The sequence below is a fragment of the Eutrigla gurnardus genome, assembly GCF_963514095.1.
Source record: "Eutrigla gurnardus genome assembly, chromosome: 5".
In the NCBI taxonomy this organism is placed as follows: Eukaryota; Metazoa; Chordata; class Actinopteri; order Perciformes; family Triglidae; genus Eutrigla; species Eutrigla gurnardus.
This window is the reverse complement of record NC_139919.1, coordinates 19,131,476-20,272,312: the sequence shown is the minus strand read 5'-3', so window position 1 is coordinate 20,272,312 and position 1,140,837 is coordinate 19,131,476. Positions and strand designations below refer to the sequence as shown.

Below are 1,140,837 nucleotides of genomic sequence, written 5' to 3'. Positions count from 1 at the left end.
ATATGATGTGTACAAACTGCAGTCTTACGTAATATGGCGCTTGGACTCTGACTGTCCTTGGAGGCGTTGTTTTAGCTCACGTCAGCCGTGTCGCCAGCTTCCAGCTCCCCTACTGCCTGACCTTCTGTCCTTCTTATGGTCAACATGGCAGTATCAATCCAGAAAGTAGCACCATGAATCAGATAAAAATCCCTCTGTCACAATTGCCTCCGAGGGCAGCGACCTGACTGGCATCAACCGGGACAGTTTGCCTGTGCTGGCGAGGCTGCATTCTGAGAATTGTTTAAGAGAAATTGCGTCATATATTGAATTTGGATGAAGAGTTTTGAGTCCGTCCAATTAATTGTGCTATCTTTTTTTTTTTTTTTTTTGTCTGTCTGGATGTCTTTTCTGTCTGAGTGTCATTGTAAGTCACGTAGTTCTTTTTCTGTAGCAGCATAGATGTGGAATTAAAAGCAGCATTAATATGATGCATAGTCATGTTTTATTTTAATTTCACAGTCGTTTTAATGGGGTGTATTACAATAGACATAAGCTATTTGATATTAAACACGAAAACTGAAATCATTTGTTCAAAGGCACTGATGTAATGCTTTACATGTTTTATATTTCAAATCATCTTTTTTTTGGCCATTCAAATTACAAATGTGGCACGTAGCCAGACGTAAAGAAAGATGTTAAATAAGAGGTCTGATTATTGACTATGAAAAAAAGGGGTGGGAAAAGAAAACGCTGCTGCCTCACACAACGAGGCATCTATGCCAGTGGGTTCAGTATGTACAGTACAGCGGGTCCTAGAACACTCAGTCAGGAAGTATCATACATCATATTCTCACATTCGCCTGTCACTTGTATGCCCCCGGCTATAATGGTCCAATTCATTAGTCGAGGCCCAAAGTTATCTCTGTGGATTTATTTACAAGGGCGACAAGAATAATTCATAATACTTCACACCGTGTCATTAAACACAGTATAAGACACACAATGAGCTATTACTGACCCGGGACGAGAGAAAGCAGGCCGATAGAAGGGTCAGGTGTGTGTGTGTGTGTGTGTGTGTGTGTGTGTGTGTGTGTGTGTGTTGGTCTCTGTGTGTGTGTGTGTGTGTGTGTGTGTGTGTGTGTGTGTGTGTGTGTGTGTGTGTGTGTGTGTGTGTGTGTGTGTGTCTGGTTGTGTGGTTCTTGTGTGGGCATGACTGTGGGGCCGTTTCTCCCCAGTCGGGAACATGCAACCTAAACATGGAGGGGCAGGCCTGACCCGCCAATGTCCTCCACATTAACAGGCAAGAATCAAGGTCATCCATGAGTCAAATGCTGATTGGTCACAACTGCAGCTGCTGCATGTGCAGGGAATCGTGATGAATCACTGTTAAATGGTTTGAATAAGAAAAGGCATTATGGGTGTTCATATTTTTGATTCTTTCTTCATTTTTTAAAATTACGAGACACAATCAGCTTCGATTCACCTTTAAAAATCTTAATTATTGTTCGATTTGGAATGAATGCATGATTATTATTGTCATCAATAATGAGGCCTTCTTAAATAATAATTCCAGTGTGATTTGATTGTGAATATTCAAACATGTTATGCTCATTTTATGAATCTAGGGTCCAAAGTTAGGGTGTTGTGTTGTTTACACATTGTAAAATGGGTGAATTAAACTTGAATGTGAAGTCAGTTCCCGTCCCAAATGTATAATGTAATCATAAACCTAAAAAGATATTCATTAGATTTCAAAATTAAAATAGTTCATTGAGAGAAAGAAAAACACAACATCTCACTGAAACCACGCGTTGATGCAGTGGCTGCAAAACAAGGATGACTAGACACGGGAAACCTCGTAACCACCACTTGAAAGCACAAAGGCAGCAGGTTATCGTTTTGAAATGCCTGCAGGGACAGAAAGATTTACCATTAGTCCTTTTTCACTGTGTGTAACTGTTACTTTGGACGCCATCCAACTGTAGGTGCTAAAAACCATGTCACCCTGAGGAACATCTTCCTTAGATGTCAACGTGAGGAATGTGCCGCGGGGATTATGCTTATACATTTATGTAACCATGTGTGTGTGTGTGTGTGTGAGTGTGAGTGTGAGTGTGTGTGTGTGTGTGTGTGTGTCATGTGTTTTTGAAACAGTTTTTGCAGTTGAAGTTTTCTTCAACAGGTCTATCCAGCTCATCCCTCACAACCGCACCTTCTGATGTGTTCGGTGGTTGCATGAGTTGCTTTCTCACAATTAAAACCAATGGTCGGAGCCGAGGGTCAACTTTCTATACTGTGTGCGTTGCGTGTTGTATAAATAAGCGTTGCATAAGCCTCAGCGTGAGCGCACAAGGGAATGTGCACCAGCAGAGAAGTGTTTGCTCGTGTGTTTAGCCGTGTTTGCTCCGTTGCTTGTGCATATGATTGGTTTGCATGAGAGTGGATGTAAAAAAAAAAGTGCTTGTAAGTCATTTTTACGGTGTGCATGTGTGTGTGAGCATATCCTCTTCCATACCACGGTCACCATAGCGCCTCCGACACAGCGGGACGGCAGTCAGGCCGAGTTATCTTTATACTTTAACCTTATGGTCTGCAGCCGGAGTCTCCACGAGAATGAGATCACAATGTTCAGCACCTCTTCCAATGCAGTTTGGGAGGCTAAGGGATAAACAGCAGCGCCAAAATAGAAAGCGATACTCATCGAGACCAAGTGGAAGATGTCAACTGACGGAAATAGAAATATTGTTGCCGATTCTGTAAGTTCCCTCCGACAAAACACCAGGTATTAGTTCTGCGAGGAACATGTTGTCCTACAAATGACAGGATTTTACCCAGACAGGTTTCATTTTGCAATGCAGGATAGTATATTTTAATATTCAGGGGGGGGGGGTATGTACAGTATGAGCTCCTTTGCGTGAGGATGAATGTTGACTCCCTAGAAACCTGTCAAACCCATCATAGTGGTGCAGTGAGGGCCTCCCACTTCTCAAGTAACGGTTTATCCGTCTGGCTGTCAGTCACCTGAACCCCGAGCAGCTGTGTGCCGACTCCCCTCCCCGAATCAACACCTCGTAGCCTCAAAGCTCGGCGACACCACTCGATGACAAATGATTTACAGATATAACAGGCTGTGGACATGTACTTGCGTATGCGTGATAAATTACACCGGTTTTATTAGTGTTATAGTTTCTATCAAAGCATATACATGGTATGATAGCCAAACCGGTGTATCTTTGATATTGTTCTCTGACCTCCGATGCGAACAATGTAATTCTCGAGTTTCCTGTAAGCACTCAGGAGGTGTTGTGTCAGGCAGTAGAAGACAACAACACAGAGGCAAAGCGTCGACTGTGTGTCTGCGTGCTCTTTTACACTCGGGGCTGATTACAGAATGTGTGTTTATGTGTGTGGCCGGCAATAAAAATGCGTTATGTAATGAACGGCTCTGCTGAAACATATCGTAAAAACTTCCAGTTAGCTCATAATTGTGTGGTCATAGTTTATTTCAAAATGTGCATCAAGTACTGTACATTATTAGAAATAGAGCAAAAAAGGACCGTAGGAAATGTGTGCTAGCGCCCCGATACTGAATTACATTCATAAATCATAAGGTTAAGTAATCCAGGAGGGCTGACACATTTTCTCCAATGCACTTAATCTATACAGAGTTCTATGCAGACACAGTTACTAGTGCGTACACACAGCCTCTATTCATTCATCTCATATTATATGAGTGACTGATGTTCAGTGTGTCTCCCGTCTGTAGGAAGGAACTGCTCATGGGACTGAATGCTGATAGATGCCTTAAGCAGTGAAAGTACATGTCCCTTTCAGGGGGACACACGTTGCTCAAAGGCTCAATGACAACGGGGAGACACTTCCATGATTGATTATCAGCAATAATGTCAGTGTTTAAAATGAGACTGAACAGCCAGACGACAATAGACAATAGAAAACACTCTTAAGTAAGACGTTATGCAAGTGCAATATTTTGTATTCTGCAGTTGCAATTGCTTGTTATAAAAATAATACTAATTTTAGATTCCCTGTGCATTTATATATAAATAAGATGAATCCATCTAAGTGCAAAGTGCAAAACGAAGAGATCACAACGAAACCTGGTCCTGGAAATCAAGACCTTTTAATTTGGGATTGTTAAATAAAAAGCATCTGCAGCGAATAACCGCTGGAATGCAGCGGCGGTAGAAAACAAACCAGCGGTGCTCTGACTTGTAATTTATAAAAACATAATCACGTATAGCTGCCAATAAGGGAACGTAAAGATTTGGCGCACCAGCAAACAACAATAGCTCCACGCAGCTGGGGACGGGTTGAACTGCTGTAAAGTCAGCCCTCGTAAAGTTCACAACCCTGGAAGACGGCGGGAAGGCAATAAAGAGAATCAGACAACACACTGTTGTGCCATCTATCCCCCCCCCCCCCCCCCCCCCCCCCAGAGCAGGACAGGACAGGTGTGAACTTACAGGATGCTTCAGACTTGTCAGTTACCTGGTGTGCAATTACACAATTTCATTTTATGTGTTCAATTATGGGTTATGTGGGATATGTTTTATGAGTCATACCTGTGCAGCAGGGTGTAAACAAGTATCAATCTTCCTCTGCAATATGATCAATATTACAGATAAGAGATGACTTTGTGTGTACAAATTCAATTAAATGTGTGTTATGTTGTTTTAATAGTAGTGACAACAGGAATAATGAAGGTAAAGATCATCCTCATTATCATTCTAATTATACATCGTGACAACAGATGTGTGTGCTGGGCCTGTTGTCTTGTTCACACCTGAGCCGACACCAGTTTCATCATTATGTAACTCTTCTTTGCAGTGTTGTTTGTGAAAAGGTGTCTCAATGTTTTTCTATTTTTATTAATGATGTGATGGAATACAGGAAAGGCAAGACACAACAAGACCAACAGACATTGAAAATACACAAGTGAGACAGCACAACAATGTAGGACAAATACGTGTGTGTGTGTGTGTGTGTGTGTGTGTGTGTGTGTGTGTGTGTGTGTGTGTGTGTGTGTGTGTGTGTGTGGACATCGGAAATGTATATCAAGAATAATAGGGGGTAATATGAAAAACAAAGCAACAAATAAATAAATAAATACATAAATAAACAGAACAAATAAATTAATAATTAAAATAATTAATAAATAGAACCCTCACCACCTGCAATTGAATAATTTATATATAGCTTGAAATTGGGATGTAAATCTATAATGTGAGCATTGGCTGGAAAGTGGAAAGGGAATTTATTTCCTTTTATTGTAACACACCCTCTCAGCCCGTTAAGCTCATATAACAAATGACGGCTCACACATTTTCATTATGTAGCTTTGGAGATTTATTTGCACGGGACGAGTTGAGAAATTGAAAATCTCTGGGAAAAAGAGGGGACGTCTGCTGAGTCAGCGTGCTCTTCTTCCCACAATGTCCCTTGTGAATTTCCAAGAAATCAATGTGGAAACTGTAAGTGCTCATAAGACCATCTGCCATCTGAGAGGACACTATAAAGTTCACTTAAGCCGCGAGAACGAATGCATCTATGTAGGCATGAAGCACTTTTCTTATCCGACAAAAGAAACAAGTGTTTTTTCCTCACACCATCATTAACTCGGTTCCACGGATGCTTCAACCAACAGGGACAATGTGTGATGACAATAATAACCGACCTGTCTCACACTGCACAGTGGTGTAGAGTGACATTGTATTCATACCGTCACATCACACGAAAGTGACCTCAGCCACACATGAAGTAAACATTCACAACTGGATAATTGTGAATACCTTCGTTGCCGTGGCAGACATGCCCTGACAGGCGAGGCGCAGGTTTAATTAATGATGTTTCGAACAACTTAATTACATTTTGGCGAGCCAGTTCCACGGCTCTGGTGTTGCGCATGGCTCGCTGACACTTAATGGCCCGCAGCCATCATCGGTTGTGCTTTTCCTGCTATGACAAGTCAAAAGGCCAGTGTTTTGACTGCTGTTATTTTTGCTATTTCGTTATTTTTTGTGGGGAAATAACAGGTGCAAATATTAAAATCTATGAATTCCATTCCAGGATTTAGGGTACCTTACACTTGAATAGAGTGCTGCAGGGGAGAAACCTTGAAATTAGGTATTTTGCATTCCGGTCTCAAAGTGGAGTTGAGACCATTTGAAAGAAGGTCGGCGGTTAACACGAGCCCAAGGAGGTTTCAACATTCTGTTCTACGATATAAAATACATCAGGAGAGAACTTTCGTGCTTTTTGATGCTTTTCACGTCTTTAAAAAGGTGGTTGTAATAAAGTAAATGAGACTAACTTATGGTGATGACGTGAAGTCATGTGACCGTGGTGTAGTTTGTTCATTTTTTACTCCCGACGAGTGCATTTACAAAAATCATAAAAGTGGTGTTCCTTTGTGAAGACTATCTTGCAGAACAGTTTGTTTGCCTCCTTTTTAATGCAATAATCCCAAATGTCATTGGCTTTTCTGGGAACTAATACAATGCTAACTTCCTGATGGGCCGACGAAAACACATCATCCCGGCAGCTCTCTATAAAACAGCCCTTGTTAATGTTATTAGTAAGCTTTTCCTACTATTGCAGTTCAAAGTGTCTTCCGTGAAAATGGCCTGTTCCACTTTAAAACACTGGACAAAAAGTATTGTGTAAGACTGTTGTTCATGTTTTTACCCTTTTTTTTAATCTGCTTCATGCAAACTCAACTGACAAAAATCTGAGGAGCGTGTCACTTTGAACACACATGATTACATTTATACAAGTGATAAGTGGCAAAAGTAGGTCAAAAGGAGCAACAACTGCATGAAGTTGTCTGCATGTGTCTCTTGTCCCTGCCACAACAGCAACAACAGAAGGTGTTTCCCCTCTTCTAAATAAAACTAGGGCAGTCACAGTGTGATGTTATTATCATCGCCTGTTGTCCTGGTTGGATATGCGTGCCTTGTCCTGCCATGACTTGCGTCTGTGGCCACCCAGCCGGCTCCGCCCGTCGGCACATAATGAAAAGAGACTGAAGGTGGATTTGGGAACATTGTGTTGATGTCGAGATGAAGGCATAATGGCTCACGCTCTACACGAGGGAGGCGATCCCTCTTAAGCCTGCACATTAAAACGTATTAAATGTCTCACTTGATGCTGTCATATTGTATCATCTCAGACTCACGATCAATGATCTTTCACTTGTTATTGATGCATTGGACAGCTTTTCCTTATTGTCTGTGTGTATGAATGGCCCATAGGGAACCCCGCCAGCAGCTCTGTAGAACACAGATCTAATCCCGAGGTTGTCTAGAGTTCATACTGCCCTGTTTACATGTTAAACTTCCTGCAGAACCTCTGACAGCTCTCTTCACATGGACTAAAGCTAGTGCAGAGGATGGAGGATGTTTACCGCATACAGTCACACAAATAGACCACAATGGAGGAGGGAGAGTTGCATATTCCCTCCAAAAAAAAAAATACTATGCTCAACTTATTGCTTGTGAAAGATGTTGAATGTGGCTCTGGAGATGGCCTCTCCAGAATTACAGCTGCACTGCATTGTGGTGTGCGACACAACGATGTGTGTTTAACTAGATTTCCAACTATTCCAAGTCCAAGCTATTCAAAGAACTCTGTGTGCACATCCAGTACACAATATTGCATTAAATTCTATTGGTCATCAAGCATTTTCATTTCCCCTTGAAAACCAAACAGCCCTGGTTTTGGTTGAAGAAGTGGAAAATCCTGGTCTGTTGTATAATTTAGTGACTTTGCAGAAATTCTCTTCTCAGCAATCATGGGGACGATCTTGTGATTGGTGGCTGCTGTTATGTAGGCTTGGGAAATGTACAATCAGAATTGCGCAGGTTATGCAACGGTCTCCCCTTCGACCTGTGTCACATGGTGGCGCAGAGGTCAGCGGGGGGGCTGTAAATAGTGTGCAGGCTCTCGCTGTGCAGCGGTGCCATGAACGGGGCTATCGCCGTAAATCCCGAACCAGTGGCTCCTGACCTTTTCCTCTTCATGAATAAGATGTTTCTGAGCTGCCGCATTCCTGAAAGCGGCTTTGATGGGACGGGATACGAACACAGGCGGCAGAGTCCAGGGGAAAAACAAAAACATTCTCAGAAGGATCGCTCCCTCGGTAGGAACAAGGAAGTGCAATTCTAACCGCATTTTTCATTTTTGCTGTCTTGAACGTGCAGTTTTACTGAAGAACAACCTAATCAGATGACTGAAAATGACACCACATAATGCATTTAGAGTTGAAGTGGCTCACTCCAAGTTTCTAGAAATATATTTGGACATGTTTTATAATCCCAGATTCAAAATAAATGCATTCTTTTAGGAATGGCTTGTTTCCGTGTATCACTAGAGGGACAGAGACTAACTAGTCAGTATAATAAATCAAACAGATTGGATTAAGGTCAGGCTCTTGAATCTTTAGCGGTAATCAATCTTTTCATTTAACTTCTAGAAGCATGACTTCAGGTGCTAGATCCACAGCCTCCCTTGTGTTACAGTGGGTCATACGGGTTCATCGGTCCGTCCTCCGGATACCATTGTAAATGCTCCCCATTTAACATCCAGGCGGGATGCCTCAGTCCCACCTTCAAGTTCAAGTGTCGTCGATAAACAAACAACAGACCACAAAAATGAGCTTTGCAGAGATTCATACTGTTTTTTCTACCAGAGAGAAACATGACTTTTGGTTATAATAGGAAGCACAAATTTTCTTTTCCCTTTCCTGCAGCCAGAACCCCCCCCCCTTTTAATTGTAATGATGACAACTTTAAGGATTACTGTTTGGCCCATCATGTCATATCTGTGCACATAAATAGACCAACACACAGCTGCATCTGATATACAAAGACTGAGCCATTCGCTTATGCGTGATTCAAGGCGAGCTGGCTCAGACAGGTATCAGGCATCGCCTTTTGATCTTTGACCGCCTCGCCTCCATTGGTCGAAGCCGACGCCCAGTTTAAGGAGGCGCCATGTCAGCGGGTGTAATAAGTAGTGTGAAGGTAGATTAGTTTATGTTGCATAACATGTTGTGCGGCTTGTAATCGGTTTTCTTATGCGAGAGAGCAATAAGGGCCCATTTTCCATATTACATAAACGCCCGTCATCAAACGACTTGAAAGCTGGACGGGTCCCGGCAGGAAATGTGCGGCGCACGGCACGCCATTACAGTGCCACACTGTACAGTGCCACGGCTGGAAATCTGACATTTCTCTCATCCGGGCCCCGACTTTAATGTCGGGGCATGATGAATGTGCTGACATTCAGAGGACACACAAGTTGTGTGTGTGTCTCCGTGAAAAGCAGTCAGACCAAATTATTCCCCTGCATGCGATCCCGACCACATCGATGCAGAGCTCGCTTTATCCCAGCACAACCCCTGAATTTCCATCCGAAACAGATGTTCTTTTTTTTTTTCTTCTTCTTCTTTTTTTCATTGCAAAACACCAGTGATCCAACACAAACTCCTCTCCCAGGCCGCCTGGTTTCAAGCGAGCTCTAATGTAAAGTTTAACTCCCCACCTAAGGCTCTTCCCACACTTTTAATGATTAAAGGAAGCGATGTGGAATCATTGATGCTACCACTCAGATCTTCTGTGGGCGATGGATGCAAGTCGTTAAGGATTGAATGAATGTGAACCCGTCCCACACGTCACCTGGTGAGCTTTTAACGGGGATGAGATCAATGTTTGATTATTCTTGAATGCGCTCTTCCTAAATCCCTCCCCAAAATAGAAAGTGTTAAAGCAAAAACAATTGTCTTGCCCGCGGCACGCTAGCTGTGCAGCCCGATTGATTTTTCCACTGTGTTTGAGGCTGCGCTAGCCATTAGCACAAGTATGACTTAAGCTCAATACCACTTCCTGCTGTAGCCGACCCTGCAGCCTCCTTTTCATCGACACGCTCGAGATGTTCGGGGATCTTGTCCCTCTTCAACCAAATGTCTACTAATTCAGTGTAGAAAGTATTTCGTACATTATTGATGACACAGAATCCGAATTGTTTTGACACAAAACACCAGCGGCGGCCGGGGTCCCACAGGGAAAAGACGCTGTGTTTTCTCTGGTGCTGTTTGATGTGTGGTGGTGTTTCTGGGCCCGAGCTGAGGCCCTCCGTTCGAGATGGATGCGAGCCCGGCGTACACACCAGGGAAGCCGCAACATATCTAGTTACACACAGGCTGAACTGACTGGCTGCCAATCTGTCTGAGGGGAAACGCTACTAGGACATACTAGGGTTTTTTTCACTCTGGCAGATTCCAATCCTCTGGCAACCAGCTATTATTGCTTCAATGTCATTAGTGGTCACACTGTTTGACTTTGGGGAAAAAAGTTGTGTGCGTTTTTCTTCAAAGTCCCAACGGGTAAAAACAACAGGATGAGTCTTTTCTTCGGTCTGAGGAGCTAACAAATGAAAAGTACCTTTGTCTGAAGTAAGCACCTCGTGGCCTCGCTGCAACATTGTGTTGAATTTTACAAATCACCTGCTGCTCATCAGACTGACCTTGTAAACAAGGCTCACAAGTCATGTAGGGAATGTTGTGATGGAGGGACTCCCCAACTACCAAAAGGTTAGTTTTGCAAAAAGACGTGTTGTTTACTCTGGAACACTAGCTCGGTTATTCTAGGAAGCAGGAAATAAAATCATCCTGGTGTTGTTGTCACTGTATGGAATATGTAACCTCCAAAACACTATCATAAGGGTGAAAAACAAACAAACCTGCCGTGACTGCTCCTGCAAAACAAAGAGTTATCTAGCTGGCTGTATAGGTTCGAGATTTGAAACAGATACTATACTTTGATAATACTGTCAAATCAAAATGTTGGATGATCTCACACACAGATAATGAACAAAAGAGTATTGTGTAAACATAAGGTTTATTGCAAATGTGCAGTTGTATCCGGACACCATAGTGAACAACGAGGATACTTTACAGCAACAATACCGTTATCTTTACAAACAAACGTATAGAAACTTTAGCACTAGCTACAAACGAGACTTCTCCCTGTGAAGTTTTACACATGGTCCTGGTTTGTTCGGCTTCTGTTGTGAGAAAAAAAAAAAAAAAACGAAAAGAAAAGAAAAAGCAAAAAACGTCTTTGGTAGCTAGAAAACAACAACAGAGCTCGTTGTGGAAATGTGTTCCTCTCTTACTAAAAAGGACAGGCACTGTTGTCATGCCATCGTTTTCCAGTTGGCATCTGAGCAGAAAACAGACCAGATACTGGACGAAGCTGCTTAAATCAGGAGTGCATCTGCAGCCACAAATGCTGGCTTATGCTTGCTCACCGCCTCCGCGAGGTTTACCCCGGGACGCCTCCACTTTATGTACATTGTAGTTATCCTTTACTGTGTTAGGAGCTAGGCAGACATGGTGGGCAGATATGCCTGCACCCCCAAGATTACAAACACAAACAAACAATCTTGTTAAGACTGTAAAACGCTCCTATTTTTACAAACCGATTTTTGTGCAGAATCACAACCAAAAACCGAAGATATAGCAGGATTAATTCCCCCATAAGCAGCAAGCCCCAACTGCAGGCAAACCAAGATTACATTTTAGGAATCCTTAAACAGTATACCGATCGGTCTACTGCAGCAGTCCACCCGCTCTAGTAGGCTACAACCTCCACCTGTTGCCTTTTAGCTTATCCTGTTGATTATTCTTGTTATGCTTGAATGTACATGTGAGCAATACATTGTAGTTACAGGAAAAGTTCTCATTGTGTGGCTGAAATGTGTGGCCGGGAGTCCTTGAAACTTGGATTTTTGTGTAGATCGGACAAATCCACGTGATGGGGCTTCTTCTCGTTGAGACGTGGAGGACCACCTCCGATGGGTCTCCTCTGGGTGACCAGGGAGCGACCTCCCCCGACACGTTCCGAGTTAGCACCTGCAGGGCCAGCCCGATCAATACCTCCTCACCCCCCCTCTCTCCCGAGACAGAGAGAGAAAAGGGTGTTTGTCAGAAGGGTTCGGCTAGGCAGGGAAAGCCCCCTGCCTGCAGTCTGAAAGCAAGCGCTCGTTGGTGCCTAGTCAGCCCTCTCTCTATTCTCAGCGCTTTTGTCTACACAGAGACTATGACAAAGAGTGGGACAGTATCAGAGGACGGGCCTGACACCGCACCGGTCAGAGCGTCTTAAGTTGGGATTTGTGCTGATCAGCGTCAACAGTTCGTTTGTGTCCCGTCGATCATTTACAGCCCCGATGCTTCGCCTTCATGGCTACGAAGGGGTTCTCATCGGCGATTTTGTAACGCTTACATTCAAATGGAGGTCCATTACTGTAAAGAGACAGTGGCTCTGCCCGCCCCAAGGCAGAGCCACTTATACAGCAGAGCCAGTGCTGATGCTGCAGGGCTGCTGCTGCTGCTGGTGCTGGTCTGGGATCACCTGGATGCTCAGGTTGTCGAGGGGCAGCAGGGCGTCTGCCGGGATGCGAGACTGGAACTTCTCCATCTGCTCCGGGCTGGCCAGGTTCTTCAGCAGGTGGTTCTCCCTCTCGAGCTGGTTGTTCTTCTCCGCCAGCTCTTTGATCTGCTCTTTGAGGATCTCCACCTCCTCGCGCACGGCGTACATCAGGTGGTTCTTGACAAGATCCTGTCACAATAAATAGAAGAGACGGGTCAGTTTAGATACAGAAAGCAGAGGCCTGTGCTTAAAAAATATACTGTTTACATCTTCTACCCCATTTTGTCTATTCTGACGTGGATTGCTTGTAAGATGCAGTGTGCACGTGACAACTTTGACTCAAGAGTGTTTTCAATAATGCTGTGCTGCAAAAAAAGTTGTCAAGCTCCATTTTTTCACTTCCTGCCTTTGTTTACTACTTTGTCACATGAATAAAGAATATAGTAGTCCTACTTCCTTGAGTGTTTAAGGAGAGCCGGTCTTGTGCAGAATGCATCAGGGAGGTTATAACTGCTCTATACTGATCCCTCCACTGTGATTTCAACAACAAATGCATGCATAGCGCCACCTATTCTCACGTCTTTGCCTGGTGTTTGTGTTTTGTGAGTTTTCTTGGCTTACCATCGCCTGCTCGATCTTGTTGTCGATGGCCACAACGCTAGCACCAGAGGCACTGCAGGGGGAGAAGACAAAGAGGGCATAAATCCACCGTTCAGAGACACATCTTCACTCTAATCCCAAGCCCCTACGAAAACAACACGTCGCTGCTTCCTGCATTCGTTGCTTGTTTATAACGCCGTTGTGTAGTTTATGGTTGTTGGTTAATGGGTGTGAGAGGGAGTCGGAGGTTCTTTTTTTTTTTATTTAGGTGATGGTGTAACGGCTATTACGAGGAAATGGCCAAGTGAGGCAGTAAATAGCTCGACGCGGTGTCCGTTCAAAGTCCAGATAAACAGCAGCAGAGAGACCGGGCAGGCAGCCGTTATGGAGGCATTATGATTTTGTTTTTAAATGACGAATCATATCAAGACATTGCACAGCTACGCCTTCGTTTCCAATCGCTCTATGAAAATACGTTAAAGTCAGCTTTGAGGAGCCTTGCAGCGGAATGAAAATACGCTCGCGACTGACTTTCAAAGACGTGGCAACCGTGTCGGGATAGTTACCTGTTGTCAAGTTTGACGGAGACGACGTCTCCCCCGAGGAACGAGGAGAAGAACGAGATGGAGAAGTTGTGCAACTGGTAGACGGCCACCTCCATGGGTGTCTTACTGAACATCTCCGTGCTCATGTTGAGTACCAGACTCGTTTGGATCACGCTTCTCGCCACGTTTGCGACTGGTTGTTCCGCTAACTGTATATCCGGAGGGGTTTCGTTTCTGTCGTAGCGAAGCACTAACTCGCCTGTTTGCTGAGCGTAGCGCTGTGTCGGTGTGGCAGCTTCGCCGGTTTAAACAAGCGACTGTCTGATGCTATTTCTGCCACCGGCTGCTATTTGAGTGACTTGCCTCCTGACGTCATATGACGCGCGCATACATTAGTCAAATGAGCCGGCGGGTCGGATTCTGTGGTGCCTTCCCGTGCGACAGGGAAAAAAACTCTTCGGAGTTTGGACTCGCAAAATACACCTCACCTCAACTTTTTAATACAATAAACCTCGAGCGGGAGATAACAATAGGTCATGAATAAGTATGAGTACAAGTATATTGTTGTTTTGTGAGACTTTGACTTTGACTCTACTAGTGAAGGGGATATGTTTTTCTCCTCTGTGTTGATGCTGTTGTGCAGAATAAAAATAGGCCAACCATAAAGCCAATGTAATTGGAGGTAAACACACACAGACACGCACACAAAAAGTATAAAAAAAACAAGCCCGCTATATGTAAACAAGGCGACAGTGGAACGATGTGAATTTGAATGCAGCATTACACATGTCTTGTTGCTGAACTTCTCCCCCTCACACCGCTTCTGCAGTTAACCCACAGACCGAGATCCGTGCACAGCGCCGCAAACTGCGTCAAAACAACCACCTGAGCTCATTTAACAAGGTACTATTATGTATGAGTGTGTTTTCTTTAGCTGTGTATATTTAAAGCATCCATTTATCGGTTCTTGTTTTACAACTGTCCTCGATTACTACACCGTAATGACAACAATAACATTCTGTTCCCGCCACTTTATTGTTGTTGCACTAGGCGATGGTATAACGGGATGACCTGCACATAGGTCCACTGCATAAGTACTTTTCCACCCTCTCCCCCAGTAAATTTCCCCTCAGTCTACATGTGAACTCTATCGACCTCTAGTGGTGAACATGTATACTGCACCGGCTCCCACCAGGGGCAATAATAATAACAAAGGCTGTCTCTGGACAGTGTTTACCATGGAATTTTCCATACAGCTTTTCCTGCCTCTATAAATCATCAGTTCCAGGTTGTTTCCTGCTTAGAGGACACATGGAAAACTCACGAAGGACAATATACATAAACTCATTCATTCACCCATTTACATATATAATGTTCATAGCCTAATTTATTTATTTATATACTGTGTTTAGATGTAATCTAATGTGCGGACTAAACAACAAAGCAGTCAAGTATATTTAAGGCTAAAACAGATTGTAATATTACGTGTGTTATGTGTACTTCAATTTAGTGTATATGCGTGTGTGTGTGTGTGTGTGTGTGTAATATTAGTTTAATATCTCTCATGACATCTCATATGACCTCTTGCACTATAAAGTCTTTTGACACACCTTGACCCACCAGCCTGCAAAGTGCCATAAACATTTTTGTGGTTAACTAAAGAGACAAACGTACCTGTTATTTGTTATCTTATTTTTTCACCGCATTTCTCTGGCAGGTGTATCGGGGCCAAGGCGTCCACGCAGGTTTTAATAGCTTTAATCTAATTGCTCATCGTCTCTCAGCTGTCACATTACGTTCTCTCTTGCTGTTACAATTATCTGAGCTAAAACTGATAATAAGCCAATTAACTTTCTATTAGAGCGCCTCTGTTGCATAATAACTTTTCTTCCGAAGCAGCAGCAACATGTAGAACATTACCGGCGAATTAAAATAATATTCATGGAAGTACTCTGCTGTGTCGTTCTAATATCCAACACTAGGAGCCATTCAATTTAGTTCATGCATATCACATGCCATTAAATATCGTATGCACCGAAAAACATCCATTTAAAAATGATAATAAATGACACAGGGCCCTCGATTTTCTGATCTCTGCATAGCAAACTAAGGTCTGTCACATTTTTTTTTTAGAGAAAAGGGAGTTCTGTTATGTAACCAAATAATTATAGTGGAAAGGCTGAGTTTTGTTAGGGCCTAACAAGGCTGAGCAGAAAGCACCTTGACTGGGTATTAGGGCCCATAGTGCCTGTCGTCTCAGATTCTGTGCTGTGACAGTACAGCTGCCAGGTTTAATATCAGACCCTGTTCGGGCATAGGATGGGGGGCAGTCACATTGATTTGCCTGTGGCTCTGCTGAGATGCACAGATAGAAACTGCAGACAGTGGGGAGCCTTCCTGCAGGGTTCAAGTAGAATATACCTAATGAGCCACATGCAGGAGGATGATGACAGTGTAAACTAGGAACACTCACGACCTTACTGCTTTGCCCGCTCGGTTACCAGTGAACAACATAAGCGGTCCCAGGTTAAATTACATGTGTGTTTCATGCCATTAAATTACCTTTTCAAGGACTAAAGCCTTTCATATTTCTGTGAAACTCCGACTGCCTGACCATGTTTGGCACCAAATCCAGTGAGTCACCCTACAGCTACGGGCCACGGTTTCCATCAGATGTCCTCAGTGCGAGAGCTGTTATATAATGCTATGATTCATCTGCACCAACGGCTGAAGACGAACGAGGCTGAGACATGCCGCCAACGTCCCAGCTCAAGTTGTGAGAAGCAATTTTTTGGGTTTGTGTCGCACCAAATTCGACATGAACACAACACGACCCAATGACGAACTCAAGGAGGAAAGCAAATCTATCGGTTTGAGATCACGTATTGGTCAAAAGGATGTCTTTCCCTTCTTTATCCTGTGTGTGTCCCTTCTCTCATAATTAGGAATGCATGGCGTGTGTGAGAGTGTGGCCTGAGAACACAGAGTCCTGCCATAGGCTGCAGCCAGAGGCTGTCTCCGAGGAAGCTGTCATTGTGGGCAACAAGGGCGGTTACGACCAATGAATACTGAACACTCTACAAACACCAGGCCACCCAGAGGCACTCATTATTATCACATCACCTATAAGTCTCCTGAGCCATGAATAGAAATGAGGAACATGGCCTCGATTCTTGCTCCAGAGGTTTGTGCCGGAAATGTAACAGGCTGTCAATTTCTGCCCTTGGATTCCATGTAATATAACAGTATGCGATGGCTTGCATCAAACACGCAGTGCAGGAGATGACGACAGGGCCGACATTGTTATCCGAGGGTTACCGGAGGAATCGCTTTCTTCCCGCTTCCAGTGCTGCAGCCAGCAATTAGCGGAAACACAACAGATGACTTTTCACGTTACATTTTTTTTTTCTCCGAAAAATGCAGATGTGTTATAGCGGCGTAAAAACATGTTAAACACAGCTGATACAGAAAAGATGGATGAGTTCTGTTTTGTTCGCCATGTGGCAAGATACATGATGAAAAACCGTTTCATGTGAATCGCAACCCGCAACCATTTCCTGACAAACAGTGCATCCACAGCTCTACATCATTTAGACACTGACGTGCGCCCGTCGTCATCCGTCTTCCCTAGAACTGTCTTTAACGTGCACATCAGTCACTGACACATGTCGCCATCGTTCCAGAAAATCGCCCTCACAAGTAAGACAAACCCTCCGACTGGCCTCCACCGCCCTCCACTTACCGCCGATCTGGCCTCTTGAACAGACTCGGTGAGTAAGGGGGCGCGTAGCTCACGGCTCTCTCGGGGTTGCTGAAGTACTGGTGGTGGCAGCAGGATCTGGGTGTCGGTTGGGCCAGGCGGAGGGCGCACACCGTCCTGGGAGAGGGTGGCGTAGCCCCGACGGGCACCACTTCAGCGGGACGCGTCTGAGAGTGTCCCATCCTGCCTTCCAAGATGCGAGAGCCCTTTGACTGCTTGCTAACTGTTCTGCCGTTGTTTCAGTCTGGACAACTGTGTCCTTGGAGCACAAAGAGACAATTGAGAGCCAGCGATACCTCTGGATATACATGCCACGCTCTGACTGGCACTCGCGTGACGCGCCCCCCATTCGGTGGAACCCGACGCCCCAAAGGCACAATGAAAAGGCAGCAATTGTTTTCATCTCTACACTGCTGGAGTGTTTTGGGCCGACAAAGCAGAATACCTTCCTCCAAGTGGACCTGGAAGGAGCGATCATACTGCATATCTCCATACCATTCAATCAGTGGTAGTGTGGGTAATCAAACATAGTTAAGCTGTTCCATCATGTGAAGCAAACTAGTCCTCCATATAACAGCCTCATCACAGCGGCACCAGAGTTTCCAGGACATTGAAGGAAGATATGTGAGCAACTTGTTACACCGCTGCATAGAAGTAAAAATCAACTCAGAATCATCACGAGGCAGACGAATTCGTTCAGCTGTATCTTGTTGTAACATTTCCGATTGTGTGTGTGGCGTTCCCCCAAGCCCCTGAGGACTTTTACACTGTGATGTAGTGCGTTTGCCAGTTTTAGTAAGCCTCCTTTGTCAAAGAAGGGTGTAATTAGGCGTCAGGAGAGCTATCGCTGCTCGTGAAGCTGCAACAGCAAAAGCGAGCCGCTCTTGACATGATTAATTGCGAACTGGCGTCAAGTTTGACAGAAGCGTTAGCGTCTCATACCTCCATCTGCATTTTATCCATCTTTTTGTTGACGTTGCATACGTATTCTTCTGCATAGACGAGTGGGTGTTACTGTACACGACAATTCCAAACCAGTTTCTGTATGTTGTCTTTTCAACTAAGTGTCCTCCGCATTGTAGCATTTGCATATTTTGTATTTATTATGAGGATTTAATTGAATCTTTCATGTCGAAATTCAGAAGACAAAAGTAGAATGAACTAATATATGTCAAACAATAATAGCTTTAGAGCTGTGAGTCTAAAGTATGTCTTTACATAGAATAACTATATCAATGAAAGAAAATGTAATTCATAGCTATGGAATTTGTCTGGGTGAATATAACCACGCTGTGTCAGTCAAGAAAATGAATTTCAGAATAATTCAGTTCTGTTTCAGTGCTCAGAGTTATTATTCAGGGTTATTTGCCAGGCACAACAGTTCAGCCTCCTCTGACTTGCACACCATCAGCAGAGAGAATGGCCGGCTTACACCCATCATGCCGGGAGTACGTCATTTCAAATCAAGAACATTTCAACCCTTTGTATTCTGGTCAGTCTTTCAACTTCACAAAGATGTTTTTTCTCATCTCCGATTTTTCAATTTCACGCAGCATTAAAAAATAAATGAAAAGACATCTATTCGTCTTAATACAGTACTTGTCTTTGCATGTCCAAATGTATTACTTTTTTTCTTTGCCTCCAGCAAGGGACGCAATGGCAGTGAGGTTAAATTTTTCCCTCCAATGAAACCAACAGGCAACCTCATAGATACTGTATGTTTCTTTAAGGCATATTACAAACCACAGGGAGCATCTTGTTTTTCTTTTTCTCCAGATCACTTTTAGAAACTCCCTTCTCTCACATATGACCAATGCTGTCTGTACAAGCATGAGAACAACACACACATCCAGTAGAACAGCACCAGTGACTGACACGGCCGTTTAGTCATCGCAAATAATTTCATTGAATCTTCAAAACAAAGGGAGCGCACAAAAGAAATGTGACTTTTGCTGTCATATCATTAAATGATGGGTGGTGATGTCATACGTCCTATAAAACCAAGTCTCAAGCCTGATTATGTAGGCTTTAGTCCGTAGCTACAGAGAGGTGTTAATTATGATTTGCATGGTAGAAAACAGAAGTTTTGCTGAAGCAAAAGCTGTTAGAAAATCAGAGGTGTGTCTGTTCGCGTGTGCCTTTCAGCATCTGTGAGGAACTGTAAGTCATTAGTCCTTTGAGAGAACATCTCCTTTATTATTATTATTATTATTATTATTATTATTATTATTATTATCCGTAGTGTCTGCCTGGGTGACGGAAGACAGGACCTGCTCCTCTGCCACGCTGCAGCTTCTCCTGACAACACAAAGGGCCACTTTAATGCTTAATTTCTACTTAATTTCAGTTCATACAAAGAGGTAACAAGTCCAGTTACAGTAGCCTTAACTGAAACTAATTTAAAGTTTAAAACAAGCAGTACAGCAGCTAATGGTGCCGTGTGCAGAGTGTTGCGGCTAACAAGCTCGGGGACTCGGCAGCATCTGACACCAGGCAGTGATTCAGCCCAAGTCGAGACAGCTTCAGGCCATAATGTAAAGATTTACCTCGAGCTATAACAGGGAGAATGTCCCCGGCTAAATTTACTGTGAAAACACTGACGTCGAGCCAAGACTCAGGAGTGTGTTAGGGGGAATATGGCAGCACGGTGAACCCCCGTCAAGCCACTATCCACCCCCACATCCCTGCAAAAAAGAAATAACAGTTTGATCTAGCCCATAGGATTACCATCTGTCTCAGTGCAAACATGTGCACACAAGATTGTCTCCTATGAAAGATAAGACACTCGGGATGCACTTAAGTGATCTCGCTAATGGCTCAGTGGATACTCTGCAAAAGGTCAAAGGTTGAAGACGCAATTGACCATATAGTGCTAAATAGCAGCGGACTGTCTTTATAGCTACTTCAAAGACTTTTTTTCTGACAAATATAGTCAGATACATACTGCTTTAACCTATTTGAGTTTCTAATCTAGAATATTTTGCGTGTTTATTTCTAGAACTATAAAACAGATTATAGCTTTTGCTGTGTTTACTTACATACAACGCATTGAAAAGTGACACCCAACAGACTTGATCTAAAATACTTGGCACCTTTTGATAAATACACTTTTGCCTGGATCATGTCCCAGAACAAAAGGTTACAGAGTTCAGTGCCATCTGTCTATATTCATCCGCCTATGTTACTTTACTGTATACCTCAGCTGTCGTAGATGGGGAGGTCGTGTGCATCTATTTTTAAGTGGCTTTCAAACTGTCATGGCGCTGAGAAACGCAAAGCTACTGTACGTGCTATGAAGCCCACATAGAATGGGCAATACCTGCACTCTCAGCTTTGAGTTGGCAGATTTTCTTTCCGATTTTTACATCAATAATGTTCTGCTTTAGAGGGAGTCGTTTATATGACAGATGTGCTAAATGATGGCTGAGCAACTTTGTAGACCGACCACTTGATTGACTTGAGCGCAAAACAGTGAACAGTCTGATGTATCAAAAACTGACTTTGAGAATATATTTTTAAGGGTAGGGTTGTCAAAAAAATCGATATAATCGATAAATAATCAATACAAAAAATGATTATCGGATTCAATACTAACTTCAATACTTTTGCCGTCAACAGTCCCGTCTCCGCCAGTTGACGAATAACTTCCCAGACAGCTACAGCTCCGTCCCTCGCTAGCAGCTGAACACATGATCGCTAGTTCACGGTAACGACACTGAGCTGATCGAACACAGCTAGCGCTGCTGCTGGAGGGCCTTCAACACCAGTAGAAAATTAACAAAGCAAAAGTGCCGTTTGGAAGTATTTGGCATAGCCTACGAGGCTAACAACTGGGGAAAGGCTAGGCATGTAAACAAGCCGATATGCTAGCAATGCTAAAGTCGTGGCGAGTAGTCACAACGAACATCTGAAAAGTCAACCAACTACTAGACAGAAACTCTACCAACTCTACTTGACCAGCAATGCCAAGACACCAGAAACACAGGAAATAAACAGGGCTGTAGCTGAATATATTTAATATAAATTATAAACGTCCTACAGTTATGTTACTGCGCTTTCTTTTTTTTTTTTTGCACTACTCAGACAACTTTTAAAAAAGTGTCATTGTTTTTGTATTCTAATCTTTATTTTAAAAAATCCGGCCACTTAATTTTTATTTATTTTCTCCCTGTGGTATTGGAAAATGGTATTGAATATTGAGTATTTTCCTGGGTATCAGTTGGTAATCGACTTTCAAATTCTATTATCATGACAACCCTATTTAAGGGTAAACAACAGAGTTGGGGATGACTAAGTAATGTTGCTGTTTAACTCAAAGTGGACACAGTGCAGCCAGATGAAAGAAACAGGAAGAAAGTCTCTTTTTGCTGACATATAACATCCTTATTTCTTTCCTTACGTCTTTTCTTCTCTACAGTGTGCCTCGCTATATAATGCTACCACCTTCTTCTTTCAATTCATCCCTCCCTCTCAATCTCTCCCTCTTTTCCCTCATCTTTTCGCAGCCTTAGCTCGCAGCTGTGTGACCCGAGTCACCGGCAACTGGGACGACACTGGAGGGATCCGGGCCCTCGATGGGTCGTCCCCCGATGTGTGTTTGTGTGCTAGCCCGTGTTTTTTGTTTGCCCGTGTGTACGTTGATGCGTGAGGTTTAGCCACACGCTCGCATTACGTGCACACTCTCGCACGGCCGGCCGGCCCCGTCAGCGGCGGTCCGGATTCAACTGGATGATTTAGCGCCTCCCGCTAGCTATCGCCGTCAGTGTCATCCAAACAGCGAGTCGTTCCCACAGACTCCAGCCGGCTCCTCCGCGGCGCATTAAAGGCGATCCTTTGTCACCTGCCAGATGACGATGGAGCAACGGCTAATTTCCCACGGATCATTTGAGACGAGTCATTGGCGGTCATTGCTGAAGGGAAGTGCATAAACCTCTTCAACGGCTACATGAATCAACATTAAATATTCTTTTATGCGACAAAAACAGATATTTTAACAGTAGAAATACAAGTCATGCATGTAAGGAAGAATTGACTTGTGTATATACTGTATATATATATATATATATATATCATATGTGTGTGTGTGTGTGTGTGTGTGTGTGTGTCTGCATATTTTGAAGTAGGTCTAAAAGGAAACAAATATGTCACTTGCTTCCTTATTTCCTTGTTAAGTCACTTGCAGAATCCCTGTAAAGCTTTGTATATCTGAGGCCTCCAGGTCAAAGATAGCCGCAGTCATATAAACACAAGGAAGTCTGCCGTCCACTGATCTGTACGAGCCGAGCAAACGGTATTATTCTCCTTCAACAAGACCACAGGAATGACTCGGATCATAATTCAATCAGCCTTCCTATTTCAACGCAGCACACTCTGACTCGGGCAGGAAAATCAAAACGGCGACGATAGAATAACAATTGATACATTATGCCAACTCTCATTTTGGAAAACCACGCTGAGGTATACAGATAGGAGAGAGACAATGTAATGCCCTCAAATGAAATGGTCGTTTTAAAGGGTTTCTTTAGATGTGTCTTGATTGAATTGTAGACTGTGAATAGTAAAATGCATAGAACACTTTTTCTAGGCAGTGAATGTATTCTCCAGGTCTTTAACGTTCACTCCAGGGATCTTCCCCCTCCCTTTGTCTTTGAACTTGGGGCGGCACCATTGAATACTTGGATTGATTGCTACACACATAGCATCGGTGCAGTCGGACATCAAGCTACGCCGCGTTCATATGTAAATATGCACATAAATTAAGTCGAGCCATACTGTTGTATCAAAACCGTTCACAGGCCACTTTTCACTTCCTCTCAAAAGGGGGGAACCTGATTTAACTCAACGAGCAGCTGTGGAGGGGTGCGACAGGGAATCTCATGTATATTCAGCCCGTCGTATCGTTCCTCCAAATAGCGCCACAAAATGAAACTCCGTCTGCTCTGGACTCTGGAAAAACCACAAGGGTCAATAGGTCTGTGCCATCCCACACGGGGTGCAGTGTGGATCCCATGCAAACAGAGGGGAGGGCTGAGAGAACACAGTGTACTGTACGCAGTGTTTCCTCAGCCTGTCAGCGTGGCGAGGATCCCCTACCGCCAGACTGGCTGAGATGGACGAGGACGGGGTCAGATGTCCACGCTCCATTCAGTCTTTAATGGAAATATGTAAGCATTTTAAAGGAAGAGACCTTTAAAACGCTCATGAGAAACTGCAATTAACTCCTGCAGTAGAACAACTGAAATGTATATATCCAGATGTTGGCCACCCGTGTGAAGACTGTAAAACAAATATGTTCGGGGCTATAAACGCACGCATTACATCACATTGTGGAAAGTTAATGAGGATTTATTATTAGCATTGTGTTAATTGCAATGCATTTTAAAAGAAAAACAGAATTGCAGCCTTTGGGATCTGTTTTGGCCCAAATAGTCTAATTATTTCAAGTAGTAAATGGTTCACATTACATTATATATATCACCAGCTGTATATATTACCCAACGTGACTATATTTAACAATATAATGAGATTATTTCTACTCAAAAGCATTGTGACATGTTTATTATGATTAATATAATACTTTTGCATTCGCATGTACTGTATGTATGTAATTTATTATAAGTGATAAAAATCAATCTTTATCTTTTTTTCAGCACAGCTGCCAGGATGAACATTTTTATTTTATGATATTCAGTGAAATAATTCAATCGTGTCATTTTTGACTATGGACATCAGTCTACCTTTATCTATTTATTTAGTTTACCTTTATCTCTCATTCGTCTCCAGCAAGTGTTTCACTGCATGGCTGCCCATTCCTCATTTACTGCTCTTTTTATGGTGTTACTCCCACATCTGCCCTACATCTACAGTATGTACCCTCGCCTGGGAGAAACATCTGTAATGAATGATGCACGGTTACACAACGCCCTGCGAGTGGTATGCTGCGACTGTATATCTGTCACTACGTGAACACTTTCTGTAAGTGGGATTCAGCTGTGGAGATGCACGGCTGCTGATTAACTAGGAATCATTCACATGTCTCCTCTGCGTGAGCCGTGTAGAATGCATCATCAATGGCACTTGTGTCCTTGTTATATTTATCCTTTGACTGACAGTTTCATCGCATGTAAGTCACGCGGCATCCCATAGATGTGTATATTTATTTTGATGTATTTGGTGAATGTGGCAGCAGCGTACATATCTATGACTAACTTAAGCAAACGTGGGCTAACAGTTGCAGTTATGTCCCGGCCCGAACGTGATTCAACTTCTCCTTACGTGTCGAAGGGAATTAAAACTCTCCACACCTCACAACTCTTATTGTTTGCGTGTGATCATGGATTTCTAGTGCAAAACAAGAGCACTATTTCAGGATGTGACTAAGGCATCAAAAGCTGCTGCGTGATCCAAATAAACGGGAGGGGAACATGGTGATATGGAGCTCTGTGCAGTTGTTTGGGAGTTTACAGGAACCCCAACCTATCCTGCCTTCAAAAAGCCAAAAGGCCCGCCCCTCGCACAAAGACGCAAGTCCTATAAACACCAGTGATTGGTCATTTGAGTTTGTTTCTTTTATAAAACAAACGGGTACAATATCAGAATACTTTGGATTCAGTTTGAAGATGACAAAACAAACGAGCAGAGCTTTGTTTTTCAAGGATTCTCCTTGAAAAACACTTCTCAGCAACAGCTCATTGAGCACGCCGCTTTGTAATGAATGCAAATGTTTGAACTAAGCAAGCTCTTTACGCCATAGCTGCTGAATAATCGCGCTAATGATGTCGGCGTGATCCAATCTGTGAAAACAAAGTGCTTTTTGAATAATTGCAAAATTGTTGCGAGGCTGTGACAAGTCTCGCAGGGAACGCTGGCTGCTTTGAAAGTACAAACTCGTGGAACTGCGGAGGGATTGCCGTTGAGAATACGCTGAAATCCAGCATTAATTTCAGTTTGATTGCCGCAAATAAAACGTTTACATCTGGGGATTTTGTGGGAGACGTTAAAATCCGAGCTCTGCTTCGAGAAACAAACAGGAAACACTCCTACTTGAAGTGACTCTTGAGCTCGGGGGTCGGTCGAATACAGCAGACAAATTGACTTTTCTTTTTCTTTTTTTTTTGACGTGTCATTCCCCTGGTTTCGAAGCTGCACAGAAGAGTTGGCAAACACAGTCTGCCATCCCAGTCATTGTTTAAAGGCTCCAGTAAACAACGTTGACGTGCAGACGAGAGGTCTAAAGTTCACTTATGAAACAGGAGAGCGCTCTCGTATCTGCTTGGCACGCACACACGCCACGCAGGTACACGGTCATTCCCATGGAAGCCAAGGTGTGCGTTCAAGCGTGGACGCTAACAACCCTGAGCCATTCACATCCACGTATGCGTGAGCCGAAATCGTAGACATAAGGAAGGAGACATGCATTTGATATGTCGACAACATTTGGGTCACTGACATATGAGGACAAAGCACAGAGAGCGTGCACAAGCAACACACACCCACACACACACACACAGCGTTTTGGCATACTTAACAATGAAACAGAGAGATCCTGTACCAGCTTGACACCTTTTTAACGCTGGATTAAATGCACTTGACGAAGAAATGTTCAGGGAGATTTAAGGATTAATGCTGCAAGCAGGTCATATTGATGGAAAATGTCAAACGCAATTCTGAAAATGTCATCCGCTGGCATCAATCAAAAAAGCCCTTTCCAGAGAGCACCATAAAAGAACAAGGAGGAGATGATGCTTGAGATATTTTGGAATGAAATCCGACTGCTGACGTAGACTCTCTAATCAGATCTGGCTCGTTGGCAGGGAGGAGTGCACTAGATCTCTTTATTGTTTTGGAGATGGACGGATTTGCCCCCACGTAAGCACAGTCTGGGAGCCGGGAAGATGTCACCTTATCTGTGAGGTTCCCACCGACCTCGGCGGTGGCTCTGCTCTGTGACGTGACGTGAGAGAGACGACTACAAAGCGTTCGGCGTTCCCCAGAAAGCAATTAAAACTATCCGGAGATGATATTTAAAAGAGGAAGAGAATGCGAGAGGTGACGGAGGGTCAAGCACTCATTGCACCCAAGAGCAGCATACCGGTTCAAGTTGTCTTTGGCTTCCAGCCTGCAACAACACACCGAGCACGCTGCAGCGCATCCTGACACGAGAGAAAATATGCCTGCTCGGCTTGTTCTTGCAAAAACGCTCGCTGACAAGAGCAGGTGTGTTTGTGTGACAGCTAGAACTAGATTGTAATTTATATCCTGCCTGCAATCAAACATCCATCATTTCTATTTGTGATCAAGTATGTTGTACCAATATATTAAAACTATGTGGCCAATTCAAATCAAATTGCCGCATTTCTGTGGATCCACATCATATCAGAACCTTTCAGTGGTTAATTGTAAGATTTATCGATTTATGCATCTCGATAGATTCTCATAAATGGGTTGTTTTTTCTTCAAATATCTCAAGCATCCGGCCTCTTTCCTTATTAAAGTAAATCCACTTGCGAACCGTAAATGAAACCAACGTCAGTTGAGCTATTGAAGTCCTTTTGAGGAAGCATTTTTAGGAATTTGCAGAACTGAAACAAAATCGGGTATTTCACAGGTTCCCACACCCACTGGATAACTCCTCACCCACACACACACACACACACACCGAGTACATGCACACAGTCAGAAGTCATTATCTTTGTTTTCCAGCCTGTGTGACTGATAGGCTTCTTCACACCAGTTTAATGACTGGTGTGCTTTCTTGGTGAGACTGTAATTAGAGCCCCACCACAGAGGAAGTATCACGGCGTGGCGCCTGTGAGGTAGCTGGCTGCCTTTACTACAAAGACACCTTCAACAAATCATACGATTACTAGTGACAGCACGTGTCCCTTGATTTTTTTTTTATTTGTTTAAATATTGCAGCAGCAAATACCCGAATGCATCCTGCTAATGATTTGGCCGTCCAACTTCTGGGTCTTGCCTGCCACCTTGTGCACAGTCCTTTGTCCTGCCGTCTGTGTCATCGGCCTTGTTTGTTTGGGTTCTCCCTCTGCCTCTCTCTTCTTCTCTCCCTGTCCGTGCTGCACGCCTCCTCCTCCTTATTGTTATTCCTGTCCGTTCACACATCCTCTGAGCAGTAAATCTTATCTGACTGGCACGCTTCAGGTCAGCCTAACCCCGCTCGATGTAATTAGCCTGTCTCAGACCTGTCTCGTCGTGGTTGTTGTCTGTTACCTATTTTTGGCGCCGACGTCGGGGGGGGGGGGGCCGTGTATGTTCATCTGACTGACGGGAGCGAGTGAGTGCGAGACGGCGCTGCTTATGGATGCGAGGTCAGAGGGGGTCACGGCGAAACGCCACCGGCGTTGGGCATAATTAATTTCGATCCTCGTGTTTACTCTGCAGGTGTCGGAGCTGAACTCCCGTAGAAAGGGTGAGAAGCGGCGACGCTGCCCGATCATGCCCTCCCATCCTGTTATTAAAAAAACAGATATTGAGGAAAATAACTTTTCGCTTCGGTGCTGAAAGCAAAGTACAAAATAAACAATCGCACGCACCATGCAGCAACTTGTTTTCTTATTTAGTCTGCAAGCAGAAACTAGAAAAGATGCCATTTATTTTGCGACCTAGCATGCATGACAGTGTTTTACATAAACACACATATATATGTGAGAATGAGATAATGCACATCTCATACATTATGTGTTTTCTGGTAGATTAACAACATAAAGGCAGAGCGAACAGCGTTTTGAAGCAATATTTGCTCCATTTGACAAAAAGCTGTCTAATTGTGTGACTACAGAATGACCAATGTGTTGTTATTTTGGTGTCTGTTGCCTCTCAGCTCTTCTATCGAAACCATCTGCATGAAAAAAACAAAAATAACCGTCAGACTGTAAGACTTGTGCAATAGCAAGAATCCACTGTATCACCTTCCTTCAGTTCACCAGATACTGTGTGTCTGCGCTCCGTAGCCCGAGGACAGCCCCTCGCTTTGTATCAAAGGCTGCCAAACACCAAAACAGGAAAATGCAAAAATGAGGAAGAGAAATGGAGAGGAGGAGAACGAGGGAGGGAGGGGAGGAGAGGGCTTTCACAGCTGTTGTTAGGCAGTGTTTCCTCTGATAGGAGGCTTTGGCTGTACTCCCAGTTCTTTAGGTAAACTGTCAAAAAAACACGGTTACCTTGAGATATTGTGGTGGGGATTTGCAGGGGGGGGGGGGGGGGGGCATGTTTGCAAAAGGGGGATAGAGTCTCAGCAAATACATCGCCATCAGCTTTGGGTTTACTCAATCAGCAAAGCATTTTATCCAACACAGCGTTGGCTGATTCCTCCAGTGGGTTCGGGGAAATGCTGACGCACCAACTTTCAAGATACATTTGAATTGTAAAAACACACAGGATGCCACGCATTGTATTCTAACTCTGGAAGTGAGGAGTCATAGTTATTAATGTCTGCACAGATTCTAAAGCCCCCTGAGCCAAAATGTGTGATTTGTGTGATGATTTGGGGCTATAACAATACAAAGGTAATTGAATCAAACCTCCCACCTGTGTTTCTACAGCGTGTTCAGTAGGATGTTGTGCAGGAGCAACAGTGCAGACATCTGCAAAAGTTATTAGCCTCTTATCGTGGGGGTTGAGATGATAAGCTGAATCTAAATCCTTAATCTGTCCCACTGCACGTCTCTTTGTGTCGGTGACAGCAGGCCTCATCGGCTGTTAAGAAACCTGTTTCTAACAAAGGAGATTTACCGCGTGGACATGCGATTTAACCACAATGCTCGTGTCTGGGCTGAAATACTGAGTTTCGCTTTGGTCGAGATATTATTGCACTCCCGGGGACAAGTGCAGCCTTGTCTGAATCTGATATCTCCTCCTCAAACGAGGAGGAAGTGTACTGCTTGTCTTTCCGTTTTCATTTTTTTCACATCCGCCCCTTCTGGCTGTCACGGAATAACAATACGGGAGTTGTTTTTCATCAGGGTGTTTCTCTGAATTTCCCACTGATATGAGCTACAATAGCATCCTTTCCCTTCAAGAGGTCTAGGAAGTGGGCTCGCGAACAAATACAGCACTAAAAATACACAGAAATAATTGAAGCCACTAAATGGATCTGATTACACATTTATTCCGATCCAAAGTGATGCCGGTGAAATCATGGAAACAGCAGAAATCCTTGCCAATGTTTTGCCAACATTTCCACACCGTGTGTCTGTTTGTTATATAACCTGTGGAAAGAACAGGACTACAGATTATTCGTGAGTTTCACCCTCAGGCATGGACACGGGCATATTATTGTCTGCAGTTGCTTGTTTGTTTTATATATGTAGGAATGTGCTTTTAAATTGAATAGCAAGCCCTAAGTTTGCTGTGAATTGACTTGTGTGTGCCTTTCTAGACTTTCTTGCTGGCAGCTTACATCAGATGTGTACAGCTAACCTCAAATGTGCTCAGTCTTAACTTTACATTCTGGCCCAACAATCCTTACAACAACAGTCAGAGAAAGAGGCAGAGTTGCGTAACGGCGTGATTCTGTTTCCCTCCCACGCACCGTGACCCGGCACATCAGAGGAGCCTAAAGCGACGAAGGCATTTCAATTATGCTCAACAAGCCCGTGGATGCTGCGTCGGTTAAAACGCCGGGGTCGGGCAGAGCAAAGTGTGTGGAGCCGTCTGATGGGAATGTGTAGGAGAACCTCACAGATGACTGTGATTTCCTGTCAAAAATCCTGCAGATGTGAGCAGCATGGAAAAGGATTAATATGTGTACTGCTCCTTAAATAGCACTCCAAATTGAAATAATGTGTTTTTTGGTTGTTGTTTTTTTACCCTAATATGATCCATTTCTTGCTTATTTTCTCCTTTGGAATCCATAGAATCTAGGACCTGAACCCCAAGTTGTTGTTTTGTTAAATAAAGAAGGAAGCTCAAGCCCATCGACAGCAAAAGAAGCCCACACTGACGCAAGAAAAGCCTCCTGACCTCGTCTAACTTCCACACCGGCAGCTCACTGGTACCAAAAGGTTGTGACCGCGAGCGTTACGTAAACTCCCCTTTTCTCTCCCTGCCGGAGCAGCGAGGGCTCCACTTCCCTTTATATGACACCTTGCATGCAGGCTAGTAATAAATAGGCCTTTGTGTGCATTGCTGGCCCCTGAAAGACAAGTGTCAGGGACGTGGACGGCGGCCTGGATGGGGTCCGTGCATGTGTGTGTGTGTAGCGTGCACGAGTGTATGAAGAAAAGGAGGGGGAAGAGAGCTTCAGCATTTGTCAACATTCCTCCCAGACGTTCTTGGCATCGGCCTCGCTGGCTCCCTCGGCCCAGCGTCCATTACTTTACTGCAGAAACATCTCCGTGCTTTCAGAGGGTCGTTGTTTAGCCCGAGCCCAGGCTGTGTAAACACCACAGCATGCGAACATAATGGCGATCTGTGAATCATTGCTCTCTGTGACACCACGCTGGAAGGAATGCAGAGAAAGAAGGTCATTTAATGTCACCGGTGCTAATTGCTCGTCGCGATGGCACGGTAAAACGGCCGGGGATCAGATACGAGCGGCGCGGGGCCCGCTCCACGGTTACGGCTGCCTCGTTTTGAAAAGACAGAAGTAAGCTCTTGGACAGGATGCATCTTGTTATTTTGGCTTGTTTGAGTGTGCTAGTCCCTCTCTCTTTCTCTCTGCTCGGGCCAGAAAAGAAAAAGGAAAAAAAAAAAAAACTGAAACTTGGCACATGCGTTTATTTTTCTCCTTTCTGTCTCGCGGGCTCTTGTCTGGCAGAAAGGCATCCGCAGCGAGAAAAAGAGCCCCGACAGAACAGCTCCATCGTTTCAGCCGGCCGCTGGGACCAAACCGGTCCTTAGCCTGGCAAAGCCTCTCCCGTTTTTTTCCTGTTGAAGTTATAGGGAGGAGAACCGACTTGATTTTAAGAGCCACAGTTGTACGCCATAAACTGCTGATTTAAACAGCTTTATTTATTTTTGTCTGGTCTGTGACTCACCGTGATACGTGCCTTGCCATCCCAGATAAAATAGGTACATTTGCACGTTTACATTTCTTTGTTTTCCTCTTTTTCTTTGTTGGTTTGTTTGGATACTTTTTTGTTCTTTTTCTAGTTGCTTTCTTCTTCTTTTTTTGGTCTTTCTTCCTCTTTTTCCCTCTCTGATCATGTTGGAACACTCAAAGCCAGTGAGAGTTTGGAAATTTGGACACAACAAACCATATCCATTACACGAAAGTCAGAGTTTGATTATGGTTCAGTCATCTGGCCTTTTTTAGATCATGTGGACGGTTCGCTGTAATTCACGCAGCAGTTTTATTACATTCAATTTCTGCCAAGCTCTGCCGTTCGAGGGAATAAAAAGTTTCTTGATTTAGCAAGGACATTTATTACATACCAAGATCATCTGATGAAAGAAACCCATTGCACCAAGGCGTGAGCAGGTTGCCGTCTCCACTGAGTTTCTAAGCTAGACAGCCTTAACCTCTCCGTGTTGCACAATGGCCCGAATCAAATGATGCAATTACGACAGAACAGGAGTGTCCAGACATGAAATGAGAGGTTGCCGGGTTGAGGTGACACATTTCCAGAATGAGGTAAACACACTTCAGAAAAAGTTTAATTTAACTACATGTTAAAACTGGAGATGAAATTAGCAATATGCTTGTGTGTTGGGAAGCAGATGCCAGAGACTCCATTATAGATCCAATTACATATTTATTTTTAAGCACCCGCGTTGCATAATTGTTTAACAGGCCAAAACAGCATAATGTTAACTGAGTTTGACATTCGCTCCCTGTGTTTTCATGCTCCTTAATAGCAACTGCATTTGCCATTTTTTGCCGATTGCATGACAGGAGAGTCATGTTTGGGGAAACTTAAATTACTCTTAATCTCTGTTAAATTACACATCCACCCCGAAAACTCCAAACTGTTTACTGAACCCAGAGAGGAAAACACAGCGTGTTGCCAAACAGCATGTTGCAGATGCTCAGTAACTTTGAAAAAAGTAGGACATGCGATTGGTCCTGGTGCTGAGACCTTTCCTGTTCTGGGAAGCACGTCTTTGTGACCTGCGGAGGCTCTGAGAACTAATTGTTTTCCTTCCCAGAGACTATGAGACATTTCTCAGTAATGGGCTGTGGCAATGCCGTTGCTAAAGTATGTCTAATACTAGCACCGTGCCCTGCAGGGGAAAGACATTGTAAGTGTGTGTGTGTGTGTGTGTGCTCATGGTTATTTGATAAGGCTGGCATGCATTTGTGTCTGCTCTGAGCTGAGAAAGGATGAGTTTTGAAGTGCATTTCAATTTTCCTGCATTTAAGTATTTTCCTCTTCTCCGTGTGTGTGTGTGTGTGTGTGTGTGTGTGTGTGTGTGTGTGTGTGTGTGTGTGTGTGTGTGTGTGTGTGCCTAGTGTACACCATGTACCCACCCTGCGTGTGAATTGTGCTCAGGGAGAATAAGATAGGCTGATGATAGGCTTGGCTCCGGCCCGCTCCACAAAGGCACTGTCTGGCCTCATTGTGTGGCAGACTATTGTGGTAAGAAGGGAGGGAAAATGACTCCGTGTGGGACAACAGCCTTTGGGATTATGAAACAAGTGTCCGGAGAGAAACAGGTGCAATAAGCATTATGATATATATGAAAAGAAGTCTAGTCCTTCTAAGGAATGCTGCTGCTGCTGAAAAAAAGAAGTAAACATGTAAACTATTTCACTTTGGATGTTTAAAAGTCAAGCTGTTCCATATTCAGGCAGCTGAATGTCTCTGGACAGAGGAACGCTCCTGGAAACCGTTTATGTTGACTCTAGATCTACAGCACTGTCTCAGCCAAACTTTAACTTGGCCCCGAGTAGCAGGGCGGGTCACCACATTCACACTTCGGTTGCCGAGTTAGAAAAAGTCTGAGTGGGAATCCCAAACCTTCCCCATGAAAATAGCACGGGATGAAACTTTTACTGTTCTCCAACCAGCAGCTTAGGCTGCTCAGCGTGGGTGGCGTGAAGCGTGCGAGTCTAATAACTCAATAATTTCAGCTTCCCTGCATCCATGAACTGTACTGGAGACGATACACGTGATGTCCATTGCCTGACTAAAAGCAGTCTGATGAAGAGAGCAAACCACAGTGCACTAACCCCCTAAAATCAAGTGTTCTGAGAGCCGTACTTCTGTCTAATGCCTGGCGTAATTGTAACATATTGACTGTTTGACGCTATTACTCACGCTCAAGTTAAGGGCTGTGTTTGTGGGGGAGTGTGTATGATGCAAGTGTTGACAGGGCCGCCTTATTATCTAAATAGGCGCCATAGCCGTGGTCCAAACAGATAAGGGCGCTAGAACAAGCCGTGGTCACTCCAACCCCTCCCCGTCCCTCCTCTCAGACTTATATAAGTCCAACGGCTGCCAACTAGAACGGCCGAGATGGAGACAGAAAGAAGAAGAAAGAGAAGGAAGGAGGAAAAAACAAGGATCAGGAGAGAGAGAGGGGAGAGACGGGCCAAATAAAAGAGGGAAGGACAAAGAGAGTTGCACGAGCATGAAGCATGAAAGAAGAAAGGGTAATGGATGGGTGGTACTGTTTCCCTCTTTTGAAGTATTTGTGGAATCTTTTTTTTTTTATGTTTTAATAATGCTTCCTTCTTCTCATTGTTCTGAAATATCGCCCAATTTGCTCGTTCCAGAAGGCGTCCGCACTCAGCTGTGCTGTTATTTGGTCATCGTGCTCGGTTTTTCGTGGACTTCCATCAGGAATTTGTCAACACCACGAAAGTCATGTTTACGTGGCAAAAGCTGAGCCTCATGAGCTTCGGTACAAAAAGGTTTTCAACCGAAACCACATTATTCGGGGAGAAAGTTTGCTTCGTGAACACAACACACTGAACCAAGTATCGCCTTGAAAGTTGGTCGTTGGGTATTTAGGATGTGGAACCACAACTTGACACCAATAATAAAAGAAATCCAATTATTTTTTACTTGCTTTCAATTTAAAAAAAAAAGGAGTTGAAGTTTTCAAAAAGTGTTTATTCAGTAAAACAAGTCGCCGTTCAAAGCACCTTTAGGAAACGTGTCAGGACTCTTTTTCACGTGTTTAATAACGTGTGTCTTACTTTTTGAACTTCAGTAGATGAATGTGATGATAAATCCCTTCTTAAATAGTTCTCCAGCACATGTTTGATGGATTGGAAACTTGATGTGTTACTTATGGATTTGTAATCCTGGTCGGGTACATACTGTATCTCCACTCCGTCCCTCAGGACAAAAGAGCTTAGCTGGATTCTGCTGTGGTGACGTGTCGACAACCTTATGCCGAGGGTCACCTTTGCGTACACTATACGTGTGAGTGTGTGTGTGTCTTATGTCTTCCAGACAGACAGATGTACTCCTGACATTTGCAGCGTGATTAAAAAATGATATGGATTATTGTTATTATCACAAGGTCATCATATTAAGTGTCATTTAAATGCAGAGAAACGTCCATGTCTAATGTACACACAATACACAGCACGGAAAGAGATATCCTTTCTGTTAGCATGTTGTGTTTGTCCTGTTGCCAGGGGCAACTGAACTTGGAACCACGGCGGTGTTGGTAAAGAACGAGGCTGTACACAGGAGGTTGCATCAACTTATGGTACAGGGTGTGTCATTAGATTTTCCAGTTGACACACACACACACACACACACACACACACAATGATCTTCCTGCTGTTCAACTCGGTGGCCACTTTACTGACAGAAGGCCAGTGTCTAGTCCAGTAGTGGCGTACTGAAGAGTAGTCACAAACCCTCGCACACTAAAGCGCTCAACAGTGGTTCCAGGCATCTGCTGGCACGACACCAAGGGCAGCCTGTTCACACAGTCTCCACACAACAAGGCAGTAACTCTAGAGGTCCATTAAAAAGCCATTATTGCACATCCCTCCCTCAGTGATAAAATCAAGTCGTGTTGCACATACCTCCAAATCTAGAAGTGGCTAAGATCGTGAATCAATCTCCCCCCCCCCCCTGAATGTCTCTTTTCAACACGGAAGTGGTCGAAGGCCGTGTTGCTGAGGAAACCCATAAAAACATCGGTGAAACAAGCACCCGTTATGACTTTTTACTTCCTGCTGTCGCTACAGAACGACTTCCCACAGCTATAGAACGAAGGTCGTGACTTTTAGCCCACATGTCTACCTTTATATTAGAGTTTCATCTAACGTCAACAGCATCCTATTTTTAGCAAGGCCTGTCTATGTTTTGTCTTGGCACCACCCGGTCCTGTCTGGATGTTTGTCTACCTTTGACTCTCTCTCTCTCTCTCTCTCTCTCTCTCTCTCTCTCTCTCTCTCTCTCTCTCTCTCTCTCTCTAGCTATCTCTCTCTGTAGCTCTCCCCCTCTCTCTCTCCAACCTCGCCTTTGTGCTGTTTGTTATGGGCTGGTTCCTAAGACCATGAGTCTGTTCTTCCGCCCCGACATCCTTCCCTTCGCCTTCTCGCCACTAATCCCCGCTTTTTTGTTTACATCCGTGTCCCATGCTACCTGTATCCCATGAAGTTATGTAACTCTTGGCAGACTTATTCTGGAATAAAAGGAAATCAAAAACAATTGAAGTGAATAAAGGTTGTGGAAGCGGTGTGAGATTTTACTTTTGACACTGGTGCAGCTCCACTGTGTTCTCTATGTCTCTAAGGCCCTGATGCCATAACTGTGTATGTTTGTAATGAGTGTTTCGTTTCATAGCGTTTGTCTGCCAGCAGGTTTTTGTTTACCTTTATCTTTACATCTTCCCATCCCTGACTGAGTTGTGTGTTTTCTGAATACACATGATTTACACCCACTTTGACTTTTAGTAAAGGAGAATGTCAGCAAAGCATTTAAACGCAACCAAAAACATCCAGAGGCGGAGATGAAACCGTCGACGCCTGCGACTTCTCCTTCAAAAGTCTGTATCTCCGTTCTAATGAGTCTTCTATGTAAAAGATTCAGTATTCAGCTCTACCTCGACTGATAGGAGATCATTTTGCAGGTTACTCCACATTCATATCCAAGATAAAGAAGTGTTACCTTATTACCATATTGTATTATAGATAATTGCATTATAACCGATCCACTGTCATGTGCTGAAACTGAAAATATGGAAACCGACTTCTCATGCAACAATGCAGACTCTCTGGTTTTACAGACGTGATTTTGTTAAATATGTATTTGTATGCATTCCTGGACGGCTTACACACGGCAAATACACTTTCCATTCCCTCCACGGTGGATCACTTAAATGCAGGTCTTGGACTCGGCAAAGCTTTTGATCACAGAGTGCAGCTCTAAAGCACAGTGGGGGTCTCTGACACAGCTGGATCCCGTCTCCTCTCCATTGTGGGATGGCTCGGTCATGTTCAGTAGTCAACTGGACCCAAGCCAAAGGCCAGCGATCATCTCGGACCAAAGTGAAGTACTTTTACTATTTTTTACGAGGCTTAGGTTGGTCGACTGTTGTGACTATGTCAGAATGTGAGAATCTGTGTCCGTGACATGAACTCACCTCCAATCCTGAGGATCATTTAATCTGTGCACGTAGTGCAACTTCTTGCCTGTACTAGTCGTTATCTCCTCCAGGAGATTCTGTGTTCATGATTAACTGTATGCTGAAGCACCTTTCATTGTGTTGACTGTTTTATATAGTGGTGATTGATCCAAAATAAGGGGCCTGATTCGACGGCAGACCTCAATTAAGCTCTTCTTATGGTTGTATTTTTTGTTTACTACGGTGAATAGGTATAAAAGTGCATTCAGTGTGTATTAGAGTATCTGTTGTTTAATAGGTGTTTGTGAGTGAAACATGTGTCGGAGACATTTAAAGTCGATAAGTGTGGTTTGTATTGATTCAGTCAAACATCTCACCAGTCAGCGATCCTGTCATGTCGTCACACTGATGGTTGAAAAAACCTCATCCGTGAGCTCCCTGTGACATTTGTAGTGCTGCTGGTCAGAGACCTGAAGTCCTGTATCATTATCGCAGGCTCTTCACCGCTCTTCACCCTCGCATGTGACGGTGTTTAGTGGCTGCTAAGTACCGACTGACTGCCCGGGGCTTGGAGGTGTGCAAGAGTGCCTCCCTCATTCTGAGTGTAGCTCTCTAAGCCACGCGGCCGATCAATACGTTTCCTCTGCTTTTATCCGTTGGAGATCACAGCTCCTATCTCCCCGCAAGGCTCCCTGGCTGCGCCTCAAACGCCAAGCGAGACTTCAAATTCTCCTCTCAGCACATTTCCGTGACCCACCAATCGTTATTACTGATATTCAACAAGTCCAAAAGACGTCAACTTTGCCGAGCCTTCTGTTCGGTTCACAAGAGGGATAAGAGAACGATGGGCGCTCTGTAGGTTGACCACCCACGGTGATGTCACAGTTTAAAAGTCAGCCAGGCTTTCATCGGAGGTCGGGCCCTCACTCGAAAAATGCTTGAAATTTTGCAAACCTCAGCTTAGTGAGGCAGCTTTTCTTGCTTCAACGGGGATTAGAGCGTGAGCACATGTGCGAATGAATGAGTGCGTTTGTGTTGGGAAAAAACGTAAACCGTAAAGTGGTACACATTTGAAATCAATGTTTTAATCCTATGGCAAAATCCCATATGGGAAAAGCCACATGATCCGTGTGTACGATTCCTTCTTTAAGAAGGGCAGGTTCAGGAACAAAGTGTTCTGGCTCGAGACTGTTTGTCAGGCAAACAGTTGAACTGGCACAGACAGATGGTGTGAGTGAACACATTGCCTCTGGGCCATAAATGTGAAAAATATTGGCACTTACAACCTGATTTTTTTCCCTCCACCGAGGAGATGTCAGTTCTGTAGTCTGTCGTAGAAAATGTCATATTCTAATTGCACAATTGATGCATATTTGCATAATTGTACAATCGTGGAAGTGTAACTCTTTGTCTAAGTGAAGCTGCGATATTATTGCTGTGTCATTATGACGAAGTCTGAATAGGAGCGTGGAAAAAAAGTTTTGTGTAACAAAGCCCTTCAAGCAGGTATTATTCTGGGTATGATACCGTCAACACTGAATAAAAACTCACATGAACAGATCCATAACTTCAAGTCTACGCACAGCTTTTGTTCCGAAATAAATAAATAAAACGCTATTTTGTTCACTCGTTGCAAAAAAATTGCAATTGTTCATCACCCTCAATATCATAAGGACACACCCTCGATCTCTATCATAAATAAATCACCAACGGGCTGCTGCTTGGATGAAGAACGCAGCTCCACACCGAGAGTACATAGCTGAGAAATATGTCACTTAATTGAGAATTTAAACAGCTGTGTGGGTGAGATGTGATGTCTTATTCAGACAGTTAACTCCTGCTGTATACTGTACAGTGTAGCCATGTCAGTGTGTTTTTGCAACTTCCTGATGTCACTCATCAAAACCAGGTTAAACCTAGTTAAGGGCTAATCATCGCTGCCATTATCAGCCCCAGCAGAAGTGTGCACTGTAAATGGTTTTAGCTTCCATTGTGCTGTCTATACTCATGCAGTATCATTCATCGCCACCGAAGATAAGAACACTCTGTCCCGTACAGCAAAGTTAAGCCAGGTTAAAGTTTAACTTGGATACTCGGTGGCAGCCCTCCTGGAGACATTTGATAAAGTACCGATAGCACTTCTCGCCCACAGAACATTGCTGACACGATAACATCTGCAAAGAACTGAATCAGTGATAACAAATACCATTACCAGGTACATTCCAGGCAGGCCTTATCAGGGTAAACATCATCACAGATATCGGACTAAATAAGGAACTTTACCTGCTAGGATTATTTTTAGAAGGATTCACACGCCATGGGTGCAACACTGCTGAATCGATGTATTTCATAATTGGGGTTTGAGGATAAAGCTTTCAAGAAAGGAAAGTAAGCCTTCAGACAGACATAGTGACTGTGGAGGCAAAGGTCAGTTCTGATAACAAGATCCTTTCCATACACACAAAGGAAAAAGAAAACCCCTCTTTGACGGCCAGATTATCAGAGTAATGTTATCCTACAAGATATGTCTAGTCTGACATAGATGTCCTTTAACACACGTCTTACTGACACAAATGACGACAACGACGAGTACACGGCAACAGCTCGTGGTGTTGTGCTATTTCCCCACAGCTAAGCAGACAGAACATACTTCATTACAACTTCCCAGAGTCAAATCTGTACGGTGACTTCTGGCTCGGGCTCATGAGGTTCGGACTACACCCGACTGGATGCTAACAGTTCATTTGAGGTTCGTCCTCGTCTCCAAAAACAGTCCAAGCGAAGCTGCAAAACACTGTTTGCAACCGAGAAGGTGTCAAACCAGTTTTAATTGACCTCTGGCAATAAAAGATCATTTTAATGGAATCACCATGACAATAAACTGTTGCTGTAGAAATAAATAGTTATTTTTGGATTGGATTTTGTTTACTCAGTTGGCTGGATTTGGGGAGTTCTGTTTGTTTCGGAGGAAAGCCCTCGAAGAACAACGTGTCCTTCTCACAGTTCAAATATGTCTTGCAATGTGTGTTTGAAATGAATAACTAAGGGAAAACACGGTGCGTTAATACTGTACAGCTCATGCCCATATCATTGTCACGGCAACGTGTTCTGCAACATATCAAATATTCTGCACAAAAGACGGGGATTTTGTTGACGTAAATAGACACAGAGAGCTGCATGGAAAATATTTGGACATCATGTTCCATTTGTTTTAGATGTAAAGTGAGAAAAAAAAGTAAGAACAACACAACGTGCGTTTTCTACAACCAAATTCCACCTGAACATTTACATTTTAATCTCAATATATTGCTCTTGGAACACAATCAGGATGAACTCCCTCGTCTCATCCTATACTTAATCCATGACTATAGATGCTTATGTCAGCCTTTTTGAGAATAAGTTCTGATCCAACAAACCTGATTAGTCACCTGGTTCATTTAAGCAAAACATTGTGACAACTTCTATTGTGATTTGATACCTACAGATCCTGGAGGTGAACTTTGAAGTGAACGCCCCCGACGGAGGTGAAGAATAACTTTCTGTTCAAGTTTCACGTCCCAATGACATAAGCCATAATTCAGCCATAACCCTTATCAGATAAGCGCGTACCTGTCGGATAACATGACAGACATACCTGTGAAAGAAGAGCAGTATGGACAGCATGGTCTGGTCAATGTTGCTGTTGCAAATCCCCTCGTTCAACAGGAAGCAGGGGTCCCTCACCACCGACTCCAGGGAGTCCTGCCTCATGATGTTGTTCAGCTTGTCCGTGTTCAGGTTCTCGTACATCAGCTGGCTGCGGAGCTGTCGGAAGTGACTGACACTCGGGCTGGTGGGGCTCCCCGGCAGGAGGCCTTGGGCCGGACTGCCGGACATGGAGTAGTCGCAGCCGTTGGCCAGGTCCAGGCAGCAACTGCAGCAGTCCAGGCCGATGGGCGAGCGGCAGTCATCGTCCGACATCTCTTAGGACGGATGGAAAGGAAAGATGCCCAGGTGATGAAGAGGCAGGTGCAGAAGTGGCAGCGAAGGATGACGGGAGACTGAGGTGTATGAATAAAAGACAAGAGTCAAAGACAGAACGATGACAGGGTGTTTTCCTCAGCTCATAGAGACAAACAAGCAGTCCTGTGCCGGTCTAGAGTAGCCTACCGTCCTGTCTCCACCCCGGGACCAGGAGGGCTTAAATGGCAGGTCGAGTTCCTCCCTGAGAAGTGCAGTCACGCTGGGCTACGCTGCCTGCTCCTATCCCTGAGTTTCTCCTCCTGTGGCATCCGCTGCGTTCAGCCTTTTGTTCGGGGGCCAACGCCGCTGCAATGTGTTGCTACTGTGGCAGGAGAAAAGAGCGATCGGCCCACACACACACACACACTCACACACATACACACTCACTCACGCCGATTCAGCAGGAGTGAGCTTGAAAGCAAAACCCAGAAGCTGCTTGCTACTTATCACTTTTTTTTTTCTCCCCTGCACTTTTTTTTTTTCTCTCTCTCTCTCTCTTGTTGTGTGCTGAGAGACAGAGGGAGGGAGCAAAAAGGGAGGGAGACAGAGGAGGGTGGGGAAACCCCTTTGATTGGTATAAAGCATCGCTGGCCCTCCTCTTTTCGTTCTCAGGGTAGCCGTGCGAGCAATAAGAGGAAGGGAAATAGACAGAGAGGGAGTGAAGCTTCGCAGCATGCCTGAAACATGTGCAGCTCCACCAGCTCCACCCTGCCATGCTGACAGCACAAGGAGTGGCTGAGTGAGGGAGGCTGCAGGAACACACACAAAGACACAAATACACAGGCTGCCCTGCTAATTTGTGAAAATTTGCCTGCAGGAGGTGCCATCATGGCGATGCACATGCTTTTGATATAAATCGAAATGCTTTGTTTGTCTGCTTCGGTGCTTTTATCCATGCCTAGATTCTGCTTTTGAATCATTTTTAAACAAGTATAGTTTAATGATGCAGTAGAGTAATATTCCTTTCTCGGGGATGAGCTGTGAATTGGTCTGAAGAGCCACAGATATTCATAAAAAAAAAGATTTTCCCTTCACTAACTTTGTGGTGGTGCATTGGTCGGCACGGCAACCTTGCAGCTAGAAGGTGGAGGGGTGTTGCACCTTGCATGTGCTCTGGTTGGTTAAATTGGAGCTCTGTAGGATGGTAGTTGTAGTTGATGCGGTCTTAGGCCTGTGATGAACTGGTGACTTGTCCTCGGTGGACGTTGCTCTCTCCCAATAAGAGCTTCATGGATGCAATCAATATAGACTGTGCGTGTGATGGGGAGAGAGACTCGCATAGTAAACATAAACACTATCTTATCAGGCCCGCCTTGTGTTTGGTTATGTCTTTGTCAATTTTTCCATATCTGTGTGTTTTGGGTTGGCTAAGAGCGTGCCGTGTTCTCATCATCCAGACGAGTGTTTCACAAGCCCTGGAAAACATCGGGACCATGTCATCGCAGCCCTACAGAGGAGGAATGCACTGCTGAGCCCCTGACCTCGGCCACTGACCAACAAGTGCGCCGCATGCTGCCCACAGATGGTCCGGTCACGCAGGAACAAAACAACAAGGCCATTACAAATAGCACGTCGTTCTCCGAGGCGTGCCGCTGTAAAAGAAGAAACAAAATGTCACACCACGCATTGTTGGGTAGCAGTGGGATCAATTAAGCAGAGAAAATGACTGACTATTGCTTTATTGAGTGTGTAATGATGTCCTCGGGCAGCGGGACTGCTGCAGTTGGAAGGATGAGACCGAGGGCTGATATGGGGAGAGGCTGCCCTCTAGTGGACGTCTTTCAGAACAGTCACCGGCTTGGTTTGGCACCTTAGTAGAGGAACAACAATTGAGTTAGGGAATTACTGCATTAAAACAATGCTCTACATCATTACCAATTGTAATTACAAATTGTATTCATTTGTGTTTTTACTGAGAATTCAAATTATTTTCATAATTTTGGATTAAGAAGTAAAACACAGAGTAAAAAACATAGCAGTTGTTCAGCTTCAGACAGTTAACAGCAAACTTGGCTGGCAGAAAATTCAATTCTACAAAATATCACCTTAACAGTCACAAAAAATAATATTTTTTAAAGTGCCTATGATCCAATTGTGGATGAATAAATGAAATATTTTTTGACAACACACCTTGCCAGTCGAACTGCGACTGCTGGAACCGTGCCACTGATGGTTGCTACTTAACAGGACATCTGAGACACGTCAACAGCAGGACGGAGTCCAGAGGAGTCACAAGTGAATCAGCTTATCACACAGGCTGTAAATAAATCCCAGATATAAACACATTCTCTCCACCATTTATTTGAAAACCAAAGGTCGGGGCTCCTGCAAGAAAAAACTCCAAATTGAATTTCTTCTTCCAAATACGTAGGTGACACTTAGATTGTCAGGAATCCAACCACCTTCTGGCTGCTGGGTTGCTTAGTAGCAGCGCTGCTGTTTTCTATTTTCATTGCAATTAAGTCTGTGAGTAGAGTTTTAGTAATACACATAGGAATGGTGGCCAGAGCTAACCTTGATTGTGAAAACATGGGCTGAAATCTGTAACCTGCTCTGCCCTCTAACAGCTGCAACGTTTGGCTGGACTCAACCGGTGACATCAGGTGTTTTAAATAACAGGACCTGAGGTGTATAACCCCTGGATGTAGCAGCATCGTTTCCACCCTGTATGATTCTGTGGTTTTCATTAGTTTTAAAATGCACAAGAATGCGTGTGAGCAGATTCAAACTGGCAGCTGTAAATAAATGAGTGCAGCAGGTATTGATCTTCGCTTCTCCGGTTGCTTGTTTGGACTCTCGTCGCCAGAAATACTGGCCGCGCTGAGCAAAATGATGTGGACTTGTCGATATAAATTATTAATTTGAGGAGGATTTCCATGAACAGACAGACTCCCCCAGCTGTCTAAACTAGGTCAGTGAAACTAGGGTGGAAGCTCGTTGCTATCAGCAGAACATTCCTTAAATATGTCCAAATAACGCTGATAATGTTGGTCAGACAACCACACACATCAGCAACATCAGCAACACGAGAGCACATTTTGCCCTCGTGTTGCTGATGTTGCAGAAAATACTTGTCTACACAAAAATATAATAATAATAATCATCATAATAATAATAATCAGCACACTACGGTAGTGGCATATACATATTTTTCAATAACATGAGCACTTAAATGTGCAGTGTCTTTACCCATCTTTGCAAAACATAGCTCTATATATTTATACTTGGGTTCATGGGATGATATGATGATATGATGATATGGTTTATGAAACACTGTCATCATTTGGGAGTTCACTGAAAATGACCTATTTGGTTATTTACTGTAAGTCTAAGTATGAGTTGCGTTGAAGTCCTTCCACACAGCCATGCCAAACGTCAGGATGTTGTTTCCTCTGCTGAAGGTGGTTCCAGGACCCTCATTAAGTTCTGCCAGAGTGCTTATTTTGAACAACTTGAGCATTTATGGGCTGGCACTGAAGTCGCACAGGTGAACTCGGTCCTTTGGTTCATTTCCCAGTGAGCAGGAACTTATGAGACGTGGACTTATTAATGTGTTGATATTGTTATTGATGTTTTTATACGTTTTCATCGGCTGCAGGTTATAAAGTCTGGCATCGGGGTGAGTCGAAGCAAATCTAATGTCCATCCCCGTAAGCTGAATGTGATGGATGTCTCTCGGTTCTTTGCTTTATTAATTCATGTCTTTTTTTGCTTGTGTTTCCCGGCTTTAGAACGGCTGTCTTTCAGAGATGACGAAGCCAAGAATACATTCTCATGTCTAATCAGTCTGGAAGGAAAGGGCAGACGGGGCAAGGCTCCTCCTATACTTGATAGAAATGTAATCCCGGGGACACCGTGAAGGCCGCTCTCATTATACTGAGATCTGCAAAGAAAGCTTCGGGCAAAAAAAAGAGACACGCTCCAGACTCTTTCTGTAATACGACAGGCCAGCGGTGGCGTCAGCAGTCGGTTATCACGTCCAGCGGCCGATGTGTGCCGCAGTACAGGACCTGTGGTTCTCACACAGTTCTACCTTTAACACGGCCGCGTGAACCAATCGCATTTATCTGGAAGAGAGGTCAATGAAGCTGATGAACAGGAATGTCTCGATGCCGCTGCTAACTGGGTCATTTGCCCTGAAATGCTCCCACAGAGTTGATCTTACAAACTCCCAATGATATCCTGGACCCGGGTCATTAGCTTCCCGCAGCCAAACAGAAATAAAAGATGTGTTTTCTCCTGCAAACATGATACATTATTAGGTCGGATTTAAGAGAGTTTAATTATCTGTGCACAATACTTCTCTATACATATTCGCTTACAAAACACCTTTCCCCAACTGCAAACTATGTGTTTGCTCTGCTGGAAAGGTGTCCCAGTCATCAGGTGAGGACAAAGTCCACAGTGTTCAGGTGTACAGAACAGAGTATCCTCAAACTATGTATAAGGTGAACTTTGATTTGTTTGCATTGCTGTTATCTTATCACAGGCGTTACAGATAAACCGATGTGATCTCCACTATCACAGCGGTTATGATTGGTTCACTTACATCTCTCTTGTACTGCCCCTCTTCCACAAACCGTTGAATAACATGAATGATCTCGGTTCTGTGTTATTTAGGTCAGACTGTCAGACTGGGAATGCAGTCTAGATGTGCAGGTCGGTGGACCCGCCTATGTAAACACAAGCACACGTGGGTCCGTCTCAGGAATATAGGGCAGGTCAATGCAACTCAACTCTGTTTATACAGCACAACACAGGTGATCCAGTCAAATACATAATGATAATACAAATCGGCATGTGGTCATGAGTCCATAGTGAGAACACGGAGCAGAAATGCCTGAGCTGGTTAAGTTAGAGTAGAAGTGTGTTTAAGGTGACTTATCTCAATAGTGGGGGAGAATCAGGTGGTGGGTGGAGGCATTAGAGAAGACCCTGACCCCGCAGCACCTAGTCTCTTGGGACAAACAGAGATGTCGGTGATCTGACGCTGGGGACGGGAGTTGTGTCATGTAAGAGGGGTGAGAAACCAACAAATACAATTCAATAGAGGTGTAACGATTCATTCGATTAATCGATGAATCGATAGTCAGTCCTATAGATTCTACTAAATCGATCTGCTAAAATAAATAAATAGAATGAATCGTTTTGACTTCACCAATAATCGATATAAATGCATTTAATCGTACGTAATGTACTTATTGTAAGTCGCTTTGGACAAAAGCGTCTGCTAAATGACCTAAATGTAATGTAAATGTAATCGGATGAATCGTGATTCTTGATTAATGTTTTAATACGTTTAAGACACTCTCTCCCCTGCCAGCATGTAGTCTACTGAAAATGTTAAAAAATAACCGAGCATATTTTAATTACATTTTTGTATTCAGCATAAAATATTATGCAGGTTTACTTTTTTTATAGAATAAATATGTTATTTTTTCACCTTTCAGAAGAATACAAATAGTCTCACTCGCATTACTGCATGTTTATTTAATGAATTTTGGTTACAAGTTACTGAATCGAATCGAATCGAATCGTTACGAAAAAATAAAATCGTCTTTGAATCGAATCGCCAACTACTGTATCGTTAATCTAATCGAATCGCTGTGAAGCCAAAGATTCACACCCCTACAATTCAATCCTGAATGGAACAACAGGCCCACTGTTTAGTACAAATGGAGAAACATACAGCAGACGGAAGATTATGCAATATCTGACTCAGTACCTATCAGCACATAGACATTACAAGCTGTAAGGAAATATACCTTTAAATACGCGGTGTAAATATAAACCTTCTGTTGCTGGGTCAGTATATGCTGGGCATTCAGGAGGGTTAATAACGTCACCGTGAGCCATGTTCAGTGGACTTGTTTGGGTAACACCAATGTACTGCCACTAGAGGGCAATGCAGGCAAACAAAAGATATTTACACTTCAATATCACATACACACACACACACACAGATACAGTTTCATGAAAGTCTGCCTACTAATTAGTATCCTAGTGCCTGAGCACCAGGTTATGCTGGTGTGTCGGCGTGGAGGCTGTTCATGGTGTTGTGGCATGATTACAGCTAATAGGTAATTAAGTTTGAAAGTGTCTTGTTTTTTCTACTACACATTGTCATGGCACCAAACAATTTGTGGTTGTCATCATTCTCACCCAACCTTAGTGCTTTTACTTCTGGGTTTTTTTAGTGCGCTGCAATGCAAATAAGAGCAATGTAGGTACAGGGATTGTAGATAATGACAAAACACTGCAAAATGAGACAGTGTGTGTGTTTTTCATAGCACTTTATTTAATTCATCAACAGTTTCACGTGTTGGAACAAGCGTAGCAGATGAAATGCATTATGCATTCATCCCCAGTGCTGATTTGACAGACGCTGTCAGGCTGTGGAAGTAAATCAAGTACAAATGTTTTCAGTATCTGAGTTAAATTCATATTAACAGCTTTGAAACATTAAACGCTCTGTGGAACAAAGATATAAATAAAAAAAAATAAAAAAGTGCACCTGTTATTTTACAACGAGACGGTCAAGTTAACAGCAATACTAAATGAACATTATGTTAATTTCAGGTACTTCTAAGTGTTCTTCCCATCAGTGTCGAGCCACTCTATCTATCACTAGCTATCACAGTGCATCATTTCCTCCCTGCTGCTTTCACACATGTGAAGTTGATCCTCTGCCTCGGGCTGTGATTGGCCAAGGCATCGAGGCCAAACAAGGCTCAAATCCTCCAATTGGCTGGTGAGATATGGCACATAATCCTAATCTTCACTCGCCCCTTCTGAGGATTAAATGTGCTGTCCAGTCATCTTTAAGAAGTGTGCCCCACTGGTTAGGCTCGGATTGTGGAAAAGTAAAGCAAAAACTCTTTTAACAGGCAATCTCCCTTCAGAGGAACATACAGCGGCGAGCATTAGATGGCTGCGGAGGAGATTCGGGCCATGAGTTAAACCAGGGGGAAGTAATTATCATCAGGACACCGAGGTCAGGGCTCTCTTCCCTCCGCCTGCCGAGGCTCGGTCTCACGCTCTCTGCTGCTCCCCCATACCATATCTGCTCAACTTCAATGCCATGCGTTCAATCTTTCAATATGTCTTCCTGGCTGAGGAGAAGCTGCACCGACTCATTGGCAGCGCCACCGCTGTTTTGTTGCTTTCTCAGGGGCGAGAGTGGACCGTCCACTATTTGGCAGTCGGCGTGTGGAAGTGGCCTCGGATGCCCCAGAGGGTCCCTGAAGGCCTGGCCCTCAGTGTGTGTGGAAGAGTTTACATCCTGATGTTTGTCAACGGGGTCAATGTTGGCCTGGAGTGTAAAGTTAATGTGCAATGTATTGTATATTCAGACCAAGGATTACTATACTATATATTTACTATAGTATAGTAAAATATGCTATTTGAGAGGCCAAAAGAATAAATATATTTATGTTGTGTGTGTTTCCATTTTTGAATCCCTTGTCCTCCAGTGTTTGATCGTCCTTTGATTCCTGCTTTCTTCTGCGTTTGTCTCCAGCTTTATTTGAAGTTCAGATTTGTGCTGATGTATATTCAACAGCAGCATTTCGATATTGCTTCTGACAAATCGTTGAGTACGGCCTCGCTGTCTTCTGGGAAACTTTACAACTCATGTGGAGTTCGGGTTGCAGCCTACATAATGTTAATTGGTGACACGCTTGACAAAAAAGCAGCAAATCGGGAACCGATATTTTAGTCTGGAAACTATAAAAGTATTCTAAACATATGTGGGATAGAAGGAGATTAACTTAAGCTAATCGTGAATTTATAATTTGGTGATCAGAGCTCCTTAAAGTCACACACACGCACACACACACACACACACGCACACTCCTCTCACCTTGTACCTATAAATAACATCCCTCCAAACTGCCTTTAATCCCAGTTATGAAAGTTGTATTAATATGCATATTCGTAGGCGTTTTCTGAAAATAAAATCTGTGGCTTTGATTTACAAATGCATTCAAAATCGACACGTGCACATAAGCGCCCCAGCTGTGCCTCGGCTCCCAGTATCATCGTGTGCAGGAACATGGCATGGAAATGGAGCAAAATGGTATTAGCGATCAATAGAGTATGGATTATCTTTAATGGAGGCGACATAAATTGAGTTAAAAGCGTGCTGCATACGATGTGCCACATTAAAAATCGGTCTCCGCTCACAGTTAGAGTTAGAGTTCGGTTCTGAACCAGTGGGTTTTATAATGAAATTAATAAACGGAATAGCATAAATTAGATGTGCTGTTTCGATCCGTTACTTACAGAAGAGTAATGATCGGTCATGGGTTTAAAACTGGGTTCCTAGAATGACAGAGGAATCCACTTCCTCATGTTTATGTATGACAGCATGTAAACTGGGAATGTCGGCAGCACTCTCCCTGATGGTCCAGCATTAGTGGCCTGTGTTGAAGAGGAGGCGCCTGCTGCTCGCTCCCATGTGGATCAGCATTGATTGGCGTTGTGGCTCCACCTCCTCTCGGCTGATTACAGCCTTCCCCTCGCTGAAAGGGTTAGAACAATGTTTCCGACGTGAGCGAGGAGATGTGGGTTAAAAATGGTTCTTAAAAACAATCTGGATGTGGTGGAAACGGCCCCTGAGAGCCGCCCTGCTGTGACCGTCCAGTGACTGATTGACGCTGCTGATGAATGCCCTCTGCTCGCTCCCGAGGCCAGATGTAGCACTCAGCATTCGTTTGGCCACTTGTGAGAGGATGCGTGTCCTCGGCCGGGTTCGAGGGCAAACACGTGTCCGCAGCAACTTTGCTCTTACTTTTTTTTATGTGGGTCGTCAAGACGATGACGCATCCGGACGCAAGTAATTAAGTCGTGAAGTATGCGGTGCCACTGACTAAGCCCCCTCCTCGGTGGAAGCACTAATCCAAGGGGTTAGCAGCCATGTCTACTTGGCTACATCCTCTGACATAATGATACTTGAGCAATTAAGATGAGGCTGTTTCCTTTCCTACTAAAACATAAAAAATACATTTGCCTCGAGAGTAAATCCCACAAGCTGAGCGTCTAAATATGAAATGTTGAATCTTGTGACAGGAGAAAAAAAAAGAAAAACAAAGAACACAGCGCTGCAGCTACCGGGCCCTGCCACTCACTCCTAATTAAATCCCATCAGCGGCTCCGTGGAGAGGTCGTTATCTTCTCTGGACAAACACCATTAGATCAAGCACACAAGCAACAGACGGGGCCCGGGGTCCATCTATATGCACCGTCACGCTGCATTCTTTCAAAAGGCTTCTTCACAGTGAAATTATGTTTTTATATATATTTCAAACTTTTTTCAAAGCTTTGTTGTCTCCAGTGAATTATCAGGTCATCGCTACAGAAGCAGCCCGCCTGCGGCTGTTTTGACGCTCTGTATAACTTTCCCTGCATTTTAAATTGCCATTGGGAGAACGTACTAACTACTTTTAATTTGTGTGTGTGTGTGTGTGTGTGTATGTGTGTGTGTGTGTGTGTGTGTGTGTGTGTGTGTGTGTGTGTGTGTGTGTGTGTGTGTGTGAGTGAGGCCGATCTCATCAGGCAGTTCATCTGGAGGTATGGTGGAGGTCAAAATGAGTGGCTCCTTTAATCAAATCCTGCCCACTTCAATTTGTAATCCAGTAAGTGAATTTGAAAGAGAAACATTGTGATAGGGACGACATGCTCGCTGGGTTAGCCTGTTTGTATGGCGGCTGTTGGCTTTGGTGAACTTAAGTGTGACAAACACACTCATGTGTTTGTTTGTTTTTCGTGCGTCAATACTTCAAAATGTAAAAAGTGTCAGATTGCTTAAAGAGTCGAGGCCGGCGTTTTCATTCAAGCATCCCATCAGAGCACCGTGTGCTTTAGCCCTCGATTAGTATACATTATTTATATGGATGTTAAAATGTCACAGGAACCCGAGACCCTTTGAAAAGATGGAGTGCAAAATGCCAAGACTCTGAAAGTGTGACCTCTCACCTCTCTCCCTGTGTGGCTCAGCTCCTCACGCGCTATCTTTAGTAACAAAGCATGGGTGTGCATTTCCTCAATGCCACGTTCGGAGGGTCTGACGGGTCTCTGGGATTGGGTGTCTTAGAGATTAAGAGTCAAGACAACTGTGACAGATTCCCGTCTTGTGTCTAGGTGCCGGGTTCGTTTCAATCAAGTGAAGCGCCACTTCTTAGAAAGCAGGAGAATATTAGCCAGTGGAGGTGCTGAGTGATGAGTGTGTGGTGTGTTTATGTGGTGTGTGAGCATGCATGTATGGGTTTTATGGATACGGGCTTGTTTGTGTGCATACGGAGGAAGCAAAGTGCTGCTGGGTCACCCAGTGTGACAGAGAAACTATTTGAGGCCACTGGCTTTGATGTCCGTCCAACAGCACAGCAGGATCTTCTTCTGAGCGCTGCCGGCTCGCCGTGGTGTGGTGGCAGACAACTCGTGTGCAGTCCTCTCATTTCACATCCCATTCAAACCAGAGCTCACTGGGAGTTTCTGCACTTTGTTTCACTGAAAAGCCAAACATCTTTCTATAAATGTAAAAATGCTGCAGAGGAATGTCATAACAACATTTAATTGTATTCTGTTTGCATGACTGGGTTTGAGCCATGTCTTCACGTCATGTCCCCCAGGCCAGGTGATTGTGTGGCCAGCTGAATGCAGGCTGACACTCCTGGACGACTGACAGTTCGGGAGATTGTTTGGGAACCATGATGACGAGAGGTCGTGACCCTAGGCTGTGGGAATGGTGTGGAGCAGAGGAGGCAAGATGTGAGGGTGTTCAAGTTCCTGTCACGTCGAGCCTGTTTTCATTTAAACACCTGAAACGCCTCTTCTTTACACAAGTCCTGCATCGCCAGCAGCACTACGGTGTATCGGCGTTCTGTAAGCTCTGTGCTTCACTAGACATAAGTGTGCTGCAATTGAGTACATTCCCCATATCCTGTCCCCTCACTCTATCAGCTAGATGCACATTGCCACTGTTTTCTCTCCACTGATGGCCACTAATGCACCATGCCCTGCAGAGCTGCACACTCACACTCGCACTCAATCAAAAGCATGCAGCTGGATTGTATTTCTTTTTGTAAGAGAAATATGGTTTTGTTTTTTTATGAAGAGGAGATAACAGCAGAAGTCATGTATCAAGAAACACAAATACAAGCTGCACATGCTTTTCTTTTCAGATTAATGGCCATCTAAAAGCAATTTGAAGTCAATACGATTGAGTCACATGAACTGTTCTTTGCTTTCTGCTGCTCACTTTTCCATCAGAACAGATGCAGGATTGCCTTTCCCCTTAATACTTTCCCCTTAAAGTAACTCTTTTCCCTATAGGGCACATTTTTTTCACATTGGTTAACTATTGATTTTCTCTGAGTGTAGCAAAAAAGCTGTTTTTATTTCACAATCAAATATGTTTATAGAGGTAGCCTTGTCAGTAATAATAGAAACAGCCTCATCCATCCAGTATAACACATGCCCTATCAACGGTTGTTTTACTATCCGTTTATATGGTACATGAAATACAGAACTGAATCCACAGAGAGGCTCATCTGATTTGGCCTTTACTAAATATCACCTTCTTCCCATCAGTTGGTCTTGTTCAGTTCTTTTCTCCCTCTATCTCTCCGTCTCACTTTGAGATCCGAGCCGTCTGCCTGTCACAACTTCCTGGCGTTTTCGCCCCTATCTGATTCTATCAGAATGAGAGCCAAAGCCTTTAAACCCATTAAATCCTTCCCAATTCAATTTCAGGACAGTGGCGCTGCCGCCAAACCAGGACTCTTGTCGTAGACGGGGCCCCGAGATAACCACAGGCCCCTCGAGGTTTCCTGATCTGGCGATGCTTCCTGGGCAGGCGGGAGCAGATGCTTGGGTCTTCTGTTGGACGGTGCTGTGACATGAGACCACCCCTCAGGCCCCTCCAGCCGGGAGAGGTTTATCCCGCCTGTACGAGGCTGCTGTCAGACACCGGTGGGCATTTAATTAGCCTATACCTACCGCTACACCCAGCTGTCTTTTATTCACCAGATGTAGACTGCTTACTTGTTGGAGCTTGGTTCAGCGAGATCCTCTCTCTCCTTCCCTGAAATAAAACATTACCTACACGAGGATGGAATCCAGAGCTGTTAGTGCCAAAAAGGATAAATCCAAGAATAAACAATCCTAATTAAATACTTACATCTCCACAAAAATGTCACAAACCTGTCATTTACCTACATGTTTGAACTGTGATATGAAGAAAATAAAATATTAAGGGTACACCTCCATTAATTTAAATACTCCTATCATCATCACAGGGTTAAATTATTCCTAAAATGTTTTTTTCTTCTTAAAGCTCTCTAAGGAAAGCTTTCATGCCCCTTTTTCCATTCCGAATGAACAAAACAAAATTAAATTAAGTTCATTATTACAGTTTTCTGTTTGCTTCCACACATGCACCCTGTCGCTTGTTCTTTTTCCCGTTTCTTTTTCTTTTTTTCCCTTTTTTTAGAGATGTTTTACCTTCCGGGCTACTGTAACTATGCCAAGGTGTTCACACTGTTCAAGCTCATGCCAGCTGCCCAGCACAACCTTTATCTACCTCACTTTGTATCTCTCTAAATGGTCAGACACAGCCAAACTCCTGTCTGTTCTTATCGGCTCTGTATCAGTATGCAGTGAATAAATGTGGACAGAATGCAAGATAACCTTCTCCCAGTTGGAGGAACCCCAGGCTAATCCGATTGCAATCTGTTACCAGACAATCCACTTTGCTAACTTTGCCGTTCTTCCGATTTTGTGATTGAGAATCCCCCTCCGGTAATGTGAGCGATGAGGCAGTAACACCAAACCTGCAAGGATTATGAAAATCATTTTGAATGCAACTTCGGTACCTTGCTGTCACGGGGAGACGGTTTCAGGTAAGGGGCTCACTAAAATAAAAATAACTAAAAAAACCTTTCTGATAAACATCAGAGTCCAAATCATTTAATTTTGAAGGTTAAAGTTCAGACTAACATGCGTACGTTAACATACATAGCAAAACATATGATACAGTACAGATGCCAATATAGACAGGAAGTGCAGCTCGATGGCTCGGTGGAGAAAAGTGGTCAGTATGTACAATTGTATTTATCTGTAATTCTATAACCTTTGAAAAGTGTAGTGAAGATAACACCAGGTCGTGGTGTTAACAGTGTTTTTAATGGACTTTACACAGAAGTCCTGAAGAGTTGATCATCTCTTCCTGCTGCTAGCTGACCTGCAGCTTCTCGGATGCGACAGTCCCTGCAGTGCAGTAGACGTAGACATCCTCCTGATCAGGCATTTATTTGCTGCTGTGATTGCAGGATTTTATTTGTGGCTGGCTCAGAGAGGGAACCGTCTGGAGGGTGAGCTGCAAGACAGCAACCCAGCAGCTGCTCACAACAATCGGATCCCCAGAATCCGCAGGCAGGCAGACACAGCAAACTCCTCAGAGGTGCTTAACAAAAGGAATGGTTTCCAAACTTCAAATCCCAAAACACATCCACAGTTGGAAACATGTAACATCATGGAACACTTATTTTGGGTTTATTTTGAATTTTAAGTAAGTTTGTTTCCTTTGAATCGCCTTTTATTTTTATTTTTTTTAATGTACCCATACTCCAAACGACTTAAAAATGGGTCATTCTCTGGGCCAAAATTTAATTAAGTATCCCATAATGTCCCATCCGCACCCAGCCTCATCAATTATTACTTCTCCCCAGCCTCAGTTGTCCCCTTCCAATTAACTATTCATAAGCCCTGTAATGATTAACAATATGTTTTGGGCTTATCTTTATGTAGATTAAGGGAGCTTTGTAAGAGATAAGACAGTTTGCAACTCATCTGCACAAGTTACAAAATACTCTTTATTCACCACCAAAGGATCTGAGTTGGTGACAAGAATTTGTAATATTTTTCATGTCACTCAGCACAAAAACATTCTAATGAGTCAATGTGGATCCTCTTCCGTGATGGTTTTCGTAAACCTCCTTGTCTGACTTGGGGCCAATAAGGTCACGTTCAATAAATCAAAAAGCACTGAATGCATTTCCTCCCTAATAAAAAATATATAGAATAAATATAATATAGCAAAGCTGATTCTTTGAATATATTAAATGCAGCATCATTCATTTACTTGCTCTACTACTAGCAGCTTTACAGCCTCTTCGGTGTGTAACTATTTGGGGAGCCAAAGGGCGTTCATTATAATAGCACGGCATCAAATGTTTTCCCATTCTGCATTCACACCAGCACGCTAAAGAAGGACAAGGTCATCACATTTTGAGCTTTTTGAAAGGATGAATTCGCTGCTCTGACAGCATTCCACTGTAGAAAAATGTGTTATTGAAAGATGGTGGGTTCCTTTATTTTTTTTCAAAGAGTAGGGTGATATTGTGAGTCATGGTGACTTTGGACATTTTAAATATGTATTTACTTGAGAGCACACTTCTACAGTTTCTTGCTTTGTATGCATACATGCATGGATTGCTTGGAAATGGAAAAGAGTGAGAAAAGGCCGTCATCAGGTCAGTGGCAGATTCTGCATGCTTCTTTTTTTAAAGGCAAAGCGCCATCAAAACTAAACTAAACTCACTGGCCACACACCCGCCCCCAGCAAGGTGGAAGCCAATGATGTGGCAGAAATTGTCATTGCGTAGTCCTGACACGACCTTGACAGAGATGAAACCTGCCAAGCTGGGGGATGACATGTCCTTGAGGGAGCGACGATTTACAGTCTTCTCACGCCGGCATAAAGATTCACCTGCCACCTTTGATATTCAGTCGGCACGTCGAACCAGTTCATCAGCTTAAAGTATAAACAGGAATGCGAGTTTGGAACACGATCATATGCAAATATAGATGTATACTCTCACACATGCTGGGCGAGTTGCTTCCTTTAGCAAAGCTGCGTCCCTCCGCTGTCGATTCTCCTTTCTATACCATCTTTTTCTATAGGTTGTGCTTTATACAGGCCACATGGAGATTGATCCCCTTGAATAGGCCAAATTGAAAAGGCATGTCGGGAAACAATGTGTGGGCGCTGAACATGGCACACTCTCTGTAAAACAATCAATAAGGAGCCGTGTTACGGAAATGGGAACTGTGTGTGGGAGAGAGGGAGACAGACGGGGAGACAAAGACCACCTGTCACGTCCCCCTCCAGCATTAAGTTGTCCATCTTGTCAGGACTGAATGAGCACCTTGTCAAAGAGGAGCTAATTAAGATGCCAACGCGTGCGACCGCACAGCTCTGCTACTGTTTGACATCTGTCCCATTTGCACGTGAGCGCGCTTTGAAGGCGGTAATTCAGCGGATGGATTGTGGTTCCTCAGCAGCACACCCACGTCAGCTTACCTAGACAGCTCCTCTTCTTCTGCAAGACCATAACCTCCTTTTCCAAAGTGCTTCCGCAGGAACTGTGACAGGAAAAACACTTAAAAATGCACGCAGCTCTAACTTGGAGCCGGAGCGGTGAACTGCCTGATCAGTGCTGTAATCACTTTAGAACAGCGTGTTGTTAGGGAAGGAACTGCTACATACATGTCTGGACTCCAGCATCTATTCCAGGCCTGTCACCTTCAACACTCCATGGACCGGACGACCGTCATCCTGTTAGACCACAGGCCCGAGGTTTCAGATGCAAGTTGTTTCCATTTGGACTGACAGCAGGGACGACGTGACATTCCGCCTCCCGTCTGCATTTGTGCAGCAGACTCTCCAGTGCACAAGCAATGTTGTTTCCATCCGCCCACCTTCAAACGTAGCAGGTCTCTGGTTGTTCCTCTACCTCATTTGCATGAACATGCATCTGCCATTACAGACAAAATAGAAAATGTATCAAAATAAGAGCTGAAACATTATCACAGCAAAGTTTTGTGTTTAGACTTCTTTGCTAATCAGTGGGATGCCAAATACACCTCGCCGCAAACGCTGGGCAGAGATAGCTTTTCAAACATGTATACACTTTGCTAATATCAAGATCATGCATGCATGACATTACTGTTGCATGCACTTCCTTTTGAATATGTCATATCAGAATGTCCTCCAGTTAAAAATGAGTCAAAGCTAACGCCTGGAACACCTTCCCCTCCTATAAACTGGCACAGAGGCAAACTACTGGTATCCCTCTAAATGTGCATTTGTTTGATGAAAGCGAATCACAGTCTTCTCTGAAAACACCATATTTACTGAGAAACCTCAACTCTGCATCCCTTCTCAAAGGTGTTTACCACATATATTACTTTCAACGTGTCATGCGTCAAGATTCTGCACTTTTGCATGAAAGAAATTGCCACACCCTTTAGCGTCCCCTGCTTTCTCATTCCCTCTAAATGAGACCATCATTTACTAAATGACCATCCTGCTGTACTGGAAGAGACTTGAAACGAGCGATTGAGACAATAAACTCATGTTCCCGATGTTTACTGAGGTAGTAAATCAAATGAGAAGTAGCATCGTTTCCTTCTAGATTTCTATCCAATCAGGCTTCTTTTTGCAACCAACAGAGATGCCACCTGCTTGTCGTTTTGTTAAAATAAAGAGCTTCCTTGTTTGAAATATATTTTTATAATATTTGTCTCAGATGTTAGGCCCAATCTAGTTTAATCACACCTGGATTCTTAGATGATGAGACAGGTGCATTTCCACATGGAGAGCGCGCCTTAAGGTAAACAGGACAGCGACACCGTGAGGCCACACGGGGCGATGGGCGGAGTGTGGGTGCGCACAGCTCGGGCTTGTTGGAGGGGCGCTGGAGCAGCGGTGTAACCGATCCCAGCTGCTGCCGTGGGGGGAAATCGAGCTGCCCCCCCTGCTTGGTCACGTGTCCGTAGGGAGCGTTTAGTTTGGGGACCACGTCGGGTGAGAGAGAGAGAGAGAGAGAGAGAGAGAGAGAGAGAGGAAGCGCGCCGTTGCGCACAGCCGAGTTGGACAGCGACGTCCTTAACGAGCGTTAATGATCCGGAATCAAGCAGATGAGTTTTGTTTCGGGGCGTTGCCACAACAACCCACGGTAGTGTGCGTGCGAGTGTGCGTGTGCGCGTGCGTGTGAGTGTGTGACACACAGATCCGTCAGGAGCGCGTGCGAACCTCCAGTCACTCCACTCGTCAAAAAACTTCCCAACTGTGATCGGAAACCGTGAGCGTCACATTGTTGCCAAGCCGCCGCTGCAAGTCGACGCGCGGGAGCTGTCACGGTGAACCGAGGTAGGCTGTGCTTCTTTCCTCGGGTTGTGTGCTTTTTTTATTTTTTTTATTGTTGTTGTCGAGGAAACAGACGGAGAGAAACGGCCACGCTGGCTTAATAACAAGCCAAACGTTCGTCTGTGCGCGCCGTTGCGATATGCTAATGAGTCAGCTGTTCGCCGAGCGCGTGAAAAGAAGCCGCGCAAGATGGGAGGAAGGAGCGCGTGTGACTGATCAAGTGATCCTGTGGCAAAGGTGCCCTCTTAAATGTCGTATGTGGTGCGTCAGCGTCGCATCACGGACTTCGTGTTTGTGGCTGTGAATTGGAAAAGGGGCCTCACATGCTGGGAAGAAAGTCCACTTAGTGTGGCGGACAGTCTCCCTCCCTCATTACCTGCATGATGTCGCTTTGCTGAGTGAGTTTTTATTCTGCTGAATGTATTTTCTCCCAACCATCAGTCCTTGCAGTACTAAAGCATGATGGAGACCTGAGATGACCGCCAACCCCTAATGCTGCCCACAGCAGCAGTCACATATACTGTACATTAAATACGATAGAATGGATATTATTGAGGCATCAGGGGTGAAGCACGTCACCAGGAACTCACCGCCGAGTCCAACGGGATCCCACACAGCCCCCACAGGGTACGCTGGCTCATTTTGTGTCTCTGACAGCACGTCACAGGGGTTATTGTGGAGACAGTGCTGCAGGTGACAGCGGAGGCAGCGTGGCTGTAGGGAAGCACGGTGGAAAATGTCAGCTCCACATCAATAATGCACGCCACCAAAACAATGGGGAGCGAGAAGGAAGGGTCCAGTGTTGGTCCCTTTCAATACATATGCAGTTTGATGCTATTTCCTTTGTTTAAGTCAAATAATGCAGCAGTATTCCTTAAAAATCCTAATTTGTCCCCAATGAAACGCATATATGTTGTGCTGAAAAGTGTCATATTTTATGAGAGCTGTGTTGACCTGCAGCGAGGCCTTGTTTAATGCTTTGAGACGACTATTATATTTTTAAAAACGGGTGGTTAAAATCTTCTAGAAGACGATAAATCCCCCCCCCCCCCCCCCCCCCTGTCTCTGTCTGTCTCGTTAATGCTTGATCACTGTGGCTAATGAGACAGCTCTCAGTGCACAGGGCCAAACCCTCTCTGAGACGCCGCTGCTAGTTGGATGAATACAGTTGACACCCTCATTCATCATGCATCTACAGGGTGCTGCCTGGCTCCTCTCGCAGTCTATCCACGCCTGCCCCTCTCTCTCTCTCTCTCTCTCTCTCGCTCCCTCACTGGATGATAATTATTAAGACATTATGATGACGAGCAGGGAAAGATGGCGTCCACTAGGCGCCGGGATGAATATAGCTGTGACAGAGGGTTGCCATTCTGCGCTGATGCTGCAGCTGCAGCTGCAATGATATCCAAGAATAGATGCACCTACTTCACAGTGATGTTACCAGATGGACTCTGCATTTATCTGCCTGCTGGCAGATTTTTTTTTTTTTTTTTGGAATTCCTGCCTCTGCAAACTAAAAAAAGGAATGACTGTGAGACGGATGAATGCATTTCTATTTTGTTCCTTTTTCACCTATTTGTGACCTGCTGCCACCACAGCATGAGAACATTCAAATGTTAGAGATGAAACTGACCTTAGCGTGCTCATAAAATGACAGAATCCCAGCCGTCCTTTCAGATTTACTCTTTTAAACACTGATGAGCAAGAGAGTTTGGAACGTTGGATCATGTACTCTCCAATGAAACCTGGAAGCGTCCCAGCTGTATTGTGACGGCCTGTCACAACAGGTAATCTTTAAAAAGACGTTGGTCACGGTCTTTGTTTGCTGAGGGATGTTCCCTGCTCATTTTTAAATCGCTTCATCCTCACGGAGCGGTTAGCCAGAAAGGACACCCGTCACAGCCATGTTTTTTAAATCGGGCCTGTCTGTCAACAGCTGATGACAGTTTGAGTCTGAATGAGGCGTTTCTCAAAGAGTCAGCCTCTTGGCCGTGGTTTCAGGGGGGGTTATTGGAGGGATAAAGCTCCAGATTCCTCTGAAATGTGGATGTTGTGAACCGTTTGTGTACATATTTCATACATACATACATATTTCATATTTACGGAGGTGCAACGATAGTGTCTGCACATTGCAAAGCTGTTAATAGCAACTCTGAAAAGTTAACGTTTCAATTGTGTCCTTGCCCAGAATCACTGTTGATCCTGTTGCCCAAAATGTGCAAATTTGTAACAGCACGCAAAGCATCCTTTTGATCTCTTCAAGAGAACCTCCCCGCATCATGTTCCGTCTCAATTTCACACATCAGATTATGTCTGCATAACGTGTCCTCTCACCGTTTTAGCTTTCAGGCCCATGAGAGATACAGCTTCATTTGTTTGCAGAGATTCGCTTCTCAATCAATCGGATCAGATGAGTCCCCGTCTACGAACTCCCCTCTCCTCGGTGTTATTCAGCGAGCAGCACTGAACTGGGATCAAAGCAAACAGCCAAATTAATTTCTCGACTCAACAAAAGGCAATGTTCTCAGCCTCCCTGCGATGCCACCTTTTATTGAAAGCCGGCAGTGTTTACGCCAGCGCGGGCCAAGTCCACTCATGTCGGCATGTGGGCACCGGTGGGAGTCTGTATGGGTTTCTTACCTCGCAAGATTTAAATAATGACAGTGTGACAGAATTACCTCGAGGTAGGCATCGCATGTATATCTGTTAGAAACACACATGGCAGCCTCCAGTCGGCATCACAGTGGTCTGCCTTGCCACTCATCGGGGGTGTAAGATTCAATTATGGGGGTCACATAGTTCATCTGGAGTTGGACGGCTTGTGGAAGAGTTGATTGAGCGAGTGGGATTCTTGAGTCAACAGGCTCACAGTCGGCCCCTGAGGGAGGTAGAAAGCAGGCAGATGGCTTGTGGGGGTGTTTGCACTGACGTGGCAAGAGTTCCTTGTAGTTTTGCCTTATTAGTGGTATAAACAATGAGAGGAGTGAATCAGTGTTTAGTCAGATCAAGCTGTAATGTGGCGATCCTTCAGAGAACAGTCCTGGTTTACTGCTGGTACCAGTATGAATGTGGTTTTATACTGTAGGATACGGAGGGCAGCAAGACAAACTATTGTTTCATAAAGAAGTTGGATATTGGAGCCTCTGTCCCACCACTATATTTCAAACATTGCTTCATATTTCTAACATTGCTTTATGACTGCAATAGTAGGAAACCTTCCGTTTGCATTCGCAGTAACTTGTAATGTTATTTTCCTGGGAATGTTGCCAACAGACACCTGGTTTTATAAGACTGCAGATGTATTCATATCGTAATCTTTTCACCAGCGGGCCACGTGCTCAATCACCATCATATCATCTCAATCAGCCCATTTCAGTACAATTAAATAACATTTATTTGAAGTGAATCTCCAATATTGACTTATTTATAAGAGCAAATTACTTTTGCTGAAATCATGGACCTTTTCCCTCCCGTGTTGTTCCCAAAATACGGCACGCATTCAAAAATGAAGCGTGGTGGGCGAATGTTTGGAGGCGTTGAAAATGCCTGCAGAAGGCCTCCATGACGGCGTCGTCCCACTGCCTCAGTGTGTCGCCGTGACAGTCTGTCAACGTGTCCCGTGCAGCTGAGTCCAGAGAAGTGGCTCACAGTGTTGTGCTGACAAATATCGAGCACGCAGATATGAGAGGCGAGACGGGCGGTTCAGCATTTGCTGGGGAGCGGTGTGAGGCAAGCGGCTTCTCCTGTGTCACCCGGCGGCGGATAAGACTCCTCGGCAGGCAGGTGTTTGGACCCGGCTGGCGGGCCGCTTCCTGGCGGAGAGCCGGACCAAGCTGTCAGTCAGATTAGCGCTGGGAGCCATCGGTGGGAGTGCAGGTCCGACCCTCGGGGGGGACAGCCGTTAGACAGATCTGCAAATCCCCAACACTGAACACACACACACACACACACACACACACACACACACAACCCCCACCGAAGAATGAAGGGGCGAGATCAAGTCAGGTCACGGGAGGCTCTTTTCAAGAGACGGCTGCCTCCTCGGTGCCCTTCATGCACATGTGCAGCAAAAGCACAAACAGTTGGCGATCCGATGTTTTATGGGTCACTAATCCTAACTGCAGATACTGTAGGCTGTGTGTTACCGCCTCTATAGAAAGATACGTTTAACTGAAACGTGAGCAGTTAAAGATTTAACTGTATTTCATCTCAGAAGTGTTACCAAAACACCAAAGTAAAGAAAACATTATATTAATTAAAGCTTTTTTTGTGTTCTCTTACTCCTTTGCCAAAGTAATATCTTTCTAAATTTTAACTCAATGACTTGAACTGACCCTGCATCTTTTCTATACTATGGACCATTCCTGTATTAGTATTGATGATGATGGTGATGGTGATGTTGATGATGATATACAGTGAAAAATACCACTTTGTACCATATAATTGCTATTTATATAAAAGCAAAAATCTTACCACACATATATTTTTAGCATGCCATATCCTGTGTGGCTGTATGTGTCACTTCATAATAGTCTCGGTTGCTATTGTCTCCTGCATTCGAGCCAGGCCTGATGATGTTATCGGGCATCTCCCCGGGGTCATTTTATCCGAGGCAGATTGCATGACCAACGCGACACGTCCTGCATTTAGAGCAGAGATCCAACACAAGGGAGGGGGGGGGGCAGAGAGGCTGACTGCTTGAAATAATCCTTTACCATCTCAATTGTGTTTACGAGAGGAAGACAGCTACCAGAAATACCCCGTGGCCTCCAGCTGTATATTAAGAAATAAAAAAAAAAGGTTTAATTCCCGACTGCTTCTGTACCTGATGATTGCTTTCTTAATTCTACTAATCGTGCGGCTCTTCTCTCCTGTGAAACGGCAGGGTTTATTTGTAGGTAAATGCTCTGTCACAGCTTTCGATTTAAACGTTCCATAGTGAGTTTAAGCAGCGCCCAGTGGGAACTTAAACCTGCCATCTCCTCGAGTTTGTGAGATCATCACCTATGTATGGCTGCATGGATTTAAAGGTATGGAAGGTATGTGAAAGATTTGGACTGTGGATGATAAATGTATTTAAAGCTATTTATTTCAAATGCCTGGTCATCCCCTCTTCTCTTGCCATCTCAGCACCACATGATCACAATCTGCATGAGTGGCTTTTTTTTTTTCCTTCGGTTTGATTGGGAGCTAAATGGGAGATGACGGCGCCCTCTGCTTGTCCTTTGTCACCACTTGTTCTACTTCTAATCACAGCAGGGGGGGAGAAGACAGTGCAACGGTATTTGCTTAATCCACTGTGATAACCTCTCAGCGTCTTCCTGACCTCTGCTGCCGAACTGCAACGTAAGGACTTCCACGTACGTAGCGTGAGCGCACTCCATTCCCCTTCCTGCTCGTCTCGTTCTCTCTCCTCCCCAACGCCTATTTCTTATTCAGATGAATTCAACACACACACACACACACAGCCTACAAACACGATCCAAATCTTCCCTTTGTAGTTTCTAATCATCTCCCCAGCAGGCCCCCATTACTTCTCCGAGCACCACTGCCAGTTTGCAGCCAGATAATCTGTCACGTGTCCTCTGCCGTGTTGATAGGAATGTTAATTATTGGGTTTGTGGAGAGAAGAAACAATTTGTCACAAGTGCACGGTGCTAAATGAGAAGGTCGCGTCCGTTTTTCCTCGGCGACCCGCGCTAATTGCTTAACCTCAGTGAATTCAGCTGCCGGAACAGCTGACTGACCGATCGTCCATGTCTAAGTGACACTCGTAAATGTGCATTAATGAATAATGGACCATGCGCCACGGTTTGACAGAATATAAAGCTGTAAGTGAGGGGATAAACCGGACCATATGTGATCTGCTGAGTCCTCTGCATAGTCTGCATTCCATGTAATCAGATGATTACACTCGCATGATTATAGTTATAGATTATAGCTGGATGATTATACTTCCCTTCTCATTTTGAGACGTGAGGCTGCTCATCAACATCATACACTGTTGCTCCAAAGTTCTTTCATGTTGGGAGTACACTGTGTAGGCACACATTGATTTGCAGGACTTAATGATTGGTTTTCAGTGGAATATTACCCCACATAGATTCTGCATGGGTAGCGATTTTGGCATAGCGTGACCTGCTGACAGAAATAGAACTTTTTTGCTTTTAAATACAGAGGGCAAAGAGTCTCCGTGGCTAAACCCGATGTGACATCTTTTCACATTGATTGCCAGGCTGAACCGGAGACTGCTGACGGCTCTAATGTTGAGCCGCGGGATCATGTGATCAAGTCGGATACAGTAACTCCATAAAACTCAATAGGACTGATGAGATTATCACTCTTATTTTAAGAATCCCCATGACCCTGGAATTAAAGATCAAAAGTAAAAGACAGTACTGTAGAGGGAACGTTTATTGGATACAAAACGTTGATCCATGTTTAAAAACTGATTGAATGTTATAAATCAAAGATGACAGTCATTCATAAAGAGCGGTTCTGAAGGATCTACTGAACTCCCTGAGACCGGTCATGTCTGCTGTCATCATACTGTAGAAGCAAGCTTTGACAATGATGTTGAATCAGCCTTCCTGCTCTCAGAGGCTGCCCCTCCTCTTCCTCCTCGTCCTCCTCCTCCTCCACCACTACTACTGTTTTTATTTTCCCACACACTATTTAGACTCATGTTGCATCATTTTTAGATCACATGGTTAAATTCCTCGAGCAATGACAGAAGAAAGCCATCCTCAGCAAACCCTAACAAAAACAATCCCTGCACCCTAAGCATCCTGGGAAAATGCATGCGGCCCACTCCACCTCATCACTACCATAACACTTCCCTTCCTCCCGGCATTCTGTGGGGAGGGTGTGATCTAAGATAAGAAAGTGTTTTTGTGCGTTTGGTTATCAGAATGACTCTGAATGCGGCGATGTGTTTGTCTTTCATATGATGCTGAAACACAGAACTGTGGCGATGATGATGATTGTGTTTGAATGGCTGCAGATAGTGAAGCCTTTATGTACGTATGGATTTAATCGCGGCACCACGGACTGTGTGACTACATAATCTCACCCTTTACACATCTGAGTGGAGAGACCCAAGTGGAATGGTTAAAGGCTGTTTTCCTTGTGATATCGTTTGATGTCCATATTGATTTAACGCATCCCCCATTCATCTCCTCTCCTGCCGGCAATGAGATAAAAGAAAAGCTCCCTTTTTTTATTTTTTTATTTCTTTTGCTCAAAGAAGTTTGATCTCAATTTTTTCTGACTGGATCCAAAACCTTTGTGCTCATCCGACTGCTGCATTATTCTGTTACATGATGCTAACTTTGCTTTCTCCCTCCATTCCAGATCAGATCATTTAAAACGCCAATGAAAGTAAACCCAGTAGCCTAATGGATCACTTCCAGTCACTTCCTCCTCATAGTGATTTTACACTCCTGCTCTTACAAGCCAATATTCACACCCTGCATATGTCTGGAGCAGTTCTTTGTAATTTGCACTTATGTTTGAGGACAACAGCTGGAACAAGTTGTTATTTCATTGTCAATTAATTGCAGTTTTTAAAGTAATTGAATTCTTGAGTCTTCAAACTCCATTAATTGTTTAGTCAATAAAATGCCCCATCTGAATTTCTAATTAAAATGTCTGTTCTTTTATCACTGTATCTAGCCACCACTTACGCATTTGAAAGAGAAGCAGCATATCGAGCGTCTCTTGTCTTTTCCCAAGGCATCTTGTCTCTTCCCTTCCAATGGGGGCGGGTACAGTGTCTGGTCCCCGCTCAGCCTTGTCATTAGATCTCACTGCTTTGCATTAAACTGCAGCCCGGAGGCAGCGTGCTCTCTTTCGCCTCCCAGAGTTCTGGTGCTGCTTCAGCCTTTTGTCTTCAAATACATCGTCTCTTTCCTTCCTCAATCTTCTTATCCATCGCTCGGCACCAAAGTGAATAGGTGTATGCCAATGAGTCAAATTATTCTATTAAGAGGATTGGCCGTCTACAGAACCACATGTTCTCTGAGCGGAGGAGACATGTTGGCCCTGAAATTTACTAAATGAATGAATGAAAAATGACTAATTAAAAGTGCTCACATGGAAGAGAATGGGAGCTCAAAGGGAGCAGAGAGTGTTGGTTCTCTATAGGGAACTATCCAACAGCCTCAGCTGGCTAATCTGAGGTAACAATGGAGATGCTGGAGAAAAATAGCTTGAGAGAATTAGAGGCGGTTCCAGTCCTGAGGTAGAGGAAGGGAAGCCACTCTCGAAGTCACATATTACAGTAATTACTGTAATATCTAGTTTAAGTAATTACATATTACTCAAACTAGAATGGCTCAGTCTTCTCCATTCTGTGTGTCTGTGTGTGACCTTGTAGGAGTGTGTGATTGCTATTTCAAGAGCCGATGAGGTGCTCAAGTAATAAAAGGCAGAATATGAAAAAAAAACTCTGCAAAACTGTTAATCAGGAAGAGTCCACCCAAATCTCCAATGTGGAGGGCTTTCATCAGGGTCATTTACACAATGTGTAAAAAAAACAGACAAAAATGTAGTCAAAGTATAAAGTATAAAGTAAAACATATGAAGGACATTTCTGGCTGATCAGTTTTTGCAAATTTGAATCCTGCGTCATATTAATAACAAAATAACCAGTTAATGCCTTACAACTTAAGTCACAAGGCTGTTTGGAAAATGTAAAGAGTAGAAAGTATATTTATTTTAAAATGTAGGGAGTAAAAGTCAAATAAATACTCAAGTAAAGTACAGTTACCTGGAAATTCTACTTAAGTACAGCACAAAGTATTCCTACTTCATTACTTCCCTCCTCTGAAAGAAACTCTCCAAGAAAGCCTGCAGTTTATCTGAGTTTTGAGGAAATTACAGCGTGTCTTCCAACCACTCAAAGTGCTTTATACTACATGCCATCAAAATAGGAACCAAATGGTGAAATTACAAAAAAGAGACCTAACAGAGTTTGAGTACTTAACAAGATGAATCAACCCTGAATGCATCAAAACAGATTTCCTTGCCAGTATTTGCTTCTCCTGTAGTAGCTGGCAGTTGTTCGAAGCCTCCCTTGCATATGAAACGTCGATGTAATATTCATATAATGTTTTTTCACACATTTCCTCAAAAGCCTCCATTTGAAGTATGTTTTTGTCTCGGTTACTTGGGGTGACGGTTTGAAATCCCCCCCCCCCGGTGTGACGACTGCCTTCTACTCTTGAATGAGTGTTTTTGTGTTTGCCAATCACCGCCAACCCACAAGAGATGTAGAGAGCCTCATTACAGGAAGTCTGATCAGGATGTTTGGTACTCTGGGAAATGTCTTCTAACTATATTTAAGGGGGGAAAACTGTATTATCTTAGCAATAAAATTAAATTAAAGTTAGGACATCCTGAAATAGCAGCTAACTATGGCAATAAAGATGGAGAACAACATGAACACTGAAATATAATCATTGAAAGGCTTCTCAAACCGTATGATGATGCTTTATACTTCCCGGATCACGTATAACTAAATGAATTTTGAATTTGATCGTGATTCGTCTGGCTCTGGAGAGGCTACAAGACAACTGAAGAATCAAATTGGCGCTTACAGTTAGGATCTCTTAAGGCAAGACAGGAGGTCTGAGCTCAGATGGGACACAGCATGAGAGATAATCTAAGATAGAATAGGACAAGGATTTATTTTTTTCTGTAATGAGGCTTCTATATTTCTCTCTCACACAACTCTCCTGACAAGGGAGATGCTAATAATTAATGACATTTTTTGAAATCTCTTTCAAGATGTTCTAGGAAATTGGGCAAGGGAGGAAAAGGAAGGACATGAAGTGGCTCACGGCATGAGACAAAAACCCAGCTCCAGAATCAAGTTGGAGTGTTTGTTTTAAAGATCCACCGAAAGCATCTCTGTGATTCTGTGAAGCCGATCGACGAGACGCCAAGGGCTAAGTACCTAAAAATAAAATCTATGGAAGATGTTATTAGCAGAAAAGGTAGTGACAAACAAATCGAATCATGCTGCTACGGCTTAAAGCTGATATCAGTAATGTCTATACAGACACATTAATAGACACCTGTAAGTTACTTTTCTTATCTTTAAGTACATTCAAGACCAACTTCTGGAATTGGCAACAAGTCTAATACATTTTCTGTGCCAGAAAAGATCAGAGATAACTGTAATCTCATGCAGGCGAACGGGCAAGAAGCGTTTAATTTAGCTGAAAACAGTCCATCCATTCAAGTCATTTAAATCCTGGAGGGACTGATGAAGTAGAGTGGAGTCGACGCTGGAGAGCGAGACGGCCCGGAGGACGGCGGAGAGATGAAACAGATGGAGTCTGATGGGAAGGCAGAGGGGGAGTAAGGGGACAGTTTGGTACACAGTGGGTCCCCCCCCCCCCCCTTAAAGCTCTATATCCTCAGCAGCAATTACACTGTATGTCAGAGGCATGCAAAGCTGTAACCTTAGCACTGCTGAGCAGGGGCCTGCTTCGTAATGGGTTTCGCAGGACGCGGCTCTTGTCAGCCGAAGCATATTGAATTTCAGTAGCGACGGCGACATAGAGGTGCAATAGAGCAGAACGCCGCCCCTGTTATCGGCTTCCCTGCCCTATCTGGACTCCACATGTTCCTTCTGCTGCTCCAGGTGACATGTTTGTATTACTCTTGCTGTCAAATGAGCGGCGTACGTGCACACGCTCATGTGTGATGGCGTCGGAGGAGGAAGGGTGCTATTTTGATGCTCTGAAATGTGGGTTGGCGGGGATGTTGGAATGATTAGGGGCCTCTGACAGTGCCGTGTCCGGGTGTAATTGGATTCTTTCATTTCTCTGGTGGGGCAAGGAGTCTTTCCCGTCTCATGATGTTTTATTTTTTACCTTTCTGTTCCTGTTAAGGTGCTTTTAACAGTCAGTTTGTTCTCGTTAGGGTTTTTTATACCTGACACATGTCACAAGTGAATACATGTCGCTGCTCTCTGTTGCCAGTTTATGAACGTGTGCTACTCTGAACACCTGGCATCTTTATTTTTATAGATGAAGTACAAATGCATCTCATGTGTGATGTCATTCCCCATTTCTCTATGACAGCTCTAAAATATTTAAACACCCATAACTCATTAAGAGTGAATCATTAGTTTAATTATCGTTTACAGCACACACATCAAATCATAAGGCTGAACAAGCACGTTGATATGGTGGAAGTTATCATTTTACTATGTTGTAATTATTTTTGGTTAATCTCTTGTGAGATGATGACCGCTCTTCGAAGCCTGCTCGCCATATCTAATGGTGCTCGTTTGATTTTGTAACACATTCCTTTTTGTTTATTCTGTGAATACATATTTAAGTGGGATTTTAGCGTACTTGTCTATAATTGGTCTATAATTAATAAGTGTCAGCTCCAATAAAGCCTTCTTGAGGAAATATATGAAGACTTTTAAATGGAGGGGCTACTATTTAAGCGGCTTCATTCCCTATCAGCATCTGTGATGTCTGAAAACAGTCGACTGTCTTCCACGGCTACAATCTCATGTGTCTGTGTGTGTGTTGTTTTTTCAGGGGACACTAGATGGCACTATAGATATATAATCCCTGGGAAATCTTGGTTCCTCTCTCTCTGCTCCGGCTCTCTCGTATACACACAATGACGAACATTATTTTGTTGTGTCATGTAATATTTGATGTTTTCTGAAAGGAAATGAGAGCCTGCATCAGTAACTGTGTGTGAGGTGAATTTATCTGATTTCTGTATTTGATTTGCTCTCTGATGCATTGACCAACATCACAGTGTAAAAAGTCTTACTGATACTACTTTAATTTGTAGAATGAAACAGCTTTGTTTCATGTTTGACTTCAGCGAGAGGATTGATTCCTGCAGAGAATGCTTGTACGTGGATGTGACTTTACCCAGAGAGAGGTTGCTTGCTGGTGTTCATATCATCATATCTGCAAGTATTTGTCCCTTCCCTGTCCCTCAGCTCTCATGCAAACGCATTGTATGTCATGCACTTCATTTTGCTGTCGTGTTTGGGGATTAGCCTTCCGATCCACACAGAGATGATGCTCTCTCTCCTCTCCTCACCTCGTCTTATTAACTCTCCATCTACCTCCTCCTGTATTCTTCTCTTCTTTTTTACATAAATCTCACGTTCATCCCCAGTGCTATCCTCACCCTTTGTCACCACCTTGACTATTTTCTCTTTTTTTCTCCCCTCCTCCCCTTTTTCTCACATGGTTTCACCCAGTAATTATCAATGTAATCTAGCAGGTCCTGTTGTGATGCAGCTGGAAGCATTCTGAGCTCCAGTGTGTCCAAAAAAAACCTGGCTAACATTTTGGCAAGGCACTTTTACATTTTTTTTTTTGTGTGCAAAATGCACTGAAACTATCTATCAGATGAACAATTGTGATGTAATATGATTTTTAAAAAGTGCATCTTTGGTGGACAAATCGAATGTTTTTGAGTTACTACTGGCTCCAAAAGCAAAAACTGAAGTCCATAAACAGAAACATTGATCTAGGCCATGACCGAGGGGGAAAGCATGGTTTCATTTTGCCAATCCGCCAAAAGCTGTTGACTGCATCCACATATAGGAACACGTTCGGCTGAGTGGAGTCGAGGTCGTATGGCTAGAGTAGGAGTGTGCGACGACCCCATTCATTTTATTTCGGCATGATCTTTTTTTGTTTCCAAGCTCCCGAGAGATCATTTAGTTACTGAAAATTCGGAATGTGCCGGTCTGATATTCAATTCAAATGTTTTATTTCAAACATGTGAAAGAAATAACAACATAAATAAAATAATGTAAAGAAAAGGAAAAAAACAAACAACCAAGAATAATAACAGAATCAGAATAACATTTATTCTTTTTTTCCTCTTTTTTCTTGTTGTTTTGTTCTGTTTGCCAGTAATAAAACACAAAATAACCAACAAACTATTTAAACATTTTAACATGTCCGAAAAGGAGTAGTAAGAAGAATAACTTCTAATAACTCTGCATCGGTATCAGGAAAAACACGAACCATTGACAAATAACCATTGAAATGTGATGTCAACGTAGCATGTGGCTTACTATTAAGAGAGGTGGCAACAAGTGATAACAACAGTAACCACAACAGCTGCCAGCCGACATCATCCTTTAAATAAGTAATGAAGCAGAATGGCTTTTTGGGAGTGTTAGAAGCCTCAACGCTACAAACTTGATAAAACACCTGCTTGAATATCGTGTTGAGCAATATGATAAACAAGCAACAAGAGGGATGTTTGCAGAAGCAACATTGTTGGAACTATGGAGACATTTCCTTCGGGCGGCGAAAAACAAAAGATAAGAGAGAAAATTGCGAAATATATTATGAATGACAAACTCTTTTTGTGGTTGAAAATGTTGTGTTTGAACTCGTAATTGAACATCTCGCTACATGTTTCCAAACCAACAGGAAACGGCTGGGCCACATCTGTTCACTTGTCAGTGGATCCTTTTTCAAACACTTTGAAAATGTGGCTGAATTAAACAGCTGGCGAAGGAGGAGGCAGACTAGTATTATACACTCTTTTTTTATTTTAACCTTTGCAGTTTGTTGTGTACAGTACTATAGTCTGGTCATTCATCCTGCTTGTGCAGCAACAGTGCGCTTTGTGAACCTATGACCTTTTCACCCACAGAGCTAACAGATCAATCGCTGAGGGCGCTCCATTGGCTTTAAACAAGCTTACTGTTATCAACTCCAATGTTTGTCCAAACTAATTAGACCACTTCATAGTCGAGAGAGTTGTCTGGCTGTGTGTGTGTGTGTGTGTTAACTGATGATGCTCACAACAAGGCCTCTAGAACTGACAACAGAAAGAAGAAGATTCAGTGATGGCGTTTCTTCCAGTCGATGATGATCACAATGAGGAACTTTATACTCCGATTAGTGATTCCTAAGTTTCATACAGATGGCTGTTAGCAGTGTGCTGGAGGCAGCAGCACTCTTCTAGGTGTCTTGGAGTGAAGTTGCCAGCCCAGCGATATTTTAGTATCGGGGGGAATGCAACAACCTGCCTCCTTCTAATGGAAAGAGCAACAAACGTAAGGATCTGTGAGGCTTGATTGTTTTGAATCCAAAAACAGAATTCAAAATCCATATTTTCGATTATTGGAAAATGTAACGGCAACAGCAGCATCAACTAAACCCTTTCATCATACCCTTTCCCAGAGAGTAAGGTGAAGAGATGGTACAAAGTCCTTCAAAACTTTCAAATTCCATAGATTTCAAATGTTTGCTGCAAAAAAGGGCTGTTTTTACCTGACTCAGCTTTTTGGTATTCACATTGTGCCTCTGACGGTCTAGGACAGTCCAATCGATAATTGTGATCAAGAACAAATCTCTCCCAAATCCAGACACTAGAGAACCGAGATTAGACCCTGTGATCCAATCATTCTGCCTTTGAGAGAGAGCCGTGGACACAAATAGTAATTGGATCGCTCTAGAGGACCGGCATTTGATTGAAACTCCCATCAGGTGACCCAAGCTAGAACGTGTCTATATCCATAGTCATGAGGAGCTATGAAGCTTGTGTTGACAAATAGTTTTAATCAAAGGGGATTATTTAGTTGATGTCTGCAAAGCATATTGTTATTTTGTTATTGCACTGCTTCTTATGTAAGCTTTAAACTTGAACTAAAACGCCATGTTAAAGTGAAGCCCAGTTGAAGTCTGTGGGACTCGATGCACCCTTGATTACAGCTGGAGGTGTTTCACCGAAAAATGGATGTAACCTGAAGCAAGCCAAAACCATTGAACCTGCAGAGGAGCTCGACTGTCCCATTGCGTGATGCGGATGCCCGGTCAGACTCTGGTCAGTGGAGACACAATGGGGAGTCTCCAACATGCCGGTCATCCACATTGGCATGTTCAGTTTAACTCTGAGCCACTAAAGAGGCCGTCTGGGGGAAATGAATGAGAACATGTTCTCCTATTCCTACACGCTTTGTGTAGCCTATACACAATTCAGTTTTCACGTTTTCATTCAAAAGTGGGCAGACGGTTCTCATGATTTCCAGCTGTACAAGACAGCACTTTCGGAAAAAGCGGCAGCGTTTGAATCAAATATTAATTTTCCCATTCTTTTCCACATCTCCCCGTCGCCGAGGTCTTTGGTTCTGCCCATTTAGTTTGCTGCTGATGGACAGAAGAGACTTTCTTGCTTGTATCGGATACATGGAGGAATGTGTCCGTCTGCCTGTGTGGGTCTAGTACCAGACGTTTCCCGTGAATGCATTCCAATGTGGAGCATGCGTGTGAGTAACCATCGCTTTCAAACGTGCTGAAGCCATTTTCTAAAAGGCTCTTTGATAATGGATGTAAGATCTCCATGCTCGGGGTGTTTGGCTGCTCTCCTCATGCCGCAATGAAGGACAGTCCATTTATTCATGTCCGTTCCCAGAGCCCCCGACAGCCCCAGAGCCCCCCGAACGCTCACTCAAAGAACACGAACAAAGGGCATATTCTGTCACAAGAGTGTGCAGGGGAGGGGGGAAGTGTGTGTGGGAGAGTATGTTAAACTTGAAGTGTAGAGAAACTCATTTATGCATCTCAGTTGAATGGACCGTGTGTGTCAGCGTCTCTTTCGTCCATCTCTGTCTGTGTGTGTGTGTGTGTCAGTCTGTCCTTTGCATGTGGCATCTCCCGACCCGAGGGGAATACCCGGCAGATATTACGCCACTGTTCTCTGTAAAACTTTTTTCTGCTCAAAGAGCCCGTTTCATGCTCGCCTTCTTCAGAAGTTTATACATCAAAAAATGTGACCGAGTGGGTAAGGGCTTGCATTGTAACAGATTCGCTCGGGGCCTTTGTGTCCTTGGTTTGACTCATGGGAACCGGGTCCTGTTGCGACTTGTGGGTCTCGTGTTTCGGGTGTCGGTCATATCGTAGCGTTGAATCCCGCTTTATGAACGGACGGCATACGTGTGAAGTCATCGCAAATGATTTCAGCAACAATCGCTGGATGCTGCAGCTGAAACTGTAGCCAGCCTCGGTATTCACTCCCAGAATTCTCAGGCCACTTTGATGCCTTCTTCTTCTTCTTTTAATTTCCAGAAGACTCCCGCGGGTTAAACAAGATGCATTTGGCCCTTCTAAAAGGAAACTACACACATGCTTATTTGCATGTAGAGCAGTGGTGGTCACTGAAGAAGATGTCTAACATGTCTGAACATGTCTATGCCAGATGTGAACAGGTCTCATGTCTACTTTGGTTTCTGATTATTGGAACAAGATGAATTAAGATTCCAGCCTTGACTGATTTTTGACTGCCAGACTGAAATTTGTGGTATTGGGCTATATAAATAAAATGGACTGGACTTGTAGCTACGCTGTAATGCACAGTAGATTATTAATTTGCATTTTTTTCTCAATGTCCAATTAAATGATAGCATTTTGTGTTTGCTCAAATTCATCTATTCAGTTTACTAAGACGAAGGAGAAAAATATTCCCATTTGAAACCAATGATGTTCGTCATTTTTCTATGAAATGACAATGAAATGCTCATTAATTATCAGGCCTGGTAAGCATTACACCATGTAATACTATGACAATCAGTGGGTGAAATCCTACACTGATTTAAATTAACTCAGGAAGCATCTTTGGTCGGACCTTTAAACACGATGTGGGAGAATAAATCCATCGTATATCCCGATCAGTTTTGGCTCTAGCATATTAACCTTAAAAAGAATCTGTCTCCATCTAGTGTTAATAGTAGAACTCTGGACTTTACTTTAGTAAAAGAACATATAATTCTACTACTGTGTCCTCTTGAGAGACACGTTCATGTTCTGAAATCTAGACCGAAACTGGAATTGCAGTGAAATCTGAAAAAAACTTTTGATCCAACTTACAACTACCCTGCTGGGATCCCCAGCAGAGAGTCTACTGGGCAAGCCGAACTTCTGTTAACGCATTTAAATAAATGGGACTCTAGTTAAAAATAGCTTGTCCCCGCAATTTATGCCCATCTTGAAGGCAGCGTTACACTCCCGCTTCCCTATTTCTTGCTCCATTTACTGAATATGCCTCTTTTTTTTCCCTTTAAAATGTTTGATTTTATTTTGATACGCTCTTCCGTATTTGGCACTCTTTATCAGTGCCATGGCAGAATTGATGTAATACATCCTAAAACCATGACTAATTACAACTGATTTAGAATAACAATACTTTTCAATCTTGTGCAGAAGTTTAGGTTCACGATTTAGATCAAATTATCCAAATGCTGGCTGCATGATGTGGTCTCTCCCTCTTTCCCTCTGTGTGGGATTAAAAGTAGCCTTTCCAAACCTCATCATTTCCTCCTGCCTACATGTCGGCGCTGCTTGGCCTTCCTCTTTCTCGCCACCACAAGGCTCCATGCCTCATTGTGTCCCTTCACAGGCTGCGTGCCCATGGATAAAGGGAGAAAATTACACTGATATGAGCCTGAAAACAAGCTCATGCGCCCCCTCACACAAAGCCAGCTATCTGTAATCATCTACTTGGCATTGTTTGGCACCGAAGCACCCTTCCTTTTTCATCTCTCTTTTTGTTTTTTGTCTCCCTTGTGCTGTTTTTTGCGACACCACACGGAGTACATTTAAATCTGTGCCACTCGTGTTTCACGCGAGTCGTTCTGCTGGAGGTTGGAGTCGTTTGAATAGCTGTCACGTTCCAGAAGGAGTGCAGAAACTGTTCACAGCCGGTCCCCCTACCCGAGCTAGTGATGGTAAATTGGGGAGGGGGGGGGGGGATTTTTTTCAAGGACACGCAGAACAGCATTCATATTCATGCATGGTGATCACATGTAAACGATTATCCATAGGATTATAGCAGCAGCACTATTTCCTCTCACTCCCAGATTTTAGGCCCCGTTTTTAATACACTTTTTTTTTCCCCTGGCTGTGCAGGACCATAGTGTGAACATCAAAGCCAGAGCGACAGTGGCTTTTGGATCTGTAATGCAATACGAGCTGATAGGATTTTGTAGTATACAGCTCATCTTCCCCCGACTCAGAAAACTGTCCTTCTGTAATTACTGCTGCATGTTCATTTTTTAGCATTTCCACGGAAGACGTTTTTGAGATGCACACTATCGGATGGGTGTTGGACTTTACTGCAAAAGCAACGCATTCTAACACCATTGTGTGATACTGTAATACTGCAGCCTGGCCAGCGGCTCTAAGCTTCAAACCCCAATAGTGTCAGTGAGGACTTGTCAACATAGTTACATTCATACATTTCTGTCTTTACAGGAAGTTCGGTTCAGGCAACCAAACCACTTAAAAAAGTTTAGCTTAAGAGTGTTGACTTAACTGACTAACGACTGTTATTTTTTATTTTGCATGGGACTTAAACAGCGGCCTCCTGGATCAAAGTCCTGTGTTTGTCGCCCTGCGTGTGCACTTCATAACGCATCAGTTGCTCCGCCCCCTAATGTTGCAGGTGTGATGTAGCTTGATGACCAAGCTACATCATTTGACGCCTTGGGAGTGAGAAAGTTTATGTTGCTTTGCAGTAAATATACAATACACATTTTACAAGAAACACCCAAGAAGCTCTTTACAGAAACATAACGTTCAAGTTGAGATCGGACCACCAATAACACTAGCAGGTACAGGAACAGTATGCGACGGTGGGTGCCGCACTGTATCAGGCCTTTAATGATTGATAAAACAGCTGAAGACAAGCTGATGATGCATTATTTATTGATTTGCCTCAGAACAGTGAGCCTGTCTCCATTTAGATGTGACGAAACAGTCGATGCCTTATTCTGCTTCAGCAACAAATCAATGACAGTCTGCCAGATCAAAGGGTGGGACACATCCCTAACACAACATCAGGCTACATATGAAATATTTAGATGGCGCAGAGGAAGACATGTAGAGCGAGAACAGAGGCGAACAGGAGCAGGAAGCGGTGCAGAAGGAACGAGATGACTCCCACTCAGCAACCTTCTCCTCCTGGTGGTGTGTTTGATGTTGGCTTGGTATATGCCGTTTGAATACATCTCCTTTATTGTCTGCTAAGTTCCACTTTTTCCTCTCCTGTTCCATCCTCTTGTACTTACTCTTCATCCCTCTCACTAATATTAGACATCTGTCCGTCCCAGAAGTCATCTTGGCCCAAATATGACTCAGTGATGATGGATCATTAATCCCTGTGTCCATGCGTTCTCTCTCTCTCTCCCTTATTTCTTCTTTGCTAGTTCGGAGTTTTCCAGAAGATGAGAAACGGGTGACTTATTTTGCTGCACATAGTCTGGTTTGCACATCAAAAAAAGGGAAGGAAGGCTATTAGTCTTAGATGTTCTTTACAAATAAGAAGCTCATTAATAATGTAATAGGACGGAGACAGTGTTAACATGTTGTATTCAGGCTATGCTTTCATCTGCAGTTCACCAGAACTGTTTGCTCCCGTCCAGAGGATACAAACAATACATCGTTTCACGCTACATTTACCCGCCTTCACATTGCAGGGTAGAATAAAAGTGTTGATTCTGGAAGTTTTTGTTTTGGTCGCTACGGTGACGTGGGAACTTGAGGTCTGCGAACCCTGATCGTGCAGTGAAGAAACATTGTGCATCTTGTCAATTTGCAATACACAAGGAACTTGTTTAGCTGCAATAAATTGCAGTGTGAAACATAATCCGGTCGTTGGAGGGGAGACACCTTCGGCCTTTTTTCAGACAAAGATCCTATTTGAAAGATACTAACAAGGCTGAGTGGTGCCCGACGAGACTTAATGATTACCCGACGAGGCGGTGGAGGAAGAACAGCCAGTGGGCCAAAGATGCCGATCCAGCTGGTTACCTGCTAAATAAAACATCGGCTGATCCGGCCAGATTATCTGCTTAACACTTGTTGCTCTGCCAGTTTTATCATGCTGTTCGGTGCCTCTGGAGTTCCACAATGACACTGACCCAATTACTGAAGTTTCATTTGGCGAGAGAAGATTCGGTTTTCGGAGGTTTTGTTTTTCCAACACGCTACGCAATTGGAAGGTTGTGTTCTTTTCACAACCTCTTCCGAAGCTTTGGACACAGAATGACACACTGGGCTCGGAGTCATGAGTTTGGTGAAAAACATAGTGGTAACTAATCGAATCAATGAAAGAATGGTCCTGAAACGGACATACTGATTTAAAGGGACAGTTCCTCCCAAAAGCAAAAAAAAAAGTTTTTTTCATGTAGTTAGATGTGGGAACTTCTAATGCGTTTTAAAATGACATTTTACAAGCTTGAAAGATCAATCCACAGAGATAAGATGGTGAAATATTTTCACCAAATCAAGAGTCAGTGTAGCATCCATGGCTAACTGTTAGCAGCTAGTGTGCCAGCTTGTGTTACGATGTCAGCAGCATTGACACAACATGAATATGTTGGCATTGCTACAACAAGACATTTATATAAGATATTCCACAAGAATATGTATTAATAACTGTTTATGCAAGTATTTATTTTTTTGTGACTGTCGAAAATAGACTGATTGGGAGAAGCACCGATGCTTAATTCAAAAGCTGATGGCAGAAAATGTGCTCTACAGTAATGATGCCCCTGTGAGTTTCAGCGGGGGGAGAGGAACAGCTGCTCGGTAGACAGACATTGTTGCTGTGTGTTTGGTTGAACCACGGAAATAGGCAGAATGTGCACATTATGTGGTGGGTTGCAAACAACACCATTTGTGCAGCCTGATTAGGCTTCTGTTTGTTCCGAGGGAGAACTTTGCACATGACTGACGCATGTATTAGTATCTCATTGTTGGCGGAGGAAAAAAAAAAGCATGTGGAGCAACAGAATCCCTGCGTATGTGCGCCGTGTTCGAGAGGCCGATGCTTCAATGATTTATGATTTTTAGAGCCAATTTCGCATTAAAGCGGCTCACTCAACCGACTCCTCAAGGTCATACTGCTCTAAGACAGAATAACAAATACGGCAGGAGGATTTTTCTCATCAGTATTAAAAATGTACCAGAGCCTAAAATCGGGGAATAATTCTCCACAAATTTAGATCAAGCCTGTCCTCGCTTGTCATGTGTCACAGTTGGCTTTTGTCAGGGGGGCTGCTCATGAAACACAGAGCGGCTCTGCGCCGGGCAGGTTATTAGTGTAGCAGCCAGGCTAAAGAGGACACCACCATGAAAGGGTTACTGAAGCTCTGCTGCTGTGTGGCTGAATTCAGCAATGCTGACAGATTTTTTTGGAGGCTGACTTTGAGCCAACTGCAACGGTTCTTAGTTAAAAGGCAAGCCCTGTCCTCTGAGTACAGATGCCACGGAGAGCCTTGGAGCCGATAATTAAAAGTGCATCCGACTGGGGGGGGGGGGGTCCACAGTCTAAGGTTGAGAGGTTCGGCCTTATAGAACAGTCTTCACAGGGACTGAGAGCCGGGCTGTAGCTGGCACTCCATTACATAGACCCTTAGTTGTGAGCCACAAGTGCTGCACAGTCCAAGTTCATTAATTCACCAAGTCACTCTCATTAATTTCACAATGCTGGACTCAAAATGTAAATTTTGTGCCGTGTGACTGCAGCTCATTTTCAGCAACGCACAGGAGGAGATGCTGACCGTCAGCAACAGGTGTTACTGCAGCTCTGAAGGTATTTTCAAGTAAACACGATAGGAACTTTGGCAGAAATCTCTCATATATGCTTCCTCAGACGATGAGGCTCCGGAGGGTTGCGCGAACGACCCAACAATTTGATTTCGCGAGATTGCATCACGCTAATATAGGCCCATAACTGCAGTCGCCATTGCTCATGTTAATGTGTGTGAGAGCATTGTTAGTGTCAAGGCAAGACAGGAGGGGGGGAAGGCATTTAGGCATAATCTCTCTCAAATAAACATTAAGTTCTATTATTAAAGTGGGACCCATTTACTCATGCCTGCAGACAAATTAAAGGACAATTTCAGCTACTTTTTTGGCGATAACACAAATGGTCTGATCTAGTCTGTGATTCCAGAATGTGTAATAAAACAATAAGTGCATTAAATGAGCAGAACTCATACTCGTATAGCGTTTTGTCTTTTGTAAACAATGCACACTTGATTAAACACGAGAGAGTTTAGTGGGTGTGTGTGTGTGTGGTGGTGGTGGGGGGGGGTGGCGCTGCTTTTCTCACGCTGGGAAAAAATGCTGCCGGTTGACGTACAATGTTTGTATTCTGCTGTGAGTGAGGTCATGGCAGGAAACGCGTCGAGGATGTGTGAGTTTCCCTGGCGTACAAAGTGGCTCCTGTGTTTTGTGGTGCAGCTGATAATGAAAATAAACTTGTGAGTGCTGAGCTAATTCTGGAAGAGGCAACCAACGCCCTTTCTCAGAAAACGCTGGTCCCAAGACGACTGCCAAGGCTGTTTCTAGCTTTTTGACATTGTGTCATCCAAAAAAAAAAAAGATCTGGCATATTGATTTCTTGTGATTTTGGTATCTCATCTGATATCAACTACGTATTAAGCGCTTACCTTAAATAATGTTGATCCTGTTCCTAGCTTTTGGTCTGTTCTGCCTTGACAGTTCATTTACCTTCTGAAAAATTAGCAAGATGAATGAATTGACTGAGTGCAGCGACAGCCTCTGTTCAGGCCGGATAGTTGAATATAGTCAACCAGTCATCACTCTTGTCCTTTTGCATTTTAATTTGAGCCAAACTGTGTCAGCAGTGTCAGGAACTCACTAGCCTGTGTACATTGCACTGCTAACATTTATCCGTGCGTGAATACTTGTGATTGATTTGTGACGGCCCCGAAAAAGGAATCCTTAGTTTGATCAAAACAGAACGATGCAACGTGTAACGATAGAGTATTAAGTGGGCTTGTGACCAGAAAGTGGTCGGCCCCTACAGCAGCTAGAAGAATGTGGTTTGGAAAAGTCGAGGGCAGCTAATGTCAAGGTGCATTTTGTTGCAGTTTGTGCTGCTGCCAACAGTAGGGAGCTGTGGTTGTACTGGGCGGATCCCAGTGGCCACCAGCAGGAAGCTGTGGTTGTGAGGACTGGAGAAGCTCAGCTGACTTTTCTTGACTTAAGAGAGACCTCATTCATAAAACACACTCTTCATATTGTGCAGCAAGGTCGTATCTGTTTGCCTGTTTGATCAGAAAGGTTATTTTATCCACATCAAAAGCTTCGCGCTGCTCAGCACATGTTGCTCACACAAGGTTAGCGTTATTTTCTCACAAAAATCACTGGCTAAAGTGGAAAAACATCAATTTTCTCACACCAATTTAGAGCTCCTTTTGAAGCAGTGCTTCTTCCAGACCGTGAGTGAGGTTGGAGACTTTCAAGTATAACCTTTTGAAACACCAAACAACATGAAGAAAAGACATTATTTTTATGGGCTCGATTATTTCATCCTCCCTTTTTACTTTATACTTTTTCTGCAATATATTGCGATTGAAAAATTTTACTTTTAATCTTAAATTGTGTAAATCTTTCATCAATTCGATGCACTTTGAGAGCTAAATTAAAAGTAAACAAGTTTGTGCTCCAGGGGCTGCACGGTTGTGTAGTGGTGGTTCGATTCCCGGGTCGGGTTTGGGTTCCTTCTGTGTGGAGTTTGCATGTTCTCCCCGTGTAAGCGTGGGTTCTCTCCGGGTTCTCCGTAGGTGTGAATGTGAGTGTGAATGGTTGTCTGTCTCTACATGTCGGCCCTGTGATAGACTGGCGGCCTGTCCAGGGTGTACCCTGCCTTCGCCCAATGACAGCTGGGATCGGCTCCAGCCCCCCCGTGACCCTGAATACAGGATAAGCTGTAGACGATGGATGGATGGATGGAAGTTTGTGCTCCAGTAAAACTTTTATTCTTAACTGGTTGTATAGACATGAGAGCGGAGAAGTCACACCCACATAGCACGGTTAATGAGATGGGCTCCGTGTTTCAGGCAGGGTCGGGTGGATTGCCAACATCGCCGGAGGCCCCGCAGCATTCTGAGCCCTCGTTCCTCCCAGCAGGGAGAGAGAGGGCGAAGCTGCTGAGTTCACAGCCCGAGGAAAGCACAATGTCAAGGCGAGGGATGCTATAAAGCTCATGGTGGGATCTGGGAGCCACCTTCAACCCAGGCTTTTATAAGCCACCCTAATATAGCCGGTGGAGGCGCTACGCAGGAAATGCACCTGCTCAGGATGGATCCTCCCACACAGAGGTGGTGTCAAAAGTGTAAAAATATATACAGTTCATCGTGAAACTGTGAGTTGGGTCGTCACGGAAAATGAGAATCACACACATTTTCCTTCTGTAGCTTCTTTTGCCAACATTGCAACGTTGTGCACATCAAAATGTCGATGCTGAAACGAAAATGTCGTGCTGCCCCACATTCATCCACTTTTTTGTCCGTTTTCGGTTTTTTTTTTTTCCAACAGGGAAAGTGACAGACGCAAATACATCAACAAGATAAACGGCTATGTCTGGATCCTCACGGGGTTCTCTCCTGAAAGTGAAAACACCGTCTGTCTCTGACAAGAGCATATTTAGGACCTGCGAGGGAGGGACAGAGTATCTGACTTATATATATTCACAGGTTGGGTATTTTTCTCCGGGTGTCGTCCTGATTATCTTCCATTTCTGACTCCCACACGGAAATTGTGGGCGGGAAACATCTTTTTTTTTGGGCTTAAAACTAAAGTGAAAGCGGTGGGAGAAAAGCACTAGTGAAAAAGCCTTGATGTTATGCTGTTTACAGGTTTGATGACTAACCTTTTTTCCATATTATGTGCAGTATTTTCTTTGCCGTTACCAGTCCTGTTAATGTCTGAATGTGCTAACCCCTTGTTTTCACGGCCACACCTGTTTCTATTCAGACATGTTCCACTCAGAGTTAAAAGTTTCCTCTTAAAACGACATTGACTAAAGGAAACATCCACTTGTTACATTATTAGTTCGATGCCCCCGGGGTATTGCTTACATGCTTACAAATGTTTTAGTTTCATAGTTTCTACTCATCTTCCTGCTCTCGGAGAACGACTGTGCGCTTGTTATTTAATTTAAAAAAAGTCTAAATAAAGCTCCTTAGCCAAATTTAGCAGTGAAGCATTCTGTGTTATTAGTTATCACAGCTGTCCCCCATGGAAAGATATGTTTTGTGATTGGTCTCTTAGAGGTAATGATGGGGTTTCCTCCACATCAGAGTAGGTGCAAATTGGCTGCTCTTCAAAGGCCTGGGAACTTTAGTTTTACTGTTGAGTTTTGTTGAAAAGTATTTCAAAGTCTGATACAGCAAAACATCCCATTTTCTTTGATCGTCTGGGGAACATGAAAAATACATCAGTAAGCAAAAGGATGTGCCTGGAAATTCAAGGTTGCGCTTCCAGAATATGTTGATCAGAGTGTCAAGTGTTTGGATCTGTGCTTGAAACATGAACTCACAGTGTTACTCCACTTTGGGGCTTTCTTTTCACTTTAAACCCTTTTGAGTGAGATTTGTAATTTAATCGTTAAAATTACAGCAGTCATAATGCTCAAAGACAAAGAAAGTACTTTATATTAAAACTGTTTGTGTCTTAGAAAAACATTTCATAGCCGATTCTTCCAATCCTAGTACATTATCTGTTTATAACTGCTAATTCATATAATCATTCAAATGAACCATTCTCAGGGGTCATTATGGAGCAGTAGCAGATCGTTTATGTGCTGGTAGAGACACTAATCTCACATTTACATTAGAGAAATTAGACATTAAATGACATCCAGAGTGAAAATGAGTGCGGCGTCAACAATAACTAACATAATGATGTTTGTGTGAAGGGAAGAACCATGAATGCAACATCTAAAAAACGTTATGAAGAAAATGTCATTAAATGTGTTGAATATTTTCACAATAAATATAGCATATAATAATATAGACTCCCGTTAACTAAACAAATGTTTGTATTGAATGGTCTTTCTATACATACTATTGGCATTCAGACATAAGAAACCTTCCATTAACATTAACTGTTCTCCTCGTATCGTCTTTTAAGTGATCATTAATAAAATGCACATCAGTGATTAAGAAACAGCGATGGAGGACGACAGGAGGAGAGATTGGCAGCATGCAGCCACTTCGTTCAATTACCCGTAGCTTTGTGAGCACACCTCTTAATTAGTTAATATGCTAAATAATGAGCTGTGTGGAAAATGATGAAAGTGATTTATATGCTATCTTAATTATTCAGGGCACGGCAAATCAACCCAATGGACCAAATGTGATTTAAGTGATCACACAAATGTTTCCTTTTGTGAGTTTAACTGTATTCACGTCATAACATTCCACACCATCAAAGTGACGTCCAAAGCATCCAACCATTCAATATGCAGGAGGATCAAAAAGATGGAGCATTTTCCTGATGTTTGCTGAATTCTACAACATATCCCGAGTGATGAAGCTTTAGAATGTGGAGGTGTTTTCCACCCAGCTGCTCGGCGCTGTCGCCCTCGGCAAACCTTCCTCTCCGTTGGTCATGGATGACTCATTGGAATTGCTTGAGGGACTTAAATTATGGGCTATATGTCCTGTATTCTCCAATTATTAAATCCTGACAAAAAAAAGAAAAGAGAAACGCACCTGGATGCACCAGTTTAGTTTCACTTTTGTACCGTTGAGTGAACATTGCACTGAACATTGTTTGACTTCCTCCTGCCAATATAGAAAGAAGAAAACTGCTTCATTTGTAAGTGTAGTTCTTAGTCGACAACATGAGCTGGAAGGATTGTTCTCGCACCTGCAATATAACACCCAATGTGTTTATGTGTGTATTGGGGATACATTTATAAGTTCAGCATGTGGACTGCTGCTCGTCATTGCTGACATCCACAGCAGACTGTGAAGTAATTGTCAGTTTCCGACTCAAAATTGGGGTTTTATGTTAATCTGACTTGTTTTCTCATGAATCTCCTCCCAACCCTTCGCCTCGTCTCCCTTTCTGCTCATTATCTGTCGTCTGGTTTTCACCTCACTTTGTCCTCATGCCTTTCCTCTCGATTGTCTCCATCCCTCCCTCTCTCTGTGTCTCTCTCTTTCTCACCATCCCTCCCTCTCTCTGTGTCTCCCTCTCCAGCCCAGCCTCATCCACAGTGGTGCTGCTCCTTGCTAACTAGGCTGCCTCCAAGCCCACAGGTACGTCGTCCCCCTCCCCCCTCCTCTTCCGCCACTTCCTCCACTCTATTTTTAACTCCACTCTGCGGGATCCTTCCCCATGATTCTCCCTCTCCAACCCCAACTTGCCTCTCTGTCAGCACCTCTCTACCATTGCAACCCAGGCGTAGCAGCCTGTGGACTAATACCTATTTATTCATTTATGGCTTGCTCTTCTATTTTTTTTTTTTTTTTTTTTTTCGATTGAAGAAGCGCTGCCTCAACTTAATTTTGCGCATCCACGGTATGATGGGTATGATGATAAGATTAAATTAAGTGTGTCAGATAGAAAGCAGGTGGAAAATGATGGAAATAGGTGAGTTGAGATGTAAGGGATGAATGAGGACCATGATTAGGAATCAAACCCTCACATTAAGAGTACCTGCTGAGAGCCATGCTGACTGAAATGACTGGATCGGCAGCGGACGCATTCACGTCTAAAACGGTTCGCTTTGTTAAGCTGCCACCTTGCCTCGCGAGGAGCCGTGCAGCCGACTCGGCCCCCCCGCTGAGTGGAAACATAATGCCCTTGTTGTGTTGCATAGCTGGGGTCCGGGGCCTCGTCAGCACTCCCTCCTCATCCTCTTGTCTTTTAAGACCACTCCACTGGCTTTTCCCCGGGTGCGTATCCTCCCCCTGACAAGAGCTTACAGCACGTAGCCTCTTCCGGCGGATGAGCTCCGCACTCGCAAAGCTATCTGTGTTTGTGTGGAAGAAGCGGAGGAGCCTTTTGACTTTATTATACACAGGTTGAGTGGGTGCACAGCTCTGTCACGGAAACCATTGTTGAAGAAAAGAATAGCTTGAAATGCATTGAACCATCAACATAGCCCTGGAGTTTGTTATGGCAGAGATGTTTGTATATCATTTTTTAGGGTGCATGAATACACTGTTTGTCTTTGCAGCATTTACATTGAATATGAACTTGATCAGGGTTGCGTTTGATACAAAAGGGAGCAGGGATGGAGAAAGAAATCCAGTATAAAAATCCTGGCTTTGTTTGATTTTAATGATGGCAGATTACACTTTAAATACCTGCTGCCTTAAAAGATGAATTCCCATTTCGCTGCGGTGTGATACAGACAATTGAGATGGCTCGCCATGTCTGAGGTAAACGGCATTTTTCTCAGCCTAAACAACGCGGTCTGACTCGGTAATGATCCTCGCCTGTGTTCCCAGGTGTGGCATTTAGGGCTAAGGACAGAGCCGCCTTGCATCGTCCCTCCTGATTTTCTCATGCAGAACCCACAAAGGTAAACTGCTATGAGAGAATCCATTCGTCAAACTCACAGTCCTTCACGGTTATAGACGGCCGCTGTCAATGTCGTGGCTTTTGAGTTATTATGTGCCTCGCCAAAAGAAGCATGAAGCCCGTTTTACTCACACAGGCACTGGAGCACGCTGTCTGCCTTTCTCGCTGTGCAACATCACACATTCTCCAAGTGCTCAGTCTCTGCCTATTGAGGAGTCACACTCTGCAGCAGATGCAATAGGCCAAGCAGTGGCATGTGGAGATAATGCACACAGCATCGCTGTCAAAGTTGTGATGCTGCAGCAATCGTTTCCCTCCCCTGCTTTGGCAAAGTGTTTACAGCTCTTTGAACATTTGCAAAAAAATGCCCGGTCTGTGTTGCTCCTCTACGCTTTCTGGTCAATACAGCAGGACTGCCACTTATAAGCAGACTTTAGCAGTTTCAATGGCTTTTGTTTTTGACATGTTTTATCTGGAAGCAGGAGGGGAGGCCCAAGTAGCTGCATTGTAAATTGGCTCTCCTCTATGAGCCACAAGGGTGTCTCCATCTCTCATCTTCCCTCTCCTCCTCTACTTGCCCTCTCTCTGTTCTCCATCTTCTTTTCCTCTGATGTCTGTTTCTCACTCATCTACATTTACTCCCTCTTTTTTTGAAAGCCAGGCAAAAGCATAAATAGATTATTAATACCAGAGGCAATTTTTTTGTTTTTTTTTGCCCTTCCTCTCTGCCCCGTCTCATCCCTTATCTTCGGGTGAGTGCCTTCTGACAGCCGAGGCACCCTGCAGCCTGCCTTGGCCAGGTACAGCACGAGATGAAAGGTTTGCAGCCAGAGCCCCTCTTTCAAAGATGCCTTCTGCTGCATCCCTGATCTCCATGAGCACTCAGTTGCCCCTGCCAGGCAGACGGAGAGAAAGAGGGCAAGGAGAAGGAGGACGATAGAAGAGGGGGGCAAAAGAGTAAGATTATGGGAGACAAAAAAAAACGACAGAATGTAGAGAAAGAGAGATCTTGAAAGTTTGCCGTACTCCGGATCTGGAAGTTGCACCTGGCATCTGTAGATGATCAAAGATCTTGTTTCCATCCCATCTCAGTCTGGAGATCGCCACGGGACACGGAGGAGTTCATGAAAGTGTTCCTGACATGTTTTCATCACCTGGTGTCTCACTGAGGTCTGGGTTTAGTTGAGTAACATCTTGTGCCTTCGACAAAATCCATTGAACTTCATCCATCAAGGTGAAATTTAAATGGCTTGTTCGGCGTCAGGATTGGTCTCCTCATTCAGTATGTCTAGATTTGTTTGATCAGTTTGCTACAACGTAAGTGAGCTGCTATCTGTCCCATTAAAGCAAATGGATCAAAGAGCTGAACAAGTAAGATTTTTGTCTCTGCGGAAGAGAAGTTTGATCTTGAGGAAAAACAATACAAGAGAAAAAACATGTGGATCTGACATTAACTTGTTATAGCATATTTCTTTGTGGATAAATAAAAAAATCTTTCCATTCAAACTATTCAAGAGGATGTGCTGAGTCCCCACTTGAAATGATATTGGCTCGCCGCGCGGGAAATGTGCCTCGCCTGTGCTCCGATATGTGGCCGTCCTCCAGTTTCTATTTGACTATTCTAGTCAAAATCGTCTGCCGCCTCAGTTTTACAAGCCGTTACCAGACCAAATCAAAACACAGCGTCGTGAGAGCAAACCCAAACAGACATTTATTAGCTCCTGCCAGAGAAGTCATTGCCTGGGAATAATTGAAAACTTAAAGCGTAAAAAGAGATATTGTGTTTGCAGTCAGAATGCAATCGATTTTTTTGTTTCTTTAAATTGGACGGAGGACAGACGGGTTCTATGGTTTACCTACATAAATCTTATCTGATGACAAGCTAGATAATGCACTCGAGGCCTGGGCGGAGAGATTTAGCCTCTGGATGCTGCGGTGACAGGTGATGCTGAGGGGGAGGCCGCGCTGGGCAGTAAAACAACTGACAGTTGGTCATTACGAGAGACGCAGGTGGGCCGAAAATCAATCATGCCCGAGACCGGGCCTGGACTCTGACAGATGCCTGACGTCGGCTTGATGAAGATCTCTGCTGTTCCTTTTTGAGTGATGAGGAAGGAGAGGGGGAAAGAGGGGCGAGGGATGAGTCGGAGGATAAGAAAGGAGGCGTGAAGACGATAATGAACCACTGAATCAGGGGATCACTAGGAAAGTAGCAGAAGGGTTGAGGTACTGTGTATGTAAATGAGTAGATATGGGGAAGATGGCGAGGAAACAGGAGGAGGTCAGCGTTTCAAAGAGTGGAGGGGGGAAAAGGAGATGAAGACAAAGAGGGGATGAAAAGCTGAGTGAGGGCAGGCCAGGAGAACATGACTCGAGACACCTCAGGCTACCTTAACGGCACTTTAACAGCACGACGTGCAGATGTGAGAGTGGAGCGTGTTTTGACTCTACCTTTTAAAGGCTATTTCATGGTGTCTGCTCTGACTGTATGAGGAAATACCTCAAGTGTGAAATGCCACTGCATTAGTGGCCCGCAGTCAATAACTGGGAGCACTATATTTAATTTTTCTACTTTATTCTTCTTTTTTTTTTAAAGCTTATATGAAGGGGAATTCTCTACTCCGGGATAATGTCTGGGTTGTAAATGCATTTGTAAAGGTCGGCCAAAGTCCAATGGGAATTTCAGACCATTTCTATTGAATTTACTATAGTAATAACTTGAATCAAAAGACAATAATGTCGTCATGCTAAGTCAGCACAACATGGCCTCTTACTGGTGTGAAATGAGGGGTCCACACGAGTCTAGGTAGCACAATACAAAACAGGTCCTTGCTGATGCTAATATCCTCCCTTATAATGTGTCTTGGTGGCGCTGTCCCAAAAAAACACCCTTAACCTGCCTCTTCTTTCCTTTCAAGAAGGATTCGATCAGTCTTTGTTAACACACCGAACTATCATCCAAGGAGCCTTCAGTCACTTCAGCACGCTTTTCTGTCAAAGCGCCTTACTTTTCAACCCGGACGCTATTTTCACATATGTTTTCTCCGACTGACTAACAGGCACAACCGTTTGTGAAATTGTTCCAGTATTGAGCGCGAGCACTGCAGACGCCAGCTGCTTACTGGCTGCAATGTAATCCTTTGAGGCAAGCTGGCATCGTCAGTTTACATTCACGATGAAAAGGCTTGTTTTGTGCCACTGACAGGTTCTGATCATTATTATAAGTGTCTGGCTAAATTATAGAAAGAGCCTCAAGGAGAAGAGTTGTTGTGAAATCTTGCGAGGTGACGTGATGGAAACAGGAGTGGATGGAAACGTCTTGTTGTGGTGGAGGTAATGTTATTAGCTGAAGTGATATCTAACTGGCATCAGAACACACAGCAGTGGTACAGTAGGTGTATAATATATGGTGCATAATATATCCTGAATCATTACTGATTAGGAAATATCTTTGAGGATTCATCTCCCCTTTTCAGGAGTTTAAGTAAAAATAGAATAAGTAGTGTGTGTGTGTGTGTGTGTGTGTGTGTGTGTGTGTGTGTGTGTGTCTGTGTGTGTGTGTGTGTGTGTGTGTGTGTGTGTGTGTGTGTGTATTGTGCTTGGCATGCAACCTATGAGACCATTTCTATGCCTACATTTGCATATCATATAGATACAACTATATGGATACAGATGCTTTCTGGCATTGAATGATGACGGTCGTGATTCAGTGAGACATACATGGTCTTTTAGAATAATATCTGCGTTGAAAGACATAAATCCTAATAATACATAATTATTCTCTTCACCATCGCCTTGCTATAGCTCGGCTGTAATGTTTACACCACACACGTGTTTGAAATTGAAATGTATTGTTTAGAGGATAACCCCTTGAGATGCATCACCTCGTTTTCAAGGGACTAACACAATACAACACAATTCAACACATGCAAATGTGCTAAAGCTCTCCCTCCACCCCATAGCACCCGCCCCACCATCTCCCTATTGAAGACAACCTGCATATATAATACATTAATGGACAATTATGAAGAGGCAAAATATATAAGTAAAAGAAAGAGGTAACAAAATGTAGACCAAATATTTGGGTATATAAAACAAACAAAAAGAGTCATACACGACAAAAACATATACAGCAACTATTTGCTTGCAGGTAAATAAAAAGAGATGTTTTGAATGAGTCCAAAGAAACAATAGATCTTAAACACCCAGGTAGGCTGGTCCAGTCTGAAGGGACTTCAAATGTAAAGGTACGTCGACCACTTTCTTTGGAGAAGAAACAGTGAAGAAGGGATACTCAGTGTGTCTCAATCTATAACTTGGTCTGTATGGAATTAGATATTCCTTCAGATAAGGAGGATCATTTGAAAAGACACACTTAAAGATGACCTGGAACCAGTGAAACTGTCTTCTAGCTTTGGATAATAAGTGAACTGAGTGGCTCGTCTGACTTTGAAGACAGGGAAATTGTTTCATACATACAAATATGAATGTTGACTACAAAAAAACCCGACTTTTTCTTTACTTGTTAGGATGATGGTGATGCTTCTGCAAAAAAAAACATATTTCCTCACAATCCACTACCAAGGCTCAACACAGGTCAGACCTACAACCATCTGGAGGCTAGTCTATTGAAGGAACCCTTCGCCTCCTGCGTTACTTACTCAGTGTAGACACGTTGTGTACAAGGACCAGACGGCAACAGCATCGACTGCATCCTCGACTCTCAGTACAGCCGGTGAAGACGTATTATGTCAGTGGCCCCGAGCAGATTTACCTGCTTTTCAGTCTCTCAAAGCAGTTCTGATAGACAAGACTCTGCTTGGAGAAAAAGCAGATGGCAGGTTTCAAGCACGCTGGGTCTGGTGTAGTTTACTGAAGCATCCTCCTCACACACATTTTCAAATACAGTTCATGCAGTGAAAAGGTTTACCTGTCCATCTGCTGCTGTCTGTCCGTCTCTCTCCTCTATCTCCAAGGCCTTAGTGCAGGGGGTTTTCACCTGTACTATAATAAGTTGTGAAGTTTGTACAGTAAAACGGAGGAGAGGAGATGTCACATTACTTATGTAAACTTCTAACCCGTTCTTCTCTTTTAGAAAACAGATAGATTGATTGTTTCTTTCTCCTCTCTTCCCACAGTGAGTCACACACACAGACATTGTTAGACCGGGTAGTAATGTTTGTACTCCACTGTCAAAAAGAATGTTAAGTAAATATGTACGTTCTTGGCAGTTTATGGTGCTCATCACAAGGCAGTGTGGGGTTTACAACAATGACGAAATGTGTCAGTTCTCATGACAACGTGGAATAATCGCTGTTGACACCTGTAACAACCCCGTTCGCCTAAAAATATCAATTCACACTCATATCGATTTTCTTTTTCTTTCTTCCTTTCATTCTTTTGCCCTGCAGTAAAAACTCAAAGAGAGAAGACAATTTCCTGTTCCAAAGTGATTTACTAGCTGGACATCCTTCAGCTGCAGAGAATAATGAGGCTGAACTAACTCATTAACAGCTTGATTTTCCTCTGAAAACATTTCTTATTCTCTTCTCTGCACAGTTTTGAAAAGACATTGATCGCATATAGTTTGTTTTCATGAACGCGATTGTATTTATTGATTTGAAATAGTGACAGAAACACAGTTTTGCTTTATCATTCTTATTGTTTATTATGTGATGAGACGTTTAGCATCAATATCTAAAAATGTACAGTTATAAACAAGAATTCTGAGGGGGATGTTATTTCCTTTAGATGCCCCGCTGTTTTAAAGAATATAACTCAAGGAAATAAAGGCAGCTGTTGAACACAAAGACCTCATCCACATTGTTAAAGTCTAAATATTCAGCGATGAAATTGACAATCTTTTCGATAACACTAAACTACGCTTTCTGTAACGTTGCACCAACACACAACTCTCAGGCACTCAGGTTTCCACCACGGATGTAGCGTATTCCACTATTCCTCCGTTGTCCTCGGTAGATTTCACAATGATACTTTTCCTTGAGCCACCCTCATTCCATAATTATATTTATTATAATAACAATCAGATGTAAATTGACAAGCCTGCCCCATAGGAATGCACTGCATCCCGTGAGCAGCTGGAATGTGTATACATGCAGGATAATGTGCATGATGTGCACGTCAAAGGAAAATGCTTTGGGCCGAGAGTTGCCTTTTAAAAAAATCATGAGGTCATTTGCTGCTGCACCGAGAATTAAGCAATTTAAAGAAAGTGAGTAGGACATGCAATTGATGCTGAATATTAATAATAAATTAAGGAAAAGATTGTGGGGGGTTTGGATTGCTCATCCCTTAGGTCTGAATTATACATAAATCATCCCTTTGCTGCCACAACTACTACTACTACTACTACTACTGTATTTTACAGTTTATACTTTCTTATTGACCGTTCTCTTCTTGCAGAAATACATATGTTGATCGGCCTCATTTTAATCTTAAAATGTGTGATATTGATCATCATTTACTGGACAGTCCCTATAGTTGAAAGGAGAGGAGAGGTGGCGATCTCCATATCCAAATGAGATCAGATGTTTTCATTAAAATATATATATATATTTCTAGCAGTTGTCCCTATCAGTCACACTGTCGATTTACAGAAATCCCCTTGAAAGAATGAAGAGGAACCACAACACATTTACTGTCCATTTGTAAAAGACGACTCCTACATTCTCACACGTCATTGCACAAATATCACTCGCGTTCATATCGTCCACCTGTGCTTGGAATGGTGCACAACTCTTTGCACACGTCCCTGTATAGATCCTTTACCACACATAATGCCTGCTCCACACTATCCCTTAATCTCCATTTGGTTCTTCTCTATAAGATACTCAATCACCTTCTTCCCTCCTACCTCCGTCTACGTCCTCTCCCTCTTTCATCTCCCGCTTTAATCAAGCCCCAGACCCAGGAGGATGAGGCGTAATGAGATTAGGCCTGTACATGTTTACACATTCTCATGTACATTGAGCTTTCCAGTGTCTTTCTCTGTCTGACCCATATTTCCTCTGCCTCCTCTGTGTTTTTGTTTTTTTTATGTCTCCAGTCTCCATAACAGGCTTTTTATCTTTCCCACTTCTGTTGCTTGCCTTTTGGTGCAGTAGCACACACACACACACACACACACACACACACACACACACACACACAGGTTTTAATCCAACACTGCGGTGTGTGATTATTTCAATTCAGTTGACTGTCATATACATAATCTGTCATTCTCGGTGTAGTTGTGTTGTGAGGTTATGTAATAAAAATTCACTGAGGGACTTTTTTATGGTGGAGCCAGTGTTATTTGAAGTGTGTGTGTGTGTGTGTGTGTGTGTGTGTGTGTGTGTGTGTGTGTGTGTGTGTGTGTGTGTGTGTGTGTGTGTGTGTGTGCATATTGCATATGCGTCATATATAGAGTGACTGATCATGTTGAGCGTTTCTCATCTGTCATCTGTCACAGAAACTGTCCTCAGTGCAGCCTCCCTTCATGCCACCTGATAGTCTGAGAACCGCTCACTTCTTGCACAGTAGACCTGTGCAGAGAAAAAGTTATGGAGGCTACGACTAATGCAACGTGCAGAGTTCTCAGGTTTTAGCAGCCGGACCTTGAGAGGAAGCATGAGGTCTTTGCAATCAGAGAAATGAAATCATAAGTGCTTAGCAGGAGGGCTATTGATCGACTGTGACGGAGATGAGGTGAGGGAGCCAGATCCGAATGTCTGTACAACCTAAACGACTCACATGTTACCCAGGGGACGTGAGGTACTCATTTTACATAATTGACCTTATCTACATACAGTAATTGACCTTATCTACATAATTGACCTTATCTACATAATTGACCAATACTGAGCCGTGCTCTAATTTGGAGTGTCTTTGTAAGGCCTGACCCGTGATCCAAATGAAATCAAAAGTGTAGGACCAGTTCCACACATCACTGACACCTGATATCACTCTCATATAGGCTAGACTTTTATATTATTTTCATGCAAGATTTTCACATTTATAAGTAAGCTTAAAGGATGATAAGTTGAACAGAAAAATATGACTTTTCATTTCAGTAGAAAGTAAGGGTAAATATATCTGCAATTTAAATAATAAAGGGTGCCCTATGAAGAATGTCTAAAGAGAGACAAGTAGTGAATGAAAAGTGCAAAATACAAGATTGGGAACATATGGCCCTCAATATGGTAACGGCTGAGCTGGTGGCTTGCAGCTAACAGTGCTAACAGTTCAAACAACGGCACCAGAGCCGCTAACAGTGCTAACCTGAGGGCGAACAGGAGGGTGGATGTTACATTTCTGCAACCACGCCATTGTTCGGGACGGATTTGTTGGGGGAATGTAGGTGAAAGAATTTAAATTTGCTTGTGAACTCCCACATCCTGCCCTCGTGTGTGAAGTCTGTTTCAGACACGCACAGGTTGTTTTCCTACAATCGCTTCTCACTTCTGTTTCGGTGAGCCATTTCAAATCCACCCCTGCAATTCATCAGGTCATTATGACATAAATGATATATTATTAATGGTTTGTGACAGACACCAGTGATAGTGTGGGGACGTTAACGCTTATGTTTCCCAGTTGGGCTGTTTTTAAAAACGAACTGCAACACACACAAGCAAGTCCTCCCCTGGCCTCCGGAAACAAACCAGTCTGCTAACTGTGATCCAGTTCCGTGCTACAATGTCACCAGTGCCATAGTAGACCAAAACAATCATTAGAGGGGGAAGAAAAGCAGCTCCCCTGATCCTAAAGAGTCTGACAGCTGACAACAAGCTGCACGTTCCCAAGCCGAGCAGCTACTCGAGCAGAAAACACCAACATGACGTTATGGAAACAAGTTTATATAGCTCTGTTTGACTTAAAGGTTCAGACAGCCATGCTAAGATTTATCAGATGGAGTTACATGAATATTACAGTGTTGTCATGAAACATTGGTTTGGAAGCCGGATCCGGGTCTGTCCATGGTGGGCTGGTTGCTAAGGGAGTTTCTGGTCAGATTTTTCATGGAATTCTTCCCAATAACTACATAGAAATAGCTATACAGGTCATCTGTATTAAATAGAGTCAGTTAAAGGTTCCTCACAGTAACTTTAAGTATATCTCCTGAAAGACATGATAGTAGCAATGACTTAAAGTGATGGTTCGGAGTGAAATGCACCCTAGGTAATTTCCACCATGACATCCAGCCAAATACCCCCTCGGAAGCATTTTTAGCGATGGTCAACATTGGTCAAGATAGCCGCTATCAGCCGAATGGCTTAGTACTAGCGCCATGGTACAGGGGGTATATCTCGTAAATTACCCCACTAATAATGCATGGAATGTTATCAAACTTCTGCAGTAGTACACATAGGGTCTGTACTCACAAAACGAGGCATTTGAAAGTTTGTAAGTACACCAGGAGTTTATTTCAAAGAACACTTGCCCGATAGCTTCTATCCTCGGCTGCTATGCTACCGCAGCGTAGACGCTACTTCCGTGTTTACCAAGCCGATGCCGTGACGCGAGTTTCACGCGAGAGTATGAAAAAGTTTCGCTAAATGTTTATAAATGCTTGTATTATCAGGTCAACACTTGTCAACACTTGTTGACCTGATAATACAAGCATTTATAAAAATGTGTTGTTGTGTGCTATCAGGCAAGTGTTCTTTTAAATAAACTCCTGGTGTACTTACAAACTTTCAAATGCCTTGTTTTGTGAGTACAGACCCTATGTGTACTACTGCAGAAGTTTGGTAACATTCCATGCATTATTAGTGGGGTAATTTACGTTATATACCCCCTGTACCATGGCGCTAGTACTAAGCCATTCGGCTGATAGCGGCTATCTTGACCAATGCTGACCATCGCTAAAAATGCTTCTGAGGGGGTATTTGGCTGGATGTCATGGTGGAAATTACCTAGGGTGCATTTCACTCCGAACCATCACTTTAAGTTCCTACGTTATACACTGATGGACACATAAACCATAAAATACACGTTCTGTGTGGTGAATTCCTCCTAACATGACTGTTTCAAGCTTCAGTCTCCATCAGACCTCAGATGCATTTACAGCCCAAAGCCCATAAATGCATCTGTTCTTTAATATTTAAATCACGGTAGAAACATTAGGAGCTTGATAAACACTGTAATTATGACAAACAGTGTTAAGGGGCTCTTAAAATCACTGTTTATACTTGTCAACGTGTACCGGATGTGTGGAATGAGTCCACATTCGCATTTCAGCAGCAAAGGTCAAATAGTGAGTAGGATCATTTTGTCAGAATATATATTTAGCCCTTTTAATTTAAATATTTGAATTGCTTGTGTTGCATATTGGTGTCTCGTGTGTCTCATTTCACAAATGGGGTTAATGGTGTTGATGACAAACATGCACGAACCATCTACTATTTACCTATGCTAGACTTATTATTGACCTTATAAGGAATCTTTTTTTGTGTTCACTACAAACAAAAAGTGTTGCAGTGGCTCCTTAGAGTCGGCTCCGTGTCTTGTGTTTGGCTCCAGCCTGTCTTTGTTGAGGAGACAGAGGGTGAAAAAGGCAATGGGACTGATAAGAAAGTCTGGGCACTCCCTCCAGAGCTGACACTTTGAGAATGTGTAGTAGATAGTTTACATCCGCCTGCTCAGTTAGAATTGTGTTGATCTGTATTTTAAAGGACTCCAGATGGCAAAGCTCTCAATTCTATAAAACCCACATGGCGTTCAGTTCTCCACTTTTTTTTAAATTTATGTTTATAATACAAAAATATGAACTGTGCTTTATGTCTATATAAGTGGATGTGAAAACAGAACGTCTGCAGCCTGACTCTGTGGGGGAAAATATCAGATTCAAGGTGGCGACACTAATGGAAAGCCGACGGAGCGATGCCACACCCAGCACCGCCTTCGGAGTATTATTGATCTGTTTATGAGGGCGCCGAGGCCTCGAGGATGCCACCTTTAACCACACTTAAGCTGTGGCATTTTATCACAATAAAACAATAGGGAAATAAATCTAAGTTGTCTGGAGTGCTTTGTGAAGCGCTGTCACATTACTAAAAAATGAAATGAAGTGAGACAATATAATGAAAAGTGATTGTCATCAGCCACAGCTACTGAGCAGCGTATGCATTAGCACACCACAATAGTTAGAAACGCAACCAAGGCACAGAACACCAGATCACCCTCTTGAGGTTTCTGCACCCGGCCAAAAACACTTCCTACTTTCCAAAGGGAACAAAGGTTTTTTTTTTTCTGTCGCTGCTGTGAGTGTTTTCCCCGATCACTTCATGTTGCTGCAGTAGAGAGACAGCCAGCTTCTGTACAATAAATCCCTGATGATCTGTAGGCTGGGAGAGGAAAGAGGAAGAGAGATGTATTTCCTCTGGACACACACTGCGGTGGTGTCGGTGATTTGTCATGCACTTCTGAGTGCATACACACACACACTAACATTGTTAAAGCACTGGCGCTGATGGTAATATGATATGTTATATGTCCCAGGCCTGGGCCACAGAACCACAATAGTGGGGCCAAGTCTCCAGTGGCCAGTGTGTCTACTGCCGACAGCAAACCTCAGTCCCCCAGCCTGTCCTCATTCTGTCCTTCAGTCTGTCTTTAATATGTACTCACCACACTTTTTAGCGTGTCTTTTATTTTCTAAGCAACCTTTTTATTAAAATAAATGCTGCTTCAATACAATGTTACCGTACAGTAATTCAGCAATATCAGTGTCCCAGCATCATGAGTCAAAATTAATTGTTTCCCAAGTAACTTTCTATTTAAGATATGGTGTAATACCAAGTCAGTTGAACTTTAAGGTTATCAATCTGTCCATTTAGGAAGTGATTGTGAATCAATTTCACTGATTCTCATGTCCTTGTCAGAACTTGTAACATGAGGCGGTACCTGCAGCCCAATCAGGTTACACAGGTAGTACTGCTTCTCCAGGACGGTACATCAGTACGTGTGGCCGTGAGAAGGTTTGCTAAATCTCCCCGCACAGTCTCGAGATGTTACAAAAGGAGAGCTGGACTGTTGAAGGGCATCAAGCCATGCAGCAGGACCAGTATCTGGGTTCCTCCTGGTGCAGTTTTACTTTAAATATGGTGGTGATTTTGAATTCAGCCCTCAATGGGTTGGTAGGTTTGGTTTGACCTTTGCTATGTAATTTTGTTCTCAAGCTTATACAATGTACATCAGTAAAGATTTTCAACTTGAATAATCTGATGTCAATCATGAAGATCTGATGTGTGATTTCAGTGTTCCTCACTTTTCTGAGCAGTGTATATATATATATATATATATATATATTAAACAACCTACAAGGCATAGCATAGCTGTTTGGTGTGTAAGCTCTGACCTCGTCACCACCCCCAAAGAAGCAGCAAACTTAGCACAGCAGGGAATAGGGAGGAAAGATAATTACTTCCTTTTCTTACATTCTCTCCTCACGTCTGAGTCTCTCCACCTGAGACGTGAGCGGCGGAGGCAAGGAAGAGATGTGAGGAGAGACGAAATGTAACAAAATTAGACATTTCTGCCATGGGGCTTTTTTCTGAAAAAATGACGTCAATTAAATATGACATGTGGCACAGCTGCATCATCTGTCAATGTATTTATTATGGCCTACCGCTGTATTTAGTCAGATGAGCATAACGGTCTCCATGACAACTTTCAAATTTTAGTTTTCAACTCACGACGTGACATTATGCGTCAGGCCTCTTGCTGAAAAGTCGTTACTCCTCCTGCGAGCCTGTGTTTTTGGAATTGAGACATGCATCAAGATGGCACTATGAGATCGGGTTCCTCCGGAGGAGAGAAGGGGCAAAGACTCGAGAAATTAGAAGAGCGGATGGACTTGACAGGTCTCTCGGATGGATGAGGGCCTTTTCTTTAAAAAGTGCTTTATGACCAGGAGCAGCAGAGGCAGTGGAATTAGAGCAAGTGACAGCTTTCATGTGAGCGGTGTGCCATCAGGCCTGGCGGAAAAAAAGAGCATTTTTAAATGAAATTGCTACAACTGTAATCAGTTTTTATCAGTTGTGTAAAAAGTCGTGTCATCACATGGGAGTATGGTGTAATAGCTAGCTGGTATTGTAGTAGCAAGTGAGTCTCAGAGGCTATGATAGATTGACAGATTGAAGAAAATGAAACCTATCAAGATGATCCGGAACAATCCTCTGACCACCCACAGCACAGCAGCAAGTGGTTGCTCTGAACTACAAGTAAACGTCTGTCCAGCACCACATTGCTGAGTTCATTCAGACTGCTGGATGATGAAAGCTGTCTATGCAAAGTTAAATGTCCAGTGAAGAGAGCACTGGTGGATGCCCGGGGCTGGATCCAGGCTAAATCTGCAAAGTCAGGCAACCATTCTGTCAGGTTTAAAATATTAAAGACCTATTAAAATCCTAAATACTCCCGGTGGGAATTCAAGTTGCGGCTTGTTCAATACGTGCACTTAAGAAAAAGTGTTCTTATCATTTGGGAACACCATCTTGGCTCCGCAGTGACGAGTTTTTCCAGTATCTCGTGGGAAAACAAGCACAGCAGACAGAGCGACTCTACCATGTACAGCGCAGAACGTTTTGCATACTGGGAGGGCCGACTTTGCTGCAGACGGGAAGATGGGTTTGGCAAAGAGAGGGTCCACAAACAGTTATCAAGACAAGGAAAGGGCACGGCATCTGTATTTGTAGATAGTAGTGAATACAGACAGGTAAATATAGTAAACAGAAGGCTCAAAGAAACAGACAGGCCTTCAGACAGTTTGTGGTGGCTGTTGTTGATAGTGGTAGAGCACGCCTGTTGTTGGACCACACCTTGTCTGGCACTGTTCTACTGTGTTGCACCTTCATGCCACTGATTTTTTTTTAAATGATTCCAAACTAAAGAGTGTGCGGTAGACATTTGGGATCTCCAACAAGTGCATTCTCCTACAAAATGCTCAGCAGTGCTGAGTCAGCACAGCCAGAAATCTTTCAAATCACAGACTATAAGGTCTACATAAAAAAAAAAGAACACCTGGAACCTGATTCAAGCCTGAGTGGCTTCAGTTAAGGTTTGTTTATTGACTCAATGTATAAAGGCTGCCTTTGATAACACATGCTGTTAATGCAGTTTGTAATGTAATGGAGTCTGATGGAGCCTAAAGTAGCAGAGATCTGCAACAGCACGCTAGATTCTGCTGGAAATCTCTGCAAAACATCTTAACCTATGCACTGTTTCCAGACACACACACACACACACACACACACACACACACACACACACACACACACACACAGAATAATATAATTAATCCAGGAAATTAAAGTGTGATATTGCCATTATTATAAACCACTTTTGCCCAAGTAGAAATCTATGAATATTATAATTGCTGCCTTTGGGCCTTTTTTTTTTTTTTTACACAATAGAACATGGTATTACCTCCCTGTTTGACTCATTGCTACTAATCAACAAACGCAGGACTTTTAATATCTCAGGCCTGCTTTATTACTCGAGGTTACATCATGTTTCCAGGATGAAGGAAATGCAGATGATTGTGCGCATGAATCCATCCGTCATGCGGGCTGGGACCTGCTGCTGTCATCTCCTCTATCTACAGGTGAGGTCAGGTGACCCCGTTGTGCGACCGTCGTCGCTGGTTGTTACCAGGCAACTTATTTTCATGAAGTGGATAGTAGTTTTCATGAAGTCGACAGCTGTCGTCGCCCAATAGACGGTGTGACGAGTGTGACGTGCGGAGTTATCGGCGGCGCGTTGGGGAGTGAAGCGTCCCGCTCCGCGCCGAAGCTTCATCCTTTGCGTTTCGTATTGTGCGGGTAGGAGGAGCCGCTTTCCTGTGATTGTCTGGCTGCTCTCCCTCCCTCCCTCCCTCTCTCCCTCGCTGTGTGCGCGTCTCTTTCCCTCTCTCATTTCCCCAAACTTGCTTGCCTGGGCGCTGCTGTCGCCAGCGGAGCGCTGCAGCCCCACTAACTGAACGCACCGGGCTGCTGTTTTAGCGCCGCGCCGTGTGGACCAGACTTGGAGGGGGGGTGAAGGAGTCCTCTTCAGGGTTCGGTTCGACGTCCCCGTCCCCGTCCCGTCCGTCCGCCGCCACTTTTGGTGTTTCTTCTAACTTCATTTCGGGCTACTTTTCAAGATGACAGAAGAAAAGAGAGTTCCGCATGTAAAGCTGGTAGGTGACCGTAACCCCCATTCCCGCCGCGCCGCGCAGAGACGTCTGCTTCTGGGTCTGTGTGGGCTTCGGGGTCGTGGCAGCGCTCGAACACGCCGGGCTGTGAGAGAGGGAGCCGCCTGGGAATAGAGACGGGAACCGGTGGTTATTTTCCCCTCACCACCACCCACTGGGATTGTCTGGCTTTGTCTTGAATGGACCCACGTCTATTAATTAGTCTGCTGATGATGCTCCACTTTAAAACACCTGGTGCTTTATGGACTCGCGGTCTGGCTTTTGATGTTTTGCCTTTTATGGACAGATCTGTGTTGTTTGTTTAGTCAGCTTCCAAACTGGACCTGCATTCTGTGTGTGTGCTGAGAGTGACACCAGAGATGAACGTGTTTTCATCCTTTTGGTGAAATTAAATATTTTTTTATATTTTGCTTCAAAGTCTCCCGTGGCTGTAAGACCATAAGGGGACCTGGACCCAGCTGCACCGAGGATTGCAGACTCTTGTTATTAGAATGATTCAGCAGTGAAATTCATGTGTTGCTGTCATGCATGTGAAACAGTTCTGTCCCTCTGCTTATGTTTTTAGGGGGGTTAGACTCAGAGAAACAGACACTTTTGGTTATTTACATTTAATCAGTTTTGTTAGGAATTATATAGGGCATAATCCTCATTCTTCCAACAGAAGAGCAGTAACCTGAACTGTTCCTGTCACATTTATGTAGAATTTGATGCATGTCATTGATCCTCTATAGTGAACTTGTACCTTTTATTTGCTTGGAAGGTATCACAGCAATATGTCAGGATTCCTGAAGCGATGCCCGCTGATAATCCAAAACGCAGTAAGCCGGTGCCCCAGCATTAATGCCCTGTCAAATTGTGACAAAAAATGTACACAGAGTTGTCAGGAGAGTGTTGAAATGTCGCTGCACATAAATCAGCTCGTTGTTGGACCACGTTCTGACGAAGCCTGCTGAGCTCAACTGACTGTACGAGGGACCGTGCCTGATGTTCGGTTGCTTTGAATGCCTCTGCGTGCCGAAGTGTTCAAGCGCTCTTGTTACGAGGTGAATGGATTACATCGTGCTTTTTTTTTTTAAATTTGGCTCTAAGTGAATCTTAAGATTCCAGATTGATACTCTCTCTGTGTGCCATCTGTTTGAGCAAAGCAAACTCATGACTAAGACATAAGAGCACAAACCCAATCAGCCCTTTACATGTCCTGTAAGTGCACCGTCGTAGTAGTTTTACCCCGTTGTCTTTGCCCCGTCTCGTACCATTACACAACATGGCTCATCAGGCCGATTACACATCGGCACACTCATGTAGCCTTCCATCTCAATACAAACAAGTCAATGCTCTAGGCTGCCACTTATACCTTCAGATGTCATACAGTATGTTCCCTTTTCCTGACTGTCTATCTTTAGGGTTGTTTTCCTGTGGTCTCTCTTTCTCTCATCCTCCCTCCTTCGCTCTCGTTTTTTTTCTCTCTCTCTCTCAGTTTATCCATGCATCATTCGTCTGTCTCTCTTTCGTCCCTTCTTCCATCCAACTCCCCGCGTCCCCCTCTCTCTCTTCTGTCGCTCTGAGAAATGGTGGTTGCTGTTCCCTGTCAGCACTCTAAGGGACAGATCTCCCCGTTTCGTGTCCCCGTTACCTGCTATTAACCCTTTTGGTTTGGTTCTTTGGTGCGTGAAGTTCCATCTGTTCACCAAAGACAGTGAGGAGATGAAGGGAAAGTGGGAGCTGTAAAGGAACGTTGTTGTCCCATTGGATATATCGGACTGAATTCAATGGATCAAGGGAGATGCAATTAACCTTACATGAAGGTTGAATGCTGGATGTCTTGTAGCAGGCATGGTTTGGTTTGGACACAAAAGGCAGTTGATGGGGGGGGGGGGGGGGGGGGGTCTCTTTCAGGCAGAATTGTAAAAAAAGGAACTGGAGAGTAAAACTGTGAGTTTTTGTGCAGTGAGTGCAACAATATGACCATAAGAGGATGTTAATTACACAGCAGAGCAGTTCATTAAACAGAAGGAGGGAGAAAAGCAGCAGACATGTAATTGGTCTTATTTTGTCCTTACTTCCCGCAGTGCCAATTAAAATACCTAAAAATATATCTCTTATTCCACTTTGAGCATTTCGTATATTAAATGACGTGTGACAGCTGATTTACGAAGGTGTTTACCGGTATTTATTAGATCATACATTATGTTGTGTACCTCGCCTTTTACTCAAGGTCTTCCGAAGTCCTTGAAGACGTGTCTGCTGTTCCGCAGCTTAACAATAAGCCAAATTAGGCAGAATCTTTTTTCATCTTCATTTCAGAGATAATATAAGTCGTATATCTAATTCCAAGTGGCATTAAAATGTCTTATAAATCTTCCATTTGCCTTGATGAAAAACTTTGAAACTGACTTATTACTGCTACCAGTAATATGCATTTTTATTTTTATTTGTCTGTTTTGTAATAGCAGCAATAATCACAAGGAAATGTCTTTATGCTGGATAAAAGCATTGAAGTATGCATAATTACAGTATTGAAATGCTTTTCACACTGTTGAGTTGTATAAAGCAGCTGCTAATGCAGGTCTACTGGCAGAAAGCTCCTTTTAAAACATATAGCTTCATATTAACTACAAAAATTGGTGCAGCAACAATGCATGGTTCTTTTAAATAGGAAGTGTGAAAACAGGTGGGACGGCACTTTTGAACCATAACCAGCCGCTGTTTTAGAAGACACTGACTCATCATCCCTTCTGCAACTTACTTCCTGCCGTACACTGAGCTGCGTCACAAATAATTAGCAGGAACTGGCAACCCAAGACAATGCATATTTTGTTTTCAGCGACGGAAAAGACTCTCTTGTATTCCCACATTCATGATTAGCGTGATGGAGGTGACATTATGCCTGAAATGTATGTGTGAAAGCCGTAGTAATGAGTTATGGACTGCACAAGAACGGAATGCAACTCGCAGATTGCCAAGTCTTTGCTGGGGAGCATTCATTAGCAGTGGAAATGGTTTCTATGCGATATTGAATGGAGTTGGGGAGAGAATGTGGGAGTCGAGGCAGACGCAGCGTAGATGGAGGTATGGCGTGACAGATTCCCTCCTGTTTTTGTTTCCACACTCCTTTGATCTCTTCATTGCACCGAGTAGAGTTTCACATTGCATGTGGATCAGTTGCTTAAATGTCTCCTTCTGGCCAAAATCAACCATGATGTGATTTTTTTTGGTTATGCTGGTTGGGCTTTTAACATCTAACGTGCTGCATTTTGAACTGAAAAGTTAAGACTGGGATTGATGAGAAATGAAATTTCTGGGGATTTCTCAAACTTTTAATGTATTGGCTTTAATGCTCAACTATTAGCGTCTTAAAGCTAGCCTTTAAGGGTAATTTGCTTACTGAGGTCTGGCAAAGATGAACAGATATTTGCTTTGGCTGGAGGCGCCATAGATCTAAATAACATTTATACGGTCAGTATCATATCCACATCCCATCATTTTCTGATTAGTTCGGCCTCCAGCTCTCAAACGATCGTTAGTGGATGATTTCCAGTCTAATATATCAGAATGAAAACTGAGCTTGCAAAATTGGTTTGAAGTACAGCTAAACTATGTCATGACCAAATATGGATTGTAAGCGTATCTAAGCTGTACATTTTGGAGTGCCACTGACCTCTTGCAGGATATAGACCTCAGGTTGCTTAGTAATGCAAGACATGCTTTAGGCCGAATTCGGTGCGACGTCGTCTATAACCTGGAGTGCCAGGAATGCATTACATGATACAAACCGTTGTTTATTAGGTTACCACTTTACATGTGTGGGTAGCTCCGATGACAAACTGGCAGTGGCAGGGAACATGTCATGGTCCAGCCTCTGAAGTTAAACCGGTGAAAGCCAATAAGCTGCAGGCAGAGGCCCAGGCTTTAGCTGGGGGCTCCGTGCTGCGCTGATTTCAGATTCAGCAACCCACTGACCTAGGAAAGGGAAGTTTGGAAAACCGATAATCTGAAACACATGAAAACCAAAATACACTAAACGACTCGAGGGGGACAGATATCGCTCCAACTTATTTCACTCCTTCTCTTTCTGCTGCTACTGTCTTTGTCATACCCCGTTCCAGTTCCATCTGTCGACTGTAACAGGTGAAATGTATTCTCATTTTTACTTCGACTTCTATTAGCTGTGTTTTCGAGAAAGTTTGGACAACGACATCGGCACAGACACAGATAACCCTAACCCTAACTAATCTATATGACTCAAAGTATGAGTTTGCAGTCAGTTAGCAGGAAGGATGTGCAGCTGCTTAGTTGAATAAAGAGAGAGCAACCTGAAATCAATATTGACATTTTCAGTGAATGAGAATCTATTAAGACATAATGGCCCGCTTCAAATGTTTGTTTAGTGTTGTGATGTCGGAAATGTGTGAATGAGATGGACTCTGAGAGCAATTATAGTTTAACAGAGGGGGAATTTAATTTTCCTGTAGAATAATACAAATTGTGACCATGAAGAAATAATCCGTCCTTGTTGAGCTGTAGTAAAACATCATTTAATGCAGTGATTTATTATGACTTCCTGACTAGCCTTGCAAAACTGTGTCTCGCAATCAAGCAACTGAGTCTTTTTTTTTTTTTCAGAAACATCACTAGTAGTCTGACAACCAAATATGAACATGAAGTCAATGTGTTATTTGGGTTGTGGTTTGAACTGCAAACCCACATCTGTCCTCAGCGTGTCCTACAGCTTCTCTGTGTTCTAAACACAAACACATCTCACACTGGGGGCTAAAACCTTAGACTCCACTCAACCAGCAGCAGCTGAGCTGGAGGGCCATCCAACCTCCCACCATGAGTTCACAGTCAGCAGCATGTGTCTACTCCTACAGCGACACACATGTTTGCCATGATCTCACCTGCTGGCACCGGGAGCTTGGGATCAGGCCCAGTTCAGCTGGCCTGCTGCCCACCCCCAGAAGTCTCTCTGTAGGGTAGAGTGCACCACACCTCCCCTCTCTGGGATGCAGGGACCATGGAGCTGGTGCAGGGTGGAGGGGGGGGGCTCTGCCCAGGGAATGGTGATGTGACCAACTGCTAAATACTTTGAGGTGTGTGTGTTTTCTGCTACAACATAAAAAAGTATCCAAAATGACTTTTCCGACTTGCTTCACACGTCACTGCATTCGAAGATAGTTTTCATTAAGATTTGTTACTATAGTTCCGAAACCAAACTCTCACCGTCTTTATTTCTGGGCCATTTAACAAAGCTGTAATGAACAACGCTATTCTAAGGCCGGCACAGGATGCAGTTTTGATTAAAAAAATGTATATTTATAGTGGGACTGGCCATGGAAAGCAGTTGCAGAGAGAGATAAATAACTAGGAAGAGCAGGTAGGTGCAAACAGGAGGAGGCGTGCAAAAATATTTTTGAGCTTCATGGATTTTTGGAGGATTCTGGGGGAGCGTTAATATCCATGCAGAGCAGAGAGCACAGACAAAGAGGCATGGGGGTAGATGAGGGAGAATTCACAGGCTCTTTCCTCGACTTACTTGCCCTCGCACTTGTACACTTTCATCATGCACACTCATCCACCCAGCAGGCATTTTTAATGAACACCTTTTAAAAGCAGCCCTTTTTTCCCCCTCTCTTGCTGGTTGATTACGTATAGAGGGATGTCGAGGAATCTCTGATATCCTCCTCAGACTCTGCTAAACATAGATCATCTGTCAGTGCCTGCAGGAGGCTTTGTTGTAACACCATTAGTTCCTCAAAATATCAAATTGCTCTGCTGAAGATGACTATTTCATCCAGACCCCGTCATTACTATGTGTAGCGGTTCCCGTGAACCCGCCTCCGGCAAAGAAACCTTGGCCCGAGCTCTTTTATTAAGTCTCTAGGCCATCGGTTCGGTTCAGTATTGATATAGCAGTGGGCATTGTTAACCTTCACAATTATTCTCTTTGGTTTTGCTGTGCTCTGGGGGATTGCTATTTTTAAAATGCCGGCAATGTTGGGCAGCTATTGTTTAACAACCTATTGATCTGTGTCAGCCTCAGTTTCAGTGCTTTGAGAGGAGGGTGGGGGTGGGGGGGATGTTTATGTTTTCACAAACACATTATTGAATATCTTTTAGAGAGTATGTGAGGGCTAACTCCATCTTAGCCCAAGTAACTGTAGCCCCTCTTCAGAAAGGCTTTCACATTCCATTTTTGGCTGCATATATTTCCATATTTATGTGATGTTGTATAGCCTGCCTCCTTTGTCGGGGAACTTGTCTGCTCCTGAAGTTGCTCGCCACAGGAAATGTCTGTGTTTCTAGCGATTATGTGTTATGTATCGCTGCAGCTGGAAGCTGGGATCTGCCTGTGGACGGCGTGTGTTTCGATGCGCTCGCCCCTGCCAGAATGTACGCGCTGGCAACCTACAATGTCTCATATCAATATTTCACAAAAGGTAGAGGAGGGGGGGAAAAGCAATCAATCAAAAAGGCTGTCGGAGCTCAGGTCAACAAGGTTTCAAATCTTGGGGAGGAACAAATGTTTATCAGTAAAACAACAACAAAAAAAGAGCTACAAGACTCTGACGTTTGGACGCATGGAGCTTGCTGAGCCAAAGGAATAGCAGCCAAGGAAAACAATGGCTCATACCCCCCCTGGAAGGAAATGCCAAACATTACAGCGCTGTATAAATAGAAAGCTTTGACTTTGTAGAGTGAGAGTACGAGATAGAGGACAGGAACCCCCACCCTGGGGTCACACCGATGGCAAGGTCTCCCACCTCTCCACTCCCTTTTTACTTTACTGCTCCTTTTGTTTTCCCCCGTCTGGGTGTGCGATCTATTTTTAATAGGAATACTCTTGGCCTCCCTTGGTTTTTTTCCATCTCCTTTTGTTTAGTTCTGTATAAATGTATTTTATTTCTCTCTTTCCCTGACACCCGGTCATAATGAATAACTTAGATGCCTATAACACATGACGGACACCTCCTGTTTTATTAACGGCACCATCTACAGTCGAAGTGGTGGATCGGCCTCCTGGATGTGCATGGACTTTAATCCAAGGTGATCGCTGTCCTCAGAGCAGGAAAGCTGATCCGCGCAGTTCAGCTAAATCTATGGGAAATGTGCCTTTGCAGCTGGATAAATGCAGCCGGTGTGCATTCAGGGGTCACATGGTCCTCCAACGTGCAGCATGAGGCGAGGATGGAAGGCCTCGTGTGCTGAGGCCATCGGAGCTGCAATAGAAAATCCATCTAGGGATAAAAATATCGAACGTCAATTTCATTTTTGTCATTTCACACTGTTCCCTCCACGCACCTCTATGGAGGGAGGGAGGGAAAGAGACAGAGTCTTCCCCAAAATGAGGTTAGCTCCCACTGTGTGTAATGAGGTTACAGACGATTCATCCGAGACAACTCCAACAGGCCTTTCATCTGTACCATCTTTTATATCAGGCGTAAAAATGTATTTTCCCTCTGCTGGCAAACCTGCGCAGACAGTTTGGAAAATTGAGCGCCAGCTGCTGGTGCAGATTTAGGGAAAGTGCATGCACATGAAGTCATTGGCACACGTACGAGCAAGGAAAAACACATTCGCCGCCACGGCATTCTGACTCTTTGTTTTTCTTTATCTCGGTGTTATCACCACAAACACTATCCGAATCTGTAGCTGCCAGAGTGTAGGTTTTTCTCCCCCTGAAACATTTTGGTTTTTAATCTAACATGGTGAGGAGGGAAAATGTCCAAACTCTCATTTTCAAGTAGACAAATCTGTTGTAGTAGCAGGCTGTTCTTGTTCAGAGATGTTTCTTAATAAGTAGTCATCCCAGCAGTCAGGATTGTTAATACTTTAGAGACCTAATACAGTTTGGAAAGCTACTAATAAAGTGGCTGCAGCCTCAGGGGTCAGTTGGCTCCTTTTTTAGAGCGTTTAAAGACATCAGCCGTTTTTCACAATGGGCAAACTTTTCAGGAATAATATATGGTTAACCTCTTAATGCAGAGGGCTATTGTTTCCTTGACAGGCTTCCAGTCTAATATAGGTTTACAGGATGCAGTTTCCCACTAAAAAGAGCCCTTTTGCGGAAGCTGAATGTACCGTTTATGTGGTGCGTAGATTGCTTTTTCACACGACGCAGAGCAAATTTGCATATATATAGAAAATACCAGTAAAAGATAAGTCATTAACTCGGTGACATCTTTTACACATATATGCACACACACACGCACACAAATATATAAAATGTAACTTTATCATTAAGTAAACCGTAAACACAAGCAAGTTTGTTTTCTGCAAGGCAAGGCAATAGATTTCCCACGTTCTGCACGGTGAGCTCTTTTCACTCTTTCATCCCATTTGATGTCATTTTAGTTTCATTAGTACATGAAGGGGAATCGTTTTGCTTTTTCCAGAATGGTTCGTTATTGCAGTGTCAGGAAACAGAATCAATGCTGTAGCTCTTGGACGATATTCAAGGTGAACTGGCTTTGAAAATGTCGGTCAATATTCTTTGTTTGTAGAGGAAACTTTGTAGTTTTAATAGAGCTCGGCAGCCAGATTTTAGATTGAGTTTTAGATTGCAGGTCACAAAGCAGGCGAACGAGAGGGACAGAACAAGATGTGGAGATTGAAGGGAGAAAAACAATTTGTTGTAAGATTCTAGATCCATTTCTACTTGCCCTGCTCAGTGTTAAAATAAACCACAGTCTACCTACAAGGCTACCAATCCTGAGTCAACAGTTCACAACCCTAACACTAGCCGTTGTGCTTTAAGCCTGCTTTCCCATTAATTTTTTTGCCTTTTGTTGATCGTTAGCAGTAACTCCAAGTCCGTTGTCTTCACCCCGTCCTCCCTCCAGCACGCTCAGCCACGTCTAAATATCTAATAAGCTGTTCTGCCAACGTCTGATCCCGGGTTTGTTCTCACCTGGGCAAATGCACATGAATAATGGAAGCAGCGTGAAGGGAGACAGGGGCCACGGTTACTACTCAGTGTTGTGTGGAGGCCTGATAAGGCTCCCCGCCGCAGCGAAAGAGTTTCAGAGAGCCGATGAGACGCTCGTCTGACAGTATTAGCTTTATTACCCACAGGCTGCCAAGCTGTAACAAGCAGATGCATTAAGTGGGAGAGAGAGAGAGAGGAGGTGGGTTCTACCGGCGCAACCCTGTGAAAATCTCATTTCATTCCGCTTTCATGTAGCCTATAAATGTATTAAGCCAATTAGCAGGTCTGGCTTCGGCCTTGCGCTTGACAAGAATTGATTGTTTATTTCATTTTTTCGGCGTCTTGCATCAGCATAAAGCGAAACCCTCATCAGCACTGCTGACAAGAACAGGAAATAGGGCGTGGGCATACGCAACGCCACAGCCAGCTGCACCTACATCGAGGCCAGGGAGTCATGTTTGTGATCATAGCCTCCAACACAGTATTCCTAAAGCACAGCTTCATACAGAAAAGCGAGGTGCATACGGCCACAATTCTCTCTGTTGCATAGAAATGATTCCAATTGGTATGTAATGACCCAAATATCATCGCTATATGATTATTTACTTACGATAAATCCGTTAATTGACGAATCTTCCTTTGGATGACGACCAATATGCCACTAGCTGCTCCAACACATCAGTCCCCTACTGTGCCACTATCATTTGTGCAAGACTTTCTCACACTGTTGTGTTACATAATAACGGGAGTTTCCATGAGGCTGGTGCAGAGAACTGAGATAACCTGTCCCCAAAGTCCCAGCCCATGTTTTCCCCATCCAGAGCTAACATTGGTAACCAGGAAATGGGAAAGCGGGTCCAGTGAGTCAGAGCTCTGCCGGCTGCCGTTTTAATACTGGGCTGATGTGGTGGAAGAAAGCAGGCTGACCTTGAAGACTGTCAGATGCCCGCTAGCCTATTGAAGTGGCTTTTTTAAAATATTTATTTTATATTAAAATCTCTTTCTTTCGGAAAGTATATAAAAGAAAAACATTTTTTAATCAATTTGCAATGCAGCGTTTTCATCCTAAATGAATGAAACATTTCATCAGATGGAAGCAGCATCGTACCTAGAGATGTTTTAAAAATGCAACCTAGAGGTCGAGAATGATTGTGAAATTGGTTTTGTAATGGGAGCCACCTCTGGTGTCGCCGTGAAAGGGTTAAGCCAAAGCGAGCCCGCTCAACTGCACTGAATGTGAAATGGAAACACCGGCTTGGCTGCATTACTGTTTACATTCTATGAATAGGAATCACATGTTTGATGAAACCAGCCGGCTCTGAGGGCTGCTGCAGAGAGAGAGAGAGTGAGCGGCGGCAGGAAGAAGAGAGCCGGATTCCTTTTTATCCCACGACGCGGCTGCTTTCAGACACATGGCTTCTGTCAAAGATTGTGCGGAAATGTGGCAAGTTTAATGTGCCACTTGATCCCACTTATATAATCACATGTACACTTTGGTGGGTTCTGATCAACTGGAGCTTCTCTCATTTTCGGGGATTGCCCCATTTCCTTTTTCCAAAACCGTAGCCGTGAATTAACTGTCTCGGCGTCTGGCAAATCTCAGCAGTTCTGCTCCTGACGTGTGTCTAATGCTTATGGGTTGTTGGCTTTTTTTTTTTTTAACCCCGGTTGCTGAAAATGAATTGCCCTCCTCAAAATGCCAGCATTTCAGTCCACTAATGTGACTAAATTCCACCGAAAACACTCACACAATGTCCCGTTTCTTTCTGGTTTAAATGCTCAGCGGAGGCGATTAGGGGTAAATGCCATGTTTAGGGCCAGAGCTTCACAGTCGTGTTTGCTAACACGGCCGCTAATGAAAGCGCTCATACAGCAGTGCTGTTACGGTGTTTGTATAAGTAATGTTAATGTGTGATTAGTACCCTGCGCCACACCAATATGTGTGAGGGTCTGGGATTTACCGACGTCATGCCGACAGGCCGGCCATTCTCTGTAGAGACGTGTGCCGGCTCCAGGTATGCTGCTCTGTTTCCTCATAAAGTAATGAATGAAAGCTGCTTGTTTTTGAAAGAGAGCGAGACATTGACATCTTGTCGGGCCATGTTTATAAACATTTTTCCTGCTCCGTAAAAATGTCATGCGTAATTTGTGGGGTTTTTTTTGTTAAGTAACATGCAGGCACAGGGAGCAAAGGATTACATGGGTAACTGTATTCTGTTACAGCTACAGGAAAAACAAAAGATGTAACCGGAATACCCATACATTTTTTTTACATTTCGTAAAAATGCGGATTAGCAGGATTACAGTTTAAAAATGAAGAGATGACACACAGAGACGGCTGCTGCTGCTGCTCCAAGTTAAAACCAGGCAACTAATGTGCCATATGATTAAAGTCCTGAGATAATGACATTTTCACAACTAGAAGCCGCATCTACCACTGTGCAGTGACGTTCTTCTCTCTTTCTTCTTTTCCAAAATGTGAGTTTCATTTGCATTCGTCTGGCATTTAAACTGGCAACCTCCCCTAATAATTGGTGACTGGCTTCACGTGAGCAAGGTGACAGATTGAATTCATTAGCATCTTTAACCTTTTGCCCGTTTGGAGATATTCGTGGAATGCTCACTGCATAACAACAGCTCCACAGCAGACTGAGGTCACAGACTACAGGCCGAGCTTGTAGAATAGCATCTGTCTTTGTTCAGCATCCAACCACTGTGGAGAATCACCCCGATGGCTACGACATTTAGCAAACAACTATCGTACTAGTGCACGCCATGGTTCAACATTTAACACAAAGGTTGTATGAACTAAAGGTAGCCCTGCTCGTTTCAACTTTCTCTGGACTATTTGTTAGAAGGAATAGTTTTGGGAAATGTCCCTTTTCTAGACATAAAGACTGGGAACCGGGGGAAACAACTAGCCTGGGTTTGTCAGAAAATAACATCACATTAATTAGCATGCTGCATCTCTTTTGTTTAATCCCTGAGGGGAAAAAACGGTTGTGTAAAGATGACACTAAGCGCCCAATATCTAACTTGTAACTGTCACTTTTTGGGGAAGGTTCTGAATAATTAGAATTTTTCCATCACCTGCAGTATATTGGAAGACAATGACAAATACTTCAACGTAACTCTATAAACTGCTTGTTAAAACTATTTGTTTCCCAAGTAATGTTGAATATTTTTCACCCACAACCAAAATCACTTTGCTACAACAACAAAAAACACACATTTCAGTCAGGAAGAGTGATTGAGTTTTCCCATAATGAGAAATGTTTTTTCTCCAGCTTTAACGTCCCACAGGTATAAACATGACAATGTCTTAGAAGGTTTGTTTTCCAAATCCCTTGCAAAAGGAAAAACCACCGACCTCCCGCTGCTGTTGTTTACTGGCGTCTTGCTCTTTGGAGCCTTTAAAAACCTCAACTATGTGATTTGCTGCTCCTCTTCCTTTACCGTGATAAGCCATGATTGACAGCCTCCGGTGCGATGGATAGATTCCAGGTACACTTTGCAGCGAGAGAGCAGTGGCGGAGCAGATATAGGGATTGGGATGGGGGTATGGGGGGGCACTGTCAATGTGACAATGAAAACTGGTGATTCACTGTAGAGTCTTACAGTGTTGAGATTGAGTCAGTTACCACCACCGATGAAGGCTACTGATGTGTGTGTGTGTGTGTGTGTGTGTGTGTGTGTGTGTGTGTGTGTGTGTGTGTGTGTGTGTGTGTGTGTGTGTGTGTGTGTGTGTGTGTGTGTGTGTGTGTGTGTGTGTGTGTGTGTGTGTGTGTGTGTGTGTGTGTGTGTGTGTGTGTGTGTGTGTGTGTGTGTGTGTGTTGAGGTGCATGAACGTGCCCTCTTACTCCCCGTATAATCCACCTTGCACTGAAGCATAGCCCTTCCTGGAAGTGATCTTGTATTCTGCTTTCCACCCAGGGGACAAGCCCCTTCGATAGATGTCTAACATCTGGCTCTGGTTGGACTTCGGCAGGTCCTTCATATCTTTGAAGTGAGATGTTTTTCTGTAAACACTGGCCAGCTTGGGCCCTTGTGTATAGACTGGGTTATGTTCAGGTTGTCTGGCTTCCTCCCACAGTTCAAAGACATGCAGGTTAAGTTAGTTGTTGGCTGTAAACGGCCCCGTTGTTGTGAATATGAGCATGGATGTCTCTATGTCCGTCTGTCCAGGGTGTCCCCACCATAACCCAATGACAGCTGGGTTCAGCTATGGACCCCTGGGACCCTGAATATGGAACGCGGTTATCGGAACCTCATCAGGTTTGAAAGGAAAAACATTTTTTTTTATGATCCCAGTTGAGGGAAAACTGAAAAATATGTAAACCACATGTATAGAAAATGGGACATTCAATCAATGTAAACAAGATTTTTTTTATTTTGACACATGAAAATGGACATAAAATAAGGAATTTCAGATGAAAGTCGTCAACATTACAATCCAAGAAGCATGGATTGGGGGTTTTGTGCTCTTTTCAAAGCTCCTTTAAGAAATTTAATACAACTGCTGCAGTGGGAGTGCTCTTGTGTGATTGGTTCAGAGGTCTCGGTGTGGTGATCTGTTTCGACTCCCCTTCCTTTCATCCCGACATCCTCAAGTGTCCATTTAGCTCCTGTTTCAGGCTCTGCAGCTGTGCGACTGCAATTCAGGGGGGAGCAATTTGGGTTTTTTTTTACAAGTGGATTGTTTGTACAAGCATAATCATCTTTGTGCCACAAACGTCTCTTCTCGAGGCCGATGCATGCGTCAACAAAGCGGATTCATACACATGCGAGGATGCTCCCAGGGGACTGTGGGGCTTTGCTTTTAAATGAGCAACCTCTTTCATTGTTTCACTGTTTTGCAAGATTATTAAATGATAGAAACTGTGACATCAGTGTTTTCTATTTTGGGGCATCCCCCCCAAGGTCATGTCGCATAAACCAGTAGAGGAATTCATCACTGCTGCCGCACTTATTGGATCTAATTGGAGCATGGAAACAAACATACACGAGATAAAAATGCAGTCGCTACACACACAGTCACACACTGGGATCTGTGTCAGCATCCTTCATGGCCTTTAAACTGTTGACCTCCACATTGGCATAGTAGCTGCTTGATTGTGTTTAAAGACCTGGCAAGGCATCAGGTGCAGGATTGATGCTATAAATATTTTGACTATGCACATAAAGGAGACTAAACTTGTCAGTGAGTCGAACCATGAGATCAGTGTTCCACTTTTGGGGCTTTCGATTTGAATGTGTTACTGTCATCAAAGCCTGTTGGCTGAAATGGTTTTCTGTGTACGGATGTGGAATCGTACCTAGCAGGATGTCAGAAGCAAACGTGTAAAGCATTAAGCAGATCAGAATTCATGCTGTACGGAAATTATTCATCAAGCCCTGCCTCTTCAGACAGATTAATGTTGAGTTGTTGTTTTTATTTCATCTGTTTTGCAAAAAAAAAAAAGCGGAGAATGAGACCTAAAAATCGACATTAATCAGCACAACAATAGATCAGAGTGAGTGCCTCAAAGCTTTATGTGTGTGTGTGTGTGTGTGTGTGTGTGTGTGTGTGTGTGTGTGTGTGTGTGTGTGTGTGTGTGTGTGTGTGTGTGTGTGTGTGTGTGCTTGTGCGTGTGTGTGTGTGCGTTTCCTTAAGCACCAGCTCAAGCTGTTCTCATTCCAGATGGGACACTTCACCTTAACAAGAATGGCACATGAAGAGAGATGACAAGACAGAGTGTGTGTGTGTGTGTAGGAGCAGCGGCGGCGTCACAACGTAGCCAGCGCTTCAGTCCCAAGTGGCTCAGCCGGCATTGTCTCCCCAGAGTGACGCAGCTAAAGCTTAATGGGCCTGGTGATGGTGTGTTAAAGCTTGATGTTAATTATAACACCAGGCTCCGTTAACCACTGTCACATCTGCGCTGTCCTCGGGAATAAAGTGAGACTGATTCAGTGTACAAATCTAGGACGAGGGCCGCGCACTCATCTCCACTGATGAGACAGGCTTAATAATGGAGGGTTTTGATTCCGCTCCCGTCTCTGTTATATGATTGCTTTCTTGTTATGATGCTGCCGTCTGGTCCCACAGCATATTTGCTGCCGATGAAGTACGGCGTACAACAGGGAGTAAAGGTACGTGTCCACAGGGAGCGTTATTTCCATGCTTCCCATTCATTGTCTATGTAAGCAGCCATGCGATGCATTCTGGTAGCGTTGCAGCGAATTCTGAGAGACGGGGCACGAGTTGCCCGCTCCTCATTTGCATAAAGTTGAGGTCCAGTCTACTTTATGCAAATGAGAGGCATACAGCTAGACTTGCCAAGGTCTCAAAAGCTCTCGAAAATCTTTTAAACTGATCTAAAATAAAGACAGATTCAGCAACTGCATCCCTTATTTCTCGCATAAAATGTTTTCAGAAACAATTTTTTTTTACATTTTTATTAAATAAGAGAAAGTTTCCAAACGAGCCGCCACCTTGGTCCGTTTTGAAATCAGGGAGCAGACAGCCCACCAGTCAAAGCATTGTCCAATTAGGTGCAGTCATGAAGTGTGCGCATGGTTGTAGGAAGGAGAGCGCCTGTCTGGGAAGCGGCGCGACAACTAGCGTTTAAAAACGCCCCTGTGGACACGAACCATGACACAGGAACTGAAGGATCGGGGCGACTTCCAATCGTTTCCTTTGTCAAATACTGACGGACAGAGAGGCGGGAGAATCATCTAAGCGCGTAACAGAAGTATTGATCTACTTGTCTACCCCGATTGCTGACTTTGTGTGTCAGTGTGTATGCTGAGAGGCTTAATGAATGCAGGCTTTGTTTGCTGCTTTCGTCATATTTACAGGCTCCCCTCGGAGACAGAGATCTCAACATATTGATCTCATTGACTGAATGTTTTGCATCATCTACTTGTTTAACTTTAGTACTAAATGTGCATATCTTAAAGGAGGAGTCTGTCTTGCTGTAAGAATTGAAATGTTTTTAGTCAGATAAGAAGGGAAATATCCACTGAAAGCTGCAGATTAAGTAAAATGAAAAGGACAGCCTAATGGCTAAAAGTGATGGTTAAAGTGTAAAGACGAGAGGTTTGTGTCATTTCTTGTACCTACAGTTGACGGACTGAGGGGCCAGTGGCCTTGCTTGTCATTAAAAGGTCTTGAAGGTTGTTTCCCCCCACACACGTCCTGTTACTCTGGTTATTTCCGTCCGTCTGCCGCTGGTTATCAGCTATCTGATACAGTGGAGATAATTTACACCTATTGTTGGCATGATGAGGCAGAACCTCATGCTTGTGGTTGCTCAGCCTCTCTCTCTCTTATCTCTCCCTTATTTCACGCCAGGCTGTGCAATAACAACCACATAAAGCTGATAAATAGCAGCCAAGGTGAATATTGTAAGAGAACATTATGTGCACGCTCCCTCCCAGCTCCAAAGACAAATACCTTAATGTATACATACACACACACATGGAGAGCACAATGCCTTTCTGTCAGCGTAACATCCGTGTGATTGGCCATGAAAAGTTATTTGTTTGTTTTTTTCCAGATAATGAACTTTGTAAAGAAGCGCCTCCTTAAACTACTTTCTTCAGTTGCGTGCCGTTCCAAGCACTTAACTGCTTCTCATATCATGTTTGCTTTGAACACAGCTCAGTGTCGAAGCTCCTGCTGCAGTGAGAGGGAGGAGACTTTTTGTTCCTGCAAAATGAGTTTCAGCCTCCGCTTCTGTCCTTGTGCAGTCCCGTCTCTCTCTCCGGCATGTACTTTGCTGGTCCCAGAGATAACGGCAAGTCGTGTCGTTCCCAATTCTGCTGCCTTCACACCGCCAAATTACGATAGTGTCACAGCAAAAAATGTAGTTGTTAGAAATGGGCTGTGGAAGGCAGAGCTAACTCAATACATCCTAATAGGAGCAATTACACAGATTCAATAGGAGCACAATGCCACACTTCAGCGCGATATTTTGACAACAACTTGTGAATTTTATTATCCATGCAGAGTCAGACTTAACCGATCGAGGTCATCGCTCTGACACATTTTATCTGCAAAATAAACAGTGTAGTCTGTAGAGCTGCAACGAATGGATAATTCATTGTTTAATTGAAATGTGATGATTTGCTGATTCTCTTCGTCGAATGAGGTAATGCAAATCTTAATTCGAGTACATTGACAACGTTTGAGAACTTTTATTGCATTTTATTGAGAAACTATTCTACAGACCAGAATACACTGAACACGATGTTTCATAACATATTTTCCTTGTCTTGAACAAGAGCCAGCCAAGCCTAAACACCGGAGCGTTGAAGAAAGAGAAATGCCAGACTGTGACTGTGTGAAACGAGTAATAGGTGTTGGAACCACACAAGGCTGCTCGGTCACTGGATAAACCTTCTGATAAGCACCTATTGTAGACTCAAGCTCACTCACTCCACTCAGCACTTACTCACTTTAAATTGGAATTTTAAATCTTAGAAAAAGTGTCTTTAGACTATCTCACTAACTAACTGTGAGTTCAAACTTTCTTTGTCCTTCAGAGGTCACTCCCAGGACGTCAAACGCTGTCCTGAAGATGAAAAGATTTTTTACATTTTTTTTTTATTAGTCATAACCAGTAAAACCCAGTCATCAGTGAATCGTGCATGACTGATGCAGAGGGAGACGAGACGAGGTCAGTCTTTCAGGAACAAACCTCCACTAATGAAATCGTCACTGTCAGCTTTCCGGGGTCGTCCAGTTTAATAATGTAGTTTCACGCTGTCTGCTTTGTTTCTTCTAAAAGGATAGAGGGCCACTGCAAGCTGTGCTGCCATGCCACTGGATCAGCGAGTGTGGGGGTGGGGAGGGGGGGTTATTGGTGATGTCTCATGTCAGTGGTTTTAAGGCCACCCAGGGGAGACAGCTTAATATGCAGGCTACGAGGTGCTGAGATTTGGAGGGCTTGGAGAATGATGCGAAGGACCTGAAATCAATCTTCCCGTTTAGCTCGGGCCCTGTTTTCCCTGCCCCGAGATTGTTGTTTGGATCCAACTTTAAAAGTTAAAATGCCCTTGGAGTTAAGTGTTTGTTGCTCGATAAGTCAAGCTGATCTCACCAAAGAATCCATAAAAATAGGCGACGTCAGTGGTGAGCTGGAAAACGACGTCTGAGAATAAAATGGATGAGGGAAAAATGAAGAGTTAAAAAGATGCAGAGGGTCCTCTGTTTTACAAGTCTCTCCCATTTTACTTCTCCCCTACTATTTTAGTTAACCGTGTGGTGAAGGCTGCAACGTGGAAGCCCGGTCCACGGTGGTGCAAGCTGAGCGTCTGATCTGTAGCCTAATAATACAAGGAAACATGATGTTTTTGCCGACTCTGCAGAAGCCAGTCGGTCTCACCTGAAGCCAGTATCTCACGACTGAAAATCAGAAATGGTTGAATGGGCAAATTGATGAATTTTGTACACTCACACCTGTTTCTTCTTCACGCAGGTGATTGGCCAGCTTCCGTGGGTTTTGATGTCCCCTCTAGATTGGTTCAACTGAAGATGGAAACACTGGAGTCTGAGCTGACCTGCCCAATCTGCCTGGAGTTGTTTGAAGACCCTCTGCTCTTGCCCTGCGCCCACAGCCTGTGCTTCAACTGTGCCCACCGCATCCTGGTGTCTCACTGCTCCACCAGCAAGCCCCTCGAGTCCATATCGGCCTTTCAGTGCCCCACCTGTCGTTACGTCATCACGCTGAATCACCGCGGCCTGGAGGGCCTTAAGCGCAATGTGACGCTGCAGAACATCATTGACCGCTTTCAAAAGGCCTCCCTTAGCGGCCCCAATTCCCCAACTGAGAGCCGGCGCCTGCAGCCGCAGCGGCCCTACACCGCCACCATTAGCGGAACAATAGCTGGGACAATTGGCGGCGGCGGCGGTGGTGGTGGCGGCGGCACGAGCGGGAGCAGCGCCCGCGGAAGCCCGGCCGCTTCCAGCCACTCCCACCCGCACGCCAACCACACCAACCACGCCAACCACACCAACGCCAACCACAGCCCGGCCGTCGTCACCAAAATGGATCCGCGCATCAGCTGCCAGTTCTGCGAGCAGGATCCGCCGCGCGAGGCCGTCAAGACGTGCGTGACGTGCGAGGTGTCGTACTGCGACCGCTGCCTCCGCGCCACGCACCCCAACAAGAAGCCGTTCACCAGCCACCGCCTGGTGGAGCCGGTGCCGGACACGCACATCCGCGGCCTGACCTGCCTGGAGCACGAGAACGAGAAGGTCAACATGTACTGCCTGGTGGACGACCAGCTCATCTGTGCCCTCTGCAAGCTGGTGGGGCGCCACCGGGAGCACCAGGTGTCCTCGCTCACCGAGCGCTTTGATAAGCTCAAGGTTAGTCTTCCGCGGCCTTAACTAACAAAGCGTGTGATAATGTCGTATCAGCAGCGATTTCTGTGTCGTGCTGCCGGTTTGTGTTTGATTTCTGTGTTACTGAAGGTAAGTCACCATCTGGAACCAGCTTTGATTGAAAACGATGATTTACTCTTGAGCTTCTGTGCTTATTTGCCATTCTCACAAAGAGGTTCTCATTTACAGCCCGCAACAATCATTATGATATTTCTTTTTTTTCTTTCGCTGTTTGCCAAACAACAAAATCTTTAATCCATTCATTCCTACCTTTGGGACATTCATGTTGTGCATTTCTGTCGACTGTGAACTTTCCGCGCTGCCACAATCGTATCACACACAATCGCGCCAGCCTTTTGTTCGGCAAGAAGGACAGAAAGACAGATGGCAAACAGAAAGAGTGAGTGAGACAATTGGGATGGCGTGCTGGCGAGAAGGGCAGAGAGAGAGAGAGCCGGAGAGCAATAGGGAGGCCGTCATTATAATAGTCGATGAGCTGGCATTCCCCGTGGCCACTGAGCTTTCAGAGGCTCTGCGTAAAGTCCAGGACTGCTGAATCAGGGTGAAAAACAACAGAGAGAGGCACTAGCTGGAGCTAATTCCACCACTAAAGTCCTAAAGCGGCCCGCCGCCTCGGCTGGCCTAACAACATTTTACCACAAGGATGTCTCTCTTTAGTGTATTTACATACCTATTTATACCGCCCCAAATTAAACATCACAGAAGCTTGCAGTGTAACGGATTTTACACTAGCATAAGGAAAATTAACTGAATAGTTAAGTCCCTGTCCACTGCATTGGCGCTGCATTGGCATTTTCAGGGCCTTCTCTGTTACAGAGGTTAATGTTCTGCTTCACAAAGAAAGTACATTTTATTGGTCTCATTTGGGCCTTTTTCTGTCATTCTGCATTTGTTCCGAGAGTGTGAGAATATGTTAACATTGTTAACGTTCCAGGTACAACGAAAATCCATCTCATTGTGTGATCCGGAGAGAATGCAATCCCTCATTTTGTATTATTGATGATTTCCGCTCCCCAAACTTTGGCTCTGACTCTCAGTTATGCACCGACGTGTCAGCAAAATTCCACCTGCTCAGCACGTCACATCGACTTAATCCACCAGTGCGTGGAATTTATTTTCACTAGCATTTACGCCTTTTTTACACCTCCCTCTTTTTCCTTCCCCACTACTGCGTTCTCCACACACTGTGAGAGAGTTTACTGTAAGTGGCTCGCGAGTTCTCCCCCTCCTTTCCTCTCCACTTCATGGCTGGCTGTGGTTCTTTTGAACATTCCCCAGCCAAGGCTTTGAACTTGCTTGACTTTGAAATCCCTAATCTACTCCAAATCTGGGAGGAGACTAGCCCCGGTCCGAGCTCCGGCTCAGCACACCAGTGGCAATGGCAGCTAACTTATAATCTTCTTCTCACTCATGGCAAGGCGGAGAGGGAGAGGGAATCCTACTTGTGCATAACTAATCATGGAAGATGTAGGTCACTGCATTCTCCGTTTCCCTCTGTGTCATTTAGGCCTGGCATTCAATTGATTACACTCTCGGTTGCGTTTTCCCTCATGTAACTATAGACTATGTACATTGTGTTCTGCAACGCCCCAGTCTGCTGTTACGATTGGTCACATGCTAGATAATTGCACTCCGTTTGACCCCCGCCTCACTCCATTTGTTCTTTGACCTCTGGATTCCCCTTCACATTATTCCCTCTGCCTGCTCTGTGTGCTGGGAGCCCCTCTGTCACTAAATGATTTCTCACACATTAAGGGAAAGGTAAGCCTCCCTTGGGCGAGGCGGGTGGATATTTCAGGAGAGAAAATGCCAACAAGTGCCAGCGCCGTAAAAAGACAGAACGCGCCACCGCTGAAACTGCAATTCCCCAGGCAGCTGCTAAACTGAGCTCTTTTCTCGGAAGCAAGCACACTTTGTGTCTTATAATTGGCAGACCTTGGTAAAAGTGCACTTTGATATTCTTAAAAGACTGCACCTTTTACAGTATTAAAGCATTCCGCTTTAGATTCTGTATTTGTTTTCACACAATCGGATTTACCGAAATCACTTTCAGCCAAGATACATTCTGTCATAGCAGCGAGTGTCTGGTCACCTGCTGCTTTGGAGCTGTCTGCGGCTCATTAGTGTAATTCTGTGGCAGCCTAACATCCCCGATCAGAGGCCGGGTGGCAAAATTAAGAAGCTGAAGTGGATGTTGTGTGATCTCAGAATTTAAGTCTTTAAGTGTGATGTAATAGAAGGTGATCAGTGTAACGCCAAAGGTGAAATTGGCCCATTGTAAGTCCACCACACGGTTCATAACTACTAATAGATTCTGTTGCTTTGCATTTATTAATGTAAAGATGCAAAGCAGAGGTGTTGCAGTAGTGCTGAACATTGATAAATATTATTATATATGAGAGAAGTGAAGATGCTCCTTTATACAATGAAGAGTGTTGCATGGAGACGACGTTCATATTCCAGTTCTTGAATATTGGAACTGAGATTATCGTTTATTTTTCCCTTTCAGAAGAGCCTCCTTTTTTGTTTCCATGTATGTTGGCATGTATTTGTTAAAGGGCTTTTGGTAAATACGCCTAAAATCCCTCTCACATCTGTATGGAATATGTAGCATCCAGTAGCCGGTTAGCCTAGCTTAGCATTTAGGCTTATTTTTGTCTGGAAGCAGTTGCCAGGCAACCAGCATTGACACCAGAAAGTTGCAGCCAAGAAATAGTCCCGCACATAACTCATCAAAAGGCAGGAAAGAGTTGGTTTTACACTCAGGTTTTATACAGATTAAAGACATTACTATTTATTCGAGGTTGGTAGTCACTTTATGTTAGCTTTGGATAGAGCCAGGCTAGCTGTCCCCCCCTGTTTCCAGTCTTTATGCTAAGCTATGTTAACAGGCTGCTGGCTCTGGCTTTAGGCCTATATTTATCATAAGACATGAGTGTGGTATCGATCTTCCCATCCATCTCTAGGCAAGAAAGCGAGCAAAAATCTAAAATACTTCTTTCAATACTGAACTGCTGGAGAGTGCAGAAGCATTTGAAGAGAATGTTCTTTCAGGCTTTTCAGGCTTTCACTGATTTAGGGCTTGTGGGAGTGTGAAATGTCTGATTCAGTCACCGCTCCTAACTTCAGATAACCATGTAAATTACCAGCGTGATCATGATGAATGCCACCTGTGTGGAAACGAGCATACGTTCATGAGCATTGAAATCTGCATGATTAACGCCCCAATAATACGACATGCGTCCTGCCTCATATGTCCCACATTAAAATCCTGCTTTTGGAGAATCCATAAAGGAAAGTCTATAATATTTAACAGCATCATCTGTAGAATTAATGGGAACTGCTAAATCCAAGGAATGGGGGAAAATAACAAGAGCGGCTAATGCCGTGTCACCTGAGGGTCGTACTGCCTCTGATATAAAGAAGAAATGGCTGCATATGAATAATATCTCGCACAGCGAGCTGATCAAAGTATTGCAGTTTGATATGTCCATATTAATATTTTATTGTATACAATAGCCGCATTTGCAAATTCAAATTAATGGCATCGTTAGGCTACGTGAATACATTTGGAATTATATCAGCCTATCATTTGAATTGCAGAGTCAAGCAGGATGATGTCAGTATTGTGAAGTGTTATTTATTTTTTAAATTCCAAATTGCTTCAAAGTAATAATCCAATCTGTTCATGAAAATCTTAGGCTTGGATAACAGCAGCCTAATTACTTGATTCCACTCGTAAAACTATGTTTGGACCAAAGAGAACCATTAAAATGGGAGAACATTTGTGAATGTTCTCCTAAATCACCGGCACTCACCACTTTAGAACGAGTAGTTTACGTGTGTGTGGTCACCTTGCAGCCCTCGTTCTCTCCCCCTTCTGTATGTCGCAGACAAGGGAGGGCACACATTTGTCATTGTTTGATCAAAGAAAGACATCTGGGTGAAATTAAGTGGTGAGGGAGAAGCCAGAAGACAAAAGGAGGGGGACAGCGAGATGAGGAGGAAAGACCGGAGACGTGAGGTAACGGAGAAACGATGATAAATGGATCACATCGCAAGTCTTTCTCCATTACCGGCGGTTAATTTACTGACTCGCGGGCTCTCGAGGGTTTCAAGTGTGTGTGCTTTAGCATCAAGGGCTGAGCTGACATGGCGGCAAAGCCTTTAGCAGGGCTGCTGACATTTGTGAGCAACACTTGAAAGAAGCGGCGGATAAACTTAAAGACTTTGGATCTTGAACTCTCGGTGGCGTCATGTGTGCACTCACCCTACAGCAGTGGGATTTGTCCCTGCATGTGTGTGTGTGTGTTGGTCTCTGTGTGTGTGTGTGTGTGTGTGTGTGTTTTTTGACAGGTCTCGTGCATACTCGTACCAGATGATAGAGTGTAACGCACACATGCGAAGAATGAAGAAATATGCAAAACATTTCCGAGCGATTATTGGATTAATTCCTGCTTTGAAAAGAGGCGAGCCATGGCATACTGACGCCACCCCCCCCCCCCCCCCCACTCCCCTCTCCCCTCCGTCCTTCTGCTCTCTAACCCTCCCCTACTCCTCATTTCCCTCGCTCCCTCGAGCCCTGCTTCTTTCCCTTTATCCTCACCGTTTTCTTCCTACAGCCCTCTCGCCACTCATCTTCTACATTTCTTCCCATCTGAGCTCTCTACGGCACTGTCTAACTCCTTCTGTGTGCGACGTGTGCATCACGCCTGCTCCTGCTGCTGACTCCACTCCTCCTGTATTTACATTTGCTCGGGTTAAATCCAGAGGCACAAACACAGACACGCACACTAATTCATCTGCAATTAATCACCTCCGCACCCACAAACTTACTTGTGCTTTCTCGCTGTTCATACACGCCGATCCAGGCAAATATGCAAAACAGAGTCCGGCACACCTCTTCTGAGTGCACACTAAACACTGACAGTAATAAAGGGGAAATTAAAAGGCTGCAATGTCAAGTACCCGGCCAAGCTGAACTCTCTCTTTCTCACACACTCCCATCCACTTTAGCATCCCTTTTCCTCAAGACCCTCTCAACACTCTCCCTGTGGTCCTCGCCACTTTTTTCTCACTTCCTGTGTTTTGTATGCAGCCATCAAGGATCAACATCATCCATCCCACCTGCTTTTTGTCACTCTGTCTCTCTCTTTCCTCCCTCCCTCTCTAATTCGGCCCCTGGCCAATCCGCCTTGTTTTAGGTAACACCACTCCTCCCCGCCCTCGGTCGCTCCACAGTTCACCTACGCTGTTGCGGCGGCGCGTTGCCGGCGAGAGGAAGACTCACAGCCCTCCAGTGTGTTTGTGTGTAGGAGGGTATATGATTGCCTTCAAATATGTGCACCTGTGTGCCGTATCTACAGGTGTGTGGGTGTGTGTGTGTGTCCAAGCAGACGCTATTACCTCTGACATATGTGGAGTGATTGGAGGGTGAGTGTGAGATGCCAGGGGAAATCGTGGCTCTATCAGGAGAACAGTGTGAGATGGAGCACACTTACTCATGCTGACGGAACTACAGAGGTTGTAATAGAAAGCTTTTAGTGTCTGTGCACGCCGCTGCTGTGCCTGCGTGCATTAACGTGCCCGTCGAGTAGTGTGTCTGTGCACGAGCGAGCGCCTGTACCCCACTACACTGTCGATGCATCATGCATGTGTTGTGAAAATATGTCACGCCAGCCCATCATAAAATTTAGTGGGTCATGAAGGAAGAAAGAAAACCGCTTATCAAATCACTCCCAGGCACTGCATCATGCATATGCACAATTTATGCAGAAAGAAAGTGGGAAGCTTTTAAGAGCTTTGGGTGTCAGCAGTGATACAATGCATTGCAGGAAGAGGCACAGAACCGACATTACTCATCGGAGTCTTGTGTGTACGTTTGGAAGTGATGTACAAATTTATCCAACCCTATTTTTTCCATTATCTATTGATGCCTCCCCTCACTTCCCTCCCATAAAGTCAGAGCAGGGTTCACTTGTGTAGCTTGTTATTCTCAGGCAGCTATAGTGTCGTACTGATTCACTGCTGCAGGATGGTGCATGTGAGCTACTGGAATAGATAGCTTAGGGCATCAGTGTTGTTTATCATCTTTAAACCGCAAATAAATAGTTTGTTCAGATTGAGTGGAGTATCGTCTGCTAGCTTATGTTTTAACTGAATGTGAGCGTGACCCACTGGCCAGCTAACGCCGCCGCTCTGCACTCATACAGCGGTTACGGCTGATAATGCCGAGTCCACCGGTTCCCCCCTCAGGTAGACACTGTTAGCTCTGTCAGCACTTTTGTTGTTTGCACTGTTAGCTCTGTTAGCAGCGTTAGCTGCTAGCCTCCGGCTCAGGCATCACCATATTGTGAGCCGTTGAGAGGCAATTGAAATGCTCCCAATTTTACATATCGCACGTTTAATAATTTACCCACTCAAATAGCTATAATTTAAATAACTTATTTAAAAGTCTATGCAGGAGTGTAAAATATGTGTGCTTGGTCTGCGAGCCTAAAAGTTGTTCCTCATCGTTTTTGTGTCCCATAGACTAAATCTTTTTTCAGGTTTTTTATGCTCCTGAGGATAAAATTACTGGGTAAACTCTGCTTGGATTTTCTTTTTTAGCAGGACAATAGTCAACTTTAAAAACACTGCATATCAGCAGTAGCTATTTAGGACCATCTGCCTCAGTTTCCTAACAGTTGCCCTCTAAATCCATGCTCGTTGATCCTTGCTAGATTTCCTTCCTGGCTTTCTTGTTCCTCTGCCTTTTTTCCACCCTTTTGTTTTTGCCTTTTAACAAAACTTAAAGCTGGAATTCTATATTCACATGTATGCTGTATTCAAGCGTGCCAGAAGGAGTTCATGTGTATTTTTGAGTCTGTGTGATATAGCCTGTTTTTATTACTGTAGCTATATTCTTGTATTTTCTGTACAAAATGATCTCAGTCATAATGCATGGCAGATCCCAAACTCATCACTATTTATGCATTTTAATCAGATGGCTGGCAGCTACACGCCACAATGTAAGAGGATTTGCACATTAATCAACAGTGGAAACTCATCCTGCGATGCTATTTTTCCACTGGATTTTTGATTCCAACCTTTCGTATAGTGCCATATTATTTGGCTGTAAGCACTCCCTATTAATGATGAGTAAGCACTCCCTATTAATCTGCAACCATCCCTGGCACAGATCACATTCATACCAGGGGAAAGGAGAGGCTCTGTTTCAGGAAACTGATGACACGTGCAGTCTATGAACATTACTTGATTTAGAAATTACATTTCGGTGTCTCTGCGGGAGAAAAAACAAATGTGAAGGCTTCATAAAATCTACAAATTTGAATCATGCCAGAGATTTTTCAGTGGATAAAGCACAGATGCCTGCGTCTCCCTGGAGCTGTTTTGGTTTGTGGCTCAGGGACAGTGGACAAGACAATGAAGCATAACAGGAATATTTATTCAAAGTCTGGAACGTCAGTCGGCATCCAACTTTTGTATTTCTTCACACACACACACAAACGCAAGTATGTACGTGTGGATGTGCACATACACAGAAAAAACCTGAAGGCACATTGAGTGTCTGTTTTCTCTTCTGAGGCACGTTTTCCCGTTTTGTGTGCCAGTGTGTGCGTGATGACTCCTGCATCCTGTTGTGTGGCTGCCAGGCAGGAACAGCGTGTCGCCACTGGGAAGACACTAGGTTTGAACTAACGCCCACCAGTGGGAGATGAACCGCACGTAGTCGCTGGCCCAAGGACGACGGGAACCTCGGCTTCATCCCCAAACTTGAAATAGGCCGGTGGTTGGTCGTCTCTGAGCTGCTCCCAGGGGAACAGCAATCATAGGTTCATAATAGTTTTCAGTATTGAATCATCTACATTATTGAAATGTTGAAGAGTGAAATTACAAGCAATTTTCCTGGATATTCAGCTGATAACCACTGGAGTCAATATAATAAAAGAATAATTGATTCTTATCGTGTCATTTAGTGCTTTTACTTCTACTTGACTTTTTAAGTGTGCCTTGGAAGCTGCTTTGTACATCTTTTTATATTAACAATGGATGAAATGACTATGTTTAATGTGAAAAGTGGCACTCATCATGGCAAATCCACAGATAATTATCACCTGACTCTGGAGTTCCCCTCAGACTCATTATTTAGATTTTACCGCCCCCCAACTTGTTTTGGTTCCCTCTTACTGTTGTCATCAATGTCGTTACCGTACGCGTCTTAATAACCAGCATCAAACAACCAGCTGGTTAACATAGTAGAGCATTCAGCAGATAAAGAGCCCGATATTTACCTGGATGGAGACCAAAACGGAGCTAAAAGCATTTGAAATTGGTTAAGTTGCTCTGTGTTTCTTGGATGCATAAACTCTATAGGGTGGTAATATATCAGCGTTGTGTTTTCAGCATTAATTAATGTGGTTTAAAAGCCTCGGTCACACAAGGTCAAGATAACACTAGAAGCTGGCCGAGTCGAAATTGCGAGCTAAACCTGCTTCGTCAATGTAGGTACAGCCATGTAGGCCGTGGCTAATAACTGGTAGCAAGACGAGCCTCGTTTGTGTCGGCCCCTCTGATCTCGGAAGGTTTTTTGACGACTTATTGATATTCGCTCTCAATAGTCATTTTCATTATGGAGGTGCTTTTCATATTTGGAAGGCAGTGGCTCCGTCCACTTAATTTTGGCTCCAACACAGCTTATTTCTTTTCAGCGGTCTCACTGTTGCAGCTGCTTGAAATGTAAATCGCATCATTTCCCTTCCAGTGGAGAGCTGAGGAACTCAATGACACTGGCCGTTAAGAGCAGCCAAATGACCAAAACCTGGATGGAGGCCAGAATACGCCACTTCTAATGGAGAACCAGCCTTGCCTATCTGCTTACAGTCACACTTAGGTCCACATCATCCCATGTAAATCGGGTTATGTTTTTGCTATCGCGTCATTGAAGCAGCAAAAAGACAGTTTGAGCCAATCCCATTACAGTAACAGCAAAGCATTACCTCTTTGAAGGCCAGTTGTCCAGGAGTCACTTCGCTCAATATCACAAGAGTCAAGAGAGAGAGATTTAAAATATGGGAGAAGAGTCAGAAAGACATTTTTAGCAGGTAAACCGACAAATTCCTTTGAAAAAGGACAAACTATTCCACATATGTGTCTCTCTCTCGTGGGGAGTCATTATTTTGTCATTTGATTCACTTCCAGTTTACAGCAGCAAAATTCCTCTGCAGTTTAAAAAATGTAGCATTGAGTATTCGGATTTGATGAGAATGCGTATTGTTTTGTAGACGCACAGGACTGTAAAATGGAACGACACATGGCCAAACCCAAGAGATTTAGTTTGAACAACATGCAAGAATAGCTTAGATGTTAAGAAAACGTTGAATTCATTGAAATGTTGAGTAAACACAGCTTTAAGTTGCCTTTTCTCCCATCTAATTATTGTAATGTATCTCTCTTACATAAAGTTATTCCCATCCTCACTTTTTCTTTACAAAGTCCTACCGATTTGGAAACACGTGTGTGTTGTTTTGGCTGGCTGAGGAGAATCTCATTCTCCCACCATGTTCTCACTGCGTCTCAGACACAGCTGCCTTGGAAACAAATGTTCTTCATTCCATTCCCATGAATCTCTTCCTGAAACATTCTCTGTCGAAGAGACGCACATGTGATCGCTGTTATCCCACACGGTGCATGTATAGTCCGACATTTACAAGTAGGAAGTACTGCATATAAGACAGATCTAAAAGAAGTCACTGCCTGTAAACATATTTTTTTGGTCATGCTGATGTATGTAGCAGTGTGAGTACATTTTATGTAATATATTCTGAATTGATATGTATGTATTTTAGTTGGATGTGCATTGCTTGTATCATTAGGTATTCATTCAAGAAAGAGGAGAGGTTCCTATTCCAAGTTTCCAGTCCTAATTACTCATCTACCATGATTATTAACTTTCCAAAAAAACATCCACATCAGAGCTGAACCAGAAAATAAAAGTCTAATTACAACCACTGGCTATATGTTTAGAATTTTTAGTTTCAGCAGTTCAGGCCTGTGTTTATCCTCCACAGCATGAACTCTTGACCACGAGTGAACCTGCGCCTCCTGTGAGAACTACCAGATGTACAAGTCATCTGTTGACAAGGCAGGGTTCTGCCCCAGTAGCCGCAGAGCAGCAGGAACAATGTGACCGTGAACTGACTTTGGGAAACTCAAGTTACTCCAGAGCGTCTTCATAATGACAGATAGAGAGAGATATAGAACACATAACGGCACTGTGCTCTGCATGCAGGGCTTCTTATATGGGACGCATCACCTCTGCTCTCCGGTGACAGCAGGAGCCGGCTGTCCACTAGAGATCCACTAGAGATCCACTGAGAGACGCACGGCCACGGTTACCTGTGAGGTCATGCCTGCAGCACACACATGGAAACACCATCCATATATCCATATAGCATCTATGGCACAACGATGACTTGAAGCATGCATGAAATAGTCTCACAGACATGAGACGCTTGCAGCCCATTCCTCGAAAATGGTATTTTCCTGTTTTTCCTTAAGTGTGCAAGAACATGCACATAAAGTATATGCATCATACACAACCCTTCTCTTTATTTAATAGCACGGGTTGTTTTCCCAATGGCAGTGCTCAGAGAACCCATCAAGCTAAGTTATTTAGTTATTTGCAGTTATGTTGTTATTTGATTTGAAATTACTTCGTTGTCCTGAAACCTGGCTTCTGTGATATCAGGAAACGTTCTGATTGCATTGCATTTCAGTTTATTTATTAAGCCAAGCCTCCAGAGATTATATGAATGTAATCCAGAATGACAGGTATAGATGTGATATTAGTTTTTAATGTAACCCCCCCCCCCCCCCCCCCCCCCACCCCCCACACGCACCCACACACACACACACACACACACACACACACAGTTCTGATGTCACTGATCTGCAACAACATCCCTGGAAGTTTCTGTTTGGCTTGTGCGGCCCACAAAGTTCAGCTCCCCGGGGAGTCGCACCAAGAGGAATGTCTGTTCCGGATATCGACGCCAGAGAGCCAACGAAGCAGCATCGCAGGAACGCAGGGAATGTGTCTTTCCCTCTTTGTGAGTAGCCCCGTTTCCACGGCGGACCCTGCCCCGACTGGTTCCCTGTGCTGCAACTCTAGTGCCTTGCCCAAATTCATAGCGGTGAAGCTGAGCCACAGCTAGGCTTGCGTTGTGTGGGCTGTCATCCCCTAAGATTCTTAATTTCCTTAAGTAAGCTGGCTCCATGGTGTTGTTACCTGTCAGAGTCAAAGCTGAGGGTGTCATATTAATGTGTGCAATAATACTCCGATTATTTTCTCCCTGTTATCGTTGTCCGATCACATACATCGCTCCCTTCTTCCTCTGCTCATACGCCATCTCCTCCGCAGTGTCCATCACATTTTTGTAGGCATCTTGCCAGCAGCTGGCATGGTAACAGCTGTCATATATAGCTGTTATGTAGCTGCCATCAGCACTAGAGTTACATGACCTCATCTATAAATACATGATAGTGACATGATTTACTGGCCTGCTTCCGGCACACGGTCGGTCCAATTAGATAAGGCAAAGTGTAGTAGGGATGGAGTAAATCACTTCGCCCACCTCGCTGGACGCATCCGCTCTGATGCTAATAGAGTCACTCTGTCTTGTCAATGACCACTGCCACATGTGAAAGGACAGAAAGGAGCATGTGTGGGCTCTGAAATCGTGTTATCGTACATTTTGTGTATAAATGTGTCCCATTAGGTGTGTGCTTGTTGCCCGCTGCATCCTGGGAAGATGAGAGTCGGGGTCTTTTTTTTGTTCTCGGCTGAATGCCTGAAGGGCTCAGTGGGGATCCACATTGTGGCGGGGACGATAAAACACTTCAGGGTTGAAATCTCACCATTTCATCTCAAACACGTCTTTCTGGTTGGCATCGTCTACGATCACATTCAATACGGAGCAAAATAAGCAGCAGGCGAAAACGCTGCAGTTTCTCTTTATAACTCCAATTGTGCTGTTTTTTTTCCTCCCCCCCGCCACTTGCCCTTTATGTACTGCAAACATTTATTCCCCAAAGTGCCGAGCTCAGGGAACCCATTCAATAAGTCACACGGCACTGCCGGGAAGACAAAAAAATCAGGTTTGTGCAAAAAAGAGTTTTAATCTGAGAGGAAGGGAAGTGTATTTCCGGCAGATTGAGTTAAAACTGTGCAGAGATCTGTTGAGATAAGCAAAAGTCTTTTTTTTTTTTTTTTTTTGGAAGCTAAATTTGAGACTGCGATAAAAGTAGCTTGGAATCACAGTCACTTTGCGTCAGAGCCTTCTGTGCCAGCCCCCCAGAAATCGTGCGTCAGTAATGACACATCATTTTGTATTAAGAAGCCCAGCAGCACCTCAGGTGAAATTTCAGCACACATCAGGACATGCGCTCCTGTGTGTGTGTGTGTGTGTGTGTGTGTGTGTGTGTGTGTGTGTGTGTGTGTGTGTGTGTGTGTGTGTGTGTGTGTGTGTGTGAGTACACGTGCGTACATGAGTGTGTAGTTTACCCTCCTGCTGGTTTCATTCGTCTCATATGCTTTCAGAAACGAGGCGTTCGCTGCCTCTGAACCCTGTCACCTCAATAGGAATCCACTGAGTGCGTTGCTCACAACCTTATCACGCTCTCGCAGAAGCGACCCCCTTTTCTGTAGTCCACGATCTCGTCTGGAGGTTTTACCGGAGCTGACAAATGTTTAGCCCGGATAGTGTCACTCACACCAGATTACTGCTCCTGTTATTTAGCTGAACGTTTAAAGAGGTGACAGTGCGAGTCCAGAGAGAGAGATTCATTTGCAGAACTTCAATTATTAAATATCAGCCCAAAATGCGCCACAGTCAGGCAGCTATTTGCAAAGTTGGTCGGTTATGTCGACCGAAAAATACAATATGTTCATTTTAAACCGAAGAAATAAAGATAGCACTAAGTCTTGGAGACAGGCGCCACAGTAATTAAGTGTTTACAGTTAATTTAAAGGCAGAATGAAGAAGTGGAGGATGAGATGATGAAGGTCAGGGTTGACATAGAAGAAGAGCGAGGTTGAGAGATCAGTAGCAGCAGGGAAGCAAGAGCAAATAGTGGAGGCGAGAGAGAGAGAGAAGCTGTGGGGATCAATGATGTTCAACTCTGAAGGTTTATGATAAAATGACACTTCACTACACTTAATGTACCAATAAACACATGTAAATGGCTAATTAATGAGTGTAAAATATGCTGTTTGGCAATCCGTGTTACTTTTGGACTGAGCTAGCTGCTTCCTGCTGTCCTTCATGTTGAGCTAAGCTAACCGGCTCCTGGCACCAGTTTGTGTTAGAATGCTATTGATCTTCTCATTTCCCTTAAATGTCAAACTGTTGCTTTAAACAGCAAATTAGTCTGTATGAATTGAATTGGCTGCACTAATTGACGTGTTTTTAATGCTCGATATCTAGCCTAATGTTCACTCTTTTGTGTCTGAGCTCATGCAGATTTGACATTATGTGACTTCAGACAGGCTTAGTTCATCATCGCCATCAAATATCTTGGAGGATTATAGGATACAGCCAATGAATATGAGTCTCAAAGGAGCAATACGTAAAGTTCAGTCTAATTAAGTTGAAATATAGAGGAGGAGAATGGGGAACAAGTGCATGTTTATGCATGCATCCAGGTGCAGGTGATGATGATGATACCGATGCTGTTTTAAAAAAAAATATCCCTTCATCTGCCTGAATCTGTTGCCTTTTCCAGACAGCCTTGTCTCAGAAATGGAAATGGGCTCAACCGGAGAGCCGTGCACAGCCGGTGTTTGTGAAGTGCACATAAATTTTCCACAAGCACAAATGTGGTGAGGCCCCCGGGTCTTAAGAGGGATTATCTGGTGTGTCACTTTGCCACCAGTAATAGAGTAAAACACCGCCAAGGCCTCTCCAAGCTGTGAGGGTCGTGATGTAAAATGTAACATATGTCACCTCAGTTACTCAGTGCAATTTCACAGGCAAAGCTGTGAATCTCTGTATATTAAGGGAATACAGCACCAACCGTTATCTATCAGTCTATCCCAATGGCTTTCAGTAATGTTTTCTTTAGCATTAAATCTAATGAGACGGCAAGCGAGGTGCGAAAACCAGAGAGGGCCATAGGCGTTAGCCCAAGGTGACTGCAACGTTGTACCAGCTGTGGTATATACTCAAATATTGCTTATGGCATGATTTCAACATCTGTCTGATGTCAAATCATCAACTAGGAGAGGGTGATAGTGAACTTACTGTCAATAGTGAAACCCATTAGAATTCATTTTGAGTCTAAAAACCAAAGCAGGTCACAGTTTTCTGATTTTCCACAGATTCGTATCAGCTTTGTCACCAGACAAACATCCGCTCCTCCATATTAAACTGCTTAAAGGCTTAAAGGGAGGTTTATTGAGAGCAACACCTTAGTTTCAGCAAAACATTCTTTATGGATCAGCTAACCAGGCACGGTGTTATCTCACTTGTGGTAACACTGTGGCACAACGCTGGGTGTGGTTGAGTTCAGGTGGGATTATAGTACTTAATCAGAAGCATATCCTGATGTGGTTATTAAAGTCAAATTCGTGATTCATGCAGCCGGCACAGAGGCGCAAAGCTGATGTGAAATTGCCTCTGAAATCTCCGGCTCCAGCGAGCGGCGACCGACATGAGGTAGTTTTATGCTTGTGCACGCATCCGTGTTATTTACTAATACAAGACATACAAAGCCTCCCCACCTCATCTTGGGATTTTCTGCACCCTCGGCATCCGGCGAACCAATCGGGTTGCCTGTTTGTCTCTCGGCAAACATCTTGTGCAGCATGCCGCTCGCTTCTGTGTGTCTCATTACGCTGTTGTATTTGTGAGGGTGTGCGCGGCGCATGGCCGTGACCTCCTGTGGGCGCCGGCTGTGCTGCTCTGCCACAATATAATCCTTTTTTTATATATATATATATATATATATATATTGTAACTAATCATCGCAGTGAATCTCGATTAATTTCACACAAGTTAAATAGTCTTTTCTTCTCCACTTCCACACAATAATTCGCTGGTTGGTAATTACCAGCGCTGCATGTGCATAGTTCAGCATGGGGCTGAGAAACACTCAATAGAAATGTTCTACAAGCACCTTGGACTGAACAGAATGGAAGAATAAAATCATTCTTTTTATGTCCACTCTACTGGGAACCAAATTGATAGAAATTCACAGCAGTTCTTTGCTAAAAAAAAAAAAAGATGTTGGTATTTTGTCGATCTTTTTTCATTGTAGTGGTGAGTCAGAGGGCTTTAGAGACACGGAGCGAAGCAGGGTCCTCTGGGTTCCCATCAGTCAGAATGACTCAGACCGAAAACACGCTGCTCTCGCCATTATTGTATCTTATAAAATAAAGCAAAATGAATAACCGTGTCTTATGAATATACCAACGAGTCGGCAGCTAGATAATGGTATTACAGCCAATAAAATGTGGCTTCACCTTGAAGCTGCCTGCGTGTGTCTCTCTCTCTATCTCGCTGTTGCTTTCTGCACCTTGTACGTAATTTTTTTCCTAAGCTAAGCGGGCATTTTGGCTTAATTAATTTGAGAATATAAAATCCATTTGCAATGGCAACCAATCAGGAGGAGAAGAGGACAGTGAAGCCCATCAAGCTGCAGGCTGCCACTTGCAGGTGCTGTGGGAGGTGAACGTGGAGGACAAGCAGTTAGTAACAAGCCGTCGGAATCCTACCTGACGAGCCGCGCCACGTCCTTACTGTCACATAATAAATCCTTACCCACACATCTACAGTTTATATACTGGTTTATTTGTTCTGTAGTGACTCTGCAAATCAATGTTATTTACTGTAGAACCAGTTTGCCCGACACTGCAAAAGAAACAAGCCAGCTTTTTGCAGATAATGTTGGGGGGGAATCTCCTTTGGACATGCTCTTCCTGTTTCACAGAGAGGTCAGAGTTTAAGGTCAGGACCGTGTTTTCAGAGGCAGGAATGCACTAGTTTGCTGAAGGACACTTGAGAGGAGATGCTTATTGACTCGAGAGATTTAACCTGGATTATCTGATTGGAGGGCAGCCTCCCTGCTGATTAGGCCACTCACAGCCTACATGTCAGAACGTTTCACCCTATGGAGATAAAATAGCAGATCAGTTTCTTCTTGTTGTTGTGTTTTGTTCTCATCTGTCTCAGTCTAGATATTATCAGGAGGACCGAGGTGTGGCCTTTCAGTGTGCATACAAATACGATCTACTACTCTCAGGTCTGCTGAATTTCACCTCGACTGCAAATATCTTAATGTGATTCAATGCCGTTTGGATAGTTGGCAACATTTCAGACCTGGAGGTGCAGAGCGGTTGTTTGTGACCATGTTTATTTTCTGTGTATCTTGTAATCCAGGTCCCTGGATTCAGGGCCACAGGTCGCTCACATCAGCTGTCAGTCACAGACGAGCCTGCCGTCTCTGGTTTAGGTTAGCTTCCAAGCTGTGCTCTGGACTTCACAGTCAATATCGCACATAACCTTCTATAGACTGTAAATTCCTCAGAGTAATTAGTTTTATTCAAAAGTGCTACATTCTCCTGCTATCTCCACAAATAAGCCAAACCGAGGCCACCATGATGAGAATGTATTCATTGTGGTTGGTTATATCTCCGATCCAGCCCACGGCTAGGAGCGCAGCCCTGATCCTTCATCTGCCATGGATAAGGCTGGACATGGATGACAAGGATTTGTTGTGAGCTGCACAGCACACTGTACGACAGGATGATGAATCTATTTCAAAGACCCACTCAGGCCCTGTTGTAATATACTGTGAGTCTGATGCCTGTGGGGTGGATGTACTTCACAAATCAATGAAACAGATGAGGATCGCATGCAGATGCGGAGGTCAAATACGAGTGGCAGCAGCTTCAGGCAGATAAGAGACTGTTTCTACTACATGAGTGAGATTTCCATTAAGACTTTGACTTCTTATATTAAAAGTAAAGTCTGTTAGTCTTCACATTCCATTTCCAATCGGGATTCCAGAATACACATTATGTAAAATACAACACCACGTTTTTCGGGATGAACACGGGTTCTGGCTGAGTTGCTGGATTTTAGCCGGTCGTTGCATTGCAGCAACGGACAAAGCAACCGTTGTCATCAGATGACTGACGGCTAATTATGAGGTTTCACAGCGGCAGCAAAATACCAATCCAGCATGAATGCCGCGTGTTCCTCTTGATTAAGTACCAAACGAATGCTATCAGTGATTTGAATGTTAACAGAGGTGACATTTGCAGCACTGATGTTTCTTAGAGAACAACTAATTATTTCATTTGCTTTTAAGTAACTTAATTTCTCACCTCAAATTGAGTTTATTGCTCTGCTGTTACTTCTAATCGAGTGTCATACAGACGGAGCAAGAACTGTTGCCTCAAATAAAGGTGAAAAAAAAGTATTGAGCAGAGATATTAATTGTATTGAAATGTATCCTTGATCCTTTAATGCCATTCAGCCATATCACTGTTTTCTACTAGCCCCGCTTCATCTCGGTCCAGACCCTTCTAATCAGCAGCATTAAGTTCCCATCCCTTTACATTCAAATATCACAGTATCCTCAGCCTGTGATATGATAGGACATTGACTAATAAAGGCCATTGGAACATGGTCAGGGGTATGGCTTTGCCTCAGCATCTGTTTCTGTGTTCTCCTTTTCTTTTCTCATCCTCTTTTGTACTCTCTCCGTGTTTTCTGTAGTCCTGGGTCAGACTGTCCCTGACCCAAACAAATAATTAGGAAGCCAGAAGGGCTCAGGCCCATAGGATATCGAAGAGCCTTATAAACAAAATCAAATGCCAGCTCGTGTCTGGCCATCTCTCTGCTGTTCATGAATTATTCCCTTTCAAACCTACGGAGAGGTTTCTTGCTTCTAATCCGAGCATGTGGCTAAAAAGTTGAATGACTATGGGATTTGTATCCATTTAAGTTGGCTTTTTCTGATAATAAGCCTGCAGGGGGGGGGGGGAGCAATTGAGATCCGTCAAAGCTGAGAGAAGTTGAGTATGGCGGCTTGGACGCGTCCTTCTGTAACCTTCCCTGCTTCCTTCTCCTGGTTTCTCGGAGCAACTTTAAAGAAGTTCGAAATGAAAGTAAGCGCCTTCTAACTGTCTGCACCCCGACTGTTTCAAAATCTCTTTCCCACAGTTGCTTGTAGTTTGAAGGTCGCAGGAGTTCATTCGGAGTTCAAACGTGTGTAACGCTATGATGGTGAATAACTCGCAGGCGCCGTTAAACGTGACTTTTTTGTTGAATCGGCAGGAGGGCAAACAGACGAAGGCAAAATGCACCAACGGGCTGCTTTTGGTAGCGACGTGCAAAAAGAGAATGTGAACATCTTAGCTATTTTTAAGTATCCCTACTGGTCTCATTAATTGGGCTCCAGCCAGCGGGTTATGAGACAAGCATGACTCCCGTTTGTTATCCCCCCGCCACAATTGGTCGGTCTCAAGAGCTCTGCCCTATGGAATATTATCCTCAGACAAAAAGCCTGTTTCCCAGAAGGCTTGTGTTACTGACACATCCAGACTCTGAAAAGTCTCTTGTTAACAACAGCTGTAAAGCGAGCTTGTTCTATTCTATTGCTCTTTCTCCCGTTTAATCTCGCCCTCTTTTTCTCTCCCTGTTCTGTTTCTCTCTCTGTCGCCTCGTGCGTCGGGGAAAGATCCCGCATTAATTAAAAGAAAAGGGTCTTTGAAGTTGGATACTTTCCCCTCACGGCATTCTGCTCCAGTTGTTGTCGTGGCGGCGGTCTCATGTTTGTTGTCATAACGACCTGGAGATCCCGCCACTGGACGATGTCATCTTATTAGTAGGAATGCACTTCTATCTTCATACACTGGGTACATTATGTACTGCAATTTTAATGCCTGTTTTTAGTTTTGATCATTGTGGGGTACAAGTACAAGTTGTTCATCCATCCATCCATCGTCTACCGCTTATCCTGTATTCAGGGTCGCAGGGGGGCTGGAGCCGTGGACCTGACCACCCTGGAGAGACAGACAGGTAACCAGTCTATCACAGGGCTGACATGTAGAGACAGACAGGTAACCAGTCTATCACAGGGCTGACATGTAGAGACAGACAGGTAACCAGTCTATCACAGGGCTGACGTGTAGAGACAGACAGATAACCAGTCTATCACAGGGCTGACGTGTAGAGACAGACAGGTAACCAGTCTATCACAGGGCTGACGTGTAGAGACAGACAGGTAACCAGTCTATCACAGGGCTGACGTGTAGAGACAGACAGGTAACCAGTCTATCACAGGGCTGACGTGTAGAGACAGACAGGTAACCAGTCTATCACAGGGCTGACATCTAGAGACAGACGGGTAACCAGTCTATCACAGGGCTGACATGTAGAGACAGACAGGTAACCAGTCTATCACAGGGAAACATGTAGAGACAGACAGGTAACCAGTCTATCACAGGGCTGACATGTAGAGACAGACAGGTAACCAGTCTATCACAGGGAAACATGTAGAGACAGACAGGTAACCAGTCTATCACAGGGCTGACATGTAGAGACAGACAGGTAACCAGTCTATCACAGGGCTGACATGTAGAGACAGACAGGTAACCAGTCCATCACAGGGCTGACATGTAGAGACAGACAGGCAACCAGTCTATCACAGGGCCGACATGTAGAGACAGACAGGTAATCAGTCTATCACAGGGCCAACATGTAGAGACAGACAGGTAACCAGTCTATCACAGGGCCGACATGTAGAGACAGACAGGCAACCAGTCTATCACAGGGCCGACATGTAGAGACAGACAGGTAACCAGTCACAGGGCCGACATGTAGAGACAGACAGGTAACCAGTCTATCACAGGGCCGACATGTAGAGACAGACAGGTAACCAGTCTATCACAGGGCCGACATGTAGAGACAGACAGGTAACCAGTCTATCACAGGGCTGACGTGTAGAGACAGACAGGTAACCAGTCTATCACAGGGCCGACATGTAGAGACAGACAGGCAACCAGTCTATCACAGGGAGACATGTAGAGACAGACAGGTAACCAGTCTATCATAGGGAGACATGTAGAGACAGACAGGTAACCAGTCTATCACAGGGCTGACATGTAAAGACAGACAGGTAACCAGTCTATCACAGGGCCGACATGTAGAGACAGACAGGTAACCAGTCTATCACAGGGAGACATGTAGAGACAGACAGGTAACCAGTCTATCACAGGGCCGACATGTAGAGACAGACAGGTAACCAGTCTATCACAGGGCTGACGTGTAGAGACAGACAGGTAACCAGTCTATCACAGGGCTGACGTGTAGAGACAGACAGGTAACCAGTCTATCACAGGGCCGACATGTAGAGTCATGTATGTCTTTGGACTGTGGGAGGAAGCCAGAGAACCCGGAGAGAACCCGGAGAGAACCCACGCTTACACGGGGAGAACATGCAAACTCCACACTGAAGGAACCCAGACCTGGGGATTATTATTTTGATAATAAATAATTCAGTACATTTATAGCCAGTATATAGCAATGTTTAAATTAAGCTTGTTGTTGCCGTACACATAAAAGAATGACCCCGGTCATTTCCACACAGTGAGGCATACAGCTCATTAATTAAACAAAGGATCCGAAGTAAAATCTCTACTAGTGGCTGACAGATATGGGGTTTTCAATGGCGGATGCCGATATTTAGAGAGCAGGGGGACCGAGAGCCACTAATCTCTACTTATTAGGTATGCGCCCCCCTATAACCAAGCACTATTTCATATTTAGGAGACTCCTGTCAATATGTGCAACACATTTACTGCCTTTTTTCTTTTTATATTAGATTCTTGAACTTGGATTTGACCTCCAATAACAGTCCTTTAATGTTCTTGTGGCAGAGCAACAATGAGCTCAGCCCATGCCTCAGGTTGTGGAGTAACACATTGCACTGTAATTGGATTACCGTAATATGCTTTCACAAATTGCCAACTGCTAATTTGTCACAGTTACTACCGAAACACAACTCAGACGCTTGCAGGAATCAGTCACTGGCTTGTTGGATGTCTCAGGAACACGAGTAGTCTGCTTGTCACCTTATCGACATAAATAATTGTGATGTAATTCTGTGTAATTTCATGGTTTAGCAGTAATGTGAATTTATCTACAGACTCTGTGAACAGTGATGACTGGAGATTAAACTGTGACAGCTCCTGTAAGAAAGAGGTGTATTATTTCCCCCACAGTCCCTCCCTCCAGTCTCCGTAGCTCCTGTAATATCAATAGGAATCTGTCCTTTTTTGATATACAAAGAGAAGTGGGATCATCTGTACCGCGATGAGACCCAGGAGCCCCTCAACACAATGAAGTCATATGAGGGGGTGGCGATCTAACCCGAGATGATGGGCTGTCAGCAGCTGTGGTTGTGAGTGCGCCAAGATGGACAGAATACCGACTGAAGTAGCGGGATGCAGAACGAGAGGAGGAGACGGAAAGCCAAGTTAGAGGGAGAGGAGACGTGCCGTAGAAAGGAGAGGAAGGTAGAGAGTGACAGAAAGACAGATAACGAGGGTGAAGGGAGCCGCGGAAGAAAGGGAAAACCGAATTAGAGAGCGGGCCAGACTGGAGCGACTCTGCCAAACTGCCCCTCTCAGCACAGGCCTATTTCCATCCCGTCAATCCCCTCCGTCTCTGTTCACTCTCATGACATGCCACAATCCAGTCGGATCAGTCCATGAACGTTATTACCTTATGCTAAGAGCCCTGCCGGAACAGTTGATGGATGATGAAAATATCGCACTAACATGAAGGATGAACGATGAAGGATGGTTGGAAGTTTAAACTTAGCTCGGCTGTAACATTAGTGTTTAATAAGTGGACATACAGTAAATCCTCTAATATAGGCCCGGGCCTTTATTTACTCAAGCGCATCGCGGCCTAGGCCTTTATTGGAAGGAGGCCAGAATTAGAGACAGGCCCTTATTTCTATTTGAGCAAAACGGACTACCAGTAGAATGAATAAAAACAAGATTTTGTGTCTATTTGAACCTATAAAATACAACATTTACCGCTTGCCAGTATTGGCACGCTTGGTGGGCTGCCACTAGGATGATGATTGACAGGCGCTCTCCTTCACACAATCACGTGCACACTTCATGGCTGCACCTGATTGGACGATCGCTTTCACAGCTGTCCTGTCTGCTCCCGGATTTCAAACCGACCAACATGACGGCTCGTTTGGAAACTTTCTCTCATTTTACGACAATAGTTCACCGAAATGTGTTTCTGAAAACATTTTATGTGAGAAATAAGCTATGCAGTTGCTGAATCTGTCTTTATTTTAGATTGACAACGGTCAGTTTAAAAGTTTTTTGAGAGCTTGCGGGAGGCGGCGGCACACCGTCTCTCGACACTCGCCGTGAGCCGAATGCATTGCAGGACTTCTTACATACCGTAAATCCTCTAATACAGCTTCAGGCTAAATCTCTGTGACGCGAAGGCATTGCACGGCTGACAATGAATGGGTTGTCATTAGAGACCAGCCGTTATTTACCTCCGCCGACAGCGAGACCGGCCAATGTTAGAGACCGGCCGGTAATAGAATACAGGCCAGTATAAGAGGATTTACGGTACTAGATATCGCTCCAATGATCTTTTTGTCAGAATATGTTTAAAAAAAGCGGCACCATTTTAAACATATTGTGGAAGGATGGGGAAGTGGCCTTCTTGGCTCCTTCTCCCACCCTTCCTTCCCTGTTTGCCTCCGCTCCCTCTCTCTGTGAGAGTGGTTCTAGTCGTCTTTGATGTCTGTTGTGTGTTTTAATGAGTTTGTTGTTGACAGTTGCTCTGCCTCCCCCCCCCCCCCCTCTCTCTCTCTCTGCTGGGCTGAAGCTACAGGAGGGCCAACACATGTCAGGCAGATATCTATGTACACACAGACACACATGCCAAACGGACGTCTTGTGGTCACCTGTAGAGCGGACACACCAAACATAAGTAGTGCCCATTTTTGGCATCCACACGAGTACAAGCAGATGTCATCTGCATACACAGAGACATACACTGGTCGTGTGTCAGTGTACGAGTCGCACACATGAAGACAGAGCAGAGGCACACGTGCACACGCGTGTGGAGGACAGCGGAGTTTGTTTCTCTGCAGTCTCGTGGGAGGCAGCTGTGTTCTGATGTATTAATCATCATCGTCTCCTGCTTCCTAATTAATGACCCATCTGCCCCCCCTCCTCACTGATGTCCCATTTCAAAGCCCTTCATGCACAAACACACACTCACAAAGGGCTGCGGCGCGACCGACATGTGACTTCCAGTGATGTCACACCGTGAGCCACATTCTGGTCTCTCCACCCATGTGACCACAATACGAGTGTGGCTGCTTTATCAGGGAGGGGTTCTCCTCTTCAGTTGTGTTCAGGTGGCAGACTTTGTGCGCTCAGGCTTGTGTGTGTGTGTGTGTGTGCGTGCGTGCGTGTGTGTGTGTGTGTTCATATGTGCACTTATGCGGGTGTATGTGTGTGTTTGTAGGCTTATCAGGTGAGCCCGGGCAGAGTGTCAGATGCGGTAATGGAGGCTTCAAAGACAAGTGCTGCGGTGAGTTCCCTGGCTGCCTTTTTCCAACATCCCCTCCCCCCTCCTCCCCCTTCCTCCCCCTTCCTCCCCTGTCCCCGCATAGAGGCAGACAGACACACAGACAGACACCTGGATGGATACAGAAGGGATGCAGGAAGGGAGATAAGCTGGCTGATTAATAATTAAATGGGTGCGAAATCAAACAGACAACAAGCAGACAGAGTCAATGAGGCTGAGCGACAGGCAGGGCCGATATTGGGAAGCAGGGCGGGCGACAGACAGACGTACAGTCAGACAGTCAGCAGACGTGGCCAGGTGCTTGCCCAGCCCACCTCCCTTTCACTTGCATGGGTAGAGCCACTTCAAACACCCGCCGCTTGCCTTGCCGCTTTTGTTCTACTGTTCTCGTCGCAGCTGTGGTTGTTGTCGTTGTTTTGATGCCCATCGTCGCCGCCGCCATCGTTGATTTGCTTCCTTTTGAACGGCAGTTCTATTTCTGGTTCGCTGTTTGCTTGTTTCCATTTTCCATTCCGTATATGTGTTCGAGTGTGTATTTGTGTGCGTGTTTGTGTTTCGGCCCCAGTTAAGGGATGGTAGTCGAGTGTTTGATCATTAAAATGGGAGTTTGACTGGTTTAAATTTTTCAGGAATCATATTTGTTTGTTTTTGTGGCTTTAGTTGAGGATGATAAGGTTGTTAAATCATCATATTACAGACAAAATATTAGCTTGTAAAACAAAACGCAAAAAGCAATATTGCTATTGACTGTGTAAGCTTGATATTTACTCAGCTATAGAAATCATTTGAATATCTGTTGCAGCTGACCCAAAAAGATGCATGTCAATTGATAATCTGTAATAATAAACTTGTTTCTGTCATTTGGTTTCCAATGCAGTAGTAAGACTTACCCATCCTGCTTTTCTGTAAAAATGTAGCAATATGAAAATATGAAATGGTACTTATGAGGTCAATATGACAGACTTCACTGAAAGCATCACATACTACGGCATGCTGTCGCCAGATCTGTGTAATAGAGAACGATTGTTGTCTCATTTTTTTGTTTCATGAAAAACGCTTTTGCATGGTAAGAAATGATAATAAAGAATCCATCAGGTCTCTGCCAGTATGAAACTGAAGTACACAATATTATAGCCTGACTTTTCCTGTGAATGCACATTCTGCACACATGTATGTGTACTGCATGTATATATATGTATGTATGTATGTGTCCTAATGCTCATCCTTGTCTCCCTGTAACAGCAAACCCTGGAGAACAACCTGACCAACTTGGTGAAGAGGAACAGCGAGCTGGAGAACCAAATGGCAAAGCTCATCCAGATCTGTCAACAGGTCGAGGTATTGAACGCTGTCTTTGTGCTTCTGCATTTAGCAAGAGACGTTCAAGTACTCAATGTTACAGTCCGTAAGGATTCTCAGTAGATCTTTATACTTTTAGGGTAGTTGGAGGTCAGGAATATCAGCTGGATGGATATTTGACTCGAACCCCTTGATCAAATTAAAGACACTCGCTTGAAATCCCGACTACCTGACGTCTGTGCTGTCAGATTTACCGTCCGTAAAGCCGGCGTAGTCCCTCACCAGCACTATCAATGTGTCACGCTTCAAAAACAATCACAAAAGTAAGCCGGGGTTTCAAGTTTATGGTTTGCTGACGAATGCGAGATAGAAGAGCGAAAGGCGGAGGATGGAGGCCTTAAACTGCACGAATGGAACAGAGAGCCTATAAAACGCTCAGAGACACCGTTATGGATTGTATACAGTTTGCTGCCTTTGCTATTGCTGACCGCTCTGATGTCACGCAACTTTCACTTGTGTCTGACTCTGGAACATTTTGGATAGAAGGCACACAGTGGTAGAAATTGAACTTTAATATCTTTCTTTCTTGCTTTCTGTTTTTGTCTCTCTCTCTCCTTATGGATCGTGGCTGTGGTTTGTGCCAGCAACAAAATGAGAGCTCCGTTGTTTTTCATTTTCCTTCACTAGCTGCTGATCAAATATTGATTAGTCTCAAGCCTGAAAGTGAATTTCGGTTCCCTATCGTGGGTTCATTAAAGGTCAGCTTCGCAGCACTGTTTTCAGACAATTAGTATTGAAGAATTCTTATTTGGCAGCCGAAGACGGGAGGAAACTTTACCAAGGAGACGGAGCAGATGCATTAATAATGTATCTTTAAAGTCTTTAGCTCCACAATTGCTGCGATTGCATTTGTGCAGAACGAGCTTGTTGTTTGTCGTTTTGTCCCGTGACTGAAGCAAAGCCCTGCCCTGGAAACGGAAACATCAGATATCAGTGACCTCTCATACTCCGCTCTCCAGATAATCTGACTCAAACAATGACTGGAGAACAAAGGATGGAGTAGCTCTCACCGTCCACCCTCAAGCCGTTTAAAGGGCTTATGTAGTTCAGACAATTTCAAACATTGGAATGACCACTTCACATGTGGGCTACATCCCATACATAGAATAAGGTGCCTTACTGTGTTGAATCCGATTGTGAGGATGAATTACCGCTACAACGCTCAAGTTCAAGTCCCACGGGAGCCACTCATACAGGGAATGTATGCCGTCACTTCAGAGCAGATAAGATTAGTACGTTTCACAGCTCAGCCGCTTTGATTTAGTGACACTGAGTGTTTGCACTCTGGTGTCCTTGAATGAACCCGTACTTGCAGAAAAACGATACCTGTGCCGGTGTGTGTCACCGCCGACCTCTTCCATTTGTGCTCTGATTTAATTGAGGGCCGTGAGAATCCAGCCAGAGAGCACTAACGCTAATCTACAGATTGTTGTCCACGCCTTCCGTCGTAACGCACTCGCTCCGAATGAACTCCATCCTTTCTGCGCGGAGGGCTGACGTTAATGTCCACAGAGGACAAATGCACTCGGGTGGCGCCGGCGCCCTGCGTGCCATTCATTTCTTATTAGCGGGCCGTGACTCCATTTTTTCTCGGGAGTCACTCCGCAGCTCGCTCACCCAATCAGAATGAAATGATCGCCCGCGTGATTCATTAAGTACAGACAAACTGTTCTCCAACAGCGCGTGGAGAGTGGAGGTGGGGGGGGGGGGGAGTCTGTCTTCACATCGTCTCTGCATACCAATGTTGTGCCGCCGCCGACAACAACAGCAGAATCTCATCCCTTATTCATCAAAACGAAATGAGGAGCGATAGCGTGGAGGGGGAACATGCACCATTGACTCTTAAGCAAATTATGAAAAGAAACTATATGTTTTTCCTGCCTTGTTTGTTCCCGTTCAAAGCCGTTCACCTGTGCGATGTCAATGTCGGGAGGCCAGTTTAATTATCGATGCGAGGAATGAGGGGACGTAATGTTTTTCAAGTGAATTCACATTAATGTGGCTTTTTAGAGGAGACGAGGAAACGGAGATTGAGAAGGATGGAAGCGGTAGGAAAGAATAGGAAGAAGGAAACAAAAATAAGGAAGAGGAAGTGCAGGATTGAGGAAGAGAGGACAGGAGCGTTAGCGTGACAGCCGATGATCCCTTCGACCGAAGCAGACACAGCCACAGAAGAAAAACGCTCAGCAATAATGCAATACAGCACAGACGGGATTTTTTTTTCTTATATATTTTTTTTTTTAAAGAGAGGTTTTTGGTAGAGTGTGGGAAGTGTGTGCACAAAGTGAGAAATCTCGGAGGGGCTTTGAGCATGACCTGGTTTCCTCTGCCTCTTGTTTGCATCATATTGTATCGGTGCCGAAGATGTGATCAAACGCCGCGTGAGTCAGTTTGCGCTGTGTGTCGGCGCACACTGCGGCGCTGCAGCCCCGTTCTCCCGGGGTCTTCTGGGAGAAAGCTTCTCTCCAGTCTGAGGGAAAGATGACTCGGTGATGTGTAGGATTCTTTCTTGAGAGGCCTCTCGCATTATTTGCTGTAAGATTGTTAAATCTGTTGCAGCGCTTAATGAAATTCAGAATAACGTGTCGCGCTTGGGCACGATCCTTTGCTGTGGAGTTGTTATCCGTTCAGTGTCAGAAAGCTGGCTGGGTTTTAATGAGACGCTCAGTGGGGCGGGTGGTCAAAAGCATTTCCTCCCCAAAAACACTTGAATAGATAAATAAACGTAGAGCCAATGTAAAAGCTGAGATGATGCTCACAGTCATGCAAAAGTTGTTTATCTCAATTGCAAAGTATGTTTCGAGCTTTTTTAATAGGCAACGCTCTGCTAAAATCCTTTGTTCTGGTGTAATATTTGTTTGCAAACTCTCATTTTCTTTCTGTCCTCTGTCACAACATTCAACTACACTGCAGAAACACACGTACTCTTATCGAGTATTATTTTATTAGTCAAAATATCTCATTACACATCCTATAAAACACAATCACCAAACAAGTAACCTTTAAGTGAGATATACTTATTTGTATAAAATACATCTAAAAACAGTTCTATTATGACAGGCAGCACTTCCTAATGAGAGAAATATCTTGAAAAGGCCTAAATAATGAATCTTTTGTGTTTTTTCATGTGCATGTGTGTCATGTTCATTGCTTCATTGCTTACCTTTTCAAGTATGAGTTACCACCTTTTTAATCAAAACTCTATGTTTTGTATGATGCCTCAATTTCATGCCAGCTACCATTTTATAGCAGATTTTTGTTTTCCATTGTATAAGTGTTGAACAGCTTTTCCTTTAATTCCCAGGGAGCCTCCTCTTTCATACACCAGACTTGGAACCTCCTCAGTGTTGTGAAGTTCTTGCTGTGTTCCCTCTCCTCTGAATTAGTCTTGCAGGCTGACAGCTGATCAGATTTTCTGTCTTTTCATGTTTCCCCGCCTGCTCTGTATGTTTATGGGTCCGTTGACCCTCCTGAAACTCAGATTGTGTTGTGACGAGGTGAGGTTTTTCAATGGGGGCTCTCCCTAAAAGGCGGGTGTTGCCTCGCGCATGTATCTCACAGTAGGAAACTCCTCATCCAGACACAGCTAATGTTGAGTAAGCAGTATTTGAGGAAGCAGCCATTTTTTTCCAACCCCTGGAACTGTGCTGCAGCCTCCGAGGAAATAAATCAGCTCACTGATATGGTTGTAAGTGTGTGTGCATTAGGACTGATGGAGAAAAAGGAAAGAATCACATTAAACAGTAGCCCAGTGGATTTAATACTCAGACATGTGTGTCTTATGATTAAACATTGAGCTGTGAGTCATTAGCCAGATCTGTCTCGGTTTGTGTACACTGGATCAGATCTCACTGTGTACCGAATAGGAAATGAGTTGTCTGGAGACGGCTGTAATGCTCCCTAATCCTTCATATCGGGTCTCGTCTCGCCTCCCTTTACCTTTCTACCGGAGGGAGCGTCGGTGGGAGCGGAGAGTCCGCCGGCGTTGTTTGTCTTCGCTATGTTTCCAAAGCCACTTGCGGTCCCACTTTCAGCCAAAGATGAGGACATCATCGTCTGCAACATAATCCTTTCACTCCTTCGCTGAGGTTTATACACCTTTATTATATATTATCAGCAACTCATGCTGTGTAAGTAAATGTGGTCGGTATATAAAAGTTTACATGAACACTTTGTGGGCTCCAGTGAAGTATTTCCAATTATTACCCCTGTCCGACATCCATGATATACGTCTCGCAGTCTCTTTCGCTCTTGTCTATAAAGCCACTCTCTCCTCGTTTTCAAGCCAGGTGCCACACGGGTGACATAAATCTCTGGGAGCTACCCCCGAATCTGTGGACAGCATCAGAGATAAAGCTGTCAGACTGAATCCTTGCATCTTTTTGAGAAGCTCATGTCTGAGAGACATGAGGCGAGATGGGGGTTTGACAGGGAGGAGAGAGGGTTCTCCGTGAGGAGCAGACAGATTGGGGAACAGAAGTTTAACAGAAAGAAGTGGAGAGAAGAAAGGAAAGTGGCTTAGTAGGCAGGAGAGGCTGATTGGAATGCAATGAGCACGGAACTGATCCAAAATGTGAAGGTTTTGGTGTCAGTGGGAGGTTAACAGCTGCTCCGACCTGAACGGGACCTCACTAAGTTTGAATGGGAGCCAGTTTGGCTGCAGCGGGTCGTTTTGGGAGCCATGTGTTGCTCAACTGTGCTCGTTGTCCGCGGTGGCGAAGCCCAGATGTCCAGATGCTGAAGTCGGAGGGTTTGTTTGTTCCACCACATATATCACAATATGGCAAATGTATGTAAAAATCTGTCCAAATGTAATAATGCTAAGTGCAGTCAGATGTGGTTTGACCCGTTTTCACCGTAGTTTTAAATTAAAGCTTGTTTAGAATAATACATTTATAGTATTTACATTATTTATGCCTCACATAACTTCAAGGACCTATCATTTCATTGTCCACAATGTAAAAGAGACAGTGACACATACTGTATATATTCTTTATCCACGTCCTTGGACCTGCATAATGCATACATTGAATGGAATATTCCCATGTGAGGCTTTTTCTTGGGTTACCAGTATATCAAATGTAATTTATGTTGTGGAAACATCTTGTGAATCATTTCACACACCTGCCGTAATCGGTGTGGATTAAAACTTTGTCTCCACAAAATAAGTGCGTTTTTGAAGATTCACAATTAGAGAAAATGAATTGGGATTTGTTTTGTCAGGGTGGACGGGCAATTTAGCAACGTTCGCCAGAGTTTGTGTAGTTATTGTTGTGTTGCAGCTCTTGGGACGAATACACGGAACTTTATTCAAAACTGAGTGAGAATTTGCAACATCATTAAAACTCATCTGTCTCGAGTCCACAGATCTCACGATCATTAAAAAATAGTGAGAGATGACACATCTGTATGACTCTGCTTGGCACATCATCGTCATGTCATTATTTGCTGAGACAGCACAGAGCGGGTGTAGAAAGGTGACTGTCAGTCAAACCAGAAAAAAGAAAACACATAGCTGCACAGCTGATTTTATTTCATTTTGGCCTACAGTGATTATATCCTGGTATAAAAATCCGGGTGATGAATGTAATGTTGACATAATGCGGGGCTGAACTCCACCTAACGATGTGTGGGAGCACATGTGCCCGATATATAACCGACCTGTACGTAGGTGGAGGATGTGGTGAAGGTTTGTAATGGATTGATTTAATGATCCTGCGGTCAGATGGCACTCTGTGGGCTACACCGTGTCATAATGGTCTACATGGGTTTATTTAATGCTATTCTGTCTGCATCTCCTCGCCTAATAGAGTATAATTATGGCTGCGGATGCTCAGACGTTTGTATTTTATCGTATTTTTGGGGGGCCCCGTGCGATCATAAGTGGGTGGCACTGGGGTGCACTCAAATGTCAGCTGCATTACCGTGAAGGTGAAAGTGCAGCCCAGCGAGAATAGATGTGCATTAATGGGATGAATAAATATACGATGGATAAACCTGGTACGAAATGGTTAATCCCAATTAGTTTGTGAGAATATCATAATTCTATCAACCAATAAGACCTTACTTTGTGACATTATAAAGGAGCACACTGTTGATTACAACCACCTTTCTGACGGGAGCAGCTGGATCGGGAAGTGTTTTCAGTCTGTGGTTGTTCTCCACATATTCCAATAATAGACCTACAGTATCCTGTGATTTCAGGGCACCTGCAGAGGAGCCTGGTGAAGATGTGCAGTTTGTGACAGCGTCTGTGTCGCAGAGAGTGCATAACAAATACCGAGAGCTGGCAGAGGAAGAGGAGGAAAGACGGAGAGGAAGATTGTTTCTGTAACTCCGAGCTGCCGAGTAGCTCGGCTTGTAACTCACAGGCTGCATTTATCCCGCTTAAGGACTAACCTGCAGTCATATGATTGCTCTTTGCGAGAATTAATTGTGTGTTGGTGTGTGTACGAGTGTGCACGTGTGAATAATGAGGCTTAGGTGGATCGGTGCGTTGTAATGAGCTTTGTGGAGTGATGAAGGGAACTCGCTTGTTGGTAAGTAGTTTGATGTATTGCGGCATGACAGGAAGTCACTAACCTGTCAAATTTAGGGACGAGGAAGATGAGTGTTCTTAGTTTCATACTGTACTCGTAAAGTAAATTACAATTACATACAAGACGAAATCCACAGGTGGTGACTATTTATAATAATACACATTGGAGACGATCAATGAGAAACTATAACAGAAGAGTTTTCAATAAAACTTTTATCAACTATTTTATTCTTTATGGTAGCTGTACATTTATGATCTTTTATTCCCATTCTGTAAGTATACAGAAAACATTTTTAGTATCTGTCCAGTCTCTATTTATTCACACAAGTGACTCCAAATCCAAAATATGTGCATTTCTTATTATCTTCAGCCTTGATTTGATGTTCCCAACATACAGGTCTTTATATGCTGGTGTGATCTTTGATTTGAATGTATTTGAATGTAAGAATTCAGAGCACTGAAACGATCCGACCTCACATTGTAGTATCTGGTGTTTTACTTTCTAAGGTTTGCCAACTCAGCAGTACTCTTGCTCCAGTCAGTGCACTGAAGAAAACACTTACAAGTGCTTTTTTCGTGACAACAAACACTGACTTCCCGTCTGGTGAAGCGGTTGAAGCAGCGGGCGTTGTTTGTGAGAGTGTGTGGCCTTGAAGGCCGTCCTCGGTGGTGAGGCTCCATCTGATGTGTTCGTGGGATTCCTCCTCTCCAGTGGGGCTTTCCTGGATACTTCTGAAGCTGCCAGTTTGAGTGAAAGCTCCTCACAGTCGTCTCGCCGGGTGGTAGAGCATATTCCTGAGAAAAATCTGCGATTTCTCTGATGTTCAGAATTGGCTCCCGCATACAGAATAATGGTAACTCTTGTCACAACTGTGGCAGAGTTGCACTCACAGTGTGTGAGTACGACTTTGTGCCAACTTTATCTTAGATACATGTGAACTTTTTCTTTCTTTCTTTTTTTCTTTCACATCTTTATAGTTTATCAGTTTACAATAACACAGTACAGTTGTGTGGAAATCATGATAAAGCTCTTGGAGCAAACAAAGCAGTGATAAGGTGTGTGTGTGTGTGTGTGTGTGTGTGTGTGTGTGTGTGTGTGTGTGTGTGTGTGTGTGTGTGTGTGTGTGTGTGTGTGTGTGTGTGTGTGTGTGTGTGTGTGTGTGTGTGTGTGTGTGTGTGTGCTGCGTGGCAACCAATCACAAGATGCTGTGTTGTTTTTATCTCATTCAGAGGAGCATTGTGACTGACTCACAAGTTCCAGCTTGCAGATCTTGAGATTAAATCTGCTGGCGAAACAGCAGCCGAGTCGGTTGTGAACCACCGGCCCCTGAATTGTGTTTGATCAAATGTCCCAAAGCAGGAGACGTAGACGCAAACTCATCTCACATCATCGACATAGATAGAATTGTATTTTACAATCTGGCTAAAGTGTTTGTAGAACTTCAGGGTTTCCTTAGTGAGTAACACCCCACACACACAAGAGTGTGAAGTCGCTGGCTGTTCATTTAGTGTTAGCCTGAGATGGTGGACTTGATGGTTCGTTGCCGTGGCAACTTTGGTCCTAAAATAATCATAGAATGTATTAAATCGGTCTGGAGTAAGCAAAAATCTGCCAGTGAATTAATGAGTGTCTTCGTGTGAGCTTTCTTAATGAAGAGTTGAATATTCCAACAATCCCCATATTTCTTGTTCCTAATGAGTGAAATAAACGTGTTTGACAAAATAAAGGTGCAGCTGGATGAATATCTTGCAGAATTGGGTGGTTAGTACCATTGACTGTACCAGTGTGTCTAGTGTCAGCCTTCCAAGGACCCTGGGTCAGTGTATGCTGTGTAATGAATGAATGATTTCTTGTCAGTTAAAGAGTTTGAAATCACTTACCTCAGGTGATACCAAGTTAAATTCCAATGCCTCTGCCTCTGCCTCCAGGTGAACACGGCCATGCACGAAGCCAAGCTGGTGGAGGAGTGTGACGAGCTGGTGGAGATCATCCGCCAGAGAAAACAGGTCATCGCCGTGAAGATCAAAGAATCCAAGGTGAGACAAGATATCATACATCATTTCATCCATAGTGTGTGTCGATTCATACGGTTACATCTCACCGCCCTATGAAGAAGCTCAGCTCTCGGTCACAGTCCACCGCTGGAGAAACGGTGGTTTTGTAACTTTATTCAGGAGAATAAATGTGAGAGGAGCAGCACCGTGGACGGAATATATATTGGACTGGATCTCTCTGCGTCGGCTGCCTTGTGTAGTTGCCCGCTTGTTGGCCCGAAACGCACATCACATGGATGCTTCAGGAGGAATGGAAAAGATAAGTAAGGAAAAAGAGCAGTGGCCTCTTCCACATGCAGGAAGCCTGAATGTGTGTGGAAAGAAGCTGAGATGGCAGCAAAGGCTTTAGTGAACTTGCTGCAGGGCTTACTGTACGGACATCTGTGTGTGTGTGTGTGTGTGTGTGTGTGCGGCCATTTGTATATGGGTGATTTGTTGCCCTATGAGCGCAGAGGGTTTCAACCCTAAATCTCACCCTCCCAGAGGTGAGGTTTTAAGTGCTTGTGGAAGATCCTCTGAGGCAGCAAAAGAGCTTTGTCGGGGGCTGAAAGATTTCTGAACACAAGGACCGAAGTGTGTGTGTGTGTGTGTGTGTGTGTGTGTGTGACTGTGACTGTGTGTGTGTGTGTGTGTGTGACTGTGCGAGGGAGCATGTGTGTGTCAGAGTGTGTCCGCAGTGATTGCAGACAAAGAGCAAGGCTTTTTTTTTCCCCTCCTGAGAGTCTGGGCCTGTAAAAGGCTGTCTAGTAGAGGGCAGAGGAGTGAAACACAGGAGACGGAGGAGAGAGAAGTACTCATAAAAGGCACCGGACGAGCGCTTGATTGATGTCGGCAGGTGATGTGTTAGTGTTTGAGGCCGTTTCAGGGTCAAGAAAGATGATGAAATGCACCTTGAGTAATTGGGATAATCACGGGTGTGTTCAAACGGATCACGGGTGTGTTTTGCTCGGGTCGAGTAAACGTAGGTTGTTTGAGGCATTGTGATGTTTTTCTGTTCAGAACGGTGTTGGGAAGGGAATTGTTCAGAGGTGACTCTGCAATAGGATAACAGGATTACGCAGGCGTGATGGCGGTGAGCAGAGCTGGGCAAGGTGCTCCCATTGTCGCCTCGAAGGAGACTCGGCAGTCGTGCTTAATCTGTCGCTGCCCAAACAAAAACACTCTATTCCCATGTTGTGGTGTGTGTGAGAGCGTCTTTATCATGTGTCTCCGCTCTGCCCTCCACCCTTCTCTGCTGCTCATTCTGAAAACTACCTTAACTCCTTTAGAGCCTCGAGGCTTGACCACTCTCCAACTTCTAATAAGAGATGTTATTAACGTTAAAAATGATCAACATTTGAATCAGAATCTGTACTGAACATAATTTAATAGTTTGACACTTTTGGAAATACATCTATATTTACTTTCTTGCTGAGAGTTCAATGAGAAGATTAATACTCTGTTATGTTTATACATTAAATATCGAGCTGGAGCCAGAAGCTGATTTTTGTTTGCTCAAATTAACCTTTTTTCCTTTTTCTGTGCTCAAAATGTCCCGACATTTGAGTCCTGATTAGACTATTTCAGCTTGTGATGGTGAGCCACTCAAACACACACACACACATACACCGTGCCATATTATTCTCCGAGACAGGGAGTAATAATCTCTAAAATTGTTTGTGGCACGTGTTACCAAATAATAGCCCCTCTATTAAACCGGTCCCGCCTTTCCTCTTTGTGCGGTCAACAAACCTGCACAAATGTCAAACAGATTATTGTGGACTTGGTCGAAGACCAGCAAAGACATCAATTGAAAAATCCATTAAGTCGCCAGCTTAGAGAGGCTTCGGAGCAGCATTAGCTTCCCCAGCAGTAGAAAGCGAAGGCACATTAGAAACTGTTTTGATTCTTTGAGAGCTTGTCATGACAAGCTCTTCACTGATTGCCACCCAGTGTGTTTTTTTTTTTTACTGAATTTGCATAATTGAAACCCTGCAAGCAAAAAACTAAAATGCTTTGCTGAACAGATAAATGACTGGTCCTGAAAGGGCACTCATGATTTGATATGTTCTGCTCTTTTTTATTTTATTTTACTGTTTAGAGATTCAAGTTGTCTGCTTTCTCAGACGATAAAGAGACTTTACGTTTACCATTTAAACATTCAAAGACATTTCACTCAAGCGTTTTCATTCAAGCCGACATTTCGTTTACGCTCCCCATATTAAAGCTGGAATTGAATTCTAGAGCTCACCTTTTCCCTTGACAGCCTTGCGACTGATGAGCCTTGTTGTTTCCTCTCCTGGGATTCTAAGTTCAACTGAGGAATCATGACATGAGCCCTAATGAAGATAAATTGATTACTTTAATTCAAAAGACCGTACAATGGCTTCCTTGTGCTCAGTTAGAAATTATGTGTATGACAGCCATCAGTCACATCAGTTTTTATTTTAAGTATGGTTTAGTTTTTCTGCTAGTCTGAGTGTAGAATTTACTAATCCGTATTAGGGCCACTGTAAAAAAAGAAAGGAAAAAAAATACGGAGCCGAGAGAGGTGGGCAATATTCAGAGAAAAAAAATGCAAGTTTGCGAATTTATAAAGTCGCAGATTTGCTACTTTGTTACAATGCTAACAACCGGCATGTATGCTAGCTAACTTCCCATGAATGTACGCATTTCTTTTTCTAATTAATACATCACAACGTGTGACAGCGCCTTGCTAAGGTCCTTACGGTGATAGCTGTTGATGGTTAATGTTCTTAGCCCATTCATGGGAAGTTAGCTAGCATACATGCTGGTTGTTAGCATTGTAACAAAGTAGCAAATCTGCGACTTTATAAACTAACTTTATAACTACAAGTTCATGTGCTTGTTCAAGCATTGTAATAAAGCTTCAGCTAAATCTAACGCCTGCAGTGTGGCAACTTCACCTGGCTGGCGTCATTTCGGGGTGATGCTACCAATACAGAATTTCTATCCGTATTTTAGAGCAATTTGGCTGCAAAGTGTAATTATACTTCCTGGACGTACAAGAGCATATGTGTTGATGTGGCTGTCACAATGATGAATGCCTCATATCGACAGACCGAAAGAAAAGCTGCACAGCCCCGTCACCAAGTAACGGCGTTTCCCTTCGATGCTCAGATTGAGCGAATGAATATAAATGGGTGCGCTGCAGCATAGCAACGCGGTCTGTATTTGTGTTTGTTCCAGGTGATGAAGCTGCGTAAGTTGGCTCAGCAGATTGCAAACTGTCGCCAGTGTCTGGAGCGCTCCAGTGCCCTCATCACACAAGCCGAGCAGAGCCTGAAGGAGAACGACCACGCCCGCTTCCTCCAGACCGCCCGCAATGTAGCAGAAAGGTTGGTGACGTAGTGCACACACACACACACAGGAAGGGAGGGAGAAAAAAGGGACACGGTGGCTGGTAATGTTGTTTACACTATACTTTACACCAGTACATATGCACATCAACAGGCTACAAAACACAACACATGAGACTAGCAGGAATAAATCCAGTGGTAAAAATCTAAAACATCCCTGCCCTACATCGAGTTTGACTTTTTCCATCTCTGAAATCCAATCTTGAAAAAGTAATGCTGCTGGTGCAATCAGCATTATATCAGATCTCTTTGGCTCCTGGCATCAATGACAGGCCTCATCTATCGTTTTAAGTGGCCAGCTCTGTGGTTTCTCTTTCGACCTGCATACTTTTGTAATACCTTCATCACTTCCACCCTTTCTCACTCTTTCTCTCACACATACGGAAGGTCTGTGCGAAAGTCTGGTTTGGCCGGGCCTCTGCTATTTTCCAGCGCCTGGCCAGGCGCTTTATTGACCGGCTGGTTTCTCTTCACTGAGGAACACAAGTCTCAAAGAGCAGCACCGGTCTGCGCTCTGCTCTGTGTCCCTGCCAGCGCTGTGGTTCAGGCTGGCCTCTGCCACAGACAGCTCACTGATGCTCTAAGCAGAAGTAGGCACAAGTTTCCACAGAGCTGCACAGACTATGGAGACAGTGTGTCAACGTGTGTCTATTCCTATATTGTTTTTATTTTATATTCTATTCCTCTTTATTTTCTTTCCTTCCCCCCGGTGCCCCTCATCTTTTTCTCACCACTACCGTCTGCCACCTCTTCCCTCTTGTTACCTCCCTTCCTTCACCCATCGCCTCACATCTGTCCACCTCCTCATCACCTTTCCCCTTTCTCGTCCTCCCCCCCCTGTTCCTCTCACCGCCTCATTTGACGTCTCTTCGACCCTCCTCTGCTCCCTCACCTCTCTGCCGCTCCCCTGACATTTTCCTCTCCTCACTCCTCATGTCCTGACCGCTCTAAAGGGTTGCCATGGCGACAGCCTCCTCCCAGGTACTCATCCCCGATGTGAACCTGAACGAGGCGTTCGACAACTTTGCCCTGGACTTTTCTCGAGAGAAGAAGATTTTGGAAGGACTCGATTATCTAACGGGTATGAGTCTGGTCTACACCTAAAGCATTTCGCCAAAACATAACTTTAATATTATTTTTCTATACATAATTATTGTACACAATGTTGTTTCCTCAACGTGTAGCTCCCAACCCACCATCCATAAGAGACGAGCTGTGCACCGCCTCCCACGATACCATCACCGTTCACTGGACGTCGGAGGACGAGTTCAGTGTCACCTCCTATGAGCTGCAGTACACCATCTACACCGGCCAGACCAACTTCATCAGTGAGTCTTATGCACACACACACACAAGAAAGGTATTAAGGGGATCTTTATAGGATGTTCTTCATCAAGGGTCGGCCAAGAGAGATCCACTACGTTGTTGAAAGGAAGTGGATATCAAACAGACAATTTTATTTCAAAGATTCCCATCCAGTAGCCTCTTGAAGGCTGCTAGCATGAAGGCTTCTGTTATATCATTAGAGCAGAATACCTGCATGATAACTTCAAAGATTAGATCACTCCGGCATCAAGAGTGCTTTTCATCAAACGCTGTCAAATTTAAAGAGCTTTCAAAGTGAGACTGTGTCACTTCTACAGAGGAAAAGAGGAATTCATGAGCAATAAAAAACAATGAGGGGTTTTGCTGTTACAGCTTCACTTGGTCTGGTGTGACCAATACCTTACGGTGACTAATATTTTCTATAGTATAATTGATAATACTGAATGAGTTTTCTGACTCCTGTATTTGCTTATTATGCTACATTTGGCTTTTTAACAGGATCCTGTAATTGTGGCCGCTGCCAAAGCTACACGCTCTCACTTTAAGCCATTTGAAAACGGATTCTTACGTCTCACAAATGCAATGTGAAAGAAACACACTCATTCACGTTGACCCTCTCTGCCATTACAAGGGGAAATCAACTGGAGCACAGCATTACTTTGAGCATTGCTCAGTCTTATTTTCATATGTTCAATATTTGATGAACACTGTGTTGCATAACCTAGATTTTCTATCCAACTTTAGTCTTTGCCGTCGTCCACGCTTGTATTTATAGAGCGATGGAGCTGAGTTATCAAGACTTCTTGTAATATAAATAGGACATACAGTACATATCGCGAGGGGAGGCCTCAAACGGATTCACTATTTAGTATCCGCTTCTTCTTCTTCAAGCTGTGTGAAAAGTCGAAGAGATGAGGATGTAAAAATCCCTGCTGCCCACTTTTGACCTCATTCATTTCTCCCAAAGCTCGTCTTTGTTTCAGCGTTGTAAGGATATCAGGGTCTGTTCTCTGGATATGTTTGGAAGCATTTTGGATCTGCTAGCAGAATTGTTTCCCCGCATTGTCTCATTTGCCTCATTAATCCAGCCGCCATGGTAAATGACTTTCATTGCTTGTCTTGTTACACGGGGAAGCTGCACTGTATAGAGCTGCACGCATTGTGACTTCTAGGAGCAATTTTACGAGTTTTTGGTGCTGATATGGGATCCAATATCACCACTATGTGGCTGTCAGCCCTTAATGTTTTGGATCATAACTCTTTGGTTTAATTTGACGTTTCATCGTTGTAATAGGTCTACTGCTTTACATCACAGTTCCATGTATATTACATAAGACATCTTCACAAAATCCAAATCCGTGTAATATGACATTAATACTTAATATTATATAATATGATATGTTGGAAGTCAGTTTACTTAGAATAAGAATTTTAAGATGTTACAGTCTAACGCCCCACCTTTGTCACATATAGTTGCCTCTTTTTCCTTCATTCCTACAAAGCGTTATCCAATCTTCCTCATATTTTGGATATTTTACCAGATATATATTATTCGTGGACAGGATCTATGTATTTGGCCCCCATAACAAGCATCCCAGCTGATTGTCTATCATTACATAAATGAAGGGAAAGAAAGATGACTGTGAAGGAGGAGAGGAATGGGAGAGCAGGTGAGGACCAGAGTGGATAATGGTTACTTAGGGAAGATGACAATTACCACTTACTGATATGAGGAGGATATGGTTGATGTACATCAGCATCCATGTGCACACACACACACACACACCTGTGCCTCCTTTCATCATCTCCTTTCCTCTCCTCCTCCCTGCGCAGCCTGACATTTCCCCATCTAACCGTGCATCTCAAGTGCCCCAGTCATTCGTACATCAGGATACATTTCAGCTGTGATAGACTGAGTGACTCAGATATTCAGCAGTCTGCTGCCACAGAGTCCTCAGAGATTCACAGGAGCAACTGAGAAAGAGAGAAACACATTTAGCCCGCCACACCAGTTTGTAGTTTGTACCATAGCTTTTTTTTTTTTTTTTAAAGGTTGTGTGGCTAAATGCTCCCACTTGAGGGCCGTCCTTTTTTTCCTCCTGGCTTCCCGCAAGGAAGGGGTTTCTTCAGATCATCCGAGCACGGCAGCAGAAAATAGAACCAGCAAGTGAAACCGAGTACCACGGAGAATAGTGAGCAATGTCAAAGAGCCAAATATGACAGCCAGTAAAGATGTCTGCACTGTAATAGTGGAGCTGCTACCTGTGGCCCTTTGCAAGCTGCAGTCGTGTTGATGACCCACTTTCATTTTATAATGTTGATCCCTGCGATGAGGAGCCGGAAAGATTTTAGGTATCGAGAGAATGAGGAAGACATAAGAGTAGAAAAGTCAAGCGTATTTGCTGAATAACTGGAGTGAGTGCAGGGTTTCCTTTGGAGGGTTCAGTGTTGATTCTCACTTTCTTAATGTTGTTCTTTTATGAACCTGATCTCAACACTGAAATATAATAATGGCTCTAAATAATATGTCACTTTTTTGCTAATAGATTTAGATTTAAGTGTTTAGTGAAATAGTCTAGGGGTTCATTTTCAGCATACACTTTTCCACTTTAATGGCCCTAATGTATATACACTCAAATTAAAGTAAATTAAAAGGAATAGTTGGCACGGAAGCAGTATCTTTTGTCTGGAAACAAACAAGATAAACTGTGTTCATTAGTGAGCTTTGGAGCTGCTGGTTGGAGGGATTTGTTACCTTTGGACGGAGTCAAGATGAGTGTATCCCCCTGCTTCCGCTCTTTATAATAATAATAATGGATTTAATTGCACTTTGAAATACAAATGAAATCTCAAGGTGCTTGCTAAGCTAAGCTAAAACAACCATCTCTTTTTTGTGATCTAATTGTTGGTGCTTTAAGAAAGCAAATAAGTGTATTTCCCCAAATGTTATTGATTAAAATAACTAAAAACGTTAAATCGAGGCAAATCATCATCATGGGAGGAGTCGCTCCCACTGAGATGGTTCAAATCTCTGCATTTGGAGAGGACATCGTTCAGAGTGTCAGCTGGATCGATCCTCGTAGCAGAGTTTGATGAAATGTTGATGAGGGTTCAGTGTTTGTGGGAAACAGTGAGACAACAGTAAAGTTATGTGAAGGCTCTGAGAGATAGATGCTGGTGATGAATAATATTCCTGTTATTGATGCACAGCTGCTCACACACACACACACACACACACACACACACACAGAGAGTTACCATTATCTCTATGTTACATCATCAAAGACAACCTCCTCCAGTCCCAGGATACTTTGGGTTTCTGTTCCCTTCTCATCTGTCCACAGACACAAACAGACACACACACAAGTACACACACACACACACAGACACACACACACACAGTACTGTACACACTCTGATGTCTGGATGCAAGACAAAAGCCGATCAATTTCCCCCCATTCCCCTTATCTTTCTCTTTTTTCTCGAATGACACATTCGGTTATTGCTCCGCCAATCTTTGAAGTCACAAAGCAGCAGCACTCAGTTAGTGTCGGAAAGCTCCTTTTCAGTGGTAGAAGTAGCACTAGCGGTATTGCTGTGCGCTGACCTAATTTGATTTTGCAAAAAAAAGGGAGAGGTGCTATGGAGATCAAACGCTTTAAAAATGGAAAGCAGCGTGAAGTCCCTCTCCCTCGTCTTTTTTTCCCCCTCACTTTTTTTGAAAAGCCCACGTAACATCGCAGCATCCCTAATTTCGACATGAATCCGCCGAGATGACAGGTGGGAGGCACGATTTCCACAACAAGGGACAGCTGTCCCACTAAAAAAACGACACGCTCGCTTTTTGTCCCGTTGTTTTCATTTCATTGTCGACGGCTGGATGCGTATTTGTAAGAGCCAGCCGACATGAAATGCAGATGAATCTGCTCGGCCGTCTCTGGATGCAAAGTGGATTGTGTAAATTCAAGGTGTAGAGGAGCTCCTCTTCAACACGCTTTCTTCTCCTCCGTCGTGTGGAAGGGAGATGAAAGCCCTCCGCTGTGTTTCTCTTTTGTCTGAGAGAAAGCTCGTGGAAGTCAGCAGATACGCGAAGACGCAGCCTTCCCTCTAACTTTCCCCTCCCTTCATTCATTCTTAACGCCGCCTCACTTTTAAAGGCCTTATTTGCGTCCTGTGAAGTATTTATATTTACAAGCAGACTCCAGGCTATGACTTATGCATGCTGTTACCATCTTGTTCAATAATTCACAAGGCATCTTCAACAGAAGGGACAAGGCAGGCGTGGCCCTGAGAGCTCTCTCCCTCTCAGGGTTTGTGTTTCCTCGCAAATCTGGGATGGCGGGAGGACGGGGGGGAGGAGGGGGGAGACAATGACAGGGATTGTTATTCTACCTCCAACTCAACAAACATTAACTTCAGCTGCACTGCTAAAAACAAGATGCTCCGTTTGTTCTGGCAAGGGTCTGTTTGAATTTTTTAAGGTGGCTGAATGTGTGTTCATAAATCATCACATCCTGTCAGTGATTCTCCTACAGTTAGTGAATCTCCAGGTTTAACTAGCAGTGCAATGAATAACGTGGTGAGAGATGCCCTGTCCTCCTCCTCTTTCACAGCCGGGGACACCGACAGACGCTAATTTCGCACCGCGTTTTGTTTTCCTCACACGGCGACTGTCACATGTCCTGCAGTTTTCGCGACGGCTAATTGGAATAAACAACCGCCTCCCACAACATCCCTGCCCTATCGAATGTGCACCTCTCAGCTTGTGTGGAAAGTTGTGCTTTAAAAAAATTCAAAAAATGCCGCTTCATAGAATCAGATGTTGGGGAATATCGGCGAGTAATTACAAACGAGGCTGGAGGGCCAAAAAGCAGCCCATTATAGACGAGCCTGTCAGGAAGCCCTGAGCTGAGATTTCATTTTCAGCCTTCACAGTTGGCTGCAGCCGAGACACTGGAAAGTGTACTGGAGCCGGTGACTGCAGAGCTAACCTCAGCCATTACTAACCCTCCTACTGCCAGCCGCTCTCTATCGCAGCACTGGGGTCATGTTGCTATCGCTCACGTTTGCATGCATTTCAACATTAAAGGCACTCATTCACCCCCAGGCGCTCACTATAGACATGCTGTCATGTTGTGGAAATACCTTGTTCTTAATGGATTATAGATCAAGTTTAGTGAACGCACAATATCGCCTCAGGCAAAGAGGTAATCGGGTGGATCCGTACGTACACACAAATGTAGTACAACACACGGCGATGAGCCAGTGAGACGACCCGCTTGATGTTTGGAGGGGAAAATACTGCAGGTTTTTTGGGGGGAGGATTGTATTTTTGTGCTCTTTTGAACATCACAGAAAAAAAATCTCAGCAGGAGTCCAATGTGATTAGCCTGAAAACATCAGCAGACCTTGACATCTCATGCCATGTGTGTGCATTTTTGTTGATCCGCCAGGTTTGTACAACTCGGCAGACAGCTGGATGATCGTACCCAACATCAAGCAGAACCACTACACGGTGCACGGCCTGCAGAGTGGCACCCGTTACATCTTCTTTGTCAAGGCTATCAACCAGGCAGGAAGCCGCAACAGCGAGCCGGCCCGCCTCAAAACCAACAGTAAGTGACGCCACGAGTGACGCGCTTTTCTATGAATATTTACAAGCCTTGTTATTTTGATAATACAAAGTCTGTGTCATTTGTTCAACATGGTTCACAGGTTGTCACTTATCAAAGCTTCCCCTAGGGGGCCTTATCGTTCATTTATAAATGAGAGAAGCACAAGGAGAATTAGAACTAATTTAGATTACATTTTGATTTGTAGAAATTTGTATGCATCGCTTTCAGTTTCCATCCAAAGAGTTAATTCTTCCTGCCGGAAGGCGATGAAAGGAGGAAACTGATTTCTGTCATTTGACTGCATGTTGCATGAGCACTTCTCCCAAAGGTTTTAGTCCATAAGTGAATAAGTGTTTAGTGTATCATGTGCAGACACTTCTTTATATTCATGAAAGGGGGGTGTCACTGACAGCTGTGTTGAATCAGAAAGCTGCCCGTGTGACAGTTGCATCATCCTCAATGAGAACAGAGAAGCTGGATATAAACACACATTCTGTGACTTTGCTTTTTGCATCTTTCTTAATACATGTTTGTTTTGTTTTTTAGTAGCATCAGATTAATCTGTGAGAGCGTGTACTAAACAATTTCTCCCTTTAAACTTTCCAGAATATTTCTATTATGAATTTGGAGGAATTAGATCTGTCCTTGTAAATAGAATAATTTGATTTTTAACCATAAATATCATATTCAAACTTTTTAACCACTTCTTTAGCAATGTTGACATTAACCCAAGCATCAGCACATGCATATGTGGATTTAATTACTCTTAATAGAGAATCGTGGTTTTTGCATTTGCTCCATATACGAATAAGGTAAGTTTTATTGTTAACTGAGGTTTCTGGGGGGTTTTTTTTTTTTTTTGTAAAATCATATTGCAATGTGAGGAAAAAGTGCCAAGATTTCAGCAGAGCCGATTTCAGTAAATAGTGCATATAAGAGCACCTTCTTTCTTTCTGTTCCTCTCCCACATATCTGTAAACTTGTACTGAGATGTGCTTCTCTTTCACACTCCCACTTTTTGTGCTACATTGGATGAGGAAAAAGTGGAGAATGTTGATAGGTAGCATTATGTATTCCCCTTTAATCGCTTCTTTTTTCCTTTTCTGTTTGGTTATATTCTCTCACTCTCTCTCTGCCTCAGCTAAGTTACTCAGTTTCATGTTTAGCAGCAAGTTTCTAAACACCGAGGAACGTTGTCACATCTCCTCTCCGCCGAACGTTGCACTCCCCTCGTTCCTGGCACATTCACAGTCGTCGTTTTTCTGGCTGAATGCAGAATTTTTCACTTTGAAAAGATTTATGTTTAATTGACACCTTTTCTACATGGTACATTTCTGTGTTTCTCTGCTGCAGAATCTTATCCTGGACATGAATTCTGTTTGTTTCTTTATATACTTCTCATTCCTGTAAAAGTACACCGTGAATAAATATAGAGAAGGAACTAGATGGAGAAAAAGTGAACAAATGAGTAAATAAACTCAGAAAAAGAGGACGTAGATGAAAGACGTACATGACTACTAAAAAATGCTTTGTGTAGCATAACCGACACATCCTTCTTGTATTTTTAATGTGCATTTAAAACAGTGAAGGGGAACAGTATGGATGTGTATAAAGCCAGATCACGAGTGAAATAATCTCCGGCTTTACTGCAGCATGTAAACGGTTAAAACCTCAGTGGTAAAGCTAATTTAGGATTTGCCTCAAGGGTGCTCAATAAAATTTTAAAACCAGTCTTAAATTACAGCAGAAGTGCAGCGAAACTAAAATGGAGCTGATGTGTCAACTTCTCTTAGCTGCTGTCAGGAGTCTGGCTGTGGCATTTGGGATTAATTGTAATCTGGATACACTGCTGGTGAAGTAGGTGTGAGGGGAAACTGCAGTCGTCAGGATGATCTCTCTCTTTCCGTCACTGACACAAACACACACCCTCTCGCTCTGCTTTCCTGAGAGCAGGGGTAGATCGGGCTGACACGCAATCTAAACCTGTCGGCTCCGGCTTCAAGACAAATGGATAAAAAGAAATACAGCTGTAAACAATAAGAGTTTCTCTGCTGGACATGGGTATTAAAAATAGTATTTCTTTTACCCGGGGCTCCTTCAGTGTCAGAGATGAGAGAGAAAAGACTGGTGACATCTAAACTATTTACCCTCGTGGAGGATTTAGCAGCTAAAGAGCCAGATCATTCTTTCAGTGGTTGGTAGAGACCAAAAACAGAGCTAAAAGATGTGATATTGATATGAAATTGATATTGGCATGGTCATATTCAAATGGAACTGGTCATTAAAATGGTGCAATTTCATTTGACATTTTGTTATTCATGTGAATTATTTAGATATAAAAATAACTGGCTGTAAATGATGAAAAAATGTAATTTAACGTAACCATTTGGTAGTACCACGCAGCCCACTAGATGGCGCTCTGAAGCCCACCAGTGAGCCCCATTGGTTGGGAGTGGCTGACTTGTAAATAAATGAGTGGTAAGAAAGTTCTGTCTTCAAACAACTTAAACCAGAATATTGGCTCTAAGCTAATAGGACACATGGGCATACGGTACATTTTGTCCCCTTTTATGTTCATATTAGCAATGAAATATATTTTATAGTTAGGAGTGATACGGAGCCTCTTAGGGGAGCTCTACCCCGTCTCCACCACTTAACCTGTGCTGCCCCTGTATTCAGTAATGCCATCTGGCACTTTCAAGTGAACCCTTTATCCTTAAGTATCAGCAGCAGGCCCTCTATCTGACTTTCTGCCCCCCCAAGTCAGAATCTTCCATACAGACCCCCGCCCGCGGGACACGGAGCGTGTCGGTGCTTGAGTTCTTTTCTTACGGCATTAGAGTGGATTAGTGCCTCCGTGTGATGTGGGCACGCCGTGTAGCCGGGGAGCGTTTTGAGGTGAAGTGCAGGGTATCTGGAGCTGGCAGTCAGCTCGCTGTCACTGATGCTCTCTACAGGGAACAAGAGAAATAACACTAAGCAGCAGTTTGATTTGTAATAGGCTGCTTTGACACAGATGAATGGGATGAGGTGTATAGGTGTTATTGTATCTCAGTACAGTAAAGCTCTATTGCCTTTTATTGATATTTACACAAACCTTTTTTCGGTTTGGTTGTTTTGGCACTGAAAGCACTCTGGTTGTGTCTTTGTTCTCAGGATGTGAACCAAACGAACCCTGCCTGTTAACATAAACTAGACGTCAACGTATGTGATTCCAGAAAAAATAATTAGCATCCACATTATAGAATATCCAGTGTTAGCGTAGCACAAAGCTGAATGTAAATCCCCCCCGGCCTCCTCGTCCACTCCCACTGTCTGTCACCTTGTTGTCTGGCAGCCGATGCCATCACAAAAGCTGGGAGAGCTTGTCCACCCACAGCCAAGTTGGGTTGAGGTTTTCAGCCTGTGATTGGCAGCAGGCATTTCTCTCTGCTGTAATGGTTTAGACAAGCCATCAAAATAACAAAAACATTCAATATTTGTATCCAAGATTGTGGTTTTCATCATGTCACCTGCATGTCTTCGCTCCCCCCCTTTCTGTTATCTCCCACTTCCCTCTTCTTCTCGGAGGAATCGCTATTCATTATTACATGCTTCACTCTTCTGTGCCGGTGAAGCCTGAGCTGTGTTTTTTTTTTAAATGGGTCACAACAAAAAGTGATCACAAATATCTCACTTTGACAGGCTTATTTATTTCCTCTCCGGACTCCGCTGATGTACGAGCTCTAGTAGCGAGCTTTTGAGCCGAGAACCACGACTTCTTTTTCCTGGTGAAGCATCTCTTACGTCTGTGGCTCGATTGGAGGGTTTAGCTGTCACATTTTTCAAAAAACGAGAGGCTCTGGAGGCTTTTAGCCTAAGCTCATCATATATTTCAGGCAGAGGCTCGCAAAGCTAAGAAGGCAGTGACAAGTCGCACAGATACTGGGAAGTCGTGCATCACAGCCGCGTCTGTTCGCAAGAGTAACTCCTAAGCACACCCATAAGTGCTGCATTGCACATACAGTATGTAAAACAAATGTGAGCAGCAAACTAACTTAACTGCTTACTCATCACAGATGCTGCAAAGAATACATTCTAGTTCTATTCAGAGGACAATCACAGCTTATTATGCTGAAGACGACACACGTGTCCTCATCTCCCTCGACAAGAACCGATTGTTAACAACGGAAAATAACGTTTGTGGGAATCGCTCATGTTGGAAAGAAACAAAGTAATTTGACGCACGCTTGTTTTTTCCCCTCCTAGAAGTCAAGAAGCATACAAGGTCCTGAAAAACCTGGAAAAAGAGTTTACATTTTCCAGTTATGGAAAACACATGTAAAATGAGAGGAAAAAGACAAATGTCTGGGAAAATCTTAAGTTGTCCTGGAAAGGGGTTTCATCATTCTCTCATTTTCCAATGAAAGATTCCTCTAAAAGGGCTAAGTTAGGTTCAAGATCATATTAGTAATTATTCAAATGGTAGTTCATAGACAAGAGTATTTAAAAAAGACCAACTTGTCATCATTTCTAAGCATGTTGAGATGATTTTATAGATGAGTTATAGCCACAGAGCTGCGCTCCCTGTCTGACACACCAGCGAGATCATCACTGAGAATGTCCTGGAAAAGACCTGGAACATGATCTCTAGCAAAGAGTGGGAACCCGGTTAAAGTCTGTTCTCTTATGCAACGGCTTGGCCTCAAACTCTCCGTGTTTACGTCCCTCTCTAACCCCTCTCTTGGCATGCTGTCCTCCGTTACCCCCGGCTGTGGCACACGATCTCTTCTTCTGGTGCCCTTTCTTCGGTCTTTATGCCATCTGTCCGTTCATCCCAGAGGTAAATCAGTTGGTCTCATAGCGAGGGCAGGCCAGAAATGCTCGCTGTAAATCCACACAGATATAAACACAAAACCGGAGGTTTATAAACACATTTGTGGCCGTGTGTGTGTGTGTGTGTGTGTGTGTGTGTGTGTGTGTGTGTGTGTGTGTGTGTGTGTGTGTGTGTGTGTGTGTGTGTGTGTGTGTGTGTGTGTGTGTGTGTGTGTGTGTGTGTGTGTTTGTCTGGTAGAGAGGCACAGAGGGAGGAAAAGGAGAAACAAGACAATGTTTTGCTGCTACAGCATCTGTCTGCCTTCAAGGATCCTACTCAGCATCACTATGAAGACACCTGGAATAACTTTAGCTTGTAGCTATTTGTGAAATTGTATAAAAGAAAACAAAACCTGCCAAAAACATCAACTTACCGGTATGTGCAGTTGATTAAACCTCACAGCAGCACAGACGGCAAAATAAAGACCTTAAATGGTGATTTTTTAAATGTTCGGCTTGTCAAATGGTGTCTAAGAAACATGCGGTCTACTTAAGAAATCATTAAAAGTATACTCTGAATGTATCATACATCATCACATACTGTATCATGATACCCAGGAACATTAAAGGGGACTGCATATGTGCAAAACACATATGGTGTGGCTTCAGAGGGCCTCTCTGGTTCTGCTGCATCGATGTCGACCCCTTTGTTGTGTTTTTTTGTCAGCGTTGTAGGAGTCCAGTGCTCTTTTCATGGCTTCGCACCTCGGCCGCGGCCCTGTCTCATGCGGTTCAGTCGGCTTGGTGGAGACAATGTTTAAATATGTGTTGTGAAGCTTTTTAGGTCACTCCATTGTCACTCCAGTGAACCCCCCGAGTGGCTCCCAGTAGTGATGCTGTAGTGTGTAGGAGTATCACAGCTAACATGTGAAGTAGCCCACAGCTTCTTGAAACACGTATGAATTAAGTATGATGAAGAAGCAGGCAGTAAGGGAGAGTGTGTGTGTGTGTGTGTGTGTGTGTGTGTGTGTGTGTGTGTGTGTGTGTGTGTGTGTGTGTGTGTGTGTGTGTGTGTGTGTGTGTGTGTGTGTGTGTGTGTGTGTGTGTGTGTGTGTGTGTGTGTGTGTGTGTGTGTGTGTGTGTGTGTGAGAGACCTTTTATTGCCATGTCCATTTTACCTCGAAGTGAACTGTGACCAGGGTCCTATGCGGCTGTCCAAAGTGAAGAGCCGGAGTATGAAAGTGGATGAAACGTGACGGATTGAGAGTGAGAGAAGAAGAGTGTCCGACGCGTAGAAGACACCAAATAGCTCTTTGCAAGGATGAGTGTCTGCAGACAGGAGTGCCCTCCATCCACTGCTTTTTTACCCATTCATACAGTCGGAGCGATGCACACTGCAAGATCCCTCTGCTGGTCCAGGTTCAGTTTCTACATCTTAATTCAACATTATTATTATACAGAATAAAGTCATTGTTTACTGTTCATAAGGATCTGGTTTTGCACATTTGTTTCCTGCTCACCTACTTTTACATTTACCATTTTTCAATATTTACCACAGATGATTTATGTTTTTGTTTTTGTATGAAAAACAAAAATAATGAGGACTATCTAATTAATTCAAATCCAAGCGCATCTAGTTGTTTTAACATTAAAAAGTCAAAGCCGCCTCTTGTGGTTGACAACATAATAATCATTATATTTGTGTTGAAAGCACCGTGTTTTTGTAGCTATTCATAAGCATGAAATTGAATTAAGGTTTGCGTCTGAGTTTGGCCACAACTTATTAGAGTGGCGAACAGAGAACCCACGTTAATCAAGCCGCTTTTATCCGACTGCGTCTCTGCTTTTTAATTGTGTGTGGCGGTAATGGATTCGTACCAACAAAGTTGCGGAGAGGAAAGCAGTTCCGCCGGTCTCACGGCATCATTATAATGCAGGGTGGGTCTGCATCTGTGTTGTCTCTGCTCCGAGCTTAGTATTCCACTCTGCAGGCCAGTGATTACCAGGTCCAGTCAGAGAGAGCAGTCTGTTCAAAGTGTCTGGGTTGATTGCGTGCTCAGGTGGAAGTCAACTACAAGATGTGATTTCATCAGCTATGAATTCCAGGCAGAGGGGAGAAAAAAATGATTTCAGATGTTCTGAAGTTTCTGTGAAGGCTTGATTTGGATTCTTTCTTTTTTACTTGCTGATATTTGCCTTCCTCTGGAGGCTTTAAATGCTATCTTATAGGAAGATAACCCCACGATTAATGTAGCTAACTTTGTGAATGTGCATTTGAAAAAGGGGCCAACTGGTGAAATCCTGCTCTGCTGAGAACGACCAGCTGCCTCCTGGTAGCACCCGTCCCACGGTGCAAAACCACCGTACGGCAACGTCCGAGAGTTTGTCATTGTGTTGTGCAAAGCTGAAGGATGGTGTGAAAGTAGGAGCGCCACCGACATTAACAGCAGCTTAAATATGTCTGCGTTCAGCAGCTCTATTGTTTACACGTGGCGATTAGGCTCTATTTCCAGTGAGCATATTGTTTGTGTCCAAACAAAAGCTCATCTACATGAATCACAGCGCTGACAGTCAAACACTGGACTGTTGACTTTATAATGTTCGTCATCCTGTTGGTAAACTATTCTGGGCGTCCATATTGTGTCTACGAAGCAGGAAGTCGGCAAACACCCCAGAGTGTCTCTATATATATGTCTGTGTGTGTGTGTGTGTGTGTGTGTGTGTGTGTGTGTGTGTGTGTGTGTGTGTGTGTGTGTGTGTGTGTGTGTGTGTGTGTGTGTGTGTGTGTACATTGTGTGTATTTCTCAGATCCCAGTCCCTGTGTTGAGTTTAAATCCAGGCTAAAAATATCACTTATCCAGGTGCCCAAGGGGTACACACATGCCTCTTTACTTATTGTTAAAGGACCTACAATAATATTTACCCAGCATGCATCTCTGATGACAGGCCTCAAGCTACCATACAGCCCCTAAAGTAAACAGTTGGAGGTGAGAGCGATGAGAGGAGAGGAAAAAGGCGAAGGGGAGGATACAAGGGGAGAGAGTGGTGGTGCATACTGAGAGATGACAGTGTCACTGGTTTGATTCCGGCATGTTTCTGTCAATCTGCACTGTGAGCTGTCAAAAGAAGGAAAAAAATACAAATCGTGCCAACATCAAAAAAAGAACAGGAGAGGGGAATCAAAGACAAACTGGTTCTGAAGGACTTCCTTGTTGAGGAAGGTCCCACTTTAAGGTGGATTAATACAAATTAGGTAGAGCGGCGCCTTTTTCTTCAACTCTACCAGCGAGAAGTAGATAGCAGTATAATCAGGCATCTGCTTGAAAGATTAGGTTGGTGCTGTTGTGTTTTTCTTTTTTGTCCCATGAAAAGAAAAAAAACAACCAACGGCTTTATTTACGTTACTTCTTACTGCATCACGGACCTCCATCGTTGTCCACGGCTGAAAATAGTCTCCCACATTAGTTATTCACACCTGATTGAGTAACATTGCAAAAACACAACCGTGCCCGCTGTTGTAAGAAAATAAAATGTATAGCTTTACTTCTCCAGGAACCAATGGGCTTGGGGCTGCTGGACTGCAGCCGACAGGAAAGGGTAGTAGAAAAGTATTAAAAGACTAAATCATAAAGCGTTTCCACATGTTGTTGCCCTCCTATATTCATTCCAGCTTCTAGGCGGGCTGTCACTGATGCACAAATAAAGTCACCTTTTCACTGTGGACAGCAGAGAACAAACGTGCTAATTAAAGCTTGGATTTAACATTAGATATAGCACTTTGTCATTTCATACTGCTTCTGGGGCTTGAGCAGGTGAGAATGTGGAGGAGGATGCTTTTTATTTCTCTTGTTTGAAGAAGCTCTGAGAACAGCACCTCACTAAGCAACCCTGGAAATCCATTAATGCTTTCAAGCCTTTTTTTATGCAATACAGTAAATGTACGTGCATTGAAACATAATAAAAAATTGTATCATTAAGACAGGAGCTGACTTTTAATAAATTATGACTTTTCACATATATAACCGACAAGGGGGGGAATTATTTCACATGCTTTTACAAACCATCACAGAAACTTCCCTTTCAAAAAAAAAACCTCTCCTTAATCACAGTGAAATTCTAAGCAGACCCAGAAGCCTGAAAATGATGTTTCTAGCACTGGTCTCCGGAGACTCTGCTGGGTTCATTAAAGGGGGAAGTTGGAGGAGATCAGCCGCTGCTGTTTGTCTTGGCTCTTCGCTTCACAGACAGTTTTCTTTTTTTGTGGAGTCAGAGGTGCAGAAGCAAAGATGCTCTCCACGTTGCCAGCAATCCCCGCTGCTGTGTACCTGGTACGTCTGCCGTGCGTCGGCTGTTACATGAGCGATGCATTTTTTATCTCGCCAGTGTAAAACCCGTGTTTTAATAGTCAGCACTGTTGGATCACATACCACATTACATATGGATCAGTCAATTAGCAGCCCAGTGGCACGCAGCCATGCATTTTAATGACGTGGGAACATGTGAGTAGATGTATGTACGGTTGTGTTGGAGCTGAGCTCTCTATCTGCCCGACGCCGCTGCTTCTACCGCACTAATTGTGTAGTTATGCAGTAATATTTATCTTTTTTTCCCCATTTCCCTCTTTAAAGAGGCAGCTCAATCTATCCCTCAGTAAAAATGTGAGCCGGGGAGGGGAAAAAAAGAAATAGTGAGTGATATTGCCTGAATTGAAATAAAGTCCATTAGCCAGATGCTATCCCACTGCAAGTATTCCAACAAGGACCCAGCCAAATGAAGTTGGAATGAAAAAGCTTTTTATAAATGCTCCCCCAACCCAAGCCCTTTTTATTTCTCTTTTTCCTTTTCTTTTTTTTTCTTTTGGTGTTTTACAAGTTTCCATTTATTACTTCCCAGTTCGTAACAATGCACAGCTTCAAGGCAGTCACACAGAGAGCACTTATCACCTCTGCAGACAGTCGGAAACATCTCTAATTGCAACTGTGCTACAGAGTGGGAGCTGGCTAATCACAGTTGAACAAATCCGGTCCGCGGAGTATACTGTGCCATTATCTTGTCCTGTCTTTATTTTTCTGTAATATACAATGTGACAGCACTGGGAGTGCGTGCGTTAGGGCATATATGGCGAGTTGATACTCTTTAGAAAACTGATTTAATGTGTCTGCAGGCAGATGATGTAAATTGATTCTGAACTTTCTTAGAAATATAGGCTGCATACACTTCTCTCATTTTGACACGGTCTTCTTGCGGACATATTGCACCACACACTGGTTCTCCAGCCTTAAGGCGGCCAGTGTAGCACTCCAGAAGAAATCAAATTTGGCACGTTCTCTGAGAGCTGCTAGCAAATACCACAAATGCTCACTGTGACTTCAGGTCTATTTATTTCATGGAAACTCTGCAACACCGATGTGTGCTGGGAGAAGTGCTCGATGTGTGGAGTACACTTAAGTCCTGCATTCAGAGCAAAGCACAGAAATGTAATGCAGAATTACTTTTTTGTATTATTATTATTATGGAGTGGATTTAAAAGTACAATATTTCTAGATAAAGATAGTAGATAGTTTGTTTTAATTCCTCAAACAGGAAGTAAAAATTATACCGAATGCAAATAAAAGTTTCATGACATCGGCACATGACAGTGTGGTTAATGACGCATTAAAGGTTGTGTGAAAATTGGGGAAAAGTTCACTTTTTGCCTGCCAACACTGTGGCAATTAAAACCAAACCCAAGAGTTTGTTTCATGGTGTATCTGCCATTTAGCCTGTATAAATTACACATTTCCTCCCACATGCAATCTCCATTTAAGCCCGAGCTTATCATACATTTCTGCTCGGCCGCTCTCTTTACTGTTTGTCTTTACTGTTTGGCTGGAGGTTGACGCTCTGCGTGTGCATGCTTGTCCTCTGCCGTCACGTGTGTCACCCCCTTCCCCGACCTCGGGGCCCGGCCTGGCTCTCAGGAGTCATCCCCTGGAAAGGCATGACAGAGCCCCAGTGTTTGGAAATGGCTGCGCTGGCAGCGATAAGCAGTTCAAAGAAGAGAGCGCATTAATGTAATTGGCTGCCAGCAGCGCATTGGCCTCGTCGTCTCATATCCACATGCGGTAACACACACTCACCACGCGGATTATTGGAAGGGAGAGAGGATGAGAATGAGAGGATGGGTGGGGGTGGGGATGAAGGGAAGGGCAGATAGAGGGAGGGGAGGAGGAGTCGGGGTCCTCATTGTGTCGCTCATTAAGCTGTGGGAGGCTCAGGGAGGCTGAGAGATGAGATGAGAGGTGTCAGAGTTAAATGTCAGGTCTGGAAGGGACGTGGCTAACCTCCATGAAGCCTTCACACACACACACACACACACACACACACACACACACTACATAGAGAGGTAGAGAGGAGTTCTGCTGAATCTTCAGCCTTATATTATCCCCTCAACTTCTCTCCCTCCCTCTCTCTCTCTCTGCCACTCACCTACTTTTACCCTCTCAATTTTCCATCCATTACACCCAAATTACTGGTGTCATTGCAAATTGAATTGTTGCAACCAGATAGCAGCGGTTTCCAGTGAATAGCCTCGACCGCTACCTGCTGCAGTGGAAGCCAAGGCTATTTCCTTCAGCTAATTTCCCAGTCTGTGTGATGGTAGGCACGGAGGAGAAACGCCGGGTGGCTTCCTCCACTGTTATGAAATGTTTTCACCAAAGGCAGCGAGAAGGCTTTGAAGTTTTCCAACGCCCGCCTTTGTATTTCAAACATTCTCCTCTTCTGTCTCGCTCTGTGAGTCCTCGGCGAGCGCTCCTCACCCCACTTTCTGTTTATTTTCGTCTTTTGCTGCCGCTCTGAATTAAAATCTTGCTTTAATTTTTATTCTTACTTTAGCATTCTGGTCCTGTGGTCGCTTCTGCCACATTCCGATGAATATATTATTAAGTTATTTAGAATATTCCTTTGTCTCCATGTATGTTGCTTCATGTTACAATCTTCAAGCTTTTTGCGAAGACACTTTGTGAGTCCCATTAGCTGCCAATTACAGACCCTTAAATGCACGAAATCTCTCCGCAGGTCAACCCTTCAAGTTAGACCCGAAGACGGCCCACAAGAAGCTGCGTCTGTCCAACGACTGCCTGACCATGGAGAAGGACGAGAGCTCGCTGAAGAAGAGCCACACCCCGGAGCGCTTCAGCGGCACCGGCTCCTACGGCGCGGCCGGCAACGTCTTCATTGACAGCGGGTGTCACTACTGGGAGGTGTTGCTGGGAGCGTCCACATGGTAAGAAACGGGCGCGTTATATAAGCCTGCGAGGAGGCTCCGTGAACCGAAATCTTTCCGTAGGGAGTTAAAAAAATCCAGGCTGTGTGCAAACTCACACGCAACAGACACACATGCTGCACACAGCGTCTGCTCTTACTCTATTTTTATTCCTTTCGCTAATTGGCTCCGAAGTAGACCTCTTCGTGCAGGAGAGCCCCAAAGGGCCCGCGCCTATCTGGTGTGTCCTCAGCATGAGGTAGCCTGACTGTGCAAGTGAAGTCATTAAGGAGGACACTAGTTTTAGATCACTAATGCATTCCCAAAATGTTCCACCCCCTGCAGGTATGCCATCGGCGTGGCTTACAAATCAGCCCCCAAAAACGAATGGAGCGGCAAGAACTCGTCCTCCTGGGTGTTCTCGCGCTGCAACAACAACTTCATGGTGCGCCACGACGGCAAGGAGATGCTGGTGGAGGCGAGCCTGCAGCTGAGGCGGCTGGGGGTCCTGCTGGACTACGACAACAATTCCCTGTCCTTCCACGACGCGATGAACTCCCAGCACATTCACACCTTTGAGGTCTCCTTCCTCCTGCCCGTCGTACCCACTTTCATGATCTGGAACAAGTCGGTCATGATCCTCTCTGGGCTACCCGTCCCTGACTTTGTCGATGGCGTGGCCTCGGATCTTCAAGAGCAGCAGCAGCAGCAGCAGATGGGCCTTTGTCGTCAAGAGTCACCGTACTTGACCGGGCTGAAGAGCTGCCACTGAGAAAGGCCCACCAGTAGTCTAGCAGAGTCCGCCCAGACCTGGTGACTGAAAGGTTGATTTGGATCTGGAAGACATAGCCAGTGTGACTGAGTTCTGGTCCGTCCTCTGCCTTAAGAGAGGACCAGTTACTTTCTTATGAATTAAGAAAGGGTTGGAGATAAACACACCAGTCTGGTGAAATGTCAGTTCGTTTGTTGCCATCCAATGCTTTGCAAATCCATCAGTGAATGGGAACGAGGTCTCTCGACTCCAAACGTCCGTAGACCGAAAATTCATCGGATGTCCTGGAGTCACTGAGGGGCGGGGCTGGACATCTGGTTTCATGACCATATAAGGTCTTCCTTTATGATTTATCTTCCTCCTGCTCCGACTCGAGGCTGAAGACCAAGGAGGGAACTCGTTAGCCATCGAAGTTACAACATGTGAACAGTGAGATTAGACCTCGCCTACTGAGATATAAAAAAACACACAAAACGTCATTTTAACTTTATTTAAAACGTCCATATTTCTGCATCGATTGAATTGAATTTGACAAAAGCTGAATTCAATTTTAAAAGAATAAGTGGCAACAAAAGAATTGTTTGAATTTATGGAAAAAATACGATTACGTTACCTGCGTTCTTGGCCAGAGTAAGATGAGATGGTTACAACTTTCATGCTCATACACTGAATATGAAGCGAGAGCCAGCAATCAGGTAGGCTAGCATAAAGCCTGGTCTCCAGTCAACTATATCCAGCAATTAACTTCATGTCGATTTTGCATTCGTCATTAACAAATGTGATACAACCTGTGCATTTGTGAGGTTTGCATGAAGGTAACCATAGTTACCAGGCTGGCTGTGTCGCTGTGTTTCCCGCCTACGCTAAGCTAACCGCTGGTTCTATAGCTTCGCCTTTAACTTAACATGAGAGTGTGATTCTTCTAATCTTAACGCTCGACAAGAAAGCATACAAGCGTATGTCCTAAAACATTTATTCCTTTAAATATTGATGTGCCTTCTTTAAGTCCACTTTATTGTGTGAACTGGATGCTACATGCAAGCTGTGGAGCGAGCTTTCTCTGTTGCATCACATTGCTTTTCACGTGTTGTAGCCTCAGTAGCCTTTTCCTTGATCTTCCTCCTCGATTTGACGCAGCAGTCCTGTTTGTGTTGGCGGGTTGTAGCTTCCACGTTTCAGGAAGTGTTAACTCCCAGATATTAAATATGATGGCAGGGAGCGGATTTGCATCATGTGACTACTCAACTTGTATGATAAGAGGTTTATTGAATAGTAGAGGAAACAATTGTTATTTATGACAAAAAAAGATGGTTTACTTTTATTATTACCCCAACATATTCATGATGCACTTTTTAATTAACACGATTTCCCCTCTATGAGTATTAAAGTAGATGGAGCTGAGTGGCAGGTATATAATGGGAAGGGAAAGTGACAAATAGCACTACTGCTGGTTGTGTTCACGATCTACACCGCTTTTTCATACTCATATTTTTTTTAATGAATCATGGTGAATAATTAATTAATGAGGGTTACTGGATATCAACCACAAAGCATTGCAATTTGTTTTGTTAACACTTAATCAGGTGTAAGATTAATCTGCGTATCATCCATTAATTTTATATTCAATAGGGAATCCAAAATTGGAAAATTAAAGAACAATTCATTATTTCCATTTCTTTTATGAATCCAACACACACACAAACCCAGCTTATTTTTCAAACTTTAATTCTTCTAAGTGGGGAAAAAAATAATATTCCGATTTTGGATTCCCAACTGGAATATGAAAAGGAAATGATACACCGTTCAGAAGCCCCCTTCTGTAACGTGAAAAAAGGTTTTGAACACAACCAGTGACTTTCCCTACCTATGGCCCTTTTGGATAGCATATAGTTACTTTATCTTGTTTAGAAAAGGGATATGATTATGATGTTTATGTGATTTTTATCATGATGAAACGATGATAAGCAAATAGTTGTTGTTTTTTAAAGAAAAAAACATCACTCTTGTTTTCGACTTTTCAGGGAAGGAGGGGGTTAACACTTTAACTTGCTGTCTGTCGCAATGTCATGGCATGATTGTGTTTTCCTCTGTGATTTGTTAACACACACACATGCACATATACACACACACACACCAACACATGTCATGTTTCATTTAGGTTGGCCTTGTCGTGATAAATGCATGAAACATTGTAGGATCCCACCCTGGCTCACTGGGTAATTTTAATTAGCTCGTTCAACTTCACCAAACCTTTCATCGGCTGCTGACTCACCTGCATACTCGCTTACTGACGTGATCTCTGTTCTTCTCGTCACTATTCAGATAGAAGCTTTTTTTTTGCTTTTTATTTGGATTCGAAGGCCGAGTGCCGAGTTGACACTTTCCCACGGGTTCGGTATTGAGGTAGCGGCTCTGATTCAGACAATCAAACATGTAACATAGTCAATGCAGGTTTAAGAGAATGTGCAGCAGGAAACGGTGAAGAGGGATTTTAACAGTGACACTCTAGGTTGTGTCAAAAAAAAAAATATAGCGGATGTTTTACACGGCATATTTCTTTTAGATTGGACACTTCATGGTCATTTTCACAAATTTTACACACCGCCAGGTATATACTTAATGTTGAATGTCACGTAACATTTGTATCGACGTGTTATGATTTGCTCAACCATGGAAACACACACACGGATTTCAATCCTTTGCTAGTAACCATGGTTACGTATGGATGGAGTTCAGGCAAAGACCCGGTGATGTAAAACTCTCAGCGATGGAAAGATAGTGAAAATGTCACGGCCTCCCGATGCATCTTTCAACCTGCAGTGTTCATTCGGGGCAGCCGTGTAATGATGCGTAAAGTCGCGGCTGTTTGATGGAGGTATTGATTGCATTAGTGCTACAGGCCACAGAGATGATCCAGCGTTCAGGGGGACCGCCACCATGAAGACAGGGTCCTCTTATCTTTCTGTCAGGGAGGCTCGTGAATGCTACCTGACTTTCCAGACATCCACCCATCTTGTTGAATAATGTCGGTCACAGGCTCGTAACGGCCATGTGTTGATTTGTGATCCAGACTGACAAGCTCAATTCATCTGTGCAAGCGTGCTTCGCTGGGTCACTGCATGATTATGTGACCTTGCTGCAGGTTCATAACTCTTTCCTTGATGGGGTTTCTTATCTTGAGTCAAGCATATTCTCTTTTTTTGCCAAAAAAAAGGAAAAAAGAAACCATGACAAGAACACTTAGAAATGAAATATCCATGACCATGCATATCATATCATGCATATCAGAGTTTGCAGTGCTTTTTCTTTCTTTGTGTCACAAGTCAATACAGTAAAATATATACGGTGAATGATTTTCAATAGCTACCCACTCCTTGTAGTGCAGTGTAATACCCTAGAGAAAATGCAATAGATTATCCTTTTTCTTTTTTTTTTTGGCTTTTCTGTTTGTGTAAGTTGGGAAATTTATTTTTTACAACTCATGAGAAACGCGCTCCTCTCCGTTTGGCATTTGGACCTTGATATAAACAGCACAAAAAAGAATGGCGTTGCATTCATGCGAGGCTTTCTGTTTCCGTAGAGATGAGAAATAATTTTCGCCAGAGAGGAATGTAAATCATAGGGGGAAAATATATATTATATAAAGTTGTATAATATACAAAATATATATGAACCAATGTTATTTATGTGAATTTAAGTCCATTAAAAGTCTGATCCCAAAATGTATCGGAGTCACGATTCTTTATCTCAGCTGTGTTGCCTTGCTGCTCGGATGTATTTGTTGTATTTTCTGTTTGTTAGCGCGCACGCACACACACACACATACACACACACACACACACATACAGTATATGTATATAGAGATGTATATTTAATTAAATCACTTCAATATGTACAATGTTAAGTGAATGCACCACCATTCAAAGGCACTTGCTCCACTGCTAAAAGCTCTTCCTTTAAGATATTGATGTTTTAATGCTGAGAAACAAGCAGCACAGCTCATGAAAATATAAACATCCGTAGTAAATCTCCTTTTGAGAGGCATGTCATACATGAGCTGTGCTTCTGGTCTCTGGTGTGCAGTTTGGACACCAATTTAAAATGCAGCCCGAAGCTTCGAGAAAGGGCTGCACTGTGGAACGGTTAAAGACATAGAAAGGCTGCCAGGCTGGCAGGTCATCCAGAACTCAGGATGGGGTTATTATAGGATCATGCCCTCTTAGCCCTCATCTGTCATCACTGCCACGAGTGCTTCATTACTACAAAATAGTACTGCCGTGCATGGCTCCAAACACTGCCTGCAAACATGGCACACACACACACACACACTGACCCAAAACAATGAACAATATGCTCACTTAATTGTGGCTTGTTTTCCTGCGAGGCTGGACTGTTTTCAGAATGTAAACCAGAGGAATCTCACTTGCTACAACAATTAAAAGAATATACCAATCACCATGTGAAATGATAACGTGGTGTGAATATAAAGTAGAAACGTACAAATACTATGATATCATGCATGTTATATGGCCATGTGACCCGGGGTCTGCCCTGCGATATCCTAGAGAGCTGAAACCGTATCGGATCCAAGGTTACTGTTGTACACCTGACCCAACGCTGCTCCTCCCTGCTGAAAAGATGAATTATCTCCCTCGGGGATCAATATGGCATCACACACATACATCATGCCCATGACCTTGGATAGTTCTGTGCAAAAAAGTCTGACCTAAAGGTAGCAATAAAACAAACGATCCAGGACCTGGGAATAGTGTATTCCAAAGAGCTTTGAGGTGGGTGTCGTCAAAATAGGTAAATATCAAAACAGATGACACATAACAGCATGTAAAGAATGTATAAAGGTTATAAAGGCACGAACAAAAATAACTGTTGGACCATGTACTACATTTATATTTACATTTAGGTCATTTAGCAGACGCTTTTGTCCAAAGCGACTTACAATAAGTACATTTGTCAAAAGAAGGAAACAAAGAAACCACAACGTATCATTGCCGATAAAGTAAGAGCTAAAAATAGAACAAGTGTTAGGTCCTCATCTGAGTAAAGTACTTGTTGGTGGAACTAAGTCATTTCATCTAAATATGGGTTAACAAGAAACAGTTCAGTATACACTTCCAAATCATTAATTCCAGTAAATGAAAAAGGTTAGAGTCACCGTGAGTCTTTTACACAGGAGGTCAGCTGATCATGGGAGTTCAACATAATTAAAGAAAAATGATTATATTGGAGGAAATTCTTCTGCTTTTAAATGCAACACAAGTTTCCGTTGACTTTGCTCTGTCAAACATCCAACACTTTCAGGAGAGTTTTAACAGTCTTTGTGCAAATCGAGCCAAAAGCATTTAGCTCGTATTGAATGAATAGATTATTGCTGCAGGACACAATAACACCACCAGACTCTGACCTCAGTTCTCACACTGGATTTATGTTGGTGTGAGTTGTAATAACAGTGTGTGGTGTTCTCTCTCTTTCTGCCGACCACAAGTCTACACACGATTTAGCAGACGTTAATCACTTAATGTCGTTTGTACATTTTATTTTGCCATTAACTGCAAGGCTGAGGGAAATCCAATCACAATCCATTACCTAGCTGCCTCTATATCAACACTTCACAAGTTGTAGGTTAGAAGAACAGCAGCAGGTTGTTGCTTGTTTTAGGTACATTTGAAGCAATATTTCTTTCCCGGTGTGGCTTCACAGTGATGGATTACAAACCTCTGTGCCTTAACTCAGTCCAGGAGGCATGTGCACCTTGAAAGATTAGCTGGCATTTAAATGTGATGCTCGCTCTGTCTCCGCTCCCTCTCACTGCCAGCCAGCTAGCAAGCAAGCCGTCGGAGAGACCCATAATTACATTTCTAATTGTAGAATAATTAGGACTCCCCGTGTAGCTCGTTAAGTCATTTGTCACCGAAGACTCTACTGTGGCGTACAACAACTCTCTAATTACGCCGAATGAAAAGTCTACGTGGTGGGTAGCATTTCATCACTACCTGTGGTTTTGAGTTTTGCTCTAAAAAGCATATTTCATCCATTCACATCTTGAATTTGTGTCATTGTTGCCATGATTATTATTAGTATTATTATTATTGTCTCACATTCGAAATACAGCAAAGTCAGAGAACAGTCAAAGACTGGTGTTCACCTTCATCACCAGCAGGCTGTAGATGTAATGTAATGAGTGTAATATAATAAGTGTAATATACTCTCCTCTGGTCTCCCAAAAAAGTACACCGGCTAAAGTCTGCAACTCAGAATGCTGTTTTAGCAGAACTTTTAGTTTAATCTCCTTACTACTGTGTGCTGAAGTCCTCTGATGACACAATTTGTCCAGTGTGGCTCATGAAAGCCTCCCCTCATAATACAAAGTATTTGCCCATCTTTGCTGTCATGTTTTCTCTTTTATTTTTTTTTATTTTTTTTAATAAATGTTTTTATAGAAACAATACAGCTCAAAATCAGGTGCTTACAAGTGTGCAAAAATATAACAAAATAAGAAAGAGAAAGCAATAATAATACAAAAACAATAATTAAATGAAAAATAAAGCTGTTTTTGTAAATCATATTCTTCAATAATGTTAAACAGTTTCATTCAATTACTTTTTTTAATGTAAGGGCTTTGACGTACAAAATAAATTCATAGTGTAATCATTTTAAATAAGGTTTTACTTTTTTCTCTTTTAGTATTTGTCTCTTTAATTCCTGTTCCGATTTGAGCCAATCAGAGGCAGAGTAGGGCTGCCATTGGATTCAGATCACCTCCCAAAAACACAGTGACGTAACCGCCGACAGGTGCGCTCTGCGTCTGGTTTAACGCAGGTGAGCGCGTGAGGCCTCCTCCTGTTTGTGAGCGCAGAGCTGCGGCTCGACATGTTGGAAAGCTTTGAGGACGTGCAAGGAGGACACGAGGTCCACACGATGTCTTCCGGTCAGGTGAGTGTATGAAAACGTTGATTGGTCGCTGATACGTGTTTGTGTTGCTCCATATGTCCGTGTTCGGCGAGCTTTGGTTTTGCATAAGAAGCGTTTATAGGGTGCATATTCAAAGTCCATGGTTTTGCCATCCAGGCTCAGTGATGTGATGGTCTTGCATTAATGCAAGTTTTTATAAAGATGTTTATTTAATTTGTCTCGTATATCATCGTCACATATTGTTGTTGCTTCAGATTCTCAGGCATAGTTAGATATGAGTTAGTATGAGATTGATGGTTTCATTCCAAGTTTGACAGCTCTATGGATGCATACTGACATCCTCCCAAACTGAGTCTCTTGTGTCTACAGTACTCAATTTTTAAGCATGTCCTCTATACGCATCAATAACCTAGTAAATTATGCAAGTAATTATTGGCAGGGCGACGCAAAGCTACCGTGTCATTAGAGTATTTTATTAATTCCTCTTGTGCACACAACCATAGCAACTTCATATGCAAGAAAGAAGCTTGACTAAATGCAAGTCTGGGCTCAATCAGTGTTGCATTGGTTCTCTCGACATTACAATGTGTCATTACTTCTCCCATCATAGTTATAATGGCCCATTCACAAAACCCAGACAGATTTGTCATCAGCTGTGGACGGCTGTCAGCAAGGTGTCGTTGCAGTAAAGGTCTGTCAGAGCTACAACTGTCCAGCTGGGCATCGTGATGTGTGAGTCTGTGTTTGAGCGACACGCACCTGCTCCAGCTGCTACTTCCTGCCCAGAGTGCAGTGATATCCAAGGGAAGCCTCATTTTTATTACCATCTGCTTTGAAGGAAAGTATCAATCGGACTAAATGAGAGGCTGATCTGCGTTCAAAGTGGAGTTTGACATCATGTGTAGGAGTGGGCCGTGCACACAACGCTGCATGTGGCCGGGTGCATTCTTCCCTCTGCTACACTTTGACCTATTTAACCTTTGCTTCAGGATTTTTTCAGGCTTCCTTTTTTTTTTTTGCATAGTACATGCACGATTAACAACAAACAAAAAAAAGAGCAGCGGAGCACCATCTGCACAATAAATCAAAGATAAGAAATACAGATCCTGCAGATCAAAGAGAAGTGATAAAAATGAGTTGCCTTTGGACCTGTTGAAGCAGACACAGGCAGCCTTTACCTTTCCTAAGTGAGGATGAATTAGACCACCGTGGAGGGGAGCGCAGAGGCTTGGCTCCTTGCCTGCAGGTTGATGGAAGAGAGCTATGAACTCTGGGAAATGAGGATCTAAACAGGCTGTAGATCACTGGGCCCACTGGCTCTGTCTCTATCAGACACTGACTCTCTCTCTCTCTCTCTCTCTCTCTCTCTCTCTCTCTCTCTCTCTCTCTCTCTCAAACATCCAGACACTCACACAGTCGATATCTAGATGAATCTCTGAGGGTGGAATCATTCAACCGGCCCTGTCGCGTCTCCGAGAGCCCCGGAGGCTTGATGGTGCTGCTGAACGAGGGCGACATGTCTAGGTGCTTTAGAGAGATCTCATTGGAAAATCTCTACCTTCCTGACAGGGTGTTAGTTTGGGTGAAATACCCTAAGAATGAACGGTCAGGATGGGTGTTAGCGGAGCCGTTCTGTATCCTGGCGATCACCTGAACCTGGTCGTCCATTCAAAGCTCCACACAGTTCAAAGGGTGGTCTTTTTTGTTTTGTTTTGTCTTTCCAAAACCAAACCTGCCACTGTTGTAAACTACATTAATGTGTGCGAATGACATTAAACTAGAGATGTTGCACACCTAATTAATAGTTTTATGGGCTCTGTTGGTTTATGCGAGACGTCCGTAGAAGATAAAGTGATTCGGGGATCGGTTACACATCATTTTGACAACCCTTGTTCTGTAAATCTGTATCTAAAGCACTTATACTCGAGGTGACCTGCCCTTACAGTCGCTGTGCTGCATCATTTCTGACCAAGCACGTCCGTTAAGATTGAGTGCTTCTATTTGGATGAACCCGCCCCGAAGAGTTCTGGCGTAGCCGGAGGGGGGGAGCGGGTCTCCGAGGAGCTCTTCATCATCCCTTACAGCCACTTTCACAGGTTAATGCGTTCAGGGAAATACTTTCTCAGCTGTGAGTCGGAGGTTGTGGTTTAAAGTGCACAAACATCGGAGGGACTCATGCATCTTGTTCCTGCATATCATTGCAGATTGGGCAATGATGGACACGAGTGTTGCATTTTGAACTGTTCTTGCTCTTTTGCAGGTCCAACAAGCTCATAAACACAGCGTACATGACTCAAGTATGATTGATTATGTAAACTGTCGACGTAATTCATTCTCCGAGGAGAGATCGTAATCTAAAGTAAACACTGCTTGCTAATTTTGTCAAGTGAACCGCGTTGACACTTTGATCCCACGCGTATCTGATGCGGCACCAAAACCACAAACTCCCATCTAGATGCTCTCTGCATTAACATGAATATCGAGCCGTCTCCTTCTCCCCCCTCCGTCCTCGCTTTTAGATATTTATCAAGTCATCTCCATGCTGATGGAAGCCCATTAGCCACAGACAGTTTTCAGGTTGACATGTTGATTTAATTGGATGCAGTGCGTGATTATAAATAGGCTAACTGACCTTGACCCACATGTGAGCCTCGTCTTGGTGAGAGATGTTCACTAATGGGGTGTGCTGTGAGGGCGGAGGAGTGATGATGAAGCACTACATGCATGTCTCCAGAATGAAATATGTCTAACAACAGATCCATGTTCATATATGCTCTTATAACACATATTGAGTTATTATTTGTATGCTGCTCCCAGAAGTATCAACCAACTTGTTTTTACAGTTGTACTGTTGTGGGCCGCTCTCACTGCTCTCATCAGCATTGTTTCCAGATGCAGGCAGCTGTTTTCAGGGAAACGCTCTGATAACCCCGGTGTTTCCTGTCCAGCACCAAAGTGCAGACGGAAAGTAAGCAACCAGCTACTGAATGGCAGATATTTCCCCCCAGGAGTTATTGCTGACCTGTGTGCGACTGTGGAAGTTGTTGTTCTGATGTGTTTAGAGATGATGGAGTTTGTGTGCTGGTAGTTTGTGAACCTAGAACTTGATCAGAGAGAAGAGAGGGCATTCCTCCAGCTCTGACTGCGTGGTTTGGGCTGTTTCTCTGGACCTTGAAGGTTTCTTTGCCCAGGTGATTTTTTTAATAGTTTGCCATAGGTGTTTTATTACTTCCCTTCAATACATAAGGATGGGCTGAAAACTGTTACTGAAAGATTTGAGCCAAATTTTAATTCGGGAATTTAGCTTATTTTTCGTTTTCCATATGCTATCATAGGGGAATTTATTGCTTTGCTGAAATTCTCTTCTTTTTAGTTGACAGCCTCTTTAGTTTGTGGTTTTGTTAAATCGTCTTATTTAAGATTGATTTGTTCCGAGATAATCTGCTGCTTGTCTCTTTTCAGGGATTGCTAATGGAGGCGTTTGTGTTGCATTTTTAATTTCTCCCTTGTTCTGTATATTCAGTCACATGTATATTTTGTTATTGTTTTTTCCGATTGAGGATTGTGTCTGTGTCTGCTAATCAGGCTCGGAGGCAAAATGAGCGCGGTGCTTAGCTCGGTGTCTCTCGGAGCCAGCTGGTCCTGGGTATGGACAGTCGGAGATCGCTGATTGCTCAGGAAAGCTTTGTATGCAAGAGAATTTTAATCAGCCTGATTTTAGATGTTGCCAAAATGTATTTTTTGGGGGGGATTTTAATTATCAGAAGGACTATACAGAGTTCTGCTCCTTTTCTCCCTCTTCCAAGACATAAACAACAGAATCCCTCGGAGAGGAGATGATGATGTTTTCCTCAGCCCCCTCCCCCACCCCACCCATCAACCTTTGATGTCCTATAAATTGCGAAGCCTCTCATTTTGGTCATAATGAACCTGGACTTGAAGATTTCCTCCTGTCTACTGCATTTCTGACTCTGTGGACTGAGTTAAATATGGCTGAATAGAGATTTCTCACAGCAGCGAACAGCTTGAGGACAGTTCCTGTCACCTCTCAGCCCCACACAAAGTCCCCCACGATGAAATGACATCACAGTGGTAACAGACACCGGGTGTGGGGAAAAGGCCAGCGGGTCACATGTAGTTCAGTCGGCTGTGTGAACCGGTTCTAAATCTGCTTCCTGCTCCACTCGCTGGAGAACTGGTCTCTTACATTACTAAGCTGACATTTCACCACAGCCAACATTAAAATGTCACATTTCTAGTATCTGTGTATAACTGTGTAGAAGATCAGATCAAATATTAAATGGACAAAAAAGGAGACTGTGGGATGATTCAATGAGGGCTTTGATCAAAACCACTGTGTTGTGTGACTGATATTCTCAGGGACTAATGTTACAAGAGTGACTGAATGATTCAACATTAGAGTGTGACTCAGTGAGTACTGTAGTTTGTCTGTCTGTAGTCGTCAAGCGGCCCGAAAGCTTAGCGGTTTGTTTTACCAAATCTGGGCCTCTCCCTCCAGCCGCCTCCCATCGGGTCGACTCGCTGTGTCAGACCTTCTCCATCCTTTGCTCAGCACTCTGGAGCTCTAACATCCTCCTTTGTTCCAACCAATCTGCAGCTGGTTGATTGAAAATGCTGTAACCGCTTTGGTCTGATTGTCCACGGCAGCTGACAGAGGAGGTGCAGCACAAAGTACATCTCTGCAGAAAACAACATGGGAGAACACAGCATGCAGCCAAACAAAGACCTGCTAACTTTTTAAACTGGAGTCATGGACACGCACTGTGGGGAGGGACATGGGGCCTAATGGGATCTAACCCCAACTGCATTTTTTACATATAAATTAAAACGATCACTTTTATGTTCATCTATTTTTCTTTTCTTTTTTATTGAGATAAGGTTTATTATTAACCATGGTTTGATTGACAAGTAGACTAATAAGTTGTAGCAAGAGCAGCACAAGGAAATATCAATCAAAAAAAATACGTAAACTGCATACAGAATTGGGATGAGACATTTTCATCCTAACATAATTATATTTTCTGTCAAACTGACCAACTAGGTGAAGAACCATGGCTGTCATTTGAATTGAGTAAGAATTGAGCAATTCTGCAAGATCTGTACATTTCAGCGTATACATTTCAGTCCCTCTTTACGTTGGTGGGTTGGACATATTGGCTGTCAGCGAGTGAGCCAGAGATTGATGAGTGATGAAGCTTCAGTTCACGTTCTGTAATGCGATCATGTGAGCACGAATCTGACTTTCTCCGCCACTTTCACTTATGTACTCCTTAAGGAAAAGTGACAGTTATACAGTACATTGCCATGCCAATGCAGCCTTCAGTATCCCAATTTTATATGACGCATAATGCAGACTGTATGTTTTTTCCATACAGCTTCCACACAGCTGAGCGGGAAAAAAACACTGTTTTCCATGCAGCTCGCTGGATGAGTTGTGCGTCAATTAATTCCCACAGGATGCAGAGACTATTCTGAGAAAGTGGTCAGGGTGAAGGCGAGTCCCCAAGGACACAGATTTCAAGGGAAGGGAAGATCGTGCATACATGAAGAGTGGGCGAAATTTCTACTGTTGCATGAGAAAATGAAGCTTCCCGTTAGAGCCAATATTAGGCATTCTCCAAACTATCAGTATCGGCATTTATAATGGCCGATTAAATGAATATTTTAAAAATAAAATAAAAAACGGACGAAACACCCTTTACCATGTTATGAGTGTTGGCGTTGTATAGTTTGTCCACCAGAGGGCACTCTACACTGTCCCTGTTGGCAACCCTTGTGTATAAAGCCACAAATCCTACAACCAGCTGATCCAGCCAGAGTCAGGCAGAGAGAACGAGTTACCGTAAATCCTCTAATACTGGCCTGTATTCTCTTACCGGTCGGTCTCGCTGTCGGCGGAGGTAAATATCTCTTCTTTCATTCCTCTCTAAAACCTTGGAACGTGCCGCCTACAACCAACTGTCATCCTATCTCTCGCTGAACAACCTCCTAGACCCTAATCAATCAGGATTCAGGACTGCTCACTCCACTGAGACGACCCTTCTCACAGTGACCGAGTCCCTGCGAGACGCCAGAGCCTCATCCCACTCCTCCGTTCTCCTTCTCCTCGACCTATCTGCTGCGTTCGACACAGTCAATCACCAAATCCTCCTCTCCACTCTGGCTGAACTTGGCATAACTGACTCTGCTCTCGCCTGGTTTACATCATACCTGACAAATCGCACCTTTCAGGTCACATGGAATGGCTCTATGTCCAAACCCTGTTCTCTGGACACGGGTGTCCCTCAAGGCTCAGTATTAGGACCGCTTCTGTTCTCACTATACACCAGATCACTAGGTTCTGTTATCACATCGCATGGATTCTCCTACCATTGCTACGCAGATGACACCCAGCTGTTCCTCTCTTTTCCCCTGTCCTCTGACACCCACATTGCAACTCGCATCTCGGACTGTCTGGCTGACATCTCTGTCTGGACAACTGCACATCACCTCAAGCTTAACCTGAATAAAACCGAACTCCTCTTCATCCCAGGGAAAGACTGCCCTCGCATGGACCTGTTGGTCACTGTCGAGGGCATCACAGTATTGCCGTCGTCAACTGCGAGGAACCTGGGTGTAATCCTCGATGACCAACTATCCTGCACCCCCAACATCACTGCTGTGGCCCGATCCTGCAGATTTGCCCTCTACAACATCCACAGGATTCGGACCCTCCTCACAAAGGATGCAACGCAACTCTTTGTCCAAGCACTGGTCATCTCCCGCCTTGACTACTGCAACTCCCTCCTGGCCGGACTCCCGGCCTCTGCGATTAAACCATTGCAGCGTATCCAGAACGCTGCAGCACGTCTTATCTTCAATCTACCCAAATTCTCCCATGTGACCCCCCTCCTCCGTGACCTTCACTGGCTCCCTGTTGCAGCACGCATCCAATTCAAGACGATGACACTGGCCTTCAGGGCCATCAATGGAACGACACCCATCTACCTTCAAACACTGGTCAAACCTCATGCCCCGAAGCGAGCACTTCGCTCCTCTACTTCAGCTGGCCGGCTGGTACCACCATCGCTGAAATCAAACAAATGTCGCTCAGCAAAGTCCAGACTCTTCTCTGTTCTGGCGCCTCAGTAGTGGAACGAACTCCCGACTAATGTCAGGACAGCAGAGTCATTTGCCATTTTCCGAAAAAGGCTCAAGACTCACCTGTTCAGACTTCACCTCGACTAGCATGACCCTGCCCCCCCCCCCCCCCCCCTATCTATTTTTAGCTCTTACTTTATCGGCAATGATTCGTTGTGGTTTCCTTGTTTCCTTCTTTTGACAAATGTACTTATTGTAAGTCGCTTTGGACAAAAGCGTCTGCTAAATGACCTAAATGTAAATGTAAATAACGGCCGGTCTCTAATGGAGGCCGGGGCAAGTGTCCATAGGCAGCGTTATTTCCACGCTTCCCATTGTCTATATTAGAGGATTTACGGTATGTAAGAAGCCATGCAATGCCTGTCGAGAGACCGGGCGCCGCCACCTCCCGCAAGCTCTCGAAAATCTTTTAAACTGACCGTTGTCGATCTAAAATAAAGACAGATTCAGCAACTGCATAGCTTATTTCTCACATAAAATGTTTTCAGAAATACATTTCGGTGAACTATTGTTGTAAAAGAGAAAGTTTCCAAACGAGCCGCCATGTTGGTCGGTTTGAAATCCGGGAGCAGACAGGACAGCTGTGAAAGCGATTGTCCAATCAGGTGCAGCCATGAAGTGTGGGCGTGATTGTATGAAGGAGAGCGCCTGTCAATCATCCTCCTAGTGGCAGCCCACCAAGCGTGCCAATACTGGCAAGCGGTAAACGTTGTTTACCGTAATATGGCAGCTGCGGAGCACCTAGTATTTTATAGGTTAAAATAGACACAGAATCTCGTTTTTATTCATTCTACTGGTAGTCCGTTTTGTCTCCAGTCTTGTTCGAAGTTATATTAATGATGTCTTTTATTACTGGTAACTTTGTGTTTGGTTGTTGTTATTATTGTGTTTTTGTTCAAAGGACTTTAAGTTTTATATCTTAAGTTTGTATTTCTATATTTTATTTATCAGAACTTTAATATATTTTAATATATTTCTTCCTCTGTTCCGTTGTGACAATAATTATTTTTAAACTGCATTGTCATATTATTTTAGTGAAGTAACTACAAATAACTAATGTTAGGGAAATCTGTTAAAGTTTTGTTACGTGTTTCTGAAATAAAAAGATATATATATATATATATCGACCGATATTTCGGAATATCGGATTTTAAAATCAACAAACATTTGCATCGGTATCGGCCTTCAAAATCCTTTATCGGTCGGGCTCTACTTCCCGTACAGATGTGGTGGAGTAAATACCGGCATTAGATTATTATTCATCCCCCGTTTCAGTCACTTTAGAAGCGGACATGACAGGCCAACTAACCTTGAAAACATCCGATTTTATAAAGAATAGAGAGAAGTGACGCTAACTACAGCTTGTAACACATTCAGAAAACTAAATGAAAACGTTGAATAAATTTGCTTTGCAGAGTGAAATTCAAGTGGATGTAATGCAATTTCTGAGCAGTTGAGGAACATCAACTCTGTTATTGCATTCATGTGCCACCCCCCCCCCGGCTCTGCTGAATAGGTCGGGTTAGTGCTGTTATTACTCATGTGTGCATGTTACAATCCAATAATCTAATAAGATGTTAGCCGATGTATGTATGTATGTGTGTGTGTGTATGTATGTATGTATGTATGCGTTTGTGTGTGTATGTATGTATGTATGTATGTATGCGTTTGTGTGTGTATGTATGTATGTATGTATGTATGCGTTTGTGTGTGTATGTATGTATGTGATTGTGTATGTATGTATGTATGCGTTTGTGTGTGTATGTAAGTATGTGATTGTGTATGTATGTTTGTATTAAAGATGCTGTAGGTGAGATACAGTAAAGCACATCTTTCTCCCTCTTCCTGCGTGCGTCATTTTAACAATGAAACTGCAGGAAGATTTGCAACCTGATGCCTCGAGGTCACGGTCCAGTCTTGCAGGTCTAGTTGGTTCCCTGCACTCAGCTGCTGCTCTGCCTTACCGAGTTCATCTCCTCCTGCTTGCTTTCCTCATTCTTAAACATTTTCTTACGTCGCAGAAGGCTGTGTCTTCTACCACACACTTTATTTGAAGGCTAAAGATCTGAAATGACAATGATTTTGTGTATTTTTAATTCCAAAGACATTTTTCCCTTTGTTAGGGATTCTTCGTCTTGCCTTTTTCATGCTTCTTAATACGCTATGTCACAATCTTCTGAGCCTTTACCGATGTTATTTGGATAATTTATGAGACCATTTCTAGAGATTTCCCTCCACAAAGCCTGTAATAGCGTGTGAGTGTGTGTGTGGTATGTTGTGTGTACTTGCCTTTAGGGCTAGTTGCTTCTGACCAGCTTATGTCAGCCGGAAAGAGGCTGTTTCTAACCACTGCTGGACTGTGTAGTTTCCCTCAGGCCAGGCGATGCAGTCAGCATGGCCAATGAGCCCACCCTGATGATAAATGCAGTTCAGGACATATTAAGGCACAATATAGAGTGTGTCAAGAAGAAGGTAACACATGTGAGCGGCAGTCTGAAATGTGGAAGTGAAGAGCGACGCAACACCAAGAGAGGGACGCAAAAATGTGTCCGGGGCTCGAAGCCAGGAAGGGGCAGAGAAATGAGGAAACTGTGAGACATGAAATCCTTCAAACTCAGACTGCCACGGCAATATTTGGATAGGATGTCGATGTGAGTCCGTGTTGACATCTCTACTGTGTGAGCTGTTTTGTTTTGTTTTGTCGTTGCAGCAGCCAACGATGTGACTACATTGTGTCTTTAAACTGACATGCACGCCACAGCTGTCCTACTTTTTCTCCAACTGAAATGCATAATTTATTCTACATTTAGTTTGCACAACGTGTGCTCATCGTCATCCGCGGCCGCCTCGATCCACGTCTCCACATTACGCTAATTGAGTTTACTCTGTGTCGCGGATCGGGAAAAAAAAACTGCTCAAACGACTGCTTTAAAGGTTGCGTTGTTTGCTTCACTTGTCTTTCACATAATATAGATTCCAGCTCCAATCTGCCTTGAAACCCTCCACATACACACATGTTTTATTGTAAGGATATTGACATGGCACCCTCAGAGGTGAACACCGTTATTCAGTATTTATTAAGTTGAATTTACAGATGTTTCCCCCATATAAACACATTTTTTCCTATTAAAATGATTATACAGATGAGTGTGTGTTTATTGAATGAGACTCATTAGATGGCATCCATATGATGTTGACTACCACTGGACTGAACATAATGCTCATGTTTGTAGTGTCCATTTTCAAACTCAATAAACTGAGACTAGGGGTGGGCAATATCTCAGATATATTTGATTTGTCGTTGTTTTTAAGCCGGTGGTATAAGACTTGCTTTAGCATTTCTCTTCTCTCGCGTTTGGCTGAAACACACTTACATAAATCATGGTTTACAAACTGTAAAAGCGTTGACTCTTATTTGTTTTAATCAATAATCAACTGTCTCTCAAATCACCAAAAAAACGTCTGTGCCACTGAAACATTTTTGAATCACTCTTGAGATGCCGGGAAGGAGTGGGAAGAGATGAATGTCATAATGCTGGCCTCATTCTGCTGCTGCAGACCCACAGGAACAGGGTTGAGGCAGTTAAGATGTTGGTTTTATTGAATGTGTTTCTTGTTGCAAAGAAAATGACTTCATCATTGAGGACTTGCAATGAAGTCTTGTGTGCTGCTGTCCACTGTAAGGCTTCTATCCATCCTGTTTGCTGGAATAGTGTGTCGCCTCTTGTTTGCCGATGGGAACTCAGTCGAAACAGAATTAATATTGCTTTACTTTTTTCTCATTTCTTTGGGTTTGGTAAAAGAAAAGGAAAGTCTTTGTAGGGACTCTACTCACAAGGGCACCCCGACGTACTGTTTACACACAAGAATACTGTGCAGCTGCTCTGCCATCACCCAGCTCTCCGGCTCAAATCCCACTTAAGTCGAATTATTGACCTCAGTGCTGACAGGAGTTTTATCCTCGTGGAGGCTTTTGCTCCTGGTTTGACACAATTTCATTACCCTTCTTTTCTCTCCCTCATTTACCATCTTCTCTCTCTGTCCGTCTCTCTCTCTCCTGCTCTCATTCATCCTTTTTCTGATTTACCGAAAAATGGCCTCCGATGGGATTAGATGCTTGAACTGTCAGGGTTAGAGGGATGCTTGATATTAGGGATGTTGCGGTTGGAGGGGCGGGTGGCGGGGAAACCACCTCAAGGGTACTGAGCCCTGAGTCTGCAGGTGTCGGTTTAAGAACGAGGGGGAAAGCTTTGCCTCGTGCTGTTTCTGAGAGAAGCGGGCGAAGGCGGCCGCCCTCCAGGCCCGGGGAAATCGGCAACAGCTTTTAAATGTCAGACCTCCGTGCCCGAGCTTCACGTTTTAATCCAAAATGAATCATAAAAAGGTTATGTAGAAATACCACGGAGTTCAGAACTGCTGTACCATCATAAGATTACTTTTGCTTTAGCAGCATAACTGCAAAGCCGCCTTCATTTTAGCAGTAAGACGCATGGAAATTCAGTTTGACCCCAAACTGCCTGTTAAGTCCAGGCTTAATGAGGCGTCGCAGTCCAGCGGCTCACTCATGAAACGCTCTTTGGTTTGTGGTATCGAGTTGTTTGTGGGTTTTGTTTCAGTCGTGAATTGAATTGTGGTCCAATGATCCCTTTATCCAGAGTTACAACACAAGTACTAACCACCCTGCGGTCTATCATTTAAATGGCAGCAGCTTTTAAATGGTTTAAGAGTGTGTTTCTCTGTTTTGTCATGATTGTGGATCAATGAGAAGTCGACACCATAGACTGAACCCGCTACTGTCCGTTGGGACAAATGTTTCTCAGCAGCTATATGTTTTAAAACTCAGCAATGCATCAGCCTGATGGGAGGAAATGTGATTAAGAAATAAATCACACAAGATTTCATACACTTGCTGGAAAAATTGATTTTCACATAAAAGAAGAAATTGCTCGCGGTCCACGGCTGGTTCAAAGGTGGGAAATCAATCAAATCCTTCACCGATACGTTTTTCAGCACTGCAACTTTTTTTTTTGTACTTGTACTTGATAAAACTGATGTAGTGCTGTTAAATGTGTGAGGAATGATTTGCAAATATGAGTGAAATTCATCAATCCTGCTGCAAAATGGTACACGTCACACTGGGTTCAAAAGGCTTCACCTGATGGGGCAATAACCAGTCATATTGTTATGGATAGCTACATTAAAGTAGATCTGTACAGTTTTATCATCTTTATGGAGACAGATTCATCTTCAAGGCTTTTTCCAGACAAATACTTCCAGTCAGAGGTCTTCTTCAGTTTCCTTCCAGGAGGTAAAGTCCTCTCCACATTTTCCTGCTGTCCAGTAAAAACCACGTACCTCCAAATGTATTGATTTGTAATGTTTTGGATAAAAATGCCCCGACTTCTTAAGATAAATAATGTTTTAAGACGTGTTTTAAGAAAAATGATAAACAGTTGGGGGGTTTTTTAGATCATTTTTCTTTCATATCTGATAGGGGACAATATGGTTCAAAAAGCTGTTCTGTTCCATTTTTTCCACAATTGTTTTCTTTCTGAAATGTGAGTTATTAAAAAATCTAAATAGATTCCCATTAATAACTCATTTTTTTCCATATGTCGTGACTTCTTCAGTCCATAAGAAAAGGTTTATCTTATCCTCCATCATTTTCTCTCATGAGAATTTTGTTGACTGATTGTTTGCAAGGGCATCTGAAATCTGAAAAGTTAGGACTGCTTATTACATTTACACACCTTGACAGCAGCTCCAGGCCTGATAAGAACCCCCCCCCCCCCCCCCCCCCACACACACACACACACACACACACACACACACACACACACACACACACACACACTAACAAATAAGCACCTCAAGGTCTCCTTCATGTTTGAGCGACCACAGAAATTATGTGCTGATGACACCTAAACAGATTGTGTAATTACTTTTGCCCCGGTGGCCGTGGCCTGCAACAGAGATTTCAAAGTCCAGGAGCAGGTTATTACCAATCCAGAATGTTAGTGTTTGGATGCTCCTGACATTTATGATGCAATGTAAATGCAGGTTCAGGTTCAGCATCAAGAACCACCAAAAGAAATGGAGGAAAGGCGAGTCCTGAAGGGTTAGAGATTGCAGATGACTTTGCAGCGTTGTGACCCCTTCTGTGCTCACTTGTTCTATTGAAAGAAAGCAGGCAAAGATCATCGTTGTTTCCTCTCGGGAGTTCATGTTAAACACAACGCCCTGTTTGAAAAATGGTCTAGATTCGTCTTCTAAATCGCTCATTTATTATACCTTCCGGCACTCGCTGCCTTCAGGCACCTCAGGATGAAAATACAATATTTAAGTCTCACCTGCTCAACAGAAGAAGAGAGGAAGGGACGAAGTCAAGGTCTGACTAGGTGAAGGAGTCGGTCATGATGTCTTCTTTTTGTATTTAACGGTGAGGCTCTTTCTAATTCCTTCCTCTGGCAGTTAAACATTTCAATGACTGGACTATTAGGACTTTAGATGAGCTGAGAAGTGACAACTGCATCGTATTAACTCTTTACATAATATGACATATATATAAATAAATAAAAGAGAGAGAGAGACGGCTTTATACAGGTTTATACCAGACAGTGTGCGTGGTTTATACCAGATTTTATCGAAAACGATGAATAACCACATCAGTTAGCCAACCAAAAAAGCAGTAGTACTTCCCCTTTGCCATTTGCCAAACATCGTAACATCAAGGTACATGCTGCCACCTACTGTACATGTTTATCTTTTAATTATTCAAATAATATTCAAAAGCACACAAAGAACAATAATAAATACATCATATTGTACTAAACTATTTTGGATCTTTTTGGTAATTCTTTTCTAAATAGAATTACTAAATAAATAATTTAAAAAGTGTGACGTTAAATAAAACTTAAACTTGGAACACTTTTATTGAATATTGTTGACAAAAATATTAGGTTGTCAGCTGTACAGAGATTTTGATGTCAGGAAACTGTACATTTTATGATTATTTGTATTGTTTTTTCTCTGTCGTAACTTAAAACCAGGTGGAGGTGACTCCTCGTTCTCCAAGCTGCCGTTTCATGTGCACACGTCCTTGTCTGTCACTTTAAAGTTCCACTCCACCCACAAAAGAAAAGCTTTGCTTCTTGTCACTTCACTTGGATGTTTGACCTTCAGTGTGCAGCTCATCAGCTGAAGGAAGAAAGTTTCTCTGGGCTCACCTTAAATCTGAGTTAAGATGTCAGAGTACAAGTCGGGAAGCCAATCGTGGTTCAGTATACAGCAAACTTGTGAAATTAATATTTGCTGTGGACGGGATCTTTGACCTTTTTACCTGTCAATGCAAGTTATGGATTTCCATCTAGGAGCATCTTTATATCAACTTCACTGAGAAACTCAACGCTTTTTCTTTTTTTTTTTCTCCAAGGGGACCTTGACAGTTGAGGAATAAATAAGCATTAACAATCGGCTGTTCCCCTCCACTGTTCCTCATCACGTTCCCCAACAATGTTCCAGTCACATCCCAACACTGTTTTTGGTTTAAGTCCCTCAGCGGAGGATTAGTCGGCTGAGGATTTGCCACAACAGGTAGATTTTTGTTCTTTTTTTTCCATGCATCAAATCATGTTCACAAAGCATGCCGACCTTCTGAGCGACGTTACACAGTCACACCAGTTTATTCAGCTGGGAAACACGCGCCTCCGGTCACTGTAATCCCCTCCAGACATCACACTCTTCTGAGGCCTCTCTGGTTCCCACGACGACGTTGATGTTTGATGTCAACTGCACAAACAAAAAATGTGCAAACATTTACTGCACGGCTCATGAAGAAAGACTCTTCTGAAGTTTCATTTTAAGGACAAAGTTCTCCGCTTTTCCTTGCTGAGCTGCAGTGGATGGTCAGTAATGTTGAAATCTAAACCCGTTTTTGAAACTGTAACTTCTATAAAATAAGATGTGTAGTTTATGATTTCCCACGTGTAAGCGTATTATTCTTGCTTATGTTTGGCTTATTTGTATAATTAGACAAACTCATTCCCCTTGATTGTGCAGACACACGTCTGTATACATTTTATGATGAGGTTATAATTTGAGGCCCCTGCCTACAAGACTTTGTATGAAGCTTAATGATGGCTGTGTTGTAAATGGCTCCAGTGTGTCCAACTCTCCTCCTACATCGCGGCCGTGGACGACTCACTGATCATGGCGTCGGTCCATCCGCAGCAGCAGATGCAGCATAGAAACCTCTTTATCCTGCGATGAAACACATGGATCAAAGTCAAGTCCAGTGACACAGCTGCACTTCTAACAAGTTCGCCCCGAGCCAGAAGTCTTTGCCATGTAGTCGATTTTCATATGGGTGTCAATGCAGAATGAACTCCCATGTTGGATCGAGGGATGGAGCCAGTGTCCACTTTGTGATCTATGTCGAGTCTTAACAATCGCTCCCTTTTTCATTTTTACTTTCAGGAAAACCCTGAGAATATCTTGAAGTGTATGAGCTTAATGATCCATCATAGCGCTCTACAGAGAGAGCATTCGCCCTCCGAGCACAAGAGGATATTGACCACTTCTTCTTTGTGTCTCTACCCGTCCTTGACAGATGAGAGGAACGGGGTGTAAAGAAGGATCGACGGCACCGAGACCGATCGATATGGCGGTGAACTTAGCCCTGAGTGGGGCTCATATAGAAAGTGGGGAGGGTTGACGCACCGGTGTGTGAAGGGATGAAGCCAGAGCAGCACATAGGATATGGGGTAAAATGTTATTTTTAAGAGCGTTGTTGTGTCTGTGATAAATAAATGTTATATACATCGGGATTGTGCTCTCAGCTGGTGTTTCTTTCCACACTTTGCCTTCTCTCATGGGAGGAAGAAAACCTGGAATAGCTGAGATGCGGTTAGCGAGGTTTCCAATGAATCTTTCATGTGCGGAGATTTATTTTTTTTTCCCACTGTTGACGGCTCATCTGCACTCAAGTTCAAGTACTTTATTTTCTCCCTGGGACCAACACACATCTCATATGTTCATTTCTCATATCATATTGACACAAACACCTTTTTTGTATTATTTTTTCTCTCCACTTAAGCAATAAAATATTCTCCCTGTCTTCCTGTTAGGAGAACCTGTTTGTAAAATGGACAAAGATCTGTCCCAGAGGAAGTTGTTAATTTTGGAGAGTAGCAGGCAAAACAAACAGCCTCCCACATGAAAGCCCTCATGAATATTTCTAAGTGATAATCATAGTGGGCTGTTATTATCATTACACCTCTCTTCATGCAAGAAATGCAAAGCCTGCACACAAATGGAGCTCCAAATGAAGGAAGTCTTGAATCTCATCAATTGATGAGTCATTTCATTATTTTATTTTTAGGTTAATACACCCTGAGAGCAAAGAATGAGATGTGGTTCACAAAACAAGAAAAAGAAAAGGAATGATTCTAAGTGCACCTCCATTATTCCCTATCTACAGACCCAAATTGGACACGTTGAGTACACAGTCTTTTTTTTGGGTGTTATGTAAGCTTTGATGATTTTTTCTCTGCTAAGATGAACATTATGATGTAATGAGCATCCTACTTTGCAGTTTGTTTGAAATCCATCCCAAATGTCAGTTTTGCTCTCTTTTGTTGTGAAACTGTGATGTTCTCTAAAAGAGGTTGCAAGAAAATAATGGCCGTGTCTCAATTTGCTTCTCCATTAACTTTGCTGCTAAAGTTCTGCAGCACATGAACTTAACTTTCTTGTGCTATACAAGGGTTTTTGTATGCTTTTCCTGCCATCTAGTGGACAAGAATGAATGTTCTTTGGATTGACATTCTCTTGTAGCATTACAAATACCAAGTAAGAATGGGTATTTCATATATTGTAATATATATATATATATATATACAAATTGAATGCAAGGCTTTCTATTGATACTTTTTTTTATTGTGGTAATATTTTGAGATAACATTTTGGGGATTTTCTCATTTATTTTACAAGAATATGTGATATTTCAAACCAATGATGTGTGATTATTTTCTGGATGAATCCCGCCCCAAACGTCCAATTTAAATTTGAGATTCCAAAACAAATTCTTATACCCCTTGAATAACAAAAACCTATCCACAAACAACACATTTGTATTTTAGAACTTAATTTTCGTCCTTTACTTATATGTTTAAGAGGCCCCATCATATTGTGATTTGTGTACATTTTGCTGTTTCTTCATTTATTGCTGTGATGCAGGTTTTGTATTCGTGTTGCCTTGATCAAAGTCCTCGTTCTTCTGTTGTGGAATGAGGTTTATCAGAGATCAGCGAGTCGTCAAAATACCCACACCGGCTTCCACGAGCCCTTCTTCATTCACACTCCAACCTCCTGTTTGAAATCTGGATGCATGTGGACATGATGTATTTTAAGAGTCTTTCACAACAGCGTGTCAATATTATCACTGTGAATAATCATTTACAGGCTCTTCACTGTGGAGGGAGATTCTGTTTCCTCCTCCAGCTCAGTTTGTTCAAACAAGGTTGGATTGTTAGGGGCAGGTGGCATCTTGCATGGGGGGGTCTACCGTCAGTGTGTGACGGGTTAAATGTATGTAGTGTCACTAGGAAAGGGCTTTATTAATGCAGGTCTATTGAGGCCAATTTCCACTCTTCAATGGCATTTTAGTTTTAGTTTTCAGAGCATTTGTTACACAACTATATGAAATGAATGGAGAACGATGGGAATGGTTTAATTTTTAATTTAAGTGTCTGATGTGAAGCAGTGCCTTCCTAGAATCTCAAGTGTTCATTTCTGTGGTTCAGTGCAACAACGGGTTGTGCTGTTTTTTTTTGTGTTTTTTTTCTGAAACAATATATAACAGCTCATTATTATGATAATGTAATTTGTTCTTTAACCAGGCTATCTTGTCATTTAGTTTTTAGTTTTTCTGAAGGATATCGTTTTTATTTGGTTTCAGTTAACTAACAATATTGAACTGGTTATTTTCATTATTTGTTTTCTATAATTACACCACATCAGGCTCATAAAATGTTCTGAGTCTTCAGACAAGAACTATTTCAGATCTTGAATTTACCAGTGTTTTTATTATCCTATGTAAATGAGCTGCCCTGGGTCTAAATCCTGCCTTATTTTATGAATATTGTTTAGTTTTTTTCCTCAATATTTCAATGGGTGTTTCTAATTGTAAGTACACAAGATTCCATGACTGCTGCTCAGTGGACCATAAGGTGGGATGTGTTTGTCTTTTCCAGGGTTGCAGATTAACTCCCTCAATATGTTTTAGTTATATTTTCTTGTTTCTTTGCTGCCTCAGTCATACACTGGACTCTGATTCAGTTCCGTACAGGGATAACACAGTGAGTATAATTACACATAAACACTAAACGTACTGATGTTATCATGAACCATGTGTGTTATCATGTGTGACCAACTGTAAGTCATAGCATTTCATTGTGACACCTGCCTTTAGTCCGATATGTATATCTGCATTCGCATTACTATCCCTTCTAACACATGCTTATTAACAGATGACTATATAAGCATGTAGGCCTACAGGGACCTTCTGAGCCACTATCTCTACCTAATGGCCTCAGAAATCCCTTCAACCTGTTGACCACATCCAGCTCAGTCTGGCTGCTGTGAACTTTGGATGTGGTTACGTTGGAACTGTGCAGAGTCGAACACAAACAATAAATCACACACATGCACAAAATGACACACACAGATTGCGTAATTCATCAGTACTAGAACTCCTTGTCTTCTCTTTTCGAAAAAAAATAGCATTTCTGTTCTTCCATTAATATTATCAATACAATTAGTTATTTATATTTGTAGTCTATTTTTGTTTAATTGCAGAGTTTGACTAATGGGTTGTGTGGGTCAAATTGGGTGAATGTCTTGTGTAACATTTCTAAATATCACTCTCAAAAATTAACAAAACGGAGCACCTTTAAACTATCATAGGTCACTCTCACACTTGTAGTTCAGGTCAAAAAAAAAAAAGCAACACTATTGCATCATGTCCACTCTCTCTCAATACCAGAATCAAACCACACCTTCTTTGGAAGTGGACCAAGACGGTCCTTTTCAGGCACTCAGTACAGATGTTTAGTCCATCCGTTCACTACAGAAGTGAGGATTAAGATTTAAGAGTTGCACTACTAATATATAAAAGTTACTTACTCTCACTGCAGAGAACTGGCTGATGATCTGTGTGATCTACTAAAATATGATAAATGAGCTCGGACTGAGAGATCTTTTGCGTGTGCACCAACGATTCCCTTCCAAGGAGCCCTCTGCCAAACTCCTGAAACCCCTGTAGTCCTCCACATAAGAATCCTTAACCTTAATGCAAGTTTTACACCAAACATCACTGAAAACGTCAAGACTTTAGACCCTTAGCAGCTTGTTTTGTTTAACTGTGGGTCAACAGCAATTTTGTTTAATTATTATATTTCTTGCACATTCATAATTTTCATTCCATACATTTCCATTTGTTAGACTAAATAACAGTCAAATTTTAAATATAAGGTGAATTTCTGCATAACTAACAAGTTTGTACAGATGAAAACCAACAAGTCTGTTTCAGTTACCTTAGAAATGTGTTGACTCGAACACAATATATTTATATTCCAAATTGTATGTAAATCTAATAATATAAATGTTATTGTTTTAGAACATTTGAAGGACACTGTTTTCCAGGGGGGCGTACCTGTCTAACCTGTAGTTTCTACCATTTATTTCAGATCCCGGTCGCTGAGCAACCATCGCTCTCCACTGCAGCGCTGAGCTGAGGCAATGTTGCGCAATGCAATGTTGCATGCCACGGGACAATTCCTGTTCCTGAGTCAGCACAACCGAGGCGCGCTGAACCGGCAGCCGGTGCTCAGCGGAACCTGCCGCTGGGACTCGCACCGCCTCACCACCCCCTAAACCAAGCACGACGGCGCCGACTGTATCTGACGGGCACGCCGTGGTTTTACGGAGGTGAGGAACCAGCAGGGAATCGTGTTAACCTAACTGCTTTAGCCCACAGACCCTCGTGCGCATATCATTACGCACGTGCCCCCCTCCCCTCCGCTGCCCTCGCGATGAGCGCATCCCAATGGTCAGTTCGCCTCCCGGTGACGATCTCGCCTCCACGCGCCCTCATATTTAAAGCGCAGCCACGCACTCTGTCAGAGAGACTATAACAACCCTCCTAATCACCCGCCAATCACCAGACTACATTAGTGTCGTTTTTACAATAAGTTCCCATCAACGACAGACCACCATGGATAAAGGTACAGTGTGTAAGCGGAGTGGATCCACATTACCGGTATGAGTGATGCGTGTCTTTGAGCCTCGTGCAGCTGATGTTTGGACGTTGTTGCGTGCACATTGTTCCCAAAGTTGGTGGAAGTAATCCAGCCGGTGTACGGCTGTCTAACGTCTCCTCCCTGCGCGCCTCGAATATGAGCAGCTCCCCGTGTAACAGGTGGGGAAGACTTTAACTTTAGCTCATCATCTTTAAGTGGAAGTCTGGAGGTGAGTGTCCACACGGCATGGTTCATGGATGTCTGTGGAAGTAAAGCAACAGATGTGAGTTTAGGAGTAGAAAATCTGTGTTTTAAGGCTGGTCCTTTTGTTGAATGTTAAAATCCTAATTGCTTTTAATATGAGTGTCATAGATTATTGTCTACTGATTGCATCATTTCCTGAAGCATTGCATCTGCTGGTGCATATGACAAACCAGTGACTTTCTCTGCTTTCTAGTAGATACATGACTTTAAATCAGATATTTGTAGCCTCTTTGGACATTTCTTTCTTTCTTTTATCACATTTATGTGAGTTATTATTCTTTTTGACAAAGCATGTAAAACCTGTTGTGTCATGAGTTAAATAAAATACTGCGTGCCCTAAAGAAATACCGCATGTAGATCACCTGATGGAAAGTGAAATATGAAACTGCTGAATTCTGGGGAAATCTGCACAGCATGTTGGGTTTAAGGTTGCTGTAACCCGACTAATGGTTAATCTGTGTTTGACATTTTTACAGGGACGTTTGTCAATACATAACTTTTGATCTAAAATTCCTTAGTTCTGTATTGAATAAACGTAACATTAGTTTCTTCTAAAAAAAAATGACATGAAAAGATAAACATTGAATACTTTGTTTTCTGTACTACGTGATAGATGATTCATAGACGGGCGTCCTTGAACTCTGACACATTTTCAAGAGTTACAAGTCATAATCTTATTTAACTAACCAAGCGGTACGAGAGTTGTATACGATTGTTCTTCTCGATCATCCTCCTGTAATAATAAATACTGTTTTTGTTTTATTTGTCCAATCCTTGTATCTTTTTTCCTAATCTTCTCCCCTGTGTGCTTCACAGCTCGTAGCAACATGACAGAGTTTTGGAAGGAGCACTCCCGGGCTGCCACCGTGGAGGAGATGATGCTGGACTCTCAGGCCAGGGAGCTGACCCAGCAGGAGCTGCCAGAGATCCTGTCCATGCTGCCCTGCCTGGCTGGATCCAGAGTTCTGGAACTGGGCGCTGGCATCGGGTGAGCGTACGGCTGCATTAGACGGTCTGTGGTCGTGGATCCGTACACAAATCTGCACTTCATGAAACACAGCTCGACAGTTATACTGACGTGTCTCTGCAGTCGTTACACCAGCCACCTGCTGACCAAGGCCGGCCACGTGACTGCTGTGGACTTCATGGAAAGCTTTGTTGAGAAGAACAGGCAGGACAATGGTCACCATAGCAACGCTACCTTCATCCAGGCTGACGTCACAAAGCTGGATTTCCCCCCAAACAGGTGTGTGTTAAGATCTCTGTTGTTTAGAAACACTTTGTATCTTCAATTGTTAGCCATGCGGTGCGAGGGATGGAAGTACCGGCCTGATGGTCAGTCCACCGCTCTGGTCCCGACCGGAAACCTCAACATAGTGGAGGGATAATATATTGCTTAATGAGGCACATTAGCCATTCAGAATACCAAAGACAGTTCTTACATATTAAGTTAATTTGAGGATTGTATCCATTCATTGTTCCCCGCAGCATTGACTTCGTCTTCTCCAACTGGCTGCTGATGTACCTGAGCAACGAGGAACTGAAGTGCTTTATGCAGAAGATGCTGGGCTGGCTGCGGCCCGGTGGCTTTCTGTTCTTCAGAGAGTCCTGCAACCACCGGTCAGGTACTGAGCTGACAATAACACATCCATATCTCTCTATCATTAACAATGATTTAAACATTGACGGGGACTGAATCTGAAGAAATGGGAACAATTTCAACAGCGGCCTGTATCTTTTTCTTAATAAATTTGATAAGGAGAAGGATTCGTTTTAACTTGTAACCTTGTTACCAAGGTGACTCCAAGAGGGACTTCAACCCCACCTGCTACCGCACTGAGGCACAATACAGCCAAATGGTATCATCACAACAAGTGGAGGGGCCAGAGGGGGGCCAAATGTTTGGTTTCGACACTGTGTTGAAAAAGAAAGTCCAGGCCTATGTTCAGGTAGTCATTTAAGTCTTTGAGTAAAACTAGGTATGAAATGGAAGGACAAAGAAGTGTGTGATGTAGGCGTGAGGACGTGTGGTTAACCCTCTCCTTTCTCCTCTCCGCTACCTGACCCCTCGCCATCCTGTCCCTCCTTTTTTTTCCCAGATGAAAAACAATCCCAATCAGATCTGCTGGCTTCTGGAGAAGGTTCCCCGCTCCTCATGCGCCCAGAACGGATTCAGCACCTTCCAGCAGTTCCTGGACAACCAGCAGTACACTAACCGCGGCATCCTGCGCTACGAGAAGATGTTCGGGGCGGGCTACGTCAGCACAGGTGGGCCCAGCACCACCAAGGTGAGGAATACAGTCTGGACACGAGTGACGTGGATTTCCACTCAGACCCACCACTTAAGTCTAGATGGAAATATCTTACCAGCTTAAAGTGTTTTATTCAACATCAGTATAGACATATTTCCATGGCTAATGACTAAGCAATGTAAGATATGACTCATAGGATGTGTGCCATGAATGAAACTATAGCATAAAACCCATCACGCCTTCATAACTTTGTATTAAAATCCTTATTCCCAAAACAATGGAGCTACTGAACGTTTACAGACAGAAGTATGTAGTATTATCTCTTGGACTTTGATTAAAAAAAAACTGTTTTTGTGCTGATAGGAGTTTGTGGACCTGCTGAACCTGAAGCCTGGACAAAAGGTCCTAGATGTTGGCTGTGGCATTGGGGGAGGAGATTTCTACATGGCAAAGGTATTTGGCCGAGCTGGGGTGATAGTAACGATGATGATAGAGGGATTTTACGTCATGGAGATGATTATGTTGCTTGTCAGACCTTTGGAGTAGAGGTGCTCGGCCTGGACCTTTCAGACAACATGGTGGACATCGCTATGGAGAGGGCGATCGCAGAGGAGTTGCCATCAGTATGTCTAAATGTTCCCTCATCTTTTTGGGTTCAAATTCAAATACCACATATTAGTTTGATCAATGTTGTCTTTTTATAGTGAGTAATGGCATGCACTCTACTTCAGGTCCAGTTTGAGGTGGCTGATGCCACTAAGAGGTCGTTCCCAGAAGGTTCCTTTGATGTGATCTACAGCAGAGACACAATCCTGCACATAGAAGACAAACTGGCCCTCTTCAAACGCTTCCATGTGAGCATTTTCATTGATTGCCAAATCAAGTTTGAATGTGTAGCTGGGAGAGGAAATCTAGCAACTCTTGCAAAATGCATGCAAATACCCTGAAATCCAACAATTTTATATCATATATATATTTCTTTTGGAAACAATTGACTTCTGTGTTAATTTACCGCCTTATTGTTTTTTTCAATCCTGTGTTCTTTGTGTCCAGTCATGGTTAAAACCAGGTGGCAAGTTGCTTATCAGTGATTACTGCGGCGGGGAGAAGCCCTGGACACCGGTGTTCGAGGCCTACGTCAAACAGAGAGGCTATGTCCTCTACACACCCGCACAGTACGGCAAGGTAAATATAGACTCCAGCCTAATTATGTAATCATTTGTGAAAGGACTGCACTCCCCTATGGGGAGTTCAACTCTTTGGACCTCTTTACATGTGAAGAGGTACACAATGTATTGCTGAGCCCTGCAGTGTCTGTTCACACACCGTACCATCCAGTATACAAACGAAGTGATATCTCCCGCCAATATGAACTTATCTACATCAGCATTGTCAATATGTTGACCGATAAGTAAATGCCAAAGATATGTTCAGCAGAATAGAGAAGCAGTGTCATGACAGACAGACAGACAGACAGACAGACAGACAGACAGACAGACAGACAGACAGACAGACAGACAGACAGACAGACAGACAGACAGTTAGTTTTATTTGTCATTGTATAGCGAGATACAACGAAACTCCGTTTGGGATATAAGACTCTAAAAGACACATATAAAAAAAATAATAATAATAAAATACATACATTAATTTATAAGAAGTCCTAGAATAAGTTGGATGAGGTGAGGTGTGCAGGGTAGATGTGGCAGCATGAGTTTTGCACCTGTCCTTGTGCGGGGTCATGATGGGGGATTACACAGTTTGTCCACCAGATGGCGCTGACATGTACATTTAAAAAAAGTAAAATGTCCTGCCCCTCTTCCCTCATAGTAAATGAGCTATTAAAAAAATAAAAAAAATGTTTTTTTTCTATAAATAAAAAAACAATATAACAAGTATGACCCTTTAACTGTTTGGTCTGTGTATATAAAACAAGGTTAAGATTTTCTGTTAGATTAAAGGTTGTGTACTTTTTAAGGAGCCTGTTTCACCAAGCCCCTACACAAACCTGTCATATTTAGATGTGCTGCTGTACACCAGACAGACGTGTTAAAGGTTTGCTTCTTCACTGTTAGAAGGTGAAGTGAAGGCTTTGTGAAACAATCAGAGGTATTTGGTAATACCTTAAAAGTCAAGGTTTTCTGTACAAACAGCCCCAAATACCTAAATGGTGTGACTGTGCACCTTGTGGATGTGTTGCTGTTGATGTATAATGTATTACTATTGTATCAGCATTACTTCACCCCTCCTGTCTCCTGTCCTAAAGTTTCTCCAGGAAGCTGGTTTCTGCAATGTTAAGTCACAAGACCGGACAGCCCAGTTCATCCAGGTGATAAAGTCGGAGCTGCAGAGAGCAGAGGACATAAAGGATGAGTTCATTCAGGTGAGCATGCCAAACCGCTGTATCGAATGAAACCAACTGAACTGTAAGTCTTCTGTAAGTTCTTTAGATGGCTCTTCATACGTACCTATCTCCCTTGCAGGAATTCTCTGAAGAGGACTATTTTGCGATAGTAAGTGGATGGAGACAAAAACTGGAACGTTCCAACAGTGGAGACCAACGATGGGGACTCTTTTATGCAACAAGGGATTGAGTGAAAAAAAGAATAATAAAAGAAAAAGGGGGATGTTTCTGTCTTTATTTCCTTATTGTTAGGTTTGTCATTGATTAATTGCTTGTTTTAAAAAGGTGTTAAACTTAACATTCAGAGTATTAATAAAGCAACAACTATTTGCTACATATGCATTGGAGTAATGTAAACCTAAGCAGAAAATGAAGTCGCTCTCCCTCTGTGTGTGTTGTTACCCGAGCATCTCCGTTCTGTGTTCAGTCCCATAGTGGCTAGCAAGCTCATGGCTGCTCTGCGTTCACCCGTCAGTTTTATCACAGAGGTGTAGCATCGACCCTCCAGTTCCCTCTCAGGTTAACACTATTGGCTCTGCCAGCATTTTTGCCATTGTTAGCACTGTTAGCACCGTTAGCTGTGGGCTTCCAGCTCAGCCGTCTCCATGTTGAGCTGTTGAGAGGCAATAGAGAGGCCTCCTGTCTTGTATATAGCACCTTTTAAAGGTATAGTGTGTAGGGTTTGATGTTCATCTCGCAGTGAGGTTGCCGATTGTACCCAATTCAAACTTATCTATCTATCTACACTTTTTTATTGCTCATTAAAACATGAGAATGAGAGTTTTGTCACATTGTTTAAACGGAGAGAGAGAAAAAAAGATCGGAATACGGAGACAAACTATTTTATAACAAATTCCAGTACTTATTTCTCCTCTGGAGCATTTCTTTAAATATACAACACCCTAAGTTCATCACCTTTAAAGGAAAAAGAAAAGAAAATGAACTGGTTTTGTGCGTTTGCATGAATATTCCTTGAACTCTATAATGTGCTTGCAGAGTCAAAATGGTTCAGAACTTGTTTGACTCCTGCCACACATGGGCACAGGCGATGTTTGGCTTCCTGCCTCAATCTGGTAGCTCCACCCCCTGCTAATTAGTTGAACGGCAGCACACTGGTCAGGCTAGCTTCTCGGCATTCCATAAAACCAACAGAGGAGATGCAAAACGTTCTAATATGTGACCTTAAAAGCACTTAAATGCACCCATATTTAATTAAATACCAGCAGAACTTACCACATGGCTGCTGTTCATCAAATGTTTTGCAGGTTATTCAAATATACAGGTGTTTAAAGCACAGGTGATTAAACAATTGCAGCGTATCCAGCACGCCTTATCTTCAATCTACCCAAATTCTCCCATGTGACCCCCCTCCTCCGTGACCTCCACTGGCTCCCTGTTGCAGCATGCATCCAATTCAAGACGATGGCACTGGCCTTCAGGGCCATCAATGGAACGGCACCTGTCTACCTTCAAACACAGGTCAAACCTCATGCCCCGAAGCGAGCACTTCGCTCCTCTACTTCAGCTGGCCGGCTGATACCACCATCGCTGAAAATCAAACAAATGTCGCTCAGCAAAGTCCAGACTCTTCTCTGTTCTGGCGCCTCAGTGGTGGAACGAACTCCCGACCAATGTCAGGACAGCTGAGTCATTTGCCATCTTCCGAAAAAGGCTCAAGACTCACCTGTTCAGACTTCACCTCGACTCTACATAGCATGACCCACTGACACCCCCCCCCCCCAAAAAAACAAAAAAAACCTTACCTATAGCACTCTGATCATAGCAATGTTGCTCTTAAGGTACTACTTTACTCAGATGAGGACCTAACACTTGTTCTATTTTTAGCTCTTACTTTATCAGCAATGATACGTTGTGGTTTCTTTGTTTCCTTATTTGGACAAATGTACTTATTGTAAGTCGCTTTGGACAAAAGCGTCTGCTAAATTACCTAAATGTAAATGTAGGTGCCGCCAAACTATGACATGACCTTTCTGGACGCCTCAGGAAAACAGTGTTATGTTAATATAATGTGTTATGGTTTATATTTTATATTGCAATAAACAGTAAACTGGATATAATGTACAGTCAGGCCGTGTGTGTACATGTCTAAAGCATTGTGGGAGATGGCTGAGGGAGGCCTCCACACACAAAATCCACACCAAAGCTATACAGGCAGCAGGTAAGCAGGCTTTTCTTATGTTTCTTACTGTGTGGCTCCTCATAAACTCAAATTACCAAGTGTGTAATGTTTACTGACATGTTTAAAATGTCACACCTTGTGAACAGCTGCTGATAAACAAGACAGTGCTGTTTTAGGTTTACCTTTATCTAATTGATCAAACATTCACGTCTGTTCACTTTGCAATTCCAATTCTGGTGGAAGTTTTCTTTGCAGCGATGCTGGGAAGTTCTTGGGTTTTCTTGCTGTGACAGGCCTACATTTCTCAGGAATGGCAGAAAGACACAAGAGGTGAACACAACATTTCGTGATATTTTGCAGTCTCTTGACAACAGGTGGTGCTAACTGGTGCTTCAGTTTTGTATTTTCCCCCAACTGGTGTCTTTTGGTGTTTCTCCAGACGGAAACACCCGGTTCTGAAAAGTGAAGCCAAAGTGGAAGTGCCTTGAACTTGCATTATCTCTACTAGCCATCAGGGGGCGTCTCCTCTGGTTGCAAAAAGAAGTCAGACTCGGTAAACATTGTTTATGGTCTCAATTTCTAGTTTCAACTCTTCAATACAGCATGATGACCGTATTGTAATTATAATCCCACTTGGAGTAAAGTAGACGAATAAAGCAGGTTATGTTTTATGGGGAGGCTAACTTGTGATTGACAGGTTGCTACCATGGCCTGGCTACCATTGCAATTAGCTGCTAAGATCATTTAACACTCATCTGTAGCAGGCAAACTCAAACTATGGAAGCTAACTTTGTTAACAACTCACATAAAAATCAGAGTTGGCGATACAGCCAAAATGCTGAAGTCAAGGGTTCAAAACCATAGTCCTGGCGCCTCAGTGCCAAAAAAAAAACAACCTTACCTATAGCACTCTGATCATAGCACTGTTGCTCTTGAAGTACTACTTTACTCAGATGAGGACCTAACACTTGTTCTATTTTTAGCTCTTACTTTATCAGCAATGATACGTTGTGGTTTCTTTGTTTCCTTCTTTTGACAAATGTACTTATTGTAAGTCGCTTTGGACAAAAGCGTCTGCTAAATGACCTAAATGTAAATGTAAATGTCCACTGACCGATTGTTGTTTATGTCAACTTCTTATATTCTCTCTATATGCATAGGTGTATCTATCCCTTGTTTAGGGGTAAAGTCCCAGCACCCTAAAAAATATTGCATAGATAAATGCAATGTAAAAATATAAAAAAGTCTTGTTTTTTTAAACGCAAGTCCGTGTTTGACAAGCACGGTCAACAAAAACCTTAGACAGTGTCATGGTATGGTATGATCCACTTTGTCTCTCCTTTCTATCATTAAAAAATTGTTACCAAAAAACAAAACACTGCACCAATAATTCCCTTTATTATCTTTATTTATGGCCTGTTCAGGGTGTACCTTGCCTTCGCCCAATGGATGGATGGAGTGATGGATCTTTATTTATTTAACATTTGTTTATACCTCATTATCGTTTAATTTTTATACAATTTACAATTTTAATTTGCACTAAACCAAAAAGGATGCTTGTTGGCTCAGCATTAAAGATTTCCAGTCACAGTGCTTTCTTCATCTTCTTCTTCATTCACACATGTGGGATGATGGTCGAAAATAACTTTAAAATGTACAGTTTTTTGTTGTTATCTTTTTAGAAAAAGGGATGGCGGGGGGGGGGGGGGTCACACCCCTAAAGCACTGATCCTAGAATCGCCCCTGAGTCTATGGTTGTTTCAACATCCGTTTCCTGACAAACGCACAACACAACAATGCCACATGGCTTTCAGACGGACTAGAAGAAGTATCATTATCATTGACAGGCACGTCGAAGTTAGATAAATAACAGAGTTGAAACATGCCTTCGTCATCCTTTACACCGTTTGTGCTGCAGTGAGTGAGGGAGTCGTCGCCTGCTCGCCTCCCTCTGACAGCGCAGCGCGGAGAGGACGCTACGCCCAGTGCGCGTTGCTGCGCGCGGAGGAGACGCACCGGCGGAGCCAAAGCAGCAGCAGCAGCAGCAGTAATGGCGAGGCTAAGCGAGCATGGGATCCGTCTGAGTTCCGTACGTAGTTCACATGTTTTCATTATCTTCTCTTTGCCGAGGGTACGTTAGAAATGAAACCGAAACAAACCCACTGACTTGTTTGTTTTTTTCCCTTTTGCAGATGAGTCCTTCCTTTCTGAACAGCAACTCCACAAGTCACACCTGGCCTTTCAGCGCGGTGGCCGAGTTAATAGGTAGGTCGAAGGACACTGGTGCACCCGCAGCTCGGTTTGTTGTTGTTGTTGTTGTTGTTGTTTATTACGAGATTATTTATTTCAACATGTCACGCACTCTTCCGCTGTCGCACGCAAAGTTTTAATAGGCGGGCTATTTGTGTTGTAGTGCTAAAGGGGACCGAACTTCCTCTTTCACAACAGACAGGACTTTACTGTCTGTGTTTGGCAAACGTGTATGAATGGTTTATTTAGCAGTCCGATAACAAAGTGGGCTTATTGTAATGTTTTAAGTGGTCGGTGGTAAAGTTTAGAGGAGTCTTTGTGTGTGTGTGTGTGTGTGTGTGTGTGTGTGTGTGTGTGTGTGTGTGTGTGTGTGTAGATCCCTGCCTGGGCTTCAGCACCGAATTAGATGATTCGTGCGTCCACGTACACTGTGCGCGCTCAATGGCTCACACGTGCCGGCCGTCTGTTGGCTGCTGCGTTTTAACAGGAAAGGCGGCGAGACTTTAATCTTTAATGCAGCGCATAAGTGTTGACTACTTTCTCTGCTCGCACGATGGAGAGAGTGGCATTACTCTTTATATGGAAGCGCAAGAATGCCTGTGGTTCTCAGAAATAGTGAGTCAATAATTCACAAAAAGCTGGACACAGCTCTGTGTGTTCATAGCTAATAGTGTCAAAGGTTTTAATTGATTGATAAGCGCATCTATAAACATAACAGGGACAAACCCTGCATGACATCTGTAACTCAGTTCAGTTAACTCTGTTCATAATTTATTGCATTATTTGCATGTATAAAGTTTGGCAACCATGGAAAATGAGGCCTGGAAAATACACACAAAATGTAATTTTTCTTAGAAAGTTGAGGTAACATGTGCCCTGTATTACCGATTTAGACGAGGTAATTGGGTATCGCTCTATCTCGATATATGATTTAATCCCAATACAATGCATGTGTTCCAGTCATGACAAGTTTTTAAGCAGTGGCATCGCCAGGTACATGTTTTTGTCGGGGTAGCCCCAAATGTTGTTTAACGTAATCCTGTGAAGATTGACCAAAGTATGAACACGGTAAGCAGTGCAAGTATTGTATAAAATTGAAATATTAAGTTCATATAGATAAACGTTGTGGAATAATGATGAAAAATTATAATGGAAGTAGCAACGCTGAACATTTTGTAGAGCCAGTTAGAGAGGTTCATCAGTCGCAGGGGTAAAAACCAACATCTCTTTGTGAATTAATTTCTATGCTCTCATCGTCTAGACAACGCATCAGATCCTGGTGTTACTGCTAAACAGTTCTGGATAGATGTGGTTGATGAAGCCGGTCACCTGTATCTAACCTTCACTGATAATGGCAGCGGCATGACCCCCAACAAACTGCACAAGATGCTCAGGTAGGAGACAAACATGCATGTTGACATGGAGGTGACGTGTCCATATATGAACACACGTGAAAGATTGAGTGTAGCATGTTGCATCAGAAACATTTTCTTGCACGTGTTCATACACACTGATAGTGTTCCTCTTGTCTGTATTTTAACCACAGAGAGTGACTCACCATCGTTTTAGACATAGGCAGAGTTCTCTATTGGACTGTATGGGTAATACACTCTCCAATCAGCGTAGCCGGCCAGTTAAGATGTATATAAGTCAAGTCAAGTTTATTTATATAGCACATTTCATACAACAGTCGTAGATTCAATGAGCATAAGTATAAAAAGCAGAAAAATAATATGCAAAGATAATACATGGCAAAAACATATATAAGAATATTTGAGATAATAGAACAAAAATAAAAGTATAAAACAAAGAATGTCTTAGTAAGATTATTATTATCATTATTATTATTAATATCAAAATACTGATTCTAAAATAAGTTATATCATGCTTAAGAACTAACTGGACCATAGTGACTGAATGATATGAAATATTGTATTGCTTGGTTATGGACACAATGGAGCATATACAAATTAAACAGCAGTGGACCAAGAATTGACCCTTGAGGGACTCCATAGAGAATGTTGACTTCCTCTGATTCCAGGGTGGCTAATGGAAACAGAGAAAGTTCTACCACTAAGATTGAAAGAAAGCCAATTAAGAATATTGCCTCTAAGGCCTAAACAATGCTCTTGGCACTGAAGAAGATCTGGTTATGGTCAACCGTATCAAAGGCTGCACTTCATTTTAAGATCATGAACAACTTTGTTGTATGAAAGGTATTTATGTAATTGTTGGTTTGCAACCTTTACTCGAATTATTTTTCTTCTTGTAGTTCACTACATTTGAGTGAATGAGAAGAATGTAGACCGACCCACTATATTTAAAATTGCATTTTTCAAATTGTTGTGACATCTTTTGATTATAGATGACAGTTTATTCTACAATGGAAATAACCATTTATTATATCTCTCATATAAGCATAAACATGCATTCTTATTTCCTCACTCCCCCCTTCACCCTTATATCCAGCTTTGGTTTTACAGAAAAGGGTTCAGGTAAGGCCAGTCAGCAGGCCATCGGTGTCTACGGGAACGGGTTTAAGTCTGGCTCAATGCGTCTGGGCCGCGACGCGCTCATCTTCACCAAGAATGGCGGCTGCCAGACTGTGGGATTGCTGTCTCAGACCTACCTAGAAAACATCAAGGCCCAGGCCGTCATCGTCCCCATTGTCCCCTTCAACCAACAAACCAATATCCTTCATGAAACAATACGGGAAGTAAACATGATTGATAGGGAATATGTTTCCTTTACGTCCTAACCTTAACCCATCATTACAGTCTCTGGTGGTGACTGAGGACTCGGAGGCTAGCCTGGAAGCCATCCTCAAACACTCCATCATTACCTCCCTGGAGCAGATACATGAACACTTTGACTCCATCCTCTCCAAAAAAGGCACCAAGATATTAATCTGGAACATCCGCAGGTCAGAATCATACATGAGCTCATGTTTAATAAGTAGCGATATCAGTAAACGCCAAGTTTAACAGGTATCAGATACAGCACTATAGTTTCATGACTCCATCCGTGTTTAGATTGCTTCCCAATACACCTGGCTGGCTTCATGCATATCTGTCTGCCACCAGGTCTGCGATCTGCCAGAGCTTGAGGGCCACAAGCCTTTATCATGGCATTGAGATCAGGGTTTCCGGTTCAAATCCTTTCTTGGACAGTGAAACTGTTCAGGTAGTTTTGGTTCACACAAAAATATCTTGGTTTGAGTTTTGTCGTTAGAAGTGTTGAGGGTAGCTCTAATGTATTGAGATTGATGAATATGCAAATGCATTGTATTTGTTTGAGAATGCTTTTAGTCAAATCCATGCAAACCGACATGTTCAGAAACAAAGCGCCATAAAATGTGAAGAACAGATGAAAGTCCCTTTTCTTCGTGGCTTCTTTAAGCAAAGTTCTCGAGACTAAAACAGTTCACATTATGGAGTTTATCAGATGTTCTTCTGTTTTACTTTCTCTTTACGGTGGAGTCACAAAAGCGTCTTTTATCTCTTTCCTGCACTCATGAAGTTTGGCCAGAGTGAATGAAAGTGTGCTCATAGGCCATTTTCACAGAAGCCATTTTGACATGCAGGGTAAAGGTGTAATTAATTAACATTAATTATTATTATTATTATTATTATTATTATTATTATTATTAATTATAGCCCTGTTTGCATTTAGGTGAGCTGGGGCCCTGGCAATGTGCTGGCTTGCTCAGTGGAATTGCTGTGACACTAAAGAGGGGGCCATTATGCATTTGATCAACTACACTGACAATAACATAACCGGTTTGGTTTGGGCCCCGGGGCCCATCAAACACATTCACAACCCTGTTTGTGTAGCTTTGCAACTGGAGAACGACCAGATTTTATTTGTGCTGCTCCTAAAGAAAGTTGCTTCAGGGTAGTAGTAGTAGTAATTGTAATATATATATACAGTATATATAATGTGTCATCACCTGTTTTTAACAACCGCTCCCGGTGACGTTATCCTGAAGGGCCAAAGACGGCAAACCGGAGATAGACTTTGAGGCCGATGAGAACGACTTCCGTTTGCCCGAGATTCAGAACGAGGAGCTGAAGAAGGGTCTAAAGAACGGTGGATCCCTGAGAGACAAGCATAACTTCCCTGACATACACTACAGTCTCAGGGTGAGTCAGCCGTTGTAAGATCGGAGCTTTCCAATATATCTCTGTCATGGAGAAGATGGCCATGTTTCCATTTTTCACTTTTCATCCCTTTTGGCAAAATATTGTGATTGAAATTTGTGAGCGATGTTTCCTGACTGATAAAAGAACAGCGTCGATATTCGGGCTTGATAGTGCACTTTAAAACATTATGGTGATTTTTTTTTGGGGTTAGTGGTTAAGTTCGTTTCAGAGTAAAAATGTTGTGGTTGTGGTTTATCAATCATATCGAGTACTTCTTCACAACCCGATACCCACCTGTGGTTTTGAAGACACACTATAGTTTCCTAGGGTTATTCTCCTTATTAGTATAGATATATAGATTTATTCATGTTTTTAAAGTGAATCTTGAGAGTTGAAAAAGTTTAAATAATGTAATTAAATAAGGTTGTTCACAGATGCTGTCACACAACCGACTCTTCAAAATAAATGGGTAGGTGTTACATTTAAATCTCTCTCTCTCTCTCTCTCTCTCTCTCTCTCTCTCTCTCTCTCTCTCTCTCTCTCTGTCTGTCTCTGTGCTGGTCTTAGGCATACCTGGGTATGTTGTATCTGAAGCCGAGGACACAGATTATACTGAGGGGGAAGAAGATTCTGGCTAAGCTGGTGTCGAAGAGTCTGACACACATCGAGCACGATGTGTACAAACCCCACTTCAGTGTATCCTTACAACGTCTGTGTGTTTGCTTTATGTGTGGATGGTGGTACGAAGCCTTTATCTGCATTTGTATCAGAAAACAGGAAGTGATATGTTGGTTATTTTTGCAGATGAACCAAGCAATGTTACTTTTACTGAGAACTGACAGGGCAATAGATGTTTGAATGAAAATTCATGTGGTTTTCAGATCGGTTCAGACTTGTGTGGTTGTTTCGCTTTCTGTCTCGTTGAAAGAACTGTACGTGGAGAAGTTTGGAGCTGTGACTTTAACTTTCCACTCTTGGTTTGGCCAAACATGTTGCTCACTACAAGACTGAACGTTAGGCATTTACACAAACCTTTTCCCCATGATTAAAATGTGCGACATCTTGTCTGTTCGGGAGTTTTGTTTTAATTTTTTTTTTATTTGTTTTACAGCATCGAACCACCAAAAATAAACCATAAAGGCAAATAGAGAACTATGCTGTATTTAATATCAATGTTAATGTTAGCACATTAAGTAACTTGAAGTACTGAGTGATGTCACAGATTAAACATTTGCAAATTGATAGGGTTGAGTATTATACTGCAATACTTTTTGGAGAAGTATGAAATGTTTGGTTGGATATTGTTTTCTATTCATTTTAAATAATTACTTTGTTCTTTTCGTTTAAATTTTCAATAATTGTTTCAATAATTGCAGAAAATATTTATTTCATAATTTATTTGCATAAATGTTAGTTGTAAAGTCAAGTGATTCGATTCCTGTCCCCATCCAGTGCTGTTAACCTTGACTGGTGTTTGTCAGAAAGAGAAGGTGAAGGTGACCTTTGGGCTGAACCCGAAAAACAAAGACCACTACGGCATCATGATGTACCACAGGAACAGACTCATTAAAGCCTACGAGAAAGTGGGCTGCCAGCTGAAGGTAGAGGAAGAGCATTTTACTCCCAGTCACGGTACTCTGCACCACATGGATCTAACCATCTACTTCTGCTTCCATCTCACTTCCTAATTCCATTAGACTTCAGGTCACAGGGCAGGAGTTGGTGTCATCGGTATCATCGAGTGTAACTTCCTCAAGCCCGCCCACAACAAGCAAGACTTTGAATACACCAAAGAATACAGGTGTAAACACACACACACACATCAAATCAAGACTGCTGTTCATAAAGTTGTGAGGAAGCTTGGCAACAATGATTCATGCAGCTCTCTTCCTGAAAGTGCTTTAATTTCCTGAAACATGACTATTCTATACAAGGGAAGCTGATAATCATCTTTCAAATAATTTACATACCTTTCCTTTTAGAGAACCACACCTGTGTCTAATAAAGTCGTATGTGCTGTTATGTTTATGATATTAGGAAATACTGTTATGGGAACTCACTATGTTGTCCTTGTTCTTCGTCCCCAGACTCACCCTCGGAGCTTTGGGCTTAAAACTGAACGACTACTGGAAAGAGGTGACTGAGAAGAAGGCCAGAGAGCGAGAGTTTAAGGCTCTAGAAAGAGATGAAAATGCAGACCAGCGTGATGCTGACAAGTGAGTGTTAGTCTGTTGTTTTTTTTTGTCTGACAGTAGTGTGAGTTTTGGGGTGGAAGCGCTTAAAATGAAACGTATTCATATTTGAGAGGATGTTGAATTTGTGTATTGAACTCCTGAGGATTTGGTTCATCTGGTCCCTCCGGCTCTAAGACTGTACACAGAAGTGATGAGAAAACTAACTGGTCCATGCTCTACAAGCCATTAACAGATCATAACAGTCACAATATAGGAAGATAGTTGAAAGCCCTCTCGTGTAGGAACATGTCAATTCAACTGAAAGTGAAAATAAGGCATATTGTTTCCAAAGCTTGAAACCTGAGAGTTGTGACGCTGCTTCTTGAAAGCAGCAACGAAGAGGAAACGTGCTGAAGCAAGAACTCTGAGGTCATTTATATGGCAGACTGAACCAGGAAATACACGGGTTCAGCAGAATGTATTTTCATCATGAATGTGACTTCTAAACAGACACTTTTATTATTCTAATAATAATTTGTTTTATTTGATGGAAAGATTCTGGATACTGTCACTTCTCATACGTATGTTTGTATTTAAAGGGGTCCCATGTGGTTACAGTGTGAAGAGTGCTTGAAGTGGCGAAAAGTCCCGGCGAGTCATTACGATGTGGTTCCTGAAAGCTGGAACTGCAGCCAGAACCCCGATCCACATCACAGGTGTGTATCTGTAATTATTGATCTCCATGGCTTTGGCTTGAGGTCAAATGTTAGAGAGGTTTGGAGTGGATACACTTAGCATGCAAGAACAGTCAAATTTACATATTATATTATGATAAATGCAGTATAAAGAATCTTTTGAGAATTCAACCCATACTAGGGCGTTATAGTCGGGATAACTCGGCTGTGATTTTATTTGACCAGTACTTTTTTTATTTATATCTTGTTAGTCCACTTCTTTAGGAAAGTATGGACTCTGACTACCTGTAGACAGTCTACACACCAGGCCACAAGAGAGCCTTTTACAGCGAAAGTGCGCCCTCTCATGGTGACAATAATATAGTTTTGCTAGTGACATGTTTTATTATTAATCATTGTTTCACTAACATTATAAACAAAAATGTAATTACAGAAATAGCCATACTGCACTGAACTGTCAGTCACGACATCACAAAATGCTCTGATTTGTAGTATGCAAAATGATCACCTAAGACTCAAGACGTGTGCCCTTAACATGGAGGTCAGTGTGCGTCCACGTCTGTGATGGCTGAAACAGGAAGTGAGCGTCTGCATTGAGCTGAAGTTAAGCAATGCTTAAGTTGCCAGGTGTCTCTGTCTTTCAGAAGCTGCTCTTTGCCAGAGGAAGCAGAAGACGGCGAGGAGCTGTTAACACCCAGCTACCAGAAAAACCACAAGAAACAGTAAATTGCCATTTGATCTCTCCAGACGTCTCAAACGTTGTGTGACAATTTGTACGTGGAGAAAGCGTTTCACAAGGCTACTCTTAGCTGCATGCATGTGCGAACGTTCACATGCAGTTTTGTGGTTTCTACCCATCGGCTTCACACTCGTATTTCCGGTTTGGCTGCCTGTGTGTGCCTCGTTTTACCTGACAGTGATCAAGACGAGGATAGAAATGACACATCAGCCAGTTGGTGGATTCTTATTGATACATGCAATGGGATTCAAATATGCATTATTGATTGTTTTTTTGGGCAGTTTGAAACCCAAAACTGTTGAAAATCTAATATTAACAAAACCCTTGGTGCATTATTGGAATTTAATGGTTTATTAGGAGCTGAAATAATACATTGACTTAGCTTAGATGGCTACTGTTTATCTGGCAGAAGAGAGCTAGATAGCTAGGTTGTAAGATCATAAAGTTCGTAAAAGGTTAAAAAAACATTAAAAAGGTTCATAAAACTTGGTAGTTAACTAGAAGTGTATAAACATATTTGTATGTCTGCAACGTGCCCAGTTCCTACTTTTTCGAGGGCTTCCCTTCTTCCATCTCCATTATATTTTTATGTCTTTCCCTCTCAAATCAATAATCTCTGTTTTCATTTTCTGCAGAGAGCTTCCCAAAAGCAGAAAACGAGAAAAATCATTGGAGGTTTGTTTCCGTTTCCAATCGTTTCCATCGATCAACGCACCGGTGTGCAGTTTCGCTGCACAACCTCTGGATGTGTCGTGTTTACTTCAAGCGTGCTCGGTTGTTTGCGTTGCAGGTGTGGGACTTCCAGGACCAAACGGACAAACATCAAGTCCTCTTACGCAGCTCCTCGGACCCGAGCCAGCCCACCTTCCGGTGCGAGCCCACACCTGATTACGTGAGTGTGGTGGGTGGATGCCAGGCGGAGGAAAACGCACGTCAGCAGGATCCGACGAGAACAGATCGCCTGGCAGATCATCGCGGAGACGCGCACATGCATGATGATGCGCAGACGCAAAGCAAGCCGGGTGGAAGAGGTATTGAAGACGAGGCCCGAGTCACACATGAAGAGGAGAGAAACAATGGCAGGCTTGAAGATGAAGAGGAAGATGAAGATGCAAACATGGAGCCGGTGGAAAGGGAAGAGGAGAACACAGACACATTAAGGTGGGGTATGCTGCATGTGTGAAGCATGCTTTCAGTTTTACAATGGTTTCTCCCAACTTTATAGTAATTATTTGTTCATTAATTTAGTGTGGCAGTTGATAGACTTGTTAATGAGAGCTAACCTTGGAGAAGGCAAACATGGAGAATTATCATAGTTTTCTTTTCAGCTGCATAATCTCACAATAATAACATGACTTTGAAAACAAAATAAAGCCCATGAAATGTGAAAATGTGTTGTGGAATACCTGTTTTTGGGGATGTGTTAAAGTCTCTGAATGTTAATTGTCACACAGTAAACAAACTAGCTGACTAGATTTCATCCTGTTTAGCTCAAAAAGGAAATCGGGATCATCACTTCACCGTTTGAAAAAGAAGCTGTGTGTTCGAGAGGAGTCACGGTCTGACCCCGAAAACATGGCCGGGGAGATGAGTCCTGAGGAACACACAAATCTACCCGAGACGCTGTCCTTGGAGAAGACCAAGCAGGACAGCAGCAGCCGAGCAGAGAAACCAGGCAAGGTGGCCCAGCAGACCTCCACCAGCCTCACCCAGACCCACTCACTCCTCTCTACCCAGACTGTGATGGTTCCTCCTCTGAGTCGGACAGAAGGTCCAGGGACCAGACCACTGTCTCCAGAGGGGACTGACCGGGAAGCTAACCTGCAGAAGCTGGCTGCTTTGGAGGAAAAGGCCCATAAGCTCCGGAGGCGTCTAGGTCTGGAAGTCATCGAGACAACTCAGGGCACCGTGACATCTGCAGATGGAGGTGCTGAAAACGCCAAAGGAGGGCTGGAGACTCAGCCAGCATCGAGCAGAGAGGTCAGCTGTCAGACGGACGTGGCTGAGGTCAGCAGGGTTTACACCCGATATTTTAGCTTCGTTATGATGAGAAATGACAGGAAATCACATGAAGAAAAATTGCTTTATGCGAGGCCATCTGCTCAGAGTAATCCTGTACTCTCTCTCCTCTTCCTCAGAGCTTGACTTCATCCAGCAGCCCAGCCCAGATTCCAGGATGTCAGGGGCTGGTGGTCCTGGGTCAGAGAGCACTACGTGGGTCCATAGAGCCGCCTGAGCACAACATCTCTAAGAAGGAGAAGACAGGAACTCCAAGTAACATCAGAGTCAGTGACAGCGAGGCCTGTGAAGACAACAGGTGTGTGTTCGAGAGAGGCATGCACCAGCACGTCTGTCTCTCTGTCTGTCTGTCTGTCTGTCTGTCTGTCTGTCTGTCATTTTTCCTGATTCGTCACTAAAAATGTGAATTTGCCCTAGACAGAGTTTTACCTGAGTGACTTACATGTTTGGCATCTTTTATAAGGAAGCTGTCCTCTCATTAGATCTTCACAGGAGAATCTGCGTGGTATCCGTAACAACGTGGTGGTGCTTCTCACGGCCCTGCTGCCCCAACTGGACATGGCCGGCATCAGCCTGGAGACCGCCGACGTGGACAACATCCTGCAGCAGATCATAGAGGTCAACTCACTGAAACTATGATCAGCGCTGTTATCAAATCTACATTTTGCTGTCAGAGATTGCTATGATTTTCCTTTTTTTTTATTCTTGCATTGGACTATAATCTAAAGTCTCAGTGTTCAGAGTTGTAATACGCACCCTGGTTGTCAAGCTTTTGTTTGTTTCGTTTCTGGTGTCTATTTCAAGAAACATTGTTGTGAGCCTTTCAATATGAAAGGATCTATTTATAACAAAGTGTGATGTGTTTTGCTTCTGTTTTTACTGGTTATTTAAATAAGTTTTACCTACACATGGAGTCACGCTTGTTTCTACGTTTGTTCACACATCTAAAATGCCTGATTCGTTTACTTTCTCACGTTTGCATTAAAATACTAAACCTGTTAATTGTACGCTGCCTCTTAATTTTCAGGGTTAATTCGCAACACTGCAATCAGTCCAATGCATAATGCTGAAGGTCTGCACTACCTCATATTTGCCACAAGGTGGCAGTGAAACCTGGTAATGGAGACGTAGTTCTCTCAAATCCACATTTGGAGAGGTTATGATGACCTCAGAAATCCTCCCATTATTAAACGGGAGCATTTTTGTTTTTCATTTTTCTCCAGCAACTATTGCCGGAGCGTCAGTTGATTGAATCTTTAATGGAGTGAAAGGCACTGATTTCTTTATACATTTACATTTATTTATTTTATTTTGTTATCATTCTGTTGTAAAAGATGGCAATTCATCAATTAGCCTCATAGTCCGGTGTTTTCCACTTTAAAATGCACGACGCAGTTAGAGTTATTTGTTAATAAATTGATTTTGATCCAGCCAGTGTGCAGAACCACAATCTGGCAACCCAAAAAAGTATCCATAACCCGGGTTATGTATAGGGCTGTATGTATGTGCGGCTGTTTCGTGTGTTCACTGTATTTCATGTGTGTGATGTTATCACAGAGTTTGCGGAATCTCACCCCCCACGCGGCAACTTCAGCTTCCCTGTTGCACCCCTCTCCCCCTCCTCCTCCTCCCCCTCCTCCTCCACCACCCTTTAAATGTTTCAGCCCGCAGGAGGAGCAGCAAAGCCGGGTAAGTGTGTGTTTGGCCCCGGACATGTTGGAGCTGACCGCGATGCGAGGTGCGACCCTCCTCCTGCTTCTGCTGCTGCTCCGCTCCGCCGCCGGAGAACCGCAGCCGCCCACCCCCGCCGCCACCGGAGAACCGCAGACCCCCGCCGCCGCCGCCGTGAGAGCCTATTACATCGCGGCTGTAGAAATCGGTTGGGACTACGTCTACCTGGACGATGTTAACCCAGCGTCCGAGCAAAGGTGAATATGGATTTGTTTAACTGATACGTCATGTTAGTCCTCTTAGTTTCCAAACGTGGGGTTTTTTGTTGAATGGGAATGAAAAACTTCTGACAAAACATACACTATAATTGAAGATGGGAATGATTAATTAAGAGAGTAGTTTTTAAGTGGTCGTTTACTTGTTATTTGATTGTTTTTTTTCTAGGAAAAGAGGCAGAGATATTCCCCAAAAGTACGTCAAGGCAGTTTACCGAGAGTACACAGATTCCACATACACGGTCCCCAAATCGAGACCAGCATGGACAGGTAGGTCTCTAAGTTTTCTCCATCCATTAAATATTCAATTAGGTTTGAGTTGTATTATGATAATGTTATTAAAGGTTACTTGATAACTCAGATACTTGTTAAATACATCAAAGCAAAAAAAGAAGAATGCCCAGGACCTGAAATCTAAAGTAAAATGTCAAATTTAGTAGTTTTCTAGTCAAGATTTTTGAAGACTGATGGATTAACCAAGGTTTTTGTCTGACTTATAAACGCAAAGAAGAAAACCTAATTGTCATCAGTTCCAGAGTATGCATATTAAATGAGGAGGTCATATGTATGAGGTCTTTGTGAATGGTGTGTCCTCTGGTTGCAGGCATTCAAGGCCCGGTGATTGTTGCCCAGGCTGGTGACACGGTGGTGGTTCACTTCAAAAACCTGGCCTCCCAGTCCTACAGTATCAGCCCTGTGGGGATCACCTACTGGAAACAGTCTGAAGGTAGAGACCCGAATAGAAGGAGCTGCTCTCATCACTCTTCTGTTTTCTCTCATTCACAAATTCAAGATTAGTCAGCAGCATATTTTTTCTTGTTTGACTCAGGGTTTCGACTGACTTTTTACTGTGAGGTCCATGTAACAGCATAGATGAGTCACCATTCCGGTCCTACTTTAACGGCTTTAACAAGTAATCCAAATCTGAACGACGTCTTACTCATCTTACTTCCGAGCTTCCCCCTCTTTAAATGTGGAATAATCTGGGGTTCAAAACAGAGACCGATTAATGGAAAAGACAAGGATGTTAATGTCAAATTACTACTAACTACTACTACTACTACTACTACTACTACTACTACTACTACTACTATCATATCAGAAGCAAACGGTGTTGCTTCATTTAGAGATTGAAAAACAGAGTTACCTCCCCATTCTTGAGAAATTACAGCGAGCGACGGTTGTCATTATCTCGCCTATGCAGCATGTGACAACCAAACGGTCATTTTATGGTATGATAACTCATTTTAGCCACCTTTGAATTACAATACCAGACTGCAAAGGAAGTAATTGATTATCCCTGATCTGAGAAGCTCTTGAAGGTTAACACCCTTCACAGAAGGCATTGGCACACGTCCTAATGCTGCTGGAGATCCAAAGCAGTCTTAAAGCAGCTCAGGTCTTCCTGTCGCGGGCCAGATTCCTACAATGGAGATCATCGTAATCTGAAAAGCTGCACCTGATACTTCCAGGAATGATTTAATTGCACCAGAGTGTGATATTGAGGGTGAAACAAGGTGTGTGTGTGTGTGTGTGTGGTGCACATTTCCTATATAAGTCATTATTGCTCAATATCATGACTCAGTGCTTCCTCTGGATGTGGTTTTACACCAGTGTGCATTATGGTCTCACTTTTACTTTTACGGCAGTTTTCCTGCTGTGACCCACCTCATTGCTGGATGATGGAGTCACGCTGCGTCTTTTCTTTCCAGGAGCCGGGTACGATGACTCCACAGCAGGCCAGGAGAAGGACGATGACGCCGTCTCTCCTGGAGGATACTATGAGTACGTGTGGGCCATCAGCCCTAACGACGGCCCCACCGCCGGTGACCCCGAGTGCCTCACCTACTCCTACTCGTCCCAGGTGGACACCGTCCGAGACGTGAACTCGGGACTCATCGGTGCCTTGCTCATCTGCAAGACCAGTGAGTGTGTATGGCGGGGCAAAGGGTCCCGACGCAGCATCGGATTTCAACTGCAAATATATGTTATGTCTTGTGTCAATTTATTGTTCTTTAAAGCTCTCAAATTAGCACCAGAATCTGAATCTGACATCCAATGACTGTTGGGATATTTCAGTCTGGATTGGAACAAAGTGGTGGACCGATCATACTGAACTCATACTCGTATTGAACACCAGTTTGTCTCACTCTGTAGAAAAGGACAAATCCATAGGAAAAATAATATTAACTAATCAGATAAAGATGCATTTGTGCTTGTTTTAAACTGCGCAGGAGCATGCCAAGCATATTATTTACATGCTGCTGTGTGTGTGTGTGTGTGTGTGTGTGTGTGTGTGTGTGTTGTTTTTCCAGGTGCCTTCACAGATAGCGGCCAGAGGAGAAACACGGCGTTCGTCCTGCTGTTTGCGGTGTTCGATGAGACGAAGAGCTGGTACGGGGAGCTAGGAGAGAGGAAGAGCAGGGAGAAGTTCAAGAAGAGCATCGGCAGGAAGGAATACCACACCATCAATGGATACGTCAACTCCACGTTACCCGGTATTGAACCAGACGGGCTGTGGACTGGGAGACATGTTGTAATGTTAAGTGTTACTAACGTGGGCTCGGCGTATCTCCCGCTCTGTGTTTGTGTGCAGGTTTGACGATGTGTCAGGGTCGTAATCACGTGTTCTGGCATCTGATCGGGATGGGCACGGCTCCAGAAATCCACTCCATTCGGTTTCAAGATCACACTCTGCAGGTAATGAAAGGCTTCCCATGCAACACCGTCATAGCAAACATTATGACATTTTAGAAAATAAGCTTTCTTTCTGAGAGCTAGATGAGAAGATTGATATAAAGAAAGGTGCTGAAGAGGGGATTAGCCTTAATGTCTGGGCCTGATCCAAAGTTCCAGCACCTCTAAAGCTCACTAAAGTAACACTTGTTCTGTTATTGTTTAGGTGTTGTCCCATCGTAAAGTCACCATGGAGGTGACCCCTATGACGTTCATCACGGCAGAGATGAGACCAGCTACTCTAGGCCGCTTCCCTTTGAGCTGTCAGATACATGCTCACCGCCGCGGTAAGAAAGACCAGATAAGTCTCCTCCATATAGACAACCTCTTACCCCCATTAAACCTCACCTCCTCTATTTAAATGATACACCTTGCTGTTACCCAGATGGCATGAGCGCTCTTTTCACGGTGGAGAAATGCCTCGAGCCCGTGGCTCTGCCGGGACCCGACCTGCGCAACGCCAAACACCAGGATAGCAGCGACGACGACGAAGACTACAGCGATTATGATTATTTCAAAATAACCTATCAGCCGAAGAAATTCCAAGCAAGAGCCAGCGGTGGACAGTCGCCTAGAACCTGGCGGCATTACATCGCCATCGAAGAGGTCACCTGGGACTACGCCCGGCAGATCAAGACCACCGATAGGTAGGAAAGATAGAGGAGGGGAGTTGAAGAATAACAGAATGTGAAAAGGTGAGTTGAGTGATTCTTTTCTCTTTGACGCTTCAGTAAGTTGCTGTCTGGATATTTCCCTGCAACTCCCCATCACCTGGGCTACAAGTATAAAAAGGCAGTGTACGTGGAATACACCGATGGATCATTCACTCAGAGGAAGGACCCTGCCAAGACACTTATGGGTCCAATTCTGAAAGGCAAAATCAACGATCAACTCCATGTGAGTGAGGAGAGAAAGTTTTAGTGCACGATCCAAAAAAAAATCAACCATAGAAAAACACAAGCAAATATAGCATTCTCTGTATGACTTTCTACTCATCTCCCATTGCTTTAAATTGTGTCTCCAGATCACCATTAGAAACCTGGCCAGTCACCCTTTCAACATCTACCCTAATGGCCTGACAAAGATATTTCCACTGCATAGATCTGCAAATGGTAAGAAGCTCAAGCAAGGATGAAAAACAACATAGTAATCAATAGTTAATATACATAATAAGTGCAAGCTTGCATACGTACCCTCAACCTGTAAGTTTGGCAACACAAGTAGTATTATATTATCTGAGTATTATATCTGTTACTTGGTGTTCTGTTGCTGCAATTCTCCAAATTCCCTGCATCAAAGAGTCTTCCTTCTCATGTAATTAAATAGCTGCAGAGACAAATTTGCGCTCCATGGGAGTGCCACCCAACGGGACGTTTAGCTACGTTTGGTTGCTAACAACGGACGATGGACCCTTGGAGGAAGACCCCCCATGTCTAACCCAGCTGTATCAGAGCACCGTCTCCCCAGAGACGGACCTGGCCTCAGGGCTGGTGGGCACCCTGCTCATCTGCAAGTATGAAACCATGGACAGCAGTGGACGTCTGGTGAGAACAAAAAAAAACTCTAGAATAATAAATCTGCTAGATATATAGCACTGCACTGATAACGCCGGTCTCTTTTGCTGAATCTATGCTATTGTATGCAGTTGGGCTCTGATAAAGAGTGGAGCCTGATATTTGCTGTGTTCGATGAGAACAAGAGTTGGTACTTCAGCGACAACATGCAGAAGTCCAGCCTGAACTCCTCCAAAACGACCGACCTGGAATTCTACAACTCTAATGTCATTTACAGTAAGTTCGCCTCAGAGTTACATTTCTTTAATGACCTCTTTGTAATTGTTGTTTGTGGAAAAGTAAACCCTTTTTAATGTCCATTATTCTCTTTCTGTCTGCTCTTTGGCGCTGAACAGGCAGTACAGTATATATATTGAGCCATCAAGTCATCAATTTCTCTTTGCCTTTATTTCCCTTTTACCTCCAGGTATAAACGGCGACATGTTCGGCGGGCGACAGTTCGTTGTGTCTGAAAATGACGTTGCCTTCTGGCATGTTGCCAATGTGGGCACCCAGAGTGACTTCCTGTCTGTTTACTTCACGGGAAACCTCTTTCAGTACGAAGGCCTCTACCAGTCCGTCCTCACCCTCTTCCCCATGACTGGCATAACGGTTCCCATGGAAACCGAGCTGATGGGTAAGACTGAAGTCTAGTTTGTCAATTGGTGGGATGATACCAGATTTAAAGTAATTGATTAAGTTGTTACTTTTAGATTTATGATGCTGAAAAGCCACAGGCTGCCAAACTACCTTTTATCTGGACGTTTTAGGCTACTTGTACCTTGGAATCAGCTAGGTTTACTATACTACAGGAGGGGTAAAAGAGTTCCCAAATCAGGCAGGAAGTTCCAGACAGATTATTTAAACTGCAACCTTGACTGTAATTGTGGACTTATGTAGAAAACAAAGGATGCAAGTGTTTTGACTCCACATTTGCTGCCAGTGCTCGTTGCTGAGTCATTAATGGTCTTCTCTCAGGTGAGTGGGAGATCAGCGCCTACGATGGTAGCCTCAAGAACCGGGGAATGAGCATCCGCTACACCGTTGTCCACAGCGACGACGGAGACCGCGTTGATCGTGATGGGCTTGACGAGGATCTCTCTGACTATATCGATCTGCCCTATCTACAGCCAAGGGGCAGAAGGCCTGAAAATCACACAATGTTGGCTCGAACGTGGAAGAAACCCCTCGCTAATAACAATACTCACACAGTCAACTCTTCCAGTCAAAATACAACTATCGATGAACCTGAGGGGGCTGAAGTACTGTCGGAGGCAGCGACGGTAACACCCCAGCAAGCAGATGGAGGATTACCACAGGATGTCTTGGAGAAAATAGCGAGAGATGGGCAGTGGACAGTTTCTCAGAATGGGACTGAACCCGGAGGAGAGGGAAGTAGCAGGAGCAGACGACAAGCAGAGGGCAACTGGACAGATGTAGGTATCGGTTCTGGAGCATCCGGCACAGAGGTTCAAGAAAAGGCTGCGGAAAACAGGAATGACACGGGCGAGGTAAAAGCCGAGGGAAGGGGTGAAATGTCAAGTGTGAATAACGGGTCAAAGGGCGAGCTTGAAGAGAGCAACGACATCTTACTTAACGGGAATCCACAACCGAATGAGAAAGACTTGACTGTAGAGCGAAGCAGCTCAAAAGAGATGGATCTGAACATAGTACCACAAAACCACGTTTATTCTGAACCTGAGCAACTGACAGCAGATCTGCTGGAGCTGGAATACAACTACACTGCTGATAACACATCAAGGATTGATCTGTCTTTTGAATATGATGACTACAGCCAAGAGGTACTATTTTTTGTATTTTTTGTATATAAACACCCATATGTTGGATACTGTCTCAATTTGAGAAAAACAACTTCCCCCTCACCTGCAGAAAATGCTAAATGTCATTATAGGTGAACGGCACAGATATATTTGCCACAGATTACATGGACCTGCGCTCTGGAGAGACCAGATATCGCCACTACTACATCGCTGCAGAGGAGATAAACTGGGACTACGGTATTAGAAAGCCACGTCAACTCATCAACCCCAGGTAGGAATAATGTTTCATGCAGGACCTTAAAAGGATTGTTTTAGGGGAAGTAAGGTTTTATCCGCTGCTTCACTTGTGTCCATCCGAAGTTCATAAATCTGCCTACCAGAGCCTCTGAAGCTCACTAATTATAAAGTTGAATTATGTTTGTTTAATCCGCGCATGAACAGAATTGAAAAATGTAGAATCTGTGGTATTCAAAAGGAGGCAGGCTCTACCACAACTCTCACCAAAACAATCTAGACTGATAAATGGTACTACAGGAAAAAATATGTATTTTTAATTTAGGGGTGACGTCTCCCTTTAACTCACAGCTAAAACGCAAATAAGTGTATATCACAAAATTTCCTCAAACTATTTTTTCTCAACTTCGTTCCTTTAAAATGCTTTTTCGGATTTCTCATTTTAACTTAGACATCTTAACATATGTTGGAATGTTAGCATGATAAAATGCTAAACATCTACATTAGAATGCTAACTTTAGGTAATATGCTAACGCTGGTTTTTAGCATGCTGATGTCCACATTCCCTTCTGGCACCAAACTGGTCATGTGATAGCAATCTGTCTCTATTTTTTATTCAACATTTTGTTTTATGGTGTGTAAGGACTCTTAGATCCTCACTGGCCCTGCTTGGTGTAGTTTATGTGTTTGGCGGAACTAAGTGATACTATAGATACTACCAAATATATTTTGGGCAAAGTCAACTTTATATCATATAGAACAAATAATCAAAGAACACACTATTTTACTATATAACGCAGAAAAAAAAAAATACATTTCAAATCCAATCTCATCCAAATGGCTAAAGCAGCATTATTGATTCAACTCCCCCCCCCTTTTAGAGAGATGCGTCGAGGAATGAGGAAATTCCTGCCACAGTATAAGAAGGTGGTGTTTCGAGCCTACAGCGATGAGAACTTTCTACGTCCTATCGGCAGAGGAGAGCCCCATGAACACTTGGGAATCATGGGACCTTTCATCAGAGCTGAGATTAACGATCTCCTCACCGTGAGTCATCCGTCACAAAGCGAAATAAAAGAAAGACTGTTGAATGAAACCCTCTCTGATTTTGTAAAAAACCTGCTTGGTGACCCAGCTTTTCCCTCTCTGTCTTATTCAAGGTTGTCTTTAAGAACAAGGCATCCAGGCCTTACTCCTTTCACCTGCAGGGAGTCTACGACGGCAGCCAGGGGGCCGGCATGGGCCAAACCCATTCCTCCTCTGCTCCCCCCGGGGTCCCAGGAGAGCCTGTGGCTCCTGGGGAGGTACGCACCTATAACTGGAGAGTAACCAAGAAACAAGGACCAACCGACACTGAATTTGACTGCAAGACCAGTGCTTACTACTCCACTGTGGATAAGGTCTGGATAGCTCTTTCCCATTAGCCCGTTCCCAGTTTATCTTCCATGGATAAACAACATGCACTCTATGTCTGTATTCATTTGATTCAAACCTCATACAAAATGTATTTCCTTGCACCAAATCAAATGCGATCACAAAAACATGCACATTCAAGTTTCATCTTTTTCCTAAATGAATGCCCACAATCTTTCGTTGCATGTTCCAGGAGAGGGACCTACATTCGGGTCTGATAGGTCCCCTGGTGATCTGTAAGTCCGGTATTCTCCGGACCCGTCAGAGCACACAGCGAGGCGTCCAGGAGTTTGCTCTGCTCTTCCACACCTTCGATGAAAAGAAAAGCTGGTACATGGAGGAGAGCCTGCAGCAGTACTGTGCTCCGCCCTGCCAGGCCAACACTGAGGACCCCTGGTACCAAATCAGCAACACGTTTGCAGGTGAAGAAAATAAGGTTGATTGTGTGAGCTCCCTGTAGTCTCCAGCTTAACAACAAAAAAAGGAAGATCTCAGAAATAATGCCGACATTTTTTTCCTCAGCAATAAACGGTTATGTGGCGGAGTCACTTCCTGGTCTGTTGGTTGCCCAGCACCAGCGGGTCAGGTGGCACCTGCTGAATGTTGGGAGTGACGGAGAGTACCACGCTGTGCTCTTCCATGGCTTACCTTTCACTGTTCACACTGAGAAGGACCACCGTATGGGGGTCTACAACCTTTTCCCTGGTAAACACACACACATACACACACACACACACACATTACGCCTCTATCTTGCAAACTCTTTCTCCCTCATAGAATACACGCATAAAGATAAGAATAATAAAATGTGTACATAGTTATATAGTCATATATAGTTAGTTACATTAGAGAAAAAAATAAAATCATAGACAATAATCTCTGTTTATGTAACTATCTTAATTGCACTCTGAAAGGCTTGTCCTTATTCTTGACGATTGTTGCATGTATTTTATTTGTCACCCAGGGGTGTTTGGCACGGTGGAGATGAGGCCCCCCACAGTTGGCACATGGCTGGTGGAGTGCACTATAGGAGACTACCAGCTGGCTGGCATGAGGGCTAAACTACTGGTCTATAATCCACGTATGTACAAGTTGTGTCATATCTGAAAAATATCTATATATTATATAGATTTGAATATAATAGATAATCAGAGTAGTAATTGCATTGTATGAATTATGTCGGGACTTTTCCCCACATTGTCCACACTGTTAAATATTTTGCTGTTGTGTAACATGCCGAATATCTGAAGTAAGCCTGGTCAGTTACATGTGTCTTCATTTCCTGAGAGGTCCAAATGGAGAATGTATAGTTTTGTAATGTCCTGATGCGTCGAAAAGGTTTTAAAGGAATGCAATATTGAGCTGGAATTTTCTCATACTGATGTGCAGAATGTGTCTTGCCTCTGGGGATGAAATCAGGATGGATTGAGGATTCCCAGATCACAGCGTCGGATCATATAGGTAAGATAGTGTTACGTTTAAAAGGGCCAACACACCAAGGAGGTACTTGATACTTGAGTGGGGAGAGAAAGTTCTTCCCACAAATACCCAGTGTGCTGAAAATGAAAACACCAGGCAGCTTTATTAAATCTGAAAGCCAGGAAAGGACCCACACTGAGACAAAGCATAACCGTGTTTACACACTTGTGTCCAGGTTACTGGGAGCCGAGGCTGGCAAGGCTGGAACAGTCTGGTTATATCAACGCCTGGATAGGCAGGAACCACATGTCATGGATACAGGTACGATGAGACGGCCTTTTTTCTTAAGTTATCTCTTTCTAATGTGTGTAAAACACACATGAAGCACAGTGAAGTGGACTGTAATATGTGTATTTGTAGGTTGACCTCCGGAGGCCCACCCTGCTGCACGGTGTGCAGACGCAGGGAGTCAGGTCCAAGCTGAGGGACAACTACATAGCAATCTTCAAAGTCTCCTACAGCCTGGACCAGGAGTCTTGGACCAGTTACAGAGGAAATGGAACCAGTCGGAACAAAGTATGTCCTCAGCTGCCACACACAGAGACTTTATCTTTTGCCACCTTTATATTTTTTTGTCAGAGACAAATTGTTACTGCACGGTTATAAAGTTGCAAGCAGGTACTTTACAATCTGAAAGCTTGTTTATTGTGCCACAAAGACAAATATTATATAATGTAATATAAGCCAAGTTTGCATTTCAGCGGTTTGAGTTTGAGCAGTACTACATGTTCCAACAGACACCAGTGGTCTCTGATTGCAGCTGCATAACCATGACATCATGCTGTTTCATTGTCAGATAAATACAGTAAAGCCACTTTAATGGGTTGCCTGTCTCAAGCAAGTTTCAGTGATCCATGAAGTTTGAGCTGAACGGTTTGTGTGTCTCTGCTTTAGCAATTTTTTGGCAACATGGACAGCTACCAGGTGAAAAACAACATGTTCTCTCCACCGTTTGTGGCTCGCTACGTCAGGATTCAGCCAGTCAGCTTTGTGCAAAAGCCTGCTCTCCGTCTGGAGCTGCTGGGCTGCGATCTCAACAGTGAGTTGCACCAACAGCAAATAATAAGAGTTATCTGTACCGTGTGACATGTCAGAGAGTGACTCCTCCTGTGTGTCTGTCTCCAGGCTGCTCTCTCCCTCTCGGGCTCCAGAAGAGGCTGATCCCTGACTCCAACTTAAATGCTTCCTCGTCTTATTCATCTTTGCTGCGTAGCTGGGGCCCCAGCCTCGCTCGCCTCCACCAGGAAGGCAGGGCCAACGCCTGGAGGCCAAAGGTGAACACAGATGATGCAAATGCTGGACACGCTAATATAGTCTGAGATGAGACAATTGACACCACTCTCATATCTGTCTGATGAATATAAAGCTCCAACCAGGAGCGAGCTAGCCTTGCTCGCCGTTTTCAAGGCTGCATCAATGATGGGGAGGGTGAATAGTGTGCTTGGTTGCACCTGTGATCACACCCAGCACCGATGTCACCGATGTTCTCATAGGAAGCAGAGATATGAATCATTATTGTATCACCCGTTCACACTCTCTCTGTTCTATCGTTTTATTATTATGTTCCGTAGTTCTTCCTCTCCTCCTCAGCTTCGGTTTCACACGTTGCAGGACTGAACTGTAGGTGTGATTTGTTCCTCTGTCAAACTCTGTTGTTAAAGGTCACATGCCAAAGCGGAGCTCTTGTGATCCATGATTAGAGGTCACCCACTGTGTGCCAGCTGTTATGTAACCCTAACCCCCGTCACGGCCTAAACAGACGGTCCCTTTTAGCAGTAGCTGCACCCAGCATTATATTTTCCTTGTTCCCAACATCAGTCAAAACAGGAAAACTGAGTTTCAGCCGTTCATTTTTGTTTATTGAGGCTTTTCCTGTTGCCAAGCAACCCGTTTGCATATCAGTTAGAAACCAAAACTCATCGAGGCTAAATGAAATAAAATGGAAAGAAAATCCCCTCATTAACAGTTGGTAAAGGAGTTTTGCTTTGTGCAGCCACATCATGTCAGTGGAAAAAAGATGCACTGCCAGAAACATTTTATAAGCTTCCTGATTGTAATGTGGGAGAGGAAGCGGTGTGGCGTTCCCGTCGGCCATCCCTCCATCTGTTTTTGTTTTTCCTTTGCTTTGTCTGCTTCTAACTCATTCAGAAGCTGGTATCTATTTCTTCCAGTTCTATAAAATTGTACACTCATGGCTTTTCTACTTTTGGTCATATTATTTCAGAATCACATCATGTCCTTTGTGTGGTTGGAGATAATGAATTAACGTACGCTGTTGTTGGTTTCTTTACAGTGAAGTCTTTGCTCTTTGATATTCATATTTCCACCGTGCTCTGCCCCTCTCTCCCCAGACCAACAACCCCCACGAGTGGCTGCAGGTCAACTTGGGGAGTATCAAACGCATCACAGGGGTCGTAATGCAAGGAGCACAATCACTGCTGACCCAAATGATGGTGACGGAGTTCTCAGTCACCGTCAGTTATGATGGACACTCCTGGAGCAGTGTGTTGGAGAAGAACTCCCAAAGAGAACAGGTGCACATCCCAGTTTACCGATAAAACCAGGCCAGTCTCAGTGATGTGGCAACAGATGACTGAAGCTATAAAAGTGCAGAAGGCTTTATCTATCTCTCAGTTTCCTTACACACAGGTGGATGAGTCCCTCTTTATTATGGAGCTAACATCCTATTCAAGTGTGTTGTTGACACTTTGGTGTTAGTTTTCATCTCCTTTTTCTTTATTCCTTTCCCTCATCAGATCTTTGCAGGAAACAGCAATGCAGAAGACGAGGCGCTCGTCGTTTTCGATCCTCCTCTGTTCGGCCACTTCCTCCGCATCCACCCGCGGGGTTGGATCAACGACATCGCGCTGCGTCTGGAGGTCCTTGGCTGTGACACCCAGCAGGGGCCCTGACAAACTCACCAACGCAGCAACAGCAACATTTTTGCGGCGTAATGTATCCTGGGTTTATTTTTTTGGTTGTTTGTCACGCGATTAATAAATGAATCTTGCTATGCGGCGCACGTCTTAGGTTATCCATTACACCTAGCAGTTTGTATAAGAGTAGCAGTTTCTTCTATGGCCACAACTTTGTTTACATTCCCACCTTTTTGTCTTCATTTAGCAAAGAATTAGGTTTGATTGAAGCTATTTTAAGATGTGACACGGTGTTTAAAACACAGCTAAGCAGCACTTGCCTTGCTTTACCTACAGAGCAAACCCTATTGAATGTAAGCATGTGTAAATATTTCAGATGGATGTATAAAGTTTGAATGGTTGTTGTATATTGTTGGAAAAGTAACTATTAATGTATTTTCTGCTTTATTAGAGTTTGTATAAACGATGAATCTCGAAAGGTTTCAGTGGCATTTATTTCACGCCCTCGGGTGAGACGTCTGCAGCACACAAACACAGAAACCTCGTGCTTTCCAAACTCTTGTATTTGAACACTCAAACAGCTACAGTTACCTCTCGATGCACTTCCTGTCCTGTTCCTGCACTTCCATGTTAGGAGAGGATGTCGCCCTTTCTCTCTTTCCAGCAGAGTATCTCCGTCCTTTCTTTGTCCCAACTGTCTTAAATTTCCCAGAAGTGTTATTTTGGCTTATCCAGCTCCACCAGGCCCTCACGGCACAAACTCTGAGCAGTTCTGCTCCAGCATTGTTCTGATACAAGCAGAAAGACGAGGATGAAATGATGCAGTGGCTGGAGGGGAAACGCTCAGAACAATGAGGTCTGTGCTTGCTTGTGTCTAAAGTTGTATATTTTGGGCCGCGACTGTGTGAAGAATTGAAAACATGAGCGTCCTCTATCACCTCGTTATCAGCCAAGGAAGTTTCCAGACGGGGGGGGGGGGGGGGGTATGTTTTGTTTGGAGGACAGGACATTTGTTGGCAGAGATGTGGCAGCAGCACATTCATGCCTGCTTGTCACACTTTATCTCGTGAAAAACAATAACACACCGGCCGTAATCCAAGCAGCAGACAGAGCACCTGTATGCAGCTCCAACCGAACAATGGTTGATACACACGGTCTGGACAAGATGAAGCGGAGGTGAGCTTAGGCCATGGCCTGCTGCCCAGGTGTGATCCTCCATCAGCTGCAGGGGCGCCAAGGAGTTGAGTAATAACTTTTCAATCTTATGTAAGTCTCAGATTTATAGTATTTATAAATTTATTCTCAGATGGAATAAAAAAGTTTTCTACACCAATGCCGGGAAAGGAAGAGAATAAAATCGCTTTCAGTGGGAAATGCGTGGCAGTCATAGCAAGAATGCAGGTTTTATGCTTAATGGCTTGAAACGCACCATAAACCACAAAGGCTTTTGGTTGAATGGTAACACTTAAAGTCTTTTTCTTCTCCTTCTTCTTTTTAGTTTGCAACAGACCAGAAGCCCAAAGATCATCTCTACCAGTGATGACAAAGCCCGGAAAGGGTTTGGACACATTTCTGAAATATTTACGGCTTACGAAATCACGAGTTTAGAGCTTCTAAGAATCCCAACTATTTACGGAAAATCGACAAATGCCACAAAAGTTGTGTCAGATGCCACTAAAAGTGGATTTGAAATGTCTTAAACATGATCAACATGAGATTTGGTTTCGGTTTCTCCGGACTTCAGTGAATTATTGCCACACTTACGCCCTTACAACAGCCTGCTAATATGCAATAGCAGTAATTTAGGAATCTATTTCTTGGTTGACAAATCAGTAAGGAAGTGCAATGAAGGGGGCAGGAAAGAAAATAGTGTGACACAAGAGAAAAAAGTACTACAGTTTTATCACACTCTTACATCACTTCCTGCTTTGGTCCTCAGGCCTCTGAGAACACGGAGGCCCCTGGCTGTAAGATAATACAAATGAGAAGGAGACCTCACCTTCCTCCTTCTTTTCTTTCTTCTTGGTCAGTGTAACACCATTGAAAGTGACAAAATGTGTGTGTGTACATACTTTGATTCATAGCACTACAATAATAGTATACATTGTAAGTACACTTCGTTATTTGTCATCATTTGTTAAGTTTCCCATGAAATCATCAACTTGACATTTAACCTCTGCCTTGATATCACAAGTGAAACATTTGCTTTGATATGACGTGTGTGTGTGTGTGTGTGTGTGTGTGTGTGTGTGTGTGTGTGTGTTGCGTGTGTTGCGTGTGTTGCGTGTGTACTGGTTTTATGGTTAATCCCCACAAGTTTCCAGTGTGACGACATTAATAGTTAACATGGAAAAGCAACATTTTGCTGACTGGCTGTGAAGTATCACATCCAGGATTTTTTTCCTGTTAGCTATTAATGCCACACAACTGTGTAACAGTTGTTTTTAGGGTAAAGTTAATATATTTAAAAAAAAATAGAAAGTCAAATATGATTATGAGGTGGTATTTCTCTTTGCTCTTGTTCCTTTGCTTGTTGTAATACCTTTTGGATTGACACAAAAAAAGAAAGGAAAGAACTAGACTCAACTACATGTTATAGTATCAAATTAAGTTAACTGAATGTAATAACAAGGAGATATTTTGACACTGGTTATATTTCCAGATCCTTCACAAACTGAAGTTAGAGAGGGGGGCCACCTTGTGGACAATCTCCAGTGTTACATTAGTTATTGCAGTGAAACAGTGGTCCCCTAAGGTGTAACTGTGTATAACCTGTTCCCATACTACTCAATTTATTTAGTGTGTCATCTCTAACAGCCATTTAAGTGACGGTCCTCTGGCTCCCGCTGGCTGCTGGGTGTTTTGTTTTGTCCCTTGAGGGTGTAGCAGTCTCTCTCTGTCTGGTACTTTGATTTCCCTTTCCCAAGTAATTCCAGCTGAATCTCTCCTGAGTCGACTGGAGGGTCATCCGGATCACCTGTTGTGGTTGTGGGGGGACTGGCCCCAAATCCTGAATTGAGAGCAGTTTGATGCATGCATTTCCCCTCTTTTCACTCCGATGTTTAATGAACATATTGGACTGGTGGGAAGAATAGCTTCTACAATGCTGTAGTTAATAAGAATCACGATAAATGAAATACTGAAGCTGAATTTTGTAAAAGTGTATAATATATATTCAAGTCGAGGGCTGATTATCCCAAATTGTCTGAGAAAAAGTCCTCTGGAGAAATGTCCATCTTACAAAGAGAATATCATATGTTAATATCATTTTTAGAAAAACACCAGTGGAATTCACCAGTTTCCAAAGCAGTGTGTTATCTTTGGTGCAGTGATCTGCTGCATCACCCATCCATCGTCTACTGTTTATCCTGTATTCAGCAGAGGGCCAGATTCTTCTTCTCTGTATTAATGCTTATTTATCAATAAGAAAGGACAGCTCCAGGCTCAACAAATGACATATTCTCTGCCTCGTGACAACATGTACAACAGCAACAGATCAGTACAGAAAGAGATCCGCTGCCCAGGACTGACTCAGCGATGCGTGATCTTAAAGGCTCTGTGTTATTGGCTGCCTGGCTGTGAGATACTGAGGTTAAATAAGGGAATGGGGAGTCAAGGGAGGACTTGCTGCCTGAATGAACTCAGCCACGTTGCCGTGGTGATAAGGAGCACGCGATTTAAGACACATTCAGCGTGTCCCTGAACAGCAGCAGAGTGTTTACGTCTTCATGCGTTCAAAGGGGTCCGGGGTTAATCTTCAACATGATCGCCTGCGGCGGGAAAGTGGAGCAGTTGAGGACTGAAAGCACAAGGCCCACAATAGAGTGACTGGCAATGACAGCATGGGTTGTTTTCATATTACATCTTTATTGTTGGTTTAATAGAAAAAATGTGCCTCTTTTGATACAGATTAAAAATTACTTTAACAAAAGAAAAAAATATACATACATTTTTCTAGCAGCATGATTTAATTTCAAATCTTGTGGCCTTACTGGCCTTGTTAGAACATTTTGTAAAATGACTAAAACAGAAATATGTATTTATATAAAAAGGTAGAGCTGTAGGGAGGACGGCTTTAAGAAGTGAAGAGAGGCAATAGAGGTTTCACTGCAGCAACTTTAGAGGTTTAGAAAAGGGGGGGAAAAACTTCAGCAGAGCCCAGCAATGAAATACTAATATTTAGTCATGTAAAGCTGTGGGAATGCCAGGGGCATGTGTTGCCATGGCACCATATGGAAATATATGTATCCAGAAATAAGCCTTGATAGCTGTGAAAACATGACGCCTACAGTCAAGATAATGACACGTATGCACAAATGACAGAGTTTCTAGAACATGTAGAGTATATAGGTACATAATGGAGCTTAATCTCAATCTGGTAACACCTGAATAAACATTATTCAGGTGCAGCCAAAAGCAATAACAGATTTCCTTCACACAAAAAAAATGTATTTCTTGTTTTCTTGCAGGAGGTGGTGCTTGGCAGTTTATGAGGTGTTGGACTTGTTCGGCTTCATGATACACAGACCATCGGCTCTCCTGTTTCTGAGATTGTTTGTACAGTTTCACGCTGAGGGGAAAGAACGGCAGTTAAACAGCAAGCGAGAGACTGAGGTTAGAGGAGCAGAGAAATGCACAGCGGAAGGCGCAGCTTTGTAGTAATTTGGGTTGATTTCAAGTGAGGTGTGCTTTGTTTTTTTTCTGCCAGAGTAAAGCCTAATGAGGTGAGACGGAGAGGCCTGGTGCTGCTTTCCTGGCGTCTGACGGACAGATATCAGCAGTAAATTCACGCAAATTCTAAATGGAAGGAAGCCGTGGTTGAATAACATCACAAACTCATGGAATAAGTTAATATGTCACATGTTGATTTTAGTACATTTCACCTCTTTTGCACAGATCGTGGAAGAATGTAACAACCAGTCCAAATAGTGGCCGAATGTGCCTCTCTGCAGCTCTGACCTGCATACTGCACCACAGGCAAGCAGAAGGAAAAGGAAAGCAAACACAGGAGAGAAATATAAAGTTTTCACCATTTTGACTGTCAGGGAAAACAGCTGTAGGTCCATCAAAAAAACTTTTTGATTATATATATATATAAAAAAAAGTCTTAAAACATGAAGTAATAATGTTTGTAATTTATAGCTTAGGTACAGGGCTCCACTTTAGGTTTAGCTAGTCCTGAAGCTACTGCAGGCTACATGAGACAAATGCAAACTTCATCCATTCATCGTTTAGAGTTTGACATGAAGGTGAAGAGGTCACAGGAATTGGACCGCGAGCCCAGCGGGGCTGCATAGACGAAAACACTTGGGAAAGCCAAACACTGGTTTCCATAGACACCGTGCAACCGTCCAGATGTTCTACGCTGTTCTTCATTCGTTCAGCTCCTTCACTTCAAATCCAAATAGTTCAAACCAACTCAACGGTATCCAGTAGTCACTGTAGTGTTTCACTAAAAACCACCCAACATATAAAAATCAAGTTATTCAAAACAACAAAACAATTTATGGTTAATTAAAAACCATTACAAAGTATACAGTATATTTTCGCTATGAATCTACTTAATAGAAAGGAGCACTCAGCTGGTTCTGACCAGAAACTGAGTCAGTCTGGGTGAAACCAAGTGCAGGAGGTCATTAAGAAAAGATCGAGGATTAACAACGACTCTACTGAAAAAAAAAAATAATGGGTACAAAGTCCCATCTCAAATCTAGCAAATGATCAAATCCTGTGGTAGATCACAGCCGGTTCAGTAACTCTAAGGCAGATTTGAGGTCTCCGCTGTGACTCTTGCTTCTAGTCCTTTTGCTAGTGAACAAGGTATATTCAACACACAGAAAAAAACACAGTTAAAACAAACACAAAAAACAAAACATTTCTAGTCAATGTTGAGACGGATACGTTCTGTGCATAGAAACACAATCAGCCTCTTGCAGCCGTCTTTACCCGAAAGGCTGAGTTCCTTTAATCTGGCCGCCAGAGGGGAAGCCCTCTGTAGTTGCCACCGCCGTTCTTTTGCTAGTGAATGTTAGAGACAGACCTAGTTCGACAGCAGTAAACTAGTGCAACTTGTAGGTGACTCCGCGCTGTTTTTCGGAGCAGTAACATCATCGAGTTAAAATATTAAATCATTTATTTAATTGTAAAAATCTTTGCATGGTGGGCGGATGATCTCCAAATCGGAGCTATTTGGCCTTTGGGTTACTTTTTGTTTTACACTCAAACATGCTTTAATCATTATATGGGTCTCGACTTATAATGGTCTATTTAAGTTGAGCGTATTAGACATTCATGTGACGGGGAAATGCGTTTGTGACGACGAGAAGCTAATGGTGTGGAGGTGAGAGAGCAGGAATAGTGTGGATCGAGTGGCCATGCGAAATATGAAGAAATTCTACGTCTCTAAACAGCTGTTAGAGGGAATGGAAGTTTGACATTTCCAGTCTTTCTGGTTCCTAAACAGACACTAATGAGGTTTCTGAGGAAGCCTTGGTGATTGAAAACAGGTGCCTGGCAGCTTTGTGGCTCTCGGACCTGATTCTGATTCTAACAACAAAACTACTCCACAGAACAGCGAAACAACAATAATTATATAAAGCAATGAAGAACTTGTTCAACTGGATTACTGAGGATTGTTTAATTACTGAGGTATAGATGTATGTTTCCTATACAGAACGGTTTGTCCTTTAAAATGACCCCCCCCCCCCCAAAGCTACACTCAGCAGTGAGGTTTGTGTAGCTTTTTAGGCTCCAAGGTGTTGTAACACAGAAGCTGACCGAGTACTGGCAGTGACAGTGAAGAGGGGAATGGACAGAAAGGAGCAGGCTAGCACCTGAACACCGGGGGCGTTTCCTTCCTTACCGTGTACCGATCCCCCTCCCCGCTACTCAGCTATGCATATAACCACAGAGAATTATTGCAGCTCTACTTCACATCTGTTCATTAAAAATGAATGGTTCGAGAGAACTTGTAATCTAAGAGTGCAGAGGTAAGTGGTCCAAATGTTTATGAAACATAATAACTGCAAACTGTCCTCTGGAGGGAATGTATCAATGAGCCCGTGACGCTTTGTTACATTACTGCCAACACAGTGAGTGGACGCCCTCGCAGAGCTAAACTAAAGCAGCAAGTTGATTGGATTATCTGCGAGATGGACTGATGGGAGGCCATTTGGCAGCTTTCCCCCAACAGATTGTAACACAGAAACTTATCAAAAGTGCACGTGCACAGGTGCTGCACACACGCATTGAGGATAAAAGTGATACAATGCTGAATTTGATGAAAAATCTCTGTTGCTAACAGCTGTCAATCTCCAGTGAGGAGATTTCAACTCTTCAAATACAGTGTGCACGCTAGAAAAAATCGGATTCAAAGATCTATCATCAACAAACACTTTTTGTAGCACCATGCTGTTAAAGGCCAATGATAACTGTTGAGTGTGACGACTAGAAAGAACAAAAAAATACTGAGTTAAGGCCATACAGACTCGTGAGAAGACCTTGCATCAACTGTTGTGTTAAGTTTCATGAATATTGGGCAGCAGATGCACAACTTTCACAGCTCGTTCATAAGTTAACCTGCTGCAAAGTTGCTGACCTAAATTCAAACCATGTTAAAAAAAAAAAACGAGGGGTTCACAGCATGTGAATCGGTGGAAAGCGACAGCTGCCGCGATCACACACATCTGTCTCCCATGCGGGCAAGCTGGCAGGGTGGTCGAGGTCATTTTGGACCCCGGGTGTGATTACAGTGTGCGGTTAAGTTGAGGCAATTGTGTCTGGTGACTGATCTCCCAGAGGAAGTAACTGTCTGTTACCTCCTGTGATATTTACCACAGATATGTATCTTTCTTTTGTAGCAGAACAGCAGAATGGAGTATGGCAAATCACTCCAGGTGAGATTGGGTTCAGCTACACAGGAAATGCATCCTATTAACAGAGAGTAGATGCATGAGGTACTACGTAAAGAAAATGTGAATTTATCCCCTCACTCATTCTTAATTTATACGCCTCTTAAGAATGTGTTTGTATGGAATCTGGAAACAAAGCATAGGATCTTTTTTTCAAAAAGTTAAAAGTAGCGAGAAGGCTCAGTCAGTTAAAATCTCTTCATTTCTTTCCTCTTGGAGGTACGCGTTACTACAGAAACAATCCTGGTGGAGACTGCATTGTGCTCATCTTCCTTATACATTCCCATCATCCTACGTTGATGTGCCTTCTTGCCGTCCTCTGTGTCGCTTGTAGCCAGAGTGCCCTTTTTTTTTTCGATTTCATTTCTCTCCACACGAAAGTAACAAACAGCCCGTGAGAGTCCAGGGAGGTGAGGAGGGTTAAATGCCGGCCGACAGGAAATCCATGGTTGAGAGGAGGGAAATCTAAGGATGACAAAAGGTGCTGGTGTGCTAAATCCCTAGAGGGTGGGGGGAAAAGCAAAAGCAGGGTAATGAACAAGAAGCAATATATATTATATTTCCAAAGTGCACCAACATGTTTGCTTGATGTGCATAAATATATAACCTTTGTACTGTGCGACTCAGATGTGTGTCTCTACGTCAGTGTAGCCGGGCAGGATGTCTCCGTTGGAGCAGCTCTTAGTCTCCTCTGCTTGTGCGGCGGGGAGCAGCATGTGGGCAGTTGCGGACGCGTCGCCTGGAGGCGCCGCTGCCTGGAGCCTGCGGTGTATCAGGGGCACGAAGAACAGCACCACGCCCCCCACTATAGGAGGCACCCCAGCCAGGGAGAAGGCCACCGTGTAGTTCCCAAAGTAATCGCGTAGGAGACCTGGGAGGATAAGGAGACGGGGTATGTTATATTCAAACATACAGTGTGATTGCAATATGCATATTTTTCCCCTAAACGTTGACCTATTCCTCTAAAAAGAGCAGACGTAACAGCAGATGAAAGTCTTGTTTTTGCTGACCTCCTGTGGTTCAATGTCTCATTTTGTGCAAATTGTTTATTAATGCTTTAAAAGGTCTTAACAGGTTAATATAAATATAAGCTGCAACACAAGACCTGGCCCCGGTAATTCTATAATATGTCTCAGCGTAGGTCAACAAGGATATGTGACTACTGTGAAAAGAAAATCCAGCACTGAAACCCCACCCTGTCTACAGTATGTATATCCTCAGTCTATATTTATCAGCATGTTAGCTTAGGCAAATGGACTGTGGCAATACTGACAAAGCAAGGTCAACAAGTTTAACACACTGCATTACATGTTTAATCTACTGCTGAGCGTATGACGTGAGAGCAGTGGGAGGGGAGAGCACTCACACAGTCGCCTGTAATGTATGCATTCTTGGTCATGTACTGTACATACTGTACAGTACAACAACACAGTGATAAACACATGCTGACTCTGTGGAGCCTTCAGCTGCACAGTCATAGGACTATACATACTATACATATACATATACATATATATATATATATATATATATATATATATATATATATATATATATATATATATATATATATATATATATGCACACACATCACATTATAATAAATCAATTAGATGTTTTGTTTAACCGCATGTGCATCTGTGGTTAGTCAGAAGGGAAATTGAAACCATATGCGACGACGCTGTACTTTATGTCCAAATGCAGGTCATGTGTGCGAGACCGAGGCAAAAAGTGCAATCATTTGCCTAAAATTAAATTAATAAAACAAAGACAGATAAAAACATATAATGTATACCATAGAGCTGCAACTAAACATTCTTAACAGCTAAACATTCACTATTAATGTGCAGATTATTTTTTCTAGATTAATTTGTTAAATCGTTTATTCTGACAAATGCCCTGAGGCGTGGGAAACATTAATTGTTTTATTTGGCCAGCCATTTAAAATAGTTGGAATCAACTAAATTTCAGCTCTTGTATCATACATCACCATGGATATTCATGTGTGATCAAGAATGATCAGTGTATTGCTTCCTTCGAATACAGTATAAAACAGAAGAAAAGGACTTGCTTGTTGTTTTTTTTTACATAAGAATTTGCATTGGATAGCTTGAGAAATGTAATTTGGACAAATGTTTCACACCGTTAATGAAAACCTCTGGTATGTTGAGCTGAGGTAACGTTTTGTACTAAAAGCAGTCGAGGTAAGTGGGAGATCTGAAAGAGGTTGGCATGAGAGAGTATGCGGATGCCTGAGTCATTAGATTAATGGTCTGCCCTCGGTGCTCCGCTATACATGAGTGTTATTAGAGAGAAGAGGAGAGAGGGAGGAGGTAGAGGAGACACGAGGGGAGTGGAGTACTGAGATCTGACCCTGTATCAGCCTCCCCCCCCTGAAGATAAATCCCTAGAGACAGCCTGCAGTTGGCCACGAGCCAGAACCTCTCTACATATACAATCTGCTGTATGATCTATCTGCACCGCATTTGTCTTCCCTTTACTCCCTACATACTGTTTAACTCTGTTAACAATCGGCTTCTTGTGTGCTCTTACTGCCAGCGTCCTAGAGTCAGAAATACCACGAGCTCATTCTGGAGCATACTGTATACGTTTTTTTTTTTGCTTCTCACCAGCGATGGGTGGACCCGCAGTCATGGGAAGAGACATGAGGCCTAGAAGGTAGCCTATGGCCTGCGAGGCCTTCATGGGCCCGACCAGCTCGAACGCTATGGGAGCCATCATGGTGAGGAAGCAGCCGTCGCACAGCCCGAGGAACACGCACACGACCACCAGCCCCTCGAACACCAAACACTGAGGGATCATCATGGACATCAGGCCCAGAGCCATGAAGGACACCACCTGAAACACACACAGGAACAAGCTGTAAGTCATTGTTTCTAAATCACATGGCTGCCTGCTTTTGAGGCCCTAGCTGCAGTAGGTGTTTGATTGTTTGCAGTAGGTAAGGGGAGAACCACTGTACAGATGCCTTATGTCAATCCTTCTTGTGGTTGGACATGGAGAACAGGCCTCCGGGCCTTTTGACTTCATTGTGAACATTCTGTTACTTGTGCAACAAGTGATCTCAACAGTGCCGATCTGTTTTCGATTATGCTCGCTCCCATCCAATGTGTTCCCTTTGTTTCCTCTGAGCATGGTTAGCTGAGCTGAAAGGCATATAAATCTGAGGCACTTCCATACATCGCAATCACGCCAAGTGGTCTGTAGGCTGAGCGAGGAATTTAGGTCTGTGCTTTGTGTTTTTGTTAGCAGCTGCTGAAAGCTGCCTGCCTGTTTGTACGAATCTAAACAGTCGGCCAATACATGTTGGATTACGACGAGCTCAGAGCTCATGAGTTTAATACTGTGAACTGTGAAGGAAGGTTCTGTGCCTCAGCAATTAACTAGTGAGTGTTTCCTTAAAATCCTTCACAAGTCAAGTGTTACTGAGTCATGGTTATCTGCAGCCTAATAAGACATTATGGACACTGACTCTCTCTGATTGCAGGTCAAAATATATAATGTTCAACCTCTAGAAGTTACATTACATAACCCTCTTTCATAGAATTCTCAGCCAACCGTGGCTCAGTGTGATAATATGTGTTCAGTGTGCACATAACAGCTTGCATCTGAAAAAGAGCCTCATGACACATCTGTTAAGTCTTCTCAGTTGATTTGGAGACATTTTAATTGAAATATAATATAAAGTGCTTTAGTGTTAAACACTAAGATTTAGTGTTGACTGACTGTAAAATGGTACAAAGAAATCATTCACATCATGTCGCTAAGAAGCTAAAAGTCTAAATCTCGACTAAGTGCTCACGTAACATGTTTAAAGCTATAGGTAATGTATTTAGACACATTTTTGTTATATCTGTTGCAATTCTCTTTAACCTCACAACAGCAATAAATAGATCAAATGTTCTGCCAAAAAAGAACATACGGTATCCGTGTCACAGGACAGGAATAAGCCTGCCTGTCTACCTGCCTGCTTGCACTCTTTCCATGCGCTCATTAGACGCCAGTTTGACAGATGTGAGAGCAGCCATGCTGTATGCTTACGTTAATTGCTGATACGTTTATGTTCATAATGACAATGTTGGCACAGTGGCTTTGGAGTGAGTCCTGAAGGGACGGCTGTCTGTATTGCAGACTTGGCGACTTCCTTACTAGATTTAGTCACTACGGGAGCTGCTTGCAACTTTCATTGGAATTGACAACACAGGGCTGTTTTTTCACTTGGATACTTTCAAAATTGACTGGTTTCTCCAATGTTGCCGATCCCAGCGTCCACATGCAGTTTTCACAGTGTATACCTTCAGACATTTCCTCACCTGCATGTAGATCTTTTGAAGACCAGGAATGAGATCTCCGATCTTGCCAAAAGCGAGGCGTCCCACCCCGGACGATGCTCCTATGCAAACCAGGAGTACCCATTCCTTCTGGGTCCCCTTGAACTGCTCCTTCACAAAATTCATCTGAGACATGGAAAGAAAAACAGCGATGCGTTAGCTTCGGCTGCACCAGAAGCTCACTAACAGTGAATGACATACCACACAACCTGCTGGTGAACATGCGCTTCATACCTAAGAAGTCAATGAACTCAGCAAATGGGTATGCATCTCCTGGGGTGGAGGAATTGTTCATCCATAGCCCCAAAGCAAAGGTCTAACAATAACAGAATGCCTTCGTCCAGAGAACTTTGGAACAGCAGGACAGGAAGACCCAACGCATATAGGTCACACCCTCCCACTCCCCTCAGCCCTGACCCCCCAAATCAGATCCAAAACATTTAACCACCCCCTGAAGTCTTTCCTGAACTTGTGAAATATTTGCTCTGCTTTGAAGGGCTCTACATTCATCAATGGCCATAGGATAGGCATATTTAGGGATACAGAGAGGCCATACAGGAGAGGTTTCCTGAGGTGGTCGAGCCAATACAAAGACCGGGGCTGTGTTTACATCTGGGCCCGGCCTGAAACAACAGGCCTGACAGAGGGAGGCCAGAGCTGGAACATCCGACATCTGGATAGAGGGAGATCAACTTCACAGCTACACGCTGCAGCTTTACACTTCATCCTCATCCGTCATTATCTCACTATTTCACACCAAAGTTGGCCATAGGTCGTGTGCAGATTTCTCTGAATTTTGGATTCTAATCATCATAGAAAGCAAAATGAATGTGCTTTTGCTTGGCAGTGATTTTTTTTCATCATATCACTCTAACAGAAAGCACATTATTTCTCCTTTTGCAGTCACAAATAAACAGTATTATTTTGCACACATTGTCAGTACATTTTAAAAGGGATTACATAAAAAAGGAGGAAATATCAGAAATGCTCCTTTTCCTTTCAGCCCCTGGACGGGTGTGTTTGTGTTTAAGGGAAAGCACCTGGAAGTCTGAACCCCATCAGGCGAACGAGAAACACCTTAAACAAACTTGTAATGTAACTGACAAACCAAGGGCACAGAGTGTGCTGTTGGCGGTGGAATTGAATTGGAAGGAACACACCAGCATCTAAAAAGACCTAAGTCACATTTGCTGATATGGTTACATGCTATTAAGTGGGCTGCAGCTGAGCACCTAATTGGTATAATAATGTTATTCATATAACCTCATAACATTAACAATAAGGCAGGAGTAAACGCATGAAGCACGCTTATAATTTAGACTTAAAGCATTGTTCTTACCAGATGGACATACGGCACAAAGTAGCCCAGTACAGCTGTGGCTACTCCAAACGCCCACACCCGGTATGTCAAGATGTGAAACACGCGCAGGTTGAAGTACTTTCTGAACCCAGCCAGGACTTTGCTCCACATGCTCCCGTCCTGAGCGGTGGCCCCAGGCTGCATTTGAGGTTTGTCGGGGGACGGACCCATGCCTGGGGGTCCCATGCCTCCTCCAGCCGGCATTAAAGGTTTGTACAGCAGCGCCAGCAGAGCCTGGACCAACATGAAGACGCTGAGAATCTGGAAGGTCCTGCTGAGGCCCAGAGGTTCCACCACCTTGTTGAGGAAAACTGGGAGGCCCATGGAGAAGAGGCTGGCACCAGCCGTCACCACGCCATTGGCCAGGCCGAGGCGCTGGCGAAAGTAGTGGCCGAGGATGACTAACGAGGGCTGGAAGGCGAAGGAGCAGCCACAGCCGAACAGTATGCCATACGTGAAATAGCGAAGGCTCAGGGAGCTGCATTGGAAAAGAAACTGAGTTGCATGTTATACAGATTGCAGAGCCCCCCCACCCCATTGCAAATTTCTGATATTGGGCTATATAAATAAAACTGACTTGATGGATAGACTGATGCCTAAATTATATTTCTGTAGGAAAGCTTGCACTGAGGTTTTACACACATTGTCAGCAGGTTTTTCTTATCAAAAATGAACAAAAAGAGACCTTTGATCTTTGGCAATCTGCCATAGTACTATGTATGTCTGCATGGAACGTATAAGTGCACAGATGAACTTCTGGGCTTTTCAAACATCGCAGAATATTTATATTTCAGAAAGACAAATGCTTTGCTCTGCGACTATACAGTAAGAGTGATACATCAGGGGCATTAAATGTGTTTAAAGAAGTGACGCCTAAGTAATAATAATAAGTGTACAGTAGCTTACTTTGCAAAGGACGTACTGAGCAGCCCTATGAAAGCCACCAGTGCCCCGCTGACCGCCGTCTTCCTACAGCCGAAGTGGTCCGTGAACATGCTGACCACAGGTGAGCAGAAGAAGATCATTCCCATGGCTAAGGCCCCGACCCAGGCTGGAGAGGAGAGTGAATCAGTTGTCAGAAACATTGTAGCTATCGCATGTAGTAAATAAAAGACAACCCTGTGCCCGTTTGTACACCAAACAAGGCTTGTAACATGAAACATGTGTGCTGTTATTCGGTATGTATTTGATATGCAGGATACAATATCATGCAAAGCAACCGATACGTAAATTATGCCCTGCTTGAGAACAGGCCATACAAAATGTTCATTGTTTCCCAATATATCCTTCACATATGGAAGTCATTGTATGAAGAATGCTACCTGTGGTAAACATGCGCTTCATGTTGAATCTTCTGTTCTCAGTGCCTTGGAGGCATTTCATGACTCAGACAGCATGAATACCTTCATGTCATGAAAATGTCATATTTGCGGAAGCTTTGAAAAAAATGAAAAGCCTTTGTTTGCAAACGTTTTTCTTGGAAATATCTTGCTTTCTGTGCAACACTCCACCACCTGATGTGATCCGCTATTAATATGAAATTTATGCTCCTTATTGTGTCTTTACTTGCACCGTGTACATCAGACACGCACTTTCAGATTTCTCATGGTGATTGAGCAGATCAAAAAGTGGACAGATGTGGCCTATGGTGTAATATCCATCCAGCGTTAAAACATAACGAGCCAGAATGATCCAGAGAGACAGTGCAAACAAACAAATGTCTGGGTCCAGTCTCCCCAGGGAGCAAAGGTAGCTTTAATGTCTACCGTGGTGTCTGGGCTCAATGGGAACGAGACCAGAGAGGCAGACAAACAGGTGGATGGACTGATTTACCTATGTACACACACACACACACACACACACACACACACACACACACACACACACACACACACACACACACACACTCTTTGAGTTCATTCTGTACTTTACATCTGCTAGAACACAGTGTATACTACAAAGTCAAATGTTGAATAGATTAAAGGTGGGGCTGAACCCTAGCCTTCCTATGGTTTATTTGTCCAAAAGAAACAAGATCGTGGGGGATTTTCCTATTTAGCATGTACTTCATGATCTACCACCATTTTTGTGTGTTTAAAAAAAAACAATTCATTGGGCTTGATAAAAGCATTTCACATCACATCCGCAGTAAGGTGCAACATTAAAGAAGGCTAACTGCTGTATTGAATTTCAAATGTTTTTTCCACATTGTCCTCCCAACCCATTTTAACTGAAATGCCAAACATAATATAGCATTGAGACAGAACTCAATGGTAAAGTCACATGAGAACAGATTAACCCTCTTTACTTAACAAGCCAAGGAGTTTGGATTTGGCTTCCCATAAGCACCTGATTTGCAATTGCACCATACTGCAACATTGATCTTGAGAGCTAACAAGTACTCTCAGTATGGGACTCGGTAAGCTTCAGACTTTAGTGTTGGTCATATAGACCCTCTATCTCACAATGCTTTGGCTACTAAATACTTCACTTTGTTCTGAGGGGAACTGCAGAACTAGAAATTCCTCTAAAGTCTGGAGATGAAGGCCAATACTTTTTACAGTTAGGGATACTGTACTGTGTAGATGACAGAACATCAGCATATATATATAATCGCCCCAAAAAATTGTGCTCAGCTGAAAATTCCTGACAGAATTGGGTCGGGCTATGTTAGCGTTGCCTCTCGTCCCTGGAATCTCAGAAATTAATGTGCACAGCGTCGCACACTTCTTTTTATCGTTGGCTTCAGCTTTTCATATTCCTTCTTATTGATGTCACTTAAAGAAAATGCTCAACCTTCCCTTTCTGTTCCTTGTCCATTACGACATTGTCCAGATTGTTTGTCTGAAAGGAACATTTTAAATCTGTCATTCTCAAACAGCCATTGTGGTGTCTCCCATCTGGACATCACGTGCTGCCATGTGTTTCCTGTTTCTGCTTGTGTCTTGCCCACTCTTTCATCGGCTCATCCTCGGAAGTTTCAGAGTCGATCTGGTTGGTCAGTCTGCTCTTTTGAGTCTTAGATAACTTCTCTTTCTTTGTAGTTTATTTTTGTGCTTTTCTGTTACTGTGATTCTGTTATTTGTATATTTTGGATGATTTGTTGCAGAATTGTTTACTTTTTCACAAAAAAGGCAAAACCCTTAATTTTATCAATACAAAATCGTATGCTTGTATATACATACATTTTGAAAAAATTAAAAATCGTGAGAACAGACAGCATATTGTTGAACCCTGCTCGACTTGGCTCAGGCGTTAATCTCACACAATTTACTCCTTTCACCATCCACATCCTCAATCATTTGCCCAGTTTAAAAAAGAACATTTCAAAAGGAGAAAATAGTGAAGATAGCATGGCAACAAGCAAGTACCTGCAGTACTATAAACTGTCAAGTAAACAGTAACACAATTACTCAATTTAAGCCTGCATCCACAGGGTTTCTTCACTGAGCCACTGTGGAGAAGATGATTGCAGTTCCTGTTTGGAAGTGTACTCGGTGTTCCTGCATACAAAAACCAAAGCACATTGTCTCCGACATACAAGATTCAGCCTACAATCATCTTCCAAACCCCTATTTCCCCTGGCACAAGCCAAAGGTCTGTGAATAGACTGAGTGGAGTGTACTCATTATAGACGATTAGGTCTCCAAACAAAAGAAAAAGGGACACAGTGAGGGTGACTGAAAAGATGTGTGTGCATGTGTGTTTGTGTCGCAGTGGTTAGGAGGCTGAACAAGCTTTCCTCTCTTTACGTGATGGATGCAATCTGACAGCGGGAGAGCCTCTATAGGACCCTTCTGTACATTGGAGAAACAAGCTTCAGAGAAACACTGTTGGAGACATTTAATGTTCCATATGCTAATGTGATAATGCAATTTGTGAGTATGAAGCTGGAACTGATTGTAGATTAGTTCAGTATCTACAAAATCTTCCTGCGTGCAAAACAAACCACGTATCTACCCCCATCGAAGTCTTTTGTGTCGTTCAGGTCCTCCAATGCCTTGAAACCTTGACATTCACATGTGTATTTACCTAGCGGTGATGTATTACCTCAACACTGTGGTTTATGATATGGAGCCTTGTTTCCTAGAAGCTACAGTATTTGGACAGTGGCATAATTCCGTTGTGTTTACCTTATACTCCAGGACACTGGATGGCATTCTGACAATGAACCCAAAGAACGACCTTTCAGCTTTCATTTTAAGGCGTGAAAATTCCTATGAAATGATTATACGCCTGAATATTAATAAGTACTTAAACTTACAGAAAACAACTCTGTGGATTATCCTGAAAGTAAAAGACATTGAAAGAAGTGTTGCTTTAAGCAGTACGATCGAAATGTTATTGACCTCCAATATATATTGGCCTCATAGACATTGTTTCACTTCAAAACCAAGGGTGGCAAAGCAATCAAAACCACATCACCTTCTGACGACTAACGACCTTTTCCCTGGACACAGGGAAAACATTCCATCAACAAAACAATGCAACATTCTGTGTTTGAAATCGTCGCGGGTACAAATAGTTCAAGAAACAATCACCATACGTATTATTGTAACAATAACGGAAAGGCTGAGAAGTTCATTTCCCTCAAGGCCACATGTAATGTCCGTAGCAGCTGCTAGGGCCAGGCAGTATGTTGTTTCATCCCGTACATGGTCACATGATCACAGATGCCAAAAGATACGTAACAGCACAATGGAAATCAGGTGAATAATTTGATGTATTGCCTTTGTTGCATAGAACTTGTTAGCATTATCAGATCTACCAAAAATATTTTGTTTGTTTAGTGAACACTAGCCAAAGACCACAACAAAGAGTAGGTATAATATAGCAGACGCCCGCACGTTTCGGTTAAATCCTCCCTTCGCTTTTTCATTTATTTTAGTCAATTCGTCAACAGGTATTATCGGATAGTGTACTTAACAGTCGAGAAACTGCAGTCATACCCTTTATGAGCACACAGCAAAGATAGAAGCTTCAATTTGAGCGATTTGGCCAATAAAAAAGCATGAAAGCAAAACAAACTAATTTGGATGGTAGCTTACAGATAGAAGTAGCATCGAATCAAGCAAGAATAAATCAAATGAAGGTATTTACTTTGTCAGTAGAGTTCCTCATACTTTCAACAAAGCTGTTGTACATGAGGTGATATTGTACAATGACATGCATAAATCATTTGTGTAGCATCAGTTACCTAACTGGTTTATTACCATACAGTACATCAGGTCAGGCTGCATAGTTTGCCAAGGATTGCAAGTGTAAGACAAGTCATCCCGGGGACCAACTGTCACAGATGTGGGCTGAGTGTCTTTAAGTAAGCCGCAGCCTGAAGGCTGAGTGAAGGCTGAGTTATGTTTCCGCGTCGACACAACGCAAGGGGGCTTGCGGACCCCTTACGTCCTTGCGGACCCCCCTTACGTCCAACGCAAGGGCCTGACGTGTACCTCCCAAAAATCCTAGACGCGCATCGAGGCGACGCAACACCAACGCAACACCAACGCAGCGGCATTGGCTGTGATTGGTCCGCTAACTACATCCGCTGGAGACCGCTATCCGGTTTCCACTCATAAACACCGCCATTTAAACTTTTAAAAGGCTACTTTTATTGTTTTCACCTCGTTTTATTGTTCGCACCTTGTCGTTTTTGCACAAAGAAATAAAACACCAAGTTCTGAAAAATAGTGGATGTTTAAAGCCGGAAAGTAAACAAATAGGCTATAACAAGGCTAACGACGATATACGCCAAGAGTCTCGGTCGGTCGGTCAGTCTTTACAAAAAACATAGCGCTCTTTACCGGTGTGGCATTGAATTGCATTTCGACACGTAAACCCAACGCAGAACCATCACGGTCTCCAAGCAACTGCGTGGCCATTGCGTAGCCATTGCGTGATCACTACGCGGAAGCATAATCCAGCCTTAAGAATGTGTTACACTCCGTCCCGCCTCTCCAGACGCATTTCTACTTCCCAAATAAAACCTTCGCCATTCCCAATCTGTCCACCAGATGCATTCATACTTGCATACCCTCCTTTCCCCAATAACCGACTGTCACGCCAATCTACACACCTGTTCTCACTTCCCTAGTACTTGGCCTTCCCTGCCCACCTCCTCACCTGCCTCTAAATCCCTAGTCAGCCTATTCCTCAAATACACCGGTGGACTTCCTGTGTTCTGCCTGCCTGCCTGTTAACCTGCCTGCCATTGGGACTCTCTGTCTGCCATTTACAACTGCCTGTATTCGATCCCTGTGTACCTACGGTAACATAATGTGTTTTCGACGGCAGGAACGTTTTGGATGCTCCACGAGTGGTTTACTTGGTTCCGCTCGATAAGCATGAGCTTTGGTTGTTTACTAGTTTTAGTTCCAAATAACCAATATCTGCTGAGCAAACTGCTTGCATTGACATAATATTGATAATGCAAGAGGATTTGTGTGGATTTATATTGCGATGTGTTTTGCAGATAATCCAGTGTGTCACATGAGTGTGGCAACACAACCAAGCTCTCAGACCTCACTCCTGATCAATAATCTGTTATTGTTATTATCCACTCTCAAACCTTGGTTATACAGACATGAGCCGTCATGGAAAATGTGACACGGAAACGTGACACAGAAAGCTTTGGTTCTTTTACAGTCTGTGCATGTTTCCTTTCGCAGCCAACCTCACGTTCCAATGCACTTCATTAGAAAATGTTGAATGTGCTCAAACTTGCTTGGAACCCCCCAGAGAGGGCCGCATCTCGACACTCGCAACCCCATAAATCGCACTTAATGCTAACTTAGAACTGGCAGCCTCTACCTCATGCTGGGGGGATTCTCCTAGCTTTGTGTTTCTCAACACGCCGTATAACACCATATTTCCGACAAAGTCGTAAAAAGCATGATGGCATTTATCTCCTAGCACACTTTTGTATCGACAAGGGAGCCTTCTTTTTCCATAACTATTCACACTTGCACCTGCTAGAAAACTGTCTATAAATAAATACCTAAAGTTAAAGGAAACCGACATTGAACAAAACGGTGCATCGCTGTGTCTGATCAGCTGTACCTGTTTGAGTATGTGGAGGTTTTAGAGCTGAACCCATTCCCGGCCCTCTGGAATGCCAAAAATGCCACATTGCTCCTTGATCTGCCAACCTGGGATTTCCAGCCGCCCTGGAGATGCTGGTGAAATCTGGGGCAGCGGATCTACGATACAGCATTATGCAGCATTGTGTCTAATGACCAGAGAAGTTTGCTTGTGATAGCACAGATACCTGGCTGTTTTTTGTGTCAGCTACTAGAAATGTACATTCCGACCACAACTTAAGACATTCTGTTGAAACCTGTAGTTGTTAATTGAAGGCCAAGGGCACTCCAGCAGTGAATGGGTAGATGCTGTCTTTCAAATAGCTGCTACTTCTATATGAACTTCTTAACCTGCACTTTAGTTAAGTTCTCGTAATACTCTGAGATGCCGATTTACAGGCTTTTACATTCCAACATGAATACAATTCCAGTATAGTCCCTAACCCCCAGGAAATAAACGCCTGTTAAATACTGTTTATCTGCAGCGTCAATACAAACATGTCTACTGACTTACCCCTAATGCTAATTGCCAATACAAATAAGACAGAACAAGGTTACGCAAAGAAAAGCAGTATGACAAATAAAAAAACATTTGAACACACAAAGTCTCTTGCTTAGTTTTACTTTTACGTAAATGCTGTATACAATTAAGTATCAATGTGTCGCACAGAGATGCTTGTAGCCTTCTGATATCTTTCCATCTGCCCACTTAGCGTTGTTGTTGTTAAAACCCTGGTTTCCTATGAGTCATATTTACATTATCAGTGTCTTTTCAACATTTTATAGAAATAACATCATAACAGCCAAATGCATTGTCAAATGCAATTTGTCAGGAATATTTATAGTCTTTAAACTTAACTTGAGTTAAAGTGGGGGGGAAACTCCATTACCGGTGGACCCTGTGATGCAGTATCAATCTTGCTTTTGTGACTTTAAACAAGGCACAGAAAAATCTCTTTACAAAAGTGAAGTTGATCAGTAACCTATTTATCTTTACACTTGGACACAAATAGGCCAAAATGCACTTGAATGAGCCTCTCGTTGTTGCAGTCTTCTGCCTGGTCTGTTCCACGGTAGTGGCTTACAGATGGGAAATCATTTCAAGTATCAATGAAAAATGAATCACTTTGTCACTTAGCCCCTTTCTTCCTCCCATTCACACACACACACACACACACACACACACACACACACACACACACACACACACACTCTCTGCTGCAGACGTTTCCCAGTCTCTCCCACATTCGGCGCACCCATGTTCAGCCACGCCACCCCCTACTGATTGTAGAAACACCATCGCTTTCTAATCTTAAAAGAATATCGGCAACTCTGCGCATGCGGTCCCAACAGGGATGAAACTTCTGACCGCGCCATGCTGTAATCATTCGTGTAAAACACTAGCATCTGCAACTCCTAACACCCTCCATCATCGTTGTACGGATCCACCACCTTGATACTTCTTAGCTAAATCTTTTGTTTACCCCTCAAGCTTAATAAATGTCTAGTTTAATCGAGTCTGACGGTAATCACTATCTTTTCTTGTTGCCTTCTCTCCTCATAGTCCTGTAGTTCTTGCTTGTGGGGTACTCCAACATGTTTTAATATCTTCTACACATGGGAATTGTTACCTCTCAGACTGGATAGTTTTTCAAAAGGAGCCTTAACAACTATGACCATTGTTGCTCAGCTGCTCCCATCTGTTTTCTTCCATTGCTCCGGGGAAAGGTCAGTACTCAGCCTACCAGCTTAATCTTCTCACGTATGAGAACAAGCAAGAATCAAATCCAAGGAGATAAAAATCCATCATAAGCCAAAAGTGGGGGAAGGGTTGTTTGATAAATACCTGGATAGAAACTGTCCTCTCTTGAATGCAAAATGTACTGTAAGTAGTACATCTGGCCTGGTATCTCTTTCACATTCTCAGACTCTCTATTACGCAAAAACCTGAAAGTAATGTGATGCCTCGCTCTGCCCCCAGACAAAGTAATTTCCTCCACATAAATTAGAAATGTCAAGGTGCAAGATGCCATTACATAAATGAACCCCGTATTCAAATGATGAGGCTCGAGCCCTGGTTTTCCCTTTGTTTACTCTTCCTCTGTAACTGTTGAGTAATGTTGAATTTGATCCAGGGAACAGTCTTAGGGCCGTAATCCCTTCCGACATCCTGACCTCAACCTTTGCTGGTGATTGAGGATCTTGAAGGGAAGTTAAGAAAATACCCACTCCTGTTACACGCTACTTCCCCTCCTTGAAAACACCTCTTTTCATTATGATCTCAAACAGACCAGTTTTACAGTTTCGCCCACCAGAAAGAACTCATACAACTACTCATAGAGTCAGTAGTCAGTAAATGTGATTAACAACCTTGTTGGGACGCTTGGAAAGCCTTTGTTTTGGTCTTATTCCTTGAAAGTAACATAAGTGGTTTCTATATCAAGACGTCGCTACAGTATATTTGGCTGTATCACACTCAAAGTTTGCACCACTCGGTACATTGAGAGCACATTCGCCAGTGAAAGCTTATGACATTATCCTCAACGGAATGGTTTAAATTGAAGCAATGAGACAGAGGGGTGAACGTTGGCTTTATTCTGGTGCTGAATGCCGGAATGAGTGTTCAACAAAGGCTTTACTGTGGCACGTATGAACATAAATGATTAAATGATCACAAGATCTTGTAGCTTGTTATATACTATAGTTGACAGTAATGTATGTCTTGATTCTGGCATAGGATTTTGTCAGTTTTGTCCCCTCTCTCTCAGCCTCTGTCTTGTCATTAACTATGAGTAGTGTAATAATAATTCTGTGAAATACTTATACGTATTGCGTATACATTTTTAGCAGAAACTTAGACATTTTGTTGGGTCCCGTTTTTGTATTAGTGAAAAAGTATTTCTGTAAATGTCAGCCTTTGGGGGTACCACTCTATGAAAGGGCCATTTGTGACCTATGGAAATGGATTTGCTGCAGTGACTGAGAGGAGTAAAAAAATAGCAGATGGATTAGTAGAGAGGTGGTGAGTTAAATGCCAATAAGGGATAGGCGAATGCCATATGTAATGCAACACTATGTTCAGTGTGCCACTTAAAGTGCAGGGTAAATCTACTTGCATGTGTGTCACATTGTGATCTAGACAGCATACATATTAAGCTGGCGTTGCATGTTTTCATCCTGTTGATTTTCTTTCAAATGACAATCGTGAACCGCAGGTCCAATTTCTAACTTTTACATTTTTCATAAAAGCGATTATTATCGAGCATCCAGAAACAAATGCACCATCCACCAGTTGATGTGATGTTTTCATCGCCCCGGCAGACTGTCTGGTACTCACCCACTTTGAACTGAGACGTCTTGTCGTCTGGGTCTGCGTGCTCCTTCACCAGCATCATGTGTAGGATGCCGAAAGAGTTCTGAATGCCGAAGATCGACCCATTGCACCAGGTCGCCGCTAAGACCACCAGCCAGCCGTAACCACCCTCTGGTGGGACGAACGCGGCTCCGTGGCCGCGCTCCTCCACCTGGACACCGGACTCCGGATCGCAAGCCGCGGAGAGGGGCGGCTTGCACCCGGCCTCGATCAGCTGCACGGTGCTGTCTTCCTGCACGATTTTACACTCGCTGCCTGCCGCCTGCTCATCCTGGCTCCAGTCTGCCGTTTCGGCGGCATGTCTTTGCTCCGTCTGAGAGTCTGCAGCCGGCTCCTCCGTCCGGGACGCTCCGCTGGACGGCTGCGCTTGATTGTCTAGCCCGTTGATTCCCATGCTGTCTGGTCTGCCGGGGAGGTTACTGTGGGCGCTTGGCGCACATGCATGAGATATAGGTCACTGACATAAGAGCGCCGATTTGAATAGCAGATTTGATTGGCTATCTGCCAAAATGTGCGAGACCGACGGTTCCTTACTAACAGACGAGCCTTCCCACGCGCAGTTTGTAGTCCAAGTCCGAGCGCCAACTTCAGAGAATGAACTCCCGACCTGTAAATGCTAAATGTCTCATTCTCTGTATTTGTTCCCCCAGGAACCGGCAGACGCCGCCTAGTTCTCCTTTAAATGTTGGCCCGCGGCTCCAGACACAGCCTATAGACTACAACCGTGTACGCTACTTTATTTGCTGGCTTCCCTTCTCGGTGCCGAGCACATACTGTATCATCAACCTGTGAAAACGTCCGCCCAGCTCCGCGTCGACACCGCGTCGTTCCGTCACGCACCCCGCGCGCGCGGGTCCGCAACATCCCCCCCCCCCCCGGTGATAAACAGACACGACCGGGACGCTCCTCCCCTTTCACCTGGTGGCTTTACATGTTATAAAGGTTAGACATGCACTCCCGTGGGTCGTATAGGTGGACACAGGATGTCTCTCGAGTGTCGATACAGCGCTAAGCAGTCATTCAACAGCTCGCTGTTCCTCCTCCTCCCCCCGTCCTCCCCGGCGGATGAGCCGTTCCAACCAATGGCGGAGCTTCGGCACACTGTGGTGGCCTTCCGTTTGTGTGGGACGAGTTTTGCGCCGGGGATGAATGTGAAGATCCAACGTGTTTCTCGGTCCCAGACTCGTCTAAAACGCTGCCGCGGCTGACTCACTTCCTCGGCTTGGATTGGTGTGATGACACCTTAGCTATAAGCGTCGACGATGGCGTCCGTTTCAACCGCATTTTCGCTTTCAATAAGCGGTTACAAATTATTTTAAAATGCCCGCGGTTTTTCAATCAATATACAGTTAGGTAGGAATCAACAAGTGTTCAGACGGTGCTCCTTTAACGCCTTGAACAACACGCGGTGCTTTGACGCATGTTTTAGTGTGTTTCCTGCCCCGTGTACAGTATGTTCCCTGTACATACTGTACCGGTGGTAAAGCTTTTCTTTTCTTTTTTATAAACGCCCATTTCTGGTCTGACTCCAGCCAACGTGTCCACTCTTCCATGGCTCAAAAATCTATTTAAATTAAAAGTAGGCTACACTCACGTCTCACGTACTATGTTAGTAAATGCATGTAGGCTACGGTCACGTTTTCATTTCCGTTCTATGCGACGTACTTCTGTCCACGTTTTACTCCCCTTTGTTTGAGGAAGTGTTAATTTGACAAGTAAAAATAGCAGTTCGGAAATATTCTTATCTCAAGTAAAATTCCTGCATTCAGAATATTATTAAAGCATATAATATAAAGGGCAAATAAAGTACTATTTAGGCATATATAATTTGATTATTACGCATGGATAAATGTTTAACAGTATTTAATGTTTCCCTTGTTGCTAGGAGATTTAATCTGTGTCACATCATCATATTCAATAAACTTATTTATTTGTAAGTTTTTATTATCAAATTAACTTACAGTTGTCAGACCAGTGTAGTAGAGTAAACAGAGTGGTATAAAAACATTTCTCTATTTCTTTTTACTGTTTCCAGTGGTTTAGCACATTTAATGAAGTTGATGCACATGAATCATATGACTTTTGGATTGTGATTGGATGCACTTATAAGTCACTTTGGATAAAAACATCAGCTATATTCATGTAATGTGTGTGTGTAAAATATGAATCTGCAAATTGTCAAGTAACTGTCCTTGCTCTTTAATTTAAATGTAGAATCAAGAATAAACAGAAAACATACCATGGCCTGCAAAAAGTATAGCACTTAAGTAAATGTAGCCTACTAGTTATTTTCATCACTGTCATTTCTCTGTTACCACTGTCAAAAACACAACAATTTATAGGCTGAAATCAGGTTGAGAGGATACTTTAAACATTGACAGGGCGTACCCACCAAACGCGATGAAACTTCATCGCGCGACAAGATTACATGTAAAGTCAATGCAAAGACGCGATTAGACGCTTCATCGCGCCGGGCGACGCGATGGACGCGATAGCGCGGCGCGATGGACGCGATGGACGCGAAAAATCGCTTCATCGCTTCATCGCGCCATCGCTTCATCGCGCCATCGCGCCATCGCTCGAGTTGAAATAATTGAACTTTTGCGGCGAATTCGCGTGAAGACGCGCCGCGACAGCCTATCAGCGTTGAGATCGTCACCGACGTGCTGACGTACGGACGTCCTGGTGTTCCCTCGCTTTTTGCCACAATATTTATATATTATATTATATTATATTATATATTGCCCATAATCAAAGTTGGGGGGCGCACGCACGCGCGCGCACATACACACACACACATACATACATATCAATCCCAGCTCTTTCACACACAGAGATCCTTTTTTTTGCGATTGTTTATCACTGGGGCTTATGGCCGGCTATGAAGCACCAGTTCTGGGCAGAGCAGCAGCTAAACCTCCTGGTCCTGTACCCTGGTTAGCAGGTCTTCAAACTGGGCAACAGTCAGCCTGAAGTACCGCTGGAACCGGCCGTCGTCCAGGCGCAGCTCCTGCAGGAGACGGTGGAACTCGCCGAGCTCACGCCGCCTCCGTAGGGTAGCATGCACCCAGAACCGACGTCGGCGCCTAGCCCGCAGACGAAGCTGGGAACTTCTCCAGAGTAGATACAGTGCAGCGATGGTGGTTATCTCAGCCATGATCGACGAGAGAATGAAATGGCGGAAGAAATGTTGTTGTTTGGGCGAGCTCGACGCGATGACGCGATGCCGCGATGAGGCGTTTTTTGGCATATTGGACCGGCGTCAAAACTGGAGCGTCTAGCGCGACGCGATTTCATTTGTCGCGCGTTTCAATCGCGTTCATCGCGTTTGGTGGGTACGCTCCGTTAGGCCAACCGTGCAGTTTCCAAATAAAATACCGGTATGTCCTGTTCTCTTCTTTATGAAGTGAGAGGGTCCCCAGGCTGATATCATTAAAGTGGAAGAATTTAACACTTGAACCGAGTTTCAAGGTGGTGAGCAACAAAAACACCAGCTTGAGCAGGGAGTCAATTATAATTGGTTGTGTCTGAACTATTAGGGGAGATTAATTAGATTTAACTACACTACAATAATATTGTGATTATGTTTGTTTGGATATCATTTCCCCTCAATTTTGGAGTAATGTGATAGTAGTTGACAATTACAATTATTCACCACTAAGTGGAGCTATAATTCTGTGTTACAGATCAGGAGCTCTGACCTAACTTTAACCAATTCATTTTGTGCTTGTTTTTTTCTTCTATTTCATATGCATATACCTTTTCTATTGAATACAGCCTGACATGTCGCTGTAGGACAAAGTGTGAATAATGAAATGAATGGTGACTGGATTCCAATTAGCTGCTTTGCTTTCAGAGTTCTGGTTTTATGTGATTTACAGTTCAAAAACGTTATTTTAAATGCAGTCATATTATAATATAATAGCAGATATGTGCCTGTTTGGCAGCCAGAAACATGCCCCAGTAGTCTATAGGCTCTTCTGTAAATATTGGTTATGTGATTGGTTATGTTTATCATCACCCAAAGATGCAGTGGTGACAGGAATGTGGGACCTCGTCATCAGATGGAGCTGCTACATGCCTGTTTCCAAATAGCCCGTTGACGATCAATTAGACTGCATCGCCCACACTGGCTCCACAGCATTTTTAAAAACTAAAAATAGCAGTTCTTAGACTTTACCCTGGGATTCCTTTTGAATGAAGTGGAGGTCAAAGGTGATGGGGATATAGCCAATAGTGCTTCCTGTTTAAAGGGGAATAGTTCAACTCCTTAGAGAGGTGTGGGTCGGAGCATCTGTGAGAGGCCCACACATTTCTCAGTTTGATAAAGTCACACTCTGAGGCTTCAATGCTGGCTTGAGCGAGTGAATGTGAAGTAAAGCGTTTTTGTTTTAACTTGCAAAACCGACTGAGGGGAATTCCTGGCATAGATGGCTATCTAATTGAGGTAAGAAATAAGCCTGCAGGACTTTACAACACTCCGGTGTCATTGTGGCGCTATCTACAATAAGATGATGGCGGCGGGGGAGACAGGTTGTCTGACACATGTCAAGTTCAGACATGCTGTGGTGGTGGGAGAAGGAATAAGCATAGCAACGCATTATCTACAGTAGAATGACTCACACTTAATGTTTTCCTTTATTTCGTTGAAGCTGCAGTTTGAACTAAACTTCAGCATGCTGGCCTGTCACTGGCAGCAGAGAGTTCTGTAGCCTACCAACACGGTTTCCTCAGTAACTATTCAACAGTACAAATGTACGTGTCACCAGTGGGGATCATTTGTATAATCTGTGTGAGTGTCTACCTCTTGTGCTGGGCTGTTTCACCTGAAAGAACAGTCTAGACATTCATCACTGATTGACCAATCCACCCATGATCATGATCTGAGCAGTCCCTTTTGTTTCCCTCTGTCGTACGTGATAAGGATATGACACCCAGAGGCAAAGTGCAAGAGACAAAAAAAAAAAGGGGAAAAAAAACATGGTTGGTGATCTCTGTAAACGTTTTTCACGTACTCGCTTGCATTCGCCTCTGTTTTGTATTCCTTATTGGAACAAGAGCGCGGCTCCTTCGTCTTCTGATGTTATCTGAGCGCACTCGTACAAATAAGCATATGAGCTTGTCAAAAGTTTTGAATATCCGTGGCTCCTCCAGTGGTTTACTCATACCATATTAATAGCTGTAGTCATCAGAGAGTAATTCTGTGATGACTCATTCACTCACAGAAACGGTGCCAAACTTACATTACCATGTCCACACCACTCACTGGTGTTGTGGTTGTGCATGTGATTCATATTTATAACTTTGTTAAGTCAAGTAGACGGTATTATGGTGTTAGTGAAACGATGTCATTAGCCTACAATTACAAGTTAAACTGATTTATGGAGTAAATTGACCATGGACATCTGGATAATGAAACACTGTGTAATAACTGTGCTGAAAATGTCAGGAATAACACTTGGAACTCAAAGTTCCTGCAGACGGATTTTCTCGTTCATGAATGTTGAAGTGATTCACAATAAGTCACTGCAACCTGTACCAGCCAGTTACATGCAGGTTGGTGAAACTTATCAGCTCCTGGAGTTGTGGATAGGGGGGGCATGCCGGATTTGTGATGGAAAAGATGGTTGTCTCATGCAGCCAAAACAACCCGAAGCTTGAAGACAGAAAAGCTGTAGATATGAGGGTCATCTTGAGGAGAAGCAATCGTCTTTGATCCATATCTACTGTACACCTTTTGATGACGAACTTCTGAATTTTCCTCCCCAATTTTTTTTTATTTATTTATTCCTCTAAAATGTTTTTTATTTATTTATTTTTTACATATAATAAACATAATTTAATATAATAAACACAGAATTCCTTGGTAAACCATTTAATAGTTGTTGAGTTATTTCAGTCTGTAAAGAGGTCTCAAGAGTAAAAAAAAAAAAAAAAATGCTGGGAACTAGGTTTCCCTTTCTGAAAAAGAAGTGTGGTTAGTTAAGCATGTCAGTCTACCCTAGGAAGAGGCATTTTGCTTTTAAATTCAGTCCATGTTTTCCTCTTTTATGGATATCTTGCTTCAAGCAGCCACACAGCATGGGAGAACTATGTGCATCATGTGGCCCAGATCCCCGGTTGTAACTGCGCTCCAAGTGTCTGACAACAAGAAGCAAGAGGCCATGCAAGGCTATTAGACGAATTGCCTCACAGGCACCACCAATCAATCCCACATGGTAAATACTACAGAACTTCAGCGTATTCCCCTAAATCTCCCTAAAGAACAACAAATTTTACAAGGATCTTTTTACGGCGGGATCTTCTTTCCTTCTTCATTCTTAACTCGTATTACATTGAAGCAAGCACATGATGTTACAATCATAGGCATACTGAGAAAGAACCCAGAAGGGGTTCAAAAACTATTGCCACACCCATATTCAGCTCTGGGACTCACTTGAATCTGTTGTTCATTTACTCAGCATTTGTTGACAAGTTTAAGATGAGAATCAACAAAAGACGTACTTGGTATGTGCATCATCAAGCTGTGTTTAAAAGACTAAACCTTAGTTTATTCTGAAGTTAGGTGCGGTTTGGTGTGCAGCTTTATGATTTGGGATTCTTTCACATTCAGTTTTAATCTGCAGCTGTACTCTATATTTATGCATGTTCACAACTGTACACATAATGTAGACAAATCAGGATATATTTTCTCCCAGATAACATTTTTTTTGTATAAAAACCCTGTATTAATCTTTATTGTGTTTCCTGTTGTAAAATGTAAGTGCCTCTTCTTTTCAGTCCGCCTGCAGTGTTTATTCATCTCCCAGTGATTTATTGTTTCTGTGCACTCAGTCTGTCTCTTGTGCACATATTATTAAATCATGTTGCCTTCACATAAACCTAAGACGTTGATTTGTACATGCAACTGTACACTCTCACAACCTCACTTAACTGCGAATTGCTTAATGTTGTTGCTTCTCCCGAAGATTCTTGCATAAACTATTCACATGTGCTGGACAGACTCAACTCAACAAATTGAAATGGAGCAAGTCATTAGGGATTTGAGTAAAGTCCTGGTACTTTGTCTCTCATCAGTGCAATGCAGGCACTTAGAATAACAAAGAACTCGCCCTCTTTGCCAGCTTCACCCCATAAAAGGACGAGAGAGGAGAAAGCTTGTATCGTTCTCCTCCAGCTTGTCACAATGGGGGCTACAAGAGGTGGACAGGGTCTTTAAAAAGTACACATGCATACATTCTTCGCCCCCACTCTCAAAGGCACACACAAACACACCGAAGTGACCTCGCGTCCTCAGTTTCCACAAGAACACCTGCGGAGTATGCAGGAAGTTTAGCTCGTAAAGAGGTAATCACAAGCAGGCCGCTTCATCTACGGATTACACAAACACGTCGGGCAGCAAGCACGGGCCTGCCCAATGCTGCTTCCCAGCAAATGAGTATGCTGAGCAGCACACCGTCACATGGTGGCCCTCGACGTTCCCGACACGCATTCACACAAAAATCCCAAACAATAAGAACAAAAGAGCAACAACTGCTGGTTGGGAGAGTTGAGAAAGAGAAGGGGCCAAGATGCTGAGGAAAAAAATAGAGGGGCAGAGAGCATGAAAAGAGTAGAATGGGAGGGAGAGGCACTGAGGGGAGAAATGTGGGGGTGTCGAAGAGGAGGAGGGGAGAGGAGGAGGGAACAACTTAAGACGAAGAGAGCCGAAGACCGTAGTGAGACCACGGTGAGAGCAGACAGAGTGAGAACAAGCGAGGATAAAGACTTGAGAATATCTACCACTATCAAACAGGTACAGTATACATTTTAAACCTCTTTCCTCGCTTTTTTTGACAATCCTGATATGTGTGTTGACGAAATGCAAAACACCAGAATGGTTTATTCTCAGAGGTTTAGTCATCCGTTGCATTTGAAGAGAAAATATCCTCTGAGAATGTGGCTGATTATGAAATTAACCAGATGGTGTGAAGTAAAAAAATTCAGTCATGGGTTCCCACAGAACTCATCTGGCATAGTGCCAGGAGGAAAACAGAAACGCTGGTGAGGTCACCCCAATATTCATTTCTTTCTTCCAGCACTCAGCATAATATTTATCTAAAGCTGTTTACAGGATGGAAACTGGAACACCGCAAATGTTTGATTACACACAGAGCCATTTCGAAACCTTAAACTTGGGTAAAATACAAGCTGGGGAAATTCGTTTGAAGTCTTCCGAGTATCAATCAAACTTTTTTATGAGTTCATGTCACTTCTCTTATCTTGAGTACCACTATGAATCCTGTTTATTTTTGTCTGGGTTTGTAATCAAGTGCTGTATTTTGATTTCATTTTCTGTATTCAACCTTACTTAAAGTTCCCTCTCATAACTGGCCTCTATAAAATCTTACTATGACTAATGAAGGTGTATTTCCTGTTTTAGGATATGTAAATACTGTTCATGTTGCCAGTAATCTATTTAGATATTATTTGTTGGTTTTGCAATTACCAATATCTATTTGTTCTCATCATTTGTCACTTCTGTCCATAGAGATGATGTCACTGTGCAGGAACCTGGCTGTGCTTCTCCTTTTTCTCCTCCACTCCCACCGCTTCACCCACGCTGCCTCTACTTCCCCTCCCGCCACTCGTCCTCGGATCATATTCATGGCTGACTTGGGCTCAGAGGGTGACTATGATGACGACGAAGATTACCTTGACCACCACAGCCCTCGTCCTGAGGTGGTGCACGCGGTGAAGACCACTTTCCTCCAACAGAAGCCAAATTTCTGTCAATACAACCCGTGCTCGGAGAGCCAGGAGCCCTGCCCGCAAATCTCAAAGAGGATGGATTGCCTCTGCCCCGGGGTCAGCGGGGCCGATGAGCCTCCTCATGCTCCACGAATTCAAGTGCTGCTGCCAGTCAGTGAAGGAGTTGACAGAGGGAAGATAGAGGTCCAGTGGTGTGCTCCATCTTCTACGGTGTCCGGGTACAGGGTGGTGATCGAGGGAAGAGAAACCACGGAGTATAAGAACGTTTCCCGACGAGGCTTGGTCGGCTCTTTGGAAGCCGGGACTAAAGTGTGTGTGGAGGCGGTGAACAGTGCAGGACTCAGTACCCCCTCAGAATTCTCCTGTACGCGGTATGACCCTCCTGAGTCTTCTGACCATAAACTTTTTACTGGGGTTATAGGAGGAGGAGTTGCCCTCCTTCTACTTCTCATCATAACATCTGTGATCATCTGGAAGTATCAAATGCATAAAAAGGCAAAGAGGGACTCCGCTGATGGACTAGGGAACCCTTCTTACAGCACAGAGGGGGCACTGTGATCCAGACCAGCTCAGGACAGTCCCTCCCAGTCACACTGAAAGGCCCCGGGAGACAGCGGGCAAGCAACAGTGTAATCATGAAAGACAAACTTTTCTGGGATGGTTTTATGATTGTTTATAGCATTAAGAAGTGGTTTACACTCCTGTTTCAAGGAAAATGTAAACATTAAAAAACAGTGGAGTGGTATTTGTGGACACTAATAATAGGTAATTGTGTCATTTTGTGGTTAGAACTACAGGTTTATTTGCTGGCAAATTAACCCCTGTGAGTTTATTGTGATTTTATATTATCATGGCTGAATTTAATTGTAAATATTTCTTTAGGACATATGTACTGACTTTTATAATAAACTAAAACTTTTTTTTAATAAAAACGGTCTAAAAGGTCTTGGTTACATATTTGCTTTTATCGGAAATGTTTTGCCTACATGTTGTAATATCCAGCAGGGTGACAAATTAATCAAGAAAAACGTATTTATTTATAAGGTGTAAAAAATACACAGCTTTGATGATGACTCTCTGAAACTTAACTGGAGGGACAAAACAACTGTGACTCCAAAATGTCCAATATATGCTTTGTAGAGATTTGGCGACTGCAGAGGTATGATTTTCATCATTTTAATCTCTGATTTAAACATTTATCAAACAGTATTTGCATTTCTCATGCTTCTCCTCTCATTTATTTGTAGTTTACCTCCATCTGTATGCAATCGTGGAAAGAACAGTATTAAGGTACTTTTTTTTACTTGAGGAATCTCAGTTTATGTTACATTATGCAAGGGAAATATTATTTTCAATCCATATTTGAGTTTTAGTTACTTTTTACCTGAGATTAAGATGCAGATTTTTAACAATGTACATTCTTTAAGTCAGCTTCACCATTACATTACAAATGAATTAATCGATAATAACAATATTCGCCTATAATATTAGCCTTTAATATTACATCCTGAAATAGACCATTTCTCCTAGTGAGTGCTTTTAATTTTTTTATATTTACTCATAATAATAAATAAAGTTTATTTTTGAATGCAGGACTTTCACCTAACCGAATACTTTTAGCGTTATATTGTGATATCCTATTTCTTTATTACAACTTCTCAACTTTTACTTTGAAAGAAAAGGAAGTTAATGTGATTGGCTAACGAGTGAAGAAAGTCCCGCCCTTTGCCTGCGTTTGCGCCAATCTCTTGTCACTAAACACTACGAGGAAGCAGATGTATTTATTTTTACGACGTATAAGCAGGATGGCGGGCACAGGTGAGTTTTTCTCTCCACTTCTCTCACTGAGACACTTTTAATTTAGTGTAACCTATTTGTAAAAGACTTGAAACACCATTAATGTTGGTTGAGAAACTCTCGGTTGCGCTAAATAGTTTAACGTCTATAACTGTAAAGTGGGGTAAAGTAGCATTAATAGTAGCTGTCGCCTTTACGGTGTGTCCCTAACGTTCGTTAGCATTAAGCCAAGTTAACGTGTACTTATTAAACGAATAAATAATACATTGTTGTCCGGATATAACGTCATTCATTTCTTTAAGATTCAGAATGACTCAACAATAAAACTGTTCTCGATAACCTGGAGCTACGTGTGTCCTCAGTGATTGGCAGCTGAATTAGCACATATACTTAAAACAAACATAAGGTAATTCTCAAATTAAAACAGGGAAATATTGCACACCGTAACCGGTGATCCAGGACTCACACACACTCACACACACACTCACACACACACACACACACACACACACACACACACACACACACACACACACACACACACACTCATACTAATACTAAAACACACAAAGACTGTCTGATAAGAAAAGAAAAGAGAAAGAAAAGAGTGCCAACATGATGGAGCAATCTTCTGGGAAGGAATGTAGCCTGATTTAAATCTGCATGAGCCCAAACTCAAGATACCAGTGCTTTCTTTCCCCAAATATAAAATCCTGCTACCTATGTGGAACTTATCAGGATATTTTTGTGTAAAGTAATGTCACATAATCAACGAAGTAATGATTATTGGACTGTCTGTTTCCACATTCAGTGTGCAGCTGCATACAGGAGGGTAAGGGTGGTTAGCAGCCTTTGATGATCTTTTATCAGGCTGTTTCATAACTTGAAGCCTAACCTGTTTTTAATAATACTGAATGGTGCAATTATATGGGAGTCTTCATCAAAGGTTTATCATACCTTGTAACGCCTTTATGTGTTTCCTCTCTCATTGCCAGTCACCAAGGACATCTCCTATGAGGATCTGAAAGCACTTCTTGGAAAGAGCGAGAATCTCCTTCTGGTTGATGTTCGCACTAAACAGGAAGTGGATAAAGGACAAATTCAAGGATCCGTTCACATTCCACGTGAGATTCTTTTAAATTAAATTTAGGGAAAAAATCATATCAATGTTACAGTTTTTCAGTTTTCCATACTGAACACTGAATTTCCACCCTCAATGTTATGCACATTCAGACCAAAGTTCTCCTGGGCATATTTTTGTGCATACTATGCAAAAGTGTGCAAGCATCCATTTCATCATCTTAATATTCTTTTTAATCTTAAAGTATTTTTCTGCCTTGTTCTCTTGCTCCCTTTATTCATTTAGTTGATACAGTAGAGGCTGCCTTTGCAATGGCGCCAGAACAATTCAAGGCCAAATACGGAGTAACCAAGCCACCGTTGGATGCGCCAGAGCTGGTTTTTCACTGCCAGCTTGGCAAGCGAGGGGGGGCTGCCACAGCCAAGGCCTGCGAACTTGGATACGTGAAGTGAATAAGTTATTGGTTACTTTTTTAAACACACACACACAGCACACAGTCTTGCTTTTACGACTCCTGTACACTTGAGACCAATGTTGTTTCCTCAGGGTAACATTGCTTCTTTGAGCTTTGCTTGTCCACATGTTATGTCTACATTCCATTTTCTTATTCATCCCTCTGTCTTCTGTTTCAGTGCACGTAATTACACTGGAGGATACCAGGAGTGGTCTACGAAGGAGGCAAAGTGATTTGTGTTGAAGGATAGTTTCATATATATTTAATTAGCAACTGAATTAATAAAAAAGCATTCTTATACTGTTTTGCTATTAACATCATTGTGATTAAAATATGAGTATACACAATTAATAATCATGTTTCATCTCTGATTTACAGACGTGGGAGTAATTTTAAGGAGCTTAAAAAAAAAGAAATTCCGAACACTAAAAAACATTGTTTGTTAACCACACAATGGTGTTATCAAATACTGAATAAACGGATGGTATATCAAAAATCAGCTGAGGAAGACTGAGAGATGTGGTTGAAAGCTCATAAAAAATAAAAAAAAAACATTGGAGTGGACCTTCTTTTACACTCAGTAATTCTTGTATTTTGGTTCAAGTCCCAGTCGGCAAGTCCGGCGGATCGAGGGTAGGGGACGGCAGATGGTAAATGGTCCTCATTTATATAGCGCTTTTGTCCAAAGCGCAGTTATGATTGACATTCACCCATTCACACACACACACACACATTCACACACCGATAGCAATTAGGGTGAGGTGTCTTGCTCAGGGACACCAGGCACTCAGCTCGGAGGAGCCGGGGATCGAACCGTCAATCTTGCGGTGCTTTACCTCCTGAGCTAAACCCGATCCAAATATCACAGTAAATAGAGATTTTTAAAAATACATATTATATATGAAAACATAAAGTATTAACAAAAAGTGTATTGATAGTTGGGATATACGGTGTAGAAAGTTTTTTTTTTTTTTTTTTAAGGGAAGCGTTCCCCTCTGGCCGCTTGAGGACCAGGCACGTGCGCACGCGAAAGACATCAGCTCGCGCCAGTTGAGTTGGTTAAATTCGCTAAAGATGGTCACAGAACTACAGGAGGTAATGGTTAAAATACGTTTTAATTGAGTTAATCTCTGCTTGTGATTATATATAAAATGGGTAGCAATCTAACGTTTGAAGCTAGCTAGCTAGCTAGCATCTAGTTAGCTATAGCACTTGCTAGCTACGCTAAGTAAGAGTGTGTTTTTAATTAACTACGTCAGGTGTTGCGGTTGGTCGTGCTTTTGGGGAAGCAAAAACAACAGCGTGGTTTAAAGACTACAGGAGGACTTTTGGTGCTTTTGTGGACTGAAACGAGAGATTCTGTTCAAAGGATAAACTGCACTGGTGAGTTTAAACTGTAATCTATAGAGTTGCTCATCGGGAAGAGCTACCATTGGAATAAAAGTGCCTTAATAGGGGCGATCCCGTTTGATCAGCTATCAATCAAATTTCAAGCCAAATGTGCTCGAGCCCGAGTTTGTTCTGACAGGAAAAAGCTATGCATTTGATTATCACTATTTAAAGCATACATGAAATATAGGTATTTCAGTTTACTGGACATAAAAACAAGAGCATTTATACGAATATTAGTTTATACATTACTTCCTGGTTTAAATGCACCATTTTAAACTGTTTCCCATTTTAAACTGTTTCAGTGGCAAAAAAAATTGTCTATCCTCAAAACAAGCAAATACACAAATGTTGCTATAGCAGTGTAATACATTTTATTGTTTCAATCAAAAATAGCAAAGCTGGCATTGGTAAGCATCCATACAGAAATAAAATGACATGTCAGGTAAAAATATGGTGAATCTACACACGTATATCGGAGAAATCTGACCAAAGAAAGTGCAATCCACCCAGTAGAGAAACCAATCAGAATAAAAAAAGACATGATTAATTGGTCACAAAGGTAGAAATATATTTGGACTAATTTCAGCCTGTAGTTGATTACTGTAAAAATAACAAATATGGATATTCATATATATGGATACATGGAAGTGTTGATTTCTCAGGACATATCAGCATGTGCAGTAACAGTGTTCTACACATGTGGTTCACATTGTGGTTCAGTTGCAGCTGCTGGTCCCTGGTGCACAGGGATTAAAATGGAAACGCTCCAACCTGGTAAGTACAAACAGCCATGATGCTCATCTTCCCCACTTGTAAACTCCCTCACCTCCTTTTATTGATTCAGTCCTCGCAGATATGAAGGAGAGCATGTTTGCCTGTGCGTGGTTGTGTCCTCAGCCTGACCCCGAGGAACTGTGCGCCTTCACTGACCTGTATGGTTCCCTCAGATTACTCCTATCTTTTCAGGTACAAACTACAGTCATCCTTCACTGTAATTAATGATATTGGAGACTGAACATTGTTTCAACATTGTTTCTTTGTCTGGTATTTATTTTTTCGTTCATATGTAATTAATGGTAGATGATCATGCCTGTGAGTGAATATCACTATCTATATCTTTGCACTCTACAGATAAAAGATGGAAGACGTTTCAGTCCAGAGTGGTGTGCTTGTGTCGAAGCATTCCTGCACTCATTCAGTTTGGCTAACGCAAGGGTAGCATCTGTTTCCCCACATGTTATTACAGTATAATATATAATAGGTCGCAAAAGTTTGACTGCCCTTCTTTTTCACAGATCAAAATCCACTTAAAATTCAAATCCGGTCAGCAGAACTACCAGCGAGACTATAGGTATGACTGCCAACTATGCAGGCAAAGCCCATTGCTTTCTTTTCTGGTAAATCTAGCAAATTTCCTGCACGATATAGAACAGTTTTGCTCAAAACTTCCTGGTATGTCCTGCAATGATTCATTCAGTCATGCTTGTATTACGCAGAATCTATCTATTTTGTTTCATAAAGTAGGATTCATATAAAGTTGTTTAAACATGCAAAAGCGTTTGCGGTATGGTCGGTTTTAAGTCAGCATGAAAGAATAAAGTAAGTTCTATATTTTTGACTTCAGGAGTTGCAGCATAATACTAACCCAAATGTTGACTACTCTATTAAGACCCCCTCTGCCTGTTTAACGAAGTGCTAACATAAGTTCCTATTCTCTCAGAGTGAAGATCAAGAGTAAAGTTGCCAACCAACCGTCGCTGGTCTTGGATGTCACGTGTAGAACACAGTCAGTTATTCTGTTTTCAATATTATATAATGTGCGTGTTCATTGTGCGGATCAATGTTGGTTGAAAATGATTTTCTTTCATTGGGTTTCAAGGCCTCCGGAGTGTGTGAAGAGAGGATGCTGGTGTCAGGGAGGACACCCTGTCCTCGGAGGCAGGCTGCCACTCAGTATCCCACCTGAAGCTATGGAACGTGGCCTGTTTGGGGAGCTCAGCGTCCAGCCTGTTACACTCCTGAGCCCCTGTGTGCTGCAGTACCCCAACCTGGCAACGCAACTCACTCGTATACAAATATCCTTTTGCTGATTTTTGTCATCTGTTTGTGATTTTCACAGTGTGTCTGTTGTGGTGGCCTCAGGATTGCATCGCTGCATTTTTTTGCTGTTGTTCATCAGAACATGACTTCCAGCACACACTTGCACAGTTTGTATTGTTTAGACGTGAGTCACTGCTCCAAGTCAAGGAGTACACAATTCTGAGGAAAAGGGTCAGGTTTATGCTTGAACAGAACTAGTTTGTAAAACATGTCCGTGTTTGAAATGAAATGTGTTTATAGATGTTTTCCGAAGGGCCACACGCAAAGGGGATGCACATTTTCAGAAAGTCTCCTGGAAGGCATTCATTGTGTTTCACATAGAAACTGGAGAAGTATTTGTATTTCTTTTTAAAAGATCTAGAGATCAAAGCCATCTTACTCTCGTATCTCTGCACAGCTGGCCAATAAAGGCATGGAATTCTTTTCAGTTTGGGACAGTTATAGAAACGGTTACATCCAGCCCCCTTCCCCCCCTGTTGATCTACGTTCCAGCCCTCACCCCCAAGGTCATACGCTTTGTGTAATGACAAAAACAGTGAAATTAGGCATCTGGGGGATAACTCAAACTAGAAGCACTCCTCTTTTGTGTCGACTCAGTTGAGGTGGTTTGGGTTTCTGAGATGGATTAGTCTTCCTTGACTTCACATGTCTCCAGGTGATGGTATGTGGCCCCAGTAATGTTCCCGTCACAGGCCCCTCCACCTTCTTCCAGAACCTCCCTGCTCATCTGGACTGTCAAGAACTTGGCTTGCATGGCCTTCGCTGCTCCTCCTTTAAAGGTAGGCAACAACTGCTGATGGGAACAACACATACTGATGGGAAGGGTACATTTTAGGTTATTTGCTACAGGCACTGTAACGGGGTCCAGGGATTTAGAGCTGTTGTGGGATCTGAAAGAGGCGTGCATGACTTCCCATAAAACCATAGTGATCAATAAAAACAAACTCGAAGGGTGAATATGTTCATCTGTTGGGAAAGTGTGACCCATGCATACGCAGATTAACGAGAAGGGAAGTTGAGGACACAGATGAATGAAACCAGATTGTAGAAATGAAATAATGATTTCTCTCACACATTTAATCAGTTATTCATAGATTCAAACCAGCAGTTTTATTTTTGCTAATGAGCCATAACTATTCCATAGACAATAATATCTTGTGATACTGTGCCTATATTATAGCTGGACTGATATATTGGTATATGGGAGCCTATCACAGATATACCAATTCATACACTGACTGATATGTGCACATATAAAACATACGAAGTATGAATAACATAAGAAGTGACTGAGAGGCCTGAGCTGAAGAAGACTAATTTCAACCACCTGTATTTATTTACTAGAAAATGAGCACAAAGCCTTGGCCTAAAGCTGCCTATAAAACTTTTATGGATCACAAAAGCCCCATTATTTGAATCATATGAATCCAGACAAAAACACGCATACCACACAGTAACAAAAAACCTTAAACCTTAGTTATTTCTGATGCAAGAAGCAGTACATCACAAAAAACATTCTCACTGTGCCGATTGGGGTTACAGAAAGAGTTTGCACTCTGCTTGAGTTTGACACTACACGCTCAGGTTTCCATCCTGGCTTTATACTCTATATAATTATATTATTAACTATAAATGTTTTTTAGGTAAGTTTTTATTTCAATAATCCCTTCTTGGTAACCCTTTAATATTCTTTCAGGCAACAATCAGTTAATTTTATTCAAGCAAAGAGATGAATCTAGGATTATTCGAAACCATGTGTTAGGGAGCCGAATTCAGCTGATCTTGTTTAACGTGAAGAGACACTTTGTCTGGAACTTAGCTTAATCATCACAAAATAATCTCTGCATCATTTAAAGATTGGCTGATTCCTCAGGAACTAAGCTTTCAAAATAACTCATTTTCCCTGTAGATAATATAATGAATCACAACCGCGAGCAAAACCACAAGTATGTATTAATCACAAGTAGCTTATCTTTTCACAATACAGGTTTTTATCGGGGGGAAAAAAAACATAATACCGTCTGCTCTAGTCTTTGGCTGCTCCAGAGAAGATCTCCTGTCACAAATATTATATCAGTGAAGATTGGTTTACTTACTCAGGGCACTACTTTGAGTCGGTTACCCATTCACACACATTCATACAGTGATGGCAGAGCAGCCGCTTGCACATCAGGAGTTACACACACATATTCACACGTCGATGGCACAAGGCAATTTGGGGTTCACCATCGGCATGTGGACTAGAGGAGCTGGGATTCAAACCGCCGACTGGAGGACAACTCGCTCTAGCTCTCAGCCACAGCTCTATTTGCCTTACCCAGAGGTGCACCTTCAGTTACCACAATGTGTGGCACAGTGTACCTTCAACTAGTGTGGACTTGCAATGCTTACTGTTTAAAGTAAATACCGACACTAATGATCATATTCACCTTCAATTTCCTTCTCATCTTTTATTTAGCAGAAACTAAATTTGACATCCTCTGCAGATCTTGTGCAGAGTGGAGATACTGTGTACACAGTCGAACAACAAAACTGTGAGGATCCAGATCAAGAATCAAGTCTTCCCACAGTGCAGCAGAGTCTCCTGCTTTACCTTTTCCTGCAGCACCATGACCCCTTCACCTACCAGCTCTCTGATCTGATGGGTGAGAGACAGCTGCATGTGTAACGCAAGAACACGACATTGAAGTTGGTCTTTCTTACTTTTTTCCTGTTTGCAATCCTCTCCCAGCCACAGAGGTGCTGATAGAGCACCACCTGGAGGATATTCTGAACAACAACAGGCAGTCAGTCACAGCAGCCCTGCAGACTGAGTTGAAGAACTCCCTGAAAGTCCAAAATCACAGAAAAAAGGCAAGTCTGACATACACGGTTACTGCCAGAAGAAATCATTCCTTTAATCACACGTTGTTGTTGTTGTTTTGGTAACAATTGTATAGTTTATAATAGTGTGTAGAATGGATATAGATCAAACTAAATCAATTAATTGGAAAAAATAATCAGTAAATGAAGATGAATGATTGATTTGAACCCTAATCGTAAGTTTTGATGTTAAGGAACAAGAGAAGCTGTGTTCAGCTGTGGAAGTGATTCTCAGTTCATCCATCAGTATTGTGAGCTCCAGCAGTAACATGGACTTCAGAAACGCTTGTCTGAACAGCATGAAGGTGTGAATGTACTTATATTTCAAGTTAATTCTAAAATACTTTTTTTTTTACAAAGAGGCCACTGGCATAAATGTTCTCAGGTTATGTGCTACACTGTAAATACACCGGTTACTTACAAAGATGTACATATATATGCATTAGTGTGACAGAAGTCAGATGTGCATCCATAATGTCTGTGTTCGTCAGGTGCATGACACTCACGACCTGTCTTCCTCTCTCCGTGAGTCACTGGGGAGGGTGATATCATGGAAATTCACTCCAAAGAGCAGGTGCCACACAACCCAGGTGAGTGGGATGTTTGTTGTTACTGATAGCAACCAATTACTACAGCAACACTTCATTGCTTTTATATATATGATTTAAATGCACAATCTAACAACATGATTACTTTCACAGAAGGAAGAGCGTCCTGACAATGATAACCCCCCCAGAACAGAAATTTAAGCACGTGTTTTTTTTTTGTTTTTAATTGAAGGCTGTGGGAGCAGCAATTTAGAGTGTGGTAGTGGTGGGTGTTGTACTGCATGGTGGTGCATGGCAGTGATGGAAATAACTATTTTTTTTTAAATCCAATGTCTTTTTAAACAAAGGTCTAAAATAGAAAAAGTTCTTGAATAATTTACACTGAGCTGAATATTCCTTGTTGATGTATGTTCACCCCTAAATAAACATGGTACAAAAACATGAACATCTGTACAATATAATGTACTCTAATGTATGAATGTGTATTGAGACTGTAAGGTGTATAAAGTACTGTGGTTCACGCTGTGGGTGTAAAACAAGTTAGCCAGGATAACTACATGAAAATATGTTGACAGGCCCGAGGGTTAAAATGAACACTCGTATGGTGACCACTAGATGGCGTTGGAGGCTTTTATTTTAGTGGCGCTGCTAACTTCCGTTTATTATTGTTTTTTGTGACGTAAGTTCCGGCCGCCAACAGCAGCAGCACTTTTTCGCGGTAAAATGAAACCAGCGTCTGCTGTTGATCCTGTGTTTTGGCATCTAATGTATGTGTAATTGCTGTAGCTTGTATTGCGATATCGCATCATTAAGAGAATCAGCTCGTCGTCGTTGCTATGAAGTGGGCGCAGAGCTAACGTTAGCTACCAAGGTTACCGTCTGACGTTTTATCCTCTCCGTAACGACACAATCCAGTAACACTACAGCACAAAAATGGCTGTAGTAACCGGAGAAAACCTAAAATCAGAGCTGGATATGTTTGGTATCCCCTGCCAAGATGATTCCGTCCTCGACAAGAGTAAGTAGCCAACTCATTCCAATTTCGTCTGTGAAAGTGTTGCGTAGCAAATAATACCTGTAACTACTCAAACAACCGGCCAGATAGTCAATGGTGTGTAACGTTGTGCAGTTGCTATGGCACATTTTATGTAACGTTACGTATCGTTACAAAACCTATTTTGTTCATGTTTCCTTGTTTGTGCTCTCTTCTATTTTTACATGGGCTTTGTCTGATTTGGTTTAAATGTTATTAGTTCAGTCATACTACTGCACTATTCACTAAGTGTGTTGTTAACATGCTCCTTCACCACACATCCCCATGGTCCCTCAGTGGTGGAGCAGTGTATCTGTAACAGGATACAGGCAGACGAGATGGTGCTGGAGTGGGTGGCCCACAGCAGCACGAAAAATGGACTGAAACTCACAATGGACACCCTGGAGCAATTTGAACACGAGGTACCTGGAACATAAAGTCGTCTTTGTTGTTTGACATAAAAATTGAGTGTTTTTGTTGAATAGGACATTACCCTCTGTTTGTCAAGACACTGTTCTCACATTTTTTTTGCAGGTGTTAAACAAGAGGAAAAAATCTAAACAAAGCTTCAGAAAAGAAGAAACCCACAACAGAACCAGAGACATCCACTCCATGCAGGACTTGTATCCTTTCCAGTGAATGTTTCATATCAATACTCTTTCTGTATTCATGTCTGTCATTACTGTGCGGTTATGCTGTTGTGTTGCAGTCCTTGATGTTATTTCTTCAGAATCAAAGCTGAGGAAGAGGAGGAGAATCTACTGTATGCTTACTCTACTCCTGCGAAGGTATGCTATCAGTTTTGACTTCATTGCTGTTGAGATATCCACTTTTAAAGCTACGTTAAGTCGTCGTGACTGACTTGTGTGCTCGACCCTGACTGCGTGCATGTGAAGGGTTCTCAGAAGCGAGCGCTGACCACCCCTGAACACCCACATTCCAAAAGAAGTGTTGCTCTGCTGGCCAGCCCGGGGTTGCTGCTGTCACCTGCCAGCTTTTCTCCCAGGTACTCGGCAACAACAGTTCCACAGTTCTTTTTATAAATAAATGTTTTATTTTGTTATTTTATAGTAATAATAAACATATAACACTTTTCTATACAAGTTACAAATATAATAATAGTGTTAAGAAGTCAAAAATTGCTGTGAATGAAAATACTTTTTAGTTTTAGTCCCAGGACTAATTATTACAAAAATCCTTGGTATAAATGCAGCTAATATTAACAGACTCTTCCCTTCTGTGTTTGGAAGTGCGACACCCTCACAGAAGTACAGCCAGAGAACGGGGAAAGGTGAGGTGGTGGTTTCATTCGGGGCCGTTCAGGGCACCCGCTGGGCCGGCAGGAAGGCTCTGGGTGCCGGCGTCCAGCTGGAGCTCCTGGAAGGGCCTGAAGACACTCTCCGCTGCAGCTACAAGTACATGTTCCAGAGGCTGCGCGACGTTCGAAATGGTGAGAGACAAAATTGTAAAGGGTCTGCAAGTTCATAAAACGACTTTGGATTTAGAGTCCTTTATTGTTAATCCGTACCATCTGGTCAACGGCATAAATCTGACATTCATACATTTCTCTATGATGACACATTGTTTTGAAGTTGAAGATCTTTGCGTCTCTTTTCGCCAGTGTTGACGGAGAAGATCGAGGAGCTTGGCGACGGCCTCAGGTCTCACTTCAACATTGAAGAGTTCGCTCCTGTCTCTTTGCCTGCTCAGGTACAGTTACTCCTTTTTTATTGAAGCTATAAACTCATGATTTCCAAACGTTTTTACTTTAATTTAATGATGTATTGTCTGCCTGCTCAGTTTGGTGTGGTTTATCTCTCTCCAGGACAGCATAACCGTGTTGGGTCAGGTCTGCTGTGACAGTAACGGCAAACTGAATGCACACTCGGTTCTGTTGGAGGCGGGACCGGAGCAAGGAGGTCAGCAAGTACCTGTTGATCTGTCGGAGCTTAAAGAGTACTCCATGTTTCCTGGTCAGGTGAGCTGAAGAAAACTTCTTGTCTTGGCAGATCAAGCTACATATGGGTCTGCTTTGATGGGCTTTTAAACTTTAATTAAGAGATATTTTTGCATAATTGCATTTAACTGTGCAGCTCTCTGCCTCTTTTTTACCTGCTTTCTGCTGTGTACGGTGGACTCTCCTTTTCCTGTGCACCGAGGTGTGTGTGCAGCAGGTTACAAGGCCACCAAGAGCAAACAGAGTATGCCAAGGACCTGGGCAGGAGATCCACCCAGCGTCTGACCGAGAACTCTGACAACCAATCAACTATTTCCACGAGGAGAAATGACGGCCTTCCTGCAGAGCATGAAACTCTGTTCTCTCTATCCCCAGGTTGTCGTGATGGAGGGAATGAACACAACAGGAAGAAAACTGATGGCTTCCAAACTCTATGAGGTCAGCTACACATTAAAGAGTCAAAGATAATGTATTTACAATATTAAAATGTTGATTTAAAATCCAAATTAAGTGGTTCAGAGTGTTTCAACTTTTAGAATTGGGGCCTGTTTGTGTTTCTAATGTTAATATTCTTTTATTTTATTTTTTTAATCAGGGAGTCCCTCTTCCTTTCTACTCCTCGGAGGTGAAAATGGACACGGATGAAGGCATGTGATGTTGGTTCATAACATTTGTAACATTTTCTGTAAATTTACTGAATACATGTTTATCCTCAAAGCCTTAAACTACAATATCTGGAGTGACTGCAGTCTGCTTGTGTCAAAGTTTTAGTTCTTTGTCTCGTGCATTCACACTTGTCCTATGCAATTGCAGAGCCGTTGAATGTACTGGTGGCATGCGGACCGTATACTCCCTCAAACAGCCTGACCTTTGACCCTCTGCTGGACCTAATCAATGTCATTGTCAGGGATTGTCCTGACGTCTGCGTCCTGGTATGGTTACCTTTTTTTTTTTGGGGGGGTGTTCCTAGATCTTATTTCCTCCACGAATGAATGCATGTCTTGCAAGATACACACAACCTCTGTCTATTCTTTACATCACAGTTTAGCAGCTCACAGTTGTACATTATCTCCCTTCTCTTCTCCAGCTGGGTCCGTTTGTGGATTCCAAACATGAACAAATTGAGGTATGTTTACCGGTGAACAGTTTGTGTCGTTATCACAGAATACCCACTGCTGCTACATCTAACGTTAATGCCTTTTAAACCAATCCTTATTCAAACCTCCACATCAAAGTTAATCCGTGGCAATGTGAAGAGCTTTTGTTCAACATACACTGCTGCTCAAAAGTTTGCGGTCACCTGCCACAAAAGCATCATTTGTTACATTCAGAAGGCTGAGAGGACTATTTTTGGATTGTCATTCATGTTTAAGTGTTGGTTTGTAGCAAAAAAAGAAATGTATGGCAAACAAATTGGTAAAAAAAAAAAAAAAAAATCTCTTGAAATCAAAATAGTTGATCATGAATTCATGTTTTTCCTCAACCCGTTTGTGAATCAGAAAGCTCAGGTGACCGAGACGTTTGAGGCCATTTTCTCGAGATGTATCGACAGCATTGTGGACGGCACTAAAAGGTAAGCCATAGCTTTATCATGGCACCTCTCTTTTGTGACCGAATCAGAAAACTTTTTCATAAGGACTAATGTTTCCTTTTATTCAGTGTCGGCTGCCGCCTGGTGTTCATGCCCTCTCAGAGAGACATCCACCATCATTTCATCTACCCACAGCCTCCCTTCACCCTGCCCAACCTCAGCAAGGACCAGGCCCAGGTCAGACACACAAAAAGCTGACTGTACATGTAAACTAAGTAAATGTTTGTACTATGCTGATGTGCACACGCCAACAGGCTTGTGAGCAATCATGGACAGCTTCATTGTAATAGTGTTGGGGCTCGGTAACAGAAAACTGAAGCAGAATAACTCTCATTCACAATGAGACTGTTTACATGATGAGCTGCCATTTCAAGACAACCGAATGTTTCCATATAGTCGAGAAATTAGTTGTCATTTATAGAAATGTGGTTCTAATGCTGTGAGATTTTCATTTGATGGAGAAAAAACAGCATCGTTGTAGTATCAGAATCTGTGTCGCACATTTTCAAACGATGACCAACCCTAAATAGTATTACTAGGTCATGTAGAAATACCTCTTTGAAGAATCAAGCAGGAAAAGTTTAAAAGTTTAATGCACAGCCTGAGTATTTCTCTTCATACTCTGCAGCGTGTCACCTTGGTCCCCGACCCTTGCACCCTGCTGATTGACGGAGTGACCTTGGGCTTCACGTCCACTGACATCCTGTTCCACATGGGTGCAGAGGAGATCAGCTTGTGAGGAAGATTTCTTTCTTTCTTTCTTATGTATTCATATTCATTTTAGAGGGAATTGTGTTAATAGACTGAATGTTTAATGTGATAATAAAGTCTTGTTGCATTATTCGCATGAGCAAACCCTTTATTCTGTCTTGGAATTTCAATGGGAGTTTACCCAAATACAGTCGTAGTTGCATACCGTGGATTATATTTTTCAATGAATGGCATCAATGGTGTGTGGATTGTGTTGCAGTGGCACGGGATCAGACAGATTTTCTCGCATACTGAAACACATGCTGACCCAGAAGAGGTATAGTCCTAAAAGATTCCACTTCTTCTATCTGTTGTGAAGATGCCCCGACATTAAAGACGGCCATGTTTGTGTTTTTCATCTCCAGTTACTACCCGCTCTACCCGCCTGTAGAGGAGGTCAACATGGATTATGAGAAGTTCCAGAGTTTCGGTCAGATGCCGCTGACCCCGGACGTCCTCATTGTTCCCTCTGAGATGCGCTACTTCATTAAGGTACAGAACTTCTGTTTCTGTTAACATTCAGTATTTATTACGGGCTCAACAATCACTTAATGTGTTTATGAATATGAATATAAGTGCAGCTTTGAGTTCTGTTGCATAAAACAAAAAAACAACATTTTAAGAAATTGTTTTAATTGAGCGTTGATTCCAAGGAACAATGAAAAGAGGTTTAACAACACAACTTCAGTTAAGAAGTATTTTTTCATCAAATTATTGCTTTTTGTCCAAAAGTTTACATTTTTAAAATTTCACTGAAGGCAAAAAGATTTACGATGGGCATATTCTTTTTGGATTATTTTGAACACTAAACGGATCTTTTAAAACCTCATGTCAACCTGTCCTCAGGATGTGGTTGGCTGTGTATGTGTCAATCCTGGACGGCTGACCAAAGGCCAGGTGGGCGGGACCTACAGCAGGTTGCTCATCCAGCGCAGCGCTACGTCGGACGACGGCCAGAGAGTGAGCCCCTGTTTGGCTGCACAGGTGGTCAAAATCTAAAAGGAAATTAAGACTCTGAATGCTTGTCCCCAGAATTGAGCTGACTGAGCTCAGACCAGTGAAGCAGCTTTGAATGCTGTTCTGCAGGCACACTGATGTAAAATATGTTTAAAACAACGATTCACTGTACCGTCGAAACCTCTCCTATTGGTTACTTTTTATATAACATGTCTGTGTGTTGGTGTCTTGACTGTAGTGAAATATAAGTCACTCAGACAAAACAGTAATAATATCTTTTCAATAAATTATTATTCTTTGAATTGTTTTTTTTAAGTATTCTTATTTGGTTAACATTGTATCTGTTTCAAAGGGAGGAAAAAAGGAACAAGAAACTTCAAAAATCAATGCACAATACTTTAATTTGTCTAGAATTCAGGTTAATGTAGTGGCGTTATGGGTTATGCAACATTTAGATATCCATCTCTAATCAAACATCAGAAAACAAACCTATCAACATAATGCAATCTGTTTTTTCACAAGTTGATTTTAATATAATACTCTGATTTAATACTTAATACAGTTAGGGGTTTTTGACCTTTTTATACTCGAGGTTAGGCAGTTGAGTCGTATTTAGCCATAAAAGTTGTCAAACTCATCAGAGTCACTTGGGTGATCCGACTTTGTCGATTGGTCCGTCTCCACTTGAAAAATCTCCACGTTGTCACAAACTGCTGAAAGAGAAATTACAGATGATCATCTTTAAAAAAACATCATTTTTTGTATATATTCAATACTTGTAGTCTGTTGATACTGAACCTTTGGGTTTCTCAGCAGCCTTCAGGTCCTTTACTCTGAAAATATGTAAAAAAAAAAAATGAATTACAGGAAGTCGTTTTTGCCATAGTAGGTGGAAATAGGACTCACTCTTTTTTCTGCGATTGTTGGTGAAGTGCGAGTAGATGCTCTGCATCGTCCTCATCACTGAACTCGTGGGAGTCATCGCCAGACGATCCTCTTTTACTCTCCTCTTCATCTTCAGTTGCCTCCTCTGGGATAATGTGCATCCTTTTAGATCTGAAAAGAATACATTGCATTGAGTTCAGGTGATGTTTGTGATTTAAGATTATTTAATTCAATACCTTACCTGTCCTGAGGTGAGATTATACTGTCGTCTGAATCTCCTTCCTTGTCTGGTTGTCCAGCTAAGTCTCCTCTCTGTTCCTCTTCATCTGACTCTTCATCCTCCATGTTGTCCTCATCTCCTTCACTCTCATCCGCTTCCTCTTCTTGAGAAGATGAACCCTTATTTCCATTCTCACCATCTTCACTCTTTAACCCGTCTGACTCTTCTTCCTCCATGTTGTCCTCATCTTCTTCACTTGTGTCCTTGGGAATAATGTGTGTCGTTTTAGATCTGAAAGGAATACATTGCATAGAGTTCAGGGGATGTTTGTGTTTTATGATTTAATTATTTAATGATCTTACCTGTCCTGTGGTGAGATTATACTGTCTGAATCTCTTTCCTCGTCTGGTTCTCCAGCTAAGTCTCCTCTCTGCTCCTCTTCATCTGACTCATCTCCTTCACTCTCATCTGCCTCCTCTTCTTCTTTAGAAGATGAAGAATCCTTCTTTCCGTTCTCACCATCTTCATTCTTTAACCTGTCAGACTCTTCTTCCCGATCACCCTTCACCTCCGACTCCTGCTCCATAGCCTCATCCTCTTCTTCGTCTGTTGTATTCTTTCTTACAGAAGGCTCATCATCCCCTTTAATGTGACTCTCCTCTTGCTCTTCATCTGTCTGATGCTTCTCTTTTTCTCCAGTGCCACCATTGTCTCCTAGATGATCCTCATCCTTTTCTCCTACACTGCTTTGTTCAGACCTGCTACTCTCCACCTTTCCAGTCTTTACACTGACACGTCCTGATTCCTCCTCCCGCTCGGCTCCAGACTCCTCTCCTAAGCGCTCTGATTTATCATCAGGACTTTGATTCTCTGCTTCTTCACTCCCGGATTCCTCAATAAAACTCTTTACCTCCTCACTGGTCGAATGACTCTCCTCTTTGTGACTCCCTGGATCGTCTCCCTTGCTTTCTTTCCCAACCTTCTCAGCCCTTGATAATCCAACAGCAAGCCCCCCAGTCCTCCCACTGTTAACACTTCTGCTTTTCTCTGATGAGGCGTCACTTTTTGAGCTTTGGGCGACTGTGACTGCAGCAATAGCATTGGAACACCTGGATGACCTGAAATAAGACAGGAAGGGGGGGTCAATTGATGGATTTATATGGATATATAGATAATTGGATATTTTATCGTTTTTGGACCTTGGGGTCTGGACCACTCAAGGAAGTTGGAGTTGCAATATTGTTATAATTTTTTTATAATTCTCAGATTCAAGTCTTGAACTAGTCATTGTGGTTTCATTTGCTCTTTCCCTAGTATGGAGCTAGTTGTTGTGCAGAATCGCCAATGTTTGTGGATGGTAACCAGGTGGTCTTATAGAATATTACTTACTCCAGAGAGCTGCAGCTTTCTCTGTCAGAGGAAGAACAATGTGATCTTCCTCTCTCCTCCCTCTTCTTCCTCTTCACTCTGCTCCCCTGGCTAGACTCCCTGCTGCTTCCTCTGCTCTCCGCAAGGCCACCGGACAGACGAACTAGGCACAATATGCACATGCACATAAATGACCCATATCTGAGATGAATGAAAATCTACTGAGGAATATAATTATAACAAATATCACTCTGAAAACGATTTTTCCCCCACCTGGTTTGATGTCCAACTCCTGGGATAAATGACTGCCCCCTCCTCCACCACCCCTCTCTCTCTTTGAGCTCTGTGCTCGGCTTGTGTCAGCCTCCTCCTGTGCCAACCCCATCTCAAGAGGAGGCTCCTCCATGTACAGCTGACCCCACAGAGCCTCAGAGTCAGAAGAGATGCCAGTCGGACCATGAGCCCAGGACCAAGGGTAGTCAGGCTGCAGGGAAGGCCAGCCTGGTGGATTGTGCCTGGGCCTTGGGTGATGATCAGCACTCGTGGAGGTGAGGTGTTGGAGCGGCAAAGAGTGAGCATATGGGAAGGTGTTTGGTGGTAGGAAAGATGGAGGTACGGGAGACGAACCCTGAGGTCGATACGGTGCTCTGATAGGAAACCTAGCTATATGGGATTGCTGGTGGTTCGGCCAGGAGGACTGCATGTAGGAAAGATGAGGGGAGCCATGTTGATTGTAGTCTAAGTGGCTGTTTGGGCTGTAGTACTTTGGAGGTGCTGCAATTGTTTGTGCCATTGTGGAAGAGCCTGCAACAACAAACAAAGATGCCTATTCATTACATTTACATTTCTGTAAATGTGCCAGTGTTAGCCAGCAGGCTTATTTCCAATTGCAGTCCTTTGGCAAGATGTTAAACTGACCACAAAATGACTAGAAAAATAAAAAAAACTCCATATAACCAACAAACATTCTAACACACCACCATGGGTTTGACAGGACAGCTAATAGCAACAGACAAACATGCATTCAGATTAAAGACTGTCATACTATCATACTGTTAAGTGTTCACTTTGAGATACTGTATTTATTAGTTTGCATGTGTCTGGACACCACATTTAAATTGAATCTTTTAGAGTCAGAGTAGGACAAACCTTGTGAAAGTAAAGGTCCATCTGCGGAGGACGTCCCTCGCGCCGCTGTGTTCTTTGGACGTGACTTCAAATACTCCTCCATCCTCTGTTAAAGAAACAACAGAGCAACAGAAATGCCTTTAACATGTATATTTAAAGTTACTTTCAGATTTGTTTGAACAGGTGGAGGTAGAAATTGTAACAATTATTATAATAACTAGGCAGATTGCAAATAGCTTTCATATTTCTCTTATTTTGTGGTATAAGAGTGTTACACAACTTTTCACTTTTTTTGGCTATAAGAAGAGAGTTTAAGGCAATGGATATAATATATTAATCTTATGCGCATTATTTAGACTGGAATTGTATATTTTGATGACTCGAATGAGCTGTATGCGTTGGCCACAAACTTTGTGAATCATGACTGATGTCTGAATTGCTCGTACCTTCTTCTGAGCAGCCGCTGTTTTCTCCTTGAGTTGCTGCTGCCAGCGGGGCGAGTTCTCCTCCAGGAACTGTTCATACTCCATCTGAAGGGGTCAAAGCAAAAAGTTTCAGCACCACAGAGGTCGGAGGTCAAGTGACAGCAGGGAAGTGTTTGTTGTGTTTGTGTCTGGGCACCCGAATAGTTTTCATGGCAGCAGTGAGGGCTAACATTCCTCTCAGTGTGCCCTGGGCTTCTTCAAACTGCTGCAGCAGCTGCCTGTTGTGTTGCTGCGCTGTGAGCTCTCGCTCCTTCAGCTCCTGCCAGTGCTGCTGGAGATGCATCGCCCTGCTGTCAGAGACGAGCCCGAGATTCAGAACATGTACACACACATACACAGTACATAGTGCGGGCAGGTTGCTGCCTTTTGTATGCGTACTTACAGCTGTTGATGAGTCTGAGGAGTTGAAAAGTCTGCTTGCAACAGCTGTGGCCTGTAGACACTGAGATAAAGAGACAATGTACTATAATAGAGTATTATAGTAACCTGTGCCACACACACTTCTCCAGGCTTACACACAACCTTGCGTTGATAGAATTACTATACTTTTGGTCTAAATCTTACTCTGCTTGCTATTGATTGCATCAACTGAATGCATTTTAAAGAAAAAAAAAAACATGATTACCCTTCTCTGATCTCATGGTTCAAGATCCTACCTGTTTTTTAGCCCGTGCCTTCTTTGTTTCGTAAAAGTGTTTCCTTCTTTGCCGGTCAGCTGCCCAAGAGACAGTAAATTCTCCTTCGGTGCAGCCATGACTGCATGCATTCAGTGGATGCAGAGATTATCAGGGATTAAGCTCTCTGCTTTGGGGGGGAGGACCAGACACATGCTGCCAATCCACACATGAGCATTGTAATGGGGTTAAGCAGTAGTGAGAGCTTTTTTTTTAATGCCACACAGGTAACAAAGTTACTGAAACATCCCGTTGAAACTAGGTCTGTATGTAAAAATATTGAAAACCATTTATATGGCATTCATTGTAACACATTCAGAACAATTTTCAACCTATAAATGGAGGATTGCAGCAAAGATGGCCGTCCTGCCATTTGAGGATTATTTCTTCTAAAACCAAAACAAGTGTGTGCATTTAATGTACAATTCAGGCCTCTAGGCTATTACACATCCAATTGGATTGGTCTGAAAACATTTTTTGACACTATAATACATCCTATTTCAATAAAATGCAGTCGCATATTGACAATAGCATTATAATAGTAGAAGTCAGAGGTGGCTTTATAGAAATGTGCATTTATCTAAATATGAGAAATGAGAAACGACATTGAAATATGATTTAGATGAGGTAAAATGCTATTGTTTTTGGCATCAAGACAGGGGTCTGTCGTATAATTGAAGAACCTCATATATGACATCTAGGCACCCTGGCTTGTTTTTTTTTTTTGGTCAAAGCCTCTTTCGCACTCAGTATGAAGCAGGGCCATATCAAGGGGGGTGTAATGGCAAAGCACACATGTTGGTGCTGGTGAATGCAGTGAAACAAACACCAGTCGGCTATTTAAGACACCACTCTCTATTAAAAAAAAACGTGATAATATCCTAAACAAATCCACAATAAAACCCACACCACTTTCTTCCATTAGTATTTGAAAATGGGCACACGCACCGATGGGGTGTGCTACAAACGGAACCAGTGTGTTTTTGTTGCATCGCGGATGTATTTTCACGTAACACCTGTCATAGAGCAGATAGGTTGGTTCCGTCCGCTAGCAGAGATCGTGGTTGTGAGAGTTTATAGAGTAACAGCGTAACATTTCAACTCATTAATGGGTCCGGTAGTTATATGAAGTGTGATTGATATCATGCGGTTCATTTAACCTCGGGGGGGAGAGCTAGCGGGGCGTTTATTCGGCTAACCAACGGTTAGCACAGTACGTCTGTCAAAGCGGTCCTCCCGCCGAGCTCACATCAGGAAGAGTTGGGACGGGCAACAAACATGACGAGTTTGGTCAGTGGAGTTCTTGGCAGGGTGGAAAGGCTGTGTGTCCACCTCCCCGTGGTCCTCAACACCTTCCTGGTGTTCTCCATCACCGGGGAGGTGAGCTATCTGGTGCTGGTCGAGGCTCCGCTGGAGGCGGACCAGAAGAAGACCGTGTGGTCCGCCCGGTGGAAAACGGTCCACCTGCTGGCTCAGTACTACATGCTGGGGAACATCTGCTGGAACGCGCTGCTTTTCCTCAGAACCAGCCCCAGCATCAGAGGGGTGTTTTTGGCGGGAGACGGCATGGGTCAGGGCTGGAGGTAAGATGGGGCTAAACTAGTTTAGCATACAGCCTTGGTTTGTGGCTATACAGACTGTATTGCCAAAGTATTAGACATCCTTGTTTACGCTTTTGAGTACTTCTGGTTGTCATCATTAGGGGCAGCCCCCCCGGTTCCACCTTTTAGAATACTATTCGACCATCGTGGTCTTTCAAATGTGAGAGAAGACATTATGTTATCCCAACTGTTCATCATCCACCAATTATAATAGTCGACCTAATTATGTTTAAATCGATCCTATTTGTTCCAAGTATTTACTTCATGTGAATCATATATTATAATATAATTTTCTATCTTCTTTCCCCACACAGGTACTGTTATACATGCGAGACACACACTCCTCCTCGGTGCTCCCACTGCTACGACTGTAAAGTGTGTGTGCTGCGGCGGGATCACCACTGTGTGTTTTTTGGCCAGTGCGTGGGCTTCCGTAACTACCGCTACTTCCTGAGCTGCTTGTTCTTCATGTGGTCGGGACTGCTGTACGCCACCCTGATGAATGCAGAGGTCTTCATTGTCATATTGAAGGAGGGTGTGACCATGCACAGCGTCCTGCTGCTGCTCATTCCCTGGATCATGCTGGTTTCAGGTAGGAGCTGGTTTACGCCATATTGGTTGTTCCGTTTCCTGACTATTTCTTGTAGCTATGGTAACGTTACGTATTCTCTACCAGAGTTACTCATACTGTATACACTGAGACGTCCAAGAATGTCGTCGATAAAGTTTGTATCTGGCTGTGACTTAATCAGTGCTGCTGTCTCTTCTCTCCCCAGGTCAGGTTTCAACACGTGCTTTTGGCTTCGCCTTCATCGCAGACACATGCGTGGTGGGCTTCCTACTGGTATCTGCCTTCTTCTTCTTCCATCTTTTCCTGATGATTCGGGGACAGACCACCAGAGAGTGGTACTCGACCCGCCGGCCTTACAGCCTTGGGCTCCTGGGTAACCTGCGTCACGCTCTGGGTCTCCGATGGTACCTCTGCTGGCTCTCCCCACTTGTCCCATCACCTCTCCCTGGAGATGGGATGAACTTTCAGATCACAGGGTCGCTGGAACCCAGCCGATAACAGCTGGAGGTCTGAGTATGTACAGTCTTTGCTTCAGTGATGGTGAATGAAATCAGGAGCAGCAGCCTCACCTCAACTCAAGAAGTAGCTTGGGATGAGAGCACAGTGCCACAACAGTGTGTGGTTGTTAAGCTGTTACTGGGTATAACTGTCTACAGGCATCTTCTCCGTTTACCTATGCTGACTTCTGAGTCAAAGAAATTATGGATCTACTTTGGAACGTGCATTGACCATTGAAGCTTGACTAAGAATATCAACACAGAAATTAACACAGTTCTTCTGGAATACTGAGCACTGAACATTTATGAATCACTGAAATGAGAATGTATTTATTGAGCGTGAAAAATCTATACTTTTAAATCCTTGTTTACAAGCACTCGCAACTACTGACTCCGGCGTAGTCACTTAAATGAGGCTTTCTCATACAGTTTTTTTGTTTGCCTAAATCTGAAGGTCATACACATTTGATTTATACTCTCTTGATTTATATATGGATAGTCCAACTGTGTTGCTTTAGCTGCTAGGATCATGATGTGCCATCCAATCCTGAGCTTCACCTTAATTTACTACACTGGCCTTTTTACTGGATATGGTTGCACCAAGTGAGGCAATGAGAGGGGGTTCACAATGATGAATGACAACATATGTGTAAGAAAACAATCAATAGAAATGCTGTATGTTGTGAAATATAGTTTTGCCGTTCACAGACTAATGTAGCATTACCACTTTATACTTCTGTTATCACATTTCATATTGTCCCCCTCTCTTTTGCTTTTTTAATTTTAATGATCCTGGCCTTAAAGTGTAGTGAAGGATTACAAGCCTTTATTCAGGTGTTTTTTACTCGTTCCAAGCAAAATTATCCAATTTATATATCCAAAATATTTAAGTATTGTTAATTATTTGCTTAATGTCTGCTTTTTGTGTTATTTCTTTGGGGTAACACAATGTTTGTTTGTTGCTGTTTTCAATGGAAGAATGGAACCATTGAAAAAAATATATATATATTTTTTTTTTGTACTTTGAGGTGTAATAATAAAATCTGGATTTAAAAAAGTGTTTTCTGCGGCTCCAATCATTTTAAACGTTCACAACGAAGTGAAAAAGCAATCAAATTTACCTTTACCATTCCTGTTAATTTAATCATAATACAAAAACTATTTTTTCAAAAGTACATAGACTAGTGATTAATCATTATGAGACTGACACAAAATAATTATAGTTATGCTGCCTTCACGGTGTATCGGAATTATGGTAAATACATGGTAATCACGAGTGGGAAACAGATAATTTTGATACCCAAATCCCTGAGTTAGGGTGACCAGAACCTTTCATCATGGCGGAGAAGATGACAGCTTCAGTAATCGATAGCACGTAATTCTTCAATTCGCCATTTTTCAATTCGTCCTGACAACAAAGCTCTTGAACATGAAATGATCGTAATTCCGACTTCACAAAAGCGAAGTTGGATCTCGCAACTGGCAGCTGTAACTTCATTAGTTTGGATTTAATCGCAGGTAAGGCATTTTTATTGGCCGTTTTTTTAAAAAGTGTATACTGCTAAATCTAAGCATACACAATTATTAGATTTAGCCGTGAACTTGTGTAGCTAGCTACGTCAGAAACCCAATGGCTGCGCGTAGCTAGCTAACTGGAATGTGGAAACACGAGGGGATGGCGACGTAAGTATTCACACACTGTGTAACATGTTAGCATTTTAGTTAACTAATTCATGTCAAGGTTAGCTTGCCTCCGTTTAAAAAATGTCGCTCATACCTAAGTTAAGTGACGCTAACACTAGCGAGAGAAAGTTAGCGTTAACTACTGTTTAAAATAGCGATTTTAACGTATTGAAGTTGTGCTTGTAGGCTAACGTTAACGTACCTGACCCGGATAAGCGGTTGACGATGATTTGATTATTGATTTTTGATTATATCTGGGCTACATTGGGCGGTTGTTAACTGTGTTTCAGACTCAGTGAGTCTCATTACAAGACTAATATAGCCTATAGCCTGTTCATAACCTGTACATACGTGAAACGTACTATTTTTTAAAAATATATTACTCATACTGTATATATTTAGCACTCTGTATATACTGTATCATAGAGGTGTAACGATTCATTCGATTAATCGATGAATCGATTGTCGATATAAATGCATTTAATCGGATGAATCATGATTCTTACTTATGATTAATGTTTTAATACGTTTAAGACACACTCTCCCCTGCCAGCATGTAGTCTACTGAATAATGTTTCAGCAATGTTTAATTACATTTTTGTATTCAGCATAAAATATTATGCAGGACTACTTTTTTCAAGAATAAATGTTATTTTTCACCTTTCAGAAGAATACAGATAGTCTCACTCGCATTATTGCATGTTTATTTCATGGATATAGAATTTTGGTTGCAAGTTACTGAATCGAATCGTGGTTTACAGAATCGAATCGAATCGTTACAAAAAGAAAAAAAACGTCCATGAATCGAATCGCCAACTACTGTACCGTTAATCGAATCGAATCGCTGTGAAGCCAAAGATTCACACCCCTTCTGTATCATGTTATTTATTACTGCTTATGCACTTCTGGTTGGATGCTAAAGTCATAATGTGTAATAATGTGTCATTTGTCGCAGGAAGGAGGAGTTAGCCAACAGGATGGATGTCTCAGAGGAAAATATGTGAGTGATGTTCGATAAATAAACCCATTCACAAGAATGGTTTACTTAGCAGCGATATATGAAGCTTGTCCTCTGGTGTGTGTGTGTGTGTGTGTGTAGGACAGAGATGCTTGAGAAGATAGCAGAGCGGGAACACAGTCTGAACCAGCAGAGAGAACTGACTGTTAAAATGAGGCACTGGCTGGATGTGGCAGATGATGACGTGGCGATGCTGCGCTCAGAGAACGGGGCCCTCAAAAAACAAGTGAAAGCGTAACTAGTCCCACCTGATTGTCTCTACTCGTTAGCAGAAGGGTGCCTTAACCGTCTGATAATCAAACTTAACGTCTTTTGGCCTGTTTATCATCTGTGTGATTTTCCTACTGTCTTTGACACAAACATGGCTTACCTCCAGCATTAACTCTTTTAGGTCATTTTATGTCTTTTATGTTTTTAAATTTCGTCTTTATTAATCAATCATTCCATTTCTATCATCTGTAACGCAGCGTTATCTTTGTTACTTGTTTCTTTTGAACCAGTGCTTGAACATTGTGGTGGGATGTTTGTGTGTCTGCAGCCAGGAGAAGATCATCAGTGAAGCACAGCAGGTCGAAGCAGAGCCTTGCAGGGGTCTCCTCGCTGATGACCTCGGTATCAAGAGATGCAGTGAAAAAAAGATTCAGGAACTGGTGTGTAACCAGAAGTGTTATAGAGTTGTATTAAATAAAATGTAATGCTGCCTTTAAGACCACACACTTGAGCCAAATCATGACATCAGGGAAAGCAAAATCCTTGATGATATCTCGTCTAAAAATGCCCTTTTTTTATTGCTGCAATAATTTCTTTGACCATTGGCCATGAAACAACTATATTCTCATCCTTTACTTGCTCATCATTGTAGCATTAAATAGTGTTTGCTGTTATCTAATCCAAGATATCCAAAATCCAAATATCGCAGGTAACCTTTCGTGTTGTGTTTTTGTGCAGGAGGAGAAATGCTCAATGCTGAAAGAACAGAATAAGAAGCTAGCCGAAGAGGTATTATGTGTGCTCCTTTTCCCATAGCAATTTAAATATGTCATCATATACTCCAGTTAGAATTGATACTGACATTTAAAAGTAATTCTGCCCTTTTCAGCTCAAAAGCCTCCAGCAAGAGAGAGACCGTGACAAGATAAGCTTGAGCAAGTTCAGGGTTGCACTTCAAACCCTGGAGGTAACGCCCTGCATTAAACCTGGAGATATTTCACTGGTTCTCATCATTCACTCTCCCATTTGCCATGTTCCATCGTCGACCAGATCGTGATTTGTTACGTGTGTTTCTTCAGTGTGGAATGGAAGAGGCTCAGTTAGGACTTCAGGATAGGGATGAGGTTATTGATCAGGTAGGAACAGAGACATCAGTACGAGGCAGCGACTAGCCAAGAGCTCTATATTCTCATAAATATTGATCTTTCTCTTTGGAGTTCAACATGACTGCCTTAACAGTGTCTTTGTACGTGTTATTTGTTTCATCACAATTTTTCCACTTGTGTTTGTGATAGAAAAACTTCCAGTTGAAGCACTTGGAGGAATCGGTAGAAGAATGCTCCAACGTCATAGAGGTAAAGCTGCTCTCATCCATTGCTGTTAAGTTAAGAAAGAGAAGAAAGAACGGCGTTCACTCAGCTCCCAAATGCTGCCAGATAATGTCTTCATGTAATGAGCTATTGAAGTGATTTGTTGATCTTGCCTCTCTGCTCCAGTCTCTCAGGCTGACCAATCAGAACCTGAAAGAGCATTTGGAGGACAGACTGGATGAAGCCTCTTTGTAACCCTGAAATTCAATATCCTCTCGCTTTAAACGAATATCATGACATACACCGAGTCGTTGGTTTGCACTCATACTGTACCGTGTGTCTAATGTTGGTTTCCAGCACTGTTGTGAATGACCTGATGGAAGATAAGGAAGGAGCGCCCAGTCCCCCTCTGTCCTTTGCAGAGGAAATTAAGCTGCTGGCCTCTTCAGCTGTAGTGACAACCAGCATGTCCGACTCCACAGACATTAGACATGTATGACCTCTCCCTCCTATTTTTAGACTTCTGAACTTGAGAGAATGTAAAATAACTTACCAGTTAATAATATACATCTGGTTAAAACTAATACAGTCTTAATTTAGTCTTGCAATAAATCCTAGTGGCTGTATATTTATCACTTTTTGATCATCCTGTACTTCTACGAGTGACCACTAGAGAGTGCCACAACAAAAAAAGTTTCAAGCACTGTCAATCAGGCAGCAACTGCGTGACTGTACAGTACATTGAACAAATCAGGAGATCAGTGATGTCTGGCACTGTGTCTGCAGGAGGAGCCTGAGTCCGAGGGGCTGGTGAAACCTCGAAGTCTCACAGTAGACCTTCAGACCAAAAGGTACGCCCGTTACACTTTAAATGAAATAGTTCCCAATCACATTTATTGTTCTACGTTTTTCCTCGTTTGTAATCGTCCCTCTGGTTTCTCTGTTGTCTAAGGTGTGCAGGTATTTTGGAGACAGCCATCAAAAGAGCAGGACGAATCCTGCTGATATTCATCATTCTCACTGTTTTGGCCTTTTTGGCTTCAGTCGACAGCTTGTGGAGCAGTGTCCGCCTGATGTTACAGCCCTACTGCAGAGTGCATTATGGGGCCTTACCTCCTATGTGACCAAAACACTCCGTCCTATAAACATAACAACATTTATCTGGCTGATGGTGGGGATTTTTTGTAGCTGAATGTGTTTTCTACTCAGCAGATCATAGCACCGCATTTTATTATCAATCGTTTTTTATTTTTTACAAAAATACAACATGGCATTTTTAGTGGAATATGAATCATTTTTGCATAAGAAGCTTGGCAGTGAGTTTGGAGGGGGGGGGGGGGGGGGGGGGGACAATCAAAAGCTAGATGAAACAAATCCAAATAGCTGCAGTGAGAAAGGCTCATTTGAATATGGACCATCTTCATTACATACATGTTTTTGAATTGGAAAATCTTTCAACGTAATTTTCTAGAAATGTTGAATTGATTTGATTTTGCTTTAGATTCATGACATTTTTCTTTAGTCGATTAATGAAAATAAAGGATTAAAAAAAAAGTCCCCTCTTGTCTTAAAACGGTACTCGTATGTAAAATAAATGTTTGGAAGGAACCTATTTAATACTTCTAATTCAGACTCTCTTTGAAGTCATTTCACACAGGAAGAGCACTTTGATTTCAGCTTAAATTCAAATAGTTTTAGGAGGTATAACTGTAGAGAAATAGAGCTGCCAGGAACTCATTTAGTGTACAGCTGACCACGTGACTATTGTATAAAGTTACACTTGAATAAAGTGAAACTGTGCTTTAACAAAGAATTAAATGTATTTCCTAAACTTTACTCACCCCACCCAATTTTCAGAAATAGTCGAGACCAGCTGTTACATCTTGAAACGCACCATCGGGTAGTTCTGTACATTTAGCATGTCGCGGTCTCTCCCGTCGCTCCTCCCACCTGGAGACGCTCCCTGCTGGTCTCGCCTGCGACTTCAGAATAACACTCCCCCCCCCGTGAAGGAAATGATAAAAGTGTGGGATCAGATGTAGGGCAGAAGGGAAGGAGCGGCTGTTTTCATACATCGGAGCCGGCCGGTGATTTCATTGTGTGTCGGGTCTGAGGATGCGGATGCTGCGGCGACGCTGAGAGATGCTGGAGACGGCTCGGACCTAGCGAACATCCTCCTGTACCGTGGATGGATGGAGCCCAAAATCTCAAATAATAGCTGAAAAGACGATACATCGTTGATTAGAGAGGGCCAGTTGTATCCAGGCTGCGGAGACGGGAGACCGGACTGTGTGAGGAGGGCTGGACGGCGACATGTTCTGAGCGGAGAGCCGTGGAGCGGTGGCGGCTGGCGGGATGAAGGCTCCGAGGAGACCGAGGCAGACGCGGCTCCTCCCTCGGTTCTGCGTCTGCGGAGTCGCTCTGCTCGCAGCCGCCTGCATCTTTAACTTCAACGATGTTACAGGTGCTTTTTCGATAACTATGCAGCTCACATTCTTTTAACGATGTAATAACACAGTTAATTACAACCTTAGTGTGTTTTAGAAAGCAAGGTAGCAAAAATAAATACCTTAGAGTTGGGTTAACATTTCACAAACACACTGTATATAGTGTATGCTAACTCATACATATTATATCAGGAGTGTATGTATGTCAATCCCTGTCGTTTTTAGGTTCCCATGCAGCCACTGTGGATCATGGCATCTCCACGTCCAAGAGAGAGCTCATGCAGCAAGAAGACAACCAGACTGACAGTATTCCTCGAACTGGTGAGATATTAAACCATTAGTGTGTATCCTGTATTGTATCCTTTCACAAAATAGAACACACAGTCACTTCTGAGTGTGATGAATGGGACTGGGGACCCTTTTAACAGACCCAGATTTAAGTTTGGGTTTGGATATTCATGCAGTAATTAATGTAAAAATCAGGTTGTGTGTTTAATCCAAGCCTTGTCTCCTACCCCTCCACACCACGTCATCCTTATTCCTTCAAACCCTGCACATCTCGATGTTTAAACACAGTTAGGCCTTTGAGGGGACCTGGTTGCTAGGAAACTGAATGCTGAGTCTGTGCTTGGATGGCGTGTGCATCTGGAGCTGTTCAAAGTGCCTGCCCTGTGGTAATGACCTGCTGATTAGTAGCCTCACATCAGCAGTTCCCTCATCGCTTGTGTGTGCGCTTGGATCAATTTGTCTGTTGTGAAAGAAAGAGAAACAGTGACACCATTTTACTATCGGATGTGAGATGAAGAGATTATGTTGCCAATTACAGATTATAAAGTTGCATATATTAAGATAAAAACATGGGGAAATGCAGGCCAGAGTAACTTCAAGGCCTCAAAGACATTTTCTTTCCATTACCATATTGCTATTTTCAAGAGACCCATCTTGTTCTTGGTGATAAAAATATACTGTTTGATCTGTGAACAAGATCATGTGACAGGTTGTCATAGCATCACACCATATCTGTGTCTACATGACGCATGTAATAGCCTCTAACTGCACAATGTTGCTTCTGTGCAGGATCAGCCACTTTAGTCAGACTTGTTTATCGCAGAGGTTTGTTATAAATCCTCACTCGCAAATATATCAGAAAGCCATTTGGCTGATTTCTTTCTTATTGTTGTTTCGAGCTGCCTCATAAAAAAAAAAGAAGCTTATTTTATGGCGCAGTGAGTCGTGGCATTTCTTTGAGCTTCTGTGCAAGACGACGCAGTCTAGCAAATCAGTGCCTTACAGGCGGAAAGAGGGGGGTGGGGGGTGTGAAGCATCATCGAACTCAGACAAATGAGATGCCTCTGAGTGTTTATAGGAATCACTGGCTTTTTTGAAAGAGTTGGAAAAAGATGTCAACAGAAATACCTGTGTGCAGATGCCATAATGTCACAAGATGAGAGAAAAAACTCACCATTTTCACTATTGACTATTGATTATTCTGCTTTTTATTTTCCCCGTTAATCGATAAAATGTATCAATTATAATTTTTTGAAGTCCGAGTCTCATCAAACCCAAAGATGTTCAGATTACAAATACATAAGACAAAGAAGAGCTTAATTTCCTCCTCTCAAAGAAGACCTGATGCTCCTCCGGTCTTCAATCCTCAAAGTGACGGATGAGCAACACATCTTCTTTGATTTGACAGGCTGGAGCCTGCGAATGTTTGGCATTTTTGCTTTGAAAATGACTGAAATAATTAACTGATTCTTCTGTGATCGTTTCCGCCTAAGATCAGGAATTTCCCCGCGTTTCATGCATCACTTGGTTACTGTCTGTCCATCTCTTCTTCAGCCATCAGTGATTTTCCTGAAGACCTCTTCACTATGGAGCAGAGGAGGCAGGGAGCCATGCTCCTTCATCTTCTCTGTGTGAGTATCGGCTCTGCCTGAAAGACAGAATTTGAAATAAAGGAAGGTTCATTTTGTTGCATTAAACTCACAAATAGACAGGCTTATGTAAGGACTAATAATTTGTCCCGTGTTTCACAGGCAATCTACATGTTTCATGCGCTGGCAATTGTGTGTGATTTTTACTTTGTGCCATCACTGGAAAAAGTATCAGAGGTATGAACTAAAACTATATATCTAATAATAAATAAAAGCATGTCGGACATATAGTATAGTTTGTATAGTTACCAAAGCATTTTTTCCTCCAAACTTTTAAACAATAAGGATTATTTTTTAATGTTTTTAATGTCTATATTCCCCACAAAAAGACATAAACCAACTGACAATAAGAAAAGTGTATAATATCATCTTCCTCCATCCTCCAGAACCTTCAGCTCAGTCAGGATGTTGCCGGGGCAACCTTCATGGCAGCTGGGAGCTCCGCCCCCGAGCTCTTCACCTCTCTGATCGGTAAGTATGGAGTTACTCACTCTAATGGGTTAGCCCAAGGGCTGCTCCATTAGTGCTCCAATGAACTGCAATCCTATACATCTTCACCTGATTAAAATGGACTTGAAGCAGATGTATTTTGATTTTAAAGAATGAAAACTTCTGACTTAAGGCCTCCTAAATAATCCATTTTATTATCAAATGAAAGAAGGCTCTCTTTCATAACTGGAATGACTTTAGGTCATACTGCAGTAAATATTCCACATGACTAGCATAAGACAAGTAGTTATGAACAAAAGATGCAATCTTTCTGTTCAGAGGAGGGAGATATTATGTATTTATGTATTTCTGTGGGAGGGGGTAGAATATGTACGTTCTTACAGATTGCCACATGACACTGAATGTTATTCATTGTAGAAATAAATGTTATTTTTGGATGATTTGCCTGTTGTGTGTTTTAGGGGTGTTTATCACAAAAGGAGACGTGGGTGTGGGAACCATCGTGGGATCAGCTGTCTTTAACATCCTGGTCATTATCGGCCTCTGTGGCATCTTCGCTGGACAGGTACAGCCTAAGCTAAAAGGACGACTCAGCTCACCTTTTCCAAACGAATAAGACTCACTAAATTCAATATTTGTGAAGCATTTTTTAAACAGGATTACAGATTATACAATTTGCTTGAATTTTCTCATGAAAGTCATGAAAAAATTAAGCTGTGTCTCTTTCCAGCCCATCACTCTGAGCTGGTGGCCTTTGTTTCGCGATGCTGCCTTCTACATCCTGTCCATTGTTGTGCTTATCCTGGTGAGAAATCCAGTAAATTCCTCCAGAAATCACCTTTACCTACTTTTTATTCATACATTTAGACCACGATACTAGATTTTAGAGGCCAATATTCATTCATTATCACAGTTATCACATTATCAGTGTATTTTATTTACATAAACATATCTATTTTTCATTAAGATCCCATGAATGTGTATGTTGATGTTGATGTGATGAGCCAATACTAGTCAATATATTAGTGAATCAACCTTTTTTTAATATTCATTTGATAAGGTATGGAAAAAAGGGATTTTTGTAGGTGTAATTCAAGTACATTTTCATTGTATTTGCAGGTGATCTATGATGAAAAGGTCATGTGGTAAGCCTCTGTTGCTTGGATATCAGTTGCAGTAGCTGACGAATGTAACGAATGTGGGATTTATAAATCTGTGTGTGTTTCAGGTGGGAGACCATCATCCTGATCTCCATGTATGTAATATACATAATCATCATGAAGTGAGTCCACTTTTTTCTTCTTTTGGCATTTCCATCCTGTTGGTATCAAGCCACCAACATGCTCTATACCCACTAAAGACACAGCATCTTTGTGTGTCTGTGTGTGTGTGTGTGTGTGTGTGTGTAGGTTCAACAGATCTCTGTGCAGCCTGGTAGAGAGACACTACAGCAGAGCAGGTCAACCGTGTCTCACTAGCCTGCGACGGACGGCGGCTGTTGGAACCATCGGAGACTGTGATAACGACATGGTGCCGCTGAAGCCAGGTGCAGGAGCTCGCGTTTGTACGTGTGCACGTGTACATCCCAAACAAACAAAAAAAATGGTTTCCCTCAGACGCCGAGCAGCCTTCAACAGTCCTAGTGACACAGTTTAAGCTGCCAGTTAAACTGGTTTCTGTTCCCCTGTGGATTCCCACCAGGCTGAAATAGAACTAGACCCCTTTGATTGAAGTTTTTTCTCCACTTTTTCCGATCCATCTGTACTCTTTGTGTTCTTATTTGTCATCTCCTTTACACAGATATCTCCTGCTAACCACCCATATACCCCCCTTTCCTCAGATTCATGTGTGGTGGCCGGCCAGGACTCGGGGGTCGTAATGGTGGATGAGCTGATGAATCTGCACCCCCACCAGCTCTCCTTCTCAGAGGCAAGCCTCCGCCTTCTCATCACCCCGCATTTCCCCCCCTTCACGCGCCTGCGCATGGCAGCACGCATGGTCATCAACGAGGTACACTGCACGTGCTCACACCCTTCACATAACGTCAAGTTCCCCTGGTGTATCCGGCTACGTTGGTGGGTATTTAAATGTGTTCTTTGTAACTACTCCCTGGTTTCTTTACTAATTATTACATAAATTGTGTTTCTCCACTAAAACGTACCATCACTGTTGCATCGCAAGCTTTAAGATAACTGCCAAAAAATGGTTCAGGGCCCTTTACTGTGTTAAGCTTATATGTATGCATGAATAAATGTGTGTGTGTAGATTGAAGGTTTGCAATATGCGGGAAATATCTGATTATGCTAAACTAACTGAGGGTATCTAGTCAAAGCAGAAAGCAGAGGAAGACATTATATCGACTTATTGAATAAAAATCCTCATTGAGGGGGCGGCCGGTGGTCCCGGGTTCGACTCCTCAGTTTCCTGCATGTCTTCTCTCTCTCTCTCTCTCTCTCTCCCTATTTCCACACTGTCTGAATAAAATAATAAGGGCTTGAACGGCGCTCTAGCCGGAAAAAAAAAGAAAGAAAATCCTCAGTGAGAATGTTGCTTTCTTTGCATTTTGCATAGTTTATTTTCTCACGGTCCTCGTACAATCTGATATTATGAGAACTCCTTTAATGCATTTGGAGGCTACCATTTCAACTTCACGGGAGTTTTATTTTTTTCTGGTAATGATAGTTTTAGTTGCCATAGTGATTTGTTAAACTGGATAGTGATTTATCAATTGCAAGCTACTTTTCACAACAGTTTTTGTACAAGAGGTTTGCAGGGAGAGAGTTAGACATTAAGAACCATCCTATTTGCTGCAACAAACACACACACACACACACACACACACACACACACACACACACACACACACACACACACACACACACACACACAGACTGCTGCCTAATGCATAATATTATCCCAGAACACAAAAGCAGACACAAATCTCCAAATCAGCTTCCTCACTCTTTCAGCACTCCTGCATGTGTGCTTGCCATTTCCAGAACCAAATTAAGGTGTGACTTCCACTGCTGCCCCTGGTCTGCACTATTTCCCCGATCAATGCTTTACAAATCTGCTCTGGTGAATGTGAGGACATGCCCGGCTATGTGAATCCTCAGATTAAGTCTTTTTCTCATGACGTTTTGTTTTGTTTTTTTGATTTCCTCCTTTGTTTTCTCTGACTTCACACTCCCTCCACAGAGGCAGAGGCTGATTCGGGCCCGGGGTGGCTCCGAGGAGGCGGGAGCTTCAGGGGAGGACGTTTTGGGTGCTAATGGGTCGTGGGGGAGAGGGAACGGCACGGCGGCTGAGGGAGACATGCAGCCGTTTGAGGGAGAGAGGGAGGCTGGTAAAGAGACAGGAGGGGGGGCAACGCAGCCTAAAGAGGAGGAGGAAGAGGAAGATCAGGACGAAAGAGAGGAGGAGAACACTCCTTTCGAACCCTTTGTCCTGCCAGGTGAGCGATGAATGAAATCACACACACACACACACACACACACACACACACACACACAAAAACTATCTTAAGCTGCAACATTTCTCAGGTTCTAACAGACAAGGTTTTTTTTATCAATCATAACTCAGATTGTCATCATTGAGGCTATTGTAGCAAACAATACTTCCTCTTTGGCTTTTTTTCACCTACTTCTAATGATTGTTAAAGATGGATTCAGCGCTAATGGAGCTAATTAAAAAGGGATGATTCACAGGCTGTGCCACATACATAATTTAGAAGTTTGGATAAATATGTAATGATCCCTGTGGGGAAACTTGTGTGCATGCATGTCTGTGTTGTGCGTTCATAATTTTCCTCAGATGGTTGGTGTGTGCGTCTGAAGTGGCTGCTATCTTGGCCCGTGAGTGTCCTGCTTCACTTCACCATCCCGGACTGTAACCTGCCGCAGTGGGAGAGCTGGTATCTGCTCACCTTCGTGGCCTCTACGCTCTGGATAGCCCTCTACTCCTACCTCATGGTCTGGATGGTATGAAACACACTCAGGCACTGGCACACGCGCATGCAAACACACACACAAATATACACAGTGTTTCTGTGTTTCTGTCTAGGTGACCATAATCAGCTACACACTTGGAATCCCAGAAGTCATCATGGGCATCACTTTCCTGGCAGCTGGCACCAGTGTCCCCGACTGTATGGCCAGCCTCATTGTCGCCCGACAAGGTGTGTGTGTGTGTGTCTATGTCTGTGTCTTGAATTATTTATGCCACCTAGCCTTTTTGCACTACATATTTCTTCTAATGGTGCGTATGTCAAATGTCACAGGGATGGGCGACATGGCTGTGTCCAACTCCATTGGCAGTAATATCTTCGATGTGCTGCTGGGCCTGGGCTTCCCCTGGGCACTGAGGACTCTCATTGTCAGCTACGGATCAGTGGTAAACCCAAACTATTTCCTCTTCCTGATATTTTAAACAACTGACTCATGACCTTGGTTATCCTCGGTCTCTGCCCCTTGTAAATGTGCCCCCCAAAATGTACTTCGAGGGGCACTAAGAAATCTTAACAACATGTTAATGCTTTGTCACTTCTGTTTTTTAGGTGACAATCAACAGCAAAGGCCTGGTATACTCAGTGATCCTTCTGTTGGCCTCAGTCATACTCACTGTGAGTTAGATCCCCATCCTAACTGATCATTTTTTGTCAGTAAACTCAGTCGATTCATCTAAATATTATCCCTCCTCAGGTTCTGTGTGTCCATTTAAACTGCTGGAGGTTGGACCGCAGGCTGGGACTATGTCTCATACTCCTCTACGCCGTCTTCCTCCTCTGCTCCGTTGGCTTCGAGAGGTTGTAGAGGACACGCACAAGCCCCATACACACCCAGAGTACAGCGTCACACACAAGGACGCAGAAACAAGTGTTCACACTTGTTTTCCACCTTCACTGCTGCCGCTACAGATGAATTTTCCTTCGACTTCACGGTGGTGCTTTGTGTTCTTCGACACCGGCTGCCTGAAAGCTACATTGTTTACCTTTGATAAACAAGTATTTTACATAATTTTGTACCTCCAGCCCACATTTTGATTATTTTTTAAATCAGACCCAACCCGTAACAAATTTATAAAGTATTCCATTTGTATTCTAAAACCGAAATATTGTGTAAGGAACCCCAAAGTGTGTTACTGTACTTATTAATACTATAGAACTGCCACAAGTAACCTCAATGACCAGATGATTACACGTCATTTTATGTAGTTGCTTCTCAGTGCTTGATGTTATTTTATGCAAAGTTTAATGTCAGCTTTTCACGCCTTTGTTTTTGTAGTTGTAAACAGCATGGCTGAGCATCACGCTGCAAATAATTGCACTAGGCCACTGTTGTCTTGGCCTTGTACATAATATAAGCTCCTCCCACCCCCTCACCTCCCGCCTCTTTCCACAAAGCTTCTCAGTCAAGAGGTGGTGTTTTTGTGCTGGAACAAAGGCAGAACAAATGCTTTGTATGCTACAAGGTGTTTCTGAATGTCAGTGTTTGGAGAGAGTCCTTGAATGTGGACTGTTGAGTGAAATAAAATGTCTTGTTCAACACTTGTCTTTAAAGTTGATCTATGTTATGAGAATGAGAGCAACATACATGTTGCGGCTAAACTGGCCATTTTCAGGCATTTTGAAACAAAAGTCTTTGCTCAAAAGGGCACACATTTTTAAAAAAATGGCACACTAACTTGGTTTAAGACATTTTTTGTGAAATGCTATACACTGACATTGCTTTTATGGCATTCTATAAGATTACTTTTTCATGGCATACTATACTTTTTAATGACATGCTATCCTATTACTTTTGTTAAAGTGATGGTTCGGAGTGAAATGCACCCGAGGTAATTTCCACCATGACATCCAGCCAAACACCCCCTCGGAAGCATTTTTAGCAATGGTCAACATTGGTCAAGATAGCCGCTATCAGCCGAATGCTTAGTAATAGCACGATGGTGCATAGTGTATATCTCGTTAATTTCCCCACTAATAATGCATGGAATGTTACCAAACTTCTGCAGTAGTACACATAGGGTCGGTACTCACAAAACGAGGCATTTTAAAGTTTGTAAGTAGTCAGGAGTTTATTTAAATGAACACTTGCCTGATCGCTTCTACTGCTAAAGCTACCGCTGTTGCGTAGACGGCACTTCCGTGTTTACCCAGCTTCTTATTCTTCTTCGTTGGCAGTTTTAAACGATGGTCGGAGGCCTGTAAATTCAGCTGGCAAGGTGAGTGGATGTCCGCTGGCAGTTTTAAACGCTGGTCCCAGGCCTGTAAATACAGCTGGCAAGGTGAGTGGGTGTCTGCTGGTAGGTTTAAACGCTGGTCCGAAGCCTGTAGAACCAGCTGGCATGGTGAGTGGGTGCCTGCTGGCAGTTTTAAACGCTGGTCCGAGGCCTGTAAATACTGCTGGCAAGGTGAGTGGGTGTCTGCTGGCAGTTTTAAACGCTGGTCCGAGGCCTGGAAATCCAGCTGGTTAGGTGAGTGGGTGTCTGCTCGTAGTTTTAAACACTGGTCCGAGGCCTGTAGAACCAACTGCCATGGTGAGTGTGGGTGTTGTCAGCGCCGCCGCCAGGATTCAATTTCAATGTACGCACAGAAACGGAAAATACAACAACAAATGGAAAAATACTTTTTTAAGACAAAATCTAATGTTTTCAGTATCAGTGAAATCAGTAGTGTATATCATGGTGATAGGCCCCGGTGCAAATAGTTTTTTGTGCCCTCCATCCCCGACCTAAACACAAGCGCACGCTTGTGAGCACTCCACGCACGCACACACACGCTTGGACACACATGCACAGTACGGTATGATAACTCTGCCGGCCCGGGGAGAGAGACATGCATCGGCTCGGCCCGCAGTGCTCAGCAGCAGAGAGGTGACGAGACTAGAGCCGAGCTGTATTGTGTAGTGGAGAGGGGCCAACACACGCTATGCGTGATTGCGCACACACGCGCGATCGTCCTCTCAAATGTGGCTGCATCCGGCCCGGTTCAGCAGCATCAATTTTTTTTTTCCACCTTCAAAAAAAGTCCTCCCAGTGCGTACTGGATTCCGGCTGGCAGCGCCACTGGGTGTTGTTATATATTCACATTGAAATTCTGACATTGATTTGAGCCCCACCGTAGTTGAACCAGAAAAAATACTCTGGCGCCGCCACTGCCTTTGATACATGTCACATCCCCCTCTCTCTCACATGTTTCCTCTCTATCCACCGCTAAATACAAAGGTGTCTATGCAAAAAAATAATCTTTAAAAAAAAAAGCCTTGATCATATTGTTAAAAAAAGGTCATGCTATAGCATGTCGAAAATTCACGAAAAAAGTCAGTCAGAATATATTCATAAAAAAATATTTAAAATTGTTAAAGAGTCATAAAAATCGCTCATATCGCTTGATGCACCAAGTCTCAGTGTAGTGAGTCCAAAACAGCCATAAAAAGCCATGATCAATTTTTTCAGTGAAAAAAAAAGTCATACTATAGCATGTCGGAAAAAAAGTGAAAAATCGACAAAATTCATAAAATGTTGTAAAAATTATGTAAAAGTCCTAACATATGCTTCTATATCGCGTGTCAATCAAAATCTGAGTGTAGTGAGTGCAAAATAGTTATAAAAAGGATTTGTCATATCCCCCCCCCCCCCCCCCCCCAAAAAAAGTCATACTATAGCACGTGGAAAATTCACGAAAAAGTCAGTCAGGATATATTCATAAAAAAATATTTAAAATTGTTAAAAAGGCATAAAAATCGCTCATCTCGCTTGACGCGCCTAGTCTCAGTGTAGTGAGTCCAAAACAGCCATAAAAAGCCATGGTCAACTTTTTCAGGGAAAAAAAAAGTCATACTAAAGCATGTCGAATAAAAAGTGAAAAATCGACAAAATTCATAAAATGTTGTAAAAATGATGTAAAAGTCCTAACATATGCTTCTATATCGCGTGTCAATCAAAATCTGAGTGTAGTGAGTCCAAAACACTCATAAAAAGGCTTATTCATGGCAGGCAGGCAGGTGGTTGAGTGGTTAGAGTGCATGCCATTTACCCATGTCTGCATATATGCAGCAGCCTCAGGTTCGAATCCCGGCTGGAGATCCTTTGATACATGTCACATCCCCCTCTCTCTCCCATGTTTCCTCTTTATCCACCGCTAAATACAAAGGTGTCTATGCAAAAAAATAATCTTTAAAAAAAAAAGCCTTGATCATATTGTTAAAAAAAGGTCATGCTATAGCATGTCGAAAATTCACGAAAAAAGTCAGTCAGAATATATTCATAAAAAAATATTTAAAATTGTTAAAGAGTCATAAAAATCGCTCATATCGCTTTATGCACCAAGTCTCAGTGTAGTGAGTCCAAAACAGCCATAAAAAGCCATGGTCAACTTTTTCAGTGAAAAAAAAAGTCATACTATAGCATGTCGGAAAAAAAGTGAAAAATCGACAAAATTCATAAAATGTTGTAAAAATGATGTAAAAGTCCTAACATATGCTTCTATATCGCGTGTCAATCAAAATCTGAGTGTAGTGAGTGCAAAATAGTTATAAAAAGGCTTATTCATGGCAGGCAGGTGGTTGAGTGGTTAGAGTGCATGCCATTTACCCATGTCTGCATATATGCAGCAGCCTCAGGTTCGAATCCCGGCTGGAGATCCTTTGATACATGTCACATCCCCCTCTCTCTCCCATGTTTCCTCTCTATCCACCGCTAAATACAAAGGTGTCTATGCAAGAAAATAATCTTTAAAAAAAAAAAGGCCTTGATCATATTGTTAAAAAAAGGTCATGCTATAGCATGTCGAAAATTCACGAAAAAGTCAGTCAGAATATATTCATAAAAAAATATTTAAAATTGTTAAAGAGTCATAAAAATCGCTCATATCGCTTGATGCACCAAGTCTCAGTGTAGTGAGTCCAAAACAGCCATAAAAAGCCACGATCAATTTTTTCAGGAAAAAAAAAAGTCATACTACAGCATGTCGAAAAAAAAGTGAAAAATCGACAAAATTCATAAAATGTTGTAAAAATGATGTAAAAGTCCTAACATATGCTTCTATATCGCGTGTCAATCAAAATCTGAGTGTAGTGAGTGCAAAGTAGTTATAAAAAGGCTTAGTCATATCCCCCCCCCCCCCCCCCCCCCAAAAAAAAAGTCATACTATAGCACGTGGAAAATTCACGAAAAAGTCAGTCAGGATATATTCATAAAAAAATATTTAAAATTGTTAAAAAGGCATAAAAATCGCTCATCTCGCTTGACGCGCCTAGTCTCAGTGTAGTGAGTCCAAAACAGCCATAAAAAGCCATGGTCAACTTTTTCAGGGAAAAAAAAAGTCATACTATAGCATGTCGAATAAAAGGTGAAAAATCGACAAAATTCATAAAATGTTGTAAAAATGATGTAAAAGTCCTAACATATGCTTCTATATCGCGTGTCAATCAAAATCTGAGTGTAGTGAGTCCAAAACAGTCATAAAAAGGCTTATTCATGGCAGGCAGGCAGGTGGTTGAGTGGTTAGAGTGCATGCCATTTACCCATGTCTGCATATATGCAGCAGCCTCATGTTCGAATCCCGGTTGGAGATCCTTTGATACATGTCACATCCCCCTCTCTCTCCCATGTTTCCTCTCTATCCACCGCTAAATACAAAGGTGTCTATGCAAGAAAATAATCTTTAAAAAAAAAAAGGCCTTGATCATATTGTTAAAAAAAGGTCATGCTATAGCATGTCGAAAATTCACGAAAAAGTCAGTCAGAATATATTCATAAAAAAATATTTAAAATTGTTAAAGAGTCATAAAAATCGCTCATATCGCTTGATGCACCAAGTCTCAGTGTAGTTAGTCCAAAACAGCCATAAAAAGCCATGGTCAACTTTTTCAGGGAAAAAAAAAGTCATACTAAAGCATGTCGAATAAAAAGTGAAAAATCGACAAAATTCATAAAATGTTGTAAAAATGATGTAAAAGTCCTAACATATGCTTCTATATCGCGTGTCAATCAAAATCTGAGTGTAGTGAGTGCAAAATAGTTATAAAAAGGATTTGTCATATCCCCCCCCCCCCAAAAAAAAAGTCATACTATAGCACGTGGAAAATTCACGAAAAAGTCAGTCAGGATATATTCATAAAAAAATATTTAAAATTGTTAAAAAGGCATAAAAATCGCTCATCTCGCTTGACGCGCCTAGTCTCAGTGTAGTGAGTCCAAAACAGCCATAAAAAGCCATGGTCAACTTTTTCAGGGAAAAAAAAAGTCATACTAAAGCATGTCGAATAAAAAGTGAAAAATCGACAAAATTCATAAAATGTTGTAAAAATGATGTAAAAGTCCTAACATATGCTTCTATATCGCGTGTCAATCAAAATCTGAGTGTAGTGAGTCCAAAACAGTCATAAAAAGGCTTATTCATGGCAGGCAGGCAGGTGGTTGAGTGGTTAGAGTGCATGCCATTTACCCATGTCTGCATATATGCAGCAGCCTCATGTTCGAATCCCGGTTGGAAATCCTTTGATACATGTCACATCCCCCTCTCTCTCCCATGTTTCCTCTCTATCCACCGCTAAATACAAAGGTGTCTATGCAAGAAAATAATCTTTAAAAAAAAAAGCCTTGATCATATTGTTAAAAAAAGGTCATGCTATAGCATGTCGAAAATTCACGAAAAAGTCAGTCAGAATATATTCATAAAAAAATATTTAAAATTGTTAAAGAGTCATAAAAATCGCTCATATCGCTTGATGCACCAAGTCTAAAAAAAAAGTCACTATAGCATGTCGAAAAAAAAGTGGAAAATCGACAAAATTCAAAAAATGTTGTAAAAATGATGTAAAAGTCCTAACATATGCTAAGAGGCGACGAGACTAGAGCCGAGCTGTATTGTGTGGTGGAGAGGGGCCAACACACGCTATGCGTAATTGCGCACACGCGCGCGATCATCCTCTCAAATGCGGCTGCATCCGGCCCGGTTCAGCAGCATCAATTTTTTTTTTCCACCTTCAAAAAAAGTCCTCCCAGTGCGTACTGGATTCCGGCTGGCAGCGCCACTGGGTGTTGTTATATATTCACATTGAAATTCTGACATTGATTTGAGCCCCACCGTAGTTGAACCAGAAAAAATACTCTGGCGCCGCCACTGACTGCTGGCAGTTTTAAACGCTGGTTTGAGGCCTGTAGAACCGACTGGAACGGTGAGTGGGTGTCTGCTGGCAGTTTTTTTAACCTCCTCACCCCAACCCCTCTCATATGATGCCCTCAACCAATAGCGTATCCTGACCTTAACTGTTCCACCTTCATGTTTAACACCAAACTCACTTCTCGGGACTAGGTTCATCTGGTGGTTGAGACTAAGAGGGACAAGCGCTCGTCCATGCATTGCCTTGGATCCTCCATTCAACTGTGTTCGTCGTTGGAGGACGTGGGGAGATAACCCTCAGACCTGCTTAAAATAAGGTAGTAGTGTAGACATACACAAACCAACATTTTAACACCAAAGTCATCTGAAGCACTGATGACTATCAACTTATGTAAATGCATATCAACTACATTATGCAATTCCAGCTGACAATTATTGAATATTATAATGGACACGTAATTCAAAGTGATTTTTATTTCAGTCAGGCTAAATCAGCTTTGATACCAAAGAAATGTAAAAAATAAAAATAGTACAAGTACATCATTTTACAAATACGCATAATGGAGGTCTGACATATCAGAATAATCAAATAAATTCAAACATGTCACAGTCATAACAAAAATAGAAAAAGTCAATACAGTACATAGAATGCATTAGGAGCTATATTGAAGTGTTTGCTATACCATAGACTTTACAAAATTCTACTAGAAAAACTCCCAGTACCAATGAAATATCAGGTAATATAAAATGTAAAAAAAAAAAAAAAACAACAACAAAAAAACAAAACACTTGTGTTATTAGTGTGCATTCATACAGGTGTAATCTGCATGCAAATCTGCCTCCATGTGACACATGATAAAAGCAACTAGTTTGTGAATGATTCTGTGTTGGGTTTGACAGCAGGACTTGTGAAGGGTTATGTCACTGCCTAAATGTCTATTAAGCTTGCACAAAACATCTTTGAAAAAAGGATGCACATTTACGATTACTAATTTCATGTGTTGGTCAGTTACTCCTGATAAGAACTCCATTATCTGACTTATCAAAAGTCAGAATAAAAGGTAACTGATGGAGAAATAATATTTTTTTGTCCTACCATGAGTCCAATTTATAGTATTATTCTGTCGTATAGTGTTAGGTTAAAGTAACTGATCAATCCAGTAACACAACCAAAGATCAAACATTGGTTTTGGTGCAACCCCAATGAAGCAAGGCCAAAGATTTTAACGAGTTGAAGCCAAGTTTTTTTGTTGGGAAAAATGAAGACTTTTTTAACCAATTTTGTCCCACTGATTTAAAATGAAACAAAGATGATTGACGTGGTTATGATAAGCTCCATGGATCATTGATGTGTGTATTTCTTATGGTGGACCTTGGCACCGACTGATTACTCTCAGGGAAACCTCTTTAAAAGACAAAGTACACAGACAAATGCCACTACAAAAGTCCACTAGTAACCAGAACAATAACAATAGTAATAATAATAATAATATTCCTCGACCATATATGTGGTGATTTTTTTTCTTTTTCCCACATTTAGGGAGTAAAAATAGATAATTTGGCAGAAAAAAAAACTGTGTTGTCTTGACTGTCCACACCGTGTCTTTGAGTGTGAAAAGGTGCAGATAATTAGCTTCCAAGCTTCCAAGAAGACAGCAGTTACTGTGATTACTGCATGCTCTGTCTCTGTACCTAGTGTGTGTAACAGTTCAGGAGAGAATGTGTGTCTAAACTGTATACGCACAATATGTATGTGTTTGATGGCAAGCCTCAGGGGTGTTGTGGGCAGGTTGGTAGTGATAGTTAGATTCTCATGCTGACTGATCCCCCTACTGACACTGTAGATATTAAGACTTCTAAATCGGATCTGCGATCTGGCTCAGCTACATCTGGACACAGCCTGGAGCTCTAGACTGAGAGGAGGTCTGACGTTTCCATCGGGGGCAAGACTCGTTGATATGACATCACTCAGGGGTGGAGCTCTGGTTCTGCTGGTATATGGAGGCTTTGTCCTTCAACAGAACCAAGCACAGGTGGCAGCTCCAGCTCCCTGTACAACACATAAATACAGTGAGGCCAGGTCGAGGACCACAGGAGTAGAAATACACCATCAGCTAGTCAAGCATCACTGTAGGGCTGGGTGATATTTCCTATAAATAATATTGCAATATTTTTTGGTTATATCACGTTACACAATATATATTGTGATAATTTTCTGTGTGATACCAGAAATTTACATTACTTACATTTTATACACCAAACTATGTTAATAAACCAGAGAGTCTATGGTACAGACAACAAGGTCCCTGCCGTTTTTTTTGTGTGTTTATGGAGCAGCTACAGTGTTAGCATTACATTAAACCAAGTAACAGTGACCTGAATGCCCAACATGTCCAGCAAGTCTGTTAACTTCTGCACTGTTAGCTTACCCTCTGGTGGTTCAGTCATGGGGGGACTTAGACAGTACATGTGGTATCCTCGGTCACAGTCATCACAGAACAGCAGCTGGTCCTACAAAAACAAACCATCGTGTTGAGGCCACTGATTAGACAAATAAATAAAATCAGACAAGGAGAAAAAGTGAGAACTTTGTGATGAAAACTGGCTCATAGTGACAGAGCTAGGGACGTTTAACGTCAAACATCGTTTTATTTTATTCTAAAATTGAAACATTTCATTTTGGACTTACGATACCTCAATTAATTATGTTTGAAGAGCACATGCTACCAATCAACCGATATTCATTCCAAATAGTTTGACTGGTGGCCTCCCTGGTTTTGATTAGAAGATTCAATCCGATGACTCATCAATTCCGAATTGAAGGTTATCAATACTTGTTTGTCTGCTTCTACAGTCAGTTATAACCTATAGAGAGGGACTCACATCATTCTCTGAGGTGCCGCAAACATTGCAGCACTTGCACTCGATGCACTGCCAGCGGTAGGTCTTCACTGCAGCCATCATCACTGGTGTGAACTGCAGGCATGTTGGGTGACCTGCAGGAAGGAGAGGACATGGGAGACATGTTATCAAGTAAGATCAAATAACTATGAAAATTGCTTTGTGTGCAATACGAAATCAGGAAGCTCGACAGGCATAGCAACACCAACTAACGTTTCATACCTGAGCGTCCACAGTCTGAGCAGGACACCAGCTCTTCTGATTGGCCAGTCTTCTGGTTTAAGGTAGAGTCTCCCAGGCAGAAATCACAGTAATCGTTGGGCAGAGCCAGCCCATTAGGACCCTTCTTAGTTGCTGAAGAGAACGAATAAAGAAACCATTCATTGTATGTTAAAAATAAATGTAAACTGAATAATCTAGGAGGATAGATTTTCTTCCAGATGAAAAATGTACAATCTTGTTAGTGTTGCATCAGATAAACACCACCCCTTTATCTCAGTAACTGGCTGATGATGTATTTAACTCATGATCCAAAACAATGAATGAGTGACGACTGACAAAACGCACTTATTGAATGGATTTGCTAACACGGTGTCGCGTGCACAAAAGAAAACAGCAATGCGATGGATATGTTGGGGGGGGGGGAGTGAATGGATGATGTGCTTTAAAAAAAAATGCAAGGAATCCCAACTGTGTAAGCATGTTTCAGTCAGGAACACTGAGTCTTATCCCAAATTTGGGATTCAAAATCATGAAAATCAAAAAATGAAAAGAGCAGGAAAAAAATAAAAAGAATGAGAGAGAGACTTCCCTTGTACAAACACACACATGCTACATGGCATGCAACCACACCTCCCTTCCCTTTCTTTTTGTCTCTCTCTCGCACTAGAGTGACTCACTCTTCTGCTCCTCAGGCTGGCGAGGAGTGGGTGGTGCCTCGATCTCCTCGCGGTCCTCGCCCTCCTCCTCGGCCAGGTGAGAGTGTGTGTAATGGTAGCTCAGGCCAGGACGGTTCTTGTAGCGCTTCCCACAGACTGACACACACACACGGTCATACAAGTGTTAAAGTGATGGAGGCTAATTCTAATCAGCGTCCATAAAGGCCCAAGGTGGAACCATAATGTTGATCATCACCGCAAAAACGTTATTTTTTACTTATTTTCACATAGTAAATATTTGGCTGACACGCTAGTAGGAAACTCAGACAGCGGAGGGGAGCATTTGCACAGTGAGATGTGGCCGGCAGGAAGTTACAGAGCACACACGAAGTGGCATCTCAGGAAAAAATATAAACACAATCGAACAGGCAACTTTTCAAATTTCTATGCTGTCAAACTAAAGTTCCAGATGGGGTCTTTCAGATTACACCATGCATGGCAGAAGGCTTGTTTTCGTCTTTCACAGGAAAAAGCAATGCCTCTCTCGCTGACATGCACGACACCCACACAGCCTGTACTCACTGTCGCAGGCGTATGGTTTGTCCCTCTCCTCCAGTGCTGCAGCCGCAGCCTCTTGTTTTTTCTTGCCATTCTTGTCACTGCGACCCTATAAAGCCCAAGGAACAGTTGACACATAGTACACTACTAAAGCATTAATCCCACGGGGAGCTGAATACAGAAAAAGCTGCGACACTCACCTTGGACTTGCTCTTGCCTCGTCTCTTCGGTGTCTCGTCCTCAAAGTCGTCATCATCCAGGTCGTCCAAGTAGTCGTCATGGTCCAGGACTCTCTGCAGAGAGATGGTCTGGATTAGATCTCACCGTCTGTCTGCATGGACTCTTCCTCTTTTTACTTTCCTTAATTTTAGAGCAGGGATTCTCAGCCTTTTGTAACTTAGGCCGCACTTTTGATTGTAAAAACAAATTCCAGGGACCACCTTCCCTTTGAGTCACTGCACTGAGGGAACGTTACCTAGCTATCAGTGGTAAAAACACGTTTGTCTCTACCCGATGATTAAGGATGAGTGTTAAGACAGCTTTGAGCTACACCTTACGGACACGCCCAGAAGACGTGTGAGTGGTCGCCGAGGTGGCAGGAGGCTCCACAGTTGCCACGTCATCCTCGAGGCCGCGGATGTCCACCACTCCGCTCCTCCTGTCAAGGGGCTCCCCCTTCAGCAGGGCCTCCAGACTGCTGCCATCCACCGGCCCCAACGCATCACGCTTCAGACCCAGATCCACATCTGCTATACACACACACCAAGATAAACGGTAACGCATGCAATGACATGACATGAACACAGAAATAGACACAAACATAACCTAATTAATTAACAGAACGGGACCTCCTACATGTGACTATTAAATATGAACTGATATTTACTAAATATATTAAGAAAAAGTTAGTAGTGAAATTCTAAAGCCAACTTGAGTCTTTTTGTAATGGGACACAAGTGGTTCCTCCAAAAGTGATACCTGTTTTGAGAGGTGGGAAGGCCAAGCGGGGGTCCTCGGGGGGATGAGAACGGCGTTTCTTCCTCCAGCGACGGGCTGGGTAAGTGTACAGCTGCCCCGGAGCTACACCTGATTAGACACAGAACAGTAGGTGGAGAACATTTTTATGTGATCTGTGCCACGTTTTTGTCTTTTGAGAGGCGTACTTTTGCACAGATGGCATGGCAGACAATACAGTACAAATTCAAATGAAAAAAAAATAAAAAAAATCACATAAAACAAAACTTTTGTAACTAATTATCTCAGTTTTTAAATTAGTTTACAGAGTGTTTCAAAAAAGATACAATTGTCTATATCATCCTATCATCACTGAAGTGAAATAATATAATATTAAATTATCATTCCACACTCATTATATACCTGCACTGCGGTGTCTCTTCTCCATCCAGATGTAACAGTTGGACTGGGCTACGCCAGTCTGAGAGTCAAGGAAAGGCATGAGGATGCTGCGCTCAGCACACAAACGAGCGTTGTAACTATGACACTGCTCCATGGCATCTCTGTAATACTGCTCTCCCAGCCTGAAATGTGAAAGGTGAGATATCACAAATCAGACTTAATAATCACTAATGGATGAATATTGCAAATGAAGCTCCAAAATAAAAAACAGTGTGTGAAACAAACACAAACGAGCTGTTGTAATATAGGCATCTGTCTATCTACTATGTTTGCATTCCTACACTTATTCAGTCCACTCTATTGCCATACTTTTTACTCTTTAAATTGCTTTGATAGATAGATAGATAGATAGATAGATAGATAGATAGATAGATAGATAGATAGATAGATAGATAACACATTTGAGAGCCAACTACATGAATACTAGTTGACAAATTACTTGTTGCTGTCTTTTCTTTTTCTGTAGCTCTCAAATGCATCAACTTCAAGAATGCCTTCTTCATAAATTTTCATTTTAATTAATTGTTTCCAAGGTCTGCGCTTCGTTAAACATATTACAGTTCTTGTTACTGACCTGCCGACATATAAACAGATAACAATATATCAGCCTGGCCAATTTATCATTTGGGTGATAATAACTGTGCAGTCAGGAGTAAATGGACACATTCACAACTAAAGTAATGTTCACATTAAAACACATTTTCTTGAATGGTTATGTGGTTCAGTATTACAAATTCTCTTTTGTAGAACTGCACAGGCAGGATCATCCAAATGTTCCCAGGGCATGCGTGTCTCTTGATATATATACTAACATAGTAAATTAATATTAAGGGCTGTCTTTGCTGTTCAAACTGCAAAAGAATGAAAGGGGGTTGGTGTTTCAAATGCAGTTTGAATTATTCAAAAACTTTTGAGCTGATGGGGAGACACGTGAGGATAACCCTACTATCACAGGATAACACTAGTAGGGGAAAACATGTGGGTGATTTCAACAGTGACCAAAATACGTACACCAAACATTTGGAAAAAACGTTGCTGGGAACATAAACAGCTCTTTAAAGATCTCCTTAATGTGTCTTATAAAGAGGACATTGAGCTGTTAAACATAGATACGCTCCGAAATGCACTACAGTCTAATCACTGCAAATGGCTTCAAACTGCTACTTTGTTTGTATGCTGTAGCGTAACACGACATTTCTAACATTCAACATTATCACAGCTTTAAATACGACAATTTCGGTGTTACTACAATGAATAATCACCATGGTGCATGAGCGAGTACCCTTCCTCACAAATACAGTATTAATTATCGGCTTCACCCTCCAATGTGTCGCATTGTTGTAAGAGACGGTTTGCTCTGACTGTACTATTTCTGCGTTTATTAACACATTAACACACATAACCATCACCAAGCCTGGCTTCGTTACAATGCCCAACGCCGTCAGTAACGACGGAGGGATGTCAGAACAAAAGGTTGATTGTTAGCAAGCCTCTCGTTACAACAAAGCACCCGCCAAACTGACAGGTTACTGCTAAATTAACTCTCTCCTTCATCTGCTGGTGGCTGGCTAGCAACAGTTTGGATATATCGTGTGTAACACCACATTACACATGTCCCGAGCGGTTAAGTTAGGGGCCAGAAGTGGCTGAAATACAGCTCCACAATGGGTTCGCTCATTTATATTTGCCCACAGCTAACAAGCTAACATTAGCTCAGTGGATAACGTTATCCTCCTGGGACAAATATTGTATTGAAAATTGCGGATGCGATGATTAACGTTACAGTTTCCCGCACACTACGGTAACAAGGCGATTGACCGGTTATACATCCACATCGGTATGGCTGCTCGTTTTACTCTTACAAGAAAGAATGGTAAACTTACACTTTCACAACACTGTCGACGGCCGCCGCCATGTTTGCTTATTGCGGTTGTGCGGAGAGCCACCGCGACTGCGCAAATACGTTGGTGTCCGTTACTGCCCCCCAGGGTGAAGCACAGGAACTGCACTTTAATGCAGCAGGCGCTTCCTCTCTCAAACAAGGGAACTATTATATCAGAATCAGAAATATGCGATTGATTTGGGTTTTGTTAACAGTTGCTCCCATTAAGAAGGTTAAAAAAAAGTGTTATAGGCCTACTAATACAACTCCTACCATCCCCTCACAACATCTCACAAATGAAATCTTACCTGCTGTGTTTTGCTGTGTGATCGCTGCCCATTTCACCCAGCAGGTATGGACCCCCCCCAACCAAAACCCTTCCCCTCGTGGACGAGGCGGGAGTGGGCGGGGACGAGGCAGGATGATGAGGAGCAGGGGAGACGAGGGGATTGGATGGAGGGTACGAGCCAATGGGAGCCTTCCGGAGCAATGGCTCCCATTGGTCAATTTCTATGCAGGCCTACGGCTGATACACTGAATGGATTTTTTTTTTAATTCCAAATTGTAGACCATAGCTTTACAGAACAAAAAGTAAAAGTACTCATTATGCAGAACAATATATATATATATTATATTATTGTATTGTATTATTGATGTATTGATGTCTTCATCACTTTAGTGTTGCAGCTGTTGAAGATGGAGCTCATTTGAACTACTTTATACTGCCGGGTAGTTTAATCAATAATTCATCGTCCATTATTAATTTAATATTTTTGGTTTTAATAATCTGAAACTGCAAAGTAACTTAAACTGTCGGATAAATGTAGCGCAGTAAAAAGTACAATATTTCTATCTGAGATGTGGAGTAGAAGTACCAACTAGCATACAAGGAAAATTGTCAAGTAGCCTAAGTACTTTAACTTTTCACTTAACTGCAGTAATTGAGGAAAAGTACTTGGTTGAATTGCACCACTGTTTCTGGCATTTTAACACTTTTCTTTTGTAATCTTAAAATGCTCCTGATAAGCGTATTGCACACTAAAATGTAAAACAAATCCATCAGGTTTTGAAACTCATCAATATTTAATTCTCATATATTTCTGATAAAAGCGTGACCAATCATTTTATTCGGACCGAATAAACTGATTGGCCGAGCTTCCTGCCTGTCATCCATTGCAGCGTCGCCTACCGCGGTCACGGCTTGCGAGTCGCGCGCCTCTGTAGCAGAGCTGTAGAGTGGTCTGTGAGAGATAGCACGGAAAGGCGAAGAACTGACAATGACCAACCAAGGCGAGCCGCCACTTCCACCCCCAGCTGCTCCCACAGAGAAAACTATCAGCAAAAAGAAGACTATTTCACAAAAAGCTGCAATAAAGAAAACACTTGATGCGTCGAGAGGCAAGACGCGAGTCAACATCAGCTCTGCTTTCCAGCGATGGTAGAGGCTAATGCAGCTTCATCCGGAGCTGAAAAGAGATGTGATGGTCGCTGAGTTTCTGCTGGGAGCAAATAAAATAAATATAAAAACATAATTCAAAGCGGTAAGTAGGCTGTACGCTGACACAGATAAATCATTCCGTCTGATAATAATCTGTATCTCTCATATAAAACAGCGTCAGGGACAGACAAAAGGGTTTTTGTCGGTCTCTGAACACTCAGTTCTAAGACAACCGATCCATGCTCCACCAATGTTCTTTTTTGTTTTTTAATCCAAGCACCAAGAGAGCTGATTGGTCAGTATGGCGGTGTTTTTCTCCACGTTGATCTCTTGTCAGGAATGCTCCAGAGCAGGTTAGCTCTGCAGTGTAAGTTACCATGGCGATCTACCCCGGTAAGAAGTAAACCAGCAGTCCTGTGTCACATTTCTCTTTTCTTTTACTCTTTGTCAAGGTAAAACACTCCCACGGTAACGGAGGATGTACAGCACCAGCCAGGACTTGGTACCCCTGGAAGTCATGAAGAGCTGGATGTCATCTCTTATCTAAAAGATTTCTTTGCATTATTAAACAGTAATCTTGCATGTGCCTTATGTTATTTATGTTGTTATTGAAGACAGCTGTGAAAAACTGAGAAAATGTGTAAAATAATAAATGTTTGTGCAAATAATTGATTTTAGTAATTCTCTGCTGTTCATTCAGATGAAATGGGAATATGAAGAAAGGGGCATAGTGTAAGTAAAGCATAATACATATGATTTTTATGTAAGGAAAAAGACAAAGGTAACTAAGTTTTTATTGAAGAACGTAAATAATAAAAAATACAAAACATTTACAAATATGTATAAATACAGTTGCTTTAACATAAAAAAAATGCCTTTCACTTGAAAATGTACACAGAAAACAGAGCATTTCCAAAGCAGCAGCTAACATGTAAACATGAGGTAGCTGTTTTCATGGTGCAAAAACAACAACAACAGCAGTAATACTACAATGTAAGCAGTAACTAAACGACAATGATGATGATGATAATGTACTGCTTTACCTGCTCGGCTGCTACCCTGTCCTGTTGAAACTGCTGGACTTGGATGAGATCTTCGTGACTGAGTACAGCAGGTCCACGTGCCCTACGACCCACTCTGTACCACCCCACGGCCCCTGCTGCTCCTGCCCTGGCAGCCCCTGGAAGGACCTGCTCTTGTCATGGCACTCACACCTCCTCTGCTGGTACCTGCTGTCAGGTCATCATCATCTAGCTCTGTAGAAGATCTGGAACGTTGTCGGGATCTCCAACCACACTCTCCTCCAAGAAGCACCACAATTTATAAACAAAGAAAGGGCGTTTTACTTTGTGACTTTATATGATAAAGTTAAAAGAAGAAACAAATGTTGAAGCTAAACGTCTGAACGAGGGCTAAAGTTAGCTGCCGTTAGCTGACAAAACAGGTAGCCTACTCAACAAAGTTAGCCTGCAAACAAAACAGCTGCAACTGCTCCTAATTTAATGACTAACGTTACCGGGACAATTCTGGTGAGGCAAGACGTTATGACAGCAGTTTGCAAGAAAATATGTATGAATTCAGCCGAAAATGACGCAAGTGACTGTAAACAAAAATGCGATGAAATACGATAATTACGAGAATAACGTTAATGGCAGTTCGTCAGACTACAAAGGTAACTAAACGTTACAAGGACATTTTATTTTATACCACATATAGAATTGAATATTATTTAATTAATGTTTTTTTTATTTTTCACTTACCGGTGCCTCTGACTCGGACTCCATTGACCCGTTTCACTTGCTTCTGACATTCACCGCATGCGTCGTCGGAGGGGGGTCAGGCAGGCAGGGGTAAGAGGGTGGGGCTTTGGAGGGAGGCGGATACATTGGGGAATTGTTCATGTTCAAATGTTTAGTGTGTGCTGTGTGAAATGCCAGAAAGGTAAGGTATTGCTCTGAGCTTTTTTCAATTATAAATATATGTACTTATTAAAGTGGCAGAATGCATAAAAAAGCATCAAAATAGAGCTTGTTTATGACATTTTTGGGGTGTACTCACTGCATAGGTTTGTGGCTGCCTGACACTGTGGGGAGGGGAGCAAGCCGTTTTAACATTTATTAGCTAAGTTTGACTATCTGGAATTAACAGTATTACCAATGTCATTTTGACTAGTCAGAATTTTTATTCAAGATATCTATAACGTCATTCTGACTAGTCAAAAAACAGTTACAGATATCAGCAGTGATGTCACTGAAAATGACACTCGACTCGTCACACATCCTAAATGACAATTGCAGATACCTGCAATTCAGTTTTGACTACTCCAAATAATAGTTGCAGATATATTACCAAAAGTATTCACTCATCCATCTAAATAATTGAAATCAGGTGTTGCAATCACTTCCATGGCCACAGGTGTATAAAAGCAAGCACCTAGGCATGCAGACTGTTTCTACAAACACTTGTGAAAGAATGGGTCTCTCTCAGGACCTCAGTGAATTCCTGTGCAACAAGTGCAGTCATGAAATGTCCTGCTCCTAAATATTCCAAAGTCAACTGTCAGTGGGATTAAAACAAAGTGTATAACAGAAGAGTTGATGCTGTAAAGGGTGGACCAACGTCATATTAAACCCTGGATTAAGAATGGGATGTCACTTAAGTTCATATGCGAGTCAAGGCAGGTGAGCAAATACGTTTGGCAAGCGTTGTTATCCATCCATCCATTTTCTACCGCTGGACAGGTAACCAGTCTATCACAGGGCCGACAGAGACAAACAACCATTCACACTCACATTCACACCTACGGGCAATTTAGAGTCACCAATGAACCTATCCCCATCCTGTATGTCTTTGGACTGTGGGAGGAAGCCGGAGAACCCAGAGAGAACCCACACTTACCACGGAGAACATGCAAACTCCACACTGAAGGAACCCAGACCAGACCCGGGAATCGTACCCAGGACCCTCTTGCTGTGAGGCGAGAGTGCTACCCACTACACCACCGTGCAGCCAGCGTTGTCATGATTACGTCCAAAATTGTTGTGCATGACATTGCTCATGCGAAACTTTCCATTGGATTTTAGCCCAGTAAAACATTTGAACAGCTGTCAACAGAAGCAATGGCGGTTGCTGTTAGATAAGATAGTTAGAAAATGTAATTTCTGCCAAGCTCTTTCTATTTCATGGCACCGCCCCTGGTGAGGAGTCAGATATGATAATATCATTTAACACTGCTTATAATATCACCAGATAAAAGCATTCTAAGTTTATTTTTAAAGGAGTCATCACCAGGAAATCGCAATTTCTCTTGTTAAAACATGCATATCTGTGTTTGACCTCAGTTGAAACTTGCCTGAAAGGCTGGAGTTTGAAAGTGGCGCCGTTTTTTCGCTTCTGCTCTTTTTCCGAACAGGAATAGCACACAAGGGTGTGCATTCCTAAAGCACGAGATTTTGATTCTGCGCCTTCGGTGACGTCACCGTGGCGGCTACTTGCATAAGCCCACCCCTCTTTCACCACCCAACCCCGCCCCGTCCGCTACCTGAAATCGCCGAAGCGCCGCCATTATGTTTTGGAGTCTGCATGCAGGCAAGCCCCCCCGGCTCTGTCCTTCCTGCGGCGAATCAACGCGCGCCTCATTACATATTATACAATGCACATCCGGACCAGTCAAAACCTCGCGCGTAATCTCGCGTGATAAAATCGCGGTACGAAAAAGGGTCAGAACAAGCTCAATGTTTGATTAAATTTTTTTTTTTTTTTCTAATAAGTTTTACGAATTGATCCAAAGCGATCCAAGGGGGGCTGGATACGTATAAAACCAGGTTATGACTCCTTTAAACAATTGAGATGTATTATTTGTGTTGAGATTTAAAATGATTCCCGTTTATTAAATTACCAGTGTATATGGGAACATGTATTATTGTATTATTGCGGTGCCATAAGGCACAGTGAAAATGTTTGCATGCACCTAAATAATATGCTGGTGCACCTAAATGAAAAAGTTAGGTGCACGTGCGACCAATGTAAAAAGTTAGTCTGGAGCCCTGATGTACCTTTTGAATGGATCACCTTAATCATTATCAGAAAAATTGCCCCTCTGAGATTTATTTCAGAAGCCACCACTGCAGTTGAGTTCAAAATCCCAAACTTGTCAGAGCCTTTAAGTTAAAGAGAAACATTTGTGGGCATATGTAAATGGCGCTGGGATTGTTGTAATTAGACTAGTCAGTCCAGTTTTGCTTATGTCACAATAATTTTCCTACACAAGTAAGTAGGAGCCACAGGCTGACGGCAAGTCAATGATTGCACGATGAGTCTGAACATCCCAGGACTGGTGGTGATGGTACTCTTCTATCTGCTGGTGCTGGGCACCGGTATCTGGGCTTCCATGAAGTCCAAGCAGCTGCAGAGCAGCCAGGGCGACCTCACAGAGATTACCTTGCTGGGCAACAGAGGGATCAGCATGGTTGTGGGAGTCTTCACCATGACAGGTGAGTGTGGGGGTGAGAGGCTGCTGAATCTCATTTAAATCAAACGAATCAGCGCAATGCTATTAATAAACACATTTTACAGAATACTCCTAATGCGAACAAAAGGTACATTTTTGGTAATTTTGGTTTAAATTCCGGGACACCATGTACTCTTCAAGCAAATTTCTCTCAAGGCTACCTGCATCTGTGCTCTGGATGCGTCTTAATGCACTTTGGGAAAAATTAAGAAGTCTCTATTAATGTTTAAAAGATGGAAAGCTAAGAAAATAATTCAAATGACATGTCCGTTCCTCATGTTTGCACTTGTCTGCCTCAATGAGTTGTCATCGTCACTGCAGAGCCATCTATCTTATGGTAGCACGTTCTGGTTCAAGTACTCACACTCAAATACTTAATAATAATAATAATAATAATAATAATAATACATTTATTTTGTATAGCGCTTTTGGCCACATACCCAATGACTGATGTTTGCTAGCCGCATTGAATGCGTATGCATTAAATTCCACATTCCACATCCACGTCCTTTCAAAGGTGTATGCGTGTCCACACACAGTGCTCCATTTTTCCTACAGCTACATTTGTTGGAGGCGGCTTCATCATTGGTCTGACAGAGGTCGTGTACACTCCATCCATGGGACTGATGTGGGGTGTCATGCCAATATCAGCATGCCTGTCTTTCATTGTTGGTAAGGCATTTTTTCTAGCATCATCATAATGGCATCATGTGTATGTTTTTCTAAAATATGTATTAAATATGATCTTTTTCCAGTAGTGACTTATGAAGGGGCATTAGTAACTGAGTATGATGTAACAGCTGGAACTATTCACTATTCTTCCAGTCAGGGTTTGTACTATAGACATAGTGGTATGTGGTTGGACAGCTCTGTCTATGTTACTTCCCTGATACCATTCTGACGTTCTTGAACGACCCGAATCTTCCAAATTTGGTAGGAACGAATGGAACAGAGTCTTTCTTGTGAGCTGTTCTTTCTAAGATAAAAACAAGGGAAATTACTGTGCAGCAGTTGCAATACAAAGGCAGAAAAGTATCATATAAAGTTTGCTGGTCTTAATAACTGGTCTCACTACACAAAAAGAAAAGTCTGAGGGTGAGGAGTTAGAAAGAAGTGGTCTTACCAGACCTCGGTTTGCCGCTCCTCATCTCTCATCTCAACAGCTCGAGGCTACACTAGCCACTACTATCATAGCCGAAACCTTGTGGGTAATGTAGATGCCAGGTTTTGACAATGAAGATGATGTCTCTGGTTGCTGCAACACTTTTGATAATTTGTCTGCCCATTGTGAGTCTGACAATCACAGAAATGTGACACAAATTTGTCTCCCTTTGTGTTAAGGTGGACTTTTCTTCGCCAAGCCGATGAGAGACAAAAGATTTGTGACGATGATGGATCCGTTCCAGATCAAGTATGGCAATGTCATAAGTGGAGTTCTGTCCATGGCACTGCTGTTATCCGACATAATCTGGGTGACAGGAACCCTAATTGGCTTAGGCAAGTCACACTGATATGGGTTTTCTCTCACATTTTGCAATAATATAATTTTTACTTCCTACCATTTTTTACTCATTGCAACTTGATGAGCACACATGATCTACAGATGATTATTGTTCTTTTGGTTTGACATACTGTATGTGGTATGTGCACCTGGGGCCCATTTCAGGAAGCAAGTTGAACAAACTCTGAGTCAAAACCTGAACTCTAGGTGGACCAACTCTGAGCTGTCAAACTGGTTTTGAGTTAGTTCAATCAACTCTGAGTATGTAAACTCTGAGTTACGCGCGTGCCTGCCGACTCTACAAAGCCATCATCAATGGAGCTCCGGGGTTTGACTCCTGAAGTTCACAAAGTGGCGGAATGATCAAATAACCATTTTCATATGTAATCCCCCCAGGCACAAAAAGTGGCTTCAGTTGTAATTAAGCATAAGAGTATTGCGCAAATACAAAGACAAAGGCATATGATATTAAACACTAAATATAAGCGTTTATTTCAACACAAAAATGTCCTTAAACATTTCATAAATCTCCTGTTCGCAAAAAAATCTAGAGAGCTCTGCAAAGAGCTAAATATTGTTTAGATATGTGATCGGTAGGAAAGGTAATCAAAAATCTCTCCGGATGCAAAGCTGCTAGAATCACTTTTATTTCCATATTGACTAGGTTGACGAGGAAAGGACGGCACATTTTTTCAGAGTTGGTTCAGATTCCGGAATAAAAGCAGGTTAGGTTCACGGAGTATGTTCCCCGGGTAACTGACTCAGATTTATACTGAACTGGCTTTGTGAAACTGAAAAACCAGAGTTTCCCTCATCTCAGGGTTAACTAACTCAAGGTTTTCACTAAACCTGCTTTGTGAAACGGGCCTGTCATTATCTTGAAACCAACAAACTAACAAGCCTGGTATTGTGCACCCCTTTAACTTCCACGAAAGTAGCAAGCCTCTTATATTTGTGCCAGTATAATAATTCCAAGAATTTCACCAGGTGAAATGCTGAAGCATGTTCCAATATGGGAAAGGATCACAACAAATAGTGCTATCTCAAGCTACTACCTGTCAAAACAAACCTCAGTTCAATATCATCCTGATAGACGATATTTTTTGTAGCGCAAGAGTTACAAACTGAAACACGATCACGAAAAACCATAACTCAGCTATGGGAAGTTAAGATTAACAATAATCAATGAATGAAGTTCAAACTATCAATCAGAAGTTAATTTAGTCACACAATTTTGCACAGTGGCTTTCATGCTAAACAGAATGGACCAATTATTTAGAAATGTATACAATTTGCATTTGAGTGTGCATTTATGTGATTGTGTTACTTTTTTTAGGTGCAACAATGAGTGTGATCCTGGATATGCCGTATAATGTTTGCATATGGATCTCTGCTTCAGTAGCCATCATCTACACGCTGCTAGGAGGCCTCTACTCTGTAGCTTACACAGACATCATACAGCTAACCCTCATATTCTTCAGTTTGGTGAGTTTCTCACTTACATAGAAAATCATTTCTTCCAAAAGCTTTTCCTAAGGCATATCAACTGAAACATATTGAAGCTTGTTATGCTCTGATGATGGCATTAACTGCACTGGGTTCAATAAGTTTGCCCTTCAAGGACAACTTGACATTGTATTTGATCTTATATGCTATGAAAAGCTGTTGGGGCTTGCCAAGGTGTTGTGCCAAGCTTCTTAATATCTACTTGTCACAACAACAGACCCGTACATATAGTCTGAAACTGAACACTTCTACTACCTTACCATATCAAGTGAATATATGTGTTTTAAAATATTTAAGTTAGTGGTTCATTGTCTCTTCTGCAGTGGTTATGTATACCCTTCGTCCTTATGAACCCCCATTCAACTGACATCACCAAGACCGCATTCAACTTCACCTACCAGGCCCCCTGGATTGGTTCAGTGACTAAAGAACGAGTGTGGAGATGGATTGATGATTTCTTATTATTGGTAAGGGTTACATTTTGACACAGTGAGTAAAAGAATAAGTGTAAAATACTAAAATGAGCGATGGCTGAATTCCATTTAGCTGCTGCAGTTTCAAAGCCCTTGTACATCATAACTCACTGGGACTCAAATAGAACAGAGCCATTGTTAAGGTCACGAGTCACACCTGTGCTTACATTACATTTCCATTCAACGAAATTTACCCATATCCTTCCCCAAAAAAGGGATGTGGTGTCGTATTTTGGGGCAAGTAGTAAATTAATATTGATCAGTGTATCAGAGTGATGCTACAGTATTTTACAAACGATGTAGCCTACTAAAATAAGTGATAAAACACGCTAGAATAATCTCAGTTACTAAACACAGCGCATCAATGTTTCTAATGGTCGACTTATTTGCTGGGTCAAAGTTGAAACATGTGCTTGAGTTTGCTTATTGTAAGGGAGAATATTCGTAGGACAGAAGTGTAATGTGACCATAACTTGACGAGTCAAATTGTGTTCTGGTAAACAAGGAGTTTGAGATGCTCGTCATGAAATTGAAATCACTCATCACTCATCACTCCTGACTCACTTCTAATCATGTCTCTATTGTTGTTATAAAGAAAAGCACAAATGCCCTATGTGCATAACCTATCCTGTACTTATCCCAAAGACACAGTACATTGTATAAGCTTCGCTACGAACACGTTTTATTGCCCACCTGACTCTTGACATTTGGATTTTAAAAACATATTTAAAATCCCTTTCTTCAATCCATTTGCATGTTTCTTTTAAAGTGGAAAGTGTTAACATTGATTTAATTGTGGTCCTTGATGTATAGTGTATGAAGGTTGTTGTTTCTTCCCCTAAGACTCTTGGTAACCTTGGGTATCAGGACTTCCACCAGAGGACCCTGTCAGCAGCCTCATCAGCCCAAGCCAGGATCACCTGTTTCATTGCAGCTCCGCTCATCTTCACACTTGGAATCCCATCGGTGTTGATTGGAGCAGTCGCGGCATCAACAGGTACGACCAATCGAATTAAATAGAAAAGAGGAGAGTAGACTATGCTTATTTATGTCACATTTGTGCTGTCAGACTGGAACACAACCGCGTATGGCTCCCCATCCCCATATGAGCGTGGAGAGGCCAGTCAGGTTCTGCCCATGACTCTGCAGCACCTCACCCCACACTACATCTCCATCATTGGAATCGGTGCTATAGCTGCTGCCGTGATGTCATCAACGGACTCGGCTCTACTGTCAGCCGCCTCCATCTTCACGGCCAATATCTATAAGAACATCCTGAGGCCCATGGTAAGAGGAGACCTAACAGCAAGAATAAACTTGTGGTTATTTCTTCTCCATTTCAGCTTACAGGTTGGTTTTTCGTCCCCTGCAGGCATCAGAAAGGGAGCTCCAGTGGGTGATCCGTACCACCGTGGTGTTGGTGGGCTTGTCTGGCACTATGCTCACCTTTCTACACAACAGCATTATGGTTTTCTGGATGTTGGGCTCTGGTATAGCCTACACCATCATGTTCCCTCAACTTGTCTGCGTCCTCTTCTTTAACATCTCCAATGGCTACGGCTCCATCATGGGCCTGCTTGTTGCAGTGTTGTTGAGAGTTCTGAGTGGTGCGCCAGCCATAGGGTTGCCTGTTGTTCTCCCCTTCCCAGGTTGCACTCTTGAGGATGGTGTATATGTGCAGCACTCTCCTGTTGAGACTATCTGCATGTTGTCCAACATGTTTGCCACTGTGTTGTTCTCCTACCTAGCGTTAATGCTCTTCAATAAAGGAATGCTTGCTGAGAGGTGGGACATATTTAAAGTGAAAACCCACAACACGCCTAAGGAAGTAATGTTAATGAGCTATGTGCCCACCAAAACAGACGAGGAGGAGAAATGCGAAGTTCACCTGTAAATGTTATAGTGTATTTTAGGTTCATCCTGAAATTTCACCTGAAAGCAGGATATCCCTAACTTTTTGTGAGTAGTAGTATTTTGTCTGCTGCTATTTTAGCATGCCTTTATACTGACTCCTTAATCTTTGTCAAATTAAATCTGGTGAACTGAACTGTTGTTATTGTATTATTGTATTATTGACTTTAGACAGTGTTACGACCCCTACTCGTTAAGGGGGGAAAAGGGAAGTAACACACACAACCCGGTGGATTGGGGTTGTAATTGTATTGTTTTATTATAACCCGACAAGGAATAACAGGTAACAAACAGAAAAGGGCCGCTAGGTGCTGTCAAAGCAAAGAAACAATTATAACCAAAAGAGAACTCCTCAAAATAGAATAGAGCTACCTATCTAATAACTAAACCCGAATAGTCCTAAAACAAAACCCTAACTGGCTACTCTAGCATAACGAAACATAAATACAAGTGATCAGCACCCCCGAAACCTAGTGTGGCTAAACAGTGACAAACCTAAATGAGTGCAAGTGAACAATATCAGTACCGACAGATATCTTACCCTGGCCCAATTCTGGGAACACACACAAATGCCAACTCTTGCTTTCAAACAGATGCGACTACACGCCTTGATATCCTACAGGTGTCTGCCGGCGAGTGTAAGGCGCGTCGGGGTTTTATACGCCTCCACGGCACTGTCGATCTCTGATCGGCTGGGCCCCCCACCTCACAGCCGCTAGGGCTACTCCGGGGACGGAAGGACCCGCCCACTTGAGCTGCTTTAGGGAAAACAGGAGGGGTAAGGCATGCAGAGGGAGGGGAGACAATGCGGTCGGCTCAAGGCCGTAACATCCCCCCCCCTTAAAATGGCGGCCCACGCCTAACAAAATACATTTTCTAAATTACCAATAATACCACGTTACCCCCCTTTTTTTTTTTTTCCTACAACCTGGAAAGGGCATCAGCTATCACATTTTCACTCCCCTTCTTGTGCCGAATTTCAAGGCTGTAATCCTGCATAGCCAGCGCCCAGCGCATGAGGCGCTGGTTCTGGTTGTACATGCGCGTGAGGAATACAAGCGGATTATGGTCTGTGTAAACCACTATTGGTAATGAGCTAGACCCGAGGTATACCTCAAAATGTTGGAGAGCTAACAGCAAGGCAAGTGTTTCCTTCTCAATGGTGGAGTAGTTGGCCTGATGGGTGTCAAACTTTTTGGAGAAGTAACTCACTGGATGATCAACCCCCCCTGCATCCTCCTGCAGAAGGACGGCTCCCGCACCCACTGCACTGGCATCCACCTCCAGTTTAAAGGGTGTTGTGAAGTCAGGGGCAGCCAGCACAGGGGCGTGAGTGAGAAGGGCCTTTACACTCTCAAACGCGTGGTTACACTCTGCTGTCCAGACAAACTCAACTTTTGGGCTCAGCAGACTGGTTAACGAATGGACCACTGAGGAAAAATTTCGGCAAAAGCCGCGGTAATAACCGGCCATGCCGAGGAAACTACGCAGGGCCTTCCTGTCAGTGGGAACGGGACACGCTGAGATGGCCGAGACCTTGGCTTCGACAGGCCGCACCTGACCTTGTCCCACCCGTCGACCCAGATAAGTGACAGTGGCCTCACCAAAGTCACATTTGGCCAGGTTGAGGGTGAGCTTGGCGCCCCTGAGACGGGTGAACACTTGTTCGAGGACCTGTACATGCTCCTCCCATGAGCGAGTGTACACAATGAGGTCATCCAGGTAAGCATTACAGTTCGATACACCCGATAACACAACATTTACTAGACGCTGGAACATAGCAGGCGCATTACACATGCCAAACGCCATGACCGTGTACTCGAGGAAGTGATCCGGGGTGACAAAAGCGGATATTTTGGACGCTCGCTCCGTTAATGGAACTTGCCAGTATCCTTTTAGTAGGCCAGTTTACTGACAAATTTGGCGGTGCCTAAGTTGTCAACACAATCCTCCATCCGCGGCAACGGATAGGAGTCTGGGACAGTGACATTGTTCACCTTACGGAAATCAGTGATAAACCGCGGGGAACCATCTGGTTTAGTGCCGACCAGACATGGGGAACTCCATGGCCTAGAGCTGGGGCGGGCGAAACCGTGTCGTAGCAAATACTCTGCTTCTTGTCTCATTAGCGCGCGCTTGACAGAGTTGACGCGGTACGCATGCTGCTTAATAGGCCGTGCGTTCTTAACATCCACATCGTGGGACAAAACCGAGGTCTGGGACGGAACATCACCAAAAAGTTCCGGGAACCTAGCCACTAATGAAAGTAGGTTCTGTTGTTGACCGGGGGAGAGATGATCTAAGCGAGACGGCAGCTCCTGCAGCATCACGGAATTAGATAAGCGAGCAGTTTGTGGATCAGCCGAACGGTGAAGAAAATTATCCTCAGGAGCAGGTGCAGCTAAGGAGGTCACCACTAATGCTGTGCCTGGAGTAACGGGTTCACGGGTGAAATACGCTTTTAGCATATTCACGTGACACATTCGCGTTTTCTTACGCCGTTCTGGGGTACTGATAACATAGTCAGTGTCGCTGAGGCGATCTCGGATCTCGTACGGACCAGAGAATTTGGCAGACAACGATGAGCCGGGAACCGGTAACAACGCCAGAACTTTATCTCCGCTACGAAAATCTCGCTGCACGGCGCGCCGATCAAATCTTTGTTTCATGGCACTCTGCGAGGCAGCCAACATGTTCCGGGCAATGGCGTTAGCACCATGCAGGCGCTCACGAAATTTACTAACGTAATCTAACACGTTTGTTCCAGACGCGGTTTCTGCGGACAAAAACTTCTCCTGCAGAACTTGCAACGGGCCACGCGGGGTATGACCGAAGACGAGCTGGGCAGGACTGAATCCTAAAGATTCCTGAATGGCTTCACGGGCCGCAAACAATACGAACGAGACTCCGTCATCCCAGTTTTTCTCTTTTTCTATGCAATATTTACGCAGCATCGATTTTAAAGTTTGATGCCACCGTTCTAGTGCCCCCTGCGACTCCGGGTGGTACGCACTAGAAACAGCGTGCCGCACGTTTAACGTTTGGAGCACTTGTTTAAATGGTTTGGACTGAAAATTAGTCCCTTGGTCCGTTTGAACCGTGCAGGGGAGTCCAAATGTGGAGAAGAACTTTGTAAGACCCTTCGCCACCGAGCTAGCAGTAATCTTACGCATAGGGATGGCTTCGGGAAACCGGGTAGCAGCACACATTATTGTTAACAAATATTCGTTACCGGTTTTTGTCCGTGGCAACGGACCAACGCAGTCCACTATCACTCGATCAAACGGCTCACCTAACACTGGGATTGGATGCAGGGGAGCCGGTGGCACAACCTGGTTCGGTTTACCAAAGAGTTGGCACACGTGACAGCTGCGGCAATATCTAACCACATCACCTTTAATTCCGGGCCAAAAGAAATGTTTTAACAGTTGCTGGTATGTTTTGTTAATGCCCAAATGTCCGGACCAGTCACTTTCGTGTGCCACCGATAATACATGCGTTCTATACTACTTCTATACTCCGCAGGCACCACTACCTGGCAACGCTCCACTCGGCATCAGCGGCTACAGAGGGGGACCATTTGCGCATCAGGAGATCCTCCTCCATGTAATAGGCTATCCGCTCGTCAGTTGCGTTGCTGTTACTCACCACCTTTGAGAAACACCTTTTCAATGACAGGTCAGCCTTTTGCGCCTCACTTAGGCGAGCCCGATTCATTGGGAGCGACGGACGGTCACCGACCGGTGCGTCGGGACCCCCAGGCCCCGCAGCACTGTCACTATGGGTGTCAGCCACAGCATCTTTTTCATCCTGATCTGTAGAGCCTGACATGAACACAGTATCACATAAAGATATGTCATTTTCCAGTGACGTTTTCTTTTGAGTTTTCTATTTTTTTATATGCTACAAGAAAGATAAAAATCATAGAAAAAAGATATCACTTAAGATATCAGATGAAAATCAGGCCCCTGAAAAACTACAGCGAAGTTTCCCTCATTGCGAGTATAAACAAAGCACTGTGTAGTGAAAAAAATGGCTCCAATTAAGGTGATCATCAAGATGACACAGCCTTAGGTAACTTATGACAAAGTTGTTTGACGGGGAACCAGGATCCTGCAGCAGGGAAGCAAATCTGTTCTCCAGTTGCACACATGGTTGTTTAGGAAGTTTGTTGTTATTCCTCCCTTTAGCAGCTGTCCAGGGCCCTGTCCTGCTAGGAGCAGGGGTTGAGGAGTTGCTATGCCGGGATGGTAAAGCAGGCCAGCCGGTCGCATCACAAATCTGCGCTGGGCTCTGCCTGTTAATCGCCCTTGCATTTCTCTGGGAGGAGATTTACTTTTAGGCTTAGCACCAAGAGAGTTCCAGAGATAACTTGTAGATTTATTACCTTGCACACGGCCCTCCTGTTTCTCTGTAGTGCTAACTAGCAGTGTGTTAGCATTATCTTGTCCACTGTTCCATGGTAGAGTGGTGTCGTTCCCACAATGTCCATTTACTTCCACATTCACTTTTAACCTGTGCATTTTAGTTTCCAGTACTGCAATCTTCTGTAGAAGTTTGTGGTAGTCCTCTGCAGAGAAGGGAGGCATCTTGCTACTAATTAGCTTCAGCTCCGTGTCACGTCTCCCCACGTCTCAGTGCAGGCTTGTGCTATCGGTAGGCCAGGCTTGCTCAGGACTAAGAAGGTCGTAAAAAATGTTACATTTTGGCAATAGCCTGCTATCTACAAAAAATGTGTAGTTCCAGTGATGTAGGAGTCCAGGAGCCGCTGCTCGTAATTTATCACAAAAGAAAAGCAAACCTGCGAGTCAAGGCAGGTGAGCGAATACGTTTGGCAATATAGTATAGCTCAAGCATTGTTATCCATCCATCCATTTTCTACCGCTTATCCTGTATTCAGGGTCACGGGGGGGGGGGCTGGAGCCGATCCCAGCCGTCATTGGGCGAAGGCAGGATACACCCTGGACAGGTTGCCAGTCTATCACAGGGCTGACATGTAGAGACAAACAACCATTCACACTCACATTCACACCTACGGGCAATTTAGAGTCACCAATGAACCTATCCCCATCCTGCATGTCTTTGGACTGTGGGAGGAAGCCGGAGAACCCGGAGAGAACCCACGCTTACACGGGGAGAACATGCAAACTCCACACTGAAGGAACCGGGCCGACCCGGGAATCGAACCCAGGACCCTCTTGCTGTGAGGTGAGAGTGCTACCCACTACAATACCGTGCAGCCAGCGTTATGATTATGTCAAAATTGTTGTGCATGACATTGCGAAACATTGCGAAACTTTCCATTGGATTTTAGCCCAGTAAAACATTTGAACAGCTGTCAACTATCTATTGCTAAGTTAGTTAGTTAGTTACATTTATTGTCCACGGTGTGGAATTTTTTTTTGGTCTCATAAAAACAGCAAGCAGGACAACAACAACAACAACAACAACACTAACATAGTTAGAAAATGTAATTTCTGCCAAGCTCTTTCTATTTCATGGCACCGCCCCTGGTGAGGAGTCAGATATGATAATAACATTTAACACTGCTTATAATATCACCAGATAAAAGCATTCTAAGTTTATTTTAAAACAATTGAGATGTATTATTTGTGTTGAGATTTAAATTGAGAAAAAAAACACTTATTTAAAATGATTCCCGTTTATTAAATTACCAGTGTATACAGGAACATGTATTATTGTGTTATTGCGGTGCCATAAGGCACAGTGAAAATGTTTGCATGCACCTAAATAATATGCTGGTGCACCTAAATGAAAAAGTTAGGCGCACGTGCGACCAATGTAAAAAGTTAGTCTGGAGCCCTGATGTACCTTTTGAATGGGTCACCTTAATCATTATCAGAAAAATTGCCCCTCTGAGATTTATTTCAGAAGTCGCCACTGCAGTTGAGTTCAAAATCCCTAACTTGTCAGAGCCTTTAAGTTAAAGAGAAACATTTGTGGGCATATGTAAATGGCGCTGGGATTGTTGTAATTAGACTAGTCAGTCCAGTTTTGCTTATGTCACAATCATTTTCCTACACAAGTAAGTAGGAGCCACAGGCTGACGGCAAGTCAATGATTGCACGATGAGTCTGAACATCCCAGGACTGGTGGTGATGGTACTCTTCTATCTGCTGGTGCTGGGCACCGGTATCTGGGCTTCCATGAAGTCCAAGCAGCTGCAGAGCAGCCAGGGCGACCTCACAGAGATTACCTTGCTGGGCAACAGAGGGATCAGCATGGTTGTGGGAGTCTTCACCATGACAGGTGAGTGTGGGGGTGAGAGGCTGCTGAATCTCATTTAAATCAAACGAATCAGCGCAATGCTATTAATAAACACATTTTAGTGTTCTTACCTTAAAGTTCTTACCTTTAACCTAGACATAATACAGACGCCGTGGCAGCTTCCTCAAGATAACTTAGGCTTTTATGCTTCCCCAGAGGGACAGGAGGCAGAATTGGGGTTGGCACTGCACCGTTGAGTTCGTAGCTGTTGTAGTGCTCAAACCTCGATTCTCACAATGGCCATTGGCCATCAATAAATATTTCTGCATAAGACATCTACCATCTCCAGAGGTCTCCTCGCTTCGACTCATACATATATCCATAACAAACATGACTGTATTTATAGGCCGCTTTTTTTGGCCACATACCCGATGACTGATGTTTGCTAGCCGCATTGAATGCGTATGCATTAAATTCCACATTCCACATCCACGTCCTTTCAAAGGTGTATGCGTGTCCACACACAGTGCTCCATTTTTCCTACAGCTACATTTGTTGGAGGCGGCTTCATCGTTGGTCTGACAGAGGTCGTGTACACTCCATCCATGGGACTGATGTGGGGTGTCATGCCAATAACAGTATGCCTGTCTTTCATTGTTGGTAAGGCATTTTTTCTAGCATCATCATAATGGCGTCATGTGTATGTTTTTCTAAAATATGTATTAAATATGATCTTTTTCCAGTAGTGACTTATGAAGGGGCATTAGTAACTGAGTATGATGTAACAGCTGGAACTATTCACTATTCTTCCAGTCAGGGTTTGTACTATGGACATAGTGGTATGTGGTTGGACAGCTCTGTCTATGTTACTTCCCTGATACCATTCTGACGTTCTTGAACGACCCGAATCCTCCAAATTTGGTAGGAACGAATGGAACAGAGTCTTTCTTGTGAGCTGTTCTTTCTAAGATAAAAACAAGGGAAATTACTGTGCAGGAGTTGCAATACAAAGGCAGAAAAGTATCATATAAAGTTTGCTGGTCTTAATAACTGGTCTCACCACACAAAAAGAAAAGTCTGAGGGTGAGGAGTTAGAAAGAAGTGGTCTTACCAGACCTCGGTATGCCGCTCCTCATCTCTCATCTCAACAGCTCGAGGCTACACTAGCCACTACTATCATAGCCGAAACCTTGTGGGTAATGTAGATGCCAGGTTTTGACAATGAAGATGATGTCTCTGGTTGCTGCAAAACTTTTGATAATTTGTCTGCCCATTGTGAGTCTGACAATCACAGGAATGTGACACAAATTTGTCTTCCTTTGTGTTAAGGTGGACTTTTCTTCGCCAAGCCGATGAGAGACAAAAGATTTGTGACGATGATGGATCCGTTCCAGATCAAGTATGGGAATGTCATAAGTGGAGTTCTGTCCATGGCACTGCTGTTATCCGACATAATCTGGGTGACAGGAACCCTAATTGGCTTAGGCAAGTCACACTGATATGGGTTTTCTCTCACATTTTGCAATAATATCATTTTTACTTCCTACCATTTTTTACTCATTGCAACTTGATGAGCACACATGATCTACAGATGATTATTGTTCTTTTGGTTTGACATACTGTATGTGGTGATGCACCTGGGGCCCATTTCAGGAAGCAAGTTTAACAAACTCTGAGTCAAAACCTGAACTGGTGGACCAACTCTGAGCTGTCAAACTGGTTTTGAGTTAGTCCAATCAACTCTGAGTATGTAAACTCTGAGTTACGCGCGTGCCTGCCGACTCTACAAAGCCATCATCAATGGAGCTCCGGGGTTTGACTCCTGAAGTTCACAAAGTGGCGGAATGATCAAATAACCATTTTCATATGTAATCCCCCCAGGCACAAAAAGTGGCTTCAGTTGTAATTAAGCATAAGAGTATTGCGCAAATACAAAGACAAAGGCATATGATATTAAACATGTTTCACATATTAAACACTAAAAATATAAGCGTCTATTTCAACACAGAAATGTCCTTAAACATTTCATAAATCTCCTGTTCGCAAAAAATCTAGAGAGCTCGACGCAAAGAGCTAAATATTGTTTAGATATGTGATCGGTAGGAAAGGTAATCAAAAATCTCTCCGGATGCAAAGCTGCTAGAATCACTTTTATTTCCATATTGACTAGGTTGACGAGGAAAGGACGGCACATTTTTTCAGAGTTGGTTCAGATTCCGGAATAAAAGCAGGTTAGGTTCACGGAGTATGTTCCCCGGGTAACTGACTCAGATTTATACTGAACTGGCTTTGTGAAACTGAAAAACCAGAGTTTCCCTCATCTCAGGGTTAACTAACTCAAGGTTTTCACTAAACCTGCTTTGTGAAACGGGCCTGTCATTATCTTGAAACCAACAAACTAACAAGCCTGGTATTGTGCACCCCTTTAGCTTCCACGAAAGTAGCAAGCCTCTTATATTTGTGCCAGTATAATAATTCCAAGAATTTCACCAGGTGAAATGCTGAAGCATGTTCCAATATGGGAAAGGATCACAACAAATAGTGCTATCTCAAGCTACTACCTGTCAAAACAAACCTCAGTTCAGGAAATTAAGTTTAACAATAATCAATGAATGAAGTTCAAACTATCAATCAGAAGTTAATTTAGTCACACAATTTTGCACAGTGGCTTTCATGCTAAACAGAATGGACCAATTATTTAGAAATGTATACAGTTTGCATTTGAGTGTGCATTTATGTGATTGTGTTACTTTTTTTAGGTACAACAATGAGTGTGATCCTGGATATGCCGTATAATGTTTGCATATGGATCTCTGCTTCAGTAGCCATCATCTACACGCTGCTAGGAGGCCTCTACTCTGTAGCTTACACAGACATCATACAGCTAACCCTCATATTCTTCAGTTTGGTGAGTTTCTCACTTACATAGAAAATCATTTCTTCCAAAAGCTTTTCCTAAGGCATATCAACTGAAACATATTGAAGCTTGTTATGCTCTGCAGATGGCATTAACTGCACTGGGTTCAATGAGTTTGCCCTTCAAGGACAACTTGACATTGGGTGCAGTCGAATAGTCTTTTTTGCTTAGGAAGGTTCCTAACTGAAGAAGTGACCCGGAAGTAAACAAGTGGCCGCCATGATAAGAGCTGTTCGAATTCTCTAAATGCAAAGGAAAGGAGCTCCAATGCTTCCTTTCAGATCTCCTTTAGCATAGGATGCAACGGACCTTCCTATGCGAAAGGAAAGGAGATTACGCCGACCCACAATTCTTTGCGAGAGCAACATTTAAAGTGCCGCACACCTCGGCCGTACATGAAAACAAACCTGCATTTACATATTTAACAATGACTTTCATGCAGACATATAGTAATTGGAATTGTGTTGATAAATGTGTGTGGACAGTGATAATAATTTAATTATAATTTTATTTATTTCAATCATGTTACAAACTTTACAAAAACGAAACTAAAACCACAAATGAAACGTAAATAAAGCAACCGGTCAAACAGGAAGGAGGAGCTGCTGGACCTGAAGCCGGTCAGTGAACCAGCTGTTTATAAAACCAACATGGGGAGAAGTGGACGATGCGCTTTTTGTAGTCCATTATTGTAGTTTATCCAGCGAAGACGCACGTCAATCGCCGATGCCGATCATCAGCTGTCAATCATCAGCGGCCGCGTTATAATGACGTAGATAGTGAAAGTCCGGTCGGATTCTCTGAGCACCGCGGTCGACTTTTCCTAAATTCTTTTGAGTTCTCCTATCGCCTTTCCTTAACCCCGTGACGTTTTCCCCAGAGGTCAAGGAATAGGAGTTAGGACCTTATTTTTTGACTATTCGACTGCACCCTATGTGTTTTACAATGTTTAAGTTAGTGGTTAATTGTCTTTTCTGCAGTGGTTATGTATACCCTTCGTCCTTATGAACCCCCATTCAACTGACATCACCAAGACCGCATTCAACTTCACCTACCAGGCCCCCTGGATTGGTTCAGTGACTAAAGAACGAGTGTGGAGATGGATTGATGATTTCTTATTATTGGTAAGGGTTACATTTTGACACAGTAGTAAAAGAATAAGTGTAAAATACTAAAATGAACGATGGCTGAATTCCATTTAGCTGCTGCAGTTTCAAGGCCCTTGTACATCATAACTCACTGGGACTCAAATAGAACAGAGCCATTGTTAAGGTCACGAGTCACACCTGTGCTTACATTACATTTCCATTCAACGAAATGTACCCATATTCTTCCCCAAAAAGGGATGTGGTGTCGTATTTTGGGGCAAGTAGTAAATTAATATTGATCAGTGTATCAGAGTGATGCTACAGCATTTTACAAACGATGTAGCCTACTAAAATAAGTGATAAAACACCCTAGAATAATCTCAGTTACTAAACACAGCGCATCAATGTTTCTAATGGTCGACTTATTTACTGGGTCAAAGTTGAAACATGTGCTTGAGTTTGCTTATTGTAAGGGAGAATATTCGTAGGACAGAAGTGTAATGTGACCATAACTTGACGAGTCAAATTGTGTGCTATATATCGTGGGTGTCCTGGTAAACAAGGAGTTGGAGATGCTCGTCATGAAATTGAAATATCCCTGCTTTGAATCCAGCTGGGCTCATCACTCCTGACTCACTTCTTATCATGTCTCTATTGTTGTTGTAAAGAAAAGCACAAATGCCCTATGTGCATAACCTATCCTGTACTTATCCCAAAGACACAGTACATTATATAAGCTTCGCTACGAACACGTTTTATTGCCCACCTGACTCTTGACATTTGGATTTTAAAAACATATTTGAAATCCCTTTCTTCATTCCATTTGCATGTTTCTTTTAAAGTGGAAAGTGTTAATATTGATTTAATTGTGGTCCTTGATGTATAGTGTATGAAGGTTGTTGTTTCTTCCCCTAAGACTCTTGGTAACCTTGGGTATCAGGACTTCCACCAGAGGACCCTTTCAGCAGCCTCATCAGCCCAAGCCAGGATCACCTGTTTCATTGCAGCTCCGCTCATCTTCACACTTGGAATCCCATCGGTGTTGATTGGAGCAGTCGCGGCATCAACAGGTACGACCAATCGAATTAAATAGAAAAGAGGAGAGTAGACTATGCTTATTTATGTCACATTTGTGCTGTCAGACTGGAACACAACCGCGTATGGCTCCCCATCCCCATATGAGCGTGGAGAGGCCAGTCAGGTTCTGCCCATGACTCTGCAGCACCTCACCCCACACTACATCTCCATCATTGGAATCGGTGCTATAGCTGCTGCCGTGATGTCATCAACGGACTCGGCTCTACTGTCAGCCGCCTCCATCTTCACGGCCAATATCTATAAGAACATCCTGAGGCCCATGGTAAGAGGAGACCTAACAGCAAGAATAAACTTGTGGTTATTTCTTCTCCATTTCAGCTTACAGGTTGGTTTTTCTTCCCCTGCAGGCATCAGAAAGGGAGCTCCAGTGGGTGATCCGTACCACGGTGGTGTTGGTGGGCTTGTCTGGCACTATGCTCACCTTTCTACACAACAGCATTATGGTTTTCTGGATGTTGGGCTCTGGTATAGCCTACACCATCATGTTCCCTCAACTTGTCTGCGTCCTCTTCTTTAACATCTCCAATGGCTACGGCTCCATCATGGGCCTGCTTGTTGCAGTGTTGTTGAGAGTTCTGAGTGGTGCGCCAGCCATAGGGTTGCCTGTTGTTCTCCCCTTCCCAGGTTGCACTCTTGAGGATGGTGTATATGTGCAGCACTCTCCTGTTGAGACTATCTGCATGTTGTCCAACATGTTTGCCACTGTGTTGTTCTCCTACCTAGCGTCAATGCTCTTCAATAAAGGAATGATTGCTGAGAGGTGGGACATATTTAAAGTGAAAACCCACAACACGCCCAAGGAAGTAATGTTAATGAGCTATGTGCCCACCAAAACAGACGAGGAGGAGAAATGCGAAGTTCACCTGTAAAGGTTATAGTGCATTTTAGGTTCATCCTGAAATTTCACCTGAAAGCCAGATATCCCTAACTTTTTGTGAGTAGTAGTATTTTGTCTGCTGCTATTTTAGCATGCCTTTATAGTGACTCCTTAATCTTTGTCAAATTAAATCTGGTCTACGAACTGTTATTGTATTATTGACTTTAGACAGTTTTTATATGCTACAAGAAAGATAAAAATCATAGAAAAAAGATATTTTTCTATGTGCCATAATATAAAATGAAAAATGAAAATCAGGCCCCTGAAAAACTACAGCGAAGTTTCCCTCATTGCGAGTATAAACAAAGCACTGTGTAGTGAAAAAAATGGCTCCAATTAAGGTGATCATTAAGATGACAGAGCCTTAGGTAACTTATGACAAAGTTGATGAGGTTAAGAACATATTAAAAAAATTAAAACACATTTCCCTCTCGTTGCCTAATAGGACAAAAATATGTCCTACTCAAACTGCTATAAAATACTACATATCTCCCCACTTCCCAATACTACTACCCTTTAATGTTTTAACTTTCTAATTATTTTTATCCTTCAAAGTTTTTACCTTCTAATAGCCTACTATCTTATTTTTCCCTTGAAAATAAAGCAAAAATAAAAAACACTTGAACAGCCACTTGCTCTCAGCTCATACCACATACACTTGCATAAAGGCACACAACTACACTCGACTCTGCAGTTGAGGGGCCCCAACTCTACAGAGTGAGCTATCCCAAAGGCTTGAACCTTAAAATAAACAGCAGAAGTGACGGCGAAAGCCGGGAGGTGTTTTCCACCCCAACTGCTCCACAGTATGAGTAAAATCTGCATGTAGTTTGTGTACCGTTCTGCATCAGAATCTCATAATCTAGCCTTCTCCGATGTATGAACTCTGTCCTTTCATCTGGAATGTATTGACTCTGTTAACTGCCTTTATTTCTTTAATAAATACACAAAGACAACTGTTGATCTGATATCTTTTGAAAAGTTTCAGAGCCATTAAGGCAGGTTCAGTCAGGACCACTTTGTCAAAAAGAATCTTTATTTATTTGCACAAGTTTCATTTGGCGGTATGGTACTGTTCTGGGACTCCCTGCTCTTCCACGCGCTTGCGTGGAAAGCCTGAGGCAGGAAGAGCACCTTCCTGCCCTTCATGAGCCATCATGAACGGCATAAGCAGGGAGCGTAGCAGCAAGAAAAACCCCAGACAGAGCAGACCAACAAGAACAATGGTAAGGTACATAACAGATGACAGGAGGAGCTGGGGTGGAGGTGGGTTGAAAAAGCCGGCAGAGGAAGCAATGAGGGAGGTCAGGCTAGAGCGGTTTAAATAGCGCGCTCTGAATGCAATTTCCCAATAGGAAGCGGGTACGGGGAGTCAGCTGAGCCGTCAGCTGATCTCCTCGGTTTTGACAGCTACGCTGTTGCTGCTGATTTAGAGCTTGACGTCGTGGCCTGCCAGAACTAACGCTACGCTTGATTGGGTCATTTTGAGAAGCACGACGCAACAAGGAGATGCCAATGCCAAAAAATAACACATAAAATTACAACTAATATAAAAGGTGTGCTTGACATCTAAAATTACCATAAATATCCAGGTTGTTTACAGCACACATCCCCCAAAGGAATAGAGTTTCACAAACTTAATGGATGAATATATATTTATATAGTGGTAATTCCTGGTTTGGCAAAAGTTTGACCTCTTCTTATAAGAGAACAAAGAAGGAAGCGCCTGTTTAAGTGTGTATACTGTTGAGTTACTTGCAGTCCTTTTAGCATTGCAATGGGCGGAAGATGTCATGTTACATAAAACTAAGTAATTTAATGTACAAAATGATATGCAGAATTGATGCTTCTGAAAATGATATAATATCCGTTATTGTCAACCGAGGACGCAGTTCTGTAAAGTATTCCTCGAGAATGTGGAGGTAAATAATCAAACAGTGGCAACAATACTGGGATTGTGCAACGAAAGGGAGACACTTACATGAAATACAAAATAAAGTAGGAGTGAGAAACCGAAGAGAGCAAGTCATTTTTAGTAGATTAACAACTGGTCGCAGCAAACTAAACAGTACACTTTTTATTGTAGGAGAACATGCAACTGGGCACTGCAGTCAGTGTGAAGAGGAGGAGACAGTGGAGCATGTCCTGATCTCATGCAGGAAGTGTGAAAGGGAGAGAAGGGTCATGTATACCGGGACAAGTGGAAACAGGATCAAGGTGCTTTACACTTGTGGAAGGGCTCACTGTGGAAGGGAGGAAGTTGCTATTTAAATTTTTTTTAAAGACACTGGACTTAATACAAGACTGAAGAGGAGTAGAGTAATAGATGACGGGTGAGACCAGAAGGAGGCAGTAATGCAACTTATGGGATGCCAGCTGCCGTAAAACACTAAAGAAGAAGAAGAAAGCAGAAGAAGAAGAAGAAGCGCCTGTACAGCAGCAGAATGATTGTCAACTAGTTGTCCATTGAATATCTTTTTGGTGGCGTATAAGGTGAGCGATTCATTCAGCACTCTTTAATGGACTAAACCGTTAAAACGATTAGCGTGAGCGTTAGCCAAATCAAATTAGCGTTAGCTAGTGTGTGAGTAGGTTAAGTTGGCTTGGCAACTTTGCTAGCTCGGTTAGCTGTAGCTTCTAAACGTCAACGCTCTGCTGTAACGTTCGTTAAAGTGGAAAGTGTTCTCAGTTCAAGACGTCTGCTTCTAGGCAGAACACGAGTCTAGGCGGCGGATGCTAACTTTTCTCAGCAATGACATTTAAGAATGTCAAAGTGGCAATGAAAATCACGATTAACTGCTTAGAAAAGCTAAATTGAATTCGTTCTGGCACTAAGTTTCATCGGTCTAGTTAACAGAGGTCTTCCATGTAACGTTAATATATCAGTAAACTGCAATACAAACGAAATTGTCTCAGACATCAGAAAGAAACATACCAGAGATGCAGGTCCACGCAGAGATGAGTTAACTTAGCTAACGTGAGTGAGCGACAATGGGATGCAACGACCCGACGTCTCTCATTCAACTCAAGCTAAACCAATGAAGTTGGTGCTGCCTTACATCATTTAAAACGTTTGTACTACAGTATAGGAGTGATTATTGTGGGAGGCTGCAGCGCCTTCATGGGAGACTTCTTCTGTGGGTTTCAATGGCTGTTGGCAGACCAGCTTCTAGGTGTATTACCGCCACCTACTGGATTTTAGTGTGTAGTAGATTCGCCTACTGCTGCCTGCTGCATGATTCCCTTTGCAAAGTAGACACTGGCTCTTTCTCATGGTTTCATTCACATTATTTCACATTGAACATGGCAAAATCACGCCAACACACAAAACCTACTGCCTTACTGGGTACAACACTTTTTCCACCAAGTACTCCAAATCAAACACACTTGGACTCTCCTTGCATCCACGAAGCAGATGCTTAACATGTTTTCTGGTTAAATATCCATCCACTCCCCCAAAATCTCTATTTTCAAGATTTTTCCATCTAACGACTATGAAGTCAGATAATTTTACCAATCAGTTTAATCTCTCCCACTTCCTTCTCAACTAATTTTACCACTGTGGGCTTTTTCTGACAGAGCTCCGCATCGAGGCCCTTCTCACAAACCCTGAATCCTCTTTCCCTGTCCCTGTCTACTACAATTCCCATAATGCAACTCAATAGGATAAAAGGCAATCTGGCATTGCACAAGTGATGAGATTTGACACAGCCACTAAAGACATAATTCAAATGTTTTTACAGCCTGTGTAGTAATCTTGAAAAGTAAATTGACTTAGATGTATAATAATGTCAATTAAATCAGTATGTTTATGCACTTATTCATCTCAACAGCTGATAAGCTCCACTGCCTAAATGGAGGCAAGAGGAGGAGATGAGAGTCTGGATGTGCAACGGGCAGCGGCACAAGCGATGTTTACAGGACTCCGACAGACTTCTGTGAAGCCGGTTTGGACTCTGCTAGAGGAAGCAGCCCAAATGAAAACGGAAGGGAACGCTCTCTACAGGGCAAAGAACATTCGCTCAGCCATCGGCCGTTATCACAGAGCTCTCCTGGTCCTCAGGGGCCTCGACTGTGATGTGATGGCATCGGTGAAAGGGTTCGGAGCGGAGATACCCACTCTCACACCTGAACAGGAGGCTTTACTGAGAAACACACAAGTGGACTGCTACAACAACTTGGCGGGTAAATATCATCATAACCATGCAAAGTCCAGGGGTGGAAAATGGTACTAGATATGATTTTAATACATCTGTATGAATCTATTCAGTTAGCAGCTCTTCAAACTATTCTGATCTGTTGAGTAGTTTCATGTAGTTTTATACAGATTCCTAATAATCATTTCGATGTGAAAATGCCCGACTAACAAATCCCTCTGCAACACTGCAGAAATATGAGAGCTTTTTCATAGATTGCCTTGAGGGAAATGAGCAACTGGGTACAATATTTACAGTGTTATACATGTATGAATATATCTCTTTCAGCCTGTTTGCTGCAGAGACAGAGTGTTGACTATTCTCGTGTGCGGGACTACAGCCTGCGGGTGCTGCAGTGGCGACCAGGCGATGTCAAAGCACTGTACAGGGCAGGCGTAGCCACTCTGGAGATGGGAGATGCACAAGCTGCCAAACAGTACCTCACCCAGGCCTGCAGAGAGCAGCCTAATGGTAAGAAGAGAGCCAGCACACCGATGGGCATCCACAGCAAATGGATATTTATCTCAAATGAGTATTAAGTCCCTATTGGTTCTACTAAATGAGGAGTCCTTCTTAGTACAGTATACAATGTATAGACTGTTAATAATTATTCTTATTCGGTTTCATATTTGATAACCACAATAACGTAAAATGCCTCTCTCTGTAACAAGCCAACACCACTAAAGCTCACTGGTTATCACGTTATATTTTGTCACTGATTAAACAAACAAGATACAACTTAATGTGTCAAAGGGCTTTCAGTTAAAATATTTGACGCTCTGCCAATTCAGAGCTGGCAAAGACCTATTTCATGAACAGATTTCTGTTTTGTTCCGTTTTGTAAAGTGCAAGAATGTGACTTGCTGACATGCACTCAAAGGTTATTTGGCTCCATCACAGAATCGCTGGGTAAATCATATTCATGCATGTAATGTCTCGAGCGTAATTCTGCAGATGCTCTCCTAGCCTCCCACTCAAAAAATAATTGTATGTTTCCAAAATAAAAACATCTTTTTTTTTTCTTTTTTTTTTCCTCCTTTCTCAGATGCCAATGTGAGGAAACACCTACAGAGGGCAGAGGAGAAACTGAATCGGGAGTTACAAAAGGAGAAGGCCATGTACCAAGGCATGTTTTCCCCCAGCCTAAAGAGCAGCTCCGAGGACGGGATGAACCAAACCAACAGAGCCAGTGAAGGAGTCTGAGCCAGACGGCTCAGCCCATCAAATGAAGCCTCAAACTGAGAGACTCAACCTATTACAAACCAACTGAAGAATGTCCACACGTCTCAAATTATGTTACTGTGTCTCCTTTTAGGCGAGCAATCAACAGTACAAATTGTACATTTTACAGAATACTGGGAAGCGTTCAGCAATGAAACTGGTCGCTGTTGAAAATAAAAAGGAGAGGATGGAAGAGTTTGTTTCCTAGCAACACGGATGCAAAGCTATGGTTAGTTTGGACGTTTCACAAAGATGCCTCTCAAAAGCTAAAGTGGCACTCATCATGCATTACTCAAAGAAGTTCTGATTATGCCTTTGTGATTGCGGTGGTTTTGACAGTACCGTGAATGTTGATTTTGTGCGATTAAGTAAAATAATTTTCTTTTATAGAAATAACATCCAAGTTCTGGTGTCTTCTTTAACAAATGTACACAATGTAGGTACTTCAGGCACAGTACAAGTTTAGTTATAAGTTTATTTTATTAATCGTAAGCCATGAGAATTCACATTTTGTCTCAAATAACTCTTCAATATTTTTTTATTTCAATCATCCAATATTTATCCTATTGAATATTTATATTATATTTATCCTGAGCACAATATCAAGTTAAAGAGTATTTGCTTGGTTTTGGTCATTATCTGGCCAATATGATTGTACTTCAGAGGCACAGCTGCCTATAAACAAAGAGGAATATCACATTCTCACAAGATTTATAACCACTGAACAAGTCACAGAGCAGCATGCAGTGTACACATACACATTCATACTCGTGGTTGCAGGAGGAATCTGCTTATAGCCAATATTATGAGTTCATATTCAATATATTTAAATCAGGGTTCCTTTCTTCCCAGGACAGCGTTCTGTTGAGATGTTAAATTCATTGAAACAGCATTCACACTATGAATGAACTCCACTGAAAGCCACAATAATAAAGTTCTTAAAAGGTTTGTAGTGCAGCTACAAACAGGAACTATTCACCCCTAAATTAAGTTGTTGTCTAGGTTTTCTCCACTGCCATTTCTCTGTCATGATGCACCCTTTAGCACTCTTCCTTGCTACTCTATGGTGCACAATTTACAATAACACAAGGCCAGTGTGGAAGATTTTGGGAGACACTGAAGATGATCGGCTGCAAAGCAGTGTGATTACGCTGCAGAACCCGTTTGGAGAAATGTGACAGACATTCTGTTGTGTTTTTGGGAGGTTAGAAAAGTTTACAAAAACATTACTAAGATGAATGACGTGAGCCAAGAGCAAAATTAATAGCAGGTTTTTCCACACTATGTGCCTGAGAGGAACTTCCATCATACTGGTAGTGGATAAAAGGACTGGCAGATATTTTATAGCCAGTATTCTAATCAATCATAAGTCTTTATAGCTTTAAAATGATGGCATCCCCTTTTACATGAAATATAATACCGACCATCACAGGGGTTTTGAGCGTAACAGAGGATTCATTTAGTGTGATGGTTGTTTTTTTTGTACAAGTGTCACTTCTTGGATGGCTTCCGTTTGAGACTCAGGGACCTCATGGAGCCAAACACCCTCCTCCCCAAGTCCCTCAGTGATCGAGAGCGCTGCAGGGGCATCCGCGGGGGAGGAGAGGGCGAGAAGGAAGGGGAGGAGAGAGGGGAAAGGGAATGGCAGCTGTCCTCCAAGCTCTGAGAATGAGAGAGGTTAAAGAGGCTGGCGGTGGAGGACAGGCATTTGTCTTCCCTCTTTGCTCGCAGCAGTCTGACGCCTTCATCTTTGCTGAGGACCATGCCGCCTTGTCCCACATCTAATGAGGAGACCCAGTGTGCCCGCTTTGTGGGCTCCTCGCCGTGGTTACGGGACACCAGCAAACCTTGGGACTCGCTCCTGAACAAAGCCCTCCTGGAAAGCCTGAGGCTACTGCTGCGTCTCTCCCCATCTTCCTTCCCCCTCTTCTTTGAGAAGGTGGGGGAGTTCTCCACTTTTGGCCTCTTGTCATTACTGCTGGATGAAGACTTCGCTCTGCGCTGCTCCCGCCTCCAACTTCCAATGCTGTTCCTCCTCCACCCGTAGCCGTACTCAGCTCTGTCCATCTCCTCTCTTTCGCTTTCGGATTCTTTTGCCCTGAGGCGCCCCTCGAAGCCCCTCCAGAGTTTGTTGGGAGTCTTCCGGGGGGTCTGGGCTGCCGATCGCTCCCTCTCCTGCTCCTCAGCCCAATCGGAGCGATAGTCCTCTCTCTTGGCATTGCTGCTTACTGTGGCAGCCCGGATCAACCTGTGGGAGGCATGCTTTCCTCTATAAAGCCCCTCTCCCTCCACCCTCTTCCACCCGCCGCCACCCACACTTCCTCCCCCACTCTGCCGAAGTGACCCGCCCCTTGGTTGGATAGAGCCATGCTCCAAGGGAGAGCTCCTCGTATTGGTGCGAGGCAGGGAGCACTGGAAGGGCGCATCCCGTCGGAAAACAGAGAGCGGGGTGGCACCCAGAGGGGACGACTGGAGAGGCCGGGGAGGGGATCGGCCCCTGGTGGTGGGGCGGGAGGCAGGGGAGGAGGCCGTGGAAGATGGAAGGTCAGATGGGGAAGGGATCTGCTGGTAGTGGCAGTGTGAGGAGTAGTGGGGAGAGGGAACATGGATGGACTGGTACGGGTGTATGGGGCTGCTTGAGTGTGAAAGAGGAGGGGTGAGGCTGGGCTGAGACTGTGGGGAATGGGTAACACTGAGAGACAGCTGTATTGGTCTTTGGGGATTCAAGTCGGTCAGTCTGGTATAGTCATGTGACTGATCTGACGGGGCTGTCAGGTGAGTTTTATTGTGACCCCTCACCTCACCTGGAGCGTCTGTTTGGAAGCAGTCAATATCCAGCTCCACACCCTGTTCCATCAGTCCCACCACAACAGCCCTAGAGAGGCCCGAGAGGCGGGAGATCTCCCCCACCATTGCGGAGTCTTCACTTAGCTTGGGACTGGAGCTGGACTCTTGGATCAAGCTACCACGCTGAGACCCAGGAGCTGATCCAGAATTTGTACTGAACACCGATGGTCCGGTCTCAGGCGGCGCACCGCTGCTCCAGTCTAATGAGCGACAGAAGGCAGATGACCCAAATCCAGAACTGTGTCCAGACCCTGAAGTGACCTCCAGGGAACTGCGGTGGCTCAGGCTGCTTGGACATGTTGAAATGCGAGGGCGAGCCCTGAGTGCTGGGGCGGGTGTAGCGGATGAGAGTGATGTAGCAGAGGAAGCCGAAGCATAGTCGCTTTTCAAAGCTCCGCAGCTGCCATTGTTGGGTTTGTCCACCAGTCCTCGGCTCAAATTTAAACCAGGAGTCAGGCTCAAGTTGAGGTTCAGATGCAGATTTATGCTCATATCCTCTCCAGTTGCTGAAGGAAGGTTACCCAGGTTTATTGAATTCCTAGTGGCTTTTTTCCCCGTGGTGCTCAGGCTGATTCTGGCAGAGTTTCCCAGCAGTGACTTACAGGGAGTGATGCTGCCCCCTGGCAGGGTGGAGGGTGTACTGCGGCTCTCAAAGGCAGAAAGGGACTGGGTGGAACCGTGACCTTTTCCGGGAGTACCCAGGCCTCTGTGCCTGATTTGACCAGGTGTGGCTGCTGAAGTGAGATCGTGGGTGGAGGAGGTGACCCGACTGTGGTACCGGCGAGCCAGTCGAGAGATGTACTGCTCCAGCTGGGTGAAAGAAGCCAGGGCAGGGGGCTGGTGAGGCAGACTCGGATCAGTGTTGGACTCTTGCGATTCATCTAGTTGGGGTCCTTCAGGACTTGGAGAGGCCTCCTGGCTCTGGGAGGTGAAGAGGGGGCTCTGGAGGGCAACGGCATGCAGCGGGCTGGGGTAGGGGTACACCTCTTTGGTCCGACGGGACACCAGGTCAGTGCAGTAGCGAGGGTCCAGCTGGGAGTTTGGATGGAGGGAGGAGGAGGAGGAGTCAAGAAGTGGGAGGAGGGAAGAAATCAGGGAGTCACCGAGTCCTGTGCAGAGGTCAGACAGAAAGCCCAAACCGGTTGTTTCAATGTCACTTTGGACTGTAAGGGACGAAAGAAGAGGAGAACAGTTTCAGTTAAAATCATTTTTTTGTAATTATTTTCGATCACTATTTCTTAAATATGTATATATTCATCTATTTCCAGACATGGGAACTCTACGGATGTTTATAGCCAAAGCACCCCATTGAACCATCTTCAGTTGACGTTTTGAAACCAGCTTCAGATGACTACTGCAAATTCATATTTACACAAATGGATGTGCATGATATGGATGTATTGTCTGCACCTGAAGCTGGTGTCCCTTCTGTCGGATCAGCGTCTTCCTGGCTGCTCTGCATTGCAGGTTGCTGTTGCGGCACTGCACTTTCTGACCACAGGGTGTCAGTGTTGTCGGCAGACAGAGGAACCTGCTCCCACGGCTTCAGGGGTCTGGCCGGTGGTGCTGATCCTCCCTGAACAGGGTCACTGGACACAGAGTAGCAAGAGTCCGAGAGAGAGCTCCCGCTCACTGAATAGAAACCTTGCCAAGAGTTAGAAAAAGTTAAGTAGGTTTTGTCTTATGCTGACATTTAAGTGACAACATCCAACAATCTATTTGATTTAATGTTGTAGTCCTGACATGTCTGGCCGAATGTAATATACTGCCTATTATTTCCTTTGTATTATTATTTAATCTCTCATTTATTAATGAATTTAAGGCTTTTACTGACTTGTTGGTTTTCTTTTAATTAATTATTTCACTACTCATTAAATTTAAATTTAAATTTGTTCCATATAATCTTTGTCTGGTAGGTATTTCCTGAGAAGGAAAAAGGAAATAGTAATAGTGTAGTTAATGGTTAAAGGTCAGTGAAAACTAGCTAGAGAAAGACATAACCGACAGAAACTCAAACTTCAGTTACATTCACTTCAGGAGTCACAGTGCTGGCTTTCCCGTTTATTTACAAGTAACATGAAGGTACTGGCAACAGCTGTGAACACTCACAGTAGCTCCAAAAATATCACAAAAGTCTTCATTTGAATTTGAATTTGGAGATAAAAATGGTTAAATCAGAAACTAACTCCAAACCTAAAATTCTGAAATAATACCTTTTAGGTTTTTTTGGTTTTAGTTGGGTAACTTGCCAAGTATTAAGATAGCCTTTACAAGAAAGAAAAACAACGGTATAAAAGAAGGCATGCATGAGTGTATAGCAGAGGGGAGGAATGTCAGAGCTGGGTGTAGAGACACAGAGACCAGTTACAATGGGAGTGGATAAGAGTTTGGCCAGAAAGGCTGAAGAGTTGACACTGAGGGAGAAACAAATGAGTCAGTGCCAATCCCAGAGCCCAAGTAAACAAAAGTAAAAAAAGAGCACGGTTAATGTTTAATGGGACTTCTCTTACACAAGGTGAGCTTTAGTGATATCACAAAGTGACAAACCGTGTTGGCCACTGTTCAGGTCAGTGCTGTGTGGACCACACACACTGTTGACCACCATGTCCGTTTACCTGAACTGGGTCTGGAGTCACTGTCCAGATGGACTGTGCCACTGGGGTCCGGTGTGGGGGGAGACAGCAGATCAGAAGGGGCGTCCCAGGACAGAGTAGACCAGCGTGAGTTGCTCCTCCTGCCAGATGAGGAGTTGACCGTCCCATCCCCTAAAGCACTGCCACAGTCCTCCGGGCTGCTCTGACAGGGCAATGTCACTATATCGGAGGGAGACGGAGCCTGTGGAAAAAAACAAAACAAATATGCGAGAAATTAGGCCTGAGCTATATTAAAAAATATCTAAATCCTGTGAATATGTAGCATTTAGTTATACAGAAACATTTAACACAATTACAGTGGCCAAACAATTCTGTATGTGTTCGTGGATGCTCACATACTTCATATACCTCCCACCTTTTATTAAAGCCTATCTTAAATATCAAGACAGAGATTTGCTGCGTCAACCACGAGCTGCTGCAACAATCAGCAACAACAAGAAGAGTTGCTGGGAAAGTATGAAAAGAATAAAATGTAAATATGCCCCAAACTGAATTATTTATGATACTGAAAGATATGTATGCAAATTTAATGTGTTTTATATCCACAAACAATATTGATGAAGCATTGTTTTTACATCTCACCTCTATTTAATCACATCTCACTATGCCATGCTAGCATATATGGGTCACAAGACAAATCAATGTCAGGGACCATTGATTCAACCTTTACTAATTGATTGTATTTTATCGTGTGCTTTTATGTCAAATCTTAATCTGAAACATGGCTGACAACTACAGTACAATACTTTAGTAAATTTACTCAGGTGCTTTCCACCACTGACAATGCTTTAAACACACAACTCCCATGAGAAAAAAAACATGATATCGTCTACCAGGCGATGGTGACGTCACCTCGCTTACCGGAATGACAAGGAATGAGACCCCACACCGACACGCAACAGCATTCACAACAATCGCCCCGTCAAGTAAAGCAAAGTGCCTCCATTTCCTAGATTAGTAAGCTCTTGGTGGAGAGAACCCCCCCCCCTCCAATTATCCTCCAAATCCCCCACCCCTCCAGGACAGCAGCCAAGAGGAGCCCCTGCATTAGATCAGCGGAGCACGGACAACAGAAACACTGCGAGTGGCACTGATCAATCCTCTTGTTACCGAGGAAACAATACAGGTAGTGACTCACTGCTGGGGTGGAAGGAGGGGTGGGTTCAGAAGATAATGGGAGAAGACAGATGACGTAACAAAGAGCAGCCGGAGTGGCAGAAGGGGAAGGGGGGGATGGAGTGAAGAGGGAAACGAAGGAAAAGAAGTGGGATAGAGAGTTAAGACTTGTCTTCGACTTATCTCCCCCTCATCCTGTGTGAGATTAGGAGCTTTGACTCACTCCTACCTTTTATTTAATATTTCCCAGTGAGTCTAAAGTGAGTCGAGGCTGAGTGGGTGACCATAATTTTTTTTTAAAAGAGTTAGAGGGACCAAAAAAGAGACAGACTGAGAAATAAGAGAGTGAGTCACTGAGGCGGTGAAGGGAGGGTGAGGTGGGGAGGGGGTGAGCGGTTGCCGGGTGAGAGAGAAGGGCATCTTGAAGACCGCTACCTCCCCCACACTCCCCTTGACAAATACCCCCCCCTCACTTCTGTAATATCCTTCGAGCCAGCCACCCCGCGCTCACCATAACTACGGCTCCTCGTTCTCCAACTCTCGCTCACTTCTCCTCCCACACAAGAACCACAACAGCACAACAGGCCCGGCGAAATGTTTAACTCATCCTCTGCCTGAACACACACTCGTGCTCACACGTCTCTTCTGCCGCAAAATCCCACTCACTGCAAATTCTCCTCACCGCCAAAGGAGAACATGTTCCTCACTTTTTAAGGGCCTCAATTTAAGCTCTTTCCTTGAATGTGTGTATCTATCTATAATGTGTATGTATAGATATAGATCTACATATTGCCTGCATCTCCTCCATATCATCCCCCCACACTCCACATTACAGGAGATAATGTTACACAGAGACCAGTGCATGATCAAATCATAGGATGCTGACGGACCAGTGAGTGGGGGTCTGCCCGGGGCCCTGTAACATGATAGTCCTTCATGTGAGGGAGCAGCACAGCCCCTCTGGTACAATATGAAGAAAACGTATGGGTCGATGGGACGATAATGCTCCGGTGATTGCGGCTGCACGAGCAACGCACCTCCTCTTAATGAGTGCCTTATGTCATTACAGCGGGACTAATGGCAGCGGTTGCCATGTTGAGGCACAATCATTGGGCCGAACAGGAGCGGGCGTTTGGTGAGAAGTACCATGCTTGTTCTACACGCCGCAGCGTTCGTTTCATCGTTTCATTGTTTCATGCATTATTAATGGGATGTTGAAATTTAAAAAGACAGCCCACGCTGTGCTTCCTCGTTTTCACCAGCCGACTGAAGTGATGTGTGCTCCAGCTTTTCCTGAAAAGTTCAGATGAATCCTTCACGGCACAGAGAAGTATCGGCTGTACAGGGAGGGGGTTTCCGGTGAGCTCAGAAGGATCCCGAGGCAACAGCCAAGAGACAAAAGCTGTCTCACTCCACAAGTCGTGGTAATGGCTCTCTGTGTAAGATGATGCTTTCAAATACTGACCCTAATTTCAAGACAGGCTGCCTTCAGTGAGGGTGCACGGAGCGCTGCATGGTGATTGTGCATCACGGCTGCAAGAAACAATCGTCTTTAACATCTGCTGATTATCTCCATTCATCATTTGTCAAAATGACCAAGGATGTGTCATCAAATGCTTTGTTTGCATCGACCAAAACCCAAAGTTATACCTTTAAGAGAAGTATAGACACTGATTCACATTTGAAGGCTGACACCAGTGGATTTGGGGAATTTTTGGCTACGAAAAAATGAAATGAAATACAAAGATTTCTCTTAACAAAACAGTTGCTGATTCATTTTCTGTCTGTCGATTAATCAACTAATTGCTGCGGTGTGCTGAATATATGAAAAAAGGGAAGGACTACGGCATAATCCCGACTCCCACGCACTCCCGTTCTCCTCGAGAATTTTATTTTTAAGCACTGAACGTTTAATGGCAGCTATCAGTGTTACAGCCTTGACACCTATTGTGAAGGCAAGAAGAGTGTGAAACGACTCAAATGTTACCAACAAGTTCTCTTCTTCTCTTCAGAGTACTTATTTGGAAATCAGAGCTGGCTCTATTCGTTAAAAACAGTTTGCAACCCCAAAACTGAATAATTTGAATCAAAATCAGGGTTTTCTTTCCACAAACAATGTTGCAGAATGTTGTTTTTCGGGTGTCAATTCCTTCAAAAACCTGCTTGCATCAGAAATGCCAGGACATGTCACATGGTTGAAAAGATGTCATTTTTAAATTGCATTTTTCCTCCACGGATAATGCAGCCATAATCCCAACACGACAAATATGGATTTACACAGCGATAACTCCAGCCCCCTCTCTCTGCTATTAGAGAGAAAAGGTGAGTCACATTTCAAGAGTTTAATTTAAAAAACAAAACAAGTTGGTGTTAAAGTAGAGCGCATTATGTTGTGAGTCATCTAATCCTCAGCTTACAAAACAGTTATATTTATAAAAGCAGAATAACCTTTGTCCGTCAAAGCAATAAGTAACGGATTTCAGGTAAAATAAATGTGTTCGGGGATGAAACCTTTACAGTAAGCATCACTTTTCCACCTTGACGGTAGTAAATAAACATGGACTTCCCTGTTCTCTCTCCAGCTGCTGCAAACGAGACGTGCTCACAACAAGAACAACGATTTGTCTCCATTTATGCAAATGTGTGTGTGTGTGTTTGTGTTGGCGGAGGTCGGCTGGGCAGAGGGCAGAGTGCCAGCCTGCTCGGCTACACTGCCGGCTCCCTTCAGAGGTGAGAATGAGCAATGCTGCTCGGCCTCTCTGCAGGATCTCTCAGCACCGGGGGGGCATATCTGTCCCCGCACTGATAAAAAAAACACATTATTAATATCTCCCTTCCTTCAGTGCAGCCTGGAAGTGATATGATTAAATGTGATTCTGTAAAATAAATCCACCGCAAACAGGGTGACCTCGGTTGTGGACGTGCATTAATGTTCTGCAGGCTGCTGACTAATTAGTATCCTTAGTATCGGGCACACAAATTCACGGTGTAACAACGCTGTGTGTGAAGTGGGTGAAACTGTTACTTTCTCAGAATAACAATAAAATGCGTTTAATGCAGAACACAACACAAACCTGCCACGTCACTGGTTTATCAAATCTGGAAAATGACGTCAAGAAGCCGTCAGTAAGCTGTCAAAAGTAGACGTTCTCTCAAAATAGTAACTGTCAGTCCTTGAATTGACTCATCAACTAATCAGAACCAGAAGATCCTGCTGGGCCTCTCTCACATTCATCCTCTCGTTTTCAAGCAGATTTTACAGCTTGATGACTTCCTGGGTTCAAATATAATTCATGTTCATAAATAATGGACTAGATCACCTAGAGCATCAATATCCAGGCCTCCGGGGATGGGACCTGCTCACTTCCTGTCTGCCAGTATTACATGTCAACCCACATTCCCCTCATTCTCAACACAATAAGATCTGCGTGTGCATTTCAGGACGGCTTTCTGAAAATGGGTTACTTTATACGTGGGTATGTTTGAAGCTCACACATCCTGACCTTTCTGGGTTGAATCACACTCCGCCGGAGCATTCAGGAATTCACAATAAAAATAATAATCATAATAATAATAATAATAAAAAGGTAAAAACTGCACTTTTAGTTGAGGACATGCTGACAGGCAGTGATGGATCACAACGATATGAAGGCAGACACCTTCTATTATTGTGATTATAGTGATTTGAATGCAAATTGGGTGCCAAAGTGACCTTTACAGCTGATTAGCTTCCTGGTCAGAGTCAGAAAACTGCAGCAGTCTAGTTGCTGGCTCGTGAGTTTAATACCTGCAGCCTTTAGCGCCTGTATCCCACCTCATCCTCCATTCTAACATCGAGCCTTGGCACAGACCCAGCCAGATTGAGCTCGTCCCGGTACCCTGACCTCAATGACATTTGCTCCATGTGTCGGTCACACACTGGAAAACCATCGGGTTGCATGGATGCTCCCTGGCACCGTCTCCACCAGTTGGGTGCTCAGCCCCGCGGCACAGCCACGCGTCGCCAGGCAGCGAGGACATCTGTCTACTGAGCCGCAGAAGGCGACTCGGCTCGTTGGCAGATCCCCATCATCGCCGCATCCATATTTAATAATCTTGTCATGTAGAGCCCCGTGACAGACGCACTGACTGACCTGTTGCCTGCGGGATGTCGCAGAGCCATGCTCGGCTTCCGAGGCGGCGCTCTCCGGGGCTTCCTCCTCCGCTCGTGGCTCCTCGGCGTCGGCGGAGGCTCGGCCCTCCAGAGCGGTGTCAACCATCCCCAGGTGTTTGGACCTGAGCAGCTCCAGCTCCAACACCCCGGCAAGCGTCGCTTTGAGGCGCTCTCCGATGCGGACTCGCTCGGAGCCCGACCAGAGCGAGTTCACGCAGCTGCGGCTGCCGGCCATCCTCCGTCGGGGTGCAGGGCAGGCGGGAGCGGGGGGGTGGGGGGGGGGGGGGTCGCACCGCTGACCACCGCTCAGTTGCTGCTGTGCAATGGATAAGAGGAACTAAGGTGCGACGCGGATCCGGGCGAGCGACAGCAACATACCTGCTTCATTTAACGCGATACGGCAGAAACGTAATCACCATCTCGCGCCTCGCAGCCCGCAGCTTCAGGCGGTCTGCGGTCTGGCACAAGACCAGAACGAATCCACCGGCACACCGAGGGGACGTCAACGAGCCATGCCTTCCTCTCCGGTACACCGGTCCTATTTAACGTCACTCAGAAAGCTTCCCGATCCAGTGGAGTCGCCGCTGCGCCGAGTGTCCCCACAACGAGACAATGCAACAGAGTGACGGAGGCTGATAGCTTTACATGTGGGAGCAGGCAGCGGGGAGGGGGGCGGAGCCGCCGCAGCAGAGCTGCGCCCGGATTGGACAGGGAAGTTTTTCGAATGGACGCATGGAAAAATCCCCCCGGAGTGTCCAGCTTCACCGTACAAGGTGCCAGAGGACAAATACTCCGTAGTAGGCCTATGATACACTAGTTTAGACAGTACATGCGGTATTCCCCAGGGCCCACAAACAACCAACGTTGGTGTGGGAATACACCTTTTTCCCCAAGACGTTTTGTCAGACCAAGTGTAAATAAATATAAATTAGGCTTTCAGTTTCAGTGTAATAAAGAGGTAAAATACACTATCTTCAATTATGTGGCCCTGTCTTTTTTGGTATCAAATATAGTTTTAGAACTTAATTATTTTTAGTTAATATTGTGTTCAAATTGTGTATGATCCTAAAACAATGAATTGCCTAACAACATGTAATTGTTGCCTGGAGACCCCTAAAATGTAAGACTCAGAAGTAATGGGAAATATCATTATGAAATATGGCAATTGCATTTATGTTATTTCCTTTTTATATGAAACGTGCTCAAGTCCAAATTTAAAAAGAATCATACATTTTCAGTTTGAAAAACTAAGCCAATCATCGTGTGTTGTGTGTGTGACAGGTGCAGTGCACTTTGCTCTAGTGCCACCTTTCAACCAGCAGAGGGCGATCTTCATCCACAACAGAGCATTCGTCCCTGGTTAGGTTTCTACAGGCAGGTGGTGCTCTACATCTGCGAGTTAAATTATGTAGATTAATCCGATGGTTTATTTACAGTGGAGAGGTCAAAGTTTAAGAAACAACAGCAGCATAATGTCGTGTAAGTTAACAGCCTCCAGAATGATCAGACACTTTAATCAAGTTTCAACAAAAACTGAACATTATATCTTCCGTTAAGTAGGATTTATTTTAGTGTTGGCTGCCCCAGACTGTTTTAGCTTTAGTACCCTTTAAAAGGCAGCTGATTGTGCAACTCTAGTCCTTTCTGCATTATATGTGACGATTCAAATTTTTACTTAAAAGTACAAAAAATATTAGCATCACACAAAAATACCAAAAGTAACAGTACTCATCATAAAAAAATGGCCCCTTTCAGAAATATATTTATATATAAATATAGTTATTATACATGCAATAATGTTTATATCATTTTAATATCAGAGCTGGTAATTTGAACTATCTGTGGGGTTGCTTATGAATTTTACCAAGCAATCAATAGTTTTATCTTAACCTTTAATATTACATCAGAATATATTTGTAGATTGCAATTAGTATTATTAATCTGAACCTACAATGTAACTAAAACTACTGAACAAATGCACCATATTTTCATCTGAAGGGGAAGAAAATGGAAACACTCAGGTACTGGTATCTCAAAAACTACAATACTTAAGTAAATGTACTGAGTTACTTTGCATCACTGCCTACCTTCTATAACACTTCAAGTAGCCTACTGCTTGGGAAAAATGCAGGCTAGTAAATTAGTGAACAGGGAGTAAGTTAATAATAGTAGATCAGAAAAACAAGAAAACGCATCTAAGAAAAATGGAAAGAGATTCACGTTTTATTAGGGTTTGGAGTTTCTGCATCCAGACCTCCACATCAACGCTCGGGTCAATGCAAGTATTGATCGTGATCACTCTCACACAATGCTGAAACAAGAGCACAACTGTGATGTGGCCAGCGTGACTATCAGACAGTGGGGTCAAAGGTCAGAATCAATTTCAGAGCGATCCCGTCTCATGATAGAGACACCAGTTTGTCTGAATCATTAATGTCATGTGGTGGTTATGCTCCTCACATGGTGGGCTGCCCCCAATGCACTCTTGGTGTTTGTACCGCTCTGTGTATGGATGTGTATGACAGCAGCACCCAATATCACCAGCAGATGTGAGAATGCCCAGTGAGATAACCAGTACGTGTGAATCTGCCTCCACACACACTGGCCATCAGGACGAGGAGTGTGTCCTTGATTGCGGGTGTCACATTAGGACTCCTCCCTGCTCCGTCTCCTATAAAACACTGGCGGTCCGAGCAGCTCAGCGGGGTTTGCTGACTTCCACCCGAGGGGACTTCACCGTCAGCCTGGGCAAGACCGCCGCGCCGCCTCCATCACCGCTGGTCTCTGCAAACCGCCCCGAGCAATAAACAAAGATGGCTCCTTTTGAGAAATCCATGGAGATGATGCCTTTCAAGCAGAGGAGATGCCTCGGTAAGACACATTCTGCTACTCGTTATAGAACACTGACATAATGTATCGATGCTGTTGGTGAAAAATGTAAAATGTGCATAAAACGATTGAGTCTATTTCTTTATAGAAACAAGAAAAGATGAAGTGTGCAGCATTCGAACTAAATTCCCCAACAAATTACCCGTAAGTTGGATTTCCATTGAAACATAATGCATTTAATCACCGGTTTTACACTTTATATGTGAGTGTGATGGCACCGCCAGCTGACCACAGATGTGTTTTTGTGTGAAGGTGATAGTTGAACGTTACATCCGCGAAAAGACTCTCCCCTTGTTGGACAAAACAAAGTTCCTGGTTCCCTTTGAACTCACCTTGGGTCAGTTCCTCTGCCTGCTCAGGTAAATGCTTTGTGACACTACGTCCTAGCCCTTTTCTTCTCAAACTTCAGATGTGTCATGTCTCTCTCCTCCTCTTTTGTCCTACAGATATGTTGTTTTCACACCTTTACCACCTCTCCCACTGTCTCTTTATTTCTTTCAGGAATAAGATCGCTCTGGAATCCACCCAGGCTCTGTTCCTCCTGGTGGCAGAGAAGAGCATGTCCTGCATGTCCTCCAGCATGGGGGAGGTTTATTCCCACCACAGCGACACTGATGGCTTCCTCTACATCACCTACGCCTCGCAGGACATGTTCGGAGCGCCTCAACCAGACGCCAGGACGCCCTGCTGATCCAGGAGCAGATCAAATGAACTGAACCGAGGATGGTGGTGACACCACACATGCATGGGTTTTTTTTAAAGCCCTAAACTACCTATGAGCCTACCTCATTAAGTTTTCTGGACTTTAACAGCAAATTTGTTAATGCTCTGCCACCTTATAGCTTAAAACCAGATGGGAGACTCACGAAGACTACGATGATTTCAGACAGATTAGTTGTTTGGTCGAAAAGTCAGTCCAGTTGCAACACTTGTGATCATTCTCTGTTGCTTTCAAGAAAATAAGATGTTTGTTTCGTGTCTTCGTTGATCAAAAATGTCCCTTCGGTTACTTCAGAAACATTGGGCTTCAATGCAAACAGACCTGCTGTGACATTGCTGAAATGCCAGTTAGATATAAGACGACGGCCCCTTTGTCGCCTCCACACAAATGGGGTCAACGTCTAGCTGGTAATCAGACTCCTTTTTAGCACTTATCTCCCCCCCAAAGAGAGGGGACTCCTTTCTTTGATTGCCTCATCCTCTTCTTCCCATAAAAATGTGAAACTGTGCTCTTGAGGCACTCTTTGCAAACATGGATGTCAATTGAATGCTGCTCTGATTTGCTCTGCATCAGCAAAATAATAAAAAATAAGTCATTTGAATGTATTGACTTTGTGTGATATTTACCTGCAGTGTATAAGATATGTGTTACAAGGTAACAGCTTTCCCTTCGAAACATTCCCTTCCTACAGCTGCGAGCTGTAGGAATCTTATCAGACCACAGAGACCCAGTTCAATCCTTCATGTTTAATGACAGCATCAAAAATAGAATTCATAACCTCTCAGGAATGTCCTAATGGTGGTTAAGGCTCCACTCAAAGTTGAAGCTTTGGGTGTGTTACACTTCAAATCTAGTGATTTCACCGATGCACTTGTACTCATATTGTACTGTGCAAACACATACAGGTGCCTCATTCCTCATCTGCCTCTGAGAAGCAGCACTCCCTCCACATGACTGTGTTACATAAGCCTGACCCAGTCAACTACCTGCAGGGGTCAGTGTGTCAGAGAGGGTTGGGGGAGTGATGTAGAAGTGACAAATGTGACCCAAAACACAGACAGAGGGGGAGTCAGGGCGAGTGACGGGAATACAGATGAAAAACAAAGAAACAGAAAAACAGGGGAAAGCCGCTCTAAGTAAACACGTAGTAGAAAAGGAGGGAAGAGGGGGAAAAAGAGATGCAGGGGAAGATAGTGACACCCTAACAGAGGACGACAGGAAAAAGGAAGCACTGTATGGGAGAGATATACAGTGGGGGAGTGAGACAGCTATCCAAACACACAGGGACGTACATTCACTTCACACCCCTGTGAGCATTCAAGCAGCTCTCTGTCAATACATTATCATACCAGAACAGGAGTTACTGCAAACTGTTAATGATCTAATAATGTCGGTACTGATGCTCATCAAAACAGAGCCTCCTTGTGGTTATTTACACAATATTTGACAGATAATGGGGAAAACTGAGAAGTCACTATCAGAACTGATGTAAGACGTTTACGTGGAACTGCTTTCGGAAGAAGAAGAAGAAGAAGAAGAAGAAGAAGAAGAAGAAGAAGAAGAAGAAGAAGAAGAAGAAGAAGAAGAAGAAGAAAAAAAAGAAGAAGAAGAAACTACCTCTGACATTAAAACAACAACAAAACGAATAATAATAATAATACATTTGATTTATAAAGTGAAATTTGCAAGGAAAGCCTGTCTTTCTAAACTATCTTGTTTGACTGGGATATATATTATCAATCTATAATCATTTTTTAAATCCATTATCCTAATCATAACTTTTGTATGATCCTTAACGACTCTCATCATAGAAGTCTGTAACCGATGTTCTATAATAACACAATATGTTCTATCAAAATCTTTTTTTAAGAGAAATTTCATCTCTTGAGGCCTCACAAATCCTTCAAGTGAAGCAATCCAAGAACATACATCACTCTTTGATTTAACTAATTAAAACTCATGTCACACATTTTCTTGGAGCCACAACAACAAAGAAGTGCTGTTATAAGAGCTGCTGCTATTTGGCCAAGGCATCGGGACCTTGTGATGGATGTGGCCCTAATAAGAGTCCGTCCAAAGACAATACCTGTAACAGTTTATCAAGACACAACAGAGCGCTTCTGGACGTGATCTTAGGGAAACACAGCTGGTGAACATCATGTTGTTGCTGACTGATAACCTAGTGAGTCAGTGTGGAGGTTTTCAATGAGTCTACTATCCATCTACTACTACATCTACATCTACATCTACTCCTGCATGGAGTAACAAGGTTCACGTCTGAAAAACATCATGTAATTCCTTCAAATTCCATCACTTTCTCACCTACATCCTATTTGAATTTAAACAGACCTCAGAGCAGGCTCAGGTTATAGAATACTGCAGGTTACAGAGGGGAATGTAAGGTTAACTTATAAGCAGCCAGCTTCATCTCTATTCAGACTCTCAATGTGGCTTTAATAAAACGGCAACTTCTTTCTTTCCGTTTCGATGTGTGCTCATCTGCTTCAGCTTGGCCTGGCTCTATAAGTCGTCTCCGTCTGTCCTGAAAATGATCCAGAAGTCACACGGGTCCATCTCCACCGCTGGTTTCAATTTTCCCCGCAATATATGCAGAGGCGACTCGTTTCAAGGGCAAATGGCCTTATATGTCTCGTGGCAGTGCTGACAATGACTTGTTCTGTCCTACAGAGGGCAGTGCACTACATTGAAACTATCACAATGAAAGCGTTTTAAAACAAAAGTGGGTGTCTTGATGACCTCTGGGTGACACAGTCCTTGGCATGACCCTCAGAGACACATTAAAACCACAAATATATAATTGTCTCTCTTCCAGTGAGACATTCAACTCCAATCAATGCTATGTATCACAGAATGTTTCAATAAAAACCCACAGATCCACAAGTCAGATGGTACAGTACTCCTTTTTATTTATCTGGCAAAATAATAAAAAGGCAAGCATTTGGAAAGAGTCAAAGTTAACAGTTGGGAAATACAAAAATATAGATAAAACAATTCTAACAGCCATTTTTATTTATTTCCTCTTTCTCTCTCCAAATGGAAGAAAAAAACTATATTTCTTTGGATCAACATATAATAACATGGACTGTATACTTAGAAGACATCTTTTACACAGGATGTAGAAATCCATGTTCAGCCCCATCATGCAACCTCCAACTACCCACCAGTTCATGATCCTTTCATGATCGTGTCTTTTCATCAGTTTGCAAATAAACCCCCCCATTTATTACTAATAGATACCTAAATATTATCCTCTAATGCACAAAGATGGACCTACCTGCCCTCCCTCCCTCCCTCCCTCCCTCCCTCCCACCTCCCTGAACCCCTCCAGTCTCTCTCTGGTGAAAAACATCACAGCGATACCTCATCATGGTGTGACAGGAAGCCTGGAGCCTCACAGCTTGATGGAGGATTATGCTGTTCATGCTTGTGGTTGGACATTTCTCTGGAGAGTCCTGAACATGATGCAAAGCGTTGACATGGCTGGTCTCCAGGCCCCTCCCCTCCCCGTCTACTCTACTCCTCTAGGGACATCCCGCGTTTTGATGGGGGCACCAGGTGTCCTGGGAGCATGCCCGGCAGCTCGTGGCCCTCCAGCTTCACCTTGATCAGGTGGTTGGCCAGGGCAAACTCCTCATCATCGAGGAGGCCATCTTTATCCACGTCGGCTAGCTTCCAGATCTTGCCCAGGACCGAGTTGGGAAGTTTGGACTTTAGCATCTCTTTCTTGGCCGCAGCGCCGGACACTTTACCATTGATAGGAGAGAGGGTGTAGAAGATCTCATCATATGTAGGCTTGTCACGACCCACCACCCACTCCAGCTCATCAATGCCTTCGCTGGCACCCTCTCCATAGCCATGACCAAAGGGTCCACTCATCGTTCCTTCAAAGGCTCCACCCTTGACGGACTGGCTGGGCATGGCGGCCTCTTCCTGCCGCACCAGGGCCATAAGACGGGCAATGTCATTGGCCAGCATGTCCTCCACATTCTCCAGCAGCTTGGGCTTCAGCGCTGCGAACTTAGAGAAGTCTTGGCCATTTAGCTGCTCCTGAAGGGATGGGGGTTGAGAGAAAACAGGAATTGGTGATAGAAATAGATCGGTCTTCAGTGGCTACCAATGGGTGCAGCATACAAGAAGCAGGATTTCCTGACAAACCAGGAAAAATAAATCTCATCCCCGTCCTGAGCCCATCCTGGAGGGCAATGGCAGGAAAGAAGGGTGAAGGTGTGAAGAGAGTAAAGGTTTGAAGGTCATTCTACTCTGAACCGTTTGTTTCTAAAACTTTATATAGCACACCAGAAATAGACTCAAAGGTTATATTTCATCAGTTAAGTAAAACTGAATGGTATATATATTACGGTGTATTTTGCAGGTAGCTGGATTTATCTTTTTTTTTTTAAATCTTACCTGCATCTTGGCCATGTTGGGGAAGTCTCCAGGTGAGATCTGGTGCTCCTTCTCAATCTTATGATAGATCTCTCCCAGATTGGCTATCAGCTCCTTCTTCTTGGAATCCTTTCCAAACACACTCGGCATGTCCTTTTTCAGAGAGCTTATAATATAGGCCTGTACCTGTAATTTAAAAAATATCCATTTAATATATGGTTGCAGAAAAAAAAATCCCTCTTCTCTTCTGATTTATCAAATTGCTCGAAATTCTTAGTTGACCAATTGATTTGTTGATTTATTGACACAGCAATATATAATTATCTTGGAAATAAGTCATTCAGCATGAAAAGCATTCAAAAATGATGAAGATCAAAAAGACCAATTAGTGTACTAATTGACTAAGAGGGGTTAATCCTGCCAAAAACACCTGGATGTCCGACCTACTGCATCCGGTTGCATTTTGCAGTACGCCAGCCAGCATGCTTTTCTGGCTATTCTGACCCACAATCCTCAGGAGTGCACAGTGGATGAACGGATATCATATATATGGGCTATATGAGCAAGAGGGTCAAAGTTTCAGGTGCAATGTTATGACAAATTAGTATGACCCAAATGTTCGCATACTACATGCAATAGTATATACTTTTTAGGATATGTGCAGTGGTTTCTAAAAGTAGAAAGTATGTGATTTGGAATGCAGCCTTAAGCCTTATTTGCATGGGACTAGTCTAACCTGTCGACCTGTAGTTATTTGTAATAATTGCGGAGGATGTCTTTGATGTTAATCCTATGCAAATCGGCCATTTCTGTAAAATGTAAAGTAAAAATTCCAGCGCAAATGACCTGCCATATTTCGGCCTGATTTCTTTTGTTCTAAATCACCTGAGGTCCTCATGTAATACTAGTCCCGAGCGAATAGGGTTTAGTCTTGTTACTACTGACCTTGGCGAGGCGTGCTCGTTTGATGAGGTCATTGAGTTTGCGTAGAGCTGCGTTACGTGGCAACGACTGGATGTCCAAGAACAAGTCCTGCTCCTCTGCCTCAAACAACTTCCTGTTGTCTGGGACCAACAGGGGCTGTGCCCAGAATGACCCGATGTACACTCGCACCACCTGAAATAAAGTTTGCACAAGTTGACCTATTAATCTCCACAGTTGATCAGGTAACACTTTGCTGCCCACACCAACCATAAAGGCATACGCAAAACGGCAATCTGGTGAGAATGGTTAAAAATAAATAGACAGAAAAATGTATTTGTACACTGAAAAAAGGGACACAAAATGTGTGGCGATACAGGTATGCGAGGTTGACAGTGAAGCAATAATAAAATTTGGTTCTGTGCTTTACATCCTGTAGGGGCTTCACAACACAATGGACTGTCAAAGTCAGTGAATAATTCTCTACATGATCCAAAGGTTTCTCTGGGATTGGTTTATGAATATTGCTCCGGATCAATCATTCACTAAACAGTCAGGGATAAATCATAAGACAAGCTGGGTCACGCGATATCGGCTAACAAGTTTTTTTTTTTGTGTGTCTTTTGTTAAAATGAAAAACTGAGAACATTTTCTAGAATAATCTTAAATATGTCACTATTCAATTACCAAATCCTTGTAAAGTCATCTCTCCTCTGTCTAGCCGTACCCAAAATAGACACATTTTTTTCTCAAAACATGAACATTTCAGTCCCAGATCCAAATTAGATGGAAACATTGTGCTTTTGTAATCCACAGTAGTATTTAAATGGATGTGTGAAAAAACAAAATCCTTCTTACCTCGGGCGTGTTGATGATTTTTCCCAAAGACCACATCAGTGCTCCGTAGACCCTCATCAACTGTTGAGTGCTGATCTGGTCCGCCTTGTTCAGCACCACGCGCATTTTGTCCTCGTGGTTCTTCAGAGCTCGGATCACCTCAGAGAACTCGTCCGAGATGTCCAGCTTGTGGGCGTCAAACAGGAGGATGATGCGGTCCACGCGCTCAGCAAACCACTCCAGCACGGCGGCAAAGTCGTACCCTGGAAAGAGAAAAGTAGGGAAGACCAGCGGATTAAAGATGGGATCTCCCCCTAATGACACATTGCACTATTGCCTCGTTTTGTTGACAGTTGTTTCACTGAATTTGTCCCTCAGTTTTCCAAATCATTTAACCATCCAACACATGGTGAGCGAGGGCAGGGAGTATTTTGATTTAGCATATTTCTTTGTTGCCAAAAAACATTACAGGATTTGTAAATCAAATATGTATGGCCTATTTTTAAAAGGCCAATACACATTCAACATCTTGCTAACAAAACGTAGCATACTGAAGTGGAGAAATACAAGAGTTTAGCCTGAGAAAGAGCTCAATGGCTCCAATCAGTCAATCCATTGTGTGTGTTGCAGGTTTAATTGTGGGTTCTACATTCATATTCTAAGTCATGTTGATCCATTAATGTTTAGATAAGGGCTCTCAAGAGGCAGGACAGTTTCCCCCTGGCTACCTATTAACTAGCTTAACTGAGACAGCAGGAGAGGCAAACAAAGGTAAAGACACTTAGAAGAAGAAGAAGTTGAAGTAAAAATCAAGCCTGATGGAAAATGAAAGTAATAAAAGGAAATAATACTGTACAAAACCGATAAACAGGAAATACAACTGTTAAGATAGTCAGTTATGAACATGACACAGAAAAGTGTCAAACCCGAGTACAGAAACGTACTGTACTTATTCACTTCCTTTTTCTATTTGAGAAACAAGGGGACTAAGTCAAATTACATAAAACGGGCCTTTTCCACTAAGCTTTCCTTTGCCTCTGAGGAGGGAGAGAAAGTTATGGTTTTGATTAGCGTCCGTGTGTCATCTGATCAGAGAAGAATGCAGTTGCGCTAAAAGCTCATCTCGGCTGTCGCACAATCAGCGGTAGATCTGCTGCTGATGCATTCCAGCAAAGCTGGCTTTTGTCTGAGGCTGAGCACATGTTTACAAAAGAGAAACAGCGATACAGAACATGGACAAAATTAGACTGATATAGATATATAAAAAGGGAGACAAACGATGAGTGATCATGAAGAGTTGGACAACAAAAAAGGGCTTTGTGACTGCTTGTGCGCATGACGACATGCGAAATGAGTGTGGGATAAAAGGGGAATATTTAAAGTCCAAGATCCCTGTGGGAACCAGCCGAGGACATTTGCTCATTCTTTGTCGTGTCAGTTTGGAACACATGGGTCAAGGACAGCTGCTCAAGCTTAGACCTACTTATAGCACATGGTATGAACAACTGTTGATGTGTCTCTGAAACCTAAAGATCTTCAGTTTAATATAACATAAGAAGACAACAAAAAGGCCACAAATCTGAGAGGCTGACACTATCAAAGTTTTATTAAAATAGTTGGCTATTAATTTTATGTCGATCGACTAATTGATTAATTGACCAATAGTTGAATCTCTTAAAGGACGGGCACATAAAAACACAAATCATCATTTCTACGCTTCGGTTTTTAACCATAGTAAACAAAGGAGATAGAACATGTTAATTAGTGAGCTTTACTTTTACTTGATTTTGTTACAACAGAGCCTGTCTCGCTGTTTCCCCTTTATGCTAAGCTAACTATCTCTGGCAGTAGCTTCATATTTAGTGTATACAGACACGAGTGGCATTTATCTTCTAATCCAACTCTGGGCAAGAAGGTGAATACAAGTGTCTCCAAAATGTCAAACGACTCCTGAAAACAAAGCGACAGTGATCTTGCGCCCAAAGTTCGAAAGGTTTCTTCTTAGCTTCTGACAAACCTTTGAGTCAGCTAAATTTGCTGAATGGCAAGTCATCACTAACAACGATGTGAAGTATTGCAAAATCAGTTTTGTTATAGTTTTCATCACGTATCACTCGTAGTTCATGGAGGAACAAACTCTGAACCGCACTTAACATGCTGACTTCATCAAAAATGAATCCATAGTCAAAGAGTTATGTAATCTTAAGACATCCATGAATGGAGAACAGTTTAATTGTTTGTGAATATCAAGATGACTTACACACATGCCCGTCACACCTTGGCAGCACAATACAATCCGTCCTGTTTATATATGACACAATGAGTACAGTATGTCTGGGTAGTACAGTATTGTATCTGTGTTTATATAGACACGGATAACGTGTGTGTGTGTGTGTGTGTGTGTGTGTGTGTGTGTGTGTGAGGTATGCGTGTTTCTCTGTTCTTTTCCCCTGAGTAAGAATGTATAAGTATGTATAGAGGCAAAACGGAGGTATGAGGTGTAGGATTTCATCTGCTACTCCTCTTGTTAGACGGGGTTAGCTCCACATGAGCCAGTCTCTTCATTTATTCATACAGACTTTTTAGTTTCTTAGCACTAATTTACACTAGTCCGTTTACAGTCGCCTCTTCAGTGTCTTCCTTGCCATCCTTACTCTTTACGTTTCTCTTTCTGCTTCTTCTTATGGCTACAGCAATCTACTTCAGTTAATCTGACCGCTATTTTCTCAATTCATGGATTAACAGTTTGATTCAGGAATTGTCGGTGAAAAATGACCATAAAATGTCATAAAGCCCAAAGGAATGTTTTCAAATGTTTTAAATAGCTGCGGATTATTTTTTTGTTGCTCGTCATTTAAACTCTACTTGTTAATACTCTCTCTTTTTCTTCTAGCTGTGTGTCGTGGGAAATCCAACTCAATAATAAAGAGCAGATTTACGGACTGTGTATCAGCTCTATGGGGGGGGGGGGGGGGTAGTCTTGGGAAACTCTCTGCTATGTTTGCCATTTAACTCCATATCCTTTCCCTAGAGTACACAAAAACTCTTGTATGTGTGCTTCCTCTTAAAGGGGCTCATATCAGGTAGAAAAAGCAGAAGCTGTGTTCAGCTGCACTGTTATCTTCTGCCGGAGTTCTGTATGATCATCAAAATCAACTAAAACTAAAAATGAAAACTGTGTATGTGGCAGTTCTGAGGAGACCGTGTAGGTCACAGAATCGTTATTTTTTTGCTATGTAGAGGAAACGTGTTTGATTATTGTCATTCATTCTATCTTTTAATATAAACATGGCTACAGGCCGATCTGAAAACAGAAAGAAAAACAAAAAAGAGGGAAGGATGTGAAAGGGGATGGTGCTGTAGAAAACCACAGGTACAGAGACAGGAAATTAACTTCAAAGTGCTCTGGCTGTGCTCTCGCCTTGCTACTGCCAGACTGTGAAAGCCTCCATCAGATTTACATGACCTGTTTGGTGAGGCGTTGACCTGAGGGTGTTAAGAAATAAATAAAGGTCTGACAGGACTACAAGCTAGACTGCTACAGTTGACTTTGTAGAACGAGCACATACCAAACAGAAGTACCAGAGCGAGGGAAAGGAAGAGTATGTAGATCGTTTAAGCTTGTTTCCTTTTTCATATCTAAACTTGTGACTTCCTGTGGCTTCATTTTGTACGTATGCCATTACAGTAAGAGGGTGTGGCTCTGTTAAACAATAATAGTGCTAGTGGCCGAGCTGAGAGAGATAGTGGGTAAAGTATTGTGTTTACATCAGGCAGACCTCTGCTTATCCTCTGTTTCTCTCCAGACAGGATTCCAGGAGTATCGATGATACTGATGCTCTCCAGGACAGGGTTAGGCATCTGGGCACACATGAACCTGCCAAGAAAATACAGGGGGAGGGGGGGGAGGGGGGTAGAAAGAGAAAGAGGAGTATGAGGCATAGGGGTAAAGGGGGAGGGACATAAAAAATACCGTCAGGTACGAGTGTTTATACATAAGCATGGCATTAAACAGACAAAATTTTGGAGCGGTTCAGTAACAACCTTCCTGCTGTCATGCAATAACATTAGCATTATCCCTGCTGAAGAGAAGAGGGTGGAACAATGTTCACATGGATATACTAAGTTGATAATAGTGGATACATTTTAAAATAAACGCCAAAGTACCAAAGTTTTTCTAGACAGCATATTGGATGCCTGGTCTTAACTTGACACTAGAGCTTATTGAATTATCTGCCTATTGATTCCTAGATCAATGAGGAATCATTTGGGCTGTAAAATGTCAGAGAATAGTAACAGATGCTGGTCACAATTTCCTAAAGTCTAGAATGACTCGTTTTGTCTGACCAAAAGTAAAAAAAAATAGAGGTTTGGTTTACCATAACATAAGAAAAAGATGAGCAGCAAATCCTCAAAAAGCTGGACCCTAAGAACATTTGGTAGTTTTTCTTTAAATATGACTTACAGTATAAATAGCTTATCCAAATATGTGCCAATTAATTAATTTGCTGTTCATTCATTGATTCATTGTTTCATCTCAAGTTAACACTCTGGATCTTTGGATCTAGTATTTTAGGCTTGCTTATAGGAGGTAACCATTGACGTAGGAATGTTAGGGAAACACTAGTACAATGCATTATACTGTAGGTTATGAAAAGTAATTTCCAAAGCAACATAATTCACTACACAATGGTCTCCTTGAAGTTGGGACACTGGGGTTTAAACTTTAAAAAGGGGAGTGTCGCTCTCCAACAGAAATTAAGCCAAAGCACACACACTCACGCAAACACAGACAGATATACACACTATAAAGCATGAGAGGATGAGTGGTTTTGCATAAACCCATGGTGTCCCACACAGGACAAAGAAGGGAATTGTTAAGACACCCCACTACTTCTCACTCTGCTGCCCACAACATGAGCTCAGAGGCACCGGGTCATAAGACCGGGAGAACCGTGATTTTACATTCCTGCTGCAACCACACTGAGGGCAGGCGCGCACACACACACACACACACACGAACAGAAATCCTATACCACACATAGGGAGGAAAAAGGAAAATCCAAGGACAATGAACAAGTCAAAGAAATATGAGAGATGGGCTTCTCGCATAGAGATCCTACGCATGCTTTTACATTACAATAACAGTGACTGCTAGAGATAACAAACATGTAGCCTTTTCCACTCCCTCTCATAGTGGATGGCGTATGATATCCAGTTGGAATTTTGACACGGGTTTTCCATTTAACTATCTATCCGATATTTTCCACTCATAGCTTGCGGGGAAAAGAATGCTCCACTGAATTCAAGCTGGAATTCGCAGAAACAGAGGACCCTGCTAGGCACAGGGGCCCCAAGGGCCTTGAACTACCTGAAATCCTTTGCTTTTCAATTATGTTTGGAGGAAGTTGAAAAATCTTCTCTGAAGCTGCAGCCCCAGCATGATGGGCTGGGTTAATACTCCACATCAGAGCTCTCATGTGATTGGGGATCTGGCTCCAGCTCATGAAAGACAGTCTTCCTCTCTTGCCCCACCTCCTGACCAATGACCTTCTCCCACATTGCAGCCTCAACTTCCCGTAAAGAAGAGGAAACAGTCGCTAGCACTAGGGATGTGGACAGATCAGGTTAGCGCTGTGTCACTTTTCCGTGTTGGCTTCCTCTAAAATCTTGTGTGTGCGTGCACGTGCGCATATGCGCATGTGTGCATGTGTGTGTGTGTGTGAGAGAGAAATTACTTTTTGTTTTATTACTCTTATCTGTATCTGCATGCAGGATCTCATGTATATTTGTTTGTTATGTGCTCTGAAAGTTATGCATGTGTCAACCCCTATCTGAGTAAAGTGCAGAGTCAGTGTCCTGGAATAAAAGGCCATGATCAGGACAGGATGGAGCAGGACAGTGGAGGCCAGGGTGGGCCAGTGCGGAACTTAAACTTTGCTGAGTCAGGTTTTGCTAACTAATGGCTTACAGAGAGCACAGGAGCATCAAGGCCCTCTGGCTAAAGCAGTATTTTAACTAACAAAATAATATGCAGGTTCATCTTTTTCCAGAGACATTAATGATTTAATGCTAAATACTAACTATACTACTACCAACACCAAATGCAGATGGAACCCAATGGCGTGGTCTGCTTGAGATTTCTGCCTAAAAGCCTATTAAGGCAGTTTTCTCCCGCCACTGTCGCTGTAACGCTTGCTCCTTGGTGATGATGGGACTTTAAAATGTATTGACTCATCATCACAATCACGAGCATATTCTAGTCCTGCTGTGTAAAGTGTCCTGCGATAACTTCTGTTTTGATATGATAAGGGATTTGGATCATTCTTTTATGTGTAAGGCAACATCAGTCCTGACTGAGTATTGGTGCACCTCTAATACAAATCAGTAAACATGCAATGGGACACAATGTGATACCAGGCTGCTTAAAATAATAATAATAATAAAAAATAATAGAAAAGCTGTAAAAAAAGAAAGAAAAAAAAGTGGCAACTTTTGTATACAGCAGCCATTTCTAGGTTTTTCCAATCCAAGAGCAAAATGTAGGTATGTGAGAGATTTCTGTTTACTCGCTTCATAAATAAATAACTATATTACCTCTGGGGTAGGTAGTTAAAGGCTAACCTGCGGGTAGAATGACTATGTTTAAAGAGCTACACCATGGTACTTCCATCATGCTGAGCAAGGCCTTGTGTGCTCCACTGACATTTTCTCCTCCATCCATTAACGCAATCTGATCCTTGATATCTATATCTGCTTTCTTCTATGAATAAAAAGACATTCAGTCAACCAACAGCTGAAAGCCAACCCAAATACTTTTGAACTTCTAAAAGGAAAGTGGAAAACGGGCAGAGTCTAAGTCAAAAGCAGCCAAGTTCCAAAAATGTGTCTGGATCTGGTACTTTACACACTTTTTAATCAACTGTAGGCCTGCTCTGGTCTACGTGCCATCACAAGTGATTGATTACATATTATGCCTACAAATACACAAAGCTGTTCAATCAGGTCATGCACCTGCTATTGTCATACATACATAATGTTATGATCATGTTAGCGTTCCCTAAACCAATGAATGCAACTCACGCCTGAATTCAAAGAGAACCACAAGCCCTGTGATATCACAGGAGTGTGTCCAACAGTTTGACAAATGATGCTACAAAGGACAATATCCATTGTTTATTACATACATAATGTTATCTGGTTTCCTCTCAATTCTGTAATAAACTCTAAAAGGGGTGAATTAACCCCGCCCCCCTCGCTCTTTTAAATTGTTATCTGAAATGTGTTACTTCAGATTCCTGAGTTTGATTGATGCTGTTTGGCACAAGCTTGCACTCACGCAAGATAAAGCAAACAGTCCACATAATTGAGGGAAGCAATCCAAAATTGATAATAGGACATAGGCAGAGCTTGGGAAGTGTCAACTTGAGACTTTAAAATATGGCGACACCTGATAATCTACAACTAATAAGAGATTAAGACCATGAAGAGAAAGTCATTTGTGTATTATTTGGCCATCTGTTTGGCTGTGCGGGGTGACACCACCACACTAGCCACTGGGAAGTGGGGATATACCCACATCCTCTACGGGAAGTGACACTATCAACAACTGGATGTCAGCCATCTGATGTCATCACAAATCCACACACAATAGATCGGATTAAGATGTTTTCACCAAGCATCCTCATGCTAGCTCTGAATCATAGTACCTTGCCTGTGCACTCTCACCTTGCACTCTGGGTCTTTGCTCTCTATACTATTGGTTTGTTTCACTTTTTCTTCTGCTTTTATTTTGCTGCTTTCCATTTAATTTTTTGCCATCTCATCTTGTACTCATTTGTGAAAAACCACACCTGTGCAATACTTCTGAGTCATGCCAGTCTTAGTCATGGGGGTAGAGCCTTGGCAAGTACCCTGGAGGTTTCTTCAGAATAACTGGATCATCGGGCACATTGATCAAATTCCAATTGGCTAACTGTCTATGTGAAACACCTGCTGACTCAATGGAACAATACAGCAAGAAGATGCAGTCACATCAAAAACCTTTAAACCTTTGTGATAAGATTTCACAAGGCCTACAAACATGTAGTGAATAGGGGAGTTGGCTTGTCGGCCTCTACTGATGAAGTAACACTTATATGAGCAGGGGTACAAAACTTATAGCACCTACATCCGAGGGCAGGACAAGGTCATCTTGTTGCCTAGCAAGACTCAAAACTATTTCTATGTTCAAGGGGCCTAACTGTGACACTGGGACAAAACAATCCATCACCAGTGGCTCTGCCTTGTACTTTAAGTAAGAAATACCTGAAGAAAGGCACGGTACAATGTTAACAGGCAGGATTTCATTAAAAGTAAAAGTACTTCCTGGCCAACAGGATCAAGTGTTGGAAAGCACCTTCCTGTCCTTTGGTTTGTCATACACAGAGTGGTTCTTCCACTCCACACATCTGTTGACACATAACACCCGCATTTTCTCAGGATGATGAAAGAGGGGAAAAGTCTCCACGCACTTGACTCTTGAGACTGCTGGGAACATTGTGCAACAGTATACTGTGGATTTACCTGTGCGGTGGTACGTGAAAGGACACGCAGGGGAGACATTTAAATCATGGGCGATGTGCCGTCACGACACGGTCCTTACCACACATGACATTTCAGGACAGACGTGACATTGACGTGACATTGATTTCAACCACACATTAATAAATACCCCGCGGGCATCTAACTGTTCGGTCCCTGTACTCCTAGTGAATTAACGCAACATTTTTCACATGGCTCAGTGTAAGCTGCTTAATGTGGTGTGCGGACTTGGCTCTGGCTTTAACGTTACCTGTTCAGAAAGGCGTTGCCAAAGGCGTTGAGTTTCCGGAAGGGCTTCTTGGGGTCTACGACCAGAGCGTTACCCGGGATCACCCCGTCCTGTTCGCCGTGCATCACCGCGATGAAAGAGTCCGTGGTCGGCTCGGGGCCAATCCGCATACCGGGGAAGTCCTGTTCCATGAGGTGCCGGATGAACGTGGTCTTCCCGGTGGAGTACTGACCCACCAGGAGGACCATGGGCTTGTTGTCGAAGTCGGCATCTTCGAGTGCAGGGGAGTGGAAGTCGTGGAATCGATACGTGTCCTCCAGCGGGAACAGTTTGGTCCGGTATAGCCGCCGCAGCCCCTCCGACACGTTCTGAAACAGCTCGGGGTCCTTCTTCAAGTTTTTTCTGAACATGGTTACTGATTTCTGCACTCACTTGACACACCGGTGTCAGTCTCCCCTTGGAAAAATTGTCCGGTTAAGTGGTGTGGATCTCTCACACCGTCAAAAGCGTAGCTGCCCGCTGGAATGAAGCAACGGCTGGGCGAGGTCTTGGAAGTTTTTTGTTCCCACCCTCTTCTTTGCTAGCTAGCCACACACTGCGAGTCACTCGCGCAGGGAGGACCCCCCTTTTTCAGCTGACGTTAGCTAACGTAGGAATGCCAACTACACGCCACCTTAAATGTCTAGCTCTAGGCCACTAACTGTCGTATTATTCTACAGGAACCGTTTAACCGTTACAACTCCTCGACGGTTAGCAAATTTGCTAAGCTACCGGTTCCAGCTGTCAGTTACGGAACCTTTCTAAAGCTACGCGGATACCGGAAATAGACATATTTCACAATAAGAGCGTCCACGAAGTCCAAAGTCCAGTCCAACTTTAAATTCCACAATTTAGCAGTATTGTCTTTATTTGCAATATGTCTCACTCCAAAAGGCCACAATAATGCATTTTACTATCAGCGCTGTTTGTATTTATTATCGTTGTATTCCTCTCTTATCCTATAATAATAAAAAGGGTATATGTTGTTAACATTGTTTATGATATACTGCGTCAAAAGCATACATTCATTCGTTCATTCTATCATGTGTGTATTTCCATTAAAGTTTTTTTATAACCTTGGACAAGAAATGTTGGTTTCATATTCTTATTTGGTGTTGGTTTCGATTTCAAAAGGTTATATCTAATTGCGTACAACTGTGGTCAAAATGATCCCTACCTTTATTTTCTGTTTTGTTTTAACTTTAAATGGGTTATATTGTGTATTTCTCAAACTGGCCGATGTGTATTTCTAACATTTTTACAGTTTCTGTAATTTTGTGCCTCAAAATGATGTTTAATCAGACTTTGAGCTGATCTATTCTTTTGTTTTGCAGGCAGTAGGATAAAGCACTCCAATTGAACTGTTATAACAGCATGACTATTCATAAACTAAAATAGCCTGCCCTCGTGCAACTCCTGAAATTGAAAAGATTCTTCTATTCCAGTCCTTTGAGGTGCAATTATGTCATATGAAAGCCTTGTAATTTGTATTGTGCCTATATCTTTTAAGCTTCTTGCATTACACCTGAATAAAAGTTGTCAATAATTTGCTCTCAACTTTGAAAATAAAGAGATTGTTCATCCTTTGAGGTGCAATTATGTCAGTAAGAAACAGAAAGACAGGATTTAAGGGTTCAGCTTAATTTTATTGCAATGAGCCAACCTGCCTCGGAATAAGCATTCAAAATGTCACATTTTATAAAAACAGAAAATAGGTGTTACTGTACATAAACCATTGACTTTTGAAAGTCAGATGTGTGAACTGTAAGCCACGGATAGTCTCAGCAGCTTCTCGATGAAAAGAGGTGTCCCACCACAGATAACAGCAGGTCCACTGGAAGCCAGAGTTGTTCCATATGGAGATGCTGTTACAGCTGGTGAGACCCACAGAAACAGCACCGCTGACAGCTCGAGCAGACCATGAGAACTTTGTGGTCGTATTCATTTCACCACAATATTGGTTGCACAGTTTCCTGCTGACATTGACCATTTCAGACAAATCGATGGAGGTTACAACAAGTGTGTTACAACAAGTGAAAACAGTTTCCCTTTATTTGTTGATGTTCATCTGACATTTAAAATACAAGTTAAACTTTCTTCACTGGCCTTTGATGTCTGTGCCTTTTATGGATTGTGAATTGCTCAGGTCCAGAATCAAAAGATTATTGTTACAACACCCTGGCTTACACCACCAGATGCCAACAATATTTCATATTTGAACTACATGGCACCAATGTGATAAAGGCTTCACACGTGAAATAGTGCTGCCCTCTTTTGGTTGGGTTGACAACATGAACTCAAATCATTTTACTATAACCCTAATTTGATAACGCCACCCACACCTCATAAATGGTTAGTAAAATATACCACCATAATCTTACATCTGCTGATTTTTTACTGCTTCTCAAAAATATTTTACCCTTATGACACCCATAAAATGAAGGTCATACACTCAATGACATTATAACAGGAGTCAGGAGGGAGCTTTGAGACCATTCAAATTAATCTTTTACACACAGGCATTGATATGGTTTCGAACACAAGTAGTGAACATGAGTGTGCATCGCTTCCTCGTCTTAGTTTCCCAGAATCTCTCTTAACTTATCCGGACTGAGCTTTGACCCTTAACCCTCTCCTTCTGTGAAAAACAGGACCATAAAGTAATTTAAGTAGAGACTAGAGAGACCTTCATCCCTTCTTGTCTCCTTTGACTTTGCCCACCTAGCTATATATTTGAAGTTCTATTTGTACATTCAGATAATCAGTATTTGAATCTCAGCACTCAAATGAGAATACATGTGTTTATGATGAACTATGGACAGAGAGTCTGATCTGGTCAATACCATGTTAGGAACTCACGTTTTTAAATATTTTAAACAAGGCTTTTGTTGACTCAACACTATAGTAGACCTAGACCCTTTTGACAGGGGTCAGGTTAACTAATCTACAGAGATGACCTTTTCACCTTTTATACCCTGAACCAGTGACCAGTTGTATGGCTATTGTCAGGCCTATTTTAGGGGGGCTGGAGCTACCCTAAATTGTTCCCAAGTTTTTTTTTTGTCTTTATTTTCAGAATAATATAATACTGATGAAAGGTATACATATAGTTCTAGGATTATAGCATCATAGTCTGTAGAAAGAATATACTTTAGAATGAAGCATTTCTGTAAATGCCTATTTGTTTTAGATTTTTGGTTTTTACAGACACTGTATCCTCACAAAACACACAGTTATTTGGGTAAAGTTCATATTTATGTTGTCAGATTTCAGTCATTAAAATCAGTCATGGTTTATTCTACTGTATACTTTAAGACAGAAACATTACTGAGCAAAATCACACTCTGATTGAACCAATCTATAGGACAGTAATTCGTGTAATTAAATGAAATTCTTTGGATCTGCAGCGTATCTAATGGAGAGAGGAATTAGTATCACTTTAAGACACATTTACCTTAACTCTTGTTCAACAGAAGAGAATGGAAGAAGACAATGTCTGTTACTTTTAACTTGTATTAGGTTGACTGGTTGTTGTGTAGTTCTAATACAGTACTAAAAAGATGCAGTGCAAAGATTTTGTAGGCTTCTCCTGTCTTTAAATCCTAGTGACGTCCCTGCCCTGAACAGGTTCAAGTTTCCCCTTGAAAACAGTTATGGATGCCGATGGACGGATATAACAAATAGACCCACTCTGTTATAAAAATTAAATGTAATACACTTTAAGAATCAAAGCATTTGTGTTGCCTGGCAACCAATAATTCCATCAGGAAGCATTTGGAATTTAATTCAGTTTTCTGTCATTTTATAAATGTCCCCAATAACCATTGTGGATCAGTCTGAATAGCCACTCTGCAGTTCACTTCAGATGAGACAGCAAGATTGCTAAAAGGTGATCTGTGATTGATGCTTTACTGATCTAAGAAAATTAATCCGCTTCCAGTGATTTGCCCAGAGTGGATGCAGTTAATATCTAATCAATACAAGATGACATGATCATTTTGTTGTAAATGCAAACCAGAACTGTCCTGTATGTCTCTTAGTATGCCCCATACAATGATTGAAGGCCTAAATGATGAAATAAAGCAGTTTCTTTGAATATTAATTTTCAGGTGATCAGCCACATTCAAGTTTAAAAAGTTCATACTCACCAATGGGCTACTGCAAATGAGACTAATTTCAGTCATTCATTCTGACAAAAAAAAATATTAAATGGAAGTGTGAGGAAAAACAAGACAAACAACTAAATGGTAAAAAGGAGAGAAAATCAGTTAGTAGGTGAGCATTTAAAAGAGGAGAAAAGACAGATAGAAGTGAGCAGGCTGAGACAGAAGTGACCCTGAGTAATGGCAGACTCGTGAATGAGGGCTGCTTAAGACTGCATGGGGGAGAAAAAAAATTAATCATTACACCCACTGTAAATATGTAACAGACCCAACCTTCCCATTTAAGTCAGCAAATTGCATTCTGTTTGAACACCCACGGACACAAGAGGATGGGAGAAAATCATACAAGATGGACAGCGGCCAATAAGAGACACCATCCAGCCCGAAAGCATGTTGAATTAACTGCATCCCATCTCTGCTGACACATTTTCAGAAAACTATATTTGATCTCATATTAAATATATAAATTACAGATTAAAAAAACTAAATTGATAGACAGCTGATGTTCCCAAGAAGCAGAAGTCAAAGAATAGCAAGGCTACGTTTTTCTTTCTCTCTTAAGAGTAAAGAAAGAAACGGTTGAGAATGTTTTGCATTGTTTATTTATACTAAAGTTCCCTCAAAACCAGACATAATTATCAAAACATTTAAGCCATAACAGTGGTTGCATTTGAGTTGGCAGATCTAGAAACATAGCAGACTAAAATACATTTATTCAACGGGACAAAGTGTTTTTACATTTTACTCTATATTTCAGTCAAATATTGCACTTGCTATAAAATGTAACCACACATTATTGACTCAATGATAATTCAATAATAAACAATATTATATTATCATATTAAAATTTAGAATAAGGATTTGTACACTGTGGTACTATTATTTTTAAGAGAATATTAGTAGCAGGGCAGTCGAGTAAATCAAAGTTATCATATTATTATGCACACACATTATGGGTACATTTCTGAAATAGCTGCAGAGGGCATGAATAATCATTTAAAAAAAAAAAATCGCTATTCTCGCGCGGTTCTGTTTGACCCATGTGGCTTCCTGTACTGTTGAAGCGGTGTTGACCGATGTGTGAGTAGCTAACTAACGTTATCTTCGTGAATATATTTGCCGATATTGCCTCTGTGAGAAATTAAACAACACGCGTGTGTGCCTCCACACATAGCATCGAACCAGATATTAATAGTTAACGCGAGGGAGAGCTCATGAGAGTCCCCGGCCGTTTTTAATCGTGCTAGCCAGCGAGGCTTCCCAGCTAGATTTCGTAAGTTGAACGTTAGCCACATTAATGCTAATTTTAGCACTCAGCATAACAGCACATTGACGCCCGTTTGGAGGTATTGTTACACGACTGCTATTCGCTGATAATAAAGAGTAAGTTATAACACTGAACCACAGTTAGTATCTGAAGTCAATGAAACAGCTAAGGACTTTTTCTTTAGCCCAGTCTTTCGTGAACGAGCTACATCAACGTTGCCATTGTATTCAGAATATTACATTTACGTCATGTGAACAAATAGTAAACTTCCCTTGACTAGCGTGATGACAAAATGCTAACTAAAGCTATATTCTTCCTATGAATATCATCATTCTCCTCTCATCCAGTTCAGGTATTTAAACCCTTTGTATGGTCGGTTTGTAACCGTGTGCAATTTTGTTTCAGGTCAAGATGGCAGAGCTAACAACACTGGAGAGCTTGCTGGAAATGGGCTTTAATAGAAACAGAGCGTGAGCGACACCAAATCCCAAAATACACTCCGTTTAATGTAGTTCCTAGATTTGAGCCGACTTTAAAAGTAGTACAAATAAAAATGTGTAACATTGGAGTTAAGTCTGTTTTTTAACTCGTGTTTTCAGGGAAAAGGCAGTGGCCAACACAGGGAACCAGGGGATAGAGCAAGCCATGGACTGGTGAGTTTGACACACACAGAAATAAACATTCAAATGTTGAACTGACTGGACCGACACAATCCTCCGTCATCACTGAAAGTCAACTCATCTTTCATGTTTAATGTGCTTTCAGGCTAGTGGAACACGAGAAAGACCCAGACATCGATGAGCCCTACGTGCCGCCTGTAGGGAATGTCCTGGGAGGAGAAGCAGACAGCCAGTCTACCACAGAACAGCCATCACTAGCAGACACTGCTGAAGGTCAGGACCATGGAAGCAAGCCAGGCACCATAAAGTAGACAATATATACCATGGGGAGATATAAATGTGCCTCTGAGATGTTTATTTTTTCTGAATGTTTTACCCCATGGTACGATCCCTTTGATGTCTCCGATTCTATTAGGACATTGTGGGCAATATTGTGTTTTTGGTCTTTTATTCACACAATAAGGAAAACAAATATTCTTATCTGGTTATTTTACCCACAAACAGTTTATGATTTTTCGAGAAAATATACAACACAAGTTCAATATACAACAAAGACATATCTTTCTATTTGTTTTCCTCTTTCACTTTCTCATGTACATTTATTTTGGCTTCAGTGACCGCTGGTGGAGAGGGCAGCTTCATTGATGACGATGACCCTTCAAGGATGCCAATGTCAGAGGAGGAAAAACTTGAACAAGTTAGAAGGTGCAGAGTGCAAACTACATGACACAATCCCTCCAGTACTGTACGTCCAACTCACAGCTTCTTCTCGCTACACAACAGGGTTACTTGACTACACGTTGTCTGTTTTTTCAGGCTAGAGGAGCTGATGCGGGTGAAGCAGGCAGAGAGACGAGAGCGAGAGCGGGCAGAAGAGTTGGAACGGGAGAAGCAGCGGAGGAGACAGGGCCAAGAGCTGCAGCAGATACGCCAGAAGATTCAGGATGATGATATGAAAAAACTTGCTGACCAGCGTAGGAAAGAGAAAATGGAGGACAAAATGGCAAGGTATTGTTTTCATTATAACAGTCTAATTATTATATCGATTTGCCCTGGGTAGTAGGAACAGTACTTTTCATGTCTGACCAGGGATGATGTTTATACTCTCCATATTTTATTTCCCTAAAACTTTTACTCAAGGGGAAGTTTTACAAAACATCTTGCAATTTTATCTCTACTTCATTATTCTGTATGAAATGTCCAAAAAATAATGTCTGACAGCACAAGCTGAACAATGCTTGAATACCACTTTGTAAAGCATCAGCAGCAACTTGGTTAAATGCCATCCATGAAATAAACAGTCGGTGGAAATCATAGATTTAGTAAAACATTCAGGAGGGAATCCCACGGCTCTGTACAAGATAAAAAAAACTCATAAGCTAAGACCAGAAATGAGTGACAAATTATTTGAACAGACAGTCAGCACATCAGCTGAACTACTCTACCATCTCAATGCCTGTCATTGTGTGGCTTGTCTTTATTGCTGTCAGGCAAAGGGTGAAGGACAAGATTGCACGAGACCGAGAGGAGAGAGCACAAAAGGTAACACGATCATTGTCCGTTTAGTATTTATCCAATTTCAGTTTTCCTTTTGTTCCTATTCACTTCATATTTCTTTCTATTACAATTTCTGTTGGAACCAACAACAACAACTCAAGATGATTTTTTAAAAAACCCGTTTAGTTCGGAGGCGCTGGACCCCCAAGCACGGCGGCATCGTCCCAACCGGCCCAGCCCAGCCCCTCATCTCCCACCAGTCACGGCCCTCCACCCACTAAGAAGGAGTACGATGAGTCCAGGATACAGGTACAGGCTTCAGTCACAATTGACTAATGAAGTATGACGCTTGTGCACCGACATGCTTCGTTTCACAGCACACACATGAATAGACTTCACCAGAACAGATGTGTACAAGTAGTCACTTGTTTCGACTTATTTTTCAATGTGAGACATTCATTTAATTAGATTGAAAAGCTTTTTAACGTTACTTTTTTTGGGTGGCACGGAATGGTCGAATGCTCTTTCACTTCTTTATGGTAAAGGTGCGTCTGCTGGACGGCTCGACCATCACGGCGGTCTTTAAGGCCCAGGAGCCGCTGGCTGCAGTGCGCGTCTACGTGCAGTTGAATGGCAACACTCCTGAGGGTCAGGACTTCACGCTGCTGTCGCCCTACCCCCGTCATGTCTACACCGAACTGGACATGGAGAAGCCCCTCAAAGAACTGGGTGAGTACTGGAACTATATTGGAATCAATAGCATATTTACCGATTAACTCAGTCTCAGCGTTTGTGGTTTAGCTTCTGCATGGAACTGTGCTGTACTGACCGTATCTGTCCTTATTTTCTGTCTTTTTAGGTTTGGTGCCTTCAGCTGTGCTGGTTGTTATCAAAAAGTGAGATCAGGAGGATCTGCTCTGTGAGCCTACCTCACCACTTCCACTACATCAACACAAGAGACACCAGAAACCAATTGGACCAGGACCAGAGCCGCCGACTTTTTAGTATTCCCTCAACAAGCCAGCTAACCTAACTAAAGCAGAGAGATGGCTATGTTAAGATTGTTTTTAACTACTTTTAACCACCACTCACTGAATGCTGCCCTTTGTCATTCTGGGCCGATTGATAGTACTTGATATAGATTGGTTTGTGTGCAGTGATATGGACAGTGACTTAACTTATTCAAGAAGAAAGTGAAGATAGCTGGCTTCTGATGGATACTGCTTTATGGTCTCAACAACACATTTATAAAAATGATACATAACAGAATGGTTTAGTGTTAACCTGATCTTTACAAAGTTTGCAAAGTACCACACAATACCTACTCGATTGGCTCGGAAAGGGCCTTAAATTTAATCTGCACGATCTTCCTGATTTTGTGACATTCTACTTTGCCAGTTTTTTTATAAGTTAAAATATATTGATATTATGTCTACATAATCACCAAGAATCTACTTAAAATAAAGCTGACTCTGAGAAGTATAATGGTGGACTGGATTTTCTAACAATATTTATGATAACTTCCTTAAAATGAGTGTTTGTCAAAAGATACCAGAAAAGACTAAAACCAATAATTATTTTGTTGTTTCGCCAAAGTCTGCGATAGGTATCTTATTCAGTGAGCCACACTGCTGCACGTTCCATCATCACGGTGCTGTAAATACTCCCTAGTGCACCAAATCTTTCGCTTAAAACGGACCCAAATGCACCGTTTACTCCTCTTTATAGTATAGCTTGCTAAAAAAATCTTGTTTTTTATTGAAATTTAATGTTTTAAAAAAATGAAGCTGTATGGTTGTGACCCATTGTTACAGTTTTATTGCCTTCAGTAAGAACAAATGGGCTCCTGAGAGACCGTTCAACACAGTTTTCATGTGATTTGTTTGTACGAAAACTAGACTATCAGCACCCTTAACCGTCAACAGATGTAATCACCACATATGACTACAGAGAATTGAATAAGTGCACATTTAACAAGGTTCTGGTGTTTTGCAGTGTACACATTCAACTGAATTCTCATAATTTACGTATTCCAAAGTTATGTGTGTTATGTTATGACATGGTCAGTTTCAGGCATTTTATTGAACCATGTAAAATTGGAAAAGGCCAAAGAATCACATGCATCTGCGCACTGGTTTTTAACTAGTGAACTGGAAATCCATGACATACAAAATATGAGATGTTAAATGGCATATTTCACAGAAGAGAGTTTGACATGTCTTGAGTAGGAAAATCACAGGTGTAATGAGACTAATGCTCCCTCAGTTTCAGGGTCCCTTCGTTACCCATAGAAATACCCGAGCATTTCCTGCTGTGACAAGTCAAAATGTCTGCCGTTATAAACACCTATTGGTGTATTCAGCAGCTGACTTTGACACTGACTCCAGTTGATTTTGTGAAGACGAGATTCTCTTAAAATCCCCACCGACATGACATGAGAGCCGATGCAACGGCGCTCAAAATACTCTCCTCACTCCTTAGAAAACGCTGCTGTAGCGATGAGCAGCACATGGACAAAGAGATGTAGTTTCACAATGAGGTTGAGGGCTGATTTTCCACCCTCATGGAGGAAGTACAACAAACAGGACACATGACACAAACAGGTCTGTTGTGACACACTATAAAACACCTTTATATACATTAGAAAAACAACAAATAGCCTATTCTGGAATGGTACAAAATGTCAATCATACATCACCTGTAAAGTTGGATAAACTGGATGACTTAAAACAGGTGCAACGGGCTCGCAAACAAATACAAAAATATTTCTGATTAAAATGGAGAGATACTGATGTACTGAGAATGGGAGCGTTACCATTTCCTTTCATTGTCTTTCCACCTGTCCCTCAGAATCAACACTGACATGACACAACATGCTAAAAGAGCTCAAATCCTGCCCCACGTTTTGATCAAATCCAGGACAGTGAGGTAACTCGGAGGAAGGACGGAGAGGAAAGGATGCTGGGATACTAGGTCCATGTGGACCAGCAGGACTGGGTGATTCAGTTTGTTGGGCTGAGAGTCATCCTGGGTTGAACCATTTACTGTGGCTTTTTTTTTTGTTTTGGTGTCAGTCTTTGTCACCCCCTTTAGCTGGGAGGATAGTAGCCTTGGTTGTAGTTCCAGGTGTTCTGGTAGCCGTAGCTGCCATAGTTGCCGTACTGTGGTTGCTGCAAAACAATCGCAACAAACACAGGGCTCAACATTGTGGACTGCCAAATGAAAAGTGATAGCTTTTTCCAGAGCTGACGATTTGAAGTAGCTAAGAGGTGAGACATCTTGCAAGAAAATGGCTGCGGGTAAAGTTGAAAGTATTTAAATTATCCCGGGAAACAGAGGAGTTTAATTGGGTGGAGTTTGTGTGGGCTGAACTCCAGACGCTTTTACTTAAATAAAGACTTCACATGAAAATTGATATAAGGCAAACTGTTGAGATTTATAAATAAATAAGGCTTTAAATCAATAGTGGGAGGCCAACCCAAGAAGCATCGCACTGGTTACCTCGCCAAAAAGCCAATGGGATTTTTCCATTGGTTTTTGGATTATTCCAGAAAATAAAATACTTACAAGTTTTGTTCAGCAATATAATCCTGATTTAATTTTTTTTTTTTAAGTGTGAATGCAATCGGCAGAATTAACGTTAAGCCATAAGCTTATTTGTTAATCGATAGATTTACCAGAATAGTTTTTCATCCCAACAATCATCTTCTATTTTCCTTGCCGTCTGTGATGTAATCTCAATCCTACCTGGTACCAGTTGCTGTATCCCCCGTAGCTGGCCTGTGAGCTGGCGTCGGCTCCCATCACAGGAGGAGGGGGTGTGGTGATGGGGACATGCGGCATCGTAGGCGGGACTTGTTCAGACACGGCAACAGCAGAGCCGTCATCACTTTTGCTCAGCTTTTCTGGGTCTTCGTCCCTAAAAATCAAATTAATACAATTGATCTTGATCAGATTTTATTTACACAGCAAATGTAAAACCTTTTTTTCTTAAACACTATTTTCCCAGTTGGGCAACATGAATCATTAATATGGGCAGATGGCATGAATAAGATGATTAGCGACAAAGTTGGGCAACAAGTCGTTCATGCCGCTACTCCCAGTAAACTGACAGATCATCTAAAAGTTAAAGTTTTTTTTTATTTAGAAGGACTGATTTGACACCTGAAACCATCCAGCATGAAACAAATACTATATGACACTCATACTTTATGATATCTTATGTTAAACATAGCGAGCTACACCTCCCAGAGAAATCTTTTGAACTTGATCAATTTACCCGTTCTCTGCTTCTCTCTTCGTTCCGCCGAGCTCGCTCAGCAGTTTCTGGTGCTCCTCATAGACAGACAGCACACTGCAAAGGACACAGAGGCGATGAGGAACCACACTCAAGTCCAAGACGGCGAATGGTTTGTTCGGTACCTTCGGAGGTTACAGAAGACCTAAGTTGAACTCTGACCTCTGGATAGAGTTGCTGTAGTCCTCTGCGAACTGCAAGCCTCTCTGTGAGAAGAGGATCTTGGTGTGTGGGGCGAGGGGAGCTGCCAGGGCTCGGACCACACACTCCTGCACCGCCTCCGCCGAGGGGTCCCCCGACACCTCCAGCTCCAACAGGTTCAGGTGCAGCTTATCGTTATCCTGAGGGGGGACACATGGAGAGGAAGGATGGAGGCAATTTAATAATACAATTACTTAAAGGTACAGTGTGTAGGATCTGGCAGCATCTAGCATCGAGGTTGCAGATTGCAAACAATAGACTATTCATATGGAAGTGGTATTTTTAGATTATTACATCACATTTTCAGTTATCAGAAGATATTTCAGGACATTATCACTCTGTCAGACTCTTAAAAACAACAGCAGGTTGACACATCAACAAAGAAAGCCTACTGCAAATTATTTGTGTACAACATTGACATTATTACTCAAAGTGTTTTCAGGATGACGGTCTGTGAAGAGATTGATCAAAAACCTGTTATTGGCTGAGATATTAATTCTCTTACCGGACTGATCTCCAGCGCCTCCTGTAAGACTCTGCGGGCTCTGCTGGGGTTCCTGCCCAGCTTCAGTTGCAGACGAGCCAGCTTGATGGAATAAAAAGCATGTAACGTGGGCTTCTCTTTGGATTCGTCCACCGCCTCGCGCAGCAAGGCCTCCGATTGGTCCAGCTGGCCCGCTCGCCTCTCCAACGCTGCCCGGCGAAGACGGACCACTGCCAAACCTGGTAGCGTTTTCTCCAGGGCCTCCAGCACTCGCCGGGCCTCGGTTAAGTCGCCTGATGGAGGAAAAAAAGAAAGTGTCTTTGCAAGAGGAAGGAAATACGAGTTGAGGGAACTTTATCAGTCCATCGGTTGGTGTGTGTGTTGATGTGTTGTCGTACCGTGCCGCTCCTCGAAGGTGGCCCACTGCATGTGGATGTTGGGTTTGTACGCCAGGTGGATCTCACAGGCGCGTTTGAAAATAACCCGTGCCTCATCCACACTCTGCGACTCCAGGTACTGATTGTACTGAATGACATATACAACAACATGTCACATATCATATAACACACACACACACACACGATGTCTCTTAAGACACAGATTTTTTTCTCTTCTCGACACTGAGGCCTATATTTCAAACACAAGGGGGCGACGGAGCACATCCAAATGCTGGTAATTGCAGCAAAAACATTGTATGACAATAAGGGAGTGAAGTGGTCAAATGTATAAAGATTTGATTGTTTGTGTTCTTTAAAATTGTGTTTAGGGTTATGTTATAGGATTTTATATTGAGATTTTAAAAAGTGTATGTTAACTTTATGCCTTTACACTATTTTTCATATCTCAGGAAAATGAAAATAAATAAAACATTATTTAGGGAGAGCCAGACATTGGGCTGTCAGGAGATGAGGAAAGAGAGTCAGCCAATAAAGCAGGTTTTAAAATGTGTTTTATACTTTTTCCTCAAATGTAAAAGAAATTGCATTATTTTAGCATGAATAAATATTGCTTTGTAAATGTATGTGTTATGGAAAAGATTGACCCAATGTCTGCTACAAGGGACATCGGGTCAAACAAATCAAAAAAGAGGAGTTTTATTGTTTGATATTGGGGGACACAAACAAACTATTGGTTAATCTGCGTATGCCCTCTTCTGTATTCTTTTACAAAACACTTTTCTTTCTTACCCTGATCCAGAACTCCTCATATAGAGCGCAGGCGATCAGACAACGCTCAAACAGGATGCGAACCCTGTGGTCGTCCTGGGCAACGGCAGCATCCTCTGATTCTTCCCGAGGCTGCGCTACGCCCTCTGACCCCTCTGTTGCTGCCTCGTTTGGATCTAGTAGGAGACAATGAGGTCAAAACTGAGGACGCTTTCAGACGTTAGTAGAGCGGTGACCACTGACAGCATGCTCGTTGTGTAGTCACCTTGTTGGGGGTCTTGGGGGTCTTTGGTGCCCCTGTTCAGCTGAGCAATCTCCCAGTCCAGGTAGGAGTGCCAGGCCCGCAGCTGGAGGCGATCAAGTGGCTTGACGTGGAAGTAGGGACGTTTGATCTACAGGGAAAATATCAGCAAAGTGTGTAGCAAATCCAATAAATGTAAATAAACAAAGGCAATAGAATATTTAGCAGAAAGAAAAATCGAATTAAAAAAATGTTGCTGTTAAACTGTAAAACAATAGTAAACAAATAAATTATACTGTGGACAATTTGACAACACAGAACATTGTGATACTTTGTGATACTTTATATGGCTGTAAGCATTTTGGGTTTTCAGGAAGATCTTGATATTGAACCTCAATATGATTTTGAAAGCACAGAGTATTAAAAATGTAGTACAGACAAATGGCATTACCTTACTTATTGTAAAGTATCAAACATATTAAAAATTCAAATAATACCCAGCATTCAGAGCAATTCAGATAAGTGCCTGGAAGTTTGTTGTCAAGCTTCGAGTTTCGAAAAACATTGCAAAGGAGGAGATCACGAGAAGATGCGATAAATAATAAATTAACAGAGAGGAGAAGAAAGAAAAAAAAACTCACAGCATCTTCAAAGTTCCACCTCTTGCGGACTTCTCCCTCGTTGTCCTGGTACACTTTGTCCCTGCGAAGCAGCACTTGTTCCCTTATCTTCTGCATCAGTTCCTCCTAAACACAGAGAGTAGGGAAATAGAAAAAACAATAACCTATTTGACCATCTCTTTAACTTGTGTCTCAATAGACAATTACTCACTGTGTCTGTGCCCTCGGGTGTGGCGGGCTCTTCCTCCCCCGGTGGCCTCTCCTCCTCCTCCTCCTGGGCCTGTTCGGCACGCTCGGCCTTCTGACTCTGACGGCAAAACGTCCTCAGCTCCTCGTACTCATCCGGGGAGAGCACATCTTTGGGCTCGTGGCTGTTCAGGTGTTCCTTGAACCTGATGGAGGGCAGGAGGGGAACTTCGAAAGATCACAATAATATATTGATAATAAATAAACTTAAAAATATTAGTTAATTACCTAACAAAATTAGTACATAACATCAGTATTTACTACACATGTACACGGCTCATGTGTGTGGTCTTACTTGTCGTAGTGGGAGTTGTAGAGCTGGGTGGGGACTTTCAGGGCTCTGTCCAGGACGGCTAGTGCTTTCTTCATGTTCCCCTGCTCCTTTTCCCACTCAACATAAAGATCCCAAAGCCGGTCTGAGTGGAAGTCCAGACCTGCTGCCACGACTGCCTCCTCAAATACACTAAGGGTTGAAGTCGGAAAACAATTAGCTCTCAGCTTTCACAAATAGCTGCTTATTTCCTTTTTCCCCTGTTATTTTCTCTTCAATTTCTATTTTCATTTTCACAGCACGAAAGAACACAAGAACAGAAGATGAGTCTAAAATGAGAGTACCTACGAATCCGTGTGGGCGACTCCGGCAGGTTCATGTCCAATGTTCCCAGCAGCAGATTGATGTAGTGGATCCACAAATCTACACTCAGAGGGATTGCCTGAAGCCCCTGAACACACACCTGATAGAGTGCATCGCAACATAAGAACCAGTCTACACACTTTCTAAACATTTAAAAGTATTCATAATGGTGTGGGGAAGAAGAATTGTAAACTGTCTCCTGTTTTACCTCCTCTGCTTTGTTGTTGTAACCAGCACGGCGCTCCAGATCAGCAAACTTCTTCCAGTAGCCGTAGCAAAGCGGGTAGCGAGTGAGGAAAGCCTCTAGCGCTCTACGTGACGCTGTGATGTGACTCTGAACAGAAGAGAGAACATTGAAGGCAACAACAACATATAATTACTAAGGGACAATATGATTGTTTCCTAATCGTTTTATAAAATCTCTATTAGTTCTCCAAAAACAAAAAACACACACACCTCTTGCTCACAGTATTGCAGCAGGTCAGTCCAGCTGGTGAAGTCTTGAGGGCTGTCGTGGGCTGTTTTCCACAGGCGCTCAAAGTCTACAGGGAGTTCTCCCTCCTCGCCATCTGCAGGTGGAGGCATTGAGAAGGTAGCGGTGTCGGGGCCTAGGGGGGGCTCTGGGGCCACAGCAAGACTGCCGTTCTCTTCTGACATCTCCACCATCTCAGTCGGAGGCGATGCAGGAACCTCAGAAGCCTCCATGGCTAAAGAGGCAGATAAATCACACAATTGAAACATCTTAAACCTTGCTACAATTTTCTCTTAATTTGCTTAATCTTCTTGAGGAGTGGTGGCGGCAACGGAAACGGACAATTGAGTGTCTAGCTTGTTTTGGTTGGTTGCAAAAAAAAAATATATATATTTTTTAAAATGCCATTAACCTCCATTGGAAAAAGGCAAAGGACAAATGAATGAAATGTGAAGTAATTGATGAACCTTCCTCTGCTTCCTAGTGCCAACAGGTGTTCCAACAATACCACCACATTTTATAAATCCACATGCACATGCTACATTTAGAATAAAAAAAAGTAAATGCATTTTAACAAACGTAAGTAGAAAATGAATCATATAAATACGGTGCGCTGACTGTTGGACAAGACTTATATTGAAAGATTACAGTGACCAGTGTAACCAGGTATGTAGCAAAACTACTGCCCGTTAGCTCGACCGCCACACAAGACAAACAACCCTAAGAAAACAAAAAGAAAATCAGCAGTTTTCGGCTTTTATTCTTGAAACAGCTTTAAAGCTACAGATCTAGGTTTCATTCATTTAAAGAGAAAAAGTTGAACTGCTTGCTACAGCGCACACTCCGTTGCCTTTGGTTTGTTGTGGACATATTTCATAACAATTGATAAGCACTCGCAGACCACTTGGTTTAACACTGGAAGGTGGGTGCGTTAAAGTTGGTGGGCAGAGCGCTGTTCATGCTGTGTAGCGTCTCTTTGAAATAACGCTAGCCTAGCCTAGCGTGTTAGGCTTGTCTACAAGGCAACCGTCCGATCGGACCTTCATTCAAATAAGTGCAGATGCAACAAAAGCCCACTGATATCCGGGAAACGATCACACGATGTATTCTATGTTTATAAATGTTTATCAAACTACCTGAAGACTCATCCAGCTCCCCGTTGCCGCTCATCTCCCCACAGCCTTCCGCCGCCATGATGGGAAACGTCTCGTGACGTCATCCACTCGCGACAAGACACCGATAAAGATAATCTAAAAGGTAATCGGTGAAAATAAATAAATCGTAAATAAATCCTACGATATATGTTTATGTTAACATCCCGACCTTGTTTTTTTTTAATTATTTTTATTCTTTTGGAATGGCTAATATTGTTCTCTGTACAATGTATTGCAATATTTTAAATATTAAATTAAAATAAATAAAAAGCGTTTTCTCTGAACATACAAAGACTGCTGATACGAACTGTATGAAGTCAATATTCAATAACATGAACCATCATATTTTCTGCATGAATGTTATTAATTATGGGAATATTTATTCAAATGTCAGTATTTTTTGTTGATTCAAAATAATCATGTTTTGAACAACTGCAGAGTAGGTTAGCCAACTCGACTTGAATAAATATTTCCGTTTTAAATTTGTAATGTTCTTCTGATTTTTAATGTATCTATGTATACACACACACACTATAAAATTATATATATAAAATGATGAACTATGCTTAATATCCCCCAGCCACCCCAAGAATACGATTTTTGAGTCTGCCTTTAAAATGTTCAGGTTTAGGCCAGCAGAGGGCAGACAGTGCTAAAAGAAAACTATTTGTATTTGTTAATCCACATTAAATTCCTTATATGTGATAATAACCCACTTGAAGTATTCCGATTCCGAAATTACAGAAATGTAGTTCGGAAAGAAGAAAAATAAAACAGGGTCTTTTAAATTTGGTCAACTTTATTTTCACTTGGTCTCATTTTATTAAGTACATCTGACAACTTGATTGACAGTCTGTTCCTTCACTTCCATTTCCACCAATTCAAGCCATCACCAACAAAATTGCAGCAACATGTACGTTATTGATTCTAAAAACAATCAAGGAGACAAACTTAGAACAACAAAACCCCTAAAAGGTCCAATGATATGACATCCCAGGGTCTCCAGAGCATCATTTAAATATTGTACTCTGTATGCATTTAGGTTTGATTATTTTTTGTGTGTAAAAAAAAATGAAAAAAAGCTTTAAATTAACATTCGTTAGTGAAACTTTCAAGGATTAGATTTGATCCGCTTATTCAAATGACACAATGGAAATCCTGGATGGACCAGACATCTAGAAACACATGAAAATCTAAACAATTTCTCACTCTTCCTCAAGTGCATTAAAAATATCTAGTAAACAACGCTGGGAAAAAGAAGTCAATAAAACAAAGAAAGCATGTCAACAAGATGATCAACGAAAAATCAGTGGTTCAGTCCTCTTAAGCGATTCCCACTGGCAGTTTGTTCAAAAGAACATCTGAAATTCTCCCTGTTGATCGAGAAACAATCACTCCCATACCGAAGAGATGATAATCAATCATTTCCATGCACACAAATTCATCACTGAAGAGCTCAGAGAGGCTGAACAAGAATAAACTGGCAGGGATTGCCAAGGCGCCCATTTTGTGCCAATATTAAGTACTGCAGTGCAGGATGAACATTATATCTAGAGCCACAGCTGATTGTTGGCAAACCCTCCCCAAAATACACAAAATGTGAAATGACTACAGAAGGTCGAGCTCTGGGCTGACTGAAGTGCTTGGCTTAAAAGACGGGTGGAATTCATTTTGAAGAGTATCGAAAACAGATGAAGGGAATGGCCAGCAGATGGAGCATATGCTTTAAATGTGAACCTTCCTTTGAAATAGCAAACAATCCCCCCACAGGGATTTTTCTCAAAGCAGAGTGGATGGACAAAGTGGACCCTAAACAAAACAAAAAGGGTATCTGAATGTTTTTTTTCTCTTTACCCCAAAGACTCATTTATGTAACGGGTTAGACATTTCCTCAATTATTTGAAAAATTGATAAACATAATTTTCTATCTAGTAACCTCTTTTGTTAAGCATTACAGTTAGACTGAACACAAAAGGGACATGGCAGCGTTGTTACATGGCTCACTTCGACTGACGGTTGGTTGTGTGTGTGTGTGTGTGTGTGTGTGTGTGTGTGTGTGTGTGTGTGTGCGTGCGTGCGTCTGAGTGAGAGAAGGGTTTAAAAGTATTTAATTTACTGTGTGTGTGTGTTTATGTACTTTATTTTCCATGTTGCCTATCAGTTGGTCTTGCTGTAGTTAGTTATCAGTGCCTTGCATCTGTTCCCTCCTTTTTTCTTTCTCCTGTACAGTCCAGTTCAGTCATTTTCTCCTCATTCTCGTCTCCATGGTTACTGAAGCATCACCTTCCAGTCTACCCCTGCATTCATGCCGGGCTTGCGGAGCGTCAACACCGACATGGAGGCGTCAAAGTCAAACTCTAGCTGGCTCTCCTGACCATCTGCAAAAAGAGACAGCATGAGTGAAACTAGAACATTCGGGTAGATTTCACAGAGCCAAACAGATAATCTTTAGAAAGCATGGGATGATTAAATCTTTGTAATCCTGAGAGTGAAATTCAACTGGCTGAGGAGAGAAGAAGAAGAAGAAAAAAAACCCCTCCAAGAAACAGCACCCAAGTGAAAAGCATTCACCAGGCGTAATAAAATTAGTTCTGAAATGTGATTTTGTAACACTTTCACACTATAACTCCTCAAAAGCTCTAAAGAAGTTCAAGTGCACAAAGTTTAATTGTCGACATAAAAGGGGGTTACATTTTCAAGACAAAACACTCAGTATTATAATTTGAGGAAATGAGTTCTGGCAGTAGCTGCCAAGATGAATTTCCTGAAATATCAATTGTAAAATTCCAAATCAAAATTTCAACCCAAATTCACAAATTTTCACATGGCAGTCGAAAATAAAACCAAACAGAAATATTACAAACTTTTTGGCAAACATCTCTTTAGAGACTTTAAAAATGTTTGGTTGCATGCATCCAACTAACTAAAGGTTAGTGGGAAGATTGTTCCACTTTAAAAAAAAAACTAAAAATGTATTAGATTCAACTCTTGAAAATGTTTTGAATAAATCTGTTGAGCTGCCTATCATGAAATGGCAAGAGGCATATCAAGAGATTCCTTCAGTCTATACCTTTTACAGAAACTAAACATAAGGATTAAGGTGAGAGAAATGCTGTATGCGGCACTCACCATCAGTCTTAAGGGTAACCTTGCTGGGCTTACTGGCTCCCAGTATGACAATGCGTTCAACCCAGGAGCGAGTGGAAAACTGGGAATCTGGGGCCAGGTTACTGTGAACAGAGTAAAGACATCATTTAAAAACACAAAACTGATGAAGTAACCCCTATAATACACATCATAAATATTTGATTTACAATTTGTGACAAGAAAGAGCTGATCTGTACTAAAGTATCTAGGAACCCATTTGAGGGTTTGCTTAAAACAAGCAGGTTTTCTACAGAAATGACACTGAGAATATACATCACTTACACAGAAGAGAGGATGTTGTTGGCGAAGGACAGCTTCCTGTGGATGAACTCATTCTTTTCATAACTGAAAGTGTGGCCATCGTCTATGTAGAGCTCACCCTCTGCAGTTCTCTGCAAAGAAACGGTTAAAATTAAAAACGTTAAAAAAAGACATTAATGAAAATGTGCTCAATGGAAAAAAGAATTACAACAAAACCCATGCAAACATGCTTTTAAAACAATTGGCTCCTGCAATTCATTATTTGCGATCAGCAACATTTTAAGGTGCTGTACCAATTTAATCTAATAATAGCCGTTTCTTTAAACAGGTACCATTTTGATAGAACCATTTTTTCGGAGACTACTCTATCTGGATGCATAGAATTCATAAAGTAGAATGCCTGCTTAATGACCAATGAATCGTTCTTTTAAATTGTTATTTGTATTTTTCATATTCTGACAAAGCAGTTTTGTTAATTGCCAAATGTACATTTGGCAATTAACAAAACTGCTTTGTCTGAATCGTTCTTTTAAATTGTTATTTGTATTTTTCATATTCTGACAAAGCAGTTTTGTTAATTGCCAAATGTACATTTTGTAGCTGTCATTGGGGGGGGGGGGGGGGGTCTGTATATTTGAGTTACCTGAGGGTTAAGAGCCACAAATAAGGTGTAGGGATCGTGCGTCATGCATGAGGAGGATCTGCGAACTCGAATCTTCCTGGGAATAACGGAGCCGCCACGTTGGAACACAGGAATCTGAAATGAAGGCCGAAAGCTTCGTATTACACCGGAGGAAACGAGGAAAATACTAACTATTAAAAGATGAGGCTGGCCTGCAAATGTAGAAGTTTGGTCTTACGGTACTCATGGTGACAGGAATGTAAAGGTTCTGGGCCCCGTTGTGTTTCTGGAAGGTGTGGACATCAAACCAAACCTGCAATACATAAACACACACGTTAAGAAGAGTTTTATTCAACACCAAGGGCCCCCGATGGAAGCATTTAAGGTTAACACTGAAGTTCAGCCTAAAGACACCAGCTTGACACAGTAACTGTAAGACGTGTTAAAGCCTCTAAGCTTCTTATTCTTACCTCGTCTTTACCAGGCAGGTAGGCGGTGACTCCCCTGACTCCCTCCTCAGTAACCGGATGCACCAACAGGTCTCTCCCTGTTAAGTCAGTGAATCTGATCATTTACTCTGAATCATGTTTATCTTAACCCAACAATTGATTTCAAATTGATTTGACCTTCAGAAAAGACAGTCCAAATAAAATCACAAAGCTATCTTGATGGACCTGTTCAAACTAGGCAGTGAATAACATTAAAGGTCTGGTAAAACTATAGAAACAAAGACGACCCTGTGTTTACTTCAGTCCTCATTGGCTCACATGGAAATAGTTAAAATACCTTTATTATTAAGTGTTAAGTTTTGAGTCTTACCAATCAAGAACTCGTCATCCAGAGAGAAAGTAGCAGGATCTTGAGGATACTCCACCCACAGTGGTCTGAAAAAAAGATTCACAATATTATCTGCATCAAAGCAAATTACTGAAATCTGCAGTGAATTCAAACCTACTTAAAGCATTTCAGTTAGTTGGGATATTATGCATTATTATAATTCTGACTGGGGAATACAATTCGTTTTGAAGTTCTATTTCTTTGTATTAGGCAAATAATTCAGTGATTGGTGGTGATTCTGTAAAATCCCAAACGTTGAAACAAACAATGTTTGCTGGCCTGCCCTCACCTCATGATGGGCTGTCCGGTGCGGTGTGCGTGGTAGAACTGCTGGTACCAGTAGGGCAGCAAGGTGTAGCGCTGGCGCACCGCTTCACGGATCAGCGCTGCGTTTTCTGGACCAAACAACCAGGGCTCGCGGCGGGGGGTGTCCAGGTGGGCGTGGGCCCTGAAAAACGGCTGGTAAGCCCCAGTCTGGTACCAACGCACCAACAGCTCAGTGCTCGGAGACTTGAAGAAACCACCAACGTCAGCTTTGGAGAGATGGGGTGAGTGTTAGGGGTTTTATACGGACTGTCCAGAGGGTGACACAAGTGGTCTTGAGAAAACAACAGCCTACTCGATATTCAATTTTTTAGAGTTTATGGGTTGAATTAGTGTGCTTTTCTTGTCCTAAATAAACTTTTTTTAAATTGTATAGTACAAAACACAAATACTGACAAACCAACTTTAAATGTCAGCCTCAAAACCTTTTAGCAGGTCTTTTGAGTATTTCTTTCCCTTCAAAACAAGTTCCGGCATTTGCGGATGAAAAGTGATAAACTACCTGTCACTGTACAGCAGACTGTGAAGTGAAAATCACTGACAATACTTACCACCACAGAAAGAGATTCCAACCAGGCCCAGGCTTAGACACATGGGGATAGACATCTTAAGATGGTCCCACTCAGCAGCATTATCCCCTGTCCACACAGCACCTACACACACACACCAACACCCATAGGCTTAATTAGCCTGACACAATTAAAAAGACAGCAGGTGTCTAAATTGTTTAACTGTATTTATTGTATTCAAAAGCCTGGCCAGGGACAAAGACGGCAAATTATCTGAAGCTAGACGTCTTATATACACCACACTTTCCCAATTATTTGTGGCAATGTCATGTATTGTCCCTGTTAAATAAAAATAAAACAAAGGTTTCGAACATGTAGCATAAAAAGTAAAAGCAGTAAATGGCTTACCGTAGCGCTGTGACCCAGCAAAGAAGGCTCTGGTCAGCACAAATGGTCGCTCAACTCCCCCAGACCTTTTGATCAGACCCTCCGCTGTGGCCATTTGCTGCAGGTTATACATACGATCAATCAGTGAGATTTTTACCCATAGCTTCCAATTTTTATATCATAAAAATATGTTATATTATTAATATGTGGCTCCTTATCAAAGCAATGTTTGAACTATGACAGTATAATCAACTCCTAATGTCCCACATTTCATTTCCACTGCTGGAAAATGGTAGCAGAGCCTCAAGGAAAAGTATAGTGATACAGTATTTAACCTGCCAAAGTCCCAAGCCTAATCACTAAGATGCTTGGAGACACTTAAAATGAAGTTCCAAGGTCATTTCCTCCAATAAAATACGGTAGCTCACACAACAGTAGTTACAATCATGTATGAATACTAAACCAAACTGAAAACCATAAAGAAGATGAACTGTTAACAAATATTTAACAGAAATATTCCGTCATAGTCCGTCACACAATGTCCAAGATGGATTCTGCACACTCACCACATAAAAGCCATACAAGTTGTGCACGTCACGATGCTCCCAGGCTCCGTGCATTGCATCCTTGTGCATGGTCACCTCTGGGCCGTTAAAGACTGAAGGCTCGTTCATGTCGTTCCATGTATACAGGTTCTCCATGGAACCCTGGAGAGTGGACAGAGATAGTGCTTGTAAATCTTGAGGCCAGACAAACCATATTACGGGAAAGTGCCATTTTAAATCCATGAACAGATGATCAAATTGTGGGCAGGAATTATAAATTAAAAATCCTTTCAGATGCCTAAAAAGTGACCTTTTGTCTGTAGCCGAGTGACATGTAACCTTCATACTGACCTCATACTGATCATAGGCGAACATGCTGGCCCACCATTCCCTCATGTCTGCACGGGTGAAGTCTGGATAGCCGGCACTGCCTAAAGGGCATCATCCAAAAGTACAGAAAATTAATGAGAAAAATATTCATTGTAGTAATCTTTGCACACTATAAAAAGGGCAATGTTTCTCAGTGAAGCAAGTATTTACAAATGCATTTTCTGGTGATGGGTGCCGAGTTGTTAGTCTCTTACCAGGCCAGCACCAGCCCTCGTAGTCTCCACCATCTTTATTCTTGATATAGAAACTCCGAGAGCGGATTTCATTATGGATCTTGTAGTTGCTGTCTACTTTGATATGAGGGTCCACAATGGCCACCATCTATAAAAAATAAAAAACAAAGTCTTGAAAATCTACTGTATGCACAAGTCTTGTGGAGCAGGTTCCTGTAGGTAAGGTAAGGTTACTTTGCTACATTTCAGGTAAAGTCAGATGGAAAGTAGAATAGACACTGGAGAACTTCTGGATCCTTACACTGTCTGCTGGTAGAGTGGTGTTGGATTATGTGTGTGCCGGTATGTACCTTGCGTTTCTTGTCCATGAGACCCTGCAGCATTTCCTTGGGCGTGGCGAACTTGTGTGGATCCCAGGTGAAGTAGCGCTTGCCATCTGTGTGCTCAATGTCAAGCCAGATATAGTCATAGGGGATGTCATGCTCGTCAAAGCCTGCATCCACTGCAGTCACGTCTTCCTGGTCATTGTAGTTCCAGCGGCACTGGTGGTATCCTACGGCAGCTAGGGGAGGGAAGGACTGGGTGCCTGATGGACGACAGGAGGTAAAAAGACATGAGGAGAGGAACCAAGACTGAGGAGACAGGTTTGGGCTACACAAATACCCATACTGGTATCAGGTTGTGAAACATGGTCAAACTTAATCTCGACTTTATCTTCGGTGGATAACAGGAGAAATAAGAAGATTATTCCAAAAACTGAGCGAGTGCCTTTGCACTGTTGGGCCAGTGTCTACATTTCTGAACCATTGTAGCTCTTCAGTAAAATCAATTCTGTTCATAATTATTATTTTATTCAAGTGAAACAGCAGGGTTTATTATAAACCAAAGTAGTTGATTCAATTGAAAAATATGTCAAATTAATGAAAGAATTCCTTTAAATTTTAGTATTCACAACATGTATTGAAAGTGATACTTGTACTCCCAGGCTCAACTGCAGGAAGCACTTGAGACCTGGGAAACCATGTTAAATAAAGCATGTGTTTGTGTGAATGGCTGGTCATTCATCTTCCTACCTGTGAGGGACGCATACTGAGAGAAGACATCTTTGGATGTTGGCCCAAGCATGATGAAGACATCGATGATGCCGCTTTCAGAGATCCAACGCACATCTGTCTGCGGAGTCTCACTGGAGCCCTGCACGTAATCGAGCATTTTCCCAAACATGGTCTGGAAAGAGACAAAAGAGAGGGAGTGAAGCAGACATTAACTGCTGGCTCGGGTCCCAGGAACTAAGGACTAAGAAGAAAAGGACATACCTTTCCAGCTGTGTTGGAGCTGATATCCACCCAGGTCTCGGCTGCGTTGAGCCAGAAGATGCCTGTGGTCCGCTGGGCGTTGTGGGCTAACATGACTGGGACAGCGCCATAAAGTGCCATAGGGTTATACAGCTCGTACTGGAATACATCCAAGTTATAGAGGCGATATGGATCTCCGTTACTGAAAGGGAAAAAATACACACTTGATATGGCATGTGCCACTCAATATCAAAAGGAAATTCAAGCATGACGTGTTGACACTGACTCTGTTGTTTTCAGTCTGAGGGTGTCTGCGTGTTCTGGGATGCCGTAGACATGCTCCACACCTGGCAACGAAAAGTCTAAGCTGATAGCGGATGGACCTGTGAGAGCAACCAATTATCAGTTAGAGGAGCCAAAAAACATAATTTACACAAACTTATTTCAGGTACACAATTTAAGCACACCCACTAACACACGTGTAGATATGATAGCAATAGAAATCAACCAAAACTCAGGAACTAACTGAAAAATACTACCATTAGGTTTGCTGTCCGAGTGCGATTTGAACATTTCCTCCCACATCCCGTCTTCTACCTTCTCTTCCTCTTCCTTTGGTTTCTGGTAGACAAACGGGTAGAAACGAGATGTCATTTTCATTAGAGATATAGCACCAATATTGTATGTTTCAAATAAAGAAGAAGAGTAAAAGAAAAGTCTGTTTTAGTGTGCAGTACCTCAGCTTGGTCTGCTGGATCAGCCTCCTCTTTCTTCTCGGCCTCTGGCTCTGCCTGACTGCTCCGTGGCACAAAGAGTGGAGAGATGCGTGAGGAAGGGGAGATAGGATAGACAAAGATGTGTCACTTTGGCAAAGTCATAGTATCTCTGGATAATATATGGGAGTATAATTAAACTATGATAAATGGAAAAGACGTACAAGCAGGGAGGTTGGTGAATACTCCCTGACACTGACAACTAACAAATACTCTACAAGGGCTTGACTGACTTATCTGTACTGACAAAGGGGACTGAGCAACTCCCTACCAACTGGCTATTTCAAGCTAGGCATTTTGGGACAGGATCTCTAGAGGTTGCTGCTTATAACACCCACAAGGATCCTTACAGAAAGAACAAACTGGTGCCCAGCGGGTTCCCTGTATACCATGGTGTGATCAAGGCCATTGCTAACATTTGACAGTTTCACACAGCTGCGGAGGTGCATGATCTGCAGCAGGATACCTGCAAGAGTCAGTGATGCCAACATACTTTGCAAGCTATGCCGTATTCACATTTCAGCAGAAAAACAAAGCTCTTGTACTGCACGCTCTGTATCTCTGCAAACACTATGCAGGGTGAGTGATTTGGGAATATGTGCAGTATTCCACTGATTCAGCATTGTTATGCTATAACATTAACAGACTCATGATGCACACACAGTTAAATAAAAAAGAAGCAAAATCGACGCAGCAGAACTAGAGATATTGCCTTTTTACTCCACACACTTATCTATTTTCACAACCTACATTACCCACAATGCAACTCAACTACCACCACTTCAGCTTTGGGTGTGTTATGCTAAAAGCATCTCAAGATGTTAGCCTGAAGTGGAGATGAGGAGCAGGTTGCACGTCACACTAACAGATTTTTCCCCATTTCCAAACTTGGAGTCAGCCAGTTGAGTTCAGCCTCAATGACGCAGATTCAAGATCACGTGAGGCAGTTAATCAGGCGTTGTGCAGCTCCCTCTTGAGCCACAAAAGACTTCATACAATTACAAAGGGACATTTCAAAAGACCCTCAAGCTACAATGTGAACACCAACAGTAGTAAAATTAGTACTGAGGCTCAAACATCGCTATTGTAGGAAAACATTTTAGATTTGGTCTCAATAAGATGATTTGGGACTGTACAGTTCCACTCTCTAACACTACGCATTCATTTAGCCTCCGTTTTAAATTGCAACCATACATCAGTGCAGGACTGTCACAATACACAATCATGTTAAAAGGCACCAACAAAAGCCTTCTTCCGCTATAATGAGAGTATGGCTTTAGAGCTTGAAAGCCCAAGAAGCAGTGTACCAGAAAAAAACTGCAGAAAATGTCCCAACTTAGAGAACTCCAACACCATTAATTGAATTGCAAACCAAAGTATAACCACAGATATATTACTGTTGGCCGTTCGGTTTAGAAACTAGGCTCCAGTACTGGAAAATATAGATAAATATCTAGAGATATCTACTGGGACTCAAGACTACGTGTGTGATGACAAAAATCTTTGCTTTTTTGTGCCTTCTAAACTGGTCCAAATATACACTCGTGTTATATTTCATATAAAGCTCTCACCATGAGCTTAGCAAGCGGGAAAACTAGTTTCATTCAACGTAAGTACACAATCATCCATGCAATTATAATGTTAGTTAGATTTGCTTGTGGGCACTATGCAGAGGATTTACTGAAATTAACACTGATCTGACAAGATGGTAAAATCACTGGTTGGCGCTGCAGATCCTACATTATTCAGGTGAAATACCTTTTTCATGATCAGGATCATTTTTCCCTTGTTTCATGAAATATGACAGCAAACCTAAATCCTAAGTGGCAATCATTTTTTTTATAAGTTTAAATTATTCTTCAAATATATGGAGGGAAATGAGAGGCTGAACTGACCTCTTAATTATTTATCAAATTAAAACACCAACATGCACACACTCAACCACCCACACCCCTCTCTCACTCTCGGCCACATTTATTGGAGGGGAAACACTATTTTTTGTGTGATGGGGGTCCCTACAATTTTTGTCACCGTTTGCAGCATTAGCACAAGGAACAGAATACACACTTACAAATCTTAAGGGTCTTTACCTAGAGAATACACTCTTGATATTATCCCACACGCTAGCCACTGTGCTAGTTACTTTATAGGAGAAACTAGGATGATAGGGAGAAGAGGACAGAACAACGAGTCAGAGACAATACTCAAAACAAACCATTTCATGGGAACAAAAATCTAAATCATCCACTGAGTGAGGACGTGGATTCAAAGAGAGGGCTAGCATTTCCAAATGTGTGTGCATGCGTAGTCTCTCACGTGTCCTTGCGCATCCTCAGGTGCTCAAAGGCCAGCAGGCCACGCGAGTTCAGAGACATCAGCACATCTCGCCCTTCCATGATGTCCAACCGGAAGGGCCGGGCACTGACAATGACCCTCTGAGACTCTCCCCCCAGAGATAGCACCACCCCGTTCTCATCCTGAGACAAGAAAGACAGGCTGGGAGAGAGAGAGGAGGTGAAGTGAAAAGAGAAAATTTGGTTTAGAAAAAAACGAATATAATAATAATAAAGAACTATTATTATTATTATTATTATTATTATCTACTCACTGTCCATTTAACGGCTCAAGGGTTATCTTCTTAAATGCTACAAGCAAAATTTAACTTCAAGGTTGAACATTTGAAATGAGATTCTGAGAGATAAAGCCAGAATACAATTGATCAGAAAAGGCTGGTTGCTTCTCAAGTGGGCTCTTTCATTTCCCTGGAAGCATTTCAATTCAGTTACGCACCATGGGTGTGTGCTTCGATCTACAGTAGAATCCAAGGAGGTTTTTGTTATCTTTTATTATTATTTAAATGTTCTTGGTATGTTTTTATTCATTGTGTCTTACTTAATTCAAATATTACAAAATTACAGTGTGACCAAATGGTGGAAATACAATTTCATACTCAAGTCAATCATTTTTTGCTTCATGTGCCACTGAGCAACTGTCAATTGTGCCCAGCCTCCAACACTGCATCCAGTCCTTACATTCATGGTATACCATAAACCAAACACAGAGTCAGACATTTTTAAATACTGCTCCTATATATTTAACCCAATCAAATTCAAAATTTGGACAGTAGAATCTTAAGAGTTTTGTGAAGAAAATGTTTAATTTGGTAGGTAAATACAGACTATACCAAATAGTCTCTTGCAGAGATGTTCTAAACCCACCATTTTAATTTATATTTGTCCATTTCTAGGCACTGCATTTAACAAGTAATGCAGTAATGTTAAAAAAATGTCTATTTTATCATTCTCCTTTTCCATATTGTAAATAAAGTGTCTATCCTAGAAGAGGGATCCCATTAAATTTTCTTGCAGTTCTTTCTGAAACAGTGTGCAAATTTGTGATTTGGGCTAAATAAATAAAATTAACAAGGGTAGGCTTGGCTTTTCATTGTGATTCTATCACATCAAAAACCTCCACCCACCTGCCCTCCAGTCAGTAACACACTTGGAAGACTTACGGCTCAGTGGGCGGCTCCCTGATGAGTACATCTGGGACTTCATAGCGAGGCTTCAGTGGCTTCAGCTCGTTAATCTTCACCCTCGTTATGTTGCCCTGGAGACGGTAGAGCTCGAGCAGCAGACGCACCTGAGAGACGAATGCACAGAGAGAGATAAAGAGCGAGAGAGACAGAGACAGGACGACCATGGCAGAGCCAGAGGTCAGCAAATGGGTTCAGCAAGGGTCATGTTCTCTTTGGCATTACATAAGCTGGGAACAGGCTTTACATATGGCCATACTTATAATTTTAGTTAAGTGTTTTAGGTACTTGATTTAAAGTGCATACAAGACGTTATGTTAAGCAGTGTTGAATTGATCTGGCAGCCATAATTTCCCTGATGTGAACTTCTTCTCTAAGAAGGATTTACCTTATTATTGTCATTGATGAGCTGTAGCGTGAGTCTGGTGTTTGTCAGCTCCATGGTCTCCAACAGGGCCCGATAGGGAGACTCACCAGGCTTCATCGCTCGCTGACGTCTGTTTAAAGATACAACAAGAGTGGACACCGGCGATAAATCAGTAAATGTGTGATTTTCTTAAGCAAACCCCACCTTTATGTAAGTAAATGTATTAGTCTGGCACTGACTTGCAGAAAGCACTCTGGTCGCAGGTCTTGAAGTTGCCCTTGTCCACAGCCCACGTCCCACTGAGAGCCACGGCCAGCCAGAGCACCAACACAGATGCCATCCTAGAAATAAAAAGATACAAATCAAGGGACACCCTGCACAAGTCTGGATGGTAACCTCTCCAAATAATTTGGCAGAACAACGGCCAAGTAATTACACAAGAGGACCCTACTCAACCTACAGTACGTAGGAGTTAAGGTTATGCAGACAAACACACATGGACTTTGTGCTAGTAAAATACGACCCCAAGTGAAAGGCAGCGCCTGAAAACGTCACAGGCGGCTAACCCATTTCCCGTTTCCTCATCCTGCCGCAGTAACACCTTGTTCATATGTAAACTTTTAAACGCAGTATTGAAATTCACGTTTTTCGTGTTGCAGCCCCCATACTCTGCCAAAGCCGGGTGATGTGGTGTGCTTGAAATAATGCCAGGAGACAGTATTAGCTAACATGCAGACTAATGGGCTACAGTTAGCTAGCATCCAATCGGATTTCTGAAAAAAAAAAATTAATACAGCACAAAACGGCCACAAATTAATAATTGGACACATCTAATGCATACATCTTTTACAGACGGACACACGCCTGGTTGTCGGTCAGCAGGTCGTTTTTTAGCTCAGATTTTTGAAACAGGATATCGCGCTGTCCTTGCTAACAGCGGCACAGTCAGCCTGTCAATCCGCTAGCGTTAATTCAATTGGGAGAAGGGGGGTGTCGACACTTTTCCAGTAACGGTTAAATTTCCCCTGGCGACCGTTAAACCCCGAAACAGTACGTTGGCTTACCAGTCTGCTAACTGTGTACCCACACCGATACTATCTGGCCTCCGAATCGCTGATAATACACCAGACGAAAGATAAATTCACGATGAAACGGCGGATCTGCTTTGTCTTACCTTTCAGTGAAGGCGGCCATCTTGATTATGCTTCCGCTTGACTCCGCCCATTTCACCCCGCAACAAAGATCGTTATAAAGTAACTGAATTATTGACTTTTTTTTTTTAATTTACTAATACAGATATCGTGTTTAAATTATTATATTGCGTACTTATATTTAACTTAATCGCGGTGTTATCTTTTTGTGTGGTTGATGATAAAATAGGAGGAGGCACGTAAACTCCTCAGGCACGGACACGTCATCTCCAAGCTGCAGTCAGTGAAGTGCACACATTTGTCCTGCTCTAATTTGTCCAACTGCTTGCCCTTGATTTCCAACCAGTGTATCGTATACAATGTGAAAATACGTATACAGGGTAATAAACTGCAACAGCCATGCAATAAATCGAAATTACATCTTGTTTCTTTTGTTTGTTTTTGTTACATAAAGCTGTTGTTGCCAAACAGCTGATCCCCTCTGGGTAAATCTGAGGGGTGCACATACTTCATTTTATTACACTTTTACTTTTTTTTCCACATTTCAGCCTCCAATTCCTTGAGTTTGGAACAATAAACACATTATGTTTTTGTTTCATTTGCCACACTATTCTCCATTACCTTGGGTACAAGTACATATCGATCACATTATTCTAAGGGGGCCCACAAGCAAACAAGGGCGGGAGGCACCTATAAAGGGGTAAATGTTGGTTCAAATCTATGATGATTTCCAAGGCCACAGTTCGTTGAATAATATAGTACTATATTGTATTGTTTCAACAATTTTGACCAACCCCTTCAGTTGTTTACAACCTCAGGCTGGATGATTACTGTGGTGTAACAAAGGGGAAAAAAAGTCTCTGTGTTTGTTTTTATACTGTGAAAATAGTGTAGCTTTAACTTAAAAAAAAGTTAAAAAAATCTAATTAAAGTGTCTAAAAAGAAAGACCTTCTTCCCTGCTACTCAATGCTTTGTATGAAGTGGTCAAAAAAATAGTTTGGAAACCACTGGCTTAGAAGATTTACAGGATGCAAAGAACACGGTATTACAACTTTGTGATTTAATAACCAAGAGAGTTCTGTGATAAAACATTTGATCATTAACAAGGATGCTAATTCAAGACACATAATAGGACCAAATTATTTATTCTGTTAAGTGGTTTATACAACAATGTTTTGGCCTTTATTAACAGATGACAAGTCATGTTTATAGGCACTATTTTCGAACGTGAACATGTGAAGATGATACAAAACAATCTAAAAAGGATTTAGCACAGTTACATTGTATTCACCAACCAAAATGACACAAGGAAATGCTGTGTTTTTTTGTGGAACAAATTCTGTATTAACATAATATACATGTGTGCCATTTCTCTTGTCCCCACGTTTTTGTCACAGAAAAAACTAGCAAGAAACGTATCAATTCTAAAATTATGGTACAAAAAGACACACACACACACAAACAAACACACCTATACTTGTATGAAAGTGAAGTACAGTGAAAGCAACTTTGCAGTCCACTCCTGAAGCGATGGGACACAGTAGTCCATCTATTTTACAGCCTCTATTTATTAGTCACCTGCTCTACATTGTTAATTTCAACTACTCTTTAGAGCTGGAACCGCCAGCACAGATGTCCCAATCTATCAATGTTTTTATGCAGGACGCTGTGAATCGGCGCCACGTATCTTGCCACATCACCGTCCCGTGAGAAATCCCTGCAGAACAGCCCCTTCTCGGAGTTAAAGACAAACTTCTGGGGCATGGGCCCATTGCCTCTTACGTACTCCCACACAGCCAGGAGCAGCAGCCTCACCTCAAAGGGAGTGAGGTGGGGGAAGGCTTCGTGGACGTTGGCCAGCACAGGAGGCAGGAGCTGGCCCTCTCCCATGCAGGACACCAGAAGACAAGAGGCCCGGAGGTGCCACGGGGAGTCTGTGGACAACACCTCACGGGATGCCTCCCAGTGGGCCAGCAGAGTGGCAAGGAGGCCTCTGAGCACAGCTGAGCAGTAGCAGAGAGCCGGGCGTCCAGCTGCCACCACCTGCAGCAGAGGGAAGAGCACCGGGTGGGCCTCGAAACAACGCCGGATGTGGATGTCTCGCTCCACTGTGGTGCGGGCGTGCTCTTCTGGGGGCCAGGACAGCTCACCATTGGCAACATCTGGACAGACGCTTTCCACCATTGTTACTGCAACTACCTTGGCTGCTTCAGCGTTGATGGGCAGCGGCTCCTCTGGGTCAGATGGAGGTCTTGAGCCGTTGAGACCAGAGGAGCTGCAACACTGGACTACGACAGCCAGCAAAGTCTGAACGTTCTAAAGAGTGAAAAACAAAAAGGAAAAAAAATGATTACAATGACACTTCAAGTATTTTCTGCTACGGCTTATCAAACATAATATACATACAACTATCGTATCTTTAATCATTTTCAGGTGTAGTTGAGATAATAGTTACATGCAGAATGCAATTCTATACATTTCTGTATCTTAGACCTACCTCCTCTGACTGAAAAGACTGCTGGTATATGCATTTAATGACATACTTCATAGGGACTAATCACTTCCTGAATTAGTATTAGCATCAGTTGCTCTGCTGTAAGATTATGTAATCCCCATTTAGCTTGAAAATGTGCTCATTTAAAGTTCTCAAATTGTGCAACTCACCTGCATGACCGCCGCTGGGTCAGGCAGTTGTGTGTCCGTGCGGACCTTCAGCCCCTTTCCAATCACCCCGGCATGAAACACGGACCATACACTGCCTGAGAAGTTGACGGTGGTACCAAACCGACAGTTGATATCCAGCAAAGAGGCTCCGATGTCAGGAGACACAGACGGGGAAGGCAAAGGGGCACCAGACATGTCTGCGATCTGCCCTCCAAACAGGCCGGCGTTGCCTTTATGAAGTGCTCCCTCTACCAGCTGCTGAAGTACTGCTTTCAGAGTGAGCGGAGAATACGCTGCAAATCGGGACAGGAGCAGCACTGAACAGTTCACGGCCTCGCGTGCCTGTCCTCCATCTCTCCCCACCGACCCTCCTTCCACTCTTCTACGCAGCGCCAAGAAGAAATGAGTCACCGCAGCACGAGAGAGCAGCAGCAGGTGTGCTGGGGAGGAGGTGCGGGGGAGTGGGCTACAAGAAAGGAGGCGTACTGTAGCATGAGACACACCCGCGTCGCCATGGAGAAGGAGTGAGCCAAAATCATGGAGGTGTCCTGAGACCGCTGAGCCCACCTGGATGGCCATGGATGACTGAACACCAGCTGCTCCTCTTCTCTCCTCATCCTGACTCTGGATGGCTGCGGCCAGGTTAAGCAACAGCTGCTTGAGCTGCCGGGGCCCCAGAGTGTGAGTATGGATCTGGGCGACGCAGCGAGCTACAGCGGCAGGAATGAGTCCTGCCATGCAAGAGGAGAGTGTGGTGTGGAGCTGCCAGGCCAGAGCCAGCTCCTCTGGGTTGTGGGCCTGGGTGAGTAGCTGGCAGAAGGCCTCAGTTGCCACGCTGGGACCTCCATACACTGACAGCAGACACAGCAACTGATGCAGCCAGAGGTGACGTTTCCGTTCCAGTCGCAGTGTCTCGGCACAGAGCTCCCCTACGTGAGACTGCAGCTCCTCCAAGAAGGGAATGACCCTTTGGGGTTGAGAGGAAGCCGAGTGGTGGGTGTGGACTTCGGCTCCATCTGAGCGGTTGAACACCAGTTTGTGGAGATGGAGAAGCAACATCTGGAGGAGGCGATCGCAACCTTCTCTGACCCCTTCGTGAGGGGAAGGTGTAGGACCGGAGATTATGACTGAGGCCGGGGTCGCTGTGTCTGCCAGGAAACGGAGGACACGGGACCCTCCTGATGGGCTCTGGCTAATAAGGTGGACAGCCAACCCCATCATATTATCCAGTTCCTCTCTGGGGAGGACCTGCAGCAAAGCCTGGAGCTGGAGCAGAACAGGAGGACGTAGCAGCTCTACCAGCTCTGCAGACACCGCACCAAAGAGGTTGGGCGACATTGCAGCCAGTTGAAGTAGAAATGGCACTGCAGCACGACGGAGTTGAGGGGAACCCTCCCAAGATGTTGAGGATGAAGTGGGAGATAGAGGACTGGACGGACACAGGCTTTCCTGAAACATCCTGAGCAGCTCCTTTCTGATGCTGTCTGAGTGGTGCACTGCAAGGTGTCCAAGGATTCCCACCACTGAGCCAATCTTTGGCACTCTGCTGCCTTTATCCACTCCTATGATCATTAGCCCTGGGTCCTTAGCACCATGAGAGCAGAAGTCCTTGAGTCCACATGCCAGGACTCGGCTGATGATAGTACCTGGGAAAGCAGAGCCGATGTGAGCCACCACCCAGTCAAAGTGTGGGGAGTGTTGAACGGAGGTGTCCAACAAAGCATCCACACACGCATCAGGGCACCAGGCCAGCATGGCAGCCAAGCACTGTGAGTAGGCCTCCATGAGGGACCGGGTGGCAGCACAGGACATCCAGAGCTGGAGCAGCTCGTTGAGGCTGGATGAGTGGGGCGCCACCCTGCGGCCGGCGTGCTTGCTGCTGAGCTGGCCCAACAAATCCACAGCCCAGGCAGAAACCAGAGGGGCCCAGGCTCGGGGGTTGAGACGGATGAACTCTGATAGCACGCCATGAACCTCCTACAGACAAACAGAAACAATTAAGACCATTTTCTCATGGAAATTCCTGACCATTATTCTTTTTTATGAATGCAAGGAAACATTTAGACTAGTTAAATTTGGCAGGGTCTGGCTATGTTAGTCTTGTAGACCGACAAATCCAAGTCAATGTTCTAATGTCTATAAACCTTTCAATATTCTCTTCTCGTGATTTTCAACATATGGTACTAGTTTTATAACAAGTTCTATGCGTGTCCTTGCATTACTGCACCTGTATGATGTCCTCCAGGTTGGAGCTGACCCCGGAGCTGGCATCACTCTCTGTCTCCAGGATGTGCAGGAAGGCGGAGACATGCTCATCATACACGCCCCTCAGATGCTCTAGCACTGCCCCTCGACAGGCTGGGACGGAGCGCAGCAGGCGCACGGCACAGCGGGCGTGTTCCCGGACACTGAGCTTCCGGCCCTGAACAGTGTCAATGCCACTGATGAAGGACTTGATCTCCTGGGCGAGCTCCTGGGTGCTGGAGGAGAGGCAGAGCAGAAAGTGATGAGGAAAAGAAGTTAAAACAAAAGAGCTGTATGATTGTGTGAGAAGGGAAGGTTGTTTCCGACTACACATAAAGATCGATTCATACACCACTACTAACAAGAAAGAGAACAGTATAATGGAGAGCTGAAACAATCATTTACATTATCAATTTCACTTTTGACTGACTAATTGTTGGAGCTCTCATGTATAAACATTTTAATTAGGTCAATTGACATAACATATAGTGATGAACTTACAGTTTATCAATCAAATAGGCTAAATAATCCTCAATATGTATCAATTTGTTTGTAAAACTGGCAATGCACTGTATTCAACTTGTCAGAACGTGCTGCTTTTCTTTGTTTCATATCTTTGTGTTTGTGTGTGTGTATATTTATATAAATATATATGTTCCAGGTCTGACAAGGCAAGCATTTAAAGAACGTCACTTTGGGCTCGGGGAAGTTGTGGTGAGCTTTTTTCACTTTTTACTGACATATGAATCTGACACATGAAAGGACTCCCTCTTTGTAGCCCTGACGTAGTTTGCTAATTCACTAACTTTCAATACTTTCTATATAAACGTGTAGTAACATATTAAAGTCTGACATCCACTACAACATGTACTACACTGACGTTAGAGTCGAAATGTCCTCGATGTGTCAGACCAGCCGCGTCCTCTCGCCACTACCAGATAGCCACTCACCTCAGGGCAGTCTGCGCCGTGTGGCTGTGTGAGCTCTGCATCGCTTTCAGCGGACTCCCGTCCAACACCACCGACATCGTTTGCTCTTTTAACATCAAACCGTCACATGAAATCCTCCTCTCGGCGGCGGGGCTCCGATGCGAACGACTGTGACAGCCTTTTTATTGTTTTCTCTGTCCAGTTTCGGGACAGAACACATCGAATGGGCGCTCTAAAGGCGGATGTTGGGACTTCTTCGTGGTTTGAAAAAAAGTAAACCGCCACTGACAGCTGACGTCAGTGGCGACACCTAGTGGTAGTGGCTGGATGTATACATATATTAATTTATTTAGCTTGTGTCAACGTCTCGCTGGGTACGATAACATAACACCGTGTCAACTAATACATTAAGACACGATTAAGATAGGAACCTGTAGATTGATGCCCAAAGGTTTAAAAAATTAGAAGTCAAAAACTGATATGCAAATAAATTGCCAAGTATCTTTTCACATACACGGAATCTACTTCGTTTAGAAGTGTGCAATAAAATTAATAATTAAAATGAATACTAATCATTAAAATTGTGTTGTGAAGGCATCAACGTAAATGTTTGCCTAATGAGGCTTTTATTCTGAAGGTCACGAGCTCCAGAAAAACATACAGAGCAAAGATCAGCTGATGCCGACTGAGCTCTCGGTGTCTCCGGTGTCTCCGGTGACTTGTTTGATATTCAAACACTGTGGGCACCATATCTAACGGTAAGAGGCCGGACTGTTAACACATCTATACAAACCGAACCATAATGTCTGAACCGTAATGTCTGCCGCCGGCCGCGTTTTCGTGTCGTTCTGTTGTGTTGCTGCGATGTGATGTTAGCCTAAAACCGGTTGCTTTAAAATGCATTTGGATGACGTAAACACAGAGAAGCTATTCACGAGCTTTCGGCTACCTTGGTGTTTCGTCGCTTACTGTAGTTTATGTATCGTTTGCTAAAACTGAACTGAATTAGTCGCTTTGTCTACATGAAAGCAGGCTGGCAGCATGGGTAAGTCCCACTCACTTTGTAATATCATTACACACCTTTTTACCGTGTCAAACGTCAGAGCATCGGTCTGTCCACTCGGGACTATTTTCATTTTCATTTTCACGTTCACGACTTATTTAAAGCTACTGTTGTCAGTATAATGCAATACAATTCAACACAAACAACACAAACTAAAGCATCCAAATGATTAAATTAGACTATATTAGTATAACCTTTGTATGTAGGATTTATTACAGGACTTTATTACTGAGTTTTTATAGATGTACTACCAATGAGCTACAATGTCACACATCAATATGCTTGATGATGATTATTGTATTATTCATTAATTACAAGGAGCAGTCACACAACACCCATGTGGTCGTCATATGAAAATTATATTCAATATTATAAGTACAATATTAAATGTAAATACATTCTTAGACGCTTGGTCACCAAAGGAATAGTGAACTGTTTTCATTTAATTTATTTGTGTTTTATTTAAATTTCCTGTCTCTTTAACCTCAGTATCCCATGTTGTGTGCTAATATGGTCTATAAAATGATTTATTCCTGCAGGTGCTGAAAGACATCTGCAAGTCAAACTGGTCCAAGGTTTACGGACGAAAGATACACCAACATGGCCCCGACATTGGTTAGGAAGTGATCACTAAATCAGAACTCTGAAAGTTAGACTAGTGTGTTTTCATACTTTGTTTTCTGCCGTTTTTGTGTTTTACAGTTTCAAGTCAAATCAATTGTATTTATTAATCCCAATACAAGTCTCATCTTATCCTTGTTTAACCCAGATAGTCCAGTAAGGCAGTCTGCAGATATTGCCAAACAGTCTGTTGCCAAATCAAACACTTTGTCTGTCTGTTCTAATCCAAGTATGATGAGAAACCAGAGATTGGGGACTTGATTGAGATCTTCCGGGGCTCCTATCAGCACTGGGCTGTGTATGTTGGTGATGGCTTCATTGTCCACTTGGCACCACCCTGTGAGTCCTCCCAGTCCCCACACACAGCTGTCTGGACTGCTACTCCCAATTACTAACCCTTCTCAGTCTGGAACAGAAACACAGCCTCACTGTCACATTACTTTTTTCAGACCACAACATCCATCCATTGTCAATCACCATTGGTGATATGTCACCAGTAATGTCTGGTTCACCCTCTCTCTTTTTTTATCCCTAGCTGAGGTCCCGGGTGCCGGCGCCAACAGTGTGATGTCTGTTCTAAGTGAGAAGGCCGTGGTGAAGAAAGAGGAGCTGTGGGATGTGGTTGGAACCAACCAGTGGAAAATCAACAACAGCCTGGACAAGGAGTACCGGTCCCGTCCAGCTCACGTCATTGTGAGGGAGGCTTGTGCGAAGGTGGGCGATGAGCTGCCGTACTGCGTCTTCAGAGGAAACTGCGAGCACTTTGCAAATGAGCTGCGCTACGGAAAGGCGGAGTCTCGGCAGGTCAGTTGAGCCATGTCTTTCATACAAGACTCTCAGATAAGAACAGATAAGAAGCCACTCTGTTAGATAAAGACTTAACATTCTCCCGTCCCCTAAGGGAAATTCCTTTGCACAGCACCATGTCCATCCAACAGCCAAAGCCATACACACCACAAACAGTACATACTGAAAAACATACAGCAGCAACATACAGTCCTTTCAGCTTGTGTATGGCTGACATTCATTGGTGGTCCCTGGTGGAAAAGAGATAAAGTGTGTTTGTGAGATAAAAAAAAAAAAAAAATTCTGGTTGAAGGAGGAAGACTGCACACAGACTTGCTAATTAAATCAATTCCTATTTATTTCAACAACACTGTGTTGAATCAAAAGCCGTAGCGAAGTTGTCTTTATCAGGCCAAGCAAGAACGCTGGATTACAGATTATACATTTTCACACATAAAAAGTAATCCTATAAGATAATCGCATCATCGGTAATCAAGTCATTTTGGCTTGGCCCTTGATGAAGACACATGTCGAAACGTTGGGCCTTTGATCCAGCACTATTTGGTTAAACAGATGAAATGAACAAGTCTGTGTGCAGGACTCCTCCTTCAAACAGACAATAAGATTACCAGCACATTATTACAGAACATGGAATCTTGGTGGTCCTGAAGCGTGTCCTGGTATGTTATTGATGTATTTCCCACAGTTGTGGATCATTTTAATGCAGTTTGGAATGTGAAGAAGACTCATGAACTGAAACGTGTCCCGTTTCCCTCTGCAGGTGCGTAAAGCAGGAGAAACCGTGATGGTGGCGGGCATGGCTGCGGTGGTGGGTCTGGGCATCGTGGCTCTGGCCGGAGCTCTGTTTGGAGGCGGCAAAAAAGAGAACAAGAACACCCAGTGATGGAAGGCCTGCGTCGCCTATTCAGGGGGGCTTGATGAACGGATCACCAGCAAAGCCTAACTGGTAGTCATCGTGATCACTCACAGAAAAAAATCAGCTAAATTTACGTGTGATTTATGCAGATATTTGATTGATTTCTATCTTGCCTCAACACCACCATATGTCCTTCATGCCTTCTTTAGTTTGAATAACAATGTGATGCTGGTTGGTTCCGGATCAAGGCCCGGTATTTTTTAGACTTTAACAAATCTTGAGCACAACGAACAGGAGATCCACTAATTAAGCTGCAGAGATCAAATATATTTAAATGTTTAATATAGAGTGAATATTTTTGAAGGATGTGAAAGGTCAAGGTGTATTTTCTATTGATGAAACAAAAATTCTTTACTGGTAGTTGTTTATGAAGAAATCATATTATCTACCCGAGTTTAACCTATCAAAGAATATGTTACACCATTAAAATAAGTAAAAAATAAATTTAAAAGAAAAGCTATGTTGCATTGTGTCAAAAACACTACAAGCTGTTTATTGTTAAAGTACCTTGATGGTCTGAAAATAGACACGTGGACAGAACTAATTCAACACTACTACAATTTTTAAATGACATGCCATCTCTAATGAATTAGTGTCTTGCTTTGACATTTACTTGTTTGTAATTGTTTGTAATAAAAGGAATGTGTGTGATTCTGGATGGTATCACTGGTGTCCCTCTAGTCATAGCTCTTGAAAACCATGTGTTTTGAATGCATTTATTCTTCACTTATTCATTTTTGTTTATTTGACGCTCTGAGATAATTATAATATATAATATATCAGTATTACTGGGTTGTAGAGCCAACCACCTAATTTTACTCCTGCGTAAAGTAGAATGATATTTGCAGTGGTGGCGTTATGGTGCACATGGATGCATTTCCATATAGTAGATGCAATCTCTTTAATTGTTAAATAAAATATGGCAACAGGTACTCACAATGAAAACACATTTTATTGTACCATAAGTTAGATAAGCATATTGTTGTATATGACCAGATGATTTTGAGGAACTCCTTTGAGAAAGTTTGCTTTGGATGTTTTTTTCTTTCTCTCCACTTAAGGAATATCTAGATCATTTTGGTTTTATTTGTCCAGGCTCTAGGATGCAGGCTTACAGCATTTTGAAAAAATAATAATTTACTAAAGAATGCTCCACATTATGGTCTATTGGCTCATACGTTAGTTCAGGAAGAAGATGCAGCCTTTTAATTTAAAGAAGAAACGTACATTTCTTTTTTCTTGTTTTTATTTTTAGAACATGCTACATGATTTGGCATCCCAGTTAAAGGCTGCATCCAGTCTTCTTCAGTCCACCTGAACTAAACACAGCGTAGTTCCTGACCTGACCTGAACAGCCCACACCAGGACATTGGAGGAGATATGGGGGGGGGGGGGGGGTTACACTGCCGGTGGGAAGACATTTCAGGTTGACATTTTCTGTTGAAACTTGAGGTGTTGGATGCGATCCTACAGACCAGATCTGTTTCATTAAATAAAAGGCACAAATAAATGATTATAGGGAATTTTTACGGAAATCCTTTATCCTGACCACACCCAACCCTCCCAAAAATGACAGATAGGTAAATCTTACTTCCTCAGACGATCAAAGGTTGAGTGATATCTGCATAATTATATGGATATCTTCAAAATATTTAAAAATAAAACTAATTGGATTCCATAAACCCTCCGCAACAGCACTACGAACGAAAGTGCATGTAAACACAAACTGATTTCCCCTTAAAATAGGCATCACTTACTACTCATTTCTGTCACGTGCCTGCATTGCATGTACCACATTTACAGATCTGAAACCAGTCACACTCGTCGTCCGTCAGGCCAGTTCTGTACAGTCAAATACAGTGTGCAAAGTAATCTCAACATATTTGGAATTCTGTGCCATGAAACCTTTTGTTGGGCCATACAAATACACAAGTGCATGCACGGATTGATTTTAAGTCCTAAATCTGTAGGTTTGTGACCAGTGAACTAAAACATTCATATTCACTGTGCGTGTGCTGAAAAACATTCAGTGTAATGATGAATGCATGTATGATTCTGAAATATCGTTAAATATATTTCTCAATTTTTAAAAAAAGTGTCACGTCTTCATGTCATTTTAAGACAAGATGCACCACATATATATTTATATATATACACACATTTACTTTACAACTGTAATTTATGAGTTATGTAAATAAAAAAAGAAAAGGAAGGGACATTTACTGTGATCAGCTCAGGCTGCAGGGGGAGCTGCTCTTCCACTATTGTGTCTGTGTTTTCAGCTCTGCCATCCACAATAATGCATTCATAAAGCACTAGGTTCTTGCTTCTTTACACATCTGTGAGATCCTCAATGCAGAAGACGGGGAACCCTAAAGCTGAGAGTCAGAGGGACCAACAGTAATGATTTCCTCCGACTGTTGACACTTCTGGTCCTTCGTTTGTGGAATGTGAAGCCTCCATCTACTTCTCTAGGTCCAGTCACTGTTGTCGACAACCTCCAATCTGTCTTTGCATCCTCGTCAGTCTAGCTTGCGTGCGCCCAGTTTGAGAGGACCTTTAGCTGCTTTGCGCTCGGCCCGTTTCGCCTCCAGCTCTTTCCTCCTCTCCTCCCGTTTCTTCTTGGACAGCTCGGCCCTGCTGAGACCTGGTTGACGATAAAGACAGGCAGGTCAATACACAGGCATACGGCATTAGTTATTGGTCATTAACAAGAATAACTGGGCATTGGTCCAGTGACGTGACGGATAAAAAGGTTCATATTTCTGAGGGGGGCCAGCTGAGACTTACCCTGGTTCCCATCCACTGACTCCCAGCTCTCCTCAGCGCCCCAGTCTCCGGTTGCCTCTGCAGTCCAGCCTTCTCCAGTCTGACACGGAGTCAACAAAACATGAACACTATAATGCTTGTACTGACAAGACATTAGAGGCTATTTCTTTCTCTCATTCCATCTTCATGCTTTCTTTATTTTACGTAGCAACAAGACTGCAGTACATTTTTTTAATGCTTTTTTTTTTTTTTTGCTTTGCTTTTTTTAAAATAAAGTTATATCTTCTTACAATTGGATGGTTTTTATAGAATAGTTATAGCTCACTAGCACAAATAACACTGCTTGTTTATTCTTTTTTCTTTGTCTGTATGAATGAGTGGCTGTTCGAGGGGATATAAATGAAAATGTTTGTACATTCGATGTAAAGTTTGTAAAGTTTATGTACTTAAAACGTCATTGTTAAAGAAAAACACTGCTTGTTTCAATGGTGGAATGTGTGTGATAAAGTGAAATTAAATGTGTGAGAGAAATCATTATTTAACTTCTACAATCTGGCTAGCCTCATCATCTGTGCAATGCAGGAGGAAACAGATAGTCTAGCTATGAAAACGTTGCAGCAGGCAACGTCCTGTAAAACCATAACTTGCTTGGAATAAATGAATAGTAATAAAAAGTTTGCTTCCTTAAGAGCTTTTGGTTGTAATTTTTTGCTGTGATGAGTTTCATCCCTTTAAGAATTTTCTGACATTATACAAAATCAGATTAACACTAAATGACTCTGTTCATCTCCCTCCGTCCTCACCGTGGTAGCAGCAGTGCCGGCTGTGTTTCTCTGGGACACGTTGGCGAACAGATCGTTCTGATTGGCTCCTTTGGTGGCTGAGCTGTTGCTGTCCCAGTTGTACTCGCTGGCTAACCGCACACCTTCTGGCAGGGGGAGTGTTGCATTGGCCAAGGTTGTGTCTGTGTCTTCCTCCGCCCAGTCATTGCCCCAGCCTTCCTCACCCGCAGAGCTCTGACCCTGCCCTTCCTTCTCGTTGGACCAGCTGTCATCGGCGTCCCAGCCTGAGCTGCTCCAGTCAGCGCTCTGCTTTTTCACTGCCATGGAGGACGACGACGACCTGCCCACCTGCATATTGGAGAGATTGACGACTGAAATGTAGACCAATTGAAGTCATATAAAAATAGATTATGTTATCCACAAAGGAAGCTGTCTTGGTGATCCAAATTAAAAGGACTCGTACTCCTTTGTCCCCGGCCTTCTTTTTGGATGATGCCATTCCTGACCAGTCGGTGTTCCAGTCGTCTGGGTCAGTGTGACTTTTCTCTGGGTCCTATAATGAGACAGCATCAACGATTAATGAAATTTTATATTAAAATCCCAGATAATACAAAACATAATATCACATACATCTCAATAATAATTTGTTTTTCAGTCAACAGAAGTGAACTCTTACTTCCAAACGTCCCCAGTCCTCCTCCTCTTCCCAGCGGTCTCCTGGTGGCTCATCTTTGTTGCCTGCTAATTCATGAGTGTGTGATTGGTTGGGATCGCTAGAAACAGCGTCGTTCGTCACAGAGGGTTGTGGAGTTTTATCTTCAGAATCTGCAAAAGAAAGACAAACAAGACAGCTTATTATAAACTTCAAAAATGTTACACATCAAAGTGTGTTTTTATGTCCTGACAGACTACTGTATAAATGAAACGGCTGCTTGAAGCCTTTTGTGGCATGAAATCTGGTCACTTGACTCCGTGTCGTTTACGAGTTTGAAAATGGCCAAAAATAGAAATAAGTCTGCTTACCATACATATAGAAGAAGAATGTGTGGTTTAAAAAAAGCAAAAAAACCCCACTATCTCTGGTTCTGCTGCATCAATTTTGATCCTCTCTTTTAAAAATGTTCCAAATCCAAAATATGATAACCCTACCAGGTGCAGGTGATCCGTCACTGGTAGGACTGGTAGTGTTGGGGACCTCGCTGTCCTCTGTCCCTGGAGCGTTGCGGATCAGCTTAGAAGTTATGGAGGACATGCCAGTAACGGCCCATCCCGCCCAGCTGGACGACGCACCTGCTGGCTGAGCACAGGATGCTACATCCTTTTCTGCAAGGCAGAGAGTGAAACTTTCATGTTTTTAATCTTTTTGCAAGACATGTAAATACGGTGGCATATTGACCCGTTTCATTATTTAATGAGATATAAAGTAGAGAGCCGACTCTGCAGCTCAGTTCAGTGTGTTACAAACCTATTTCAGCCAGTGTAGTGGGGTCTTCCGACACAGTCTCCAGCTTGGAAAGGAAACTCTTGATAGCTTTGAATGCCTAACAAGAGAGAGGAAGACAGGAGAGAATATACTGAGCAGAGATACATCAGCATATCTGTTTTCAGTGACCTTATAACGGTTTCCTTATTTTCTCAGCAATGCTTTTGTAGTCAAAAGCCACCATAGTCATAAATCGAATTTAGTCATGCGTACCTGATCTCTGACACACTTGTCAGGGTCAACAGTAATGGCAGAGAGGGTGGGGAGGATGCGAGCGGCGATCTCTGTTATGCTGTAGAAGTTGTGTGTAGCAGCAAAACCCAGTACACCGGCGGAGCGCGAAGCTGGGAAGGGATCTTTAGTGGCTCGTGAGAAGGCAGAAATCAGAACACGTTGTCGGGTCTGGGAAGAGAGGGATGATCGAATATTAAATAAGATTCTTTACTGAACTTCGGTTTAAATGTTTTAAGCATTAAATGAATCAAGTGTTGCACAACGGTGCGGCTGTACTTTACCCCTGCATTGAGGTAGGAGGCGATCTTGCCCAGGCAAACGGTGGTGTTGCACCGGATCGGGCCCTGTTCGTCTCTGGCCTGCAGGCGGGCAAAGTGGCGCATCAGCTCTTGGTTGAGGTTGGTCTCATTCAGCTTGGGAGCCATCAGCAACATAGACTGGAGGGTGAGATGGAGAAACAAAGACGGGTTAAAGTGACAGGAGGCTGACGACATCCGGTACAAAAAGAATATGTAATTACTCCTCCTGTTTCCTGGTGTGTGTTTAAGACATGCAAACTACCTTAACAGTCTGTTCTCTGATGGCGGGGTTGGTGTCCGTGAAGCCGTGAACAACGTGAGGGAAAATCTGGGAATTCACTGCTGCGTCATTCAGATATTGAATGAACTGCTCCATCTGAGACAGAGCACCACAGAGAGAAGACGGGATAAAATGGCAGAAGGGGATATGATTTACTGATGTTTTTGATGGTATAGGCTTAACATACCTGCTGCAGCAGTCGTATCCTCATGGCTCTGTCTGTGGAGGAGAACATCTTCACGATAACAGGGATGATCTTCTGTTGGTACTCTTCAGCTGAAAGGAACTTCCCCACCTGGAAAAAAAATATAGAAAGAAGATATTAAAAGCTGTACAACCATATCTTACTTTGACTTTTTTTGGAGGACGGTTTTGTTCATGTTTTACTTTGAAAATGATTGGACACACTTGTCAGATATTTAATAAGGTGTGGAATTTGAAAGCTTCACCTTGAAAAGCGGTGTGAGGACTACGGCCCCTGCATTGCCAAACTCAAAGGCGGTTAGCAGCTGAGGAAGGACCTTGTGTTTACAAAAGTCTTCAGGGAAGGAGTCCAGATTGTCACTCAGATCCTGGAAGAACTGCTGCTTCTCTGCCGGCTCCTTGATCTGGAGAAAGAGAATACCTAATTTATTATACTATCATATCATACTTTCTAATGCTACTCACTGGTAATTACTTCATCAAATTACACTATATGGGATATTTCCAAGAGAAGTTGATCTATTTCTATCTTGATATTCTACGTTGTGACTTGAGTGATGAGGTTTGATTGTAACAATAACACAAACTCCACTCTTATATGTGTTTTTATGCAAGTCTGTTGACCTGTATCTCCTCCAGGAAAAGGTTGCTCTCCACAAAGCTGTTGCTGAGAAATCCCCCAGGGGCTCTACAGTTCTGGAGAAAGCGGGCTGGGTTGGGCCGAGCTCGGGGGTTGGCCCCCACCAGCTCACAGTAATGCGGGACCAGGGCCTTGGGGATCTGTGGGCACAAAGAGGACACACCGGAGACAACACGAGACTGTGAACCACACTTCTTCAGGTCACAAACAACATCCTTTTAGTGATCACTGACAGTGTAGACTTGATTGAAGGCAACTTTGACATGTGCATCTCATTCAGTATCTGCTGACTCATCTGAAATTCAATTTGAGAATTCTTCTTATTTACACAAGCAAAATATCTGCCCTCTAATGCCAAATAAACACTAGAATCATCTAAAATGTATCCAATTTCTAGTTTGTTATTTTTTTTTTTTTTTTAAACTTGTTCAATGTAACAACAGGAAGCATCTCTAGAATATCAATATGTCATGGAATAAACGACAATACTGCAGTAATAAAACAAAGTACCTTCCCCAGTGAACGAAGGGAGGATGTGCGAGGTAGTGGCCCGTTGAACACCTCCCAGATCAGGCAGCCTAGCCGCCACACCTCGCCCACCCTACAACAAACACAGTACAGAGCTCAAACAAAAGGCAGTAACCAAGCTTTAAAATATCATGAAGACTTTACTCAGGCATCATTACAGAATCCTATTATGAACCTCTTCATTCTGTAATTTCTTCTTTGTCCAAACATTCATATTGCTGCTTATTTTCTTCCTGTATAACACATCATTACCATTTTAACCAGCCCTTCTCTTACCATTTCTCTCCACTGCTATTGGGCATCTCTGGTGGGTCGTATCTCTCCATGTCTGGGTAAACAGATTTTGGGGTAGGCAGTGAGACCCCAGTTGGGTCACCCTGTTCAGGGGCCACATGGTCAAGTGCTCCGAGCTTCCACTCCCCAGCTCGATCCACAAAAACAGCCGATACACCCAAGTTGTTATGAAGCAGGTGGCAGTCATTGACCAGGAAACTCAAGGCTTTCTGAGAGAAGAGGTGAACAGTAGTAGAGGAGGAAGGGCTTTCAGAGAAATGGCTCCCCTTAAAGTATCAGATGGTGCTCTCTTCTATACGTACCACTATCTGGTGCAGTCCCCAGGATACCTCCAGTTCCCCAGATCCCCCCTTCTCTGCCTGGGCTTTCAGGTGGACTGCCAAGGGTGTTACCTGCTCAGTAACTAGGTACAGGCTCTTCTCTGTCTGTGAAATTTCAAAAAACAAAACAAAATAAAAACAAATTTATGATTGTTTTATGTGTATGTTACTATTGCATATGTTTGATAAAATAATTAAAATGTATACGGATGGTTATATTTGAACTAGTATTCTGCTGTTTATTATCCATACATTTATTTATTAAAAAGACATGTAAGAGGTGCTTGATTATTTACACAATATGTGTATTATTAACATGATATCAATGTTATTCTGTCAATATCAGTTATAAAAACCAGTACATCACAACTTAATCAACTAAAATTAAGTAAATTAATACCCAGACCTACTAAACTATGAGGGTAACACAGGGCAACACTGTATACACAGCATTAAAAACAAAATTATGGTCAGAATTATAACAAACTAAGGAGTTTGGCAACTTCCCAGTTCCTGTTCTAGCCTCCTTAGAACTATGAATATGTCACCAACAAACATGGACCTGTCATGTTTCCCTTGATGTACTTGATTTTCAATTCATTCTTTAGGCAAAACTTGCAGTAGATGCTGATGCACTCATTTCAAGTGTGTAATCATGATAATAGTACAGCATAGTTAGTTTGGTTATTTTACGATCTTGTTGCGTAAACAACGCTGATAAATCAGTGTAAGAATATGCTTACATCATGTAGTACACTACTCACTATTGTACAAATATTAAAAGGCCGACAGTGTCATATTCACACTCACCTCTCTCTGAACGTTAACATGCAGAGAAAAGCAAGATGGTGGAGATGAGTCACTAATTATGATAGTCACACGACACAACAACAACAACAACAACAACAACAACAACAACAACAACAGTAACCAAGCTGAACACCATAAACAATGGCAATGTGTGTACAGCGGAGGATGGATGCATATAAAACACATACCTCTAATCCATCAACATAAGCCAGGATGTTAGGGTGACGCAGGGTCTTCATACGCTTGAAGGCAGCCTTGGCCAGCTGGGTTTGCTGCTCTGTTCCCTGTGCTAGCTCGTACAGAAACACCGACACAGGCTCTCCATTGGTCTGAGGACACAGGTGGGGTGCAATTTATACATACAATATTAAACGTTATCCTATGTAAACGCCAAAAAACAAATACAGTATAGCATATCACCACATCATACTTCAATACGTTACAATTGACCTGATGAAAACAGGAAGTGGGTGCTTGGTTGTTTTTTATCTGGCCCTGCAGGCATGATGACAGACAGCACTCAACGATTATAATTAGGACAGTTGGTGATGTGAGGTGCTGTCGGTGCTGGGGGACGGTACCTTTATTAATGTCATAAAACGTTAGCTGGAAAACTGTGCCGTTAACGGTTATTAACGCGGCTAAAACGGGGTGACGTGGCGAGAAATACGTGTCTGTCTCTCGGAGTAAACAAAGCCCGACCCCGTAGCGAAAACCAGCAATACGTAGATGAAGCTTACAAAACGAAAATGACGAGGAGTAAGCACTGCCACTGAATAAACGATAAAGATACGGCCAGACTTGACATGTAATCTTGTCAACATGACACCACCTAAAAGCTAAAAGAAGCGAACAGACATTAACGCTAGCCTGCCGGCTAAGAGAGGGCCTCCGTAGCGAGGCTAACTCCGACCGTTGGCGGAGGATCGGAGGAGGTTTGCGTCTTCTACCTTTCGCTTCCCCCGATGAAGACTCCATATTCCAGACTTCTCTTGAGTGTCTGGCAGGATTTCATAAGCGAAGTCTTTGACAGGATCCCTGGCGAAAAAGGACCACATCTCCTTTCTCCTCTACACCTCATCAAACACACACACAGCAGTCAACAAGAGCGCTGCACAGACCGCGAGCTAGAAGAGGCTAGCTAGCAAACGGCACGGCAGTGAAGTGGTTTCGTGTAAACTTTGTTCCTGCACATTGGTTCCGTATAATCTTTGTTCCTTGCATTCAAATTCAAGTAAGAGCTGTATTGAGATTATATTTAAACAAGATACATTTTTCAAGTAAAGTCACAATTTGAAATGATGTACAGACGTGTCACAACATGACATAATGCAATCGTTCTTTTAGATAAATGTTATTTTTCTTTGTAGTAATGAAAATTTATGATCATAAATGTCCACACTTTGGCTGGTCACGTCAATACCAAAGAATGACAGTTACCACGCAGGTCCTCTCATTGATTGTTTTGTGCTAATATGAACAATAACACAATTATTTTGGTAGTATGCAACACTAAAGCACAAGACAAACTCACATGAGCAGGACTTTTAGGCAGGTCCTGCATTTCCATTCACTGCCGCTCTTGTAGAGGGACCCTGTGCCAAAATTCAAAGGGTATATTTGTGTTTAACCAAACTGCCACCAAAGGGGTCAAATGGGCCAAAGCGATTTTTGCATATTTATTTGTATTGTCCCAGAGAACTTTAGTGTAACACATTTGGTCATCTATGATGCATTTAGATGGCACGTTTGCCTTATTTGCCCCAAGGTGGACTCAGTGAGAGTTTCAAGACAACCAGAGTAAAGTAAGAGATGCTGCAGGATATGACCAGATGCAACACTTTTTTTTAAACACAAATTTACACTTTACAGACTATTCACACATCTTTGTGACTCTCAGCAGCACAATAAACTGCTTTAGAAAAAAGTGAACCGTTAGTGTTTAAATTTCATGCATACAATGCTTGCAACTCATATTTGTCCGTTTGTTTTACTTTACTTTGTAGTCTTACAAGAACAGTAGTTCTGTAGACTCATGGTCACAACTTCATTTTTGAAAGTTTGTAATTTGACAGGGAAAAAAACACATAGGAGACCTTTTAAGCAAACATGCAAATGTACTCCTTTATTAGATGCTTAGAACTTCAGTTAGACATCTACGGCAATACGTTATTCTTAGAAACTACAAAAAGGTACAGCATCAGTGTTTCTGCAGTTAAAATTATTAAGGACCTTTTAAATGGCCTTCTGATGCTACATACAAAGCAACTGAACACATTTTCACAGTCATACAGATCAAATTACAATTCTCAGAAGTATATAACAAGAGCAATAGCATAAATCTGATGGACAGACCAATTCTCAAGAACCAAAATGTATTCAACACTGCTACTGTGGTGAGCAGAAGTGATAAATGCATCTTTCATTTAAAAAAAAAAAACCCCCAAAAAAAGTTTCAGTGAAAAATAAATTAAATGTATTGAAGACACTTCATGTTTAAAAAAATAAAATACAAATTATAGCAGTACAACACAAAGACACAAAAACACTTAACAAGTTTCAAGTCACCCGTTACTATTCTGCTCGTCAAATGCATTGTCCATCATAGATATTGAACCGCATGGTTTCTGTGCAGTTACCGAGTAATTACTAATGTGACTAGGCAACCCATTCAATCAACCTCATTACAATATGAAATGGTCCTTGAATCCAATGATGCGCAGTTGGAGTACTGAAGGGGTGCTGTATACACACACAGGCCGCACAGGAGACCATCCACTCTCACACTCCAATGCCGAAAGCTTCTTTGGGGAAGACCTATCGAACAGCAGAAGGATGCCTCTCTCCTTTGGCTTGGGGTTAACTACTTGTGATCGCAGGGGGTTGAGGAGTCCGATAAGATGGTCCTCTCGCCAGCACACTACCAAGGCATTCATCACAGCAGACACCACCACACTCAAGTCAGCGCACAACAGGAGGGCTGACCACGGTACAAAACGCGTTACACGGCTTGCCTGTAAAGATTCTCAGTCAAGTATATAAGAGCAATAGCATAAATCTGATGGACAGACCAATTCTCAAGAACCAACATTTATTCAACACTGCTACTGTGGTGAGCAGAAGTGAGAAATGCATCATGTCTTTCATTAAAAAATAAAATAAAAACAAAATCACAACGTTTAAGTGAAAAATAAAATACATTTATTGAAGACATTCCATGTTAAAAAAAAACAAAAACAAATTATAGTAGTACAATACAAAAAGGCACAAAAACACTTTAAGTTTCAAGTCACCCGCTCCTATTCTGTTCTTGTCAAATGCATTGTCCACCATCATCGATATTGAACCGCATGGTTTCCGTGCAGTTACCGAGTAATTACTAATGTGACTAGGAAACCCATTCAATCAAATTCATTACAATATGAAATGGTCCTTGAATGACTAAATCGTTTTTTTTCTACCCCGACCAGCATAAAAAAAAGCAAGACACCGCAGGGGATTGAACCCTGTCCTGAACAAGCCAGGAGTGCCACCACCGGAGTCTTTTGCTTTTTTGTTGTTGCTGTAATAGGGCAAAAGCAAAACATGGAGGAACAAATGTTATTTGTTCCTCCAAGAAAAGAAAACCCCTGGCTGCTATATTTTCCTGTCACCTTATGGGGATTTCGCTTGGTCACGAGGCTGAAACTAGAAGACAGACAACTGGTTTCCCCAATCCCCAGCATCACCCACAAGAGTGTATTGTTGTACGACTGATTCCACTGTATACTTTTATCCTCGTTAAAATCAAGACCACGATACCAGCATCTCAAAGCCGTTTTTCCCTTTGCAATTCAGCTGGACTCGCGGGTCAAATGGACAGGGAAGTTTAAAGCTGCAATGGAAAAAAAGACAGAATGTAAGCCCCCCCCCCCCCCCCCCAAGAAAACCACCCACATACACCAATTCTCAGTCAATAGTAAAATTACCACAACTGGTGTAACAGCATTTACCACAGCTATTCGTCCTCAGTGACGCTCAATAAGATTGTATCCTAGTGGCTTGCTGTACCAAGTCAATCCATGACTCCCGGCAGAGGGTTAAGTTGCCTGGCTCAGTATCAAGTTAAGCTGAATGAGAAATCTGAAAAGGAGAGAAGAATGTTGACGCCCCTGCCCCCCTCCCACAAAAACAATCCCGACCAAACACGACTGCAATGTTTTAAAGACGACTTCATGAACAGTATGTTATGTTACGAATAAAAGGTAATGCAGAGCTGATGTGCATGCAACATGTTGAGTTACACATTAAAGCCATGGTATGTTAAAGAAAAATCAAGGGAACCGAAATTACTTAACTTAACACCCATGAGCCTGAAGTGATGCAGTATTTGTGAGACAAGCTTGCAGCTCTTGATCAAAATTTGACTGGATTCTCAGTGTTCGGTCACAGGTTAGGCCATCCCAGATGACAAATTAAGACAAATTTTAGGCAATTTGACCTGAGAAACCAAAGGGGAAAAGAAAAACAGGCACACAAACACAGAGAGCGGGGCTTCTGCGAAGGACGTCGGGAGGGAACAGAGTTAAGCTCAAGCGCACAAGGGGTTGGTACTTCATTCAGGGGCCACACTCATTTGCTGACAGCTTCCACAGATGGCTTTGCATTCAGAGGCAGGCGAGAATGATCTGAAACAAAGAGTGATCTACACAAAACCCACCACAAAATACTCAAAGAATTGAGGTCTACTCATCTTATGGTTTAAGATGCAAAGCAATAGGGCCTCATGGCTGAAGAGAATGCTAGTAAAGCATTGTTGTTACTGATGATTTCAGGTTAACATAGCCAGTTCCAAGATGTCAGTTTGTCAACTATAACATTGCAGAAGTTTAATTTGACAAATTAAGCCAACATCTTACTACATGCTCCAGGTTAGAGGACTTCGCTCGTGCTTGACCCACTCTTGCACTTGATTTCTGTAAAGAGAAGCGTAGGGATACACCCAACCAAAACCAATGCACAATATAAAAACGAATGCAACACCTTTGCGCTGCATTTCAGACCAAATTAAAGCTGCACAATGCACAGCTTTCCTCAGCTACTTATTTTGAAAACATCGCACAGATGCGCGACTGCAAATCATTTTGTATGACTGACCTGCCATTTGCACAGTTGCGCAAGGGCAAGTAGCTGAGGGTCTATTCTTCAAATCTACACATACAACAACCTGACTCCACTCGCTTCAAACTGCATGTTGGTTGATTTCAAAGGCAGGATGATCCCTGTGTTGTCCTAGGTAGACTGCATTCTTCCTTTGGACTGTTCTGTAAGATCAAAGAGGCAGACAAGAGACACCCCTATGTCCCCCCCCACAGTATCGTAGAACTGACCATTGTTATCCTTACCCAAATGCTTTACTGCAGATAACTTCAGAATCAATGGCTGTACATCAAATCTTCCAGTTATCACAAGACTTGTTTAGAAAGCACACCAGTGCTATTTCTACAGTCAAGTATAGCAAGTTGCTTTCATTTCAAGAACAATGAGGGCAGATGAGCCCAGTCAAGATAAGTGACCCTCTCTGAGGATAAGAATTTTCTGCTTTCCAAGATCAATATCTGATGGATTCCACTTATCTGCCTTCAATTTCCACTTTGAAAAAGATGTCATTCGAGCCCAGGTCACATCCGTGCTCTACAAAGCTCCAAGCTTTAGTCATACCTGAAAAAGCACAAGAAAAGCGACCCCACACAAGCCCCCAAAAAGAACAAATGCATACCAAAACTGTATTCAAATCACAACAAGCTATGCATTTATTATGCAATAAGAAAATCCTTTACAGATAGTTCACTCATTGTATCGTCAATACAAGGCATAACAACTAATTGCAAAGGAATGGCAATGGAGGTATTTAGCCAGACAATGAATGTTAAGAGAAATATGAACACGTTTAGTGACCTTACGTGATGCTTGGTGCGCAAGGAAACTTGTACAAACAATGAGTTAGGAGAGTTCCTGATGGTCTCGGGTATTGGAAAGCGCACAGGACACAGCACACTGAAAATGCAAAGGAAAAAGCCTCTCTCCCCACAATACCCCTCCAATAATGCAGTACAGGACTACAAGACAATTGCTAGCATTACAGAACTCCCGTCATAAGGACACAACTGTTTGACTACGAATAAAAATATTGAATAAATTTTCCAAGAACTTTTAAATACCGCAGGCCTGAACGCGATGGATTCCTTCCTTATGAACCGGATGTGGACTTGAATGTAGATTTTTGAAGGGCGGGCCATATAACTCTGCAAGAGTCACAAATACACAAGCCCCTCCCAACCCCACAAAGCAACGTGAAGCCTGTACAGAATTACAATGTCTTCTAAGAAAGAGACTCGTTACCACATTCCCTGGGAAAACAGAGCTTCTTGCTACACCAGGAGACTAGTTTTGAAGTTGCTATCCTGCGAGGCAAAGAGTCCACTTGAATCTTGGAGGGCGCGCCTGGATGTTTCCTAGTCAAGCCATTTTGCGTTGGTAACAGCTGTGAAGTCTAGGAAGAGACTGATTAACGCCCCACAATCCCACCCACCCATTACCCAAAAGATGTGCATGAAACCCAATTTACAACACGTTCCAAATGGTGTGAAATCAACAAAGAAACCGATTTATTGAACAATACCTTCCTACATCTCTAAACCGCAGTGGGAGCGAATGATCCCGATCCATAGCATTATTGTAAATAAGACGAGCTCAACCGAGCAGCTAGCACAGGGAGATTCTTTCGATGATCAGCTTTAGGGGGCCAGGCCTGTGAAAAGAAGAACTCGAAAGACGTTTTAAATGCCCCCCCCTCCCCTTAAATCCCCCCATCCAAAAAATAAAAAATAAAAAAAAAACTATTTCAATACATATTTTTCTTGGAAAAAATGACTAGACAGTCAGAGATTATGTACAGGATAGTTACACCCACATGTACATTTCATGCATTAACTCACTGCTCAGGTTAAGCGGTAGATGTTGCTGATCTGTACCAATGATGCGCAGTTGGAGTACTGAAGGGGTGCTGTATACACACATCGGCCGCACAGGAGACCATCCACTCTCACACTCCAATGCCGAAAGCTTCTTTGGGGAAGACCTATTGAACAACAAAAGGATGCCTCTCTCCTTTGGCTGGGGGGGAACTACTTGTGATCGCAGGGGGTTGAGGAGTCCGATAAGATGGTCCTCTCGCCAGCACACTACCAAGGCATTCATCACAGCAGACACCACCACACTCAAGTCAGCGCACAACAGGAGGGCTGACCACGGTACAAAACGCGTTACACGGGTTGCCTGTAAAGAGGAAGAGAAAGCTGTGCGAGAAATTGTGTTCCACGACAATGGTTTCTGGATAGTGGCAAAAAACTAAATATCTGAGAATGTTACATATACCTCTACCCAATATACAAACCAACGCCTTTCTTTAAACTTGTGAAGCTAGAAGACACTTGTGCGCCTTGTCCCACCCCCTCACTGGCTGGTTTGATCTGGAACTGCTGCAACCACTTCAACGATGGCCACTCTGCTGCTGCTACCCTGCACATCTGGTTCCCTCGGGTGTACACTCGACAGCTGCTGCAACCACTTCAGCGATGGACACTCTGCTGCTGCTGCTGCTGCTACCCTGCACCTCTGGCTCCCTCTGGTGTACACACGCCGACAGCTGCTGCAACCGCTTCCTGCTCTTTTGGGTCCCCTCTGCTCATCCCTCCTTGCCCTCTGGTCCTGTCCTGCCTGGAAACACTCTGGTCCTCCCACGCCCTCTGGTCCTGTGCTGCCTGGCTCCACACTCCGGTCCTCCCCGTGTCCCGTCGCCGCGCTCCACACTGGTCCTGCGATCTTCCTCTAATTACTAAGTCCATTCCTCCCCATGATAACTCAGTCCATTTCCCCACCCCAAAAAAAAAAAAAAAAAAAAAAAGCTCTTCTTTCTTCTCTAAGCAATTAAAAAGTTAACAGAAAAAAAATTCAGAAAAAAAAAAAACATTTGAGATTGCGATTCCTTGAGCTACACCTCTAGGTATGAGCTTTGATCGTTAGCAAACCGCCTTGAAATAGACGTTTCTTTGGTCAAATATGACACCCTCACTTCAAAAAATATAACGCCAACATCAACAATGGCATAGACTGTAGAGACTGAGGACAAGGCCTCATCCAACATTAAATAAATTAAAAATAAAATAAAAGATTGTCCGACTGCCTTCTTTGGCATACAAACTACTGATAATTGTGACTTTTCAGATGGCTAAAAGGAATCGATATTCATTATACACATCCTTTACTATGTCTTAATTTTGTCAGATAGATTCTATTTAATAGCGCATTTCTTGCGACTCGTCGCTTAACTGCTCTGACTAAATTATGCAGGCTTTAAAAAAAAAAGCTCGTGTAATGTTCTGTTATTTCTGTTCTGCGATGGTGTTCTATAACCAAGTTAGTCAACTCCGCGTTATGCGTCACCGTCATTAAACGACAAATTTATCTATTTAAAAATAAGATACTTGCGGTTTCTTGGCGCAGCTTTGTGGACATTGAAAGCCTCTCAGCCTGAAAATCCTGACCACTCCCTTTCCATCTTTTTGGTTGCGTCACGACTTATTCAAACGGACCAATCGCCATCAGTTACAGACTGCTGCGTCACGACTCCCATCTTGAGTAGGCCGTCGTTAAGAACATGGTAACTACCAGCTTGGGTTAGATTCAAGACACGTATTGCCAATACATAACGTCTAGAGTCACGTTAACCGTTGTTAAACGAAGATGACGAACGTTAAGGAGCAACGTCTTCACGCTGGCACTAAGATTAAGCTATATTTGGCTGGCTTGGCCTGCCGTTAGCGCTATAACGTAAGCTAACGGTAACCAGTGTCGAGAAAAACATAATTATGAAGCGTACGTTTCGGTTCGATGCTGATTTTCACCAACATGTTGTTACGCTCAAACGTATTAATCAAACAGAAAGATCGATAAAATGATTTAAAAACGAAGTAAATAGTAGATTTCAATCTTGATATATTGAAGCTAGCTTAAGCTGTCGAGAAGCCTATCACGTACTGACTGATCAAAAGACACAAAAAATTAACAGAAGTAGTTAGATAAAGTAATTCTTAATATCATATAGATATATGGCTAGTCTCGACGCAATAAAAAGAAAGAAATAGTTTCGGTTTAACCTTCACGCCTCACATCTCGTCGATTTCGTATCAATGCAGTCTGAACCGCAATGGCTTCCCAGCACTATTTATATGGTTTGGGTGAATCGGCTACGACCAGACGATGTATTCATCCGGTGAGAAAAGTAGTTCCATTTACGAACGGAAAAACGCTTACCAAAGTCCATTGTGGCTTCAGATCAGAATTCAAAACAGAAAGTTGATGGTAGTTCGTGAGAAAATATATGTATATGGGGAAATGAATCATAGATAGGGCACACAGTAGACAACTAAATGGGGGCAGGGGTGCTACCATTCGAGCCCAGTAAGACATTGAGTGAATTAAGCATGACTATGTTAATGTTGCCCGTTAACTTCACTACTTGGTATATCGTGAAACGCAAAACAGCGTGGCTATTTACAATGAAAAACACCATGATAACCAACAGCCAAAACAGCTGACGTCACAGGAACGACTGTCGGCGGATTGATATCTATGTGTGTTGAACACGGCGAGGCAAACCGGCTCAAACTAGATTTTGGTTGTGTAGCCGGATCTCCTTCTCCTTTACTGCAATGATATGCTATTCGTGATTAACGAACAATAGAAAACAGCCAACTCATCTCCTCTAACTTGGGGATGGCATATGTTTACTAAAGTGTTTTTCTTTTATTTAGATTTAGTAGTTGCTCCAAGGCTGTTAGTGCTGGCACTATAATTTTTCTTCATTAAATAGACCATATGTGGCATCATTTATCACATAAACCATGTCTTACAAGCCTTTTAATGTTAGTTTTGGCTTTAATGTCCAATTAATATAGTAATACAGAAGCCAGGGTGTTGACTGTAGAGTATACGTGATAAAACTGGCAACATATAGAAGCATCCAGTGCCAGAGGGTTTGTTGCTAGAACAGGGTGGAAAACTACCAGGACTGAATATTCAAAATGTGAGTTACTTTTATCCACCAGAAGAGGGTGCAGTGAAAAGACGTGTCATGTCTCTGCTGTCCTCCCCCTCCCTTGTTTTTTCTTCTGCTGATCTGGTTTTCAAAGTTGTATACAGAAGCTTGGTCTGGACAAGTCTGGGCAACTTCCCTTAAAGTGTGGTGGATAGATAGCTTACCAAAAGAATGTTTTCACTTCACTTTGAGATACATTTTTTTTTTCTCTAAACACACTAAAGTTCACAAATGATAAATGTTGTCAAAACACAATCATGTCCTTGTAGTTGTTCCTTCCTTCCTTTCAGCAACAATATTTAAATGGTGAAGATACCTAAAACTATTTCTCTATTGAATATCGGAGGAGATGCAGTGGAAGTTTGAGGCCTGCTGCATGTGCAAACTTTCAGAAATGTCAAATCTGTATTGTGAGCATGGGAATAACAAACCACTTCCAGATTGGGATCCTTGTATAATCATCTTTTTCTTTCTTTGCTAATAAAGTTTATTGTTTATACACACACACACACACACACACACACACACACACACACACACACACACACACACACACACACACACATACACACACACAAAACCATAGAAAAAATACGTGTATTTTTGGATTTCATTTGACTAGACTATACGTACACATTTTTGATGGCTCTTATTTGTCTGGTATGAATTCAGCGGGTGGGAAGGATCTTATTGTCATTGATCAGCCAAGCCGGGTGTGGGGTACTGTCCTCTGTGTGAGTTTCAGCCCCTCCCAAGCTCAGTGAATTGATCTTTTTTCATGGTTAGACACGAAATAGTCACACGCATTAGAAAAAGACGCATCTTCTTTCATGTGATAATCACGCCACACAAAGGCCTTTAATGCTATTGTCTCATGAAAGCCTTTGTGTGATACTTGCTAATCAAAGTCATCATGAAGGTGTTTGCACTGAGTGACTGTCTTGGAAGCTGCAGAGCAATAACGACTGTGATGTTTTAGAAGACGAAAGCTGTATTAGAGGGGGGAGTAGTGAAACACGGAAATACTGCACACCACCAAAACAATCTCAAAACAGTGTATTAATGACATAACATGAAAATTAAGAATGTTTAGGCTAAACCAGACATTAGATACCAGAAAAATCAAAACACTTCCTCACATTGATGCAAACATTGTATGTAACTCCTCAATCTTTCTTATGGATTTGCAAAATGGTCCACAGTGATTTAAAACAACCACAGACACTAAAATATAGCTACCACAGTAAATATTGTATGACATAATCTCTGACGGCTGGCAAATTTCAACATCCCCCGGTATTGTCACATCGCCCACGCCTTGTAAATGTAATCATGTAGGCCTCAGCCAGATGGTAGCAGGAAACCTCCCCGAATCAATGGAGCAGCTCAATAGCATTAATGCTCTTTCCTGCTTTTGTATGTTAATAACAACAGTGGTGAAATCCAAGTAAATAAAAAAACGATCACACAAGATTATAGGATATATAGACATGAAGTTGAAGTTGAAGTGCAAATCCAAATTCTGCAAGTTATATCAGTGGGTTAAATGAACCATGTTATAGATCCTGTTCCACAGGGCTCAGTTCGATTGTCTCTTTGGTTCAATGAGCTGTTACATCAGGCGTGATGCAAAATCAAGCCACCGTCCAGGAATTCAAACATTCCTGCTCACAAGGGAGGATGTTGGTATTCTGCAGCCAGCCGTTGAGGGACACCAACCTATTCATTTAGGTAGAAACAATCCGACTACTGGATGCATCGCTGAACCACTTGGAGATTTATCTTCTGTAGAAGTCAATTTCTTTTAGGACTGATCTCCTTATTAGCTAGTTTAGGATATGATTTATTTTTCCACAAAAGCTCACCACATGCTGTACTTATTTCTGTAGTTAGAAGCAGCAGAATTACTGTCCTGTCTGACATCGACAGACAAGTTGTAGCCTTATAGAGAATAAGATTGTCAGAAAAAAAGAAGCTAAAGGAAAGCAGCAGAGTACAAAAAGGGGTCACCATCAGTAGCCTTTGTCAACCCGATCAGGACGACATCAATCAGCCTTCCACCCAGGAAAGGACGGGTGATGGAGAAGTTTTTTAAGCCTGTTCATGGCCCCTCTGGCCCAGACGAGATGAAGCCGCGGAAGCACAATCATCATCATCATCACCACCTTCCGCATCAACAAGACCCCCAGTCACACAGGTAGGATGGTTCATTCCAGTCTGACAGGTTTACAATGGAAGAATTACCGTATTCACAAAACAAATTGCATACATTCTGAAAATTGCTTGTATAGAGCAAAAGCTAAACATGAAGGCATCTGCATTTTGCAATCACATTTATAGATTCTGGCTAATGTAATGGCAGTGTGCACCACGTATATATCATACAATGGAGTTATGTATGTGCACATCAAATAGTGGTTCGTGCAGAGACATCATTCAAGGTGCTTATGTTCCTGTGCCCTTGGGTTGTAGGTACACATTGTTTGATGACACAGATAGAAATACAGATGAAAGTCAAGGGCACCAATATTACCATCAACACGGCGATAACCCACACCACGACGCCCACCAACGCCATCACACACAGAAGTTTCACCACAGCGAAGAGGACGAGATACTGTACAACCACGAAACACCTGTAACTATCTCCAGGGCCTCCTCTTCTTCCCTCTCTTCCTCCTCTTCCTCCTCCTCCTTTTCCTCATGGTACACAGAGGAAAGACCAAATTATCCATTTTCTCTTCATCGTGCCGAGCAGCCACAGCATTCGCTGTCCTGCTCCAACATCTCTGATGTGCGCAGAGGTTTCAGGGAGGACAGCGGCGAGCCTATTGTCTTTGCCACCGTCCAACACGGCAAAACCGGCCCTGTTTGCAGTGAGATACCTGAGAGTGCACAGAAGAGGGGAAAGCGTGGTTTTGCTTCTCTTGATCGAGGTCATAGCAGAAGCGAAGAAGGCCTCGTGCAGGGTATTGAAAGTGATCTTGGAGGAGAGAAATCCACGGCTCCGCACATCAACTATGGACGTCTGTATAAAGCATCTAGTTTGAACCGAAGCCTGGCTTGCAACGAGGAGGACTTCCTGTTAGGGGTCTCCAAGGGTCCCAAAAGAGCAGTATCCTCCAGCCAGCTACCCAGCAAAGGTATCCTCAAAAACAAGGCACCTCATACTGACATTCGCAAGGCGAAGTCGATGGAGGTGCTGTCCCCAAGAGTTTCCAAAGGACAAGATCCCAGTGGACAGAAGGGGAAAGGGGCCACCCAAGTCCAGGTAGAGCAGGCCCGGGCAAATGCTGTGAAGGGAAAGTTGCAATTCTCAGCCTTTCTCGATGAGATTACAAAACAGGTCATAAGTCCGTCGGCTCTCACCATCTTGGGTGTGAGCAATGATAAAATGACTGGGAAGACACCTAGCCCAGCACCGACCCCTGCACCAGTCAAACCTCAGCTCCCACCCAAGAAGCACAGAGGGAGCTCAGGGGATGAGAGGGCGCAGCCTCCGAGACAGCACAGCAGACAGGGGAAAGCAGTTAACAGCAGCTATAGGAAGAACTCAGACAGCTCCAACCCTGACAAACCGTTCTCATATGGAGCTAGGGTCCACCACGGTAGCCCCCCACCTCAACACCACCCCCAGTCTCACAGCCACAACCCTCCCCGTAAAGACAGGAGGCCGTCGCCTACTGGGGGCTCTGGGATAGGGGACAGCTATGGCAGATATGGCCCTTACCTCACAGATGGCACCAGCACCAGCCCCGAACCCTTCCAGCCCAAACAACGTCGCCACCACAAGCAGCAACCCATTGCCTCCCACAGTCAACATACAGAACAGTTCCCTCAGCACCAGCCTCAACAAGCGCACCCCGGCCCTGGGAACCGGAGGCTCGCCAGTTCCCCGCCATCCTCAGCCCAGGATGTGAGGCCAGGCCTCGGATCTGAGTCTTCATCCACAAAATCGGATTCATCCAGGACCAGAGACACAGCCTTCACAGCTCCTAGCCACAGTCCGGTGCAGAGCAGTCGACACCAGTCAGAGCATGCAGGGCCCTCTAAACCACACAGGGTGAGTTTAATAGCTCTTTTTTAATATGATACACTAATATGAGACAGAAGAGACAGCAGTGAAGCGGGATTTCAGACCTCAGATCATGAATCGGAAACAGAAATAGAAATAGAAATGAAAGAAAACCTGTTTTGGTTAATAAAATCATTGTTAAAATGGTTTTAAAAAAACATGCATTTGTGATTATTATAATCCATATAATACAGTTGCATTCTTTACCAAATAAGCTTGTCATTTGCTAGATATTAATCTAAAAAACGGTTGATGCCATCATTTAAAACAAACATTTTAAACACATTTAAATGTTTATATTCATGCATAAAGTTGGATTTTAAATAAGCATCTTTCTTAACTGCTATTTGCCGATCACAGATCAAGAAGTGACCGATAGGTGTTGTGTTCATGATATGTGGTCATTTTAGAACGTTCATCAAATAAAATCAATCAATTTGAACGAAGAGACATGAAGACATACATCAAAAAGTGTTATATTGTGTTGTTGAGAAAAAAGAAAGATGAATCATAACTGTAAAAGGGAGTGATGAAGCTCCTGAAGGCATACGACTGCACTGCAGGGAAGATATCTCTGTGCAGACAGAACGGGAGGAACGTGATAAATACAGCATTGCTCCTCTCTTGCAGAGGCAGTACAGCTGAGTCACAGGCTGTGCAGTACGTGTCAAACACGAGGCACTGCAGGCTGAGTCATTCTTCAGCAATGCAGCAGATGCTTGTCCTGTGCTTTTAAGGGAAACTCATTTGAAACTACCTGATTCAACATTTAAATGGCGTTTGGTTTCATGGATCTGCAACAACACACATCACACATCCACTGAGACAAAACCATCACACTAGCTCACAGTTAGCGTGATAAAAAGCAAGAATCACGTTGCTCTTATGTAAGAATCTGCTCAGGCTTACTTATGTGCTGAAAAGTACACACAACATTCCACCTTACATAACGTTGCCTTTTTTCCATGTGGTTACTGTTCAGGATTTGGTCTCACTGAGTTTGTCTTGTCGAGTTAAGGATCAGCGAATTTGACACGTAGCTACATAAACATAATGACACACATGCAAGGGGGCCGCAAACAAATTGATTTTAGTAGAGTCCATTTCCGGGAGCAGGTCTGCCATAACTCAATAGTTTATTCAATCTGTCATGTCCTCAGTAATGGACTGGTGACCCATCCTGGGCGTGTCCCGTCATTTATACAACGTGTGCATGGGCCGAACTCCAGGTCACGTAATATAGAATGTATATGATGGCTTAATTCTTATTACATATGAGTAGAGTACACAAGTTTCATTGACAATTCAATGTGTCATGTTTGATGAAAAGTCAACTACCCTAGTGTCCTAAATGACTTTATGTCTCTCTGCCTTATGAGCATTATTCACTTTTCTTCCTTTATTCTTTTGTTCTAGGACTCACTGTTCGATGCCAACCATCTCCAGTAAGTGCATAATATTCTTCCCGTCTGCCCACTTCGCATTTGACTGCAGCTCTTCATGAATTTTTCTCTCCGTCTCATTTTGTTCTCTCTCTCTCTCTGATGGGTCAGTGGTTATTGATCACACTTATGAGCATCCTCTCTCCCTCCACTCCTGTTTAGCAGGAAGAGGTGTGGGCGTTGTGGATCTCATTTATATAACCATTTCTACGTCGCTAGAAAAATAATATGTGACAGAAAAACTTAGTAGAGGTAGGACAACATAACAAATTTAAATAGCTTTCATACCAAAAATAATATGAGTCAGCCTCCTCTATGTAATACATGTTATTGTGTGGTTTGCCACATTAACTATTTAACAGCCATCTTTGTAGCTTGTTCAAGAGTCTCAGCCTTTTTTCATGAGGTATTTATTCAATTTTTATAACGAAAATTATAGTATAGTTCAAAATATCAAAACAGAAAATATAAAAGTCCTTCTGACAATGCAGAATAGACTAACAAAATGGAGGCATATGAGAGAATCACCTTGAATAGTCCTTGAGGTCATTATTGATTTCAGACTTACCGTATGTGTATGTAGTAAATTAAAACAGCAAATGTTTGAAAACATCAGTCCAGAAGGGCAACACTTCTAATTACTCTGCAGGATTAGTATTTTCTGTGACAAAACTCCATCTCCCATAATTCCTGTGTTCAGGGCGCTGCAGGAGGAGAATTCAGATCTTCAGCAGAACTTGCTGCAGACTGTGGTTTGCATCGAGAGCCTTGAGACCGAGTTGCAGAGGACCAGAGACGAGCTCAGCCATGTCAAGGAGAAATATAGAAGGTTTGGGATCATAAACAGAACACAGAAGGATGACTATAAACGTTGTTCATACCCTATGACTATATTTGGGTGCACAAATTAATCATGAAGATTACAACCCTTCCACATGAAGCACGATGCAGCACATAAACAATTACATGCTTCTATATGAGATGAAATGGTGGGACGAGTGCACATACATTGACTCCAGAACCAAACCCATCAAGTCACCCTATGGCTTTACATAACTCTTTTATAGATTCATTGATCCATGGAACATACAGTCTCCCCTGTGCATTTCTGTGGGCGTTGTGATCTGCAGTGACCCCTTCACCAACAGAGACAGGGGGACTCGTGACATCTGTCATTTCCCTTCACACTCACCAGCCAGAGTCTCCTTGTAACCCGAGCCCCGTCAGGCCTGCATTTATCACCAAACAACCACGGCCTGCCTAACAGGCACATACCACACATCCTTCAACAGACTGGGGCAACTGGAATGAATGGTCGCCTCACACTGGGTTTCGGTTTGGTGTCAGTTGTTACATGTTTGTTAGAGTTTGTTGGTGCCATTTGTCCTGACAAACAACTGTCTTTAACCTAGATAAAAGATAATGGCATAAAGTGTGTAAATCATACTGGTAATAGCTATTTTTTAATGGTTATCTTTTCTTCTATTGTCCTCTTTGTCTTGTAGCCTTCTAGAGACCCACACTGGGACCAAGCAGGCCAACAACCTGCTGGGGGAACACCTGCATATAGCCGTAAGAGCTCACGATTGATTTAGAAGCAGACTGGTTAACACGAACCAGCTACATTCATGTAAATCTCATATCATATGTGTGTCTTTGTGTTTGTGTGTGCAGTCAGAGAGCCTGTCTAGTGAGAGGAAGTACCTACTAAACCGCGTGTCACAGCTGGGTTCAGAGTTGGAGGACGCCCACAGGACCATCGCAGCCCTGGAGAACATCAATGTGAGCACAGTGCCACCTACTGGACATCCATGCACACTTCAGATAACAATTATGTGACTAACTATAATACTGGGATGGATCAATCCTCTTTAATTCATTTGTTTGTTGGGACATTTCGATATTTCAGTTTGAAAATGATGCAAACCTAGCTTCCATATTTTTATGAATTCTGTTTCGATCTCGGGTAAGTTTGCAACTTGTGTTTAAGCCTGGTTTTGTACTGCTCCTCCTTCTCTCTACTGGAGCCTCATCATAATGAAGTTAAAATGATAAAGTAGCAGCTACCATAAAATCTCATTTTAGTACTCATATGTGAGACAGCATAAATGATTCATTTAATGGGCCTATGCACGCGCAGGCCTATCGGGGCCCAAGGGGCTCCAAAAATAGAGCTCCTATTTTAAAAGGCTGTTAGTCAAAGTAGGGATGCCCTGATCATGTTTCTTTTGCTCATGATCCTTTAACCTTAATTAACTGCTGATCTGGGTTACAAGATAAATCTGAGCTCTCCTGAGGAAAGTTTTCTGCAACAAAAATCTGTGTTTTATTTGATACTTAATGTTAATGTCTGTAATTTATAATTTCTCTATTTTTTTGTGTGTGAAATATATGAGGAATGTAGTTGAGTCAGATTTATAATATTTATTTAGTTAGATTTATTTTCAATAAAAAGGCAGTTTACTTTAGGGTGAGCACAACAAACAAAATCTCTTATTTGAAACCATTTTACTTAACAACCAAAAATAAGAATATAAAAGAAAAAACATGATTCCGACCTGCCTCCTTGATATAAAACAGGAGAGAAAAAAGAGGTTCCCCATACAAAATGGCTACTTACCCCTACCTACCAGGACTGCTTTATTCAGAGGTTTCTCTGTATGCAATAATATATAACTCAAACTAAACAACAATGAACTCTACCACATGTTTGGCTGGGAGCAGGAAGAAGGCAGAGAGGGAAGTCGTCTCCAGCAGACATCCTTTTTAAAACTGGCCTGATCAGCTCCTGACCAATCAATCCACAGAAACAGCACCTCCCTCTGGCAGGGAGTCATTATAAGCTCCCCCTGAAATGAAGTGATTTAGAAGTAGAAAGTAGCATCAAATGGAAATATTTCAGAAAGTAAACTACTTCAAGTACGATACTTAAGTAAAGTAAGTACATATTTCTGCACTCAGGTTTTCGATTGTGCTTGTGAAAAACATTTCCATTCATGTGACCTGTGTTGATTGCTTTCTTCCCCCTTTAAATGAATAGGTTAAAAAAAGTATTTAAAAACTGTTGCTGTACAACTGAATGAGATGAGGAGGAGCTTTGTGAAGCGATGTTTCTTCTTCTCTTACATTGAGTTCACAGTGTTTGTGTGTCTCGCTCTCAGGTGCCGTGCTTGATAAAGGAGTTATTGGAGAAGCACTTTGACTCATCAGACGCCGTTCAGAACTTTCTGACGACCTCTGCTCCAATCGGCCATTCTGCCACCTCCCCACAAACAGTGGGCCGATCCCACGTGCCTAAAGTGGAGGAAGCGCCACGCGACTGGTTGACGGAATCAGAGGCCGGTCCGCAGAGAGTCACGGCCTTCATACCATTTAAACAGGCGATGCCGACCTCAGGAGGAGAAGGCAGTCTCTGTGGTCAGCACGAGTCCATCCACAGCCCTCCTTTCACTGTGTCAGGCATCAGCACTGCTATCTATAAGAAAATGGCTGCCAGTTATGCTGCCAGGCCACAACCTCTCTACCCACAAAGCCAAAAGCAGCTTCACTCGGCCGATAACTATGAGCCAAACCTCCATGTAGGTGGTGACAGCTGGGGAGGGACGGACGGGTTAAAGGTAACGCTTTTGGAGCAGGATGTTGTGGGAACGACCTCCTTTTCAGCCCAGAAGATCCTGGATGATTTCCTGCAGCAGCTGCAGCCTTGCTCGGAGGCAGGTGGAGGGCAGGAGCAGCAGGTTATGCAGGAGTTGGCAGGAGGCGCAGAACAAACAGGCAGAGTGGCAGAATGAAAATGTCATCTAACAACATGGCAACATATATATTCTCATTTTATTACACTGAAATGTGTATTTATTCATATAAGTAATTGCTGTCACGTGTATTGTGTACTTTAATTTATTTTATAAAACAGGAACCATAGAGGATACACACACACACACACACACACACACACACACGCACACACACACACACACACACACACACACACACACACACACACACACACACACACACACACACACACATAATTATATGTAATTTACTATGTATTCCCATACTGTGTTGCCCTTTAATTTCCCCCCCAATTTAGCTTTGAGTATCAAGATGTGCTTACATTGAAGCCAGCGTGGAAGAAATGAAATGAAAAAGAGAACCCATCCCGTTATGATTATGGACGTCAAAGTGAAGCGAAGAATCGCCTTTTGAAATAGTTTTTAAGATCGGTGCTCCAATTAGTACAACGAAAGATGAGGATTGTAAGTCGAAGCCTGTCGTCAATTTAATAAACATTGGATTTTTATGTGAGATGGCTGTGCTATTAATTGATTGGACTTAATAGATGATAGAAGAATGAAGCTCCAGCATGTTGAGGCTGCTGAGAGATCTCTTGAAGAAAAGCAAAAGAGGTTTAAACAACTATTTGACCATGAATATAAATCATTTATTTCTACTTATTAATATTAATTTAACCAGAACATTGGCATTTTTGTACAGAAATAACCACAATGCTCATTTTTAATGTGAAGAATAACTTGATGATGATTGGTAACTGGTATTCAGATCAGATCAAGGAAAGCTGCAAATGAAAAGCTATACAGTTAAAGTTTACAATGATTACATTTTAAATTAGTCTAAAATTAAAAATGTATGACATCCAGAGATTTGTGTAAATATTCATTGACTGTGTAAATAAGATAAATAAAAGTCCCTTCCTTTCTGAAATGATATGGGGTAGATGTTTAAAGCTAATGTAATGGTCAGAACAAACTGTAAAAGTTGAAATTTTGTGACGTATTGTGATGATGTATAGGATAGAGTATGTTAACATGTTCATTTTATTTAATATATGTTGTCCCCATCTCTCACCAGTGTACACATAACCCTCTGAATTATGCAATTATGAATACTGCTACAGCTGTTTTACCAATAAAAATAATCATCTTGAATGAAGGCATCACCTCAGATTACAGACGTCAACTGATTATTCTTCATTTCTTGTTCTCTTTCTTCTTGTCAACTTCAAACGTAATTAGTTATAACAAACAACAGATGGCTCTTCATAGACCCTTAATATAAGCTGTACTCAAATGTAATGTTTGTCTTTAATTTGGCGCAAGAAATAAATGATTTACTGAGGGCTTTGAATATTTATTTAGTTTAATTTTTAAAATATCTTCATCATTGCTATCTCTGCCTCTAGAGGGATATCAAGTTCACTCGTTATGTCAATATGAGCGAATCTCTCCATCAATCTCACTATCATTTGAAATGTGATTAACAGCGAGGTGTTTAAAGAATATTAATGGCTAAGTTATAGATATGAGGTGAGAGTTTGATTTGGCTGTTTGTTTTGGTGTGCTGTAAGAGCTGGGAACACAAGACTGGCTTCGACCTGACTATAACCCTGACTCAAGCTGTCATAAATACTCTTAATAACAGTTTAATCCTATTGATCCAGCCCCACTAACCACCCTCCCTATTGCACCTATACATAATCCCAAGCATGAGTCTCCTCTCTAGTCTTACTTTCACTTTATACGAAGGCACCTCAGCTATCATCCTACGCAAAAAAACCTGAGATCAATTTTGAGGTACTTTTATACAAATATTTCCATTTTTTGCTCAATTATACTTCCACTCCACTACATCTTCAGAGGGAAATATACTTTTATCTCCACCTCAACACATTCTGCTCCCAACTCATCAAATACTGTCGCTTGTTCAACTCCACCTGCTACAATAATAAAATGCTGCATAGTGTGAGTTATAATGTCATATATAATAACATATCAGTCAATGGCCATTTTTCTGCAGAGTAAGTACTTTTGATACGTTAAGTACATTTAGCTGATATATGCTTCTGTACTGGTTTTTGGTTTACTTGGAGTACACTGTTGTATTGGTACTTTTACTTGAGTAAATGATTATAGTACTTCTTCCATTATGGAACATTTGCCAGTGCTGAAGGCAAACCTGGGATTTTGGGCCTGGTTCAGTTGATCCCTTTCTCCTCACGTATTTGCCTTATTACTCAATGAAAACTTTCAGTACTGCTGACAATAAATTAGATTATCTCACACATTTTCCTACACTCACAAAATGTCATGATATTGCGACCACTGAGCATCAGCTAACTGCGTTCACGATATCTTCTCTGTTAGTGAGGCGTCCATGGTGTCCAGCCTATGCTGACAAGGTTCAGGTAAGTCCACCTGCCATAATAGGCCAATAGCCCCTCCCATATGATGTGTCTATCAGAACAAGTTTGCTGATCAGACACTGGCCTGCTTTCCCATTGGCCTCTAGATTTTAATAGGATTTTGATAGGACTCTGGTGGGGGGATTACGGCTCCAAACCTTCGACTTTGGCCAGTCTCTGCGTCCTCCAACCATGGGAACAGCGGTTTAGGGGGTCGCCGCGTATGCACAGACCCAGAGGGACGCCATCAAAAGACAAGATCACGTCAAGAGGACGAAATCAGCTCGAAGGGGGGGCTACGGCGGTGTGACCCATCAACTTCAGGGGAAAACCTATAATTTCTGGAAAAAGGGAATACCTCTTATCTTCCATAATTTCTCATTTCACTATCATCTCCATCGTTTTGCTGCACTGATTTGGATTATAAATCCTTCTTTTTGGACTTCCAAGTGAAAGCGTTTCGATTATCCTCTGAGGTCGACTGTGTCCTTTACCAACTGAGGGATCTACCTGCTTATCCCTTCCACCTGGAACGACTTGGATGAGCTCAACCTGCTAATAACTCACCAAACAGCAAGGACAAGGCCTGCACTGACTTCCGTGTTTCTGCATAATTGAAACACCTTCTTGGACCTCTGTTGGGTTTGTCTATATGCATGCAGCTGGCCTCCTCTGGATTGACGCTCACTTTATGATCAGAATTAACTGAACTCTTGCTCTCCTGCTCCTCTTCCCACACTTTTCTCTTTTTTGTTGATCGTTGCATGGTAGTGAGCCATGGTGCTGTTGAAGATAAAGTTCACCCACCAGCGGCGGGTGCATCTGGCCCAGGGCCTGTGGGTGCTGTCCTGGATGGCAGTGATGTGGGGGGGCATCCTCTTTTGTCTGGGGGTTTACCTTAAGACGGAGCTGCTGCGCAGGGCCGAGGTAGAGGGGGGGAAATACACTCGCACACACACACATGAATGCAATGTCAATATAGAGGGCCTAATTGGCTTAAACCAATTCAAAGTTACACAAACATAGGTAGATATGCTCCGACCTTTTCCTATGCTCGTGGTTGTTTACTGAGTGTGCCGTGCTGCTGCTTATCGCTGACTTTTATTTAAACTTAGCTCTGCAGTTTAAGCCACAAATACAAACACGCAGCACACACACACACACATTTGGGTAAACATGCACGCAGTGACTCTCAGGCACACTCATGCATATTAAGTCACGAGGAAGTTGTGTTTTAATTGTTTGTTTGGCAAAGTCATTGGTGTTCAGTGCGTATTGGATTTCGGTAACGTGACCAGCGGGTGAAGGTTATGACTTCCAGCCATTAGGGTAGATCGGTCATTGATTGATTTCGATAGGTTGAATGCATTCATGTAGGCCACGAACACATGTACAGTTATCGATCTCCAATGGGAGATTCCACAACCTCTTGTTTAGTGTTATTGAGTTTGGCTTGGATGAACAAAATGTAAGATCTGACGTACAAATACTGTCAGGAAGAATAATGATTCACAAGAGCTCACTCCACTTTTATACTTGTTTGAAAAATCTATAATTGAGACAATTTTCTTTGCACTTTTCTACAGATCATTGACAAACCTGATTATTACACAACCAGAGGCCGATGTCCTAAACTCATATACGGCTGCATAGATACTACAGAATGATTATGTTACAGAATGATTTTTTAATGGTAATCTTAAAACAACAACGGGGCAAAGGTGCTTTATGGCTGACAGGCTTTTGAAAACGCAGCCAATAATAAACTCAGTCTATAATTGACTTTTTCTGTAACCAGCGTAATGAATTAAAATTGTCATCATATTACTAAAGCAGCGTTTGCATCCAGCATACCGGCAGCTATTTGAAGCTCTTGGCTGCCAAGGTCATTTTTAGAATAGATAAGGCTAATTGAATGCAGGATTATTACCTGCTAAAGTATGTAGAGGAAATGACAAAGTGACCTGCAGTTGGCTGCTGCTCTTGTGGCTGCTCTTCACTGTTCTCTTCCTTTCTTGAGGTGATGGACAACACGGAGATCCACGTGGTACCCAACATCCTGATGATGGTGGGCCTGGCCTCCATCGGCACCAACTGGGTTGCCACCCGTGTGTGTCAGGACTCCTTGGACTCAGCCCGCTTCCCCCGTTGGAAAGTTCTCCTGCTGGCTTGGTTCGCTGTAGCCGCGGTGCTCTGTTGTCTGCTCATCGCCGTGGTGGTGCTCAGCTACGCCCTGCAGGGAAGCCTGGAGGAGTCCCTGAAGGTGGGGTCACGAGTAATGATCGTGTGATAAAGAGATCAGTGCCGTAACAAGATGGCATTTTCTGATCCTCAAGCAAAAGCCAAAACGAAAACCACCCATTAAGCTTGCTGTGGTTGAAAGACACGACCATCTGTCTAAAATTAAAGATAAAAGTGAGAGTTTATGGGGTAGAAAAGGGCTCATATTGCTATAAGCAATGACTGTAACAGAACCAAACTATGTGCATGTATAAGTATACAAGTTAGTGATAGAAAACATCCACCATTGTCTGGTCATTTCAAATACATCAATTTATTAACCAACAATATCACAAATTCTCAACCTTGTTTAAATGTTGCATTGAGGCGAGAAATGCCTCAAAATTGAGAGTTTTCAAATCTTTATGGGATGTTAATTAATTGATTTACAATGCAAAATAATCTAACCAGATCATTTAATAAAACTAGGTTTCAAACTAGACTGGAAGTCTCTGATATATGTCTATATTTTAACTGATACAGAAATGGGTTGCATCTTTGACAGGCAGTATATCAGAAAAACAACGTTCACGTCTCTCTCCTCACTGTCAGGTCGGCCTGAGGAATGGGATTCGCTTCTACAAGGACACAGATGTGCCCGGCCGCTGTTTTCAGAAGGAAACCATTGATCGTCTGCAGATGGAGTTTCGCTGTTGTGGAAACAACAATTTCAAGGATTGGTTCGAAGTTCAGTGGGTCAGCAGCAGATACCTGGACTTCACCTCCAAGGACGTCAAGGAGTGAGTGGCTCACAATACAGGGATCAGCGAGTTCTGAGACGCAGGGAAGCGAGAGGATGAATGGGAAGAAAGTGGACCGATGAGGGCGATACAGGGAAGGGAAGATAAATCTATCTGAATGACAGATAAATAGACTCCACATCCAAAAAGGTCAAACTACATGTTACAGAGGCGATGGAGGGAGAAACAGAATGATGTGAAAGTAGAGAAAGAGTGTATTAAAAATAGATCTGGCCTTTACTTTTAAAGGGAATGGCAGCAATGGATGGAAATGTCACGAAGCAAGAAGAGAAAAGTTGGTCAAAGACAGAATAAGTCAAAAGGAATGATGTTTTGACACAAGGACGCTTGCAGGGAGGCACTGCTCATTCCTCGCTAATGTCTGTGTGCGTTGAGCTAATAGTCAGGCTTTTGACTTCCTTAATTTCTGTCTCACTCCTCTTTCATTGTTGTCTTTTCCTCTTACTGTCCCTCCAGTCGTATCCGGAGCAACGTGGACGGCCGTTACCTGTTGAATGGCGTTCCTTTCAGCTGCTGTAACCCCGCCTCTCCACGCCCCTGCCTGAGGTACCACCTGACGGATAACAACGCCCACTACAACTACGACTACCAGTCATCGGAGGAACTCAACCTGTACAACCGCGGCTGTAGACAGGCTCTGACCGACTACTACATGGAGCTGATGAACTCGACTGGTCCCGGTGTGCTGTCAGTCATCTTGATACAGGTGGGATGCCTGGTGGCACAGACATAAACATTTATTCTGATACGGTATTTATCCATGCACAGAGCATTCATTTAACTGTAAAAAGGGTGATTCTGATGGCACCTGGAATTACACTTGTCTGAAGACAACATGAAAAAAAGCTCATTGACACACATTAATTTCTGTCTTTTAATCAAACATGTGTTTCACTCCAAATAACTTCCAAATAACCGCAGTGAAGACACATTCTCAAACAAGACCTCAGCCTGGAAAAGGACACGTGTTTAACGGTGCATCATTACACAGCGCCTACAGCTAACGGCACAATCTATACTTTAAATGCAGCAGCTCAGTATGGTGTTTTTTTTCTAGTCCACCGGGATAGATAGATGGCTGCCATGTGAAGAGTAATGAGGCCTCAAGCTGAGTCGGAGATAGCATCTGATTTTATACAGTCCAGAGACCAAACAAAAGAGGGGAAATGAAGCGTGAGACAAAACTAAAAATATGTTGTACGCCACCGACTGTGTCACAACTCATTTATTTTACTTCAGGTGGGCTGCAGCAAACTTGCAAAGTTTGTGGACGTGAACCCATTTGTGTAAGGAAATGTATGAAGTGGGGAAGAAGTTTTGGAACTTACATTTCAATTTTTAGAAGACTTTAAAAATAGCATATCCTGACTTTAACCTTAATGTTTAACCTACAAAAATAATTTTATCCCAACAGTCCTTAATCCAGTATTTCATAAAAGTGCAAATGTTCTTAATATTGACTCAACTTGACTCATCTTTATGTAAGCAATCCTGCACCAAAACATGATCAGGTTGAGTCTTCGATGGTCAAACTGAATCAGCGTCACAAGCTACTGAATTAGAATCAGAATGTGAAAAAAACTCACTATCGCCCACACAGTACCTGCAGATTAGCATCACATACACATAAATAATATGAAAGAAGAAATAAGCACAATATGCGAAAACATGTACAAGTTTTGGCCGTTTCTTTTTTAATATATTTGTGACAAGAAACTGAATGAAAAAGGAGAGATTTTTCTATTTTTAAGAATATCATTGCTAATAAATCTGAGTTGTAACATGACAGACGGAAAGTTGAGGATTCTCATGGGTTTGCGAGAGCCTATCTGACCATTAGACCATGTAATTTGGTGGCAAACACCAAATGAGATGCAGTTTCCCATCAATGGCATTGCTTCTTTCTGTCCAGTTGTCCGTGCTCCTGAGCCTGCGGTACCTGCAGACGGCGGTGGAGTCAGCCATGGCTCTGGAGGACACAGCGGGCGACAGTGAGGGTTTTCTCCTGGAGAAGGGTGTGAAGGAAACCATTGAGGATCTCAAAGTCAATGCCCTTGCCATGCTGAAGTTCGGGCAAGTTGACCCCAACTCCGCCGAAGGGTCCTCTGAGGCTGCAGACGCCGAGAAGGATGCTGCTGCCAGTTAGATGGGACAAGATGGTTAAATGAGAGGGGAGGGGGGGTTATGGGTTGTGTTTGAGGTTTTGGCGGTGTGAGTCGGCAGGTGCCGGGTACAACACCTGTTAGGTTTTGACACGATAGACTTGATTTACGCTCCATCAGTGCAGCAGTCACAGCTCCCCCGCACATGGCCAAAACAAGGCAGCAGATAGGGAATCGTATCAGGCCCTGCACAGACACCAAAACAAACATCTCCTTGGAGGACCCCAGGAATGTGTAACCATCCGAGAATCTGTTCAGGAGATGTGCAGTACGTTTTGTTGTAACTAGAAGAGAGTATATTCAGTTTAAAGTGATGTATAGCGTTTTTTTTACTTTTGGCTCAAATTTGGCAAAGTCACAAACACGTGAGACTGAAGTTCATCCCATGTGCACTATATTATTGATCTCACAGCTGTAGAGTTTGTTCTAACCTGCAATAAAATGCTTAAGAAACTGTCAAAACGACACATGAATTGTATATTAAAGGTAGAGGTTTTTAACTGCTTTGTAGTGTCGGCTTCCTTTTGTACATGCGATATAATAGAGGAGCAAATTTCCCTCAGTATGGGTTATCTGAGTTCTGCAAGGAGAGTAGGATTAAGTGTGTGTGTAAGTGTGTGCGTAAGTGCGAGTGCCCTATATGAAGCTGTCATCTTGTCTATTCTGGCAGCTCAGAAACAATCTGATAATCCCGGTTGCGGTTAATCCCAGGACTGCTGCACAAGCAGAATCGGCACACACCGTCGGCACGCAGGAACTTACACTGTCATACGGGGACAGAAACACAGCACACTGATAACATGCTGGAAGTTACTTTATGAAGCAAAAAAGTATTTAAATGCTTTTTATTTGCAAACAATATATTGTTGTGATCTGTCCTAGCTATTCACTGTTTGCTCATTCTTCTTCAATAAAAGACTATCACAGGAGAAGGTCAGAGAATGTTTTATTTTAGCAGATAGACATGCTTTCAGTGGTTGCAGAAAGATGTTTTTTTTTTTTCAAATGTGAACACATGGGGTGAAGGTGTTCTTAGCTAATTAAAATGACAAATGTGAATCGGAAACGGAAATAAAGTAATGGATGACTACACAAAGAAACACAAACAAAAAAATATTTGTAATTTTTCATTATCAGTTCTTACTAATTTAATTTCCAGCAATAAAGCGAAAAATTACAAATAATTTGTGTATAGACAGTCATGTGTATAGAAAGGGTTACATGCTTTTTTCCACATACCACATTATTGACAATACAGACTATATAAATATTGAAACAGAAATTTATGGGAGCAATAAGTTGACATCACAGCAAGTCCCTATTATAATGCTTTTTAAAAAAAATTTTTTTTTACTCCAGATGGAGATATAATTTATTAAAATAGTATTCGCTCAATACGACGTGCAGCCCCTTAATAAAAGCAGGGCTGCTTGGTTACACATCCCCCCCAGTGATGTCGTTATGGAAATAATGATGTAATGCATCATTTTAAAATGGGCAATTAGGAGCTTTCATTTGAAACCACCAGAGGTCGCTATTGCACAGTGCTTAAATCCGCCTGGTACACGTATTTAGTGAGCAGGAATTGCAACACATCAACGTTAGGTCATAACGCGAGTCCTCGTAATTCCCCCGGAAAACAACCAGTGACGTAGATACATACAGCCGTTTTTACACATGAATAACATTCGTTCAAACTGTGTAATTAAAAAAAAAAAAAAGAGGCCTGTTTTTAAAGCGCACAACAGAAAAAGAAAAGACAAACAGGCCTCATTTTTGTTGTTGCACTATTTGCACTCAAATAGTGTGAGCCGATGTGTGTAGGGCGTGTGAAGATGTAGGTGGAAGGAAAAAAAAAAAAAAAAAAAGCAACGTGCGTTTTGAAAATTCCGGTGTGGTTTTGCAATGAAACTAACTGTCAGCCAGTCAGAGAGGAAGAGAGAGAGCCAGCGAGGTGGAGGGAGGGGAAGGGCCGCAGAAATGTCAAGCTACTTCACTTGACGCGAGATGGATTCTCTGTCTTTGATGCATTACGTACATGGTTGTTGATAATACGTTCTAATTAGCTGCCTTCTGTGGCGTTGGCTCTCGTAACACGATGGATTCTAACATTATGGAGATAATAGAGGAATTCATGGAAAGTGCGTTGGCGCAATGGGTACGTCATTCATCATTTATCACTTCCAGTTAGAGAAAAAGGTCATCATTCTCAAGAGGCAGAGAGGGAGAATAAAAAGAAGTAAACAGGAATTGTGTGGAAACTGCGTAGAAATCAGCCTTGGACTTGCTCTGTTTTGCAGTGAAACATTATTTAAGTCACACATATTTATGACATTGTACCTAGCAGCCAGCTTCCGCTTCTATTCACCCAAAGAAATATAAAAGTTGGAGATAAATAAACAGCAACAAATAGCACAGATATTGCTTACTGGCTGTTGTGTACAGCAAAACAAGCACCCTACTTCTCCTTTTGACAGCTTCCCTTGCTGTAATGGCCAACCCTTTTTTTCCCTTTTTAAGCCTCAGCACTTCCGTGTGCTTTGACTGTTTCTGATTTGCCAACAATACAAAGTTTTTACTTTTGAATTTGAGAGAATATAGTCTCATTAAAAATGAGCTGAGGATTTGTTGTATAAGACTGAGTTTCCAGCTCAGTTTTCCATACGCCCAAGGAGGTTATCCTATTCCCCTTTTACAATATAAAGTTACTGTGCTGAACCTTGTATGTATATTCTCTTTAGTAGGAGGTCACGTTCAACAGGATGCCGGACAGAGCTTCAGTATTAGCTTAAGGGCACTTCATCAGTGTGGTGAATCGCTGACATGAGGGTTTTCACCCTGCTTCACACATATATATATATATATATATATATATATATATATATATGTTGAAGGACACCCACCGCCACCTTGTTTTCCCTGTTGCACAGGGTCTTGAGCTGCTCTGCCTCAGCCTATCAGCTCAACCGATTCGAGCTTGTTACTCTGTTTACCGACAGTGCGGTTTTTAGACGCTGCAGGTGGGAATAAACCTCATTATATTGCCGTTTGCATTGGCACAGCCCTCCTTAGCAGAGAGAGAGAGAGAGAGAGAGAGAGGGAGAGAGAGAGAGAGAGAGAGAGAGAGACCTTGGCTGCTGTCCTGCTTGGCTGCCCGTCACTGTGAAGTGCTGCCCAGTGTGAGAGCACATATCCCACCTGTCCAGACAGGTGCACCGACTCAAGTGGCTTCCTGTGTGAAAATGTTATGCTCCTCTCCGTCGCCCTCCTTGACTCTCTCTCTCTCTTCTTTCTGCCCTGTCGCTGTCTTCCTCGTCTTCATCCACCTCCACACACACACACACACACACACACACACACACACACATAATAATAATCCCTCCATGTGTCTTGCAGGTTCAGCTGTTTGAGAAGATGGTTGAGAGGGAGGATGGCGTGTCACTCTACAGCCACTACATGGAAGTAAACTCCACTCACCAGAGTGCCAGGGATTGTTACATGAGGCTGACCAATGGGATCTTCCTCAATGAAGTCATGAGAGTCATGTAAGATTTATCAAGATTTTCTATCAAACAGGTTACTAGACAAGGGGAAAAGAACTCATTTGTGTGATGACCCTGTAATGCAAGAGGTCTAATTGAACTGGACCTAAAGTTACCAAAATTATCTGTGGACAAAAAATACTTGTATACCTTGCAGTTTGATGCAAAATTGACTTGTATCAATATTATTATAATGGGCCCACAACCAATAACTAGATGGGGATGTTGAATTATCCCAGTTACACGTTTGGATGGATTGCCAGTTTCTACTCACATGCATGATCCCCAGAGGATGAATCGTTGGTGATACTTTGACTTTTCCTCTGCTTTTTGAAAAAATGTCTCTACAACTATTGGATGTAATGGCATGAAATTTGGCACAAACATTCATGGTAGTCAGAATAACCTCTATTTGAATAGATTTGGTGAGCGCCATCATCAGGCCAACGTTTTAATTTGTCCAACTCTTGTTTTATGATCAAATACCTGCACAAGTGATGACATTCCCTTTGTGTTCATTGCTTATTTGCATGCTAGCATTAACTTTAGCACAATACAGCTGTACAGAGCTGTAGACTCTTAGTTCTGATCTTTATTTGCATAAGATGTGATGTAACATTCATCACAATACCCTCTTTAACCTCAAATTGTTCTGCAACGGGTGTGAAAGGATGGCATTAATGTAGGCATAAATACAGGTTTGCCACAAACATTCCAGTGAATCATGACATGAGGTTCTGCATTCCTGCCACCCTGTGAGTCATCTCCTTATCTTCAGCTGGATTAAACCTTTTCTCTCTCAGCAGACAAGATCCGAGACAGAATTCGCCGAGCAGCTGATTAATTTGCCCTGACCTAAGCCACGTTATTTCAACAAATAATTGCATGTGGATTCCCACAGCCGGCTTCTAAGGCTCATTAAAATTTTATTCACTCCGCGTAAATGCACTGTTGCATGAGGATTTCTCATTTGGAAAGTGGTGAAGCTGGGCTGTTTGATCAAGCTGCAGTAAATACACCGTTGTTTCTTTTCTGTGTTTGCCCCAGAGACCCGAACCCCAAGGTGGAGCGGCTGTACGACAGCGAGAGAGACGATCACATGCTGAGAGTCCAGAACTTTTCCATTCTAAATCGACATATCAGAGCCTTCTACCAGGTAGGAAAGAGTTCCAGGGGTCGAGGGGAGGTGAGATCAAGGTAATTGATAACCAGGGCTGGTCTGAAAAGCAACAGAAACAGAAAGTTAGTTATTTAGTGACAGTATATAACAGGCTATAAAAGGTGTTTTGGCGTAGTATGATTCATCGAAACCACAAGAGGTCCGTGTGCATGAACTCATAACCAGGCACCCAAAATACTATGCAGTTTGCTGCAGTACAAACTTATACAAGCATGTACATCTAGAAATTTCATTTCAAATCACATAGACTGGAAGCCATTCGTAATGCTGGATTTTTCATTTGTATACCTCGTTTCTCTCAGCCTTTAAGAACGAGCTTGAAATCGATGCCACCTGACATGTAAAAAGTCAGGAGTGGGAACTGGAAAAGCAATTTCTTGGGTCTCAGACTTGAATAGCCGTGTAAGTAAAACCTCAACAAAGCTTAATTGGATATTTTGATATTGTGTCAAACTCTGGCATTAATATCTCAGCAGTAAGGCAAGTCGTCACGCAGAGAGGTAACACTGAGACACAAACAGCACACGCGGATTGAGCTCCATCTAACGTGCTTTTCTTAAATTGTCTTGAACAGCCTTATTCACTTTCTGGAGCACTTCCAGCAAAAAAAATAAACCCCAAAGGTGTCAATGCACTCAAATGACCATCCGTTTATTATGAATAGTAAATTATTGCTGAAAGAAAAGGAAAGAAAACACTGAACTATCCTTCTAAAACGTGGCCACACCAAATGGCGAGAGAGAGGGTTGATAGCCGAGGGCTGGAGAAGGAGTCGCCTCGCTGTAAGGGAACAACACATTTCCTTCCCCGGAGGGTCATTTAGGGCAAAAAAAAGAAACAACATCCCCAAGCATTAGTCAGGTGGACTGAACATGCGCTGCTTTGCTTGTCACACAACATATGAACACGAGAAACCAGGTTTCACTTCCTGATTCTCAATGAGTCACCGGTGTCTAATGCTGGACATAATTGGGAGGCAGCATTACATTACAATTTCACCTGGTGCACTCAGAATAGGCTCCACTGAGGACGCGGGGTTCCATATCGGCCCTGGTTTTGCCTCTCGCTGTGTGTGTGTGTGTGTCTGTGTGTGTGAGTGAGAGAGAGAGAGAGAGAGAGAGAGAGAGAGAGAGAGAGAGAGAGAGAGAGAGAGAGAGAGAGAGAGAGAGAGAGAGAGAGAGAGAGAGAATGACGAGTGTGGTGAGTCACAGCAACCATCTGTGGCCTGGCAGGACTTAATTTACTCTGTTGTGACCTAAGATTCCCTCATATATAACTAATAATCCAGATACTGAGCTGTTGGTGTGGATGATACAGGTGTGAAGGCAGAGCACATTTAAAGTATTGACTTATTTTATCACGTTTTCTATTTTATCCTGTTTGTTCTATTAGGGTTTATGCTGTTGGTTCTGTTTCTGTATGTTCAATGCTATTCTATCTGCTCTATTCTGTTGTGTTGTATCCTTTTTTATTCATTCTATTCTGTTCTGTGCTATTGTATTCCTTCTAAAGAATCTGTACCGTCTCTGACTGGAGACACTTAGTATTCAGCTGCGTGTTAATGGGATTTTAAATCTTAATTTCTCTCGCCTTCTACTTTATTGACCCTCTACCTTTAAAAATCTCTGTCTTCAGTAAACCGAGATATTTCTAAGGCTATTGAACATCCAATAAATTATGATTGAATTAATATAAAACAAATTCTTATGAAATCTGTTTTGTACGTGGGACTAAAGGCAGAAAAAGATAAAGGAAAAGTAAGGCTGTCAACAGAAGCCTTGAAAATAAAAAATCATCTGTGGGTAAAATGAAAACCAGCACCAATCAAAACAACATGAAGTAGAATTATTGATAGAAAGATGGAATTTGGAAAAGATTATGTTTCAGATGGATTTTACTCAGCGCCCCAGCAGGGCGAAGAAAACGCAGACAACAGGCAGACTCTGAAGGATGAAGGCTAATTTCCTTTGTTTTTATTATGATTGAAGGATTATGAAGAAATTCATCTTGAGAGAAACTTGCCTGGAAATCATAGACGGATAATTGCACAACATATTGTTCATCACTGCAGGGTGTATATTTGCACCAAGTGATGATGTATAAACATCAACACAGAATGCATTTTGGCTGTATGATGCAACAACAACAACAACAACAACAACAACAACAACAAGCAGCTTCTATATGATTTCTCGTCTGACTAATCTCTGGCAGAAGTCTGTTTTGGCGTTTTAGCTGCACAATGACCAACACAGAGCTGCGGTGGATAATATCCTACATGTCCTGGAGGAACACAAACTTCCAGCTGGCTGCACACTGCTTCTGATGCCCAACTCACGCATGATGGAGTTGCTAAAGAGAGTGTCTGCCACATGGTACATTGCCTGTCTCACTTTACAGTTTATAAATTACAGTAAGAGAGAGAGAGAGAGAGAGAGAGAGAGAGAGAGAGAGAGCTGTAGTTGACTTGCTTCTGGTGATTTTTGCACCAATCGATTGCAGGAGGAAGTAAACAGGCTTTCAGAGCAGTTGGAAAGGAGTTAGCCGACATCAGAGTGTCTCTTTGACAGAAACATTTTTAATTAACGGGGAAATAGTTTGGAAGACCTAGTAAATAAAGTAATAATGTATCCATGGGATGTTTTTGCTGGAATGGAAGTCATCTGTCTGATCGCAATTGATGGCAAAGTAAGACGAGGAGCAAAGGAAGCAGGTCCACATGACAAATACTGGTTTTCGCTGCCAGAAAGCCAGTTTCTGGACGGGGGACGGCTTTCCATCCAGCTTGATTAAACGTCATTTAAAATGTGCCAGGAGATTAGTCCAAGATCTTGAAGCAGGAAACACAATTTGCTCACTTGGAACAAGCTGATCACAGTGTTGGTCGGCCCTCTGCGAGTTGTGAATGGTTTCTAGCACAGGACCATCAGATTCAAGCATAACATCATTATTTTGAGATATATAACGGCTTTAGTAAATGTTTGAATTCTGTACTAAAACAGAAATGAAAACAGTTTTCTGGATTAAACTAAGCAGCCTCACATCAAATCTCCCTGTTTTATTGACACACAAGGATAATGAGTATTGGCTGATTGGTGGAAGTCATGGAGGTCAGAGGGATCTGTGTTATTTGAAGTTTACACAACACAAAGAGGCCGTTCATGCTGGTCGTGCTGAGGCTGTTAAAACAAAACAACATACAAAAGAATGAAAAAGAAACATAACACAAGTAAACTTTTTAAAAGAAAATAAGGAATCCATAACAAAAGAAAAGGTTATATATGGTTTTATGCAGGGATCTCATCCTACAGAAAACACAGTTCATACAGGACACCTTTAAATCAGTATTATGATTGTCCCAATATCAGAGCGTTAACAACAAATAATTTAGGGTAAAAAGACTCCCCTGAAACTACGAAACCCCCCTCTGAACATGGTACAGTCTGAGTTCCCTCTAAAACCCATTGGAAACTCAAGCAGGCAGTTGATGGGAGCTCAATTCAAACTTTTGTTTTTATTCAATTCCATATAACTCATACATTCGTTTTAATGGAATGTATTATTAAATGAAATAAGTCATTTTTTGATTAAAATTATGATTACTTAAATGACCCGAATTTACTTGAAGCCAATATAGTCTGATTGAATATTAGGGACGTGCTGTGCTGCTGATAAAGTAAAACTGCTCATATTGAGTTATGAAACTGCCCGCTGTGCGCCCCAGGTTCACAGAGGAGTGAAAGCTGGTCCAACCCTGGCCAGGGCCCAGACATGGAGTCTGGGCCCTCAACACATGTTTGGGGAAAAAAAACTAACATTTAGTTATTAAAGACTGGATATTTTACAGTTTTAGATCAAACTGTGGGAGACAAACACTGGTTCTTCTATACTGAAACTTCTTGTAACTTGTCAGCCAAAATAATAATAAAAGTATGATAATTTACCGGTCTTTGGCTGTGGTAGTAACTGGTTGTGCATGACATTAGTTGTGATATCTGTGACTGTGCAGTTACTGTGCCTGCATTGCTGCCACATTACCCATAATATGCATATCGTCTGTTCAGAAGGGGAAACATATAATTTGTTCCAGGATTGTCGATCAATCACCCATGTTTCTATTACATCTAATACTGAGAACAAACTACACTGCATTTCTACAAAGAGTCCTTGACCTGGAAAGACAAACCAAACTCTTATCGCAGATCAGCTCTTTGTTTACACCACAAACTGCGGGAGGCTGGTGGAAAGTCTTTCTGTTGTTATTTATCCCGGCTCACTGACAGTCAGACAGACAGGCAGGATGGGCCGGCCGATCACTCATCGTGTGTATTCCGTTCCTCAGGAAGACCTACAGCAGTTGATACTGATGCCCCTCCCAAACGTTGCCATTCTGGGGCAGGACCCCATAACAGGTACAAGATAACCACATGATCCTATCAGCAGCAAGGAAGTAATTACACTTTATGTACAGATCCATATCTCTGCCATCTGTGTGACACATTAAGGTGATAATGGCGGTGGGGGTTGGAGAATAATAATAATGAGAAGATGATGATGATGATGATGATGATGATGATGATGATGATGATGATGATGACGGTGACGGTGACGGTGATTTCTGTGTCCTCAGAGGCAGCCGTGGAAGAGCTTAGGCGGCTGCTGCTGCTGTTGCTGGGATGTGCTGTGCAGGTGATCACACAAACACATGACCATCATGCTTTCTGACGGGTGATCACGACACCCGCAGTGTTTTTACGGAACCTACAGACAACCAGTGTTTTGAACAAAATAGTCACTATTTTTAGCCACACTAACGGTCTGTCATCATTTGATGCAACACTTTGAATGGATTATCCTTCGTAACCCAATAAATAAATCCTAAGAACTAAGGTGAACCCCAGACTCTATATCAACGGTAAGCCTAGATTTCTTTTTTCCACAAGACGTTTTATAATGATTATATTATTATCAAAAAATCTACAGATTAATTTCCTGTCACTTGACTGCTTGTTTCAGATGTAGATTTTTGGGGCTGATATGTGTGTTATCGACACACAAAGACTCCTTGATGGATGCACACATGCCTGACTCCTATTCATCCCTCTGTGTCCGCAGTGTGAGAAGAAGGAGACGTTCATTCAGCAGATCCAGTCGCTGGACATTGAGACCCAGACAGCCATTGCCAGCTGTATCCAGCAGGTATGTTGAAGTGCAGAATTAATCAAATCAAGGACCCCCCCCCAAAATATGAAAGGCATTCAGCGTCTGACCGTCAGTATGAGGAGATAATACCGAAATTTAGCAAAGAATTCCTTCTCTGTCGGGCCTGTAGGCAGCGAGGGTGAACTAGTATACCTTCTGCTAGCGCCTCAAGTAAGTGTGAAAATTAGCTACTCATTATTCTGTTGGCAGCCTGCTAAGGACCTCTGGGTGCCCATAGCTGCCACCGTAGGATGGATCCTGCACCCCTCATGTCCACCTCAAATCATCCTTTTTTTTTCTGTCATCCTCCACTGTCCTCTCCAATACAGTCTAAATGCCAAATTGTACTCTTTAAAAAAAATGCCCCCCCGTGAATAATTGCCAGCATTACAAAAACAGCATGTTGCATAGCAGCGTGTCTGAATTACAGTGACAGCGTGTTGCCCACCAACCTCTTTTGTGCCAGCGTTCTCAGCCTCATAAATCATAGAGGGGAGAGGTGCTCTTCCGTGTGCTTGGATGCACCCCCTGCTTACTGTTCATACAGTATGCCTTCCACCCGAGGACGTGTCGAACCTGCCGACATAATCATTAGTTTCGCATTTTTGCATTTTTTGGACGTGGTTCTCTCATTCACAAAGAAATGTGAGAAATAATATTTATAAACAGATGCACCTCTGTTTGGTATTCGCACAGTCTTTCCCCCTGCCTGGATGTCTGTCCCCAGACCTGTCATCTAGTGTTTAGGTTTCCACGAGGCACATCTAATCATGTGACCTGAGAAGTTGTCTGTGCTGCAGGTGACTCAGGATCCTCGCATGGTGCTACCGCTGAGGTGGGAGGAGCTGGTAGAGTTTGAAGGCGCAGACTTGCAGCTGGTGTTCAGCTCAATGGCCAAACAGATCCAAAGCCTGCAGAGTGACACGCACCTGGAGGTATATATGCTCCCACACACACACATGTAGCGGCTAGCCTGGCTCACGCCTCCCAGTACCTCCAAACTATTCATTTTCAAGCACAGTGCTTCCTGAAAAATATTACTTTTCAAGATGTCAGTCAATATGTCTAGTATTTTGAGATATATTTGAGGTAAATTGTTATTAAAATTGTTTTCTAAATGTAACTCGCTCCTCAGTCTCAAATCTAATGACATTCCACTGAGATCTTTTACCAGCTTTTGTGGGATTAAAAGGCATGATTAAAGAGATGATCTCTGTTTTGAACAGTGAATAATGTTCTAAACCCTCAGCTACAACCTTGATAGGAGATCAGAGCAACATAAGACGTTATATTTTCATCAAATCATTTCCACTGACTTAACAAAGCCCTGATGTGTAAAACAGAAGAGGAACGTCATTTTATATTCATTTTGTAAAATAATTTTTTAATGTTTGAAACCCAAAAGGTGTATAGACTATAATAACTGCACCTGCAGTCAGTTCAAAATGAACACTATTTGTCGTTGCTGTTATTCTCCCGTACTTTATGTTGCGTGTCTGTGATTCTGCCTCCGAATCCTTCTTTTCCTCCATCCTCTATGGTCCTTGCCATGTCTCTCTTCTTCCCCTCACTCTCCCAGAGGATAGTCGAGTTGTGTCGGGAGCGGGAGGCCCAGTTCGACTCAACCACGGCGCCCCTGGGTGATCACAGCGAGGTGCCACCCCAAGGTCTGGCACTCCAGCTGGCAGACAGCAAGGCCAAACTCCGCCGCCTTAAACAACAACTGTGAGTGTGTGTGTGTGGGTGCGTTTGTGTGTGCACGTGCATGCGTGTATGTGAGTTGAAAAAAAGTCAAGAGAACCTTTAGAAAAGTAGTGATAAAGGTCAACATGAAAAATGCGCAAATGATTTTGTCGGTCGTTTGAGTCGTTACTCAGCACTAGTAAGGAACAAATCAGGTACTCACTGCCTTGACTTTATCACAAAGGTCACCGGCCAATTATAATTTCTGCATATACATGTATTTTTACTATTTCTAGCAAACATAATGTGCTCTAATCAAATGTTTTATCAGCCAGTGAATCACAGAAAAGATCATCTGCCAAATACTGTTTTGAAAAATGGTGTAACGGTGGATTTTTAGTGCCGCTGGTTTTGTGTTTGACTTTTTTTGCTTCAGGGAAGATAAAGGTGATCAGATACTGGATTACAACCTGGAGATTCAAACCATGGAGGACCAGCTCAAGAAACTTCAGAAAGAGGTACAGGCGGAAACCCGGTGATTCATCATTTAGTTATCCGTCAGAGGGACAGAGATAGCCTTGCTTTGGATGCACAAACATACTTTATCACACATAAAGCTTAACTAGTTTGGCAACGGCTGTGATATACTGTATATAAGGCCTGAAACAAACAACACAGCGCAGCCAAACGCACAAAACACAGGTGGCTTTTTATAGCCAATGAGTCGATTCCTCTTAGGTTATGTATTTAGCAGCAATTACACGACACACATTGCAGCCAAATACCGTTTTGCCCAGAAGAGCATTGTTGTTAAACTCCTTTCTAAGTGGGACGAGTTTAAACACTGAGAATCCAAAAGAAAACAACAGGAATGATACTGGGTCACGTGAGACCTTCGCCAAATCACTGCCTTGTGTTTTTCTCTTTCTTAGTGCTTAATGTTCTTACAACATGTTCCCAAATCAGACAGGACACCTTTTATGCCACAACATATCTTGAATATTTTGTCCAACTTTTGTCCAATATTTTGTTGTAACTCTTATATTCAGTTTAAACTAAGAGAAAAGAAGGCAGTCAAAATATTGTTCTTACTTACTATCCTACTACTATCCACGCACACACACACACACACACACACACACACACACACACACACACACACACACACACACACACACACACACACACACACACTTTTCCATCCTCCTGTATTAGACTTTGTCAACATTTGCTTTACTACCACAGCACTTCTGACCTTGTGTGTGTGTGTGTGTGTGTTACTGCAGAACCGTTCTCTGCAGGGTGAGGTAAGGGGCATGCGCGCACTGCGGGATGAGCTGGACTGTGCCCGAGAGCGAGCTGCACGGGCCGAGCAGCTCCAGACTGAGCTCCAGAGCTGTAAACACAGATTGCGTAGCCTGGAGATCACGCGCACTCAGCTGAAGGTACACTACACACACACACACACACACACACACACGCACACACACAATGCAAACGCACGGCTCAATACACATCCTTTCGGAATAAGCCGTGTACACCAGAAAGAAAACAAGGAGCGCAGCAACATCCACAGCGTGAAATACATTCAAATTGCTTTGGCATTAAGATGCATACTTGAATCTCAGAACAAATACAAATGTACTCACAATGCCTTTCATGAACACAAAAATGCTTCTCAAAAAAGCAACCCTTATATGAATATTACCAGCGCAGGTCACTTCAAGAAGATCACCTTTGAGAAATACCACTTATCTCGAAAGCCATAATTTCGGTCTCGCGGCCCTGAGCATTTCAATCAAGAGCGAGTCTGAACAACTCAGCTCAAAGCCAGAGAAAGAGATTATTGTGTGATGTCATCAAGATTTACAGCCTAAAGCTGCTTCATTGACAAAGAGCAGGAGTACGTCTTCAGTTATTGGAGCTTTTACACCCAGATGAGATTTATTCTGAGGTAGTATAACTATTCTGAGGCAGAAAATGTGCTCATATCCTTGTAAAGCATCTCACAGTGTCCTCACTGTCACCTTCTCATTTGATTCATCCCTCCTTCTTGCTGCATCTCTGTGACAGCCCACATTAGCTGGCAGGAGGGTTTCTTTCTTTTTCGTGTTTAGGTTTATAATTCATTTTCACGATTCACTCTGACCACCACTAAAGAAGACAAACATGAATTAAGATAGATTTTCTCTCAGTGCTGCATCAGCAAAAGACATATGGATGGACATTTTGATCATCTAAGAAAATGTTTGACCTTCACGTCTCTCCTGTAGGAGCAGCAACAGCTGTGTGCGGCGCTGCAGGAGACTAAAGTTCTTCTGGAAGAACAGCTGAAAGACGCACGAGCGCGCTGCTCCTCGCTAAGGGAGCTGGAGAGGGACAATCTTCTGCTGCGTCAGAGAGTCATTGACGTGGAAGTGGTGTGTTATTAAATATTTGAGATTTACACTAATATGTGAGAAAATGCCAATCATGCTCAGAAATCTTGGCATGATTTGGCACATTTAGTCCTACTTTTATCATGAATGAATGCCCATGTGTGTGTGTGTGTGTGTGTGTGTGTGTGTGTGTGTGTGTGTGTGTGTGTGAAGGAGCGGGACACTGAGAGGCAGCGAGTTGATGAGCTGCTGGAGATGAACATGAGCCTCGAGGTGGACCTGAAGCACAGCAGCAGCTGTGGTGGCGGCGGCGGAGGCGTGCCCGCTGCACCTCACCGACGTTTCCTCCAATCAGAACTGGACTCTGACGAGGAGCTGAGCGACCTGATTGGTCAGAGCACCTGCTTCTCCGCACCTTGTCATTTAAGACATTTTAATTAACTGATAAGAGAAAATATGTTGAGGAAAAACAGACCCACGGTTTATCAGTCAACAATAACACAGTGAATCTCTTCATAGGTCTGTTTCTCTTTTCCTCCATTTCTTGTTTTCTGCCTCTGTCCCTAATCTGTTTTCATCTCTCCCATGCTTTATTCTTAATTTATTTCTCCCTCCGTCTCAGATGAGAAGCCGCTGAGCGTGGAGGTGGGCGAGGCGTCCACGCTGATGCTGCTGGGAGCAGAGCAGGAGAACGCAGAACTGAGGAGACGCCTGGAGGAGCTGCAGGCCCAGCAGGAGGTCAGGGTTATGGCTCGCAGTAATAATCAGTTCATTGTTTATCTATGATATGTAAAGCAAATAATATAGCTTCCACATGTCTGTAATGTGCTTTGTAATTGACAATGTATGATCATCATATTAAGAACCATTACAGGCAAACATTTCTCATGAAAGAGACCAGACCTTTCAAGTCAACCTCGCATCACGAGTTAGACATGAAGCTCTTCACGATCTGAGTAAATGAAACAGGAATAGCAGGAAGCAACATTTGGAGGAGTTTAACAAGCATTCATGTCCTCTCTCCCGCTGCAGGCTGATTCTCCAGATGCAAAGGATGAGCTGGCTTGCCTGGAGACAGAGCATCAGAATACACTGCGAGAGGTGAGCTGGGAGGAAAATCAAGTTTGCTATAGATCTGAATTCCAAAAGATACTTGACTGAAATAGTACTATAAAGATATATCAGTATCTAAAAAGTAAGAAAATCAAAACAATCAATTGCTCAATAAATTAGTCAATTTTATTGATTTGTTAACACATACATAATGTCTCCACGCCTACACACCCTAGACAAAATACAAACAAGAAACTACATCTGCATTATACTACACAACAGTAGGCAAATGCACACATGCAGGTTGCTATTGACAAATCAAAAATCACAGCACCACAGTGTCCGATATCTAAGTGTATCAGACTTCCAGTTGTTTTACATGAGCAATAAATGGTGTCATGTGTTAACATTTATTCCTGAATTCTGGTGATGTTTGACTTATTTTGTGGAATCTCAAATGATTCACTACTTTTCACCGTTTTATACCATTTTTCCATTGAATACACGTGTGAAGACATCGCCTTTGACTCGGATTAACATTTGTTGTTAATGTGACGTTATAAAGTTGACATGATTAAATATTATATAAATAATCAATATATTTATAACTGCAGCCCTATAAATGTCACACAGAGTATGATGGAAAAATCACTATTACTAGTTAATTATATTTTCCATGATTGGTGAAATGGTGATTTGAACTTCCACAGCAGCTGTATTTATCTGTCGTCAGTTATGCTTTTTTTTTAAATGTCTTATTTCTTATGTTTTGCCAAATTGTATTGAACCTGGATGCATTTTCAGTAAAAACAAGAGATGCTTTCAGTCTTTTTCCTTGCGGTGCATTACATTTCTGTCATGTTCAATACATGGGAGGAGCAAAGACAGAAAGGCAGCCAGGACAAAAAAAGAAGCAGAAATGCAGGAGATTCAAAGCTTTGAAAAACGCATACTTTCACTTCCATTATAAACTCCTGTTTCACTTTTCAGTTCCAAAACTTGAAGAATGAAAATGCCACTTTGAAGCAGCACCTTGAACAGCTGGTTACCAAACTGCACATAGAAGACAAGAGGAAGGAGGAAGGAGTGAAGGAGCCGGACAGAAAGGAGGAGGAGAAGGCGGAGAGAGGAGTACAGGGCTCTGAAGCCTGCAGGGGAGAGGGGGAAGGCAGGGTGAGGATGATGGGGGTGAGGGAGAGACGAGGGGAAATCATTGGGACCCAGAGGGAAGCAGGAGTTGGGGAAGAGGTTCTCCTTGTTGAAGAGGGAAAAGGAGAACTGTGTGATGAGGAGATTAAAAGGAGAGGACAGGCAGAGGGAGGACAGAAAGACAAGGAAGGAGAAAAAAAGAATGAACAGAATTCAGTAGCAAAGAGCTCAGAAATCCAAGATCCCCCCGAAAGTGTAGAAGATAATACAGAGGCCTCAGCTGCAGACCAGACCGTTTGTTCCCTGTCTGGTCCTGATGTGGAGCTGCTGACAAACCGGCTCCAGGAGGCTCTTGAGGAGGCTGACAGACAGACGATGGTGGCCCAGGACCTGCGCTCCAAGTTGGGAGAGCAGAGCAGGAAAGCCTGGGAGGCTGAGCAGAGGCTGGTGGTCCTGGAGGTCCAGCTGCAGCGGCTCAAGAAAGCCGCCGAGAGTCTGGGAGACGCCCGCAGGCAGATAGAGGTACTGATGGAGCGATGGATGGCTTATAGAGATATTACAGTTTGAATTGTTTACACACCACTACTGGCACTTGAGGCACAATACAAGCATGGTTCTTGAAATATCTGTTCACACAAGGCTGTGTTAGTGTCATTTTAACACAAAATACAATTTCAAAGTCATTTCAAGTTTCATTTTGCAGGCGATTTGTGGAGTTTTGCCTTTTGTGTATCTGATTTTTAAAAATGATCATTTCTGTATGTAGAGTTCTGAGAATATGAGATGTATATGACAGTTATTCAGTTATATGTGTTGTGTCGATGAAGTTGTTAATTTTGCAGATGCCTTTGTTTTGAATTTAAAATGATCCATGTTCTCTCAGGTTCTTCAGTCGGAGGGTCTGGTTATGGAAGAGGAGCTGTGCCGCCTGCGGAGCCAAGCGGAGCTTCACAGGATGCAGACCACAGTCATCGCCACCCTGGAGGGAGAGCGCGCTGCACTGGAGAGAGACAGGGACACGCTACGCAACACCATGGACGCCCTGCGCGCCGCCCAGCGCAAGGTTGAAGAGTACACGTGCACAAACACACAAACACACGACATGCAGCTGTGACACCAAACATTCTCATGACCATGACAGATGTCATTTTACTTCGGGGAGGATGGACAGGGACACACATGAATGTACAAACCAAAAGGAGCAGAGTTTTATATGATTTAACACAAACCCCCAGTAACTCAAATGTATTCAAGTTTTACAAGCTGCACTTATTCTGCTGTAATCTCTTGGTTACATTTCATAAATTACTTTCGACAGGGTCTCTGCTTGTCACATCAATTTGGGTTTTTTTTCTTGCATTTACGTCTGAAATCAAATGATATTATTGCATTGAGAGGCTGTTCAGCAGGAGGTGGATCTGGACAGCGTGAAGTGAAATGGATGATTCAAGCTGAGAATGAATTCAGATGTTTTTATATTGCAAGAGTCTCCGTTATACTGCAATATTCACATATTGACAAGAAGAGAATACAGGTGTTGACTTAAGTTGTTCAGTGCATTTCCTCTATTGCAGGATATAGACATATTGGAGATTTTCTGGGGGGAAAATAGAATAGTGTGTTAAATGTGCTATTTGCAGTAACATTGGAAGACATCAGAGAAATTGCAAGCTTAGGAGAAGAATAGTGCTAAGTCAGCATAAAAAATACCATAAAAGGGATTTGGGAATACCTCCCGGAGTCGTACATAATCCTCCTTCTGATGTTGTAATATTCGACTGTATTACCTGCCCTCTTTTCATGATGAGAAGATCCACTTTTCATTGTGGATGTTGTACCTGGACGTTACTGTACTAACCAACCTATACAGCACTGTACATCTCTTCTACATCCACCTAGTACTGGCTTAGAAAATACCTCTTTTTATTGTCAAGTTCTACTGTAATATGCAGTGTCCTATTCAATGCAAATGAGCATATTAAAAATGTATGTGTTGGAATCAGGTCATATTGATATAGATAGCATTGAAAAAGAATGGAGTAATCCTTTAATTCCTAAACACTATACAACAATGAACAATTCATGCAGAAGAATGTTGCAAAGATTTATTAAATTTGTGTTAATTCATACAATATGATTCTAAATCTAGAGGTTCCTTATAGGAGAATAACTGGTTCCCTCTGGAGTTATTTTTGCGTTCACTGTCACTCAACGAACACATAATGTATCCTTGAGCTCCAATAAATGCGTTAAGTAAAGTGTATTCCATATAAAACATTTGCAAAGCAGATTTTTTTTAGCATAATCAAAATTATTTTACATCCGTGTCTGCAAGCTTCCTTGTCCTTGTTGGTCCTTGCTGATTTTATTGCAGGTAAAAAAACAAAAAAAAACTCCAGAGGGTACCTTTAAATCATTTCTGACCAACAATTTCGTCAAGTTACATCAGTTTGAGAAGACTAAAAAGGGCTGTTGAATGACACAACAATGAGGAAGACCTTGTGTGCCCACAGCTGTAAAGCTTTTGAATTACACGTTTTTGAGATCCGGGGTGTTTTTTTTCTCCACATTCTTTTGAAAGTTTTGTTTCATATTTATTCCCTCTTTTATTCATTCACTCGTTTTTAGGTGCATCAGTTTTGTTGGCCTTTAATTAGTATCTTCAATTTAGTAGCGAGTCCTGAGCTACACTGATGGAGCACGTGTTAGCTAGTGTGTTAATACTGTCTGTCTGTCTATTGGGACCTGTCTGTCTGACTTGTGTCTGTTTTGTGATGCCACTGTGCAAGGGGCGACCAAACTAGTTTCCATTCTGGGCATTTATAAATGTCTCTAATCCAAAGTGAGTCAAATAGCATTACAGATAATCTTGTCTCTTTTACAGACTGACCAGTTGGAGCTCACCACTCAGACTCTCAGGGCAGAGGTGGAGCGCCAAGGTCGGAGTTTGGAGACTTCTCGCCGTCGGGAGGAGGAGTTGGAGGCCGAGCTCCGTGAGGCCACCGTTGAGGCCGGATCTTTGACCCGGGCACGAGACCAGGCGCTGCTGGAGGCCTCGAGGCTGGAGCAGGAGAAGGAGGCGTGTCAGTCGGAGTTGGACGGCCAACAGAAGGAGGGAAGGCAGAGAGAGAGAGACGCAGCGAGGCTGAGGCAGCAGTTGGAGAGCACAACGCTGGCCCTGGAGCACAGCAACCAGAGAGCTCGGGCTCTGGACGCTGAACAGAGGTGCAGACACACACACACACACTCCTGTTCACACACTAGGTCACACTGATTACAAGCTGATGTAAGCAATTAACTTTACAAGGCATCAGAGAGAGCTACTTGGGTGCACTATGCATTTATATTTAATGCCAACTCTTTCTTTATTCAACCTGTGTCTCACCTGTGCTGCTGCTGGTGTGTGTGTGTGTGTGTGTGTGTGTGTGTGTGTGTGTGTGTGTGTGTGTGTGTGTGTGCGTGTAGACGTTTGTGTCAGCACCTGTCTGAAACCAAGGAGCTCTGCACTCGGCTGCAGGACTCAGAGAAGGAGTCCAGCACTCGATTAACCAGCATGGAGGAGAGTAAACAGCAGCTACGGGAGCAGTATGCAGATGCTCAGGCCAAGATGAATTCATTGTCCGAGGTGTGTGTGTCTGTGTGTGTGTGTTGGTGGTAGTTTAGTCACTGATTGTGGGATGTAGTTGACAGCGGTAATTACATTTATAAGCTAAGATCTGATCTGCCCATTCTATGGTGTGTTTTGCATATAATATGTCAGTAATGTCAGTGTGTTCATTGGGAAAAGTGACAAAAGTCAGTATACTCAACATTTGCATATCCATCTCTGAGTTGTTGAGGTCCCTCAATGCAAAGCACCTGGGAAACTGAGACTCAAAGAGACTCAAAGGTTGGAAGTGTGTGAAACGTGTGAACTGTGTAGTGCCTCAAGAATTCCCGAGATGAAACGAGAAAGCCTGTTTTCTGCTGACGATCCCAATGTGTTGCTTTCTGTGCAAGAATACTGCGGTGCAATTCTCCACCCGACAGTGATGATGCAAAGATGACGATAAGTAAATGTTCAAGGGCTCAATTAACTGCACACTTGGGGGGGGGAAACATTTCGTTTTTTTTCTTGTTTAAATGGCTTTTGCCAAAGTCACGGTTTGATTTGACCTATCAGGGCACTGAATACTTCCATGTTAGTATACAACAAACATTAGATTGTACTGACTCTATAAAATAAGTTGGGCTACAGTATTAGAGTAATATGAAGATTAATCATTTTATGAAAGTAAACACCAGCAAACCCTCCCGAGTAAAATAAATTCCATCCAGATTTGTATTTTTGATTATGTAAATCCCTTTTACGTTCCACAGATTGTAGATCTTCCAATGCTGCGTTTGCTTCCTATCTCTCTCTTATCAGGACCTATCCAACGAGCAAACACGTTGCCAGAAACTGTCCACTGAAGTCGAACATCTGAGCCAGAAACTACAAAAAGCTGAGGCTGGGTTGAAGACGGCCACCGATTCTCTCAACCAATCACAGGAGAGATTGGAGTCGCTCTCCCATTCCCTCAAGAAGAGTGAATCTCTTCTCCAGCTGGAAAAGAGAAGAGGAAGTAAGGAGGCGGAGGTTATGTCCAATTCACATTCAGACCCCTCAAACAAAACGCACATCTGTCAGACACACGCTCCGGAGACGGCACATCTGGATCGATACCCAGCGGCCGGCAAAGATCGTGACCTTTCCATGACCCATGATTTTGCAACAGGAGAGACAGAGAGGCAGCTGAGTGAGAGGTTGATAGAGCTGGAACGAGAGGTGTGTATCTGTGTTTGAATATATGCCTGTGAATAATGTGTGGGAGCCTTTGAGTCTCGTTCTCGACATGACTACGTGGTTCGCCGCCGCTCCTGTGTGATGAGATGATCTATATTATGTTGAAATTCTTGCTCGAGGGATGCTTGATGACTATCATCTCACAGTAGGCCGGCCACTTTCACGAGAGCAGCACTTTATTTCCAGGACAACCGCTTTATCTCTGCTCATCAGTTTTTATAATGTCACCTCGGCTCCTGTTAATCTCCCTTATCTTGTCGGCTGCTCTCTTGCTCTACCTCTTACTCTCTCTCTCTCTCTCTCTCTCTCTCTCTCTCTGAAACACAAACACACATACGCTACACAAAGTAACGTTTATCTTTGGAGGTTTCTTTTGTGAAATTGTAGTATATTTTAGGGATACAGCCACGTGTTTGGGTCCAAAATGTTATTCAAATTAAACCACTTGAGAATATTAGACAGCAAATATCTCTTCAACAGGGCAAATAAACACGACATTGCATTTTATAAGCTCCTCATCGGTTTTTTAAATGTAAAATCTATAGCTTCCTGTAGTGAAGTCAAATGTTTACCCTCTGAAATGTTGTGGATTCGAAGTAGACCTCAAAATGATACTTTCCATTACTGATGTTCGCAGGGAAAAGGTGAAAAAGTAGGAGTCTCCAGTATAAATCACTCAGATGCTGGTAGGAAATGTGAAAGAGTCTCAAATTTAAAAAAAGAACTGCTGCACGCCAAACTGGGCTCCAGATCCTCCACATGAATCACACAGGAAGTGTGTCGTTGCTGTGCCAGTACTTATTTATAAAATACATTCACATTGTTTAGTGGGTGTAGAGCCGAGTTTTGGTCTACGACGAGCTCAGACAAATACCAGATTCCCTTCAGTAATTGTCTGTCACATTTTGTAATCAAGCTATCATGATTCCCAACAGTGTGCAGATTTTCTGATTGGATTATAAAAGCGTGTGCAAAGATTCCACTCACTGAAATCTTGCAGCATATATTGAGTTTATACTCGATACATACTGCAATGTGGATACTAGTATGCAGGTATCTTTAAAATGTTATGCATTCCTTCCAACTCAGTTACACACAAGATATATTTCATCTCTGAGTTTATAGATTGACACAAATGTCATATGAAGCTGCTACCTGACTGAGAGCGTTTTTGAAAGGTCAGCCGCAAATGAGGTTCAAATAATATGGATATCTGGAGGCATGTGTGATGCCGCTGCCTCTCTTCATGGCTGTGGGATGAATGCTCAATTTTTTTTTGTTCCCTCCCTCAGAAAGCGGTGGCAGTTGCGGGACAGGAGGCGTTGCTATCGCGGCTGTCTCAGTCCCAGGAGGCGTCTCAGCACCTGAAGGAGCAGCTGGAGGCTCTGCGTCGGCACTCCCTCAGCCTGCAGGACTCCTGCACCAGTCTACAGACGATCAACACCCAGCTACAGGTGACCAAACACACACACAGATGGTGGGATTCTGGCTGAAAGCATGTGGGATTAAAAGATTTCATTGAGCTCTACGTTCATATTGTTCTAAACCATTTGGTTTACCTATATTGAATATGAACAAGTTGTGATCATTAGACCCTCACAGTGAGTCCACTGAATTTGGACATGGTTTTTAAGGATTTATTACATAATTGATTATATACTCCTGGATTTTTTTTAACAAGGCATTGTTTTAAAATAACCAGAATGACCAAAAAGATATTGTATATTGTATTGTATATTCATTCAACAATAGTACTATTGTTTTATGAAAGTTGTACATAGTACATGTGTACTGCAGATCAGACAGAGGTGTGTAAAAGGGTGATACATGTATTGTAAAAGTTCAAATGTGTGGGGTTGTTGGGTTTAATAACACAAACAGGTGGAGCAGGCATCCCTGAGCGCCCAGCATGCAGCAGTGCTGGCACGTTGCAGTGAGAGCGAGGCCCGGTGTGCCACTCTGGAGGCCGAGGCCAAGGTGTGGACGCGGGAGCGCGAGGAGTCGGTGGCCAGGATGGAGGCTCTGAGGCGGGACCACGAGCGGATGACCGCTCTCCAGCAGCGGCAGGAGGTGGAGCTGGAGGAGCTGCTGGACAAACACTCTCAGCTGAGGAGCAACACCCGCAGCCTGGAGGCCCAGCACAGGGAGCTGGAGGCAAGGTACCAACACGCACTGCAGACCTACTTGAAATCCTTCAGAGTTTCTTTCTTTCTGTCGTATATTTTAAACCGTAATTGTTTTATTCGTCTGTTTGCACTCTCAAGGTACAAGGAGCTCGTGGATGGTAAAACCCAGCTGGAGGAGAGAGAGTGGGAGATGAAGATGGAGAGAGAGGCGATGGAAGCAGAGGCCCAGAGGAGACTAGAGAGAGAACGAGAGCTGGAGAGGTTGAAAGAAGACAGCGAGAGGTAACAAATACATTCGCCAATCAGTATCGGGTCAGCTCTGCTCATCCGTTCACTACCGCTCCTCTCACCGCATGCCTGTTGCCTTGACTTTGAGGAGCAGCGGCATTAATGTCTCTACACGAAGCACGGGGAGCAACGCAAGCGCATGTGTTTGAATGCAAATGTACAATAAGGACGCACAGAATGCATTTTTATTCATGATTAACAGCTTCAGGGTGCAAAACGACAGCACAGATTTATAAAGATGTGGATCAAGGAGCAATGGAGCAAAAAAAAAAAGATCAACCAAAACAACATACTAGCTTTTGATTTACAGGTTTAAACTGTCCGAGTGCTTCTGATTACATCTGTTTATCATGATGCTCATCATCATGAGACACTTGTGTTCAATAATTAGTTAATCAACTGGGATTGCATCATCATATTGATGTGATTGATTACTCTGTCTAACATAGGTTGTTCATGATGATGATGATGATTGGTTGCCAAGCTGGATGGCCTCCTCCTCCTGGCTGACAGATACATGTGAAAATTTAGCAATTGTTTGGTTTATTTCTGTACAGTGGCTTTTTCTTCATCATAACAATGCAGTGAAAACAATTTGACAATGATTTGTGTAGCTCATAGTGTTGATCTGAGGAATTTTCACCTACATCTGCAGCTCCCTCTCTCTCTCCCTCGGCTTTTCAGAGCTTTAAAGCGACTTTCGGCTCATTGTTCATCTGTCCAGCTGCAACTTTACTGTCCTGCTTTACTCCCACAGCATCGACTGCAGCAGGCAGCAGCTATTTCCAATGGAGCAAGCTCTAAAAACACTATCTGCACACTACTTGGTCAGCACAAAACAGCAGACTACGTCGGCACATTGAGCCGTTGTGGGTCGACATAATAGTAGTTAGCTGGGGAGTCATATTGTGAGGAAAACACTCCAATTTCCTTTAAAGTTTAAAAAAAGTGGCCAAAAACATCAGTTATTGAAGGTTTAAGAAAAACTTGCTAAACATCGGTTCAAGCTTCTCAAATGTGAATACTTTGTGTGTTTTTTGTCTTTCATGATTGTAACATTATTATTAGTTGTGGACAAACAAACCAAAGATGTCACCATTTTATAGAACAAATGCTTCATCGATTAATCCATAATAAGTGCAATCAATAGTTGGATCTGTAAAGGAAATAAATGAACAGCAGCTATTTGTTTATTACTGAGCAATGATGTACACTAGTTCAGTTCTAACTTCCTTCAAACTTTCATTCCAAAACACTTTGAATCCACATCGGGAACATTAAATGTCGGATGTTAATTACTCTATATTCCCACATTTCTCCCAGAGTGACCATTAAGAGTTTCATTGAAGTTCTCATTACAAAATGAAACAAAGGTAACTGCTTAGCTGTATGTTTTGTATACAATGGTCTTAAACCGCAGAGCGACCCCCACAATGTGTTCTTCAACCATTTTGTCAGAGACAATGTCGTATTTATTTGTTGGTTGTGTAGAGAACTCATCATGTAATAACACACTAATGTGCTCCATGTTAAAGAGCACTTACACCAAACACACCGGACACTTTAAAGGACACACAAGAGTGACGGCGAGGAGTAAAGCTGTGTGTCGGTGTTTCAGGCTGCAGGCCCAGCAGAAGGAGGGCTTGGCGTCGCAGGCGGAGCTGCTGGCTCAGGGCTCGGCGCTGAGGGCCGAGCTGAGCGCCTCCCAGCTGGAGCGGACGCGGCTGGAGGGGGAACTCAGTGGCCTGAGGGAAACCAACCAGAGCCTGGACATCAGTAGCGCCCGGCTCACCAGCCAGTACCAGGTATGAAGCAGACACACACAGAAATGTATCTACACCTGCAGATACACAGGGGGGTTTCTTTTTAAGCTGCAAGCCGCCCATTGACATGCAAAAGAGGGATTACTGCTTCACACACACCGAGATACATTACCCTCTTGAAACAAGAAAACTATTACGTTAAATGGATTATTGGGCAATCAAACAAAATGTATTAGGAATTAGTTTTAACAGTGTAGTTTACATAGTTAGTGATCATGGATGTTCCGCCATCGTATCACCAGCGGGGAACAGTGAGAGGCTGATTTCTAACACTTGATATAAAAATAATATTTCAGATTGACTTATCAGAAAAATATATATATATATATATTGGTCCAAACAAAAAGTGAATACCAAATAAGTTTAAGAGTATATTAGCCTGCAGAGCAGCTTTACTCTTCCATGAAATGCTATCAAACAAGCGCTGAATATTTAAAACGTTCTTCAAGCGGGAAAGTCTTCACTCATTTGAGGGATGAAAACGGGAGGAAATTGACTTCCTCTCAAGGGTTTAAAAAGGCAACCGGCAGATGTTGCGTTATGCTGCTTCATCCATCTGCTCATGGAACCAAAGCCTGAATCAAAAGATATACGTGGACTAGTAGAAGCAGACACACAAAGTCAATGCAGGATTGAAGGCATCTTGTTTTCTTCATTGTCAGTTGGTCCACAGTTTCCAGTTAGGACAATTCTAACCTTAAAAGTAATAGTTGGATATTTGTGGAATTACATTTAAGCTGGATATTACTCTTGTGTCTTAAATACACTGGAGCCAGGTTAGCTTAGTTTAGAATTAAGACTGGAGACAGGGAGACGGTTTAAAAATCCCCCTGCCGGCATTAACATTAACACTTTATATCTCATCATTTTGGTTTTACTGCGGGTTATGCACCGTACAGTTTCTGGACTCTGAACAGTTACCAAGCAACCAGCAGGAAGTTGTCACACCTGGTCAAGAAAAAGTTAATTGTCTATTTTAAACACACGTTTCTGGAATTAAATTATTAAAAGTGCGACCGCAATTTATTATAATTTTCTCAACTTAGACATCATCATACATAGAAAAAGGATTACGTCTTTCACTGCTTTCTAATTCCATTCACTAGATGAAGGGGTTTTGTGTGCTGCAGTCTTTGTATTAAATCTCCCTTAAAGAGCATCTTTTATTCAGACGGCTTCATAGAGCAGTTGAATGAATTCTGAATTGGAATCTGTGAGGCTGCAGTTTGAACTTGGACCTCTCACTTCACACTTTTGTCTAGTTTTATTCATCACGTTTGCACGTATACACTATACACCTTTTAGACCAGCAATTCAGTCAATTCAGTCACCGGCTCTTTGTACCTCATTTACTTGCCTTTGATACCGTTACACTCTATAAAGGTCTTTCAGGGATTTTTCAAAGCTGACACAGTCAATAATGCTCTAAATGGACCTGTATAGATGTTTCTGGAGACCCATCGTGTTTTCTGTCTTTTATAATGGCTATTCTTGTCTACTTTGACAGTCACTTTTAAATGCACATGTGCCCTAACACGCACATACAAGAACAATATTGTCGCATCTTACCAAATAATTCATTTTGAGTGACATTTATGGCCCTGTGTGTGTAGCTGTTGACGCAGTTGAAGGGGAACATGGAGGAGGAGAACCGACAGTTAGCAGAGCAGAACCAGAGCCTGCTGAAGGAGAACCGGTCCTTACTGGAGCAGAGCCTGGAGCGCCGTGATCAGCACTACTCTCAGCAGAGGGAGTACCAGTCAGTACACACACACACACACACACACACACACACACACACACACACAAAGTCAAGATAATTTGTTTTGTTGGAATTACTGACAAGAAAACAAAAGCTTTTTGAAGAGGGAATCAGGTTTCTTCACATTAAAGCATCTTATTGTTCAAATTAAACTTTATGTTATATGATGGCAAACACTATTTGTTAACATTTCTAATTCCGTAGGCAGTAACACAGTCTGTATTCACATCCAGGACATAAAAGCACTTATGGAAAGGTTTGAGACAACAATTTCACAGTACAGCAGCACTCAGCAGTTGTCCTTTTAAATGACAACAGAGTGGCGACAGATAAATCCAGGCCTCATAGTGAGCATGCGGAGCTGGCTCCCCCCTATAAGTTTATTGAGCAATATTTCTCACAAATTACCTCTTTTTAGAGCTTAATTTTAAGCTTTCATTCTTGGAAGTGTTTATTTACTAAGATTTCACTTTTTCTTTTCTTAAATGAATGAAACAAATGTCTCTATATAATCGGTGGATTCACTTTAACTCAACACCCAAATAAACCGAAACAAACATTTGCATTGGCCAGATTTACCGTCCCACTCCCACTGCCTTCTCTTTATTATAGTCTGGCTCACCCGTCGGTATAATCCTGCCATTGGCCTCAAATTTGATATGGCATTCTCTTCCCCTTCCACTATCTCTGCTATCTATTTAGCAAGGGCACTGTCACTGCACCCTGTGCTTAGCGCCCCACAAGATGACTGTGATTGGTTTAAAGAAATACAATAAAGCCAGAGCGTTTTCCCCTGTAACAGAATCGGGTTGCAGCCAGACCATTCTGCACCGCTGACACAGCACTGTGGAGATGATAGGTCTGGCAATGCGAAACTACTCTTCTGTCCTGAGCATGAGCGTCAACGATCCCTATTGCTGATTGGTTGAAATAGTGTTGTTTTGCTCAGCCTGAGCCACTTTGTTTGTTTTTATGAGCCAGGCTTGTGTATTAACACCGTTCTTTTTTTCAGCACACAGAACAAACAGCGAGCCGTGAGGAGATGTTCCCTGAATTTGACACAAAGTGTGTTAATACTGGGGGTCTCTGTTACAAATGCATGTTAAACAGACATGCATTGCCAATCTTCAGATATTCTTCATACCAACACAGTTATCATCATAAGAAAGAAAGAATCTCAAATCAATATCTTACTATTTCATGCCACCAATTGACGGATTTGGGCAATAATGCACCAGGAAAAGCTGAGTCGAAACTAGTAAACATGGATTAAACATGGCAAATATTTTTAAATTTGCCTTTTGGATATTTTATGTTTTATGTTAGAAAGGAAGTACATAACACTAATTTGTCAGTATTGTTGAGATGAAAAAGTGGCGATCCAACTGTGCACTGTAATGGTCACGTCCAGTCAAATTTAGATCTTAGCACCTGGACACATAGTTAAAGTTCCTCAATCAATTTTGCATAGTAACAATAGATCAAATGAATACATGTATACAGTGTATGTTCCCTAATGAACAGGATGAAAAATGTGTTTTTATGGACATTACTTAGTATTCAGTCATGAAAAAAAAAAAAAAAAAACTGGAGTGCTTTTGCATTGTACAAAAAAATGGATGCTCTTGTTGTGAGATCTTTAACCAAAACCTGAGGTGATCCCGGTCCTTTTTATGAATTATTTAATGACCTATTATCATCCCATGATGAGCCAAGTACACTGTTGTTGTTCAATATGGTGGAAGAGGGACAGATGTTATTACGATGTCTCATGATGTTCATCTCATAGTCAGCAGTTGGTCTTAAGTAGAAAAACAGGCATTCAATTAAAGTGAGGTGAGTCATATTTAGATTTTTCTTTGTGTTCCTTGGTCGAATGAAAAGTAAAGACAAGTTAATCATCCAAAGATAACAGTGTGTAAACAGGTCAAATACAAAAATGCACCAAATATTGCTTGTCCAGTCTGCCTGAGATGTAAAATAAATAGTTTTCAGTGTACCTAAACAGTATATAAACACAAAATGTTCTTTAGTAATATCAGATTTTCACTTCACAGACATCCAGACCTGCCGCTTAATCAGTCTCATCTCTTTATTTGCATTGAAGAAGTGTCTGTCTGAATATTTCTAAGACCTTGGAAAGTTAAAATACAGCTTAGATTGTGCGATTTACAAAATTGCTTTTGTTGTGAGTGACGCAGAGCAAATGATGCAGCAGTGGCTTTGCCTTTCCGAACACAATGTTGCAGCAAACATTGTGAATTCAGAACAAACATGAGGTGGTCACACAAGCCTTCAGAAAATGAATGGACTTGGCCTTCAAGAGTGCTTCATCAAACTAAACTTACTTCCTACATGTGACACTGATCTGCTGCCAGCTAGATGCTTAGTTTGGTGGTTGATGGACATGTTGATATTTTTAAAGAAAGGTCACAGTAATTAACTGAGCCAATGGTCACATTATTACATTGGAAAACAATTCAGTCAAATAGACTCACCAAAGAGTGTAAAGCCATGCTTTGTTGCTAACATGCTAATGCTAAACCTGTATAATGACTAAGTTTACCATCGAGGTAGAGTGTTTATGACTAAGTTAACATGCTATCATTAGCAAATTAGCACTTAAACACTGCTGAGATGGATGGAAACATTTGTACAAATCATCCTGAGAGCAACATGGATGTCAGAAATAAAGTTAATGATGATCCATCCAATAGTTTTTTAAATGATTTCACTAAAAACCACAAATGTGGTTTTCTTCATGTTTTGGCGGCGCTAAAGGAAAAGTCAGGGGTTCATCAAAGTCAGTCGGCTTCATCTTCTGGGGATCAAGAGTGACTGGCTTGGATGAAAACAACAAATATAAAAGATTTCTGTCTTTTAATAAATAAATCAAGTAATACAGTATGATAAAATATTTTTGTTTGTGTTTCTTGAAAATCATGTGTACTGTATGAAGATGTGTTTTTTGTTTTCTATATAATCATGACAGGACTTTATTAAGAACATTAACTGGGGTGTTACAGTGTCACTCACAGCAGAATCTGCTTTCTTACTGTTTATTTCTGTATTTCTTAAGACGTAATAGCGTTTGACTCACTAGCCGATGTCGTTGAGGTATTCCAGTCAGGATCAAAGCAGCGGCCTGGCTCAATGGCGGATCATGCCGCCAGCATGGCTAAAAATGTACAAAGGACTCGATACTGACCGTGGCTCACCCGAATAACCTTCCTGATCTCTTCTGCTCGCAGCTGTGTGTCAGTAACCGGCGGTCGACTCATACTGTCAGCTTCTTTGTGTCCAGTGTTTTTATTCTCAGCCGTGATCCGTGCAGCACGCAAGCTATTCATCAACGTCCTGCTTTATGTTTGTCCACACACGCAGCTCGAACCCTGAACCACACGGACATGAACATTCACACACAAGTCTCTCTTCTGATCTGCTGGTTTTAAAAAGAGTTCAAACAGCAGAGCAGGCTCTGTTTCTCAGTATTGAGTCTACAAGAACCACGTCACATCCCCTCTTTGAGAATAATCCCGTCTCCTCGCAGAGATAATGAATCCAAGAAATTAATCAAACAGACTTTCCCACTTAGCCGCTTTGTTCTGATGCTTGGTGTGTTTTCCTTCAGGGAGAAGCTGGGGGAGCTCCGTCGGGAAAAGCAGAAGTTGGTGGAGAAGATTATGGATCAGTATAGAGTCCTCGAGCCCAGCATGCAGTCTCCAGCCAGCAAAGCCAAGTACTGTATAGAAATATATACACACATACCTATACACCTACATCTGTGCATCTCCGTATAATGCAATATTACTGCAGAGGATACAGGTAGCAAATATGTTTATACAGCACATTTCATGAAGTGCTCTAATACATCCCAGGATATTATAACATGGACTAATACCAAACATTTTAAAGGAAATGGAAAGGTTTACAAATAAATGGAAGATATTTTAGGAAGTAGGTGTAAGGTGGATGATGCAATTAAATTATGTGTCCAGTAAAATACAACAGGTTTTTAACCTGTATGTCAACATCGGGTGTGTTTTATACATCAATAAATCTATTGTTCAGCTGTTGTGTAGGATTGGAGTTGAATCAACTCCTTGCATCATGTTGAAAGGAGTTTTTACCTTGGTGATTATAGCGATGTACCCTTGTCCCTTCAATATGTCTGTACATGCACCATATAGCAGCCATAGTGTCTCTTTTATTCCACAAATACATTGTTCATTTAAATTAAGTAAATGTATTTGGGATTGCAAAATTTTATTAACTCTGATGACAGTCGGTAAGCTCTTGTGAACTAAGATAGCTGCACCTGAAAAAACACAAAATATGGCAATACTTTGGTCTTCGGTTTACCATATTATTATTCCTCCCTCTGTTATGTTTTTGTCGGCTCTGTGAGATGGCAATCTACCGCAGGTTTGGAGAAACATGTTTTGGATCGCAAACTGATACAATGCAGCTATTTGGATTCCATTATTGTTATTGTTATGAAGGCTTTTCTTCCCGACTGTCTGAGAGACACGGGATGTGTTATTCCCCCCGTTTGGATTTTGTCTAGTTTTCGGCTTCCAGAAGCTTCCCCTGTCGTCTGAATACGTTTGTTTTCACAAGTCATCGTTAAGTGAGACCTCAAACTGCGTTGACGGTTGTGTGCTTACATTCGTACACAAAATCTGGGTACGACGTTGAGGTTCTGCTACGGTTACGATGTACATTTGTATAATCCTGTTGATGAAAAGCTATTATTAATTACGTGTTATAGTCTTGATAGCAGGTAGAACCTCCCATACACCTGTGCATGATGGCTTATGCTCTATATTAGGAGATTTCTTTTGTGAGATGTAGTTTTGTCCCAATTTGATTTTATTTTCCATAGCATTGTGTTCTCTGTTGTCTCTTAAAACCTGGTTGCGCGTGTGTGCATCATGATGAATCTGGGAGGGCGGTCTGTTTCTGTTCCTCCTCGTTTGGCACCACACTGCAATCGGGGGAGGATACCACTCTTGTGGCGCTCTCATAAAAAAGTTGTTTCCAGAAGTGCATCAGCATGAGAAAATAAATTGGTAAACAGACCAACAGCTTTCCAGCGATTCATAAGTTGTTAGTTTAGCAGAACGTCCAGCTCATTCAGAGGACGTGTGAGTGTCTTTTATGGGACAGCTGGCAGGCATTTTGTACCATAAATAAAAATTAAATAATTAGCGTTATTGTGTGCAAATGTTCCAAGTCTCACTGAAATGCATTTTCTCTCGAGCGTTTAATATGGAAATTACTTTTTAATTACAACATTTCCAAATAGATTTTCTGACGTTATGTTACAAAGTGTTTTCTTTGGCCTAATAGATGGCAGTTGGCTGGCACCTTCAGGGTCATTTTATTCTCATTTTTGAAAAACCACAGCCTTGTTACACTTGGCATCCTCCAAGTGTTTTCTGGGCGTGAGTGAGCACACACACACACACACACACACACACACACACACACACACACACACACACACACACACACACACACACACACACACACACACACACACACACACGCACACATTTCTGGCTCATCCCTCTTTGTAAATGGTCCCCGTCCTCTGTGTCCTCGTAGGAAATCTAACTGGATTGCAGACAGGATGAAGAAGCTAATCAAACCCCGGGGAGGAGGAAGAGAGGGACGCGCCCTCTTCACTGCCCTGGGCAGTGTGGAAAACCTGGCCGACGGCACTGAATTTACATCAGACACACACACACCTCATCCTGGTGAGACCACACACACACACACACACACACACACACACACACACACACACACACACACAAACACCAGCCGACTGGTTTTTCACAAAGATATGCTCACATGCTCACCCCATCAAGCGAGGCTACAAGCATGCATACAAATCATCTCATGACTACCAAGTGTGTTCGGCATTGATGCTACTCTCTTCTCGTTAGATCTCTCCCTGTAGAGTGCCATGACTTACTGAGGCTGGCTTTCTCTGCTAACCACATGTTGAAAGGAAAAATATTCACCCTCTTTTTACGCACCTTGACTGTGGAATACATTTTACTGATTGAGAGAGGGGAAATGTAGCTCTGCGGACATTTACGAAGCCACAATTAAAGCCCAAACCTGCAGTCATGTTATTTATTTTCTTCCCTTTGGACATAATGTTTGTCTCTATTTACTTTAGTTTTCCAAGCATTACGTTTCTATTACCCCCATTAAAACCTAGCTTTGTTAAACTTCGCATCACAACCATTTTTTTGTATTATTATTAATACAATTAAAATAATAATTGTTTGAGAAAACGAGGTTGCTACATCTAAAGGTATATTTATAGTTTAAAAATAGTTTGTAGGAGGAGGAATTGCAGTTGACAAATGCCTGGATAAATACTCAACATATGTGCTTAATTAAAGAACAAGAATGTACTTTACGAAGCATGTACATTTAATGGTTTACTTTCTGCTTCAAATGGCTAATTAAGGAGATTAAAACAAAGCGATAAGCACTTATTTTACAGTGCTTTTCTTCTACAGACTGGTGGTTGGCAGAGCTGCCCGCCCATTGGGGCAAATTGTCTTGGTTTAATGTGTTGCTCAAGGACACTTTGACATGTGGACAGGAGGAAAGGAATCGAACCACTAACCCTGTGATTAATGACCGACCAGTTCTACCACCTGAGCCACAGTTATTACATTTCCCTAATTTAATTCTGCCTTTGTCCCTGAAACTGTATTTGCTCTGGAAGAAGAGATCAGTCGGTTTGTCCCACGTGGCGGCGCAGCCTGACACATCCAGCATCTTTTCTCAGCCAATGAGCAAATGATTTACTGATGTCAGAGTGGTATTATCTCTAACATGACGTCATCCATTTGTTTAAACATGGGATTTAAGTAGTCATCATCTTGAATTCATTTTAAACTGTTTCAGACCCCCGCAGTGCTCCGGTCTCCCCCTCTCCCATGAGGAGAGCTCCGTCCCAGACGGAGCCAGACATCTCCGCTCCAGGGACTCCATCCATGCGCTCCGGCTCACGTCGCAAGCTGGGATCCCGTCATGGCTGGGGGCTTGGGTTGGCCAGAGGAGGCTCCGGGGTCTCCCAGTCCTTCAGTCCCGGTGACCACAAACCACCACCCCGCCTGCGGCTGCGCTCCAGCCAGAACACCTCCACTGTCCTCTGGGAGGGAGAGAAAGGCGAAACAAACGCACCCCAAGCAGCAGACGCTCGGCTGAGCGGACAGGAGAGTGTGGAGGAGGATGAAGGCAGAGGTGAGGTGGAGAAAGTGGAATGAGGGCGATGGCTGTCCATCCGTACGGTTTTAGAAACAAGTCATTTAGTGTGGTTTTCTTTTAAAGAAGGGAGAAGAAAATAAGTAAGAAAACGCTGATATTATTTTTGGAAGAATTTATTTATTTATTTGAAATAAAATTACAGTTAATTTTATAGTGTTTCTGTGTGGTAAAGTAATACTGTGCCCAGAATAGCCACAACATCTGTCAAGCTCTCAGATATCTTCTTAATGGAACATTAATTACTGTGATCTTCTCTGCCATCCAGATCAACTCTCCAGTGACGACACCACAACGACCTGAGACAGGACTACATCCGACTCTCAATTTCAGAAAATTATGTTTTATATTCAGTGCTCCTGGCAAATTGCTTTGATGCAGCTTTTTATATGTCTGACTTCTTTAAAAAAAAAAAAAGAGTTCCTTTTAGTCTTTTTTAATAGCCTATGGATAAATAAACCCTCCTGTCAATAGTTAGTGTTGCCGAGTTGTGAAGGAATGAACCGTAAGTCAAAGATAAAAGTGAATACATCACTTAATAAAAACATTTTCCAGTTATCATAAATCAGTGAATCAGTTACATTAGAATTCAGTTCATTGCATTATAAGTATCTTTCACTTGCTCATTTTATTTTATAATTTATACCTATTTGTTAAAATATATTTTTCTTTGGTTTTCCCACAAATTTAAGCTTTTATCTATTACACATTTTCCCCAAGATTCAGCAAGATAATCAAAATAAGATAATTTTCACAAATGAACACCACTTTCATTTCATTATAATTATCTTTCACTTTCTCATTTTATTTTATAATTTATACCTATTTGTTAATATGTATTTTTCTTTGGTTTTTACCACAAATTTAAGCTTTTATCTGTTACCTGGTTTCCCCAAGATTCAGCAAGATAATCAAAATAATATCTTTACAGATGAACACCACTCTCATCACTGGTTACTGAAAACATGAAAACTAAACACACTGAGCACAAGCTGAAGCTAACTTTAGCCAAAGAAACTGCAGCAGTCAGTCCATGTGATATTAATCACTCATATACTGAACTACATTCTGCTGCATCATCACTTTTCTAATGGCTGCTTTAGTATTTTAACCAACACTAAACAAGCTTGCCAAGTTCACACTAACAGCTATATTTTGGACTTTTCTAACTACATTTTGCCAGTTTCAGGGCTCACTGTAGAAATACCTGAGCAGAGACCCACACTCCACCTATAGTATGTATGGGACTGATCAAATATAGAAGCTTAGTCAAAGTAGATTTAGTGCTTCATCTTGTCTTCCATAAACCTTTAAGGTTAACTAAAATGTCCGGTGCTACCTCTGATCACCTGCTCACCTGAGTAGACGTACTCAAAGTAAAACAAACGTAGGCTATCACATATTTTGTAAGATGTGCTTCAACGTAATAAGGAGAAGCCGCTACATTCCAGGTGCTGATACAAATGTTGAATATTAGCACTGAAACAAGGTGAGCCGAAGCATAAAGATCTCAGGAATTGATATACTTCATAAAAGGAGTACAAAAAAAAAAAAAAGGATTAAGACTGCAGTTCAGTTTTAAGCATCACTCTGAGGGTCGGAATTATGCAGGAAGCAAAATAAATACATAAATCTACCATAAAGCTCCTTAACCCCCGGATCTGATTTGTGCACGGCGGTATAAACATGTAGACACCCGGCCATCTGGCCCACATATGGTTGAACAATCCATTTCACTTTTAGGGTTTCTCTGTAAATCCAATCATTGATCGAATGGCAAGTGATCTGCACTAGTGCTTCAATGACGATTCTATTTAACTCCTTACACCGTTGCACCAAATGGTGTCAGTGTAGAGCTGGCCAGGCCCTGCTGACAGACAGACAGACAGACAGACAGACAGACAGACAGACAGACAGACAGACAGACAGACAGATGGACGGACGCATGACAAGAGGAGGGAATTAGCATGCTGTTTTCCAAATGAGCAGACCTGAGAGTTCATCATGGAGCTAAAAGGGCCCTCATATAAGACAGGCAGCTTCCAAAGAGCTCCTGTCTCCCAGATTAGGATGAGGAGACGTCAGCATATCCGGCTGGGGGGGTTGTTTGTGTATGTGCGTGTGTGTGTGTGTGTGTGTGTGTGTGTCTGTGTGTGTGTGTGTGTGAGTGCAGAAGACAACACTAAAGATAATGGCAGGCTGGTGGTCTCTCAAGCCAAACCCATGCCCAAACACACGTCTTAAATTATGATTTGCAAATGACAAATGGGTCGCTAATACAATTCATAAATTATGTAGTTGTCATGGTGACATTAATCAAAAAAAAAAAAGAAAAAAAGCAGGCCCCTTCCCTCGGATCAGAACATTGTGTTTGTGGAATTGAGATGCATGACGGGGACTGCACACCGAGGCGCCTGAGTGAGCGCAGGGCAAAGCGATAGCAAGATATTGGTTCTGCCAGTCACTCAGGGGCTTATTATGAGTGCAATGCAACAATCACACGCCTTCAGGCACACAGACAGACAGCACCCACAGACAGAAAAGCCAAGGGTAAAGGGCTTTTGCATGTTTTGCACGTCAATGTTTTTTTTGGAAGCGTTGTTTTTGTCATGAGTACTTTCACACAATATTGTACGGTGAAAAATCCATGTCATTCTTTTTTTTTTCTTCCCCGGAGCGACATCGATCGAAGGCAGCAACCAATCACGTAGTGATAGTGTACAACAATACACACATAGTGTACAACAATACAGAGGCTCCTTGGTCCAAACCAAGATGGAAAACTTTGACAAAAGTAATACCAGATCCACCGAGCTTACAGTAGTCTAGACGATACAAGGGTTTGCTGCAGACAGACTGCTAAGCTCTTAGGATCCCTGTTGTAAATTCACATCGTTGCCGGTATGAATCGTTATCATGTGAAATTTTTGCAGGCTAATAATTTTTATTTTAGTATTGTTCACACCCTCAGGGTGAAGAGGCCTTCAGGCTTTAAATTCTGAATGGACGAGGCGTTAGCGCTCACACTTTTTCATTTTTAAAATGTATAAATTGCATTATCAAGTTCTTCTGAAAGAGGGGCATTTGAGAAGCAGGATGAATAGAATATGGGCATTCAATTCCTTTACAAATTGACCCTTATTTATTCAGCAGGGTTTCTCGATTAAATAAACCACAATTCTTTTTAAAGAAGGCTTTGTTTGTCCCTGAAAGCGTAACAAGCAGCAGCAACATACAATCAGTCACAAAAAGCCTCAGAGAAGAAAGTCTAGGCACAAAATGAGTGATGGAGTATCACCTGTGATTCCTAAAGGGATGAGTGATGGATGGTTGCCTTGGCTGACATCATAGTTGGATCTCAAGAGTCTGCTCAGCTGTTTAATTATTGAGCACCTGAGGGGTGTAACACTATCGGCGAACATCACTTTTTCAACCCAACTTTTCAAGGATTCTGTCCTCCCTCCTCTTTTAAAGACCTCCTCTCTTTCTTTCTGAGGATTTCTCTCTCTCTCCCTATTTCCTCTTCCTCAATCAAGTTTTCTTTTTCTTCTTCCTGATCAAGAAGACTCTCCAGTGGCTCATGTGTGTCTTTCCTCATCACGCACCTCCACTCGTTTACCTACGGTCCTCGTCCGTGATTTCAGATTGAATGAGGTCGAAACTTGTTATATACAAGACTTTATTGTTTAGACAAACGTGCACATGGAACAATAAAGTTGTTCTATATAGTACAAGTATTGCTTTAGCATTTTTCCCTTCTCCATGCACCTTGGAATAGGTGGAGTGCCAGAAACTCCCACTCCGCTCCCATCAAATTTTAATGAATGTCTTTTCAAAAGAGCCTCCAAAGACCTCACTTGAATAGCTTAGTCCAGCAACTGAGCACGCCGGCCCTCCTGAATGCTTAGAGGTGCATCAGATTCTTTGTGTTGCCAATGAGCTGAATCTGTGCAACTGTCAACTGAATCCAAATCAAATTGTCTTTTTTTATTTTACTAATTTCTGCCTGGGTGATTTGGAACCACAGAAACGTCACTTTGTGTTAATACAATATCTTACTCGTGGATTGTTATTGGCCATTCTCTCCCAGAAGAGGCAGCCAAGAGAGCAGCGAGGTGAACTTTGATCGAAGGTCGGCGATGTAATGTAATTAATTATATTTTGCTCCGGGCAACAGAAGTTGGGGAGGGGATCATTGAGAGGGAACACAATACAGCTAGGTGAAACAAATAACAAGTGGAGTGTATGCGCACACCGGCTGACCCAGCCACCTCGCCTTCTCACAAAACTGTCAAAATCTCCATGCTTTCACCGGGCTTTTACTCAATGAGGTTAGCAAAGGTGAGTCTGTTCATCTATAACTCCCCCTCGTGCTTTCCTCCTTACCACACACTCCCCCTCTCCCTCTATTTCATCATCCTCCTCTCTCTGCTCAGTTGGGGATCCTAACAGTTTGTCCCCCCCCTCCCTTCTCCCTTCTCCCCCTCCCTCATGCACTCCCTTTCTCTCCCCTAGTGTATTAAGGGGCTTTGACGCTCTCAGTAAAAGCTGATTTATTCTCTTGGTGGTATCGATCGGTTTCTGCATTAAAGATTATAATTCATTACCCTGGCCCCTTTTAATACATTAAACACTCAAAATAAAAATAAAATACCCTCTCCCCCGCCCACCACCACCACCTCCCAGACTCTCCGTGTCCAGAGGGTGCGGGGAAACGCTCTTGTCGAGACGTCCGGCCTGTCGGCCTGGGCCACACAGCTCCACCTGTCTGTGTGTGTGTGTGTGTGTGTGTGTGTGTGTGTGTCACCAACTCAGTAGAGAAACACACTCCAACCTTCACACACACACTCGTAGTCTGGTGCAGTTTAACGTCGAACACAAGCGAACACATGCACATTGTCATAAACACTATCACAAATCAGCAATGGATGGATATGTAGATGGATCAATAAATAGATCTGCAACGACTAACACTTTTGGGAACCGTTGAATTCAGGGATTTATACATGCAAAAACTGATGAGAAAACCACCAGCAGGGGTGATGGATAGATCTGACACTTTGTTCTTCCTCAAAGTCGTCTTTTCGTCATTCAGATGAATTTCAAGAGGGCGCAGCAGAAACGACCACGTTCTGCTTTGTCCGCCAACAGAATACAGATTTCTCTCAGACAGGTCAAGTTAAAGATTTGTGTACGCTCTCCTGTTAGTCAATACAGCCGGCCTCTCTGGGACAGTAAGGATTTAAGAAGCGCTATGTGTCCCCTATTGATTTTACCCCAAATGGCCGCACCAATTCCCTGCACAAAACAAGATTGCCCTTCCCCATCGCCTTGACACATTGATTTTGTATCGGTGCTTCACGGACTTGAGGAGCAATCCCTCTGATTCGGCCTCCTTGCGCTGTCACCCTGATGGACAATTTCCCTCTCCATGCCTACCGCTCCTCGTCACTTCGCTTTCTCCTTCCATTAAAGGACTCTTCTACCTCTAAGCCCTAACTTCTCTCTGTCCGGCCTTCCCGTCTCCTCCTGCCCCCCCCTTCTCTTTTTCCCTCTGACAGGCTTTCAGACAGTAAATCAGAGACATTGATCCAGCGCAGCGCCCAAGTGTCCTGGATTCTGCTAAAGAGCCATTTTCATTTCACAAGCGGTTTACTGGCCTCGCTTCCCCCCCACCCGTAAACATCGCCCTCCTCCCTCTTCTCTCGCTCTCTCCATCATGGCCTCATCCATACACGTCACCCATCTCACCTGACTGCTGGATCCTCATCGTCTCTGAGTGCCAGCCACTGTTTTTCAACCAATTTTGCTGCCGACTCACAATTTTCGTAGAAGAGAAATACCTTGAAAGGCCTGAAATATTCCACTAATGAATCCTGATTGCTCTCTCTCTCTCTCTCTCTCTCTCACGCACACACACACACACGCGCACAGTCACTTACCCTAACCAGAACCACTACCAGCCTGTTCCTGACCCTTACTCTAACCTTAAACTAAACCTAACCTTAAACCAAGTCTTCACACTAAAATGTAATGCTTTACTTGCATGTGTCCCCATTTGGTCTAAAAAAAGGGTGAGTCCCCACAATGTCAGTGTATAATGATATATATGTCCCCACATTACCAGTAAAAACACACACACACACACACACTCATTTGTATATCTTGCGCTCTTCCACAACTAGGGTCCAGAGCTCGGCAGGGTTGCTTGAATTGGTTCCAAGAGGTCTGACTCCAGCAACATCAGGACTAATTTAACTTCTTAATAATTTGTTTGACATCAGCACAATGAATACAGTGCAGCACTACTTTTCAGGTCTCCCTGGCTTTTACCACATTTCTATAAGGGTTTAACTGGGGAGAACGCTACAGTATGTTTAACTTGGCATCACAAGCTTCTATAAACTAGGGCATTTTCAGTTTGCGGCGTGGCCGTTCGGAGCATGTGATCGTATTGAAGCGGTATCGTCCGGTGGTATGACCGCTCAGAGTATTGGCTTAACGTGCTGCTGCTTCTCTGGGGAAGCGAAGAAGAACTTGTGCTTTTGGGGAATTTAAAAACTTGAAATATTACATTTTTTTAATTACTTTTTTAATTGATTTTTTTTTAATGAAATTATCATTTGAATGTTTTATGGCTTGAGTTTTTATTGCATTGTGACGACATATTATACTATGACTTTTTAAATACATTTTTAATTACAAAAGTTGCATTTTTATGAAATAATGCATTTTGAAATGTCAATGGCATAGTATGGCTTTTGCATGACATATATTAACAATTATTTTATGATTTAAAACAGCATACGATAACTTACACAGTAATTATACTATGTATATGTATTAAATACAATTACACATTTTGGAGTACCTTTATTGGATAGAGAATATTGGATGCAGCAAATGGCCTCAGGTCAGATTTGACCCTGGGTCGCTGAAGAAAGGCTTCTGCCTTGGTGACTGAGGTATATGAGCTCTTTATGATACACTGCATTATGGCCATGATATACGACAAATTAATTTAATTAATTTCTTCACGGCATACTATGACTTTTAGGGGAATATTATATTATGACATTTGCTTATGAAATATTTATGAAATTTCTATGACATCTTGCCTGTTGAATTTTTCATGGCATATTATGAATGACATTTTTGTGGCATACTATGTTATCAATTTCATTTGACATGATGTACTATGAGTTTTGTTGTGCCATTTTTATGACATTCTATACGACAATCTTTTTAAATGGAAATTTTACTATGACTTAATTTTTTGGACATTTTAATGGTATCTTATATTACACAATGGTATGACATAGTAAACTATGCATTTTTATTACATTTTCTATTGACTTTTCTGAATTAATTTTAATGAATTTTTTTAACGCGCTGCACGGAGGTTTAGTGGGTAGCACTGTCGCCTCACAGCAAGAGGGTCCCGGGTTTGATTCCCGGATCAGGTCTGGGTTCCTTCTGTGTGGAGTTTGCATGTTCTCCCCGTGTAAGCGTGGGTTATCTCCGGGTTCTCCGGCTTCCTCCCACAGTCCAAAGACATGCAGGATGGGGATAGGTTCATTGGTGACTCTAAATGTCCCGTAGGTGTGAATATGAGTGTGAATGGTTGTCTGTCTCTACATGTCGGCCCTGTGATAGACTGGCGTCCTGTCCAGTGTGTACCCTGCCTTCGCCCAAAGTCAGCTGGGATCGGCTCCAGCCCCCCGCGACCCTGAATACAGGACAAAGCGGTAGGGTAGACAATGGATGGATGGATTTTTTAACAGTCGCCAAGGCAGACAAAAATGTCCCTAAATAAGTCTATGGGCTGTCACAGACCCCAAAGACCCGAGTGTGGACTCAAATAAAATTGTAGGGGTTCAAGAAGAGCTGGAGACGTGCATTCAGTTCACAATTCTATTTATTTCAAATGGAATGGTGGCTATGGAGGGCCTGAGAAGAAAGGAAAAAAACCTTAGGTGAAAGAGAAAAACTTTATTTAATAATTCTACTAATAAAAGCTAAACCAGTGACACTGCTGAACAACTGGCATTAATATAAAATACCACACATCCTCATAAAGGTATATTGTAACCAGGCGGCAGGGTAATTACCCCTGGGAGAGTCTCATCACAGACCCCAATAGAAACCAGGTGCACACACTGATCACAGGACACTGCAACTTGCACAAAGAAAGAACCCTACAAACAAGAAGTGACCACCACACTTCAATACCACAATGCAAGGAGGGGTGTGTGTGTGTGTGTGTGTGTGTGTGTGTGTGCGTGTGCGTGTCCCGCTGGTGTTCCCACCGCCTGAGGAGAGCAAAATAAAACAGCTCAGTTGGTTCAAAAAGGGTGAAAATGACAATATATAAACTACAAGCCGACCGTCTGACCTTTGAACAACAATATAAATATACAGTGGGCCACAATATAAACACTTTACTTAATAGTCTCCACTAAAACTCTGTATGCGGGCTGGACAGCACTGGTGCTCAGTTTGGATATAAGCATCTAAGTTGCAGCAGCATCAGAACCGCTTGGCTCTGTTGTGGCTCAAACAGGGTGCTGAAAACTGGATATGTGCCTCTTCAGCATGGTGCTACAGATCAATCTGGGTCAATGCGGTCACAGCCGCATCACAACTGCACAGACACAGCGGTCCTGCCACAAAGCCAGCAGGCCTCAGACAAAGGGCTGCTAATTGCCCTCACCTGTGCTTATAAAGGGGGAGCTCTCTAGCCCCGCCTACCTGGGCGGTGCTCCACATGATCCCTCATGGTTTGTTTTTGCAACATGGACAATTTGATTATGCATTTCTATATCAAGTATACTATATATTTTTTAATGAACATTTTTATGGAACACTATACTATGACTTTTTGTGACAATTGTTTAGTGATTTTTTGAAATTATGGCCCACTGCTCTATGAGAATTTTAGGATAATTTTACTGCATCCTGTTCTATGATTTAAAAATAAATAATTAGGAATGTCTTTATAGCATATGTGATGAGCCCTCTATTCCAGGAGGGGTCTGTGTTCCTTTTGCTTCTCTTCCAGGACTCTAACAGCTGATGTGCCACACCTGAGCCTAGTGTGCTTCGAGGCAGAAAGGCTCACCACAGGAACATGGACCTCCCTCAGTGTGAGCGTCCCAAGTCTCTTACATTTCATCCACGGTTTCCTTACTTGCGTCTTAGTCCCTCCCACTGGTGATGCATGGACGACGGCTGTTTTCTTTTGTTTGCTTCAGATGTTTTCACACGCCCACACATGCACACATCACAGATATCTGACTTTCTACATCTTTTTGGTTCATTTGTGAAATTTTTGCGTCTATTTATATATACTGTGACATTTTGTTTTAAGGCATAGTATATTACGTCACTTTTTACACCACATTTATGGCATAATATACTTATAATAAAATAGTGTACTCTGACGTTTTTATTACAAATTAAAGTAGTTTTTATACTATTCTATGATTTTTTTTCATGGCAAACTGTACTGTGACTTTTATAACATTTTGATGATAAACTATGTCATGATCTTTTGTAGCATACTACACTATGACATTTCTTATCATTTTGTTAATGGCGTACTATAATATCATTACAATTGTTTTGACATTTTTATGGGATGCTTTACAATCAAATGTTTTGACATACTTAATTTTTTATGTTATATTATACTGTGAAATGTTTTACGGCTTACTATAGTGTGGCTTTATCGTGAAATAATATTCTTTTTACATACTATGTTTTATAATTTTTTATTGCATACTATGACATTTTTTAATAACATACTATGTTATTAATATTTTATGGCATAAATAATAATTAAATGCTTACGTATGAATGTTTTTTGGCAAACTATACTTAATTTTTATTTTATCCTTTAAGGTTAATTCATTTTGCCATTGAGCAAATACTGCGACCACAAATATATATTATTCAACATTGAATATACATCATACTAGCAGAAGCCCATTTGGAAAGGACCAATTGTTTGGCCTCTGAAAGTGCAGGGTTGTCGAGAACCACCTTTCGCTCATCTCCACGGAAGTGAGGAAGATTTGGGTTGTAACCTTAGTTTATTCAGCAGCACAAGTCAAGTCAATGAACTGTGGTCCATAAAAGCCCACTGCAGACGACATGCTCGTCATGCCAAGAGCGCTATCGCTTGTTAATTCAAAGTTTATTCAAATTTGACATGTGGCGCATCCACATTGTACCAAATTTGACACTGCACTCCCATGGGTCTCCAGAAAAACACCCACCAAGTGTGAAGTAGATCGGTTCTGGAGATATGCAAAGGTCATACCCGCATACACGCATAACGACAGACAAGAGAGTCTTCATTCAGTCTTCTGCTAGAGTTTCTGTGATGTTCGGGCAGGGACACATTTTCACTGTTTCGTCTCCATATAAGCACAAGATGTAAAACAGGGTTGCAGGGTTACAGTTCATACATTGTTCACTTAGTATTATTGTAAAAACTATGGAGCCAACTTGAACTACTGATGTAAAGGCAATATTTATGATGGATGAGAAAACTTATTTACAGACTGTAAATATTTACTGAAAATGGTGATATTGTATATTGGAAAGTGTTTGTCTTGCCACATGTTTCTTGCCATATAAATGTGAATCTCTGGTGTTATGTTGGTGTATTCTAAAACCCCACAATCTACTGTGGTGATTGTTACTGCAAACTGGCATTTTGCCTAATATGAACCACCTTTGTAGCAGTGTTTAGAATCGCGATTAAGTAACTGTGATTAAGAGTACCCATAACCCCCATTTTATTTTGTGGTTTAGTGCAGTTTTACCTAGCAATAATCCAGCTGGAATAATACCTCATCTTGTCACTTTTATAAAGCAGTTCATCTCAAGCCCTGAGTTCAGGTTCCCACCTTAAAAGTGTCACAACCTGAATCTCAACAGCAGGAGCCATAACCCTCTGTCTGCCAGCCGCCTGCAGGGTTGCGAGGCCCTTCAGGGAGATAATTATATCCCCCAACAGCAGATTCAGAGGCTTGCAGGCCAGAGACATGTCTGCAACAGGCAGTCGTACAAATATCTGAAGGGTTGTTGACAGCTGTTGATGGACTGGTTGCTTTTCTTGCTCTTCTTATATATATATTATTTGTTCTTATTTATTAGTACAAGTACAGTTACTTTAAAGGGATTTAAATCAAGTACAGGTACAATTGTACAGATAAAACCAAACAGTGTCAGTTAAAATGTATTCTGATTAAGTGCTTTACATTTTTAAAAAGGAAAGTGGCATCAGACCAAAAAAACTAAATTACTCATGGCAACAACAAACAAATGTTATGGACACTGTGGGGAGTGCAACAGACAATATTAGACTAAACCAATATATATCTTATATATATATATATATATATATATATAATATATATATATATATATATATATATATATATATATATATATATATATATATATAATAATATATATATATATATATATATATATATATATATATATATATATATAATATTATATATAATATATAATTTATAACATTTATACATGACCAAAGAAAACACAATCATGTAATGTTTAAACAATATAGGTGGTACAGTTGGTGCATCACTGATTCATTAAGGTACCCTATTTTATGTTTTTTACTTATGCAAGGTACACTAATGCCAACTTTAACCCATAATGAAGTCTTTCTGCATCATATAGCATTGTTGTTAACTTGACAAATTGCTAAGCCTGGCCCAGGTGACACTCTCTGACAGCGTGACCTCTGTGGATATGGAGCTCTTTGGTCGGTTTCCTCCTGCAGCAGCTGAATTATCTCCTTTCTGCTTTCCTTTTCTTCCATCCTCAAACAGTTTGAAATGACGCAAAGTATCTTCTTACTTCCACTGCTGTTGTACAGTATGACAATATTATGTATTATGGTCATGTAAAGTCTATATAAGTGAACATAAAGTGTTTATTATAGGACAATCTTCACGGCTTGAGTAATAAAAATGGTTGCTACCAGTCCAAATTTTTTATCCAATACAAATAAAAAATTTTGTGACTTTTGTTTTGAACCGTCCTGTTTGAATAAATACTCACACACTAGGCTCACAAGTTTGGGAGAACTAGCTGCAACTAAAAAGACATTCAGCAAAATATCAAAAACACAAATTTCATCAGTGCACACCAGAAATAGTGCCAGCTAAGAAATACATATTCTGAATGAGAGCAACTCAGATACAAAATTGAAAAGCAATAAATTAACATACTAACAATTCAAAGTTTACTCTCCGTCTCGCTGCTGGAAGAAACTCAAGCAGAGCAGGAACAAATGTGTTTAAGTGCCAAGAAAATGTTGACAAGGCGGGAACCTGCTGTAGATGGCAACAAACACAGTCAGCAACAGTAGTCATCAGCCTGAAATAATTCTTCAGAAAAATAACCCCATCTGAGTTCACACACACACACACACACACACACACACACACACACACACACACACACACACACACACACACACACACACACACACACACACACACACACACACACAGACACACACACAGGATTATCACTGTATGTTCAGGAAGATGGAGGGGAATCAGCCGTCAAGTTAACGAAACAGTCAGCATAATTGTTCTTCATCTGTCATTTCAAAAAAAGCTATGGCTATGAGAGAGAGAGAGAGAGAGAGAGAGAGAGAGAGAGAGAGAGAGAGAGAGAGAGAGATTACTGATGCTACAGTGATGAAAATTGGTTGGAGGATAATGAGTCTCATTGTCTTTTCATCCTCTCATCCTGTCTCTCTTTCTCTCATTACCGAGAGTGACTGGTCGGCAAGTAGCTTCACAGTCTGCTGCTTATTAAAAAAAAACCCAGAGCTCCTTTAGATGAGTTCATCAGGCTTTCCATCCCTCTTTTTTCCCTCCATCTCCGTATCCACCCGCCGGCTCGGCATCCTCTCATCCCCGCCTTTTTTCCCTCCCTCCCCCTCTCTCAGTTTGAACTCCTACATCCTTCCTCTTTCCGTCTCTGTATCCCCCCTTCCATCTGTTTAGCTTTTTTCCACCATCCTGTGGAGTAAAACAGCGAGAAAGAGTGATGAGGAGGAGGAGGAAGGAGAAGAGACGGAGGCCCAGACAGAGAAGGGAATCAAAGAGCTCAGCAGAGGAAAAGACAATCCCTTTGTGACAGATGAAGCTTTTATAGAAAAAAGGGAATTTTTGCCCAATTTCCCATTGATATTCTTTGTAGTTTATTACCCCCCCACAACTCCTCTCTTTCCTTTGTCCCAACTCTACCCCCCTCCTCTCTGTACGTCTGCACCACCGTGGCAGATTGTTTGGAATCAATAAAGATGGTTGTTGGCAGATGAAAGTCGTGGGGCGGGGCGGTCGCTTGCTATACACTCAATTCGCTTCACACAAATCACTGCCTGCGCCCGCCGACACGTACTGGCTACATCCTGCAATAGACAATTAAAAACTCATACAGATGCGCTGTGGGGAGAAGCATGATGGGGCTTGCATAAACACACATATGGTGAGTCCTGACAGGCAGCCAGGCTGGATGGGATTTGGACAGCATGGAGGCGAAAAAAAAGGAAATAAAGAGGGAAAAAAAGAGGGAAGGAGGGACGATTGATAATTGTTGTTAAAAAGGAACAGGTGGTGTGGTCCAGCAACAAAGGGGAAGCTGTGAACGTGAAATGGTGTTTCTGGCAGGAGAAGTATTCAGATCCTTTAGTCAAGTAAAATTAGTAGCATAATATATTAATACTTAAAGTCTGGGTAAAACAAAAATAAAAGTGTGTTCTGCTGTGTTTGTCATGCCACAGAAAATATATTTTTGAATAATAAAATCTTGGAAAAATGAGCCGAATTCTCTGCTGAGGTCGCGTCCTCTAAAGGCTCTGAACCTTCACCTAAACCTGGATAAAATAATGTGTTTGTGTTTCTCTAGACTTTCCAAATGACTGATGACCGTATGACGGAGTAGACTACGGATGACAGAAGCACAAGTTCAGCTGGCTCACTGGGATTTGTCCAGATGGCCGGGACTCCTCGATCTATAGCTAGCAAACTGTGTGTTTACACATTGAAAAACAGTGTGAATATTTCCTACGTGATTTTGCACACCTGTTATTATTGGAAATAAACAACACACTATAAATATAATCATGTTGAAACCAACCATATGACCCAGCTTAACTGATGCCACCACTGAAATTTATACAGGAACTTTATATATTGCTGTGTAGTTTAATCTACCAAATCGTCATATGCAAATATATTTGTGTGTGAAATTTGAAAGTGACTAGTAGCTACCAATAGTGGTGGAATAAATATATTTCCCTGTGAAATACGAAGTAGTTACTTTAAAATATACTCAAGTAAACTACAGTACTAACTCAGTAGGACAGTATTTGTAATAGCAAATCTACTTAGTTACTTTCCACCACTGCTGACAACTAAACAAAGTCCCTCCTTCTGTCTCTCACATTCAGGAAACTAAAAGGAAATGTTCATGTACTCGTATCGCATCCCAAGAAATAATGAATTCATACACGACAGGAGCCTGTGTGTTTTGTTTTAATACACTTTTTGTCATCACACATGCACACACACAATGGAGTCACAGTAATCAAACAGCCCGGGATCCCTACAGTAAATCATAGCTTGATGCAAAGCTGACCACGGACAAGAACGGTCAATATAGAGTGCAGCTTAAAGTTGCTTCTTTTTCGGGAGATGATCGATATCATTTAACGCCTCCATCACAACATCTCCATTTGTGGGGGCAAAACAGAGGAACTTCTGCAGGAGAGCCAGCGTGTACTTAAAAGAAAAAGCAATCATCCTTTAGGAGCTTTCTTCCTGCTGAAGAAGGTCTTGATCTGCGTCAACAGCGAGGAGGAAGAATCTGAATGTTGAGCGTAGCGACGTGTAACCACAGCAACCAAATCCGACCAATCCCCTCTCTCAGAGTTTACTCTTGACTGTGGCCTCTGTTGGAGCTGGGAGAGAGGAACAAAACAAAAACGAAATTGTAAAACGAGCGAAGAGGGCACTCTAACTTGGTCATGCAGCGATTAATGGCGTATCGGCTTTTCGGAGGGTCCAGTCGCCTCAGAGGGATCTGTTAGCGCGGATAAGTCACTCTCAGTCCAACGTGGCTAAAGACACACGGGAAACATGCAAACACGCGCACGTCCAACAGACAGCCAGCGTGGGCAGAGCCAGGTGTTGGAGACACATAAGGTTTATAGCAGAGACTTGGAGGTGTGCCTGCAGCAGACAGTTCCGGTCCATCTACCAGCCAAGCACCGCTACTGCTCGCTCACTGCTGCTACAAAACCTGCTGTACATCCATTAGAGGAGGAAGACACCAACAGCTAGTGCAGACTTCTTCTTCTTCTTCTTTTTTTTTAAGCGACACACCTGTGTGTTTTGGAAAATAACCTCTTTAGTCAGCCGACCCAGTGTGAAGACGTGAAAGTGCTGATTTCATGCTTCAAGTGAAGAGTTGATGCTGTGTCACAGTATGAGGCTAAGAGATTCCCTCGTAACAGAATTATAAAGTAAGCCCTCTGACTCTAACGTTGGATGGATTCCTGCTTCAGAACTCATATATAAAACAACTCGAGCTTACAATCTGACCATGAAATCAAAGATAATATTACATGTACGCCTTTAAAGCAGCATTCATTGATTTTTGATCATTCCTAAAACAGCTGGCCCAACCTTTATCAAACATTTAGAGGGACTATTTTCATTACCATCAGCAAGACAGCGTGTGATGAAATTAACTACAAAAATAAACTAGTTTACCTGAGTTCGTGTCAATGAAGGAACGTGTTTTAATGGTTATAAAATCAAATAAAAAAAAGATAGATTTAGCTACACAGGAAATAGTAAGTAGATAAGTAGTTAGAATCAATTAATCAGTTTAGATTTTTGTAGGATTTATAGAAAATAACAAAATATATCACCAGCATTACGCTTGAAACTCATACTAACAGTTATATTACCGTTAATGTGAGCTGGCTGCTTCTGTCGCATTCCATCTAGAAAACACTTCTTAGTAAATTCTCTACATAGCTATTTTTTGTATGAAGTACAAGGGCATCACAGTTTGAGATCCCATTATTTTTTAAGCAATTGATCTTCCCTGAGGCCCGCATTGAAATGAGAGAGAAATCCCTCTTGGTATTGGCCACTACTGGTCGAATCTGTCTGCAAAAAGATAAAAATTAAAATTAAGACTCTTAACCCAATGTCTGACTGTTAAGCTTAAGTGGGAGATACAGCTGCAGAGTTGATTGGATTTAGCTCTTATTTTTAATAGGTTGCTCCTCTTTTTCCCTCTTACTCTTCTTTGCCTCCTTGTCTGCCGGTGCACCGATGTGAAACGCTTTAAATCCCCCGTTTATGGTGTGTTTTCATCTTGTCTTCATCTTATTTTATGTCTGCTGCATTTTTGGCAAGGAATCTCAAAAAATACTGAATTGTAAAGGTGAGAAAATTATGTTAAAATGTCATGCATACCGTATATGTACAGCCTTGAAGTGTTGAGCAGCATGCATATTAATGATATACAGGGTGATATATTCACCCCCCAAAGGCATTTCTCTGTTGCTTTGACTTTACTGCCACTGAGACCATGAAAATCCTCCTTCCATTTAAAATTAAACACAACACTCCTTACTTTCAATGTCAAACTTGCTTCACTGCATTTGCTTCCTTTTGTTCGTGCTGCCAACATTTTGTGGAAAAATGTGTCTGCTGTGGTTAATCTTTGGTGTTACTTTCTTCTTATTTTGGTTGATGAATAACCACATTTTTTTTTGTCACATAACTCTGTGGAAAGATAATAATTCTAACTGCTTTGTAAGGTTTAAAAGCACAGACGGAGGCACCTGTTCAGGCCCACTGTTGTTTACATCCTCAACGTCTTACTGTGTATTGAGAACCTGAGAGTTTTAATCACCCTCTCCATATTCAGAATTTTATTTATTAAAAAGATTGACCAAATTAGATGCAGGACCGATTGATCAGCTGTATGAAACTTGTGGAAGTGAAACTGTTTTGTTGGTTTTGAGTTTAACTTTTGCAGTAACTCTGTGCCAAAAAAAAACACAAACTGTTCTATAAGAACAAAAACCATGAGATGGTTGAGACTGTTTAAAAAAAAATGTTTTGGAGGAGAGTTTGATTTATAGCAGCGGTAAAGCAAGACATTAGAGGTTAAGGCTGCGGTTGTAATGCCAATGCTTAATTTGAATAATTGAGTGAATGACTGATCATGTTTAGGAGCCCAGACTGCTCGGCATTATAACACTATCAATCACGGCTGAAATCAAAACAAATGGTTGAAGTCGTCATGTCACAGCTCCAGACAACATAAAATTGACATATTTACTATACTTGATTCAACCATACAGATCAATCTGCAATGATAGCCTTCATTTAGTAATATTGAAAAGCAGGTGAGACTGGACTTACAGATTCAGAGGAACCGTGGAGGCTTAAAATAAATGCTGTTGTTATTTCTTTTTCATCTAAACCTAATACTTCTCAACTTCAGAGGGAACAGCTTTTAATACTTCTCCCCTCTGCAACAGTTTGATAAACTGGCTAGCTTGAGGCTGGTGTTGCCCAATGCAAAAACCCATTTTCATGTTACTGAAGTGCAAATACTGGCAATGCTGGTTGGAGGGGGTTAAGGCTGCCCGGCCGTAAACAGACTAAATGTAGTTATTCCTTTAGATAAAGCAAACTACACATGTTGAAACACACCATGCTGGTTACCTGAACAGTGTGCTGCTGCCATTGGTCAGGCTAAAGGGATGGACACAGAAATGATGGCAAGCACAGATGATTGGCTAAGATATGAAGAACAATCCTCAAATTTCATCTTGCAAACAGTAGAAGAAGAAAGAAAACAGGTGCACACACACACACACACACACACACACACACACATTCTTACAACAGATGGGAACACAGGTTTTCATCCAAATGTAGCACACATTTTAACCACACATTCAGAACATTGGCAAAAGGAAATGCAGATTTATACGTGTTTCCATCTGCTGCTGTTATGTCAATAAGTTGGTTCATTGATATACGCAGTAGTTGGGGCTAACTCTCCAGTTGTCATTATGCCACTGCAGAAGAAGAGGTGCAAGGGGATGACATTTCTGTCTGGAGAAATAGTTGCAGCATGCAACTCCAACCTAAAATAATCAATTGAAATTTCTGAGTTGGACAAATGAGATACAATGTTTGGATTTTTTTTGTTTTGAGCGAATCTTTGCAACTCTTTTAGTTATTTTTTATCATGGCAACCCTAAAATGTTTGGATCACAGACCGCAGGCTACTGTCGTTTAATTATCATGTTTTAAGTCCTCATTTTATCCGTGAAGTTAGATATGTATAAAATCTACTGTTCCAGTAAAGACATCAGAAAAGTACAGTGAGAATGCCTCACTTTTAGTGGCGCCATAAACCTAAAAGGAAAACAAAACATCTCGTGTATCTCATCTTGTTTGTTCTACTTTGCCACTTTGCCATGTGTAACCCTATATCACTAATATTAAACACAGTATTAAATCAACAGAAGGAATGTTAATGTGTGTTGTAATAGATGAGTGAAATATGAAGTTTCTTTGTTGTCAGCTATAGACAAATAAAAGGCCTTGCCCATAAAAGGAATGTATACATCACATGGACTGTATGTCGGTATCTCTGAATATGCTCAGGTGTGTGTGTGTATTTGTGCATTAAATCAAATGATCAATTGTTAAAAAGGGGGAGGGTTGACCCACATTGCATCTCGTGTATTTAAATGGTTGAAATGTCACTGCATGTATTCGTGTGTGTGGTAAAAACGACACGTTTATTTGATGTAATTACACACAAATGCTATATATATATACACTATTATGTGTCTAATCACCCTTGTGTACGTGTGAATGGGCTGAATGTGCAAATAGCACACAGTGCAAAGATAAAGTAGTGTATTTGTCACACGGCAATGTGCGTCTCTATTTGTGTGTGAAGTTAAATTGAGCTGAGCTGTCCTCATTGTACATAGGAGAGTGTGTGTGTGTGTGTGAAGGCAACTCACCAGGAGGGAAGTAGAGCGGGAGGGTCTGCATATACAGCTCCTTATCCTTTGGCAAGAACACACAGAAGATGACTCTGTCCAGCTGACACACACACACACACACACACACACACACACACACACACACACACACACACACACACACACACACACACACACACACACACACACACACACACACACACACACACAGAATGACCTTTATTACAAACATATGCAATAACTGTGAACTCATCAACAGCAGGGGGGTAACAATGTAACAGTGTGTGACACTGTGCAGAGGCGCTATCAGGAGAAGGCAGCTAATGCATCAGTCCATTACTCCCCTATTAGCTTCCTATTATGATCATGCCTCAACACAGCACTTATTACACTGTGTGCTGGGGACAGATTGCTGGAAATATTGTGTGTGCGTGTGTGTGTGTGTGTGTGTGTGTGAGAGAGAGAGAGGAGAAGTATGTGTGTAGGGCAAAGTACTTGTACTGCAGTGTTTGTGTGTGGGAGAGATAAGTAACTATTTTAGTTTTAGTGCATGCCCGAGTGTAACACAGTGTGCAACCTATTTGGCATTAGGCCCTCAGTTTCACTCATCTCACACACACACAGACACACACACACACACACACACACACACACACACATACACACACACACACGCACACACACACACGCACAAACACAGCCATAAAGATAATAGCTTTCAAATAATATTAAGACACTGGCCGAGTGAGTGCAGCTATTTTACATCAATAAATAAACTTTATGCTCTTGTGTTCTTTAGGTCCCTGCAGTCTATAATATTCACATTAGATTCTATATAGCTGGACATATGGACAGAGCACAGCATCATATGTAGCCTGATGGTTAAAGTAACGCTAGCTACAGTAAAAGGATTGTTGTTATTTTCACCCTCTAACACACATCGTTACCTCCCTAATGTCTCTACAAAAGGTTGAGATTTTTCTGTTTTGAGGCGAGGCGTGGCGATTCATAGCCCGGCTGTTTCTTTCACTTTCAGTTGGGTGGGGAAGTTTAACCGCCAAGGCTTTCAGCAGCCTGCAAGCCTGCAGCCTGTGTTTTTCCGCCTAATGCTTGTTGCACAATTACCTTCCCTCGCCAGGATTTGAATGAAGGCTAAAGGGAAGATATGTAAATGTGCAGTGAGTAACTACATCCCCTGGGCTAAGGTTCAAAATCTCTAGCCTCCACACTAAGTTGCTTCCACTTGCGCCATTTTTCAGCCCCCCTCATTCAATTTAAAGGAAAATCCATTGTTAGGAAAGATACAAAATGGTCTCCCCGAAAACGGTAGCAGAGCTCATTTTGATACTATTGCAACAGGGACCCCGGAGAAGCGAACAATAACATCAAGTGCATGTAATGGGCCCTCTTCTTGACAGCAGCAACGTTTATTTTCCACATCTTGCATGGATTTCCCTTCACTGGCCTTCCTTAAATAATTATGCACGTCAATGTCCACGTGATTCTGCATTGAGTGAATGTTAAATAACATTTTCAAACTGCTCAGAAGTTCAAAATTCATTCTTGACAGTAGTTCAGAGAACTGCTTTCACACATCTGATCACAGGAGCCGCAGCAGAAGAGGGAGTTCGCCCAGTTATGGATTGGAGATGTTAAAATTTTCATTTTCTCTTCTGAAGTCAAGAGTTAGAGAATTAACCAACAGTTTTTGGGTGTTTCTGGTTACATTGAAAACAACTCTCTCATGACCAGCAACTTCATTGTGTTATATTTCCCCGTGTTAAAGCCTGTCGAACGCATTTACTATGCCTTTAACAAAAATGCAAATTGTAGCTCACATTATCTGCGAACAGCTGACATTTCAGTCTGCAAAACAGAAGAGAAATGAGAAGCTTTTGTCTACAGGAGACAAGTTCCTCTCAGTTTAAAAAATAATGACTAAATACTGAGGATTTCCTTAAATCTGGTACCGTTATCATTTTTATCCTCGTAAACTGCAAACAACACAAGACTCAAAGTAATTAAGTCGCATCCTGTCTAACCTCCGTTCCTCTGGCTTCTTTGACAATGTAATCTTTCTTTCATCTGCCTTTCTGAAAAGTAATCAAACATGATCGTGGGGTTACGGAAGAAAAAAATGACTACAACAATTACTATAACAAATTGAAACCTTCCAAAAATTGACTGCACTTATCTTGATGTATGAGGCAAACCACATGGCAGACATACTGTCTGTTCAAAGGCTTTATTTCTCTACTGCTGATGAAGATCACATGATATGATCAAAAGGCCCATAACGGCTACTAAATGGATCATGTGTGGTAGGCCATTTTCTCAAATGGTATCAGTTTTGGCGAAACTTTCAGGTTGATTGTCAATGTAATTTGTAAAATATTACAGCAATAAAACTTATGGGCTTGCTTGTGTTTTGCATACTAGCAGCAGTTTAGGTGATGCTTAACAAATAAATTATTCATGGTATTTATTACTATACTTGATGCAGGGTGTTGGCACATTTCCCCATGTCTTGAGTCGATTTTGTTTGTCTTAATGTGTGGGTAGTTTTCAATTTCCTTTTCCACATTATAGCTCTCCAAGTCAGAGTAAGCCAAACAGAACACAATGTAAAAGAAAAAAACTGAAATGAAGCAGTTCAATTAAAGAATAAACCTCCTCTGATGAACATTCTTACTTTTTATGCAAATAACTCTAATTTGTTCACAACAACCCCACCCTTAAAAGCACACAGTGGGACTCTTTTTGGGCAGAATTCAAACAAGAGCTTTGTTGATTTGGCTTCCTGGTCGCGTATTAAACCGTTTAAGTCTTGTTGACTGTTGTCTTCCATGGTGAGACTCGTTTAATCTGTGGAGCTCAGAACAGCTGACGGCATCGGCCGACTGGTATTGCTACAGAGACTCTGGAGACTCCCGAGCTAACAATAACATGGTCAACACCCTCTCTGGGAGGTGGTACAGCACGGCGGTTAGAGACCGAAGGAAAGATTGAAAAGAGGAGGGTGGGAGGAGACCCGAAGAGTAAAGGAGGAAGCGGGGAGGAGAGTTCAGAGTGTGCTCATGACTGACTGGAAAGTTTCCTCTTTGTTCCAATCTCCCATCCCCCCTCCCCTCCAGTCATCTGTTCCATCATTTTGTCTTTTCTCCGCTTGCTGTTTCTCCAGAGAGAAAGTGTGTGTGTGTGTGTGTGTTAGTTGGGTTTAGTCCCGCAAGGACCCAATTAAAACGCAGACTTGGCCATGAGCATGAGAGACACAACTTGGGAGTGTGTCTTTAAATGTATGTTTGTGTGTGTGTGTGTGTGTGTGTCTGTGTGTAAACCTTCTCCTCGCTCCCACCAGAAAACAAACACAACAGCTGTGAAAGGAATAACACCTAAAGGAAATGGTAGGGAAAAACTGCCAATGATGCAGACACACACACACACACACACACACACACACACACACACACACACACACACACACACACACACATTTTTTCCTATTCCGATACCAGTATCGGAAATGCCTCCGATTCTGCCAAAAATGCTGGCATCAGTATCGGCGAGTACTGGAGTCCAGGCACTGATCCGATACCATGTAATTTATTAGAAATATGAATTTATTTACTGGTTAGCTCCGTTAGCTTTCACACAGTTCTTCTTCGCCGGTCTTAAAACAGCAGCTGCCAAACCATCGGCAGCTGCTGTTTTAGAGTGGCGAAGAAGAATTGATCACCTGACACCTGTTAAAAGGAGCTAATTTTAGCGCATCATGTCGGCAGTTTGGCAGTACTTCACAGTGGATGTTCCCACTAGTAAGAAGGGCAACATGCAACATATGCAAAGACCCAATTTCGAGGGGTGGAGTTTCGAGTGTTGCAAATTTCAACACCAGCAACTTAATCAAACATTTTTAAACACACTGGTATCGGTATCGGCCGATACCCACAGCACGAATCGGTATCGGGAGGGAAAATGGTATCGGACCATCTCTAACACACATACACACACACACACACACACACACACCTTGTCATGATGTTCATCCAGATACTCCCTCACAGTTGCTAATGCCTCGTGCACAGCCAGCTCAGGTGGATATCCTAAACAAACAAGAACATACACATAAGTTAGAGGAACAGGTGCCGTGTCAGATCTGTGTGTTTGCGTTCGGTCAAAGCAGGTATCTGTTCTTCTTTTCCGCAAATCTAACAGTCCGTCTTCTGTGTATTCTCACTTCCTCTCATCCCCACTCACCTATTCCAGCGAGGTGCAGGCACAACACAATTGTTGGTTACTAGGAGACAGATGGAGAAAGACTATATAGCTTCTTCAATATTCATTCAGCTGCCGAGACCTTTCAGTGCTGCAAAATTATCCCCACTGCTGGAAACGCAACACAAAAGCAGTAAAATTCATCATCTGGTCAAACTGCTCAGCCACAAGCAAACCCATACTGTGTGATTATACAGTAATTATTCTATATATCCAGAGAGAGTGTGCAACACGTGAACAAAAGTGGGAATTCATGAGGGTGCAAATTGGCACTGAACAACGCATTGTTTCAGCACCAATATACACAAACTGCAAGGGATTTAATGTAATCTGTCAAACTGCTCCCATTATGATACTCTATGTAAACTGTTTTACGGCTTGATGGAAAAAAATAGCAAAGTTTGCAAAGTTTTCATAGCTAGTATGAAGTCAAATATTCGTCTTCATCTGATGAATAAGCACCTTTAAAATGAATAAATGTGGTCCACCTACACAGGTGCTTTCACCTATTTGTCTATTCTCAGGAATGCGTGGGTTTGACTCACACTTTACTTGCTTATGCCTAACTCTTTTGTTAAAAATTACATTATACTTAATTAATTCAAACAGCAGATGTGTTTCCAGTGTAAAGTAACACCACCCAGATTAAGTTTAATCAACCTAATGAGGAAATTATTTTAAGAATGCATTTGCAAAATATTTTCTACATTATACGCTTGTGGATATGATGTTTTTATGCTTACTAGGGCAGTGCCTGTTCAGTATGTAACGCTCATCCAAACAAATTCACACCCAACACTGCGCTGCCTAAGGTCCTGAGCAATAGTAAAGGACCATCCCTCCCTCTGCTGAGGGAACGTAGGGCATTAACCACCAAAGCCTTTGTTCAGGCTAAATGAAAGGAATGAAATATAGCCTGAACAAAGTGACTTTCCAGAGTGCTATTAGTGAATGGGTAGAATACATCAGCAAGTGGCCCAATAATTAGTGGTCGGACATATACATAAAGTAACATTACACCAGAAAAAAGACTAAAAGGCTTACAACTACGCATTTTGTGGTCATGTACAAAATATCAATTACCATGACACAGACTTTTTAGAGTATTACATTTTAAATTAGGCACCACATGCACAAGCATTTTTGATCAGTCCAGCGGTAGTAAACACATTTAATATCTTGTAGCCATAGTGTTTTGGTTTCACGCATGATTTATGCTTCTAGGGTTCTGTGAGCCCGTCCGTGCACATCCAACATTTTCTAGCTAAGCAGACCTGGAGGGCAGAACGGTGTTTGGAGGAGGTTTGACAATGTGTGTTTGCCCGGAGGAGAAAACCTGCACGAAGTATAAAAGAGCCGAAGGTTTCCTCCTCATGGTTCCATGCCAGCTCCTGTCCATGCGAGCCTCCTTGCATTAAGTACAAGTTAAGGCTTTAACTGGTGACTCTCAGGCGAATGCGTCCGCGGTTGCCCGTAGTGACGAAGGCTTTTGAAAACACTTAACAGAACATGTAGGTGTCCTTCTGAAAGACTTAAATCATTTATATTTAAATATATATTTATCCGTGTATAGTAACTAGGGCAACCATTCACATAAGTTCACAAATTCAGTTGTCGGAATTCTGTAGAACTGAGTCTGTTGGAATATTGATAATGACAACCGAATATGCAACAACCAGACATTTTAATGCTGTCAACAGTTTTAATTCAACGTTTAAAGCTCACCAACTCGTCTGAATGGCTGGGGCAAATCGCCACATACTTTTGATGACCTCGGCTGTAAATATGTCGACACACTTGCCAAGACATTGTTGCATCCCCGGTGCAAAAGCTCACACGAACATCCGTAGATAGCCGTGTCTTTGTCCGTGTAACAATAGCTTTTTTTTTCTTTGCAAACCAAGTGTCTCCATTCTTTGTCGATTACAACAACAAAACAGTCTTCAGTGTAAAAATCCTGTTTTTTGTACGTCCTCCATCTACCTTGAAAATATATAAATAAATAATAATAATAAAAAAAGGGATTAGCTCACCTAAACTGTAAACTGTCTAAGCAGGCAGACTAAATGAAAACACACATACAGTAGGTGTGCGCTGCCTTAAACAGCCAGTAGTTTCTTTCTCTGTGAAAAATTGGGATGAATACTGTGTGTTTGTAAAGTATTTTTCTGACACCAATTCCTCAAAATTTGTTCTTTTTTTCTGCTCTGCAACAAGCTGAAATTAGGCATTATTCACAAACTTCTGTTGGCTGACAGTATTGTTGGAATCAATACTCTTTCAATTTTCAGTTTCATCAAATGTTGGTTGATACAGAGAGTGCTATTCACAGTTGTTAAATCAATCTCAAGTATAGACACTTTTGCTGTTCTGTTCTCTTTAAAGATGGAAGAAAACAAACTTTGGATGCAGGCTACTCTTAAAAAGATGATGAGCTAAACAGAAATACAGCCAGAAACAGGGGGTAACGGAGAGGAAGACACGGATCACACAGTGAGTCAATGAGAACTTTGGCCTTCTCCTCTCTAGCAACAGGGAAGAAGTGTTTACAAGCAGCCCTCACACCCAAACCCACCGCGGGGGAGTGTTTAAGAACCGTCCTTAACTCTCTCTCCTGCCAGTGTGAAGGGGGATTACAGTCAATCTGACATGATCTCCAGCCTAATCTATCTTAATCTGCTGGTCTTAATCCAAGCCCTTAATCTGAGAACCACCTCTGGGCAGCAGGAGATAATGTGACAAGTGGCACAGGGCGGCTCAGCACTCTGATTTAAAAAGACAGACCAATACTGAAAACAAGCGTGAGATGGAAAATACTACCAGTGTGTGCAGCGTATCAACACAAAAACAAAATATATTCTTGTTAGATGAAAATTGATTTTTTTCTTCTCTCGCTCTCTCTCTCTCTCTCTCTCTCTCTCTCTCTCTCTCTCTCTCTCACTCAAAGCCGAACATAACATTTTTTGGAGTATAAACCCCTGAGCAACACATTAACACTTGAAGTAAAGCTATGAAAATGATGATATAACACACACACAGGGGACACATACATCATCAGTGACACTGACCGTAGATTCCAGTGGAGATGCAGGGGAACGCCTGCAGGGGAGAGATGACGGTCTGTTACTGATCACATGACAGTCTGCTTTCATCTCACACACACACACACACACACACACACACACACACACACACACACACACACACACACACACACACACACACACACACACTTTCTGACTTTCACCTCTATTTAAAAACCAAACTGTCAGTCATCCTATTGTTAAGGCGCCTGGTGTGGAAGGACTTCCTCCGTCTGCCATTAACCAGACATCATTATTGTAATTATAAATGTGGGTGACCATCATGGTATATTTAGAACGTTATAGTCTATAACATTTAATTCCAGCTTGATTTCGTAACACCGGTGTGTTTTTAACAATACACATGAAATAGAAAAACAGCCAAACAAACCATCGGCTGAAAATCCAAAAATGGGGACAACAGGTCAGACTTGTAAAAGGAGTCATTTACATGGACTGGCAACGCGTTGGGAGAGTGATGGTTCACAAACTTGTCAGTAAGAGCCTCTCGCCTGCAGCTCAATGTGGCTATCCCATAATAAAAAGCCACCTGTGTTTCTGCAGTTTTTCTTCCGAGCACGTCTTAAAACAATTCTCTTAGGGGTCAAGACGCCGATCGTGAACCACAAAATATACGGTTCAAATCCCGTTTTTATTGTTTTTTATCTCGACTGGGACCTTTTTGTCACATCTCCCTCATTTCCTGTCATCTCCCTGCTCTCCCTAGATAATAAAGGCATAAAATGTTGGGTCACAAAGATCTCTCTTCTTAAAGAATTTACATTTCCGAAGGTACTGTTTTTTAGTGCCAAACTCTCTTCTCTATGTTGCTATCCCTCGAGTGCATCACAGCAAGGGAACGCAGTCTGGAATAGAGGTACAGACAGTTTTCAACATTTTTCTAATATAGCAGCTGGAGCTGAAATGAGGCTTCAGCCTCACAATGAATACACAGAGTGACGACTGCAGAGTTTGACCCGCATCACTTAGATGGAATTACAAAAGACTTGCATTAAGTACGTGCATCGTTTCCTGTGAATCCCTTGTGAGCGAGGTAATTTGAAGCCTACTCAGGAAAGGTGAACTATGCTAATAAAATAAATAGAAAGTGTGAGGTAATTACACTGAATTCCTAATGCTGAAGTTTTTTGATATGAAGATTTTAGGCATTATAACTAAGTCATTGAAATCCATGTGAGACAGGGTCGTGGCACACCTCTGGAGTCTGGAAAAGCATCCACTAAACTTCAAAGTAAATCAAATATGGCAGATTCTCAACCTGCTGTCAAATAGTGGGGTACGAGCAGATGCCAGGACGCTCTCAGCGTCTCCAGATCTCTTCATTTCACTGCAGAGTTGGTAACTCGGGGTGAGAGCAAACACAACTCACAGGTTCCTCAAGGCGAAAGCTAAACATAAAAGTCAATGGATGTGAACTAATAACAAAAAGGTAAATTTGTGTTTTGGGGGCTATATCAATAAAATTGTACTTGACTTTATATCACAGTATTAATCAGATGGAGACCTTGTGATTACCCCTCTACATAGAAGACACAAATGCAAATTCTGGGCATGTAACAGAGAATAACAAATGCTGCAGTTGCTTCTTGAAACTAAAGATACAGAGCAATTATCTTTCTTTTGCTGCATTGGTGTTTTTCTTTGACTTTAACACCTCATGCTGTTGTGAAACCTCCCGCCTGGTGTGTTTCATAAAACCTTTACACAACTCAACAATCCTTTTCCCTCTCTCTTACAATCGGACTGTAATTTCCTTTTGAAAAATGTTCATGTGATAAATCTTTTACACAGTCATGACCCAGCCCCGTTTCCTCCTTGCAACCACCCCTTCCTCTCCTCACCCCTCCGTCCTCACCACAGAGCATGCAGCGTTCTCGGTGGCTGCTTCCAGGCTGTTCTTGTAGCACGACCTCAGGGCTTTCCTCTCCTCCTCTCCCACTCCCCTTTGTGCAATCGGCCCCACGGTGTGGATCACATCTGCAGAGACAGCGAGAGGCGGAGAGGAAGAAGATGAAACACTTTCATATCACAGTGTGACAGATATGAAGATAGAAGGGAAATATAAGTAAAATATATCTCAAGTTTTAATCTCCCCAGTCAAATTCCCCATATATTCAGTGTTTATTATGACAGCCACATTTAATATATCATTTTATCATTTAAAAAAAAAATACAAGTCAGAAAGATTTCGCCCGAGTGTTGACATAACATCTGTATAAATATTTAACTGTATCCCATCAGATCTTAATGTAAGTTCAATTTAACTAGTGTTAACATCCACCTATCACATTAACACTAAAATGTTCAACATTATTCATGCTAATTACCAAAATAGTCTAACTGGAACGGATGACTTTCAGTTTAATTAATGCTGTGTTCATGTCATGTCACAAACTTTTTAGTTCAAGACATTTAAATAGCATTCATGTCAAGATTTGTGTCAACATTCATGCCGTAACTGGAAAAGTTAGGTTTTTTATGAAAGTTCCAATATACAACTCTGTGCTTAATAATACATGAATGCCTGAAGCACCAACGTTCAAAGTAATTAAATCCAAATTTCGAGTATAAAGTGGTTTATTGCAAACACACACTCTTTTTTAGATCTCCTAATTCTTCGGGCACAAAACTGCCCAACTATATATATTATCTTTCCTCTGTGCAGGTCCGTCACACAGTCAGTTAGAACTCATTACATCAGCTGTCACACCTGGTTTTTATCAGCTGTGGTTTGCTGACACCAATCTGCTCCCGATGATTGCGTTTAAGTAAAATCCAAAGCTTGAGACTAAAACAACTCCTTGGTCTGTTTTATGACAAGTAAGCTTTCTCTTACATATGTGTTAAAATCAGGGAATCTCTCAGTCAAACCTGTCTCCAGGCCAGGAAAACAGAAAGCACGCATGAAGCCAAACAGGAACCATCACATCAACACGGGCTCCTCTTGTGAGCACCTCAGGTGGAAGGTGGTCCATGTTTGTCACATTTCACTCAGCAATGCTTTGACACATTCAGAAACCTGTAACCAGGCTGCAGACACGCACTCAGCTCCCTGTCTTACCCTCAATATACGTTACAGCATTAGCTGTTAAATGTAAGATTGTAGCCATAAAACGCACGGCTGCCACTGGCTTAGATGCTGCATGTCATTTTTAAATATAAAACTGGACACCTTTAGCCAGAGACACCTGTAACAGAATGGTGTGTGAGTGTTATAAATAATGAATTCAATCATTTGGATCCAAATTAAGAAAGTGCTGGTGTGTTTGGAGCTGTGAACCAATTACCCCGTAAGGTACCTGAACAAACAGTATCAACAGCTGTCACTGTTGCCAAGAGCTGATGACCTTCAATTTGGCTGCCAGAGGATGTACCATGTCTCTCTGTGAGACTAATTATCACATAAATGTTTAACTAACATGGTTTCTTCCACACAAACTACAAACCTCGTTTCTAATATTTGTAATAATTGTAATAATATCTAATCTCTTCGTTTTTTTCTCCCATGGAGCTGTTGGAACGCTGCACACTGTGTGCACTTGTCAAGTTAATGAATGATTATTTTCTTCCAGGTGTCTTCCAAATGTTTCAATTGGACTAACTGATTAAATAGTATTGAAGGATAGAGGAGAGAGAGCGAGTGAGAGAGGGAGAGAGAGAGACAGAGAGAGAGAGAGAGGGGGGGGGGGAGAAAACAAGATACAGACACAAGCAGAGAGAGGATGGAGAGCGATGTGGTTTACATGCCTACGCTGCTGATATCACATGTTCTGATGGGGCTCAGCATGTTGCACTCAGCCTGAATACCAACACTGTGATAACCAACGTATTTCATTTCAACAAGGACACAATAGGGTCAAAATAATCTCAGTTTCCTAACTATACAGATCTGTCTCGACATTTTAGTCTTGGTGTGCAGCCAAGTCAAAACCTCGAACCTGCTTGGTCGTCATAAAAGCAGGAGGGTACAGGAGATTGCAACCTCACTAACGATGGAAGATATTCACTTCTTATCGTCAAATAAAGAAAAACAAACCTGCAACAAATATGACCAGATGTAATAGCTTTTACAGGGTTTTGCAGAGTTATGAATCAATTATGTTGTGTGTGTGTGTGTGTGTGTGTGTGTGGGGGGGGGGGGGGGGGGGGGAGTACATTTCCTATGATGCTTCAGGGGATGTAAACAGGCTGTGGGCTACATCTATGCGTGTTTCAATCAACACACACATTTGACCACAATTAAAATGCAAATTTCCAAATGCACACATTACAAACTGAATAAACATTTCTATTTTACATACAGTGATTGCAAATTTGCACTTGTTTTCCAGTAATTTATAGGTAGATTTATGGAATATACTTTGCCATAGTCATCGGGGATATCATCGTGGTATTTCTATTGCCTCTAAACTACATAAACTACATTCCCATAGCACCCGTCCAGTTTTTCATGACCAGTACCATTGCCTAAAACAATATGAGCCTAATAATTAATTCAATTAAAATGGACTTTACTACAACACACACACATTACCTCACACACACACACACACACACACACACACACACACACACACACACACACACACACACAGATAACAAGCCATCGACGCCACAGCAGCGAAGAAGCCCAGAAGAAGCTCTTTAATCCAGCCCTCCGAGGACAGGAGGCCATTAGGCAGAAAGATTTAACACAGTGTTTGGGATTCTTTTTTTGAAAATATGATCTGGTGATCTTATTTCAGAACCATAAATTCATAACAGAAGCGTAACACATCTTGCGTCCAAATCCCCGACACCTTTTACATGCTCATTTGTTGTTAGAATGTGTTTTAGTTGTATCCATTGACAAGGAAATTCTGCCCCTCTACAATACAATGATTGAGGATATTATCCTCAATCAATGGAGGATATTTGATATCTGCTCATTATGTTCAGACAGTGGAACTGCCAAAAACATACTGTATTGTTTTTTGTTGTTGTAAATAACAAAGCATGAGCTTTAAAGGTGAAAGAGTGGAAACCCTTAACTAATAGGAAACCTAATTTAAGCTCAACTGTAAAAGCACTTTTTATTTAAATCTCCTTCAAGATGAGTGCGGTAGCAAAAATGTTCATAACATGTAATACAGGTTTTACACATAACCATCTTTCTTTCATCAAAACCTGCTTAATTATAAGACATTATTGTAATATTCAAAATACAGAAAAATTATAGAGTGATACAAGTTAGTCAACTGGTGAACAAACTTGAAGAATATTGACACATAAATCCTTTGGATCAGATGGGCTACTTGTGAGTTTGCCTGATTGTGTTTTTTCATTTTAAACACTGTTAAATAAATGTTTCAACCATGCCAGGGTGTTGCTACAAGGACAGCAAAGAATGTTTCCTTTTTTATGTATTTTCAGAGGTTCAAGAGTCTTGACTCATAACTCATGAAGGAAAGTGCAATTATGTTTTCCCTCCTTTGAATATTTATTGTTGAGTGTCACTTGAAATTATATTTACTTATTTTGTTTTCTAAAGAAAATATGCCCCTGAAATTTGAACTTGAACATTAAGCAGGCAATTTAATTTTTATATTGTTATATCGGCTGCATTAACGGACTTGTTTTGATCATTTGCGGGGACGCGACAAGTTTTAAAACTACGATACGATAGTTAAAAACAAAATCATAACATCACAACAGCATATCATCACCTTATTAGGCTTTCAAGCATTGTAACACTATGTAGTGAAAGCATCTATTTGGAGAAGTGGTTTAGTCCACCTGATGAATAAAAGTCCAATATTAGCTCTGTTTTAAGTCTTTATCAACTCCTGAGGGAAATATGTGGCTCTCTAGCTGCTTATGGCTCCACTATGTTCATAGTAGGAGGGAACTTTTATTTTGGTGAAAACAGATGATTGCTGTGTGAAAATGGCACTGATAAAGAAGTGAGAGTGAAGCTATTATCAGTAAGGGCTGTAAAACCAAAACACTGAGCTGAAAGACAATAAAAACGCTGCAGAGTGCTGAAGAAAACTGCAGAGCTGGGTGATCATTATATACAGTTTATATATATACTGTATATATATATATATATATATATATATATGCTATCATTATACAGGAGAAGAGGAGCAACTTAAGTAAAAGAATATGCTGTGATGTGTGTGTGCCCCCCAAAGACCAGGAGTGCATGGATGAAAGTGCACTGCAGCTGCTACTTAAAGTGGAATCTACAGATGCAGATTGAAAGGAACTTGTCTGTGTAGTGTGACAGTCCTTCATCAAACTGCTCGCTGATGAAAAAGAGCACAGTTTCTGTGAAATCACTTAAAGGCATGAACCCACACAGAATGAAGAATAATAAGTGCTGCAATCAAGGCTGTTCATACATCGGCATGAATATTGGACACTTATATTCTTCTGTATATTATCAAAAGCGTACACTTCAAATTGCATGAAAGTGGAGGTGGATGTCCAAGATATGATGTAGATTTTTCCTGGGATTTGCCTCCTGAACATTGTCCATGTGTATAGACTTTATGAAAGCAACAGTAGGCTCTGTGTAAGAACATTGTCAGGTTTCTAGGGTAAAGGGGTAAAAAGGGTTGGACCCAAATGCAGGCGTAGACAAAAAGGTTTAAGGCAAACATATTTATTAAACTAACAAAACAAAGTTCAACTGAGGGAGGCCACGAGGGTAAAAGACAACATTAAAAAAGAAACACTATAACCAAAAAAGGACACGGGAACACAAGTAAATCCACAAAAACAGGGTAGTGCAGCATGCAGGGTCACGATCACTGTCCACACACATTTATCAACACAAGTCCAATTACTATATGTCTGCATCAAAATCATTGTTAAATATGCAAATAGGCATATTGTTTGTTTTCATGAACGGCCGAGGTGTGCAGCACTTTAAATGTTGCTCTGGCAAGGAATTGTGGCTCGGCGTAATCTCCTTTCCTTTCATATAGGAAGGTCCGTTGCATCAAATGCTAAAGGAGCTCTGAAAGGAAGCATTGGAGCTCCTTTCCTTTGCATTTAGAGAATTCAAACGGCTCTTATCATGGTGGCTACTTGTTTTGTTCCAGGTCATTTCTGCAGTTAGGAACCTTCCTAAGCAAAATAGACTATTCGACCGCAGCCCCAGACTATACACACAGGGAGGCAGGGAGCTGACGAGGGTCAGGAGAAACACATTACAGCAGGTAGCTAATCAACACGAGAGGCTGGGGGAGTCAAGACACCAGAAACAACAAGGACCAACTACGAGACAGGAAACCACAAAGCGGACAAAAACTACAAAATAAGACCAGGAAAAACCACAATCATGATAAACATTGCATTACAGCTTTTTTTCTCTATGGATTAGTGTGCAGATCTTCCAATTTGGTTTATAAAATGAAAGACATCTACAAATTCCAATTCTACAACCCAGAAAGATACTATTTCAATAAACGACTAATATTGGAGGGGTTGTATTACAGTCACATTTGATAGGCTGGGGGCAGTGAGATTTTGGCATTTGGCACTGATTAATTGACTAATTGTTTCCACTCTATGAAACACTTGAGTTTTGTTAGTTTTGAATCACAGCTCACAATTATTAATTTGGACAACACAAATTTGTAGATCATACATTATCACGGTATAATTTAGCTGAAATTCACCCAGCCTCTTTTGTGAAATATTCTGATGATAATTGTCAGCTCATTACAGACAGGACTAAACATTTTTAATAACAGAACATTGACGTACCTTTTAATACAGCTTAATTTTTTATTTTAACGCCAAAGCTGCTGAGTGAGCATTAGAAAACCCTTTCTTATACTGTCACATCAGGAGACAAAATGCTGGTTTAAAACCGCATATTTAAGGGCTCGGATGATATGATGATGAATCACTATGGTGATTCATCAGAGCAGAGACGATTTTATTTATAGTGTATGAGAAAGCTGCAGATTAGAACGGAATCGGACGTGAGTTTGCAGATGAAACGCTCCCGGACACGTGAGCTTAATTACCGTGGTCAAACACGCAGTTAGGCATGAAGGAACGCAGTGAAAAGGACAGTACGAACGCAGAAGTACAGTGTCATCACAACATTAGTGTGTGTGATTGTTTATGTTGTCACATGAGTGTGTTTACTATACCATACTCAGTCTGAACTACTCCGGCAGTCCAGCAGTCCAGAGTGATGAGCATGTGCTCTGAAAGTCGTTCAGCCATGCCGCTGCATCGCCGCACCACTCAGCTGGGGGGGGGGGGGGGTTCATAACTCGGTCGTGTGTGTGTTTAATGTGTGTGTGGTGCTGGTGCGGTTCAACAGTGGGTCACACGGTGGTCCGTCATCTCCATTTCATCTGTTAAATGTCACCGTGACACTGTTACAAATTCACACACACACACACAAAAGTAGAGGCAATGTTTCTGCTAAAAGTGAATTATGATCGATGATTGGTAATTGTTGCTAACCCAATTATCTGTTCACCGCTGTTTCCTCCTTCTCTGTCATCTTTTCTTTCTCCATCTCTTCCCCTCTTCCCCTGTCCATCCATCTTTCCTCTCACTCGAGCTTTCTGTTTCAGTGTGTATGTCCTCTGTCGTCACTCCTCTCCCCGTCTCCCTCCTTTGCCATTACCTCATCCAGTCATCCCACCTCTCCTGTCGCCTCATTGCCCTCTCCTCCATCCCCCCCGTCACCTATTCCTTCCTCTCTACTTCCATTTTAACCATCCTTCACTCTCCCATCATCCCTCCTCTCCATCCTCCTTTTCAAACCCCATCTGTCCCTCTCCTACCTTGTCTCTTTCATCCCTCCATTATCCCCCTGCATTCTTGCCGCTCCCTTGCTCCCTCCCCACTTCCATTATATATTCCTCTTACCCCCTCTCCCCTACTTCTCCTCTTTCACCCTCTCTCTCCCTCTCTCTCCCTCTCTCTCTCCGTCACCTGAGGTAGACAGTTCTGTCAGGAGTCGGCCTTATTTACCGCCTCTCTTCGCTCCTGTTTACATTATCGATCGGCAGGGTTGCTTTAGTTCCACCATACATCAACACCACCCATTCCACCCAATCCTTGGCTCACATTTCCCTGAAACACAGAGAGGAGGGGGGGGGGGGGGGGGGTAGATGGGGAGATGGAAAGCTAGCAGAGCATGTTCGGATGTGTGAGGGATTTATGTGTGAAGGAGAGAGTGTTGAACAGTGTGTTATGGAGCGTGTGTGAGGAGCGGTGTTAGAGGGAGAAAGTGGATGTGTGTCTTCTGAAAGTGTGTGTGTAACTGTGAAATGAGCCTTCGTGAGGTCGTACTGATGCATGGGTGACCAGGCCTGGTGCACCAGCAGTCGGCGTCCAAGTTCATCCCAAAGGTGTCGGTGTCAGAAAACAGCGTCCGTATATGGACCCGACTGTGTGTAAAGCTTTAAAGCAGAACTCCAAACGGCGATTCCTCTGGTTACACAAAGAAGTGATTGTATAGAAGTCTATGAGAAAATGACCCTATACTTCTAGGTTGATTTATTACTTCAGTGAACAATTTCCTAATGAGATCTCAATCGCCAGGTTTCCTAAAAAGAAAATGCTTTTTTTGATTTTGCAAATGATGGTCCCATTTAGAGTGAAACAGATCATAAAGCAGGTTATGCTTTGGGGGGCGTGGCTACCTTATGATCGACAGATCGTTACCACATGTTGCCTGGTCTTTCCTGATTTTTTTCGCCTTACAACTTTAATCCTTTCACAGTGCGTTTTCAGTTCATGCTAGTTAATAGTAACAAAATAAAAATCTTATTCAGTGTTTGGTTGTACTTAATTCCACCCTCGGGTGGGATTCTGTTTCCAAAAAAAAAGATGTCGTCATCCAAAATGCAAAAGTCTTCAAAGAGGCAAGGCAAACTCTTAAACACAGTCTATGGTTGAGACAGGTTTAATGTTTTAGTATAAAGACCTTCAACAGGTTTTCACAGAAAAGGTTTCGTGGACCTAAATGGACCAATCCTATTGTGCCCAAATCACCACCTCAGTAGTCCTTTCCTGTGGTGTTGTTCAGTTTCTGCCTGTTTGTGGATTAATGAGGAGGGAACTTAACAGACGGCTCTTTCATGCTGATTTTGCACATAACAGGCAAAGCATTTATTCAACAAGCAGGTTTATGCTGTTTACCTTCCAGCAGCTATGACTGTGGTAGTTGCTTACAGTGCAAAAAAAACAAAAAAAACCCTGAACATCTAATGGCCATGTTTCATCATCCAGCGAGAGGTTGAATATTTTCAAATTGCCATTACAGGAATGTGCACACATGTCGAGTGTGTATAACATGTCAGTTTATCATATGAAACGAAGGCATTTAAAACTGCCTGCAGATGAACATTAGTATGCAATATGATTTAATGACTGTCGTTGCTCTGTGGTCGTGCATTGACGTGTCTTTGCAGCTACGGGGCTGAAAAGGTCTTCCACGCAGGGCAGGGAAGCCAGACCTATTGTAAAACAGATGTGAGGTATTTGATTTTTACCCTGCAGACCGTGTTTCCAAAGACTAAGCTTCATTGGACATAATAAGATATTTGGTGTAATGATTTGATTCTGGCCATATCACATTTAATCTAACTCTTTAGTTTTCTAACTCAATATCCAATTATTTCTCCGGAAATTGTCCTTTGCTTACGGACTTGTTTAAAGCAATAGTTCTTTAAATCTCCAACCAGCTTTTTTATCAAATTGTAATTAAAGTATTGAACATTTAATAATTAATTAAAGTATTGAACATTTAAATACTCACTATAGAGTAGTTTAAAGTAGATAGTAACTATAGGTGTTAAATAAAAATAGAGCTAAAAAGTACAATCATTGAAATATAGAAGGCTTGAATTTGAAATTCAAGAAACATGGAAAATGTAAATTATTATCACAGGCTTGTATGTGAATTTTGATTTTTAATATTCTTAATAATGGAGATCATTTGTGGTGCAAAAAGATTGTTCCTATGGATCAACATCTCCTATTTCTCTGAAGCTAAATTCCAGTCTTTGCATAATAATTTAATACATGCAAGTGTAATAAATATAGTATAACTATACATACACAAGTAATTAAAGTAAGGTGGAGAGTGTGCAAGCTCTTCTTCTTTTCAGCATTCTTGCGACGCTGACTATGTCCATTAGTCTCCTCCAAAACCTTCTCTTTTATGTCAGTTGTCCTCTCTCAGATAACAAAGTGCTAATGTCCTCTGTGGTTTTATCCTGTTTACCACCTAATAATTATAATAATAATAATAGAATATAATAAATAATATGCTTCTTTCACCAAATTCTAAAAACACAGTCTGACAAATTTCAACACAAAATCTTAAACTGATGGCATTAAAACATTTTTTTATAAAACATGTTGCTACGCTTGTTTTATGGAGGACCCATCACACTGTATTACTTTTTTCAGGAAAAACAATGATAAACTAAAAAATTTAGTGAAAGGAAACGCAGTAACAGTGATGGTAAAAGGAACGGAGAAGCAAAGTAAAATTTGTACTTGAGTGCAGCTCCAACTATTCATCACACACCTAGTTTGCTCCTCTTTCATAAGCGGGCGTCAGTGAGCCTGAACAGAAGTTGACTGAGTGCCATCCGGTGACACCCGCCCCGGCTTTTCTTTTTGTCTGCCATTCCAGCTTTTTTCCTGCCAATTGTCATTACCCCCCCTATGGCCTCTCACCATTCCTACCTGGGAGGCCACGAGTCACTGCTCCTGTTTTCCATACTTAACGGCCATTCATCCATCCTCTCCCCTCCCCTTTCTCTCTCTCCTCTCTCTCTTCTCATACCTCCATCTGTCCCTCTCCTTTCTTTATCTGCTTTTAAAGCAGGAGGCAGGAACAAGTCTAGCTGGTCCTTTGTGTACCCGGCGTCAGTTTGTGCTCAACCAAGCGGACAGAGCTAGTAAACCCAGGCCCGGGCCTTTGGCACAAAAACAAGGCTCAGGTCTTGTAAAGGCCCCCGACGGCTCTCCCTATCTGTTTCCACCTTTCTCTGAAAAAGACAGAGGGGCAGTTATTCTAAACACGAGGACAAGAATGGACGGAGAAGCAGGAACAAGATGCCGATGCTGAAAGGAGCGGACATAATTCTCTTCATCAGAGAGCAAAGGCGTTTTTTCACTCTGAAACTCTTTTTCCCTTAGCCAAGAAACACTGGAACTTTTTTTTTTTTAAATCCATTTTCATTCCTTCAAGGCGACTGAATTAAGTGAATGAATTAACACCAGGGCTGCTGTGATCATCATCATCACCACGCTCCTCATCATCAGCAGCAGCAGCTTTGATGAAGCTTTTTCACACCTCGAAGGATCACACTGTTGACGCCGAGGCAGGAAGAAGCAAAGACGTCGACAACCTTGTCAAAAAAAAAACCTCCCCAGCTAGCAAGGTATCACAGTCTGAACGCTACCGTCTTTAGCCCAGAGCCTTGTCAAGTCTCTTGGCACCACTAAAGAAACTTTACTGCTGATGATGATGGGAAAAGAGGGGGGAGGGGGAGGGGGTGAGATGATGAGGGAAAACAAAGGTGCAAGCGAGAAAGAAGAAGAAGAAGGAGGGGGAGATATAAGAGGAGAAGAGAGTGGGCGAAGTGGTACAAAGGTGAGGAGAAGATGAGATGAATGGGAGAAAACAAGGTGTTTAAGTTGTTGATCACGACACGCAGAGACGCCACATTTTCCAAAGAAAGAAAAACAGACGAGAGAGAGAGACAGGGCAACAGGCGAAGCAGGGAGACAGAGTTCTAGGAGGAGAGGAAGAGGGGGAGTACGGGAGAGCTGCAGTGAGGATTTTAATTAGCGGTAATTGGCCACCGAGGGAACAGAAGCTGGGAGATGGCAGGCGGGAGAGGGAAGAGAGAGGGAAGCATAACAGCCAGTTTTAGACAGAGTGAAATGTCTCTCTTGCTTTGTACCTCTCTATTTCCTTCAGCGCTTTCTCTATCTGAGCCTTTCCATCTCCATCTTGTTTAGCCTCCATCTTTTCCCACCTCCAACTGTGCTACTCCCGCTTACTCCCCAAACATCATTCTTCACTCTTTACCAATTCCCCCCTTAAATACAAAACCCTGCAAACAGAACGTATTTGGGATAACATTAAAGCAATATGTGCAATTAAACTACAAAGCTTTGCCAATTTGAGCTACAGGATCATTTCAAAATGCAGTTAATTCGATTTTTGGAATTAAATCTAAAACAAAAGAAAGATGTACGGCAGCTATGTTTGACCGACAGATGACCTGCAGACCAAATGTGACTGCAAAGGTGTCTTTTTTGTTTTTTTTTATCTATTCCATATTTCATTTATTTAAACATTCAACTAATCTGAAAGCTGCTGCAATCAACATTTAATATTTACAATAGATCACACACTTGTATTGAGAATTATCAATCAACTCTGCAATTCCCATCAGCCCTACTGAGTATTTTAGCGACTTTATGTTTGGCTTCATTCTCCCCAGCTGTTAATTGTTCCTTTTTTTTGTATCGAAAAATGTTTGAAAAGCCCACAGTAGTCTACCTGCTCAGCACCAAATGGCAGAGGGACAATGTTGGAGAGTAGCTGGTGAACAAAGCATTTAGCAGCAAAGATATTTGTCAAGGAATTTTGGGAGAGACCAAAAACAGAGCTAAGAAAATGGATATTGCTCCATTGAACCTATTTTAGTGACAACGCTGCTACTGGCAAGCAAATAAAATGTATCTGTATTGCCTTTAACGAGAATTGTTAACCCGTGCGGTTGACTGCACTTTAAGTCCTCCATGTCTGATTTTGCAATGAACTGGTCGTCCTGTGATGGTTCAGCTCATCAACATAATACGAAGGTTGTAAATCTTCACCGACGTCACGAGCAGAGTGCTCCCTTTTACTGGATGTAAATAGTGATTATGGTTCTGACCTCAGGTTGACTCTCTCTCGCTAGCTCTGTTTAGACCCGCCCCTGCCAGCACCTTTCCTCCCCAGCGTGGCACGCTGTTGTATCTTGTGTTCAGCGGGGGAGCGAGGGCCGGCTGGGGAACACGTTAGCGAAGTTACAGCTGTGTTCATTGGTACACAGGTGAGCTCTGGGGTGCTGGGTTGACCAGACAACACTTTTGCCCAAGTTCCCCTGTCTGGCAACCATAAACACACATGAACATGCACCTTCACAACACGCGGCTCGCTCACAAGAGAGCAACACACTCACTTAACGCACGCACAAACAGCCTGATCTCAAAACCGTTCCACTCCTAATCAAGTCCTCCTAATTGGAGAAGCTCATTTGCCCCAAAATTGACAGATTGCTGATTTAACTGCCTTTACGTTTTGGTTAATATATGAATTAAGACAGGGCCTGCTTGAAATGTTCCAGCTGTCATTTGTCAACATCCCCAAATTGCATGTGACTCTTGCTAAACAGCAGCGGCAGTAGTGCCATGCGCTGCGGGTGTTGCTAGGTTACGGTACTGGGATGCTGCTGGCTAAGTGGCTGCGGGCTTGTTGACGGACACTCTGTATGGAGGGCTGACAGCAGGTCCTAGACCATTTGGCAACTTGTGAGTCAGGCGCCCTTTAAATCCCACATCTGGTGGCAAGCCCGTACGAATCAAGATCAAAGTGTTGGCTTTGAGATTGGACCTGTCTCTCAACCTCCATGCCTCTCTCCTGTCGGGTTTCATTTTCACTATTTTTCTCTTTTCCGCGGCGTCGCTCTGCCTTCACACAGTCCTCTGCCTGCATTGTTATCCCTTCTTTGCTTTCCGTGTGTTGTTGCTGTCTCGCCTCTCTCCCTCATGCTGAGAGGTAATCAAGCCCTGTTGTGAGTGTTTAAGCACCGGAGTGTTGAATTATTCTTGGGACTTAATATTTTTCTGAGAAGAAAGAGTCACTCTCCATACCATGCTGTGTAACGACCAAGCTCGCACGAATGCACACACCCCCTTCTCACACACAGTTAGTCGGTGAGTCATGATAGTCCATCACACAGCTCTCATGCTGACGGTTTAGTTACAGGTAAGAGATAGGACCTGACAGCCAACCCACACTGTATACACTGATATGCCATGCTCACAGGTACTATAGCCGATATTCAGATCATCAATATGGCAGCAAACAACTATTATCTATGCAAAGAGTTTGCGAGTCAGAGCTCTATTGACAAAGCTGGGCCAGCCATGCGTGCATCAATAGTGCATGCTCGTGCACGTGCCCCACTGGCTCGCTCACGGCTGCCACGCTGAACTGTAGTTATGCAGCGGGTGAAGCTGATAATGATGCTGTCGCGACTGATGCCGTTGGCGTGGAGACGTAGCACTCATCCTCCGCTTCCCCTTCGGGTGAGCTCGGTCAGCACTTTCGCCGTAGTTTGCGCAGTTAGCGCCGTTAGCATTGTCAGCTACGAGCTCAGCCCGTGAACAAAGATTGGACGATGGAGTGTACATCGGCATGAGAGAAATGCACACATAAGGACCCGTGAGCCACAGAATCCACTCACATGTACAAACATTATAGCTAACATCCACAAAGTCAACCAACGGAGGGAGAACGGACAATGTAAGAACTCATCTCCTCCCTGTCTTCAGCTTCCCTCACATCCGTCCCCTCCCCCACGCCACTTCGCTTTATTTTCATTTCATTTACCACTCCTTCCTTATCTTTCTCTTCTACTCCTGCTCTCCATTCTGCCTTGGGCTCGCCTTTATCATCGCTTCTTTTTCCTTTTTTTCTCTCCTTTCACTGTGAACTTAAACTCTCTGTGGAACCATAAGCTGATATCACACAGACTCAGTGTTCCTTTAATCCCCCCCTCTCTCACTCAAACACACACACACACACACACACACACACACACACACACACACACCTGGGTGGTCATACACAGAGCTTGGGAAGGCATTATTGTAATATCTATTGGTGTCATGCTGTGTGTGTGCCAATACAGTGGTTGGTAAAATCATGGTTAGCACCTAACTAAAGATCACTTTTAAAATGAGGGGGTGGGAGGCGTAACTGTATGAGTGTATTATATACAGTATCAGTCAAGCAATATTTTACGTGTAACTATTGATTCAAAGACTTTTATGATGGACGATCCATCATTTTGCATTGTTGTAGTCAATTAGCATTGCACTCCTGCAACATTGTCAGACAGTGGAAAATGGATCACAATCGAGATGACAGAGATATCATCTTTTTTCATCCCGCACATTCTTCATCCATGTCAAAAGCTGGCGCCTACATTACCCACCATGCCGCTCAACCACCGACAGTTCAGTCAGCGATTCGGGTGTGTTGTGCACACAGCTAAAGTAGCCTTGAGCTGTTCAACAGCAATCAGAGATTTAGGGCCAAAACAGAGGTCTCACTACTTTCTAACTCCACATCAGCAGATTTTGTTGTCGTCTTCAGCCCCCAAACCAACGCTTACTCATGTGACATCACCTTGAGTCCCATTAGATTTCACACAGCTCCCTCTGGGGAGTAGAACTAGCCACAACCTGTATACACACTTATTGTGATAAATTGGTGGAGCTCCTCTAAAAGAAATCCGACTTGGGGAGAATTGTCATAATAAGTGACTTATTCCCTTATTTCTATTAAGCACTCAATTAAAAAATACGATAAACTTGTAATTCTTTTAATTTAACCCCAACCTAAGCATTTAGGAAATGTTAACATGTGGAGGAAAAAGGACGACCTGCTCTTCCCACTGACTTAACCACCAACAGTGAACCAGTAGTTCCCAATCTGGGGTGTTTAAATTTTAAAAAAGATAGTCTACAGATGAATCAAAAGTGGATATAATAGTTGACTGCAGCCAGGAAGAGAGTGTTGTTAAGAATGTGGTAGCTGCTGTTCAGTTCTTCTCCTTGATGTCTACATACTGAGACTCTCTCCACAGTCACATGGTGTGTTTTAGATGTCAGGGAAGCTGGAGGGGATTTTTTTTTCCGAAATAAAACACCTAGAAAAGCTTTTTCTGTCATGTTGAATCTCCAGTTTCATCACATTAAACACGGCAGAATGGAGTGCCACTTAATAATTGAGTGCCATTTACTTTGCTATAAATGGAAGGCATGGATACCTAGATGAGTAGTGTTGGCTGGAAAGAATAGCTGATCTACTTAGCAGAAGAAAAACATTTGTATACAGAGTATACAGATTTTAATATGTTTTTCATTCACGTGGTTGTCTGACCTTAATTTATCTCAAGGAAAATCAACTGTGCAGCTTCCTTTTCTTCCAACATGCTGCACATTCACACCTGGAGGCAGTCCAACAGTAAAGTCACATGCTTTATACTCACACTTTGCTGGGAGGCCGTAACCACAGGTGATCTTGGCCTCTCCGGTCTCACAGCCGTGAAGGGAAGCGCATTCCTTTACTAGGATTGGACCTGCAGCACGGTGGATCGCTCCGTCCACTGAAGAGAAGAAGACAGCAGATTCAGAGAGGTGTCTCACTTATGTGAATCCTCAGCGAGCTGACTTCTTTAAGGGGGTCTACATTTGAAGTTCAGCACACACATTCACAGGTGTCAAAGCTGAGAGCTGAAAGGACCTGCATAATGTTGGGATTAGTGGTGAATGGTTGATTTCCCCATCTTCTGCTATTTGCTCACTTTTCACCCCGAAATCCTCCTTTTCCTTTTTCTTTTAATAAGTCAAAGCATCTGTCTCTCTGTGTGTCTATGTAATCGATTTTATAGCCACTGCCTTAATTACTCCATTTAATGTGTTATTAAGGACTCAGCTGACTTTGACTTTTTGGTCAATTAGTCTTTATTAATTACATTTTCATAAATCTGTATCTATCTTTGATCCACACCACATCTAAAGACCGTGACTGTTCATTTCCAGGAGGGCAATGATGCAGGAAAAGCAATTTTCGCCGTGTCAATTACCAGTTTCAGTCACACTCGATGCACCCCTTGCAGTTAGACATATTTCCTCAAAGTTCATATTCATACCATCTCAACAGCTTTATTATTATGGCTCTCAGCATTATGGACCTAAGAAAGCAGCATTCAACTTCTAAAAAAAAACGATCACACCCGAAACAAATGAAGATGTAATATGGTTTGAGTGCTGCAATGCAAAACAAAAACAAGCAAAATTGTTTAACATCAAGGGACAGTTCTTCAAGGAGAAAATATTTAACTACCATTTTTAAAAGACAAAGAAAGCAAGGTGTAGTGTAGAATTAAAGCAAAAAGGTTGCATCGGAATAACTTTTGCGTAGCCTTCCCTCTTTCCTGTCACATTCATTAAAGTTTCTTAATCATTTAGACAGAAACACAACTTTAGACTGTGCCACTTTGTCGGGGAACTTTTTTAAGTAAGTATTTTTGTTATCGGCGACTCCCACAGTGGCCGATGGCTGTGCAGTCGCCACCAGTCACACGGAGATCTACTTTTCCTGAAAATGACTATGTGCATGTGATTAATCCCTGATAACAATCTAAACAACTAAACTACTCAGAGACGGGGAGAGTGGGGGAGCGCTCTCTAAATGCACAACGACACTTTCTGTTAGATATTTCTTATTTAGATCATTTGAAATTTTCTTTCAGAAAATAATTATCCATTCTTATGAGAAAACCCTTCAACTCATTCTTAAAAAATGTGTGACTGCAAAAAAAATGATCCGTTCTCTGGTATTGGCTGATTAATCGGCTATCAGCTTTTTCCTGCTCTGAACCATTATACTGGCCTTTAAAAATCCACTATCCGTCAACATGGAATCATGACAGCAATTATGGCTTTATATATTTAAATATCATTGTCTCACAATGTCATCAGCAAGTGTGCCAGTAGCTTCACCATCACCAGCATTTGCAGGCCCGTAAGATTCTGGTGCTTTTCTTTCAAATTCAGAGGTCTAATGTAGGAGTCTCGTGTCAATAAGTCATAATTAACCCCACGAACAAAAACATCTGTCAGAAATGACCTTGTCACTGGACTGTGACACATGTCAGCAATTGGTAAAAATAGTACAATAACACCCATCCATATGTCACAGCTCGGCGAGTCGGCCCGTGGCTCTTATCTCCATCTGACTGTATACAGAGCAGCTGTTGCAGCGGTGTGTTTCGCCCCAACCGAGTAGCTCCAGGCAGGGGTCTGGTGTTATCTGAACGTTATTGTGTTAAGATGGCATATCGCATGCCGTGAGCTGTAGTGTGCCATGTCATGCTGTGCCATGTTGAACTGGGCCGCACCGTGAGCTAAGCATGAGTGTGAGGTTGTGAAAGGCAAGCTTTGAACACCGGCTACCTCCTCAGGGTGCACAGAAACAAGCTCAAATACCATGTTCATGCTGTGTGTGTGTGTGTGTGTGTGTGTATATCCTCGTCAAAGCACATGCGCTACCGCGCACAGATGTATTCACTTGTGTATGTGTGTGTGTGGTGTGTGTTTGTGTGTGGGTGTGGGAAGAGTCCTTGAGGTGGCACACATACACAAGCTGCACACGCTAACTTTGAAGCAGGCCAACTCTGAAATAGAGAACAAGTGTGATAAGACGGAGAGATGGGAAAGAGAAGGAGGGAGTAAGGAAGGGGAATAAGGGAGAGAGCAGCCGATGTAAAAATAGTCTGGAGGGAGATAAGGAAACGGGCAGGAAAAACAGAATCAAAAGAAAAAGACACTGAAAATGAACTGAAACGTAAACCCACCATACCTGCTGTTTCAGGTTTGACAGTTACATGAATGTGTGCGTTCCCCCAGTGTTTATGAGGGGAATGCATGATTGGGATAAAAAAACATCCACACAATATTGACATTTTCAAGTCTTTATCGTTTATTTATGCAGGGAGACCTCATGATTTACAATGACCTTATTTAAGATTGTTTGATTTTTATTTTTCTGTAACGAACTTTTAAGGTCAAGTCATTCCAATATGTTTTAGTGACATTTTGTGTTAAGATATAATATATTGATAATTATCAGGATACTAATGTGAATCGCAATTATTTTAGCCAGTATAATCGTGATATGACATTTGCCTATCTGCTCAGAATCACACATTTATACATCATGTGGTTGCAGATGTGAACACAATGAATCTTCTACACAACATGTGCAACAAAAACGCAACAGAGCACATATGCATGTGTGCTAAACAACAAGATTAAGTAGCACGTGTCCTAGCGTGGAAAAGCTGTTTGAAAGACAGTTAATTTAGGAGTTATATGACATCACAGAGAGCATGTGACAATCAGGGATATCTAAGCACTGATCCCTGCATGTTAGCATCACACGAAGACACCACATTAGTGTTGTTTGTGCAGTTTCATGCAGCTATACGTTCACTTTGTCAAATATATTTCTCACTACAACTGCATACCTCCAGTCAAATTAATTTTAAATTCAAATTATTATAGCTTTGAGATTTAGGCCACAATTAATAGGTGGTTAAGGTTTAGGGACCGTTGACTTGCGTTTGTAAAGGGGAAACAAAAAAGCTGTCTTCCATGTTAACATCTAGTAGTCACTGGTTGCAGACACCGAAAAGCTTCTGTAGGTTTCATCACGCTTTTGCTTTTTGCGGCTCATATGAGTATGAATCGTTGGGCCAGGGTGCTTGAGGATGAAATGCCTAAAATTTCTTTGCAATCCAGAACTTTTTCCTCCATACGCATACTTGCTCCCTGAAATGGCAACCTTCCTTCTTTGTTTCCATCGTAACGACACGTTAGAGGGCTTTCTCACTTGGATGTGAAGGTAGTTGCCGAATAGATATATAACTACAGTGTCCATCTCATTTAATAGATCAGGTGTCACATCACTTCTAAATGCAGGCATGCATGCTTTCACATAAATCACTCTTTGAAGAAGAAAAGGAAGCCTTTGTTCTTTTCATGCAAGTTAGATTTCCACCTCCTCTACTTACACCTATTCAGTCTGTCCGTGACTCCCACCTCTAGGACATAAAGAGCTGTCCCTCAAACTACATTCACTTAAGACAGCCAATGTTAGCTTTCTTTCAGACTGTGGAAACTTCTGACTCTGTGGGAGCCGGTGTAATAGCCCAGCATGACCGCCGCATGCCACGGAGGAGATTCAGTCACTGTTCTGTCACTTCAATACGGTCGGAAAAATGAAGGGGGAATTCAGGAGCAGAGGGGGGTGCAAATGAAAGATTGTTTGAAGTGAAGCCGCACAAGCAGTACTTTTTCATCCCCGGCACACATGCAGGTGTATTAGTGCTCAAGGATGGCAACAACATCTAATATTTCTACAGAATATGATCAACTGAGTCCATCTGGTCATGCTGCGTAGGCCAAAATAACAGAATTAAAATATATTTTTCCTGAGGAATTGTAAACTTTTTGAAAAAGAAAATTAACAAATGCTCTGTATTGATTTCTGCAATGTCACGTTATTCATTGTACCAACATCCGATTGAATTGAAATTGAATTCTGATGTGCTTGTGACTCGTGGTTTTGGCTCTAATAGTGACTCGGCTCCAGGGATAAAAAAGTCAGTCTGTCGAGCGGTCAATTCACCACAAACTGTACAATTTCATTGGATTGATTTGGAATTTAGAACAAACATGCATTAATCTACTTTGCTGTAAGTGTTTAGTGGAAATATTTAGGCCACTATTAAATGCTAAGTTTTAAAAAATCTGAAACTCCAAATATCAGATGTCAGACGCAACTCCAGTCTTGTTTTCTTTATTCTGTCAATTGTATGGGTGCTTGTCACTTATGTCTTAAAAAAAAAAAAAAAAAAACATATTGGCACAATACACAGCGCGCACACACACACACACACACACACACACACACACACACACACACACACACACACACACACACACACACACACACACACACACTCCTGCATGGTATTGATGTGTCCCTAATTTAGACAGCGGAGACCAGGGAAGCCCAATCTAAATGAGCATCAATGCAGTGAGTGATGCTTGTTCATGCTCCACTGACTCCGTCACATGCAAATGGCGTACCTGAACTACTCAACAATCAGCCGTAATTGGCTACACCTAATGCCACCAACAGACATCAACATGAATTAGTCATGAATGTATTTTATATTAATAGACAGGCACAAAATCTTTTAGGAAGTGTCAAACTAATTTCCATATTTAAAAAAAAAAACAGCCTTCATTATTAAGCCTTCATTAGCATACAAAATATCACATCATTTTTTTCTGCTACTGAATCCCAGTCTTTCAGGGAATATGAGATGGGACAGAGATATAAAAAAACGATGTAGACTCACACAGAGACAGAGAAATGCGAGACGAGGGATTGGAGAGCACAGTTGGACAAAGAGCAATCGGTTTGGAAGAGGATCAAGTGTAAAAAAAGGGTTTGGTGAAGAGAGGGAGGGATAAAGGGGCTAAAACTAGATGAATGGCAAGCGGGGGTTCAGAGAGCAGAATGGATAAAAAGGATGCAATAGATGGAGGGATGCAGAAAGGGGGTAGAAATGAGTGTTTTGGCTCCTGTAGACCAGTAAACAGCCAGCTAAGCAGGCAGCTGACCAGTTTAGGTGTTATCGTGCCTCCCTCAGAGGCTCTGTATTGACTGACTCTGGGGGAGACGGGGAGGGAGGGCCAGAAAGTAGGGGCGACTGGGAAGTGATAATTGGTGATATGCTCACCTGGCAAGTAGCCTGTAACCCTGTGGGCCTCACAAACAAACACAAATGCATGCACACATGCATACACACACACACACACACACACACACACACACACACACACACACACACATACACACACAAGCACACACACGTCTGCAATGTTACATGCCAGGACAAGCTTTACCCCCACCATCCACCCTTACAAACACACACACATAATCACACACACGCACACACACACACACACACACACACACACACACACACACACACACACACACACACACACACACAGGTAAATTGACATTAGAGTAAAACCAATCCCGAGGTCTCTCCTATGGAATACTAATATGACTGCCCTTGCCAGCTGACCTCTTATAGGCCAAACAGGCTGTCCGTCAAACTAATGGGGCGGAACACTGGCATATTGCTTTCCCACAATCCCTCAGCAGAGCCAGGACACTCATTTACTTCAGTCAGCTTGTTGCCAAGGCAACATTTAGGATGGGAGTAGTGGTGGATGCACACCCCCACACACACACACTTGCTTCACACATGCTAGTGTACTTGTTTACCCAAACTTGACATGCAACCTGTTAAATGCTACCATGAACTTATCTACATACACAGATGAACACGACTGATGCAGAGAATTTTTGTATGCGACAGAGACACTGACAGCTGTATGTGGAAGGTACATTAAGTGCTCTTTGCCTGTCGCCGCATCTCCCCCGCCCTAAAACCAATCTTCTGCTCTCTCCTTTTTATTCACAAAACATGCTCTCTTGTTCACTTGTTCTGAAAGGCGAGCAGACAAGCCTGCCCTCCGCCTGCATTTATTCTCCTCATCCAGACAAGGAGACAGCAGAGAGAGGGGCTGCACTGCAGACACACGGGGACAACAGCCCAGAGACTTCCAGAGCAGGGTATCAAACCTCATCCCCGTTCTGGGGGATTGATTATAGATGTCAGCACACTTAAAGTAAGCTCTGCTAGAAAATCCAGTGCAAGAGAGGATTTTGTGTCCCCCCCCCCCCCCCCCCCCCCCCAAATAAAAAATGTAAGTGGATAAAATTTTAATTGGAATCGTGCTCATCTATTGTGTGCAGGGTCCGGATGTCTTAAAACACGTAAACCAATCATGTTCAGGCACCGTCATCTTGGCTGGTTCACATCCTGTTCCACTCTGTCTCCACAGACCCCGAACAGGCTCTCTGATACTAGCTGCAGTGTGTCTGTTTGATCAGTAAATCGTTATTATACAAGTCAACACATTGCCTCGCTGATTTCAGCAGATAAAAAAAAAAATGAAATTCTCAAAACTCAATTATGAATAAAAACAGTTACCGTTTCACGCTAGAGGTTTCGAACTGATCCGTTTTCAAAGCAGCTCGAATGAACATTTGGCTTGCTTCAAAAGGTGCAAGATAAGGATTGGGAGCATTTTGATTGCCTCTCATCGGCTCTCAGCAGCTCTCAACATGGTGATGGCGAGCCGGTAACTCACGGCCAACGCTGCTAACAGCACTAACAGTGCAAACAACAGCGGAAGTGCTGACAGTGCTAACAGTGTTTACATGTGTGTGTGGGGGGGTGCTACGATGCCGTCAGGCGGGACGGCGTTATCAGCTGTGCTCAGTGTAAGCAGTGCAGAGCGACGGCTGTGAGCTAACCAGTGGGGCGCATTCACGAACGTACACTAGAAGCATGCCGGATATGTCTAACGCATGCAGAGGCCTGATGAACAAGGTTACCATCTATATGTTGCAACTGTCTGACTAAACCTCCAATCATCCAATCATAATCTGGGATTTCTTTTCTGTTCGGTAAATCAATCAACGTAGTGAAACGTTGAAATGGTCGATAGACTCTGGAATGAATGCAAAACTGCAGCCAGTGGACATAAAAAATTTTGATTTCCTGCCCTTGAGCTTCTTGTTGATGTGCTGCCACAGCTCAGCACCCCTCCAGACGGAAGAAAACAATGTGGACAGGTGTGTGTTTGATCTAACTGAATGACATTTACCCAGGCACCCTTGAGACTGTGTAGTAAAGACCCTTTGATGAAAAAAATATTCACTAAGCCTGAATGACTGAATGTTGCTCAGTGCGATCTCAGCAAATGGATATGCATACTGAATATTTTTTTTCCACTGGGCTCCAGTCATGCTTTATCTGTGGACCTCCGTTGCTTTTGTCTGTCTCGTCGTCTCATTCTAACCACCATCTCCCTCTCGTCTTTTGTTTGTTCCACTCTTCCCCTCGTCTCCACGCTTACCTCGCTCTCTAATTAACACCTACTGTAGCCTCTTTCTGCCTTAGCAAACCCCAAAGGACGGAGCTGGAAAGAGAGACAGCGAGGGGGAAATAAATACAATAAGAAAGAGATGCAAGAAATCAACAGAGTAAAAGAGGAGTGGAGAGAAACAGATTAAAAAAAAAATTAAATGTTGGATTGTTGGATATGTAGCCTCCTCCAACCCTTGGGTGGACGTTTTTGCAACTATAAATTGTGAGCACATTTAATCAAATTAAGAAGCCAATGTAAGCACGATTTCCATTGGTACAAATGCAGAGCCTGATGCACACACACACATATTCGCAGGCGCTCTGGAAACCATCTGTCTTTGTAGAGCCATCAGAGAGTTCAGGAGAACATCAAACGATGCTATAGATCTTGAGGTGCTTGACTGCATGTACTGTATGTGTCACAAGACAAGGGAGCAGTGTGCAGTCCATTTTTATGGCTTGAGGCTCAGCTGGAGTATATCAGCCAGGGTGGAGCCTGTGTGTGTGTGTGTGTGTGTGTGTGGACACTACGTGTGTGTGTGTGGACTTACGGCTTCAGCAGAACACTTCAGGTAAGCATATGCACTTTTTAGAGGTATGCAAATTCACTGAACTCACAAACGAATGCAGATGCACATGTACAGGTGTGCCACTAGATATGTCACCATGGAGACTGGAAAGCAAAAACACGTGCACGTGTGTGCACACGAGCACCCATAACGTAGAAATTGGAAGGTTGAAAATGACAGTCCAAGTGAGCTGGTCTGAAAGGCTAAAGCTGTTTGCCCAAATGAAGAAAAAGAAAAACAACCACAGGCAAATGCGTCAGCACCCAAATTTGCAAGTGCGCGCGCGCACACACACACACACACACACACACACACACACACACACACACACACACACAGGTGGAGAGGAGTGTGAGTTTTAGCGAATGCGGCATTAGCTGTACAGATTTATTACAAGTATCGATTAAGCCTGGACGTCTAACATCACACGCACGCAGCAAAGCACTGAGTCAACAATACACTGAAAAATGACTGTTTATATCCAGAGCACTCCACAACCATAAATTATGAGCCATCGACTTTGCACCTGCGTTCACTCACGAGCGCACAGAAACACGGCGAGACAGACACACACGGTGCAGCATGCAAACGCAAGCCTGAACACCTGCCACAACAAAGAGCTACCTGCTCCCAAAACAAAGAAATATACAGACAGATATGACACACCGGCACACTGCCTTTGGCTAGTACGTCGAACTGCGTCATCTGATTAAAGGGACATTTTATGCCTTTGTGTGTCCAGGGAGGATCATTTGCACCACAAAGCTACACTATTAATAACAACGGAGGCCTACAATGATCTTGGCAAAGCAAACACACAGTCAGCCGATGGATCAGACAGGTTGTGACTTACCTCCACCTCCGCCGAGCAGAGTCTTGTTGGCTGAAAGACAGAGAGGAGAGGAGAAATAGTCAAGAAACACTCGACTCTAAAACAAGTCTTGAAATAAGCTGAAAATAATGCAAAATCTAATGAGGACCACATCTGAAGTCAAGGCTTTAATTTATCATTCGCAACGATATTAACCATACAATGTAGAATTTAAACTAATTTGTCAATTCATGAATCAATTAACAATACAAAATACATTTAATTGGCTAATGTTTTGAAAGTGGATTAACTGATGGGGTTAATCAAGAATAGCAAATGTTCAACATTTTCTGCTCTGCTGTGTTTTATATCGTTTTAGAAGTTGAATATCTGTTGGCCAGCACACATCAAAGCTCTCAGAACTTGTGAGGAGCATTTTAAAAGACATTTATGCACTGGTTAAATAATCAACAGTTTCATCAATGATAAAAAAAAAAAATAATGCAACCCAAATAACAACTAATACAAAACACAGTACTGAACAATCCTGAATTCCAAGGTTACATCGCTAGTTTTTGATTGCTTCTGCAACAGATCACAGATATAATCAGTGTTAAAAACACTATTTTGTGGTCATAGATACTCTGGGCTCTCTACTACCTTGACCCTTCACCAGATAATAAATACACAACATCAGCAACAACTCTTCACTGTATTTATTAACAGTTCAGAACATTTTGTCATTCGCACTTCGTGTGTGCCACTGTGATGTGTTCAGAAACTCTAATTGGGTGACTTTGTGTGTACCACAATAACTTTTGCTCATATTTACTTGGTGGGGAAACAATGTCCTCGTATTATGTCCTTGAGAACATAATTTGTTTGTGGTGTCAGCATTTCCCAACAAGAATGGTTCTTAATCCAAGTGCTCGGGGCTCACAGTGCCGCTGGGTTTGCCAACAGCCATTAATTGCATTCACCTGGCATTGCAGGTGTAACTCAGCCCCTGATTAGATTGGAAGAATGAGAACCAGCAGGCTCTGAGACGCGTCAATGGGGACTGAGAAACATTGCACAATCATAATCAGAACGAGTAGCTTCACTGCCTACAAAGCTAATGAATAAACTCCTGCTGAGGCTACAGTCCAAAGGAAAATAAACAACTCTGTGAGGAACAGGCAGGCAAGATGGTTATTATTATTTTTTTAGTTTAGTTAGAAAAAAATAAAGTCAATCATGCAGAATAACAAGCAAGTGATTGTAGCTTAAATACAATAAAAATATAATGAGCTCTTCTTCCAGCGAGGAAAAGTATAGAAATAATGCAAGTAGACTGGCTGACCACTGTTTCTCCAATCATTACCTTCTCTACTTGAATCAAGTCACTGCACGTGTTTTTTTTAAATGTAAATTGCTGGCAGGGTGATAAGGCTGACTGCAGCTTCTCCTGACATATGCGATATCCAAGTGTTTTTTTCTCACTTGCGTATCCAACGTGTGGAGTCAGCAGTGCTAGCCCGGGGACATCTGCAGGCTTCAGTGCTTCCAGAAAACTCAAACCTGACCATAAACTCATAAAAAAAATTTGTGTTTTCCAAATCCCTTTCCCCTGCTCGTGGAACAAATTTTGGTTGCTGTGATCATGTTAGGAAAATCTGATAAGCACGTAATCTCTCTGCAAGGGACAGTTAAGTTACATTGGAACACACGGGGGACGTCTCTCGTTTTAGTTACTCTCTGCCAGGAGGCATTGTGCCAATTGGGTACGCATTCAGATAGTGTATCATCTGAAGTTTAAAGAGGGGAGTAGAGAGACTAAATCCCACAGCTGTCTTTCTCTCTGAAGAATCCTCTACCCTTCCACATTTTCACCATCCCGATTGCCTCATTAATGGTAAATCCCACTTAATTCCAGCCCTTTAACACACTATACTTCTCTGTATATGTCTCACTAACATCTCCAGAAGGGAATTTCTCCGCTGTCTAATTTAGAAAATGTGCTGCTCCACACAGCCGAAAAAAGGAAGTTGTTTAATGGGACTGTGTGAGAAGGTTTCAGGTGTGCAGCTTGTTTTAGAGCTGATGGATCTTATGGTGATCGGAAATGAAGCTCATTCAGATGTAAAAGCCCAGACAAATGAAACGTCTCCATTAAGACTCCCATTCATCCTCTGCTGATACGCTGCAGCCTGTACAGAACAGTGATATCACATACTGGGTCTTGTTTATACACGTCCATGTTGACTAGAACATCCAAGGCCATAAGAGGTGTTGAAGGTTTATTTTTAAATAAAAAAAAAAAAAAGATCTTCCTGAAGGGGACACGATGCAGCAGTGACATGGAGCGCTGAACCGAAACCATGGTTACCACAGGGCTGTTGGTGATGGTGTGGACTGGTGGTGTACCACAAGGCAAGATTAGTGAGTTAGCTAGCCTCAAGCCAGAGTTTTTAAATGTCATGACGGTGACTTTTAACCTGGCTAGATCGCTACTGTAACTCATGCTGCACAAATTACATGGTCCGGACCAGATTATAAGGGTTTCAGATTGAAAACGCCTATAAAGCGTATATGTGGACCTACTGTAGGTGCCAGACAACCCAGTCTTAGGGCACTTTGTGAATTAGTCATGAAACCTAGTAATCCGTGTACATGAACGCAAATTTTCCGTTTTTCTTTTTCCTGTCAGTCAGCACGAAAAGATTGATGATGGAAAATCCATTAGGACCAGTGGTCAACACCTCGTTTCCCAAAGTGTTCGTTTTGATGCAAAACGTAGCCCTGACTGAAAATAAAAAAGGCAGTGCAGGCACGAAAAATACTTCCAATTGAAATGCATTAGTTTGAGAGTCGTGATGAATGACAATTATAAAAAAAAATAAAACAACATTTTGTTACTATTTCATAAACAGCTGTGAGACTGTGTTGTGCCACTGTAAGGGGTTCTCTTTGGAGAAATGTGTGTTTAGACACAGAAAATATCTGTTGGTTTTTCCTGATGATATGCTTTACTTGCAATGCAGATTCTCAGCTGAGGGAATACATTATATATGCAAACTTGTTGAGCCATACATTACTGATGCCACCAAATGAAGCTGCACAATTACAGTAGCACAAACCGTAGGCATCGCCAGGGGGACTTGCATGCATCAGCTGGTGAGGCAGAAAATCTGTTGTATATTATTCACAAGGTTGTACTTGCGTTTGTACTGTTCACTGATTTGCTGAAGTCCATTTTAAACTGCGGGTATTGGAGCTAATAGAAGACCGACTATTTGTATTGTATTCCACATCATCTGTCATTATGGAACAGACCATAAATGCAATGCTTGTTTCTAATGCTGACATCTGCTGCATTACATTCGAAGGTGAAGAACAGCAGAAGGTGCAGTAGAAAAAAAAGTCTAATGAGTGGTAAAATAAATATATAAACTTATGAATGAACACAATTAGTTATCTGCAAGGATTCATCTCTTGCCTTATTTTGCAGCAACAGAGTTGAACTAGAATTTCAGAAAATATAAAGTTATATTTAAAGGCTGTTTTCTTCTCACGCCACAGTTTGGTTGCGATCCATGTGCTGAAGGTATTTCCATAGTGGTTTTGTCATACATCATTCATAACCTGATTTATATAAGATTGTATTTATTATTATGCCTAACATGGCAAAATGGTTTATGGCTGGTGACAGTATGTTCTGATTTATGGAGTGATAAAAACATATATCCAAAATCTCCTATATTTGTCTCCAACCACGTTACATGTTACCCATTCGCAAACATATTAGAGGAATAGCACCTACGACTATGTGGCTCATGTTGAACAAAATGTGCATTAACTGCTTTAGGGATACATTTTGAATGTAAACACCTTTTTTTTTAATAATGCACCAGCTTACAGAGTTCCATCTTTGAACAATTAGCAGGATTGGGTCTGTGAAAACGTCTTTCCTAACCAAGCAATATTGGAAACTGAAATAGCTCTAAATGAATCGATGTCGAATTAGAAATCGAAACATGTGAATCACAATCGAATTGATTCAGGTAATCGGCAGCGATAAGCAGCCCCAGTGTAACAGCATCACACACCTGTAATATAACTGCCAAAATATGTCAAACTGTCCAACTCAAATATATGGATTTATAACTCATTTACTTACTTTTATTAAATGTGTGTTTTAGAGTTATTCATGCTGGAACTATCCAATCATGCTAACCTAAAAATAGTATCTGCTCATTACCCTTCGCAAAATTTTATGGTATAACTTTCCCATGAAATCATTTGAGCAAATGACAGATGTCACAGGGTACCAGCGGTTGACTCACACTCGGTGAAAGACAGTCACAGTTGGATCAGGTGGGTAAATCGTGGCAGCAAAACTGCACTAAGGGGTTCCTTCGGTGCACTTTAAATATGCCAGTGGAAGCTTTTACTGTTATGAGCTAGGTTAGGATGTTAAATTCAATGACTTATCTTGTGGAATTATATATATATTTTCAGACCACTTTCCTGTTCCCTGCCTTGTCTCCATCTATGTCTGTTGATGTCCAACATTTCCAACTATGCCAGCGCATTAAAGCCCAGCAAACACATAGTGATAGCGAGATTCTTCCACTCAAAACACAACAGGTTTATGGCTCTGTTGCCTTCTGGATTACCAAGGCTGCCATCAGTGTAGGAATCTGTATCTCTGCCTCCTCTGCAATGGATTTTCTCCCAGTAAAACTGATGAAACGATTGCTGTAAAATTGTGTGTAAAAAGAAGTCCCTCTCTATCTGTCTGAGGGACTGACACCAAAGCATGGACGTAACCGATGTTTAAGATTGCTGAATTTTTTTTTTTTCGGCAATCACGCACCATTTTGAGCTGCTGTAAACGTCTCAGTGAGAGGTGACACATGTCTGTGTCTAGACAGCCATCATTTGAAATGAGGACTATATGCCAAATGTTGACAAAATGGCCCAGAAACTATTTTTCCTCCCAGCACATTGCCAGCAGAGCAGTATGAATGGTGGGGCAGGGTTGCTTCGGGTACTGGAGGACAGTGAAATACAATATCCAAGAAGTCCAGTTTGAGTAATAGATCCATGACTTTAAAGGTTTGTCAGATGACAAAACACTGTATTGCAGTTTGTAGACTATGAGGGAGGAAGGTAAACAGTATAAATACAGCACACTCTACAAAGTAATCCATCAGGATTGTGGTAATTTATTTGATTGATTACGTCCAGCAATTATTTATGTAATTTTTTTTTTCACTTTTTCTTCACCTTTTAATGTGTACATTACAACACCATGCATGCCTTCAAGGAGAGATTGTCTGAAAGTTTGCACCATTGTTGCTCTTGCCTTTACACGTGGTCAAACAACACGTATAAACTAAAACACACTGAACCTTAAACAATGATCTACTCTGCCTTTACTTCACTGCAGCAACTTAAAAAAAATGCACTAAACACTAATGAAGGGTCACAATAAACATTTGCTACAGAAGTTATGAGGAACACTAAAGATGTTTTAATCGAGTTCATAATCATATACACGGTTTGCCGCCCGGGCAGTTCAGAAGCTATAATCGCACATCCTATTTTTATTTTATTTTGCCTTTCAGAGAAGGAGCGCCAAGTTCAACTTTTACCTTCCCTCGAAGAAGGACAGAATTTATTTTAGTCTATTACCCCAATTTAAATTCATTTTGCTCATAATCTTTATTCATGGGATTATATAATCCTTGAGATTGTATTACGTAAGGTATAATAGACCTGTGATAAATTATGAATGATCCTATGTAATGCCGTCGTTCTCTGTGCAGATACATTGGCACTTGAGACAGAACAAGCCTCTGAGCCCTGTGGGGAACAAAGGCATCAAAGCAACCAAAACATGTGTATGCACAATCATGCAGTTGCAGAGATGTGAACACACACGCGCGTGCACACACGCACACACACACACACACACACACACGCATAGAAACATACACACAGAAACATACAAACACACACAGTGAGGGTGGGAAACACCACGACATGCGTGCATGCACATACACCACACTCGCCAGCAGTCACGCATACACACACATACAAATATAGACAGTTGCGTTTTGGAGTTTGGGTAACCATGGCGACAGCAAAGCCCAAAGATTTGTTACTGAAACCTAATTAATTATATATATATATATATAGAGAGATAGACATAGAGAGAGAGAGAGAGAAAAGGAGGGGACTGTCGATACTCTAGGGAAAGTGTTTCGCCATCTGTTAAAACCAACATGAGTCCTCCTGTCGAGTGTGGACAGAGTGCAAGTGTGTGTGTTTGTGTGTGTGTGTGTGGCCACAGTATGTCGTATGGGCAAAAACAAACACACACACGCAAACTTCCTTCTCCCGTGGTGCCAAAAACAGGGAGGCTAACAGTTTCTTTTTCATATTGGTATTAGATGACTAATTAGAATAGCTTATACTGAGCAGCTAAATAAAGCGCGCTAGCATCTTCTGCTGAGACACCAATTATCGGAGCGGGGAAGGGATCAGGGTGATAAGTTATACAACTACATACAGAGCGAGAGAGGGGGGAGGAGGAGGGAGGGTGAGTTGACAGGGAGGAGGTGGAGGAGGAGAGTGTGAAGTGTCAGGGGATGGAGGGAGGGCTTGGGGAGGGAGGGAGGGGTGAGGAAGAGTGAGTGAGAGAGGCAGACAAAGTGAAAGAGAGTTGAGGGTGGAGGAGGGCGACGCAGGACTAAATTTGTTGGGAACATTAAACAACGAGATGGAGTGTAATTCTTCTTTCTTGGGAGGTAAGTAATCACACTGAGGGGAAGAAAGGGGAAGAGAGACAGAGAGACAGAGAGAGAGAGGGAAGGATGGAGGGTTGGATAGATTGATGCATCAGTGAAGGACATGGGCTAAATGCTTAAAACCTGGCAAGACAGAGGAGGAAGAAGTTGGTCGGTGAGACTGAAGACAGGACGAAATAACTCATTTGCTGTTTGGCTCAGGGTACAAATTGATGTTTAACCACCTTTGGCAGTGTGCGTGTGCATGTGTGTGTGGTTTTATTAGGTGTCAAGAGTGGTGATTGTGATGATGACAATAGGCTAAAACCTCCGTTACGTGAAGCTCTATATTGAACCAAGCTTCCGTCTTTGCTTTCTGTGGCCCTCCATCTTATTTGTCTTTCTCTCTACTCCCCCTTTACTCCCCAGGCCCCAGTGCAACCTGTTTGTGTATTCCTCCCTCTCCTGCTTCACTCTATCCCCCCCCCCCCCCCCTCCCTCTCCTCTACCCACTTGCCCTAACCACTATCATACCTCTTTCAGGCATTTAATTTCCAGCCATCATTTAGCCGGTCCACTTGAGGACGCCAATCAATTTGCCACTGTCCTTATGGAGAAAAAAAAGGACAAAGCTACTTATACAGCGCAGTATAAAAACAGGCGTGGTGCTACACCTTCATCTGAGAATCAATGTGATTATAGCATAGATACATTGATCGTTAGGATGAAATGAAACCTCACTTTTCAGAACAGAATGGTATAAAGGTAAAAAGAAGAAATATAATACATTACCAAGATAAAAGCATTAGCTTTCAATGACAAACCATCGACATGCTGTATTTATTTAGCAGTTTAAAACAGAGTTAACGAGATTGTCTCATAGATCAACGTAGGGTTGCATGATTACTGCAAGGCTAAAAAGAAAATCTGTTTTTTATAGCTCTTCGCACGTTTGTTTTCTTTACTATTTGAGGGTCTTTGAGCAATTGCAGCTCCAGTGTCTCACTGCGAATGTGTTTCTCTGAACACCCACCATGATATAAAAGGCCTGTTTTCACCTCAAGGCTGTGATATTTGACGTACAAAGACAAAGTGAACAGAGAGAGACACGGTTTCATCTTCACAAAAACAAACTTCTCCTCGTGTTCGACTCTGAGATGATGCTCTTCAAGAATCTACGAGGCGTTACAAAACAACCTACAGCGAAGTTTGTATTCATTTGAGGCGAAGCTGGTGTCAAAATCGAATTTTTAATTGACAAGTGACGAACCTAACATTGCTAATTACATTAACGTTCTCACCATACATTTACACCTGCAGAGACAATGCGACACAAAGTCATTTACGCTTCATGCGTAAACTCTCCCGTGACTACAACAGTTGGCTATTGTTAACTCAGCACAGTACGAACAGAAAAGTCAGTGAAAATGTAGGAATCCAAATCACTGACCTAGTAAAGCCGTGGACATTTAATTGACAACACTTTTCTTTTTCACTTTTTTTTTGTCTTTATATTTAGTAATGCTAGAATTATTGATGAATTAATACATTCATTCAGCATTCATATCATAAATAATAAAAACCCACTCCTCCACTTGGAAATAATGGGCTGGGTGAGTAAATCAAATCCAATACAGTTCCAGGGAAGTATCACAATGCAGCTCTATGGCAGGTGATTTAGTCCTGCTGCCTGTTGCAGTCTTAGTATTTTATAAACAGACAAGTTTCAACTTTTAATCTCATCACGAAACTTGCAGGCTCAGCTGACCAGACATCCAGATGTTCAACAGGTTAGCTCTCTTTCTAAACCTGTAACACCTGGTTACAACAGGTAATATTGGATACAGGATGTATCTGCTTTCATTTGCAAGAGCATGCAACAGTCCTTAAGAATACGATCAGCTGATAGAAAGTTTCCAACTGTCGTAGGTTGAGGATGAAGGCTTTATAATGCCCTCTGGTGTCATTTTAGCAATCAGAGTTGAACATCCACCCCAGTTCCTTGTAAACATTACAGTTATCAGTTCAAACGAATGAAATATGAATTTAACGTTATTTCTTGCAACATACTTATTCAGTATAAAACAAAGTCTCAAATCATGAGCAATCTCATCAACATAAAATCAAGTCAATATTTCATTCTGAGATTCTGAGTCCAGAGATCATAATCTATTGTAAGATGTTGTCCTATTTTTTTTTTTTTTTACAATTCTCACCTCATCCGACTATTGTACTTTCTGGTTGTTGGTTGCATGAATGTTTTGCATGTTTATTTGTATTTGCTGGGAATTTGAAGTGATTGAGGCACTGACATGTTTTAACCTACTTTCACTTACACAATAATTGCCTGCACAGGGCTATTAAGCTGATGATACAATGAGCTCTAACGAGACCATAAATTACAGTAATTTACACACATGCACTAATAGTTCCTGTAGGAATATGACTACTGTTTTCCATTAAGTAAAATAAAAAAGGAAAATTATACCCTATTATATCAATGAGCGTCACTGTTCTTGTATGATAGAGAAAGATTTTATAATACACTGTGATACAATATGTTATTCATATGTAAAATTCATGCGATTGTGCCCATGCTAATTTTACATTCAAATTTAAAATACGTACCTATATGGCAACATGTAATTTAAACAGTTTCTATAGAGATGGTTCATCAGACGATATTAGCTTATTGCAGATATATTGTCTTAGTGGACATATAGTTAGATTTGCAAAACTGTAAATGTCACATATGGTTACAAACCTCTAAAAACCTATCCTTATAAAGAATGTTTGTGATATCCTTTAATGTAGCCTATTAAATTGACTATCGGCCAAGTCACAGTATTTCTGATTGTTTCAACTTTGAAATACTGACATCAGTACCAAACTTAAAACATTCTGCGTGGACAAGCATAGGCTAGCTTCTACTGTAATATTGTCTCATTCAGATTGTGACAGCGAGTCTGACTATCGCTTGAATTGAAGCAAACTAAATCCTGGGAAGCGCTCTCGGAAAGAGCACTAGAGGGTGCTGGTGGTGCAGCTGCACCCGGAAGCAGGGCCCTGAGGGGGCCCACAAGAGCCCTGGTTGCTCTGTGTGCTGATGAGCCGTGCACATACAATTGTGCATGTGTTTGGATGGAGTGAAGGTGTGCCAGAGCTTTGCACTCATTTGAAAGCTATATTTAATATTGCTGTGTGTGCAGCACCCAAAGGGCTACACTGTGGTAACTCTTTTGTGAGAAAACTGCCCACAGGTAATAAACGCAAATTAATTGTGTGATGTGCCTCCTTGGCAAATAAAAAATCATTGGTCACAAAGTTGGAATTAAAACACAGCGGTATCAGTTGGACCCGTATCATCTCTCAGTCATTAGCTGACTGTGGGGGAGTCTTTGGCTTCTCAGCCCTGATGCAGCACGATGTCAGCGCCTGTATGTTTCCAGTTAAACTCAAACTGACATATAGAACCAAACTTCTTTTCTACTCCACTGCCAAGTCTGAGAAAACTCTTCATTCCTCCTCCCCCCAAGGACTGAAAATCCACTCATTTTCCAACTAAAGGGCCCCCAAACTGGATGCATGTAGGCGGCCCCAGAGAACCACTAGCTTCAGTCTGTGGGCTTTGTGTGTGCGCGTGTGTGCACCTGTCAGTCTAATGCTTGGCGAGTTGTCGGTAATTGCTGGACCGTGGCGACCTGCTGAACCCCTGTAACGGAGCTCAGAGAGCCACTGTTAAGACTACCCTCACACACACACACGCGCGCGCGCGCGCAGACACACACGCGCGCACTCACACTGACAGGCAACAACACCGCGCGCAGGGAGACGAAGAAGAGGAGGAGGATAGAACGTGCGCTCGAGGCGACACCTGTCAAGAAGCCGTTACTAAACACAGTCGGTTTATTTTAAAAGACTGCGGCGACCTGAAGAATTTGCGGGATGAACCGAGGTGGGAAGCGGAGATTAGTCGCACCTATCGTCGCCGTTTGACGCTCGGGGACAGGCATGGAGCCCTTTGAGGAGAGAGGAAGGAGTATGTTGTGAAGCGTATGACGAACCGTTATATGGAGTTGAAGTAGCGAAGTTGCCGGAGGTTAGAGCGGAGCTAACTGTCAGCGAGGACCGGGAGCAAAAACGTTCGAGGGACTTTATCAGAGGTTAGTCTACCCTCCACCTCCCTCCCTCCCTCCCACCTCTCTCTCTCTCGCTCTCGCTCTCTCGCTCTCTCGCTCTCTCCCACACACACGCACGCAAACACACCAGCTTCAAACACATTAACCCACAGTAGAGTGAAACAACAGGGTGGGAGATAACTAGTGCACATCGCGGAGCTTCGGCGCGGGCAGACCGAGCATCCTCCTCCTCCTCCCCCCGTCCCTCCACGGCGCCCTTCGCCCGGCTGTAGTGGCTTCTGACCGGGACTTAACGGACCCGCGTGAATACCCATTAAGTTGAGAGGATGGTTTGACAAGGAAGCCTCGAGAGTTGGCAGCGAGGCTAGGACAGGACAGAGGCAGAAAATGGACAACAAAGGTACGATCTGTGTCGGGTTGGTGGCCGTGCATGCGTGGAGAAAAAGGGTGCACGGTTCATGCAGGTTTGGCTGATGGAAATCAGGCTTGTGTATTTATATTGCTCACGGTGGTGTCATACTGCATCCAGCAGGCTTCTTTTTTTTTTAACTCTTGTTGAAAAAAAAAAAGGTTGTATTTATGTGCGTTCATACCTGCTGGAACATAAATAAATAAGTCATGGTAGATTTAAACAGCAGGGCTTCCATAGAGTAAGAGAGGGAGATTAAAGAGAGAGATTATACTAAAGAGATAGAATTCCCACTTGCATATTTTCTCTCATCTCTCCCACCGCTTTTCCCCGCTCCCTCCCCACATCCCTCGTGTGAGTAGTGTGGTTTTTATGTGTGTGTAATTGCTTGTGTTCTTTTCTTTTTGTATGTGTGTCAGATGGGCCAGGAATCTCTCCAAATGTCCCTTCTTATGTGACAATGCCCCCCCCCCCCCCCCCCCCCCACACACACACAAACACACACACCTCAACATAAGGGCCTATATGCCTTATGCTCCTTTTTTCCAGGACACCCTGCAAACCAAAATGTTGTATCATTCAACTAATTTTGGTGAAACTGAACCAACATCTCTCGCTGGATGTAAATACAAACATACATTTTCACACACACACACACACACACACACACACACACACACGCACTCACACACACACACACAAGCACTGGATTAGCAGTCATACAGGGCCATATTGAGACAGCAGATTAGAGTTGGATTCTCAGGGCCAAAGCGGTACAGAACATGGGATTAAAGAAGAAAGGCAGCGATGGATGGACGGATGGAGTGATGAACAAGGGAAAGAGCGTGAGAGGCAAAGAGACTAAAAAGGGAGACAAGAGAGAGAAAAGTGAGAGAACAGAAGATTAAAGTCTAATGTCCTAGAGAGGGGGAGAGAAAGAGAGAATCCAGGGCAAGTCATGCAGTTAGAGGGAACTGCACATTGGCAGAATGTGGAGGGAATAAAGAAGAGGAGAAGGCAGCAGACACTCTTTCTCGATCGCCTCCCTTTTGATCTCCTCTTATTCACCCATCCGACAGCAGGAGGGGAGCGCTGCTTATATAACTCCCCATTTGAAACACAATAAACCAAGAAGGGGTTGGAGGGGGGAAAAACACAATAGGCATCTCACCGGTTGTTAAATTGCCAAACAAAATATATAGAAAAAAAACACACAATCCCGCAGACATCCGTATCATCTCTGAGCCTGAATGGCGGTATTTTTTTTTCATTTCCTGAAATCTGTTACACGCATCATTCATCCTAACAAGAGGCCCTGCTTTCGCCTCAGAGGCGAACTTGGCTGTTTAAAATCCTCGGCAGCACCTGTGCAAAGCTCAGCTGACCGAGCTTCTGTTAAGTTTTTCACAGCACATATGCTAAAAGATACGACAGTGCCAATGCGTTTAGCACAGCATGTGTCGGCTGTTAACACACTCGCAGACCCCTAGTGCGTGCGGTTCTTAATTGAACTCAAAAGAATAATTTCACATTAATCTCATCTTTTAAGCAGCTTTTTGCCATCTTGTATTAGTATTGCTGCCTTAGCTGTGCAATTAGATATGATTATAAGCCCAATATCATGAGGAGTCTTACTGATAACTGCCACAATATTAAAATAGGATCCAAGAGACTGATTTGCATTTTTTTAAAACAACAAATAATGTATCATCTTCGACAACATAATCTTCCAAAGCAATAGCTATATTTCTTACTGTTCTGCAGGACTGGACTGATTCTCCATGTAGACTTTGTGATATTGAGGCTCAATACTAAATCTGTACCGGCAGTGAAAAGTGTCTTGGGTTGATGAAGATGATGAGATTTACTTGCATGTGTGTGTGGTGTTGTTTTGGCATACCCCTGCTTTTTTATATCTGCGTCTCCATATTTATTTTAAGGTGCAGTGCAACTAAACACTTACATATGATCAAAATCGATGAGGTGACGGGAGCAACATGAGCGACTGAAAATGTAATTTCTTTCTTTCTGAACTGTACATATACAGTATACGCAATTTGCTCTGTGCAGTCGAATGTAAAATGCCGTGACCCTAAGTGTTAACGCCCAGTAAGCCTATGGACATTTTTCCCTGGTGGCAGTTTGTTCAGTTTACCAGCGAGTGATTGCGTGGAGTGGTGAGCAGTGTTCAAGGCACTGGGTCAGTGCCCTGTGGCAGAACAGCAGGTGTCAAGAGGAAGTGATGTCTCTCTGTGCTTCTTGTATCTAAGCAGCATGTCTGCTGTCCTTAGGCTATTCGACCGCCTACCTGAATGATTCCTGATTCTGTCTATCTATTCATTCTTGATTTTACATCATCTTTATAACCTTACACTATCGCTTATATCTATTCAAATTCGGGATTGCATTTGCATCCATCGCAAACACGGTCCTCAGCTTTGTTTTCATGCCTACAGTCATGACATTCAGCATTAATGTTTCACTGCAAAATGTAAATAATTCAGCAGTTTGAAACCAGGACTGGACTGTTACTGAGCATATCAATGCTTGTAAACGTTGGCATGCTGTTAACATTTCCTTTTATTAATGATTCACTATTGGAATCGGTACCCATCCAAATCAATATATATGTTGGTTACAAATGGAGGATGTCCTTGCAACCCCTCGACTGACTTTTCAACCTTATCACTGCGGTTTTATTTTTTTAAATCTAAAATGGTTGAGGTCACAGATCAGCCAGACGAATTAAACCAGAAATGGTCTTGTCATCTACATGGTCATAGAATATATAAATATATATATATATATATATATATATATATATAGTATATATAAAAATATACCTGCGCATTACCGTTTCCAGGCACCCCACCCGATTAAAGCCTGTGTGTGGGAAACACTGCCGTTGTAGACGGATTTAGAGTTGAAACCGCCCCCGAAACAATGATTTCATAACCGTGTCAGAGCCAGCACCCAGAATGATTTACTAAGGATTACAGCACATTTTCTCATCCTTAACAAATACTGGTGCTCATTTACATGGAAACAGTCAAACTGATCATCAGCAACACCAGTCTGAAATTCTTATTTACATTTCAGTTTAGATTTATCTCAGTTTTCAGATGCCCAATTTTGGTCATGGCATGTTTGTAGATGAAACGTGCATCGTCCCAGATCATAAGAAACGGATAAGAAAATCTGAAAAATTCACTTTTTTGAGAAAAAAAACATGTTTTTTCTTGCAGAATGCTATTTGTTAAGGATACCCAATGCATAATACACTGTTTTTGGACTATATTACTATATTATGTGTTAACAATACAGACTAGGTATTGTTAACCTTCCTTGTTCTCATCATCCAAAATGAAATCCGCCAATCAGAAAATCCTGCAGATAGAAGGTTTTGCTTTTCGGCCATCGTATCTCGTATCATGTAAATGATGGGTCAGCATGCTCAGGTAAATATTATAGGCTTATTTTTTTATTATGTCATTGATTCTAGCCTTTTTCATTTCTCCGATCTTATCTGTCTCTACACTGTATGCTCTCGACAGTCTCCATTCATTTTAAATCACTTTTTGCGAGGAAAGATACATAGCTTCTGTTACTACGTGTAGGTTTTTCTAGGCTCACTTGAGCAGATTAGGCAATCTTGCGGGGTGATATTTTTTTCCCTTTAAAAGGCTACAATCAATATTTTTATAATAACAATGTCAATTGTGAATAACAATGGAAAATTTTGCTCGTAGTGACAAACCTACAGAGAATTATCCCCAGAATCCTGCAGCGCCCCTTGGCTTTACAGAGCTTTATAGTTAATAACATGTCGCTGTTCAGCTGTCAAGTCACAACTTTAGTGTTTTGGTTGCCTGTACACTACATGCACCACACGAATAGCAGAGAGACAGGGTGAGACGTGGCTGGTGAACACGGTGTATTTAGCAGCTAGAGAGACGGATATTTCTCTCAGGAGTCTGTACAGATCAAAAACACAGCTGAGTGAAAATTGGAATTGCATTTGCCTGGTAACCAAACACATGACTCGAAATAAATGCTATTAAAGCATGTATTTTTTTCCCTATCCAAATAGGATATCCAGATACATTTTTTATGTTAATGCCAGATGTAATCTGGGTTATACAGTAAGCTCAGACCCCAGAAAGAGAAGCAAGTTTATGTACTTAATTATTTATAAATACCAATAGCTTTCTAACACATAAACAACATTTTTTGTTTATTCATTTATATAATGTGTTTTAATAGTAAAATGCACTTTTGCGTTTCCTCTTTGTTCGAAAAGCAAATCAATCGAATCTGTAAAATAAGAAGACTGAGACGTGTATCAAGACAACATATAAAAATGTATTCTACGCAGGTCTAGTTATTGCCTTAGTTTATGCCTTATGCAATCTATTGTAGGAGGCAGTATGGCTCTGAAACAAACTGTGCTTTTATATAATTGAGTTTATGCCATGTTTTTATATAATTGAGGTTATGCCATGTCCCGAAAAGACTCGTCTTAAATACAATCCCAAGAAAACCTGAAATAAATATATCCCACAGTAGATGCCGGATAAGGACTTCAGAGAGATGCATTACACAAGGGAAGGTTTTAACAATTTAGGAGACACACAGCCATGGACACACACATACACAAACACAATGGTCTTGCATTAGGCTGTTATATTGCATTATGGCTTTGTGGCTTTTGTTGAGTGTGTGTGTGTGTCCGTCCATTTGTTGGAGCAGAGGAATACTGTGGGAGGTCAGAGAGAGTAGGAGTCACAGAGTCAAAGTTCAGAGATGAGCTTCTGTTTGAGCAGCAGGGATGACTTCAGAGCGCCTCTCAGTTGCCTAACCTAGCTCTAAATCAGCTGCAGGCGCCTGCAAAAATACTGATTAAATAGTGCAAGTTAAATGAGCGGAATAACTATAAAACAAGAAATTAGCGATGTTTAATTCCATTAAAAAAGAAACTAGAAAGGATACTTGTTTCACTCTTGAGACACCTTTAGAAAGACAGCAGATGCGGTTAACACTAACACCTCACTCATGAAAAACACAACTGAACGGTTGTCACCAAGCTTTTACACTGCCGTTAATACTATTACAAATTATTAGTTGGTATCAGTGAAATTGATACAAATTGTGGTTGTTAATGTGGAGAACGTGTCACAAATAGATGCAGAGAGAAATAGTTTGGCGAGAGAATAAACGCAGTGATAAAAGGAAAGCAAAGACCAAAGATGCGATCCTCTCGATGAGGAGTTCATTTGATGCACAGAGTGATTTCTTTTTGATCATTCTCGGATCAAAGGCTGAGAAAGCTAATGGAGAGGGACATGTATGAAAGTATTAATGAATAAATTATGCACCTATGGCCAGGGGTTACTGATTATTTTGGGAATAAAGAGCCATTCATCATTTGATTTCCGAATATGGGTTTTTAAATTAGGTTGTATTTGTTGTTGCCTTTTTCATTTCAGTGTATTTGTGTCGTAAAATTTGTGACGGTGAAAAAAATATTCTTAAAAAGAGAAAGACTTCACATTGAACTCAGGAATTATTAAAAAGAACACAAAAGTCCAACCCTTATTGCAGGCCTACTCTCAACATGCAGAGCATTTGGAATGGCATCATTGTGCCACAACCTCTCGATTATTTACATTTTCTGATTTTGTGTCAGTTGTACGACAACCAGTGGGTGTTGCCTGCAGCAACAAAGAAGTGTTGCGATGGCATGTGGTGCATGCAATTCATTTGGATCTTTCCTTTTAACAAAGCTCAATTTTAGATTTTGGGACTTGCGCCAACTGTGAGCCTTTGCTGGCAATGTTTTCCTGCCATAGCCTGCTGCTTAATGACAAACAGTGGGTGTTCAAATAAAAAGTTTGAGTCTGTTTAAAAGCTAATGGTGTCTAATTTCAGCCTTTCACATGTTTTTTGGGTTGCAAAACTCTCTTTTTTTACACTTTGACATGTTGATAAACATTGACTGGATATTTCAGGGCCAGTTAATCACTATAGCAAGATAACTTTAAAAAAAAAGGTACCAGTTAAGTTTAATAACTCAAATGTTCTTCATATCTACAACCTGCCAAATAACCGAAACCTCTAAATTTGGATCACGAGTGTGTAACTGGGACCAAATGCCAAGTTCTTACACTGCCACGCTATCCGAAATGATCAGAGAGCGATGTGCACAAGCCAATTGTGGAGCCATGTTGAGAGAACGCTACACTCTTTACAAAGAATGTCAAGATGGTGCTTGATTGTGAGGGCGACTGGCAGGAATATGCGTTTGACCTGATGTATTGAATTCCAATAGATCTCTCAGGTATGCAGGGATCGTACTTGACTCTGTGCTTGAATAAGCTTTGATAATTACCCTATAGCCTTTTCTGGAGTTTGCTAATCGTCTCTTTATAATGAGGAACAAAGGTAAACACCACCCAAACTCAACGACTGACTGACTGACTGACAGCAGATGCATCAGTTTTTGCTTATTTCACTCAGCAACGGCACCTTTCACACAGAAGTGTGTCCTTCTTTTCAAATGGTTTAGCTTCTGTGGAATCTTTTTTTCTTCCCAAGATAATAATGAAATGGAGAGTGACAGGAATTAATAGCGAGAGGAGAGAGAGAGCGATAGGGAGAGTTGAAGTGTTCGTGGCTGAGAAGTAACAAAACCTGTCAGCTGGATTCAAACCTTCAGTACCGTGCCTTAGCCTGCCACCAGGAGGCAATACGTACTTCACATCTTATTGGATTTAAAGTGACTTGTTTCCTCTGTCATCGTGAACACACACACACACATACACACACATACAGACACACACACACACAGACACACACACACACACACACACACACACACACACACACACACACACACACACACACACACACACACACACACACACACACACACAGGGCTCCAGGGATTCTGCTCCAAAGGAGTAAGTGCCAAGTTCAACCTAGCAAGAGTTATTGTGACCTATCTAAGAGTGCCTTCTGGTGGACTGCGCGTGTGTTTGTGTGAGGGTGTCCGGCCTGTAAATTGCCTGTCGGAGGATACTTCCTGTGCATACCTCATTCTGAGGGAGACACAGAGTGAGAGAAAGAGATGGAGAGAGAGTGTAAATGCTTCGAGTCGGAAAAAAAACTCTCAATCATATTTAATGGGATTATTTATCCAGATACTGACATGAGACGATATGTATGCATGTTAGGCCGTGTGTCGAAATGTGTGTTTTGCTGGGAGATGGGGTATATCATAGCATCTCTTGGCACGTAATATAGCAGGCAGATGGGTGTGTAGTTTTTTTGTTTTTTTTTTGGGGGGGGGGGGGGCGTTTCAGTGCAGATAAATTTAATGCATTCCTCGTGTGCTTGAGAGCAGTTAGCCTGATATATCAGGCCAATATTAAAGCTGTTTATCTATCATTTAGACATTAGCCGGGTCACATGGTCCACTGCTGATGTGATGGAGGTTCTTTTTTAACGGCGCTACGGAATGTGTTTTGATGAATATTATTCCTTTATCGTAGATGGCCAAGCAGAGAAATCATTTCAACATAGTGTGGGAGGATTTTTCTCAGGGGTGTCAGTCTGTAAAACCTGCAATGAAACCTGCCTCACCCGGCCTAAAGAAGCTGCCAACGCTTCTAAAAGCTTTCATCTGTGAGGGTTCCACCAGCTTTTCACTGTCCCATGGTCTAATTACCGTTGCAGAAGGATTTTCAGTCCTGCCAAGATTACCATGATGGGAGAAACAGTGAATCATTTTAAATCTGAGTTTCTGCTTGCCCATTAAATGGAAAGAAACTAATGCTTTGGTCAGAAGGTATGACTACTCATCATTACTAGAGCTGAGCAATTTTATCGATTCAGCCATATTAATCAATATTTTGTTTCCACAGAAAGTATACATTTTTTAGCCACGAAAATCGATACATTAAGTCCCATTCAAATCCCCCTGGCACTCTGCGGCGCGAGATGGCTGCGTAGGATCGCGGCGCTTCGCGTCTGGTCTGAACTACACTATCGGTTAACAAGGGCGCAGAAAGGAAGCGGGCTCCGTTCCGCGGCTATTCGCTGCGCTTCTGCGTGAACGAAGCACCTGCGAAGCGGCACGCCCACGAAAACGAGCGTCATCCGCGGCCCCCCTGTTCAGACCAGACGCGTATTTCTCCGCGAGGGTCGACAAGCGCTTCTGCTTATCTGTTGTTCATTGAGAGCTATTTTTTTCATCGTGGGTAAGTAAATAACCTCATAAAATCAATACGCCATGTTTCTGTAGACACCCAAAACCCCACCCCCCGCCCTGTAGCCAGCCCACTTCCTTGCTCTGTGTGTGTTTGTGTGTGCTTTGTAAGTTACAGTTTGCACTTCAATAAATGTAACTTATTTTCTCACTACATATTTGATTCATTTTGTCCAGCATTTGCAAGCTGTAGACTCTCTGTCCAGTCAGAGCCATATATTGTGTAATTGATTCTTTCAGTTTTTATTAATTCAATCCAAGTCAAAGGAACACTCACTGTCACCAAAATCACTGTTCCTTCAAAATCTTTCAGAAAATGATGTAAGTGTATCAAATCATATAAAATCGAATCGTATAAAATTGAGTCGTATTGTTGGCTGAATATCGTGATATATATCGTATCGTGAGCTGAATATCGTGTATCGTATCGTACGATCAGTGTATCGCTACAGCCCTAATCATTACACCTGCGTATTTCCATAACTGTCTTGTGTAACTGATAGTGGGTGAAGAGAGTGAGCGAGAGCAACTGGACCCAAGCTCACAGCAGCGTGAATATGTTGTCAGCACCCAAGGCCGCAGCCCTCAAGTGAGCCCCCAGGGAGATAATATAGTTTATTTACTGCTTCTGCACAAACATCTCTGCGTCGTCTCTGTAGCCCTCAGTGTGAGGTCTGACTAGTTTAATTATTAGCTGCTGTGTTTAAAATGAAGCCGCCAGCATTTTCATTATTCACACCATATTTATGCAAAACACCTTCACTCTGGGTGTTGCATGTGTGTGTGTTCACCTATGTCTGCCTCTGCCACCCTCATTTCTATTCTTTCCTCATGACTACCTCATCTTCACTGCTGCCCTCCCTATTCACCTCCTCTCCTCCGCTCTTTAGTCTGTCCCCATCCCACACCTCCTCCGCTCTCTTTTCCCTCTCTCCAGCAGCGCTCTCTCTCTCTCAAAGTCTCGTTTACTCCCTCGTCTGCTGTTCATTCCCTCTTTGGAAACCGGCTTCCTCCAGGGCAAAAACTCTACAGCTCACTTTGTCTCCCTTTCCGCCTCCATCTATGTTCCCCCCTTTCCATGGTTCTTCTTTATCCTCTCTCTTTCACTCCTTTTCAGTCTTTTTTCATCTCCTCTCTCCCTCTGACAATGGGTTACAGGACCCATCTATTGAAAATTCCCATTTGCACGGCTTGCCTCTCGGTGGCTTGCAAGGATATGAAAGGCCAGCAAAGGAAGAGACCAAAAAATACTGAAGGGGAAAATCAAAACAGGGAACAGAAAGACAAGGTGTTGAAGGAGGAAATGTTAAATAATACCAAATAAAAATCTCTCAGAAGTCACTTAACACCTTCCAGCAGTCATAAGTAGCCAGCCTACTGTGTAAGCAAATTCAGAGATAATTGACCTCAACACTATCCTGAGTGAGAGGAGAGAGATGGAGGGAAGCAGAGAGAGAGAGAGCAGCAGAAACAGTGTGAACTGCCACAGAGAACAAGTGGGACGTGGTGTTGTCACAGTGCATAATGGTGTTGCTATCATTATCACTGGCTAGAAGAAAAAAGAACAGGGGGCTGGTGTGTTGGTATGTGTGTGTTAGCGAGAATGAGAGAAAGTTCACAGGTCAAATGAGCAACAAAGTGTGTGTGTGTGTGTGTGAGAGAGAGAGAGAGCATGTAAGAGATGCTGTGAGGGTGTTTATTGCTGCAAGTGTGGAAGAGATGTGGAGAACTTTGCATGTGTGTGTGTGAGAGGTTTCCATTTTAAGCTAACAGCTGCTGATGGAGGCTGGTGGTGCACAAACCACCCGGGCACAGATCTGCCTTATGAAGCTGATAATACCAAAATGTTACAGAGTTTGTCTCAATGTGTCGCATTTTCTTTCCCCTCCTCTCCGCATGCGAAACAATTTCGTAGCACTGTCTCATATTGTTGCAGTCATACTTAAAGGGATTTCAGTGATTTGCTTTGGCAAAAAAAAGGAAAGGCATTTCACTGTGGATTACATTTTAGAACTATAGTTAAACCTTACAAAACAGAGTTTTGCTACATCAAATGGATCAAATGTGGGATAAAAGTGATAAGAACATTAGTGCATCGCTGCCACTTTTATGTTACTGTATTGCTGTGTTAAAAGAGTGCACTTACATCTCTCTAAATATATTTGTTCGGAGGAACTGAGACAGAGTCAGGGGTGGTTTAATGCTAAAATTACCAGAGGGCTGTTGTAAAGCTTTTTGTGTTCAATTTTTTGGTGATATTATTGTTCTGCTGATGCACTAAGCGGTTCCAGTTTTCCACATTTTCTCCAATCAGATACAGCCAATATTACCCAATACTAAAGAGGGAGCAGGAATAGGTTAGAAATCCTCACAATGTACAATGTCAAACAGAAAAGATGAGCAACATTTTATATTGTTTTGATTTTCAACAAATCCCACAAAAACACCAACAATTCAATAAGCCTCATTCCTCTATGTTGTAGACCTTGAATTCATTTTGCAAGTGCTTGTGTCTAAAATGACTGCTTTCAGCATCGTTCAGAGGAAAAACAGCTAGATGTCATAAAAATTGAATGAGCTACATTGTTGGCAAAAATGTGTAAAAACAAAGAATTGAGCCACATTTTTTCCACTGCATATTTTCAGTCAATGCGGGAAAAAACACCGTGCACACTGCTGTAAATACTCACTATTTATAATACTCACTCAGCTGTTTTAGGAAATTACTGAGCCTTTTTTCTTAAATGAAAAAATGACATGTTTTTAGTAGAGACAATGGGCTTGGGCTGAGAGCCACATAGGTTGGTTTTGATCTTTTCTTTGGTATTTGTTGAGAAAAAGGAAAAGTTAGCGGCAATAGTAAAGCCAAGACACACCAGGGGGGTTACAGCCGAGTGCCTCCCTTCAGATCTTTGCCGATTATCCCCGTCTGTCGCTTCCCTCTTCTCTCCTTCTCTGCCCCTCCCTCTCATGCTAAATGGAAGCTGTGTATTGCTGTGTTAGAAAGCCAGTCACATCCCTCTCGCTCTTCTTTTTAGCCCCTCTTCGAGTCTCTCTCTTTCTCATGTCCCACCTCTACCTTTATCTCTGTCTATCCTTGACACTCTCTCTCTCTCCCGCTCTTCTCCCTCCTGCCTTCGCTCTGTTGGCGCCGACACCCTCGACTAAGTCTCCCGGAATCACGGCCTTCGGGGCCTGACAGAAATTCAGTGCCTGGGTGTGGGTGTGTGTGTGTGTGCGTCTTCAAGCATAGATGAAATATGAGCTGTTAAATATGAATGCAGGGTTATGTTCCGATGGCATGTATTCACGTCACTCAAGCATGGAAGAGTAGTAAAAAAAAGTCCATGCACACACACACACACACACACACACACACACACACACACACACATGGCGATCTGTGTGTATGACAAGTAACTGCAGAGCTTCTGGGGTATTATTCTGCATCACATTTGCTATCCATTTGTCTGTGATACTGCCACACACAGTCGCTAACTCACACACACACACACACACACACACACGCACGTACACACACACACACACACACACACAAACACACACACACACACACACACACACACACACACACACACACACACACACACACACACACACACACACACACACACACACACAGAGCCAGGCCCTGGATTCAGGCTTCACTGACTTTAAACCTTGCTCAGGCTGACAGTAATTTCTGCCTCCAAATTACATTCCAATGGCTTCATAAATCTGCTGCCTCCTCCTCCGCCTCTTTCTCTTTCCTCCCCGTCTTCCTGCTACCGCTTCTCTATCTCCCCCTCTTCTCTGCCGTCCCCCCTCTCTTTCCTTTCTCCCTTTTACTCCGGCATCACTTCATTTTTCCTGCAAACCTCCACCCTCCTCCTTCCCTCTCCGCCTCTATTTCACCATCTCTCTTTTCCCCCTTCCTTTCCTTCTCCTCTCCCCCCTATCACTTGTTTTCTCGTTTCCCCCCGCACTCCTCTCTGGCGTTCGCTCAGTAAATGACAAACAGGGAGGTAGAGATGGGGAAGTTACGTGTGCGGGATAGTTAAACAGTCACACGCACACACACACACACACACACACACACACACACAGACATAAATCCATACAGATACATACACACACACCCAGATGTGCTCACAAATATACAGAAATGTGTAAATACACGCACACATGAGCACACACCCACAGACAAACATCATAAACACCACATTACGCTTTGATTGAAAGACAAGCATTTGTGCTGCCAAATATTTGTTGTGCCTCTAAATTGACTTGCCGGCGTGCACACACACACACACACACACACACATTTGCATGCACAAACAGTTGCACACATTCGGCCGTTTTTAATGAGTGTTCATTTTACAGATAGTGCCTCTAGGTAAAATAATTGCCAATGTTGGACCCTGATGGCTGGTCCAAGTGTTCTCAGGCCAGTTGTCTTTATGGGCCAATGCGGGCCACGAACACACCCCTCATCTCCCTCACTGCCGCTTTAACTGCTGCTCTGCTGCAGCCGGCACACACACACGCAATGAAGACATGGGCATAATATGCATAAGCACACAATGTAGACACCAACTTACGTGTTAACACTAAACACACACAAGCACATGCGCCGAAGCAGAGGCCAGCAGAGAACAATAGGGCCGTCTGACAATGGGGCTCAGAGGAATTCTCTCCTCCATATTAATATTCAGCAGAGTGGATGTAGAGAGAGAGTGTGTCAGCAGGGACGCATGCTCATCAACCTCGCTAACACTGGGGTTAGGCAACCACATGATTACAAAGTACTCAGACTTTGGTCCCCAGCCCCATAACTATTAATCCCTAGCTCCTACTCCCTCACTTCCTATCTCCTTGCTCCCTACGGTGCACAGAGCTAGCACGCTGCCAAGTATCACAGCTGTCACTTTTCTTTGCTTTCCATTTTCTGAATTATACTGAGCAGCCTGATAGACCAAAGAGTGGATGAATATGGAGATTTGTTATTGTCGATTTCCTGTTGCCAGCCATTGCAATCCTTCAATTTGGTGAAAATGCAGCTGGGAAGGTCATCTGGAGGAGAATGTTAAAAAAAATCCAAAATATTTCATTTTTACTGCTTTAAAAAAAAATCAAAACAGCAAAACCACAACTATGTACTATTTGATTTGTTTTTTTCACGTTTAGTCTCAGTCCCATAATTTCTGGTTGTAGTACCTCATGTGAAAGCAAATAAATAGACCTGCCATACCAGACCTCTAAAAACACATAACGGTAAATGCTCAGGCCATATTGCTGCATGTTACCTCCATCTGTAAGTCCATGGATGACTTACAGCACATATTTACACAACTGTACACTTTTCTGAAACAGTAGAATAAATGCATGAAAAGTTCCCAACACATGTTGTGGCTAGTTATTCTGAAACCTTCAGTAGCCTGAGATCAGATGCGAATGTATGTTTATTCTTGTACGATTTCTCCATACGTTCTCAGTTCATGCTGCTGTTATCACCGGCCTTCTCTCCTGTCCCACAAACAAAAAGAAAAAATGCTACTCTCTGATCATTATAGTACAAAGCGAAGAGGAAAACAAAACAGTGAGGGCATTGGGACTACACAGAAGCCACAGTGAAAGTCACATACTGCCGCGTGCCTGTAGGCTACACAGTTGTCATTGACTGGCTCACAAGAGCAGTGATTTCTGTCCCCTGAGGAAAGAGGCAGTCTCTATGCTCTCTGTTATGCAGAAAAAAAAGAAAAAAAACAAGTCCAACAGAACAGACGCACAGTGAAGAGTCAGTGAGGAATGTTTTTGACCTCAACATTAAATGGGTCACCTGCCCAAAGTGTGGGACCTGCTCTCTTTATTACTGCTGCTTCTGCTCACACGTGCTTCCAGCTGTGGCAGTGTGGAAAGTAATAAGAAGAAATAATATACTGGAATTGTTTAGCTGGGGGGGAAATAGCACAGTTGTAACTATTCAAAGGAAAATGTTGAGATATTTTACACTTTATTACTGAACAGCTCCCTTTCTGCAAATTCTAACTGTTTTACATCACTGTATAGATCATTTGCCAGCGATTCTAAATCCCATTTTTCTTAATGTACTTATGTTACCACAGGACAGTTACTCATTTGACTGTGGTTTCACTCTGTAAGGATACGGGACATTAATAGGACATTTCAAACACACACACGTACACGCACACGCACACACACACACACACACACACACACACACACACGGACACACACACACACACACAAATGGACGGTGAGCTGAACACCTGTTGGCCAACACTTTTTGATTCAGATTTAATTCTGGACAAATATATTAATATATTCCACAATGTCTATTCCAGGGCTTCAACTAATGATAATTTTGCTCATCGCTGAAACAATCCCAATTTAACAATTAACCAAATGACAAACTAGAAGGCCATCTGGAAAGCACAGACCTGTCACGCCCTGTGTTGCAATGTTAACAAAAGGGAAACGAAATGTGTGTAATCTCACTGTGATTCAGATCCCCTCAAAAATGGAGTACTTCGCCCATGTTACCCTTTCACCATGTTTTCATGAAGATTGGGCCAATTGGGCCGTAATCCTCATGATAATAAACAACCGAAAACAAGTTATTGGCGGATATAAAAAAAATATGACCATCAAATGTTAGTTTAAATTAAAATTCCTTGTTTTGTCTGACTAACTGTCCAAAACAGAAAGATAGTCAATTTGCTATCATAGAAGATTACATTTTGAGGAATTTGGAATTTTTTAAAAGAAAATACAAAAATCATTAAATAACTAGAATGGCACTCTGAAAGCGCAGTTCCACCAAGACCTTTCCATTAGTGAAAAGTAATTTGAATATCTGCCCCAAAATGTAAATCTGTTAAATATTTTGTATTTATCCTAAATGCACATAACTGCCATGGAACAGTGACAACATCTTTAACATTTTTTATAGCCCGGTATTAGAGATGTAACACAACTTCCTATCACACGGTTGTTATCTCACAGTCATCACATACCATCTGAACTGGAGTGTGTCTGTTGTCTGAATTCCAATGTGGATGAGGGTGTTGCTAGGACACTTGACCATGTCAGCTGTTATAGACTCTAATGAGCATGCATTTAAAAACTGCATCAAAGGCATGTCATGTGTATAAAAGAGGAGTAAAACTAACTGAGCACTCAAAAGTCTTTGTGATCCAGTGAAAGTCAGCTGGCTTTATGTCAAGGTGTATCCATTCACCTAACATGTTTTGTAATCTCTTCATTGGAGATTAACAGGTATATTCATTTGTTGTATTGATAAAAGGCATATTTCCTTTAAAAAGTGGTGCCTTTTGTGCAAAACGTGGTTGTGACAAAAAAGAATTCAGTAATATTCTGAACCTTTCTCTAACCTTTTTTGAGCGCTGACAGACAACCTCTCCTACATGACTAGTGTGTAGCTTTTCTCTCCTGACTCGCTGCTCTATGCTCCCCAATGCTGCCTATTTCCTCTGTCTCCTCTTCCCCATCACACTCCCCTATAGCTAGGCTTCTGAAAACCCATCACAAAAAGTTTTAAGGGCAGCCTCGGCATCATACAGATAGAGCTGCACATATTGATGTCTAATGGGCAATGGCAGTGAGTTGTGGAAATGCAGCGGATGTTCAATATTCCCATCTTGTCCAATGCAGGCAGACATTTTGCCTGCGGTAGGCAAAGGTTCGTGCAGAGTGGTAGGGCAGTTTGGACCAGATATTGCAACCAATTAAGTGGACTTGTTTTAAAATGACAGTTAGTGTCATTAAAGGTGACATCTGCTTTTTTAAACATGACTGATGACATCCAATTAAAAGTCTTCATTTGAATTATGATTTGACTTCAAAGCCACTTAAAATCCTTGCCCTCCAAAATAGTATGAGACATCTTGAATTACAAAGAAATGGAATAAAAGGGAATCGCGATTTATAATGCTCTTACAGCACCAAACATAAAGCTCTGGATACATCTAGACTGTCCTTGAATTACCGTCTTATTTTTAGTTAAATGCCAATCATAAAGTCGATGCATATTGCAAACAATGTCTATTTAGCATTCTCTCCCATCTCAAGCTGTTTTCATTATGCATGTGAGTCACACTCTGCACATATAAATCAGTTTGCCACTGATTTACCACAAACTGGATATCAGTCTGGAGCTGTTTTATATATATATATATATATATATATATATATATATATATATATATATATATAAAAATAGACACTGCCCAAATTCATCCCCGACAGCTACCCTACTAAACTGCACACCCAATTAAACATGTTGCATTCCGTTTGTGGAACCAGTCGAAACGGCAAATCTAAAAAAAGAAACGTAATCGACCCGAGTTTAGAGTGCACAATTTATGGATCATTTTAAATACCCCTCAAGAATACAGGCACAGACGCGAGGCTGTTGACCAACTTCTTCTCAGCTGCAGCATGTGTCCTTTGAAAATGAAAATGAGGACGGCTTTATTTGTCTCTATTTGTGTTTAAGCAAACTGCATGATAATTTCCCAGTTGGCTATGTAGTCTACTTACGCTGGGATGAAGTGAACAGGCGAATGTGAGCAGCGGAGCAGTTAATGGCGTTGATGAATCTGTCTCGGTACGCTCAGTGTGCCTGATGAAAACCTTATATTTCTAAAGCAAGGTTTCACTGGGGGGTTTATTCTGCACACAAGATTCAGGCACTTAACACATGGTGGTTAATGAAAGCTCAAAAGCTTTGTTCGAAGAAAAAAAAACAGATATAAAATGTGGAGTTTTGGGTCCGTTGGGAGCTTAGTGTTGCACATATGCAGCGTTGACCTTCAGGAAGTATTTTCACGAAGTACTTCATTTTAAAAGGTGTAACTGTTCTGATGGGGATAATTATTTAGCCTGTACCTTTTAGTTTTCCATACAGTGCCAACAAAAATCCAAAAGTACATCTTGGCGTCACTTAAAGACAGCTGGTATTAAAAGTGAAAGCATTTCATTTATGCATCCCCGTAAAAGTACCTTCATTTTTATTTATTTGAGCAATAAACAAAAAATGTGTAAACTCCTGTGCCAATATTTGAATATTCTTCCAATAAAGTAAACAAGATGCCTGAATTGTCATTTTAGGCTCACTTTAATAATAAAAGCTAATTTAAGGGCTTAAAACTCTTTTCTAATTTTGTCATAAATTACCCTTTGTGTGTAGTTGTAGTGAATTATTTTCTAAATTTCTCGGACACCTTGTTCCTATGATTCTCTAACATTTGAATTAGTAAATTCTAATACTCTACTTTTGTGTTGTCTCCTCTCAGGGTTTTGCTCACAATCAATCAGTCAGCTGTCCCGTTGAAGCGGACACCAGTGACGTCTACATTGAGGACCATTTGTGCTAACCTGTGAGGGAACGGTTCACACCGAGCCACGTGACAGGCCATCGCAGCGCCACTCAGAGCTGGCTACGTTCGGCACATGCGGTTATGGTGCTTTACTGTCTTTGAAGACCATCTGTGTAAAGTGAAAAGGAAGCGATTAAACATTTAACAGAAGAGAAAGAGGCAGAAACCGAGTGGGAAGGAGAAAGAAGCCTCTGAACCTAACTCTCACAGCCCGTATTCAACACCGGGCAAAACTGTCCATCACAGCCTCAAACTCATTACCATCACCGGACTGTGAAATTGAAGTTGTTATAATTGTTAACAATACAACTAATAATCACAAGGACTATTTGCTGGATTTTTCTGAGCGGAGGAAGTCCCTCCTTGCGACTCAATTAAAACCACTACCTGGTTATCCAAAGCAAGTAAGACACGGCACTGTACTATTTTTGCATGACCCACTGCTTGTATGAGTATCTAGGATTGCTTTTGACTTCGAAGAAGGACCCTTGAGCCCTCAACCATCTTCTGACTGTCTGCCCAACTGTAGCATTTGGGTGTGGAGCAGTGGTTTCAGAATTAGGGCCTCTGGATGCTCGTTGAAGATGACTTGAGTTGGCAGGCCTAAAAGCCCCTTACACCAGAGAGAGAGCTTGGCAATAGGACACACACAAAACACACGAATGTGGGTGCCGAGGCGGCTTTGAGCCATGCTGTGCTGCTACTTGAGGAGCCCTGGAGTACAGGCTATCATCATCCCTATCATCATTCACCCAAGCTGAGGAAGATTCAACAGCCCCGAGGACCGAGGCTACAGAAGCCATTCAAAGAGTGGAAAACCGCGCTAACACACAGTGATCCACCGCTACATCACACATACGGACACACTAATACTCCTCTCCACGAATCCTTGATACAGGAGAGACAAAGCTGCGGCAGACGTGTGAGGCAAAGAGACTGAGCAGGTTAGCAAGCCCGCTGCAATCACATCCTGGGTCGATCAGACCTTGCACGCATACATTCTTCTTTCTTCCTGCATTCACCTCAATGAAGCTCACCACACTTACATCTTGCTTTCAGCTACATGATAGGGAAAAAAGCACACGCTGGCTCTGTGCTCACACAAAGGCTTTTATTTCAGAACATGATTGAAACTGGGGGGGGAGCAAAGGGAGAGGAAGGCAAACGTGGAGGCGTGAAAGTGGAGGCCAAGAGGAAGTGAGAAAGGGAAGGTGGGGGAAAATATGAGGTGGGGGGGGGGGGGGGAGGTAAACCTTGGTATGAAGGTAGAAACACACATGCAGGTTTGTGCCAATAGGTATTTATGAAAGGGAAGCAGGGATAGTGTGACACCGAAGCATATGCTCGTTGATATTCGGTCTCAGCTGCTACTTTCTCTACCATCTTTGTGTCTCAAATGCTGGGGATGCTTGGAAATAGTCAGATTCAAGCTAAAAATACCATTAAGTAAAGAGAAAATAAAGCCTTTGCCAAATTGCACGACACACACACACAAACACACACACACACTCTTTTACACTTACAGTTTAAATACTGTCTGTGTCAGGGTGAGACGGTAGCTGGTTGTTGTTGTTGATGCAGATCTCTTTCTCAAACACACACACACTTATTATGGCACAAACAAGCATGAACATTTACATTTTTTACACCCATCTTACAGGAAAAAACAACTGATACTGACTCGAGTCCTCACTACTAGGAATTCATTTCCCCTTTCCTCCCAATGTCGGACTGTCCAACTCTCCATCTGTCTTCTTGTCTCCCTCCCTCCCTCCCTCCCTCCCTCCCCCCACTCCCTCCGTCTCTTCTATTGTTGCCATCTCTTGTTTGCTTTGCATGAATTTTGACTGCAGCCAAGGGGCAATTTTGCATCTAGCACTGAGTTCACATACGAACACACACACACACACATGCATGCACAGAAGGGGAGGGTTTCTTTTTTTTTTTTTTTTTTAACTTGCCTTTAGAGGATTTGTTTATCAAATGTGCTGTCAAATCATGTCAGGCATTTCACATCAGGACACATTTCCCAGCCTCGGGCTACCCGAAAGAAAGGATTCAAACATGAGTACGCCCCACTGTAATTTCCACAACTTTCACTACTGTATATTATTCATATTCTATAAATAGTGTGCAGTGAATGTGAGTGTACACAGATCATTTTATCTGAATTGTAAATTTATGTTATTGATGTTGGTGTCAGGAATTCGCAAGGAGACAAATCATAAAACATAGACAGAGGAACGTATTAATGTTGCAGAAAAATGCTTCTCTGTAAAACATCTCACTAAAACATTTCTGGGGATTTCAAGACCACTTCCCTGAATAATTTATAGAAATTTCACGAACAATAACAACCAAGAGAAAACATGCATTATACATGTCAGCTTGTACTGAAACTCTGTTCTGTATGTGAATGCTTTGTGTTCAGTATGTTTACTTATTTGTGTGTGCATTTCTCTGTGTGTTTTTGGTCATAATGTCAAACAGATGCCGTCTGTTTCTGAATATATATAGTCAGGAACCTGTGAAATTCAGTTTTTCTTTTTGTCAATTTACATGTATTCTCTTTTCTAATTTCACCGGAGAGTCAGATATTGTGCAGTCACAACAAGTTCACCACATTCTGGTGTCTTCAAAGAAATCCGCAACACTGTGGGCAATTAATCAGATCTCCTTCTCCCCATCTCCCCTCCATATTAGTTTCATGTCACTCACTCCGTTTCCGTTAATCTTCCTGAAAAAAAATCACCCCCCCTTATTTTCTGTCCCTGCAACTGTCACCATCCAATTTTCTCCATCTTTGTCATCCTTTTCCTTTCACTGATTCTTGTAATCTTCCTCGCCTGCTCAATCCACCCTACATCACACTTTCTGCCTCTTAATATCCATTTTTCTTCCGCCTGGTTACTCTGACCCATATAATACTGGACAGCCCATATAAAGTATGTCTGTCCATTCAATGCCCGAATTGTCTCCATTTTAGATTAAAAATAACTTTACTTTTAACAGAAGGTACTAATTGCAGACTTAACTTAATTCTGTAGTTTGTCCTTCACTAGCTTTTTCTAAAAGTTGTCCTTTTGTGAACAACTCTTTCTGCTTTCTCTTTTGAATGTAATTGGGTACTTTGGTTTTTAGAATCAGTGAGTTATGGCCTTTGTACTTGTTTTAATCCCATTTCCTCTCTTTCAATCAGGAGCTGAGCACCAACATGGCAGCTGAGAGTATTGCTGAGCTCCGGGATTGGCTCTTTCTACTCCTCCTGTGCCTCACCTTATTGGCTGAGGTGCTGGAACTGGCAGCAGCAACAATTGCCATGGAGACGGGCGAGGGAGACGAGGGCATTGTTTGTCCCTCTGTGTGCCGCTGTGATGAGGGCTTTGTCTACTGCAACGACCGTGGCCTCAGTATAATTCCTCCGTTACCATTAATGGCTGCCATCCTCTACTTGCAGAGCAACCGGCTGAGTAACGCCGGCCTGCCTCCCTCACTGGAACGCAGCACTTCCATACGAGTGATCTACTTGTATGCCAACCAGTTGGATGAATTCCCTATACACCTTCCGCCTTCGTTACGGGAACTCCATTTGCAGGATAATAATATACGAACGTTACCGAGATCAGCTCTGTCCAAGTTACCATTACTAGAACGTTTGCACCTGGATGATAACTCTATATCCACAGTTAGCATCCAGGAGCGAGCTTTTTCCGGGACTCCACGGCTTCGACTATTGTTCCTGTCTCGAAACCACCTATCAAGCATCCCTGCAGGCTTGCCAGCATCCTTGGAAGAGTTGCGACTTGACGACAATAGAATCAGCACCATCCCCACACATGCCTTCCGTGGGCTTTCCTCCCTGCGACGCTTGGTCCTGGATGGGAACCTGCTGGCCAACACACGCATTGCAGATGACACCTTTACCCGTCTCTCCAACCTGACTGAGTTGTCACTGGTCAGGAATGCTTTGCAGTCTCCACCAGTCTACCTACCTTCGTCTCACCTGGTTCGACTCCATTTGCAGGACAACGGAATGACTCACATACCACGGGGGGCGCTAGACGGGATGAGGCGGCTACAGAGGCTGGACCTGTCAGGAAATAATCTGACCTCTCTACCACGAGGACTTCTGAAAGACACAGAAAGCCTGGAGCTGCTACTGCTGCGAGGAAACCCCTGGTACTGTGGCTGCAACCTTCGCTGGCTCCATGCATGGCTGCACAGCCGGGGGTCAGCAGTGACAGTCAGGGGTCTAACCTGTCAGGGGCCGGAGCCTGTCAGGGGCCAGGCTCTCAAAGAAGTAACCTCCCTGATGGAGCAGTGTGAAGGCCCCCCTGCTGGCCCCAGTACTGGAATGGGAGTGAACCCAGCAGAAAAAGATGGAGGAGGTGAAGATGGTGTTGGAGGGGGCCAAGCAGTGGCTTCAGTCCCCCATGGTAGCACCACCACTACCTCTCTGCTGGTCCCCACACAAGGTTCCCTCTTCACCATGCGAGCCAAGTGGCCGGGCTTTGTTATGCCTCTGCCTCCCGGTGAAGGGGGGCAAGTATCTGGAGAGTCACTGGAGCTGACTGTAAAACCTCTTTCCTCGGACAGTGTACTGGTGAGCTGGCTGTGCCCACAGCCGGCACCCTCCTTCCGCCTGTCGTGGCTGAGATTGGGTAGCAGCGCAGCTCTTGGTTCCATAACAGAGACTCTTGTACCCGGAGAGAGGAGGCAGTACCTCCTTACCCAGCTCACCCCACGCTCCCATTACCTCATCTGTCTGCTGCCATTACCACAGGAATCCTCCTTTGGGGGTTCCAGCATGGGCTCATCTCGAGTTGGCAGCATGGACACGGACAGTAAAGACTCGGCCCCGGCCTGTGCTCAGATAGAGACTGGAGAGGCTCTGGTCAGCACAGGAGGAGAGGGGTCAGATAAAGAGGGACAGGACTCAGAATTAACAGCCCTACCACTGGCTGGGATCATAGGGGGTGCCACAGCATTAGTGAGCCTGCTGTTAATCTTTGGTATCTTCTGCTGGTATGGACAGAGAACAAGTTACGTGGCCGGGGACTCAGGCACATACAGCAGGGGCCGGGGTGGAAAACATTATGATGACTATGTAGAGTCAGGCACCAAGAAAGACACTTCCATCTTAGAGATCAGGGCCCCTCCTGCAGGGTTTCAGATGACTGCTATGGCCCAGCAGACCCTGCAGCCTAAGCTGGAGGATGTCACCTACATCCACACCATTTTCCCCTCTTCTTCCTCTTCCTCCCAAGCCAACGGTACCTACCGGAGCAGCCACGGAGCGGGCAGCCTCAATGGCACCATCCTTAGCCAAACCAGCCACCATCATGTCACTTACGGCACCAACCGTGGCTACAGAGAGGGTGGCATTCCCGACATAGATTATGCCTACACGTGATGATACAGGGACACACTCCATGAGCCACTCATGCCAGGCGCCACTTCTATGATGACGACCCCTTGGCTGGTGGCCAATTTGTCCTTGGTTTCCAAAGTACCCTCTGTGCCTCTGCTGGTTCAATTCTGATTGGTTTGCTAAGTAGAAAAGACTGATTTCCGCTATGATGATTGGACATTGCTATTGGGTGACAGAAGTAACGGTCCTACTATACTCTACTGCTGTATACTACATTATACGGTGGACTCTTCTTTCAGCGCTACTTATAGTTATAAATGGTTACGTTTTCTCTTTTGGATATCTCAGTGTCTTTCAAAACTACTGTTCTTCTCAGCTCAAAATAATACACAGTAACTTATTTGAGGTTGATATACTAGGCTTAGCTGATATAGCAGGAGATATATTTATAATATGAGGAAAAGGCACTTGATGTGAATAGAGATAGCTCTCATATCTTTCTACCAACTGTAAGTTCTGTGCTCTATAGATAAAAGGGATGACAGAGGGAGAAATCAATGGTTGCTATAACCCACAGATGACAATGGATCATGGTTGACATGAAAAGATGTGTTCCTAGCCCCATCCGTTTCCTCTAGTTTACTCCCCTCCTTTTTAATTTTTCTTTCTTCCAGCCTCTTTTTTTTCTGGCGGAGGCTCTTTCCTTTTATTTCTCTCGTGTCTTTTGTGATGCCATGAGCAGAGGACGACTTTGTTCTCGCCAAGGGAGCTGACAGCAGTGATAACAGTTCTGACAGAGACGGGAGACACAAACCTCAGCATGGGGAGACTAATGAGAGGGAAAGAGAGACCGAAAGAGTGTGTGTGTGGGGGGGGGGGGGGGGGGGGGATGATGGATAGATGGATGGTTAGAACTGAAAATAAGACAAGGAGAGAGAGAGAGAGTGATGCTGTTCCGGGAATGGAGGCACTGAGAGAGATGTGTTGGACTAAGGCAGCAAGCACAGGCGGAGAATGATAGAAAAAAGGGAAGATAAGTGAAAAAAGGGCGTGTGACAAATGCAGCGGCAGGAGGTAAAAAAGCAGACAAAAGAAAGAAAAGATGGTTGATTGAGGTTTTACATGCGGGGTACAGAAAAGGGGTGACAACTGGAATAATGTGACATCCTCATCAAAAAAATATCAGTTAATAAGTTTTACCCACAGTGTATCCACTATTACACGAAGCAAATACATGTCTGCACACTTCCTTCCACAAGTGAAAGACTCCACCTTATGCTTCACGTTAAAGCATGGACCCATTTACATGCCAATGTTTGTCCTCACAATAGAGAGTCATGGCAAGACAATCAAATGATTGCCAAGACCGCAGGACAAATGTGTAGCTTGAGGAGAATGGCTTTTAACCCCCCCCTCAGAATTAAGAAAAACTATGTACCCATGCCCCCAATGTCTATTGTGACCTGGTCTAATTATTAAATCACCGTTGCAGATGAAGTGAGTGAAACCCAATCATACATCTTATGATAATAACCCTCTATTATCAAGAGCTTGGTTAAACTGTCCTAACTGAAAATACATTTTTGCAGCTAATACTTTTTGATGGAAGTCAAAACTACTCTGGTCTGAATACTCTTTGCTAAAATGCACCCAAAACAATCTATCTTTTCAATTATATTAAACATTGCAGTTGTAATTAGATAAAATCATCCATCATAGTACATGCAATTCTATATTGTGATATTATTGGGACATAGTACTCATGGTATATTGATTGGGAAACTGACTGTAGATCAAATTACCAATTACCAAACTATAGTACTTCATCACATTGATGCAAAAAGGCATATGGAATTCCAATATTGCCATGAAGTAGTTTCTTCTTTATTTATAACAGAATGGCCAAGCCACCAGAGATATTTTAAGTGAGAGCTTGGAAAAAAAATCAAAACAATTATTCTATTAAATCTATCAAGAAGAAAATGAACATGCAGCCACTTTACTAATGAATAATCATTAAACTTCTTTTCTAAGCAAAAATACTAAACATCTCCTTGTTTCAGCTTCCCAGTGGTGAGTGTTTCTTAGACTGATGTGGTAGTAAACTGAACCTTGTTTGTACTGTTGGGTAAAACATGCAATTTAAAGACATAACCCTGGGAAGAAAATTGGTGTGATAGAGAGAGCACATTTTAATTTTGAGTATTTTAAGTTGAAGTCAAACTAAAATTCAAAAATATTACTTTAAATCAGCAGAAATGTCATACTTGATATGATGCATTATGTTCTGAAAAGCAGGCATTAAGTGACTCAGGTCATCCACTTTTTTGAGGTTTATTCGGCAAAGATATACGCACACACACACACACACATAGACACGTTGCAGTTTTAAATTCTACTGAATGAAAGTCCATAGAGATTTCCTTTACTTAGAATATCCAGTTTACTAGGTTGTAGTAGAGCATAGACACAGTTCTGTGAACAGGGATCATAGCCCGACCGCTACACTGTGCAGTTCAACAGACAAACATGTACACACACAAGAAGGGAGGGATACCTGCTTTCTGGCTGCCTTTCACTGACCCAGCTGACATACTTTAACAGAGGAGGGATTGCAAAGGAAAAGGCTGAAATCAAAAGAAGGTAGAGATATACAAGTATGTTTCCAATGTCATTAAAGCCCCTTGAATTGAATAGAGAAAGAAAGAGAGAGAGCCTGTAAGTGTTGAAACCCATTCTTGATTTCAGTACCTCTATTTCTATTTTCCAACCTGTGTTACAGTAATATTGGACAAACTCTGGTGTTTTTAGGGGGGGGGGGGGGGGGGTGTTTGTTTGGCAGCCATTGTTTTTCAATTATTATTTTTTTTAAGAGCACTGAAGCTTCCTTTCATTCTGTGCAGAAATCCTCTTTTCCTTTTCCTCAGATGTGGTAATAAAAAAAAAACACTTATGTATAAACAGAAAATGGGTGCAAAATGCTATTCCATTTATCGTCTTTTTTTCTACACAGACGAATAAAGACTCCTAAAAGGAAAAGTAGTTTCATGAGTTCTCTTGTGTGTGTGTGTGTGTGTGTGTGTGTGTGTGTGTGTGTGTGTGTGTGTGTGTGTGTGTGAGGAGGTTCATTAAATCTGAAACAAAGGTTCGAGATATCAAATAATGCACTGGGATGGCTTTAAAAAAATAAAATCAATGGAAAGCTCAAGATTATTAATATGATTTATGAAGAGACGGAGTGGACCTCATTAAATCACACACACTGGATGAATACATCAGTTGCTCCATTTCAATACGGGAGAATCTGTCAGCTCGAAGCAGACGCATGTGTTTTTATCCCGTGAAGTTTTGTGCGTTAGCGTGTGTTCTGTGTTTCGCCGAGCGACATGAGGAAACGTGCGGATGTGCTTCTGCTCTGTGCTCCTGAAGACTTGTATCTCATTCTAAGTGAGTGCTAATACTTGTGTAAGCATGGATCAATATAACGAACGGGGGAGTGTATAAGTGTCCATCTTAGAGTAACTGCTTGTGCTGGGTGTTTGTGAAGGAGAGTCAGAAATAAGTGTCCTCTATGTAGATAGAAATGGATTCTTGCAGTGCGTCTATGTCTCAGAGGGAGATTTAAAAAAAAAAAAAAAAAACCTTCATATGAATGTTTATCTAAAGGATTTGTGATCATACGTCTGTGTGTGTGCTGTAAATACGACCAGCTGTATCTCCACGTGTGTGATTTTACCGACAATGAGTTCTCATCTGTCATTATGGAAGCCTTCCATTGTGGCAGTCCATTAACGCACATTACATACAACAAGAAAGATGTTTGCTCAGAGACTCGAGCACATATCTGTTGAGTCTCAAACTTACCGATGCACTGCCACAAATGGGATCAAAGTGGGGTTTTTAGACATGCCTCCATTGTGTTACTAGAATAGCAAAACATGTTCAAGATATCAAACATGTTCTACATATGTTTTGCATACCAGAAATGCCGGATGCAATGGCTTTACATTGAATTCAGTGCATTTCTGAATACGTTGCCTCTATTTCTTAAACAAATGAGCCCAACTCACCACTTTGCAATAAAACGGTCAGTTGCATTTTAAACTCCAAGCTCAGTGTTTTCTTCACCACAGGGCTGTTAAGAGTGATGTAAAGCTGCATCGCATGATAAAGTGGCTTCCAGTGTTTGCACGCGTTATAAGCTTCTTTGGCAAAAGGTCAATGTATTCCTATAAATGCATGCATTTGGGATAATGTATCTATGCTTGCAGAAATATACATTCCCACAGCTTTGCACAAAACAGAATCATGTTTTTTTTTCCAGATACCAGGACAGGACCATAAGAGCGATCATGTTTTCTTTCAGACTGCAGATTGAACTCAAAGACATAGAGGAGAAAGATTAAACACAACAAATATTGACACGCATACGAGCAGTCAAAAGGTCTGAAACGCACACAGGCATTCCTAAACTCAAAATAATATTTCATAGATTTCCAACCGTCTGACCCGAATCACCACCTCATCTGTGAATCCAGCTCAGAGCAAAAATATGAATTTCAAATCAATCTTAAAAGCCGTGGTGGTTCCGATACCACGTCAGAGCTGGATAACAATCACTGACACGCTTCCCTTCGATCACCCTGCAAGAACAGCTAAACATTGAGCTGTGGTGGTCAGAGTTCCTCTGTAGCGGTGGATGAGGAGGGCACCAGTAGATACAAACAAGGCAGAGAACAGACTGAGACAGCCCCGGGGGGATTATAACAACATCAAGAGTATGAGTTAGGCTGTCTATCAGAGGGAGAGCCACTTTGGTGCCACTGCAAGACGCCTCTAGTGAGATGGAGACGAAGAAAAAACACCTGCCACGCCAACACTAAAAGCACGTACAAGAAGATTACCAAACTGCCCTTGTATTGCACAGTTCTCTGTTTGTGTATGTGTGTGTGTGTGTGTGTGAGAGTCTTAATTATGGGATTTTATACCACTGGACTTACTTTTGTAACCTTGCTTTTAGGAAAAGAACATCTGAAATTAAGAAAACCATTTATAACCTCAAGTAGTAATTACATCATCCTACACTGACATTACATGAATGCTTGATGGATTCCTTTTCTTCACATGATAAACCATCAGACATTCAGTTTCATCTCCTGCCTACACAAGGAAACTGGAGCTACAGGCACTGGGACCCTGCTGGATGGGGTCCTCCAGAGCTCTTAGCCTTCACTCGTGGTCGGCTTACTGCCCACCTCTCCGGGGCTCTACACTCTAGACCGCACTGAGACCGCAGCACTTGTAGTTATGGCAACTTGTGATTTCTCAGGAGTACTCACTCTCAGCCTTTCTTCGGCAGAGGCAGAAACATTGCAGCCAAAAAATAAATGAATTCCAGGAGCACAGTAAATTATTCATTACTTGGTTGGAAATGCCACAGCGGTTTGTGATCATACCAGAGACACACAATGTGATACTGGTTCAAGGCTGCACAATTTAATTATTGAAAAAAACAGGAATGGAAAAAAAACATTGACAAATATTGTCCCAAAATGAATCACAACTATTATTATTGGATAAAGGAAGTGATTTTTTTTATAAATTTCTTGTTGTCAATAAATCCCATGAAAAGACCAAACCCAACAATAAATGTGAGCTGCTAAAGAACTGTATTCTGTTTAGTTATTTCTCCTCTGCCATAGATAGACCTCCATTGTTGTCCAACAACTGTGGAAAAAATATGATAAATTAGGGTGTTTCAAATTCAACCTTGGAGACCGTTGATGGTGTAGGTCATTCATCATCCCCCTCCATGCATAATATAATAAAGACAAGTAAGCATAGCCCCAAAAAACAGTGATAGCACAAAAAGAAAAAAGGGCTGTTGGCCGATATTCAATCAATAAAAGAAACGAAAATTGCAGTAGAAAATATAGAAACTCACTCACATTTCTTGAAAACCTGACATTTTTTACTTCCAGGCTACCACACTATTCACACACACACTACTCTTGTTTGAGTGATGTTTACTAAAAACTACAATGACCATCTTTTTTTCTGAAATGATGTGTGCCATCTGTGGAGTGCCATCCACAGGTCGACTCCAGAAAGAGATCGTTGTCTTTGGTCTTTTCATGAGATTTGTAAGCAATAAATAAGGATAATAGAAAATAGAAAAGCACCAGCCTTTAACTGTGCAGGACTTCATAGGCAAATAAAATTGTAAATTTAATATAATATTAACATTTCATAAAACCGTGAGACGACTCTTTCACTACACCCACAATAATGTGCAAAGATTAACAACTCACACACGCACGCAGATGACCGGCTCGCTCATGCATGTGCAGACAACGAACCCACCGCACCGCATGCTGTTGATCCTGCAGAAGACCCAGAAAGTAAAGGGTGCAATAAATCCTTTTACTGCCCGACATTACTGTGATTGAGGTGTACTTTGTATCCCTATGCATCACTGTGTCCTTCACTTCTTCATGACAGAGAATTTCACCTGCACTTTCCTTTGGGTTTACTTGACACACATCAGGAATCAAACATCAAAGTTCAGTCAGTCATTCTTCATCGGTGTGTTGAAAGTGAATCGACAAAATACTCTTGCTTGTGCACTGAAAACAAATGTTTACCAGAGGGTTTACAAAACGAAATATTATGCTTGAATTAACTGGACTAATAAAAATAAAATGGCTCCAGTTGAATGGATTATCAATCTAAAAGCTCAATTAATCCGGATTATACAAATAAAGTAAACAAATAATTTACATTATACGACCAAGTGTTCATTCTCTCTTCTCTGGTCTTGTATCATCATGAGAAACTATACAGGATGCACTACATCCACCGCTTCATGTCACACTCTCAGCCAACATCATATATTGTACAAACTGATTGATCGACCTGTGTCAGCCCGTGTCCAACCAGGGCCGTCTTCTCTACCCGTGGACAATGGCGACAAGAGGATAAGTGGATAAATAGTTCACATAAATAGCCTAGTCATTTCCTAGGCTCAGATGATGCAGCGGGGCCGAAAAGCGTGCGCGTCGTGCACCACTTCACAACAACGCCTGATAGATCGCAATTACAAGATGGTAATTGTGTGCCGTGTGTGTCGTGTGTACCTCCTGCACTCCCCGCGAGTCGTGTGTGTGATTATGTGACAAACGCATCGTCTGTAATGAGGACATGTGAGGGGACGATGAGGGCTTCTTCTGTTTGCTGGTGGAGAGAGGAGAAGAGGACTCGGTGTTAGATTAAAGCCCATTTTGGATGTAACGATGATACACCCTTTGTACTTTGTTGGGTAACCTATGATTGCAAAGATGAGAGAAAATGGGGGCCTATCATCAGGCTGCATTATTCTGTGTTTTTCAAATAGCACTGCCTAAAGTAAGGATAATCTTCCCCTGATGTGCTTTTAATTTACTCTCCGTTCTAGTCAGCATCATTTGTGCAGCCGGTTCAGTTAAACAGGGCTGTATTCAAATGTCAAAAGTCTAAATGAAAAACATCAATCATCAAAAGGTTGATAAACTCATTAAAAACAGCCATTCATCAGATTATAGACACACTTAGCGTGCTTTTTTTTTTTTTTTAAGCCGCTCAAGTATCGGACGGACCTGAGCAGCCAAGGAGACAAGTAGGCACCGCCAAAGACTTAATGCTAGGCTGATTATTGGCACTTAAACCAATATTAGAGAAAAGGTGCACTATTATTGTCATTAAAAACTGGGAATGAAAACGATTATTGCTACACTAAGGACCACATTAAGTGAGACTGTAGAGAAAATGTAACTCTGCCCCACACAAGGAAAGACACACAAGTTTGACAGCTGGCTGCTTTACAAACTGCACATTACTGTCACAACCTTGGAGGACTGGTCACATTCAGTCAGCCATTTTGGAAATTTGATGAAGCGCCTTCCTGATCTTCCGCCAGCATCTGAAACCTGCTGATTTCAATATTATTTTATTTGTTTTTAGTTTTTAAAGCGCCGCATGGACTGTCACCATTTCACATTCCCTGTAGAAGAGTGAAGGCTCCCATGACTGTGGAATTTTTATCCCTCATCATCATAGTTATTGTTTATATATTTTATTAAATGGACCTATTTTAGCTGCTTGAATTGTGATGGCCTACCTGAATAAATTTGCCAACGTTTTGGCTATTCTACATTTACCTATTATAACAAGATTGAATTATGTGATCGTATTCCATATTTCTCTGTGAAGCACTTTGGTCATTTTGTAAGTGCTCTATTATTAAATTCTTGGCTTGACTTTCCTACCTTCGATTTCGGAAGGACTGCACCAGTCAGTGTTTCGTTTAACTTTTCCAAAACAGACAATCTGACAATCACGCCGACTTAATGTCCGCTCAGGTGTGTGGAGATGTTAATTGATTGAAAAACACACGTAACTGAGATAATATTGACTGACATTGCATTTGCGTTATATGTTAAATAAGAGAGGGAATGATCATTTTTACATATTAAAAACATGTAAAACATATTCAAACGATTATGGTGTGATTTTTGCGGTTTTCTTTAAGTAAGTAGAATATTATGATTAGTCCATCTCTGTAGCACAACAATATTTAATTTTGGATAGTATTTTGACACACATCTAACAAATATTGCACCTCCTGCGATTTTGAAAATTGCAGAAGGGCCATATTATGATTTCAATCAAATTTTGATTAATTGTGCAGCCTTAATGTTAAAGTAATTTTAAGTAAAGTATTTAATTCTCTCTTCAGCTCTGTTTTTCATGAAGTACGCAGCTACTTTAGTCACTTTTTTGAGGAGAGACTGTCCAAAAGTGTGTGTTTTTACACCCAATTAAGTAAATGTTATTTACACTTTAGTGTATTGACAATAAAGACATGAAAAATACACAGGGGCACCGAGGGAGATCCGGAAGGTAATGGGGATGTTGTCAGGACGCGGCTATAATGGCAGGCCTTTAAGTGTGGCTGTTCTGTATCCTGACAATCAGACTGAAAAGCCTACTTCTTTCATTCAGCCTGACATCGTGTTCATGTTAGCAGATTTCTTCTAGGAGCGATTATGCTGTAACCAAACAACAGCGACAATCTGTCAGGGCGACATCATTTCTAGTCAACATGGGGGCTATCGTTGTGGTTGTTAAGGCAACTAACTTAGCATTTTTCACAAAGGTCGAAGAAAGAAAGATTCATAGCAGCTGTTAGATGTCGTTGGTCAGCACTTTGTACAATCTAGTTCATTTTAAGAAAGAGGTGAAATTCCCCGTCCAGCTTTGGAAACGACAATCTTTACCTTTGCCACAGACAAAGCAAAACAGCTGAACTAACTCTAGCAGAGGCTTCCCCTTCAGCACATTCCAGAGATCCTCTCACGGCCTACCAGGAGTCACGACGCTGCACAACAAACCAACACATTTGAACGTAGCACTTGCCCTGATGACAAGCTCTGATGGGCCAAGTGCTGATGATCTAGCTGACTCCTTTTCTCTTTTACTCCCCCGTTCACTCCATCTCCTTCCATCTCCCACATCGGCCCAATCAGGCTAATGAGGCTAGCACTTCCTCCATCCCTTCCTGCTCACTAAAGTGGCGATTGATTGGAGGGGTGGGAAAGCTTTTAACAAGGGAGGGGTGGGAGAGAAATAATTAGCAAGAATGAGCTTTTTTGCAAACCCCCTCAGTTTGGCTTTGCTTTTTCCATTTATTTACTGACCCGGGCAACATTAGGGATTAACTCTCCAAGGGTATGTTAACTTCACAATGTCAGGGTGTAAATCAATCTGAAGCTGTAAACTGGGGCCCGTTGTGTCTAATGCTCATGCCTCGCATGATAGCGGTAAGGAAAAAGAAGAAAAGAAAAAAGAAGGGCGAGGACGATGTGCCATCAAATATTGTAGCTCATCTTCCATCCTCTCACTTGAATTGAGACACAAACTGGAGATCAGAGCATTCTGCGGAAACTCGTTCACTGAACCTTGAAAGCTAAAATTTTTCAGAACACAGTGAGCATTAACGTCGCTCCCCAAATGACCAGTAAAGTGGTCTTTCTGACGGTCGTTACGTAATTAACTTGGACAGATCTGGACTGGAAAATCTAGAGCAGCAGCACTGTCTAAATTCATGCTGCGGCCAATTCACAGCCACTGCAGCCACCGAACTTTGCCCATGGCAAAGACACAGATACAAGAGGACAGAGTGGACATAACACGACCTCAGTGCAGCAATGAAAATATGAGATACAAGCACCTACATTTAAGCTAGAACAAGGCCAGGGTTTGCAGAGTGTGTGTTAAGGAACTTTTCTTTTAAAAAAGAGCTTGAAAAAAAACTGGCAGAAATATACAGCTGAAGATAAAACACATCACACACTTGAGTTTACTTTTAAAGTGAATTTGAAGCATATAGACCCTATATCCTGAATGTGGTGGGCCTCAGATTTTTTCAAAACCTTTAGCATTTTCTATTCATTTCATATTAGAGTTGTTCCGATTCCGATACCAGTATCAGAAATGCCTACGATACTGTTGAAAATGCTGGCATCGGTATCGGCGAGTACTGGAGTCCAGGCACTGATCCGATACCACGTAATTTATTAGAAATAGGAATTTATTTACTGGTTAGCTCCGTTAGCTTTGACACGGTTCTTCTTCGCCGCTCTTAAAACAGTTGTACGGGCTGCCATCGCTGCCTCTGTGCAGCTAGAGGGGCGAAGAAGAGTTGATCACCTGACACCTGTTCAAAGGAGCTAATTTTAGCGCATCATGTCGGCAGTTTGGCAGTACTTCACAGTGGATGTTCCCACCAGTAAGAAGGCGACATGCATCCATCCAGGCCTTACCATAATGCTAATCATATCACAGTCATGCAGGCGTAGTATGATCTTTTTTTTTTTTAAACACACTGGTATCGGTACTCGGTATGAGCTGACTCCCACAGCACGAGTATCGGAATTGGTATCGGGAGGGTACTGTAATGTATTTTTCATGTAAGTTTTGGTTGGAAAGGTTAATGCCTTCAGCAGAACTCCTGGTGGACAACTCACAAACGTCTCTCAAGGTAATGTTATGGACATAAACTTTACTTAATTATATTGCAGAGAAATCCCACTATAAAGCATTTCCATGAGCTTTTCCTCAACCAGCAACATTTTGATACTTAATGTACAATTTGATTGAAATATTTTGGTACTTGTCTTTTAAATGCAGGAATAGAGCGATGCTTGCAAGCTCGTTCAGGCAGTCAACTCGAGCTGCACTGCTACATATGCATGCACACATTTCACTCTCCATATCATACCAAACACGCCTCTCCAATTTGGCAGTCTATTTAAGCTGGAAACATTTCCACTGGCTCCCTCTCTGCCTGTCAAGGCTGCTGCTGCCAGACACCATGCCCCCCCCCCCAACATCCACCTGCAGGCTCCGACAGGGGTTGGAATGTTTAATGATCACTATTATCTCATGTGCTCTGTCAGTTAGGAGTGATGAGGTCAGAGTTTGTTTAAATTACTTTAAAGCTAAAAGTTAGGCAAGGGGCGTGGCCGCTCTGAGTGACAGGTGGGTGCTGTCTCAGCTTGCTAGCTGCTGCGTCGCCTCGGCTTCAGCGATTCACCTCCTTTTTTTTATACAGTCTATGGATATTCTTCATTATTTTCTACCATTTTATCAACTGACCGATCGATCAAGTAATCAGATTAATCGAGAATCAAAATAACTGTTAGTTGCAGGCCGACTGTAAGCTAATGAAAATGTCCTCAATAGGAGAATGATCTCAATTGGCACTAAAGCAGCTGCTATCTTCCACAAGAAAAAAGGCACAACATATTTTGCTACATACATAAAACATTTTTCAGAATCAATGTAAACTTTTCTGTATTATTTGTGGTACGCCACGATGCTCTGCCTTTGAACCTGCCCATCACTGCCGTTGCTTACTGTTGACCTTACTGTTTGAAATCCATAAAGATCACTCAAATGGATTTCCCCCTCAAACTCTTTTATTAGCGTTTGCACAGCAAGTCCTCTTTTCACTATAAATAAAAATGGCAAATAGACCTGGTCTTTTCGACCACTCAAGACGCTTTACACTACATTCAGAAACATAAAAAACAAAAACAGGTGAACGTCTCCATTTGGCACAAACCGCTCAGTGACCACCGTTGGTCATGGCCGTTTTCACAGCACATCTCTTAAACTGAAGCAGCATCAGCAAAGCCAATATGCCTCTGTAAGTGTGTGTACAGAAAGTTGACAGGCATATTGTGACAAAGTGTCCATTAGCAGTGCTCCTCAAAACACCAAGTCAGCGCAGTGGTGATACTGCTAAGAACTAGAGCGAAGACAGTACGGTTACAGTGAAGAGAAACAGTGCAGTTCATGAGGGATCTGTAGCCTGTTTCATAGCAGCAGCATATGAACCCATTTTACATTTTGAGCAAACAATACAACTCTAAATGTATTCTTACAGAAGAATTATTGGTCGAGAGGAAGTAGAACAATTTTATCCACCTTTAATTTAAGCACCCATTATGCATAAAAACATGCAGACCCATTTTATAGTATCTATTTTAAGGGCTTTCTCCAAGCACACACACACACGTAAAAGGTTTGTCTGTGATGGCAAACTTGGTGTGACATTTTGCATCTTGTAATATGAGCCTGTTCTAAGAGGAGCTGACAAGAGCTCGAGGGTAGATGTTTGGTAACTGTGGCACAGAGAGACTTAGAGAGCATACACTGTGGGGGCCATATGGGACCTCAACGGTCTTCGTTTTGGGCTTTCCATCACCTCCTGTGACCCCTGTTACTACCAGGGAGGCCGGGCGGATCACAACAACCTGTCCCTCCTGATTAAAACCTTGGATAAGTGACTTGATGAAAAAGCGCCAGCCATCCAAGGATGAAGTGCAGCCTTGAAAACAAAATGCTTCAACTTGATTATCCTCTAATAAGTGCGACATGATGTGCATTGTTAAAACAAACAGGCTATCAAGAGCTTAAGCACAAAACCTGGAGCAGATATGGTGACATCCAAAGTAGATCTGTGACAAAAATCACTTAATCCTCGGCCTGATGCTGGAAAATCCCTTATAAAGTGGTTGAGCATGCAAAGATTTCCACTCTGTGTCCCCCATTACTCCAGCCAAATGAACATGCGGCTAAGGTGAGATCTGAAAAACAATTTTAGCCGATCTGAAGCAATTTACAACGACAAGTCAAGCCTGACAATCTCCCATAGACAACTGAGCAGAGTGGCGAAAGCACGGATGGCTGCCAGGCTGATTTTGGCGCTGAGCAGAGCGCTAAGCTCCATTGACAAAGTCAGCTAAGAATCAGTGAAGCCTTGCAGAAGGATTGTGACGCTGTGCCACTGCAGGCTAATGCTCTTGTAAGGGGCTCTACCTGCAGACGGGACGAGCTGTTTTATCCTCTTAAAATCATCAAGCAGGATCACTGAGCACGTCTCTCACACCTTGCTCCTTCAGCTGTTCTAGTCAATGTCCTGCTGCCTGTCTGTGTGAGTACACTCATCCATGCATCAAGTTCCCCCCCAACGCCCCAGGTCCTTCATCCTCTACCTCCTCTATAACCCCCAAGCACCACAACCGACCCCCACTACAGCTATCTGTCATCATCAACCACGGACTTCTCTGGAATCAATAAAAGATGCTCCACCGTTGGGTGGAATTTAGATTGCACCCGATGGAAGCATCCAAGCTCAAAAACCACTGATGTTCAATTATTGATGCGCATCTCGCACACCCACCCTCATAGTGCAGAGTAATAATGAAACATTAATTTGATATTGGGATATTGGTTTCTGCTGTACTCATGTATTCAACTCGAGATGTTTATTTTTCAATTCAACTTTTTTTTTCAATTTCATATTTTTTATTATAATGCTGTATAGCAGAGGCGTGCCACCTGACCCTAAATTAGCATTTAATTGACTCTTAGACTCTTAGACACATTTTTAAATCACATTTTGAGCGAATGACTGAAACAATGAATCAATTATCAAAACAGTCATTAATACAACTGATCAAATAATAGATTTATTGTAGCAACCTTAAAAAGATAACATACATAACATCACAATTTAATACATTTTTTGTCATATTTTACGGGTAAAAAGATGATGAATTAGCATCAAAACAATGAGCAGATTAAATGATAATGAATACAATCATTGGCAGCCCAAATGTGTTTGTTTGGAAACTAGATGTGAAAAATTGGAGCGTTCTTCAAGGACAAGACATTTAAATGTCGTAAGCCATTCACAACAGCAGTTTGTGCCACTAAAACAACTGGAGCGAGGCAGCGCGGTACCATCACTTGACAACTCAAGCACCAGGAGTAACCAACAAGGCAAACATTAAACATCTGTCAAGCACTAAAGAAATGCCGCGTGTCGAAGGATGTTATAAAGAGGGTGAGCCGGAGAGGAGAAATTCAAAACATCCTCAGAAAGACGCTCAACGTTCCCAAAGCAACCTGCTCGACAGCAGCATGCTGAAAATGTGACTGACTGTTATCCAGTAATAACTGTGAATTAATGTACTTACTGCTATATGCTATTGTTTATTTATTGATTTACTTTTTTATGTTTACTCAAATGTGCTCAAGAGAAATATTTGTCCTCATTCCTTTTTTAACCGTCTGACACAATGATGCCCCACAGACGGTTGAATGACGCATTCGGTGGAAAGTGTCACTACACCTACAGTACCTCCTGACCTTCTGACCCTTTCTCCTAGCTGTCTGTCAACACACCGCTATCCATCACCTCAACTGTCCAGCTTTCTTTCTAGCCTTCTTATCTGTGAGGAAGTTGGAGTACAGTCTACAGACACTCTCTTGCACACATCCTGTCTGTCACCTGCAGGCCAGGAAAACTACTGCCTCTTATCTTGTATCTCTCAGCTGTTGCCACGGTGAGTGGGTTTCCAGTGCCAACCAACAGCTTTATCTCTGACCAGCAGAGGAAAACCTGGGAGACCCTATCTCATGTGCACACAAGCACGATAGCGCACCTGCACTCAAATCAAATGCAAACGTGCCCCTGCAGACATCGCACCGTGTGCACACACATTCGTAGAGCCACATTCGTAGAGCCACATTCGTAGAGCCACATTCATGTGCGTCTATTTCCGGCACAAGCGGGCGTAGCTGTGCATGCAGCAGACCTTTTTGCAATCCCGTCTGTACATCCAAACAAAGGTGCACAAAGGTGTCAATCCTGTATAAGCACACTCCCACAAAGGACGCGGGCAAATGCTTCAAGCTCTAAAGACTGAGATATATCCTTTATCACTTGATGGTGCAAGGCTTCATTCTAGGGACAATTTTTATAGTCTAGCCTGAAATATTTACCAGCTGATTTTACTGTCATGAAAAATAGAGAGAGACCGCACTTTATATGTCCAGTTTTAAGTGAATATTTCTTCAATTAAATTGCATTCCTACGCATGGGGGAAAAGGTAGGCCAAAATGAATGAATGTCAAACGCAATAAACACGATGGTGGTGCTGAGAGTACGTGCTGGAATAGAAATGAGGAATAAAACTTTTGCGAGTGCAAATGCAGCTCAGTGGAGCTAAGTAAATTTGCATTTAATCAATTTGAAAAAAGGTTTTAATGCAAAGTTAGTTGCAGAGACATCATAACCCCCCCACACACACACACACACACACACACACACTCCAAGAACTCATCACTCCAAAGACATTTCATTGTGCAATCCATCTTAATCAGCTAGCCCATCAGAGACAATATATCCTCCCCTCCATCTCTCTCTCTCCTTCTCCAGACGGAGTGATTGAGGGGTGTAAAGAGGAGGATGTTTCTGCCCGCCGTCTCCTCCCCCCAATACACCCTCCCTCCCTCCTCACCAGGACGGCTCTTAAGTGCTTGTGGGTTTTTATGTTTGTAGTGTTTTATAGGAGTGGGCAGGAGCCAGGGGCTGTAAAAGTGTGGAAGGAAGGAGGAAGGGGGCGTAGGAAGGGGAGGAGAAGAGGTGGAGAATGGGGCGGAGTGGAGTTACTGTAAATCCAATCTTTATTGAGAGCGACACAATCGACAAACAGAGGCCATCCAGCCTCCCAGCAACATCCTCTTTACCATATCAATCAGTGCTGAAGGAAGGAAGGAAGGAAGGAAGGAAGGAAGGAAGGAAGGAAGGAAGGAAGGAAGGAAGGAAGAGGGTGGAGCAGCATTTACATAGTTTCCACCATTGAAATAAGTGTGTTTTTTTTGTGTTTTCAGTCAGTTGCTTCTCGTTACCAGCCGGGCCTGGAAGCCCCCCTCCCAACCTGCCTACCAATCTGCTAGCATAGCGTGTAATTGACCGCAGTTGGCTTCAATTGAATGTTTGCTGCGTTATGAGCGAAATAATCCTTCAAGGCCCTTTAATAGCAGCGAGAACAAAATCTACCAACACTTCCCTCCACATGTCAAAAACCACAGGCATGGATTTGGCTGCTTTCTAACACTAATGCTTTGCTGTTACATCTGCAACAGGAGAATAAGCTTGCAAGCAATTTTGTAAATGAGCGTAACTAACTTGTTTCTCTCTTCCCACGACGTCTGTTCGCTTCCCTGTTTAATTTTAATGCCATATCTCTTTAAGTGCGACTGACATTGCTGAAAGCCTCTTAGTCAATCAGTTAGTCATCGACTGAAAAGGTCAGCCGCTTAGTCGGCAAAATGACTGCAGAGACAAGTCAGCTGGCCAGCCAGTCAGTCAAACAAAAAGGGATGTTGGGACTCTGCTAGCCCAAAAACCCCATTGTGGGTACCCTATACCTGCTTGTTGCCATGGCAATGCAGTCCGACATTTTAATACTAGCCCATGTCCTCTCCCTGCCTCTCTTTTATCTTCTCCTTTTCACTCCTTCAGACTCTCCCCTCGCTTTTTGTGAGTCGGTGTGCTGACTCTCTCATGCTCCTCTCTCAGTCATGTTTCCTCCGGTGTTGTTTTGTTTTTTCAGTCCCCCCTCCCTCACCTTGCCTCGTCCTCTCTGCTGAATAACACTTTACTAGCTGTTCCTTCTAGTTAATCCCATGCTACTTTGCATCGTGCGACTCTGTAAAAAGCCCTTGTAAAACACACATTGCAACACGAAGTTGCCTCTACAGACACACAAGACACAAATTACATTTACTTACCGAATACACACACGTGTAATTACTTAACAAATGCTTGCGAGGGCACACAAACACAAGCAGTAATGCCACAAATTAGAGTGAAAGATCAACATATTTACTGGATTCTGGCACAGCATGCACCTGCTGACAGTCAGCTGCCAATGAAGATCTATCATTTTCTGCTAAAGCCTAATCATCAGGCATCATTTAGGCATGCTGGCATGCCTCACTCTTCTCCAATGCGCCGTCTGTGCCAAGGCACCAATTAAATTTTCCCCAAATGCCCAAACAGCCTTGTGGGAAAAGGTCATCATAGAATGAACTGGCTTTTGGCTCCACCTAATGGTCACTGGAAAAAGCTCTAAGCGGTTAGCGCTGGAAAACAACTGATGGAAGAATGTGTGTTATGTGACCAAATACTGTACCTTTATACAAATCATGACTCAAAATTAGATTAATTATATATTTATACAGTATATATATTAAATATTACAAGAACTTGTACCAGTTTTGTATATTTGTATACAGTATTGTAATTCAGCTCAGTCATTACGGCTCTGATTACTAGGTTTGTTTCGTTAATTTTCTAACCAGTCAGTATTACATTTTCTATGAAGAGCCCAAATAATTACATTTCAGTATAAATACATACAGTATCCTCATAAGTATTGTATTCTTACATGTGTGACCTTGGTACAAATTGTCTGGAGAGCATCTCAAAGATGAATTTACATCAGCTGAGAAAATTAGTGACTATATCAATTAAGGGAACTGTAACTAACTGTAAATTATTTAAACAAAGCAAACCTGGCAGGAACTAACATTGTTTGTTGTTAACTGGACAAAATAAGACACTTGAAGACGGAACTTTGAGCTCTCAGAACTTGATCGTGAATGTGATGGGCTTTTTCGCAAAATAATAATCAAAGAATAAATGATGATGAAAATCATCATAATTTGCAGTAGACGACACCAGTTAATGCAAAAATAATCAGAGTTTGGTTGGGTTGAAATAAAGTATCGGGGGTACGACATAAACAGGACAAAAAATGAGTCTGGTGTGCAGGGAAACTTAATAAAACAATACCCATATTGAGTATATGCAGTGCATGTCCAAGTCATTTTATTTCTTTAATATTGTAAACCGCCCTGGTGTGGTGCTCAGCCTTCAAGTTGCTTTGCCTAATTTTGAAGTTTTCATGGAGCCAATCTGCAATCCTTCTGATTCTAAGCCCCTTTGTTGTTCTTTTAAAGAACACTTCACCAATAACGCCTACAGCTGTCCCTCCCACACAGTGAGAAAACATCATATCCATAATGAACACAAACCACCCTCCTGGTAAATGTATATTGATTCACATCAATGTACAAATAGACTGGGCTTTTCAATTCATAATCCTTTTCTCATATTCCCCCACTGGTTGGCTTTGTTCTTTGTATTTTTCTTTTCCCTGAATACTTTTACTTTTGTCACAAAATAGAGGAAATACAACAATGTTTTAACTTGTTTTTCATTTTATTTCATAGCGTGTGGAAACTGATCACTGGTGACCATCTTGGATTACTAATGTACACACATTCAACTTAAAAGAAACACAAACATACCTGCGTTGACAATAGCATCTATCTCCAGCTTGGTGATGTCACAGCTGTAGAGGGAAATCTTCTGGTCCAACTTTTCATTCCTCTGGTACAGATTTTTTTTAGACCCGCCTGAGACATACAGACAGACACACATACGCAGTAAATTAGGTTTCTGGATCAGTTGTATTCACCCCATAAACAACATGCATAAGGAATATGTGTTGGTGGTTTGTTCATATAAGTAACTTTAAAACAATAAACTGTTAGAATTCTTAAACTTGGGGTGCCAGATAGCTCAGTGGTAGAGTTGGCACCCCATGTAACGAGGCCTAAATCCTCAAAGCAGCAGCCCCGGGTTTGAATCTGACCAGCGGCCCTTTCTGCATGTCATCCCCATCTCTCTCACCTTTTACTCTCATGCTGTCCTACCAATAAAGGCAAAAAAGAAAATTAACAATTTGGTACCTCAAGTTGAAGGTTGAATTATAGAAAGTGTGTGTATTTTATTACTTCTTATCAACCAAATATTTGTTGGTTTATGGCATGCTCAGGTCAATGCAAAGACGTGAATAGACGCAAATTTGTGCTGGTTGGCGGGTAGCTACAGTGTTAGCATAGCTTACCCAAGATCTGACTCCATTCAGAAAACTTTATTAGTTATTAATATAAGTTATTTGCATATCATCTTTTGGACAAACCTAACATAGAATTACTTTGGATTTTTTACAAATCGTTGTCATTATGCCGTTATTTCAGCATTGTCTCTTATCCATTTATTGCAATAAAATCACAACAAAATGGTTTAATTTGGGTTCATACCAGCAAATGTGTGGCTTGCCATACACAGTGAATACACCTCAATGAAATTCACTAAGCACCTCTGGTTGACACCGTCTGGCTTGTATGTACAAAGCAGCAAAAGTGGTTATTTCAGCCATGATTGGTGAAACCTCATGGAGAAAAGTTCCCTCCATCTCCGGTGCGCCTAGCACGAGTGACACAAATGAAATCTAGTAAAGTTCAGGTTCTGGTGGCTTGAAAGCAATGGTGAAAAGCACACAACTTTGACAATGTGGGCGGGCGTGGGCGGGCTAGTGAGATATCTGCAGGGATGATGAGGGAAGCGGGAACAAGTGAGCAAGTGGGTGGAGAAGGTCAAGTGATTGGGACCAGAGGGAAAGGGCTTATTGCGGGGCAGGAGGGAGCGTCTGGATGTGGGAGTAAGGTGACTGGGATGGGAGAATAAGTCTGAGGGCATCTGGTGGTGGTCAAGGCTATTAAATGAAGGCTGGGACGGGGTCTTAACCTATGGAGTACTGCACATGTGCAGTAAAACAGGAGCTGCACTGTTGGATGGTTCGAAATAAAGACGCTAGAAATAGAGCAATAGTGTCCGCTCAGGTGCACTTTGGGTGCGTTCAACCTGACAGAACTTTTTGGGTACGATCGAATGGAAATGTAATTCTCACCCATAAAGTAAGCTACTATGACACCCTCCCTCCAGATGCCTCAGTGAAACGAATCAATCATCCTCACGGTGTGCCAGCTAATGAGCCCTTCGGCAAGTGCAGACCAGATTTTACTGCACATTAGTTTTACCCCAAATGGCATGACGCGATGGGCCAGCAGGTGAACCGTGGTGAACAGGAAAAGAATGGAAATAAATGGGTTTGAGGACATGGGAATGTGGCTGGAGGGAAAGACAGCCAGAGGTTCTTTTTATTGAGAATCTTGTTCACCACCAAAGATTAGTAATCTTGACTGCAGGAATTACTCCAAAGTATAACATTATTTCGCTGATTACTGATTCTAGTATAGAATGCTAATCTATATGTACTAGATAGAGTCGACTAAATTGCTCCATAACATTTGAATTATAAAGCCTTTAAACTGGATAAACTCACTGAGATACAGCATACCTAGTTAATATATTTAATTCATTTTATAAGTGAAAAAAGGCACAACAAATGTATCATTTGCATGCAGAAGGAGAGAAGCAAAATAAAGACAGCTGGAAGCCTTTTGCTTGGGAAAAAAAGACAATATTTATTGAAGCTTCTGATGTGATGTAATTATAGTGTGATAAACATACGTACATTACATTATATCTAACGTCAGCATGTTCATCGTTTGCTTTGCGTGTGCTCTATTTTGTTGATTTGTGTGCATCAAGTTAAACTTACCCGGTTTTGCACACAATGTGATTCAAGCTCTCTTTATGTTGCTCTTCACTTTAAATGCTTTTGAAGTGATGCGGCCAGATATCTGTTAAAAGCATTCATGTGTTGCAGCACCCCTCACCATCAGTACTACCACCCACCCCTGAATGAACTTGACAGCGACTTTGACTGATGTCGGGTGTCTGACCTGCAGTGGGAGTCCACACCGGGACGTCGCTCAGTGGCACAAATGTGGGTGTCCTGTAGTGCTGACGCCTGTCTTTCTCAGACAGAGACAGCAAGAAGTCTGAAAAAGACAAATGGAGAAAGATGGTAAAAAAGTTAGCTAGATGTAATGTTTATTTATGTGAAGCAACAGGGAAACATGGTACTTTTGGGACGGCAGACAGAAGAAAAGTTTGACGAAGAAGACGGCAAAATAGCTCATGCACACCCACCTAATGAACAGTAAAATTCCTTTCGTAACATACAGCATGAGATTATAATAAACTGAAAGTACTTCCAGGTCTCTGTGCAGCTTTTGCGTTTCACTTTCAGTTCCTAGGAGTACAGATTTACTTTATGAAGGATGCAAAATACTACGATTATTATATGCCTAAAGCCTAATAAAAATGTACTTCAGGGCTGAACTCATTAAGGCTATTAATTATAAATTTTCATGTCTATTTTTTTCTAGTCGTGGCTTCACAATTGAATATATAATATAAGACCAAATCATAATAATTTCTATACTGACTTTGTGACTTTGACATTGTAGCTTTCCACATAGGCCTATAAACTGCATTGCCCATATACAGTACAATGTGAGTATATAATGTAGGCAACTAACTCTGCTTTGATTATACAGATGACGAAATTATTACTTTCTCTTTCAGCTCAAATATGTTTCTAGGGACTTGCGTCACTTGCGTTAAGATTAACAGGTAAGTAGAACTGTCTCTGCCTCCGTTGGACAGTCTCACCCTTGGTTTTCTTCCAGTCTCCCTCAGCGGAGTTCAGGTCAATTTTGAGGGCCATGGCGGCAAATATTCCGGTGTGGAGAGAGTGGACCAGTGCGGCTACGCTTCCTCCAATGGCGACACCGAGGGCTACCTTGACCAGCCAACCACCCATCAACCTGGGTGAGTGGGAAGTGTTGACGTTGCCCTGGCTGGATTTCCAGAGTCCTACTGTCGTTGAAAACGTCTCGGCTCGGAGCGCAGCTTTAATATGGCCACGGACGGGACCTGTTGCTGCCGCCTTCCCTCCTCGCTGGGGGCTTCCAGGAGTCAAAATGTGTTTAAACTTGACACCGGCCCCCTGGAAGTCGGTACGGACACGGGACAGGGGGCTGCTCAACGGGACTCTGACATATGAAAATAGAGCTGATATTTGCAGCGCCATGCCTGGGTGACGCGGGGTAGGGGGTCTCGCGGACACGGCTCGTGTTATCTTACCACAGACTCGCGGTTAGGTTTCGTTTTCGTTACGTGACGAACGTCAGTTGGTTGCTTCCCTCGTTCTCATGTGCCATCTTTGTTTTGGACTTTCACATGTGGAATGTTCCATTTACAGAGGGGGGTGCCGGTTGGCCGTCGCCATACAACACACTTTAAAACGTGTAATGAAGCGTTAGTACTGTGTCGAGAGCGGTATATAAATGGCGGTGTTTCGTTTCTGGTGAACATAGTATGCTACAACGTGACCAGCGCTGCTCTTTTTTTAAATCGGATACCGAGTGTGAACCCCAGAGGCAGATGCCAACGACCACAAGTTCGAGCCTCCCTCAGGACGGGGGTATAAATTAAAATGGAAATTATTATTATCACCGATTCTACGAGAGCTGGGACCAGAAACACTGCTGTACTTGATTTTTAATTTTGTGGATTGTGTCGCGTAGTGTTCCTACTGTAGTTATCAGTACACCCTGAAGACGAAAGCCCCCGTGAAGTCAACATGATTCTATAGCCCTGAATATAGTTTGTCACCCCCTAGCGGATTGTACAACTGGAGACATTTGGTCGTTCAAGGAAGTTTAGATTATCATTTGTAGGTAGAATTATTTCACCCAAACAAATAATTGATCTATGAGGACATCAAGATAATCTGTTGTTGTTATTATTATTATTATTATTATTATTATTATTATTATTATTATTATTATTATTATTATTATTATTATTATAGTAGAACATTAAGCATGCTATAATTTGTAGGACAAAAAAAGGACATTTGAGTTATTCGCTCTCAAAGCTAATGCCTTTCTTGGTTTTGCATCTGACACAATAAAAACAACTGATACTAAAATTTAGGATCCATGAACCACACCCTCATTGCTGGTTTTGCAACACAAAATATGATAAGTCTGTTGTATATGAGTTTGCAATTCTCAAGATGGGAAAGGAGGAAATCTAAGAGACAAGGGGGTTTGTCTGTCCATTTAATATCTCATATCTAAGCTCACACACATTGCCTTATATGCATCACACACACTCCACCTGTCAGTCAAAACTTGAGCCTTTTCACATTTCCGCCTAGCGGAAACTGACAAAAAAAAGGAACAAGCCTTTTCTTGACAGAAGCGACACAAGCAGCACAGACACAGCTACACAGACCACAACCTGTCCAGCCCGAGAGAAGAGAAACTGCTGCAGTTTAACAGAAAACCTGGGAAACTTCTACACTGAAAGACGTACAAGTTTCCATTTCTCAAAACTTTGGACAGAGGAAACTCACGGTATTGTCTTTCAAAACGTGTGTGTGTGTGTGTGTGTGTGTGCGTGTGCGTGTGTGTGTGTGTGTGTGTGTGTGATGTGAGAGAAAGGGAGAAAGCATAAGGATAGAGAGAGCGTTGAGGCGGTATGTGATCGTGTGAGGCTATATTCAATATACAGATGTTAGGTTATTTATCACTCAACTTATTAGTCACTTCACTCAACAAAATACAATGTAAAAAGTGAACTGGTCACAGATCAGAACTTAGATTTGGAAACATGCAAATAAGGAAAGTTTAGGCCTAAAAAACAAGGAGGTAAGGAGGGGGACAGGCATTGCAACCAAGTCAATGTTATGCCATTGTCTGTGTAAAATAATCTTTGAAAGTATAGATACTTGGAGCAAGACACATTTCAATCCTTAAATGTAATATATTTAAGATGGGTTTACATTTCCACACACATGGATGAACATCAGAAAAGAGGAAGCGTGCATCCTTGGCGATAGTTCAAGTTAGAAACAGGAAGTGCTCATCAAACTGGACATCTTACCAGAATCAACTCACCCGTCCAGTGTGTGTGTGTGTGTGTGTGTGTGTCAGTGTTATTCAGTGTCATGTGATATTGAACCATGAGTTAAAGTATTTTTTTCTCACAGTTGATTGGCTGAAGTATGATTGACAGGTCTTCTATCTCCCATTTATCTAATTCAATGAAATATTCTGTAAAATGCGAAGCAGGATTTTTTTTTATTAAATCTGTCCAGCTCTGTCAGATATTTTAAAGGTGTATTGCAGTTACAACATATGTAACTCAGATTGTCACTGCAGTTTTACGCTTTTTTAAAATTAATCATAAAGGCCTGTAAGGTATTTTTATGCACTGATGTGAAATAATACAGAACACATTAATATGTTGTAGACTTGACGGCACATGATATCATCCTGAAATGTGGTTTTGCATGTTTTCTTCAGGGGGTTTTAACACATTATTCATGTGGGCTATTAAAGTGCATAGTTTCTCACTTGTGACACATGTAGCAACCTAAAATAATAATGACTAAAACAATCAATTATTGAGTGTAGGATACATCTGACCATTTTTCATGTCAGACCTAGAGAAATGGTGTCAGCTGTTTAATCAAAGTGGTGGAAAAAGAAATTAAAGTGTAACCTCAATGATTATTCATAATTATTGCTCATCTTCTTCCTCTTGACTGCTTTTTCTGAGCCATTATGCACAAAACCACAAATAATGACATTTGTCACACATAATAATAATAATAATAATTTGATGAATTTAATGAATTATTTGTTGAGTGGCTTTTCATAACACACGGTTATCAGTTTGACAGTGTTACTGAATCTATAATTCCTTTGACTCTCTGATGTTTGTCTCTTCCACTCTCTACTCCCTTTTGTCCACTCTAACTTGCCAGACCACTTTCTTCCAGTATGGCGTCGTGGGACTTGTCAGTCACGGTGGAGGACCTGGGGTCTGACGCGCCGCCTGTGACCCTCAGCGTGGCCTCTGACCTTCACGTCGGAGGTGTCATCCTGAAGCTGGTTGAAAAAACACGTGGGTCACTGTCTGTCTTTGTTTCTCTCAGTCTTTCTCTCACTCTCAGTCCTCAGACTAAAAATAGTTACATCATTTACATGGACATACACTAATTTGCATATTCACACCATAACACACCCTGCATGCATTTATATTATCATAAGTCTAACCTCAGTTAAGTCCCAGAATGTATTTTAAATCATTTTTATTTCAGGGTCCATTTTTCCCTTTTATGTGCCTAACATCCTGCCGTATCCTCTCTGTTTCCATACACGGTTATAAACTATATTCTGATCTTGGAATATGTATGAATGTGAATGTACAAGACAAGCAAATGTACCGGATTGAGGAGCTTTCCAGCAACTTCACATCCACACCTATTCTGTATTTAACAAATGTAGAATTAACAAACAAGATCATCAGCTTAACATTTGCCCTGGTGTCCAGTAGGAGCAGCACAGTTAGCTGCTGCAGCAGTCTGTCTGCTGAGACTCATCAACCCTCCGCCAAACTCTTGATAAAATACTGAACAAGGCAGCACGCAAATTGTCAAAACATCAGTGTGTTACCGGGATTAACTAACTGTAATGTAAGATTATTTCTAAATTTGGAAATCTATTAATCCTTTACATTAGTTACTCATCGTAAAAAAAAAGATAATCATATGATGGATGTTGTTGTCTATGTCACCTAACAGAATGGATAACAATAGAGAAATTATATTTGAACATTCTAACAACATCTTCATGACCAAGAATAAATATGATGTAATGAGTGAGAAGGCATATGGTGCTGGTGGTGGTAGAGGGTAAATTGATAACATTTATTCTAGCTGTTTAATGGTGAGTAGAATAATTCATGTTCACGTGTCCAGTGGTTCAGAAGCCACTTTCGAGTTCTTGAAGTGAAACAACTTTGAAAGAAGAAGGTATTACTGTTAGTAGTAGAAGTAGTAGCGGTAGAAGTACTAAGATGACCACTACAGACTTCACTTCACATGTCAGAGCTTAAAACCAAATTATGTTAATGATGTTTCAGTTTGCAGCAACATATCTTTTGTGTCCGTCCTCTGCAGAGATGAAGCGTGATTGGTCAGACCATGCGCTGTGGTGGGAGCAGAAGCAGCGGTGGCTGCTGCGAACAGCCTGGACTCTGGAGAAATATGGCATCCATGCCGATGCCCGCCTGCTGTTTATGCCCCAACACAAGCCCCTGAAGCTGGGTCTGCCCAATGGCATGACCCTGAGGCTCAGAGCCTGCTTCTCCAGCTCCGTCTTCCAGACAGTGATGGGGGTCTGCAGAATGCTTAGTGAGTGTCAGCCTTTGATTTTATTTCTTTCCTTTCTTTTTTCCTGCTCTCTGGGCATGAGATTGCATGTGTGTGTGTGTGTGTGTGTGTGTGTGTGTGTGTGTGTGTGTGTGTGTGTGTATGTGTGTGTATGTGTGTGTGTGTGTGTGCGCCTTTGAGGGTGAGTGAATGTGCACCTCTATGCTGTCCATGGCCAAGCTCACATTCTGCTGCAGCACACTGCAGAATATATCGTGTGCCCAGTTATGGCTGCAGCATGCTCAAGGACCCCATGTAGTGACACGCAATTTCTCAAAACACCTCGGATTACCTGTTTGATTCTGCCATTGGATGCCTGCTGACTCCTCTCACTACTAGCAGGAGCATCTGGGACCTGTACTACAGAGCAGGATTTAGTTTATTAAAATTATTTTTTCGGCTTTTTATTGCTAGAGTACAGAGTTAAAAGGGTGAGAGAGAGGGACGAAGCTGCTTTAAAAGAGGACCGCAGGGTGTTTTCAAACCCGGGACCACTGCAGGGAGCCTCGGTACATGGGGCAGTAACTCCACCACTGCGCAGTTAATGCATCCGTTCAATCAATCAGATCTAGTAGTTCCCTCATGATGGGACAGTCCTACGACTATTAATACTATTAATACGACTTATGCATTCACACAGTTTTTTTTTTTTTTGTCAGCTGTCCTTCCTACATTTGGCAGATGATACTGATTCCTTTTACCTGTATTATATGTTTGACTTCTTCTTATTTCTGTAAGTTTTCCGTAAGATTATGGTTCGCTCCTCGTACGTAAAATATGCCGCTCTGCTGCCTATAGACTAATCCATGTTTGCAATTGGTCAAATGCTGCAAACACTGCCTCTTTCATGTGCATGCGCTCATACAGTATATCATAGTAAAAATTTTGCTGAATTGCTGGTAATTTCCTTGTCCCATGATTCAGAGGACATTTTCCAGTTAAAGGACCAAGAGACAATCCAAAAATTCGACACCATCCTCTTCTGTGTGGCCATTGATTTTCACACAGAGCTTCATGGAGACAAACAATGACCCTGACATGATTTGAACATGCAACCTCCTGATTTGGAGTCAGACGCGCTACCGTTGCGCCACAGAGCCCATAAACCCTCATTTGAAGAGAAAAGCCTAGCATTCTATTCACTAAATTGAACAATTGACAGTGTAGCTGCTAGTAAATGTTTTGTCGGATTGCTGGTCATTTCCTTGTCCCATGATTCAGAGGACATTTTCCAGTTAAAGGACCAAGAGAGATCCAACAATTGACACCATCCTCTTCTGTGTGGCCATTGATTTTGACACAGAGCTTCATGGAGACAAACAATGACCCTGACATGATTTGAACATGCAACCTTCTGATCTGGAGTCAGACGCGCTACCGTTGCGCCACAGAGCCTATAAAAGTTTGTCAACTAAAAAAGTGTAACATTCGATTCACTGAATTTAAAAATAGAAACAGTATTGTGTTGCTGGTTGTATTTTTGTAGTTTAATTTCTGGTGGAATTGTTTCCTTGATCCATGATGCAGAGGATATTTTGCAGTTAAAGGATAAAACCATCTCAAGCAATTGATAAAGTTCACCCTCATATTACCATTGTGTTCAGAAACTAGCTTGAGGGAGACAATCAATGACCCTGACATGATTTGAACATGCAACCTTCTGATCTGGAGTCAGACGCGCTACCGTTGCGCCACAGAGCCCATAAACCCTCTTTTGACGAGGGAAGCCTAACATTCTATTCACTAAATTGAACAATTGACAGTGCAGCTGCTAGTAAATGTTTTGTCGAATTGCTGGTCATTTCCTTGTCCCATGATTCAGAGGACATTTTCCAGTTAAAGGACCAAGAGAGATCCAACAATTGACACCATCCTCTTCTGTGTGGCCATTGATTTTCACACACAGCTTCATGGAGACAAACAATGACCCTGACATGATTTGAACATGCAACCTTCTGATCTGGAGTCAGACGCTCTACCGTTGCGCCACAGAGCCTATAAAAGTTTGTCAACTAAAAAAGTGTAACATTCGATTCACTGAATTTGAAAATAGAAACAGTATTGTGTTGCTGGTTGTATTTTTGTAGTTTAATTTCTGGTGGAATTGTTTCCTTGATCCATGATGCAGAGGATATTTTGCAGTTAAAGGATAAAACCATCTCAAGCAATTGATAAAGTTCACCCTTATATAACCATTGTGTTCAGAAACTAGCTTGAGGGAGACAATCAATGACCCTGACATGATTTGAACATGCAACCTTCTGATCTGGAGTCAGACGCGCTACCGTTGCGCCACAGAGCCCATAAACCCTCTTTTGACGAGAGAAGCCTAACATTCTATTCACTAAATTGAACAATTGACAGTGCAGCTGCTAGTAAATGTTTTGTCGAATTGCTGGTCATTTCCTTGTCCCATGATTCAGAGGACATTTTCCAGTTAAAGGACCAAGAGAGATCCAACAATTGACACCATCCTCTTCTGTGTGGCCATTGATTTTCACACACAGCTTCATGGAGACAAACAATGACCCTGACATGATTTGAACATGCAACCTTCTGATCTGGAGTCAGACGCGCTACCGTTGCGCCACAGAGCCTATAAAAGTTTGTCAACTAAAAAAGTGTAACATTCGATTCACTGAATTTAAAAATAGAAACAGTATTGTGTTGCTGGTTGTATTTTTGTAGTTTAATTTCTGGTGGAATTGTTTCCTTGATCCATGATGCAGAGGATATTTTGCAGTTAAAGGATAAAACCATCTCAAGCAATTGATAAAGTTCACCCTTATATAACCATTGTGTTCAGAAACTAGCTTGAGGGAGACAATCAATGACCCTGACATGATTTGAACATGCAACCTTCTGATCTGGAGTCAGACGCGCTACTGTTGCGCCACAGAGCCCATAAACCCTCTTTTGACGAGAGAAGCCTAACATTCTATTCACTAAATTGAACAATTGACAGTGCAGCTGCTAGTAAATGTTTTGTCGAATTGCTGGTCATTTCCTTGTCCCATGATTCAGAGGACATTTTCCAGTTAAAGGACCAAGAGAGATCCAACAATTGACACCATCTTCTTCTGTGTGGCCATTGATTTTCACACACAGCTTCATGGAGACAAACAATGACCCTGACATGATTTGAACATGCAACCTTCTAATCTGGAGTCAGACGCCCTACCGTTGCGCCACAGAGCCTATAAAAGTTTGTCAACTAAAAAAGTGTAACATTCGATTCACTGAATTTAAAAATACAAACAGTATTGTGTTGCTGGTTGTATTTTTGTAGTTTAATTTCTGGTGGAATTGTTTCCTTGATCCATGATGCAGAGGATATTTTGCAGTTAAAGGATAAAACCATCTCAAGCAATTGATAAAGTTCACCCTCATATTACCATTGTGTTCAGAAACTAGCTTGAGGGAGACAATCAATGACCCTGACATGATTTGAACATGCAACCTTCTGATCTGGAGTCAGACGCGCTACCGTTGCGCCACAGAGCCCATAAACCGTCTTTTGACGAGGGAAGCCTAACATTCTATTCACTAAATTGAACAATTGAAAGTGCAGCTGCTAGTAAATGTTTTGTCGAATTGCTGGTCATTTCCTTGTCCCATGATTCAGAGGACATTTTCCAGTTAAAGGACCAAGAGAGATCCAACAATTGACACCATCCTCTTCTGTGTGGCCATTGATTTTCACACACAGCTTCATGGAGACAAACAATGACCCTGACATGATTTGAACATGCAACCTTCTGATCTGGAGTCAGACGCGCTACCGTTGCGCCACAGAGCCTATAAAAGTTTGTCAACTAAAAAAGTGTAACATTCGATTCACTGAATTTAAAAATAGAAACAGTATTGTGTTGCTGGTTGTATTTTTGTAGTTTAATTTCTGGTGGAATTGTTTCCTTGATCCATGATGCAGAGGATATTTTGCAGTTAAAGGATAAAACCATCTCAAGCAATTGATAAAGTTCACCCTTATATATCCATTGTGTTCAGAAACTAGCTTGAGGGAGACAATCAATGACCCTGACATGATTTGAACATGCAACCTTCTGATCTGGAGTCAGACGCGCTACCGTTGCGCCACAGAGCCCATAAACCCTCTTTTGACGAGAGAAGCCTAACATTCTATTCACTAAATTGAACAATTGACAGTGCAGCTGCTAGTAAATGTTTTGTCGAATTGCTGGTCATTTCCTTGTCCCATGATTCAGAGGACATTTTCCAGTTAAAGGACCAAGAGAGATCCAACAATTGACACCATCCTCTTCTGTGTGGCCATTGATTTTCACACACAGCTTCATGGAGACAAACAATGACCCTGACATGATTTGAACATGCAACCTTCTGATCTGGAGTCAGACGCGCTACCGTTGCGCCACAGAGCCTATAAAAGTTTGTCAACTAAAAAAGTGTAACATTCGATTCACTGAATTTAAAAATAGAAACAGTATTGTGTTGCTGGTTGTATTTTTGTAGTTTAATTTCTGGTGGAATTGTTTCCTTGATCCATGATGCAGAGGATATTTTGCAGTTAAAGGATAAAACCATCTCAAGCAATTGATAAAGTTCACCCTCATATTACCATTGTGTTCAGAAACTAGCTTGAGGGAGACAATCAATGACCCTGACATGATTTGAACATGCAACCTTCTGATCTGGAGTCAGACGCGCTACCGTTGCGCCACAGAGCCCATAAACCCTCTTTTGACGAGGGAAGCCTAACATTCTATTCACTAAATTGAACAATTGAAAGTGCAGCTGCTAGTAAATGTTTTGTCGAATTGCTGGTCATTTCCTTGTCCCATGATTCAGAGGACATTTTCCAGTTAAAGGACCAAGAGAGATCCAACAATTGACACCATCCTCTTCTGTGTGGCCATTGATTTTCACACACAGCTTCATGGAGACAAACAATGACCCTGACATGATTTGAACATGCAACCTTCTGATCTGGAGTCAGACGCGCTACCGTTGCGCCACAGAGCCTATAAAAGTTTGTCAACTAAAAAAGTGTAACATTCGATTCACTGAATTTAAAAATAGAAACAGTATTGTGTTGCTGGTTGTATTTTTGTAGTTTAATTTCTGGTGGAATTGTTTCCTTGATCCATGATGCAGAGGATATTTTGCAGTTAAAGGATAAAACCATCTCAAGCAATTGATAAAGTTCACCCTTATATATCCATTGTGTTCAGAAACTAGCTTGAGGGAGACAATCAATGACCCTGACATGATTTGAACATGCAACCTTCTGATCTGGAGTCAGACGCGCTACCGTTGCGCCACAGAGCCCATAAACCCTCTTTTGACGAGAGAAGCCTAACATTCTATTCACTAAATTGAACAATTGACAGTGCAGCTGCTAGTAAATGTTTTGTCGAATTGCTGGTCATTTCCTTGTCCCATGATTCAGAGGACATTTTCCAGTTAAAGGACCAAGAGAGATCCAACAATTGACACCACCCTCTTCTGTGTGGCCATTGATTTTCACACACAGCTTCATGGAGACAAACAATGACCCTGACATGATTTGAACATGCAACCTTCTGATCTGGAGTCAGACGCGCTACCGTTGCGCCACAGAGCCTATAAAAGTTTGTCAACTAAAAAAGTGTAACATTCGATTCACTGAATTTAAAAATAGAAACAGTATTGTGTTGCTGGTTGTATTTTTGTAGTTTAATTTCTGGTGGAATTGTTTCCTTGATCCATGATGCAGAGGATATTTTGCAGTTAAAGGATAAAACCATCTCAAGCAATTGATAAAGTTCACCCTTATATAACCATTGTGTTCAGAAACTAGCTTGAGGGAGACAATCAATGACCCTGACATGATTTGAACATGCAACCTTCTGATCTGGAGTCAGACGCGCTACTGTTGCGCCACAGAGCCCATAAACCCTCTTTTGACGAGAGAAGCCTAACATTCTATTCACTAAATTGAACAATTGACAGTGCAGCTGCTAGTAAATGTTTTGTCGAATTGCTGGTCATTTCCTTGTCCCATGATTCAGAGGACATTTTCCAGTTAAAGGACCAAGAGAGATCCAACAATTGACACCATCTTCTTCTGTGTGGCCATTGATTTTCACACACAGCTTCATGGAGACAAACAATGACCCTGACATGATTTGAACATGCAACCTTCTAATCTGGAGTCAGACGCCCTACCGTTGCGCCACAGAGCCTATAAAAGTTTGTCAACTAAAAAAGTGTAACATTCGATTCACTGAATTTAAAAATACAAACAGTATTGTGTTGCTGGTTGTATTTTTGTAGTTTAATTTCTGGTGGAATTGTTTCCTTGATCCATGATGCAGAGGATATTTTGCAGTTAAAGGATAAAACCATCTCAAGCAATTGATAAAGTTCACCCTCATATTACCATTGTGTTCAGAAACTAGCTTGAGGGAGACAATCAATGACCCTGACATGATTTGAACATGCAACCTTCTGATCTGGAGTCAGACGCGCTACCGTTGCGCCACAGAGCCCATAAACCCTCTTTTGACGAGAGAAGCCTAACATTCTATTCACTAAATTGAACAATTGACAGTGCAGCTGCTAGTAAATGTTTTGTCGAATTGCTGGTCATTTCCTTGTCCCATGATTCAGAGGACATTTTCCAGTTAAAGGACCAAGAGAGATCCAACAATTGACACCATCCTCTTCTGTGTGGCCATTGATTTTCACACACAGCTTCATGGAGACAAACAATGACCCTGACATGATTTGAACATGCAACCTTCTGATCTGGAGTCAGACGCTCTACCGTTGCGCCACAGAGCCTATAAAAGTTTGTCAACTAAAAAAGTGTAACATTCGATTCACTGAATTTAAAAATAGAAACAGTATTGTGTTGCTGGTTGTATTTTTGTAGTTTAATTTCTGGTGGAATTGTTTCCTTGATCCATGATGCAGAGGATATTTTGCAGTTAAAGGATAAAACCATCTCAAGCAATTGATAAAGTTCACCCTTATATAACCATTGTGTTCAGAAACTAGCTTGAGGGAGACAATCAATGACCCTGACATGATTTGAACATGCAACCTTCTGATCTGGAGTCAGACGCGCTACTGTTGCGCCACAGAGCCCATAAACCCTCTTTTGACGAGAGAAGCCTAACATTCTATTCACTAAATTGAACAATTGACAGTGCAGGTGCTAGTAAATGTTTTGTCTAATTGCTGGTCATTTCCTTGTCCCATGATTCAGAGGACATTTTCCAGTTAAAGGACCAAGAGAGATCCAACAATTGACACCATCTTCTTCTGTGTGGCCATTGATTTTCACACACAGCTTCATGGAGACAAACAATGACCCTGACATGATTTGAACATGCAACCTTCTAATCTGGAGTCAGACGCCCTACCGTTGCGCCACAGAGCCTATAAAAGTTTGTCAACTAAAAAAGTGTAACATTCGATTCACTGAATTTAAAAATACAAACAGTATTGTGTTGCTGGTTGTATTTTTGTAGTTTAATTTCTGGTGGAATTGTTTCCTTGATCCATGATGCAGAGGATATTTTGCAGTTAAAGGATAAAACCATCTCAAGCAATTGATAAAGTTCACCCTCATATTACCATTGTGTTCAGAAACTAGCTTGAGGGAGACAATCAATGACCCTGACATGATTTGAACATGCAACCTTCTGATCTGGAGTCAGACGCGCTACCGTTGCGCCACAGAGCCCATAAACCCTCTTTTGACGAGAGAAGCCTAACATTCTATTCACTAAATTGAACAATTGACAGTGTAGCTGCTAGTAAATGTTTTGTCGAATTGCTGGTCATTTCCTTGTCCCATGATTCAGAGGACATTTTCCAGTTAAAGGACCAAGAGAGATCCAACAATTGACAACATCTTCTTCTGTGTGGCCATTGATTTTCACACACAGCTTCATGGAGACAAACAATGACCCTGACATGATTTGAACATGCAACCTTCTGATCTGGAGTCAGACGCGCTACCGTTGGGCCACAGAGCCTATAAAAGTTTGTCAACTAAAAAAGTGTAACATTCGATTCACTGAATTTAAAAATAGAATCAGTATTGTGTTGCTGGTTGTATTTTTGTAGTTTAATTTCTGGTGGAATTGTTTCCTTGATCCATGATGCAGAGGATATTTTGCAGTTAAAGGATAAAACCATCTCAAGCAATTAATAAAGTTCACCCTCATATTACCATTGTGTTCAGAAAGTAGCTTGAGGGAGACAATCAATGACCTTGACAGGATTTGAACATGCAACCTTCTGATCTGGAGTCAGACGCACTCCCGTTGCGCCACAGAGCCCATAGACCCTCTTTTGACGAGTGAAGCCTAACATTCTATTCACTAAATTGAACAATTGACAGTGTAGCTGCTAGTAAATGTTTTGTCGAATTGCTAGTCATTTCCTTGTCCCATGATTCAGAGGACATTTTCCAGTTAAAGGACCAAGAGAGATCCAACAATTGACACCATCCTCTTCTGTGTGGCCATTGATTTTCACACACAGCTTCATGGAGACAAACAATGACCCTGACATGATTTGAACATGCAACCTTCTGATCTGGAGTCAGACGCGCTACCGTTGCGCCACAGAGCCTATAAAAGTTTGTCAACTAAAAAAGTGTAACATTCGATTCACTGAATTTAAAAATAGAAACAGTATTGTGTTGCTGGTTGTATTTTTGTAGTTTAATTTCTGGTGGAATTGTTTCCTTGATCCATGATGCAGAGGATATTTTGCAGTTAAAGGATAAAACCATCTCAAGCAATTGATAAAGTTCACCCTCATATTACCATTGTGTTCAGAAACTAGCTTGAGGGAGACAATCAATGACCCTGACATGATTTGAACATGCAACCTTCTGATCTGGAGTCAGACGCGCTACCGTTGCGCCACAGAGCCCATAAACCCTCTTTTGACGAGAGAAGCCTAACATTCTATTCACTAAATTGAACAATTGACAGTGTAGCTGCTAGTAAATGTTTTGTCGAATTGCTGGTCATTTCCTTGTCCCATGATTCAGAGGACATTTTCCAGTTAAAGGACCAAGAGAGATCCAACAATTGACAACATCTTCTTCTGTGTGGCCATTGATTTTCACACACAGCTTCATGGAGACAAACAATGACCCTGACATGATTTGAACATGCAACCTTCTGATCTGGAGTCAGACGCGCTACCGTTGGGCCACAGAGCCTATAAAAGTTTGTCAACTAAAAAAGTGTAACATTCGATTCACTGAATTTAAAAATAGAATCAGTATTGTGTTGCTGGTTGTATTTTTGTAGTTTAATTTCTGGTGGAATTGTTTCCTTGATCCATGATGCAGAGGATATTTTGCAGTTAAAGGATAAAACCATCTCAAGCAATTAATAAAGTTCACCCTCATATTACCATTGTGTTCAGAAAGTAGCTTGAGGGAGACAATCAATGACCTTGACAGGATTTGAACATGCAACCTTCTGATCTGGAGTCAGACGCACTCCCGTTGCGCCACAGAGCCCATAGACCCTCTTTTGACGAGTGAAGCCTAACATTCTATTCACTAAATTGAACAATTGACAGTGTAGCTGCTAGTAAATGTTTTGTCGAATTGCTAGTCATTTCCTTGTCCCATGATTCAGAGGACATTTTCCAGTTAAAGGACCAAGAGAGATCCAACAATTGACACCATCCTCTTCTGTGTGGCCATTGATTTTCACACACAGCTTCATGGAGACAAACAATGACCCTGACATGATTTGAACATGCAACCTTCTGATCTGGAGTCAGACGCGCTACCGTTGCGCCACAGAGCCTATAAAAGTTTGTCAACTAAAAAAGTGTAACATTCGATTCACTGAATTTAAAAATAGAAACAGTATTGTGTTGCTGGTTGTATTTTTGTAGTTTAATTTCTGGTGGAATTGTTTCCTTGATCCATGATGCAGAGGATATTTTGCAGTTAAAGGATAAAACCATCTCAAGCAATTGATAAAGTTCACCCTTATATATCCATTGTGTTCAGAAACTAGCTTGAGGGAGACAATCAATGACCCTGACATGATTTGAACATGCAACCTTCTGATCTGGAGTCAGACGCGCTACCGTTGCGCCACAGAGCCCATAAACCCTCTTTTGACGAGAGAAGCCTAACATTCTATTCACTAAATTGAACAATTGACAGTGTAGCTGCTAGTAAATGTTTTGTCGAATTGCTAGTCATTTCCTTGTCCCATGATTCAGAGGACATTTTCCAGTTAAAGGACCAAGAGAGATCCAACAATTGACACCATCCTCTTCTGTGTGGCCATTGATTTTCACACACAGCTTCATGGAGACAAACAATGACTCTGACATGATTTGAACATGCAACCTTCTGATCTGGAGTCAGACGCGCTACCGTTGCGCCACAGAGCCTATCGAAGTTTGTCAACTAAAAAAGTGTAACATTCGATTCACTGAATTTAAAAATAGAAACAGTATTGTGTTGCTGGTTGTATTTTTGTAGTTTAATTTCTGGTGGAATTGTTTCCTTGATCCATGATGCAGAGGATATTTTGCAGTTAAAGGATAAAACCATCTCAAGCAATTGATAAAGCTCACCCTCATATTACCATTGTGTTCAGAAACTAGCTTGAGGGAGACAATCAATGACCCTGACATGATTTGAACATGCAACCTTCTGATCTGGAGTCAGACGCGCTACCGTTGCGCCACAGAGCCCATAAACCCTCTTTTGACGAGAGAAGCCTAACATTCTATTCACTAAATTGAACAATTGACTGTGTAGCTGCTAGTAAATGTTTTGTCGAATTGCTGGTCATTTCCTTGTCCCATGATTCAGAGGACATTTTCCAGTTAAAGGACCAAGAGAGATCCAACAATTGACACCATCCTCTTCTGTGTGGCCATTGATTTTCACACACAGCTTCATGGAGACAAACAATGACCCTGACATGATTTGAACATGCAACATTCTGATCTGGAGTCAGACGCGCTACCGTTGCGCCACAGAGCCTATAAAAGTTTGTCAACTAAAAAAGTGTAACATTCGATTCACTGAATTTAAAAATAGAAACAGTATTGTGTTGCTGGTTGTATTTTTGTAGTTTAATTTCTGGTGTAATTGTTTCCTTGATCCATGATGCAGAGGATATTTTGCAGTTAAAGGATAAAACCATCTCAAGCAATTGATAAAGTTCACCCTCATATTACCATTGTGTTCAGAAACTAGCTTGAGGGAGACAATCAATGACCCTGACATGATTTGAACATGCAACCTTCTGATCTGGAGTCAGACGCGCTACCGTTGCGCCACAGAGCCCATAAACCCTCTTTTGACGAGTGAAGCCTAACATTCTATTCACTAAATTGAACAATTGACAGTGTAGCTGCTAGTAAATGTTTTGTCGAATTGCTAGTAATTTCCTTGTCCCATGATTCAGAGGACATTTTCCAGTTAAAGGACCAAGAGAGATCCAACAATTGACACCATCCTCTTCTGTGTGGGCATTGATTTTCACACACAGCTTCATGGAGACAAACAATGACCCTGACATGATTTGAACATGCAACCTTCTGATCTGGAGTCAGACGCGCTACCGTTGCGCCACAGAGCCTATAAAAGTGTGTCAACTAAAAAAGTGTAACATTCGATTCACTGAATTTAAAAATAGAAACAGTATTGTGTTGCTGGTTGTATTTTTGTAGTTTAATTTCTGGTGTAATTGTTTCCTTGATCCATGATGCAGAGGATATTTTGCAGTTAAAGGATAAAAGCATCTCAAGCAATTGATAAAGTTCACCCTCATATTACCATTGTGTTCAGAAACTAGCTTGAGGGAGACAATCAATGACCCTGACATGATTTGAACATGCAACCTTCTGATCTGGAGTCAGACGCGCTACTGTTGCGCCACAGAGCCCATAAACCCTCTTTTGACGAGTGAAGCCTAACATTCTATTCACTAAATTGAACAATTGACAGTGTAGCTGCTAGTAAATGTTTTGTCGAATTGCTGGTCATTTCCTTGTCCCATGATTCAGAGGACATTTTCCAGTTAAAGGACCAAGAGAGATCCAACAATTGACACCATCCTCTTCTGTGTGGCCATTGATTTTCACACACAGCTTCATGGAGACAAACAATGACCCTGACATGATTTGAACATGCAACCTTCTGATCTGGAGTCAGACGCGCTACCGTTGCGCCACAGAGCCTATCAAAGTTTGTCAACTGAAAAAGTGTAACATTCGATTCACTGAATTTAAAAATAGAAACAGTATTGTGTTGCTGGTTGTATTTTTGTAGTTTAATTTCTGGTGGAATTGGTTCCTTGATCCATGATGCAGAGGATATTTTGCAGTTAAAGGATAAAACCATCTCAAGCAATTGATAAAGTTCACACTCATATTACCATTGTGTTCAGAAACTAGCTTGAGGGAGACAATCAATGACCCTGACATGATTTGAACATGCAACCTTCTGATCTGGAGTCAGACGCGCTACCTTTGCGCCACAGAGCCTATAAAAGTGTGTCAACTAAAAAAGTGTAACATTCGATTCACTGAATTTAAAAATAGAAACAGTATTGTGTTGCTGGTTGTATTTTTGTAGTTTAATTTCTGGTGTAATTGTTTCCTTGATCCATGATGCAGAGGATATTTTGCAGTTAAAGGATAAAAGCATCTCAAGCAATTGATAAAGTTCACCCTCATATTACCATTGTGTTCAGAAACTAGCTTGAGGGAGACAATCAATGACCCTGACATGATTTGAACATGCAACCTTCTGATCTGGAGTCAGACGCGCTACTGTTGCGCCACAGAGCCCATAAACCCTCTTTTGACGAGTGAAGCCTAACATTCTATTCACTAAATTGAACAATTGACAGTGTAGCTGCTAGTAAATGTTTTGTCGAATTGCTGGTCATTTCCTTGTCCCATGATTCAGAGGACATTTTCCAGTTAAAGGACCAAGAGAGATCCAACAATTGACACCATCCTCTTCTGTGTGGCCATTGATTTTCACACACAGCTTCATGGAGACAAACAATGACCCTGACATGATTTGAACATGCAACCTTCTGATCTGGAGTCAGACGCGCTACCGTTGCGCCACAGAGCCTATCAAAGTTTGTCAACTGAAAAAGTGTAACATTCGATTCACTGAATTTAAAAATAGAAACAGTATTGTGTTGCTGGTTGTATTTTTGTAGTTTAATTTCTGGTGGAATTGGTTCCTTGATCCATGATGCAGAGGATATTTTGCAGTTAAAGGATAAAACCATCTCAAGCAATTGATAAAGTTCACACTCATATTACCATTGTGTTCAGAAACTAGCTTGAGGGAGACAATCAATGACCCTGACATGATTTGAACATGCAACCTTCTGATCTGGAGTCAGACGCGCTACCTTTGCGCCACAGAGCCTATAAAAGTTTGTCAACTAAAAAAGTGTAACATTCGATTCACTGAATTTAAAAATAGAAACAGTATTGTGTTGCTGGTTGTATTTTTGTAGTTTAATTTCTGGTGGAATTGTTTCCTTGATCCATGATGCAGAGGATATTTTGCAGTTAAAGGATAAAACCATCTCAAGCAATTGATAAAGTTCACCCTCATATTACCATTGTGTTCAGAAACTAGCTTGAGGGAGACAATCAATGACCCTGACATGATTTGAACATGCAACCTTCTGATCTGGAGTCAGACGCGCTACCGTTGCGCCACAGAGCCCATAAACCCTCTTTTGACGAGTGAAGCCTAACATTCTATTCACTAAATTGAACAATTGACAGTGTAGCTGCCCAGTAAATGTTTTGTCGAATTGCTAGTCATTTCCTTGTCCCATGATTCAGAGGACATTTTCCAGTTAAAGGACCAAGAGAGATCCAACAATTGACACCATCCTCTTCTGTGTGGCCATTGATTTTCACACACAGCTTCATGGAGACAAACAATGACCCTGACATGATTTGAACATGCAACATTCTGGTCTGGAGTCAGACGCGCTACCGTTGCACCACAGAGCCTATAAAAGTTTGTCAACTAAAAAAGTGTAACATTCGATTCACTGAATTTAAAAATAGAAACAGTATTGTGTTGCTGGTTGTATTTTTGTAGTTTAATTTCTGGTGTAATTGTTTCCTTGATCCATGATGCAGAGGATATTTTGCAGTTAAAGGATAAAACCATCTCAAGCAATTGATAAAGTTCACCCTCATATTACCATTGTGTTCAGAAACTAGCTTGAGGGAGACAATCAATGACCCTGACATGATTTGAACATGCAACCTTCTGATCTGGAGTCAGACGCGCTACCGTTGCGCCACAGAGCCCATAAACCCTCTTTTGACGAGTGAAGCCTAACATTCTATTCACTAAATTGAACAATTGACAGTGTAGCTGCTAGTAAATGTTTTGTCGAATTGCTAGTAATTTCCTTGTCCCATGATTCAGAGGACATTTTCCAGTTAAAGGACCAAGAGAGATCCAACAATTGACACCATCCTCTTCTGTGTGGGCATTGATTTTCACACACAGCTTCATGGAGACAAACAATGACCCTGACATGATTTGAACATGCAACCTTCTGATCTGGAGTCAGACGCGCTACCGTTGCGCCACAGAGCCTATAAAAGTGTGTCAACTAAAAAAGTGTAACATTCGATTCACTGAATTTAAAAATAGAAACAGTATTGTGTTGCTGGTTGTATTTTTGTAGTTTAATTTCTGGTGTAATTGTTTCCTTGATCCATGATGCAGAGGATATTTTGCAGTTAAAGGATAAAAGCATCTCAAGCAATTGATAAAGTTCACCCTCATATTACCATTGTGTTCAGAAACTAGCTTGAGGGAGACAATCAATGACCCTGACATGATTTGAACATGCAACCTTCTGATCTGGAGTCAGACGCGCTACTGTTGCGCCACAGAGCCCATAAACCCTCTTTTGACGAGTGAAGCCTAACATTCTATTCACTAAATTGAACAATTGACAGTGTAGCTGCTAGTAAATGTTTTGTCGAATTGCTGGTCATTTCCTTGTCCCATGATTCAGAGGACATTTTCCAGTTAAAGGACCAAGAGAGATCCAACAATTGACACCATCCTCTTCTGTGTGGCCATTGATTTTCACACACAGCTTCATGGAGACAAACAATGACCCTGACATGATTTGAACATGCAACCTTCTGATCTGGAGTCAGACGCGCTACCGTTGCGCCACAGAGCCTATCAAAGTTTGTCAACTGAAAAAGTGTAACATTCGATTCACTGAATTTAAAAATAGAAACAGTATTGTGTTGCTGGTTGTATTTTTGTAGTTTAATTTCTGGTGGAATTGGTTCCTTGATCCATGATGCAGAGGATATTTTGCAGTTAAAGGATAAAACCATCTCAAGCAATTGATAAAGTTCACACTCATATTACCATTGTGTTCAGAAACTAGCTTGAGGGAGACAATCAATGACCCTGACATGATTTGAACATGCAACCTTCTGATCTGGAGTCAGACGCTCTACCGTTGCGCCACAGAGCCTATCGAAGTTTGTCAACTAAAAAAGTGTAACATTCGATTCACTGAATTTAAAAATAGAAACAGTATTGTGTTGCTGGTTGTATTTTTGTAGTTTAATTTCTGGTGGAATTGTTTCCTTGATCCATGATGCAGAGGATATTTTGCAGTTAAACGATAAAACCATCTCAAGCAATTAGTAAAGTTCACCCTCATATTACCATTGTGTTCAGAAACTAGCTTGAGGGAGACAATCAATGACCCTGACATGATTTGAACATGCAACCTTCTGATCTGGAGTCAGACGCGCTACCGTTGCGCCACAGAGCCCATAAACCCTCTTTTGACGAGAGAAGCCTAACATTCTATTCACTAAATTGAACAATTGACAGTGTAGCTGCTAGTAAATGTTTTGTCGAATTGCTGGTCATTTCCTTGTCCCATGATTCAGAGGACATTTTCCAGTTAAAGGACCAAGAGAGATCCAACAATTGACACCATCCTCTTCTGTGTGGCCATTGATTTTCACACACAGCTTCATGGAGACAAACAATGACCCTGACATGATTTGAACATGCAACCTTCTGATCTGGAGTCAGACGCGCTACCATTGCGCCACACAGCCTATAAAATTTCATCAACTAAAAAAGTGTAACATTCGATTCACTGAATTTAAAAATAGAAACAGTATTGTGTTGCTGGTTGTATTTTTGTAGTTTAATTTCTGGTGGAATTGTTTCCTTGATCCATGATGCAGAGGATATTTTGCAGTTAAAGGATAAAACCATCTCAAGCAATTGATAAAGTTCACCCTCATATTACCATTGTGTTCAGAAACTAGCTTGAGGGAGACAATCAATGACCCTGACATGATTTGAACATGCAACCTTCTGATCTGGAGTCAGACGCTCTACCGTTGCGCCACAGAGCCTATCGAAGTTTGTCAACTAAAAAAGTGTAACATTCGATTCACTGAATTTAAAAATAGAAACAGTATTGTGTTGCTGGTTGTATTTTTGTAGTTTAATTTCTGGTGGAATTGTTTCCTTGATCCATGATGCAGAGGATATTTTGCAGTTAAACGATAAAACCATCTCAAGCAATTAGTAAAGTTCACCCTCATATTACCATTGTGTTCAGAAACTAGCTTGAGGGAGACAATCAATGACCCTGACATGATTTGAACATGCAACCTTCTGATCTGGAGTCAGACGCGCTACCGTTGCGCCACAGAGCCCATAAACCCTCTTTTGACGAGAGAAGCCTAACATTCTATTCACTAAATTGAACAATTGACAGTGTAGCTGCTAGTAAATGTTTTGTCGAATTGCTGGTCATTTCCTTGTCCCATGATTCAGAGGACATTTTCCAGTTAAAGGACCAAGAGAGATCCAACAATTGACACCATCCTCTTCTGTGTGGCCATTGATTTTCACACACAGCTTCATGGAGACAAACAATGACCCTGACATGATTTGAACATGCAACCTTCTGATCTGGAGTCAGACGCGCTACCATTGCGCCACACAGCCTATAAAATTTCATCAACTAAAAAAGTGTAACATTCGATTCACTGAATTTAAAAATAGAAACAGTATTGTGTTGCTGGTTGTATTTTTGTAGTTTAATTTCTGGTGGAATTGTTTCCTTGATCCATGATGCAGAGGATATTTTGCAGTTAAAGGATAAAACCATCTCAAGCAATTGATAAAGTTCACCCTCATATTACCATTGTGTTCAGAAACTAGCTTGAGGGAGACAATCAATGACCCTGACATGATTTGAACATGCAACCTTCTGATCTGGAGTCAGACGCTCTACCGTTGCGCCACAGAGCCTATCGAAGTTTGTCAACTAAAAAAGTGTAACATTCGATTCACTGAATTTAAAAATAGAAACAGTATTGTGTTGCTGGTTGTATTTTTGTAGTTTAATTTCTGGTGGAATTGTTTCCTTGATCCATGATGCAGAGGATATTTTGCAGTTAAACGATAAAACCATCTCAAGCAATTAGTAAAGTTCACCCTCATATTACCATTGTGTTCAGAAACTAGCTTGAGGGAGACAATCAATGACCCTGACATGATTTGAACATGCAACCTTCTGATCTGGAGTCAGACGCGCTACCGTTGCGCCACAGAGCCCATAAACCCTCTTTTGACGAGAGAAGCCTAACATTCTATTCACTAAATTGAACAATTGACAGTGCAGCTGCTAGTAAATGTTTTGTCGAATTGCTGGTCATTTCCTTGTCCCATGATTCAGAGGACATTTTCCAGTTAAAGGACCAAGAGAGATCCAACAATTGACACCATCTTCTTCTGTGTGGCCATTGATTTTCACACACAGCTTCATGGAGACAAACAATGACCCTGACATGATTTGAACATGCAACCTTCTAATCTGGAGTCAGACGCCCTACCGTTGCGCCACAGAGCCTATAAAAGTTTGTCAACTAAAAAAGTGTAACATTCGATTCACTGAATTTAAAAATAGAAACAGTATTGTGTTGCTGGTTGTATTTTTGTAGTTTAATTTCTGGTGGAATTGTTTCCTTGATCCATGATGCAGAGGATATTTTGCAGTTAAACGATAAAACCATCTCAAGCAATTGATAAAGTTCACCCTCATATTACCATTGTGTTCAGAAACTAGCTTGAGGGAGACAATCAATGACCCTGACATGATTTGAACATGCAACCTTCTGATCTGGAGTCAGACGCGCTACCGTTGCGCCACAGAGCCCATAAACCCTCTTTTGACGAGTGAAGCCTAACATTCTATTCATTAAATTGAACAATTGACAGTGTAGCTGCTAGTAAATGTTTTGTCGAATTGCTAGCCATTTCCTTGTCCCATGATTCAGAGGACATTTTCCAGTTAAAGGACCAAGAGAGATCCAACAATTGACAACATCCTCTTCTGTGTGGCCATTTATTTTCACACACAGCTTCATGGAGACAATCAATGACCCTGACATGATTTGAACATGCAACCTTCTGATCTGGAGTCAGACGCGCTACCGTTGCGCCACAGAGCCCATAAACCCTCTTTTGACGAGAAAAGCCTAACATTCTATTCACTAAATTGAACAATTGACAGTGTAGCTGCTAGTAAATGTTTTGTCGAATTGCTGGTCATTTCCTTGTCCCATGATTCAGAGGACATTTTCCAGTTAAAGGACCAAGAGAGATCCAACAATTGACACCATCCTCTTCTGTGTGGCCATTGATTTTCACACACAGCTTCATGGAGACAAACAATGACCCTGACATGATTTGAACATGCAACCTTCTGATCTGGAGTCAGACGCGCAACCGTTGCTTCACAGAGCCTATAAAAGTTTGTCAACTAAAAAAGTGTAACATTCGATTCACTGAATTTAAAAATAGAAACAGTATTGTGTTGCTGGTTGTATTTTTGTAGTTTAATTTCTGGTGGAATTGTTTCCTTGATCCATGATGCAGAGGATATTTTGCAGTTAAAGGATAAAACCATCTCAAGCAATTGATAAAGTTCACCCTCATATTACCATTGTGTTCAGAAACTAGCTTGAGGGAGACAATCAATGACACTGACATGATTTGAACATGCAACCTTCTGATCTGGAGTCAGACGCGCTACCGTTGCGCCACAGAGCCCATAAACCCTCTTTTGACGAGTGAAGCCTAACATTCTATTCACTAATTTGAACAATTGACAGTGTAGCTGCTAGTAAATGTTTTGTCGAATTGCTAGTCATTTCCTTGTCCCATGATTCAGAGGACATTTTCCAGTTAAAGGACCAAGAGAGATCCAACAATTGACACCATCCTCTTCTGTGTGGCCATTGATTTTCACACACAGCTTCATGGAGACAAACAATGACTCTGACATGATTTGAACATGCAACCTTCTGATCTGGAGTCAGACGCGCTACCGTTGCGCCACAGAGCCTATCGAAGTTTGTCAACTAAAAAAGTGTAACATTCGATTCACTGAATTTAAAAATAGAAACAGTATTGTGTTGCTGGTTGTATTTTTGTAGTTTAATTTCTGGTGGAATTGTTTCCTTGATCCATGATGCAGAGGATATTTTGCAGTTAAAGGATAAAACCATCTCAAGCAATTGATAAAGCTCACCCTCATATTACCATTGTGTTCAGAAACTAGCTTGAGGGAGACAATCAATGACCCTGACATGATTTGAACATGCAACCTTCTGATCTGGAGTCAGACGCGCTACCGTTGCGCCACAGAGCCCATAAACCCTCTTTTGACGAGAGAAGCCTAACATTCTATTCACTAAATTGAACAATTGACTGTGTAGCTGCTAGTAAATGTTTTGTCGAATTGCTGGTCATTTCCTTGTCCCATGATTCAGAGGACATTTTCCAGTTAAAGGACCAAGAGAGATCCAACAATTGACACCATCCTCTTCTGTGTGGCCATTGATTTTCACACACAGCTTCATGGAGACAAACAATGACCCTGACATGATTTGAACATGCAACATTCTGATCTGGAGTCAGACGCGCTACCGTTGCGCCACAGAGCCTATAAAAGTTTGTCAACTAAAAAAGTGTAACATTCGATTCACTGAATTTAAAAATAGAAACAGTATTGTGTTGCTGGTTGTATTTTTGTAGTTTAATTTCTGGTGTAATTGTTTCCTTGATCCATGATGCAGAGGATATTTTGCAGTTAAAGGATAAAACCATCTCAAGCAATTGATAAAGTTCACCCTCATATTACCATTGTGTTCAGAAACTAGCTTGAGGGAGACAATCAATGACCCTGACATGATTTGAACATGCAACCTTCTGATCTGGAGTCAGACGCGCTACCGTTGCGCCACAGAGCCCATAAACCCTCTTTTGACGAGTGAAGCCTAACATTCTATTCACTAAATTGAACAATTGACAGTGTAGCTGCTAGTAAATGTTTTGTCGAATTGCTAGTAATTTCCTTGTCCCATGATTCAGAGGACATTTTCCAGTTAAAGGACCAAGAGAGATCCAACAATTGACACCATCCTCTTCTGTGTGGGCATTGATTTTCACACACAGCTTCATGGAGACAAACAATGACCCTGACATGATTTGAACATGCAACCTTCTGATCTGGAGTCAGACGCGCTACCGTTGCGCCACAGAGCCTATAAAAGTGTGTCAACTAAAAAAGTGTAACATTCGATTCACTGAATTTAAAAATAGAAACAGTATTGTGTTGCTGGTTGTATTTTTGTAGTTTAATTTCTGGTGTAATTGTTTCCTTGATCCATGATGCAGAGGATATTTTGCAGTTAAAGGATAAAAGCATCTCAAGCAATTGATAAAGTTCACCCTCATATTACCATTGTGTTCAGAAACTAGCTTGAGGGAGACAATCAATGACCCTGACATGATTTGAACATGCAACCTTCTGATCTGGAGTCAGACGCGCTACTGTTGCGCCACAGAGCCCATAAACCCTCTTTTGACGAGTGAAGCCTAACATTCTATTCACTAAATTGAACAATTGACAGTGTAGCTGCTAGTAAATGTTTTGTCGAATTGCTGGTCATTTCCTTGTCCCATGATTCAGAGGACATTTTCCAGTTAAAGGACCAAGAGAGATCCAACAATTGACACCATCCTCTTCTGTGTGGCCATTGATTTTCACACACAGCTTCATGGAGACAAACAATGACCCTGACATGATTTGAACATGCAACCTTCTGATCTGGAGTCAGACGCGCTACCGTTGCGCCACAGAGCCTATCAAAGTTTGTCAACTGAAAAAGTGTAACATTCGATTCACTGAATTTAAAAATAGAAACAGTATTGTGTTGCTGGTTGTATTTTTGTAGTTTAATTTCTGGTGGAATTGGTTCCTTGATCCATGATGCAGAGGATATTTTGCAGTTAAAGGATAAAACCATCTCAAGCAATTGATAAAGTTCACACTCATATTACCATTGTGTTCAGAAACTAGCTTGAGGGAGACAATCAATGACCCTGACATGATTTGAACATGCAACCTTCTGATCTGGAGTCAGACGCGCTACCTTTGCGCCACAGAGCCTATAAAAGTGTGTCAACTAAAAAAGTGTAACATTCGATTCACTGAATTTAAAAATAGAAACAGTATTGTGTTGCTGGTTGTATTTTTGTAGTTTAATTTCTGGTGTAATTGTTTCCTTGATCCATGATGCAGAGGATATTTTGCAGTTAAAGGATAAAAGCATCTCAAGCAATTGATAAAGTTCACCCTCATATTACCATTGTGTTCAGAAACTAGCTTGAGGGAGACAATCAATGACCCTGACATGATTTGAACATGCAACCTTCTGATCTGGAGTCAGACGCGCTACTGTTGCGCCACAGAGCCCATAAACCCTCTTTTGACGAGTGAAGCCTAACATTCTATTCACTAAATTGAACAATTGACAGTGTAGCTGCTAGTAAATGTTTTGTCGAATTGCTGGTCATTTCCTTGTCCCATGATTCAGAGGACATTTTCCAGTTAAAGGACCAAGAGAGATCCAACAATTGACACCATCCTCTTCTGTGTGGCCATTGATTTTCACACACAGCTTCATGGAGACAAACAATGACCCTGACATGATTTGAACATGCAACATTCTGATCTGGAGTCAGACGCGCTACCGTTGCGCCACAGAGCCTATAAAAGTTTGTCAACTAAAAAAGTGTAACATTCGATTCACTGAATTTAAAAATAGAAACAGTATTGTGTTGCTGGTTGTATTTTTGTAGTTTAATTTCTGGTGTAATTGTTTCCTTGATCCATGATGCAGAGGATATTTTGCAGTTAAAGGATAAAACCATCTCAAGCAATTGATAAAGTTCACCCTCATATTACCATTGTGTTCAGAAACTAGCTTGAGGGAGACAATCAATGACCCTGACATGATTTGAACATGCAACCTTCTGATCTGGAGTCAGACGCGCTACCGTTGCGCCACAGAGCCCATAAACCCTCTTTTGACGAGTGAAGCCTAACATTCTATTCACTAAATTGAACAATTGACAGTGTAGCTGCTAGTAAATGTTTTGTCGAATTGCTAGTAATTTCCTTGTCCCATGATTCAGAGGACATTTTCCAGTTAAAGGACCAAGAGAGATCCAACAATTGACACCATCCTCTTCTGTGTGGGCATTGATTTTCACACACAGCTTCATGGAGACAAACAATGACCCTGACATGATTTGAACATGCAACCTTCTGATCTGGAGTCAGACGCGCTACCGTTGCGCCACAGAGCCTATAAAAGTGTGTCAACTAAAAAAGTGTAACATTCGATTCACTGAATTTAAAAATAGAAACAGTATTGTGTTGCTGGTTGTATTTTTGTAGTTTAATTTCTGGTGTAATTGTTTCCTTGATCCATGATGCAGAGGATATTTTGCAGTTAAAGGATAAAAGCATCTCAAGCAATTGATAAAGTTCACCCTCATATTACCATTGTGTTCAGAAACTAGCTTGAGGGAGACAATCAATGACCCTGACATGATTTGAACATGCAACCTTCTGATCTGGAGTCAGACGCGCTACTGTTGCGCCACAGAGCCCATAAACCCTCTTTTGACGAGTGAAGCCTAACATTCTATTCACTAAATTGAACAATTGACAGTGTAGCTGCTAGTAAATGTTTTGTCGAATTGCTGGTCATTTCCTTGTCCCATGATTCAGAGGACATTTTCCAGTTAAAGGACCAAGAGAGATCCAACAATTGACACCATCCTCTTCTGTGTGGCCATTGATTTTCACACACAGCTTCATGGAGACAAACAATGACCCTGACATGATTTGAACATGCAACCTTCTGATCTGGAGTCAGACGCGCTACCGTTGCGCCACAGAGCCTATCAAAGTTTGTCAACTGAAAAAGTGTAACATTCGATTCACTGAATTTAAAAATAGAAACAGTATTGTGTTGCTGGTTGTATTTTTGTAGTTTAATTTCTGGTGGAATTGGTTCCTTGATCCATGATGCAGAGGATATTTTGCAGTTAAAGGATAAAACCATCTCAAGCAATTGATAAAGTTCACACTCATATTACCATTGTGTTCAGAAACTAGCTTGAGGGAGACAATCAATGACCCTGACATGATTTGAACATGCAACCTTCTGATCTGGAGTCAGACGCGCTACCTTTGCGCCACAGAGCCTATAAAAGTGTGTCAACTAAAAAAGTGTAACATTCGATTCACTGAATTTAAAAATAGAAACAGTATTGTGTTGCTGGTTGTATTTTTGTAGTTTAATTTCTGGTGTAATTGTTTCCTTGATCCATGATGCAGAGGATATTTTGCAGTTAAAGGATAAAAGCATCTCAAGCAATTGATAAAGTTCACCCTCATATTACCATTGTGTTCAGAAACTAGCTTGAGGGAGACAATCAATGACCCTGACATGATTTGAACATGCAACCTTCTGATCTGGAGTCAGACTCGCTACTGTTGCGCCACAGAGCCCATAAACCCTCTTTTGACGAGTGAAGCCTAACATTCTATTCACTAAATTGAACAATTGACAGTGTAGCTGCTAGTAAATGTTTTGTCGAATTGCTGGTCATTTCCTTGTCCCATGATTCAGAGGACATTTTCCAGTTAAAGGACCAAGAGAGATCCAACAATTGACACCATCCTCTTCTGTGTGGCCATTGATTTTCACACACAGCTTCATGGAGACAAACAATGACCCTGACATGATTTGAACATGCAACCTTCTGATCTGGAGTCAGACGCGCTACCGTTGCGCCACAGAGCCTATCAAAGTTTGTCAACTGAAAAAGTGTAACATTCGATTCACTGAATTTAAAAATAGAAACAGTATTGTGTTGCTGGTTGTATTTTTGTAGTTTAATTTCTGGTGGAATTGGTTCCTTGATCCATGATGCAGAGGATATTTTGCAGTTAAAGGATAAAACCATCTCAAGCAATTGATAAAGTTCACACTCATATTACCATTGTGTTCAGAAACTAGCTTGAGGGAGACAATCAATGACCCTGACATGATTTGAACATGCAACCTTCTGATCTGGAGTCAGACGCGCTACCTTTGCGCCACAGAGGCTATAAAAGTTTGTCAACTAAAAAAGTGTAACATTCGATTCACTGAATTTAAAAATAGAAACAGTGTTGTGTTGCTGGTTGTATTTTTGTAGTTTAATTTCTGGTGGAATTGTTTCCTTGATCCATGATGCAGAGGATATTTTGCAGTTAAAGGATAAAACCATCTCAAGCAATTGATAAAGTTCACCCTCATATTACCATTGTGTTCAGAAACTAGCTTGAGGGAGACAATCAATGACCCTGACATGATTTGAACATGCAACCTTCTGATCTGGAGTCAGACGCGCTACCGTTGCGCCACAGAGCCCATAAACCCTCTTTTGACGAGTGAAGCCTAACATTCTATTCACTAAATTGAACAATTGACAGTGTAGCTGCCCAGTAAATGTTTTGTCGAATTGCTAGTCATTTCCTTGTCCCATGATTCAGAGGACATTTTCCAGTTAAAGGACCAAGAGAGATCCAACAATTGACACCATCCTCTTCTGTGTGGCCATTGATTTTCACACACAGCTTGATGGAGACAAACAATGACCCTGACATGATTTGAACATGCAACATTCTGATCTGGAGTCAGACGCGCTACCGTTGCACCACAGAGCCTATAAAAGTTTGTCAACTAAAAAAGTGTAACATTCGATTCACTGAATTTAAAAATAGAAACAGTATTGTGTTGCTGGTTGTATTTTTGTAGTTTAATTTCTGGTGTAATTGTTTCCTTGATCCATGATGCAGAGGATATTTTGCAGTTAAAGGATAAAACCATCTCAAGCAATTGATAAAGTTCACCCTCATATTACCATTGTGTTCAGAAACTAGCTTGAGGGAGACAATCAATGACCCTGACATGATTTGAACATGCAACCTTCTGATCTGGAGTCAGACGCGCTACCGTTGCGCCACAGAGCCCATAAACCCTCTTTTGACGAGTGAAGCCTAACATTCTATTCACTAAATTGAACAATTGACAGTGTAGCTGCTAGTAAATGTTTTGTCGAATTGCTAGTAATTTCCTTGTCCCATGATTCAGAGGACATTTTCCAGTTAAAGGACCAAGAGAGATCCAACAATTGACACCATCCTCTTCTGTGTGGGCATTGATTTTCACACACAGCTTCATGGAGACAAACAATGACCCTGACATGATTTGAACATGCAACCTTCTGATCTGGAGTCAGACGCGCTACCGTTGCGCCACAGAGCCTATAAAAGTGTGTCAACTAAAAAAGTGTAACATTCGATTCACTGAATTTAAAAATAGAAACAGTATTGTGTTGCTGGTTGTATTTTTGTAGTTTAATTTCTGGTGTAATTGTTTCCTTGATCCATGATGCAGAGGATATTTTGCAGTTAAAGGATAAAAGCATCTCAAGCAATTGATAAAGTTCACCCTCATATTACCATTGTGTTCAGAAACTAGCTTGAGGGAGACAATCAATGACCCTGACATGATTTGAACATGCAACCTTCTGATCTGGAGTCAGACGCGCTACTGTTGCGCCACAGAGCCCATAAACCCTCTTTTGACGAGTGAAGCCTAACATTCTATTCACTAAATTGAACAATTGACAGTGTAGCTGCTAGTAAATGTTTTGTCGAATTGCTGGTCATTTCCTTGTCCCATGATTCAGAGGACATTTTCCAGTTAAAGGACCAAGAGAGATCCAACAATTGACACCATCCTCTTCTGTGTGGCCATTGATTTTCACACACAGCTTCATGGAGACAAACAATGACCCTGACATGATTTGAACATGCAACCTTCTGATCTGGAGTCAGACGCGCTACCGTTGCGCCACAGAGCCTATCAAAGTTTGTCAACTGAAAAAGTGTAACATTCGATTCACTGAATTTAAAAATAGAAACAGTATTGTGTTGCTGGTTGTATTTTTGTAGTTTAATTTCTGGTGGAATTGGTTCCTTGATCCATGATGCAGAGGATATTTTGCAGTTAAAGGATAAAACCATCTCAAGCAATTGATAAAGTTCACACTCATATTACCATTGTGTTCAGAAACTAGCTTGAGGGAGACAATCAATGACCCTGACATGATTTGAACATGCAACCTTCTGATCTGGAGTCAGACGCGCTACCTTTGCGCCACAGAGCCTATAAAAGTTTGTCAACTAAAAAAGTGTAACATTCGATTCACTGAATTTAAAAATAGAAACAGTATTGTGTTGCTGGTTGTATTTTTGTAGTTTAATTTCTGGTGGAATTGTTTCCTTGATCCATGATGCAGAGGATATTTTGCAGTTAAAGGATAAAACCATCTCAAGCAATTGATAAAGTTCACCCTCATATTACCATTGTGTTCAGAAACTAGCTTGAGGGAGACAATCAATGACCCTGACATGATTTGAACATGCAACCTTCTGATCTGGAGTCCGACGCGCTACCGTTGCGCCACAGAGCCCATAAACCCTCTTTTGACGAGTGAAGCCTAACATTCTATTCACTAAATTGAACAATTGACAGTGTAGCTGCCCAGTAAATGTTTTGTCGAATTGCTAGTCATTTCCTTGTCCCATGATTCAGAGGACATTTTCCAGTTAAAGGACCAAGAGAGATCCAACAATTGACACCATCCTCTTCTTTGTGGCCATTGATTTTCACACACAGCTTCATGGAGACAAACAATGACCCTGACATGATTTGAACATGCAACCTTCTGATCTGGAGTCAGACGCGCTACCGTTGCGCCACAGAGCCTATAAAAGTTTGTCAACTAAAAAAGTGTAACATTCGATTCACTGAATTTAAAAATAGAAACAGTATTGTGTTGCTGGTTGTATTTTTGTAGTTTAATTTCTGGTGGAATTGTTTCCTTGATCCATGATGCAGAGGATATTTTGCAGTTAAAGGATAAAACCATCTCAAGCAATTGATAAAGTTCACCCTCATATTACCATTGTGTTCAGAAACTAGCTTGAGGGAGACAATCAATGACCCTGACATGATTTGAACATGCAACCTTCTGATCTGGAGTCAGACGCGCTACCGTTGCGCCACAGAGCCCATAAACCCTCTTTTGACGAGAGAAGCCTAACATTCTATTCACTAAATTGAACAATTGACACTGTAGCTGCCCAGTAAATGTTTTGTCGAATTGCTAGTCATTTCCTTGTCCCATGATTCAGAGGACATTTTCCAGTTAAAGGACCAAGAGAGATCCAACAATTGACACCATCCTCTTCTGTGTGGCCATTGATTTTCACACACAGCTTCATGGAGACAAACAATGACCCTGACATGATTTGAACATGCAACCTTCTGATCTGGAGTCAGACGCGCTACCGTTGCGCCACAGAGCCTATAAAAGTTTGTCAACTAAAAAAGTGTAACATTCGATTCACTGAATTTAAAAATAGAAACAGTATTGTGTTGCTGGTTGTATTTTTGTAGTTTAATTTCTGGTGTAATTGTTTCCTTGATCCATGATGCAGAGGATATTTTGCAGTTAAAGGATAAAACCATCTCAAGCAATTGATAAAGTTCACCCTCATATTACCATTGTGTTCAGAAACTAGCTTGAGGGAGACAATCAATGACCCTGACATGATTTGAACATGCAACCTTCTGATCTGGAGTCAGACGCGCTACCGTTGCGCCACAGAGCCCATAAACCCTCTTTTGACGAGAGAAGCCTAACATTCTATTCACTAAATTGAACAATTGACAGTGTAGCTGCTAGTAAATGTTTTGTCGAATTGCTGGTAATTTCCTTGTCCCATGATTCAGAGGACATTTTCCAGTTAAAGGACCAAGAGAGATCCAACAATTGACACCATCTTCTTCTGTGTGGCCATTGATTTTCACACACAGCTTCATGGAGACAAACAATGACCCTGACATGATTTGAACATGCAACCTTCTGATCTGGAGTCAGACGCGCTACCGTTGCGCCACAGAGCCTATAAAAGTATGTCAACTAAAAAAGTGTAACATTCGATTCACTGAATTTAAAAATAGAAACAGTATTGTGTTGCTGGTTGTATTTTTGTAGTTTAATTTCTGGTGTAATTGTTTCCTTGATCCATGATGCAGAGGATATTTTGCAGTTAAAGGATAAAACCATCTCAAGCAATTGATAAAGTTCACCCTCATATTACCATTGTGTTCAGAAACTAGCTTGAGGGAGACAATCAATGACCCTGACATGATTTGAAAATGCAACCTTCTGATCTGGAGTCAGACGCGCTACCGTTGCGCCACAGAGCCCATGAACCCTCTTTTGACGAGTGAAGCCTAACATTCTATTCACTAATTTGAACAATTGACAGTGTAGCTGCTAGTAAATGTTTTGTCGAATTGCTGGTCATTTCCTTGTCCCATGATTCAGAGGACATTTTCCAGTTAAAGGACCAAGAGAGATCCAACAATTGACACCATCCTCTTCTGTGTGGCCATTGATTTTCACACACAGCTTCATGGAGACAAACAATGACCCTGACATGATTTGAACATGCAACCTTCTGATCTGGAGTCAGACGCGCTACCGTTGCGCCACAGAGCCTATCGAAGGTTGTCAACTAAAAAAGTGTAACATTCGATTCACTGAATTTAAAAATAGAAACAGTATTGTGTTGCTGGTTGTATTTTTGTAGTTTAATTTCTGGTGTAATTGTTTCCTTGATCCATGATGCAGAGGATATTTTGCAGTTAAAGGATAAAACCATCTCAAGCAATTGATAAAGTTCACCCTCATATTACCATTGTGTTCAGAAACTAGCTTGAGGGAGACAATCAATGACCCTGACATGATTTGAACATGCAACCTTCTGATCTGGAGTCAGACGCGCTACCGTTGCGCCACAGAGCCCATAAACCCTCTTTTGACGAGAGAAGCCTAACATTCTATTCACTAAATTGAACAATTGACAGTGTAGCTGGTGGTAAATGTTTTGTCGAATTGCTGGTCATTTCCTTGTCCCATGATTCAGAGGACATTTTCCAGTTAAAGGACCAAGAGAGATCCAACAATTGACACCATCTTCTTCTGTGTGGCCATTGATTTTCACACACAGCTTCATGGAGACAAACAATGACCCTGACATGATTTGAACATGCAACCTTCTGATCTGGAGTCAGACGCGCTACCGTTGCGCCACAGAGCCTATAAAAGTATGTCAACTAAAAAAGTGTAACATTCGATTCACTGAATTTAAAAATAGAAACAGTATTGTGTTGCTGGTTGTATTTTTGTAGTTTAATTTCTGGTGGAATTGTTTCCTTGATCCATGATGCAGAGGATATTTTGCAGTTAAAGGATAAAACCATCTCAAGCAATTGATAAAGTTCACCCTCATATTACCATTGTGTTCAGAAACTAGCTTGAGGGAGACAATCAATGACCCTGACATGATTTGAAAATGCAACCTTCTGATCTGGAGTCAGACGCGCTACCGTTGCGCCACAGAGCCCATGAACCCTCTTTTGACGAGTGAAGCCTAACATTCTATTCACTAATTTGAACAATTGACAGTGTAGCTGCTAGTAAATGTTTTGTCGAATTGCTGGTCATTTCCTTGTCCCATGATTCAGAGGACATTTTCCAGTTAAAGGACCAAGAGAGATCCAACAATTGACACCATCCTCTTCTGTGTGGCCATTGATTTTCACACACAGCTTCATGGAGACAAACAATGACCCTGACATGATTTGAACATGCAACCTTCTGATCTGGAGTCAGACGCGCTACCGTTGCGCCACAGAGCCTATAAAAGTTTGTCAACTAAAAAAGTGTAACATTCGATTCACTGAATTTAAAAATAGAAACAGTATTGTGTTGCTGGTTGTATTTTTGTAGTTTAATTTCTGGTGGAATTGTTTCCTTGATCCATGATGCAGAGGATATTTTGCAGTTAAAGGATAAAAGCATCTCAAGCAATTGATAAAGTTCACCCTCATATTACCATTGTGTTCAGAAACTAGCTTGAGGGAGACAATCAATGACCCTGACATGATTTGAACATGCAACCTTCTGATCTGGAGTCAGACGCGCTACCGTTGCGCCACAGAGCCCATAAACCCTCTTTTGACGAGTGAAGCCTAACATTCTATTCACTAAATTGAACAATTGACAGTGTAGCTGCTAGTAAATGTTTTGTCGAATTGCTAGTCATTTCCTTGTCCCATGATTCAGAGGACATTTTCCAGTTAAAGGACCAAGAGAGATCCAACAATTGACACCATCCTCTTCTGTGTGGCCATTGATTTTCACACACAGCTTCATGGAGACAAACAATGACCCTGACATGATTTGAACATGCAACCTTCTGATCTGGAGTCAGACGCGCTACCGTTGCGCCACAGAGCCTATCGAAGGTAGTCAACTAAAAAAGTATAACATTCGATTCACTGAATTTAAAAATAGAAACAGTATTGTGTTGCTGGTTGTATTTTTGTAGTTTAATTTCTGGTGGAATTGTTTCCTTGATCCATGATGCAGAGGATATTTTGCAGTTAAAGGATAAAAGCATCTCAAGCAATTGATAAAGTTCACCCTCATATTACCATTGTGTTCAGAAACTAGCTTGAGGGAGACAATCAATGACCCTGACATGATTTGAACATGCAACTTTCTGATCTGGAGTCAGACGCGCTACTGTTGCGCCACAGAGCCCATAAACCCTCTTTTGACGAGTGAAGCCTAACATTCTATTCACTAAATTGAACAATTGACAGTGTAGCTGCTAGTAAATGTTTTGTCGAATTGCTAGTCATTTCCTTGTCCCATGATTCAGAGGACATTTTCCAGTTAAAGGACCAAGAGAGATCCAACAATTGAGACCATCCTCTTCTGTGTGGCCATTGATTTTCACGCGCAGCTTCATGGAGACAATCAATGACCCTGACATGATTTGAACATGCAACCTTCTGATCTGGAGTCAGACGCTCTACCGTTGCGCCACAGAGCCCATAAACCCTCTTTTGACGAGAGAAGCCTAACATTCTATTCACTAAATTGAACAATTGACAGTGTAGCTGCTAGTAAATGTTTTGTCGAATTGCTGGTCATTTCCTTGTCCCATGATTCAGAGGACATTTTCCAGTTAAAGGACCAAGAGAGATCCAACAATTGACAACATCTTCTTCTGTGTGGCCATTGATTTTCACACACAGCTTCATGGAGACAAACAATGACCCTGACATGATTTGAACATGCAACATTCTGATCTGGAGTCAGACGCGCTACCGTTGCGCCACGGAGCCTATAAAAGTTTGTCAACTAAAAAAGTGTAACATTCGATTCACTGAATTTAAAAATAGAAACAGTTTTGTGTTGCTGGTTGTATTTTTGTAGTTTAATTTCTGGTGGAATTGTTTCCTTGATCCATGATGCAGAGGATATTTTGCAGTTAAAGGATAAAAGCATCTCAAGCAATTGATAAAGTTCACCCTCATATTACCATTGTGTTCAGAAGCTAGCTTGAGGGAGACAATCAATGACCCTGACATGATTTGAACATGCAACTTTCTGATCTGGAGTCAGACGCGCTACTGTTGCGCCACAGAGCCCATAAACCCTCTTTTGACGAGTGAAGCCTAACATTCTATTAACTAAATTGAACAATTGACAGTGTAGCTGCTAGTAAATGTTTTGTCGAATTGCTAGTCATTTCCTTGTCCCATGATTCAGAGGACATTTTCCAGTTAAAGGACCAAGAGAGATCCAACAATTGACACCATCCTCTTCTGTGTGGCCATTGATTTTCACGCGCAGCTTCATGGAGACAATCAATGACCCTGACATGATTTGAACATGCAACCTTCTGATCTGGAATCAGACGCTCTACCGTTGCGCCACAGAGCCCATAAACCCTCTTTTGACGAGAGAAGCCTAACATTCTATTCACTAAATTGAACAATTGACAGTGTAGCTGCTAGTAAATGTTTTGTCGAATTGCTGGTCATTTCCTTGTCCCATGATTCAGAGGACATTTTCCAGTTAAAGGACCAAGAGAGATCCAACAATTGACACCATCCTCTTCTGTGTGGCCATTGATTTTCACACACAGCTTCATGGAGACAAACAATGACCCTGACATGATTTGAACATGCAACCTTCTGATCTGGAGTCAGACGCGCTACCGTTGCGCCACAGAGCCTATCGAAGGTTGTCAACTAAAAAAGTGTAACATTCGATTCACTGAATTTAAAAATAGAAACATTTTTGTGTTGCTGGTTGTATTTTTGTAGTTTAATTTCTGGTGGAATTGTTTCCTTGATCCATGATGCAGAGGATATTTTGCAGTTAAAGGATAAAACCATCTCAAGCAATTGATAAAGTTCACCCTCATATTACCATTGTGTTCAGAAACTAGCTTGAGGGAGACAATCAATGACCCTGACATGATTTGAACATGCAACCTTCTGATCTGGAGTCAGACGCGCTACCGTTGCGCCACAGAGCCCATGAACCCTCTTTTGACGAGTGAAGCCTAACATTCTATTCACTAATTTGAACAATTGACAGTGTAGCTGCTAGTAAATGTTTTGTCGAATTGCTGGTCATTTCCTTGTCCCATGATTCAGAGGACATTTTCCAGTTAAAGGACCAAGAGAGATCCAACAATTGACACCATCCTCTTCTGTGTGGCCATTGATTTTCACACACAGCTTCATGGAGACAAACAATGACCCTGACATGATTTGAACATGCAACCTTCTGATCTGGAGTCAGACGCGCTACCGTTGCGCCACAGAGCCTATAAAAGTTTGTCAACTAAAAAAGTGTAACATTCGATTCACTGAATTTAAAAATAGAAACAGTATTGTGTTGCTGGTTGTATTTTTGTAGTTTAATTTCTGGTGGAATTGTTTCCTTGATCCATGATGCAGAGGATATTTTGCAGTTAAAGGATAAAAGCATCTCAAGCAATTGATAAAGTTCACCCTCATATTACCATTGTGTTCAGAAACTAGCTTGAGGGAGACAATCAATGACCCTGACATGATTTGAACATGCAACCTTCTGATCTGGAGTCAGACGCGCTACCGTTGCGCCACAGAGCCCATAAACCCTCTTTTGACGAGTGAAGCCTAACATTCTATTCACTAAATTGAACAATTGACAGTGTAGCTGCTAGTAAATGTTGAACGAATTGCTAGTCATTTCCTTGTCCCATGATTCAGAGGACATTTTCCAGTTAAAGGACCAAGAGAGATCCAACAATTGACACCATCCTCTTCTGTGTGGCCATTGATTTTCACACACAGCTTCATGGAGACAAACAATGACCCTGACATGATTTGAACATGCAACCTTCTGATCTGGAGTCAGACGCGCTACCGTTGCGCCACAGAGCCTATCGAAGGTTGTCAACTAAAAAAGTGTAACATTCGATTCACTGAATTTAAAAATAGAAACAGTATTGTGTTGCTGGTTGTATTTTTGTAGTTTAATTTCTGGTGTAATTGTTTCCTTGATCCATGATGCAGAGGATATTTTGCAGTTAAAGGATAAAAGCATCTCAAGCAATTGATAAAGTTCACCCTCATATTACCATTGTGTTCAGAAACTAGCTTGAGGGAGACAATCAATGACCCTGACATGATTTGAACATGCAACTTTCTGATCTGGAGTCAGACGCGCTACTGTTGCGCCACAGAGCCCATAAACCCTCTTTTGACGAGTGAAGCCTAACATTCTATTCACTAAATTGAACAATTGACAGTGTAGCTGCTAGTAAATGTTTTGTCGAATTGCTAGTCATTTCCTTGTCCCATGATTCAGAGGACATTTTCCAGTTAAAGGACCAAGAGAGATCCAACAATTGACACCATCCTCTTCTGTGTGGGCATTGATTTTCACGCGCAGCTTCATGGAGACAATCAATGACCCTGACATGATTTGAACATGCAACCTTCTGAACTGGAGTCAGACGCTCTACCGTTGCGCCACAGAGCCCATAAACCCTCTTTTGACGAGAGAAGCCTAACATTCTATTCACTAAATTGAACAATTGACAGTGTAGCTGCTAGTAAATGTTTTGTCGAATTGCTGGTCATTTCCTTGTCCCATGATTCAGAGGACATTTTCCAGTTAAAGGACCAATAGAGATCCAACAATTGACAACATCTTCTTCTGTGTGGCCATTGATTTTCACACACAGCTTCATGGAGACAAACAATGACCCTGACATGATTTGAACATGCAACATTCTGATCTGGAGTCAGACGCGCTACCGTTGCGCCACGGAGCCTATAAAAGTTTGTCAACTAAAAAAGTGTAACATTCGATTCACTGAATTTAAAAATAGAAACAGTTTTGTGTTGCTGGTTGTATTTTTGTAGTTTAATTTCTGGTGGAATTGTTTCCTTGATCCATGATGCAGAGGATATTTTGCAGTTAAAGGATAAAAGCATCTCAAGCAATTGATAAAGTTCACCCTCATATTACCATTGTGTTCAGAAGCTAGCTTGAGGGAGACAATCAATGACCCTGACATGATTTGAACATGCAACTTTCTGATCTGGAGTCAGACGCGCTACTGTTGCGCCACAGAGCCCATAAACCCTCTTTTGACGAGTGAAGCCTAACATTCTATTAACTAAATTGAACAATTGACAGTGTAGCTGCTAGTAAATGTTTTGTCGAATTGCTAGTCATTTCCTTGTCCCATGATTCAGAGGACATTTTCCAGTTAAAGGACCAAGAGAGATCCAACAATTGACACCATCCTCTTCTGTGTGGCCATTGATTTTCACGCGCAGCTTCATGGAGACAATCAATGACCCTGACATGATTTGAACATGCAACCTTCTGATCTGGAATCAGACGCTCTACCGTTGCGCCACAGAGCCCATAAACCCTCTTTTGACGAGAGAAGCCTAACATTCTATTCACTAAATTGAACAATTGACAGTGTAGCTGCTAGTAAATGTTTTGTCGAATTGCTGGTCATTTCCTTGTCCCATGATTCAGAGGACATTTTCCAGTTAAAGGACCAAGAGAGATCCAACAATTGACACCATCCTCTTCTGTGTGGCCATTGATTTTCACACACAGCTTCATGGAGACAAACAATGACCCTGACATGATTTGAACATGCAACCTTCTGATCTGGAGTCAGACGCGCTACCGTTGCGCCACAGATCCTATAAAAGTATGTCAACTAAAAAAGTGTAACATTCGATTCACTGAATTTAAAAATAGAAACAGTATTGTGTTGCTGGTTGTATTTTTGTAGTTTAATTTCTGGTGGAATTGTTTCCTTGATCCATGATGCAGAGGATATTTTGCAGTTAAAGGATAAAACCATCTCAAGCAATTGATAAAGTTCACCCTCATATTACCATTGTGTTCAGAAACTAGCTTGAGGGAGACAATCAATGACCCTGACATGATTTGAACATGCAACCTTCTGATCTGGAGTCAGACGCGCTACCGTTGCGCCACAGAGCCCATGAACCCTCTTTTGACGAGTGAAGCCTAACATTCTATTCACTAATTTGAACAATTGACAGTGTAGCTGCTAGTAAATGTTTTGTCGAATTGCTGGTCATTTCCTTGTCCCATGATTCAGAGGACATTTTCCAGTTAAAGGACCAAGAGAGATCCAACAATTGACACCATCCTCTTCTGTGTGGCCATTGATTTTCACACACAGCTTCATGGAGACAAACAATGACCCTGACATGATTTGAACATGCAACCTTCTGATCTGGAGTCAGACGCGCTACCGTTGCGCCACAGAGCCTATAAAAGTTTGTCAACTAAAAAAGTGTAACATTCGATTCACTAAATTTAAAAATAGAAACAGTATTGTGTTGCTGGTTGTATTTTTGTAGTTTAATTTCTGGTGGAATTGTTTCCTTGATCCATGATGCAGAGGATATTTTGCAGTTAAAGGATAAAAGCATCTCAAGCAATTGATAAAGTTCACCCTCATATTACCATTGTGTTCAGAAACTAGCTTGAGGGAGACAATCAATGACCCTGACATGATTTGAACATGCAACCTTCTGATCTGGAGTCAGACGCGCTACCGTTGCGCCACAGAGCCCATAAACCCTCTTTTGACGAGTGAAGCCTAACATTCTATTCACTAAATTGAACAATTGACAGTGTAGCTGCTAGTAAATGTTTTGTCGAATTGCTAGTCATTTCCTTGTCCCATGATTCAGAGGACATTTTCCAGTTAAAGGACCAAGAGAGATCCAACAATTGACACCATCCTCTTCTGTGTGGCCATTGATTTTCACACACAGCTTCATGGAGACAAACAATGACCCTGACATGATTTGAACATGCAACCTTCTGATCTGGATTCAGACGCGCTACCGTTGCGCCACAGAGCCTATCGAAGGTTGTCAACTAAAAAAGTGTAACATTCGATTCACTGAATTTAAAAATAGAAACAGTATTGTGTTGCTGGTTGTATTTTTGTAGTTTAATTTCTGGTGGAATTGTTTCCTTGATCCATGATGCAGAGGATATTTTGCAGTTAAAGGATAAAAGCATCTCAAGCAATTGATAAAGTTCACCCTCATATTACCATTGTGTTCAGAAACTAGCTTGAGGGAGACAATCAATGACCCTGACATGATTTGAACATGCAACTTTCTGATCTGGAGTCAGACGCGCTACTGTTGCGCCACAGAGCCCATAAACCCTCTTTTGACGAGTGAAGCCTAACATTCTATTCACTAAATTGAACAATTGACAGTGTAGCTGCTAGTAAATGTTTTGTCGAATTGCTAGTCATTTCCTTGTCCCATGATTCAGAGGACATTTTCCAGTTAAAGGACCAAGAGAGATCCAACAATTGACACCATCCTCTTCTGTGTGGCCATTGATTTTCACGCGCAGCTTCATGGAGACAATCAATGACCCTGACATGATTTGAACATGCAACCTTCTGATCTGGAGTCAGACGCTCTACCGTTGCGCCACAGAGCCCATAAACCCTCTTTTGACGAGAGAAGCCTAACATTCTATTCACTAAATTGAACAATTGACAGTGTAGCTGCTAGTAAATGTTTTGTCGAATTGCTGGTCATTTCCTTGTCCCATGATTCAGAGGACATTTTCCAGTTAAAGGACCAAGAGAGATCCAACAATTGACAACATCTTCTTCTGTGTGGCCATTGATTTTCACACACAGCTTCATGGAGACAAACAATGACCCTGACATGATTTGAACATGCAACATTCTGATCTGGAGTCAGACGCGCTACCGTTGCGCCACGGAGCCTATAAAAGTTTGTCAACTAAAAAAGTGTAACATTCGATTCACTGAATTTAAAAATAGAAACAGTTTTGTGTTGCTGGTTGTATTTTTGTAGTTTAATTTCTGGTGGAATTGTTTCCTTGATCCATGATGCAGAGGATATTTTGCAGTTAAAGGATAAAAGCATCTCAAGCAATTGATAAAGTTCACCCTCATATTACCATTGTGTTCAGAAGCTAGCTTGAGGGAGACAATCAATGACCCTGACATGATTTGAACATGCAACTTTCTGATCTGGAGTCAGACGCGCTACTGTTGCGCCACAGAGCCCATAAACCCTCTTTTGACGAGTGAAGCCTAACATTCTATTAACTAAATTGAACAATTGACAGTGTAGCTGCTAGTAAATGTTTTGTCGAATTGCTAGTCATTTCCTTGTCCCATGATTCAGAGGACATTTTCCAGTTAAAGGACCAAGAGAGATCCAACAATTGACACCATCCTCTTCTGTGTGGCCATTGATTTTCACGCGCAGCTTCATGGAGACAATCAATGACCCTGACATGATTTGAACATGCAACCTTCTGATCTGGAATCAGACGCTCTACCGTTGCGCCACAGAGCCCATAAACCCTCTTTTGACGAGAGAAGCCTAACATTCTATTCACTAAATTGAACAATTGACAGTGTAGCTGCTAGTAAATGTTTTGTCGAATTGCTGGTCATTTCCTTGTCCCATGATTCAGAGGACATTTTCCAGTTAAAGGACCAAGAGAGATCCAACAATTGACACCATCCTCTTCTGTGTGGCCATTGATTTTCACACACAGCTTCATGGAGACAAACAATGACCCTGACATGATTTGAACATGCAACCTTCTGATCTGGAGTCAGACGCGCTACCGTTGCGCCACAGATCCTATAAAAGTATGTCAACTAAAAAAGTGTAACATTCGATTCACTGAATTTAAAAATAGAAACAGTATTGTGTTGCTGGTTGTATTTTTGTAGTTTAATTTCTGGTGGAATTGTTTCCTTGATCCATGATGCAGAGGATATTTTGCAGTTAAAGGATAAAACCATCTCAAGCAATTGATAAAGTTCACCCTCATATTACCATTGTGTTCAGAAACTAGCTTGAGGGAGACAATCAATGACCCTGACATGATTTGAACATGCAACCTTCTGATCTGGAGTCAGACGCGCTACCGTTGCGCCACAGAGCCCATGAACCCTCTTTTGACGAGTGAAGCCTAACATTCTATTCACTAATTTGAACAATTGACAGTGTAGCTGCTAGTAAATGTTTTGTCGAATTGCTGGTCATTTCCTTGTCCCATGATTCAGAGGACATTTTCCAGTTAAAGGACCAAGAGAGATCCAACAATTGACACCATCCTCTTCTGTGTGGCCATTGATTTTCACACACAGCTTCATGGAGACAAACAATGACCCTGACATGATTTGAACATGCAACCTTCTGATCTGGAGTCAGACGCGCTACCGTTGCGCCACAGAGCCTATAAAAGTTTGTCAACTAAAAAAGTGTAACATTCGATTCACTGAATTTAAAAATAGAAACAGTATTGTGTTGCTGGTTGTATTTTTGTAGTTTAATTTCTGGTGGAATTGTTTCCTTGATCCATGATGCAGAGGATATTTTGCAGTTAAAGGATAAAAGCATCTCAAGCAATTGATAAAGTTCACCCTCATATTACCATTGTGTTCAGAAACTAGCTTGAGGGAGACAATCAATGACCCTGACATGATTTGAACATGCAACCTTCTGATCTGGAGTCAGACGCGCTACCGTTGCGCCACAGAGCCCATAAACCCTCTTTTGACGAGAGAAGCCTAACATTCTATTCACTAAATTGAACAATTGACAGTGTAGATGCTAGTAAATGTTTTGTCGAATTGCTGGTAATTTCCTTGTCCCATGATTCAGAGGACATTTTCCAGTTAAAGGACCAAGAGAGATCCAACAATTGACACCATCTTCTTCTGTGTGGCCATTGATTTTCACACACAGCTTCATGGAGACAAACAATGACCCTGACATGATTTGAACATGCAACCTTCTGATCTGGAGTCAGACGCGCTACCGTTGCGCCACAGAGCCTATAAAAGTTTGTCAACTAAAAAAGTGTAACATTCGATTCACTGAATTTAAAAATAGAAACAGTATTGTGTTGCTGGTTGTATTTTTGTAGTTTAATTTCTGGTGGAATTGTTTCCTTGATCCATGATGCAGAGGATATTTTGCAGTTAAAGGATAAAACCATCTCAAGCAATTGATAAAGTTCACCCTCATATTACCATTGTGTTCAGAAACTAGCTTGAGGGAGACAATCAATGACCTTGACAGGATTTGAACATGCAACCTTCTGATCTGGAGTCAGACGCGCTCCCGTTGCGCCACAGAGCCCATAAACCCTCTTTTGACGAGTGAAGCCTAACATTCTATTCACTAATTTGAACAATTGACAGTGTAGCTGCTAGTAAATGTTTTGTCGAATTGCTGGTCATTTCCTTGTCCCATGATTCAGAGGACATTTTCCAGTTAAAGGACCAAGAGAGATCCAACAATTGACACCATCCTCTTCTGTGTAGCCATTGATTTTCACACACAGCTTCATGGAGACAAACAATGACCCTGACATGATTTGAACATTCAATCTTCTGATCTGGAGTCAGACGCGCTACCGTTGCGCCACAGAGCCTATCAAAGTTTGTCAACTAAAAAAGTGTAACATTCGATTCACTGAATTTAAAAATAGAAACAGTATTGTGTTGCTGGTTGTATTTTTGTAGTTTAATTTCTGGTGGAATTGTTTCCTTGATCCATGATGCAGAGGATATTTTGCAGTTAAAGGATAAAACCATCTCAAGCAATTGATAAAGTTCACCCTCATATTACCATTGTGTTCAGAAACTAGCTTGAGGGAGACAATCAATGACCCTGACATGATTTGAACATCCAACCTTCTGATCTGGAGTCAGACGCGCTACCGTTGTGCCACAGAGCCCATAAACCCTCTTTTGACGAGAGAAGCCTAACATTCTATTCACTAAATTGAACAATTGACAGTGTAGCTGCTAGTAAATGTTTTGTCGAATTGCTGGTCATTTCCTTGTCCCATGATTCAGAGGACATTTTCCAGTTAAAGGACCAAGAGAGATCCAACAATTGACACCATCCTCTTCTGTGTGGCCATTGATTTTCACACACAGCTTCATGGAGACAAACAATGACCATGACATGATTTGAACATGCAACCTTCTGATCTGGAGTCAGACGCGCTACCGTTGCGCCACAGAGCCTATAAAAGTATGTCAACTAAAAAAGTGTAACATTCGATTCACTGAATTTAAAAATAGAAACAGTATTGTGTTGCTGGTTGTATTTTTGTAGTTTAATTTCTGGTGGAATTGTTTCCTTGATCCATGATGCAGAGGATATTTTGCAGTTAAAGGATAAAACCATCTCAAGCAATTGATAAAGTTCACCCTCATATTACCATTGTGTTCAGAAACTAGCTTGAGGGAGACAATCAATGACCCTGACATGATTTGAACATGCAACCTTCTGATCTGGAGTCAGACGCGCTACCGTTGCGCCACAGAGCCCATGAACCCTCTTTTGACGAGTGAAGCCTAACATTCTATTCACTAATTTGAACAATTGACAGTGTAGCTGCTAGTAAATGTTTTGTCGAATTGCTGGTCATTTCCTTGTCCCATGATTCAGAGGACATTTTCCAGTTAAAGGACCAAGAGAGATCCAACAATTGACACCATCCTCTTCTGTGTGGCCATTGATTTTCACACACAGCTTCATGGAGACAAACAATGACCCTGACATGATTTGAACATGCAACCTTCTGATCTGGAGTCAGACGCGCTACCGTTGCGCCACAGAGCCTATAAAAGTTTGTCAACTAAAAAAGTGTAACATTCGATTCACTGAATTTAAAAATAGAAACAGTATTGTGTTGCTGGTTGTATTTTTGTAGTTTAATTTCTGGTGGAATTGTTTCCTTGATCCATGATGCAGAGGATATTTTGCAGTTAAAGGATAAAAGCATCTCAAGCAATTGATAAAGTTCACCCTCATATTACCATTGTGTTCAGAAACTAGCTTGAGGGAGACAATCAATGACCCTGACATGATTTGAACATGCAACCTTCTGATCTGGAGTCAGACGCGCTACCGTTGCGCCACAGAGCCCATAAACCCTCTTTTGACGAGAGAAGCATAACATTCTATTCACTAAATTGAACAATTGACAGTGTAGCTGCTAGTAAATGTTTTGTCGAATTGCTGGTCATTTCCTTGTCCCATGATTCAGAGGACATTTTCCAGTTAAAGGACCAAGAGAGATCCAACAATTGACACCATCCTCTTCTGTGTGGCCATTGATTTTCACACACAGCTTCATGGAGACAAACAATGACCCTGACATGATTTGAACATGCAACCTTCTGATCTGGAGTCAGACGCGCTACCGTTGCGCCACAGAGCCCACAAACCCTCTTTTGACGAGAGAAGCCTAACATTCTATTCACTAAATTGAACAATTGACAGTGTAGCTGCTAGTAAATGTTTTGTCGAATTGCTGGTAATTTCCTTGTCCCATGATTCAGAGGACATTTTCCAGTTAAAGGACCAAGAGAGATCCAACAATTGACACCATCTTCTTCTGTGTGGCCATTGATTTTCACACACAGCTTCATGGAGACAAACAATGACCCTGACATGATTTGAACATGCAACCTTCTGATCTGGAGTCAGACGCGCTACCGTTGCGCCACAGAGCCTATAAAAGTATGTCAACTAAAAAAGTGTAACATTCGATTCACTGAATTTAAAAATAGAAACAGTATTGTGTTGCTGGTTGTATTTTTGTAGTTTAATTTCTGGTGGAATTGTTTCCTTGATCCATGATGCAGAGGATATTTTGCAGTTAAAGGATAAAAGCATCTCAAGCAATTGATAAAGTTCACCCTCATATTACCATTGTGTTCAGAAACTAGCTTGAGGGAGACAATCAATGACCCTGACATGATTTGAACATGCAACCTTCTGATCTGGAGTCAGACGCGCTACCGTTGCGCCACAGAGCCCATAAACCCTCTTTTGACGAGAGAAGCATAACATTCTATTCACTAAATTGAACAATTGACAGTGTAGCTGCTAGTAAATGTTTTGTCGAATTGCTGGTCATTTCCTTGTCCCATGATTCAGAGGACATTTTCCAGTTAAAGGACCAAGAGAGATCCAACAATTGACACCATCCTCTTCTGTGTGGCCATTGATTTTCACGCGCAGCTTCATGGAGACAATCAATGACCCTGACATGATTTGAACATGCAACCTTCTGATCTGGAGTCAGACGCTCTACCGTTGCGCCACAGAGCCCATAAACCCTCTTTTGACGAGAGAAGCCTAACATTCTATTCACTAAATTGAACAATTGACAGTGTAGCTGCTAGTAAATGTTTTGTCGAATTGCTGGTCATTTCCTTGTCCCATGATTCAGAGGACATTTTCCAGTTAAAGGACCAAGAGAGATCCAACAATTGACAACATCTTCTTCTGTGTGGCCATTGATTTTCACACACAGCTTCATGGAGACAAACAATGACCCTGACATGATTTGAACATGCAACATTCTGATCTGGAGTCAGACGCGCTACCGTTGCGCCACGGAGCCTATAAAAGTTTGTCAACTAAAAAAGTGTAACATTCGATTCACTGAATTTAAAAATAGAAACAGTTTTGTGTTGCTGGTTGTATTTTTGTAGTTTAATTTCTGGTGGAATTGTTTCCTTGATCCATGATGCAGAGGATATTTTGCAGTTAAAGGATAAAAGCATCTCAAGCAATTGATAAAGTTCACCCTCATATTACCATTGTGTTCAGAAGCTAGCTTGAGGGAGACAATCAATGACCCTGACATGATTTGAACATGCAACTTTCTGATCTGGAGTCAGACGCGCTACTGTTGCGCCACAGAGCCCATAAACCCTCTTTTGACGAGTGAAGCCTAACATTCTATTAACTAAATTGAACAATTGACAGTGTAGCTGCTAGTAAATGTTTTGTCGAATTGCTAGTCATTTCCTTGTCCCATGATTCAGAGGACATTTTCCAGTTAAAGGACCAAGAGAGATCCAACAATTGACACCATCCTCTTCTGTGTGGCCATTGATTTTCACGCGCAGCTTCATGGAGACAATCAATGACCCTGACATGATTTGAACATGCAACCTTCTGATCTGGAATCAGACGCTCTACCGTTGCGCCACAGAGCCCATAAACCCTCTTTTGACGAGAGAAGCCTAACATTCTATTCACTAAATTGAACAATTGACAGTGTAGCTGCTAGTAAATGTTTTGTCGAATTGCTGGTCATTTCCTTGTCCCATGATTCAGAGGACATTTTCCAGTTAAAGGACCAAGAGAGATCCAACAATTGACACCATCCTCTTCTGTGTGGCCATTGATTTTCACACACAGCTTCATGGAGACAAACAATGACCCTGACATGATTTGAACATGCAACCTTCTGATCTGGAGTCAGACGCGCTACCGTTGCGCCACAGATCCTATAAAAGTATGTCAACTAAAAAAGTGTAACATTCGATTCACTGAATTTAAAAATAGAAACAGTATTGTGTTGCTGGTTGTATTTTTGTAGTTTAATTTCTGGTGGAATTGTTTCCTTGATCCATGATGCAGAGGATATTTTGCAGTTAAAGGATAAAACCATCTCAAGCAATTGATAAAGTTCACCCTCATATTACCATTGTGTTCAGAAACTAGCTTGAGGGAGACAATCAATGACCCTGACATGATTTGAACATGCAACCTTCTGATCTGGAGTCAGACGCGCTACCGTTGCGCCACAGAGCCCATGAACCCTCTTTTGACGAGTGAAGCCTAACATTCTATTCACTAATTTGAACAATTGACAGTGTAGCTGCTAGTAAATGTTTTGTCGAATTGCTGGTCATTTCCTTGTCCCATGATTCAGAGGACATTTTCCAGTTAAAGGACCAAGAGAGATCCAACAATTGACACCATCCTCTTCTGTGTGGCCATTGATTTTCACACACAGCTTCATGGAGACAAACAATGACCCTGACATGATTTGAACATGCAACCTTCTGATCTGGAGTCAGACGCGCTACCGTTGCGCCACAGAGCCTATAAAAGTTTGTCAACTAAAAAAGTGTAACATTCGATTCACTGAATTTAAAAATAGAAACAGTATTGTGTTGCTGGTTGTATTTTTGTAGTTTAATTTCTGGTGGAATTGTTTCCTTGATCCATGATGCAGAGGATATTTTGCAGTTAAAGGATAAAAGCATCTCAAGCAATTGATAAAGTTCACCCTCATATTACCATTGTGTTCAGAAACTAGCTTGAGGGAGACAATCAATGACCCTGACATGATTTGAACATGCAACCTTCTGATCTGGAGTCAGACGCGCTACCGTTGCGCCACAGAGCCCATAAACCCTCTTTTGACGAGAGAAGCCTAACATTCTATTCACTAAATTGAACAATTGACAGTGTAGATGCTAGTAAATGTTTTGTCGAATTGCTGGTAATTTCCTTGTCCCATGATTCAGAGGACATTTTCCAGTTAAAGGACCAAGAGAGATCCAACAATTGACACCATCTTCTTCTGTGTGGCCATTGATTTTCACACACAGCTTCATGGAGACAAACAATGACCCTGACATGATTTGAACATGCAACCTTCTGATCTGGAGTCAGACGCGCTACCGTTGCGCCACAGAGCCTATAAAAGTTTGTCAACTAAAAAAGTGTAACATTCGATTCACTGAATTTAAAAATAGAAACAGTATTGTGTTGCTGGTTGTATTTTTGTAGTTTAATTTCTGGTGGAATTGTTTCCTTGATCCATGATGCAGAGGATATTTTGCAGTTAAAGGATAAAACCATCTCAAGCAATTGATAAAGTTCACCCTCATATTACCATTGTGTTCAGAAACTAGCTTGAGGGAGACAATCAATGACCTTGACAGGATTTGAACATGCAACCTTCTGATCTGGAGTCAGACGCGCTCCCGTTGCGCCACAGAGCCCATAAACCCTCTTTTGACGAGTGAAGCCTAACATTCTATTCACTAATTTGAACAATTGACAGTGTAGCTGCTAGTAAATGTTTTGTCGAATTGCTGGTCATTTCCTTGTCCCATGATTCAGAGGACATTTTCCAGTTAAAGGACCAAGAGAGATCCAACAATTGACACCATCCTCTTCTGTGTAGCCATTGATTTTCACACACAGCTTCATGGAGACAAACAATGACCCTGACATGATTTGAACATTCAATCTTCTGATCTGGAGTCAGACGCGCTACCGTTGCGCCACAGAGCCTATCAAAGTTTGTCAACTAAAAAAGTGTAACATTCGATTCACTGAATTTAAAAATAGAAACAGTATTGTGTTGCTGGTTGTATTTTTGTAGTTTAATTTCTGGTGGAATTGTTTCCTTGATCCATGATGCAGAGGATATTTTGCAGTTAAAGGATAAAACCATCTCAAGCAATTGATAAAGTTCACCCTCATATTACCATTGTGTTCAGAAACTAGCTTGAGGGAGACAATCAATGACCCTGACATGATTTGAACATCCAACCTTCTGATCTGGAGTCAGACGCGCTACCGTTGTGCCACAGAGCCCATAAACCCTCTTTTGACGAGAGAAGCCTAACATTCTATTCACTAAATTGAACAATTGACAGTGTAGCTGCTAGTAAATGTTTTGTCGAATTGCTGGTCATTTCCTTGTCCCATGATTCAGAGGACATTTTCCAGTTAAAGGACCAAGAGAGATCCAACAATTGACACCATCCTCTTCTGTGTGGCCATTGATTTTCACACACAGCTTCATGGAGACAAACAATGACCATGACATGATTTGAACATGCAACCTTCTGATCTGGAGTCAGACGCGCTACCGTTGCGCCACAGAGCCTATAAAAGTATGTCAACTAAAAAAGTGTAACATTCGATTCACTGAATTTAAAAATAGAAACAGTATTGTGTTGCTGGTTGTATTTTTGTAGTTTAATTTCTGGTGGAATTGTTTCCTTGATCCATGATGCAGAGGATATTTTGCAGTTAAAGGATAAAACCATCTCAAGCAATTGATAAAGTTCACCCTCATATTACCATTGTGTTCAGAAACTAGCTTGAGGGAGACAATCAATGACCCTGACATGATTTGAACATGCAACCTTCTGATCTGGAGTCAGACGCGCTACCGTTGCGCCACAGAGCCCATGAACCCTCTTTTGACGAGTGAAGCCTAACATTCTATTCACTAATTTGAACAATTGACAGTGTAGCTGCTAGTAAATGTTTTGTCGAATTGCTGGTCATTTCCTTGTCCCATGATTCAGAGGACATTTTCCAGTTAAAGGACCAAGAGAGATCCAACAATTGACACCATCCTCTTCTGTGTGGCCATTGATTTTCACACACAGCTTCATGGAGACAAACAATGACCCTGACATGATTTGAACATGCAACCTTCTGATCTGGAGTCAGACGCGCTACCGTTGCGCCACAGAGCCTATAAAAGTTTGTCAACTAAAAAAGTGTAACATTCGATTCACTGAATTTAAAAATAGAAACAGTATTGTGTTGCTGGTTGTATTTTTGTAGTTTAATTTCTGGTGGAATTGTTTCCTTGATCCATGATGCAGAGGATATTTTGCAGTTAAAGGATAAAAGCATCTCAAGCAATTGATAAAGTTCACCCTCATATTACCATTGTGTTCAGAAACTAGCTTGAGGGAGACAATCAATGACCCTGACATGATTTGAACATGCAACCTTCTGATCTGGAGTCAGACGCGCTACCGTTGCGCCACAGAGCCCATAAACCCTCTTTTGACGAGAGAAGCATAACATTCTATTCACTAAATTGAACAATTGACAGTGTAGCTGCTAGTAAATGTTTTGTCGAATTGCTGGTCATTTCCTTGTCCCATGATTCAGAGGACATTTTCCAGTTAAAGGACCAAGAGAGATCCAACAATTGACACCATCCTCTTCTGTGTGGCCATTGATTTTCACACACAGCTTCATGGAGACAAACAATGACCCTGACATGATTTGAACATGCAACCTTCTGATCTGGAGTCAGACGCGCTACCGTTGCGCCACAGAGCCCACAAACCCTCTTTTGACGAGAGAAGCCTAACATTCTATTCACTAAATTGAACAATTGACAGTGTAGCTGCTAGTAAATGTTTTGTCGAATTGCTGGTAATTTCCTTGTCCCATGATTCAGAGGACATTTTCCAGTTAAAGGACCAAGAGAGATCCAACAATTGACACCATCTTCTTCTGTGTGGCCATTGATTTTCACACACAGCTTCATGGAGACAAACAATGACCCTGACATGATTTGAACATGCAACCTTCTGATCTGGAGTCAGACGCGCTACCGTTGCGCCACAGAGCCTATAAAAGTATGTCAACTAAAAAAGTGTAACATTCGATTCACTGAATTTAAAAATAGAAACAGTATTGTGTTGCTGGTTGTATTTTTGTAGTTTAATTTCTGGTGGAATTGTTTCCTTGATCCATGATGCAGAGGATATTTTGCAGTTAAAGGATAAAAGCATCTCAAGCAATTGATAAAGTTCACCCTCATATTACCATTGTGTTCAGAAACTAGCTTGAGGGAGACAATCAATGACCCTGACATGATTTGAACATGCAACCTTCTGATCTGGAGTCAGACGCGCTACCGTTGCGCCACAGAGCCCATAAACCCTCTTTTGACGAGAGAAGCATAACATTCTATTCACTAAATTGAACAATTGACAGTGTAGCTGCTAGTAAATGTTTTGTCGAATTGCTGGTCATTTCCTTGTCCCATGATTCAGAGGACATTTTCCAGTTAAAGGACCAAGAGAGATCCAACAATTGACACCATCCTCTTCTGTGTGGCCATTGATTTTCACACACAGCTTCATGGAGACAAACAATGACCCTGACATGATTTGAACATGCAACCTTCTGATCTGGAGTCAGACGCGCTACCGTTGCGCCACAGAGCCCACAAACCCTCTTTTGACGAGAGAAGCCTAACATTCTATTCACTAAATTGAACAATTGACAGTGTAGCTGCTAGTAAATGTTTTGTCGAATTGCTGGTAATTTCCTTGTCCCATGATTCAGAGGACATTTTCCAGTTAAAGGACCAAGAGAGATCCAACAATTGACACCATCTTCTTCTGTGTGGCCATTGATTTTCACACACAGCTTCATGGAGACAAACAATGACCCTGACATGATTTGAACATGCAACCTTCTGATCTGGAGTCAGACGCGCTACCGTTGCGCCACAGAGCCTATAAAAGTATGTCAACTAAAAAAGTGTAACATTCGATTCACTGAATTTAAAAATAGAAACAGTATTGTGTTGCTGGTTGTATTTTTGTAGTTTAATTTCTGGTGGAATTGTTTCCTTGATCCATGATGCAGAGGATATTTTGCAGTTAAAGGATAAAACCATCTCAAGCAATTGATAAAGTTAACCCTCATATTACCATTGTGTTCAGAAACTAGCTTGAGGGAGACAATCAATGACCCTGACATGATTTGAACATGCAACCTTCTGATCTGGAGTCAGACGCGCTACCGTTGCGCCACAGAGCCCATGAACCCTCTTTTGACGAGTGAAGCCTAACATTCTATTCACTAATTTGAACAATTGACAGTGTAGCTGCTAGTAAATGTTTTGTCGAATTGCTGGTCATTTCCTTGTCCCATGATTCAGAGGACATTTTCCAGTTAAAGGACCAAGAGAGATCCAACAATTGACACCATCCTCTTCTGTGTGGCCATTGATTTTCACACACAGCTTCATGGAGACAAACAATGACCCTGACATGATTTGAACATGCAACCTTCTGATCTGGAGTCAGACGCGCTACCGTTGCGCCACAGAGCCTATAAAAGTTTGTCAACTAAAAAAGTGTAACATTCGATTCACTGAATTTAAAAATAGAAACAGTATTGTGTTGCTGGTTGTATTTTTGTAGTTTAATTTCTGGTGGAATTGTTTCCTTGATCCATGATGCAGAGGATATTTTGCAGTTAAAGGATAAAAGCATCTCAAGCAATTGATAAAGTTCACCCTCATATTACCATTGTGTTCAGAAACTAGCTTGAGGGAGACAATCAATGACCCTGACATGATTTGAACATGCAACCTTCTGATCTGGAGTCAGACGCGCTACCGTTGCGCCACAGAGCCCATAAACCCTCTTTTGACGAGAGAAGCATAACATTCTATTCACTAAATTGAACAATTGACAGTGTAGGTGCTAGTAAATGTTTTGTCGAATTGCTGGTCATTTCCTTGTCCCATGATTCAGAGGACATTTTCCAGTTAAAGGACCAAGAGAGATCCAACAATTGACAGCATCCTCTTCTGTGTGGCCATTGATTTTCACACACAGCTTCATGGAGACAAACAATGACCCTGACATGATTTGAACATGCAACCTTCTGATCTGGAGTCAGACGCGCTACCGTTGCGCCACAGAGCCTATAAAAGTTTGTCAACTAAAAAAGTGTAACATTCGATTCACTGAATTTAAAAATAGAAACAGTATTGTGTTGCTGGTTGTATTTTTGTAGTTTAATTTCTGGTGGAATTGTTTCCTTGATCCATGATGCAGAGGATATTTTGCAGTTAAAGGATAAAACCATCTCAAGCAATTGATAAAGTTCACCCTTATATAACCATTGTGTTCAGAAACTAGCTTGATGGAGACAATCAATGACCCTGACATGATTTGAACATGCAACCTTCTGATCTGGAGCCAGACGCTCTACCGTTGCACCACAGAGCCTATAAAAGTTTGTCGACTAAAAAAGTGTAACATTCGATTCACTAAATTGAACAATTGACAGTGCAATGTGTATTTCCATTATCTCATCATGCTGTCCTCTCTCTACCTATTAATTTCTGTTCGTAGAACTGCTCAGCCTGGGTCAGTTTGTTTTATAAAGCTAATTTCTTTGGCATTATTTCCTCTCTGTTCGACAGATATCCGTCGCCCCGAGGAGCTCTCACTTCTTCGGCCCATCGAAGAGAAAAAGAAAAAGAAAGATAAAAACTCAGCTGAAGAGATCTATGACCTGACCGAAGTGCCCCTTTCTTCAGGTACACTCCCAACTTCAAGTACTCTGTAGACTTGACATGTGTATGTTTGACAACCAGTAGTATAAAGTGGCAGTGGAACTACAGGCGACCCTCTGGGACCTCATATCCCTCACCGAACAGTGTCTACTGTCTCTTATGTGCGTGACGCCTTCAAATGCTCCACACTGAAAGGAGGTCTGTCTCTTTCCCTCGTTGGCGGTCGCTTTGCTTCTTGATGATTTTCCTTCCTCACTTCCATTACATTTTTATTTCCTTTTTTTTGGGACTGGAAGTTGAATGGTCTCCTTTCTCTGTTGATCCTCCATTGTGAGTCAGCAGTAATGAAATGTACCACTCTTTGATAGATAGTAACTTAAAAGACAATTAAATGGATGAAAATGTTATGGACTGCCACTTTAAGACTTTAGAGTAGGGCTATAAGAGCTAAGACATTACATCCTACATAGTGACCTCCCTGGAAACTTTTGACTGTAACCCTCCTTCACTTCCTTTGCAGCATCCCGGCCCTGTCTGTACAACGGCATGCCTGCTCACTTTGCCGACTCACCTCAAATGGAGGCTGTCTACAAGATGCTGTCACTCAGCCAGCCTCCGCCTGCCCCTGAGGTCATAGCCAAGCAGTACCGCCCAGCCAGCGTAGTGGACAAGGCCCATATCAACGGCAGGTATGCCTTCATGCAGATCGCTACGGTAAACTCTTCCTGTATGTAAAGACCCAAAGAGTGAAAATCTAAACTAAGTTATCCTTTTTGGGTAAATATTGTCTGTAATATCCCGCTCACACAAGTGCACATAGCTTGGCTGATTAAGATTTCTCAGGAAAATTAGAGTGCATGCAGACCAAATTACCCATGAGGCATGTTGCGTCAGTGGTTTGAGCTGTAGTCTCACAACAAGGAGCAACCTGGTTGCATCTTTATAGCTGGAAACGGTATTGTTGGTTGAGGAATGTGATCCTTTTGTCTCGGCCTTGATCATTTGAGTTGCTGGGTTATTCAACACAACTTTCTGTTTTTGATTACCGGTTGAATAAACTGAGCCAGGTGTGTGTCATTTAAGTAATTAAACTCATCCAGAAAGAGTGGGACAAAGATTTAGCTCAGCTGTTAAAGCAGCTGCCTCCACACTGAGACGCTTAGAGTTCAGATCTACATGATGTTGATGATACTACTGCTTGTTCCCAATACTTACAATAATACAATTTGAACTATCTGAGGTTTAGGCTAGAAGCACACTCTCCCTTTTCTTTGGCTCTTCCACTTTAAGTTAAAATGTCCTTTAAAACTTGAACTGCTTACGTAATAATGCATTACATAATGAATTTAAAACTAACATCAAATATTGTTGAATAGTGTGTATAATTATTCTCTTTCCCTCTCAGGTGGTTGGACTCATCCCGTTGTCTCATGCAGCAGGGAATCCAAGAAAATGACAGAGTCTGGCTTCGCTTCAAATACTCTGCCTTCTATGATATAGAGCCTAAGGTGTGTGTGTGTGTGTGTGCGTGTGTGTGTGTGTGTGTGTGTGTGTGTGTGTGTGTGTGTGTGTGTGTGTGTGTGTTTGTGGTATTGTTTCGGTATTGCATTCCTCTTTTGGTTTGACTGTTTCTGTCCTGTGGCCATGCAGTATGATGTCGTGCGTCTGACCCAGCTGTATGAGCAGGCGCGCTGGGCCATCCTACTGGAGGATATCGACTGCACCGAGGAGGAGATGATGCTGTTTGGAGCTCTACAGGTAGAAAACACTGCTGCTGAAGGGAAAACGTGTGTCAACACAATGGAAACACAAAACAGCATGTTGTAAAGTAGAGTGAAGAGAGTGGGCATTTCCTGAAGCATGAAACTTTAAAATCGAGCTAAAAGTGCATTTCAAGAGAGAGAGGAAATAAAGCATTTTTAATTTCAGCTGTTACATTACAAGAATTAAATTGTTCCCATATATGTATTTGAATATTTTCAAAGAACAATTAAGTTTGACAGATCAAGTATTTACATTTATCTTTAAGACACCTTGCCTATAGGTCCAATAAATACATCTCTGGTTTAGAAACTGAAAAAAGACTGTTAACAAACCAAACATCAGAAAGTACCCAAACTAAATCTAAACTGCATTGTTTGATCATCCAGATGCTACAGCTAGTAATGAAACACATTTGAGTTTAACACACAGTACATATTCTCCTCTCTTACACCCAAACTCCTCTAGTACCACATCAGTAAGGTGTCTCAGTCGGAGCCCCAGATGCTGAGCTCCAGTGCAGCCATGGACGACCTGGAGTCCGCCCTGCAGTCCCTGGAGGTCAAAATGGAGGGCGAGAGCAGCTCTGCGTCCGAGATGCTGGTCAGACACATTGGATGTACTCGTCTGTCACTGAGTCAGCTGCTGTCAGGATTAGGTTGAAGTTGTCTCACCTTAATCCTGACAGAGTGAACAGAAAGTGACTCAGCAAATTAATCGTTGTCAAAACATCAAGAGATGTGTAATAATCTAAGTTATTGATGGAATTATTTTGATGGACTAGAACTTTTTTAAGACTGTAAGTCTACATTTTTTGAGAATGAATTGGAAACAATCCACAGAAAAATATGAGTATTCTTTTATCCACGGAAAAACATATTGGTCTTTTATTTAGGAAAACATGACGGCTCCAGAACTCAATGACTATCTGAAGATATTCAGGTGAGTTTAATTTCCAACCATCCGTCAGCATCGGCTTAGATCTTTGCCTTTTCTATCTTAGATATGAGTTAAATATAGCAAAGCACCAGCTGGAAAACAAAAAACATGTTTTCCAGCCAATGTGAGTATATGACGCGAGCGATGTGACTGTATGCTTCAGGCCAAAGCGGCTGACTCTGAAGGGATACAAGCAGTACTGGTTCAAGTTCCAGGATACCTCCATCTCTTATTTTAAGAGCAAAGAGGAGAGCATCGCAGAACCCATTCAACAGATTAACCTCAAAGGTATTGGAGAAGTTATTGTATTTTTCATTATTAGAATATCATGTCTGCATCAACGGTAATATATCATCAGTTATTCACCTCTGTGTACCATCACTAAATGACCACATACTCCAGTATAAAGTCTTGCTTACAAGGACACATCAGCACACGCAATTACAGAGCTTTCCATACATGATAAAAAGTGAGAGTGCTGCAGTCAAGTCTGTTTTCCTCCTGGGCCTGTGAGAAGTTAATGGGGTCACTGGTAATCCTAGATCAGAACCACTTAAGGGCTCATTTTTTAAACACAAGATTCTGGGATCAATGAGGAAATGACGCATTAATAAAAAGGAATATAACACAAATGCGGATTACAACATAAATACAGGAAATTAACTGTGAGCGTGACTCAGCAGGCTCAGGTGTGCATCGTATACTCAAGATGTCATGAATATCTGAGTCAGTGGGCTTCATTTCTATATCTATCCCATAAATGTCATATTTCAGTACTGGGTTTTGTTTGATATTTTTTCCTGAACACAGGATGTGAGGTGGCCCCGGACGTCAACGTGACAGCACAGAAGTTCTTAATCAGATTGCTGATACCAGCACCTGAGGGCATGAACGAGGTCTATCTGCGCTGCGAAAACGTGAGGAGACACACACACACACACACACACACACACCCTCATATCTCTGTGTGACATCCTATCATTTCCACCACTTCTTTCATCGCTTCCTTTGTCTCAACCTCTCTGACCACAATCTCATGAGTCACTTACTCTCTCTCTCTCCCTGTCTGCCCCGTGTCATTGTCTCTCGCCCCCCCAGGAGCAGCAGTATGCTCAGTGGATGGCTGGGTGTCGACTAGCATCCAAAGGCAAGAGTCTGGCTGACAGCAGCTTCCAGAGTGAGATCCAGAGCATCCGCTCCTTCTTGGCTATGCAAAAAACAAGCTCCGGTTCCCATGGCAACGCACCTGCCAACGATGAAAGTATCAATACTCACAGCCTAGTGTCGCCCCGCTACCATAAGAAATACAAAGCCAAACAGGTACAAGATTACCATAAATCTTTTATCAATCCTGTAGACTGTATAGGACATCAGTATAGGGATTTTGCACAGTTGCACCAACTGAACAAGTTCACTTTGTGCACGAGGCAGCAAAAATATGACCTCTGACCCTGTGCACGCTCCTCCAGCTGACTCCTCGTATCCTGGACGCCTACCAGAACGTGGCTCAGCTCTCACTGACGGATGCAGTGATGCGCTTTCTGCAGATCTGGCAAGCTCTGCCCGACTTTGGCCTCTCGTACGTCGTTGTCAGGTAAAGTGTCAAGTTTGATTAAAAACTTTTCAGAATGAATTAGCATCAACGTAGGAACATTTTGTCAGAACAAGCAAAGTGAGTAGACTAGAGTGTCGGATGTAAAAATGTTAGTTGGAACTTTAGGGGAAATACATAGTAATTAATATGAAGGTAAACATTTACTCTTGCACAACATAAACATAGAGATTACTAAGTGTGTAGCGAGAACTAAGCAGCTCTCACTAGCAGCATTGCTTCAAGAAAGAGGATTCTAAATCAGGCGAACATTCTACAGGCAGAAATGAATAATGAATCCCAGGCAGACATAACTCTGCAGATGAATTGATTATATAAAGCTGGGAAAGCTTGCTGCGTGATCCGAGAAACAGGCAGCTGCTGCCCCCGGAGTGGTGGTATTGTTAATATGATAATAAGATTGGTAGACACAGAAGTGGTGCATCCAGCGAGCATACAAGTCAGTTTCACGTTTTGGAGAGCTTGAGTTTTGCCCCAACAAGATTTTAAGAATAAAAAAAAAAGATGAAGTTGACTTTGCCCAACAGGTTTAAGGGCAGTCGGAAAGACGAGGTACTGGGCATTGCTCCCAACCGTCTGATCCGTATTGACCTGGCTGTGGGTGACGTGGTGAAGACCTGGCGCTATAACAACATGAAGCAGTGGAACGTCAACTGGGACATACGACAGGTGACAATAATGCTTTCTGTAGCGAATTAGCTGAAAAGAACTTAGAATATTTCTTTATTATAAATAACTTTTTAGTTAAGGTTTTCTGAGCATGTTTCTACTGCTTATAGGAAATCTTAAAAAAGTCTTATCATAAAGTGAATTTAAGTAAAGTAAAAATCAAGCATGACCTTCAGCTGCAGACAAAATATTCATGGAACCATGCTTCCAATGGAGGAGGGTGACCTCACTGACACTATCCATGAAGAGTGTTACCGTGGTTACAGAGCAGAGCTGAACTAATAGAGGAACGCCTAATATAATTGTATAACGCTGTTTTTCACTATAGTGTAAAATATTTTCACAGGCAAAAAAAAATCAGCTTTGGTTTTGAAATAATCTCATATCTGCTCTTCTTTCACTTTGTTTCCGGCTCCTCCAGGTGGCCATAGAGTTTGAAGGCAACATCAACATTGCTTTTAGCTGCGTGACTGCTGACTGTAAAATCGTTCATGAGTTTATCGGAGGCTACATTTTCATGTCGACGCGCAGCCGTGCGAAGAGTGACACGCTCAACGAGGAGCTTTTCCACAAGCTGACCGGCGGCCACGAAGCTCTCTGAGACTAAAACTCACAAACACACAAAACATCAGATCTCCAAGTATGTCTCAGTACAGGAAACAGTGAGGAATTGGATTTTATCCATGAACCACAAAAACATCAGGACTGTATAACAAAAAGGATAAAATAAGATATTCTGTTCGCGTGGAAATGTGTTGCAATCCACCTCGTCAGTCCAGCCAAGTATATATAGTCACACACACACACACACACACACACACACTCTATCAGAGGATGGACATGTTCAGACAGTTCAAGACTCCCGTGGTCCTCATGCAGACTCCCCCTTTACTTCAGGATGGACTGCTGCTGGGCCAACCTGTCAGACACCAGGTCCAGGATCAGCAGGCTTGACACTCGGAACTCATAGAAATGTAATATTCAACGGCTGCATCAGCTAACAGCAACTTTTCAGTTTCGCCTGCAGTATGCAGACTCTCTGTCACTCAGGATAGAAAGCCTTGCTTTGTCCAGAGCTGCAGTCTAATTGCAAGCAGCCACATTATCACAGCCAAGAATCAACAGCGATGGGTAGAAAAGAACACGTGCTTTTATTGTTTCCTTAAATAAACTTTTGAATAACACATTTATTAAATTAAATACAGCAATTAACTTCTCATTCTGTGTTGCCTTCACTCGTCATGGTTATGGCATATGGTGCTTATTTTTAGTTGTTTTTTTTCTCACGCAGGAAACTTTGAACCATTTATCTCCTCGTGCATGCTGTGTGTGTGTGTGTGTGTGTGTGTGTGTGTGTGTGTGTCTCCATATCTTACAAGAAACAGTTACATCGACCCGTTGACTAAAACCACAATGTCTGTATCCTCTGCTTTCTCATACTTAGTCACGTGACTTACCACACATACAATCTATTTTCTGAAGACATTTTAAAGGCCAGATGGTGGTTGGCAGCAGTCTGTTTGTATATATTTATATATTTAACAACTGCATGGTGAAACGATCTTGGTGGTCAGTGGGTGCCTCTATATTTATAAATAAAATGGCAGCATATGTTGATTGACATGTCTTATAAAAAATAAAGTATGCCACCTAAAGCAGTCCTGACCCGTTCATGAATGGATTCTCCCATTGCTGACCAAAATTACCTCACTAGGATGCTACTGCCCAACAACAAGTGTTACCAAGGGAACAAGGATCAGCATCAGCCAACCACGGGATGCTAGCACAGTCAGATGAGTCCTGCTTTGACCAATGACAGAACAGTATCCTCTGACGCTACTGCAGTGGTAAGATGATCCCTGAAACACAGGATGACAGTGACTTCAGTGAAGTCAGTGAGTGGCCTTCACTGAAACTTTTTAAAGAATCTAAATTCCATGAATGTGATTTTCTTACTTGTGGGTCTCAGTCTTAAGGCTCGGCTGAAGTATTTCGGGAGAAGTTTACCCTCTGCGTCGCCTGCAGTCAGCAACACGCCGTTATCTGACCAGAAAAACTCAATACCATCTGTACAGATACACACAGAAAACACATGTAAGAGACACTGTTGCCTAAACATTTAGGCTGAATAAAGTCTATTGAGTAGCAGTCATTAGTGGTTGACCTTACCAGCGAGAGCTTTGGAGACATCAATATACACGGCTAGATCACAGTTGTTCCTCATTCCTGGGGAGCAAATTAATAACACATTTGCCAAAATGTTCAGTTGACTTCTCTCTGTCTGACACACACACACACACACACACACACACACACACACACACACACAGTTACCGCTGATGACACCTTCCTCGCCTGGCAGGCCCAGTGCCAAGTGGATGTGTGTCCTGTTCATGCGGCTTAGGCCCTGCTGCTGGATGGAGCACCAGTGGCGAAGGTAGGAGCCATGAACGGCCTCAGCAGGACAGTCTGGAGAACCAGCCAGGACCGGTTTTAGCGCCAAATCCATAACCTGACCACAGTAATATTACCAGTATGGGAAGAGCAGATATGGTGTTATTTTTTACTAGACCTGCCCAATAAGGAAAAACCTGAGTGGCATCATAACTTTTACTTAATTAGTTCTTTAGATTTTGCAATGAATTTGAACTACTATCAGAGGGCAGGATTCAATTCACCAATGAGGGTTTGTACATCTAACGTTTTGCTAGCATGTCAATATGTGCAGTAAATTAGTTGGTGAAAGAAACAATCAAACAAAGTAAATAATCAAAGTTGAAGATGCATTTTCGCACCACAGTTGCTGCTAACCCCCATTTAGATCATTGAAATGATATATATGACAATCAGCCTGAGGGAAAATATCTGTCATCCGAGAATTCGATTTACATTCATATATTGCAGGTGTTAATTGGTTTAATTACACTCTAATGTACTCGGTGAAACAACATGGGAGTGTGTTTTGAACTGTTAATAATAAAGTTAACTTCCATCTAAAGAAAGTAAATTGAAGTTAGCTGGTCCACAAGAAAGTATATTGTATATATATGTTTCTATATCAAAGCAACTTTGGTGTAAATTTAATAAATACTAAACACAGCATATACACAGGGGATGATACCTCATGGCATGCTGGTATGCTGATGAAATTAAATACCCACATACGTGTAATGAATGACCCTGACTGGCTCGAATCTGCAGGCGGCCGTCCTCCAGGTTGGGGCAAAGCTTAAAGCGTTGCTTTTCATTTGTGGCCACGACTCTTTCGACGTCTTCCACTGAGTATGAGCGGAACTGCTGGTGAGCCAAAAGATCCTCCACAAATATGAGGCCGTCTAGGAGGATAACAGTTGACTATGGTCACATTTCCACAATGTTTTTCCTCCGATGAACTTAACTGTTTGCCCTGCACGCTGCATTGAATTACATTTACAGTCTGTGAAACCGAGTATACAAATGTTGGTTTTGCAGGAGCTCAGACAGATAAGCCTATACCTCATTATCACCTTGGTTTTATGACTACTTTGACTATGGCTTTTAATAATCCTAAATGTAAAGCCTGTGTGAAACACCTGATGAGTGGGAAAACATGATTTATTAAAATATGATGATAGGAAAGAATCTGATTAAAAAAATATTTCAATTAAAAGGGACATCTAAGGTGCTCACCTGTACCCATTTTTAGACCCATCTGGTTGGCTCCATGGCGAAGAGCATAAGACATGGATTTAGACAGGCGCACGTCTCTGTCCTAGTAGGGGAGAATGTATTACTCACAGCAGACTCACACACACATTCAGATCTAATTATAGCTCTGGTTTAAATATAGGACCTTGACCTTCAACCATACCCAACAATTCATACTACGGATGTCCTGAAACTGAACTATTGAAATGATAAGGCAATATCACAATGTATAGGGTTACAATGTTTTACCTCTCCACCATGATTTCCTCTCTTTCCTCTCCCTCCTCTTCCTCTTCTGCTGCTGTCCATTTAACTGCAAGCAACTCAGTTATTCAGATCATGATTTGAAGCTGTTTAATATTGTACTATAAATTCTAGTTTTAAATCAGCGAAACGCCACACTAAATATTTATAAAGAGATCCCAATGGTGTAAACAGCAGCTTGTGCAGGTCCCCACTTCCTGATTGTTCTCGGTATTCGCCTGAAGGTGGCACTGTGGTAGGCGGAGCTGTGATGTCCCGGAACCACAGAAGAAGAGCTGCATTTGTCCTGGGAGAAAATACGTAAGGCTCCTATAGGTAAGACAATATTAATCATATCCACGATTTAAAAAAATGAGGTATTCCAAATCAAAATGTATGCTAGACCTCTCATATCAACAGAGCTAGTGTCATTACAGCAAAACAACAAAAATTGCGGCAAATGGAGCTCCCGGTAGACGGCGGCTGAGCTAAGTTTGCTAACTGATGTTAGCATAGTTGAGAGGCAGCTTCCTGATGTTCTCGCTGGACAATGTCGTTAGTTGAGACAAATTTGTGTTTTTCTTTAATGTATTTCATGGGTTTAGTCATGTTTTTTCACGTGCGTGCCCCTGCCTGTGTTCCATGTATGTAATGTTTGCTTCTAGTCGTCGAGGCTGCCAGTGAACTGGAGACTTTGGGCAGGTCACCATGGAAACGTAAAGTAAGGTACCTTAACGGATGACTGAACTGTCAATAAACAGCGGATAAAGAGAGAAAGAAGCTGTACTTTCCGTAAGTGTCCTGCTTTTTTAATGTCGATATGTTCATTTTACAACATGTACCCTAAATATTTGTTGTTGTTGTTGGTTTGTGTTATGGGGGGGCGACAACGCATGCGTTAACGTGCTCTCTATGGTGTCCTAGTGGAGTTAACACAATGCTTCATTTGTGCAGTGGGAAAAATAAGACTAATACGGCAATCACAAATTATATGAATAGACTATGGATGAAACCTAGTCTAAACGCCAGCGACAGTAATAGTGCAACAATGTATCTAGTGTGGTGAATGCTTGTTTATGACCTGTGTGTGGTTCTTAAGGGTAATCACACTCATGTACCCATTAGAATAGGTACCCAGTAGTTAAAATAGTAGCATTATACATTCTCTTTAAATCCTTCGCAAATTTGTTGTTGTTTAGTAGGTCATATGATGCCTATCTGGGTTTTTTAGATGAACTAACCTTTTATAGATATTTCCCAAAGAGAGATGATTGAATGTTAAATGCATTATTCCTGAAGCAATCACAAGATAATTAAAAAAAAATGCATTCAATATATTTTAATGCAGCTGACCACATAGCTGCCTATTGTGATTTATTTCAGTAACATCAGCATTGACTTTTTATGTCTCTGCTTTCTCTCATTGTATCTCTCCTGCTCAGGTGATGGAGTTCCCCCAGCATTCCCAGCAGCTGTTGTCAGCTCTGCGTTCCCAGCGCCAGCGGGGTTTCCTCTGTGACTGCACCATCCTGGTGGGCTCATCACGTTTCCTGGCTCACAGGGCGGTTTTGGCCTCCTGCTCGCCTTTTTTCCATATGTTCTACTCAGACTCTCCAGGGGTCATCAGTGGAAACGGCACCAGCAGCTCTGTCATGCTTGACAGCGACATTGTCACGGCTGCTGCATTTGGCTTGCTTTTGGACTTTGTCTACGAGGGTGTGCTACAGCTGGGCGAGTCTCCACCAGTCGAGGACATATTGGCGGCTGCAAGCTTTCTGCACATAAACGAAGTGGTGAGAGTCTGCAAGAGACGACTGCAAAGACGAGGGCCTCTGGCTGAGGCAGACAGTACTCGCTCTGAAGAGAGTGCTGGTGCAAGGAGAGCAGTAGAGACAGGGAGGGAGGGTGGAGGTAATGGTGGTGCTGAGCCTGTGTTGCCTGTGGCGCGTGTGACAGGAGATCACATGAATCGAGTAGCCATGGCAGCACCATTCCCATCAGTATCTATAATGAAAGAGAGGAATCAGTTGGAGTCTGTTAAGTCTGTGCAGAGGACTGGTGGTGGGGCATCAGAAGCACAAGTTCAGAATCCTCTGAGCCCTGACTTGGCTGATACCACACAGCCAGGCATGGGTGCCCCTCCTCCGCCCCCAGGTGCAGAGCTGGTACAGGGTGTCATTACAGGCCGGTCTGCCGTGGGAGGTCAAGCCATGTTGGAAACTGAAGGTCATGGAGAAGGGTCAGTTCTCTGCAGTCCTTGCAGCACCACTGAGACATACAGGTACAGTTTTGTTTTGGATTTCTAGACTGTGTTGACTTAAATAACTTAAAATAAAAGTTGTTACTCTGTATACTGACAAACATTTTTATGATTTGTTGTTTACAATACATCTCTCTTTCTTTCACCAGCCACAGCAGTCACCAGCAGCCCTCCTCATCTTCTTCCTCCCTGGTACCAGTGGGCCAGGCTAGTGGTCGGTCAGTGGTTGCTTATTCCCAGCCAGGATCCACCCTCTCCCCCAGCCCCCAACAGGGTGTACTCGGACTGCCACATGACTATGTAAGGAAACCCTCAGAGACTGACTACAGATGTTCATCAGGTGGGGGACAACAGATGGTTATGTTGACCCAAGCATCAGCACCAACTTCACACAACCCAGCACACTCGCCACTACAGCGCGCACTTCCCCAGATTCGAATCCAGAACGCTGTGTCGCTCCGATGTCAAAGTTTGGATTTCCACTCTACTCCTCAGACCCAAACCATTAAGGGGCCTGAGGGGAATACAGGAGCTTCACCCACCACTCGACAGGAAAGATCTCACGTTCTTATGGGTAAAGTGTGGACAGATGACAACGATGGAGAGAATTTTAAAGTCAAAGTAGAGGCTATTGTTATATCTGATGAAGAGCTGGAGGAGGAGAAAGAGGAAAGCAGAAAGAGAGAATTAATGATGGAAGTAGATGATGAGTTTGAAGAAGAGGAGGAGCAGCGCAGCCCTCAGTTTCTCTCCTCCCATCCACAGGGCCTCTTACAAATGACCTCCCATTCAAGTGACTACTCCTTTCCCCTCTCTCCCTCCTCTTCCTCCTCTGGTGCAGGCCCTTCCTCCCAGGACACTTCCTCCTTCGCCCTCATTCCTCTGTCCACAGCTCAGCCACAGTCATACCCTCCTGCCTACTTACAGGACTTCCAGGACTCTATGGGGAACTTTGTGGAAGATGTTCCTACGTGTGAAGTCTGTGGAAAGACTTTTTCATGTACATACACACTAAGACGCCACGCCATTGTGCACACACGTGAACGTCCTTATGAATGTCGCTACTGCTACCGGAGCTACACACAATCAGGTGACCTGTACAGGCACATACGTAAAGCTCATGACCAAACACTGCCAGCCAAGCGAAGCAAGGCAGACATGGAGCCCTCCCATCCACCACAACCACCACTACCACCACCTCTTAGCTAACACACACACACACACACTGTTGTATTTCTGTAGTTATGCACACAAACATACACTTTAACGTGATATCCTAACTCTTATTCTATACAACAATTGGTGGACAACAATTTCTTGAATTTTCAATTGTTTTTTGGGGTTATTTTCTCAATCAATTAATTATTTGTTTGGTCTACACATTTTTTGAAAAATGACACAAAGTCCAAGATGAAATACTCATATTTATCTACCATATATTGTTTTAATATTTTTAGAAATGCACCCTCAGATACCCAGACTCTTTTGATCTAGCCTGACAATGCCACCAAATTGCAAAAGCTTTTTGCAAAAAATTGTCGGCAACCTCTGTTCATTTTCAATTTCCACATCAGCTGTGGCCTTCTTGGTTGTTTTAAAAAATGCCTCAACATGGCTCCTCTTTACAATCTACCTCTTAAACACGCCCTATACTAGATAAATGGTTGTCATTGTCCCAGAAGCAACAGCCTGAGCAACAACAACAAAAAACAGCACTTCTCTGTCTGCTCCTAGCCAACATTTGATCCCCATAAATACAGAAATACAAGAACACATATATATACACACACACAGTAAACACCAGCGTTGTGGCTGTAATATCAGCACTCATTCATCAATTTATGTGTGACCATTGTCTCCCTACAACCCTAAAACTCATCTGATTAGATGCTATTGTGCTACTCTTTAAAAAAAATACATTTTAACATTATTCGTGGTATAAAACATGTCAAAAGCTTAATTATTGTAAGGAGATTCTGGAGATGTTCAAAAGTGTTTCAATGAGTTTTGTGTGAAATCTTACACTTAATGTGCTTTATTAACTCAAAAAAACACAAAGAAGGGAATAGGCATGGGATGATATAAAAATGAATAGCGTGACTATCTTGGCCGAAATAATTGCGATTAAAAAAATGTGCTTGAAACTCTAAAAATGGCACTTAAACATACTGGAATCATTTTACATTAAATTATGAAACAAATATTTTTATTGTGTCACAGATAAGACACCTTTTTTTATGAACATCCTTTTTAGTGAACAATCAAATCTAGAATATCCTATATCATCCCATCCCTAGAAAGCAAGTCAGTTGCATTTTCAATTTTATTTTTATTACGTGAATTGTAATTTGTACGACTGCCTTTTCAGTGTCTATCTGTGCCAGCAAAGTTTGACTGATTGAAAATGTCGTAGTATTGTACTATTGTGTTTTATTAACAAAACGAAACCCTCAGAGCAAATACCTACAACTATTCTAAACAACTAGTAATACAAGCTTTTCTGTGCATCAGTTTTAATGAAGCCACTTCATCAATAGCAGAAGTCTACAATATAGCTGATGAAGTAGAAAATCAAATGTCCCAAGTGGATTTTAATTTGCCTTGTTTCTTCACCTGTTTATCTCCTTGTAAAATTACGGTAAGAAGTCTGTGATTATGACCATTCCTAATTGAGCCAGAAATGTGACCACCATTAAAAAGAGATTGAATTTTACATGACAGGAGTAGGCAGGTAGTGGAGTAGCCATAAGTCCTACTTTAATGCGTTGGCTTTTCTTATTGGGCACCTTGCCGTCTGTAGTGTTTGTCCTGTAATATGACAGAATGTACAGTACAAACACACTTTGACACGTGTAGTAATGTTTAGATTGAAACTTTAAATGTGCCTGAATGAATGAATTTGTTTTTCTGAACCATTTAACATGTTTTGGATTTACAATGTATGTTTGTATTAATGAAAATGGATTGGTATTCATATTACCATACAAACCCAAGAGTTTTGGATACCCTGAAGGGACAGTTGAGTCAATCATCATTTCATCATCATTTCATGGTAGCCAATGTGGAAAATCTAAATGTGTCCTTTGTAAATAAACACTGTTTAGTAGGAACAATGTAGACAGATTGTGTCACAGTGAAACACAGGTTAGTGAACATTATTTTATTTTTTTACTTCACAACAAAAGATCACATACAAAAATATAAGAATAACATCTGTAACTTATTACACTGCTATAGTAACACAGATCTTTTTAGCATTTCTTTGACTGACTGCCAGTAACCAGCAAACTGTACATTTTCTAGGAAGTTTTGTCTCTCTTCAGTCTTCTACTGGCCCGTGGATCTGTGAAGAGACAAAATAATTGTTGTTCAATAGATCAACTGACGCATGGGAACCTCGTCTTAAACCTCCTATTTAAAGTCGGCCACAAAACAAAAGAACTCACCGCCTCAGCCAACTCTGGCCAGTCCATTGCCATCACTACTGTATCATCAGAGTTTGGAGGCGTCTCAAGGTTCCAGTAGGTCAACTTGTCAAACACGGAGGATATGTTCACCGTCCGGTCCTGGACACACAAACACATCATTTACCAACATGTACACACTTGTTCACAAAATGCTCTCCCACAAAAACATCTGAATTTGTGTCCCATACAGTCAGTGCCTTGCATATATTTAATATAATAATATTTGAATGATCCAGACTGCTGGTTAGTATAGATAGTTGTTGCCAAGGGTGACGTCAGAGATTATGTTTACCTCTTGGTCAGAGCCAGGCTTGTTGATCTCATTCAGCACCAAGCCAGTGTATCCCTGTGGACAGCTGAGCTGCTGTCCCTTCAGCCTGCGCCCTCTGAAAGACACGGTCTTCTCTGTAATGACAAACATGCTTTTAGTGACGATCCATTTAAAACATGGTCACCAGGCAGCTTTTGAACAAATGACTCCAAAAATCAGCACATTTCATCATCTGTGTGATTCTTTTGTAACCAGTAACAATACATTTATACATGTAGACAGGCTGGGTTTACCTAGTTTGCCGTCTTTCGTTGTAGCAGTGAGGTATTCGGAGACCTGGGCCGGTCCATTGTGTTCAATCTCACAGGGCATGAGATGGACTGGTACTCGCTGTGCCTGGCCCACAGATAAAACATTTACACGAGTAACACTGGTGTTACAGGACATCCTGCAACCACAAGACAGAAGAGGACAAAATACATGAATAACAACAACTGACACTCGTGTGATTTGAGGCATGTGAAGGTCGTGTGTATAGAGTAGTATACGCTGGCTCCAACAGAAGTAAAAATAACTATTATTTACTGACTGTAATAACAGTGCAGGTAGTTTATATATATAATCAATAATATTTTCTGAAGGCTTCTCTAACGTGGTTTTAGGGGAGATTAATTGTATGGGATGCTGTTATGGTGAAGTTCGGACAGCAACCAGCAGACTTTCCCTAAAATTAACAGCATGCTTCCTCGAGTAAAGCGTCATTTCTCAGTTCCTCTTCAACATTATTAAACATGTCATTAAGTGACTGAAATATCATGTTAAGATCATAACTCTGACATTACCTTTCGGCCGTTTTCCAAACGTTTATGTGAAATGAAAAGAATTCCGGTTTGCGCCCGTTGCTGCTGTTGATTGGACGAAAGTGTCTTCTTCTACGCTGCTAGATATTTTGGCGGTTTTTTTCTATTCCGCCGAAGGATGTCGCCCCCTCCTGGCGAGAGATTATTTTACTTGTATTAGTTTTTCTGCATTTCTTAGATCTGGGTTCCCCCCTCCGTTGTGTACTGAGAGTACACAGAGTATTTCCTTCCAGACAGTTTGAAGCTGTGGACAAAGACACTTCAGGGAAACTAGAAGTGATTTCCTAACAGCTCATGTTTGGCCAAAAACAAGACTTGCAGGCAAGTAGCGACTCCCTTCTTCTTTAGCTGGTGTTGGATGAAGTGGTGAAGTGTTCATATAAAAAATACCTTACTGTAAAAATACTATTTTACAAGTAAGAGCATTGGAAATCTTACTCCTGTAAATGTATGCACAGTAAGTATAATTGGGATATCATGGGATGTAATTTACAACATAACAACTTCATATGTTTTGTATGCTAAACTCTTAAATTGTAAAGTAACTAGTAACTAAAGCTGTCACATTATTACAGTGCAACAAAGTAAAGTATGTCCCTCTGAAATGTAGTACAAAAATGGCATAAGAAGAGACTCAAGTACTGTACAAGTTTCTCAAACTTGAGTACTTGAGTAGATTAGTTACATTCCATTACTTAGTTACATGAAATGAGCAGCTTCATTTTGCCGATAGTTGATGTCTGCTCTGAGGAAAAGTGATAAATACAGCTAACATTTTATTTCACATTTATTTGCTTCAACATTCATGGCGGAGTGGTAGCCAACTGTTTGTTTCAGTCATCTGATGTAAATGGCCTCTGCTTGTGACTGAGATTGGACTCAGTGGTTTCATAGCTCTCAGTAATATAGTGGTGCTTGTGTCTTAGGCTTCATGAGATCATAATATCCATAACTTTATCCATATTGACATACAATACTCTATCTTATTTTTTACATGGAAATGAGGAAAAAAAACCACGGAAATCTTTTTGAAGAATATGCTTGTAATGCGGTTGCATTATTATTCCCAGCTTTTTCATGTTGTTTTTACATTGGTATTTTTTCAGCTGTTCCTGATGAACCCTAATCTTCTTTTTCAAAAAGGTCCATTTACTGATATTGTTTGTTGGTGTTTAGATTTCATGGATCAAGAAAGTAATTTTCCTCCAGGAGACAATGGAGAACCTGCTCTCATTGGTCGAAGATCGCTGGGTTTTCGGGAGGCTGTCGCCATGGTGATCTCGCACATCCGTCACAAAGTCATACAGGGATTTTTTGTGCTCTCTATCGTCTTCCTGCTGCTCTGGGTCGCCACCTTTGTGTATGGCAGCTTCTACTACTCTTATATGCCTGTGGCGTCTTTTTCCACACCTGTGCACTATTACTACAGGTGTGTATGTGAAGTCTTGTCCAGCTGCATCAGGAAAACACCGTGTGTTTGATTCTCACACTAAATTAGTCATGTTGTGTCTGCAGGACAGACTGTGAATCTCCTTCCACCTTTGTGTGCTCTTATCCAGTGGCCAACATCTCTCTGATGAGGAACAAGAAACATGTATGTGTGTGTGTGTGTGTGTGTGTGTGTGTGTGTGTGTGTGTGTGTGTGTGTGTGTGTGTGTGTGTGTGTGTGTGTGTGTGTCCATACATCCGTCCACTGTCTTATAAAAATGTAATCTTTTTCAAATACACATTCAGGTGCTGACATTCGGCCAGGCCTACCAGATGTCTCTGCAGCTAGTGTTGCCGGACTCTCCGGCCAATCGGGACCTGGGCATGTTCATGATCAAGACAACCTGTTTCTCTCGGGATGAGGGGCAAGTTGCCTCCTCTGCTCGCTCTGTGAGTTGTTGATTTGTTTGGCTCACCACATGGGCACATGTTCACGCAAATTGCGTTTCATCACTAATTCCTGCAAATTCCAATGATTCGTAGTTGCATTGTTGTGTTTGTCTCAGGCAAGAAACCAGCTGTCCACCTCCAGCTCCCGCTTTGTGAGTACAACACGGATGCATAATGAAGTTTTAATCACACAGCCTGGTCGCAGTCAGATTGGGGCTGCTTATGCTTGCTGCAACAAAACGTGCTCTCAATGCTCAGGGGGATTGAGATGATGGACGAACAAATACATTGTGGAAGTAAAGATGAAGATGAATTTAGTTTAAATGACTTTAATATAATATTTATCCTACACAAAAATATCTATTTGAAACACAAATAAATGTTTTGCCCCAGGAGACTTAAAGGAGACTTAAATGAATACATGTTGCCTACATGAGCGCGTGCGTCTGGATGACTGTGTTGTCCTGCTGTGGTCAGACGATGCTTCAATACCGCTCTGACCTGGTGAAGAACCTGAAGACGATGCTGCTCCTCCCGGCCTTTCTGACCGGCGTTTCTGAGCAGAAACAAGTGCTGGAGGTGGAGCTTTTCTCCGACTACACCGACGACCCTGTGAGTCGTGCACTGCTTTGTGAATGCATTGGCATGTGTCAGTGCCATTGAACAGCAAGCAGGTATTTTGTTGACGCTTACCTTGTCTTCACGTGCACAGTATGACCCCTCGGTCACGGCCGTCATTGAGATCCTGTCCAGCAAGGTGCAGATCTACTCAGCTCAGCTCCATATTCATGCTCACTTCACTGGTATAAGGTAGGTGTACACCATGCTTTATTACAGATCTGGCAGTAGATGGTGATGAAATGAAATATTCCTTAAACCTACAGCACAAAATGAGGCTGCAATAGATATGATACTTGTCCAGAGTTCTACAATATAACATATTGGGAGATATTTGTCCCATGTACCACCAAGAGTATGATGTAGCAATCTCATAAAACACTACATTTAAGTGAAAGGTTCTCTGTTGAAAGAAGTAGTGCCTCATTAACCTAACATGGACACAGAAAACCTATTGCCTTGGCAGGGACTCTAGAAGAAATAGCCTTTTGGCTCATTCTGGCACTTTTTTATACCATGAGTATTTCATATTTTCCACTGTCCCTTCTCTCAAATAAACTAGCGTGGAGACAGACGGTTCTCCACCAACAGATGCCTCATTACATCAGAACTACACACTTCTTCACTAGAAAAAATCTCACTCTCTCATGTCTCCACCTACACTTACAGCCCACGGGGGAGTAAATGCATGTTCAGATGTTTTGTGTTTGTGAAGATAACTATTGATAAGACCTACTGGAACATAAGTAGGACTTAAACTGAGAGAAGGTGAGGTGACAGCAGCCTTTCAAGCATCACATCGTAATTCCAGTAATGTTTTCTTTGTTTCATATGTCAGATACTTGTTGTTCTACTTCCCTCTCCTATCTGCCCTGGTGGGAGTGTCCAGTAACTTCATCTTCCTCAGTCTCCTCTTCATCCTCAGCTATGTGAGGCTACTGTTGAGATTGGATTGGGGACCTGAGCAGGTGAGAGGAAAGGTTTATTTCAATACAATAGGCTCGTTTGAGATGAGCTGACAAGTAGACGAGATAAGGTGGCAGCCTCAGGAGGCGATGACACAAAGCTGCAGTGAGGTCAGAAAGTTTCCAACAGCCTTTAGAAAAGTTACAGGAAGTCACAGAAATAGTTACAACGCGAGACTAATGGCCTACAATCAAGAGGTAAATATTACAATGACATCGAAAATTGGGATTTTCTACAAAACATGGTATTTGTTGCGGCGATCAGTGATCAATTCTGGCTCATCTCCAACAAGCCTCATATTTCCATACAGCTGCAGGGCTGCACGCTTCATGATTTTGGTGTTTAAAGAGTAATTAAACCCCAGAGTTTTACCTGAATATACCCCGGAAATATTACAATGCCTTTGTAATTCCTTTGCAGTAAGTCTGTTGTACCATTTGGTTATGTGGGAACCCACTCAGTGAACTACATTTCTCATCTTGCACAATGTACGTCACCAGCATTGCCGTTACCTTGGCTTGCTACCTAGCTAGGTAACTTAGATAATTGCACAAATAGATGAATATTACATGCAACAGCTCTTTTTATTGGCTGGGAAGCAGAAGAACGAGGAGGACCCGATGCTCTTGCGATCACATCAGAATCAGAAAGCAGTTTATTGCCAAAGATTGTTTCAAAGAAGAACATCCTGGTATGAAACACACAAGTATAGTCACTTGTGCGACTTTTGGGTTTGTAGTCTTTCTGATTACCAGTCGTATACTTCAACAGTTATATCACAAAACCCAACTTTGTTGACATTTTCTTTTAAATGGCATAAATTGCATATTTCAAATTCGAACGTATCAAACTATTTTTTGTCACTCGTCATTGTCTTGTTATTATTTAAAAAATAAGGAGTCACGGTGGAAGGGGCTGGACCTATCCATAGCAAAGTATCTGCAATGGCCGGGTTTCAACAAGTAGAGGGCAGTCACTATGCATATTTTTAAAAGATACATACAGTATATATATATATATATATATATATATATATATATATATATATATATATTTGCACTTAAATATCTAGATTTGGACCTGAAAAAACAAAATTCTATAATTATACTAAACTGTATATACTATGTATGTATGCATGATTGTCTTTCAGCTGAGAGTGGTTTGTTACTCTTTAAGTGGGTGTGAGGTGAATTCCTCTCATGTGTTGTAGCTCAGACTCAGCGAGCTTGTTTCCCTCCTTGTTTACAGCTCAGAACAGAAGGGCCGCTGTCAGACAGGAACGGGAACATGAACATGAACAACAACCAAGAAGTAGATGACAAAGATTTTACTGCAGGTACAAAAACACAGGCGCGGAGAACTTCCACGTTTTAAAGTTATTTGCATCAGTCACTTGGTACTGACTATAAGAATAATAAATAATACATTCCCTGACAGATTCTGCAGAGCTCCCCTCTAGATGACCCCCACAAATCTGAGCCGGGAGGACCCCATCTGCAGGATTCAGCATTCACACTATTGAGAGCCAAATCTTTATCTTCAGCTACTTCAGCTTTCAGCTACACAAACCATTTAACTATCAAAACTATTGAGCTCTTTAAGAACATCTCTGCTGTGACTTTTCATGCTCTACCGCTTGTTGTTTTTAAAATATTAAGCTTTTTAAAAAAAATTAAATAATCAGCAACTGCTTCCACATACGGCTAAATGCTTAATTTAAAATTGAAATCGGTTACAAGTTTTTGAACTATTAAAGTATGTAGAGCTTTTTTGAATTCATCTTTTAACGTTTCAGATTATACAATAGGTCTGTATTCGAAAATGTATTAAAATTGTATTTATTTAAGGACAGAAAGTACAGCAGTATATGAAATGTGCCAGATTGTAACCCAGGGGCTAATTACCATGTGGAGTCCATAAGGCAGATTCATGTAGTATTACAAAATAGAAGATACAGTATTTAAATTTTCTGTATAAACAAGAAAACAGAAAGCAAAGACAGGACGATTCATTAGTATGCGTTAAAACATCGAGCTAAAACAGTACAGCATGCAATTAGAGGTGGTCTAAGCCACACCTTCAGGTGGTTCTTGACGGTGGCCAGAGTGGGACATTCCCTTATGGTTGAGGGTCGCGTGTTCCAAAATGCACTTCCTTTAAAAAACGAGGCGCTTTGGCTGAAGGAGGTTTTTCTGAAGGGAACTTCACAGTCCCTGATAACAGCAGAGTCAACCGAGTCTGTCTGTATCTGATAAACTCTTCCAGTGGGGGTGGCGCCATGGAACACTTTATATATTAAACATGCAGAGGAGAATTTACATACATTTAGAAAACTCAGTTATATTTCCCTAAGATGTTGCAATGATGATAAGAAAAAGGTTCTTTATGTCCTTTTTGTACAGAAGCTCAACTGGTTTCAGGACAGTAGAACCAGACCAGCTGGTGATGCAGCAGTTCAGATGTGAACATCATAGAAACAGAACCTCTGACTTATAAAGATGGAATTTAATGTTTACTACAACTACTACTACTACTACTACTGCTGCTTCTACTACTACTGCTGCTGCTTCCCCTTTGCTATACAAAAGTTTTTACCAATATGTGTATTACTTGGCTGCTGCCTCATTCTACAGCACATTGTGTTGCAATAAAACCTTTGCATTTATCAGACTATTAGTTTGTTTTTTGGATAGTTAGAAAACACGGAAACAGTTTACCCACAAGGTATACACTCATATGGTGGAGGACACCGTAGGACTACTCGGTTTCCACCACGCTGTCCGACACAGTGTCATTCCTGTGCGTCCTCCTAAAGCTTGGAAACTGAATGACATCACTGCATGCAAAATTTTGCACCAGTCAGGGGAAAGAGAGTGATGTAGCTGAGTAACAGGCACAGAGCTTTCCAACAGATGGAAGACACAGGTCAGGTCAGGTAAGGTACGGTAAGCTGAACACAAATTATCATTTAGGATTTTATAGAAATATTGCAGAGGCTGTGATAGAATGGTGTTCAATCTTTCCTCAAACATGTTCAAAACTATGCATCTCTTGTTAACATTTCCCTGTTTTGTAAAAGCATACATGGTGGGCTCATGGATTGGATTCACCACCTACACGCACACACTGGACTTAAAGATGGAGATGACGAATGATAACCACGTGGAGGGGACGGAGACGGAGGACAAGACAACTAGCGATCATGACTTTTCTGCCAAAGTATCGGATGAGATGCATCAACATCTGAAATTCAGTGAAGGGTCTTCCAGCGGCGGCAGGCGGGTCAAATTCAGAACCAGACCCAAACTCCAGTCCGTCAAAAGTTTCCCCCCTTACAGTCAGTGCATAGGTGGACTCGGAGAGGACGGGGACCACGAGCTCAATTCAGAACCAAGCAACGTGGTGAGGGAAGACAAGAACAAAGTTGCTCAACGCGCGGAAACAAAAGAGGACTTCAAACTGAAGGTGAGGTGTGCAAAGGATGAGGTGAAGGCAAGATGGAGGATGAGGAGGACGGAGAGGTTAGGGGGGAGCTATGAAGTTGATACTGACGGATGGGAGAGGTGGAGCGGTAGAAGAAGCTTGGAAGAGACTGGAGGAGAGATGGAGCTTAAGGATAAGGAAAGGGAAGAGGGCAGAAACATTGAGTGGACACACTGGAGAGGAAGAAACTCCAGTTTTGAGATAGATAGAAAAGAAGATGATGAAGAGAGGAAGTGGTCTCCTGTTTCAGCAGCAGAGGCAAAGAACGAGGGGAGCGTGAAGACCCCAGAATGGAGGGACGAGGAGGTCAAGGAGGTGCCGGGAGAGGGTTCCACAACACATCAGAGGTCCTCCCCACATCCAATCCTCTCCAAGCTTTTGCACTCCTCCTCGTCCAATTCCTCCAGCTCCTCCGTCAGCCTCTCCTCAGCAGAGAGTGATGAAGTCTTCAGCGAAGGAGAGGATGTTGGCTCAAAGAGGAGTGCATTCAGGAAGGTGAGAATGGATGGATGTGATTTCAAACTACAATTTTCATTTTTGGCATTTGCTACCCTGGTCTGGCATCACGCCGGTGCATCTGGCTGCTCTGTTTTTCCCGTGGAAGAGGCTTACTAAAACTATATTTCTCAACAGTTCTTTGCACCTGTGGTGTTGGTAAATTTGCATAGGCTTGAAAGAGGACCTTGACAAGGTCAGATTTGAATGGTGTTTGCATGCCAGGCTGTTGCTGCTGCTACAGATATGAGAATAGACGAGACAGGCAGAGTAGGTCTAAGGAGTAGACTTTCTCAGTGCAGTCTATATAATTATACATCTAATATATAATTATTTTATATATAATTATTATTATTATTATATTGTCTTTAAAACATTCCATCTGTGACCAACAGCAACATTTAGGATGCAAACATCTGCAATGTGAAGGAAGTTGTCATAGATATCACATAATACAGAAAAACTACAAATATAAATATAATATAATAATATAAATACTATTTTGCAACCTCTACTGAGCATGCTCCGGTCTACTTTAGCTTCCCTCGGCTTTTCGACTTTTTCACTGGCCATGCCTGTGTCTGCTGGCAGCTGTTTTGTGTATATACAAAACATAACTGTCGAGGTACGCACTGTTTGTAAACACAAAGGTCAATGATATGTTTGTATGGTGTGATGTGTCCCAACAAATGATCAAAATCAGAGATACATTTTCTATTATCCGACGGAATGGCCTTGAGCTGCTCTGTTGGCCTTTATTTTGGCAGACATTATGACTCGTGGGAAAAGCACATAATGAAATGAATGATGGCTTAATTTCATTTAATTTCTTCAGTCTCAGGGTCCTGGTATTGTGTGTGCTGGCTCACTGTCACACTGCCATGGCTTACTTGAATGGAACAGAGCCATCAATGGCTAATTGTATTAGTAGCACCTGTGCTTTGCCTGGTATGACAGGAAGAAAAATTACACAGGTCTCCCTAAACATGAGAGTCCCATACTTCTGAGCATTAACCTACATAAGGAGGTCATACGTTGGCTGAGAACTGCCACCTCACAGCAACAAGGCCCTGGTTCCACCCTGCATACTGGCTGAGGCTTTTCCACTTGCACATATATGCAGACATTCAGGTTCGGGTGAAATCCTGCAGATAGCCTGCAGCATGCCCGTATCTACCACAGAGGTCATGTCCTCTTTACTTCCTTCCGCAGGTTTCGGTTCATTCATTAAAAATAATGAAGCTGACAGGACTAAGATCTCTGCATTAATGCCGCCCCCCAGGTGGATTATAAACATGCAGAGTGAATGCTTGCTTGCTGAGATGATGTGCTCTTCTTTTGTGCCTCAGAGCCGCTCCTGGAAAACCTACCTGACCATGATGCAATGGTCGCTCCAGCGGCAGAGCTCCTGGGTCCAGCTGGCTGGACATCAAGGCATGTTCATCCAAAACAGACGCATACAGACACACAGAAACTACTGCAATCATGTCTACAGTTTACACCATTGGGTTTTCCAACACATTTATTCATGTCGACATTGTCTAAGTGAGGGCTTGTCATCTCGTACAGATACCTCATCTGCCTTCGTGTTTTATTAAGCATGTGTCTATAGCTCACAATTCTCCCTGTTTTCCCTGCCTCACTGGTTGCTGCCATCACCAGGTAACTTCCAGCTGAGTGACGGAGGGGAGGTGTTGAAACTGTACAGTGAAGTGGAGGCAAAGTGTCTGGACTGCCTGATGAGAGACCCGCTAAGACCCTTTGTCCCGCAGTACCACGGCTTGGTCACCAAGGGGGAGCACTGCTACATCCGCCTGGAGGACCTGCTGAGAGGCTTGAGGAGACCTGTCATCATGGACTGCAAGATGGGAGTCAGGTAGGTCTGAGAGCAACTATTTATTCCTAGCAGAAGTGACCAGACCAGTCTTGCAGGCGTACGCACTAACATTGTAGGAATAAGTGTACTCATGATTACTACGATTAGATGAGGGGTTTTTAAATACATGACTTTCCTTCTCAGGACGTACCAGGAGGAGGAACTGATCAAAGCCCGGAATAAGGCCATCATGCGGAGTGACATGTACCAGAAGATGGTGAAAATCGACCCGTCCGCTCTATCAGCAGAGGAGCACGTACAGAAAGGGGTAACCAAGTGCCGATACCTTCAGTGGAGGGATGCAACCAGTTCTACGTCAACGCTGGGCTTCAGGATAGAAGGCATCATGGTATGAGTAAAGACCAGTGAAATCCCTGCATAACTCAAAATGGACCTATTTAACTGAGCTGTTTAATGGACTCTCCAAGTTTTCACGTGTGTGCTGTTGTGTTGCTTCTCTGCGAGTCAGATGGAAGACGGCAGCGTCAAACGGGACTTCAGGAAAGTTCTGACTGTAGCTCAGGTCACGGAGGCGTTGCTGTACTTGACCAGGAGTCAGCTGGACATCCTGGTCAGTTCTGTCTATTGTGAAAATTCTCGCTACAATCCTCTTCTTTAAGACATCTCCTAAATCATTCTATATAAATGTAAAAAAAAAAACACAAACAAATCAAAATATAAAGATCCTGGTACACAAAATACCTCCATATAGGCATTGTATTTAAAACATTTTAATGAAGGTTGAATAAAAGACAACAAGAACAACATTTAGGACAATACATTGAACTAGCAACTAACTGATAAACAGAAACAATGTTAAAATCCCATAAATGTTCCTCCTTTCCTTCCCTAATCTTTGCTACTAGTTCCTGTCATGTGTTAATTTGATGTCCACTCGCCTCAGTTTATTACATTACTCTGTTATGTGTGTACTAATCGTTGCTGCTGATTCACAACTCTACCCATCTGTGCTCTCAGAAAGCGTACCACTCCAGACTCCTGGCCCTGAGTGATGTACTAAAGAATTCCCTGTTTTTCAGAACCCATGAGGTTGGTTTTTCCAGAGACAAATGTTTGCCTGTTAAATGCTGCCTTAACCCTTGGATGCATGAGTGGTTGGGCCCTACACTCTTCCGTAGTGGGTCGCTGTCCAGTCATTGACATTCCATCTCTTTTTCTGAAGCTTTTGATGTCATAGTCCCTGTTTTTTCTCCTCACTGCACGCAGGTGTGACAAACTACCTGTTTCTGGCTGTGAACACTGCACACAGGTACATTGCATTTTGCACACCTATTGTTGACTTTGCGATCTTTGTTATTTGGGCTTCTCTTTCAAAAGTCAACAATAGGTGTGGAAAATGTGTACCTGTGTGCAATGGTCACAGCCAGAAACCAGTTTGTCACAACTGCGTGTTCACTGCATGCAGTTGTGACAAACCTGTTTGAGACAAGAAGACAAAACAGGGACTATGACATCATCAAAAGCTTCAGAAGATGAAGAAGGAGATGAATTATCAATGACTGGACAGTTACACACACACACACACACACACACACACACATACACACACATACACACACACACAATTAATGTTGACATTGTTCTGTGCAATCAATGTCCTTGGTATTCAATGAATATTGTCTAAATGCTTGAAAATGTTCCAAATGTTAAAAAGTTAAAAAAAATTAAATAATAATAATTAAATAACTGAAACATAAAAGCATTCTTGTGTGTACAATACAAAACATAACATAAATGATTATTCTTAACAAAAATGGCACAAAAATGTATTGATTCTAATACGGGTGATTTTTGACCCACTTATGGAAGCTTGGGGTAGTAATACAAAAAATAAAATTTCTTAAAATGTATAAAAGGTCAATTGAAAATTTAAATGGCACCATATAAAAAAACATGTTTTTGAGGAATATGAAATCATAACTTTTCATTACGAAGATATTGCAAGAAAACAACCTCAGCACGTCATCTTTGACCCACTTATGCATCTAAGGGTTAAATCATATTAAAAACGCATTGAGCCGAGATATGTCTTTGCTGATAATTATTATGATCTGTATGTTTGACCTGACCAGGTGATTGGCAGCTCGCTTCTCTTTGTCCACGACCACAACAGCAAGGCAAGTGTGTGGATGATAGACTTTGGGAAGACGACCCCGGTGCCTGACACGAACAAGCTCAGGCACAACGTCCCGTGGGCCGAGGGGAGCAGAGAGGACGGCTACCTCATCGGTCTGACCTCCCTCATCACTTCTCTGAGCCAGGCCATCAGTGTGGCCTCCTGGCAGCAGGAGGACAACTGTGGAGAAGAAAAGAGTGTTGCATGAAGTACGCTGAGGGTTGTGGTGGAGAACTGGAGGCTTGTTTATGAGCCATCTGTCGTCACGGGCTGAGTAAAACAACAACATAACAGTATCAGCTAAAATCCTTGTTGTCATCTTGCAAATGTACATCTGGCATGTACACACTGTAACGGTGGAGACTGTTTCATTTCAAAGACTCTTTATTCTTTTCTATTCCCTTTTTTTAAGCATTCATAAAGGACTAAAAAATAATTTTCCCTGCGTTGGTGTGTAAAAACTCTCTATGCAACACATAAGATTATTTGTCTACAGCAGCAAAGGAAACTCCCTATGCACATATGACTGAACATCCTCATGTTCTACCTGCCACAAGTCAGTCTACTTTAAAAAAGACTAACCAACCATAAGAAAAGACATTTTAAAAATGCAATGCGTATAAAGTGTGTGTGGATTTTTTTTGAGTCATGTCAAACTGACTGGGATGTCCAGGAAAAGCTCATTGACATAATGTAATGCCATTCATTATCAACCTAATCTAAATCATACGGGTGACTCTTTCTGTCCCGTGTCCTCCTCTGGGACTGATGGACACATCCAGTTCCCACAACCACATTCCGTGCAATAATTTTAGTTAGCTTCTCTATCAAAATAGTTATTTTGACAATCACACAGACAAATAACCAACATTTATTTGCAGAAAAACAGATACTAACATATAGGGCATTTATGTATCTGTCTTTCTGCAAGTAAATGTTGGATACGATTAGCATTAGTTTCCACTTTAGACACTTTAGATCTAAAAACAGTAATCACATACAAGACCCTTGCAATAAATTATATCTTTATTAAGTTTATAATCAGGTTATGTTTTCTTTCAGAGGCATTAATTCAACTTAATGGTCATAATGGAGACTGCATGGAGGTGTTTCTAATATTCTGTCCACCTCAAGACACGGCTTTTAATAAATGGCAACACAATTCTGCAGCACCACAAACGACAAATGAACATATTAGATATCTCGATGAGGGAGGCTATTATTAATTGAATTGCCGTTATCTTAAGGTGGACTTGAACTTTATTTTCCTTTATTATATACCAGCTCCATACTGAGGTCATCCAGGTCAGGTCCTCTGGGTTGGACACCTTCCACGAGGTGGCGCCATGTTGTTGTTCAAGTTGGAGGAAAGTTAGCGTGCTAGTCTGACAAGACACTACCGGAGACCGCGGACAGTAGGTAGAGGCCATTGTTTCCCATATTATCACGAGAAATATTGACACGGTAAAAGAAATGGATTGGCATTTATTGTCGGGAAGGTTCCATGGGCCCAGCTTCAAGTTAGTTAGCTACTTTAGCTCAATAGTCATAGCACCCGACTGGGGGAGGGGAGGGTTAAATTTAACCTCACGCAGACTGACAGAGCACGTGGGAAGTCTTCATATGAATGCTCTCTGTACGTTAGTAGGTTTACATTCTGACAGGTTTCCTAAAGGCTGAGATTGAGGCGTTGTGGTGTAGGATGGACCGTGTGAAGCTGTCTCGGGGAAGCTACCCCAACCTCGCCGTGGTGACACGCGTGTTGGACGAGGGTAAGTCCGGTCCGGTGGTTACATCCAAGTTCATAGCCTCAGTGCTGACGCCAAATGATCCATTCACAGCTGACATGTTTGACTTGCCACTGTAAGAAAAGCACATGTTGAATTGTTAACATTCATGGCTCAGCTCCATCAAGTCTTCATGTAAGTTATTCCAGTGAGCCAACAACACTGCACATGTGAGAAGTTTACCTCCCAGGATTTTCTGACAGAAATCTCCTTAGGGTTTAGGCAGCAAACCTATTTGGTTAGGTTCAAACTTCTGATATGTGGCTCTCCACTAAGTGTAATGCATCCATCATTAATGTTATTAAACACAACAGTCAACCATGTCTGAGTGGCAGACCATATTTCTCTGAAGCCTGTCAGCAATTACAGTATTGGAAGGATTACCAACACTTATTAAGGACAGCAGTTGACAATACAAAAAAACGATGTATTCAAAAAGGCATCCTTAACTATATATATATATATATTTGTAGACTTTCTAATTTCGTATCAAACGTTTAGGTAAATATATTTATAACAAGTACATATTAAAACAAGTGCTGCTTTTGGTAGCTGCTTTGTTGAAGCCCCATGCACAATGAGAAGTATTTAAGGAGTAGTATTAAAATGCATAATAAAAATAGAGTTTATGACAGAACAGTTGCATTTATGTATCTAATAAAGTGGCCACTAGGTGTTTTTGACTCCCTTGACAATAATTATGCTTCCATGAATGCTAACTTGTGTTCTGAAGAAAATGTGACAGATTAATGACCATGAATATTTAAATGACATACATATTTTAAACATCTTTGAAAGCACCTGGGTGGTTTTTAATGAACTCTTACAGGCAACACTGAAAATCTGCTGTAACGGATTCTCAGTTCACCTTATGTTTCTGTCTTTAGCATGTTAGCAACGTTACCATGACGACCATGGGGAAATATCTAACCTGAGGTTATTTATTGTACCATAAAAGTGTTCCCCCACGATGTCAAGTCAAAGCTGGCGTTAATAATGTCTCCAAACTCTTTTGTTTGAATTCCGCGCCGTTTTTTGTTGTTGTTTTGTTTGCACCGGAAGAGAAACCACGTAGGGTATTATTTCCGTTGTCTCTCCGTCAACGCGCAGCATTAGCAGCTAGCATGCTAGCCACGAGCTAGAGCTAAATAGCAACGTGCAATCGTGTCGTGCTCGCCTTTGTGTTTCATCTGGCACAAAGGCTCCACTACTTGGGATGTTTGGACTTTTCCTCAAAGCCTAACATTCGTGTTTCTTTAAAGAAAGAAAGAAACAACGCCCCGCTATTATACTTTTGGCCAAGGGCTGTGTGTTTTTTGTATCCTTCGCTATCCCAGAAATATGGCGGACGGCGGACATTACTACAACGGTAAGACGCCCTGTTTCCTACAGCGTTAACCTTACATCTTTTTGCCACATGTACCGTTCCCTTTAGACCGAGGGGACTTTATGGTGAGGAGGGAGGTCAGGAGCAGTGGTTGCCTGGTCCTTGGAGGTAAAATCATACTCGCCCCAATCCCCAGAGATAAGTGTATGTAAACGTATTTACATAGTACTGAATATATATATATATATATCTCAAAACACAGTTAGAGCAGAGATCAACAAGGTATGGCAAGATTATTTTTGTCAGAGACAGAAGTTATATAAGATGTGTAGTTTTTTACAAATGTATAATGCACTATTTTGTATATTTAACCCCAGTTCTGCAACAGTTTTTTTGTCTGGACTGTGTATGTTAGTGGTGTGAATTGAAAACGAACTAACTTCTTAACTCTGTTCCCTTTCTCAGAGCATGATGACAGAACCGCACCGTTTCGCAACCGTAAAGGCAGAGGCAACAACAAGGGTCGTTTTAATGACAGGTCCCGCCGAGACCGCACACGGGGAAACCACTCTGGAGGCTTTGGAGGTCCTGGCCCACGGTCTAGGCTTGACGACGCTGACGCAGATGTAACAATGAGTGACGGCGCTCAGGACAACAGCTCCAGATTGTAAGTGAGCCGGTGCATTGTTTAACACTTTGTTGGTGGTTTAGGATTGTCATCTGATGTGTTTGTTGTGATTGCTGAGTGTGACTTTATAAAGAGTGCTCAAGGAATTGTATTGTAAGAGTGTTAGACAAAAGAAAAGTTCAAGAACTATTTCTCTCACACTACACCGCTCCTTCACTGGCTTCCTGTAGCTGCTCCCACCTGCGTCAAGACACGAGTACTTGCGTACTGTGCTACTAACGGATCAGACACAGCTTACATCCAGGACGTGATTAAACCCTACACCCCAGCTCGCCCACAAATTGGCTTTTTGCTCCCTCACTGCGAGGGACACCTAGTCACGCTACTAAGTTTGCTGTCTTGGCTAAATGGTGGAACGAGCTCCCCATCGACATCCTGACACTAGAAGATCACCATGGCTAAGAATATGGTTTATTTGAATTAATAAAAATAAAAAAATGTATTCCACTTACATCCTGCACTTATATGTAGAATCTGTAGCCTATTTATAGAGGGGGGAGCTTCGCCAGGAATGTCTGTAACAAATCACTGATGTGTTGTGTGATTGAATGATAACCCGCATTTGGCTAATCCCTTAGACACTAATGACCGGACGGTGTTGCAAACTACACATCTTTCTAACTCAAAATCAAGTGAAGGTGAATTCAGGCAATCTGCTTGAAGTTGTTGCCCCAATGCAAAACTAGCTGTGGGCAGTCACAGACAGACATCTCTCCTTTGATGTTTTGAGGTTGTAATTAGATTTAAAAATTGTGTTTAAGTGTTTAGGATAGGTGAGAAACTGAATGAATGTAAACTGAACTGTTTATGATCCTACTAAAAAATAACCTTGTTTGTGTCGTCCTTAGCAACCCATATGGTAGACCTTTTCGGAAAGGAGGGGATGGACGATTTGACAGAGACAGGCGACAAGGCAAAGGGGGAGGAGGTGGTAGAGGAGGAGGCGGCTTTAGAGGTGGAGACAGAGGTGGTGGAGGCAACGGAGGAAAAAGCCGTTCAGGCTGGTTCAAAGTAACGGTGCGTATTAAAACAGTTACCACAGGACATCCATGCTTCTAAATTTGTAATCTGTTTAATGAGATCATATTTTGCCATTTCTGTGTGACAGATACCACATGGAAGAAAATATGACAAGAAGTGGTTGTTGCCGGCTCTTCAGAACATTTGTACCCTTCCCTTCACACCTGTACAGGTGAGGTTCAGTGCAGTATTATGATTATTAATTACAATTTTGATACCTATATGCACTGAAAACTCGTAAGAAATGGCGTTTGGCGACATCGTCTATGTATATATGAATTTTAATTGTTTCTTTCTCCTCCCGTCTATCCAGTACCATGTTGACCATAACAGGGTCCATTTCTACGTCGATGATTCCTCTATTGCCAATGCCTTGCACAAATGTTCTCACAAGATCACAGACGTAGATGGCTATAAGGTATGTTGGGTTAATATTGGAAATCTCCCTCTTATTACTGCAGGATGTGGAAAAGTACCTTTACACCAAACACAAAGCACATTTTTGCCTTGTGTTACTTGCGCAAGAGTGACTAGGCAGTTCACTGTGCACATGAATACTGAAATAGTTGTTTCCTGCTATATTAATGTTTGAATATTGTATAGAGAACTTTTAATCACATTTCCATTTGCTCATTTCCCTCATACCATGTAATGTTTGTTTCTTCAAGGTTGAAGTGCACATCAACCCCAGTGCTCCACCATCCTTCCTCCTCTCTGACCTAAAGCCTGAACACTTGGAGCATCTGAAGGTGAGGTAGACGAAGTAATAAACTGTCTGAAGGTGCATGAGACATTATAAGATGCCTGTTAAAGTCGCCCTAAAAACTGTGGTTAAAACTTAACTTAGTCTCTGATAAAGTGTGTGTGTGTGTGGATCAAAATCCATGTACTAAAATTAGATTGAGATTGGTAAGGAAAATGACATACCCTAACCAGGGTATGGTCAGCTCTGCACTGTCAGTGACAGAAGTGGAGAGGGGTTTTGTTAGTCCAATAATCATTTGGAGGAAGTTTCTATGTTTTGCTGAGGGCTTTATTTAGGCTGTTGTTTATCTTTCACAGCAATGCATGGCAAAACGTTTTGATGGCTCCCAACAAGCATTGGACTTGAACAACATCCGAACAGACCCAGGTGATTATACTCTCCTAAGTGTTTTCATACTTGTATGCAAATCATACAAGACTTTTCGAAGTAAATGATCACTACTAGGGTTGCACATCTCTTTGTGATAAACGGTTCGATATGCATCTAGATACACAGGTTACGATTCGATTCAAAAACAATATCCTTTTATTACAGACCGATTCGAATCGATTCCATACAGTGTAACGATATGATTCGATTCCACGGTTAATATTTGTTGTAGATATTTTATAAAATAAAGAAGCCGATTCTATGAAAGTGACAGTACAATAGTTTCTTTTCAAATATGTAAAATACCACATATCCCCAAACATTGTGGCTGTATGGCACTGGCAAAAAAAAAAAAACCAGAACAACAAAATCACATGTCAATGTATTTATTTTTAGACATGGACCAAAAAAAAGTCTGGCTGAATCGTTGGATGGCGGTCACAGGACAGTGTCGTGGACGCTACCCGTGCTGCGGTCGCCTCTTGTGGCGCAAGTTGAGACACAAGCGATCGACATTCAAAGCCATCCATCTCTCACGTGCGGTCGTGGGGTGCCTGCGGTCACACGGCAGCGTTGCAGCCGCCTACCTGTGCTGCGCCCGCCCCTCCACCTCCTCCATTTTCCGTGTTGTCCCTTGTTTATAACTCGTACCAGCTAGGCAGCTACGGCGTTTCACGGGCAGCTTCAGCTCTCGCGTTGTTTTAGAGACGCTGGTGTAATGCCGCCAACCGCTTCAAAGTCTCGCGATACTCGATCCATGACTCTGTAAACGATTCATCAAGGAATTAATTGATAATTCGTATCGATTGAGGAGGCTGCTACCGATGCAGCCATATCTCTCACTTGTTGAACCGAATATCCGGTCGCATCGGTTTATCGTTTACAACCCTAATCACTACAATGTTTTACATCGATAATGCAATAGATGGTGCAGACATTTCCTTTATTACCTTACTGTCATTGAAAATGATTTTCCAGAATTGGTTTAATATATTGATTGCTGATTTTAATTCATGCGACAGACCTGGTTTCCCAGAACATTGAAGTCATCTTGAACAGGAAGACAAACATGGAAGCTGTCATCAAGATCATTGAAGAAAACATTCCAGAGGTACATTTAATACAGCACATGATTTTAATATTGTTAGCTGGAAAATAAGTGACAAACTATTTGCTGTTGTCTTAATGAAGGTGCACATCGTAGCTGCTTTCTTATTAAGTGGTTGGTCAAACTAAACGTGCTAACACACATCTCTCTGTCTCTTGCCAGCTCACAGGCTTGAACCTCAGTAACAACCGCATTCACAAACTGGATGAACTCACTGATTTAGTTTCCAAGGCACCTAATCTGAAGACCCTCAACCTTTCCCACAATGAGGTGAAACTGACTGCTTAGTTGATTGAATTAATAATGGAAACCAGGCACATTACCTGATTTCTTTTTGAATCCTCCTGTAACTAAAGCATGTTCTGATTCTGTCTCGTCATCCAGCTGAAGTCGGACCGGGAGCTGGAAAAGGTGAAAGGCCTGAAGCTGGTGGAGCTGTGGCTGAACAGGAACCCTCTGTGTGACCTATTCAAGGATCAGGCCTCCTACATCAGGTCAGTCAGCGATTTTAAGATTTTATCTGGGGGAAACAGTGGTATGACTGCTTGTGTGTGAGTACGGTTGTCGAGGAGTCTTTCCTTTATGACAAGAGTATGTAGCAGCGCACTACAGAAGATCAAGCAAGCCTTGGTATGTGTGTAGAAGATGCCTATACAATAATTGAAACCATTTTCCCATCTGTCAAGGATGAACTTTTGGACCAAGCAGAGCCAGCTGACATTGAACATTTGACTCCCTGTAAAACATATATGTATGGAGGTTGTTTTACATATCCTCACACTCGAAGATTTCCTTTTCACATTGCAAAGTAAACTTTTTTTTTTTTTTTTTCAAAACTTGCTGACAGGACATCTAATCACAATGCCCTTCTACGTTGTTTTTCCTCTCAGCTTGCTTACACTCTCCACAGCCAAAAAAGCCATCTTCTTTCTGCCAGTATTTCACCTTCTCTTTGGGGAATCTTTACTAGCTTTAGTCTATTTTATGGTCTCAGTGATGCTGTACCCAGCACTCCCCTGCTGACATCCTAGTTAGTTTTCCCATAAACTACTGTAAAAAAAACAAAAAACAAACATTGCACTGCTGATGATGTATAACTCTGAGAAGGCGGACTGGAGGGGAAAAAAGACATTCACCTTGAAAACCCTTTAACACAATTTACCGTGAACTGCTTTCAAACACAGATCGCAACAATCTCTTGAGCAGTTCTGTAAAACACTGTAGGGTGTTTAAGCAGAGAGGGCAATCCACGGTTGTCTTGACAAATGTTTGAATGAAACACAGCCAATGATTCCCCTCCCCTCGTAGCACCCTTGCCCACTTGGTCACCTGTATCAGGCGAGTATGGAAGGCTGGATAGCCCATGACGGGTAAGATCCCACCTCGAAAACCTGGGACAACCTAAGGCAGGCACAGTCACGATTACTCGGCCGGACTCCCCATGAGCTCTGACTCACTGAGAAAGCGACAAGAAGAAATTGAGAAGATGGGGCTCAATAGCAGCCGAGGTGGAGGGGGATATGTGTCATTATCAATGACCAAAGATGGACCACAGAGAGAAAGCAGTCTGTCTCTTCCACTAAGTTGGTTCCGTTTGGCCTAAAACAGGCCTTTGCTGTTCAGTGAAGTGGAGAGTTAAGCGCCCTTAACAAACTTCAGAGGGAAATGTGCTCCAAACTGGAAATTGAAGTCCAGTCTTGCCTGAAATAAGTCGAGTGGGGGGAAAAATGTGAAAATACTTCCTCTTCCAGTTTCTGGTGGCTGAGACCAGTACAAAAAACGGCTCCAGTATGTGGCAGAGAGCACGGTAGATCATTGCCACTCTAGTCCGATGCTTAATGATCTCCCAGTCCCTCTGTAACCAGAGGCATGGATCCAAATTAACCTTGACAATTAAAAGCTTACAGCACAAATACCCATCTCTGCAGATTTTATAGTGGCTTTGAGATACTTGACTGGTTTGCATGTGCAGCACGGGGAAGGCAATAGGATGAGTGGTGGGACTGCTGCGTCCAGCTCACTCTGAGGCCAGCTGTCCTTTTGTGCAGCTCTATTCTCAGGTTGTCTTTCTTTGCTGATAATCATGGCAGCTGACACCATCAAACTTACTCACATGATGAGTCATGATGTTACACTATTTGTGGTAGTGTTTGGTGTGAATTAACCAAAAATGTTTACCCCCCCAGACCCAGTTTGTTTTTTGTTTTTTTGTAATGTGAACTCCTCTCCTCCCCCAGAGTTGACGGTGGGCATGAGGCTGGAGGCAACCACCTCTCTCCCAACACTGCACAACACCTTTATTTAATTCATTTCAAATGGGTGTGTTTGCTGGTTGTAGCACCGTCTGGTAGAACATGGTTCTCTGCATGTTTATATTTGTGCGAAAAAGTGTGATTGTATTGCTTCCCTGTGTCAGATCTCTGTATATCATCATATTGGGGGGAGATGGTGAGTATACCAACTGGTAAGTCCACTTTGGGGTGGGAGAACTGTCAAAGGACACGGCATGAAACTGAAGGGAAAAATGAAGGCATGAATGATAGCCCATTCGTGAATTTCCGTGTATTAAAAAGATCAAACCCCTTGTTTGTAGTTATACTTACTATTATCTATATATCTGTACATGACTGTATTCTTCCAAATACTTTTGACATTGTATCAGCTTAAAATGACAAACTGAAAGGTCACAGAATGACATTAAATGGCAGCAGGTGTGACTGACGGTGCCTTCTACAGTAATTGAGTTGTTGATTAATTCCTGATGATAACTTTCTTGGTCTTGGTTTTGTTCCATATCAGTGCTGTGCGGCAGAGGTTTCCCCGGCTTCTCAAACTGGTATGTCTACATGGCAACTTCCTCACTTCCTGTCTTTGCAATCATCTTTCAATGCAGCACATTGCAATGTTGCAATAAAGACAACTTTCTGAGTTCCTACAAGTTGGGAAATGCAGAGAAAATACATTTTGTATAACAAATTTGCTGTGTCTGGATGGTGTCATATTGCTAAAGAAATTAATACAAAGTGGCAGAACAGCTGGCCAGCACTAATTTCTCTTTTTATCACGTGTGGCTTCTTTTTAGGATGGCAATGACCTTCCCGCACCCATTGGATTCGATGTGGAAACGCCCACCATTATCCCCCCCTGCAAGGTTACTTCTTTAATCTTGTGATTAATTATGTATTTTAGATATTTTAACTTGGACTGACAAATCAGTGTTGTCTTCTGGAGTGCATGACATTCAGTAGAACCTCTCCTATGTGTGATTTCATTAATAATTCATTTTTGGAAGATTAGGCTGCATTGTCTCAAGACTGTTACTGTCTCCTTCATGTACAACCTGACAACCTTTTTTTTTCCATTTGACTATCCAGGGCAGCTGTTTTGGCTCTGATGAAATTAAGGTCATCATCCTCCGTTTCTTGCAACAGTGAGTTCCTAACTTTTTTTTATGTTGACAATCTTCTGGCTACTTTCAGTGGACCAGTGCCTGTTTTCCAAGCACTGGTAATGTGACCCAACTCGTGGCTGATTCACCAGTACTGCTTATAACACAATTTCAGTACCAAAAAGGATTTGATTGTAAGAAGGTATCGCAGGAACAGGAAACGCAAGAAAACTAAATCAAGTGACGTGTGACTGTGTTGCAGGTACTACAGTATATACGACTCCGGGGACAGACAGCCACTTCTGGATGCTTACCATGATGGAGCATCGTTGTCCCTGACAACACCTTACACCACCCAGAACCCCTCCAGGTAAGAACACACGCACTGTCTACATGAAACAGTGAATGACGCATAAATGAATGGGTTGTAAAGTTTTCCAGTGTTTCCACAGTCAGTCTTATGAGGATTTAGTTATTAAGTTATTATTAACTCTTATCTCTGATCCCACTGGTGACATCTGCCTATATGAGTCTTTGAACTGTATTCACATGTATTCCATCTGTTGCTCTCCTGGTTTTAGGAGCAGTCTGGGAGAGTATCACAAAGACACTCGAAACCTGAAGAGAATTAAAGACTCCAGTGAGTTTCCACTGTCGCGTCTGAATTGTTGAGATTTAATGTTTTTTTAAGATTTGAGATACTTCATGATGTTCCCTTCCCTGAATCGTTTCTTCTTCTTTTTTTTAGCGATGCGGTTTCGACTTCTGAAGCACACGCGATTGAATGTTGTGGCGTTCCTCAACGAGCTGCCCAAAACCCAGCACGACATTGCCTCTTTTAATGTCGACGTAAACACCTTCACAGTAAGATCATATTTCTTCTGTTAGCCAGCACTTGTCATGAGCCTTTTCCTCTAACTGTGAATCATTTCTCCGTATTAATTCTGCAAAAATGTTTTCGGTTTACAGAACACACTACTATCATTCACTGTGAGCGGAGTCTTCAAAGAAGGTGAGTTGTTTTGGTCATCGTGATTTTTTTTAATTTTTTTCCCTCATCCACTGCAAAGATAAGGTGTGTTGATTTTGTTGCTAATGTGTCTCATGTTTGTTTTTCAGTTGCTGTTGATGGCAAATCCCGGGAGTCAACCATGGCTTTCTCTCGAGTTTTTGTCACAGTCCCAGCAGGGAATTCTGGGTAAGTTTAGTGAATTCCCAGTGGTTTTTATCACCTTCCTGTTGTCCTTCACACATTCCCTGAGGAGGAGTTGTAGTACTAAATTAGTAAGCAGTTGTGAATCTTCTAGAAAATAACCCCTATTAAAAACTAAAGGGTGACATCAGTTATATGGTGTGCATCTTAAAGTTCACATTGGGGTTCCTCTGTATGTTGCATATTGCTACTGTGGCCAAGTTAGAGATTTTAATGTTACTCCTGTTCACTGCAGCCCTTATGGAGAAAAGAAGTCCACTTGGGTTACAGCTGAAATGCAGTATAGTACCGTATAAATACATTTCATTTTAGCATTCTTATTTTCTCCTACATTCTAAAGATAATGAATCTTATATTAACAGTTTAGATTTTTTATTTGACAAAGTAACATATTGCTAAACAAAGAAAACGGTCCCATCAAGCTCAGATCAATATGTCAGTTACAGATTCACACCTAGACAATTTCGAGTTGCCAGTTCACATAACCTGCACATCTTAGACTAACTGCATGAGAAAAAATAACTTTCATTCATTCAATCATTTTACATGGCCTGCAAATCTACAGCATATTACACCCAATTGTTCTCTTTTTCTTAAATGGAGGCTAACGGAAACCCCAGCTTATTACCAGCATCCAAAGACTGGAGTTAGTTAACATACTGATATTTTTACTTTTTAAAAGTTGGATCCATTTAGGATCAATGCTGCCATCTACTGTTGCAAGTGGGTTTGTGTGAGCATGTACTGTATCAATGATTTTGAAACTTTCCAGTTTGAAATTGCCTCTGTGTTTTAAAAGTGCATACAAATAAACATGCCTCGTCTTAAATCATGCATCTACTACTTCGACACCATGAGTTATCTTGTTTTCTGTCTGTGATCTTCCCGTTCTGCAGCTTGTGCATCGTGAACGATCAGCTTTTCATCCGAATGGCGACAACAGAAGAGATCCGTCGAGCCTTCGTTGCTCCTGCCCCAACTCCATCATCTAGTCCCGTCCCAACCCTCACTGCGCCGCAGCAGGAGATGCTCACGGCCTTCTCGCAGAAATCTGGCATGAACCTGGAATGGTCCCAAAAGTAAGTCTTGTTTCTGTGTAGTGTTGTGTGATATAATTTATTCCCTTAATTTAAGATATCTAAACAATAATTCTCACCAAAACTAATTCTCTGTTGCAGGTGTCTGCAAGACAATGAGTGGGATTTCAACAGAGCGGCACAAGTTTTCACTCAGTTAAAGGTAACATGACTGTTCATAGTTCCTCTCTCTGCATTTCAATCAAAAATCAATCATTTTAAAGCAAGGCTCTGAAATGCTTTCTCCTTTCTCTTTCCAGGCTGATGGCAAGATCCCTGACGTTGCATTCATAAAATGAAGAGTTGAATCGTACTTCTGTGAAATAAAATTTGCAGTTATTTTATTTGTCTTTGTTTTATTAAAATTAATCTAGATCAGGTTTATTATTTTGTTTTAAAAGCGAATGTTCGACTGAAATACTAATGTTATGATACCATTTTTTGTTGTTATTGTAACCTTAGTTTTTGGTCATTTGTATAGAAATGACTACATGTTTTCATATAAATAAAGATATGACCAGTGGTTTAACATGTTGATTTGTTGTATTATGTTGAACAATAAAATCATATTTTTTTACACAATTGATACATTTCACTTCAGCCACAATTGGAACAAAATACAGATTTTTAAACTTCTTTTGTGACCTTGGAAATGCTAGTTTGAGAACTCTTGAAAAGGAAATGGTAGTAAATGGGCATAATTCTGGGGTTCCTAAGCCCTTTATTAGATATTTCTATATTGGAAACCCTGTATCAAAAACATTTAATGCTTTGTTTTAGATTGAGTATCAATTACAGTTTATCATCTACCTTTCCTGGGTATCCTATGATACTTGTGCAACCAAAACTCAAATGTTTATAATGCAGTCAGATATGAGACGTTTAAAAATTAAACCACGTGTATCTATATTTACAATAGCAAAGTAAGGATTTTAATGCGTTCAGCAGAAAAAGCAGCAGGTGCTCTTAAAGCTCTTACATTTCCTGAGCTTATGTTTCGTGTGGTAGCGGTTCTGAACTATTTTGTATTAAACCTTTTTGACTTTATTGACCAGACCTGGGGTCAACAAATAGCATGAATCTACTCTAGTAGCTGAAATGATAAGAAATGGAAAGTCTATTAGAAACAAAGCACTAATTAGGCTGACTGATGATGAGTAGGTGATGTTCGGTGAACGCAATTATTTTTCTAAAGCATATAATAGAACTATCAACCGCAGCCTCCCTATTAACTACGCAAAACACTTTATTATACTCATGCCAACTGTAGATAAAAAAGTATATTCATGTATCTGAAAATTAACAAACACCTAATGAAATTTGTAATGGGGAAGTTGAAAAAAATTGTGTAAACAAGCCCATGGAATTTAAAGATCACCTCTTTTCAAGCCTGTCTTAAAAATATGTCCCAACATGCACAGTTTGTGCCGGTTGCATTCATCCTGTTTATTTCGAGGCAATGTCCTAACATGCTTCCAATGTAAGTGATGAGATTGCTTCCTCTAGTTAGTGTTTGTGTGCTGAGCTACAGTGGAGGGGCATTTAAACAAAGAGAGTTTGTACTACAAAGACTGTACATTTGGAAAACATGCCTCTCAATCAGATTGACTGTGTACATCTAATTTGATCATATATGTGATATAATTATGTAATATAATATTCCCCACCTTAGTAATAATGCGCATTGTACTCTATTCATTTAAAAAAATAATGAAAATATAAAGTAAATATTGATTCTAAATTTCAGGTTTCAAAAAAATATTAACCTTACAAAGATGGCGCCTGCGTGTTGACAGGTCTCCTTCCGGGTGTTGTCCTTTCGTCACCGTGACGCGGCACGCACGTACGTCCCATACCATCAGTTGGCGTATGATAACAATAAACAACCCTGAAACAAGAGGTACGCACCAATAGGACCTGCCACTCCAATTCGACACAAACGTACCGAAATATGAGCCGAGACCGCTACGGGCAGATGGAGTAACGTGTCGTGAAGTCGCGGGGGAGTCTCGTCGCTCCTGACACAAAGGATTTTCGAGTTTTTGTGTCAAGCCTCGGGGAGTTACGGTCTACCCCTTCCTTAGCCCCTTGTAGCTAGCTGCGGCTCATTCCTCGTCCACGCATACTTTGTGTTAGTCTGTTATGCAGTTGCCAGAGGACTGTACTCGCACTCGTTCTCCTCCGCCACCTCTTTGCTCCCTCTCCCCGCTCACTCTGGCCCCATGTCTCGCTGGCTTTTCCCCTGGTCAGGCTCAATCAAGAAGCGGGCCTGTCGGTACCTCTTACAACACTACCTCGGCCACTTTTTGCAGGAGCGACTGAGCCTGGACCAGCTGGGCTTGGACCTCTACAACGGCAGCGGTGTCATTAAGGAAATCAACCTCGACGTCTGGGTGAGTGGTTTTTAGCCTAAAAGAGAAGTGACCAACTTCGCACCGCAACAGTGGGAATCCCGTGTGTTTTTGTCGGGCTCGTGCACCCTTGGCTGTTTCGCAACGGCTCTCGAGTTCAACAACAATCTCCAACGTCATGCTTTTAGCCTAGCTCGCATTTCTTCCGAGGACTGCAGATATACACCATCTCACCAGATTAGCTGCACCTCTACGTGGCTTCACATTCAGAATAGATATAGCGCCCCATGCCATGTTGACCGTTATAGAACCAGAGTAAACCAGTCATTCACATTTGTTTCACTTTGTGTTTCATACTGACTTGCTTCCTCTCTCCTCCAGGCGGTCAATGAGCTCTTGGAGTCTCTTGGGGCTCCCCTGGAGATAGTGGATGGCTTTGTGAGCAGCATCACAGTGACCATCCCCTGGCAAGCTCTCCTGACGGATCACTGCACCTTAGAAGTTTCTGGTCTCCAGATAACATGTCGACCCAAGTACCGGACCAGTAAGTTGAACGTCATCTCGAGTCAGTCTGTAGGATTCTAAGCACACATCGGGAGCCACTGGTTGAGTGAGGGGATCTTCTGGGGTTTTCTTAGATCTACCCATTTGGTCTCAGTTTGACAAATGTGGTCCCAAATTATGATTATTCTATTGATTAATCATAATAGATGTCAACATTTGAAACATAAAGAAACAGGTGTAAGACAAAATTTTGTGTGGTCCGAACTTATGAGTCTGATTGTAAAGACTAATTTATCCCCGTTTTTATTACTGTTTTCCCCTGATGTAGAGCTCTTATTATGCAGGTGATGGATAGGTGTTCATTTGATCTGATATTTAAATGCATGACTACAGTTATTTTAGTCAAATCCTTTTTCTAAGGTTGCAATTTATCACTTTTTATTTCTCAAGTGAGCGATGCATGGTTTTGTTCTTCAATAAAATGTCAGAAAATAGTGAAAAGGGCTTGCGCAATTAAGTCAGTGGTTTTGTCAGAGCAACAGTCTAAAAAAAAATAGTCACTAAAATGTCTTATAAAAGGGAAAGCAACCGCAAATGAGAGTCCCGTGTGAGTATTTTTTGCTTGAAAAATGACTCAAACACTGCACTATTTTAAGAATTCATTAATTTCCTGACAATCGATTACTTGACCAATCCTCTCAGCTCAACACTGTTCTACAGAAGGCTCAGTAGGTGCAAGCTGGATCTCCATTTGTAAATTGTTCATATTGCATACTAAGGAGTTACCTAATGTTTACATTGGAGTGTAGTCACTTGTGTCACTTACACTACGGCCCCATTTACACAAAGGGAAAACGCAGATATTCTAACTCAGATATAACTCTCATTTACACGAAAACCCTGTTTTTATCAAAGAAAACGATTATTTCTAAAAACTCCGGCCAAAGTGGAGATTTCTGATAACGCCGGTTATGTGTTGTCGTGTCAACTGGGAGAAACAGGGTTTTAGGTTCCCAAGCGTCACATTATGCGCCAGAAAATGCTTAACGTCATGTGAGCGCCCTATGTTGAAGTCGCTCGTGTTATTCCTTGTTGTTGATTCTGAGGATTCTGACTGGCTTGCAAGGCGTTAATCCTTCTCCCTACACTGCCGCCCATAGGTTTGGCATAGTTATAATGGTGCTCTGCGGCGTATTTATGCAGGTTGATGTAAATGACAACTTTTTTGAAAACGGAGGGGGGAGATATTCGTTTCTCTAAATACCCTGCTATGTATAAACGTGGCCTGCGTCTCTGTCAAAGCACAAGCAATCGCTGAATCCCATGTGATTTTGTTTGCACTCAGGTGGGGGTTGGGACTCCCAAGGCTGGTCATCAAGCATGACCTCCAGCATGCAGCTGGCTCAGGAGTGCCTGAAGGACCCCCCGGAGGCGTCCGAGGAGCCACCTGCCCAGCTGGAGGGGCTTGAGATGTTTGCACAAACCATTGAGACTGGTGAGTCAAATCTGTGCGTGTCCTCACGTTGAGAGGAAGTGACACCGTTGACATCCATCAAAGTTTCCCCACAGTAATAATCTGCATGCTGAAAGTTTTAGTGTGAACATTTCCCAAATTTAAAACCCAATCTGAACACACAAAGAAGAGATTATTTGAAAGATAAGTGCTGATGAACCTTGGTGTGACTCTCGTCTCCTCTGTGTTTGCAGTCCTTCGTCGTATTAAAGTCACCTTCATTGACACTATCGTTCGCATCGAGCACCAGCCCCTGGACCTGGAAACAGGCGTTGCCTTAGAGGTGCACATCAAAAGGTATGTCCTACCTCACTTAAGATTTACTTTCAAGGAAAGCTGCAAAGAATCAAAATAACACTATTTTATTTATTATTGTATCGCCTTACTGATTTTGTGTCCTCTTTATTTGGGATTTTTAAAAAAGCACATGAATAGTAAGGGAAACCCATTACTTATGATACTGTTTTTTTGCAGAAACATGCTGAAATAGTGCAGCTCTTGGAGCATTTTGACATTAAATTTCAAAGGTACCTACTGACTACCCGAGGCCTTTTAATGCTTTAGAAATATGATTATGTTCAGCACAGAAGACACACTTGATTTGTTCTACAAAAGAACAAAGTGTACACCACGCTTCTGAGCTACAACGCTACTTTCACTTTACGTCATTTTCTGTCATTAAAATAAAAGCAACAAGATTTACACCCACAGCTCCTCTTTTGCGCTTTTGTTGCATTTCATTTTTTATCACTCACATCCTCACTTATATTGCAGCGAGGGGTATGGTAATGTAAAATGGAAGCCAAGACTTGCATTTCCTCTCCTCTCTGCTCATCAGCAGATAAGGAGAAGAAGCCCCAGCCCTGTTATGAACTTGCACTCCTTGGCCTTGTCAGACAGCCTCAGGTTGAAGCTGAGTTTTAAACAGGGTCAGTACTGATGAGGTCATTCACCTGAGCAGGCGTTTATCAGTGGCTGCAGGTAACTGCAGGCTGTACTTAGAGGGATACTTTTGGATTAAAGTGGGGTTGTATGAAATACTTAACCATAGTCGGTGAATAATCTACAGTAGATGGCGGTCGGCACGCATACAGTTGGTAGGAACAGACAGGAGAGCCGTGGAAGCATATCTTAGACACCTGAAAGAAAGGCTCACCTAAACAAAATGATATTTGTTTAACTGTATATATTAAAAAACGTATCCATTTGAGCCAGTATGGAATGGGATTGATCAATATGTGGCCACCGTTGCTGTTGAGAGTCAGATAGTTGTATGACTAAAGATAAAATAATAATTATCATCACTTTTGAAAGTAATTCTGTTGTCGACGATTTGTTGTATTTCACTGCATTTTAAACTTCAGTGGGCAGTCCTGATCAAATAAATGTAGAAATCCCAGTCATGGGACTATATTATTAAAGCTGCAGTTTCAAAGTGAAGGTAATTGAGCTCATTTGCGGAGATTCCCAACTACTCACTTATTTGATGAATTGCCTTTTATTCCCCCTTCTCCATTGGTGACATATGTCCCATAACCGTGTTGCCATTTTCCTAACATGTAACTTCGACACTGTTGAACACTTTTTGGTTTTTGTGACTTATTGACAAAGCTGCTCAGGAAGGCTGTGTTGATCTGGGGTCAGTGACCAGAAGGCCCTATCATCTCAAATGCTTCATTTTTAGCAGAACAACTGATTCAAGTCCCGTAACGCATGTAACATGATGGTGTTTAATAAACTGGATGCCATCTCATCATCTGAGATCAACAGACTGACAGCAGTAATGTTCTTCAGCCACACAGCAACAAAATATAAAGTGTCACTTATGATAATATAGTTCCTAACCTTATACCAATGGTCAAAATGAAATTCACATTTCCTGAAACCAATTTGTTTACTGTCACAATTCAGGCATTGCTTTTTCCTGTTTGTGCCAGATACATTTTTTTTTTCATGGCGCTAAACAGTGTATTTGTTTGCACGGTTTTGCAGGCTGGAGTACTTTGACGAGGCAGTGCGAGATCCAGCCAGCCAGACTGCCGTGCCTGTCGATATCCACCAGCCGCCCGCCTTCCTGCACAAGATCCTCCAGCTGAGCGCCGTTCAGCTGCTCTACGACAGTACTGGCACATCACAGGTGATAGAGACCTCGGGATGCTTTATGTATGATCTCTGTATCCATTTATTTGTTGCTTTCCCACCCCTTCTTTTTAACTCATTAGCAGGACCACAAAATATTATTCAACTATATATATATATATATATATATATCTCAAAGAATAATTCTGAAGAGATGGGTAAAAACTCAAAAACCTTTCACCACGTTCTGCACCAGAACATGAGCAGTCCAGGAGGAGCTGACATGGATTAAAGGGGTTTAGAACTCAACACAAATATCCAGCTATTCAGACTTCATGAATCGGTTAAGATCACAGTTAAGATGAACTTTTCTGATTTGCTACTGTAGCAAAGTAATAATCACTTGCATTTGTTTGATTTTCTCCTCATTTTTAGGGTCCTCATGAGGGAGAACACCTTGAATCAGCCATGGCAAGTGAAGGAGAAGAGGAGGAGGAACAAGAAGAAGAAGAAGAAGATGATGATGAGGAGGAGGAGGGAGAAGAAGAAGAAGAGACGAAGCCCCAGACATCCCCATCCTGTCCTCCATCTCAGCCAGTGCTCATAGGAAGCTGCTCCGGTTTCATCGAGACTACCGTCAAGATCAAACAGAATGACATGCTGCCTGGACCAAAGGTGTATTTGTGTGTGTGTGTGTGTGTGTGTGTGTGTGTGTGTGTGTGTGTGTGTGTGTGTGTGTGTGTGTGTGTGTGTGTGTGTGTGTGTGTGTGTGTGTGTGTGTGTGTGTGTGTGTGTGTGTGTGTGTGTGTGTGTGTGTGTGTGTGTGTGTGTGTGTGTGTGTTATAACATCTCGGTTGATTAGTTAATGCAACTCTGACTCTGTTCTCTCATATTGACTTCTTTATCCTGTCTCTGTATTACTGTCCATCAGTTGGAGTTGGATGGTAAAGTGGGCTGTGTCCACATGCTGCTGGCTCCAGATCAAATAACCCATCTGACAGACCTGCTGGACGCCCTCTGCATAGACACAGGTACATTAAAACACACCCACTATGATAAACATGCACCCAGGCCTGGGTTACACCTGACTTTTGCCATTAAACACTCCGCGTTTGGTCACAATTTGACACTTAATTGAGAACTTTTAAGAAGACTGAATTAGGGCTAACACTAATACGATTTAGTCGAGTAATCGATTAGTTCGTTTAATCAAGTTTCTCCAAAAAGACAAAAATAACCACTTTAAATATTGTGTTTGCCTCGTTATTCAGCATAAAAAAAGCATATAAAAATGACGAATTTACTGAAGAAATCAGTCATCCAAGACCAAAACAGCTCATGGCATGAAATAAGATAAGTCATGTCCATCTATGATTTAAAAGATTATGGTGATTTTGGTCAGCTTATACTGATTGATGTAAAGAACCAGTCACAGTATAGTCAAGTCACAGCGGGGGCCTGTTATGATAATGTCAACAAGTAAAATGGACATTAGCATTCAGATTAATTATACATTTATGTATACTAATTATTCGATCCTTATGAGTAAAATGTACAAATGATACCTACCCATGCACTCTGAAAATATAACCTTTAGTAGTACATAATTTAAAACTCATCAAAAGAAGGGGAACTCGGATACACTCAGAGACAGACAAGAAGCCTGTGTTGTTCCCTCTGTAGTTCAGAGTTAGAGGATAAGGTCACAAACAACTGTTAATGTTGCATAAATATGAGGTCACACTCAGCCTTGAACACTTTCTCTCTCAGACACATTCCTAAATCTGTTTCTCTTTCTTCTTCCTCCCTCCCCCAGAGACGGAGACTAAGTGTGGTGGAGCCCTCAGTCGTCCGTTGGACTCAGACGACCTGCGTTTGATTGAGGAGGACCTCAGTAAGCAGCTGGGCTCCAGTCCCAGAGACAGGGACTGGGATAGTGATCCTGACCTGGAGCCCTACATCTCCACCCTGGAGAATGGAGGTACACAGAGAAGCAAAGGTCCAGTTATAAAAAGTCTGTCTGAGATGCATCATAACCTCAGCAGGCCTGCTCCTAAAGGCATGTAGTTTTGTAAAATGTCAGCTGCTCTGGGTTAATACTTTGAAAACACTCCTTCCACTCCTTTCTTTGCAGTAACCCTGAAGTTTTCATTTTAGGCTTTAACTTGTCACTCTGTTTGTGAATGTCTATTCTTGGGTCTAAAATGCTTTTTACAAATAAAATGTATTTTTATTATTATTACCTGCAGATATGTTTTTCTCCATGTGTCCTGCTGGAATGAACAGTAGCGTGACATCTGTGCGCTCCGGCAGCGAGTTGTCAGACAGTGATATGGAGTCCTCCACACACAGTCTGGCCAGCTTCACACAGCCGGCATCATTGTCTGCACAGGTACTGTACTGTGTTGTGTGTGTTTAGTAGATGGCAGTATGTAGAACAGCGAATGAAATAAACGGTATTCACACAATATATTTAATGTGATTGTGTGCACCTAGGGGTGGGTAAAAATATCGATACGGCAATATATCGCAATACTTTGCTGCCCAATACAATATCGATTTTTCAACTCCAAAGATTGATTTAAAAAAAAAAAAAAGATTCATGTTTAGACGCGTTGTGAATGCAGTACTTTATCCCTTTTCATTTTATTTTCAATATTTATTCCAGTGAATTTCATGGGAATTAATAAAATGGAGAGGCTGTTTTGAATGAAATAGTTTTGACTCAATTTGTCCTCTGATCAATATCATCTGATGTACATATACAGGTACTTGTGTTTTCATCTTTATTTATATCGCAAAATCGTGATACGTATCGTATCGTGAGGTTCTTGCCAATACTCACCCCTATGTGCAACCTTTCTTTCCTTACTTAGAAAACAGAGCTGGAACTTATACATGCACCCATCTAATCACAAGCAGTCTGATTTCCACTGTGATGTTCCCTCCCAGGGCATGGTGAACTGTCCCAGGAGATATCCTGTAGCAGGCTGTCTGTCGAGTCTACCCCAGGCAAGCGGCCGGGCCAGAGGTAAAAATCACTGCAATGCTGAGTAAGGGGTCATTCACATGTGCTTCTGTTACATCTCTCGTCACTTAAAACCTGCCCACTGCCCTGTAGGTTTACAATATGAAATACTGCACCGTCCTCAAAAGGACTTTCCTTGATGACGCCTGCATGTTACCACTTTACACAGCTGTTTGACCTTTTTGCCAGAAAAGAAGTGTGCCCTAAAAAAAAAAACTCTTCCTTGCAGTACGTTCACACAGTGGCCAAGCAGAGCAGCTGAAGCCTGATGCCTTGTTGCGTCTGACCCTTGGTGGGCTCACCCTAACCCTGCTGCAGGAGGACCCACCCACTAAGCCTGATGGAGCCTCCTCATTGGCTCAGGTGTCTCAGGTGTTCTTCCGGGAGCTGGCCTTCTTCAAAGACAGCATGTTTAGTGAGCGAGACTTCCATCATCTGAGAGGCGGCTTTGCCAAGGCCTGCCCACACTCCCATCTCAGGTAGAAACACACACACATCATGTGGACATAGCTTCCCATATAGTTTTACAATACTCACAGATAAGAAAGGTACTTAATATGGATGCAGTGTTTTTGTTTTCGGTAATGTTTATATAAATATAAGAAGAAACTTGTTTCAGGTGATGACACTGTAAATTGGTTAAACTCTATCAACCTTGATGAAGTATCTGTAGGTTTGAGGAATGTCTTACATGTCTGAAATAAAACATTTTTTTCATAAATCTCATTCTCGTTTGCCCTATCGCTCTCTCTCTCTCCCAGAGTGACAGGAGCAGCAGTGCAAGTCGCTTGCGAGATGCGAAGCGGGAGACGCCACAGCCGGGCCGTGACCTCTGACCTTTCCTTCAGCAGACTGGAACTGTTGGAGTGCCTCTGGGAGGAAGGAAATCCTCAGTACAGCGAGGTAGAAAATGTCTCTGTGGCTCTGTTCACACAGTCAGATGTAGAAACTTAAGTAAATCTTCATCATTGTATTTTCAATGTGATCACACTCATGACAAAGTTCATGTTAGAGAGACCTTAAAAAAATCCCATGAATTGTGACACGTAATATGACATATTCACACCGTAACTTTGAACATGACTTGTTCCTGTTTTCCCAAAGTTGTTATGGTTATGTTTGTTGTTCTCTTTCCAAGCTGATAAGGATGACTTGAGAGGACATTTTTATCTCTTTTTGTGTCTCTTTCTAGTTGCTTCAGTTTCAGAAAGCTGGTCTGTTCACAATTGGAGCTGCTGCCAGACCGTGTGCCCAACTACACTATGGCCTCACTGAAAAACACCTGCGTAAAGTACGCATTTATACACACACACACACACACACACACACACACCCTGACATGATATGTACCTGTGAAAAAAATCAGTGAAAATAGTTTTTTGTCCATTACTAACTCTGTGTGTGTGCTGTGTGTGTGCTGTGTGTGTGCTGTGTGTGTGTGTGTGTGTGTGTAGGGTAAACAGCGGGTGGTGCGACGGGACAGTGTAGTGCGGGTGGAGCTGGCAGAGCTGAGCGCCGAGCTCGACCTGGACATCCTAAGTCGCCTGGGGAACCTAAGCAAAGCCTTCAGCCACTGTCCCACACAGTCTACTCGACCTGGACTCGTTCAGGTGAAACCCCACGTACATTTATTGCATCATTAAGAAACCAATTACAAAGTACAAATCCTGAAGAAATGTAGATCTTCTTCCAATTGCAGTAGTCAGTAAACCATAGGCCAGACAACACGATGTCTTGAAGTGGGTCTATGACATGGAATGACAATGGGATATGGAAAAAGAAATAAATAAATGAAGCTAAAAGTAAAGTAAAGCTTCAACGATTGACTAGCACAGAAGAAATCTGACTACTCTGTAGCCCTGTGACTGAATCAGCTGTTCAAATGCATGTTCAGCCAACACTCTTTGGATAAATGAATACTCAAGAGTTCTCACTGTCTCTCCTCAGACCCAGAGCAGCGAGCTATGCTCCTCCTTCACACTCCTCTCCCCCCACGCCATCCTCAAGCTTCGTTTCCCCATACCCGACCTGCGACCCCTCCCTAAGCGTCGACCTCCAACACAGAGGGCCGTGCGGCAGGAGACCCTGGTACTGGAGCTGAGGGACCTGGAGCTGAAGCACCAGGAGGCCCCAGACCTCCAGACTGAGCAGACTGCCCCGGGACAGCCATGGGCTCCCTGCCTCACCCAGCTGCTGGAGGCCTCCTTCACTGACCTGCATGGTGTGAACACACACATCCCACACAGTGTTTCTTTTTGTTAAGAAACAGACAAAGAAACAAACTAAAAATGTTGCATGTATTCCTGTAGAACACAATTCATTATTAAAAAGCGAGCTGATGTGTCTCACCAGGGTCGTATGAGGGATGGGAAGGCGGCTCTTTCCCCTGTTTCAGAGTGACGAAGAACCGTGACTCTCTGCCGAGGTTAGTAGGGTGATTCTGACAATAATTCCATCGATAATTTGCAATATGCACTTTACGCTATCGAAGCTCTTCAAGAGAAAGTTGGAGTCTCAATTGAATTGTTCTTGCTCATAAAATGAGATAAAACATGTCTTATTATGAAATCTACCACAAGCCAGTATTTGTTATTTTTCTGTGAGCAGGATATCAGTGCGGGTGCGTGGAGGTGAGACTCAGGGCCCAGCTGCAGGTCTGGGTGGGATCAACCTCATCAGGGACCTGGGGGCCGCCTTCTTCGAAAGTCACTGTGAACTCAACGACAAAACCAGCTCCCCGTTCTCCTCAAACCGCACCATGTTTGAGACTGAGGAGGTGTGCTGACACATAAACAGAATACAATATATCAGGCATCTCATGGAGATTCCACACCAAACTCATCCCTCCCGTTCTCTCCTCCTTACTTGATGTAGATGGTGATTCCAGCCGACCCAGAGGAGATGCGTCAGTTTCAGGCGCAGTGTGTCGCTCAGTGTCAGTGTGCAGTGGACATTAGCCTGCCACTGGCCTACATCCTCCTGCCCAGCAAACAGGCCTTCCAGAGCTTCTACAACAGGTACGGCAACAGTAGCAAAGGTGTGATGGCTGTTTTCCAAGAAAACATTATCAAGGTATCCTCCAGAAGTTGGACATTTTTAAACATTTTCTTCAGTAAAATGTCTTTTTATTGTACAGCACAGAACACGTCTTACAAGATGCACTTTATGTGCCTTTAAACCTCTTTTTATTGAGCTGGAGCCCTCGTTCTTGGGCTCCTCGTGTAGAACTGTAATTAGTTGTGTTAGAAATAGCTTTGTTCCTTTTTTTTTGTCTTTATATTGGTCTTACACCCTGCAGTTGAAGTGACACTAATGTTCCTCACCCACCCCTTTGTCCAAAAGGATCAATAATGACCTGTTGATGTGGGAGCCTCCTCCCCCCTCCGCCCACAGTCCTGACCAGAGCCGCCATCAACACGATGACTTCAAGCTCTGCAAGTCGGCCTTTAGACTGGGTGAGTTTGACTGCCTTGATCTACATCTATTAAGTAAAATAGCAACTAGCCAGTGAAATATATTTTATTAAATAAGCAGGTTTTGCGTGTTGTATCGGGATTACTAATTCCTTGAATTTAATTAATTAATTTAAGTATGTTTTCTCTGTTTTTTCTCTCTCTCTCTCTCTGCCAAAAGACTCTGACTCAGAAGAAGATGAGCCTCAGTTCTATTTGGCCAATGAATCATCTGGAAAGACACAACAGTCCGCTCCCCAGCCCAACCACAACCTCAGCCTCCTCTCCCTCACTGTGATAATCGGCAAAGGTCGCCTCCAAGCCAGAACAGACAAGAAGGTGAGCCATGTGGCTGCTTCAAAGTCACCTCTCCAAAACATGAGACTTTATTCTCAATTTTCGGGGGGTTTCTGAACCATTTCCATGTCATCTAATTGATTCAGGAGGACCAAAGTCATGGGGAAATTGTGTTGGACCTGGAAGGGGGAAAGATTTTCAGTGTGGCACAGCACCAGAATGACCCCAACCTCAACTTCCTGTGTTTAGAAAGCAGACGAGTGGAACTCTACCATCGCGGTACACATTGTCATGTTGTGTCATAATTTGTGTTTTCCTCTTTGAGTTATATTGAAGTAGATTTAAAATGTTATCTTTATACCACTCCACTGCAGCGGTGGTGAAAGACAGCCCAATCCCACAGCGGTTGGAGATGCCCAACTTCACTCCCCCAAAGCACTTGGACCCAACTATCTTCCCCACAGAAATGGGTGTGAGCAGTGTGAGCGGAAAGGAGGGGGAGTTACAGATGTTGTCCACGGCCATCAAAATCACGCTGGACCCACAGAGGAGTGTTAAGGTACGTCCACCTCAAATGTCTGATTTTGCTGCCGGTGCAAATTTGAAATTACACGTTTGCGTCCGTCTCTCACTGTAGGAGTTCCTGGTTGCCCTTCGACTTCATGGTGCCACCATGAGACATTATGTGACACAGACTGATCACAGCTGGCATGAGCAGGTGAGAAGCATTACTCTGCAGATCATAGTCTTCTCAGTAGCTTCTGGTTCCTCAATGTTGTTTATGGGCAATGAACTGTGCATTTGTGGTTATATTTTTTATTTAATTTCAAGGCTTTCAATATGTTTTTCTTATGTCTTGCTTAAATTGCCTAATTATAAAAAATATCAAGGGAAACGGCAGAAGAGTTTTCATCTCTTGGAGTTTCAGAAGTCGGATTCAAAGATTTGGTGTCGGAGACAGAAAATCTGTTCTCTCTCTAGAGCAACATTTTGACATTCCTCCTTCGTGCAAAAATAGAAATGTATAAATGTGAAATACAAGAGAGGGAGATGTCAATTTCTTGAGTAGCAATAGACCAGAGTGCAGTGGAGTAGTAAGATATTGTGCCATACAATCAACTGTATATTCTGAATATGGGGTGTAGCAGCTGCTTTTGCTGAACTAGAAACACTGTACGTTGTCTATTTTACTATTAGTTATTCAAACATTCCCTTTCTTGCTCACAGAGTTAATAAGTAGTAGGTATTAGTTCTTTGTGCCAGGAAAGTATGATTTAATACAACAGAGTGCATAACCCAATAGATCGGAAGCCAATGTTATTATAGGAGTCATCTTTGTTTGTTCCATTTTATTTTTATTCATGAATTTAAAATGGTTGTTTTGCTCCGTTTTGCCTGCCGGCTGATTCTGTGTTTGTTACAGCTAGTTGACTTCCTGGATGTCATTGATGATCCCATCCTGGGTTACACAGCACCTGCCGTCATCACTGTCCTCCACACACACCTTGCTACCTGCGCTGTCGACTACAGGTAGATAACGAACTAAAAGAAATGTGGCAAAAAGATTACATTATACATTTCTCCTCTCACCCATACATTGTGATTTTCTGTTTGCCAGGCCTTTGTATCTGCCACTGCGCGTGTTTTTCACAGCAGAGTCGTTCTCTCTGTCGAGTAATATCATAGTAGACACCGCCACCTTCCACCTCAGGTACAGTTCACCACTAACTGAACATGAAGATTGTCCATTAATTGAATCACATTGATCTCTGTCTAAGTTGTGTTTTCTATTATATTGTGGTCAGATTCATCTTGGATGACTCTGCTCTCTACCTCTCTGACAAATGTGAGACTGACACCGTTGACTTGAGGAGAGGTGAGACACATGATACGCATGATGTTGACATGTTACAGGCACAGAATAGCTGTAAAAGTGAAGCTGTTGGAGTTGCATGTAGTTGTTTGTAGCTCTAATCTCACTAGGTTTGCAAGTTTCTTCATGTCTGTTGCTTTAATCGAGCATTTTTATCTTCAAAAGATGTTTTTTTTGTTGTTGTTGTTGTTGTTGTTGCAAAAACAGGTGTTTGAAAATGTGGTCACCTTGCAAACAGGAATGTCTTATATTTGCACCAATACAGAAGTTAATATTAGTCACACAAACAAGAATCGGTGATAAAATGAGCTCCGTATTCCTAGAAACCACCATGTGTCTTTGTGTCCCACAGACTATGTGTGTGTTCTGGACATTGACCTACTGGAGCTCGCCATCACCACGTGGAAAGGCAGCGATACGGGCAAGCTGGTGAGTGTTTACATGTTTACATAAAGCATGCAGACAACGCCTGCCAGGGAAAAAATGTGAGAGTAAATAACACTTTATAATTTGGCTCCTTTGAAAACCACTAACAAGCACAGGCCCCGTCTTTATAAATATTTGTTTTACCATAATGAAGTTTCACTATAATAATAGACGAAAAGACGAGCATCACTTTACAGTTGGACACGGAACAGAAGACAAACAGGCAACAGTAAACATCCAACAACAAAGCTGCTGTTTAACCAATCGGTAACAAAGAGTAGAGATATAAGTAGGGTCAGTTAAGTCACAATGCAGCAATGTTTTTCATGTACATTTGCATTGCATTAATTAATTCTTAATTTAAAGTTGCTTCTTCTGTTTCCTCTCTTCGTTCCCCAGTCTCAGCCTCTCTTTGAGCTACGCTGCTCCAACAATGTTGTTCACGTTCATACCTGTGCTGATTCCTGCGCTGCCCTGGTCAACCTGCTGCAGTACTTGGTCTCCCAGGGTGACCTGCACCCCCCACCGCGACATGCCTCACCCACCGAAATCGCTGGCCAGAAATTACCAGTAAGCCTGCTGTAGTAGCAGTAGTAGAATTACAAAATGAAGAATCAGAATGGCAATGAAGTGTAAAATATTACATGAAATAATTAAAGTAAAAGTGGAAACATTTTAACTCAAACATTTACAGCTCAGAATTCAGGAAAGAATATTATTTGATGCTGTGTTTTTGGGATGAGTTGTACCGCATAGTATATAGTCTTCTAGAATTTTCTCCATAATGAATGGAGTGATTGCTAAGGAGAACGGAATGGTTCCATAAAGAGGTATACGATGCCATATAATTGTCTAATGTTCTTCTGTAATATTGTGTGTTAGCTGTCAGAAAGCCCTGCGTCGGTGCTGCCCTGCCCTCCAGCAGAAACTGCTGAGATCAACCAGTACGATCTGGCTGATGCCTTAATTGACACAGAGAAGAGCAACCGAGAAGAAAGTTTGGATCCAGGTACGGAAGAGTCCGTCTCTTCTCACACATCTCAACATCATTACAGGATACGGCTCAGTCAAATTCTGTATTGACCCACGTTTCCTTGTGTATAGGATGATTGTGGGCTGATTTGTTTAAATTGGTTTCCATAAGTGCTATAACACTGTGGTGAAAAGTCACATCTGTATGCGCCGTACACATGTGCTCATGATGTTTTACAGGTTCCCCCTCCGTGCCAAGAGGCTCGCCTGTCTCCGTCTACCTCTTCCCTGGTGAAGCTTCAAAGCGCAGCCCCTCCGTCCTGCAGGTTGATGACTCCGAGCTTGATGGACTGGTTGCCACGGCAATGGAGGCCCAGGCAGATATGATGTCAGAGGAAGGCTCCGAGGGCTCGACCGACAATGATGACTTTTGCATCTTGGAGGCTCCCGGGATGGGCATTCCTGTGAGTCCCTCTGCTTGCTTTTGTGGTCCATTAGCTCACGTTCCCTTATGGCATGGATTATTTTCAGATGCTGTCTGTTTGCTTCCACAAAAATGTGGGATTTACACACATTCACATGTTACAGCCCAGGGACGGGGAGCCTGTGGTGACCGTGTTGTCTCAGGGCCCCATCAGAGTGAAGGAGAGTCACTTCTACCGACCTCGAGGCAGCTCAGACCTGCTCAGAGCCCCCAACCGTTTCCCGGTGCCCCAGAGCAGGGTGATACTACGAGAGATCTCTGTGGTCTGGCATCTCTATGGAGGCAAGGACTTTGGTGGCAAGCCCATGTCCATACATGCCCAGCACACAAACAGGTAACACACACACACACACACACACACGGCAGTAAGCATTTTCACAGATTCAATTACAATGTATTCATCAGTGTTTTGTTCATCTTGACTGTTGCTCTAAACCATCTCCGTCCTCCTCCACAGAGGTCGTTCAGTCCCCGCTGGTGTTCGTGGATCCCCGTCTCGCTCTGTCGCTCCCTCTCGTCCCCAGAACTCCTGGCGCTGGGCTGGAGGCAGTGGGCGTCAGCACACACTGCTGATGGAGATCCAGCTCACCAAGGTATCTTAACAGTATGTGTGTAAGATGAATTGAGATGAAACTGAGACTAGAAGTGGTTGTCAGCTAGTTTGTCGTAATATAGGTCTCTGTAGCAAATAAGTGATTTGAAACTTAAGCATTTTGTATTTAACTCAAACTATTTTTATGTTCAAACCCTCATATTTGAATGCAATCAGTTTTAATGCACTTTTAAAGGAATAGTTTGAAACTTTGAGAAAATGCTTATTCACTTTCTTGCAAAGAAGATCGAGAAACAGGGAAATCTCAAACCATCACTTTAACTTCAACTTTATTGAAATAACTTCAGCGATTTTCCCCTCCCACAAGCACATTTAAATCCTTTTCAAAACATCCCTCCTGCTCCTACAGGTGTCCTTCCAGCATGAGACCTATCCAGTAGCAGTAGCGGGGCCGGATGGGGAGGGGTCAGTGGCGACAGGGGTTGGTCCTGGTGGTGAACAGCCCCTCTCCAGGCAGGTGTTCATTGTGCAGGAGCTGGAGGTTCGAGACCGACTGGCCTCCTCACAAATCAACAAATTCCTCTACCTCTACACCAGCGAGAGTATGCCTCGCCGAGCTCACTCCAACATGGTGAGACGGCAGAGAGGACTTTGAGTTCTTACTACTGAAATGGCAGATGTTGAACATCTTGTTCTTTTAAAATATATATATATATATATATTGATAATGTCATATATATGTTATTGATTGTGAATTTTCTTTTGTAGCTCACAGTGAAGGCCCTGCAGGTGTGTCCAGAGTCTGGCCTCGGTGGACCAGAGTGCTGTCTTCGAATCAGCCTGCTGCCTCTACGACTGAATATTGACCAGGTAACTCCAGACACCGAATACTAAAAGTGGAATATTTTCCATCCAATCAAGTTTTAGTCAGAGTACATGACAGCCAAACTTTTGTTGTATTTTTCACTGTGTAGAAAATGAAGATTGTTTTGAGTTTTACTCAACTCTCTCCTGTGAATGCTTCAGTCCTGAGAAATATACAACTCTTAATGATATTTATTAGAAATGACCCCATTCATTACCAGTACTAGAACTGTATCAGATTGGAGCAAACATGTAACTTCTTATAATAACTATTGTTGTCTCCACATCTAACGAGCCTTTTATCTCTGTATGTCTCCTGTCCAGGATGCACTGTTTTTCCTGAAGGACTTTTTCAGCAATCTAGCTTCATTTGTCAACCCTTACCTGCCCGTGGACCCTGCAACTGAAGGTGAGTTGCCTTTGATAATGTTTTTTTTATTCTTTGCTGCATGAATCGTCAATTGTCTTTCATACTTAATGTTAGTTTTTTTGTAAATAATAAAATGCATTTAAGTTATATAAATTGGCACTAACCGAAACAGAAAACAAACTTTAGTCACAGATGTGGATTAAATCTCTTGGGATCAGTGTGTGGGAGAGAGGAGGTTAACAGATGGTCCAATATGTGAATATGTATTTTTCTAATAATTCTCCCCATTTATCTTTCAGTGAAGGCAGACTCCTCCCAGAAGGCATCTGAGGAGGCAGAGTCAGCCGCTGGTCTGGGACCTGACCTCGCCGCTTCTGTGGAAACTACCTACAGTGAGCAGAGCTCGTCCTCTGCCGGCTCCACCTCCTCTTCAGAACAGCCAATCTACTTTCGGTACGTAAACACTGTCTGATTCTGCTTTTACAAACTAAAGGGAATATGTGTTAAATACTCCTAACTTAAATAAAGTTTAAAAATGTTAGTAGATAATGTGGTCTTTCTCTTCCTCCCCTGCTATTTCCAGGGAGTTCCGATTCACATCTGAAGTGCCTATCTGGCTGGACTATCAGGGCAAACATGTTGTCATTGAACAGGTGGGAGGTCACTCAAACAGCTCATCCACCATTCAGCATGAACCAAACTTGGTGACACAAATCTGTAGGATTTCACCAGGCTAATAATTGTGCCATCTGTCCTGCTCTTTGTTTCACAGGGAACGTTTGCAGGGATTCTCATCGGCCTAGCCCAGTTGAACTGTTCTGAGTTGAAGCTGAAGAGGCTCTGCTGCAGACATGGGTAGAGATACAGACTTCCTTACCAACACATCTAATCGTTTGCTTGAGATGCATAGTCATGAGAATACATCACCCTCTTTGAAAAGGCAAACCAGTTGAGTTTTCAGTTGCAAGTCTTAATTCTGCTACACTTTATAGTCTCCTGGGTGTGGACAAAGTAATCCAGTTCGCCGTCACAGAGTGGCTGACAGACATCAGGAAGAATCAGCTGCCGGGCATTCTGGGAGGTGTTGGTCCCATGCACTCGGTTGTCCAGCTGTGTGAGTTGATAACACACTGTTGTACACAGCATCATCTTCACATTTGCACATTCTTTATCGTGTTTTATCCCTTGGTTGATTTCCTTTTCTCTTCTTTCTATCTCTGTGCGTTTCTCCAGTCCATGGAGTGAGGGATCTCTTCTGGTTGCCCATAGAGCAATACAGAAAGGATGGACGCATTATTCGAGGTCTCCAGAGGGGGGCAGCATCATTTGGCACCTCCACAGCCTCAGCTGCTCTGGAACTCAGCAACAGGCTGGTGCAGGCCATACAGGTACTCAGTCTTACAGTTATACAAAAGCTAGATTTGGACCATAGTTTGAAATGTGGGACGACTTGTTTAAGGATTATAGGATAAACAAGCCTCAGGTATGTGATGCCTGATGTCTGGTTCTTTTACAGGCCACAGCAGAGACGGTGTACGACATCCTGTCTCCAACTCCACCCCTGAACCGCTTTGCGATCACAGAAGGCCGGGCCCCCTCCAGCCGGCCCCGCAGAGCTGCTCAGCCTGCAGATCTCCGAGAGGGTGTGGCCAAGGCCTACGACACCGTCAGAGAGGTGCATACCCAAACTTACCCTCTCTAAATTGATTATCGACGCTTCTAAAGAACAGAAAGACAAAAAATAACCCGTCACCTCTGATTATAGGACCATATATCTGCAATAGGTCTATATTAGCCATAGAATGAGTGCACCAATAAAGCTGAAATGATTAGTGGATTAATCAATTCGAAAATCATATATATAAGATTATTTCCTGCACAAGCTGATTTCTGCTTTCTTGAGTGCATGCATGTAAATGTACTGAAATGCTAAATATTTTGAACTAAGCTCTCCCTCCCACCGTCTCTCTGCTCTCCAGGGAGTAATCGACACGGCTCAGACCTTGTGCGATGTAGCATCCCGTGGCCACGAACAGAAGGGTCTGCCCGGTGCCGTGGGTGGTGTCCTGCGGCAGATCCCGCCCACCGTGGTCCGACCCTTAATAGTGGCCTCTGAAGCCACTTCCAATCTGCTCGGTGGCATGCGGAACCAGATCAAACCAGACGCCAGGAAGGAGGATTTCCTGAAGTGGCGCACAGAGGAGGGTCAAGAATGATGACAACTTTTGTTTTGCCTGTGTGTGTGTGTGTGTGTGAGCGCGAGAGATTTTGATCTCGGCAAGTCTCCACTAAGGGAGTGAGGGTTTAAATGTTAAAACCCTGAACCCTGAAATGTGCATGTGTGTATGGACTTATGAGAGTCTCGAGGCAAAAACAAAGCAACAACTAACAACTACTGCAATTATTGACACCCAGTGTTCTAGGCGGCTCCATCATACATGGACTTAACCAGATTTCATCGTTCTGCTTTGCATCCAGCAAAAGCTCTCCCCATATTCCTCCCATAATGCACCAGTCTGCAGATTTCTCCTCTACTGTCGGTGCAAACATATCACAGGTCACTCTCATTCAATCAGTTTTCAATCCAACCCAGGTCAGGTAGGGTTCTCTCTCTCAAGGCACTTCATGTGCTACGTAATTGTGCGGCTTAAAACTATTCTAATTCAAAATAATTATTTCTGGCAAGGTTCTTCCAAGGTCCTTGGAGAATGAGGTAGGGGGAAGTGGTAGCAGGTTACCTTTTTTGGGTGCAATGTTCTACGATCTGACCTGATCATGATGTGACCTGAGCTTTGGTCTACTGATGCTCATAGCCTAGACTGGGAGAATATTTGAATGAAGTGTCCCTTTGCTAACATCCTCCAGATGTCGGCAGATGGTTTTCACCCCAACTTCCCCAACACAACATATTGTTGGTTACACTCCCACTGTACCCCTGCTTCTCTCAGCGCTGTTATGTGTGCCATAAACTTTGCAGGATGCCCTTTTTAACAAGTTTGTGTTGCCTTCGTCAAACTTGCATCTCTTCTGCTACTGTTCAAGCATAACACATACTGGCTCTTATGGATGCATACCTGACTGAGAACAAGTTTCCTGACTGAATAGGAATACAGATCACACAAAGCCTCTTAGCTCTGTAGCTTCACAAAGTCAAGTTTGACTTCAGTCATCTGTAACTGGCAGTTAACTGTCCAGATGTCAGCCAGTGGTTATTTCTTCTGCATTGCAGCTCATTTGTGCTTCTATTTCCATGGATAATTGAACTGGGATCTGAATTCACCTACTCTGTCATCAAAATTGCTTTGCCCTCAAATATAGTTGCCTTCCTTAATTTTTTATGTTTCTTTATTTGTTGTTTTTTTAATTCTGTTAACACAGTAAGTATTGTCATACTCGTTTTCATAATAAGTATTGTGAAGATGTGAATCTGATGAAGATGGAGGGTGAAAAATTGGGGGGGTGCGGTTTTAAAAAAAGTTTTACATTTTTATCTTTTTTTTTGTTTTGTTTAATAAATGTGTGTGTGTGTGTGTGTGTGTGTGTGTGTGTGTGTGTGTGTGTGTGTGTGTGTGTGTGTGTGTGTGTGTGTGTGTGTGTGTGTGTGTGTGTGTGTGTGAGTGAGAGAGAGTGTGAGACAAAGAGAATGTTTGTGTGTGTGCATGATGCATGTCTGTGAGGGTGACAGGTTGATGCTTGTTGCACTTCTTGTGTGTAATTACTATTTACTATATCATAAACTGTATGAATGACCTGTATAATACAAAGACAAGGAATATACAAAATTAATACAAAAAATAAAAAACTTGAGTATAAAAACTGAATGCCATCTTTGCCTGATATTTTAGCCTACAGTTTTGTGGCAAATTAAGGTTTTTTTTGTATTTTACTTAACTCTTTTATATAAGAGCTATATTCTGCAGCCCTTTTTTTGACTTGATATAGACCAATGCTATTTATCTATGACACATTTAGTTTGCTAGTGCAGTGCAAAGTTATTCATTTAGTAATAAAGTAGTTATTACCAAAAGCACTTGGACTTGACATTCTCGTAGTTTCGAAACAAGTGTGAAGCAGGATCTTCCGACTAGCACTGAAGGCAGCATACATATCGGTTGTCACCTAGGAACCAACAGCAGTGGAGTAAAAACATCGGGGAACTTATTTAGCGATGCCACAGCGGCACTTCTGGTCCACATGTAAACGTTACAGTGTGACTTAAAAGTAAACGATAAGACTAACTGTCCGTGAACATTGACCTGGAAATATCGTTGAACCGGTGACCGTTTGTAAAAATGAAGCTGCTCACGCACAACATGTTGACATCTCACGTGAAGGGAGTCACTAAAGGATACCCGCTGCTCATCAAGGTAAAGTAGACCTCTGGCTAGCTACATGGCTACCGCTAGCATCGCTGATTTATAGCAGCACACACTCCTGCTGTGTTTACTGTTTCTGCTCAAAGCTACTTACACTGTCAGTATTGAACATGTGACAGTTGTTTGGTTCTCTTACAACTTGTCACGTTCAGTAACAAGCTAATTCGAGCTAACGTTAGCAGCAGGAATTAAATTTAACTTAATCTTAAATTACTTAACCTGCAGACGTAAAATATTGTTTTAAAATATGCAAATCTCCTCTTAATATATTTTTAATGTCAATATCATCTCTATATTGAATATTTTGATAACTTGTGTGGTCAAACACAACCTCTCTGATACTCAGTGCAAGATATTACCTCTGACATTTAATTTGAGGCTCTGAATTCTCCATGTGAAATAATATGCATCAGTGCCCTTAATAGAAAGAGAAAACACCTCTATAGCCTCTACAGTACAGTTTTGTTCTCAAATGCAATGCTTCAGGAGTGTAACTTACACATATGTGACACTGTACTGTGCTGTTTCCTCCTGGTATTTTCTTTGTGCAGGCAACTGAGGTGAAGGTGAATGAAGTGGACTTCAACCCTCAGTTTGTCAGTCGGATGATCCCCAAACTGGAGTGGAGTGCTCTGGTCCAGGCAGCAGAGGAGGTGGGTCAGACTGTACCAGAGAGGCTGTCGGAACCTGTAATACCTCATATATAAATATAAACACGAACGGCAGTACAATTTTGCAGCATTGCAGAAAGATGTGGTAAAAGCTTGGAAGCAATCAGGAATCAACTGGTGATAACCAGTACACTGACACAGATCATCAAAACCAACCATCCATCCATCCATCGTCTACTTATCCTGTATTCAGGGTTGCGGGGGGGGCTGACATTGGGTAAAGGCAGGGTTCAACCTGGATAGGATGCCAGTCTATGACTGGGCTGACATGTAGAGACAAACAACCATTCACACTCACATTCCCACCTACGGGACGTTTCGAATCCTATCCCTATCTTGCATGTCTTTGGACTGTGAGAGGAAGCCAGAGAACCCGGAGAGAACCCGGAGAGAACCCCCGCTCACACGGGGAGAACATGCAAACTCCACACAGAAGGAACCTCTCACTGTGAGGGGACAGTGTTACCCACTACACCACCGTGCAGCCCAATCATCAAAACCATATCATCAAAAACCAAATAAGATTAAGAAAAAATAGCAGCCAGATAAATGAAGCGTTGAATTTCATACTAACAATAAGAAAATGCATGCACATACACATGTAAACCCATCACATGCTGATCCTGAATAGAAATTACAATACTAATACATCTACAACTGCCCCGTTTGAACACTTTTTACCATCTTCCCTCTTTAGTTGGGGCAACGTCAAGACCTGCCAGGTGAGCTGGTGCCAGAATACGAGAACAACGAAGAATTCCTGAAGAAAGTGCACAGAGTGCTATTAGAGGTAAGAAGTACCTGTAATGGTGTAATGGTGTATTGATTGAATGTGTTCTCTTTAGGCCTGCAACTAATGACTATTTTCATTATCAATTAATCTGCAGATTGTTTTCTCGAATTACTTTATTCATCTTTTGGTCTTCAAAATACTGAAAACGATTTTGTTGACATCAAATGTCTTGATGAATATAGAAATCAGAGGAAAACAGCAAACGCTCACATTGGAGAAGTAGGAAGCAGCAAATATGTTGTCATTCTCTGTTGATAAGAATATTTTGGTTCAGCTGTTATTTTTTTTCTCCATGGTTACAAAGATCTTGTTTTTGGGAAAATATTTTTATTCGCAAGATGTTTTGGCTCTTTAATTTCCAATAAAAACCAACACATTTTCACAAGCCTTAAACCACGTTTAAAAGTAAGGAAAGCATGCATGTTTCCTGATATTATTTACAATGTGGATTGCATTGTTTCATATTCTTGTTTCACTTAACACTGTAAACGAGGATAATTACAGGATATCTTCCCGTGAAACACGGCTTACAATATTGTCTGTCAGACAGCAACATGCAAAGGTACAGTCGGCACTTCACATCCTGTTTCTATTACTGGCAATGGCAATTAGCAGCAAAGCATTCATGTGGTTGTTTACTGCACAGTGTCTTGTTTTTCATAACTGCACCACATCTATTCAGCGGGTGAGAGTGCCATTTATGTAGAGATCAAACACAGGAACTAAAATACTGAGCCAAATATGTTCTGTGCATGGCCTAAAGTATGTTGACTCCCAAACATTATTCACATGTGATTGTTGAACATCTCGTTCCAAAACTATTAGCATTAATGGTCAATGGCTTATATGTTGCTTTTCAATGTAAACACTTTAAGATGTGTCTCTTACTCACACAATCACCCGCTGACGGCGACAGCAAGCGATCGACCTGTGATCAATGGACGACCCACTCTTTCCCCCTGATCCGCATGTCCCACCATGTCATAGTCACTTTGTGCTGCTATGACAGCGTCCATTGTTCTGATTGTTGTTCTTAATTTCATAGTACGTGATTGGCAGGACTATGTATGGCATGCATGAGATAAACAATACTGGGACAGACTGGAACAGGTGTAGATGATCGCCTGGTTACCTCAGCCTATATAGCCTCTTAAGTTAAACGATTTTATTAGGTTTTTATCTAAAACATCATTGTGTACTGTAGCAACTGGGACTAACCAAAAGTATGGCAACAGGTGTGTCCAAATACTTTTGGCCACACAGTGTATGTTGCTCTATGGTGACATCTAGTGGTAGTTGCTTACCTCTGGTCTTGGTTGTGTGTGTTGCAGGTGGAGGTGATAGAAGGCTGTCTGCAGTGCCCTGAATCAGGACGAGAGTTCCCGATCTCCAAAGGAATCCCCAACATGCTGCTGAACGAGGACGAGGGGTAGATGTTCAGCTCCACGTCGTCAACGGTTCTCGTGCACAACCTCGCCCCAAGCTGTCACTCAGAAGGGATTTTGGGTATTAGAGAGAGTTTGATCCTAATAAAATTAGGATAGTTGGTGCCCAGAGAAAATGGGTAAAACTGCTGTTTGATTGGTTGTTGTTGACATTCACTGACTTATGCTGCCAATGGAGGAAAAAGATTTTCAGAATAACAGATAGAAATGTTCCCAGAGAGTTACCCCCAGTGGTTTTATCTGTATTTATTTTTGTTACCGTTTGGGTTCTCTTTTTTGTTTTTTTTTTCAATAAAACCTTGATTTCCACAACACCCAAAATTGTTTTAGGTTTTTGTGGAAAATATGGATTGACTTCTATTACAGACTTGCAAACTATATAACCCCCAAGGCCCCATGAGTGAGAAGCCGGCTCTGAACCCCATCTCTCCCTCTCTCAGGGTTTCAGATACGTGCTGAGGGCCAGATGACGTGGCGGTGGCTCGTCTATTTTTGGCTTTAAGGAAAAGAGGCAGAGCAGGCAGCAGGCGAGGAGTTGTTTTTAAGGAAGTCAGGCTTTTTTTTCTTCTTCTTCTTCTTTCATGCCACACATTACAGCACACACACCCCACCTGGGTGGACTCCTGCAAGTTGCCCCCACGGTGTGTCTGATCTTTTAACGACTGCTAAAAAAAAAAGTTGAAGTCCACCTCTAAAAATTAATAGTCGTTCTTATAGTCTCTGGTTCTCTTAGATGGTGCAACAGCAGTCAAGTTGGAACAGGAGCCTGTTTGTTCACAGGCGGTGTTATCATTTTTAGAAAGCTTGCCAGGACCGATGATGAAGGGGGGGGTTTGTCCTGACCAGAAGCCTGGAGGCAGCCTGAGTCTCTCCTACCTTTCCCTTCTACTTACAGCAATTACAGGCCTGCACCCGCAACTATAATAATGGTATAATGGGATGGCAGCAAAGCAGCAATAAAAACCACCCCTGACAGATTAACAGTCCGCTCCAAGTTCTAAGCTGTAATTAACAATGAGACCAAAAGAGGAACAGAGAGGAAAGAAAGGGCATAGATTGAAAGCTAGAAAAGATAAAAAGGGGATGGGCTGTGGAGTGATTTTAATAAAAAGAGGATAAGCCTTAAACTGGCAGGAGTGAGTTTTAAAGCTGAAGTTTGAAATCACAGGCATGGACTGATATTTTCTCCATCTTTTATTGTGCCATTTGATGTGTGAAGGTTCATTATGATAGATAATTTGGCATTACTGCTTACTTGCTTGGCTTAGCAAAAAGACTCAATAAAGCTAACTTTGTCCAAAGGCAACACAATCCCCCCTATTAGCAACTCTAAGGCTCAAACAACAATTCACCATTTTATGGGAAGAGGTGTACCAGACTATACCAGTAACTTCCTGGGGTGTCAACTGGTCTCCTAGCAACAGGTCCAAGCAAAGCAGGGACATAACTCCCTTTTAAATGCTTAATTGTTTTGTTTACACTTAGTACTTTGTAGGGATTTAACAAATGAGATTTAACGTGTTAATTAGAGAGCTTTCAAAGTGCTGGGTTGTGGATTTTTTTACAAGTGGCAATGGCTTTTTTTGCTTTAACTTGTCATTATAAAGTAAATGTCCATTGCACAGTGGAAATGCTAAAGAATAATGAAATAATGCATCTTTTAGCAGTTATCGCAGTATCAATTTTTTTGTGTGTGTGTGGGGGGGGGGGGGGGGGGGGGCTCAGTCCGTGGGACCTCTGACCAAAAACAGAGTGTGAACTGTTAGCTGGAGAGGTGCCAGTTTGCCTCTAGGCACTGCGGAGGTGCCAATGAGCAAGGCATCAAACTTCCAACTGTTATGGCAGGATCCTGTGAGGCAGCCCCGTTCTGACATCTCTCCATACATAGTAGGTCCTGCCTGTGTGTACAACAGGAACAGCTATAGAACCTGTGGAAAACAAAGTGGAGACATTCCAATATTCATATATTCTACTAAGTATGGAGAAGATTTAGTATTTCCCAATACAGTTTGGGAAATACTAAATCTAGGCAGTAGGCCTATGCCAAAAATACCAGGATGTCCTACTACATCCGCTCACATTTTGCTGTATGCAAACTAGCATGCTTTTCTGGATATTCTCACCCACAATCCTTTGCACAGCAGATCTATGAACAAGAAGGTCAAAGTGCAAGGTGCCATGTTATAAGAAAGTAGCATGTACCAAATAGGTGGCATCGTCCGGTGCTCAAAAGTGAAGCTAATTGTGAAAGTGCCTTAAACTTGCATTTTCTCTACTGGCCATCGGGGGGCGACACCTCTGGTTGCAAAAAAGACCAATGGCATGGAAGTGTATGAGAAAATGACCCTACTTCTGACTCAAATCTCATTAAACATTGTAAACATAAGTTTATGGTCCCAATTGCAAGTTTCAAGTCTTCGTCAGTACAGCACGATGTTCATTTAGTAAATCATCGTCACTCCTCCGCTGTCCAAATATGGTCACTTCCGCTCAGTGGTTGCAAAAACCCAAGATGGCGATGGCCAAACTGCCGAAGTCGAGGCTTCAAAACTGTAGTCCACAAACCAATGGTGACGTCTTTGGTCCCAAACAATTGCATATTATTGCATTCAACATTAGGTACTTTGTAAGGGCAGCTGCAGCGTGTACTAAAAAATAAAAAGTATGTGATTTAAAATGCAGTCGGTGCCTGGTGTTGTTGGTAGTTGCTAGGCTTTGAGGAAAACAGACGCGATCCAGTTGTCTTTACAACAAAAGCAGTAACAATAACACCACTTGGGAACTTGTTCAAGCTAAGCTGAGAGGCTGCTGGCTCAGAAGCCTGTTGAATGATCCCTATTCTTATATAAGGCAGTGAATAAGCATATCTCTCAAAACGTTGAACTATATATACATATTTTTTTTTTCCTTTTTAGCCTGATATTTCCTCAGGGGATGTTGACCTACGGGGAGAGAGCGGTGCATTTTTGTGGAGAGAAGAAATTGCAAAATGTGTGTGAGAGGAAGATGACTCTTGCCTACATAATCACACACTCCCTTCACTTAAGTGGCAATCCGCCCCATCACCACCACCTCTCACATCCAGTCCCTCCTCCTCCTCCTGTCTGAGTATCGCTCAGTGACGATCTGCAGAATAATGGAGTCACATCATGCAGCAGGTCTCCTGTTCTCAGCCTTCAGACTGAAGCTCATTTAGACCAGGGATCTGTAATTTACGTTTAAGTTTCCTGTTTTTTTTTATTCATAGCACAAGGACTTCTTTCATCTAGATTTTTCTGCGTCATGCCTTTCTATGTCGTCTGACTTTCCGTGTTTTGATGTTTATATGAGGGGGATTAACAGACCCACCATGGGGTTTCCAACATAAATCAACAGTTTCTTCCTACGTTTCAGTGCAGGCTGCTTTCTGTTTACCTATAACGGGGAATGAGAGGACCTCACTTGTTTTTCAAAGCTGTGCTAGATTTGCTGGAAGCGGGTATGGGCCGGTTTTTTGCTCCACGGATGGGTGTTTGGGAGGTGAACGCGCGTGAACCGCGGTGCTGCAGATGAAGTGAGCAGCTCAGGTTTTAGTTTGGAGGATTTGCGACATGGGCTGAGCTCCTGCGACGAGTCTTTTCTCCCGAAAGCTGTTGAATTATCCGAGGATGGACGACGGAAAACGGAGACGGATAAAACTTAACTTATCGATTAGACTGTAATTAACTATATTCTCCTTTACGCGCGCGCGCGCTCACCGGCACAGGAAACACCGACGCTCGGGCACGCCAGATTGGAATTAAAGCATCAACCACATTTCCACATCTCTAAATGTGAGTTTTTTTTACTGTGGAGTTTGGTTGTAGTGTGATGTCACTTGGCGTGGAGAATCAGTTCTACGGATCTATGGATTCCTCCTTTTTAAATGTAATGATTTAAAGTTCGACTAAAGGATACATCGCGATGCGTCTTTATGTGTCTGGTGCTAAATATGCAGGCGCATGTATGCACAATGTTATAAAATTACCTTAGCAGAATAATTGTTAAGTCAGCAGATGTGGTTTTCCTTTCCACAGAAAGTGGTTTTGACCAAAATAGACTGTTAGTACTGGATATTGGATTTTTTTTTTTTTTTTTTTGCTTTATTTTATTCCATGAGTTTTGGTTTAACCCTCAGTTTCAAGTGCCAAACACTTTAGCGACATATTTCTTCATTCTTGGTTTTTGAGATTCCGCTTTGGTGACCGTCTCAGCCCACAGTGACCCTGATTGTTTCAGCTGGATCTCCTCCACGGCCGTTGAGACACTTTCCTCCGTCCCTCCGTCTCCTCGCCGAACAATGTGGCTCCCTCGCCTCGTGCTGCCGCTGCTGCTGCTCCGGTTCTCCGGTGTGCTGCTGGTGGAGGGCTTCAACACGTGCCACTCCATCAACCTGGACGCGCAGAAGTCCCGACGCATCGAGGCGGTCCGCGGACAGATCCTCAGCAAGCTGCGTATCCGCAGCCCACCGGACAAGGACGAGGCCCCGCCGCCTGGCTCCGTGCCTCCGGAGGTCATGCTGCTCTACAACAGCACGCGGGAGCTGCTGAAGGAGCGCGCGCGTCTGGCCGAGTCCGCGTGCGAGCGCGAGAGCAGCGAAGAGGACTATTACGCCAAAGAGGTGCAGAGGATTGACATGCTGCCGCCTCGCTCCGACACAAGTGAGTCCATGTGTGATAAACATGTGTGGTCTTCTCTGTTATGAGTCCAAACAGAAACCATGAGAAATTATAAAATAAGTCCTGCTTATAAAGCTTTGAACGACCCGTTTGACTGAGAACCTTCACAGACACATTGCATAATATAATGGTTCTTTTGGCTTGTGACTCATTTAAATAAACAAAGTCTATCTGTGGAGCTTAATCACTGGTTATAATCTGCTTAAAACACAACTAAAGAGGGTTTTTTGCTTCATAAATAGGTTCTTGTGAAGGAGTTTAAGTGGCCCAAATAGGTCAAAGTAGATTCAGTATGTTCAAATAAGTACTCTTTAACAAGTGAACTTGCTGCTTTCAAAATGTTACTCAAGTAATAGTCTTCTACATGAGTATCAGCGTCAACATTGACTTAAAAGTTAAACACAGAAGACTGATGCACCTTTAATGTATCTGGACTTACTTTATCATATCACTGCTTATTTCAGTCTGTTGCTAAACACATATTTTGTAAAGTTGTGCTATGGAAAATGTTGTATGTGCATGGTGGCAATAGTATTAAAGAAGACTGTAGGAGAAGATCAAGTTATCAGGTGTTATCCTGCCCCCTTCCTTCAACAGCTGTACCCTTCATCAAACCACTAAATGCCTTTAGTTTTATAGGCCAGCTGTGGTCAGTGGCACGCAGCTCTCACGAACACACACCAAACTACCTCATTTAGGAAATTTTAAGATTAATGCTACTGGATACTACGTGATACATAATTACATAACTGTAGTTGGGATGTGATGTTTCATATGGTAAAAATCCATGAACGCAGCAATTACCCATATTAAACATAAGACCAGGCGCATTTACTCACTACATCCAAACCTATCATTTAGTTCCCAAACACTCATCAGCAGCAATTATGTCCGAGACAATGCATCAGCCCGACAGCACTTTGAACAAATTCTATAAATACGACATTGACAGAGAAGGCATGAGAAGTTGTTAGATCATTAATCTATGGTTGTTGTTTTTTTCTTCTATCTAGATGTGCTACAGCCAGGAGTCCCCAACCCCCATTACAGAGTCGTCCACTTCGATGTCAGCAGCGTGGACCTCACCAACAGCACCCTGGTTAAGGCCGAGTTCAGGATCTTCAGAGCTCCCAACCCGCTGGCACGGGCCTCAGAGCAGAGAGTGGAGATCTATCAGGTAAACAGCAGTGTGACGGCTCAAAGTTTCCTCTGTTCATCATTTTGAATGGAGCAGAACCACCAAATTAGCATGTAATTACATAGATTAGAGATAGACCATGGTATTGCTGTCTTTTTAAGCTTTTACAACCAAAATAACACAAACTTTCCACAACTATGAAGGTGACACTGAGTCCATACTTCTTTAAAATCACTTAAAGTCCCTTTAAATATGAAAGAAGCAGAGCCAGGAGTTGTTTCTTCCCTTGTGTGTGACCAGGAATACTGCTTAAATGAGTATTTTTATGTAGATTTTCCCTCTGGGAATTTGAGGATTGGGCCAACAATAAATCTTCACAAATTAACCTCTCACAGAAATATGTTAGCCCCAGGGAAAGTGAGTGAACATAATTAAATGCCGGATGACAGATGTGCAGGTTGGTATTGGTTTTATCTGATACAGCGTTAGGCTCCGTGCCAGTCATGTGTAAAAATTTACTTTATATATAATTCATATTTACTGTGTGTGTGTGTGTGTGTTAATCAGCTGCTGAACCCAGATGAAGAGAGCACCTCCACTCAACGTTATATTGACTCCCGCACTGTTCAGCCGAAAGCGAAGGGAGCCTGGATTTCCGTGGATGTCACCGAAACCATTAAAGACTGGGTGTCAGATCCAGGTTTGCTTCAGCACTTCCTCCACACACACACACACACACACACACACACACACACACACACACACACACACACACACACACAACAAGTGGATAACAATGTTTGTGGCATTCATCTCCCTCAGCTGAACTCAATTTATATCCTTCCTACTGATCAGAGAATAATATTGGCCTGAAGATGGGCGTCCACTGTCCTTGCTGCACCTTCATCCCGTCCACCAACAACATTGTTCCCAACAAGAGTGAGGAGCTGGAGGCTCTCTTTGCAGGTTTGTTACACTTCTTTTTCTTTTTTTTCCCTAATGCATATCAGTCTTGGTACTCATTAATTCACAGAGAGGATCAAGAAAGATAAAGAGTTTCGATTCAGCACGAAAATGATGCATTTTGACTTCCCTGGAGTTTCTGTATATGTTGGTTGTAGGTTGTTTGTTGATGCACCATTAGTTGTGTTTGTGCCACGTGTGAAAATACACAAATACATTTAAAAAAACATGAGAGGCTGTGTGTCGAAGAGTTGATGAACTAAAAACAGTGAAGTTAAACCTAGCCTCAGTTTTATATGAGCAGCGAAATGGATGAGAAATTGAGCAGGATGGTGCTAAATTGGCTTTGTAAGGGCATTAAAAGTATTTGTGTGAGATTTATCAGCATAGCAAAAAATTTTACAGGTCACAAAATGTGATCATAAAGTGGAGACTCTGTAAGGCGCCTCCAGAATGAATCATGAATGTCTTACACACACGATCGCGCAGGAATAATGGAGAGACTGTTCTGCTACACACACTGTGAAACTGTTCATGTCAGACTGTGTTGCTTCATTTGGGCCCCAAATTCTAGCATTTTCCCCAAGATTTATACACAGGTGAGCCAAGTCAGTTTTTTTTTTTTTTTTTTAGCACTTGGAAAAAAATATCAACCTTCGAAACCAATACAAGCAGCGGCTTGTTTTGAGCTAAAAAAACAAACTCAGATACAAACAAGACAGGCTGTCATTCTTGGTTTAGGAAACAACTAGATCAAATATATTTTATAACTTCAAAATATGTCCTTCTGCCTTCACGGTAAAACCATAGTGAACTACTGTATATTAACTACCATATTTTTCCAGCATCTAAACTGTAGGAATTTAAAGGTGTAAATAACTCAACCTTTTTTGGCTCGAGTCCCTTCAAAACGAAGCAACGTCTACCGACAAACCACTCCATTTATCCTTGTGGGCAGTTCCATTAAAGGCAGAGTAAGTAATTTGGAAAAACCACAGAGACTTTGAATGCTTTGCCGAACCGAAAAAGTCCCGCCCCCTTCGATCAGACCTCTGTTCAAAGCCGCTCCACCAGAACGCCAAACGAGTGCTCGAGATCGGCAGAATGCAATCAGGAAGTAAGCGTTGACAGACAGGCAGGACGTCCAATTATTTTCTCAGGCCCGACTGTTTTGATTGGACGGTGTTTTCACAGTCCTGCCACGGCAACAGTTTACATTTAAAAGTGTTTTTTATGTCAGAGCATTTCATTTGCTATCAGTATGTTATGAGGATTTCAAGTAATATAACACCTACTCAACCTTTAATGAGTGGAGGGAACACTATCCAGTATTTAAAAAAAAAATCAACTTGGGTGACCAGACCCCCCAGGTTGGGAACCACTGTGTTAACTGTTGCACTGCCCTACGTAGGGGTGGATGATGAGCAGCTTCGTCAGATGAGGAAGACGGGTCCGGTTAAAGGCCAGGCAGATTTCAGCACCAAGACGCCGCACCTCATCCTCACCGTGCTGCCCAGCGACCGATTGGAAAATCCAGCCAAGAAGAACCGCAAGAAGAGGGCGGCCGCCGCAGACACCACAACCTGCTCCCGGTAGGCCGCCGACCAGCCACGTGTCCGTGTGGTCATGTGTGACTCGCCAACATCACTGACATGTAGTTTCATAATTCTGAAATCTAGTTGTGGTGGGCGGTGGATTTTTTTTCTGCCCCGAAACATTGCAGACTATTGTGTGGCAAAACGAAGAGTATTGTGTCTGTGTTTAGACTGCAGGCCAACAGGCGTGCAGCGCTCTTTATTTAGACTACCTCGCGCTGCGGGGGGGAACTCTGGCAGCCTGCATAGTTATTACCTTGAGATGGCTGGCTCTTCAATCGTGACCCATTGTCATTTTCCCATGACCCCAGACCATTAAAAGCAGAACGGGATTTGAAATATTTCCGTGTTGATGTTGTGTCTCTTCTCTGTGTGTCTTAGTGGCTCAAACCAAGGTTGCTGTCTGCGCTCGCTCTACATCGACTTCAGGCGGGACCTCAACTGGAAGTGGATCCATGAGCCCAAAGGTTACAAAGCCAACTTCTGTGCCGGCAACTGTCCTTACATCTGGAGTGCCAACAACCACTATAACATGGTGAGTTGTTATATTTCTGCTGAGGAGTTGCAACTTTATTGGTACCATCTAAAATGTGCCTGGAGCGTATGGAGAGTGTGGAAAAGTACGGAGCACAAAAAAGTGGCATCAGATGTTTTGTCCCATTTAACCATTCTTTGATATCAAGATCAAATGCAAAACTAAAATATGTCTGCAAATTACTGTTATGATCTTGACAAACAATTTTGACAAATTTGACTGGAAAAGGTGACACAGCAAAATGTTATGAACATATGCTCCAGTAAAAAACAAAAGCAACTCTGTAGAGTCTCACTCAAACACTCTGGTTTTGACCTCTGAATCAAATCAACCTCCAGACAGACTTCAATGTACAGAAACTTTGAAATGCATGTGACATTTGCCTTTAAATGAGCTTTAAGTGCATCGCTTGTGGCGGCTAAATACCACAGTTAGCTAAGTTTGGTTAACCTCAGTGTCATAAAGGGGCTGTCACCTTGCAGAAGCCAGCTATACAACATACAGTACACCCAAAACAACCTGTTTGTCCCATAGCTTGTGACTTGTCCTACAGACATACTGGCTCCGACAAAACCTTCTGATTTACTTTATCCTCTCTTCCTATCCTTTATTTATTTGATTTGTCGGATTTTCACATTTATACGACACTTGGTTTGCTGCAATGAGACATTTTGCATTTGAAAGACAAATAAGGAAACACATTCACAGACCCTCAAGAACCTTTCTCCATTAAAAATTCAAGACTTAATACACAGCTATCAGAGTTTAGAATTTAGGTATTATTTACAATGCAAAAGCTAACAGCTAACAGGATAGCTTAGTTTGGCATAATAGAGGCGGGAAATTACTGGAGAACATTGGCCTGGCAAAATAAGCATTTGCTAAATCATGGTGTAAAATGTCAATGACCCCAACTGAGCTCTGCACACTTCACACCAGAGCAAAGACAAAACAAAAAATACTGAAAGTGTCTCAAGTCTCCCTATGTGTCTGCTCCGGTTAGATCCTGCCCCTGTACAACAAGCTGAACCCCGAGGCCTCCGCCTCGCCCTGCTGCGTTCCTCAGGACCTGGAGCCCCTCACCATTATGTACTTCATCGGCCGCACGCCACGTGTTGAGCAACTCTCCAATATGGTCGTCAAGTCCTGCAAGTGCCGCTGACCAAAACTACAAACTTCTTCTCTCAGAGGGGGCAGACGGACCCTTTCTTCATTAATCTTTGCTGTGACCACCTTTAGCAGACTTTTGAGATGTTATATTTTTACTCAAATCTCCCATTCTTTACATGAAAACGTCTTCATTCTCTGGAACTGTCTGTTTGCTATAGGACACTGTAAATATGACAACATAGCTGTATTAAACTTGTACTTGGATATTAAAGGGGTTGTTGTGTGATTTGGCCACATTTGGCCTGCATGAAAAGATTTCTTTTTTATCAGGATTTCGTTTCCACCTCAGGCGTACTCCTGCGGCCGTGGGCGGCGTGTTTGCTTTAGGTTCGGAGGTGTTGATTGGAAGGATCGCGGCCTGGAAAGGTTTGCAGACGGAGACCTTTAGTGGAGGGAGGCAGGGAGCAGATAGAAAAGAGAGAGAGAGGAGCTGTGTCCAGGCAGAGGCCCTGCCAGCTTTCTGCGGTTCCCCGAGCTGAAATCTGCCCGGCGTAAACAGGATGTGAAAGATTTCCAGACACCGACCCGACCACTCACGGAACGCTACATTTAAATGCTCCCCTCATCTCCTCTGTCTCTCTCCCTCTCTCCCTCTCTCTCTCTCTCTGCTGCTGGAGGTTCTGGGATTTGTGGTGGGAGGAGAGAGGGAGAAAAGAGAGGCTTTGAAAATGAGACGTGGGATGATAGGGCTGTATTTGGAACGGCTACAAGTTTGGAAGGTGGTATTTTGCAGCCTTAGCAAATTTGTACCTATTTGGGTCTCGCTCAAATATTCAGTAATCACACTCTCTATTCTCACTTCCTGAATGTGCATTTATTATTGTAAAAAAAAAAAAAACTGTTGACTTAGAGCTATTCCTATGTGTTTCGTCATACCAATGTTTTACCACCAGTCTCATTGATACACACACACACACACACACAGTCTCTCTATACACCCAAGTGTCCGCATTGACCACTTTTGATAGAATGTCTAAATGCTGAAAATAAAAAACATCCCTAGGGCATATTTTAAATATAGGTTCTCTGGTATGCCAGTGGTTTCTGTGTGTGTGTGTGTGTGTGTGTGTGTGTGTGTGTGTGTGTGTGTGTGTGTGTGTGTTCGTGTGTGTGTTGTGTGTGCGCACATGTGTGTGTGTGGCTGGTGAGGTGATGCACGATGGCACAGAAATGATTCTCTGGCTTTTATTGTGAATTTTATTATGCTTGTAACAGGCTGTGTTCTCTCTGTGACCCTGCTGAAAGTGAGGCGTGGATTTATGTATGATTTTTTGTGTGTGTGTGTGTGTGTGTGTGTGTGTGTGTGGGTGTGTGTTTTGAAAAGTTTTAGTTGAATAGGAAGGAAGACGTGCAGTCACAACAATATCCGGTCATGGATGGTTTTAACAGAGCCGGTGGTTTTCATTCATTTAATGGAGCGAAGCCTGTGAGCTAGTTCAGGCAGACAACTCCAGCTGCTCCGTCATACTCATGTGACATACCTCATACTCCAATAATATTCTTCCTTCACATCCTCCCTATTTGGCGGTCTATTTAAGCTACGACACTTCCCATCTCCCCCTTTCGGCTGTCAGTGCCTCCGCTGCCACGTCAGTATTGCTGTCTACTTGCTGCTAACCCTCCACCTCCCCAGCATCCACCTGCAGCCTCCGGGGGGTTAAGATAGTCATCATCACTTCCCATCCTTATGTAATCACATGGGAAGTGATGATGCCTAGACGCCATGATGACTATTTTGAAAAACAACATGCTATAGAGAGTTGCTAAGTTCGAGGACCTGCAGGTTCCTGAAGTGTTTTTTTCAACTCTTTTCAATTCTTCCTCAATGTTGCTTAACATAGAAACACAGGGACTTTCCCAGATGACGTAACGATCAGACGGTACAGGTTTACATTTGGAACACCAGTTTCAATTATCTCTAACTTTGTTTCTGAGATTTTCACCCATCATTTTGCTGTAGTGGATAGCTCTAAATACTGATCTGAAGGGCTGGGCAATATGATGATATATTGATGTTTTTCTTGTAAATTTGTTAAAAGAACAAAAAAACAACAACATGGATGGACAATGCTTACAATCCTTGCATGTGGAAGCTGAACTGGAGCAAACAGCTGTTCACTGAGAGGGCATGACAAGGCACAAATCGTCTCAGACTCCAAAAGCAAGAATACCACATGAGAAATGTAACCATGGACTATACAATTTGAAAATACTCAGTACTTGTGTATACAAAAAAAAGGCTTAACTTTATTTACAGACTTTATTGATTTACAAGAAAACACGCTGTAACGTGACATACATCATTATGATCGATAATCAGGGTAGTAGATTTTGGCCAGACCACTCAGTCTGATTCTTCAATGTTCATAAAATTTGAGCAAAGATACGTCCATTTTTACTGAAGTTTTTTTTTTTTTCCACAATTGACTTCTGCTGTTTAAATAGCTTAAAGAGATACAAACTGTTCTCCAGCCTTTGCAGTAAAATAGTTGGGGTTTTCTTCGAAGCCACAGTGAGAATGTAGCCTCATTCGTGTGTTTGTCGGGGTGCTAGTGCTGGAGCTGTGGTGAGGCTCCCTCCCCCCCCATGAGTAAACTAGCTCCAGCATCTGTTAGTCTTTTCCACTTAACTACCCCTTGCTATATCCAACCTGTACTTATCCCACGGTGGAGCGCCTTGCTCTGTCTCACACTAGGTCTCACTGTCCTTGAGAGGGAAGTCTATTGACCCCCGCACACTTGTGCAAACACACACCATGTGGGTGCCTTTGACCTTGAGAGGGAGTGTACGCACAGACCCTCCGGACATCAGAAGCACGCCCCTGCTCCCTTCATCCGGCCGGTAAAGCCTCCATATAGACTAATCTGTCATGATTCATGGCTCTGCTTCCTCCCACACTGACCAAAAAATGTAAGAAAGCCCTCGATAACGGTTATAAAATGTTGTTGAGGATGACAGAAGGCAATTCTCTCTTTCTCACATGCACCTTGTGGTTGTGTCAGACATAGCTCACATTGCAGGTCTGGACGAGACGTTATTCGTCACACAGCTAGATTAAAATTGTTCCTGTTTATTTCTGGCAATCAAATTAAAATACAGCTCTGGTGGGAAAAGGGACACCATAAACATAAAATAAAAAAGTTATACAAGCAGCAGAGCAGTAATGAGAAACAGGAGTAGAGAGCAGATAGTAGATCTGTGGCCTCCAGCATTATTGAAGCCATATTCTCCCCAGCAGTCAAACTTAAAGAGCTTGAGGCCCGACCAAACGCTGGGAATCCAAACCCACATGGGCCTGCCTCTTTTTAAACGCACAGGGGCGACATTTCTGCTTTCTTTTTGGATCCATAGCAGCCTGATTCTATTCAGGGAGAACATAAATCGTGTTTGTTGACCTGAACTTACTGCAAAGATGATCATATCAAACAAAGTGTTGTTAAAAAACAAATGTATAGATTCATCCACAAATGAATTCCTCTCAATCATCACATGACCCACTGGAAGTCTTCTACCGGTATTTTATCACTTATTTACAATATGTGAAGAGAGACTTTTTATGGCATATTATACTATGACTTTTTTACTTTTTCCAACATAATAATAATACAAATACTTTTTTTATGACTTTTTCAAAATACTATAAGATTACTTTTTCCAACATAATAATAATACAAATACTTTTTTCGACATAAAATACAATTACTTTTTTTTATGACTTTTTCAAAATACTATAAGATTACTTTTTCCTATGACTTTTTATTGCATACTATATAATTACTTTTTTATTTCTTTTTATTTTTACATATGACTTTCTTTATTACTTTTGATTATTACTTTTTTCCCCCCAACACATTTTAACATTATACCATGACTTTTTTCGACATACTATAGTTTTATTTTTTTGACTATACTATGACATTTGTTTTTAGTTACTATACTATGGCTCTACTTTTCTAGATGACATAATTTATTATGAGTTACTATACTGTGACTTTTTATGAGTCACAGTATAGTAACTCATAATAAATTATGTTACTATACTGTGACTTTTTATGAGTCACAGTATAGTATATAGTATGAGTTTTTATGCCACACTTTTTATCACATTTTTTAGATTATGCATTTATGACTGACTATACTATGGGCTTTTTTTATGATGACTCTAAATATCATGTGATTTACCATGAAGTTTTTTTTTATGAAATATGTAACAATGGCTTTTATGATATATTTATATGACCTTTTGATGACTGACTGATCTATGATTCTTTTTATGACATACTAAACAATGGCTTTGGTGACACTTAGCATATTATTCTATAATTTGTGTACGGTATACTATACTATGACGTTTTATGACTTTCTATACTGTGTTTATTTTATGGCATACTATACCATGTCGTCTTTATGGTATACTACTTGACCTTACACTTTACAAACAAGTCTGGAATTTAATTTTACAGCTTTACACCACATATACTGCATAACAGACACATATTATATTACACTTGAATCATCAGTGAGCTCAATTCAAATATCCACTTTTTTCTTTTTTTTTATTGAATATATAGAAGAATTCAAATACATTTGGACAGTAACAACATCCTTCGTTGATGAGGAGTCAGACTCGTACAAATGATTGCCAATGGATCGTGGTCAGTACACCACTATGTTGCCATGTGACTATATTTCTCCTCCCAGCCCTCTGTCAACAAATGACAAAATATGTGGGAGCCTGAATTTGAGTGTGGATTCAGTCAGTTACTTATTTTGGCCCTGTTTGAGGGCAGAATGCCACAAAAGCCTCTTGTAGTAGTTCCTGGTTCTAAGTAAGCAGGACCTAAATATTTATCCCACATCGACCAAGAACCGAGTTCATTGAGGACTTTCAGAGTTCAGGTTTCATGTCATTTAACATCTCCCACTCTCCAGTGGACAGGGGTTTGGGAACAACAATTTTATACTGCATATTTTTTAACTCATTGCATTCTGGCGGCAACGTACGACGGTGTATTAGGGCCACTGTAGTGGCAAATTTGTGACTTTAAAACTAGCAAATTAGTTTATTACGATGCTAACAACAGCCATCACCCTAAGGACCTTAGCAAAGCGTTCTCACATGTTGGGATGGATTAATTAGAAAGATAAATGCAACATTCATGGGAAGTTAGCTAGCATAAATGCCGGTTGTTAGCATCGTAATAAGCTAGCAAATTTGCAAATTTAAAACGAGCAAATTTGCCCCTTTAAACTAGCAAATTTGCCACTTTTTTCTCAGAATATTGCCCACCTCTCTCGGCTCCGTTCCCCCCCTACAGTGGCCCTAATACGCCATCGTATGCAACGTGTAGATTAACTAATTGATTTAATTTTGTCTCTTTTTCCAGGGTGAACACATTCAAAAAGAGTTAGTGAGCAGTATCAAACAAGTGCACAGGCTTTGTTTTATATCACTCAGCATCAAGGCACTGCAGGCGGTTTAAAGGTGACCTGTGGAGTTTGTCTTGTAAACAAAGTTTCTGTTCTTCACCAAAAACCTATTTTGTGTATAAATCATTTTCTTCTTCAAAAACATTTTCAAGCTGATTTTCTTTTTTAAAAGTCTGAAATCTATATTCTTTACAACTATGTTTACCAGCTTGCAGTCTTCTCCATCACTGGCACATTAATGTGTTTCTCGACATTTTGCTGAAAGTCGACACAATGATACAAAAATAATCACAAAGGCATCTGCACAGATGAGCTTAGCTTGATGTCAAATAGCGGTGTGTGTTTAGAGAAGTCTGGTTATCGTCACTTTAAGACATTATGAGGCATCGAACAGGGTGAGGACAAATGGTACAGTACTGGAAAGGTGTGTACTGTGTACACAGTTATTTATGCAGCAGAGGATTCAAATCTTTCAACATAATAAAACACGAACAAACAGAACCAACAGTGATTTAAGGAAACTTGATTTATAATTGGTAAACACCGCAAACCTTAAAAGTACCCTTAGTACCCTTAAATAGCCCTAAACCCTTATATCCAAGGTGAGCACACAAAGATGCGTATCATGGCATAAGAAGCACAGATGTGTTAATGCTGTGGACAGTTACTTGGTCTGACACGTTCCCTTTTTACCCCTTAAAAACATTTAGGAACAGGTTCATCAACCAGCATCGTTAGCCACCTGCTTGAACAGCTGGAATCTTGTTTCCATTTTCAATAGTCACATTACCACTCAGAGGAGGGACATTGGTCTGAACAACAACCCTGCTGTGCTCTGATACTGTTCTGTTGTTTTGGGGGTTCAGGTTCTCCTCCCACTGCAGGTTTTTCCACCAGGAATGATTTAGTTGAGGTGGTAAGCCACCCAGGTCCTGACGCATTGTGTCTTGTGATTCATTTGACTTGAAGATGATGTCACACTAAGAGACTAAATGCATTCGCTCGGTAAATAACTCCCCTTGCTTTCGGCCCCTGTTCTTCCTTTTTGTTGTTCTGTAAAAGGGTACTATTAGCTATTAGTCAGTAGCCAAGAGTTCACCTCAAAAAGCCAACTCAAATCTGAGCATTAATGGGGAACACGTCTGCCAAAAATCGATCGTGTTAAGCATCGCCTTAGTGCCTTTTAAGACTGGAAGCATGTGGACGTTTTTGAAAGCTCTCTTGGACTCGCTTGATTAATAAGGACATTGAGTGTACGTGGCACAATGAAGCTCAGATGATTTGTAGGAACAAATATGTCACAGTTACAATCAAATGATCCCCTCAGTACAGAGCCACTTAGCTGGCTGTAGACTCTAAGTCTTGTTTATTGTTCTCATAAGCAACGATCAGTGACAGCCCAGTGAATGATGCAGATATTCAGTCTGGAGGGTGACAGCTTCATATATCATGTCATGTCTGAAGGGAAGCACTTGTCAATCTACTGTAGAGCCCACACGAAGGATTTCCTGTCTCGAACAAATCTTCACAGAACGGGAGTTTCTGCACTTCACCTGCTTCCAAGATGCTTCGACAACGGGGAAGAAATCCACATCATACAGTTTTGACATCTTCAGATCATCTGTGGCTAAACTTGAACATATTCTGATTTGCATGTGGTATAATCCACTGTATGTTCTAAGTGGTCAGAGTGTCAAGTCATAAAGGTGTGAACCAACAGCTCTTGTGACTGTTATGTTCTGACACGTCTCGAGTCGTCACAGTGTTGAGAGTGTCGGCGGTGAACCTGGCTGGTTCTCTGATCGGTCTGGAAGAGAGGATTCTGGAGGCGGTGTGGGGGGATTCGACGGTGGCTGCATCTCCCGGTTGGGCCTCCTCACCTGCAGGGGGCTCCACTTGTCTGACAGCTGCCTCCTAATGCTCCTCCTTTTGGGCTTTCGTGGTCGTCTCCTCCTCTCCTCGCTTGCTCCTGGCTGGCCGCGGTCGCTCAGAGTGTCTGATGATTCATCGATGTACGCCAGGTTCTCTCCAAAGAAATCCAGCAGCTGGCAAGTGGGTAAGGAGGCAGCATGGAGGGGAGGGGACGGGAGGTGGATTGGGTTGGGAGAAGGAGAATGAGAAAGAGGGTAGTAGCAAGGCTGCTGACCGGGACCAGGTGCACATCCATGTTTATTCTTGGCTACAGTTACATATTTCTCTGCTGAAATCAGTTGGTGTTTCTTTGTTGCTGTATTCATGTCTGCGGCTCTCACTCCTCCCTCCTCCATGCTGTTGACTGCACAGCAGGCCTGGAAATTGTGGAGCGCCAAGAAGGACGAGGAGATCGAGGACACATCTGATCTGGAGTCAAAAGGAGACTCGGATCCAGAGAGGGATCCCTGCATGTTTGCACCTGCTGAGTCTAGTTCTAAGGTGGAGTGGGCAACAGGGAGGGAGAATGAGCGGCCCAGCTGGGGAGGGAACAACCTGCCATCCACCTGCAGACCAATAGCAGTGTCAACCCTCAATGCGGCCCCCCCTCTCGGGACTGTTCCACCTCCAGCAGCACTGACCCGTGGCCGGGACCTGGCGACCAACGCCCTCTCAAGAGACGATTGGGCCTCCAGCTGACTCAGGGAGCTGGAGAGGCCGGGCCAGCGGTTCGGCAGGTGTCCGTTCTCAGGTCCTCCTCGAGCCAGGTATCCCAAAGTGCCCTCGGCTCCCCGACGGATGCGGCGACGCTCACTGCGTTTCCAACGCCGGCGCTGCAGGAGGAAAGGGTCGTTGAACTCCAGAGGATTTGGGATGCGGAAGTCCATGGACATGTTCTGGATGTTCTGGGTCCAGTCTGTAGCGTGGGCCCTCAACTCCTCCATCTGAGAGAGAGAGACAAAAGATGAACCTCGAAACAAGATTAAGTGACGCTCCTCCTCTCTTGGTGTACATTCCTGGACGTCTAGTACCATTTATCTCTCACCTCAGCGCGGGTCCTCTGAGACAGCACCCTCAGCCACTTGCCTATCATGGTGAGGATGGAGGCAAAGTAGGCGAGACCAAACACTATCCACAACCACACCAGAGGCTTGAAGAACCAGCCGCCCTCACGACCACCTGGACACAGAGAAAGTGGACACTGTGACGCCTTGCTCCACAGAGATGCAGTATTGCCCTTCCTGTGTCCACCTCATACTGATCAGAGGTCAGCTGGAGCATGTAGTGTTGCAGCAGTTGCTCTATCCAACAGACCAGTGTCCCCCTTTCGCTCAAGACCCCTTCGCTAGCTTAAATTGTTGCACAAAAGCAGCTTTTTCAAGTGCCTCTCCCATTATTGTTTATAGAGTTGCAACTAGCAACTGTTTTCGTTATCAATTGATCTGCTGATGAATTTTGATTAAATGTACATGACAGTATCCCAGAGATCAAAGTGACATCTTCAGACTGTTTTGTTTGACCAACAAGAATCCCAAAGATACTCAATTCATCATGGTATATGGTCTGAAAAGTTGAATATCTTTCTGTCAACTAATGGTTTCATCTCTGATCATGCATTGTAATTATAATAATCAGTTTTATAGAACGCTTTTTTTCCAGATGCTTAAAGATGCTTTACAAAAGCAGCAAAGGTGTGCTGAAACACCCCTGAATGAAAATAACACAGTCTTGAGCTATGGGGTTTGTATGTGCTCAGTGTAAATGGAGCTGCGATACTGGAGGGTTACAGCAGGCAGTGCTAGAATTTTTAAAACTTTGAATTAATTTTTCTATTTAAATAAATAAGTAATAACTAATTGTGTTTTCAAAATGCATCTATTCAATAGCACTGAAACAAAAAAGGGGTGCTGGGTGACATATAAGTGTGTCAGATTTGCCAGATTTATTAGAAAAAGAGCTGTTTGTGCTTTTTTCAAAGCCTGTTTGTCTCTTTCTGCAAGTTAGAAGAGATCATGATGAGTCATAAAAACTTTCAAACAAAGAAGGCTTATTTCAAAGTTTACTTGCAATCACAGGCTGCATTCTATGAGTGTGTGTGTGTGTGTGTGTGTGTGTGTGTGTGTGTGTGTGTGTGTGTGTGTGTGTGTGTGTGTGTGTGTGTGTGTGTGTGTGTGTGTGCGCGTGCATCAGTACCTGGTACGAAGTCTCCAAAGCCAACAGTGGTGAGAGTGATGACAACAAAGTAGAGTGACTCCAGAAATGTCCAGTCCTCCACTTTCTGAAACACAACCGTTGGCACGGCCAGGAAGATCAGACAACCAATCAGGATGGAGAGAACCGCTGAGATCACACGCACAGTGGTCGGCCTGACCTTACGCTTCTGAGAGAGAGAAAGATAACAGCAAATACAGAAGCAGAATGAATAATAAAGAAAACCTAAATATTTTTCTTTTTCAAAGTACTTTATTTTTAAGGGTTTAGGGTTTGGGTTGACCGATGACGAGTTACAGGCACAGGTGGCATCTAACAGAAGAGAATTACAGCTTTGACCTTGATGTTGGCTGTTCAAATATTCAGAATGTGGATGAGAGTTAGTTAAATATGTCCTCTGCCATGGTGCTCTTGAGCAAGTCTCCTGGGTGTCTGCTCAGTGTGCAGACATTGCTGAAAGCATATTTATTGCCAAATAGAAAGAGGTCTGGTAGGTTCGAAACTGTGATTCAGACAAGGTGTGAAGCCAGTTGAGGTTTTTGTTCCTGGGCAGGACAGACCATTCTCACCAGGAAGAGGGTCTCAATCTTGGCCACGGCTCTCCGCAGGACTGTGCCCATGTGGTCACCCACTCCAGCGAGCAGTATGCCAAACATGGGGATGCCCACCAGGGCGTAGCACACGCAGAACAACTGGCCGTACCACGTCCGAGGAGACAAGTTCCCAAAACCTGGTAGGAAGTAAACACAAGGACCTTCAGCTACGAGTTCATATGCATGCGAGTTCAAAAGAGACACTTCCATTAGCAACAGAACCTCAAATCTGAGTCAAATCTGAGATGTCTTTTGGACCAACATGAGGTAACATGAGGTGAGTTCATTGAACATGGATATTAGATGCCGTCTATACAGAAATTAAGAAGAATATAACAGAAATAAAGAAGAATATACATTTTTTTTTGTTTCAAACAGATAATTTTGTCATTTTATTCAAGACCTACAATATGTGGAACCCAATTTTTTTTTTTTTACTTTTTCTGCTATTCATGTTTCACTTCAATAAAATAAATCACAAGGCAGTAGCAGTATCAAAAAAATGTTATATAAAAAGTCATAGTACATTATGTCATAAAAAATGTTTATAGAAAAAGTCATGGTACAATTTGTCATAAGAAAAAGCCAAAAAATAAGATGTAATATAAAAGTCATAATATAGTTTGTCATTAAAAGGTCATGTAGTGTTTTGTCATTTAAAAAAAAGGCAAATAGCAAGTCATTGTATGTCATAAAATGTCATGAAATATTAACATAAAAAGTATGTAGTATGTCATAAAAATAACTCGGTGTATAATATGTAATATCAAATGTAATAGTCATAAAATGTAAAAAGAGTCATAGTATAGCATGTCTTAAGGCAATGTGAGATAAAACACTGTAGTATTCTGTACCTATGGTGGTAATGATGGTGCCACAGAAGAAGAAGGCTGAGGCCAGGTCCCAGCGGCTGGAGAAGTTGGCAGGAAGGTTGTTCACATCCAGGCCGGCCTCCACCGCAGATACCACTCTCTGCATGGGATTTGTAATTTACATCTCAGACAGAAAGGATACATTTTCCAGAGAATTATGTTATCTACCGACTCCAGTAATAGAAGAAGAGGGATCCAGCTTCTTTAATTACGTAAAGGCTACCAGAACAATGGATGATCTAACAACCAGCTGAGTCTAGAGGGACGTTTCCATGGTGCCTTAGGTCAGACTTATTATAAGAAATAAAGCTGGTTTAACTTATAATCGTGCTATGTAAATAGACTGCATCAGCTCACTTTAAATTGCTGTGTATCTAATCAAGCCAAAAATCATATTTTTACCTGTAGAGCCGTCATAGTCTCACACTATGGGCCCCCTTCTCAGACACCATTAAACCATTTACCTATTTGCAGTTCCTGTTGAATGTACAGACAACCATCTGGAGTGCCTTTTTTCACAGATTTCTTAGATTTACAGACATCTATCAGAAAACGGACAGGTGTGTTGTCTCTAATGTCAAGTTAAATCAGAAAAAAACCAAAGATATACTGTATTTCTGTGTTAAATAGTTTGGGCCACATTTAGACGGTGATTGTGAGTGGGATTGTGTTATGAGAGTGTGCTTAGTGTGTCCAATGATACCTTCACAAGGTTGTAAAACTCCACCTCGCTGACACAGGAGTTATTAACAAGGAAGCTGTTCTTGGTACCGAGCAGGACTTTGTATGCCTTGCTCTCCTCAGGGAACTCCAGGGTACCGAAAACAAGCGCTCCCATCACCAGGTACAGCATGACCCCCATAAGCAGGGCCAAGAGGGTGGTACACCGCATTTTCTCCCCGCCGCTCCCCTCCGCCCCTCCAGGGTTAGAGGATCAGATCTCAGAGGCCAGGATCTGGTCGGGCTCTCAGTTCAGGATACACCGGTGCACAGCTTGCCATAAACAGGAAGTTCCTTTAGAGAGGTGCTGCATGTGTGAGCAGGGAAATGTGAGTAAGCAACACAAGTGCTCTGCTGACACACATTCACAACCTTTATTCAAACGTGTGTGCGTCAAACCAAAGAGACGGGCCATTCACAGGAGCACAATCAGAGATATCGTCTTTTCTAGTCCGCTAATTCTTCCACGTCAAAAATCGGCACCCATAATGCAACACAACTGCCGACACTTCAGTCCGAGATTCAGGTCGGTTACGCCGGCAGTTGCTAATCTCAAGCAGAGATCAGACGCCTGGCCAGCTCACTTCTTTCTAACTCTACACCCCAAGATTTTTTTTATTTTTAAACTTCTTGTCTTAAACACCCACGACATTGACTCAAGTGACATCACTCGAGGAAATTTACCAGACTTCACAGAGCTGCCTCGAGAGACACAAACGTTACATAGAGCTTTTCCACGAATGCAGTAGCACCAAGTCAGATCAGTATCATCAATGAATGCACACAGAGGGATTCACAGATGCATTTTAGCATTTAAATGGCTCTTTCCACAAAAATATTTTCAATGAACATAAAATAGTTATTATTCTATATAAATGTTAAACACAATGTATCTCAAATGTAAGAAAAAATATCACTTTGAAGAACGAAAATGTACTCAAAGTATAAAGTAAAACATTCTACTGGCTGTATTGTTTGTAAGGCTAACTGAAGTTTGCATCATATTAATAAGAAAAGAATAATCGATAAAGCCTTCAAACTAAAGCAACGTGACTGTTTTGAAAAGAAGAAAATACTGACATTTGGTAAAAGTAAAAAGTTGTCCGAAAAATAAATAGTGAAGTAGAGATACCTGAAAATCTACTTCAGTAAAGTATTTGTACTTCGTTACTTCCTACTGCTGGTAGCCGATCAGATGTCTCCTTCCTTTTCAGCCAATTACATGAGCACGCCCCTGACGACCGTACGCTCTAATGTCATGATCAGGTTTCATTTGTGGATTTCTATGTTTATTTAAAACAAAACAAATTTGTGTCTGCATCAGAAATACATTTGTGAAAATGTGTTTTTACATTTATATCCTATTATTTATAGGCACTGCAAAAATACTTATGTGAAGAATAATTTCTGTGTGCACCACCTTTAATCCATTTTAGTAACCTACACCTAAAATATGACCCGAATTACATCATCATTGACATCATCATTGGATTAAGTTATTTTCAGGCTGTTTTCAGAAGTTGAGTAGTATTCATGAAAAGTGAACTGCTCTGGATGTGTAAAAGCAGGCGAACGCTTCTTAAGGTGCCAGGTATCAAATCCAGATAGAGCTTTGTTTTTACTCAGCGCCACACGGTGTGACGTTACTGTAGCTGCGTCCTGTTTAACTTGCAGCTGTGCCATTAATCACACCACGAACAAACAAAGAAGAGACAAGTTCTAAAAAAAATAACTGGGGAAAAAAAGTGCGTGATGAGAAGTGAATCCAATGGGATCCCAAATGCAGCAATGTTGTAAAAATGAAAGGAAGTATTCTTATTGCATTCTGTGGTTTCTTTTAAGATCATGTTTATGATAAATGATAAAAAGAGTACCTTAGTTTACTGAAGTCAGGACATCATCCCATGTTAAAGCTCCACAAATCAGGTGATGGATACATCTTTGCCTCTTCTTTGCTCTGTGTCTCCCCTCTGGTTATCCCGTCTTCAGCGGTCAGGAGTGGAGGATTGTGGGTTTATTTCCTCTCCTTCAAGCCATTTTCAAGACTTACGCGTGACAAAACAGGCCTACAAAAAACAAAAGTTGGAACATTTCCGTCTTTTTCTCTCTTTGTTTCAACACAGAGTGGTGTTGTTCACAATGTTCACATTCACATTCACAATGTTCACATTGTGGAGACTCTGTCATAATAAGCAGTGAGGGACCGACACACTCCAGGCCGCCCTGCCAGCGGTATCACAAACGATTACACTCTGCCAAAACTCCAGACATGCATCTTAAGACATTAATAGAAAACATGTTTATAGTTGATCTTTTTTAACTGTTTACTTTTGAGACGCACACAGACAAGATTGGGATTTAGGAGCTTCTTGCTCGGGGTCAGCCGCTCCTGGTCCTCTCCACATGGACCTTCTGACAGTTCCCAGTTGAGTCTGGCTGACTGTTTCATTCTGAGCTAATGGACTGTTGGCTTTGGTTTGTGTGGACCCTCTGGCTTTAACACCAACAGATATGATGAGTTATCATCGCGGTCGGAATCTGTGCTGGCATATTTTAATATTTTGCTAAGATTTTGAGTGAGGGAGGCTTAGAAGGAACAGAGCTGTGGCTGCCGGGCAGTGGTCTAATCTTAAGTTAAACAGTAGAGGCAGGTGAGGAAATAAATCATACGGGAAGCTGTTTGAAAAGAAGCACACGGCTGCTAGAAGATGTACATTCTTACTGTTCTTAGGTTTACATTTAATGCAGGTATATGAGATAAATATGACCAAACAGTGATAAGGATACTCTTTTTTTCTTTTATTAATACTATTTCGACCTTCATCAAATATTATGTTATATAAGCTCAGATGAGAGAACATTTTTGATTTTGCCATTTCCACTCTTACATTTCCACATACAGCTGTGGAACAAAAAAAGGCCTGTTTGTGAACGTGACTGCCTGCCTGCAGCCGGAGAAAAGTCCCACGCCTCATCTGTGCCGACAAACCTCCAGAGATGAATATGAGCGTCTGTGTATGAGGACGTATTATCTACTCAAGAATTTACAGTGGTGGGACAAAATAAAGCTACTTTAGATGTAATTACCCCCCGGAGCAACACTGACGTCAGAGAGAGATCACAGGTTACAACTTTTGGTTCTCTGGTTTCATGGTCTGAGAATTAATGTTGGTCATGACGACAGGACTGTTTGTGCCACAGAAGTTGCATAGAGACCGATAAACTAGTTGATATTCACGGAGGCTATAAAACCCAAAAAGAATATTTCCAATCAAACAGTTATCACACTCAGAAGCTGCGCTCCCAAAAACAGAGATGCCTAAATTTTAAAATGTAGTTTTAAGCTGAACTCATTTCAAAATGTTACAATAAAATGACTGTGCCTGTGTCACGGTTCAACAAATCTATATTGGGAGGAATGTTAGAGCAGGGGATCGATCATCTTGTTTTAAATCAATGCGACAGTCTGCTACTATAGTTAGAAAGCTTAATTTAAAAAGAAAAAAAAAGGAATTTTGAAGTTTAAATCCGCACATGAAACTGGATCTAAAACTAAGCAGCATGCATAATACAAATATACACGTTTATGCTTCTTAAGTGAGAAACAATAAAAGAAAACAGTCTCTTCTCAAAAATACTGATGTTATAACCCTCAGTACCTCCCCTAAACAATGTATTTGTGCATGTCTTACCTTCAGTTTGGAGAAATGTTGCTATCCAACTTTGTCTGATGCAGGATGTGCCGTTCTCTCACCATTCAGCACTCGGCAAGGAGCCGTGTGAATGTGCGTGTATGAGTGTGTGTACGGTGTGTGAGTGTGTTATGAAAGTGCATGTGTGTGTTTTCTCCTTGGAAGGTGTTTCCCCATTCTGGAGACCCTACATCACTCTTAAGAGAGGAGAGCAGAGATCGTAGGCGGAGGAGGAGGAGGAAGAGGAGGAGAAGAAAGGGACAAGGCATGTGAAGTCCATTAACAGGGCTGCATGTGTGATTAAGTGCCGTCACTGCAGAGGAAGAGCAGAGGGCCTCGGAGTTTCCTGAGCTGGACGTGGGGGGGCTTCGCTCTCTAAATCCTTGCTTTTCCAACCTCTGTCTTTTTGGGAAGTAAAAAGAGACACTTGTTTCTGCAAAGTCAGAATTATGGTCCATACAATTTTTCTTGCACTTGGATTTGCATCATGAAATAAAACAGACTGAAGGTGGAAAAGGCCTACTCTTCTATTATCTCCTGAACTCTTTGATTTCCAAGTCTGCTCCTTTAAAGCTTCCAGCACCTTCTCACACAATGAGTCATGACCATGAGGCGAAGGGAGAGGACTTTGGTAATTGCGGAAATACTTATGTGATTCAACCAAGATATGAGTCTCTCCTCATTGGACCACGGCACTCATTTAGACTTAAATGTCCACCAGCAATAACAAATAACAAAAAAAAAAAAAATAGTCTTCGCACTTAGCTGACATGAGAAACAGTACATAGCCAGACTTCTCAGATTCAAATGTGTTGAAAGATAAATAAATCCCAAAGAGAGACAACAGTTAAATTAAGAGCACACTTTTATTCTAGTTGCAATCAAACCAAGGATACATTCACATTAAAAGTGTTCAAAACAAGGCAACAAATACAAAGTCTGTCACTGCCAAACGACTACAGATCCCAGAGACATGAAGGCAGCTGAAAGGGAGGGGGACGTGTGTGTGCATGTGTGTGTGTGTGGAGGAGTCAACATCACAAACCAATGGTGACACAGTAACAGTCGATACTGTTATGACTGAGATAACAAACCAAGGCGACTCTACCTCAAAATAAAAATAAAAACGTAAAAGAGAGGAAGAAATCCCACCACACTTTCAAAAACCTCCCACTGAAATAATCTCTAAAGTCCCTGAAATAAAGCAATATGAGTTGAAAGAATGAATTGTCACTTCATTTGTTACTTGTGTCCCTACTGGCCACAAAGAGGAACTCTCGCCATGCAATTTCAGTGTAATTAATCAGCGAAGACCTGCAGTCCTACTTCTGGAGTTGATATGAGACTTCAGTTAGACAGATCAAGCAGGTAACTTCCACAATTACAGTTTTTTAGTGTGAAATTCCCTCCTTGTGTTACTATTCCTCCATCGGAACGCAACAATAAATCACTGTCTATTGGCTGTGTGGCACTATTGGCTTGTATTTAGTCACCTCTGTTGAAGGTGCACTGCAAATGAGGAATGATTTAACTATATCACCAAGATTCTCCCCAAAAGATTTTGCTTTTTTCCCTCCCCCATTCATCACTCTCTCTTACATTCAATTTGCTTTAGAGAAGTATCTCTCTGTGGCCAGTTTGGATGGGAAAAACAAGCAATAACTCTTTCAAGTGGACATCGAGTACACTTTGAAAATAGACTTGAAACAATATGAACATATCCTTTAACTTAATGGCCAAATGTTGTAAGCAAGCAAAGTGGTGATATCCTCTGTTATAGGGCATAATACAAACTCTAAATCATCTCCAAATATATCTACAAAATCTACAGTGTACAAACATAAGGGTGACTATCGTCTATGGCACAGTGAGAAATGTGCAAAAAAAAAAATCTATCCAAAATAGTCACATCACTCAAATAAATTATATCTGATTGAATATAATAAACTAAATTAATCTATAAGCACTACTAGTGAAATAAAGCTTCTGATTATTAGTTATTGGTAAATTCATCCACTGAGTGCTTGTTAGTGTAAGACAGAGAAGCAAAGCAGCTGGAGGAGGAGAGGGAGTGCAGTGTGTTTCTCCATACATGGAGCGGAAACCAACACAGGTTAGACTGAGTCATAGACATGTGCTCGACCCTCTCTCGCTCTCTCTCTCTATCCCACTCTCTAACCCCCTCTCTCACTCACACACACACACACACACACACACACACACACACACACACACACACACACACACACACACACACACACACACACACACACACACACACACACACACACACACACACACACACACACACACACACACACACACACACAAAGAGTAACATCACGATAAGGACACATGTGTCCATATTTACACATCTCACAGACACTCTCGCAACGCTTTCACACAATTTTTGTAAACACCAGCCTTCAACTAAAACACATTCAAGTGTCCACAAGTAAGCCACCTCAAGGATAGAAAGAAGAATATATACACATTTTCCCAACAGGCCTCTCTTGGCTTCACCATTTTGGAAAACAAGTCAAACTTATCTTGACAAGCACTTGTTCAGAAAAACTAGGCACGGTTTCATTCAATGTAGGCCGACGCTAGACCCATAAATCAATGCCGAGACACTGAAAACGAAACAGTCCCTTTAGAAAAGTGGTTGTAAACATCAACAAACATCACTAAGTCACTACCCGTGTACTTAAATGTACAGCTTGGTGTAAAGTGTCCCCACGCAGCAATTAAATGATAAACTAGTGACCATTAAAGGTATAATATGTAATCACATTGTCAGTTGCTGTTTGTAAACAGCATTCAATATTCACCCCTACTGTTGGGGCGAGAGAGAAAGAGAGTAAGAAAGAGAGAGAGGGAGAATGAGAAGAATACATGTTATTTATATTGTTTTACAGCAGCTGCATTCTAAAGCACAAATAAACACATCCACACCTGATGCCAAGAGGAAAAAAAAAAGACAAAATACAGGCCACAGTTACAGGCAGTTACCTGCAAACACATACAGAAGCCGTGCATGACAGCAGCACTGTTTAAACTGGTCCTGTGTTGGTTTGAAGGTCTGAAGTGCTTCAGGTTGCTGGTGACTGGAGTGTCTCTGCATAACTTCTGTCGTACATCACTGAGGTTCATCATCAAGCCACAGTGATTTCTACCAGATCTGCAGACAGTTTACAAACACAGGAACAATGTTATATTTTTGTCTTGATAGAGGCAAGCGTAATAAATAATTTCATTTTCACACATTTTCAGTTTCCAAGAATTTGGTGGAAAGAAGTGACTTTCTTTGTTAGGATAAGTCTGGTGATATCCATGATTTTTGTCAACAAATGATTGATTGATTTCAATTTCGAGTATAAAAACATTCTGAGTCATCTAATAAAAGTGCAAATAAATACACACACACTCACTTTCATAATAAACTATTATTACATTTTTTATAACATCACAAGTTCTATACTATACTCCAGAGGTGCTGCTTGATTCTATTCATATAAATCCCTCTACTTTGAATCTGTTTGATGTAGAGATCATTCCATTTCTATGCCAGTATAGAAAAATGAGTTCCTCCCTTTGCTATTCACCCTTGTGACTTTACATGACAGTTTGAATCAATTTACCCAGCACAACTGGCCAACTGCCTAAAGCCCACATGGGTTCTTTGCATGACCTTCATTCTGCTGCTTAGCAGCTTTTAAATATTTCTGATAAACCCCTAAATCAGGCCAAACATGCATAGTCCAAGGGTTAAGACTACAACCAGCAGTTTCCTCATCCTAAAATGAAACAGTCTAGAGTAGTCATACAGGAATTTCAACTTTTGAAAAAATGAGAATAAGGTGGAGACTGTGTGCCAAAGGTCTATTCAGTGAATGTTTGTAAAATTAAGTTAAATTATTATAAAATATGCCTTTTGAATAGTTTTTTTCTGAAGATATGAAATCTTCATCACTTTTCTCAGTGTCTCTGGAGGTTACCTGTAGCTTGTGTTTTAATCTGTCTCCTCCTCCTGTCTCGGGTCTTTCTGAGGGACAGGTACGGCGGTTGTCCCCAACAAACCTCTTCTCACAATGTAGGGACACGAGGGACCACTGGGGATGTCGGCAAAACCTGCAGGGCGGGAAGAGGGGAAGACAGAGGAAAAACGAATATTAGGAGAAAGAAATTTGGTTCTTTGCTGTCACTCTCATTAAGAGCATTAAGATTCATCCCACAAACGTACAACTAGAAATAGTTACCTTTCATGACAACTTCGGGCAGTCCATAGGGTTCATACTCCGTGTCGTCAAAGGCGGCTGAGAGCTGCGTCCTATTACGGCGGATTCTTTCAGCCAGGCGGGCCGGGTCGGACGGGATGGGGAAGGACCCCGAAAACAACACTTTTTCTTCCAACCACGCCCCCTTAGGTAGTGGGATGGGAGAGACCGGAGGGGATTCCACTACCTCTTCTTCTTCATCTTCCTCCTCAGTCTGTGTGTATGCACAGTGGAGTTCAGAGGTTGTTTGAGCACTGCGACTCTCCTCCGTTTGACTACTGACACTAATCATTTCTGTCCTGACGTCTTTGTCTGAGGAATAACTGACTGGTCTTTTCTCATTGGTTGCTCTGGAACCATTAGGTGTGGCCTCAGGATTCGCTGTGTAACACTCAGCTGATTTGGTCGACAGTGGTCTCGAGACTTTGGTGGGATCTTTGGTTGCATGTGGTTGACCCATTTTCTCAGATGATATTTGGATAACTTCAGTGTCTCCTTTAGCTCTGGGTTGTGTTTGACAGGTATCCGACTGATGCAAGAGGGTGATGTTGTGGTTTTCTTTTTCAGATTCCTGAGTCAAGAGAAACACATAACAATTAAAGGTCTCATCCAACATGTGAACAAAGATGTGTTTCTTTAATTTCCCTTTTAAAGACAAGTACAGAGGCCATGCAGGTGTATTTAGTCAGAAACTTCCATAATATCCTAATTATTTAATTACACGTTTATTGGAAAGAATTATGTATGGTACTTATTGTAAGGAAACTAGTCATTTCCTTGAAAGAAACATGTTGAATTGATTACTCTGGTCTGTGACTTGGAATTGTTTAATGATAATAATTAAAGTGTATCAAGTCAACCAAAGAACCTTCGAGGGTATCTTTAGGAAATTACAGCCCTATAACATTAAGCTTCACTGGAAAAACGAATTAGGTCCTTACTCCTTCTATATGGACTGCATTTATACCGTACATTTCTGCTAAATATTCTTTAAAAACTTGATATAAAGAGCTTAAAACACATATAATTGCATGTCATGTGAGTGAGAGATGATTTAAATGACCTGGACAGTCTGATTGTATTCCTGAAGTGCTGAAGCTGTTTTAGCAGGATGGACACTCTTTGGTTCAGGGAGGTTGCTGTGCTGAAGCCTTGGTAAAACAAAAATACAAAAGGCAATTCAAAGCATATACAAAAGAAACAGAAGCCTATATACAGACATACATTAAACTGTACATGTAAACATAATCACCTTATTAATATGCATTTAACACAAGCTTCAAATGAAAGCTACTGGTATATTTTGCAGTAATAATTTGGAATGAGTATTACCTGGACAACAATATGCAGCCCTGCAGTTTGTTGGAGGAGCAGGAGACGAATAACTCATCTTCTCTGACAACCGTTACGTTACCAGGGCTCTCCTGAATCTGTGTCTGGACCGTTGGAGTCACAGCCCGAGTCTGGGTCGTCTCATCAGTCTGCTGCTGGTTTGACTGGTACTGTGTGACAGCAGTGATCTGGTCCTGTGTGTCTGTGTTGGGAAGGAACTGGTCAAATGTTGGGGCTGGTTGGGAAGCCAGTCTCCACATAACGAGCTCCTCGGCTTGCTGCTGGGTCTCTACAGAGAGAGCTCGTAGCCTCATCTGCAGCTCCTCCACCTGGACAAGAGTGGAAGAACAAGAGTGAATCAAACAGACATTCCAAATAATAAAATACATGTATGTAATCCAACTCTCTTAGATAAAAAATAAGACTAATATAGAAGTTAATATTCACAGAGAGCAGAGGTGGGTTTCACTTTCAGTTCCCCTCTGAAAACACTTTAAAAACCATATATCTTTTGCAACTGTGTCTGAATAACTTGACTACATTTTTTCTCTTCTTCAGTAACACGTCACGTCGTTGTGATATACACTGTCACTACCTGTTGCTGCAGGCGGTTGTTTTGAAGCTCAGACTCCAGCACTGCTTCACCCTTTGCAGTCCTTCCATCTTCCATTCCTAAATCCGCTCCTTCATCATCCCTCCTCTTCACATCCTGCAGCAGTGGCTGCCGTGCGTCAGCGGTGATGTCACTCAGCACTCTAGGCGACCTCTGCTCTGCTGAGCAGGACAGAGCAGCATTTCCTGTGTTTTGGCTTTGCTCAACTGGGTCTTCTGGGTTTTCACTTTCAGTGTGTAATGATGGGGTCCTGGTGGCTGAGACAACCACACCCTTTATTGTTTGTTTCAGCAGCTTATTCTCCTGTTGGAGAATGAGCAGTTCTGCAACTACGTCTGCTGTCCTTCCATCCTGACTGACCTCGGTCTCACCCGTCACAGAGGCAGGGTTATGGTTGCTCCCAGAGTCTGGATGCTGTTTGCCTGACCATAGGGCTTCATTGTCTGATTGGTCACCAATAGGTTTTGGTCTTTCAGCATCAGATGTCACAAATTCTAGTTGATCTACATCTCTCTGTGCATTAGAGTCACTGACTGGCAGTGATTGTGTAGCGTGTATGGTGACAGGACACTCTTTTTCCTGGTTTAAATGAAGTCCTGAGATCTCCACCGACCTTTGAGCTTGCATTTCTTCTTTTTGTTCTCCATCCTCCTCCTCTTTGACCATTATCTCTACTCCCTCTTTTTCGGCCTTCAGTGCATCAAGCTCTTGCTTGCAGCGCTGCAGTTCCTCTCCCTGAGAGAGGAGGGCACTCTCCTTCTCTTGTAGCTCACCTAGAAGACCAGAGATGTGCTGACTCTGTTTCTCAAAGGCCATTGTAAGCTGCTTTGTCTGACGTGTCACCTGATAAATAGAATAAAAAGGACAGAAGAATAGAGAAAATGTTTAAGAGAATGTGGTAATAAGCCACTACCACCAGAGCTAAATTAGGACGGGAGTATATTTCTCTGGGTGGCCAAAATCTCCCCATAATCATATGTTTTTCAGTGAAAATGACAACAATTATGTATATAAAATAAGTTTCTTTGGATATTATCAATATAAATTATGTATATAGATTGTTTTACTGTGTCTGGACAAACAATGTAGTAAAGTGTATATCCACCATTACTCACCTGGCCCTGCAGGGCCTCCAGTTTAACCTGGTATTGGTTAGCACGTTCAGTTTCCTTTGTATTCTCCTTCTTCAGGCGCTCTACCTCTGTTGTCAAATCTGAGGAGGCAGGCTCAACATTCTGAAAGTCAGAAATGGACCTTCTGTGGTCTGACAGGGAAGAGCCTCCCAGATACTGTTGCCTTTCATCTTCCAGGTTAGTGTCCACTTCACCCGTTTGCCCCTGATTAGACAGAGGTGAGCCTTCAGGATCCATCACTGTTTGCTCTTCCTGGATGAGATCTGCTGTGGCCTGAGATACAAGCATGTTGTGACGGTTAGTGGACTGGCAGAAGAGGAGGTGCTGCTCCGGTGAAGGGAGGAGCTTGTTGTTACAACAAATGATGTTGGAGTTGAGCTCATCATCATGGAGAGCCAGGTATGTCAGCGGGCTGTTGCCGACTGAGTGTTTCTCCTCTTCCAGCGAGTTTTCTTCTCTGCTACGCCTCAGTTCTTCTAACTCAGCTTTAAGTGCTTCCAGTTTCACGTACAGCTCCTTCTTTACATCTAAATCTGTGTTTGTTTTTTGGTTCCTCTCCTCTTCCTCTCTCTTTCTCTCTTCTTGTTCTAAAGCCAGCTGTGCTTTCATCTCCGCTAGCTGTTTCTTTAGCTGGATATTAAGTTCTGTCATTTCACTCTCCCGGTCTTCTAGTGCTTTGTTTTTCTCCTCCTCCTCCTCCTTCCGTTCCGTTTCCTCCCATCCCGTCTTCATCTCCATCTCCAAGGCGGCCATGGCCTTCCTCAACCCCTCTGTCTCAGCCCTCTCACTCTCCAGCTGTGCCCTCCATTCCTTGTCCTGCTCAACCTTCTCTACAGCCTGGATGGCACGTTGGCGGCTGAGTTGTTTGAGCCGGGTCCTGGCTTCCGTCTCTGCCCGTCGTTGGGTTTCCAGGTCGTCAAGTCGTTTCTGTAGTTCTTCACGTGCCTCTTGTAGCTCTGAACGCAGTGCGGCATTCTCCCTCTTGAGTTCTTCAGAGGCCTTGAGATTGGAAAGCTTTAAACTGCAATGATCATCATCCATAGAGGTGTTGGTGGGTGTACCAGCAGCAGAGTGGGAAGAACTAGAGAGTACTTGATCAAATGTGGAGTGCTTGTTTGTCCCAGTGCTTTTACTCTCTATCGCCACATTTCTACTATTGTTCTCCTCCTCATTACTTTTTCTTCCGTGTCCTTCCTTTGCTAAACAATCAGACTCTGGGAAGATAAGGTCATTGATGTGTTCTGTGTCCATGCCTTCTCCTGGCTCTCTGTCAGACAGGTACGATGCCACATTCTCTGCCTTTATCTTATCCACATCCACGTCCTCTTCCCTCTTCTGCTTGACTAGGGTGGTGACGCTGGGCCTCTTGATGCAAGATGATGTTTGAGAATGAGGAGAGTAAGAAGGTTGAGGGGAGAAACTCTGTCCAGCAGGGCAAAACGGGCCAGGTTGTAGAGGGGTTACGGGGACAGCTTTTTGCTCTGTAGTTAAAGAGGTAAGAAATACAAGGGAAGATTATAAAAAAAACGTTTTTTTTAACTGCATGCACTGCATTTATGAAAAAAAGCATTACTGGAATTGAATAGATTAGGATGTGTCGATTTGAGAAAATAGATGGCGTATCATTGACCAGCAGAGGGCAGCACTGGGATAAGAGACTTCTGCATTAGAGGGAAATTAACATGTCATGTACAGCATATATGAATGTCAAGCACTCATTAGGACTGGTCCACTTAAAAAAATAATTTCCATAATCCTTTATAAAATCCTGAATTAATCTACAGATCGGCATCCACTAGAGGACACTGTAGTGCCCTGATGTGGAGTCCTGAAGCAAGAGACCTTCCAATCTGTATCTATCCCATGACTTGATAAATAATGGATTACTCCTTTCTTCCACCCACAGCTCCCTCCTCACCCTGCAGCTCTTTGAGCAGATGAAGGGCGTCGGCTTTCTCCTCTTTCAGGCTCCTCCCCTCCTCCTCCAGAGCTCGCTCCCTCTTTTTGCTCTGTTCCAGATTCACTGCCACACCCTCCATCTCACGCAGCGCTTCCTAATGACGGGGTAAAAAAACACAAATGATGTGAACTGAATCAAGTCAAAGTGCCAGGTTCTCAGATGAAACTTTATTATCCATAATAATAGTCTGTTTTCAGACTGAATATTGAAATAATTTTTGGTTGAAATTAAAACCTCTACATCAACCTTTTTACAACATGTCTACCAGATGTATGTCCACAATCAGATGTACTTAATTTCTCATGATCAGTTAAAGTCAGTATATAAATCAGGGCTGTACCAAGCTTTGGTTTAATTCGACATTTTTAAAGAAATGCTTTTCTTGTGTGCAAGTTCCACAGTTCACCATCCAGATCCAGTATTAGAAATAGTACAGCTGGGCTTTTGGGATTACAGTAGGATATGAACGCTCATTCCTTGCCATAGTGACTGGCTGTGAAAATGCTCTCTAATGCTGTACCTTTACTAAAACATAATAATGCAGCTGGATGACTGAAGAAGCCTCAATTTACTTATAATTTATTTACAATTCACTCCTCTTAGACTGACATATGGCACACTAAGATGTTGTTTAAAAATGTATGGAGTAGAGCTCAGGCTCAGCTAATGATTAATTCATTCAAGTAAGACACTGAGTCACTAAACTCAGGAACATTAGTGCCTGCGTGTGTGTGTGTGTGTGTGTGTGTGTGTGTGTGTGTGTGTGTGTGTGTGTGTGTGTGTGTGTGTGTGTGTGTGTGTGTGTGTGTGTTACCGTCAATTTGGCTTGTGTCTGTGCCTCTTTCTTCTGGCTCTCCAGCAGCTGGCCCTCCGTCCATTTTAGTTTCTCTTTCAGAGTGTCCAACTCTTTGTCCAGTGCCTGTTTCTGTAGAGAAAGCTGATAAAAGGATATAATGACTCAGTAGCTGATAAAAACAGGAACAGAAAATTGGAGGGAAAGGACATAAGAAGGAGATGAAAGCAGGAGTTAAAAACAACAAACAAGAAATTAAGAAATGAGTGGCGGAAAGGCACAGGAATCAGGTCCAGTGAAGGGAAGCGATAGAGCAATCAGTGATCAATGGCGTGCATAAGCTCTGTCTAATTAGGACCTCTCTAGGGAAAGAGATGAAGACCTAATAAGTTGATCAGCTTCCCACCAGTGCTCATATCAAATTCTCATTTCATGGTACAGGTGAACAGTGTTTAAGGTAGTGTTTTTGTAGAGTGTTGTATTAGAGTACTACTGATCCAGTCTGAGTCATCATATTACATTCACTATTTCAACAAACTTGTTAGGTTCTTCAGTAATTTAAGATTAATTATTCTTCATCTAATGCCACCTTCATGTCACATTGGAAATAGCAACATGCACAGTACAGTACATGAAATAGCAAACAAAGTGGTATATATAGCAAACAGGTGCAGTTCAATGTTGTAAGCTTTGACCTTTAAAGATAACTTTACAGAAGGCTCTGTGGATGTCATTAATAAAACAACTTCTGCCTGGGGTTTATTCTACAATACTGATTGACATATGTGGTGTAACCAGTTTTCATTACTATAGAAAGACATAGCAGGGATTGCGTAATTGTTTTTGTTTATTTTTATTGTTTTAATGCAAATGTTCCTTCAGCACACAATGCTTTAATCGGTCCATTTACTGCATTTAAATATATAAAAGAGAACCAATAAAAACAATCTTGATTGAGCTTCTATGGGTCACTCATGACTGAAACTGCATGCATTTGCAAACTTTGAAAACTGAACACAAATTCCACTAAGAGCTGTGTAAACTGGTTACTTGAGTCACACAAAATATGCACTAGCAGCAGTTGAATGTGTGATTTGACTCAAAACAAACTGTGCCCCTTTTGTGCATTTGCTCTCTCTTATCAAATAAAACCAGATAACATCTGTGTGGTTTACAAAAGGCTAACAGTGTGGTTGGAATGAATGCTCATTGTTACACCATGTCTAAAAGCACAGGATTTTTGAAAACACAAGGAGATTGCAGATGTTCATATTTGTATTATTGTTCTGTGGATAAACAAAAAAAAAACATTCCTTCACATAAAGGAAATCCAAATAAAAAGAAAACAGCCATGTCTTCAAGCAAAAACACACTCCTCCATTACTACCTGCATGCAGCTTGCCTCAACACACCTTCATACAAATGTTTCATGATCTACCGTCACCTTCATTCCACAGCCATGCCTTCACGCCTCGCTTACTAAGAACTCTTGAATATTTCTCACACACAAGTTATGAGTTTGTTTCATGGTTCCATAACCAAAGCATTCTGCACCGTCAAACGTATTCACACAGGCATTACCTTCGCTGCTCAACCTTTCCACTGGGGAGAAACCAAGAGGAGAGGAGGACGAAGCAGAGAGAACAGGAGGGGGGGCAGAAACACAGAGGGCGAGAGAGTGAAACGGAGAGTGAGAGAAAACAACAAGGGCAAGAAGCAAACTTGGGAGAAGAAGTGAGACAAGTTTATTGACCTTTGGTTTAACTAATACAAGTCCCAGGAGAACGGGAGAGAAGAGAAGGAACAGAGGCAGAGGAAGCGAGAAAGAGAAACAGGGAGTAGCTGAAAAAACAGAGCAGACCAAAATATAAACAGTACACTTTGGTCCAGAGTTCAGATCTGAACAATCAGAAGCTTTTTTTGCCTTGTTTAAGTGTATGAGTTTGTGCGTATGTACCTCATGTGTGTATTTACCTTGTCAGCCTGGGCCTGCAGGGCATTGTGGAGCGTCCTGGCCTGCTGGAGCTCCTGGGTGATCTTATTCACCTCCTGTTGATGCTGCTTCTCCAGACACTGCCTCTCCTTCTGAAACTCCGTCAAATCCTGGAGGCAACACACAACAAAATCTGAGCCACTATCCTCAACTCCAATATGCAACAAATGTGTCTCCTTTTATTTCTCTCAATCTTTCATCCGCCCGTATCACCAATCTCACCCTCTGATGTTGTTTCTCCAACTCCTTAGAGCGTTGTTGGTGTTGCAGCCGGGTGCTCTCTGCATTTTGCCTCTGACACTTCAGCTCTTCTTGTAGATGTTTCAGCCTTTGTTCAGCTCCTGATGCCTGCAACAAAACACACACATGTTCTCTTTAAAATTGACAACTGATGGGGGACATTCCTTCCATCGTGGGCTTAGTGTATTTACCCTGTTAAAGATTAGTCACAATTATTCTAAAGTACATGTAAATGGTCAAATTTGTAGTCATGTTTTTATCTCTGTATATGCAAGTCACTTCTGTAAAACTGTTTTACCGACATGATTTTATGTAGCATAGCTCCTTTGTTGTTGAAATAACAAATCAATTTCCTATCCTGTTTTATATTGTTATCACTTTGCGTACCTTGTTTTCTTTCTTTTCTTGCATTTGACATTCTAATGTCAGGAAAGCACTGACTTTGCATAGTTACTCTTAACAAACAAGACAATGGGAGAATTGGCAGCCTCAGCAAGTCTCTCCTTGGTCTTTCCCATTGTTTGCCAAAAGGTTATAGATTACAAAATATCAGCTGAATTGTTGCCCAGCTCAGAATAGAACAAGGAAACTGTTTTCCCAGCACATTATTCTCAAAATACCTGATAATAACGTGTATCACGTAAAATATCCCAACATGATATTTAGACAAATGACGTTAAGGTAATTTTTGTGTAAAAAAACAACATACAAACATTAGCAATGGTATAACACACATTTGTTTTCAGTAGTAGTACCACCAGTTGTATGTAGCTGTGATAGAAGCTGTTTTTACCCGTTCACTCTCCTGTGCGATGCGTGAGTGAGCCTGGCTGAGCTCATCACGGGCTTTCTTTAGACTGACTTCCCTGGCCGCGAGCTCCTTTTTGCTTTGCACCATTTCGTTCTGAATGGACTTCAACGTTGCAGCCTTTGCACACAGCTCCTCCTCCAGACCCGTCACACGACTCCATGCTTCTGATGAAGATGCTGGTGAATGGACCAGACACAGAGATATACTGATTCATAAACTCATAAGCTCACCTGAACACCTTTTATGTACACCACTTAACGCGCGCGCACACACACACACACACACACACACACACACACACACACACACACACACACACACACACACACACACACACACACACACACACACACACACACACACACACACACACACACACACACACACACACACACACACCTTGACTTGTCAACGACACAGCATCAACACACAATTGAGTTCTTCAAAAAACGGGGTCAATCCATATAGACTGGTTCATTGATCGCCACAGCTGTTGTAACCATGTATTACACTTTCACAAAGCCTGTTGATGCCAGGCTGCTGATTTCCAACATGATACTTTGTATCTTTTTTGTATTTCTTTAAATGTTACTTAAGTGAAGAGCTGCCACACAATGAACTATCTATAATATATCTATACATTACAAGTGCCTAAACAGAATGAAGTTGTACTCACAATATGTTGTACTGCTAAGCTAAAAGGAACCTAATGTTGTTTCTTAGATTTACATTTGTCAAAACAACTCCATTAAGAAGGAAATCTGAATATAATCCTGCTATGTGTGTATGTGTGACTACAATGATTACAGTGGAGAATAATTTAATAAAAACAAAGCAGCAAAAAATAAAACGGTAAAAGAACGAACCTAATGTAAACACTGCCGCTCCCGTCATCAAACTGTCACCAAAGCCCATAAAAAGCAACAATGAATGGATCTTACCTATAAGTATCGACTTTTGCCAAAACCTAACATAGCTTATTCCTCTGCCAAGACCTCCATTATTGTACAAAAACTACTATATTAAATGTAGCCCTTTGTTTCCAACAAATGCACTATTTGCTTCTGTTTGAGTCATGCTTTAGGCTTTGCTTAAAAAATACTGTATACTGTATCTGTGATCCATTTTAAAGATCTTAATCTTCTTTTTTCCATTCAGTTGTAAACAAAATAGCCCTGGGTGTGAGTCTTATAGAAAGGGTAGGGAAGACTTACACATTGTTTTTTGTCTTTTCACAGGATTTGTTGACAATAGACAATTAGAAACAGTCACAAAGAAGGACTACTGAATTAAATGGAGCAGAAGAAGTCATGTTTACTTCTGTTCATGCCGAGTCATGGATTTACTTAGTACAGTTATCCAGATAGCTTAATTAATCCTGCATTAGGAGACAGGCTGTTGGGTTGAGCTGTATGTTGATATTTTCAAACTACAAATGGGAGACACCCATTCATACCATAGTGACCATTTGACATTACTCACGGTCTGTCTCTGTCCTGCCCTCCTTCTCCTTCCCACAAATCCTCTCCGCCGACTGGCCTTGACTGGTCACAACAGCGCAGGGTGCCTGGGGAGAGCTTGGGGACTGTCTCCTGGCTCCTGGAGTCGAATCATCCCGTTCCCACGGAAACACAGCCAAGGGAGTGGAGAAGCTGTCCGATTGGTTGGACGGATGGCGGTGGGGTGTGTTGTTGTGTTGTTGTCGTGGTACCGAGGCTGAGCCCACTTCAGAGAACTGGAGCCGCTGTGGAAGGGAGGACAGAAGGAAGTATAAAGAAGAAGACAAGAGCGTGACCAGATGTCAAACTAGAAAGAACATTCGAGTAGAATATAAAAACAAAAGTATTCTAGCTAGTATTCTAGCTAACTTGACCACCACTGCATGCTCAATATTGTTTTGTTGAGAAAGAGAGGAGGGAACGGGTTCCCATCCTGTTCTAGAGAAGATTTTCCAGGACAAGCTTTTATGACAGACGGGTATGTGCCATACACTAATATGTGCCTCTCTGTGGAAGTCTGATTGACATACCTTTACATGCCTTAATGGAGGGTCCAAAGTAAGAGTATGCTAGGGCAATAACCTGACACTGACTCTTGTCAGTCACTTTGATAGTACTATTAAGTAGAGTCTTTAATGGGCTTATCACACCCAATGAGCTTCCACTACAAAAGGTTAAACATTACATGTCATGTTATGTTATAGTCCATATTACCTGAACAACAGAGTGCTGCTGGTTAAAAGCCTGAAATGGTGGTTAATACACTGTCTCTGAGATTTAAACATTTTCCTCTATGACATATAATATGTCAGTAAATATATTTTGAAACCTGTGAATTTTGAATCTTAATATGTTTTTAAAAAGACTAAATGAGACTACACCAATGAGACGAGTCCATGCAGATGGCAATGCTATCTGTTTGGGAGAGCTCTGATAGATACCCTAGGAATATTTTCCCCTGTTTGAATAATGCTTGCTATAAACTACAATGCACAGCTGTTTTCAGAAATTAACAAGGAGCGATGAAAACAGTGTTCAATTAGTTAGTTAATCAGTGGAAGAAAGAATGAAAGAAAAATTAAAGAAGTTCTGGTCAATTTACTAGAAGTGACCTAATTCCTACAACTTAAGTACTCATGATCAGCTGGTCCTTACTCGGATGTGCAGTGACCGGCTCTGTCCTTCATCTCTTTGCCCTGGCCACTCCTCCTTTCTGCTTCCTTCAGGGCAAAAACACAGCACATGAACTGGACTCGCCAAAGACAGAAACGACAGCAGAGAACCAAAACAGTTTACTGACAAGAGAGGAAAGAGAAATAAAACAGTCCTCTGAGAGTGAAGGGTTGGGAAAGGTCAGGACAGTTGGGGAGTCATGCAGATTTTCCATTTGAATTTCCAAACAACACAGAGCATTAATGAAAAGAGATTAGCCACCAGAGAGAATGAACACAGGGTCAAATTTACAGGACTGTACCATTGTGTTCCCAGGGCGAGGTTGTATTCCAGCAGGGGGTAGAAAACAGAGTGGTATCTGCAGATCTGTTGCTGTTCTGCAGTTTCTCCAGCTCTGCCTCTAGCCTGCCAGAGAGAATTTAAGGAAAGAAAGTATGGTCCGATGAAACAGATTAAGGCTTGTCTTTTAATGGCACCATTATTTCCCAATGAGAATGACTACAGCTGCATGACATCTACAAACAATAAACGAAAGTACAATGGACATTTTTTTATTTGTGTCCATGAATGTCATTTTCCTTGTCCTAACCTTTTGACTTCCTGGGTGAGCTTGTTGTTGAGGGTGCGAGCAGCATCTACCTGGCCCTCCAAAGAGCATACTTGGGCCTGCTTGGTCTGAAGCTCCTGAGTCAGGCGTCCATTGCTGGTCCCTGCTGCCTTGGCCTCCCCTCGTACACCCTGGAGCTCTCTGTGCAGACACTGGAGCTCTCCACGGACCTCCTCATACTACACAGCGGAGGGGAGAAGGCATATATTTTAGGATCACAAAACTGAAAATATCAAATCTTGTTAAAGATGATTTACAATGCCAATGCATGGCAGGATATTATCAAGTATGTATACAACTTAACATTTACAGAAGTTTGACTTTTTCAACTGTATTGCTCATATATGTTGAATGAAGAAAAACAATGTGCAGGTTATATCAAACATGATGATGGTGTAGTATTGACTTGAAGACTTAGATGTAGCTCTCAACATGGCTGCTCGTACCTTCACAGTCTGTTTTTCAAGGCTCGTGTGGATGTTGTCCAGTTGCAGCTGTTTCTGCCTGTTCTCTCTGGACAGCCGCTCCTGATGGACCTGCAGCTCCTTCACCTTTTGCAGGACCCGTCCAGATAGCCCAACCGTCCAGTCATCCTCAGCCCAGCTCATCTCTTTCTGCCAGGGCCTGGCAGGGTGGGAAAATAACATCAGACAAAAACTCAAATACATGTTATGATTTACTTCTGGAATGTTAGTGTGCCTGCATTATAATACAATCTGAAGAAAACAGATGCCTTCTATTCTTAAATCAACTTAGTTTCTGAGGACTATTTGGATGGCCATTTTTGTTCAAATGCATGTGTCCCTGAGGCAACCTCCTGGCTGACCTGTCTATTCCAGCTTGACAGATCCAGAATCAGACTGTTCTTGGAGCCATAGGAGTCAGTAGCTGGAGTGAAGAAACCAGTAAGACGCACAGTCTGAAAGAAAGAGGAAGTACAGGCCTTAGCTAAGTCACTGGGAGCTCTATGTCAATTGGTGTTGTGACAGAGGATCTAATCCACACCACATGTATCTAAACATGTATCAATTATCAGTGCCTGTGGCTGTGTGTCTTGAATATGTTATGTTGCTAAGGTTTTGATCTCTCAGGGAGAAGCTGGCCGTCAGCGCTGGGTCAGCGATGACTCAGTGTTTTCCAAAACAGACCGCCTGCAATGTTCCAAGAGCACTTCAAGTTGAAAATAAATCCCTTTTCTCTCAAGCTTCTGCAACAACAGTTATATTCTAATATAAAACTAAAATGTGATTTGTTCAAATTAATTGTTAGTGCATGTATGTCCTGGAACTTTATATAGCCTAAGGGTTAACACTGAAAAATGGATACAGCCAAAAGCAGAGTTAAAAATGAGTGTTGGAATGAAGAAAAGCCTGATTGAAAATAATGACCTCACCAAACCTGTAGAAGTTAATTATGAACTCAGTATTCTATCATAGCTCACAAGTTATGTCATTGTATTAACCTGTTCCTGTAAACAAGAGTCCCAATTTCTCAGCACCGAAGCCAATATGCTTATTTTGTCAGAACAGCAGCTTGATTGACATAATTAATCAGTTATCAACATGTTAGCTCATTATTTTTTTATCATTAGTTATATGTACCAGCCAAATGCTCTAGTCTAATTTGATGACATTGAAATATATCAATATAATAAACATATCTGATTTTGTCAGATAGAGAAAAACAAAGTCCAGGACTAATTTGCACTGTTGTCATTAGTGTTTTCACAGTCCACTTATTTGAAATAGAGGCAGTGTGTTTCGAGACCTATGGTCTAAGATACATAACATATGTACTTGAAACATTCCTAATTGTATGCTCTGGCAGGTGTCCATTACCCCCCCACCTGCTCTCTTCCAATGTGACCTATTAATCTACTGTACATTTTCAAATAAAATGCCTCAAATAAAAGGTGAAGACTGGGATATCTGGGATGAGATGTTAGAAAATAAAGCTAAAGACTAGCAAAATGCATCCATTATAAATGAATTAACTCCCCCCAAATCCGATGTAGTAAAAGTAATTGGAGACAGCGAAAATAACCACAACACAAAGGACAATAGCTGTGTGACTGTGTGGATTATTGTAAAGGCTAAAACATTTCTGTTTAAGAAAACTTTCTACCCGACACTATTGCTTGTGAGGTAGGAGGATATGACCCCCAAAAAAAACAAAAAACAAAAGGAGCATTCAGAAAATAATTTGGCTAGTAACACGTTCCCATCTGTGACTGGAACGTGTAAGGAATAATGCTTTCCACCGTAGCTCTGGTATAATGACCATAAGCTTCTGTCACCAGCAGACTAAAGACAGTAAATAGCTAATCGTCCCTTCTTATTTTATGACCATTTAGTAAGTTAGACGGGCAGAGATCCAGAAGTTGAACTCTGGCCTGGTGCTATAACGTTTCCAACGTCTGATCACGAGGTTCAAACAGAACAAGAGACACCTTCCCAAACAAAGTTTATCCTAAATGTCCATCCTGAACACACTCAGCGAGCTAACGTTAGCCCAAAACCGCACCGTGACCGACTGAGACAAACTTTTAGTGCTCGGTCCATCAGCGGTCTGAGTGACAACTGACCTAGCACTGATGCTACAAGCTAACCCCACACCAGCGCTACTTACCATTCACTTTATGTAGTTACAAAGGACGCCCGCCACAGGGGAGGCTCGCAGTGAGCCGCGACGCTGCTCTGGTACTTTGAAAGTAACAACAGCCTCCGGTTCTTCACTACACACCGGGCAGACGGTCGCTCCGAACCAACGGAACCGAAGCTAACAACTGACGTTAACTGACAGTTCTCGTATTCCGAGACAAGATGCCGCGCGTCTCGTGCAGCTGACAAGCCGTTGTTGTGTGGCACGAGGCGGGGTGAGGGTTCGTGACGTAGGAGAGGAATGTTTGGGAAAAGTCCTCGCTGCAGCGTGAACCTCTGATGACCTCTAGCGACGAGGTCAAAATGTTCAGTTGGCGAGATTCTGACAGGGTCGAAAACCGACCTGGGTCTCAGATGTTTGGGCGCCCAAAAGCCCACATCAGTAAGGTTTTTGCTTTCATTTAAGAATTAGGTTATATCATCACACCCCCTGTCAAAGACAGGAGCTATCCTTTTATTTGTAAAAGGAATGCAATGTAAACTATTTAAGTGACTTGCGCCAATATGTGTCTGAGACTATTCTTTAGATGAATGTATGAATTTTAGTCACATTCTGAGGTCAACTCTACATGAAAATCTGGTCCCAGGCCACTTTGACTATGGCGCAACCCTCTGATCTGAAACCAGGCACATAATAATAAGAATAAAAAGGGAATAGAAAATACTTTCCACATGAGGTAATACAACAAATGATATACTGTTTCATTAAGGGTTTGATATGAAAATAATAAGCTGCTTTGACTGCAGTAGTGTCTTTGTGCTGCGTTGTTTGTTGGATGGACACAATTGAATTAATCCTTGCAGTTTATCCCTGATGATTGTAGCTGCTATGCAGAATACAAGTATTTTTAAGAATCAAATACATTCCATGAATCAGTAAACACTGTTTCATCACTCACAGCTCCTGTTTAATTATAGCAGTAACAGCATCCATCCACTGTAGCAACTGTAATTAGATTAGAATAGTCATTATAGTCACTGATTCTTCCAGGTAGGCTCTGGATTTGAATGTAATCTGGGATTTGGTGGCTCAGTGCTGAGTGGTGTGGAAACCCAGGAACTAGCCTACAGCTATCTTACATACAGAACCACTCGCTAGCCAGTGGCACAGACGAGAGAGTTTACATGCGTGAGAAAAAGAGATTACTTGGATAGTTATGCAATCTTGACCATAACAGTGTGGTAATTGCAGGTGCGGCTGTGTTATTTTCGAGGATAGTGCTGGGTGTAATGGAAGTAGCATAACAGTTTGACACCGTTGAAGTGGTTTAAAGTAGCTTTGAGTGAGAGAGTGTCCAAACCTACAGTTATATTCAAAATTAGAAAATACATTCAAAATAAAAGTGGTTAAAATGAAATGAAATATGAAAATGACTTAATAAGCTCACAATCCCATGTTTCATTTCATGCTATTATATAAACAGCCCACCTAAATTGTCAGTCACAAACACAGCCTAGGTGTAGGCTCATGTTAGGTAAGCTCCTCTCGTCACTCACACCTTTATTAATACAGGATTACATTTATTCTCAATCCCAAACTCTCCTCACGAAAGTAGGCGCCCTGTCTGCCAAGGACCGTCAAAGGTAGCAAGGCAGTCAGGTAGCTGCAGGGTCTGAGGAGTTTTATCCCTTTTGAATGTCACAAGCCCATGGAGGCCTGCTGTTCATCTGGCTGCTAACAGACGCTTTACCAGACGACAGGTGGATTTCTGTCTGACAACGATACACTGCAGCTTTGTAAACCCAGTTTCATGGCGGTAAGTCAAAAATTAAACTTCTACGAGAGCAAAAGAATAACAACGATAACGTTCTTCTTAAGAAAACATGGATTGTATCGTGTACCTGTTTCTGAGGTTTAACTGTGATTATGGGAACATCTACAGTAACTATGGTTAAGTCCCTACATCTGATAGCATTTGCATCCAAAATATTCTTCCGCCGACCGAGGGCAAAGGTGAAATATATTGGTGTTTCTGATATGTTGCTTTGTCTTTATTCTCCAATATAAATCTAAAATACGTCAACCCCCAATATTAACTTGAAGTTAGATACGTCACATCCAGTTAGAAAAGATTTCTTTGATACAACTCTAAACACATTATGTCCTTCTTTCCCAGATGTTTCCTTGGTCTGCTGTTTTCTCGCTCGAGCCCAAAGTGCCTGGTCATCGCAGCTCTGAGGAGTTGGTAACCAACACTCTGATGTTAGAGCTAGGGGCCACGGTGAAGCGCACTGAGCGCATCCGTCTGGAGCGGGCGACGGAGGGCCAACGCCGTCGCCGCAGCTCCTCCTCCACAGCGGACTACAGCTGGCTGGCCACGGCGCCGACCCCACAGCCCTACGAGCTGACACCCAACGACTTGCTGGAACTGCAGGACCTCTGTGTCAAGATCCCCCCTGCACAGTGTGGCCCTCTGATCGTCAGGTGAGGAAGACAGCGAGACGTGGAGAGTTACAGAGGAAGTCTAAAAGGGCAGAAGACAAATTGAGAAAATTTGAGCCTGACTGAAACTGAGAGTAAGACCAAGAGTGAGAAAGTGAGACGCAGAGGTGTATTCAGGGTCCTAGCAGGGGCGTAGCGGAGAGTTCTGGATCCTTTAAAAAGACTCCACTGCCCACTTGATGGCGCTGGCACCTCCACCCTTAATGCTGTATCCGCCTACTTTTTTTGTTTGTCCAACCTTGTCTCTGTTTGTTTTGTCTCGACCGTAAACCTATTTCAGACTGTGAGAATACTCAGTTCTTGCTCCTGCTGCAGGTTCAGGAGGCTGGTGTCGCAGGTGGAGCCCGAGGTTCATGACGTTCCTCGGCTGTTTCGCTCGGTGCTGCACGAGTTCATGGACGAGATGAACGCAGACGAAGACGTGCAGACGCAGGACGGCGTCTTTGAGAGGCAGCAGCGCAGCAAGAGCCTGTCTTTTGTTAGTTTCCGTAGCAAATTCCGCTCGGGTTTCTTCAAGGGCAGCAGCACGAGAGGCTCTAGGGGGAATCTGGAGCAGCAGGTGGATTGGTCCGACGAGGAGGACGATGGAGAAGGGGAGGAGGAGGCCATCAAGGCCAGGGCAAGGAAGGGGAGGAGCAGGAGCATGCCAGAGATCAGCCCCATAGAGCAGAGTGCCCAGGGATGAGATAGTGAGGGGGGAGAGGGAGGAGAGTGGGAGGGAGAGGACCTGGAGAGGAGTTCTGATAGGGGGTGAAAATGAGGAGTAAGAGAAGAGGGGAAATAGAGAGATGCGTGAGCATACTGTCATAACAGGGAATGCTGAGGGAGAGGGGAAGGTAGCATTCAGTCAAAAAAGGGACAGAATAGATTTGAAAAAAGGAGGAGAAATGTCGAGAGTGGGCTTAAAAAGATTTCTTCACTTTCAGGAAACCTGTCTCACGGCTAATGAACTTGAGGTCTTTAGTTCATCCCCAGAGCATTGTTGTTTTGGTTTTAAGATTCTGACACTTCATTTGGTTGTGAAAGAGTCTACAGCCACGCTAGCAACTCTGAGAGGCTGTACTCTGGGACACTGGTGGTTTGAGATGTTTAGCTGGTATGTTCGCCACGTTCACCCTCTTGGTTTATCACGTCATAACATTTGCTAATTAACACTAAACACAGAACACAGCTGAGGCTGCTGGGAATGTTGTACTTTTGTAGGTCATAAGCCAAATTAAATTAAATTAGACATTAAATGTTGTATGCGATGACGCCATGCTGTATCCGATGACGCCACTAAATGAGAAGACAGATGGAAGTGATTATAATTCATGTGTGTACCAAATTTTGTGGAAAGTCATTCAATATTATGAAGTCATCTCAGTCAAAACTTCAGATGTCAACCTGCTGGTGGCGCTAGAGGAAAGTCTTTAGGATACGTAGTCTGGGGATGTACAAAATGTCTATCCATCCTTAAGTTGTCGTGATATATAGTTATAGAAATAGCTAGAGCCACACCACTTACATGGCTAAAAACTAAAATGTGCTGCATGGGGTTTTGAGGAGTAAAATATTTTGCATTAATAACCTTTACATGCTTGAGGTATCCTTGAAAACAAACAGCTTGCTGGAAAACAGGGCTTGATAAATCATGTCTCAACACTGTCCCTTTAAAAACATGTTATGCAACAGTCAGTACAGCTGTTTCCTACAGTTCAGTTAAGGAGACTGTTCTGTATATGGATCCAGATCACCTGCTCAGTGATCAGATACTCTCAGTGTCTCCATCAGGGAAATCCTTGCAAGCAGGAAGTAACTAAAATCACATGCAATCTTCTTTTTTATTGTGAACTTGATAGTCGGGAAATAAATATACGTTGTCATTACTTTGATGCTGTTAAAATATACGGTTTTTTTTTACGACACAAAGATTCTGTATTTTTTGGTTTAGATACAGTTTGAGACTAAATGTGAACATTTAGTGTATTTTTTAAGTCTAGCAGCCGTGACGCCTGGACCCATGTCACTTTATTGTGGTTGAAAGGTTTCAATGTGTATATGTATTCATGTCTGGGGCCTGTAAATAAATATAAATACAATATATCTTTCTTGTGTAAATATGGTGAATGTCAGACAAAGCTGTAGCTGCTTAGCACTTGTCTGTTAGCTCATCTTAGCCTCATAGCATGGCTAATTATATCACTGCTGACTAATCCTCTTAATGCAAGAAAATCTGCCAGCACCCCGCTATCATTTTATTAATATGCACTTTCTTATCAATACATCATTATCACTATTTGCACTTTATACACTGAAGTCAAGGCATTTGGATAAAAAAACAACAGACATGGAAAAAAAATTGAAAAAATGTCTTGCTGTAATCATTTCTTATAACGTCCCATACATTTAGATGGATTAAGAGAGGACGCGACTACAACAGTGGCATCCTACCAGACACTTCCAGGGAATCTGGCTGATTGAGTCACTTAATTTGTGGGCCTTCACAACAAGCCTATCCCCTTCATAAGCACTGATGTCAAACCTGGATCATTTGGATGCCTGACCTACTTGTATACTGAAGTCTCTCTGCAGCACTTAATATGCAATGTTACACATTATGCCTAATGGCTAACAACCAAACCGTTTAGTTTAAAACAGTGTTGTTATATAAATCGCGGCTTCCGTACAGCCTGCATCACAACAGGAACAGCAAAAGCCCCTTCAGCTGTCTGCAACTTCTTGTGCCTTCAGGACACGAAATGCTGGACCACAGTAAGTGTCTTCGGATTGTGTCACAGTTCTGTAAGAATATCCATTTGGCAAATAAAGAAAAAGAAATCACGGATGGATGAATTGTTAAGAAGGGGCACAGTTATGTTCTTAAATAAAGAGTAAGTAAACTAAGAAGCAAAGTGATCTGCGCATAAACTCCAGTAACCCTTTTGTTTGGCTTTGTAATAACAATAATGGTAATTATCATATTAAAAATAGAGGACATGTGGGGTAAACAAAAAAATCAAAATTAAAAAGACAGTTTGCAGAATCAAACTATTAAATTATAGTAATTTTGATTAAATGTCTATGAATAATGGGTTAAAGTACAATATAGAGCCGTTTTCGCTCTCTCTATATACAAAGTGGGGATTTTAGATAATTTATTCTTTCATTTGGACAAAGTTCGACATCTTTCATTCTTCACTGAATTGCTGAATGAAGATCAAGAGTCTGTGGCTTGGGAACCGGAAAGTCTGTATTCATGGAAAAAGTCTTTAGTCTGATTTGCTCCCAAGCCTCCATCAAAAGTGTCACATTAATTGCGAAGTTTGTCCTTCAAATATGTCATCTGGACATGTCGTCTCAGTCCACGTCCCTTCATTCCATGTGCTTTTCCCCCTCCTCTTTTCTTTAGGCGAAAAAGACAACAAAGATGATGAAGAAGACGACGAGGACCAGAAAGATCTTGATCATCAGCCAGCGGTTGGAGGAGACTGACTGGAAGTATTTGAGTATCTCTGTGTGAGCGGCCTCCACATTCAGCTGGGTGTCCTCCACATTGGCGTCGATCCTGTGAGAGAAGCACGACAGGTAGTTCAGTTTTAAAACAGATACTAGCTATGTTCTGGAGATAACTGGCAAGTTATATATTGTATGCAATTCAATGTTTCTATAACGTGTGAATTGATCATAAGCAACCAAATTCTGCATGAAAGAATTTAAGATTGTCACCACCCGAATTCTAGCAACACTGCCTTTCTTTAGTCCCAGTTTCCTAATTCCTACTGATTGTTTATTTAAAGAGTAGATTAGCATTTGGGGGAGTTCGCTTGCTTCCCAAAAGTCACTAAGATCAACACAGCTGTGGTTAAGGTCTCCAATTGATTAGAGGGTTGGTGTTTTGATCCATGGCCCCTGCAGTCTACATGCTGAAGTGTCTTTAGGAAAGATGCTGAATTCCCCATTTCCCATATTTACCAAGAATGTCCTTGTCCCTCCCACCATTTCTTGCTCCAGCTTACCTCTGGATGGTCTCCTCTTGCTCCTTGACCATGTGTGCCAACTGCTGGAATATAGAGCCCAGCTCCACGATGGTGCTCTCAATGTTCTGCATGGTGTCTGCACGGCTCTGGATGTACGAGTCCTGTAACAGCACAGCCAGCCAAGATATCAGAAAGGGCCACGTTACAGAACATCAGCTTATGGTGGATACATTTTTGATTTAGGGTGACATGAAAATAATAATCTACTAATTTCAAAATGAACTGACATTTTTCTCAGCTTTTGTGCCAGCAAATTCACATATATACACACACATCCCTCTCCGTCTGCCTGACAAATATACACACCTGCTCATCAATAAGCTGGAGTTGCAAGGGATTGGTCTGAGAGTCCATATCGATGGCTACATCCCCCATACTCCTCGACTCATCCTGCATTAGGACTGAGCTCTCTGAAGGGGAGACAACAAGCAAAACACATACACATACACACATGTTCAACAAGATCAGGGAGAGATCTTCAATGGTAGGGAAAAACAGAAAGAACAGCGGGCACATACAATAGCTAGTTATACCCGCTGGGAGAGTCAAACGTTCCAGGGAAATACCTTTTAAATTTGAGGTTGTATTGCCCTGGTAACCATTGCGCGGCTCGCGAGCTGCATGCGGCTCCTGGGCCCCTTTTTTGCGGCTCCCTAAAATATTTTTTAATTTTTGCATTATAGATGACCAAATACAGTAATAATCATTCACATGGACTTCGAGCAGTTCCCCATCACAAATAGCTGTTACAAAAATTACACTGCCAGTCAAACTTTGTCTGTACATGTGTGACTACATTACAACTCATTTTCTCATTGTAAATAACCAAAAATTAGGAAATAGGTACATAACTTCTAAAATGAGCAAATTACTCCAAGAGTGTTCCAAAGATTTAAACATTTCAATTAAAGATCTTGTTTCTGAAAATTACTTTCATCACAATAGTATTATTTGTACATTATTAAAGGCGCACTGGAAAGATCAACCAGTTAACCCTAGATAGTTAAACTTTATGTTGTCTGTTAATTAAATCAATTATAATCAAATGAATCTTCAATTAGATATTCAGCACAATGTTTGATATTTTACAAAAAATGCAGAAATATAGGCTGTTCATAAACATTTTACTGGCAGTGTAAATGCCCCCACAGGAAGCATCTCAACATCCCGAGAGGAAAACGTTTAGCTATTTGTTTAGCGAAATTTAAAATTGAGCAGGAGCCAGACATGTCGATTATTACCTCAAAGCCAAAACAAATACTCAGCAAAAGGTGTGTTCAGTCTATATCAATTTTTGAAACAGTAAGCCCAATTTTCATGTTCATGGAATAGATGACAAGTGGCAAATGTTTTAGAAAAAAAAAAAGAGAAAAGGTGTTACAGTTCCACCAGTTAGTACAAAATGGTTACCTTCCACCCTTGTCCATACAACAAGAGTATATTTATAGGTTGTCATCTGAATGAATTACTGCTATGTGAAGTGTTTATTCAGCACTAAATGCGGCTACGGCAACATTTTTCCTCAAAAAGTAATCAGTATAGAGTGAACACACCCTTATGAAGCTCCAACAGCATGCTGTGTTTACCTGCTGGTGCCATTACTTTAATGCGAGACCCTTGTAAGAATCACAGTGAGTGACGACAGGTGTCAAGCTAAGATGTGGCTAGACTTACTGAAGTTGTTGGCCATCAGAGGAGAAGATGAGACAGGGGGCTGGGAGAACTGCTCTCTCCTGCTGCGTTGCTGCTTCAGGTTCTGCAGGAAAAGGAACAAATGATGAAGGTAAACAAGACATAACAGAATTAAAAGTATTGAATGATAAAATTATATACAAAATACTTCTCACCTCCGTTCTGACTTCAAGAACCGATTTGAAGTCATTGGACATTGAAGCCAGTTTGGACTGTGGACAACAAAAGGTACGGCAAAGTTAAACAATTTCTACCTAAATTTCTAAAGCCATTACAAGTGAGAAACATTACAACGCTATTTGGATAATAAAAATTTAAAGAAAATGATTATTCATATTTTTAGCCTCTCCTATATTTATTTATATTATATCCACATTCCTGTGCATTAACAAAAGCACAATTTGCAAAAATGTTCCGAGACAATATGAAAATGTTGATATGAAAGAATATTTGGATTAGAGATTTATTTTGAACACGTAACAAATAATAAAAGAGTAAACATGAATAACCAATAAAATAAACTGTAAACACATAAAACAACTCAAATTGTAATTCTAAATAAACTAAATAAATCTATGTATGAAAGGTAGCAGGCCAAATACTTTTTAATGAAATAAAAAACATTGGCCATAAAAGCAAAGGTTACCAGGATTTTAATAGTCCTATGCACTTGAACTTAATGCACATATACCATACAGTATGCATGGGACCTAATTCAATATACCTGTAATGACACCACTATAGTGTTAGAGTGGGTTTGGATGTGTCGACCTCCTGGAGCTCCGCGGGACCTCACCAAGTCCTGCAGCTGTGCTATCTGTTTGTTTAGACTGTTGATGTCCTGAAAACAAACACGAAGGTAGAGAACAGGGTTATTGTTTTAAGATATTACAGGATTATGTGTAGCGGCTCCCTTTTTAAATGACGTACATGTCTGCAAAAAAAAACTACATATTTCATGGTATGTTAACAATTTTACTCACTTGTTTAATGATGTACGTTAGCTCCTCGATCTCCACTGCCTTGTCATCAAATAGAGATTTTCTTTTTGCCACTAAAATGTAAAAAGAAAAGAAAAAAAAAACAGGTTGAATCTGCACTTTGAACAATATGACACACAAACAGAAGATTGAAAGAACAATTTGAATTATGGTAAACAACATTAATAGGAACACTTACAAATAGTGAGCTTTTCCAGTTTGGCAAATGTATTGCTCAAGTCTTTTCCAATTCTCCTACAAGGAAACAAACAAGCAAAAAAAAAAGTGTTTTCTTTGTCACAAACATACAAAGTAAGCTCACCAACGTGTTGTGAAATACGCCTGTTGACATTTTACCAAGAGAGTAAGATTATATCACAGTCTTTGTTCTATGACAGGTCAAGCATGTCCTGAACCAGTCTCCCCACTAAACATTCATGTCAATCTTCTCTTTCTTTAGGCAGTAAGGATGAGGATAATAATAATATGTGAATACAAATAATGCAACACCCACAATCAACATAAAAGGAGTAGATTCAGCAAATACATATGAGCTGCTGAAAGACATAAGCAAACTGATTATGAGGAACTTACTTAGCCATAACTGTGAAGTCGCTGCGCTGCCTGAGAGCGCTGAGAGCGGGTTTACTGGGCTGGACTCCATTCTGCCAGAAGAGGTCCAAAGTGGAGAGTATGAGATGGAAAGTGATAGTCAATTACTTAGTTAAAATTCCAAATACTTCTCGGTGGCATGCTTCTGATCGTCAAAATAAGTATCTAACATTTTGATGGTGTCACTATGAGCACTAACGTTTGATTATGGTTAATCTGATACTGGATTAGTGAGGCAAATACCAATGGTGAAGTTTTAGGGATTAAAGACATATCTAAGGGTATATGGACCAGCATTCATAGAGCGCTTTTCTGGTTCAGCTTCTTGAAAATCCTTAGTGAAACAAAAACTAGACACAGAGATAAGACAACAATAAACCAAAACTATGTCACCAAACCCGAGTTCCTCTGAAACAACGACAATGGCGGTAATTAAAACACATCAGTGTACTTGTAGTCCACACGTTATACAGTTGGGGCAAATTGTTAATATAATTTTACATAAAGTGATAGTTGTGATGTCAACATACCGGTCTGCCCTGGAGAGATTTACAGGCTGACTGGAACTCGAGGGTTCGGTCACGGCAAGTCATCTTGTCGCCTGTAAAGGATCACCAACTTGGCAGGAAGCACCTGGGACTGCCGGGACTTCTGCTCCGTGTGATGGATAAATATGAAGACCTCCCGGTGTGCCGATAAACTCACATCCGAGGTAGGGTATCCTTCATGGACATATGTACGCACATGTCTACGATAACAAGGAAATAAGACGTGTCAAACGTGTAGCTAGACATTTAACTGATAATTAAACACAACTTAAGGTTCGGTATCGCCAGTAAACAATACGTCGCCAACCGTTATCTTTAGCTAACATCACGGTTCTCTTACGCCAACAACACGACTATGAGACCGACTACACCGCGACAAACATACAATACATAAGACATATTAGCAACAACTCACTAATGAAGCCACAGGTGAGCTAAATACACACATCATTATGTAACACTGATTATCTGGACCAGCTCTGTGCGAGTTAAAGGCCGTCCATCACGACACACAGCTGATTACGGCCTGACCGGCTAACCACAGGCTAACGTTAGCTCCAGAAAGCTAACCGGGCTTTCTATACGGTCTTTCAAGCTGTACCTCGTTAAAAATCGACATTAACTAACCATGTGACATTTCGGTGGATTTAAACGCCAAAAACGGTCCCTTCCAACTTACTTAAGTCGATATTACATCGTATTTCGAGAGCCCTCGATGTTTCTGGCAAAAAACTATTCAACCCAGGAGTTGAAGTTCTGATCCGGGTCGTTTCCGGAATTGACGTCACTGCCACGTCTACTTTGCCGAGACGGAAAATCCCTGCATGTACAAAGCGTTACCACCAGGGGGTGCCACACCTTATATTTGTAGTGTCCCATAGTATAATACATAGAGGAATACAGGAGCCCACGTGACTACAGAGGGGACGCTATTACTCCGACAAAATAATACCAATAAAATAAATAAATAAAAAGTATTACTACTACTAATAACAGCTATTATATATTATTATATTTATAACTAATATTGAAGTCCAATAGTACCGATGATCACTTTCCTGATTGCATTATTCTGAAAACCATTCATTGCATTATTTTGTAAGGATTTAAGATTATGGTTGAGCATCCTCCATGACAAGATAACATATAAATGCACTCAAATAATAAAGATCTATTTGTCATTACACCTGCTTCAACCAAAACATGACATGTGTCATTGTCATGTCGAAGCAGAACTACACCTTTGAGTTAGAGGGAGCATAAGAGGAATGAACAGACAGACAGAGAGGATGTGATTGGCTGCTGGATCAGGTGAGTAGACCTGCAGGTATGGTATGGACAGAGAGATAACATCCAGCAGGCTCTCTGATCTCCTCTCACTCCTACTGGTACCCGCATCCTCCACCTGACAGGCTTGAGCACGCCGAGACCGCAATTATGCTCTCACCTATTTCCCAGCTAGACCCCCAACCACAGAACACAACCTCCACCCTCCCCCTATGCCCTGCACCAGCCCTCCTCTCCCCCTTTCACTCCTTTTGAATATAGTACACATATATTAGATTTGTTTTGAATCATGTAGTGTATGGTAGAGTACTAATGTAAAGTCATCATTGTGCAACACGCTCTGGAAAAATGGCCATGAGAATAGTGCAGCATTTGAATTTGAATAGTTTTTTTTTCAGATACTGTTTCCCACGTAGTAACACCGTAAAACCTATTATCAAGGTTGAGACCGACAAAGCCTGTGGATAGATAACACTGTTTGTGTGTTTTGTAAAATCAAATCAAAAGGTCTTTGTATTCACAAGAGATGTTAAAAAACATTTACTTTCCTGTCAGTTTAACAGAAACCAGCAAACACACAGGATTTTTTTTCACTGCACATAGTGAACTAAAGCTCTTTCTCTGTGTCTTTTATCTCTGTTTCTCTCTCTCACACACACACACACACACACACACACACACACACACACACACACACACACACACACACACACACACACACACACACACACACACACACACACACACACACACACACACACAGAGGGGTGCTGATAAAATCTAACAAAACACTCTTGCAGGCCAGATAGCGTCCAGTACCTGCTTCAACACAGCTGCTGCTACAAAAGCAGGGAGGACACCGTGGCTGGCGCTATTAGAATAACACAACTCCGAACGCAGAGAACGCAAGGTGGAAAAATACAGGAAGTCCTGATACAAGTGCAAAGACTGAGAGACGCAGAGACGGATGGAGCGAGGGGTTTGCAAAGGGATGGAGGGAGGCAGACGTGCGAGCGACTTACGGAAAATCCAGAGAGGAAGCCAAATATGAATGCATGACATGTATTCGAACATACAGAGAAATAGTCAAAGAGACACATGAAAGTATGAGCAGTGTTTCTGCCTCTCTGCCTAATTCACTACTTTAAGTTGGGGGGTTCTGACGAGTGCAGAGCTTTAAAAAGCAAGAAAGATTTTGGAGTAAAGGCATCGTTTCTGTATCATGATGGATGACTCACTGTGTCCCTTTCTCTGTCTCTCTCTCTGTCTCCCTAATCTTGCAGCTATATTTAGTACTGGCATGATGCCCTTCCAGACAGATAGGTTGTCGGCAGCATTTAGCTCCTCTTTCCTCTCCTCTCTCATCCTCTCCTCTTCACACCGTAAAAGAGTAATGACGGCAAAGTCACAGTCATACAAGCTTATCAATTTAGAGCTTGTAACGGTTATGGAAATAGGCATAGTAATTAACGTATCACCCAAGGGAACAAATAAGGGCTGAACATCATATTTCCAGGAATTTTCGTCATTGTCATGCATCATAATCCATGCCAGGGGGTAAAAGAGTCCAGCAACACCAGTGCACAGAATACACGAATACACAGACACAATCTTAATCTCCCAGGCTCTTTCTGTCACACAAAAACACCAACTAGACTGTAGCCTTTGTTGAGTGAAGGCCAATGTGGTCACAATTGGCAATTAATGGCTGAAAATTACTGGAATACGTAGAGAGTGAAAAGATTCAGTTAAACAGAAATATTTTTCTAACATCATTAGTGTCATAGGCTACTGGTGATACCAGCCCGAGTAAGGCTGTAGCAAAGTGTAATAAACCCAGCAAGGATGTATTTATAAATGGTAATTTTGGAAAATTGGGTTATTTTCTTTTTAAAAACTGCCATATTCTTGGTTTTAGTCAAATAAATAACACCTGGATGTAAAAATACCTCAAGTTTGATTTCTAATCCTGATGCAGCCCATGCAAAAACATTATATAACTGTGTTTCTATAACTGGTGCATTAAGCTGATGTTCAATGTAGCTATTATATATACCGTTGGGTAGTTTAACCTATAAAAAGATATCGTAAATCATACAATATTTATCTCTGACATGTAGGGGAGTAGAAGGATGAAGTATTTGCAAGTGCTTCATAACTGAGTAAATTAACTTAGTAATTTTCCTCAACATGTGGGGCTGCACACCGTCGTAATCGACTAGCTTCTGACTCAGCAGTACAAATGAGAGGAGGAGAGGGAACAATATTATGTCTCATAACACCACATCACATCACACGCACATGTACACTTTCTCCACATTCAACTCCCAGGGTGTCACTGTAATCAAAAGTGTCTGTTTACCTTTCATTACTGTCAAATGAGAGATTAAAACAAAGAGATGGGGGAGATGAGGTCAGAGTGGAGAGACATTAGAGTGGATAAACAGTGACAGGAAGAAAACCAGAGGTTTATAAGAAAAATAAGACATTTCCTTTAATAACATCTGTAACATCGTGGGTTGTATCCTGGTATCATTTCAATATATTTTGACGATGCGGTATACATTTTTATGTGGACATTGAATTGATTAATTGTCATGTATATACTAATACAACATAAAACTGCATTGTTTTCTACAAAGACATCATAATAGGGCACAAATGGTGTAGCAGCAAAGTAAGAGTGTTTTCTTTATACACAGGCTACAGTAGTACAATGTATTCGCAGAGAAGAGATCCTTTGTAAAGTTGAGCTAACACCAAGTTACAGATACATCTCTAAAGGATGCACTACGTCATACACAAGGTCATGTCATATTAGTGATTATAAAATGTTACATAGTTTAGTAAGGGGTCTCTATAGGCTAAGACACTGGAGGCTAGAACAGGGCTACCTTTACAGTATACACACTGTGCTGAGACAAAGCTGATGTTTTATACTGACACAGGATCAGGACATTTGAGTATTAACATGTCCAAGCTGTATATTTCTAAATAGCTGTGATGTTAGAAGGCAACAGCAGATACCAATGCTAATATATATATATATGTATATATATTTTGGGGGGGGGGCCCTCTATCAATACTTTTGCTTTCTGAAGGGATTAGCTGTCGCATTTATTGGTCAGAATTGTACTTTGATATAAGAAAATTTGGTCACAAGAAGTAACAACTGGAGCCCCATACCGCTCTTCCCCAGAGGCCCTCAAAAAGATAGAGCAGTGCCACATCTCGTTTAGGTGGAATGTCTTTGATACGTCATACACGTCTGAGTGGAGATATTCAATCTGAGTCCATTTGCTCCATCAGTTGTTTTTTTTCTTCTGCAGTGGACTAATGTACAGTAATGTATGTGCTTTCAAGAAACGAATGCTAGAAAATTGAAAAAAAATAAAAATAATTGAGGCTAGCTGTTTCCCTCTGTTTCCAGTCTTTGCGCTACGCTAAGCTAACTGATCGCTGATTCATACTGTACAGATATCAAGAGTGGTATGAATATTCTCATCCAACTCAAGGAAGCGAATGAGTGTATTTCCCAAGATGTCAAGCTATTTCTTTAAAGCCGAGATCACCAGTAGTTTTGAGGCTACAAACGCTTTGGGAGACTGTTCCACATTATCACAATGTCTGGTCCAATTCACTTCTCTTCATGTGAAAAAAAAAAGCTTCCCTTCTGATTACTAAGATGCACAAATAAAACTCCTATAGCTCCCTACAAACCAGTGATCAACACTACGAAGCTGCAGCTCCACATCTCTACACTAGACTGTGCTCGTTGCTAAATGTAAGTAAAAACATCATTATCTTAAAAAGAGGTCTGAAATAACACAGAGAAAGTAACAACAATGCTGTAATACTTGGTCATTAATATGTTGAGATATAGAGGTAGTGATTGAAGCATTGATTAAGAGTAATAAACGATGAAAAATGGACTCAAGCGTGGAAAAAAACGTCATCTCGGGAGAGTATAAATACAGAGCTTATCACACCAGCCACTGAAGCACACACAAATAATTGAGCCTCTGGACTGTTTCAATCACCAGGATCGTATCAATCCTGGAAAAGACTATGGACATAAATTATGGAGTTTCAAGGCTACCGTTTTTCATGGACATAAGACGTCACTGGTAATGGTAACATTCTCCGTAAAATTTAGCACAGGACAAAGGGTCTGAATGAGTGTCGAGAATAGGTTTAAATTCCATGTCCTGCCATAATGGGTCCTCTGAGCTCTGGCTTTGGCCTGTCACGCTGACTGACAAGTTGCTCAAGACCCCTTCCTTTCTGAAACAGCCACAGTTCAAATCCCCGTTCCCACCCGACGGCCAAGCAGTCATGAACTAACACGGAGTTAAACCGTGCGATTCGGTCGGAATACAAACACATTATGTTCCAAATGAATAAAACTCTTTCCATGCCATGTTTTCCCTCCACTGCACTGGGAACGTCTATTCGCTTCGTTTCTGTGTGCTGCGGACAACACTGCCCTGCTGATTGTTTGAATTACACATTACAATGTATATAGTCTCCCATGTGTGGCCCGTGTGAGCCATGTCTGTTCAAATTCAATACATTTAAGTATCGGTTTAGATGCTGAGTGTATACATGGACGGCCACCCAGCGTGACTCTTTATGCAGGCGGATTAAAAATGAACAAACAAAACAAAGACACACATTCTGCAATATAGAATATCTTTTCAATCAACTTGACAGAATTATAATAAAATATAAAACAGAGACATATCATACATACATACTTTGCAGTAAATTGCAAATATAAACAACTGACATATGTATATTTGCACACTTGGTGTGGCACAAATAAATGCCTATGGCTACCTGCATTCATTTCACATTGCATGTGTGTATAAATATGAATGTATGTGTGTTTGCTACAGCACATAGTGAGCGAGACTGTGTTTGTGTCTGCATTTGCAGTGTCGTCTGTGTTCCTGGTATTATAAGTGTGAATGTTTGTGTGTGTGTGAAGCAGTGGACAGCCGCCAGGCCTCATTATTGTCATTCCCCTCACTGCCTAAAAGAGATGCAAAGAGAGTAAAAGCGGCTGCTTTCAATCGAGGAGCCGAGGGAAGATGGAGACAAAAGGCCAAAATTAAACAAATGCCGGAAAGCGGCTTGGAGAGCCAGCCGTGGTCGTATGCTTTGAAAGGGAGAGAACGGCTGCAGGGATATCCCATCTGGGTCTTTCAGTGGGGAGACCACACAGATATTCTCCATCCCAGCATTCAGCTCAACTATAGGTCCATGCACACTGGGGTGCCAGTCCTATGTCCTTCTGGTATGTCTGAGTGTGGATGTGCTGATCTATAATCTGTTGCTGTTTTTTTCAAATCCTCCAATAATTGGACTTCATCCTGGATTCCGTCTTCATGCGCAAGTTTTCCTGCGAACAACCAATCCCAACTTCCGCTGAAGTGTCAACACGTGGGACACCTGCGTATCGACTCCATATCCATTGTTCTTGTGTAATATAATCAGTTTCCACTGCTCTCATGTATTTATAGGTACAACTTCAGACTTAGAGAACCTCCAAACCACAGCAGAGCAGGAGCTTGTGTGATTGTGTCCACCAAGAATTTGTCTGAAATCCACCAACGCCATTGAGCTGCCACTTCATTGCTCCACTCATGGGATGTGTTTTGTGACTCTACATGTCTGTACAGGCATGCACATGAGGACTGACAAAAGCTTTGGCATAGAAGCAGAGGAGGCGGTGAAATGTTTGGCTGCACATTCACGTAGATCTATATTCGGGCTGAACTGCTGCACTTGTTGCTTAACTAAGAGCGCTACTACACGTTCTTGTGTGTGCTTCCGCTAATATTTCCTTCACTCTGAGGTTACTGGATGTCCAAGTGTCTGTATGCTCCATGGCACTGATACTGAGAGTGGATGTTGAATCATCAGGGGTTGGCGGAAAGAAAGAGGTGAAAAGAAAGTGAGTAGACACATCAAGTCCTCATGGCATCACATCTGCAACAATAAACAATAAAGAGAGACAGGATTTAGATTAAATCACACTGATAGTACCTCTAGAGATACAGACACTCCCAACAAGGCTTTCTCACTGCATCAAAACCTCAAGCATATGATCAACTTTACAACTTGCAGAATCTGTAAAGGAAATTGGTTGTGGGTTGGCTTTAACAGAAGAGCAATAGGAAGATGCTCTGTAGAAAGAATACCTTTAATTTGTACCAGAAACAGCCTGATAAAGCTTAGCTCAGCTAGAATTCTGAATTATTCACTTTAAAAAAAAAATCCCTATTTATTTTTTGCTGTGTTTCAGTTACATGTTTAAAAACAGAAAAACAGAATTGTCTTAAAAAGTTGAGCAACACATTTTTTTTACGTTTCACGTGGACTGACCTGCAGCGGCGAGGGTTGAGCCTCCGGTCTTTGCGGCTGCAGCTCTCAGCTTTGATGGTGCAGCGGCACTGACAAGATGTTGCATCCAGTGCCCACTTCCTCCCTCTGCAGGGGCGGCAACTAGCCCTTGGCGATGGCGACGGAGAGGAGGAGAGGCTGGTGGGCGGAGGTGATGGAGCAGGAGGTGATGTAGGAGGAGGAGGAGAGGATGGGGGAGGAAGTGTTGGGGGAGCATGGGTCCTGGAAGGAAAAGGGTTGTAAGTGTGGTTGGCGGCAAAATGTTATTCATTCATTGATTAAAGAGGCTCTACAGCATTGCAAGTGGCTCTGTGACTTGATACAGCTTCGCTTTGAGCTAATTGCTAATCTCAACATGCTAACATGTTTAGCAGATATAATGCTCAATATGTTCAGCATCTTTGCTCAGCATGTTTAAATTAGCCAATAAGCACTAAACACAACGTACAGCTTAATATGAACGTTATCAATTACCTAATGATTAAGAGTTAAGAGTTAATTTATCCTGGTGGGGAATTTGGGAGTGTCTGAGCCACATTCTATGACAATGTGCACTGGCAGACTGACAGCCATGCAGAGGTCAATGCAGGATCTAAAAGATTTGACTGATCCCACACCACATCACTAACATGGCTAAAATTGAATGCAAGGCTTGTTTAAATGTGCGGTGCCACACTCAAACAAACCCACACATTGTAGTGTGTGTGGGAGATGTGTGACTAACGTGGGATGCCGTTTCCTTTGCTGCTAACAAACTTTCTGCTCTTTCTGTCGGTCTGTGTTTCTGTCCGTTACCATGGCTATAGTCACTTAGCTGCCTATAAGGCTTTCAGTTTCGGCTCAAGACGCTCTGTACTTTCTCTCAGTCTGAGAAAGTTGCCTGCATCAGTTGGTCCATTAACTGGAGCTGGTCCTGCCTCAGTCTTCCTGGGAGGCTGGCGGCTTTAATGAAGTAACTTAATGAGGCAGAGAGGGGCCATCTTTGTCCAGGCCCTGATCACCACGCCTGCTGCTGGCATGGAAAGAGGAGATGGCATTTGGGAGCAAATTACACTGATTTCACCCCTGCCAGAGTCTGAATAAAGCCCGAACTGAGTGATGGATGGGTGCTGAGGGACGTCACACCCAAACCAAGTCACCTCTGTTTGGCCGAAAATGACGGGGCAGAGTGAAGGGGAAGCAGATGAAAATAGAGAGCGCCTTTATCCTTCCCTGCTCAGAAGTGAACCCTGGTACGCAGCAGACAGACACACCTGTAACTCACCTGTTGCTCTAAGTTTACAGTGTAACACATTACTAATTACAAAATGTTGTCATTGTCCTGGAATGTTTCTAACTGACCTTCTTAACAGTCTGAGGCATGGATTATATAATACGCACTATAACTGATCACAGTAATGAATAGTCAGGTGGCACGTGGTGTGAAGTGTGCATGTTTTCCAGCCTTCTCCCACAGTCCAAAGACATGCATGTTAGATTAACTGATGACTCTAAATTGACCGTAGGTGTGACCGTGAGTGTGAATGGTTGTCTGTCTCTATGTGTCAGCACTGTGATAGACTGCTGGGTTTGTGTGTGTGTGTGTGTGTGTGTGTGTGTGTGTGTGTGTGTGTGTGTGTGTGTGTGTGTGTGTGTGTGTGTGTGTGTGAGAGTGTGTGTGTGTGTGTGACCTTGACTGCTATAAAACAAACGGTTGTAAAACAAATTGTCCTTCAGTTATAATAAACCAGAATTTGTTCTAATCTAAACATTCACACTAAGGCTGATAGAATATGGAAAATACTGACTAACAGGCATACAGCTTTTTTTTTTAAATCCACTGAATATTCAACATACACAGCTCTGTTGGCTCCACTTGTCTTCTGTCTGGACTTTCCTCTCTCCATTTTCTTGTCTGTTCTTGTTGGCTTCAGAAAGGGCCTGGGATGAACAAACAAAATGTCACATGTATTAAATGATCAGGAGTTACATGTATATTGTACATCAGGAGTTACATGTACATTGTACTCTGATAGGAACACAAAATGTAATTAGTATGCAACAACACACCAGCTTCATCACCTACTGCATGAATATTTTGAGGTTTTTTTTCATATGACATACTTATTATTAGTTGCAAATAATTTAAAGTATCAAAGACAAACGTTAACAAGAAATTAAAAAAAAATTAAGGATAATTGCTTTTAATGCCAGTATGTATATTTTAAAGTTGTAGGACCAATGGTAGTAAAGTACATTTACTCAAGTGCGTAGTACAATTCTGAGGTACACTTGATTCATGCAGAAGCTTGATTTTCATGTTATTTTGCAGAAAAAGAAAACCTTTGATGAGCACATACATGATTATTCAAAATACAAACCAGCCAACAGTTTATAAAATAGCCAGAAACAGCTCCACCCTGAACAACTACAGCATTAAAATGCTGTTAATGGAGCACCAAAACGTATTCAGTGGTATAATATATTACAATATAAGTCTGACAGAAGCTATTCTGCTGCATAAAGACAATAAGTGTTGTTCTTGATATTACATATACTTTAAAATTTTGAATGAAGGAAATGTACGAGTAATGAAGAACTCAGGAAAAGATCTGAATACCGACTGTAAATGACTGAACAGGAGGTTCTAATAATAATAATCATTATCTCATACATGACATGAAGAGGGCGATACAATGAGGTCAGTGTTGGCTACCAGTAGAAGAGCATGACACTCCCCACAAACAAAGAGAAATTGTTCTGGAAACATTACAGTCATTAGTGTAGCTTTGCTTTTTTGTGACATGTCCACATTGCAAGCTCTGTCCATATCCTCCATTACTGAGCCCAATCTGTTTAACCATAGTTTATGCTGGTGCCGACAACAGCAATGTGCATCTGCTCACTGCTTTGTCTATTGGCCTTCCTGGTTTAACTGTCTCTTTAATCTCATCTACTGTAAATTATATTAATCTTTATCAAATGAAAGGGTCAGTGTTTACCAGTTAAGCGTTCATGTTATTAACTGAGTGTGCTGCTGCTGCTGCTGTTGTCTTTGGAGCTCTAATTTACTATCATGGATGCGTGACTCTGCTCCGTCAGTCTGTGAGAGAGCACATGGCAGGGGAGATAAAAATCATCGCTATGGTGACAACAGGATGCGGGCCGTCCCAGGGGATGCTGGGAGTCACACAGATGCTAACTCACCGACGGGCACACACAGACATAATCACACCGAAACAAATATTCTCTTACACACAGAAAAAACTTTCACACACACTTGTACTAACAAAAAGGGAAACGTCCACATGTGCAAATACATGCAGAGTTTCAACAAAAACAATCCCATAGATCCATGACACCTGAACAGGGTAAAACAATATAGTATACACACACACATACATTGGAATCCTTTATTTATGTCCACATCCTAACAGGAAGGAGGAGGACATAAACATAAAAGATGCAATCATATGATTGTGTGGTTGGACCTGCCAGTATGAGGGACACAAACAAACAGAAATGTTCATTTCATGGGTGCAGAGCTGTCAGTCCCAGCTGAACCTCAACATGGATGACTCATAATGCAACTTTGTCAAAAAATATTGTGTACTCGCATCAGACTAAAAGATGATGGAAAACTGATAAGGGATACATATTACAATAAAAAAAAAACGTTCAGGTGGTGCTGCTCATGTCTCCTCAATTTGCCACCTTGAATCTTTTTGACGAATTAGAAAAAACGGCCTGCATAAGGATGTGTGTGCTTTATAATTAGTAACTCGTGTGCACAGGGCCCATCGTAACTACCGTACCCCACTGGTTTTGGATAAATGTACAGTTCACTGCACAAAAGGAACAATTGTAATCAGTGTCCTACTAGTTGATCCTTAATCACAATTAAACCTGGAAAGTGAACATTGACGTGACACTGATGATATGAATTTGGTTATGTCTTGCATTTGAGAAATTGGCCTGAAATGATGGACTTCAGCAAGAAGTAACAAAATGTTTGAAGTCGATTAAAACCTTCTGTACTTTGTTAATCAATATGAGAACAAGTAACCTCTTTCCAACATTATTATACCACAATTATGCCATTTTATTGCTACTTGGGTTCCATCCTCTGCATACCTCCTTCTCATCAATAACATCACCAGCAGAATTAGAAGAGCATCATTAGTGAACATGGCTTCACAGGCAGGGTTTCATCAAATCATTTGAGGCGATGGTACAAGACATTTCACAGCAACAGCTCGATAGCACACAAAGAGGAACAGATGAGGAGAGATTAAAATGGTAAGAAGGGAAGAGGAAAGGGGAAAGAACTGAAAAACAAAACGTGTTACCTCGTTGTAGGTGTTGCCTGGAATTGTTCTTTAAATCTGAACACAGATAAAAACAGATGGCGTCAGTATGAAGGTACAGCGAGGTCAATCGACAACAGGTTTACTATGCGTCTCTGAGCACAGGCGGTGTGTTTTATTACCTGCACTCACACTGGCTGTGCTCGACGAACGGCTGCTCAATGAGCTCATGTTTCATGAAGGAGGTTCTCATCAGCTGCAGACAGATCCGAAAATATTCAAACATCATCTCACTGTTTCCAAGATGAATCATCTACACTTATGCAGGCAGGGCTTTAGTGTGTGTCTGTGTGTGTGTGTGTGTGTACCTCCATGGTGAGTGTGTGCGTGAGTGAGGGAACACACTCCAGGGCCTCGTCAACACAGCAGCCGCCACATCGCCTCACCGACACACAGGCTGGGACGAACAGACTATGCGTCTCCCCTGGCAACTCCCGCCAAACTTCCACGAGAGTGTCCCGAGGCTCACAGCCGCTCCGTGAATAAACTTCCAACCACCGCCGCACTGGTGGAGATAAGTCAGTACAGTCATGATTATATTTCTCCCTGTCAGGTCCATGCAGCAGTGAAGGGATCTTTGTAGATAAAAAACATGGACAGAATACCTTCTCGACCTTCCCTGGATTTTGGGGAGTCTGCCGGGCGCCAGTGAGCAAGCTGGAGGGAGAAATAAAAGCAATGACCTCATCTGAAAAGCACCATATAAATAAGTTTGAGCTTTCCTGGTCAAATTGACCTGTTAGATTGCAGCATTGAACTTTGGACGACTACGTGTCAAAAGGCTGACAAATTGGTACTATGTGGGGGGGTCATCATCGAAGAAAAACATTAGTTTGTATACTTAAAATACATGTAATAACATTCACTTTATAGATAGATATCTGCTGCTACTGATCAATAATTAAGATTTATTTTTCTGCACTAACCATTACATAACAGTAATGTAACGACTGAGCTACAACCCGTGACCTTCTGTTTGACATTGTTGTAAAAAGGCTGGTGGAACATATCAGCAAGTATTTCATGTTAATGAACACTGCAATATTCAGACCTGGCATCCGAATGTGACAGGCTCAACAATCCAAGGTTGTAAATGACAGGCAGAAAGTGAAAACCTGATACAACTCTGATAAACAGATACACGTGACGTGTAGCAGGGTAAGAGCAGCCCTACGGTAATAACAGCTGAATAAAACATGCCTCTTTTTGGGATCTATTTTGAAATATTTCCTGGAGGGATGGAGTCCATTAGTCCATTTGAGCATGTAACTGATAACATCTACGTTCACTACTAAAATGCAACCATGTTCTCAAGCTGGAGCTGCTGGATTTTTGAACGAGTTATACCTGCTACCTTTGCCCTCAAGTCTATCACCTGACTACTGAAACCCTTCAGTCACCTTGCAGTGGTAGATAGTGAGAGTATCTACCACTGGAAATAGCAACAGAACTTGAGACTCCAGAGACACCTCTGGAAGGGGAAAATATTAATTAATTAATTTGAGCAATTCCCTTTCTGCTACTTTACAATTCTACCCCAGCACATTTTAGTGGCAAATATTGTATTTTTACTCGACTCCATTTATTCAAAAGCCACAGTTACTTGCTAATTTGCAGATTAAGATGTTACATTAAAAGATAATTAAATATTAAACCAGTGGTCCCCAAGTTGTAAAGTTGGCTTTACAAAAAGAAAAACAGTGAGTAGTTGGTGTCCCAGATTTCTGAGTAAACATCTTATTAAATAACTGTTTCACAAATTTCACAAATAAGATTTGAAAAATGACAACAGATTTGTGTTGCAGAATGTTACTTCCTGTGTCCTCTCCCAATTATGGGAGACCTCTCAAATTTATCCTATGACCCAATGGAGGGGCCCGACCCCCAGGTTGGGAACCACTCACTTTGCATAAATTAGTTAAATCAAGCTCCACCTGGACCTTTTATGACATAAAAATGAGAAACTAATAATGTCATACATAACAATATATCGGTAACAGGGAACATTTTACTACTATTTTACTGTACTAAGAAGTACTTTTCCTTATGACAGGGTACATTTAGCTGATGATTCAGTAAATTTTTATTATTATATTGGACATTTTACCAAAGTAAAGAAAGTAAATACTTCATGCTACTGAAAGAACACTCAGAAAGAGAAACTGAATTTCATAGCTCTGTAAAAACACACACACACACACACACACACACACACACACGCCTATTGGACCTGAAGACCAAGGCCACTTGTAAGGGAATGTAGACTTTGTCCAGTTGCCCCCTTTTAACTGCTCCACAACATACACATGCACAAACGCGTACACACTTATACACACACACACACACACACACACACACACACACACACACACACACACACACACACACACACACACACACACAGAGGTTTGGCCCACATTGATTCAGAGTTAAGCTGGGATTGAGGCCATTTTGTGACTGGTAGGATATGAACTTAAGTAAGTGTGTCTTTTCTGTATGAGTCTTTGAGATGGGGATAAGATTACCCCCTTCTGGCAGCCACACACACGCACACACACTCCTGAGTTCCAGCCCAGTGCCATCTGCGGTTGGTTTTGCGGTCTGTCTATTGTCTAACACGTCTAACTCCCTTCCCCTCCCAGACCACATTGTACAGATGGGCCATGTGTGTCCTACTATACAGCTAGCTTTACAACATCTCCCCCTTACCAAGATTCATCACTACAGGAGGAAAGGTAATGAACCCTTTTCCTAAGTATCTGTCAGTAAAGCTGACGGCATGAAAGCAGAGTCTCACTGGGTGAGAGAAAGAGGCTGTGAGCAGGTGAAGAGTCGCACTACAGTGTGTCATGTAGTGTCTACGATGATGCATCACTAAAACATAGGCTACAATAGTACAAAATCTGCGCTGGATCCCACAGTAGTGCAGAGAACTGCCTGTTCCTGATACAAGCCTCTAGACATAAATAAAGAATCGTCAGGTCTCTCCATGCCTGTGGGCCTGCTGCTGTGTTTGGGAAATGTCTGTATGAACATTTCTTATCAATGATAACTAATAATAATAATAATACCCGCCCTCTTTTAAAAATTACACAAAGCAAAACTTCAATTCCATAAAGAGGTATCTGTAGGCTACCACTGTGACATGTCCGTTAGCTAAAATATGAAGTCAATCAATTAGTCAAAAATGTTGATCTTGGAATAATTGTTCAAGTCATTTATCAGCTTAAACTCCTGTTCTAGCTTCTAAAATGCAATTTGTTTGATATCAGTGCTAACTAAACATCATAGGGTTTCTCTTTATAAAAATGTTTTAAACCCAGAGTTGGGGGAGAACATTGAAATCTTTCATGCCTGTTCAATATGAAAGCAAAGCTAGCAGCCGGTTAGTTAAGCGGAGAGACCAGAAATAGCTAGCATAGCTCTGTCCAACTGTTAATAAAAACCTGCCTACCTGTAACCCTGAAGCTCATTAATTAACACATTACATGTTAATTTGCCGGACTATTTCTTGGTCAGACTAGTTGCTAGGCAACCAGTGGGGACACCAGGAAGTTACTAGCAAACAACACTTTGTGCCAGTAAAACAACACTTTGTGCCAGTAATTTACACTTATTTTATGTAAACGAGATTAAATATGTTAATCAGTGGTCTTTAGATGTGCTAGTAGCAAATTTTGTTGCATTTGGACAGAACAGACTGTTTGCCCCGTTTAGTTTCTTTACCTAAACTCAGAGTGGTAAGATAATCCATTCCAACTCCCGGTAAAAACGGCGCGAATTAGCACATTTCACAAACTGAGAACTATTCCCTTAACATAAGCTTCTAGTATGCATTCGTTAACATTATAGTAACGACTGAATTCTGTCCATATGTCCTGCTTTCGTGAGCTAGACCAAAAGACATGCCGGGGGAGGATTTTCCACAACCTGGCAACCCATAAATTGTTCTTTTGAATAGTTTCTGATCTACAAAGCGTTGGTAAATTATTCATAACAGCGTGTTTGTATGGTCCCTCACTGGAAAGCGGCTGGCACTGGAGACAAACATTGGTTATAAAGTAATGGAGCATATTTTAGTGAAACCCCCTGTCATTTACCGTAAGTGACAGGTGTCATTGACCTAGGGGAGGATAACTTCCACAAAGCAAAAGTCACGTGTTCTCCACCAAACCAAAGTCATGCAAACGGATGTTACTGTATGTCCATCAAGTGACCACCAATACCAGTTGGAAATATACCGCACAGAGCCCCTAGCTGACGGCAGGCTGAGCGGACATGCAGTCTTTTCGGGTCAAATATAGGCCCATACATACCTTGGCTTGGGACGTCGGTATTCTGGTCAGCAGCAGGAATTGAAACATTCCTAGAATAACTTGAAGCATAATCCCCATTGTGCCAGAGTCCAAGGGGCACGCAAAAAAATATTTTTGGACCAGTCCAAAAAAAAGGAGGAAAAAAAAGTGGCTTGTCCGGCCGTCTCGCTCCTCCGCCTGTGTCCGATTAAAGACGCAGAAAGCCCGCTTTCATTCTCCCGTCTCCCTTCCCTGAAAGGACGCCCAGGGCGGCATCCTCGGCGTTGGAATACAAACTTTATATTGTTGCATTTGACTCTAAACGGTCGTCTAATCTATCAGTAGTTCCCAAGAGTTCACAACCTTGACACGAAGAAGAGTTTTTTGTTAATATTATTTCAATTGGTCAGACGCTGTAATAGGCTGTCTAAAATACCGCCCCCCCTCCATTAATTCTGACATACAGACACAAAATATGCCACTCTCAGGTAATGATTTAATAGGCCTATCTAATAGTGGCACAATAAACCTTAAAAATCCAGATTTATTTAGCAAGACTTGTTTAAACTTTGACTGGCGTCTCTCTCTATTTATTTTTAGTTCAGTCTATTGGTCCGGATCCCATTAAACCAGTAGGCTATGGGGATCCGGCTCGGCTTGACATGAGGATCTTTCAGATTCCCGCTGAAACGTGGTGCGATCATAAAATCCTCTGTGTGGCTGAAAGAAAACCCACATCGTCCAGCTCCGTTTAGTCCGGTAAAGATCCGACGCTTTAGTCCGACGTGCAGAGCTGGACAGTGCCGCATATTCCGCTCCCCTGCTCGGTCACAGTCTCTCCACACTGTCGCTCCCAATGAAAATGTGACGTTGCCCCCTCTAGGCGCATCTTCTGTCTATTTTTTTTTTTTTAACCTCTTATGAATATGACTTGAATAACATCATCCACTGACATGGCAGCCCGGCTACATCAGAGCCGATGGAGCAGCAGGGCAGTCCGCAGACAGGCGGAGAGGTCTGGAGAGGTAGGAGGCTTCATTAGCTGTTGTGATCGGTTTCCTCATTTCCTTTGCCCTTGAGACGCACGCAGTGTAACCATTGCGCTGCCAACTTTTTCCAAATGGGACAGGCGCACTGAATACAGGTGCAGCGTCTCCGCCGGTCCCGGTGTGTGGGGGGGGGGGGGTGTCAGGGGACCTTCAGGGGCCCCTTGCAAGCGGGGAACAGGGCTGTATGCGACTGAGGACACGAGGTCACGTCCTCCCTATAAATTCACCACATTCGGGGGTTTTGGTTGGGCTTATATTCTATTTAGGATTCTGAAAAGTAAAGCTCTGATAAAACTGTTCAACTATACAATAAGTCGATTTTTATAATAAAAATGCCCAAAATGAACTGGTTCCTTCTACTCAATGTGCTTATTCACTGGTTGTATTATTTGCCCATCTGATTATTATGAGCAACAACAACAAAAAAGCAACGTAACCTTGAAAACTGTGACGGGGATCCTGCAGTATTTTCTAAGCGTTTGTAGATCAAATGGATTAATTAAGAAAATTATCAATTTGTATTGAGAACAATTTGATGCAGCTTCATGGAAAAGGAATCAATAAAAGGACTCAGTATTTATCCACCGCAGTCATTTTTGTGGACAAAGTGAATATTAAGTTTCAACTTATGTCATTTAAATTGATCACAAATGTTAGTTTTGGAACAGCATATCAAATAAGTCGGTAAAGTGTAAAAGTCTGAGGGCCACTTTTCTATAAATTATTCATTTTTCCACTTCATATCACCATCTACTGATTTCCACATAATAAATAGGATGCATGAATGTCAGACGCACATTTTTATGTTGGCGCATGATCGGACAGGCTTCACCTCTGCAGCTCAGTAAACTAAAGGGCCATTAAAACTGTCCTCATAGCTGGTTTTCCTGTGTAGTGTGTGTGTGTGTGTGGAGGCATGCCAGAATGTCAGTCATTATAGTGTGTTTGGGTTATGACAGGGCACTCACACCACATGAGGGTGAGGGTGTCTGTAAGCAGGGATATGTTATCTCCAGCTGAATTCTCGGGACAGGGGCCGCTGGTGACAAGAACGCAGAGAAGGAAAGCGGCCACATCTCTTCTTAAAGCACAGTTCATATAGTTCTGTTCACTCGTTTCATAAGTTCAGTACACACTTGTTTAGGTATTCTTTAAAAAAACAAACAAAAACACATCAACTTGTAACCAAGCCTCTTTTCCATGATGTCAGCAGCAAGCTAATGTTGCGTAGCCAGGATGTTCTTATGAATTGTTAGCTCAACTAGAGCTTCTGTGTGAATGTAAATATAACAATAAACACACCATGTACTGTATCTGAAAAGTCAGTTTTCCGGTTAACTATATCTGTGGCTCCATATTTGAGAAAAGAGGTTGAAAGAAGCAGTTCCAATTCACTTTCCCTGAGATAATGGAAAATAAACTTGTGAATTCTGACGTAGGGCAGATCAATAATTATCCAATTACAAAGGTACGGAGTCTTCTGTGTGGTTGCTCATTAAAACGGTCTACATCCGATTGTCTGAAGCTCTTGGAAATTAATTTCACTGTGGAAAGATATTGCTGAAATGGTTCATTTACTTTCAATATATTTCCAAAACAACCTTAAATTTGTTGGTAGGAAAAAAAAAATACACAGAGTGTCTGTATTACAACACGAGAACCGAAGCATATGAGAAAGACAAAAAAGAAAAACAGGAAGTAATGATTGAAGAAAAAAAAGTTGATATTTCAATCATTTCCCTGACATCCCTTCAAGGAATAGGTAAGGCAACAATTATTAATATCTCAAAACTGAGAGGATAGGAGGTAAATGTCAAATGTACCAGTGTACTTCTTTCCATTCAATGTTCATAGTCTTGTTATAAATACAATAGTTTGACTATATTTAAATTGCACAGTGTCACTCTTTTTAAGTCATAATATTTATCTTCTTCCCCGACTCCGTTTCTAACAAACTGAGGACCTTTATCTACACACGGCTTTGCATTTCTACAGTAACACACAGGCTGAACAGAGGGAACAATGAGGAGTTTGACAGTGATATCCCAAGAAACCATTATCCAAACATTTGACTCGGGGCTCGGGACAGTAAATACCATGTTCCTGTGACTTCATTAGAGGCAGTTCAAACAGTGTTCATTATGGCTCCTTGTAAGTACTGGACAAGGTTTGTGTACAGATTGTAGCTGGATCCTTTTGACAGTCACATCACTTCAAATATTCTATAGTAAGTATAAAGGACCAGGTCCAGTCCTATGTCATGAAGACTTATGGCCAGATGAAACCCTCTCACATCACACCCGTGTTCTGTGTTTCTTCAGGTCCTCAGGAGGACAAACACAACGTGTTTCCTTTAAATAAAAAAAATTAAAAAACCTTTAAAATCCTAAAACAAGTACCACGTCCAGTATGTCACCTTCCACCTGCTGGCAGTTCAAACTCCATCATCATAGAGCAGGAGACTCTCCTACTTGTCCTCTCCATCGTTGCGGATGTTGTATTTCTCCAGAAACTCAGCATGTTTCTGCCGCAGGATTTCTGTCTGTTTCTTAAAACCGTTGACTCTGGGGGAACAGCATAGAGGACATCTTCACACTTCATATTCAAGGATCACAAAACCCCAAATTTACTGCGACCGCCATAGTTTGCCATCCAGCAACAGAAAAACTCAAATTGATTTAAAGGAGTGCCTGCACTCACCTAGCCCTCTCTTTGGATTCATTGTAAATTTCTGTGATGACCCGATCTTTCTCGTCCATGAAGTTATTGTGAACTTCTTCAAGTTTCCTGAAAGAGTCGGAGAAAACACCTGAGTCAAGACAGCGTTCGCAGGATAAGTTTGCTTAACCTAAAAACTCCTCGCTCAGCAGGCGCTCTGCATGCTCATTTGTCTTAACGACTTTGTACAGCTGTTATAACAACACTTCAGACACAAAGAAGTGAATCTTGACAAACAGCAATGGCCCAGAGTCAGTATGTGAAAACAAATACAAGGTCACAACACACATGGCACCAAAACATGTTCACATACAATCCTATTCATCTGGCTGTGAATGTGCAGCAAAGAAAACAGCGAGGGATGTGAGCAAATAGCACGGATGGACAGCAGTGGGGAGTTTGTTACAAGGATATTGTTGCCTTTCTAACATTCAAATGCTTTCTGATTTCCCTTTAAAAGTATCTTCCTCATCGTGTGACGGTTTTGTACCTGAAGAAGACTACGTGGGCTCCGACGCTGAGCACCATAGTGATGAAACAGTAGCCCATCAGGCGGAAGTTCCTCCTCCTCCTCCTCTGCGACTCCTCTGCTGTCATCTCCTGTGTTCGAGACCGATGGAACTGCTCCCAGTAACGAAAGTTCTCCTGGGTATGCGTACTGATGGTAAAGTAGGTGAAGAGGAACCATGATTGGTGGCAAACCAAAAAAACAACCCAAGAACACACTTTGGTGAAGTCTGGTTAAAATGTTGTGTAATGGCGAAAACACATTTTCTAGACCTGAAACATCAAACTATGTAGCACCTCCTTTAAGGAGTATCTAGAGAAAAAAAAATGAAAATTTCTGGTCAATAATGCAAGGGTAGGTTTCCTTCTTTGGCGAAGTATAAAGATTAATTTTTCATTCAGTTTTGCTGCAGCAGTTTCTAAGGTAAAACATGTCTTCTTGCCTCAGTGGAACATCCACCCACTTGAACATAGTTAATGATATAATTAGGAGGATGGTGAGGTTAGGTCAGACTAGCAATCACAAACTGACAGATCCCCACCTGGCTCCGTAGCTGGTGTGACTGGAGCTAGATCTGAAGGCCTGGCCCCCACTGTATGGATGTTGGATTTTGAAGTTGTACTCCTTCCTGCTTGGCTCTTTGCTCAGCACCCGGTAGGCCTCGTTCAGCTCCACAAACCGGCTGTGCAGTGTGGGATTAGATGGATCACTGTCTGGGTGCAGCTGCATGATAAAAGGGTCAGTTATAGCAATGAGGTCTAAACCAAACCAAACCAAACAATGAACCAGGAGATATATTCTGGTGCAGACATTTGCTAATCTGGACATGATATTTTCATCAAGACACAAAAATGTTTCTGTGTGACACAAATGCATTCAATGTATAGTTTTCACAAACAACCATATTTTTCCGCTAACGGGTGGGCTATCTCACCCCTCAATTATGCCAAAACCCAAATGTAAATACACATGCACATCCTTATTTACACTGGGAGCCACAACATGAAAACAAACAGTCAGTGAGTTCACTGTGGGAACAGTTAAAAAGTAGAAACTAAGCTGGGAAAGGCTGCCCTCTTGTGGCGATACATTTTCTTACCAACAAATCGGCACCTTACCTTTTTAGATTTGTCAAAAAATGCATTTTTGATTTCCTCCAAGGTGGCATCAGACTTTACTCCCAGGAGATCGTAGTAGTTCACAGCTTTTCTGTGGTTGAGATGAAAATAACTCAATACCAAACACAATACAAAGCGGAGTGCTCAAACAAATCAATACGTTGTTTTCAGTAATTCTGATTCAATTCAACACACACAAACATACACACACAACGTCTACCTGTGTGCATAGCTCTGGGAGAGGAGACGCAGCCCGCTTTTGCAGCACCAAAGACAACTTTGACATAGACGCAGCTGAGCTTCCAACTGCATTATGGAAAATGTCTGAAGTTCCACAAAGACGACCTGTGTAAAGAGGGCAGATGTTAACACAGTCAATGACACAAAAAACATTGCAGGAGAAGCTTTAAAACTTTTAAACCAAGACATTAACTACTCCTGTGCAGACTTCAGACCCAAAGATGCATTTTGAGCATACAAATCTATGAATCACCTTTTAGTTGAGGACATAATCTGGTGTTTTATGAATATTTATTTATAAAAAAAAGGGCTCTTTGAAACAAAACCAACACTGGGGACAGTGTGCCTTTACATATTTTCTAGACTCATCATTTGCTTGACTGGTAAGAGATCTGTTTAAAACAATTTTGGTTGCTAAAAACAAAACCATAACTCAGAAATGGATGCACATTTAACAAAAGTAAAATATTTTGCTTGAAATCTGGCCTTTACCTTAAGGATACCATATGAGCAAAAACGACTAATGCAGCTTTAATATCTAGGCTAACCTATTGCAAATGTTTCTGAAAGATCCTGATCCTGTATTATTACTGTGTTGTCGACTATTTAGCTCGAAAACAAGTAAAGTTGTGAATAAATTGATACACTGCTGGTGAAAAGTGGTTAACGTTGCATAGAGACCGTTTTCCTGTCTTTACCTTTCAATGTGTGTTTCCATTGAAAATGATGCAGTCAGCAACTTTGCACTCATCTGTTGACACGTGATCTGGACGAGGTGAGTGAAATCTCTTTGACTGGAGACAAACAACCAAACAACACTAGCAGCTGGTCCTAGCACCTTATCATCTGCTGAACCGTATCACGCAGCTCGGCTTCACTTTGAGACGCGACTTGGTTCTCAATACAAACTAAGCTACTTTATACTTTTTTAAATGCTAGTTTGGTTGTTTTAGTAAGATACGCCACTAGGTGCACTGCTGTTGTTTGCAGTGTAGTGTGTGTGTGTGTGTGTGTGTGTGTGTGTGTGTGTGTGTGTGTGTGTAAACGAACTGTTAAATAAAGCGTAGGAAAGTGTTTACAGTAGGGACACTCTGTTCTGCTACCTGAGCAGCAGAGCTAACGCTAGTCGGGTTTGTGCCTCACAGCTATTCTGTGCTGGGAGTTAGCTTGCTGCTAATGATATATTTTAACTAGCGGTCCTGTGTCATATATGAAGAACAAACGTTGAACAATGCTGCAGAGACAGAACATAACAAAATAAACGTGACATACCACAGCAGGACTCGGTTTTATAACAGTTCAGCAGTCGTCCTGTGGGTCGTTGAATAAACTCAGCTGCATCAAGCTAGCTACAATAAAACAGGAACATGGGAAATTTACCCTTCAAAATAAAGCACAGTTTTTTTGTTGTCACCATCCAGTGATAAAGCACAGCTTTTTGTTCTCACCATCCAGTGTTATGTGAAAGACCGTGCCTCATATAGGGACATGTCGGACTGTGTATTAAACTATAGTTTCCAAACAGAGCAGATGAATGCTATTAACTTGCAACGCATTGTCCAGGAATCTTATTTTGAAAACGACCGGAAAATACCGAACACAAACACGCCCCATGCACGCGTGTGTTTTCCCAAGAGTTTAACCCTGTCGTTGCCGTGCTCACCTACGGAGGTGAAATACAGGATTCATCTTAGCAGTACATCTTGATACATAACTCGTGTACATTTCGTTTTAAATGTGAGCAGTGATTTAAACTTTACACAGCTGTCAGTAAAAAAATGATGATGATATGTTGGATAGGTGTAGTTCACACGCTTGGCCACTGTGGGGCGATAATGAGCACATTTTGCCGTCTGTCTCAAAAAGAGGAAGAAGCTCCGCTTGACTGCTAACTAGGAAGGTAAGATGAACAACTGTGAATTAAACGTCTCCTCTGTCCCAATTTCACACATGATCGTTGTCTATGCTACTTTAGTAACGTTACACTAATTTAACACAATCAGCGTATCACTAATCTCATGATAAATTGTGATTTGTTTTCGTCAGTTGTCCTTGAGGCAGTGCTCGGCGGTGGGATGAACTGAAAGTAGTTCGTAGTGAAGTTCTTAGTGAACAGTTGGAACAGTTTAACACTTCGAGGCTAATTCAAGTAAAAAAAAGAAGCTTCATAATCGATTAAATCTGATGATGATTGATGTTTTCCCTCTAAATTCAAAACGTATTTCATAATATTTTAAATCAGTAAATGCAACATAAATAACAAATACAGTCACTGGGATCACAGCCTCAAGGATTGTAATAGCTTTATTTATTTTTTGCTGAATTTATTGTCTTGATAAATAGTTATTTAATAAATATCATTTATTAAAAACATGAAGGGGTTTTACTTGATCAAATTTACATTTATGAATGCAAACTATTGCTGACAATTAAATGTATTAGAACATTCATTTTTTTATGTCCATATGTTTTGTTTGCAGATTCATTTTGTTTCCTTGATAGAAATATTAACAGTTAAAATCTCTTACAGAGCTGCAGCCGTGTGCGTGTAGAGACGACTGAGGACTTCAATGGTCTCACCCCAGTGAGAGGTGATGGACTCGGAGGTGTCTGTGCTGCTGCACTGTGCAGCCTGGAGGGGTCTGCTGCAGGCGCAGGTACAAGTGGAGCTCTCTGAAAGGTAGAAACCTAAATCAGGACTCTGAAATATAACAATTATGTGAATATAGCAGTTTGACAATGGGCTGATTGTTCCTGAAGAGTGTGTCTCTGTCTGTGTCTTCCTCTCCGTCTTCCCAGATTCAACAGGCAGACAGAGCCGGCCCTGCAGCATCAGATAGATAAGGTGTGGACGGAGCGGGTGTCCAAGGAGCCGTGGCTTTTCAACGGGTCCAAATTCAGACTGCACTCTTTCTGCTTGGCTTCATCGTCCTCCATTTCTCCTAAACACCCGCCCCGCACTAGTCCGCCTCACGTTCCCTTCTTAGACCTTACAAAGGAACAGGAAGTGAAGCTACGACAAACGATGGAGGAGAATTTGGGCGTGGCTGATTCATCGCGTGGCGCTGTTCAGAGCAGTTTGGACAAACAAAACTGTTTTGTGAATCAGAGAGAAAACGTAGATGGTGTCGTTGCATTGTCGCAAGCGTCCTCTTTTCACAGGGAATCTAAGAACATCACAACTTTCAGTCCTTCCAGAAGCCCAGATGATCAGGAGACCGGACCACTCCTCACTCTGAGACTAGGCCTCACATGCTACAAAGATTACCTGGGGACAAACTGGGCGTGTGGAGTGGCGGAGCTACGTCAGCGTGGAGAAGTGGCGTTCGGTGATCCTCTGGCGCTGCTGGCTCAGCCTCTGGGTGTGGGCGGCGTCCTGTGTACAAACGATGGTCAGGTGGTGTTGATCAGGAGGAGCCAGAGGGTGGCAGAGGCAGGGGGTCTCCTGGACATCCCCGGAGGTCACCCAGAGCCAAAGGTCAGGTCGATTAAGTGAATGAAGTGTCATTCAGATATGCTCAACGTGTTATTTACACCATTGCAGCCCTTCTTCAGGTGGTGTGTGAGCGTCTGGGCCAGACAGTATGTGAGGAGCAGATCAGCGTCGACATGATGCAGCCGAGGCCGGTCGTTTCAGAGCTCTTCTCGTCGGTGTGCGCCGAGATCAGAGACGAGGTGGGGGGGACGTTTCTTCACTGTTGGGATTCAGGATGACTTCATAGAATACAAACAAAAAGCTGGATTTCGGTCTCATAAAATAATTGCAGAGCTTTTAAATGCTCCTTTATATCCTGATGATCTGTTGATGAATCAATCTTTTTCACTCCAGTTAAGATAGGAGTGTCCAACTTTGAAAGCTATGTTTTCAAACAGCTACTGACAAATAACAGTCACATATTATACCTTTAAACTGTTTTGTCCGCCATTTTTAAAAAATTGGAAAAACGTTGTTTTGAAAAGTGCTCTATAAATACAGTTGCTTATTACGGTTTCTGTACTAGTTTTAGCAGGTTCAAGGTCAGACTGTTTATGTCCATCAGTGATAAAAGAATATATCTGCAGATAGAAGACAGGTTTAGAAGTGCAGAATATTAAGTGGTGATAGCATCTTTAAAATTAAACAGTATTAAGCAATATCCACGATTGACATAGCAGTAATCTCTCAATGCCTTCATCCTGTCGTCCCCCTGTCTGCTAGCAGGTTAATATTCCTCTGAGCTCCCTTGGAGAACCGGTCCTGTTGGGGGTCGCCTTGAACCACACCAGTGCCGGCAGACCAAGTGCTGAGTTCTACGTCAGGTACTCATTCCGTCAGTTTTGATTTGGAATAATTGAAGTTTGCCTCAAAAAAAAGCCTTTAAAAAGATAATGTAGTCGGTTATCGTTGTCCTCAGTTGCTCGTTGACGTCTGACGAGGTCAGAAAATTGTACTGGAAAGGAGGAGCAGAGGCTCATGAGTCCACCGACATCGTCTTCCTCAGCAGAACAGTGAGTTATATATACATACAGTTGTAGAATTTCCTGAATGGCAACTAAAGAATGAGCTTTCTTGTTTCGGCAGTTGCGTTAGAAGCAGAGTTCGGTATGTAACAAGATGTAGATACACAAGTCTGCATTTGTCGTTCCTGAATGTTGTAGGAGGTGTTGCAGCTAGACAGAAGCAGCCCTCTGTGGTCGCAGCTGTGTCCATCAGCTAAAGGAGCCGTGCTGCTTTATCAGACGGTGGAGCCTGACCACGAGCGAGGTCAGAGCGGACGACTCGACGCTCAGATGATCAAATCAGAAAATGACGCCAGATGATCAAACAACAACAATCAACAAACAGATCGTGTTTGATCGGAAACAGTTGTGAGCTTTATTACTCTTTGAGTTGGAGGACTATCTGACCAACATTGGTGTTAAAAATGTACAAAGTATTATATGTTTTTTGTCATTTTACACTGCACAGTAAAAACATGGTTCAATTTTTAAAAACATTTCAATAAAAATCCCAAAAAGTTACCTGGTTGTCGGCAGTAAAATGATTAAATAGTAGAACACTGATTTTCTTTGACTGGTTAAAGCAGAGAGTGCAACATATACTGTAGTTCTTTCTAATACTACTTGTTGATGTAGTAGCTCTCTCTTTTTTTTAACAATCAAACGACATCAGTAGAACGATTGTCTTTGTAAACACAGATTGTGCAGCACTTTCCATTTCTTCACCAGTAACCTTCGTAGCCATGGTAACCAGCGTCTCGGGAGTAGTAGCCCTGGTCCTGATGATAAGGCACGCTCCACTGAAATGTAAATCACATAAAAAGACAATGAGGTGTGGTTTATTCTGAAATCTTAAAAAGAGCAATATGTAAGACTCACATATCTCTGCTCCTGCCTCCATGGGTGCATGTTGAGTCTCGAGCCGTTCCCTACAAAGACCAGGGAGAAATTAACTAACATCGTAATATATTAGGTCTCTCAACATGCTACCCATCATTCCACATGCTGACCATGATGTCCAGCCCATTGGCTCCTGCCTGAGGCTGGAAGGCCGTGAGGGTAGGGTCTTTTCTTGTGATGCCTGGGTTTCTTCTTCTCCTGTTTAGGGATGGGGGGCAGCAGTCTGCGAGCCTCATCGCTATACTCCTGCAGGAGCATCTGTGCCTGTTCCTGAGGCAGCTCTACGTACTGCAGCTCCTCCAGCAAGTTGCTCTGTGGCTCTGGAAGACTGCAGCTCACTGGAGACCAGAAGGAAAGTTTAAATTGCAGAGAGAAGCATGACAGAAACCATGTGCATGTGATGTTCAGTCTGCATTGGACCCGTTCATATGACTCTGCAGTCACTTAGATGTAATACTTCTTATAAAAAGTGCACAAGTCAGACCTTGGAGTTTGAGCAGCGCGGTCTCAGGGATCTCCTCCCCATTGCTCATCTGGTGCTGAGACAGTCGTCTTTTCCACTCATCTGCTGAGGGAAAGACCACCACCACGCGGCGCCTGAAGCCGGTGAACAGCTGCAGCTTGTAACGTCGTGCAGAAAAGAGGATGTTGCACTGGAAAGATTTGACAGAGAGAATATTTTAAAAGAGATGAGGAAGGCAAATAAGTCCAAGTACTGTCATGCCCAAGCATACTTCAGTGAATAATTAAATTACACATGCTTTTGCCTAAAATGCCTCTTTGAGCACTTTGTAAAACTACCAAATAGGGAAAAAAAGTATTTCTCTTGTCATTGGAGTGAAAGTGAAGTGAAAAATGACCTGGTCAAAGATGTAGTTTCCAGGAGTCTGAGCAGCCACCTTGATCAAATCAGTTACACACTGAGAGGCCTGCTGAAGCCTGCTGTCTCTCCGTCCACCACGCTGCACAAACACACAGATTGAATATTTTTGGATCAGTCGGTCAGAACTTGAACATCATCTTTGAATGTGAATATAAAGCACAAGAGTGAAGACTGAGGTTTTGACTGACAATCATACATGCCAGCAGCTCCTCAGTGCCCAGCAGCTTGTACTGTTTCTCAGGGTGCTGCTTTATGTGAGTCCTGGCCCAGTGGCTTTTCCCAGAACCTGGAAGACCAACCATCAACAACAACTGTAGGGAGAAAAGAGAAAGATTAAACTCCTTTTTATATAATTTATGTCTGTTGGTCCTTCCAATGTTACGTCTGCATTCAGCCTTTCCATCATACACATTCATATGCTTTGACCCAGATAGCGTCTCTTACCTCACATTGTGCTTTGAGGGTTGGAGGCAACGTGGTTCGCACCCTCTGCCCAGCAGAAAGAGCCGCCAGCGGTGTGAAACCTGGAGGGCCGGGGTACCATGGAGGAGCTGTGGGGTCCAGGAGGAATCTTACTGAACAGCTCTTACAGAGGACATGAGGGAACAGTGGACGACCCAGCAGCACAGAGGCCTCCAGGGAGAAGGCCTCACCCATGAAACGACCGTTCTTATGGAAAGTCAGCTCAACAGCACCATCTGTGGAGAAGCACTGTCCATGTGCATGTGTATACATGATGCATAAACAAAAAGTTGGGATTAGAAAAAACGAAACATCCATTCTCTGAAAAGCCAGATCTTGGTGCGACAAGACAACAAAGAGCAAGTTACAAAGAATCCAAATAGAGGGAGAATTGAAGAGAGATGTGTCGCTTACAGCATAGCATCCAATGATGTCTCCCTCTGAGAAGACTTCTCCAAACTCTTCCTCCTTCCCACCCGACACCTTTTTACCACAGCCATCATAAGCAAAAGAGAAGTCATCTTCACCTGGTATGAGACAGTTAGATAGCCGGAGGGAGAAAGAAGAGAGCGATCTTAACAACAATAACCACATCTCCAGAAAAGTGCCTCAGTTTAAATCAGTTCTCCTAAAGTGAATCTAATAATGGAGCTAATTCTTACCCAGCAGTAAAGAGGTGTTGGCCGTAGACCAGCCTACTCTCAGGCCGCAAGGTTCCATGTCTTCTTGTTCCTGCAGCTGAGTCGTCAACAACTTCCTCTCCAGCCTCACTTCAAAGCCCACCCTGCCCCTCAGCACCCCGTGGGTGACCCTGCATCCTGACCACAGCGACGGGAATCGAGCCCAGAACCGCGGCTGGCCGCACGCACCATCAGGACCCACCTCGAAGTGGAGGTGACTGTCATCTGTGAGGACGACAGAAAATCCTGGATCCAACATGGCTTGTGACTTATCACAGTAAAACACTGTAACTAAACGATTGTTTCCTGTTCCTTCACCAGAAAGGTGGTGTGTGTCGTCACAAAGACTTACATGGATCTAATCTGACTTGATCTTCATCTTCCTCCCTCGTCTCCTCTCTGTCCACTTGAGGTTGTGGGGATTTGGCCCTGGTTTGAGAGGAGATAGACAGATGCTTTGCTATGTCTCAATACAAACCCTGTTACTTTGTCCCCATCATATCATATATCATGCAGAATTAAAGTAAAAGTACAGTATATTAAAGCATCAGCAATAGTAGTTGTGTATTTCTGAATAAGTGTACATGTACAAAAACCTATATTTATTAGTTACGTAAAATAGAAATTATCAAATAAAGTACAAGTATTTTAAAATTGCACTCTCGACCTTTGCCCCTCTTAAAACGTATTAAAATAACACTTGACTAACTTGTGTAGTTCTGAAACACCTGTAGTATAATCTCAATTTACACTTTACGTGTTCATTTGGACCGAGTCTAAAGATTTTAAATGCTTCTTTACAAAACGTCTAACTAGAATCTAGCTTACCTCTTGTATCGCATCTCCTCCTTGAACTCGTAGAAAGCTCTTCCTCTGCCCGTCTTCTCTGATGACGGAGCTCTCCGGTCCTCTCCGGGGTCCTCTGCACCTCCTTGCTGCACTTCCACCTCCCTCTCCTCCGCTTGGCACACTGGTACACAGTCTGAAACACCCCGGGAGCCTCCTCGTAGTGTTGAAACGCACTCAGAGCCGTGTGGTAGCGGTCTCACACCGGTATCGCTCTCTGTCTGTGTCGCGGTGTCCATGTACTCTCGGGAGCAGTCCGGTGTACATCGCTCAGTAACATCAGCTCCTGGAGGCGATAATGGCGGGTCGTAAACCTCTCTGCTAAACGGCTCCGCCGGTGCTGAAGGTGTCAGCGAGCTGTCATTCTGTAGTATGGCCTCTTCGTCGCCGTCTCTCCCACCTCGTCCTGCCTCTAACGCGGACCACAGCCTGCCCAACAGCTCAGCCTTCAGTCCTTTGCCGTCCAACCCGAGTTCTTTAAGTCTGGACCGCAGCTCGGCCACTTTCAACTTCTTCATGTCCGTTAGTTTCATTTCTACCGAGTGAGTACAACTTTCTTTTATTCGAGTTGGAACAACAACGGTCTCAAAGTAAACTCGAGAAGAGCAGCTGTGCGGATCAAAACATCAGTTCAATATGGTGCCCTGCTTTGTGATTGGCTCTTTACTTCTTTTTCCTTCGAATTTGTGGCAGACTAGATGGTTGCTGCGGTCCTTGCTGCCACCAAACGGTTAGAAGAGGTACTACACCTAGAGACAACCAAATCGATTGTTCAGCAAAATACATATTCTTTACATAAGTGAAACACTATGTGACTATACTCTTCTAGAATTAAATATTCAGCATTCAAAGTAAAATAATGTCAGTTTTATCGGCCAAACTCACTATCAACAGTAAAAGCACTCATTCTTTTACTTTGGTGAAAGAATTACATGGTCGTGTCATAGTCTACGATACGAGGGGTCCAGGAAATTGAGTTAAAAAGTACAATGTTTACCTCTGAGATGTAGTAGGGATTTGTAAAGTTGCATCAATGGAAATGTATGGAACAACTTAAGTAAAGTACAAGTAACTCAAATTGGTAGTTACAGTACTTGAATAAATATACTTTATTTATTTAAGTAAAATGACCAAATACTTTGTTACATGCAAATGTCCTGCGTTCAGATTCCTACTTCAATGAGTACAAAAGTTCTGCTAAATGTACTTTAAGTATCAGATGTAAAGATACACGCTTTCTGTGAGCATTAGGAAAGTAACCCTTAACATACAGTAAACATGCTCTCATTATGTATGAACATATGACCTAATCTGCTGTATATTTGGTCTATTAATGTTTCTTTATAAAAGGCAAAATAAATTAAATGTGTCACAGAATGCCTTTAGTGGGAACTTCAGAAAAAAAGCCAGAGGTATTGTATTTATTAATATGGATGTACGTATTGTATGAGGTGAGACAACGTTCTTTCATAACGGGAGGCGTTTTATTTTCAACAAACAAGACAAATGCAAATAAACACAACTGTGAGCACAAACAGGTATAAGAGGTAAAAAGCAAGACCAAGGTCAGTTATAATACAAAAACATTTCATATATTACAAGTAGTTAAATGACATTGCTGTCTCATCTCTCTTTACTTCAGATTTCTTGCTCCGCTGTCTGTGTGTCATTACAACCACTTGGGTCAATGACGACAGGGGGGAAGTTGACAAACAACTTTGGATCGTTCCTCTTAAAAAGTCAGAAAACTCTCCACTAACCCGTCTGGGCTCTGCACAAATGATCACGGATCATTAAATCTTGACCTCCTATTTACACATTGCAGACTCTGCGAGTATCATTTGAGAAGATTTGCCTTCTTCAGCAAGTGGCCGCTTCCACACAAACAGCATCATGATAGAAATCGTCACAAGAAGAGAGACAGTCAGCAGTGATTTTTCTGTTACACAACAGAACATTCGGGTCATGCTCACCCAGTGAGCCTGGTACTTCGTGGCTCTGTCACACTCTCGCCACATGCTTCACAATAAAAGCGCCTCAGTGCTACATTTGAATATTACACTCAGAACAGTCAACAAAGTGTATTCTCCCTGATGAGGACACGACTGTGCAAAGCATCAGGTTCCAGCTGAAATGTAAACAACCGTGCATATTAAATCGATTCAAAACAGGCTGCAATAAAAACACCATCTGGTTTCCTGTGGCGTCAGAAGTGATGCGAATAAACGCCAATGCATTGATTCACAAAGTCAAGGTCAAAAGACAAAAATAATTATTAGCTTCTAAGTAACACTGTGGTTATTAGATCACTGAATGCATCTGCTTACATACTACAAGCTATTCTGATGAGTGTCTCTTTTTTATTCAGTAAAATCCCTTTTGTCAGAGTTGAGAGATAAAAAATAATTTGTCCACAACTTTGAAAAATCTAGAAACTTGTTTTACAACTTAATGCTGTTCGGGGGCATTTCCAGATAAATTTAATTATTTTAACTGATGGTGGCTTTGCAGCTTTCCAACAGTTGATACTAGTTCTTTTTGCCAAGGGGGATTGATTGAGGCTAACAAAAAAAATGTCTTCTTCGGTCGCTCCTGATTACACTAAATTATATGATTTGAACACTGCATACGTTGCAGCTATCTAGACAAAGAAACTGCAAAAAAAAAAATCCTTGTCATGAAGCAAACTGAATATTTAAGGATTTTGGAAATTTGATTTGTTCCCTTTAGAAAAAAAGATGCTTAGTCCTGACTCAATTGTAATAAATACAAGAGGCACGAACTGTATTTACTTAGTTGTGGTGCTTCAGTGAGACACGGCCAACTGGGATGGCAGTGTCATGTAATGTTAGAGATGTTGGCCCTTCTCATATAACGTATCATTATATAATATAGCCTGATGGTAAAAATAAACTTGTCAGTGCTCTCTGGAGGACAAACGTTATAATGGAGACACTGTTTCTAAATTAGTTGAAACATATCTTTGGCATGTCTTGTTGCTTATCAGCTGACACATACACCCATTTATAGGTCAGGCTCTTATTATATAAGATGATGAATTATATCAACATAAAAAGCATACTGGCATATCCATACTCTACATGCAGGAGTGGGAAATGTAGACATTGTGGATTATAATTTAAAATTGAATTTAGACGGCGGATTTAAGCAAATTATCTGCTCGGTACCCCCATACTCTCTCTATTAGACAAAGATGGTGGGTGTTGCTGGAGGATTTTGAGGTGTGGGGGAGCCGCTGTCAGACGGACTGTGTCCGAGCAGCAGCTCCTTCTCTCGAGGACGACACGGCCTGCTGATGTGCTGGCTGTGAGAGTGGTAGAGCCGCAGGAAGGCCAGGATGGACTGAGTCAGCCACAGAGCCGTCACGCCCCACAGAGACACCTGAGGACACACGGTCTGATTGATTAAGCTTGCAGTCACACTTATATAATGCAAGCATCCAGACTTTGGATGCTGATGTGTGTCACTGTGTAGATGTCAGGACGTCTGCTTTCTCTCCCCCCTTGTTTTTTCCCCTGCTCTTTCTCCCACAACCCTTAATAGGATAAGAGGTGACTGATAATGGATCAAGCCTCGGCTCGCCTGCCAGACTCCTCGTCCCCATCACAAAAACCAGTGTGGATGACATTAACAGCTGTAAAGGTTGATTCTTACGTTGGTATATTTCTTTGATTACCACGAAAAATCCTAGTTAAATGTTCCTGGCAACTACTAGAACAGCTTCTGGATCAAGGGAAAATGACTTTAGAAAGTGAATAATATGAATAAGTGATTGTAACAGCCTTACTCTCAATCTATCCATCTATGTTCTGTGTATGGATGTGCTTTTTAAAAGCAAATGGGAGCATATATTATATTAATTATGGTACTAATTCTTATTTACTGTTTGCTGCATTTTACTCTTATATATTTACAATTTCACAACAGCTTCCAGTAAAAACTTCAAAAGGTCAACTCATGTCAACCTTTACTGGAAATGTAATTGTACACATGCATTGCCAAGGGAGAAATATTTTTCCTGTGGGAAAATACTGGACATTGACTGGTCGAGAGGCTAAATTTAAAAGTGTTACTTTTGCTACGCATTGTGCATAATGTGTGTGTGAGAGTGTAGGTTATTTGTGTGCACTTGTGAGCACTCGTACCTGTGCCAGACTGAGCTCATTGTAGAAAGAGGAGGTGTCCACATCAAGGTAAAGTGGAACAGACTGGGACTCAGCACAGCTGTACACAAACAAAGGTTAGGGTTTGATATCAGTACAGACTCTTGACTAAAAGATCGCCATGCTTACATACAGGACGTTCCACCACCAGACAACGTACCTGTATGGCTGTAAGTTGTGATTGGTCACGGTGTCACACCAGGAAACGAGTCCCAGGGACAAGATAACGCTGGCCCCTCCAGACAGGAAGAAAACGCAGACACTCAGCAGAACCGTCAGGAAGGACGAAAACAGGGTGCTGAGCAGAAACACACAAACAGACAGCCATCAGACATGCACTTATTTTGTTATAAACATGGATTAAATGTTACGTATTGGGTATGTGGGTAGACACTTAGAATGATTAATCAGTTAATCAATCCCCATAAAATTAACTACCACTTATGTTGAATACTTAATATAATTTATGCCAATCAATTTCATTTGGTTTTGGACCGTTTGTTCAAACAAGGCTTCATAAGACAGCACCTTGGGCTCTAAGAAATATTAACATGCACTTTATAACAATTCATTTTCATCTCATTGACACGATTATTTGCTATTTGGAGCTCCATTACCCACTTTAACTGTCATGAAGAAATTACCATAACTCTTTTTTTTAATGCCTAAATACTTGCATTTAGTGTATACATGTACATTAATTAGTAGCAAAATGTTATTTTGCAGGTAAGTGCTGTTATTACAGTTAATAAGGACCTTTCCAGCTAGTAGAATGTACTTAAAGCAGTACTTTATACCTCTACAACTACCATTCAACTGCTTCTACTGCAACTGCTCTGGAGCTACTGTACTCAGAAATGTATGCAGAAATATTACATTGTAGTAAAAGTCGTGCATTTAAAATCTCGCTCAAATAAATACTCATTACATGATATCTCAGTACATAATAGTATAAATTGTACAGTAGTGGTTCCACCGATATGTGTGTGTAACTAGCTTGTAAAGGTGGGGCTAATGTTATTTACTTTGATGGGGAATAAGAATCAGGTCAGTGTGCTACTGCAGTTATCTGTGTCGGACTCACTCATCATGTCGTCCGTGTAGATAGAAGAGGCACCTCCATCCCTGCGCCGCACCGTACAGCACCGTGAAAATACCGACAAATGTGGCGAACTGGCAGGCCGCCGGCGGGCCCCACTGCTGGACCACCAGGTGAGGCGTCTCCGTCAGCTCTTCCCGGTCCTCCGTCCTCCAGTAGCCGGTGGAGAAAAGCGCGCAGCGGCCTTTGAAAGCGGAGCCGTTGAGAGCCATGGGAACGACCACCAGCAAGCCCGCCAGCACCGACAGGGCGTGGGCCGTACAGTGGGCCAGCAGCAGTCGCCTGTCCAGCTCCATGTTACAGGTCAAACACAAACTAACAGCTGAAAGTAGTACGTTGCTTTAAAGAACAAAAACAAAACCGACTAATGTCCCCACCTCCCCGTTTGATTACCCATGTAACGACTCACCGTGGTGGTGGGTATTTAAAGAAATTAGGGCGGGGACCAAGTCATGGCTGCGCAGAAGTCCAGCCGTTACACAACGCCCCTCCCTCACAGAGAGGAGGAGGAGAGTCAGAGGTCTCACTCCGCCGGAAAAAGTAAACACGACACCACGAATCATCACTGTTATTGTCAAAATAACACTATTAGTTACATAGCATGATGATTACGGTGTACAAGGCATTTTTGAGAAGTCAAAAGTGGCTGCATTCACAACAATCAACGTACAGGCCTATAAGTGACATCTGATATATAAAGGCCAAAACAAACAGAATATACTGGATCGAAGCACAATAAAAAACAAAACAAGCAAATAAACAAAAAATGTGGGTCATTTCTAAACGTATCAACCATGTATCTTAGCAACAGACAAACAAACAAACTTTTGTAAAATTATTTATATTTATAGTGTTTTAATTAGAGACCCAACATCCCTTTTGTAGACTGAGAGGTCTTATTATTATCGTGTTGAGTGAGACATCTTTTAACATAAACGACCATTGGTACCAGAAATGTCAGCAGTGACGTATTGACGACGATATGACGTCTGCTTTTACCAACAGGCCTCTTTTTTATCAGCATTAATCCCCCTGCAGACAGATAGACTGAGTTGATTAATGGCGCTAATCAGCAGACATGTAGGCCTATATGGTTTTCAGTGGCGTATTTTGTATTTGTTTAAGTACTTAGAAATAAAACAATCCTTATTGCATAAAGCTATGTAATGTGTTTTTTTTTTTTCAGATTCCAGAGTCATGCTGACTTTATAGCACGTTTTATTTCATTTTTATCGCAGACACAGTTATAATCAAATTCGGGAAGAGTCAAATTACAGTTTAAAAAGCAGCTGGGCTAAAAAGCAGTTTAGAGGACTGATAATTGGCACTATGCAACTCGGGTCCACGCTGCATTTTAAAGCATGTCATTTTAATTGCCCCACAGGGGTCCAGACTGAATGCCACAGTTTGGCACAGAGGAATGTGGGTGGGGCTGAGTAGAAATTCTTCTCTGTGGGACAGACAACAACATCGAGCCTACTAACTAACCCCCATCCAAAGTCGATCAGTGAAACTGATTTCATGCTGCTATAACAGAGCATTCAAAACCACAGAGAAGGCAGAAGAGAACACAGTGCAACAGAGAGAAGCTAAAAATCTGTTATTATATGTAATCTTCATTTGTTTAATTCATAAACTCAAAAATACAGCCTTACAATACAATGAGTTTACACAATGGAGGGGGTCAATTAAAGGGAATGTGACGTATGGTTTTGTATGTGTAATAAATAAATTAAAATTGCATTTATTTGACAGAAATGCTTCAAATCGGTGCATGTTTTATTTACAGGTTTCAAATAAACATTTCAACCAAGGATAACCTGTAAGAGGTCTATTGCTGGTAATGCAGAGCCTTCTTCATAAAAATGTGAATAACACGACCACATCAATCATAAAATATGGTAAAAAGGGCACATATATTAACTGACAAGTCTAAGGTCACCCTCAGATTGATGCACAAACAATGAAATACTTTCCAAATAGCCAGATTGAATTACCACAGAATTGAATGAACATGATGTCTGTGACACTTAACAAAGATGGACCATTGCATTTAATTTTACATTAAGGGCATTTAGCTTTTGTCCAAAGCGACTTACAATAACCACATTTGTCAAAAGATAGAAACCACAACATCTTCAAAAAGAGTGTTAGGTCCTCATCTGAGTAAAGTAGTAGCTGTTCAGGAAGGATACATTACAAGTACAACAGTGAAGTGATATAGGTAAGAACATAGGAGTGCATTATCGCACCGCATCAAAATGCCGAAACCCGGGATCGAACCAGGGACCTTTAGATCTTCAGTCTAACGCTCTCCCAACTGAGCTATTTCGGCAGTGACCGCAACCCAGTTCGCATGCATATTTTTACTTATTTACAAAGGCATTGCTTTCTAGATTAGAGTTTATTAAAGATATAACTCTAAAATGTCAGAAAAGCATAGACCGGCTGTTAACTTTGTGTCTCCAAGGCTCTGCATTCATAAAACTGCCACAGGGTGACGTCATTTTTGACGCCTACGTTAAGCGCAGTGGCTGCTGGGAAGAAAGGTCAAGAATCGATGGTCGTGGTAGACTCCGGATTTACTGCTGCGTGAAAGATTATCTCTTTGAAAAACGAACCACTGGTACTGGAAAACGAATTTAACATGTAAAATGAGACGTTTGCCTTGAATACAGCAAACATTACAATAAGCTATCGTCCGTTTTTCAGACTCTTTTCGGGCTAGCTAGCTGCTACGTTATCTGGTTAGCAACTGCATTGTTATTGTTTTCGCTTCATTAGGCGGCCATACAAGACTATTACCCGAGGTTCCCCAGCCGAGGCAGGGGTCCGGACTGCCTGAGTGATGTTTGTTTGTCCGTTCCGGGAAGATGGATGAGAAGTCCAACAGTAGCAGCCACCATCGGGTCCTGATCGTCCTGCTCATGGTTTTGCTCTTTGGTGTCATTATGATCCAGTATGTGTGCCCGAGCAGGTCTGAGTGCCAGTTACTACACCGTCTGGGATCCTGGTTTAAGGACGGCAGTGCAACTAGTTCTCGGGGCAGTGGCAATAAAATCCAAGACGGGCTCCAGAAGGATCCGTACATTGCAGAAGATGGCGCTCTGGTCCGATTTGTCCCCCGCTTTAATTTCACCAAAGCCGATTTAAGTCGTGTTGTGGACTTCAACATCAAAGGAGACGATGTTATAGTGTTTCTGCACATTCAGAAAACTGGTGGCACGACGTTCGGTCGACACCTGGTTCGGAATATTCAGCTGGAGAGGCCTTGTGAGTGTCACGCAGGTCAAAAGAAATGTACCTGTTACCGGCCAGGTAAAAAGGAAACCTGGCTGTTCTCCCGTTTCTCCACCGGCTGGAGTTGCGGGCTTCATGCGGACTGGACTGAGCTCACCAGCTGCGTCCCGTCACGCATGGACTCACGAGAGGCGGCCGAAACCCTGCCAAGGTTTGTGAAGGAGCATAATTGGGATGGTAATCGTACAGTGTTGCTGCATGTAACAAAGTTATCTAAAGTGTAATATTACGGCCTTTAAATACGTTTTAGTGGAACCCTGTGGTTAGTTGATGTAGCTGTGAATGTGACCCTTGGAGGAAGTTTTAACACTGAAAGCAGGAGCTCAAGAGGTCAAGAGACCCAGTTTTAAAAGTATGTAATTTTGAAAAAAAGAAATGCTTATTTGCAGAACTTTCCTTTTGACCTAATGTGCAAACACTTCCAGTACAGGAACTTTTTTGCAAACTAGTACAATCCCACTTGAATTGTAGATAAATAATAAACAGATGAAATCATTAATTTTAAAAACAACATTAGTTGCAGCACTAATTCAGATTAATTGAAGTGAATTCTCAAAGCTTTTAAATGGGCTTATTCTCGACCTAATGTCTTCCTTTTCTCTCCAGTAGGAACTATTATTACATAACCATCTTAAGAGACCCAGTATCGCGCTACCTGAGCGAGTGGCGTCACGTGCAACGTGGTGCTACATGGAGGGCCTCCTTGCATGTGTGTGATGGACGTTCACCAACGCTGTCTGAGCTGCCAAGCTGTTACTCGGGGGACGACTGGTCAGGTTGCTCCCTGCAGGAGTTCATGGACTGCCCCTACAACCTGGCCAACAATCGGCAAACCCGCATGCTGGCTGATCTCAGCCTGGTGGGTTGCTATAATGTCTCCACCATGAGTGAGGAAGAGCGCTGGGCATTGCTTCTAGAGAGCGCCAAAGCTAACCTACGCGGTATGGCATTTTTTGGGCTGACAGAGTACCAGCGTAAGACCCAGTATTTGTTCGAGCGTAGCTTCAACCTTGAATTCATTGCACCCTTCACACAGCTCAATGGCACGCGTGCCTCCAGTGTGGAGGTCCCTTCTGAGACACAACACAGAATTCTCCAGCTAAACCGATGGGACGTGGAGCTGTACGAGTATGCCCGTGACCTTTTCCTGCAGCGTTTCCAGGTGGCGAGGCAGCAGGAGCGCAGGCAAGCCAGAGAGAGGCGTCAGCAGGAGAGGAGGCGGCTCCGTGGAAGGTTCACAATAAAGCAAGGGAAGCAGCTGAAGCCCACAGAAACACCCCGTCACCCTGTTAGCCACAATGTAGTAACTGAGGAGCAGCAGAGAGGGAAGGCTGGTGGAGGTGGTGTGGAGTCAGAAGTACTACTCCCAGAGTGGTGGGATCTGGATGAGAATAGCACCATGGAGGATTACATGGATAATGTAGAGCAGTGGTAGTGACTGGAACAAGCAGTAGGGTGTCTTAATACTAAGTGTGCCATCTTCTGCCTTGTGTGTTAATGAATTAAAGTTATTTTTAGTATATGCCTTCCACTTAAAACTTTTTTTTGTTCACCATGAATAAATTACACATTTATTTATTGATACTGATTGTATTTCTTTACCACAACTGCCATTCACAATGAATACATTTCTCTGATTAAAAAAAAGCCAGGCTGGGCTAGGAACCTGCAACGATTTACCTTTCAGTGATCACACATACCTTCTGGACTCTTCTCCCGGATTTTAAACACATCTGAACTCTTGTGGTGTAGCTTGGAATGAGTGGGTGTTTTTGTAGTTGTTGTTGATAACAATTTACTTCATTTCATTGACTTGTTATTTCCATGAATAATAATATGCTACTGGTTGTGACTTACAATCTATATATTTGCCAATTTTTTGTTTTGTCTAATGTGTACATCTTAAAATGTTCCTGTGTTTTTGCGTCTTAAGTAACAAGAGAATGGAATTTTCATAGATACCTCATTGTGTAGCATTTACTGCTAATGTGAAATTACTGAATGTGTCCTAAGTCTCAGTTTTTTTTATATATAAAAATGCTTTTACATTCACTGCACCATTGTTCTATCCTTGGTCTACTTCCATATCTTCTTTCTGTGTCTGAAGTCCTTTTGTCTGATCATGTGCACAAAAGACAGCTTTTGTGTTGCACTTGCAACCCCTTGGAACACCGGCAGAGAGCGCTGAAATAACAATGAAATCAAATCGTCCTGGGTGGAGAGATACTGAGGTGGTAGTTGACATCACGGCTTATTCTTAAATTTGGTTGGGTAGGATTTAAACCACTTTCAGTGCGATCCTCGGAGGATTTAATCGAGGGATCAGCTTTGACAGCTGCTCCTACATTTTGAAGAATTATCCAGCAATATATTGAATATGCTCAAGCCTTGATGGAGGTTTATTTATTTTTTTACATTACCGTTACACCAGTAGAAATGGTTGACAGATGAGAACAACATGCTATTCATTCTCTATACTGAAATGTATAAATTAAAAATGTATATGTATAGTTACATTTAAACAGTCTAAAACAGGATTCAGATTTTTTTTTATATATATATAAATGTTTGTATCTGTCAAAAGCTAATGCCAGAAGAACCACATATAGGCCACTTCTACAATACAATGCATGCATCTTATTAATTGGCCGTGTTATATGCTTAAAAAGACTGTCTAACCAACCACGTGTGACATCTTATTTGATGTGCGTCAACAACGAATGTTACGTTTTATTCTGAAAAAAAAAACATTACTGGACCGGAAACAGCGTTGCTAGCATCAGGTGGAATAGCTGAAGAGCGCGCCTCTAGCGTACGTACCTGGCATTGCGTATTTTGAGTATCAAGGCTTAAAAAAACGAAGTAATATTTAGTTAAACATGAATATATCATCTCTGTTGTATGGGGGTGTTCAAATTGTGTTTTATAAATGTCGTTGAATTAGGATTTGTGAACGGGAAAAATGTGTTAGCCAAAGTTTGAACTGCCATTTCATGCTAGCCCAACTGTTACCGTACCAATGGAAACAGGTTAAACGAGTCAGCCAATGACACGCTGTTGGGGTATATGTGGATTTATTGGGGGGCTAACGTAACGCAAAATATCTTTACTACTTGTTACTATTGGTAATAATGAGCCGTTCGTAACCAGGGACGTCTTTTGTGAGTGTAATCTTCAACACGCAGCCGTATCACCTGCAGCCTACCTCTATGGACTGCCGTGCTTTGGTCGTGACTTTGATTTCCCCCTCCCCTAGTGCTAATCATGTTATCTAAAAACGAAAGCAAACACTCCCAACTCCTCCCTCACCACTCTGCCCTCCCTCTGATTTTTTTTTTCTAAATCTGTTATTCTGCTGTGTATTCCGTCAGTGTTTAGTTGCAGCGAACATTTCAGCTGCGAGACTCCCGCTTCTATTCTTCCTCTCACTCCGCGGCAGTAACACGGCTTTCATTTTTTATTTTAGGTTTTACTTAGCTCGCGATATCGCGCTTTTATTTCTTATCCCTCTTTCACTTCCAGGGCACCACTGAATGCATGTCAGTGACCAAACTAGTCTTTGTGGAAAATAACCATCAAATCAACATTTTTCTCTTCGCCGACGTTGATTTGGAAGAAGGCATCTCTGTTCGACTGGGACCATAAAACAGGTAAAACACAGAGCACGTCTGGCGCAGTTTGCAGCAGTAACCTAGGGTTTATATTTAATCCACGTTGCAGTCATTTAAAATGCCTGTTGCGTGGAAGCTCAAAGCTGCCTTTTGTTATTGGTAATTACGGGGGGTAATTGTAATGTTACACACAAGTCACAACGGTAATAACAGCTACAGTTGACATGCTTTGGGAAGGTCTGCTGAGAGTTGTGTGTGTGTGTGTGTGGATAGACATATCTGCCTGTCATGTTTGAGTGTGGGATCTGCACACAAGGGTTTGGTTGAATGCAATATGCAGGCATTTTATTGGATGTCTCAGAGTTCCAGCATTTTATCTGCACGTTATTTTTCTTTTGTTGTCATGCAAGGGAGTGAAGGGCAAAACATAAATCAATCAATCAATCACTGTGATGTTATATTTAATTCTGTGACAGTTGGCAGAAGTGAAGAGCACCTGCAGATTCCTTCCTGGCTATGTATCTGTCTGCAGCCAGCCTCCATGCATGCATGCATACATTCATGCAGTGCAGGGAGTTCGGGTCTTGTCCTTGTTTACCCTTAGGGGTCACACACTCAAGCCTCCATAGCAGACTGTGCTGTCAACTTGACTCCAGTTCATATACAGTACTTTTACACACCTTCGGTAGATGTATTGCAGGGATCTTGGCTCATTTAGTAACAGAGCCAGACAAGCCAAGTTCAGCTACCTACAGGCTGTGGACTCTGCACCAGTCTAACTCGTTTTCCTTTACTTTATATAAACACTGATAAACTGACAAACACACATGGGCAGGCGGCCACATTTCCCACATAACCTGTTTTCACTTCCCCACTCACACAGACACACATTGACTGCCGGGGGAGTTCCATATTTTATTTAGCAAAGACCATTCACAATAACAAAAATGTTATGCTGATGATAGGTTATCAGTCTAATTATTGTATCTACATTTTTCCCACACAGTTGACTTTCATTATCTCACCACAAGGATGTAAAACACTCGGCTCACAACCAAAAAAGTAAAATGTAATCTCTGGGGGCGTAAATCTAATTCTCTCTATTTTTCCGAAATAAAAGTGCGACAGGCAAGTTAAACTGCTTATATCATGCTTTGTGCCAGATATGTTGTCCTGAATGATAGGTTCAGTTTGTTGTATGTTTGCTTGAATGTGGTCTGCTGTGGTGCTTTAATGAGCTGAAAGGATTTCTGATACTTAACCTAATTACTTTGCTGCCTCCATCCAGGCTTCTAGTTTTCACTCTCATTGTGATTTATGGATCTTCCACCTTGTGCTTTTTAATCAATCACCTTGTCATCCACGTTATCCTGTTCCGTACTTGTCCTTGTCGCTGCTCTTTAAAGAGTTAGTGAACCAAACAATGGCGGTAGTGGGTCCTTGTTGTGGACAGTTTCATGTAGGAACTATGGTAGAAAGAAAATAGCTCATGAAACTGCTCACAACAAGGTCTGTGAATTATCTTGTGTAACTGGGTCATGATTTCTGAAAAGAGACATTGCTGTTGAGTTTTGAATTATTTTTTGGGTGCCTTTATCACTATAAGCCAGGTGCCATCTAGTTTCATTATATTCAATATAAGGCAGATATCTCAATGAGGAATATCTCCAAAACTCGCACCAAAACACTCTAGACTGATAAATAGAACTACAGGAATACAGGATTTTGGGGTGAACTGTCCCTTTCACCTCTGCCATTTTAACTACTCTTCCAATTAATGATACTTTCAGTATTCATATTATGACTGCTGCTTCAACTTTTTTCATTATCTCATCTGTTTCAAATGTACACTTTTAGCAGTATACTTTTTCTACTTTTATAGATCTTTTCTTCTCTTCTTTCAACCTGATGTATTGGCCTTTAACACTTTACAGTCACATGTATCCAAAACTATTGGAATAAAAAAAATGCAACAGTAGAATTTTAAAAATGTCTAAACCACCAAAATGACCGTTGTTATTCCCCTGCCTATACAATGATTGTGCAAAAGAAAATAGAAAAGGAAAGGGAGGAGAAATACACATTGGTTTCGTTTTTTTAATTGTTAATGTGTCACCTTACCTTTCACTAAATGCATGCCAAAGAGTTTTATTGATACAAGGCTATCTAGTAGTGTGAGCAGATACGGTGCAGTGCTCTGTCGAGGTGGCAGCCAGTCTGCACACCAGCCATAATGCAGACGTAAGAGCTCCGGTGAAGGTTACACAGCTGTTTGATGATGGCCGCAGTGCGCTGGAGTCAACAGCAGCCACCCCCTCTAACCCCCTCATACTACCCCCATCCTGCTCTATATAATGTTGACCCCAACGTACTGACTGCTGGAGCCACATATTCTCACTAGGACTCCTGGTGGAACGGCAGCATACTGACTGTTATAACTGGGGCGCTCTATATGTATTCACCGTGCCGCATCCCTGCAAATGATTGTTTATGCTGCACTGTAAATGTCAGACAAGTTCAGTAGGGCAAGATCATTTCTGTACGAAATGTTCACTCCATAATTTTGTCCGATTACAGTTGAGAGTTTTGATTTAAGATTGTTTATTCGAGGGGAAACAGTCTATTTATAGATTAGTTCATCAACAGAAAATAAATGTGCAAATATTTTCAGCAGGACCTGCTTTGTCATACAATTTGATCGACGAATGGATAAGTTAATTTCATTGACAGATCACAGAAAGTTGTGTTTACCAGAGATGTGTTCGTAAGTTTCTTGAAAATAAGCAATTCAGTATGAAATAGCATGAAAAAAGACAAATTGACCAAAGAAATCTCTGTCAACTAAGACGAAGGTGGCAACACAAATTTTATGTTTGCTGGGCATGTACAGCAGCATAAAACATTTTTTTTTAACAGTGATCCTGAAATCCATCAAACATACACACTATCACATTTTAGACCATTTAAAGTTGTTAAAGCATGTGAAATAAAAGGTGATAAGTGTTTCCGGTTACAGCTTCTCATGTGTGAGGATTTTGGTAAGGTGAAGTTGATATGGGCATTTTTTATTTATTTTTTACAAATTTTCACTAACATTAGTTGAACCCATACTGTGTATTAAATGTCACATTTTTGTGTATTGATATATAGCTGTTTTTAGTTTAGACCTTTAATACAGCATTAATCTGTATTGTAAGGACAACACTGGCATAGTTGACATAGAAACAGAGCTCTCGATCAGTGTTTAGCTACAGAAGAGTGCTTCTATATTGCATCCTTCCAATTCATCTGCCTCTTTATTATTGGCTCCTTTGCTGTTTTTGATGCCTGTGTATCTTTTGGCCTTCTTCATGTTTTATCATGCTGTGGTAGGTAGAGTACTGTTGTGCAATATTGCAGCTTGGCATGCCGTGTTTCATTTCAAACTGAAGGATCTGCATTTCCCACAGAGTTGTTTAAAAAAGACGTTGAGAAAAACATTAAACATTAAATGAATGCAAGCAGACAGACGTGCTTAAAGCAGAGAATATGTTGTTTTTGTACATGTTTGTACAACATCCTTGTCACAAGTCTGATACATCTTTAAAGACAGTAATTTGTATGAGTTCTAGATTTTTCTACAGACAGCATAGTGTTGGATTTAATGGTTATACCCATCTGCTGTTATTGGTAAATTATTAAAGTCCCAGTCGGCAAGTCCGGCGGATCGAGGGCACTCTGTCAGATTTTGAATGTTTACAACTCTCATGCTCCTTCCCCACGACCACCGAGCTCCTTCCCCTCGACTTCGTGCCCTTTAAGAATCCCTTAGATCACGCCACCTTTGAAACGCGGGTCCGATGTTGACTCTGGTTTTATCACGGGCACCGTCGCAATCTTTCTTTTTTTCCTTATTTTCCTGCGGTGTTTGCTTTTCCTTGGTTGTTTTGGACCTCCACGTTTCGGTTTTTAACGAGGAATTGGAAGCTTGTTGCTACTTCCCTCCGCCTCCCTCCTGTGATAGTGGAACGACCCGAGGGGGGAGGGGCTCTGTGTGTGTACGAACACAGTCCTGCGTGCTGATTGGACAGGACGATCTGGGTGCTGTCGATTTTTTGCAAAACAAACAACAGGCTCTACCTGCACGTAGAGGCGCACTTTTTTTTTTTAACCCGGATGATTTATGTTGTTCTATTGGAGCATAGTGTCAGCTTCGGTGAATATGATAAAAAAATGTTGCCGATTGGGACTTTAATTGACTAATGTGCAGATGAGTCCCATGGTGTACTAACACTGTGGAGTCAATCAAAACTGTTGGTGGGGTGTCTTCTTTTTAGCGATGCTGGTGGTGATCTGTCGCCCTGTCAGTATCAGGCACCAGGCTTTGTATCTAATTTTACATAGTGGCCAAAAAGTGGAATTACAACTTCCCGGTCAGTCATGTAATGCCATTGGGTCCATAAAGACGTCGTTAACTCAGCGGATAAGTAAGTTCCCAGTATGAATACTTGAATAAATCATTAGGTCCTAAAATTTGTTAAATTGACTAATAGCCAAATCCAGAATTATTTTCATTCCTCCGTTCATGAGAGTGAGCCAGAAATATGGAGTCTGGAGACTGAAATATCAACTGTTCGATGAATTGCCACATATTTTTTACAAACCGTCATGGTCCCCAGATGTTGAATCCTAACAACTTTGGTAATCTTCTATCTTTTCCTGTAGCGCTAATCTGAGGCTGACATTTTTGCTTTTTTGTAAAATAGCTTTTATTTGTTAGATTCTCATGGTACACACATCCAGAGGATGAAATCTAATAATTTTGGTGAGCCTCTGAGTCATCTGAATCATCATCGGGTCAAAATTGTAATTTCTCCAATACTTTGATTTATGACCAAATACCTACAAAAGTAATGACATTCCATCAGCCTCTACTTTGTGTTGAGTTCAAATGATCACGTTTTCTCTCACAGAGCTGCTGCTATGGCTGGAGACTTGTGTCAAGGTTATACTTACTCATGAGAAACTATTTTAATTAATAATACTCACTATTTAGTTTGCATGTCAGATCTATTAGCTTACCCATAGCACTCATGGGTTGTTCTGTCTGTTTATGGGTGGCATGTCGAATTTGACCCTACGCATTATTCCATGTCATGATTCTCTATACTTAACTGCCTCCATTGTCTTCCAGTACCCGTAAAGGCCCTGCTAGGGGCCAAATGTAACACTTCTTAAAATTCCTGAGGGGGGAACTCCTGGAAAGCAGGATTTATCAGCAAGTCATAACAGTGTGTATTCAAAGGTACAGGCTGTCTTATAAACTACAATGGCACGAGAGGAAAGCCAGCATTGCCTTGCAGTTTTCCTAGAATTGTAATGGCAACCGTGCGCCATTTGGTGTCTGGTGTGGCGAGGAGAGCAAGAGGAGTGTCGCTGAGGAGCATTTTGATGATGTGGGTTGCATATTGCCGAGCTGCGTTGTCAGGGTGTGCGTAAGCAAGGACGCCTGACACCGACGTGGACCTGAATGCGGGACAGGCAAAGCTGCAGGGAGGAATGCTTGTTTTGTCCCCCCGAGAAAAGTTTTTATCGATCTGTAGGTAGGCTGGGCGGAGGAGGAGGCAAAGACAAGCATAATGGTTAAGCAAGCAAAGCAGTTGCTGTACCTGCTCATCTCTCATTCCTGCCTTTCCTTTTTTTGGGCTGGGATGTGTCTTTGTTCTTGTGTTTGAAGGTGGGTGTATCAATTCAGCTCCCACCTCCCCCTTATCCCTCCCTCTCCCACTCCACTGCGGTGTTCTCCTTCTGGGCTGTCTATCTGCATGCGCACTCACACACTCACACTCGTTCCCTCACACTCTCCCCCCTGTCTGTTCCTCCGTCTGTGTCTGCCGCCATCAGACGCAGGGGCTGATAATATCTGCTCCAGCCCCCCTCTCCTCCTCTCCTATTTTCGTAATACTCCTGCATCTCATCTTTTGTTTGTTCACTTTGTTGTTTGTACATCGTGTTTCACGCGGGGCAAACTTCCTCCCTCCGGCTTTTACCAACTCCAAAATGCAGTGTGGAATTTGCCCTCTCTTGTGGAGCTAAATCGTAGTTTCCTTCTGTGAGTGTATCTTTATGAGCCACCTCACTGATTGTTATCTGTATTCAGTTAGTGTCTGGACACGTTGCTCTGCTCTCTGCACAGCAGCGTGCGTGCATCCTCCCTCTTGCATCACACTGCAGTATAGTCCGCCGTTTGAATAAGACATGACTTACTAGTCCACGTTTCGGAGTCAGAGTTGTTGTACAGTTAGAATATTAGCATGTGGCTCAGCCATGACTGTGAAAAAATCCTGGGAGGAACAAGGACGGGCTCTGTGGAGGGAGGAGCCACTGTGGAAACTGCCCTGTCATTGGTTGACGTTTTGAACCGCATGCCTGCAAAAGTCTGCCCGATTGGCTAAAGTCTTGCATTGAGCACAGCAGCTGCAGTTGTGAAGAACCCCCCCCCCCCCCCCCATATCTCTCTTTCTGCCCTGTCTCTCCTTTTTCCTACTTCTTTCCTTCACATTAATAACTGTCTGGGATATACTGTCATCAGTGTCGAATACACATGTGCCAGCTGCTGCGACTCCAAGGACATGGCTTTTCACAGCGTATTGCAGTATAATTCATTTCAAGTTAGTCAATCACTTTCTGCTCCGTGGAGCTCAGGGGAGTTGAAGTGACGTCTCTGTCCTGCCTGCAATCTCCCTCATCCCCTCTCTCTCTATCTCTCTCTCACTCGCTCTCCTTCTCTCTCTCTCTCTCTCTCTCTCTCTCTCTCTCTCTCTCTCTCTCTTGTATCACTTAATCAAGACATAGCTTGCCCTTTCCTGTTCATTGCTGCCTCCCTCCCTCCCTATGCTCCGTTCCCCTATTTGTTTGTCCTCGCTTTATTCTCTTTGGCTCTTTCCCTTCCACAATCCTGCCTCGTGGTCCTCATCACCCCGTTCAAACAAGCTCCACACGAGGTTGTAGCTTCACATTAAGGACATTTTTTTCTCCTCAACAGGCTGCCTTTTTGTCAGTGCTTTGAATTAATGTTCTGTTTTTTTTACAGTCCACAGCGAGATAGAGCAAGCAAGGACATGCGGAAGAGAGGTCAGTGAGGAGGATGACAACAGAAGAACAGACAACGGTGAAGGAGGGATGAGAACGAGACTGAAATAAGAGGAGGAAGTGGAACTCCAAAGTGCCTACTGCGAGGGGTCGTCTGCTGCTGTTTCGCTGCTGGATGAGAGCAGGACGAGCTCAGTGTGCGTTTGGCCTTGAATGGAGGCTATATTTTATCCTGTCAGCCACAGAGTCATCCATCCCACGTTGCTGAGCTGCAGTCCGCACATACCCTGTGCTGAGCCGCCACCTCGTCTCATCAACGCAAGGACACCATTCCTCTAACGTTGTGCTTTCGTTTTTTGTTCTGAAGAAATCTTCTTTCTCAGGCCGCTCTAACGTAACCGCAGCGATTGCCCCAGCCCCGGCCATGTTGACGTGAACGTACCAGTGACCTACGGTGGGCGTCAGTAGATTCAGGTGAAAACACAGACGCTCAGTGTCACATGCCAGAGTGATGTCCCCAGAGTAGTTCTGTTTTTTGTTTGTTTTTTTGAGACAGAGCTGGCCTCTGCTCACAGTCTACCCCCTCTATCTCAAACTTCAGCTGCCACTTTTCCCAGGAAGAACTCATAAACATCCCCTCAAAAACGCCAACCAAAAGGACTCACTGCCTTTTTTGCACTGAGGGAAAACAGAGGATATTTTTGCTTCTGTTTCGCTCTGTTTTTTTTTTCTTGCATCACTATTAGTCACCCTTACCCTCATCAGACAATTTTTCCATCCACCTGCCCTGAACGCTGCTCAGTGTTGTTAAACGACTCTGATGGCTGTCAGCATGACCATGGGACGGGACACCAAATGGCTGACCCTGGAAGTGTGTCGTGAGTTTCAGAGAGGCACCTGCTCACGGTCTGATGCCGAGTGCAAGTTTGCTCACCCCTCCCGGAGCTGCCATGTGGAGAATGGCCGAGTCATCGCCTGCTTTGACTCACTCAAGGTAACAATGCAACAGACATTACACATCTTTAGACACATGCAGTGTGAGCTGTGTCAAGGTAGTTGATGCCTTTTACCCCTCATATACACACAACACAATTCACACACGGATATACACAGATTTCCTGGTGTGTTTTAGAGCAGAGGTGGTCTTTGTTTCAAGTGAGGTGGCCCACCTCCACTATAAATATATATTTAATGATTGTGACTATCCTTTGGGATGTCATCTACCAACTAAATTGTTGTGTCATGTTGCGGGTGGCTCACCACCTCAGCTGAACCATTTCCTGGAAACCTTGCAAATATGTCAGTTGATCCACCCTTTTTTACCCCCACTTACATTTTCAAGGCTATTTTTGTCAGTCATCAATACATCCTTGTGATTCTGTGGGGTTTAATATTGTGAATTATGGTAAACAAGTTTATAAACAATTTTGAAAAAGTCTCACGCAGAGCAACCTTTTAAAAAATTTGAGAATACCGACTGGAAATAATATTAGGGCTTGTCGCAGTAGTAATAGTAGTAATAAAGAGGATGATATGGATCAAATCCTTTATCACAGTTTAGCTGTCCTATTTTGTGATAAATATATACTGTTTATCATTATATAGAGGTTATTAGGCAAAGGTTATTTTTGCCTTTATTAGATAGCATATTGTTGATGATGTAATACGATACTAAAGGCCTCGTTACAATTGTATTAATTGTATTGAAAGGTCTGATGGTGTACACATTTTGTCATTTAAGGCTTAACACCCGACAAGTTATAGTTAAGTGATTGTACTGCATGTTACCACATCCAGACTCACAAATATCAAACACTGTCCAGCTATAAGGCATTTTTTTGATCAGTTACACTAATAAAGTTAGCCCCGAGCTCTTTAGGTATGCCTCATCGTTGCTATCTTTACAAACCATCATCAAACACCTGCGTCACAGATGTCCGATTATCATGTCCAGTTATTAAAAGTTAATCCACACCTTCCAGCCAATTAAGAATGAAAGATTTTCAGTGGCTATGGTCTAATAATCATCATGTTGCCCAATTTAAATCAGGCAAATTAACTTTTGATTCTCTAAAATTAAACAAATATACATATGTATATCACTGTCAGAGGAATGTGCTCTGGTTAAGATATTTATTGTTTTCCATTTTGCCCAGGCGTGATGGAAATTTCTCATGACGGGACTTTGCCGACAGTCGGTCCGTCGGTGATGAGCTTGTCGATCGCGTTGCTTTAATATCAACCCGAGCTCCACTCATACACAGCAGAAAACCTAACAGTCCGAGGAGTGATGATGCTCTGCTTTATTTTAGAAGGGCTCCAACCGTCTGTGTCCGATTGCGCTAAAACCGAGAGTAGACTGTTGCTGTATCAGCTCGTGTGTTTTGCTCGACCGGCTTTCGTGTGGGGAAAACGTGAGACCCAGACAAGGGGCTTTCTGTCTGAGTGCAGCTGCTGTCTCCTCGTTTATTGAGTTAGAATTTATTATTCAGCCATTTTTCTGTGTTATGTCCTCCAGAGCAGGAGGGAGATGGAGAGGGAGAGAAACAGAAAGGGGGGCCTAGCAACAGCACAGGAGCGCATACCCATTGGATAGTTTGATCTTCCTGAGTGGCACTGCTGTTTTTAGCACAGAGCAACAGCCTGGCTCTGTACTGGTTGCATTGATGGGAGAAAGAGGCGAGCTGCTTTGTACCAAAGGCAGTGAACAACCATTAAAGGCCACTTTCGATTGTTTGAAGCCCCGGGGTCATGTTGTTAAAGAAAGAACTGAAGTTAGTGACAGTTGAAGGTCAAAGCAGCTTTCTTTATCAGGAGCTGCAGCGGGGTTTTTGTGCCAGCACAGTATGTCAACAACCACCTCTTTATATCAGAGTTTCTTTCCTCATTGTTGTTCAGGATTATTCTCTGTTGACAGCCGTTGTTTTTGGTCGACTGACTGGAAAAACAAAGAAGCACCTCGCTCAAGCCGCTCTACAGCATCGCTCCTTCCTCCTGCTCTCCGCCCACCCCTCCCTTCTTTGTTAATTTTATGGATTTATCTGCTAATGGCCTCCCTCCTCACTGTGCCTCCCATATCTGGCATCTCCGGCCCGGTCCGAGCCAGCCGCCGTCATTCCCTGTTGCTCCTCCATTAGCTCCGTCTGGTCGGTCTGAACCTGCTTTAGGGGAGGGAGGGGGAGGGAGCTCACCACCCAGTTCTTTTTACCTTGTTAACTGGAGTGCTGCTGTCATCTCCAATGATTAGTGTGGACATCACATCTGCCCAGCGTACAGCAGATTCAACAGCAGTGTCACTTTGACATCATGGTAGAGCTGCAACTGACAATTATTTTCATCAATTAATCTGCCAAACACTTGGTCTCTTAATCGATACATCTTTTGGCGGTTAACATGAAAAAAAACAGATGAAAATGCTGCTTTTGTCCAAAACTCCAAACTCACATATACTCAGTTTACTATTATGTGAGATGAGTAATAACAGGAAACCTTCAGATTTGAGAGGCTGGAAACAGTATATTTTTGACATTTTTCCATGAACAAGAATTTCTAGCATGCTCTGTGCTCTGCGAAAGGTCAGGTGATCACCAAAGAGATTATGATTCATCGTCTGAGTACTGGCTGTCTTAAAAAAAACATTTCATCTTAATCCACCAAATAGTTGTTGAGATATTTCAGTCTGAACCAAAGTGTGGTGCCATCCTTCGAGGCAAGCAATTAGTCAACTACCAAAATAGTTTCTAACTAAAATCCTGTCGAATAACTCATCGATTCATAGACTATTTGTTTCAGTAAGCCATTATCACATATAAGAATGAACCCAAATTAATATTGTAATCTGTTTATTTATCATTTAATCGACATCACCCAATTATCTCTGAATGCTTCTCAGCACTACTGTACTGACAGGGACTTTCTCTGTGGTGCGTAGTGTGTTGCTATGGCAACCAAAGGGAGATTCCTGACCCAATACTCTCCTCGACAACAAGATTCATTGGCCTCCTTCTTTACCCCAAATTCTTACAGCTTTTATAAAGGTTTTGTATTTTGTTTTGTCGGAGCACAAGATGCGTAAAATTCACATAATAGGTGCTTTTCTTTCCCCGTGAGTTGGAGCAGGCTTGCTTGTCTCATAGGACTCACTCCTCATTACAGACTCATCCCTAAAAACACAGCTCGCTGACGCAAAGCCTGCTCGCATCCAGTGTAGGCGAGAGTGTTTGTGTAAGCCTTATGTACCATCCTGGCCATTTTTCAGGCTGCTGCATGCTTCGCTTGTATTCTTTTTGTCTGGTGTGTGAGGTCGTATGAATCCCTCCGGGATGCCGGTATAGGACACACTGCAGTTTGTCCTATATAGCTCTGCTGCTGCTGAAACCCCCTTTTTTTTAATGTGTCCTCATCATAGCGCGACATCATCCATCAGCGTCAGATTCTCTGCACCATGACGTCAGTCCTGTCTTCAGAGTTTTTTATTCTCTGTTGCCAGTTGTGCGGCACTTCGCATGCTCACCTAATGAGAGGTGGTTCGCGTGGGTGTGGTTCGACAGAGCATGTGGCGGGCGTTCACTGGAGGTAGTTTAGCGGGTTAAGAGCTCATCTGCAGGGCCAGACAGCTGCTGCCGGCCCAGGGGTTTAATGGAGACTGCAGTTTTTGTGTTGACCTGCAGTGTTCCTGCAGCACCATCTTCACCTTCCCCACAGACTCCGGCAGGGAGGAAGGACACTGCCTTAACAACATTCTGGGGTGAAATGAATTGCTTTTAGATAAGTAGCTCAAAATCTAATGAAGGTTTTGACAAGAAGCCAAAAATGACAAGTGGAAAAATGAGCCTAAAGAATTACTTCTGATCAAAAAGGTTCGTGGCTGCTGAATCAGGAGAAGCTGCAGCTGACTAAAATACAGAATTGTACCAACCTTAGTTAGTATTAGGTCGATGAAATGCTTGTGTGCTATCCATAGTTTCACAACACATTGCATTGTTCACAACATTATGAAATGAATCACTGATACTAAGGGAGTTATAGGCTCTGTAACTGCAGACTACAACTACATTTTACTTTATAATGCGCAATATTGCCGAGCTATGTGACACGAAGGGGATCTGTGAAATCTGCTTTGCTCAAACACATAAGATTTTGGTCACAGAAACTTCCTGTTGTCATTGTTTAAGGCTGCGTGTGATGAATCAAGCTTTCCATAGAAGACAAATAGAAATGCTTTGACTAGTATGCACATAAGCCAAACAGGCTGCATAGCCAACATGCTTATGATGCAACATATTGATGAATAAGTCATGAATAGTTCTCTGTGTTCATTCGATTAGATGGTTTGGTTTTAATATAATTAATTGAAAGAATATTGTTTTTATTGGGACACACTGTAGAACACTTAACTTTAGTGTAGATCTCATGTTAGCCGATCCTTTCTGACCTTCTGAAGGTGAGCAGGAATAAAGATCACAAAGAAACCACGGTTATCTTCCCAGCTTTACTTTATAATGCTGGTATGTGTATAAAGTCCAGTGATAGAAGGAGATTTACTCAAATACTGTAATTAAGTACGGATTTATTTTACTCCATTGCATTTGTTTGACATTTCATACTATTAAATACAAGCTATTACTTTATTAATATTCTACTTATAAAACTAATCAAATATTGTTATATATCTTTAACTATAACAGTAAAATGCAGCCGACAGCTAATAACATAATAAACATTTTAATATATAATTTAAACATTCACAGGGACCATTTTTTGCATTGGGTACTCATTTAAACACTATTTAAATACATTTTGCTGCTAATACTTCTACATTAATTTGCTTACGTTCTAAGGCAGGACTTTTACTTGAAACAGAGTATGCTTACATTGTGATCTTACCACTTTTACTAAAAGTATCTGAATACATCCAACACCACTGACAGTATTATGCAAGTTCTTTGTGATGTGAAAAAAACCCACATTATTAAAAAAATATAATAAGCTTATTCGTCTCTGTTCTCCATCTAGTCCCATTTTGCTCTTCTCTGAACAAAATAAGTGGATGTGCTGCAGTGAGTCACATGAAGTTCTACTTGTTATATTACTTATTAAATGACTGATAACTAACAGCCAGGGATACACAGTTTGTTGTAGAGGATGGTGAGACTGGAGCATATGTTCTCACTCTGTAGCTTTATCTCATGTCAGTGAGGTTTATTTGACGTCTGCTTCTGTGGAAAAATCCAAAGCTGGCTCAAATACTCCACCTGTCATTTCACATTGCATTAAAAGCGGCTTGTTAACGGTGTAGAATAAAAAGGACAGTTTGATTGACTCAATGGCTCAAAGGAATTTGCTTGTAAAACAAGAAACAAATTTGAAAGCTGGCCAATTTCTACATGTTTTCATGAGATTGTTGTTGATTCCAGCGTGTCATGATTTTAATGATGAAAGTGGTTGCACATTTCTCATAAGTTATTCAATATGCTGTCTTCTGGGACTTCATTAGTACTTTACTTCACCAGAATTTACCGTACGTAATTCTGCTGTATAAACGCACTTGATTCCTGATGTTAAGTCTAACAAATTGTACTTGATTATATGAACGAGTGCTCTCCCAAACTCAGATTGGTTGCTTCAATAAGGTGAGCTTTCTATGTCAAGGCCCACCTCTGATTGATTTAGTGTGACATTATTCTCAGGTTCACCCTGTTCATCTCTCTGGTCTCACACTCATCTTTCTCCCCTCCTCTCGCCTCCTCAGGGGCGCTGCACCCGTGAGAACTGTAAATACCTGCACCCTCCGCCGCACCTGAAAACCCAGCTGGAGATTAACGGGAGGAACAACCTGATCCAACAGAAGGCCACGGCAGCCATGTTGGCTCAACAGATGCAGTTCATGCTGCCCGGAGCACAGTTGCAGCCCATAGTGAGCAGCCCACGCTAAAACTACGACATTTAAAAACGACTTTATTTAATTAAATACGGAATGTACTCTTGGTACTGTGAGTGATCTTTTAGCCAGCAACTGAGTGGTAGTTATTTTGTAACAATAGAATAATATTTGGCTGGCATTTCTTCTAAATTATTTTGTCCAAAAAAGGAATTAAAAAAAAAATTCGGTCTATTATTTAAATATAAAAAAGTCTGTATTTGATGTTTTTTAGTAAATTATATTTTCATATAGTATATTATGATGCAGAGTTTTAATTAGCAACACTGAAGGAAGGTTTGTCTTATTCAACTGTAGAAGTAGCATAGTTGTAGCTCATTGCATAGTTCTCATTTATGTAAAAATAAAAATTCACAGTACTGGTTATGTTACCAGCAAATCCTCTCCTAAAGCTCTGCCTTAACTTGTTTTGTCTCGTTTCTCCCTTCTCTCCCTCCCTCAGACAACATTTCCAGTGACGCCCTCCCTGGCAACGTGCCCCAGTATGGCGTTCAGTCCATATCTGAGCCACATGGGCCCAGGCATGGGCTTGATGCCTGAGCTGCTGCCCAGTACTCCCCTGCTGGTCCCTGGGAGTCCCACAGGCCTGGCAACCATGGGCAACGGCACCTCGGCACAAAAACATGTGCGCACAGACAAGCTGGAGGTATGCGCCCTGTGCAGTTGTTGTGTTCCTATGTTTGGCCAAAGTGTGATGAAAAGTAAATGTTATTAAGTGCTCCTGCTGATCCTCCCAGGTTTGTCGAGAATTCCAGCGCGGTAACTGCACGCGGGGTGAGAGCGACTGCCGCTACGCCCACCCTCTGGAGGCCGGCATGGTGGACTGCAGTGAGAACTCTGTCATCGTCTGCATGGACTACATTAAAGGACGCTGCAGCCGAGAAAAGTGCAAGTACTTCCATCCCCCAGCTCACCTGCAGGCCAGGATCAAGGCTGCGCAGCACCAAGCAAGTCATAACACAGCGGCCACAGGCTTGGTGAGTCCAATCAGTCTTTGTTCTTTTCAACGCAAATAAGCATTAAAAGCTTTTCTATATGCTGAACACACACAGGTGGAAGCCAATATGCGCCATCTCAAAAGTCACAAATCAAAATACACCATATCTGCTTATTACAGCAGTGAAACAGTAGATGATTTTCTTGTTCTCATCTTGGCATATTGTTTCCTGATGCAATGAAGGATCAGGGTATCTTAGTATCCAGTAGCCAGCTCGAAATTTGATAATGTAGTCTGGGGATTATGTTTTTTTCATCAATGTCTGCTACTGTGCCTGTGGCTGAGCCTGTACTTTTAGCTACGAGGGCTAAAGTTAACGCTCAGAGCAGCTGTAACATAAGCAGGTCAATCTGCAGTGCTGATGCAGAAAAACATGAAAGGCAGTATTTGAAAAAGATGTAAAATAGTATGAAAGGAATTACAAACCTATTCAGGATTTATACATTTGGGCGTGTGTGTGTGTGTCTGTGTCTGTGTGTGCGTACATGTGTGTGAGAGAGAGTAAGAAGTTCTTTGGTTATCTCTCATTGCAGTTTGATATTTCAGCCCCAAAGTGAATGAAATCATAGCAATCCCATTTTGCTCTTGGCTGACCTCTGAGCTGTCCTTCATCATTTCACTTAATCTGCGATGCTGCAGTGTCCTCTTGTGGTGGTAAACAAGAACATCCACGTTGCCTCACTGTTGAGTCTGAAGAGCCCACTGTATTGTATTGTATTGTATTACTGTGACATAACACCAGATAACTTCTCTCCTCCTTCCAGGCTCTGCCTCCAGGTGCAATGCAGCTGCCACCAAAGAGGCAAATCTTAGAGAAGAGCAACGGAGCAGCTGCCGCCGTCTTCAACCACAGCATGTTCCACTACCAGCAAGCGCTGGCTAACATGCAGCTCCAACAGCAAGCCTTCATCCCCACTGGTGAGTCTCTACACACACTGAAACACAACCCATACAATTATCATACATGTAAGAGGTAAGCTGGAATCACACACTTGTTTTTTTTTGTGTGTGACTCATAATTAGGTAATACTGTGGGTTACAGTGATACAGTTGTGTTACAGGTGTAGTTGCATCGGTATGCACGCTGTGGCTTCTCTCTAATAAAGTTGTGTATTGCTTTGTGAGTGCCGGCCTTTACTCCGTCTCTTACACCACGCTTCTCCTCAGTACACTCGGCTGTGTTGCTGGCATTTGCTTCGCTCCGGTTTGATGTGTGATGAGAAGCCATAAAAAAAACAGAATTATTACAATAATCAGTCAAACTAAGAACAGACAATTAACACATCAGTGTACCCATTATGTGGGAGTGTGTGTGCATGCTTTGATGGCTGCATGGGTTGCAGGTTCCTGGATGTTCTTCTATTTAAAAAGAAAACATTTTTTTGACTGAAATTGGCAGCTGGCAGCATAGAAAAGAAGGCGAGACAGAGCAAAAGAGAGCCGATACCAGTCCTAATACCTTGAATCATATTTCAGCTTCCATGATAGAATTTTGAGATTGTTTTGGTTTCCACATGTTTTGCACTACACTGGATGCGTGGTTGTTGCTTCACAAACAGGAGAGACTTGATTTGAAAGTTTAAATTTAGATTTGAAGGACGGGTTGGCTGGAAGTGTATAATCGCCATAATTGGTTGACAAATACTTCATTGCCAACCATTTCTAAAACCCCTTAATCGTCTAATTTATCTCGCAAAAATACCTGTTCGCTTCAACCTGCTGTTGTAGATTGTGAAGGAAATGTTATGAGCAGATCAACTGGAGACTGAAGAAGCTGCAGGACATTTCCAAAAATATTAAGATGAAGGATTATTGATCTTGAATTCAACCCCTTACAGATAATATGGGACAATCAATACACGTGATGCACAGAATGTGGCCTCTGGGGCCCAAGGCTCCACTCTATCAGCTGAGAGGTGATGTTTCTCCAACTATTCTAGGAAATATATGTGTATGTTCAGGTGTTGAACTTGATGTCCTTGATGCAGAAACAAAAGAAGGGGGACAGGCAGCTACTATGAGGCCATAGCCTTAGAGTCGGTCAGTTGTTACAACTCTGGGCCCCAACGAAGGTCAAGACCGGATGCACTTAAATAATTTACCCGGAGTCAGGACCAGGTGCATTCTTCTCTCATAGTCAATGTATGCATTTAGAGATTTAACCTTGTTTCTCCATCCTGTCAATCGGTAGGGAAATCTGGTCCAAAACCTAGTCAGAACCAATGTTTGACCCAGATTATCTGTGAAGAGTTTACAGATCCAGTCTTACACCTAAAATCTAGATGATAACATCGGTACGTACCGAGCGGGACCACAATAGCCGATGAGAGAGACAAGCTTGAGTAACAGTCAACGTCCTAGCTAGCATAGCACTGCTGGCGGTTATAATCAATTTCCCAGTGCTTGCTGAAGAATAGACAACCCGTGTTTATTGCATCTCCCCACTCATTTCCTCACCCAGATCCGTTTAGCCTTCCGCTTTTGTTTTTTTCTCACTGCAAAGCATTGTAGCATGATGTCAGTCTCTGTTTTGCTGCTTTGCCATGAGATCATGTCAGGTGGTGTGTTGCTACTATCCGGGAGTGTGTGATGCTACATTATTTTCAAATCTTGTGGCGTGTGCATGATTGAGATTAGAATAACCTCTGTGAAGATGAACCGATACACCAATTGCACCTTTTCTTCACCACAACTCTGTCCTTGTTTTCTCTTTGCTCTCCTTCTGCATGTCCTTCTCGTCTGCTCTCGTCCTCTTGTTTTGTGTCTATTCATAATGTGACAGGCTCTGTTCTGTGCATAATGTCCTCAGGAGACATTTGATGCTCAGCTGTATCATAGCTGGAGATCAGTTACTATTCTGTATGTGATATTCAATAATTGATTGATTAACTGGACACATGACATACTGTTTAGCATATTTAATCGAATAAACCAATACTACATATACTAATGTATATGTTTACTGTTCTACCAACAACTTTCCAAAACCATTATATATTAGCTTTTTAATTTCCCTATTTTGTGAAGAACAGTAGGTGATTTTTCAGTTTTTGTTTAAATCAGAGTAGACAAAAAGGTGAAAGAGATAGAGATGGTGGATGAAATGGCCAAATTCAGACTGGAGATGTTGCAGTTGCATTTTCAGTGCCTTCAACCCTTCGGCCACCAGGGCGCCCCAAAAGACCACATATAATCTTCTCCATAGCATCATGTGTAATGTCACATCCATATCATCATCCATATCACATTTACCACATCTGCATGCTGATATTATGATAGATACATATAGACCACATTTGGAAAATGATGATGCAGAAATCATTTGTCTGTTGCTGTCATAAATCACAGTGAAATTAAGTTTCCACATTGTGTAATGCTGCTGGTGGGAAAAGCACCCAGTGATTTATCATTGCCATAATGTTGGAGGTATCACAAGAGATAGATTAAAATAAAAAAAATAGTAAAAAAGAATTTAAGAGATACCCTGACTTGTATTGTTCTAGGTCCATAAACATAAGATCCTACATTTCCCATAATGCAACCAAAAGTAACATATTATTAAACACACTCTCAGCCTGAAATATATTATACGCCTGTGGTACCGGCGGTGAAGCATATCCTCCATCATAATATCAAATAAAAAGAATACAGTATGATCTCAAATGTTAGTTACCTCTTCTATGCGCTTTCTTGTCGACTGCAGCTGGTTGCTAGGTGACGGGAGTGGCAAAGAGTGGGATGCAAAAAGGAAATTCGTAGACCACGGATGATTTGGGACACAACTTATGTATATGAGCAGTGATAACAGTGTATGTTGACCCATCACAACTGGAAGTGTGAGGTAGTTGTCCATTAAACGCCCACATAGTCCTGAGAAAAACATCTCATTAGGCAACATAAGTGACAACTGATGTGTGGGTGTACAGGGGCTTTAAATCACACAATGTTTCGTTTTACTTTTAGTACATATAGCAGCTGCCCTTACATAGTATGTAGGCTACTGTTGCATGCAGTATGCATTCGATTGGGACGTACTACTAACCTCATTGCATTGCACCTTGAACTTTGACCCTCTTGCTCATATATTCACTGTGCATAGGATTGTAGGTCAGAAGAGCATGTTGGCATGCATACTGTAAAATGCAACCGGATGTTGTAGTACACCCTGTTATTTTTGGTGTTCTGCATTTTGGTATTGGACACACAGATCACCCGGTGACATCATCAGGGGGTCATTTTAGTCATACTTGACAAAACTCCTGCAGACATAGCACACATATATACGGTATAGATCTGTTCTCACGCTGACTTGTAAACTGGCATGAGTTTTCATTTAATACACTCGAAAGTTAGACATCGGATATTACCTAACTGGGTTTTAGTAAGCTTGTAAATATTTGTGCTGTCTTTGTCCAAGGCAGATTCTTCACAGGACATTTATGAGTTGTTTATAAAGTGAAATGTTGACATTTATCTCGCAAAGCCTGTCACTAAGAATGATTGTCAATTCAAACTACTGTCACATTAAAGCTTTGGCATTATTGAAAAGGGTTTATTTTCTCTATTATGGATCATTTGCTCCCTCCATACACATATCCTGTCCATTTGAATACAATATATCAGATACTCCAGTCTGATTAGATTGTATGACTGTGTATTGCTTTGTTTGTTTAACTACCATTTGTTGGTGAAACTGCATTTTTCTTTCTTTCTTTCTTTCTTTCTTTCTTTCTTTCTTTCTTTCTTTCTTTCTGTCTTTCTTTCTTTTTTTCTTTTTTGTACCTGGTCAGCTACTTACGCTAATTATGTAATTTTTTTTTAATCTCTTGTTTCTTTTGCATGTGTCTTGATATTTGTTCATCCTGGCAATACCACTTGACTTGTGCCATGATTTTTGATCCAACACATTTTGCCATGGTAACCATATCATTCCTGTCCCCCCCTCCTGCCCCTCCCCTCCTCCCCGCCCACATCCTCGTCCTCTGTCTTTCGTCTGACTCGCCTGAATAAAAGTTGCCATGATGCACGGTGCCGCCACCTCCACTGTTTCGTCGGCTTCGACCCCAGTCACCAATGTTCCTTTCGCTGAATCTGCTGCCTCGAATCAGGTTTGCTCTTTCATTTCAGTTCTCTTTTATTTTTGAGTTTTCTGAGTCCTGTTCCTAGTCTTCTTTCATCAGGTTCAAGTGAACGTCTGTTCACCTTTCATCTGTCTTCACTTTCCTGTCTGTTGTGGTGTGAGCAAGTGTCATCTAAACATCATAGTTTGGTCTATCATGCCTCACTGTCTGTCTCAGTCTTCTATGTAAGCTATGGACATACAGTATGTGGTCTGGCATTGGTAGCAAACCTGCTAGAATTCAAATTCCCCTTTACATACAGATTGGGAAACTCTTGGGTTAAGCAGGTGCCTGTGGCTGAGCAATATAAGATTTCTTTCCTAATAAACACTGATATGTTTCTATTTTAATTACTTAAAGTTGTTGTTAAACACCAATTCAATTTCAGTGGAACATCATTTTTTGATGGAGTTTTCCTTTATGGACTGAATGTTTTTTTTTGTTTTTTTTGGTGGCTTCATTCCAACACGAATGGTAATGATTATTCAAAATACATAAATATATACAAATATTGTCATGTTTTGGCTAACGTGTACAAAGAACATACTGGCTTTATTTTTATTTAATTCTGCACACTAACCTCATCTTACTCAATCATCTACTGGTTTGAAGATCTTTCTCACCCCTTCCTCTCTCTCTCTCTTCCAGTAGACGCCCCCGAGCTTCTGACTCCTGATCCAGTGGAGCTGCAGTGTGTTCCAATGGAAACCCATTTCTGTACCGTCCCCAAACTGCTGGTGGCGGCTCCGGTGGCACTAAACTCAGTAAGCCTTTCCCGAAACCCCAGTTAAAGTCCCTGAAACCTGCACACTACCAGGGCGGTCATCTTTTCTGAATGCAGCAAACATGTGCCTCGCCTACAGTGCACACTGACTTGAGTGTGAAACTTCTTATAAAATATTATGAACGCAAGAAAGCTGCGATGGTTCACGCAATACAAGCCTGGACGTATTACTGTTGCTGTAAAGCAGCCATGCTGATGCATACTGAGTACTGACTTGATCAGGCTGAGCAATAGAGCTCCCTTGTTATACAGCCATACATGCCCACACCTTAAAAGTGCAACAGACACACATACACATGTACACACACACACACACACGTGTTTAAGACTACATGCCCTTTATGGAATGGCGTCATCATGTGACGTGACCCGATACTTTTGACGGTTCCAAAGTCATAAACTCTGAAAAGCTAATTCTGGAAATTGAGACCATTCAAGCTGCAGACGGACCTGCCGCTGATCTACAACCAGTACGTGTTGTCAAAATGAAAGATATGTTTCATACCATGTCATGTTTACGTTTCAAGATGGCTACAAATGTGACTTTTTGTGTTGTACCATGTATGACATTCAGTTTGTTCTCATGGTCTCATCTTGCCTGATGAAATGCCAACTAGTTGTTCATTTGTTTGTGCCTTTGATTTATCTGCTCGGCTGCAGAGGAGACTTAGTTCCCCAAAAATAATTCAAACATTATAAATTGACAGATTCTTTTTCAATTAAAGGCAAAAGGATAATAGCAGCAATTGAGATTACTTTTCATGCAATTTAAAAACCTTAAGGAAATACAAATTGACACAGTGACATACAATTAGGATACAACTTCTATATTAAAGGGGCTGAGATGTGAGATTTCTAAGAATGTGGCTTTTAATTTCTTGTTTTAAGAAACAAACTGCCTTAAAGAAGGTGTGGTCGTGTTATTACCACAACTAAATTTGAGTGTTGCAATGTTTTTAGTCATGGCTGTGATGAGTAATTGTCGGATGACTGAAAAAGCAAAGTATGTCCCATTTCCTCCATGATTTGATATCGAAACATGGTGTAAAAGAATGACAATCTACAGGCATAGTCAAGTTCACTTATTGGCCTCAGCCACAAGCCCAGATTTTATGTCCCTAGTAAAGACTAAATTATATTTCAGAGAAACAGATCTAAGATTACAGACTTTTATATTTGGCACTTCTTAAACTTTTAGATTTATTGCACAAGATGGGAGCTGTTGTTGTGCCTAAAGTCTGTGTGTGCCAAGTGGTGGTTGGTATATGCAAGGAGCTGCCCCATTTAATGCAATACCTGAATAATTCCTCTAAATGAATGTCTCCCTCTTTCGGTTTGTTTGTGTAATTCTCTCCTTTCATGCGGCTTTAGGATTGAATATGTGACACAAGATTTTTGTGTTTTATCGCTCTTCAGGGAGAAAGCTAAGAACTTGAAAATGTCCCGTCTGACTTCATAATGTGTCGTCTTTTCTACTGATGTGTGCTTTTTGTCAAAAGTGGTCAGACTCTGAATATTGCAGCCACAGCTGTTATAACCAGAATTGAGTTATGCTAAAGTCAGGAAATGAAGGAATAAATGAGGAATTGCTTTGTTGTTTGCGAAGAATTGAACATAACGGCTCCAGAAACTGGGCTGAAATCCCTTTTATCCAAATTCAAATGTGCCTCGTTCGAAGTCTCCTCAAACCACCGCTGTCAATACACTGTAAGAACAGACCAGTGCTCAAAGATAGATGTGTTATTTGGTACGTTATTATAACAGTAAATCACATCTGTACTTGTTTCTTCTCTGAGGCAGCTGTGCTGTCGTATAGTTTATGTAAAGAAATAGATCAGTGAGTTGTGTGCATACTTAAGTGTGTTGAAAAAGACAAATCACATATTTGGTTAGTTGTAAATGCTGCAGATATTACGGCATTTCCCACTGAACATTATTCATTTTAAATAATGTTATTGTGTCGTGAATGTATCTAATGCAAAAACTTTACACATGTCCTTCTAAAAAGACAGGCATGTTGAAATGTAATGATTCACTATATATAGACTATTTCTGAGGTCACATAGGTACCATGCTGATACTGTGTTAAGACATATTAAAGTATGTGTATTGTTATATAGATTTATATTTAATGTCAATGGATGGTGTGACTACTTTTAAAAATATCTTTCACTCTTCAAAAAAAGTCGAGCAGAATTGTACTTTTTGGAGTACAAATGTGCTCCATGCAGCAGGTACAAAGCGGTACCATTTCTTGCTAATCAGTTGTTGTGCCCCTTCCGTGGAATTACCCAAAGTGCCCAAAATACACCTATAAACAATGGTATAATCACAGGGCAAAATTAAGAAAATCAGCATGCTACCCTTCTTTTTAGCATTTTCTTTTTTTCGTGTGATGTGGATCAGTCAGTGCTCAGTGTACTGCAGTCTTTGTTTCTATTAACTCCTACTGAGAAGGCTATATACACAAGCAACGGTGTAGACAGACCATCCAGGAGGACTTGCTAGTGCTGCGACAAGGATGTAAGCCCTCTCTGGCTTCCCACCCATGTCACTGTTCAATGAATTTGGATTGACCCAGGGTTTGGGTAGGAGAATGCTCTTTACCACCTAGGAGCCCAAATCCGTGTGCAACCATAACTGTAGCAACTGTACCTTAAGTTCACGTTGAATTGGTATAAATGTGTACCTTTAGCCATCAGTGTGCTTATTTGCTTTCTTTTGCAGTTAGATGGGGAGACCTATATCATTCTCATGTTTGTGTTTAAATGTTACAACCTGCAGCCACCTAGCTTAGCCTAAAAGGGGAAAGGGGTAAACTGCGAGCCTGGAATTGTCTAAAAGTGGCATTATACACCTAACAGCACGTCTAAAACTCCCTGATGAACACATTGTATAAACTGTTCTGAGCCAATCGTTGCGACATGGACTGTGCGACCCCATTGATAAAGTTAGCTGATAGCGGGCTAATGTTAGCTACATGTTAGCAAGTACTGTAATGAGCAAAGGCACTTGTACATATAATACAGCATTCCTGTCTGATTTATCCACATCCTACCATAACACAAGCTGCATACTCAAAAACCATGTCTTCAAAACCTACAGCAAGTCCAATTGCCTATGATAAAGCTTTCAAAGATTACCAGGACCTGGATGACTGAGAACCTTCACATACAGAAGTGTAAAAGTGTTGCTCGGCATATTTTTCTCGGTTTGGACTGTAGATTCAAGAGTTCTTAAACCAATTGCTTAATTGTGTCCAAGCTACATACCCTGCAGTCGTCTGGTCAGTGCTCTCTGGTGGACAAACTATGTAATGTCTACACTATATCTAATAACCTCAAACCTAATTTGGTATTTCAGCACTTAAATTTCTTGTCACTTATCATGCGAATTAACTACAAATGCCATATTTCTACAAGAAGCTAATATTGGCCATGTATTGGTCTCACTCTACTTTGGACAGGCTAGCTTGCTAAGATACTGTCTCCTGGCTCAAGCTTTCACCACACGGAGATTTATGTCTTCTTATCTAACCCTCCAAAAGAAAGTGTAAGCACATTTCCCTGAAATGACTGACTTTCTATCTACACGGTGGATCAAACATTACATAGCCCATTATATGCTTGTTATCGTACATCTGTAAAGAAATGTATTTTTGGTACAGAAACGTCCTTCTCCTTGAAGTTGTCTCCTTGTTTTTGAGTATGTTGAGCAGCTACATTTTCACAAGTCTTGGAAATCTTTGAACAGAAATATCCCTCTCCTCCTCAATGAAATTGATGATTCGAATGTCCAGACAATGTCGTTTGTCTAAATCTTACAGCTTTTAAAGACTAGCTTTGTCCAGCCAAGAAATCCCCTCCCCTTAGCCTTCGTATCCTCCCCCTTCACATTATTATGCCTTCACTAACTGCTGTCCAGCTGGAAAAAAACAGAATACTTGATTAATAAATTGTGCCTCTTGGGGGCATTTTAACTTTTACGTTTAGATGTATGTATTGATGCAGAAGAGCGTGTGGCATGCGAAAAATTAGTTTTTACCTCTTTCCCTTCATTCTCTTGTACGTGATTTCCTTTCGGCCTAACTGTATTTTTCTCATACAGTCATGAATCATAAACCCTTGAATATGCAAAATGCTCTGATCATTGTGTCCAGTGACCAGATCCTTTAGCATGTGGACAGTTAATTCAGTCCTGAGCATAATTTGTGTTGCCCGGGGCACAAACAAAGGGCCTTATTTCCTTGATCACTGTATAAAGATGTGATGTATGAAAGTGACATGTATTAAAGGTAAGTTAAGCTTTTTTTTTAAACTGACTTAAGAAAAACAGCATGGAAATTAAAAAAAAAACTCATTTATACATAGTTAGTAGTTTGTGTAGACCAACAAGAAAACAATATATATAATTAAATGAAAATCATTTGTATACAATGATGTAGTCATTGTTAATGGTAATAGTTGCTGTTACTGTGGCAACAGAATGACAACATGGCTACCTTTCTATTACCCTAATTGTGATTTTCTTTCTTCACATTAATTAATTCAAATAACATCACTAACTTATTCAAAAAGGGAATGTCTAATTAGTTTGTCTTGTTATTGCGACATGATTAAATATTTTGTATGGAATACTTAAATCCTTGTAATATCCAAAGGTCCTTAGGGGAGATCAGGTGTTTATTTTGTTTTGTTTATTTGACCTATATTGATTTTGTGTTTTTCTTTTCTTATACATGGTGTTTTTGAGAAATAAGAATGGACTTTGGCTTCTAAATCTATCAGGAAGGTAAAGAGTCTTGTGGACTATTAGAAAGATCTTTTTCTGTAAAATCAATCTAGATAGAAATCCCCACTGTTTACCTCCTGCAGACTGGATGGCCCTTGCTCAGTTTTCTCTGTATGGAGGCTGAGCTTTCTTTAGTTCATTCTGTTTCAGTTTTGGCCAAGAAGGTGGTTCAGAAGTCTCTTTCTGTCCAGCTGTGCTGGGTGATGTCGATCCTTGCTGAGGTGTATACGAATGTGTGATGTTCACCTTGTTTGCACTTATGTACATAACTATGTCAAAATACTCAAAATTTATTTTGAATAAATATAGATAAAAGAGTTGATTAAAAATCAAATCAATGTATTGTTAATGATACGAGTATGTCTATCATTTTATTACAGTATAAAAAGATTGCTCTGAAGGATCTGTCCTTTTGTTTGTTTCTTTGCTAGAGCCCCGTTCTTTGCCAAGCATGACATTGCCTAGCTGTAAACCATGAATGTTTTTGCTTTAAAAAAGCTTTGTTTCAATTAATTTACTGTAATATCTGACTCTGACATGAAACCAGAGAGGTGGACTAGAAGAAATAGTCAGTCTGGAATACATATAATAAACCAGTTCTGGCCTTGTCCTTTAATGCTCATTATAAATCCCTGAATGCAGGTGCATTCCTCTCTTGAATAATGCACCAAAATAAAGCACAGAGTAGCTCCACCTGCAGGCTGAAAAGCGGCCAGGAAGAAAAAGAAGAGCAGAAATAAAACTCTAAGTATGGAGGGACATGGCTGTGAGATGTGTTCACAGGGTTTTAATTTCATTTTACGTTTGTCATTTTGGGAAAGGAGTTTACTCTTTTCTCCCAAAAACAACAAGATATCTGAATTCTCCTCAGGATTTTAGTCAAAATTGTCAAACAAGTCAAAACAACCTGGATTTCCATGATTATTCCTACAGCAGCAACAACGACCTTACGCAACTCTGCCCTTGCAGATTTGGACATGTGATGCCCTTCAAATGCTATTAAAGCCAGCAATTTTGTTGCCATGGCACTTGTCCAACTAGTGGATTGACTGAGTCATCCTGGTGAATTGGTTCACAGCCCTTTGTCTTCACATGTGGAGTGGACTTAACATAGTGTGGGTTTCCAGTCACAAACAATTCAATAAAACTTTGATTTGTTTTTCCATGATCAATTGTTTGCATAATTTCAGTTGTGATCGCATGCAAGATGTAGTTGGTCTATTACATTCTCCATTGAAATTGACTTAAAACAGCACATGTACTGAGTTTGTGTAAAACATATCCCTTTAATTCAAATCCTTTGTTGATGAGTCATTATTAAATTGGGTACAGTCTCAGACTGAATTGCAACCCGTGGAAGTGGGCCAAAGACTGTTCAGGACTAAGCCATATGAAAAACTTTCACTGACTCTCTCGGACTGACTTGAAAGTGACTGCTGTTTCTTAATCATCTAGCGTTTCACTCTGTTTTCTGCTTGTGGTGCTTGTATGTGCTGCTGTGCTACATGCCAATTTATTTTGCAGTGTATAGCTATTAAGAGTAAGTTACTGTGCCTATGATGAGTTCTGCGATTTCTGTTTGACCTTTAATAAAACACATAGTTGTGATCCTCTTATGATGTGTTTTGTTGTTCATTTTCTTTCTTTTCTTTTTTTTGTCTCCTTTAAAGATACATTTTCCATGTATCTCCTGAATTGTGAGCTCTCTTCTGTGTAACATGATAATATTTATATGACTAAAGGTTATATTTACAAGTCATGGATGTCTCATGAACATAGATAAACAGAATATTAAAAATATTGCAGAAGAAACTTCAATTCCTCTCAGTTTAAGCAAGCATCTTGATGATCTGTCCATCCATCCATTTTCCTCCGCTTATCTGGGGGTCGGATCAAACAACAGACAGAGACTTCCTCTCAGCGGCTTGCAGACGCACTGAGGCAACCCTCTCATTCTCTGGGGAAAACATCTTGGTGCTCAGTCAGGGGCACGCTGCCTGGCGAGTGTGGGGATACTCAATGATTATGTATGATTACTATTGAATATAATGTATGATTACTAGTAAAAATGATGTAGGCCAATACTGACATCTTCTCATGTGCCCAAAAGGGAACAAAGGCAGAAAAAACATGTATCACACCAGCCTGAAGATTTATATTTCATACATTTTGTAGAGTTATAACAGGTTGGAAATCAGTGTTTGACTGGCCTCTCACTGGTTGCAACTTTAACCACACCCAACCTTGATATCACAGAGTACTGATACACCCTGGAGTACACTTCTTCATCAGTTTACACGAATGCAAAAAACATGATTTTTAAAATCACTTCCTTTGACACATCTGAACATTTAAGATTTAATGATCTATTTATCTCATTTATTGTTCAGCAATAATACTAGAATAAGCATTAACAATTCGGTAATATAGCAATATAAAAGTGCATTCGATGATTTAAAGATTGTTAGCTGTCTTTGTTTTTGTGACAGTAGAAATAGAGGCTAGTATTGGTACATTGGTTACATGGTATGTACAGTAACTGTAATGTGTTTTTTGTGGGCTTTTATTCTGAAAAGTGTCACGCCGGAAGCCTCGTTGTCGTTAGCGGAAAAAAGACTGTTAGCTTCAGGAAATCAGATGGTGGGGAAAAAAAGAAGCTTTCCTTTCTCTAATCAAACCTCCCCATCACAAAGTCAAACATACACTAGAGCCGCAGCAAACTGTTGCCCTCGAATTGCAATACTGAATCTGCGATGTGTGTCCGTCGATAGCAAGTACGGCTGGCCGGAACCAGAACCAGGCCCGGACGGACGGACTTACCCAGCGCTGCGTTTTGCGACACCGGCGGACTAGTGTGTATGTGAGAGAGAGAGAGAGAGTGTGTGCAGGAATTGGCATGCTGTCTGTAGGGGAAGTGTAATGTGTATGACCGTGACTTGCTGTCTGTAGCTAGACAGTAAGTTCGTCGATGAGTCCCCGGTACTTGTGGTTTATGGTTCATCAGCTCGAGTGTGGAGGCTCGAGGCGCGAGCATGGGACAGGGTAAATTTAGCCAGAAGCGAGCTAGCTTTGACGCGAGCTAACACCGGAGTTAACGTCAACGGACATCAACTTTTACTGGCTAACCAGCGAGGCGACGGAAGAAAAACAACGAGTATGAGCGCCACGCCCGGGTTTATGTGAACGAAGGGACATTATTTCACATCGCCTAGCGTTTGTCAGTTCGCTTGTTGTTTGAAAGGCCTGATGAATGTTTCGGGGGCGAGTATAGCAGTGTAGCTAAGTCGTTAGCTGCTAAGTTAGCCTGCCTCGACCGGCCCAATGAAAGAATACAAAGTGGTCGTGCTGGGCAGCGGCGGTGTCGGCAAGTCCGCGCTGACCGTCCAGTTTGTCACCGGCACCTTCATCGAGAAATACGACCCGACCATCGAGGACTTCTACCGAAAGGAGATCGAGGTGGACTCGTCTCCCTCCGTGCTGGAGATCCTCGACACGGCGGGGACGGAGCAGTTCGCCTCCATGAGAGATCTGTACATCAAGAACGGACAGGGGTTCATCCTGGTCTACAGCCTGGTCAACCAGCAGTCATTCCAGGTACCTGGTGTCAGCTAGCACACTTTAAACTGTCTACAGCTATTAATTAATCAGTTAATCACATCAGTTACACGCTGCATTGGGATGTGATGCATACTATATCATTACAGAGCTCTGCAACATTCAAATGTCAGTTTATCATTCAAAGGCGGAAATAAATAGTAGTACAATAGATCATTCATCCACACAGAGCCAGTGGTACTGCATTAATATAGGATAGCTCATAATATGATGCTCTCGGGGGAAATTTACATGATTATTATGGGCTGTTTTGTGTTATGTAGTGGTAGCCAAAACGATAAGCATTCATTCTTAAGCAGTTAAATAGAAAACACACATGAAGCCTTGTGAATAAACCCTTTTCACAAACTACATAGAAACGACAAAGTGTGTGACATCGTTCAAAAGTGAAACTAACTATTCACAACAGGTTCAAATTTAACATTTTTATCAGAGTAACCAAAACTTTTTAATTTGGCCAAACTGAGTTTAACAGAAAACTCGAAATAGTAAATTGCCACGAAAAAAAAAAAAAAAATAAACAAGCTGTTGCCCATTTGCATTGTGTTGTTTACATCAACAGCACACTCAACTGTTTTCAAGTATGCAGTGACTTTTTGACAATATCCAAATTTTCTCCCATTTCCAGTGTGAACTCCACATTTAGAAAGTATAAGAATAAGTTTGTTGTATGGAATTAGAAATCGGTGTATTGATTATTTGTCCCAGTGCTATGAACGCCCTACAGTTTTCACGAGAAACCCCTCTTCACCTTTCAGGACATCAGACCAATGCGTGACCAAATAGTGCGGGTGAAGCGCTTCGAGAAGGTGCCATTGATCCTGGTCGGGAACAAAGTCGACCTAGAATCCGAGCGTGAGGTGGCTGGGTCAGATGGACGAGCTCTGGCTCAAGAGTGGGGCTGCCCTTTTATTGAGACTTCTGCCAAGAGCAAGACTATGGTGGACGAGCTGTTCGCGGAGATCGTCCGACAGATGAATTATTCCACGCTGCCAGAGAAGCAGGAACAGTGCTGCACAGCCTGTGTGGTACAGTGAGAAAGAGGTACAAGCGCTGCCATTCAAATCTTTCTTTGCGCAGTGTCACCGGCATTCATAGCTGGGCCGCCCCTCACTAATTTTCAAAATGTGTCAAAATGTCCCAAAGTAAAATGTATGCAGTGTAAAAGGGTTCACAAGCTAAGGAGAATTGTGACAAACGGATGACTATGTTGCATTTCAGTGCAGTGTGAGGGAGAGGAGCAATTCGGTTAGAAGTGAGAAAGACGAGTGGGTGGTGCTGCAACGCAGAAACCGTTGGCTCTGCTTGTTATCCTACAGTTACTGAAATAATGTGGCGTGAAGAACAAAAACGGTATGAGCAACTCTATAGAGACTAATGAAGCAGACAGTCCTGTGAGCTCAGCCGGAGAAAGAGGAAAAGGTGACATCCTGAAAAGTAAATTATACTCAAAAACAGGAAGTTCGCTTTAGATTTTGTGAAAGGTGTTGCCTGTTTTAACCACTGATGCACACTGATAATGGCAGATATTTCCACTTGTATTAATTATCTGTTATGGCTTTTCTCTCTCTTTTCTTTTTTTTTCTTTTTTTTACAGATTCATCATTTATCTGGATCACAACAAGGATTTTGATGAACCATGAACCTGGGGACAATTTGACAAAAACTTACCGCAGCTGGTGAAGTTTCTGTTCAGTGTGGTTTGTGACTGTCTATCACAGAGCATCTGACAGGGAAGACATTGGTCCTATTTTTGATATCATAACTGTTAGAAGATGTTTCTGCTGCAACCTTAACGGCCTTTGTGATGACCCAGGATGGAGTCGGACAGATGCACTTGTAATAAGTGAGAACGGCCATCTGTGAATTTCAGTCTCTTTTTTTTTTCTCCTTTTAGTCGGAATTATCCCTGAAATAATAAGCCGGAGTGTTTGTGAGGTTGCAGCTTCTTTTAAAGCTGCTTTAATCACTATTATATACTTAATTATTACTTGTATTATGTCTCAAGTTTGAAATTTGACAAAGTATTTCATAATATGAAACATTTTGACTTTTAAGCATGCATACTTTGACCAGTTTGCTGCCCAGGTATGCTCTATTTTGAGAATCTTGTCTAAAATAGTTCTTCTAACTGACACAAACTACAGCAGCGTGTATAGTGAGTTTTTTAGCTTCAGAGAACTTAGACAGGATGTGCAAATGTGTTGATTAAATCCCTAACATGAAGTATTTACTTCTTTTTTTTAATTTATTGCAGTAACCTGATGCAGCTAAACTCAACTGAAAACATGCATGCTCAAAATTGAAAAATGTTCTACTAAATCAACTTGAAGTGATAAGGAAGAGCCATTTTACTGTTTTTAGCCTGAATTCTGTCAAAGTCTCTACAAGGCATGATTTGCGTGGACGCAGGTCTTCCATTTTTAGTTTTCTCGAGGAGTCTCTGTGGGAGAATGATTTTGGAACGACCAAAGGAAGCTCACAGTGCATATCTGTGTTTTACTACATGACGTGTGTTGCTTTAAGTTCAGGAGACGCTGATTTCTTGTCATCAAATAACTCCAGCTGCAATGTGGTTTGATAAAAGTTCTGGCACAGGTAATCAGATTTAACTTTGTATTTTTCTTTTTCTTATAGTAACCTATTTATTAAAAACTAACGACATGGGTAGCCAGTTTTAAACTTTTGATTTTATACTAGTTTTCGCTTTTTGTGACTTTTCAGGTTACATGGTACATTGTTTTATTTTTGAAGCTGAGGATTTAACAGAGCCTTAAATAATTTCTGCTGCACCCTTGTCTCATGTTTCTTTTTTTCTTCTCAAAGATATAAAAAAAAAAATCTGTCGTCCTTTTGTAATAAACATTCTGGCCTTTCTGCTTTCATCATTGGGCATAGTTACAGTATTATTTGTGATCAATGCACGGTGATACGTTATTTGGACTTGCATTCATCAGGTAGCCAGAAACAACTACAAAAAAAATATGATGTTGCTCCATAACCAGCAGTTTAACATTACGGTCGTGTTTTTTCAACTTTGTCTTCCTCTAGTTGTCATGGTCACATGCCCATATGAATGTCAAAACTGTTTTTGTTTGCTGTAATTGAGAGAGGTCCCTTATTAATGCCATTCCAGTGTTAAGTGACCGAGTCCCCCTTTTCTGCCAGAATGCAGCAGTAAGATATGCGGCTTCAGTAGGGAGAGTTAGACAAGTCAAGTGTGTCTGTCTAGTTTTGGTATAGACAGGAGGAACTGACGACCAATAACTCAGTGTGCATGTGGGCATGTTGTTTTATACAGTCTTGAAAAATACTTTTTGTAAAAAATATGTTCTCATATTTCCTAATCATTACACCATTTTATAATGTTCAGTCTTTTAGTATCAGTATTTTACACCGTGTATGTATGTCACACCAATACACCAACGCCATCACTAGTGCAGACAGAAATATAAAGAAGTATTAAGATTTGTCTCCCAGTAACTAGGGAAGTAAGGCCCTAAAAAATGACACACAACGTCACATCTGACAAAGAGAAAACAAAGAGTTGAAACTTTTTCTGAAGCTACATCGGCTAAAAATACCAACTCTCAGAAACGGGCTGCACTTTCCGCTTCCTCTGAGTCGGATGTGTTTTTTCATGCATCGGGCTGGCAGAGTGCAGCTGGTGTGTGCTTTACAAGGTTTCTTTTCCTCTTTTTGTTGCACGTAGCAAAGCTGGCTCTTCTTCCTCTCGCTCTGCGGTTGTCAGGTGGAGCTGTTGTATCCTCACTGAGCCTGTGCGTCCTTCACCGAGCTGCTGAGTAATGTTTTGGAACCAGCAGGGTCACCTCGGCTCCTCCAAGCTCCTTGAGGGGGGAACATTATGTATTTTGTCTTTCCACCCCACAAGAGTTGTAGGCATCTACAAACAAAAACACCACAATGCCTCTGAGCTGTCGGCTACAATGGAACAAATTCTTACACAAAAGCATGACTTGCTAAGAAAGTAAGTTATTAGTTAACGTAGCTTGGGGGGATTTTCTGTGTAGTATGTTGGGTTACAGGACAGTTTTGTTATTGGGACTAAGGGAAGCACCTGAGATTTAACAAATTGTCCATGGGAATAGGTGCAAAGCATTTAATTAATTTATATCTTTATTTAATTTGTTTCAATGGCAGTTGTGAAGGCCTGATTCTGGTGGTTTGCAGGTTAAAAGAAGATATAATGGTGACATTTGGTTGATAAGTCAAAGAGTCAAAGTGTGACAAGTGAAAATAAGTAGCAAGTTCCAAAAGTATTGGCATTAAAATGTACTTCAAGTATCAAAACTGAGTGTTCCTTATGCAGCAGAATGGCATCTGTCAGTGATATACAGTTACTTATTGTTGGATTATTAGAAATTGTGTGAGACACCTGGAGTGAAATATTTTTGATAATTGGTGTGGACTGAATCCTGAATCTGTGCAGATCAGCAAAGACGCCAGAAATATGTCTCTCTTCCATGAATTTTGTTCTAGGCAACTGGACTGGCTTTAGGTCATCCAAGAGGCTGCTTCTGTGGGGCTGATTCGTGGTTATTTTGAGTGGTTGGGTGGTGCACAATGTTTGAGCATATCTAGGGGAATTTGTGGTATGCTTTTATTCAAAATACGTTTTATTACTTTACTGTTGTATTTCATGCATTTATTTGCAGAAAATAAGCTAAAACTGAGCTTTAAAACGATATTAACCCCACGCTGCAGCTTGAAACGCATTAGTCTGTATGAAGCAGTTACAGCGATAGGCCTCGATGTGGCAGCAACACGTATTTCTTTCACGGTGACGATTGTGACGTCACCGGACTGAAGCGGAAGTAGCTGTCGGCTCCATGGCTGCGGCATGAACTGTGAGGAGAAGCCACAGGGTGTTTTTAAGAAATGTAAAATACCTACAAGCCCTGAGAACTGACCGTTTCGTTCTTGCAGCCATGAAAACAGTGTTTGTAACTGTCGGCACCACGAGCTTTGATGAGCTCATTGAAAGCATCACGTGTCCAGAGACCGTCCAGGTGAGTGAAGTTATTATGAGCTAAAAGAGGCTACTGCTATACTGCTCCAGCGTATTGTCAGATAAAAGAACTTTTAGCATTTTTTTTTTTCCAAAATGTTTTTAAAACAAAATCTACAAAAGATATTATCTGTTTCAGAAATGTGAAACCTCCTTTCCAGGACTGTAGCTCTTTCAAAATGGCAGCAACATCAAAGTGTGAATTTGTGAGACTTGGACCAGTTTTATCATAGGATCCCTTTGTCTCCCCGCAGGCTTTAAAGGCTCGTGGATATGAGCGGCTGGTTCTTCAGGTTGGAAGAGGCTCTGTTCTTCCAGCTGGTGACAGCTGTCCACATGTCAGACTGGAGGCTTATCGATTCAAAGACTCCATAGCGGAAGACATCAAACAGGCTGACCTCGTCATCAGCCATGCGGGTGAGTAAGATATAAAGAAAAACCTTGAGCTCCGGCCACCTGAACACTCGCTCGTCCCATAAACGATGACTGCATATTCATTTAACATTCTTATTCCACCACACTCAACAGCTGCTGCTCCACAAGCCACACCACTGTCTGTTTAAACACATAATAATAACTATTTAAAAGGTCAGCCAGAACAGGTGAGTCATTCATGTCTTCCTGCCAAGTAAACATCAGTGACACATCAGTGACACAGCAGGATTCAAAGCAAAAGCAATGCAGGTTTGTCAGCAGTGTGCAAACATTTAACAGAAAACTGATGATTTATAGAACATCAGGTCGTCGAGCAAACTCATTAAAACTGGATAATTTTCAAGCAAATACTGAATATTGGATCCCCTAGATTGCAGCTGGGTGGCCTGTTTGCATTTTAGACCACTGTGGTGTCTTTTCATGTGTGTTTCCTGTCCCACTGTGTGCACAGTGCCGGTGAGACTTACAGCTCGTCAGACAACAAGCAGGGTTGTAGAGATGAAAGCCGTTAATCTGCGTGATGTTTGTGTGGTAGAGGTAGCTGAAACAACAGTAAAGAAGCAACAATGGCAGGGACAACTGTATTTATATGTTTTTGAGGTAAAACCTTACCTGACGAGGAGATTATGCACTAAAGGAGGTTACCACAAATTTGACTCACATTTTGCTATATTCAAAAGCATGTGATGGAAACTTGTTTGTGTGAGGTAATCGGTCTTCAGTCTGCTTGCACATATTTCCCGTGTCATGCCATGATGTCGTTCCATCTCCACATCCAATACTTCTACATATCAGCACACCTTGTTGTGATAGATAATATGTTTTAAATTTGTTTCAAATCTCTGCATGAAAATCATAGTGATAGTAAAAGTATGAGAAACCGGCGGTACTAAAAACCTGCTGACTTTACTTATGACTTAAGGATCTTCTCGATCTGGTTTTCCTCCTCAGGGGCTGGCAGCTGTTTAGAGGCGCTTGGTGCTGGTAAATCTCTGCTGGTCGTTGTCAATGACAAGCTGATGAACAACCACCAACTGGAGATGGCCAGACAGCTCCACATGGACTCCCACTTGTTGTACTGCACATGCAGGTGTGTGTTTCACACATTTATTCATGTGAGGTGGGAGGAATGAAGTACAAATGCTTTTTCTTTTCAGTTTGAATTTTTTTTTTCAACTTATTTTCAGTTGTCTGTACTTGACTTTAGTATTTATTTTTACGTTTACTGCCTACATTTTAAAACACATATCTGTACTTTCTTCTCCTTACATTTTCAAACAGGCTTATTACTTAAGTTTAAATGCATTTGAAGGGAACTATCGATTCTTTTTATTAATATGATGCAAAATTCAGAAACAAAGCCAGTAGAAATGTCCTTCCATACTTTTTTCCGTACTTTTTTAAGTATCTGTCCTTCTACTTGAGTGTAGAATGTCTGTACTTTTGAATGTCTGTCACCACATTTATTCATATGGTCTAAAAAAACAGAAGTAACAAGGTTTTTTTTGTGTTTTTAAATCTTCAGCACCCTGACAGAAACACTGAGGAAGATGGATCTCTCTGTTCTTCAGCCCTTCTTGCCTGGACAGCCCAAGAATTTTGCTAATTTCCTGGACAAAGCTCTTGGTGTTCAGTGAAACTTTAATTATAGTTTATTTTTGTATGCAATAATAATAATATATGACTTATTTCAAATCTTTGTGTGTGTGCTCTGTGATTTATTTGTATATTTATTCTAGATTTAGTTTCTCAAAGGTTTTATACAAGTAAAATAAAAACACATTTTCCCAGTGGTTTGAGTGAAACAAAACACGATGAAGGCAACGCTTTACTTTGAAATGTAACAGAGAGAGCCGTGGATCAGAGTACAAGGTAAGCGACTGTGCTGATTATACATTTTTGATGTATCTCACTTTCATACATTTTTATACAATCAATGTGAAACTGTATGGAAAATCTTATGCCTAATGCTAACTATTGGAGTAATAATTAGCATTTGTCCACAGCTCCAACCTCCAGTTCAAATTGACAATTTGGTAGGTTGGGAGGTTTTTGATGTGGTACCAAGTCATGTTAGTAGAATCTGTCTTTAGATGAGATCACTACCGTTTTGTTCCAAGTCGACCTCCATCTGTGTTTGCAGAAAAGCGGGAGAACCATCTGCTTCAGTAATGAGTGTCCGAGAGGCTGTCAAACATCCAACCTGCAGGGAAGAGGTAAGCTACATATTATGTGCTGGGAACTGAAATTGTAAATGTAATTCTATTATTATAATCTAGAATATTTTTGGAGAGACAGATCGTTTGTCAGCCTTGTTCGCCTGGTGTGGAATAACCTTTTGTGCAATTAAAAGACTTTACAATTTAGGCAATATATTGTGCTTCCCAAACCACTGCTGATTCATCGGTTCTTCAGTTGCAGTTTCTTCACCGTGACAGATTTTATTAACAGGAAATGATGGGTGAAAGGCAGGACGTAGCCTAGTTTAGCTGCAACCTCCGAACAGTGTTTAGTGTCAGAGCAGGAAACATTGTTATCAACTTTCAGCTACAGCTTTAATCAATTTACACCAGCAGTAATAGCAGCTGCAATAAACACATTTAATGTAGCTGGTAGAACAAGATAACAGCCTACTTGCATCAGTATTTATGATGCTGTAAAGGTGTTCACTTCCTAAATTCCCAGCCAGGGAATAAAGGAAACATGCTCTTATATCACTGTTTTACTTCCTTAGGATGTTTTATAGGATGAAATGCTTCATCAATTGAATGAAAATGAATCTAATTATTTGATAATAAAAAATAATTCAGACGATGTCACAAAATGGCAAACATAATGTTCCAGCTCATCAAATGTGAAGATTTTATTTTTGTTTTTGTAACATTGAATATGTGACTTTAGCTTTGAGAACACTTTTCATCACGAAAATAGTCATTGATTTAAATATATAGTTTTTAACCTAGGACTAGGCTTAATCCCTGACTAAGAAGTTTTCCTCTAAATCAATTACATCTTTAGCTAAATGGTTTGGACTGGTTCTGACTGCCCTCCACATGACTCACATGATGCGTGTGCAAACTGCATGTTGATCTAATAGAGTTGGACAGTCTAGTGTCACTTGTTTTCCCCAGAGCTCCTGTCTGCTTCAGTTTTTACTCAAGTATGTACCATTTTATACTTTAGGGAAGTTGCTCTGAAGCGTAATGCATCACGGCCAAGGTAGCCTTCCCTTAATGTAGTTAAAATATTGTAGTTAAAGACTTGGACATGTATTTATCAGTCCTCTCATGCAGAAAGCTTCAACACTCATGGCTCATTTTAGACATCAGATCAGGTTTTCTAGCGAGGTGTCTCCCTTGTAAGTGGATATCTCACTGCAAACCAGGAGGTTAATTAAGAAACACAATAATCAGTGTCAGATTGGCCAAACATTTGATCTAAGCATGATACTGAACAACCAGATTTGTTTTCATTTTCACTTTCACTTCCACAAAACGTATACATCCATAGAACTGAGCAAAACCTCAAAAGGGAAAGTCCTGTTAAATGACGCTACTTTCTTAAGAAATGGGGAATATTAACGTTACAAGTAGTATTTACACAGTGATATTAAAACACTAATGTATGTCACGCTTAACACATGCTGATTATCTGAAGCAAGGATGTGGTAAGGAAGTCAAAAAACACAAAAACGAATTGATTGGAAAGTTGTGATTCTCAGACAGAAAACAACCTGATTTGCGCCAATTCAATTCCAAGGTGTCTCATAAAGAACAAAAGTCCCATTCATTAAGATAACAGAGGACTGAATAAATCCATAGAAAATGCAATTGGGTCAAAGCAGAGGGTCAATCAAACAAGCCTGAATGTATCGATCAGCTGTGAACATCTCATGTAATCAATGCATGTTGTGTGTTTAGTTTTACACCAGGATACAAACATAAATGATATTTATTATCTTTGCCTTTGGGACATCTAAATGTTTGCTTGATGTATGACAGCAAGATGTTTGAGACATTACTGCCTTCACTGTTTTAGTCTTGAATGACTTGGATACATAAATATACCATCAAAGCTTTTTAAGAGAATTATCAGTGGTTTTATTCCCAAAAGCACCTCATACAGCTTTGAAAAGTCAAAAAGCAATCCATCTTGACTACTGATTTAGCTTTAATAGTATAATAAAATATATATTAAAATAAAATAAATGATACACCACATGGGCAAGAGAAGCCTATATACACCTATGACACTACCTGAACATTACACCCCAACATCTCATTCCAGAAACATGGGTAGAAATATGCTGTAAGCCTCCACACTTCTTGGAAGGTTTTCCGTAATCTTTTTTTTTTTTTTGACTGATGTAGACTTTGAATAACGATTAGTTTTTTTTTTTCTGCATTGGGTTGAGGTCAGAGCTTCTGTGCAAGCCATTTTTACCACCAAACTGCAAAAAAAAACATTTATTTATGGCATTGTCCTATTGTTCAGTTGAATAAAGTCAGTGTTGTGGCGTTCAATGAGAACTCACCCGAAGGTCGGTTTACTTCTCACTTAGTGATATAATGTTTATGTGCCACTGAAGGAGCTTTTGTCAAGCTTCCCGGAAGAAAGAAAAAATCTCAGCTTGTGCTTGAAGACTAAAAATACATAACAGATAACCTGGGGATATGGAGTTTAAAAGACAAGGGCCTTTGCCAGGCTGTGACAAGCAGATGCTTTCAGATTGCATCATGGGAAGTGTAGGATCCAGTGTTTTTGCCCTGCATTCTCTGGAGTGTGTGAAGTTGGGGGATACAGAAGTACAAGTCATATATGAACTTACAAACAGGGCCTGTTCCACCAAATAGCCTCTGGGTTTGACTAATTATATCCACATACTTAAAAAATTAAGATAGCTCTACTTTGTGAGACAGGCCCCTGTGTATTGCCTCCAGCGCTTTGGGGATAGATATTCCTTATTCACGTGTATTGTGGCTAAAACAACGCAGCAGCATTAAAACCGGGCGTACACAACAGGGAATGTTGCCTCCTAACGAACTGCTATGAAGTTGGTAGCCTGACCCTGTGTGCGCGCGTGTGTGTGTGCGCGCGCGTGCTGCTGCCTGTTTTGCCTCTATGCGCCGTTGTTTGCAGATGTTCATTAGCATTTTGGATATTAGCCTCCAGAACCAGCTCCGCCTCCTGCGCTTTGATTGGGCACACTGTTACTGGAGCTGTCAGCTCGACTCCGGGAAGGTTTTCTCTGCTCTCCCCGTCTAGTCTTCGGCCACAGACACAGGCCGACTGACTGCAAGTAGCGGGCAGGCTTTTCTAGCCTTTGTTAGCTAGCTTGGAAAATACCAAGAAAAAAAGACAGAGCCGCATACATGCAGTAGCACACTTCTCTTTTTCAGGGGGTGAAAATGATCATCTGTACGAGTAAAATGGATTATCCCCTAAGAACCCAGTGCCAGCGAGTCCACAAGCAGGTAGGTTAAAGCTGACATTAAGACAAAGCTGTTGAAAATAGTTAACGTAGTTCAAACGCAGTTAAAGCTAGCGGGGTAGCCCAAGGGACGTTCATTCATTTGCCGAAGGGATTTACGTTAATGTATATCAAATAAATGTCCCTTAAACTTGTCTTTCATTCGGGTTTACCGTTTTTTATTAGCTTTACATTGCCCGCATGGACATATAGCAGTTGGTAATATAAAGAAAACAGTGTACAGTTGTTAATACGTCTCTAAACTTTTTAACTCGTTAACCAGTGAGTTAGCTAGCGAGCGGAAAATAGCAGTACGAAACTTCTGCTAGCTAACTCGGCTAACGGTTGATCGAGCAATCGTACTAGTTAGTATAAATCACAACCGAAATGGCAATAAAATCAACTTGGTTTTCATGATTTGGGTGCTTTCAGTGTTAGGAACTGCCACCTTTCGTTACTGCCAAAAAAAATATGTTGTAGTTTCCATCTCCATCCATTTAAATGTCACGTTCGCAACGTTTCGTCAACGGCTTATAAGCTTCAAATAATAAATGTTAGAGAAGCTAATATGAACAAAATTAGCCGTTTTGCTGTCAAATGCGTGTTTGTGCGGTCACTGTAAGTGTTGAGCCTCACACACAGTGTAACGGAGACTCTTCCTTTGTTAGTTTAACAGTGGTGATTTAACCATCATTTTTTATACATGGTGATATTCAACTTTCATATCAGTTTAGTGAAATGCGGTCACTTAATGCAGGGACGGTGGAGAGCGGTGGGGTTTTGAGGAGAAATCTGTAGGTGACGATGACATCATCTGAGGATTTGGGAGAAAAGTGTCTGTCAGTTAGGTGGCTGTGAAGTAATGCGGTGCCATTTATCACCCATAAATAAAATATATGGACGGCTTGGAGGGACACAGCAGTGTAACGTTAAACGCTTCTAATCAACGAGGAGAGATTATGAGTTTAGTGTTTCCTGCTCCAGGTCCAATCTAAACGTTGGCGACTTTTATTGTGCTGTTTTTTGCCGGCTGAACTGGACTGCCAATCAAAGTTGTTTTTCTCCTCCGCCGCTGTTTTTCCATTTTGCAACAGAAGGGGGGCGCTGTCTCAAGTGCAGTCCAGAAAGACATGTTTGCTGCAGATTAGAGTGCAGAAATTGAGCAAAACAGGGAGGAATGTGAGCACCAAGGGATTCAAAACTCTCTACTCTGGTTTCAAGTCCAATTTCGATTACTTTTTATTATCCCTTGCACTGTTTTGCCGTCATATTTATTGCCCTTTTAGCTGAATTTTTTTCTGTAACTATGGACAGAGGATCAGTATTTGCATTGAGACCTATGCGTTTGCAAAGCAAAATAACCTTGTGAGTTTACAACTACAGCACTTCCACCCCAAAAGCTGTCTGTTGCAATAAACAAGTACGTTGCAGGCATTTGAGCAACAGCCTTATTTATATGATAACCTACATACCCCTGGCTTGTTTGTGGATGAGACTAGTAATGAATTACCTTGTTATCAGTGGAAGTCTTTTGTAACTACATCTCCCCCTTGCTCGACCTACCTACCATGTTTTCTGACAGGTCCAATCACTCATCTGGCCTATGTGGGCTTGGCTTTCTTTTTTTTTTTCATCCTGCAGCACAGTGTTTTGTTTGTCTTGGTTTTGTTGTATGTGCTGTCCTACCCAGCGGCTCTTTTCCCTCCCTTCTTCTCCTCCCTTCTCCAAACATCTTTGGGCTGCAGCTGGTTTGTTTTGCACCACTCTCTGAGTTCAGGTTCCAGAGCCAAAATAGGCCCTGGCTGCTTGTGTTTCTGGTGATTTGGGGAGGGGGCTGATGCCGTCAGGACTCCGGCACATGTTAGGGACGGACCCCTTCCAGGCTCAATCGGAATGCAGATTGAATGTCCATCTCCTGTATCTGCAGCAGCCCCCCTCCTGCAGCCCACCGACATCACACATACAGACACTACATGCACATCTCATCTCAAGCTGACACATTTACCCTTGAAAGACTGCTGGCATAAATTTTCCACTTCTTTGTTTCTCATCTTAGACCCCCATATTCCTGCCCCTACAGTGCTGCCGTTTTGTTTGTCAGCCTGCTATCAAAGCCTGTCTTTGTCTCCATTTACCTTTCCTCCCCTCAGTGACGTCATCCCTGTTTTTCATTGAATCCCTGCCTCTTTCTCCTCTCTGATCAATAAACAAATGACCTGTCGTTTGTTGGGAAGCAAAGGTTTTTTTTTTATTTTTTTTTATGTCAAATGATCTGCACCTGTGAAATTTCACTCACAACAGGCCCTGTGAGTCTTTGTGTGAGTTCTGTCTTTTGCAGCCAGGCAATAAGTTAGAATTTATCTTATGATAGCAAGCACGGTTTTGACAACAACAAAAAAATATCTTTGTTTTGAATTCAATAGCTACTGGGCATACTATAAGCAGAATTAATAGGTTTACGGTATGTGCACAAAGTCTTAATGTGCTTTTCACTCAGACTGTGCATGTGAAACCAAAATGTGCGCTGTAACACCATACACAGTTGCCCAAAAGATGTGTTTGCATTATTTAGCCACCCACACACGCTTGTTAGCAGCTTATTTTCTTTTCATGCTGTTGGTTTTTTCCTGTGGGTGGACAGTATTGCCTTATCAAAAGTTATGCTGTGCTGTGTGCAGCATTTGTGGATTTCAGGCAATAAAGATAAAGCTGTGGGGATGGGTGTCTGGATGCATATTTGACAAAATATGTATGTCTAAACCTCTGTGCCCTAGTGTGTATTAATCACAATCATTGATGAGAAAACGTTTCTTTAAATGATGTGGGATGGATTGCTTATGTGGGGAAATATAGCTTTACTTGTTCAGTCTTGCAACCGAGGAAAACGATGTAATTTAAGATGGACTTTACCTTTCGTTTGAGTAGTTTCAAAATCTGTAAAAATGTACCCTAACTTTATCTGCATAAACTTACATAATATAGTCTTGAATGAATAATACGCAGAGTTAGGATGTATCTTTCGTGTTAAGGTGTCAGACTCAGTCAAAACTGTAGGATGTTATTTCCTGCTGTGCGACTGCCCACATCATAGTTCCTGTTTCAGTTTGTCTTTTTCTGCATCATTTGTCCAGACTTGTTTATGAAATTTCACAAAACACCAATTTCCTTTCTCCCTCGTCTGTACCACAGTAAGTGTTGTCAACAATTATCTAAACTTGTTGTTCTTGTCACAGCTGTATATTTGACAGTGGCTGACGATTAAATTAATGATAGTTAAATGGCCACTGTAGAGATTTGTGATCTGTTGCTTGCTGTGTCATTTCTACGGGTTGTGTGTGTATTTGGTGATAAAGCAATACGTTTATCAGGTGGCTGTGAAGCTGATGGTGGGCAGTAGAGACACATACATTGTCCTTTGTGGGTGCTCTATATGATACACACGTCTGCCATATCAGCGGTTACTGTTCTAATGGCAAAAGTAACCCTTTGAGGAAATAATCTTCAAACACAAATTGTGTATTCCTTTACATTCTGAACAACACTGGAGGAAGTAGAAGCTGTGTTGTCCCAAGATTCCTTGTGTCATCTGGTTGCTCATGATGTCCCACTTTGATAAGGTTTTGTCATAGCCTTGTGGGCTCTTAGTAGTCTTTTTTTTTTTTTTTCCAGAGAAGCCACCATATTTGTTGTCTGAAATGTTTTCCATACAGTGTTGGTATTTGGATGTCTGGTACAGGTCTTAAATCGGAACCTAATAATATGTTTATTATTTTGAATTCATATTTTCTACTGTGTAACACATACGTACTTACATAAGTCATTTTTCCAAAAGAGCACATTTTTCGTGTGTAATATTATGTGAATTGTACCTATATTGATCACTGTCACTTTTTAAATTGAATCTCTCAAATAGTGTTACCCGTTTAAAAATATAATATCAGTCGGGCTGTAGTTACAGTGAGGATTATTTCTTACACCTGATTCAGGGAATCTGTTGTTTGTATTTCAAGCTGAATGGAGAGCAGTTTATTGAACAGTTTCACATGGATCATTCATCCATTAATCCATTAACTGTAGCTTGGTGAAAGACTAGGAAAGAATAGAAGTGGTTTCCCTACATAGATCTCTGACAAGTCAAAGTCAATGCAAGCTTTTTGAATGATATAGACGCAGCAATGCCTTTTCCTTTCTGTGGCCAAGCCAGTTGGTGCTTGATAGAGTTGTAACAGATTCTGCAGCTCAGTATTCTAATCAGTATCTCTTTTAGATACTTGTGTGAATAGGCTCTTGTCGAGGGGTCTTTGATTGGCAGGCACCTGTGTGCTCTAGAACCCCTCTAGCCCATTTCCCATGTCTGTTGACAGACAAGAGTGGGTCAGGGTTTGTGTCCGAGCGGGTTTCATTTAGTGCCAGCTCCCCTTGTTCACTCAGTTTTAGTTTTTTTTATCCCTTTGTTCTACTTGGATAATTTGTTCTCTGTTGCTATCAATAAACTATGAAACGAGGGAAATATAAGCATCATAATGAGTTTGATTTGTATAAGATGTAGTATGTTAACATGTATTTCAAAATCTGAGTGTATATAGGTCAAGAGGCGGAGCCTTATGCAGGATCACAAGGAAAGCCTCTTCCACTACTGGGAGAAGTGAAATACCACATGAAGCTACCAGCCAGATAAACATGGTGATGAATGCCAAAGAGCAGTACGGATCTAAAATTAAGTTGTCGACATTTGCTCTGACTATCTGTGGCATGAGTTAAGGTGTGTGCGGAAGATATAATCCTAGACAGCAGTGTGTCCTGTGAAAAGGAGAAGTCTTTGCCAACATTCATACAGTTCAAACTGCAGTGAACCATTTGGCTTCGATCAGGGCTGTGCGCTCAGGTTTCACGTACAGGGGAACCGAGTCCTCGCAAGAGGCCTAGCTCCCAAATGCCTTTTCCTAGAGGCCATTGTATGACGGCGAGAGAGGGCAGGCCAGCTTCCCTCTACACATGGGTTTCTCTTGGCCTCAGACTAGTCGCACCTATGTTTGTTTGGTCCCATCCACTTCTTTGATGCTGCAAAGCTTCCCTCTTCAAGGCCTCTTAAGCCCAACTTTAATATTAATTTCTTCAGTGTTTTTTTTTTAACCTGGTTTAAGCAGTTGCTGTTGTTTTGAGATTGCCTCTCCTCAGCTGATTTAAGGTGTGGAACATGACTCCAGTCCAACACACAGTGTGAGCAGCCCTACATCACGAGGTGTGGACACTGAAGTCCAACCTTATCTTGTGCCAACCTGCTTTGACTATAATGAGTTATAATAATTTAAATGACTGTGTTACTGGTTTTTGTGTCATGTTATTCCAGCAGCATTTATATGTAAGCGGTATATTGAAGGAAAGTTTTTACAGAGAAAACAAGTCTATAATCATTATCCAAGTTCTACAAAATCAACATTCATCACTGTCACTATGGTAACTTTGACAATGTTGATGGTGGCAAAAAGTCCAAAACCCAAAGATATTCAACCTACAGTGATATAATACAGAGAAGAACAGCACATAATCATATTCAAGCAGCTGGAACCATCGTATTTTGATGGTTTTTGCTTAAACAATGTTTAATGATTCAAATTTATGGCAGTTCATTTGCTGTCGCTGGACAAATCGATTAATTGACTATTCAGCTCAGCATTTCAGCTATGAAAGCTACTGCCTCAGCATCGTACGTACAAACACTGACAAAACATCCTCCGCTTGTACTGCAACAACAAATGGCAGAAACCAACCTACTCCCTCCTCCCTGTCCTTGTTTCTGTAGGTGATGGTGAACGGTGAGAAGGAGCGAGTGTCGTTGCTGTTTATGAAAGCGCTGGTCAACAGGGGGAGCATGGACGCCGTGTCCCAGCAGATGGCCTCTCACCCTCAGTACTTGGAGAGCTTCCTGCGCACACAACACTACATCCTGCACATGGACGGCCCCCTGCCACTGCCGTATCGCCATTACATCGCCATCATGGTCAGTGACCAAGCTGTTCTTGTTTACACATACCCAGCATCTCAGCATTCTACTGTACAGGTGTCTAAACAAACACACAGCCATTTTGGAAGCTGTTCTTTACCAGGAACCATTCCATATTAAATAAAAACAAACTAAAGTTGGTCTTTTTTCTCGATTGTGGTTGCTCATCTTCCTCTTCCAATGACTTTCAGGCTGCGGCACGCCATCACTGCAACTACCTGGTGTACCTGCACTCAGCCCACTTTCTGAGGGTAGGTGGGGACCCTCTGTGGTTGCAGGGTTTGGAGGCAGCGCCCCCTCGTCTTCGTCTCCTTGACCACATCAACAAGGTGCTGGCCCACCAACCCTGGCTCACTGCCTGCTCGCACATCCAGGTACATCCAAGCAAAGCACAGGCATACAAAACAAAATGTACATAAACCTTAACAAGACGGCATTAAATGATTACCTGTTATACAGAATGATTTACATATTATTTTAATCTTTAAAGCACCACGGATGCATATTAAGGGGTATAAGGAAAGCCTTAAAACCATGTCTGTTTCTGTTTCCTCCAGACGCTGCTGAAGTCGGGCGAGCAGTGCTGGTCACTGGCTGAGCTGGTGCAGGCTGTGGTGATCCTGGCCCACTGCCACTCTCTCTGCAGTTTTGTGTTTGGATGTGACACAGACTCAGACTTTGTCCTTCTCTCCAAATCTCCTAACGGTACCCCACCGACCTTCTGCCCCTTTGATGCTGCCAACGGCAACACCACCGTGCCTCAGTCTCTCGCCTCTCCCTCCGAACACATAACACGAAAACGGGTAACAAATCACACTTGCATTCCTAAAATAAAAGTCACAGAGGATTGTAGTCGGATATTATTCCACTCATCTTATCTTTTAAACAGTTGTAATGCTAAGAAACCTTCAAAGTACATTTGCTTTGATTCTCTGTAAGTGGAAAATACACAGTGGAAATGAATATGATGGTTTGTTTCATGTGATACTATTTAAATATGTTTTCCCTTGCTTCATTTGAGATAAACTGGGGATACATACATAAATAATTTCAAAGGTCAATCAGTATGACTGCAACTAATGATGAATTTAATTATTAATGGTAATTGTATTTTTGCAGTTTATCATTTCTAAAAAGAATAGTCTTAATTGCACGTTCTGTCTAAAACCCAAAGATTCTACATTTTTCATTGATATAAAACAGAGCAGCATTTGAGAAGCTAGAATTTAGTTTTTTCTGTAATATGTAATTTTAGCAATTAATCAATTATAATAATGTTTGTCAGTACATTTTCTATCCATTGTCTAATCAGTTAAATGACTCATCATTTCAGCACAATTATACAGTATTTTACAGGAGTTTTTGTGGACAGAAGGACTTTAGAATTTGAAGTAAATGCAGTATACGTGATCTCTTACATAAAAGACTTCAATAAACCATAATTCATGGTGTGAAATGGATGGTTTAGTTAGTCCAAGCATGTGTTTCTCAGCATTAAATGCAGACAGATATAGCTTAATTCTGAATTAAAAGAGCTCTTTGTGTAAATAGGAGATGAAAGTAGGAGATGTGTTTTCTCATAACAAGGATCATTTCTTGCTACAGTAGCCGTTGGTTGTGTCTGTTCCTTGTAAGATACTCAAAAGTTAATTCAACTTCATCAGTAGGTTTTTGGTGTGTGTGTGTGTGTGTGTCAACAGTCTCTGGACTCCAGTGGTGACATGGTGTGTCTAAAGGAGAGGATTCAGAAGTCCCAAGAGGAGCGTGAGAAGAGAGAGGAGCATCTGCTGCAGACACAAACACTCCAACAAGCAGGTAAGCTACATTGGCTGATGAATGCAGAAAAGATGAATAAGATGACACTTACTTGGATTTTCTCCCTCACTTCTGATGGCTATCTTGAGTGTTACATATAGGTCACATGATGTGAAACCTGAATAATCACTGCTCATCATCAGCCACTCATGTTGACACTATCTCTCTGCATCTCTTTTGCGTCCATCTTTTTTTAGATATCGAAGAAGAGGAGGAGATCATGTGCTTCACAGACCCGACGCGTTTTATCACAGATCCTGACTTATGCTATCAGGAGTTTGCTCGTAGGGAGGAGGACCACTTTCAAGTATTTAGAGTTCAGGTGAGGATGTTACATTTGTGAATGGTTAAGTAGACAAGTGATCAGTCCGTTAACTTGTGTGTCTGTGTGTGTTTGTGTGCTAAGACCACACATGTTTTTCTGCTGGCAGGTGTCCATTAAAACTCTGTAATAGGACCCCTCAAAATCACAGGTGTTAACACAGTTCTCTCAACCAATGCTTTACAATACCGTATGGTTTATCATTCAAATTGAATAGCTGTTTATATACAAACACAAGCACTTATCAGGTTTGGTATTATCTTAATGGCCTTCTTCCAAAATGCGCAAAATATAGTGACAAAGAGAGTTTGAATCACTGAATGGATAAATAATGCTGAGAGCTGGAGTTTCCTTATACCCACATGTATTTGAAAATGCTTGTGTTTAGATATTACCAAAAATAAATCTAATATATGAACTAAATTCATTTTACCATCTTATTCTTTGGTGTTACATCCATGTATGCTGAGAACACAGTGAGTTTGAAGCACAGAAAATCAGTTGTCTGTCTGTTGGTACTCCATTATCTGCTGTAACTGCCACATGAGAGCAGTGCAGGGCAACGGATGTGAATCCACAGGGAATGTCATACATTGCTCCTTTAAAGTGATGCCATGCTGTCTGGTTTGTTCCCTACCTCGGGGCTGGAAACCTCACAAGGGGTTGCAAGATAAAACAAAAGGGTCACAGAGGTACTAAGCGGATTGGAAAGCAGAAAAAGATGATCTTATTTTGTTTTCTTTTTCATCTTTGCGTTTCTATTCAGAATTCTTAAAACCATTCCCATAAAACAAAGTTGTTGTTTTTGTAACCGGTCACAAACGGTAGACATTGGGCTGAGTTAAGAACCACTGCTGTACATTAATATTTAATGTTCTTGAACTAAAATCAAATCCTTGCAGACTATAAATATGTTGTGCATTTTCTCTGCAGGACTACTCATGGGAGGACCACGGCTTCTCCTTGGTCAACAGGTTGTATTCGGATATTGGGCTCCTCTTGGACGACCGATTCAGGAGTGTGTCCACCCTCCCCTCCACGCACAGCCCTGACCTGAAGAGGGCGATCTGGAATTACATCCATTGTGTGTTAGGAATACGGTGAGACTGCGACAAAAACATTCTTTTTACTCCTAGAAAAGTCCTGCTTTTTCTTTGTGTGTGGTGGATAAATTAATAATTTGCGTGTGTGTGTGTGTGTGTGTGTGTGTGTGTACAGGTATGACGATTATGATTACGGAGAAGTAAACCAGTTGCTAGAGCGAGATTTGAAGCTGTACATCAAGGCTGTGGCCTGTTTTCCCGATGCCACCAAAAGTCCAGTGTGTCCACTGAGTTTGGCTCCACTTCAAACATCAGAACGGGTAAGAAGGCCTACACTGTTAACTTACTGTCGGACAACCCTCTTTTGGCACTCGGCGTGATTCACTTTTCATTTTCTTTCCCTCAGATACACGTAAATTTACTAATAATGGAGGCCCGGCTGCAGGCTGAGTTGCTATACGCTCTGAGAGCCATCACTCAGTACATGATTGCCTAAGTGCTTGGAGAGGCACAGACTTAAAACTCTCCGCCGGTACAGAGAGAGACCCAGAGGCGCGAGGATAAAGAAATCTCAACAGCAGACGGTGGAGTGGGACGAGAGCGGCACTTTTTAAGGATGCAGATCTCCACTTCTTTTGAAGCTGTACCTCCATGAATGTGCTTTTCTTTTTCTCAGATTTAATGTATTTATACCATAGTGTGCCACGCCCCCGTCCCCCCTGTTGTGAAGTCCACTTATCAGACATCTCGGCTCTCAAATGTTATGTGCAATTATTACTAGAGTTTTAATTTTTACCTGCTTGGTTGTAGCAGTGTGTTACAGTGGCCAATGCTCTCCTTAGTTCGATCAGTGTCCTTTTGTATTAACTATGCTTTCCCCCAAAAAATATCTTTTTTTTTGTACAAGTTGAATGTTACTGGGAGACCAGAGCCTATGTTATTTTTTTGGACAATCCTTGTCAGTGTTGGAGGAGGACATTAAGTGGACCGTGAAGGACGACGGTTTTGCTCTCCCTAACATTTTGTATTAATGCTGGTCAAGAACAAACACAACAGTGACACTGCTGGAAGTTATCACATCACTAGTTTCTTTTAATAAGCACTTTTTTAAACTTTATATATTTATAATGCTAGGTAGCTCGTTAGTAGACATTGAGACAAAAACAGTGTGTGGGTCTGATGCCTTTCTTCTCAACTGTATGTAAAGAACATTTTTAGACTGTTTGTCCTCAAACTTTCAGACTTTGCTTTAGTTTTCAAGGCCAGATATCTGAGTGAAGTAACTTGATCCAAGATATTTCTGTGAATTGTTGCTCTTCTTGTTACCTGCAGTTCAGCGCCGACACCGATAAGGATTTTGAAGTTGACAATGTTTTCAAAACACACATTTTACATCTGATAACACATTTGTAGCTAAACTAAGGAAGCCAGTGAGCTGTGTCCTACAGATGAGATTAAGCTGAGCCATGTGCTAAATGATGTGTTTTCTGTACCAACGAATAAGAAAATTAAATTAGACTAAATTTCAGACTGAAGATAAATTAAAAATAAGCAACAGTAAAATGATAAATTGGATGGATGAAGCATGCCCAGTTGATCTCTGCTGGTCATGAGTTGAGGTTGGGTTCAGAGTTTTGCTCAAAGCTTTTTTATTTGTGATCTGTATCAAAGCTGATTATCAAGTCAAAATCCGAAGTACAATTTGCGAAGCAGAAGAATGTGCAAAGTAGTTGTTAAAACACTTTTTATTTTCATCTATCTTTTTCTTTTGTTAACTATAGAGTACTTTCTTGTTTTGCTTCTGGGTGTGAGCGTAGGACATGCTTGTTGTGCTGCAGCCTGAGTAGATATAGCTGTGTGACAGACTGTTTAGAATTAGTAACTGCAGGATGTAGAAAAGAAACAAGTGCATATCGAGCATATAAAGCAAAAGCACTGTTAACACAGGTGCCTTCAGGCTAAAACTGGAGTGCTGCTGAAATGAAGGGGAGTGCTGAAGTGACTACTGGAGGCTGAATGTGGGCTTTGGTTGCAGCTGGGAAACACCCCAACTGACGAGTTTAAAACTTGTGGTCCACGTGAATGGGGACAGTTTTCCTTTTTTTTGGTGTCGGTCAGCACATGCCCATGTTTTCAGTCACCTTGTATGAGCCCCAGCGACTCAGCAAAGAGCCTTTGACACAGATGGATGTTAAAAATATTCAACTTGAGCAGATTGAAAAAAAAATGACAAATCTTTAAAAAATAAAAAACATAATTAAACTGAAACAAAAAAAAGAGAAAGTGGAAAGACAAAAAAAATGTTTTTTGAAAATGTGAAGAATTGTTTTCTATAAAGACGCTCTATGAAAATAACTCCTGTCAACTGTTTTTTTTCTTCAGTATACCTTTAAGAACCATGATGCATTCGCCATTTAGTAAACCACATAAACCTTGTATTATGAACAAATGTGTATCTTTATCTTACAAGCAGCAATAATTTGATGACTAGAAAATCCACGAAGACTGAAGAAGACTGATGAAGGCTGAGATGCAGTTGAAAGCAAATGGAATAAGTTAGTAATGTTAAAAGATTTTGTTCAACTACTACTCCACTTTGGTATAATTTCATAGTGTGTATTTCATGTCTTTTTAAAAGGCAGTATTTGAGAAGAACACTTATATCTGCTGTTATGCAGATACAGTAGTTATATAACTAGACAACAGTGGCCCCTAGTGGCACACGTGTAGAACTGAACAGAGTAATAACTGCACCAAAGACTCGACAAGATGGGTTAAACAGTTTATTGAATGTATTTCTGCTGTTCAGAACTGTTTTTCATCTCTGGCTGACTTTACAATATGTAAAGAAAGAAAAGGGGGGCTTAAAAACTATCAACATGAATCAAAAACCATAAACATAATTGGCTTATGCACAACTCATTCCCTGTCCACCCCACCCTCCCCTATGGATAAAAAAAATCCAAATACTAAAATACTGTATCAAATGGGGCAATTTTAAATGACAAAACAAATACAGGGACTAACTTCTACTTTTAGGAAACTGAAGAACAAAATATGTAGATAATTATTACATGGTGAGTGGGGGGGGGGGGGGGGGGGGGTAAGTAATAACACCACACCTGCCCATTTTTTGAGGAGGCAACAGTGAACTACAGACATGTAACCAACTATCTCTCCTTTTACATGCTGCAGTCTGTCCTTTCAATTAGTTAAGAACTTTTTCCAACACCTGGACATTAGTTTAGACAAACTAGGGGAGTTGTTGCATATACAACTTTCTAAAAATAATTATGTTATGATTTAAAATAACAAGAAAATCATGCAGTTTGAAGAAGCTGGTCTTCTGTTTCCAGATCTATTTAATGACCAGTTGAGGGGGATATATATATATCTTTATAGATATAGATATTTTAAAAAAAACATAAAACCAAAAAGGGAAGGACTGCTGATCATGTGCTAACTTCTAACATAACACCAAATCAAGATTCGTATGCTGTATACAGAAAATTCAAAAGGCCCTGACATGCACCCACTGCATCATGGCGTACTGCAGGATATGTTACACATGACATCTAGCACCATTAAAAAAGTTTAAAAAAAAAAAAAATAATAAAAGCATTTGTGGGACAAAAAAGAGTGCTTTATACAAATCAGAGACTAACATATTCACATAGCTACAGTGAAATGATGAATATTAAGTTTAAACTGCAGGGATGTTATTTCTGATCACGAAAAACGCCGACAGTTATGAACAAAAGTAATTAAATACAAACACAAAACACAAAATTTAAGGGGAAAGATGACAAAATAAAGTCCATCTTGCTACAGAGTAAAGTCATGCTATAGTGTTTTAAATATTGGCAGTCAAAATAAAACCCAAGGGATAGAAAGTACTGATACACATGGCTGGAGAGCTGGAATACATTTCTCAAAAAAAAAAAAGGGAAGTCAAATTGGAGGTCAACTCTTTTTTTAAGACGGAAACAAAACAGATGTGTGTTGGTTTCCAGTCTGTTCTAACAGAGAAAATGTGTAAAATAAATATTTGCTTTGCTGTTGTCACATAATCCGACTACGTCCGTGCAGAGTTGTTTTCCTGTTGTTCTTCCTTTGAGCGACCCTGAGAGGTAACGGTTGTATTAGTCTCGTTGTGAGATGAGAATTCGACAGCATGTTGAAGAGTGGTACAATGAAGATTTTTCTTTTCGCCATGCCACATTTCAGCGCAGATTTCTTTCTTTTTTTTCAAACTTGGATTCACAATTAATGCAGAAAATACTGAGGCAGATCATCAGGAATTTTAGTTAAACAGTCAAGTATTGATACACTTTGCCTCACTCGACTCTCAAAGTCGGATTATCACGTTACAGGCATCTTTTTGCAAAGCTTATGTACACCGAGATACTGTCAGGCCCAAGCGCTCCCTAAATGCCATGCAAATATTAGTGTTCCTTTGGTTATGTAAAAAAATCTACATGCATCTCATCCTTTACAAAAATAAAAGTATAGAAAATTACCGTTAAAAATGATTTGAGAATGCTTCCTCCAATGTAAAAAAAAAACATCACTTGTCATTAGTAATATATTCATATGCATTAATATCTCATTTCTTACTTCAATCTAAATTGTATATTAAAACTATAATCAAATATATTCATCTTTTGTACTTCTCACACAGAGAATTAATTTCTTAAACTGAATAATTAAAGTATGAGAGAATATTCTGATATTGAAGCGCCCACGTCTTCCCCTTCTACCCCCCCAACAAAATATCAGGAAAATGTTAAATAACAAAACCCTTCAAGAAGTGATTTTTTTTTTCCTTCAAGATTTCATTTAGTTCTCCTGATAAATCTGCATAGCGTGACATTGTGTGCACATAAACTCTTTTAATGAAATGGTATAACCTAATGTGTCTCCTAGTTTGGGGTCCCTGTGTCGCAGGAGACCTAAGTGCTTTCAAAATGCACAGGCTCAATGAAAACAAAGAGGAAGAAGAAATTATCAGGTAGACCATTAGAGAGTGGAGGCATACTGCTGTCTTTAACAATATAATACTCGGCCAACCAATCACTTGTCGGCAAATAAAATTTGCCCTTGAATGCCCGTGTATGAATTCACAAATCACATTTCTTCATTTCGTTAGTTTCATTTAAGGGATAAAGAAAAACACCCTCTATCTACCATAACACATCCGATTGAAGTCAAACAAATTCCAAACTGCAAATACAGACCCTCTTAACTGTTGAGTCACCAAATTTCATCGGAGAGAAAAATGCGTTTTCTTTCTCTTATGTGAGTAATTGAAATCGTACGTATCATCGTAGTCCAACAATGTGCGAGATGTGTAGCCAATGTATCAAGCGTTTTATACCTCCAGTCGTCCAGTCTTTTTACCTTCCACAACACAGGCACAGTCCGACACCTGCGATGAGACCTTTTCACGGTGCAGCAGAGTGTCTGCACCTCAAACAGCATTTGGTTTAGTTCATGCTTGTGTCAATGGGAAAACTGGCCACTTCTCCAAAAGCACACAGAGTCTTCAATACCAAAGCCACCGAGTACCGTATCCACCCTGAAGCTATTCTGGCGGGACATAACTGAAATATAAACTCCCGCCAAAAGGGGAGTTGATGATTTGTCTTTTCACTCTTAAAAACACCATGTCACGTCTTTTTAAAAACCATCAGTTGAGATTAGAAGAAAAAAAAAAACGGCTAGCAGCCAAAAACGTTGCAAGTGTTAGATTTTCTTTTTAAAAACGGAGAAATATTGTGCATAGTAGCCGGACGCTCCTCCCTGTCTTCTGCATGTCTTGGCACATGACACGGGTGAGACCTAGTCTTCAAAGTCTGCGAGAAGCATCGTATTTGAAAATAGTACTTTCAACCAGCAGGGAAGAGGAATTCACCGGTCAATTTCTGGTTTTGTGAGGTTTTCTTGATTGGAGATTGGTTCCTGCAACGCAAGACGATAATTGGTACTTAGAATCATCTCAATCATTGGAAATCAAATCCTCGTATAGTGTTGTACATTAATCAAATCATTCAGCAGAAAATTAATCAGCAACAATTTTAATAGTTGCTTTAGGACTATTTTCTGTATCATTCGTTCGACTAATTGATAAATATTGGGGTCTAAGGAAGTCTGAAAATGCTCATCTTAATTTCCAAATGTGACAAAAAGCAAATCCTCCCATTTCAGAAGCTCAGATGCCTCGAGATGTTTAGCCGTTTTTCTTTGATACATTTCTTGAACAATAAATCAATTATCAAAATAGTTGAAGATCAATTTCCGGTCAATTAATTTTATCAAGCCAAAATGCCAAACATTTTGTTCCAGCTTCTGAAATGTGAGGATTTGATTTAATTGTAAACTGAGTGTCTTTGGGAAAAGAATACATTTGAAACTTCTGCTGTACTTTTAAAAAAATGTTCATACATTTTATAGACTAAACAATTCAAGAAAACGTCTGAATAGAGAGCGATCGGTTCACCTGGCTAACTCTGTGTGGTCAGCTGAGGAATTAGCTGGGCACCCAGCTGGGAGCGGAGCCCTGTGTGGTGGCTGGACCGCTGTAGCCTTGGCCTCCGGGCAGTATGGGGTCAAAGTTAAAGTCGAGGCTGTCTCCATCCATGAGGTCACTGTTGATGATGTAGTCCACATCACAATCCAGGTTTTCGGTGAACATGTCAATGTCCAAATCTGTGGGCAGTCGGTCCTGACCGCTTGGGAAGCAGGACGGAGCTCCGAACGGACTCATCCCCAGCAGGCTCATGCCGGGGTTGGCTGAGGTGATGGGCCCTCCGTGATGAGAGCCCACGGCTGTCACCGCGGCCTGCTGGGCTTTGAGGGCAGAGAGCTGCGACGGGTCCTGAGACATACCTGAGAGGATCATCCCCAACCCCATCTGGGAGTGATGCTGGTGTTGTTGTTGTTGTTGTTGTGGCTGTTGCTGCTGCTGCTGGTGGTGGTGGTGAAGGTGACGCTGCTGCATCTGAGCCTGCAGTGCCATGGGGGCCACTATATTTGGCTCCAGCCCTTTACCCAACAGCAGCTGGTTGGGTTTGGGTCTCACGCCCACCACAGATGTGCCCAGGCCCATCAGGCCCACCCCTCCAGGATTGGGCATGAGGGGATCCACTTGGGTCATCATGACATCACTGGGAGGAGGGGAGTCGGATGTGAGCAGGGCCTCCAGGCTGGAGGGCACGTGGGTGCTGTAATGGCTGCCCCCACGAGAGCTGGAGCTGGACATGGGGTTGAAGAGGGAGTTGCTGAAGCTTGAGGGCTCTTTGTTGCTCGGACCGCACTGGGAGACGGACGCCTGGGTCCCGGTGTGAGTGGGGGCCTGTGCGAGGCTGGATGGTTGCAGCTGATGGAAGGAGGAGAAGCTGGAGCCACGAGGCAGCAGGGTGGCGGCGGAGGGCAGTGGAGTGGGAGGTGCCGGTGGGGCTGTGCTGGGACTGGCCCCTCCGTGCTGCCCAGTCATCAATGTGAGGCCGTCGATCAGATCCAGCTCCTCCATTAGGGTCTCGGTCAGTGTGGGGGTCAAGCTGCTCGCAGTGTATCTTCCCAGCAGTCCGTCCTCGGGCAGGTTGTCGTCATCCTCCTGTCCAGGAGCGATGGGGGACAGACGTCCGCTCAGGGTGCTGGCATTAGAGCTTGTGCGTGGTCGGAAGGTGGTCCACATGTCGCTGTCATCCAGGCTGCCACGGGACGAGGGGCTGCTGCTGTTCACCCCCCATTTGGGAAACTGCTGGGACGAATTTGGGCTGTCTGCCCCCGCTGAACCTGTGCTGCCATCGCCCTGTAGTGCCCCCCCAGTGCCCCCCAGACCGGCTGCCCCCGCCTGCTTCTTAGTCTGCTTGGCCCGCATGCGGCTCTTCAGCAGTTTGCTGCTGTTGTCCATGGAGGCGGCTCGGCGGCGAGGAGCTTTCCCGGTCTTCCCTCCTTCTGGGTTGAGCATCCACCAGGAGCTCTTGCCTGTCGACTCATTGTGTACCCTCAAGAACTTGTTGTGGAGTGATAAGTTGTGGCGAATTGAATTCTGAGAACACAGAGAAAAAACAGGAAATTATTAAAAATGCAGGTTTTTCAGAGTAACTATTTCAACAAGCATTGTTTAATTTGCAGTTTAAATCACTACTAGTAGCCTATATGCACTTTAGCAGATAGATAGATAAAGGATACTTTTCTAAGTTTTTAATATGTCGAATTTGTCCAAACCACTGATTCCAGATCAGGATCGTTAAATGTCCCAAATTCAGTAAGTATTCTTTTTATTTCCATGGATGAATGTGAACTGTGATAATGGGTTGCAAACGTTGTTATGATGGTCACAAGACAAAAAAAAAATGTTGGGAACCTGACTGAAAGTATTTATTACATTTATCCTGGGTTAGTCGAGTTCAAATTGCTTTTGTCCCTCGGTGTCTTTCTGTTGTTGCAAAATTGTGTTGTTTTGTGAAGTAAGTCAGCAACATAGACATACAAAACACAACTACGTAGACAAACAAACAGACACTGAAAGTGCTGGTAGAGGACATCAATCAATATTGGCTGAAAATGACACCTTAACACCCTTACAACATGTCCTATACTCTGATGTTTGGATATGTTATGACAGCATATGATCCTCTGGTTGCTATATTTATAAATACATATATTATAAAGCATTGCAGTGCAGCTTGTAAACGTGTGTACCAAACACACTCACCTTCCAGCCGGCTGAGCTGTTGCTGTCTCCTTTGTCTCTGAAGTAAGGCACCGTTTTCACCATCCACTCATAGATCTGTGCCAGGGTCAGCCTCTTCTCGGGTGAGTTCTCGATGGCCTGGCTGATCAGATCCGCGTAGCTCTGGTTCCCCCACGCGTTGCGCCGGGATGACCCTTTGCGGGGCGTTGCGCCGGCTCCACCCACCCCGGCCGCGACCCCTCCCTCCGCCCCCGCCGCGGCCTTCTCGGGCTCGGAGGTGATTTGCTGCTGCTCGGGCTTGTCCTCGTCGGCGGGCGGTGTCCCGGCGGCGGACTCGGAGCCGTCCGCCCCCTCCGGTTTGACAGCCGAGATGTCCGGTCTCGGCAGCGGCCACGTGCAAGAGCGGGGTCGGCTCTGCGGCTCGAAATCTGGGTCAATCGGGGGAACCGAGGACTCCGCCATGGCGCTCCTCTGAACTTCCACTCAACCAAAAGTGACGCAACCAATTAAAACATCTACCTTTAAAAATGTCTAGTAAACTTTTAGTAGATGATGCGGTAAAAAGAAAAACTCACTCCTGACACAAAAATACTATGCTTCGCCGCTGCGGGGGTGTAAACAGAGGGGCCTAGAGAAGAGGCGTAATCTGGACACACCAATAGCCTCGGTTAATCCTCAGATTGGAGATTAGGGAACCTAAATAATCTCCTTAATAGTAACTATCATAAACCTTCCGATTTATATAGAATGAAGGAGGGCCGAGACGAGAGTCCCTTTGTTTGAATGAAACAAAAACAAAAGTGGCAGAGTGGCAATGAGCACCAAAACATCTGGATCTACAGAGGTTTTGGCTCACTTGGAAATGAATAGTCCTACCAAAATCACAAACACGTGGATATAAAACAATGTCATTCCTGTTCAGAAACACTAAATTAATAGTAATTAAAGGGAACTTTTAATTAAAAATACTGTCTGAAAGGGATTTTCTTATTAATAAATGAAAATTCGTACCAAATATGTCAAACTGCATATATTATTTCACCCTCATAGAAACCCGTGAGTTTAGTACTGCAAAACTATGAAGACTACAAACGGGGATTAGCTAGCTACGGTTACAAAGGATCTTCTGAGCCCCGTCGACTCCACTTGTAAACAACGTGATGTCTGGCCACTCCACAAGCCAAAAATAAAACTTTATACTCAAACAAAACTGCCACAAAAGCATCCAGTTAAATCAACGTTAAGTGTCAAAACGTAAGACGGATGATTATCCCGCGACGTTTTTTGTAGCCAACTGCCAAAAAAAAGTGCAAAAAAAAAAAAAAAAAAACACCCAGTGGAGACCGCCGTCTCTCTGGCCTGTTATGTTGAAGCCGCTGGAACTAAACAAGCAGAGAATGTCGATCCTTTGTGTGTGGGGGGAACCGTGAGCGGATTCGGGCGGCTGTTCAATGGTGTTTGAGTAAATGAACGCAGGGAGATGAAAGAAGTGTACACGAGAGAAGTCCGTGCTTCAGGTCTGCACGATCCGCCACATTGCGGCCGGGCGCATGTCACCATCTGCCATGTTTCTCCGTCCGCACTCCTGCCGCGGCACACGATGCACGAAGAAGCTGCTGGTAAAAAAATATACAAAACCCCGTCGACCGAGGCTCCGCCGATCTCGGTGAACTCACTACAGGCGAATCCCCGGAGTGTTGGTTGAAGTTCGGGTCGCCTCGGAGGTCTGTCGGCTCCCACCCCGCCGCACTTTAAAACAGCCCGATAGCCGCCGTAACGTTAGCTGGTTAAGCTCCTGCTACTCCAGAGTTTACAATCCGTGGAAAAGTCAGTGAAGAGCGTCCGATAACTTCCTCCAAGTGGCCGCTTTTAATCCGCGACGACTTTTGTGAAACTTCCCGTTGTCGCGGCTGTCCAAATATTCACTTCTTGACTACCTTTTTGACTTGTTTGGTTTTGTTTTGTTTTGACTCGAGGCGAAGACTCCCTTCTGACGTCTGTTTACCACTGTCAGGCGACGCGTTCTGCGCAGGCGCCAGGTGGATTTCTGGGAAACCGAGTCATTCATGTGACAGAACGGGCGTAAACAGCAGCTGAGGGTGGCAACATGTACCTGTAGTAGTGCATTATGTAACAGTTTATGGAAATGTGCTAAGTCCCAGGGACACTTAGGGCAGTTAAGCTATTACCGGTAATTAGAGTACTGATAGCTTACGTAAAAGACTACTTTTAGGCAAAATAACACATTTTATATTATTATTATTATTATTATTATTATTATTATTATTATTATTATTATTATTATTATTATTATTATTATTATTGTGCTCTTTAATTGTTCAAAATGTATTCTCCCACCTCCTCAACGACATGGTAGTATTAAAGTCGAGGTGAAATAATAAAAAAAAAAAGTACCTTATTTTGCACCTATTTAACAATAAAAAAATATATATTTGTATTTATTTTTTATTTTTTTTATCAAAATCCAATATCTTTTCCTTCCCGGAAAACTAAATATGGCTTATGCTTACATGAGCTATATTACCATACCATTGGGCCTCTTCTTGTGTGGGTAATCTGTCACCTACATATTTCTTTTATGCATAGTGTACACGTCAGACATTTAATACATTTAATTCAGATTGATTACAGTTACTTAACGCCCAGAGGCCCAGAAACCAACCATGTAGTAGTGGGGCTATGACCTAGTTTTTAAAAATAATGAAGGCCTTTAAACAACTACTTCTGTTGCCACATGGGGGTCAAAAAGACAGAGCCACAAAATTGGTAAATAATGCAATTGATATTGTATTTTATTAAAAAATAACAATTAAATTGTGTGCAGTATTTTTTTAAAGATAATTTACCTTCATCTGATAATGTTCAGATTTAAACTTTTTACTTGTGATAGCACATAGCCTTATAATCGAGAATATACAATACCAGTTAATTTTAGATTATCTTTATTTTTCATTCTTTTGATATGAAAGTAAATGTATACATTTCATGTCATCCTGTGGCTTAATATAATGTCATGTTTAATGTCGTTGGTTGGAATCCACCACATATAACATCTGTCTGAATACCTTCTCTATATTAATTGCATTTTGATAGCTGCAGTGAAATGTTGACTTTTTTGTAGTTTGTATACTCTCTTCTTAGTCTTTATTTGCTTACATTTTTACCCCGAATGTACCACGTACTATCTTCACGCTAGTCTAAACTGTATATATATCAAACGAATAATTACGTCTGAAGGCAGTACATGAAGCAGTAGAAATATCTCGACGTTTTTATATCGACGCTAATGTTCTCGTTGTGGCCTTCAACTCCCAGAAGTATTTGCGGTCGTCTCTGTGTTTACAACCAGCTGACTTCCGGCGTCTTCCCGTCCTTTAGCCACCGATACCACAGTCAACGATATCCGTCTACACTCGATATTTCCCCATGAAAAGCGCATTCTGCTGATTCATCAACTCAACTGAATGCAACATTTCATCAAAGTCATCAGATGCAGGTGAGCTCGATGTGACAAAAATGGCCGTTGTACATTTAGTAAGCCAGCTAGTCCGCAGTTAGCCAGCGATAGCAGGATTGGCATAAGCTAACATGGCAGCTAATGCTAATGTTAGCAGAATCCTTCGTGGCGATCAGTTTCGACATCTTTTAGGATCAAACACTGTGTCTGCTGTTGTCCTCGGGCGAGATGCGGTTCCTCTTTTTATTGCTAACGTTGCCATTTTATTAGCAACGCTGATTGAAACTAGCTAATATTGGAAACATTAGCCCATAACTGAACTAGCTTAACGTTAAACTGTCTTTAGCTAGCGTTATTAAGCTCGTCGGTGCTGTTACACGACGAGCTAAATTTGTTATTTTAATTAGCTAAATCATGGTGAAGTGGCACTGTTGTTAATAACTCATACAAATTCAGTCTACCAGTCAGTCATGTGCGTGTTTGTCGTTTAATTGACACTGTTCGGATGCTAACTGTAACGGTGGCGACACGTTAGCTCGGCGGATAATAATTGTGTTATCGTGCCAGGCTGTGGGAAGCAGCTTCACAGTGTTTATGTTGATTGTGTCAGGGCTCTGGCCCCGTCTCCAGCAGCTGAAGCACACCAGCACCGTCCTCTCTGATCCCCGTCCACGGCCTTTCTCCTTGCTGAGCCATGACCACCCAGAGGGATCTTGATATGGTGAGTGAGGGTCTGACACCTTTCTGAAGTCATTTTCCAACAGCATCGCGGAGCACAGGTGATAATCTCTGCTTGCTGATGGCTTGTGTTCTCTGCGTGATATATACGTAGGCACAATACACTTGAGTTAACCTTTCCTTAAACATATAATATTTTAGGGTTTGGGGGTTGGAGTAGGAGGGGGCGTCATGGATTAGCCAGCGTCCACAAACACTTAGCTGGGACCCTGACTGCTGTTCCTGTGAGCACCATCTGTCTAATCTCAGTTAAAACGTTGCCCTACTTTCCTTTCAAGGTTTAGATGCCAATTGATTGTACCCTCTTACTAAATCCTGGCCACAGCCCCCCACTATAGGAATGGACAACACTCATTTAAAGACAGATTGGAAATCATATTTAAAGTTATATGAATATGATTTTAAAAATGTATTCTGACACCAGGGCATTTTCACCGACAAGTATTCTCCTGCATATATATTTCACAAAGACAAGATAGCACATATTGATGTTAAACGTTTACCCTATTTAATAAATGATCATCTATGGAAAATGGATAATTTTATGGAGATCTGTTGGTCAATTAGACAATCGGTTGTTTTGTGCTCATGTGAGTAATAGGGAAGCATTTAGTACTGGAACAATTAGTAACAACAACGAGTAAACCGTTAATCCAGTGAAAGAAAATTAATCTGATAATCATTTCATTATTTAGAAAAAAATGAAAGCAAAAAAATCCAAATTTGCTGTTTATGACAAAGTAATTAGAAACCGAAAATCTTTCAGGATGTGGGCTCTTGATCGGAAAAAAAGAAATCTGAAGATGGTTCTTGGAAATTGTAGTGGACCGTTTTATTATATGCTGTACCAAACTTTGTTTTAAATTATATTTTAAACAAAAAAGTTTAAAATATTTTGTCTTGGACAGCATCATACGGTAAAAAAAACACCGCAATGCAGGGTCAGATTTAATGGCTTCTGCCCTGGGGCGTTGGCTTATGGATGGTTATGTTTTTAGGTACCTTGACAAACAATACAAATGGATACACTTTTGGTAGCTCTATTAACCCATTAAAGTAATTCTATACAGCGAAGGATGTCTTTCTTTGGATTGGAGAACCAAGAACATTTTTGATGCAGGATGTTGCCATGGGTAATCGGGCAGATTTGACTTGTTTTTTATTTTGTTGTGGATGAAAGGGATGGGGACAGGAAAGGGGACAAAGCTTGTTTGATGACATGGGTATGTAACCTCACATTGAGGTTATTCAGTTCAGAGGGGGGAGGGGAGGGCATAGGACCACCAAGGGTGGATTGTATTTGTAAACAGATCAGAGAGTGGGGTTGTCCCTCTCTGACGTCACATCTCATGGTTAAGTCTCTTTGTTCTCTCTACTCTGATTTGTGAACCCAAAGAAAGATAATTTCCCACCTTTTTGAAGAAGGGCAAACGTTGGGGAAAATTAATCCTGTCTGTCAATTCTGACTGTTGAGTAAAGATTTCTCAGTAGAAAGATTTAGTTGATTGGTTGTCATGTTTCTGGAGTAGTGGCATATTGTATCAGACATGTAGATTAATAAGGAACAGGACTTTCTGCAGCATTAATTAAATAACGAGTAAAAGTAAAACAATAATTATGGTAGAGTAATGTTTCAATCCTCACTATGAGCGAAATATAATATAGTGGAAAATAAGTGGAAAAATGTATATAAATTACAACTGTAAATCCTTTGTAGGTAATATCTGCTTGTAATCTACGAGGCGGGGACTCCTAAACACATTTTATTTAGATTGACAGCATCTACTAAACACATCAACAAGATCTCAAATTTACTGAGCAATAATACATATTTAAAACAGAAACCATTTGTAGAGATCATATTTTTCTGCCAAGTTACGCTAACAATGCTGACATTTATCACCCTGGATCGTTAGATGCCTATTGGTACAGCATATGTACAGTAAGGATGCGATGACCATTTATAGACATTTTGACCCGTTGGGTTCAATGTTGTCTATTTAAATACATTTGTGCTTTGGAGTCAGTATGTAGGTGTTCTTTTCATCAATGCCTGAAGTCAGTGACCCACAGACATCCACTTGGTGTGATCACTGGTAATCCTCCAATATCTTTAGTTGAAACTGACTTTAACGCATATAAATAACCTCCTTGTTTGTTTTGTCTTAATGTCTAGAATCAAGCGTGGAGTGCCCCACATTGATTTCCTAAAGTTAGTGTAATATTTAGGCCCCCAAGGCATGTTAGACAAGCAGGTCCTTTTCATTTTAAGTTGGGCTTTTTTTTACAGATTGGTTTGTGTAGTTGCCCAGAGGATAACATTTAGAGGAAGCCCCACTGTTAAAGACCCTCCCACACATATGCACAGTCCCTCTTGGGGCTACGCACTGGCCATGTAAATTTAATAACATGGCCCAGAGCTGTCTGGGACACCTGGGGTTATCGCATTAGGCCAACAGCCCGGAGAGGAGCTCGCAGCACCCTGGAACTAAAGGGCCAGTGTTCCCCCTTCAGCCCCACCCTTATCTGTTGTCGTTTCTGGCAACAGGGGCTCACTTCAGTGTAAGCCCTCAGTGAATGAAGTCGCTCAGTCAAAGGGTGGAGATCTGGTGTGGATAAATTTAATTAGATTGGAATGCCCGTCTCGTCACAGCCTTCTGAACATCACCTCATGTCTGAAGAGGTCAGAGGAAGTGGTGGGATTCCACCACAACTAACTGATTAATGGATGTTTTGTGTTGGCTTGTGCAACCTTTCTTTATATTAAGCTATTTTTATTTGTTTGCTTTTAGGTTCACCTCCGCCTTATCCTGGTCAGTGGGAAAACGCAAGACTTCACTTTCTCCCCAAATGACTCGGCCACAGACATTGCCAAGCATGTATTTGACAACTGGCCTGCAGGTACGTTTTTATCGGATTTAGGTCGCAGTAATTTCTTCTTCTTCGTTGGGTATCAGTTTATATATTTAAAATTGTATTATTTTGAACTAAGCAGACAGTCCTTCTGATTCAATCACAGTCTTTGCTGACATTTATTTATTTATTGTTAGATTCCGCAAATATATGTGATATTGATATTATGGTTTGTGTTATTTTTTCTATTTCTTAAGCTGAGGGGAAGAAGTATCAAAAAATAACTGGTAAAAACAGTGATAAAATATCAAGGGATTTGATTAATTTTAAGCCGATTTGATTCAAATAGATTACAACAGAAAATAGCCATTTGCTAGTTAAGGAAAGTGTAAGTGCAAGCATAAAGGGAAGTGATGATGTTTATGAATTTAAAAAGGAACTGATGTTTATGAAGGCCTATACATAAGGCCATGAACATTTTAATAATTAATTATTTACTACAGTATAGTACATTGTGCATCAGTGCAAGGCAAGTAGATATGACTATTTTAGTAAGCTTTTGTTATGTTTGGATGCTGGAATTAAGTCTGCATTAGTAGTTGAATAACCATAGTATTTGTTATATTTTTTATTTACTGTATATACGGCCTACATACATAATTATGCAATATTATCATATTGTATATTAATAGCAATAACTTTGAATTAATTTGGTTGGATGTTAAAACTAGTGCTGCCATTTTGCTGTAGCTTAGCCTGTGACATTTCTTAGCTCAGCTCACTACACTTTTCAAGTAGCTTGCCCAACGTTGATTTATAAAATGTGCCATTAAAACTGTTTTCAGATTTAAACGTCCATATATCAATATATCAATAATGGCCTCAGATACCCAGTATTGTTTGGGCTTATAGTAAGTGATGTTTTTTTCTCTGCTCTCAGGATGGGAGGAGGAGAGGGTGAGCAGTCCCAATATACTGCGCCTCATCTTCCAGGGACGCTTCCTTCATGGCAACGTTACCCTTGGAGGTAAGACCACCTCTGTACCCAGTAAAAAAAGTTATTTCCTTTCACCTTATGGTCTTCTAAGATTTGGTGTGAATTTGTCTGAAGTAATAGTCCAATAACACCAAAAATGTTTGTCTGAAAACATGATCCTACACTTGAATCTTAAATCATATAATTATGATTGAGAATACTGAATCATGAGGTGTATTTCTTTATGTTTTTAAGCTCTGAAGCTGCCACCGGGCCGAACAACTGTCATGCACTTGGTTGCCAGAGAGACTCTTCCAGAGCCCAACTCTCATGGTGAGGATCTTTTTTTTTTTGGTCTCCTTCTTTTAGTAAACTTGCAGACAGAAGTACTTATGCTCACTTTGGACAAGGTTACATTACTGTGGTTCAGTTAAACAGCAACATTTCAAGCAAACATGAGGTAGAGGTAGCGTCCTGCCTGTAGCGCCACTTTGGGCCTCTCACACATAGCTGCTGGTAGCGTTGGTAATCAACATCACACTTGAAGATTTATACCTCTTCTGCAGCATTAAATGCAACATATGAGTCCACTGGGAACATGTAGTCAGAGCGTTACAAGATATTTAGGAGAGAGGTTTCCAGAAAGATTTAAGTGTGGGGGGTGTTTAACATTCAGTGCAATGTGTCTGCCCAGGTGCGGAAGTTGATAATTTGCTTTTTCAGGGTCACTTTTGTTTGAACTTTCACATACTATGCAGTGGGCAGTTGCAGCAGCTAACCTCAACTTAATACCACACAGAAAGTCTGTAGAGCGTTGCGTGCTTTCTTCCTGCTCCTGTTATCTCACCTCTCGTCTCTACTGTCCTGTCTTTGTAGGTCAAAGGAACAGAGAAAAAACCACAGAGAGCAACTGCTGCCTCCTCTTGTAAAGCAACAGAAATGACCGCCAACCGCACACACACACACACACACACACACACACATATAGACATACACACACACACACACACACACATATAGACATACATACACCTTATTCTTTCCTGCCTGTCATCCTGCCAGCTGTGGATTTAGAATAAATTGCAGGAAGTCCGGTTGGGGCCATCACCCGCTTGGTTGAAAGCTTGTCCAATCTGAGGCTTTTTTTTGTGCCAATATATTCACCGTTTGCCCCCAAACTTTTACTGTGTCAGCAGAATTTGCTGTTATTATTCCTTTTTTATTTAAAGATCATGACATGAAACGATATCATACGCTGCCCCGTGGACCTCATCGCTGCTGGACAAGTTTTAAAGAGCTGTCATACGTAGTGGAAAAGAACCGGGATGTCTTCGCTCTTCACGGACACGGTTGTTATAAAGGATGTGTGGGCTATTACCCTTAATTACTGGTCACATGGATGTTTCCCCAGGTCTAACTGAATGGTGTTAACCCTCTCATTGCACTTAACCATCGTCGCCATCTTCTCCCCATCTTTTTTTTTTTTTTTTCTTGGTCTAGAGAAACGGAATTCAATTCCCCACGTGGTAGAAAATGTGCCATCCTCCTCAAGACACTGTTTCTCACTAACTGAACCGGTCAGTCTGTATCAGCACCTGTGGCTTTTGTGCCATTACCATACAGCCGTTTGTTCCTGGAAATGGACCAATGGGGAAAATACTTTTTATTGGGAAAAGAAAACACCTGAGAGGACGTGCAGGACCACAAGGAACAGGAACAGACCGGAGACTTGTAAAAGACACGGTCGTAGGATTCGGTGCTTGTGTGCCATCAGGTGTCGTGTTCGCACCACTGGCATTGACTTCATTGACTAGGCTGTCGATATTCCCTGGTAACGGGAGCCGTCATGGCAGGCCAGTTAAACGTAGACAGAAGAAGCGGTTGAAGATGGGATGGAGGAGCGCCGTCGGTGTGAAACCCCCCCTACTGGACACTGAGAACAAAGCAGGGGGAGACTTTCTCCCACTTGGATGAAGAGTGATGAGGAAATCTTTTTAGTGGTGTTTCACCTCCTTTTCATTTGGATGCCGTCTTTACTTCTCGTTTGCCTTTTATTGTGGAATTCAGTAATATCATTAATATTGAAATTTAAATATATCAATTTTTATCTTGTGTATAGGTATTTGTTTGATTTTAGTGTGGGTGCGTCTGTGTATGAGTGTGTCTGAGGGTGTGTGATGCACGTGGCATACTGTATGAGGACTAGTGGGGGGCATGTGGTCTTAAAATGTGGTGCACTGGGAGTGTTGATGGGCTGCGGTTTCTTCAGAAACAGTTGGAAAAATTTTGATTCCTTCCATTGAGTGTCCTTTGGTTTGTGTTTTTGTCAATCAGTGTCACTGCTATGAAGTTTAGCTCAGTATGAATAAATGTAAAAACTAAAATGAAATGTGGTCTACATAAAAGCTTGTATTATAAATTAATAAATCTTTAAATAAGGCAAATTCTCTTGATTCATTTTTACAATTTCTCAAATTAAAACCAGAAGATGAACATTGGTTGTGATTATCATTCATTATTGATTAATCTGTCTGAGTTTTTTCTCTTTAATGGTTTTTCTTGGTAAACTTTGGACATGTCTAAGTATTCGCAGAGTCAATGGTAACATCTTCAAATTGCTTATTTTGCCTGATCAACAATAAATTAAATATCTTTAGGGTTTTAACTGTCAGAATATTAAGAAACGGAAGAGGGCATCAGTCAAAAAATCATGTTAATGTCATACAATCTCCAGCTTTAAGGATCCAAGTACATGCAGTTGTATTTACGCACCTCTAGGGGGCAGTGTTTGTCTGAGACTAAGGGGTCGGGGTCATCATCGATGGAGTGTATGGAAGAACAACCTTATCTCAGCTGTACCGGATGCACTGATACGAGTTAAAGTAGGACAATAAGTAAATAATTAGTTGACTGCTGTAAATAATTAGTCGACCACTTGGTATTTATAAGTTGAGTTTTTGTGAATCATCTGACGGGAAACAACTTAAAATGCTGTACAAACACAAGGAGTCCGAACATATTTGCAGACAGTTTGGTGATACATGATGTGAAGTCAGAGGACTTCTGTTCTACTCGGGCCGTGACTTTCTGCTGAGCTGACTTTCAGCAGCTTTCTTTCTTTCCGCTTCAGGAATCTGCTCCTAACGTGTAGCTGCAAGAAGTCCAGGTTTCCAGTTGACACTGGCAGTGTAGCTTCGGAAAAGTGCAGTCAACCCACATCTTTCTCACCATACTGCACTTTAAAAAAAAAACAAAAAAACCTGCTACTGTGTTGAAACAACTTGTCGTCCTACGTCTCTTTCCTGAAGTGCTTTCTGTTCAGTGTAAAGTCTGAACAGGAGCATCCAGAGGTGATCAGCAGTGTTTAATGAGAGACCAGGGAGGCAGTCTGGTGAGATCTTTACCACGTTGAGAGCTGCTGCAGCATGAATTGTTTTCTGCGGTCGACATGACTCGATGCACACGTGCAGCCAGTTTCTTGGGCGTGCTGCGGTCCAACCAATACTCACTATCTGTCCCAGGAGGGCTGTCTGCACACTCGGCTGCCTCCCTGTAGTCCCGACATGGAGGGCTTAACTCCCACTTTGGCAGCAGTTTCAAGTCTAAGAATCCTGCTAGTATATTAAACACTAAGTACTATGTTGAACACAACACAATGTTAGAGCTCCACTGATTCGAGCTGCATCCTTGACCTTGGAAGCAGCAGCTGATGTCGGTGACATTCAGTAAATCAACATACAGGTGAGATTTCTTTGATTATCAACTGTTTGCAAGGTCTACTTTGAGTCACAAAGTTACAGGCATAGTTTGATATTTTGGGGAACTCACTTATTTGCTGTCTTGTGGAGAGTTAGAGGAGATCCACTCTCAGACTGTTATCTTAGCATGACAGCTGGAGGCCGGGGGAGCACCGATGAGATGCAACATTGGTGAACTTTAGACAGAAGCAGGCCGGATTTTTCCAGTCTTTATTCCAGGCTAAGATAACTGGCTGCAGCTTCATATTCATCAAAAGGCATGAGAGTGTCATATCGATCTTCTCATCTAACTCGGCAAGAAAACATATCTTTGTGTGTGTGTGTGTGTGTGTGTGTGGGGGGGGGGGGGGGGGGGGGTTCTCATAATGCCTGGTTCTCATATATGTTGCTATTTGGTGTTAAATGCCCCTTTTTCCCTTCACTGCTTTGGACCATTTTCATATCTGCCAGTTCCTCCTATATTAAAACCAGCTGTGAACACACACACACACACACACACACACACACACACACACACACACACACACACACACACACACAGTAGAAGTAGCAAAGGCTACTGACACTCTTGACTTGACATTTTACATCACAATAATCTGACGTTAAAGCTAAAACAGAACAAAGTTATTCCAGAGTCGTGACTCTGCAAGTGTATTATCATGTGTGCATTCCTTCGAGTCTGTTTGTCCACAGCAGAGGTCCTCCGATGGCACGGAGTGAAAGAGTTCAGTGGGCCAGTGTGAAAACATACACACTCATGCAGGGGTTGAATTAACACAGCAGGCCGTTAGCAAATGAGCAGCTTTCACGCTGACTCCAGAAGCTGCTGCTGTCTCTCCTCATCTCGGGGCCTCCTTTCTGCTCCTAATTGGGAAAAACGACATTTGTTGATGTGACTCTTTGTTTCCAGATGAAGGGATCATAACCAGGACGTGGACTTTTGACCAGGTGTGTGTAGAGGAGGAGGAGGAGGAGGAGGAGGAGGAGGAGGAGGAGGAGGTGTTACAGCTTTAGTGTTTCCATAACAAAGCTGAAACCGAAGGTCAGTTTAGCCTCGTTTTATTTGACTGTTTATTTTACCAGATGGCCCCTGAGTTCCTCATAATATGTCACTGTAAAAAAGCCATAGCTTTGACAACAATATCATCTCCATGCTCACTTGCAATTACATTTTATTCATAGTGTCATATCACAACAAAAGTTATCTTGGGATACTTTACACATTGAGCAGGACTAGAACAGAGTCAACTCATTGTCAAAGTCCCAACAGGAGCAAGCGTTGGTGGCGAGGAAAAAACGCAGACCAGGCTACAGTTACAGTGTACTATATTTTACAATTATTAAATACTATTTAATATTTAGTTTCTTATCTCTGCACTAATACGCCAAAGCAAATTCCTTGTATGTGAAAACCTACTTGGTAATAAACCAGAATGTGATGGTGATCTTCTCCTCATAGCTCAGAGATGATGCATTCACATATCAAGCCTTCCTCCTCTTGTTTCACTTAAAAATAAAAAGCACAAAACTATGAAGGAAAACATATTATAGTAATTACACACGGAGGCCAGAGTGCGGAACAAATGCAGTCCAGAAAAGGCCGACTCATTCATCACAAGCAACTGATGACGGAGCTTTTTGTTTGTGTACGTGACATAACAACTTGGATATGAAACCCCAATTCTGCTTCTAATAGGGATCATTTATGTAATCAGTGTTTTCTTGCTCCCTGGCCCCGGGTCGTACCCCTCTTGTGTTGATTAATGCAACTCTACCCTCGTTTGTATTCTGGCAATCATAAAAATGGATCATTAACTGACTCTATTTGCTTCGTCTTTTATTACACGTTTTCAGTTTTTCAGTAATTTACGTTCAGGTGTCTCTGATTTCTTCTGATTTCACACTCCAACACCCGCTCTGATCGCCCTCCAGACATCATTAAAGTGAATAAATTTCCCGATCTCTGGATCTAGTCGTTGAATTACTTCACATGTTCACATTGTGTGTGATTATTGCTCAGTGACACCAGATGCTCACCCAGGGCTGTGCTGTCCTGTATGTCTGAGAAGAATGTGGACCACTTTTTTCCCTTTAGGATTCCTCAAATCAACACGTGACGTTTCTCCTCTAAAACACGTCAAGGCAAACAGAGCTCCTTTATCCTGCCGTTTTATAGCACTGCAGCGTGACACGGCATCATTCCAACACTGGCATTATTTTCTAAATGTTTTGAATGATTAAAATACCTTCTCTCCCACACTACGAGCCCTCAGGTGTTTTCCTGCTGCTCCTTTCAAACATATAGGTGCCCTTTATTGGACGTGTGTATGTTGTTCATTAAGACATCAAAATGCTTTACACTTCATTGCTCTTTTACACTGCCTGTTGGAGTCGGAGCTGTAATTCCAGTTAGTGAGGGATCAGGTGGAGGTCACCGCTGGCCTGTGGGGGTTGCAGCGCACCACAAGTCCACCGAGCCTCTCCGGACTACATTACAGCTTTTATCCTCACTAATGGGATCTCTTGGTGGGGAATCCCAAGGGTGATGGGGATTAAGATACCTGGCCTTGCTCCCACGCGCCATTTACCATGTGGGGCGCAGCAAATATGTTGCACATGTTGCTGCAGCAACCTTTACATCTGTAGCTAGACAAAAAAAACAAAAAAACAAAACAGGAATCAGCATTTGGAGGTTATTTGATGTGTGTTGGCAACCGGATTCTCAGGGATCTGTCTTTGTGTTCACCTTCTCCGTGCACGGTTGCAGCATTTCTGCGTCTCCACGCCTTGACCCAGTTGAATTTGACACCGTTTGCAACCCAATGAGAGAGTATCAGATGATGGAGAACTGGGAGAGGCTCGGCCGCAGAGACAAAGCTGAATGTTAACTTACCCTGCTTGACTTGGATAGCATTGTTGGATACTTTTTACCGGCATTACAGCCGATGTTAGAAGAAAGAGGAAGAGTGATAAAAAAACACAGGGAAAGCTGTGAAGGAGGGAGCTAGCTTAAAAAAAAAATCAATATCAGGTCTTCTGAGCTTTTCTTTGTAGTCTTGTTTTTCAGCCCTTCATCATGCTCGGTCACTGCAGTGCAAAAGCAAGTGTCTGTGTGAGTCATGACTTGACGCTCCATCTGTTTGTCACATGGCGCCTGGGCGACTCTTTTAAAAGAAACGCAGGAAAGCAACACCACAACAACTTTTTCTGCATCCTCTCACACGCCCTCAAACTTGTTTATTTCCATGTTCTTCATCAAGCTTTTGGATCCATATCCTATGAATTGATTGCTCTTAGTTTTTTCCCCCCTCGTTCAGTGATCTCTCAAACCACCCGGCAGCAGCAGCAGCTCTGGTGCTGAGAGCAGCAACAAGGAAAGGTCAGGTGTAGTCCATTGTTACGGAGGTGTCAGCGGTCTGATTTATGGGCAGCAGGTTCACGTGGTTTGTGGTGCTTTATCTCACTCACTGTTTCCATATTTCTGTTTTATACACAGGAAGGGAAGGATATGATTTAGAGGTTAAAGAGCTGAGCAGTCTTCCCTGCATTTGCTTCTGTTCTGGTGCAAATGTAATCTGAGGACACTGCAGAGAACAAGTACAGAAAACAGTGGACCATGCCCATTATAAAATCCCTTATAAGTCACCACATCTTGATTCGTGTGACCAACAATCTAAAACTCAAAAATATAAAATTTGCAAGAAAGCTGCAAATCATCACATTGAATAAAATATTTTGCATTTTTGCTTGAAAAATAAAAAATGTCTGTTGATCTAATAATGGATAATCCACTTATCGTTTCAGCTGTCTCTGAGGTAGAAAACCAGGTTTCTGTTGCAGCATGTGAAATAAGCAAGGCACTTATCCCTCAAACTGATGCAGTGAAGCTTCTTATTACACTCTGGAGTTCTGGTCAGCTGTCAACTGTGAAACAGGAAGCTCGATAAGAACACATTTTTTTCTTGAGGTTTGTCAATACCAAATATTAGGGGTCCTAATGAGAAGGCAGCTCAGGTTTCAATGTGTCTTCCATGTGTTTGGTGTGGGTGACTAAGGGCATCTGGGACCTGGTGGATGAGGATTCCTTTAGTTCTGCAATGGCGTTGGTGAACCGATGCTGTTTAAACTTAACAGTCATTCAACACGCTGCCAAGTCACAGGCTCATAATTCACCAACACCTTCTGGATGCATGGCTCCCGCATGAGACGACAGTGTGTCAGCAACACGTACTGTTCGCAGGAAAGAAGGCTGCAGAGACGTCAAATGAGAAAATATATAGTACGTTCAAGATACCCGTTGAAGATCACTCACCAAAACTCATGAAGACTTATCACCGGCAGCAAATCAGTCTTGGTTGAACGTTTCAAACGACACACCCTGGAAAATCAGACTACATTGCAGTGACCTACTGTTATGAATAGCTCCGAACAAAAAACTTAAATTACTCATCAAGGTACTTTTAATAACACGTTGCTTGGAATCATCAATTGCAAACAAAAATATAGATGCTGCAGATGCAACGAAAGATAGACAGATAAATAGCTTGACCTTACGCGAGTGGACATCCCTGTGTACTGGAGTGTCAGTGGGAGCGGGTCTTGGCCGAGTTGTGGCGTTACTAATCTAGATCTAGATGGGAGTTGAACAGCAGGACACACAGCTGCAGCCCAGACTCGTCTGTACTGAGATCAGGCTTTGGCCACCGTAGTTGCTGCCGCCTCATGTGCCTCTTCCTCTTGCAGACTGTCAGCGGTCCCACTGCCTGCACTCAGCCACCAGTGCTGACGTTCACATCGCCTCACACACTTCTGGGAAAAATGGGAACAATTGGTGTGATTGGATCAGTGTGTCTTTGCAGCTGTGGAAGGGATGGATCTGAAGGGATTTCAACAGTGTGTGTAGTATTCGTCGGGTTACACAATAATTAGAGAGGAAAGTGAAAGCAGAATGTGTGAAAAAAAAACACTTTCATTTCATATTTGGGGGGTCTTGTAGGCTTTTCTCCAAGTTTTTCTTGGCTTTGCGTGGGTTGTTTTGAATTCTACTGCATATTATAAACAGACATGCATTTGCAAAGCTTTTGCGATCATGTCCTGTAGGCTTTTTCTTCATCAGACCGCGGAAAACCTTGCGATGAGTTTAAAATGAAACAGTTGTCGCTGGAATGTTTCGTCATAGCCCTGAAGTCTTTTTGGAGCTGTAAATCTCTGTGCCATCTCCGGCCTATTGAATTTATAAACCCCAATCAGCCGTGTATTAAAAGCTGGTCAAAAACAATAAACTCACAGAGCAGAGATGTGCCATACTGCGATCCAGTTAAGAGCGGCATTGCTTCATCAATCCGCCTTCAGCTGAAAAGAGAACCAGTCGGGGGGACAAAGCCCTGAACCCGAGCTTGTGGCTGATCTGCATAGGGAGCATTATTTTCAGGAACATAAGCTTCAGGGTTCTGCTTCAGACCCCCGGGAGTGGGGGCTTACTTTGATTCTTTGTGATATGCAGCGTTTAAAGGATTAACTGTGGGTGTGGAGTGGCTCTGAGCACTCGGAAAGGCCTGAAACACAGTCTGCGGCTTCTCTGTTCAAAGTGCACCGGGACAAGAAAAGGACGGCCTTGCTATTCCCAGGCGAACAGGAAAAGGCTCCAGTAAAAAGTACACGGCCAAACCTCAGTGAATTCCTGATAAAGGAAAGAATGCAGCAAGAGAAGCCACGTTCTCTTCCTTCTTAGATTTTTTTTTTTTGCATAACCACGAAAAACTCCCAGGGCAGTGTTTTGGCTTGCTCAGCTCCTCATTCACTTGCACAGTTAGAATCCAAAATAAAAGCCTGTTGTCGATATTTAGATGGAAGAAGCTAGCGGTGGAAAAATGGAACTTTAAATTGTTTGTTTGAGAGAGATGTAGACAAGTTGTATACATAAGAGCCTGACAGGAATGATGTACACTGCTGTTGTGTTGAGTCGGACATCGGTGTCACCAAATCAATATTGCATGTAAGTGTGAGACTTAGCAGCTGCAGATAGCAGTGGGGGGAAGAGATCTCTGCTTGTTAGAGCTGCATCTGGCCGTCTGCTGCTGTTACGTGCAGGGTGAAAATCACAAGTACTACAAATTAGTTACAGATGAACACTTAAATAAAATGACAACAAAATTAGAAACAAATAAACCCCTGAATTGAACTCACCGTCATCTAAAAGAACCACCCATCTGGTTACTCTCATGAAAGGTGCTTTTTTTGTGCCTGGCCCTTATCGAGGCTTCTTCGTTTCCAAGCAACCGCGTTGTTGGCGGGTCCTTTGTGAGTTCTCCGGAGCAAAGAACTGTGGCGATAACATTCCGGAACGTTCCAGAACATTCCGGAACATTCCACTCAGAACACAGGTGCCATTCACTCTGGACTTAGTGGGTTGTAGAAGTGTTTACGCTGATACGAGAGGCAAGAGAGTACACATGTTTATCAAAGTAGCTGGTTATACTTTTATTTTTTTATTTTTTTACTGGGATACATTCAGGTGACCTAAAGGAATTTTGAGTTTGTTAGAAGACAGGTTATTTAAATATCTTATTGTAGTGTAGGATCACACTGTGGGATATGCAGGTGAGAATACGTGTATTTTTGCAGTAAACTCATCAGTGAAACCCAACTGTGTCTGTGTAAGAAGGAGAGACTCACACAGAAGAGTGTCGGCGGGAATGTTCCCTACGAGGCTGTAAATATTTGGGTCTGTTTACCTTGTCCTTTACAGCAGATTTGTTCCTCCACTGAAATGACCTGAATGCTCTTTGTCTCCATCTCCTCCATGGAAACGGCTTCAAGAGGTTTGATTCATTCCATGTCATGCAGTCAGATGATTTGTAGTTGCCCACATTGTGTTTCTGTCAAAGCCTCGTTTGATGATTCCTCAATATTCAAACAACATTTGCTTTCACTCAGCCTGTTGCTCTGCTTGAGTCTCACACAGATTTTCCATGATGTTTAACAGCCCGATCCTTGACCCGATCCTTCATGTGTCACTGTTTGTGACACATGTTCCTATGAAATATTTTGGCACTGATCTTCTCATTGTGCAGGGAGGAGGTTGTGTGGGAAATATTCTTTCATTAGGACTTGGAGATATAAAATGTCGTCATTAATTTCCCTAATGGATAGCATTGTCAAGATTTGATCCGGGTCATGATTAACATAACAAGATGAATATTAAATTATAAAACTAAATACAGACAGAGCCAAAAAATTTAGTGTTTGGTTCTCAGTTGTGTCTGGTTCAAATAACAAGATTATGCTGATTAATATCTATTTTTACCAACCTGGTCTCACAGGCATCCGTGAAATGGCCACGGCCCCTTAACTCAAAATCCTTGACAATATAATGGAAACACTCGTGTATATGGCTACAAATACCCTAATTCCTTCACTCTGAGATTTATGCTGATTATTTTAATTAAAAATTTTTTTTTAAATACTAAGATTGTACTTTTTCATTGTGTCACTCATTCAAAGATACAATTCCAATTAATTTATAATTTCATTGGTCTGTAATCATCTAGGATCTGATGAATATCCTTGTGTATACTGGCGCTAACAAAGTAGCACAGGCCCTAAAGCTGGATTTATACAATCAAAGGGTGTGGGTTTTTTTTTTTTTTTAGAAAAGAAACTTTGTGTTAGTTAGCTGAGTTCACCAGATGTGTTTTGAGATGGAAGGGCCAAAAAGGTATATCAAACTTTAAAACAGATGAATATTCCACATGTGCCACAAGGGTTATTTTTCAGACCTTTTGACCTCAAGTCTTCAAACCAACTGACACATACAGGTGGATGTCAGATATGTCATTTTGGCAATTTTTGCATGATTAAAATAAGTTAATAAATGTATTATAAACGTATTATTCTCCTTGACCTTTTGACTCAAGTCATCAAACCAACTCTAAAACATTCAGATGGATGTCCCTCATGTGCCACAAGGCTTATTTTTCAGATATATGACCTTTGAATTTTGTATCGCGCCAGGCAATGGTGTCTGGGATCGTTGCATGAGTGACGCACAAACTTAAACTTAAAAAAAATATCAATGGCAATGAAAAAGTACAATCTTAGTATTTTTATTTTTTTTATTAAAATAATCAGCATAAATCTCTGAGTGAAGGAATTAGGGTATTTGTAGCCATATACATCTATATTGTTCTCATCCATTTCAACTAGCAAGGCATTATGGGAAGCAATGTTTTTAAATGCAATGCATACATAGGCTACTACATAGTCATACATGCAATGAAATGCAACGCCTGACAGGCTTAATTACACAGACATGATGTAGAAAAAAAACAACAACAAAAAAAAAACAACAACACTGAATGTATCAAAAGAGTGTTTCCCAATGTCATAAGATTGTCTGTTGAGCGAAATCTGCAGTAAGTGGTTGAAACGGGGATCCGTGTGTGGGCCACTGGATATCAGTGTCTGCAACTTGCATTGGTATGAAATCCGTGTGTGTTCCACGGAAATGTCAGTTATAACAGTGTATTTAACTCTGAGACCCACAGAGAACCTTCCGTCTTGTCATACTTTTGTGTATTGCCCTATAAAATTGTCATTTTTAGAGTATCATCAAGTTATACACATCCCCAGAATCAGCACAACCTCAGCTAACTGTGTGTATCACTCAATAAATACTCAATAAATACTTATTTATTGAGTGTGTATCACTCAATAAATACACTATAATAGGGGATTTTAGCCCATAAATTATAAATAAATAAAAACGCACCTTGAATTTTTACACATTTTATTAAAAAAAACCCACTGCAAACCATTACAACGAAAGAAAAGCTCCACATAGAAAGTTTCAGACACTTGTTTGGATTGTTCTAGAAGTTATTTGAAGCTTCTAGCTCCTTCTGTCTATGAAATATGGTTATTATTCTGGGTAGTGTCCATGAGTTTTTTTTTTTGGCTAGGAATGGTCCTTTCCTCTCCCTGCCCCAGTGTATGAATTGGAATAAAAAAGGTGCCAGTACTCTAAATCAGCAACTGCACAGCACACGCGCTTGTGGCTCTCGTGGGTACCATGTGTTTTTGCCTGGTTTACCTAGATAAACCCTATACTAGTTGCTTAGATAAACCATATACTAGTTGATAATTTTCTCACACACATTTCTCTGTAAAAAAATAAATAAATAAAAATCTGTAATATAATATAATATAATATAATATAATATATAATATAATTAGCTTGAATTGCACTAGCTCTTCATAGGAACTACATGAGATGGGATTACTGATGCGCTCGTGCTGAAGTCCGTTAAAACACACAGGCATTACCGTGAATCCTCTAATACTGGCTTGTATTGTATTACCGGCCAGTCTCTAACATTGGCCGGTCTCGCTGTCGGCGGAGGTAAATAACGACCGGTCTCTAATGGAGGCCGGGGCAAGTGTCGACAGGCAGCGTTATTTCCGGGCTTCCCGTTCATTGTCAGGTTCGCGTCGCAAAGATTTTGGCTGAGGCTATATTAGAGGATGTGAGCTAGAGAAAGTGAGCTAAATATTCCAAATATATCAGCTAGAAAAGTGTGATTGAATTTTTACATTCGGCAGCCCATATAAGAGACCCTCTCACGACCCACCGAGCTTCTTTTTTTTTAATCCGCGCACCAAGAGAGCTGATTGGTCAGTCGGCGTGTGTTTCTCCACGTTGATCACTTATTAGGAAAATGACCTGCTCCGGAGCAGGTTAGCTCCACAGCGTAAGTTACCATGGCGATCTACCCCGGTAAGAATTGAACCAGCGTCGTAGGACGGAAAACCCAGAGTTAACGCTTAAGTTACCTCGCTAAGCACAAATCCTGCTTCAGAGAACAGACCAAACAACAGGCTCTACATGCACGGAGTGCGTGGGCCCATAACATTTTTTTTTGTGCATATTTTGCGTGTGGGGAAACCGGAGCACCCGGAGGAAACCCACGAAGAGAAGGAGGCAGGCAGCTTTCTTGTCATAGAGGTAAACCGTCCCGTGTCCGTTGATGACAGATGCCAGAACTCCTGGTGAGACTCGTGCAGAAACCTGTTGCTGGACCCGCACTCACCTGAGCTGGCAAAACCGCCTGGTGGGCTGCAATGGTGCCCCACCAGAACCCTGGCGTGCGTGGAGTCTGAGGGCCAATTCAATGCTGCTCGCAGCCTTAATTCCTTTTTTTTTTGTGTGCATATTTTGCGTGTGGGGAAACCGGAGCACCCGGAGGAAACCCACGAAGAGAAGGAGGCAGGCAGCTTTCTTGTCATAGAGGTAAACCGTCTCGTGTCTGTTGATGACAGATGCCAGAACTCCTGGTGAGACTCGTGCAGAAACCTGTTGCTGGACCCGCACTCACCTGAGCTGGCAAAACCGCCTGGTGGGCTGCAATGGTGCCCCACCAGAACCCTGGCGTGCGTGGAGTCTGAGGGCCAATTCAATGCTGCTCGCAGCCTTAATTCCTTTTTTTTTTGTGTGCATATTTTGCGTGTGGGGAAACCAGAGCACCTGGAGGAAACCCACGAAGAGAAGGAGGCAGGCAGCTTTCTTGTCATAGAGGTAAACTGTCCCGTGTCCGTTGATGACAGAGGGCAGAACTCTATTGGGTCAGTTCAGTCTCATTAATAGTGATGCACAGAGAAGGATTCACAAATGCATTTTGTGATTTATACATAAATTTGTTATGGCCTGGCCAGGGTGGAGTGCAAGGGACTGATCAATGCTGCTCGCAGCCTTAATTATTATTATTATTATTATTAAATTTTTTTTTGTGTGCATATTTTGGGGAAACCGGAGTACCCGGAGAAAACCCATGAAGAGAAGGCTTGGCAGGGTCTTTAGCAGCGCCTGTCAAGCTTTACATAGAGGTAAATGGTCCCGTGTCTGTCGATGTCAGTTGGCTGGTCTCCTCGTGAGACTGTGATGCAGTCATCGTCCGCCTTGACGGTAATGTGATGATACTCGGAGAACAGATAGGACCACATGTGACCGTTGACTGGGCTCTGACAGAGGACAGGGGGTATAACTGTACCCAGTCTGCATCCACTGGAATCTCTATGAACTTAGACGGAGCGACGGGGGCTCCGCCTGGAGGCACGTAGAGGGTCACGATGTCACACACTGTACGTTTCTCTACTCTGGAGCCGCATGTTGAACAGGCTTCTTGGTTGAACCGCACTCGCTGGAGCTCAAAGACACGTTTGAGCAGAGTTGCAGTCGTGCTGCAGAATCCACTTGGTGTGGGTAAATCATAAATGCAGCCCAGGTCTAAGCTGTTGAACCTGGTGCATCCACATCTTCCACAGTTGCTTGTTTCTGTCACCTGGATCTTTGTCGACACCCCACATTCATTTAACCACACCAACAGGTGCTGTAATACACTCCGTGGGTTCCTGTGCTGTAACGGGATTGTCTCGTATATTTCCTGCAGGACCAGAGCGAGTCCCGGCAGATAGAAGTCCCTACCTGGGTTTTGGAGAGCTTCTAGAAAGCGTCCGGCGTACAGTGGTGTTGTTGCAAACGGTGTCAGAGACTCTGGCTGTCGGTGCATCAGTTTGTCCCGCACCACTTTCGGGTTGAGTGCAGCTTGTAATACTGCATTCATGCAACCATTGTTCTGTCCCTCAGGGAACCTGCAGATGTTCCTGCAGGGATCAGTTGATTGAAACTTCTTGTAACAGAGTTTCCTGGCGCTGATTTCTTCCGTTCTTGTGTGGAATTCTGGGTCAGGCGCGGATGCAGAAAACACTGCAGGTCCTGTGGTAGCGGTGTGTGTTTCTTCATCGCTATCATTGTCTTCTTGAGGAGCCGCGGTTTCTGCAGCCTCGGGTGCAGAAAACGCTGCGGGTCCTGTGACCCTGTCTTCTTGACCTACGTATCTGTCGAAGAGTTTCCTCACGGCTTTGGTGACTAACGTGCCCGCAACTAAACCGAGAATTAGGATGGGCATGTTGCTGTGAGGATTAGTGTGGATGTGAAGAGAACTGGAGAACTGGAGAACTAGATCAGCTATTCAGTGTGTCTCTGCTTGTCAGAGCTTTGCTTTATAGGCAGGCGAGCTGGACCTGGCTTTGATGTCAGTGACGTAAGCATTCCATCAAAGGCATGCCACGTCACAAAGTAATGACGCTCAGTAATCGAACCGATTACCCCCCCCCCCCCCCCCCCCCCCCACCCTTGGACTTTGAAGTTCATGCCCATTTTTTCTTTGTTTGTTTGTTTTTGAAAACTTTCCTCAACAATGGCCGCGTTTCCCAGATTCGTTAAGAAGCTCTTAAGTGCTAAGATCTGCTTAGGAGCGCTCTTAAGAACGCTGTGTTTCCCAGAGTCGCTCTGTCGAAGATCGTTCACTAAGAAGGAAACGTAAGATCGAGCTGACCCACTCTTAACAGCCTTCTTAGCGACCAAATGCTCAGTGATCAAGCCTCGTCAGGGAAATCACATCCTCCACTTTTCGAAATAATAAAACAATGCTCAATGTTGAAATGCACTCATAGCTGCGGACCACTGGCGCAAGAAACATAGGCGAATATAAGGCTAGAGAAGAAAAACAACTTTTATTGAACAACACGTTTAAGTCTTCCACACACATCTGCATATATGAGTTTATAGTCGGCCTACATAAAAAACAAAGTAAAAAAAAGCCAAAGTCCGCGCGTGTGAGAAACACGCTGGCTGCAATACAGCACATTCTCGCTGCGAACCAACAGCGTCGCCGTGCGTGAAGCCAGACGCTTTACAGAAATGCAAACGTGCGTCAGCAATTCTCCCCACTGGACGTGCTGTCAGACCGGGCTGTTGAGGCAAAGTACCGGTTGCCCCGTGCAGAGATCCAACGGCTGGTCTTTCTGGTGTCTCCACACATCCAGAGAGCAACCCGCTGCAATTTTGCCCTCAGCCCGGAGGTGCAGCTCCTGGCTGCGCTGCGTTTTTACGCAGTGGGAAGCTTGCTGGAGGTAGTGGGGGACGGCACCGGCCTCAGCGAGGCATCAGTGTGGCAGCTGGGACTCCGATTCTCCTGCGCCACGCCCGGACCCACATAAACATTTAGATTTAGATTTAGATTTAGATTTAGATCCGCGTCTCTGTCACAGAATCTCGCTAAGGGAACAGAATTGAACTGACGTTTTATGATGACAGGACAACAAGCTGAGCCTTCAACAAGTGTGAGTGTCAGGGTGATATATTTGGTGTTGAAATTCTTCTAAAGACAAATGGCAGCAATCTGTGAAGTGACTTAATAGCAATAAGTGGATTAATTTTGCTCTTTGGGACCATAATTCCTATTCCTGTGATATCACTTGATATACCATCAGATTCCTTTCCGCATATCCGTACCAAAGAGATGTTTTTAGGTTGTTGTGAGCATAACTGAACACCTTTTGGGATGACATCCAATCTCGGGAGCAGCAACATTTCACTCTGTCCCGACCGGTTCAAGATATGAGGAGACACACGCACCAACACTTTCCTGATGGATTTCATCGCAGTTTGCATTCCTTAGTTTTGTTTTTGCTAACTGTGTTTTTCCTTTTTTTTTTCTTCTCCTTTCCTTTCCAGCTCATGCAGCCAAACTGAAATGACATCATGCCGAGGGGAAGTCGGGCTGAATATGTACCCACAAGGCCCTGCAGGAGAACCAGGGAGCCAGGGAGGGTTATCTGCTCAACGAGAGGATGAGATATTTATCAGGGAGGAAAATATAACGTCTGAAAAGGTCATTTCTGGCACAGATGAAGCTCTTTGTCGAGTGCTGCAACAACATGTGGACTGAAAATGTGGAAAATGTCTGCTCTGTTTTGACCCGATGACGAGGAGAGATAGAACACAGACAGATGGGATGGGAGGGCTTTGATGAAAAGAGAAGCAATAAATATATCGGCAAGGAAAAAGGGGGACATAAAACACTGAGACTGGAGAGGAGAAAAGGGACATTCTTTGTGTTCCCCCCTCTGTAAAGAAGCACTCTCTCAAATAGGCTCCAGTATCTGCGGTTCCTAAGTGACCAGAGGGTCTGGTAGATACTGGGTCAAGAGCTGTAGAATTGTTATAAAAGGGTCACTCTCCTGTTTTAAGGCTCAGCTGGCTTGTTTGAATCTGAAACCAATTATCAGATTAAAGAGTCCAGAGAAAACCCTGTGATCCAGTTAATAAATCCCCATTTGCTCACAGAAACTGTCATGGGGCCCTCACAGCATGTCAGCCAAACGGTCATAAGTCTTGATCCCCCGGCCCACCATGATCTTCATCATTGTTCACCACCTAAACGTACAACTTAGTCTAATTTGCACACAAGGAAACACATATATATGGGATGATAAACTATTACAGGCTTTGACTTGCATTAGTGCCACAGCACCATTTCCATGGAAATTTAAGGTATGCCTGCTCTCACAAACGCAGCGTGAACTCACTCATCTGGAATCCTCCACGCCGCTTTCCTCCAGGCTGAACAAGCTCAGTCCAGACAGCTTCCAGTATGTGACACGTAATGATGACATTAGGAGTCCAGCAACAAACTGAATAAGTCATACACAAGCGGACAAACTGGCTGGTAACCTGGTGGCTTTCATTTTTAGTTTCCCTCATTTTGTTATCCTCTCTCCCCATCATGCAGAGACAGACTAATAATGCACTTCCCTGAGAAAAGTGGTCCGATGTTAATGAACATGACAGTCATTTCTCCAGAGGGGGAAAGAAAAAGTGGGTCTCTGAGGCATACTTTTGTTTTCTTAAATGAATCATCTTGGAAAGTGTGAGAGTACGGGTCAGAGAAAGTGACTGAGACTGTTAAGGATTTGGGGGGTGGGGGCAGGGGTAGGGGTGGGTTGGGTTGGGGGGGTTAGGTACCAAATACTGATGTTTGTCAGGTCCCTTGGCATCACATCAGACGATATCGATCACGCTGCTCCACCACGGTCACAGTAAAAGCAAAAATACTTGATTAGGTTTAGGCAACAAAAGATCTAGCTTTTTTATTTTTATTTTGTTTATTCTACGTCATCACACTCCTGGAGAATTTTCTCAGAAAATCTAATAATGATGCACATGGGTTTACATCAGGCGGCAACCTCCTTAAACTTGCATTCTCTCTACTGGCCATCAGGGGGCGACTCCTCTTGTTGGTAAAAGAAATCGGATTGCACGGTGGTCTGTGGGAAAATAACCCTACTTCTTGCTTGAGTTATTACGACAGTAATTGCTAGTTTCAGGCCTTCTTCAATACAGCACGCTGTCCATTTGGTAATATATGGTCCCATTAAGAGTGAAATAGACGAAAAAAGACCCTCCAGGAGACCCTCCAGCATGGGACCCAAAATGTACCTGAACCTGTCTAAAATACAGAGGCAAAGGAGAAAGAGGAAAAACACATCAAGGAAGCACGTAATAAGGAATTAAAGAGAATTTGTAAAAAAAATATATATATATATATATATATATATATATATATATACTGTATATATATATATATATATATCCATCCATCCATTTTCTACCGCTTATCCAGTATTCAGGGTCGCGGGGGGGCTGGAGCCGATCCCTATATATATATATATATATATATATATATATATATATATATATATATATATATATATATATATACTGTATATATATATATATATATATATATATATATATATATATATATATATATATATATATATATAATTATGTGTAATGAACATAAATATATGTTTTGTCTTTCTTTCATATATACTGTATATATATATATATATATATATATATATATATATATATATATATATATATATATATATATATATATATATATATATATAATTATGTGTAATGAACATAAATATATGTTTTGTCTTTCTTTCAGATTTTTCTTTCAGATTTTTTTCAACATTTACAGTTTGGGAACCGCTGCTGTAGCCTGGATGTAGTAGCCTCTTAATGCTGAACCAGGGGCTCACGGAGAGAAATACGGTACTCTTCGGCTGGTCGGTCACCACTTTGGGTCAGACTTCGGTGCCACCATGAGGTATATAATTGTTTTCCATCGATTTTGTGCAGACATCCATATTCTCCCCAGGATGAACTGTAATAACTTTGATGATCCTCTGACTTTTTATCCCTCGTGTTACATCTGGCCGTCTCAGTCACGCCCAATGACTGACCCGACTCCACATGGCTGAAGAGTGACCATTAAACTGACCATCCCACCTGGTGTCGAGACATGAATGAGCACAATGTGTGATGTGGAGCTGCAATGCAGTAGGGGGAAGAAGGACCCCATCAAACAGAGGCAGCAGTGTGTCAGTGTCACAGGGTCGATTCTCAGTCCAGGAATGTTCTTTCATCTGTGAGTTGATGTTCTCCTGCTTTCAATTCTGTCTCCTTCTTAATCCATAAGACATGCAAGTCCGACTGATTTATAGTCTGAACTTTGAGCATCTGTATTAGACTTTGTTAGAGTTTTTACATCTTTTCTTAAAGCATGCTGGGAGCTTCGAGGCTGCAGCCCGTTAGGCCCCATGACAGGAATAAGCAGGTGAAGACTGAACAATTGAATGAACATGTCAAACAAAAGAAAAGGTTTCGGAAGTGAAAGATGACCATCAGCTGTTGGTCGTATTTCTTTCATTCGTACTCACTTTCATTTCGTATAACAGTTTAAAGGCAGGTTTTTCCTTTAAGCTGTTAAATATACTGCAGGTGCCTCAACTGAAATGTGAACCGTGAATGAACCTTAAAACATGTGTTGAACAAGGAACTGCTAATGTACCATAACACAGACAGGAGACAGGTGGGAAACTGGAGCCTAAAAGTTTTAGTTTTTTTAATTTCGAAAAGACCCGTAGTGTAGACATCAATAAAAAAAAAGTAAAAAAAAAATACTTTCCATTGTGTGTAAAAAACTTGAAATAGATTTACATAACGTTTTGGAAAATACACTTATTTGCTTTCTTAATTAGAATTAGACATAAGCTACAATATTTTACTGAAAAACAGAGAAAGAAGAGAGGGAAATGTACAGAAAAATGAATTGCAAAATACCTAACTGTTTTAGCACATCAATAATATATTTAATCAATATGCCAACTTAATAATGTGGATTTTTTAAATTAAAGGTAAGACTTTTGTTACATTTTATGCAGAATATTTTCAGTCTTTATGCTATGCTAAGCTAACCAGCTGCCTGCTGGCTACATATCTACCGTACAAACAGGTGAGTGGTATCAATCTTCTCATCTCACTCTTAGCAAGAAAGCAAATATGTGTATTCATCAAAATATCAAACTCTTCTGATAAGGATCTTTTGTCCCGTATAATTCTACAGAGCTGGAAAGAAGAAGAAGAAGAGAAACGGAAAGAGAGCAATCCAGAGAAACAGAAGCCAAGTTGCTCAATGCCACACACACACACACACACACACACACACACACAAAGGGAAACTTTTGTGCTCCTTCTCTCTAGGAGACAGCTAGGCAGACAGACAGGCAGTGATACCATCAGCACACACACAGCATGCTTACAGAGTTACACATTCACACCTCTCTGGCCTTTTGCCTGCTAGCCTCCTTCCCATCCACGAACAATTTCCCTCCATAATTCTGAGGGAATATACCTTACACCACTTACAATCCGTCAGCACTTACACTGTTGACGCTGCAGGAACAGCACCAGCTGAAGATTTGATTACGCATGAGGAGCAGGTTCAGCAGCCTAGGTGTTTCCTCTGGGGTGACGTTTGCTCCGGGGACAACAGCGGCCGCATTGTGCCGATCTCCTGACTTGTGTCCTTGTTGGGAGATTCCTCAGCATTCCTGGAAGCACTGTCGCCGTGACTGGGAGCTCTGTTCCGGCGCCTCCAAAGCTTACAACAAACCCCATGGGAGCGTTGGTGCACGGCTTCCCAAATTCCACATGTTCACAGGGAACCTGAATGAGACATTAAAGACCTCTTAGAGATCAAGGTCACGCCGCAGAGGAGGAGGTGAACATTGATGCTAACATGCCCAAACAGTCCTCTGCCCGCCAGCTGCCATTTCTGAATGTTCAGGAGTTGGTCTTCACTTGAATCTATTTGTGTTTTTGGCACCGATGATAATTAGAGTGCAGTCATGCCAGAAACAAGACTTTTCTTGCTTGGGTGTAGCTGCAGGATAGAGTCAAATAACTAAATATGTTGAAGAACATCAACACCTGTAATCTGAGTCAGAAAAGGTCATGTTGATTCATTTCATTGGATGTTAGATAAAATGTTTATGCCATTAAAAGGGCTCAACTGACAATGGTAAAAAAAAAATATGACAGTATAATGCTTTAAAACATTAATCAGTATCGTACTTTTCTATAAAACATCAGTTTTCTCCAATGAAATAAATCTCAACGATAAACTTAGTCAGCAAATATCTAAGCTGACAGGTGCTGAAATGGTGCAATTATTGCAATTATTCAGTAAGTTGACTGACAATTAAAAGAAATTAATAGCTTTCAATAAAAATCAAATATTTGCTGATGTTAGCTCTGGAAATGTCAGTACTTGTTATGTTCTTCTTTGTTTAGATTATTAATTGCAAATTTGCCTTATACACTGCAGAAAAGAAATCCTTAATTGTATACCTTAAAAGCCATTTCTACTTTTCATATTGAGGTATACATGTAATAAGTAATGCTAATGATTAAAACCTGTTTGCACTCCTCAGTCTGCTCTTGTATTGATGATAAAGGGTTGTGATAGCTTAATTTGATAGTTCCAATGGACCTTAATCAAGTAGTCCTAAAAAAGTCACAGCAAGGAAAAAATGAAAAGTGATGAAAAAAGGTGTTGAAAATAATGATGAAAATAATGATGAAAAAAGTCGTAGTACAATACAATTCATACCATACCATTTCAATTGATTTTCTTCACCACCATCCATTTAGCCATGTAGGAAACTGCTTTACCTAGAGAACTAATTACCACTTCAAGTGAACAAGGTAGTTGTATGGTATTCAACAAAAATGACATCCAAAAGTTATAATAGATATAGTCATACAAATGTCATCCAAAAAGTAATAGTAGAATAGAGTCATAAAAGTATCATAGTATAGTTTGCCCTTAAAAAAAGTAATAAAAAAGTAATAGTATGTCGAAAAAAGTGATAAAACAGTCAAATCTTAGTTTTTTGAAAAAGGTGATAGTATAGTATGTCAGAAAAATAGTTGACTGTAGTTTACTGTAAATCATAAAAAATGTAAAAATGTTCATACCATAGTTTGTCATGAGAAATGTCATGTCATGTATGTCACAACATGTTACAGCATAGGATGCCGTACAATTACACAGTATAATATTTAACAAAAATGTTTTTAAAATGTCATTGTTTAATATGCCATAAAAATACCATAAAAGGTACAATATCAATGAAAATCTAAATTAAAGTATGTGGTAAATAAATGAATAAATGTCAGAGGAGTATGTCATGAAAGTCATAGTATAATGTGTCATGGTGATGGTACAGTTTGTCACAAAAAATCATACAAACGTTACAAAGAGTCATAATATAACATGCAATAACAATTAACATGAAATGTTCTTAGTAAATTACTGTATGTCGTAGAAAATGTCCTTAAAAAGTCATTATATAGTATGAAAGGGACTCATATAATAATATGCCATAAGATCAAAATACAAATACATAAAAATGTCAAAATATAGTATGACAGAAATATGTCATTAAAATTTGATAGAAAGTAAAAAAAATAAAAAAATCAACAACAAAAACAACGTTTAGTACACACACACACACACACACACACACACACACACACACACACACACACACACACACACACACACACCTTTCCCCAGCAGGCAGACAGGTGGCACCCGGCGCTAGGACCATGAAGCGTGACGCTCCAGAGAGTAAACACTTCTTCTCAGAGAGAGAATTTTATTTGTGGCTCCAGCAGGTTTCAGAAGGAGCGCTGGCGGTCCCGGGACGAGACAGCCAGTGCGTACACGTTGAAAGGGAGCGATCAATACTTTCCCTGGAGGACGAGAAACTACCTGCCTGCCACCAGAGAGGGTGAGGGACGACCTGAGGAACAATCCTGAGGGACTCGACTTGACTAGGATGTAAACGTCGATCTTTAATCAGGAGGTAATGCATTACAAGTATTGATCCTAGAGGGATGCCTGAAGTTTCCAATTTAGTTTTCCAAGGAATACAGTAAGGATTTTTTACAGCCTTATTGAGTCAGATGCAAGGTTATTCAAGCCAAATATGACCAAATATTGGGGAATTGATGGTAAATTATTCAATATCAAATAAATGAAAGAAGGATTGTCTGTGTGAGGTTTCACATGTATCCCTTCAACCATCTCCCCAGTTAAAACTGAGAGGGAACTTGTCCTGGACTTAATTTAGCTGCATATGTCAGACAAGATTTGCTGCTGAACTATGTCTATAGGCTTCAGATAACCTGTGATTTGTGCACTTTAAGAGACTGTTGGTAGTTCCTCTACTTACTGTGGCCGCCCAAAACACAACACTCTAATTTTATGTTGTCACTTTTGCACTGGGATGATGTGTTCTGGATTATTTTGCAGTGGCTTCCAGGTGTTCCTCTGGAACAGCTGTCACAATGATGGGTTTCAATACTGAAACATGCTCTGAAAACAGTTAGTTGAAGTCTTAACATCCCATCAAATCACTTTCATTGCATTTGGTTTACTGGCTTCTTAAACATATCAGGGTTTTTTTTTTTTTTACTGTTTTTAATAAATTGTACTACAGGTTAATGTCACAGATTTCCACTTCCTCAACAGCCAATTTACCACTTCAGACCCTTTGTAACTGTCAATTTTCTGACACGTCAATGTTGAAGGAACATCTTACTTTTCCTGCTTACAGAAGCTCTTTTTTTGTGCCTATAGCGTCTTTGTAATGGGGCAAGAAACAGGAGAAATAGGTGTGTTGCCGGGCTCCACCCATCCCTTTGTCAGAAATAATGCTCTGTTCTGCTGCCGTGCCTTGACTTGTTGCTTTTCACTTTTCACACACCTGCTCTCTTCATGCCGTGAGTGCCTCCAAGTCCACAGCCTTCAGAGGGGCTCGTGTATCTCCTTGTTGCTGCTAATCTGCGCTGAAAGCCCCACGCACGCTGTCAAGTAGTTCATGTTTGACGGAAAACAACTTCTTACCTCGGAGCTTTGACAAATATTTGATTTTACTGTAACCTGCCAACCACTCGTCCGGTCTGCCATAATGCAGAATGTCTGTCCTGTGGATCAAATAACATCACCCACTGCATTTCTTTTCCTTTTAGAGTGTTGACCACTGCACTTTGTTCTGGCTTCTCAGCTATTATGTGGCCACTTTGCTTCCCCTCTAATTGAGACTTTCCTTCTCTTTCCTTTGGAATTCGCCTGTGACTTTTGTACCAAACAAACATTCAAATGCTTGTTTGTTTCCATCGGGGTTGAAACGCTATTCTCCTCGTAATCTACATTACATGAACAAGGGGTTCACCGTTGCCCCGTCACACCACATGAAACTTAGGCACGCGTTGCAACATTGGATTTTGCAAGCTTCTCACTGCTGAGATTTACAATCAACAATCAGCTGTGGAGATTAGAGCCGGTAAAAAGACTTGTTTGGAGGGTTTTCCACGGGCATCTTTACGAGCATGTAGGAATTCATGCTTGTAAACTGTTCTTCTCACATGAGTGGTTATTTTCTGTCTTTGCAGTGTTTTCCGTCACCATGATGAGTTCCCTCCTGCCGACTCACCTGCTCCTGCTGCTCCTTCCTCTCACCTTGTCCTTTCTGCACCCTCCTCTCCCTCCTCACCCTCCTCACCCTCCTCACCCTCCGCCCGTCCACGTCCCCACGCTTGTCCCTCACGCCCCGACGCCTCTCCTCCGCTCCCGCTTCAGTGCTCAGACTCAGCTGGACTTCGCCACTCACTGCAACTCCAGCTGCTTCCACAGAGGAGAGCAGGAGGCCCCGAGGGAGCAGCTCACCGAGAGACTGGCTTTTGAGACGTTGTACGCTGATGGCTCCCGGACTCTCACCACCGTGGATGTGGCGGGTGACGAGGAGTTTGAAGGAGGTCAATGGGGTCACCCGTCAGCTGGGAGGGCACCGAGAGTGAAGCCCAGGCGCGTGAGGCGGCAGATCTACGGAGCGGACGGATGTTTTAACATCCAAGGTGACAACTTCCTGTTGGATTACCCTTTTTCCACGGCGGTGCGGATCTCCACCGGCTGCACTGGCGTTCTCGTGTCTCAGCAGCATGTCCTCACAGCTGCCCACTGTGTGCATGATGGGAAGGATTATGTCAAGGGGGCGCGAAAGCTCAGGGTGGGATTCCTCATTCCTCCATCCATCAATGGCACCAAAGCTGGCGACACTTCTTCAAAGAAGCCTCTGGTCCGCTGGGTGAGGGTGAAACGTACCCGCGTTCCAAAGGGCTGGATCCAGGGCCCTCAGGAGGTCAGCATGGACTTTGATTACGCCCTGCTGGAGCTGCGTTGGCCTCACCGGCGTCCCTTCATGCGCCTCTCTGTGGCTCCCTCCTCTGACGACCTGGCAGGTAATCGCATCCACTTCTCTGGCTTCGACAGCGACAGATCTGGGCAGCTGGTGTACAGATTTTGTCCTGTGGAACAAGAGTCCAGCGACCTGATATACCAGCACTGTGACGCCCGACCCGGAGCCAGTGGCTCTGGAGTGTATGGAAGAGTATGGGACAACAGTTTAGAGCGCTGGGAAAGGAAGGTCATCGGCATCTTCTCTGGACACCAGTGGCTAGAGATAGATGGAGAGAATCGCGATTACAATGTGGCCGTGCGCATCACTCCCCTGAAGTTCGCTCAGATCTGTTACTGGGTGCACGGTAACCGACTAGACTGCGTCCAGAACTAAGACAGTACAGCACGAAAAACACAGGAACGCACAAAGTGACTGAAAAAAATGAGTGAAATGTCCTTTTACCTCTAGAGAGAGGGGAAAACATGAGTGAAATATGATAAAACCATACACCACTAGAGCAGATTCATTATTTCTGGATCCTGTACATCAACCTATTTTTCCTGTTTTTAATTTTTCCCAGTAACCTCTGGGCCTATTCAACAAACCTGTCTCTGAGTTCATCACCACAGCTTTTAATATGTATTTTCCACACAGTATTAACATAAACCACTTTTTATACACTTGTCCTGGAGTATGCAGTGTGTCAGTAGTACCAGATCATCTTTCTACTGTGGATGATGGGCAAACTATTGACATCTTCTCTTTACATATTTTATGACTTTGCAGGGATGCAAATCTTTCAGGATAATCTGATTTTTCCCTTTGATCCACATACACATGGTCATAATACACAGATTAGGACGTTTATGGACAACACTGATTTTTCATATTTCAGCAGACATTATGCTCTTCTCAGTGTCGTCCGGAGATAAAGAGTATTTGTTTTATTTTTCTGAAAAATGCTTGATATATTTTAATAAACAGAGATTTATAAACAGCATTTGTGTCAGTGGTGTTTACTGAAGTTATAGGAGTGGTGTTGTTGCGCCTTCGTGTGGACAAAACAAGTACTGCAATGGAAATTAACAGGAAATTAACAGAATTTGATGATTGACAGAAAATGTATCTGCAATAGAATATATTTTTTAAAATGTTGTCCCTGGTTCCCTTCACTTCCAAGTTCTCAGATGTACATATTTGCTATTATGTTATCTATCCATGAGAGTAAAATTAATATATGTGCATTTTAGAGTGTTCATTGTACAAAGGTGGTTTGAGTACTTCTATTTGGGAGTGAGGACATTGTGATGGACATTAAATAAAATGTTTTGACATTTCATTGATCAAAAATCTTTAAAAATACTTTACCATCATCGTCATGGTGCCATCCATCCATGACGACGACGCCATTATAAATAGAAACCGATGTGTGACCTGAAACAGCTCTGAATGTCGTCACTTTTACAAAACACACATGAAAAAACTGGCAAAGGAGCTAAACAAGTCAGTAGTTTAGTGCTTTTTATTAGAGATAAGGAGACGATACAAAACATCCACCATTCAATATTCAGTCTAAACTCTGACCGCCGTTCCTTCATATACACATCGCTCCCCATCAGACCTTCATAAACACCAAAGTTTTTAATTCAAGGAGATCCTGGTTTTAACAAGTACAAGGAATGTTGTCCGTTAACATCAAATGCCATGGATTTCTGACCCAGAACTGGAAATTAAAAAGGATATCACTAAAATGTTGGAATTTGCATGTTCAAAAACAAAACGAAAATAAATGGAACAACAAAAAGAAAATATATATATTTAACTGTACTCCCCCCAGAGGTTTTGATAGACCTTGTGAATTAGTTCATACAACTAGTCTCAACTACAAACATTTACAAAACTTAACTAGAAGTTTGGCAAAAAAAAATGTAGTTGGAATGATTATTTGACGGAATTCAATGGTTGGAAAACTAAAAAAAAGGTTATGTCTGCCATTGCTCAAATGGAAACCAGAAAAAAAACAAAACCCTGTTTTTAAATATGAACAATATGTGTATTTAGGTTCTAACATCTTCATCCTTCCTCAGTTGTATCTTTAATGTTTTTCCTTTGTGTGTTTTGTTCATATTCTATATGTTGCATGAACTGGAATGACAGTCTGCAGTGGTGGAATTTATTTTTGTTCCTTTTTAAACCGTCACTTGACCCCAAACCCACCCACAATATCCCACCCCGAGTCACGCAAATGGTGCTGGTACTGCTTTTTTTCCCCCTCTCCAAACCACACTGGAATGAACAGCTAAACCCAACAGATGTGTCTGAAAGGCCTCGATCGAAGCCAGAGAGAAGAGGGGGGAGGGGGGCGGGGGGTTGTGTGTGTGTGCAGGTATTTATATAGGGGATCCTTCCAGGCTGACTACTGATGAGCCGCCAAGCTTTTCTGCCAGGGTGTGCCGGTCTTTGAGGTCTTCCAACCCGTTCACCTGCCACTCGTGCTTAATACCTGAAATAAAATGTATTCAGACAAAGATATAAACCTACATCCTGGCATATGTAATATAATATAATATAATATAATATAATATATGGTCATAACAATACAGAAAGTTTTCTGAAAATATTGGTCCGGATCTAGTAATTTGACTCACTCCAATGATTGGCCTACACTTAAAGACCAGACTTAGCACTGAACATGGGAAATCTGCTTTTAACTTATGTTCCAGCTACAGCATATTTTGAAACAATGCATTGTCATCTAGTGTCCATTCAGATCCTTAATGGCCAAAAATGTAACCCCAGTCTGCAATTGCTTTAAAATTGTTTAACTTTTCATGCACCAATCTATACATAAACACAGACAAACTGCACAGTGCTTTTTACCTTCAAATTTTCTCTTGATAGCATCTTTTGAGCTGGCATATATCATCTTGCTCTTCAATGGGGCACTGTCTGGAGCCCTGCAGGTGGGGGGGAAAACACATTATTAATGCCGAATGTCATTTTCATGATGGTCATTAACCATTTAATGTCCGAGTATGGCGACCCTCACCAGAAGATAAAGACCAGATCCTCCTTCTTTGTTTCTTTGGTCTCATAGGTGGCGTCGTACAGGGCGTAGCGGCAGTCGTCTGGGGGCAGCATCTTCACAAAGTGCTGGTATGGGTCCTGGACGGTGGTTCCCAAGTCACCCAGGAGGATCTCTTTGCCATCATCCAGAACAATGTTCTTGAGGTCCTTGCTCATGCAGAAAAGAATGGCCTTCTTCCTCTTCCTCTTCTCATCCTCATTTGCCTGAGCCTTACGCACCTTCATGTCGTTGAAGATGGAGATAACTTCATCTGTGACTTTCACACCGGAGGCCTGTGGAGAAACCAGTTAACAGTGAACAGTTTAACATTGCAGCTGCCATTACTGCAACTACTCTGTGTTCTGATCGTGATGCCACAGCAAAAAGGTTATTTCTTATTATAGTTAGAGAGGCTAAACAAAGCTACTAGTTTATTTATGCAGTTTACATAATACAATTTCATTCTTTCTATTCCGTTTTCCACAGCATCGAGCAGATAAAGCCATTGCTAGGTCATTAATTGTTCCTTACTCACAATGAAGATGTAAAATGTCTTTAACACTTAAAGTTCACATCAATAATCAGCCTCAAATTACTTTTTAAATACATTAAAACAAGTTTGAAAAGTACAGATTTCAAAATATATCATATGCAACTAAATAGATTTTGAACTGCTTTAGGAAATTGTGATACATTATCCAAAGAACTAATCTAGATTTGACAGAATAAATGTCAATGAAAGTCATTTTATGTTCGAGCCTTAAACCACAGTGATTGTTTTGACAGAATGAGCTAACAGTTACTATCGTGTTTAATAGGCCAGACGTGACGAATCCTACATAATACAGACATCATAAGGCTGAAGAAAGGCCTGAGAGGGCAGCATGTGACTATCACACAGCATGAATGCTCCTTAGGAGGCCGATTGATAAGGAGGATTGAAACGCAAAAAGGTGTGGCTGTGACAAGCCATAATGGTGGAAGCGTTAAGTTGTGCAATGCAGTCTGAAAGATATCCAATTGTCCAGTTGGTCCAAATAAATCCAGACTGGTCAGCACAGCGTTTTAATTTAAATGTATTATGTATAAAAACAGACTGTAAGAATACTAAAAAATAAAATATGTGGCCAGTACAGCATGACCAAATTCCATCTGGACCATGAATACTAAATAAGGTCAGCCGACAGGTGTGTCCACGATTCTGAGACAGTTTTTCCGAGGGAACAGTCATATGGTTTTACCATTAGGATGACCATGCGGGTCAGGGTGTGGTCACGAATTAAACGTTTAAGTGCTGGGTTCATTCTCAAACAATGGGGCTTTTGTAGAAATATAGAATACAAGACGCATCGCAGAGTCACAGCTGCTCCATAACTCACTCAACCAGGTCTTCTGACTTCTGTTTAAAGCACCCCATCACAGGGAAATGCAGTCCCAGGAGAGGTAAACTGCTGTCTACCAATGTGTCAACGGAAAAAAAGACAATGAAAAGGAAATAATGGGGCAGGAAAGACGGAAAAGGAACCCAACTGCAAAGCAGCACTGGCGGACATTGTATGTTTGCTCAGGGCGAACAAGACCTGTATGAGATAACAGTGAATTTAGAGTAATAATTAACCAGCAAACAGCCTTACTCACTTCCTTAATCTATCATCAACATGTGAATTGTACTTTGCTACAACTGCAAGGAACATGGAAAAAATAGCCAAGTCCATCTCCAAATTATTTGCCGAGGTTGACAAACAACATATATACTCTTTATATATGAGAGAGCACATGACATTCTTCTCCATGGCGATGCTCAGAAATGACCATGATCACATGCTTTGCATTTGTCTCATATTCCCCCCCCCCCCCCCCACACAAACATCATCTGTAAAGTCAATAATATTTCGAAGTTTCCATTTCCTCCCTTCCAACTGCCTTTTTTTGGCATCATTTCCCAGGATATTGTTTATATTTCTGTTTATTTTTGTTGTAGCAGCAAGCCAATATCACCATGGTGATCACTAAACTCTCGCCTTATCTAATCTTACCCAGGGATACTTTTCTTTACAGAAGTCAAGGTTCAAGTTACTCAATATAATGCAACCACGACCCAAGTCTTTAATTCCTTTACAGAAAGAAACAGTTAATGTGAATGCCTCACAAAAGCCAATTTAACTAGCAAACACAGGCCTAAAAAAAATTCAAAAATGAATGAATAAGAACATTGTTTATAATCAATCCATCTATATCCCTATACATATATACATCCATCGCCATATACATTTCTCACTATATATTTAAATGAACAAAGGCATCAATTATTCCCTCTTCGTGTTGCAGTTTACTAGCGTGACGTGAGTCTAAACGGCTGTACATATTAGATGCGCAATTAAAAGTACATGCGCAGTACAGCCCATGAACGTCGCGAGCCAGCGGCCCGTTAGCTTTGGAGCTATTGGATCCAACACTGGCGTTACATAACGTTGACAATTACGTCAAATATTTGCCACATCCCAATAGTTACATGGCAAAATGCTCACATGTTAAACGGCAGGAAAATAACTCCAGACCCCCTTTCAATACAGCACCGATCAAAATTGTCTTTGCACCAAATTCAGGGTGGGGCCATGAATGCAGCACACGCACGTGTGTGCGCTAGCTTGCTATATAAGGCAAAGCTCGGACTGTTCCGTTTGACAATTCACACATTTAGTAATCATAGAGCCACTCGGCCATAAACCTATTAATTATCCGCGTGAGATCGCTGTGGGCGATTAGTGACCCCGATTTGGAGCACGTAGACGACCAGCGTCTAAAACCCCACCAGCGAGGGAGCCGTGTACAGACAAAGAACGGGGGGAAATCTCAGCTAGCGCCAGCCATAACGGGTGTCATTTTCTGCGTTGGCTAACGTAGCTGGTTTGACTAACAATAGCATTAGCTAGGATAGCCCCGGGGCGCTGCTGCACCTGCCAGCGCTGCGCTGTTATTATGTGGAAGCATCGACGAGCAGGAGGTGAAATAACGGGAACACGATGCGGTGAAAACACCATGGATGTCGTCATGACAGCGGTGTGCCCGTTAACAGGACGAGACCCTTTCAGGGTTTTTTTGTGTGCCGGCGAAACACGGAGAGACGAACGAAATGGCGCCAGTTGTTAGGGACCAAGCCGTTTTCGCTGGTCTATTATAAATAAATAAATATATAATAACGTACACTGCTAATTCTCTTAGCGTGATGGAAGTGAAAAAAGCGGCTTTGCCCCGCTGTGTGAACGCTTTGTTAGCATATCCGCCCGCACTGCTGGCTGCCTAGCCCCGGCGCTAGCAGCGGCTCTGCGGTACAGAACCGGCAAACGTTCGAGGATAAAACTAACATCATCCGTTAAATAAGCACAAGTCGACCCACAAACCCCCCGAGAACCTGAGCTCAAGTCCACATTAGCCGATGGGGACCCGCGAGAGAGCTTAAAGCACCGTGTTGAACCTACCATGGCTGCAGCTCTGAGTCGGTCAGCGTCTGGGTAGAAATTGAATGGACTGATGATGAATAGTCGTTCTCGCTCACACACACACACTGGATACACGATGTGAACGCGCCTATAAGCGCGCCCCCGGCTCGAGCAAGGTGCGGGAGCGCACGTCTGTGAACCGTGATGGTCCGGAGGTAGTGTTTGCTGCCTCATGTTTACCGTTCATTTATGCATTTTTTTGTCACTGTGATAACACAAAGAGGGCACAAATGTAAAGTTAATATGAATTCGTTTCAGTTCAATGTTATTTACATAAATTAAAAAGGCCATACAACAAAAATATATTTTCCCCTGGTACATTTCAACATATTGACCACTGTTATTAAACATGCCACTAATTCACAGCCGTTTGATGAAAACAAACTAGTATTTCTTTTGATATACATGTATATATTATACATAATTTCCCTGTGATATTCTAATAATGAGATTCCAATAGAAAGTATTTTCTCTTTAATTTTCCTTTGTCGGTGGCGTCAGCGCTGATAAACAAATCAAACATACCAAATGGGAGGCGAACAGCATTATGGGAATATGCGTCTGTGTGGTATTTGAACGAGCCTACAAATCCCTGTTATTATCTGATGTGCGATATTATGAAAACAATATCTAATGGTGCTCAATTAGTGATCGATGTACGATTGAGTTACGATGACGATTATGATTAAAGGCGCTGGCCAGACCACAACTCGAGATTTTAATGCGGCTATACCTTTATAAAGTAGCGTTTTTCCATGTATGCACTTACGTAGCCTTTGCTGTGGCTATAACGCTTTACATTCAGAATTCAACGACGTGAACCCGTGCTGATGATTGTGTTTACAGATTAATAAGTAAAACTACCGAGCTGCTGCTGTTAGACAGACATTCAGTCAGGCGCAAAGCGATTTTCAGGGTGGGAGGAAATTCTCCGCCATCCATCCCGTCCTCTCTCACCCCTCCTCTCACCCCTCCTCTCTCCCCTCCCCTCCGTGCGGTTTTTGTTGGACTCACTTCCAAATAAGGAAGCGAACGGTGAGCGGCGGCGGTCAGTGCACGCGCCTCGCTCACGGCGCGAGGAGGGTCGGGCCGCGACGCTGATCACCATATAAGGAAACAAGGGACACAAAATTCGCTGTAGCGGATTTTTTTTGTACACGGCATCGCGTGGAAGGGAAAAGAGACGCACAGAGAGACAGAGAGGGTCAGTGTGAGGATGAGAGGCAGTGGCTACGGGAACCGAGAAGGGGCGGAAGATGAGCGACACTAATTACACGCCAAGCAGGGAGTCGAACACGCACATTTTCCGGAGAATAAAAATGATATAAACGCTGTAACATAACAGCTGAGGATAATTCATACCGAGTCAGTGCTGCTGCTTTGTTGTGGGGCGCGTGGCTTACAGCTCGACAGTGCTGTGGTTGTAAACACAAAAGCCTGCAAATAAAAAAAAACCTGACCCACATTCATCATGTGGCAAAACAAGCAATAAAACAACACAAATTCAATACAAAACACACAAACTCATATGTCATATGTTGCCAATCTTGTCAGAAGGTTCATTCATATAAATAGTTTCCTAGAATACAGACAGAAATCCAAAATGTCCTGGGGTTCTCTTATTTTCTTTGTTAATACAGCACGAGGTACTGTAGGCTCACACATCCCATTGTGCTTATATTGCCACTGCTCATATTAGATCACATTTAACTGTATTACCATTGCAGAGTACAAGTACTGGGACAAAGGAATTCAATTCCACATATAATCAGAAATGCAAGAAGCAGTGGAGTGCAGTGCAATATATAGAATAAACAGTAATCGGTAGCCAAAATATATGAATATGCCATGATAACGCATGTGCAGCAGCTACACTATAGCACTATTAGGTCATGTTGTTTAATGGTTCATTGTTTATACTAGATTACTGGGCATACAGATGCATATTGTAGTTAACATTACATTATGTGTAAATATGATGATAGTTCTTCCATATAGATTTCTCATTTTGTACATTCATACTTATATCTATTTGCTACTGTTTACACTATCCAGTTGGATGCTCAACTGCAGGTTTTTGTACTTGTCGTATTGTTTACTCAGAACATATATGAAATAAAATCAAAAATGGAAATCTTGTGTATGAGTGAATACGAGGGGTTGTGATCACTGCTCTGCCACAATGCAAGCATTTGTAAATGTGAACCTGCTGGTGACCCTGTCTGGCGAGAGACCTCAGAACATCCTATATCCTCTTTTCAATTCTTTTTTCATCCCGGACGTCACTTTTTATTTTTTTAATTTTTTTTAAAGGAATGAATAGATTGGAAAGACGCATCAACAGTTTCAAGCTTATTTATTCTTTAGAAAACAACATTTCTCAAGTCAAGGCCACCGTTCTCCTGCAAGAGATGATTACATTAGCCGTAACTACAGTATATTGAATGCTTTTAGTTTTGGAATGAGCCGTGTGCAAAAAGCACTAACGAAGAGGGGAAGTGCAGTAGAAAAAACATGTTTCCTCCTCTTGTGGAAAGCGACAGACATGGAAAGTACAAAATGATGGTAAAAAAATCAAGGATTAAGAAAGTCTCTCATCATCCATACTTCCACATTTCTTTTTTTGGCCTTGTGTTCGCACGACATACATCTACAGTAACACTGAGATTAAAGCACTGTCTATTACCTTTTTGTGTGTCCACTCTGAATTTGAGTACAGGAAATATATGGTTAGTTGTTGATGTGAAAAAATGCAAAATCACTATTGCTTTTGGATTAAACTATCTTGTAGCATACGCTACTAAATGCTTTCCATTCCATTTCTACAATTCAATGTTTCTGAAAGAATCCACGTCTCATATTCAGAGATGTAGGGCACAGTTGCAAATAATCAGAGTCCTTTAATCCAATGCCTGATGCAGTCCGAGTTGGCCTTAGAAGCCCTGCTTGGACCCACAAAGGAAAAGGAAAACCTAATAAATCCACTGTCTAGTCTACCTTTTTAATTCCATGGAGGATTGATTTTTGGAAAAATACGGATGTTTAAATGGCTGCAGGAAAAATGACACAAGAAACAAATCTAAATGTATTATTGTTCCTTTTCTATAATTTCATTGTTATTATTGTTATGCAACCATTATATGCAATTCATTTGAAGCAAAGCTCAGATCCAAGCTTGCAATGGTTTTAAAATGGATTAACAGCCATTTGTAATAATTATTTTTCCAAAAAGAGTTTGTCATACTGAAATAGAAGTTTTGCATTGACAATGTTTTCTTATAGTCTACTAATGATCACATTACAAGTTGTAATTTACAACCTGTGTGCAGAATGTCTTACCGAAAATGTTTAAATATATATTTGAGCTGCAGCCAGATCACCAATGTGAACAATGCATCACAGTGATGAGTGTTTTCTCACAGTGGAGCCGATAGCAAAGGCTACAAAGGGTTGCTAAAAGCATTACATCAGGAATTCACTCCCAAGGTGTACGCATGACTTTGTTTAAGGATTGTTGACCACTACCACAGTCATCTGAAACGTGTACAAACTGCCACTCAGGCCTAATTTTCCATTTCTATTGATTATTACTTGGATTTTCTCTATGTCTGTTTAAAAACCCTGCATGGTATTTCTTTCTCACTCAGTTCATTGTAGCCACTGAGTACAAGCTAACTCTTTGGCTGACTGGTCGACAGTTTAATTATAATTTTGCGTTCAACACATTAAAGTATTCCAATAATCTATTATCTTTGGAGTTGGAAAATGTTGCACATTATAAATTCCTATATATATATAGAGCATAGTATAGACTCTAGAGTATCAAAATCTCCCAAGTGTTACAAATGTCCATCAAAGAATTAACCGCAAAGCACTGAGATTCAACTGAACTTTCTAAGCGGCTTCCAAAATCTACTATGCTATATAGAAAGTGCGTCTCGTCTTCTCCTTTTAAAGTGGTGACAGTTCATCCTTCTCAAAATGCTCGTTTATATCAAATATAAAGCAAATCTATAAACAGATTGGAATGTTTTAAGGCCACAAAGTAAACAAAGAAATAAAGCCACAAAGAAATATGTATAACTTTTTAAGCCAGTATTTTTAAAGGTAATAAGATATACTGCAGAAGCTTTGTTTGAAAATCAACCTGACTACCCTGTAACAATATACAACCTTTTTTTGCAAGTTTTAAGGTAAACATCAACTTGTCTTTTAAGACCAATTGTAAACTTGTAAAAATGATGGCAGTGTCAATTCAAGACAAGAAGTGTCAATAAGAGGGATTGGGCTGGTTTAACTCCCTGCCTCGGGGAATTGAGCCACCTTTACATAAGCCTGGACCGTAACAGACAGAATAAGGTGCATAATAAAGATGCTGGTGAATTGGCATCGTGTTTGTACCTTGTGCCAATGTGTTTGAGCTGCATGTTTGATCCAATAGGTGGCATGATAAGGCTTAAGTGCTGAATATGTGCTGGTAGCATTGCATCAAGATTACAAAAGGTCCAGAGGTCCTTTAGCTGGATTTCTTCATGTCGACGGTGCCGGTACCTCTCGACTTATTCAACACCACGGTGGCCTGAAAAACAGAGGGTGGGGCACAAAAAGGAAGGGGCCATCAATGTAGTGTCATGCTGTGGGAAGTGTTTCTCGCAACAGTTGACTTCCGTTTTTTTACGCTGTGGTTAATTCGTCGATTCTTAACCTCCTCTGTCAGGAAGTGGAGTCGATCATCTCGAACCACTTCTGGTTTTATATTAGTCAGAAGCATTTACTTGCAAATAAACTCTAAATGGCCTCTGAGGACTTTAGACTTTAACAATTGTCAGATTAATTTTCTATTTGTGCTCTGTTGATGTTGGATCCAGTTTATACTATTTTTTTGTATTTCATTTATGGTCTACATATGATTTTCTTTTGTCACAGTGAAGCATATTTCCTTGTGCAATGGAATATGTGGGTGGGGTTAAGTTACTAGAGGGATTTAAATTAAACATTAACATGTTATTGGATTCGTCAAAGTGGGCATGGCTTAGCGGACACAGCAACTCACTGTGGAGCTGTAGAGGACTTTTGGCTGTGACACAGACCTCCTTTACCTGCCTTATTCACTCAGGAGAAGGGGGGTTAATCGAATTGGGGAAAGACCTCAAACACATTCTGCATTTTCGCATTTATAAGCTACAATCCAGATGTATTCCTCCTCCTATGCTATTATAAAACGTGCTGTTAGAACCCACTGCTAATTACGATCCGACTCTTTTTGTTTTTTACATGTTTATTGCATGTGGTTCAGTTTGACTGCTCAGAATAGGTCAAAGTACCTTAAGATTGCTGGATGCCATTTTTGCTCTTCCCTAAATAAATGGCTCCCTCTAGTGACTTTTTTGAGTACATGCACTGACAAATAAAGACTGACGACATGACTAACAACTCTCAAGGCAACATAAACGGACACAAGCCCCATTATTCTCACCTGCTCCAGGACAACACCTGCGGCCTGGTCGATGGCTCCCCCTACAGTCCGGTACCGCCCAGAGTAGCGGATGAAGGCCCACGTCAGCATAGACATCATGACTACACCCAGAGTACAGTCACACACCAAGGCGAAGGTAGACAGGCCAACAAAGAGAAGCACGCCTGACAGCACGTAGAGGAGGCACACCAGAACAAACAGCACTGCAGGTGTTCGGAAGGCGCTGAAGAGGTTTTTTGCCTTTTACAGCAAATAAAAGAAAAACGGATGATTAACAAATAACATCACTGCCATAAACAGCTATGTATGCAATAATAATGCACTACAATCAGAAGAATTATAAATGGGAAAGGGGAAATTGTTTGGATTGATGAATGGCCCATAGAAGTAAGATGCTTATTTCAGTGTCAAATAAAGGAATAGTGTCTTACCTCGTTGTGCTTGCTGAGCGACTGCCATATTTCCTGCAACTCCGTTTCCAGCTGTGCTTGGTAGCGATCACAAAACTCCTGTCCGCCCATCTTCTTGGTCGTGGAGAAGTTGTGAAGAGCCTCTTTGAAGTTAAAGTGATGCTTTTCGTCCAGAGACTCAGGAGACACGTAGGGCAAATCTCCCCCACAAACCTTAGAGGGGAAAGAAAGAACAGCTGTAGACAGGATTATATAAAAAATACCACCCTTCCCACGATGCCAACAACGATAAACAAACAGAGTGAAGAGGTGTCTGCACCATCTTTCATTTGTGAGCCCACCTTCTCCATGTTCTTGTTATATTGATCTTTGGCTGCTGCCACGGCTGCAAGATTATTGGCCTCTGCTGTAGCCTGGCAAAACAAAAGTGGCACATGTTAAATGTCTTGGAATAGAAAACAAAATGAACCGTATATTTTGTGTAAATTCTGCACATACCATGAGCATAGTCTTTGGCTGTGGCAAATCTTCTCCCTGGTAAATCTTGATGTAAGCCTGGTGAGACAAATATGCCAATATTAGATATGAATAACTGGATCTGGTTTAGCAGGAAAACTCAGATGGAGAATGTGTAACCTTGAAGTACTCCAGCAGGCCCCTGCAAGTGACTTTATTTCCATTTATTTCTTTCTCAGCCAAACGATCGGGATGCAGCAGCTTAGGGATCAGGCTCTTCAGCTCCTCTTTGAACTCTGGGGCAACCGCTGACAAAATAAATATATCCAAATATCAGGACAGCACAGGACTCAGTGCATTAGGCATTCTGCGAAAACAAGACCTTAAACACAGTAAAAACCATGGAAAACCGCTTACCATTAAGTTGTCCCTCAAAAACGGGGCTGGTGGCAACCTTCAACCCAGGGTGAGGTAACAGGAAGCAGGAAATCTTGGTAAAGCATGAATGGATGTGATCCCTCACTGTTTGCAGCTCCTCATGTTGGGACTCATTAACCTTTGGAAATCAATAGTTAGATAATGTCCCAAGCTCAGCATTTTATTATATCTGACTAAAGCAATGAGACAGAAATGGTACCTGTAACCGTTTGTCCAGGAATTCATTGCCTCCTTTAAACCCGTAGGCATACTCGTAGGGGAAGCTCCAGTCCCTGATTAGGAACATCAAGGACTGTAGGAAGGAAATGAAAGGTGCTAAATTAAAGAAAACACATTCTTCTAAAATGGAGCAACAATCTGATACATGTCCACTGTCAGCAACAAATGCATCTTGCATCTTCTGATTACTCTTACCTGAAAGGGCTTCAGAAAGATCTCATCCAAGGCAAGACGACCGTACTCCGTGAACAGCTATGAGGATGAGGTGGCAATTATACAAAGTTAATATTTGGATAAAAAATCTGTACAGGATGGTGGACCTGTAAACGGCAACGACTAAAAGATCCTGGTGTCAGACACCAAAAAAAGAGAGCTTATTTTAAGACCTTTCATATTCTACATCTTTAAAATGAATTGAGAAAGACTCAATAATTCATTGAAATGTTCTACATGCATGGGTTTTGAACAAATATAGAGTGCCTGTGGCTCAGGATTTAAGCAGGTCGTCCACTAATTGGAAGATCAACAGTTTAATCCCTGGCTCCTCCCGTCCACATGTACCGAACCCCAAATTGCTCTTGAAGGCTGTGCCATCGGTGTGTTAATGAGCATTCAGATTAGATCCAGGCGGGCAGGTTGGCACTTTGCATGACATGGATGGTATGAATCTGTGTGAATGTATTCAATGATAACATGTAGTGTAAAATGCTTTGAGAGGGCAGAAGATAAGAAAGATATGCAAATCCATTTACCCAAATACCTGCTGACACCCTCAGGCTGACTAATCTATCATGAAAGTAAACAGACCTGTAGCTGCTGCAGATCATCCTCTTGTATGTTCTGTGACAGATTGTAGATCTACAAAAGATACACAATGTTAGAACACATGACAGGAATAATGAGAACATATGAAATCAGTGACAATCAAAGTCACCTGTATTGAGCTGGTCATGGTGCTTAGGGCAAAGATGGTTGCACAGTCCTTCACGGTGGACTGGGTATCGAAAGCTCCCTGAGTGTCCATCAACACCACTGCCACCTGCAACAAAATGCAGCACATGCCATTAACATTGTGTGCGAGAACAAAAACACCTGAAACGCTCATAGAGAATATAAATCCTTCAAAAATGTCTTACAAATAACAAAAAAATACAATTGACGTCAACATAAAACAAAGGAAAAAAACTAGAACTACCGCCTCACGGTTGTATGCCTTCGTGAACATAATGAAGTCTGTTCAAAATGTCATCACTTTATCATCCTATCCTATCATTTGTGTGAAATTGACATAATTAGCTATGGCCATAACTGTGTTTTGTGAGGTCACAGTGACCAAATTCGAATCAGTTCATCCTCGAGTCCAAGAGGTTGTTTGTGCCATATATGTATAAATTCCCTGAAGCATTCCCGAGAAATTGCTTTCACAAGAACTGGACCGACATAAAATCAGGGTAACCTTGACCGTCGACCACCAAAATGTAATCAGTTCATCTCCGAGTGCAGGTGGATGTTGTGCCAAATGTGAAAAAAATCCCCATTTTTACTTGATTTCTGTTTTAAACAATGATTTGATTACGAAATTGCTGTTGATTAACTGTAGGTCGACTACATGACTCTTTATTTCTGCACAACAAACGAGAATGTCAGACTAACATGAGAAAGTGTAGCTACAAAGATTTAAAGTGTAATGATTAATACAAGAAAAATATAGATTTTATTTGATATAATTATTTAAGTTCTAAATGCTAGGTTTCTTGATTTTACCATAGTTTTTCTGTTACATGTAAACGTAAATACATAATGATACATAAATAAACAAATAGAAGCACCTCTGTTCCGTCACTCTTTTGGATAGGGAAAACTTCACTCCACAGCTGGATGCCTGTTGTCTCCGGTTCAGAACCGCCTCGCCAAGAAAACCCAGTCAGTGGCTCGTCATCCTCACCCAGCCAGTTTTGATCACTCTACAGAAATACAAATCACATTTTCTAGGTCAATTAGGGAGAGGCCAGGGCTTCTCCACAAAACTCTGTGCATACAAACCTTCTCATGTAGATACAATAATTCAGAAGAACATAGCAGCAGCTGCACACATTTTACCCTGAATAGTTATACTCCAGCTGTTCTGCATAATTTACAACAGGAAAGGTACAAGTACTAGTAGTAGTAGTACAACAAAAGCATCAAACAGCAGCCAACGTTTGGCTTGATGGTGACACTGCAGTAAAGGTAATGGAGTGACCAATAATCGAATAAAAGTTATCAATGATTACAGCAAATGTAATATCAGGCATGAGTACATTTAAAAGATACGTACAAAAATAAAGAGGTATTGCATAGACTCCACTCCTTACAAAAGATCATGACTAATTTCTCAAAAACCCTGTTAAGTAAACTAGTTTGTTCACATGTTACAGCAGGGATGGGCATTGCTGAGTTATTCGACTATAGACTATTAGTGATTTTCCAGGTAATCGCACCTTCAACATGAGGTGAGTCTGTATCATTAGTACTCATTTGTTAACGTGACAATATTCCAGCATCAAATAAGTCCCCTTTATGTGATCTTGGCCTCTGAGCACAGTAGACAGATATGTAGTGATGAGGTATGTCTGGTGAAGTGAGACACAGAGTGCGACTCACATTTCTGTACATATAGCGGAGCATGAAATCGAGCAGGAAGCTCTTTCCCTTCCTGAAGGCTCCAGCCACTGACAGCACCACCACATTTTTGTCCCGGACTTCTGGGGCCAACAGGACCCGTGCAAGAGCCTCCGTGTCCAATGCAAAGGAGTGCTCCTCCTTGCACACCGTGACGATCTGAACGGGGCCAGGTTTACTTGCCATCCTTAAGTGGTACCAGTGCCTGAAATCACAGACAAAAAACATTTATAAGAGTACTGGGACAATGCTATAGCTGCCACTAATGCTTATCCGTCTACATTTTTTGATGGATTGTGTATAGCTTGTCACAAAAATTGTAAGAAATTTCTACGGTGACAAGTTAAACAAATCCATTTACAATGATAAAAAGCACATAAAAACAGCAAATCATCACATTAGTGGTGAATCCTTAACATATTTGATTGATAAATGACTCGTCAACAATTAATAAAATCAACATCACTAAAGTGAGATTTGGATGATGATCCCACCCAAAGCTGTTCACTCATAATAAAACATGGGGGTCATGCTCTTAGTCCAGCTAGTGGATTCACCATGCTCTCCAATACACTGTTCATTTGGGAATTTCAGCCGCCTCAATGGAGTTAATTGTTGTGTCTCTCTCTCTCGTGATGACTAAGACGGGGAGGTGCACTGCTTTCATAACAGTCTGTGGTCATGACACACAAAGCCCGCTCTCTCCTTTCACCCAAAAAAATAGGTGTGGCACTCAGCCGCAGTATGCCAGGCATTTATCTGCAGTGAATGTGTTCCAGCGGAGAAATAAACTCTGCAGCTGTGAGAATTAAAACCGTATTTCGTAGTCTGCCTGCACTTTGTTATGAGCAAGCGACGTCACCCCACGAAACTAGCTAAACTCAGTCGTAGCTTCTCTGTGATTAAAGTTGCTTGATAGCAACGACCACTTGGCGTTGACGTTAGCTACGCTAGTAGGTCTTGTACCCGCACGGCTGAGTTTAACTGACATCTGAGGATAATCTGGATGTCTTCGAGAATCGCGACACCTAGACAACCAGCCAAAGGGCGGCAAATGACGGGCTATTTCCGTAGCTAACGGCATTTATGCCTGCGTGTACTGACGAAAACAGTGCGGAGCTAGCTCGGTTAAAGGAAACCAGTGTTGCAAACACTAACGTTACAGCAATAGTTTAAAATGTAACGCTATCTTGAACGTAACGCATCTTTTCGCTGTAGCTAATGTCTCACAGCGCCATGTTACCTTTGGTGTCTTCAAACGGCTTCAACACAATCTCATAAGAGCGGAGAAACGACTGAAACGTGACTTTTTTTCTTCTTTACACTGGCATGAAAACAACTACGATAACTTTTTCCACCACGAAACTCGCACACTTCCGTCTCCTGCTGCGCAACGTCCTCTGGGAAATGTAGTTTATGTGCGGCTCCCTGCTTGCGCTTCAGTCTGTCGACGAACTACGCTACCCGGTGTGCCAGCCAGCCACTAGTAGTTTGGCGGAAATGTAGTTTTTTATTGTGAAGTTAAATTAGTAAACGAATACGGAACTACCGGACAGCCAGGTATTGTAAAACGGAAGTTTGGTGTTTTGTGTGCGTGTAAATCATATCTGAAATATTCCGTTAGATCAAGCTTTTGTTGAATTGCTTTATAAACAATAACAGCACTGAAGAGATGAAGAAAACACTGAAATGTATCCAACAATTTTTATGGTATCAAACTGAAGTGCAATAGGACATAAACGAAACTGAGCATTAAAAAACTGGTCATTTTAATTCACAACGGCATGACAGGTTTTATTTGTTAGATTACAAAATCTAAAGTTTTTGAAAATACAAAGCGATTTTCATACATAAATTCACTGTACCCTGAAATATAGTTTATTAGTAATGGCAGTGAGTTCATTGTGCATTTTAACTTAAAATTCCAGTCAAACTGTTCCTGATTGAAGACATTTTAGTTTAGCAGGATTATACATTTTTCACAGAAAATTAAAAGACATTTAGTAACACGTTGTACATACAATCAACTCCATGGATGTAAAGAAATTAATAAGAATAAATACATACTTTGCTATTGTAATTTGAGACAATCTACAATTGCAACTACATTATTTAAGTGTTTTTTTTTTAAAACAAAGTACTACATCAACTACTTTTAAAAAGGCAGTATTTTTCAGATTAGGTTACAGTGACTGTAGTAAATTTAGGTTCATTTTAAGTTTATTTTCCCTCAGATTTCTGTGCTAACAGTGCACTCCTTCCACCGCTGAGAATGAACTTTATGAAATTAACTTAAACCACAGTAGAAAACCTAAAAACCTATTGTAATGAAGATCATACTCTGTTAATACTTTCCGATCAGCTTTTCAGATCAGCATTACACTCAAGTCTTTGTCCAGGTTGTCATTGTAAAGGTGGTGAGAAATGTGGTAAATTCATCTTCCGTACTGAAAAGTGACTTAACACATACAAAGTAATCTGATCTTTAGTCTTGTTAGTCCATCAAACTATATTTTTTACCTAACAGCAGGCCTTAGGGCAGTGTCAACATCTTAGGAAGAAGCAGCCAAACATCATCATTCCATCCCTTATCACTTAAGATGTAAAAACTTAAATCCCCATTTATGTTGCTTTGTCAGAGTACTAACAATGGATTGAAGCATTCCATCAGTTGTGATTGTTAAATGGGATGTAACATTAATATCCGCCACCTGCCAGGTCCAGCAGTGACCCAGCAGCCTCCTGGGCCTCAGCATCAAGCTGAAGGATCTCCACAGTCTCCAAGTCCAACTCTGTGTCACCCGGCAGCACAAGGTACTGGTACTGGTGAGACTGGTAATAGTGTAACTCAATGTACCCACTGTCTGACAGAGGGTTCTTCTCTATCTCATCACTGACCTCCACCTGCTGGTATTCAACTGACTCCATGGTGACAAGCTCCTCATGATCCGGGGTCAAAGGGCACGGTGGGCTTTCAGAGAATGTTGGGTTATTGTTGGTCAGAATTTGGGATGAGGATGAGGAGAGGAGGAGGGCGTGAGAGAGAGGATCTGCATGAGAGAAAAACAACACATTAAGCAGAATTTAAAAAGTAAGATATTAATATTAATAACTGGTTTGTATGCAGGCTGGTTGAACAACCACTTGTCAGATTCATCAGTGAGCACCTGGGCCTATATAGTGCCATAGGCTTGGAAATTCAACGAGGGGACATAGAGGAGAATACGCTAGGCTTTTGCTGGGTTGCCAAGGTAATAGAAGGTTGTTGTCATGACCACGGAACACAAACACAGGAACAATGTTGCATGCTGAGAAATGTGCAGAGAGAAAAGCAGCAGGTAATAAAAGTGTTACAGAGAGTGGTTACTCCATTGATGAAATATTGCAGACTAAAAACATCATAAATGGGGTAAATATGTAAGGTCTAATCGAGGCTCATGTGACTACTAATTAAGTCATATGAGCTTGCTGTGGGTCTCTTCATCACTAACCTGACATTTCCATGTCACACACTGCAGGCACCCCGAATTCAGCTCCTTCCAACCTGCACACAACATGGTAAGATATTTAGACAACCACATAAAATACACCTCAGCAAGAGCGTCATTATAATGTAAAATTATTCAAAAACACCTCATCCAATACAGGCTAAGTAGCTATTATGTACTGCTTATTGTACTGCTCTGGTTCTAAAGCAATCCAAAGAATGTACTGCATTAACAGAACATTTTGTAGAGCTATTCTGATTTTTTTGTCTTATTTTTTTTACAATCAATCAATCAATCAATCGTTTTAGTCAAGTACATGTTGTCTACCAAATAATAAAATGTATGAGTTAAAGATAAATAAAAAATAAACTTGTGATGAAAATCATTTGTTGCATGTACTTAAAGTGTGTGATTATACTCACAGTGCAGGCTTATTTAACAGATTGATATTGGTGCTGTGATAACTGTGGGTCTTCCTCAGCACCTCGAGGAGCGCTGGCCGATACTCCGGACACACACACCACAGCGATCCCTTTCCCACTGACTGAAACAAACGTACAAAAACACCTGAAAACTCTTGCAACAGCCTCATGCAAAGATGTCAGTTTAAAGCAACGCTGAGAGAACGCCACATAAAAACCTCAACACATGTCGAGTACATCATAACAATTTCCCTGCAGTGCAGTTTAGTTGCTGACTGGACTAGCAGTACATCTGGAATCAATGTGTTGCTCAAGGACATTTCAGCGATATGCATGCTTGAACATCTGTTCTATAATTTAAGCACACTCTTTACATGGCTGCCAGTAAAGTGGTTAACATAAGTCATGTCCCCACCTGGCTCTTCTCCTTCTGAATACGACGGAAGCTCTTGCTGAGGGACAGGTTGTGTCTAACAGAGTTCCTCCAGCCTCCAGAGGCTGTCCTGTAGTACGGGAAATTGTTCACAATCCAATCGTAGATGTCCTTTACTGGAAGCCTCCTGTCAGGTGAATCTTCTATTGCCATGAAAATCAGACTACTGAAGGAGTACGGTGGCTTAGACGAGGCAGGAGGAAGAGGTCGGGTAGTTGGGGAGGACTCGGGCTGAGGCAGTGGTATCATTTTGGGAAGGGGCTGCAGTGGCAGCAGGTCACCCCTCTGATGCAGCCAGTTGAGACAGGTCAGGTCATCCTGGTCGGATATGTTTCCAGGGCTGAGGCACTGTATGTTTTGTCCTTCGAGGCAATGAGACGCTGTGCAGTGAGAAAGAGGCGAGGAAGAGTGAATTGACTCCGCCGTCGATGGGGAAAGTGAGGTCGGGGACGACGGGAACGAAATAGGTGAAAGTGGGAGCGAAACACCGCCATGAGAGGGGGTCTGATGTGGAGAGGAGGAGAAAGGCAGCGACCCTCCAAAAATGGAAGGACAGGGTGATAAGGGTGACAGTATGTGAGGGCTATTCTCCATCTCTCCCAGGAGCAAACTTCCAGGGTCATTCAGCTGAACCACTGCTGAAAGACATGACAGACATCAATCAAAGTTACTGCAGCAAGGAATGAATCATGTAAATTAAACTATTACTATTAAAAAGTGCCAACTGTAACACATGTTCACCCTGAGTACATCCTAGTGTATTATATTTAGATTTCTGTTTATTCTATGTACATTAGTCTGCACTTTACTGTATGTTTGTAGGCCTACATCTGATGAGATGCAAACTGCACTCTGTGCCGTGACAATAAAGTTGAATCAAATCTAATTATGGCCGAATCCAAAATCACAAAGGGCTTAACAATCTGTTATTATACAGAGTAATAATAACTAGAGTGAAAATGCACTACACATATTTGTAGGCACCCTTTTTTCCCTAAGGCATACATCAAAAAACAAACATGCAGATTAATCTATCTACTTCCAGGTTTATTCCAACTCCAGATTTAGACTAAAAAGCTGATGGAAAATGCTGAAGGAAAGAAAAACATTTGAGTTAAATGTTAGCTATCCGTTCCCCTCTGGTGAGCATCCCCTAAACACAGGCTACAAAGTCCACTGTGTAGTAGCGACATCTCAATGCAGTAGCCTACCGTTTCTCGTTTCAATAAACACAAAACAGTGCCACTGGACAGGTGCAGGTATATTATAAAGTCATTGTTGCTCATAGATATAAATACTGACACCGAATACATGCTTTTACAAACTCAAACAATTAGTGTAAAATCTCATTCATAAAGCCGTACAAGGTTTTTTGTGATGCCACATGGCTCTACAATGCAGTCCAGGAGGCAAATGGCGGAACAATATAAAGTTACATTTAGTCAAGAAAGGCGCCTTTGGCTCCCAACAGGTGCGGTTACCTAGTGCTTTCAAAAACGCCAAATATTAACTCGTTACTCACCAAATTACAAAAACGATAATTCGGGCAGAATTCGGGGCTCATAAAATGTCCAAAACCACGTCGTTCGAGAGTTAAAGGTGGAACTCTGGTGTTTAAAACTAGACACGGTGTCGGACACCTCACCCTCCGTGTTCTGTTGCCGTCCGCGGTCTCCATGGAAACGAGAAGGACGCTTTGCCGTGTGCGCGTAGCCGTGCGCGCTCCCGCACAGATTATACAGTCTCTCACACCAACCAACCAAACGGAGGGGCGACAGTGTCTACTTTCAACAGGACAATAAACCATTCTTAAAATAGCAACACCACAATGTAAACTACTTCACTTCAGCTGCGTCAACGTGATATACATTTTGTCAAGGGATTTGTGGGTTGGGTGGGAATTCTGGAAGTTTAGCCTCAGCTCCTATAATAAATCTTAAAAATATACTGTGTAGCTAAAATAAGACAGGCAGACCCTTAAGGACAAAAAATATCCCCATTGATTAAAACCACAATTTTTGATCCCACTGCCATTACAGCATTTAATCACACATCCTATTATATTGTATATCAGACTTCAAATCTAGAGCCTTCACTTCAAAATTGTAGTTTTTACTTTTTTCCACCAGATTGAGACATTTTCTCAGGTTGACCCATGGTGCAAATATATGCTACTTTCCTGGTTTCCACTAGGGGCATTGCTGCAGTAGGCTATTATGTGTTCAATGCAATGCATCAAAATCAATGTCTTTGCTAATCATTGACATATCTCACAACAACTGTGGCATTATGTAAACAAACTGGGTTTTTTTAAGGGATGCACAAAGGCGAAAATACTGTCACAAGGTCCCACTTTTAAAAATTAAAAAGCTGCAAAAAAGGTCTAAAAAGTAATCATAATGCAGCATAATGACTACTTTTGTCATAATATACAGAATACTATGGGCTTATTATACTGATGCATTAATATCTAACTCAAATTAAACTTAAATCATTCCAGTTACTTTCCACCTTAGTAGCTCTTTGCATGGAACAAAAAAAAAAGTCTCAGAAACTGCTAAAACTGAATACACAAAGCTAAATAAATTTATTTTTTCTACAAAACATTCAAACATGGTCATGCTTTGTCAAATAGATAAATTAAGTCCAGGACTCTGAAGAGAAAGATAATGGAGGACATTAACATACTCCCCCCAAAAAGTATTCAAATCATGTGTAATGTGCGTTTTATGTTTATGTGGTTTGTGTACTGTGGGGTGTGAATATTGTAAAGCGTGTCCAGGAACATTATATAAATGGAAACTTGAACTATATCAGTTATGACTGAACATATCTCACAATGAAAGCCCTTGTCTTCAGGTGGCCCAAAATAAGCATTTGTCAGAATAATACCAGAAAACAACTTCCAGTGAGCCATTTTCTGTCAAATTTGTGGTTAAATGAATAAAAACCATTTAATTAGCTCAACACATGCTGCAGTTCAACACCGTCTACATATGTTTTGAGTTTACTGACAAACAAGCGTATAAAGGCAGGTTTACAAACACTCAAACAACCAAATGTGTTGGTTCAAATACACTTGGACTTCAGGGTATTTAGTGCATCACGGTCACCTAACCAAATGGGAGGTTAACCAATATATAATGATTGGCTGAAACAATGCAGTAGCCACAGTGATATAAAGGCGGAATTGGGGTTTGGCACTTGATCCAGTTCCCATGGAGTCCGAGGCGAGAGAGGGAAGGATCTTCATTTTCAGAGATCGAACCTGCAAAGGCAGAAACATTTTTAAACCTGCAATTTAGGCAAACAATATATTTTTAATAAAATAGTGTGGCATCTGTAAAGTAATACTAAGTAATCCGTAAAACAGCGTGTAAATATATTACCTACTTTTAGAATACAATTCATTATAATTCATAATTCATTAATAATCTTATTTCTGATTCCCATTAAACAGAAATTATTCAAAATAATTTGGGCTTTTTGTTTAAGGAAAAAATGCTTAATCTCAGATTTATAAATTCATAATAGTTGAGCGTTGACATAAGAAAAAATAAAGAAAACATTTGTACTAAAAGTAACAACAAAAACTCGAGACTTTTCCCCACAGAATTCTAAGAAAAAATTCAGAATTTAGAACAAAAAATAAATAAATAAATAAAAGTTCCAATGTCACCCTAATTGTCTTCTGTAAAAACTAGACGAAAACTATGAATTAGTACAAAAAATGTATTGTATTGTATGTAACACCATAAGGCTCCAAATACTTACAATGAAGAACATAAGGGCACAAGAGGACCAGGCAAGTGCCACAAAATAACCATCACTGCCAAACAGCAAGCCACACATCACTGTGAAGATCATCCTAGAGGAGAAGCATAAACAGTATATGTTTTTCAATAACAACTTATAATGCAGTTAACATTATCCTTGTTACATTTAAAAATTTGCCTTATTTACAAAAGGTATATTAAGCCACTGAGCTGAACCAGAATACATTTATCTACATCTAAGATTTAGCACTTCATCGGTTTAGGGTCAAAGCTTTGATTTTATGTAAAATAGAATCACAATCATTTTAAGTAGAACATTACATTTACCCAACATATTTGTATCCACTGTAGGCAATGAGATCAAAAGTTGAGAGGTCGCTGTGTACCGTCAGCAGGTACAAACTCAACAACATGACCAAGACCTCGATGATGACCCACACGAGGGCGGTGCTGGCACACAGTCCAAGAACCTCTGGACTGAACCTTCAAATAAAGACAGAACAAACTCTTTATTTAACTGAATTGATCAATCGCATTATTTACTGTGAGTCATTAAGTAAATAAGACAAAGAATAAACGTCTTTATCTCACCGTTTTTGAATGCCAAGGGCCATTCCAGCAAGTAAAATGTAGGTAATGAAAGCCATTGCTAAAAAGATTTGAAAAAAAGTACACTTAATTCATACAGAAATCACAAAATACTCTGCTATTGATCATTTTGTACTTATGTTAAACATACTTGGTATGTAAAGATCTGGTGCATTCACATCCTGTCTTGGAGTCAGTGGAGTGTCCCGATGGTAACGAACTTCCCAATCCTATCAAGAACACACAAGTACAGTCTGAGTCATCCAGCAGACTCGTCCAATAGTGTTATATGTTAAATATGCAATGATGATTCGTGCTCTTTTTTTAACCTGGCCGGTCTACAAGATGGAGAAACTTAGCGTACATGAAACATCAGACTGTGAAGTTAAATGAACCATAATAAGATTGAAATATAATAATAACTTAGGGGTCACAGCAGTTGTTGATGATCATTTTAAATAAAAAAAATGTAGTAAAGACCGTAAAATATTACAAGCAAAATATCACATAGTGGGGAAAGTACATTGAGACAAGTATCTTCTTTAGTATGTATTTTTGTGACCCTGGTCTTGTAAGAAGAGTGTGCACTCTGTATAGTTTGTACATTATCAGGGAACAGAACGTTTGGGAGAAATTAACTGAGCTCAGTGTGCTTTTATATCTGCACTGGCAATCACAGCATTCTAATGTTCATAGATAAAGCTGGAGTTTTGGTTAAATGGCTGATTATATTGTGATAAGTGGGTGAAAATATGATACCAGGGAAAAAAATATCAAGCAGTTATGCATGCTGTCATCCAGTACACTGATGTAGGACAAAGTGTGATGAGTGAATGGCTCCGATTACCTGATGCGAGTAAGGGAACATGAGGATCATAAGTTTCTTCATTACATATCTGGTGTCAACGGCAAAGAAGTACTTCAACTTGTTCACAGACATGAATCTGCTGATCTGAAAAGCAAAGTTAATTCATGCAGTTGAGTCATCGTCATTGTCTGACTCTGGATCACTTTGACACCCTATCAATGCGTATTGAAGTTACTAATCCAGTAGAACAACATCAGTCTTATTTATGTGCCATCCACAGGCCTATTATAATGTTCTACCTTCCTTGGTGAGGAAATTCATTGACTCTTATGTAAGAAAATGGTCTACTTGAATGAAAACCTGTCCCCCAATAATGACATCCCTTTGACACTAAGGTTTTGATTGTGAAAAGGCTCTGGGTTCACTACTATCAGGCAAAGGAGGATTGGGGAAGAATTAGACTCTGTGATGTATCTGTATGGTTCTCTATGTTGAAAAACTGCATGGAAAAAAACGTTTCACGTTTGTACAGCAAATTGCTGTATTTGAGGAGACTCTGTACTCCTGTTGAGACATTGTTACTTGTCACATTGACAGTCAGGGTGTGTCTAGATTTGCATGCCACGTCTTACAGCCACAGAGAAACTTCAAAACCTTCAGAGTGTTTGGAGGGTTGCATTAAAACCTAAATTTACTAGAGATGCGATGATAGATTGGTCATGACCGACCAATCAGTCTCCTATACCTTAGTATTTGCCGGTCGTATTCACAAACACATGTGCTGCACGATGGTTTTTACATTGTGCACACAGCGGCACAGACAGTAACATCACAATCACACACACAAAATGCATGTCATGTACACAGTGGCAGCTGTGACACATAACAGACCAACATACACATTATGTTGTCGGTGTGCGAGTTCTTTAGCACAAATGAAGAAGACAAAGCTCATTTGTAGAGGAAAAACCTTAAAACAAGGTTTTACAACTAGAAGGTCCTGTAACTTGGTAGTAGTATCCAATGTTTTGCGAACAAAGAACTGAATATCAATTTTGTAGGAAAAGTTGGCAAGACAAATATTGGAATCAGCCAAGAGAGCATCGCTAATATTTCCAACTGTCAACTCGAGATAGTGGCAGGTGTAAAGGTACTGTTAAAGTTACTATATTAACACAACATCCTGTAGCATACATCATGTCTGAAGGAACACTGTCAACACTCTGCTTTTCCTCACCTCTTTGTTCACCATATCCTTTCCTTGGTTGGCTAACGAGGATCCATACATCATTGCAGCATTGGCCATTGGGTCAGCAAAGACGTTGTTAGGCCCACCTCCTTGCATGTCATTTGAGGGTCCGGAAATATTGTACCCGGGAGTGTAGTATCCTTGATTGTTCATGGCTGGTGCTGCAGAACTGGTGTCATCAAACAGGATAGAATCTGCTGTGGGGGGAGCTGCACGAGCTCTCGGTTTAGCTGTGAAAAGACGGACATAACAAAGTAAATGGAGGGCTTTGCGGTTACTCCTGAATTACCCACACTATCAAATATACACTGAACTCCAACAAAATTGTTTATTATGTTAATCCAATCACTTAAGACCCCTCAACCACATCAAGTCTTTCCTTTAGTAAGAGTGAAACAATATCACCAAGATAAGCTACTCCAAAATTATTAAATTGTTATGAGTGAATGTAATAATGAGTGGAGGTTTACACTCAGTTGCCAATTTATTTGATACCCTGAGTTAAAAGTAATGCACTGTAGTTTTTGCAATACATTCTTCTTCCACAAAGTTATTGTTTGTGTGTTTTTGTTCCAGGTGTTTTAGACAGGTGTTGCTTCCATGCCAGGGAATTTTTGGAGGCTTTGCTTTGTCGTGCTGTTGAATTGTATTACATTATACTGACAAGTGTTTCTAATATTTTCTCCCCACCACGTGTCAAATAAAAGTAATTATTACCCTCGCGTAGGTACAATTTACTCATTTAACAGGCTGCATTAATGTAGGTGTACCTTATAAACTGGTCTTTTAGTGGATCACCCGTCAAATGTTAGCAGTTTGTCCAGCTGTGTGTCGCAAGTTAAGTAAACAGGAAGTAGAAATCGTGGACGGATATCTAACAGATGTTGTTTTGTTTTTACAAGAAATGGTAAGTGATCATAAGGTGGTGACATTAATTAATGGGGGAACTTACTTGCTCGGTACCCCTGATGTGGCAAGTCCATTATGATGTTCGCTGACGCCTAAAATAAAAACAATGACACGTTAGTTACATTTCAGCTTAGTTAACGCTTAACGTTAGCTAACCCAAATTAAATTGACATGTTCAGATAGCTACATTAATCACGGGTGTGTTGTACCCCAGCTAACATTAACGTTAGTTACATATCAGTAAGAGGCTAGCTTTAAACACTCGTATGCTAATTCCTGCGGGCTAAACCTACGTATAAACTTATTCAACCGTTGCCACTATAGCTCCCAGTTCATGCTAGCTACCTAACGTTAGCATGGCGTACTAAGTTAATGTAACATAATTAAAAAACCCCAGGTGGAGACGCACAGGTGACTAAGACGCGTTAAACAGTGACATTTAACATCCCCACACAGCTTTTCCGAGAGATAATGTTATGATTATGAAGTTAAAAAATAACAAGCAGGAGAGCTCTTACCTGCACAGCTAACGTTGTTAGCTTGCTACGTGGCTAACAGAGACCTCGGGCTGATCCCACCCATTCACTGCGGTTGGTCGACTTCAGGCTGCCTGCGTGGCAGAAAAACCATGAGAACTACACAGTCGTACCAACACACACAGCGAAGTCTACGTCTTAATGTCTCTCTTGCTTGTGATGACATGTTTCACTACATTGCACCTTAAGGGAGCCACGAACTACAATTTTAAAACTGACTACATACTTTGCAGGTTAAATTATAAACAGATGAGAAAAGTTAACATAAAACGACTGTATAATATCGACTGTAGACTCTAGTTCAAATGAGCTCCATCTGGACCAGTTACACTGGTACTTTCACTTTTACTACTTAAGAACTGTGGTGGCCAATACTTCAGCAGTTTAGGGCTATTTGCTATAATGTATTTAAACTCATACGGATTTGTACATTTACTTACTCTACCCAAGTACATTTAGCTGCTAATGTATCTATATTTAAAAATGTTGAATGCCAAGCACAAGACAATACATATTATATTATATTATATTATATTATATTATGTATTCCATTTACAGTATTTGGACTATAGTTATTTAGGGTTATTATATTTTAAAATCGTATTTACTTATACAAACCATGACCTGGACAATATGTTTGTACTGTTTTTGTACAGGCAAAAACTGCTCTGTGCAAACATGACAAAAATAATCGAGGTAGTAGTGAATTGACATGGTGTAAATTGTGATTTACAACACCCACTTAATCAATTACATTTAAGTGTGTGTGGCATGAGGACGCTTTTATGCTCTGTGAAGCATTTGTGTGGGTGGGTGTGGAGGAGGGATTTTTGGGGGTGAGTAAATGGTAATGGAATCTAAACTCCCCTCATCCCCTCCAGAATATCGTTAACTTTTGTATGGAAAATGTGAAGTGAAACAGAAAACAACAACATACTCACACACCTTCACCTGCGGATATTCATTAACTTAAAAACAAATACTAGTTACCCAAATGGAAACATCTGATGAGCAGACATTACCTAATCAAATATAACATTAAAGAAACAGCTGGTGGATGAACGGATGCAGTCATGGGTGTGAAACATGTCGGGACTTGTCACAATTAGACACATTGCAGTGTGGCATCATGCATTCCTGTAGCTTTAGTCATCTGACACTCACCTTTACCCCATATTCCCTTTATATGATGGCATATATATATATGGCAGTTTCAGTTTGTTCTCATTCATAAGTTAAGAAGGGACAGAAGGCCACGACTCACAGATCAGGATGATTTATCTGCACTATTTTTCTTTTTTCCTCCCAAAAAGGGACTACTTACTGTCTTTGCAATTCACTTAAGTGACTTAAAAAAAGGAAAAAGAAATACAATCCAAATCCTAGGAGAAGAATTAGCAGTCATGTGAGACACTGGTGCATCATTAGGAGAAATCAACCCCTTGCCGGGAACTCTATCCTTAGGGGCTGCAAGGTCAGCAGCTGTGTGACAGACTAAGCTTACCGAATCTACTGCACGCAGTTTTTGAATCTTTTACTATTTTGTGCTTGCGAGTAAAAAAAAAAAGCCGTTGAAACGGATGGTGATATAACTGAACAGCTTTGTGGCAATGCACTGACTCATCTCTACAGGCATGCCTGCACACTGATGTGGTTTGTGAAGTGAGAGTGAATGCCAAAAACCTCAACAGAGCATGCACCCAGATTTTACTCATATATAATCTATTTCTTAACCGATCCACACATACTATATATGCAAGCTTGAAATTCATATTGAGTATTAGAGTAGGATTTATTTTGTCTTCTTGCTTTTGTACTTTTGGGAGTATATTTTACAGTCGACATAAATTGTGAGTAAGATTTCATTTTAATTCATTAATTTAATACTGAACACAATTTTTTTCATAATTTCAACATATTTATAACTTCTAAAATGAATGTGAAATGAAAATTCAGTAATTTCACTTTGACATAGGTTTGAGCCTATAGGCTACTTGAACATACTCATAAACACCTCCCCATAATAATTGAAAATGGAAAAACAGTATTTTTGGCAATAAAAAGAAAGCCCTCAATGTTAAACTAGTCTCTTACCCCCTTTCCGCTTGTTGAAACGGTAACGATCTGAACAAATACTGTCCATATCTCATCTGAAAAAAAGTAGGCTACTGAAATATTCAAATTAAAGTAAAGTAGGCTACAATTTAGATTTAGTTTTAGAGCTTACTCGTGTATATATTTACTTTACATATTTCCCCTCGGCGTATATTAATTAAGTGACAATACTTCCATCGGCGTAGGAAATTGTAGTAGTATGTCAACCACCGCAACAGAAGAGGTTTCTGTCCAAGGAATCCCGGGTGCTACGCACGGGAGGAAACTCTCACCATATATGGTCAATGGCGTCACGGCACGTGGTTCGATTCGTGTGAGGTTTCAGACAACACTATTTCCCGTAACTTCAGAGGGGCGTGGCGAACCTATAGTGCCGCTTTAAGAGTTTACAATCTCACAATCATTTCCAGACTTTGCCTTCTAGATGTGTGACTAAGGACGAGAGGATGTTCCGTTAGTCGTTTTTGGAAGTTTTAAGGCGATTTGAAAAAAAGCGAGGCGGCATTTCCTTCCTTGTTCCCCCTTGAAGACGCACTCTTTTGGACTCTACCGATTTACCACAATAAGGTGGGCTTACCCGGAGTTTGATTTGACGCACGAGATTCAACCTGACAGTACTTTCGTCACACCTGAAAGCTTCATAGCTTCAGTTGGATTTAATTCTCTTTTCATTTAAACAGAAAAGATGTATCGAGACTTTGGGGGTCAAGGGAGAGGCAACCCGGCGTACACGGGCAGCGTTTCTGGATCAAACACCTTGGGAACCACCAACACTACAACTACACAGCAGGAGCAGGTAGGTGTACTTTCATATAGTGTATGTCCATACAATAAGTCAAACGCAATACGTATATATTAACATAACCATGATTAGCTTAAGCATCAGTTATGTTTTACTTGAATTATTTTTCATTTACATTTCAGGAACCATGTATTTTGTTATGGATCACCTGTTGGATTCTGTACTTCCACCGACTTACCCTTTCTGTTTTTCCAGAAGTTTACGATGGCTGGCAGCAGTCAGTTTGTACCAAGCCTCAACGCCATCACAACCAACCAGGACCTCCAGTGGTTGGTCCAGCCCTCCCTCATGCATCCGCCAGGCCCTTCACGATCTCCAGTACCTCCTTACCCAACCCTCTCAGGGGCACGGCCTCTGGGTCCACCACCTTCCCAATCCCATTTTTTCAGACCAGGGGTCATAAGAGCAGCTGTAAACACCACTACTTCAACGAGACGCAGGAACGACGAACACGTAAGAAACTAGTCCTTAAATAACAGACTTTTTGAACATGTATACAGTGATATAGACACTGGTGATCGTGGATGTATTGTGTGTCTTGCTGTTTGAAAAGTGTGGGTTGTCAACCTGAGAGAAAACCAAGTGAGCTCTATTGGGAGTCAAATTTTCCCTAGAGGAGATGTAGATAGTGAGGCATGGACAGTAGCTCAATTATGTGTAAGTAGTGTGTAACATCCTGTAATACTATGTGTGTCATTTCCTTTAGATTTACACACTCAATCAATTTTGAAATAGGGGAAATTGTGTGGAGATTTTATTTCATACATTATTTAAATAAGTTTCCAAAAGGAAAACTTGCTCTCCTAGGGGCCAACACAGTTTGTGTTCTTTGATGGTGTTTACTTTGAGGCTATGTTGACTCAGTATAATGATAACCTGTGACACATTGTTTGCAAAGATCTGCTTTTTGTTAACAGAGCAATGTTATTTGTCCACATAAGATGTCATAGATGTTAAAGTAAAGTTCAATGCAACTTGTAAACTCGAGAACCATCGTCATTTTTCGTCACCACCACAGTGTAGCTTAACTTTTTTTTCGGTTTCATCGGGCACACGTTGGCACATATCCCCATCACAGTTTTGTTCTTGGAGTTGTAATTCCATGGTACAGGAAGTTGACTGTCATGTGACTCACAGGGGCAAGTCATGTTCTATGACTCACACCTGAGTCACCGCTGGGGTCTGAGTGTGACTCATCACTCTGAAAGGGCGGGAAATATTGGATCAACGGCAATTATTGAGTAGGGCACTGGATGAAGTCAGTCTGTGTTACACAAAAGCTTTGCCGTTTCAAAATCATTCCGCCGCCATGACTGTGATGACTCATTGCACACACATGGTGGTAGTATTTCACCTGTGTCAGACTGCCAACATGTCTCCATGTTAGATACTCTGAGTTTTTTTTTCCAAAGCAAGCTTTCACAATGAAACTAGACATTAAATGGGGTTTAGTGTTTGACTTTCTGTGTCAGGTTACCTTGTTTTATGAGTTTTAAAATATTTAATCTTTGTTAAGTTATCGCAGGAAGAGATGGAGAGACGCAGAATAAGGAGGGAGCGGAATAAACTGGCAGCAGCCAAATGTCGCAATCGCCGTCGGGAGCTGACAGACACGCTGCAAAATGTGAGTGAACATTGCATAAATGTCATAACATTAATGCTTGAAATACAAGGCACTGGTCTCAGTGAGACATGAGATAATTTACATGTGTGTCTCTCTTTCTCTGCTTTCCCCGGTGTAGGAGACTGACGAGCTGGAGGACGAAAAGTCCAAGTTACAGAAGGAGATAGCTCAATTGGAAAAGGAGAAAGATAAGCTTGAGCTGGTCCTGGAGGCTCACCGTCCCATTTGTAAAATAGACGACTCAGACTCGGATTCTGACCCAAGTCCGTCAACCTCCTCTATGGGGGGCGTCAAACTGGAGCCGTGGGACTTCAGCAAACCCGGACCCTCGACCAAACTGCCAACAAGGATGGAGAAGCCTAAACCAAAGATAACCATCCCCACCAAGCCTGTGACCTCTGCTGCTTCTACCACCACCACCACCCCTGAATCAGAGTCTCTCCACACCCCGGTTCTCACATCTACTCCCTCTCTCATGTCCCTAACTAGTATGATTTTCACCTATCCCTCTGCCTCTTCAGACGCCAGCGCCTCCGCCACCTCTCATGCTGCTTCACATCACGGAAACAGCCACCAGTCTCAAGTCCTTCAGCCCTGCGGTATAGCTCATCGCCGCAGCAGCAGTAGTGGAGACCAGTCGGATCACTCCCTGCACTCCCCAACCATCCTCACTCTGTGATTGACTACCGTGTCATCCTGGCAAGACACTAATGTTCATTTCAGCATGTGGGACAAAAGGGATCTCTGGGAAACATAAGGGATATGAAAATGGTCTTTGTGATAACCATTTTCAAAATGAGCTGCGAGCATCTGCTTCTCTAAGGAAAAGATGATTCTTTACTGAAGATAATATGCAAATTTGTGTTACTATCGGGATATGAATGTGACACTCTTTTTAGTATTGGCATAAATATAAAGTCTTTATATTTCTCATTTTAAAAGCTATAAGGTAGAATGAGTATGTTCAAGGTTCCTTACGAAAGCATTGTATGCAGGATTATAGAATTACAAACTTTATAGAAATAACTGATAACTCCATTTGATAATATATAAATAGCAATATTTCAGTATAATCATGCATTTAAATACATTTTTAACATTGTTACGTTATGTTATGTAACACTTAATGAATGTCCTCTTTAAGGGAAATAGAGTACTGATAAGTAAATGGTCCTTATTTTTATATGAATCCTTTACAAATTCTAATATTGTCTATGCAAATGATTGACCACTAAGGCTGGGCCATAGGAGTTAATATAGATTATACTATTACATATTTATTTTTGAGAGTGTAATATATTTTTTAGTAATGTTTGTTTTTTGTCTCTGACAAATTAACTGTTTGGTGGGCAGTGCCGTACTCTAATCTTTTGTCAAATCTGTACTACTTCACAGAATAAAGAGCAAAGTTTCATAACTGTGTGAAATGTGTGGTGTATTATTATTGTTATTAGTATTATGATTCATCAAAAAACATTCATCAGATTAAAATACATTTTTAAGTTTTAAGATTAGTCAACTGACGGAAGATTAACCTGCACCTATTTTGCATTTAATCAAACACAAATGAGAGTTAAACATCCTCAGCTTGCAGTTTATCCAGTTTGAGAATTTACTCACAATACTGTGTTATAAATTGTATAACTTTGTGTTTTGAACCTTTGGTTGGAGAAAGACAAGTATGTCACGACCTTTGACCCTGGTAAATTATATTGGTCATATATCTTTCACTTTTTACATACATTTTAGATGTTCTAATAGAGAAAATGATATATAATGAAAATAATCACAAGCCTTTTACTGACTGAAAAGGTTTGAGTGCTAACAACATAAACTCTAATGACCGCTCCGTGCCCCCTCAACTGCAAACACTGTGTTCTCTGTTTCTCTATTTCCCCAAAATGAAGCACATCTCTTGCTAATAAAAACATGGCTCAGAGGGCATTGGGTATGTTCTGCTAAAATGGGGTTAGAGAGAGAAACAGAATTGGAACGCGAATCAGATTGAGAGCTATGTATGAGGGAGAAAAAAAAAACATTAGCGTGTACGCTGCTGTCAAAGGATGTCTGTGCATCACTAAGTGGCTAAAAGCATTACCGTTCCCTTCAGCCTTCAGCACATAGGGATCCGAAAATAAAACTGATGAACATCCATAAAGTCAGTCTGTGTGACATGACAGGAGCATCAGTCTGGCACAGTCGCTTCAAACACGAAGGTCAAAACAACAACAGAAATCAATCCTTCGTTCTGTGTCATGTGAACGTGTAAACGCTGGTTTCTGCAAGTCGAACACACAAAGAAAGGTCAGACACAGCACAAAGTGTCATACCCACTGTATTTAAAGCTCTTCAATGCACTACGAGCATAGTCCACCAATAAACAGCTAACGACAAAATAAATCTTTTCTAATCCATGTGCATTATCTATGATGTAAACGGAAATCGGTTAGTTATGCTGTTAATGCAGATAAATCAAGATAAAGAAGGGTTAGAGTTAATGTCACAAGGTAAATACAAAGCATGAGTTACAGAAGACAAAACTGACCGTCGCCCAACTCAAACAAACGCTGTGATATGCTAATTGAACATCAACAACAATGCAATTAAAAAGGTAACACAAGTGAATTTAAACAGCTGCGTTTGAATAGAATACAAATCATTAAAACTTGTAGACCTTGCAGTTTGATACAAAGAGTTTCCAGTTGGATTTTTAAAAAAAGTGACAGAACTAGTTCAGTTCAGTTCTGAGTGAGGTCCACGGACATCTACCGCGTTTGATGCAAAACCTCCACATGTGTGCTGGCTCTGCCCCGGCTCCAGTACATGTACATTATGCACAGCAGCCCCACCCACAGTAAACCTGAAGGGCCTGCACATCAGACTGGTTAATAGGCCTGTACAAATTGTGACAACCATCATGCACGTATGGCACTCCAATCCTTTCCTGAGGAAGAGAGTGCATAAAATAGTTCATTATTGGGCGTCTAGCAAAAGCAAAATATCAAATAGTTTCATTTTTTTCCTCTTTTATCACAACTCATCTATTTCAGTGCTATTGGAATTCAGTGGACTAAATATGGCTCAAAACTGGATTGAAATGAATCTTTAGATCTGTGATTTAAAGATCCATGATAACGCTGTCCAGTGCAATAGAAAAGAGACTTCTACCAGTGTAGGCTAGTCCAGTGCATGAGATAAAATTTATATATGCGACCCAGTTTGTTTGGGTCCCATTTCTTTTCTTTTTTTTTTTTTTCAACAACAGACCACTGAGAAAAGGAGATGTCCCCCAAAACAGAGGAATCATTAGAAAAAAACACTGTAAAATTTAGATACATTATCATCTGGCAAACATCTATTAAATGTTTTTTGTAAAGTCCTGAAAATGTCTATAGTGGTAGATTATTTGTCAAGTCAAAACCTAGTGGCACAAAAGTCTTTGCAGCATTCAGAAGGCCTTAATGCTTTTGCACCAAATTGATTTGTATTGTCTGACAAAGCGTATGTGTCTCCATCCGGTCAATCACATCACCCCTAGTCTACAGATTCTTCATTTGAGTCGGAGAAGCCCTGACAGCTGACACGAACCCCCCCATCAGTCGTCAGGTGAACACACTAGGTGGAGCTGGTCTGGACTTCCCACGCTGCCCGTGCTCGAGCTCCCGTCCCCCAGGTCCCGGGCCACCATGCAGGGCAGGTTGAGCTCGGTGGACCCGCCGGGACTGGAGTCGCTCCTGCTGACACACTCCTCCTCCAGGACCAGGCACAACTCCTTCAGGTCCAAATTCTCCTTCACCAGCCCGTCTTGCATGCGCTCCAGGTCGGCGAGCTTCTTCAAGTAGCCGCCCAGGTCCTCCCGCATCACTTTGGCTGCGTGGTGCCCGAACAGCTGCCATTCCCTGGCGAGCTTCTTCACTTTGAGCCGGTCGTCGTCCAGGAAGCAGCACAGGTCCCGCAGCTCCACGTTCTCCTCCTGCAGGCGCTGATTGATGACTTTCAGTTCCCTGATTTCAAGGAGGTGTCCCTGCAGCTGTTTATTTACCTCTTTTATCAGCCGTCCTCGCTGGATCAGAGCCGATATCTTCTCCGACTCCTCTTTACGCAGCCGGCTCACCAGCTCCTCTTTTGAGCACGTCAGCAAATCCTCGTCAGACATCTTTGACAGTTCCCTATTTATTATCTCCCCTTCGCTACCCATTTCCTATTTGAAAAAACCCTACACCTAGCGGGTAGCCTACCTGAGAATGGAAATTAAACGAGCTGCGATGTGGCTAGATGCTCAACGCGGAGCTAGCGCATCCTCTTCCTCCGCATACAGTGTTTTCCAGATGTCATGTAGCCGAGCCTATGCAATCACAACAGCACCGGAGGCCAAATCATCGCGCAAACATGTGATTTCTTTATTTAGACGGCTTCCTTCGAGGCGCCGCGGCTTTAGTCCTAATTTGCGCTGAAGCCAGCGTCTGGTCTCCGCGGACGATGCCTTGACGAGGTCGTGTGAGGAAAACGCACAGCAAGCCCCCATTAATGTCAATCTGTCATCGTCTCAACCGCAAGCAGTGTTCTCCGAAGGCCTTCAGGAATACATCTGTCCTTATTTTACCTCCTCACGCAGTATTTTGGAGGCAAACAGCCGAACCGTGGACTCTTTCAGTTGGCCTGTGAAGGCCCGGTCGATCCAAAGAGGCTTAATCCCGCAGCCTCGGACGCACACCCTGCAGATGTTGTGATTTTTTTTTACTTCGCTGGCATCGTCTCAGCAGGCTGTGCTTCGCTCGTCTCGGCTAAATGAACTCCGTTTCTCGGTGCTTGTGTCCGTATGCTGCAGCAGCTTCATTAAAAAAAAATATATAGGCTATATATTTTACAAACGATCCATTCTTTAAATTGAAAAACATAACTAAACAAAAATAAATCAAAAATCCAATGTCGTCCTTTATCCGCTCAGCATAAGCATCATCTGCTCATCCTCTGGGGCTGGACTGTTACCACAACAATGTCCGCCTCCTCCACTTTCACGGCTGCGACTCCTTCATGCAGCGAGCTGCGCGTCAAGTTGGAGTATTTCCGGAAACCGGGGCTGCGTTGTCTTCAAAATAAAAGCATCGGCTCGTTGAATTTCAATGAAAGAAGCGAGAACGCGTCGTAGTTAACTACAATGTAGATGTATTACTTCTTAAAAATTCTACTTTGATTAATGGCGTCTTACTCTTGTTTCAAAACAGTCGCGTTCCTCGACAACATTTTTTTTATTTGAGTGGTTTCCCGGAAGTATCTCTTATGTGATCACTGCTACATTCACACTTCATTTGATAGTAATGAGACATGTTAGTGGTTTCCTCTGATGTGTACAGTGGCTCTTCCCTTACCATACTTATGGTAATCTGACTTTGGCCGTGCAGCTACAATATTTAAACATCAGTATGTGAGGGTGAAGATCTGCTCCATGTGATCTCTCACAGCGGGGAACCCCCATTTGGATTCAAACACATTACCTTTATCATGCTGTGACGCCATGACAACATTTCTCAAGGAAAATTAGTGGGGAAGGACTGTGTGAAGTCACTTCCTCTTGGGTTTTCTGTTCCCCTGAATTGTCTCATCATCCTCAAAAACTAAAGACATAAGACCAGATCTTTTGGTATCCCCAAACCATTGCAACACACGAATAGGTAGGAGTATACGTGCCTGTTGGGCAGGGTGCGAGTTACGGGGGAGCAGGGGGAGCCATGGCTCCCCTGGTGGCCACCTGAGCTCCCCTGGAAACATGATTTGTGAAATTTGGGGGGAGCTCTAAAATATTGATATGATTGCCAAATTAATTATATTTTGGCCATGGTTTTCCCTCAAAGGTGTAAAATAAGAGAAATAAAATTGTATTTTTAGTTCGTGATTCATGAAAAAAGTGTTGCCTGCTTGCACGTCGGAGGCGCTTGAAGCGTGGTGCCGCTGGCTGCTCTTATCGCGTGTTTGGCTCTGTGTACAGCTATAGCCCATGTGATGTATGATGTGATGATGATCGATCGGGGTGTTTCATGTAAATATTGTACATAGACCTATGGTGTGCGTGCAACGGATTTTCTCTTTATAATAGGCATATGCTGTTGCTATTAATGACAGGATCAGCATTTAAACTTTGCCCCCCTCCAAAAAAAAAAAAAAAAAAAATGATCGCCCGCCCCCAGCCCCGGCTCCCCCGGACACCGTGGTATAACTCGCACACTGCTGTTGGGTCAATTAAAAAGAAAAGATAGGTAGCCTACAGTATAATGCAGTTGTATCATGAGTGACTCCTAGCTGTACTCGTTTCTTTTCAAAGAACACTGGCGGAAAGTGTGACTGCAGGCTTTTTTCCATGGGTTTATGCTGAGGCATTCAGCCACATCCTTCCGCCCTCTGTCCCACCTCCATTGTTTCACTGAGGCCATTCAATGTAGGGTGTTAACCGTGCAAGGGGGAGCTGGGGATGGAATCAGGGTGTCATGTGGGGTTAGAAACGAGAGTGGTTGATGTGTGTAGCGAGAGATCCGGCGAAATGACACGTCGACCGAGTCGGTTTCCCTTATGTTGTGATTTTGAAGGGCGCACGCAGAAAGACAGAAAGGGAGGGCGAGGAGAGGGATTTGCAGAGATTTATTTAGATTAATCGCCGGAGGAAAAGGGAGCAGATTGTGCCGCTACACGCTGCAAGCACAGCACATAGGCCCGGTGCTCGCACAGATGACACATTTAAAACATGACCTAAGAGCACAAATGGTGGGCGAGCTGAGGAAGCAACAGGAGGCCACTGCCCGGCTGACAGATGCGCCGTAGTTATTTGAGTATTTACATAATCGTCCATTGTTGTTTGATTTCCTTCAAGACATTATTTGCTTTCTTACTTCAAATCAATGATAGCGTTTGTTTTATGCTGAGTGATAGGAATTAATTTTGGGCCCAACCTGTAGCTATATGTTAAAGTTAGGCTATATAACCCCAGTGATGGAGTCTATTGAACGCAGCAAGCTTTAGCTTTGATTTTAGAAGTGGAGCGATATTATGAAGACATCATTTATATAAACCGCACTATAAACACTTAATCGATGTTCAGTTGGTAAATCTGTGCACCACAATTGACCCTACCGCTGTGGTCGTTTCACAATAAAAGCATACATTCTACAAATGGGTTACTAAAACTTAATGCACTCTGAGCAGTAAGATAGGTGGAAATCGTCCTTTTATCCGTTTTGTCCGTGTGCACTTTTGCAGATTTTAGTTTGATAGCATACTGCACAATAGGCCTACTGTATGTGAGAACAATTTATCTGATCCTGACTTAAACGAAATATGATATAAGTCGATATAAAACATATACAACAGCAAACATTCAATAAAAGGTGAACAAAGCCAGTGTTTTTATGTTTGAGAAGATGGCTAGTGAAAGAGACGTTTACAGCAGTAAACGATTTCAACGTTTCCTGTTACGTCACACAACCGGAAGTTAATTTAGCGTGACTGCTGTTGTTGACACTGAGCACCCATAGCAAAAGAGAATCGCTACCGTTTCCTAGATCCTGGTGTCTTCACAGTACGTCAAAGGCCAACGTCAATTACTCGACTTTGACGTCATGTTAAATCGGTCTTAACTCGCCGTTGTCTCCGTTTGACGGTGGATTCTCCACTGAAGCTGCTAACGTAGCTAGCATAAGAGGCTAGCCTGGAGGAAGTTAGCCAGGCGACCATGGGAAGAAGATTTAAGTTCAGCCAATAGAGATAAACAATACACTTAGCATTTCAGGCTTAAGTACAGCGTGGTGCTTGAAACACGTCGATACAAACTCAAAACAAGGTAAGATGTGTGTTGAGCTAACATGACATCTGATTGGTGGTGGCTAACTTCACTTCAGCTAAACAAAAACATCCCTCCTTCTCTTTTTACTTCTTTGCCTCCACGCAGATGGCGATGGAGCTGGATGTGTTCGTGGGCAACACCACTATCATGGATGAGGAAGTTTACCAGCTCTGGTTGGATGGATACACGGGTATGAGGAGGCACACTACACGTGTATGGGTCTGAGACATGCTGATGAGTTGGAGTGTTTCATAGAGTCCTGGTTTGTTGCAATTAGCTCAAAAGACGCACACAATGTGGGTTTTTGTTGAGTTTGGATTAAAACAATGTAAATGCAGTGCTTCCCCATCTGTTGGTCAGGACCATCCAGGAGGTCACAATAGGGTTGGGTGAAAATACCTCATCTTGTATATTCTTTTTGTTGATAAATTATCGTCAGTAAGGTTGATAAAATGACCAAATAGAGTCGGTAAGTTCAGAAAATTACGTAACAGTATTGCACATCACAATATAGATATAATGTTGATATTTTGCCCAGCTCTAGGTCACAAGATTATTATGAGGGGTCTTTTCTGATTAATAAAAACATTGGAAATAACGAGAAAAAAGAGATTACCTGAGAAATAATGATATTCTTTCCTGACTTTTCTCTACTCTATGCTTTTTATTGTAATATTCAGGATAGTGACTTTTCAGGTCACTGAAAACTATTCAAATGAAAAAAAACACCTTTTAGAAGTAATATTTGTTACCGATGTGAAGGGGTTGTGAATAGACATTATGTTCCTTTACAAGCTAAAAAAAGATTGGAAAATGCTAATGACAAAATTACATAATGAAAGCTTAATTGAGCTGCATACATATCTGTGTTAGTACAGGATAATACAGCTGTGGTTACCAAGCTTTTCTAATTTATCCAACAGTGAACGATGCAGTGAAGGTACGAATGGAAGGAGGAGTGTTGGAGGAGTGTGAGGCGAGTGCAGATGTTCTGCTCAGTGACACCATGGACCAGTACAGGACTTTCCAGATGTGTGAGCGTCTGCTGCACAGTCCGTCCAAACTAGGCAACCAGCTACTGTTCCAGATCCCACCTCATCGACAAGCCATGCTCATAGAGAGGTGCAGTGATGATTCTCTCTTTAATTCACCTTCAGCCTGTGTTTGCAGTGTCTGAAGGTATATGACGCTTCTCATTGTCAACATTTAATACATGTTTTTTTTCTACATATTTGAAATATGTCCCTTGCTTGAACTAGGTTATTCTCCTCGCAAGGTAAATGTTACCATGGCGTGTAATTGTTTGTTGTATTCCTGCCCCGACATAGTAAATGAGAATATATTCTTACAACTTTCCTCTTTTCTCTCTGGGTTTCCCTGTTTAGATACTATGCCTTTGATGATGCATTTGTCCGTGAGGTTCTGGGAAAGAAACTCTCCAAAGGAACAAAGAAAGACTTAGACGATATCAGTGCCAAGACAAACGTGACACTGAAGAGCTGCCGACGACAGGTAAGAACGTTTTGAAAACCACAGTGACTCTTCCTTTATTGTAGTTGCTTAATTCTAGATTATAAATTGCTTGTAGTCACAATCTGTATTCCCGACACATTTTAAATGAACATATTTCATATATATATATATATATATTTGTTGTGATGATTGTATACATGTCTTTTTGTTTTAATTTTAGTAAGTTTCTTACATCGTGTGTTTAATTTCAGTTCGACAACTTCAAACGTGTTTTTAAAGTTGTGGAAGAGCTGAAGGGACCCCTGGTGGAGAACATACGTCACCATTTCCTTCTTTCTGACAAGCTTGCACGGTAATAATGTGAAGAACATAGTACAAGCCTCTCTGCCTGCCTCTTTTTTTGTGGTCGTTTTTATGAATAATTAATTCATGGGTTTGTATTGTTTGTTTAACTTAACAAAACCAAACCTAAAAAGGCTCCTTTAATGCCTCTGCTTATTACAGGGATTATGCTGCCATTGTCTTCTTTTCCAACAATCGCTTTGAGACGGGGAAAAGAAAGCTGCAATATCTCACATTCCAGGACTTTGCTTTCTGTGCGGGGCAGCTTATCAACAACTGGACTGTTGGGGCCGTTGGTGAGCCATTTCTCTTGTTTCCTTTGGCCGTTGCTGCCATTTATCTGAGATATAAATGGCAAATGTATAACATTGTAATCAGTTATGTAACAGACATATTAGTCATCTGAAACGCTCTTAATTTATCGGAGTCTGAGGCTTACATATCGATAAAACAGTGTTGGATCAACAAATGGAAAACTTAAATACATTTGAAAATGTGAGACAAAATATAAAAAGGGCCTAAAAGAAATATCACACATAAGAACAAGAGGCTGTCGATGTTGGCTATAGAATGGCTGAGGAATGAGTCCAAAAACACAAAAATGAGATAGCATTTTTGGGCGGTTCCCTTGTCTCAAAGTAATTGGGTTTTCGGTTAAATACCTGAAATATAATATGCGTTTAACACAAGCTTAACATACTGTTCTGCAATACAAAACATCAGAATGTTTAAGCTTTACACGTCTTAAAAAAGGCGGTTGTGAACAAGAAGCTAAATGAGACTACAAAATACCATCACGCTAACTATTGCTCCTTTTCCGACCTCATTAGTAAGCTTGCGTTCATGTGACCATGATGTAGTTTGTTAGCTTTTTACCTCTGGCAATTACATTTATGCTTCAAAAATAATATTGTGTTCCTCTGTGAAAAATGATCTTGCGGGAAAAGATCCCATTGGCTTTTTGTCCAGAGAACCAGTGCGATGCTAACCTCCGGGCCTGGCCTACAAAATCACGTTATCAATGCATCTTTCTATTATGAATAAGGAACAGTGTTGCCTCCATCAGTGAGGCCCAATGACCACCAGAGGTCCTTCTGGTTCTGCAGATCCTCGTTAGAATGAAAATGAATACAAATGTTTGTGTTGCCAATAAGCATAGTGAACAATTCGAATTGGGCTAGGCATAGTCTGATAATGATTGACAGAGTCTGACTCTTTTTCTTTTTAGATAACATGGTGGAAGACATGGATGTGGATCTAGATAAAGAGTTCTTACAAGAGCTGAAAGAACTGAAGGTTTTAATAGCTGACAAAGATTTGCTGGATCAACACAAAAGGTAACAGAAACAGTCTGTTAGCCCTGCACAGAGCTAACGGCTAACATCAATGGGAGTTTTGATGAATTACATTATGATGCGTTCAGGCTCTGTTCAGTAAAAATGACTATTCGGAGAAGGTAAAATATACCATCACAATGTGTTCAAATGTAATCCGGTAAAATGTAGTTTTCGTCAAGAAACTTGAATAAATCAAGTTGGTTTAGGTTTGTAGATTTGTTAATAACAATCCTGAATTGATATGAGAGAGTGAATTATTGCCTGTTATACTTCCTAACACTATCTCTAAGCAATTTATAACCCATAATTAAAACTACCAATGCCAAGATTTTTTTTAAATCAAAGCAAATATAAAAAAGATACAATCATCTACTCATTTGAATTGTGTGTTTTAATATAAATACTATAGATGGCAATAATAACGACAACATTTTTTATCTGGACCTTGAACACTAGAATGAATATGTAAATGCACTGACACTGGGTTAGTACACACAGATAATATTATATGCGATTTAAACATTAAAAATTTAGATTTTTCAAAAAATTATACCAATTAGTTTGGATTTTTGGATTACTCGATTAATCGATGGGATAATCGGTAGAATACTCGATTATTGAAATAATCGATAAACTGAATTTTTTTTAACCAGCTTTTAATATTTAATTACAATTTTATCCACATTGTTATTGACAGCTTCTCTTTTTGTGTCCTCCTCTCTGTTCAGTCTGGTCTGTACAGCTCTCAGAGGAAAGACTAAAGCTTTTAATGAGATGGAGGCTAATTTCAAGGTGAGAAACATGACTATGACTACAATATCCTAAATGTAGTCAGTCACTTCTACAATAGTTAGTAGTAGTAGTAGTAGTAATAATAGTTTTTGAATATAATTATTTTCTTCTTTTTGTAGAATCTTTCCAGAGGCCTTGTCAACATTGCCGCAAAGTTAACCAACACAAAAGATGTCAGAGATTTCTTCATTGATCTTGTGGAGAAGGTGTGTACTAAAACAAAATGCGGGTTTCTGTTGTATGTTTATTTAGACCATATTTGTGAGGCCAGCTTTAAAACCTTTGAGATGGTGTGATGTAATGTCTCCTCTCCCTCCGTTTCTCCCCCAGTTTATTGAGCCGTGTCGTTCAGACCGATGGACAGCTGCCGACATGAGGCTGTACCTCACTCACTACAACAACTCTGCACACATACTCGACACGTTCAAGTGAGTCAATGTGCTTTTAATCTGGACAGCTTATCAGGTATAGAACAGCTCCAACCCTGTCCAAGAGGGCGACCCATGCTAAAAATACAGTCAGGGTTTTGTCGAGCTCTTGGTAGGTTCTGAGAAAACCTACCAATAACCAAATATTATATATACTTTGGCAGTCATTAACGTTGCTCAAACCTAAAGTTATATGTTAAATTCCCCTCTAATATTGACGTCCCTGTTCTACCAGTGGGTGTCACCCTATCTGCCCCTGATTTCTTTAACTGTAGTTACCTTGTTTCTCATGCAAACACGCTGGAATGTAGTTAAGGGTTTACACAGCCCTGCACCACGACATGCTAACAAAGAGATATTCATAAAAAGAAACATATACCCCCCCCTGCCCCCCCGCCCCGTATTACACTGAGTGGACAAAGATTGCCTCATTTACTCTCTTCACCCAGATTTCATAATTACAGTATATCATGAGCCTTACAGTACCTCTTTGCTCCATTTACTTACAGTTTGCTGTCTTTTCCTGTCTCTCTGTTTTCTGCCCCTCAGACATCAGGTTGTGTGGGACAGATACATGGGCGTCGTCAAAAGCTGTATCTTCAAAATGTATCATGACTGAAGAGGTTCCTTTTGCGGCTCGCCTCCTCATTTCCCCCCTGCTCTTTCCTTTTATTTGTCATTTGATTTCTGCTCTTCCACCTCCATCGTCACGTTCAGCCTTCCCTGTTTGCACCCACAGGGCTGGTTTGTCTGTAAATGTGGTTTGTAAATAAAAAGAAAACATGTATATACATCCAAATGTCATTCTATTTTATATTATTGTTCAGTCTGCTGTATTGTATAGACGAGTTGTTATCATTGAATCATTCCAGGGATGAGGTTGGATGGAGATTAGAGACAAAAAGAGAGAATATAAATAATAGCGCAAACGTGAAGATAGTAGATCTGTAAGGTCCTGCCTCATCGGTCTAAACTGTATTAATGTTTTAGTTTTACGACCAGCAGATTGCGATGTGTCATGGATTGAGACCTCTTCTTGTGTCTGTGTGTGGTCATGGCAATAAGGGACCAGCCAGGGGGGCACAGTTGGTCCAGCTAGGGGGTTGTCAGTGTGATTTTTAACACCCCCTGTAATGACAGCTGCCATGTCTGCCACCACCCAGAAAGACAGGATAAACAATCTGAGGCTCAGTTAAGTTTTTTAAACCAAAGATTTACAGGTGGAAAAATACAGTAATTGTTCTCATAATGTTAAAAGTAGCATGATTCTACACTGGAATAGAACGATTATTACCACTATTCATTTGGTTGTAAACTGCAGTCAGTTTGGGTGTTGCATTTCATATATATATGACGTATCATGATGATCACATCAGCCTGCAGTTACAGTAATTTGACGGCCGTTCCTTGAATTGGCATGGTCTTTGGAAAAACTTTGTGGGGTAATACAAGTTTGACTTTATAGTAATAAAAAACTAATGTCGGTTAAGCAACATCTTAAGCAGTTTGCGACATAACAGCCTGCTAATTTTGCAAGACAAAATACAGCCAGACATGTGCAATAATGGATTAGTCATCGAAAAGCAGAGCAGCAAAGTTAGTCAAGAATAATGATAGCATTCTATATTCTCCATTATATCCAGGCTACCCGGTTATTCTGAGAAATAAGCTGACTGAATTTTCCAAATAGGTCTCCTCACTCTCTCTCACTCTTCCACTCTCTAATTTTTGTCCACATTCCATTAACTTTTCTCTCCACATCTATAAATATCCTACATGTCAGATTGGACGAGAGCAAGGGCCTTAGCTGCTTTATGTGAAAGAAAACGTAAAACATGGGGGAGGTAAGTATAGATAGATGGGAGGTAAATGGGAAAAGGGAGGGAGGAAAGGGTGGGAGAGCTTGGGGCTTTTGCAGGGGTTTAGTTTAAATGAAACCAGGTGTGTTGTGGGACCAGTCAGAGGGGGCACTGGGTGAGAAGATGGGGGCGCAAGTGTGTGAATCTGTGAGTTGTTGTTCCGCCTGCGATTTGGACGGATTTGGAATTCTGGTATTTGGGCCGCAGACCAGGAATTTGCATCCTGGGGGGTCAGGGAGAGGGGGTTTGGAGAGTGGAGGATGGCAGTGCAGGGGGCCAGAGGGGGGAGGAAGGGGGGTTGGGGGGGGGGGGGGGGGGGTAAGAATGGGCTGTCCCTCTCTCCTCCCTCTCTCTCCTCTCCGTCTCTTGCTCGCTCTCTCTCCCTCCCTTCGCATGTGTTCAGCTGCTCCAGCTGTCGGTCTCCCCACTCACTCTCTCAGGGTCATACAGGCAGGAGTTTCAGGGACCAATTCAGTACGCCAACTCAGCCGGGACGACCGCAGCCAGCATTAGGACACACCGGTCAGAGGGACGAGAGTCATCCGACAAAGAGATTAATCTGTGAGTGAGTTTCCCTGTGTTTTTTATAACGTCTCATATCCGTGTAAAAAGACATTTGAGAACCGGTGGATGACTTAATCGAGTTTGTGAGAGTTTTCAGGAGAAGTATTGGAGGTGAGATGTACGTATTACCCAATTTTCTGGCACAGCCCGTACACGTCACAGTTGCACACTGCTCTGCTCTCTGCTCCGCTCTCCCAGCTACACTTTGCTCAAGAGCCAAGATAGTGTAGCACACAGTCTGTGTAGTTTGCTTCCTGGCTCTGGGTTTCAGAGACTGTAATAGGGGGATAGACAGGAAGAGAGGTAATGAGTCACAGGGCATATATTATTGTACAGTATGTTACAAAAGTTCTCTTCTCTTGTAGAACATTTTAAGTCTTGTGTCTCGGTTTAGTCACTCGGGGAAAAAAAAGAAAAGAAAAAAGCTAAAAAATTTGGTGAATTTCTGAGAGAAAACAGCAGCTTCGATGGAAGAAGAAGTAGAAACAGGTTGCGACTAACCGCAAAACACTCTGGATAACATCCCAGACAGTGTAGGATGCTGCCTCACTCCTACTATTTGACAGTGTATTTTACCACTGTTTACAGTGGGCTCCTAATAGCTAACATGTGGCAGTTCCAAAGTCACTGTAATGATTCAGGTAGGATTGTAAAGGCAACAGGAAGGGAGCACAGTCCCCCGGAGAGCAGCCCGTCATCTCAAGCCACATTGTATGCATTCACTAATATATCACAGCCCTTTAATGCTCTTTACACGGGCAGACAGAGCAGTATCATCACTGGGAGAACAGAACTGCACCAAAGGGATTTAGTACAGTATCCATCACCGTGTGTGTGTGTGTGTGTGTGTGTGTGTGTGTGTGTGTGTGTGTGTGTGTGTGTGTGTGTGTGTGTGTGTGTGTGTGTAATAGTGACCCCATGGTTATGGATTTGCTAGTTCACTGCCACAGCAGTAACAGAGCGCAGCTTGAGCCCGCTGGGCCACCGTGTTCTCAGGCTTCTCCACGCACAACTGAGCAGAACAGCAATGAGTTAACACAACACATGACCATCCTGGGGTTTAAACTCTCTCTTTCTCTCTCCCGCTGTGTGTGTGTGTGTGTGTGGTCCAACTGTGTGTTTTTCTTGGTCCCCATGTGGTCACTTTTATAAGCCACCTGACATCTTGCATGTGAAATAGTGCTGACTGGGTAAATTTGGAAATGGGTCAGCCTTCTGTTTCTGAGGCCACGGCAGGCCCCAAATGGTAATTCTATTAGGAGCATTGTAGAGGTCACTACTAGGGCTACCACTAACATTGATTCATCCGCTGATTATTTTCTCTGTTGATAGTTTTGTCTAGTAAATTTCAAAATAGTAAAAAAATAAAATTCCCAGAATCCAAGGCGATTTCTTGAAAAGTCTTGTTTTGTCTGACCAGCAGTCCAAACGCAGCTGGACCCAACAAAAACAATGAGTCTAAGATTATTTTTCCTAGTGATGTGGTATCACAGTCAACCTGTTTCTCTCTGCATCTCCAAATTCCTGCACTCGGGTCACATTTTCTGACATCCTTCAGACAATGAGGAGAGATGAGCGGTTAGGGGAGCAGTGGCTCGAGGTTTGGCACCAGCTATCCCTTTAATGTGAACCATGGGGGGTTTCCCAGAACCTGATACTCTGGGAAGCACTGCCGTGGCAGGGCATCCCAGCTGGGAACTGGCGCCCACATCCTTGCCACGGGCATTCCAGAGGTCAACCGCCACTTGATCTTCGGCGGCATCGGGGCAACACCCATGCATCCCTGCTGCCCACTCTCAGTAGCCAGTGAGTGACTGGACCTCAGACCGATGGTCAGTTTGTTTTTTGGTGGTTTTGGGTCACATTCTTGCTGGTTGTAAGTGTCCGCCGTGCCAATTCAGAGGGGTCACGTACTGCGGCCGTCTGATTGCCCGGTGGTATGTGTTACCGTCTGTGCTTCCAGGGTGAGGGCATGTTTTGCTTCTTTTAACCACGTAAAGGTCACAGATGGCCTGTGATGTCATTCATCAAGTATTTGAGGGTGTCCACGTCACCCTGCAGCCTTCTGTTTGTCTCATATTAAATACAATAAGCAATGCCTGTCCAGACTGTGTGCTTGTGCACGTAGACAGGCAGTGGTTATAACTTTCCTGTCATGTATTTTGACTGTAGCTCGTTGACTTTTCAAACAGCACGCTCTCCAAATCCTTTTCATTCTTTAAATTGACCTGTTTTTCAAACTTTTTGGTCTGCAGGAGCAGCAATAAGTGATTTGTTTATGTTAAGATTCAGCTTTAACACTTCTAGCTTCTTTCTTGGAACATTAACTGTATCTTTACTGCATACCATTGCAGCAAATTACTCAGATCCTTTAATAAGGTTAAAGTAACAATACAACAGTATAAAAACACTCCATTTCAAGTAAGTCATGCAAAATAAAGTATCCAAAAGTGAAAGTACTCATTATGTGCAATGGCTCCTTTAAATAAGCGGTCCTGAAAGATTATGCGCATTAAAGTTATTAAAACAAGTTAAAAATTCTGCTAGTTTTGTTGCAGGATAAGTGACAACTTTATCATTCTTATTGGTGACGTAACTAGCAGCAGAACTTTGCAGAACTTTGCAGAACTTCAACTTGAGCAGGTTCAATTAGACACAATTACATCCTATGTGGGTGTGCTTCTACCAACTTGAGTCAGTCAGAGTAAGGAAACTATCTCATAACATTGAATTAGCATCTCAGAACAATGGTATAGTATCTCAAATAATCTGAAACTTTCTCAATATTTGGGCTTTTGAGATGCTGCCCCATTATTTTGAGAAAGTTTTATGTTTTTATAATGACTTGACAGGATATTGTCACCACAGTGGCTGAAAGGTATGGAGCCGAGATCTTTTTCCCATAAAAAAATATCACAAATTTGCTAGTTTAAAGTAGCAAATCTGCTAATTTATAAAATCTCAGATTTGCTACTTTATTATAGCGGTCAAAGAGGAAGTAAACACGTTGCTTGACCGGATATTTTTTCGTTACTATTATTTACCCCAACTGCCCGATCAATAAACACCCATAAGATGACAATTTGGCCCATATAAAATCAACCAACAAGAACCATCAACAACCATCACCGACCTTAGCAAGGTGTTGTCACACGTTGTTATATATTAATTAGAAAAATATATGCAACATTCATGGGATTTTAGCTAGCATAAATGCTGGTTATTAGCATCGTAATGAAGTAGCAAATTTACAACTTTTTTCTTGGTATATTACCCACCTCTCTCAGCTCCGTTTCCCCCCCTGCAGTGGCCCTAATACGCCTTCGTAGAAAGGTCTTCCTCAGAATAAAAAGCAAACTAGCTCTTAGCATGCTAATTAGCTTAGCAGGCAGGTTTCGTTTTGAGCGGTTGTTTGGTTTATCTGGAGGCTCCTGGTGTATTTTGAGTCGATGTTTCTGTTAGAAAGGTCAAGGGACACAATTCAAGGGTTTCACAGTGGAAAGGTTGCTAATAAGTGGTGATCTGTGAGACTGCTGGTTCGACTGACCGACTGAGCGTCATGGCAACCAAATGAAGTTGGGCCACTGTAGTTTAACCTGAGCAGATACAATGTAGCCACCTGGCTCTATCAGAGGTCCCAGTACAGTTATGATCACAGCTCTATGAGAAAGCTCCTCCCAACTTTTGGCACATTTTACTGCATTGATCAAATGAACTTAAAGTTGATCTCACAGACGGAAGCAGCTGAGAAGGAGACGCTGTTATAAAATATGTAACCAAAAGCCAGGATTTGTGGGCTCCCACCGATGTCTGATACACAGCCAGCCGAACCTCTGCCAGTCTGGAGACACAGAGAGCCTTCTGTGAGCGGCTAATATGAAAATATATCTGTGATGTTGACTTTGTTATTTTCAGCCGAAGGATGCAGCACGTCATGATGTTTATGTTTTTACCTGGCAGAGGGATTCATTCCATTTACTATGGCAGCGATCAAGAGGGAACTGTTTGGTTGACAAACAGTCAAGTCCAAGATGCTGTTTGTGTTCTGACAGGCGAGCCCACTTAAAAAAAAAAAAAACTGGCTTCATTGCTTTTTGCTTCAAAATGATGGATTTCAGCTATGAGTGCAGCTTACGGCTTTCTAATGTTACTTTTTTTATGTTTTTCCCTCTGTCTCCCTCTGAAATACAGACACCACCTGTTGGCTGCCTCTCATCTCTCAAGCAGCTCTACCTGTGTGATAGCAGAGTGTGCGTGTGTGTGTTTGTGTGTGTGTGTGTGTTTGTGTGCATGTTTTTTAGGCGTGTTCCCATCCCGTCTCCCCTGAATTAGTGCATTAGTATGCAGGGTGCTTGTGTGTCAACTTTGTGCGTGTGCATATGTGTGTCTGTGCTCCTCCGCAGTGTTATTTCACAGCCGCCTACAGAAAGTGACACCTACACGGTAAGGATGGACCAAACTCTCTACCTGCATCTCTTTTCCTCCTTTCTGTGCATCTTCTTTGTTTCCATGGGATAAAGCCGCTCACACATTTGTTTTCTGTTGAACTGCTGACCTCAAATCCTCTCTCTCTGTCTCTCACTCTCTCTCTCAGCTCAGCTCAGCTTTCTGATTTCCTCGTCTTCTTCTTCTTTAATATTCCACAGGAGTTTCAGGCTAGTCGTGGCTGGGGGTAATTTTAGCTTTAATTCCATGTCTCTTCAGGCCTCACTTCTTCTTTCCAAGCGGCTCGCAGCAACACCATTTTTTTTTCAGAATGATAATGACAGTTTTTTTCCAAACAGTGGCCTGCTTGTGAACTGACATTTGGCTTAAGGGGAGTAGTTTAAAATATCACAAATCCTTTAACAGCAGTAGACGTTTTTTGTCCATTTGGCCCGGCACTCCTACGTAAAAATACACAGAAGAAGTTTTTCTATCCTCTATCCTATTCTATTTTTTTTAAAGTCCCACTCCTGGGTATTTATTATGTTTTATGAATATATTATGCAATCACTTGGCTCAGAGGGCCTGCTCACATCTTTCTTTCCATCATTTTCTCACACTTTCTCTGGTGCTCTTTGCAGGAATGCACAGATGGGTATCATTGGGACCATCAGACTGAGCACTGCAAAGGTAAAAACACTCTTTTACCGACATGTATTCCATCTCACCATTAAATGATCACGTACAATAACAATAGGTGTGATGCCTTATTCTATCATATTGATTTGTTCCTGACAAGTTTGGTAAGTGCCTTATCTTTTGCCTCTGCATCTCCCATCAGACACAAACGAGTGCGAGACCATTCCAGATGCATGCAAAGGGGAAATGAAGTGCTTCAACCACTACGGCGGTTACCTGTGCCTTCCCCGCTCTGCGTCGGTCATCCCGGCGCCGGAGCCCCCCATCACCCCCACCGAGTCCAACCACTGCCCTCCGGGATACGAGGCTCAGGGAGACAGCTGTGTGGGTGGGTGTCTGGGTTGCAGGTCTGGGGGTTGGAGGTGGACAGGTGGCTGCAGGATGACTGGTCATTAAGTGTGTGTTTGTGTGTGTGTGTGTGTGTGTGTTTATTGTCGGCGGCCACAGATTGCGAGGGACAGGTGGCCGTAGCAGGTGTTAGGACTGGAGACTGTGTGTTGGTGCAAACTGTGTGGGCGTGAGTGAGTATGAGTCCACGGGGGGCAGACCGACAATGTAGGAATTTGGAAGATTTCACACGAGTACAGCTGTTGTGCTTTAAGAATGTGACTTGCGGCGAGAAACCCACTTGCACCGGAGGACAGCGAGGTGTTTATCTGGGACAGCAAGCATGATTCAACATGACATGATATTTCCCAGCTGTTGGGTGCAAATGAGGGGAACGGAGTCGCCATCGTACGCCTCGCAACAGTGTCTTCACACTGAATGTCAATGCTGTATTTGCTCAAAAATAACCACACTTGTGTGTCCTTGTTTCACTTCACCCACAAACACAGATATCAATGAGTGTGAGCGGGATGAACATGACTGCCAGCCGAGCCAGCAGTGCATCAACACACTGGGTGCCTTCACCTGCCAGTGCCCGGATGGCTATCGCAAAGTTGGCACCGAGTGCATCGGTGAGACAATCTGAAGTTTTATTTTAACTAGCGTAGCTAAGAATGCTAAAATATGGCAAATCAGACTTTTTGTGAATGTGAATAACCATCTCCTGACTCTGTTTCTCTCTCAGACATCGACGAGTGCAGATACAGGTACTGCCAACACCGCTGCGTTAACGTCCCCGGCTCCTTCTCCTGTCAGTGTGAACCTGGTTTCCAACTGGCAGGAAACAACCGATCTTGCATCGGTGAGCGACTCAACAATCAGTCAATGTCTCTGAAATCCTCCAATCAGCCTTTATCTTACAGGGACCTGTAGTCAAGACTGGTTTATAGGTCTTGGCAAATTTCTGTCAGCAGTCACGTTGCATTATGGGGGTGTGGAGGCATTCAATTTTGGCAAGGAAAAAGAATGCGTGGAATAAAAACTATGGTGTCTTTTGTTCTGCTGCACTGAATTTGATCAAATTTCCCTGTCAAGAATCTGAGAATGTTACAGTAGTGGAGAACCAAATCAATGACATATGATTTTTAGCATTTCTCTGTAACATTTAGACCTAACAAATTGTATTAACGGATTGACTGTACAAAAACTCAGTTAATCGCAGTTTCTGACCACATTTGATTCCCAGTGGCCTGGCAGCGCTAACAACAATCCCACAACTGTCATCACATATTGAAAACATTCTTATTGGTGCACAGTCGTACAGTACGTGGCCTGTTTTCCCCCAACAGAACTCTACTCAGAAATCTGTCGTGTCAACCAAACCAAAAGGGTTTGGTGTGTTCATTTGGACCTTGTCATTTAAAGGAAAAAGCTGATTGAGAAAATATGTGTTCAGAGCCTTTAATATATTTGGAACTATAATTTAGAGTTTCTGACTCAGCAACTGTTTTTGGATATGTGCTCTCTGACTCTCTCTAAAGTGTATCTGTAACTTCTACCTCCCCTCCAGATGTGAATGAATGTGAGATGGGTGCTCCCTGCTCTCAGAAGTGTTACAACACGTATGGCACCTTCCTGTGTCGCTGTGACCAGGGCTATGAGCTGGGGCCCGACGGCTTTGCTTGTAACGGTAAGAGACCCACTCTGTCTGTAAAGATGGATTGCGTTTCCACGTTTAACTGTGAACAATTAATCAAACCTGGACTTTTAACTTAACAGACATCGATGAGTGCAGCTATTCCAGTTACCTGTGCCAGTATCAGTGTGTCAACGAACCAGGGAAGTTCTCCTGTGTGTGCCCAGAAGGATACCAGCTGCAAGGCACCAGACTATGCCAGGGTAAGCACACCCGCCTCCGTTTCCAGCCTCCAGTCCTAACACCTTCCTCTCTGTGCTTTCAGAGTCACAAATGCTGCACTGAGTCAACACTTATTCATTCTTTGACAGTAGCTCTATTCTTGTACGGTTCTTATTCAAATCAAACATCGCCAGCTATTTTTTTGTTCCCCGCCTGCAGATATAAATGAATGTGAAACGGGTGAACATCAGTGTGCCGACACGCAGACCTGCGTGAATATCCATGGACGATACCAGTGTGTGGACACAAACCGCTGCCAAGAGCCTTATGTACAGGTGTCTGAGAAGTGAGTGACACCTTGTGTACACTTTCACACACCTTTTCCCAATTACTAAAGTATGTGCTGGCCATCAGCTCAGAATATAATCAGCCCCTGTATTGAGCATGGCTCAAACAGCAAGATTACCCATTTACTTTTTCCACATGTAAGTCCAACTCGCAACCTTTTCTTCTGAACACGGTCCAGCGCAATAACAAAACTATTACACTGTTACAAGTGTTGGATTGGTAACAGGTGTGAGTCACGAGAGGATTTACTCGTATGAAATGTGACTTAGAAAAACATGAGGGAGAAAATGCCTACTGTTTATTTAGATTTAAGGATAACTTTCCTTTCAGTCGTGTTACTCCCTCTGGTGGCTAATATATGGACTGCTGCTAATGTTTTCCTGCACCAAAAGCACTCAAAGTTGACTTACTTGTGTGTGTGTGTGTGTGTGTGTGTGTGTGTGTGTGTGTGTCCAGCCGCTGTGTGTGTCCTGTCAACAAGCCCGCCTGTCGAGATCTGCCCTTCTCCATCGTCCACCGCTACATGAGCATCACCTCGGAGCGCTCGGTCCCCTCCGACATCTTCCAGATCCAGGCCACCAGCGTCTCTCCTGGGGCCTACAACACCTTCCGCATCCGCTCCGGAGATGAAAACGGAGACTTCTACATCAGGGTGAGAACAGTTACAGAGAACAGAGAGGATTTGATGGATAGACTATTTTATTTCACATAGGACACAGTATGATGGTGGCTCATACTTTACTAAACTTACTTGAAAGTAACCTCCTGATAAAATTGCCAAATATACTTACCAATGAACAAATATTTGTGGGTCAGACTACCAAAAAAAAGTGTGTCAAAAATAGTGTCGGCCTTCGTAGAACGGTTCAACAGTGAGTTATGAGACAGACTTATTTAAAATGTTGCTTACTGCCATTCACAGCTCACCCCCAATCAAAATGTAGAAGCTAACTTCTCTCCTGCATCTTCTCACTGGATAAACATAAAAACTAATGAAAGTTTCATTAAACAGAATACAGTTTATTTTATATTTTTTATACCTGTTGTTCACAAGATATATTCAAAAAATGGTACGTTTTATTGATAAATAAAAAATAATAATAATTTCTGTTTCCTATTTAAAAAAAAAAGATTTATCATAGTCTCACTCAAAATGTAAGGACAAATACAAAAAGTTCTTTATCTTAAAACATTTGTACAAAACTTAAAGCCTCTTTTCCCAGTATTTGTGCTAAGCTAACAGCTAACAGCTGTCTGTAGCTTTAAATGTAATGACCATGTATGAGAGTGGTATTTACCTTTACATTTACTCTGGGCAATGAAGTGGAAATTTCCAAAAATGTCCAACAATTATTTTGTTATTTTTTTGTCTTCTCCAGCAAATCAATAATATCAGCGCGATGCTGGTGCTGGCCCGCGCTGTGTCGGGGCCCAGAGAGTACACGTTGGACCTGGAGATGGTGTCAGTGAACCCTCTGCTCAGCTACCAGGGCAACTTCCAGACCAGTTCTGCCCTCAGACTCTCCATCTACGTCGGGCCGTACACCTTTTAAAGAAGTGGAAGAGGAGGAGGAGGAGTGGAGGGACACAGAGAAAGATGGGGAGGAGGAGAGAGAGAGAGAGAGAGAGAGAGAGAGAGAGAGAGAGAGAGAGAGAGAGAGAGAGAGAGAGAGAGAGAGAGAGAGAGAGAGAGAGAGAGAGAGAGAGAGAGAGAGAAATGAAGCTGTAAAACAAAAGTGGTCGATGCAGTTCAAACAGTCACTGTGATGGTACACCCCTATAGCTTTTCGTACTTCCAAAGAAAGCCACACATCACATTCTATCAATCATATCCATTCAGTATAGATACATTGTAGCAGTAATATCTCACAGGTAAATAACAGCCTTAAAATAGGATATCTAAAGTAGGATTATAGGATGCCTTTTTCATTTTGTTTTAATTTAACACTGATAGCATCATTCTGTGGTCAATGTGTATAAAAAGGGATTTTATTTTCCACACATCTATTCAGGGTGATAATGACACATGTTCAGTCTGCCTTCAGGTGAGTCTTTCACAGCCGGCGTCACTTAATTCATCTGTTTTCGCCAGTTTACATCTTTATCTTTGGTCCCGCTCTGTTTCTGTCACTTTATTCTCGTCAGCCCCCCCATTTCTCTTTGACGGACATGATTCAGTAACCACTCAGATCAGACCTCAGCCATCCACGCTCCTCCTCCACCCTCCACTGTCGATTTCTATGTTCAAGCTCTCCATCACTGCCTTTTGTAGGTTTGTCACATTGCTGATTGTGTTTTTGTTTGTTTTTTTGTCTAAGATTTAATCCCAAATAAAACAATATACATTTTCCTTTGTGTGACAGTGAAAATGATAACAATGCCATTCTTATTGGAATTTTTATTCTCATTCTTCTTGGTGAGGATTTGCTGCTTTTCTCAGTTCTTTATCAGTGTTTTTTTTTTGGCCACTTTTACAAGAGATAAGATTGCAAGGATGATCACCAGCCATTAGATATTGTGCAGCTATTTAACAATATAAGCTGAACAAATAATTAACTTGTTTATGTTTATATTAATGTATTCTTCCTGGACATCCATAATGATATCCATCCATCTACCAATCTACAACTACGGCCCTGCACAGAGCTAGAGAAGGTCGTGAGCTGATCATTTGAACTATCAAATTAAATTCCTCCCAAAGTTATGTCCCATGTGCCAATCCTAATAATAACCTATGACACAGCCACTTCCCTGAGCTTCTATAGGACAATCCAGGACATTCAGTGGACTATCTTAAACTGGGACTATAATGTGTTCTGTCACAGTGAACCCGGACCTGAAGTACCTTTAAACTGCCTCTAATGAAAGAGCAGATACTCTACAGTATCACCTGGCTTTATACTGTATCTGCAAACTGCAATATCCGGCCCAAAAGGCTTGATCGGCCGTTTCAGCCAAACGCCACAGCAGCTCAGTAGTCCAACCATCATCACTGTGTATCTGGTTCCCCACACCTGCTCACTAAAGACAGTGGTGGCAATATGAGTAAAGTCTGTAGGTTAATAGTGTTATTAATATATCCGAATGGCCCCTTTTTAACTGCACCCACAGTCAACACGACCTCCTGCAGCAAGATGTATCTGCTACTTTCTGCAGCAATGACCAGCTTATAACTAACATATCCCCGTCCAATCCTAAAATGCAGCCTGGAATCTCTTAGCTACACAGTAAATCATGAAAATATAAACCCTGTCCTATTTGGATTCACCTCTTCCGTGCTAATAATCTAAAAACGTTTCATTTCTGTACCAGCACGAGGCAGATGAAATCTTGCATCAACATTCTAGCATCCTTCAAATTAGAGAGCAAAATGGCTGCAGTTCAAGTTAAATAACAGAGGAGCTCTGCAGCCGTCTGTTCTATTTTTACTGCCACAATACTTCACTTGTGTGTTAACTGATTCTCCTGACCCACAAAAAAAAAAAAAAAAACCTAGGAAAAAGAGAGAGAGAGGGAGAAAAGGAGAGAGGGGAAAGCCCTTATTTTGCAGTCCACTGCTGCTGGCTCCGCCCAGTCCTACACACAACACAGCACACACACCTCCCATCTGTCCTCACTGGGGGGGTGATGACTCACACACAGCCCCGTTTTATGTAATGTGAGCAGACGGCTTTCAGCCACCTGGGGGCAGCAGATCACACAGAGCTCCTCTCACAGCAGTCCAGGAATAGCAACAACCTGAGGAGAGAGTGTTGGTTTTATAACCTAATTGACTAGCCAGCCTACATTTTCTCCAGTTTTTCCATGAACTCATACACCTGTGGGAGGAAAAAGTGAAGGCAACTTTGTCTACTTTTCACAAATATTGTACAATACAGCGACTACAACCTACAAATATTTTCCAAACTCTGAAAGATGTTGAGGCAGACTTTTTCTTGCATAACTGGGCAACTTGTGATGATGGAGAACAAAGATGACAGAGGCTGGGGATGGTGTTAAGGTGTGCAGTGCGGTAGGAGGTGTGCGTGTGTCTGCTCTCGCATTACAGGAGAGTAGTGGTACAAGTGGCACTTCCTGTTGGCATTCAGACCTGACCGAAACACTGTCATGGATGCATTACTGGAGTGTCCTACGGGGCACAGGGTCCGAATGGCCACAAAGACACTCAGAATAACCTCAAAGAGAGGCAAAATGACTACAGAGAGACACAAAATGACCACAAACGACTACGAAGTAATGCAAAATGCCCACAAAGACACTCAAAATAAGCACATAGAATCGTAAAATGACTACAAAGACACTCAAAACAACCAAGGAGACGCATGATGACTAAAAGTAAACACAAAATGACAAATACATGTGATGAAAAACGACCACATATAAATGCAAGACAACCAGAAAGAGAGACAAAATGTTTGTAGTCGTTGCTTGGGTGCCCATTGTCCCACAATCCGTCCACGGACACTGCATTAACACAGTGGGCACAGAGGAGAGGAAGAGAGTGTGTGTGTGTGTGTGTGTGCATGCAGGGTGTGGGTGTTGCTATAGGACAGCATGTGTTTGAGAGTGGCATTGCCCACACAGACGAGTGGGAGGAGTGTTTGGGGTGGTAGAGGGGAGTGCTGGAGTGCCTGGGCCTCATTTTTTTTTTTATGTTGGCACCTTTGCTGGAGTATGATCTCATTTCTGGGCAAGCCGTGCCCTGTAGGCCGCAGTGGCGGATGGCGTGGGACCGGAAGCGAAGCAACGAAGGCCCCATGCAGGGGGCCAGAGTGCATCAACCACTCCAGTATGATGGAACAAACATGGTGGACAGAAAAAGACACCGTTTCATGTTATACAAACCCTGTTTTGTCCCTCAGTTTGAGACATGCAGCCATGACTGTTAAGCAATCTGTTCTCCAGGTCTAACGCTTTGATCTTCTCCTATTGCATAACAAAAAGCTCTCGATGCCTCCCTTCTCCACTACACCACAATGCAGGCATTATATTTATGAATGAAGGAGCGAGATGGAGTGTCATTTCCCTCCACCCACAGCCCCCCAGCGCCGAGATTAGTTCATTAACGAAAAGCGCAGGCAATGGAATCTGTAGGACATCAAAAACAGGCTGCACAATACAAAGAGGGCCAGATGATTAGGGAGTGCAAATTAGTGAGAGCATGAGGCAGGGAATGGCTCTCTCCTCTGGATATTTGCATACTATATATACAGATATATGGAGAGATCAGAGGTGGAGGACAATTACACAACAACAATCACACCAGGGACAGATTTACAAAATAAGACACTACTGGCTTTTACAGACTCATTATCTCATTCAAAATTAGGGAAAATAATGTTTAAAATGTACTTTGTTCCATAGTAACATTAAGAAATATAGAAAACTTACACAGAAACAGAGAGTTGACTTATCTAAATGGCCTCATTTATATAGCGCTTTTCTCCAAAGCGCTTTACAGGAATGACTGTCACTCACCCATTCACTCACACATTCACACACTGACGGCGGAGTCAACCACGCAGGGCGACAGCCAGCTCGTCAGGAGCAATTGGGGTGAGGTGTCTTGCTCAGGGACACCAGGCACTCAGCTAGGAGGAGCCGAGGATCGAACCAGCAATCTTGCGGTTGCCAGCCGAACGCTCTACCTCCTGAGCTAAACCCCCCCACATCTCATCTCCATATGTAGAAAATACTCTGTATCTGTAGATATAAATAAAAGAAAAACAGTATTTGCTACTTTTTATCATAATCTTGAACAATGATATCCAACCAGAAGTACTTGTACAGTAATGATTGCAGATCAGCTATGTCCACATATTATTATTATTTTATTGCACATCCCCTACAATATATTGTACATAATCCTCAGGGGACCAATAACAAATTCCATCTGTTCAATTGCTGTTGAGATATTTCAATCTAAACCAAACCAGTGCCACCAGAATAACTGGGGGGAAAAGAAGAAATACATTTAAATCTTTTAATAGGATTAATATTTCTGCAAACATAATGTCTTTTGTTTTTCTATTTAGAAATACATCCTTTGTGATTTCCTTGTTTCTAATATAAACATTTTTCAGACGAGAAGTCACCTCCACCAATCAAACAGGCACTCAGATGTGATAAGCTCTCTGTGATTCTCCCTCTGTAATACAACAAGAGTAATTTCTTGTTAGCTGTGGAAATAATTAGCTTATCAGTCCTGTCCAATTACAGGTTCAATAGCTGGGCATGTTCATTACCTCGGGTCAGTGTAATCTCCGATGAACACACTGGGAATTTAGTGCAGCCAGCGGGATATCAGGTCACGTCAGTGATTAACAACAATGTAATTAAAGATATGACAGGGCAGGTGTGTGAGAGAATGATGGCATGTACTCTGCAAGAGACGCCAAAAAACCTTCACTTTGTTACCGAAACAAACAAAACTTAAACTGAGATACTGGATTACATGAGAGCCTTGAATAGATTTATATAAGGCTCGGAGCTAGACCTTGTTCATGCCTGCTCTACCTTCAATTTCTTTACTCGTTGCGTAAATGTGGTTACCAAGAAACGACAATGTGTTGCTATGGGTGTGTGGGTGTGTAGCAGCAAAAGGGACCTACAGTATGCTGAAAAGACATTCAGCCATGGGAAAAATAAACTGAACTGAAATGGAAAGGTATGTCAGCGGCAGGGAGGAGAAGATAGAGAGGAATTTTGTGAATCGCAAAAATACAAACTGATTGTGAAAGAGGTATCTGGGCTGTAACTTTAAGCAGAAGAGAAGAAGGCGCTGGAAGTATTCACATGATTTACTTGAGTAAAAGTACTAATACAACAATGTTAAGATACTTATTATTTTATCAGCATAAAACTTCATGACATTATAGAACATCCTTCCATTCTTTTCACTGGTAATATATGTTTTATTTATATAACATAGATTTAGTCACAGATCAGGTAGAGACAAGTTTTCATAAATCCGTCCACTCATGGCTGCAGATCCCAGGGGTGACATTTATGGTGACATGGTATGAGTTGACCAATCCTAACATCGGATCTGCACCCCTGCATCCACTGCATTCGCTTGCATAAACAATATTTTTCACAAAGTACGTGTTCTTTAATAACATTTTGAGTGATTATAACACAAATTTGGACATTTTTATGGTATTTTGGGGTTCCTGGCAGCTTTATTCTTTACTTTTAACAAAATGAGACGACAGACTTATATTCCAGTCTCCACTGATGCATGTGGGATAAAAGTGGGTTACTGTTATTTGTTTAAAAGTGTTTTTGAAATAAATACATGACTTCTGTTTGTGGGCCCAGAAACCCCAGGAAAATGGTTAAATAAAATAGATACTTACAAGCTTTATATCTGTGTTTGTTGCTGACAGAACAATGTCTATAACACTAACCCTCCCAAATCTCTAAATATATGTTTATCTTATTGGATTTCTAGAACTTAGAAGTCAACCAGGGAGATGTATTTACCTTAAATATAACTAATAACAAGATAACAAATGTGTTTTCTGTATTGTGTAACCTTCATCTAATGTGCAAGCTCAGTTTGTGGCAAAAAAAGGTTGATTTTGCAATTATTATTATTTTCTGACTTACAGCAGTATTAGTAAAAGTAGTACTATTATAGTACTATTATTTCAACAACAAGTACAGAAGAATCATCAACATATTTTAATGAGTAAATATCAGAAGTAAAAATATCTGTTCTGCCCCATTTGTAAAATAATATTGCATATAAAAAGAGTATTTCCCTCTGAAATTAAGGATTACTCCTCACAGCTGCACAATAACTCTTAACAACGTCTTGTAAAAAAAGATAAAACCTCTCTTTTCAGTAAAAAAGAAATACAAACAAACCTCTAATGCCCATAACAATCAGGCTGCTCAACAGGCAATATGACAATACTTCCAAACCCGCTCTTATTTATAATTTAGAGTTTTATTAACAAACCAATATGATAATTATCTTCAACAAAAGGCCTTTTTCCTGAGCAAAAAAGGCATGATGACACATATACAAACATGTGTGTCTTGCTTGTGTTGTGAGAGCGCCATAGATAGAAAGCAGGCCTCAATGGGAAGAAATGAAGAAGCCACAGCTGTAAATAAGCCCTTCCATTCATGAATCGGCCCAGAATCAGTGAATCGGTAACTTGCTTGGGACAGTAGGCAACAGAGAAGTAAACGGAGACATTATGGGAGCGGAGTCACACCGTCGGTATTACAACGCCAGGTCAATAGAGGTGTATTGTGAGCGAGGACAGCGACAGAGTAAGAGGACAAATAGATTCGAAGAGAAGAACGAGGGACAAATATGGTTTATTGGCTGATGTGAAGCCCATTCAGCACATCTGTTCCTCCCTCGCTCTCATCAACCCACTCCCCGTTGTGTTATGCAACGCCTCACTCTACGCGCTCATTGTGAACATACGTCTCGATGATGTACGCTGCGATTAAGCGAACGTCCGACGTAACATTGATCCAGATATCAGGTCCGCGGCCTTTTTGTCTTTGATCTGCGCTCGACCTTTTGTCTGACATCGAGGCTCGGAGTTAATGGAGGGGAGCGAGACACGCACACAGAGAAAAACAGGGAGAGAAAAGGTAGAGAGTCTCAATGAAAAATCTGCTGCTTGGAGGTCTCTCATGATGTAACACATCTACATCACGTCACCATGGCAACACCGCATCAGCACCAACTTACTGTGGGGAGAAGGAGTCAGTCTCTGTGTTGGTATGTTACAGTAAAGTCCCTGTATGTGTCCACCACAAAAAAGACACATGGGTACAGATAGCTAAATAAGACTACAAATGTTTATACAAAAATGTATAATTATGAAGATTAATGTTAAATGTTAAGTGTATGCTATAAAAGACAAAGAGTTTTTCTCGTATTCAAATGTGTGACGAATGTTTTACCTTGAAAACTTAAATGCATTCTGATACAGTTCATATCCTTGAGCACAGACACACATTCAGTCTCTTGCAGTATAATAAAGCCCGTCATGGCGGACTCCGTCCCCAATAGAAACATCTCGGCTATTTACAGAGTTATTGTCCCTCTGTTCTCCTGCTACTCAATGTATAATCCGAGGGACCTTGGGGAGACAGAGAACTCTGAACACTAAAGAGCTCTAGTGAAAAACTTATGCCCCTTGTTCTGCGCCCTAGCTGCTAAAAATAAACTGGATATTGAAAAGGGAAGAGAAAAAGGTACAAGGCTACTGGCTCACAAAGCCAACGCCGAGAGAAGGAGACAGGGAGTGATGGATAAAGGCGGGAGGTGAGGAGCGGCAGTGTGGGTGGAGCCACGTGTGTGGGTGTTTGTGTGGTTCACAGTCACAGGTTGCGTCTGTCGGTTGATGGATCCGAAGGCTTTGAATCCGACGGACCAACATGCAGTTAGAAGGAGCTGCTGTGATAACTGGTGATTTGATAACACGCATGTGAGAACTGACCGAATGGCCTTATTTCACAGTTCATTCAAATATCTTTAAGTTCATTTAGAGACACAACATGAAGCCTGAACTAATGACTCTTACATTTTCTTCAACACATTCCCGGGCCACCACACACATTTAGGGAGTTGTGAGATGATTTAAAAGGAAGAAGAAAACAAAACATACAAAGTGGAGTTTTGCTGTTTTTCTATTCTGAATGACTGAATATGTTTTCTGGGCTCTAAAAAGCATGGAATTTGATATTTCTTTATTTTAATGGGTCACAAATGAAAAACATTGTAAACACCTGACCCAGAGTTACAAATTGACCCTGATGTCTCCACGGCGTGGGAGGAGCACCAAGAGTCACCTACTGTTAAAAAATACGTTTTTAAACAGATCCTGTCATTATAATGTTGTTCTATCCTCAAGCCATTCTGGAAAAAGACATAAAGACATGATATGGGGCATCCGCATAATAATAATAACATGTATTTTTCCTGGAGGCTGATGATAAAAATTGTAATAAAGCAACAGTAACTTCTGTCTAAAGAGAAGTCCTGGTGAATTGGAGGTTTAAAGTGTATATAGTAGTACTGGTTCAGGGTCTTTGTTGCCACCATCTTCCTCCCACCACGGGATGTCGAGCTGACACTAATTTATTGCCTCGAAATGCTGCTTAGCCTTTTAAAATAAGGATAAAAACAACAGACTGTGTGCCTGTGTCGTACATGACTGTGTATGAGTGTTAAGTCGAGCTGGACATGTACTACATGTGTTTATCTCCTCATTTCAGCTTCTAGTAAGCGGTGATCCCGATATCACACACTAATGTCCAGTAAATTCCCCGTGTTCCCAGTCCGTTCCCCTCAACGTCTCTGTGCCCCTAAATGTCTCTTTCTTCCTCAGCGCTCCTCTTTTACTCCACATTCTCTCTCCCTCACTCTCTCTCTCTCCCGCTTCGATGCAGGAGTGGGAGGTGTTGCTAGGCGACAGATTAGCTCCTTCCTTTCAAGAAGCAGAGCGCAGACCTTGACTCTCTGGGTGTAAAAGCAAAAAAAGAAAAGAAAAGACAGTCTTAGAAAAAAAAAAAGAAAAAGGTTGCATCTTTCACCTTTGGCATGAGAGCCACATGAGATCCTCCCGCCCCTCAACTCCTGCCCTCTTCACCCTGAAGTGATCCCCAAATAATTCTTATTTATAGCCACATTTACATTTCAGATCAACCCAATCTAACGCCCAGAAGTGTTGACATTTCATCTGAAATAAACTTTCATAAGTCATACAATGATTGAGCTGCGGAGCCCGATGATCCATCCTCTCTGTTCCCTGTGATGGGATGACTAAGGTTGTGGAGGAACATGCTGCTCATCCCTCATCCGCAGTTTCAGTCGATGCCAACGGCTGAAGCTGTGAAAGTCACACCTGTTGGCGATTGTACGAGTGTGTGTGTGTGTGTGTGTGTGTGTGTGTGTGTGTGTGTGTGTGTGTGTGTGTGTGTGTGTTGAGGATAGTGACAAAGAATCACAAGTGCTGGTGATAATCATGTGAATAACTAAGTAAATCAGTGAGTGAGGAGGCCAGTGAGAGATTGAATGAGTGAATTTTAGGAGGTTGTGCAAGATTATAGTGAGTGAGTGAGTGAGTGAGTGAGTGAGTGAGTGAGTGAGTGAGTGAGTGAGTGAGTGAGTGAGTGAGTGAGTGAGTGAGTGAGTGAAGATTAAAATGTGTAAAACAGAGAGAGAGAGCTAGTTGAGGTGTGAATGAAAAGGTAAATGTGTGAGAAATCAAGTGTGTGGGTAAGCAAGTTGTAGAAAAATCTGAGTGAATGAGCGAGTGAGTTGAAGAGTAAATGTGCGGAACAGAGACGAGTGGTAGATCGGCTGGGAAATCGGGTGAGCGAGCAAGTTGGTGACAAATATGAGTGAGTGAGCACATCAATCGGTGCCTGAGTAAGTGGGTGAATAAGTGAATGTGTGGAAGAGAGAGAAAATGTGTGAATGTGTAAAGAAATGAGAGTGAATGAATGACAAAGTGCAAAAAAAAAAAAACAAGGTGCACAATCGAGTTAGAAAGTGAATCTGAGTGAATGACGGAGAGGTAGAGGGAGAGAGCGAGAGACAGAGAGCGACAGAGAGAGAGAGAGAGTAGCATGTTGGTGGTGAGGGACGTAGCAGAGCCTCACAGAGCCGTTAGCATGGCTGTAGACTTGTTTGCTGACCATCAGGTCGCCCGGTTAATGCAACACAGTAATTACACTCCGTCTGAAATATCATAATAAAATTACATCTACAAAATAACCAAACCGTATCGAACCCAGACAGCCCATTCAAATGTACCAGACATGCCTCTGTGAATGGGTTACTGAGAAAAAGAGTTATTGAATGAAAAAAATGAATGACTCAGTGAGTGAAAGAGCGAGTGCCCGGCTTTATGTGTCCGGATGAGTGATTGTGCTTAAGAGCGTAATAAGACTGAATGAGCCTCCGCATGAATATTGAGACAAACTGGAGTTTCTAGCACAAAGACGGCCCACTAATTGGATTCATTTTAGTCCATTTGCTGTCAGGGAGACGAAGCACTCATACCTCCGACCCCCTCGCTCTTCACCCATCCGCCTCTCCACAGACATGTTCCTCTCTGCCACCCACCTATGATACCAACACAACCCTGTCTCATAATGACAGGGATTATCATGACAACTGCGACAATGGCAGCGCTTGAGACTAGAGAGAGTGTGTGGGACAGTTTAAGTACCTACGAGACTGCCGGGTTGAAAAAACAAACAAACAACACTGAGTGTTTTTGTTCTGGGAGCTCCTGCATAAAGATGTATGCTATTTTTGCCCACAGAAAGTCTGTCGGTGCTGGGTTTTTTTTTTTTAAAGGGCAATCTCAGAAAACCCAACATCTTGAAGAAAGTGTGTTTAGTCACAAATCCAGCGAAAATGAGATTCACATGCTCAGCGGCAGACTCAGCTGTGCTCCATCTAAACAATCATTGATTAGTACTTCTAAACTAGTGTCTGAAGATGGTTTCTGTTGCTGTTACTCAATGAATGGGTTTCATAATGTATGAAATTAGTGTATTGATTAATTCTTTAGTTTTATGTATGTTATGTATGTTATTCTGCCATTTTACATATTTCCCTTTAGGAGATCAGTGCCTGCAATTCGATCAAAACAAACTTTAAATTATGGCTCAGTTTGTATGACTGACATTTTACAAATGCACTTTAGGTTCCCTGGCTTTGAGATGAAAAGTAAGGGGTTAATCAGCCTGTATTATTGTAGTATTTTTATTTTATTTAAGATGTGTTTACCCAGGATAATCCCATTGAGATTATAAAACTATTTTATGAATGGGTCACATAAAATCACAGACAACAGACTGGCGTTACTGGCGTATCATCATTTTTGTAAGCACTTTGTTTTTGAAAAGTGTATAAAAATAAAAGTGTACTTACTCCTCATTAAATAGTCTGTAACTCCACATTAATCATAACCTATCAAGTATTTTAATTTCAATTACTGCATGAGGGTAAAAACTGAAGGAATGAAAAGAAAGACTAGATAGTATAAATGACGTGCCCCCTTCACCACCTCAAGCATCTCATGTTCAAACCTGCAGGACTGAATGAACCAGAATTCAATATCAAAACAAGAAAGGAACGTACAGGTAAAGATGATGATATAACACATACATTCCCAAGCTATAGGTTGGTTCACCTCCCTGTCATCGTGCATCCTTGTGTCCAAGATCCAAATTAATTTTTATCAAGGTAAGTGTTTATGCATTGGGCTTTGGCATTCGTGTGCAGAGATTTCCTACATTAAGGGAAAAAATGTTGGCAGCCTTAATTCCCTTATGAAAATCAGTCTTTTCCAAGATGATAATTTAAGTGCCAAGACGTCATTTGAGAGGAACACAATGTGGGACAACAACACCCGACGCATATGATTGAGCGTCTGAAAGTGTCACACACTCATAAATCATAAAAATGACTTTAGTAAATGGTCAGTGATGGATGGATATGTGGTTTAGTAAATTAAAAAAAAAAAAATGTACAAACACTGGCATGGCCCTTTAAGTATAAGGAGGGCTAGAATCTAAATAATTCACTGGCTGGATGGTTAGAGCCTACAAGGTCAAACGAGATCAAAGTTATTTTGCTCATTTCATACTCAAAACCAATTGGACCTCCTAAATCTATGTTATTAAGATTATTTAGATGTCTTCAATTGAGGAAAGTTTAATTATCAAACAACCAAACTTGCAACAGTATATATTAAATGGAAATCAGGAGAATACATACGTTTTTTGTGCGTCATTAATAATACTAATGATGGCCGATACAAGACAAGGACACAGTTTTGCTTAGAGGCCAGCTAATGAAGCAGCACTTAAATGTCTTTCTATTCTACATGAAACAAGAGTGCTGGAGTAGTTGTTGCTAATGACATTAAGAGGACCATATTTGGACCGTATTTGGTCACAGCTCCATGAGAACAATTTGTTACCTTGTCGCAGCTGAAGAAACAGAAGGTCTTTGGGTACTTAAACAGCCCGACTACAGGTGAAGGGTTTTTTAAACAAGAGAGCTCAGGGGGAAGGAAATGCATTCATGTAGAATGAGCAAGCTCCTCAGGAAAATGTCAAGAACCTGCCACTGCTTTATCAGGCTGTATAATGAGGACTGAGATCGTCACAACCTGCAACATTTGTGTCGTGTTTCCTGAACTTGCAAGAAACAAAACGAAGAAAATCGGCTGAAAAGGTAAAACTATTGTTTCTATCAAATGACTTGGACATGGAGTGTTTTTTATACTTTAACATACCATAATATCAACGTCTAAACACTTCCCACCTCTCTTCATCAAACAGAAACATCTGTCCCAGCAGCTTGTGCACCTGATGGAGGATCACAGTATAACAAGGCAACTAGACACTGACAATACACGTTCAAATGCCACATGAGACGATTTCCAATCAGGCCAAACTATACACATCATATTTCCATGATCGGACGATGTGAAGACATCTCAAAGTTCAACTTAAACCTGTTGACGTTGGAGTTCAGTAGGAGATGAGATGTCTCAACTCACAACTCTTTTCATTATAATTTAATCTGCTAATTATTTTCTTTGATTACGTGCCTGCCTGTTCAAAGAAACTCCAGAGAATGTAAAGTGTCCAGTTTTGCGTTACAGACGTACTCACTTTAAGGCACTCACCTGTGGCACCTCAACACTGCTGCGTTCGTCACGTCCATCTTCTGGCACCAAACTCAACAGGGTCGACACCAAACATGCATCTGTAACAAAGAGCACGACTTCCCTTTAGGTCAGGGTCGGATTATCAAACAACACAACCTCTGTCCAATTATGTCTTCTCTGAGTGGACCGCTCTAATGAATGAGTGTGACGCTGCATCCAGAATAGCCAAAAGGGAAACTGATGTCATTGCCATGACACACTACGGATCCCACTTTAGCAACAGACTGGTGTGTGATGTATTTCTGTCTATTCTGGAGGCGCTGCCTGCCCATGTGATGTGCAGCGACGACAAACCCATGAGTCTCATTTCCATGGCTTCAAGAGCTTGAGTGAAGCTAATTTCAACTACGCAGTGAAAGTGAGGACTAGGGGTCATTTTTAATGGAAAAGGTCAATTAATCAGCACTTCCATGTACCAATCTTGTGCCTTTGGTTTATTATCAAACAGGAACCAGTGATGCAAATACGACTAGAAGCAGAGATTGGCATCTAGTGAGACATTTGAGAGAAAAACAAACCTCCAAGGAGAAGAAACACAAATATGGTCTGAAACAAGTAAAGCTGAGGCAAAAAGCAGGATGATTCATCAGTAAAAAAGTGGGCCAGGGTAATCAATATTTATCAACAAATGGGTCTCATTCTTTATAGTCATCTTCATTCAGGTAAGCAGATAATAGATCAGGTTTTGTAAGTGTTCAGTGATAAAATGTCACTGTAGAATAAACACTGACACACACTGACACACACACACACACACACACACACACACACACACACACACACACACACACACACACACACACACACACACACACGTTCATCATCATTGACTTCCATCAATTCCCTGGAGATTCACCTTAATCTGAACTATAATGACACTAACAAGAATCCTAAACTCAACCCTAACATGTGGATGTGGGGGTTTGCCTCCTGTGTGTGTGTGTGTGTGTGTGTGTGTGTGTGCGTGTGTGTGCTCGGCCCCACATGTGAAGCACATACTCGGATCTATTTTGGGGGGCTAAAAGTGGAATCTCTTCATCTATAAATAGGAGGATGGGAGCGGGATGCGGGGGCGCGCCTCTCAGTCCTTGTGTCGGTCACCGGTGAGAGCTATTTTTAGAAACAACGCGGCTTACCTCAAGTAAGACTGGCGACAGAGGTTGCGAAATACCGGCTGCTATCTACGCGCGAGTACAATTATTAATGAATGCCATTCATTCTAATTTAAGCCTTTTGAAGCTCGATATTGTAGATTTTAATCAGGGAGACAACACAGCACCGAATCACACATTAAACTCATTCGTTAAGAACTATAATAAGATGGTTGCTGTGTTTGATGGCCTCCGCTGTTCTTATATGCCTCATATATTGGTGTCTTGACAGATGACCTGTGGTTGTTTCCTATCATCCACGTTTTATCCTACAATAAACAATAACTTCGAAGCAAATCACCTCGGAGTCTATTCCCGCCTGTGAATTGTTCCGAATCTGAAAAAACAACAACATATTGTCCACAAGAGAAATGGAGATTTGTCTCTGGCGTTTATCACATATAGTGCACATAACATATGATTGTATTTATAAAGCAAATATTGAGAAATGAAAATGTTCAGACAATTCCCTTTATTGCCTTTTAACAAAACGAAAAACATAGAATTGCAGTGAAGACACGGATCATGCGCAGCATTCATGTCTAAAAGTCTTGGGGGGAAAATGGAGGCAAATTCCGTGCAGCTCTATGCGCCCATTGCTGTTTTCAGCTGCACAGGAATGATCCATTCATAAAAGGCTATAGAGACGGAGCCACTGCGTCCATGTCCGCCTCGGTGACGGAGCTCTGCAGCATCAAGCTCACACGTTTACAATGTTGGCACTAGATATATGTGGTCGAGGTGAAATGATTGAATCGCACCTAACAAGCAGATGCTGTGTTTACCGACAGGTCCGGGACAAACAGGCGGTGACGCGTAGCCTACCTCAGGTGCCAGACACATAAACACAGAGACCTCGTTCGTATGCAACTCAGTCCTCCCATCCCCCCCTCCTCCTCCTCCTCCTTCCCCGCACCCCCTCCTCCTCACCGAATACACCGGAGTCCGGTGACTCCGTTTACGTTTTACGCTTGCTCCGCCCCTTACTCGGTTTTGTCCAAATCGGGCTTTTTGCGTCGCCGGAGCTCCCGATTTCAGCCCGACGTCATCACCGAGTAGAGGGAAGCGCTGACGTCGGAGGAGAGTCACCGAAAGGAGAGGGCACGGGAGAGGGAGGGGGAGAGCTCCACCACGGCTTACACTGATATGAGACATATCTATCCCCCTCGCCCCCCTCTTCATCTCCACCCCCCTCCCTCCGTTTTACGTCGGTGTCGGTGCGTTGGGAGCCCCCCTACTCCGGTGGAGTCCCAGACTATATAAGTGACCGGCGAGCAGAGTCCCTCAACCAGATTTACGGGTTCCGGACTTCAGTGCGAGAGACGGCTACCAAAGCCGCCGATTCACCTGCACTCCGAGAGGGAGGACAGATATCCAGCAGCCGGCCAGCACCCCAGCTGGACGCTGTGGCGGAGCTAAAGCAGACGGAGACCGGGCAGGAGAAGGTTTGGAAACCTTTCTCTGGGAAACAAACACTAGCTGACATGAACGTCCAATAACACAGCTCAGAGCTTTTCCCACTTTTACGACCTGTCTCTCAACACATCTCGGAGACAGGGCAGCCGGACTCCAGCCGAGGCTCACACAGCACTCCGCTCACAACTCTCCAACTCACACCTGGAGGAATCTCGATAGTTCACCGCAACGACCGGCCACGATGTACCGCTCAACCAAAGGAGCGTCCAAAGCTCGGCGGGACCAGATCAACGCCGAGATCCGGAACCTGAAGGACTTGTTGCCCATATCCGATGCGGATAAAGCGCGGCTCTCCTATCTGCACAACATGTCTCTAGCCTGCATGTACACCAGGAAATCCGTCTTCTTCACTCAAGGTAAGAAGGAATTTACTCGGAATAAAACGACCTGTTGATGATTGCACCGCAGAACGACTGCGATCTTAGACCGTGGCGGAATCAACAAGTGTTTTAGTGGCACCACAGTGAAATGGCTTGATATAAATCAACTGTTCGGATAAACCGTAGAGCTGTGGGTGATTAATTACCCTTAAATAATCGATGGAGAAGCTCATAAAGGCGATTAAATAGCAGTTTGTCGCTGTCCACGGTGCTGAAACGTTTCAGCGCTATAAATACAGCCGCGCCGCTGTCCATGGTCCTGAAACACACTGCGGCTGCTGTTTTTCTCATTGCGGGGATCACATTATGTTCTGTTCATTCTCACCAAGTTCAGCTTCATTAACAAATGCCTACTCTGTCATTTTGTTGTGCCTTTCTAGATGCGGGGACTCTCGATGAGAGCGCGAGCTTTCTGTCTTTCCTCGAACTGTCGGAGTTGATGCAGACGCTGCCGGGGTTTCTGATGCTGGTGACTGGGGAAGGGAAGCTCCTGTACCTGTCAGACAGCGTCTCCGAGCACCTCGGACACTCCATGGTGAGTCTGCAGGCAACCGATTCATTAGGTCGGTGTTAATATTAAAGTTCTACTGTGGACTTCATAAATAATGCTTCCCGTTTGTATTTTTTAGGTGGATCTTGTGGCACAGGGAGACAGTGTGTATGATATCATCGACGCCTCAGACCACTTTATCATGAGGAGCAACCTGTCAACCTCCACCTCACTTGAGATGGGTAAGTCAAACATCACATGCACAAGTTAAATCGTTTTTTACTCCACCCTATTGGGACTGATTACTGAATGTGATTTTTAATAAACATTCTGCCATCTTTTTCCTCATAGACCGTCTCTTCCGCTGCCGTTTCAACACCTCCAAGTCCGTGCGGAGGCAGAGTGCTGGGAACAAGCTGGTTCTGATCCGTTCTCGCTGCCTCTCCCCCTTTTCTGCTACGGTTGCCGCCGGGTCCTACTGGACATCCAACCCTGTGTGGGTGTGTTTCTGCTCCCCTCTGGAGCCCCACCCGACACGCTCCGGCCCCGGGGCAGAGAGGGAGTCAACCAGTACCCCTCCCCTGGCTGAGGCTAACTTGTTCCTGGCTTGCTTCCACTCCCAGCATAGCCGGGACATGAGGCTACAGACTGCCCAGGACAGGTGAGTTCACACAACCTCCACCTGTCAATATTTACTGGTGTATTAATCTGTTTATAAGACAACTAAATGGGTAAAGAAATGTCCTCCTAACACATCACCGCCCACTCTCTCCTATAGTGTGAGTGCCTATCTTGGCTTTGATGTGACAGCTTTACGCTCATCCTCCTGGTACAGCCTCCTCCACCCACAGGATCTGTCACATGCCTCCACTCAGCACCGCAGCCTATGTAAGTGTACTCTTCACGCATACCTACCGGTTACAACCACCCGTGCCCACACAATTACACACACACATCGTGCCCACTGGCACATCCACGCAGTGAAAAACACAATGATGATTAACAGGATTACAAACCGATGCCAACCTATGCTGTGATTGTTGTTCAACAGTGAGGGAAGGAGGGGAGGGCAGAGCTGAAATGGTGGTGCGTGTGCAAGCTCAGGACCAGTCGTGGGTTTGGCTCTACATGGTGCTGCAGCTGCAGTCAGGAGAAATCCCCATCAGCAGCAACAACTACATCATCAGGTATTTACTGCCTATTTTTAAACAACACACCGATTAAGAGACAAAATAGTGGTTAATACAGGCACATACACAATCCATACTCACTGTTAAATCTCTGTTTCTTCTCTCTCTCAGTGAGGCTGAAGCCTGGTCAGTGCGTCAGCAGCTTAGCTCAGAGCACACCCAGCTGACCCTGGTTCTCAGTAGTGGTGCCTCTCAGCAGGAGGGTGTGAGCCTCCAGTCTCCAGATACCCTGTCCAGCCCAGACCAGGTCTTCACCCCAGGCAGCAGCGGTCTCTCAGCCCAGTCCTTTGACTTCAGCACTGCTGGCTGCAGCGTGGGCTCCTCTGATGAACCCGGAAGCTCTGCTGCTGAGGCCATGCAGGTGGAGGGTGACCCCCGTTCCAGTATCTCCTCCCTCGAGGAAGAAAGTTTCTTCCAGCAGCATCCTGCTGAAAGGCCCTCGGCTGCCTCCTCCCCCACTCCAGTTACTGTTGAAACAGTAGAAGACTTAGACTTTTTGACCCAGAACATTCTCCTGCCGCCGTCCTTCCAGCTGGACCCTCCACTGCCGTCTCTCCCCCTGCCTCTCCCCCCTGTCCCCACCTCACAAGCTCAGCAGACCAAAGAGTTTGTGTGCACACCACCCTACACTCCCCATGTTGTTGGGGCTAGCTTCCCATTCGGCGAACCCCTCTTCAGCTTCGACCCCGCTGGCACTACCACTCCTCCTCCCTCGACTACAACAGCCACAGCCACCACCTCATTGGCCCCTTCAGCTTCCTCCTCCGCCCCGCCAACTACCGCCTCCAGCCCTTCTCCCCCAACCACCCTGTCTACCAAGCTCCCCTTGAAGCTAGTCACACCATCCACTGACTTCCTCTTCTCTGGCGAGCATGGCAGTGGTGGCCTTTATGAGAAACTTCCCCCTACACCCGACAGCCCCGGAGACGGCGATTGCACAGTGATGACCCTGCCCGAGGTTCGGGGTCCACTGTATGTAGATGTACCAATGGGGCCCCTCCAGTGTCCCCCTGAGGGCCTCCTCACCCCTGAGGCATCACCTGGTAAACAGCCCTGCCTCTCCTTCTTCTCCCTGGAGAGAGAGAGGGAGAAGGAGAGGGCAGAAATCTCCCTCTTAGCTCAGCACATCAGCTCACTTGCAGAGGGATTCTACCTAGATCCACTCTTGTCCAAACTCTCTCCTCCCTCTATGTCACCCTCTTCGTCCCCTCCCTCCCCCTTCCTGTCACCCACCATAGAAACTGCTGATGTTGATTCAGTCCACATGCTTAGGGAGTTTTATCCCATCAAAGCATGGCGAGGTCTGGACGTCCCCATGTTCCTTGATGATGATGATTCTCTGTTTGAAGAGAGCATCTTAGAAAACCTCCTCCAAGACAACTTTGTTCCTCCTCAGCCCCTTGACCTCTCCTCCCCCTCCACCTCCCCTATGCCCATTCCTTCCAGCCCAATCTCTCCTCAAACCCCAGTGTGTTGGCACCAAACCTCCCAGTACGAGGGAGTGGGCCACTTCTGTAGCGTCCAATCGGCGCAATGTAACTCCATGGCTGGGTGTGGGGCAAGCGTGGCTGCTGAGGCCGGGGCTTTGACGGAAGGGGAGGGGCTAGCGGAGGAAGCAATGGAGATCGAGGTGGTGTCATCTCCCGTGTCCTCTTGCTCCTCCATCCCAGCTTCCCCTCCCCTGATCCTCACTGCCTCCCCCAGCCCCACCACCTCCATGCCCGTCATCTCGCCCACGCCCGCTGTGTCTTACAATCAGTCCCTCCTGGAGGAACTGGCCGTCCTGGATCCCGTGTTTGGGGCAGGTGTCTCGATCGCCCCTGGCTTAGGGCAACAACCTGAGTTGTATCAACTCCAATGTCATCCATCGCCACAGTGCTTCCACAAAGGTAAGAATCTGTCTCCTTCCCCTTTTTAAATCTTAGTGTTGGTAAATGAGATGATGAAAACCCATCTTTTATAATTCACCACTAATGCCTCCTTTCTCTCTTTTTGTCTTTTAGATGGGAGTGGAAGTGTTCCTCCGTTCTAAAATAAGTCTGTGACTTACTTCATTAAGTATGGCATATTGTCATATTTTGTGGAGCCCCTTTTACTGAAAAGTAAAAAATTATTAAGTGTATAAATATACATAATGTATATACAATTTAAGGACTTTAACTCCTACATGTCTCCTAAGAACAAAGATTGGATTTATATTTTTGTTCAGTCATTAATCTGTATACTACTACAAAACTGGTGCAGCATTTACATGATGGTTCAACCACATGGACTCATAACTGTCTGGGTTTTGAGTCCATGTGGTGTCTTTCAGCTTCTCTGTAACACAAGCTTCAGAAATGATCCAGAGAAACTTCTCTGAACTTGTAAGCGCTGTTTTACTTCCAGATGCGCATTTGTATTCACTCGTAGTGAAAAATCTGTTGTGAACAAAAAAAAAAAAATTACATTTCTTGCTTTTTCAATGAGATGAATTTTCGCACTTTGCCTGACATGCAGCAACGCAAACCCAAATCTCAAATGTATTGGCAGTCAAATGTTTACAAATTCTTTACATCCTTAGGATGACCACAACCAGTATATCAAATATTGTATACAGTCTTCAGAGCCAGTGCAGCTCTGATTTGAAAGCACTCTTCCTCACAGCCTCAGAGGCGACATCAAAACTTTAAACCAGACACTTTGAGCTTTGAGTTTGCGGCTTTGAATCTTAAACATTTCATATTTATCTCTCCATCTAAAGTTTTGTGTATCAATGTTATGTGCAAACAAAAAAGAAAAACACACGTGAAGAGATCCTGGCATGAGAAGATCTCGAGGATGCTGCAGGTGTCCATTGCTTTACATGACGTAACAACAAACAAGAAATTCTCTGGAAGTTTGCCGGAGCTCTGATCACGCTACAAATCCACTGCTACGTTGTATTGTACATTAGACTCTGAATGTGGGGCTCTTCAGGTCCCTGCTGGCCCGAGCACAGTTGGCTGGATATTGTTGCAGCATCAATATTTGCAATGCTGGCAGCTTATAGCGGCTCCTGTGCGCCTGAAACGGCCTTGACCTGCTGAACTCTGAACTCTTTATCATGTCCATTCAACATGGACATTTACATCGTTGCTCCACTGGAGCGCGGTGTAGTGAGGCACAATTGACTATGTGAATGAGTGATTCTTCTTTTTTGAGAGGGGTTAGAATACAAAAAGTTTTGTTTTAAAAAATGAAAATACGGATGGGGTGCTATTTCTATTCTGTTACCAAGCGACACGGGTTGAGAATGGTACTATTCCCATGGTGTCGACATGCTCACGTAGAGTTGTCTACGGTCAAGTAAAGGATTGATTCCTACGTTCTAGCTATTAAAGGCTAAGTTAATATAATGTGTAAAATTACTATATTGTATGTGTGATACTTAAAAAAAAAGAGGTTATTGCATATGCATTATGTCTGAAGATATAGGCATACCGGTACGTTCTTTTCAGAAAGGTTGTACACATTTGTACATTTGTATGAAACTGTTATTGGTCTGTACATATAAGAAAGAGATTTTTATTGCATAAGATTGAATATATTCTAAACATCTTACTTACTGCAGAATGGACATTGTGGATCAGTGTTCTATTGTGTTGCTTATAAGTGTATTTGATTGTCATACAAATGCATTTATATTAAAAGTGCACTTAATGCGACTGATGCAGTTGTGTCGTCATAGTCAAACCCCTTGTTCCTCCCTCAGCCTCATCATCATCATCACCATCACCATCATCACCACCATCATCCCACCATCCCTGCCTCTTTTCCTCCCTCCCATACACTCGCCTCCATTTCTTCCCCTGGAGCGAGTTTCGCTCAGCAACAGCACTGACGCACACACATGACGAGACAGAATGAGACACTATCTGACTCAGACTGACGCACGCTCTTGGCATCGAGGTTTTTGCGTGCGAGCATAACACACACAGTTGGCCTCCCACACACACACACACACACACACACACACAAACAATAGTAGGCATACGACCCCCCCTTTACAAATCACAGTAGCCCACATTCACTGATGTACCTGCGACTCCATCAGCGCTCAGCGTGGTGTAAGACTCCATATATAGGCATTCCTGCTCAAGAGCTCTGACTGAAAACGCCTCCCATCTATTCTCAGCCTCCATTCAGAAGGATCAGGGAGGGGAGGGCAGGAGAAAGAGGGGAGACAAAGAATGAGTGAGAGGAGGCTAAAATTAGAGGTACAGTAAAGAGGGATGTGGGACAAACTGATACTCCGTCACCACAGGATGGAGAGGTGAATACAATAAAAAATCGCAGGAGAGAAACACACGGATAACTCATTTCCTGCACATCATTACAGATAAAAGATAGAAGGTGCTTGTCATGGATCCATTTCCTGACAGATCTCATCACCCGTGCCACAAAACATAGAATACAAAATCCATTACATGCTAAGAGGTAAAGCGTTTAACGTTATGCTGGTTTTCTGCAAGCGAACATTTCGTTCCATCACTAGCTTGTGCTGCAGTGTATCTGTGAGGGTGAAGATGAGCACTGGAGGAAGTGCTGCTCAGCTGACTGCTGCTATCTTCTGGCAAAGACAAGTACTGCACAGGCAGCAGCATCTACTGTGTGTTAAGAGGCCATGTTAGGAAAAGGTTATGAAAAGGGCAGGATCATAGCTTTATACTTCACAAAAAAGTTCCAGGTGTAAAGTATGACACTATTCAAACCTCACGTAAAGGCAGAGTCCATGTAGGCGTAATATGTTTAAGATCATTAGAATATTAAAGGATAGGTTCACATTTGTAAGTCTTACTCACATGCATTCTGTTATTGGCCCCCCAGCAGCCTTGAAGACACTCATTCATTCTCTGCATTTCCTTGGACAGTGTTTCATTGCAGAGCTGTGGAGGAGGAATGGTCACACGACAGTGGAAATGTGTGCTTTTATGTGTGCTCAAGGGCACTTCAGCAAGGACAAAAAAGCAGAGCTGGGAATCGGACCCCCAACCGTGGGATGAATAGATGACTGCTTCAACTTCCTGAGTCACAGCTTTAATGCTGGAAGATTAAAACGTTAGAAGCGAACACAGTAGGGGTGTGAATCTTTGGCTTCACAGTGATTTGATTCGATTAACGATACAGTAGTTGGCGATTCGATTCAAGGACGATTTTTTTCTTTTTGTAACGATTCGATTCGATTCTGTAAACCACGATTCGATTCAGTAACTTGTAACCAAAATTCTATATCCATGAAATAAACATGCAATAATGCGAGTGAGACTATTTGTATTCTTCTGAAAGGTGAAAAATAACATATTTATTCTAGAAAAAGTAAACCTGCATAATATTTTATGCTGAATACAAAAATGTAATTAAACATTGCTCAGTTATTTTGAACATTTTTCAATAGACTACATGCTGGCAGGGGAGAGAGTGTCTTAAACGTATAAAAATGGAATAAACTTCCTGAAGATGTAAGACTTGCCCCAACTCTGACCACTTTTAAAACTAGACTGAAAACCTTTATGTTCACCATAGCTTTCTGCTAAATCTTTTAATGTCTGCACTGTTTTTAATTATTGCAAATATGTTTTTATTCTCCTTTCTTTCTGTAATGCATTTTTAAATTTGCCTTTATTTTCTTTTAATTCTTCTATTTTTTTTTCACTTTGTTGTATGATGTGAAGCACTTTGAGTCTGCCTTGTGTATGAAATGTGCTATACAAATAAAGTTGCCTTGCCTTGCCTAAAACATTAATCATAAGTAAGAATCACGATTCATCCGATTAAATGCATTAATATCGATTATTGGTGAAGCCAAAACGATTAATTCTATTTATTTATTTTAGCAGATCGATTTAGTTGAATCTATAGGACTGACAATCGATTCATCGATTAATCGAATGAATCGTTACACCTCTAACAGTTGGCTATTTCAACGATGAAGACTTGAGTGATCTCAATGGCACTTCAGCAAAGAAGAAAAAGCAGAGCCGGGAATCGAACCCCCAACCTTGGGACGAATAGATGACTGCTTCCACTTCCTGAGTCACAGCTTTAATGCTGGAAGATTAAAATGTTAGAAGCGAACACAGTATAGAGGGAGGGAACAATTACAGCATCTAATACAACTCTGAATGATATCAACATACAGGAAAGGTAATGTTCATGGGAATTAATTGTGTTATTTAGGGCTATAAGTACTGAATATTTTGATTTATCAGCTAGTTATTTTTCTGATTAATCAATATCAGTGAATCGAGAAAATAAGCACTAGTTAAATGTCTATGTATTACATAAGCCATAACACTTTATATTTGCAAAACAAAAAAAAGTTAAATAATTCATAACTTAGAACGTATTTGTTTTAAAATAACTACAATCATCTAGATCCTCCCGCCCTGAGTCTATGTGATTTCTGCAACAATTCATGTGATGAACCCTTTAGATTACAGATTGATGAGATCTGCACAGCCCGACAAGAAACCAAACCGCTTGTTAATAATAGATAACAACATCAAACAGACTAAACATACAAATCTTTCCAAGACAGAGCAATTATAGTTTCATTAACTCGGCTCAGAGGAAATGAAACGCTCAGGGTCATAAATATTTTCAAAATGAGAGTGGATGCTATTGTTTCCAAAATGTAGCTGATGTTAAATCTTTAAAATTGTTCTAAAATACAGAAACCCGAAGAAAATCGCTGTGAAGAAAATATCAGATGTGATAAAGGAGAAAAGAAGTCGTGTAACAATTAACTGTTTATTAACTGACAAACACAACATGATGTATGCATGGAGTTGACTTTTAGAGTCAATACAAATAGGAATGAGGGGCGAATAGTAAAAACGCTGCAGGACTTCACTTCTTTTTGCCCGACGCGGCTTCAGCTGCAGCCGCCGCAGCTGCTACTGCATCAGCTTTCATCTTCTCCTCCCTCTGCTCCAAGAAGGCTTGGTACTCATCAGCTGAGAGACTGAAGAGGAGGAGGGAGAGAAGAAGAAGAAAAACTTTCATGAATCAAACTCCCACTTAATGCTACAGGAAACTCAAACCTACTGTTAAATGTTTAAAAGACAAAATGTTAAGGATGGTGAGCCTTACACTCCTACAACCTTTTGAAGCAACATTTAATAAAATTGGATGAAAAAACAGCACATTAACATATATTCAGTGGAGATGGTGATATTAAATAGCATACATTTATATTTGTTCCAGTCAAAAATCCTTCAGCTATCTGCAACATTAACTTTAATCATAGTTTTTGTCCCGCAGAATCAAAAAGGCAATGATCTTCTTCCTGGCCTCCCCGCAGTGCAGCAGCGCTCAACAACCATCCAGCAAGAAATCCATTGTGAAAGAGACAGAGATGCCAATTCCTCCACTGACGGTACTTTCAATAAAACATAATGCACTGCAGCCGTAGGACATGTGGAGTTCTGAAAAGGATTCTAGGATACGTACAAAATTATTAAGGGAAGAAGAAACGACTGCGGCAGATAAAGGGAGTGCCTTTGTGCAAGAATGCTGAACTGAAACCGTTGAAGCTGCGCAGGTAATAAATGATGAATATCTGAGCACAGGTGGATGTTAAGATGCAAAGCCCCTGATGGGAACGCTAGTCAGTCTGTGGAGGAAGTTCACATCTGGAAAATCTTATATATTCTGATACAAAAGCATGAAAACACTTCTCTGGGTTGTCCGGCTTCCTCCCACAGTCCAACATGCAGGTCAGGTTAATTGATTACTCTAAACTACCCTTGGGTGTGATTGTGAATGGTTTGCCTGTTAGCAGCTCCTCCATTGTCTTTGCTCATAGAATTGTAGGAGAGTAACATCCATCCAACAGTTCACTCAAAAATCAAGGAAATTATAATATACTATGAATCAATACATACAATATATACTGAAGCTGTAAGTGTTCTGTGGTCCTTTGACTGTTATCTACAGTATCTGACCTCTAGTGGCCGCCAGGAGAAGCTTGTTTAATGTTTATTGGTTTTTTTTCCCTTTCTTCTCTCTCTCTTTTCTAAGAGAGATGCTCATTGCTCATTGTTTTACCATTTTAACCAAGTGTAAACTACCCTATGTCTGATTACCACCAAAATGCATGTTATCAGCCAGTCACATGTTAATGAGATGGATGTCGTAGTAATTCCAAGAAGTCTAATGATGTGAGATCATATTGCAGCGGACAGAGAGTTGAATTTGGGTGTTGTGATCCTGAAAATACAGCCTCCTCTATAGCAAGGACATAATATTGAAGCAGTGCTTGGGTGCACACAGGTCAACTCTATGGTATGTCATGTCGATATCTTGAAATGATGAAAAGTGCATCGAGCACAGAGTCGAGACTTACTCGGGGACAATCTTGATGCCCAGCGAACGCGCTGAGCCGATGATGCTTTTGACGACTGTCTCGAGGGAGGCATTCCTCATTTTGAAGCACTCATCCTGGGCTTTTACCTGGGCGATCTCGTACACCGCTCTCACAGACACCATCCCCGCTGTCTCGTGACCTTCACACACACACACACACACACACACAAAAACAGATTTCAGCTTGTAAGTAAAGAAGAAAATCTCAATAAACGTACAAAAAAAAAGGATTGGCACAAAAGAGGACAACGTGGGGGGTTAAACGTGTGTGTGTGTGTGTGTGTGTGTGCGTGCTGGGGACGGTTTAGAGGTGGTATTAGGAGTCAAGAGCCGAGACGAGGCTGGAGATAGCTTCATATCTCGGATAAAAGGCGGGAAATCCATAATTCTCTTTTTGTAACACACCACCTTTGCCACTTCCTTCCTCTGCTGCAGTTTCCCCGCATGCCATGAATATAACAGCAACAATCACAGCAAAGCTCAAAACCGAGCCGAGGGAGAGACGCGTGTCCGTTACAGGATGGGCTCAGGGGGGTGGCTCGGGGGAGGGGGGGGAGGGTAGATGCCTTGGTGCAGCAGCACATCTCACCTGTCTTTCCAGCCCCTTTTGCGATGCCTGCTGCTTGCTTGAGGAAGTAAGAGACTGTGGGCTGGCCGATTTTCAGGTCATAGGTTCGGTCCGGCTGAGGACACAGAGGAATCACAGTTAAAACGTGCACGAAGGTCGGCCAGAAACGGACTGTAGCCAGGGTTCAGTAAGTACATACATTTAAAAACACCCCTCTCACTCACTTTAAAAACCAAACAAACCCTTTCTGTCTTAAACATGCACTTGATGGCATCATCCTCACCAGATGATGATCCATGTAGAAGACACTTAATATTGAATACAAAAATTGCATTGTTCTTGTGTTCCAGTGAAGGTAGTCCTATATTAGAATAATGATATAGAAAAACTTAAGGTGAAACTTAGTTTTTATATAACCCTGTTTGACAGCAGCTGTTGTGTTTCAGCTTAGGAGCAAGACAGACCTGCTGACATGACTATAAACTCTGATATCCAGAACATTAGCTTCCACACTGTAGGAAAATATAACTTAAAAACATAATTATATATGAAATGCTCTCTGGTCCTGGAAGTAAAGTTGGTTGCGTAAAAGCCTTCAAAACCTATAATTTGTTATTCCTGTGTAATAGGATGTCATCTTTAAAAAAGTGATTTGACGTCATCATTTCCAGAAATAATACTGAAAATGTGTCCTTGTTGTCCTCAATGGTAGCAATGGCCAAAGATATGTATCTCAGTTTATGAGTCATTGCTTTTCCCTCTGTGTCTAATACAGTTTTCAAACATGTTCTCATTGAAAATCAATACTGGGATATCAATATACCCTCGCTTGGACCTACTGTTCACAGGAAGATGAATCCCCACCCCAAAATTTCAAAGCACTTTGCTTCATTAGACGGCAAAAAATTAACAAGCCTTTATAATTGAGGCTACATGATTAAAGCCAAGACAAACACGCTGGTCTTCCTCAGAGGTTCGGTCTGTTGGAGCTTCCCTCGAGTCGGGAGTACCGTCTGTTTCTTTCATCCCTCTCAGGTTCAAGAAGCGCTTCCGTTTTCTATTTATATATTGAGCTGCTGCCTAATTACCTACCGTGTTCATTGCAATAGTCACTCTAACACTATAAAAATGTGTTTTTTACTCATCACTTGATGTCTGTTTCACCTCCGAACAAAAAAACAATACATTTTCGTCTTTTTTTTGTGACTGTTCGTGAATATCAACCGTTATTTATAATGATTTAAACCTGGGAACATTACACTGACACATGCCTAAATAACTGGTGAAAGAAAATGAAAGCTTGCTTCCATCCACTCCAGTTATGGGACTATTAGGAGTCGGTTCATCAGCAGTAGGTGTCGCCAATTCTCCGGTTGAAAGCCATTAAACCATTGCAGAATAAAGGGTGCAGCAACATGATGTTATTAAAAGAGCGCCAGTTAAACTTGAAATGGAGGAAAAACGTGACATTTGTTTCGTGTATTAATGTGAGGAAGGTTACCTCAGACCTGTGTGGAGCGATACGTGGACCGCTTTAATCTGCTGCTATAGAGCGCTGCAGGAATGAGTCCTAAACCCAAGAACCAAGTTGCCATATTTCACTTCCAGTTCCATTGTCTCAAAGTCAATGGGCTTTTTGAATGGGTTCGTGGTTAGAGACCTGAAATAGATTCTATAATGGAAAATGGAAAAGTCCCATTGGCTTTTTGTTGATGCAACCAGAGTGATAAGTTCTGGGTTGACCTACAAAAGTACGTCATCCCCTGCAGCACTCTATCTTTCATCTCTTAAAGAGAAGCAGAAGCTTCAGTGGTCGTTTAAGTCACATGCTTCATGTACATCAGCATTTCTTTGCCAAATCTGTTTCCATTATCCCTTTGTCGCATGTTGACTCATCGACTTTTCCACCTCAGTCGAGCGTAAAAAGCTTTTCAAGGTTTTGTCTGATTTTCAGCCTTTCCACTCAGGTTTTTACAAGCAAATTGAAAATCTGCATAAAAAGAGGTGGATGGAAAGCAGTTTGGCAACCTCCAAGTGTGAAAAGTGAAGTCAATTCAGAAGTGCCTTTCAGTTCTCGCTCATAGCCATCAGGGGGCGACTCCTCTGGTTGCAAAAAGAAGTCTGATTGTATAGAAGTCTACAAGAAAAAAATGACCTACTTCTCACCTAATGCATTACCTCAATAAACACGAGTTTATGGTCTCGCTAGTTTCAAGTCTTCTTCAATGTAGCATGATATTCATTTAGTAAATGATGGTCCATTTTGAGTAGTCCACCAGGCAATAGTTGGCGTCACAGTGACTACGTCCACTTCTTACTTTCTTTAATAGAAATGTCCCCCTAATGAACTGAAAGAGGCTATAATGCTCAACAGAGCAGAGAAGTGAAGAATTGGTTGATAATTCTGCAGCTTTATAGAAAAGTAAATAACATGAACACTTTCCCCTCCAGCACATCGATATATATATATATATATATATATATATATATATATATATATATATATATATATATATATATATATATATAGAAATATAGAAATCTCTTTAGCCTAGTTATTCTGACTCTTTTCTTTTGATTAAATGCATTCTCTGGTCAAGATTTTATTGACTTCAATCTGAAACGGAGCCAATCAATCAATCATCAAATCAATCAGAAGTTAATTTCCGATCATCTGTCATATAACTGAATAAAAGCAGGTGATTTGTCATCAAACAGAAGTGACATTTTGACAGAGGACAGGATGTTTCGCTATCTATGGTAAAGTTATTGGTTTGCAACGGTCTAATGACTTGATGTTGTTTCCTCCTCCGTTTATGAGATAAAACACAAGTATTTGCTGCACTGAGCTTCTTCTGACATGAAATATAAAATAACATCAAACACAAAAGACAGAAAAGAGATAGAAGGGAAATTCAAAAGTAGGAACAGTTATGCAAGCAATAAAACAATGTTGAAGGTTATTCCCGTGACTGCTGCTAACACGGCTCTACACTCTTTGTCCTGTTTGTGGATTAAACACATGAGGAACAGCTATCAGTAGGCTGATTTTATTTTTTATACTTGGATACATCCCCGCTTACATTCCCTCCCTGTTTTCACGTCTTTATGCTAAGCTTATTGCCCCCCAGCTCTAGCTCCTCAACACACAGACATCTGGAGATGGGTATCAATCTTTTTCAGCTAACCCTCTGCAAGGAAGCGAAGTGGATTTTCCAAAATGTCAAACAGTTCATCTAAAGTAAGATGAAGGTCATTGAAAGATGTGCTATTCTGGAAAGCCTGGGGTGAAAGTTGAAATCTGAGAAACATTCATCTGAGAGGCTGAAACCCATTGCATGAGCACACGACGCATCACACAGCAAGCACAGCGTGAACAGAACGAGTGCAAAACTAAAAACCACCAGCAGATGTCAATGACGGGCAGCAGGGAGGCCTCCCATGTGATGAAAGAGCTGTTGCTGCACATTGCATATCAAAGTACATTCACGCCTTTTAAAAGATTAGGCTTCCACCGCAAACCGTATTACAACACATTTATTCACCCGAAAGGATGGAAACTCCTGATTTGGAACAACGCACAAAGCGTGGGGAGGGGGGGGCGCGGCGTGTCAAACAGTATGTGGCTGTGTAAAATAACAACTACATGCACAACTCTTTTCTGAGTAATTCACGTTTCTTACATGCACTTAATGGTTCTCGACTCTAAGTTCCTCTGGGCATTACTTCATTAATGAATGCAAATGGAAAGGCTTACTCCAGGGGTAGAGAATGAATAATGAAAGCTCTATTAATGTTATGCGGCCAGTGGGATGTAACCACGATCGTGGGAAGGAGCCGTGCTAAGTGTAAAGGGTCAGGGATAGGTTAGGGAGACCCATAACGAGCCTCACACACACACGCACCTTCACGTGGATCTTGATGGGGAGAGGGATGCCCTCCTTCAGCTCCTTGGTTTTCTCATTGAAGTCCTTGCAGAACTGCCCGATGGGGATTCCTCTCTGGATGGGAAAAAATAAACATGGAAAAATGATGGAGATTCACTTTAAAATGGATGAGAAATCTGAAGCTTGCAAACATTCCACTGAATGTCACTTGTGTCACACTGTGCTACCCGTAATACAGAATCCTGGGCTGCTGTCACTCAGTCAGTCACAAAAACTTCACAGGGATCCGACTATATTTGCACACACGAGTGGTTCGGGGATCGGGCGTGTGACAGCATCTGTACGTGATGAGCGAGTGTGTTCATGTGCCGTAACATTTTCACACTTCATACTAGTTATTCTTGTTATGTGTCTCACACTCAGAGGCGCCCCTATGTGTGTGTGTGTGTGCAGCCTCTCTGTTGTTTCCACACAGAGTGTTTTTGTGTGTGTGTGTGTGTGTGTGTGTGTGTGCTTTTGTCTGTCACTCGAGCTATGACTGAATGCATGTTGGTGCCGAGAGCCAGAGACGCCGGGTGATGAATGAGCCTCCCATTTTCCAGCCCCTGCAAGGCCAACCATAGCAAAAGCAAAATGGATGGGTGACATTAAGTCAACATTCGCCAACGCTGCTCCTTCGCACCATCCTTCTTTTGGAGCTGAATTCCAAAGCAAAGACTAATAAAGAATCTAATTATTACTGCTGGAATTTATACCGATGTTCGCCCGCCATCCTTCCCAAAGGCAACACTCCGATTGAAATGTTCATTTCAAAAGTGAGCGAAAGAGAAAAGGCTTTTTTTTCCTATTCTGCTTAATGGACTGGTGAGCTTCTATTGCTCCATGACAAGAGCAGAGCACAGCCCTCAGATTCAAATAAAGGATCTGATGAAAAGTCAGGCATTATGAGACACTCCCCGATGACAGCACGGGAGAGACATTTATTTGAACTTAGCGGAGCAGAAAGTTCTCTGAAAATCATCTCAGCTAAGGGCGTCAAATGTACCTGATGAATGCTAATCAACTGATCTACACAACCCCATCACATCATTCGTGTCTTAAACACTCATTACTCAATGCTGTTTCTCTGCCTCTGCTAATGCAATAACAACACACACATTTCAACACATCACCCGTCAAGGCCCGTTGTTGTTTTCACAGATGAAACGAGTGCCATTAGAATCACAATACGTTACTAATATAATGAAATGCAGCTACGTTCCCAAAGCCGTGCCTCCCCCTCCCCTCCCCGTGCTTATTAATAGTAATCCCATGTCAACCTCACTAGCGTCTACCTGTGCCCTTCCCTCCCCCGCCTCCCATAAAAATAAAAAAAAACACAGCAAGGGTAAACAAACAGGGAGGCAGCACTGAAGGAAAGTCTAATTAAATATGGATTAGTATAAAGGCTGTGATGTTGCGTATGAGTCAAAGCAAACCCTCGGGCTCTGCCTGACACAATCAGCTCCCATTCCCTCCCGTCTGTTGAGCCCACATCGGATAATGATCTCTCCCACCGACTCAGATGGTCCTTTCATGCCACACAATGCCGTGAAAGAGCCTCCCTGACCAGCCAAAGATAACGCCCGATGCTTCTAAAATGTGCTTGAGCACGGACGGCGAGACATTATGCAAACAGAGAACGTGGCTGTTCTAAAGATAGAGAGAGGCAAAGACTTCACACTGCCTCCTTGACCAGACCTTCGCTGCTAAACAAACGTCAACAAACATGTAAAAGGAGAGGCTAAAGAGTGGCATAAGGGCATGACCAGCCACTTGGGTATGGCAGACAGTTCGCCCTGAGCTCTGCACACATTAAGTATGCACTAGAGACAGGTAATCATATTTTAATTAAACTGGTCCACAGGAGTCCAAGCATCTCATCCTCTGAAGGTGGCAGCATGGGGATGTTTTAGTTTGGCCTCAGGCTACTTAAAAGCGTAACTGCGATAATTACTGTGATAGAATCATGTTGGAATCAGTCTTTAACTGTGGCAGACGGCTGGTGTGCCATGAAAGCAAGGTTGAAGGTCAGCTCCTCCAACTTTGCATGACATTTAACACAGAGAGAGAGAGAGAGAGGGCTGGAACAGTAACATTCATGCCCTGGCCAAATCGCTAACCCGGCTCACTGCATCTGAGCATCTAATCATCCTCGAGTCCGAGCTGCTGGATAAATCCTCTCTCTTCCACCATGACTGATTAGAGCCGGTTGCTCTCCAGTATAAAATGGCTGCAGCCCATCACCCGAGGCGGGGCCTTCCACGCCGGCTATGGGCGAGGACACATTCAGCCGCGCATCTTCAAAGACTTCCGAGATCCTGGGCACCGGGATTAAACGCTAATCTACGGAGAGATTTCTCGCCGTCAAATCCGGCAGCGACAGCGGTGAGTAATTGCCATGTGATCCATTGGAGATCAGCGCGGCGGAGTCTTTTTACTCGTAATTATGGGAGCAATTAAGCATTTGCAATTAAAATCTGGGAAGCGTCCGTTTGATTTGGCCCTTCCACCATATTCTCTGCGGTCTTTTTTGACACTCCTTCCGTGTTAATGTGATAGGCCTTTCAGCTTCACTAACTCTTTTTAACAAGATGTAGCGCTGCATGGCATGGCAGGGTGGTGTGTGTGTGTGTGTGTGTGTGTGTGTGGAGGGGAGGAGCGGAGAGACAGCGATGGGAAAGAGAGAGACAGCTGAGGTGTATTAAAGTTGTCAGAATGTGGCCAGTGATAGTCGTGGTCAATATTTGAACAATGGGAAGGGATTTGTTTAACCAAGGTGAACAACGGGAGAGGAGACAAGCAAAGCTAAAGGCCGCAGGAGGTCCTCATGAATATGGGTGAGTGTGCGCGTGTGTGTATATGTTTATGTATGAATGCTTAGGCCTCATTTAAATCCGACGAGACTCCCCGTTCAAAAGTGTGCATATTAAGCTGCCGGGGACTGCTGACGGAGGGGAAGTGTTGACTGTGTGCGGTCGCAGGTGTCTCTGCATCTCAGAGAACGGGGGGGAGAGAGGAGGAGATGGAGGGAGATAAGAAAAAGAGGGTGAGTAGGTCAAGAGAAGTAGTGTGCTTATGGAAGCGTGGCAAACACAGAGATAAAGGACACAGACAAAGGATGAGGCCTTGGGGCAGGATTAATTGCCCCCGGCACACCGGGCCACCTGATAAATTGCCCTGGGTGTTCGGCACAGCCTTGGGCCGCGATACGGTGAAGTAGGTGTTACAGTGGAGAGAGGCTGGTGGGAGGTGAGGTTAATTAAACTCTTCAGTGTGAAACACTCTCATTCATTACCTTCATTACCGTGTTCATTTAATCTGATTTGCTGTTGGCTTTTTATCACATCCAGCCATTGTAGCGTCATACAGCTGATTAGTTTTCATGCTGAGCCCCTTAGCTGCAGAGAGGGTAACCGAGAGGCTGCACGGCAGGTCAGTTTAGGTCTAACAGACACCGATTCACATCGCAGAAGAGCACAAAATAAATTGAGTTCACACTGGACGTGCATTTTATTTGATTTTCCAGCCTGGAATCAGTGGATTAGTCTTAAATGTGGAAAATGAAAACGATTTTCATCCCCAGTCTCCAGTGAACTGTGCGGAGGCCAATAAACAGCCCCTGCATTAAAGAGCAGAGGAGAGCTGCTCAAAAAAGCATTAATGCAGTCCGATGGAGCGGGCCTAATGCGGGGACTCATCTTCAGAACAACCAAAACAAGCCAAAACTTCTTAGGAGGGTTAGTTCCGTCTGAATCTTTCCCCCTAAAACAGAGGCAGCCTTCACTCCTGTTTCGTCCCCGGCACAGGAAGAGGAATTTGCAGATTGGGGGCATGGTGAAAGCGTGCAGGCGCAGGGTGGAACAAAATGGATTGCGTCACAACAAAACATCACATTTTCAACTCCATTAGGTTCCCCTCACAGTCTTGACAGTGTTGTGCTTTTCTTTTTTGCCACTTCAGATGATTAATCACGTGTGGAGGCTGCAGCAGAAACACAGGAGCCTGAACTGCAGGCAGCTGAGGCTCCACGCTGGAGATGTCTGAAAAATCACAAGACACGCTGTCAAGCAGAGGGGAAGCACAAAGAGAGGGAGTCAGGGGTTGGAATAAAGTCGGGCTGCAACAACAACCGATAGCAACGCTTTGACAAAGCGTGTGCTGTGTTCGGGGTGTATTCAGAGATAATGGGGAATTTTGCACGCTAAAAGGTGTTATTCAAAAGGGGAACTCGACAGATTTTACACACTAAAGTCTGTTTGCTGGTCTCTGCGAGGACTGCCCATGTGAAGAAAATTGCATAAAGTGTCTTTTGGGCTCCCGAGGGGGAGCTGCGCGAAATCTGATAAATTGCCTCAAGTGATGTCACAGGCTGCCGGAACATAACCAAATCTAGGGCCGAACTGTCGGCGGTAGAGTTGCATTGTGGGTGATGTAGGTGCCAGGCTTTGACAAGTGAGCAGACTAAGTGGAATAGAAAGGACAAGATCTTTATTACTGCTGTATGGATTTTTCCCCCTCTGTCCATGACCATGCTAAAGGAGTGCAACGCCAAATAAATCAGCAGTCTTTTAATTCACGCTTCACACTCGTGTTTGGAGGTCTGATGTGGAGGAGCATGACTCAGTGTTGAGGCCTAGAGCAATCTCAGACCAGCTGTGTCCTTCCAAACTTCCACAATCATGTCTGAAGCAAAATAAAAGTGATGACTGAGCAGTACTGTGGACAGCCTGGCCGCCTGGCTGCCCCTCGCCCTCCTCTCTCCTGCTCCACGTCCTCCTCCTCCTCTTTCCTGCCTCGCTCTCCCTCTCTCTGAAAGTGAGCCAGTGTGCAGAATGACCTTCAACCACACCCAGGGAACAAAAGCAAAAAGAGAGGGAGAGAGGAGGGGGATAGTAGCAGCATGGAGGAGAGTATGGGATAAACATGAGGGATGGGGGGGAAGAAGAAGACGAGTGAAGAAGAAGAAGAAGAAAATAACACGGTGAAGTGAGGAAAATGGAAAATCTCTCCTCTCTTGGAAGCCAGCAGAGCGCAGAGCTGAATCTGACAAGAAAGATGACTCTCCATCCCCTTTCCCACCAGTCTGATTAAACCTCTCACTCTAGAAATGAACTCGGCACATAGAGAACCACAGGAACGAAGGAGCCGAGGACTTTGGGTCTTTGCTAAAGGTGCAGGCTGGAACGGCTTCAGACACACTTGAAGGAGCAGGACCTTGAGGAAGAGGTGACGCTATGAAATCACAAGTCTGGTTGACGACAGAACCAAAATTAAAATTCTTAAAAAAAGAGGAAAGCAACGAGCTCTTCTTTGAAAAGCAGAAAGTCCCAGTCCTTCTGTTTAAGTCTGCAGTGATGCGTTAATCTGGGGCTCGTGTGACTAAGACAGTAAGTAGAGAAGCCTAATTAAAGTTGTAACATCTGCCTTCTGGGCTCCAAGTGTGTCTACAGGCTGCAAACATCTTTCGCTCCACTTCCCCCAGCTCTCCTTTCAAGCGAGGAAGGGTAAATAAGGTCCCCGCTCGCAAACAATACAACTATTCTTCTGCGAGCGGCATCATCATGATTTCCATAACCAATGAGTAAACTGTAGCTGGGTGTTCTCAAATATTCATAGCATCTTCCAGCTTAACTTCCACAGCTGCTGGAGGAGGAGGAGGAGGAGGAGGAGGAGGAGGAGGAGGGAGGAGGAGGAGGAACTGGGTGAGGGTGGGAGGTCTGGAGTTGAGCACGTAGCCTGCTTACAAATTAACACCACAACCGAAGTCGGACAGCGTGAGTGAGTTTCTCCTCTAGCTCCCTCTCCCTCCGGTGAGCCATCTTCTCGGTCTGCGGGTCTCCACTTTAACGGTTTAGCGTCGCCTCCGATGCTGCTCCTCCACTTCTGACCGACTTCCCCGGCTGCTCCGCACAGCCGGACCCAGCAGCAGCAGCAGCAGCAGCAGCAGCGGCGGCGGCGGCACCGAGCCCCGCACGCTGCTCCATCAAAAGACAAACCGACCAGCGGCGGACCCCGACACTGCGGGAGGTGACAGATCGAGCCCACTGCAATAAGCACGGAGACATCGGCCATGCCAGATCTGCACGCAGGGGGAGACCTTGATAACTGCGAGCCGGGTTTTATTTTTATATATATTTTTTTGCTTCCTACAAACTCGGGTCTGCTGCTTGGACACTGACAGCCTCGAGATGAGCCTTCTCCCGGAGCCGGACTCCACACAAACAGCCGGACTGTAAGAGGGAGACTTTACCGCCGAGCCCGCCTCATCAACGGCCATAAAAGAGACTTTATTGGTCCCCGACTTGCGCTCCTACTCGGAGGAACACGCTGATCACCCGCTGCAAAAACCGCGCCAGGAGGATCGCGAATGGTTCGGGTAACTAAAGCCTCACTTTACTAGCAATGCACGGACGAAGCCCACAGTACCTGCTGTTAATAGGCCAGTTATGAAACAGGTGTTGCGGGGTAAGCGGTTTCATTGATATTGTTAAATTGCCAGGGAATGCGAGACGTCGCACTGCATGCTGGGGGGCAGGTTCATAATGACCGTCTTTTAAAGAATAACCAAACAAACGTGATAACTGTGTAAAAAAAGAAAGAAAAAAAAAAAGAAAAAGCATGGAACAAAAAAGCCCATCAGGCCACACTGCTACCTCACAAATCAACAGATGTTTCAGTCATGTGGCTTTAAGTGGAGAGGGGATTTATTCAGCGGTGCATTAGCAAGGACCGCACACTGCCTGGCTCTCTATTAATTAATTAAGTTGCACGTAATGGCATAGATGTTGTCCCGATGCCCTTGGTGCTCTGCTGCCACCTGTGATAACTTATGGATGATCTGCTCTTTAGATGGGATTTGGCTCTGCAAGGGCTGTTTGTGGAGATAAACTGTGTAAACAAAAATTAATCTTAGCTCTACATGGACTGCTGTACTTCTGGACAACGCAATATTGATAGACCACGATTGATATCGGCACACCCCTCCCCTATGTCTGTCAGTGTGTGCTGCAAAGAATGGGGGACCTGGTGACACCGGTGGAGATGGAGAGCCATGTGCACAACAAGTGTGTGTGTGTGTGTGTGTGTGTGTGTGTGTGTGTGTGTGTGTGTGTGTACATAATAATGTAGACAACTTTCACCCACACGCCATTACATGCCATTACTCTCGCTTACAGTGATATAGGTTGCCTCAACAGCAGTGTCATTTCCCAGACAGGAATGAGGAATTAGGCCATTATTGATGAGCCCAGTGGACAAGCGGGCTGTCATCCCGGTCCCTCCCACTCAGAATAAATTACACGACGCTGACGGGGAGTCAAAACGCAAACACTGGGTGACGAGGAGATTGCCAGGGTGAAATCTAAGGCTCAGGTGGAATATATTAAGAGGCACTACCTCCTGGGGGGAAGAAATGCCAGCTGCAACAGCGGCTGTAAACTTCTCCATCCCCCTCCCTCCCGCCAGATTGGGTTTGTTCCCCGACAAAGAAAATAACACATTTAAATTGCAATCCCCTCTCAATCTGTGGATTGGTTGTGTTCATTCAATTTTGGTGGCATGGTAATCAAGTTGCAGGCGGTGAAACAAAAGGCTCCATAGACAATCAGATATTACGAACGCTGGCATGATCCACGCCCGTTCCTCCCACCATCCCTCAGAGCGGATTAATCAGTTCGAGATCATTCCTTTCCTCATCCCTTTGATTCATCTGTTGCAGGACAAAGTCTAATGTCTGTGACATTTCAATAGCCTCGTAGTGATGAATGCATTCGGATTCATCCAGGCCAGGCTGGCGCATGAGCGGCATGTCGTCATGTAAGTGGGTGGAAGTCACTTTCTATCTGCATTTGAGGCTTCCTCTTCATCACTTTCACCCCCTCTCACCCGGAGCTTATTTATGAACTATTACCATCACACAGTAACACTTTATTAGGCATGTAGACAGCCGAGGGGACTATTAATCTTTCACATGCAGTCGTATGCTCATTCTCCTTCCACACACACACACACACACACACACACACACAAACACAAACACACACACACACACACACACACACACACACACACACACACACACACACACACACACACACACACACACCAGTGTACCCAGTGGAGTTCCTCATCCCTGTTCAATGATTCAGACAGCACAGAGCTCCTGTTAGTCTTACAGTGAGGGAAGTGATGTGTCGGCACCGGCAAGATATCAATACACACTTTTCACTGGCAGACTTTTCTCAGAGGCCGCAATCATGCCGACAATCTCTCGCTCGATCACGCTGAACTGTTGCCATTACGACACATCTGAGCTGGTAGTGATTTTGTATTATAATGGCATTGATCTAGATGAGGGGTTGACACCCCCCCCCCCCCCCTCCCCCCTCCATCCCGAGTGCTGCCGAGCAGATAACAGACAGTCCACGGGTCTGTGCTGTGCTTTTCAGCGAAATGCGATAAAGAGCCGTCAGTCCGATTACACTGTAAAGTCAATGAACATTTCTCACGCTATATCAATACTGAGGTTTATATTGTCCGTGAATGAGATATGAGCCGCAACAGAAAAAAAAATAAAATAACCTCCATGTTCAGCCAAATTAGCATTGCCTGCATGCACTCACTCAGACGTACGCAGTGTGTACACAAAGACACAAGTCAAACACATCGCCAAACAAAGAGCACGTTATCAATATTTATCTGAAATGAATGTAGGATTTGCAATGATTAAAGACTGCAGCACAGTATGAGAATAAACATGGCACGCAATAGAAGCAAAGAAAAGGCTTTGACGGGGCACCTAGCTGCGCCTGAACACAATTAATTAATAATGAATAAGGAGAGTATAAAAGAAAAACAGCAGAAACAACAAGACACAGAAAAGTGACAACAAAGAACTTGTGGAGACTGAGCATCAAAGAGAACCACATTTAGGATCTTTATGAAAAATGGAGAATTTAATTCAAAGATATGCAGAGTTGCACAAAAAAAAAAAAAAACCTACACAATTTAACAGGCTACTCAGCTTGAGCAGCCAGGCCAGATGTAGCTCCGGCCAAAGATGAAGGGCGCTCACTGCTTCCCAGGCAGGCAATGTCTTTAACCATAGCAACAAGCAACTATTTTCCGTTCGGTTCAGAATCAGTGCGAGGAAAAACAAGCATGTTCTTATTCTGCAAATGTGTCATTTTCACGGAGGACAGATGGCACCGCGTGGAGCAAAGTGAGCTTGAACTCTGATGATGATTTAACAGTTTTACCACCGTGCATGTGTGGTTGTCTCTTTCAGGCATGGTGCCCACGCCCCAGGTGTGCGTATCAACCCTGGTCACAGTGAGCACGATGGCAGTGGTGGACCTCTACCTGCTGGAGCAGAGCATGCTGGGGGCTCGCGGGCTTTCAGGACCTAGCGTGTGGCAGTGCGCTGCGGTGTTGGTCGGCGATGTGGGCTTCCTGCTCGCCCTGCGCTTCGTGTCGGCCGGCGTGGTGTCGGAGGCGCGGTCGCCGCGTCGTGGTTTCGCCAACGCCCTCTGGTTCCTGTTCTTGTCCCTGCTCCAGCTCAAGCTCTTCTTCGTCTGCCATAACTACAGGCAGGAGCGCCGGCCGCCCGACCCGCTGGCCAGGAAGACCCTGACGCTGCTGCTGTCCATCTGCCTCCCCTCCCTGTTTCTCATCCTGACGGGCGCTGACCACATGACCCCGCAGAGCAGGAAGCAGGAGGTGCGGGGCCGGCTCCTGTGGGTGGTGGTGGATCTGCTGGATGTGCTGGACCTGCAGGCGGGACTGTGGGAAGCCCAAGGAGGGGCAGCAGCGGGCAGTGGAGGGGTCGTCGAGCAGAGGCTGCCCATCTGGGCCGAGGGCCTGGTCTTCTTTTACTGCTACGCCCTCCTACTGCTGCTGCCTTGTGTGGCCCTCACAGAGCTGGGGGCCACCGGCCTGCCAGGACAGAGGGGGCCCCGTAAGGAGGCTTTGTACCCGTGGCTTAGCTTGGTCACTATCAATATCTTCACCCTGGCCCTGAGGGGCACAGGTATGCTGTGGTACAGGGACCCCCGCGTGTCCACTGTATTCCTGGGGAAGAACCTGCTGGCCCTGGCAGTGAAGCTGAGCTCAGCTTGGGAGCGACACAAGCAGGACCGCGGTGCAGCAGGAGCCGGGACCGTGGCTGGAGCCGAACCAGGAGACTCGACCCTGCCAAGCCAGAGCTCGGAGCAGGGAGAGGGCCAGAGCCAGGGGAAAGCCCCTCCCTCTCATTATCACACACTGTCTCGCTCCCAAAGCCACACTCTCTCCCACGTCAGCCTGGAGCCCACAGAGACGCCCTTAGGACCCTCTTTCATCTCCCACGAACTCTAGAGAGTCACTCCGAACATGCACAGAAGCATGTGCTCACACCCACATTTAAAACCCAGACCAGCGGAGCCAGTATCACATCCAAACAGATAACTTCTATTGAATCTCACTACAACAGTGATGGGTATAATACTGAGCTGTGGAAATGCATTTGGCAAGCTTTGCTTACTGCACAATTTCTTGTGCTGAGAATAACTCAAAATGTATTGCTGGGATTTGTGGGAGTTTTTTTTAAATTGAACACTGTGAACACATCTATCAGCCTGTAAAGAATACTCCAGAAATGTATATTGACGTTTAGAAGTCCTTTATTTCCTTCTTTAATCTGGGCACATATGCCTAAACTGCCACATACTGAATTTGTTGCATTTAGATGACTGAATACTGATTTTTTTTTTGTGTATATGTATAGTATCTCATCAGTGGTTTACGTATTTGTTAAATTTGAGTTCGGGTCACTTGGCTTGTTGGAAAGTTAGATCACTACTCTTCTGCAAGTAGACGCCAAAATACAGACTGTGACCTTTAGTGGGGTTTTTTTTCTGTGTCACTTTACAGGAACCTTTCACAGAGAATACAGAGGAGCGAGGATTTATTTTTCCCCTCAGCACCAGGATTCAAAAGCAGTCTGCCTGTAAAACTCACAGTCTACACAGTGCTCCAGTATTTCAATACAGAGTCAAACCCTGTGGATCCAAACCTTTTTTTGCTTGTAGCCCTTTAAATCAAAGTATACCCACAACCTAAAGGGATGTACCCTTCTTCCATTTTTTTTATATTTGAATATATTTTAGTGGCCTGAAGGGGCACGACTATCCAGTTTTGCACGATAAAAAAAGCAAAAGGTATGAGAAGAAAATAAAAATGATGTGTAACAGATGTTTTCTCCTCATATCTCCTTTTTAATATTCTCATGCGGGCCCCTACGCCGAGGATGGAAAACACAATTCAAACCGGAAAGGAACACCGGCTGATATCACTTATTAGATGTCTAGCATGAAACGTTAATCAGTGAAATCACTCCCTGCGGGGTTTGGTTGGAGTGTGAAGCTGCAGACTCGTGGGCCTCCAGGTTGACTATCTCCCCTGAATTGTGTGTTTGGTATTATAGAATTTGAACATCAGCTAGAGATGATTTTTGAGACGCATATTGTGCCATCGCATTTATTTTAGGACCGCTTTTGCTAGAACTGTTAAAACCCTCCTGCAGCGATTTTAACACAAAAACAATTGTGCATAACTTAAGATGCCAACTGTTTATGGAAGGCAGTCTCCATAAATACAATCTTTCAATGGAGCTTAAAGATGGGCATTTTGCATAATCTTAATCCTATTGCAACACAAAGTAACGTACAGGTCTATTTCACTACATTGTTTACAAAGACAGAATAGCAATCCCTTTACCAATTCAGAGCACATTTAAAATTCATGTTTTGCTGTCGTCTGTGCTTGTCTCAAAGTCTCCTTCAGTCATTGTCAAAAAAGCAGAAAGAAAAAAAAAAAAACGTTTCAGCTGCCTGTCCGACCCTAAATCCCCTTTTCACTTTAGAGGAAAGACTTTCTTTGAATTAGGGCCGAACGCTTTCCTTCATTAAGTTGTGAACATGTGTGTGTTGTAGTACTTATGGGTCAGAGGAGCATGTGTAGAGGATATTTAGTACAAGACAAGTGCCTTGTTTCCTCATGGAGCTCCGAGCATCTGTGTGTTCTCGAGGCGTACGCATCATGTGTACCATGTCGAACTTGGACGTGTGCCATGTGGACCCTGAAGTTATTCCACAGCTGTCGTCTGCTACACCTCCAGGACAAATTAATAAAGTGTTTCATACCCCCCTCGTCAATAGCTCATCGACTGACAGCCTGTCACTATAGGGGAACACAGGAGGAGTCCAAATCATTCAAAGCCAAGAGGCCTTTGGGTCAATAACTGCATCATATTTTTGAAACCTCCACTATATTGAGGTACACTCATAGAAAATCGCATGTTTTTCTCATACTGGAACTGGTGTAGTCCCCCCCCCCTCCCCCCCGATTAAACATATTCAAGCTAGAACAGCGTGCTCTTTGCTTTATGGTGCGGCACGCTGACAAAAGGCTGTCATTTATCTAAATTACGCAAGCGGCCCCATCAGCTTGGATCCTCTCGCAGTAATCCTTGAGTGTGCTGTCGTGTTTGTCTGTAATGTTGAAAGAGAGATGGGGTGTGCCTGTCAAGAGTTGTGAGTGTGAGATGTTTTCATAGAGAACTATTTGTTGTGTTTTTTTTTGTGTGGCTGTGAATGCACCCGCCGGCCTCTCCTCTTAGCCTTAATGGCCCTATTAATTGAAATTGAGGCCATTTGTCAAAACGCAAGTGCTTATTCTCAGCACTTTATGCTTGATTAACAAGCTATATTAAGAGGATGTATTAAGACTAATGTACACACTCGGGCACAAAAAGATGCATTCGAAGTCTCCGTGGGGAATTTCTCTTGGGCTCAGAGAAACTTGTGGAAAAACCACATAGGGATAACCGGAGTAGTAGACAGCATCCTGCTCTCGCCAGCACGCTTCCTTTCATCTCCCCCTCCCCGGCCCACTCTACATTTCAAACATAGGCATTCTGGATACACTCCCTGTTGGGCAACTTTTCATATTTCTATTATACTCAAAGCAGCGACTGCATAGGCAGCAGCCTCAGCAAATGACTACCTCCAAGAATTTGTTACACCCGTTAAGGTATCTAGATACAATGCTCAGCATTTTCCCTCGGCTCCCACTGACTCTCATAACCTCCTCCTGAAAAAAAGTGTGTGAGCTGCGCTCCTATTTTCTTTCTTCTTTTTGCCTCTCGCTCCATTCTTCATCTCCATTCGCCTGTGCTAATTTCACTCCAGCCTGTAATTATTCTCCTGTAGCAAAGCTGTCAGTTTCCCTTTTTTGTGTCTCCCGCTCCTTCTTTTATTTCTCTCGTTTGTTTAAATTTGCCCCGCAGCCGACAGGCAGCCTACCTCTCTGCACTTCCCCTGTCAAGGGTGGTTAGTCAGGGACGAGGAAAAAACCAAAGGAGGATACAGGCTGGCTAAGATTAAAGGGCCGAAGCCACTGCCTCAAGCCGAGTGGCTGCCGACCGGCATTTATTTACCGTTACACACAGTGTGAGCTTGATGGAGCACGGGGGCCCACCGAGACAAAGGCAACGCAACACGCCGCCCCGACAACAACGACATCCCAAACAGTCCGAGAGGAGGCACCTTAAGACAAACATATGGTTTTGTTTTGCTCTGCTGAGCGCGTGGTGACAACCCATCTCACCTCATTACCCCGGACACTGCGACAGCTACAGTATGCCTACAAGCTCACACCCACCTAGTCTGGCAGAAAGAGCCACTTTTAACAGACAGACGCCTAAATCATTCATCAGAGCACACACCATCAGCACCACAGCTCTGGGGGAGAACTTCAAAGTCTATTTTAGGAGAAAGAAATGATGCAAAAGAGTCTGAGACTCTTTGGAATAGAAGATAATTTTGTCTGATGCTCATATGAAATTAAAAAAAAGAACTAAGGTTGAAACATGTAATCGATTTAATCAGTAGTTTAAGGAAATAAATTGGCAACTAATTTGATTCTTATACATGGTATGTCATGTTCATTCTTATACTGGTATGTCAAATCCAAACGCCAGTTTCTGGATCCACCTTCTTAAATGTGAGGATTTGCTGTTTCTATGAACTCCAGGTGTTCAGTAGATCTAGGAACTAATCGTTAAACTGAACTGAAGTTAAATTAAATGGAACCTGTAGGCACTTAAACACACATAAAATGGACAAAACACTGATGGGTTATATATGTTATTCTTGCCTATTCTAAAAATTGGATATTTGAATATTTCTGCATACTGGGGTCCCTTAACAGTCTTGGAATTGCACACAATTTTGATGTATTTTCATGTTTATTACTGGAGCTCTAAATGGCATATGACAGGATACACTCATCAATATGGGAAAAGGAAGCGTGGGTGTTCGATAAAGAGCAGCAGACCATGAGACGCTCATCCGGCCAGACCTGCCGGATCAAACACCCCTGAATGCAAAGTGGACCGCCCCAGGAAGATGAAGCTCACCCAGCTAGGACCTTAGGCTCCTCCACTAGCCTGCTCCCGGCAGTCTGACGGTGTGGTTGCATGAAAATAAGATGGATAAATTGAGACTTCAGGTTAACTCAGTAAAGGGAGGTCAGTGACTGCTGGACCCCCATCTTTACAAAGTCCCGGCTCTATCATGGCATCCCGGATGAAGCTGCGCTTGAGTGGCGGACCGCCGAACAGAGCGCAGGACTCTGTGTTTACATAAATGATGCTTGGTGCTCAGACACAGTCAAAGATGATAGACTATGTTTTCCCTGATGTCCAATTTTTAATGGTTACGATGCCAGCCATGTTATCTGCCCAGACAATTGTTTTTGGTGATACTGTTTACATTCCTTCTGATGCAAATTAAAAAAAAAACATTAAAAAAGCACTACAAGAATGCACTACCATTTTGTTTTTTCCTCATGTTTTTCTTGCAAATGGTCTATTACCATATTCTGTTGTGCATCCCTGTGTCGCAGAATGACAATAAAAATGTATCCTTAAATCCTTTAATCCTCCAATTGTATTCATGTGTGATGATGTTAGTCCCCACAGTAGCCATTCCAGAGTGAGATCATTTTTTTAAATCTGACCTCGCTATAGAAAATGACCAGTTGTGGCCTCGAGGATAATCACAGCCTCGTGAAACTCCACAACTACAAATTAGAGACCTGGGGCGCTCATTCTCTTAATGCCTGAAGCAGATTGGTTCATTATAATTCCCTCCATCAACTGTACCGACTCCATGGAAATTACATAAATCCAAACCCGAATTGTCAGAAATGTGTTATAAAAGCTGACATACCTGGCCTTGTACAAAAGCGAGGCTCTATTGGTGCAAATTCTGTGACACTTTGACAGGGATCACAGGATGTGCCTTCCCATTCGATCCTGGGCTTTGCTTACTGGGGAATTTCACAGTTTCAGCAGTTCTTTAACTAATTCCCTAATTAATTTTATGGAAATCGCTTTATGTGTGGCCAGGAAATGCATAGCAGTGAAATGGAAACCTGATTCCCCTCTGCTCGTTGATTGATGGTCTTTGGAAATGAAACGTTGTAGTCCTCTTGTTGACTCAGGAACGGATGCAACACCTTTCTGTGAATTTGGCAGCCTGATCCAGCCTAACTAAAGTCTATGTGTATATCAGTAACGCAATCATTTAGCCAGAAGGCCTCTTTAAAGGATATAACTCTGTGCAGTCTCTCTTTATGTTTCACTTAATTTTCGTCGTTTTCAAACTGGATTTACAGCCAAGACGGTAATTGGGATTTTATGTTCCGTAATTCTCTTTTTAAATTGATTAAAAAAATCTGACAATTAAATATTCCCCACCACAAAAGCGTGAAAGCTACAGATACATTCGTAATGTCATTATTAATGTCTTAGTTTTAGTCTTAGTCCATTGCAGAATGATAATATTGGATTATTCATGCATCAGTGTGTAGAAATCCTTTACGTTGCAGCTGGTACAAGAGGAGCATATTTTAACTTTACTGCTTAGTAAACTTGTAAAATGCATGATATCAAATCGCACAGAAATTGTCTTAATAATCTGAAACTGCAAAGTAACTAAAGCTGTAAAATAAATGTAAATATAAAAGTACCATATATGACATCTAGTAGTATAACGTAGCATAAAAGGGATGCAGTCATATAGTATAACTTTATGTACTGTATATGAAATTTGAAGATGTGATCTTGGGCTGTGGGGAATTGTGAGTGGCTATTTGTCGATATTTTCTGACATTTTATAATCTAAACGATTAAATGATTAAGGAAGGAAAAATAAGACTTTTTAAAATAAAGCTAAAGGGAAACAAATACAAGAAAATAGTTTCACCAACAGAAACGAAATGTGTTCTTTGAGAAAAGCAAAGCTCCAAGTGGGAAAACATTCATAATTTAACACGCTTCCGGCTAGAACAGAATATTTGGATAGGACGATATGAAAATGTATTCAGAGGTGAATTGACAAACAAAGACTGGCAGTAAAGATCACACTGCATACTTGTCGAAGTTGGTAAAGAAAACAATGTCCTTATTCTTGCCTATTATCCCGGGCTGTCACATAATTCACATAATTCAGATTCAACCACAGTGTCTTTCGGGGAAGGCTCACATATTAGCACTCATGTCACTGTGACACGTTTTATAAGTTGTGAGAGACACGGAGGATTGTTGAAAATCTTTTGCTATTGTTTAGAATTTGTATTTATGCCCATTAGGAGCAACTATTAAATGAGTCACTCCGTCTGACAAGATTTGAAATTCTGTGATAAAGAAAACATGTTTTTGCACACAGTGTTGCAGCTGTAAAGTATATTCTGTTATGCAAAATGAAGCCAGTAAGTTTCGGAGGCACGACGTGCTACAAATTAAAAAACTCAGTAACCTTTAGGGTTGAGAGTTGAGTGACAGTCAAAGCCAGTTTCTTAATTCTGAGCTTCAGAGGATCAGAGGGAACTTAGAGGTCTCCAGCGTAGCTGAGGGGAAGGAAGATTTAGCTCAGCCTTAAATGTGATCAGTGAAAATCTTAAAATCAATTATACATCTCACTGGTAAACAGTGCAGAGACGGTTATTACGGTCTGGCAGCAGTTAAAGGCCTTTTTCAGAGGGAATAAAAGATGGTGGAATTGAAATTAAAGAATAGATCCTCTTTATTACTGAATCAAATGGATCTTTACTGTAACTACTCATTGTGTTATTCTGTGTGAAGTCCCAAACATCAGAACAGAAATTCTGACCTCTGTGTGCCTGCGAGACTCTTGAGAACAATACGTCTGAAATTTTTGTTAATGCTATGTTAATATGGGTTTGTAAATGTAATTTTTTTTTTACGAAAAACTTGCTGTAAACACAACATCTGACACATCCTCTTTTCCTTAATACAGCAAACCTGACAGTTCCCCATTCACACATCGAGCATTCAATTTTAACCCTGATTTTGGTCTCCACCGACCTCTGAGAACATTTAGGGCATTAGAAGCATATCCACAATGTTCACTAGATAGCTGCTAACTGCGTCTACCTGCCGACTGGTGCTCAGCTAGTGTTTTAAAGCTTTTCCACTGAGAACAGCAGCTTTAGAGAAGGACACCACGAGAGACGAGAGAGTGAAGAAAAACTGGGGTGGGAAATCAAAACAATGAGTTTACAGTTAGCTAGACCAAAAACCTAATTACTCAAGAAAAATAATCAGTAAAGTAATCACGAGGGATGACATTTGTTAATTACAGCTTGTCATTCATTTGTTAATTACTATATTCTGACACGTTAATGTCATGTGAGATGATAAGTAAGTGGATGTGTAGAGCAACACAGAAAGGGTTTAATTAAAACTACTGTACTTGTGAGCACTAAATCCAAGTCCCAGTCTGGCAGGGAGTTCGGATTTCCAGCAATTAAGTGATTTTATGTTATAGTTAATGTTGCTGGTGACAACATAGTACATCATTTTGAACACACCATAAAGTATTGACACTGTTATAGTCATCGTCAGATAAGAGGAATGAGATGTTTTCACACCATTTTGACTCCTTTCTGAATGCTCAACATTTGCTTTTTTTCCTGACATCATGAATCATGTGTAGTTCCTTTCTGTCAGTTTTGTTTATTTCTCCATTCCCCTCCCCGAGTGTTGTCACTAAGTCACAGAGATGGATTAACTGTGAGAATTGATCTGGTTTCTGGACAGCATTCAAGGCTGTCCAGAAACTGTCCACTAAAGAGCCTAACTGGGTCATTTATATGTACATATATAAAGGTTTCTTTCATTCAATATTGTAAAAGCAATAACGTTAAATAGCTGAATCATCATTAAAGCCAGAACAGATTGTGCTTTTATGGTGGAAAAACAAAAGTTATGAGGTGAATGAAAAGAGCATCACTGATGAATAGAGCCCGACCGATATATCGGCGAGCCGATATTATCGGCCGATATTAGGCATTTTCCAAACTATCGGTTAGTATCGGTATCGGCATTAATAACGGCCGATAAATTAATATTTTATAAATAAAATAAAAAAGGACGAAACACCCTTATAGAACTTAACAGAATTTGTCTCCAGTCTTGTTTGAAGTTATATTTATGAAGCTAACCGAGTCTTTTAATACTGGTAACTTTGTGTTTGGTTGTTGTTGTTATTGTGTTTTTGTTCAAAGGACCTCAAGTTTTATATCTTAAGTTTGTATTTTTATACATTTTATTTATCAGAACTTTAATATATTTTGATGTTCCTCTGTTCCGTTGCGACAATAAAATAAACAAGTTTATTTTTAAACTGCATTATCATATTATTTTAGCGAAGACTCGTAAATAACTACAAATAACTAATGTTAGGGAAATCTGTTAATGTTTTGTTACACGTTTCTGAAATAAAAAATATCGGCCGATATATCGGATTTTTAAATCAACAAACATTTGTATCGGTATCGGCCTTCAAAATCCTTTATCGGTCGGGCTCTACTGATGAACGATGTTATGTGTGTTATCAGATGTATGTCCCCATATGACTGGTCACACACACACCCCTCCCCCCCCCCCCCCTGATTAACAGGGAAATAATAGGATGCGTGTCGATAGTGAGTTTATTGTGTCCTCTCAGATTTGACAGGCCGCATAACTAACATCAGTAGAAGGATCATTTTATTTGTGGTGAATAATATTCTGTTATTTTTATCTGCTCACTCCAATCCATCTTTGTTCACAATGCTTTTAGACTGCCGACTTATTTTATCATTGGACCAACCAATACATACATTATGCTAGTAAAATTGGCATAGATGGTGAAAAAAATGTAGTGGTGCATTCCTGAGCAATAAAAGAATAATAATAAAAAAACAAGACAACCTCAGTCGTTTCTCCGGAGTCATTGAAGCAGAGAGAAGTATACAAGAATTTAAGACAAAACCTTTACAGGTTCAATTCCATTTCATCAACTCGGCTTGTAAAAGGGTGAGGCTAATCCATATGGACAGCTGCTGTGGATGGAGGTGTTAGTGTCTTTGGCCTGGAAACTGTGAGAAAACAGTTGCTGACTCAAGCGAAGTGTGGCACACACCTGCACAATAGAGCCATGCGCCTGGAATAAGAATGGGAGTATGAATAGGGCTATGAGGAGGTGGGGACGGAGAGGCAACTATGTGATTGGCAAAGTGAAAATTGCGAAGGATCATGTTGTCTCACAGTAAATGAGAGCTGTGTGCAGAAGGTCAGCTGACAAAATGAAGCCCTGCTCCTGCAATTACGTTGATACTCCTGATTATTCGTAGCGGACGGATGGAACAAGAAGTGGAAGTGTGAGTGATTTTACCTGTCCCAGGATGGGGCCCAGTGGGGGTCCGGGGGCCGCTTGCCCGGACCTCACGATAGCCCGGATTACATTGCTGACATCCAATTTCTTCACAGCCTTGGCTGCCTTGGAGATCTTTGACATCCTGCTCCGTCCCGAAAAGCCCTAAATCTGCCTGCACGTCAACTGAGAATCCATCCACTGAGAATGCAGAAGAAAAACAAACAAATTAGCCCTTCACAAATACACAACTGCAACAAATCATTTACACGCCGGGCTCATTAAAGCATCATACCCTCAAATCAATAACGATACCCGCAGGCAGAACCCATGCCTTTCCATTCTGCAGTGGGCCAGTAATTAAAAAAATCTTTGCCTTCGATCGGCTCAGCAAGAGCCACTTTGCTGGAGGTGTTTGCAGCGTGGATCAGCAGCCCAGTCCTGGGGCTCGTCGTGTTAAAGAGCCTTAGAACTGGCAGGATTTAAACTTCTCTCCCCAAAAAATCATGGGTTGCATGCCAATACGCCTCCCATCGCCTCACCTCAGCTACAGATGTGTCCCCACTAAAGTCACTGTGCTGCAGCAGAGCCTTCTCCGCATCAGTAGAGGTCAAGAGTAGAGGGCAAATGAGGGATAAGTAACAACACTTATACAGGGAGGAGGGTTAGACGTGGCATCCCCACATACGAACGCAAAGAGGGGTCAGATTTTTCATTACACCTTAAAATGCATTTGGCAAATTAAGAGTCAATTAGTGGAGTGGGTAGAACGGCCTGAACTCCTGGCTTGTCTCTGGGGAGGCAGAAATGCATAAAAGCAAGCCTATAATCCTCCGCTGGACTAAAAGTGATACGGACACAGCTGTTAAAAAAAGAGAAAAGATCAATGACTAAAGCCAAGGGAAAAATACAGGTTTTAAGGTTGAGCCTTGTGATTCGGGGGAATCCTGCATTCAATAAAAATAAGTACTTGAGGGGAGAGAGGAGGTCCAGAAATGACTCATTGTAGGCAACAGAGAGCATCCAATTAGATCAACAGAAGAGACAGTACCAGAAAGATATATGGGACCTCACACTGCTTTAGGGCAACAAAATGGGGGAGAAATTGCTCCCAAGAAAAGTTGTGATCCTATCTGGGCTGCTGATTACCCAGCAGCCGTTACGTGTACAACCACCATGGAGGCAATGTTTAGGGCATTTAGGTGATACGCATACTGCAGAAAGAGTCTCAAATAGAATCAATTTAGTTCGAATTCCCTCTTTACAATGCAAGTCTCACACACTGCTACGTTTCAGAGGTCACTTTAATGCGACTCGCGTAATGCGCCCGGGTTCCTCGTTGCAGAAAAATCACGTCGCAGTTCACATCCATTTTGGAGCCGGTTAGAAAATGCAGACACCAGCTTGCATTATATCTTAAGTGAGAAAACCCCGCTGTTATCAGTGACAGAAAGACTCATGAATCCTAAACGGCGAGCTGCAGGAAAACAAGTAAAATAGCAGTTTGAGCGGGGGCTAGAAATACATTTTTAACCCATTAAATGACAGACTGCGCATCCAAAGAGATGAGGCTTAACTAGAGTTATGCGACGGCGAGTGAAAAACAATTAGGACCGGCATCAAATGTTGGGTTTAATTCCAATTTGGGGCAAAGGGAATAACGGTGGTGCGAGTGGGGAAATGACAACGTCATGCTTTAATGCACCGCAACTCCAATCTCTGTTGGAGTATGAATAATAAAACCACAGTTCCCCCGCAAAATGAAAATCACTCATCACAGGGCCAAGCAGGGAACGCTGAAGAAGAATTGACCTACATAAGGCATCACAACTGCACTGACGCCACGTTGCACACAGCTGAATTTACATTAGATTGAAGGAATAAAGGCACATTAACTGTGCGGCAGCAGGAAACATGGTTCAAGGCAATACAATAAGCCTCAATCAGAGCTGGGCGAACGTTTTGCTGCGAATAATCAAATCAAAGCCGCAGTAATTTGAAAGGACCAGGCACAATTCTGAGCTGCTCTTTAGGCTGAATATTATATTCCTGCAGCAATTACTGGCAACAGCGTCTTCGATAACATAGAGTACACAGAGAGAGCAATTTGTTTGCGCCCAAACAGTTGCAGCGTAAAAGCACTTTGTTAAAAAATGCCTGATAAATGAACGTGTTTATATTACCACCCAATAAAATGAGCAAAAAAAAAAAGGAAACACCGCAAATGTTGGACCGTTTTCCAAAATCTCAACATTGTCATTCCTACCTCTGAGATTTCAAGTTTAATGTCTTTCTTGTCCTTGAGATTATTCCATTACAATTTGGCATCGAGACGCTGGTCATCAACTCAATTTGGTTAATGAAAGATTAAGGTCTTGATGCTCAATCAGTGAGCAAGAAAGCAATCACGCAACAACAGAGATTTTATTTAAAGATAGAATATGCAGTCACATTGGTTGAGATTCGAGGGAGAGGGAGAAAGAGAGAGCGAGCACGGCGGTCTGTTAGCTAGCTGGTGAATAGAGCGAGGGACTGGCATTGGTGTGGTTTCGCTGTGGTTACGTTTTAAAGCACAAATAAACATATCCACACCTCTTCACAAATCTGCCTCACAAATCGTCCGCTCTTGGACGTGCGTGGGCTTCGGTACGCTGAGGGGTATGACACAGCAGCGGCGTTTGACCTGGGAATGAGACCGGACTGCACACGCTGCTTATTGGCTCGGGGGTTTCACCTCCATGCGGGGGTCAAATGCTCTTTGCTGAAACCCAGAAAAGTCCTGAACACAGCAAAATAAAGCTGCCTGCCACACTGCAAATGACTGCTGATCATCTCAACATGTGATGACTGAGAGGGGTTCTCTTCCCATCAGTCTATACATTGTTCTATAGGAAAGTGTTGCATATTCTACCTTTAAAAGCACTTATTCATGACAGCAGATGGAGAAGTTCTGTTTGGAAAGAAAGGAGGCACAACTCCATAAGGATGCTTTTGTCACAGAGTTGAATGTCATGATTTCAAGTCCTTTCTAAAGCAGCAATCCTTAAGATTGATACATGAGCTTCAAGTTTTCTGAATTGTGTGTATAATTCCATTGTACAATAGAGAATTTGGTTTTCTTCTTTTGGGAATGTCACCACAGAGACCCACTTCATAATACTGCAAATATATCAATATTGCAACACTTCCATCAGGGGGTCATAGGCTCAATCACTATTGTATTACCTCATTTGGCAATATTAATCCTCTCTTAAATCTTCTAGAATGCCACTTTAAGCACTGTAAGTAGTAAAGCTGTCAGGTTTTGGCTCCATGCAGTCTAAGACTTCGATGGCTCTACACAAAGGACCGGTTTACCAGATCCCCGGCCTCTCCAGGTGGACCAGGAGTCGTTCTCCACACAAAGATCCACAATGAGAAACGCATACCTGGTATCTAAATTAGTACAAACTAATAGAGATTTAAGAATTTATTTAAAAAAGGAACAGCATAACATTATTTAATATCATGGCACACAATCCATCCTTACAGTTAATAAATCACATCCAAAATCCAAACTCTCAGATCCGAGCCGTTTCTCTGCCTATCTAGGAAATATCTCCTGTCAGACAAACTACCTCTCTTTGGCAGAGGTAAACATGTCAATAAAACTGAGCACACAGAGGAAAAGCTGGATCCCACCTGTGACTGTGATGTGCAGGTCTAAATTAAGAGTTGTGAAATCAAACTCCCCGTGTAAAAACTCATTACATCTTTCCTTACATCTATTCTTTCTCCTCCGAAACTTCTTTGAGATTTTCACACGAGCGCCGCTCCTTTGGTGTGTTTCGACATAATTAACACCGACTGCACTTCAAGGATAAAGAAGACTTTGATTAGAAGTTAATCAGTTTGCTATTAAAAATGTGCAGTTAATTGGACTGGTGAAGCCCACCGCTGTTTGTTGTTTAGGGTATTAGCTTCTCTTTAGTCTTCATTAAGGAGACAAGTCAAACAGTAGCCAACATCAATTCATCAAATCTGTCATTTATAGTTCAAGGTTACAGATATTGATCTTCTACAAGATGGCTTTATTTAAAAATGGAAGCAATGGTCTTAAAATTAAGAAACTGCTCGGGGTTGAAAGTCCCAGACTTTCTCCGGTGTAAATTATCCAGACACTGTATCAGCCTGAAGGAAATCACATCGTCTTCTTCTCTTTATATCGTTCATATCTTTTTTTACTGCAGTCTGATGAAATAAAAGCTGAATATAAATTGATTGCTCGGTTGGATCATGCTTTGTACCTGCAACGACAGAATCAAATCGGATTTAATAATTTACACTTTATGCTTTCTCATCTACATATCGCAGCTAAATTAAAACGAGATCAGTGAAGAAAATCAACGTCTTTTCTTATAGCATTGTTTTTGTGCTGCCACGTGAAAGATTATAATAATAAAGATGATGAAAGATTATTACCTCGTTTAACTCTAACAGACTCATTTCAGCATAAAGTGTGAACCTGAAACTGTAAAAGCTTCTCACACATTTTACTTCTATCAGACCACAGTTTCTTTTCAGCTGTTCATAATGTCCATCCGAAACCATCTTAGTAGGATTTTTAATAATATCTTTGGGGATATTTTTTGCTTTTATTCAAAGGTGGACAGTAGAGAGAGTGACAGGAAATGAGGAGGGAAACATCAAAGGTCCCTGTCTGAAATAGTGTAGCAGTGATAATGTATATAATTTAATAGAGGGTTTTATCACCCAATCCTTCTTTTCAACCTGTGCAGAATGTTTTCTTTTCTTCTACTTACTGTCCTACTGTTTCGCAGGTGCTGCAATAACATGGTATTTTTAGATTAGCCCTAATTATTATGACTTTGGATGATATAATACATTTACGAAAGCAAGCTCCTACCCCAGGTTACGTTTAAAATGTGGGATCCATTACCAGATACTGCTTGTCCTGGAGGTCCTCTACTCTGAAAAGACCTCAAGTATTCTGGTCTCACCCTTTAAAAATGCTCATTCCATTTCAATCTCTTTAAAAATGATTAAAAAAACGTCCATTTCCAACAACAAACCATGAATAGTAATCTTTGAAATGATTAGGAAAGGCACATCATTTATTCTTATATTCAAATGACAATAACACTCACTTGTATTCAACTCCTAGTTTGGCAGTCCATCTAGTGGTGGCATTCACCTTTACATTTGATGCGAGACAAAAACTCAGGGATTCATTCTCATTAAAATAGCCGTACGCTTCAGTCAGGCAACTTCTGAGATGGCCTGCACGTCACCACTACAGCAACCTGCCAGCAAACAAATTGATGACAAACAAGAAGAAAGGCCCTGGAGACAAGCAAAGTCCTGGATGCTAATAGGAAAAACAACACAGGCATATTAAAAATTATAAAAGCAATTTCACATTTCTGCCCATCAATGCATAAAAACTTTGAATACCATTAGAGCAGCAATAAATGATTGGCGTCCTTGAATACAAAAAGACGGCCGTATCTGTTAACGGCACCGTAAACGGCACAGGAAAGACCTTCACTGACTGCAGGGAACGCTGGGATGCAGTACTTGTTTTAGATGGCACCACATTATGAATTAGGATCTGCAGATTAACTGTAATCAATGAGCCTTGATGCAGTGACCTAACAGAACAAACGAACGTACTGGACTGTGATCATTCACTCAGCCACGAGGGATCGCTCTGGATAAGATTATGAGATAAAGTTTCAGATATAGATTTATAGAGAGCCAGTCATATGCCAATGCTGTTCCACCACATTAGTATTCACCCCATCAAACCGTGGCCCTGGAGCTATTGATTGCTGAATGCCAAGTGCTAAAGGCCAGTCAAATAAAACCTAGGACTCAAGAAGAGCCTGAACGGTCCCTCAAGAGTGAAAGGTGGGACTGGTGTGACCCGATATGACTGAGACGTGAACCTGCAGGTCTCGCCTCTCCAAGCTAATCTGTGCATTTCACAAACAACTCATCGTTTCCACATTATCAGGAGTGAACTCATTTGACATCAAATAGTCTGATGGAACACCAGATTTAATTAGTTTATAAAACTACAAAACAAGCATTAAGTGGCAAAAACTGCTTTGCATCACATTTTCAGGGAGCAATTATTTTCGAAAAAATATAAATAAAACTGAAGTGAGCGACATTTTTCGGTGCTCATCATTTTTTACAGTCCAAGTCATCATTATACAACACCTTGTTTCAATCTTCACTTACAGGGCACTTACTGTCTAATACCTGGACAATATGGATTATTGCATCTGCGTTTTTAAAACAAAACATATGGCCTAATGCTGGTTAGATCTTTGGATCTTCATTTTGGGAAGTGAGAGAGCAGCTCCTGCCATATCCTCATTACCACCATGTGAGTGCCCTTGAGCAAAGCCCTTAACCCACAACTGCATTACTGCTTCCGTGCTTACTGCTTTTTCTCATTGTACAAAATTAGAGATCCCTCTGCAATTGTTTCCATTAGGGACTAATCTACAAATTATTCTTCGGATTTATATGTTAATTTAGTCAATAAATGATCAATAAAAACATCTATTTCACAGAGGTCAAGATGATGTCTTTAAATTGCTTGTTTTGTTTTACCAACAGATATTCAAATAGCTATGATGTAAGACAAAAGGCAGCATCAAATCCTGACATTCAAGAAGCTGGAAGCATCAAATGTTTGTGCTTTGGTGTTTGTTACTTCTAAACTTAATCAATTAATCAAGTAGAGAGTCCTGACCCCATCCAACACATCTGGTAGGAACTGTGAGCCCATCACGCATCGGTATAATGTGCATACACTTAACGCTAACGCAGTGTATTTTAATCAGTTCACTTTTCTTCCAGTTGTTAAGTAGCCACTGAGTAAAAATAAGACGGTTAATGAGGGCAGCAGCAGCTGGTATAGTGCCGACTACTGAAGCACTAGATACATTCCCATCACTGCAGCCTGGACTGGAACCAGGACCTTGAACTTGAATAGTGATGACTCCCAGTCTAAACTCCCTGCATGTATTATCTCGGCTTGCCTGTGATCAAATCCCAGGGAGGCTGTTTTCGTTCCTTCCTCCCCTGAATTCATTACCCTCTCCCCGTCATGTTCCAATGGTGAGACAGAATGTGTTACAAACTGCCTGTGCTTTGAATAAATTTAAAGAAGCAACAAACCGCAACAATGACACATCAGCAGCGGAGATGGTAACCGGGAAATTGAAGAGAAAAAAAAGGGGAACACAGTCTTCAGTTTGGATCATTTCCCGAAAAAACCACACTGTGGTGTGTCAAAAAAGTAACATGAAAAGTTCCACTGTTACTTCAATGTGAGGTCCGTATAAATGATTTATGGAGTGTGGTTGTACAAAACGGAGCAAAACGACATTTTCTTTGCTCACAACATCATTAGACTTATTTATGATGAGGCCGATACTCTGCAGTAACTCATAAACAACAAGCAAAGCGAGGAAAGGAAGCGTTGCAGTCACAGATTGGGATGATTATACACACAGAGACACAAGGCAACATGTGGATACACAAGGCTCTGACATTATAAAATCCAGTCCTCAGAACTACAGCTCAGAAAGTGTAAGCCAACTGTGACTGCAGCCAGAATGTGACAGTAAACCCTCTGAACCCTGGAGCCATACGCCTCGTCTCTTCCATCTCTGGGTTGCTACAATGTAGAGAAAGGCTTCAGGCCCGAAAGCTCCATTTACTACGACGAAAAGCAAGCAAGCTGAGAAACGGTGTCGCTCTGTCCATCTGTGTCAGACATACAAAACAATCAGCGCTGTCGACAATAACATGTTCCTCGGCTAAAAATATATATATTTTTTTATTATTTTTCTATACAAAGCTTAAACAGAGGGGAATCAATGTGAAAGAAACAAACAAATATTTTACTTTCTGCATGTCATCCCTCTCTCTCTCTCCCTTCCACTCAAGCTGTCCTCTAAATAAAAGACCAAAAAAATTACTTAAAGACTTTAGGAAAGAGTTGATCAATCAGATTCAGCTTTGTAAATTCTTAACCGCGGACATCCCTAGCTAAATCATCAGTAAGGTTAATGTAATAATCTTCACTAAGGGGCCGATCACACAGTTTCTAGAAACCGTTATTTCCCTACCCCACAGCGAGCCTGGCATGCGCTCTTGTTCAAGATGAGCCAGGCCTGCACAAAATTGATCACCGATCGGCGCACAATGCATGCTGGTTAGATTTGTGACTTGGCTTCCTGTAAATTCTTTGAATGCTGCTGGAAACTGTCGACTGGACCGCAGCTTTTAGTCTCCGTCTCCTGCTGCCGTCTGCTTTCCAGGTGAGGTGCAGTTGATATCAAACTAACAAACTAACCCAACGCTTGGCCCAGGCCACCAAGACAAGTACCCATTGCCTTCCTGTTTTGATGGCGTGGATGTGGTAGGAACTAGTGGTGGGACAATATATCGAAATATCGATATATCGTGATACTTCCGATATATGGTGATACATTATCGATACACTGGTGCCAAATATTGATAGTTAAAAATATATATATATTTAATATAAATATAATATATGTTTATGTTTATGTGTGTGTGTGTGTGTGTGTGTGTGTGTGTGTGTGTGTGTGTGTGTGTGTGTGGTGAAGAGGGATTCTTTTCACTGGTATTCTTTCTCCTTCAGATGCACAGAGATGCATATGGTAGATGATTATCTTGCAATATATCGAGTATCGCAGTAAAGTGATGTCACCGTTATCGTGGGCAAAATATTGTGATATTATCATATCGTGAGATTCCCACCCCTAGTAGGAACAGACAATTGCAAATGTATATGAAAGGTTGATATTAGTATTTTTAATTATGATGAAGTATATAATTTTTCACACACAGGCCTATATTGATGCATCCATTTAGACCTGCAAATAAGCACATACTTCATAGACCTCTGGTAATGCTGTCAGGTTAATAAAAGTACTTCCAGCCAACTACAATCAAGAATTTTCAGTAATTATCTCGATTGACCTATAAAATAAGTGCTCCATACTAACAGGATATATAATGGCTTCTCACATAATAACATTTGGATCCTGGCATGAAGCAGTTTTCAGGCAAAAAAAATTGCAATCACTAACTGGAAAGAATCACCTCAATCACATTGAAAATAGAAAAAATAATTAGGCATCAAGTGTGAGGTTTACAGTATGATTGCCAACACTAATTCCCAAACTGGGGGCCAAGAGTCATTATTAACTATTAACATAAACTATTAACATCCTTCTTTGCACCATGTTGAAATCAAAGCAATTGGTCATGCTATTAGTTCTACCTGTGCTTTTCCTGCAATGAAAAGTCTGAAAATAAAATGTCTGCTGCGTGCTTTGTTGCTAGCAAGACTATCACAATTCAGGTAGGTAAGAGAATGAAAGGTAGGTAAATGTGATGTTTGACTGAGAAGAAAAAACAAACAGAATGTTATCATCAAGCAAACACAGTCAAATTTAATATGGAGAAGCCTGTGTGTCTCTCCAGTTCACTATATAGCAGAAGATCCTAAGTACTTCTTTATAACATTAAGTATTTATATATAAAAAAAATATTTAAAAAATCAACAATGGGAGTAAAGGTTTCTTAGGGATGGTTTATTAAGAGTTTAAGATTGGAAATCTCAGGTAATCTGCTTGAAGAGCTCTTAGCCACAGTGGCCATTGTACGCAAACAACTTCACACTGTCATCAGATTCTGATTCAAATATGAAATAATTCCACATCAGAGCATATTGTAAACCACATGCTTTTCCCAAATGAGCCTCACCCACAAACAAAACACACCAAAGTCTCAGGAAAAACAACCAAAGCTGATATAAATAAAGATAAAGTGTCCCGAGACAACTTTTGTTGTGATATGACACAATAAAAATGTACACAGCAGACAAAAACGTGGTGAACCATTGAGTTCGAGCCTACAACCTTTCCAACACTGTGCACCCCAACAACCATCACACTGAGCAGGTTTGACTTTAAGGATGAACTCCTTTTACTCTTTGTAATACCCTTTCTTTTGGGGACTCGAACCACGTGATTATAAACAATTATAAAACTAATACACTGTGTGAACGGCGTCATTTCAGCTCGGATCTATTAATAAAGCACACACACTGCCTTAAAATAAACGCAAGGCACAGATGCAACACTTTTTGCCCACAGTCACATTGAACAGCAGGGAGCTACAGCCGCGTTAGCTGCATTAGCAGGACGAGTATCACCGGAAACAGCTTCAAACCTTTATAGCAGTTTAAAGACGACCGAGTAAATATCTGGAAAAACCACGCAAACCGCGATATTGTCTCACCTGTCACTTGTCCTGTACCTTCACGCCGTTAGCTGCATCCTTCAGGGCGCAGACATGTTGGATTGCCTCACAGCAGCGGGCTGTTTGCTGCCGTTAGTCACAAGACCGCCCCCTGCTGGAGCGGAGGAGCAGCTGCAGCATCTGGGAGGACTTAACCGAAAGTGTTGCGGGAGGACATTTCAGCAGCTTTAGGTGACTGGTTGTTGACATAGCAACTTTAATACATACTATTAAAATGAGTTAATATACTATTACAATATTTTCAGTGGTAGGTAGGCTACCACACATCTGGTAATTAGGCTATCACACATCTTCATCAGCAGATGGAAATTATTATTATTATGTATCAGCTTCAATAAGGGTAGACTAAATAACCTACCATTAAAATGAGTCACATACTCAAACCCAAGAGATAAAAGTCCTGCTGCAAAATATGACATATGCTTACATACAAAAGTATAAAACTTAAAAATTGCCAACTCCTGTTTTTGACCTTTACTGTGTGCTCAGTAGTAAGAGGCACATTGAGTAGGCTGGTTATTCTGGGACTCTTAGTGACATCATCAGCTGATGAAGTCAAGGATCTGCAGTTCCATGACAATAAGTGGGCAGCCTCCATCTTCTGATGAGGCCCCTGTGGTCTGATTGAGAGCGCCAGAATACGTTTTCAGTGGACCCGTGGTGAACTTGTGTTCTAAACTGCTGTGTAAAAAGCTCAAGAATTAACTTGACCCTCGAATGAATGAGTAAGCGGAAGTCTGGCACACTTTAAAGGGTTTTTAAAGCAAGTACTAAATACTCACCTGCATATAAAGATTTTAATCATGAGATTAAATAATCTCCCTGAGACCCGGACCAGAATAACCCTGTAATTATTTATATTACACTTACATAATGAAACAGCATGAGCATTCAAGACAGCATAAATTGTTGGTTGAATATTTTTCAGTTGGACAGCAAAGCATTTAAAACTTTAGTCATTTTGTTTTTTAAAATTTTAATCGGCATAATTTGTATTCTTCAAAAAATGTATTTCATTGTTGTTTAATTCAGGAAAACAAACGGAGCATAATTCCTTTATCAGTAATCTAGTCTAGTATTTTCATTAAAGTAATAATTTTATATTTCACACTTTCCCCAAAGCAGACAAACATATTTATTAATCTGTCTGAAATATGTTTTACTAAAAAAAAAGTTTAATCTTATATGTGCTGCAACATTCATAATAAACTCACTCAAATCGATGAAGTCAAAAAATGACCACAAAAGAAACCTTCATTAAAACATTTTATTTTAAATAAATTCAAGTTATTTACATCGACAGCTTCCTTTGATAGTGGTACTGTCCACTTTGACAGGTGATCGTCAATTGTTGGATATTCTATTATATAAAAGTTTAGGTCAAATGAATCAGAAAACAAACACTCCCCGTACAAAAGTGCACAAAGTGACAAATTATTTTACAAAAATTACATCTTTTATATTCAACTGTGAGGTGTGAAATCCAAAGTGTAAATATTAAATATTGTTGACGTTCTTCTGAGTCTTACAATAAAAGTAGAGTATGCAAAACTGGCTCCCACAAGGAATGTTTCTGATTTCACACACATTAACGTCAGTGTTAATCACCAACAAAGTTCTACCATACAAAATAAAAACCAGAGGAAATTCTTTAAAATGTTCACAGTATGTTTGAGGTAAAAACGGCGGAAGAGTTTTTGACAATGGTAATGAAACAAATATCTTAAGGCATTTTAAGACGTTTAATAAATAATCGGATATCCTAAAAAAAACATACCATTAAAAGCACAATCAAGGGTTCCCAGATCAGTTGGGGGAGTTGGTCACTTTCTGTAACGCAGTGGCGCTCACACTTAGGAAATGCTCATTGGGAAAAAACTCCCTCATTAGGAATGACAGTAGCATCTGGTATGAAAGAAAAGGCAACACAATCAGAACAAGATTTGCATAGAATATAGAATAAAAAGGTTAAATTAAATGCCGAGATACTCACATATACCAGCGTTTTGTTTTCTTCACCGTCCTGGAAAAGATTAAAAACAGACTCCACGTCCGTCTTCTTCAGGATAAGATAGTTTGAATCTACAGAGAAAGATGAATTTAGATGGACAATCAACGGCCAAAAACAACAACAGGATATATCCTACTAGTGCAGGGAGGTGCCGCCTACATCTGGCATTGATCAGGTTGTGAGCCCTTTCCCTGGTCTCAGTCTTCTCCTCGTTGGTGCGAGGAGGAGGAGGAGGAGGAGCGGACGGTTGAAAATCTGGCCACTGTTTGTCACGCAGGGCGTCGATGTACGTAGCCATCTGCACTTCTGTCGGGTTCATCTTGTTTAGGAAGGAGTTCACTTTTCTGGAGAAGAAAACGACCAAAGTTCACTCGCAGACAAAGATTGATCTCTAGAACTCTGTAAGGGTTCAACGTTAAACTTACTTTTTCAAGATGGGCATAACAGGTTTCAAAATGGCGTCAAATATGTTTATGAGGATGGAGTTTCCTGTTGAGACAGACAGAGTATTAGCTTTGTCTTTGAGTTTAAATAGACGTAGATCATTGCAATGAACACCGCTTTTTTTCTCTCTTGGTGTCAAGATCACGTTATGTTTACATGGTAACAGAGAAAAATTTTTGCCGGTGAAGCTTCTTGGATGAGTGAATCATTTTCTGAACCAAATATCAAAACCTTTGATATAGTATTTTAGATATCCTACAAATACTACTACCAAAATACTTCTAATAAGAGTCCATACTTTCCCCTTCATGATTAATAAAGCAAGATAAATGGTTAGCTTTGTCAGGCCTCTACATGTTGATGTTCTTATACTGCTGAAATTAATTGGCTGTCTAGATTGAAGGAAAATGCATCAATAAATCTAAAAAGCTGCAGTATTCTTTAAAACAAATGACAACAGAAAAACTTGGATATCTATTAAAGTGGTGAACAAACCAGATATTTCTTTCAGCAGATCAAATATGGCTTTGGTTGCCTCCAGCTGCTCCCAGTTGACTTGGCTCTTCTGACACTGGGAGTCGTCCCCTCTTGGCGAGGTGCCCTGGTCCTTCACTTTTACCTTGCTGGCTCCACTCGACATCTTGAAACACATTTTCTCCTTTATGTTCGTCCGTCCGTTGAAATGACGCCCCGACGGGCCACTCTCCCCATGCAGGTCCCCGTTTTGGCTGCTGTGCGGCGTGGAGGCCGAATCGGGCGGGTCTTCCTCACTGGCGGCTTTCGTCGACGCCAGAGACTCTTGTGACCTAGATCGGGTCAGTCCTTTGAAAATCATTTTGAAGTGAGAGGTTAACGGATTGTCAGAGTCCTCCATTTTGTCTTGGGAACAGTTTTCATTTGAAAGGTCGAAGTTAACAGCAGACTGAGTTTCCGCTTCTTCAGGCGGGTTTGAAGGAGAACCATGCTGCGAGATAACAATTGTTGGGATTGGCGCACTGGGAACGTCACTGCCCCTCTCAGCAAAGGCATCAGGATTTTCTAGAGGCTGAGCTGTCGATTCCTGATGTCGAGATGGTGGTATGATTTCTTTTGGGGCTTCTGTTTGAGGGCTCGAGCTCTGCAGAGGAAAACAAAGCAATCAGGTTGTGACAGCTGCCCCTGAGGCAGAAACAAGCAGCTAAACTAATTCATACATGCGTATCGGTTCAGTGAGACTTTAAAAAAGGGCACTCTGAAGGCACACGGAGTTCAGAATACAATTTACAAGGAGCACTACACTGCACAGTAACGTCAGCTTGAAACGTTAACCCCTTTTTAATAGAAAGTCTAATCGTGAAGGGAGGGGGGCCGTGATCAAATAGTCAAACAAATGTAAGAAAAAAAGGAACCACTTCTACTTCTCTCAATGGAAAGACGTGAAGAAGAATAAATTAGGATTAAAGAAAAGTCTGGAAAAAAAGGGTTTATCCCTGAGGTAAGATCTGAGAACATGGGGAAAGAAACAAGCAGTCCGACGAACAGACAAACCAGCCGTTTATCCAAATCAATTTAACTTTAATTGGAGTAAGAAAACAAAAGCGAGTGATGTTTGTACCAATGTCTTACTGCACAGGAAAACACAACCATGGGAAATGGGTCAAAGCTGAACCAGGGTCTGTTTACTGAAGGTTTGAGCAATGATTTTAGCATCTGTCACTCCTGGGAGCTTGTCTGAACCCGGTCCGATCGTCTTGTTGTGTTCTCGTTTCCGTGAGAAATTATTTCAGTTGGCACGATCTCACTTTAAGAAGGATGATGCCAAAAGAAATCCCTGGGATGCAATGAACCAGAATCATTCTTTAAGATGTTGACATGAAGAACAAGGAAATATGGGAGTTGAATGACGTTTACCTCCTCTTCCTCCTGCCCAGGAGTCAGGAAGTAAGCCAAGCCGCTCAGAAGGCCCCACACGCCTCCATAATGTTCCTCCTCATTCAGCAGTTTGTCGAGTGGGCAGAGGAACTGAAAAACAGGTTGAGTGTGGCCGATGAGATTATCAGAAACCAGCTCCTGGAAAAGGAAAGAAAAGAAAAGAAACTGTTGAGTCATGAAACGTGAAGTGTTTCGATAAGCACCCGGAGGTCCGTCTGGTGGTGTTCACCTGCAGGAAGTGCTCCACTGATACTCTGGCTTCTTCTATGACCTCGCTGTTGACCTGCGACTCCTCCAGCTCCAGGATCATGGGCAGGCTGGTCGAGTCCTGAAAGAGGGCAAAAAGGCAAAAAAAAGACTGAACACTGCTTGGCCAATCCAAGCAATCTGGCTAAATAAAAAAAAAACTGTATCCCATATGACTGAAAGTAGAATTCAAGACTTATTAAGAAAACAGTTGTGGTTTGTTTTCAGAACAATGCTTCCATCCCCTCTGGCTCATGCGGAGTAGACGGGCAGTAAACAACTCTTTTCTCTAGTCAAAGGGAAAAATCCTGACATCCCTTTTTCCATTTTATTGTTTTTTCAAAGACATACATGCATACATAAGCCTGTAAAATGTATCACACATTATAGCAAACTGCACCTAAAGCCAGGACTATATCACCAGGGGACCTCATGGGAGTTAGAAATGTGTATATTGGTTTAAAAACATGTGAAACCTATCCTTTAAATAGAGATCTGGTCTGAGGACACACTTATTATTCAGTCCCACACTCATCCGGACAATTATTTCTCTAATCTCTTCACCAGATTAAAGACCATCTGAAACAGTGACTTGCAATTATTCCATAAAAATTTGATAATTACAATTATAACGATGTCAATATGTCACCATAATCTCCCTTCTGCATCACGGCGGTCGGTTCGCTAGTTTGCAACTCAAGTCAGTGGTTTCATTTTTAATTGATCGAGAAAAGCAGTGATTTGGATCAGTTAAAAGCAGACTGTTTTATATAAAATGAGAAAAAAAAAAAGAATGGTTTTATCTGCTTTTTACCTGCCATCTGTTGCGGAAGTATATAACATCCATGTAGGTCTTCCTGATGTCCCACTGTAGGTTCTCGGGGCTCTCCTGCTCCTCCAGGTGGAGGGTGAAGTTCAGCTCCTCATCCTCCCAGTCGGCCTGCAACAGTTGACTCGGGCTCAAACTCCAGCCGGAAACATTAACGTAACAAGCTTCGACACAGCCGCGGCAGACAGATAACGAGCCTCCAGGACATTCCACACTGTCACTAATATTTATAACTCACATGAGGGATGCTGACGGCCCAGCGGCCAACGCGCCACATTTCATACGACAGCTTGAATTCCATCATGTCCTCTTGGACGCTCGTCAAGTAGTTCTCCAGATCACTGTCCTCCTAATGGTGTTTGGCCAAAAAAAGAAAAAAGCGACAATGAATCTGTCATGTTTTCACAAATCGTCAGCTTGTTGGGTTTAATGTATTTGGCTTGCATCTGCAGCAGACTCACCCTGTCAGAGTCTTGCTGGCTGTGGACGGATCCCTCCCTGCTGCTGACATCGTCCTCGTTGGACTCGTCTCCCTGGATGGCCATGATCCTCAGGATCAGCTCCTGCTCCACCCGCTTCATCTTCTTCTTCTTGGCCTTCTTAGACTTCACCTTATCCACAAATTTAGACCATCCTTCTTTTAACTTGTTCCCTGAAAAAAACGACAACGACCGCATTAGTTAAAGACTTTCCACAACTTAAAAACACACAAAATGTTGCTTTCAGTATTTTAGATTTTTTTATAGCGTACACTACTAACCTGAAGAAACACAATGTCCCTGTCTGACATAATGTTTACTGGACATGGAGAGAATAGCAATGTGTTCTCCTTCGACCTTAACGGACCTCTGGCTGTGAATCAGCGTTTGTGTTTCTGTGCTGAAGTGTTGCAACTTCTAACCATCACTATAGTTGGAAATGTAGTGACATAACTATTCAAGAGGTATAATCAACATGACATTAGGCACGTAAGCCCTGTAAGGATGATTAGTCATCACACTCTTCATGGTTTAATCAATAAAATGTCCTAATGATGAATGGATATCCCATCGGATTTGAATAATTATTTCTCATCATGATAACTGATGGCTTTTCTTCAGAATTTATGGTGATCATTAAGGAAAAACACAGATATTATTCATATCGCTTGGTGTATTGTCATGGCATAATCCATTGCTATTTAGTCGTCATTGTTGGTGGATTTTTTTGCGGTACAAAGAGATGGAAGATGCGTGAAGACGACACAGAAATGATTTGGTATTCAGCCTCCTGTTTGTGTAATCGTCTGTACCCACAGACAAACAGGAAGCAGGGGATTAATTATGTACTGAAAGGCAGGCTGGAGAAGAACATTATAATGTCACGTAGCAGACAACACATTTGCTATTCACTAAATGGTTGTACAAGATGTACAAGCAGAGGCCTCTATTCTCTAAGCACCCACAAACTACTCCCATCTGCATTTCCCAAGGCTCCGTTATCCTCATCTGAAAGGTTTCCACATTTAAAAAGATGAGATCATATCCTACAGGTTAGAGTGTCCAAGAGCTTTGAATTAAATGAGCCCTTTAATTGCAAACAATTAAGTCGAATCACAAAACACACCTTTCCTTCTGGCTTTGATCCTGGTTCTGGTTGAAATTCCTGCTCCCTCCAAACTCCTAAAATAAATGATCATACAAAAAAAAAAAGACACCAAGCCAAACCAGGTCAGTTCCAATTTGAAAACACAGAAGGTGGCTCTCACATTCATCGCTTTGAGGCGAGGTGAAGCCAGCGGGGGGCAACAGATGACAGCCACTTACACTTCACCGCCCTCGGCCTCGCCTTCGCCCTCCCGTGAAGCCAGAGAGGTTTGATCCGCGTCTGACCCACACAGCTCCTCCAGAGAGCCTTTGGGGGTCACGCTGTCCAGTTGGCTCACCACCAGCTGGTTTAGGTTATCGGGGTCCGATAGCCATGACACCAACAGGCCCAGCCCTGAAGAGGACAGCCAGCATAATGATCAGTTTCTACACTCTGATCAGGAGGCACTGTATTCACATTAGACAACATTAATAATTAACATATCCTTTAAAGTTTTTTGTATATGATCTTTTATAAATATTTATGGCGTCAACAACATCAAAACCCTCTTAACACTGCAGCACAGTCATGATATAATAGCTTCCTCAAAGGAAAGTTTTAAAAGGAATAGTAACATTTTCCTTGCCAATAGTTAGCAGCAGCTGCTCAGCTTAGCATAGAAGTCAGAGTGGAAACAACAAACTTGTCTCCGTCCAAAGATAACAAAATCCACATACTAGCACCTCTAAATATCCCGAGTGAACAAGTTGCATCTTGTCTGTTTAATGCATACCCGAAAGCGAATACTTTGTGGTACAATGCAGCACAAAATCCAAATCATATTTTTAACTAGGAAACCAAAACCCAGTATTATTTGCCTCCCGTTTTAGTTAGAAATCTGTGGCTTCTATCTGCTGAGATAAAAACATGCAGATAATGTTTTAACGACAGCTGTCAACATTACTTATTGTAACTGAGCTGCATGCGTAACTACAAAACCTCCTGCACAGCACGAGATAAGAGACTTATCTGCTGCTTAAAAAAAAAAAAAAAATGACGAACCATAAAAGTGATTTCACAAATTACTGCGGAAGTGCAGCTTACTTTTATGCAGCCCAAAATGAACGTCCTAAGCTCCGTAATGCCACTGACAATAAAGGATTACATACAATTCACACTAGTAGGAGCAGTTCTGGGAGGCTTAGCCCTGATGTACCAGCCTATTCCTGCAGCAAGAGAATTTAAGGCTTTCTTACCCTTTAAGGCAACAATCTCATTTAAGGCACAGCGGTTGACTTCTTGGCCCCAGAGAGTTTCGGGGAAAAGGTTACGTACTAGAGCGTCAGAAAACTCTCGGAGAACCCCCATCTCCTCGGCTGGGGAGCTGAACAACAGCTCTCTGAAAGCAAACGAGATGCAATCATTACAGTCACCACCGTAACTCATTGTGGATGTTTATCATCACTTTCTGACAAAGGCTTGATCTAAATCTTTCTGGAAACACCATTCAGCCTAAAAAGAACCATTACTGCAGGTACGTTCTATAAAAGGTAAATTATTCATAGGCGGTAAAAGAAAATATGGATGTATTTATAGAGTGCAAAGAGTAACTGAAGCAGGATGAGACGGAAGTGTAAAGTCTCACCTGTCAGACTGCTTGGCATTATGCAAGTGCTGAGTCAAGATGCGAACGGAGCCCACCACCGCCTGGCAAACATCAAAATCTCTGGCTCTCTCGATGAGCCGGTCGATCACGAAGTCGAACTCCCTGCTGAGCACCTGGTGCAGAGGCTGATGCTGGCGCTGCTCAGGAACCGCGTACCAAGGCAGGACCAGCTGGGCGTAGGCGCACTCGAACACTGAGGGCAGCGGACACAACAGCGACATTCACGTTAACACCAAATACCGCCACGCACTCGTGAATTTAAAGCTGGTTCTGTGAAAATCAAGCTCTGTTTTACTCTCAGGGTCCAGAGCTCCTGTCCAAACAATTCAAAACTCAGCCCAAATATCCGTCACAGGGTTTCCCTTTGAGCTTAATGAAGACGGGTCCTTCCGGAGAGGATGTTTATTTCCAGCAAGAAAACGTTATTTATAGATCATGTTTACTGTACCATTTTATACATAGACTTTCGATGAAAAACTAGTCTGAATGAAATCACTTCACATGTAAACAGCCGTATTATAGTCGTAGGGCTAATAGAGTTTGTGCTGGAAAAGAATAATGAATATGATGTAAGTGAGGGTAAGGAATGTAGACAAAAATGGAACGCATAGTTGGGCAAGAATGAACCATAATAGATTCCTTACAGCTCAGTGCTTTCAAGGCTAGAGCATTGCAAAAACAGCTTATTTTATCTTCTCAGCTCCTCCGTTTTTTCATTAGTTTCCAAGGTCTGCTTTGGCTTCAGCCTGGAGGTATTTGAATGTCGAATCAAATACATATTTAAAATCAACCCTTATTCTCAAACAAACTGAGCTCGGAGCTGCGATATCAATCTCAAAGCCTGACACAAACAGTTTCATAAACGCGGCACGAAATGGACACAAATCGAACGCTGCTGACAATGAGGCATGAAACCAAGATCTCTTATTTCCTGTTTAACACCCTACAACCAGCCACTGAGAGTATGTTTTTCATCCTTTCACTGAAGCCCCTCCTCGCTCTGTGTAACATGAAACCCAGCTGCAGCTGGGACTAATGCAAAACTGTCCCAGTGTCTCGAGTCATAACACACAATTTGCTGACAAGAAACAACAGAGAGTGAAAAGCGGAACGTGGGTTTCAGCGTCCACGTCTTCATGAGAAAAGCTTGGGAAATGTAAAGTCAAATGTGTTCATGGCCCTAAAATAACACACATTTTCTCCCCCGTGTGAGACATGCCTCACCTTGCTGTAGAGAGGTCTTTACATGTGGGTACTGAGACTCCAGAGGTTCAGCCTGCTGCTCTCCATGTGTCAGGTCAACACACGACTCTCCCTCAACAGTTCCCTGGAAAAAAACACACACACAACTCTTGAGACAAACACCAGGGTTTGACAGTATTAAGAGCATTGGAAGGACCAATAAGCGCTGAACTCTAGGTGACATCGAGCCGTTTGTGTGGAAACAAGTTCTTCAGGCCTCAATGCAAGAAAAAAAAAAAAAGCACCTCAGGCTATGAATGATAATACTTCAATATTTGACCACTTTTAGTCATCTCACAGTTTGGGAGCGGGCATGCAAACAAGTTAGATGACTAACAATCGCAATATTTAACAGACTTATACGGATTAAAGCGGTTTCATGTAATATAATAACACATTTAATTAACTTTGATCGTGCAGCAATAGGCGTCGAATACATTATTTCCTGCAAAAACAAGTTGTAGTACCTGGAGAGGGTTTTCCTCGGTCTCCTCCTCGGTTTGAGTGCCGCTCTCTCGCCCGCTGTTTCCGAGCAGCAGAGGAGCAAAGAAACACAACAGGAAACAGATGAAGTAGTGTGTCAGCGTGCGGCCGCACTCCGAGAAACACCAGACCAGGCCGAGAGTTACGGCGATGGAGACGCGCCATAGATGCATCTTCTTGTCTCACACGGAGCTCTTCTTCCCGCTGGCGTCTCCCGCCGAGAGCCGATACGTGTTGCACACGGCCGGAGCTGCTTTCTGCATCCACATCTTCAGCTCACGCGACGAGCCGCTGCTTCCCCTCACCGCGAACGGAGACGGCGGAACAAAAGCCAACTTTATGAACCGGATTCAACGCAGCGCTGCGATTGGCTGGAGGGAATCCCCGCGTGCTTGTTGATGATTAGAACAGGATGCCATCTATGGGTCACTCTGAGGAAAGGGTGGTCTGCCTGCCTGCCTGCCTGTCTTCCTGCCTGCCTGCCTGCCTGCCTGCCTGCCTGCCTGCCTGTCTGTCTGTCTGTCTGTCTGTCTCTACTATCTGTCTATTCTTCTGTCTTTCTATTATTTTGTATTATATTATATTATGTCATATTATATCATACCACATTATTATATTATATTATATTATATTATATTATATTATATTATATTATATTATATTATATTATATTATATTATATTATATTATATTTTATTATATTATATTATATTATATTATATTAAACCACATTATTATATTATATTATATCATATAAAGTACAATATTTCTAACTGGACATACTAAAGTAGCCTACAAGTACCTCCAATTATAAGTGCAGTACTTGAGTAAATGTGGATTACAGATATTGACTGTTTTCTTTCTTCTAATATGACTTACAAAAGATATGTTATGATCATGGAATCATATCAGCAGTCTACTTTATATTTTACAGTAAATAACTGAGAAAAGGCATCAAACTCCAGATTTACTTGGTTTTATCGTAATATTCCACTAGACAGATAGGGGCTAATTAAGATTTATTAATAGACAAATAAATAAACCTTTTGTTATGTTCATTACTTTAAATCTGTTTTAATAATAAAAATGCTTTTTACCTTCCAAATTATACAACCTCTGATGATGATGTAATAGTGATGAAAAATATAAAGTAGTTCTATTAAAGCAAAAATGAGTTACTGAGTGAAACTATTTGGGGAAATATACATTGACTCCGATATGATTTAGATGACAATTATTTTTATTGCACATATTCTTTATGCTGTGGACTTTTGTACGTCCCATCCTCTTTGTTAAACTGTATATGTTTAACATATATTTTTCATGATAAATGTTTCTAATTTTGTTTTACGATTCTTAACTTTTGTAGTACTTATTGCAATAGTTTATCTTTTCTCTTCCTATATTTAATGTAATAAATCAAAGCACCAAAGTGCATTTCTTGTACGAAAACCTACTTGAGTGATATTGAGTCTGATTTGCAGTCAAATGCCACAAGGTGGCGCTAACACTGCCCTTCATCTAAATACAGATATAAGAATTGAAGGACTTTTACAAGGAACATGCTGACAGGGTTTGATCCAAATATGATCAACAACTAACAGGATCAACTAAATGAGTGTAAATTAAACAACATATATTTCAACAAAACCAACTGCAGACATGTAACAAAAATATATGCTTGTAAAGGAGGAAAAAAAATCACACTAAGGAAGACAAAATAAACTTTAAAAACATTCAGCAGTTACTGGATTCGATACACATGTCTGAGGTGAAAACCTTCAATCTAAAGACAGACCTTTAGTGGTACAAAATGACCGATGTGACGCTCTCGACAGCATAAAAACCCTTCAGCAGAATGACTTGTATACTAATAAAACTACGGTAAACATCACATGCAACAAACACTTAAACGCTACTTAAAGGCTTCATGTTACTGCCTAACAACTAAAAATTCCTACTGCCTTCAAAGTGCACGGATGAGGTTTTTTTCCTCATGAGTGGAAATCGCTGAGGTCATGACCCGTAGATTTATGACTTAATTAGATCAACAGCTGAAATTACGCAAAAGGCTGCCTGACAGAAGGCTTTTAATGTGAAGGGCTGGAGCTCCACACATTTGTAGACCTCCACGTGGACGGACACACACACACACACACACACACACACACACACACACACACACTCTATCAAGCCCTTTTAAGAGCTGGGCGGCTGCAACATTAATAGTCATGATGAGTAGATAATATAGTATATGTTATGGCAGCATAATGACTCAATGTTATGGGTACTTACTTTCACTTTTGAAGTACTTTTACTTCAGTCAGATTTGGAATGCAGGACTTAACACAGTATTTTACTGTTATATTGCTATTTTTAAGTAGAAATCTAAGATCTGTATTCGTCAAACATCGCATAATCAGAGCACAATTTAAAATGTTTGCAGCCTTTAAATACTGAGGAACATTAATGAACTCAAGTGCACAGTAGGGATCCCTGCAGCCTGCATGCAAAGTAAGAGCACGCTGAAAAGACGACACTTGTCTGACTTGTTACCCCGACTCGACCTCCAGGAGAGACGCCGTATCTAAAGCTAGGCAGACAGACAGTGTGTAAACGGCTGTGATCCCTGTTGCTCCTGATCCACTAATCCTTGTTAGAGCTGTAACAGAGCAGCTGCAGAGAGAGGCTGTGCTACCTGCTGAGAGGGCTTTCTGGGGATGGAGTGGTCAAAACCGCATTAAAAGGCATTTCCCCCGGGATAGTGGTTACGTCCAAGACTTTCTGAATCACTGAGAGAAGATTAGACTACGCCCATGCTGGGTAAATCATCTGGGTTGTCCGATAGTGCTGCTAAAATGAAGCCGTCCTCCATTCAAGATCAGTCTGGGTTAATTGTCCAAGACACGGCGATTGTGTCTACATGCTACTTACAGAGCAGCTTTTTCAGTTCAAAGGACGGCCACATTCACCTCAATGCATCAGCTTCAGATGTTCACGAGTGTTCATGAGTGAATACTGGCCCACAAGGACTAATATGTTTAACCCTTCTATAATGTATTCCCATAGAGTCCATGTATGTAATCAATTAGAATAACTCTCTAATTCAGAGGATTTCTGTGATGGTTAAAGTCAGCAGCAGACACAATTTGGCCATGCTGTCATTTTTATGAAGTCATTGCTAACAAGAATGTCAGACCACTTATTTCAAATAGCTTCATAATTTAAATGGCAATTTTGTTATATTTTCTTAATCCTGAAATGGATAGATAATATTCCTGGAGAGCAGCAGCTCTTTAATTGGTCAATTTAAATGGCTGAACAGTGATCAAAGCTGCCAAGTGAGCTCATAGTCGGCATACAGTTCATGATACAAAGTGACAGTATGTTACTGAGAAATGTCCAAATGGCTTAAATGTGCGCCGCTGCAGACTCTTGCGACTGATGAAAGAAAAACGCTTCATGTGGATATTTGCTTTGACACAACTGGTGCATATTTGGACAGGCAGCACCTGCAGAAAGATTGCAATATAGTATATATTTGCATTACAGGACCAGTGCACACCCTAGAGACGCCGAGAAGTGCACGATGTCCTGTCCTGTTTGTGACAATCACATGTTTACAGCTGGACAGATCAGCAATCAGGAGGAATTCAACGTATGAGACCCCGTAAAAATACTACATCAGACTAAATTCTTATTTGCAGTAATACATAATTTTTTTTTTGCCGGAACAGGTGTGTTCATACTAGTGAATGGTCAAACAGCTCAAGGTTAAAGTCTTCAGTCACACCAGTTAAGTGTCAGAAGAGACTTGGCAGGAGATAGAAGTATATTTAGAAGGTTGAATTAATCTCCCTCGCCACAGGTAATCCTTGGAAATCACTTATTTATAAGTGACTTCAAATATAAGTGAAGCAAATATTCCGCTGAGCCATCATTATATATGAAATACATTGGAAAAACTCTTGACTTACTAACGTATCACTTGTCTGCAAACATGCCTCGGTTGAAATATCAGCAGATCTACTTCCTCCGCTGATTTTGGCTCGCCCCCAACTACAACCTGGGACACCTCTGCAGGTTTAAGCTCACATTTCACACAGGATGCTGCCAAATGGCTTCCTGAAGCAACACCACAGATCTGCCAGGACACTCGGCCGCTCCGTCTCTCATGGCACCCTTCTTTAGTGATATTACGTTACAGAATCAGGCGGGAGATTCACTCAGTAGGTTGCGTTTATTTCTCTTTTTCCGGCAAGCTTCCTGTGTTCAGGGAATGACATTCTGGTGAGAGGCAAAACAACAACGGGGCCAAGAGAAGAGGGAACAGATTCCTCCAGTACAACTAGTAGAAAATACTAGTTGGTCCCTATAAATATACTGTGGCATTTAAGTCCTTCCAAAATGTACAAGATATGTTACAGTTAAACGTCACAACGTGAAGAGAGGACATACAAAAACAACTTAGATGACTTTCTTAAGCTCGTCATACAAGACGAGCACGAAGGCGCCCCCCATGCCTCGGAGCACGTTGGACCAGGCCCCCTTGAAGAAGGCCTTGGAGCCCTCGTCACGTGCGATCTTCTTCCAGCAGTCAATGGTGCCAGAGTACATGATGTCGGCTGAGGGGGGAAACAGAAATACGTCAGACATTTACTCTACCAGCAGCAGCAACAGAGAATTATACTCTTGTTGCGTTTCTCACCTCCTTTGCGTCCAGACTGCATCATCATACGACGACGGACGGTGTCGAAGGGGTAGGACACGAGCCCGGCGACCGCCGTCACAGACTGAGCGATCATCCAGCTGACAAAAATGTGTGTGTTCTTGGGGTCTGGAAGCATGCCTGTAAGAGAAGAGGCATCAGGAAGGGTAAGCAAAGTCTCCAGAGGACGCAAGGGAGACAGGACGAGATGATGAAAACTCACCCTTTGCCGTGTCGTAGACGCCAAAGTAGGCAGCCCTGTAGATGATGATGCCCTGCACTGACACACTGAAGCCCTGGTACAGACCCTTGATGCCATCGGACTTGGAGATCTTCGCCAAGCAGTCTGCTAGGCCTTTGAACTCGCGACCCCCTCCAGCTTTGCCGACGTCAGCGGCCAGGCGCGTTCTGGCGAAGTCGAGCGGGTAGACGAAACAGAGCGACGTGGCCCCAGCGGCGCCGCCGGACGCCAGGTTACCTGCAAAGTATCTCCAGAATTGTTTGTGCTTGTCCACCCCGTCGAGGAAAACCTTCTTGTACTTGTCCTTGAAAGCAAAGTTGAGGGCCTGAGTGGGGAAGTATCGGATGACGTTGGCCAGATTCCCTCTCCAGAACGAGAGGAAGCCCTGCTCTTTGGGAATGCGGACCACACAGTCGACGATGCCTTTGTACTGCTGGTCGACGGCGATCTGTTTGCTGGCGTGTTGCACCTGTCGATAAAGAGGGAGAGCGACACGGCAGCGCATTAAAGAGAATGAAAGGAAAGCAGCATCAGCAGATCAAGATTGACATCTCTTCATCAGGGTGTGAGTGAGCCGTGTGATCATGACACCCACGTGTCTGTGTGACGGGTGACGGACACACTTGCATCCATGTGCCAGAGTAGTACTGTGATGGCATCCATTCAACTATGTCCCAGCCCCTCCTGCCCAGTGCAGCAGCAGAGTTTGCCACTATGGCGGACACTTTGCTGTGACCTTGGCAATGTGTGGAGAAGTCAAAGTACAGACTAAAATGAATGATGAGCACTTTTAAACGTCACAGTCACGTGTTGCTTGGTGAAGCTTATGTAGGTTTGCTCGTCTGGGCTCCTTCCCCCTCATCTGTGCCTGCAGGCAGCAGTTCACTATCTTTGCACTTCAGCTTCTACTTGCAACAATGCAGCAACTTTTATATCAGTGCGTCCTTTCACCACGACATTCAGCACGTGTTGCGCTCGCGAGCAGGCGGCGTCTTCACTGAAGACTCACCTGGAGGAGAAGCTTGACTCTCTCGATGGGGGCCACAGCTGTTTTGGAGATAGCAGCCGCGATGCCGCCGGCCAAGAAGTCCTTGGCGAAGGAAATAGCCGTCTCACTCATCTTCAGATGTTGCCTCTCGTCACGTCGTCGCTGGAGGTTTCTGTAGCGGATGGAGTTGAAATGGCCGACTCCGCTCCAGAAGAGAGGGGGATTTAAAGAAGTCTGAGCGCGAGTGGGATCGTGAACTTCGGCTCTCGCGTCTGATTGGTCGGGAGGTGAGAGATGTGGGCGGGGTTAACTGATGTCCTTCGATTCACATTTGGTGCTCCCCTGACATCAGTCAAGCAAACTCATCACAGGGCCAAAAAGTTTGACTTTCTTACTTTATAAGTTGTCTAGAGGTTCTGATTTAATAATGTATCAACAGAACTGTTACGTTGTTTTTTTTAATGTGAAACTCAAATACCACTTTGAAGCCGCTGAGGCCTGAAGCGTACGGTGAATAAAGGTCATCCCATCTGTTGACGTCCTTTGGCTGTCACTCAGTTTACTCAGAGGACATGATGGAATCAGCTGACTGATCCACCCATTTTAAGTAAATATAAAATCATCAAATTATCACTGAACACAAACATATTCATCAGAAACAAGCTCATGAGTAGCGAGAGTGCAGCGAATCATACTGGAGCAAATAAATAAAAAGCTAGGGTCCAGCCATGTGATGCATATTATATTCTCTATATAATCTATATTTACAAAAACATACAAGACAACACTTAAAACATGACAAGTGTGGAATTTTAATGTTTTTAGCACATTTCTCTCATCACAACTCATGTTAGCACATTTACATGTTTGATCATACTCAAACTTACGAAGGATCAACCTTTCTTTTTTTTTTTACATTCATTGTTCATTAAAAATGTAATCTAGTACACAAGTACCCATTTGACCAAACTACCGTAGGCACTGTTTGATTTTGAAATGAGCCTGAAAATAAATAGTTAATGCGAAAGGCACATCATATTAGGTTAAAAACAGTCAAAGAAAGAAACAATTCATAAACAAATAATACTGTCAGATAAAATAACAATGTTTCTGAAAGAGGTAGACCGTTGCTGACCGGACATAATGTAAAAATGCACCTTCTATGAAGACAAGGAAACCTGAAATGTTATGTCATTATTACAGCCTCTGAAGTATTTCATTTTGCTGGTTGAGTGTGGTCAACAGTCAGTAGAATTTTTCCTCTCATGTGACGTTTTTCACCAGCGGCTTCTGAAAGACGCCTCCCCCGACCCAAAGTTCCTGTTTTTCAAATAACGCTTGACCTCTTGCAGCTCGTGCGGCCCGAGGCTCTGGTCGACGCCCGGCGTGAGTTTGTAGCTCAGGGGCGAGACGATGTAGCCGTTGCGGTAAAGGCAGACCTGCTTGCACATCTCGAAGCAGGTGAAAAGAAGGCCAAAGTAGGGAACGATCTGCCAGAGGATGACAAGGTCAGGAGGAAGTGATGAGTGGCTTTCAGTGTGATGCGCTTCATTTCAAGTGGCCATAAACGACACACGGAGAAGGTCGTGCTCTGGTTTGGGCATTACTCTACTAAAAGTGTGCTTAATGTGTCTACAGCGTGTTTGGATTCAGGCTGAGATATTGGTTAAAAGACATGACAAGGCCTTACATTTGTAAAACAGTGCCAAACTACCGTGACATTTGCAGCTGAAATATGAGAGGGGAGCATGTTGTACTATTGCTTTCCATGCCTCCCCCCTCCTCCCCCTCACTCTCCCTTTTACGTCAGTCACAGTTCACTACTCCCTCACCTTCATAAAGTCACAGATGATCCTGAGCACGTGCATTTATTTTCAGTTCCACGGTATTCTATCCATGTGATTGATAGAGAGTACAACATGACTAACATATAAATAATAATCATATAGAAGTGCAGCGGTACCTTTATCGTGTTGGCGGTGAGGCCGTTCCACAGTGAGAAGACGCCCTTGCTTTTTACAACCTGTACGAAACAGTCAATCATGCCACTGAAATGGACGTCGACGCCACCAAAATGGGGAAGACGGGAACTCTGCGCCTGGGAAGAGAATGAGAGTGAAATTGAAAAGCAGTAAATCAGACAGGTGGCATCGCCTGTCCGTGAAGTTATACCCAGAAAGGTCAAGAGAGGAATGACAAGACAGGTAATTAACTGCAATTTGGGGAGAAGATTTAATAAAGTTGTATAAATGTGTATCGGCAGCGTTTTGTTAATACGTACTGCAATAAAGGGAAATTTACCCTCCTGTTCTATTTCAGATCGCAAGATTTCAGAACAACTTGTCATTGTGTGTGTGTGTGTGTGTGTGTGTGAGTGAGTATATAATAAAGACAACGTTGTTAAAAATCAGGTCACACGGGAGACAAACACTTGGGAGCAAAGCCAGTTAACTGTATATTAAAAAGCGTTAAGAAGAGATCAAATTAGGTACAGACAGTTAGCAGTATATTAAAGCTCGCAAGACTCAAACTGTATGACACTGCATCGTGTGTGTGTGTGTGTGTGTGTGTGTGTAACCATGCAGACAACTCTGTAGGCCAACTCTCTCTCATGTGACAGAGGAAATGTATATTTAGCACAAGGGGGTCGTCAACTACATTTATATGATAACGGATGGGAACAGGTATCAGTTCTCACCTCTCTTAGTGAGTTTGTGAGTGAGGTGAGCCTGACTCCTGCAGCAGGTCGTGAACTCACTAATAATGACCTGACCGATGCATCCATAAGGTCTTTAGTACCTGCAGGTTGAACGCACATATCTGGCCTCGGTAAATCCGTCCCAATGAAATTATCTCATTCTAAATGCCGGATTTCCTAAATAACAGAACACATTTTCTTAATTTGTTAAAATTCTGCGGGTCGCCAGTTGACATTACCACACATTTTGATGTTTCAAGGTTCTCAAAGGGAGCACGTGGCCATAAGAGTATTAGACTGTTCAAACAGCTTCATTTGTGGAGGAAACATTAAGCTAACCAGCGAGTTAAACAATGCTAGGCTACCCTAAGCTTCTGCAAACATTCTCAGTCCGTCTCTGTCTCACTTTTAATGGTTAACTCTCGAGACACAGACAAGAGCTGAATCCCGGAGTTAAACAGTTATGCAACATTGTTCTTTGTAGTCGGGTGACGTGGTTGTGATGGTCCAGTGAACTGGAAACAACTCTCACCTTGCCTGCCGTCTGACAGCGACCGGCTATCTTTAGAGAAATTATCTATAGCATCTGCAGACGCGGGACACATTCACATTCCCAGCTGCTGTCGAATCTTGTGCTAGCTAATAATAGGTGGATCAAATCGGATGTAGTATTCTGTCCTTTGCAGCGCCATTGTTCCCCGTGTGTCCTCCCCAACATGCAGAAGGCATCTTCAACATCATTCAGGGGAAAGTGGAGCAGTGCAATATGTTTTTCCTGTGACCAGTGTGTTCTAATAAACATATATGGTAAATATCCTGAATATAAACAGACATGGGTTAAATTATTATGAAGGTCAAATTGAAAAAAAACTCATACTATTTGGAATTAAAAATGTAAACTGATCAAAAACATTGACAGAACAGGAAAGGCGAAACGAAATTTAAGTGCACACTCACTGCCCCCTTGTGGACTACATTTGATATTGCAGCCACTATACACGCTATACTGTAAATTTATTGTTTTGTTTCCACAATATTTCAGGTAAGAATGATGAAAAACAAATGATAGCAGACACATTTGATAATGTTTAGTTGATTTGATTAAAATATATTACATTTTTTCCAGCATTATCCCTACGTAGTTGAATACAGTCATGTATAGAGAGATCTCCAGACATGTTGCAAATTAATATTTCCCTTTAAAAGATGAAAAACTGTCAAACACTTCTTTGATTCTTCTGTTTTTTGGGGATTTTTTGATTTTTTTTGAATTGGGTCTGTTTCAGTTTCTTACCTACATGGAAAAAGTGAAATGTTAAATTACCTGCATCTTCCGTTTTACAGTTTCAAAAGGGTAGGAGAACGTTTGTGCCACTCCTGCTGCCAGGCAACCATTAATGAAGTTCTGGAGGGGAGTGAAGCGGAAAGGAGGCTCCTGCCAGAGTTTGTCCAAGTTCATGTAGACCGCATAGCATCCGACAGAGAAGGGAAACGCACCTGTGGACACAAAATGCATCATTAATGAAATGTGTGTGGCAATTGATGGGAAGACTGTAAACAAAAACTATTATCAGGATGAGTAGAAATAAAATATCAAGGAGGAGTGGGTGGTGCATTTTTTTTTGGACCACCAGACCTACATCAATGCTACAAAGTATGCAAACGCACCCAATAAAGTGAGGGAGAAGCCCCTGTAGAGAGCAAGCAGCCCTTCATTCCTGTAGATCTTTGAGAGAGTGTGAGCCACGCCGATGTAGGTGGGCTGCCTGCAGTTCTGAACGATGAGCCTGGTCTCCGCCACCTCCAGAGGGTACGTGGTCAGAGCTGCAGCGAAGCCAGCCAGTCCACCGGCGAATATGGCTCTCCACTGAGAGATGAAGCCCAGTTCGTCCATGTGAAGGTGGACTATCCTGGGCACAGGGGAAGGCAACATCAATGACACTTAAACACAAAGTTGAACGCTTCTTTCATTTGACAGATGGAGGTTTTTCAGCGCACTCATTCTGTTCCTGTTTGATGTTTCATTTGTTGTCAGTATTTTTATTGTAATGTCAAAACCTAGCTTGCACCTCGTCTAGCTTGCAAGAGAATCATCAACAATTAATAATATAAATAATTCATGAAGCAAAAAGAGACAAACTATTCCTGATTAACGTCTCAAATGTGATGATTTACTGCTATATTCTGTTTAGTATCGGTTTAATTCAGATTAAACTCATGTATTATTTTAGTTTCCCCTCAATCAGTTGATGATGTTTGCCATATATTGCTTTGTCATTTAGTTATTACTTATCAAATCTTTGATGACTGATTTGAGCCTAATCAGTTCAGCTTTAAATTGAATATATTTGTGTTTAGGGCTGTCTTAAAAGACATTTCCAGAAGCCACATTGGGTTCAGGTAAATCGTGATGGGAATTTAGCAACATTTTCAGACATTTTATTGACTATTTTAGTAATCAATTAATTCAAATATATATCATTTAATTACCAACAAACATAGGTTGATTGTTAGTTGCAGCCTGAGTTCAATGTATAGATAAGAACTCTTTTAATCAATACCTGCATCACATGCCCTGCCTCTGTGTGTGTGTGTGTGTGTGTGTGTGTGTGTGTGTGTGTGTGTGTGTGTGTGTGTGTGTGTGTGTGTGTGTGTGTGTGTGTGCGCGCGCGCGCGTGCGCGTGTGTGCGTGAGTGAGTGAGAGGGGGACACGGTGTACACATTATAGTGCAGTAGAGTAGTTTGCCAAGTCAGTATGTTTACAGGAACACGTGAGCGGAAGCGTGACGGGCTACATATCATGATGTACATACTGACAAGGGTCAATATTTATGACTGTATGCTAGATAACTGTTGTCACGGCTGCTCACTGCCCGCGTGTTTATATATCTCACACGCTATCGGTCATGAGGTTTGTACTTTAGTAACCTGAGAGAACAACCCATGTTTTGACACCCTGAATTCAGCCTCACAGGCAACACTTCCTCTCACGAGGATTGTCCTTTCCCCAATAATCAACCATACAAAATCTATGTATGAACAGGCCAGAATGAAAGGTTATTACATTTTCTATCATAGGATTAGACAACTAAAGAAGACCAGCAGAGTGTATTTGAGAAGTGGAAATTTAAAAAATCGTGAAATTATGCTTTAAATATTTGCTTCCATGGTTTTTAACAACTAGGCTGTGATTATTCGCTTTGTTCTTCTTGTATTCATTTTAAAGATCAAACTGTTAACCTACTGATTGACTATAGTTACTTGCTTAGCTATATTCGTTGCTAATCCATGTTCTCATCGTGACTAACGGTGACAAACGCTGATATTTTTGGGAGTAGATGCCGTGACAACAGACCTGTGAGACGAAACTCAGGCACAAAAACACTCCGCCCCCTTAAATATCGACTGAGCGAATCGAGTCTTCTGATTGGCTGAATAAAGAAGGTTCGGTAAAACAGGAAGTCCATGTTTAGCTGCCCGGATGAATGTAAACAGATCATTTAAACAGTGCCCGTTTGGTTATTTTATCATGTCAAACCATTATTAATACAAAAAATGATCAATCAATCTTCCACCGAAGTTAATATGTGTAACCTATTGGTTGTTTTTAACACTGCGGCTCGTCACAAAGCTAAACATGCAACCTCAACGTCAGCTGACCAAGATGGCTAAAAGCTAATTTAGCATAAACACTGAGAAACATACAGCCTCAATGTGAGTTCACTGAGACTGAATGTCGGTAGACGGGACAATCTAGTAGATTCAACTTTACTCACTTCTTGTACGTTGTGAGATGCACTGCTGTGTAGGGGAACAACCGCAAACAAGAGGCGAGGTTTCCTTTCCAAAATCCCCGAAGCCCCTCGTTCTGGTAGATAAGCAGGAAACTTGGCCATAAACCCTTCTTGCAGTGAAAGGTGCCCACCTGGGTTTTAATTTTAACCACCTCCAATGGCGACGTGACGGTTTTACTGAAAATACCGGCGAAACCGACGCACGTAAAGCTCTGAGAGCTCGTCAGTCTGTCGTCTTTTTTGACCGAGGCCATTACTGTTGGACCCTCTGCTGCGGATCTACTTCCTGTGGAGGTTTCAGTCTCGGTTTCAGATCTCTTTGTGCAGCTTAGACATCCAACTGTGGATGCCGAGGAGATATCCGTCCCCTTCTCTGGCCGGTGGTGTTGTCTATAACGAACACACGTCACTCTGACTGGTGCTGCTGGTTTTACGTCTCGGTAACACGAGGGGGCGCTGTTTTACCTGGTTTGGCTGAAGCGCATTATTAGCCAGTTCAGTGCAGTACGGTGTCCACCACGGCCCAGTTGTGCTTACATACTTATAAACAATGGGGGAAGAAATATACACACCCTTTATTCAAGTAAAAATACCAATACTGCCCTTTGAGGTTACATCTATTTAAAAAAAAAAATACACAAAGAATGCCAGAGAATACAAATAACATACAGTGCAGGGAGAGGCAGAAACCCCAGTTGCTTATTTGAAGTCTCAACCTAAATAATGTTACAATTTCACAATGTTATAAGGAAACACAAAATTAACATACAAAGAGTTTCTTAGCTTTATTTACTCTAGTATCCAACCAAACTATTTTTTTGTAGCAATGGCACATTGAGTGTTTCCAAATTGTGAGAATATACTTTTTTTAAAACACAAAATGAATGCAAATTGAAATGCAGTAGCTCATTTGCTACACAAGAAAAACATGACATGCAAAACAAAACAAAACAAAACAGTAGTGCATTCCTGTAGTTTTATTATATACTGTGTTTTTATATAATATTATGCACCTTGTGGTCATTGTAGGGATTCTGCTATATTCTTTCATCACTGTCTAACTTCTAGTTAAGAGGAAACAGTGAAGTAGTTGAATTAAACCATTCCCCATATTTCCTCAGGTGACCTCTTACCACTTTGGTAACCACATATTTTGGGGATTGATGGGGTGACTTTGTCTCTATAGGTGGCGCCATACTCCAACTTTTTGATCTGTCGACATGACAACTGGGGGTGAACTTTATATCAGAATATCCCACAATCTAGACTATAAACTGCTCAAATAAAAGTACACGTGAGACTATTCTAATATGTTGATGTATTTATTTTTTAACACGGTTCATAGACAAATAAATATAAAATATGTATAAAATCATATAAAATGTTTTTTAGTTTAGGTTTGGTTCAAAGCAAAAATAGATGTAATATCCTCAATTTCTTTGGTTTCAAAATCTGCAGCGACACCGTCGACATGTTTCCAGCCAGATAAATTCTTCATGAGATTGTCTTTATTGCACCAAGAAGATAAGTCAGGTCTGATTTATGGTCTAACTGTAGTCATCAGCAGGGATTTGTTGTCGCTGTCATGTTTCAGCACCATGTTTGTTTTTCTCCTCGTAGTGGGCTGCCAGCAGTGCCTCCCTCTCCTGCCGGGCTGACAACCTCAGATGCCTGCGAGGGGCCCACCTTCTGTCTGCGGCTGCACCACTTGGCTCCTTCAGAAAGCCTATCTGGAATAACGGAGCCAACCAGAGGAAATGACAGCCAGATCACAAGAGGTCTCCCTCACTCCCCCTCCAGCTGCCCACGGGGTGTGTGTGTGTGTGTGTGTGTCTGTGTGTGTGTGTGTGTGTGTGTGTGTGTGTGTCTGTGTGTGTGTGTGTGTGTGTGTGTGTCTGTGTGTGTGTCTGTGTGTGTGAATGGGATACTGGCTTTCACTTCTGATAACTTACACCGATGTTAATGCAGTGGAGGTAATTGAAGTTAATGGTTAAAAAGAAAAAAGTGCAAAACATATTACTGCTGTGAGATTCATATTAGCTATCCAGGCAACTAGGCTATGCTGTGTTAAAGTTCAGGGGTATTTGAATCTTGTTCTAAGCAAATCAATGCAATCTAGCAGCTAATTTACGTCAAGACCGGCTCCAGCAGAAGAATGCCAAAATGGGAATACATTTTTGGTCCCCAGAGCAGTAAAAGAGCTCACTTTGAAAATGTTTGATCTCACTGTCATATGTGTGTGGTTTGTGATGCTTGAGATAATGGCACGTCGTCCTTTAGAGATAAGTGGTGTGATGCTGTATCTTATCAAATTAATGCTTCAGCAATCAAACAGGACACCACCGAGAATCTGTTGCCACTACGCTGTCTCCTCGGCCGTCCTTCCTCTGCCCTTTACACACCAGTATTCATAGAGAATACACATAGAGCACTGCCTTCTTCCTGTATGTATATCCCCCCCCCCCCACCTCTTGAACGAGAACTTCCTGCATGCAGCAGAGCAGTGCGGGAGCTGCCTGCGTGCCTTTGTGTCTCGGGCACCGTCGCGTAGCGGTAGGTGTAGGCTGGCCGAGGCATTGTCATTCTCTGGATGTCATGCGCAAGTCGACCCTTGATCTCCCACTTTGAAGTGCACCGCTGGAGGAGACTGCGAGCAGTCTGTGGATCTGCATGCAGTCAGCAGAGGGCGCCTGATACCAGGGAGGCTGGAGGCCAGAGTCTGCTGTCATCCTTCACAGACTGGTGCAATAAAAATCTCACCTCATTATCTGAAACAGTCACATCACAGGCTTGTGTTGGCAGGGGAGGAGGGGAATGGGAAGAAAGGGTGGGGGTGGGGAACAGGACAGGCTGGGTGACACCAGAGTCTGTCTGCATGTGAGTCCTTTTTTTAAGGGGGGGGTAGGGGTGAGAAAATTCAGTCATAAGTACAATTCACTGTAGCACCGTGTTGACACCTCTACCAACAAGGCTGGAGTTGAACCGCCGCACTCCCCGGCTCACTTAACAGGAAAGGGTGACTTGTTATGCATAGGAGCCTCATTTTCAATGAATGGTTTCTGTTATGGGTTGAACTGTGAAAGGTTCTCAGGGTTTGTTAGGAATAGTGAATGTAATTTTGCACCTCATTACTGGGGACAGTCTTTATTACAACAAACACTGAAACTACTGTTATCTCACCAGTAAATGTGCTTAAATACAGTCCATAAGTTGTCAAATATGCATTAAACGCAACCTCAAAGTGTTAATTTGTGCCCGATCCATTAAGTATTTCTCCGTGTGCGGTGACATTTTCAAGTGTTGCGTTAAAAACAGAGATTTCCAAAAAAAATAAAAAAATAAAATGTTTTGGAATTTGTGCAAAGATGTCATTGTTTATTGCTTATTTCTATTTGGCGTGTAAAACCTTAACAAGGACTGATCCGTCGCCTATTTAGTCAGGATGTAGATGACCAGGAGGTCCATTGTCTGTGAGGATGCAGAGGAGAACTTCTGGCAGCTGGTGCTCCCTTATCTTGCCGTGTACAGCCAATAAATCAATATCAAATCTAAGGAACAGGAAGCCAGATGGCCTTCCCACAACCCGCCAGGCCAAGGCGCTCTCAGGGCCTCCTCGGCTACTGTACCACCGCTGCATGCTGCAGCCCCTTTGAAGACATACACATTCAACAAGCAGCTCAATGAATGACTAAAGGGAACAAATAAGCTGTTACGACTCTGCTCAAATCAGTGTTTGTGTTTCCATCCACATCAAAGGCCTCGCTCTGTTTGATATGCAGCCCCCACACCTTGATCTGTAGCCGTGTACAGGTAGAGGGGAGGAACAGTCCATTGAGAAGCGAGGGGGTCATGTGGCTGCCTCTCTCAGCCCTGGCTCGAGGGTAGTTGACCCAGACGAAGGGTCTGGTGGTGTCTCTTGTTCCCCAGGGAGCTATTGCCCCTTACACCCATCACTAGAAACATTATTTATTGGGTGACCTATTGATTGCACGCGTTTAAAGAATATTCACAAGGAATTGGGGGTAAATGACAAAAATAGGAAACATCTTGCATTTAAAGATAAGAATCAAAACGGTATCAACAGTAAAGACAGTTTTGTGTAGTAACTGACTTGGCTTGGAGTGAGGCCAGAGAGGTCAGTTACCTAAATACATCCCGCCAGACTCATCTTGAATTCTGTTAGGGCCAGGGGTCAGGTTAAACAGTAGTTTGATTGAATGGCTGTTCACAGGCCAGTGTGAAATGCCAGCTCTATTGCAATGTGGGAGTGGGAAGGAGGGGGTTTCTCTGCCTTTGTGTGGCCCGCGGTCTTAGAGCACGGACCCATTGTTAGAGGCTGACCAGCCAGCCCCTCAGACTCTCCTTTGCCCTGCTTTGTCTCGAGCAGCGTGACCATTTCCTTCATCCAGGTCAGGGCAGGGTCGTGACTTTGGACACCAGTCCTCCCTGTCTGTCTGCTCGGACCGCATACTCAAAAATACCTCCAACGTCAAGACAGATGTAGGCTACGGTTGTCACGTCGCTGTGAGAAATGTGGCTGTCGGAGCAGATTTAAGCCTTTTCAAACGGAGGGGATGACAGCAAAAAGATCAGGTGTCACCCTGAGTCAAATCCAAAGAAGCATGAACACAAAATGATATCTACAATATTCAACACATTAAAGGGAGGAAGAAACGGTTCTTTAGTTTTAACGTGTAGATATTCCAATTAATCTAAAATGTACAGAACACATTTATGACCAATATAATTTGAATGGCGAGAGATATCTCACTTGCACTTTTTTGTGAGTGCGTAAAACGCAGTACCACATGCGCAGAGCTGAGATAACCTCTTTACTGCCCTGAAGTGTCCGAGTTATGCATCTGAAGTTTTGAGAAGAGTGGACGGTACCCTCCTTCTGTCCCGAGGCTGGACCTGCCTTATCACGGCCTGGCTATCACGGTGATAAGAAGAGGAAAGGCCAAAGGGCCATAATGAACAGTGCGCATGGTTCAGGTCAACAGTGTGGGGAGGCTGGACTCAAAGGGGAGGGAAGGCGGACAAGAATATTATCTGATAAGAATCACCCAGGTCTTTTGATCTCCGAGGGGCTGATCCTGGGCTACAGGGTGTCATGCTGGGCGGACGAGCAGAACGACACGGCAGGTACAAACAAGCGAGCCCTTGAAGATCATCTGGGTCTGAGCATATTTACACAGGGAAGACTGGAAAGGCACTCCTGATGCACAAGCACGAACACACAAGCTTGTTGTCCTCAGGATTTTCACGCTTTCTCTTCACACATTTAGCTTTCATGTTTTAGCACAAATGGTGTCTCGTCTTCTGACCGTTCCTAAATCTGTTTCGTGTTGAAGCCGCGAAAAGGAGCTTGGATGTCACAGCGTGGTCTGGTGCGGTTTTGTCTCATAAGTCACTGATTAAAAGCCGTCGCGTGGAGACCAGACAGGACCTGGGGCTGCAGTGCAAGCTGTGGCCTGAACCAAATGCCTCGCTGTCTCGCCCAGGGCAGGCTGGAGGAGGGATGCTTCAGCCCGGTGTGGCCAGAGGGGAGGTTAGCAAGCTGCTGCCACGTTTAAGTGTCCTTGGTTTCTTAGCAACAGTTAAAAACAAAAGAGCAGTTACACATACTTGTATCTAAAGGCTCGCTCTCTCATTTTTTTTTTTTTTTTTACAAAAGATGACCCAGGAAGGTGTAGCACTTGGAAGTTAACGTTTCATTATATTATAATTCAACAAAATGACCAAAATTAAAAGTATTTCTGGCGTAGCTAAAGCCTGTTAATCCTCTGTACCTCCAATGTTAACCAAAGCACCAGCTGACACGTTCCTTCATCACAGTGAATGTTGGCACTGTAGTTTACTTTGAGTACACCTTCCTGCAGAAAATACTCACCAAATGTGTTTCAATCTGCAGCTAAAAATAGTCCCCAACACATGCACCATTTCCTCCTGTTTGGGTATGTGGACTACAATGCCCAGCTGTTAAAAAAAGAATGAAAGTATAAATGACAGAGCAGTTCTAAATATAATATAGCAGTAATTTATATCTTCAATTGGAACAATGGGCTTTTGATCTTGAGCTTTGATTTTGTTCTGTGAGATTTGTTGACAGTAAAAAAATATTGAATATATAATGAGGTTATTTTCAGATAGTCAGATGATTCCACAACAAAGCCACGCAGGCTCTTTTATTTAAAAATAGCACCAACTTGAGAGGAATAATTTTTTTTATTGGAACAAAACAAAACCAAGTTTGTCCTACTTGAAAATAAGGATTATGATTTCTTTTTTTCCTCCTCAGTTCACATCAAGCTCAGACAATGACAGCAAAGTATCAGCAACCTGTTACATCCACGCTCCAATTAAAAGAATTAAGATGTAAGGGGCCTTCATTATCAGCTCTCTCTGAAGGACATCAAAGGCAGCGGTGGAGTGAGAGTGCAGCTGCCCTGACGGTGTGAGTTTCTCCTCTCTCACTCCAGAGGAACTTGTTTGTGTTGAGGATGTTTACTGATCCCAGGAAAGACAAACAGCCTCTTTCTTGTTTGTTGGTAGCGCAGCTCAAACGGTGTGTGTGCGTGCGTGAGAGAAAGAGAGAGAGAGAGAGAGAGAGAGAGAGTGGGCTTCAGGATGTATTATATTGTAGGTCAGTGTTTATATTGTCTCTGTGTTTTCACCCTCACTTCCAAGCTTCCCATCAGAAGATGACAATGCTGTGAACACTTTGACAAAGTGAGGCGCACCAAAAGGCAGGGGATGCCTCCGAAACATCTCAAATCTGTATAGCCATTACAAATCCTGATGTTATGATAAGTGATGGTTTTACTCCAGACTTAAAATCAACTCATTACATATTAGTTACACAATGCCATGTGAAATCAACCCACAACAAACCAAGATGCCTAAATCTCTGAACAATTCCAACCGAGTTATGAAACCTCATCTTAACACATGGTGTCACTCTTTCTCATCTTTTCTGAGAGGAAACCTTCAAACCCGGCCCACCCTCATCGGTCATCTTGGTGAAAACAGTGTTCTTGGTCTGACTCTGACAGCCAAAAAAAGAAGATGTCAAACTTACAATGGTTAGCAGAATCATGTTAAATGGTTAGTATTATGCTAAAGTGTTTCTTTATCTAAATCAAGGCTGTGCTGTACAGGTTGTAAAACACTTTGAGGCAAAATTCTGGGATATTTAAATAATAATAATGTTAAATTTGCTTGTCTTAACTCTTTTCATGGCACCAACATTCAAATGTATTCTGATGTAAAACGATTACATTAATGTTATAGTTCAGTTAGTACTGATAGGAAAAATACATCTAACTTCCTGGATGTCTTATGAGATACAGACCAATTGACATCTGTATTGCCACAATGGAGCGTCTCATTCTGTGAGCTTGTCTCAGCAAATGTCACTTTGTCTTGAGGTTTCCGACCACAGCTGTAAATCCTGGGGGAAACGTGCTTTCACAGAGACGTTTTATGGCACAGAGACTTCCCTTCCCTTCTGCAGGGGGTATGGTGCTTTACACCGGGTGTTAGTGTGTCCCAGTCCTTTTAACTGGCACAGCTATTTTTCTATTCAGCATCATCCAGGTGTTCACTTACAGATGTTTTGATTAGACAGGAAGCTTGAAATGTAGGCTGGTTGTGATGTAAACCGATTAAATTCATCTGGTGGAAGAAGTATTCAGCTCAGCTATTTAAGTAAAAAGTACCAATACTACAGCGTAATAAATATACTTAAACTACTAAGTGTTCATTATGTAGAATGGTCCATGTATTATATTACTGTATTATAATTATTAGTGCAAGAATGTGTAATCATTTTAATGTTGCAACTGGAATATTTGGCCTTACTTTACATACTGGATGTTAACTTACAATAATATATCAGATCACAAGTTGATTTTTTTAGCAATAATTGAAATCTGCAATTAAGCTGTCATTAATGTTGTGTAAGAAAATGCAATATTTTTCAATTTTTTCAAACCGTAGTGAAGTAGAAGTTCAATGCAGCATGAAATGGGAATATTTGACATGCATATTTGAATACATGTACATTCCATTGCTACTTATATGGCTAACGGGCTGAGAACAATTATGTAATAGAAACGTACAAGGGGACCCACACTGTATGACAGTGATATCAACTTCCGAAAAAAACAACGCAAATAATGTATGTTTATATAACTGTTTATTATAATTGATTATATAATGTTCAATTTGTATGTGAAAAGTATTTTTACTCCACTACATTAACATCAGAATCAGCTTTACTGGTCAATATGTGTACACATACAAGAAATGTTGTAACTCCGGTCTTAACTTTTTCTCAATATTAGACACAGAACAGTTTACAGGAAGAAAGAAATAGACAATAAAGGACAATAAAACAGAATGAAGATTAAAAAGTAAATAAATAAACAGAACTGTACATAAAAGTGGGTAAAAATATGTTCATAAATGTACATAAAAAGCAACAAAATGCAATACAAGTCAAATTTTGCTGTAAACTAACTAGTGTATAAAGTACCTAAAATTGGATATTGGTCAGTGTTTATCCAATGGTATAATTGCAATGAGCTCTTCAGTCATTTAAGCAGTGGCGGAAAGTAAAGTAAAAGTAAAAAAGTAAAGTACTACACACAAGCGTTGTACAAGTTTGAGTTACTTGTACTTTCTCTCTCTTGTAGTGAGTAGCTTTTTTGTTGTTGTCAGGGAAATATTGAACATTTTTACCCAACTTGATTATTTGACAGCTTTAGTTACTTTCCACAATATAAACTAACTAATTATGATATATCTTTATAAATTAAGCGACTGAGCATAAAGTAATTTTCATTAACAACATTAATTTGATAGGGCTAGACACGAATCCACGAATTATAATCCAAAAAGTTATCTTTAAGTAGCATTTATTTGGCAGATAATACCTTTACATACTTTTTTAATTTTTATTTGAACACATATTGTACTTCATAAAGGATCAATGAGATTACAGAATACAACATGCAACAAAATGAGCAAAGTTATTATTTTATGTACAATTCTGCAAGATATTTTTATTATTATTATTACTGTTATAATTATATTTCAGTGCAATTCAAACCCTCCCTGGTGGACAGCGGGTGAGCGGGACTGTGTACACCTGCATGGACTTCTTCCTGTGTCTTTGCTCGAAACTGGGAATGTCGCCCAGTCTTCTCCGGTAGTACACCTGGGGGCACCGGGCTCAGCACAGCAATGCGGTAACAACTAAAGAAGAAGAATGGATGAAAACTTGGGCGGTGGGGAAGCTGTGTAGGGTTATGTTTCTGCTGGGGGGCTGTTCTGAATCCAGCGAGTTCACAGTGGTCGCTTTGTCTACGCTAGCCTTACGTGAACGTTAGCTAGCTGCTTCCGGAAAGAACAACCTTCACACAGGTAAGGTGAGTTTCGGTCTCCCCTTTAAGCTAATTATGTCGATTTGCGGCAAAACAGGAATCAAACGTGGATGTTTTAGCAACCGCTTTTAACGGGTGTTCAAAGCTCGTGTCCAACGATTAAATGTAGATTTGTCGGCGGCGCACATTCACTCTGAAAAGTGAGTTTCCGGGCTCAAGGTGTGTAGCGGTTAGCGCCGTCTCGGCAGGTTGAGGTGACGCCGTTGTCAGTTAACCGGGATACCGCCGGTCTGAGACCCGCGATGGATGACTTTTATTACTGGCGCTTCTGTCATCTGGATGTGTCACATCGTGGTGTACTGATTAGGACCAAAGAGCAGCAGTCAGGGGGGTGACAAGAGGGGGAGGGGGGTTATTTATGATCCCCGTGACAACACGGCGACCAGACAGCGGAGGGAAGTGATCATTAACGGCCTGGTTTCTGTTACTGAGACGCTGTTCCGTGTATAAAACATGGACATGTGGCGTACTTGTTCTGTGTACCTGGACACGTTCACTTCGGGTTGGTTAAGGTCAGCAGCAGTGGTGGAAAGGAGCAAAGTACACGTTTGAGTGTACTTGACTATTTCCATTTAATGCCACTTTATACTTCATTACATTGGTGGAATATATTTTACTCCACTGCAGTTCTGCATCCATCAGTCTATAAAATATATGAGCCTGTACTGATTGCCAGAGGAGAACATTAATAGTGATCTAAAACTAATTAGTAAAAAAAAGCTATACTCAAACAATTAAAGGAAAACTAGTGATCATCAAGACTATGTAAACAGTGCAGATCAATATAATGATACTTTGTGTGTCTGCATTAATATGGAAATATATGATGAAAGTAGAAAATCAAATATAATATAGCACAGCAATACAACAGAATCACAATATGTTATAGTATAAAGACATTAAATAGTGTGAGAGAAAATATAAAGATTATAAAGTATTATAAAGATAACTTTCATTTTTCCATCTCCACCAGCTAAAACATTGCTGCTTACATATTAGTGCTTCAGCAACCAATTTCAATAAATAAATAAATAAGAACACTGAAAGGAGACCTTGTGCATACTTAGTTATTTTACTTAAATTTTGAGTAGCATGGCACGAATGCTAAAATTTAGTCTAATTGTGTGCACAGTCTTCAAAAGGACTGCTTTTGTACTTCATCTGTGCTCAGGGAAGCATAGAAGATTTTGAATGACCCAAGATTCAAGGTATTACCTTCAGTCAGACCGTTCTGTCAACATTTTTTTATTTTATTTTATTTAACCTTTATTTAACCAGGTAAAGCTTATTGAGATATATAATCTCTTTTGCAAAATATCAGATGGCAACATGCAATAGTATGATATGCGCTTTCATGTAAGTGTTGGGGCTGGGCGATATGAAGTTGTTTTCAGAGTTTGTTTTTCTATATAATCTCTATCGTTTCTACCTGACATACTGTATGTATGTCATATTGTACAATACATATGGATGACAGTGGGTGCAGTCGAATAGTCTATTTTGCTTAGGAAGGTTCCTAACTGAAGAAGTAAACAAGTGGCCGCCACGATAAGAGCCGTTTGAATTCTCTAAATGCAAAGGAAAAGAGCTCCAATGCTTCCTTTCAGATCTCCTTTAGGATGCAACGGACCTTCCTATACGAAAGGAAAGGAGATTACGCCGACCCACAATTCTTTGTGAGAGCAACATTTAAAGTGCCGCACACCTCCGCCGTTCATAAGAACAAACAATATGTGCATTTGCATATTTAACAATTACTTTCATGCAGACATATAGTAATTGGAATTGTGTTGATAAATGTGTATGAACACTGATACTAATTGAATGTATTTTTTATTCATTTCAATCATGTTACAAACTTGACAAAAACTAAACTAAAACCACAAATAAAATGTAAATACAGCAGCTGCTGGACCTGAAGCCGGTAAGTGAACGAGCTGCTTATAAAACCAACATGTGAGAAGTGGATGACGTGTTTTTGTAGTCCATTATTGTAGTTTCTCCAGCTGAGACGCACGTCAATCACTGGTGCTGATCATCAGCTGTCAATCATCAGCGGCTGCGTTATAATGACGCAGCTTAGTGAAAGTCCTAGCATGTTACCCCGAGAAAGCCACAGACATGATCCTGAGTATTCAGCAAACCACTTTCACTGCCCCTTTAAGAGATCAAACGGCAACAAACTCACACTTGTTACCAAATAAAATGGACATCATAAACCAAATTACACAAATGAGTAACATTTAAGAGACAGGAGGCCAAATAACGATCAAGCCTGGACTTCATCTTACCAAAATGGATCATTTGATCCCGGACAAACCAATTTGTGCCAATTTGTCACAACCCATATCAAGGCTGATAACCAAACAGGGTAGAAGCGAGGAAAGAGAAAGGCTGACTGCCACCAACTTACATAGACTTACAGCCAGACCAGGTGAGCTGAATGTCTGGACCCAACTCTGCCCACCAGAGGGAGAGGCCTGCTCAAGGGTCATCATAATGAATAACCTATGAGCGATCCTCTATGTACATTGTCACACTGTTGGCAAACGTGTCGTGTTATGCAACACCGACAGAGATTTCCCCGTGGGACAATAAAAGCATGTTAAGTAACAGTACTTCTGCATGACCAAAGTATTCTATGATTTGTGCCACGTCCAGGTCCCAACCAGCCGTTGGATTAAAATCAATACTCATTACTGTTATGTGCCGCCCTTCGTGCTGAATATGAAGGCAACGTCCTTGGCGGATGGTTAGTGAATGCCATGGGTGGTGTGTTGTTTGTTATGTGCAGGCAGGCTGTTGTACAGCGGGAGGCTCGGCAGCCATGTGAACACAAGCTTAACCTCAGTGTGTGACATGTGGACGAGACGCTGGTACCACGTGGGAGTCTGCGGTCAGGTTGAGAATCCAACTGGTTGGATTTAATGAAAATATAAACTGGGGAGAAGTTGGGAGTGGAAAACGCTTTGGGCATTGAGGGTTTTAATGTCACTCAGATGGTTTAGTGTTGATAATTTCCTGCATACTGATATGCAATGCAAATACTGGTCACTGTATTGAGAGCAGGAGGCTTTGCATGTTGTTGCTATAGCAGCTACATAATGTTCAGACTCTGCTCTAAATAGATACACAGATGGTGTTTTATTTTGATTACACATCAAGAGAAATTGTCTGCGTCTGTGTGCAGCCATAAAAGTTTAATCCGAGACGTGCTGGATCTTTTCACGTGATTATGTCATACTCAGACACCGATGATTAAGACTCATTCACCTCGGTTTCCGTTCCATGTGCATCATTTATTTTCGGGATGTTGGTAGCACCAGACGTTGGTGGGAGGTGGAGGTAGACATGACACACCTCCTGTCTCACGGACTCATGGAGAAATGATTTGTCTAGCATGGCTTCACCTGCGTTCTCCGAGGGTGTGGCAGCACATGTGACTTACTCATATCGACCATCAAAGCGAGTGACTTGGCTCAGCTTTTGAAGGAACTCCACTTCTGGTAATCCCCTGGGAGGCTGGAGGACACCGTAGGGCTACAGACATTTCCCGCGAAAGATTAGTATGTCACATGATTAGAAGGCATTTGATTTGGATAAGGGTGTTCCTAATTGAGGCTGGTTGTTTTGAGCCGCTTTGGTTAATTCTGAACCTGTAAAAACCTATTTCACCTGTCTTTTGTAAGACTTACGTGTTGTGCTTGTCTCATACACATGTAAGTGTAGTCTAATGCTTCTTTCTGTTTGGATTTTCTGATATGATTGTCTTGCTGTCGTAACCGATTTGGATTCAATTTAATACGTAATATGGAGGTAGATTAATGGTGATGTTGAACAAACTTAAAGAAACTCGTGACTTAAGGATTTTTCCGTAAAACAATTGATGACTGAAATGAAAATTTACATTTAAAATTTATTGATTATTTTGATTATCGCTTACTTTTTTATTTGCTTGATTAACTAGCTAAAAAAAATGTCCCACAGTGTCTTGTTTTCTGTGAAAAAAATGAATCACAATTTACCCAATGTCTAAGGTGTCTGAAAAGAAGTCCAAAATCGCTAAATATTCACTTTATAATGATATAAAATGAGATACGCAGGAAAGCCTCCATTTAAAAAGCTGTCAATAGTGAATCAACTGATCGATTCGCTCAAAAAAATCAATCCCGGTCTCCATTTCACATGGAGGATCCCAAGAAAGATGAGTACCTTTTTATTGATGTCGTGCTGTATCCTTGAGAAACATGGAGATATATACTGCTGTGTCAGTGTGGTGATAGTGGACAGTGATAGATGGCTTCAGAGCCGGCCACTCTCAGGCACAGTAAGCGGGAGGGTACCAGTAATCTCCAGGGTCGTTGTATGTCTTCCTGTGAAGATGACCTCTGGTCTAATGAAGACATGCTTCCTCCTCAGTGAAGCCAGTTGGGTGCTCTCTGTGGTCCGCTGTGACTCCCACTAGCACACGTCATTTTTAAGGTGATATGAAACTGTGAATGTTTCTTTGATAAGAGAACCAGCTGTACCCTTTCCAGTAGGACAGAATGTTTCAGTTAATGTTAAGCGTACTGTATACTTTATCTTTAGTTCACGTCCCATGATCTCCAATTAAATGGAGCACAACCCGGTTCCTATTGTGTTCCCTCTCTGCGCTACAGGATCCATGACCCCTATCCATTACAGGACGGGGTATCACTTGTACAAAGTAAAGACGAGTGTCCTCACCCAGGGTGCATGCGTGTGGAAAGGCGTGTGCACACATGTTTCTAGTAGATTTGTGTGTTAGCATGCAGTTCAGCTATTGAGTGTACTTTGCCTGTAGTAGTGCAACATCAGCAGTGTGAGCTTCCACCCCCCAAACACACACAGAAATACACACACACACACACACACACACATTCACATGTATTCACACACATCCACGGGCATTAGCTGAGGCAGAGGGAACACTTTCCTCTCACTCTGCCTAGTTACACCAATTCCCCACTGCATTCCTCACACCGGTGCCGTCAGAGCTCATACACATCCACACTCATGCACACAAATATGTGTCCACACACACTCACACACACACACACACACACATTATTCTGACGGTGTGCTGCTGAAGAGGCAGGGCTCTGGTTTCATTCAGTCTTCAGGCAGCTACGAGGGTAGAGTCTCGTGTTTGCGTGCAGCGGCTATGAGGGGCTTGACAACAAAGATATCAGCTCGGGTGAGTCGCTCCAAGGCAAAGCAGTCTTTTTGTGGCTGAAATATTGGACTGGGGTCACATCGAGTAGGAAAACTCATTGTAGTGACTTAATTGTGATGGCTTTTTTCCTTCTTCACATGTGGTAAAGTGCAATATAATATCCGTTTTAGGACGTCGTCATGCATCTCAAGGTGGTATTTGATGGTGTTTTGTTCATTTCTGTGTCACTTCAGCCTCTCAGACAGCATGAAGTCTTCTGAAACGATGCCTGTAAAAGTGTTCAGCACAAAACTCCTTAGCTATGTCATACGAAAGCCAATTACTGCAGCTTAATGGCACTTAATGGCTCCTCACCATAGAGAGCAGTTCATAAATGCATACACATGCTGTTTTAGTGGATGGAGTTTATTTAAAATGCTAGTTTATGAGATCTAACTTGTAAGTATTTGGTTTAATTTATGATGTGTCAGTTTATTTGATATGTTTTATTGTAATAACAGCCCAAAGTTTCTCCAAAGAATGTGATCCTAATCAGCTCTCTCCTTATGAGAGAATTAAAGGAGATTAGGAGCTGCACAAAGGGATGGAGACCACTGCCGATAGGGTGCAAGGGGCCATTAGTGATGGTGGTTGCATTTCTGCCCAGTTCATTCAAAAGTCTTACTCTCGTGTAGTGCCGTGCCTTTGTTCCTTCACATTGGCAGGGGTTTGACTTGAGTCCGTTTTCTCTTGCCTCATTTCACACAAGTTTAGCCCCTTCAGTACGGAGCACGGTGACTTTTAGCTGAGATGAGAATTCCTTTTGTCCCTCAGGAAACTCGCTGAGAGGAAGCAGCTGTGGCTTGCTGCCATATTGCTGCTGTTATGTGGATTTGTCATTTCCTGTGGAGCTGGGCCGTATGAGTACAACTAGTCCAACTTCTGCAGTATAACTTAACTGCGTTTCTCTCTCTCAACAGAAAATCAAAATGAAGACGTGGAGATAACATTGTCGACCCTGGATCAATGTTTCGTTGTCGAACTGTGAATGGATTTTAGCTGTGGACATGCAGACATAGACGTTTGACCAGATACAGTTTTTAAGGAGATAAGAGGACACCGATTTTTCCGAAGAAGTTTGGACTGATCTTCTTCTGCCAATGGCTGCAACAGAAACCAAAGTTGCCGGCAGCAGTAGCACCGGGAGTCTGTCATGGGCGCGGGTGTGTAAGGAGTGTGGCCAGCAGCACGAGGGCTTGGACAACCACCTGTACGAGTACCAGGATGAGGTGGACGATGAACTGGTTTGCCACATCTGCCTGCAGCCCCTCCTCAGACCTATGGACACCCCTTGTGGCCACACATATTGCTTTCATTGTCTGAGCAACTTCTTGAAAGAGCAGGACTTCTGCCCTGTGGACCGCCTGCGGCTACAGTTACATCAATGCCGTCCCTCCAGTCTGCTGGTCAGGAACCTGCTGGACAAGCTGACCGTGATGTGCCCCCACTCCGCAGAGTGTCAGCAACAGATGCAGCGCTGTGAGCTGCAGCCTCACCTGCACAACAGGTAAGAGTCTGGGCAGGATGTGACTGTCTGTTTCTCTGGATATTGGTAAACCTTTACTTAGTAAAAATTATTCCTAACAGTGAGTCTAAGTGTGGCTGGCCAAAAAAAAGTCAGCACCTGGATTTAACAAAGCAAATGGGTAAGATCCTTCCACTGCAGTGATTAATACATTTGAGCTGACTACTAGTATTTAACCATTACTGTGGAAGTGAGTAGGTTCTCATTTCCTAAACAGCCATGTGGGAAAGCATATCCTGTAGTCGTGAAAAAGATGTTACTCTGTTTCAGAAGGGTCAAATTATTATAAAACAACTAAGGAGATTTCTGACAACTACTAAAATTGGGTTAAGAACTGTCCAGCGCATGATTTAAACATGGAAGGAAAGTGAAGAACCATCATTTTCGGGGGAAGAAATGAGGCCGGAAAAAAGTCTTTAATGATCGTGATTCATAAATGTTGTGACATTGCATAAGCTAACAATGGTAAAACAATACCATTGTGAATGTGTACTATAATCAAAGCTAAAGGCGTTCCAACAAACTATTAGAGCGTATGACTTTTTTGGGGGGGTGGGCAAATGTGTATTCTCTGTCTTTATCAAAAACAACAGGGTGTTTATAATATCACGAGCAGCTGTATTATGTAAGGAATGTAAGCAGCAAGGTAATCATTTATAGCGAGATAACATGTAAAGAAAACATCACAATGAGTTGAATGCACACATGTTCACTTTAAGTTAAGATGTCTTGACAAAAGAATTTGGACGACTACTCAGAATGTAAAATAACTGTCATCAAAGGTGTTTTTTCCCCCCTTCTCTTCATGTTCCTTTAAAAGCATGGTTTCCCCCTTTTGAAGCAGTATTCCTTGTAGGTCCGTCCGTCTACGAACACACAAACTTATAATTATTGAGCTCAAGGCGAAGGTCAGTCGACTTGTTTTTCACATGGCCAGCATGGTGCTTATCATCCTAGCGGCCAGCCCTGACGCAGTCAGTTGTGGCTTGCAGATAGTCCTGCTGCAGCCTCTCTGTGCAAACAACGAGGAGACAAAGTTCAGGCATGAGGAACACGCAGCAGTCCCAGCACTCTGACTGACTTAATCAGACTCAACCTGTCTCACCCAGACACCCTGCAATGCAGTAAAATTGTCTACTCATCTGCATAGTGCTTCTCTTCTAAATCCTGTGTTTAAATATGCTCTTATTGTCTCCACTTTACTCGCTCAAAACACTTTTAAACATCCATTTATCGTCTTCAATCATCTCTGGCACCCCCTTGTTACCTGAAACATATAAGAAAACCCCCCTCTCTTTCATGATAAAGGTGTGTTGTGTCTAAAAGTAAAATCACTCATTGGTCATATCATTCTCTTAACCAGTTTCCTCCGTGTTCCTGTCTTTCCTCAGATGTCCTGTTTTCAGAAGACTGAGGGAGGAAGCAGAGAAGAGGAAGAGGCCCTCGTGGAACGAGCTAAAGGGACGTAAGGGTGAAGGGGAGCCATCTGGTGATGCTAAACATTCAGCAACACAGTCCCGAAATCCCACCAGAGATCAGCCTGAGCCTGGGCTCATTAATCCTGCCTATGAAGAAAGTGAGGATGGTATGGAGTCATTTTATTTTATTTTATTTTATTTAGGTTGGACAAAGTCTGTGACACTGAATAATGTTGATTACAGCCTCGAGATTGGACGGAAACAGTGATTGTAATGTGGGTGGTTGTCGAAACACACAGACGGGAGTTGGTCATGTTTTGAGCCTGGAGGTTTTGATTCCGAGTCCGTCACAGGTGAATCATCAGCCAAGACGTAGGAGCGTGTATCAGCACACAGATGTGGTAACTACCAGGGACCAAATTCCACCAAAACATAGTTGCCAGGCAACTGGTAATCAGTGTCTGCAGAGAAGTTTCCACCGTTATTATAATCTCTATTTTTATCAAATGACTGCTGTATACTCTGTGAGGGAAATACAATGAGGTTACACGTTAGATTATGCAGTTAAGCTTTATATTCCTTGTTGAAATAATTTGGTTTTCATCATAAAATCGCGGAACGTTGCTTCATCCTGGATGTAATGTCTCTGAATTCATGCCTTTGTATGTTTGTGGAACGAAACACTGCTGAGGTGGTAATTGTAGCATGTAAATAGTTGCCGAGGTCTGCACGGTGGTGTAGTGGGTAGCACTGTCGCCTCCGGTCCCGGGTTCGATTCCCGGGTCGGGTCCGGGTTCCTTCTGTGTGGAGTTTGCCTGTTCTCCCCGTGTAAGCGTGGGTTCTCTCCGGGTTCTCTGGCTTCCTCCCACAGTCCAAAGACATGCAGGATGGGGATAGGTTCATTGATGACTCTAAATGTCCCGTAGGTGTGAATGTGAGAGTGAATGGTTGTTTGTCTCTACATGTCGGCTCTGTGATAGACTGGTTACCTGTCCAGGTGAACCCTGCCTTCACCCATAGTCAGCTGGGATCGGCTCCAGCCCCCCCGGGACACTGAATACAGGATAAAGCGGTAGATGATGAATGGATGGAAATATTTGCCGTGTTTGCACAGATCAGTTCTAATGTTGAAATACTCGGTGCACTTCAGTGCGTTTGAACTATTTCATTTGATACATGATTACAAGTCGAGGTCCGCTGTGCTTCCCCGTTTCCTGTCCAATGTTACTGTTCACGGTGTGCTATTAAAAACAAAAGTCACCTAAAGTATGCATGTCTCTACTGGTAAAGGTGTCCTCTAAAGTTTTTAATAAAGTTTCTTGATGATTTGCTGTGAATTAGATGATAAATACCTATTTCTGTGCATTCAGGAAAGAGATTGGTACAAGATAGGCTCAGCTTATTTTGAAACAACCTTTAACCTTTAATGGAAGTTTGTTTGTTTTTCTGTGAGGCTTATTATCTAATAAAGAATGATGCTTGTTATTTTTATCGCATACTGTTTGTTTCAGGTATTTTATAATGTGCGATAAGCAGACGAGAGCTGAGGACTGGCGGTATTTGCTTCATAAACAGGAATGAACAGCAATATTTATTCCACATGGTTCTCTGTTCCTCTTCCCTCCAGACAACACCCCCCTGCGTTGCAGTCTGGTGGCCGAGGCCAACGTGGTGGAGCTGTTCAGAGAGGAGCCAGAGGAGGAGCTGGGCCTTCGCATCGTGGGGGGTAAAGACACACCGCTGGGGAACATAGTCATCCAGGAGATTGTCCGGGACTCGCTAGCAGCTCGTGATGGCAGACTGGCCCCAGGGGACCACGTCTTAGAGGTGAGAGTGACTTTTTTCCAGCATGGGAAATCCTGTTGGCATAGCGTGACAGTTCAGTTCAGCTATTTTTGCATAAACACCGTGTCACTGATTTCTCATGGTATTGTAAACACAGAGCTTTTGCAGGGCAACGGAAAGTAGATTTTCAAGTTAATCGAGTTTTAGTTCCATGGTAATAAGGCGTGGCTAAGGTTCCCATGCCAAACATGTCAGTGTCAGTGGAAGCAGCATTAGCTGGTTGTTGTTGTTGTCACTGGTTGACGGACCACCTTTCTGTTTGAGAGGGTCACTGTTCAAACATGATGTTGGAAGAGTTATTAAGAAACTAGAAGGGCACTCTGAGAGCCAAGGCCATTTCCTTAAGTGAAAAATAATGGATCTGCTCCAAAATGTATTGAGTTCTTCCATGGCCCATGTTACACCCTTCACCACGTTTTAAGAACATCCAGCTACAAGTTTTTCCTCAATCCAAATCGAAATGAAAACATAACTTGACAGAGGGTTTTATAGTAGTTGCTGTGCGTGTCAACTAGCAATTATCGTTATCGATTCATCTGCACATTATTTTCTCAATTAACAGATTCATAGTTTGGTCTTTAAAACATCAGAACACAGCAAAAAAAAGATTTTATTACAACATCCTGGAGCCCAATGTGACATTTGTTTTCCCAACCAACAGTCCTATTTTCAATATTCCATAAAGTAAGTAGTGTAAGCTACTTTTGGGTCTGGTTTATTTGCAGTTACACTTTTGTTTTCCAAAGAGCAGAATGGAATTGCAGAATATAACTGTCAATTTTACTAAGTTGTGGTTTCCTCCTCCTCGTATTTCTACCCTTTGGTTCCCCTGGAACGTGGTACCGCTGTAAACTGAGCTCATAGACTACTTCAGCTCTGGCACCCATTGCTTCGGTGTGTCCTCCAAAATGTTGCTTTTCTATCAAAGCCAACCAATCCCAAACTGGGAAATTAAAATAAAACCATGCAACCAAACAGACTGCCTTCGGGATAGGAAACATTAGCTGCCGTTTTTATGGCTTTGTGGAAAGCTGGTGGATGTAAGGAGATACGGTGAATCAATCAAACTCTTCCTCTTGAATCAGTGCATTGATTGTTGTGAAGGTTTAACTTCTCATCAGATTTGTGAGGCAAATATCACTTTGACAAGCTCCGATTATAGAAAGATGTAAACTGATGATAACTTGTATGTATGTAAATAGTTTTTCTTCTGATCATTCTGATACAGGAAATACAGATATAAGATTAACATGTCAGATGGTAGAATTTTTAAACAGTCTTATGACTTTCTATGGTGGAAGCATCAACACACAGTCTGTATCGCAATGTTTGTGTTAGGCTGCTGCACCACTGACTGTTGTTTCTTCTCTCTTTGGCGTCCCGTCTCCAGGTGAATGATGTCAGCCTGGCTTCAGTCCCCCACGCCAGAGCCATCGCAGTGCTGCGGCAGCCTGCCCTCCTCAGGCTCACCGTTATGCAGGAGAAAGGTTTCAAGTCGAGGGATCCTCGGTCTGATCATAACACTTCCTCTTGCACCAACCCCACTGCCTCCCAGCCCTCTCACAGTCCCCATGGCAACACTACCTCCAATCACAACCCTGGCACAGTCCTGCAGGTGACGCTAATGAAGAGTCAGCGCGCCGAACCTCTCGGCATCAAACTCATCCGCAAATCGGATGAGAGCGGGGTTTTCATCCTGGACCTGCTGTCAGGTGGTTTGGCAGCCAAAGATGGAAAACTGAGGAACAATGACAAGGTGTTGGCCATCAATGGACATGATCTGAGGCATGGTACACCCGAGAGCGCTGCCCAGATCATACAGGTATAATAAAGGACCACAGACATGAGTTTGTACATTTTGGCCACATTGACACTCTGCATTATCACAGACCATTTTATGAAGCATGCCCTACGTTTACTTCCTTTCTTCCACGCTCAGTTAGTTTTGGTATGTTCAAACATTTCCTTATTTTAATGTAGTTGTGTGCATGGACTAGTGTTGGTGTGTAATGAATTACACAGAGAGTTCGGTTGATGGCCCTACAAGTATCACTACTTTGTTTTTTGTTTTTTGATATCAACCCAAGACAAAGAAGACAAAAAATATGAAAAACATGGACATTCTGAAAAGGATGATGTGAATTCTGTTGTCATAAAGTCTTAAAAAGGCTGCTGGTCACCGACTCACAGCTTTCAATTACTTGAAATTGAATATTCCAAGTAGTTGGGCTACGACTTCTACCCATGTAAGAATGTGCTGAGCGTGGCGCAATAGAGAAGCCCTCTGCCTCAATACAAATGTGACAGGATTTATTTCTCAAGAGCACAAATTTACACAACAAAGATGCCAATTATAAGATCTTTTGGCCTGATGGTGGCAGTATAGAGGAAATGGCACCAAATGCACAAAAGAAAATCGCCTGCACAAAATGTCATAACGTTTTTAAACTCCATCCTGAAAATATTCTGAACAAAAAGCTGCCAGGGACGTAGCAAATCAATCTGACAACGCCATAACTATGGCATTGAAAATTGTCAGTAGAAATAGAACATTTTTGATTGCAAAAAATGTATAAAACCCTCCTTTTTTGTGTGCGTTCATGTAGGCGAGTGAGGTGCGCGTGAACTTTGTGGTGATGCGACCTGCAGAGAATCAGGAGGAAGGAGGAAGCCTCCGAGAGGGACAACACAGCAGAGCAGCCAGGAGGGCTCCTGAACCACAGTACTTCCGCCGCCGCTCCACCTACATGAAGGTAATACTGAACACTTCCTCACAAAACTAGTGCTGAAACTGCTTCTTGGATAAAATCTTTCTGTCCAAATTGATCTGGGTCCTTGCCAGCTGTTGGCTGCTGGAGCTCTAACTTCCTCTGACACCACTAACTAGTGTTGTTTACAGTGTCTTCTAAACACGACATGTTTCTGTTTACACAGTGTAATTGTATTGATCGCTCCTTTGTCAGTCACATCAAGTTGTACCATACACTATCAGTAGGAAGAATAGCAACCCCCTCACTTAGGGGTGAGAAGCTTTGAGAGCAGACACCTGCATCGGTGAGCAGAGATGAAAGCCCTTCTCCGGGGCCTCCCTCTGTCCTGATCAAAAGGCCTCGGGTGCTGCTCACTCTGCGGCTACGGGGCCACCGTCTTGTTGTTTTTTGCTTGTTTCTTTGGGTGGCAGAGGATCAAAGCTGGTAACAGTTAGCTTTCGCCTGCAGAGTCGAACCTTTTCGTCTTGCTGGGGGAGATGGGTTCCCTGCTGGGGGGGGAGGAAGAGCCCCCCCTCCTCCTCCTTCCTTCCCTTCTGATGGTTTACAGACTCCAGAGAGAAACAAGGAGACTGGTCGAAGCTGCCATTTTCCACACATCTTTTCCACTACGAGAGCGTAGTGTTGATCCTCACACGTTGCCTCTAGCCTTACCTCTCAACTCCTTCTCAAATGTTCCACATTTGTTTCTACGACCGGTTCTGTGAGAGGACTCAATTAAGTGTGTGTGTGTGTGTGTGTGTGTGTGTGTGTGTGTGTGTGTGTTATGTCAAGCAAAATAAGATAAAATAATAGTTCTTCAGCCTTACTTTAAAACTCTAATGATGTTTGTCATTGCTTGCTATCAATTTGTTGATCGTTCCTATAGGATCCTCCAGGCGGGTTTTCCAGCCAGGAGAAGACTGTGAGCCTGAAGAAAGAGCCTCGGCTCTCCCTCGGCATCACCATTGCCGGGGGGAGGGACTGTCGCAGCCGTCTCCCCGTTTACATCACAAGTGTGCAGCCTGTCGGCTGTCTTCATCGGGATGGCACCATCAAAAGAGGTACATCTGGTGATGTGTGATTTTGACAGTTAATAAGGAATTGGTACGAGAAGCTTTTGGCTTTGCAGTTTGTCTTCGTAATGTTATTATTCTAGACAATGGATGGATGGATGGATGTTATTATTCTTGGTGAGGGCTAACTATTCTTATTGTTAATCTGATGATCATTTTTTCGATTAAGTAATTTCTTTAAAATGTAGGGGGAAAGTATTTATATTAAGATATTCGGTTAACTGCTCACATTTGAGAAGCTGGAACCAGCATTTATGTCAATGACGAATAGTTTTCATTTCATTAATTTTTCATTGATCGACTAAACTTGCAGCTCCGATCATGTCTAAATGTAAATGCAGGAAGGCGTTATTGTGACGGGAACCTTAATTGCGTGGGAATATTTAATTAATACACTGAACTCGGCAACAAAATGTTTATGGCAAACCATTTCCAGTTCTGTTTGCAAATCCATTACAATGTGACAATTAGCTGAATAGGAAAATGCCCTTTTTAAATGAAGTCCACACTTAATAAAAATAAATACAATTTAAAAATGTATTCCTCATGTTGAACACATAGATCCTCTTCACTAGTTCCTTTTGTCCGTGTTCTCAACTTCCTGTTTCCTCAGGCGACGTTCTGCTGAGCATCAACGGTGCGGATCTGACCCAGCTGACCTACAACGAGGCCGTTTCTGTGCTGAAGACTCAGACAGCTCAGTCCCAGGTGGCGCTCCGTGTCATCCAGACCCTCTCTGAAGACTCTGAGGAGGACCCAGAGGCGGCTAACCAGGAGGAACTGGACATTGTGGACGACCCACGAGACGACGCCCTCAACTGGACTCCTCTGTGGACTCGCTGGCTGGGATTACCAAGGTAGAGCCTGAATTCAGTTTCTCCACTTCATGTGTATTCTGTTCATTTTGGTGCGAAAGACTCTGAGCTCCTTGTGGTTTCAGCCCCATGCACTGGTGCCGGGACATCGTCCTGCAGAAGACCAACAACGAGAGCTGGGGCTTCAGTATCGTCGGCGGCTATGAGGAGAGCCACGGCCAACAGCCTTTCTTCATCAAAACCATCGTGCCTGGTACACCTGCTCACTTTGACGGACGCCTCAAGTAAGTGAAGCCCTGTTTGACTCCAGAATCAGCTCCTTCATCCCGTCCCCACTCTTAAATCTCCAGATTAACGCCCTTCCGTTCCCTCCAGGTGCGGCGACGAGATCGTGGCTGTGAACGGAGCCACAACAGTGGGAATGAACAACTCCTCTCTCATCCCTATGCTCAAGCTGCAGAAGAATAAGGTCACACTGACTGTGGTGTCCTGGCCGGGGAGTCTTGTGTAGCAAACACGCCTTGCACATTCACTCTTTTCTTTCTGTCACCCTCTTTAATTGTCACGGCACACACGGATCCTCGCCCTGTTCAGCTGCATTCTTGACCGTCCCCTTCCATGTAACTCATCGTTTGCTTACATTGTTTTGATCGGTTATGTAATACGGAACCAGCGTGCTTAAGAAACATCCTGTGTACAATAGTAATGACTTTGCCATGCATGGTCTCATCAGGCTGGTTGATTCAGCGTCCTCTCACAAGCAAAGGGCCGACGGTCGCACAACATGGGTTTAATCAGGGTGCTAAAACCATGACAATCACTGAATTATGTCCTCACGACAAACGGATCGTTGTTTTTATTGGAACACCTTTTTCTGAATACTTCATTTTTTTTTTTTTTGCTTTCCTGTCAAATCCTGTTATCAGTTGTGTGATTCACATAAACGGCATCCAAGGATGAAATGTAGTGCTTACCATTTATATAGACAGTTGATGAAGAATTATAGTTGACTACATATAACAAAATGGTTGCTCATGCCAAAGACGGGTAAACATGCTGTCCTGTGGCTGTTTTTAACCATTAGTGTGATTTATATTGACTTTATTTACACTTTCCAAAAAAATGCATCAGAAGCCGTGATGGAAATTCAGTCAAATTGAGTCAAAGTGACATTAGGGATAAAGTTAACTGTTTTGGGGGGTTTAAACAGGGAGGTTGTTGAAAAGCCAAAGACGAGACCCACAATCACAGACAGGAATGTTCAGTTTAAAGGGGCTTAAAGAGTCAAATCATCATCCAGGTCCAGGTTCATTTCCTGTTAGTTGTTGATATTAGCCAACAGGAAATATACGTATTATATATTGTTGTTTAAAACTGTGAGCTGGTCTATAGAAGCATTATATCATATTAAATGACTTTGATAAGGGTGCCTTGTAGACATTGAAGGACAAACCAGAATATATAAATGCCTTAAATTTCCACTGTACCAAAATGTGTTTCCCCTCATTGTTTCCTCTCCTTATAAACTGTTTATGGGAATTTCAGGAGAGCAGCCTTGTTCAGACAAATTTGTGTTACTTCATTCTTTTTGTGTCAACACATTCCCAGTGGCCTTTCTTGTGTCTTAATTAAGACGAGACTTATTATCAATAATTCCGAATATCGTTTCAGAATTAGTTTTTGAAGTGGCTGTGGTATACAGTGTATACAGTAGGTAATGTGTGTATCAGCCCGTCCACTGTTTCATTATGTTTAATAAAATCGAAACAAATCATGCTGCTCCACGGTTTAACGTGGCTTCAGATTCACAATTTGTCCTTGCTAGAAGCTTCCCGAGTGTCAGAAAAATGAATAACTGCAACTCGTATGCTAAAATGAATGTAAATGTTGGTCTACTGATTCCAACCTCATAATAGACAAGATCAGAGGGGTTTTGTAGTTATGCCACATTCCCTGTATCTTTCATTTTAATGACCTACAGGACTGTGCAAGTGACTGAAGGAGTTTACCCCATTCAGACATGTCCAATAAGCTGGACGGTCTGTTCATGGCTCAGTCTGACACCTAGTGGACAAAAACTGTAGAATACAGAAGTGTCCCAGGTTCCTTACTTGTTTTACACTCAAACAAATGATATGTACATGCAAATTATTTTAAAATGATTTTATGTCTGCACACCATCTGGGTAAAGAGAAAGTGTTGATTAAATGAGGTGGTGGTTCAGTATGAATGCATGGTTCTTTCAACCCCTCCTGCTCTCTCACCCAGACACATTTGTGTTTGTGCATGCAAACACAAGACCAGTACAACTTGCTACAAATGCAAGAGTACATATGAAAGTCACACAGACGCTACATTGCATCATACGCAGCGTGGTTTGCCAGTGGTGGAAGTACTAAGATCTACCGCTATCTTAGTAAAAGTTGCAATACCACAATGTACGAATACTCTGTTAGAAGTACAATCCCTGCATTCAGAGCTGTAGTTATGCAAAAGTACTCTTCTTGTTGCAGAACCGCTGCATCATTTCTATTGGAGAACTGACAAATCATAAGGAGCTAACTTTAGAAAAATGAAGTGGAGGAGTAAAACGTTTGATATTTCCTTCTTAAATGTAATGGAATAGAAGTAAAACACCATAAATCATAGATAGAAAAGGCAAGTGACTTTGTGTTCACAAGTTTAGCTGAAATCCTACATTAATAAACAAAATCAACTGTTTTAGTAAAGCTTATTATATATTGTACTACCATTAATAACTCTACTAAATCAACTGAAACTAGTGGGAGCAGCTTTGAACTATTGGAGCACTGGTGCAGTAAAACGTCTTTCTAATCAGGGAAAGACTGTGAATGTGAAAACAAAGGACCATAAAACCAGCCAGACTGAAGTGAAGCCCACCGCTTCAGTGTTCGGGGGTTGTGGAGAGCTAAAGTCAAGACATGCTCCAATATTCTCCGACCACTGATCCCTGACGTTAGAAAGTAGCAGCAGGTTATAGTAACAGCATTCCCGACTGTTACGAATGTGTCGACTAATTGCAGACCGTCTTGTTAAAGTTAACGATTCAACACCTTGTTAAACATGACAAATAGCCACATTTCTGTCGTGGACGGCGGTTTTGGTCGATCCGTTTGAAAGAAGATGACACATCATTCATCGGGTGGGGCACTCAATAAGCAAACAGTTTCTAATGAAAAGGGTTGCAAAGAAAATTCAAAATTAACAATTTATTTCCTCTCTCCGTAGGGATTAGGTCACCATGACGAACATTTACAAGAATTGTAACAGGGACAATACTGGGAGGAGGGTTTAAAATCTCCTTTGTACAAGAGGACAGATTTCAACCCGTCTTCTCTGTGGTTCACCGACTATTCCAGAGGCACTCTAATACGACACAATGCAGCAATCTGACTAAGATTCATGAAAATAATACTAACACTGGACAGAATGACTGAAACAATAGAGCCATCTGCTCGAGACGCCACTTGCTGTAGATGCGCGTGCTTCCAAACACATTAGGAAGAGCAAACAGCACAAGGAAAAGTACAAAACTATAAAAAATTAATGCAAAGTTAGGGTGAAAGGATTTTTTTTTTTTTTAAATCATTAGCTTCCAACTGCACATCGGAGATGCAATCACTTTCAAGCTAAATTTTAATAACGTGGTAACATGCACTGCTGTGGATGAAGCTTCAGGATGAAATCCTGACTTTCAACTGGGCTCAAGTGCAATAATCAGTCCTAACTCTGGCATCATGTACATTGTAACTATATGGCTTACAGGGTAAACAGGTCCATTTAAACTAGAGAGGTACGTAGACATCTTTCATTAATCAAAACTATGGTACAGCAATACATTGGCAAAAAAAAAACTAAAGAGCTAAGTAACTATGTAAACAATACAGCTTATCCTAACATTGTATTTACAGGTCAAGTTCTTTTACTAGCTAGTTCCCATGTACAGAGGGTCAAATGTAAAGAAATAACACAGTTTGATGACGTACACTGTACGTTAGGCGATTTCAACTGTCCCATATACTTGCAAAGAACTGGATTCAAAGAGAGGGAACCCAACAAACAGCTTTTCAATCTACAGACTTGTTGAATTACCCTCCCTCCTCCTTTTACATGGAGAGTTATTTTCTTTAAAAAAAATCATACATAAGGCAAGGATAGTTAAGGAAAGTGGAGGCATCACATTCTTTGCAAGGGATTACTGATATGGGACAAGTTGATGGTTCTTTGGGGTAAATGCACTTTTGGAGAGTTTCACTTGTTTGTCACATGTAACAAAAAAAACAAAACAAAAACATCCGAGTGCAACAAAGGGAACATGTCTAGATCTGTCGGGAAAATGTGCAAAATTTGCTCTAGAGCAAAGTGACAGTGTTGCAAATTCTAATGTACAAGGTACTGGGAGATATAGAGGGTCGTCATGATAGACAACGGTGCAGACCCTTATTCCAACATACTGTATATACAAGGCACTAAGGATAAGATTCAAGGGCCACACATCCAGTCTTTGAACGGCCTCCTCAGTCCGGTCGGAATATAGGATATTTGGGTAAGAATTCTATAAGAATCACCTGTAGAGAGAAAAACACAAAAAGTATTAATTAGGACAACTGTAATGGGTTAAACATAATGTTAATGCTTTATTTAATGGGTATCAACATTTCTGAAGTTCTGATAAAGCAACCCTCCCGTCTCCTAGAGACTATGTTTATATCCAACTATGTTTGCAACAGTGAAGCAAACGTAATGCTGTATTACTGACAGGATTCCTTGTAGGATTAGGCAACGGGAAATCTTTGAGATTTGGACAGCTGTTTACACAAAACAAAACATTCAAGACATTATCTTTGACTTTGGGAGATTATAACGGCATTTTTTTAATACTATTTTTAACATGATCGTTTGATTAATCAAGAAAATGATCTATTGATTAAGTGCTTCTGGATATAATCCAGTATTGATAAAGTTACACAATAATCAAATAATTCATAGTTGATTTGTTGTGGCTGCCTACTTACATATTCCATCATATTACTGCTTTCACATTTTCTTTTACTGAGTTTCCAGTGCAGCCCCAGCTGATGAGACAAGAAAAGACACAGACACAATGAATGATAAGTTCTCTCACTCTAACACACACACACACACACACACACACACACACACACACACACACACACACACACACACACACACACACACACACACACACACACACACACACACACACACACACACACACACACACACACACACACACACACACACACACACACACACACACACACACACACACACACACACACAAAAGGAAAATCTGTCTGAAATCTCCTTCAGTGTGGGGGGAATTTGGGAGCAGGGCTGTCTGGTCTCACTGGGGTCAAACTGTGGCCAGACACCCTGAAGAGCTTCCTTTATGCTTTTGCACAGCTACTAGCAGTAATTTGTTGCTGCGAGACAAAACAAAATTAACACGGGATTTTACTGCTGACCTCACAGTCTTCTCAGACCTCGTGCTCGGACTCAGCTTTTGAGGGACTGTGGCAGGTTAGAGTTTACTAAACAGATTAATGGTCATTATCTGTCACGATGATACTCCACTTACATTGCACACTGACAGATAAATAAGCACTTCAAACAAAGTGCTAATCTGCAATTTGTCTTCCTTACCTTGTGGTATAATCGATTATTCTCCCACTCTAACAACTTATGAATTGACCGTCTTGTCTGTTGGAGCAGAAAACAAATCCGCGTACATTAATGCAAGCAACAAAGTACTCATTTCTCAATTTAACAAGTCAAATTAAATAGCCACAGTGTTAGGATTTATGGACTGAACTCCCAATTTACAAGCTAGTAATTTCCACTGTGCTGCTATTAATTCTGATTGGTAACACCACCTTTAAATGACACACCCTTGAGCTGCAATGTGTCATTTCTACACAGAGCCACTAATTGAACACAAGCTGTTATTACCCTCTACACTCAGACCAATGTAGCTGAATTACTACAACAGCCCCTGAGTAATCAGCTCTGATGGAAGGGAGAGTTTAACTGTCCAACACGTGTCACAAGACAAACTTACTCTCTTGTTGAGGCAGATAACAGGCCATAGACTGCATCCTACTGTACAACAGCAGCACAGGCAGCCGCAGAGAAGCCACTTCACATTCACAGGCAAGTTCTTCTTCAAACAAGCATTCACCCTGCTGATGCTGGTTTTGAATTCCTCTGGTGCTACCTGAAGAAAAGAAAAAGGGAAGAATGGATGTGTGCGTACCAAAACAAACGTTTCCTTCATATGCAGTGGAGGGAATTATCAGAAAATGTAAGCAGTAACTAAAATACAAAGTGGAAGCGGGGGAGAGACACTTCAAGTGTTAGTAGGTGGTGATGACATGAAATATTCCTAAATACACAAAAGAAAACCTGTTCAAAAGATCAAAGGGCTTTAGAAAAACCAACAGGTAGATATTTGCAGATGTTGTCCAGAGATGAGATCTCTAAATACTATGCCTCTGACTTGCTAACCGAGCTCCAGACTGTTCAAGGCAAGGAGGGACTCAAAGGAGAGATAAGCTCACTGCCTGTGGCAGCACCGACCAAACAACTTGAATGGATGCTCATTCCTCGCCGAGTCTGTACGCCATAAAACGGGGGTCGTAATCTTTTATGACAGGATGCAAAGGTCTCTTTGCAAACAGCCAAAGACCTCAGAATAAAGCCCAGTGGGGCCTGATCTGCACCCTTCAATCATCATATTTGTGACCTCATCCATCACATGTCACCCTGGGTCACAATACCAAAGTTACTTTTTATTGCCCCACACTTCCCTCGGCCTGCTCTTACCCCTGCAGCCTTTTTGTGTTTCTGCGTCCGACCCAGGAAGCTTTCCTTTCTTGTCTACGGCAGAGTCTTCATTTCATTATTTTATCACCGGGAGCTGGACCCTCAAAAACACTGGGGTCCCCGCTAACTGAGTCCCATAGACGGCTTACTCATTTACAGAGCTGGACAGCAGCACATTCAGACTCTTTTCTATACACTATGGTGCGTTGCTTGAAATGCAGCTCCGTCAGATCAAAACCACTCGGAGGGGATTGAATGGGGCAGTTTGGGGAAGTCGGGGCTGTTAAAGGACCAAAAGGACAATTGAATCACTGCGGCTTTAATTGCTTAATTCTTCCCACTTGGAATTGAACAGAAAGCGGCCTGCAAGAATGAAGTGCAAGAAAACTAAAGAGCAACTGTACCTTTCCCGTGAGAACAGAGGGAAATTCTGTATCAAATTTGTTGCTTAGTCCAAACCTGGAAAAAGACAAACACAAATGTGAGCATTGATATGGTAATTAAAAAAATCTATTTAAAACTACGTACAAAAGTGTTATCGCTATGAACATGACGAGAACTAAAAACCAATACGGAATACTCAAACTATACAGCTATTTAAAGTTCACTTTAGTTGACATTATGAGACAGGGGATGTTAAGTCACACACAACTACAATAGGATCACACAAGTAAGACTTATTTCTATTGCAGTTCTTGGTGTAAGCAGAGTCCAGATGACTAAGCAACATCATATAACAAACAAACAAACAAATGACCATCAGCAAAATAATTTCAAGTCAAATATCCCAAAATGTATTATATGCAGCAGGTAGTTCACACTGCAGACTTAATGTGACATTCACATGGGTTTAGTGAGATTTTTAGCAATAGTTAAATAATTGTGCATAAGCATTTATATGATGAATTCGATGATCCACTTTGCAGATGATGTGTGGCATGCTACATAATAAATCTGTTTACAGCCTTATCTCTTACAGTGGACGGCCATTTGCATGTACATTTGCTCTGCAGTAAGCTGCTAGTAAATAACACTGTTGTTACTTGTATTTAACTTTACCAGAAAGTGTCTCATGTTCATGTCTTTCCTGGAAGGGCCAATAATAAAATTTTAAGCTAAAATGCTGGGACTGAGCAGCTGATCCTCAGATAACTTGTATGGTATGCTAATGTCACTTTTGCAATTTCTTTCCTGAATAAAACTCTACTGTACTTCGAGGACAACATGACGTCATATTGGAGGGGTTGACGTACATAAAGCTCTGACGTTAGCTTTCACCCTGATAAAGTGCGATCAAATGTAGCTAGGAAGCTAACGTCCCGTGTAAACAGAATGAACACGCCACAAATACGCGTATAACGATAACTGAGGTGGTGACATCGTGTGGACTTGCTGGATAATGTTAATACATGTCTGATGCTGGTGTAAGGTTATTAGTCTGCTGGATAAACACGTCACAGCTACAGACTTCTAGCTAACAACACACCACATGCAAACTTGCCTACCAATGAATATCGGTTGCTAGTCTACCACGTTCGTGGTTGCCATGGGGACATATGGCCGTTATCGTTAGTCCATGACATAACAACGTCGGGTTCCGTTCACGTTCAAACCCAGAGGTCCTCCTTGACAACACGTACGGCTAACTGTTAGTTATTGTGATTGGCGTTAGCTAGCAGGCTAGCAGCAGCTAAACCAGGCTAAAGGAAGAAGACAGCAAAACAACAAAGCGACGCAGAGGCCGACGGCGGGGACGAGCGAGACTCCGCTTACACTGTGATGTGGCCGGCCCCTCGCATCACCACGGGCTCCGGACAGTATCTGGGCAAGTGCTCCTCGCTCCCAACGCGCTCGTCTTCTTCGTCTTCCAGCTCATAAATGGTATCAAAGTCCGCCATGTTGGGTAGTAAGACGCTCATGACGTCTCTCTACGGGGCTGCGCACTCACTGACGCACGAGCGGGGCGCGCGGAGCCAGTGCTTGTGAATTGCGATCATCGCCCCTGTGTGTTCAGAGGGACCAGAGCGTATGATCAGCAAAACACATCTGACCTGAGTAAGACGTGACGGACATGGATCATTGCACGACACGAAGACTGTTTATAATATGTTGAAATGGTGCATAATATATTATATTATATTATATTATATTGTATTGTATTGTATTGTATTGTATTGTATTGTATTGTATTGTATTGTATTGTATTATATTATATTATATTATATATTGTATCATATTATATTATATTATATATTGTATCATATTATATTATATTATATTATATTATATTATATTATATTATATTATATTGTATTATATTAAATTATATTATATTATATTATATTATATTATATTATATTATATTATATTATATTATATTATATTGCAGTTTGCATCAGATAATTCACTTCTTCGGATATGGGTCAAAGTCAAGAAAAGTCCTAAAATAGCCAGTCTAGCCACACAACAATTAACATGTCTCTTCAACTGATTACTCACATTCACACATTCTTTGAACCCATAAGCCTGAACCTGTTTCACTTTCTGGCGACCTCTAGGTTCAGGACTCCGGGATAAAATGTGTTACAGTATCGCCTATTTAGATGTAAATTCCCTGATACTGAAAGCCAAATGAAAGTGCACCTGCTGATGGCAAACTAACTCAAATAAATGCTATTCTATTAAAAATAGTTATAATAAATAGTACTTGAAAATGTAACCCCTATCATTTTCAATGGCTAGGATACATATATATATATATATATATATATATATATATATATATATATATATATATATATATATATATATATATACGTTTCTTCAGGCTTTGGAAATTAGCCTTATTTATCTAAAGAAAAATAGTGTAATTGAATTGGGCGTAGTGACATCGAACCCGATTGTATAAACTTGGAAAGCAATTAGAGAACCAAACATGTTTTAATGTCTGTTGACAGGTCTGTATGCTGATTGTAGTGGGATATTTGAGTTTTAAAATCGTATTGAGGAACATTATCAACACACATTTCAAATCAATTAAAGACCAAAGGCCATACAGTTTCTTTGAGATTGAGTTCATTTCTGAAAGGCTTAACCTGGTTTGCAACTTTGTGTGTACGATCACGACACTGAGGGAAATAAAGCTTGGATGCATGGAAGCAAATACAAAATGCAAGCTTCGCAAAAATCAGAAATAAGAAAAATGACAGGTCTACTGCAACAAAAAACAGCACTTTATTTACATTTCGTCATCAAAGACCGTTCTACCCGCATCATTAGCAGCTGTTCTCGGCATTAAAGCGGAGAACATTGTGCTGAAAAACGTGTAAATGATTTGTCAAGTCAAAGCAGTTTGTGCGGCACAAGCCACTACAATCCAGTTTAAAACTTCGTTAAAAAAACGTCCCTGAATTCTCATTTTCCTCACATACACTTCATCACATACACAAAAAAATGATATTTATATCTTATTAACTCACAAACAATTTAAAAGCTTTTAAGTTGAGAAACACGTCGATTTTTTCCTTTTTCTTTCTTTTAAAAATCCCCACGTTATTAGAACTATTCTATTAAAAAAAAGCAATGTGTCAAGAGCCTCCAGCATTTCGTTGCTATAAATCAAATCTGTATCCACAGCTGTGTGCTTCAGGACGTGGGTTCGGATCCTCTGGCTGCCCGTCAAGTGTCCCGTCAGCGTGTCGGAGTGCTCAGTTATGTTAGATGGTCCGGAAGGGTCAACTCTTCTACTGAGTCACTGTCACTTGCTGTATATTCCTGATAGATGGCAAGGTGTTCATTCCCTGAGGGGGGTACATAGTGTTGTGGATGTCTGAGGGACTCAGAGACCCCGGAACCGGCAGAGGGCTCACTGAACCCGGGTCGCTGTGCACAGATCCCCCGCTGCCGTCAGACTGACCCAGCTTCTTCTTGATCAGTTTCCTCTCTTTGGCTCTGCGGTTCTGAAACCAGATTTTCACCTGAGGGGGGGCACAAAGACCAAGACATTAAATTAGTATGGGTGTGGTCTGCCTCCTTTACTCTCCATTAACCCTTCATAAATAAATGGGTAAATAAATAAACAGCAACAAATAAAAATAAACAAAATAAATAGTCCTGAATAGAAATTAATACAATAATAATATACAACAATATGTATATATAGCTCCCCTTGTAAATCATTTACAATTTAAATTAAATTCAAGTAAATTAATGCATTTGCTTAATTTTGTAGTTTTATTTTGTATTATTATTTTTCACAATGAGATAAGTTATATTCGAAATATCAGGAAATTATCAATAATCTATGTTTATTTTTTAGAATATAATCATCCAACATAGAATTTAAAAAATAATAATTAAAAGCTACTACCAGGGGTTGAGTAACATTACATTGAGACTGTAAATATGCACACTAAGCAATACGTTGACGATAATATCGATCATGTTTTCTCTCTAGGCCTCATTTTGCAAGTTGCCCGTGTGAAAACAAGCCTATATAATGCTCATAGGCTGTATATGTCATATATTTGCATGCTTTTAAGGATTTCATTCTGACATGTACCTGTCTTTCCGAGAGACCGAGGTTGAGAGCCAGTTCAGATTTCCTCCTGATGGTGATGTATCTGTTGAAATGAAACTCCTTCTCCAGCTCCAGCCTCTGATGGTCTGTGTAAACTACCCTGTATTTCTCCTTCGTTCTCGTTTTACCTGCGGAGGTGATAAGAAACATAAAACACGGCGTTGAGATCGCGCTTGTTTGGCCCTTTTTTTTTCCAGGTGGTTGGGCTGGATGTTTTCGGGCTGCATGCCAGGGCCGGCCTATCTGCGTGCAGCATCTTTATAGCTCTTAAATCCACATCTCGCTGCTTTCTCCACACATACGCAAATCGAGCTTTTTTTCCCGTCTCGCTTTGATGACAACTGCCGTACAGGGAGTTTCAAAGAAAGCCAGCAACGAGATCCTCAAACGACAAGTTAGAAAAGAAACAGAGGAGACTGGACGAACATCTGGAGCGGGAGTTAATTCGCTCTTCGCTGGATTCACTTTGAATGTAAGCTTGAAAATAAATATTAAATATGTCGATCCAAACTCCCCACAATAAATAAATGCTGAATTAATTTAACGAATCCACTGTCACATATTTGGTCTGATTTATTCTAGACCTTTCCTATAATATTCGATTTGCGACTGGAAACGTCTTTCCGTTTGTACCTCTCCACGTTTGAGACGCTGGCTGCGAAAAACGTCACTCTTTCCGGCAATATAACTCTCGGAGAGGAAAGGGAGGTTGGTGCATATCAAAGTGAAGAGGTGTTGAAAGCAAAGGCCACCGCCTGGATATGACGGATAACACTAAAAACACTCAACGTGACAGGGAAGTCGACCTCGCGTTTCCAGGAATAATGGCATTAACATCACAACCGGGCCTGGCGCCGGCTCCTCACACCTTTTTTTTTTTCTAAATTCTAAATGTCCGCCACATAGAAAGATAGAAAACAGCTGACTTAGCTGCTGGTCTTCAGTCTATCATCCCATCAGAATTATGAGATATGGAAATTATTGACTTCTCTCTTCCGCTGTCATTATTATTATTGTTTTTATAGAGGCCTATTCAATTATAGACATATCATATAAATCCTCTCATTACTCAGTTATAACTGTTATTATGCCAAATGCAAGCAACCCGCATAAGGCAAGTGTTAAAAGGCCAGTTTCTTTCTGTTTTCTCCATTTCTGTCGAGTTTTTACGCACCTTCTGCTTATGACATAACTTGTCAAATAATAATTCTGGCCTGTTAATGCTTAGCTCTTGTTCTTCCATACACAAATTCGAAAAGTTTGCAAATGACATGAAGCTGCCAGAAAGAAGGATTGGACGTAAACGCAAAACTGCGGTGCGCAAAACTTTTCGTTGCAACGCCAAAGCAATCGAATAATACAAATGTTGGCACACGGTGTTCGCGACAATGGGCTCACCTGTAGAAGATGCTTGCGCAGTTTTACTCATCCACTGGAATGAATTGCGCCTTTCTCTATCGGGAGAAAGTTGTGCAATGTTAACGTTCTCCGGCGGCGGCTGTAACACCGCAGATCCTGGAGGATGCATGTGACTGTACTCGGTCGAGCAGTAAGGAACCTGTGCGGGAGAGGAGTTGTTCATGGCTGCAGGGATAGTATTAGGTGGTCCCAAACTGTACGCGCCCCAGTCTTCCCGCTGAGCGCCATACGTGGGTCCCCAACTCCCCGAAGACTGTGCGTGCGTATCCATGTTCGGCACATGATGGTATCCGGTAAAGTCGGCGTACTGAGGCGTGGAAACAAAGTTCTGTGGAGGCAGATTGATGCTCGTTCTTCTTACTGGCCCTTGGTGATACATGCCGCTTTCTTTATCCAGAATGTATCCCACATACATGATTTGTACAACAAAAAAAGAAATAGAATGGAACAGCAAAGGAGGGGTGTGATGAGGCCTATTTTAAGGCGACATTGTTGCCCTGGAACGGTTAAAAAACAATCCCTCTGCTGTTCATGTAGTCCAAATGGGTTCCCGGTGCGAAATGCGACGTAGGTCCAGTCTGTCTCCAGTCTCACATGATGTGTTTCTGTTGACAAGCTGGTAAAGGTATACTAAGGCCTGCCTGACGTCAGCCTACTCCTCAACTCTTGGTGATTTGCATTCAAATGAGAGTGACCGGTGCTGCAGGCCCAGCTGTCCCCTTGCGTCTGTCGTGCAGCGCGTCATCACCTGACGCTGGGCCTATCCTGAGCAGGAGTTCTCCTCGACCATGAATACATTAACACCGCGGCCTATCGTCTGCACAGGCTGCACGGACCGAGGCAACACGTCCACAAACGCACCAAGCAATAGAAAAAGGCCTGTGCGTAATTGTGCGCAGATATATTTATTTATACTAGACTTGTTCGATAAAGGCAGATTCCACTAGACTATAACACAGAATGCATGTAGCAAATGAAACGAAATCCCACGGTGGTATCTTTCCAAACTACACCCAGAACACTGTTCGAATGCGTTCGAGTTCCAAACGCCTTGTGGGAATTTCCATCCACGCTTCACGCGCGAATCCCGTTTTATTTGTTCAAAGATTCACTTGCAAACGAGGTGCAAAGTACGAGAGACTTTCCCTGGAAGCAAGCAGGGAGCTTTCGTATTCCGCGTTCACACCTCAAGGTCGCACTTCACAGCTAATTCCGGTTACAAGGAAACTCCTGCAACCCCCTCTGTGACAAACAGCGGCCCCCCACCCATCAGTCACCGCTGTCTGCTGGAATTACAGCCCAGTCAGTTTACTCTGATCCTGTCTATCACCAGATTCAAGGATCTATAATGATCAGTTAAAAAAAAAAAACACTCTCGCTCAGTTCTTTAAAAGTCATATTGACACTTGCATTCAGGCTGAATACAGTTGATACCATCACTGAGCATACATGTGAAAGTTTCTGACACGTGTAAGAAACGTATGTGTCTTCTTCTTCTGTGTTGGTGTTGTCTGCTTGACTCTATCTGCAGCTATCTGGAGGCTTATTTAGCAGGGCTGGCTAATTGGCTTGTCTGAAAGTCATAAATGCTGATGCATATCTCTGAAGCATCTGTTTCTTGACCACAACATCTTCACGAGCCAGTCAGATGGAGTCTGACAGCCCACGGTAGTTCATTTGTGCAGAATTAATTTCCCTGGCTGTCGATCAGCTGTCTGTTTAAAGAAGACATCAACTGTAACACGTCTCCACTTGTTTTCTTGGCTTTTTGTTGAGTTACACTGCGGTCAAGTTGTCACAATCGGCCTAATATAGCCTGAATACAAAATAAATATTTTTTTTATCTCTAATGTGACTAAAATATTTTCTTCTCATTGACCTCGTGCAGAATTTACTTATTGACTTGTTCACATTTATGTCTTGATTGTAAGACTACAGTTGGTACTTTTCTTTGTAAGTTGAACTGAAGGATATGTTGCATCAGTACACTGTACTAAATTTGCACTCAGGTTACTCTGTTCTGTCCTGTAGTTTCCGCAATGGGTAGATTATTTACGCTCATTGATGCCCTCTTGTGGATTTCTCTCGCAACAACAGCTTGTTGTTGCTGATTGTGGAAATCTGTGCACCAGTGGTGGAAAATAACTAACCAACTAGATATATTGACACATGTACTGTACTTAAGTACACGTTTGAGTTTAATTGAGTATTTACCATTAATGCTATTTTGCTTACTATATTTCAGAGCCAAATGTATATTTTTTCTCCACTACTTTTATCTGAGAAATAACTTTAGAATACAAAACATAATCAACAAATATACACATTATGGGTTCACAAGCTGTGGATAAAGTAATTAAAATGAGCTCCATCTTTACCAGCTCCATTATTAAAGATATGCAATCCATCAATAATCCAATCATATTCTGAAATTTTGCATAATTAATCATTTTACTTTTGGTACTGTAAATATATTTCGATGCTTGTGCTTCAGTGAATGTTGGAGTGCAGGATTTAAAGTTAAGTGTCGATGTATTTCTACACTGTATTATTACTACTTTGACTTTACTGTAGTTCTTCCTCCACTACTCAGCACTCACCAAACTATTGACCTCAAGAGGGCAGCCTACACCAACAAAAATAGTACAACAATACACATTATACAGGCTAAATACAAGAAGTTCATGAAATTATAAACTATAGGATCGACTTTGAAACAGACAGAATGTCCATCATAAGATCATATTTTATTTAGTAATTCTTTTAAAATGTCATCAGACAATAATAAGTTGCGCATATCTTAAGTCCTGTAATCAGTAAACATCATATTATAAGTCATATTTATCCTCAGTTGAAGGGCGAGGCATCCACTAAATGGATAAATGGAGCGTAAAAATGAAAGAGAAACGTCTTGATGGGTAACATCATAGGAGGAAGTCTGAGGAGAAGTAATGCCAGGTTGACATTTATTGAGTTCCTGACTCTCTTGGACCTTTTGTGACCTCTCATGTTTTATCATGTCTGGCTTCATATATTGTCGTAGCTCTGGTCAATGACACCACCATTACAGTCTGGTGTTCAACAAGAACAGACTGGTTCAAAGATGAACCAGGTTCAGACTGGTAGCCGTGTTTCTGTCACACCCTTCTGCTTCCTGTAAGGTCCTAATATGTGTTTTTGATATCAAAATATTCACGTCTCAAGAAACTTGTTGAGTAAATAATAGTAGAATTTATTTTAGATAATAATAATATTAGAATTTATAAGTGTTTTACAGTAAAATCAGGTGTTTGGTGCATTTGGCTGAAGCACAGTAAATAGCCCCCATGAGTAAAAAGCATGGGAATTCACTAGATGGCACAATTGAGTTAGTTATGAGCTGTGGATGGATGGATGGATGGATGGATGGATGGATGGATGGATGGATGGATGGACTGATGAATGAATGGATGGATGGATGGATGGATGGATGGATGGATGGGGTCAGTAGTTTTCTGTGAAGTTTCACAGATGTGCAGCTTGATATGCTGAGAGCTTCCAGAGGTTGTTGCAACAGATTGACAAGATGACTGTGAAAGCGTCCTGGATGTTGTGAAAGGCTGTGCTGGGTTTTCTCATTTCTCAGAGTTGAAACTAAACATCAGGCTGATACCACAAGTAAAATATGGCCAGTTGTTCAGCTTTCCCATTTTAATAGAAAAGGCTTTTCAACCATTGTGTCTTAAAACTGGTTCTAAATACATTAATGTTCCCAACAACATCCATGCATGTATATCTACATGTGTGATGCATATCTTAAGGGTCTTATAGAGTCATTTATGTTTACGTGTAATAGTCCTGCAGCAAAGAAGCCAAACAGAAGTGAAAGGAAGCACGGAGGCTAAATACCTGAGTGAAGGAGGGAGATAACGAGGGACAGGTGAGCGCAGGAAGCAACAGGTGAAACTTGTAACGGCAAGGCAGGCAATCACAGAGGGGAACCTGACAAAAACAGGAAGTTAAACAAAAAAACTGTAACAAATACCCATGGATCTTGACAGTGACATTAAAATGACTCCAAGGATCACATTAACATTCCTCAATATGTGATGATGGAGAGAAATATTCTCTTATTCCAACACAAAGTAACAAAAGTCCCCTCTTTCCCTGAGCTCAGCATAGTGCACATGCAGTAGATCAGTGACAGCCAGACCAAGAATTCAGTTTGTTGCATAACTTCATTGATGTTATTAAAGTGACCACAGTGTTTCTCTGCGGGAAGGGAGGTAAAACAGGACCATCTGCTACTATTTTTAGAGAACTGCCTGCATGGCTGACACAGGCGTGATCCTTCGTTTGTCATCTGTAACGTAAAACACATGTGAAGCAGCGCTGCAAATGCAAGTCATGTTCCAGTGTTTTGATTGATTCACGTAGGACAGAAATAGACAGAAAATATTTATTTTATTGAGCTGTTATTGTTTTGTTTAGAGTTTTGAGAGTGAGAACACATTTTCTACATCATGGGCTCAGGGGTGTTGAGGAATTTAACTTTTTTTTTTTTTAAACATTATTTTGTGGAAAATGAGAGCATTTTAATCATTAGATTCAAGGAGATTAAAACAAACAAAACGATAAACATTCACACAGGAAGCAGCTCTGTGAGGCTGCATACTCAAAATAACGGGGTAATTTCTATTTATATAAATATGAGGGAACATAGGGTTAAGGAGACAAGGTTGAGGAAACATGGGGTTGAGGGAACATAGGGCTGATGGAACATTGGGCTAAGGGGAAATAGGGTTGAGGGTTAGGGTTATTATTAGTCTAAGGGAATTTAGGGTTGAGAGAACATATAGGGCTGAGGAAACATAGTGTTGAGGGAACATAGTGCTGATGGAACAGGGCTGAGGTAAAATAGGGCTGAGGGTTAGGATTATTAATCTGAGGGAACATAGGATTGAAGGGACATAGTGCTGATGGAACATATGGCTGAGGGAACATAGTGTTGAGGGAACATAGTGCTGAGGGAACATAGGGCTGAGGGAACAAAGTGCTGAGGGACCATAGTGTTGAGGGAACATAGTGCTGAGGGAACATAGGGCTGAGGGAACAAAGTGCTGAGGGAACATAGTGCTGAGGGAACACAATGTTGAGGGAACATAGTGCTGATGGGACATAGGGCTGAGGGAACATAGTGTTGAGGGAACATAGCGCTGATGGGACATAGGGCTGAGGGTTAGGGTTATTAATCTGAGGGAACATAGGGTTGAAAGGACATAGGGCTGAGGGAACACAAGGTTGAGGGAACATAGACATGCTCCCATGCTGACATGCTTTCATCCAAAGCAGATGAAAACACTGGGAATGTTTTGAATGAGTTCATGAATGTTTTTTTCATCAAATTTAATGGTAATCCATTTGTCTATTTAATAGTTGTGATATTTCGCAATAACCCATAAATGTCGACCTCATGGTCTGAAGAGGTTCAGAGGATCATCAAAGTCAGGAGCATTCATCCTCTGGGGAGCGTGGAGATCTGTGGCAGATTTCAAAGCAATCTATCCAATATTTGTTGAGATATTTCACTCTTTGAACCAACTGACCACTACAATTTTGTGCCTTACAACGTTTCAAAAGAAAAACTAAAAACAGATTACCTACAATTCTGGCAACAGCGCAAACAACTGAATCCAAAGGGAAAACAATCTGAGAGGACATTCTCGCACCAATGAACCACGCATCTGCAAACAGGACGTTCTGATTGTGCACATCAGGAGAGATTTCAGTTTACAAAAGCAGCTACGCAGATACAGCATTTCATAGAGACGGATTAACAACACACACACAAAAAAACCCCAACAAAAACCACCCCACCATGTTCACATTAATTATGCCACCGTGAACAGCATTTTTCCCAGGCCCTCCTGGTGCATGAGCACTGTATACCCCACTCACCCCCTGCCAGAGAGGTAAACAATGGGGGCAAGTGGGTGAGCTGGTTTCACTGCACTTTTGCCTTTGAATGGGCATTGATGAATCTGAAGGCTCCCGAGGGTGCATGGCTGACATAGTTGTGCGGCAGTTCTCTGGAAACCATTAGAAGTCAGATATTCACTGGCTCTTTGCAGCTCATATTATCACTGAACCATATAAGGAGGTGATGGCACTATCTGCCTGTTTTCTCTTTGTCATCATCAGTAAACAATTAGAGGATTATAGGAGGGGAACACATGCTATGAAGAGATCCAGCAAAAATTATTTAAAAAATGAATTAACTCTGATTGTTTTCACTAATTGACAACACATGATCTGCTCAGCCGGAATAAAATGCCTCATTTTGATTTCCTGGAGGGAGTTTAATGTTCTGCCGCTTCAGCGAAATCACAGATCCACACGACGGTACGCAGGTGGAGTCACCAGATGTTCCTTTGTTCCGTTTGGTTCTTGATGTCTGAAATTGTTCATGAACAGTTTTTAGTGCCAGCCACCGAAAATGATGGCGATGCCGCTCTGACGATCCACTACTTCTGTTATGGGCTGAAATACCTCAGTAAGTACCGGATGTATTGCCGTGAAATTTCGTGCAGACGTTCATGATCCCCAGAGGACGATTCCTACAGACTTTCGTGATCCTCTGCATTCCTTCTAGCACCACCGCGAGGTCTACGTTCAGCAAAATTTGTGTGTGTGTTGTTAAAATGTCTCTACAACTATTGGATGGATTGCCACGGGCACTCGTGTCCCGCTCAGAGTTATTTGAAGTACTTTGGTTTATATTGAAATGCCTGCGAAACAAATGGCCTTCCCATCAGCCTCAGCTGTACTTTGTGTTTAGTGCTCAGTGCTGAACTAATGTGGTGATGGTGTTAAACATTATGTCAGTTAAAAGTGACGGAGATGCATGCAGAAAACATGGGAAGACAAGCCTTCTTGCCCTGATATATATCTAGTAAACATATTGTTGTTTGTTCTATTGAGTGTAATGGTTCAATCTCACTGGGTTGTTTTTTCCTCCTCACCTTAGGAACCACGGTGGTTCTGGAGCCCTTTCTAAAAGAGTCTTTATTTAGCCCTATGTGTTGTTGGCTTGGTGAAGTTGGACTGACGTGAAGTATCTTCAGGGGTCAGTATCCGGCTCATTGTTTTGCATTTAGGTGAGAGGCGCAGATGTGGGCCTACCCACCATTCACCTGCTTGGGCAGGGGTCTGGGAATAGCATTATGTTATATATGGAAGGACATTTATACTGTCTGGTTGACGGCCCCAATCAGCCTATAATAGGATTTCAAGCTGCGCAGCTTCAGTGTTTCAAAAAAAAGTGTGGATTCCGACGTTAATTCATTAACACCTCTTTTTTAATGATTAATGGAGTTTCTTTGCAGATCTGTTTGCTTCAGGAAGAGACTGAGGATATGTTCAAGGAGGGGAGAGGTCTTTTTCATACACGCTATTGTTAAACAAGGGGAAACCAAATCAGACTACACAGCAGTTGAAGTACTCAGTGCTAACAGAACATTTCTGATTATATGTTTTCATCACTATTGGATCAGAACGTGCAGACGGGATCCCTGATCTGTAAACTGTAAAGACTTGTTAAGCCCTCGATTTGCAAATGTGTGTGTTTCATTAAGTCTTAGAGTCCAAACATCTCAAGTCACATCCTGCTCCGGTGACAGATTAATGCTCCCACATGTTTGATTAGGGATACTTCTGATCACAGAACAATAACAAGGAGTATTCCTGTCATGTTATTGTAGTTTTGTTGATCAGTGGTGTATTTCCCACCTGGTATCATGTTTATAACATTGACACACAAACAAGAGATCTACTCTGAAGCCTATATGTTTATATGCTTCAGCAGTTGTTGTGCTAGTAAAGTGGATATCTTCCAAAGTTTCACTCTTTTTATTATGTAAAATACGTATTCTTTAGTGTTTTAAAAAAAATTGCTTATGTGAATATACGTTTTAATTGTCCCTCAATTTCTCAAGTGAAAATCTTTTTTTTTTTTACGTATTATGTATTTGTATATATTACTGTTGCTAATATCATTATTATTATTATTATTATTATTATTATTATTATTATTATTATTATTATTATTATTATTAATAATAATAATAATAATAATAATAATAATAATCTTAAATTATATAGTAGTTATAGTAGTAAATTATATATAGTTATATAGACTTTCACTCAGTGGTAGCCTCTCTGGAATGTTCAGCCTTCATACTTCTGCCTGTATGGAAAAATACTGTGTGCAGATGCAGATACACAAACCTGACAGTCAAGACCCCCCCTCCTCCCCCAACATCCTTCCCTTGTTTGTTTGTTTCTTATATTCTGGGAATAGTCGGAGGTTGTTGATATGTATGTGGGTGTAATGTTGGTCGCTCACCTTACAGTAAACATAGTAAATCCTGTCAGGACAAGCGGAGACAGTCAATGGCCCGACCTGTCCTGTGGCGTGCGGTCCCCTTGGATACGCCCAGTACCGGTAACCAGAGTCACCGTGCTCCCATAGGAAGCCCCGCGTGTGGCGTCCTCCGGTCGTGATCAGTATGATTAAGTGCTCCTTCCTTTCCTGTTCTGAGGGGGCATTGTCCCGGTGAGCAGACAGGCTGCCGACACCTTGTCCTGGAGGAGGAAGTGAGTCTCTCGCAGGCCAAGGAGCGGCAGAGAGGCCGAAGGCACGGTCCAATCTAAACAGACGTTCAGGTCTGAGAATTCAGATGGGAATAATCAAGAAACATTTAGATTCTGTGAATCGACTTGGTTGGCATAATGAATAGTCTGAATCTTCCGGTCGCATATTTGTGCCAGGATTCACAACATAGAGGTTACTCATACATACAGGATCCTATAAGGGGTGGCAGGAAAACCTGAGGGGTCATGACACGATTTACAGGAAATAAATAAAATATCTTTCAAGTTGCCACTTTTCTTTCTTTCTTTCTTTCTTTCTTTCTTTCTTTCTTTCTTTCTTTCTTTCTTTCTTTCTTTCTTTCTTTTCTTTTTAAAGTAGGCTAGTACTGGATCATTTTAGCACTTCAAAACTCTAATAACTATTTTAATAAATTAAAACACTTCATTAAAGAGCACCCATAGCAAAATAATATTGTTCAGACAAAACCTGTGATTTTCAGAAGATTATCTTTGAATAAATTGAGCAAAAATGGCTACCACGTGGTTAAATTGAATCAAAACTTACAGTATACAGCCATGCTAGCAGATTTTTGAGGCTGTAATGCTCACTGTTACATAGAAGTATTGGACAATTTAAAGTTTGACCTGAGGATGGCACTAAAAGGAAAGCAAAGTTCACAAAGTCCATCAATGCACCAAATAGCAAAGGAATCTACTGTATCAATATTGTTTACTGGTAAACCACAAATGTCAACCTCATGGTGGCGCCAGAGATAAAGCAGGCAAGGCATCATCAAAGTCAGTAGGGTTCATCCTCTGGGAATCATGAATGTCAGCCTAGTGTATGTATAATGAGAATATTTTTGTTTCCTTGTATAAGTATTTCAAGAAATTACAAGTCAAGACTGCAAGTAAAGTATAAATATATAGATCTTTATTCATTTATTTGTTTCATATGCTCAGTTAACAGTGTTGGGGAACATTTCAACAAAAGTAACAGAAAAAAACGTATTACTCGTGGTTATGTAGGAAGAAATGCAATAAAATCCTTTGAATGTTATTGGGATAGCAGTAACTAAAAAAACAGAACAAAGCTTGACTTACAGAATAACAACAAGTGAACATGATGTAACAAATACGGCAAATGTTAATTTCCTACAATGCACTAGAGTTAAACGTTAAATAAAAACACAAAAATAAACTGGAAATCTTTGTAACATGTGACCCCTCAACACTGTTTCATAATAATATACCTTTAGAATACAAAAATTATACTTGATATAAAGTATCAGTGCATAATCACTTCCTCGCCACATAAACACAACAAATTAGATTTGGAAATACGCAAGGGTTCAAAATATCCACTTCATACTGCAGTTTACTCACGAGCAAATACTGTTTCCTTTAGTGGTCAACAAGCACGAGCTAGCTGCATGTCTACAGGGTGTGTGTACGCTTAGTTTGGCCCACAGTACTTTCAATACATCTGGTATTTTTACATGTTAACAAATAATAACAACAGTGAACCAGAGCAGACTGGTGCTCCCTTCACATACATGTAGAGTTTTTGTAGCCTGCCCTGCAAGCTTCACTAACACGTAGGATGGAGAACATCCACATACACGTTTCCCTCAACTTGACTATGAGTGAATACAGCAGCACAAACAGCATATACATGGGATAGCACATGTTCATGGAGACCGAGCTGGTTACCTTTTAAATATGAACAAATAAAGGATGGTTTAATAAATGAACAAACAGAACTGGTTACTAAGTGACAGTGTTCACAATGGAAATAAATATACTACACTAGCATTTTTCTAATAAGTCTAATCTTATGTTCTTAACTCAATTTGTACACAAGTAAAAAAAACTTCTCACTTTCTTTTCAGTTTGACGAAACAAAAAACTGTAGTTTGTTGAACACCAGAGGAGGAGGGCAGGAGGAGGAATCTACATTTACAGTAAGTCTTCATCTAAATGCTTTCATGGTCATTTTCATTTTACAAAAAACATCTATCACTACATGACAGCGCTGCTCTGGGTCAACCTGAGGTGGTCTAGCTGATATCTTTATGGAATTAAAGACTTAATTAATTAATCATCACTTTTGTATTGTTGTCCATCTGCTTTTTGCTTTGAGCAAATCTCAACTTAAAAAATAATTCATACGAGTGGATGTAGGGATATTGCTATCTTCTCTTTAATTTTTAATTACTATTTAATTAATTACTTTCCAGTTTTTCCTTTTTTTAATAAAACTAAAACAAGGTTTCAATATAAACTTGACTCAGCTATCCTCCTTTCTGTTCTAGAGGTTATTCTTAATCATCAAAGGTTGTAGTTTAATCAGATCTGTGGTAAAGTAGGAATCGTTTTCACAGTACATGAAAGATTTACCTGAGGCTGTTTCCAGCTGTTTGACATATCACAGTGAATGTGGAACGGACCAGCAGCATTAACGGCAGCCTGTGCCTGGAAACTGGAAAGGAATCAATAGTGTACAGGTTTCCTTCTTTTGCTCAGCAGACGCCCTGGAAGTTGGAAGATGCGGTCGAGTAGATTCATGTTTTATTTCAGAGTGTCCTTTCTAAACACTTCAAGAGGGAATCTCGTGGGTTTTCCTCTCAAACTTTGCTAAAGTCCAGAGATAAGAGTAAAAAAAAGAGGAGAACAAAGCAGGAGATTACACAGGAGGGGTGGAGTAGCGCACCACATAGTTGTAGTCAGGCGGCGGGCTGTGACACTCCAGACCAGCGTCCAGGGCCGAGTCGTCCAGACTGAAGTCCAGAGAAGGGACCGTGGGCGGGAACTTCTCCTTTTCTGTGTCGCTCAGCACAGACTCTTTACTCTTACTCACTGCCTTCATCCTGGAAACACAACGAGTCACAACATTAATGTAACAGGAAAATAATACTCGGGCTTCCAGTACATGATAACTTTTCATGCTAAATACGTCAATTTCAAGGGACAACTCAAGACAAACAGGTTTCTAAACATAAAATCAGTCATCATCAATTCATTAATACACTTAATAACCTTAAAAACCAAATAATCTGTCACTGAAATGACAGAAAGTTGACATTTCCTATTGACTTAGAACACAGCAAAAAACAGTCTCCACATATTATGAATTTGAAAACATTTTCCTCAATTAAGTGATTCATTAATTGATCTACAGAAAAATTGATCGGCAACTATTTTAATGGTGATTATTTGGTGAATAATCATTTAATACATTTTTAAGCAAACATATTCTTTAGGTTCAACCTCTCAAACATTAGAATTTAATAATTTTCTCGGTTTGGAATATTTTTTGGGCTGAACAAATATGATATAACAAAATACTAATCTGCAGATTAATTCATGAAAATAATCACAAATTTGTTTAGATATTCTTAGATTTAAGAAATGCCACTTTTGTGAAGCTGTACGATCAGACAAACCTCTCCTTATTCATATATGACGTAATCAATCATCCTGAGCCTTTCTGCTTCATTTGAGGCTCAGAATATGAGTAATTGCCTCTTATTGTCTTTGGAGGTTGCCAAGGGTTTCCAGAGCTTCTCTGTCGAGGGCCAAAGGGTCAAAGCCCAGCGGGGGTAAAGTGACGCCGCCATACTGGAATGTTGTCCTTATGAATAACTACCTGATAAACAACCCATCAAAAGTACTTAGTAGTACAGTGTTGCGTGGTCAATGCCTCACAAAAGGTCATGTACAATGACACAAGGTAATTGAACAACAGGAAACCAAATGAGCCAGAGTAAAACATCTCTTTTACTTTGATCAGAAACAATGAATTGTTAAAGCTTGAGCCAACTTCCTTGGCATTATTGTTCAATCACTTAAAAGTTGTGTTGCGTGCATTAAAAGACGTCAGAGTCGAGGAGCGGTGAGGGCCGAGGGAGCGACAGGTGGACTTCAGCTTAACAAAAGGAGCACAGCGCCAGAGCTAACAGGGGAGGCCTTGTAAACCCTCCTAAGTTCAAAGGTGGCAGTGATTGAGCGGTTGCCCAGCAAGAAGGCCCTCCCCTCAAAATGTGGATCATTCTCTGCATGCCTGGGTTGATTTCTTCTGCCACGCTGAGGCCCTGATGTCACAAGCGTCATAACAACTCATATAAAAGTCACTTTGAGTGGTTGTTTCTAGGAATGAGTTTGATGAGTGGTAAATTGTGAAACAGTGCTTCGTAGAGTTTTCCTCATACGTTGCATCCCCAGCAGTTGTTTACAGGATGTCACTTAATCATTTATAAGAACTTTAATGCTGTTTACACTGTTTTCCCATCAACAGAGATTTGGGAAACACATGAAGAGCTTTAAGACAATTTATTTCGGTTCCTCCTTTTAATCTTTTAAGTGGAAGCCACAACACTTGGCAACAGCAGAATAATACCACAAGGTTTAAAGTGTAATTACTGAGTTCAGAGGTTTGACCCTGTAAATTAACCCTGCCACTGAGCTGCAGTAAACTTAATATGTAAGCCTTAAGACACCTCATAACAAAAAGATTTATAGAAAGTTGACTCAGATCTCACTTTATCCTCAAATAACCTATAAAATGAGAACACACTGTCTCTTGCCCTGGTGGCATCACATCTTAAATCATCAAACGCTCCGCTGTATTTTGGAGGGTGGACTTTAAGCCAACGTCACTCTTTAAGATGATCTGGCAGCGTTGCATTACACCAAACAACCATGACTCATAATGACTTAAATCAGACTGGGAGGTACCTCATTCAGTCGGATCTCCCAGTGAAAACAAAGGGTTTTAGTGTGCGCTCTTAAAACAGCCAAACCTCAAGTGACGCATCCACTCGACTTTTGTGCTCAGTGCCTCAGTTTGCCACCTTCAAGCTTTCTCCCTCCCACTTCTCCTTTGTGCCACTGTCCCTCCAGCACGGCTTCTCCAGACAAAAGAGGAAACCACTGACTTCTTTTTAAGGCAGGAGAAACGTGTGTGTGTGACAGTTATAGCGTCTACATTCCAGCACAGCGGGGAGGTTTCCAAGCAGGTATTTTGCAGTGTCTTCTTGTGTGTGCTGATTTGCCCCTTGCGGGGCACGTTGACGGGGTGCTGCATGGTGTAGTGTACTTACGCCAGAGCCATGATGCTCAGAGGTCGGCCTGCCAGTGATTCAAGGCGCTTCAGCGTCTCCATGTTGTCAGACGACAGGCCCATCCCGCTGTCGGACTGACCGCCCTGGTGATGAGACAGACAGAGAAAATAAATAAAACCCTTCTTTGTTATCTGAGGTGAACAAGTAACATGTATCTGAATGTTAGTAAGTAACTAAACTTTTATACAAGCTTTCAAACCCAGACTTTGCCAAGTGTACGTAAACTACAATAGTATGAAATAAATCTATCAATCTACATCAAATGATGGTCAGATTTAGTGAAATTAAAAAAATATAATTAACAACATAACGTATAAAACCGCTGCAAACACCAACACCAGAGAGGAAATACAGTTACTAACCAGTAATTAACTTTCTACCTATCAAACCCTACAATAAAAAAAATATGTTATATCCCCTCGTACAGCTCAGCTGGTCCACTACAACTTACATTTATCTAACAGGGTGGAGTTTCTAGTTTATTGTCAATGCCTGTAATCTAACCCATTGTGTGCTTCAGGATAAATTAGATTGCAGATTATCCAACTGTTTCTGTTTTTTCTGAATAACTCACCTGGTTATCATTTATCCCGTCCTCCATGGTGACCTCGTCAAAGGTTTTCACACTAGCAGGACGGATCTTGATGTTCCTGGTGAGAAAATATCCAGGGTAATTCTCCAAAATACCCTCAAATATTCTCTTTCTGTTTACGTTACACCGGAGGTAAGCTTCAGCTACAAAACCGCAGGAACTTAATCACTCAAACCAACAATGTGTACAACGTGTGTGACATTGTCCTTTGAAAACAAATCTTGTTTTCTTTGCAGTTCAACACTCAGAGGGTTAAACAACTGCTTAATTCAGCTCAAAGGCTAACTGTCATTACTGCTTTTCAACACCTTATCAATAAACACACTTGGAGGACCTGTGAAAACCCAAGAGCTCTACAAATATTATTTTAAGTGGACATAAATCTTGAAGCTGGCTCTATGGTTTTTGGAGAAATTCCTCCCAGGAGCCACAATACCGAAAGCTCTCTGGCCACCAAGCGGCTGTGTGTACATTTCTTATCATATGTCAATCAGGCCTCATTGTCCTCAGGTCAGACCTAAATGTTCTAGCGGAGTTTAGTTTGATTGCGACAGGAACAATAATTGTTTGGAAAAGAATTCAGTGCAAAGTGGGGAAATGATTTAGGCATTTCCTTAGCAAAACAGACCCAGCACTGTTTGCCTTTAACAGCCTGAGCATAAGTTTACGTATGTGCACGATTTGGTGATTTATTACCCTAGAATGTTTTAACAAGTTCATAGGCGAGTGTAACGGATTTGAGTCAACAAGGCTGTGACTCCTCAGTCATGCTCGCAAGCTCTGTGAGGCTGGACGAAGGCACAGCTGTGCTTTGAGCGAAGTGCTAACATCAGCATGCAACCATGCTCACCATGACGATGCTAATATGCTGATGTTTAGCAGATATAATATTTACACGGTTCACCATCTTACTTGGGCATGCTAACATTTGCTAATTAGCAAATAACACAAAGTGCAGCAGAGGCTGATGAGCATGCCGAAACTTTGAAAAACCAAAGATACATTTAGATTATGGCCTGATGAGGGTGCTATACGTAAAGTTAAGGGAGACCACTAGCAACTTCAATTCATCTTGAGAGCAACATGGTTGTTATATTTCATTGCAACCCATCCAATAGTCAGGGCATCCCCGTAGTCAGGAGGGTTCATACACTGAGGACCATGCATGTAATTTCATGGCGATCCCTCTGGTAGTCGTTGAGATATTTGAGGCAGGAACAAAGCAGTGTGACGGACACATCGAATTTGCGGTGTCTCTATTGTTGCTAAGTAACAACTCTTCACTCAAAAGAATAGATAGACAGAGTTTGAGGTGTCGGTTTCATGTAAACCAGTGAATGATGAATAAAAAGGATCCATGCTCTCACCAGGTGCTCCCTGAGTCGCGGTGGGAAACGGGTCTTGTAGGCATCTCCTCTGACAGCACTGTGGTGGACGGGTCTCCCACCTTGCCCAGCAGGGCTGTGTTGATGGGTATGTAGTGCTTCCCCTCCTATATCAACCAAACAGACAAAGAATATCTAAGAGTACAGCATCCATGATGCAAATTATAAAGACGAGAGGCCCGAGGGTTGATGCAGTGTTCATGCTATACAAACACACACACACACACACACACACACACACACACACAGGTTGTGGCGAGTAGACAAAGAAACTGAGGTCATGCCTAATAAATCTAATACAATGTAATGAAGTTGGTGGGGTCCGTGACCGGCCTTCCTGCTCTGTAACAATACCTTTATTAATAAGAGTCAAACCCCTCTGCTGTTCTCTGACCAGCCTGAACTTTTTCTCATGAATTCACTTTCACAGACTCATTTGTTAAGCAACATGCTATAGTTCTCATGTGGTGTCATGTGTGACTTTGTCTTTATCGTCGGTTCTGTCAAGTCTTTGCAGGAGCAGTGAAATACAATTCCCTTTCTTTGTGTGCCTGTAATGTACAGGCAGGACGAGAAGCCCGTTATCTTTAGTGCCTGGAAGTGGAAACATGACTATGGACATCTTGTGGATCCTGATGACTGAAAAAGAATCCTTGTCTTGTTAAGGCTTCTGGCCAGTTTCCGCTCATCTCTGATAGTTATCGCTAAGGGCTCCACTTTCTTCAATTTCTATCCATCTTTTTCATAAACATTGTCTTATTTTTTTCACCGCTTTAAAATGTTGATTTGAAAATGTAATTAAGCTTCAAATACATTGTTCATATTCATGTGAATGGAGAATAGGACTAAAAGTCCATCCTTTGGAAAACCTAACCAATCCTACTTTGTTTTCTATTGAAACACATAGTAATCAACAACTGAATGGTCTAGCTGCTTCGGTTTCAGGGTCCTGGTATTGTATATGTTGGCTCATTGTTGTGGTTTACTGGGAGACTTGAATAGAACGGAGCCATTGTTCTTTTCCTACTATTGCAGGTCAAAATCTCTGCTGTGAAAAAGGCCTATTGGTACAGGTGTCATTTTCTTTTAGTAAAATATGTTTGAATAATAATGAAACACAGATTGTTCCTCTGGTGCATATTTGTTAACCTGATTAAAACAAACAGCTGTAGAACTTTCTGACAGCCTCGAAAAATATACAAACTTCCAAGCAGTTTGTGACATTTCACAGCATTCATACCAGACGATGTTGTGTTGTGTCACATTAATAATGACATCGTTTCTCAATATGTTTTGAAGTGTGGTTCCTCTTACACGATTGAGGTTGTCTTTTCAAACAGAGCCATGTGTTTGTGTTGAATGCTACTTCCCTTCTCATTCACTCTGAGCGCCCACATGCGCTCTGAATCTTATTTAAGTGGCAGGACTTTGATCAGCAATGCTGCATTCTGAATATTTCCAGCGTTGGTAACTCATTCGGCATTTCTACTGACAAATATTCTTACATAAGAGTTCTGAGAAGCTATAGTATGGTGTGGATTTAAACTTGAAATATACATTTAGTTCCAGTATTTGAAATTGACTGAGAAAACACTTCCATAAATCTCTTTTTGGCGTATCAACATCAGCTTTTAGTTTGAGTTCACACCAGAGCTCAACAGCTGCTGTTCATTCGTGCTGCTGCTGAAACAAACCTACGACACATACATGTAGAGTTCAAACACAATGCAATCTTTCTCGTCTGTCATACCTGTTGCACGCTGGCCTGAAGCAGATCTCCCAGTTGCTCCACCAGCTCAATGAAGGTCGGTCGCTCCAGTGGCTCCCCCTGCCAGCAGTCCAACATGGTCTGATATCTAAGAGCAAAGATTACACCACTGAACACAAACCCCAAGATGGACACATGCAAGCCTTAAGCAAACTGGACGGACACTCTTAATGCTAAAGCCAATAAACAAGATACTGGATATCTGCGTTGATGTATTGCAAACTGTGACAAAGCACCTTTAAGAAGAAGAATAACTATCCTCAGGGTTGGCAGTCCAATAGGCAACCACATCTGGTCCACCTCTGAATTGACTCTCCTCTAGAATACTCATACACACCCTGTTTTCTATCCTCAGGTGATCCTGAGCCTCTGGGGCTGTATCCGGTTCTCTCTTGGTCTTGGGTGTAAGAGTACAGAGCCTCGTTAAGGTCTCTGACAAGCTGTCAGCATCTCTGCCCATGTGGGAAGACTCTCAACCTTTAATGTGAGTTTCCATCGCAGTGGCCTGTCTCATTTTGTGGAGGAATTTAGAAACAGCGCACCACGGCTGCTGTTTAAATTACTTACAGCATGTCCCTGATTGGGATTGATGGGGGTGATGGATCCCTCTCATGTTTCTGTTGCAGCAACCACCATGTCCAAAACACATATCTAAAGTTTTATGTTAATATAATGTATTATGATTTTGATTGCCTTTTGGCATCGTATTTTAGTCGATCTCAAGTTTGAGGACAGAAAGCAGATGGTCTGATGTTGATCCCCCATCCTCTCCATCTGTGTTTGTGTGCAGGGCATCTAAACCTCTCAGTGTTGTCAGGCCCGGCTAAAAGAAGCCAAGCGGCTGTGATTCCAACATTAACGAATGTAGAGCACTCGTCCAGGTGGGAGCCCTCCTAATGGCAACAGGATGTGGAGAGCTTGATCACAGCCTCTATGCATATCATTTAAGGGGGGGGGGGGGGGAAGTAGACGCATTGTATGACTACACAATTTAAACCACATTTCCTGCCTGGTCCGCAATGAGAATGAATAGCCTACCCCCGCAGGTTTGGGGTCAAGAGGGATGAGGTTTTGTAGAACTTAGCTACTTTGTCCGGTTGGGCAAGTGTAGTAGGATGGGAAATGAGCATCCTTTTTATTGTCCTCCCACTCTCTGAGCAGCATCCGCTAAATTCCTCTGCAATGCATCAGGACGTGGATCTTACTAACAGATGGAAAACAACATTCCTGCTGAATCAGAGCTGCAGAGGTACAAATGATTTGCTCAACACTGCCTGCAACCTCATGTGCTTTTCATCATCATCATATATTTCAAGTTTGGGGTGAGGGTCAGGGTGTCAAAACCTGGGATTACAGACATATGTGATCAACTGCAGACCCGTCTGAGGGATCAGTGGATTTTACGAGTGCATTGCTGTGCATCCCATTTACACTGATATCAGCAGGTTCTATCTTAGATTTAAATTAGCAGCAGGCCTCAGAGCCATATGCATGCAAAATATATAAGATTCTTGGCACCAGTCGGTTCGCTTCTACAGATCTTCTGTTCTGAACAACAGTCTGGATTAGATTTGGTCTATCATTTCCAATCACTGTCTTCTCTGCCAAGCTGATAAATTCATTCAGTTAGCTTTACTTGGCACACGCTGCTTTAATACTCTGTACCTTTTGATAGCACGTCATTATTAAGTAGAAGTGCGGCATTATGCTATCAAAACAAATACGATTTGTGGACTATATGAGTCATTTTAAATCAAAACCAGACACATCGTATGCACATATGCTGGAGGTGGACTTGGAGCTCAGACTGTGGTCGCTGGTTCTGGGTCAGTTGCACATAAGACAGAAGAGGCAAAGTACTCTTATTACAAAAAAGAGTTTGTGTGGCTTCATCACTGACTGACAGCACCGATACCAAAGAAGAGGAATCTCTGTTCTCCCACAGATATTTATGTCCAGCTCCAGCACCATCCACCAGTCCCTGCTCAAAAGGCTCTCCTCACTTTAGGGAACTTGAACTCGAGACATTTCATTTAAACGCTTTGCCCAGTTACATCTGTGCACCTGTCAGTCAGAAAGTGCTTCAGAGCTTCAAGCTTGCTGCCGCCAAGCTAATCACTAGCTAATGTTTCCTCCTGCAACTTTCATGGCAGCATAACCCATGATTCTTATCAGGCACCGCTGACCTGCTGGTGCAACCACAAAGAGGTAGAAAGACATAATACCTCCTCTTAGCAGTACATTGATATGGCTCTTACTTGCTGCCTATATTTTTTTGGCATCTGTGAGGAGCACATACAGCTGGAAATATGGAGCTGGCTGGGATACACAAGAGTTCTCCAGCTATATAGGAGGAACGTCATAAAGATTCAAATAGTATGGTAGTTCAAATGATAAAAGGTTTGCAATTCTACATTTTTCAAAGACAGATTTACAATATAGGAGAGAGAAGCAGAACATTAACTTAATGTCCGCGTCATTGTTCTCTTGAGGTCGACAGCATGCATGTACGTATTTGACTTTAATTTGTTGTTTACTGTAGAACTAGTCGATAGGGATTCTCACATTTCAGAGGAAGAGTATTCTGGAGCTCTCATCCTGGTTCCCTCTTTCAGCCTGCAGCAAAACTCTTCGTCAATTTGGACACCAGGGTACGGGGAGGCACCTGGGCGAGGAAAGAGGGGGAGAGATTATTACAAACGTATTTGTCGTACACAAAAAAGGCCATACAATATCATATTTATATGAATTTACATCAGAATCAGAATCAGAAGGAGTGTACTGCCAAGGACTTTTTCCACATACAAGGAATTTGCCTTGGTATACGATTTACAGAATAAACAATAAAGCAAAGTACTGCAGTCAAGAACATAAATACAGTGAACGTGTAATGTTTTTATATTTGCTGAGTCATGAATCTGTCAACCAAAAACCACCACTACTTTTATTTACTTTTAAACCATTATGTTGGTAATGAAAGCCTACATCATACATGGACCCCTGTCAAAACATACAGTCATACACTGAACTTGTAAGTAATATCCAATTGTGTTGGTTTTGGAAAAATAATACCCATTCTGTGTTGTCAATATCATTTCATGAGTCATAAATAATGATTTTGTTTGCTTGAATCCCCACGTACAATATCAACACCAACTTTATGGCCCACACAAATTTAGAGAGAAACCCCAGATGGAAGTATTTGAACAACTCTTAAAATAAATAAAGCTTACTGCATTGGAAAAGAAACAATCTGTGATTTGTGTTGAGAAAACATTTCAAATCCCAACTGTTACTGTTTACATAGTTCACATTTCTATTTTCAACTGGCGTGACGATGGGTATGTAAACGTGCTGTTCATCAAATAAGAAGTGAACTTGACCTTAAATCATTGTTCTTATCCACTGCAAAGTGAATTATAAGTAACATCATCCTAAGTACTGCGGGTTAATATTAAACTCTTTTTGAACGAGTACTATTAAATGGATAGGTCAGATTTATCCCACTTTAAAAAATCAGAAATTAATTGTTTAACAGTCCAGATGTTTTAAAATGGGGTTGTATGACGTACTTATCTATGGTCAGTGTCTTCCCTACAGTTGACTATTGTAGTTTGGAAGGACAGGCAGGAGTACCAGCGCAGAAGCAAAGTAATGTACAGCTATAGAAGCTGGCATCAGCAAAAAGTACTCTATATTTAGAATATTTTTGACAGATTTTGCTTGTTGTCAGACAGCCCTTTCTGACAGGGGAGATATCCATTAATGCTCTCTTCAAAGCCACAAACCTCCATTGACAGAAACAGCAATTTTACTTCTCAGAACATGGACGTTACTGGTCTACTGCTGCCTCAATGGGTTAGTTTGTGTGTCTTAGAAAGTTTTATGCTGACCCCCATATACTGCAAGCAATACACCAACTATGGATAAAAACCTCATAGAGTCCCACTTAATATCCCTTTATATCCCAATCTAATCTACTTGGAATATCATTTTTATTATTATACTTATTGTGTATTTTGTGCATTTATGTGGCATCCAAATTGTGTTCAATTCAAATGTATTCTAAAATAAATGTACACTCCAAATATATTACCTGTGTTTTATGACGAGACCGAATATTCTTTGATCTCTTATCTATATCAATGAAATCACATCTTGATAAAGGTGTACATCAACACCACATTGGTCTGGTTCACTTTTTGGCATCAATATTATACAAACAAACTTTGGATATGTAAACTCACAAAACGGAACTGACACACTTTTGGTTCACAGAGCGATCTGAAAACACACTTGGGTTACACTGAAACTTTTGACCTCCTAACATGATCAGGTTGCAAAGCTCACTTCTTTGCCATTTTTCTTGGTCATTTTGTATCCTTGTTTCCTGATTTATTTTTCTGAGGCCCCGCTAACACTACCCAGATGTGTAAGTGTTTCTTTAACAGAAAAAAATGTGGTGAGAACGTGTCAAGAGTGAAAAAGAGGGAGAAAGAAACCAAGAAAAAGAAGAAAAGACAAAAGGGAAAGTGTCAAAATGACGTCAGTGTGCTTTACATTTAAAAGAATATGCAATTTGACACACTTTTCTTTCAACTGCTGTGGGTGACGGCATTGTATGGCGGGGATTCAAAAGCAGCACAGTCAAAACGTACAGAAAAGCAATACATCCAACTTTGGCTACACTTACTCTTATGTTTCTGCAGCTTCCCATGGTGACTTTTAAACATACAATATTTCATGTTGAGTCTTGCTATAGAAACGTGTGGCGAGCTCTGTGCCACGGTGCACAGGCAATCCAGGACCGACACACAATACTGTCTTAAAGGCTGTGGTGGTTTCACAGCAGGGGCACACTTTTACACTGATCTGGCTGCCTGGTTACAGTGAGTTTGTGTTGCCAGCTGGGACAAAACGGATAACTTAAATAGGAGGTGTTCTCTCATTTTAATGTGCAATGCCTGTACTAAAAAACTCCCACTTGAACTTCAGTTATGTTTTAGTGGCATGAAAATAGTTTTCTCAGGCTGACAATGTCAGCTCAGGGCCTTTATCCTAAAGGCACAATTACACAGCAGAAGAAGAAGACAGTTATTACCCAGTGCATCTGGTGAGTGGTATAGCTGGGGGCACTGAGCGAGACCACTGAGCTAGTGAGGCATTCTTCTCATTGAACATCGCTGATAACAGAACCCTGTGTAACTGAGATGCAAGGCTTTGTGCAAATGTGGGCATGTTAAACATAAACAAACCCGTACATTTGAATTAAATGTCAATATTTTCATTTCACGAGGAAATACCAGTATCCTCTAACTACAGGCTAGGTTAGGGTTAGGCATTGGGCAAGATGGCAGTGTTCCTGAATATAGCACGCCTGTTTATAGTGGAAATCACATGCAGTGCCTGAAAGGTTATCCTAGTGATTTACCAGGAATTATGTGTGAGAAAAGGCTTAAGTTTGTATGTGTAATGGTGGTGAAAGTAGTGGTCAATGCTGAGCCGTGACACTTACCCAGAGAGAAGATCTCCCACATGAGAACACCAAAGGACCAAACGTCACTCTGAGTTGTGTAGATCTTGTCAAAAATGGCCTCAGGTGCCATCCACTTGAGTGGTAGTCTGGCCTGTGCAGATATTGAGATAAAAAAATAATTGACTTCCTTATCTTAGTGGTGTGGACATCTCACTTATTACACGGTAGCATCTGTGGAGAGCCGGTTGGTTTAAGCTGTCGGACTCATTTAGTCTCCTACGTAGGTTCCCTTCATCCAGTAGTCAAACAAACATACTGACCTCAATTATTTTTGTGAGATTTCCAAGAACTGCTTTATTTATTGAGTCCTACTTTTTCTGCCAAGTCAGTGATAGCTTACTGTTTTGCATTTTATCTTTTAATGAATATGCTTTGAGTATATTTTCTGTAAGACAATAAAAACCCAGACAGCTGGAAAAAGACTTATCTAGACATTAATAAACTTACATCTCCTTTGCGCACATAATCCGGGTCTTTGTAGATGTCTCTGGCAAGCCCGAAATCACAAATTTTCACAACATTATTCTCAGATAGCAGGATGTTTCGGGCAGCCAAATCACGATGGATGCACTAATGAAAAAAGGAAGAAACAAAATTGTATTAGGTGAGATATTTACATTAACAACTTGAAGTTTTCAGCATGTAATTGACTTAACAACGGTACTCTGCATGCCATAAAGCATGGCTGCTTGCAGAGCAACACATGGTCAAGTCATCAGTGAGATTACAATAGGAGACACGTTCCATGTCCAGGGTAAGAAATGGTCTATAACAGGTTATTCAAAACAATGGCTTCATTCTCTAATCAGTCAGATCCGGTATCCACCAAATTATGAATGACTTGAAAAAATGAATGATATCTAGACTGATAACCTTTAGAAGCACTTAACAGCGTCACAGAAAAAGCAAAATAGTTCACACCATTTACAGTGAAGAAACTTTCTGCATGAACTTCATGCACAAAAACTTCAAAAGATGTATTTTACTCTGCATGAGTTTGCTTCTACTTTGCACTGTTGACTTTTCTGGGTTAAACGCACCAGTTACCGTAAACAAACACTGTACTGAGTAGAATGTTTCCAAATTATAATAAATACTGTTTTTTGATAATAAATATCAAAATAACATAATCTTTAAATAAAAAACACCACAATTACAATATAGATAAAAAATGTATATGCAGCTGTTTCAAATAAAATGTATTGGTATATGTCTTGGAGTGATTTGTGTGAAGAAGAAAATACCTTGCGTGAAGCCAAGAACTCCATGCCTTTTGCAACTTGGAAACTGTAACAAATTAAATCTTCCAACGTCAGGACTCTCTTATATAAATCCTCAGATTCTGTGAAACAAAAGAACATAAAGTTCTCTCAGTGAGACAGATTTTTCAAATTCGATGTTTGTGGCCTTTAAACTTAGGACAATAATCCGATCCTAGGTTTTTTTAAACACAGTCTGTGTGATCAGCAGCACTCCGTCATATAAATCAGATAAGATGAAACAGTACAATTCTTCCAGACAAATACATCATCATAACAAATCCGTCCTGTCACGTAAGTGTCTTCCCCTACACACTCTGTCTTTACAACATCCTTTACAAACGAGAGATGAAAGAAATTACAATTCCTCCTTTTTTTTCAAATGTCAGGTGAAACGTGTGGTTATGGGCCCAGCGTCCTGGTCGGGGTCTGCGAGAGGAACTCACGAGGAGTCCTTCCACTGGCCCACCTGAGTAAACAGCTAATCAAACCAGAAATAACACAACATGGTCGACGTGCACATCAGAGCTGGAGCCACAGAGCAGAGCAACACTCAGGTCAGGACCGGAAATAAACAGACGCCTCCCCAAACTCAGTGGGGTGACAGTGGCTCCTGCTGCAGTGATTGTACTGCTGAACAGGAGGAGGAAACGTCCTATCAGACCTGGGCTTGAAAACAATCAGAGGAGCGCTTTCATTCCAGGGCAGGAGGGGTGGAGCTGAGGTGGGGGGGGGGGGGGGATAGCAGGAGGGACAAACAGAGGGGGGAAGGCGTGAAGGGGTTGAAGGGAAGCAAGACGTGCTTGGCCTTTACCTTCTTCCTCTTCCTCTGAGTCGCAGTAGCTCTTATCTTCGATGAAGCCAGAGCTGGCTGAGCTTCCGGTGCTGGCCACGCTTTCCAGGCGGCGCTTCATCAGCTCGCTCAGCTCGCAGCCCAATCCTGATGACACCACCTTACCATCCTGGCTCTGACCAGCACAAACACATATATCATGTTAAATGAGTTGAGGGTAAACGCTGCTGACATGCATGGGTTGTCAAAACAGTCCCTCTCTGCTGACAATGCTGACAAGCTCATAGCCAGGATGATGATAAAGCACGATGCTGGAAAGTCTAAATCCTCGTGACTCACCTTGTAGACGAGAAAGTCATCTCTCTTGCCTCTCAGATAGTTGGATAAGTTGCCATATTTGCAGAACTCCACTATCATCATCAATGGACCTGTTAAAATAGTGTATGTCTTCTGATTATTCCTGTATCATGTGATAGTTTGGAGATGACAACTTAAACTTTAAAGTTAAAGGAAAACACCACCGCATTTCCATACTGAACTATGTTCTGCTCTGATCTTAGACGAGGTGATACATACCTCCCTCTCCTCTGTGCGTGCACTCAATGGCTCTTGCGCACACTCCACGCAGCACTAATTTGCTAGCATGTAGCTTGTCCCAGTATATTCCTTAGGATCCAAAGGGGGGTGAAGTTAGAAGCGACCAAGCACTTCCACGTTGTCCCTATTTAAATACGGTTACGTGAGTAGTTACACGACCCAAGTTTGGTTACACAAAATGAAACATGCCAATTTTTCTAAGCGGATAACAAGGATAACTATATAGTATGGCGGAATAACAACTGGAAGCACTTCGACGTCGGCGCAGTAATATCATCACTCAAAACATGACGGGACTATATACCTTCTGCTTGTTTTCACAACCCTGTACGATGCACGTTATAACCATGATGTTTGATTGTTCACAAACTATCTTACTACAACCTGATGCTTCCTCAACTGTGCACAAACTACTACAGCTGGTGCAGGCGACGGCGTGCAGGTCACGTAGGTTCTATTGACGGAAGTAAGAAGGGGAGCGGAGTGATGATATTACTGCGCCGACGTCGAAGTGCTTCCAGTTGTTATTCCGCCATACTATATAGTTATCCTTGTTATCCGCTTAGAAAAATTGGCATGTTTCATTTTGTGTAACCAAACTTGGGTCGTGTAACTACTCACGTAACCGTATTTAAATAGGGACAACGTGGAAGTGCTTGGTCGCTTCTAACTTCACCCCCCTTTGGATCCTAAGGAATATACTAGGACAAGCTACATGCTAGCAAATTAGCGCTGCGCGGAGTGCGCGCAAGAGCCATTGAGTGCACGCACAGAGGAGAGGGAGGTATGTATCACCTCGTCTAAGATCAGAGCAGAACATAGTTCAGTATGGAAATGCGGTGGTGTTTTCCTTTAAATGACAATTTCTTTAGTTTTCTATACGCAAATATGTAAACAGCATATTTTCGGACTTCCTCTGCAATAAAGCTCACCTCCAGGCTTCGTGCAGGCTCCCAGCAGGTTGACCACATTCAGGTGATGGCCAATGTGGATCAGAATCTTTAACTCTGACATCAGAGCTTTCCGCTCATTTGAAGTAGCTCCTCCTGTAACAATGTTAACACATAAACACTTTTTCAGCATTGGCTGGTGTATCATTAAACATCCTAACAACTTTCTGTTCAACAATATGAACTTTTGAAATCCAAACTCCATGAAAAAACTATGAGAAACAGATTTTGACTTTTATGAAGTTAAGATGGAAGATACTAAACAAAATGAGCCCACCCACCAGAACATTCAGTTATGGTCATATGCCACGATAACAGTATGAAAATGATGTTGTTTTATGTTGATTTGACCAACTAGATGTGTATGAGCTTGAAGCTAAAGCGGCCAGGGAGTCTCAAGCTAAACCACAGTCAATTTGAAGAGACCTGCTGCTTTCCATTAAGGTTGACCTACGACTACCAGCCGGAGTCTGTTCTTCCCAGGGAGGTTGTGATTTATGCTGAGACATGATTAATGATATGACAGTGACCAATACATCCAAAACATAAACTCATTTCCATCGTCAGCTTACCACCAATCACTGATAGCCCGGCAGTTTGCATCTCTAGTAATGCAAAACATGTTTGTTTTTTTTATTGGGGGGGTAAATTAGTCATTCAATAGTGCATAAGGGGTGAATGGAATAGCTAAGTGTCTGCAGCTAAAATTCTTTTGCTGGTTTTCCTGTTTTCCTTTTAGTTCCAACATTCATTGTGAATATTTCAAAAGACGTTGGAATGGGAAACTAATTCCTCTTAAATTAAAAGACCGGACACAGCAGATAGGTTCCAAATGTTGGAATCTCTAAAATTTGGCAAGATAAACATGTTTTTATTTTGTGCCTGTATGTTCAACTCTTGAACTCTCCTATACCTGCAGGTTTTCTGACCTGAGCTGTCAGATCTGCATACACAGTCAATCTCTTCATCGAGGACAGGGTTAGAGGTCTCCTTTACCTCGTACTGCACTTTGCGAGGAACAGACATTGCATGCTTTACTTTGAGCCAAAACGGCATACAAACGTTAACTGCAGGCACATGTGGTGCTTTAGCTCATGAGTCTGTAACATGCACAAGAAATAAATATTCTGCAGAAATGACAGTTACTCATCTGCTTCTCATACCCATTCATAGTGTGAGGTCAATGCCTGTCTAACATGCGTGGTGGTACCTCTAGGATGAACAAGAGGGGCCGCATGGGCAAACTACATATGTAAAAAACAACAGCTTTGTCAATACTAATCCCTATTATTTTCAAATAGAGTCATGGTTTTAATTAGTATTTTTTCACATCCTACCTTTCAACATTTTGACAGCAACAGTCTTGCAGGTTGAGAGCTTGTCGATCCCAAAAGCAGAAGCCTCCACCACTTTTCCAAACGCTCCGTGGCCCAGAGTTTTGCCTGGCAAAGGAAGAAGGTATTTGATAAGTGGGACGACATTAGAGTTTCCTGTCCCTCGGGCCAAAAATCAGACTGGATTCCCTGTCAGTCAGGCTATGGGTCTGTAATTAACTCACTTACAGAGCGTTTCTCTAGAGAAATTACGGCTTGCTTCAGACTGGATGACAGTGCAGGGATACATAATGACCCTACACAACAGCTGATAGATACTCCATGTGGTTGGACGCTATCCTGACATTCGGTCTCATTGCATTGGTAGTATCAGGTGTTTCTGGCAGACAATGCTAATCAAATATGCTCAAACCTACCAAACATATCTGACACAGAGATGTGAATGAAAGTTACAGTAAAATTAAGTTTCCTATGAACAATCTACATCATCCCATTCTTCACCACAAATACCGACTCATCAGTGGCATTACATGCTGGGTTGTGTACAACTTCATTCATCCAGCTAGCTGGTTATTTACAAGCATTAATATTGTTATTATTTTAACATCATCTCAACAACTAAAGAAATGTATTTCAAGAAACCAACTGTGTCTTAATTAGCACGAAATTATATAAAAATCTTCCAATCGGCAACATTCTCCTGCAAATTGGATTTTTACCTAGGCGCAGGCGGTCACGAGGAAACTCCCATTTGCTGCTGTCATACTGAAGAAGGTCATTCTGCTCCTCGAGGGGACACTCGTCGGGGTCAATGATGATAGATGGACCCATCTTATACTGTGCTGGTTGCTGAGGGTGATACAAGTTTCATGATAACCTTCAAGACGTTTTTGATCATGATAACCATGACACAAATAGTTTGTAACTTGTGGATTATTTCAAAGGATCATTCAGCAGTGAAAAATGCTGAGTTGACTATTAAATTGCTCCGCACGTATTGACCAGGTTTGAAGGCGCATAGATGTTTCCTCACTGTTTTATCTGCACATTATCCTTGACTGCACATACAAGCATGACCTCAGCACTTCCCACATGTGGAAGAGAAATGTGGAAACCATAAACACTACATTTGTCCTTCCATTTAACTGTACTTTTCAAGAAGCATCAGTTAGTCACTTCTACTAAATAATTGGAGCCAAATTAGTTGAAATATGACTGCAAATAAAAACCATAAATACAGTAACACACATAACGTAGTATGTAGTTTCTGATACAAAGAAGTAATGTAAAGTCTTACCTTCCTTAACTTCCGGATGAAGAGGATAAGCATGAGCCAGAGGAACGTGGCTGCAGCTCCTGTACACACCAGAATGATTACCTCAACGTTTGGCTTCCCTTCATCCCCTGGAAAGAGAAGAACTGTCATCACTACCAGACCTCTTAAAAAAAAAAAAAGAGCGTACTTTTCATGATCTCATAAATTTTCATACATTTTTGACAGTAATTTGTGAGGAAATGGGATCAAACAAAAACGTCTGTTACAAATGAGTCATTCTTTTGTTTGTTTGTTTCTTCATACATTTTCTCTGAGAGATTGTATACATAATGGAAGTGGAAACACACAAGTGTTTATTTCTGGTTTGTTTGGGACACGCATACCACACTTTTTCCTATAATATTTTCTTCCAAACACTGTTTTTCTAACCATCCACATCGACACTGTGAAACCTCATATTCCTTCAATCTGCAAACAACCTTCTATTGACTCGTATTACATGTCATTTATGATTAAGCAACCAAAGCAGAACATGTATACAGCTTGTTGCTGGAATATCTTTGTGGTGAAGATGGAATGGATGACACTAACTGTTTAATATCAAGAGAAACTCAAGTTCAGCTTAGTAAGAATATATTTAAATTAAAAACTACATGCATCTCAATTACCCTACCATCCTTCACATGTCTGTAAGTATACACAGGCACACGTAGGTTAAGAGACATGCTACTCCAATGATCTACTGTGTTTCCAGTCCTTTGGCTGCAGTGAATCTCTTTGCACTCATTAGTGGACCTCTTAACACTTCACAGAGGTCATGTCCTCATGGTAAGGACCCTCAGCCAGACCCTTGATCATAAAACCCTAGAAGGAATTTACTTGGCAATCCTGGAAGCCACATATGTTCTGTCAGGGGAACCTTTTCATAATGAAGGCAGACGAGAGTTATTTGTAGTGGTGACAAGAAAACAAGGGGCCTCTGCGGTGTTTTGATTGGACATGAAGAATATGACTCCACTGCTGATACGGATGATTAGTGTATTTGATGTGATCTGTAGCCACACTGACTGCAGCACACACCACTTCACACTGAGAATGCAGCAAGTTGTTGGTGAGTGTTGGATCACTTCAATGGTTAGTTAGTTAACATCTCAAGGTGTCTGAGTGACTTACCGAGCACAGTCACAACAGAACTTGTTTTTGCGAAACCCTCAACATTGCTGGCTACACACTCATAGAGACCCTCGTCATCTTTCTTCACCCTCTCGATGGTCAGAACCCCGTCCTCTTTCACAGAGATACCTGTAACAGTGACACACAATCACTCAGTCAAACGGATGATGTTTATAAAGGTGTGGCAATTAACAATTGGTATGTAGGCGCAGGCTGGCAGGAGTGCAAAAGCAGATAACATGCTACAGTATATCTTCAGGGACATGAGCTTGTAGAAATTGTGGCTGAAACAATTCGCAGAAGTTGAGGTTGTTTTAATGCAGAATAATTAAATTCAATTTAGGACATTTTAAACACTAAGCCAGAAATAATATTTAGCTGCTCAGGTTATGCAATTAAATACAATATTTAGCATATGTATTTTCTCATAGTAATAGCATTATTGCGTGCATGTAAATGTATGTATGTATTATTGTAAGTCGCTTTGGACAAAAGCATCTGTTAAATGTAAATGTAAGTGTAACTGCAAATATGAGGAGCAGAATGTGACTGAATGCAACCTTTACTTTGTCAACAGATTGTATTAATGTAAACAATCGCAATAGCAAATGTAGCCTTTCTGCACTAATTACTTCACTATGCATAGACAGGCATTTGAGGGTATTGGAAATATCAATTCAGCTTCAGAAGAAGCATAAATGCACTCTGTATCTTATATATTGTTTTCTTGCACCTTGAGCATATATGCCTTCCTATGAAGAACTGTTTGCTCTGAAGAAAGGTGGCTTTGACACGCTGGGAAACTGTCAGTGGCTTTAAAAGGGAATGACAGCTTCTACTTTCTCTTTCAGCCCATCATCCAGCTTGTGCACTGCTGCGATTGCACAAATGTATCGTATCATGAACATAACGTGGAATAGTGTTCTCAGGTTACCTGTGCCTTCTTCCACCGCAAGGCCATTTTTGTACCACATGATGTATGGACTAGGGACTCCCAGAGCATAGCAAACCAACTTCAGCGTGCTGCTACTGTTCACATCTTGATTAGTCAGATTTTGACTCAGCCAGGGACGTTGTCTCACTGCACAAAACGAAACAAAAACATTACTCTGTTACTGTCTTGTTCAGACAGGGACTACACAACTACAATTATCAATCAGCTTCACATATCTTCTGCTTACTCACCATCCACAGTTAACGCAGCGGTCTTGAGTTCAACCCTCTTGTGGAGCTTGTATGCTTGGCACTTGTAACCTGTAGTGCTGATCTGGGACACATTATGCAGACGGAGAGAGAGAGAAATGGAATAGCGGCTGATCTGGAGACTGGACACGTTGGACGTGATTGTTTGATTCCTGGAATCCAACCACTGTAGGTATGTGTATAGGAAGCGAGCTGCCCGACAGGTCAGAGTGACATCATCCCCCTGGAAGGCTGACCGAGGTTCGATGGTGATTTCCTCAGGTTGATCTAGTGTGACAAGGTAGAGAAATATAGTAAATCAGGCTTCCATTGATGGTAAATCATACTAATTATGAATAAAGAGGAGTCAGAGTCAGTGTCATCTGTTCTACACACACAAAGAGAGACACTTATTCTGCTGGCCTGAGATCCTTTGCTGGACCATAGTTTTGGACACTGAGCTGCTCATTGCAATGCCAGGAATGTCAAATTTGTAGTTATTTCCTGTTTCATCACTGTTAATTGGAAGCACGTTGCTGGTGGACAGCATGGCTGATGGCGCTGCTGCACTCAACCAATTGGAGAGAAGCTGGGTCTGGGCCCCAGGGGAACCAGACTGCGCTTGTTTATTCAGATTGCTGGAAAGCATTCTGTGTTCCGTAAGAGAAGACAGCTGTTATTACAATCGTGTCCTCTTTTTTTAACAGCATTCTTCATTTTCTCTGTCTTTCTCACCTTCGGGAGAGAGCTGCACTCCTCTTGGGAATTCTCCCACTCTGGGAGACAAATTTTTGGCGCATGGCTTCCCCTGAAGCACAGCTTCACCTTCATCCATCCCTTTCCAAATGCAATCCTTCACCCTTCAGGAGATGTGATTCACTTCGCTCTTAAGGAATTGTGATTCACTTTCTTTTGCGAAATGAACTGTGATTGTGTGCAATGACACCTCATCTCCACTATTATTACATAAGTGTCTCAATGGATATTCATGTTGGGAACATTTGGAAAAGCTCAGATGCACATTAAAAATGTAGAAGGCTCACAGAGAAATAAGATTGACCTGCTGGCACCGGAGCAGGAATGCAGTTATTCATAACTTCTTTTTAAAAGCGTGCCATTATAGAACTCCATATGGCTCAGGACATGTTTGCCTCTCTTCCGCCCTAAAGCTGCTCAGCTACAGTGGAAGATGGTTTCAATTAATGCCCCCCTCCGGTTTCTTTATTGCACAATACAATCTGCACATTCCTTTGCTGTTCTTGCAATTCATTACAGCGTGTACTATACGTGTAGATCATTTGAAAGAATTCAGTGCACAGTAAAGGGCGCTTTGCAATTGTGGCAATAAAACTCAGCATAGTTCTGTGAGCACTTTCGGCTGAGCGGTTAAGATTTAAAGTTTGATATTCCAGCTCTCATATTCTTACTTACCATTAACGTAGAAAGGGATCAACATTGTGTTGTTACCATCTTCATTCTGGGCCACACAGGAGTACTTTCCTGACATGTTAGCATCTCCTATCACCAGGGTGCTCACAGTCTAATTGGGATAAACAGGGCAATTATTACTGATTGTTCAAAGCAGGATAAAACATGTTGACATAAACAACAAATGCCTAATATCACAATTCAGAATTAGACCTTCAGCATGACATATTCTTGAGGTTTCAATCACCGTCAGGGAAGCTGCTAACAGGCGGGTGAGGGTCCAGAACCTGGTCTGGTTTAAACTCTCCGGTGCATAACATTAATGAAAGGATACATCTGGAGTTCAAAACCCGCTGAGTCTCCTTCAGACGTGTGCTATAGATCTACTGCCGGGGTTTCATGTCCATTTCCTGGAAAGCACTTCTAATGCCACACTCAATTTTGTCATCGCACATTACAACATTTTAATGGCTTAAAAAGACAATATAATCAGTGAAACTTGAGTGAGGGCCGGACTGTGTGGGGTCTGTTTAGTGTTCATAGTGACATCTGTTTTTTTTGGGGGCCATTCAGCGACATCAAAGAGAGTGAATGATGTGGGTGTATTGTCTGGGCCTAAACTTCCTGGGTTTGAAGGAGCTATTGTACCAAGTCTCAAGACACACAGCTGTACCCATGAAACAATTTCAGCGACCCTGTATTAACAATGTTCACCATAAAAACATTTAGGCAGTAACAGAATGCATGCTTAAAAGTTGTCATATTGTCCAAGCCATGCTGCTCTGACACTTGTCAAAACAATGATGTAGTGGGCTTATGGTATTATGTTACTGCTATTAGTCACCATGATGTAAGCCGAGCTTGAACACAGTCATTTAAACAATTGTGCACAGTCCCTAAGAGGTGACCTGACCAGACGCACTGTGACCTCTGTGCCCATGTCTTCCCCCTGTGTTTTCCTTATATTATGATCCGGGCCAGTCTCTCTCTCTACTGGGCCTTCTGGGGAGGCACTCAGAGGCCTGGCCCTAACCACCTTCTTATTCACGGGCCAACAATTTATGTGAGGTGACAGAGAGGAATTCACTTCCAACAAATCCCTCTTCTTTTAAACTTCTGCTTGTTATCGTTGACCCTTAGTCCTAACCCTCATAAAGCACCAGCGTTTGGCCACAAGTAGTTGTAAATAAGAGGTGCCTCCCTCTTTATGTCAAAGACATATTATAACTGAGGCCTTTACAATTACAATTACTTAATATGATAATGATTTTCATTATGTGCTTAATCAGAGAGTAAGATACAATAAATCACCTCGTTATGTCCCAGAAATACAGGTGAAAACAATGGTTTGGATTGACAATGACAAAATTCTTTCTCCAGCTGAAAACATTTATGCCCATGAATCTGTGGCTTAATATGGCCCAGCCTGCTGTAATGGGTTTCTTTAACGTAATCCTATAGACAGACTCTTGCAGTGCCCAGGCAGTAGAGGCCTGCTCTTAATTATGTTTGGGGTGAACAGTTTTAGTAACAGGCTCCCACAGGACATTCATGGCAATGTCTGCAGTTTCCCCATTGTGTTATAGGCTTGCATGGCAACATGTGTTTGATGTTTCCTGAGAAAAGCTGAATCCCACATTCATACGTTAGTGTTGATTTTGCAGAAAACTGTAATTGAAGTGTAAGAGAATTACATATTGTGTAATGTATAAGTGTGACAGACTTTTTCTAACAATCAAATCTTTCTTCTGTAATTGCTTTCTGTATAATTACAGCAGTATATGCTTACATAACAAAGGCACGATTTCCAGCTGTTTTTCCGGTGTGTTAAGTGGCTCATCCTCACAGGTTATGGTGTGGGGTAGAATCTATAAAAGTGTGTTCTCAGCTCTCGGCACACAGATTAGTTAAGCCATATAGACTTTGTACTGTTTATAAGGCTTAGCTCCAAGAGTCTCAACAGCCGAAAAGATTAACTCATGTCAGAATAAAAGATGTTTCTTTGGTAAGACCCAGGATGAAGCTGCAGCTGCTATATTTACAGGCCATCATCTAAAAAAGCAGTTAAATGGAGGGTTTCACTCCAGTAGGGGTAAATGAACTGTGTCTCTACTACTATACTATATACTACTATATTAACCCTAACCCTAAACCCTATAGCATCTTTTTTTTCAGATCAAGCATACCAAAAGCATGAAACCAAGAGATTTTCACATATTTTCCCGGTTGTTTATCAAGGATAAATCAAGATTTTAAGAGCAGCATTGAAAGACAACACAGAATTTTTCAAAAGAGAGTGGTGAAGGCTTTTCATGGGTTTTGGTCACAGTTGCACAAGTAAAACATACCTTGTTTTTTCCTTTAACCAGTTCAGGCTTAACGTTTATGCTCTTAATCCAGTTGTGGGAGTCATTTCTCCTGTCATCAATATTGACCGGTATAGGCTTGGTGTAAGCAATGCAACTGCAGGAAAGAAAAGAACATGAATGAGGCCATTGAGTCATGCAGACAGTATGCTTAGAGACAGATGTGTTGGACCTTAAACAACACAACAACACAGAAGAAAAAACACAGACATCCACATTGTTTTAATTGGGAACCTTGGGGTAAATTAAAACATATCCTGCCTCGATCACACGATAGTTCAATGTTCTATCCTCCTGTGAAAGAGCATAATTCTGAAAGGCGGATGTATTTTAAAAGAACACTGAGAATGATCTGGGTAGAGTCCAGGTCTAGTCCAGCTTGTCTGGGATGAAAAACCAAGAGAAAGCATTGATTTGACCCCAACCCCCAAACCCTTCACCGCCCGTGGTGGGGAACAATCAGCCTGATGAGAGGAGAGGCAGAGGAGGAAACAGCAACTGCGACAGGAAGGGCTGTGCTATGCGTCACCTCGTGCAGGAAGCGATCCCCCCACCCCCCACCGACACACATGTTCTGGCCAGAGGAGATAAGGTTGATCCTAAGACCTTGGCGGTCAACAAGGGACAGCTGATAACTTCTCAACCTAGTGATAAAGACGCCCCCATATTTCTGCCCCCTACACTATCAGCCTCATTCTATAAGCTTTTCTCATGTCCCTCCCCTCTAAACATTCCCCACACTCTGCATTTCCCCTCCTTTCCAAACTCCCAAAGATTTAGATGGGATATGATCTTGAAGGAGGACATGCAGTATTTATAGTGACAGGTATTTTACAAGGTCGGGGCTGTATAAAATAAACATTTGGCACAATTGGCTTCCCACCAGGCCATAGCTTTTCCTTTGTCTCATTAGCTGGCTGCCACTGTTCCTAGTGCCAGCCCTGATTATCTTTAGGCCTGCAGAATGAGTTGCTTTGACCCAGCTAATGCTCTGCTATTATTTATCGTAGATCTGGCAAGTACAAGTAGGTTTTTGTGATGATTTAATAAATGAAATAATGGGGGGCACTGGTGGATTGACACGAACAAATATGTAGCATTACGGTGTCTCTTTCTTGTGCAGTGTTCCACAATGTTGTTTTTGTTCATGGTGTGAAGGCCTGATAACCCAAGGGTAATGACCCATTGTTTTCCTAATCTTACGACTCGCAGGTCTCCTGCTGGCATTGACGAACCAGAATCTCAGGGAATGTTCATCTTGTTTGTGGGTTCACTACCAGGCCGGTATTCATACACAGTCGCTCATACACTCAGTTCTGTTCGGCTGTGTAACAGCTCTGGGAACCTGAGGTTTATTTATTTCCTCTACAGCCTACTGACCACAAATGAGAGGGCAGTTCTCGAGGGGTGCGTTTCTCTGATTAATGTGTCATATTCTGGGCCAGAGTCAATTCAGTCAATGTAGATCTTTTTTACATTGGGATCCCAGGTTGGTCTGGACCCTACACTTCTACTGTTAAATCTGAGATGCTTTTACACACAACTACAATACCATGGTGGTACTTAGGTCTTTTGTAAATACCATGACACCAAAACATGTATTTACCAAACAGATAATAAACATACAAACTGCATTTTCTGGAAAAAGAGAAAATTAAGGAGTTAAGAATAATCTGAATGCTACCTTTTAATCATCTGTAAACTGCCAGCTAATTCTAAACATACAGTAAAACTGTGACAACAGGTAGCTGAAACAACACACTCAATCCAGGAGTTCCACTATATGGTAGCAAGTGGCATGTTTTTGATTATGAATTGGATTACGTTTGGTGTTTATGACGACATGGAAAACCCCTTTCTAATTCTTCAAGATTGGAGGACATAAACAGAAAATTGAGTTTAAACATGTAAATCTTTGGAATATAGCAAGACGGTGACTCACTCTATAAACGCAGTGTCTGATTGGCACGGCTGCCAGAGCCATGTGATGTTTGGCAAGGGTACCCCATAAGCAGTGCAGGTTAACTGATGCTGTTTGCCAAGCGTGTAGGGCTGCACATCCACAGTGGCGAGCTCTGCCTCGGAAATAGTTGGCTTCACTGTGAGAGAGAAGTGCACATGAACACACATAAGTACACACATACAAAAAACACAAAAATACAGGGAGAGCGAGATAAAGAGAGAGTGACAACAGGCTAGATCATTTGTCTGCCATCCCGGCCCAGCGTGGAATCTCATAATGTCTTTATAATGAGGGCAGACAGTCATGATGGATAGCCGTGAAAAAGTTGTGCACACTAGTTGTCCGTTAGACGCTGTGTAGGAGAAGAATGGCAGGATGATTGGATAGCATGGGGCTGTAGGTCAAAGAACGACCTCACTGTGGCCAGTCATGCCCAGGTCAGTGAATAAACCATCAACAACAGACAAAGATCCTTGAGCCACCTCAGGAAGCGCTCCAAATCACTTCACCATTTTCTCCATTATGGACAGCTGAATAAGTCAGGCTACACACTGTGACATAGTGAGGCAAACCACATAGCTTGCATCCCACCACACACGCCATCATGTAGGACACGTTCATAATCTGGAGCACTCTGACAGCTCTAAACAACTGATGAAATAGTTCCATAATTGATACCAGGAATCTCTCTTTTTTTGCATGCTTGTGTCTGTGTTTATTTTTTGTCATTCCAATAAATCAAAGTTTTGTAACGCAAACGAATCACAGACCATACATAAAGTTTATACAAGCCAGAAGGGGCTGATTTTTACACTTTTTGGCCCACTATTAGAATAAGTACATAATGTTTAAAGAATGCAGTGAAAATACCTCTGCCCCCCATGGCAAGTTTGACGTGACTGACACACATTTCTCTTCTCTGTCTCTATAGCACGCAGACTTCATAAGTTTCCACCTAACATACTAAAACATGCATAACCTCTGGTGTTAACAGTTATCAGTAGTCTTTACTCTGATTCATTCAAAACAATGAATTCAATATTCAATCCTTGTTTTCCTCAAGCTGTGTACATATTGTATGGAACATGTTTATACGAGTCGCACTATATATACACATGGTGAGGATGCAAATAAATGCTGGGGACTGAGGGGGGGTCTGGAACGGCTGGAGTCTGCATGCAGAATAGAGCCCAGGCCGTTTACACACTGCGCCAAGCCCCTTCAAAAGAGCCCCAATAATCAACAACAGCTGCCCGTGCTACGTCAATCCAGCCCTGGAATCAACAAGCCCCCAAATTCCTCTCATACTAGAGCTGCTACCTGCCGTCCAGTGAACTCCACTGAAAGCAGCCACAGTGCTGGGGCAGCCGATGCACTGCTTCATTTCCTTTGGATCAGCAGTCATTGCCAGGTTTATAGCAACAGCTTACCGTCGACTACCAGCGTGTAGCTCAGATTCCTGTACAAGTCCTTCACTCGGTTGCCCAGGATTATGGTGAAGGTCCCAGCATGCTTTTCCTGCACATCAGTGATGATCAAGCTGGAACCAGACATCTTGTAACAGGTGGAAGTTTTGTTGATGGGGACACCATCCTTATACCTAAAAAAAATTGGAGGCTTTGAAAGCTCATTCAAACCGTGGATTAAGAATAGCAATTCATGAAAAGAAGTGAATGGGAAGCTGAATCATAAAGGAACTTCAATACTCAATACAGAATCAGCAGTTTTTATAGTGACTGTAAACCATAACTTACCACATTAACATGTCTGGCGGTGGCAGAGCATTGACCTTGGGCTCAAACACAAGCTTCTTTCTACCTTCTTTGACAGTCACCTTACTAGGCCGCTCATGTCTATAGGAGACATTGAGGAATGGATGCTCTGGAACAAAAAATCGTACAGTAACACAAATATTTAGATGTTAAAATGCTTTATTTATGCAATCATTTTGTTGCATTTTTATACTTTGTAATACATTTTACAGCTCATGGAATTCATCACCTGATAAATCTATCCAAAGCATACTCACCAAAGACACGGACTTTTGCTGTGGCGTTCTTGTATTTTGTGTGGTCAATATCAGCTTTGCAGCGGTACACTCCCTTATCCTCCATGGTAATGGTTGGCAAAATTAAAGCCTTGCTCATCTTTATAACATTAGAAGCTTGCCAAAAAGTCTTTATATACTGTTGATTTTCCTAGAGAGACAAAGGAAGTATTATAAACTCCACTGCTACAACCAAAGCAAGGGTTCCTTTTTTATGCAGGTGTACTGTGTCAAAAATAAATCCTGAACTTACCCTCTTATTTGGAACGTCCCATGTGAAGTTAATTCTTCCATTATAGGTCGTCTCACCAGTACAGTTGAGCATGAGGGTGTCTCCAACCAACACTCTAACAGTATCTGGTGTGATCTTCACGTTGTTTAGAACAAGAGCTGTAAAAACGGTGACAAATATAAGGTGGTGAAAAAAATCGACACAAATGTATTTATTTCAATGAGCAAGTTTGGCGAGAAAGACAACAGACTCACTTATTATTCTATGGATGTACACTGACGAGAACTCTTGACCGTTGACCGTGGTTTTACAGGTGAGCATACCATAATCAGTGTTGCGATCGTAGGGAATCTTGAATCCTACCTCCGGATTCCATACCATTTCCTTCATGATCTTGTCTGATAAAGGTTGGAGCTACGATCAAGAGAGAAGAGCAGAGGAGGTTTGTCATTGCTATGATATTTGGTGACACTTGTGATGTTCACTAACGATCACTGAGCCAGACTGAAGTTTTATGCACTCAACTTCATTTAACATTTAACTTGTGCTCTAGTGGGCTCAGCTGGGGACATACATCTGTTAAGAGTGAAGATCTAATTTGTTTTTATTGTTTTGTGGAGTGTAACCTCTGCTGTCATTTATGCAATGGAGCACAAAACATTGTGGACTCGGAAAAGGATGTACGTGCCTGCTGTTGTTTGTTCTCATGCCAGAAGTTGGGCTGGGAGAGGAGGCAAGGGAAGGGAAGGAAGGAAGGAAAGGAAGGAGGAGTGCCAAAGATTTACCAACGGCAGGAAGGTCACACAAACCACTATCTGTGTCATCTGAGTCAGTTGTGTTTGTCTACGGTAGGAACTTTGTCATTGGTTGTCATGGCAACTTTGTCAAAAATGGCTTTCACGTTGTCTTTAGTGAACACAATCGTTGCTTTAGCTGCATTCTGGTAGCAAATGTTACAATTGTCATGATAAGTTACCTGTTGTTTCCTGTGACTGGAAACAGGGTGTGCTGATTTTCTACTGCATTTCCTGATGTTCATAAGAGAAAGGGGACTAAATTTAGGCTGAGGTTCTATTCTGAGAAAAACACTCTTGGAGCTCCTTCCTGTTCTTACAGGACGCAGACAGAATGACTCCCATCGCCACCCTGAGACCTTTCCTCAGACAAACAACTGTCCCTGGTCTGTTTCTGTGTGCTTGAATGATTTGACACACAAGAGTGTGAGAACCTGTGAGACGCCTTAAGCACAAAGTGGGAACACTTTATTTTCCCAAAGATGACAAGTAAGGATACACTGCTGTGGTATTAATAGCACATACAGTATATTACTATATACAGCACAATAATGAGCAGGAGGTGTAAAATGATTGTCTTTGGAAGGCTTTACCGGTTCGAGTGTTACAATCGTGTCAGGAGAGGACGTCCGACAGGGGACCACAAAGCTGGTCTCATGCCTGAACATGCCGAAGATTTCAGGGGTCTCGGAATGGGGCTCCACAAATGGCTGCTTGGGATCTGAGGGACAAAACATATGGGTCAATATCAGTCTGCTCTAAAAAAGTCAGTTAGAAATAGCATTTCAAATCAGAACTGGTCCCTTACATTTTGCCTTTTGGGATCATCCACGTTTTTGTAGCAAATTTACATCTGTTGTTCTGAACTCTTATGCAAGAGCTGAGTTGAGCAATGCAATTGAATCAGGGAAATGTCAGGGCATCACGGAGATCAAATCTCGGATCAGTTCATTTTAACCGGATAAGGCAGCAGAGCACAGATAGAGCAAACAGGCTAGTGTTGTGTTCCTCCCAAGCAGCCAGGCATCACACGAACGCTGTGGGAACTTTACCACTACACAAATAGTCTGCCATTGGTGCGAGGTCAAGCAGTAGGGGTGTGATAAAGGAACTATTATTTGAAAAATGAAACATGAAAAATCACGTAATAAACAACTGAAAGGCTTGGAAAAGTAAGTGTTAGACCAAACACAGGCCCAGCAGGCTGCCTGAGAGCCAAGTAAACTGGGAACCACATTCACAGAGCAACAGGGGAAGGAACAATGTGCAGTTTAAACTGCTTCAATGTCTAAAAAGCATACACATCTAGGTAAAATGGGCTGAGGCTGACTCGACACTCAAAATCAACCCTCCTTATGGTGCGTAGCACAAGCTCCATTTCAATGATACTGTAACTGTAACTGGTGCCATGTGACACTTTCGGAAAGACTTCAGAAAACAGTAGCCAGAGCAGGAAATCAGAGTCAATAACCAGGGCTTCCCGTGCAATCACACTCACCCTTCCACCTCACAGTACCAAAGAAACCACTTCCTCTCCCTGTCTCTCTCAATCTCTGACAAGGAGAGCTGTGGCTCTTGAATGTGAATAGATGTAGATTAAAGTTAGCTTCCTACTTGGACCAACAACTGTGGTAATACAGAGCACATACAGTACATGCAAAAAAAATAATTTCCTTCCTCTTTCTTTCTTTTTAATTTTTTTTCTTCCTTTTTGTTCTTCCGTTCTCACTGATGATTTTTTTTTATTCTATTTTTTTTGGTTAAGTAGGTGTTTTCCAGCCCTTGAATCATGCGGGAAATATGCGATTGCTCATTGGCTATTTTATTCTATCTATGACACCATACCAAGTTCAACACCATACCCCTCTACTGCAGATGACAATCACCCTGCAAAACTTTTATCAGGAGTCTTTACTTTCACAAAAACAGTTAAATCCTGAATGGAAGAAAACAACTCAATTCAAAAAGAGAAAAACTTATATATATTATTATATTATACATACTTCTAAACAGCATTATATTCCATTTTTCTAGTGCTTGAAATTACTGGATGGGAAGATGTCAGTGTCTAACAGAGGCTGCACAGGTTGTTCTCTCTTGTTCCCACTGGTTCACTGACTGTTTGATAAAAATGACAGGTGATCTGAGCTGGTCAGAGCGCCTCGCAGATCTCACCTTTGACATAGACGTAGGTCGAGGTGACGTGATCTGAACCATTCTTGGAGTAATGACAGCTGTACCTTCCCGTGTCATTGACAATCAAGGATGAGACTGTCAGTTTGCTGCAGTGTGAGTGAGAGTTACGTATGGAATCACACGGCTCGACCTTCACCCCCTCTGATGAGACTGATCGACTGGTATCACCAAGGGTCCAGTGCAGCAAGCCATGCCCTCTGACAGAAGACAGATGCACACAAAGAAAATAGTCAAACAATATGAAAACAATATTATATATTTTTTCAGATTTGACACTTACTGATGCTCTCTAGAAACAAAGCATTGGATCCAAAACTTCAATTTCAGATCTATTTTGAGGGAAAGTGTCACAGCTCACAAGCTTTTTAATTTAGGAGTGCTGCTTCTGCCCTTGGGACTTTTTGACTCTGCGTTCATTTCAAGTTTATTTTGAGTTAATCTGGAGTCATCCAGCAACTTGAACTTTCACATGGGAACATGCTTCTCTTGAATGATGTGCTCAGCTAACACATTCTTTCCACACGGAATCCATTTTCAAACTCTCATTAAAGAGATCCCAGAGGAACATCAAACATGTCTTGCATACCACTGCCTTTGCCTGCAGAATTTTGGGTCAAGCAACCTCCTGCTCTCATCCAGTGACAGAAAACAAGACACGTACACTATGGGCCAGGCATCTTAGCATATGGCCTTGTAGGGAAGCATTACATTAGATAGACAGGAGTTCCTGAGCATTCCTTGCGGGCCTACAAAATGATGCAAGACTCTCTAAATTCTTAGCAAATGTGAATGCAGCACACTTGGGTCCCAACATCCTTAAAGCAAATTTCAACAGTCTGATAAATGGGGACAACCACTTGTTCCTGCCAAGATTTGTCCCAACTTCTTTGTAGACACCAAGTGTCCTGAGGCCCAGACATGTCCCGTTTATTTCCCCCCTGGCCTCTCTGTCACATAATGAGATCAGAGTCTAACATTTATGGCTGCAGTGACAGTTCAGAAACAGACTTCTCCCCTCCCGACTGACCTCTGATAACTGATCAGATTTCTGACCAGAAAGGGCAAGAAAAACTGGGGTCGGTAAAAGTCCTTAATTTCAAATGTTACTCAAGTAAAAGGAATTAAATTAAATTTAAATACAAAATTATAAGTATATGATGCAGAAAAGTGCTAACATCACATATGATATTATCTGATTTTTCCAACTGATTCATTACATGCAAGGTGCATTTTAATGTTGTAGCAGATTCAGGTAGAATCATTTGTGATAACCTATATGTTGGGTAGTTTTACCTGTAACAATGCACGGTATTTTATAAGTTCATCATGTTTTGTATGTAAGATATTCATTTGTAGCCTAAAGTCACTTCTGAATATAGCTGTCAAATAAATGTAGTAAAAGGTACAATGTTTTCCTCTGAAATGTGTAGTAGAAGTATAAAGTGGCGTGAAATGGAAACACTCAATTAAAGTACAAAAACATCAAATGTGCAAAAGTACAAGTTATATTTCACTATTGGCTAAATGTTACATTTTAAGACTTGTTGAATTTGAGTGTTGCTTGGGTCCACTTGGTATTGACACAAACAGGTGTGTTGCATACCTGCATATGAGGATCAACAAATCGTCCTTGAGAAGAATGAGGGGATTGTCAGAGGGCAGAATCTTAGGCGAGTGATCTCTCCCCAAATGTCCTGTTGAACACACAAGAACACACACACACACACACACACACACACACACACACACACACACACACACACACACACACACACTATGAGTGAGAAAGGTCAACAAATCAGCTCATTAATGCTGTTTTTCACTATCATACTAATAAAAAAAATAAAAACAGTGTTGGAAACCCACATGAATCACTTCAGTGTCATGCATGTGAGTTCACTTTTTGCTGACACACTCCTGCCTCTTACGCAAGTGATGGTCTGCTGTGAGAGCACTGGGTTGTTTCCGGTGATGAGAGGTGAGTGAATACTGGGATGAGCAGAAAGAAAGAAAGAAGGTGGAATAAAGGGAGGGCCCAGTATTGTACTCTAAATCATCCACTCAATGTGCCATGGGTGCTCCCTTCCTCTCTTTTAGGAACAAGTTTTTTTGTAAGTGCCATTACCTGCCGCGAGGTCCTTCTAACAGGGATCAACATAGGAAACACTGATTCTCACTGCTATCCAGGAGGTGTCTCAGTCCCATATGTAATTTCTTTCTTTTCCACTGAGCTCCCTCAACAGCTTGTCATTGTGGTCAGAAAGGTTGTTAGGTCAACCCTCCAAATGTGATGGGCTTCATGGAAACCATTATCAAGAAAGACAATGGCATAACACAACTGCTTACTGACATGCTGACAAATGATTGATTCATGGGTATTCTCACGTCGAAAACCACACACATATAAAAGTGCACCTGCATTTAGGAATGCAAACACACACATGTTACTAGTATTTGTCTATTATTCAGAGCAGCTGTTGTGCTAAGAATGAGCTGACGGTGCCAGTGTTGGCTCAATATTGACTTCCTCACAAATACTAGCACATCATTGTTTTATTGTCCAAGGTTATGCAGAGGGGAAGGGATGTGGCTCATACTCTTTCATGCTGTGATACCACGCGCTTTCAGCTGTATATTACATTAATAAAACTCAAGCTTCCCGACCTTAATAAGCTAATAACTATGTGTTGTTGGTGATTTCATACACACATTTCCCTGAGAATGCTCTAATTTGTGTTTTCTTCCCTCACATCTGCAAATTGGCAGCAAGTCATGTAATTGGATCAATTGTTGGAATGAAAACGTTAAATACAAATGGCCAAATAAAAAGGACAATATATCAGGTGCTGTCTACAACAAAGATTTCTGCAGGTTCAAGAGGCCAGTTATTTGACGTATGTTGTGATACAAAATCAACAAATGTAGGATTGCTGGCATCTGCTTGCACATGTAACACCAATAGCAACAATAGAAAAACATCTTCCTGACCTTCAATTGCACTGGCAGGCAGCTCAACTCTTAAAACTGGCCAATTTTCCCCTATTCTCTTCAGTAACACACTACAGATGGATGAATCAGCAGGGGCCTCCGCAGCCCACTGAAAGAGAGAAAAAAAACATCCCCCGGTAGTCTCTCTACCCCCATACCCTCAAAACTCCCACCTGCCCCAGTGCCTGCCCAACGCTGACCTCAGCAAGCGTCCGGACACCCCTAACCCGCCATAACAGCTGTGTGCTGCATTCCTCAAGCAGAGCGCCTGAAAAATACCAGAAATTGTGCTTACTGTGATGGTTCAAAGAGCCCTGAAGCTGGTTCTCATTAAGAGCCATTAAGAAGAGGACAGGCATGGAACAAACCAAGTGAGGGAGAGGGAGAAAGGCAGGCTGTGACTTCTGGTTCCGTTTCAACTGAAGATGAGATCTTGAGCCAGTCACACAGCAGCAAACCGATTATTGTCACAGGGCCAAGTTAACTAAGATTAGACCAGGATCAGATGTGTATGTCCTTGTCCTCATTTGGCATTGATATGGGGAAGTGGCACAGGACGCGGTGTTTGGAAAATATTTGTAGTAGGCTCACTACCAGTAAGGAAGACAAAAAAAATCAGACAGTGTTGGATCCAGGAACGACTACAATATTCTGGGACGTTTGTGGCCCAGAAAATGCCATTTAAATATTTAGTCTGGAAGAACAGCCCGCCAATGACGAAAACGTGGACTTTTTTAAGGAATCTAAGCCAGAGGCTCAACAGTGCAGCTGAAATTGTTGACCCTAGACTACCCCAAATGTTTTTTAGGTATATAGGGTCAGGACAGGTTGATTGATTTGCAGCCAATAGTTTTGGTACTTTAATCCAACAACTGCATAAGAGTTTTTAATTTCACAACAACTTTATAGAACTGAAGGTTGAGCATGAAACATTAAACAAGAATAAAGAAGCTGAGAGATAATAAAGGACATTAAGAGCTGGCATGTATATTAAGTAGGATGGCACCATCCTGGCTGTTGCATCATACTGCCAGTAACTCATGCTTTATGTTGGGTAATATGACGCACTATCACTGAGATGACTGTTCTGACACTGAATTAGACCGGAAAGCCCAAGCACATCCCTTCAAGTGCAGGGAATAATGTGCGGAATTCCCTTTTCTTTTGCAGAGAGTCCACTTCATCTCACCATACTTCCTGTGCCGTCATGAAACAAGGTGACTGTCTTGAGAGTCAATCTTTTTTTGGTGTGTTCAAGGCAAAAGTAACAATAAGGCACGATGATTCCCTTGTTTAACCTTGCCAATATACCCCTTGTACTCCTGTGCCACATGGGACAGGGTGGAGAGTGAATTACAGTTTAACAAAAGAGTGCAGGGTCAGTCATGTTAATGGTCATTTTGGCTGTGATGTGACCATAGGGATTAGAGCGAGACAGTAGCAAAGACTGTGGTGGCCACTGCAATGAGTTTCCTGTCCTGTAGTGCAAATGTATCACAGGCTATCCGTTTAGCCTGTTGGAGGCCGAAAACTGGAAACCAATGCAACACACGACACATAGACTTGCTTTCAAATAATCTCCAAATTATTCAAGTTATTATTTCACCTGTTAAGGAACTATTTGGTGTTTTGTGCCTGTAATGTTGAAAGGTATGTCTTACGTCTTTTGTCTTTAAGACAAAACAAATTACAAAGTTGAATCCTTGACAAGACACGAGACCACCTGCCAAAATAAGGACTAGCAACCACTGCTCTGGCTGTGCTTCATGGTCTGTGTGTCCCGGAGTATTCTCTCTCCCGTTACCTTTTGCCAACTGCAAGGTTAAGACAACAGTTAGGGAGAGTGCCTTTTTTATTAGCTGTATATTAGCCATTGGAGATTTGGAGGCAAAAATGCCCCAGACTGCTCTTAAAAAAGCAAAATAAAGGAACATCTGGCCATGATGGGTGGCCATTCCAGGTTATATAAAGTTGAGTAGAGCCAACAAACAGGAATCGCCTGCACGAGAGTACAAAATTGTAAACCCAGAAGATTCCTGTTCCATAATGCATGATTAAGACAAGAAGGCAGACAGAAGCTCCTTGAAATTGAAATCTTATGCAGGATTCAAAGATAATATATTGCTGGCTCAGGATGGATATGCGTAGTATGGGCCAGATGCTGCAATCATATAAGAACAGCTACACAAAGCAATTTGTTAAGTTATATCCCTGTATAAGGGAGAGGGCTTTTTTTTGCTCGGCCGGTAAACCTCAATCCAGGTGAGTGTGTGTGTGTGTGTGTGTGTGTGAGAGAGAGAGAGTATGGATGTGTTTTTCTTGAGCTGCCTGCGAGTGCCAGTGAGCAATGAGCCCCCACTGCACTTGGTTGACCCCTCATCCCTCCCATTTTCACTCCATCTCAAGTGTCCGAGCAGGAAAATAAAAGTAAATAAAAAAATAAGATACAACATCAACTAAATCTGCATGAAAGACTGTATAGTAAAAGAGGTTTTTGATTACATAGTGTAATAGACTAAAAGAGAACTATGACCATGATGATCAGTGAAGGAATTTTAAGACAAAAAAATTATAAGGCAGCTTCCAGGTTCAAATCAATCATCACTTCAGTCAATATTTATTTCAATCATCACTATGCTTCACTTGTTTTTCCAGAATTTTGCCTGTACCCAAAAAACACCATTGAATAAAACCATGTAAATCCACATACAGAACTTGTTCCTTGGACGAAGTCATCTATACAAACAATAAGTGTAGTAAACTACCTGCCTATTGCATGAAATCTATGAAAATCAGACTGAATCAATAGAAAATCAATAGAAATGCATGCATCACACCCCGAGTGATATGCAGAAGTTAATTGGCCATTACACAGACTGAGTGAATTAACTCTGAACTGCAAGCATCATGTTGCAGAGAGTTGCAAAAAGGTTCTCTCCGTCTGTCTGAGCTGCTATGCTTCATTTAAATTGGTGTCAAAAGGTCACAAAGCAACACACTTGACCTTTGCGCACTTTTCAATAAGACACAGCTAGAAGTGAAATATGAACAAAATACCGTAAGGGTCTGACTACAAGTTTTAATTTGTTCCTCTCAATCACTGATATGTATTTACAGTAAAAACGGTTGAATGAAAATTTTAAAATAGAAGAAATTTAGTCAAACTGTAGTATCTCGGTCGAATATTTAATAACTTAACTATTTTGACACTGCACCATCACTGACAGGGTGCAACATGATTCTTAAATTGTGTTAGCATTAAGTCGTTGTTTCTGCACAGCTCTGTGTTTTACACACATCAGCAGGAACAGAAAGATGTTGATGCATCATCAATAATCACTCTAACAGTCAGTAGCTCCCCTGCAGACACAGTGCCCTCCTTTCCTCCTTGCCATTGTCTTCTGGATGCAGTTTGACATAGCTTAATGTGAGCACAAGGAGGAGAGAGAAATCTTTGCTCAGGTAGCGTGTCACATTTCCGTGACCTTTACTAGCCAGAACAATTACAGGCTGCCTCTTGCCCCTACGTCCGCTTCCTCCTTGTGTCTTTCCCACGCTTTGTACGCGGACAGTGAAGGAAATCTACTTAAAACATCGTAGACAAAGCGTCGCAGGCTAAAAGCCCGTACGAGTGTGTGATTGGGGGAGGGGGGGCGACGTGGACAATATTTCCTTTGTTTGGATAGGCTGTTTATTTGGGAATGATGAGGAAGACATCGTGCGTATCTCAGTGGCACTCCAGACCCGGCACAAGGTGGAGAAACATCCACCTTTGTTATCTGTTCATCTTGTTTTGAGGAGCGACCCTGAGACAATGAAGCTGATTCTACTATGTATATAGAATGTGCTCTCTCTTCACAGCTTGTTTAATCCAGTTCACTCATAGATAACAATAGCGGGATAAACGTTTGTCATAATATAGAACAAAAGGCGAATTTGCAATATCTTCAGAATATTTGAAAACAACTAATCCAATTTTTTTTTAAAAATCCAAATCTCATCGATGAAATCAGTCTGATATTGACATATAAATGATCTGTCAGAGTCAACAGATTTTATTAACATTAATAATCACCTAATTACAACGGAGCAGGACTACCTCTAGCGGCAGGTGTGATAACTGCATGTCCATTGACGGCATTTACACATCATTTCCCCCACACGCGACATTAATATTCCACTAAAATATTAAACTCTGAAATATCTGTTTTCCAAACAACAAAACGTGTTCCGCACGTTAGGATACAAATAAAACAACTGTACATTCAACTGTTGGCGACAGTCAGTCAGAATAAGATTATTATAAGTATTAAGATAATAAAAAATAAAAAGAAGCCACTGTACTTCTGATAACTGACAGCTGCTTGTGTCAATATCTGTAAAACAACTCGCATTCAGCAGTCCAATTAAACAAATCTAGCAGTCAAAGTGTGCGATGTTGAACTTTTGTCCATTCATGCATAAGATTCTACTACGCGTAAATAACCGATCTGTACAAGCATGAATGACTTCTTACCGTTTGCGAGTGATGAATAACCCAATATGAAAACGACCAATCTGAAACAGTCGGATGAGACCATCCTGCCAACTCTTCACCCAAATCCAAACCGCGTTGAAATAAAGTTATAAGAGTCCTTCGCAGAGGCTTGTAATTCCGAGAGTCTCGATGCAATTTCTTCTTAAAGCGAATAAATCTTATTATAAGTCTTGTTTTGGGTTGAGTTTTTTTTCCAAAACGTGTTGTAAATCCACAAAACCCTCAGGTGTACATGCAAAAGGCGGCAGTGTTTCTCCCGTTTCCCATGGCGCGTTTGGCAGGGGAGCTCTCCTGCGCAGCTGGGGGAATCCAACTCCCGATCCGGCAAAGAGGAGACGGATGTACCGCTGTATCCTCGGGGCAGGTGCTCTCCAACAACAACAACAACAAAAGTTAGGTGAATTAAATTCAGTGGTTGGCGAGAAATGAAAGTTGGGTGAGCGGTGTATATTCAGCTTCTAGCTTGTGCCCGGTGCAGCCCACGAACGCCAGATCAATCAGCTCACTGCCTTTCATGCGCGCCTTGGACAATTTCTCCTCCCTTTCGCCTCCGTGCAACACTTACAGTCCATGCGCGAGGCACGTTTTTATAAAGAGACACGGAGGAAGGACACGACGTCACTGTTTTTGGGGGGGACACATTCCTTTCTACTGAGGAGCAGACCACTTCATGAGAAATAATGATTATCTGTAATCCTATAACACATGCGTCAGACCAACATGAAGGGTAACTGAAATAGTAGTGACGCGCTTTAACATGAACATATAACTTATTTTTAGTGGGGAAACTGATTGTTTCAATCATAATTCATATCAATATCACCTTATTGATCTGGGGTCAAAATACATTTCTAAACAAAGTGTAATTGAATAAAGAATAAAGTAAATCATTAAACCTGTTTTGAACTGAGCTTTGTGTGTAAAGCTGCCTTTGATAAAACCGTGCTGTGAGATTAAAGTTAATCTTGTCTCAAGAGGAAACAGAATATAATGTAAACAATCATGGCGATAACAGGTCGAATCTATCTGTTCAAGTGTTTAGGATAAATATTT

General features: G+C 42.1%; 76 protein-coding genes and 1 long non-coding RNA gene across 118 annotated transcripts; 43 read left to right on the top strand and 34 right to left on the bottom strand.

The window, feature by feature from the left end:
- Positions 1 to 10,879: 10,879 nt before the first annotated feature.
- On the bottom strand, positions 10,880 to 41,285 carry tsc22d3 (TSC22 domain family, member 3). Of its 4 annotated transcripts, none has more exons than XM_084009025.1 (4): positions 40,983 to 41,285; positions 40,468 to 40,873; positions 13,053 to 13,104; positions 10,880 to 12,620 (listed from the first exon to the last, which is right to left on the bottom strand). In XM_084009025.1, the coding sequence occupies exons 2-4, from the start codon at positions 40,791 to 40,793 to the stop codon at positions 12,348 to 12,350; spliced, it is 651 nt and encodes a 216-aa protein (XP_083865151.1). In that variant the 5' UTR covers positions 40,794 to 40,873; positions 40,983 to 41,285; the 3' UTR covers positions 10,880 to 12,347. The 4 variants fall into 4 exon arrangements, with proteins under 4 accessions (XP_083865151.1, XP_083865152.1, XP_083865153.1 ...); XM_084009026.1 differs by having other exon boundaries at positions 40,468 to 40,795; XM_084009027.1 differs by lacking the exons at positions 40,468 to 40,873; positions 40,983 to 41,285 and adding an exon at positions 17,319 to 17,533.
- A 43,797-nt stretch (positions 41,286 to 85,082) lies between these two features.
- Positions 85,083 to 181,353, top strand: mid2 (midline 2). Of its 3 annotated transcripts, none has more exons than XM_084009022.1 (11): positions 85,083 to 85,141; positions 119,992 to 120,884; positions 144,506 to 144,571; positions 145,811 to 145,906; positions 154,395 to 154,502; positions 157,710 to 157,858; positions 158,833 to 158,960; positions 159,064 to 159,207; positions 164,659 to 164,820; positions 176,674 to 176,881; positions 177,206 to 181,353. In XM_084009022.1, the coding sequence occupies exons 2-11, from the start codon at positions 120,048 to 120,050 to the stop codon at positions 177,630 to 177,632; spliced, it is 2,325 nt and encodes a 774-aa protein (XP_083865148.1). In that variant the 5' UTR covers positions 85,083 to 85,141; positions 119,992 to 120,047; the 3' UTR covers positions 177,633 to 181,353. The 3 variants fall into 3 exon arrangements, with proteins under 3 accessions (XP_083865148.1, XP_083865147.1, XP_083865149.1); XM_084009021.1 differs by lacking the exon at positions 85,083 to 85,141 and adding an exon at positions 101,355 to 101,589; XM_084009023.1 differs by lacking the exons at positions 85,083 to 85,141; positions 144,506 to 144,571 and adding an exon at positions 101,355 to 101,589.
- A 23,529-nt stretch (positions 181,354 to 204,882) lies between these two features.
- On the top strand, positions 204,883 to 210,177 carry pmt (phosphoethanolamine methyltransferase). The gene is made up of 12 exons (XM_084009624.1): positions 204,883 to 205,006; positions 206,102 to 206,273; positions 206,376 to 206,531; positions 206,774 to 206,910; positions 207,083 to 207,234; positions 207,385 to 207,573; positions 207,901 to 207,990; positions 208,071 to 208,160; positions 208,269 to 208,391; positions 208,591 to 208,722; positions 209,804 to 209,920; positions 210,021 to 210,177. The coding sequence occupies exons 1-12, from the start codon at positions 204,997 to 204,999 to the stop codon at positions 210,129 to 210,131; spliced, it is 1,479 nt and encodes a 492-aa protein (XP_083865750.1). The 5' UTR covers positions 204,883 to 204,996; the 3' UTR covers positions 210,132 to 210,177.
- Positions 210,178 to 213,900: 3,723 nt separating this feature from the next.
- On the top strand, positions 213,901 to 225,102 carry LOC311013150 (MORC family CW-type zinc finger protein 3). The gene is made up of 17 exons (XM_084009106.1): positions 213,901 to 214,170; positions 214,274 to 214,346; positions 215,593 to 215,725; positions 216,801 to 217,022; positions 217,108 to 217,254; positions 218,320 to 218,473; positions 219,041 to 219,169; positions 219,955 to 220,074; positions 220,171 to 220,274; positions 220,561 to 220,689; positions 221,247 to 221,363; positions 221,987 to 222,064; positions 222,717 to 222,756; positions 222,872 to 223,242; positions 223,572 to 224,088; positions 224,220 to 224,398; positions 224,583 to 225,102. Exons 1-17 carry the CDS (start codon positions 214,132 to 214,134, stop codon positions 224,737 to 224,739), a joined length of 2,709 nt encoding a protein of 902 aa, XP_083865232.1. The 5' UTR covers positions 213,901 to 214,131; the 3' UTR covers positions 224,740 to 225,102.
- Positions 225,103 to 225,766: 664 nt separating this feature from the next.
- f8 (coagulation factor VIII, procoagulant component) lies at positions 225,767 to 238,608 on the top strand. The gene is made up of 27 exons (XM_084009105.1): positions 225,767 to 226,028; positions 226,216 to 226,316; positions 226,651 to 226,773; positions 227,759 to 227,971; positions 228,362 to 228,544; positions 228,643 to 228,746; positions 228,949 to 229,069; positions 229,168 to 229,429; positions 229,514 to 229,679; positions 229,807 to 229,894; positions 230,109 to 230,326; positions 230,428 to 230,572; positions 230,763 to 230,972; positions 231,314 to 232,137; positions 232,248 to 232,387; positions 233,232 to 233,397; positions 233,511 to 233,750; positions 233,957 to 234,185; positions 234,286 to 234,468; positions 234,728 to 234,844; positions 235,153 to 235,224; positions 235,418 to 235,503; positions 235,603 to 235,758; positions 236,137 to 236,281; positions 236,368 to 236,516; positions 237,594 to 237,776; positions 237,999 to 238,608. Exons 1-27 carry the CDS (start codon positions 225,814 to 225,816, stop codon positions 238,152 to 238,154), a joined length of 4,995 nt encoding a protein of 1,664 aa, XP_083865231.1. The 5' UTR covers positions 225,767 to 225,813; the 3' UTR covers positions 238,155 to 238,608.
- A 7,775-nt stretch (positions 238,609 to 246,383) lies between these two features.
- On the bottom strand, positions 246,384 to 263,016 carry slc16a2 (solute carrier family 16 member 2). The gene is made up of 7 exons (XM_084008996.1): positions 262,151 to 263,016; positions 252,647 to 252,791; positions 251,720 to 252,218; positions 250,363 to 250,506; positions 248,659 to 248,887; positions 246,636 to 246,899; positions 246,384 to 246,528 (listed from the first exon to the last, which is right to left on the bottom strand). The coding sequence occupies exons 1-6, from the start codon at positions 262,578 to 262,580 to the stop codon at positions 246,652 to 246,654; spliced, it is 1,695 nt and encodes a 564-aa protein (XP_083865122.1). The 5' UTR covers positions 262,581 to 263,016; the 3' UTR covers positions 246,384 to 246,528; positions 246,636 to 246,651.
- Positions 263,017 to 272,648: 9,632 nt separating this feature from the next.
- LOC311013282 (thiosulfate:glutathione sulfurtransferase-like) lies at positions 272,649 to 274,613 on the top strand. Its single transcript, XM_084009328.1, has 4 exons — positions 272,649 to 272,755; positions 273,730 to 273,858; positions 274,101 to 274,263; positions 274,448 to 274,613. Exons 1-4 carry the CDS (start codon positions 272,713 to 272,715, stop codon positions 274,500 to 274,502), a joined length of 390 nt encoding a protein of 129 aa, XP_083865454.1. The 5' UTR covers positions 272,649 to 272,712; the 3' UTR covers positions 274,503 to 274,613.
- A 448-nt stretch (positions 274,614 to 275,061) lies between these two features.
- On the top strand, positions 275,062 to 281,855 carry top6bl (TOP6B like initiator of meiotic double strand breaks). The gene is made up of 13 exons (XM_084009908.1): positions 275,062 to 275,364; positions 275,529 to 275,652; positions 276,382 to 276,435; positions 276,506 to 276,627; positions 276,793 to 276,876; positions 276,957 to 277,012; positions 277,382 to 277,447; positions 277,541 to 277,728; positions 278,391 to 278,540; positions 280,248 to 280,406; positions 280,493 to 280,614; positions 280,818 to 280,928; positions 281,115 to 281,855. The coding sequence occupies exons 1-13, from the start codon at positions 275,344 to 275,346 to the stop codon at positions 281,289 to 281,291; spliced, it is 1,434 nt and encodes a 477-aa protein (XP_083866034.1). The 5' UTR covers positions 275,062 to 275,343; the 3' UTR covers positions 281,292 to 281,855.
- Positions 281,856 to 281,863: 8 nt separating this feature from the next.
- On the top strand, positions 281,864 to 287,752 carry pola2 (polymerase (DNA directed), alpha 2). The gene is made up of 18 exons (XM_084009688.1): positions 281,864 to 282,189; positions 282,502 to 282,626; positions 282,739 to 282,827; positions 282,935 to 282,992; positions 283,101 to 283,210; positions 283,455 to 283,654; positions 283,826 to 283,914; positions 284,030 to 284,182; positions 284,537 to 284,599; positions 284,757 to 284,808; positions 284,975 to 285,093; positions 285,249 to 285,287; positions 285,661 to 285,734; positions 285,821 to 285,929; positions 286,381 to 286,487; positions 286,723 to 286,779; positions 286,868 to 286,994; positions 287,349 to 287,752. Exons 1-18 carry the CDS (start codon positions 282,105 to 282,107, stop codon positions 287,499 to 287,501), a joined length of 1,809 nt encoding a protein of 602 aa, XP_083865814.1. The 5' UTR covers positions 281,864 to 282,104; the 3' UTR covers positions 287,502 to 287,752.
- A 289-nt stretch (positions 287,753 to 288,041) lies between these two features.
- On the bottom strand, positions 288,042 to 292,303 carry LOC311013726 (uncharacterized protein). The gene is made up of 11 exons (XM_084009907.1): positions 292,202 to 292,303; positions 291,928 to 291,987; positions 291,682 to 291,835; positions 291,507 to 291,590; positions 291,082 to 291,166; positions 290,206 to 290,736; positions 289,954 to 290,095; positions 288,927 to 289,682; positions 288,586 to 288,855; positions 288,366 to 288,515; positions 288,042 to 288,292 (listed from the first exon to the last, which is right to left on the bottom strand). The coding sequence occupies exons 1-11, from the start codon at positions 292,297 to 292,299 to the stop codon at positions 288,229 to 288,231; spliced, it is 2,394 nt and encodes a 797-aa protein (XP_083866033.1). The 5' UTR covers positions 292,300 to 292,303; the 3' UTR covers positions 288,042 to 288,228.
- A 940-nt stretch (positions 292,304 to 293,243) lies between these two features.
- zdhhc24 (zDHHC palmitoyltransferase 24) lies at positions 293,244 to 295,926 on the top strand. Its single transcript, XM_084009822.1, has 3 exons — positions 293,244 to 293,802; positions 294,135 to 294,412; positions 294,597 to 295,926. The coding sequence occupies exons 1-3, from the start codon at positions 293,498 to 293,500 to the stop codon at positions 294,887 to 294,889; spliced, it is 876 nt and encodes a 291-aa protein (XP_083865948.1). The 5' UTR covers positions 293,244 to 293,497; the 3' UTR covers positions 294,890 to 295,926.
- A 366-nt stretch (positions 295,927 to 296,292) lies between these two features.
- On the top strand, positions 296,293 to 300,278 carry LOC311013105 (uncharacterized protein). The gene is made up of 12 exons (XM_084009024.1): positions 296,293 to 296,406; positions 297,527 to 297,571; positions 297,671 to 297,823; positions 298,128 to 298,239; positions 298,538 to 298,588; positions 298,689 to 298,766; positions 298,879 to 298,935; positions 299,095 to 299,154; positions 299,296 to 299,360; positions 299,467 to 299,602; positions 299,896 to 299,960; positions 300,062 to 300,278. The coding sequence occupies exons 2-12, from the start codon at positions 297,549 to 297,551 to the stop codon at positions 300,231 to 300,233; spliced, it is 972 nt and encodes a 323-aa protein (XP_083865150.1). The 5' UTR covers positions 296,293 to 296,406; positions 297,527 to 297,548; the 3' UTR covers positions 300,234 to 300,278.
- An 857-nt stretch (positions 300,279 to 301,135) lies between these two features.
- slc24a6a (solute carrier family 24 member 6a) lies at positions 301,136 to 309,469 on the top strand. Its single transcript, XM_084009622.1, has 17 exons — positions 301,136 to 301,573; positions 301,782 to 301,877; positions 303,399 to 303,475; positions 303,596 to 303,670; positions 303,880 to 303,964; positions 304,405 to 304,508; positions 304,674 to 304,748; positions 305,063 to 305,088; positions 305,172 to 305,225; positions 305,353 to 305,489; positions 305,784 to 305,953; positions 307,142 to 307,397; positions 307,757 to 307,923; positions 308,006 to 308,120; positions 308,223 to 308,335; positions 308,499 to 308,564; positions 308,644 to 309,469. Exons 1-17 carry the CDS (start codon positions 301,465 to 301,467, stop codon positions 308,752 to 308,754), a joined length of 1,836 nt encoding a protein of 611 aa, XP_083865748.1. The 5' UTR covers positions 301,136 to 301,464; the 3' UTR covers positions 308,755 to 309,469.
- Positions 309,470 to 315,539: 6,070 nt separating this feature from the next.
- Positions 315,540 to 322,761, bottom strand: LOC311013385 (zinc finger protein ubi-d4-like). Of its 2 annotated transcripts, none has more exons than XM_084009418.1 (11): positions 322,705 to 322,761; positions 320,783 to 320,943; positions 320,384 to 320,491; positions 319,958 to 320,154; positions 319,606 to 319,698; positions 319,430 to 319,514; positions 318,869 to 319,003; positions 318,192 to 318,323; positions 317,952 to 318,064; positions 317,498 to 317,579; positions 315,540 to 317,118 (listed from the first exon to the last, which is right to left on the bottom strand). In XM_084009418.1, the coding sequence occupies exons 1-11, from the start codon at positions 322,734 to 322,736 to the stop codon at positions 317,033 to 317,035; spliced, it is 1,224 nt and encodes a 407-aa protein (XP_083865544.1). In that variant the 5' UTR covers positions 322,737 to 322,761; the 3' UTR covers positions 315,540 to 317,032. The 2 variants fall into 2 exon arrangements, with proteins under 2 accessions (XP_083865544.1, XP_083865545.1); XM_084009419.1 differs by having other exon boundaries at positions 319,958 to 320,151.
- A 5,650-nt stretch (positions 322,762 to 328,411) lies between these two features.
- On the top strand, positions 328,412 to 334,125 carry LOC311013775 (high-affinity choline transporter 1-like). The gene is made up of 8 exons (XM_084009968.1): positions 328,412 to 328,634; positions 329,210 to 329,323; positions 329,993 to 330,148; positions 331,489 to 331,637; positions 331,982 to 332,125; positions 332,975 to 333,128; positions 333,201 to 333,418; positions 333,504 to 334,125. The coding sequence occupies exons 1-8, from the start codon at positions 328,454 to 328,456 to the stop codon at positions 334,023 to 334,025; spliced, it is 1,638 nt and encodes a 545-aa protein (XP_083866094.1). The 5' UTR covers positions 328,412 to 328,453; the 3' UTR covers positions 334,026 to 334,125.
- A 5,106-nt stretch (positions 334,126 to 339,231) lies between these two features.
- On the top strand, positions 339,232 to 346,394 carry LOC311013157 (high-affinity choline transporter 1-like). The gene is made up of 9 exons (XM_084009114.1): positions 339,232 to 339,250; positions 340,090 to 340,312; positions 340,817 to 340,930; positions 341,600 to 341,755; positions 343,030 to 343,178; positions 344,168 to 344,311; positions 345,192 to 345,345; positions 345,418 to 345,635; positions 345,721 to 346,394. The coding sequence occupies exons 2-9, from the start codon at positions 340,132 to 340,134 to the stop codon at positions 346,240 to 346,242; spliced, it is 1,638 nt and encodes a 545-aa protein (XP_083865240.1). The 5' UTR covers positions 339,232 to 339,250; positions 340,090 to 340,131; the 3' UTR covers positions 346,243 to 346,394.
- Positions 346,395 to 348,650: 2,256 nt separating this feature from the next.
- Positions 348,651 to 352,063, top strand: ttc9c (tetratricopeptide repeat domain 9C). The gene is made up of 4 exons (XM_084009590.1): positions 348,651 to 348,743; positions 350,084 to 350,435; positions 350,735 to 350,917; positions 351,492 to 352,063. Exons 2-4 carry the CDS (start codon positions 350,105 to 350,107, stop codon positions 351,647 to 351,649), a joined length of 672 nt encoding a protein of 223 aa, XP_083865716.1. The 5' UTR covers positions 348,651 to 348,743; positions 350,084 to 350,104; the 3' UTR covers positions 351,650 to 352,063.
- A 59-nt stretch (positions 352,064 to 352,122) lies between these two features.
- On the bottom strand, positions 352,123 to 363,307 carry LOC311013805 (uncharacterized protein). The gene is made up of 4 exons (XM_084010009.1): positions 362,418 to 363,307; positions 357,130 to 357,349; positions 355,925 to 356,158; positions 352,123 to 355,677 (listed from the first exon to the last, which is right to left on the bottom strand). Exons 1-4 carry the CDS (start codon positions 362,670 to 362,672, stop codon positions 353,159 to 353,161), a joined length of 3,228 nt encoding a protein of 1,075 aa, XP_083866135.1. The 5' UTR covers positions 362,673 to 363,307; the 3' UTR covers positions 352,123 to 353,158.
- A 1,735-nt stretch (positions 363,308 to 365,042) lies between these two features.
- On the top strand, positions 365,043 to 366,605 carry map1lc3cl (microtubule-associated protein 1 light chain 3 gamma, like). The gene is made up of 4 exons (XM_084010242.1): positions 365,043 to 365,308; positions 365,415 to 365,470; positions 365,579 to 365,685; positions 365,828 to 366,605. The coding sequence occupies exons 1-4, from the start codon at positions 365,251 to 365,253 to the stop codon at positions 366,015 to 366,017; spliced, it is 411 nt and encodes a 136-aa protein (XP_083866368.1). The 5' UTR covers positions 365,043 to 365,250; the 3' UTR covers positions 366,018 to 366,605.
- A 2,347-nt stretch (positions 366,606 to 368,952) lies between these two features.
- ehd1a (EH-domain containing 1a) lies at positions 368,953 to 381,786 on the bottom strand. Of its 2 annotated transcripts, XR_014597201.1 has the most exons (7): positions 381,046 to 381,786; positions 375,992 to 376,089; positions 372,234 to 372,475; positions 371,400 to 371,570; positions 370,476 to 370,640; positions 369,389 to 370,115; positions 368,953 to 369,351 (listed from the first exon to the last, which is right to left on the bottom strand). XR_014597201.1 is itself a non-coding variant. In XM_084010159.1 (6 exons), the coding sequence occupies exons 1-6, from the start codon at positions 381,432 to 381,434 to the stop codon at positions 369,582 to 369,584; spliced, it is 1,599 nt and encodes a 532-aa protein (XP_083866285.1). In that variant the 5' UTR covers positions 381,435 to 381,786; the 3' UTR covers positions 369,368 to 369,581. The 2 variants fall into 2 exon arrangements, 1 of the variants encoding a protein (XP_083866285.1); XM_084010159.1 differs by lacking the exon at positions 368,953 to 369,351 and having other exon boundaries at positions 369,368 to 370,115.
- A 4,451-nt stretch (positions 381,787 to 386,237) lies between these two features.
- Positions 386,238 to 390,918, top strand: ubxn1 (UBX domain protein 1). 2 transcript variants are annotated; one of them, XM_084009766.1, is made up of 10 exons: positions 386,238 to 386,306; positions 386,899 to 386,963; positions 387,093 to 387,146; positions 387,259 to 387,386; positions 387,728 to 387,818; positions 387,930 to 388,121; positions 388,604 to 388,655; positions 388,797 to 388,919; positions 389,156 to 389,339; positions 389,470 to 390,918. In XM_084009766.1, exons 2-10 carry the CDS (start codon positions 386,905 to 386,907, stop codon positions 389,508 to 389,510), a joined length of 924 nt encoding a protein of 307 aa, XP_083865892.1. In that variant the 5' UTR covers positions 386,238 to 386,306; positions 386,899 to 386,904; the 3' UTR covers positions 389,511 to 390,918. The 2 variants fall into 2 exon arrangements, with proteins under 2 accessions (XP_083865892.1, XP_083865893.1); XM_084009767.1 differs by lacking the exon at positions 386,238 to 386,306 and adding an exon at positions 386,365 to 386,609.
- Positions 390,919 to 391,214: 296 nt separating this feature from the next.
- On the bottom strand, positions 391,215 to 398,204 carry LOC311013639 (pre-mRNA-processing factor 39). 2 transcript variants are annotated; one of them, XM_084009764.1, is made up of 15 exons: positions 398,108 to 398,204; positions 396,956 to 397,206; positions 396,708 to 396,833; positions 396,481 to 396,599; positions 396,161 to 396,328; positions 395,831 to 396,011; positions 395,641 to 395,745; positions 395,024 to 395,150; positions 394,780 to 394,934; positions 393,991 to 394,117; positions 393,614 to 393,885; positions 393,070 to 393,248; positions 392,890 to 392,964; positions 392,358 to 392,529; positions 391,215 to 391,780 (listed from the first exon to the last, which is right to left on the bottom strand). In XM_084009764.1, exons 1-15 carry the CDS (start codon positions 398,163 to 398,165, stop codon positions 391,700 to 391,702), a joined length of 2,196 nt encoding a protein of 731 aa, XP_083865890.1. In that variant the 5' UTR covers positions 398,166 to 398,204; the 3' UTR covers positions 391,215 to 391,699. The 2 variants fall into 2 exon arrangements, with proteins under 2 accessions (XP_083865890.1, XP_083865891.1); XM_084009765.1 differs by having other exon boundaries at positions 391,215 to 391,771.
- Positions 398,205 to 398,906: 702 nt separating this feature from the next.
- Positions 398,907 to 412,529, bottom strand: ganabb (glucosidase II alpha subunit b). 2 transcript variants are annotated; one of them, XM_084010356.1, is made up of 25 exons: positions 412,465 to 412,529; positions 411,530 to 411,631; positions 411,312 to 411,420; positions 410,903 to 411,030; positions 409,705 to 409,884; positions 409,479 to 409,544; positions 407,353 to 407,410; positions 407,155 to 407,236; positions 406,902 to 406,998; positions 406,637 to 406,817; positions 406,394 to 406,547; positions 405,671 to 405,906; positions 405,342 to 405,468; positions 405,109 to 405,188; positions 404,779 to 404,919; positions 404,234 to 404,330; positions 403,868 to 403,969; positions 403,282 to 403,525; positions 402,975 to 403,039; positions 402,626 to 402,702; positions 402,394 to 402,468; positions 402,177 to 402,290; positions 401,555 to 401,664; positions 401,255 to 401,355; positions 398,907 to 400,503 (listed from the first exon to the last, which is right to left on the bottom strand). In XM_084010356.1, the coding sequence occupies exons 1-25, from the start codon at positions 412,482 to 412,484 to the stop codon at positions 400,394 to 400,396; spliced, it is 2,856 nt and encodes a 951-aa protein (XP_083866482.1). In that variant the 5' UTR covers positions 412,485 to 412,529; the 3' UTR covers positions 398,907 to 400,393. The 2 variants fall into 2 exon arrangements, with proteins under 2 accessions (XP_083866482.1, XP_083866483.1); XM_084010357.1 differs by lacking the exon at positions 409,479 to 409,544.
- A 1,050-nt stretch (positions 412,530 to 413,579) lies between these two features.
- On the bottom strand, positions 413,580 to 418,516 carry ints5 (integrator complex subunit 5). The gene is made up of 4 exons (XM_084009768.1): positions 418,301 to 418,516; positions 417,334 to 417,586; positions 415,107 to 417,083; positions 413,580 to 414,758 (listed from the first exon to the last, which is right to left on the bottom strand). Exons 1-4 carry the CDS (start codon positions 418,393 to 418,395, stop codon positions 414,051 to 414,053), a joined length of 3,033 nt encoding a protein of 1,010 aa, XP_083865894.1. The 5' UTR covers positions 418,396 to 418,516; the 3' UTR covers positions 413,580 to 414,050.
- Positions 418,517 to 418,917: 401 nt separating this feature from the next.
- LOC311013886 (phospholipase A and acyltransferase 3-like) lies at positions 418,918 to 422,344 on the top strand. The gene is made up of 5 exons (XM_084010169.1): positions 418,918 to 419,037; positions 419,882 to 419,957; positions 420,194 to 420,302; positions 420,499 to 420,767; positions 421,531 to 422,344. Exons 2-5 carry the CDS (start codon positions 419,943 to 419,945, stop codon positions 421,651 to 421,653), a joined length of 516 nt encoding a protein of 171 aa, XP_083866295.1. The 5' UTR covers positions 418,918 to 419,037; positions 419,882 to 419,942; the 3' UTR covers positions 421,654 to 422,344.
- A 272-nt stretch (positions 422,345 to 422,616) lies between these two features.
- scyl1 (SCY1-like, kinase-like 1) lies at positions 422,617 to 431,454 on the bottom strand. The gene is made up of 18 exons (XM_084010168.1): positions 431,280 to 431,454; positions 430,518 to 430,658; positions 429,502 to 429,624; positions 429,182 to 429,408; positions 428,888 to 428,978; positions 428,362 to 428,517; positions 427,983 to 428,141; positions 427,721 to 427,828; positions 427,516 to 427,629; positions 427,236 to 427,391; positions 426,934 to 427,122; positions 426,703 to 426,778; positions 426,387 to 426,560; positions 425,914 to 426,062; positions 425,701 to 425,790; positions 425,259 to 425,585; positions 424,477 to 424,555; positions 422,617 to 424,333 (listed from the first exon to the last, which is right to left on the bottom strand). Exons 1-18 carry the CDS (start codon positions 431,385 to 431,387, stop codon positions 424,209 to 424,211), a joined length of 2,592 nt encoding a protein of 863 aa, XP_083866294.1. The 5' UTR covers positions 431,388 to 431,454; the 3' UTR covers positions 422,617 to 424,208.
- Positions 431,455 to 432,782: 1,328 nt separating this feature from the next.
- On the bottom strand, positions 432,783 to 439,584 carry LOC311014037. The gene is made up of 2 exons (XR_014597216.1): positions 433,323 to 439,584; positions 432,783 to 433,284 (listed from the first exon to the last, which is right to left on the bottom strand). It is a non-coding gene; the product is annotated as an uncharacterized lncRNA (long non-coding RNA).
- Positions 439,585 to 442,315: 2,731 nt separating this feature from the next.
- Positions 442,316 to 449,920, top strand: LOC311013939 (uncharacterized protein). The gene is made up of 7 exons (XM_084010251.1): positions 442,316 to 442,664; positions 442,940 to 444,530; positions 445,959 to 445,987; positions 446,685 to 446,813; positions 447,490 to 447,556; positions 447,659 to 447,766; positions 449,146 to 449,920. The coding sequence occupies exons 1-7, from the start codon at positions 442,546 to 442,548 to the stop codon at positions 449,773 to 449,775; spliced, it is 2,673 nt and encodes an 890-aa protein (XP_083866377.1). The 5' UTR covers positions 442,316 to 442,545; the 3' UTR covers positions 449,776 to 449,920.
- A 2,425-nt stretch (positions 449,921 to 452,345) lies between these two features.
- On the top strand, positions 452,346 to 458,231 carry rom1b (retinal outer segment membrane protein 1b). The gene is made up of 5 exons (XM_084009054.1): positions 452,346 to 453,113; positions 454,207 to 454,449; positions 455,019 to 455,206; positions 455,684 to 455,933; positions 457,140 to 458,231. Exons 1-5 carry the CDS (start codon positions 452,964 to 452,966, stop codon positions 457,371 to 457,373), a joined length of 1,065 nt encoding a protein of 354 aa, XP_083865180.1. The 5' UTR covers positions 452,346 to 452,963; the 3' UTR covers positions 457,374 to 458,231.
- A 1,102-nt stretch (positions 458,232 to 459,333) lies between these two features.
- ccdc88b (coiled-coil domain containing 88B) lies at positions 459,334 to 492,116 on the top strand. The gene is made up of 28 exons (XM_084010008.1): positions 459,334 to 459,547; positions 460,786 to 460,934; positions 461,979 to 462,087; positions 466,454 to 466,523; positions 466,742 to 466,800; positions 467,227 to 467,310; positions 468,114 to 468,248; positions 468,893 to 469,038; positions 469,433 to 469,514; positions 470,283 to 470,441; positions 471,270 to 471,416; positions 471,588 to 471,765; positions 471,997 to 472,112; positions 472,407 to 472,475; positions 473,418 to 474,098; positions 474,460 to 474,639; positions 476,461 to 476,801; positions 477,042 to 477,201; positions 477,985 to 478,383; positions 479,694 to 479,855; positions 480,283 to 480,560; positions 480,666 to 480,809; positions 482,434 to 482,620; positions 484,252 to 484,397; positions 488,032 to 488,139; positions 490,011 to 490,162; positions 491,337 to 491,675; positions 491,965 to 492,116. Exons 1-28 carry the CDS (start codon positions 459,488 to 459,490, stop codon positions 491,997 to 491,999), a joined length of 4,875 nt encoding a protein of 1,624 aa, XP_083866134.1. The 5' UTR covers positions 459,334 to 459,487; the 3' UTR covers positions 492,000 to 492,116.
- A 14,161-nt stretch (positions 492,117 to 506,277) lies between these two features.
- On the bottom strand, positions 506,278 to 601,811 carry macrod1 (mono-ADP ribosylhydrolase 1). 5 transcript variants are annotated; one of them, XM_084010020.1, is made up of 11 exons: positions 600,768 to 601,800; positions 599,994 to 600,091; positions 597,647 to 597,761; positions 544,535 to 544,564; positions 535,514 to 535,630; positions 520,051 to 520,172; positions 518,160 to 518,190; positions 514,846 to 514,919; positions 510,835 to 510,916; positions 509,513 to 509,542; positions 506,278 to 506,718 (listed from the first exon to the last, which is right to left on the bottom strand). In XM_084010020.1, exons 1-10 carry the CDS (start codon positions 601,186 to 601,188, stop codon positions 509,538 to 509,540), a joined length of 1,095 nt encoding a protein of 364 aa, XP_083866146.1. In that variant the 5' UTR covers positions 601,189 to 601,800; the 3' UTR covers positions 506,278 to 506,718; positions 509,513 to 509,537. The 5 variants fall into 5 exon arrangements, 4 of the variants coding, with proteins under 4 accessions (XP_083866146.1, XP_083866144.1, XP_083866145.1 ...); XR_014597194.1 differs by lacking the exon at positions 514,846 to 514,919 and having other exon boundaries at positions 600,768 to 601,811; XM_084010018.1 differs by lacking the exon at positions 509,513 to 509,542 and having other exon boundaries at positions 600,768 to 601,346.
- Positions 551,194 to 579,755, top strand: flrt1b (fibronectin leucine rich transmembrane protein 1b). Of its 3 annotated transcripts, none has more exons than XM_084010011.1 (2): positions 551,194 to 551,289; positions 576,704 to 579,755. In XM_084010011.1, the coding sequence occupies exon 2, from the start codon at positions 576,719 to 576,721 to the stop codon at positions 578,915 to 578,917; it is 2,199 nt and encodes a 732-aa protein (XP_083866137.1). In that variant the 5' UTR covers positions 551,194 to 551,289; positions 576,704 to 576,718; the 3' UTR covers positions 578,918 to 579,755. The 3 variants fall into 3 exon arrangements, with proteins under 3 accessions (XP_083866137.1, XP_083866138.1, XP_083866136.1); XM_084010012.1 differs by lacking the exon at positions 551,194 to 551,289 and adding an exon at positions 555,423 to 555,431; XM_084010010.1 differs by lacking the exon at positions 551,194 to 551,289 and adding an exon at positions 573,847 to 574,448.
- Positions 601,812 to 602,238: 427 nt separating the features above from the next.
- On the top strand, positions 602,239 to 662,983 carry fermt3b (FERM domain containing kindlin 3b). 2 transcript variants are annotated; one of them, XM_084010015.1, is made up of 15 exons: positions 602,239 to 602,521; positions 603,937 to 604,076; positions 605,134 to 605,367; positions 656,252 to 656,368; positions 656,865 to 657,033; positions 657,750 to 657,852; positions 657,995 to 658,102; positions 658,574 to 658,708; positions 659,001 to 659,047; positions 659,208 to 659,332; positions 659,855 to 659,961; positions 660,143 to 660,364; positions 660,514 to 660,638; positions 661,184 to 661,325; positions 661,747 to 662,983. In XM_084010015.1, exons 2-15 carry the CDS (start codon positions 603,953 to 603,955, stop codon positions 661,924 to 661,926), a joined length of 1,938 nt encoding a protein of 645 aa, XP_083866141.1. In that variant the 5' UTR covers positions 602,239 to 602,521; positions 603,937 to 603,952; the 3' UTR covers positions 661,927 to 662,983. The 2 variants fall into 2 exon arrangements, with proteins under 2 accessions (XP_083866141.1, XP_083866140.1); XM_084010014.1 differs by having other exon boundaries at positions 602,240 to 602,521; positions 603,952 to 604,076.
- A 58-nt stretch (positions 662,984 to 663,041) lies between these two features.
- trpt1 (tRNA phosphotransferase 1) lies at positions 663,042 to 665,461 on the bottom strand. 4 transcript variants are annotated; one of them, XM_084010023.1, is made up of 7 exons: positions 665,262 to 665,459; positions 664,995 to 665,076; positions 664,491 to 664,660; positions 663,660 to 663,837; positions 663,495 to 663,551; positions 663,282 to 663,392; positions 663,042 to 663,184 (listed from the first exon to the last, which is right to left on the bottom strand). In XM_084010023.1, the coding sequence occupies exons 1-7, from the start codon at positions 665,319 to 665,321 to the stop codon at positions 663,162 to 663,164; spliced, it is 681 nt and encodes a 226-aa protein (XP_083866149.1). In that variant the 5' UTR covers positions 665,322 to 665,459; the 3' UTR covers positions 663,042 to 663,161. The 4 variants fall into 4 exon arrangements, with proteins under 4 accessions (XP_083866149.1, XP_083866148.1, XP_083866150.1 ...); XM_084010022.1 differs by having other exon boundaries at positions 663,495 to 663,837; positions 665,262 to 665,461; XM_084010024.1 differs by lacking the exon at positions 663,495 to 663,551 and having other exon boundaries at positions 663,044 to 663,184; positions 663,282 to 663,368; positions 665,262 to 665,461.
- Positions 665,462 to 665,562: 101 nt separating this feature from the next.
- On the top strand, positions 665,563 to 670,233 carry zbtb3 (zinc finger and BTB domain containing 3). Of its 2 annotated transcripts, none has more exons than XM_084010016.1 (4): positions 665,563 to 665,591; positions 665,921 to 666,047; positions 666,698 to 667,536; positions 667,665 to 670,233. In XM_084010016.1, the coding sequence occupies exons 3-4, from the start codon at positions 666,701 to 666,703 to the stop codon at positions 668,722 to 668,724; spliced, it is 1,896 nt and encodes a 631-aa protein (XP_083866142.1). In that variant the 5' UTR covers positions 665,563 to 665,591; positions 665,921 to 666,047; positions 666,698 to 666,700; the 3' UTR covers positions 668,725 to 670,233. The 2 variants fall into 2 exon arrangements, with proteins under 2 accessions (XP_083866142.1, XP_083866143.1); XM_084010017.1 differs by having other exon boundaries at positions 665,573 to 665,591; positions 665,929 to 666,047.
- A 452-nt stretch (positions 670,234 to 670,685) lies between these two features.
- Positions 670,686 to 672,207, bottom strand: rnaseh2c (ribonuclease H2, subunit C). The gene is made up of 5 exons (XM_084010034.1): positions 672,096 to 672,207; positions 671,547 to 671,701; positions 671,275 to 671,387; positions 670,962 to 671,081; positions 670,686 to 670,858 (listed from the first exon to the last, which is right to left on the bottom strand). Exons 2-5 carry the CDS (start codon positions 671,698 to 671,700, stop codon positions 670,835 to 670,837), a joined length of 411 nt encoding a protein of 136 aa, XP_083866160.1. The 5' UTR covers position 671,701; positions 672,096 to 672,207; the 3' UTR covers positions 670,686 to 670,834.
- A 155-nt stretch (positions 672,208 to 672,362) lies between these two features.
- LOC311013724 (seipin-like) lies at positions 672,363 to 677,038 on the top strand (the record flags this gene model as incomplete). Its single annotated transcript, XM_084009905.1, has 10 exons — positions 672,363 to 672,434; positions 673,290 to 673,542; positions 673,629 to 673,707; positions 673,848 to 673,991; positions 674,108 to 674,143; positions 674,469 to 674,603; positions 674,704 to 674,801; positions 675,448 to 675,577; positions 676,824 to 676,911; positions 677,013 to 677,038. Exons 2-10 carry the CDS (start codon positions 673,295 to 673,297, stop codon positions 677,036 to 677,038), a joined length of 984 nt encoding a protein of 327 aa, XP_083866031.1. The 5' UTR covers positions 672,363 to 672,434; positions 673,290 to 673,294.
- A 1,453-nt stretch (positions 677,039 to 678,491) lies between these two features.
- LOC311013507 (uncharacterized protein) lies at positions 678,492 to 684,342 on the top strand. Its single transcript, XM_084009595.1, has 8 exons — positions 678,492 to 678,510; positions 678,655 to 679,553; positions 680,903 to 680,987; positions 681,216 to 681,429; positions 681,574 to 681,778; positions 681,899 to 682,000; positions 682,408 to 682,479; positions 683,523 to 684,342. Exons 2-8 carry the CDS (start codon positions 678,660 to 678,662, stop codon positions 683,772 to 683,774), a joined length of 1,824 nt encoding a protein of 607 aa, XP_083865721.1. The 5' UTR covers positions 678,492 to 678,510; positions 678,655 to 678,659; the 3' UTR covers positions 683,775 to 684,342.
- Positions 684,343 to 686,464: 2,122 nt separating this feature from the next.
- On the top strand, positions 686,465 to 696,890 carry nxf1a (nuclear RNA export factor 1a). Its single transcript, XM_084009057.1, has 21 exons — positions 686,465 to 686,722; positions 687,146 to 687,347; positions 688,217 to 688,385; positions 688,477 to 688,560; positions 688,702 to 688,806; positions 689,057 to 689,137; positions 689,451 to 689,520; positions 690,546 to 690,634; positions 690,794 to 690,901; positions 691,016 to 691,125; positions 693,431 to 693,467; positions 693,714 to 693,782; positions 694,006 to 694,061; positions 694,282 to 694,389; positions 694,601 to 694,659; positions 694,768 to 694,883; positions 694,989 to 695,031; positions 695,139 to 695,217; positions 696,129 to 696,311; positions 696,411 to 696,471; positions 696,569 to 696,890. The coding sequence occupies exons 1-21, from the start codon at positions 686,695 to 686,697 to the stop codon at positions 696,605 to 696,607; spliced, it is 1,896 nt and encodes a 631-aa protein (XP_083865183.1). The 5' UTR covers positions 686,465 to 686,694; the 3' UTR covers positions 696,608 to 696,890.
- Positions 696,891 to 698,186: 1,296 nt separating this feature from the next.
- Positions 698,187 to 717,814, top strand: atg2a (autophagy related 2A). The gene is made up of 42 exons (XM_084009056.1): positions 698,187 to 698,701; positions 699,041 to 699,203; positions 700,509 to 700,658; positions 700,871 to 700,973; positions 702,669 to 702,813; positions 703,191 to 703,430; positions 703,687 to 703,786; positions 704,572 to 704,736; positions 705,005 to 705,147; positions 705,708 to 705,786; positions 706,013 to 706,262; positions 706,545 to 706,686; positions 706,976 to 707,074; positions 707,238 to 707,393; positions 707,731 to 708,004; positions 708,136 to 708,208; positions 708,391 to 708,559; positions 708,658 to 708,800; positions 709,126 to 709,238; positions 709,417 to 709,574; positions 709,679 to 709,811; positions 709,907 to 710,091; positions 710,170 to 710,250; positions 710,956 to 711,062; positions 711,151 to 711,243; positions 711,338 to 711,408; positions 711,758 to 711,834; positions 712,231 to 712,401; positions 712,714 to 712,840; positions 713,044 to 713,267; positions 713,392 to 713,621; positions 713,745 to 713,880; positions 714,250 to 714,471; positions 714,609 to 714,710; positions 715,029 to 715,113; positions 715,374 to 715,527; positions 715,658 to 715,727; positions 715,847 to 715,929; positions 716,067 to 716,188; positions 716,308 to 716,462; positions 716,591 to 716,749; positions 717,054 to 717,814. The coding sequence occupies exons 1-42, from the start codon at positions 698,531 to 698,533 to the stop codon at positions 717,288 to 717,290; spliced, it is 6,060 nt and encodes a 2,019-aa protein (XP_083865182.1). The 5' UTR covers positions 698,187 to 698,530; the 3' UTR covers positions 717,291 to 717,814.
- Positions 717,815 to 719,232: 1,418 nt separating this feature from the next.
- Positions 719,233 to 722,673, top strand: trmt112 (tRNA methyltransferase activator subunit 11-2). Its single transcript, XM_084009973.1, has 4 exons — positions 719,233 to 719,441; positions 720,002 to 720,103; positions 720,819 to 720,911; positions 722,246 to 722,673. Exons 1-4 carry the CDS (start codon positions 719,367 to 719,369, stop codon positions 722,345 to 722,347), a joined length of 372 nt encoding a protein of 123 aa, XP_083866099.1. The 5' UTR covers positions 719,233 to 719,366; the 3' UTR covers positions 722,348 to 722,673.
- Positions 722,674 to 726,539: 3,866 nt separating this feature from the next.
- On the top strand, positions 726,540 to 732,659 carry tgfb5 (transforming growth factor, beta 5). Its single transcript, XM_084010220.1, has 7 exons — positions 726,540 to 727,038; positions 728,070 to 728,233; positions 728,762 to 728,894; positions 729,050 to 729,160; positions 730,569 to 730,749; positions 731,134 to 731,287; positions 732,291 to 732,659. The coding sequence occupies exons 1-7, from the start codon at positions 726,678 to 726,680 to the stop codon at positions 732,447 to 732,449; spliced, it is 1,263 nt and encodes a 420-aa protein (XP_083866346.1). The 5' UTR covers positions 726,540 to 726,677; the 3' UTR covers positions 732,450 to 732,659.
- A 4,374-nt stretch (positions 732,660 to 737,033) lies between these two features.
- kcnk4a (potassium channel, subfamily K, member 4a) lies at positions 737,034 to 748,064 on the bottom strand. Of its 3 annotated transcripts, none has more exons than XM_084010392.1 (8): positions 747,887 to 748,064; positions 746,069 to 746,260; positions 744,178 to 745,477; positions 743,457 to 743,574; positions 742,579 to 742,739; positions 741,992 to 742,178; positions 740,844 to 740,977; positions 737,034 to 740,742 (listed from the first exon to the last, which is right to left on the bottom strand). In XM_084010392.1, the coding sequence occupies exons 3-8, from the start codon at positions 744,364 to 744,366 to the stop codon at positions 739,645 to 739,647; spliced, it is 1,887 nt and encodes a 628-aa protein (XP_083866518.1). In that variant the 5' UTR covers positions 744,367 to 745,477; positions 746,069 to 746,260; positions 747,887 to 748,064; the 3' UTR covers positions 737,034 to 739,644. The 3 variants fall into 3 exon arrangements, with proteins under 3 accessions (XP_083866518.1, XP_083866519.1, XP_083866517.1); XM_084010393.1 differs by having other exon boundaries at positions 741,992 to 742,076; positions 742,570 to 742,739; positions 744,178 to 744,501; XM_084010391.1 differs by having other exon boundaries at positions 744,178 to 744,501.
- Positions 748,065 to 748,743: 679 nt separating this feature from the next.
- LOC311013141 (uncharacterized protein) lies at positions 748,744 to 767,167 on the bottom strand. 2 transcript variants are annotated; one of them, XM_084009087.1, is made up of 19 exons: positions 766,946 to 767,167; positions 765,144 to 765,236; positions 764,764 to 764,941; positions 764,300 to 764,496; positions 764,012 to 764,115; positions 763,693 to 763,757; positions 762,521 to 762,782; positions 761,021 to 761,214; positions 760,210 to 760,335; positions 759,969 to 760,097; positions 758,016 to 758,138; positions 757,160 to 757,295; positions 755,224 to 756,722; positions 754,091 to 754,951; positions 753,496 to 753,824; positions 753,227 to 753,314; positions 752,146 to 752,734; positions 751,885 to 752,017; positions 748,744 to 751,067 (listed from the first exon to the last, which is right to left on the bottom strand). In XM_084009087.1, exons 3-18 carry the CDS (start codon positions 764,923 to 764,925, stop codon positions 751,899 to 751,901), a joined length of 4,983 nt encoding a protein of 1,660 aa, XP_083865213.1. In that variant the 5' UTR covers positions 764,926 to 764,941; positions 765,144 to 765,236; positions 766,946 to 767,167; the 3' UTR covers positions 748,744 to 751,067; positions 751,885 to 751,898. The 2 variants fall into 2 exon arrangements, with proteins under 2 accessions (XP_083865213.1, XP_083865214.1); XM_084009088.1 differs by lacking the exon at positions 765,144 to 765,236.
- Positions 767,168 to 768,517: 1,350 nt separating this feature from the next.
- On the top strand, positions 768,518 to 770,153 carry LOC311013964 (protein RD3). The gene is made up of 3 exons (XM_084010285.1): positions 768,518 to 768,734; positions 769,095 to 769,402; positions 769,736 to 770,153. Exons 1-3 carry the CDS (start codon positions 768,729 to 768,731, stop codon positions 770,103 to 770,105), a joined length of 684 nt encoding a protein of 227 aa, XP_083866411.1. The 5' UTR covers positions 768,518 to 768,728; the 3' UTR covers positions 770,106 to 770,153.
- Positions 770,154 to 771,644: 1,491 nt separating this feature from the next.
- On the bottom strand, positions 771,645 to 778,057 carry stx5a (syntaxin 5A). 3 transcript variants are annotated; one of them, XM_084010273.1, is made up of 12 exons: positions 777,951 to 778,057; positions 777,254 to 777,471; positions 776,706 to 776,776; positions 776,311 to 776,366; positions 776,115 to 776,185; positions 775,856 to 775,972; positions 775,287 to 775,343; positions 775,114 to 775,195; positions 774,006 to 774,092; positions 773,746 to 773,849; positions 773,419 to 773,540; positions 771,645 to 772,967 (listed from the first exon to the last, which is right to left on the bottom strand). In XM_084010273.1, exons 2-12 carry the CDS (start codon positions 777,314 to 777,316, stop codon positions 772,808 to 772,810), a joined length of 990 nt encoding a protein of 329 aa, XP_083866399.1. In that variant the 5' UTR covers positions 777,317 to 777,471; positions 777,951 to 778,057; the 3' UTR covers positions 771,645 to 772,807. The 3 variants fall into 3 exon arrangements, with proteins under 3 accessions (XP_083866399.1, XP_083866400.1, XP_083866401.1); XM_084010274.1 differs by having other exon boundaries at positions 777,899 to 777,997; XM_084010275.1 differs by lacking the exon at positions 774,006 to 774,092.
- Positions 778,058 to 780,668: 2,611 nt separating this feature from the next.
- Positions 780,669 to 794,721, bottom strand: vegfba (vascular endothelial growth factor Ba). The gene is made up of 8 exons (XM_084009282.1): positions 793,629 to 794,721; positions 789,918 to 789,969; positions 789,621 to 789,817; positions 789,435 to 789,508; positions 789,295 to 789,330; positions 786,803 to 786,886; positions 784,949 to 785,188; positions 780,669 to 784,552 (listed from the first exon to the last, which is right to left on the bottom strand). Exons 1-8 carry the CDS (start codon positions 793,704 to 793,706, stop codon positions 784,531 to 784,533), a joined length of 783 nt encoding a protein of 260 aa, XP_083865408.1. The 5' UTR covers positions 793,707 to 794,721; the 3' UTR covers positions 780,669 to 784,530.
- Positions 794,722 to 796,213: 1,492 nt separating this feature from the next.
- dnajc4 (DnaJ (Hsp40) homolog, subfamily C, member 4) lies at positions 796,214 to 800,595 on the bottom strand. 2 transcript variants are annotated; one of them, XM_084009283.1, is made up of 7 exons: positions 800,513 to 800,595; positions 799,221 to 799,345; positions 799,001 to 799,091; positions 798,424 to 798,605; positions 797,865 to 798,032; positions 797,357 to 797,443; positions 796,214 to 797,220 (listed from the first exon to the last, which is right to left on the bottom strand). In XM_084009283.1, exons 2-7 carry the CDS (start codon positions 799,310 to 799,312, stop codon positions 797,124 to 797,126), a joined length of 717 nt encoding a protein of 238 aa, XP_083865409.1. In that variant the 5' UTR covers positions 799,313 to 799,345; positions 800,513 to 800,595; the 3' UTR covers positions 796,214 to 797,123. The 2 variants fall into 2 exon arrangements, with proteins under 2 accessions (XP_083865409.1, XP_083865410.1); XM_084009284.1 differs by lacking the exon at positions 800,513 to 800,595 and adding an exon at positions 799,939 to 800,033.
- A 500-nt stretch (positions 800,596 to 801,095) lies between these two features.
- Positions 801,096 to 804,241, top strand: nudt22 (nudix (nucleoside diphosphate linked moiety X)-type motif 22). Of its 2 annotated transcripts, none has more exons than XM_084009790.1 (7): positions 801,096 to 801,140; positions 801,771 to 801,920; positions 802,040 to 802,718; positions 802,796 to 802,915; positions 803,442 to 803,539; positions 803,635 to 803,728; positions 803,879 to 804,241. In XM_084009790.1, the coding sequence occupies exons 2-7, from the start codon at positions 801,835 to 801,837 to the stop codon at positions 804,038 to 804,040; spliced, it is 1,239 nt and encodes a 412-aa protein (XP_083865916.1). In that variant the 5' UTR covers positions 801,096 to 801,140; positions 801,771 to 801,834; the 3' UTR covers positions 804,041 to 804,241. The 2 variants fall into 2 exon arrangements, with proteins under 2 accessions (XP_083865916.1, XP_083865915.1); XM_084009789.1 differs by having other exon boundaries at positions 803,439 to 803,539.
- Positions 804,242 to 804,377: 136 nt separating this feature from the next.
- Positions 804,378 to 808,114, bottom strand: LOC311013654 (heterogeneous nuclear ribonucleoprotein U-like protein 2). The gene is made up of 11 exons (XM_084009788.1): positions 807,473 to 808,114; positions 806,997 to 807,073; positions 806,627 to 806,869; positions 806,379 to 806,491; positions 805,947 to 806,213; positions 805,691 to 805,813; positions 805,480 to 805,581; positions 805,104 to 805,272; positions 804,730 to 804,957; positions 804,599 to 804,648; positions 804,378 to 804,519 (listed from the first exon to the last, which is right to left on the bottom strand). Exons 1-11 carry the CDS (start codon positions 808,021 to 808,023, stop codon positions 804,442 to 804,444), a joined length of 2,001 nt encoding a protein of 666 aa, XP_083865914.1. The 5' UTR covers positions 808,024 to 808,114; the 3' UTR covers positions 804,378 to 804,441.
- An 844-nt stretch (positions 808,115 to 808,958) lies between these two features.
- On the bottom strand, positions 808,959 to 813,194 carry LOC311013681 (transmembrane protein 179). The gene is made up of 4 exons (XM_084009820.1): positions 812,759 to 813,194; positions 811,835 to 811,972; positions 811,657 to 811,735; positions 808,959 to 810,892 (listed from the first exon to the last, which is right to left on the bottom strand). Exons 1-4 carry the CDS (start codon positions 813,067 to 813,069, stop codon positions 810,695 to 810,697), a joined length of 726 nt encoding a protein of 241 aa, XP_083865946.1. The 5' UTR covers positions 813,070 to 813,194; the 3' UTR covers positions 808,959 to 810,694.
- Positions 813,195 to 815,323: 2,129 nt separating this feature from the next.
- Positions 815,324 to 818,103, top strand: hs6st2 (heparan sulfate 6-O-sulfotransferase 2). Of its 2 annotated transcripts, none has more exons than XM_084010379.1 (2): positions 815,324 to 816,224; positions 816,683 to 818,103. In XM_084010379.1, the coding sequence occupies exons 1-2, from the start codon at positions 815,647 to 815,649 to the stop codon at positions 817,506 to 817,508; spliced, it is 1,404 nt and encodes a 467-aa protein (XP_083866505.1). In that variant the 5' UTR covers positions 815,324 to 815,646; the 3' UTR covers positions 817,509 to 818,103. The 2 variants fall into 2 exon arrangements, with proteins under 2 accessions (XP_083866505.1, XP_083866504.1); XM_084010378.1 differs by having other exon boundaries at positions 816,680 to 818,101.
- A 1,338-nt stretch (positions 818,104 to 819,441) lies between these two features.
- On the top strand, positions 819,442 to 847,003 carry mbnl3 (muscleblind-like splicing regulator 3). 3 transcript variants are annotated; one of them, XM_084010267.1, is made up of 8 exons: positions 819,443 to 819,723; positions 826,757 to 827,749; positions 833,507 to 833,671; positions 834,138 to 834,341; positions 834,433 to 834,672; positions 835,457 to 835,610; positions 839,706 to 839,800; positions 840,461 to 847,003. In XM_084010267.1, the coding sequence occupies exons 2-8, from the start codon at positions 827,576 to 827,578 to the stop codon at positions 840,461 to 840,463; spliced, it is 1,035 nt and encodes a 344-aa protein (XP_083866393.1). In that variant the 5' UTR covers positions 819,443 to 819,723; positions 826,757 to 827,575; the 3' UTR covers positions 840,464 to 847,003. The 3 variants fall into 3 exon arrangements, with proteins under 3 accessions (XP_083866391.1, XP_083866393.1, XP_083866392.1); XM_084010265.1 differs by lacking the exon at positions 839,706 to 839,800 and having other exon boundaries at positions 819,442 to 819,723; XM_084010266.1 differs by lacking the exons at positions 819,443 to 819,723; positions 839,706 to 839,800 and adding an exon at positions 826,648 to 826,667.
- A 1,012-nt stretch (positions 847,004 to 848,015) lies between these two features.
- rap2c (RAP2C, member of RAS oncogene family) lies at positions 848,016 to 851,895 on the top strand. The gene is made up of 3 exons (XM_084010279.1): positions 848,016 to 848,981; positions 849,761 to 850,046; positions 850,600 to 851,895. Exons 1-2 carry the CDS (start codon positions 848,709 to 848,711, stop codon positions 850,037 to 850,039), a joined length of 552 nt encoding a protein of 183 aa, XP_083866405.1. The 5' UTR covers positions 848,016 to 848,708; the 3' UTR covers positions 850,040 to 850,046; positions 850,600 to 851,895.
- A 1,951-nt stretch (positions 851,896 to 853,846) lies between these two features.
- Positions 853,847 to 856,165, top strand: LOC311013962 (UDP-N-acetylglucosamine transferase subunit ALG13). The gene is made up of 4 exons (XM_084010281.1): positions 853,847 to 854,032; positions 854,286 to 854,448; positions 855,418 to 855,556; positions 855,992 to 856,165. Exons 1-4 carry the CDS (start codon positions 853,952 to 853,954, stop codon positions 856,101 to 856,103), a joined length of 495 nt encoding a protein of 164 aa, XP_083866407.1. The 5' UTR covers positions 853,847 to 853,951; the 3' UTR covers positions 856,104 to 856,165.
- A 3,571-nt stretch (positions 856,166 to 859,736) lies between these two features.
- sesn4 (sestrin 4) lies at positions 859,737 to 871,475 on the top strand. Its single transcript, XM_084010259.1, has 9 exons — positions 859,737 to 859,940; positions 865,740 to 865,937; positions 866,132 to 866,314; positions 866,498 to 866,743; positions 867,641 to 867,755; positions 867,953 to 868,077; positions 869,011 to 869,177; positions 869,296 to 869,440; positions 869,527 to 871,475. The coding sequence occupies exons 1-9, from the start codon at positions 859,875 to 859,877 to the stop codon at positions 869,614 to 869,616; spliced, it is 1,335 nt and encodes a 444-aa protein (XP_083866385.1). The 5' UTR covers positions 859,737 to 859,874; the 3' UTR covers positions 869,617 to 871,475.
- A 132-nt stretch (positions 871,476 to 871,607) lies between these two features.
- On the bottom strand, positions 871,608 to 879,838 carry foxo4 (forkhead box O4). Its single transcript, XM_084010256.1, has 3 exons — positions 877,843 to 879,838; positions 875,620 to 877,173; positions 871,608 to 875,081 (listed from the first exon to the last, which is right to left on the bottom strand). Exons 1-2 carry the CDS (start codon positions 878,281 to 878,283, stop codon positions 875,650 to 875,652), a joined length of 1,965 nt encoding a protein of 654 aa, XP_083866382.1. The 5' UTR covers positions 878,284 to 879,838; the 3' UTR covers positions 871,608 to 875,081; positions 875,620 to 875,649.
- A 1,349-nt stretch (positions 879,839 to 881,187) lies between these two features.
- Positions 881,188 to 888,094, top strand: ubl3b (ubiquitin-like 3b). Of its 3 annotated transcripts, none has more exons than XM_084010282.1 (6): positions 881,188 to 881,338; positions 881,910 to 882,020; positions 884,830 to 884,938; positions 885,831 to 885,917; positions 886,122 to 886,199; positions 886,743 to 888,094. In XM_084010282.1, the coding sequence occupies exons 2-6, from the start codon at positions 881,994 to 881,996 to the stop codon at positions 886,793 to 886,795; spliced, it is 354 nt and encodes a 117-aa protein (XP_083866408.1). In that variant the 5' UTR covers positions 881,188 to 881,338; positions 881,910 to 881,993; the 3' UTR covers positions 886,796 to 888,094. The 3 variants fall into 3 exon arrangements, with proteins under 3 accessions (XP_083866408.1, XP_083866409.1, XP_083866410.1); XM_084010283.1 differs by having other exon boundaries at positions 881,202 to 881,338; positions 881,933 to 882,020; XM_084010284.1 differs by having other exon boundaries at positions 881,202 to 881,338; positions 881,930 to 882,020.
- A 21,471-nt stretch (positions 888,095 to 909,565) lies between these two features.
- prss23 (serine protease 23) lies at positions 909,566 to 913,130 on the top strand. The gene is made up of 2 exons (XM_084010262.1): positions 909,566 to 909,754; positions 911,346 to 913,130. Exon 2 carries the CDS (start codon positions 911,360 to 911,362, stop codon positions 912,521 to 912,523), a length of 1,164 nt encoding a protein of 387 aa, XP_083866388.1. The 5' UTR covers positions 909,566 to 909,754; positions 911,346 to 911,359; the 3' UTR covers positions 912,524 to 913,130.
- A 507-nt stretch (positions 913,131 to 913,637) lies between these two features.
- cfl1 (cofilin 1) lies at positions 913,638 to 918,837 on the bottom strand. The gene is made up of 4 exons (XM_084010280.1): positions 918,677 to 918,837; positions 915,180 to 915,490; positions 915,011 to 915,087; positions 913,638 to 914,633 (listed from the first exon to the last, which is right to left on the bottom strand). The coding sequence occupies exons 1-4, from the start codon at positions 918,677 to 918,679 to the stop codon at positions 914,521 to 914,523; spliced, it is 504 nt and encodes a 167-aa protein (XP_083866406.1). The 5' UTR covers positions 918,680 to 918,837; the 3' UTR covers positions 913,638 to 914,520.
- A 2,201-nt stretch (positions 918,838 to 921,038) lies between these two features.
- On the bottom strand, positions 921,039 to 929,738 carry LOC311013947 (atlastin-3-like). Of its 2 annotated transcripts, none has more exons than XM_084010257.1 (14): positions 929,601 to 929,738; positions 928,340 to 928,562; positions 927,526 to 927,660; positions 926,631 to 926,735; positions 926,504 to 926,554; positions 925,892 to 925,948; positions 925,677 to 925,769; positions 925,457 to 925,595; positions 925,220 to 925,347; positions 925,082 to 925,138; positions 924,925 to 924,996; positions 924,605 to 924,796; positions 924,174 to 924,413; positions 921,039 to 923,276 (listed from the first exon to the last, which is right to left on the bottom strand). In XM_084010257.1, exons 2-14 carry the CDS (start codon positions 928,541 to 928,543, stop codon positions 923,214 to 923,216), a joined length of 1,536 nt encoding a protein of 511 aa, XP_083866383.1. In that variant the 5' UTR covers positions 928,544 to 928,562; positions 929,601 to 929,738; the 3' UTR covers positions 921,039 to 923,213. The 2 variants fall into 2 exon arrangements, with proteins under 2 accessions (XP_083866383.1, XP_083866384.1); XM_084010258.1 differs by having other exon boundaries at positions 928,340 to 928,535; positions 929,588 to 929,610.
- A 757-nt stretch (positions 929,739 to 930,495) lies between these two features.
- LOC311013951 (uncharacterized protein) lies at positions 930,496 to 934,383 on the bottom strand. Of its 2 annotated transcripts, none has more exons than XM_084010263.1 (5): positions 934,223 to 934,383; positions 932,683 to 933,338; positions 932,268 to 932,389; positions 931,849 to 931,901; positions 930,496 to 931,407 (listed from the first exon to the last, which is right to left on the bottom strand). In XM_084010263.1, exons 2-5 carry the CDS (start codon positions 933,292 to 933,294, stop codon positions 931,055 to 931,057), a joined length of 1,140 nt encoding a protein of 379 aa, XP_083866389.1. In that variant the 5' UTR covers positions 933,295 to 933,338; positions 934,223 to 934,383; the 3' UTR covers positions 930,496 to 931,054. The 2 variants fall into 2 exon arrangements, with proteins under 2 accessions (XP_083866389.1, XP_083866390.1); XM_084010264.1 differs by having other exon boundaries at positions 932,683 to 933,335.
- An 875-nt stretch (positions 934,384 to 935,258) lies between these two features.
- On the bottom strand, positions 935,259 to 940,637 carry yif1a (Yip1 interacting factor homolog A). Its single transcript, XM_084010276.1, has 9 exons — positions 940,549 to 940,637; positions 940,074 to 940,122; positions 939,110 to 939,351; positions 937,912 to 938,016; positions 937,216 to 937,294; positions 937,068 to 937,125; positions 936,804 to 936,959; positions 936,475 to 936,568; positions 935,259 to 935,968 (listed from the first exon to the last, which is right to left on the bottom strand). Exons 2-9 carry the CDS (start codon positions 940,102 to 940,104, stop codon positions 935,810 to 935,812), a joined length of 924 nt encoding a protein of 307 aa, XP_083866402.1. The 5' UTR covers positions 940,105 to 940,122; positions 940,549 to 940,637; the 3' UTR covers positions 935,259 to 935,809.
- Positions 940,638 to 943,061: 2,424 nt separating this feature from the next.
- fosl1a (FOS like 1, AP-1 transcription factor subunit a) lies at positions 943,062 to 946,524 on the top strand. Of its 2 annotated transcripts, none has more exons than XM_084010272.1 (5): positions 943,062 to 943,248; positions 943,362 to 943,477; positions 943,682 to 943,936; positions 945,000 to 945,107; positions 945,226 to 946,524. In XM_084010272.1, the coding sequence occupies exons 2-5, from the start codon at positions 943,367 to 943,369 to the stop codon at positions 945,784 to 945,786; spliced, it is 1,035 nt and encodes a 344-aa protein (XP_083866398.1). In that variant the 5' UTR covers positions 943,062 to 943,248; positions 943,362 to 943,366; the 3' UTR covers positions 945,787 to 946,524. The 2 variants fall into 2 exon arrangements, with proteins under 2 accessions (XP_083866398.1, XP_083866397.1); XM_084010271.1 differs by having other exon boundaries at positions 943,063 to 943,248; positions 943,679 to 943,936.
- A 903-nt stretch (positions 946,525 to 947,427) lies between these two features.
- On the bottom strand, positions 947,428 to 950,119 carry ccdc85b (coiled-coil domain containing 85B). Its single transcript, XM_084010277.1, has one exon. It carries the CDS (start codon positions 949,303 to 949,305, stop codon positions 948,703 to 948,705), a length of 603 nt encoding a protein of 200 aa, XP_083866403.1. The 5' UTR covers positions 949,306 to 950,119; the 3' UTR covers positions 947,428 to 948,702.
- Positions 950,120 to 952,587: 2,468 nt separating this feature from the next.
- fibpa (fibroblast growth factor (acidic) intracellular binding protein a) lies at positions 952,588 to 958,103 on the top strand. The gene is made up of 11 exons (XM_084010268.1): positions 952,588 to 952,935; positions 953,044 to 953,128; positions 953,862 to 954,060; positions 954,324 to 954,450; positions 954,663 to 954,763; positions 954,916 to 955,049; positions 955,982 to 956,090; positions 956,819 to 956,882; positions 957,002 to 957,088; positions 957,213 to 957,310; positions 957,860 to 958,103. Exons 2-11 carry the CDS (start codon positions 953,044 to 953,046, stop codon positions 957,927 to 957,929), a joined length of 1,074 nt encoding a protein of 357 aa, XP_083866394.1. The 5' UTR covers positions 952,588 to 952,935; the 3' UTR covers positions 957,930 to 958,103.
- Positions 958,104 to 959,561: 1,458 nt separating this feature from the next.
- On the top strand, positions 959,562 to 969,740 carry efemp2a (EGF containing fibulin extracellular matrix protein 2a). 2 transcript variants are annotated; one of them, XM_084010260.1, is made up of 11 exons: positions 959,562 to 959,730; positions 963,925 to 964,176; positions 964,800 to 964,848; positions 965,000 to 965,185; positions 965,694 to 965,816; positions 965,930 to 966,046; positions 966,755 to 966,874; positions 966,964 to 967,083; positions 967,262 to 967,388; positions 967,847 to 968,042; positions 968,770 to 969,740. In XM_084010260.1, exons 2-11 carry the CDS (start codon positions 964,075 to 964,077, stop codon positions 968,941 to 968,943), a joined length of 1,314 nt encoding a protein of 437 aa, XP_083866386.1. In that variant the 5' UTR covers positions 959,562 to 959,730; positions 963,925 to 964,074; the 3' UTR covers positions 968,944 to 969,740. The 2 variants fall into 2 exon arrangements, with proteins under 2 accessions (XP_083866386.1, XP_083866387.1); XM_084010261.1 differs by having other exon boundaries at positions 959,562 to 959,734.
- A 14,837-nt stretch (positions 969,741 to 984,577) lies between these two features.
- On the top strand, positions 984,578 to 990,489 carry npas4a (neuronal PAS domain protein 4a). The gene is made up of 8 exons (XM_084010255.1): positions 984,578 to 985,105; positions 985,510 to 985,664; positions 985,759 to 985,861; positions 985,971 to 986,280; positions 986,398 to 986,507; positions 986,671 to 986,806; positions 986,921 to 988,698; positions 988,813 to 990,489. The coding sequence occupies exons 1-8, from the start codon at positions 984,931 to 984,933 to the stop codon at positions 988,839 to 988,841; spliced, it is 2,796 nt and encodes a 931-aa protein (XP_083866381.1). The 5' UTR covers positions 984,578 to 984,930; the 3' UTR covers positions 988,842 to 990,489.
- A 3,077-nt stretch (positions 990,490 to 993,566) lies between these two features.
- Positions 993,567 to 1,029,943, bottom strand: mrpl11 (mitochondrial ribosomal protein L11). Its single transcript, XM_084010278.1, has 6 exons — positions 1,029,811 to 1,029,943; positions 1,019,476 to 1,019,655; positions 999,671 to 999,766; positions 995,787 to 995,880; positions 995,178 to 995,337; positions 993,567 to 993,794 (listed from the first exon to the last, which is right to left on the bottom strand). The coding sequence occupies exons 2-6, from the start codon at positions 1,019,596 to 1,019,598 to the stop codon at positions 993,680 to 993,682; spliced, it is 588 nt and encodes a 195-aa protein (XP_083866404.1). The 5' UTR covers positions 1,019,599 to 1,019,655; positions 1,029,811 to 1,029,943; the 3' UTR covers positions 993,567 to 993,679.
- Positions 1,002,056 to 1,010,601, top strand: tmem265 (transmembrane protein 265). 2 transcript variants are annotated; one of them, XM_084010270.1, is made up of 2 exons: positions 1,002,056 to 1,002,079; positions 1,008,981 to 1,010,601. In XM_084010270.1, the coding sequence occupies exon 2, from the start codon at positions 1,008,983 to 1,008,985 to the stop codon at positions 1,010,045 to 1,010,047; it is 1,065 nt and encodes a 354-aa protein (XP_083866396.1). In that variant the 5' UTR covers positions 1,002,056 to 1,002,079; positions 1,008,981 to 1,008,982; the 3' UTR covers positions 1,010,048 to 1,010,601. The 2 variants fall into 2 exon arrangements, with proteins under 2 accessions (XP_083866396.1, XP_083866395.1); XM_084010269.1 differs by lacking the exon at positions 1,002,056 to 1,002,079 and adding an exon at positions 1,005,748 to 1,006,070 and having other exon boundaries at positions 1,008,981 to 1,010,600.
- Positions 1,029,944 to 1,031,089: 1,146 nt separating the features above from the next.
- Positions 1,031,090 to 1,040,624, bottom strand: LOC311014163 (uncharacterized protein). Of its 2 annotated transcripts, XM_084010579.1 has the most exons (16): positions 1,040,214 to 1,040,624; positions 1,039,729 to 1,039,831; positions 1,038,484 to 1,038,697; positions 1,038,095 to 1,038,237; positions 1,037,078 to 1,037,252; positions 1,036,878 to 1,036,933; positions 1,035,734 to 1,035,924; positions 1,035,511 to 1,035,621; positions 1,035,258 to 1,035,383; positions 1,034,427 to 1,034,525; positions 1,034,177 to 1,034,335; positions 1,032,782 to 1,033,403; positions 1,032,268 to 1,032,331; positions 1,032,002 to 1,032,186; positions 1,031,825 to 1,031,913; positions 1,031,090 to 1,031,736 (listed from the first exon to the last, which is right to left on the bottom strand). In XM_084010579.1, exons 1-16 carry the CDS (start codon positions 1,040,400 to 1,040,402, stop codon positions 1,031,638 to 1,031,640), a joined length of 2,625 nt encoding a protein of 874 aa, XP_083866705.1. In that variant the 5' UTR covers positions 1,040,403 to 1,040,624; the 3' UTR covers positions 1,031,090 to 1,031,637. The 2 variants fall into 2 exon arrangements, with proteins under 2 accessions (XP_083866705.1, XP_083866706.1); XM_084010580.1 differs by lacking the exons at positions 1,036,878 to 1,036,933; positions 1,037,078 to 1,037,252.
- A 3,826-nt stretch (positions 1,040,625 to 1,044,450) lies between these two features.
- On the bottom strand, positions 1,044,451 to 1,046,372 carry slc25a5 (solute carrier family 25 member 5). Its single transcript, XM_084010230.1, has 4 exons — positions 1,046,188 to 1,046,372; positions 1,045,161 to 1,045,647; positions 1,044,938 to 1,045,078; positions 1,044,451 to 1,044,854 (listed from the first exon to the last, which is right to left on the bottom strand). Exons 1-4 carry the CDS (start codon positions 1,046,296 to 1,046,298, stop codon positions 1,044,697 to 1,044,699), a joined length of 897 nt encoding a protein of 298 aa, XP_083866356.1. The 5' UTR covers positions 1,046,299 to 1,046,372; the 3' UTR covers positions 1,044,451 to 1,044,696.
- A 594-nt stretch (positions 1,046,373 to 1,046,966) lies between these two features.
- Positions 1,046,967 to 1,053,055, bottom strand: slc25a43 (solute carrier family 25 member 43). The gene is made up of 5 exons (XM_084010468.1): positions 1,052,641 to 1,053,055; positions 1,050,533 to 1,050,774; positions 1,050,189 to 1,050,361; positions 1,048,130 to 1,048,264; positions 1,046,967 to 1,047,656 (listed from the first exon to the last, which is right to left on the bottom strand). The coding sequence occupies exons 1-5, from the start codon at positions 1,052,910 to 1,052,912 to the stop codon at positions 1,047,444 to 1,047,446; spliced, it is 1,035 nt and encodes a 344-aa protein (XP_083866594.1). The 5' UTR covers positions 1,052,913 to 1,053,055; the 3' UTR covers positions 1,046,967 to 1,047,443.
- Positions 1,048,809 to 1,085,569, bottom strand: chic1 (cysteine-rich hydrophobic domain 1). 2 transcript variants are annotated; one of them, XR_014597224.1, is made up of 7 exons: positions 1,085,410 to 1,085,569; positions 1,084,041 to 1,084,095; positions 1,082,873 to 1,083,028; positions 1,082,458 to 1,082,514; positions 1,081,806 to 1,081,865; positions 1,081,220 to 1,081,358; positions 1,048,809 to 1,048,820 (listed from the first exon to the last, which is right to left on the bottom strand). XR_014597224.1 is itself a non-coding variant. In XM_084010469.1 (6 exons), exons 1-6 carry the CDS (start codon positions 1,085,553 to 1,085,555, stop codon positions 1,081,308 to 1,081,310), a joined length of 525 nt encoding a protein of 174 aa, XP_083866595.1. In that variant the 5' UTR covers positions 1,085,556 to 1,085,569; the 3' UTR covers positions 1,079,985 to 1,081,307. The 2 variants fall into 2 exon arrangements, 1 of the variants encoding a protein (XP_083866595.1); XM_084010469.1 differs by lacking the exon at positions 1,048,809 to 1,048,820 and having other exon boundaries at positions 1,079,985 to 1,081,358.
- Positions 1,061,841 to 1,078,543, top strand: lnx2b (ligand of numb-protein X 2b). Of its 2 annotated transcripts, none has more exons than XM_084010467.1 (10): positions 1,061,841 to 1,062,087; positions 1,068,264 to 1,068,850; positions 1,070,260 to 1,070,453; positions 1,071,914 to 1,072,113; positions 1,073,522 to 1,073,953; positions 1,074,738 to 1,074,884; positions 1,075,768 to 1,075,942; positions 1,076,568 to 1,076,811; positions 1,076,895 to 1,077,053; positions 1,077,145 to 1,078,543. In XM_084010467.1, exons 2-10 carry the CDS (start codon positions 1,068,444 to 1,068,446, stop codon positions 1,077,278 to 1,077,280), a joined length of 2,094 nt encoding a protein of 697 aa, XP_083866593.1. In that variant the 5' UTR covers positions 1,061,841 to 1,062,087; positions 1,068,264 to 1,068,443; the 3' UTR covers positions 1,077,281 to 1,078,543. The 2 variants fall into 2 exon arrangements, with proteins under 2 accessions (XP_083866593.1, XP_083866592.1); XM_084010466.1 differs by having other exon boundaries at positions 1,061,841 to 1,062,092.
- A 1,505-nt stretch (positions 1,085,570 to 1,087,074) lies between the features above and the next one.
- Positions 1,087,075 to 1,090,076, bottom strand: cdx4 (caudal type homeobox 4). Its single transcript, XM_084009601.1, has 3 exons — positions 1,089,614 to 1,090,076; positions 1,088,198 to 1,088,343; positions 1,087,075 to 1,087,613 (listed from the first exon to the last, which is right to left on the bottom strand). Exons 1-3 carry the CDS (start codon positions 1,090,047 to 1,090,049, stop codon positions 1,087,380 to 1,087,382), a joined length of 816 nt encoding a protein of 271 aa, XP_083865727.1. The 5' UTR covers positions 1,090,050 to 1,090,076; the 3' UTR covers positions 1,087,075 to 1,087,379.
- A 9,124-nt stretch (positions 1,090,077 to 1,099,200) lies between these two features.
- On the bottom strand, positions 1,099,201 to 1,140,348 carry kdrl (kinase insert domain receptor like). The gene is made up of 30 exons (XM_084010458.1): positions 1,139,764 to 1,140,348; positions 1,133,863 to 1,133,953; positions 1,132,239 to 1,132,456; positions 1,130,657 to 1,130,784; positions 1,129,524 to 1,129,683; positions 1,129,291 to 1,129,427; positions 1,129,020 to 1,129,188; positions 1,128,745 to 1,128,871; positions 1,128,421 to 1,128,590; positions 1,126,970 to 1,127,126; positions 1,125,010 to 1,125,124; positions 1,122,665 to 1,122,773; positions 1,121,237 to 1,121,521; positions 1,120,986 to 1,121,132; positions 1,120,052 to 1,120,180; positions 1,118,900 to 1,119,006; positions 1,118,322 to 1,118,451; positions 1,117,606 to 1,117,710; positions 1,116,251 to 1,116,364; positions 1,115,061 to 1,115,149; positions 1,114,743 to 1,114,896; positions 1,113,914 to 1,114,011; positions 1,113,117 to 1,113,239; positions 1,112,649 to 1,112,760; positions 1,109,699 to 1,109,798; positions 1,107,116 to 1,107,221; positions 1,105,348 to 1,105,472; positions 1,103,963 to 1,104,038; positions 1,103,368 to 1,103,471; positions 1,099,201 to 1,101,135 (listed from the first exon to the last, which is right to left on the bottom strand). Exons 1-30 carry the CDS (start codon positions 1,139,825 to 1,139,827, stop codon positions 1,100,952 to 1,100,954), a joined length of 3,933 nt encoding a protein of 1,310 aa, XP_083866584.1. The 5' UTR covers positions 1,139,828 to 1,140,348; the 3' UTR covers positions 1,099,201 to 1,100,951.
- Between the last annotated feature and the right edge of the window lie 489 nt (positions 1,140,349 to 1,140,837).

Coding starts and splice junctions, on each gene's coding strand:
- slc16a2 (XM_084008996.1), bottom strand. CDS start 262,580: ATGGGAATCAACGGGCTAGACAATCAAGCGCAGCCGTCCAGCGGAGCG. Junction 252,792..262,150: donor GACGTCTCAGTTCAAAGTGG/GTGAGTACCAGA, acceptor TCTCCTCTCCAG/CCTGGGTCGGGGCCTTAGCC. Junction 248,888..250,362: donor TTCAAAAGATCTACATGCAG/GTGAGGAAATGT, acceptor TGTGTGTTTCAG/GTGGTGTCCTTCATGGCTCT.
- tsc22d3 (XM_084009025.1), bottom strand. CDS start 40,793: ATGTCGGACGATGACTGCCGCTCGCCCATCGGCCTGGACTGCTGCAGT. Junction 13,105..40,467: donor ATACTGCTCTTCTTTCACAG/GTATGTCTGTCA, acceptor CTCCCCCTGCAG/TGCCTCTGGTGCTAGCGTTG. Junction 12,621..13,052: donor ACAAGATCGAGCAGGCGATG/GTAAGCCAAGAA, acceptor TTATTGTGACAG/GATCTTGTCAAGAACCACCT.
- LOC311013150 (XM_084009106.1), top strand. CDS start 214,132: ATGGCGAGGCTAAGCGAGCATGGGATCCGTCTGAGTTCC. Junction 220,690..221,246: donor GACCAGCGTGATGCTGACAA/GTGAGTGTTAGT, acceptor TTGTATTTAAAG/GGGTCCCATGTGGTTACAGT. Junction 222,757..222,871: donor AACGAGAAAAATCATTGGAG/GTTTGTTTCCGT, acceptor TTTGCGTTGCAG/GTGTGGGACTTCCAGGACCA.
- cdx4 (XM_084009601.1), bottom strand. CDS start 1,090,049: ATGTATGTGGGATACATTCTGGATAAAGAAAGCGGCATGTATCACCAA. Junction 1,088,344..1,089,613: donor TGCGCAAGCATCTTCTACAG/GTGAGCCCATTG, acceptor TCACCTCCGCAG/GTAAAACGAGAACGAAGGAG. Junction 1,087,614..1,088,197: donor TCGGTCTCTCGGAAAGACAG/GTACATGTCAGA, acceptor GCCCCCCCTCAG/GTGAAAATCTGGTTTCAGAA.
- hs6st2 (XM_084010378.1), top strand. CDS start 815,647: ATGGATGAGAAGTCCAACAGTAGCAGCCACCATCGGGTCCTGATCGTC. Junction 816,225..816,679: donor GCGGCCGAAACCCTGCCAAG/GTTTGTGAAGGA, acceptor TTTTCTCTCCAG/TAGGAACTATTATTACATAA.
- LOC311013157 (XM_084009114.1), top strand. CDS start 340,132: ATGAGTCTGAACATCCCAGGACTGGTGGTGATGGTACTCTTCTATCTG. Junction 340,931..341,599: donor ATGCCTGTCTTTCATTGTTG/GTAAGGCATTTT, acceptor CTTTGTGTTAAG/GTGGACTTTTCTTCGCCAAG. Junction 343,179..344,167: donor CCCTCATATTCTTCAGTTTG/GTGAGTTTCTCA, acceptor TCTTTTCTGCAG/TGGTTATGTATACCCTTCGT.
- nxf1a (XM_084009057.1), top strand. CDS start 686,695: ATGGCGGACGGCGGACATTACTACAACG. Junction 688,386..688,476: donor CAGGCTGGTTCAAAGTAACG/GTGCGTATTAAA, acceptor TCTGTGTGACAG/ATACCACATGGAAGAAAATA. Junction 694,884..694,988: donor TCGACGTAAACACCTTCACA/GTAAGATCATAT, acceptor TTCGGTTTACAG/AACACACTACTATCATTCAC.
- vegfba (XM_084009282.1), bottom strand. CDS start 793,706: ATGGGGATTATGCTTCAAGTTATTCTAGGAATGTTTCAATTCCTGCTG. Junction 789,970..793,628: donor TACCGACGTCCCAAGCCAAG/GTATGTATGGGC, acceptor TTCTCCCTCCAG/CTTGCTCACTGGCGCCCGGC. Junction 789,509..789,620: donor CGCACACACTCACCATGGAG/GTACACACACAC, acceptor ATCTGTCTGCAG/CTGATGAGAACCTCCTTCAT.
- flrt1b (XM_084010011.1), top strand. CDS start 576,719: ATGGCAGCTGAGAGTATTGCTGAGCTCCGGGATTGGCTCTTTCTACTC.
- nudt22 (XM_084009789.1), top strand. CDS start 801,835: ATGGACTCGGAGGTGTCTGTGCTGCTGCACTGTGCAGCCTGGAGGGGT. Junction 801,921..802,039: donor CAAGTGGAGCTCTCTGAAAG/GTAGAAACCTAA, acceptor CCGTCTTCCCAG/ATTCAACAGGCAGACAGAGC. Junction 802,916..803,438: donor GCGCCGAGATCAGAGACGAG/GTGGGGGGGACG, acceptor CCTGTCTGCTAG/CAGGTTAATATTCCTCTGAG.
- LOC311013947 (XM_084010257.1), bottom strand. CDS start 928,543: ATGGCAAGTAAACCTGGCCCCGTTCAGATCGTCACGGTGTGCAAGGAG. Junction 927,661..928,339: donor TCCGCTATATGTACAGAAAT/GTGAGTCGCACT, acceptor GTATTTCTGTAG/AGTGATCAAAACTGGCTGGG. Junction 925,949..926,503: donor ATGATCTGCAGCAGCTACAG/GTCTGTTTACTT, acceptor TCATCCTCATAG/CTGTTCACGGAGTACGGTCG.
- foxo4 (XM_084010256.1), bottom strand. CDS start 878,283: ATGGCGGAGTCCTCGGTTCCCCCGATTGACCCAGATTTCGAGCCGCAG. Junction 877,174..877,842: donor ACAGCTCAGCCGGCTGGAAG/GTGAGTGTGTTT, acceptor CTGTGTTCTCAG/AATTCAATTCGCCACAACTT.
- LOC311013886 (XM_084010169.1), top strand. Junction 420,303..420,498: donor TGTCCACTTGGCACCACCCT/GTGAGTCCTCCC, acceptor TTTTATCCCTAG/CTGAGGTCCCGGGTGCCGGC. Junction 420,768..421,530: donor GAAAGGCGGAGTCTCGGCAG/GTCAGTTGAGCC, acceptor TTCCCTCTGCAG/GTGCGTAAAGCAGGAGAAAC.
- mid2 (XM_084009022.1), top strand. CDS start 120,048: ATGGAAACACTGGAGTCTGAGCTGACCTGCCCAATCTGCCTGGAGTTG. Junction 154,503..157,709: donor TGAAGATCAAAGAATCCAAG/GTGAGACAAGAT, acceptor TGTTTGTTCCAG/GTGATGAAGCTGCGTAAGTT. Junction 159,208..164,658: donor CGGCCAGACCAACTTCATCA/GTGAGTCTTATG, acceptor TTGATCCGCCAG/GTTTGTACAACTCGGCAGAC.
- fermt3b (XM_084010015.1), top strand. CDS start 603,953: ATGGCGTCGTGGGACTTGTCAGTCACGGTGGAGGACCTGGGGTCTGAC. Junction 656,369..656,864: donor CGAAGTGCCCCTTTCTTCAG/GTACACTCCCAA, acceptor CTTCCTTTGCAG/CATCCCGGCCCTGTCTGTAC. Junction 658,103..658,573: donor TGCTGTTTGGAGCTCTACAG/GTAGAAAACACT, acceptor AAACTCCTCTAG/TACCACATCAGTAAGGTGTC.
- LOC311013507 (XM_084009595.1), top strand. CDS start 678,660: ATGGTGGGCTCATGGATTGGATTCACCACCTACACGCACACACTGGAC. Junction 679,554..680,902: donor AGAGGAGTGCATTCAGGAAG/GTGAGAATGGAT, acceptor TTTGTGCCTCAG/AGCCGCTCCTGGAAAACCTA. Junction 680,988..681,215: donor CCAGCTGGCTGGACATCAAG/GCATGTTCATCC, acceptor TGCCATCACCAG/GTAACTTCCAGCTGAGTGAC.
- LOC311013726 (XM_084009907.1), bottom strand. CDS start 292,299: ATGGCTGCACCGAAGGAGAATTTACTGTCTCTTGGGCAGCTGACCGGC. Junction 291,836..291,927: donor CCTCAGACTCATCAACAGCT/GTAAGTACGCAT, acceptor CGTCTCTGACAG/CAGGGCGATGCATCTCCAGC. Junction 288,516..288,585: donor ATAATCTCACCTCAGGACAG/GTAAGGTATTGA, acceptor TATTCTTTTCAG/ATCTAAAAGGATGCACATTA.
- LOC311013639 (XM_084009764.1), bottom strand. CDS start 398,165: ATGGCGGCGGAAGGCTGTGGGGAGATGAGCGGCAACGGGGAGCTGGAT. Junction 392,965..393,069: donor TACAGCAACTCTATCCAGAG/GTCAGAGTTCAA, acceptor TGTCCTTTGCAG/TGTGCTGTCTGTCTATGAGG. Junction 392,530..392,889: donor AAGAGAGAAGCAGAGAACGG/GTAAATTGATCA, acceptor TTTGATTTTTAG/GGACGAAGACCCAGAAAAGC.
- LOC311013962 (XM_084010281.1), top strand. CDS start 853,952: ATGAAAACAGTGTTTGTAACTGTCGGCACCACGAGCTTTGATGAGCTC. Junction 854,033..854,285: donor CGTGTCCAGAGACCGTCCAG/GTGAGTGAAGTT, acceptor GTCTCCCCGCAG/GCTTTAAAGGCTCGTGGATA. Junction 855,557..855,991: donor TTGTTGTACTGCACATGCAG/GTGTGTGTTTCA, acceptor TTAAATCTTCAG/CACCCTGACAGAAACACTGA.
- atg2a (XM_084009056.1), top strand. CDS start 698,531: ATGTCTCGCTGGCTTTTCCCCTGGTCAGGCTCAATCAAGAAGCGGGCC. Junction 711,063..711,150: donor ACCTGCGCTGTCGACTACAG/GTAGATAACGAA, acceptor TCTGTTTGCCAG/GCCTTTGTATCTGCCACTGC. Junction 713,881..714,249: donor TGGAGATCCAGCTCACCAAG/GTATCTTAACAG, acceptor CTGCTCCTACAG/GTGTCCTTCCAGCATGAGAC.
- LOC311013141 (XM_084009087.1), bottom strand. CDS start 764,925: ATGAGCTGGGCTGAGGATGACTGGACGGTTGGGCTATCTGGACGGGTC. Junction 764,497..764,763: donor TTGAAAAACAGACTGTGAAG/GTACGAGCAGCC, acceptor TCCGCTGTGTAG/TATGAGGAGGTCCGTGGAGA. Junction 752,735..753,226: donor AATACAATCAGACTGTCCAG/GTCATTTAAATC, acceptor CTCTTGACTCAG/GAATCTGAAAAAGAAAACCA.
- LOC311013681 (XM_084009820.1), bottom strand. CDS start 813,069: ATGGAGCTGGACAGGCGACTGCTGCTGGCCCACTGTACGGCCCACGCC. Junction 811,973..812,758: donor CTACACGGACGACATGATGA/GTGAGTCCGACA, acceptor GTTTCTGCTCAG/CACCCTGTTTTCGTCCTTCC. Junction 810,893..811,656: donor ATGAGCTCAGTCTGGCACAG/GTACGAGTGCTC, acceptor GTGTGTCCTCAG/GTGTCTCTGTGGGGCGTGAC.
- efemp2a (XM_084010260.1), top strand. CDS start 964,075: ATGCAGGGTGCTTGTGTGTCAACTTTGTGCGTGTGCATATGTGTGTCT. Junction 964,177..964,799: donor CAGAAAGTGACACCTACACG/GTAAGGATGGAC, acceptor TGCTCTTTGCAG/GAATGCACAGATGGGTATCA. Junction 967,389..967,846: donor TATGTACAGGTGTCTGAGAA/GTGAGTGACACC, acceptor GTGTGTGTCCAG/CCGCTGTGTGTGTCCTGTCA.
- LOC311013282 (XM_084009328.1), top strand. CDS start 272,713: ATGTATTTATTTTTACGACGTATAAGCAGGATGGCGGGCACAG. Junction 273,859..274,100: donor AGGATCCGTTCACATTCCAC/GTGAGATTCTTT, acceptor TTATTCATTTAG/TTGATACAGTAGAGGCTGCC. Junction 274,264..274,447: donor TGCGAACTTGGATACGTGAA/GTGAATAAGTTA, acceptor CTTCTGTTTCAG/TGCACGTAATTACACTGGAG.
- stx5a (XM_084010273.1), bottom strand. CDS start 777,316: ATGACTTGCCGTGACCGAACCCTCGAGTTCCAGTCAGCCTGTAAATCT. Junction 776,367..776,705: donor GACTTCACAGTTATGGCTAA/GTAAGTTCCTCA, acceptor GTTTCCTTGTAG/GAGAATTGGAAAAGACTTGA. Junction 775,973..776,114: donor TAACGTACATCATTAAACAA/GTGAGTAAAATT, acceptor GTTTGTTTTCAG/GACATCAACAGTCTAAACAA.
- ccdc85b (XM_084010277.1), bottom strand. CDS start 949,305: ATGGGTAGCGAAGGGGAGATAATAAATAGGGAACTGTCAAAGATGTCT.
- pola2 (XM_084009688.1), top strand. CDS start 282,105: ATGGCTGTAGTAACCGGAGAAAACCTAAAATCAGAGCTGGATATGTTT. Junction 285,930..286,380: donor TCAGCAAGGACCAGGCCCAG/GTCAGACACACA, acceptor CATACTCTGCAG/CGTGTCACCTTGGTCCCCGA. Junction 286,995..287,348: donor AGATGCGCTACTTCATTAAG/GTACAGAACTTC, acceptor ACCTGTCCTCAG/GATGTGGTTGGCTGTGTATG.
- ganabb (XM_084010356.1), bottom strand. CDS start 412,484: ATGGCCGCCTTCACTGAAAG. Junction 411,421..411,529: donor GACCAGAGTGCTTTCTGCAA/GTCAGTGCCAGA, acceptor ATCTTTAAACAG/ACGTCAGCGAGCGATGAAGC. Junction 409,545..409,704: donor CTGAGGATGCGCAAGGACAC/GTGAGAGACTAC, acceptor CTATCATCCTAG/TTTCTCCTATAAAGTAACTA.
- mrpl11 (XM_084010278.1), bottom strand. CDS start 1,019,598: ATGTCAAAGATCTCCAAGGCAGCCAAGGCTGTGAAGAAATTGGATGTC. Junction 999,767..1,019,475: donor TGGGCCCCATCCTGGGACAG/GTAAAATCACTC, acceptor TTTCCCATCCAG/AGAGGAATCCCCATCGGGCA. Junction 993,795..995,177: donor GGCATCAAGATTGTCCCCGA/GTAAGTCTCGAC, acceptor CCTCCTCTTCAG/TCTCTCAGCTGATGAGTACC.
- f8 (XM_084009105.1), top strand. CDS start 225,814: ATGTTGGAGCTGACCGCGATGCGAGGTGCGACCCTCCTCCTGCTTCTG. Junction 232,138..232,247: donor ATGATGACTACAGCCAAGAG/GTACTATTTTTT, acceptor ATGTCATTATAG/GTGAACGGCACAGATATATT. Junction 235,504..235,602: donor ACCACATGTCATGGATACAG/GTACGATGAGAC, acceptor GTGTATTTGTAG/GTTGACCTCCGGAGGCCCAC.
- scyl1 (XM_084010168.1), bottom strand. CDS start 431,387: ATGTGGTCCTTTTTCGCCAGGGATCCTGTCAAAGACTTCGCTTATGAA. Junction 427,123..427,235: donor CCTCCTACCTCAATGCAGGG/GTAAAGTACAGC, acceptor CTCTCTTCCCAG/ACCCGACAACGTGTTCTGAT. Junction 426,779..426,933: donor ACAAGTGTGTCAGAGATCAG/GTACGCATGACT, acceptor CTCTCTTGTTAG/GCATTCAAAGCTATCAAGAG.
- rap2c (XM_084010279.1), top strand. CDS start 848,709: ATGAAAGAATACAAAGTGGTCGTGCTGGGCAGCGGCGGTGTCGGCAAG. Junction 848,982..849,760: donor TCAACCAGCAGTCATTCCAG/GTACCTGGTGTC, acceptor TTCACCTTTCAG/GACATCAGACCAATGCGTGA.
- mbnl3 (XM_084010265.1), top strand. CDS start 827,576: ATGGCTGTCAGCATGACCATGGGACGGGACACCAAATGGCTGACCCTG. Junction 833,672..834,137: donor GAGCACAGTTGCAGCCCATA/GTGAGCAGCCCA, acceptor TCCCTCCCTCAG/ACAACATTTCCAGTGACGCC. Junction 835,611..840,460: donor GCAAGCCTTCATCCCCACTG/GTGAGTCTCTAC, acceptor TCTCTCTTCCAG/TAGACGCCCCCGAGCTTCTG.
- kcnk4a (XM_084010392.1), bottom strand. CDS start 744,366: ATGCGGTGTACCACCCTCTTGGCCCTGCTTATGGGGGTCATGCTGTAC. Junction 743,575..744,177: donor AGTTTTACAACCTTGTGAAG/GTATCATTGGAC, acceptor AATCCCATGCAG/AGAGTGGTATCTGCGGTGGA. Junction 742,179..742,578: donor AGATTGAGACCCTCTTCCTG/GTGAGAATGGTC, acceptor TCTCTCTCTCAG/AAGCGTAAGGTCAGGCCGAC.
- slc25a43 (XM_084010468.1), bottom strand. CDS start 1,052,912: ATGGCCTCGGTCAAAAAAGACGACAGACTGACGAGCTCTCAGAGCTTT. Junction 1,050,362..1,050,532: donor CTTCTCCCTCACTTTATTGG/GTGCGTTTGCAT, acceptor TTGTGTCCACAG/GTGCGTTTCCCTTCTCTGTC. Junction 1,047,657..1,048,129: donor TCACCGCCAACACGATAAAG/GTACCGCTGCAC, acceptor ATCCTCTGGCAG/ATCGTTCCCTACTTTGGCCT.
- slc25a5 (XM_084010230.1), bottom strand. CDS start 1,046,298: ATGAGTGAGACGGCTATTTCCTTCGCCAAGGACTTCTTGGCCGGCGGC. Junction 1,045,648..1,046,187: donor GAGTCAAGCTTCTCCTCCAG/GTGAGTCTTCAG, acceptor CTTTATCGACAG/GTGCAACACGCCAGCAAACA. Junction 1,045,079..1,045,160: donor CGTCTACGACACGGCAAAGG/GTGAGTTTTCAT, acceptor CTTCTCTTACAG/GCATGCTTCCAGACCCCAAG.
- ccdc88b (XM_084010008.1), top strand. CDS start 459,488: ATGGATTCTAACATTATGGAGATAATAGAGGAATTCATGGAAAGTGCG. Junction 467,311..468,113: donor TTGCCAGCTGTATCCAGCAG/GTATGTTGAAGT, acceptor TCTGTGCTGCAG/GTGACTCAGGATCCTCGCAT. Junction 471,417..471,587: donor GAGTCATTGACGTGGAAGTG/GTGTGTTATTAA, acceptor GTGTGTGTGAAG/GAGCGGGACACTGAGAGGCA.
- macrod1 (XM_084010018.1), bottom strand. CDS start 601,188: ATGGCGCTGCAAATATCAGCTCTATTTTCATATGTCAGAGTCCCGTTG. Junction 600,092..600,767: donor AGACTGGAAGAAAACCAAGG/GTGAGACTGTCC, acceptor TGTCTTTTTCAG/ACTTCTTGCTGTCTCTGTCT. Junction 518,191..520,050: donor AGAACGCTGCATGCTCTGTG/GTGAGGACGGAG, acceptor TCTCCCCTGCAG/GCGTTCCCCTGCATCTCCAC.
- npas4a (XM_084010255.1), top strand. CDS start 984,931: ATGTACCGCTCAACCAAAGGAGCGTCCAAAGCTCGGCGGGACCAGATC. Junction 985,862..985,970: donor CTCCACCTCACTTGAGATGG/GTAAGTCAAACA, acceptor TTTTCCTCATAG/ACCGTCTCTTCCGCTGCCGT. Junction 986,508..986,670: donor CACTCAGCACCGCAGCCTAT/GTAAGTGTACTC, acceptor GTTGTTCAACAG/TGAGGGAAGGAGGGGAGGGC.
- trmt112 (XM_084009973.1), top strand. CDS start 719,367: ATGAAGCTGCTCACGCACAACATGTTGACATCTCACGTGAAGGGAGTC. Junction 720,104..720,818: donor TGGTCCAGGCAGCAGAGGAG/GTGGGTCAGACT, acceptor TTCCCTCTTTAG/TTGGGGCAACGTCAAGACCT. Junction 720,912..722,245: donor TGCACAGAGTGCTATTAGAG/GTAAGAAGTACC, acceptor TGTGTGTTGCAG/GTGGAGGTGATAGAAGGCTG.
- chic1 (XM_084010469.1), bottom strand. CDS start 1,085,555: ATGAGCGTCTTACTACCCAACATGGCGGACTTTGATACCATTTATGAG. Junction 1,084,096..1,085,409: donor GGGGCCGGCCACATCACAGT/GTAAGCGGAGTC, acceptor GTCTTTTTCCAG/GTTTGGACTAAGCAACAAAT. Junction 1,083,029..1,084,040: donor CCTCTGTTCTCACGGGAAAG/GTACAGTTGCTC, acceptor TCTTTTCTTCAG/GTAGCACCAGAGGAATTCAA.
- LOC311013951 (XM_084010263.1), bottom strand. CDS start 933,294: ATGGAGAATAGCCCTCACATACTGTCACCCTTATCACCCTGTCCTTCC. Junction 931,902..932,267: donor CTGTTAAATAAGCCTGCACT/GTGAGTATAATC, acceptor TGTTGTGTGCAG/GTTGGAAGGAGCTGAATTCG. Junction 931,408..931,848: donor GTGTGACATGGAAATGTCAG/GTTAGTGATGAA, acceptor TCTCTCATGCAG/ATCCTCTCTCTCACGCCCTC.
- rom1b (XM_084009054.1), top strand. CDS start 452,964: ATGGTGCTGTTGAAGATAAAGTTCACCCACCAGCGGCGGGTGCATCTG. Junction 454,450..455,018: donor GCCTGGAGGAGTCCCTGAAG/GTGGGGTCACGA, acceptor CCTCACTGTCAG/GTCGGCCTGAGGAATGGGAT. Junction 455,207..455,683: donor ACCTCCAAGGACGTCAAGGA/GTGAGTGGCTCA, acceptor CTGTCCCTCCAG/TCGTATCCGGAGCAACGTGG.
- map1lc3cl (XM_084010242.1), top strand. CDS start 365,251: ATGGCTCCTTTTGAGAAATCCATGGAGATGATGCCTTTCAAGCAGAGG. Junction 365,471..365,578: donor AATTCCCCAACAAATTACCC/GTAAGTTGGATT, acceptor TTTTGTGTGAAG/GTGATAGTTGAACGTTACAT. Junction 365,686..365,827: donor CAGTTCCTCTGCCTGCTCAG/GTAAATGCTTTG, acceptor TATTTCTTTCAG/GAATAAGATCGCTCTGGAAT.
- fosl1a (XM_084010271.1), top strand. CDS start 943,367: ATGTATCGAGACTTTGGGGGTCAAGGGAGAGGCAACCCGGCGTACACG. Junction 943,478..943,678: donor CAACTACACAGCAGGAGCAG/GTAGGTGTACTT, acceptor CTGTTTTTCCAG/AAGTTTACGATGGCTGGCAG. Junction 943,937..944,999: donor GACGCAGGAACGACGAACAC/GTAAGAAACTAG, acceptor ATCTTTGTTAAG/TTATCGCAGGAAGAGATGGA.
- zbtb3 (XM_084010016.1), top strand. CDS start 666,701: ATGGAGTTCCCCCAGCATTCCCAGCAGCTGTTGTCAGCTCTGCGTTCC. Junction 667,537..667,664: donor AGCACCACTGAGACATACAG/GTACAGTTTTGT, acceptor TTCTTTCACCAG/CCACAGCAGTCACCAGCAGC.
- LOC311013385 (XM_084009418.1), bottom strand. CDS start 322,736: ATGGCGGCGGCCGTCGACAGTGTTGTGAAAGT. Junction 319,004..319,429: donor CAAACCATACGCCTGCGACA/GTGAGTACAGGC, acceptor TGTGTGTGTCAG/TCTGTGGGAAGCGCTACAAG. Junction 318,324..318,868: donor CCAGCCTGAGGAGCAGAAGA/GTGAGTCACTCT, acceptor CGTTCTCTTCAG/CAACTAAGAAGGGTCCTAAT.
- zdhhc24 (XM_084009822.1), top strand. CDS start 293,498: ATGACGAGTTTGGTCAGTGGAGTTCTTGGCAGGGTGGAAAGGCTGTGT. Junction 293,803..294,134: donor GGCATGGGTCAGGGCTGGAG/GTAAGATGGGGC, acceptor TTCCCCACACAG/GTACTGTTATACATGCGAGA. Junction 294,413..294,596: donor CTGGATCATGCTGGTTTCAG/GTAGGAGCTGGT, acceptor TTCTCTCCCCAG/GTCAGGTTTCAACACGTGCT.
- LOC311013105 (XM_084009024.1), top strand. CDS start 297,549: ATGGATGTCTCAGAGGAAAATAT. Junction 298,767..298,878: donor TTGCACTTCAAACCCTGGAG/GTAACGCCCTGC, acceptor GTGTTTCTTCAG/TGTGGAATGGAAGAGGCTCA. Junction 298,936..299,094: donor GGGATGAGGTTATTGATCAG/GTAGGAACAGAG, acceptor TGTTTGTGATAG/AAAAACTTCCAGTTGAAGCA.
- trpt1 (XM_084010022.1), bottom strand. CDS start 665,321: ATGGACAGCAGCAGAAGAGGAAGAGGAGGGAGAGGAAAGAGAGGAAAT. Junction 664,661..664,994: donor GGGTCTAAAAATGGGTACAG/GTGAGCACCTTA, acceptor TTATCCTCCTAG/ACGGCCTCATATTTGTGGAG. Junction 663,185..663,281: donor CTTAAGACTGAGACCCACAA/GTAAGAAAATCA, acceptor CCTGTGTTTCAG/GGATCATCTTACCACTGCAG.
- slc24a6a (XM_084009622.1), top strand. CDS start 301,465: ATGAAGGCTCCGAGGAGACCGAGGCAGACGCGGCTCCTCCCTCGGTTC. Junction 304,509..304,673: donor GTGGCATCTTCGCTGGACAG/GTACAGCCTAAG, acceptor GTCTCTTTCCAG/CCCATCACTCTGAGCTGGTG. Junction 308,565..308,643: donor TGGCCTCAGTCATACTCACT/GTGAGTTAGATC, acceptor ATCCCTCCTCAG/GTTCTGTGTGTCCATTTAAA.
- tgfb5 (XM_084010220.1), top strand. CDS start 726,678: ATGTGGCTCCCTCGCCTCGTGCTGCCGCTGCTGCTGCTCCGGTTCTCC. Junction 728,234..728,761: donor AGAGAGTGGAGATCTATCAG/GTAAACAGCAGT, acceptor TGTGTTAATCAG/CTGCTGAACCCAGATGAAGA. Junction 730,750..731,133: donor GACACCACAACCTGCTCCCG/GTAGGCCGCCGA, acceptor TGTGTGTCTTAG/TGGCTCAAACCAAGGTTGCT.
- rnaseh2c (XM_084010034.1), bottom strand. CDS start 671,700: ATGTCCTGTAACACCAGTGTTACTCGTGTAAATGTTTTATCTGTGGGC. Junction 671,388..671,546: donor AACGAAAGACGGCAAACTAG/GTAAACCCAGCC, acceptor TTGTCATTACAG/AGAAGACCGTGTCTTTCAGA. Junction 671,082..671,274: donor AGCCTGGCTCTGACCAAGAG/GTAAACATAATC, acceptor TTGTGTGTCCAG/GACCGGACGGTGAACATATC.
- LOC311013964 (XM_084010285.1), top strand. Junction 769,403..769,735: donor TGTGGCCCTCTGATCGTCAG/GTGAGGAAGACA, acceptor CTCCTGCTGCAG/GTTCAGGAGGCTGGTGTCGC.
- LOC311014163 (XM_084010579.1), bottom strand. CDS start 1,040,402: ATGCATCTATGGCGCGTCTCCATCGCCGTAACTCTCGGCCTGGTCTGG. Junction 1,038,698..1,039,728: donor AAAGACCTCTCTACAGCAAG/GTGAGGCATGTC, acceptor CGCTGCCCTCAG/TGTTCGAGTGCGCCTACGCC. Junction 1,032,332..1,032,781: donor TCTGCTGAAAGAAATATCTG/GTTTGTTCACCA, acceptor CTGTCTCAACAG/GAAACTCCATCCTCATAAAC.
- ubxn1 (XM_084009766.1), top strand. CDS start 386,905: ATGGCAGAGCTAACAACACTGGAGAGCTTGCTGGAAATGGGCTTTAAT. Junction 386,964..387,092: donor GGCTTTAATAGAAACAGAGC/GTGAGCGACACC, acceptor TCGTGTTTTCAG/GGAAAAGGCAGTGGCCAACA. Junction 388,656..388,796: donor GAGAGGAGAGAGCACAAAAG/GTAACACGATCA, acceptor AAACCCGTTTAG/TTCGGAGGCGCTGGACCCCC.
- ttc9c (XM_084009590.1), top strand. CDS start 350,105: ATGGAGGCAAGAGGAGGAGATGAGAGTCTGGATGTGCAACGGGCAGCG. Junction 350,436..350,734: donor CTGCTACAACAACTTGGCGG/GTAAATATCATC, acceptor TATCTCTTTCAG/CCTGTTTGCTGCAGAGACAG. Junction 350,918..351,491: donor CTGCAGAGAGCAGCCTAATG/GTAAGAAGAGAG, acceptor CTCCTTTCTCAG/ATGCCAATGTGAGGAAACAC.
- LOC311013775 (XM_084009968.1), top strand. CDS start 328,454: ATGAGTCTGAACATCCCAGGACTGGTGGTGATGGTACTCTTCTATCTG. Junction 328,635..329,209: donor GGGAGTCTTCACCATGACAG/GTGAGTGTGGGG, acceptor TTTTTCCTACAG/CTACATTTGTTGGAGGCGGC. Junction 333,129..333,200: donor AGCAGTCGCGGCATCAACAG/GTACGACCAATC, acceptor TTGTGCTGTCAG/ACTGGAACACAACCGCGTAT.
- LOC311013939 (XM_084010251.1), top strand. CDS start 442,546: ATGGAGAAGTTTTTTAAGCCTGTTCATGGCCCCTCTGGCCCAGACGAG. Junction 444,531..445,958: donor GGCCCTCTAAACCACACAGG/GTGAGTTTAATA, acceptor CTTTTGTTCTAG/GACTCACTGTTCGATGCCAA. Junction 445,988..446,684: donor TTCGATGCCAACCATCTCCA/GTAAGTGCATAA, acceptor TCCTGTGTTCAG/GGCGCTGCAGGAGGAGAATT.
- prss23 (XM_084010262.1), top strand. CDS start 911,360: ATGATGAGTTCCCTCCTGCCGACTCACCTGCTCCTGCTGCTCCTTCCT.
- ehd1a (XM_084010159.1), bottom strand. CDS start 381,434: ATGTTCAGAAAAAACTTGAAGAAGGACCCCGAGCTGTTTCAGAACGTG. Junction 370,641..371,399: donor AACGAGCACGCCTCGCCAAG/GTCAGTAGTAAC, acceptor TTTAAATTACAG/GTACAGGCCTATATTATAAG. Junction 370,116..370,475: donor CCAACATGGCCAAGATGCAG/GTAAGATTTAAA, acceptor CCATCCCTTCAG/GAGCAGCTAAATGGCCAAGA.
- dnajc4 (XM_084009283.1), bottom strand. CDS start 799,312: ATGCAGTTGGAAGCTCAGCTGCGTCTATGTCAAAGTTGTCTTTGGTGC. Junction 799,092..799,220: donor TCCCAGAGCTATGCACACAG/GTAGACGTTGTG, acceptor TCTCAACCACAG/AAAAGCTGTGAACTACTACG. Junction 798,033..798,423: donor CACACCAGCTACGGAGCCAG/GTGGGGATCTGT, acceptor CTTTACCATCAG/TACGCATACCCAGGAGAACT.
- top6bl (XM_084009908.1), top strand. CDS start 275,344: ATGGTCACAGAACTACAGGAG. Junction 277,448..277,540: donor GATGTCACGTGTAGAACACA/GTCAGTTATTCT, acceptor TTGGGTTTCAAG/GCCTCCGGAGTGTGTGAAGA. Junction 280,929..281,114: donor CTTGTCTGAACAGCATGAAG/GTGTGAATGTAC, acceptor TGTGTTCGTCAG/GTGCATGACACTCACGACCT.
- pmt (XM_084009624.1), top strand. Junction 207,574..207,900: donor GTGGGCCCAGCACCACCAAG/GTGAGGAATACA, acceptor TTGTGCTGATAG/GAGTTTGTGGACCTGCTGAA. Junction 209,921..210,020: donor TAAAGGATGAGTTCATTCAG/GTGAGCATGCCA, acceptor TCTCCCTTGCAG/GAATTCTCTGAAGAGGACTA.
- yif1a (XM_084010276.1), bottom strand. CDS start 940,104: ATGGACTTGCCACATCAGGGGTACCGAGCAA. Junction 937,126..937,215: donor ACCAGATCTTTACATACCAA/GTATGTTTAACA, acceptor AAATCTTTTTAG/CAATGGCTTTCATTACCTAC. Junction 935,969..936,474: donor GTGCCCTTATGTTCTTCATT/GTAAGTATTTGG, acceptor CTGCCTTTGCAG/GTTCGATCTCTGAAAATGAA.
- sesn4 (XM_084010259.1), top strand. CDS start 859,875: ATGATCATCTGTACGAGTAAAATGGATTATCCCCTAAGAACCCAGTGC. Junction 859,941..865,739: donor GCCAGCGAGTCCACAAGCAG/GTAGGTTAAAGC, acceptor TTGTTTCTGTAG/GTGATGGTGAACGGTGAGAA. Junction 866,315..866,497: donor CTGCCTGCTCGCACATCCAG/GTACATCCAAGC, acceptor TGTTTCCTCCAG/ACGCTGCTGAAGTCGGGCGA.
- ints5 (XM_084009768.1), bottom strand. CDS start 418,395: ATGTTAAAAGAGCAAACGATGTCGGTGGTGTTGGACGGGAGTCCGCTG. Junction 417,587..418,300: donor ACGGCGCAGACTGCCCTGAG/GTGAGTGGCTAT, acceptor CCTCTCCTCCAG/CACCCAGGAGCTCGCCCAGG. Junction 414,759..415,106: donor ACCCAGCGGCGGTCATGCAG/GTGAGTTGCACA, acceptor TTCACTCTTTAG/AACGTTCAGACTTTGCTGGC.
- tmem265 (XM_084010270.1), top strand. CDS start 1,008,983: ATGGTGCCCACGCCCCAGGTGTGCGTATCAACCCTGGTCACAGTGAGC.
- LOC311013654 (XM_084009788.1), bottom strand. CDS start 808,023: ATGAAACTAACGGACATGAAGAAGTTGAAAGTGGCCGAGCTGCGGTCC. Junction 806,870..806,996: donor TCAAGTCAGATTAGATCCAT/GTAAGTCTTTGT, acceptor TCGTCCTCACAG/ATGACAGTCACCTCCACTTC. Junction 806,492..806,626: donor CAACACCTCTTTACTGCTGG/GTAAGAATTAGC, acceptor GTCTCATACCAG/GTGAAGATGACTTCTCTTTT.
- cfl1 (XM_084010280.1), bottom strand. Junction 915,088..915,179: donor GATCTGGTCTTTATCTTCTG/GTGAGGGTCGCC, acceptor CCCCACCTGCAG/GGCTCCAGACAGTGCCCCAT. Junction 914,634..915,010: donor TATCAAGAGAAAATTTGAAG/GTAAAAAGCACT, acceptor ATTTTATTTCAG/GTATTAAGCACGAGTGGCAG.
- ubl3b (XM_084010282.1), top strand. CDS start 881,994: ATGACCACCCAGAGGGATCTTGATATG. Junction 882,021..884,829: donor CCCAGAGGGATCTTGATATG/GTGAGTGAGGGT, acceptor GTTTGCTTTTAG/GTTCACCTCCGCCTTATCCT. Junction 885,918..886,121: donor TGGCAACGTTACCCTTGGAG/GTAAGACCACCT, acceptor TATGTTTTTAAG/CTCTGAAGCTGCCACCGGGC.
- kdrl (XM_084010458.1), bottom strand. CDS start 1,139,827: ATGGTCTCATCCGACTGTTTCAGATTGGTCGTTTTCATATTGGGTTAT. Junction 1,129,428..1,129,523: donor GTACATCCATAGAATAATAA/GTGAGTCTGTTG, acceptor CCGTTTTTACAG/CTCTTGTTCTAAACAACGTG. Junction 1,127,127..1,128,420: donor CTACACGCTGGTAGTCGACG/GTAAGCTGTTGC, acceptor TCTCTCTCACAG/TGAAGCCAACTATTTCCGAG.
- LOC311013805 (XM_084010009.1), bottom strand. CDS start 362,672: ATGGCCGGCAGCCGCAGCTGCGTGAACTCGCTCTGGTCGGGCTCCGAG. Junction 357,350..362,417: donor CGACATCCCGCAGGCAACAG/GTCAGTCAGTGC, acceptor TTTTTTCCACAG/GCTCCGTCTCCCTCCGATAT. Junction 356,159..357,129: donor TGACTCCAGACCCAGTTCAG/GTAAACGGACAT, acceptor ACTCTTGGCAAG/GTTTCTATTCAGTGAGCGGG.
- fibpa (XM_084010268.1), top strand. CDS start 953,044: ATGGCGATGGAGCTGGATGTGTTCGTGGGCAACACCACTATCATGGAT. Junction 955,050..955,981: donor CTGGACTGTTGGGGCCGTTG/GTGAGCCATTTC, acceptor TTTTCTTTTTAG/ATAACATGGTGGAAGACATG. Junction 956,883..957,001: donor AGATGGAGGCTAATTTCAAG/GTGAGAAACATG, acceptor TTCTTTTTGTAG/AATCTTTCCAGAGGCCTTGT.
- lnx2b (XM_084010467.1), top strand. CDS start 1,068,444: ATGGCTGCAACAGAAACCAAAGTTGCCGGCAGCAGTAGCACCGGGAGT. Junction 1,076,812..1,076,894: donor CGCTGGCTGGGATTACCAAG/GTAGAGCCTGAA, acceptor TTGTGGTTTCAG/CCCCATGCACTGGTGCCGGG. Junction 1,077,054..1,077,144: donor CACTTTGACGGACGCCTCAA/GTAAGTGAAGCC, acceptor CGTTCCCTCCAG/GTGCGGCGACGAGATCGTGG.